Consider the following 1,153,433-nt stretch of genomic DNA (forward strand, 5'->3'; position numbering starts at 1 on the left):
GGTGGTATGCTGTCTGCAGCAGGCCACCATCCCTGTGAGGGCCGCCATTCGCAAGGGGGTCGCAAATTTCGACCCACCTCATGATTATTCGTGAGGTGTGCCTTTGCAACCCCCTTGCGAGTCGCAGATGGTGTCAGGGACACCATCCAACATTCAGAATTGCGACTCGCAAATTTGCAATTTGTGGGTCGCAATTCCGAATTTTGCTACATCTGGCCTTTGGTGGCGGTTCAATTGCACAAGGGTTAACAGACTCTGGATTTGGGTAGAAAGACCCTTTCACGAGTTCTGAAGATGGTCAATTTAAGAGACCATATGATGGTGTTGATGAATTATGTTTGGCTGATCCGTATTACAATGACATTGGGTATGATGATAGGGATATTTTTTATGTCACTAAGATAGCAAGAGTGGGTAATCCACAGAAAATCGTTTTAGTTTCTGAAAGGAACCCTACATTCTATTCTATACCACTTTGTTACTGCATCCAAACTCAGCAGAGTAGTTTCCACAATGATTCTTTGACAGTCACATAAAATCCAGAAATAAGAGCTCAATGGATCGGGCTACAAAAGATCAAATAAGGGCTGGCTACCCTAGCCTACAATCACTGATAAAATGGCATTGATTTCAAAAGACGCGAAAATAGTTGTGCTTTGCCTGTAAAATGGTAAAGATCTTAGGATGACTTCATAAAAGATCTTGAGTGTTCTGTTTAGGCTTTTACATCTCTAGAAAAGGTGCACTCTTTGCTAATGAGAGTTTTTGGACGAGCTTTTACCAGGTCATGCGCATTCAGGGGTTGATTCGCTCATCACTTATTCCCCTTCAGTTTAGATACACCAGGCCGTTGCAATTTCCGTAGCAGAGAATAGGTGCTGCTTCAGCCTTGAACGCATTGGAAGTCAAGCATGTAGAGGGTGAGCACAAGGTAAGAGTTTGCTCTCTCTTTTTTGGCAAAAGTTGGGAGAACATTGACTCTGTTTGCACAGGAGTGGGAATAACATTCCAGAGATCCATGGCTCCCACAGACAGTAAGGTATTTTCAGATATACCTTTCTTGCAGTGCCTTTTCAATCCAGGTGCCCAAATCTGAAAGTTTTCTCTCAGGAGGCGGCAGAGTTGATATCAGCAAAGGTAAAAGACCATCTCTTAAAGGGAGTGATAGAGCAGTGTTCCAGGCATCCCAAAGGATTTGTCAGCAATATTTTTCTAGTACAAAAGAAAATGAAGAAATTCAAACTAGCCATAAAGCTGAGGGAGCTAAATCGGTTTGTGCTCTATCATAATTTCACAATGTAAATTTAAGGGATATTTTGGTCAAGGAAGGTTGTTCAGGCTTTGATCCCTTCCCTTTGGTCTGTCTTCAGCACATTGGTGTTTAACTAAACTGCTAAACTGCTGAAACCGGTATTTGCATTTCTCAGATTCCAGGGGATGAATGATAGTGTTTCTAGACAATATGATCTTCCTGGACCCAGAGAAATGTCTATTGCTGGAGGAGGTACAAGAGGCAGTGGACCCCATTCAGAAAATGGGCCTTATTGTAATTATAGAGAAGTCACATAATATTCTGTCAAGGAAGATTTAGAGGCATATTTACAAGACCCTTGCGCCACCTTAGTGCTGACATTGCGTCATTTTTGTTTTGCTAAGGTGGCTTTTCTGCCACACCAGATTTATAAAGAGGTGCACTGCTTGCATTGTGTCACTTTGCAAACCCTTGTGCCACATTATGCCTGCGCCAGGCGTAATGTATGCAAGGGGGCGTTCCGGTGCTAGGAGGCCCGAAAAAATGGTGCAGTGAAATTTACAAGATTTCACTGTGACATTTTTTCCATCATTTTTAACGCCTGCTCAGAGCAGGTGTTAAAATGACACACCCATTGTAGTCAATCGGCCTCCCTGCACTTTGCTGCACAAGCATCAACATTTTTGACGATGTAGTGCTAACGACTGCCATGGTGCACCGTATCGTAAATAGGGCGCAACCATGGTATTGTTAGGTGCTGTTCGGGGGCGCAAGAAAAGTGGTTCATCATATATGATGCACCACTTTTTTGTAAACATGGGCATTACTTTTTTGGTTTTCTAACAGATTCAGAAGAAGGCATGTTGAGGTTGCCAGAGGCAAAATTGAAGGTGGTCAGGAAAGACTTCAGAGGACCAACATTTCTTTGAGATACCTACCAAGAGTGGTACAACTGTTGTATTAGTTCATCCAGGCAACATTCCTGGGCCCACTTTATAACTGGTAATACATCTACAAAGGGGACTGGTGTAACCTCAGATGGTTCCTCTGGACAAAGAAGCAAGAGCTAAAGTGGTTTGTTGGCTGGCGCACACAGACACCTGGAATGGGTGAGCAATTTTTACCTCTTGCTCAGAACATGTACTAGAGCCAGATGCAAGTCTATGTGAATGGGGGCAAGGTGTCGCACCTTCTGGACTGGAGGAAGATGGTGGAGAAAGATGCACATAAATTGTTTAGAACTTCTTGTAGGCTCCTCTCCATTTCAAAGCCTGGCAAAAGGCAGGGCAGGGTGTGCTGCTCCGTACGGACAATCTAACAGCTGTGAGATATGTCAACAAGTAGGAAGCTCGAGGCTTCTGTCAGAGTTAACAAAAGCGCTATGGCAGTAATTAAATTTGATAATGGAAATCTAGATTCATGCACATAAACGTATTGCCTCCTTGTTAGAAATTGCTTTCTGGTTGACAGGGGTATGCATCCTGTCAAAGCAGGAACTACAATCATCCTAGTCAGGGTAAATCACAAACACACCCTAGATTAACCTGTGCTCACCTTGTGGTAGCTTGGCACAGTGCAGTTAGGCCAAACTTAAGGGGCAATGTGTGAAGTATTTGTGTAACACGTCAAACAGTAACACAGTGAAAACACCACAGCTGGTTAGAAGAAATAGAGCTTGAGTTAACAAATAAAACAAGACCTAAACAACAAAGAACTTGAGCTATGAAATTTGAAAGAATAAACTGCAATATGGTGCCTAAAAGCATAAAGCGACAACAGCGGCTATCTGGTCGCCCTGGACTGGGTCAAAGTCAAAAGTTCATGCCGACCACAATGGAGTGCGAGTCACATACAGCCCCAGATTAGTCTCGCTGAAGTTTTACCTTCCTAAGAATTAGGCAAAGAGCCCATTCGCAGAGAAGAAATTCACCAGGAGCAGGGAGAGTATCACAGGCAATGGTCTGCGGGCGCGAAAAGCCGGCCAGGCATCACAGATGGGTGGGCTGGTGCCTTGCAGTCGCAAGCAGCGATACTTACTGTGAGGAGAGATGAACATGGGGCTGCTTGCGCTGGATTTCTGACAGGATTCCGGTGCAAATGTGCCCATTCGCATTCACAAAGAGCACAGTAGCTTGACTTAAAGAACTAGAAAACTTCTTCGAAGGGCCCAGGTCCTCAGAGGTGCTCCTTGGGGCTCACGTGTTCATTGGAGACAGGGCCAAGAGCTGTGGGCAACCTGTTATGTCCCTGAGGCTCAGATCAGGAGGCCAGTAGACTTACTGTTGAGTCACTCTGGGGTCCTGGGAGCAAGATGAAGGTGCAGGGTCAGTTTTTTTTCCCCAGGCAGAAGAACAGCACAGTAAGGCACCAGCTCCTTCAGAGTAGCAGTCCAGCAGATTGACAGTTCTTTCAGCAGAACGGCTGCCCTTCTTCCGGGCAGAGTATCCACAGGTCCAGAAGTGTACTAAAGTTGTGGTTTCTGAGGTATAGTATTTATACTCTGGTGCCCTGGTTCTGGAAGTTGGAAGCTTCTAGACAGTAGATTTGAAGTGCAAGGAATTCCCTTCCTCACTTACCCTGGCTCCAAGCTTACTAGAGTGACAAAACTGGGTGGTTAAGCCCTTTGTGTGTGAACAGGACACAGCCTATTCAAGTGTAAGTGTGATGCTTTGGCCAGCTCTTCCCTCTTAACGTGTCAAGATGGCCCATCGGAGCCCATGAGGACACATCTAAGCTCCCATTGTGTGTGGCTGTCTAGAGGGAATAGGCAAAGCCCAGCTGTCACCCACCTCAAACAAGTGATCAGAGACAGGCTGCAAGCACACAGGGCTAACAGTAGGAAAATGCCAACTTTCTAAAAGTGGCATTTTCAAACTTTTAACAATAAATCTGCCTTTACCATTAAAGAGGCTTTAATATTACAATTCCACAGGGTTCCAACGTGACAGATCTACCTCCTCCTGATCAGGAATTACAGCTTATTAAATGTAATAAGGAATCCCCAGTGTTATCCTATGAGAGGGGTAGGCCTCACAGTACTGAAAAACGAAGCTGGAAGTTTTACACTGCCACGACATGTAAAACTTAATAAAAGCACATGACCTACCTTTTAATCACACTCCACCCAATGGGATACGAAGGGCCTACCTAAGGGGTGACATATGTGACATGTGTAAGAAAAGGGGAGTTTAAGGCTTGGCAAGGGGTTTTAAATGCCAAGTTGTAATGACAGTTTAAACTGAACCTGGCCACAATACACTATTTCACTCAGGGTGCTTATGGCTGGTTCTGATCCATAAAGCTCACTTGGATTTTCATATGTCTTTTCAACCACTTCTGGTACCCTCACTTGATTTGTTACAGACTGAAGATCATTTTCATCTTGATTATACCCATCCCTCACAACAATCCATGATTCACCAGTAACTCAATCTCTGCGGAGAATGTCTCTGGGTTTGTTGCGTGTATGAACAGTAGTCAATAACGTTTGTCACATTATCATGTGACATTATCATTACATGGTTCATCTACAATGAATGAGCTGGACTCAAGAGTACAATATTTGGCCACTAGGTCTGCAAAGCAAATCACAGATTTGACCGTGCCATTACTGCTCTTGTGCATTTCCCAACAGCAACGTCGTTGGATAACTGCAGTGCGTCAAGAAGATTGACAATGTGAATCCCATTTTTACTGGGGATGCAGAGGATGTCATAAACCCCTTTGTGACCACTGCTTTTCCAAATCATGAAACACAACACACACTGGCTGTCCGTGTAAATGGTAACTCTCAGTTTTTTGGCCACAGAAAATGCTCTTGTTAGCACGATTAATTCAGCTACTTTTGCAGATGTTACACTGCTCAAGCAGGATGTTTCCATGACACCAAACGTGGTGCAGACTGCATATGTTGATCTGAAAGTCCCATAAGGGTCTCTCAAACAAGACCCAACCACAAATAAGGCCATTTTGACCAATTGGAGTGGTACATCCAATATGTCAGGTCTTGGCTTGGTACACAATTCTATGACGTCTACACAATCATGATCAAAATCAGAATCCTCATCATCTGAATCTGAAACTAAGACTTTTACAGAGTTCAAAATATTGCACCTGCAAATTCTAATATTTTCAGTCGCTAGGATTAATTGCTCATATCGGTCAATTGACTGTCATGTGCTGAGTTTGAGTAAAAGTCAGCAGAATTTCCATAGAATGAGGGACCATCATAATAAATGTATACACCATGATAATCCCCTCACTATACTGTCTTCCCACACTAACAACAGCAACAGATTTTATACATCCAGGAAGTGGCACAGGCAAAGGATCCAAAGTGCCTGAAAAGTAAGCAACTGGTAGCTTCACTTCTCCGTGGGCCTGTACCAACACATACAAGGTGCACCTGTCACATTTGTTGCAAGAGAGGGAGAAGTCCTTTTTATATTCAGCTATTTCTAGGGCTCAAGCACTCTAGAGATTGTTTCTGACTTGTAGGATGGCATTCATGCATTTATCATTCCAGGGTACTGGATCACTCACATCACTTTAGCCAACCCTTTGTGTAGTGGGTAGGTCCATTCTCAGGACTGCAGAAATGTGTGCTTTGGACACCTTTCCAATCCCTTGTCAATGTGATGTCCCAAGTATAGCACTTCCTTCCAACAGTGCTAGCCTTTGCCTGAAGATACAGTGTGCCTTTTTTCTGTTGGGTGATTTAACAGTGCAAATGTGTGTAGTTTGCAGCCTTATTTTACTTTAGACGACACCAACAGGTCATCTATATATTGCACAGGCACTGAATCACATGACAACTGTAAGGTCTCCAGATTTTTCTTCAAAATTTGATTAAAGATTGAGGGGCTTTCTGTATACTCTTGTGGGCCAAACATCAAACAAGGGTTTTACTCAAAAATCAGATTACAGAGGAATCTGATTGTGCTCATTTAGGGAAATTGAAAACAGTGCTTGGTACAAGTCTTTGACAATAAACCATTCCACATCCATTAGAATCTGGAAAAGGGATTATGGCAGGATTCTACACCACAAGACAACATGGGATTTAATTTTGATTAACTTTCTCAGGCCTTGCACTACTCTCCATTTTGTGTTTGCTTTTTGAAATGCCACCAAAGGGGTTTTGTGGACTGCCCAAATCTGCCTTTAAAATGTCCTGGGTTATCATATGTTCAACTATAAGAGTTACACTTGTAACTACTGCGTGAGTGAGTTGATATTGAGATGTTTGGCGATAGACTGCATCTGACCTTATCTTTATTTTCACGGACTCTGTGCCTTTTATTAATCCAGTGTCCTAGCCTGTAAAATCCTAAACTTCCTCTTTTACTGTGTTTTAAATCAGGAGGTAAGTCTTGCTTTAAAAAAAAAAAAAAAAAAAAAAACAGGGATCAAGCACACTTTTGACTCTTGAAATTAAAATTTTAAGTCAGAGTCTAGATCATGGGTCTGAATTGCCACTCACTCTGGTGGTGGTGCAGTTTATTTTGCACAAAAGATCCCTTACGATGAAATTAATGGGGCTTGTGTCACAAATTATGAACTCATGGGCATCTTTGTTAGAGCCAATTATTACAGGGACATTTGCTGAGACTTGTTTTGTGATGATGGTTGGAAATGCTTACAATTTGTATCTCTTTTCACAACAGGGATAGGTTTGGAACCCCCACTTGATGACCACGTAGCAGGAAGCCCCCGGATTGATCACAAATGATACTGGGTGGCCATTCACCTCATTTTCCACATATGGCCCACTGTGGTCTACCTCTATGTTTGCACCAAGCATACAATCTGTCTTCTCCCTCAGGCACTGTCCTTGTGATTGATTAGGGCCAAATTATAAAGTACTTTCAGAAGCGGCAAAGAACTGGGGAACACTGTCATCAATTATCAAAGTGTTCTGATAAATCTGAGATTTTGTTGAAAATTAAATCCCTTCCTTCACATGTTTTTCTGCATCATTGGGACTTATGGCAATTAAGCATGATTCTTTTTTTTTATCTGCATGCTCTGCACAGGAGTCAATTGCGCTGGGCTACTGAGTGCACCGCCTCACTCTGAGACATCACATTCAATGCCCTGGGAATTACCCTGAACATCATCCTGAACTCTGCTAGGATGCAGTCTACATTCTTACTTATGGAGACCAACTTAATTGCAGATATGGAATGCAGTGCTCTTTTTCCAGGGCACAAATGCTGATATTCGCATTCGAGTTATCAACAAACCCTCTGCCTCCTTCAGGAACAATATTCCCTTTAAACATGTACTGAACACCACTTGAACACCTACTCCTTGCATGTCCATGTGCATATTCGAAACAGAATCCAAACCCACATCTACCATAAAAGAACTCCTCTGACCTTTTTTCTATGTCAACTTTGTCTGTGTCACCATGTACCACTCCTTAACGTTTCTCTGCCTTCTCAATCGTTTTCTGCTTGGTCTCTTCAGTATCACTAAAGTACTTTCCAACCTTCAGGATCTCATCTAAAGACCTTGTCCGCCAGCACATCACGTTCTGCTGTATTATAAAGCTAAGCTCCAGGCACAAACCAAGCATGAATGCAAAAATGAAACCACCAAGGCCTTCGCTGGCTGGGTCTTATATCCCACTCTTCTGTCTCTAAATATGCATTACCCTCACAGAATAAACATGCACTGATTCACATAGCTCTGGGTTGCCTTCATAATTTTGGACCAACTCACCTCTTTCTAGCGAACTTTCAGTTTCAAGTGTTCAATCATCTCCCTACATTGCTTGTAATATCAAGAGAAGGACCAGACCATATTGAGTTGTACTTGCAGACTCTTCTGTGGACCAATTCACTACTTCCTTGCACATCTCTAAGTACAACAATCTCAAACAGCGCATTCAAATCCTCCAAACCACCTTTGACACATCACAGTCCTTTTTACCACTTTGTATCACTTCTCTGGCTTCTCTCTCAGCTTGTGGAAGTTTTTTGTGATTCAAAGAAGATCAGCTCGAAGCGAAGGAACATGCACATACACTCCTCCATGCACTTCTCTCAAGGAGAATTCATCAGTCGTTCAAGCCTTTGACTCACTCAAGCTCACACCTCCTTCAGCTACAGCCACTGTCTTTTTTTCGCTTTGATCCTTTCTGTCTTTGACCTTTTGCACTTAAACTTCTTTAGTTCCCCCTACTTTCCTGTATTTTTATTAGCGTTCTGATGTGCACCTTCAGGCTTGATTTCCTTCATCGCCTCATCGCTCAAGGCAATTCTGAAATGTTTCCACAAATGTTTCTTCCCATTTATAATAATCTGATATGCTGCAGCCAATTCGTTTATTTTTTTATGTGCCTGGTGGGCATGCCTAAACAATACAGTGATGGATGGAATGCTTAAATTATTCTCAGTCTCTGGTAATCGCTTGGGCCACATCCCAACCCGTCATTTTTCGCCAACTATTTGGACCCATTCATTAGCACATCAGTCTTGACCTTGCCCCTCGTGGGAGTAGTCCAGACCGAACCGCCAAGCCAGGTCCTCCCAGAACCAGAACATAGGCAACCTAGGACTGGTTTCACCGTAGTTAGGGCTCTTCAGCCAGGTATAGCTTAGCTCAAGTGGCACAGTGAACCCTGAACCCACGCGTGGGCATACCCGGAGCACTTAGGGTGTCAAATGCGAAACCAACACAGTGCTGGATGGAATGCTTGAATGAAACTCAGCCACTGGTAATCCCTTGGGGCCACATCCCAATCCATCATTTTTCCTCCTCTGCCACCGCAGTTAGGAAACAGCCATATGCAAATCATTCTTGATTCTGCTCCTTGTGGGAACAGTCCAGCCTGAATTGCCAAGCAGCGTTCTCCCTGAAACTGAGCACAAGCTACAAGCAACCTAGCACTGGTTTTGCCCTAGCTAGGGTTCATCGGCTCTAGCTAGGGATATCTTAGTTCTGCTGGCACAGTGAGCCCAGGACCCACATCCTGGCATACATGGCGCACTTTGGGCGGCAAATGCAAAAACAACTTAGTGATGGATGGAATGCTTGAATTAATCTTAGATGCTGGCAATCGCTTGAGGTGGCATCCCAATCAATTTGTTTTCGCCTGCCATGCCACTTCAGTTTTGACCGAGCCATATGCAAATCAGTCTTGTCCATGCTCCTCATGCAGACAGTCCAGCCCAAACTCCCATGCCAGGTCCTCCCTGAACCGGAACACACCAATTTAGGACCTGTTTTGCCATAGTTAGGGCTCTTCAGCCAGGTATTGCTTGAGTCCAATGGCACAGTGTCCCTAGGACCCATCTTTGGGCATATCCGGGTCACGTAGGGGGTCAAGTGCAAAAACAACATGGGCATACCTAGCAGCTTCCTTGCTGAACTGAGCCTCACTGTAAATGTTCAGTCTCTCTGGGTCAATTGTTCCCTTTAAGTTCTTTTTGAATTCTGCTCTGTCCAGGTGTTAAAAATAGCCGCTACAAATGGCACAGTGGAATCTCTTAGATTCCATTGCGCTGTTTTTGTTGTCCCCCTAATGGGAGGAAGCACCCCCTGAATACATTAAGCCTGGCACAGGCATAATGTGGAACAAGTGGTTACAAAGTGGCACAATGCGTGCATTGTGCCACTTAGTAAATATGGTGCGGCAAATTTGTCCTCTTTGGGCCACATTAGCGTCATCAAAAATGGAAGCACTAGGCCCTCTTAAATCTGGGCCTAAATGTCTAAACTGAGTGTTCATTCTGTCACACTCCTTCTCATGAGCAGCATGCTCCCATTCATTTGGTGCTCCAAGGTGCGCAGGTCTGGGTTTGGGCTTCATATCACATATCACAAGTTTCAAATGCTCAATCTTTCTCACTTTAAAGGTACCATTCAGAGGAAATCACATGATGTTGTCATTAGAAGTGATTTTAGTCCATTATTTTATCCACAGGATCTTATGTAACCCTTGCCATATCATAGGGAGGTGCGCTTTTGAGCTGTATTTTTTTATAATGTACAAACAGGACAAGTAATTTTACTGAACAAAGCTCCCACTTGCTCTTATTTTTCAAACTGAATCTGGCCCTGCTACATCACGTAATATAAACAATGCCAAACAACAAATGCAAATCTCAGCGCGTTAGCAATACCAACACCTGATGACATAACCAACCAGTCACAGAGCAAATCACTACATGATGACACAGTTGCGGCGTGTCGAGTTCAAAGGTTAACCAATCACAACGCAGCTTAGAAAGTAACCATCCAGTCTCAGTGTAATACCCAATGACTCAATCACCGACCACAGCATGATACAGAGTACAGCTTACTTTGCGATTTTGCACATGCATAAATAAATAATAACAATAATCTCTGTCTGTTTTACCAAAGTAGGAAACACAATATTCAATCTCTTCTAAGGGAATCACACAACCAGAAAAAGCAGGATCTCGACTAGTGGTAAGAGACCCTTGATCGGCATGTTTACTGGTACATCCCCATGAGCAAAAAGTCACCAATCTGAATTTTATGGCAAGACCGGAGGCTCTTATTATGCTTCTCGATCGTGCTTTATTTTAAATAGCAGCAGTCAAGAAAACTACATTTCCCATGAGGCTAAAGGAACAGGCAGCCAATGGGAAAGGAAAACGTATCGGCATGGCCACCAATAGTAACACCTGAACATAGTATCTAAATGTCCAAATGTTCTAAATGTCTCCACTTTTTATCTATGTGTGCGCGTTTATCTAAATACTCTTTATTTGCATGTATTATTACTTGAGCGCCATTCTGCTGCCGCGCGGCTGTGTTCTTCGTGTATATTTGCCCCGGACACTCCCCTACTGCTTATCTGTCCCCCCCCCCGCGCTGGCCTTACGAGGAACGCGAACGTTCCAACGGCCGTTTTTCTCCTCACCGAGCCTTCGTCTCTCACCAGACGGCCGCGCGTCAACAAACTATCCTCGCTTCTACTGGTCGCTTCACACCAGCTCCTCTGCTTGACTCCAAACCTCCGACCGGCCTCCTCACACCGGTAACACCCCCGTGGGCGTGTTCTCCCAGTTTTTTGCCTCCAATAATTTCTCCTTAACCCTTTTCCTCCCGGTTTTCAACAAATATGACTGACAATTCACATAATGACGATGACTCATTTAATCAAGACCTTGATAATTTTATCAGTGATTCAGTGGCAAAAGCCATTAATAATTCAATGGGCAAAATTACTAAAAACCTTCAGTCCTCTATACAGGATATGGTTTCCAAATCCTTACTGGCCCATTCTGCGGGGGAATGCAGAAAAAGAAAAATTAAGGATTTGTCTGCCCAAAAAAACCCTAACACAGTCACCCCAGATGGCGCTAGCTTGACTGGTGAAACTTCTTCACCCCAGATTGAGGACAAGTCTCCTCCAAGGCCTCCTTCCAAGGAGGGGAAACCCAAACTAAAATGCTCTGAAAAGACTCAACATGTTTCAGCTACGCCACAAAAAATTATTATATCCCATATCTCCGACACAGATGATGACATGGGTGACTTAGACGATCCAGGCGACGACCCAGATATCTGGGGCTCCCAGACTCAATCCTCCCCCCCTCTCAAGAAAACAAAATTTGATTTGACTACAAACCCCTTTACAGCCAAACAAATCCTGGACCCAGATGGTAATCCCATGTTCAATCCCTCTTTCCTTCACCATCCCAACTCTACCGAATGGTTACCCTCCTCTCACGTTGCTGACTATATTTCCTCCAGACTAAGACTTCCCCTAGACAAGCCCACTAGGTCCAAACTAAGATCCGAATGCCCCAGGCCTCCCCTTTCCTCTGATATTACCTCTACCCCGTCTATTGATCAATCCCTCCTTACCTTCTTTTCTAAATTTGGTAAAGACCCCCGTAAAGGCGTCGATAAAGCCTGGTGCAACTGCCAGGACAAACTCTTGGATCTGGTGGGTCCTTTGGCCAGAATCTTCGACATGGCGGAATCAGCCAAATCAGAAAATATAGACATTGATCCTGCGGAACTGTCTTTGTGGATCCAAAGAGCCTTTTGCCTCTTAGGCAACGCCGATTCGGCCATTATTCACGAGAGACTGAAAGGCCTTCTGCTTAAATTAGACCCTAAATTGGCCAATCTAGATTTCATCGACCCCGGAATAAAGGCAGATGGTCTCCTCTTCGGGGATTCATTTATAAAGGACCTAGGAAAGTTTGTTTCCACTTTTGCCTCTATAGACAAGGCACAACAATCAATCAAAAAAGTGTTCCACCAACGGGTTTTTGGCAAGGCCGGTACAGGCAGGAGCTGCTTTACCGGCCGTTCTGCCCGATCACAAGGATCTAGAGGCTCCTTCAATGCCTACAATTCCTACAACTCCAATTATGATTCACAACCCTACAAACCTCAATTCTATCCCCAACGCAGCAGAGGCTACCGTGGTCGTGGACATCGCGGCTCCAGATTCAATTACCAACAAGGTAAGCCCCAATTATGGCCTTCCTCCTGTAGGCGGCCGTCTTCGAAATTTCATAGAAAAATGGAAAAGAATCACTTCGGATCCATGGATACTCAACACAGTTCAAGGTTACACCATAGAACTTTATTCAGTCCCACATCAACGATCCCTTCCTCCCCCCCTCTTCTTCTCCACGGAAATGGCGTCCCTAATCTCATCAGAAATCCAGTCACTTCTTCTCAAACAAGCCATTCAGATTTCCTGTCCGGATCCTTCCGGTTTTCTCAGTACCCTCTTTCTAGTCCAAAAGAAAAACAAAAAACCGAGACCAGTCATCAACTTAAGAAATTTCAATCGATTTGTCATATACAGACATTTCAAAATGGAAACCATTATTCACTTAAGAGATATTCTTCTCCTTCAAGATTACATGGTTCGTCTAGATCTTCAAGACGCATACTTATCCGTACCTATACACATGTCTCACAGAAAATTTCTCCAATTCCAATGGCAAGGACAAACTTACCATTTCTCCTCCCTTCCGTTCGGCCTTTCTTCAGCACCTTGGTGCTTCACAAAAATAATGAAACCGATCACGACCCACATCAGGTCTCTGGGAGTCAGATTACTCATTTACCTAGACGACATCCTGCTAATGCACCAGGACTGTCACTCCCTTCAACGCCACTTACAAATAACCTGTTCCCTCTTATCCCAATTGGGCTTTCTCGTCAACAAAGAAAAATCTGTGTCTATTACTTCAAAAAGGATAGAATTTCTGGGTTTCATAATCGATTCCTCGACAGCTGTCGTGCAACTCCCACAACAAAAGGTAAGATCCACGAAATCAGAGATCCTGAAACTGCTCCGGAGTTCTCAAATCTCTCTCAGATCCTTGGCCAGAGTTGTAGGTCTCCTCAATACAAGCCATTTTTACCGGCCCTCTTCATTATCGGGCTCTCCAAAGATTTAAAATCCGACACCTCAGAAGAGGTCTTTCCTACTCAGAGTCCATCAATCTCGACCAAGAGTCCCATCTAGAGCTTCAATGGTGGATAGACCATTTAGATGCCTGGAACGGCAAGACTATCTTTCCGTCAGCCCCAGATCTTGTGTAAGAATCAGATGCAAGTCTGACGGGCTGGGGCGCCCGATGTGGCACAATCTCGACCGGAGGTTTCTGGTCTTCAGAGGAGTCCAAATTGCATATCAACTATTTAGAGATGCTTGCGGGCTCCTTTGCAATCAAGAGCCTCGCAAAAAACAGAGTCCAGTGTACCATCCTCCTCCGTATTGACAATGTGTCAGCTGTCCGCTACATAAACCACTTAGGGGGCACCAGATCAAAACCCCTAACAGATCTGGCAAAAAGTCTCTGGGAATATTGACTTCACAACGAAATTTCCCTGTTAGCAGAATATCTTCCCGGTTCCCTCAATGATGTCGCGGACTGGCACTCTCGTTACCTCAGAGATTCCAGCGATTGGAAACTTCATCCCCCAGTCTTCCAAACTCTCCTTCACAAATGGGGTCCCTTCAAAATAGACCTCTTTGCGTCCCGCCTAAATACACAACTCCCTCTGTTTTTCAGTTGGCGCCCGGATCCTTCGGCCCTAGCTTCCGACGCGTTCCTTCACGACTGGTCATCCACGCTCAATTACGCCTTTCCCTCATTCCTAATGATTACCAGGGTTCTCGCCCAGGTCAGGCGCCAAAAAGCCTCCTTAATCCTAACAGCTCCATTTTGGCTATCTCAAGTGTGGTTTCCCCCTCTCCTCGAACTAACTATCGATTTTCCAGTTCTCCTTCCAATTTTTCCTTCCCTCCTTCGGAATCCCACCAGCTCTCCTCATCCTCTCATCCTCAACAGTACTCTCTCCCTATCGGCCTGGAAGGTTTCAGGTATCCCAATCTCCCATCCCGATTTCGACAGAAGCTTCAGACTTCATTAACAACGCCTGGGCTCCCGGCACTAGAAAGGCATACAACTCCGCTTGGTCTCTTTGGTCAAGCTGGTGTTTGGGAAGGAATATCGATCCCTTTTCAACCGATCTAAATTATATTATAAATTTCCTTGCTGTGCAAGCCGGTACAGGTAAGTCTTACAGGACAATTAACCTTTATAGGTCAGCTATTTCCCTTCAACACTCTCACATCAACGGAAAACCGATTGGGGAACACCCCTTGATATGCCGTCTTCTTAAGGGAGTAAAGTTTTCTTTTCCTCCGTTACCCAAATACTCCAGACTATGGGATGTCAATGTTGTCTTAAACCTATTTATTTCCTGGCAGGACAATGCACATCTTTCTCTGAAAATGCTTTCAGCCAAACTAACAATGTCACTATGTCTAGTCTCTATTAAACGTCTATCAGATGTCAAAGTATTAGATATTTCATCTCGACAATTCTCCCCTACAGGTGTTTTATTTACTATTAACAAACGTACCAAAACAAATATACGTTCAGGGCCATATTTATACTTTTTGACACAAAACTGCGCTAACGCAGTTTTGCGCCAAAAAAATTAGCGCTGGCTAACGCCATTCTGAAGCGCCATGCGGGCGCCGTATTTATTGAATGGCGTTAGCCGGCGTTAGCCGACCGGCGCTGCCAGGTGTGCATGAAAAAAAACGACGTACACCAGGCAGCGCCGGCGTAGGGAAAAATGGCGTTTGGGCGTCCCAAAATGGGGCAAGTCAGGCTGAGGCAAAAAAATCGTCTTAACCCGATTTGCGCCATTTTTTTTGGGCGCCCAGACGCCATTAACATGACTCCTGTCTTAGCAAAGACAGGAGTCATGCCCCCTTGCCCAATGGCCATGCCCAGGTGACTTATGTCCCCTGGGCATGGTCATTGGGCATAGTGGCATGTAGGGGGGCACAAATCAGGCCCCCCTATGCCACAACATTTTTTTTTTTTAAATACTTACCACAACTTACCTTTTCTTCCCTGGGATGGGTCCCTCCATCCTTGGGTGTCCTCCTGGGGTGGGCAAGGGTGGCAGGGAAGGGCACCTCTGGGCTCATTTTGAGCCCACAGGTCCCTTAACGCCTGCCCTGACCCAGGCGTTAAAAAGAGGCGCAAATGCGGGGTTTTTTGCCCCGCCCACTCCCGGGCGTCATTTTTGCCCGGGAGTATAAATACCACGCACATGCCTGGGAGTCATTTTTTAAGATGGGAACGCCTACCTTGCATCTCATTAACGCAAGGAAGGTGTTCACGCCAAAAAATGACGCTAACTCCATGAACTTTGGCGCTAGACGCGTCTAACGCCAAAGTATAAATATGGAGTTAGTTTTGCGTCGAATTTGCGTCGAAAAAAACGACGCAAATTCGGCGCAAACGGAGTATAAATATGCCACTCAGTGTTTTACCCTTATTTTCCCAATCAACCTAAATTATGCGTAGGACAATGTCTCAAAGTATACGAAGACCGCACAGCCAACCTCAGAACGTCCTCATCCCAACTCCTCATTTCTTTCCGCAAACCCCATAAACCTGTATCATCTGCTACTCTAGCCAGATGGGTACGCTGGGTCATGGCATTAGCAGTCATAGACACATCTGTGTTCGGTTCTCACTCTTCCAGAGGTGCCATGGCTTCCAAGGCATTTTGGGTGGGTTCATTCTGGAGGACATTCTGAGATCGGCTGACTGGTCTAATGATTACGTTTTCAGAACTTTTTATTGTAAACCAATTCATACAGCAACTTCTATAATAATTAACATGCTTTAAAAAAGCATAATAAGAGCCTCCGGTCTTGCCATAAAATGTAGATTTTCCTAGTAATTTATGACGGAAAGTCTTAATTTTATTAAAGACACGGAGGCGAGTATTATCCCACCTCAGATTCTCTAATTTTGTCGATTCTTCTTCCCTCCCACAGCAACAACAAACCAACCTCAGAACCCTTCCTGATCACCGGAACAAGCCTCCAACATCGCCAAGTTGGATCAACCATCTGCCTCAGGGTCATCACAAGCTGCATCCATCTTCCTGGTCTTTTCCGCTCCTCAAGTCATGGATGAACATTTGCCAAGAACTTTGCTCTCTAATTTTGGCGGTTGCCATAGTTGTTTCTATTATTCCGCTATTTTCTCACACAGACTAGCCTCCTCGCATCAAGAAAGAGGGCTGGTCGCAGTCAAGTGTAGTGTTTATACTATGTTCAGGTGTTACTATTGGTGGCCATGCTGATACGTTTTCCTTTCCCATTGGCAGCCTGTTCCTTTAGCCTCATGGGAAATGTAGTTTTCTTGACTGCTGCTATTTAAAATAAAGCAAGATCGAGAAGCATAATACTCGCCTCCGTGTCTTTAATAAAATTAAGACTTTCCATCATAAATTACTAGGAAAATCTACATTAATACACATTCACCGTTAGACCTTTCCCAAATCCCTATAATGGTGTAAATGTGGCGCCTCACAAAGCACACTTCATCTTAGCAGAGAAGTACCAACAATAAATGTATATCTCAAGAGCTTGGATTTTCGATGAAATCTCATAACCAAACCTGAAACCTTGGCAATTAGCATATGAACAGCAATAAATGAAGCCAAAACCCTGAATGAGCAATCAAAAGTTTATAATCTGATGCAAAGCCGTCTTGAACACAGCTTCTATACCGAATAGGAGCAACTCAGGAACAAGGCAAAAAGCATTAACATTGCAATTTTAGGTAACTGACACAAATCCCAATAAGCACATTCAACAAGCACAAAGGCCCAGATTTATACTATGTTTGCGCTGAATTTGCGTCATTTTTTTTTTTACACAAATTTGGTGCAAACCAAACTCCATAGACCCATCTAGCGCCAATGTTTTGGAGTTAAAGTAATTTTTTGCTTGCGGGAAACTACCTTGCATCAATGAGATGCAAGGTAGGCGTTCCAGTGCAAAAAATGACAATATGGCCTTAGCGCCATATTTATCCCCCCATTGCTAAAATCAACCACGGGGAAGAGGGCTTTAAATAATGGCACTAAGCTTGCCATGATTTAACGCCTGGGTCAGGGCAGGCATTAGGGGACCTGTGGGCCTATTTCCATGGTCAGAGACCATGGAATGTGGCCCACAGGTGCCCTTCCCTAGCCTCAGGGACACCTCCACCCACACCAGAGGGACGCCAGAGGATGGGGGGACCCCATCTCAAGTAAGTAAGGTAAGTACAGGTGAGTATTTTATTTTATTTTTAAAGTGCCATGGGGGGGGGCCTAACTAAGGCCCCCCTACATGGCACTGGGCCCAATAGGTGATACCTGGTTCGGTGACCAATCCCCCTCTCAGGGCTGTATAGGGTCTCTCCTCTGGATTTTTCTTCAGATTCGGATTGCAAGACTCCAGCAGGAATCCTCTGCATCCTTTACATCATCTTCTACCGAAGGATCAACCGCTGACAGCTCCAGGAACTCTACAAAACTGCAACAAAGAAGCTAGGACAACTTCTGCAACATTGTATCTCCAGCTCCTGCCACCAACTGCAAAAGTTTCCAGGTCGTGCATCCTCTGAGGACTGCCTGTCTTCAGCCTGCACCAAAAAAAACGAAGGAATCTCCCATGGAGTGAGGGAGTCACTTCCCTGCTTCAGCAGGCACCTCTCTGCAGCGATGAACAGTGGCTTGGGACCCCTCTCCAGATGACAGCTGTGGATCCAGCAAGTGACTCTGACAGTCCCAAAGTCCAGCTGTCCAACTTTGGTGGAGGTTAAGAGTTTGCCTCCACACGCAAGACAGTATCCCCATGCACTGTGTGACTTGCAGTTGCCAAGGTTTGTGTGTGACCTTCCAAGAAGTTTTTTGTGCGCAGCACAGCTTAGGCCCCCAGCACTCCATCCTGTGACGCACAGCTTCCTGAGTGGTCTCTGGCGATGTGGGAATCCTTTGTGTCGTACTGCGTGGGCCCCCATTTGCACCTCCTTTGTCCCCGTGCTGTGGGACTCCTGTGCGAGCTGCCTGGTCTTGTGAGGGCTTTCTGAGTTGCTGTGAGCCCCCTCTGTCTCTTCTTCCTGGTTAGAGGCCACCAGATCCCTCCTGGTCCCAGGCAGCACCATTTTCCACTAACTGCGAGCTTTGCATGTGCCAAGGCTTGTTGGCGGAATCCAGCAACGCAAACCAAACTGCATTCATCCATCCAGCGTGGGACATCTTCTGCACCAACCAAGAACCGCCATCTGTCTTCTTTGGTGCAATACTGACTTTGTCTTCTCGCCGGTGGTTCCTCTTTTGCACCTTCATCCGGGTTAGCAGGGGCTCCTGTTCTCCCTGCACGCTTCAGTGCTTCTTGGACTTTGTTCCCTTCTTCCACAGGTCTTCAGGTCCAGGAGTCTATTGTTGGTGTCTTGCAGTCTTTTCTGGTTCTTGCATTATCTTCTATCACGACTTCTAGTGTGTTTTAAGAAACTTGTTGTGTTTTACTCCTGCTTTCTTGGGCGCTGGAGTTGGGTATTTTACTTACCTTTGGTGTTTTCTTACTCCCAGCGGCCCTCTACACACTACACTTGCCTAGGTGGAAAACCGACTTTCACATTCTAGTATTTTAATATACGGTTTGTGCTCCCGCTAGGCCCATTGCAACCTATTGTGATTTTCACTGTTTGCACTATTTTTATTTTCTGACTTTACTTACCTGTTTTTGGTTACTAGTGTATATATTGTGTAATTTACTTACCTCCTAAGCGAGTATAGTCTCTAAAGTATTTTTGGCCTTGTGTCACTAAAATAAAGTACCTTTATTTTTGTAACACTGAGTATTGTCTTTCATGTGTGTGAGTACTGTGTGACTACAGTGGTATTGCAAGAGCTTTGCATGTCTCCTAGTTCAGCCTTGGCTGCTCTGCCTACAGCTACCTCCAGACAGCCTGGCTTCTAGACACTGACTACATTTCACTAATAAGGGATAACTGGCCCTGGTATAAGGTGTAAGTACCATAGGTACCCACTAGAAACCAGGCCAGCCTCCTACAGGGAGAAAGCACAAAGGTGCAAGAGTGATCTGAAGGGGCAGGGAGTGGCTGTAAATGGATGAAAGAGGCCGGAGATGATGTTAGGATTATGCTGCCTCAGTATTCTGTGCTCGCACATTTAAATGCAAAAGCCGCATGTTTCCGAGGAAAATCTTTTGGCACCGGCACATTATTTACAAATCAACCACTGCTCAATACATTCGGTGTGAACATGCAAAAGTCCACCCAATGAGGTTAAAGATATAACTATACAGTTTCACGACACATTTGTCAGCACTGTCCCACAGAGTTCTACAATAAATTTACCATCCACAGTGCTCCTGTGGCAGCTTATAGTTAGTACAAATTTGGTTACAAGTCAAGGTTAAGTTCTCATGAGAACTAAAGTGCGGTCCCAATGGGTGAGGCGTGAGAATAAATTCAGTTTGCAAACACAGCCCGAGAATGAAGCTTGAGAACGAAGCATCATGCTGTACATGAGAATGACATGGATTTAAAATATTGCATACAAAATATCTCTTTTGGGCTGGGTACACGGTGTGTAAGGACAGAAAGATGACTGAGGGTAGGACTAAAATTGCGCGAAGCAGCTGCAAAGATTTTGAAACCAAGGGTACGTTATTCATGTTAAAATAAGCACGGTTTCTCAGTAAAACATCTTAAAATTGTTAGGTTAATTACATCAATATAAATATGCATTTTCATCAAAATCGCGTCACCGATCACAAACTGAAATTCGATGTCACCTTCCTAATGGTTGCACTGCATTCGCTAGTAATATGGCCTCGCGTGGCCTAATTAATACCCATAGGAGTTATGGGAGTTGTACACAATTGACACCTTAGTCCCCGAGGATATGAAAAGGAGACGCTATTGTGTTTTCATGCTGCTAAACACAACGGCAGAACACCAAATGTCACTTTAAAAAATCTACTAGGCGCATTTTGTTCACACTCGGAAAACTGCACTTTTTTGGTGTAACTAGTACGTTGGATACATTATACCTACAATTCCATTAGTACATACGGCTGTTTCACAAATTCAACTGTAAATTAGGGATATTACTTTTAAAGTGACTGACATGCCAAGGCCGTGAGATTTCTTCCTCTGACGTCATACTATGTGACATCGCAGCGCAGAGTTTACGCTAATTTGAACCCCCAGTGTTTGTTTTATGACTCGTGCCCTGGGGAGCCCCCACACATTACAGTAGCCCGCGTGCGATCAGTATTAGAGACGCCCAGGCCTTTTCTCAATTCACTATTGAAAAACCAACTCATCCTTTGACTGGCGTGACAACAGTAAGCGGACGAGTCCATCTTTTCCTGCAATCATTTTAAAACCCTTTACCAGGGTTGGGGGTGTTTTGCAAGTGCCGCGTGACGTTAGCTGTGGAAAGAATGTGAGTGGACTTATGATCAAAAAATCTGAAATGGTGGACGTGAGGGTTTGCGGGAAGTCTGAACTCAGCAGAGGAGATCCGGTAGACGGTGAGCTGCAGACAGGCGCCAGCCGCGTTGGACCCGCCTGCCTGGGCTTGTGTGGTTTTGCTGCACCCCATTGTGTGTTTCAAGTCGATAATCTGTCAGCGTCAGCCTATCACAATATGGCTACTTTGCATGTGTTGCTGGCCTGCCCCTCCGCCTTCCCCGCTTCTTTACGCATATATTAACAATTCTGAGTATTCCTGGCAAAATATATGCAAAGGGGCGTTCCCCCGTTAGGAGGGCCGAAAAAAATGGCGCAAAGAAATCTAAAAGATTACTTTGTGGCATTTTTTTGCAGCAATTTTTAACACCTGCACAGAGCAGGCGTTAAAAGGAGGCACACCATTTTTTGTAATGGACCTCTATGTGCTTTGCAGGATTAGTCAACATTTTTTACTCTAATCCTGCAAAGTGCCACACTAGCATCAAAAACTTTGACCCTAGTTCCCTTACTCCCACCATGGTGCACAGTATCTTAAATACGGCACACAAATGGTGGCATTAGGGGGGGGCGCTAAGGGGCGCAAGAAAAGTGTCCCTGTATTAGATGCGGCGCCACTTTTCTTAAATCTGCCCCTAAGTAGCAGATTGTCAGACATGTTTACCTCTGTGTTTGAACTCACTGCAAATGCCACAAGGTAAAAACACATTTTAAATGCATCTTTATTGCTCACCCACCTTCTGAACTCCAGCATTATTATTTTGTGGGTGCTGCAGCACCCCCAGTACCTCTACTTCCAGCGCCTGAGACCTCCTTTGGTGTGAGGGATCTGAGCTATATATATTTCAACACTAACAATATGAGAGACATAGTGCACGTGATCTAACAGAAAAGTTGTTTGCTTTGGGAAAAAAACAAGCCAGGTTTAATTTATGTTTTATGCCACTTTGTAAATCTGGTGCTGCAATTTTGGCCTCGTTGAGCCACATTAGAGTAAAAATAATGATGCTAATGTTTCTTAAATATGGGCCTTATGATTTTAAAATGGAGATGGTGTTTGCTGTTATTACTAACTGCACAGTAAGAGGATTTTGTAGAGTGAACTGTGCCACAATCTTGCTGGGGTACGCAGGAGTGATTTGTATTCTAACGCTCAACAAAGTTCAATTTGTATAAATGAACAAATATTTTTTTTTTTTAAACAGCCTTTCATAGAGCACAACTGAAGCACTTTTTGTAATTTTGAAGTGTGATGGAAACATATTTATATGGGATTTAAACAAATCTATGTTCCTTTCTTGGTGATGCACAAATAATAATATTTCCAGAAACCAGATTTCTGCACATTCCAGTTTGTGTGCTGCATAGATTTATCAGCAAAACTGCACATCTGTGCAAATTTAGTGGTCATGGCGCAGTCTGTAAATGACATTGCTCTACCACACTATGCCCCAGTAATATATTTGCAAGTGTGCTCTAACAAGTTTACCTCACTCTTGCTCAAGTTTAACTACTGTACTGAAGGTCAACCCTTTTAATAAGGGGCTCGGAGTGCATCACTGAGACACAAGGTTCCATATCCATGTGACTTGCAAATGATCACATTTGAGTTTGCATTTGTCTCAGTGAAAGAGCTGCATAGCAGTTAAACAAATCGCCAACAGGTGTGCAAATGGTGACGCGGGCATCAGAGTTAGAGTGGTGTTTGTTTTGTCCTCAATACAAGGTGGTGTGGTAAACAGAAATATATGAAGAAGGATGACTTCGTCACACTCAACAAGTGGCTGGTACCTTACTGGCAGCTGCAATATATAAGATGAAGTGTAGAGGTATTATGCAACAATGGGCGCCTGTGCTCTGAATGATGACGACATCACTTTAAATTGAAATTTCCGTATTATTTTGAAGCAAGACTTTTTTCCTCAAAACACTTTTTGAAGCAAGACTTTTTTCATCAAAACACTATTTTGTTGACGTAAAGCCCTAATGGTGGTCGTTAGAAGTATCCTGGAAGCCAGGATTTCTGAGGCTTAATTGAAAAAAAAAAAAAACTTGCTTGATATACAAATCATTAAGAGGGCCAGCCTCTATTCAATCACACTGAACTTAACGAGGCAGTATTTATTTTTCGTAAGTGAGGAGACTTGCCTAGCGTGCATTCAGAAATGCATGACTTCTATGCGCTTCCTAATTTGAAGGGGGTAGCATTGGTACACGTTGTTACCGGAGGCCATGAGGTTTGCTTTAAGAAATGTAACACCCTGCGTGGTCTGTTGTATTGTATTTTTCAAGCACGCATCCCAAGGGGGGCGAGCCATGCGAGCACGAAGAGCAGGGCGCGCCTTCGAGAGTCTCATCCAGACATCAACATTCAGAGCCACCAAAGGAACGTTAGCATCCGAGGTGGATGGAGAGTCTTGCGTTTCTAGACAACACCGAAGCCCCGAGCTTGTACAGAAGGAAAAGAGGGGCACAGAATCCAACTGTTCGTTCAATACACTCAACACAGGTAGCCTCACAAGTGAAAGACAGATGCCTTTTGCTGATACAAGATGGACCCCTGTCCTTGAGGCAGCTCTCCGTCTCGGGAGGACTTTTATTTTGATGCGACCCAGCCGGGTCTGTTCAGAAGTTCCGCCAGTGGGTGGCAGTAAGCCTTCGATGATGGCTGCCGACTCGGCTGGCCTTCCTCCCTGCTTCCAGCCTCCCTCTCTTTGTTGTGTTTGTGTAGCCCTCACTCTGACGCGCCCGCCCTAGGGCGCCGCTAAGGGGCTTCTTGAGTCAGTATTAATCCTCCCGCTTGTCTCCTGGTGGGTTCACTGGCTTCCAGGCAGATCGGGCACCACAGACAGGCAGCCTCAACAAGAACTTTTGAATTCACAAGTTACAGTGAGACAATCTTGTTTCCTCATGTAGAGGTGCCCCTTTTCCTGTCAGTGACACCCATCCCTGGGCTCATGGATTGTTCTCTAATGACACCTCAGGAAGCGACATAATTGTACAATTTAGTGGCGCAGCTGCTTTGCCTTTCTAACTGCAACGGCTTGGCCTCAGAGGAGCCCATCTCACACCCACATAACTATTACTGGCACAACATTTAGGATTTTTTTACTAAATAAAAATGACCTTTCCAGTGACGATAAGCGATCCAGAAATGTCACTAACATTTTATCAAAAGTATTGAACTAGAAAAAAATATATCATGGCTAAAAGCAGTTTTATGGAAAATGATTAAAAACGTCACAACGGGAACTGTACGTGTGGATTGATGTAGAAAATTAAATATATTTCAAAATTTGATAGTTTTCAGGACTTTTTAAATTTTATTAAGGCAGAAACCTGTAGCCCAATAGTTAACACCTCAAAATTCATATCACCCCAGAACTTACCTTAGGAGTTTCTGCTCTGGGTTGATCTTGCTTTAAAAAGCATCCTCCCCAACAACAATTTAACAGAGTAACAACCATAAGCAACTGGAATCACTCTAGAGTGGAGAAAAGTAAAAGGGCTTTATTACACAAATCTCAAATTAAAATTGTACAGAATAATTATCATGAAGGTCCAAATGCAGAGTTATATAGAACAATTAATAATCAGAATTATTTAAGTCTCAAATGAACAGCAACGTCATAATGAAATCAGAAGTTCAGGAAAATCTCTGACAGAATTTCAAAGCAATCAGACATCATCTCTAGTGCAGTGCAAACGCATTGTGGCTCACCCTCAAAACTAGGGGGTTCTTAAACAATTGCATAACAAATCAGAGAAAACACACTATCATTGTGACATGATCACAAGTAACACATTACTGGGCAAATCAGGGTTTTCTAAGTCACTATTAAGTTCATAAGAACTAACCTATTATACGAAAATATACAGCATCTTCTGTGTTATTTCTCTCAGGAAGGTGTCCAAAATAATATGAAACGTTTAACAACGAGTCTTCACACAAGCAAACAAAAATAGGCTCAGCACTGGAACTACTGCAGAAGGACTGTGAGAAACACGAGAAAGTTCATTCACAATACATTCACACTGGAAAAATTCTATGACATCAACTTGTCTTCAATCTGCAGAGTTTGTGCGGAGAGAAGATGTGCACAGGGACAAGGTGGGAGGGGGAAGAGCAGGAGTAAATGTCTAAACAGCATTAGAATAGCATCCATGGTATCCAATATGGCGTTTTATAAAAATGTGGCACTACTAAATCTTATTAATAAGCACACTTCTATTCATCATATTAAACTCTTTTCAATTGTAATTATAAGGATTCAGCATTTGCTTACTTGATCCTGTAGGAAACTGGCCCCTTTTTGCAGTATGCCCCCCACCACACACACACACTTTTTGCCTGATATCTGATGCTAACTTGACTGAGTGTGTGCTGGGATCCTGCTAACCAGGGCCCAGCACCCGTGTTGTTTCCCTAAAACTGGTACCATTGTTTCTAAAATTTGGACACCTCTGGCACAGATAAGGCCCTTGCACAGGGTACCAGTGGCATCAAGGGCCCTGTGGCCAGAGAGGGTCCCTAAGGGTTGTTGCATATACTATGCTACCCTAAGGGACCCCTCACCAAACACATGCACACTGCCATTGCAGATTGTGTGTGTTGGTGGGGAGAAAAGGGTAAAGTTGACATGGCATCCCTCTGTGGGTGCCATGCCCACAACCCACTGCCTGTGGCATAGGTTAATCACCCCACTAGCAGGCCTTACAGCCCTAGGGCAGGGTGCCCTGTACCACAGGTGATGGCATAGCTGCATGAGCAATATGCCCCTACAGTGTCTATGTCCATTGTAGGAAGCTGGCTCAGTATATACTATCTCAAAGTGAGAGATAGTGTGCACAGAGTCCAGGGGTTCCCCAAGAGGTTTGACAGAGGCAATAATAGATAATACTAATGCTCTATTTGAGGTAGTGTGGTTGAGCAGTTAGGCTTATCAGAGGGTAGTGTTAGGCATTTGTTGTACACACACAGGCAATAAATGAGAACACACACACTCAATGACTTAACTGACTTAACTCCAGGCCAATAGTTTGTTATAGAAAATTATTATTTTCTTAATTTATTTTAGAACCACAAGAGTCAAATTGCAGGTAAGTACATTAAATGTAAGGTACTTTGCATATGTATAGATACAACTTTGAACCAAAACAGTAATGTACCAGTTTGGCATAAAATGGCAATAAGCTATTTTAAAAGTGGACACAGTGCAAAATTCAACAGTTCCTGTGGGAGGTAACTACAGGTTAGTTTTTAAGGTAAGTAAAGTGCTTACAAGTTCAGCCTCCAGGGCATAGGCAGCCCACCGCTGGGGGTCAAGTCAACCCCAAACACCCAGCGCCAGCAACACAGGGCTGGTCAGGTGCAGAGGTCAAAGAGGAGCCCAAATAACATAGGTGCCTATGGAGACAGGGGTTGCCCCGGTTCCAGTCTGCTAGCAGGTAAGTACCTACGTCCTCGGGGAGCAGACTAGGGGGTGGGGGGTTGTAGAGCACTGGGGGGGGTCCCAAGTAGGCACACAAAGTACACCCTTAGTGGCACAGGGGCGGCTGGGTGCAGTGGGCAAACAAGGCGTCGGGTTTGTGATAGTAATCAATGGAAGGACCCAGGGGTCACTCAGACATAGCAGGCAGGGCACAGGGGGGCTCTCTGGCCAGCCAATGACTGGGCAAGGGTGAGGGCCGCCTGCTGGTCACTGCTGCACCAATGGTTGGTTCTTCACGGTCCTGGGGGCTGCGGGCGCAGTGCTTCTTCCAGGCGTCTGGTTTCTTTTCACCGGGCAGTCACGGTCAGGGGGGTCCTCGGGATTCCCTCTGCAGACGTCACAGTGGGGGTACAGAGAGGTTGGCCAAGGGTGGACATCAGAGTCACCTAGGGGTCCTCTCTGCGTTGTTGGTTTCTCTGGACACGGGCCAGGGGCATCAGGTGCAGAGTGGTGAGGACTCACGCTTCTGGAGTGAGGTGGGATTCCCTTTAAATATGGTTTCTTCTTGCTTGTTTAGACAGGGCTGCTGTCCACAGTTTATTGGTCCTTTGTAGTTGCAGGGCAGACCTCTGAGTCAGCAGAGGTCGATGGGCCCACAGGATGCTTCGCTGGTGCAGGTTCTTTGAACAGGAGACAGGCCGGAAGGGCTCGGGCCAAAGCAGTTGTCGTCTTTCTTCTTCTCTGCAGGATTTTCAGGTCAGCAGTCCTTCTTCTTTGTAGGTCGTCAAGAATCTGATTTCCTGGGTTCAGGGCCACCTCAAATACAAAATTTAGGGGGGTGTTTAGGGCTGGAGGACAAAGCCTGTCCTGGGTGGAGGTGCTTCACAACTTCCCCTGCAGGAACTGTAACACCTGGCGGTGAACCTCAAAAGCTCAAGCCTGGTGTTACAACCCTCCGGGGCACTCCAGCTAGTAGAGATGCCCGCCACCCCCGGACACAGCCCCCACTTTTGGCGGCAAGTCTGGGGAGGTAATGAGAAAAACAAGGAGGGGTCACCCCCTCAGCCAGGTCCACCCCTAAGGTGACCAGAGCTGATGTGACCCCCTCCTTAGAAAATCCTCCATCTTGCTTTGGAGGATTTAGCCCAATAGGAATAGGGATGTGTCTCCCCTCCCCAAAGGGAGTGGGCACAGGAAGGGTGTAGCCATCCTCAATGACAGTAGCCATTGGCTACTGCCCTCTGACCCTTTTAACAACCCTAAATCTGAACCTTGCTCTTCAGATTCCTGGTGAGCTGAAAGAAGAAGAAGGACTGAAAGCTACTCCAGACGACAACTGACATGGCCCCAGCCCTACCGGTCTGTCTGTAGCTTCAAGGCTCCTGTTACAAAAACGCAACACATCCTGCAGAACCAGCAACCTCTACAAACCCCCAGGGGACTTCCTGCCTAACCAAGGACCAAGATCTTCCGAGGACACCAACCCTGTCCACAAAGAAACTTTTAAGAAGGACTCCAGAACCGCCCGGATCTGCAAGTCCTGCCCATTCTGCACCCAACACCCTTGGACAGTGTCTAGGTGGCCCACCAGTCCAGAGAAGGTTCCCAGACGATTCTGACCTCGAGTCCACCCTGAGTTGACCCCTCCTGACCAACACAACAACGCCTGCAGCCTAAATCCAGAGGACCCCCTGACCGCGACCAGGTCAGGGGAAGATTTTCCGACACCTAAAGGTACCCCTGCACCCGCAGCCCCCTGACCTTGCGGAACACAACCAACGGTCCAGCTACGTCCATTGAGCTATTTACCTGTCGAGCCGTTGGTTTTCTTCAGCAGGCTCCCTGGACCAAGCCCGCAGGATCTTTGTGACCGCCAGGGTAACCTCACTGTAAAGCATTGGGTGTCCAACGCTGTGTTTGCACCCTACACCTGGCCGCCCCCGTGTAGCTGGGCATGTGTGTTTGGTGCTGACCTGTGGCCCACCCCCTGGTGCTGATTCTAAACACCCGAGGTCTGTGCCCTGAAGTTGCAGGTACTTACCTGCAAGCTGTTTCTTTCTGAGTGCCCCAGTCTCCACAGGATTCCATTGGGCACCCAACACCAACTTTGACCTCTGCACACAGCCGGCCCTGTTTTGCTGGTAGTGCACCCTTGGTGTCTTCTTAAACTCTGCCCTGTGGGCACCTTAACCCCAAAGACTGGGATCGTAAGTCAAGTACTCACCTGCAAATTGTGTTGTTACTTTTCCTCCTCTAGGACTGCCTTGCTTTCTAACACAAATTGCACTGTCTACTTTTGAAACTGAAAAGTATTACTTACCTAAAAACTGTTCTTCCTGTGAATTCTAAACAAAGTGCATTTTATACTTAAACATGATACATTCTTGAAACTGTACTTACCTGCAATAAAGATCCTTTTGGTTTTAGAAATAAAGTAACAAAATATATTTTTTGATACATAAAACATTGGCTTGAAGTTAGTCATTGAGCGTGTGCCTCATTTCTTGATGGTGTGTGTACAACAGATGCTTAGCACTACCCTCTCACAAGCCTAACTGCTCGACCACACTACCACAAAAGAGAGCACTAGTATTATCTACTTTAGCCTTTCTAAAGTCTCTGGGGATTCACTGGACTCTGTGCACACTATTCCTTACTTTGGTATAGTATGTACAGAGGCAGCTTTCTTCATTTTTGGGTCAACAGTGGGGTCTACGACTTTGCATTTGCTGGACTACTCAGCCAACATCTGATCATACAACTAAGTTCCAAAATTGCCTTGAGATTCAATTGATTTTTGAACTGACAATTCTATCAAATTTTGAAAAGTCCTGCTATGGCCTTGGTTAGGTCCCCTTTAGCATTTATTTTTAAGTTTAAAAATGTATTATAGTTAGGGGTAAAGTAACTAGAAGTAGTCTTAGTTCCTAAAAGAAATCCCCAACATTAGTAAAATAATGAATGGAAAAGGGCTGTGGGGCTCAACCTGACCCCTTACCTCCATCTCAAGATGAGAGAGCTAAAGAATCTCTGCAATCTCAGAAAAATCAAAACTGGTTTCAAACATACCAAGATCCAGCTACAGGAGCTCTTGGCAGAGTATGTAAAGGAACACCCTGATGAGGGGGAAGACCTCCCTTCAGATGGGGAAGAAGTTAGGGATCAGGAGAATGACCTCCCCCTCCTAACCTAACTAGGGAGGACAGGGTCTCTGTTCCCCTGACTCCAAGGACAGTACTCAAAGGACCTAGGTCTCCTATAGGGGAGTCAGATTCCTCCGGAAACACTGAGGGCAGCCTCAGTGAAGTGGACCTCCTTTTAGCAAGAATGACCTACTGGTGAATGGAATCCCAGCCACTGCCCTGAGTGATACCTGTGCCTGTCACACAATTGTGCATGACAGGCTGGTGCTCTTAAACCAGTATATCCCAAGTGAGATTGCCAGGTTAAGGGTCAGCCCAGGGGAGGTCACTAATAGGCCTGTAGCCATAGTGCCCCTAGGGATAGCTGGGTCTCTTAGCTGGAGAATGGTGGTAGTCAATACAGACTCCCCTTTGATTGGCCCAGTGCCGGTCCTCTTCCAAGGATTCTGGAGGTGCTGCCCCTGCAGTGTCTGCAGGTAGGCCCCAGAAGAGAAAGAGGAAACAAAAGAGTAGGAAAGGAGGGCAACCTTTAACCAAGGTTCCAGAAAGCCAATGAGATTCTGCTCCATCAGGGAGGAACTCCACAGTTGGCACTGATGAAGCCCAACTTGACCCACCAGAAGTCCTGACCAGCCAGGCAATTGTTAAGCCTGAGTTGGCGGCTCCTCAGCTAACAGAAGAGAGAGTGTAAGGAGGGTGTTTACTACAAGTTGTAGCAACCCCCCACTCTAACACAGCTGACAGGCACCCTGAACCCAAAGAAGCCTATAACTTAGTCCCCTTCTCCTATTGGTGAATAGCTAAAGGTGTGGTTCTGGGCACTGACAGCTATCATTGGCCTCTGCTGGGTGTTAGCCTTTATGGGTGCACTGTCCTTGGCATGGTAGTCTGACCCCATACCAAAAAGCAAGATAGGCCCCCTGACCCTGTTGGTCATGGTGGGGTTACTCAAGCTGTGAGTAAGTTCTATGGGTAAGCTGGGGGTGGTCCTGGCTAAGATAGGATTAGCAGAGGTGGATGCCTCTGGCCACAAGATAAAAAGAATGGGGGAAGACATTAAAAACACACACAAGAAGCAATTCAGATTCGGTCCTATTACTGTTGAGGTAGGTCAGTTCTCCAGAGGGAATGACCTGGACAGGAGGATGTAGGGCAGGGAAGGTACTGCAACAAACCAGCCTGTTTCCCTACCCTTCCTTGCCTGACAGACTAGGAAGACTCTCCCAGGTTTGGCGGAGTCTCCTGGCCTGTGGGCTGGTGGGGGGGGGGGTACAGGGGGGACTGTGTAGGAAGTTGGCCCCTTGTTGCAGTACCTCCCACTTTTTGCCTGCTTTCTGATGCTAACTTGACTGAGTGTGTGCTGGGATCCTGCTAACCAGGCCCCAGCACATATGTTCTTTCCCTAAAACTGGTACCATTGTTTCCACAATTGGCACACCTCTGGCACACAGATATGTCCCTTGCAAAAGGTACCTCTGGTACCAAGGGCCCTGTGGCCAGAGAGGGTCCGTAAGGGCTTTAGCATATACTATGCCACCTTAAGGGACCCCTCACCAAACACATGCACACTGCCATTGCAGATTGTGTGTTGGTGGGGAGAAAAAGGTAAAGTCGGCATGGCATCCCCCTGTGTGGTGCCTGTGGCATAGGTACGTCACCCCACTATCAGGCCATACAGCCCTAAGGCAGGGTGCACTATACCACAGGTGATGGCATAGCTGCATGAGTAAATGCCCATACAGTGTCTAAGTCCATTCTTAGACATTCTAAGTGCAGTGTGGCCATATTGAGTACATGGGCTTGGAGTTTGTCATTACAAACTCCGCAGCTCCATGATGGCTTCAGTGAAGGCTGGGAAGTTTGGTCTCAAACGTCTCTGCTGCATAAACCCACACTGATACCAGTGTTGGATTTATAAAAAAATGCCAACAGAGGGTATCTTAGAGATGTCCCCTGTATTTCACTCAGCCCTCTAATGTGAGGCTGACTGGTCAGTGCCAGTCTGCCACTAACAGACAAGATTCTGACCCAATGGGGTGAGAGCCTTTGTGCTCTCTGGGGTCAGGGATAAATCCTGCTCTGGGTGTAGGTGCTTCACACCTCCCTCCTGTAGGAACTGCAACACTTGGCAGTGAGCCTCAAAGGCTCCTGCCTTTTGTTACACTGCTCCATGGCACTTCAGCTAGTGGAGATGCCCGCCCCTGGACCAAGACGCATTTTTGGTGGCAGGTCTGGTAGCAAAATTAGTAAGCACAAGGAGGACTGAAAACCTCAGCTCGGACCACCCTTAGGGTGCCCAGAGCTGAGGTGACCCCCTCTTTGCAGAATCCTCCAACGACAATGGGCACAGGAAGGGTATAGCCACCCTCAGGGGCAGTAGCTTTTGGCTACTACCCTCTGACCCCTGTAACACCCCTAAATCTAGTATTTAGGGGACCCCTGTACCTTGCTCTTCAGATTTCTGGTGACCTGAAAGAAGAAGAAGGACTGAAGAGCCGCTCCAGCAGAGAAGACTCCAGACAACAACTGACTTGGCCAAAGCCCTATCAGCCTGTCTGCAGCTTCAAGACTCTTGCTACAAAAAGGTGACACATCCTGCAGGACCAGCAACCTATTCAAACCCCCAGAGGACTGCCTGCCTACCCACGGACCAAGATCTCCTGAGGACAGCAGCCCTGTCCACAAAGACACCTCCAAGAAGGACTCCAGAACCGCCCTGAATCCGCAAGCCCTGCCCATTCTGCACCCGACGCCCACAGCCCTTGTCCAGGTGGCCCACCAGCCCTGAGAAGGTCCTTAAGCAATTCCGACCTTGAGTCCACCCTGGGTTGACCCCTCCTGACCAACACGACGACGCCTGCAACATAAATCCAGAGAATCCCCTGACCACGGCCGGCACCGGTGAAGATTTCCTGATGCCTAAAGGTACCCCTTCACCCGCAGCGCCCTGGCATTGGGGAACCCAACCAACAGTCCAGCTACGTCCAGTGAGCTCTCTACTTACCTGTCCAGCCATCGATTTTCTTCAGCCGACGTCCTGGACCAAGCCTGCAGCATCTTTGTGACCCCCGGGATTCCCTCACTGAAAAGCATTGGGCGCCTGTCACTATGGCCCATATTTATACTTTTTTAGCGCTGCATTGTGCCACTTTTAACGCAAAAGCGGCGCAAAGTTACAAAATACAATTGTATATTGTAATTTTGCGCCTCTTTTGCGTAAAAAAATGACGCAAATGCAGCTCTAAAAAAGTATAAATATGGGCCTATGTTTACACCCTGCACCCGGCCTCCCCCATGCCGCTGAGGGTGTGTGTTTGGTGCTGACCTGTGGCCCACTCCCTGGTGCTGATTCTAAATCCACCAGGTCTGTGCCCTGAATTTGTGGGTACTTACCTGCAAGCTGTTTCTTTCTGAGTACCCCCAGTCTCAGTAGGATTCCATTGGGCGCCTCACACCAACTTTAACTTCTGCACTCAGCCGGCCCCATGTTGTTGGTGGTGCACACTTGGGCCCATATTTATACTTTTTTAGCACCGCATTTGCACTGCTTTTTGATGCAAAAACGGCACAAACTTACAAAATACAATTGTATTTTGCAAGTTTGCACGCTATTGCGTCAAAAAATGACGCAAATGCGGCGCTAAAAAAGTTTAAATATGGGCCTTGGTGTCTTCCTAAACTCTGCCCTGTAGCACCTTAACCGCCGAGGACTGGGATTGTAAGTCAAGTACTCACCTGGAAATTGTGTTGTTACTTTTCCCCCCTTAGGACCGCATTGCTTTCTATGAGAAATTGCACTGTCTACTATTGAAACTGAAAAGTATTACTTACCTGAAAACTGTCTCTCCTGTGAATTCTAAACAAAGTGAATTTGATACTTGAAAGTGATACATACTTGAAACTGTACTTACCTGCAACAGAGATCCTTCTGTTTTTAGAAATAAAGTAACAACATATATTTTTGGTACATAAAATATTGGCTAAGAGTTAGTCATAGAGTGTGCGCCTCATTTTTGACTGTTTGTGTATAACAAATGCTTAGCACTACCCTCTGATAAGCCTAAGTGCTCGACAACACTACCATAAAAGAGAGCATTAGTATTATCTACTTTAGCCTCTGTAAAACCTCTTGGGATCCACTTGACTCTGTGCACACTATATCTTACTTTGGTATAGTATATAGCCAGCTTCCTACAGATCCATCATAAAAATCATTGTTTATCATTACTTAGTCACGGAAATATAAACCCAGTAAAACACCAGCAGATAGAAAATCCAAGTATATTTCAAAATTTGATAGTTTTCGTGACACTCTTAGATTTAATGAAGGTGATGCAGGAAGCATTACGTTTTATTTCTTTTATGACTCTACTGCTCCTAAAAAGCAGCAGTTCTTTAAAAGGGCTGGTGCTCAGTACTTACACTTCTTTAATTTGGAAGGGAGAGTAATAGCCCTTCTCACTACTGCTGTAATATTTGTAATGGAAGAATACTTGCACTCTTACTAGCAAACAGGTACTCTGGGATAGTCAGGAGCTGCACTTTTATTTTTCCACTGAAAAGAAGATTTAGAGAAATGAGGAAAAGCATCTGAAGAATACATCAAACTACGCAACCCATGAGGCTTTAGGATAAAAAATAAAAGTATGTCTAGGATGTGCAATTCCAAGGTTCATCAGAGTATATCTTATAGACATCACAATCCCATCTTCCTCTTCTTTGCAACAAAGAGCAGACGATGCCCTTCAAAGTGTCTCATGTTAATCTTGTTTCATGTCATTGCCTGAATCCCAAAAGAGAGCACTTCGGTTCAATACTTGTTAAACATTAAAATTGTACACAGGATACAAATTCAAATTTAAGGTAGTGGTGGGGGAACACATATTCAAATACAAGAGCAACCTTATCATAATTGTAAACTTACATCATATTACCAATCAGGGTGCTATATTCCTTACATCTGTGTCCTTAACAGAATGAAAAAGTTTCCACCAGGAAAGTTAAGAAATTTTGTATTTTGTGTCAGGACCTGGAGACCTGGATTTTGATAGTTGAAAACTAGTCCACCACAAACATAGCGATTTTGATAGTTGAAAACTAGTCCACCACAAACATAGCAATGTCTATACTGCTGATCAAGACATAGGAATGTCTATGTTGCTAATAAATCTGCTTCCTTAATGATGTGATCCAATTTAGCCCCATCAACCCAGACTTTTTTCTCCATAGTTCCTCTGAGTAAGCCCCAATTTTTCCACATCAATGTGAGCCTTTGCCATTAGCCTCTTTACTCATGAGGCCAAAGTTTAAGCAGTAATTAGGGCCTTACATTTTTACTTATATTTACACGTAACTCAGGGAAACCAGAGCAGGAATGGGTCCTAGACTTTGTTTTCCTGGGTGCAGCAGGAGCACTTCAGGAGTGAAAACATTTAAAAATTAGTTCAAAGAAACCTTTGGTGAATGTCCACTCTATACGTTTTAGTAATAATAATAATAATAGTGGAATAATCTGCAACTGGATAATGAACTCCTGAGAATGATGACCTGTAAGAAGTTATTGTTCTGTATGGTAACCCCTCATCCACTAATTTGGATAAAAAAATATGTTGCCGACATTTGCCCCCAATGGATCAAGATGGCATTCATGACTGCTGAAGGTACTCTGCCACCACCATCATAACGCTTGTGAACACCCTTGGGGCACTGGTGGGACCAAAGTAGAGCACAACAAACCTAAAGTGCTCCTTTCCAACCACAAACCACAGGTAGCGCCAACGGGCTGGCAGGACAGGAATATAGAAATAGGTGTCCTGAAGGTCCAATGCCACCATCCAGTCTCCAAGGTCGAGGGCAGACAAGACCTGCACTAGGGTGAGCATTTTTAATTTCTCCTTCCGGAGTAAGGTGTTGAGAGAGCACAGCTCTAGAATGGGCGAAGACATCTCTCCTTTTGGGGTAATAGAAAGTAGCAGTAATAACAAAACACCCTACTCCTGATGTCAGTGCCCTCTGAACAGCCCTATAGTCCAAAAGGGCTTGCGCTTGCTACTGAAAAATGGAGAAATGGTCTTCTCCCAGTTGCTGAGGGGATGGTGGAAGGTGCAGAGAAGAAGAGAGAAAGGGCAAGGCGTATCCCTTCTGGTCAATCTGTAGTACCCACCTGTCCAACGTGACTGTTTGCCAGTCTGGTAAGATTTGGTGGATTCTGCCTCCCAACGGGTGGCTGTATCCCTGCAAAGGCACACCCAAAAGGCTTGGCAGGTGGGTCCACGGTGGTAGGAGGGGACCGTGAGCTAGGGGATGCACTGACCTTGGCTGCAGGGGCCGTGGGTACCACGGCTGCTACCACCAAAATGTTGAGTTCCCTGTTGGGGCTGAATGGGTTGGCAGTTAGGGGCACCTCTTCCAAAGCTGCAAAAGAAACAGTGGAACTGTTTTAGTTGGCAAGGCTGTGTGGAAAGGCTCAGAGCGAGCAGTAGCCATGCTCTCCTTAAACTGCTCGAGTGCAAATTCAGCCTTTTCCCCAAACAGGCGAGCCCCATCAAAGGGTATGTTCTTCAAGGTGGACTGGACATCGCCTGAGAATCCAATCGATTGCAGCCACGCATGGTAGTGAATAACAACGCTGGTGCCTAAGGCCTGCCCACTGCAGTCTGTGGTGTCCAAGCCACAATGACCTGAGAACTCAGCACCATCACAACCATTTTGGATCACCTGAGAAAGTACTGAGCAAAGGTCTAGGGGCACACCAGGGAGAACTTGTGCCACTGAATTCCAAAGGGTGTGTGTGTATCATCCTAATAAACAGCTGGCATTAACAGATCTGATGGCCCAAGTTGGTAGAAGAAAAGACATGTTTGGTGAACTTTTCCATTCACTTAGAGTCTCTATCGGGGGAGTGTGGGAAATGCGTTGAGATTAGAGCAACTTGTGGAAGCTTGCACCACTTCTCTTTCTGGTGAGGGATGCTCCGATAGAAAAGGTGTGCCACCTGGAGCAGGGACATAACGCCTGGCAATTTGTCTATTGACTGGGGGGGCAGAGCAAACGTTGGCCCATGCCTCCAATTAGGTATTTGTCAGTGCCTCATTACAGGGAAGAAGAGGCTCAGAAGACATTTGCCCCGGTCGGAAGACCTCTGTTAAGAAATTTGTTTCAATCTCCAATGTAAGGAGCTGGAAGTCAAGTACTTCGGCTGCCCTTCACATCACCACTGCATATGAAGGGAACTCTAGGGTGGTATCAAGGCCAATAGCCTCCTGTAAGTCCTTGTACCAATTGTTATCCTGGTAGAGTTCAGCAAGCTCATCACCCAGGTCATAATCCTTATCACATTCTGTCCCAAAAAGGGAATTTTGAGAATACTGTATAGATTGCAGTAAGTCAAATAGGGGAAATGGCACTGGGGGCAGATTTGGGCATTACATTGGCTAAGGTCAGACCGGCATTGAGATGGAAAAGACAACAGGGCTGCCTCTTCAGGTGGCAAAGTTGGCATCACCATCAACTTGCCCAAGGCCGGCGTGGGATTTGGCACCGGTAGCTGAGTTTGAACAAGAGTCTGAGGCAAGGTAAGTGTGAAGCAGAGCTTGGAATGGTGCTGTTGTGGTATCTTGTTATGGTTGGAGGTTGTAGAGTTTTGCCTCCCATTTCCTTACTGCTTTTGGGTTCATTGACATGCAGTCTCCATAGGCTTTGGTGTCGTGGTTAGACCCCAGGCACCACAGACACACCTGATGGAGATCTAGCCACAGACATCTGTTTGCAACATTCCTTAAAGGGCTTGAAATAGGTGTTTTTTTAAAGAGGGTGACATGCCTTTCACACAGTGAATTCAAATGAAAAATCAAGGTATTTATGTCACCTGAGAGATGTGAGGGACACCCAGATCCACAGCTGGAGGCATGTAAAGAAAGAAACCTACATCAACAAGCAGGAGTGGTGCCTATATCGATACCACAAATCATTTCCAGAGCGGAACTACGTCAATGTGGAGCTGCAAGGTGCCACCATCCAATTCAAAGGGGTACTGCTGAAATGATTCCGGATCCATTAGGCATGCAGGCCCAGAAGTCTCTATCAAAATGTGGCTTTATGGAGACATATGGTAACTCATAAATCTTCCACTCAGACCTTACCAGAGGATCCAGGGGACTGGCAAAGTCCTTTCACAGGTCCTTTCTGATCACTATTACCAGGATGAACACAAACCACATGGGGCACTGCATAGTAATGACTAGCTTCCTCTAAGGCAATCCCTCAACAGTCTTCAATATGTCAACCCCAACACCCATGCTATCACAACAATTTTCTTTAAACACACTTTTATTGAGTTTTTGTTAAACTTGTTGTTCACAGCAACAAATATGTAATACATCATAACATCACAAAATAATTAGGCAGACCGTGTTGCAAAAAACAAATTAGTGTAACATGAGGGCAAAGGAATTTGTCCAGTCAATAGTTGCAGTAGATCGGCAATTTACAGTATTAATATGAGGTTTTGGATATATGAAGACATTCTAATTCATGACATAACTGTATCATAAACAAAACAGCCTAATACAGTAGTAAGCCTATTCATACATCATAAACAGTACCGAGGAGGACGAGTCTTGGTCAGGGGCAGAGATGCAATAATCACTGGCCTAACACCACCCATCAGTGGAGCCTACATAGAGGTTAAAGCACAGCGCTGACTCTGTGGCACAATCCTACTTGCAGCAGTGATGTTCCAGGACAGTTGTTTCCGTTTAAGGTAGTCTAGGGTCATCCTTGTGATAGTCTTTGAAGGAGAAAAGCAACTTCTCCTACAGGGTAGCAGTAGGATATTTGCGTGCCCCTGGCCTCCTCTTGCCAACGAGGCTTAGGGCCTGATTACAAGTAAAAGTGCTATTTATCGCACCTGGTAAATAACAATACCCTGGGGTTAGTTATCGGGTGCGATAAATAGCACCTATTACGAGTTACTGGGGAATACGTGGATTTTGGTGTTTACCACACCAAAATCTGCATGGTACGGTAAATACCGTACACATTTTCCCCTGTTATATTTCAGAAACTTTGACCTGCTGAAATTTAACGAAGCTTGCGGCATGTTAACTCGTAATTCCAATTTGTGCGTAAATAGGGGTTTACGCACCGATCGGAATATAGCGAGCAACTCATAATCTGGAACACAGTCTCCGTATCAGCCCCTCTGGCCACCCTAGCATGCAGGTGGGCTGTGCTGCAGAGGACTGAATCCTTTCACCTTATTGTGACAGGCCGCCTGGTTATGAGGAAGACTTAAGTGCAAAAAGTTGCTAATCGCTCTATCAAATTTAGGACAGTTGTACAACCCCAGCATGCAGCTCTCTGATGTGTTTAACTCTCAGCAGTTGCAGACAAGAGGAAGGTGCACAATGCATCCAGGAATGACCAAGCGATATAGCAGTTCCCAAACAAATGTTTCATGCCTGCATTTGGTTTATGACTGCGTGGGCATTAAACAAAGAAAGCTGCATACATTTTCCAAGCCTCGTTGGAGTTACATAAGTAAAGTGGGGTATGTTATGCTGTCTGGATTCAAATCTGGTATTGTGAGCAATTTAATGTGGTTCAACAAGTGATCGGCCCCATTTTTTGTGTAAAGGGGAAGTCGGTTTCTGTCTCCCATTTAATGCAGAGCTCGCCCATTTGTTCCAGTGACCGACCCGGAATAGACCTAACCAACCAGCAAAATAGTCTTCGGCCAGCCCCAATAGCAAATAGCATTTGAAGCAATTTTTCAAGTCTGCAACATGACACCGGTGTGTTGAAACCTGTCCACGTAGGCTCCAGACTGGTCCATCAGTGTGTCAACAGGTCTCAGGCCTCCACCTTACAATAAGTCTTGAATGTAGGCCCCCTCCCGTTGGTCCATCAAAAACCATGAATGTTCACCAGAAAAATTCTGGGAGCATATGGTATGGTATTTGGAAACAACTTCAAGGCCCTGCAGTAACTAGCATAGGCGATACCTACTAGCTTATTTGAGGTTTCAGGCAGGGCAACTTTGGGAATGAATAGTACCCAAACAGCAGTGCAGGCACTTTACACATTGCCACCGTCCAACTTTCTTAAATGCTTGTCAGCCAACCAGGCAGCAGCCCACTGGAGCTGTGCCACGATATAATAATGTTTAGAATCCAGCAACTCTGTGGCTGCCATATTCCAAATAAGGTCTCCCAGTATGACATTCAATGTACCTTCAGGGGAAAGGATGTCCAAAATGTAATTTGCACCTGAATCGAGGACATAACTTTCACTAAGTTCCCATCCAGTAGGTCTTTGCTTGACTGATTTATGTTAGTGCAAGGTATTGAAAGGTGGAGGCCTCACAAGGTATCCGGCGGTCAAACACTGGTATGCTATATGGGGGGCAGTTAGGGTTCATTGGGAATATACATGACTTTGCCAAATTGACCCCTAGGCAAGAGGCCAATTTGAACAAGTTTTAGATGTGTGCCACTGGCTCTATGCCCAGTTGGACATCTTTGACGTCCATAGGCACATTATATGCAAAAAAGGGATACAATGTATGCATCCCTGGCAGCAGGAATACCTCAAGTCTCTTCCAACTGGCGCAAATGATGGGCTAACGGCTCGATCACCAGTGCAAACAGTAGGGGTGAAAGTGGACACCCCTGCTACATACCCCATTGAATGGAGAAGAGGTCAAAGAAAAGTTGATCGATTTTGATCCTAGCTGACGGTTCAGAGTACAGTAATCTAATCAACTGCACCATTCTGCATGGCAAACCCACCTTCTGGAGTACTGCAAGCATGCAGCCCAATCAAGCATATCAAAGGCCTTTTTTAAGTCTAACACTAAGTAAGCGGAATATTGCCACTTTGGTGGTGACTCCTCTAGCAATCTATAAACTGGTGTAGATTGAGGGAGGTAGGCTGCCAGGCATGAAGCCAATCTGGTCAAAGTGAACCAGTGTGGGTATCTCGCCCAATAATTGAGTCACTAAAATCTTACTGAGAATCTTATAGTTGCTGCCAAGCATGGCCAGTGGTCTGTAAGAGGCAATATCGAGAGGATTGCAGCCCAGCTTAGTGCGGGAGCCTACGAGGGCCTCACGCATGGACATGGTTTACAGCCCTTCAGATAGTACTGAGTGTTATAGATCTGCCAGTGTTGGGGCCATAAGTTCATGTAGGTCTTATAGAATTCTATTGGCAGATCATTGAGGCCAGGGGTTTTACATGTTGTAGAATTGTGTATGGCTCTGCTTATTTCTTGCTACTTAATATCACTTTATAAAGTTTCAATGTGCTCAGTGGACACTACCAGCAGAGTCAAGCTGTGCATTAATTCAGTGATATGGGAATGCAGGGGAGGACTCTTGGGACAATACCTTAAGTGATACTGGTATGCTGTGATGCTTGTGTAAAGACAGATAGTGGTTACAGGGGTACTGGCTGTATCCTCCCTTCCTAGCCATGCCAGTAACCTCCCTGGCTTATCTGTTCCATGTGTCATAGCTAACTGTGCTTTGTAATTTAAGCACTGAGAAGATTCGATGTATTGTGCATGATGCTCTCTGGTAACCAAAAAAGCCTCACTGGCACCCCTCGCACTGCCAGCTACCATCACATTCCATTCCTGGTCACCAGATCTTGTTCTGTTTCACAATTCTCAACAACGGAAAGCATACAGAGCCCTCTATTTGTGGTCTTGAACGTGTCCAATAAGTGAACTAAGAGGATGCTGTGCCAGTGTTTTCAGCGAAGTACTGAACTGTAGTTTCATGGATGGTCTATCAGAAGGCCTGATCTTTCAGAGTGGAAGGCTGCAGTATCCAGTTTGGAACCAGTGAGATATATAAACCCCAGAGACTGTGGTCAGAAATGTTCTTTGAAATGTATTCTCCAAACAAAACATGGGTGGCTGACAAAGAAAGTGATCTAAAGCAAACATGGATATAGTGCAGGGGAAAGTAAAAGAAGAGCTTCATTACATCAGGGTTGATGGCTTTCTTAGCGTCAACTAACGACCAGAGAGATAATTACTGAGACAGGCACACAGCATTCCACATGGGGGGTGTAGAGAATTAAATCTGCCAGTATTTTACGCTTTTGGATCACCTAGTTTTGGATGTTTTACTGTGGGTGAGCCTCACAACTGGTGTCTCACCCACGGTAATCACAGAGTAAACAGACTGTGTGTTTATCACCAGTGTCCGCCTTTTAAGATAAGGTTGCTGCGACACAGCGAGGGTAAGGTTCACTTGGCTGATTACTCGTGAACATGTGTGCCCATCTCTTGGGACGTGGCCAGCCACGCAAGATGGTGGCCACAAATTAGCCCTGTTCCACATAAGAGTCTCAACACCTGAGCATGATCGCCACGATCCGTGTCCCTAAAGACTGGATATGCCTCTGAGTAGGGCAACTGAAAACTGAAGCGGCAGAAATAGCCTACAATGACCATCGTTGCCTAGATCCACGAGAGGCAGGGGCTGGCTGGGGCACCTGGGGCTCGGTCCCCCATGGACAACGCCCCCATAGAGCCCAGTGCAGCCCGAGACCTGTCACTGCGCCAGTCGGAAAACCGACTCGCGCCAGCAAAGTGGATTGGCCTGTAATAACTGGGCTCCTGTTGTGGCTGAGTGCTGGAGCATAACCAGAAGACGACGGGGCGCTAGCATGGGAGAGGAACCAAGTAGCATTCTTGTGGCCTCTACGAGGAAGCACTCGACCCTGGGGTATCGCAGATTAGGCCATGATGCATCTGCAGCTGTCCATACCATCACGGAGGACTACGGGCGGGACGTGATTCAAGCGTACCTTCTACCTGAAGTCGCTTTAGGGGGGGGTTGCGATAAGACTCCAGGCCTGTGGAGTGTTAACTACACCTGACCTGGCCCCTCGCATCTGCTGATACAAATTAAAATGCGGCCTTGGGAAATCAGCGTGGGCTGTGGACTGTAGGTGAAGAGATTGTACCTTATCCCTTTCACCACCTAACTGAGCCTCTGCCACTTGAGACAGTGAGGGGGAGGGGAATACCGCTGACTCTGATGACACACAGCACCCTCGGCAGTGCCCAATGAGAGACATAACCTGAAGTGACCAGGGTCACCTAAAATTACGGGCCGCACTGGCCTGCATTCCCAGAAAGAGACTTGCTTCTCGACCCAGCAGGGGTGCATGGTGCTGACCCTTTGCTGCACAATGCTTACAGTACTCAACCATGCACCAGCCTCTGAAATTGTTCTCTGTGACGGAGGTTCCCCTCAGAAGTCCCGTGCTACTGACCTAGAGGGATTTTCTGTGGGCACTGATGACTATTTGACAACACGCTGTGCAACAATCGGGGCTGCACCCCCACCAAATTCCAGTGGTGCTTGGACTGTTCGTGCTCCCTAGGCACCCTATTGAGTCAAGATGCTGAAGGAGAGGTGGGCCTCACCTTGGTAGCCTTCCATCGCACTTCAATAGCGAAACTCGAAAGAGTACTCAGACTTACCTACTCAGTGACGAGGGTCACAACCAATCCCAGAGCATCTGGGGTGCGTGATGTAGGCCCATCACTCGTAGCAGAGCCACCTTCTGGACTGCATGTGCCACCTTATACTCCTAGATGTTCTGTGGGGACCCAGGGTCCTGGCGGGTCCAGCGAGGCTATACTCAACACAGGATCCTCAACCATCCCTTATGAGAGAAATGATTAACCTACGAAGATGCTCAGATGCCAACCTATTGTCCCTCACACAGGTGCTTGCCGACTCAGCAAGGAGCATAAAGGGGGCACTGTCCCGAACCTGACGTAGTGTCAAGCTGAAGAAGCCAAAACCGTCCCTCCGGACTAAGGACTTGAGTCAACAAACTTGTTGGTGACATCTACTGAAGCAAAGCTGGACAAGACACTTGCTGCAATAGCGGACCATAAGCAGGGGCTCTGTGGCAGAGTTGACGCGGTTGCTATAGAGATGAGTCTGCTCAGAAATGACCAAAGAAAAGTTGCTGCCTGAGTCGATATCACCGAGCGTGCCATTACAAACCTCAGACCGGCGCTCTCAGAGCTTGAAGCTACAGTCGAAAAACTCACGGCCAACTTGCAGGAACTTAAAAACTGGGCTGATGACTCCAAAGATAGATTTAAACATAACAATATTTGGATAGTAGGTTTATCTGAAGGAGCAATGAGGAGTGGCTAATCTGGATCGTGGCTCCTGTCAAAGTGTCCCCACAATTCCTGCTTGAATGCACCCACAGAGTCCCAGCCCGGAAACCGCAAGTGGGTGCACCACACCTCAGCCCACAGTGGCAAGAGTGATGAATTACTGGCACAAAGAAGCCATACTCCAAGCAACCTGAGATGCTGGACCCATCCACTTTGAAAACGCGGAGATCTACCTCTTCCAGGATTACAACATGAAAGTCCAGCGTCGGAGGGCCTCGTTCCTAGGTGTGAAATTGAAACTCTGGTAGGCTGGTTTACGCAGTTCACTACTGTTCCCAGCAAAGCTAAAGATGATGGCAAACAACACCAGTTATTTCTGTACTGCACTCAGGTGCCTTGGACTGGGTACCGCAACGTGATTTTGATGGTGGCTTCCCACTCTCACCTCCCACAGCGTCCAGTGATGATAGACTGGGAAGAACGGGCAGGTGTAGGCATCTCCAAAAACAGGGCCTGTCCACCACTACATGCTTATGGACGGGGAGGCTTCTTCCACAATCGAAACCCGCTGACAACACCCTCTCAGAGGCAGAATCTCACACCTCACAAAGTATCACAGCGTCCCTGGTCCTTCCCGGGGCTACTCCTCAAATTGCTGAAAATATGATATGACTGTTCTGAACTACACTAGTCACTGCCATGCCTGCCGTCTGGTAATGCTTTTCCTACATTTGCTATAGCATCCTGTAAGTTTCTCTTTTTTCTAACCTCCCTTAAACAGGCTTTAGCCCAGCCTCAGGTAATGGTTCTCTAGACCGTGTAAGAGGGGGGGTGATGGACCACCTTCTGCACGCCACTCCCCAAGTATTAAGTAAGAGACAACCAGCCCTCATTAAAGTGATGACAAGGGTCTCCCTGGACTCTTCCTCCTCATTCTCCCCTTATTCTAGTGGAGCTCGATAGCTGTGAGTCGGCTTCAGCTGGCCATATGAATCATCACCCCTCTAAGTTCTACACCGAAACCTTGCTGCCATTTGTAAGAGAGCGACAGAGCTTCCCATTCATTGTACTGTTTGTTCACGGTTTGGGTATTTCCCCATTGGGATCCACCCTGGATTGGGAGTTTAAGGGGTTTCTGTTAGTTTCGATACACAGATCACACATTAGAATCAAGTCCAGTAATCTATGATGTTCATTTCCATGGTCTGCTATGCACCAGCAACCCCAATGGTGCTTTTCTCCCGATCACAATTTCTGGTATTAGCCTGTTCCCGCCCATCCCCTACCCATCTCCCCTTTACACCACTTGGTCATGTCCTGAACTGGATTACTAACCTGGAATCTGTGGGGAATGGGTATGACATGCAAGTGTCATGCAGTGCAGCAATACATCAGGAGACAGTGAGTGCAGATAGCACTTCTACAAGAAACCCACATGGCAAAGGGTGAGGAGAATCGCCTACAGGAGCGCTGGCAGGGGTAATGTTACTGCACAACTTGCTCAGGTTTTACTACAGGCATGCTTATTTGGATCTGGCCAGGGGTCCCCTTTCAGCACACAGCAGTGGAGGTCAACCCTAAGGGACAATACTTAATGGTCCAGTGCCCCTTGACTGTAGGACCATGCTCTTAGAGAGTATATATGCAACAAACACAGTGCAGCCAGCATTCCTAACGCATCTCACTGTCACCCTAACCCTATGGGCATATGCGCCTTGGATTACTGGAAGTGATTTCAATACAGTACTTGACCCACAGCTGGATAGAACACATCCCCTAGTACCCTCCTCCCAAATGGTGATGTAATCCTGACTACTGTGTTTCTTTCACAAGCTCTCCATACACATCCCAAGATCCACCTTTCATGCTCTACTTGTGGCTCTAGGAAGTTTCATATTGAACAAACGCAGGGGACAGGTGGTATTACACAAACTACCGGCAGACAAGGGGGGCTTAGGAGTGCCAAATTTTGAACATTATTATTTGGTGGTGCAACTACAATGGCCTGTGAGGTGGCTGGCGGGGTGGAAAACGGAGGAGGTGGAATCCACGATAGTGACTAAGGTGAAGGCAATAATCGGTAAAGCATTGTTTCAACATGTGATACTCCTCAGAGAGACTAACAACCTGGTGTGAATAGTGCAGGATAGCTACAGAAGGAACCTGTGCCTTATGCTAGGCACTACACCATACTCTGATTTGGTGATGGTAGCAGATGAAGGCAGATTTGTAGGCGATCTTGTTGATGATGCCCTGATTTTGTCTCTATCTGCTTTCAAGTTGCTTACAGTGGAGTTTGGTGAGCCCAAGTTCTTCCATTTACTAGCTGGCTTGTTCTTGTGGGTTTGAAAGGAACCAGGGTGTCTGTGCAGGCAGTGATGCAGTTTTTGAATCTGGGGATAGCGCAGGAAAACTTAAATTCAGTGTTGAGCAGTGCTCAGCGGTGGGACTGGGATTCAGGGTGTAGAGGGTGGAGTAGCGATATGGCGGGGTAGGAGGACAAGGGGTCCTGGCACAGGGTGCGGACAGGCTTTCCTTTGGTGTGCCAGTGGCATGCCTACTGCACACGTCCTCTGTGTGTGTTAATGCTGCAACTGCAATTAAGTGAATATAGTTTTGACAGGAAACCAGTGAAGTCACTTCCTGTGCCAATGAACAATGAGAAATCCAGTAATGTCTCTTATGTGCAGATGGATGATGGGAATTCCAGTGATGTCACTTCCTGCGCAGATGGATAACGGAATTCATATACAAAGCCATCAGGTCCTTTCCAAGGACAAATATGGAGTCTGAAAACCTAGAAATTAATCACAAACATATGATTCAGGGGATAGGACAAAAATGCATAGAATACTACTACAAGGGTATGCACTTCTCACAATAGACATACATGTTCCAGAATGCTAAAGATACATCATTCCGGATGACAAAGTAAAGAGGCCTCCCTAAAATAGGATGGGACTGTCCTCCCTCTATACCTCAAAAACTCCCTCCCCAATATCCCCTCAATGCAATAATCCATACATTGGTGAGCATGGGGCTTCTAGCCCACAAAGCACTGAAGACAGATGCGAGGCTCCACAAACATGAATCCATGTTGGCTAATACAGCCATCCGAATAGGGGGAAACAATTCTACAATGTAACACATGGAAAATAGTAGGAATTCCCTACCTATTCAGTAGTGATGAGTGAACTAAAAGCTTTCCTATCGATCCAGGACAACTTCAAGCTCCCAACATCCAAGTACTACCGCAATGTTACTGTCCAGAAACATATAAAGGTGTAAATTCTCTGACAGCAATGCCCCCCGCCTACGGCTTTTGAGAAATGTGTATAGTCCCCATATGATGGAGACATGAGGATGACAGACGTCTGCCTCTGTAATTGGGCAACGCAGATCCTGAAGGTAAATGATTGGTTAGGAGTGGGGTGGGGATAAGGTGGCATGACCCTGACTTCTGTCTGGAGTTAGCCAGGAAGAACCGAGAGGTGATTGTGGGGCTGCTATATGGAAACTCCATTCCATGTGCCGTCCCCAAAATCACAAGGCCCTGCTCAGTTGCAGATCAGCACTGAGGTGGGTAGGGTGGGCTAGGGAACTCATGCGTAAGCCCTTCTGGGGCAGGGCAGCTGGTTGCAACATATGGTGACCCTTGAGGGCTTTAGGAGCTGGTATCTTATTGGTGTATTAAAATATGGTGACCTATGTCACTGAACACAAGTGAAATAACTTACAGCACTACAAGATGACTTTGAACTACGTATGCCACAATTCTTTCAACACCTGCAGGTACGTCATGCACTCCTGTCCCACTGCTCCTCCCTTGAAATGCTACCAGGGTATAGTCCACTGGAGGCTAAGGCCCTATGGAACACACTGGGGTAGGAGTGGTATCACAAATAAATACATCTCTGGTGATAAATTTGCCTGACCTCCTACGGACTCTGAGAACGAGAGGATAATTCTGGGTAGGACCACTGGACGACAGTGACTGGAGGGACGTATGTATGTACCAGAGGATTCCAGTAATTTCCACATGGCATCTCCTTATCCAATTAAACTTCCTACACATATCCTACCTTACTTCTCTACGCTAATGGCACACAAATAAACTCCCAATACCCATCTGTTTGCGTCGTCTAGAGATGCAAAGTGTTTTTTTCTCCAGATTGTCTGGAATTGTCCAGTTACCACTAGCCACTGGTGGAGGATCTTTGACACCATATCAAGAGTTCTCGGAGGGGCCTGGTAACACTTTCCTTGAGTGGCATTGCTCGGTATTCTGGAGGATGTGGGAGGGGGGGGAGTACAGGTGACCTTACTGTGATGGGGATTGATACCTTACTTGCTGACTTAGACATTGCCAAATGTTCGACTACTGGGAATCCGCCAAGGGTGGACACGTGGGGAGTAGCGATGAACTGGTGGGCCAAATTGGAGAAAGCCATACATGCAGCTAGATCCAGCCCACATAAACACAACAAAATCTGGGGCAAGTGGTGGGCTTATTGCGATCTGAACTAATTATATTTGGACTTTTGCTCACATAATGCTCAAAACGGGTAAGGCAGCAGAGTGTCTTTACTTATGTTTGCCTGTTGTTGTGTAAGCATCATAAAATCAATAACATCTTTTTTTTATTAAAAAAGAGGTGTAAAGTCAGGCCTCGCCAAGACATTAGTGAACCGATTTTGCTCGAAACCCTTGCGTGACCAGTTATGGAAGGAACGGCAAACATATCTTGATTATGGTTTTGCATACATAAGTGAAGTCTGTTTGAAATTCAATCAATTTAAGATACTCCATAGCTTGTACTGCACTCCACAGAAGTTGGCAGAGGCAGGACTGACTGGAGATTCATTTGGAGGTGCCAGCAGTCCGGCTGCAACGTGTTGCACATCTGTGGAGTTGTCTAATCCTGCCCGGATACTGGACGTCAATGTGGAGTACCCTGACTGAATCGTTGGATCAACCTTTAGCACCATATAACAGGTTAGCCTTACTGCACGATACCACTGATCTACCAATGGGATTCTCATGTTACAGGTGATAGCTATCGACTGCCCTTGCTGCAGTATGTATGCTAAGACACTGGTGCACACCTAGTCCTCTGATACACGAAGTCTCGCTCATCACGATGCAGAAAACGGCTTCATATGAGCTAATTATACACAGAATACAAGACAGGGTGTCTGCATTCCTTGAAATGTGGTAACGCTTCTTAGAGAATAAAACGGAACATGTCGGACATAAACAACATCACTTATTATAGTTTAACACTTTATGGTTCCATAGAACTCTAATTTACCTCCAAAAAAGGAATCCTAAGCAGATCAAAATAGTGACACTACAACAACCAACAGACCCAATAGAAAAAATTATAAACACGTGGAATAAGGCCACTTTGTTTACAAAACTCAAATCGTAGCTGGAATTAATATGGGCCAGATAATTTAATATATATTTAGTAAAATAATTACAATTTTATGACAAGACTGGAGGCTCCTATTATGCGTTTCTTTTCTCGCTTTAATAAACAGCAGCAGTCAAGAAGAAACTACAAATCCCATAAAGCTAACACAGACAGCCAATGGGATTAAAAACGTAGTACAATACATCTTAACCAATAGAAATACCCCCATGCCATTGTGATGTCATTTGACTGCAAGCAGCCCTCTTTTCTTGCTGCTGCAGTCCAGATAAGTTCACCATTTCTTTCCTCTCATGTCGTTTTTATTTAATTTCAACAGTTGGTTTAAATATTTTATATAATTGTTGGTTTCATATTATGTGGACGGCAAGTTGCCGCATTTGCTTCATTAAGCGCTTTCCTCGCGCTCGCGTTCGTTTTCCTGGCTGCAGGTAGCAACCCCGCTTGCTCTAGAGCCAGAAAAACAAACAGTTCAGTGCGCGCCGCGCGCACAGCGTTTTCACAGCGTTTTCCCTCGCGTTAGGAAATAACCGTTATTCGGTTTTCCTGACGCGAGGAGGTCATTCGTTTTAGACGCGCTTCCTCACCTTCTGGCCACATTTTCTACTCGTCGTCCGGCTCTGATACACAACGCTTGACAGAGGTTTTCTCCTCTGCAGCCGGCAACTCTTTCCTTTACCCCGCCCTGGGGAAGGAGAAGTTTCCTGTTTCTCTTTATTGTTCTCCACAGTTAACCCCCGGTTGCCTGACTGTTTATCCTTCAAGGATAATTATCATTCCTCTGAGTTTTCTTTCTTTGGGAATTTCTTTCTTTTATTTAATTTTACTTAACATGGAACCTAATACCTCTTCTGTGGAACAGGGTGTTCCCAGTGATATAGAGGATATAAGAAATGAACTCCGGAATTTTATTAAGAGTTCTGTTCAACAGGCAATGGCGTCCTCAATGCAAAAATTATCAAAAAATTTGGAATCAAATTTTTCTAATTTTTTATCCAAATCTTCGGCCCAGACTGCGGGGGAATGCAGTCAACGCCTGCCAGCCAACCCCACGAGTTTGGCACAAAAGGAGAGTGAGTCAGAGGACCCGGTTCCTCATAAGGCTCCTGCCAAGGAGTATAACAATATGGCTCCTAGACCCTCTCTGAAACGAAAAGCTAAACAACGGAATGTATAACTTCCCATTCCCACGGCCTCCACTCCAGATGAGGACATTCCAGATGTTGATTCAGACTACTATGTCTCTGACAAAGAAGATAATGATTCCTTTTCTGCTCCTCCACCAAAGAAACCTAAAGTTCCCTCTGTTTCCCCTCCTCTTTTCGATGCAGAAGGCTTTCCCATGTTCGATCCCTCCCACATACTCCATCCTAATTCGACGGAATGGTTCCCTGCTGACCATGTGGGTCGTTATGTGGCTCAGAAATTATTCTCACCCCTAGACAAACAAACCAGAGCCAAGCTCAAGTCGGAATGTCCACGCCCTGTGCTTCCGCATAAGGCTACTACTACTCCATCCATTGACCAGCAGATGTTAACCTTTTTTTACCAAACAGGGCAAGGACCCTCGTAAAGGGGTAGATAAAGCTTGGTCATCCTGCCAGGACAAGTTGTTGGACGTCATTGGTCCACTTACAAGAATCTTTGATATGGTTGAGACGGCCAGGTTGGATGGTACTTTTTTAGATCCAGAGGAACTATCCTTGTGGGTTCAACGTTGTTTTTATCTACTGGGGAATGCTAATTCCTCTCTTATTCATGAGAGACGGAAGGGCCTCCTTATCAAATTAGACCCTAAACTAATTAATGTGGCAACGGTTCAACCTCAAATCCACACGGAGGGACAACTTTTTGGGGAGTCTTTCATAAAGGACCTCAGCAAATATGTAGCCACATTCACCTCTTTGGATAAAGCACAACAGTCCATGAGGAAAATGTTCAACCAACCGGTTTTTGCCAAGGCCTGTAGAGGCAGGGGCCGCTTTACCGGCCGAGGTTCTGCCAACCAAGGCTCCAGAGGTTACTACAGTTCTTATCAGCAAGACCTCAGACCACAATTCTACCCCCAGCGCGGCAGAGGTTACCGTTCCAGGTCCTTCAGACATTCTAAAGCCTCCAACCCAACAGGTAAGCCCTCAAGTTGATTTCTTTCCAACAGGGGGTCGCATTTTCCATTTTCTTTCAAATTGGTTAACAATTACCACGGATGTGTGGGTTCTAAACACTGTACAAGGTTACAAAATAGAGCTTTATTCTACTCCGGTGCAAACATTTTTCACTCCTCCTCCCCAATTTTCCACAGAAATGAACCATCTAATATCTCTCGAGGTAAATTCTCTCTTACAAAAACAAGCGATTTCAATCACTCAAACTCATCCTTTGGGTTTTACCAGCCCAATTTTTCTAGCTCAAAAGAAGAACAAAAAGATGCGTCCGGTCATCAATCTAAAACATTTCAATCGGTTTGTGGTATACCAGCATTTAAAAATGGAGACAATTCTTCACCTCAGAGATATACTTCTTCGAAACGACTGGATGGTCAGACTGGATCTACAGGACGCCTATTTAGTGGTTCCTGTACATCCGGACTTCAGGAAATTCCTTCGGTTCCACTGGCTCGACCAAACTTATCACTTTATCTCTCTGCCCTTCGGTCTATCGTCTGCCCCTTGGTGCTTCACCAAGCTCTTGAAGCCCGTTGTGGCTTTTCTAAGTTCCCAGGGCATAAGGCTCTTAATTTACTTAGACGATATCCTCATTTTAAGTCAGTCTCCTCAAACTCTTCTACTCCACTTACAAACAACCTGCTCTCTTTTAGAAGATTTAGGTTTCATAATAAACAGAGAAAAATCTCTCCTAATACCACCTCAAATCATAGAATTCTTGTGATTTCAGATCAATTCCATTTCAGCTACCCTTCTTCTACCTACGACAAAAAAATAAAATCCATAAAGTCAGAAATTCTACAAATTCTTCGCAGCTCTCTCATCTCTCTCAGGACATTAGCTCGAATAGTAGGCCTGCTGTCCTCTTCTATCCAGGCAATCTTTCCAGGTCCTCTTCATTACGGCTCACTTCAAAGACTGAAGATTCAACACTTGAGGAAGGGACTATCGTATTCCGACCTCGTTCCCTTAGACTCGCACAGAGCTTCAGTGGTGGATAGACCATTTAGACGCTTGGAACGGGAAAAGTATATTTCCATCAGCCCCAGATCTTGTGTTAGAATCCGATGCAAGTCGTCTAGGTTGGGGGGCCCGGTATGGTCCCATCTCGACTGGAGGTACATGGTCAACCGAGGAGTCCAAATTGCACATCAATTGTTTAGAGATGCTTGCCTGCTCCTTTGCAATCAGAAGCCTGGCAAAACACAAAGTGCATTGTGCAATCCTTCTCAGGATGGACAATATCTCTGCAGTCAGATACATAAATCATCTTGGAGGCACAAAATCCAAACCTCTGGCGGATTTAGCCAAGAGTTTTTGGGAGTTTTGCCTTTCAAACCATCTTTCAGTTCATGCAGAGTACCTCCCAGGAGCTCTCAATTCAGTGGCAGATTGGCATTCTCGTCATCTCCGAGACTCCAGCGATTGGAGAATTCACCTTTCAGTTTTCCACAACATACAATCATTATGGGGTCCGTTCTCCATAGACCTTTTCGCATCTCGTCTGAACACACAGCTTCCTCAATTTTACAGCTGGCGTCCAGATCCCTTAGCCTTGGCATCAGATGCTTTCTTACAAGGTTGGTCTCATTCCCTCAATTATGCCTTTCCCCCTTTTATCATGATCAACAGGGTCCTAGCACACGCCAGACGTCAGCATGCCTCTCTCATTCTCATAGTCCAGTTTTGGCAATCCCAAGTATGGTTCCGTATCCTGCTGGAACTCTCCGTGGATTTTCCCTTGCTAATTCCGTCCTTCCAGACTTACTGCTAGACCTTCCTCACCCCCTCATTGTGGACAATATCCTCACTTTATCCACCTGGAAGATCTCAGGAATTCCCAATCTTTCCCTGTAATTTCGTCAGAGGCTTCCCAATACATCTCAAACTCCTGGGCCCTTGGTACCAAGAAAGCCTACAAGGCAGCCTGGTCTTTATGGGACGGCTGGTGTTTGGGAAGGCATGTTGATCCCTTTTCAGCAGATGTAATTTTTGAAGTCAATTTCTTGGCCGCAGAAGTAAAGGTAAAGCTTTCTGCACTATTAACCTTTATAGGTCAGCTATTTCTTCTAATCATATCCATGTCAATGGAAAACCGATAGGTGAACATCCGTTGGTATGCTGATTACAAAAGGGAGTAAAATTTTCCAAACCTCCTCTACCAAAGTATAATCAATTGTGGGACGTTAACGTTGTTCTAAAATATTTGATTTCTTTGCCAGACAATCCTATTTTATCACTAAAAATGTTATCTGCTAAATTAACAATCTTATTATGTTTAGTTTCCATTAAACGTTTATCGGATGTAAAAGCATTGGATGTAAAAGCACTGGACGTCTCCAACCAGCAATTCACCCCTTCGGGGGTGCTGTTCTCGGTTGTACGACGTACCAAGACCAGTTTATTGTCAGTTTTTTATCCTTATTTCCCGCAACATCCGAAATTATGTGTTGGCCAATGTCTCAAAGTTTATGAGCAAAAAACTGCAGATTTGAGAACATCCTCCTCCCAACTTCTTATCTCTTTCAGGAAACCCTATAACCCGGTTTCGTCTGCTACTTTAGCTCGTTGGGTTAGATGGATTATGTCTTTAGCGGGTATTGATATTTCCAGATTTGGAGCTCATTCTGCCAGAGGGGCTATGGCTTCCAAAGCCTTCTGGGCAGGCTCTCGTTTAGAGGATATTCTAAAATCTGCAGACTGGTCTAATGATAATACCTTTAGAGTTTTTTATTGCAAACCTGTTGATGATGTTTCCCTGAATGTAATTAATATGCTTTAAACTCGCATAATAGGAGCCTCCGGTCTTGTCATAAAATGTAGATTTTCCTAGTTTATGACGGAAAGTCTTAATTTTATTAAAGACACGGAGGCGAGTATTATCCCACCTCTGGTATAAACATTGTTTTCTCCCTCCCTTTCTTCCAGCTCCAGTTCCGGCCACTCAACCAGCGTCCTAGTGGGACCTCCTCGCATCATTTGAATTCTCCGCCCATTGCAAGTTCGGGATCGTATTCTCCTGACTTAATGGAACACTCCTTCCTCTGTAGGATTTTGGACTTTTGTTCTGACGTTTTTGCTTTTCTTATGGAATTGTTTATTCTTTGTTCTCTATTCCCGTTATTCTTCAATAATTGACTTTATTCACAAGAAAAGAAGGCTGCTTGCAGTCAAGTGACATCACAATGTCATGGGGGTATTTCTATTGGTTAAGATGTATTGTACTACTTTTTTAATCCCATTGGCTGTCTGTGTTAGCCTTATGGGATTTGTAATTTCTTCTTGACTGCTGCTGTTTATTAAAGCGAGAAAAGAAACGCATAATACTCACCTCCGTGTCTGTAATAAAATTAAGACTTTCCATCATAAACTAGTAAAATCTACATTATCCGTAGGATCATATCTGTTGGCGTGTTTCCCGTGTTACTCATTGGAAACTGGTAGGTTCTAAACAGTTGCGATGGAAAGAAAGATGGGAATGGGAGATGGAAACGTGAAGTATGACCTTTGAACTTTGCAGCTCAAAATCCTGTTCTGATGATCCTACTCTCTCTTGATACTGTGGCGATAATCGACCCCAACTTAATTATTTGTGTTTAATAAATCTATATGAAGTTACGTTATATTACACTAAGCAATAGAAAGCTCAAAACTTTACCCTCGATTGCTGTATTAGGTTTTTTGTACTATCAATATATGTTGATGAGGGACGTATGGACTGTGTTGCAAAATATATAGGCGGTCCTTACAACATTGACGGTAAAAGCCGCTTACCGCCGTGCAGAAGACCTCCAACACACCGCCGCGTAATTCCGCCACAGCTATTATGACCCACATGTCGGAATCTGCCAAAATTCAGAAACCCACAGAAGTCCGCCACACCAAAGGTCAGTGATAAACTGGCGAAAACAAAACCTCCACCGTCACGCCCACAGAAATACGCCCACACTATCACAACACACGAATCCACGCGGCGGTCTTGCAACAGTGGTATTCCATTGGCGGTACACACCACCACGCTCAAATTACACACACATTTACAAAACACTACCAAATTGGACAATTGCAAATACACACACCTGATAAACATACACACACCACTCCCACACACCCACACCACTATAAAACACACACCCACATCACCCACAAACCCCCACGACAAAAAATTCCGAAAGAAGGCCAGCGAGAGAGCACCAGCAAGAACACTAGCAACCAAAGGCACACAACTCCATCACCCACAGAACTTCCATGCACCTCACACAACACACCACTACATATCAGCACACATATCACCACACACTCCACCCCACACATCACCTACACCACCCCATTGCACGGCAAAGACACCCCAGGTTCTCGGAGGAGGAGCTCAGGGTCATGGTGGAGGAAATCGTCCGGGTAGAGCCACAGCTATTCGGATCACAGGTGCAGCACACCTCCATTGCAAGGAAGATGGAGCTATGGCGAAGAATAGTGGACAGGGTCAACGCAGTGGGACAGCACCCAAAAAATTGGGAGGACATCAGGAAGAGGTGGAACGACCTACGGGGGAAGGTGCGTTCCGTGGTCTCAAGACACCACCTGGCGGTTCAGCGGACTGGCGGCGGAGCCCCACCTCCTCCCCCACAACTAACAACATGGGAGGAGCAGGTCTTGGAGATTCTGCATCCTGAGGGCCTAGCAGGAGTAGGTGGAGGAATGGACTCTGGTAAGTCAAATCTTAACTATTACAAACCCCACCCTACCTGCATGCTATCACATACCCCCACCCTCACCCTCACCCCCAGCACCCCAACTCCTCACATATGTCCCAATATCACAAACCACCCATCCCAACACAGATATAATAACCATCCTTTTATACCCCTGCAGTACCCCTACACAACGTCACCGGACAGGAGGGTCCACACATGTCCACACAACCAACAGAAGAGGCCCACAGTGATGACAGCACCTCTGTCCAACTGGATCTAGATGACCAGCCCGGCCCATTGGGGACCTCGGGAAAGTCGGTTCCCATCACCCAGTCACAGGCCACTACAGACCTTCCACCCTCTGGAAACACCAGCACAGTGCCCACCCAGCGGGCCCACACCTCCGTCCCCAGGACCCATAAATCAGCTGTGTGTCCACCACTACAGGGAACCCAGGATAACCCACCACCCCAACAACAACAGGGACCTGGGGGCAGTGGTAGTGGGCACATGGTCCAGGGGACGGAGGCCCAGGAACACAGGGGAACTGGGAGGGCTACGGTGCGACAGGGGGCGGACAGGCCAAGGGAACCCACTCTCCACGAGGCCCTCTCCTTCATCATGGGAGCCTACCACCACTCCCAGGAGACGATGGCAACGGTACTGGCAAAGTTTCAGGAGACCCAGCGCCTGCAGGAGGAATAGTATATGGGCTTCAGGGAGGAACTCAGAACCATCAGCTCCACCCTGGGCACCATTGTAGGGGTGCTGATGGAAATACACAACACCAGGAGGGACACTGTGGCACTACAAGGTGCTCCTGACACTAGCATGGGCGATGAACTGCCCACCACCTCCGCTGGAGCTAGTGGACAGGACACCCCGCCACAGGACCACCACACCAGCACCCCACACCCTGCAGAGGGAGAACCACCCCGCAAACGGTCCCTGAGATCCAGGACAAAGACAGAGCACGATGCCAGACCCCCACCAAGAAATTAGACCACCCTGATTGTCATCCTACTGTCCCACTTTGTCACCCTGTCCATACTGAAACTGCCCCAGCTCCACTTCCTATGCCCATATGGGCAATGCACCTGTGAGACTAATAGACTGGACTCTGCCATGGACATTCCTCCGCCATCACCCCTCACCATTTCACTACCCCCTCCAATATTGAGCACTTAAATAAACACACTTAAAGCACAAAACAATCTGGAGTCTGTCTGTGATTTGGAAATAGTGTATTAGTAATTACAGTGACAAAATGCTCTTTCAAGTTTAATGTCAACATACCTATGTCACACAGCTCTAGTCCACGAGGAATCTAAGCAGATGTCACACAGTGAGACCCACATCTGTGAAATCGTAAGGGAAAGTGACAACTCAGTGACCATACACTGGGTGAAAACGACACACAGTAGAGAGGTAGTAGTGTTAAAGTACATGTAGTAGGCAGGTTTGTATTTTTACCTGTGTCTCACTGGAAATATTGCTGGATCACTGAGTCCCTGTTGTCATTGTCTTCTTCCCCTGCTTCCTCGTCTTCAGTGTCCACAGGCTCCACAGCTGCAACAACACCGCCATCTGGACCATTCTCCTGCAGAAAAGGCACCTCTCGTCGCAAAGCCAAGTTATGAAGCATACAGCAGGCCACGATGATCTGGCACACCTTCTTTGGTGAGTAGAATAGGGATCCACCTGTCATATGGAGGCACCTGAACCTGGCCTTCAGGAGGCCGAAGGTCCGCTCGATCACTCTCCTAGTTCGCCAATGGGCCTCATTGTAGCGGTCCTCTGCCCTTGTCCTGGGATTCCTCACTGGGGTCAGTAGCCAGGACAGGTTGGGGTAACCAGAGTCACCTGCAAATGGTGAGGGACAACTGTTAGACACGCACTAGCCTGGAGGGATATCCCCAGACCCAGACAACCATTCCCACTGACTTGCTTCCAGGTGCTCACCTAATAGCCACACACGGTGCCTCTGGAGTTGACCCATCACATAAGGGATGCTGCTATTCCACAGGATGTAGGCGTCATACACTGAGCCAGGGAACTTGGCATTCACATGGGAGATGTACTGGTCTGCCAAACATGCCATCTGTACATTCATAGAATGATAACTCTTCCGGTTTTTGGACACCTGTTCACTCCTGTGGGGGGGATCAAAGCCACATGTGTCCCATCAATGGCACCTATGATGTTGGGGATGTGTCCCAGGGCATAGAAATCCCCTTTCACTGTAGGCAAATCCTCCACCTGAGGGAAAACAATGTAGCTCCGCATGTGTTTCAGAAGGGCAGACAACACTCTGGACATTACGTTGGAAAACATAGGCTAGGACATCCCTGATGCCATGGCCACTGTTGTCTGAAAGGAACCACTTGCAAGGAAATGGAGCACTGACAGCACCTGCACTTGAGGGGGGATTGCTGTGGGATGGCGGATTGCTGACATCAGGTCTGGCTCCAACTGGGTACACAGGTCCTGGATTGTGGCACGGTCAAGCCTGTATGTGATAATCAAATGTCGCTCCTCCATTGTCAACAGGTCCACCAACGGTCGGTACACCGGAGGATGCCGCCATCTCCTCACATGTCCCAGCGGGCGGTGCCTATGAAAGACAACAGCGAGCACAGAGTCAAACAACTCAGAGGTACGTACCCACAGTTTACACAGAACACCTATCATACAAAAAAGGTGGCCTGTATGTGTGTTGAGTCTAGGCCTAGGTATGAGTGGCGCAGTTGGAAATGAAGCCATGTGGGCCCCTGACATGGCGGCTGCCTGACCTGTAAAGTGGGACAATGGGATGTGAGGTAACTGCGCTGGCGTTGTACACTGTCACGGTAGGCGGTTGAAGACCGCGGTGCACTGCTGCATTGGTTAACATTGGACCCTATGGGTCCCAAGAGCCAATGGCGATGTACGCCGGCGGTGATGGTACGCACCGCCGCGGACGTGACCGCCATTTTCTATCACTTCAATCACTCGATACCTGATCTTCGACAGGAGAGGACCTACACTGCAAGTGCTGCTGTGACCTCGGTCTTGACGAGACAATGGCTCGAGTGTCTTGGGAAAGGGCCCCTGCCTTCACATCGGAGGAGTTGGAGAAACTCGTGGATGGGGGTCCTCCCCCAGTACAAGCTACTCTACGGTCCTCCAGACAAACAGGTAAGTACACTGGGAGCATGCTGTATGGGCTATGCCTGTGTGGAGAGGGCTGGATGTAAGAAGGAAGGGGGGAGAGTGCTGCGTGCATGAAAGACGGTGAATGCATGTTCCACATGGCAAGGGTAGGGATTGGGGCCAATCACTTAGACGGTGCAGTTGGTAATAACTTCTCTTTTTCCCCTGTACATTTCATGTAGGTCAGCGCCAACCAGAAGAAACATATTTGGCGTGCCATCGCCAAGGACGTCCGGACCCTGGGGGTCTACCACAGACAGAGCACCCACTGGCGGAAAAGATGGGAGGACATTCGCCGCTGGAGCAAGAAGATGGCGGAGGCTCAGCTGGGGATGGCCTCCCGACGTGTGAGAGGTGCCCGTCGCACCATGACCCCCCTGATGTTCAGGATCCTGGCGGTGGCCTACCCGGAGTTGGATGTGCTTTGCTGTATTGGCCTGCAGTTGCTGCTTCTGCCTTAAAGAGGGCAAAGACTGGACGTTACTATGTATCCTGCTTGTGAAGTTTCTCCAAGGGCTTGAAGTAGAGCTTGCCTCCTGTTGGAAGTCTCAGTGATATCAAAGACTTGAGCTTCATCTGCCTACAGCACTGGGAACTGTGTTTTGTGCTTGCAACAGAAGAAAAACCACCACAACACCACTGCCTTCACTGTGACCTGACGACGCACGGAGCCGTGCCCAATGTGGCACCGCAAACCTGGTCTCACTGCCGCCGCCATCTGATGCCGTCACCGAACCGCTGCTTGCACTGTGACCTGTGGGCCACGCACACTGCATCCCCTTGCTCACACCGCAGCCTTGGTATCCCCGACGCCGCCATTCTATGCTGATGGCGACGCCTCTGCCTGCACCGTGGCCTGAGGACACCAGTCTTGAGGTACACAAAGCAACGTTTGTCCCGCACCGCAGCCCCGGTCCATGACATCAGCACCATCGACTCCAGCATTGTCATCAGAAGCCCCTTTCTGCACCGCGACCCGTGGGCGCTGCACCGAGCTGGCCCGCATTGTACCGCCGCCATAGGCATAACTATGACAGCCTCTTCAGCAACAACGACGATGCTGCCTACACCATGACCTGGAGACACCACATGTCGCACCACCCCACCCCACTTCACACCACAGCCCTGGTCTCACCGATGCCGCAGGACGCCTTCACCAAGCCGCTGACTGGACCGTAATCTGTGGGCACCGCACATCGCACCGTCCCACTTCCAACGCAGCCTCGACACCATCAACGCCAGCATTCCTGACTTCGTCATCGACCTGGAGTTCAATCTGCAACGCGTGTTACTTCAAGGCCTCCACGACCTCCGCACCCACCTCCGGAACCAACGCCAGCAACACCACACTCCAGATCTCATTCCAAGGATCAAGACTCCTTGCATTTCCAAGGTACTGTTTGTGGGTCTTCCCAGCACCGTAGTTGGTCGGCGATGCTGCAGTCGTCCTGTACTGTTTGATTTGTTGTTCACAATGCCACAATAGCCCCAGATGGAGCAATCAACTTCATGGAATGGTATTTTTAAGTTAATTCTAGCACAATTCATATCTTTATTATTTTATGTTGGATTTTACTCGTTTTGGTCTTGTTTTACACCAATAAATATTGGCTATTTTTCTAAACCTGGTGTGGTGTCCTTTTGTAGAGTTTTCACGGTATTACTGTGTGTTATGTGCAAATGCTTTACACATTGCCTCTGACATAAGCCTGACTGCTCGTGCCAAGCTACCAGGGGGTTGAGCAGGGGTTATCTGAGCTGAGTATCTCCCTTGTCCTCACTAGAGTAAGGGTCCCTATTTGAACAGAGTGCAAATCGACTGCCAATTAGAAACCCCATTTCTAACAATCCCTAGTTCTACCCAAGGAAAAGCACAACACAGGAACCCCTAGTCATATATTATGTGAAAGCCCAAATTAATCAGCTGAGCAGGATCAAGTATTCCCAGCAGACGCTTCCGCAGCCAACGTTGATGCTGAAGCAGTTTCCAATAACTTAGTAATTTCATCACCATTTACACATTTAGAACATAGCAACTAGTGCATCTCACTCACCCTGGTGGAAGCAGATCCTTTCAGTCCAACCTTCACCGATGTTCAAAAGGCAACAGATATCATGGCCTTTGTGTCTCTAACCAAACCAAAAATAGAGGGTGCAGACACACTGAAGATAACGCCAAGCAAGAATTCTGTCAGAGAAAGTACAAAGACCACAAATGGCCCAGGAGTCCATCCTATCAATTTATCAGAAAGATAGGACAGAGTCCAACTCACCTCCTTTAATTCCACATGGCAAACTCTCTTAAGCTCCATTCAAGCAACAGTCAGTGCCCCCAACCACCATTCGTACAAAATGGACATTCAAGTCAATCTACTTAATACGCTTTCGTTTTTTGTAGCAGGCATAGTTAATGAGCTAAAGCAATTTAACATCCTCATCACCAAAGCTCAGTCGAACAAAGGCATCAATCAGGAACACTGTGCATGCTCACCATCTTGGAAAACCTGACCTCTCTCCCATCAATTATAAACGTTCTACTGGTGGAAGTGAAACAGATGTCCTTAAACAAGACCCTGCACCATCGTGCAAAACCAATAGATCCAAGAAGTTAAGCGCAGTGTTCCCACACAATTATGTATAATCAGCGTTTGAACTAAGGAGGCTCAAGTCCTGCTTAATCCAATAATATAATTATCTGTGACCGAAGAAGAACCTCAGGGACATTGGTAAAATCATTATCGCAAACTATTTCATCATACCAATTAACAATGAACGTCTAGGATCACCAGTCAGGAAAGTATCTGTGTTCAATGCCTGCCAAGCAAGAACAGAAGAAAATCAAGCAGGGATGGGGTGCTGCAGGAACACTGATTGGTAATGCAGACTACCAAGTCTGATAAGCTCCCTCCCTTGGGGACCACCAGGCAAATACAGCAGGGATAGTCGAAAAAGGGGCATGCCGCCTAAGTAAACACAAGAGAAGAAACTAGGGAAAGATAGAAATAGAGAATTTATAAGAGCCATCACCCAATAAAATGAGAAATTGTGCTCAGTCTTTAACAAATATAAGGAAACAGTGAACAACACAGAAAGGCCCTCCCCAGCTACAACTCACCTCCAAGTGTCAGATGAGACTGATGAGAAATGTAATGTAATTAGAACATGGGATGAAAACGCTACTCAAAAAAAGAGAGGCAACATAATTGTTGAAAAAGGCCAAAAAAAGTAGCAGACAAACCCTGATATCCCTGAGTAGAATCTCACTTCTCTATCCACCTGTAACGATAAGAGAGAAGAAAACAGCCCAGATAAATTGATCTTGGGCGATAACAGATACACAGGCCACAAGGACCCAGGAGTGTGGAATTTAATAAAATATCCACTTGTCCATGGTACAGGTTGTTTCATAAATGTACTTGTCTTGTAAAAAAAAATTGTACTTGTCCCTTGGGTGCCATGTAGAGCGACGACAGAACATGGCAGCAGTCTAATATATAAGAGCTCTGATAATCACCTCACTGATTATGTTTGGGCTAATACTACAGTAACATGTGAATACTAGCAATTTCCTTATTTTGCCACCTTTCCTCAGGGGCTGGAGGAACCAGTAAGCAAAAGTTCCAGGTTTGGAATGCCCTTCTGAGTCTGTGCATGCCTACTAACTTGCATGTTTTAAGGGTTTTTACCAGCACTTCTCTAATCGTTTCCCATACTCAGAAAGGTTGGAAATTTACTCCTGACAAGGGCAGAAGGAAAACCTCTTCCAGGGTTGGGATAAAGTGGTTGGAGGGAAAGTGAACGTGTAATCCCCCAACAGATTTTCACATGAAAAAATGTACACATGCATATTTACTTGTTCTAAAATACAGTTCACAAATATTTTCGAGAAGTACGATTTCCTGGTCTACTTCTGTAAATTCTCATAAATTCATGAAATACGTAATCTGCACTAATGCAAAGGCATATACCATGGGTGAACTTTTGTGACCTTCTTTAACAATTGGGCCCCTATTTAGGTCTGACGTTAACCAAGACCTTTTGTTTTTATTAAAATTCTCTTGCTCACACAACGTAGTTTTGTTAAGTGCAAGGAACTACTGTGGCAATGTGTGCTTTTTGAGACAAAAAATATTTTTGACAATGATTGTTACAATGGTGAGGGCCTGGCAACTCCCACAACAAAAAGGTTTTACAAAAGCCATGTCAAAACAAGATAAGCATTGACAAAACCAAAAGACTGACCACCAGTGTTGGACCTGTTGGCTTTGCCAGTGCATGTTTATTTTAAATTTTCCCATAATCTTGTTGAAACTACTTTAACTGATTTTCTGTTATGAATATTTTTGGAAATACTAGCATGCGTCAACACATTTCACTAAATGATGTTAAAGTATCCAGCAGAACAAATGTTACCAAATCTGTATTTTGAGCCTTAAATAATATAAAAGGAAACTATGGGTTTAAAAAAGAATTGCACACTGTAGGGAAACTCATATGGGGAAACTGGAAATCATTTATCCCACTGTTATCCCAGGAATTTTGGGAACGCACATGCCCCAAATATCTAAGGCTACTGCGACTCATTGAATGGAGCCCACCATGCTTAGAACCGGATTGCATAGAAACCATGCCCCTCTCTCAATCATATGCTTGAGTATTGAGTGAGGGAGGGAGGGATGTTCAGTTTATTTCATTGATGTAACTGATCTTTTGTTGGAATATCATCCATTGTCTTCTAATAAAAATATTTAAACCATAAAACACATTGAAGTAGTATAATAGTCTCAGGAGAGCCACCATCTAAGATAAAGCCACTGTGCCAATAGATGAAAGATGAAGGTACCCCCAGGTGCCCTAATAACATGCCTTGCTATAATGTCCTCTTTGCTGTAGTACACCTATACTTCCAGGTATTGGAAGTTGCGTGGTTCACATTTATGAGTCAAGGCAGGCAAATTGTGTGCTCCCAAAATGTCCCTTTGATGATTTTTCTATTGTTGACCCTGTGACCCCACATCTTCCCCAACATTTGGAGTGTTTCCATTATTGGCTCTAGCACTGTTCTCACATTATTTATATACAACTGAACGTTGCCTGTATATAAAAAGATTGCATGTAGTATTCCATCAATGCAAAATGTGAGAACATGATTTATTGGTTGGGGTGGACTGGTGTCCACCCGCAAGTAAAACAAATCACTATCTTATTAGGTTCAATAAAACGTTTCAGTAATTTAGACCTAGGCTGAACCACCGGTAGCTAAGGCATCGAGCAGAACATTTCTAAAGCATTTAGAAGCATCATTAACACAACACAGTCAAAATCCTGCTCCAACTGATATAAATAGAGAAAATGTAATAAGTAAAATTGCACCCAAAGTACAAAAATCCAATAAATGGAACCAGAGAAACTAGTTTTTATAGCTATCAAATGGAAAAAGTGGCACGAAGAGGAAAGAGGCATTTAGTTAATGGTCACGGTAGACTGGGACGTAGCTGCGATTTGAGGCCAGCTATGAAGTAGCGCAGGTCAGATGCACCAACTGGTTTGGCCCCTCTAGTGCATGGAAATAAGGATGTTGGTAGTCTCAGCTGCAATCTGAAAAGGGGCTTCGCCGTTTCCACGGGACAAACCTGAAATTCAATCCAATGCCATGGAATTGTTGGCCATTTACCTTTTGAGGTTGGCCCATGTGAAATCTCCCAGCCAAGGTTATGAAAAAGTCCTCAAACTACTTTTGTTGCACAAAACAACCAAAGGAGTATACTTCCATGGCTTTGGGGGAGCACTTAAAGAGACTCCCAGGGTGTCAGGCAGAGTGCAAAAACAAAGTCCGGTCTAAGTTCAGTTACCACGGGTCAGCTGGTGTTCTTCAAAGGAATGTCCTTTTCAGCTGTGTTATGTTCATGGAGCCATAGCACATCAGCCTTATGAGCCTTGGAGATTTTTATGTCCTTGGATTTCAAGTGAAAGGGGGTCTAGTGTCAGGTCATTTTCACAGGTCACACATGCCAAGTGCAGCATCTTCAGTCTGCCTTGTATTCTTTTGCAAATCCATCAGTCTTCTTATAGGCGTGCCTCATTTATGTTTAGCACTAGCTAGTGGGTAGTGATGACTCCTGGCACCCATTTACCCACTTTCAAGATGGTGAAAGTCTTTGGCCACTCTAAACTTGGGCTCTGAGGGTTGGTACATGTGTGGAAGTGTTATAGGAAAACCACCGGTGTCCTCCTACATCAAAAACTAAAATCCAGTTTAAAGCACCCACAAGAAACCCAGGGACCTGAAGTCAGTTAGGGTGCTACACAAGAATTGTCTTGGCATCCTGCTCTCCTTTCAAGCAGAATTTGACAGTGGTGCCAACAGGATGCCCACAGCTGTTACTCTGAATATTTTGTGGAGTTCAGAGAAGTCATCTCTAGCCATTCAGGTTATCCTACTGTTTGCTTTTGGGAGGCATTTTGGTCCTACTCGTGGCTTGAGCACAGGCTGGGAGCTGTCAGAGGCTTATGCTAATTTTCCTTCTGACAGTTCAGACAGGTAAAGGGTAATTTTCTAAAAGTTACTTTTCTTTCACTTTTATTAAACAAACATTGAATTGGATTTGTAGTAAGTTTTAGAAATAGTGGTTTAATTTTTTTTAAATATGTTCCATTCCAGAGACATCAGTATTAGTATTTTAGTCTGTACCCTGGTGTTCTACATAGGCCAGCTAGGCCTGCCACAGTGAAAATAGGGCCTCTCTCTCTAGGGACATGGTAACATTAATGTTCTACATACTTCCACTTTTAAATACAATGCACCCTACCTTGTAGGGTACAAGGCGTTCACAGGGCTGGCTTCCTAATTTATAAGGGAGGTTTTTACCTCTAAAAAAGGGTTACTTTGACAGGTTGCACTGCAATTTTTACACTGCAGCAGTCAGACTGCAATAGAAAGTCTGAAGCCATATTTTCCTTTGTCACACAAGTGGATGGCACAATAAGTGCTGCAGGCCACAGGTGACATTTGTAGGAAGCTGGCTCTGTATATACTATACCAAAATGAGGTCTGTTGTTTACTGAGTCCAGGGCTTCCCCAGAGGCTTAACAGAAGCTAAGGTAGATAATACTAATGCTCTCTTTTGTGGTAGTGTGGTTGAACAGTTACGCTTATCAGAGGGTAGTGCAAAGCATTTGTTGTACACACATAGTCAAGAAATGAGGCACACACTCAATGACTAACCCCATTCCAATAGTAAAAAATATATTTTGTTAATTTATTAATAGAACCAGAAGATCTTTGTTTCAGGTAAGTATACAGTTGTAAGTAGGTATCAAGCATATGTATCAATTGTACTTTGTTTGTTTTTTGCAGATAAAGCAGTTTGCAAGTAAGCAAAACTTCTCTTTCAAAGGTTGATACAATGCAGTTTTTCATAGGATTTTAAAGAGTCTGGGGGGAAAATGTTAGCACATTTAGCAGGTAAGTACACAACTTACGATTCCAGTCTTCGAGAGTTAGGATGTCCACAGGTCAAAGTTTAGGCTGACCCAAAAGTTCACCACCAGCAACACGGGTGGCTGGGTGTACAGGTCAAAGTTGGCATTAGGTTTATAATGGAATCCTATGAGGACTGGGGGTGCTCGGTAGAAAGCAGATTGCAGGTATATATCTGCAGTTCCAGGACACAGGCCTGGGAGTTCTAGGACAGCACTGGGGTGAGGGGGGCACAGGTCTACACCAAACACACACCCTCAGCGGCACAGGGGCAGCCAGGTGCAGGGTACAGACTCAGAGCTGGGCGCCCAATAGGAGGACCCCGGGGGTCAAAAAAGATGCTGCAGCCTGGGTCCAGGAGGTCAGTTCTGGGAAACCAAAGGCTGGACAGGCAGGAGAGGCACCCGCTGGATGTTGCTGGACTGTTGGTTGGATTCCCCAAGGCCAGGAGGCTGTGGATGCAGGGGTCTCCTTGGGCGTCGGAAATCTTCTTCAGATCCGGTCGTGGTCAGGGGGATCCTCCAGATTCAGGCTGCAGGCATTGTTGTGTTGGCCAGGAGGGGGTCAACCCAGGGTGGACTTGAGGTCAGAATCACCTGGGGACCTTCTCTGGACCGGTGGGCCAACTGGCGGTTGTGGAGTCCTTTTGGAGGATTTTTTCTGGACAGGGCCGCTGTCCTCTGGAGTTCTTGGTCCTCTGCTGGCAAGCAGTTTTCTGTGCGTTTGTAAAGGTCACAGGTCCAGCAGGATTTATCGCCTTGTTGGAGAAACAGTCTTGAAGCTGCAGACAGGCCGGTATGGCTGGGGCCAAGTCAGTTGTCGTCTGGAGTCTTCACTGCTGAGGGGTCGGCTTAGCAGTCCTTTCCTTTTTATTCTTTCTTCTTGAGGAGCCAGGAATCTAGTGAGTAAGTTTCAGGGTTGCCCCTAAATACTAGTATAGGGGCTTTACAGGGCTCAGAGGGCAGTAGCCAATGGCTACTGTCCTTGAGGGTGACTACACCCTTCTTGTGCCCACTCCCTTTGGGGAGGGGGGCACATTCCTATCCCCATTGGTCCCTTTCGTCCAAACGAAGTTGGAGGATTCTGCAAGGAGGTAGTCACTTTAGCTCTGAACTCCTTAGGGGGGTCCTACCTGCAGTGGCCACTCCTCCCTGCTTTACCTCATTTTCTCACCAGACCTGCTGCCAAAAGTGGGGCTTGGTCTGGGGTGGGGCATCTCCACTAGCTGGAGTGCCCTGGGGTTCTGTAACAGGAGGACTGAGCCTTTGAGGCTCACCACCAACTGTCCTGCAGGCAGGAGGTGTCAAGCACCTCCACCCATAGCAGACTTTGTTTCTGGCCTTAGAGAGCACTAAGGCTCTCACTCCATGGGGTCAGAAACTGGTTGTTGGTGGCAGGCTGGCACATACTGGTCACCCGTACACTAAAGGGTCAGGTGAAATACAGGGGTCATCTCTAAGATGCCCTTTGTGTGCATTTTACAATAAATCCAACACTGGCAATATGGCCACACTGCACTTACAATCTCAAAGAATGGACTTAGACACTGTAGGGGCATATTGTTCGTGCAGCTATACCCGCACTTGCGGTATAGTGCACCCTGCCTTAGGGCTTCAATGCCTGCCAGAGGGGTGACTTACCTATGCCACAGGCATTGGTTTGTGGGAATGGAACCCTGAAAGGGATGCCATGTCAATTTTACCTTTTTTTTCTCCCCATCAACACACACAATTTGCAATGGTAGTGTGCATGGGTTTGGCGAGGGGTTCCTTAGGGTGGCACAATACATGCTGCAGCTCCCGTCCCCCCGCCACAGAGCCCTTAGTTCTACTGGTACCATTTACAAGGGACTTCGCTGTGTGCCAATTATGGAAACAATGGTACAGTTTAGGGAAAGAACACTGGTGCTGGGTCCTGGTTAGCAGGATCCCCTCACACACTCAGTCAAGTTAACATCAATACCAGGCAAAAAGTGTGGGGGTGGGGGTAACCATGCCAAAAGGGGCACTTTCCTACAACATTTACCTTTTCATGCTATGGGTGTATTCCTGCACCATATGCAATGGCCTTATTGAAAAGTTAAATAAGCCAGTCCGGAACTAGCCAACTTCTATATATTTTAGGTGTCAGAGCATATACACTGAGCACTGGACAGCAGTCCAGCAGAGTCTAAAACACAGCAGTAACATTCCACAAACAAATGAGGAGTGACCAAGCAAAAAGCAACATTTTCTCACACTAGCTCCATAAGTGGTTTCAAATTAGGCTGCCAAGGGATTAATCACCAGGGCAAATAATAGAGGCAATAATACATTTCCTTGGCATGTTCCTTGCAGTACCGTCCAGGATAATGACATGACCTGTCCCATTCTAACTCTTGCTCCAGTGGTTGAATATAGGAGTTGACCTGGAAAATGCTTTCACCAACAGATCCCCCAGCATGTAGAACTTGAAGCCTATAGTCCCAGCTCAAAGTGTTACAAGCCTTTTCAATGTCAATGGAAGCCACTGCCTATTCTGCTGTATCCATGGGGGCATGATTTATAATGTAGAGCCGTCAGTGGTTTAGGAGATGTACTCCTGCTTGGAACAAGTCCACATCGGCTGAGGTAGCCCAGCCAAGACCGTCAGAAGTCTGCTGGCTAAATTATGCCCAAGGATCCTATTGATGCAAGTTTAGCATCAGCATTAGATGTTAGGACAATTTGTAAAATAGGTAGTAGTATGGGGTCTGCAATCTCACTACTATGACTTCATGGCATGGGTGAGGTGAGGCTTCCCTTTCTGTCGCTTTTATGTACATTTCATGCAGGTGCAGTACTATGCAGTACTAACATACCATGTTATAGGGTAAAGCATGACAAGATGCAGCAGGATAATATTGCATGTTATGGAGACAGGCGCAATCTCAGCATGAAGTCAGTCAGGCGATGGTCAGAGAAGGCTACATTAAAGACTTTGGGTCCTCTGTTCTGTTGGATATCGTGCTTCTTCCCTATAGGGTCCTTATTCAGTTCTTAACAGGCAAGTGTACTTAAAGTTGTCTTTAATGACCAATGTGGTTTCATGCCGGCACGCAGCACCACACACAACCTTCGTAGGCTGACACATATGCTCCATGAGACGACAGAGGGGGTGGAGAGTATGCGTTGGTATCTCTGGACCTTGAAAAGGCATTTGATACGGTTGGGTGGGCCTTCCTGGGGGCAGTGCTGCGAGGTATGGGGTGTGGTCTCGTTTTCTGCTCCTGGATAAGCCTCTTATACACAGACCCCTGGGTCTGCATTAAAGTGGGTGGGAGGCATCAGATGCTTGGCGGGTGGAGAGAGGCACCAGGCAGGGGTGCCCCCTGTCGCCCCTGTTGTTTGCCTTGGCGGTAGAGCCACTTGCACTGTTGCTGAGGGAGGAATTGGTGCCATGGGGTATCGAAATAGGAGGGACGACCCATATTATCTCGCTCTATGCCGATGACGCACTGGTCTACATACGGACGCCTGAGGTGTCGATGCCAATCCTGGCACAGTTATTCAATCAATCAATCAATCACAAAATTTGTAAAGCGCACTACGTACCCGTTAGGGTTTCAAGACGCTGGGGGGGGCTGCAACTGGTCGAAGAGCCAGGTCTTAAGAAGTCTCCTGAAGGCAAGTAGGTCCTGGGTCTGTCGTAGGTAGGTCGGGAGGGTGTTCCAGGTCTCGGTGGCGAGGAAGGAGAAGGATCTGGCAAGGAGATTTTGGCAAGGTTTCGGGTCTCCGAATTATCAGACATAAATCACTGTTATTCCCTTTAGGATACCTGGTGGGGAGACCAAGATCGCAACTGCCGAATGTGGGGCTTCGATGGGAACCGGATAGCTTTCGATATTTAGGGATCAGAGTAACAGAGTGTAGAACCGCAAAGGCTACAAAATGTGGACAGGGTATTGCAGGAATTAGAAAACTCTGTTAAATTTCTGGAATGGTCTGCCGCTTTCGGTGATGGGAAGGGTGGCGCTAGCTAAGATGGGCTTCCTCCCCCGGTGCCTATACTTACTCCGGAACTCCCTATTTCCCCTGGAAGACTGGTTCTTTCGCAAATTGGACAGTATATTAATTGCATTTATTCGGGTGGGTAAACTGAGCTGAGTATTGCTGGCAATCATGCAGAGGACCATGGAGGAAGGGGAATTGGCAGTCCAGGATATGCAGTTCTATGACTAATCAGCGCAGCTGCAACATGCTGCTAGATGGCTGGCCTCAACAGATAACTGGGAGAAGCGCTTAATGGGGGATGGGTTGGGTGCTATCACACTACCCCAGCTACTGATGCAGGGAGGCAGGTCGGACACCCCAGTGCCATACCTGGTTATGCACACAGCTAGTATATGGAGGGAAGTGGTGCATAGGGTCATACGTGCAGCTACCTTTAGCAGAAAGCTGAATATATGGGATTTGAAACTTTTTCGAGACATAGACCCTCATTATGAACATGGCAGGAAACACCTACAACAACCGTGCTGACGGTCGACGGAAGACGGCAAGTGGCGGCGGTAGGCACCCCCCCCCCCCTATATAATGATGCAGATTTTAGCTGGGCGGTGTTGGCGTCAGCGAAAACACGTCGGCTGTGTGCGACAGCCCATGCTGTCCATGTGACTCCAGCAGCCGTAAATGCGGACCCGAAGATTGCGGGGCAGGAGAGCTCCATGGATGAGTGTGGGTGTCCCTGTGTGTGCGCTGTGTGTCTGGGGTGTCTGGGAGGTCACATGGGGGAGCTGGGTTGCTATTGGGGCTCACTGCCGCAAAAAATTAAAAAGTGTTATTTTGCTGTGTGAGTGTGTGTTGAAGGTGTGACTGGGAGGTGCCTATGGTGTTGACTCCCTGTCCCCCCTATACTTACAATGGGGACAGCCATGCATTACCTGGCGATGATGACCGCCGCAGTGGACATGGCGGTCCATGCATCATTATACCAGCAGCTGTACATGGTTGGAAATGGCCTACCGCCGGCGGCCCTCTCAAACTGGCGGTGAGTGGCTGCTCTGCTGGCTGTTTTTACTGTTCATCATTATATGGCAGTCCAGACCGCCAACCTGTTGGCGGTAATTACCACCACCGCCAGTGGTGCGGTCTTCCCACCAGGTTCATAATGAGGGCTATAGACTCTATTATGTCCATGGTCCAGTGGTGAGAGGGTGGATGCTTGGAGGCTTGTTCCTCATACCCAGGGAACACATTTATTACCTTTCAGGAGGCTTGGGACACCTTTGGGATAGGTCCACATCATTTTGCTGGGAAGGTTCCCTGAGGAGGACACTACATCAGTGGAGGAGTCTGAAGGGGAAGAATAATGGAGGGGTAAAATGGGCACCAACGCCAGTAGATATGGAATCAACTGGATGGAACCAACAACCTCCGGGAGTGCCTACACGAATGTGCAAGCTGACGAGTTGGGTGGGGGGCTCACGAACGGAAAATGTTTTGAATTCCATGCTCAGAGTTATTAAAGTACAATATGCGGGTAATAGATGCTATCTTTATATGGCTTAACATCAGTACAATCCATGCCAATGTCAAAATAATGTATGTGAAGTTGCAGACATGCATATTATGTACTTATAAGGTTTATATTACAAAATCAATAAAAACAGATTTGAAAAAAGAAAAAAAGTTATCTTTAATAGATCCATCTACAATGTACAATGTAGCTCCTCCACTCACATTTTCTATAAATCAATGTCTGTCACCCCACTGCTCATAATGTGCAGAACTACACAGCACTCCTGTGTTTCTCTTCCACTTCTCAGTTTTCTTTATTGGATGAGGTGGGTGAGTGCTTTAAAATCCTTGGAAGACTCAGGGAAGACCAGAATTCACAGCGGGCCCATGTCGCCATCTGAAATTTGACACTGGGCTGTTAGTAATTTCTCAGGAGAGATAAGGTTGCACAGACAGCGGTAGGAATTGATATGGGGCTCTGAGCATAGGGGCGGATTAGGAAGGAGCAGCATGAGGTAGAGAGCACAGAAAGGCAGAGAACACATGGAATAGAAAATGTCTCCGAAGTGGCCTGCTCTTTCCCTTAGAATTCATTCAGCGTCAGCAGGGAAAGAGCTTCAAGAAATAAAGTGCATCTTTAAGGCAAAAAGATATTTATTTATAAAATACGATTGTATAAAATAATTCTAAAAGTGAAAATAAAATGATTTGAAAATTCAAATCTGTAGTTTCAGCACAGAGAGTAAGATGTAGTTAGTCACATTTTTGCAGATAAAAATAAGTGTTTTGAAAGATGACAACATACAAGATGGATAGTGCAAGTTTGCTGCATGACTAATTTGTTTTCCACTATGGATATTTGTGTTTTTTTTATATAGGGTTTCCAAAGATGATTGTGTAAAAGATGGATGCAGGGTTCTAGAATTCATAACGTCCTTCACATGCTGATTCCTGTCAAGGCCAAGTTTTAATGTCTGTTCTGCCACATGGGTAATACGCCAGATATTACAATAGCACACTTTTGTGGCACCTTGGTGTCCACGGCCAATTAGGTAGACAGAGATTTCCGATCACAATTTGAAAGTGTGTGGAGCCTTGATCACCAGAACATCTATCTAAGAGCAGTATAGAAATATACACTTTTCATTTTTTGTAGACTGGGCTGCACACAGGAGAGCTACTTATGGGTAGCTCGAGAGCAACCAGTAGTTCACGAGCTACTCGTTGGAGACACCTGCACACAGTCTGCAGTGTATTTATGGGCACTCCCGCAGAGTGTGTCTCTCTACAAAGTGTATGTATCTACAGCAGACATGCCCAGTGCAAGCGAAGAAGGCCTGGGTTCATGTCAGATTTTCAGGATATCCAAATGGGATACATTTACCGGCACTGAACTCAAATCACTCTTATTTACATAGTTGGGGTTACTGTGAAAATTAGCATGGATCTGACACTTCTGGACATAAGTTGGACTCCGTCAGGCAACATCGTGTCAGCACAATAGCTGAGTGCGATGAAAAATACAGATAAATACCAGGTCACAAATTTAAATCCGGGAAGGTTGATTCACCGTTCATCCTTCCTAGGTAAGTAAATGGAGTACCATTAGTTCGGGTGCAGTAACACCTGCTATTTATAGTGCTTAAAACTATTGGGTTGGTTTATGGAATGCTTTGCTAAAAATACTCTGTATGCAGGGTGTATGTGTAAGTTTATCTCTGGAGCGTGTTTGTGCAGTGGGGTGGTGTGATGGAGCAGAAAGTGTATATGGCTTCCGATGTTATGTGTGTCTGTGTCCCTCTTCACAGGGTGTGTGGAAGCCCATTGATGAGTCTCTATACCTGTGCAGTGGGATGCAGCATCGTACCAGCACTTTGAGGTCATAGCAGAAACACACCTGCTCCTGCTCCTGCTGCCGCTTCAACTTAACCAGAATTAAAATGTGTTGCATCTGGCACGAGGTCCTGTGCACAGTATTTTGTGTATCATGGTGCTCCTGTGCAAGATAATTTTTATGCCAGGCAATCATTTGGACGGGTGAACCATGTTCCACAGTCTCCACAAGGCAATCAGTATGTCTGTGTACTAAGTAATCCATGTGTTATGGTGTCCCTGTGCCACCAAGCCCCTCAATTAAATGCTTTGGGTACCAAAGCTTGAAGTGTGACCTTTCAGTGTATTTTTTTTATCTTAATACAAATCTATTCCTAGAAGTACTAACTAAATCCTTGTAGCACGAGATATGGTTATTGTAAAGAAGAAATTTAGAGCTAATTTTGGTGGTTTAAAGTAGAGTGCACAGGAGAGGAATTTCACTCACCAGTATTTATGAAAATCCCAAATGCTTTACTGAAATTTTTATCTGACTATGCTTCCAGCCCTTTGATTCTGAAATGGCTCCCCTGGACTCGATGGTCTTATATTTTGTTTGCATATTTCTGTAAAACTAATACAATCTAACATGTATTCAGCGTTGGTCCAAATCATTGATTCAGATGGATATTTCTAACATTAGATTCCTCATCTTTAGAATATTCTGAGGTATCACACTGGATCCTGAGATTTTCAATCAGTACTTCTCGTGTGATGCTAGGTGGTGCCGTGTGAGTCAGTGACCTCACACTGCCCCGGAAGTGACGAAGGGGATCCACGTATAGACACCAGCTCTGCACACTGAAGTTAGTTCCTATTTTTCCATGCCTTTCACCTTGGATCTAGAATTCAGCTACAAACATGTTGGTCTTCTAGTGACTTCAAACATTTCTCAGTTATTTAACTAGTGAAGAAATGTCTCCTCATAAAAACACACAGCTTTAATTCATGCCAGAACTGCAGGAAAATGATATCGGTCATGGACTACCATGACTTGTGTCTCTGGTGTATGGGATCCAGTCATGATTCGAAGTTGTTTACAAACTATGAAGGTGATCAGAGGGAGATGTGAAGCTGTATGATGCCAAATATTATAGGTCACACTTGAAGCAACACCCCCTCTACTTATCCAAGTCTCTGGACACATCTTGCTGCCAATCGCATGTTAAATCTCTGCCCTGCTTATTTGTCAGGTAAGTCAAAATCTAAAGTGTACCACAAACACAAAAACAGACCAGCAGGAATCAATCCCCCTAACCATTTGAAGTCAGACGAGAAGCAGCACAATTTACACTCAGAGGGCCAATTGCCTGCAGTGTCTACCAACTCCAAGCTTGTTCAGTTGCGCTCGGCATGTTCTGAATTCCCAGGCTGTCATGAGCCCTGCTGATGAAAGAGGTCTTCAAAGAGGCCACCCAGCTAATTTTTTAGTACTGTCAGTTCTCAGGGAGCTGCACTGGCCCGATTGCCTCCAATTACACTTTAACCTGTGGATTTACCCCTGACATTGACTGTCACCACAGGACCCATTACTGGCCCCAGGCAGTCCAAAGCTCCACTACGGTCCCAGCTTCCATGCCAATTTGTTCTCTGCCGGCGCCACAACCGACCCCACACCAGTCTCGAATCATGAACTGACACCAACTCGCACCAGGCCTATATTGTGCTGTGAAATTACTAAGGCACAGCCAATAATACCCTACCCTGATTCCCAGCCTCTTCCATGTCACCAGTATTATAAGAAACTTGGTCCTGTGTGGATTTGATTCAGGCACAGCCCAAGGCTTGTACTCAGTGTAAGGTGGCCAAAACGGACAACACTTAATCAGGTAAGACTCCAAAAGATTTGGACACAAAACATTAGTCTTTACCTTAAATGATCAGAACTAAAACCAAGGCAGAGGTCACACTAAAAGCAAATTCCAGACTACAACAGACAGTGGACTGAATTTGGGATGTAACAGTACACCAGAGTGGAAAGAAAAACACAGTACAAATAGAAAAAGATCAAGAGCAGGGAACAAGTGAATAAGAAAGAACATGAGACACAAACCGATGACAGATAATACTATAGCACTAGCACAAGAAACATTAGAGATGGGAAGGAGTGGGGGAGAAAAACACAACAAGAAAATGTGTACAGTGCAAAAGAATTCAAGAACAGGAATTCTGAGATGAAGGGTAGTCTGTACCCAATGGGCACTGGAAGATATAGGCCCTCATTACAACCCTGGCGGTCAGTGTTAAAGCGGCGTTATCACCGCCAACAGGCCGGCGGTAAAAAAAATGCAATCATGACCACGGCGGAAACCGCCAATACATACAGCCACTTTAACACTCTGACCGCCACATCGGTAGCAACAAACACCGCAGTGGTAACTGCCGACAGCCAAGCGGAAGACAAGGTTCCGCCCACTGCATTAAAAGAGGCCTATCCGCCACCTTTTCCGAGGCACTACCAACGGCATCAAAAGCACAGCAGAAACAGCGTTCTGAAGGGAAACGACTCACCTCTCAACACTCAAGGAAGAACCAAGATGCCATGGAGCCCGAGCTGCAGGTCTTCCCCATGCTGGTGTATCTGCTCATACACCAGGAGCACTAATGTCGGCAACGACGACCACGGTGAGTACTGCACCTAGCACACATGGGAAGGGGGGAGGGAAAAGAGAGTGACACACACACGCAACACCCCCCCCACCCTCACCCCAAACACCATACACACAAACACATGCAACAACATTACATATACACCCCATAACCCTCAGGAATAACGCAAGGACAAAAGGAATGGAGTCAAATTAGTGAAATATTAGAAATAGTTAGAAAAACGTTCAGAAATCAAAAACAGTATTTACAATATATACAATATATACAAAATGCGGGACAATGCCCACTCAAAGTGTCCGTGGCCCACTGGGCCAAAATACATAGGCCAAGCCCACACTTGACTCCTGCCTCAATACGGAGAGAACACTGCAGGGGAATCAGGTTGAAAACACACAGGCACCTGAGGGGGACAGGGAAGGGGGGGCACCACAGCCGGAAGATGGTACAACGCCACTGCTCCTGGAGGGGACTCCATGCCTACTGCTTGGTCCTGGGGAGTGCAAAGCCACAGTCTCTCAAGTGGGTGGTTTGCCCACTGCTAGGTCCTGGGGAGTGCAAAACTACAGTCTCTCAAGTGGGTGGTTTGCCCACTGCTTGGTCCTGGGAGTGCAAAGCCACAGTCTCTCAAGTCTCTTAGTGGGTGGTTTGCCCACTGCTTGGACCTGAGGAGTGCTAAGCCACAGTCTCTCAAGTATCTCTAGTGGGTGGTTTGCCCACTGCTTGGTCCTGGGGAGTGCAAAGCCTCAGTCTCTCAAGTCTCTCACTTGGGTGGTTTGCCCACTGCTTGGTCCTGGGGAGTGCAAAGCCACAGTCTCTCAAGTGGATTCCTTCTTCCACTGGTTCTGGAGGGGGCTTTGTGCCCAGTGTGCTTCATCCTGCCAAGGATAGGGTGAGTGGATGCCTTCTTCCACTGGTTCTGGAGGGGGCCTTGTGCCCAATGTGCGTCATCCTGCCATGGATAGGGTGAGTGGATGCCTTCTTCCACTGGTTCTGGAGGGGGCTTTGTGCCCAGTGATGCAGCACATGGGGAGTGCAAGGTCACAGTCACTCACCTGGGTGTCAGACCCACACGATATTCTGTGGCCAGGATGCATGACACACCATGGAGGCAGGACTACAGTCCATCTGACGGCGGGGACGGCTGTACAGTGGTTGCAGTGCCGGTGCAGGTGTTGGTGCTGCCAGTGGTGGGGGGAAGCTCCAGCCCTTCCCCTGCAGGCTCGGACGGCTGCCCACTGGGGCTGCTGCTGCTAGCAGTGGTGCTGCTTGCGGCGGTGCAGGTGGCGGTGCTTGCCGCGGTGCTGGCCGCGGTGCAGGTGTCGGTGCTGCCAGTGGTGGGAGGCGGCTCCAGCCCTTCCCCTGTGGCCTCAGACGGCTGCCCACTGGGGCTGCTGCTTCTGGCAGTGGTGCTGCTTGCGGAGGTGCAGGTTGCGGTGCTGGCCGCGGTGCAGGTGTCGGTGCTGCCAGTGGTGGGGGGGCAGCTCCAGCCCTTCCCCTGCAGCCTCAGACGGCTGAAGTGCCCTGGCTGGTGTTCTGTTTCCCTTCCTGCCCTTGGCAGATGGCAGATGGTGGTGCCTCCTTGCTTCTGCCAGCTGTAGTCTTTGCCTTGGCCTTGCTGGCTGGTTGTGCCTCCTTCTCCTTGCTGGATGCTGTCCCCTTTTTGCCCTTGCTGGGTGGCGGAACCTTCTTGGCAATACGGGGGAATACGATGTAGCTGCGCATGTGTTTCATCAGGGCTGCCAACACTCTGGTCAGCACATTGGAGAACATTCCCCTTTGGCCTTGGCAGGTGTTGATTGCACACTGACTGGGCTGACGGGTGCCTCCTTAGATTCTCTCAGAGCTGCAGAAACCACAGTGGACGTAGACTTGGTGGCTGAGGTGCTGGGCTGGGTTCTGGCCACGCTATCCTGAGGAGAAGGACGGGGTAGGGAAGAGGTCAATGTTGGCTAGGAAAAGCTTCTTAGGGACATTGGGGTGGGAAGAGGGTGAAAGTTTGGGAGTGGAGGAAGAGGGAGTGCTTGTAGGAGGGGTCAGTCTGCTGTGTTTGGGTGCAGGTGCATGAGCTGGATGCTGTTGTGAGGTGGATGGCTGTTGGGTTGGTGTGTGCTTGGGGGAGGAGGGGTCAGTGGGAGAGGACACAGGACGTGTGCATGGATGTGGGGGTGGTGACTGCCAGTGAGGGGCGTGTAGTGATAGGCGTGCTGATGATGGAGGTAGTGGATGAGGATGTAGTGCATGCAGGTGTGAGTGGAGACGCTACTGGGAGGGAGGTGGACGAGGAGGAGGAGGGGGACACAGTGGAGGCAGTGGATGTTGGTGTGTCTGCATGGGAATGGTGCTTGTGCGAGTGCCTGTGAGATGAAGTGGGGTGCTTGTGTTTGCCTGAGCCACTTCTGTGTGTTGATTTGGGTGAATGGTCTGAAGGTGTGCTTTGGATAGGTTGGGGTTGAGTGGATTGGGACTGGGTAGAGGAAGTTGGGGGAGGGGGGGCTGGATACAGGGACAATGGCTGCCATCACTGCGCAGGCCAGAGCCTGAAATGCTCTCTGTTGGGCCACCACACCAGAGTGAATGCCCTCCAGGTATGCATTTGTTTGTTGCAAATGCCTTTCGACACCCTGGATGGCATTCAGTATGGTTGACTGCCCAACAGTGAGGGATCTCAGGAGGTCAATAGCCTCCTCACTGAGGGCAGCAGGGCTGACTGGGGCAGGGCCTGAGGTGCCCGGGGCGAAGGAGATGCCCACCCTCCTGGGTGAGCGGGCATGAGAAACACGCTGAGGGGCTGCTGGGAGGGCGGTGCTTGTACAGGGGTGGCAGCTGTACCTGTTGTTGGGGTGGGCACAGAGGTGTCCACCACTGCCAAGGAGCTTCCATCGGAGGAGGAGTCGCTGTCTGTAGTGTCCCCTCCTGTCTCCGTCGTGGTGCTCCCCTCACCCTCCCTCCCACTGGTGCCCTCACCCTCAGTGGTTTTGGCCTCCTGGCCCATGTGGGATGCAGCTCCCTCTGTCGCCGGTGCCTCTGCTCCTCCGCCAGATGATGCTAATGCACACAAGGACAGGGTGACAAAACAAGAAGTGGGGGAGAGACAGAGAATACACTTGGTCAATGCCAGCAACAACACTACCTTTGGCGTACACAACACACAGGGATCAGCCCTATGCACTAGGCCATGCACTACCAGTTACACAGCTAATCACCAGCCCATGGGGTACATTGCCCAACGCCATTGGCTGCACACCTGAAACCAACAGGACCCTGCCCAGTAGTAGATGCCCACTAACACTATTGAGGTTGGAGTGCTTCAGAGCCTGCCCAACAAGGGACCTACCCTGCCAGTTCGCCCTGGCCTACGGGCACCCACAGCCTACATCCCCCACCCAGCTACAACCTTAACGCACGCAAAGTCTTGAGATTCAGAAACTGTACTCACCCCCTTGTGGCTGCTGTGATGCCTTCAAGCGCCCATCCAACTCCAGATAGACCACCGCCAGGATGCGGAACATCAGGGGGGTCAGGGTACGACGGGCACCGCTTCCTCATTGGGAGGCCAGCCCTAGCTGGGCCTCCGGCATCTTCCTTGCCCTGCGGCGCAGGTCCTCCCATCGTTTGCGGCAGTGGGTGCTCCGCCTGTCAAAGACCCCCAGGGTCTGCACCTCCTTGGTGATGGCACGCCAATACCCTTTTTCTGATGGGCGCTGACCTGCAGGAAAATATGCATAGAAAAAGGGGATTAGTCATACCATTCGGACTGTTACACCATCCATCCCCTTACGCACAAGCACTGACCACCAGACATGCAGCACTCTGCCCAGGACCCCTCAGCCCCCCTCCTACACGAGGCTTGCGCACACAGCAATCCATACATTCATGGCCCACATATCATGCTCACAGTGTACTCACCTGTTTGTCTGGAGGATCACAGAGTAAAGTATACTGGGGTAGGACCCCATCCATCAGTCTCTCCAGCTCCTCCGAAGTGAAGGCGGGGGCCCTTTCCCCTGACACTCGATCCATTGTCGCTTCCAGACACAGGTCACAGCAGCACTTGCAGTGTAGGTCCTCTCCTGTTGAAGGTCAGGTAGCAAGTGAGTGAACACATAGAAAATGGCGGTCAAGTCTGCGGTGGTGCATACCGTCACCGCCGGCGTTCATCGCCATTGGCTCCTGGAACCCACAGGGCCCAATGATAACCAGTGCAAAGTTGTGCAGTTGTCATCGACCGCTGACTGCAACGGCGCACAATGCCAGCGGAATTACCTCATTTCCACTTGTCTCTCCTCACAGGTCAGGCAGCCGTCATTTCAGGGGGGCACAGGCCATGGCACCTAACTGCATCACAACAGATATTAGCACATCAACTGACTCTCAAATTCACATACTGTTTCTGTACAGGAAAAAATGCATTCTAAATTTCACATAAGTGTGAATATGATCCTCTGCTCACCATTTTCCACCCTAGAGTTCAACCGCTTAGGATGAATAGGAGATGGAGACATCCCCCCATGTACAGACCCCTGGTGGACCTGGCGACAATGGAGGACAGACACATTATCCTTACCTACAGACTTGATAGGGCCACAATCCAAGAACTGTGTGCCCAATTTGAGCCAGACCTGATTTCAGTTATCCGCCAGCCCACAGGTATCCCCCCGCAAGTGTGGGTCCTGTCAGTGCTCCATTTCCTGGCAAATGGTTCCTTCCAAGTGACAGTGGCCATGGCATCAGGGATGTCTCAGCCAATGTTCTCCAACGTGTTGACCAGAGTGTTGGCAGCCCTGATGAAACACATGCACAGCTACATCGTATTCCCCCAGGTGGAGGATTTGGCCACAGTGAAGGCTGACTTTTATGCCCTGAGACATATCCCCAACATCATTGGTGCCATTGATGGTACCCATGTAGCATTTGTCCCCCCCCCCAGATCCCCACCCCCCGAGAGAAATGAACAAGTGTTCAGGAATAGTAAAAGCTTTCACTCTCTGAGTGTGCAGATGGTGTGTTTGGCGGACCAGTACTGTGAATGCCAAGTATCCTGGCTCTGTGCATGATGTCTTTATCTTGAGGAATAGCAACATTCCATATGTGATGTCTCAACTCCAGAGGCACCGGTTGTGGCTAATAGGTGAGCCCATGGTCCCCACCCAGTGTATGGGTTTGGCCCTAAGGGTTAGTGTCTGACTAACAGGTATCCCTCAGTATTTGCAGGTGACTCTGGTTACCCCAACCTCTCATGGCTACTGACCCCAGTGAGGAATGCCAGGACAAGGGCAGAGGAACGTTACAATGAGGCACATGGGCGAACAAGGAGGATAATTGAAAGAACCTTTGGCCTCCTGAAGACCAGATTCCGGTGCCTCCATCTGACAAGTGGATCCCTGTACTACTCACCCAAGAAGGTGTGCCAGATCATCGTTGCATGTTGCATGTTTCACAACCTGGCCTTGAGACGCCAGGTGCCTTTTCTGCAGGAGGATGAGCCTGGAGATGGTATTGTGGCAGCGGTGGAGCCTGTGGACAGTGAGGAAGAGGAGTCAGAGGAAGAAGATGTGGACAACAGAAGTTCGCCCGTTCAACAGTACTTCCAGTGACACACAGGTAAGACACTGTAACTTCACTTTCCACGACAGTTTTGTGTTAGACATTGGACACAGCAGCCTGATTTCCCTATGTCTATGGCCACTTACTGTACCCTTTGGCATCTCTGTTTTCAGATCTCTTTGCCCCACTCTGGCTCCTGGTGTGTTTACTGCTGCCCACTACAGGTCATACCTATGTATATATAACTGTACATATGAATTGCAATGTTTACAGCTTGTTAAACTATACATATTTCCATCATTTGACAGACTCCATATGTATTTGTTCCAAGGGTGTTTATTTAAGTGCAAATAAGTTGAGGGGGATGTGCAGTGGGCTGGGTTGATGGTGGAGGAATGTCCAGGATAGAGTCCAGTCTATTTGTATCACAGGTGCATTGTCCAAGGGGGGCATAGGAAGGGGAGCAATGGCAGTACATAGTGGACAGGGTGACAGAGTGGGACAGCAGGGTGACATTCAGAAGAGTCTTATTTCCTGGTGGGGTCTTGGCAATGTTCTCTTGCTTCTGCCTGGATCGCAGGGACCGTTTGCGGGGTGGTTCTCCTTCTGCGGGGGGGGGAAGGTGCTGGTGGTCTGTTGGTCCTGTGGCAGGGCCTCCTGTCCACTAGTGCCGGCGAAGGTGGAAGGCTGTTCTTCGATGTGGCTAGTGTCAGGGGCCTGTTGGTGTGCCACTGCCTCCCTCATGGTGTTGGTCATGTCAGCCAGCACCCCTGCAATGGTAACCAGGATGGTGTGGATGTGTTTGAGGTCCTCCCTGATCCCCAGGTACTGTTCCTCCTGCAGCCACTGGGTCTCCTGCAACTTGTACAGTATCTGGCCCAAGGTCTCCTGGGAATGGTGGTATGCTCCCAGGATCTCTGCAAGTGCCTCGTGGAGAGTCGGTTCCCTGGGCCTGTCCTCCCCCTGTCGTACAACAATCCTCCCAGCTTCCCTGTTGTCCTGTGCCTCTGTCCCCTGAACCATGTGCCCACTGCCACTGACCCCAGGTCTCTGTCTTGGGTTTGTGGGGTTGCCTGAGGTCTCTGCAGTGGTGGACACACTGCTGATTGACGTGTCCTGGGGAAGGGATGGGCCCGCTGGGTGGGTGCTGATCTGGTGTTTCCTGAGGAGGGGGCGGGGGGCTCTGTGGTGGTTTGGGACTGTAGCAGGGTAACCTACTGTCCAGAGGTCCCTGATGGGCCAGGTTGGTCATCGTGATCCAGGCGTGCAGAGTTGCTGTCATCACTGTGGGCCTCTTCTGTGGGGGGACTGGATGTTGGTGGCACCTCCTCTCCGGTGCTGTTGAGTGGGGGTCCTGTGGGGATGTAAATGCAGTGTTATTGTATCTGCGTGTGCCATCTTGTGCATGGATGTGTTTCCCTCTATGGTTGTTATTAGCAAGGCACGTTTGGGTTGTGTGAGATGTTATTGATTTGGCTAAGTGATTGTCACTAGTGTGCATGCTGTGGTGGTGGGTGTCCGTGCAGGTCTGTGATGGGTGTCCATGCATTGGTGTTGCATGCAGGGCTTGGTATTGGGATGGGTGGGTTGTGATAGTGGGGTATATGTGAGGTGGTGGAGTGATGGGGGTGAGGGTAGGAGTAGGAGTTTGTGATGGCATGCAGGTAGGGTGGGGGATATAGTAGTAAAGATTTGACTTACCAGAGTCCAGTCCTCCTGCTACTCCTGCGAGGCCCTCAGGATGCATGATCACCAACACTTGCTCCTCCCATGTTGTTAGTTGTGGGGAAAGAGGTGGGGGTCCACCGCCAGTCCTCTGTATGGCTACCTGGTGTCTTGCTACAACAGAACGGACCTTTCCCAGTAGGTCGTTCCACCTCTTCCTGATGTCATCTGGGGTGCTGTCCCACGGCTTAGACCCTGTCCACGACTCTCTGCCATAGCTCCATCTTCTTTGCAATGCACCTGTGATCCGAATAGCTGTGATTCTACCTGGATTATTCCCTCCACCATGACCCTTAGCTCCTCCTCCGAGAACCTGGGGTGTCTTTGTGGTGCCATGGGTGTAGTGTGTGTGGTATGTGTAAGGGTGTGTGGGACGATGTGTTAGGGTTTGTGCTGTGAGGTGTGTGGATGGTGTATGGGTGATGGTGTTCTGTGGCTCTGATTCACTCGGTGTTCCTGGCTTGTCTCTCTCTCAGTTGGCAATATTTGTTTTCGCTGTAACGGGTTGTGGGTAATGTGGGTGTGTGTTTTATATTGGATTGGGTGTGGTGTGTGTATATGTGTCAGGTGTGTGTAGTTTGAATTGTCCAATGTGGTGTAGTTTTGTTAGTGTGTGTGTATTTTGAGCGTGGCGGTGTGTACTGCCAATAGTTTACCACAGTTGAATGTCCGCCGCAGTGATTCGTGGGTCATGATGCTGTGGGCGTATTTCTGTTGGCGTAATGGTGTGGGTTTTGGTACCACCAGTTTATCACTGACCTATGGTCTGCCGGACTTGTGAAGGTGCCTGTAAAGTTGCGGATTTCTCTGTGTGGGTCATAAGACCCGTTAAAGGTATAGCGCCGCGGTCACGGTATGTTGGCGGCCGTCAGCACGGTGGTCGGCAGCATTTACCACCAGGGTTGTAAAGAGGGGCATAATGCCTTGTTGGTACAGGGAACCTGGAACTACGACTGAGAACAAGGAACTCTAGGAATGTACTCAACAGGCATTTGAACAACTGATGCCCTGCTAGTGCATGGAATTAATGAAGGAATTCAGAACATCATCAATCAGGTAACAGACTCAAGGAAGCAAAAAAGGACTGCTGCAAGCTCAGCGAATACAAGGTCAGAAGACGAACAAAAAAACACAGAAATTCAAAGTACAAAGGAAAGGCAGAAACAAGGTGAAACTGTGAAGAAAGGAAGAAACACATAAAACACAATAATGAAAGGGCTATCAACAGGAAAGCAGGACACTACTGAAAGCAATTGCAAAAAACAAGCTTCTTCTCAGTATGCAAAGATTCACCAGCAAAGGCAACTTATGTTGAATGCAGCAACTTTAGTAATGGTACTTGAAACACAAATTCTGAATGTAGAATCCAGCCTTAAATCTCTCCATCCAACTCAGTCCCACACAATGTGATTGGAATACAAATCTTGCAAGAGCTAGCCACAGCACAGTGCAGGTGAACGCAGTTAAAGTCCTTCTTTCAGTTTCTGCCTGATAGAGTGTATGGAGGTTCCTGGAAGCAATGACGGGACAGAATGAAGCAATATGGATTGGATCTTATTTCATATTCATGCAGGGAATCACGGTGGTAGCACAGTGTTCAAAGTAAAAGTAGTTTCACTAAAACACCCCTCTCCAACTCTCAGGCTTGGCTAAGACCTACGGATCCATAATGCATAGTTGAAAAGTAAACCCTGGAATGGAATCTGCACTAAATGTGGTTTCCAAGAGGATTAGGAAAGGTTGTGAATCACCAATGGAGTGTGGCACAGGTTCTGAAGTGGTGTTCATGATAGAGTCAGGATCACAGAATGTCTTTCTGCAAAGCCAAATGATGGTAGGATAGAAGGACCGTGATACCTCCAGGTTTGCGGACTCTGGCTAAGTGACATGGACTGGCCACAGGGTACCCTGCATTCTCACTCAGCACCTGATGCTGGAAAATGTAGTGACACAGGTGTCAATCATAATAGTGAATCTAAATTCCTTTCTATCCAACCCTCTAGACGACATGTCGGCTGCTCCGGATGGCTTCTTGCTTCCTTGCTCCTCAGTTTCTCCATCTTCTTTTCTGATTCTCCTCTTGCTTTCTGTCCTTTCTGTGGTGTCATCCTTTTCTCCTCCTCTTCTTCTGGATTGTCCTGACTTTCAGTAACTCCGCCTTTCCGCCTAAAGGCGTTTGTAGTCCTTTGTTAGTGTCAATTGTTTTTCTTCTGTAGTAATCCTTTTCTATTTCCCCTAGAGGTGTTCCGTGGCTTCTGGAGTCGGCGGTGTGGACTCTGGAACAAGCATAAGTTAAGTAAGGGGGCTCGGGCCTGTTTCCTTACAGATATCCAGGCATGGACATACCCTTTGAAGGCTCAAGACTGTTTGAGGAATTGGCCAGTTTAGCACTGGAATGCTTTAAGTACAACAGCACTATTGCCCACTCAATAAGATTGGTCGTGGCAGGCTGCCGATTTCACCAACAGTACAGGAAATGTAGGGGCTATTCAAAAGACCTGGAATATAGCTTCACCCCACTCATCTGGTGGAGCAACTGGGTCAGACTTTTACCAGCACCAGTAGAGACAGCAGTGGCCTAGGTCATACACATCAGCAGGGAGAACAGTGAACTTCCTCCTCCTTCCCTGCTGCAGTGGTCGCCAATCTCTCTGTGTTTTAAGAGTCACAACAAGCCAGTAGGGGGCATGATCTGATTTTCTTCTCCCCTGCTAGAAATCCATCAAGTTAAATTGATGGGTACTGCAAATCATGCAGAAGGGCTACCCTCTGCAATTTATTTCAACAAGTGCCCCCATATTCTCCCACTATTAGGACAAGTTCCACCAGACCACGTCACAATTTTGATGCAGAAGGTCAGTTTTCTTCCGGCCAGTGGTCCCATCTGCAGGGTACCAAAGTCAGGAATAGGTGAAGTGTGTTACATGTGCTGCTTCTTCATACCCAAGACCCATCATAGACCTCCGATGTCTGAATAATTTCTTGCAAAAGGAGAAATTCAAAATGCTCACTCTGGCTAATGTTCTTTCTACTCTAGACCCAGAAGACTAGATGGTGTCTTTGGACTTGGAGCATGAGTATTTTTATGTATCCATCCTGCAGTTCCACAGATGCTCATTGCAGTTGACAGTGGTGTCAGAACACTTACAATTTGCTGTTCCATTCTATGGCCTGAACTCAGCCTCTAAGGTGTTCAGAAATATGATGGTGATGGTTGCCGCCCCTCTTTAATGGGCAGGTAAACATGTATTCATGCACTTCGATAACAAATTCAATGTGGGCTAACTGCGGTCAGTTGCAGACCATCCACTCATATCCACCAGAAAGAGCGTTTCAGAAAATGGTGAACATGGGCTTCTGATAATGTTTAACCATATATTCCTAACTTTAGAACAGGTACCACAGCAGTACATCCAGAAGGTGTAAGATCTGTGGAGTGTGCTTAGACCAAAAAATCTTGCAGAACCAGGTGGGTGGTGCCTTCCCACCCATCCTGGCAGTAGCGCTTCATGAACTTATGCAAGGTATCCACATCACAGCTTGACAGGTGTCAAGCACAGGCACTGCTTTGCCTACTCAATGGTAGCATTCTTAACCCACGTGGAATGGGCTCTTAGACCATCCAGCGATGGTTCTTGGCTAGTCTGAAGCTGATCTTGATTCAGCGGACTAGTCACCATGACTATGACAAGGACCTATTCTGCAGAGCCTCCCCTTTCTTTGTTCCAGTAAAGTCCACTATCCACACTCTGGTTTTTGGTGCAAACAATGTAAAAATGTAGGGATGATAAATAAAAGTTTTTAGTGCTCACAGCAATGACCTAAAGACAAAGCAAACAGAAGAACATCAACTATGTTGCCTGTATAGGGGTCAGTGTATCGGGCACTGCACTATATTAATAGATTTATCTCAAGGGCCAGAATAAATGGATTTTGTGGAGTGGCATCTGGTGGCGAGGATGTCCACCACCACTTTAGACAGTAAATTGCATGCAGTCTGTCGCAGCTACTCAGTGACCACAAATTGAAGTAGATTTCACAGATTTGTGTGAAGTATCCTCCCTGTTGCTCAGACAAGACGTCCTCGTAGGGTGGCAGCCTTATCAGACTTATCAGAGGACAGATGATTATTCCCAGGAGGACCTGGTGCCACAAGTGTGGCCCAATTTGGGACCACTAGGAGGACTTTGGCATGATCGTCCTTGATCTTCTTCAGAATTCTGGGCAGTAAAATTGGTGATGGGAAGGCTTACAGGAGTCCCTTGATCTATTTCAGCTGGGATGTGTCTCATAAATAAGTGTTCTTGTGGAAACTCCATAGCACAAAATTGTTGACACTGCACAGTCTTGAAGGCTGTGAACAGGTCTAGCCAGGGTTCCGCCCAGTGGTGGAAGACACCTGTGTCATTCCACGATGCAAATGCCACTTGATCTGCCAGACATTGTCTGGTCAGTTTATCCACTCTGGCATTCAGGAACCTTCTCAGGTTTTTAGCACCAGAGAGCCACCTCCAGAGAAGCACAGGACCCACAACCCCAGTCTGACCTACTTGTTTCAGTAATACATGGTACTGCAGATCATGAGCCAACTCCTCCGATACCTAAATGGCATCGGAAAGGCAGACTTCATACTGGCCCAATGGGATTTCAGTTTTCACTGCAGGGCTCACATGTGCCGTCTGATGTAGCTGAGAAAGAAGATACATGAAGTTAAGAGGCCAAGAAGCCCATGGGGCACTCTGACCATGATCTAGGATCAAACGTGAAATATCAGAGCTTAGCCCAGATGCCCTTGAATCAGTCCTGTGGAGGAAAAGCCCTGAACGCCACCATATCCAGGATCACCTCAACAAATGGAAGCATTGACGAAGGAATAAAGTAGGAAATTGGCTTGTCTATGGTGAAACCTAGCGATTTCTAAAGTTCCAGCATTGTCTGTAGGTGGTCAGTAACTGACTGTGGTAAGCTCGCCTTCAGCGGCCAGTCATTAAGGTACAGGAGTACAAGGACTCCCAAACTCTGAAGATGGGAAGCAACCTCTGCCACTTTCATGAACACCAGAGGGGCAGTGGTGTGGCTGAAGGAGAGCACAGAAAAATGAAAATGCTCCTGGCTGACCTTGAACTGCAGGTAGTGCCTGGCAGACTGCAGGACAGGTGTATGAAAAACAAAATAGACCAGGCGGTAACCGGATCCAAAGTAGATAGGATCTGCTTAATGTGAGCATTTTGAATTTGTCTTTCTACAAGCATTCAGGGGTCAGAGGTCCAAAGTATGCCTGAGGTCCTCATCTTTCTTCAGGACAAGGACGCAATGGGGTTAACAACCGCATGTGAGTTGTGAGTGGGAAAATAGTAATAATTGTAACGTCACTGACTTTATAAATAGTTTCAGAGAACGCTAGTTAATAAGTCAAAGGGGCATATTTGTTTGTAAGTCCCTGATACTCTCTTTCAGACTGGTATTAGTTTTCTCCTTTCTCAAGGAATTCAAATGTTTTCATTTCTTTACAAGTCTCCTCTGAGGAGCGGAAAGAAGCCCCTCTCCTATGACTCTCGAGAGAATAAATGATAAGTATCCATATGGTGGGGAAAACTAATTGAAAAAACTGAAGAATACTCCAACTGTCTCTTTTGCTTATGTCTTTTTATATTCCTTCTCAATTTTATATTCTGCCCTTGGTTTCCTAATGTTTTACTTAGGATTTGCTCTCTTTTTACATTTTCTTTCTCTTATACCACCATTTTCTACCCGCAGGAACATTCCTCCTCATTTCTACAATTACCTGGTCACCTGGTTCTTTCACTTCTATTATTTTCCCACTGTCATTTTAATCTCAGCTACAATACATAAATACAACTCTAATGTGCAGCATATTTGGGTTATGAGCACCTGATATGAACTTAAGCTCAGCAATAAAGCACCTTATCAGACCTGGACTTTTGCTGAGCAACACCCCTGTACGCACCGTGGGGTGTCATCGTTCAGATTTGCGTGGGATCATCTGTGTCGTTGGAGCCGTCATAACATCACTATTGCCAATAAAGGCACCACCCAGGCAAGCATACATCAGTTCTTTTCCTTCTGCGCCGGTTAAGTGCAGATCCGGAATAGAGCTACCCCTCTGACTTTTTTGACAGGTCATTTTCAACCTTTTTGTTGCAGTGTTTTTCATCTGTGTCAATGATGTCTTCGAGGAAGATAGGATTTAAGCCATGTGGCGCTTGCCATCGCTCTGTGTCAGTGACGGATCCTCATCAGGTATGTCTCTGGTGTCTTGAGCACGACCACGACTCAAAGTCATGCGTAGACTGCCAGGCCATGGCTACTAAAGCTTTGAGGCAGCGGACCCTAAAGCTAACGGCAGCCCTGCAGTCAACATCGGTGGGCGCAACTCCTCGGTGTCACAGTCGAGGAGAAGGTCGTGGGCCGCTTCAGGAGCCCCAAGACCTCTTCATCCCATTCAAGGTCCTCCAGGCACTCGGAAAGAGGCACAAGAAGAAGAAGTCCAAGCGGACTTCAACTTCGCTGGGTCCGTCGGCCGACGAGGCAACTCAGCAACGTTGCGTTACATGGAATTGTTGCCAGGGACGACTCCGCTGCTTCCTCCCTTTCCGGAAGCCGGAGCAACTCTCGCTCAATGAAAGGATTTTTATGAGGCCATGCATCTTGTATTTTGAGCATTCCAGCCATGCCGGAGTGCCTTCGGGCCTCGCGGAGTCGGCGGAGACTACGTCATGTTCTGCACCAGCTCCTTCGTCCCCCGCTCTGATGGGTCTCATGGATTTGATACCGGATCCTGAACAGCTCCAGCTTCACACAGTCGACCTTCTCGGTGCCGGGCTGACGTCGACCCATCAGTGGCGCGAGCCTCATTCTTATATCTGATGATCCAGAGCTGGAACGCTTTTGCTCAATCAGCCAGGCAATGGTGAGGACTGGGAGGGGTGTTTGGACTATCTAGAAATTCATATGGAACCTTTGGACTGGTATGAGGAACTAGGAGAGGCCAGTGGACTGGACACCTCTCCAGAAACTGGCTTGCTCTCCCCTCCTACTGTAGCTAAGGGGGAAGGTGCATCATATTCAATGGTGGTGCGTAGGGCAGCAGAGGTCCTTGACTTTGAACTGCCCTCGGTGCAGTTCAGGACTAACCTCCTGACAGAGGTGCTTCAGCCAGGGACTTCCTCATCAGAGCTCATGCTGCTCTTCAGAGAGGCCCTCACTGATGTCCTGCTGGAGACGTGGTCTGAACCCAGCACCTGTAAACAGGACAATTGGCTGCCACCACCACTGTGCAACCTTAATTTTCTAACCCAACACCCCACCCCGGAGAGCTTGGTAATCCAAGCATCCACTTCCCAGGGCACCTTCACTTCTGCACCTCTTGGATAGGGAATCCAAGAGGCTGGACCAGCTTGGGAAGAACATGTTTTTTTTCCAACAGCCTGGCATTGAGGTTGGTAAATACTTCATGCACAATTGGGAGTGGTGGAGATCAGAGGTCTCGGATCTCCAGCGGAATATAAACATGTTGGAGCTCAGGGCAATCCAACTAGCGTTGAAATCATTTCTTCCTTCTGTCAAAGGGAGGTTAGTACAGGTGTTCACAGACAACACTACCACCATTTGGTACTGCAACAAGCATGGCAGAGTGGGTTGTGGATCTATCAAGAAGCCCTGCATCTCTGGTCATGGCTGGAACAGCAGAGCATACCCTGGTGGTTCAACACCTGACAAGTTCTCTGAATGCCAGGGTGGACGAACTCAGCCATTGATGCCTAGCGGATCACAAGTGGCATCTCCATTCAGAGGTGGTACAAGGTCTCTTTCAGCAGTGGGGAGTGCCTTGGTTAGATCTGTTTGCCTCCAAAGAGAACTTGCAATGTCAGCAGTATTGCGCATTGGAGTTTCCAAGGTGGCAATTGCTTGGCAATGCTTTTTGTTGCGAGTGGATCTCAGGCCTCCTGTATGCATTTCTGCCCATACTTCTCCAGCCCAGGGTTCTCTAGAAGATCAAGAACGACCAGGCCCAAGTAATCCTTGTGGCTCCGGACTATGCACGGAGAGTCTGGTATCCTGAGCTTCTGAAAATGAGCTTTGATCCTCCGATCAGGTTGCCCCTTTGGGAGAATCTTCTGTCGCAGCAGCAGAGGAGGGTTCTCCTATCGAACCTGCCAGCTCTGCTCCTTCATGCATGGAGATTGAGTGGCGATAGTTGTCAGCTTTCGATCTTCCTCCTGAAATCTGTAATGTTAGCTTGGCAGCCAGGCGTTCCTCCACAAAAACGGTACATGCCTGCCGTTGGCAATAATTTGTAAGATATTTTACAGAGAAGAATATAGATTGCCTCTCTGCGTCTCTATCTGATATTCTTCTTTTCATTTTTTTGCTTGCTCAACCTGGTTCCAGTCCGGGCACTCTGAAGGGCTGTCTCTCTGCTCTGTCCACCTTTCTGTGACTGCCTGATAATCCCTTTCTGTTCACGTTCCCTATTGTAAATAGGTGTCTTAAAAGGCATGTACATATCTTTCCCCCATGGCCTCTATCATGCCTCAGTGAGATGTTAGCCTGTTTCTCACTTACCTTATGTGTGCTCCCTTTGAGCCACTGCACGAATGTCCCCTCTGGCTGCTTACGATCAAGACAGTCTTCTTAGTGGCAATAAAATCTGCCCGAGGGGGAGTGATATACAGGCCTTATCCTCTAAGCCGCCATATCTCACAATATTTCCAGACAAGGTACTGCTACACACCCGTACCTCATTCCTTCTTAAGGTGGTGAGCCCATTCCATCTGGGTCAGACTATCACCCTGTCGCCCTTTTTTGCTCCCCCTCCCATGTAGGAAGCTGACTCTGTATATATTATAACAAAGTAATATATAGTGTGCACAGAGTCCAGTGGATCCCCAGAGGTTTTACAGAGGCTAAAGTAGATAATACTAATGCTCTTTTTTGTGGTAGTGTGGTTGAGCAGTTCGGCTTATCAGAGGGTAGTGCTAAGCGTTTGTTGTATACATACAGTCAGGAAATGAGGTACACACTGAATGACTAACTCCAGGCCAATGTTTTATATATAAAAAATATACTTTGTTACTTTATTTCTAGAACCAAAAGGATCTTTGTTGCAGGTAAGTACAGTTTCAAGAATGTATCACTTTCAAGTATCAAATGCACTTTGTTTAGAATTCACAGGCAAAACAGTTTACAGGTAAGTAATACTTTTCAATTTCAAAAGCAGACAGTGCAATTATTGATAGAAAGCAATGCAGTCCTAGGGGAGGAAAAGTAACAACACAATTTGCTGGTAAATACTCGACTTACCATCTCAGTCTTTGGGGGTTAGAATGTCCACAGGGCAAAGTTTAGGAAAACACCAAGAGTGCACCACCAGGAACACGGGGCCGCCGGATGGAGAGGAAGTGTCTGGCACCCAATGGAATCCTATTTAGACAGGGGGCTTAAAGTACTGTAACTACCTGCAATTTAAGGGCACAGACGTGGGCGGTATAGATCAGCACTTTTAGCACCGGCGGGGCCACAGGCCAGCACCAAACACACACCCTCAGCAAACACAGCATCAGGCGCCCAATGCTTTTCAACGAAGGAACCCGGGGGTCACAAAGATGCTGCAGGCTTGGTCCAGGGAGTCAGCTGAAGAAAACCAATGGCTGGACAGATAAGTAGAGAGCCCATTGGACGTTGCTGGACTGTCGGTTGAGTTCTCCAGGGCCATGGGGCCGCAGGTGCAGGGGTACCTTTAGGTGTCGAGAAATCTTTACCAGATCCGGTCGCGGTCAGGGGGGGTCCTCTGGATTTAGGCTGTAGGCATCATCGTATTGGTCAGTAATGGTCAACCCATGGTGGACTCGAGGTTGGAATTGCTTGGGGACATGCTCTGGACCGGTGAGCCACCTGGACACGGGCCCTGAGTGTCAGGTGGAGGATGGGCAGGACTGGAGAATCCGGGGTGATTCTGGAGTTCTTTTTGGAGGTTTCTTTGTGGACATGGCCGTTGTCCTCTTGAGATCCTGGTCCTTGGGTAGGCAAGCAGTCCTCGGGGGTCCCTGAGTGTCAGGTGGAGGATGGGCAGGACTGGAGAATCCGGGGTGATTCTGGAGTTCTTCTTGGAGGTTTCTTTGTGGACATGGCCGTTGTCCTCTGGAGATCTTGGTCCTTGGGTAGGCAAGCAGTCCTCAGGGGGTTTGTTGAGGTCGCTGGTCCTGCAGGATGAGTTGCTTTTTTTGTAGCAGGAGTCTTGAGGCTGCAGACAGACCAATAGGGCTGGAGCTAAGTCAGTTCTCTTCGGAGGTCTTCTCTGCTGGAGCAGCTCTTCAGTCCTTCTTCTTTCAGGTCGCCAGGAATTTGAATAGCAAGGTTCAGGGGTGCCCCTAAATACTAGATTTAGGTGCATTACTTGGGTCAGAGGGCAGTAGCCAATGGCTACTGTCCCTGAGGGTGGCTACACCCTTCCTGTACCTACTCCCTTTGGGGGAGAGGGGCACATTCCTAACCCTATTGGCTAATATCCTTCAAAGAAAGATGGAAGATTCAGCTAGGATGGGTTTACCTCAGCGCTGGGCACCCTAGGGTTGGTCCCAACTGGAGTGGCCACACCCCCTGGTGTTAACTAATTTTTCCATTGGACCTGTTGCCAAAAGTGGGGCTTGGACTGGGGGTGGGGGTTGGGGAAGGGGCCTTTGAGGCTCACCACCAAGTGTTGCAATTCCTGCAGCGGGAGGTGTGAAGCACCTTCACCGAGAGCAGGCTTTGTCCCTGACCCCAGACAGCACAAAGGGTCTCACCCCACGGGGTCAGAAACTCGTCTGTTAGTGGCAGGCTGGCACAGACCGGTCAGCCTCACACTAGAGGGTTGGATGAAATATAGGGGACATCTCTAAGATACCCTCTGTGTGCATTTTTCAACACATCCAACACTGGCATCAGTGTGGGTTTATTGAGCTGAGAAGTTTAATACCAAACTTCACAGTCTTCAGTGAAGCCATCATGGAGCTGTGGAGTTTGTAATGACAAACTCCCAGCCCATGTACTCAATATGGCCACACTGCACTTGCAGTGCCTAAGAATGGATTTAGGTACTGAGGGGCATATTGCTCATGCAGCCTCGCCTGTGGTATAATTCACCCTGCCTTGTGGCTGTAAGGCCTGCTAGAGAGTTGACTTACCTATGCCACAGGCAATGGTTTGTGGGCATAGCACCCACAGAGGGATGCCATGTGGAATTTTTCTTCCCTCGAGCGCACACACTCTGCAATGGCAGTTTGCATGTGTTTGGCGAGGGGTTCCTTAGGGCGGCACAATAGATGCTCCAGCCCTTAGAGCCCCTCGTTAGTCACAGGTCCCTTACTGCCACTGGTACCCTTTACAAGGGACTTAGCTGTGTGCCAGTGGTATACCAATTGTGAAAGCAATGGTACAGTTTACGGAAAGAACACAGTTGCTAGGGCCTGGTTAGCAGGATCCCAGCACACATTCAGTCAATTTAGCATCAGATATCAGGCAAAAAGTGTATGTGGGTGGGAGGGGTGTAACCATGGCAAAAGGGGCCCTTTCCTACACCCCACACCCCTCTAAGGAAGAGGAGCAGATCCACCGGCTGGACTCAAAACATTTTGGTTGTTCGGTCCTGCTGGACTTTCTAGTCTAAAACATAATCTGCAGCTTACTGTCAGGAGGATATGGCTTGGATATCTTATCAAAGGTAAGGAATCTGCAGCTGGAATGTTCTGTCAGATAAACAAGTTACTTACCTTTGGTAATACATTATCTGATAGAGACTCTATATAGCTCCAGATTCCCTACACCCACCCATGCTTCCCTGATCTGCAAAATCGTTTACTAGGGTTAGAGTGACCCCTTTTTCAGGGCCCTAGTTTGGACATTTACATGGACCAGTTATTCTGATGGCTCTGTGCTTCTGCCGTGGAAAGTTGTGATTAAAGAAACTGACGCCCGCACGCCTGGCTGGCGCCTACATAGGTGACCCCACATAACTTCCGGTGCCAACGACCCCACACACAGCCGAATGGAACCACCCAATGGCACTTGCAATGTTTATTTCTCAGAAAAGGTTTCCGGATCCATCCTGACACCAGGGAAAATAAAAGGTATGGAATAGAGTCTCTACCTGCTAATGCCTCTTTTTCTCTTTCTCATCAACTCATCCCACCAGCCAGCTGTATGAAGTTACATAACTCTCTAACCCCCCACCTCTCCCAAACTAACATTCACTCCTTATTTAAGCAACCACTAAGTAACTAGGGTAAATGCATGGAATGGTCTCCTTCAGAGCACCAGACTAATCCCAGTTACCCGCAACAACCAATAGCCACTGAATTCATCACTAAATTTAGGTTCCAGATCAGCGCCCACCGTAAAACGCTTCAATGACTGGTCGAAGTAAGAGCTATATAAATGCAACTACAATTACAACCAAAAGCCTGAATGTTAGTCATTGAACTTAGGTTTACTGGTCAACGAGCTCAAAGTCCTCTTTCAAAAATAAAGCAGAGCAGTATCCTGTGATCACGCTATCCCATTTGTCAATCATATCTGGTGTTGACTTTTGCTTACAGTGCATTTTTGCTAGACCTTATCCAAAAGCTTTACATGCATTGTCCACAGTTTGACTCTATGCCAGGTTTCCACTCTCTCATTATGGCTTACTGTTTGCACTAGAGAAATAAATGTCTGTAAGAAAGAGTAGTGAGGGTGTTCCAGAGAGCTGGCTGCAAGATAACCTCTACTACACATGGCTCTGCCCGGAGAGAGGAGAATCCATCAGCAGTCCACAGATAGAAGCGGCTGAAGTGGTCTGACATTGAGGGAGGGGCATACCAGTGAAGATGTGTTGCTGTGGAAGCAGTCTGCTGGTGGCTGAAGCCACGGGACAGCACGAGTGGCCATTGTGGCCTATGTCTCATTGGCGAGTTGGGACGTGGCTCGTGGCGTGTGCGTGCTCGATTGCACCACCACTGCCCCTGGCGTAAGCCCAGTGCTGCCAACTGCGCCAAAGGAGATCCGGGTTCCTGGTTGCCAGGTGCCTCTGTGGATTGGGAGAGCCAGAGGGAGCATGTTGAGGCTGGTCCAGGGTGGGCCTTGAGAGTGAGAGCTAGAACTGCTGAAGCCTGGCGGGATAGGATGTGCCTCCCCCACCCGCTCCCTCCTGCTGCAACTAGGATTGGGATTGCAAATACAATCGGAGCCGAGGTCAGCAAGTCATGCCTTAGGGTGGTTGCCTGTATCTGAAAATAATGATTGCCGGCCTACTGGGCTCAATGCACTGTGTTACCCTTCCCCTATGACCCTGCTGAAGGACAGCGTGCTATGCTCCCTGCTGTGCCATCAGAATGTTTCGGTTCTGGCTTGATCGTAACGTTCAAGGCTGCCCACCCCCCCCAGATCTCTGGAGCTGGGTGCTGTGGCAGGGACACACTACTCCCCTCACTATTGCCAGAGTACTGGGCAGGTGTGCATTTGATCCTGGAAGAGTGGTGCCATTGTTGCAGATCTGCTTGTGCCCCCTTACCTGAGCTATCTGGGGTAAAGGGGGACCCACCAACTCTAAAACCCAAGCAGGACTGACTATTTGCCTTTCTGCCCTGAGATCTGATGGCTCTCCTGCTGCTTGGAGTGCTGGTGTTGCAGCTTCCTACCATCAAATCAAAGATGGAATCAAGGGTCTGTCACCAGGGAAAGCTGACCTTCGTGACCAAAAACTGGCTCAGCCCACCTGTGCGTATACTAGCATAAATCACTTACCTAACTGATGTCTCAACGAGACAGCAGACTCTGACACCAGGCATTTACACACTGATATGTGACACAGGCTGTGCACAGTTGACTCCAGGATTGACACATTAATTAATAGATTGGATCTGATGAGTGAAAAAATTGTTAACAGTGATGGCCACCTGGTTCATCTGGAATGTAAGGTATTGGACACGGAAGGTTGTGCAATGGTAAGTAGTGAACAACTTCTACGAATGGAAAGATGCTATAGGTTATTAAGACTAAAAACGAAGCTCTGGAGGCACATTTCTAGAAAGAATAACATCTGACTCTTGGGGGTATCGGAATCCACACCTATGGAATGGATTGAAACAATGTAGAATCCATGATGTAATTGCACTTTGGCAAGCAACTCACCAGCATGTTCTCGTTGAGCATGCTCATCGATCCTTGGGTTTGCGGCCCCTCTGGGGACTCCCACACACCCTGTCTTTGTGTACCTGCTACTTTACAGAGATCGAGACACAATTCTGAAGCTACCAAGGGAGAAAAGAGAGTTGCATTACTCAGGAAATAAGGTGCTGAATACCTGGACTTTACCTTGTCAGTACAAGAAGTTGTAGATAATTCCTTCCTGCTAATTGTTTACTAGTGAAGGCTAGTCTGCTCTATGCCATCATTTACCTGGCTAAATTGCAGATCATGGTAGCCTGAAAACCTCATTTCTTCACTGATCCCAAATTATCAATCATATTCTGTCGCAATCACGTAGCATGTACCACTGGCGGAAACAACACTGCTGGCAGCCTTAGAAGCTGCCTTACCAATAAGGAGTGAGTTCTACACTAGATTGACAATACTGATCCTTGTCATCCATAAATTTACTGATTTGACAGATGTCACAAGGTGAGGAAGACTTAGAATCCTGGAGTATGGTTCTGCCAAGGGGCACTCACCTCTCTTAAATCACATGGGTGCTTTTTTCTGTCAAACTCATCCACCCGCTCTGCTGTTTAGACGGAGTTGCCTCCTGGCAAGGGAGGATTACCATTTGGAGCATGTTGACCCTGCTGCTGCGGGGACTTGGTTTTGTAACAGGGGTTTGTATCTGTGGGATGTGTCTTCAACTGGTTGGGTTGTTGAAGTGGGAGGGAAGCAGGATAATGCTTTTTGTTTTTTTGTAGGCATTTCCCCAACATTAATTACTGTAACTCATTCACTGTTTGTTTACGAGATGCTTTTGAATATACAAATGTGTAGCATATCAAGTTACTGCCTTACCCCCAGGAAATCTGTTTGCACCTTTATATCAACCACTCAGAGGAGATGGGCATCAAATTATTGTAATTGAATTTTTGAGATTTTTAATGATGGGTGTAAATTGCAGCAGGCTTCTGCATATTTTAGATGGCATAGGGTGAACACTAGGATGCTGCAAGAACTGCATCTTGCACAATACACCACATTCTAACTAAGCTGGGATAGACAGAAAAAGTACATATGTTTTTTTATTCTGCCAATACGAGGGGAGTGGAAGTGGTGATAAAGAAGGGGGAGCAATGGCGCACTCTAAATTTTATTGGCAGTAAGGGATGTTGATTCCTTATACTACATGGATCCTGGGGGTTAAAAAGTCACATTAGCATGTGCCTGTGGGCCTAACACTGAATGTCCAGATTTTTTACTCACCGTCTAACATGAAATATTGGGGTTTGTGCATTCAACTTTTACATGGGGTTGTGATTTTAATGTTGCATTATGCCCTGATGTAGATAAATATCACATTGTGCGAATGCCGTATCCATAAGTGGCTTTGCAGTCAAAGACCATTATTGCTGATCACGGCCTGATCGATAGCTGTTGGAACTAGCATCCTGGAGATGTCAAGGGCACATGCGTCACCACATCTTGCAAAGCTTGTTGCGTATTGACTTTTAGCTGACTAGTAAGAGACGTTGCCACATAGACTAAACTCGTGGATCACCTGCTTCTGACACTCTCTGACCATCTGCCAGTGGTATTTACCCTGGCCATGACTGGTGATGAATGTCATGCACTTTTACCTGGAGACTATTGCCCAACATACTTAGAGACCTGATCTCAAATCAGAAATTAAATCTGCTGTCATTGAGTTTTTGGCTTTAATCTAGCAATCAGTCTCTTACCCTAGGATGTTATGGGAGGCCTGTAGGACTTTCTTTCATGGTGCATGCATAGCTAAATAATTTGGCATTGTGTGGGCTCTTCTGGCAAGTCATGTCAACCTAATACAAGATCTTTGAGGTCTTGAGACACAACATATGCGAGTCGATTCCAAGCCCAGATCCAAGTTAAACTCTCTGAATACAGCGAGACTACCACTAGAGAAACCTACTACTTACACAAAGAGGTCTTGGCTAGGAGGTATAGGGAGGTGGATAGGGTGGGGAAAATTGTGTTCTCTATGCTAGATAAAAAAAACGGGATAAGCTCCTATATTCTTGAATTAATGTTCAACAGTGAAGTGCCATTCCGTTCCACCAATGAAATTAAACAGACATTGCTTGACTTTTACTCTGTTTTGTATTAGTCTGCTACTTAAACGGCTCTGGAAGAAGTAGATGTCTACTTTGGTTCCCTACAAGTGTTATGGCTGGGCGATGCCCATAAACAGTATCTAGAAGTACCCTTTGATTATGAGGTTATAGTTTGTGTCATTCATAGTGTGCCTAGTGATAAAACACTGGGCCTGGAGAGGGTCACTGCCTAATTGTATAACGACTTTGCAGAGCTCTGGCCCCGCACATATGAGCAATGTATGAAGAGGCTAGACATACTGGTTGCCTCTCTGCATCTGTTAGGGAAGCCCTCATCGTCACTATATTACAACCGGTCAAGCCTGCTAACCAGCGTAATTCGTATTGTCCACTTTCCATGATCAATGTAGACAATAAAACTTTTCCTAAACTAGTTGCTGAGAGGATACTCCCTTTGCTTCCTCATATTATCTGGCTGGACCTGTCTGGGTTTGAGTCTGGATGCTCTATGGCCCACAACCTGCTCACTTTTTTCGTGGTACCTCAAATCTGCAACTCCAGTGGGCAGCTGTGTTCTAGAATACCTGAAAGGCCTTTGACTTATTGGAGTGACCATTTTAGTTCTTTCTGCTCCGTAGGCTCAGGTTTAGCCCCCTCCATTATGCAGTGAAACAGACTTCCCTATATAGAGCTCTCCGCAAGATTGATTGGGAATTACATTTTTTGTCCGCTTTCATCAAGTTGCCGACAGCGTACAATTGTATATGTCATTGGTATGGAGCTGCTCGCAACCTGACTCCAACCGCACCATGCACAATGAGGATTAAATTACACAGTTTAGAAGTTGATAGTCTCATTGTATGTGGACTTTGTGACTCTAAATGTTAAGGATCCTTTTCTGAACCTTGAACTAGTGCTTCAGAAGTTCCTCAGATTTGGCATACTCACTGGAATTATCATCAACAGGTCCAGATCAATCCTGTTACTATTGACACTGGCCACATGCCGGATTGCCTTTCAGCTTCCACTGCAATGGGCTTAGTCAGGCATCAAGTATTTAGGTATTTGGTTTAGCAAAGATATTGATTTACTATGGCAGGGGAATCATGGTAGGGCCACTATGTGATTGGAATAGCATGACTTATACCCTGACTGGACCTTTGTTACTGTGGAAGACACCCAGAACAGCATGGAATGCACAACATCAGACATATTGACTTATTTCTGCCTGCGGAGCATGTGCAAAGATGTCTTTAGCGGCTACTTGCAGGTGTCTCCCTGCCTTGCTGTATTAGACTGCATGTTGAACCCTCCCTCGACCCGACGGTAGACCAGGAGGTTGTAGTCTACCATGCAGGATAAGGTGCCTGCCATCATGCCCAGAGCTAAAATGAAATGGCATATTGTTCTTAGCATTGATGTACCAGATGAGCTGTGGTGCTCCCACTATGCATAGGCAATCACACTGTCCCCTAACCACAGATTGTGCTTGATAAATGTTAAAAACTGACATCAAATTTAACACACCACCAACTGTCTATGAAAAATGGGCCTCATGTGGCTCTTCCTGCGCTCGCTGTGGGGAGGAGTGTGAGTTTTGGGGTGATGTCTGTGATTGTATTGGAGAGGCTTATGGTATTGCTGCACCCTGGGAACTGCTGGTGGCCCTCTTGAACTTCGGTAAGGATATTCCCGACTGGCACACCTAAACTAGGAGCAGTGCTGCCGATGTTCACTAAAGATGTGTGGCAATACATTGGGGCAAAGTCGCAAAGTGCAAAGTTGGTTAAAAGAGGTCTTGTATTGGCAGGAAAAATTAGAGAAATACAGGATTATGATGCCTTCAGGTCTCGGCCTAAAGACATTTGGGGACCATTTAGCTTGTATTTGGCTCTAAAAGATGCAGCAGATCTGACTGTTAGGTGAGACCCTGCTTGGTGGGCAAAATCTGGGAGGGCTGTATAAAAATGTTTCACTGATAGATTACCGAACCCCATTTGAACTAATCAAGATCTGATGTTTCTTGCCGGTGCACTCTCTTCTCATTATTATTTTGCCCCCTTGGAACTAGCTCCGACTTTCTACTCTGGCAGCTTACATTAAATGAGATACTCCATGATTTGCCTTCCTGTGGTGGTACTGTCCCACTGCCATATCATAAAGTTTGTAAAATACAAATGTCATGTATGTGATGGGGAAATGCAATGACTTCTAATTGTTTTTGTGTTTCTTTTTCCCTTTTTTAAGTAATAATAAACGGACATTAACAAAAAGTAAGAGCAGTAAAGTTGAGAATGTGTTATGGGGAAAATGGCACAGTGAGCACCTGATCCATGTGGGGGGGGGGGAATTGGGGAGGAATCCTTGTCCAAAAATGAGTGAGCATTCATCCCTTCAACTTTTGCATGTTGAATGTAATGCCCTAAGTTTGCAAGGGTGACCCAGGTGTGGGTCCCGTGCTTACTGTGTGTCGGGAACCACACTGCAGCCAACTAAAAAGATCCTACAAGGCCAGACCCAGTCATAGGTTACTTGTGTTCTGTTTCAGAGATGACCTGGTGTGGCAGTTCGAGCTGGACTTTTCCACATTGAACAGGCCCAAAGGTGCTTTGCATATAGCTGTGTCTAATCTGGGGTGGAATATTTGGCAAAAAAACATGATGGGTTGAAATGCTGCTACCCCAAGCGATAGCCAATTATTCGACTATTTGTATGCGTTTGTCTCATTACATTCTGTGTTTTATTTTATGGCCTTAGTGACAAGGGTATACCCAGATGTGCGCAAATGCAGCGCTAAAAAAGTATAAATATGGGCCTAAGTTCAACAACTTCTATTCTAAACAAATGGCATTGTGGAGTGCCTCACGTTTGCTTTGATTACAGAATGTTAGTACTGTTGTTTATTAGAAATCTGGCAAAACTACAGTCGATCACTGGGAGTCAACTGACAGGCAAGTGCCTGTGTTGGAGGTCCATATTCACTCTGCATCCCAGGCTGTTATATATTGATGAGAACAATATTTGAGAATTAATAGTAATGTTAAATGTTTAGAGCCCAAACCCTAATTTCTATGACAAAAATATAACCTCTTGTGTTGTTAATGTCATATATCCTTCTCCATATGCAATGATTTCAGTTTTAAAGCTCTGATTCTAGCAATGTAGTGTTTCGGTGTGATTCAGATTTATACTGAATATAAAGTGTTAGTGCTATAGTTAGAAACTTTCTTTTGAAACTGCAGTGGCACACACTGGACTGCTGTTGGAAGTACCTTTTACTCAGCCTGTCATAGTTTTTCTCATGTGGCTAAGGAAGATATTTGTGAATTCTAGAAAATGTGTTCTCATTTTCTCTTCTGGAACACCTTTCATAACTTCTATGGAAAATTCATGAGAGAAAACTCTGTGCTCTCAGACGTGGTTCATCAAACCCCAGTACAGGATGAGTATGTTTCAACGGATACAATCACCTTAAAACTCACCAAAATTTCCAAAAATAGTATGATACAACCAAACATTATTTATATTATGATTAACATCTGCTATCACCCATTATGTGTGTTCCATTTTGTGACACTCAAAATCAGGTATTGATGCCAATTTATGTCAGTGGGACAAAAATTCTAGAGGGTTATCACTAAATAAAATCCAGTAGGTATGCTTCTTGTAACATTATCATGGGACTATTTAGGTGACAGGTTACAAAAAGCATACCTACTCCTAACAAACAATTTTATGAATTTCACCCAAAATGTTAAGCGTCTGGTTCACAATATCAGTATTATCCAAGGGTGCGGGCATTCCCGGGTACTTAATGACCGGGGTGCAGTACGACCCTTAAGGGCATCTTGGTGCTCTCAGAGACCAATATTGCTTAACTGGGCTTTTTGTGTGAGATGCATGGCGAAACTTGTTCTGAGCCAGTTTTGGCAGAGGCAGCAGAAAGTACATTTTTATAAAGTTACCTTTTCTCCAAAGGTTATCAAAATCTAGTTTTACCATTAGGTTTGATTTTTAAAACTAAGAGGAAAATAATTTTCAATAATTTTGTTAGCATTTTCCCTAAGTGAAGATATAATTAAATGTTTTAATTATACTTCGGTCTCCTCATGGAGAATCTAGCTAAACCTACTCAGTAAAAACAGCTTTTGGATATGTAGTCACTGTGAGGATACACTAATTCTATTTTATTTTTATTATATTAAGCACCGATGTCTGTGAATGTGAAAGGCATACATTAGGGGTGACTTCTTATTATATAAAAATAGGTTTTCCTACATGGCTAAGGCACTTATTCTTTTAGTGTGTCACTGGCGTAGTGCCTTTAAACTGCACCTGAGCAAGAGCCCAAAGATGCTCATAAATTTTTATCCTGTATGTGGATGGGTCAAGCACACATTTCAATGGAACGAGGGGAATTTTTTTTATAGGGTTGGTGCTAACGGAGAAATCCACCATATATCACTCGCAAAAATACTTTTTTCAAAGCCATGGTGCTCTTGGAATGAGGAGCCTCCCAAACCTCCAAATTTCTCAAGGAGAGAAAGAAACAACAATTACAACATCCAAGGCACATGGGTAAGTAAAGAATTAGTGTCCATGTTTAGTATTGTATCCAATCTTCTTTGTATTTCAGGGTTGTTCCAAACGTCAATAGTCAACAGCCAACACGTGTTTCGTCGTGCGACAATTATTCGCCATGACTTCATCAGGGCTCTGAATATGTCTCTGTATATGTGAAGTTCCAAATTATATCGTAAAGTAATAATCTACCATAGGCACGAGATCCCAATTCGATTGTCGTGCTCTAGAAGTAAAGCAACGTAGAAGGAACAGGGAGTTCGCCTTTTTTACTCCCACCTCAGCGTGTACGCAAGGGCTGAATAGGCCTTGGTGGATTTTTACTATACAATATAATTTGGAGCTTTACATTTACGGAGACATTCAGAGCCCTGATGAAGTCATGGTGAATAATAGTCACACGACGATTGACGTTTGGAACAACCCTGAAATAAAAAGAAGATCGGATACAATACTAAACATGGACACTAATTCTTTACTTACACGTGTGCCTTCGATGTTGTAATTGTAAGTACACATTTAGCCAGGAGTGGGGCCAAGATGGCAGGCACAGTAGGTGTGCTTTTGTGAGGTCCGACCTGGGCCTGTAAAATATCCTTCCTCATTCTGTGGGGTCTGGCCAGGGAGCACCCACCGTCATGCTGGTGCTCCCCTGTGTTAATTTGGAGAGGCGGGGCACTCGATGTTCAGGAGCTGCAGTGAAAGGCAAACAGTCCTGAGAAGCAGCCTGTGGCTGTCATGTGGCCTTCAGCTGTGAGTTTGTGACTACACTGGGCTGCGTTGAGGGAAGCTGCATGGTCAGCAACAGTGGCTACGAGATAGGGCAGTTGACGGAAAGTGTCACAAAACCCGGGGCCCAGCAGTGATGGGACACAAGCAGCACTACGTGCTAAGTGGTGAGAATTCTCAGATCCGTTGCTCGGAGCAGGCCCCATGACACGTGTTAAATGAGGCATCTGTGATGGCGTTGAGGATGCACAGCATTGCGAGGACCCCATGGCTTTGTTGTTTGCAGCGAGCCCCATGACCTGAGTGAGTTCACATATTTCCAGCAGGCGAGGTCTGGCAGTGAGGAGGCCCTGGGAGGGAAGTGCACAGTGCAATGAGAGCCAATGGAACCAGCGATCGGAGCAAGCCTCACAACCTGCGATTGGAGAGACACTGGTGGGCGTCAGGCGATCTGGTCCCTGCTGTCTTGTGGGTATGGTGGACCCGCTGGAGAGGTTCACGGAGGCCATACTGCCAGCGTGTCCCGGGTGGATGAGAGATACCCTTCCTGCAGCGGACTAGTAGCGAGGGTGCCTTGGGCGACTGACAGTTTTGAGTGCCGGGACTGAAGTACCTTACTGAGAGGCAGGCATGGAGGGTGTGGTCGTGGCACCCTGGGGCCTATCTGGGTGCACTCTGACACTTGCTTGACCGCATTGATTGTATGTGGCGGGCTCCTCTTGTTCGTGGGCCTAGCTTGCTGGGCCACCTTGATGCTACTTTTTAAAGCCACTTTGCCCAATTTGAGAAGATATTGTATGCCATCCTGGACACTAAAATTATGCTGAAGTCCCAGATTACCGCCACCTACCTAGAAGTAAACCTCCTTCTAGCGGACCACATGAAACTGGTAGACCACGTGGATGATGCTGAATACTCCTTGACCGCAATGAGGTCCACATTGCAGGAGCCCCAGATCCAACTGAAAGACACTGAGTTAGCCACTCTGCACAGGGGAGCAGAGGACCACTCAAGGTGTTTCATGGGCTTTCCAGATTGCTTGGAGGGCCCGACATGGAACTCTTCCTCGAACAGTGGTTGTTGACTACAATGCTGGTGAACAAGGTACCTAAAGTCTTCACAAAGGAAAGGGTGCATTGCGTGCCTGCTAGGCTGCCTTACCTGGGGGCTCTGCTGAGTCCCGTGATTGTGAAGCTACTTAATTTTAGGGAAAGAGACTTGATTATGCAGCTGTTTGCACAAAAGCCCCTTGGTATTTCGAAGGCAGTGCCTTCACTGCTTACCAAGATTTCACTGTGGAGGTACAACTCCCCCGCAACTCCTATGCAGTGGTTAAGCAATGTCTCTGGGAGTTAGAACTTAAGTATGCCCTTTTCTTTCTCACTAAGCTTAAGGTGATAGATGGAAACTCAACTCACTTCTTCTCGATGGCTGGTGACTTCTAAATGCCTGGCAAGGCCTATGCCTGAGGATCAGGAGGCTGGTGACTGGCTTACTCCTCGACTGAGGTGCTGGTGACTAGCAAGGAACCAAAGCCACCTCTCCACAATGCAAGCAGCCAGGGTGCGGGCACAGACAGTGGAGGTGGTGCTTCTCCATGGCCAGAACTCCTTTGGAGCCCTGAGATCGGATCACACGTCTGACACTGGTTCGGATGCCAATGGCTCCTTGGCCTCTGCCGGGGAGATCTCCTGGGGGCTGAAGCTGACACCACAACTGGCCAACGACTTGATATGAGGGGTTGGCATTGTTCTGCTATATGTACCAGGGATTGCACGTAAGTGTCCCTCTCAAGTATCTTGGGGGTGCACTAGGTGACGGCCAAACACCCCTTGAGAGCCCATATGCCCTGTCCTTTGTCTAAGCAAGCTTCCACTAATCACAGAACAAGACATCTTATTTTCGTGTTCCTTTATGGCTGTTGGTTAATTGTTGATTGGTTTTGGCTGGGCACTCTTTGGAGTGCCATCTTGGAGGTGAGGGCTGGACTGCTGTTGTAGGAGTTGCTGCATTCTTAATCACCGACATACATGATGGGTTCACCTGCTAGTGACACTATCCCGCACTACAATTTGCAGACATGGAGTGTGAAAGGCATGGCCACTCCTGCTAAGAGATATTGGGCATATGCTTATCTCGGGCACTGCCATGCACACGTAGCCTTTTTGCAAAAGATGCATCTCACCCTGGTGGAGTTACAGAGAGTGTATGCAAAATAGAAGGGACAAGTTTATGGCACAACATCCTCGGCCTATGCATGGGGGTCCTGCTCAGAGTTTCTGTGGGGTCCCATTTGTGGGTGATACACACCGAGTCAATACTGAGGGTAGATACTTGGTGGTAAAGGGCTGTCTTGATGGTAACCCCACTGATTGATGTTTACTCCCCTAACACTAACCACTCTGCTTTTCTATGTCTCCTGACTCCAGCCCTCTTACAGGACCCACATGCCCCTTGGATTTGGGCAGTGATTTCAACTGTGTGCCGGATGTTCCCCGGGACCACTCCACCCCTCTGCCTAACAGTACCATTTGTGACAGGGGTCAAAATCCTTTTGGGAGTGGATGGAGAATAGGAGAATGTTTGATATGTGGCAACTGAACCTTCCTGACACTAGTGAGTACTTGGACAAAATGGCCACAGCACACAGAAAGTATAGTCCAATAGTATGGCAGGGATAAGTATCTCTGGTAGTATGTTGCTGAGGTACAGAGTTGAATGGAGTCTCAAGTCCTGTTTAGAGCTGGTGTCTTTTATTTGTAGATACTAGACAACATTATGACATCAACGAGATACAGCCAACACGTGTTTCGTCACACCAGTGACTTTATCAAGGCTGCAAAATAATAATCAAAACAAAAGTTTTGGCATATAGAAGAATAAGGACTCGAGAGTGGGCTCGTAGGAGAGCAAGTGGAAATGACTCCAAAACTGGACATCAGTGACCAGTGAGCCAAATGTGAGCTCACTGAGCTTAAAAGGTGAGTAGGTGAAGTTTGTTTAATTTAAAAAAACATGGCAAACAGAATTTGTGGTAGGGACCCGAAATGCAAGGTATAAGACAGACAGTGAGTCACCGTGACAAAACGCTACGTAATCTAGAACCAATGTTAAATGTGGTATAAGGCCAGAGTTTATGGTGGATATAAACCAGCTATGTTCTGGAATAAGTAAACAAAGACCGTGAAGTGAGGTGAGACAGACTCGAAAAACACATAAATACAAAGGGACTGAGACAGAGAGATCAGACAGGTAGAAGAGTCAGAACACAAAAACGGAATTTAGAAAGGTCAAACAAGGGTGAGTTGGTAAATAAACCCAAAGTAGAGGTAAAACAAGGGGGGAAGGGGGGGGAAACAAAAGGAGGCCAGGTGTGTGGCTCATACCTGGGCCGTCCGGCCAGGATGGTACGTAACGGAGGTAAGTATTAAAGGGAGCCCCGTGATCAGTTGAGTGGGCTATGGAGCGTCAGTAGTAACTGAGAAGAAAGGTAACAATAGTTAAGTAGCCAATAATATAGTGAAGAGGGGGAGTGGTATATAGACAATAGATGTAGAGATTACAGAGAAAATAGGTGACAAATAATAACTAATAATACATACCTTCTAAAAGTAGACCTAACAAAAGTGTGGCTGAGTAAGAAATTATGCAAGTGTGGAAAGGCAGGTTAGCAGACCCTGATAAGCCTGTGGTCGGAACCTAGCAGGTGAAAGATAAAAGTGAAAGGGAAAAGAAAACTGAGCTAATTTCTCATAAATGAGGAAAACATGTAAATCTAGTAATTTACTAAGTACGAGGCAAGCTACATGGAGTTATAAAAGTGGAAATGTTATTGAAGACAATTGAAAAGTTCAGTCCTATAAGGCGGCAAGGTCGCCACGAAGTGTACAATAGAGACCAGTAACTAAGAAGATATGATATCGGTAAGTCAGGTAATACGTGGCTATGTGATTTACTCAGTAACCCACGTTGAGGTGAACTAAACGCAGTCCAGGGAGCTACGGAGACATCATGTCGGTAACAAGTAGAACGCCAAGCAGAAGCGCACTCTGATGTTGGTAGGTGAAAATAGACAGTCAAAAGAGCCCGTGTGTAAGGGGCTGCGTTTTAGCGGCGCGGACATTGAATAAAGTCGAAAAAATGGCATGGCAAGAACTGGGATTAGATAATGCGGCAAGTTGTTAAAACGCAGTGTAAACTTAATTGGACAGCGCTTGGTTGCAAGCAAGCCAATAAGTAAGTATACATGAAGACAGTGGAGATAAAGCCGTGGTTGGTATTAAACGCTCGTCGACTAACACGCATGTGGTAAAAAGTAAAACACTAATAAGAACCAAAAGTCAGAAAACAAGGGTAGAGTGAGGCGAGGGCCTACCTGAGAAGGCGAGGGGATGTGTAGCACCAAGTAGTCACGATGAGTATCAGTCGGTATAGACCTGTGCTCTCAGCTTAAGAAGAGCAACTGGGAGTAGCATAGAAATAAAAGAGGGACTTTAAAAGTGGGATGTGGAACAGTATGGCGGCCATCTTAAGTGTAGAAAAGTGAGGTCCGAGGACCTGAAAGTAGAAAATGACGAGAGAGGTCGATGTAACAGCGAGGCAGCGGTCACAATAAAAGTTTGGAAGACAAGGAGTAAACGCCTAAGCAGCAGTCACACTAAAAAAGTTGGACGACAAGGAGTAAATGTCTAGGCATAAAGTGCTAAGAAGGTAGAGAGAAAAATCGAAGGAAAATACAAAAAGAGGGGGGGGAAAGGACAGGAATGAGAAAATGGAAATACGTGGGAAAAGAAACCCATAGGAAGAAAAGAGATACAGAAATAGAACGCGGTTGGTGTTTAGAACATGGTAATTGAAAGGTGAAAGAGAAAGAACAAACCCTAATTGGGTGCAGGCTGGGAAGCACTCTGAAGAAAAAGGTAGTCAGGTGTGTTGAGTAAATGATAGTTTCGTAGAATGAACCGAGGAGATAGAATGCAAGGGTAGTGGTATGAGTGAGAAGAATGGTAGGTAAAATCGGTGTCATATTGGTGAAAGGTCAATGAGTAGGTTAGGTTAGGGAATGTAATAATACATATACATAATAGGTGACGGTCAGGTACATTTGTACAAAATGTTAATACATAGAGTACTCTGTAGCAGAGCATAAAACGACCAAGGCCACGGGGCATAGTAAACAAATGGAACAAGTGGTTACATATAGGCATGGAGTAGATATTGGAATACATGATCAAAAAACGGCATAATAGATACACGACAATGATACAGAGTATACCGTAAGATTGAGCCAAACAAATGTCCGTTGGTTAAACGGCAGCGGAGCATAAAGAGACAGAGACCACGTCGCATAGTGATCAAATGCAGTAGGAGGTCGCATATAAGCATGGAGTAAGTGGTGAGAAACATGATCAAGAACGAAAATGTTGACACAAGATGTTAATAAAAAGTCATACGTGAGGGTTAAACAGTGTTGACCAGAAGGAGGCCCAATATGTAAAAAGCAGACAACGAGGGAGTAGGAGCTAACACTCATGTGAGAAAGTAATGTAATTCACGGTCTGTGTTTAGGCCTAGCTCAACTGTGCGAAGTTTTAAGATCCACTTGGCCTCGCATCTGCGCAGATCCCTTGTTCTGTCTCCCCATCTTGGTGAGTTGGAGACATGTGAAATGCCGTGGAATCTGATGTTTAAGAGGTCTTTCTCCCCGTGTAGGGTGTTGAAGTGTATAGCAAGGGGATAGTTGGTGTTAACATTTCTGATGGCTCTGACATGCTCCTGTATGCATTCCTTGAGAGGGCGTATGGAGCTTCCAATGTAAATTAAGCCACATACACAAATCAAGCAGTAAACAGTGCACTTGGTGTTGCAATTTATGAAGGTTTTGATGTGGTGCGTGGTCCCGGTATTGTAGGAGAACGATATAGTTTTGTTAAGGGCCAATCGGCAGGATATACAGCAGCCACATTTATAGAAACCGTTGGGTTTCTCCGGAAGCCAGCCCACTGGGCGAGTAGGAGGGGAGGGACAGAGAAAACTGGGGCACAGAATATTCCTGAGCGTGCAACCTCTAGTGTGTACAATAGAGGGTGACATGCCAACTGAGTTCTTGAGACAAGAATCCAGCATTAGTAAGTGCCAATGTTTCTTGAGAATACGCAGTACTGTCTTGCTCGCAGGGCTGTATTGGGTGATAAAAGAGACCGGTCGCCTGTTAAGGGAACCCCTGTTAACAGGTTCTTTGGGGCTTTTGAGTAATAAAGTGTGTTGGTTCTTGTTAGAGATGCGTTTACTGGCAGCCTAGATGAGTTTGTTGGTATAGCCTCTAGCATGGAAACGCTCAGTAAGGTTCTTAAGTTCCTGCTTGAAAACTTCTGTGTCAGTGCAGTTGCGTCTAATCCTGACCATTTCCCCGTACGGAATGGCCCTGATTTGTGTAAGGGGATGGGCGCTTTGTGCATGCAGAATGGAATTGCAGGCCGTGGGTTTCCTGTAGAGTCTAGACATGATCTTATTGTTGGTGATGTACAGCAGCAAGTCCAAGAACTCGATTTGAGTAGTGCCCACTTTGTGAGTGAACACTAGGTTGAACTCATTAGTGTTAAGGTGTTCAATAAGTTGATTGAGGTCAGGAATGTTGCCAGTCCAGATAGCAAGAATATCATCAATGTATCTCCCCCAGTATAAGATATGTTCCGTGATGTGTGTCGGACAGTTGGACCACAGATGGTTTTTCTCAAATTGGCCCATGTACAGATTAGCATATGATGGAGAAAATTTAGCTCCCATGGCTACACCCTGACACTGTCGAAACCATCTACCGTCATGTAGAAAAACATTATTCTCGAGCACTAACCGAGTAAGATCAAGAAGCATCAGTGTGTGTTCGTAAAGTGTGGCGTCACGGGCACTGAGCGTCAGGTGGAGCATCTCTAGACCCTTTTCCAGGGGAATTGAGGTATAGAGAGAGCTAACATCAAGACAGACAAACATACATTCCTCCGTCCATTCAATATCCTCAAGTTGACACAGTAAGTCCCTAGTGTCCTGTATGTACGAGGGTAAGTTGTGTACCAAGGGCTGTAGAAAAGAATCAATGTACTCAGAAATATGTTCCGTAGGGGAACCAATCCCCGAGATGATAGGTCTCCCAGGTGGAAAACCCCCCGTTTTGTGGACTTTGGGTAGAATGTAGATACAAGGAGCCCTAGGTGTCTCGGTGTACATAAACCTAAACTCTAAGAGGGTCATTCTGACCCTGGCGGCCGGTGGCCGCCAGGGCCACCGACCACGGGAGCACCGCCAACAGGCTGGCGGTGCTCCAATGAGCATTCTGACCGCGGCGGTTCAGCCGCGGTCAGAAGCGGAAAGTCAGCGGTCTCCCGCTGACTTTCCGCTGCTCTTTGGAATCCTCCATGGCTGCGGAGCGCGCTCCGCAGCCATGAGAATTCTGACCCCCCCTACCGCCATCCAGTTCATGGCGGGAAAGCCGCCATGAACAGGATGGCGGTAGGGGGGGTCGCGGGGCCCCTGGGGGCCCCTGCCGTGCCCATGCCAATGGCATGGGCACGGCAGGGGCCCCCATAAGAGGGCCCCGAAAAGTATTTCAGTGTCTGCCTTGCAGACACTGAAATACGCGACGGGTGCCACTGCACCCGTCGCACCTTCCCACTCCGCCGGCTCGATTACGAGCCGGCATCCTCGTGGGAAGGTCGTTTTCCCCTGGGCTGGCGGGCGGTTTTACTGGAACCGCCCGCCAGCCCAGGGGAAAACTCGTAATACCCGCCGCGGTCTTTTGACCGCGGCGCGGTAATTTGGAGGGCGGGATCCTGGCGGGCAGCCTCCGCCGCCCGCCAGGGTCATAATGAGGCCCTAAGTCCGTTAGGAGACAACGATTCTTCCAAGACGTTAGTTTCTTTTGGATGTGATTGGTAATGTCAGGAAGAGGGTTAGTCTGCAATGCAGAGTAGGCCAGTGTGTCACTGAGTTGTCTGTTGATTTCTGCAATGTAGTCGGTTCTATTCATAATGACAACGTTACCCCCTTTGTCCGCCTCCCTGATGACTATGTCTGTGCAGGTGGAGAGTTTGTGTAATGCTCGGAGTTCATTGGGGTTGAGATTTTTGTAATGTCTGTGGGTACAAGTGTTAGTCTTGTCCTCTAAGTTGTGTAGTTCTGTACTGACGGCTTTATAAAAGACATCGATGTGGTTGTCTGGTGGTAAGGTGGGTATAAATGTGGAGCCGGGTTTGAGCCCACGGTTAACATCTAGGTTAGGTGTAATGTCAAGTTGAGTTAGTAGTTCGTCAAAGCTAGGTGGTGGTGACAGAGTGTTGTCAAGGGAGAGAATTGTTTGGATGTCCTGTAGGTCTTTGATGGATTGGTTACAGGTAGGTAGTGGAGTGCGGGCAGTCAAGTCAATGTCTGGTTTGTTTTGGAAAAACTTTTTCAATTTGAGATTGCGTACGAACTTGAAAAGATCTATGTGTATGTTAGTGTAGTCAGGTTTAGAAGTAGGACAAAATCCAAGACCTTTTTGCAAGACATTTATTTCGTGTACAGATAGTTCCAAACTGGAAAGATTCATAACCTGTACAGTTTCCTCTGAGATAGTGAGGCTTTGTTCCATGGGGGGACCAGTCAGGTCCTTTGTATTTTTGCGGTCGAGCGAGTGAGTACTTGTTTTATTCCTCAGTCCATGACTTACACACTAAGCTGGACCTTTTCTTCTGCAGTGAGCCATTGGGCGCCCACATCACTAGGACGGTGTACTTGGCGCACACTCTTCTGATCACTTACCATAGTTAATGACCCTCGAATGGCAGAGGGCACATCCTTGTATTCTTACCTGGAGGCTCCAGATCGAGGCCCTTCAGGATCCCCTGTTCATGGAAGACCTGTCCACACATATTGCCCAATATTTTGCCCTTAATTCTAGGGCTATGGAATGGGATGCACATAAGTTGGTGGTGCATAGCCACTACATTGCTGCTACTTGAAGGGAATGTTGGGTCCTGCATGGAGAGCTTCTGACCACAGAATGGGAGTTGCACCTGCTTGTGACCACAGTGGCCCGGTGGGTTGTTGGGTTGGATCGGCTTCAGCTGTTACAGGAATGTTACAGGGAGCTGGAGGTTCACCTAGGAAAGCATGATTATAGACATCACTTCGCCCAGCTTCATGCTGCGGGGGGATCCGTTTTGTAGGCTTTTGGTTTTGTTGGTTCACAAAGACCACACACGGCCACCAATAGGCATGATCAGGCTAGGGGTTGGAATGGTGGTTAACATGCAGACGGCTATTAATGGCGCATTTGCAGAGTATTATTGCTCTTTGTGTGCACCTGCTGATGACCCCCTCCTATAGATCAAATCAGGGGACTTCTCCAGGAACTTTTGCTACCCTGACAGGATACTCTTTGGTGAGTGGAAATGGATGAGCCCCTCAATCTTGAGGAGATACGGGCAGCCATGACTCATATGGGTGGCAATAAGACTTCAGGTATGGACAGCCTCTCCATTGAGTATTATGCTGCTTTCAGCGCGTACCTCTGCCTTGGAGGTTTTCAATTAAGCAAGGGAGAAGGGTCAGCTTTCGGACTCACTGCTTGAGGCACTGATAGTGGTGTTGCCTGAGCCGGGCCAAGATCCCTTTAAAATGCGCTTATATAGGCCGCTCTCCCTCCTAAACCTGGACTGCAAGGTCTTGGGGATGGTCCTGGCTAATGGACTGATTCCCACTGTGGTACACCTTGACAAATTCAGGTTCATTCCTGAGCTCAATACCTTTCTTATATACAGCGGCTGCTCCGCCTGATGGGGGGGTCACATCGGGTGAGACTGGAACCAGGTGGCGGTGTAGCTCAATTTTGAGAAGGAGTTTGATAAGTTGGGGAGGGATTATTTATTAACAACACTGGAGAGGATGAGCGTAGGACCGGGGTACCTTGTCTGGATTTGTGTTCTATATAGTGGCTCTGCAGTGAGAGTCCGAAAGGGACAAATCGCTTCTGACAGCTTCATCATACCTAGAGGCACCTGCCAAGGATGTCTGTTGTCCTTGCTGATCTTTGCCTTGGCCATGGGACCCTTAAATTGTAGCCTTCACTGTGTGCACTGCAGTGGGGGCTTCAGGGGGATAACGATTACCACACTGTTTCTTTATATGAGGATGGTGCCATTATGTACTTATTTAACACAGCTGTCTCTGTTTCAGCCTTGATGGAACTATTATAGGAGTTCGGGAACATCTCGGGCCTCAGAATCAATTGGGCTAAGATCTGCTTGTTTCCCCTGTCCCTGAATGTAATAGGGGAACTCTGCTGAGGTACCAACTTGGCTGGTATCATGACAAGTTCAAATATTATGGGTGCAAATTTTCCACTCAGGTGTGGACTTTGTGGGAGGCAATGTGGGTAGGGTCATGGCTATATTTGTAAATCTCTCCCGTTCTGGTTGTCCCTGCCACTGTCTCCTCTGGGCAGGGTGGTGATCTCCAAGATGCTTATTCTTCCCTGGCTTATATACTTCTTTGCTGCATTGCCAGTCTTGCTTCCTAGGCTCTTTTTTCATGACCTCCATGGTCTTGTGCTGGAATAATTACGGGGCTCGGGCAGGAGATGAGTGGCACTGCCCATCCTCAAGCACCCGCTTCTTGACGGTGGCCTTGGCACTCCCAACTACTAGCTGTACTATGCATCGGTGCAGCTGCAATGGCCTGTGCACTGACTAGGTACGGCCACTTGTTCGGAGTAGGCATTCATTTGCCTGTTCTTAGAACTGGACACATTCCTGATCCTGCACGCAATCATTTCGTATGGGGGCACGAGGAAGCTTATTACAGTACTCTTTGTTGCACTGTGCTCATCCACCTGCCTGTCGGTAGACAGGGGATGGGACCGTTAGATGGTAGACCTCTAGACGCCACTCACGGATGCCCTTTGGACCCGGGCATTAAGGTGGCTTCTCGCAACCCACGTTTTCGCTTTACACAATTTAATTTTTTGCACCAGGCTTACCTCACACAGAAAAGCACTAGCACATGTTCCCTGCTTTACTTATATTGTGACAATTTCAACAGTTATGGCAAGAGTATGTCCTGACTGTTCTTTTCCGGTATTTTCTAAGTTATGGCTTTTAGTTGGTAGCGTGTCCGTTATATTTTGTGTTCTTTAATATACAAACCACAGTTGTTCATTATATATTTCTTTGACATCTGCTTCACCTGCAATACTTTCCAGTGCTATAATATGATTTTTCTGATTTGTGGACTTGATTTAGAGTATCATGACACACATACTGGTCTCCTTCTGTTTTCTTGTTTGTCAAAACCCTGTAGCCCATTCCTTGTGTATATCTCTACTCTTTCTTTAACCAATTCTAATATCTGAGGAAGATACTGTCTTTTTGCACATTTCTTCTAATGTATTGTATGTTTATGGATTTGAAATGACCTGTTTGGTTCTTAATAGTTGTGAATTTGAAAGATAAAAGATGTGTTTTGAAGGAAGTCGATGGAAACTGTTACAATGTGATATAATGTGATAAGGTCTCTCTGTGTGTGTTTGCTGTCAGTGATGATTCTTCTATACCTTGTGTTGACCATATAGTCCAAGAAGCTATCACCACTCTTTGTAGGCCATGCTTGAAGCTGATGATAACATTTGTTCTGTTCATATCTTCAACCATTTGTAGCAATTCCTTTTTGCTGTTTTGCCATATTATGAATACGCAATCTACGAATCTGTAATGTATGATGAGTCTTGCAGGCCAGTTTATTTTAAAATATGTTTTATTCTTCATATTTTGTCATAAAACAGTTTGGCATAGCTTGTGGTTCCACAGCCGCCCACCGTATGTTCTGTTCATTTGGAGGTATAAATCACCATTCTTTTCTAAAATTTCAATATAGCTAAGATGCAGGATAAACTGTAACTACCTGGTCATACAAGCTGCTGTGCAAGTGAATTCAGGGACGATAACACAATGATGTAAAACATCAAGAGATGTGACTCAGTAAAAAACAGAAGGAGTAGGTGATTCGCTGAATAAGGTGCATTTTGGCACCACAAGTATGGAGCTCGCGAAGTCATTGCAGTAGATTGAGACGTCCAGGAAGGTAAAACCCATATCTGGGCAGTTTGGGATTTATAAATTCTTTGGGCCTGAAGAAAGCTTATGACCCTTTTGGGCAAGAGTAGGCTGAAACATGTCAACCTGACCTGATATATGTGAAGGACACGTAATTTGTTCCCATCACATTATGGCGGTCATTTCCGAAGACTGCTGTGGTGATGACTGGCAACAGTCCGCCGCGAAGCAGCAATCCGGCCGCCAGATAAGGACACACAAACACAAAACCGACAGAAAGCAGCCACAACAACAAATCTGCCAGACCCAACAGAGGTGAAGAACTGTCAGACCCACTACCCTCCTGCTACGCCAGCAACACACTGCCCTCCAAATCACCACAACGGACACTCAACGGCGGTCACCCATTGGCAGTGCACACCGCCGCGGCACCCAACACCAACAGAAGCCAACATTGGCCAGATGGAAAAACCCACACCAGTACACAATGTACACACCCACCAACATCACTATAAAACACCCCCTACACACACCCCACAATCCTTTGCAAACATGAAAAACGAACCATACCTTGGCAGCAATAGACAATACAAGAACTGCACACACAAACCACAGCCATCTATTAACTTCTCACGCATCACAGACCACACACCATACCCCAACACCCATCACACTCTGCACAACACAGATACTACACCCACCACACAATAGGCAAGTCCCCACAGAAGAATCCCTGTTTCACAGATGAGTGATGATGTTGCGGGTGATGGTGGAGGAAATCATCAGGGTAGAGCCACAGCTGTTTGGTGCACAGGTCCAGCAGATATCCATTGGCAGGAAGATGGAGCTATGGCAGAGGATCGTGGACAGGGTGAACTCCATGGGAACCTATCCACGCACAATGGACAACATAAGAAAGAGGTGGAACGACCTACGGGGAAGGTGCGTTCCATTGCATCTAGGCACCAAGTCACCATCATGTGAACTGGTGGTGGTCCCCTACCTCCTCCCTCACAGTTGACAGCATTGGAGGAGCAAGTCTTGGCAATCCTACATCCTGAGGGCCTCACTGGAGTCACTGGAGGGCTGGATACTGGTAAGTCACCATTACTACCCTACCTATACTGATGCCTGCATGGCATGTCACCCCTTCATCCTGACTCTATACACCCCACTTCATCCCATACAGTGCACCGCCCCAATAGCCACCCTCAACTCTGTACCCCTGCATGCCTTACCCACTGCAAGCACACCCCTCCCAGGTTTGCATGCACACACAACAGCAATGCATGGGCAGCATGTAGCAGAACCAATCCCACAGTCCATCATCATATAGTAACCAAAGATGGGAGGACAACACCAAACCCATAGGGAAAGTTAGAAAGGTGCAACATGTGACAGACAATCACTGAAACAAATCACTTACATGTCCACAGGTGCCCCAGCCAATTTCAGCGGAAAGCATTTGCCACGGCAACCCAGTCCTCCACCAGACGATGCCCTCAGTGATGACAGCAACTCAGGATGTCCCGATCTGGATGAACTCCCTGGCCCATCTGCGACCTCTGTTCAGTCAGCTTCCACATCCCTCCCTGTACTGCCATTTGTTAAATTTTGTTTTGACCAATGACTTTGTGTTTCACCACTGCGCATATTAGTTGCTCAATGTTCACCAGTAGCACATGGTATGTTTTGTTCAGTTTAGCCGCCTATGGGCTTTGACATTGCATTAGTCATTACATTCTGTATTCTGCCTATTGGCTTTGACATGGCATTAGCCATTACTTTCTGTATTCAGTTGAGCCGCCTATGGGCTTTGACATTGCATTAGCCATTACATTCTGTATTCTGCCTATTGGCTTTGACATGCTGTATCCAGTCTAGCCGCCTATTGGCTTTGACATTGCATTCCTATTGGCTTTGACATGATGTATTCAATTTAGCTGCCTATTGACTTTGACATGCTATTAGATATTCTGCCTATGGGCTTTGACATGATATTATATATTGCATTTTGTATTCAGCTTAACTGCCTATTGGCTTTGACATGATATTATACATTACATTTTGTATTCAGCTCCGCTGCCTATTGGCTTTGACATGATATTATACATTGCATTTTATATTCAGCTCAGCTGCCTATTGGCTTTGACATGATAATATAAGACATTGCATTTTGTATTCAGCTCAGATGCCTGTTGGCTTTGACATGACACTAGACATTGCATTTGATACTTAGGTTAGCTGCCTATTGCCTTTAACGTGGAGTTAGATCTTGCAGTTGAGAATCCAAGCTGTATTTTTCCAAGCTGTGTTTTTGCACCAGAGAACCAAGATGTTTTTCTCACAGTAGACTAGACATGATAAGAGAGAGTACATGGGTGTTGTTTTTCTTCGCTTGAGCTTGGGAACAGGAGTAGTCTTGGAGACCTGGCCAGTCTCCAAAAGGCTTGCTCAGTTTCCCAGGTCTGAGAGGAGGGGGCACACCGTTGTAACAAATGTAACAAGCTGCAGAGAGTCAGATTCGAATCTGCCGGACCTCGTGCTGGAGCTTGGCGCCAGCTGCCAGCAATCCCGTGTGGGTAGATGAATCTCTTTCTCGCGGCTGACAGGGGGTCATCAGCTTGCAGACCTTAGAAAGATGAAGCTGTAAATAGTTTCCCACACGGTGAAGTATTTGTTTTGCTTTGCATTCAATATCTTATAAATATAACCTGCTGTGTATATTGCAAACTGATATATTTTGTTTGATTAACGCGGGCTTGAAAGCTACTAATTCGTCATTCATAAAAAGTGTGGTTGGGGAAGAATTAACAACAATAAAAGTCTTCTTTGAACTCAGAAGTGCATTTCTGGTGTGTTATGTTAGTGCTTAGAAACTAGCTAAGAGGAAAGCACTACAATTGGTACCAGGAGTGGGGTCGGTCATTAAGAGGTGATTAAGAGGGTGTTGACGAGTTGGTAGATTTCTAAGTGCACACTTTAAAAGTGTAATTGTTTTTTTTGTTGTTTGGAGAATTACAGGAATGTTTTTGTTGTTTGGAAAATCACAGTAGCACGGCAGACCATGTTTGAGAATGCATGTCTTGTTAAACTGCCCGATGGTGCTAGTAAAAACTGTGAATTGTTTTCTGTTTGGAGAATTACAGAAGCACGGCAGACCATGTTTGAAAATGCATGTGTAGCTAAACTGCCTGATATTGCTTTGAGAAATAATTTCTGTTGTACATATGTAGAAAGCGTGTCTTTTGGAAGTAATGATGACAGAAAGGTCTGGATACCTTTATCTGCTTATAGAGAAATGCAGGAGAAATGTAGGCAGTTGGAACATGAAAATAGGAATTTACGTGAGCAAATTAGCCAGACTGAAAGTTATAAAAATGCTGTTGTAGAAGAATCTTTCTTGTCCCATTCCAGTAATGAGGGGGTTAAGACAGCTCCGAGCTGCACTGAGTTTCCGTGTGAGCCAGGGTTTTTGGCAGCCAAAATGCATTCCTTAACTGATAACATGGACGAGAGAGACCAGAATGTGATTTAAGAGTTACCGTTGCAAAATGCACAAGTAAAACCAAAGATTTTAGAGCAAGAGCCGACTTTCATTAGCTTGTTTGATTTTTGGAAAAAGAATAGCCCTCATTTGAGAGAAATCCTAACACTTTTGTATATGGTCACTGTGAAAAATTATATGCAGTTGCGCGCTTGTGATTTGGCAAATGAAATAATGCAGACTTTAGGTTTCTGCGCAGTGCAAGAAGGAAATACTTATGTACATGTAATTCAAGAACAAGGGAAGAAAATAGTGCCCCTAGCTAGAATCATACAATGGATCTGGTACTTGCAAGACAGGGCTAGAGTACCACAGGTAAAAGAGTTACCAATGAAGTTGAGTGCACCATTTGAACTCGTGTCCACTGAAGATAAAAAGCATGTTTGTTTTACTAATGATTCATTGACTGAAATGTTGTTTTCTGGCACAGGAGAAGGAATGGAGTTGTATAATGTGTGTCAGATTTTAAAGCAAGAGCTACGTGAGATGTGTCATTTTTACGCAGATTTTTGGTTCATTGCTAATGTTTTAGCACCTAACTGGTTCAATTACCTTGCAGATGTTAATGAGAAAAATTCAGAGAGAGAAGTGTACACCCAGAATTCTGCCTTAGTGGGGATGGCTAAGTGGGTGCCCCAGAAATGTGAACAGCTGAGAGAAAAAGCCACTTACAGGTGGGCAGAGATGAGAGAGATGCACATTCCCCTAGATTTGATAAAAACTGTGCAGCACGCACAAAAGCAATCTGTCATGCAAGCAGTCACAGAGCAGTTGGGGAGAGGAAAGTTACCAGGACAGAAATGGCAAATTGATCAGGTTTTAGGGAGAGTGATTGCTGCAAATTACCAAGGAAAAATCGAAATTATGCTGATACCTAGAAAAGAATCTGATTCATTCATACAAATTGGAGACAGAATGGCCCAACTTGACAAAAATGCAGTGAATGGAGGTTTGGTAAAGAATGAGTCTGCCCCAGCCCTTCTGACAGTGCAAGAAAAGGGAAGCTGTGGTGCAGCAGATAAAAACCTCAGTGCTGGTGTGTGGGCTGAAGCCCCAAGTGACCCTCCAGAACCTGCAGAGAATATAACAAAGGGCCCCAAAAACGTCCTGCTGATTATAAAACAGGGAAAGAAAGAGGAAGGGTGCAGTTTAAATGAAAAATGTTGTTTGCAAGAAAAGTCATACTTGTTTCTTTTGCAGATCCTACCACGTTTCGCCACTGTCCCTGAGTGTGCTGTGTGGTCCCCCTTCCGGTGTGTGCGTGTGGGGTCGGGGAAGGGACCGAACCCCAACCTGAACCTGGCTGAGTAAAGTGCCAGCACCATGGATCCATTTTGCGCAAACTGCGCCTTCAGTTCAAGTTCAACTTGTTTGATTGCATTCTTCCACTGGAACTAAGCTGTGTTTTTTTTTTTCTTCCCCTTCTCGTATGGAACTCTGACTTTTGCTTATCTTCCAGAAAACCTTTCAAGTGGACCGTGCACCTTTACATGAGTAGAACTCATGCCACATCAAATTGCTAACACTGTTGAATTAGAGACTCATTCAGAGTACAAATTATTCAGTCTTTTCTGTGTAGATGTATCTGATGTGAAAGGTTATGAGATCAATGTGTTGATTCACTTCTATTGCTTTACAGGGATTGCTTTGATCATCCAAATCTGACTTGCTGATAATGTTTTTTTTTGTGCTGATGTTTTTTTTGTTTTTTGTTTTTGTTTGAAACAAGAGATATGTGAAACAAAAATTCATTGGTCAAAGGGCGGAATGTACTGCCATTTGTTAAATTTTGTTTTGACCAATGACTTTGTGTTTCACCACTGCGCATATTAGTTGCTCAATGTTCACCAGTAGCACATGGTATGTTTTGTTCAGTTTAGCCGCCTATGGGCTTTGACATTGCATTAGTCATTACATTCTGTATTCTGCCTATTGGCTTTGACATGGCATTAGCCATTACTTTCTGTATTCAGTTGAGCCGCCTATGGGCTTTGACAATGCATTAGCCATTACATTCTGTATTCTGCCTATTGGCTTTGACATGCTGTATCCAGTCTAGCCGCCTATTGGCTTTGACATTGCATTCCTATTGGCTTTGAAATGATGTATTCAATTTAGCTGCCTATTGACTTTGACATGCTATTAGATATTCTGCCTATGGGCTTTGACATGATATTATATATTGCATTTTGTATTCAGCTTAACTGCCTATTGGCTTTGACATGATATTATACATTACATTTTGTATTCAGCTCCGCTGCCTATTGGCTTTGACATGATATTATACATTGCATTTTATATTCAGCTCAGCTGCCTATTGGCTTTGACATGATAATATAAGACATTGCATTTTGTATTCAGCTCAGATGCCTGTTGGCTTTGACATGACACTAGACATTGCATTTGATACTTAGGTTAGCTGCCTATTGCCTTTAACGTGGAGTTAGATCTTGCAGTTGAGAATCCAAGCTGTATTTTTCCAAGCTGTGTTTTTGCACCAGAGAACCAAGATGTTTTTCTCACAGTAGACTAGACATGATAAGAGAGAGTACATGGGTGTTGTTTTTCTTCGCTTGAGCTTGGGAACAGGAGTAGTCTTGGAGACCTGGCCAGTCTCCAAAAGGCTTGCTCAGTTTCCCAGGTCTGAGAGGAGGGGGCACACCGTTGTAACAAATGTAACAGGCTGCAGAGAGTCAGATTCGAATCTGCCGGACCTCGTGCTGGAGCTTGGCGCCAGCTGCCAGCAATCCCGTGTGGGTAGATTAATCTCTTTCTCGCAGCTGACAGGGGGTCATCAGCTTGCAGACCTTAGAAAGATGAAGCTGTAAATAGTTTCCCACACGGTGAAGTATTTGTTTTGCTTTGCATTCAATATCTTATAAATATAACCTGCTGTGTATATTGCAAACTGATATATTTTGTTTGATTAACGCGGGCTTGAAAGCTACTAATTTGTCATTCATAAAAAGTGTGGTTGGGGAAGAATTAACAACAATAAAAGTTTTCTTTGAACTCAGAAGTGCATTTCTGGTGTGTTATGTTAGTGCTTAGAAACTAGCTAAGAGGAAAGCACTACACTCCCCCAGTCCACCACTGGGCCCCCTCCCCTCCGACTCCAACACCACAGCAGCCAGCCAAAGTCCACAAACCTCTGTTCCCCAGGACACGTCGATCAATAGTGTGCCCACCTGTACAGGGACTCAAGTCGGCACCACACAGGCAAGACGATGAAGGTCTTGGTGTAAGTGGGAGTGGGCACACCTTTCAGGGGACACAGGCACAGGGGCCAGGGCCAGTGGGAGGGCAGCTGTGCTCCAGGGGGAGGCCAGACCCTGGTAACCGACTGCCCAGGAGGCACTCACACATTTCCTGGGGGCATACCAACAATCCCAGAACAGGATGGGCCAGGTGATTACCATCTTGCAGGAGAAACAGCAGCTGCAGGGAGCACACCACCAGGAGGTCATGCAGCAGTTGTGGGCCCTAAAAGCCAACATGGCCTCCATTGCAGGGTTGCTGGGTGACATGGCCAACACGATGTGTGAGAACAGAGCACACCAGATGGCCACTTCCACTTGCCAGTCCACTCACCAGCCAACTTCATCTGCTGTAGCTAGTGGACAGGAGGACCTGCCACACCACTCACAGGCCTTCTGCACCCCTCCCCCTGCAGAAGGTGAACCACCCCGCAAATGTTCTCTTTGACCTAGGCAGACATCAGAGACTGTTGCCAAGACCAAAACCACCATCGGGAAATGAGCCTCTCCAGAATTGTCCTCCTTGTGTGCCACTGAGTCACCTTGTTCACTTTGGACTGTCAGAGCTCCTTTTCCTATGGCCCCCTGGATAATGGACCTTCTGCTACAAACCAACTGGGCCACTACACTGAAGCTGTTGTCCCCCATCATCACACTCTATTGCACCATCCCATCCTTTTTGTCACCTAAATAAACACCCATGAACACAACTTGAGTAATTGCGATTTATCATACAACAATTTGCAATGTGTTAAATTGCTTTATCCTGTGCAAATGTCCTGTAATGTGTGAATCCATCCAACAAATATGTTTAAGCAGTCTGTAGTCATCACATCAGTACACAATTGTGACCACACCAACATCTGCAAAAAGGGAGAGCATAAGTGACAGTCAATCGAAAAGTAAATGTAGTGCTTGGCACAACGCAGCAGGCACACAGCACTTAACTGTAATGGAGCTGTGAACAGAATTATACTCTTACCTGAGTGTCATTGAAAGTACTGCTGCATTATATGTGTCCTGTTGTCCAAATCCTCCTCCTCCTCCTTACTGTCTACAGTGTCCTCTGCTGCAACAGGTGCATTGTCTCCCCCCTCCTCCTGCAGGTAGGGCACATGGCGTCTTCCGGCCAAATTGTGCATCATGCAGCAAGACACCATTATCTTGTAGACCTTCTTAGAGGTGTAGTATAGGGATCCACCTGTTAAATGGAGGCACCGGAACCTGGCCTTCAGTAGACCAAATGTGCGTTCAACAAACCTCCTGGTACGGCCATGTGCTTCATTATACTGAGTTTATGCCCCTGTCCTCAGATTCCTCACTGGGGTAAACAGCCAGTACAGGTTTTGGTAGCCGGCATCACCTGGAAGTAGTGAGGGACACACTTTACTCATGTACAATGGCATGGAGTACAACTTTAGTTGGCATACACTGACATACATTGAGTGAAGACTCAAGCACAACCTATGAGCCACACTCTCTGTAGTCGTGCCTGTGGGACGCTGCTATTCCTGAACACATAGGCATCCTGCACAGATCCAGGAAACTTGGCAGTGACGTGGGAGATGTATTGATCAGCAAGGCACACCATCTGGACATTTAGAGAGTGGTAACTCTTCCTATTCCTGTACACCTGCTCATTTGCCCTGGGAGGGACCAAGGCAATATGGGTCAATGGCACCAATCACATGTGGTATGTGTACCATGGTGTAGAAGGCAGCCTTCACAGTGGGCAAATCTTCACTCTGGGGGAATGAGATGTTGCTGCTCATGTGTTTGAGCAAGGCAGCCAAAACCCTTCCAAGCACAAATAAAAACATTGGCTGTGACATTCCTGCAGCCAAGCCCTAAGTCACCTGGAAAGAACCACTTGCCAGGAAGTGAAGCACTGACAGTACCCGTACTGCAGGGGATATTGCTGTAATGCTACGGTTGGCAGGAATCAGATCTGGCTCCAATTGTTGACACAGCTCAGTAACTGTGGCCCTGTCCAGACGATAGGTGGTTATGATGTGGCGCTCCTCCAGTGTAGCCAAGTACACTAGAGGTCTGTACACGGGCGCTTGCCTCCTCCTCCCCAGTGGTAGGTTACTAAGTAAACCAAAAATTAGATGTGTGTGACTACAGGGAATATGGACACACAATATCACTGTACACAGAGCATGTATGTATGTAGCAGACTGGACTTGTCTTGGTGTGTACCATCGATACCTATGACGCACATTAAATTGTCTGCCAGGAGTCCCAGCATTAGGAATTGACAACTGCCTGTCTTGTATGCAGGGACAGGTGGAAGTGACCTCACTCCGCCTGCGTTTGGCCTCATGGCGGTAGGCGGTCTGCACTGCCATGCAACTCCTCATTGGCTAACATGGAGCTCTATGGAGCACAGGGACCAATGATAATCAACAGTGACGGTGTTCACCGCCGTGGACGTGACCGCCATTTTCTTTGAGTCACTTTACTTGATTCCTGACTCTATACTGATCAACACTTCCACTGCTGTGTCCTGTGTCTGGAACCCGCGATGGCCCGTGCAACAGGGGAAAGTGCCTTAGCCTTCACATTGGAGGAGTTGGAGAAGCTTGTGGATGAGGTCCTACTCTGGTATGGGCAGTTGTATGGGCCTCCAGACCAACAGGTGAGTACATCATGGGTACGTTGGATGCGACATGGCTGCATGAAGATGTATGTGTGTGCTAGCAGTGTGTCATTTGTGGGGGGGGGGGGTTTGGCGGCATGTAATGTGTATGCAGAGGTACGGGTCATGTGTGTCCTTAATAATATGGGATCTATGCACTATGTAAGCCATATCTGTAACAGAATGGAGTGTTGAGTTCATGGTGTCCATTTGTCTGTGTTCCTATGCAGATCAGCACCCATCAGAAGAAAGGGTTGTAGCGTGCCATAGCCAGAGACGTGTGAACCCTGGGGGTCCTTAGCCAGCAGAGCACCCACTGCAGGAAACGGTGGGAGGACCTGAGACGCTGGGCCCGGAAGACCACAGAGGCCCAGCTGGGGACAGCCTCCCAACAAGGGAGGGGCACCCGTCGGCCCCTGACCCCCCTAATTGCCCGCGTACTGGCAGTGGCCAATCCTGAGTTGGATTGGCACTTGAGGGCAGCACAGCAGCCATAATGGGGTGAGTACATACTGTGTGGTATTAATATTTTGTTGTCTGCCATGGGGTTTGGGTGCAAGGTTCTAGTCAGTGGATGCCCCAATATGCCGATTCAGCTATCCTTGTGGAGTCCTGCTTAGCAATGTAGGGTGGTATGTATATTCGGTATTGGTAGCTGGCATACTATGGCAAACATGGCTTCGTGAGTCCCTTTAGATATGCAGATGGTAGTGTTTGGGTTATTTTCTGCTGTTGTTCCCAGGTAATGGTTTGTCATTGTGGTTCGTACTGAACTGTGTTAGTCCCAGTGAGTGATTGTGATGTGTATGCCATATGTGCTGTTGTTACTGTGATTGACCCTGTGCTCCCTTCCTTTCTCCCCACCTCTCCTTTTCTCATCCTGTCCTTGCGTGCTTTAGCATCATCTGGCGAAGGAGCAGGGGCACGGTGAGTGGGGGAGCTGCAGCCCGTGGGACCCTGGAGGTAGACCAGTGGGTTGGAGAGCGAGGGGAGCACCGCAGGGGAGACTGGAGCTACGACATCTGACTCGGATACCTCCTCCAGTGGAAGCTCCCTGGTGGTGGCGTAGCCCTCTGGGACCACCCCAGATACAACATCTTCCATCACCCCCTGTACCAGCACTGGCCTCCCAGTTGCCCTCCACCCAGTTGCCCGTGCCCGCTCACCCAAGGGGGTGGACGTCTCCTTCGCCCCAGGCACCTCAGGCCCTACCCCAGTCAGCCCTGTTGCCCTCACTGAGGAGGCTTTGGACCTCCTGAGATCTATCTCTGTAGGGCAGTCGACGACAGTGAATGCCATCCAGGGGCTAGCATTCCAGATGCAGCAATGCAGTACCTACCTGGAGGGCATTCACGGTGGCTTGGCTGCCCTACAGAGATCATTTTAGGCTCTGGTCTCCCCTTTGACGGCAGCCAGGGTCCCTGGTTCTTCCATCCCCCCTCCAACTACCTGTTCCAAGTCCCAAAGCCCTCTCCCCCAACCCATCGCACACACACAATCAGATAAGCATGCACCCAAGACAACAGACAGGACTCGCACAGAGAAGCAAAGCCACCATACTTCACTCCATAAGCACACACACAGCCAACACACAGAAGCACATACAACAACAGCCACTGCCTCCACTATCTCCCCCTCCTCCTCCTCCCTCACAGTCACATTAACACACATACCTGATGCACTGCATCATCGGTCCCAGATCCTGTCACCTGTACAGTCTTGCCCACAGTTACCACAACAGCAGACACTCAGACTAGCATCCCATTCACCACATGCCCAGTCACCACCACCACCATCACAATCTTATGCAGCACACCCACCTAACTTGCAGACACCACAACATAAATACACACGTCCTGTTTGTCCTCGCCCTCCCTGTCTGCGCACCCCCTCCAAAAACACATAAACGCTCACACTCAGACACTCAATAGCCATCCACCTCATACATGCATACTGTCCATGCACCTGCAACCAAGTCAGCACACCTACTCCTCCTACAACCACTCACTCTATTTCCACTCCCAAACCCCCCCCCCCACAGCCTGCCCCTTCGGACCTAAGAAATGTTTCCTTTTCCTCCTTGACCTCTTCCCTCCTCCCCCCGTCCTGCTAGTAAGAGGAAGATCCGTCTCCCCCAGTCTAATACCTCCAGCTCCCAGTCCACTCCTGTTCCTCCCCCTGCAGCTACACATGCCAGTAAGGGGCACAAGAGTGGCACTCCGGCCCCCCTCCCCAAGCAGCCACCTCTGCCCCCTAAGCAACGGAGCAAGGACCCGCCCCCTCCCAAACCCAAGTCTAAGGACCCCACCACCACCCCTGCCCCTTGAGGTGCCTGCCGACCATCACCATGATGCCCCTGCCCAGTGGAGTTTATTGGGCTGTCAGGAGTCAAGTTGGGCCTTGGACGTTGCCCCGTGGCTTTTGCCTGACATTGGACTGGCCAATGGCCATTTGTACATAGTTGCCTCTTCAGTTGTGGGCGCAGGTCCACCGAATTACAGAGGTTGGACAAAAGGTATGTGCCCTGGCTTTCTTTACTCATGGCTTATGTTGGTGTAGGATTTCTCTGCAGCTAGACCTCGGTGTGTGGTATGTGTGTATGGTGTGTGTTGTGTGTGTGTGTCACTCTCACCTCCCTCTCTTGTGTGCTAAGTGGCTGTACTCACCGTCCTCATCACCGGCAGCGTTGCTGCTCCTGGACTGCCATTGCGTGGTACAGTATCGGCAGGACTTCCAGTTCGGGTTCCATGGCGGCTGTGGACTCCTCTGTTTCCCTGGTAGTGTGTGTCTCCTTGTATATGATTCGTTTCCAACATGCTTTTGATGGCGGTGGTCCCGCCCCGGAAATCCTGGCGGTCTGCTATATCATTATATAGTGGGCAGGGTGTTGTCTTCCGCCAGCCTGAAGATGCCAACTGCCGTGGTCAGTGGACGGACCGCACTGGCAGTTCAAGTGGTACATTGGCTCTCTATAGGAGGGATAACCGCCATGGTCATAATTTGGCGGTCTTCACCACCAGCCTGGCGATGGTACTACTGCTATTGCCGGCGTGGCGGTCAGCTGACTGCCAATGTCATAATGAGGGCCTTTGTTTTTAAACATACATACCCTATCCCAGCCATAGTAAAGTTGGATTGTAGCTAAGTGATAGAGGCATTTTTAGATCAATTTTTCACTTTGGCTGCACTTTTTTATTTTTTTGTTCATAGATCCCTAATAGTTTCCTGGACTGGAATGTCATATCAGGTGCTCATAACCCAAATATGCTGCACATTAGAGTTGTATTTATGTATTGTAGCTGAGATTAAAATGACAGTGGGAAAATAATAGAAGTGAAAGAACCAGGTGACCAGGTAATTGTAGAAATGAGGAGGAATGTTCCTGCGGGTAGAAAATGGTGGTATAAGAGAAAGAAAATGTAAAAAGAGAGCAAATCCTAAGTAAAACATTAGGAAACCAAGGGCAGAATATAAAATTGAGAAGGAATATAAAAAGACATAAGCAAAAGAGACAGTTGGAGTATTCTTCAGTTTTTTCAATTAGTTTTCCCCACCATATGGATACTTATCATTTATTCTCTCGAGAGTCATAGGAGAGGGGCTTCTTTCCGCTCCTCAGAGGAGACTTGTAAAGAAATGAAAACATTTGAATTCCTTGAGAAAGGAGAAAACTAATACCAGTCTGAAAGAGAGTATCAGGGACTTACAAACAAATATGCCCCTTTGACTTATTAACTAGCGTTCTCTGAAACTATTTATAAAGTCAGTGACGTTACAATTATTACTATTTTCCCACTCACAACTCACATGCGGTTGTTAACCCCATTGCGTCCTTGTCCTGAAGAAAGATGAGGACCTCAGGCATACTTTGGACCTCTGACCCCTGAATGCTTGTAGAAAGACAAATTCAAAATGCTCACATTAAGCAGATCCTATCTACTTTGGATCCGGTTACCGCCTGGTCTATTTTGTTTTTCATACACCTGTCCTGCAGTCTGCCAGGCACTACCTGCAGTTCAAGGTCAGCCAGGAGCATTTTCATTTTTCTGTGCTCTCCTTCAGCCACACCACTGCCCCTCTGGTGTTCATGAAAGTGGCAGAGGTTGCTTCCCATCTTCAGAGTTTGGGAGTCCTTGTACTCCTGTACCTTAATGACTGGCCGCTGAAGGCGAGCTTACCACAGTCAGTTACTGACCACCTACAGACAATGCTGGAACTTTAGAAATCGCTAGGTTTCACCATAGACAAGCCAATTTCCTACTTTATTCCTTCGTCAATGCTTCCATTTGTTGAGGTGATCCTGGATATGGTGGCGTTCAGGGCTTTTCCTCCACAGGACTGATTCAAGGGCATCTGGGCTAAGCTCTGATATTTCATGTTTGATCCTAGATCATGGTCAGAGTGCCCCATGGGCTTCTTGGCCTCTTAACTTCATGTATCTTCTTTCTCAGCTACATCAGACGGCACATGTGAGCCCTGCAGTGAAACCTGAAATCCCATTGGGCCAGTATGAAGTCTGCCTTTCCGATGCCATTTAGGTATCGGAGGAGTTGGCTCATGATCTGCAGTACCATGTATTACTGAAACAAGTAGGTCAGACTGGGGTTGTGGGTCCTGTGCTTCTCTGGAGGTGGCTCTCTGGTGCTAAAAACCTGAGAAGGTTCCTGAATGCCAGAGTGGATAAACTGACCAGACAATGTCTGGCAGATCTAGTGGCATTTGCATCGTGGAATGACACAGGTGTCTTCCACCACTGGGCGGAACCCTGGCTAGACCTGTTCACAGCCTTCAAGACTGTGCAGTGTCAACAATTTTGTGCTATGGAGTTTCCACAAGAACACTTATTTATGAGACACATCCCAGCTGAAATAGATGATCAAGGGACTCCTGTAAGCCTTCCCATCACCAATTTTACTGCCCAGAATTCTGAAGAAGATCAAGGACGATCATGCCAAAGTCCTCCTAGTGGTCCCAAATTGGGCCACACTTGTGGCACCAGGTCCTCCTGGGAATAATCATCTGTCCTCTGATAAGTCTGATAAGGCTGCCACCCTACGAGGACGTCTTGTCTGAGCAACAGGGAGGATACTCCACACAAATCTGTGAAATCTACTTCAATTTGTGGTCACTGAGTAGCTGCGACAGACTGCATGCAATTTACTGTCTAAAGTGGTGGTGGACATCCTCGCCACCAGATGCCACTCCACAAAATCCATTTATTCTGGCCCTTGAGATAAATCTATTAATATAGTGCAGTGCCCGATACACTGACCCCTATACAGGCAACATAGTTGATGTTCTTCTGTTTGCTTTGTCTTTAGGTCATTGTTGTGAGCACTAAAAACGTTTATTTATCATCCCTACATTTTTACATTGTTTGCACCAAAAACCAGAGTGTGGATAGTGGACTTTACTGGAACAAAGAAAGGGGAGGCTCTGCAGAATAGGTCCTTGTCATAGTCATGGTGACTAGTCCGCTGAATTAAGATCAGCTTCAGACTAGCCAAGAACCATCGCTGGATGGTCTAAGAGCCCATTCCACGTGGGTTAAGAATGCTACCATTGAGTAGGCAAAGCAGTGCCTGTGCTTGACACCTGTCAAGCTGTGATGTGGATACCTTGCATAAGTTCATGAAGCGCTACTGCCAGGATGGGTGGGAAGGCACCACCCACCTTGTTCTGCAAGATTTTTTGGTCTAAGCACACTCCACAGATCTTACACCTTCTGGATGTACTGCTGTGGTACCTGTTCTAAAGTTAGGAATATATGGTTAAACATTATCAGAAGCCCATGTTCACCATTTTCTGAAACGCTCTTTCTGGTGGATATGAGTGGATGGTCTGCAACTGACCGCAGTTAGCCCACATTGAATTTGTTATCGAAGTGCATGAATACATGTTTACCTGCCCATTAAAGAGGGGCGGCAACCATCACCATCATATTTCTGAACACCTTAGAGGCTGAGTTCAGGCCATAGAATGGAACAGCAAATTGTAAGTGTTCTGACACCACTGTCAACTGCAATGAGCATCTGTGGAACTGCAGGATGGATACATAAAAATACACATGCTCCAAGTCCAAAGACACCATCTAGTCTTCTGGGTCTAGAGTAGAAAGAACATTAGCCAGAGTGAGCATTTTGAATTTCTCCTTTTGCAAGAAATTATTCAGACATCGGAGGTCTATGATGGGTCTTGGGTATGAAGAAGCAGCACATGTAACACACTTCACCTATTCCTGACTTTGGTACCCTGCAGATGGGACCACTGGCCGGAAGAAAACTGACCTTCTGCATCAAAATTGTGACGTGGTCTAGTGGAACTTGTCCTAATAGTGGGAGAATATGGGGGCACTTGTTGAAATAAATTGCAGAGGGTAGCCCTTCTGCATGATTTGCAGTACCCATCAATTTAACTTGATGGATTTCTAGCAGGGGAGAAGAAAATCAGATCATGCCCCCTACTGGCTTGTTGTGACTCTTAAAACACAGAGAGATTGGTGACCACTGCAGCAGGGAAGGAGGAGGAAGTTCACTGTTCTCCCTGCTGATGTGTATGACCTAGGCCACTGCTGTCTCTACTGGTGCTGGTAAAAGTCTGACCCAGTTGCTCCACCAGATGAGTGGGGTGAAGCTATATTCCAGGTCTTTTGAATAGCCCCTACATTTCCTGTACTGTTGGTGAAATCGGCAGCCTGCCACGACCAATCTTATTGAGTGGGCAATAGTGCTGTTGTACTTAAAGCATTCCAGTGCTAAACTGGCCAATTCCTCAAACAGTCTTGAGCCTTCAAAGGGTATGTCCAGGCCTGGATATCTGTAAGGAAACAGGCCCGAGCCCCCTTACTTAACTTATGCTTGTTCCAGAGTCCACACCGCCGACTCCAGAAGCCACGGAACACCTCTAGGGGAAATAGAAAAGGATTACTACAGAAGAAAAACAATTGACACTAACAAAGGACTACAAACGCCTTTAGGCAGAAAGGCGGAGTTACTGATAGTCAGGACAATCCAGAAGAAGAGGAGGAGAAAAGGATGACACCACAGAAAGGACAGAAAGCAAGAGGAGAATCAGAAAAGAAGATGGAGAAACTGAGGAGCAAGGAAGCAAGAAGCCATCCGGAGCAGCCGACATGTCGTCTAGAGGGTTGGATAGAAAGGAATTTAGATTCACTATTATGATTGACACCTGTGTCACTACATTTTCCAGCATCAGGTGCTGAGTGAGAATGCAGGGTACCCTGTGGCCAGTCCATGTCACTTAGCCAGAGTCCGCAAACCTGGAGGTATCACGGTCCTTCTATCCTACCATCATTTGGCTTTGCAGAAAGACATTCTGTGATCCTGACTCTATCATGAACACCACTTCAGAACCTGTGCCACACTCCATTGGTGATTCACAACCTTTCCTAATCCTCTTGGAAACCACATTTAGTGCAGATTCCATTCCAGGGTTTACTTTTCAACTATGCATTATGGATCCGTAGGTCTTAGCCAAGCCTGAGAGTTGGAGAGGGGTGTTTTAGTGAAACTACTTTTACTTTGAACACTGTGCTACCACCGTGATTCCCTGCATGAATATGAAATAAGATCCAATCCATATTGCTTCATTCTGTCCCGTCATTGCTTCCAGGAACCTCCATACACTCTATCAGGCAGAAACTGAAAGAAGGACTTTAACTGCGTTCACCTGCACTGTGCTGTGGCTAGCTCTTGCAAGATTTGTATTCCAATCACATTGTGTGGGACTGAGTTGGATGGAGAGATTTAAGGCTGGATTCTACATTCAGAATTTGTGTTTCAAGTACCATTACTAAAGTTGCTGCATTCAACATAAGTTGCCTTTGCTGGTGAATCTGTGCATACTGAGAAGAAGCTTGTTTTTTGCAATTGCTTTCAGTAGTGTCCTGCTTTCCTGTTGATAGCCCTTTCATTATTGTGTTTTATGTGTTTCTTCCTTTCTTCACAGTTTCACCTTGTTTCTGCCTTTCCTTTGTACTTTGAATTTCTGTGTTTTTTTGTTCGTCTTCTGACCTTGTATTCGCTGAGCTTGCAGCAGTCCTTTTTTGCTTCCTTGAGTCTGTTACCTGATTGATGATGTTCTGAATTCCTTCATTAATTCCATGCACTAGCAGGGCATCAGTTGTTCAAATGCCTGTTGGGTACATTCCTAGAGTTCCTTGTTCTCAGTCGTAGTTCCAGGTTCCCTGTACCAACAAGGCATTATGCCCCTCTTTACAACCCTGGTGGTAAATGCTGCCGACCACCATGCTGACGGCCGCCAACATACCGTGACCGCGGCGGTATACCTTTAACGGGTCTTATGACCCACACAGAGAAATCCGCAACTTTACAGGCACCTTCACAAGTCCGGCAGACCATAGGTCAGTGATAAACTGGTGGTACCAAAACCCACACCATTACGCCAACAGAAATACACCCACAGCATCATGACCCACGAATCACTGCGGCGGACATTCAACTGTGGTAAACTATTGGCAGTACACACCGCCACGCTCAAAATACACACACACTAACAAAACTACACCACATTGGACAATTCAAACTACACACACCTGACACATATACACACACCACACCCAATCCAATATAAAACACACACCCACATTACCCACAACCCGTTACAACGAAAACAAATATTGCCAACTGAGAGAGAGACAAGCCAGGAACACCGAGTGAATCAATGCCACAGAACACCATCACCCATACACCATCCACGCACCTCACAGCACAAACCCTAACACATCGTCCCACACACCCTTACACATACCACACACACTACACCCATGGCACCACAAAGACACCCCAGGTTCTCGGAGGAGGAGCTAAGGGTCATGGTGGAGGGAATAATCCAGGTAGAATCACAGCTATTCGGATCACAGGTGCATTGCAAAGAAGATGGAGCTATGGCAGAGAGTCGTGGACAGGGTCTAAGCCGTGGGACAGCACCCCAGATGACATCAGGAAGAGGTGGAACGACCTACTGGGAAAGGTCCGTTCTGTTGTAGCAAGACACCAGGTAGCCATACAGAGGACTGGCGGTGGACCCCCACCTCTTTCCCCACAACTAACAACATGGGAGGAGCAAGTGTTGGTGATCATGCATCCTGAGGGCCTCGCAGGAGTAGCAGGAGGACTGGACTCTGGTAAGTCAAATCTTTACTACTATATCCCCCACCCTACCTGCATGCCATCACAAACTCCTACCCCTACCCTCACCCCCATCACTCCACCACCTCACATATACCCCACTATCACAACCCACCCATCCCAATACCAAGCCCTGCATGCAACACCAATGCATGGACACCCATCATAGACCTGCACGGACACCCACCACCACAGCATGCACACTAGTGACAATCACTTAGCCAAATCAATAACATCTCACACAACCCAAACGTGCCTTGCTAATAACAACCATAGAGGGAAACACATCCATGCACAAGATGGCACACACAGATACAATAACACTGCATTTACATCCCCACAGGACCCCCACTCAACAGCACCGGAGAGGAGGTGCCACCAACATCCAGTCCCCCCACAGAAGAGGCCCACAGTGATGACAGCAACTCTGCACGCCTGGATCACGATGACCAACCTGGCCCATCAGGGAGCTCTGGACAGTCGGTTACCCTGCCACAGTCCCAAACCACCACAGAGCCCCCCCCGCCCCCTCCTCAGGAAACACCAGCTCAGCACCCACCCAGCGGGCCCATCCCTTCCCCAGGACACGTCAATCAGCAGTGTGTCCACCACTGCAGAGACCCCAGGCAACCCCACAAACCCAAGACAGAGACCTGGGGTCAGTGGCAGTGGGCACATGGTTCAGGGGACAGAGGCACAGGACAACAGGGAAGCTGGGAGGATTGTTGTGCGACAGGGGGAGGACAGGCCCAGGGAACCCACTCTCCACGAGGCACTTGCAGAGATCCTGGGAGCATACCACCATTCCCAGGAGACCTTGGGCCAGATACTGTACAAGTTGCAGGAGACCCAGTGGCTGCAGGAGGAACAGTACCTGGGGATCAGGGAGGACCTCAAACACATCCACACCATCCTGGTTACCATTGCAGGGGTGCTGGCTGACATGGCCAACACCATGAGGGAGGCAGTGGCACACCAACAGGCCCCTGACACTAGCCACATCGAAGAACAGCCTTCCACCTTCGCCGGCACTAGTGGACAGGAGGCCCTGCCACAGGACCAACAGGCCACCAGCACCTTCCCCCCTCCCCGCAGAAGGAGAACCACCCCGCAAACGGTCCCTGCGATCCAGGCAGAAGCAAGAGAACATTGCCAAGACCCCACCAGGAAATAAGACTCTCCTGAATGTCACCCTGTCCACTATGTACTGCCATTGCTCCCCTTCCTATGCCCCCTTGGACAATGCACCTGTGATACAAATAGACTGGACTCTATCCTGGACATTCCTCCACCATCAACCCAGCCCACTGCACATCCCCCTCAACTTATTTGCACTTAAATAAACACCCTTGGAACAAATACATATGGAGTCTGTCAAATGATGGAAATATGTATAGTTTAACAAGCTGTAAACATTGCAATTCATATGTACAGTTATATATACATAGGTATGACCTGTAGTGGGTAGCAGTAAACACACCAGGAGCCAGAGTGGGGCAAAGAGATCTGAAAACAGAGATGCCAAAGGGTACAGTAAGTGGCCATAGACATAGGGAAATCAGGCTGCTGTGTCCAATGTCTAACACAAAACTGTAGTGGAAAGTGAAGTTACAGTGTCTTACCTGTGTGTCACTGGAAGTACTGTTGAAAGGGCGAACTTCTGTTGTCCACATCTTCTTCCTCTGACTCCTCTTCCTCACTGTCCACAGGCTCCACCGCTGCCACAATACCATCTCCAGGCTCATCCTCCTGCAGAAAAGGCACCTGGCGTCTCAAGGCCAGGTTGTGAAACATGCAACATGCAACGATGATCTGGCACACCTTCTTGGGTGAGTAGTACAGGGATCCACCTGTCAGATGGAGGCACCGGAATCTGGTCTTCAGGAGGCCAAAGGTTCTTTCAATTATCCTCCTTGTTCGCCCATGTGCCTCATTGTAACGTTCCTCTGCCCTTGTCCTGGCATTCCTCACTGGGGTCAGTAGCCATGAGAGGTTGGGGTAACCAGAGTCACCTGCAAATACTGAGGGATACCTGTTAGCCAGACACTAACCCTTAGGGCCAAACCCATACACTGGGTGGGGACCATGGGCTCACCTATTAGCCACAACCGGTGCCTCTGGAGTTGAGACATCACATATGGAATGTTGCTATTCCTCAAGATAAAGACATCATGCACAGAGCCAGGATACTTGGCATTCACAGTACTGGTCCGCCAAACACACCATCTGCACACTCAGAGAGTGAAAGCTTTTACTATTCCTGAACACTTGTTCATTTCTCTCGGGGTGGGAATCTGGGGGGGGGGACAAATGCTACATGGGTACCATCAATGGCACCAATGATGTTGGGGATATGTCTCAGGGCATAAAAGTCAGCCTTCACTGTGGCCAAATCCTCCACCTGGGGGAATACGATGTAGCTGTGCATGTGTTTCATCAGGGCTGCCAACACTCTGGTCAACACGTTGGAGAACATTGGCTGAGACATCCCTGATGCCATGGCCACTGTCACTTGGAAGGAACCATTTGCCAGGAAATGGAGCACTGACAGGACCCACACTTGCGGGGGGATACCTGTGGGCTGGCGGATAACTGAAATCAGGTCTGGCTCAAATTGGGCACACAGTTCTTGGATTGTGGCCCTATCAAGTCTGTAGGTAAGGATAATGTGTCTGTCCTCCATTGTCGCCAGGTCCACCAGGGGTCTGTACATGGGGGGATGTCTCCATCTCCTATTCATCCTAAGCGGTTGAACTCTAGGGTGGAAAATGGTGAGCAGAGGATCATATTCACACTTATGTGAAATTTAGAATGCATTTTTTCCTGTACAGAAACAGTATGTGAATTTGAGAGTCAGTTGATGTGCTAATATCTGTTGTGATGCAGTTAGGTGCCATGGCCTGTGCCCCCCTGAAATGACGGCTGCCTGACCTGTGAGGAGAGACAAGTGGAAATGAGGTAATTCCGCTGGCATTGTGCGCCGTTGCAGTCAGCGGTCGATGACAACTGCGCAACTTTGCACTGGTTATCATTGGGCCCTGTGGGTTCCAGGAGCCAATGGCGATGAACGCCGGCGGTGACGGTATGCACCACCGCAGACTTGACCGCCATTTTCTATGTGTTCACTCACTTGCTACCTGACCTTCAACAGGAGAGGACCTACACTGCAAGTGCTGCTGTGACCTGTGTCTGGAAGCGACAATGGATCGAGTGTCAGGGGAAAGGGCCCCCGCCTTCACTTCGGAGGAGCTGGAGAGACTGATGGATGGGGTCCTACCCCAGTATACTTTACTCTGTGATCCTCCAGACAAACAGGTGAGTACACTGTGAGCATGATATGTGGGCCATGAATGTATGGATTGCTGTGTGCGCAAGCCTCGTGTAGGAGGGGGGCTGAGGGGTCCTGGGCAGAGTGCTGCATGTCTGGTGGTCAATGCTTGTGCGTAAGGGGATGGATGGTGTAACAGTCCGAATGGTATGACTAATCCCTTTTTTCTATGCATATTTTCCTGCAGGTCAGCACCCATCAGAAAAAGGGTATTGGCGTGCCATCACCAAGGAGGTGCAGACCCTGGGGGTCTTTGACAGGCGGAGCACCCACTGCCGCAAACGATGGGAGGACCTGCGCCGCAGGGCAAGGAAGACGCCGGAGGCCCAGCTAGGGCTGGCCTCCCAATGAGGAAGCGGTGCCCGTCGTACCCTGACCCCCCTGATGTTCCGCATCCTGGCGGTGGTCTATCTGGAGTTGGATGGGCGCTTGAAGGCATCACAGCAGCCACAAGGGGGTGAGTACAGTTTCTGAATCTCAAGACTTAGCGTGCGTTAAGGTTGTAGCTGGGTGGGGGATGTGGGCTGTGGGTGTCCGTAGGCCAGGGCGAACTGGCAGGGTAGGTCCCTTGTTGGGCAGGCTCTGAAGCACTCCAGCCTCAATAGTGTTAGTGGGCATCTACTACTGGGCAGGGTCCTGTTGGTTTCAGGTGTGCAGCCAATGGCGTTGGGCAATGTACCCCATGGGCTGGTGATTAGCTGTGTAACTGGTAGTGCATGGCCTAGTGCATAGGGCTGATCCCTGTGTGTTGTGTACGCCAAAGGTAGTGTTGTTGCTGGCATTGACCAAGTGTATTCTCTGTCTCTCCCCCACTTCTTGTTTTGTCACCCTGTCCTTGTGTGCATTAGCATCATCTGGCGGAGGAGCAGAGGCACCGGCGACAGAGGGAGCTGCATCCCACATGGGCCAGGAGGCCAAAACCACCGAGGGTGAGGGCACCAGTGGGACGGAGGGTGAGGGGAGCACCACGACGGAGACAGGAGGGGACACTACAGACAGCGACTCCTCCTCCGATGGAAGCTCCTTGGCAGTGGTGGACACCTCTGTGCCCACCCCAACAACAGGTACAGCCCCCACCCCTGTACCAGCACCGCCCTCCCAGCAGCCCCTCAGCGTGTTTCTCATGCCCGCTCACCCAGGAGGGTGGGCATCTCCTTCGCCCCGGGCACCTCAGGCCCTGCCCCAGTCAGCCCTGCTGCCCTCAGTGAGGAGGCTATTGACCTCCTGAGATCCCTCACTGTTGGGCAGTCAACCATACTGAATGCCATCCAGGGTGTCGAAAGGCATTTGCAACAAACAAATGCATACCTGGAGGGCATTCACTCTGGCGTGGTGGCCCAACAGAGAGCATTTCAGGCTCTGGCCTGAGCAGTGATGGCAGCCATTGTCCCTGTATCCAGCCCCCCCCCCCCAGCTTCCTCTACCCAGTCCCAATCCCCTCAACCCCAACCTATCCAAAGCACACCTTCAGACCATTCACCCAAATCAACACACAGAAGTGGCTCAGGCAAACACAAGCACCCCACTTCATCTCACAGGCACTCACACAAGCACCATCCCCATGCAGACACACCAACATCCACTGCCTCCACTGTGTCCCCCTCCTCCTCCTCGTCCACCTCCCTCCCAGTAGCGTCTCCACTCACACCTGCATGCACTACATCCTCATCCACTACCTCCATCATCAGCACGCCTATCACTACACGCCCCTCACTGGCAGTCACCACCCCCACATCCATGCACATGTCCTGTGTCCTCTCCCACTGACCCCTCCTCCCCCAAGCACACACCAACCCAACAGCCATCCACCTCACAACAGCATCCAGCTCATGCACCTGCACCCAAACACAGCAGACTGACCCCTCCTACAAGCACTCCCTCTTCCTCCACTCCCAAACTTTCACCCTCTTCCCACCCCAATGTCCCTAAGAAGCTTTTCCTAGCCAACATTGACCTCTTCCCTACCCCCCCGTCCTTCTCCTCAGGATAGCGTGGCCAGAACCCAGCCCAGCACCTCAGCCACCAAGTCTACGTCCACTGTGGCTTCTGCAGCTCTGAGAGAATCTAAGGAGGCACCCGTCAGCCCAGTCAGTGTGCAATCAACACCTGCCAAGGCCAAAGGGGAATGTTCTCCAATGTGCTGACCAGAGTGTTGGCAGCCCTGATGAAACACATGCGCAGCTACATCGTATTCCCCCGTATTGCCAAGAAGGTTCCGCCACCCAGCAAGGGCAAAAAGGGGACAGCATCCAGCAAGGAGAAGGAGGCACAACCAGCCAGCAAGGCCAAGGCAAAGACTACAGCTGGCAGAAGCAAGGAGGCACCACCATCTGCCAAGGGCAAGAAGGGAAACAGAACACCAGCCAGGGCACTTCAGCCGTCTGAGGCTGCAGGGGAAGGGCTGGAGCCGCCCCCCCACCACTGGCAGCACCGACACCTGCACCGCGGCCAGCACCGCCACCTGCACCTCCGCAAGCAGCACCACTGCCAGAAGCAGCAGCCCCAGTGGGCAGCCGTCTGAGGCCACAGGGGAAGGGCTGGAGCCGCCCCCCACCACTGGCAGCACCGACACCTGCACCGCGGCCAGCACCGCGGCAAGCACCGCCACCTGCACCGCCGCAAGCAGCACCACTGCTAGCAGCAGCAGCCCCAGTGGGCAGCCGTCCGAGCCTGCAGGGGAAGGGCTGGAGCTTCCCCCCACCACTGGCAGCACCAACACCTGCACCGGCACTGCAACCACTGTACAGCCGTCCCCGCCGTCAGATGGACTGTAGTCCTGCCTCCATGGTGTGTCATGCATCCTGGCCACAGAATATCGTGTGGGTCTGACACCCAGGTGAGTGACTGTGACCTTGCACTCCCCATGTGCTGCATCACTGGGCACAAAGCCCCCTCCAGAACCAGTGGAAGAAGGCATCCACTCACCCTATCCATGGCAGGATGACGCACATTGGGCACAAGGCCCCCTCCAGAACCAGTGGAAGAAGGCATCCACTCACCCTATCCTTGGCAGGATGAAGCACACTGGGCACAAAGCCCCCTCCAGAACCAGTGGAAGAAGGAATCCACTTGAGAGACTGTGGCTTTGCACTCCCCAGGACCAAGCAGTGGGCAAACCACCCACTTGAGCGACTGTAGTTTTGCACTCCCCAGGACCTAGCAGTGGGCAAACCACCCACTTGAGAGACTGTGGCTTTGCACTCCCCAGGACCAAGCAGTAGGCATGGAGTCCCCTCCAGGAGCAGTGGCGTTGTACCATCTTCCGGCTGTGGTGCCCCCCTTCCCTGTCCCCCTCATGTGCCTGTGTGTTTTCAACCTGATTCCCCTGCAGTGTTCTCTCCGTATTGAGGCAGGAGTCAAGTGTGGGCTTGGCCTATGTGTTTTGGCCCAGTGGGCCACGGACACTTTGAGTGGGCATTGTCCCGCATTTTGTATATATTGTATATATTGTAAATACTGTTTTTGATTTCTGAACGTTTTTCTAACTATTTCTAATATTTCACTAATTTGACTCCATTCCTTTTGTTAGGGGGTGTATATGTAATGTTGTTGCATGTGTTTGTGTGTATGGTGTTTGGGGTGAGGGTGGGGGGGGTGTTGCGTGTGTGTGTCACTCTCTTTTCCCTCCCCCCTTCCCATGTGTGCTAGGTGCAGTACTCACCGTGGTCGTCGTTGCCGACATTAGTGCTCCTGGTGTATGAGCAGATACACCAGCATGGGGAAGACCTGCAGCTCGGGCTCCATGGCATCTTGGTTCTTCCTTGAGTGTTGAGAGGTGAGTCGTTTCCCTTCAGAACGCTGTTTCTGCTGTGCTTTTGATGCCGTTGGTAGTGCCTCGGAAAAGGTGGCGGATAGGCCTCTTTTAATGCAGTGGGCGGAACCTTGTCTTCCGCTTGGCTGTCGGCAGTTACCGCTGCGGTGTTTGTTGCTACCGATGTGGCGGTCAGAGTGTTAAAGTGGCTGTATGTATTGGCGGTTTCCGCCGTGGTCATGATTGCATTTTTTTTTACCGCCGGCCTGTTGGCGGTGATAACGCCGCTTTAACACCGACCGCCAGGGTTGTAATGAGGGCCTATATCTTCCAGTGCCCATTGGGTACAGACTACCCTTCATCTCAGAATTCCTGTTCTTGAATTCTATTGCACTGTACACATTTTCTTGTTGTGTTTTTCTCCCCCACTCCTTCCCATCTCTAATGTTTCTTGTGCTAGTGCTATAGTATTATCTGTCATCGGTTTGTGTCTCAAGTTCTTTCTTATTCACTTGTTCCCTGCTCTTGATCTTTTCCTATTTGTACTGTTTTTCTTTCCACTCTGGTGTACTGTTACATCCCAAATTCAGTCCACTGTCTGTTGTAGTCTGGAATTTGCTTTTAGTGTGACCTCTGCCTTGGTTTTAGTTCTGATCATTTAAGGTAAAGACTTATGTTTTGTGTCCAAATCTTTTGGAGTCTTACCTGATTAAGTGTTGTCCGTTTTGGCCACCTTACACTGAGTACAAGCCTTGGGCTGTGCCTGAATCAAATCCACACAGGACCAAGTTTCTTATAATACTGGTGACATGAAAGAGGCTGGGAATCAGGGTAGGGTATTATTGGCTGTGCCTTAGTAATTTCACAGCACAATATAGGCCTGGTGCGAGTTGGTGTCAGTTCATGATTCGAGACTGGTGTGGGGTCGGTGGTGGCGCCGGCAGAGAACAAATTGGCATGGAAGCTGGGACCGTAGTGGAGCTTTGGACTGCCTGGGGCCAGTAATGGGTCCTGTGGTGACAGTCAATGTCAGGGGTAAATCCACAGGTTAAAGTGTAATTGGAGGCAATCGGGGCCAGTGCAGCTCCCTGAGAACTGACAGTACTAAAAAATGAGCTGGGTGGCCTCTTTGAAGACCTCTTTCATCAGCAGGGCTCATGACAGCCTGGGGAATTCAGAACATGCCGAGCGCAACTGAACAAGCTTGGAGTTGGTAGACGCTGCAGGCAATTGGCCCTCTGAGTGTATATTGTGCTGCTTCTCGTCTGACTTCAAATGGTTAGGGGGATTGATTCCTGCTGGTCTGTTTTTGTGTTTGTGGTACACTTTAGATTTTGACTTACCTGACAAATAAGCAGGGCAGAGATTTAACATGCGATCGGCAGCAAGATGTGTCCAGAGACTTGGATAAGTAGAGGGGGTGTTGCATCAAGTGTGACCTATAATATTTGGCATCATACAGCTTCACATCTCCCTCTCTGATCACCTTCATAGTTTGTAAACAACTTCGAATCATGACTGGATCCCATACACCAGAGACACAAGTCATGGTAGTCCAAGACCGATATCAATTTCCTGCAGTTCTGGCATGAATTAAAGCTGTGCGTTTTTATGAGGAGACATTTCTTCACTAGTTAAAAAACTGAGAAATGTTTGAAGTCACTAGAAGACCAACATGTTTGTAGCTGAATTCTAGATCCAAGGTGAAAGGCATGGAAAAATAGGAACTAACTTCAGTGTGCAGAGCTGGTGTCTATACGTGGATCCCCTTCGTCACTTCCGGGGCAGTGTGAGGTCACTGACTCACAAGGCACCACCTAGCATCACACGAGAAGTACTGATTGAAAATCTTAGGATCCAGTGTGATACCTCAGAATATTCTAAAGATGAGGAATCTAATGTTAGAAATATCCATCTGAATCAATGATTTGGACAAACGCTGAATACATGTTAGATTGTATTAGTTTTACAGAAATATGCAAACAAAATATAAGACCATCGAGTCCAGGGGAGCCATTTCAGAATCAAAGGGCTGGAAGCATAGTCAGATAAAAATTTCAGTAAAGCATTTGGGATTTTCATAAATACTGGTGAGTGAAATTCCTCTCCTGTGCACTCTACTTTAAACCACCAAAATTAGCTCTAAATTTCTTCTTTACAATAACCATATCTCGTGCTACAAGGATTTAGTTAGTACTTCTAGGAATAGATTTGTATTAAGATTAAAAAAATACACTGAACGGTCACACTTCAAGCTTTGGTACCCAAAGCATTTAATTGAGGGGCTTGGTGGCACAGGGACACCATAACACATGGATTACTTAGTACACAGACATACTGATTGCCTTGTGGAGACTGTGGAACATGGTTCACCCGTCCAAATGATTGCCTGGCATAAAAATTATCTTGCACAGGAGCACCATGATACACAAAATACTGTGCACAGGACCTCGTGCCAGATGCAACACATTTTAGTTCTGGTTAAGTTGAAGCGGCAGCAGGAGCAGGAGCAGGTGTGTTTCTGCTATGACCTCAAAGTGCTGGTACGGTGCTGCATCCCACTGCACAGGTATAGAGACTCATCAATGGGCTTCCACACACCCTGTGAAGAGGGACACAGACACACATAACATCGGAAGCCATATACACTTTCTGCTCCATCACACCACCCCACTGCACAAACACGCTCCAGAGATAAACTTACACATACACCCTGCATACAGAGTATTTTTAGCAAAGCATTCCATAAACCAACCCAATAGTTTTAAGCACTATAAATAGCAGGTGTTACTGCACCCGAACTAATGGTACTCCATTTACTTACCTAGGAAGGATGAAAGGTGAATCAACCTTCCCAGATTTAAATTTGTGACCTGATATTTATCTGTATTTTTCATCGCACTCAGCTATTGTGCTGACACGATGTTGCCTGACGGAGTCCAACTTATGTCCAGAAGTGTCAGATCCATGCTAATTTTCACGGTAACCCCAACTATGTAAATAAGAGTGATTTGAGTTCAGTGCCGGTAAATGTATCCCATTTGGATATCCTGAAAATCTGACATGAACCCAGGCCTTCTTCGCTTGCACTGGGCATGTCTGCTGTAGATACATACACTTTGTAGAGAGACACACTCTGCGGGAGTGCCCATAAATACACTGCAGACTGTGTGCAGGTGTCTCCAACGAGTAGCTCGTGAACTACTAGTTGCTCTCGAGCTACCCATAAGTAGCTCTCCTGTGTGCAGCCCAGTCTACAAAAAATGAAAAGTGTATATTTCTATACTGCTCTTAGATAGATGTTCTGGTGATCAAGGCTCCACACACTTTCAAATTGTGATCGGAAATCTCTGTCTACCTAATTGGCCGTGGACACCAAGGTGCCACAAAAGTGTGCTATTGTAATATCTGGCGTATTACCCATGTGGCAGAACAGACATTAAAACTTGGCCTTGACAGAAATCAGCATGTGAAGGACGTTATGAATTCTAGAACCCTGCATCCATCTTTTACACAATCATCTTTGGAAACCCTATATAAAAAAAACACAAATATCCATAGTGGAAAACAAATTAGTCATGCAGCAAACTTGCACTATCCATCTTGTATGTTGTCATCTTTCAAAACACTTATTTTTATCTGCAAAAATGTGACTAACTACATCTTACTCTCTGTGCTGAAACTACAGATTTGAATTTTCAAATCATTTTATTTTCACTTTTAGAATTATTTTATACAATCGTATTTTATAAATAAATATCTTTTTGCCTTAAAGATGCACTTTATTTCTTCAAGCTCTTTCCCTGCTGACGCTGAATGAATTCTAAGGGAAAGAGCAGGCCACTTCGGAGACATTTTCTATTCCATGTGTTCTCTGCCTTTCTGTGCTCTCTACCTCATGCTGCTCCTTCCTAATCCGCCCCTATGCTCACAGCCCCATATCAATTCCTACCGCTGTCTGTGCAACCTTATCTCTCCTGAGAAATTACTAACAGCCCAGTGTCAAATTTCAGATGGCGACATGGGCTCGCTGTGAATTCTGGTCTTCCCTGAGTCTTCCAAGGATTTTAAAGCACTCACCCACCTCATCCAAAAAAGAAAAGTGGAAGAGAAACACAGGAGTGCTGTGTAGTTCTGCACATTATGAGCAGTGGGGTGACAGACATTGATTTATAGAAAATGTGAGTGGAGGAGCTACATTGTACATTGTAGATGGATCTATTAAAGATAACTTTTTTTCTTTTTTCAAATCTGTTTTTATTGATTTTGTAATATAAACCTTATAAGTACATAATATGCATGTCTGCAACTTCACATACATTATTTTGACATTGGCATGGATTGTACTGATGTTAAGCCATATAAAGATAGCATCAATTACCCGCATATTGTACTTTAATAACTCTGAGCATGGAATTCAAAACATTTTCCGTTCGTGAGCCCCCCACCCAACTCGTCAGCTTGCACATTCGTGTAGGCACTCCCGGAGGTTGTTGGTTCCATCCAGTTGATTCCATATCTACTGGCGTTGGTGCCCATTTTACCCCTCCATTATTCTTCCCCTTCAGACTCCTCCACTGATGTAGTGTCCTCCTCAGGGAACCTTCCCAGCAAAATGATGTGGACCTATCCCGAAGGTGTCCCAAGCCTCCTGAAAGGTAATAAATGTGTTCCCTGGGTATGAGGAACAAGCCTCCAAGCATCCACCCTCTCACCACTGGACCATGGACATAATAGAGTCTATAGCCCTCATTATGAACCTGGTGGGAAGACCGCACCACTGGCGGTGGTGGTAATTACCGCCAACAGGTTGGCGGTCTGGACTGCCATATAATGATGAACAGTAAAAACAGCCAGCAGGGCAGCCACTCACCGCCAGTTTGAGAGGGCCGCCGGCGGTAGGCCATTTCCAACCATGTACAGCTGCTGATATAATGATGCATGGACCGCCATGTCCACCGCGGCGGTCATCATCGCCAGGTAATGCATGGCTGTCCCCATTGTAAGTATAGGGGGGACAGGGAGTCAACACCATAGGCACCTCCCAGTCACACCTTCAACACACACTCACACAGCGAAATAACACTTTTTAATTTTTTGCGGCAGTGAGCCCCAATAGCAACCCAGCTCCCCCATGTGACCTCCCAGACACCCCAGACACACAGCGCACACACAGGGACACCCACACTCATCCATGGAGCTCTCCTGCCCCGCAATCTTCGGGTCCGCATTTACGGCTGCTGGAGTCACATGGACAGTATGGGCTGTCGCACACAACCGACGTGTTTTCGCTGACGCCAACATCGCCCAGCTAAAATCTGCATCATTATATAGGGGGGGGGGTGCCTACCGCCGCCACTTGTCGTCTTCCGTCGACCGTCAGCACGGTTGTTTTAGGTGTTTCCTGCCATGTTCATAATGAGGGTCTATGTCTCGAAAAAGTTTCAAATCCCATATATTCAGCTTTCTGCTAAAGGTAGCTGCACGTATGACCCTATGCACCACTTCCCTCCATATACTAGCTGTGTGCATAACCAGGTATGGCACTGGGGTGTCCGACCTGCCTCCCTGCATCAGTAGCTGGGGTAGTGTGATAGCACCCAACCCATCCCCCATTAAGCACTTCTCCCAGTTATCTGTTGAGGCCAGCCATCTAGCAGCATGTTGCAGGTGCGCTGATTAGTCATAGAACTGCATATCCTGGACTGCCAATTCCCCTTCCTCCATGGTCCTCTGCATGATTGCCAGCAATACTCAGCTCAGTTTACCCGCCCGAATCAATGCAATTAATATACTGTTCAATTTGCGAAAGAACCAGTCTTCCAGGGGAAATAGGGAGTTCCGGAGTAAGTATAGGCACTGGGGGAGGAAGACCATCTTAGCTAGCGCCACCCTTCCCATCACCGAAAGCGGCAGACCATTCCAGAAATTTAACAGAGTTTTCTAATTCCTGCAATACCCTGTCCACATTTTGTAGCCTTTGCGTTTCTACACTCTGTTACTCTGATCCCTAAATATCGAAAGCTATCCGGTTCCCATCGAAGCCCCACATTCGGCAGTTGCGATCTTGGTCTCCCCACCAGGTATCCTAAAGGGAATAACAGTGATTTATGTCTGATAATTCGGAGACCCGAAACCTTGCCAAAATCTCCTTGCCAGATCCTTCTCCTTCCTCGCCACCGAGACCTGGAACACCCTCCCGACCTACCTACGACAGACCGAGGACGTACTTGCCTTCAGGAGACTTCTTAAGACCTGGCTCTTCGACCAGTTGCAGCCCCCCCCAGCGTCTTGAAACCCTAACGGGTACGTAGTGCGCTTTACAAATTTTGTGATTGATGGATTGATTGATTGAATAACTGTGCCAGGATTGGCATCGACACCTCAGGCGTCCGTATGTAGACCAGTGCGTCATCGGCATAGAGCGAGATAATATGGGACGTCCCTCCGATTTCGATACCCCATGGCACCAATTCCTCCCTCAGCAACAGTGCAAGTGGCTCTACCGCCAAGGCAAACAACAGGGGCGACAGGGGGCACCCCTGCCTGGTGCCTCTCTCCACCCGCCAAGCATCTGATGCCTCCCATCCACTTTAATGCAGACCCAGGGGTCTGTGTATAAGAGGCTTATCCAGGAGCAGAAAACGAGACCACACCCCATACCTCGCAGCACTGCCCCCAGGAAGGCCCACCCAACCGTAACAAATGCCTTTTCAAGGTCCAGAGATACCAACGCATTCTCTCCACCCCCTCTGTCGTCTCATGGAGCATATGTGTCAGCCTACGAAGGTTGTGTGTGGTGCTGCGTGCCGGCATGAAACCACATTGGTCATTAAAGACAACTTTAAGTACACTTGCCTGTTAAGAACTGAATAAGGACCCTATAGGGAAGAAGCACGATATCCAACAGAACAGAGGACCCAAAGTCTTTAATGTAGCCTTCTCTGACCATCGCCTGACTGACTTCATGCTGAGATTGCGCCTGTCTCCATAACATGCAATATTATCCTGCTGCATCTTGTCATGCTTTACCCTATAACAGGGTATGTTAGTACTGCATAGTACTGCACCTGCATGAAATGTACATAAAAGCGACAGAAAGGGAAGCCTCACCTCACCCATGCCATGAAGTCATAGTAGTGAGATTGCAGACCCCATACTACTACCTATTTTACAAATTGTCCTAACATCTAATGCTGATGCTAAACTTGTATCAATAGGATCCTTGGGCATAATTTAGCCAGCAGACTTCTGACGGTCTTGGCTGGGCTACCACAGCCGATGTGGACTTGTTCCAAGCAGGAGTACATCTCCTAAACCACTGACGGCTCTACATTATAAATCATGCCCCCATGGATACAGCAGAATAGGCAGTGGCTTCCATTGACATTGAAAAGGCTTGTAACACTTTGAGCTGGGACTATAGGCTTCAAGTTCTACATGCTGGGGGATCTGTTGGTGAAAGCATTTTCCAGGTCAACTCCTATATTCAACCACTGGAGCAAGAGTTAGAATGGGACAGGTCATGTCATTATCCTGGACGGTACTGCAAGGAACATGCCAAGGAAATGTATTATTGCCTCTATTATTTGCCCTGGTGATTAATCCCTTGGCAGCCTAATTTGAAACCACTTATGGAGCTAGTGTGAGAAAATGTTGCTTTTTGCTTGGTCACTCCTCATTTGTTTGTGGAATGTTACTGCTGTGTTTTAGAGTCTGCTGGACTGCTGTCCAGTGCTTAGTGTATATGCTCTGACACCTAAAATATATAGAAGTTGGCTAGTTCCGGACTGGCTTATTTAACTTTTCAATAAGGCCATTGCATATGGTGCAGGAATACACCCATAGCATGAAAAGGTAAATGTTGTAGGAAAGTGCCCCTTTTGGCATGGTTACCCCCACACTTTTTGCCTGGTATTGATGTTAACTTGACTGAGTGTGTGAGGGGATCCTGCTAACCAGGACCCAGCACCAGTGTTCTTTCCCTAAACTGTACCATTGTTTCCATAATTGGCACACAGCGAAGTCCCTTGTAAATGGTACCAGTAGAACTAAGGGCTCTGTGACGGGGGACGGGAGCTGCAGCATGTATTGTGCCACCCTAAGGAACCCCTCGCCAAACCCATGCACACTACCATTGCAAATTGTGTGTGTTGATGGGGAGAAAAAAAAGGTAAAATTGACATGGCATCCCTTTCAGGGTTCCATGCCCACAAACCACTGCCTGTGGCATAGGTAAGTCACCCCTCTGGCAGGCATTGAAGCCCTAAGGCAGGGTGCACTATACCGCAAGTGCGGGTATAGCTGCACGAACAATATGCCCCTACAGTGTCTAAGTCCATTCTTTGAGATTGTAAGTGCAGTGTGGCCATATTGCCAGTGTTGGATTTATTGTAAAATGCACACAAAGGGCATCTTAGAGATGACCCCTGTATTTCACCTGACCCTTTAGTGTACGGGTGACCAGTATGTGCCAGCCTGCCACCAACAACCAGTTTCTGACCCCATGGAGTGAGAGCCTTAGTGCTCTCTAAGGCCAGAAACAAAGTCTGCTATGGGTGGAGGTGCTTGACACCTCCTGCCTGCAGGACAGTTGGTGGTGAGCCTCAAAGGCTCAGTCCTCCTGTTACAGAACCCCAGGGCACTCCAGCTAGTGGAGATGCCCCACCCCAGACCAAGCCCCACTTTTGGCAGCAGGTCTGGTGAGAAAATGAGGTAAAGCAGGGAGGAGTGGCCACTGCAGGTAGGACCCCCCTAAGGAATTCAGAGCTAAAGTGACTACCTCCTTGCAGAATCCTCCATCTTCGTTTGGACGAAAGGGACCAATGGGGATAGGAATGTGCCTCCCTCCCCAAAGGGAGTGGGCACAAGAAGGGTGTAGTCACCCTCAAGGACAGTAGCCATTGGCTACTGCCCTCTGAGCCCTGTAAAGCCCCTATACTAGTATTTAGGGGCAACCCTGAAACTTACTCACTAGATTCCTGGCTCCTCAAGAAGAAAGAATAAAAAGGAAAGGACTGCTAAGCCGACCCCTCAGCAGTGAAGACTCCAGACGACAACTGACTTGGCCCCAGCCATACCGGCCTGTCTGCAGCTTCAAGACTGTTTCTCCAACAAGGCGACAAATCCTGCTGGACCTGTGACCTTTACAAACGCCCAGAAAACTGCTTGCCAGCAGAGGACCAAGAACTCCAGAGGACAGCGGCCCTGTCCAGAAAAAATCCTCCAAAAGGACTCCACAACCGCCAGTTGGCCCACCGGTCCAGAGAAGGTCCCCAGGTGATTCTGACCTCAAGTCCACCCTGGGTTGACCCCCTCCCGGCCAACACAACAATGCCTGCAGCCTGAATCTGGAGGATCCCCCTGACCACGACCGGATCTGAAGAAGATTTCCGACGCCCAAGGAGACCCCTGCATCCACAGCCTCCTGGCCTTGGGGAATCCAACCAACAGTCCAGCAACATCCAGCGGGTGCCTCTCCTGCCTGTCCAGCCTTTGGTTTCCCAGAACTGACCTCCTGGACCCAGGCTGCAGCATCTTTTTTGACCCCCGGGGTCCTCCTATTGGGCGCCCAGCTCTGAGTCTGTACCCTGCACCTGGCTGCCCCTGTGCCGCTGAGGGTGTGTGTTTGGTGTAGACCTGTGCCCCCCTCACCCCAGTGCTGGCCTAGAACTCCCAGGCCTGTGTCCTGGAACTGCAGATATATACCTGCAATCTGCTTTCTACCGAGCACCCCCAGTCCTCATAGGATTCCATTATAAACCCAATGCCAACTTTGACCTGTACACCCAGCCACCCGTGTTGCTGGTGGTGAACTTTTGGGTTAGCCTAAACTTTGACCTGTGGACATCCTAACTCTCGAAGACTGGAATCGTAAGTCGTGTACTTACCTGCTAAATGTGCTAACATTTTCCCCCCAGACTCTTTAAAATCCTATGAAAAACTGCATTGTATCAACCTTTGAAAGAGAAGTTTTGCTTACTTGCAAACTGCTTTATCTGCAAAAAGCAAACAAAGTACAATTGATACATATGCTTGATACCTACTTACAACTGTATACTTACCTGAAACAAAGATCTTCTGGTTCTATTAATAAATTAACAAAATATATTTTTTACTATTGGAATGGGGTTAGTCATTGAGTGTGTGCCTCATTTCTTGACTATGTGTGTACAACAAATGCTTTGCACTACCCTCTGATAAGCGTAACTGTTCAACCACACTACCACAAAAGAGAGCATTAGTATTATCTACCTTAGCTTCTGTTAAGCCTCTGGGGAAGCCCTGGACTCAGTAAACAACAGACCTAATTTTGGTATAGTATATACAGAGCCAGCTTCCTACAAATGTCACCTGTGGCCTGCAGCACTTATTGTGCCATCCACTTGCGTGACAAAGGAAAATATGGCTTCAGACTTTCTATTGCAGCCTGACTGCTGCAGTGTAAAAATTGCAGTGCAACCTGTCAAAGTAACCCTTTTTGAGAGGTAAAAACTCCCTTATAAATTAGGAAGCCAGCCCTGTGAACGCCTTGTACCCTACAAGGTAGGGTGCATTGTATTTAAAAGTGGAAGTATGTAGAACATTAATGTTACCATGTCCCTAGAGAGAGAGGCCCTATTTTCACTGTGGCAGGCCTAGCTGGCCTATGTAGAACACCAGGGTACAGACTAAAATACTAATACTGATGTCTCTGGAATGGAACATATTTAAAAAAAATTAAACCACTATTTCTAAAACTTACTACAAATCCAATTCAATGTTTGTTTAATAAAAGTGAAAGAAAAGTAACTTTTAGAAAATTACCCTTTACCTGTCTGAACTGTCAGAAGGAAAATTAGCATAAGCCTCTGACAGCTCCCAGCCTGTGCTCAAGCCACGAGTAGGACCAAAATGCCTCCCAAAAGCAAACAGTAGGATAACCTGAATGGCTAGAGATGACTTCTCTGAACTCCAGAAAATATTCAGAGTAACAGCTGTGAGCATCCTGTTGGCACCACTGTCAAATTCTGCTTGAAAGGAGAGCAGGATGCCAAGACAATTCTTGTGTAGCACCCTAACTGACTTCAGGTCCCTGGGTTTCTTGTGGGTGCTTTAAACTGGATTTTAGTTTTTGATGTAGGAGGACACCGGTGGTTTTCCTATAACACTTCCACACATGCACCAACCCTCAGAGCCCAAGTTTAGAGTGGCCAAAGACTTTCACCATCTTGAAAGTGGGTAAGTGGGTGCCAGGAGTCATCACTACCCACTAGCTAGTGCTAAACATAAATGAGGCACGCCTATAAGAAGACTGATGGATTTGCAAAAGAATACAAGGCAGACTGAAGATGCTGCACTTGGCATGTGTGCCCTGTGAAAATCACCTGACACTAGACCCCCTTTCACTTGAAATCCAAGGACATAAAAATCTCCAAGGCTCATAAGGCTGATGTGCTATGGCTCCATGAACATAACACAGCTGAAAAGGACATTCCTTTGAAGAACACCAGCTGACCAGTGGTAACTGAACTTAGACCGGACTTTGTTTTTGCCCTCTGCCTGACACCCTGGGAGTCTCTTTAAGTGCTCCCCCAAAGCCATGGAAGTATACTCCTTTGGTTGTTTTGTGCAACAAAAGTAGTTTGAGGACTTTTTCATAACCTTGGCTGGGAGATTTCACATGGGCCAACCTCAAAAGGTAAATGGCCAACAATTCCATGGCATTGGATTGAATTTCAGGTTTGTCCCGTGGAAACGGCGAAGCCCCTTTTCAGATTGCGGCTGAGACTACCAACATCCTTATTTCCATGCACTAGAGGGGCCAATCCAGTTGGTGCATCTGACCTGCGCTACTTCATAGCTGGCCTCAAATCGCAGCTACGTCCCAGTCTACCGTGACCATTAACTAAATGCCTCTTTCCTCTTCGTGCCACTTTTTCCATTTGATAGCTATAAAAACTAGTTTCTCTGGTTCCATTTATTGGATTTTTGTACTTTGGGTGCAATTTTACTTATTACATTTTCTCTATTTATATCAGTTGGAGCAGGATTTTGACTGTGTTGTGTTAATGATGCTTCTAAATGCTTTAGAAATGTTCTGCTCGATGCCTTAGCTACCGGTGGTTCAGCCTAGGTCTAAATTACTGAAACGTTTTATTGAACCTAATAAGATAGTGATTTGTTTTACTTGCGGGTGGACACCAGTCCACCCCAACCAATAAATCATGTTCTCACATTTTGCATTGATGGAATACTACATGCAATCTTCTTATATACAGGCAACGTTCAGTTGTATATAAATAATGTGAGAACAGTGCTAGAGCCAATAATGGAAACACTCCAAATGTTGGGGAAGATGTGGGGTCACAGGGTCAACAATAGAAAAATCATCAAAGGGACATTTTGGGAGCACACAATTTGCCTGCCTTGACTCATAAATGTGAACCACGCAACTTCCAATACCTGGAAGTATAGGTGTACTACAGCAAAGAGGACATTATAGCAAGGCATGTTATTAGGGCACCTGGGGGTACCTTCATCTGTCATCTATTGGCACAGTGGCTTTATCTTAGATGGTGGCTCTCCTGAGACTATTATACTACTTCAATGTGTTTTATGGTTTAAATATTTTTATTAGAAGACAATGGATGATATTCCAACAAAAGATCAGTTACATCAATGAAATAAACTGAACATCCCTCCCTCCCTCACTCAATACTCAAGCATATGATTGAGAGAGGGGCATGGTTTCTATGCAATCCGGTTCTAAGCATGGTGGGCTCCATTCAATGAGTCGCAGTAGCCTTAGATATTTGGGGCATGTGCGTTCCCAAAATTCCTGGGATAACAGTGGGATAAATGATTTCCAGTTTCCCCATATGAGTTTCCCTACAGTGTGCAATTCTTTTTTAAACCCATAGTTTCCTTTTATATTATTTAAGGCTCAAAATACAGATTTGGTAACATTTGTTCTGCTGGATACTTTAACATCATTTAGTGAAATGTGTTGACGCATGCTAGTATTTCCAAAAATATTCATAACAGAAAATCAGTTAAAGTAGTTTCAACAAGATTATGGGAAAATTGAAAATAAACATGCACTGGCAAAGCCAACAGGTCCAACACTGGTGGTCAGTCTTTTGGTTTTGTCATTGCTTATCTTGTTTTGACATGGCTTTTGTAAAACCTTTTTGTTGTGGGAGTTGCCAGGCCCTCACCATTGTAACAATCATTGTCAAAAATATTTTTTGTCTCAAAAAGCACACATTGCCATAGTAGTTCCTTGCACTTAACAAAACTACGTTGTGTGAGCAAGAGAATTTTAATAAAAACAAAAGGTCTTGGTTGACGTCAGACCTAAATAGGGGCCCAATTGTTAAAGAAGGTAACAAAAGTTCACCCATGGTATATGCCTTTGCATTAGTGCAGATTACGTATTTCATGAATTTATGAGAATTTACAGAAGTAGACCAGGAAATCGTACTCCTAGAAAATATTTGTGAACTGTATTTTAGAACAAGTAAATATGCATGTGTACATTTTTTCATGTGAAAATCTGTTGGGGGATTACACGTTCACTTTCCCTCCAACCACTTTATCCCAACCCTGGAAGAGGTTTTCCTTCTGCCCTTGTCAGGAGTAAATTTCCAACCTTTCTGAGTATGGGAAACGATTAGAGAAGTGCTGGTAAAAACCCTTAAAACATGCAAGTTAGTAGGCATGCACAGACTCAGAAGGGCATTCCAAACCTGGAACTTTTGCTTACTGGTTCCTCCAGCCCCTGAGGAAAGGTGGCAAAATAAGGAAATTGCTAGTATTCACATGTTACTGTAGTATTAGCCCAAACATAATCAGTGAGGTGATTATCAGAGCTCTTATATATTAGACTGCTGCCATGTTCTGTCGTCGCTCTACATGGCACCCAAGGGACAAGTACAATTTTTTTTACAAGACAAGTACATTTATGAAACAACCTGTACCATGGACAAGTGGATATTTTATTAAATTCCACACTCCTGGGTCCTTGTGGCCTGTGTATCTGTTATCGCCCAAGATCAATTTATCTGGGCTGTTTTCTTCTCTCTTATCGTTACAGGTGGATAGAGAAGTGAGATTCTACTCAGGGATATCAGGGTTTGTCTGCTACTTTTTTTGGCCTTTTTCAACAATTATGTTGCCTCTCTTTTTTTGAGTAGCGTTTTCATCCCATGTTCTAATTACATTACATTTCTCATCAGTCTCATCTGACACTTGGAGGTGAGTTGTAGCTGGGGAGGGCCTTTCTGTGTTGTTCACTGTTTCCTTATATTTGTTAAAGACTGAGCACAATTTCTCATTTTATTGGGTGATGGCTCTTATAAATTCTCTATTTCTATCTTTCCCTAGTTTCTTCTCTTGTGTTTACTTAGGCGGCATGCCCCTTTTTCGACTATCCCTGCTGTATTTGCCTGGTGGTCCCCAAGGGAGGGAGCTTATCAGACTTGGTAGTCTGCATTACCAATCAGTGTTCCTGCAGCACCCCATCCCTGCTTGATTTTCTTCTGTTCTTGCTTGGCAGGCATTGAACACAGATACTTTCCTGACTGGTGATCCTAGACGTTCATTGTTAATTGGTATGATGAAATAGTTTGCGATAATGATTTTACCAATGTCCCTGAGGTTCTTCTTCGGTCACAGATAATTATATTATTGGATTTAGCAGGACTTGAGCCTCCTTAGTTCAAACGCTGATTATACATAATTGTGTGGGAACACTGCGCTTAACTTCTTGGATCTATTGGTTTTGCACAATGGTGCAGGGTCTTGTTTAAGGACATCTGTTTCACTTCCACCAGTAGAACGTTTATAATTGATGGGAGAGAGGTCAGGTTTTCCAAGATGGTGAGCATGCACAGTGTTCCTGATTGATGCCTTTGTTCGACTGAGCTTTGGTGATGAGGATGTTAAATTGCTTTAGCTCATTAACTATGCCTGCTACAAAAAACGAAAGCGTATTAAGTAGATTGACTTGAATGTCCATTTTGTACGAATGGTGGTTGGGGGCACTGACTGTTGCTTGAATGGAGCTTAAGAGAGTTTGCCATGTGGAATTAAAGGAGGTGAGTTGGACTCTGTCCTATCTTTCTGATAAATTGATAGGATGGACTCCTGGGCCATTTGTGGTCTTTGTACTTTCTCTGACAGAATTCTTGCTTGGCGTTATCTTCAGTGTGTCTGCACCCTCTATTTTTGGTTTGGTTAGAGACACAAAGGCCATGATATCTGTTGCCTTTTGAACATCGGTGAAGGTTGGACTGAAAGGATCTGCTTCCACCAGGGTGAGTGAGATGCACTAGTTGCTATGTTCTAAATGTGTAAATGGTGATGAAATTACTAAGTTATTGGAAACTGCTTCAGCATCAACGTTGGCTGCGGAAGCGTCTGCTGGGAATACTTGATCCTGCTCAGCTGATTAATTTGGGCTTTCACATAATATATGACTAGGGGTTCCTGTGTTGTGCTTTTCCTTGGGTAGAACTAGGGATTGTTAGAAATGGGGTTTCTAATTGGCAGTCGATTTGCACTCTGTTCAAATAGGGACCCTTACTCTAGTGAGGATAAGGGAGATATTCAGCTCAGATAACCCCTGCTCAACCCCCTGGTAGCTTGGCACGAGCAGTCAGGCTTATGTCAGAGGCAATGTGTAAAGCATTTGCACATAACACACAGTAATACCGTGAAAACTCTACAAAAGGACACCACACCAGGTTTAGAAAAATAGCCAATATTTATTGGTGTAAAACAAGACCAAAACGAGTAAAATCCAACATAAAATAATAAAGATATGAATTGTGCTAGAATTAACTTAAAAATACCATTCCATGAAGTTGATTGCTCCATCTGGGGCTATTGTGGCATTGTGAACAACAAATCAAACAGTACAGGACGACTGCAGCATCGCCGACCAGCTACGGTGCTGGGAAGACCCACAAACAGTACCTTGGAAATGCAAGGAGTCTTGATCCTTGGAATGAGATCTGGAGTGTGGTGTTGCTGGCGTTGGTTCCGGAGGTGGGTGCGGAGGTCGTGGAGGCCTTGAAGTAACACGCGTTGCAGATTGAACTCCAGGTCGATGACGAAGTCAGGAATGCTGGCGTTGATGGTGTCGAGGCTGCGTTGGAAGTGGGACGGTGCGATGTGCGGTGCCCACAGATTACGGTCCAGTCAGCGGCTTGGTGAAGGCGTACTGCGGCATCGGTGAGACCAGGGCTGTGGTGTGAAGTGGGGTGGGGTGGTGCGACATGTGGTGTCTCCAGGTCATGGTGTAGGCAGCATCGTCGTTGTTGCTGAAGAGGCTGTCATAGTTATGCCTATGGCGGCGGTACAACGCGGGCCAGCTCGGTGCAGCCCCTACGGGTCGCGGTGCAGAAAGGGGCTTCTGATGACAATGCTGGAGTCGATGGTGCTGATGTCATGGACCGGGGCTGCGGTGCGGGACAAACGTTGCTTTGTGTACTTCAAGACTGGTGTCTTCAGGCCACGATGCAGGCAGAGGCGTCGCCATCAGCATAGAATGGCGGCGTCGGGGATACCAAGGCTGCGGTGTGAGCAAGGGGATGCAGTGTGCGTGGCCCACAGGTCACGGTGCAAGCAGCGGCTCGGTGACGGCATCAGATCGCGGCGGCAGTGAGACCAGGTTTGCGGTGCCACATTGGGCACGGCTCCGTGTGTCGTCAGGTCACAGTGAAGGCAGTGGCGTTTTTTCTTCTGTTGCAAGCACAAAACACAGTTCCCAGTGCTGTAGGCAGATGAAGCTGAAGTCTTTGATATCACTGAGACTTCCAACAGGAGGCAAGCTCTACTTCAAGCCCTTGGAGAAACTTCACAAGCAGGATACATAGTAACGTCCAGTCTTTGCCCTCTTTAAGGCAGAAGCAGCAACTGCAGGCCAATCCAGCAAAGCACACACAGCAAAGGGGCAGTACTCCACCTCCAGCTCTTCTCCTTGGCAGAGGTTCAGCTTGATCCAGAAGAGTTCTAAAAGTCTGGGGTTTTGGGGTCCTCTACTTATACCCCTGTTGTGCCTTTAAGGTAAGCAAACTTCAAAGGAAAGTCTCTGTTGTTGACATTATGCTGCCTTGCCCAGGCCTGGCCCCAGACATACACCAGGGGGTGGAGACTGCATTGTGTGAGGACAGTCACAGTCCTTTCAGGTGTAAGTGTCAGTTTCTCCCTCCTCACTCTAACCCAGGAGACTCATCAGGATATGCAGGCTACACCTCAGCTCCCTTTGTGTCACTGTTTAGAGGGAATTCACAACAGCCCAACTGTCAGTCTGACCCAGACGTGGAATACACAAGCAGGCAGAGGCACAGAATGGTTATACAAGAAAATGCCCACTTTCTAAAAGTGACATTTTCAAACTGACAATCTAAAAACCAACTTTACCAAAAGATATTTTTTTAATTTGTGAGTTCAGAGATCCCAAAGTTCACATCCATCTCTATATGCTCACAATGGGGAACTGCACTTAAAAGATATTTAAAGACAGTGCCCATGTTAACCTATGGGAGAGATAGGTCGTGCGATAGTGAAAAACTAATTTTGCAGCATTTCACTATCAGGACATATAAAACACACCAGTACCTGTCCTACCTTTTAAATAAACTGCACCTTGCCCATGTGGCTACCTAGGGCCTTCCTGAGGGGTGCCTTACATGTAGTAAAAGGGAAGGTGTGGGCCTGGCAAGTGGGTACACTACCAAGGTCGAATTGGCGGTGCAAGAATACACCCACAGACACTGTAGTGGCAGGTCTGAGATATGTTTACAGGGCTACTCATGTGGGTGGCACAATCAGTGCTGCAGGCTCACTGTAGCATTTGATTTACAGGCCCTGGGCACCTCTGGTGCACTTTACTAGGGACTAACTAGCAAATCAAATATGCCAATTTAGATAAACCAATCACCAATATAATTTACATTGGGAGCACTTGCACTTTAGCACTGATCAGCAGTGGTAAAGTGCGCAGAGACAATAAACCAGTAAAAACAAAGTCCAGCATACCATAAAAACAGAAGGTCAGAAGGCAAAAAGACAGGGGAAATATGTCAGAAGATGCCAGCTCTAACCGGGACTGTTTCACTGGGGTTGAGGTTTGTGATGGACTGCTGCTCCTTAGGTTATCTGTTGCCATAGGTTTATGGATGGGTTGAAGGGTTGGGGGAGACAAAGCCTTAAAAAGGGTTCAAATATTAGGCAAACAAGGGGGTAATTTCTATGGCTTTCCCTCTCATTTAGCTTTTCCCGGTGGACACCCTAAGTAAACTGCTCCCTTCATGTTTGTCACAGGGCCATGAAGCTTCCTACACTTGGCTTCTAACGAGGTGTTAGCTCTGGTTCTTCTAGATCTTATAATGCTAAGACTGAAGCGGAATCCGCTGCTTGCGGTTAATTCAAATGGCTTCTTTTCATAGGCCTTGTATGCTGGGGGGCTCATAAGTCTTGCCTTAGCCTTGGGGATCGTAGCACCATCCCTCCTCATTCAGCCTTTTGATATGAATGCTCTACTTACCGTGCTCTGCACAGGCAAGGGGACCCAACTGGTGATTATGCGAGGATGCTAAGCAGGCTTTGGGTGAGTGCGCTTATTCTGGCTTTAGCTTTCTCTCCTCCTCTCTTGCTTCGGTCTGGCTACGTGACTTCCAAGGACACCTGCCAGACCTCGCCTTTTGACCCCCTATCGTGGAGCTCTGCTGGAGTTTGTAACACCGACTGGGTGCTGGTAAGCTCCACTATGAGGGTCTACACAGGTCTATTGGGCACTCAGCCCTCCCCCATTCTCCACTGACCTGCAGGAGGAGCTAACCCGTGAGCCACAGGGATTCTTCCATCATTTTTTATCCCCTGGTCCAGTCCTTTGGGCAGCCCTGTTTGTACCTCCACACTTCTACAGCGTTAGATTACCCTAAGTCCCTGAGATTCACCCTCCAATGGCAATGCAGGACATGGGGTTTGTAAGAAGTAAATGGGCTGTGGGTCAGGAGGCTCGGGAGGGAATGCAAGTGAGGCTGCACTGCGCCCTAAGCTGACCACCTCTGCACCACTACAGTTACTCCCTGGTGATGCTCTCTATACCTAAGTACCGGGTGCACTTGCCAGAGGCCGGTCATAAGTGAGGCTAATGGTGAATCATACAGCAGTATAGATGACCGCAGGTAGGTGCGGGCTTTACAATTCGCGGACCCGCTTATTCCCACAAGACATCTGCCTCCTGTGCTCCTCCCTGCAGTTGCGCTCTCTCCACTCCATCTCGCAACGCCTATCTCCTCTGCGCCAGTCCAGAAAGCAGAAACCCAAAGCTGAGACCATATGCCCCTGGTAGGAATGATACAGATAAGAAAATGTTTCAAAGGGAGATCCACTTGGAAATATGTATGTGGGACGGAAGGAATCTAATTTGTTGGGGTGAGGACATCAAAAAGAACTTGAAAATAATTTAGATCCCACTGAACCTGATCCACTTCTTTTGGTATACATCTCTTTGTAATGCAGATGTATGCAGTGAATTCTCTGATGCATGTTACAGTTAGACAGTCCTGCTAGCGGTTTGCTGACGGAGGGAGGACATCGCTGGACCCAATGGATATTGGACAATGCCAGTGCCCGCGGAATGCAGGTACGTCTCACACACAAACCACTCTACCCTTTCATATGCGTTCCGCTGCATCACACACAACACAACCAACACAACTACACATTCATCCACACAAACACAGGCACACACACAGATGCACGACTACACACATCATGACAATAACCGCCGCACAAAAAATACAGACCTAAAATGTGCATGCAGCAACACAACATCCAAGCCGTATGCAAGTGGCACACATACTAACACAACCACATGACCCACTACCCCTCGCACCACCTCACCAAGCCAATTGCATCGCACACACACATAGACGTACTGACTCACACACACAACTCAAGGCACAACATGACAGGTATAGGTCCCCTTGCAATGTGCACACATTGGCACATTTGACAAGTGTGAATGTATCGTGGGTTGTTAACCAATCAACAGCACCACATTAAGTTAAAATCAAAGTTCGAAACGATAGTGCACAAGGTTTACCCCATTCCGTACCTCGTGCATACACTCCTCAAAACAGAATTAGACAAGTTATTATGCCAGGGTATTACTGAACCCATAGAGTACTCAGACTGGCTAGCACTGATCGTCAAAGTCACCAAACTTAACAGCAAGGACATCAGAATATGTGTTAATTTGCAAGACCTGAAGAGCAAATATGGGTGGGTAGGCATCTGGTACCCAGGATACATGACATGCACAGTCTAGCCAAAGCTGCTTGCTTCAGTGTTATTCACTTGTCCTCAAGTAGAACTACATCCTGACTCTCACCCAGTCATGTTGTTTATAACACCAATTGGAGCTTACTAGTATGTTCTGATGCCTTTTGGGCTTGCATCCTCTGCTGTTTCTCAGCATATCATGCAGCATGTGTCTTGGACGGAATACGCAATGACCTTTACTTCTAGGATGCCCCTTGAAATAGCCCTGTGATCAAAGCCTCAGGATGGCCTTGCAAAGCTTAAAAGAAGGCCTCACCACAAAGAGGGACAAATGCTGCATTGGAGTAGAATCAGTTAATTACTTGGAACATACAATAGTGCAAGATGTTGTTAACCCAAGTTAGATCTTATAGAGGTTGTTTTGAAGGCTCCACACCCTGCCAACAAGGATGAAGGTACGTCCTGACCAGGTAGAAGCCAGAGAACACATTTAAGAAAAAGTGATTGTTTCAACTGGTCAAGAGATTGTGAATTTGCTTTTGATGGAATCAAAATGGCCATATCCATGGCCCCAGCACTAGGTAACTTTGAAATGTTTAAAACACCATATTAATTATCCATGCAATGATCACTGTTTGCTTATAGTTTAATTATTTTTCCCTATATTTATTGTCTTTGTTACCCTTGGTATTTCTCCATTTCCCCGCTTCTTTCCTTGGATCGCCACGCTGAAGGCTGGTTCACGTTCCAGCTGTGTGACATGAAGCTGTGATAGAAAGAAGGAGGTTGGTAAATAAACTGAATACATTTATTTTCTTTTTGTGCAGGGTGAAATTTTCTTTAGTACTCTCATAGTAAACAAACTGTTATCTGTATACAGATCATTACAAGACATTTCCCTGCTAAGGGAAATAATTTGATTCCAACCTGAACATGTACCCAGGACAAAAGGTCCTCAAAATATGGGCAACGGAAGAGAACACAACTATTCAGGAATTAGAGAAGTTGAATCAGTTGAGTCCTCAGACTGGTTCTCTCCTGTTGTGGTGGTGTGCAAATTTAATGGAAAAATCTGAATGTTTATTGACTTGCATGACCTGAACAGGAATATATTGGTGGACAAGTTTCCTTTGCTAAAAATAAATGAACTGCTATCTAAAGGTAAGGGTAGCAATTGCTTTATAACTATGGACCTTTGATCAGCCTTACATCAGGTGCCACTCCATCAGAAAGTAAGAGACTCACTGCTTTCATCACAGCGGTGGGGCGTTTCCAATTTGTAAGGATGCCACTTGGTCTGGCAAGAGTGGCAGCAATAAAAGGAGTGTTGTTTTTCCAAGATGACATTCTGATTACAAGCAAAGGTGAAGTTGAACTTAATGAATGACTAAGGAAGGTGTTGTGTCTTCTAGAAAAAGAAAGGTCTTACTTTGGAACTCGTAAATGCAAATCTGCTATGCATACAGTCAATTATGTGGGTCATGAGATACGCAACCAATGAATTAATCCCAAGTTTAAACTGATTGAAGCTGTGAAAAATGCTATTTGCTCTGTGAATGAGGAAAATCGTGCTCCTTCTTTAGGACTTGCTGAGTACTATTTGAAGACTATATGGGATTTTACAGTGAAGATGCATGTTCTCAGACAACTGTTAAAGGTTAAATCACAATTTTTTGGTCTATGGAGTGTGTGAATGCCTTTGGAAGCATCAAAAACAACACAAGTAGTGCACTATCTTTAAAAGGGTTGGACCTGAATTTACTGAGTGTGATTACAACTGATGCTAGTGGTAAGGAGCTAGGGATTGTTCTCATATAGATAGAAGCAAATGGTAAAGAAAAAGTGAAAGCTTTTGCTTCACTGAGTTTGGCACCCATTAAAGAAATATACCCAGTGGTTCCACAGGGAACTTTGGCTTGTGTGTGGGACATGGATTATTTTAGGCTGACTCTGTGGGGGAAGGAATTTGCTATAAGAATGGCTAACAAGCCACTTATGAAAATACTTACTATAAGAGGGACACAAAAAGTGTCTGCACATATTGCAAAAATGTCCATAGGATTACAAGATTATGTTTACAGATTATTGTATGTGCCAGAGGTAAGGAATCAGGTTGCGGACTGTCTGTGCAGATTACCTTTAACATAAAAGGAGGTTTCAATGGATAATTGTGAGGATTTCATAGTACCCTACCCAAAGTAGAAGATGTATGGCATTAATAAGAGTGAGTGGACTGCTGCATATGAAAAGGATGGTGAACTTGTGGAAGTCAAATGTTATCTGAAAGGTATTTGGCCACACAACAGAACTCTGAGTGTCAATATCATAAAATACTGGGAGGCATGAAATCAATTGAGAGTGGAAATTACATATGGAGAGGGGAGAAATGATACCTCCTGTTAATGTGAGAGAAAGGATTTTACAGTTGTGTCACATTGGTCATCTTGGAACAGTTAAAACTAAGAGAAGAGTTAAGGGATTGTATTGGTACCTGGAGCAGGAAGGACATGGAAAGACAAGGGATGATGTGTGCAGTATTTTGCAATACGGATAGGCCCAAGAACACCGCCAAGACCGCAATGTTCTGCCCATATTTATATGTATGGTGGCTGAGGCAAAGAGCGCCATGACGAAGCGCCCTTCCTAGCCGTCAGGCAGGCGGGTTCCTACTGGCTGTATTTAGATGTTACAGATAGACAGGGGGTGTCCTGCTAGCGGTTTGCTGACGGAGAGAGGACATCGCTGGACCCAATGGACATCGGACAATGCCAGTGCCCGCGGAATACAGGTAAGTCACACACACACCACTCTACCCTTTACATATGCATTCCCCTGCATCACACACGACACAACCAACACAATTACACACTCATTCACACAAACACAGGCACACACACATGCACGACTACACACATCATGACAATGACCGCCGCACAAAAATACTCACCTGAAATCTGCACGCAGCAACCCACATCCAAGCCATATGCAAGTGGCAAACATACTGACACAACCACATCACCCACTACACCTCGCACCACCTCACCAAGCCAATTGCATCGCACACACACACACACACACACACATAGACGTACTGACTCACACACACAACTCAAGGCACAACATGAAAGGTACAGGTCCCATTGCGATGTGCACACATTGGCACTGTTGACAAGTGTGAATGTACAGTCACTGTGGTGCAGCATTCATTTGGCAATGATTACTGGCTCCTGGTTGTGTATGTGTTTGGTATGTGTTGTGTACCTGTCCATGTCTGACCCCCTGGTGTCCCTGATACATGCATGTTACAGTAATTTTAAAATTTTGTGGGACATGTATATGTCTGCAGTGGCTGCGAACCCATGTGCAGTGACCCCCTCAATATATACAGCAAATGCAGGTGGCCTACCTTCCTGTCCAGCGATGGGGAGGTCGTGTTTTCTCCGTGGTCCTGTGGCAGCAGTGACAGAGGGTCCTGTCCAACCGGAAACTGAAGTGGAATCAGGATAAAAAGTGACTTTTCACCCCCTTGATCCCCAATCCACCAAGTCAAGCTGTAAGGCACATCCAAATCTGCTTGACAGTAAATGTGGCTGGAGTCCCACCGTCAGCCGCTCCTTCCTATGGTGCCATCACAGCAGATGGGAATCCTCTGCAGAGTTCTGGACTCTGGCAGGTTATCGTCTGTGGGACCACCAACATCTAAATCCGGCAGGTAGAACGTCATGGCGGTGGATGGGTTTTCAGTCGGAAAATGAACAGGCGGGACCACTACCACCAACATCTAAATCAGGCCTTAAGTATCTTCCATCCCACTTTAAGACCAATAGAGTGTCCTCAGATGGTGTGTGAAACTCCTGGAGTGGATCTCTTGAGACGAGTTCTGTATGATCAAGGTAAGTATAAGTATATAATTGTTCTAGTGGATCATTTTTGTAAGTGGGTGGAGATGGAGATTATGGAAAGTGCTAATGTGAAAGCAGTGATTACATTTTTGGGTGGGTTTTTTGTGTGTGAATCGTTAACCAAAACTTTGATTAGTGACAATGGTGCTCAGTTCAAGTCCTACATGGTTGAGGAGTACGTAAAAAAGGAATGGAATAACATATTGGTTTACATGAGTGTAACCTCCAGCAGGTAATGGTGCTGTACAGAGTTGTCTAAGCAACGATTTAATTAGTTGAAATGGGTGGTAAGGACTAGATAACTGAAGTAACGAAAATGCTTTGAGCTTATAAATCCACCTCTTCTGTCACTGTATATAGTCCTTTTCAGTTACTGAGAAGTAGGAAACCTTATAATAGGGAGAACACGGGTCGGGTGAGTGAGTCTAGAAAGGTGGAATAGTCTGCAGAGGTGAGGAATAGCATAATGGAGCAACAAGTTTATAAGGAGTTTTACAAGTTTATAAAGAGTATTATAAAGACAAGTACGCTTGTACTGATGGTGTTTTGTCTGAAGGTGAATGGGTTCAATTTAAGAAGGAAAGCAGAGGTTCAAAGTTCCTTCTCAGAACCACTATAGGTGGTAAAGTGTCTGAGGAATTCAGCACGCTTGAGTTACTGTAGGGTGTGGCATTTGAGTCGCATTGTAAGGTATAAGGGAAAAGAAGGATTTACTTTTCCTGTGTTTACTGGGGTGCTCAGTGACTGGTTGCTGTGTAAAACAGAAGGATGAGTTGTCTGGAATGTCAGCGGAAGAAGGGCTGGAGCAAACTGTGCAAGCAGAGATGAGCCTGGGTCTAGTTATGAGGTACAGACGGGAGAAGCTAGTATGGTGGGAAGCCAATTGAGTTGTGCGGGTAGGCCTATTAGTTTACCCATTACGTTCCAGGATTATGTTATGTACTTTTAGTTATTATGTGTTCAGGAAAGGTTGTGGATTACTGTAGTATAAAAAACGTTATATTTTCTTGTTTTTGTATAGGAACAGTTGTAGATTATCTTAATATAAACCACAAGCTATATTATGTATTTTTAATAGGTTCTGTTGCAAGTCCACATATATTGTCTGTTCATATTTTATTGCTACTTTGTATGTTTTTTTCAATGACTTATACACACACACACACACACATATAAATATATATGTACTTTACTCTTTTAAGGGGGGATCTGAGTAGAGTTGATTATAGGTACTATTTCGTGTCATAGCGTTATTTGATGCAATCGAACTTGGAATGAAGGTCCTGAGAGGGAGGAAGGGAGACGATTGCAGGATATAGACGGTTAGATTGGTTGTAAGCAGGGGTAAATAAATAAGAGCCTTCAACCTACTCCCGTCTGCGACTCTTTGGCTGCACACTGGGCTCAAGTGACTAGCACTACACACTATCAGCCACTCGTACGTTATTAGTAATTAATTGACCAATTAGTCAGCTGACAGGCCAAATAGGCCTACGATGCCACCCTCCCCCCCAATATCCGGTTCGACCGTTTCTCACCCACACTATCGTATCAACTTCACTGATCAAAAAGCAACGCTGCTGCCCCTATTATCGCCCAGCACCTCCGACTCCCTATCCCATCCACAACCGTGGACGCCAGCAGTCACTGTTCAAATTTTGCTGCAGAGTTCTTGAGTGACACAGTTTGTGCGATTCCCCGCCCCACTCTAGCCTGCTCTTAACTCCGCAGCGACCAGCAGCTGGTATAACGCGTGGACACTGGCACTGACAATGTTTACAAATACTACAAAAGCACGTGCGGCGCTCCGCACCGAATGATCACTTTGAACTCTGTGCAACGATTGAGGATTGGCTGAAAGGCCCACAGTTGCCCAATCTGAGATCACAGACTAATCGCTCCTGGAGCCTCAATCTACTGAGCCAACGGATTGGCTGTCACGCGACCCGGAAGTAGTACTTTTACAAACTACTGTCGACCGTAAAAGATCAATGACGGACAACGGAAGTTGGGTTGGTTTTATTGATGGTCTGCGCAAGTAGCGGAAGGTGGACACCTTATGTATTAAGTGAGTGCTTTTGTTTTGCGGCAACTTCCCGTTGTTCCTAGTGCGCACCTACTTTATTCGAAACGTTATGCGTGCTTAACTTTGTTGTAGAATGATAAATTGGAATTCTGGAAAAAAAGCTAACGAATATAGAAGGATATGAGGCAGGTCTTTGTTTTAGTCTGATAAGTATATTGTAGGTGTATAAACCAGTTGCACTTGAGAGGTTGGATTGTACTACATTGTATTCATTTTTCAGTATTTTAGGTAGTGCAGCGTGCCCCCAAATTTGAGCTATTGGCGCGTCAAGAAAGTAACTGCATTTTTATTGCTAATTTTCACTACGAAGTTCACCGTGCTCCTGTTTTTGTTAAGTAAACGTGAACGACTTCGCATGGTATATATTTTTTTTTTTAGTAAGGCGTCTGGTCGTCCATAATAGGTGCATAGTATCTATTATAGTGCGCTTACTGCTAAATCGCTGGATTACTGGTTCACGCACAGCATTTAGCAGGAGCCAGATTTAATTGCTGGAATAAAGAAAATGATGCAAAGTGAGAAACCGTGAGGTCCTTTCCTTTTCTCTAAGTATAAGATTTGACCATTGCGAAGCAAGGTGCAAAAATATTTTTTCTCGTATATATGTACTAAGCCTTCTAATTTCTTGTAATCGGCCCTTTGGTAAAAAGGTATTTGAAAACGTTGACTTTCTTGTACTTGTGTAAGTTCTTGAAAGAATCCAATAGTATTTTAGTGCTCATAGACATTATTCTCCCTAAGGTGAATCCTTTTCCACTTGTATACTTGTCACGAGTACTAGCAATCATAATACTAAATTAAAGATGTACACATTTTTTTTTTTTTTTTTTAAATTTAACTAAAAAAAAAAACTTCAACGAAGATGCACCAAAATAGAGCAATTCGTATTTGGACTTTGTGTAATGATATCCTGATCTCCTGATCACCAACACGAGTGTGTTTGTGAAATTATGAACCTGACTGTTTTAATTTAGCATAGGAAGATATGAACAGACTGGGCTGCGTGTACTCTAAGCTATACCGCCATAGTCTGAAATCTGCACACAACTATGCTATTTGCATATTTATGATAATGGTGTTATGTCACTATATAGTCTATTCAGATTTGTAAGGATGGAAAGCAACAACTAATTTTGTTAACTAACAGTAATCTCTTTCACTGTAGATACATGTAAATATTGACACCGTCAGTTAAAAGGCTTTAAGACCTGTAAATGAAATGCCCAGTCCTAAACCAATGACTTAGTGCCCAATCCAGGACAGGAAACCAAACGCTCCCTACCAACCCTCCAGCTAAGGCATTTAAACACATACCTTACCTCAGCACTTCTGGACATACCAAGCCCCACATAGGCCTTATACCGGGAGGGTGGGTGGGAAGTAGGACTGAGTCGAGGACGAGTAGGACTAGGGGAATGAGGATTAACGGTAAGTAATCAGGGCATTACCTGTATGTCCCTTGTCCTCGATCTAGTCCTAAACCAGTGAGGCATACCAAAGCACAACTTCAAGGAAAGGCCTTTGTGGGTGTGAAATCCAAGACCGAAAGACCACACTACATAGACAGGTGTAAGATGTAGTAATTTGTTGACACAAATACAACAAGCAGGTCAAACAGTGGCAAACCCATCCACCGCCTGCAAGACTCCTCTACCAAAATTCAAGTGGGAAGGTTGTGTTAGGTGATGAATGTGGATTCAGAATCCCAGGTACCAGCCTGGCAAATTTCTTCCAAGCGAACACTCTTAAAGGCAGCCCAAGAGGCAGAGGTACCACTGGCTGAACGAGCCTGGATAACCACAGAGCAAGGTAATACTCAAAAGAAAGGGGTCCCCGACAAGGTAAGGAGAGACACCCAGGGAATAGTACTAAAGGTAAAGCACACGTCTCTCTCCTACGAAGTTCAGAACATATCAAATTTTATAACTATGCCGAATTGATGAAAACATCCATATTTTATTCAACAAAATATAAACTTAATCACACAAAATTATTAAAAACATTAATACACAACAATTTCCTCTGTAGTCGAATACCATACACCTACGAATAACACTTTATATAAGACAATAAATAACAACCACCAAGAAACAAGACCATACTACCACAAAGACTCCAATATGGACAGATTGTCACATAACCATAATCCAACACATAATTCATTACACATGATATACATCATATAATGACAAATACACACTTCTTACACAAAAGCAATCAGAAAACAGTCCTTAGTTCACACTGCTGATCTATCAACCTATATTCTATACTAAGTAAAATAATATGTGTTAATTTAATAATGGGATAACCCTAATTCTCTCTCTCTCAAAAGTTCTCCAAATTCATATCCTGATAATCATCCATATCGTTTTTCAAAAGAAATAGTCCATAATGAACATCCTCATCATTGTATAGAATATTTTGAAGATCAAAATAAAGTTAATGCTGAGCAGTTTTGGCCTCTTCTTGGCATTTAAATCAAACCCTCACCATTGTTTTGGTTGTAACTGTCACCGTATTGTCAGAGCGCACCAAAACATTGCATCCCAACAGACTCTGCTGGAAATGATGCAGGGCTCTCTCCACAGCTGACAGTTCTCTCCAGTTGGAGGAGTGTCTTGCCTCCAATGGAAGTTGACAACCCTGGACCGACCTGTGATTTAAAGTAGCACCCCATACCAGGGCACTCACATCTGTTTTCAGTACAACCAGAGAAGAGTGATGCATCAACATACCCCTGTTGAGATTGGATGAGTCCATCCACTATAGCAGACTGGAGATCACATCCGTTGACACTGGAATCTTCAGAGACCTGTCCCAAATGGGAAACTGCACAAATTTGTGGCGATGACACAGCAGTGGCCTTGTATGTAGGCTGGCCCATTGGACCGTGAATGCAGTTGTTGTCATATGACCCTGGACTTCTAGCCAATGAAAAAGTGTTGCAGACTTCTGGGCCAACAATAAACACAACATATTGCAGTTCCAAGATCCCAGACTGAGTAAGGAACACCTTGTCCCCAACTGTGTTCAACTCTGCTCTGATAAACAGTTTCCAAGTTTCTAGCTGTAAGTTGCATTTTGGGAAATTCAGGAGAAAGCCATGATCTTCTAGCGTATGAATGGTCAGTGCTAGATACAGCTGCAGTACTGAAACAGGAGTCTGAAAGAGCAAGTCAACCAGGTAGGGGAAGATGGAAATTCCCTGGAGGTGTAGATGAGCCATCCCCTTCGTAAACACTCTTGGTGAGGATCGAAGGAAGGGGAGGACACAGTACTGCCAATGGTGACGCATTACCGCAAACTGCAGAGACTTCTGAAACTCCAGAGCTACATGGATGTTAAGGTATGCATATTGAAGATACAATGTGGACATGAAATAACCCTTTTGAATCAACGGAATGATGTGCTGCAGGCTTTTCAGGGATTTGAGCTTGATCAATATTTGGACACCCCTCCCTTCACCTTCAATACCAGAAATATGATGGAATATATCCCTGACCCCCCCTTTGGGCAGGCGGAACTGGAACAATGGCCTTTTTCTCAGGAAGGACTGAATCCTGACAGCAAAGCTTGGTGTTTCACCAGGTCCTGTGCAGCAGGAGTCACAACAGTTCCTGAAGAAGGTGGAGAGGACAGATATTCTATCCAGTAACGCCCATACAGAATGTTCAGTACCCATTGGTCAGATGTCATGAGACCCCAACTTTCCTGAAACAGACGAAGTCTCCCACCAGCCACAAGTGGACCTCCGGGGTGGGCAGTGTGGGCAACATAGTCTGGACCGCTGCATGCCCTGGCCAGGCTCAGTGCATGGTTTCTTCTGAAACTGCCCCTGAAAGCCCTTTCCTGGAAACTTTTGGCTCTCCAAAGAGGGCTGTTGCCTGTGAGAAGGCTGATTAAATGACCTGGAGGAGGACACAATAAAGGAAGGCTTAGCAGGTTTGTGATTTTTGAAAGTTGAAAGAATGCTTCAGTTCCTTAAACACTTTATGCAACTTTTCCTCCAGTTCACAACCAAAGAGGTGAGACACTGTAAAGGACGTACACAGGGCCATAGATTGCATTGCAGCATCAGTATTCCAACCCTTCAAAAATGAATTCTGCCTGGCAGCAGTGGAGGCTCCACAGGACAGAGTGGACGTCCTTCACTGAATTGAAGGCAATGTCCGACAGCTGCTCTGACTACCTCTCCATAGACTTCAAGACGGCAGGACAATGGTCACCTTCTTGCATAGTTTGGAAGCGGGTCTTAAAATCAGACAACAAAAACTGTGCCACATAGGCCCCATTCATACCAGGACGCAAAGCCAGATGCGCCCCAACATAATCCTTCTTTATAGAGGAATCCATTTTATTATCCACCACATCCTTCAGAATATTTCCCTCAGCTATTGATGGCCTGTCCACCAGCCTAGCGACAATGGCATCTATATGGGCATTTTTTCAACAGCACATCCATTACAAACTGATGGATGGGTAAAGCCTCACTAGGCGGTTTCTTGAATTGTGCAACTGTCTCCCTGAAAGTGCTGGGCACAGCCTCTTCAGGAAATCCTATATTGTCCCTCACCATTTCATACTGCTTTTCTGCCAGACCAGCTGCTTGCATTGACCAGCCAAGGATATAGTGTAAATCGATTGTTTTTTTAATTTTAGTGGACATTATTTATTAACCTTTTTGTGGTCTTATATAGCATAGAAGAACTGTGATGGGTAGTGGAGTGCTAATCCAAGATGAATAGTGGCATCATGTTCAGGAAGCACTGACAAAGTCAGTAGGCATGTAACCACAGACATTCACAGATGCTGCCTGCATGTGTTTCATGTGTCTAATGCACAAATGCTGTGCTGTTGATCATACTAAGGCCTACTTTTTCGGGTTTCCCAAGACTTAGGAGGGAAAAGTAAAAAAAAAAAAAAAAAGAAAAAAAAAAGATTGCTTTCTGTGTTTAATGTCTGTAGGAGACGAATAATTGAATGTGGCAGAGTGACAACTGCACTTTTCAGACGTAAAATAGTCCCTCGTATAGTCCAATGAAAGCTCTTCCTGGAATGCGATGTGATTTACATAGCCAATAACACGAGGAGAAAAGGTAAAACTCCTCTAGGTGGAGCCAAAGGCACTCTTTGTATATTTTTAAAGAATTGCCAGCAACACACATTGTAAACAAATAGCAAGGCAACCGTAAAAATATACATTCAACTAGTGCATAGCAATAATAAGGTGAAAACATCAATTTTAAATCCGGAGGCACACTACTGAAAGTAATGTAAGACTAATATGTAGACATGACAAAACATTGTTCAGAAATATTCTTTATTGGATTCCCTGTGAGAAACTACAGTCACAGCCTTTAATTCGAATAATCCACTTCAGGACTCTAAGTAATATAACACACATGAATGCATACATATATAAATGTACAATTACAGACAGCCACATCACCATTATTTTTACCACAAATCTCAACAGTCCACTCTCAAGACAAGCATCAAAACGTTAAAATGTGACTTGTCTGAGAAAATAACTAAAAACACTAACGCAATATGTACTTATGAAATTTAAGGCTATGTTTTTCACCAGGGAATCGTTCACTGAGTCTCCGAAACAAAGAGCAGCATTACTTGTAGGAAGTAATAATTAAATGTTAAGCATCCAATACTATAGTGATATTTGAGAACATATTCTGATCAAAGAATCGATGTTTTAACCACAAAGATGTAACAGGAAAAACTAGAACGTTTATATATAATTTTCGAAAAAGAAAAGCTTGAAGTGTTAAGTAGCAGATACCATACACTACACATTTGTGTGTGTGTGTGTGTGTGTGTGTGTATATGTGTGTGTGTGTATATATATATATATATATATATATATATATATATATATATGATTTTCATCCATTTTTTTTAAAAATAAAATGTACAGTGCAAGTTAATACATCCTGGGTACGAAATTCATCACGATATTAAGTAAATGTTACATAGGTATCCTGCCGAAATGAGTTAAAAGCAACACTGAAATAAAAAGGTGGCCACCATATTAGTGCAATCACAGCAATATCTCTTTTGAGATGTCAAATATATGTTCAAGTGCCCAGGCAAAAGCCTCAGGCACACATAGTGATATAATGTAAGTGTCAACCCAACTGTGGCTACTCTTTCAGACGGATTAAACTCTCAAAGGTCCTTCCTGCAAAGCTAAGTGGGCAGATTGTCATACGAGAAAGTCTTAGTATAAACAGATCCAGCCACCCTATTGATCCAATAAGTTTAATCTATTAACGTAATAGTGATCTTGGCAACGTGGTTCCACACGCATCTGATCATCATTGTATAAAATACCCCAAATCAGTCCAACCATTTTTAAAAAGAAAAGTACCAATGGAGTACCCTAACACATGTACACACATCCGTGTGAAAATGGCACAGTGGAAACTGCTATATTGGTCTGGTCAAGTCTAATTTAATATATTATATGAGACTGTCACACCAACAAGGAGTCAAAAGGCGTTACCCTCCTGATCAGTTAAATACACAACCTATTCCTTTCGCAAACTATACAAGCCAAAAACGTGCACTTACCCGAATCCGCGGTCAACACTGTACATCAAGAATGACATTTGAAGAAAACTTGCCATCTTGTAGTGACCTAATCTATAGATTGGTCCAATTTAGAATTTCATGATTAGAGTGTCAAACACATAAAGCCATATAACATACGCTTAAACCCGAATATGGCTGTTAGCTTAGACTTATCAAAATCTCAAGGGGTTTCACTTCAAAGTAAAGTGGGCACATTGTCATACAAATAGAATTTCTTATAAACGCATAGCTGCCATCTTGGACTGGTTAGGTTCTCAAAAGATTTCCCTATAGTGTAATTAGCTAGTCAAACCACTCTCTAGGTCTAACCAAACCTCAGCACATATCATACCCTAGTGTGGACACAAATCAAGCTACCGTATCCATCTTATCAGAGTAACTACATTTAGCATAAATAAACTTGATATTGTGCATTCATGCGTGTATAGTCAACATCATATAAAATACCTGAAATCGGTCCAACTAAATTAAAAAAAAAAAAAAAACAGAATACCCCACTACGTACACACACATCGGTTTAAGAATGGTGCAATAGAGGTTGCCATATTAGTCTGGTCGGGGGAACAGCCATTATAACATGGCTGTTACCCCAAAAAGCCTTTATCACATATGCAGTACAACGCATGTGTCATTACCACAAATAGCCTTTACCACGCATACCATTACAACAGATTATCATGTAAAGGTATGCATGGTAAGGGCTGTGTGTGGTAATTGAGGCAAAGGCCATTGGTGTCGTTGGAGGAAACTGAGCGATCCTTCCATTTCCCTTGAACGACTTGCACCACGCCTCAGAGGAGCTGGCTCTTTGTTTTGGAGAGGTAGGATTGGGCTGGGGGGGGTACTGTTTTAGGACTTGGGTGGTGGGGAGGGTACAGTTTTAGGGAGGGGGCAGGGATGGTTTTAAGGAAGGGGGTAGGACGGTTTTAGGGCTTGGATCGGGGGGATGATTTTTGGGCTTGGGGTGGGGGATGGTTTTAGGGCTCGCGGGCAGGGTAAATTTTATGGCAGGGGGTGGTTTTCAGGCTTCTGGTGGTTTTAGGGTGGGGTCGGGGCGGTTTTGGAGTTCAGGGTGGGGGTAGAGGGGGGTACTATTTTAGGGTTCAGGGCAGGGGACGGTATTTCTTCGAAGGGCAGGGAGGTGGTCCTGCTGGGATCCGATTTTAGGGCTTAGGGTAGGAGCCGGGTAGTTTTTAGACGGGCTGGGATCGGGGGGAGGTATCATGCTGGGGTCTGGGTTTAGGGCTCATGGCAGGGATCGGGTAATTTTTAGAAGGGGTGGGTGGGGGGTTGCACCCAGGACCGCATTTATGACTCAAAGCTGGGGTCAGGGAAAGCCTTTTCCTTGCATATGACTTTAACAGGCCCTGGTGCTATCCCAGCTACATTATGGGAATGCCTTGTTCCTTGGCTCTCCCTCCTATGTCCCAAAAATATTTCAGACCTTACAAAATTCAGCATCTCGTCTGTTGGTGAATATTCCCAGACATCTGCCTATACCCAAGGCCTTATGTGATCTACACTGGCTCCCAGTGACACGTCCAGTTCAGTTCAAAACATTCTGCCTGCTTCACAGGGCTGTCAATAATAAGAGCCCTGCCCTGCTTCGTTCCATTCCCTATCTTCCGGAGAGACTGCTTCCCTTATCCTCTGCTCATCTTTTGAAGGTGCCCAGGATCCAGAGGGCCCGTTGGAGGGGGCTGGTCTATAGCCTACCTGGTCCCCGACTTTGGAATCTATTGCCTTTTGAATTGCGCCTACAGCGTAAACTTCCTTTTTGGAAAGCCTTGAAGACCTGGCTTTTTCATAACTAATTCTCTTCCTGCTTATCCTGCTTTGGTAGCGCTGGAAGGCCTCGAAGTAGCGATGCGCACTATAAGAACTCTTGAATAGAACATACATGCTTTTACAATGTATTTCATTGTAAAGGCGTGCATGGTAAAGGTTAGCCATGGTAATGGCATTCTCGTTGTAACGCACATTTGTGGTAACAGCAAATTAACACCATGTTTTAAGGCACTTGGTAGTTGTGAAAGCCCATTTGTAGGGTTGAGAGTGCAAGCTCTCTGGCCCTTGTTGTAATCACTCAGTGGGCTTTTACCACGCCCATGTCGCACCAGCAAAGCTCGTGTTGTTAGACCTATCCGCTGCCTTTGACACGGTGTCTCACATGAAGTTGTTACAGAGACTGCAGGGTTGGGAGACTCTTTTGTATTTAGAAAAGGGCTCCAAGCCTTGTCAACTTCACGTCAGCGCTTTTTATTGGTTCGTGGGCTTCCCTAATAAAATCTTCTTGCTTTCATTAGTCGAAGGCACCCATAGGTCATGCCTTTTCCGGTGGCAAGCCCTCCTCGAGCGCAGCGACCAAGTACAGAAAACATGCGAGGCTCGCTGTTTTCCATCGGGCTTGTGGACTTTTTTTTCCTCTAATTTAGAGCGCGATCTCGCTTGGCAGAAGTCGAGCGCTTTACATACTTGAATTCACTTTTTCGGGTTGTGTACATAAATACACTTTTGCCCGATAGGTGAAAAGTCGGGTTAAAAGTTTACAACGCGATCAGCTCTAACATGAGCAAACGCGAGACCCGTCGCATTGTAAATGCTTGTTTTATTTTTATCTTTTTTGAGAGCTGGAAGCAAAGCCTTTTTGTACTTGGCCCCTCATTACTGGAACAAATTGCCATATGAGATCTGAATGTATATGGATCAATATCCATTTCAGGAAAAGGCTTACGACAATACTGTTTTCCACTCTTGCTGCCACTTAGGGCGTGCAGAGATACCTCTCTCGGGGTGATCTGCCTGCAGTATCAAATGAATTTAACATAACATCTCTGGGAGGAAATTAAGGTGGTAATGGGGGACCACACATTCTCAATGACTGCTGGAAGGAAGGAGGCCCAACGGCCCAGCTTAGATGCCCTTGAGCCAGACCGATATGAACTAGTATGCAGTTTAGATGCCCTTCAGCCAGACCGCTATGAACTAGTATTCAGTTTACTTGTGCAAGAAGGTGGGGGCATTGGACACCTGCTTCGCCTCAAGCAGAGTGAGTTTCGGAAGGTGGCGGTGAATGCTGCCCAGACACAGCCCGGGCTAACCCAGTGTTGGTTGCATGATGTGGGAAATAAGGCAAGTAAATTGCTGGCATGGCCTGAGGAGAGGGACTGAGGTAGGAACTGGGTGCTGGAAATACATAATAGTGCAGGTGAGATAAGGAAGACTGGTGCAGACATTGCTGACGCATTTGTGCCCTACTATGAAAAGGTCTACATCTCCACACCCTTTGTAACGGCCGAGGATTGTGCTGAGTTCCTCAAAGAGATACAGATCCAACCTTTGGTGGATGAGGACAGAGCAGCCCTTAATGGCGATCTCACTGCAGGCAAAATTTTAACTGCACAGAGAGACCTGCAGTCTGGGAAGGCCATGGGCCCGGATGGGCTCCCTGTTGAACTATATAAAGGAATGGGCCAGTAAGTTGTCTGAACATACGCTGGCAATGTTTCAAATGGTGTTGAAGAAGGGGGAATTACTGCTAGCGTATTGTGACAATTGTTGTGGTTCCCAAAAAGCATAAACCGCCGACCGAGTGCACATCGTATCGGCTAGTGTCACTGTTAATGTTGAGGTCAAAGTGCTAGCCAAAGTGTTTGCAGCTCTGCAGGGTGATAAATACAGTGGCCCACTCTGATCAGTCGGGCTTTATGCCACATAGAGGGACATGGGTCAATCTTGAGATGTCTGTATGGTGTGCTTCACATGACGTGGAAGGCCCTGGCTTCCCCAGCTGGGGTGCTCTCCCTTGATGTCAATATGGTGTTCGATAGCATAGAATGGGACTAACTCTTTGTGGTCCTGGAGTGCCTGCGATTTGGCCCTAATGTCTGTACTTTGGTTCGGCTCCTGTATGTGGGGCTAGTGGTGAGGGCGAGGTTCAACAACATGCTGTCATAAACCTTCAACTTGAGTAAAGGTATGATGCAGGGTTGCCCACTGTCACCAATGACTTTTGCATTTGCATTGAGCTATTGGCCTCCTGGATTCGTGGAGACCCTCTCATACAGGGAGTGAACAGCGGCGATTGGGAGGAGCCTATCTCATTATATGCAGATGATGTGCTGCTGTACCTCTTCCAACCCATGATGTCGGTGGACAGGGTGCAGCGGGTTTTCCACATTTTCGGAGATCACTCAGGCTGCTGTATTTACTGGGATAAGTCTGGCATTTACCTGCTTGTGGGCAGGGTGCCTGTCCTGCTGCAGGGGAGTAACGTGCCCGTGACGCTCAAGGACTTCACGTATCTGAACCTACTTATATGGAAAGGAACCTAAATGAGCCTTTTGACAGGTTTCGCCAGTCGTTGTAGAACTCAGTTGTTGTCCTTAACAGGCATGGCTGCCCTGTAACAGTTGATGGCATTACCCCGGTTTTTATATGTGTTCCAAAATACCCCATTCCTGATACCTCTGGCCTTTTTTGCAAGCTAGATCACAAAGTCGTCGTCTTGATCGTGTGCAGTGGAAAGTACTATTTGCTATCTCACTTTGTTTGGGGTTTCCCTCAAAATTAGTACTTCTGTTGAAAAATTAATAGGTCAAGGCAGAGGCAAAACTCATGATCAGTGACCAAACAGTATGTCATATTTGTATAAGGAGAGGCACAAGGCAAGCTGTCCGATGCCAGTGCTCTTTACTTTCTTTTTAGAACCCTTGGCTGTGGCGCTAACACAGGATCCCCAGGTGAGGCCCCGGTTCCAGGTGCTCCGAAAATAAAATTCTTCGCTGATGACCTCATCGCTACCTAGCCAGCGGCAATGCAGAAAACATTCATAACACCTTTGACAAAATACGAACCTTTACTGATATTGGCGGGTTACACGATAAACAAAACAAAATTGGAGGACCTCCTCTATAAATGCACATCTTCAATTTTATCCATAGATATGCAACAGTACTTCTTGGCCACCCACCCAATAAGGTATGTGGGCATATTGGTTGCATGAAATTTCAGACTTGTTCAAACTTAACTATATTACCACTGTTATTAAAGCCTAAATGTTATTAGCTAACCGGCACACTCTACCTTTAACCATTTTAGGTAGTGTGGTGCTTATTAAAATGTTGATTTTTCCACTGTTCACTTTCTTTTTCAAATGTTCTGAACATAGTCCAGTAGTCTTTCTTTGCGGAGATCGTGCAAGTAATGCGCAAGGAAGGAACACTCTCATCAAACTGACTTCAAAGCAGTTAAATAGGGAAGCCTGAGGTCTGGCAGTTCTGCATATGAAGTAGTAGTATCAAACAACTTTTCTCGATAGGCTGAATCGTGCTGCGACAAAATAGTCCGTCAAATTGCTTTTACCTTCAGTGCATATTGTATGAGGCAGGTGACCATCTTCCTGCCTTTTGGGAAATCCTGAATTTACCCAAACGCTCCAGATCCAAGTTTCTGTACATATTGACAAGCAGATTTACGCAACTTGAAGAGGAGTATCGGTTTCCCCTGTTTCCTCCTTTGATGCAATTAAGAGTGTTTGCTCCTAGGTATACCTGTAGAATGGAGTACTTTTAGGGAGTGGGAGCTGTTTATTATAGATTTAGCACTTTTTTTTGTTTGTTAGCAGGACATGTACAATCCTGGACACAAGTGGCCGTGGACAACACCAACATATCCTCCACTCTAACACTCTCCTATCTACAAATCAGTAATTATATACGTTGCAATTCAAGGGCAACCAGCGTAGCTAAGGAGCATTTAAGCAAAGCCCATTTCACAAGTAACCTCACAGGAATGGGAAAGTGCTACCGCACACTATGGGGGTCATTACAAGCTTGGCGGGCGGCTACCGATGCCCGGCAAGCGGTAACTGCCGTGCGGCCGCCAATGCGGCCGCACTCCCGCGGACCCCATTACGACATCACCACTGGGCCGGCGGACACAAACCATGTTTACACCCGCCGGCCCAGCGGGGATGAGGCTGCAACATAGGAGCCGGCTCCTAATGGAGCCGGCGGTGTTGCGGCCGTACGACGGGTGCAGTAGCACCTGTCGCGCTTTTCACTGTCTGCTATGCAGACAGTGAAAAGCTGTCCGGGGCCCTGTTAGGGGGCCCCAGGACACCCCTTACCGCCAGCCTCTTCCTGGCGGTGCAAACCACCAGAAAGAGGCTGGCGGTAGGGGGGGATCATAATCCCCAGGGCAAGCAGCGCTGCCCTGGCGGATTATCACCGGCGGGGCTAAAACGGCGGGAAACCGCCGGCCCCGGCAGTGCGACCGCGGCGCTACCGCCGCAGTCGTAATACGGGTCTCACGGATGCCACATTACCCCTGGCGGTCTCTGACCGCCAGGGTCGTAATGACCCCCTATATCTTCATTTACAGGCAGTGGTAGCTCCGGCAGCATTACCCATCGTTTGAAACATCACTGGGGGTAAAATAGATCATATTGCATGGAATTGTTATAACCTTAAGGCACATAAGGTCACTCGAGAAGCAGATTGTAAAAGAAATGCCCTCTATTTTAAATGGGCATTTTATTACACCTGCATCGCCTGCAGAAAATATTCTCCTCTACCCCTGCGGTATGCTTTCGACGTGGGCATTCAAGAGGTGATTGGCTCCATGTTGGGTTCTCATGTCCCACACTAGCTAGCAGGTCAAGATTTCTGCATCAATCAGTGTAAAGCTCTGCAAGTCCAAATAAAGCCAGATTTTCAGGGGGCATAATTAGGTATTTCAACTACTAGCAGACATCTAACATTAAGACAATAACAGTACCTTTTTTGTTGGTTCCCTGGTAGTTAATTAAATCAGTGGTCCCCAACTATTTGACTTCTGTGGACCCCCACTTTAACATTACTGGAACCTAGGGACCCCAACTAAATCATTATTGGAATCCTGGCGCCCCCACAGAATCATTATTGGAATCCACGGACTACCTACGGAGTTGTTCCTGAAAGCCGGGGACCCAAGTCTAAACATCTTCGATGATGTGAACTGCAAAACAATACCCCAAAAATATAGAATCAAGCATTCATCAAATATATACACAGATAATAACACATTTTATTTAATTTGCGAATAAATATAAATATATTTTTTTTAATACTCATAGGAAGGTTGGGGCTTTTGTAAATTTAATTGAAGCAACATATCGCCCATACTATATTCTATTTGATGCACCTGCTCTGATGAATTAATCTGAGGATACTAATTTAATTTTTAGCCTCCAATTTTGAATTCCTTGAAGTATACAGTATATTTTAAAATTTTCAATTGTACATTTAGCCACTTATTTATATACGCTTTATCATTCTGTTAATATTATTTAATTTTCTAAGCAGTCGCGGACCCCCTCATGAGGCTTCGCTGAACCGCAGGGGTTCCCGGACCACAGGTTGGGAACCACTGAGTTCAATCATTCTTGCAAAGAAGAAAATCTCATGCTGCTTCCACTTTTGAATCATTGGTTATAAAAAAAACACACAAGTAAAAGGGAGGTGACCGCTTTAAATGTATCCCATACTATATGGGAAGGGGCAGAACCCCGATTTTATCTCGAAAAACTCGACCGCCGGCTGTTAGAGGAGAAATGTTGAGGTATGCAGTGAGAAAAGAGAGATTGCGTACTGAACAATTAGTCAATACAGATAAAGTTGACTGCTGCTGTGCAACGATTAGGGGAGGTGTTGCAGAGTAAGGGAGAGATTTCAGACATTTTACATGAATTAACCACTACAAAAGCAGAGGCCGTAAAGATCTATAATAAGGCAGAAGCAGACTCATGGTAGCATCAGTACACTTGAGAATGAAGGGCAGTTAGTTAGTAGTGGCCCTGAAATTCTAGAATTATTTAGACGGTTTCATCAAAAACTATACTCACAAGAAGGGCAACCCCAGGAGGAGGAGAGGCTTTTAAATATGGGGAATTCCACATTGGGACAGCTGAAGGACGGAGATAAGAGTGAGCTGGAAGCCCCTCTGACCACCAAGGAAATTGTTATAGCAATTTGCGCTCTGGCAAGTGGCAAAGCAACCGGGGTAGATCAGATTCCACTTAAGTTCTGCAAGATCATTTTCTTAGAATTACGAAAGGAACTATTTAGCTTATTTGTTGAAATACAGTCAGGGTCCACTCAACCGACTTCATGGGAAGAGGCCAAGATAATAGTTTTTTGAAGAAAGACAAGGAGCCGCATTTACCTGGCTCAAATCGCCCGATTTCTTTAATTAACAGTGATGCCAAAATCTATACCAAGATACTGGCTAGTCGATTAAGTTCAGTGATTTCTAATCTTGTTTCTCTGTGGCAGCCCGGGTTTATCCCAGAAAAAGGTACAGCTGATCATGTTAGATGTTTTATCGCACTGTTGGACACCAGGGCAGTGGCTAAGCTTCCAATGGCAGTTATACTGCTCGACGCGGAAAAAGCATTTGATCCGGTCCACTGGCCCTTCCTATTGATAACTCTGCGTAAAAATAATATTGTCCCCGGGTTTATCAAGGTGATTGACCAGCTTTATCATAACCCTACTGCCACTATGCAAATAGCAGGGCTAAAATCAGCTCCCATTATTATTCAGAGAGACACACAGCAGGGCTGTCCGTGTTCACCTTGGTTGTTTGCCCTATATATCAATCCTTTGATAAGGAAACTGCTTAATAATAATCAGATTAGCCTAGTGGAATCGATGGGGGGGCAGCACAAAAATACTTGCCTATGCAGATGATATTGCGGTCGTTACAACCGACCCCACGACCGCTCTACAGGAAATAGATTGAGGCTGCACGGTTTGTAATGGTGTCCGGTTACTTATTGAATAAAACTAAATGTCAAATATTAGTTAATGACTGGGCAGCCTTTGAGGATGAGCGCAAAAAGACCCAGGTGCAGTATTTAGGAGTCAAACTGACGACTAATTTTGATGAGATAGTAAAAATATACCTGGCTCCGGTTTTTACAAAGGCCAAGAAGGATCTGTACCGTAGCAATAATTTGCATCTTTCACTGATGGGACGCTGCAATGTGATTAAAATGACCTTTCTACCTAAAGTGCTTTATTTTTTTTAGAACTATACCATTAGTAATTGGATAGGAATGGTTTCAGCTAATGGAAGGGCTGACTAGTAATTTTATATGGTCTTATACTAAAGCACGTCAGGCTTTCCACTTTTTAATGCTTCGAAGAGAGAAAGGGGGATGGGCACTCCCTAACTTCAAACTATACTATCTGGCGGCTGTATTACAATATGCACCGACATTATACGTTATGGATAGAACCATGCAAGATACTCTTCCCTCAATCTATACACTAATCTTGGGCAAGGAGGCAGATGCAGTCTTTCTACAGATTTTAGAACCTAGTTATTACAAGAAGGTAAAATTCAAGACAATTAGATCTGCTTTTAAGGTATGGGCGCAGGTTAAGTGCAAGAAAGGGATGGGGCGGGTCTGCTATTACACACCGCTTTGGAGCACACCTATGTTTCCAGAGATCTTTAAAGATAGCTAGTGTATAAGATGGGCTAGTTGTGGGATTCAGAAAGTGGGGGACTTTTTTTTTTTTTTTTGAGGGAGATCATATAAAGACATTTGAGGATTTAAATGCAGAGTTTGCCTTAGATAGTACAGACTTTTTCAAATTTTTACAGATTATGAAATTTGTATTAACTACCTTTAAACACAACCCATGCAGGGGTAAGATCAAGCTGATGGAGCCTGTGGGTAAACCCATAGGCTGTAGTATTAGGAACTTGTACCCGCTCCTTCTAGATTTAGCACAGGACGATGTGGCACTGCTTGTCAAGAAGTGGGAATGGCGGGTAGGCGCTAATGAGTGCAGTGTTTGATTCTGTAGATATGACTCAGAATGTTTTATTATCAGCCGGCCCGCAAGCTCAGCATTATATGGTCTTGTATAATTTATATTATACACCGGCCAAGATTGCCAGATGGGGAAAAAGAGTGGGTAATACCTGTCCGCGATGTGGAAGCTTGGAGGCAGCTCTTTGCCACATGTTTTTTAATTGTGGGAAATTGTCAAGGCTTATTTATGAAATATCTGAATTTTTGAAGAAAGCTCTGAAACGGAACAGAATTTAACACCTCAACTGGTGTTGCTGGGGGTTGATGATTCTGTCTGCAAGAACCAATCAAGATCTTTTTTGTTCTTGGCAATGTCTGTATTACGTGGATGTATTGCATCTGATTGGCGGGAATCTGACCCTCCGTCTTGGAATCAATGGATTATGCGGCTCTCATCTGCATTTCATCTAGAATACAGTTTATATAGTATAAAGGGTGCCGCAGCTAGGAAAAAAGGTTCCAAAATCTGGGCACCATTGTGCTCATGGCTTCAGGGCCCTGATAGTGGACTGATTTAAAAAAAAAAAAAAAAAAAAAAAAAAAAAAAGATTACTAATGAATTTTTCAGCTCTCCTAGCATGAATATTTTTTCTATTCTATTTAGAAAAACAATGTTAATAACTGATATTTTAGATTAATGTATGGATTATGATGTATTTTTTTTATGATGAAATTTTATACTGATGTGTGTCCAATAATGATATTTAAAAAAAAAAGGAAAAGGGAGGTGAAGAGCTTTAATGTGCAAAGGGTCGGTGTGTTAAAGAGGGCATCTGGGATAGTAAAATAGAATCATAAAATAATGGATATTGTTTAAGCTTTCTCTTGCTTTTTTCCCTTTCCCTTTTTTTTTTCTTTCTATACCAGTTAAGTCTTAAATACTGACTAAGATTTCTGATCGATATTTACTTGTATCTGTGTATTCTGATCGATGAGAATCAATGTGTTAAGTGTAATGAATTGCTCGATACCTGATGATCAACAATAAAAAAAATAAAAAGATCCCAAAAGTCAGTTTTCTGTGGGACAGTGGGGGTGCTAGGATAGCTCTTCACAACCTACAGAGGGGAGTTTCTGATAGTGGCCTTGCTGTTCCCGACATTCACAAATACTAATGGGCCTTGCAGATCATAGTAATAAATGATTGGCTTTAGGCAGATAATCAGGAGCCAGCGATATGGGTTGACAAGGAAGTGATGGGCACCAGATACTATCTTGCACTGCTGTATAGCCTAGGATGCAGAGCGACACTACCAGTTCAGACTTGAATGATTGTGGAGGTGTGGTTGGAGGCACGAAATTCCTTGGATGTGCTGGGAAATTGGCAGAACCGACCCACTGTGGGACAGTGACATACTCTCTTAGGTGGGGGCCCTGACGGGTTTCTCCAGGTAGGGGCTTCTGGTCATTGACCGCCTTGATGACTTGTGGAAAGGGTCTGATCCCCATGCATTTGAGACACCCCAAGATGAATATAACCTGTTTGGAAGCAGAGCGGTATGGCTACCTACAGGTGATACATGCCCTGAGGGTGTATATAACTGTCGATGAACAGGTGGCCGAGTTCTTCCCTTTTGAAGAAAAGGCTCTTGCTTGATCCATTGCTGGATAATACCATATCATTAACATATAGGAAAATAATGAACAGCACCCCAGGCATACTGGGCACCCGGCGAGACTAGTTGGCGGCTGACTTGGGGCGATGGAGATGAACGATGAGGCATAGGGGGAGGTGCTGCAGGGCCCCAGAGTTATTGCGGGTTCAGATTGGCACTATGTTGCACCGGTCCTAAGATTTTGGACAAGAGGGTACCTTTATACATATTCTGTGGATATGCCTGGGTATTCAGACCTGGGAGGGAGTGCAGGGAGTTATGTCCATGGTTGTGGCATTAGAAGTCCCGATGAATGCAAGTGGCTTCTGAATGTACATGGGGAGAGTGGCTGGCCTAAATACTCAAATTTGTGGCTAGAGGAAGGGGCCGGGGTGACCAAAAGGAATGTAGCAAGGACTGTGAACATGGGGGCCCATAGGGATAGGAGCGACGAGAGTGATATGAAGAAGCTGTATGGTGGAACAGGGCTGGACGGCTAGGTTGTGCACTTGTCTATGAAACCTCGGTTACCTATGTGTCAACAAGCTGTACTGATGTATGCTATTTCAGTATGACTAACTCTGAAGGGTGTCAACTGCACTATGTTTTGCTGCAGTGTTAAAAAACGAATAAAAATGTTTTTTTTTTAAAAAGGTACTTTTCCTTTTTATTTTATTTTTGCCCTTGTTTTGTTTTGCCCTGAATTACCATTCCCCACTAAAAGTGAAAATGTCTGGGTGCAAATATGAGGGCAAGAGAGGGTTCCACCACGTATAGGCATGACACAGGATGTATCTGTAGAATCTAAAATAAAGTTTTAAATTTGTATGTGGAGAAGAGTACAATAGGATGATATGACATAGCTTGATACTCTTCTTGTTTAACATATGTGGCCTGCAACCCAGTTTCCTTCAACAGGCACATAGATGGTACTAGTCTGGCTGTTGTTTCCTTGTTTAATGTGTCAACCCACTTTACCTACTGGTTGCCTTCACTTTGAGTAACTGCACAAAGTCTCTCCATATTGTTTACATTATCTACAAGTAGTTCCGTTCTCTTTTAATTGAAAGCAGGTTCAAAGTGTACTTTTTTGTATTAACCTTAAATGACGACTACTTATTTTGCTTGCATTTTGCAGCTTATGTTATAAAATGTTACGTGAAATTGTAACATTGTAGCTGCTTGCAATTAGAGTACTTTGTTAGGTGGTGATTTGTAAAAATATTATTGTAAGCATCAGGCGGCCACGTTTAGGTCACTGCATATTTTTTTCCCTTTTATGTTTTTGTGGTATATTCCTGCAACAAAAGTAAAATAAAATTAACCATCACACCAGCTTGCCAAGGCCAGACACATTAGTTTTGCCAATGGTGGTTGTTAATGAATATGAAGTTCTGATTTCATAGTACCACTGTGCAAATAGAAAGAAAAAGTTACATGGACACAAAGAGAATCGTGCTACTTTGCCATGAGTATAATCACTTTCGTAGAAGATCCACCAACATTGCGGTAAATACACCATCTCCAGAGGTGTGTGTTTTTTTTATTTATTTTTATTAATTAATCTTTCAGAACATCTTTAAACCAAACTGCTGAATGATGTGTTTTTGGGGAAGGAGGAGACTGAAAGCTGTGCTAGAGGAGAGAGAAATAGGTTTGGGGGGGAGGGATACGTTTGGGGGGAGTGGGCACGTTGGAGAGGCCTCTCGGATTGAAGAGCTCCAAGGGTATTGAGTGAGCTACTGAATCGAGAGGTGAAATGAAATATATCACTGGCTACTTGTTCGCATACCCAGACCTTGAAAAATCTTGAAAATGTTACTAGACCTGCAGGTCAAGTAGCTTGAATAATCTACTTGACCTAACTGTAATGTACTTGACCCGGAAACGAGTCTCAAATTGTGTGATCCTAGGCAAATATTGTACTTTACAGTTGCCTTTTTCTTCATTCTCACCAGTGTACCATCAAATATGTGAGTACAGCATTTCTGCTGTAAAAAATCCTCTTTTGTTTGATTAAATACACTAAATGTGTGCTTCAGGTATAATAAATCTAGCACACATATATGGTACACATGATCCATGCATGACTTGCCTCTTAGTTTACTAATAGCTTTGCTATCAGGGCAGGAGTGTTTCTCTGTTTATGTTTAAACTCTCACTTGTAATAAATATATTATTAAAGCATCATGTGGCAGCGCACTGTCATTTACAGACAGTAAATTTCCAAGAAATGTCCAAAAACCTTCCCACTAACTTGCATCTTTACTGATAAAACTATAAAATGTATTAACAATAATCTGTGAAAATTAGGTTTCAGAAAACATTTTTCATTTGCACATCACCAAGTAAAGTGTTCTGACTTTTTTTTATCCTATTAAAATATTTTTTTCATCACACAGAAGTACAAGAAATGGTCTTTCAAAGCTACTGAAATATATTTAGAAATGTTTATATAGTTGACTTAGTTATATAAATGTTTTGTGTTAGGAAAAAGCTCATACCAAAAGCCTTTCACTTCATATAGGTCTGAGTCAGACAGTTCACCTTACAAAATCCTGTTACTCTGCAGTCACAAGGAAAAGTATTTCTCTTGCAAGAAGACAAACTATCATTTGATTGCTGTCTCTGAACACAGAGCAAATGTGAAAAGAATAAGATATGAAGGCATCTTGATTGCTAATTCAGTTTCTGACTGAACAGAACACCAGTTCTTTGTCCACTGTCAGAAGGGTTGAGCGGAATCTAAAAATAGCTCGACATCATAAAATAAAACTCGCCAATGCGAGTGGTCGAGTAGATGTTTTGAGCCCTGATACCTAAATGATAGGCGATCAAAAGTCCACGTCAATGTAAACTATGTCAGACTGTAGAAATCGAGCTGCGCTAACTGCATAAACGTCACTCGCTGTTACTGTCAACAGTAAGTACCGGTTTGACTCGATAACCTCTGGTGGAGTCAAAATGTTTGTGCCACCTCTTGGTGTGAAAAGAAATGGGACCTACTAATAATGGTCATTTTTAATGTTGCTATGTTACACAACGAAGTGTGGCTCCCACTTCAGTAAAGTGCTTGTGCGGTACCTGCATCCGTTTCCTTTTATATTGTGTGTTGACCCTAAAGTCTGTAAAAATCTTGAAGTGCTTGATAATCTGTAGGGATTTTTTAAGTGCCATTGTTTATTTCAAAATGGGGTGCCTAAAGACTATCATTTAATACTACAATCAAATACTTGCTGCCTGCCAATTTCAAGGAGCCCAAGGCCCTAGAGAGTAGCCTCTATGCATTCTTTTTCACACTGGGTGTCTCAGAGCCTGAAGGGGTACGACCTTAATTATAAAAGATTTCTTCACTTCTGTGACCTACTGCCATAGGTACAGTGGCGGAGGAATGCTCGCCTTGCATTAATCAAGGTTTGTTCTTAACCTAAAAAGTGCTAGTAACGCACAATGTATTGTTCTGTCTTTCACTCTTTGAATCCTGAGCTCCTCATCTACTTAAAAAAAGCTTTATCCCCTCCTCCCCACCCCTTTAATTAATTTTCTTATGTCTACAAAGCTGACATCTACTAAACCATTAATTTACTGTTTAAGTGGGTTTCCATAGTGAGACCGCCCAGCTGGTCCCATTGGTACCAATCCCTAAAATCTAGGTAATGGCCCGAATCTTCGTGCAGCATGCAGTAGGTATGAGTTGTTCTGAATTTATCTACCTAAATTTGTTATTTTTTGCTGCATCCAATGGTCTCTTGAACTCAAAGTTGAAAGCAAATTTGAGATTTCTGGAGGCATCAATCTTGTAATTTTAAAATTGAATTGTAGCAATTTCCCTAAATAATTACTTTTTCCCCACAGGCCTCCTTCTTACTTGTGTTTACGCTGAGACCGTCAAGGACTTCATATCTGTCTGCTGGCAGCCAAGGGATCTAAAGCAGATAAGTCTAATGCTCCTCCAGTCATTATGCGAGGTAGGTGCACAGTTTTCACTATCCGTAGATGGCGTTCTATCCTTATGGCTATATTAAACAGTTAAAGTATGATTTGGTCTTTACCTTGCAGTATGCTAAGGGCAGAGCTGTAGCAGTAGTCACTAGTGTGATGGGATGGCCTACAGTTAAAGTTAGGGGCTGAATTACAGTCCTTGATAAAGTGTGGGCCTTTTTGGAATACTGTCCCCCATTGATAGCACGCTCCTCTGTATCAGAAAGTGTGTGTGTTTGTTGGATATTGGTTCTTCCATGAGCAGGTTCTGGAATAGTTGTAGCCACTAAATTGTTGGCAATTATGATTAAGATGGGTGACCACGTGTTCTAATTTAATTCTACTTGCCTGTGGTAGGCAAAGATTTTTGCTGAAGGTCGTTTCAAATGCGAGGAACATTAATTTTGGTTTCTTGCACCAGTAGCACCTGTCCTTGAGCTAAGAGCTGCCAGTGAATGTGAATTCTTGTTGGGATAGTCAGAGAAAACCAGAATATTTCTCTAATAATATTTTAAAGTGATCATTGAAGTTCAGCAGTTGATTGTGCGATCTGTTCATGCATGTCTGAAAATATCAGAGGTGCTAAATAATGGTCATCTTTTGTGGTTGGTATGCACTATGAACTGGCTGCTGGGTGAGAAGTACAGCCAAAGTAATGACGCATGTTCTGCTGTAAAATTCGGGGAAATATTTAACAGTTTCATGTGTCTCCATTGCATGCCTTTTATGAACCGCCCAAAGGTTTGTACTGTGTAAGTTCGCACTGTGCTTACCGATAAAGTAAGTATAAGGTGCAGGAGAGGGTTCCATCAAATGTAGACCTGCTTTTCTAAGACACTTTTTTGTTTTCCTACTTGTGTTACATGTTGTTTTGTATAGTGCCTAACATACCTAACATCCACTTCAAAATGCTGATAGAATTTACTTGAACAGAGTGCTTGCAGGAAGTGTATGGGAGGAGTTTATTCCATGCACTTGGTCCTTGCACTCAGTGGTTACTTCCCTTTTGCTGAATTAGCCATTTTGTAATATTTTTCTGGCAGACCTCCGTCATTTTAAGGAAAATCTTTAGACAATTTTTATGTGTTATGTGCATAAAATATCGTAGCGCACTTCGTAATTTTGACCTACTTTACACATTCCATTTACATTCCAAGCAGCATATATGTTATAGCATTTGTAAAGTGCATAGCTGCCTTAGGGCTTCCCAGCACTAGGTAAGTAAAGCTGACCGTAGGATATACAACAAAGTGGTGAAGATGCTATTGAGGAAAAGGCCGGGCTTTAAGCCTTTTCCTAAAACTGGATTCGTCTTCCAGATGCCTTGGCTGATGAGGCATGAAATTCAAAAGTTTGGGAACCAGACATGTGAATGATCTACCTCCCCATCTTGCCCTCCTGATTCTCGGAGTTCTCAGTAAACGTTTGTGGGCTGGTCTTGGGATTTGGTCAGGCGATAGGGTGGAGAGGAGGCATTTGATCTTAGCTGGGCCCTTGTTATTGACATAGAGCTTTAAACTTAATAAACTTAATCCTTGCATCAATAAGCAGCAAGTGGAGATTCTTTAGTTCCTTCTTCACAGGTTCACAGCTAGATATTTTGAGGCGTAATCTAGCTGCTGCATTCTGAACTATCTGCAGTTTTTAATGACAAATTTTGGTGATCCTAAAAAAAAGTGTAATAAAGTCGCGAGACCACCAAAGATTGTATCAGTGTTCTTAATGAATTTTCCAGGAAGAGTTGCAGTATCTTCCGGATCATTCTAAGTAGTCTGAAACAAATGGCAGCAAGTTTTTTGTTGCTAGGGCATACATCACTAGGGTTTGATCCAGCCACATTCCAAAGTTCTTCATATGGGAGCTGGGGGTTGGGGGGAGACCTGTGCAGCTTGGCCAGTTGATGATGGGCCGGGAAAGAGGATTGTTCCCAAAGATCATTAGCTACTTCTTGCCACAGTTTAATTTTAGACACCAACTTGCCATCCATTTAGCCACTTTATCAATAAGGGCGCTAAAAGATGGTTTCACGAATTAGAGCCATTTGCAAAGGAAACAAATAGCTGAGTGTTGTCCGCATAGGAAATTAGGGATAACCCATATTCTTGTACAATGTTTGCTAATGGACGGGTTTAGATGTTAAACATCGTAGGGCACAGTGTTGAGCCAGTGGAACCCTGCACTTAAATGGCAAGATATCTGAGAAGCATGTGTTTTCCATGATTAAGAAGGTTCTGCCTTTCACAAAGGATTGTCAACCACTCCAGTGCTTTACCTTGAAGCCCCATTTATTTGAACCTTTCAACTAGGATTGTGTGATGGCCAGAGTCAAACGCTGCAGTAGTCCAAAAAAGCAGTGTCTAACTGCCAGTTGGCATCTTGTTAACTATCGTCAGCTCCTCGGTTTTTCACTTTTTGCATTGTGAATGCACTTGGAATCGGTTCGTGTCTTTTGGAAGACACTGATGGAACTGAATGTGTGGAATGGAAATGGAAGAAGGTGCACTGGGAGGAGTTGACGTTTGACAAGAAGCACTGTTGTCTAAAGATATTTTTTTTAGAATAACATATTTGCATTGCACTGCTCTTCGTTATTGCATAATCGTAAATTGTGGTACAAGTTACTTAAATCAGATTCCCCATCACCCTTTTCTTTTAGCAACTGCTACCAGGATAACAAAATTAGCAAATGGTTCTCAGGAAATTGTCAGTTGTGTATCCTGTCCATGTACAAGCATAGAATAAACTTTCCCCCTGTGCACGTATATTTATATATTATGAAAAATAAGACTACTCATTAGAGTGTCTGTTTCCACATTGCACAAGTGCTTTTAGTTCTCTTTGTGCTCCGTTGTCTGTGGTTACATTGCTATGGTTTGTGTTAGCAGACAGGCTGCTGGTATGTCTGATTTTGAATATGTGACTTCTTAGGACTGGCAGTTGCTGTTAACCTTAGCAGTGATGAACAGGTGCTCGAGAGTACCGCTTACACCTCACATTACTGAAGGCCCTATGTTTTTTTTATTTTTTATTTTTCTTATGTAATTATGCACGCTACTTAAAATATAAACCAAAGCATTCAACCAAACAGATTTAAAGAATAACAAGGCAGAAATTTTACACCGCCATATAAATGGGGTAAGAATCAGAGGCAGCTACATGTTTGCAACGATATGAGATGTGGCGCCATTGAGAGATGATTTCATGGGATCCTTCAATTGATTTTGTAGTTCAGCGAGGGCACTAAAGCTCTTGAATGTCAAGAACAAGTTCTGTTGGGAAGCAATAAGATGATTGCAGGTATAAATCTTTCCTGTTCTCTCAGAATTCACTACGACTTTTGATATCATCAGTTAACTTTATCCCAACTAGCAATAATGAGCACATATTGGTCATCCAAGAGAAAAGAACATAACCCAGGATCCCCAACACAAACTACTGGTCAGTAACCAGCGACCCCAACACTGAGCATATTGGTATAGCCACAGTAACGCTCATCTAGTCTATCTTTAAAAGTGCCTATGGAAGGACATGAGACCAAAGCCGGCTGATTTAAAACACCAGCAACCCCATTTCATTTCTTTTACTTTATTCAGACTATCCATCAGCACACGGACAGTGTCCACACCAATGATTGGAAATAGTCATATACATTTAGGAATATGGAATGCCAATTGCAGTACAACTCAATATCTGTCTCTCCTATAGTTCTTATAGTGGAGGAAAAAACGTTTGCAGATTAATATAATTTGAGACTGTCCAACATTTGTAGTTTATCTGGTGATGCACTGTGAAGTCACAATTAATTGGCACCACCTTTCTATCATTCTTCAATATTGTTTAGGATTTATGAGGATACAACTTGGAGGAAGAGGGGGACCGCGGTTTGTGAAACTTTCCTGCACATCCTGGGTTCGAGAGCAAGGAGTGAGCCCGGTTTCAGGAGGTTGCCATAAATAGAGTTCTATTGTTTATTCTAGAATGATGTAGATTTTATACTGAGACTTTGCTCTGGGTGTCTGTGGAATCCTGGGAGAGAGAACAGGGATTACAGCAGTCTTGTGTGACTGCAGGTGGGGCTGTCAAGCAATCTGAGTGCCCACTGATAAGAGGACCACAGCAGCGTGTAGTACTAGACCTAGGATGTAAGCATCGGTAGCGGGTGTATGTGGTGTCATTTCTTTTGTTATTGGGGTGCAGTGGACCGTGATTCATCCTTCTACTTGTTAGTTTTGTGTTTCTCTTATCTGTGCCTCTCCAGAAGTGCTCTAGCTTGCATATGGTGGCTTCTTATCTTCGAGAAATAAGCGAGTTCAAAGTTATGGTGTGGAAATCTTTCGGGCAGTCAAGGCCCTTAGGGGCGTTTAAAGTGCTTCGCTGACAGACAAGGTGAAAAGATAAGGTCTTCAGATATTATGAGTACCAATGGGAGAGGCTCAGTATGATAAATGTTCGGAGGAATGGACCCTTGATCTTGTGGTAGTTGCAGTTGCATGCACTTTTTCACCCTTGGCAAGTATTGTCTCTTTCGTGACTGCTCAGTGCCTACTCATTGGAGCTCACCTCATGTGTGCCTCACCTATACACTGCCTACACTTACATACACTGTAAGGGTAACTGTGAGAGGGGAGTGCAGTCCTAGGCCTACGAATGACACATGAAAGCTTGGAAATATTTTGCATCCAACGTTTACAAGACCACAAGTCACCTGGCACATTCAGTCTCTGCCCTTTCACTTAGGTGCACCTATCAGAAGTGAAGACATCTAGGAGCACTAGGAAACAGCAGGAAAAGCAAAGGTGACCCATGAAAAAGCAGTTATGTCTGAAGCATAAAGTCGGCCAAAAAATTGTTAGAAATCAAATAACTAAAACGTGTCCTGGATAAACTGACTTTAACCAATGTTGTATGAACCCTGTCTCACATTTACTCTTTTTGTTGATCTCTTGCCAATTCTGAGCCTTAACCTATAAGCCCAGTCATCGGCCAATGGGCGACGGCCTATGTCTCTCCCCAGTGCATATGTAGGCTATTGGCTGACACTGGGGACAGTTAGGAAGGTCCCTCTAGTGCTTTGTACTAGAGGGTTTCTTATTTTTTTTTGTCTCCCGAGGCTTGGGCTGCTTGGGAAGAGCCTGCTAATTTTTTTGTTTTGTCATTGACGATCAGTACGCAGGCACTCTGACATCATTCCATTACAAAAGTGAAAGGAAAACGAGTTGAAAGGCTCTTTTCACTATCACTTAATCATAGCTCAGGGCATATCTCAGCCCCTGAGCATGGAATCTTATTAGAGAGGTATCACTGGAAAGGGTAGAACCCCCCCCCCCCCCCCCCCCCCCTTTTGAATGGTACTTCTGCCCAGTGGATCCCTGCTTAGGGAATGACCACCGGAGAGCGATACTCAAGCAAAGATCACCCAGCTAGACACCAGAGATGGAGCGAACCACCCTTTAGACAAGGGCTTGTGGTTCCCCTCTGCACATTTGATTATAACTGCCCCCCCCCTCCCCTGGGGGAAGGAGGGGACAATTACCCATAGAGGTTGGGTGGGGTAGAAAGCCCACTAAACATCAGTTTTTTTTTTTTTTTTTTTTAAACATATAAAAATATATGGGTGGGGGCTGCTCACCAGGACATGGTCATGCTCCCCCACCCCAATATACATGCAACAGTCGTTTTGCCCCTCCCCCAAGGGGGAGTTGGGGGGGAGATTGACCCCAATCTGACCCCCTTGGGGGCAGTAAAGCCCACTAGACACCAAGGATTTTTTTTCTTTTCATGTATATGAAAATATAGGGGGGGGGCTGCCGCCAAGGGCCAGGATGGGCTAGGCCCCCATCCCAATATACACGCAACAATCTTTTTGTATCTTCTAGGGAATGCTGATGAGGTGGTTACCCTGATCTGCGGAAGGAGGGGGCAGAAGCGAACTAGACACCAGAGTTTATTTTATATGTATAAAAAATATAGAGGTAGAGGCTGCCCACGAGGACAAGGCCATGCCCTCACCCCAGAATACATGCAACAGTCTTTCTGCTGCCCCTCTCATTTATCTACCTATGTATACTCATTTCAGCTATCACCTATTACATTCCAGGATGGAGCCCTCTTTTCCCTTTCCCTTTTTTCTACTGTCTTTTCTCACTGGGAAGTCTGTTTTCCATTTTCATTAGCACGCTTCTCCTCATATAACACACCCGTTTGTTTTTAGCCGGTTTTATGCTCTAACAATGAGGTTATTGCCACATTCGGCGTGGACTTGACAGGTTAGTCTGTTTCATTGTATTTGTTTTCAACAGTTTAATTTTTAACATATGGTCAACCCCATTTCGTGTTTTAATGTACGTTCTCTTTTTGAGCGGGTTTTTGACAGCAGTATGTCTTATACTTAGAGTTAACGGTTACTGTATGTGCTGGGCAGTTCTCGATAACGACTCATGATGCGAATAATTGTCCCAATAGAGATAACAATGACTGTATTGCTTTTACAGAGTTACTACTGTCTATATACTCCTTTTAACTTATTTTTATGATTTTTTTAAATCTTTTATTCTAACCGGAAGACACGTATTCCTAACCTTGTTTTCTGGTAACTCACTACTAGAGGCTTCTCATGGCCCATTTCCTTTACCAATTGTAATGAACTTGTCAATACATTCACAAATGCTGGGAGGTAAGACACTGGGTTTCTTCGATCGCTGTTAGTTTATGGCATTGTTTTTTCCTCAATACCAAGTTCGAACATGGTTCACCAACATAGTGTGCATTTTTCACCTCTGTATCTATATTTTGGCTTTTATGTTTGGCATGGCTTTGCGGTCAGATAACGCCATTTGGGTAGACACCAAGGGTTTACTGGCATATTTTCTTACCCCTTTCTCCTAAAGAACAAATCAAGTACCAAAAAAATAATTATTTAATTGGAGTTTTACATTATCCTCCATTTTGTATGGTGTTTGTTTCACTTATATTAATACCCTAACTATATTTTCAGTTGTTCAGCGTTCCTTATCCACAACACACCTTTTCGTTTTTTGTGGTTCATCTCTTTTCAGACGGTTATGGGACTTCTCCTCTTGCATTCTTGGTCACTCACATATCTTTGTTTCTTTCATTAGTACAAATTCAACACATGTAGTTCCTCTTATTTATAGCACTATGAACTACTACATAAGGCTTTAGATCTCTATTATTTCTTACCTTTTGTCTACATATGTATATTGATCTTTCCTTTTGTGTTGCTCATATTGATCTTTGCAGCCTTGAGAAAGTGTGGATGATGAAACACGTGTTGGCTGCTTTCTTCGACATCTCATGCTTTGGAAGTAATACATTTCAAGTATTTACAGCGGCGTGTCTTAGACTCCAATTACTTGATATTATAGATGGACTTCTACGTATACTCTTTTGTGTGCCCTGGTAATCCTGTGAGGTAACTTCTGTTGGCTGGCTCTCCAATCAACACAATGCACACCCTGGGTGGTTGGATGTGCATGCCAGTGTGGTACCTAATTGAAGATTCATTATGACAATCCAAGCATTATTTTTCCATCTACTATATGGACTTTTGGAATGTGTTAGTATAATCACCTCTCTTTATTTAGATACCTGGGTATATTTTAAAAAAAATAGACTAGGGGTGGAGGCTGTCCATCGTTGGCATGACCATACCCCACCCCAGACAGGGCATGGGCTGTCTTTCTGCCCCCCACCCTTCTCCCGGTGGTGGATGGGGGTGAGTACCTCAAATCTAGGGTGTAGAAAGTCCACTAGACACCAGGGGGAAAAAAGGGGGTTGGGACTGCTCACCATAGGCATGGCAATGCCCTACACCCCAAAGACGGTATTTCTGTCCTCCTCCAGGAGGAGGATGGGGCAGTTACCACAAATTTGCTTCCTGGGGTTGGGAGGTGGCTGAAAACCCACTAGATGCAAGGGACTGCATTTATGCAGTATTGTTTGTGGGTCTCAACAATCTTTCTACTCTCCTGGCGACTGTTGGGCTAAAACCCAATATCTTCCTACTTTGCAAGGTGAATGGCTGAACGTTTTGGGCTTGGGTAGGCCACCACCTAGAGAAAACTACTGGACTCAGACATTTTAGAAAAGTAGATGTTATGGGGAGATTAGGGTGGTATACCTTGCGTGGATCCCATGACACTTTCTTACCCACAATGCCTTACATACCTCAACTCTGCCTAAAATCACTCATTTTCCTTGCGGTTTTGTGATGTAGACTTCCAGAACACACAGGGATCAACAAAATTCCTACTGCCTAGCACTCCCCCCGTACTTGTGCCAATATAAAAAATAAAAAAAACAATGTCCACAACATGTTTCCCATTGTGCTGGCTGAGCTAGGGCCCAAAAGCTACCCACTTTGGAAAAAGAAAAGGGTCAGTTTTCAGTAGAACAAATGTGATGTATCCATGTTGCATTTTGGGGTGTCTCCTGTCACGGGCACTATGCCTACCAACACAAGAGTGCCATTTTTATGGGGCGACTTTGGAGCATAGAATAGTAGAATGTTTATTACCAGTTGGATTCCACTGCATTTGTGCCTTCCAAATGTAAGCCAGTGTGTAAGAAAGAAGACATTTTGAAAAATACAATATAAATCATATGCTAGTAGGTGTACCCACAGATTCTGAGATGTACAAATAACAAATTTTCCTAAACTCCATATCTTATGCCAGTTTCAGAAATATACAGGTTTCCATGATACCCATTTTTCACTCCACATATTTTGCCATATGAATGGGTTTTACTCTGTACACAAATAACATTGTACAGTGCAGCTCATTTGTTGCTTCTGTGTACCTAGGGTTGTTGGAGAACCTACAAACCCTATATATCCCCACAACCAGAAGGGTCTTGGAGATGTAATGGTATATTGTTTTCGTACTTCAGACATCCTGACAAAACATTGGTCCAAATGGCGTTTTTTTTCTACTCATTTTTAATATTTCTTTATATTCAAGAAAACTTTGAAGGATCTACACATGTGACCCTTTGCTAAATTCCAAATTCATATAGCCGCCTTAGATCACCCATGGGTTTTGCACTGGTTTCCACCACAAACTAGAAGTAGGTTGAGAGCACAAAGAAAAATAGGCTACCTCCTCAAACAATGACGAAACTGTGTTTTAAGGTTATTTTTTATTCAGCACTGTATGTTCCTGAAAGCTGGGAAGATGGTGACTTTAGCACAGCAAACAGTTTTTTAATGTCATTTTTAGGGGGAAAAATACAGTTTTATCCAGAGCACCTTTTTTCCTATTTTCCCCCCATTAATCAACATTTAGCAATATTTTGCCTATTTTCTCAGTGCCCTCTAGGGGGAATCCACAAACCAGGGTAGCTTTGGAATCAATAGGATGTTGGGGAAACACGGGTGCAAATTTGGCATGAATTCCTTATGTGCAAAACAAGTTATGCAGCTCTAAGCGTGAACTACCCCGAATGGTGAAAAAAGAGCTTGGCACTTGGGGTGGGCAGCAGTTAAGGGGTTAAACATGGCTCATGTCCCATCCTATATTTAATTCCTGGTCTTCTTATCCCCTTCCTACTTTAATTTCTTCACTATCTGCTATTATGCAAGATCAAAATCACAATCACCACAATTTTGGACTGGGATGTATTTGCAGATATTGGTAGGGATTCCCTTTCTGAGCTTACGGAGTTTACTTAACACTGGGCTTCTGACCACAGTTCTCCACATTTTCAAATGTGGTATCACAGTCTGATAAATGTATGCAACATATCTCAAAATAATACTGACTTACAGCCATGTCAATAAGAGAAATGATGAAAGACCACAAAAGAACCCTCTGGAAGAATGTTCCAGCTCCTGGCACAAATAAACTGACTCTAGCTTGTTGTTCTCCTCATACCCATAAGAGCCTTTGCATGTGTTTTTTTTTTTTTTCTTCTTTTATATTTCCTTTTCATTTTTATACATTTCCTACCTCCTCTGCCCTGTGAAAAGCCCGCTACTAGGTCCTTCATAAATGTTAATTTAACACTCCCCAGTGTACTTGTGTTTTTTTATTTTTTTTTATCAAATAATTCTAATTGTGAATGTAAATAATAAGAAAATTGGAGCCCATTGCAGAAAAAGATGAAACAACAGTTTGTAAAACTTATTGTAAATGGGGCAGTGACAGTGCCTTATCCATCACCAGAGTGCCCCAACAAGCTCCAAGATAGCCTGCCTTAGATAACCACAACACACAGTGATATCTGATTTCCATAAATGAGTCCGTTGACACCCCCCCCCCCCCCCCCCCAATCAGGCCACGAACACCAAAAAGCTGAAAAGATGTAGTAACAAACACCATTTCATCCCTTCCCAATAAACAGCAGAAATTATTTTCCGTTGGAGACCCCTAATATAGTCCAACCCTGTTCAAAGCAATTAATTTATCTTTGTTGTTATTGACTGCACATGAAAGCAACAGTGATTTGGAGATTGAAACATCTTTTTCCTGAACAATGATAGCCTGTTCCAAACCCCTCCATATCAGTCATACTATCAACTTCTGCTCGTGAGACCACCATTGAGAGAGAGTCATAGCTAACTCTCTGAGGATACGTGATCTCATTTGGTAGCTCTTACACATGAAAGACCACTTACTTATATCAAAATAGGAAGCTTTTCATACTGTATAGGCCCTAACTATTCCTACAAGCAATGGCAAAGCGAACAGGTCTTGCCTTTTAGGACCATTTGCTTTGCCATTGTGTTTTTTGCCATGCTGTACAGCATTGAGAAGATGCTGTGCAGCAAGACGGAAAGCTGGGGGGAAAAAAATGAATTGACGCAGCTGCGTCATTTTGTAGACTAATGCACACTCTTTTTCATGCATAGCTGCAAGGTGACGAGTGCCTTTTAAAAAAAATATAGATAGATCTGTAAATAAATAAAAAGGTAGAAGTACTGCGAAAGCACTTTTAATGCGGATGAGCTAGCAGAAATTTGCTGGTTAGTCTTGTGCGCACAAAAGATTTGAAGACTGCAGGTTGGGTGAGGGGATCAGCAACAACTAGTGGAAAGGTGCGAGTGATCAGCAATTGGGGAGCAGGTGGGTGAGAGGCAGCAGAAACTGAGTGATGGGGTGAGAGGAGAAAGAATCAGCACAGTATGGAAAAGCACTCTAGCTAGAACACAGTTCAACGGGTGGGTGCATGGAGAAGCACATGAGTGGGTGAGTGCAATGCAGATGGGGTGAGGAGAAAGACGGGTGAGAGACAGCAACAAAGTTGAAAGATAAATACACAAGGGAGACCTATTAAAAAGATGTGCTCATGTGGAGTACTTGAACAAAATAAAGGCAGTCCCAGAAAATGATGTAGTGGAAGGACAGTAGTAATAAAGCTTAAGTCCTGGCTGAGTGACATCCGCAAGAAGAGGAAGGTAAGCGCACACAAAAGCTACTAAATAAAAATCAAGCAAATAAGTGACAATAAAGCCGAGCACTGGTAAGCAACGGACAGGCTCCAAGCCCACTGTAAGTTGAAAACAGGCCTTTCCACAACCAGACAGTGTGCACTGTCTGGCAGATGAGACCTAAAAAAGAGTTTATCTCTGCACCATATGGCATAATAGTTGACGTGAACTGGTACATGATGAAATACGCTGTACTCACACAAAAGGCGAATACATAGTGACTGAGTCACCTTACTCCACTTCTACCGATTGCCAGGTGTCATTCTAGAGCCCTCCTGAAAATGCAAATCAGAATCTCAGAAATGTGGGTATCAACTCAGTTCAATTCAACCTTATTCACCTTACAAAATAAATAAGCATGAAAGAACTGCAGTAAAACCAACAGTTAAAATCAATTCTCACCAAAATGCATGATACCAATTTAAAACATCAGAAGAATTAAAATTCATGACCCACCAATGAGGCAGACAAATTTACCAGTTAATATTAAAGATCAAATGATTCAAAATTCATGTTCTCCAAATAAGTTAAACATTTTCTGGTTTGAATTGAACGCAATATCATCATTTAATTACATTACATACCAATAATTCATCCAGTTTACTAAGATATAAAAATGCTGACTTATAGTTTATAAAGTTCGTAAATATAAAAAGTGATTTTAAAATATGCTTTCTCGCATTCAGATAAAATTGGCAACATTGATTAAGTGCAACATAGTTTGTAACATTCTTCCATCACAGGGACTTCAGCTTTTTCCTTGTTCCTATGACTCATTTTAGGAAAGGCCACCATATGATGTACAAGGCCTAGCTGAAAGTAAGTTAAGATAGTTCTGTGATGCAAATTTGAGGCTATAAGCAAATGCTGTTCAATGCCGTCCAAATATTCACTGAGAGCTTTGTAGTTAAATAATGGTACATTCTGCTCTAAGCCTACTCTCCTGTGATCTCTGCCTAATCTAGAAAGTGAGGTTTAAAAAAAAAAAAAATTGGGGCAGTGTAGTTTCTCCGTTGACTTATATTGAAGCAGAATCATTTTTAAGTGTGAGACAGAATAAACAAAGGCATTTTTGGCTTAAAAATATGTGAATCTCCCTCCTAGATCTGACTTGTTGGCATGTATGTACATGCTTAAGCCTATTCTGAGCATCTTGTGTTTCGTAGGTAAAGCAGAGATCAGTGCTGTTTTACAAAATATTTAATGACTCATTGGAATATGAAATGTCCCCAGCGCATCATCTGCGATTTTTCACACCTTTTTTGTTTGTAATTCTGTAGATAGGCCTTATTATAATAAATGATTTACATTGAGGAGGGCCCTGTTTTTGACTTTGTGGGAAATTAGTTGGCTTGAAATGTCCAGAAAAAAAGGCTTCTGTGGATTATTAAGTTAAGTTTCTTTGTTTTGCAACTCTGATATGCTCAAAGCAAACATCTCAAATCACTTTCGAAAAAAGCAATTTGGAACTTATTAATAATGGTTAGAAATTCAGACTAAAATTCTTTGTGAGAACATGATTTTTTAATAATCACCCTTTGAACTATTGACGAGATCATTCAGTGGTGATGGTGCTTTTTTAAAATTATTATTTTCATTTATTAATTCATTTTTTTAAAGCCGTAGTGGAAGTGTGCCCCTGCTTAGGCAATGCTACCATCACCTAAAAGCTTAAATATTACATTTATAATTTCAGTGCTATTTCTGTTTGGTTTATTTATTCTTTTTGTATTCAATTAATTAGTCCAGAGATTCTCAATTCTGCCTGGGTGAGACAGTTTAAGTTCTATATGAAGAAGCTATTTACGATCAGTTTTCCTTAAATGTTCAGCAGAGCGCTTCTGAAAGGTTGGCCATAAGATCTTGTGTATTATATGCTGGCCATTACTTTTAAAGATTATTTATGCATCATCAAACGTACATTAGTTGAGGTCAAGGTTCAACTGCTTTTTAAAAAACACAGCTTTGTGGCCTTATTTTCAATTCAACTTTCAAACAGAACATCAAGACTTTCTTCATTTTGGTGTGGCAGAAACTTAGTGATCCCATGATAAAGGGCAATACTTGTTGACTCAGTTAGGAAAATCTATTATGTTAGTATGTTATGCCGACCTTTCTATGTTTGGAAAATGTTTTTCGGTATAAACAAAGTATGTCAACTGCTCCAGTCTGTCTCTATGGGAGGACAGTCCTGATCAGCAGGTTTAGTTAAACAAAAAAAAATACTTTTTTGTGTATTAAGTCGTTCTCCAAACACGTTTCCAAGATGGTTGTAGAGCAGATGGTATACTTATTATGGCGGCACACTGCTGAAGTTTTTGGCTGTTCAGTGCTTCCACTTAATGCAGTGTCGCTTCCTGGAACTGCTTATTTGACCGGGACATTTCTTAACTATTTAGCAAGAATAAGCTGTCTACCTTTCAGTGAAGATTTACCGTAAAATAAGAAAAACTAAAATCCTGTTTTGTGCCGATGAGGACACTGCCTTGAAAAATGCACAGAGATTTAAGGACAAGGCGCCCAAAATGATAATCGTTTGCTAGGTTTCACACAAGTTACATTATCACGTTGGCTATATTCTCAGTGTGCCTAACGGCTAGCCCTGAGAGTTGGAACTTTCCTTGTTAGTACAGAAAAATAAGTTAGTTCGTCCTTCTCCCACTGTTTTAAAACTTGTGAATAAAGTGCTTTTATCACTTGAGTTTGCCTACTCTTCATGACATTGATTCCACACTTGCTGCTTTTTAATAGAGGGAAGGAAGCTTCACTTTGTTTCAGTCTCAAGAATATTCAGTTGTTTTTGTCAGTAATCCTTGTTTCAGGAGCTGAACGCCATTTTCTCAACCTGAAGAGTAACTATGCCCATGTGATTGCAAAGGGGAGTGTGGTCAAGAGAAAGAGATATAGGCAAGTGAGTACTCATCAGCATGAACAGACCCTCAATATATTACATCCGGCAGTGGATAGCACTGGTGGCCCCTTCCTTTGCTGTCCTAATTTAGATGTGGCAATTGACATATTCAGGCCACAACTTTCATGGTCTGGCTGTTTCCTTTTTCTACAAACCCTGCTGCTGGTTTTTCTCTTTTTTTTTTTTTTTTCCTTTTCATAGGCGAACACGGGTCATGCATTTGCTCCATGACATAGGCCGGTACCTCATAGTGGTGGAAGTGTAAGCCTTCACCAGGAGCTAAGCAGCACAAGTGTGGTGGCAGCATACCTTGTAGTGATCAGTGGTAGTGAACATGATCTTTTTACCCTGTGTCACTGGAGTGAGGTCTAGAGGCTCACTCACCTTTTTAAAAGTTCCACTCCTGTGTGCTTAACTTGCCTTTGGCCTACATCGGGTAAATGTGGAGTGTTGGGCAGCGCAGTATTAGTGATCCTGCATTGGTTGTATGTGTTCCTGGGAATGGTACAATGCAAGGATGGAGAAGTGTTGTGCAGTACATGTGTGGTTAGTCATGGCTGTATGTATGGCTGAGAGGAATACATTACGTGAGAGAGATATTGCTGTGTAGTGTGTGTGTGTGTGTGTGTGTGTGTGTGTGTGTGTATAGGGACTGCATGTGCTGGGCATGTGTGTGATTGCATGAAGTTTAATATATGAAGGGTGTAGTGTTGTGCAGTGCACACAAAGCAAGTGTGTTTGCTGGCAGTATGTGTGTGGTTTAAAATAAGCACACCCTGGTTAAATATAGGAAAGCTTCAGTACTGAAGAGTGCACACACACTGAGTGCCCGATTTTGAGTTTGGCAGCTCTTAAACTCTGTCAAACTCCTGACAGGGTGGCTTCTGCCTGTGCGGCGACCTTCCCGCCGGAGTTAAGAGTTTCCCGCTAAGTTAGTGGGCGGAAACCTGAGTTTCCGCCCGCTGGCCTGGCGGGAAACAGGCTACAGCATTGTCTCTGGTTCGTAATCGAGCTGGCGGCAAATGCTGTAGCCTGCAGGATACCTCAGCACCCTCACAATGTTCACTGTCTGCAAAGGGCTTGGGGCCACCTGCACCCATTCCCTGCCAGACTTTTCATGGCGGTTCTACCCCCTTGAAAAGGCTAGTGGAGAATGAGGTCATAATCCCCTGGGCTGTGCTGCTTGTGGCGCTGCCCTGGTGGATTAGGACCGCCACCTACCTTCAGACCGCCGGGATCTCTGATCCTGGCAGAGCTGGCGGTTCTCTGGCAGCCCAACCAAGTACAGAGCACTGTGCAGGGGTGCCGAGGCCACACTGCCTTGTTACAGTAACCCATTATACCAATAAGCTTGAAGAAGCTGTGTGATCAGCGGGCCAGGACTCGTGAACGCTTGGTTGACAATCCGCCTTCTAATAGGGGCTACCGTGGTGTGGGCCAGTGCACTTGAGGAGACTGTTATGTCTGGAATGTACTGCGGAAACCCTGTATATCAAGGAGGGCTGCCAGAATCAAATCATCAAAAGTCTTCTTGCCATCCACCGGGACTGAAGTGAGGCTCTGAACAGCAGTCCTAGCCATACCAAAGATTCTGCTTGACTGATCCCCATGAACCATGAGGACCCCAAGGAAAATGTGCTCTTGTGGGGCTCCAGCCGGGAGCTGCAGGGCTAACATTTTCTACCCCCACAAAAGAACCTACAGCATTGCTGGGACCTGCAAGGTTCTCTGATCTCTGGGGCAAGCTGCTGCACAACTCCAGAGAGTGAGCCTGCACCCCATCGATGCTGCAGCATGTATCGCAAGCAGTCTTATTTTTCAAAGCAGGGTCTGATCTAGCGAATGCCCGTACTGGGGGCACTCACTGTAACACTTCTGCGCTGCAGGACCTGGTAAAACTCGAACAAGGGCCTTTGGGGCCCTGGTGGGGTTCACCGCTGAATGTGTTGTGGCACTGTAGCCACACTTGACTGAAATCCTGAAGAGTCAAAAGGGAACTCTTGAGTACGGCCTAACAGTTTACATTTCTTGGATTTGGTCACCAGTGAATGGGGAATAACCTCAAACACTTTAGACGAAGGTAGGTGGGACAGAGGGTTGCCTGAAAACTACTGGGGCCCCGACCTCAGGTGGGATTGTGCTTCTTATTGTTGTATTCCTTTGCATGTGTGGAGTTGGAAATAAAATACTACTTTTCTTTTAAAAGCAAGTATTAGGCTGGCCATTGATTTATTGTTTATACTGTCTGCACTTTGAGTTATGAGTCATGTTCACTGATCTGTATCTTCATCTAACCTCCCCTGAGGGAGCCTTGACTTCTCGACTGCAGTTACCACTACAAGTCAAGTGCAGAAGGGGTACTTGGCCCAGTTGAGCTGGACTACTAGACAAAAGAGAAGGGCTCCACAGACCAAGAGGACAGAGCACCCTGTCAACAGTAAAAATAACTCTCCCCTTGGAAAAAAAACAATTAAACATATATAGATCTTTAGATCAATAGACAACGCTTTTGTCTTGTGCCCCAAATATTTGCAATCATGAATCAGTACCACATAAAGTTTGCACAGAGCTTTAATCATATAACGGATTGTAGTATGCTACTTTCTATAACAAGATGCTCTTATCCATTGTTGTACAGTGATATTCCCACATTAAAATTATATAATGTTATAAAGGAGACTTCACAATCCAGAATATCAATTATTCATGAGACTACACCCTCCTAGCAATGCAACGCAACAGTTACTCAAAAAATAAAAATCTTGTTCAAAAACACAAATACATTTAGAAAAGGAGAAAACACGAGACGTTTCACATAAATCTATTCCAGGGCTGCTGGCCTGCTATAATCCTAAAGAGTAATATGTTGTGTTTCTGTGAAATAATCATCTACCATATTGCAATATTTAGCGGATCCTGCATGAACAAGATAGGTCAAAGAGCTTCTATGGGTCTTGGGAAATGTTACCACTTTAAGGACAAAAAATGAAAAATGCACAATCTGCCACAGAAATTCACAGCAAGAAAAATTAAAAACCTGCATTAAAAGAGTAATAATTACTCCACTGTACATTTCCAATAATATAAAAGTCTGAGTACAAACAATATCTCAGTGGTACATAAATCACACTCCCAGATCGCCCTTCATTTGTTGCAAATTGCTTGGGAATTACCACCCTCCAATCATATCACATAATTACGATTTTTTTAGGGGCAGCATTTTACACCGTTCCATCACAACCATACTGCTGTACCTATGTGTACATAATAAAGTCAACCTCAAGTTGCCCGCAAGAGTGCGAAATTCCGTACTGCAAGTAATCAGACACCTGATCACAGGGGCACCACTCAGTTCTCAGCAGAGTTATGCTGCTCCCATTGCTAAGCTTGCCTTTTATTCTCGCAGAAGACCCTTTCACACTATGCAGGGTGAGATAGAGAACTGCAATATCCGGCTTTTTATTTTTAACCAAAGTGCCATGAGTAGCTCTTCTCTATTTATTATTCACAAACTTAAACACTGTGTAGTTACTCTGGAGGGAGAAGGGAAACAATGTTTATTTAAATAAAGAATTTTCATTTATTGGGATAATCCCACAACTTTTACTTCCACCAGTAAGTATCCATATTTTACCATGGTTTACCTTTCTGATTGGAAAGTAACAGACATGAATCTTCCCATGCCGACCAAAGGGCTTTTTTTCCTTTTCTTATTTCAATATATACCCCAATTCATATAACAAGGAGGCTTTATCCTCCTTAATCAGTTTGTTTTGTTGACCACAAATTTCCCTCTGCCAGGATCTAGTAATTAAAAGAATAGAATTTGTGGAGATCACTTCAAATCTAATTGTAATCATAATTAAACACTCTATAATTTAGTGCCTATAAATTCAATGCCTTACCATCAAAATAAAACATGCATATTTAATTTCCAGGGGTCACTTAGTTGATTTCTGAAGTTGGCTTGAGCTCCTAATTTGTGTACCGAAAAACCACTGGAAAACGAGTTGATCTAACTGCCACTCCTTTTGCACCTATTCATGACTGTTTCTTGAAAATAAACCTCATCTTTCCATTGTTATTAAGTTTATAGTCACTGTAATTCCCTTATACAAGCATATTATTAATACCATTCCTTTATTCTACTGGTGATATCGAATCAGTGTGGCTTTTGTGGCACAAATATGCTCCCTGAAGTTGCATCGGTATGAACATTCATATGCCTTTGTTTTCAATAAAATACAAGCCCATTGCTCGAGCTCTCACCAAAATGATGCAACTAGGCAGCATCTTAATGCGGCCACTGTTACGGGCTGGACAGGGGTTATTTTGAAATAATGGAATTGGCGTCACTTTGCTCATGGGTCACACTAAATAAGCATTGCTCTGATAGCAGCATGTGCTACAAAAACATCGCCTCCCACCAATTTTAGAGTCAATCTCGTGGGTGCCTATTGCAGACAGCAAAGTCCTGATGAATACATATCATGGTGAAAACTGTTTGATAAATATGAAATCCAGACCCCGCCCGCACAGTGTGGTAGGTTAAAGGCAGAAAGGCTGTTAACAGAAGCAGACATCTATTTTTGTATCTAAGGCCTCCTCCCATGCTACTTATGGTTTAATTATTATTGCACGAGTTTGATGCAGTCTTGCCACTTATTGCTCAAAGTGGCTCCAGGCTGGGATTCAAACATGTATATCGTGCGCCCACGCCTCAGTTTCTTATAACCCAACTAATTGGGTGACCAACCTCGCATGTCACCTCTCCCTATTCGGTGCTCTAGAACGCTACCCCTATTGAACTGGGCAACATCTTGGAGTTGTGTATGTAAACCTCTCATCACAATTATTCATAGCGCCAAACTCTGAGCCACTTGTGCGATTTTATTTCTATAAGACTGAGCATCTCAAATTTTATATATGAAAACCAACATATTGTTTTACGACTTTATCCTAAAATAGATAACCTTATTTATACTACCAAGCAGAAGGCAGTACCATTATCATTACAATTTGCTGTTACAACAATAGGAGACCTATCTTGTTGTATGCAGGGTACTACTTGCAAACACCTTGTATGCACTAGTTGTGCCATTGAGCTATGAAACACTTAAAGGGCATTTTCACTAAGTCTGGGCGCCATTATGTAGGGGCCCATACAAATTATTTCAAGAACACATCAAACAATACCCCTATTTGTTTTTTAATATATATTTTTAACCAAGTGGAAATGGCTGTATCATTTCAACGATTCCCTATTTCAGCAACAAACAAAATATCAAGTTGAATATGCAAATGACCTCAACGAAACTCTTTAACATGGATATCAATAGCTAGGCCAAGGTGGGTGACATTTTAGGATTATTGATTTTTTTTTTTTATTTAAAAAAAAAATAAAAAAATCTGTATGTGAGATACCTATTTGTGTTCCTTCTATGTGAGGGATACTCCTCCTACTTTTATTATTATTATAAAGCCCAATAAAAAGATGTTGCTGGTCTGCTTTAATGATTTTGTACGTCATGCCCAAGGTCCTTTCTTATCCATGGTCCCCACAAAGAGTACTTAACTTATGCGTTGACCTGTGTTCTTTTAGCTCTCTGCTAAAGCCTTCAATTACTGGGTGACTAGAAGTCTTCCTAGCTGTTTAGGCCGTGTTTTGAAGTGTAAAATTTTGATATAAATCATTGCTCCCTTACGTTCATTCTATGATGTCCATTCTTTCCAGTTGAGCAGGATCCACAGTAAGTCTGCCCCTCCCCCCCCGCCCACCCGAAACCAATTGTAAAAGGCCAGTAACCCCGCATGCCCTGTGGACCTCTGAGAGGAGTTCCCTCATTCTGTCACATTGAATAGCTGATTATTGCATGTCTCACATTAAAGATAGTAAAGTAAATTAATATAGTCACTGAATGCACCAACTACACAGATAGCTGTGCATATCAATAAGTCACAATTTTGACCCTGATGGGGACACTCAGCTTTTTTTCCAAACACCTTATTTTTTCCTCTGTTCCTCCAGGGTCATTAAAATAGTACCTTTGTTTTGGGTAGTGAGGTATTTTTAGGTCCCAGAAAAAAAGCTGTTTGTGGAATGTTCTAAATACGCACTTGTATCTTTTTCTGTTTCCTGTGTTTCTCCAGAGGTTTAGAAGCATCCGTGTGTTTTTTGTCATTATCTTATCCTCAACATGGCGTCTCACTTGGATTTTTGTCCCCAATGTCTGAGCCAAATCGTGTGCCTCAATAAGTAGTAGGGATTTTCATGTCTCCTACCCATTTCTGAAATTGAGGACCCTATGTTTGTTGGCCTGTCTGAAGGAGTCGGCAAGCCTGCTGACATTTAAAGCAATATGCTACATTCTGTGAATGACCTCTCATTAACTTGTATTCAGTTACTGATGCAGTGTCATTTATTAGACACTTGGCTTACTTCCGTGCATTCGCATACATACAGAACTTGTCGGACAACCAGTGCTTACTGGAATGGGCCAAGCAGGTTAATGGCTCTTGTTGCCTTACCCAGCATTCTTGGAAAACTTCAATTATGTTACCCACTACATAAGCAACATAGTCAGATAGCTTATATCCTCATAACCCTGGACATTGTTTTTCAGTGAGAAACAATAGTGCTCAGTCTTCATATTAATGGGGATATTTGCAGTACAGTATTTTTCTCTCCTACTTTTTCTTAGTTGATAGACATTCATATTTTTGTTCTGTGTCATTTTAAGAACTTTGGCAGGTGAGACTAGTTAGACTTCCCAGCAGCTTCCTGCAGCCATAATTAGATACATGTTCTTATTGTGATGCTTATAATGATGGATACTTGTAACTGCAGATTCCGCATCTTGCGTTCCTGCAATATCTCCTACACACTGGCAGGTGGTGTCTTTGGCCTCTGTTGTGACTTCATCTTGTCTCTGGACATAATTATATTTAGCCTGCACAGTGATGCTGACTTCCTGTGTTCTGCACCCATGAATTTAGATCTGGAGGTGCGCACCTACCTTAACGAAGCCATGAATGACTCCTTCATGACAGCTGGGTCTAAGCCTTGCATGACCTTGCCAGTGAATTGCTGTACTGCGAGATAGTGCAAACCTGAAGGCGACATTCCTATATCGGCCTCTTACTTCTGAGAGTTCAGGCTTCTGAAAGCAAAGTCAATCAAACTCTTTCCCTACTGCCTTCCCAAATAGAGCATTGGAAAGAATAGATTCTGTGGGGCAGACAGTCTTACCTGCTAGCTTAGCACTTTTACCTTGAATGCTGCCGGTCTCCTGGGTTGCTACACTCTTGCCCTCCTTTGCCTGAAGACTTGCAAACCTTCTTCATTTAGACAATGAAAAACAGAAAAGATGCAGCAACATATATTTTTTGGTCTTGCCTAAATAGCAGATTTTGTTGTCTGTGCAACAGGCACAAGTGTTTTCACCAGATGATATGATGGATACAAGCCACTGGGTTTTCAAGGGATACCTAAGCTTCGTTCAAGGGTTTGCCCTGTGATCGAGCTAGGTTGTTTGGCAAAAACAAAGATTCTTGCTAGAATGTGTTAAGGGCAGCAGAGTTATGTCTCTGTCTTTGGGATTACTTTTTTCCACTCTTAAAATTCTATTGGCAGTATAGGTAGTTGCAGGGATCCTCGTGGAGGTTTTGAAATTGTTTCAAGAGCAAGAACCTAATGTGGATATGTAGCTCCCGTTTGAGAGAATTTTACTCTGAGTAACAAAATTATTACACTGCAGTTTTTCAGGGAAAACAATGTCACTGCTTTAAAGGCCCATTTACAAAATCATGACACTTGCACAGATTCTCCTGGCCTCGGGCTCTGAGAACAGAATGGTGCTCCAGGACAATGAGGACATGTCATTTTATGTGCAAGTCCTACAGGTCTACAGAAAGTATCTCCACTTTGTTGTGGGGGTTGGACCACTTTCAGTTCACTGTGCTGCACTTCAGCCTGACATCGGCCACTGACTGCTTTATGAAGACCTTATTGCCGGTTGCATCCCTTTTGTTGTAGATCTGGGATCCACGTATTCTTGTACCATTATTACTGGCTTTTGAAGGCCGGCTCACTTCTGCTAGTTTTTGGACCAACAACAGTGTCAATGTCTACTCTGGGATTTTCCGTCAATTAGCTCAAGTTCTATCTTCTACTATTTCAGAGGCTTCCTTTTAGTGGGGCCGTTATGGATAAGTTCTCCATTTAAGGATTTTCCATTGCTCCAATTAAAATTTATTTTAGGGAAGCAATTTTCTGGATCTTCAGGGGAATTGTTGGGTCATGTAGGAGGCCTTACTCTCTCAGATTAAGGTGGGATGCCAAAGATTGGTATTCTGGATGCTCACACTGTATTTTTTTTTTTTGAAGACTCAAGCTCACTTTCTAGACCTATTATAACCCTCATCAGATGCCCTCAAAATTCTTGCAGTTATGTAACTTGTCACTGCTGGTCTGGGCAGTAGCTCACCTTGCCCATGCTTCTCAACACCCAGTCTTCGCAGATTTAATGGCTGGGTTTTAAAAGTGGTTCTCATCGTGGATTGACTGCTATCTGTGCCACATGTTGTTTCCAGTTGTTTCAGCACATACATAAAAATGGCTGCCCTTAGATCAATAGTGCCACTCTGGGTCCTTTATTTTCAAGAAAGCTAGATCTCTGAACATTATTGTATTGTCTTTGACAGAAAGTTGCTGTTTGTTCATGGGTGATTTTGGTTTTGTGTTATTTTTGTTGATGTATGATGTAGAGTCCCACACATCTGTATTTGGTCCTCATTATGAGTTAAATTCACCTTCCACCCACCCTTCACCTGAACATTTTCTGTCAACCAGCACTCGCCTTTCCAATTGCAGTGATAAAACAAGAGTGCTAAAAAGTCCCATCCGGCTAAGGTACATCACTGTGGTCTTAGATGTAGCATCTCAGTACTTCTCATCGGCACACTAATGGACTCAAATGTATCGAACCGGACTTCGTGTCTCCCACTCATGTTTCTTTGTTGATGCCTGAGGCATCTTCTCTGTCTGTAGCTTTACCACTCATGCACAACTACAAACCATAACGACTAAGCCCTGAGGCGCCAGGTAGGAGGAATACCAGGCAGTCTAGGCAATCAATCACATTTTTGGGTGCTATCCGCTGACAGCCAGCTCAGCTTATTCCTCTTTAATTTTATGTCCGACCAGAAACTACTTTTTTGCGTGACTTTTATTGCCACATCTTTGAAAGTGCTTTAAAGAATGCAGAACATGTAATTTAGATTTTAGCATAATGTAGCTCCCTTCTTAATCCCCAGTTCACTCCATAAGTCCTGTGTAAAAGCTTCTCCTTTAGCAGATAATCACTGGTATGTTAAATGTCATTTAATTTTTTATTTGAGGATAAGCAGTTTTGTACTGAAGTAGTATGCTGTTCATTGTGTCTTTTGATGGGGAAATGGGTGCAGTATGTGTGTTCAGATCATTTGCATGCAGAACCTCCTAGTTTCTGATGTTTGAGACTGGTTCTTTTAGCGTTAAAGATTAAAGAGTTTTAAGTGGGATGAGTTTTTGGGGTTTCATGATTTGATGGGTTTCCATTACTTGGGAACAGAAAGCAACATATTTGTCTAACCGCAGAGTTTCTACCTCTAATTGTGGAGCATATCAGCACATTTTTTACTTGGACATTACTTAGTCGACTTGCTCTTTCGACTTGTGCTTGTGAAGATGTTGATTGGCATGCATGAAGGACTATTGAGAGGTCCTGAGCAAAAAGATGTTTCACTTAACCATGCTAAGGCAATTAGAGTGTACCTGCGATCTAGAACGTTTCAATTGGCAGCCTGGGAGCACATGACTTGGCAAATATTCTGATTTGGGCCTCTAACCAACAGAACTTGAAGCAAGAAAACATCAGTGCTTGCGGTAACTTCTATGACAAACTATGCACATGTCTTCTTGTGTATCAATTGATGCATATAAAATCCAGTCCCAATACAGTTCTCAAGAATCTTCTTCTTTATTCCTTCACGTGTACATCGCTTCAACCAAAGCCAACACGTGTTTCATCTGGGGTGTGTCACCCCACAACTTCCTCAGGGCTTATATAAGGTGTAAACAATATATGACATATGTTCTTTGAGTATAATGTGCAAAAAATGATCAAAAGATTAAAATTTAAAACGTCTCACTAAACATGTTCTACAGCCTAGTACACTAAGTGAGTATGGTGTTGTAATTTGGTTTTTCCCATGAAAGGGGGTGCTGTGGGCATCAGGGCAGTCTGACACACATGCTTTGGGGAGGGTGCCCACACTTGCGCCCTTTCTCAGAGTGGGGTACAAAGTAGACTGTTGGGGAGGCTCTGTTGCTCACTTTCTGGTTGGTCTAACTGGGCATTTGGGTGAGGTGACTCTGGATCGGTACACACTCTTACTGTGCAATGTGGCATTGGCCAGAAGGGATGTGGTGCAGTTTTGAGGTTGTGCAGTGCTTCCATCACTAAAGGACTAGGAGTTCAATATGGAATGGTGCACGCAGATAGAAGAGCTGATATACTGGGCGTGGGGCTGTCCCTGGAAGTTTGCAAAAATATGGGATAAGTGGTCTGATGACAAAGGGGTGTGAAGCGGGAGGCGTTTGGGTGGTCCCAGGCTCGCCAGGTAGCAGGGTGGGTCTGACAGTGGCCTCTTGGACTTTACGAACTGAGTGTCTTTAGCCTTCAGCCTGCCATTGAGTTTTGAGGAGTCTGTGTGTGCGCCTCAGATACCTGGGGGATTTGATTATGTGACGTACCATCTGTACATGGTGTTGTGCATGAAAACTAAATAAAAATATTAAAAAAGGGAAAGGCATATAATTAAGTACTTTTACTGGAATTGTAATTCATGGGTTTTGGAGATTGCTAGGTTTCAAATGGAGTTTGTGGAATAACCAGTTAAAGAAAGAACAGGCAGAGTTGTATTTTGAGGCAGAATAAAGAGTTCTGGTAGAAAGGATGAGAAGAACATGCTAGAGAAGGAAGCAACTGTAAAGGTAGCTGATAAAGGCAGAGGCTTTGATATTACAGTTGCCTTGGTGCAAACGAAGAATGGATGGAGACTAAGACATTTGAGGGAATTTAGCATATTTCTTGTGTCCATGTGTTTCAAGATGGAAGAAAATCATCTGATAAGAGATACTTTGTAGCAAAGGAACTAACAAAACTCCAAAAGATGCACATTTCATTATCCTAATGGCGAAGGAAAGTCACTACTTTTTGCAGCTCATGTAGACCAGTTTAGCAGCTGATGAGCCTACTGTTCAACCTGTCATCAGCACTATGGCATTTCACCAAACCTGTACGGCTGGTGGTAGATTATTTCAGAGAGAGATTTCCGAGGTTGAAAATCTGTTTAGACAGCTTTCCCACTATTACTCAGATTGCGGAGGATTTAAAGAAAAATTAGGGAGGGTCAAGAGTATGTGTGAGAATTTTAGATTGCCCATAAGTGTAGAAGATGTGGCTATGGAACCAGGAAAGTTCTTGGGTTTTGAGACCTGTCAGGTTGGTGAGTAGTGTGTGGTACTGTGGGGGAGCAGATTAATACAGAATAATGCACCCAAGAAATGTAAGAACCTGGAGATAGTGGGGAGGTGTGTATCAGAATAATTGAAGAGGAGGCGATCAGATGCCTAGTACATAGTGTAATTAGAGTGTAAAGGAAGCAATCCACACAGTACTGAATAAAAGAGAAAAGTAGTTACTTTAGATTAAACATTCTGGTCATTTATCTGAGGAGGAATAACGAGAAATAGGTAAGACTAAATAAGGCAAGTGCCTTAAGAAGATAAATATGTACTTGATGGAGAAGAAGAATTCTAGAAGTGGTAAGAGGGTGGACCAAGTACCACTCCAAGGAGAGGTGCCTGAAGTGGCAAGCAGAAAGGAGATTTTCTTTTTGGCACAGGGAAAAATATGCTGGATGTACAAACGAGGAGGTGTTAGATATATATGAAGGAGAGAAAGATCGTAAGTATGTTCGGGATCCAGATGAGGATGTGGTGGAGCAGAAATGTTTTAAATGCAGGGAGGAAGGAGGCAGCACGAAGGGTCATAAGACAGAACCTCAAGGCAATTAGGTGATTTTGCCCTAGTTCAACAAAGCATCCTCATAATCCTGACTGTATACCAAAGAAGCATGCAACTTGTTTCATAAAATAATGGATTAGATAGCCTCTTGTTTAGAAAGCAACAGGACTTATATGATGAGAATGTCTGAGTCCTTACATTGAGGACCAGGTGTGTCGTACACTAAATATGATTCCAGAATTACCAAGTTTACTTTTTCGGCTGGTAATGGACAGCAGAAAGCAATTAGAGAGATTTATAATGCTGCGTCAAGATAAGCTGCTGAATATTCTAGGTCCTCTGGAACGTATTTGGAAGACTAGGAAGCTGGCTCTTTGCAGGATATCTCTCATTTTGATATATCATACAAAGAGTCAAGGGGGTTCCCTTACTAGTGGACAGGGGCTTGCTCTAGCAATCCCAAGGTGCTCTTTTAGGGGGTATTGTGGTCAAGCAGCCTTAGGCTTATTAGAGAGGCGTGTGAGACCTCTTCAAATACGCACAGTCAATAAATGAGACACACGAATTAAGAAGGAGATTAACACCAATTTAAAAAAATAACAATTATCTTTATATATGTTCAGGCTCCAGGATCAATATGATCAGGTAAGTACGTTTTGCAAGAAAAATACTTTCAGGTTTCAAAAATCGATACTTAGTGCATTTTTTTTAGAAATGGCAATGTTATCCTATGGAGAGAAAAACAAGTACTGCATTCAGGTATAGTACAGTGACATATGAGACCAACTTCTTGAACTTAAGGTGAGTGTTGGCCAAGGGTCAAGTCCACACAAACAGGTTACATCGGGTGGCACTAGGGCTGCCGGGTGCAGTAGTGTAGTACGTCACCGGGTGGCAATGTTAGTCAATGGGGATCGGTCCGGTTGAGAAGAGGCTGCAGGTTTGGATTGGGAGTCTAGTCGAGGTAAACCAACAAGGGGGTTCCAATCTTGAGATGCTCGGATGTGGGATGCTTTCGTCCTCTTCTCCAGGGGCGACGAGTGCAGTTTTCTCCACAGGAGCATTGCAGTTGAGGGGGCCTCCAGGCAGAAGCTGCAGGCGGCGGTGGTGAGTCTATAGTAGGCAAGTCCAAGGTGGGCTTTGTCTCTGAAAGGCTGGGGAACCACAGTGGTACTATTGTTCCACTTCACCTTAGGCTGGGTGACATGGGTGCAGTGGGGCTTTCCGGTGTCAGGTTTTCAGCGGTCCGGAGTCCTTGCAGTTCTCTTGGGGTGCCTGCAAGATGCAGCGAAGCAACTCCATTGCTCCACAGGAGTTCTTGGGTCTTTATTCAAGTCAGGCAGTCCTCCCAGGGTTCTTGGAAGCACAGCACCTTGCAGGACGAGTCGATTAGGGCATAAATTGGCAGGAACAGCAGACAGGCCAGCAGGGCTGGGGCCACGTCGGGAGCTTCTTAGTGTCTTTGCTTTTGCAGCTCTTGTGCATCCTCCTTCATAGGTCAGCAGGAATCTTCTGTGTTAGTGCCAGGAGCTCCCTTAAATAGTGAATTTAGGGGCGTTAGAGGAGCATAGGGTAGTAGCCAATGGACTACTTCCCCCTGGGCTCACTACATCCCCCTATTTACCACTTCCTGTAGGAAGTGGGTATAATCCTGTCCCAGAGGTCCTAATTTTGCCAACACAACGATGGCAGATTTCCAAATGTGATGTCCACATTAGGCAGCTCACCTTGGGGATAGGACTGACCTGAGGGGTGGACCCACCTCTCTGAATACCAAATTTCTCGCCTGTCCAGGTGCCAAATGAGCCCTGGGGAAAGAGGCCAGCATCTCTCCTTTCATTGAAGCAATATCTGCATACCGAGTGGTGGGCCTTTTTGAAGACCCCCTGCCTTGGAATTCAGATTCGCAGGCAATCCTGTTCGGTGGGGTGTGTGAAAACCTCTCCCAAAGTAGGCTTTGTTTCTGACTGCCGAAAGAAATGGTTCTCACCCTTGGGGGGTCAGAAACATGTCTGATGGTGGCAGGCTGGCTAAAAATAGTCAGTCTGCACACAGGTAGATGGCAGTTTTTCAGAGGGCCCCTTGGATGCATGTAGTAATAAATCCACCAGTGAGGATGTATTAATATCAGATGTTTGATTCCAAACATCCCTATTTTCAGTGACGCCATCATGTTGCTCAGGAGAGGTATTGACCATTGTCCAGCACATGTACTTAAAATGGCTTCCCAGTTCACTCACTGTGTCTAAGAATCGACATAGCAGGAGCATATCTGCTCTTGCTGATAGGCTCTCGCATGTAATACAATGCACCCTGCCTTAGGGCTGTAAGGCCTGCTGTAGGGGGTGACTTATATATACTGCATGCAGTGTTAGGGACAGGGCACACAGGCTGCGTCCCATGTTAAGTTTTCCCTTTTAGCTGCATGCAGCCTGCGATGGCATTATGCATTTGCTAGGTGAGGGGGGTCCCCGAGGATTGCACAATACATGCTACAGCCCTTGGGGACCCTCTTTGGTACCCATAGCCTAAGTACCAGGGGTACCATTTACTAGGGACTTTCACGGGGTACCAAAGGTATTGCCAGTTGGGGAACAAGTGTGCAGTTTTAGAGAAAGACATCTGTCAGTGGAGACCTGAATAGCAGGAACCCAGTTCACTTTCAGTCAAAATTGCATCATGTACCAGGAAAAAAGTGAGGGTGACAATGTCAAAAAGGTACACCTTCCTACAAAGACGATCAAGCCAATTGGGTGCCAGTTAATATATCCTTGCATGGCGCGAAAGAGCTTTTTAGTGAGGGCTGTAAGGTGTCCTTAATGAACATTTAACAATAATTGAGCCATTTAGAAGACCAGGTTGGATTGAATACAAAAGGTCTTTTATTTGGTGAATATTTGGTTAAGAGTGTAGGTAGATATGTTTGTACCTTATGTGTGGCTCAAAACTCAATAAGGGGGAAGATTGGCAGCATTTTTGTTTTCCTGAAGGGCTGAGGAAGTGATGAAAAATTTAAAAAAACGTAGCACTATTGAAAGTAGCAGAGAAAGGTATAGGTTTGGGCTGTATATTTTCTTAGTGCAAAAGAAGAAAATAAAGAGTGCAAAATTTGAGGGAATAGAACAGATTTTCATTGTAAAGGCATTTCAAGATTAATGGAATTAATCTGGTCAGAGATTTTTGGGAAGGGAATTAGTAAATATAGATGTAAAAGATGCATATCGTATGATCCTGGTGGCAAAGGAAATTCGGTTCTTTTTGCATTTCAGTAGGAAGGATTATTTATTAGCTTATAAATCCACCTCTTGGACTGTCATCAGTGTTTTATAGTGTTTCACTAAAAGTTATGTGGACACTGGTAGTTTATTTCAGAGAGGGAGGTGTGAGGTTGATTTATCTAGTAAGAAAACATTCTTCTATTATCTCAAGGTGGATAAATGTAATATAAAAATGGTCAGGAGTATGTTGGAGAATTTGGGGTTCCTTATAAACGCAGAAAAGTGGGTTATGGAACCAAAGAGGGTATTTATTGATTTTTAGCTTTTGATTTGGTGAGTGTAACATCGCAGTTCTCCACTATTATATTGATTTTTGTCAAGACTGATCCAGATCCCTAAATATTCTATGGGGATCTTTCACATACTAGAAAGAAATCCTTCATGAAGCTTTTTGTGTTTGTGGTGACTGGCAGCCAAACTGAGCTACTCCAATTAACTGTAATGCCTGACTGCCCACCGAATGTTATAAATTCACTGTGGGCCCAGTGCTAGCATGAATATTATTTGGGAATAACAGGCACCATGTTTGGTTCCTCTTGAAATGCTTACTGGCGGTGACAAAAGACCATTGATTCTATGTCTATTTTACTGACCTTGTACATAACAACCTAACCTTGTTGATAAAGGAAGCGAGCATTCCCAATAAGCTTATGTGAGATCTAGGAATAATGATGCCACCTCCAGGTCAGGATTGATTTGGTGGATCATAGCTAATAGTGTATTATGTGACTCAGGCTTGGTCTGGCAGAAAAACAAAATAGTCCGGGAAGAGTGGCAGTGTCCTTTTTGCAATCCGTGTTGCATACTATTTTGTGTCTGTTTAAAGAGAAGGGCCTATCTGAGATGCATTTATTGAGTAGCTTTCCTGGCTTAAATAGAGTAGTTTACAGGGCCTCTTTCATTGACTGGGGTAGAAAGCGCAAAGAGGCTGATTCTTCAAATAGGGCAAGCAAAGAGGAACTGTTTGAAAAATTTGGCTGAGAACCCATCTGGGCCTGGGGCCTTGCCAGCACGTTGCTCCATTATTTCCTCCGTTATCTCTTCTAGAGAGAATGGTTGGCTTGAAGGTTCACTGTGTGCTAAGCTTAACCAAGCTATTTAAGGTAATCAGTTGTTTGGAGTGGGTCACGATGAACCTTTGGGGAGCAGAGGTCAGAATAGAAGGGCATACAATCTTTAGAATGTTTTATACATTTTATAGGCTGTGACCTTCACCCAGTGCTTAATTTTTAAATAAAAACATGCCAGTGCTCAAAGTCCTCCTCTGAAACATGTGGCTGCCGCAATTAAATGTGCAAACACGGAATACTGAGGCAGCATAATCCTGAAGCCATCTCGGGTCTCTTTAATCCATTTACAGCCACTCCCTGCCCCTTCAGCTCACTCTTGCAGCCTTCTGCTTTCCCCCATTGTGATGCTTTTTCGTTTTTCTCTCTTCCTCTGTCTTTCCCATATGTGTCTTTTGCTCGCAGTAAATGCTTGAGGCAGAAAAATAAGTGCAGGCCCTCAAAAAAAATAAGGTGCCGGTTCTCTGCACCGGAAACTACAAGCACAAATTAAGCACTACCCTCACCATATGTTATGCTGATTACGTCATTGATCGCCCAGGGTTGTTTACGCTAGTGAGTGATTTGCTGGGGAGGTTTCCTTCCCCAGACCTATGGGCTGTGGCATGTTTAAAGAGGAAGTTAATATCACTATCTGAGACCTTGTTGTCTCAGTTTTGGCCCCGATCTCAGACAGCAGCATCCCATCATCAGATTGTATCGGTTCGATCTCCAGGTGTCTGAATCTATTAAGTTTACTCATGTTCTTTATGAGATTTCAGTACTTGCATAAGCTGTGTACCACCACTTTGAAAGTCTCCCTGCCAGTGCTCATCTCTGCAGCTAAACCTAAATTCTTTTAAATGAACCTGTGTAGAAGAGCCTGGATTGGAGTACTACAATGAGCTTTTCATGTAAAGGATCCTTCTTTCCGCAGCGGATTTCATACATGCCACGGTTCTGTTAGTAGATGATTGGCTTTGTTGTTGTTGTTAATACACACCGATGATAATAGCCCAAACCTGGTGGGGCCTGCGATTTGTATAGCTTTACATCTAGAGTTGTTGTTGAAGTCCTCTACCCGGATAATCACTTAGGATGACATAGTGAGTATGTTGTTCTAAAGCTTGCTAAATCAAGGGTGTGGAATTTAATAAAATATCTACTTGTCCATGGGACAAGTTGCTTCTTAAATCTACTTGTCCTGTAAAAACAATATACTTGTCCCTTTGCTGCCATGTAGTGCAGTGACAAACTATTGCAGCAATCTCATAATGTAAGAGCTCTGCTAATAGCCTCTCTGATTAGGTCAGGGGCACTACCATAGTAGGTCTTGAACACTTGCAATTTAAATCCCTACTATAGCAATTTCCTTATTTTGCCACCTTTCCGCAGATCTATAGAACGAGGCTGGAGGAAGGAGTAAGCAATAGTTCCAGGGCTGGAATGCCTTTGATTCTGCAAGTCTACTAACTTGCATGTTTTAAGGATTTTCACCAGCTCTTCTCTGATCTTTTCCCATAATGAGAAACAATAGAAATGTACTCCTGATAATGGCGGAAGTTGAAGTTCTTCCAGGGCTGGGGAAAAAAGTGGTTGGTTTTAAGTCTTTTAGAATACCCAATGCACGGGGAGTGGCGATATAACCAGTAGACTTAAAAGCTCTTTCTACCACTGTGGCACTTTCTTTTATATGGTTCCTGGTGTCTAGTATGTTTTTAGCTCCCCTCGGGGGGGGGGGCAGATTGCAGGTAAATCCCCCAAGCTGTCCTCCCTGATGGTGAGGGGGTGGCAGAAAGACAGCTTGCTTTGGTGGAGGCGAGTTGGGCCTGATGCCTTGTGATGCTGAGCAACTAAATTGTTGTTTAGAAAAAAAATCTATCCTTGGAATCTAGTCACTCAACTCTTAAGACAAATTTATAGATGGATTTCAGATTAAGGGGGCTTGGATATCCTCCATTATACTAAACTGTTCTTTCCTCCTTGTTGAGGGTTTGAGAGGTGTGCTGCATGTAGTAATTTTGTTTTTCCATTCACTTCTGATGATTGTAGTTGGAGAGAGTGTTCAACTGAATCCTTTTTAGGTCAAAGCCTAATAGACAGCACAGCTGTCTGGTTTGCTGAAGACATCTTGGGGCCATTCTGAAAGCTTCCCTGGGAATACATTCCTCTTGTTGCTTACCACTGGCTTTGTGGTTTGTAACTCACTTATTCTGGTTTTCTGTTTGCTGGGTTTATTTATTTTAGGCTGTCCAGGGTGAGTTTGTCTCCCAGGTAGCAAAGCCTTTTCACAATTCCCCTTGATTCTTCCCCGAGTGCTCTTTTCTGTACACAGCCCTGTAAATATTATTTTTATTTTGTCGCATTTGCTGTGAATTCAAAGACAGAGAGTCAAATGGCAAGCTCTGTCTTCCTAGTGAGCTTGGTGTTTACTATTCTTTCTCAGACTTCAAAGTTAAAGTAGGAGGCTGGCCTGATTTGTAGTGGGTACCAAGGATACTTACACCTTATACCAGGTCCAGTCATCCCCTATTAGTGAAATGTAGTCTATGTCTATAGGTAGATGTAGGCAGAGCAGCCAAGGCTGAACTAGGAGACATGCAAAGCTCTTGCAGTACCAGTGTAGTCACACAGTACTCACACAATATATACACTAGTAACTAAAAACAGGTAAGTAAATAGAAAATAGTGCAAACAGTGAAAATCACAATAGGTTGCAGTAGGCATAGGGGGGGAACACAAACCATATACTAAAATAGTGGAATGCGAAAGTCTGTTTCCCACCTAGGCAAGTATAGTGTGTGGAGGGGCGCTGGGAGTGTAAGAAAACATCAAAGGTAAGTAATAGACCCCACCCCAGAGCCCAGGAAAACAGGAGTAAATCACAGTAAGTTTCCTGAAACACACAAGAAGTTGTGATAAAAGATTATGCTTGAACCAGGAGAGACTGCAAGACACAAACAATGGAGTCCTGGACCTCCAGGCCTGTTGAAGAAGGGGACCAAGTCCAAGAAGCACTGAAGAGTCCAGGGAGAACAGGAGCCCCTGCTAACCTGGATGAAGGTTCAAAAGAACCACCACCGGTGAGAAGACAGTCCGTATTGCACCAAAGAAGACATATGTGGGTTCCTGGTTGGTTCATATGATGTCCCACGCCAGATGGATGAATGCAGGCTGTTTTGCGTCGCTGGATTCCGCCAACAAGCCTTGGCACACGCAAAGCTTGCGATTAGCACACAATGGCACTGTCTGGGACCAGGAGGGACCTGGTGGCCTCTACCCAGGAGGGGGAGACAGAGGGGGCTCTCAGCAACTCCGAGAGCCCTCAGAAGACCAGGCAGCGCTCACAGAAGTCCCACAGGACGGGGACAAAAAAGGTGCAAATGGAGACCCACGCAGCACGATGCAGGATGAAGTGCTGTGCACGAAGAACTTCTTGAAATGTTGCACACAAGCCTTGGCATCTGGAAGTCATGCAGTGCATGGGGGGTACTGTCTTGCGTGGGAAGGCAAGCTCTTACCTCCACCAAAGTTGGGCAGCTGGATGTTGGGACTGTTGGAGTCACTTTAGTTCACTACCCGTGTTGATGGATCCACACCTTTCGTCTGGAGAGGGGCCCAAGCCACCGGTCGTCGCTGCAGAGAGGTGCCTGCTGAAGCAGGGAAATGATTCTGTCTCGCCACAGGAGATTCCTTTGGTTCTTCAGGTGCAGACTGAAGACAGGCAGTCCCCAAAAGATGCACGACCTGGAAACTGTTGCAGTTGCTGAAGTTGAAATGTTGCAGAAGTTGTCTTTGCTTCTTTGTTGCAGTTTTGTAGAGTTCCTGGAGCAATCAGCAGCTGTTCTGTCCATAGAAGAGGAAGTAAAGGATGTAGAGGATTCCTGCTGGAGTCTTGCAATCAGAATCTGAAGAAACACCCAAAGGAGAGACATTATATAGCCCTGAGTGGGTGATTGGTCATCTAACCAGGTAAGCCCCTATCAGGAGGGGTTTCTGACGCCACCTGCTGGCACTGGCCACTCAGATGCTCCCAGAGTGCCCCACCACCTTGGAATCCAACAGTGAAGCATACTGACAAGTACGCCACAAACCATAAGCACTGGAGTACAGGCTAGCAGGATCCCAGTGACACAGTCAAAACGCACTGACAAACAGGCCAAAAATAGGGGTAACCATGCTAGAAAGAGGCTACTTGCTCACATTTTTTAAAAAATTTTCTAGCACACAGCATTTAAATGAACTGTGGAAGTATTTCTGAGAAATCCAAATCATGAACGAACAAATGAAGCACATTTTTGATAATTCTGAAGAGTTGGAAACATTTGAATACGATCAAAACAAATCAATACACTTGGTGATGCCATTTCCACACATTGTTTATGTGCTGTATAGTGGGCTTTTTTTTTGGGGGGGGGGGGGGTAAATCTGTATGTCTGTGTAAATGTAATGGTCATTTCAGTTAAAAATGTGTTGTCTGTAAAGACAGTGTGCTACCACACCATGCATACTCCACTTTACGCCCCTGCATTCTCCTCTGCGCCACTCCACTGTGCACCACTCCACTCCACTTCAGTCTATGCCTCTATATTCTATGCCAGTGCACTGTACGCCATTCTACTCTATACCACTGAACTCCAAACCGCTCCAGTCTAGGCACCTCCAATCTACTGTGCACACCTCCATGTACGCCATTTTGAAGCATTGCACTTTACACCAATCCACTGTACACCACTCTAATTTACTCTGCACCACTGCAGTTTATACACTTTACTCTGCCATTGTACTCTACCCCACTGCTACACCACTCCACTCTGAACCACTCCTCTCTGTGCCACTGTACTCTAAACAACTGTACTGTCACCTCACTCTGCCACTGCACTCTACTGTGCACCGCTGTACTCTGCGCCATTCTGTTCCAATGCATTTTACACCGCTGCACTCTACAACTTTCTATTCTGCAACACTGCACTCTCCGCCACTGAACTCTATGCCAGTCTGCTGTGCACTACTGCACTCTATGCCAATGCACTCTGCTCCACTCTACACCACTGCACAACGCCATTGCACTCTGCAACATTGCACTGTACGCCACTGCACTCTATGCTACTCTACTCTATACCACTTCACTCTAATCTACACCACTGCATTCTACACTACTGAATTCTATCCCACTGCACTCTGCGTCACTGCGCTCTGTCACTATACTCTGCAACACTCTACACCAGTCCACTCTACAACATTGCACTCTCTGCACAGAGCTCTCCGCAACTGTACTACATTATGTGCCAATGCACTTTATGCTACTGCACTCAACTCTGCAGCACCCCACTCTATGCCAGTGCGCTCTGCAGTACTCCATTCTTTGCCACTGAGCTCTGCACCACTCCATTCTATACCACTGCACTCTGCAGCACTCCACTATATGCTGCTGCACTCTGGCACTATATTCAACTCTGCATCACTCTACGACACTCTATCTTGCACCACACTTTGCTACTCTACTCTGCACCACTGCATTCTATGCTACTGCACTCTACTATGCAACACAGTAATCTAAGACCCTGCATTGTACACAGCTGAAATCCCTGCACTCTGCCACTATACTGTGCAACACACTACACCAGTGCACTCTATACCACTGTACGCCACACCTATTCAAGTCCACTCTCGTCACTCAGATACACAACACACTGTGCCACTCTCCTCTTCACCATTCCAATCTATGACACACCACTCTTCTTTACGCCACTAACTTTTGGCCATGCTGAACAGCAGCCAGCCTTGGTCTACAACATGGCTAAACACATTAGCAAAAAAAATATCTCTTGCATAGGCAAGACCGTTTCTCTTGGCCAATGCTTGTCTTCTCGGGGTAGTATTTCAGCCTCCATTGCCTTTCAGCTCTATGAGGATGGCTAGTTCCGGTGTGAACCAGGCGTTGTTCTTTGGCTAGTTTTGTGTGTCTTGACTGGAAGACTAGTATCCCGTAGACTGGTCATATTCTGGTTGAAGCCTGCTAGTGCACTGATGATTTCTACCACCATTTCATGGATGGAGAAAAAAGGATGAAGCTAATTGAGTAAAGCCAGCGAGGTTGAGCATTTTCTATTTTCTTGTTGTACTAAATGTGTTCATTGATTTTCATCTCTGACGATTAGGTATCTTTAGGCTAAAAAGAATGTCTAGCTGGTCAGGTTTGTTCATGGTGTGGTTTATGGATGGTGAGGCAAAGACAGTTGAAACTTATTTGCAAGAATAAGGTCAACGATTTTAGGGTATTTGCAGGAACTGGATGAAAACCTTCGATTAGTGGTTTGAAACGAAGTGAAGTCATGAAAAATGATAGTGTGCTGATTTTCTAGGGTGAAGTTGCTGATCATTTTGATTAATCTAACATTCTTAAGGACATCATATTTTGGAACCTGTAAATAAAATGTGTTTAATACATAGCCTATTTTGGATCTGCATCCTATTAACTCACCTAAATATGAACTCTCAAGTGGCGTTGTCTTTATTTCCAAATTATTATTGTAAAGGTTGGTTACTTGTAAGGAAATGGCTCCCTGTTGCAGTTACCCCCCCCCCCCCCCCCCCCCCCCCCACACTTTTTGCCTGATACTGATGCTGACTTGACTGAGAAGTGTGCTGGGACCCTGCTAACCAGGCCCCAGCACCAGTGTTCTTTCACCTAAAATTTACCATTTTTTCCACAATTGGCATACCCCTAGCACACAGATAGGTCCCTTGTAAAATGTACGGGTGGTACCAAGGCCCCTGTGACCAGGGAAGGTCCCTAAGGGCTGCAGCATATGTTGTGCCACCCTAAGGGACCCCTCACCTAACACACGCACACTGCCATTGCAGATTGTGTGTGTTGGTGGGGAGAAAAAAGGCAAAGTCGACATGGCATCCCTCTCAGGATGCCATGCACACAAAATGCTGCCTGTGGCATAGGTATAAGTCACCCCTCTAGTAGGCCGTACAGCCCTAAGGCAGGGTGCACTATACCACAGGTGAGGGCATAGCTGCATTAGCAATATGCCCCTACAGTGTCTTAGTCTATTCTTAGACATTGTAAGTACAGGGTGGCCATATTAAGTATATGGTGTGGGAGTTTGTCAAAAACGAACTCCACAGCTCCATAATGGCTACACTGAATACTGGGAAGTTTGGTATCAAACTTCTCAGAATAATAAACCCACACTGATGCCAGTGTTGGATTTATTAAAAAATGCACACAGAGGGCATCTTTAGAGATGCCCCCTGTATTTTACCCAATTGTTCAGTGCATGACTGACTGGTCTGTGCCAGCCTGCTGCTGAGAGACGAGTTTCTGACACCATGTGGTGAGGGCCTTTGTGCTCTCTGAGGACAGAAACAAAAGCCTGCTCTGGATGGAGGTGCTTCACACCTCCCCCTGCAGGAACTGTAACACCTAGCAGTGAGCCTCAAAGGCTCAGGCTTCGTGTTACAATGCCCCAGGGCACTCCAGCTAGTGGAGATGCCCGCCCCCTGGACACAGACCCCACTTTCGGCGGCAAGTCCAGGGGAGATAATGAGAAAAACAAGGAGGAGTCACCCACCAGTCAGGACAGCCCCTAAGGTGTCCTGAGCTGAGGTGACCCCTGCCTTTAGAAATCCTCCATCTTGATTTTGGAGGATTCCCCCAATAGAAATAGGGATGTGCCCCCCTCCCCTCAGGGAGGAGGAACAAAGAGGGTGTAGCCACCCTCAAGGACAGTAGCCATTGGCTGATGCCCTCCCAGACCTAAACACATCCCTAAATTCAGGATTTAGGGGCTCCCCAGAACCTAGGAAACTAGATTCCTGCAACCTGAAGATGAAGGACTGTTGACATGAAGCCCTGCAGAGAAGACGGAGACAACAAATGCTTTGGCCCCAGCCCTACCGGCCTGTCTCCCCACTTCGAGGAAAACTGCAACAGCGACGCATCCCACAGGGTCCAGCAAGCTCTGAAGCCTCAGAGGACTACCCTGCATCTAAAAGGACCAAGAAACTCCCTAGGACAGTGGCCCTGTTCAACCAACTGGCAACTTTGCAACAAAGAAGCAACTTTTAAAGACCACACGTTTCCCACCGGAAGTGTGAGACTTTCCACTCTGCACCCGACGCCCCCGGCTCGACCTACGGAAAACTAACTCTACAGGGAGGACTCCCTGGCGACTGCGAGCCCGTGAGTAGCCAGAGATGACCCGCCTGAGCCCACACAGCGACGCCTGCAGAGGGAATCCAGAGGCTCCCTCTGACCGCGACTGCCTGCTTCAAGGAATCCGATGCCTGGAAACCACACTGCACCCGCAGCCCCCAGGACCTGAAGGAACCGAACTCCAGTGCAGGAGCGACCCCCAGGCGGCCCTCTTCCTATCCCAGGTGGTGGCTACCCCGAGGAGCCCCCCCTTGCCTACCTGCATCGCTGAAGAGACCTCCGGGTCTCCCCATTGAATCCTATTGCGAACCCGACGCCTGTTTGCACTCTGCACCCGGCCGCCCCTGAGGGTGTACCTTCTGTGGCTGCTTGTGTCCCCCACGGTGCCCTACAAAACCCCCCCTGGTCTGCCCTCCAAAGTCGTAGGTACTTACCTGCTGGCAGACTGGAACCGGGGCACCCCTATTTCCATTGAAGCCTATGTGTTTTGGGCACCACTTTGACCTCTGCACCTGACCGGCCCTGAGCTGCTGGTGTGGTAACTTTGGGGTTGCCTTGAACCCCCAACGGTGGGCTACCTTGGACCCAACTTTGAACCCTGTAAGTGCTTTACTTACCTGTGAACTTAACAAATACTTACCTCCCCCAGGAACTGTTGATTTTTGCAGTGTCCACTTTTAAAATAGCTTATTGCCATTTTTGCCAAAACTGTACATGCTATTGTGATTATTCAAAGTTCCTAAGATACCTGAGTGAAATACCTTTCATTTAAAGTATTGTTTGTAAATCTTGAACCTGTGGTTCTTAAAATAAACTAAGAAAATATATTTATTTATATAAAAACCTATTGGCCTGGAATTGTCTTTGAGTGTGTGTTCCTCATTTATCGCCTGTGTGTGTACAACAAATGCTTAACACTAACCTCTGATAAACCTACTGCTCGAACACACTACCACAAAATAGAGCATTGGAATTATCTCTTTTTGACACTATCTTACCTCTAAGGGGAACCCTTGGACTCTGTGCATGCTATTTCTTACTTTGAAATAGTACATACAGAGCCAACTTCCTACATTACTCAATTGCACATTTCATCATTGCAGTTCAATTCTTATCATGGGGAAATCAAAAGGTCGCCGTTCATCTACTAGGTAGTTGATATGTTCTTGTAACCAAGCTTCCGGAATGGAATGAAGTCAGTCATTGAAGATATCATGTCAAAGTGGAATAGCTCTATTTAAAGTTAAGTATACAGTGGTGATGCGGTAAAGTCATCCTTCGGAAGACCCAAATCAGTGTTCCAACCTGATGGTTATTTTGTAAAGTCCAGAACAATCATTCTAATTTCAGAAGGAGAAATTAAGTTTAACAGAAAAGTAAAAGAGTGGGTATTGAATACACTAAAATATTTGCTCAGATGCCAGATTAGAATGTCTCTTTCCAAGTAGTGCTGTGTATAGGTAGCATCTTTGTCGAGGCTGAACATCACAGTCTCCATGACGAAGATCCATTAAGTCTTTCTTTTCTGTAAGCATGGCTGTCCTGCTTGTAACAGCTCCAGGCACTGACCACATTTGTCAGCAGTAGTGTGTTGACATAGAAAAGTGAAACGTGTTCAGTTATAGTGAAATGGCTAGAGAAAGTCTTGTCTGCTACTGACAAGCTGTATCCTATTCATCATCTTTATAGATAGTTCATTATATAGGACAAATATGTTTGACAAATATACAGATCGTTTCTATATTTGTTTAATATTGAGATTGTGAATTTCTAGTTTTTGTAGATTGTTCTTCTGGCTTTCGTACGTTGACTGATGCATTAAAAAAGAGGTTTAGCATTGTTATTCTGTTATAAACTATTAAAGATGGTTAAAATAAAAATGTGGGAATATAGCGAGAAATGTAATAATTATGAAAAAAGGCTTGTTGCCAGCAAGTGACAGTGCAACAACCCCTAACATTTCCTATACATTGTTAGCCTGGTATACATTTTGAAGCACTTGCAGTGCTCTAACTGCTACCTAATGTCACTTAAATGATTTTATATGGGAGAAAAGAGGTCCAGAAACTGTTGGTGAACCAATGAGTTATACCAGCAGAATTACAATGAAATTTGTAAAAATGTTAAATTAATCCAGTGGCTGACTGGAAGTGCTTATTATTTCGTTGCTTTGTAGTTTATTCCTGAAATTAAAAACTGCATTTGAAGAATGCTGCAAAAAAAATGGTAAACCTGATCACCAGAAGCATTCTCTCAGATTTGGTGCTGAATATTAAAGAACCGTGCCTTTTGCTTTCTGTCCCCTTCAAAGTAATGTTATGTACACAGTCTGTGCCTTTTTGTTAGTGGATGAATCTGGGTTAAGGTTGTGCATTGGTAGGCCACTTGGACATGAAGATGATGGAGTGGGGGTGTCATGTCTGGTGTCATTGAGGGGAAGGAAATGGTTTATGATGCTCTAAACATGTGGTCAGTACACTGTATCCTGAGGATAATAGGCAATTGTATTGTATTGAACTGTAATAGTATTTATATAGCGCTTACTACTTGGAGGCTGTGGCCAGCCTCTGTAAGACAAAACTGTCAAAATAAGTCAGTCGCTGAAGAGTAGTGCCCTGAGAAACAGTTTTCCCTAGCAGTAGTTGATTTAGGGGGAGGGCACACCCTTTGGAGACCTCCATCTTTGAATCATTAAACCTATGTCGCTTAGTATTATTAATTTTTTTTTTTAGCAGTTTGCCGGCGTGCGTTCAGTATTCTGTTGTACTTGGTGTCATATCGCAGACATGACATGCTCGGTTAGGTGCTTAAGTGCGAAAAATTTTTATTTCTTGGTGTGTCCCCCCCCCCCCCTCCCCCCGGCTTCATATAAAAGCAAGATCCCTTCTGTCGCGGATCTCGGAAGGCATTGGCTCGAAGTCTAAGTGAGCGTTTTGCCCCGTAGTTTACTTAGTTTTATGTGATGTGAATTCGGTTAAATGCGATTGTACGATTTCTCCATGGATAGACTTGGATCACCACAAGGCCTCCATGTTATTTGCACGCATCTTTAATGTGTCTGAAGTGTTGACTAGCGGGCCCTTCTGCTTCCACGAGATATGCCTTACCAGTAGTTTGCCTTCCTCTCACTTCCTTCTCGGATTACCGAGGAGAGCAGTGATGGCCGCGAGCTGCTTCGTGCTAGTGGAGGGAGCCCGGGAGGACGCTTTCCGAGCATGCGCCGCAGCACTCGCTGCTGGTTGAGGCTCGCACACTTTGACGGTGTAGGCCTCAGAACCCGTGGTTAAAAATCTCTAAGGCTGCCGGACTGAACTGACCCCTGAATGAGGTTCGATCCTTTTAGAGTTTGGGAAGGTTTGTCGGCATGAAACGGGAGCCCTAATTGAGCTGGCTCAACAGACGGCCCGCCAGCTTCCGGTGGCCACGCTTTGGTGGTTTGACTGGGCGGAGCCTTCTTGGTTTTTGTCTGAGCTGGTAGATGTCTTTTTGTTGCTGGTGGGTAGACAACGTGTGCGATTAAATGGTCGCTGCAATTATTATTACGAATTGCATTCTTATGCATAAATCCGTTTTGAATGGTCTGCTTGTGGTGAAGTATCTTCCTTGTAGTGCCGTTTTTTTACTCTAAAATGCATCACATTTAGGTAAATGTGTCAAACAATGTAGTGCTAACTACAGGCAGATACATTTGTGTTTTTTTTTTTTTTTTTGTAGGAATTTAAAGCCTGTAGAAATACATGATTTGCACATTCGAAGAATTACTGAGGGTCCGTTGTCGCACAGTATGGCTTACACACTTTGGAAAAAAATTGGCAGTTTTCGTAGTCTTGGAGTGCCACGCATTGCCTTCATGTGTGTGGAGCAGACGTGTGACGCTTGGTACTCTGATGACAATTTAGCGTGATGCTTCGCCTACCTTTCAGTACGACCACCCTATTCTATGTTCAATAATTATTTATATTTATTATAAGACCAGCAACAGTTTCGTCCATGGAACACTCTAGGGATAACATTCTCAACAGCAGGCCATGATACCTGTGTGCTGAATAACAAAACCCCACTTTCAATTAATCCTGATGCATAGGACTTTTACATCTATGTATACTTTTTTTTCTTGGGCCCCTTATTTCTACATGCCACACCTCCATGTAATTTTGCCTACCTTTTTAGTTTAATGCACAGAACCTTCAACATCTGTCACTTGAGTAAAACTAGATGATGTTTCAACATCACTTAGTCTTTTTTGATGGCATTTATTGAGCCTAGCATTTGTTGAAAACTTGCTTCAAGCCAGAAACATATGAGTGATGGTGGAACGTTGGTTGAAGGTGAATGTTTTCTGACTGCCTACATAATGGTATAATATAGGCCACCACATAGGAAATATTTCGCACAAACATGGGTGAATGGACCAATCGAGTGATTGGTGGTGGATTAGGCCTTTGATTAGATCTGTCCTGACCTCAGTATATTTTCTCATATGTCTTAATACATGCCTACTCGGATGAACACACAATTGAAGTTAGGTCAGCTCAGGGGAATGAATTTCTCTTGGACACCAGGCTCTGCGTTTGCTATAGCCTGCAGGTTAATCATAACAGGGAAGTTGAGCATGACCCATTTGCTCCCCTTGAGACGATCCTTCTGCCACTCCCATTTTGGATGTCATTTTGTTTTCCAGAATACAGAAGAAAAGGAGAGGTAGATGACCACAGGTTTCATATTGCACGTTTTATTTGTATCTCTTTTCGCAATATGTACCAGCCCTGCTAAGGTTACCTTTTTCTTGGTGATGCCAAAAGGGGGAGGAGGAGTAGGGCCTGCAGGGGCTGAGGAGAGAATGTCGTGTTCCAGAAACAAGAGGTAAGACCTTCCATCCACTCACCTCCACCCGTCTGATGCTTCCCCACTAACCCAATTCATTTTTAATTTTTTGTATTATTTTTTAAGAGTGTGTCCTGTGGGCCGAGCAGTTGGACGTTGCTTCCTCTCTCACCCACATGCTTGTTGGATTTTCCAAAGCTTTCTCTGTTTATCTCCAAAATATGAAAATAGTTTAAGGAACTGAAAATCATTTTCTCTACCTTGCCCTTTAGAATGCTACTGGAATCCTCCTCCAGGTCAAAAATGTGCCTTTGATGCAGTGCAGAGGATCACTCTTCAGGTCCACCACTCTTATAGGGTCAGCAGTCCTGGCCCAGAATCTGCTGGTAGGGGGAGAGAGGGGGGAGAGAGAGAGAGAGATATTGCAACTTAAGTCCTCTGATCATGATTGTGTTTGTTAAGGAACTCCTTGCTCAAATGCACCCTGTCTGAAAGTGCACTGATTGCTGCACTTGTTGCATACTCTTCTCACCTTTCAGTGGTATCTGTGCTGAGGTCTCCCTTGCTTCCTAAGGCAGTGAACAAAAGTTCTTTCCACCTTTTACACGTTTTGAGATGCAGTCAGACACTGACAGGAAGTCTAATTTAATTGTTTTTTAATCTTAGTCTAGTAGTAAGCAGTTCATGGCTTCCTAAATCACGCTAGCAACACACCTCATATGTAATAGATGGCAAAAAAGATTAATAAGCTCCAAGCTGATGCGAACAGGAATGGGTGTCCTATTGCATTTACATAATATGCTTGTTTTGATTGTTTGCAGCCATTGGAAAGAAAAAATACCATTCCGTATTTGCATGTCCTCAATGAAACCCAGAGTGCATTTGTAATTTTTAATTCAGAAGTTATTTTATCAAAATGCTTCCTTCCAGTAGCATCCGTTTTAATGCTGATAAATTTGTTGGTTGATTGAATCCTTTAGATGTTGAAGAAATCAAATACATTCTGCAGTGATCTTTTGCCTTACATTTAGAGTGCATTTTTAAAGAGTTTCCTGAACCGAGGTATCTATTCATGTTCTCCTAACTCACTTGTAAGGTCCAAGAAAAATTTCAAGCTTGTTTTATAATCTGAAAGATCTTTTCCTTCCTGAACATACCCCTTACAAAGCATGAGGCAGAATAGCTAACCGGTTATATAAAATGGGCCAAACTTCCCCAATGCTTTTCTGGGGGTGGGGAGAGGGCGTTATGTAACACTGTATCTTGCAAAAGGGGAGTTAAAGTATGATACATTACTTTCTCATGCACTGGCTGTATATGGCCTGAATCAGCTCCTTCACTCTCCAGTTTAAATATTTCCACAGTGCTAGCGACCACCCAGACTAATGACTTTGGTCTCCATTGCCCCATGCAGAGGGTTCCGGTTTATTTTGCCCAGAAAATGGCACATTAGATCTACCTTGGAGAAATGGGTATACTTTATAATAAGGTGGTAGGTGCAGACAATCCCGCTGCAGACCATTGCATGTTTGAAACATATTGCAGAAGTTTTAATGCCACAAACTGCCCATAATAGTTGATCGCAGTAGCAGTATAGGCATATTGGTATACATGAATTTCCTCTCGTACTATATAGTTATTAATTCATTTTAAAAGCTAGGGTTTAATCACAAGATAGCCGCCACACGTTATGATGCTAGCAGCGACTTAATATCAGACTTAGTCACGTATGGAGATACGCTGACTGTAAAAGACAGACTAAGAGTGCTCATCCACTTTTGATATAGATATCCACTGGTGTCAATTGAAATAGAAGGGGAACGAATTGATGCATAATCCCCACTTCTCTCACTTTTGTTCAGAGCATTGGCCATATATTTGTATATAATTTTTGTATTGTGAGTAGTCCACGTCTCCTTATTATCATTCTCCTTATATTGTTTTCTGCACTGCAGAGTTACGACCTCCTGAGTTTGTAATTGTGAGGCATAATTATTTTGCATTCCTAGGTATTAATTCTACAAAGGGTGTGAGTTTTGGTGTACTGGACACAAATAGATCACTATTTATCCCACACAAGACAGTACGATGTAGTTGGTTAGCCTTCAATGATAGGGCAATAATTTCTGTAGGACACTGCAACAATTTCTGAACCAGAGATTTTACGTCCTGACAAAGGCTGCTGACCCTTTGGGCACGTGTAAGACTACCAAAACATGTTGACAACAGAATAAGATGATAGGGTAATTAATGTCCATGGTATACCATTTGTTTGTTTTTAATCCTACCAGAACACCAAACAATAAATTAGTATTTAAGCTAGTTCTAGGCAGTTTTAACTAACTGTTTCATTCAACTCTGGTAGATTGTGTGAAGTGCATATTCCACAATTTTTTTAAAGAAAAATCCTTGCTCCCACTCATAGCGGTAGAGCTCACCTTGGACTCTATTGACTCCAGGGTGTAGGAAGCCCGATGATGAAGCATGCCATATTTTTATGTGAATTAGGGCCTTGCAATTCCCAGAGAACTCGATTTGAGTAGGAAGGAGACCATATTGCACCAAATAGTTTCTTGTGCTTGTAGTTGTTTGCTAAGGAGCTACACTTTCATGTTTCAGTCAGGCAGGCCCACAGATGGTTCCACATGTATGTCATGGAAAGCCGGTACTATGAGTACTTGTAGGATGGTACTTGATCCAAATCAGTTCTTTGACAATTTATTTTCAACTACAAGATAGCAGTTTGGTCGGACCCCCAGAGAAGCTAGTCACTTGCCTATCCTGTCATGGGTCGGATGGGACCTCTCTGGTCTTTGACCTCAAGCATCTACTTCAGAACAGCACTGTGCTGCCGTGTTAGACTTCACACTGGATACAAAGCTGGCTCCTCTCAGTTGGACCTTATGGGATGCATGGCTTTTGCCTGTATGGCTGGTAGCGTGGATGAAGACAGGATTTCCTCTTCATGGTCCCCATCCAACTGGGAAGACCGGCAGCAAGCCACCCAGTCCTTAGCTCCACTTAGCAACATCATGACTAAGACTACGTGAAGACTGCAGTCGAACTTATGATGGTGCAAATGAAGACCGAGAAGGCGGTTAGTACCAGATGTCATGCATGGAAAAGACAGTCTTATGGAAGTGACACCCGAACAACTTTACTTACCTTCCTCCAAAATAATAATGTCCCTGTGCTGAAACAGAAGGAAAGTCATAAATAACTCAAGTTTTCTCATGGCATCAGCATGTTGTTCCATGGTGGTGGCCGTTTTATCACTGAAAAACTAGACTGCAAACATACATCTTTATGCTTCTAATCACTGCATTCCCACACAAAACTGAAAGATCTTTGGGGGGTACCTTTTATTTAACATATGCCTTCACCTTCCAAAAAAGAACTGTTCTACTTTATCTTTTGAACTTTTTATGTTGTAGGAATCAATCTCCTACAAAAGCAGTCATGCAAAACGAACCTATTCATTTGTAACGTTTCCTGAACTGTTGCTGTGTAAGATGTTTATTTCTATTAGACAACAGTTCTTTTGGAAAGATCATGTAAAGTTCTCTTCTGTTGGATACTTCTTCCTGCAGATTCCTCACCTGTAGAACAATCTCCAGGTGCCAGAATGGATCTGGAAAACGGAAAAGTCTTGATGCCACCAGTAGAGGGCACTTGACTCCATTGGTGCCGAAAGTCACGTCGGGTAACGTCCCCAAGTCCATAAAGCGCCCGCTCCACTGCAATTGACGTCAGTTCCCTTTTTTCAGTACCTTCGTTGCAGATTAGAACTTCGAATATTGAGTTTTTTTTCCCTCACACAAAAAATGTTTATCATCGATGCTGTGCAGGGACTTCTGGTTCTCGATGACTGACTCCAGCAAGGCTTCCACTGTTCATGCCATTTCAGCTGATGTCGTTTTGCGCCACACCTTTGGATCTGGCACCTCTGCCCTGCTTTGATCCAGCACTCCGATACTCTGAGCCGCACTATCCTCATGATCAGCACCTCTGCCACCACAACTGCCTCCTTTAGTGCCAGATGTGGAGTCACTGGCGTTGCAGACCAACTTCGAACCGCACCTTCATCCCTGTAGGGAGGGAACAATGCTACTTGAAGGGGAGGCTTGCAGAGCACGCTTGAATGAAAATTTTGGTGAAGACTCAAACCCTGTGCAGGGTCTCCTCTATGAACGCAAAGGGCAGGATCCCTTCAGGTATTTTTAGGGCTTATCGACTAGTGACCTGATTACTTCAACGGTATTGGCACTTGATCCACCGTCACCTAAGGTAATGTCTCTGCATAAAATTATGTTGAAGGCTGAAGAGGTCTTGGATCAACAGCTCCCATCGACTGAAATGAAAGCTAATGCCCTTGCAGAGGTTTTTTTGCCATCCTCGACCACATCGGAAACCCTTTTTGCATTTTTATGAGGCGTTACTGTCTCCTGTCCTGGTGCTTGGGAGAAGCCATCTTTTACACTATCAGCCGACAGGCTTTGATGGTCGACGCTACTGCTTAGCACAGGCCGACCTGCTCCTGTACGCTGTTGGGCAGAGCTTTTCCCTCAGTGCCATTTTACAAGGAATCCAAAAAACTATGGGCATGGGGTAAGAAACTCTTTTCAGCCGGAAGTATGGCCATTGAAATCGTTAAATGCAAATTATCTTCGGGTTAGACCTAACCCTGCGTTATGGGACATGGCTCAGATGATGCTGCCACATATCCCACCAGACATGAAAGACCATTTTCAATAGGTCACTGCCAATGGTCAAAACGCTTCCTATCACATTATTAAATTGGGTCTTGACACTGCTGATTCTGTTGCCTGAGCCATGGCTTCCTCGGTCTCCATCCATTGCCATGCTTTGCTCCGGACTTCTAATTTTTCTCCTGACATTCAGCTCAGGCTAATGCATCTTTCTTTCGATGGAGTGCACCTATTCATTGACCAGGTGGATTCAGCTTTGGAATGGTTTAAAGCGTCAAGGACCACAGCACAGTCACTGGAGCTTTAACTGCCACCACCAACCAAGAATTCTTGGTCCTTTCACTGCTTTTTGTGGAATTGGGAGAAGATCTTTCAGTTCCAGGCATTTTAGCTCCAACAGGAACAACCTAACCCCCTTGTTTTGGCAATACAATGGTCGTGCCAGAGGACTAGGCCATGGATCCAACTTACTCCCTTCCTTCCTCCTCTACTTCCTCCCATACGTCTTGAGGAAAGCAAGCCTAGTTTGTCTCTCCAGCCTGACACAGAGCCTGTTAGAGAGCGAGTGTCCCATTTTCTTGCGGCCTGCAAGGTCATTACTTCGGACCATTGTAGCTCGCAGATTATAGAAAAGGATTACACCCTTCCCTGCCTTCAAGTTCCACCTTCCATCTCACATCCTCCCTCTTCCCCACCTCCCGATCATTTTGCCATTCTGCAACAGGAAGTAGTGACTCTCCTTCTGAAAGGATAGTTAAAGTTAGTACCAGACAAGTAAATAGGCCAAGGCTGCTGTGCACGTTACTTCCTTGAGGAAGTAACATGTGCAGCAACCTTGGATGGATCAATAAGGACTGACGACCTGTGTCCCATTCTAGATCTCATGAGTTGAATTTCTTCCTCAAAAAGAAGAAATTCAAGATGCTGACCTTAGCTCAAGTTCTACTGGTGTTGGAGCTTGGAGACTACATGCTTTCTCTTGATCTGCAGGATGCGTACTTCCTCATCCCTATCCTGTGGTCCCATTGGAAGTAGTCACACTTTGTGGTGGGTTCTACGCACTACCAGTTTGCGTTACTTCCCTTTGGATTGACATCAGGACCTCGAGTCTTCAACAAGGTGATTGCAGTGATTGTGGCCTATCTAAGACCGATCTTCCCGTACCTGGACGACTGGCTCCTCAGAGCCAACTCGCTAGAGATGGTAGTCTGCCATCTGCAGTCAACGACATCTCTGTTCGACCTGGGCTTCTTGATCAGAGAGTTCAAATGTCCACTTAGCCCCTCCCAGTGACTCCTGTTCCTAAGGTTGGTACTGGACACCACAGGCATCCAGGAGATAATTCCACTTTTTCAGTTTTGCTTGAGTGTTCCAGTCCTCAGCATCTTGAAATTCCTCGGTGTGCTGGCTTTCTGTATACTCCTATTCATGCACACACGTTGGCACATGGAGGCCCTGCAGTGGTGTCTCAGCAGGTGGTGGCTATTGTGCAGGGGTGAAGGGGTGGGTGGGAGAACCTTTTGAATTCCATCCTAATCTTCCCCCAGCACTCTGGCGGACGTGGCTTGGTTGGGTGAACAAGGTGAACCTCCCATATGGGATGCGCTTTACTCCTCTGGTCGTGACTGCGGTAGTGATGGATGCTAGGGTGGCAAGCTCATCCGATGGTCTTGTGAAGAATCTGCTCCTTCAGAGCCCCCTAATCTCATCAACCTGCTAGAATTGCGGGCAGAAAGGCTGGTGCTCAAGGGCTTCCTCCCGCGATTCGTAGGTCGCTCCGACCAGATCTTTATGAACAACATGAGTGCGATGTGGTATGTGAACAAGCAAGGGGGAGGATAGTCTCACTTCCTTCGTCTGGAGGCTTTTAAACCGTGGTCTTGGGCACACCGCCAAAGGATCTGGCCCACACCAATCACCTAGCTGGGTCTGTGACTGTCGGAGCTGACAGTCTGAGCCAGCGTTATCGCGCTGTTCACGAGTGCCATTTTTTGCCAGAGGTAGTCCAGGACATGTCGCCTAATGGGGCACTGCTCAGGTGGACTTACTCACCTTTTCAGAAAATTCTCAGTGTCAGCAAATCTGCGCCCTCCAGTATCTGTCAGGGGGGGGCCTTGGGGAGCTTGTTTTGGTTGAGGTGGAACCTTCAGGTGCATTATGACCCCCTTTTCCCCCCCATACACACCCACCCTTGATTCCTCAGGTTCTGAGGAAGGATTGGCAAGACCAGGCCCAGGTCATATTTATAACTCTGAATTAGCAGAGACCGGTGTGGTATGTAGACCTCATGGCTTCTCCACATGTCTTCTGCTCCGCATGCTATTCAGACCGGACCTTCTCTCCCAGTTGGAGGGACTCATCCTGCAATCTAATCTCCTAGGTCTCCACCTTTATGCCTGGAGATTGAGCGGGGACAATTGAATGCCTTTCAATTGGTACTAGAAGGGTTTGTTAGTCGCCATGTCTGCTCTCCTCTGTCTGCCGGATCAGCCATCCCTATTTAAGTCTCCTGTTGTCATACGTTTTCTGAAAGGGTTGACTATTATTGATCCTTCCACTCCATTTGTAGTTCCCCAGTGGGATTTGAATTTGGTTCTTACTTTTTTGATGGGTACTCTGTTGGAAGCTCTCCACAGTGGTACACTCCACATTTTGACCCTCAAGACTGTATTGCCATCATGTCTGCTGGATGGGTCAGTGAGTTACAGGCCTTGAGCTGTCAACTCCCCCTTCACTGCTTTCTTCCCAGACAAGTTGGTGTTGCAAACTAGGCTGCTTTCTGTCCCTAGGTGATCACTCACTTTCACCGAGCCCAATCCATTACCCTCCCCGTCTTCTACCCACTACCTCATTCTTTAAAAGAGGTTGCATTAGTGGGATCCAAGTCAGGAGGTTAATTACTATCTGGGCCACACCAGAGATTATTATACCAATGACCAGCTCTTCATGTTCTATTGTTGAGCCAAGAAGGGGAAGGCAGTTCAGAAGAGGTCTCTATTCTGATGGCTCATCCTCTGCATTAAAATCTGCTGCACCCTCGCCCTGAAAGAGCTGTTTGAAGGAATTTAGCCTATTTCACCAGAGCTAAATCCACCACTTCGGCACTGGCTTGGGGTATCCAGATCTCAGAAATATGTAATGCTGCGACGTGGACTTCCTTGCACACTTCTGTGACACATTACTGTCTTTGCAGAGGTATGCATGGTCAGCACATCACTAGATCCGTCTTGCAGGACTTCCTGATCTGAATCGTCAATCTGTCTGCCGGCAGGGCTGGGTATTGCTGTGAAATCTGTTCTACAGGTGAGGAATCTGCGGTAAGGAGTATCCATCAGAAGGAAAAGTTACTTTTGGTAGCGATGTTTCTGGTGGATGCTCTACTTGCAGATACCTCTCCAATCCGCTCACCTCCCTGTTTTGATGGATGACTCACAAGAACAGTTAATAAGGTTCCATTGTAATTAAAAATAATGATACTGCAAAATGTCGCAATTTTTCACTCCCTCTTGCCCCGAAGGCTCTGGAATAAATGGAAGAGAAACTGATGTTGATGTGCTGGAGCGGGTGCTTTATGGAAATTTTTTGTGCTGACTAATGTCACTTCCAGCTCCGACAGAATCAAGCATCCTATACTGACAGCTTCATGGCTCTAAAGTTTTCCCGATTAAGTCTGACTTCTGGAGGTTGCTCTCTGGGTGAGGAATCTGCAGGTAGACAAACTATTCACTAGAAATATTGTTACTGCATTTAAGTAACATTTCCTTATGTACATAGCTTCACTTAATATATGTAACTATTCTCTTGCCCCCCCCCCCCCCCCCCACATAACATTCTGTTTATGGCAACACAGTGGGTTTGGTGAGATGTGGGTCATCTGCTCACTTTGCCACCGGAAGCAATTTGCACCTAACTGAAGAGCTCCAACTGGGGTGAAACTGGTATTGGGTTGCTTATGTTCTCATTCAGTGACCTGTTTTGGCAGTTCCGACTGGACTGTTCCAGTTGGAGCAGGATTAAGTCTGATTTGCATATGTTGGGTCTAATCTGAGGTGAAACTGTGTGCAAAAAAAAAATGGACTCGGATACAGTCCAGGTAATTGCCAATGGCGAAGATAAATTGAAATGTCAGGTCCATCACTTTTATGTTTAATTCAGCAGAGCAAAGACAGAATCAGTAAAGAGTGATGAAGGGCAGCTACATGGTCCACAGCACAACCTTTTTGCAAGCACCGAGCTGTTGATTCTTCCAGCTGCAATGAATAAATTTACTAGCCTCCCAATGCTGCTGTTACCCCTTCTCATAATTTTTCTTTGTGTTGTCTACTTACTAGTTGGGAATAGGTGAGACGCAGGAGTTTGAGCTAGGGTAAACTTACATTTATGGTGTACTTTACTACTACTTGGAGAGTAGCTCCTATTGCAAAAGTCAACCTAAATATCCATATTCCAAACCTCCACACTTGTACAGTTTGGAAGTGAGGAATGTTGCGGATGGGCTGCTGTGTAGGTGGGAGTGTATCAAAAGGTAATGGGAGGAATGTTTGCAATATGTCCAACCACTGGGAATTGCTTGGGGTAGCATTCCACCCCCAACCCATTATCTCTTGCTTCCATGCCACCCATTTACACCCAGCCATTTGTAAATCAATAAGTGAAAAAATCCTACCATATTAGCAAAGTTGGGTTAAAAAAGGAGTAGTGGGTTTAAGTTGAGCTAGTTATCGGAGTCATTAATGAGAGCGTTTGTTTCTGCATTTATTGCAGATGAAATTACTGTAGGCTTGTTTTTCAACATGACATTACAAATGTGATTGGAAAACCTATAATGCATGGGAAAGGAATATGACTGACCGCAAACTGTAAATATCGTCATCAGAAAAATCAAGAGCTACCCAAAACATTTAGTTTCAGAAAATTGTTAAAACTAATGTTGCAGATTGCTGAAGAGCAGCAGTAGATCTTCAGGATCTCCAACAGGCGTTGTTCTTCTTAGAAGTTGGCTGTATCCTCTCCTGTCATGCAAGAGACCATGCAGATTTTGGTGCCATCAAAATTTGTTAAATACATAAAGGGCTGTGCTTTTTTGACATTTTAGTGGTTCATCTCATTTCTGTTCCCATGTAATTATTTGATGACTTTCACTATCAGTTTCATAGTTAGGACATGTCTTTAGTTGGTGACGATAATATTTCATCTAATGAGAGCTAGTATAGAGCAAGCAGGTTCTAAATGAGAAGACCTTCAACAGCAGTAGGTATAGAAGCCTCCAGTCTCCAGTCTCGAATGCCCTCAGATTTGTTTTGAGAGGCAGAAAGGGTTAGATGGTCAATTGCCCACTAATCATGAACATTCGGGTTTCCATTCAAAGTTTACAGATGAGCGGATTCTTTTGAAGATTCATGCTTTCTGACATTGTGGTGTTTGTAGGTTGGGAGAGGCGAGGCATACGTATGTTTTTAGGCTTGTGTTATAAACGGTATTTAGAATAGATGAAAAATAAAGCATTGGGAGTGTGTTGCTGATGAAAAATAAAGCATTGGGAGTGTGTTGCCTTGTGCGGGGGTCACAATTGTTACCGATCTTGCTTTCTAACTATGTAAGCAGAGTGTTGTTATATGGAAAGAATTTAAAGTGGATCAATTTAGAATAAGAAACTTCATGCAAGTAAAACCATGCAAGAAAACAAAGGTGATTAAGGTTTAGCTGTGCGGCAGTGCTCCTGGTTTGGAAATGCAGCCATATATATGTATTTTTAATGACAAGTTGAAATTAAAATGGCCTGTTTCTTTGGTTGCCCAATGATTTATTTAAGTGGTGCTAAATCTTAGTTCAAAATATTAACTTGAGTAGTCAGTGGAAGCGACTAATTATTGTTCTTTAAATGATCAAAATACTTAAACTGTATACTTAATATTTTCAGATGCAAACATTGCTCAGAAATGCTTTATAGGTGACAAACGTTTTGAAAAAACACCTCTTGTCGACTCCTCTGCCATTGGCAGAGTTGCTCTTCAGCAGCCTGTCTTCAACTTATTTCCTCCTCTGATCACCAGAGAGGGCAGTACAGCCCTTGAAGCTTCGTGCTGGAAGAGGGAGAGAGACTGTTCTACTGAGCATGCTCCTCAGTTGCCACTGTGGGCTGGAACTCATAAACACACCAGTGCAGTAGGCCTCAGAAACCCGTGTTGAGAATCTCAAAGGCTGCACGACTGAACAGGTCTTTGAATGAGGTAGGGCCCTGGATGCACGTCGATGAAGGACTAGTGCTGCGGATTCTTCACTGCTGATAGGGTTTGGAAAGGTTAGTTGGGTTGAAATGTGAGCCTGAATTGAAGAGGCCCGGTACACACACATACTACACCAGCTTCCAGTGGCTTCACTTTCTCTCTTTTCCTGTTGCAGACTTGGCTGGTGTACCTGGAGCCTTTGTACTTTTGTCTGAGCTGCAACACGATTTTTCTGATGTCATCTCTTTTCTGTTTCCTGCTAGAGTATGTGTGTTCTATGATTCTGTAGTGTTAGCGCAGGTTATTCATATGAATTGCATAGGCTTCTTTTCCATTAAATGCTTGTGGTGTACTTTGCTACTGGTATGAATTTTCACTTTTAAATTGTATCATCTATAAAAAAAAAATCTTGTTATGTCTAAATAGGTCCGAGTCTTCCTTTGTTAATTGGTGGTCTTGAAGTACATGCATATCCGTAAATACCAGGGATGTTTTATTGTAATGCATTTTGTGTGGCTAATCCTGAAACGATATGAATCGGCTTAAACTCAGGTGTGTTTTCATCACAAGACTTCAGTTGTTTAATGCCTTTTGAAGTTATCGTTTCGATCCATCTGACTTATATAGTAGTGGTCATTATTTTCTGCACCTGACAGACAGCCTATGGAATCACTTTTAAGATTATTAGACTACTTTGGTTAATTTTGGTCTTCAAGCGATAGCCGTATTTTGAGTTTTGTACCTAAGCATTATAAAAAGTGGTAAGAGGACTTGGGCTGACCAGACCTACGACACTATTCTCTCCAGTGGCAGTCCTGGTCCGATTTGGGCAGCATTTGGACTTTGCTTAGCATTTCTCTGATCCTCGCTAGTTTCTCTTTCTGTATGAAATAATAAACTGACCTTTGTTCTTCCCATGTTTAACTGTTTGCATCTGTGCCCTTCTTTTTTCATGAGGAACGTCTCCTTTTGTACTTTTGTATTTATTTGGATGGTATTTCATAAGCTCTTTTGGGCATTGAAGGTGGTCCAAGGCTGACCTCATGACAGCCGACTGCAGTCTCCCTTCAGTAGGTTTGCTTTTTGGAAAATAAAACTTCAAAGCTTAGATTTCATATTTTGATGAGCAGGCAACCTGCTCCTCCTCGACCTTGATGTGACAAAAAATTGAAGATCTGTGAGATGGATGGAAACAACCGCTTTTGGCTTGGTAAGTCGATCATTTGTTTTATCCTCTCAGAAGACATGAGTTTTGTTTTGAAAATGGTGTTCTGTTTAAAATGTCTGTCTGCTGCTGTACTAAAGAGAAAATGTGCAGTTTTTCAAAGGTTTGAGCTTTACATGAGTACCCAGAGGATTGGCCTGTTTTGTTGATTGGCAGATGTATTCTGCTAAAATTAGAATGAAAGTGTCTGTCTCCGCGTTTTAATGGTTTGTAAAAATAGTAATTTTTGTTTGATGTCAAAAGCAGTTTAAAACTCATGCCAGAGTTGGCCATGAGCTCTGCCCTTTGCTATGAGTCATGTCTGCAGCAGCAGTGGATCTAATTCTAGTACACATCTTGAAATGTCTTGACCATACTGTTGCATTTAACTCATGATGTTGCTTGTGAATAGCTTCTAGGTACTTGACTATAGAAAGCAGAAAATATCCGAGACAAGGCTACTTTTAAAAATTAGTTAGAAATACAGCTTGCCAGTTTGGGAAGAAAAGTGGAAAACAGTTTTTGCCTTTTGTCGAAGGGAAGAAAGTAAAGCGAAGTCTGTCATTGGTGAATATATCACAATTTGTAACTGTATAGGTGCTGTGTTTTAGAACCATGATCACTGTTCTGAATCTGAAAGGACTGCGATCCTAGAATAGACAAAGACCCAAAAATGTGGTGATAGCTGTTAGTGTTAAGTAATGTATTACTTGGTTTCAGTGTATTTCCTAAGCATTTTGATATGTAGTTTAAGGCCACGCTATGATGCACAGGAGAACAAAGTTATCATGGATTTTGTATCCTAGATTAGCATGTTATTTATATTTTCATTTATTTAAATCGGGTAAGCAAACTGTTCCGTTCTTTTAGAGTTTACTTCATTGTTTCTGACTTTTTAGGATGAAACTATGCCATTTTCAGAACCTTTTCTTTATTGCTTTTTAAAAATACTGAAATGAGCCCTAAAATTTGTCTTGTGTGGTAGTTGGGTTTTAATCACCACAACTAGTTGATTCGTCACATCTATGTGCTAATTTCATTAAAATAGTTTTGTACGGGTGAAAATTGGCTGGTTATGTTTTTGCATTTGCTGGTAGGCATTCATGTACATTTACCATCATTACTTGAAATGTTTTGGTGATATGTCATTCATGGCCAAGGCGCATTTAGTTCAGCAGAAACTTTCAGAAATGACCCTCTTGAATGAAAGTGCAAATGGTAATATTAGCCATCTGTAGTGTAATATATGGAGTTTTTCCAACGTTTAAAGTCATCTTGTTCCAAGTTCTTCATGTTGACTCTAGGAAGCTGGCTCTGTATATACCGTATCAAAATAAGCTATAGTGTGCACAGAGTCCAGGGGTTCCCTAGAGGCTTAACAGAGGCTAAAGTAAATAATACTAATGCTCTCTTTTGTGGTAGTGTGGTCGAGCAGTTAGGCTTATCAGAGGGTAGTGCAAAGCATTGGTTGTACACACACAGGCAATAAAGGAGGCGCACACACTCAACGACTGACTCCAGACCCACATTTTTTATATAGCAAAAATATTTATTTTGTTAATTTCTAGAACCACAAAATTCAGTTTGCAGGTAAGTACATTTGTATGTAAGTATCAAACATATGTATCAACACCACTGTTTCAATTTGGCAAGTTAAGCGGTTTTTAAGAAAATAGCAAAAATCTGTTTTAAAGCGGACAGTACAATTTTGCAGAGAGTTCTAGGGAGAAGAAAGTTTGAACAGTTTTGAGGTAAGTACAAGACTTAAAGTTCCAGTCTTATGGGGTTAGGATGTCCACAGGTTGGAGTTCAAGTTAACCCCAAACACCCACAACCTGTAACACAGGGCCGGCCGGGTGCAGTCAAGGATGATGCAAGATTTAAAATGGAGACCGGGGGGCCCTCGGAATCAGGCCTGCTTGCGGGTAAGTAAGTACCCATGTCTTGGTTTAGGTGAGCACTGGGGGTGGGATAGGTCAGCACCAAACACACACTCAGCGGCACATGGGCAGCAGGGTGCAAACACAGCTGTGGGTTCCTGGTTATTCTAAGTTGGGGGACCCCGGGGGGTCACAAAGATACTGCAGGCTGGGTCAAGGAGGTCTGTTTAGGAAAACCACAGGCTGGATGTTTTAGGAGGGCTGCCTCTTTGAAAGTTGCTGCACCGGAGGTCGGATTTCCCAAGGCCAGGGGGCTGCGGGTACAGATGTACCTTTTGGTATTGGTAATCTCCGTCCGATTTAGGCTGCAGGCGTCATCGTGTTGGACAAGAGGTTTCAGCACAGGTTGGACAATAGGTCAGAATCGCCTGGGGCCCAGCTCTTGTCTGTTGGGCCACCTGGACACAGGCTGTGGGTGTCCGGTGCAGAGTGGGCAGGACTTGCGGGGTAGTTCTGGAGTCCTGTGTCGGAGTTTCTTTCTAGACAGGGCTGCTGTCCATGGGAGATCTTGGTCCTCCGGGGTGCCGGCAGCCCTCTTGAGGTTTTTAGGAGGTCGCTGGTCCTGCAGGATGTGTTGCCCTTTTGTAGCAGGGCTTCAAAAGCTGGAAACAGGCCTGTGGGGTTGGGGGCAATTTAGTTAGTGTCTTCAGTCTTCTCTGCTGGGGTTCAGCTTAGCAGTCCTCATTCTTTCTTCTTGAGGTCGCTAGGAATCTGATGAGCTAGGTTCAGGGGAAGCCCTTAAATCCTAGATTTAAGGGTGTTACAGGGGTCAGAGGGCAGTAGCCAAATGGCTACTGCCCTGAGGGTAGCTACACTTTTCCTGTGCCTACTCCCTTTGGGGGAGGGGGTCACATTCCTAACCCTATTGGTCCCTGTCTTCTAAACCAAGATAGAAGATTCTGCAGGGAGGGGTTCACTTCAGCTGGGAACACCCCTAAGGTGTCAAGAGCTAAAGTGGTCACTCCTCCCTGTCTTTCCTAATTTTCTCGCAGGACTTGCTGCCAGAAGTGGGGCTTTGTTCCGGGGACAGCTGTCTCCACTAGTTGGAGTGCCCCGGATCAATGGAACAAGAGGCTTGAGCCTGAGTAACTTTTCCATGTTACTGTATACTGATTCCATGGTGAGGGTATGATTTGAAAGTGAGCCATGTAGCATTACAGCTATGCCGAATCTCCGATTCATATTGTTAAAGTACATGGTTAGAGTGTATGTCCGCACCTTCTTGCGCATATGTTTGAAATTTCTCTAGATACGTATCCCACTCCATGGATATGTGGGTTTTGCATAGTCCTGTATATTCTCTACACAGTGCTTTGCTTTCGGCTTGATCCCAGTCTAATACTTCCATTTGCCACTGCGCTACTGGGTCCGGTTGGGGGTGGGGGGCGATTTCCATTGGCACGTCTTGCCGGTATTAATGCCAAGTTGGGAAAGTGTGGGGTCACCCAGTCTTCCGTGATCAAGAGTAGAGACTTAGGATACAGGCATCTGGGGTCATCCAGTAATCATAACCTGTTACATATTTGAGTATTTGCGCTATTTCCCACCAATAATTTTTCAAGAGGCCTGAGCCTTTGAGGCTCAGAGCCGGGTGTTGCAGTTCCTGCAGTGGGGGGTGTGAAGCACCTCCACCCAGTGCAGGCTTTGTTTCAGTCCACAGAGAGCACAACGGCTCTCACCCCATGTGGTTAGAAACTTGACTGAAAGTGGCAGGCTGGCACAGACTGGTCAGTCCTGCACTAAAAGGTTGGCTAAAATACAGGGGGGCATCCCTCTGGGTGCATTTTTCAATAAATCCAACACTGGCATCAGTGTGGGTTTATTGTGCTGAGAAATTTGATACCAAACTTCCCAGACTTCAGTGGAGCCATCGTGGAGCTGTGGAATTCGTAATGACAAATTCCCAGCCAAGGGACTTTAAAAGGCCACACTGCACTTATAATGTCTAAGAATGGACTTAGACACTGTAGGGGCATATTGCTCGTGCAGCTATGCCCTCACCTGTGGGATAGTGCCCCCTGCCTTCGGGCTCTAAGGCCTGCTACAGGGGTGACTTACCTGTACCACAGGCAGTGGTTTGTGGGCATAGGACCCTGGGAGGGGTGCCATGTCCACTTTGCCTTTTTCTCCCCACCAACACACACACACACACTGCAATGGCAGTGTGCATGTGCTCGATGAGGGATCACCTACCGTGGCATTATACATGCTGCAGCCCCTGGGGACCTTCCCTGGCCACAGGGCCCTTGGTACCATGGGTACCTTTTGCAAGGGACGTAACTGTGGATCAGGAGTGTGCCAGTTGTGGCCAGGGAAGGTCTCTAGGGGCTGCAGCATGTCTTATGCCACCCTGGAGACCCCTCACTCAGCACATGCACACTGCCTCACAGCTTGTGGGTGCTGGTGGGGAGAAAATGACTAAGTCGACATTGCACTCCCCTCAGAGTGACATGCTAACCTCACACTACCTGTGGCATAGGTAAGTCACCCCTCTTGCAGGCATTACAGCCCTAAGGCAGGGTGCACTATACCACAGGTGAGGGCATAGGTGCATGAGCACTATGCCCCTACAATGTCTAAGCAAAACTTTGGACATTGTAAGTGCAGGGTAGCCATAAGAGTATATGGTCTGGGAGTTTGTCAAACACGAACTCCACAGTTCCATAATGGCTACACTGAAAATTGGGAAGTTTGGTATCAAACGTCTCAGCACAATTAATGCACACTGATGCCAGTGTGCAATTTATTGTAAAATACACCCAGAGGGCATCTTAGAGATGCCCCCTGAAAACATACCCTACTTACAGTGTAGGCTGACCAGTTCCTGCCAGCCTGCCACACACCAGAGGAGTTGCTGGCCACATGGGGAGAGTGCCTTTGTCACTCTGTGGCCAGGAACAAAGCCTGTACTGGGTGGAGGTGCTTCTCACCTCCCCCTGCAGGAGCTGTAACACCTGGTGGTGAGCCTCAAAGGCTCACCCCTTTTGTTACAGCGTCCCAGGGCATCCCAACTAGTGGAGATGCCCGCCCCTCCGGCCGCTGCCCCCATTTTGGCGGCAAGGCTGGAGGAGATATTGAGAAAAACAAGGAGTCACCCACCAGCCAGGACAGCCCCTAAGGTGTCCTGAGCTGAGGTGACCCCTGCCTTGAGAAATCCTCTATCTTGAGTTTGTAGGATTCCCCCAATAGGATAAGGGATGTGCCCCCCTCCCCGCAGGGAGGAGGCACAAAGAGGGTGTAGCCACCCTCAAGGACAGTAGCCATTAGCTACTGCCCTCCCAGACCTAAACACACCCCTAAATTCAGTATTTAGGGGCTCCCCAGATTCCAGGAAATCAGATTCCTGTAACCTGAATAAAGGACTGCTGACCTACAAGCCTGCAGAGAAGGAGGAAGACGACCATGGATTTGGCCCCAGCCCTACCGCCCTGTCTCCAACTTCGAACACCTGCTCCAGCGACGCATCCGACAGGGACCAGCCACCTCTGAAGCCTCAAAGAACTGTCCTGACCCCCAGGACCAAGAAACTCCCATGAGCAGCAGCCCTGCTCAACAATCTGCAACAAACTTTTCAACGACTTTAAAGACTTCACGTTTCCTGCCAGAAGCGTGAGACTTCCCACTCTGCACCCGACGCCCCTGGCTCGATCTGCAGAAAACAAACACCTCAGGGAGGACTCCCCGGCGACTGCGAGCCTGTGAGTAACCAGAGACGACCCCCCTGAGCCCCCACAGCGACGCCTGCAGAGAGAATCCGGAGGCTCCCTCTGACCGCAACTGCCTGTAACAAGGGACCAGACACCTGGAACCAACACTGCACCTGCAGCCCCCAGAACCTGAAGGAACTTAACTCCAGTGCAGGAGCGACCCCCAGGCGACCCTCTGCCTAGCCCAGGTGGTGGCTACCCCGAGGAGCCCCCCCCCCCCCCCCCCCCCCCCCCCCTCTGTGTCTGCCTGCATCGTTGAAGTGACCCCCAGGTCCCTCCATTGTTTTCAACCTAAAACCCGACGCCTATTTGCACACTGCACCCGGCCGCCCCTGTGCTGCTGAGGGTGTACTCTATCCTTTGCATCTATATCTCCTTTAAGTAAATTCTGTAGCTTTTCAAAGAAAGTTCACACCATGTCCATGTCTGCACACCAGTATTTCGGGGCTTTAAAATCCGATTTGTAAAAAAAAAAACTGAGTCCGCATTGTAACATTTACCTAAATGACACATCCAGTACCCTCAGTCTGGTTATCAAAGCAAATTATAACCAAGCAACCATACTGCATTGTGATTTAGATGATGGTTGTGATGGTGAGTTTTGTGACTATCTTGAAAGCTGGAATAGTGAAGGTTGAATACTACATATTTTCACTTTTGTTTTTATTTTATTTTCTTTTTTTGCGGTTAGAAAATGCTGTGCCTTTTCTCTTATGTTTCTCTTCTCTTCCCTTTGTTGATTCTATTTGCATCTCCCAAAGCCAGAGCTGCTGTTTTCCTGGCTCTTTTTTTTTTTTTTTACCATATCTCTTCCAAGTGTCCTTTGATGATAGCATTCCTTTCAAAAGATCTTGTTGTTTTTTCTGGTTGAAAGGCTTGGTATCGGCCTAGAAGCATATATATTCTCTGCTTAACCATTTGCCAGTTCTGGAGAATGTTCTGCAGTTTAAATGCTGGAGGATGCACTATTTATACCCTTTGCTTCCTTGAAAACGAGTGTCCTCACCTTGGTCATGGAAGATTGGAGGCATTTTTTGTCTACCTCTACTTCTAGATAGAACACTGATTGACTGCTTCTTCCATACAAAGTACTATTGCCTTGTCATGGGGTGATCCATGTTTATTTTGTACGAAAAAGTAATCTGTGGGCCCAGCTCAAAGTCTCAACTTGCTTTTTTTCCGTACAAAACATGCAGTGTGGTTGGATCTGAGTTCCCTAAAAGGATTATTACCTCATGTGAGACATTGTTTCACCATTACTTCCCTTTACTACAGTTTGCAAGGTTGAGAGGAACTTGGATCTGATTGCCTTCACAGGTAGGTGGTTCTAATGATCTACCTTGAATACAGGACATCAAGTTGCTGTTTTTTCCAACTGCCACCAGAAGGCGATCTCTGCTGTTTCTGGTTTCAGAATAAAAAAAAATAAAAAAAACTAGACTGAAATCTGTGCTTTCAAATTCCATTTGGATCATAATGCGTACCACTCATGCAGCAGCTCATAGTACTCATGCATCCACTCACTTGTTATGCAGCCTTATTTTACAGATAAAAAAGTTAATGTGGCTCATGTAGTTGTTTACCCTTCCAAGCTCGATCAAGGTACAGAAGAAAGTGATGTCTGAATATACCCAATATTTAAGACAATTTATTTTTTGTTATATAGTTTGTAAGATATTAATAGGCAGGCACTGATGATTGCTTCTGAAAGCTTTTGAACGTGGATCTTTGTGGTTTGTACAGCTCTTGGTCTATATAGTCCTATGTTCTCCAACCCCCATTCCCTGCACTGGTGTATACTTCCTCACCGGTTCCCTTTTTTCATTTAATTGTGTGGACTGGTTTCAAGCTTCTCCTGCTCTGAACAGTTATTTACCATGAGGGATCTGACTTCACTACCTTCAGTGAAAATTAGATTTTCTAAGCTGTTTACCTTTTTTTTTTTGGCCCTTCACTTGGCAAGCTTATGCAGCAACACACTTTCAAGCAGTTGGTGATGTGTAAAAAGTGTTTTGTGGCAGCTGACCTGTATCCCTTCTACTTGACCAATCGGTCAAGCAAGCATCCAATTCATGCTTGTGTTCTGATGCGACTTTTGAGATGAAACATCTCAAAATTCGAAAGCTTATACTTCGTGCCAAAGCAATTTAATTTCATATTAGACTTTAAAAACTAAAAGGTATGTTTTCTGAAAACTGCTAGAGATTGTGTAGCATCTCTGTCTTCCGGGTGTGGACACCTGATCCTCTTGTGGCCCATCACCTTTACTTCAGAAAACCAGGACTGACTTCCAGTGGGCTTGCATACTTGTGTAACCTTCTCCCTTGCCTTCTCGTACCTATGCTTCAGCATTCCTGTGTTAATAACGTCTACCTCTCCTGGTTGTCCTACCTCAGTCCCCTGAAGTAGGACACTGCCCAAGGTGATCTTCCGTTCCTCAGATAGTCTTCTCTGATATTCAGCTTCAGCCCACATGCTTTTCACGACTTACCAGTCACTGTGAGAAGGAACGGTCTACTGCTGTTTGTGCTCCCTTGGCAGCGAAGGCACCACAACTGTTGCTGCATTTCCTTGATCCAGAGATGAAGGCAACTCTTAGTAGGCCTTGCAGCTTGCTCCTACATCATCCATGTGGGTGTGTTGTCTATGAGCTTTTACTGCAGCATGCTTGGAGACTTAACATCATGCATCCACTACCATCTTGCACCTGGTTACGCTTCTCCCATGCCCCCCAAACTAGATGTGTTTTTGATAGAGGATTGAATAGTTCGGGTGGTGGTAACGGGTGAAATGGCTTGGAACCTATTTGCGATAGAAGATGAAAAGCACCTAAGAGCAGAGATGCCTTATGTCTGTAGTCTTGATCAGGACTTCGTCAGAGTTAGCTGCCCTGAAGATGGTTGTATTGAAGGAGAGGATGGAGTTTTCTTCCCAGGAGGCTTGTAGCTGGCTGGCTGCAGTGCCTTCCATAACTTTTGCCAGGAACATGAGTTTTGGAATTGATTGATAATATACCAGATCCGCAGCCTCAAATCCTTATTTTTTTTTTTTTATTTAAGTCAGGGGGTCTTCAAAGCGATTGTCTTCAATCTGTGGGCTACTTGTCGGACGTAACTGAAGTAAACAGTTCTTCAACTGGTGAAGAACTTTATGGGGCTAGGGTTTGAAAGACTCTGAGCGCGCAGGATTCAAGAGATCAGTGGGTGGTTAGGGAAAAGTGAGGGGGGGATGATGAGAGCTGTTCAATGTATTTTTCAGCTGGCCGTGGTTACAATTTTGAAAAGTTGGAATATGTCATAATATGTGGTTTTAAATTGGAACAGTGTGCTACAGGATCAGAGTCCCTGTCATCCTCCGGTTCTGTTATATTTTGACTTTTTTTTTTTTCCATAAAAAAATAAAACCATTTGTCACATAGTCCTTGAAAAAGTGGTGGGTCTTTTTCTAAAAAGATGTATCAGTTTATAATGGCTTCATTCATGTGCTGCTTTTAATATTGTTTGTTGCAGCTTAGATTTGGTCCTTGTATGAGAGCAAACATTTTTGGTCTAGTATGCCATCTGTGTAGTTTTGCATACCAAGTGTGTTCTACCCGGGGGACCATAAGACCTTAAACTAAAAAACTCACAGGAGAACTATTTATTTAGTTTTTTTGATTCGGAGTCCTTCAAAAATGTTGTTTCCACAGGAGCTTGGGCTTCAATAATTTGATAAATAAACGAAAATTAGGTTGTTTACGCTTTCACTTATTTTTTGAAGAGGGATTTTTGAAGTTTGCTCGCCTTTGTGGTTTTTATGCGCTTCAGAGAGTACAACAGTTGAGGCACATTTTCATTCCCGAAATTCTATCTTAACTGGAGGAGATATTACTTGAAAAGGCTATATGAGATCATTGAATATAAAAGGAAATTGCTAAGAGATCTGACCAAGGAACTTGAATTGGGTGTGTGGTGGAGGCAATGCCTGTCAGAGACTCAGGTGAGATCAAAGTAGGATTCAGCAAGTGGCCTTCTGGATGGGGATGAGCATGGTTTGTAACATGCAGATTGAGAAAGGCTAGGCCGTCCATCAGACATATGATCAGAGGTGGATCTGGAAAATAGAATCATATAGTTAGGTCTCCTGAGAAATGAAAGGGGTGTGACAGAGAGACACAGCAGTGCTGTATGGTTGGTGGGGGTGGCAGGCGTCAATGTAAATTAAGGTGGATAGTTTTATGGAATGCTAAACCCAGCGATGTTGTAGTCTGCAGCTGTAGGCCATCAGCTTTCGTGTTTCTATGATAGGTATATTTTATGTTCAGAATGGAGAAAGAAAAAGAGGGGAAGTGCTGCTTTCCAGGAGGTTCATTGACACTGATGCCAAGCCTGTGAGTGCCTGCCTGTGCAGGTGTCTGAAAGCAGGGTGAAGCCTTTGGAATTAAAAACAAGAGATCCAGGATAGTAGCTTTGAGTTGGTCCTTATAAAGAAGAACGTTATTAATCTATAGGTGAAGTGCTGTTGCAGATCAAGACTGATACTGATGTGGACACATTTCTGTGTTCTATGCCGTTGTTTCCAGCCTTGCCCCAGACCTCTTGACAAATAGCAATTGGCTTTCTAGTCTTTCAAAGACTTTGCCTCCCTTTGCCCGGGTTTCCAGCAGTGTCTCTTCTTCTTTTCTTCCAGTCTTGCTGTCTAAGAAGATACACAAGTAAAAAACAAGTTACTTGTCGCCCTTGGGTGGGAAACATCTTAGTGATTTCCCTGAGCCAATACATTTCCAACCATATCACTTGTGCCAAATCACTTCTTGCCATTGGGTTTACAACTTATTTGCCCTCACTTGATTTCAGAACAACTCATCAAAGAAATTGTGAGGCTTCCACTTTTACAAAGTCATAGAGCCCATATAATCATTCATAAGTGGGAGGACACATTTAATGATTCTGTGCACTTCTAGCTTATATGGCCTGAACAAGGTTTCACCTTCAGAAGTTTTGTATGCTAAATTTGGCCCCAGTGTCAGCACCATCCAAACCAATTACTAGTTGCCCTGTTGACCTGCAAGAATCATGGTTGCATTCTCCTTTCTGGTAGGCATGCAAACTGGTCTCCATGTACAGCATGGTAAAACAGCATGGTGAACGTATACAGAAGACTACTTTTGCCTAAATGCAACCCTATGTCATTTTACCAAACTTCTGACTCTGGCACTGGGCTTTGTGTCTACAGATGGTCCACTGCCACCTGTATGTGGTCAGCTGACTGGTATGAGTGTTCTCTAAAGTACACACTGCAGGTAACTTGACCAGTCTATTCAGAAAGCGTTGCAATCAGGGGGTATCTACTGAATAGTCCAAAAACTTCTCACTTCATCCAATAGCATCATATTAGTTGGGTTTTTCTGATAAATGTAGGGCTAAGATTAAGTTACTTTTATGGTGACTGTTACTCCTAGAATATAGGTAGGGTCGCTACTGTTCTGAACACTCTTAGTGTACACGGTCATTGGCCAAAACTTCTACTCCTACAAGCTGCATTTTAGAAATGGTATGCATTGTCATCTGCATGGGGGAAGTGAGTGTCACTGTGTCAACCTCATGACGCATGCATGATACGGACAAAGGAGTGGTCTGAATGGAACAACTCTTTGATTGGACTTCTGATGCAGTCAAGAAGCCCTACGTACTAGGAGTTACTGAGTCACCATTAAAGATTGCAGAGACCATTCACTTTTCAAAATCCTAGCTTCTTTCCAAAGCTGGGTTAAAAAGTTGATAGAGCACATAGGTTCAGCTATGCCTCAAGAGGAACAAATCGAGAAGAGAATATGCTAGTGCCTTTAAACAGTAGAAAAAACGTAAGTTACCACAATGTCTCTCTGAGCTGCCTAGGTGTGTTGAAGCTGGAAATAATGTTGGAAGGCTATTTTACCAGGGATGTTGATTATTTACCTGGAATAAACTTTTCTACTTAAGAAAGGAAAGTTCGTACAACAAATGGTGACTAACTTATTGTAAAGATCAGAGACCCCCCCCCCCCACCCCCCCTTCACAATAGTTAATTTCCAAAAATGGTTACAATTGTTGCTACAGAATGCTAAAGAAAAGATAAGGTAGCTCCAGGTCCTCAAACAGTCACCATGATTTGGAGTGAAGGTCACTTATTTCTCCAACCTTCTTGATACAGAGCGCATATGTTGATTCTATGGATATTTAGTTTTTTTAAAGTGAAGAACTGTCAATTTCTGGCATTTTTTAATAGCTTCTGCCCTGCAATAACATACATTCTTCAGTATTTCCGTCCGCCTGTAATTACTTTTATCACTATCTGTATCGTAGATGAAATCTATATTAGGACAGTAACACTTGGGTTTCAAATGAAAGCTCAGAGATGAGGAGCATTATTGTAAATTAATAATCTCAATATTTGGTGGTATTTAGAATGTAAGTGGCGGCTGGTGGTGGTGGAAAGGAACCCTCGTGTTTTAGTTATGTCTTGCTGTCATAGAAATCTGTAATACAAGTAAGTATTATCAGCAAGTCTCCACAGTAGTGTTTCCTAGTTATGTAACTCCCCTCACATAAATGACATCTTTTGCTGTTAGCACCGATTTATGATTGCTAAAGTATCTTGAAAGCGTTGCAATTTGATAAGCTGAGAAGAAGTAACAATGCTAAATCCTGATTTGAAATCAGATGTTCTTGCCCAGTTGTTAAACTGAGTTATTTTTTTCCCATGGAAGCGAACCTAGTAAATGGTCAGAATTCGTAAAAACCTCCTTATTTCATCGTGCCAAGTGTAGAATCTTGTTCATAAATATTTCAGAGCTGACATACTTTAAGAAAATAATCTCTATTCAGCCCTTCTGCCATTCCAAGGGTTGCCTCTTCAGTGGTTTGCCTTCCTGTCACCTCCTTCTCGGATTACCAGAGAGGGCAGTGCAGCTCATGAGCTGCTTCGTGCTGGAGGAGGGAGAGAAGCTGTTCCACTGAGCATGCTCCTCAGCTGCCACTGTGGGCTGGGACTCATAAACACACCAGTGCTGTAGGCCTTAGAAACCCGTGGTGAAAATCTCAAGGGCTGCACGGCTGAACAGGCCTCTGAATGAGGTAGGAACCTGGATGCATGTTGCTGAAGGACTTCTGCTGCGGATTCTTCACTGCTTCTAGGGCCTGGGAGGGTTTGTTGGGTTGAAATGTGAGCCTGAATTGAAGAGGCCCAGCGCACACACACCGCACCAGCTTCCAGTGGCTTCACTCTCTCTTCCTGTAGCTGGCTTGGCTGGTGTACATTGAGCCTTTGTACTTTTGTCTCAGCTGCAGCATGATTTTTTATGAGGTCATCTCTTTGCTGATTCCTTTTTAAGTACGTGTGCGCTTTGAGTCTTTAATGTTAGCACAGATTATTCAATTGAATTGTGTTTTTCGTGTATAACCTTTTTTCTGCTTGTGTAGTTTCCTAGTGTTATGCATTAACTGCTTTGAATTGCATCAGATGTGATCAAATCTGCTTCTTCTGATCTCAACAAGGGCAAAACGTGAGGTTTACATTGTTAGGTATTCATGGGTTTTGAAGTACATTATCCATAAATATCAGGGACCAGTTGTTGCAACGTATTTTGTCTATTAAGCCGAGTTGGCCGATCCTAAAAGGATATAATTGCCTTTTAGTGAGCTGTTTTTTGGTCTCCATTTTGAAGGCATTTGGGAGTGATAACGTCTGTTTATCCGAACACATGGTACTAAGCATCATTTTTAGCATTTGGTACACTAATTTACGTTAATCCGGGCTCTCATTGCAGCTGCCCATGCTTTGTGTTTTGTGCATAAACATAAAATGTAGCAAAAGTTCCTGATATGTTTGGACATCAGGTGCTATTCCTTTCACTCCCATTCGTAGGACAACAGTATTTTGGTAGACTTGTGGAACCCTATACCTTCTCCCCCTGACTTCCAGTGTAAAATAAAATTGACTAGCTGCCTAAGTATTTTCATCTTTGTCCTTTTGAACTTTTTTGTTTCGTTTATATTTGCCTATTTGGACAGAATGCCATCAGCTCTTTACTAGCTTCATGCTGAGTTCCGAGGTTTAATATCTGTTTTTTTAGGGGGACTGTCTTTCTTTTGAATTTACCTGAATGAGATTTCATTAGCTCTTTTGTGTCTCGTATTGCGGATGCGCCACTGCTCGCCTCCTGACAGCCAAATGCAGTCTCATAAGTGGGTTTGCCTACTGGAAGAATAACACTTCATAACTCAGATTTCCTAGTTCGATGAGCAGATGACCTCCTCCTCCTCCTCCACGGCCTTGAGGTGACAAAAGGTTCAAAGATCCTTTGTGATTTGGATGGGAAAAATGCTTTCGACTTGGTAAGTTAGTCATTTTAATTTATTCTTTCAGAAGTCTTGAATTCTCTTTTTATACCAGAGTTTAATGTAAACAGTCTGCTGCCGTCCTATATTTTGAGAAGAATGCAGTGTTTAAAAGGTTTCCTCTTCACTAGTATCCACAGGAATAACACATTTTGTTGGATAACTATATATTCCTCAAACATTTGATGGTAAGAGCGTATTTGATGTCATATCTTATGTAAAACTTATTTTTTGTATGGTGTCAACTACAGTTTAAAAAGTATACCAGAGCTAGTCAGCAGATTAATTCCTATTGCAGTCGTCCAGTGTGGAGCAGTTTTAGATCTTGCTCTACTACATCACCTTAAGTGTTTTGACCTTACCATTGCATTTAATGTATCATGTTGCTTGTGAATAGCTTCTAGGTGCTTGAATTATGACTGCAAACCAGAACATTTCAGACTAGGGTACTTTATCAGTAGTTAAATGATAGTTATTTTAAGTTCCATGAAACAAAGAATCACACTCTTAAACTGCCTTGCATGTTCCCTCTACATCTTTGACCAGTTAATGGTGCACTAGCAGTGTAATTTTCAGTTTTTTCTGTGATAAGATTGCTCTGCATTTCTTAAACCCATTTAATCCGGACTGAAGTAATACGCTTTTCTCAATAGTGAAATTATTTTTATCATGCACCAGAAATATTGTAAAGCAACTATAAATGAAAAGTAGCTGTCTTAGCATTAGTTCTTGAAAGCCTATAGATTGATTCCAGAAGAGCTGTTACCATATAATGAATGGCTGCTCACTCCATTCTATAAGAGGGGGATTTTATGCCCTGGAAAGGGGAAAGTTCTGTCATATAACCTTATTTTCCATAGGTAAACTAACAGTCCCGGCTGCATCCAGCCGACATGGCACAAAGGAGGCTGCAGCAAAACCATAGGGATATGGAGTTCCAACCCCAAACACATGAAGAAACTGTCTTAAAGAATGGCTAAGCCTTGCTTCCTCAGCCTATCAGTTCTTTTTGACTTGCCCCTTTTCCCCTTACAGTATACTGCAAATTATCAGTCAGTCTTGATGGCTTCTAACAGTTTTACCGCAGAGTTGAAACTAGCTGTTATTGGTGGCTTACCCAATATCCTCAGCTAGACCATTTTGATGATTATCATATTTGTCGCTTCTTTGTGCCTCATTCGGCTAATGTTGAGTTTCCAGCCAATCCTGCGCAACCGAGTTGAAAAAGACAAGCAATGTCAGATGGCTCAACCTGTACACCTAAGCTGTAAATTCACAAGTACAAGCAGCTCCAGTCACCCATTTCTGTGATTGTTTTCCTAAAGCCAAAATAAGTATATCCATGCAATCATTCATTCAAGTAGTAGTGCCTGGTTAGTCTGACATTCCAGAGTTATTATCCTTACTAGGACACTAGGAGCTATGCTCCTCTTCTTTATTAGTAGTTGGCAGTGACGAGAATGTCCCTGATCGGTGTTCACCTGCGTTTTGCTGGTTCTACTGACAGGGCATTATCATACTGTTTGTGGCGGCCTAGATTAACCATACATTTCCTCTTTCTAGTCTGTCAGTACTGTGCAGGCGTCTCACTATAAATGTTTGACTTGAAGTCTTAGTGTGAAATTTTAGTTTCAAATGGATGTTTCCTGTGAGAGCTTGTATCTGTTGGTAATATTATGGGAGAAGAGTGTTGGTTTGCTAGTGTGGTATGTCATGCATGTCCTGTTATCGCCACATAAAAGGCCAACTTAGATAATTTGTCACATTTTCTCAGAGGGCTCAGAGAGCTTCAAATGAATTGGGGATTTCTGTAAACTGCATCTTCCAGGGGATTTCGCCTATGCTGTTTTTTGGTTGCCCCCTATAGCCAAGTCAAGTTTATTAGCAGAGTTAATTAAAACCAATGGCAACTTTAAGATCAAATCACATAATCCTGGCAATTTTAAAAAGACAAAACATTCTTCATAATTTCAGCATAAAAATACACAAAATGGAAAAAACTATCCCATCCTGATAATATTTAAGACAAAAGCGTTTGCATAAAATATGAACGATAAAAGCTAAGTCTTGAAACCATGCAATCACAAATAACCTAATAAAAGAAACAGTGCAACAATATACAATCAATCAATCAATCATTACATTTATAAAGCGCACTACGTACCCGTCAGGGTTTCGAGGCGCTGGGGGTGGGGGGGTGGGTGAGCTGTTAGCAGTCGAAAAGCCAGGTCTTGAGGAGTCTCCTGAAGGTGAGGAGGTCCTGGGTCTGGCGTAGTGAGGTGGGGAGAGAGTTCCAGGTCTTGGCGGCGAGGAAGGAGAAGGATCTGCCGGAGGTCTTGCGCTGGATCCTGGGGACGATGGCGAGATTGGCAGAGCGGAGTTGACGAGTGGGGGCGTAAAAGTTGAGTCTGGAGTTGAGGTAGGTAGGTCCGGTGTTGTGTAGAGCCTTGTGAGCGTGGGTGAGGAGTTTAAAGGTGATCCTCTTGTCCACGGGGAGCCAGTGGAGGTCCTTCAGGTGAGGGGAGATGTGACATCGGCGGGGTATGTCGAGGATCAGGCGGGCGGATGCATTTTGGATACGCTGGAGTCGTTGATGTCTTTTGTTGGGATGCCTGTGTAGAGTGCGTTGCCGTAGTCAAGTCTGCTACTGACGAGGGCTTGGGTCACCGTCTTTCTGGTTCCTGTTGGGATCCACTTGAAAATTCTGCGGAGCATTCGAAGGGTGTTGAAGCAGGAAGAGGAGACGGCGCTGACCTGTTTGGACATGGTGAGGGCGGAGTCCAGGATGAAGCCGAGGTTTCTTGCATGGCTGGCTGGGGTGGGTGGGGGGCCGAAGTCGGTGGGCCACCAGGAGTCGTTCCAGGCCGAAGGGGTGCGCCCGAGGATGAGGACTTCCGTCTTGTCGGAGTTGAGCTTCAGGCGGCTGTCGTTCATCCACTCGGCGATGGCTTTTAGTCCCTCGTGGAGGTTGGTTTTGGCGGTGAGTGGGTCTTTGGTCAGGGAGAGGACGAGCTGGGTGTCGTCGGCGTAGGAGATGATGCTGAGGTGATGTTGGCGGGCCAGTTTAGCGAGGGGGGCCATGTAGACGTTGAACAACGTAGGGCTGAGGGAGGAGCCTTGGGGGATGCCGCAGATGAGGTTGGTGGCTTTGGAGCGGAAAGGGGAGAGTCGTACTCTCTGGGTTCTGTCGGAGAGGAAGGATGAGATCCAGTTGAGGGCTTTATCTTGGATGCCGGCTTCATGGAGGCGGGTCAGTAGGGTGCGGTGGCAGACTGTGTCAAAAGCGGCAGATAGGTCGAGGAGGATGAGGGCCGAGGTTTCGCCGTTGTCCATTTGAGTTCTGATGTCATCTGTGGCGGCAAGGAGTGCAGTCTCGGTGCTGTGGTTTCGTCTGAAACCGGATTGAGAGGGGTCTAGGATGGAGTTGTTTTCGAGGAAGAGGGCGAGCTGTGTGTTGACGATCTTCTTGATGACTTTTGCTGGAAAAGGGAGGAGAGAGATCGGTCGGAAGTTTTTGAGGTCGTTGGGGTCAGCCTTGGGTTTCTTGAGAAGGGGTTGGATTTCTGCGTGTTTCCAGCTGTCTGGGAAGGTGGCGGAGTCGAAGGAGAGGTTGATGATCTTGCGGAGTTTGGGGGCGATGATGGCGTTGGCTTTGTTGAACACGTGATGTGGGCATGGGTCCGTGGGGGAGCCTGAGTGGATGGTGTTCATGGTTGTCATTGTTTCGGTGTCGTCCACGTGGGTCCAGGCGGTGAGGCGGCAGGCGTCTGTGGAGATGTCAGGGGTGGGGTCTGGCGGCGGAGTGGTGTTGAAGCTGTTGTGGATGGTTGTGATTTTCTGGTGGAAGAAGGTGGAGAGGTCGTCGCAGAGTTTCTGGGAGGGCGGGATGTCGTTGGAGTTGGCGTTGGGGTTTGAGAGTTCCTTTACGATGTCGAAGAGTTCTTTGCAGTCGTGGGCGTTGTTGTTGATGCGTTCAGTGAAGTGGGTGCGCTTGGCGACTCAGATCCGTTGGTGGTGTTCACGGTTGGCGTCTTTGAGGGAGGCGAGGTTGTCAATAAGCATCATCAAAGCAATCCATACAGAGACAACGGAGTGTTTCAACTGCAAACATTTTAAACCCAAGATGTCTTACAAGGTTCACTACAAAGAACAGTAGACCCATTGAGCTCAGAATGAGTTTGAACTTGCCTCCGCCCACATTTTTTTAAATTTTTTTTTTATATCTGTTAAAAATTCCTATTAACATAAACATGCAGAACAATTCTTGACTTTGACCTGACCTACTCTATTATTTTAGACTTTTCCTTAAAAATCGGCAGTATAAACTTAGTTACCCTACAGGCCAGAGGAATTGAAGTGCCAGTTAGGCAACTAATGACTGCTTGCCCACACGAGTGAATATTCAAAATCCTAAAAATGTTTCAAGTAAATTTTCCTTTGTACTTCCGGCACAGCACACACACAGAAAACATATAGAAATCACTCTTATTTATACCCACAAAGACTGCGAAATTGAGACTGCTGCTGATATTTCCAAGAAGGGGCAATTTCTTTAGTCTCCATCATACCAAAACAAAATAGCATGAATTGATGTTTCAGAACTTGAGAAAAGGACATTCATAGATATTCCTGGGCCCATAGAGTTTTATATGATGATAATACAGACCAGGCATGCCGTCTTGTAGCAAACATGTTTTTGTCTGTTAAAAAGGACAAAGACTGAGTAGCAACGTTTGCTGTGCGATTAAACTCCACTTTCCCCAAGTTCATGGTTCATGCTTTTTGCATACCTAATTCCTTGATTGCATCATTTAAGTAATTAACCCATGAGCCGTTCACATTGCTATACTGTTCTTAGATTTCCAACCAACAAAGGTTGCTGAGAGAGCAGACCTCTGTGGCTCGAAGTGTCCAGCAAAGTTTAATGCAGGCACACTTTCTCTGGAATGCATGGTTTTTCAACCCAAATTCTAAACGTACCTGTGCTGGTGAAACTGGGTTTAGAATCTGAAACACTATTTTATAAGCCTTCGTTTGAATTTGGTTGAAGGAGACTTTGCTTGCCCCTCATAATTTCAGCCCGTGACTGTTGGCATTAGACCACGCCGACATTACAGAAAGCAAGTAGTTAAGTGAAGGACAACTCTGTTTTTGTTTTAGTAACTTGAACCCATAAGAAAGAGAATAGGCTTTTGCTTGAACTGTAGCAAGCTGTGGTTTAAAAGTCCAATGATGATCCACTATGAATCCCAAATATTTGTATGAAGGGACAACCTCCACCCAATTTTCTTTAATAAACCATTATTGCCCCCTATATCTTAACTCTCCTGATTGTTTTTTTTATGGCAGCAACAGTGTCTTAGTTTTTGAAAATTGAATTTCCAAATGGTTACATTTGTTACTGCAGTTGTACTCTATAGACTCTTATACTTGCTGCTTTTCCTTTTTTAATAAAAAAAACATATAATTGCACCTACCCCAATCCTGGGTCAACCCTCTTGACTGATTTCAAATTCAGGACTAAATTCTGCTCCCTGTGATACCAGTAACTTTCACATGGATCAAAATTAATGTGTTGTGTAATAATTCTCACATCCTCACAGATTTCCCCTTATAGAGTCTATCGTGTCAGACCTTAATGAAATTTATCATGGATAAGGTCCAGAAAAAAGAAAAAACCTGCTTAATTTGCAGTGTTAACTATTGATTCTCCGAATTATACTAGATTTCCAAGTTGAAACCTCTGAACAGGAGGTATTTACTGGGCCTGGTTGATGCATCGTGCAGGTTAGTGGTATATACTTGGTGTGGTAAGTACCCCACCTTATTTCACACAACTTATCAGTGCCATAGACTCTTAATTGCCTCATGACCCTTACAGCTACATTCCTTGTGGTTTGTGGAATTTGAGTCTTCCCTTTGGATTTACCTGTATTTCTGCTACATGAAGCCTGTACACTCCTGTTGGAAATGGTTTTTTTTGCAGGGTTATCCCCAAACTTTTTGCCTTCTTCTTCCTATTTTTTCAGGTCTGTTTTTGCTGGTTTATTGTCTCTGCGCACTTTACCACTGCTAATTAGTTCCAAAGTGCAACTACTCCCTATAGAAATTGTACTGTTGATTGAGATATCCACGATTGGCATATATGATTTATTGGTAAGTCCCTAGTAAAGTGCACTAGAGGTGCCCAGGGCCTGTAAATCAAATGCTACTAGGTGGCCTGCAGCACTGGTTGTGCCACCCACATAAGTAGCTCTGTAATCATGTCTCAGACCTGCCACTGCAGTGTCTGTGTGTGCAGTTTTGACTGTAACTTCGACTTGGCAAGTGTACCCACTTGCCAGGCCTAAACCTCCCCTTTTCTTACATGTAAGGCACCCCTAAGGTAGGCCCTAGGTAGCCCCAAGGGCAGGGTGCAGTGTATGGTTAAGGTAGGAAATATAGTAATGTGTTTTATATGTCCTGACAGTGAAATATTGCTAAATTCGTTTTTCACTGTTGCAAGGCCTGTCCCTCTCATAGGTTAACATGGGGGCTACCTTTAAATCTGATTAAAGTGTAGATTCCCTTTGGGAGCGGGTGGACATGTGGAGTTTGGGGGTCTCTGAGCTCACAATTTAAAAATACATCTTTTAGCGAAGTTGGTTTTTAGATTGTTAGTTTGAAAATGCCCCTTTTAGAAAGTAGGCATTTTCTTGCTTAATCCATTCTGTGACTCTGCTGGTTCGTGGATTCCCTGTCTTGGTCAGTTTGGCAGTTGGGCTGTTCACACCTCTCCTCTAGACAGTGACACAAAGGGGGCTGGGGTGTAGCCTGCATATCTTGATTAGCCATCTGTGCTGGAGGCGAGGAGTGGTCACTCACACCTGAAAGGACTGTGCCTGCCCTCACACAATGTCGTCTCTGACCCCCTGGTCAGTGTCTGGGGTCTTGCCTGGACAAGGAAGGATCTTGCAAACACTTGACACTTTGCTTTGAAGTTTGCACACTTCAAAGGCAGAACTGGGTATAAGAAGCAGACCCAAAACCCCAGACTTTTAGAATCTTTCTGGAACCAAGAGGAACCTCTGCCCAGGAGAAGAGCTGAAAGAGGAGTATAGTCCCTTTGCTATGTTGCTTTGCTGGACTGGCCTGCAGTTGCTGCTTCTGCCTGAAAAGAGTGCAGAGGGTGAACTTTGCTGTGTGTCCTGCTTGAGAAAATTCTCCAAGGGCTGGGAGTAGACCTTGCCTCCTGTTAGAAGTCTCAGGGGCACCAAAGACTTCAGTTTCCCTGACCTGCAGCACTGGGAACTGTGTGTTTTGTGCTGTTCAATAGGAGAAATCACGTCGACGCCGCTGGCCTGCACTGTGACCTGCCGATGCCACACGGAGTGGCATTGCCCCTCTTCGCACCGTGACCCTGGTCTCCCCGATGCCGTCATCGGACGACTTCACTGAGCCGCTGCTCGCACCGCGACCTGTGGGCCCTGGACTCTGGCATCGCCTGCTCACACCCCAGCCTGGGCATCCCCAACGCCGCCGCTCCTGCTGACACCGGCGCCGCTGCCTGCACCGTGGCCTGTGGACACCGCTGATGAGGTACACAAAGCACCATCCCGTTCCCGTGCCGCAGCCCCGGTCCACTGACACCAGCACCATCGACTCCGGTGTCGTCACCAGGCAATCCTGCCTTTAACGTGGCCTGTGGACACCGCTCGTGAGGGTCACGAAGCACCGTCCCGCACCGCTGGCTTGGGCCTACCGACGACAGCGCTTCAGCAACGACAACGCTGCTGCCTGCAACGTGACCCGTGGACACTGCACGTCGCACCGCACCGCCCGCTTCACACTGCAGCCCTGGTCTTACCGACAACGCTGGAAGCAGTCACCGAGCCGCTGCCTGCAAGTGACCTGTGGGCACTGCACGTCGCATCTTCCCAACGCGCACTGCAGCCCCGACGCCATCCACGCCGGTGCACCTGACTTCAGCCTGGAGTTCGATCTGCAACACGTGTGACCTCAAGGACCCGACGACTCCTGCACCGACTCCGGTCCCGACACCGACGTCAGTGACGCCACCCTCCGTAGCTCACCGCGAGGATCACAACGCCCTACAAATCCAAGGTACTGTTTGCGGGTCTTCCCGACACCGTAGCTGGCCCACAACACCGCGGGCGGCCTTACTGTTGGTTTTGTTGATCACAACGCCGTGATAGCCCCAGGTGGAGCTATCGACTTCAAGGAACTGTAGTTTTGAGTAAATCTTGCATAATTCATATTTTTCTTACTGTATGTTGGATTCTTATCGTGTTTGGTCTTGTTTTATATGGATACATATTGGCTATTTTTCTAAAACTGGTGTGGTGTCCTTTTGTAGTGTTTTCACTTATTACTGTGTGTTATGTGCAAATGCTTTACACATTGCTTCTGAGATAAGCCTGACTGCTCGTGCCAAGCTACCAAGGGGGTGAGCAGGGATTATCTGAGCGGGTATCTCCCTTATCCTGACTAGAGTGAGGGTCCCTACTTGGACAGGGTGCAAACCAACTGCCATCTAGAGACCCCATTTCTAACAACTCTTAAATTTCCCTTTTGTTTTTTATAGCTTTGCACCTGCATCACTACTAGGGAGACACTGTGGACTGCTAATTATAATGTGACTCATGGCACTAAGTAGTTGATTGTTTTTGGAAGCTGCTTTTTCCCAGGGATTAAATCTGTGCCGTTCCAGGTGTGCCCCAAAGACTCCTGAGTAGATAGTTACACAAGCAAGCACCCAGTCGCTTCGAGCCTGCATCTTTCTTTAGGTTTTCACTTGGATCTCTTCTAAGTAGATGTACAGAATCCTAAGTACTCTGTGAAACAGTGGTCTGGAAACTAAGTCCCTCATTGGCTGTGATGCGCACTCAGAACATGCACTAACAGAACAAGGTACCTTCAACATCTAGTAACTTGAAGAAGTGGCATGCCAGTGAAAGGCTCTGGACAGTTTCATCATGCATGCATGAAGCCTTTCCTCACCAAGCTAGCTGCTGTGTCCACAACCTATCCTATTTATTTGTCCCTGATATGAGGCCGCCCACCACCCTTGCATACTATTAGCATGCCTTGCTCCTTGCCCCATCCTTTCGAGTAATTTCCATTTTCAACTACCGATAGCATTCTGTCACATTATATCCATGGCATCTGTAATCCCTAAAATTTATCTTCCTCCCCTGACCTTCCTTCATCTCTACCACCTTCCTTAACCCCTATCCTTCTATCCTTTTGTTCTTCCTCTCACTTCTGCACCCCTATTACCACCTTCTCATCTCACTCCGCCTGTTCCGTTTTTCATTCTTATGACCTCTCAATTCCAAAACCCTCTATCTCCCTTTCATCCTACCTCCTCCCTTACCAACAAATCTGTCCCTTACTACTACCGCGGCCTTACCTAACCCATCTTCACCTGATCTTCTCCCACGTTCTATCATATTGTCACCCCCCCCGTTATACTCCTGTCTAGCACTTATGAGTTTTTATTAACTTGACTTTTTATTAACTTGTCCTTGTTCCAGTGTCCTTCTGTAGTCTCCTCTAGTCCCAAAGCCCTTCTGCTGTGTCTCCTCCTTCATACTCCTCATGCATCACAGTTGTCACCTCCTGCTGAGGACTTCAGCCAGCATTAGGCCTTTATTTCACTCCACCTTTATCCACTCCACAGCTTTGCCATTCCTTTCCATATTCTCTGTTTCTCCACCCTCCACTCCACACTGTGACTAACTCTTGTTTTGACCTCTGCTCACCTGTCCTTTTTACTACCCTAACCCCCGACAGACCCTTTTCCACTTTCTGGACACTGGCAACACACTTTGCACATCAACCTCGACATCTATCTCGCCACTACTCCTGCTCCTCATTCCCATTATTATTAATCCACCAGGCCCCCTTCCAACTACCACTCCCTGTTGAACTCTCTCCTTATCACTGCCTGCTCATAAACAAGACGTGCTTTAATGATCTGCTTATCAAATAACTGTTGATCTGCTGTGAGGTCATTCCCCCTGAACAAAATACATCCTCTCCTGAAACCGTCTCATAAAGACTGGATGAGACCAAGCACTTGTCCTCAAACGTATCTTACAGAGTACAAGCACTCAAGATTTTGATCCAGCAAATACATCTCCCTTTTGGTGCACAGCTCCCCCTTCTTTGTTTTTCTACTATGTACAGCTCTCCACCAAATAGACCAGTCACAGCTGCCTTGCCGGATGCCAGTTTGAAAATCTCAGTAAATTATAACAATCTGTATACTGTGAGCCATGAACATTTAGTTTGATTGCCCTGACCTTGTTCAAACAAAATCCTCTTTGGTGAACGTAACCATCCTCAACTTACTCCCAGCTTGTTTCTGGTAAGATGCATTTCGCTAATTACATCTTCGGTGAAATATTTGTTTCGAACAATAACTCGAAACCTTCCCCTTGATCCGAAGCCACCAACACCTAATCCCTGTCTTAGTGAACCTTTCCACCAGAACAATTACTAAAGAAGCAGTGGGGCATAAAACTACTTACAGGCAGTAAAATAGCTTCTTTGTACTGTAACACCACCTCACCACATTTCCTGTCAAACAAATAGAAGAGTGATAGAAAGACCTGTCAACACCAACCCCCCCCCCCCCACCCCCCACATGTTTTCCGACTTCATGGAAAGGAATAAACTATACTCTGACCAGAAAACAGGCTTTCACCCAGGTGGGGTGCTGAATCTGCTCTGCCTCACTTTGACCAGCAAACAGGATTCACCCAGGCAGAGGCACTGAATGTGCTCAGATAGCCACCTGGGGTGACCTGAAAATGACAGTGGACAGTAATTGGCTGATTATCATCAGACTACACTATTGAGGCTGGAGGAACTTTGCTTCTGGGGAAGCACCTTAGAGTGGATCTCCAATTTTAATGAATGGTCAAGCATAGATTCCCTGCATCTGTTACATCATCCTCTTTTACCACCGAATCTAGTGTGTCTCAAAAGTTTGATCTGACTCATCTCCCCTGTGCAAGTGCTAACGCACACCCCTACAGGGCCTCTTCAAGTCTCTAGCTTATCTTTCTACAGCCACCCTTCATTTTGCACCAGGAATAATCACAACATGAGAAGTGCATTTCACTACTCCTCATACACAACACCAAAATACTTACCAGGTAGACCAATCATCAACTCTGCATTCTTCCGACCACCCACTCCCTAGAATGCAGCAGGCTACTTATTTGCTAAAGTGCTTCAGTACGTTGGGTGGAGTGTGTAGCGCTGAACACACGCAGTTACATAACTGTACAGTTACATGTTTAATGATGAAAATGATGCGATTGATGTTGAGCATTAGGAATCTGTAGCCCCCAGCAGATTTGTATTTCTCCAAGTGCTTTAGGCCCTATCTCTACAAATTATTCTTTTTTGTACCCGCTTCGTTGTTGCCATTCATGTGTAAAAAAAAAAACTAAAAAAAAACTCCTTGCGGACTTTCAAATGATTGGCTGTGGAATTGAAGGCACAATCTGAATTATATTTTCTCTTAGGGTGGTAAGGTGACAAATACAGGACTTCTTGAAATCAATGTCATGGGCAACTCTACTCATTCAGTTCTAGTAATGCCAGCCAAGAAAAAGTTAAATCTTCCTACGGCTTTATGGACCCTTCAGGTAGTGCACATGTTCGAATTACCATGATAGAGAAACGTGAAATGCTTTACACTACAACGGTTTCTCCATACAGCACAGGAATACTTTTATGACTTGCTGTCTCCTCAACCCCTATGAGTTTTTATTGTTATTTTTTTACTACAATTAATACATTAGAGTTGCAGATGTTTATGCTTAGCAAAGGCAAGGAAATGGCCCATCGTATAGTCTTGAAGTTGAAGAATATCGCCCATTCTAATGGCATCTTCTATGCAGTACTCTTCAGTTCTCATAGGCATTTCATAAAACCATAGCTTGATCATTGTATCTCATGGCTTGTAATGTTCGCTAATTGGGGCAAGAAACGGTTTTAGTGTTGTACTGTGGTGCAGTTTTTTTAATTTATTTTTAAATAAGCATCCTACCTGTTGTACTACAGTTTCCATTGTAAACTTAACAGGATTGTGTAATAATGTGTTTTATACAGCACTAAACATCACACTTCTGCCGTTTCTAAGCGTTGTAAATAATAGATCATACTATTGCCCAACTTGAACTCAATGTATCTCTGGAGTATGGGAGCTTGGGTCTGCCTCGTCAGGATTCAAACTTATGCGTGCAATGTGTCGAAAGTGAATTATGATTTATGTAATGTACTGTACTAAATTGTCCAGTTTAGGTATTTTTGTAAATATTAGTGTAGTTGTGTGATTGTACAATCCCTTTTTTAAATAAATATTTTTTGCTGTTTTGTTAGTAGCAGTAACACAACAAATGACAGCCAATGCAATCAAGTAGGTAATCATAAAGCAGACCATTATAATGCGAATCGAAACCAGTGAGCCCACTCACAAGTGGATTCCTCAGCGGTATCGGAGTGAAGAGATCACCCATTTCCTTCTTCTCCTCAAGCCACCCCCTGGCGAGTGACCATACTAACTGTGCCAGGGACCTCTGAATATATTTCTTGGTGCCAGCCTAAGCTCAGTAAACAGTCTCTTGTGCTTCAGACAGTTGATCCATGCCCCTGAGCCATTTTGCTTTCGTCTGGGCCACCCTTTCCACCTCTTGGCGGTGTCATGCTTGGCTACTAGAAGGTGTGTATGTACGTACACACACACACCTACACATACACACACCTACCCACACACCTACCCACACACACCTACACACACCTACACCTACACACACCTACACCTACACACACCTACACACACACCTACACACACACCTACACACACACCTACACACACCTACACACACACCTACACACACACACCTACACACACACACCTACACACACACACCTACACACACACACCTACACACACACACCTACACACACACACCACACACACTACACACACACACCTACACACACACACACACACACACCTACACACACACACACACCTACACACACACACACCTACACACACACACACCTACACACACACACCTACACACACACACACCTACACACACACACACCTACACGCACCTACCCACACACACCTACCCACACACCTACCCACACACACGCACCTACACACCTACCTACACACACACACCTACCTACACACACACACACCTACCTACACACACACCTACCTACACACACACCTACCTACACACACACACACCTACCTACACACACACACCTACCTACACACACACCTACCTACACACACACACACCTACCTACCTACACACACACACACCTACCTACACACACACCTACCTACACACACACCTACCTACACACACACCTACCTACACACACACCTACCTACACACACACCTACCCACACACACACCTACCTACACACACACACACACACCTACCTACACCTACCTACACCTACCTACACCTACCTACACCTACCTACACCTACCTACACCTACCTACACCTACCTACACCTACCTACACCTACCTACACCTACACACACACACCTACACACACACACCTACACACACACACACCTACACACACACACACCTACACACACACACACCTACACACACACACACCTACACACACACACACCTACACACACACACACCTACACACACACACACCTACACACACACACACCTACACACACACCTACACACACACCTACACACACACCTACACACCTACACACCTACACACACACCTACCTACACACACACACCTACCTACACACACACACCTACACACACACACACACACCTACCTACACACACACACCTACCTACACACACACACCTACCTACCCACACACACCTACCTACCTACCCACACACACACCTACCTACACACACACACCTACACACACACCTACACACACACACCTACACACACACACCTACACACACACACACACCTACACACACACACACCTACACACACACACCTACACACACACACCTACACACACACCTACACACACACCTACACACACACCTACACACACTCACACCTACACACACTCACACCTACACACACACACACACCTACACACACACACACCTACACACACACACCTACACACACACACACACACACACCTACACACCTACACACCTACACACCTACACACACACCTACCTACACACACACACACACCTACCTACACACACACACACACCTACCTACACACACACACCTACCTACACACACACACCTACCTACACACACACACCTACCTACACACACACACCTACCTACACACACACACCTACCTACACACACACCTACCTACACACCTACCTACACCTACCTACACCTACCTACACCTACCTACACCTACCTACACCTACCTACACCTACCTACACCTACACACACACCTACACACACACCTACACACACACCTACACACACACCTACACACACACCTACACACACACCTACACACACACCTACACACACACCTACACACACCTACACACACCTACACACACACACCTACACACACACCTACACACACACCTACACACACCTACACACACCTACACACACACACCTACACACACACACACCTACACACACACCTACACACCTACACACCTACACACCTACACACCTACACACCTACACACACACCTACCTACACACACACACCTACCTACCTACCCACACACACACACACACACACACACACACCTACCCACACACACACCTACCTACACACCTACCTACACACACACACCTACCCACACACCTACCTACACACACACACCTACCCACACACCTACCTACACACACACACCTACCCACACACCTACCTACACACACACACCTACCCACACACCTACCTACACACCTACCTACACACACACACACACACACACACACACACACACACACACACCTACCTACACCTCTTAAAGAGCCAACCTGTGGCCCAATAAGATGTGTTGACCAAGGACCTCCCTGAGACAGTATTGTCTACCAGTGCTGTGATTGTCTGGTATTTCCAGGTAACATGTAAGAGCTACATGTGGGAGAGTTCCATGGGGCACCTGAGGAATGCAGAATTGGGGGCCATCCCCCATCTTCCACAGCCTGACAGGGTGCTAATATGTTCTGTGAAGGAGTTTCAACTGAATAATCCAGAGTCTGGCCACAATTGTCAAGGTTCGAGGGGCCATTCGGCCATCGTCCATTTGTCATCTTCCAGTCTCCCACGTCATCCCCCCCATCTTATTCGTAGTCTATCAAATACCCCAGGTATGTTTAAGATTAACTGTGTACATTCTCGAAAAGCCTCTTCTACCCAAGGATTCATGTCAGTTTAGCCTCTAGAGGATTGACTTAGGGCACCTGTGTTAGCTTTTTATTTTATTTACCCCAAGGGTTATGACAAGTCTGCTAGTTCTGGTAGAACTGGGACTGGAAGAGCTCAAATTTGTTTGAAAGGTGTTCAAAAGAATGAATGTGGGTCGAAGCCCATATGTCCTCCAAATATGACATTCTTATAAGATCCCAGGTCAAGAATCGCCACAGATGTGCCACTTGTGGGCAACCAAGCTTTGAATAAATGAGGAGTGTCATTTTTGTGTTCCTCATTAAAACTGCAGAGTAACCTTAAGTATAGTGGCGCTAATGCATAGACATAACCTGTATAAATAAAAAAATCTGTTATGTTTTTCAAACCATTTCATTGAGCTTTGGTCCCTATAGTTTTGAAGAACTGAGTGCAGCCAATTTACGAAATCTGTACAGAGCTGTATCGTGCCGAGAATGAGCGAGTTGTACAAAGTATGCTGAAGTAATTTAGAATGACTTTGATAACTTATTGCATTAATGAGCTCAAAGGTGTTATTCTGTTTTGAAAATTGGTGTATGACTTGTCTGATATTGTAGAATAACTTAATTATAAAAAGTTGAACATAATAATTACAAATATTTTAATGCTTCTCTCTTCGAAAGGTATTGTAGTTTACTGTTTATTATTATTTGAGCTACACACGATCAGCTGTTAGTATGGCATTGCGCTGGTATTCCGGTCCTGTGGTGACTTTTCCAAAATGGACTAGGGCAAAGGGCAATACCTAAATTGGGTACGAATGTTCTTGTTTGGTATTCATTCAGTTGCATGGCAGATGTAAATGTGTAGCATTTATGCAGTCCCGAGTATAATTTTTTTTTTTTCATTTCATACACAAAAGGAAAGGGGAGAATGCCATCTCGTGTGTGCTGGTGGAACATTTCGGTTAATATCCTACTCTTGTCGCATTTGGTTGCGGACTACAGTTAGAGCAGGTGCTGGAAAAAGCAAAATGAAAAAAGTGTTTTAACGCTTCAATGTGCATGTGTAATAATTGAAGCGTATGCAAAAATGGTGCAACTAATTTGCTTCCAACAAAGCCACGCTTAATGGAGAGAATAGGTACATTTGCTTAACACAGTTGGACACGTTTTCCTTTGCGTAATTCCTTTATACGAGGAAACCCTCTCCAAAGGGCCACGGATCCGGAGGGCCCTTGGTCAAGCCTCATCTCTAGCCTGTGGGTGAAGGAGAACGGCTGCTTTCACTGGTTCTCCATGGTACAGATCGCATTTCATAACTGCCTCAAGGTGCCTTTGTGCCTTCATTCTGGATCTCATTAGTTTGCTTGTGCATGTGATCAGGGTAACCTATGAGCTGGCAGCTGAACAAGTCTCCCTCCCCCACCCACCTCTTGCCTTCTGCTCGGGTGTCTTGAAAGAACATGGCTGAATGATGTGATGGAATCTTCTATCTCGTTCCTTTACGTTGACTGGATGACTCACACAATTGACAAAACACATATGCAGTCATTCATCGGCTTCAAGTCTGCGGCATTCAAGAGTCTTCCAGGTATGGGGAAAAGATTATTCTAGCACTGGGAGGAAAAAGCTTACAAATTGGTTTTTGTTGCCTCGGAAACAAACTGACGTGCCTGAGCTGTATTCATTCTGTAAATTTGCATTTGCTAGACAGGCCTGAAGATTATGCCTACCACACTCAACACTGAAAGCTAGAACGTGCGAGGTTGAGTATTATGGACAAACAGTATTGGGCCCTGGGTTGCAGGCCTGGGTAAAGGTAATTCATTTTTATGTTGTTTTTACTAAACTAGCCAGTTTCGTAAAACTGAAGAAATAGCCTGATCATCTAGGCACTGTTGAACGTGATTGGTAAGCAGAGCTGCAAGTTTCCTTCATTATATGGCACGCATGTTGAAGGCGGCTTTGCGGTCCTTTTCCAGGCAGAGGAAAGAAATAGCAGAACATGTTCTTCTGAACACCAGTTAGAAAAGACTAGGTTACCCATGTCACTTTGTGAATCGATGTTTGTATAAAGTTGGACTGAAACAGTAGTGGTGCGTCTATGACATATATTTACATTTTTTAAGATAAGCACGCTAGATTCTCATTGCCTATAGGCTGATTATGCTTTATTTGAAAAATACAAATTTTCTTTATATTCATGTATTTGAGGAAGTGTCTTATTGCTTCCTTCTTGAAACTTCAAAGTATTAGTCTGCTGCACGAAAAGTTATCAGGCAGGATACTAGTTAAACAATGGAGTGTTCTTCAGTTGATAGTCAAACCCTTTGGAGAGTTAGGATTGACCATGCCAAAGGCTGCGTTAGCTATCTCCTGGATCCCCTACATGTAAATAAGCTCACAGTGCTTAGGAGTCATCTTAATTGTTGTTGTGAAACGCTATAGAAAAGCTGGGACTTTGCATTCTTTCAAGGGTAAAGCCAAGACCTGGCATCCTCTTTCTCCTTTACAAATTTCCTAGTGAATTCTGGATTTGGCAGCAATAATGTGAACCCCCATGACTACCAGTACGCTTGATGGCCAACCCTTTCCAGTTTCTGCCTTCGTCGTCTTAAGAAGTACTGTAGGTGGAGCTCAATTTTCTAAAGGTTAATCACCAGTTTACAGAGTCCTGTTCTTTATATTGGCTTGAGTACATTCACGCAAGATGTTTTCTTTCTGGAAGAATTCAAAGCAAGTGAATTACTAGAAGCTATGTCCAAGGCCCTTTGAATGAAAAGCCCCCTTCTTCCTGCTATTTTCACAATTTCTCCTGTAGCAAGAGTCCCATTGTATAATGCTGCATATTAGTCAATTGTATGCAGTAGCATGGAGAACCAAGACTCCTTTCATGTCTCTAGAACTACTTCGTAATATCAACTTGTTTCGGTATATTGTTTGCTGTTGGAAATGATGCAGTTTTAATGCTATAAATAACAGGTGTTACACCTACCTAACGCAGATACTCAATTTATCCACCTTTTTATGAATAAAGATTGCTTCTGTCCCACTAAGATTACATGCAGGTTACACCCAGATGCCTGCAACCAACACTTTACCTATTGATCTGTATTCTGCGCATTGTTTTTGCCCTGCTGTTAGTATGGATTATAGATGTGTGGCACATAACATAACTGTTGTATTTCTTTGAGCCTTGAAGTTGAGAGAAATAGTATGCCACTCTTGTGACCAAGGTGTGAAGAATTAAAATGTGCATATTTGCTTTCAAAAGAAAAGTTTGTGGGGAAAGAAATACTGCTTTGAAAACCAATCATAATGTCCACTGCATGCTTGCTTGTGGGTTCTTCTCACAACAGACACCCACTGATGTATTTATTTTTCTTGGTAGGTTCGGAGGTTTGCTATTGCATGTCCTGGTATTCCCATTAAATCTCATAGCCGGCTATCTCTAACTACAAGAACATGCAGTTTAGAAAGAGCAGTCATTGTGTATTGTGCTGAACTCCTCCAGGTCTTCTGGCACTACCACTTCTGTTATATCCAGCTCGTCTTGTATCCATAGAATGCAGGTGTTATGTACAGGCACACCCTTCTTCTATTCTACGGTTTGACCTAGAAACAGTCTCCTTGCTTGACAAAGGATGAAATACACAAACGATAGTTGATCTAAGGAGGGACGTTTTCTATGACGGGTTATCTGTTTGGTAACACGTTTTCAGTTTAATTTAGTTCCATTACAGCTGCATTTTCAGGTCCATGGTTCCTTCTCAGTCTCAGCACATCAGTCTAATAGAGTTGGATTGTAGGATAACACTACCCCTCGAGAGTGGTTTATGTCCTCTCTCTTCATTGTTGTTGAACTGTGGTTTGCCTGTAATGTTCCCTACAGTGGTGGGATTAAATATTGTGAAGGGGTTGGATAAGCTGTACCCCATTCGACTATTTTGCCATTAGCCCAATGGTGAACGTATGTCTTGTAAAGGTCATACAAACAACTTTGTTTTACTGTTTTTGTAAAACAGTTCGAGCTGCATTTATTCTAGTGCTTCACAGGAGAAAACCTCCGAGTTCAGTTTGTGTGAGCTACTTAGGTGGCTAATAGTGTTTTCTGATTCCATGGTTTATGGAGTTAATGGGGTTTAATTAAACCAGTAGTTTGTTTCCGAAGAATGGGCAGGATTCCTCTTGCAAAGTTTTGACAAAGTTTATTTCCAAATTGAAACTCCAGTATCTCATTATGTGATTTTCTTGGGCAGCTTTTGCTAACAATCCTCTTACTGTTTATGCTTTGCTTCAGTGGATGACCTGTGTGCTCTTTTTAGCAGAAGTTAAGGCATATGTGAAGATTGTATTTTGTTACAAAGTGACAAGTCCTATTCTGAACAGCAGGTTCGTGCTCTGCAAAGGAAACTGTAGTGATGATTCTGGCTTTGGTGGTCCCTTTGTTAGTTGAAACAATCCAAGATTGAAAGATGTTGACCGTTTGTGGTTTTGTAATAAAAAGGGGGTACTGTTTTCACTCTGAAGCGAAAGCTAGGGATTTTAGTAGGCATTGCAGATGAATAGTGGAATGATTTAAAGCAGCTGGCACCGTACAGTGAAATCAGCCTGTCCTCACTTTTACCTATTTAAAAAAAAAAAAAAGTTAGCAAAACACATTAGTGTCCTAAGTCGAATTTTGAGTGGATGAAGATGGTGGTTCTATTTTCTATGATGCGTCTTTTCCTAGATCTTCACATCACAACCCTCTGGATTTTTATTTATTTATATTCGCTAATGTATTGGTGACTTCTTGAACGCATCCTGCCTGTAAGTTCATTGGATACCTAATCTCTTTTTTAGGTTTAGCGTTCAAAGACTAAAATTTGTCTATTCCATCCTTGGTTGTAGTCTTTAAAACTCCAAGCAGCTTTTCTGTGTCCCTCTTCTCTTTGTAACTTGTCAAGGAACTGAACAAAGTAGCTCGGTGAGTCTTCCTTATTCTTCCCACGTCTTTGTGAATTGTGTATTTGGTGATGTCCCTCTTGGTATTGTTACTTTGAATTATTGCAGGTGCTGCTGGGATTACTAAACTAATTTTCAGTATGGCATTTTTAAAAGCTTGAGCTGCTCGCCATGCTTATTATTTAATCTTGGTTAAGTGTTCGAGCTGGGTATCCTTTTTTCGGTTCAGTACTTTCTATACCCTCTGGCTACTTTTTGTTTCAGACTTTTCAAATGGCCCCAGAGCTATTAAGGTATGGAGTAGCAGGCAAAAGAGCAGTCGAGACACTTCTCAAGAGGGCCCTGCCCTTGATCACTCCCCGCCAGGTCTCCACGTTTTCTGCTTACTTCTCTTTTTTGGCCTTGCTTAAAGACAGCCTCTTATTGTCATTTGTCAAAGACTTAACATTTGTTGGCTTCCTCATCTGTCTCATTTGCTTAGATCTTAGACAGTGGTTTTTATTTCCACATTCTGAGTTCGTCCCTCCCCTGCAGAATAGCATTTTTATGTTGCTTTCTGCTTGTTCACTTTTATTCTTTCACTGCTCCACACCATGAAGCTACTTTTTTTCCCCTTTTGTTTTCAGCATTCCTTGAAGTGCACTTGTTTTCTGGCTTCCTCGTGTACAGCTTTCACTTCACATCCCCCCCCATAAGCACACTGTTTTAACTCGTCCTTTACTTCCCATGCTTCTCCCCATCTATTTGGCTTTTGTTTATTCTTTTCAATTTTAATTAATTTCTCCATTGTATTGTCCTCCTTTCACCTGCTGCTCAATTGTATTTACTTCTCTACCACACTCTGCCTCTGCTCCACCACCACCACCCAAACACCCTCCACTGTTTTATTTTCCCATTATATTATTTTACTTGTTTGTTTAATTTTTTGGTAGATCACAGTAACTGCAGTTAGATCGTGGACAACTCTTGTCTTTGAAAAAATGCACTTTGGGGTGCTTTTAGGTCGAGCGGACAAACGCTTTGACCAGTTGTAAGTATTGTAGGCTTTTAACCACGCCCATCTCCCCCCCATCACTTTCACTTGTTCATGGGCTTGCCTTTCAAAAATCCTTTATCATTGGTAAATGCTTTATGTTTGGCCCTCCTTGGGGGCGGGGATGGGGTTTGTTACCGCCTTGCAGACTGACCCTGTTACATGGATAGTTGCACAATTGCTGATACGGTTGACTGTGAGTGAACTTCTTTTTCCACTTGTCTCTCCTTCGCGCATATGCACTTGGAGGCCATGGCGCTTTGAATTGGCTCACTTTTGTCAACTAATGTTTTACTTTTACTTTTCAATTTATGTGGCAAGAAAAGTCCAATTAGGAATTTACAATGCCAATAGCTCTAACTGGAGAAAATGCGAGACCAATTGCATTGCAAATGCTTGTTTATATTGTATTTAATTTAATGGTCAATGGTAAGTGTCTGCATTCTTGAAGCAGTAAATAAAGAAAAATAAAAAAGCAAAATGGCTGGTTCATTACAACACACATGGGCACACGTTCGTCATCACATTGGTGGCACTGTGGCTTCAACATTCGTGTGCATGCATTGACGCGTGTATGCATCCTTGCTTTATGTCCCTGATGTTCAGCATCAACACTGATGATTATTTTATTTTTAAACTTTTTCGGCAATGTTTTACAGCTTTGGCAAAAGCATTGACAATGCCATAAGGTTTCTTTGACTGCCAAAGGGAAAGACCCCATCTACTTCATCTTCCTCATGTTCTTAGATATGATGGTCGTCGCCTTAGACTTGGGTGACTCCATTCTGTATCCTGATCGCTTTTTGGGTCACAGTTCTGACTTCTTTGTTTCCCTGCGTTTTTTTCAAGACTTTCTGAACTGCAGTACTGGAACCAAACTTCAAGCTGAACTCCAGCATTCTCTGTTGGATGGCTTGTCATCTGTAATGCTTGACAAAGATGATCCATTCCTCCGTACCTTTATTCCACAATATGTAGCTGAAGATGCTCAGACTCAAAGGCCTTTTATGCAGCACAATCCAGGGCCTACTGAGTTTTGTCTGAGTGAGGCAATCCAGTTGACTTGTGAATTGTGTTGCATCCGTAGAGCAGACCTAACTTGGAGCTGCTTCAACTTATTATTTTCTGTTCTCACTGAGACTGTGTGTGTAAAGTAGGGAGGTTTCTGGTTAAGATGATGTCGGTGTGGGTGTTGGAGCAGCATCCTTCCCATGTTACCCGTTAACTATACCGAGGTGCAGTCTTGAGGGAACAGGATCCAGGTTGCTTGTGTTAGTATTTAGTGTTTCAGCCCTTCGTGGGATTGGCTTGAGTCGATGTCTTGGTTAGGAAGACACAAGCCTCCTTCACTTTCACTGTTAGCAGCCTTTAAGTGCACATTTCTGGGCCTCTCACAATGATTGTTGCTTGTAGGAGGCTGGCCTGGCTTGTAGTTGGTACCAGGGGGTACTTACACTCTGTAACAGGTCCAGTTATCCCTTATTAGTGTAGAAGAGGTGTTTCTAGCAGCTTAGGCTGATAGAAGGTAGCTATAGCAGAGCAGCTTAGGCTGAACTAGGAGACCTGCAAAGCTCCTACTATACCACTCGTGTCATATGCACAATATCATAAGAAAACACAATACACAGATATACTAAAAATAAAGGTACTTTATTTTTATGTCAATATGCCAAAGTATCTCAGTGAGTACCCTCAGTATGAGGATGCCAAATATACACAAGATATATGTACACCATACCAAAAATATGCAGTAATAGCAAAAGGAAGTAATGCAAGCAGTGTAAAGCAGAGCCTCAGTGAGACAGTTAGTCATCACACAGGGAACACATACAGGGCACACTAATGAGCACTGGGGCCCTGGCTGGCAGGGTCCCAGTGACACATACACTAAAACAACATATATACGGTCAAATATGGGGGTAACATGCCAGGCAAGATGGTACTTTCCTACATTGCTTTGAAAGGCTGCATGCACATTTTTTTTCTGGGAGACTGATTGGAATCTATCGTTCTGTAAAGCGCGAATATGCGGGATTCTTTTTCTTTAGATGAAACCATAATGTGTTTTAAGTAAAATAGACTACACTACTAACCGGTTTTCCAGTGGTGCTAGTTCTCCTTCAGTGAAAATTCCCATGCTTTGTTTTCTAGTTGTCTCTCCCAGGTCTTACTGCCTGTAGGTTCTCATCTGTTTTGTGTGAATTATGAATGCACAAGACCAGGACCGATACCTGCTTGCCTTGCTGACAGTGTAGGTTCCATTAATGAAATATGCATATCTTCTTTGCTGTCTTCAGTAACTTGCAGGTTCTATTGCCTTCAATCCAGTAGTTTACTTTCTTCTATCACTATGTTTTTTAGTCCTGCCACATGAGATGCCATTAAAGAAAAGTTGGTCAGAAATTGAAATGTCCTTAAAGTTACACCTATTTTGGTTAATTTTTAATGTTTTTTTTATTATTTTTTTTATTTTTAAGTACATGAATAATTACAATGAAGCAACGGACATCCCACCCTCACAAGATCTCTGCTACAAACTCAACACATACTTCCACCACAAAATCAAGACCATCTACTACAACTTCAGCGAGGACAAACTACGTGCAGAACTCCTTCCACCAGAACCAGACACCAAAAAAACAACAATCACCAACTGGACCCCACTCACCACCGAAGATACACTGCAGACAATGAGGACCATATAGTCCTAGGCCCCCACGGACCCCTGCCCCCTCCACACTTTCAACAGAGCTGCTGAAACCATCGCCCCCAAGCTCTGCCTCACCATCAACCGCTCCCTAGAAGACACCTCCTGACCCCAATGACTGGAAACACGCTGAGATCAACCCTCTCCTTAAGAAACCCTTGGTGGACCCCGCCGACCTCAAGAACTACAGGCCCATCTCCCGGCTCCCTTTTCCAGCGAAAGTCATCCAGAAAGCCATCAACGCCAACTCGCCACTTTCATCAAAGTCCACAACATCCTCAATGCCTCCCAATCTGGCTTCAGAAAAAAACACAGCACCAAAACAGCTCTCCTAGACGCAACGGACAACATCTGCTCTCTGCTGGACAAGGGAGAGACTGTGGCCCTCATACTGCTTGACCTCTCGGTGGCCTTCAACAGTTTCCCACCACACCCAGATACTCAGACTTCACGAGGCTGGGATTAGAGTCCAGGCCCTCGACTGGATCCGATGTTTCCACTCCGGCAGAACTCAACGAGTAAGACCTCCCCTCCCCCCTTCCTCTTGGACCCCACACCTACCACCTGCGGAGTTTCTTAAGGATCCTCCCTCAGCCCCAAGCTGTTTAAAATCTACATGGCCACAGTAGCCGCTAACGTCAAACTACGGACTCAACGTTGTCTCCTATGCTGGCGACTCCCAGCTCATCCTCTCCCTAACCAGCGAACCCAATACAGCCAGACACAACTTTTGCGAAGGCATGAGAGCAGTCGCCAACTGCATGAAAAGCAGCTGCCTACAACTCAACACAAACAAAACTGAAGTACTCATCATGGGCCCTCAACCCGGCGCGTAGAATGACTCCTGGTGGCCTCCCACCCTTGGAAACCCACTGACTTACCCCGCGAACTAAGCCTGCAACCTCTGAATCATCCTGGACTCCAAACTCAACATGGACCGCCAAATCAACTCCGTTACGTCCACCTGCTTCCGCACCCTCTGCCTCCTACGCAAGATATTGAAATAGATCCCCCTCGAACACCGAAAGACCGTCACACATGCCCTCGTTACCAGCAGTGTGGACTACAGCAACGTGCTCTGTGCTGGAATCAGCAAACTCACCCGCAAACTACAGAACATCCAGAACGCCACCGTCGGATTTGTCCTTAACCTACCTCAACACTGTCACATCTCTCAGCACCTGCACACACTACACTGGCTCCCCATAGAGAAAAGGTTCACCTTCAAGATCATCACCCACGCACACAAAGCCATTCACAACACCGGACCAGCCTACCTAAACAGGCAACTCAATTTCCACATACCCCACAGGACCCTACGCTCAGCCCAGCTCTCTCTCGCCGAAGTACCCCGCATCAGAAAAACAAGAACAGTGGGACGCTCATTCTCCTAACTCACCGCCACATCCTGGAACACCCTACCGCTCCACCTCAGATAGACTACACCCCTCCTCAACTTCACAAAAGAGCTGGAATCATGGATATTACATGAACCACTGCACTGATCGACGCTCCACGCCCCCTTCCCTCCTCCCCCTACCCCCTCAGCGCCTTGAGACCCTCACGGATGAGTAGTACGCTTAACAAACACTGATTGTAAAGAAACAGAAAAAAATATGGATTTGTAACTCAGGCTTGCAAAAAGCCTAATGTTAACTCTTTTCTGCCCGTTTTGTCATTTCTTCAACGTTGAAATAATGAGTTACTTGATCTTAACATTGCCATTTAGTTCATGGTATGAAGACAGGAGAAATGTGTGGTCTTCAGCTTGGTGGCGATTTAGATTTAACTGAATACTAAGTTGTTTAAGGAGGTCTTTCAGTCTGTCTGCCCCACCATGTGCTCAGTATAATTAAGGTTTGCTGTTCTCTTTAATATAATTGTTTCTTTGTTGTTTGTTTAGGTTTGTACATATATAAATAACACTTAAAGTAATCTAGACATAACCTGCAATGCAGCTAAGTCTATGGAAATCTCAATGCTGAGCTAGTTGTTACCAGCTTGCAGTCCTTTTTGCTAACATGGCGGTTGTAATGGGGCATAGTTAGGCTGTGATGTAAAAGAGGTATTATATGTAAGTGGGCGTACATTGGTTAATGTGACTTATTAAACTTTTCACTGTGGCAAAATACTGCCTTTAACAATAATACATTGGTAAGAAATGTCTTACCTCTTTTTGCAAGTGTGTACTTAAGTGCCTACACATATCTCCCCCTCTCCCCCAAATGTTTGTGAGACTGATGTGGTGAAAATTGGTTGGTGTGATTGAGTCAGTGTGACTGAATTCATTGTGTTCGGTAGGAAGCCATGCATTGCTGCGTATGTTATTACTTAAAGGTGGATAAACAGTATTTTCTGTGGATTATTTTGATGCAAATGTAAAAGATAACTGGGCATCCAAAGAGTCAGTTTGCATTTTGTATTCTCTGACATGTACACTTAATCTGATTTTCCTTATTTATGAAAAAATATTCTGTAATGAAATGTTCAAAACTAATAGCTTCTCTTTTTACTTGGCTAGATTTGGCAAAATGTTCCTGTGAAAGTGAAACCTGTTTAGTGCCAAATTTGAAATTTCATTTGGAGGAATGTACACACAGATGTGTCTTTCCAACCACATTGTGATTTCCTGCAGTTTTGGTGGGTCAACAGAATTGTTTAAGGACCAGACAGTAACACTAGAGTCACGCATTTTGAATTAAGGAGTACTTGAAATATAAACTATGTATATATCTTGCTGCAAAGAGAAAGAGAAGACAAAAATAATGCAGGAATACTTTAGGGGGATATGCCCTGTCGTAAGGGTTAGGCACAGCTCTAGTCTTTGTTTAAAAACATTAAATAAATAAGACACAACAAATAATATCCCTTTGAAAATGCAGTCACTATTATTTTGGAAATATTCGAATGTGCTGCATGACCATGTTAATTGTTAGAGTATCTGGTTGGTAAGAGCACTCAAATCCTGATATTTTTTTAATTTTTTATAGTTAGGTGCCTGCTCATAGAGAAACCAGGTACGCAATCTATTAACAACATTGTGCAGTGTGTATGCTTTGTAGTCTATTGATTGCTTTTTTCCATGGCACTGCAGAGAAATTCTTCCCCCTACGCCTCTGAAATGTTGAGTGTTTGTCTTTGGTCAGCATGACTTTGATCTATAGAATTCCTCCTTGTAGGTTCTTGCAGTGAACTTGTGGAGCAGTGTCAGCTGAAATGGCTGCTGTTCACAGTTGACTGAAATGGTGGCTTTCTTCTCGCAAAGCTTAAAACCAGTAGAGGGAGCTAGATCATGTGACCTTTTCAATAGCTCATTTTGATTGAGCCTTTGCATTGAATTTATTTTCACTGTAAACAAACCCTGCTCAGCTCGATTCTGGACAAGAAAGCAGCACAGTAGCTGCAGAATCGTAGGTGTCTCTTGGTTTGTTGGCGTTGGATCCGACTGTCTTTCTTAGAACAGTAGCAGTCCATTTACAGTGTAAGCTCCACGAACAGGCAAATGCTGCCGATCATCCTTGTTATGTTTAATTTGAGTGAGGGTATACCAGGCAGGTAATGGGCTCAATTTTCCAGAAAATTCCTAAGGCATACTTGAGGTATCTGTTCTGAATTTGAGCCAGTTCTTTCTGCAGATTGAAAACGAGTTATCTTCCCTATCTGTTGCTTGTGGTCTGTATTAGGACGTTTATGGATTTTTTCCACAGATACCAACGTGAATTCTTTACAGTGGAGGTATCGTGGGGTTTGCAGGCCGCCTTTGAAGAGTCCCAACAAAATGTATTAATGTTAATTGTGTGCCTGAGTTGTAATGAGCAGTACTGTAATTCATTGCCACCCATCTGGAAGTAGCTGCAGTTTGGAATGCTTTTCACCGTTGGGTGGTTGAGCTCGCAGTGAATTCTAGCTCAGATAATTGCTTCCGTTGATGGTGCAGTTGATTGGTTGTATTTTATTTTCTTTGCTACTCTGCAAATGCAGCATGGGCGAAATTGTGGACTAAAACTAGGATTAGTAGGATCAGACAACGGGGATTCTCAGCAGATGTGTGCCAATGGGTAAGGATTAATTCCATCGGGTGTCTTCCAGGGTGATTTCCGTTCTCTTGGCTCTGTGCATGTTTAATTGTGCTTTTCCTTCAATGTTTCTGAAAGATCGATTCTTCCTTCCTTACAGGTACTGATATTTCTTGTGAGTTACCTATTCTCCTGCACAGCACTCTTGACTAAGAAACCAACCTTTTTGCTTGAAGTGATGTGAGGGAGCGGCAATCCCAGGTATTGGTACACAAAACTGGAAGCGATTTAGAAGGCATGTGATGTTTATTTGGTATCCTCTGTGAAACAACATGTACTGTGCTACAGATTCTTTAAGTATTTTCTGAATGAAAACCTAGACTGAATTGCTACAGCTCGTGGATTTCAAAGTAAACAGCAAAATGTTCTTGTGACTGATCGGGGCTGACTGTGAAATGTAGCTTTGCTTGCGGTACTGCTCACTGACCCTTTTGTTCCATAGTTGTTGTTGGTATTTTGTGGGTGTTGTTGACCCATTCAGGTGTATTCAATTGAACTGAGTTTCCCTTAAGCAAGGCGTTATAGTTTGCCAGTGTCTAGCCTTTTCAAGGCTGCCGTACAGCTTTAACCACCAAGTTATCATTTTGAACTCAATAGCGCCAAAATAATGACCATCAACATATTGGTATGATGTGGAAATTTCTCCTCCTCTCGCTTGTACCATATTAAATCGACTCCAGCTGCCCACGAATTTCCTTCGAAGCACACTTCGTGTTTTAGAATGAAGTCAATGCTACTATTGTGACGTTGTTGAGAAACGTTTGAAGGATAGGGGAATCTAGGCGTTTTAATTAAGTAGTTGCTTGCCCTTTCTGATTTTGAATGCATCCCAGCTGGTTTCTTGTTACAGATGTTCCTACAAGAAGAGGCGCTTTCTCTCGAACTCTTAAATGTTCCTCCTAGTCGCAGTGAGTGAGTGTCTGGTGTTTAGTGAAATATAAATATGTCTTTGAATGTGTTTTTTTTTACCTCTTACAGATGTGCTTGATGGCTCAAGCAGCCACCAGACCTCGCAGGATAGGATTGCTTAAATATGTTTCTGCAAAAGACGTGGTTGATTTTGTGTGATGGCCAGGGTTTGGAAACCTTGGAAAAAAATATATAATTTCCTTCAAGGGAAAAAGCGGCAACTATCCCTCACATATCTGAACTTATTTTTTCTGGTTGGCTTTGCATCGTCATTAACATTAACCTGTGTTCAGATGTTAGGTGTTCATAAAAAATGTAACCTATAATTAAATCTCAAGCATGATCGGTGCAGTAGATCTTTTTGTGGGCGAGTGCTCTCCTCGATTCCAGTAGACGTGCCACCTGGTTTAACAGCTACCTTTCTTCAGGCATGGGATCTGTGGTCCCGGTGCTTTGGTGCATTGTTTGTCGGTAGCTCCTGTTTGGAGTCTGCATTGAGAGCCCAGCTGCCTCTCTAGAGCTCCTCCAATCGGAGCTCTCGGAGCCGGCTTGTTGTTGTGTGAAATGGCTGCAGCTTGGTGAGAGCAGTGAACGGTCTCCAGTGAGCATGCTCACTCAGTAGAGGGAGCTTTTGTCACATGAGCAGAGCTACTGAATCTCTATTGACGGGCTCTGGAATATTCAACTCTAGGAAGCTTCCTCAAGAGGAAACGACAGCTGCATGTCAGGCAGGTACAGTGGCTCCTTGTGTCCACAGCCCACATTCCATCTGTCATTAACGGGATTTTATTAAGGTTCAGATAATATGCATTATAATGCCAGATGAGAGAAAAGGGAAGAAGCAGTAGGAAACAAACTATTAATCAGACACTGCGACTACAGTGCAAGAAAGTTGTATTCTCTTCTTGCGTTTTAGAACAGTTTAGAGTAGCTGCAAACCTCCTACGAGTAAGATTGAGCTGGGCCGAGACTGTGATGTTTCAGCCTCTGTTTTGGTAGCTCTCTTTGGTATGTGTGTACTGCATCTAAGGTTTAGTAAAGTCACTTTTTCCAGAAGATAATGTAACAAATACTGCAACCTCTGTCCAGACGCCCCCATTATAGCACATATTTCACACTGGTTTAAAGGTCTTCCTTTTAGACTTGCAGCTGACACTTTTTTTAGTGTGGCAGTTTTAGTGAGGATGAAGCCTCCTTGTAAATGCCCTTCAAGTGGATGATCTAAAGATTAATATAAAAAAAGCTTTCCTGTTCTTTACTGTCCTTCCAGTGTGGCGCTCTTTGCCTGTCACTGAAGGAAAGGTGTAGTATTGGATTGTGCTTTGTTTCTTTGGGATTGTAGTCGCTTATTTTACAATTATTTTTGTTAACGTTTTCTCAGGCTATATATATATATAGCAAGCAGTCTTTTATGATCGATAAAAGATGGCCAATGAGGTTTCTGGTTGTTTCTTTTTAGCTAGGCCTGTGGTTATGGGTACAGGGTTGTGTGTTCATCCTCGGGCCTATTCATTACTTATCCAGCAGAGATTATGTATTACAAGAATTCAGTAGCATGTCAGTGCTTTTTTCCATTTGAAGTCTCAATGATTTGCATTCTGTTGACGTTTAAGGTTATTGCATTATGTGAAAGTTGACAGAAGAAGTAATCTACCAGAAAATATACTAATATCATGGTTGTAACTTTAAATATTTAGTTTGTGTGGTAGGAAAATTACTTCTACGTGTTTGGTGGCATGAATGATAACTTGGTTGGATTGACAAATACGATGTTCAGATCGTGCATATGCTTCCCTTCCTAACTGTTGATGGTACCTTCTTATGGTCGTTCGAATATTTAAATTTGCCCCTTTGCCTCATTTCTCTTTCTATAATTCGTTGCTAGAAAATGTGTAATGGGAAACATTGTTTTAATCTTTAGTGTACTTAAAATATTTCTAAGTTTGTATTTGACGTGTAGCCTAAAAGTGTTAATTTGGGCAAACTTAAAATGTAAGAGTTAATTCGAAAGAATCATGTGAAGTCAAGGGGGTTTGCCCACTGATACTAAACCTTCAGTTAAAAACCCGCAACCGTTTCTGTGAATAAATGTCTTATATTTGCAGTAATCCTATTTTATCCATGCTCGAGTGTTACTGGCCATACATAGCTGTATAATTCAAAAAGATTATTGTTGAAAACATTTGTTTATGGAGCTTCTCGTTGTTCTGACATGATCCCCAAAAATACAAAGCCGCTGTATTCTCTCCCCCACTCCCAAACCCAGTAATATTTCTTGAAGGCTTTTCTAGGGGTGAAGGGGGTGAAACTTAAGGACTATTGGTCGGACAATTAGACTGAACGTGTGATTGTGTAAAATTGCAAATAATTTTCAAGCTGGGCCGCCTGGCTCTTGATTTTAAAGCTTAGGTGTCGGCTTTGTCTTCTGCGTGAGAGCAAGAAGTGAAGCCCTGCCTTTGACAGTTGGTTGTGCGTGGGAGATGCAAGCTCCTGGTTGCACAGTCGCTCTGCCTCTGTTGGTTGTTCTTCTTGAGTTATTAGCAGTGGGGGAGGGGAATTGAGCCTCAGCAATGCAGGCACACATGCTAGGACAGTCTAGCTGGATGAGGCAGCTTGCAGACAGCCACTCAGTACAAATGAAGAACATTTATCAACAAGCAGAAAACAAAGAAACCATCTCTGTGTTTAAAATCCATTGGATCGTTCCTGCAGTTTTAACCAGTTTTCTTGTAGCTTATTTTACTTGTTGGAGTGGAGCTGGAACGACAAAGGACAGTCGCGGGTTATGCAATAGTGCCTGACGATATCATGCTTGTTCGGGCTAGAGATTAGTAGAGAGGCCATCGCCAGATTCTGTCGTGTAAACTCCGCCTCTAAAAGCTGTAGAGCTTTCTACTGCAGCACATGGCAGAAGTGGTCAGAAATGTTCTCAGGAAACAGAGGTGGTGGATAAGCATTTTCAAAAGTGAATTTGTCTTTCCACATATATCCGAGGCACAGTTAAAATTTCTGTTCTCTGCATTGCCATGCTCTTTTGTGTGGTTCTAAAAATGAGCCACGAGAAGCATGTGTCTTTTGTGTTCAGGTCACTCGCTGGCCAACAGTTCGAGTACTTAGGGAAGAACATGATTGTTTGCATTCACATGGAGCGCCTTTTAAGAACTGTTTGAATTTGTATATCCACGAAATTGAATTTGCTGCTGTTCTGTTTTGGATCTGGCTGTGTTTGTCTAATGCTTCCAGTAAGTCATGAAATCTGGTGGATTGGTGCACTCCTGTAAGAAGCACACGGTTTGAAATAGCACTTCCTCTTTTGCTATCGGGGAGATGTCAGGTCGGCGTTTGCCTATGAACAATGCAGTTATGAAATGGCGTGACTGATGAAGCTGAGCATGCTCGGGAGCAGCCTGTAGTGGGAGGTGATCAGAGAAAGATGATCTAATTCAGCAGGTTTGTTGGGAGAGTCGGAAAGGGAGGCCACGCAGACAACACGCCGCAGAGGCCTAGAAGAACCAGTGGATCTGGAACCAGGGCACTTGCACTGTAGACGGGTTGAAGAAGGCTTTTGGCAGATTTCCTTTTGGAAATAATTTATAATCATATCCTATTTTCCAATCGCATTTTTTCGACAGCAGACCTGACCGAGATATGTTTTTTTTTCTCCATTGTCTTTCGATTTCACAACGGTATAGGGCTTGTAGGTGATGGGACAAGAATACTTCACACCCTTTAAAAAATAAAACAAAAGGAGCATGATTTTTTTATTACTTTATTTCGTCCTAGCACTTGACATTCAAATACTTACACATGTAATGCCATTTGCTTTGGATTATTAATGAGTCCTCAACATCCGTGGTCACAGCTGCCTGCTTCACCAACGTATTTTTATCTGGGTGCCTGCGCCATTTTATTGAAAGCCTAATGTCTTTTTATCAACTTGCAAAGAATATTCACACCATCTGTGCTTTTGATTTACTGTTCTAGCCTTAGCTGGAAGTTCGTAAGTGCTAAAACCTGACTTTGCATAATGTATGCATGCTATTTTAAGGTTTATTTTCTGGATCTGTGTGTCATTACTGGAGACTTTTCAGCTCTTAGATTTCTGTTATGTTTGTGATGGTGATTAGATAACCATTAAATCAACTTTTTGTTAAGTTTATATGATGCTCAAAGCTTCTATTTGGTTGTTTTCTGGTTCGTTGCTCCAAACAGTAAACAGACAACGTGCTATCTTATTTTCGCATTTTCCCTTGATTTGTGATAGTCTTCTGGATTATAGGCATGATATACCTACTAGCTTGATTAACTATGAGTAAAGTAGACAAGTAACTTTCTAATGCATTCATGTTTTGCGTGTTCATTCTACTGAGGCCCTTTTGAGGACTTCATCCTACTAGAGTTGCAGCAGGACAGTGCGCTTGGCCTTTGGGTACCTCATGCAGAAAAAACAACGCTCTATCAATACAACTTCTTCGGCCTCAACTTGTTGGCTCCCAGACGTTTTGAAAAGTAGAGTCTCTGTAGAGATATCGTATTTTTGCTTGACAGGGTTTTTACCTTTTACCCTTTTTATTTCCACAATAATGTATCTGGCCAGCAAAAGATGCATACAGTCAGCATTGCGCCTTTTATATTGAAACAAACAAACAACATCCCAATGAGGTTACTCCATTCGTCCCCCACCCCCCCCCCAGCCAGTCATCATCATAGATAATCCAATTGCACCGTCAATGCTTATCAGAAAACCAACATATTTTTATGAAGCACTGAATTTAAACAAGGAGTATAGCCCTGAATCGATTGACTATCTCCAGAGCCCATAGTCAACTGTGAAAGCTTCAAACATACATACAATATTAGGATTAGAATAACACATCAAGAATAGCCATGGGGAAATCTAAAGTGGTTTGTCGTCCTTAGTCTGGGATTTATATTTCTCTACAAGGACATCCAGTGTTTGGCCTCGTGTAGATGTCGACTCTCCTAAGCAAGCCAGGAAAGCATACCTCTGTTCCATGTTACAAGAAAGGGGCTGGATTGAGTCTTCCAATTACTCATAACAGTCCGTCTGGCCAAAGGCAATGCCACATCTAACAATTTTACTAGATGATCTCTCAAGTCCTGGGGCGTAGAAAGAGACCCAAAATAACAGTCTGTAATGAGTTACTTATTTTTCAATTCGTTACATGAGAGTCTCTACCACTGGAGTAGAGTATGTGACAATAACTATAGGACCATAACATATGTGCTAGATCAGTCTTCAGAACTTGGCAGAGAGGATCCTTAGGGCCAGTTCCAGCTAGATTCTACTAATCCGATTAGGCGTTAGGTATGCGCCATTTAGCATATTAAACAAGTTGGTGATAGTATGCACTGATATATCATTATCCGCTGCCATTCACAATCCTGTAGAGGGCATGTAAGATCAATGTACCACAATGTACGCTATAAGGTTTCGGATAAATACCAGTGTTAAGCATAGGCTTCACAGAACAAGCAAATCAATTTACTGCCTATCTCCATAGTATCTAACAGTTGCATTACCTCACACGTGGGAGGCTCTGATATGAAATGTCATTGTGTGTGCCCCTGATGCGGCTACATGTAAGAAATTGTCCTCGTATAATGGTATATTCTGCAATTAATATTGAGAAACAGTAAGCTCGGAATCACTAAACACTTTCTAACTGTGTTAAGATCCAGAAGGGACAAAGAACGAAGTTGGTGAGCACATAGCTCATCTCTCTTTATTTGGAAAACCTAGAAATGGCATTGCTGGGGCTTACGGAGTAAGAGACTTAGTAATTCTGCAAGTACGATGTAGGCAGGACAGAGCTGTATTAAGCAAAGTCGGATTGGGAATCCGGGGGTGCCAGCCAGGGAATGATAAATGGTGTAGTCGAGTTATGACCGAACAGCCAACAGGCTACCAATTGTAACTGCGCTGCAAAATAGTTACCTTCAGAATCCGAGGCCAAGCTCTCCAGCTTCCATGGGTAGTTTTAATGTGGAAAGGACGAGCCTACGACAGCCCTCAGCCCAGATCATACCACCAAGAATCTGGTCAGTGTCCTGGAAGGATGATGGGGAGGGTTGTAAAATTCTAAAGTAGACCTGGAAGAATTTTCACCTTCATAAACTCGACTCTGCTAACTATAGAGAGCGGCAGCAAATGCCAAAGTGCAGCTTGTGTGCAAAGTGATCAGGCTGCTCTTCCCAGGTTTCCACCTTGTAGGTCATTGAGTCTGGTGGAGAACATTTATACTCCGATAACGAACCAGTCATGTTTACATATAGTAGTGTGCCTTTGTACTTGGAGGCTGACCCCTGTGAGGACGCTTTTCTCAAGTCCTTTGGAACTCCAATACTGGAATGATATGACAAGCTGAACTCCAGCAGTATCTGTAGGATCTATTTTTGTATTCTGTAATGTTTGACGAAGATGATGCATCCCTCCACACCTTTATTTCACAATATGTAGCTGAAGATGCTCGGACTCAGTAGGCTCTCGATTGTGCTGCAGGAAAAGGCCTTTGAGTTTGGCATGAGTAGGTGAATCCAGGTGTCTTGTGGATTGTTTCTTTCGTAGAGCAAAGCGCTGCTAATAGCACTTCCTTCCTAGTAAACGATTCATAAAAATGATTTCACTTGGTTGCTGCCTCTACTGGGCATGCACCAGAACTGAAGCTGCACCCACAGTGAAACTGTAAACGTGTTGCTGAGAATCGCGTTGTAGGCCTGAAGTGAGGATCTGCAAGGAAATGCAGCCCAGTTCAGACCAATCCGGAGGCGGTGTGCTCTGGAATTTCCATACACCTGGTATGTAGCCCCAGCCATTCTGTCTGTCGAGCTTGAGCCTGTGTGGAAGGTGGTTTTGGAGGGAATGTCCTGAGAGCAGCCAGCCTGCGTCATCCCTTACGTTTAGCTGCTTCCTCCTTTCTGCTCTCACCGATGCTATGTGTGTAAAGAAGCGGTGTTTGATGTTGAGAGGCTGTCGATGTGGCTGTTTGGGCAGCCTAGGTACCTATTTTAGTGTCTTTGTCTTTAGTGTTGAAGGGCCTTGTGGGGGCTTTTGAGTTATGGCTTGGTTAGTTAAATATAAGACTCCTTTGTCACTGCCTTCATTAATTTTTCCGCCTCTCATAATGGATTATTGCATTGAAAGGCTACATGCATGTTTTTCCTGGACACAGATATGAGTGTCTCGCTGTCTTTTAAAACACGAACGCACAGAATGCTTTTTCAAATGAAATGATCCCTTATATTTTTATGTAAAATAGGAGGCACTTATAACCACTTTTCTAATATAGGTTACCTTCCAGCTCGTTCTCTTCCAGTGAGCACTCTGATGCCTTGCTTTCCATCTGTAAGTGCCACGTCCCACAGATCGTGCTGTGCTCCACTGGTGAAACCATATACGTTTCTCCTTTGTTTTGTGTGAACGGTATATACAAAAGATCTGGATAGATATCCACTGGCCGTGCTGAGAATTTAGGTTCCATAAATGCCATATCCATATCTTCTCTTATGTCGTATGTAAGTTAACTGTGGTCATCTTATTACCTTTGATCCAGTAGTTCTTTAATAGTTTCTCTTACCATGACGTTTTAGCCCATGCCATGTGGAACACCATTAACAAAGGAAAGCTGTTGTGAAATTGGAATGTTCTAAAACAAAGTTGCTTCTATTTTTGGTTCATTTGAGTTTTTTTTTAAAAAAGTAATTGGATAGTTGGAAAAAAGTACGTTTGTGAATTGGGCTTATGAAAAGATTGTTAACTCTTTCTTGCGTTGTTTTCTTTAATTCTTTAGTACTGAGATAATACTGGGTTGAGACCCAAACTTGGCATTTGAATTAATGGTGTGGAAACTGTATAAATGGGTGCTTGTCCGCTAACTGGCGAACTATATTTTGTAAGTACTAAAAACTAAATTGTTTGAGGAGGCCTTTCAGTCTCGGCCCCATCATGAATTCAGTGAATTTAAGGTTTTTTGCTGTCTTTTTGATATTTTAATTGGTTTGTAAAAAAATACAAACCTAAAACAATATAGAACTTTTCTAAAATGCAGCTAAGTTTCTGGGAAAGTGTACTCTGAGCCTTTTGCTTTCTATTCTGCAATCCTTTTTGCTACCAGATCAGTTGTAATGGGCCTGAATACGCTGTGGTTTAGGAGAGGTATATGTAAGCACAGTACATTGATGAATGGAATACAAATATTTATATAGTGCACCTTTTTAACCTGCTTGTAGCATATTCACAATATTCAAAAAGATGTACACCTTTTTCAACTCCATTTGCACATGAGCATTCACAGACCTTTCTGTTTTGTGTTTCTACACCCTAGTGATTGCAAGACTGACGTGGTCTAAAGGGGTTGGTGTAGATGAGTCAGTGTAACTGAACTAATTTCGTTCAATGTGAAGCCATGCATTGTTGTGTGTATCTATGTTAGTACATAAAGGTACATAAGCAATATTATCTATTGGTGGTTTTGATATCATTAAGCAGAGTACCTGGGCACCCAAAAAGTCAGGCTTCGTTGTGCGTTCTGAAGGGAACGCTTCAAATCCTCTTTCCCTTTGCTTTTAAGGAAGCATGCATAAGACACCCTTTTATATATAATCAATACTGTATCGTGGTGGACTACGTTTTAAATGCAATTACAATTATGTGCTCACCATACTTCCATTAAATGAAAACTTTAGCTTCTCTCTGTCTGTGGCCAGATTTAAGCAAATGTTACTATGAAAGTTAAAAAGGTCGAGTGCCAAGTTTCCTTTTAATTTTGGACTCTTTTTTGCAATATTTCTTAACCCCGTTGTTGGTCTTCTTGCTGTTTTGATTAATCAACAGATATACTTTGTAGTAGGAAACCGAACAAAAACCTAGAATACTCTGACGGGAAATGCCCATTATGAAAAACCTTGGAGTAGCAAGCAGGCACTCGTCCGATCTCTATTCCTTCATTAATAACTCGCTGTTTGTATGGAAATATACAGAAGAACTTAAAAAAATAACTTCTGGCTTCTTTAAGAATTGTTATCCATTATCTACAGAGTTTGCTGGAGTCGATGATTAGTAATGGTTCACCAACCAAATCATTTTGAAAAAAGTAGACCTCTTTGTTGCTCGCTGGTGATATTGAATTTTAAATATGCATAATTTAATGTACACAGGTTTTTATTGTAAGGGGTTCAGTAATAAAGAACCAACGTAAGAAAACTACTGTCGGGAATCAGTCTGTTGTGTTCATGCCTTGCATTCTAGTCGCTGCTTTTTCAAGGCACTGCAGAGAAGTCCATCAGCTCCTTGTCTGAAATGTTGTATACTTGTCTTTGGCCAGAGTCTTCATGATGTAAGGTACTATTCAATGTTAAGGTCTTGCAATGAACTTGTGGAGCATTGCCAGTCTGCCCTTTTCCTCTTCATCATAAAATGGCTGCTTCTCACAGCAGACTGAAATGGTGGCTTTCTCTATTCCATGCAGGTCTTGTCTGGTATAGTTAAGACCAGCAGGGGGAGCTAGATTATTTCCACTTTTTAGTAGCTCATTTTATTTGAGTCTCTAGTAGGATTGCGTTGAATATATCTTGCAATGTAAACAACACCGGTACAGCTTCATTATGGACAAGAGAGCAGTCTCTTTCGTGCTAGTACTACTTCAGTTGCTGCAGATTCCTAGATGTTTTCTTGAGTTGTTAGTATTGTATATCAGGCAAATGCTGCCGACAATTAAACGGGGATGCAGGTCATCTCTGACGACCTTTTAGTAAGGATGTTCATTTTCTATGTAGATGATTGTTATTTATGTAAGATAAATATATGCAACACTGCCCTTCCAGTGGCAGAGCAAGGAAAGACGAGTGAGATCTGTGCTAATACCACACCCCCATCATATTTGGGAAAGGTTTCACTCGTACGGTTTTTTTGTGGGTCTCCAAAACTAAAATGGACAGAATTCCCCTTGTCAGTCACTGGATTCGCAGGAACTGAAAGTCTGTCGCAAGAGCCACGTCTGGTCTCTTAATTGCTTGTTATATGTAACCTGAGATAGAGCATACCTGTCGGCAACAGGCTACTTTATTTGGAGGGAATTCATACGACATACGTGTTTTTATTTGTCGCAAATTTTGAACAATTCCTCCTGTAGATTCAGGGCATAGTATGTGCTCCTGTGTAGGTTGTGGTCATAATGTGGACATATTGTGTGTTTTTTTTTTTTTAGGATAGATTTGAAAGAATCCCAATAAAATTTATTCATTAATATTGTTTCTGAATTGTAATGAACAGATGCCACTGTAATTCATTGTTACCCATCTCGAATTGGCTGCGATTTCTGGTGCAGAGAATTGCTTCTGTTGATGCAGCTGTGTGTTGGATTGACTGCATTTTATTATCTCTGCCACCGCGAGATACCGCATGGGTGATATTGCGGACTATAAAGCTTTGATTCACAGGAACAGACAAACAGATGTTTGTACTCAGTTACCAGGGTAAATGGCTTGATTCTATGGTGTCTTTGAGGGTGATGTTCTGTTCATCCTCCTGCATGCGTGTTCAGCTTTGATTTTCCTTGGCTGTTTCTTAAAGGCTGAGCCTTCCTCCCCTACCAATATGAGTAATTCTTGTGAATTAGTCTGCACTGCACTCTTCGCAAGAAAACCACATTTTAGGAGTTGCAATAATGTTGTGTGAGCAAATGTGTTGACATGTAAGGCATAAAGTGTAAGAACCTAGACTTTTAGCTAAAGTAAGGACAACTTGGACCTTGTGGTCCATGTTACTCTGGCGCACGTAAACCTAGCTGCTGTTTGTTGGGTCATCATAAAGACTCGTAGATTTTACAAACTGAGAAATTATTTCCCGTGACTGCCTTAGCAGAGTGTACCTTCTCAAGGACAGAGCAACAGCCCCAGCCTGAATAAATGTAACATTTCATGTACCGAGGGCAGATGCTGTGAATACGAGAACTCCCTGAATTAGAATAGTGAGAAAATCCTCGAATGTATTTCATTACCAATTGTTGCTCTTAGCTTTATTTCTATTTGGTATGAGCTTTTGAACTGTGTACTAATGTAGTAACTGTGTGAAGCTTTTGTCTATAGCCCTATAAAGGGGGTGATTTGTCTGTGGGGAGACCCTTCCCCACTCTGAAGGCTAAACATTGACCAGAGCTCTGCTGACTTTGCTGTACTTATTATTGAATGTAATGCCTATGATGGCCCTGCCTATGCATTTCTGTATTTTGATTATTTAAGTGAATCTCAAAAACAAGATTGTCTGTTCTTTACCAGAAATGATTTGACCTTCAGTACTCTTGCCACCTTACTTTCCAAAAGGAATGGGCCCGCAGGGAGCACTAACTTCCAGCAGGGATTGCAATGCTGCTGGTCCGGTGTAGGTGCAAAAGAAGGACATTTATGTACGAGTTTGCATCCGAGCAATGTGATGGAGCATAAACCCAGTTGTTGGCATACACGAAGTGGAGATGATTTATCAGGCATCTTTGCTCTGTGCATTTTGAAATTCAAAACAACCTTGCGTCCAGCTGCAGTTTTATTATCTAGTATTTTATGAATTAAAATATTGAGTGTATTGGGACAAGTACCTGAATTTCACTGTTATAAGTAAACGGTCTCGTGACCAGTTAAGGTTGACCTCGAATTGTGGTGACGATTTGTGCTGCTGCAGTATTTTGTTTTATGGTATCGCAGGCTGTTTCTGGATATTGATCCAGTGAGGTGTACAAAATGGAATTATTGCTGCCTCAAGGATGCCTTTTAGTTTGCCGATGTCGGACTTACTCGCGGCCTTCCTCACCAACTGACTATTTCGAACTCGATAGTAGTAATACGATCACTCAACGTATTGTCATGATGAGGAAATTCCGTCATCCTCCCTTTTCTGTTCTACTAAATAAAGCACAGCTATTTGCGTTTCTGAGCAGTAATAGGAAGCTAGATATTTGAGAACAAAGTTCACGCTGCGGCTGTGAAAATGTTGAGACATTGGAAGGATAGTGGAATCTAGGCGTTTTCATGCACTAGTTAGTTGTTTGCCATTCCATCTGGTTTCTAGCTACAAATGTTCATACAAGAAGAGGCATGTTCTCTGGAACTCTTAAATACCTTTCCCTAGTCCTAGCGAGAGCCTGCTGTATGGTGAAATGTAAATATGCCTTTAAATACTGTTCTGTGCCTCTTCTAGTTGTGCCTGATGGCTGAAGCACCAAAAGTCTTTTCCAGATAGTACTGATAAGTCTGTTTCTGCAAGAGATGTGATTGCATTTGTATGAGAGAGTTGGGAAATCTTATTAAAAAAAAATCTCTTCCTTCAGGGTTAAAAGCTGCAACTACTTCTCAAAGATGTAATCCTATTTTTTCTGGCTGACCACATCATCATTAATCTGTGTGCTGGTGTCGCGTTTTTATGAAAAAGAACGTGTAATTAACATTCAGAAACCTTCCTTGTCAAGAGTGTTCTCCACGATTCCAATGTAACATGCAACTTGTTTTAACAGGTACCCCTTCATCAGACAAAGGATTGGTTGAGCTCTTGGCGTTATGGTGCATTGTGCGTCAGTAGCTCAAGTTTGAAATCTGCATTGAAAGCCCAGCTGCCTCTGTACAGCTCCTCCAATCGGAGCTGTGTTAGCCAGCTGTCACCAGTTGTGGGTGTCCTGGCGCAAAGATAATTACAAATACTGGTGTTCCGTGTACCGTGTCCATGGGTCCTGTACAATACCTCTTTCTCTCTAGACTGCAAAAGGGTCTCCTTTTAGGTTTACGGTCAGGGCCACTGGAATGATGCGGCAAGGGAGCACCAAATTATGCAGCAGTAAAAGTCAAATTATGCGACATATTGTGGCATAAGTTTTTGATAGTACTACTTCATTATTTTGTAATTTCCACACATGTTAATACTTTCTATGCAAATTTTTCTCCTCATTAGCTGCAGTTTAACATCCAGATGCAGAGATATGCAAATGAAAGACGGCCAGTTAACCTTTTCAAAGGGCCTTCCACTGCGCATGAGCATATTGCCAAGTTTTTATTAACTTTTGCTCCGTTTGCACTAGAAACAATTTTTTGTTGTTGAAAATCTGCAGATTATCCAGCAGATAATGGATTATGTGACGAATACGGCAAATCTCTTATAATGCCAAAAAGGCTTTGGCTTAAGAATCGCATAATTCCAGTAGCCTGGTTTATGGTGAAATTACTTAATGTGGAAGTGACTTAGTCACTAGGAATCTTCCTTGTTAATGTCCTTCAAGCGGGTGATTTAAGATCTATATGTTCTGTTATCTGCCAGACTAAATACTAACCGTTCCAATGCGACTTTGTCCTAACTTCTACCTTAAAGAGAAGTTAGATTGTGCTTAGTTTGTAGGAGAAGGGGTCGCAGTTGCTTATTTCACTATGATTTTTAAAGAGTGTTCTGGCTACAGGGCACCTAGTTACCCACCTTCAGACCATGTCAGAGGACGGTAAATATAGTGGGCCGGCGTTTCTTGGTCGTTTAAAGGGTGCTAATGAAGCTTGATTGACTGTTTTCTGGTGGGGTGTGTGATGATACTCAGAATTTCTCCCTTGTCATCCAGCTGAGTCATTGGTTTAAGACTTGAACAGTGTTTTGAAGCCTTAAAACTTTTTGAGATCTCAACAAATTATGTATTGTTCTTGCAATTTACGAGTAGCAGATAGACGAAATCATATAGTACAACACTGTAGTGTACACAAAACAGACTAACCCAGTGCTTGAAATGGAAAAAATAAAGTGCAGGTACTCTGTGCTAGAGTACCTGTTTGTTTCTGAGAAGTGCCGGTACTCCCCAATTAAAAGTATTACGTTTTTCTTGAGATGTGCCGGTACTCTCCCGCTCAAAATAGAAAAGTGCCGGTACTCAGTACCGGACAGTACCGGCCCATTTAAAGCACTGGACTAACCCCTAAAACAATCTGATTGGTGTAACTCTTAGCATTCAGTCTGTGTGTTAGGTAAATTACTTACACGTTTCAGGAGGTTTGAAGATTCGTTCGGTTGGATTGCAGAATCTGGTATTTAGTTGGTGGAAGTACCTCCTTTTCATAAACAGGTGATACTACTTTTTATAGCCTTCCCAATATCTGTTTTGCCTATCTGTATTTACTTCTCTTCTCAGAATTAGGTAATGGATAATATGTGATCAAAATGTTTTTTTCAATTTCTTTAACGCACTGAAAAGATATCTGAGTTTTTGTATATTGTTTTGCTAACTGGTTGTTTTAGCAAAGGGACATAAAAAAGCTTTTTTTTATTTAATTTTTTTTATATATATATATATATATATATATATATATATATATATATATATATATAAAAAAAAAACACTAAAGATGTGAAGCCAAGGATTTGCTTCTGTATTACAGATTCTGAGCGTAAGCAGTAATAGGTAAAGCTAACATGCAAACCCGTAACTTCTCATGTAAGTTAACTGTTTGGGTTGGGTTCATGGTACATAACATTTCCATTACTTCATCTAATTTTCATGACACCCAAAATGCAAGGCTGAAGTCTTCTCGGACTGTGTTAGTGTATTGCCTTTATCAATAGAAAGGGAATGTAACATTCTATTTATTTTGTTGTTTCTTTCACTATAGCAGTGCATTATCCTTTGTTGTGTGATTTTTCTTTTTTGTTTTGTTTAACAACAAATAACTGGTATAGTTGTTTGAGTTGGTGAGGATGAAAAGCTAGGAGTCTTTCATTTGGACCAATCAATTTGCAGGATAAATCGCTGTGAAAGATGTGATGACTGCATGTTAATTTCAAAATTGAATCGTCAGATCTGCCTTAAAACTGCTGTCAAGAGAGTGAGCAAAGAAGTCCTGCTTTTGCTAGCCTCTGTGGGTGCCCGTACCCCAATAATTCACTGAACCCCAATATTTCAGTCACCCCAAAATGTACCTTTGTCTGCTTGGCTTCATTACCTTTGATCTAGTGATAAGATACACCTCCCTTCAGGAGATCAGGCCCAACAAAACTAGCATAGTAAATCAAGTAGTGACTGGGACCACTTAATAACAAATCTAGATTGATTAAACGTTTTATTACAATAATATTAAAAAACAACACACAATAATGAAGTAAAGTCATAAAGGTTCGCTACAGAACATAAAATCAGAAACCATTCAAAAGGTCTTGAGTCCTTACTGGCAAGTTCACAAAACACCAACAGCATCTCTAGTTGTGAAAATAAACTTCAAATAATCAGAATAAAAAGGCTAATTTCCAAAACCAAGTATTTTTATGCATATTGTATGTATAAGCAATGAGCAAAACTGCAGATTCAACATAGTGTGAGTTATAGCACATACTGGTAAATCAGAAGTGCGTTTGACATTTAAAAGACTATAAAACTAACCTATTACTAAGATAGTGGAAATCTACCACTAGCTACCACAGTAACAGCAGTCCGGAAATGTAAAATACAGTATGAAGTATTTTCAAACAAAAAATAATGACCCAGTGTGCTAGCAAGCCTGCACAGCACATTCACCAGGCGTGTCCTTCAGAATGCTACATCAGGAACATGATGGAAAGTTTCGTTCACAATACCTGTCTTCTAAGGAAAAATAATCAATTATGTCACATTGTGCAATGCTCTTCGAAAACTATCGGGATAGAAGACTTACAAGGGGGCATTGATTGGGAGGGGGAATGAGCAGGATGAAGAAAACACTAGAAACTGCACTATTTTGATAATAATGGTGGCTTCACAAAAATGTGGCATAACTAAACTACATTAATTATCACACTTCCCATCATTACTATATTATACTTTTTAGGTGCAACCTCATTAATTTATCAGTGAAGACGAGATTCACCATGGAAATCATTAGTATGCACAAATTATTTATTACCCAAAATTTCAGTTTTGAAAAAACTTTAAAACTGGTTCTTCATGTAAGATGCAGAGGCTTTTGGGGGCTTTTGGTTGCAGCCTTGCTCTGCCTCTATAGGGTGTTCATGTTATTTACAGTGGGGAATGGAATTAAGTCTCAGTAATACAGTCACACATGTTCGGACAGATTTACTGAATGAAGCAGGTTGAAGACAAACACCACTGTTCCTCAAGCTGAAACTTGAGGGGTTTCTAAGCAGCTGAATCAAAGAAATCAATGATGTGTTTGAAATCCTTTGGCTCACTTCTGTAGTTTTCAAGCAGTGTTTTCCTCTAGTTCTTATTAGTTTGTTTTTTGTTTGGTAGAGCTGGAAAATCAGAATAATGTATTTTTTTTTGCCATGCTGGGCTGACTGTCTTTAAGCAGGTGGCCCAGGAGATATTTTGTCGTTCAGAATCTATAAGACCTATCGGATGTCTAGGATGGTTGCCAAGCACACTAAAGTGAGCATGTTTTTAGAGTCTACTTTTGTCTATGTATATACATTTGAAGAGTTGTTAACCATCCTGTTGTCTAAATTCCTGTTTTCTGCATCTTTGTCTGCTGTTTACAAATGATCTTCTGAAAAATGAAGAGCAAATGCTTTTTGAAAGGTCACATTCTGGCTGACCGATGCGAAATTTAAGTGTTTAAGGAGACCATGAAGATTTTCATTCTCACTGTTCATTCTGTTCTGTTTGATTAACATGACACCCAATATAGGACTTGTTGTGGGTCTGGCCATGTTTACTTAATGCTTCCAACATGTTATGAAACATGGTACATTAATGCACACTTACAAGTACATGGTTTGAAATAGCACATTCTTTCTTGTTGTTGGGGAAAGATGTCAGGTCGGTGTTGGCCTTTAAAAAATGTAGTTATGAAATGACGTGACTGAAAAAACTGAACATGCTCAGGAGCAGCCTTTAGGGAAAGGCGATGAGAGAAACATGATCCAAGTCAGCAGATTTGGTGTGAGAACCAGGAAAGCAAGGGAAGGGCTGGATGCCTGGTAAAGCCAGAGCAGACATAGACGCAGAGATCTGCTAAAACCAGTGAATGTAAAACCAACGCACTTACACTAAAACATTTTGAAGGAACCTTTTGGCCAGTTTCTTTAGGGAACAGAATCTAGCATCGCATTCGGTTGTCTAAGCTAACGTCTTGTGCAGCAGGAATAAATGTGATATATCTTTTCTGTTTGTCTTTCATTTTCGAAACAGTTTAAGATTTTGAGGTGGTGGTGGTAAGAAGAAAACATTTAAAATATTTTAGCTAGTAAAAGCAACAGGATTGTTTTCATTATTCGCCTCCTCTTGCCAGCTAAAATATTGGAAAGGGCTATGAGTGAGGAAATCCTATCTTTCTTGTATTCAGACCATCTTCTTCAATCTTCGCAGTATGGATTCAGAGCACATTACTGTACGGAGTCGCCTTTAGTGGCAGCCGCTGAGGAAATAAGAATGGTGATTGACAAGGGTGAGAATGCAAGGTTGATTTTATTAGATCTATCCGTCGTGTTCGACGCGGTCAACCACTCACTTATTAACTGTGTAGAGACAATCGGCTTTACGAACTCCGCATTGGCCTTGTCTTAACTTATTTTTGTGTGAGAGCGAGCTTGTGGTGGTGCTTTGAGACTTTCTCTTGGATCCTTTCTCCCTTCCATGTGGGGTGCCTCAGGAGCCCTCCCTTAATCTCACACCTTTTTAACATCACCCCCTGGATAATCTTGTCCTCTGTTAAGGTTTTGCAGTATTTGCCTACACTGACGAGACACAAATTGTGGGGTCAACATCATCGGAGGCTGAAGAGGTGGCTAATTATTTTTGTAATTGCATGGCTCACATTGTGAGCTAGATGCAAAGCAACTGTCTGCAACTAAACTTTGATAAAACTGAGGTATTACTCTTTCGGAACAACTCCATCTTGTGGAATGCTTCGTGGTGACTGTCCAATCTTGTTTTGCTTCTGTCCTCAATTCAGAAGGCAAAAAATCTGGGAGTCGTATTTGACACTAAATTATGTTTTTCATACCAGAGATAACTCAAACCACCTCTTCTTGTTTCTTCCGGCTTAGGACTCTTAAGGAAGATCTTTCCCTTAATTTCTTTAGTATTACAAAAAATGGTAATTGTGGCACTTCTTTCAAGGATCGATTAATGTAATGCTTTGTATGTGAGAATCCAAAGCATTTGGTTAAAAAAAAAAAAATATGAAAAAGTAATGCTCTTAAAAAAGCAGCCAGGCTGTTGCATTTTGAAGATCCTAAATTTGTTCCTATTCCTCAATCCTTGCCGAGCCATCACTGGTTACCAGTCAGGGAAAGGATGAATTTCAAAGCACCATGTCTGGTGCACAAAGCTCTTCACCGGACAGGACCAGAATTCTTTCAAAAAAATCTTTCTTTGATACTTAGCAGGCCATTTGCTTGGATCAAGCTCTGCTAGACTAGTGGCTGTTCCCATAATAAATAAAGCAAGCTGGGGCGGCAGGTGCTTTTCCTTGGGTGCCAGCAAACTTTGGAATATTCTGCCGTTGAACTTAAGATCTCAATCAAATTTGCTGCTGTTCAGGGAAATGATAAAAAAAAAATCTGGCTTTTCTCAGACATATAAATAATATTATCCAGCTCTGATTTAGGCTCCGGTGGTTTTAATTTAAAGTGCTAGCGCCAAGACACCCTTGGGTAATTGCGCTATATACATTTATTTACATTTACAAAAACACTAACAAAATAAGCTGTGATATAGAAAGTAAGCACTGCTCAGGCTAGGCAAACATGAATCAATTTCAAAAGGCATTAACATACCCTACTTCTGCCGAATTTGGGACAAATGTGTGGGACTGGAACACATGCTGGCAAAAGACAAAAAGAACAAAAAGGATAAAAAGAATTTGGAAAAATGAAAACTCTGGCAACCAGGAACTAACTAAAGAGGGCAAAAAGGGAAAGTGTCAGCATGTCAGAAGCTCAAATAATAGTCCTTTGAAGAGGGCTAAGGATCTAATCTAAGACTCGTCAAGGCATCGCAGATGTACAGTGCAGAGAGGAATAATATACCTCTCCAAGGAGCTCAGCATACAGGGTTTCTTCATCAGCAAAGGGTTCAGGTTGAAAGGCATCTGGACATCTGACCAAAGTCGAACTGGTCATTGACATATTAAAGTTCATAAATCAGTTTGCTTCATCAGGGGGATCAGTCCACGTTGATGGGACACCATCCCATAATAATCAATTACACAACTCCAAACTGCAACATAAGCATCCTTTCTCAAGACTGTCATGAGAAAATCTTCCATCTGTGTGACTCCATGCAGGTTTGAAACAATTCTATAAAACGGTAGCCCATGTTCCTCGATGCACTATTTCCAAAGTCTGTAAGAAGCTCGCGTTATTTAAAAAAAAAATCAAAAAAAAAAATCTGCATTTCCTGCACAGTCACGAAATACAACTTAACGGGCCTCACTTAGGTTAACGCAAAATAATTTCAATAATACATTTAACTAATACATTTGAATAAAACACATTTAATATGCAAACGTATGAATTCACTATTAATGCTTCAGTAATATGCATGTTACACTTATTTAAATGAGCAAGGATTCTGTTAATAGAATTCAATAAATGACAGTTTTAGTTTTCTTCTATATTTTCACACATTTAATGAATAATCATTAGAAATTCAGTATTGTGTGTGTGTGTGTGTGTGTATGTATGTGTGTGTGTGTGTGTGTGTATATATATATATATATGTATATATATATATATGTGTGTGATGGCATGTGTAGCTGCAGATACACATGCACTGCATATCCCGCCATCTAGTGTTGGGCTCGGAGTGTTACAAGTTGTTTTTCTTCGAAGAAGTCTTTTCGAGTCACGAGATCGAGGGACTCCTCCCCTTTCGGCTCCATTGCGCATGGGCGTCGACTCCATCTTAGATTGTTTTCTTTCTGCCATCGGGTTCGGGCGTGTTCCTCTTCGCTCCGTGTTTTGGTTCGGAAAGGTAGTTAAATCTCGGAAAATTCGACCGCATTGTTTGCGTTCGGTATCAGGTTAGTTATAGCAGATCGACACCGAATAAAAGAAGAGCTCCGGTAGCCCTTCGGGGCTTCTATCCCCCGGCGGGGCCTGATCGGCCCGACCGCGTATGTCTTCAAGGCTCATGGAACGGACCCCATTCCGCTTCTGCCCCAAATGCCACAATAAGTATCCTTACACAGATCAGCATTTGGTCTGTAATTTGTGTTTGTCCCCCGAACACAAAGAGGATACTTGTGAGGCCTGTCGGGCATTTTGTTTGAAGAAGATGCTACGGGACCGGAGAGCTTGAAGGCTTCAAATTGCATCGACGCCGTCAGGACACCGCGACGTCGAAGAAGAGGAGACTTTCTCCATTGCCGATTCGGACTCGGACAAGGCCGAAAGTGAGCAGCCGGCGAAAACCGTGAGTAAACCTGCCCCAGCCAAAACTCCCATCAAAACCATGAAGGCCCAGGGGACGCCACCGCCGGCAGGCCATGGCTTAACCTGTTAACTCTGTGACCAACCATCGGCACCGAAAAAGGGCACACACGTGTCGAAGACATCCGACACCGGCAAGATACCGGCACAGAGTATACTCGGCACCGAGACACTGGCTCCGACCAAACCCGACACCGAGATACCGGCTCCGAGCAAAGTCGGCACCGAGAGATCGGCACCCCGAAACCGAAAAAGGTGGCTTCGGAGCCGAAAAAGATTGTGGAAAAAGTTTCAGTGCCGAAACAACCAGCATCGGAGCCGAAACAAAGTTCGTATTCCGAAGAACAAGGCCTTTCAGCACAACTACAAGGCCATAAATTTGGACAAGAATTAGAGATGGGGGAGCCCGACTATACACAAAGAAGGCTCCATATTCAAAAAGAAACAGGGAAAATAAGAACTCTTCCCCCTATTAAAATGAAAAGGAAACTTGCTTTCCAAGACACAGAGAAACAGCCGAAAGCAAAGGTGGTGAAAGAAAAAACTCCACCACGTTTTTCGCCACAACCATCGCCACAGCACTCACCGCAACTATCACCAATTACAACACCCCCTATGATGCAATTTCCAACGCACACAGGGATGACCCAGGATGACCCAGATGCATGGGATCTATATGATGCACCAGTATCTGACAATAGCCCAGACTGCTACCCAGCAAGACCGTCACCACCTGAAGACAGTACTGCTTACATGCAGGTGGTGTCCAGAGCAGCTACTTTTCACAATGTAGCACTGCATGCTGAACCCATTGAAGATGACTTTTTATTTAATACTTTGTCGTCAACACGCAGCCAGTACCAGAGTCTGCTGATGTTAAAACACGCAAAACAAGTGTTTAAAGACCCCGTCAAATGCAGAGCCATTGCACCTAGGTTGGAAAAAAAGTACCAGCCTCCCCCTAGGGACCCTGTGTACATCACGCAACAACTAACACCTGACTCAGTGGTAGTAGGCGCAGCACGCAAAAGGGCAAACTCACAGACTTCTGGGGATGCACCACCACCCGACAAAGAAAGTTGAAAGTTTGATGAACCGGGGAAAAGAGTTGCAGCACAAGCAGCCAATCAAGGGCGCATTGCCAATTCACAGGCTTTATTGGCAAGATATGACAGGGCTCATTGGGATGAAATGCAGCATTTTATTGAACATCTTCCCAAGGAGTTTCAAAAGCGTGCACAGAAAGTGGTGGAGGAGGGCCAAAGTATCTCCAACAACCAGATACGATCAGCAGTGGACGCAGCGAGCACAGCCGCCAGGACTGTGAATACATCATTGGTCACTATTCGGAGACACGCATGGCTCTGCACCTCCGGATTTAAGCCAGAGATCCAACAGGCTGTGCTTAATATGCCTTTTAATGGACAACAGTTGTTTGGGCCGGAGGTGGATACAGCCATAGAGAAGCTAAAGAAGGACACTGACACGGCCAAAGCCATGGGTGCCTCTACTCCCCACAAAGCAGAGGCACCCTTAGAAAGCCACACTTTAGAGTGCACAGAACCCTCAACCTCACAAGCCAGACCCACATACCAGGGCCAGTATCAAAGAGGAGGCTTTCTGGGACAATATAGAGGTGGACAGTTCCCTAAAACCAGAGGGAAATTTCAAAGCCCAAAGGCCCCACAAACTAAACAGTGACTTCAATGTCACAAATCCCCAACACATAACGCCAGTGGGGGGGGAGACTCACAGATTATTACAAAAATTGGGAAGAAATAACTACAGACTTGTGGGTCCTAGCCATTGTCCAACATGGTTATTGCATAGAATTCCTACAATTACCACCAAATGTGCCTCCAAGAACACACAACATGTCCAAACAGCACTTAGATCTATTACAACTAGAAGTCCAAGCGTTGTTACAAAAAGAGGCAATAGAACTGGTACCCAACCATCAGAAAGGAACAGGTGTTTATTCCCTGTATTTTCTATACCCAAAAAGGACAAAAGTCTGAGACCCATCTTAGATCTCAGAACACTAAATTTTTACATCAAATCAGATCACTTTCACATGGTAACACTTCAAGACGTGATCCCCTTGCTCAAACAACAAAACTACATGTCAACATTAGATCTAAAGGATGCGTACTTCCATATACCCATACATCCTTCACACAGGAAATACTTGAGGTTTGTAATCCAAGGAGTACATTACCAATTCAAAGTGTTACCATTCGGGATAACAACAGCACCAAGGGTATTTACAAAATGCCTTGCAATAGTAGCGGCACATATCAGAAGACAGCACATACATGTATTCCTGTATCTAGACGATTGGTTAATAAAAACCAACACTCAGAAACAGTGTCTACAACACACAAAATATGTCATAGAAACCCTTCACAAATTAGGGTTCTCAATAAACTACCTAAAATCACACTTACAACCGTGTCAAATACAACAATACTTAGGAGCAACAATCAACACAAAAAAAGGGATTGCCACTCCAAGTCCACAAAGGGTACAAGCATTCCAAAATGTAATACAAAGCATGCACCCAAACCAACAATATCAAGTAAAATTAGTGATGAAACTTCTAGGCATGATGTCTTCATGCATAGCCATTGTCCCAAACGCAAGATTACACATGCGGCCCTTACAACAGTTCCTAGCGACACAATGGACACAAGCACAGGGTTAACTTCAGGATCTAGTGTTGATAGAGCGCCAAACACACACACCTCGCTTCAGTGGTGGAATCCTATAAATTTAAACCAAGGGCGGCCCTTCCAAGACTCAGTGCCTCAATACGTGATCACAACAGATGCTTCCATGGTAGGGTGGGGAGCACACCTCAACCAACACAGCATCCAAGGACAATGGGACACTCAGCAAAAACAACTTCATATAAATCAACTAGAACTACTAGCAGTGTTTCTAGCATTAAAAGCATTTCAACCACTAATAGCCCACAAACACATTGTTGTCAAAACAGACAACATGACAACAATGTATTACCTAAACAAACAGGGAGGCACACACTCAACACAGTTGTGTCTCTTAGCACAGAAGATTTGGCATTGGGCGATTCACAATCACATTCGCCTAATAGCGCAATACATACCAGGAATTCAAAACTAGTTAGCCGACTATCTCAGTCGAGATCACCAACAGATCCACGAATGGGAAATTCATCCCCAGATACTACAAACCTACTTCCAAAACTGGGGAACACCGCAAATAGACCTATTCGCAACAAAAGAAAACGCAAAATGCCAAAACTTCGCATCCAGGTACCCACAGCCTCACTCCAAGGGCAATGCGTTCTGGATGAGTTGGTCAGGGATATTTGCTTACGCTTTTCCCCCTCTCCCACTCCTTCCGTATCTAGTAAACAATTGAGTCAAAACAAACTCAAACTAATACTAATAGCACCAACTTGGGCACGACAACCTTGGTACACAACACTACTAGACCTGTCAGTAGTGCCTCATATCAAACTACCAAACAGACCAGATCTGTTAACTCAACACAAACAACAGATCAGACATACGAATCCAGCATCGCTCAATCTAGCAATCTGGCTCCTGAAGTCTTAAAATTCGGACATCTAGACCTTACACAATAATGTATGGAGGTCATCAAACAGGCTAGAAAACCTACTACAAGACATTGCTACGCAAATAAATGGAAACAATTAGTTTATTACTGTCATAATAATCAAATTCAACCATTACACACGTCCGCGAAAAACATTGTAAGCTACTTACTACACTTACAGAAGTCTAAGTTAGCTTTTTCATCCATTAAAATACATCTCACAGCAATTTCTGCCTATCTGCAAATTACACATTCAACTTCAGTATTTAAAATCCCAGTCATAAAAGCAATTATGGAGGGTCTAAAAAGGATCATTCCACCAAGAACACCACCAGTTCCTTCGTGGAACCTCAATATTATTAACACGACTCATGGGTCCACCATTTGAACCCATGCACTCTTGAGATTCAATACTTAACCGGGAAAGTAGCCTTCCTAATAGCTATCACATCTCTCAGAAGAGTAAGTGAAATACAAGCCTTTACCATACAGGAACCCTTTACACAAATACACAAACATAAAGTGGTTCTACGCACACATCCCAAATTTTTGCCAAAAGTTATATCACCGTTCCAATTAAATCAAACGGTGAAACTCCCAGTGTTCTTTCCAGAACCAGACTCTGTAGCTGAAAGAGCATTACATACATTAGACATAAAAAGAGCACTAATGTATTACATTGATAGAACCAAACAAATTCGCAAAACAAAACAATTGTTTGTAGCTTTCCAAAAACCTTGTGCAGGGAATCCAATATCCAAACAAGGCATTGCCAGATGGATAGTTAAATGTATTCAAACCTGTTCTGTTAAAGCAAAGAGACAATTGCCTATTACACCAAAGGCACACTCCACTAGGACTAAAGGTGCCACCAATGACAGAAATCTGTAAGGCAGCCACATGGTGTACGCCTCATACATTCACTGAGCATTACTGTGTGGATGTGTTAACAACACAACAAGCCACAGTAGGACAGGCAGTATTACGAACATTATTTCAAACAACTTCAACTCCTACAGGCTAAACCACCGCTTTTGGGGAGATAACTGCTTACTAGTCTATGCACAGCATGTGTATCTGCAGCTACACATGCCATTCAACGGAAAATTGTCACTTACCCAGTGTACATCTGTTCGAGGCATGAGACGCTGCAGATTCACATGCGCCCTCCCACCTCCCCGGGAGCCTGTAGCCGTTATAAGTTGATAAAAATAAACTTGTACATTTGTAAACTTGTAAATATAACACTTTTAATCACATTATGTACATACATACTTACTCCATTGCATGGGCACTATTACTATATACACAACTCCTACCTCACCCTCTGCGGGGAAAACAATCTAAGATGGAGTCGACACCCATGCTCAATGGAGCCGAAAGGGGAGGAGTCCCTCGATCTCGCGACTTGAAAAGACTTCTTCGAAGAAAAACAACTTGTAACACTCCGAGCTCAACACTAGATGGCGGGATATGCACAGCATGTGAATCTGCAGCGTCTCATGCCACGAACAGATGTACACTGGGTAAGTGACATTTTCCATATCTATATCTATATCTATATATATATATACTAGCCTAGAATCTAAATTACATTTTAATGCCACTTTAATCCTGTTAACGTTTAATTAAATTCACATTCCACCTGAGTTGAACTCAACATTATAAATGAAGGCACAATCATAAAATGTGTCAGTGCATTTTCTACGTTTAAACCATTAGTACTTTGATTAACATAAGGCCTAAACTGTCACATTATGATGACTTTTGTGACATGAGGGACACCACTGTATTGCAGGCTCTGTCCGAGCGCTCTGCACTTTGGAGCTGTCAAATCAGATTCCAAACCATTTGAGGAGTAGGAAGAGCCAGGGTAGCAAACTAGTAAATAGTACCTTTATGGTGATTCCGGTACTCTTAGTTTTGTCTCTCTCCTCCTTCAGAACACCCTCGCCACCAGTCCCCCATTAAGCATGTCATGCTGAAAACTTACCCGGTAGAGAAACGTGTGGAAGCTGGGCTTGGATGATTGTTGACGTATGATTGATCGTGTGTAAGGTAGTGGACAGTCTGTTGCCACTCTGACGTATTTAAAGTGACATCTATATTAAGGGAACTTTTCGCAGTCCTACCTTTTTAATGCAGACATTTCCAACAGGCTGTGAAGGAGGAAAACCAGAACTAAGACTCAGACAACCAGAATCATCTCTAAGGGTGCTTATTTTTCTTATTCACAATGTGCTGATTACTTACCATGATTTTAGTTATTTTTCAGATGTTGCTTTAGTAAGAATCCGCATATTAACTTTTTTTTTTTTATAATCAATTGAAGTTATCTTTCTTTTAACATCTTGAATCATTAATAAGATTACTTGTGTTAATGTTCATACTTTAATGCAACACCTGTTTACATTTAATTACAATCGACCAATCAGAAAAAAATTACTGAAATAAACCCGATCCTGTAAGATTATAAGTAGTCAAAAAAAACTGCCTTTGTCTCAAAGTAAGAAATATTTTACGTTTTGGTAGATACAGGTAAAAGGCAGAATTGTGAAAATGTGACTTCACTACACAGTTTTATCTGAAGTTAAATGAAGACTGTCTCCACCTTTGCTCAAACTATCTAGGTAGGCATTGTAGAAGATGTTACATTGGCTCCTCAGAATGTCCAAAAATTCTGGACAGTAAGTGCTTCACTTACATCTTCATATATTCTAAAGCCAGACTAAATTCTAAATACTGATCAAACGCCTGATTTGGGATTCCCTAAACCGTTTTATATGTGGTGCACCATAGTTTTCGAGCTTTCACATTCTGCAATGTTGTGGTGAAAGAGAATGGTCTTGCTTTTCTGCATAAGGACAGGGTTTTTGTTCATGACGTTCAGGAAAGTAATGTTTTTGTTTACAAAATAACACAGGTGGTTTCACTTGTTTTATACACAACAACAACGAACATTTGGAACAGGAAGTATGAGCCTTGTCATGTTGCTATATATTAGTTTTGTTGATATTCCTGATGCTACACTGGCGTCCTCGTTCTGTTTGAGATAGTTGAATTGGTGGAATGTTGGTGGTGATCTTCATGTGGAATCAGTAGCGGAAAATAGGCTGTATCAGGGATGGGGGTAGTGTAACCTCCTTGTCAGTTGCAGAAGGAGACTGGGAATTATAGGATCATCACTGACCCATGATTGAGATGCTGAAACATTTCGTTTTGAGTGGCCAGATGCCTGTTTGCTTCTGAAATCTTCACTCAACCATAGACTTGATTTGATTAAATTCATATGGTCATGCATAAAATGGATATCAAATAGCCTAACGTACCTTTGGTCCGGAGCCTTTAGAGACTCGAGTGCATTTGAACTTACATAGAGAAGTACAGGAATTGCTAGTCAAAAGTTGGCAATTTTTAGCCCCTATATTTACTTTTACAGGGTATCACTAACAAGAAAGAGGAGTGATGTATCGGGTCAATTATTTGTTTCTGCTGACCAGTCGGAAGATGGCAGTGACTTGGTTGTGTTGTCTTATTTTAGTGTCTGCAGAATGGTTGTAAATGGTCGTAAGATGGGTGTCATTATTTCATCCCATCCTCATTATTCACCACTGGAGGCATACTTGATATATAATCTGTGAGGTATCACTAACACCGAAGAGAGCTAAAGCAATTGGTTGAATTCTTTTGCCATTATTGTTTCTGTAAAGGAAACATGGTGGCTTAAATAAGTTGTATTATTTGAATATCTGCAAAATGGTTGGATATAGTTGCCGGATGGGTGTTTATGGAAACCGTGGTGAGAAATGGATGGGAGTGAGATTTTAAAGCTTCCTCATTTGATCTGGTCTACTTTAATATGCCTTGAACTTTGTCAATGGTGAAATGTAATTCTACTGTAAGTATAGGTGTGACAGATTTGGTCACTCAGTTACAGATCCTGCTGTCAATCTATTTGTAATGTGGAAGTCGAATAACTGCAGGTCTGACTTATAATTTCAGTGAGTTAAACATTTGAGTAACATTGATTGGAGTAATTCAAGCACCTTTTATTAATAGCATATCAGAAGAGTAAAAATGCAGTAGCAAGCTCTTTATACAAGGCTGTGCTACTATGAAAGTCTCTATTGTAAACCATTAGCGAGGGTTCTTGAAACTATTTATTAAGAGGCATAGTAGAGCTTTAGGTGTTTGAATAAATGTTTTGATTATGAAGGAAGAAGTCCTTCTCTCTCTGACACTTTAGATAGTGCAATCCTGCTGAAGTGGATTAACTAGACCCATGCTGCAATGTGATCATGCATTTTTCTCTGGTCTTAGACAAAAACTCTGGATTGGATCATTTGAATTGTCCACATGGCCATTGTCTTGCAGCATTCCTCGGTGATCATCGCTCTTGTACATTATTTTGAGCATTCACACCCTCCCCATGCTTAAAACTCCACCTAACTCTGCTGGAGGAGCCAAGTGCCTGCTTATGACACACAAATGCATTTCTGCATGGACGTCAGACATGAGAACCCAGCCAGCACCACCTTATGTCTAGATCACACATTCCACATGAATCAAGGAGAGAAACCTGTGCATTATGGCTCCAAGGCTGAGATTGGTGGCGAGATAAAGGAGGCAGCAACTGTGGCGGTGGCCTACCCTAGACAAATTTGTGACTACAGGGTGCAACCAAAATATTGCTTATAGCCCACTTGAGCCCATGTGAGTTCAAGTGTAGTAACACCTGAAGATGAAGCATGCCATGATTGAATAGGTGAGGGCCTTGCAATTCTCAGTGGTATATTTGTCCCAAATTGGTATTGACAGATATATGAAGCCCTATTCTTCTTTGCTGTGTGTTTAATGATTGATAGGTATGACAGAAGAGTGTCTTAAGGACCTCTGCTTCCTCTTGTGTTTGTACCAAGACTGAAATTCCTGCATGTGGTGATGTTGACACCGCTTCAGTACCATTTATTTGGCCCAGATGCCTTGGAACCCTGCCCTCATTTCTGCCCAAAGTAAGGAACTTGGCCCGATCCAACAATAATAAAATGTCTGGCAAAGAATTTTAAACATGCAGTTCACTCACTCTGACCTCTGAGAATTAGTTGAATTGACACGCCCATGTGGGGCTTAGCTATTGCAATATTAACTTATCTGGCTTTCCCAGTAAAACAAAACTGTCAGGCTCCAAAGACTTCGAAATCAGACATCTTGGCTCGGCCTTGCCCATGGCAAGTGCAACTACATCAAATAAATCCTTGAAGCATTTCCTTCCTTGGCTCCCTGTCAACCCCAGGATCAAATGTAAGGTGTTGCACTATCCCTAAACCATACTGGGAGAAAGGCCTTGTGCACCTACAGAAGCTGATACTTTGATATGGCCCACTGGGTGTGCACTCATTGGCTACACCAGTTATCATTGCATTGGCAAACAAGAATGTAAACCCTGGAGTGTCCTCAGCCTGATCTTGAGATCCAAACCCAACCCCATATAAAATTATTTTTCTTTTACTTATCTTCCATCAAACAACTCCAGACTGAGTAGTGATGGTGGTCTAATTGCCCACCCACCTTTCTGGCCTCTTAACCTTTTACTTAATCATGGTCTTATTTTTCCACCCTTCTGTCATGCGCTCTGAAGTAACTGAAAGAAGGCACAATATTTGATTTCATTTGGCGGGGGGATAGGGAATGAGTGAGGTCTGCCAACAAAAATGGGCAGTTTATCACAGTAATGTGAGTGTGATGCTGAGTGACTGATATTTACATATTTTTGCCGATGGCTAAAAACAGTACAGTTTTTTCCAAAAAAAGAACAAGGTGATATACTGCCCATGCTCTTGTATCCAACCACTAGGCTTGATTAGATTTCTTTCTTGCATACTAGAGGTTCACTTATTTTCCTTGCCTTTCTCCTGGCAGGCAGGCCCCTGTGGGCTGTATATGCTCCCCACGAGCTGACGGGGAATGTATGCAGCTTACCATAGCCAAAGCCTGATGTTGACGGGGAAAGGATAATAAGCCTTTCACTAGACCATCTCCACGCTTGGTCTCCATTTACCATTTTTACTAAGCCATCAAGACTCTGCATACATTGGGAAACTTACGACAGTTTGAAAATATAAAATTGAATGATGGGGAAATTGTTTATTGAATTGGGCTTGTGGGGAGAAGGGGCAGAGAAAGGAACTTCAGAATCAGATGACCTGCTCTTATCGTAGTTCGGCCTTATCGCATAAGCCAACCAGCTCCAAATCTTGGGTCAGCAACAGATGCCCACCCATATAGCGGCATTAAAATGAAATGGAATCCAAGGGCAAAGGCGTCTGTCATAGCCCTTTGATAACTATGTGAAAATAATGTCTCCAGTGATTCTGGTGGATATTTCTATCCCCATGTTGCTTACATTTTTAATAATATCCCCAGGTCCCAGAATGGATCTGACAAATTCGAAGCAGTACTCCTGCGTGCTGTCAGGTGGCGCCATGTGACTCTATGCTGCTCCAGAAATAAGGAATGGACTGCATATAAACGCCACTTATGCACGCTGCCATCTGTTTCTTTCGTTAATCCTGCCGTGCCCTCAGACCCGGAGCCTGTTGTTTAACTGCTGTGTGCAGATTCCTAATTTAGGATCTTTTTAGATTGAATAGACATACCACAGAATGAGATGGTGAAAGGGTACTGAGGGGGGTCTGCGATTAGAAAGAATATCCCCCAGAAAGATAGTTTCAGACGGTAAGAAACTTGTTCCACTGATGGATACTTCTAAATGCAAATTCCTCACGTTGAGTAGATACTTAAGCAGTGCCCATCAAGGTGGAGGGTATAATAACTATTGTGCGAGTGATAGCATAACAAGTTATTTATTATAGCAATTACCATAGTACAATGTTAGACAAAACAGCGCATACTTAGCATTCCTTTATTAAGCAATGTCCTCCATAGAATCCCTACCCGCGAGATTCCAGATTACATCACAGGGGAAATTTATGGTGCCCACAAAAGTACAAACATGAACTAATTATGAAGTACCATCACAACAGTGTGTCTGTTGAATGGCTCAAACTTAAAAATCATATGCAGTACTGAGTGGTCAGAGTGCCACCCTCGAAGTATCTGACTCTCGAGGCAGTAGTGCTGTGTGAACGTGTGCACTGATGCCCACGTAGCTGATAAAACTTTGTGAAGCTGATGCAGATTCTGTTGGAAATGCTGATGCTAACAAACTCCTCTCTTAGAAGCAGCACATCTTTAGAGCCAAGCTGCGTTCATCCACTATCTCTGCCTTCTGACGACCTTAAAGAACGATTGATGACCTGGTAACGGAGTGCCAAGTGGCAGGGAGACAGAGTATCCGTGGGGGAGGCAGACCATTGGGAACAAACGCAATATTTAATTTCATGTTATACCTGTCGGTGATCATGCAAAAAAAAAAAAAAAAAAAAAATTACACTGAAACAAAATATTAAATACAGGATAAAACAGACAAAAGCAGACGTCAAATGCAATTACAACTTATTCATACTGTGTAGCCACAATTTTTTTTTTACGTACTTCTAGATTTGTGGTTTGTCTTTTGGATTAAGAGCTACTGGAAGCAGGTTCTATCTGCAGCATTTCTAGCCACCTGCACTTTCACCTATAGCTCTTGCCTTGATGTGCATATGCCTAACGTCATTCCACCTTTGGAAGCTTGCTTCACACAATGCATGTTTAATAATATCCCATACTGTACAGTAGATAGTTTGTTTTGTATGTGTAAATAACTTGCTAGGTACAGGTTAAGAAAAAAACTTTTTTTTAATGACTGCTATGACATACCTATAGTACTCTAGTTTAATTGAAAAAGATGGTGATAAATAGTTTAAGCATACACTTCAACTACCGTAAGTCTTTAGATGTGATGTTCATCTCCTTGGTCTCATGTGCGTGAGTGTGGTATACTGATCCCTTTTTGGGTCATAGTTGGGACTTATGTTTCACATGGAGTTAGCTTGAGTATATGTAGGTACCGGGTTCATGATTGGAATTATTCATCTAATTTTTCTTGGATAGTGGATGTGTCCTAAATCTCTACCTCTTTGGAGGCTGTAGAGCTTCATGCTTGCGTTTAGAAGAGCGTTTGTACTTTGGCAGCCGAACCTGTGATAATGCTTTTCTCAAGTCTTTTTGAACGCCATTACTGGGATGAAACTGCAAGCTGAACTCCAGCATTCTCTGTTGGATGCCTTGTCATAATCTGTAATGTTTGACAAAGATGATCTATTCCTCCGCACCTTTATTTCACATATTTTGGCTGAAGATTCTCTGACTCAGTAGGTTGTGGTTTGTGCTACATAAAAGCTCTATAAATTGGATCTGAGTGGATGAATCCAGTTGACTTGTGAATTGTGTTGCATCCGTAGAGCAGACCGCTGCTAATAGCACTTCCTTGCTAGTATACGATTCATGAAACTGTCAGTTGGCTTCGGGAGTTACCCGTACTGGGCATGATCCAGAGCTGGCGCTGCACCCACAGTGAAACCGTCAACGTGTGACTGAGGATCGAGTTGTAGGCCTGAAGTGAAGATCTGCAAGGAAATGCAGCCCAGCTCAGAAGTACCTGGAGGCGGTGTGCTCTGGAAATTCCATGCACATGGTATGTAGCCCCAGCCATTCTGTCTGTCGAGCTTGAGCTTTTGTGGAAGGAGGTGTTGGAATGAATGTGCTGAGAGCACCAATCCTGGGTCATCCCTAACGTGAAGCCTCTTCAGCTTGCTTCTTTCTGTTCTCACTAAGGCTTTGTGTGTTGAGGAGACTGATCCTGTTGCCTGTGTTGGTGTTTAATGTTCAAGCGCCTCGTGGGGGTGCCTTAAGTTGATGCCTTGCTTATGAAGACACAAGCCTCCTTCATTTTCACTGTTGCCATTCTTAAGTGTTATGTAGGAAGTTGGCTCTGTATGTGCTATTTCAAAGTAAGGAACAGCATGCACAGAGTCCAAGGGTTCCCCTTAGAGGTAAAATAGTGGTAAAAATAGATAATACTAATGCTCTATTTTGTGGTAGTGTGGTCGAGCAGTAGGCTTATCCAAGGAGTAGTGTTAAGCATTTGTTGTACATACACATAGACAATAAATGAGGTACACACACTCAGAGACAAATCCAGCCAATAGGTTTTGTATAGAAAAATATCTTTTCTTAGTTTATTTTAAGAACCACAGGTTCAAATTTAACATGTAATATCTTGTTTGAAAGGTATTGCAGGTAAGTACATTAGGAACTTTGAATCATTTCAATTGCATGTATACTTTTCAAGTTATTCACAAATAGCTATTTTAAAAGTGGACACTTAGTGCAATTTTCACAGTTCCTGTGGGAGGTAAGTTTTTGTTAGTTTTACCAGGTAAGTAAGACACTTACAGGGTTCAGTTCTTGGTCCAAGGTAGCCCACCGTTGGGGGTTCAGAGCAACCCCAAAGTCACCACACCAGCAGCTCAGGGCCGGTCAGGTGCAGAGTTCAAAGTGGTGCCCAAAACGCATAGGCTAGAATGGAGAGAAGGGGGTGCCCCGGTTCCGGTCTGCTTGCAGGTAAGTACCCGCGTCTTCGGAGGGCAGACCAGGGGGGTTTTGTAGGGCACCGGGGGGGACACAAGCCCACACAGAAATGTCACCCTCAGCAGCGCGGGGGCGGCCGGGTGCAGTGTAGAAACAAGCGTCGGGTTCGCAATGTTAGTCTATGAGAGATCAACGGATCTCTTCAGCGCTGCAGGCAGGCAAGGGGGGGCTTCCTCGGGGAAACCTCCACTTGGGCAAGGGAGAGGGACTCCTGGGGGTCACTTCTCCAGTGAAAGTCCGGTCCTTCAGGTCCTGGGGGCTGCGTGTGCAGGGTCCTTTCCAGGCGTCGGGACTTAGGTTTCAGAGAGTCGCGGTCAGGGGAAGCCTCGGGATTCCCTCTGCAGGCGGCGCTGTGGGGGCTCAGGGGGGACAGGTTTTGGTACTCACAGTCGGAGAGTAGTCCGGGGGTCCTCCCTGAGGTGTTGGTTCTCCACCAGCCGAGTCGGGGTCGCCGGGTGCAGTGTTGCAAGTCTCACGCTTCTTGCGGGGAGATTGCAGGGTCTTTAAAGCTGCTCCTCGAAACAAAGTTGCAGTCTTTTTGGAGCAGGTCCGCTGTCCTCGGGAGTTTCTTGTCTTTTTCGAAGCAGGGCAGTCCTCAGAGGATTCAGAGGTCGCTGGTCCCTTGGAAGGCGTCGCTGGAGCAGAGTTCTTTGGAAGGCAGGAGACAGGCCGGTGAGTTTCTGGAGCCAAGGCAGTTGTCGTCTTCTGGTCTTCCTCTGCAGGGGTTTTCAGCTAGGCAGTCCTTCTTCTTGTAGTTTGCAGGAATCTAATTTTCTAGGGTTCAGGGTAGCCCTTAAATACTAAATTTAAGGGGCGTGTTTAGGTCTGGGGGGTTAGTAGCCAATGGCTACTAGCCCTGAGGGTGGGTACACCCTCTTTGTGTCTCCTCCCAAGGGGAGGGGGTCACAATCCTAACCCTATTGGGGGAATCCTCCATCTGCAAGATGGAGGATTTCTAAAAGTTAGAGTCACCTCAGCTCAGGACACCTTAGGGGCTGTCCTGACTGGCCAGTGACTCCTCCTTGTTATTCTCATTATTTTCTCCGGCCTTGCCGCCAAAAGTGGGGGCCGGGCCGGAGGGGGCGGGCAACTCCACTAGCTGGAGTGTCCTGCGGTGCTGTGACAAAGGGGTGAGCCTTTGAGGCTCACCGCCAGGTGTTACAGCTCCTGCCTGGGGGAGGTGTTAGCATCTCCACCCAGTGCAGGCTTTGTTACTGGCCTCAGAGAGACAAAGGCACTCTCCCCATGGGGCCAGCAACATGTCTCTAGTGTGGGAGGCTGCTGGAACTAGTCAGCCTACACAGATAGTCGGTTAAGTTTCAGGGGGCACCTCTAAGGTGCCCTCTGTGGTGTATTTTACAATAAAATGTACACTGGCATCAGTGTGCATTTATTGTGCTGAGAAGTTTGATACCAAACTTCCCAGTTTTCAGTGTAGCCATTATGGTGCTGTGGAGTTCGTGTTTGACAGACTCCCAGACCATATACTCTTATGGCTACCCTGCACTTACAATGTCTAAGGTTTTGTTTAGACACTGTAGGGGTACCATGCTCATGCACTGGTACCCTCACCTATGGTATAGTGCACCCTGCCTTAGGGCTGTAAGGCCTGCTAGAGGGGTGTCTTACCTATACTGCATAGGCAGTGAGAGGCTGGCATGGCACCCTGAGGGGAGTGCCATGTCGACTTACTCGTTTTGTCCTCACTAGCACACACAAGCTGGCAAGCAGTGTGTCTGTGCTGAGTGAGAGGTCTCCAGGGTGGCATAAGACATGCTGCAGCCCTTAGAGACCTTCCTTGGCATCAGGGCCCTTGGTACTAGAAGTACCAGTTACAAGGGACTTATCTGGATGCCAGGGTCTGCCAATTGTGGATACAAAAGTACAGGTTAGGGAAAGAACACTGGTGCTGGGGCCTGGTTAGCAGGCCTCAGCACACTTTCAATTGTAAACATAGCATCAGCAAAGGCAAAAAGTCAGGGGGCAACCATGCCAAGGAGGCATTTCCTTACATGTTATTTTCTCCTTCTTTCACAATGGATTGTTGCATTGAACGACTGCATGAATGTTTTTCCTGAAGGCTGATTAATTAGGATCTGTCATTGTTCTGCAAAACAAGAACATGTAGAATGCCTTTCCCTATGAGATAATGCCATAGGTTTATATCTTAGTAAATTAGACAGCAGTTATAACAGGTTTTCAAGTGTATCGCCAGAGAAACCTCTTATGCGTTGTCTTTTTCCAGCTTTCAGGGGCTATACCTTTGCAAAACGTGCTGTGCTTCTCTGGTTAATCCAAACGAGGACCACGTTTCTTTTGAGGGTATCATGTATCTAGACAGATAACTTCAGGCCGTGCTGGAGCTGTGTGTTGCATGAATTGCACTTGCATATTTGCTCCGGTGTCTTGATTACCCTTTTTTCTTATGGACGTCTTATACGTGCTGTTTTATTTTCTGAACATTTTTGCCTTACTAATCACCACCTATGGCACATCAGTTGGAACAGTTAATGTCCAAAAATAACACCAGCTCATTTTTTTTACAATTCTTTTGAAGGGACAATGGCTGAAACTGTTCAGTTTATGACTTGCACTTATAAAAAGTTTTATTTCACAATGGTTGGTCCAATTTATTTCGTTCTTCTGGACTAAAATAGTTATTGTTCAGATCCAGGTCCTAAAATTGTCCTTGATAGAAATGCTGCAAGGACAGCGTGCAGAGGTGGTCAGCATATGGCAAAAGACCTACCTATATTTTCAAAGCATTGAAAACCACATGGTTGAACAATGAGGCATTTCATTCTCAATCTGTCCCCCGTGTGATCTGTATATCTCAGGTTTGTTGCTGTACAAGGTGTAATCGTTTCTACTTGGAGCTTAATTTTTTTTTTTTTTTTTAGAAACTAATTTAACAGTGCTAATAAATACAAAGATTTGGCATTTGCTCTAATCCACGTCTCTTGATAACTCCACTCAGAGCCTGTTGTATTCTAATTTGTAGTTTTCTATCCATCCGTGATAAAGGGGTAGTTATAGACTATAGTCCAGGAGAGAAATCTAGATATGGTGCATTAGTTAACAAGAGTTCATAATCTGTTTTTTGTGGCGTTTGTTTGTTTGTTTATTTTTTTTTTTTTTTAAAGAAAAGAACCCAAACCCATTTTATTTTTTAATTCGCGCTGGCAACGTAAGCACATCTTTCAGACGTTTTTCATATCATTTGCAAAGGTGCATCCACCCAAACCCAACCCTCTTTTGTGCAACCTATCTTTCTCCAGGCCCCACCCTCCTCAATGCCCCAATATTTGACAATCTCTGAAGGGGTTAATGGGAATGAGTTGGCTGGCCTGAACTTATTTTGTTAACTAAGAAGATGTGGATTTTTATGTTTGTTAAAGTATATCAGTCCAGATAGATGTTGACATGTTGGTTTGCGTGAAATTTGAAACTTGGCAACTCATCCAAAATGTCAGGTTGCAGCGTGTGTGTTTTCTCTGAAAGCTATGGTCAAAATTTGCTTTCCATCAGCTTCGAAAGGATAATGCGAACTAGAGACTTCTTCATTACGAACAAATAAGTACCATAACATTGTTGAATTGAGTTTTTATCTCTTCCAGTTGTGTGATGATCTATCCCAGTCAAGCTCACCTTAGTTGTTGGCTACTTAGGAGAAGATTGTGGGGTAAAAGGTTGACGTCCAATATTGGATTTTTATTTTAGAGCAAAACTGACATTAGTACGAGGTGTTATACTTGCTCTTTGGCGTTCTAGAAAAGCAATTTGTTGACCAGAAGGAGACAGATAACATTTAGAACCACCGTTGTAATTCCATGTAAGCAGTGCTAATCTTATGAAGTGTACTGGGATTTATTTTGTGGTAAGAAACATTAACGCAGAAACAGCCTGAAATATTTTGAAAGTAAACGCATGCTGTCGATAAAATGCAGTCATTACAGGAAGGCATAATGATGATTTGTATGGAGTTATACCAAAGAAATGTAAAGCAAAATTAGAGAGTAGTGCAGTTGAGTTCAGAAACCATCTGAAAATGTTGTTGGAAATGACAAACCAGGGAGAATCTAACACTGTAGTCTTCAAACTTTTTAATGCCTCGCCCCCAAATGCTGAAATCAAAATTCAGCCTCCATGACCCCCAGCCCCCTCTCAAATTTTTTCACAATTATTCTATTAAAAGGCAATGTTTAAATATGTCTCAACTTTTTTTAAACATTGCAGTCAGGTTATGTTACTGGTTTGAAATTCAGTCAAATACATGATGCCAAACTATTTTGGACAGGCAGGCCTTACTAACGTGCAAAGGCATCCACAGTGTGATTATTAGAAGTGAAGGGGGGTGTTAAAGAGTATTTGGAGTCCCTTCCCTTTTGACACATACTCCCCGCTTGTATATAAATAACATAACACGTTAGTGATGGCCTATTACAGATCAGTTTACTACTGCGCATTTTTTCAGCTTAAAACAAAGCCCTGTTCTCAGCATATTACTACTTTTGCGCCCCCCTCTCCCCCCCACACCTCTGGGATCACTTGAGAACATGGTGATCGTGTTCCTCAAAAAATGTAGTCCTTTTTTTGTTGACCATAGTGTGATATTTGAGAGTGAATATTGAATATGCTTGATTTGATGTGGGCGGTGGTTTATCGGTGTCAGGTGCCCAATAGAACAGAAAGCCCTCTAAATCTGTTTACAAAAGTATTCGATGTGTTTGTTCTTTGTAGTCAAGACTGTACTGTTGCTTTTGTCCCATTCCACTGCAGTGAAGTAATTCCTTTCTTTTCTGAAGGTTTTTATCTTTTTTTGTCAGTGTCTCTGAGATGTACAGGGCTCTTGTAAGTTACAGTGTGCGCGTGGAGCAGTGTCAGTCTATGCTTTGGCCCCAGGTGTCCATGAAATGGCTGCTGCTCACACTTTTCTGAATTCTGTAGATCTCAGCACAGTTCAGGCCTATAGAAAGAACGAAAATGTGATATTTTCCATAGCTCACTATGCACGAGCTCTTCAGAGGGGGAAAACTGGACTTGCACTCAATATATTTTGCATCTTCAACAAAACAGCATGAGCCTGAGTTTAGGCAACAGCATTGTTGGTGTTGGCACTGCGGCACAGTAGCTGCAGTGTGTGTGTGTGTATTTTGATGTGTTGTGGCTATTGTATGCAACTGCCATACCGTGACCTCCAGCAGTTCTTATTAACTCCACTCACCTCGAGCAGTTGTGTGAACTTGAGCAGTCAGGTGCTTCCAGCCATTGCTTGAGAATGCGTGTCAACTTTGATGGCCTTCTAGTATGCACATTCAGTTTTCTTGCAGGCGTTTTCGATACTTGTCTGATAACTATGAGCAATACTGTCCTACTAATGGCGTGCAAAGGAAAGACTGGTGTGCTTCGTCTTTTGTTATGTGACCCCATGTTGGGGGAAAAATTACTAGTCTGTGCCTTGTGTTTCTCCACAAGTGAAATGTCATCAAATCTCCATGTCAGTCCCTTGGTTCACCATGGATTGAGATGCGATTTCAAGAGCCACCTTAGGGCTTTTTATTGCTTGTTAACCAGAGGAGGATTATACCTGTCAGATAATAAACTTTTTTCTTCTAGGGAATTTATAAGGCATGCTTGTGTTATATGTTCCAAATTTTGATACACTTCTCTTAGCAAATTGAAAACAAATTGTGTGCCCCCTTTGTTGATTGGGTTGTAGCACATTTTTCTTTCTCCACAGATACCAATTCTTTGCACAAGGCTACTATAAAATGTAGTTTGGTTAATATTCTTTCTGAAGAGTAAGCAGCTGTATTTCAGTGCTGCATGTCTGGACGTAGCTGAGAGTTTGTAAGATTTGCACTGTTGGCTTGTGAAGCAGTGCTTAATTTGTAAATAAAAATGTGCCATTGCCCAAATCCCTTCTCTGAAACTCGCGACTGTTGCAGTTAAATGTGCGAACATGGAATACTGAGGCAACGTAATCCTGAAGTCATCTCTGGCCACTTTGATGCATTTACAGCCACTCCCTGCCCCTTCAGCTCACTCTTGCAGCTTTATGCTTTCTCCCATTGGGACGCTTTTTTGTTTTTCTCTTTCTCCATCTTTACCATATGTGTCTTTTGCTAGCAGTAAATGCTTAAGGCAGAAAAATAAGCGCTGGCCCTCAAAAACAAAGCACAAATTAAGGATTGCTTTGAAGTGTAGAAAGCTGGCTCTTTATATGATATATCAAAATTATATATGTCGTGCAAAGAGCCCAGGGAGTTCCCTTACTAGTGGACAGGGGCTTGCTTTAGCAAACCCAATGTGCTCTTTTAGGGGATATTGTGGTCAAGCAGCCTTAGGCTTATCAGAGAGGAGTGTGTGGCATTTGCAAATACACACACAGTCCATAAATGAGACACACAACTTGAGAAGGCAATCCACACAATGTACAAAAATAGCAAGTATATATGTTCAGGCAACAGAATCAATAAGATCAGGTAAGTCCGTTTTGGAAGAAGAATCTTTACAGTTTTGAAAAGTTGACAGTGCAGTTTTGGAAGCTGCAATGTTATCCTATTGAGGTAAAAAAAAACAGCAAACCGGTACAGTACAGCGACTTGCGAGCCCAATCTCCCGGACTTAAGGTAAGTATTGAGCAAGGGTCAGGACTACACCAACAGGTTACACCCCGTGGCACTGGGGCTTGGGATACCTTAGGTCCTCTTTTCACAGGCCTGGGGCAACGGGTGCAGAGGTATCCTGAAGCGTTGGGATTTTCTCCATCGGGAACATATGCAGTTGAAAGTAGTCCAAGATGGACTGTGTCTCTGGAGGACCACGTTTGCACTGTTGGCCCACTTCAGCTCGGGCTAAGCTGCACGGGTGCGGTGGAGGTTTCCGGTGTCTGGTTTCTGCAGTCCGGAGTCCTCTCTGTTCTCTTTGGGTGCCTGCAAGATGCAGGGAAGCAGCTCTGCTGCTCCACAGGAGTTCTTGGGTCTTTATTGAAGGCAGGCAGTCCTCAGAGACTTTTGGAGGCATAGCACCTTGCAAGACGAGTCGACTGTGATGCAAATCGGCAGGAACAGCAGACAGGCCAGAAGGGCCAGGGCCAAGTCAGGTGCTTCTTCCTCAGTCTTTGATTTCATGGCTCTAGAGAGTCCCTCTTCAATGGGCTGCAGGAATCTGCTGTTCTGGTGACAGGGCCTCCTCTAAATACTAACTTTTAGGGTTGTTAGGGGAGTATAGGTTAGTAGCCAATGGACTACATATCCCTGGGGTCACTACACCCCCTGTATGACCACTTCCTGTAGGAGGTGAGTGTAACCCTGTCCTAGAGTTCCTAAATATGCCAGCACAAAGATGGCAATTTTTTTAATGTGGTTTCCACATTAAGCATCTCACCTTACGGGGGCTGACCTGAGGGATGAACTCACCTCTCTAAAAATTTCCCGCTTGTCCTGAATGGGCCCTTAGGTCCTTTTTTCCACAGGGTCAAGGGGTTTGGCATCTCTGAGTGAAGCCAGATCTGCATACCAAGGGCGGTAGGCTTCTTTGAAGCCCCCTTCCTTGGAATGCATATTGGCAGGACATCCTGTTAGGTGGGGCTGTGTAAACACCTCCCCCAGAGAAGACTTTATTGCTGACTGCCCAAGAGCAAAGGCTCTCACCCTTGGGGATAGAAGCATGTCTTGGTGGTAGGAGGCTGGCTAAAACTGGTCAGTCCACACACCAGTAGTTGATAGGTTTTCAGGGGGCACCTCAGAGGTGCCCTCTGGGTGGATCTATCTATAAATCCATCACTGGCATCAGTGAGGGTTTATTAATACGAGATTTTTGATAACAAACAACCCTATTTTCAGTGAAGCCATCATGTAGCTGTGGAACTCGTAGTGACCAGTGTCCATCACATGTACTTGAAATGTCTTTCCTGTTCACTCACTATGTCTAAGAATTGACAGACCTAGCAGGGGCAGATCTGCTCGTGCAGGTATGTCTTCACATGTAATATAACGCACCCTGCCTTAGGGCTGTAACGCCTGCTGTAGGGGTCACATACATATATTGCACACAGTTAGGGGACATTGCACACAGGCTGTGTGCCATGTTGTGTTTTCACTTTTAACTCCACCAATACACGCAGCCTGCAATGGCAGTCTACATGTGCTAAGTGAGGGGTCCCTAAGGGTGGCATAATACATACTGCAGCCCTTGGGGGCCGTCTTTGGTCCCCTGTAAGTCCCATGAAAATGCAACCCGGGTACCTAGGGGATGGGCTCCAAAGGTATCGCTAATTGGGGAACAATTTACACTTTAGAGAAGGAGATCTGGCACTTCGGGACCTAGTTAGCAGGAACCCAGTGCACTGTCAAAATTGCATCAATTAAGTCAAGGTGAAGTGTAAAAAATGGCCACTTTGCTACATGAAGCTCACCTTAATTGCTCGAGCACTAAACTACTTATGTAGGTGCCACAGGATTGGCTGCATTTTAATGTCTTTTGATCCTCTGCAGCATGAGTATAACTGTAGAATATATTGTAGTACTGTCAGCAGACATTTGAATCTAGTAGTCTGAGTTTCCACAGCTTTATTGCTAGTTCCGTTCTTCTTGCGGCTTATACGTTCACGTTTGCTTTTCATTAACTGTATCTAAAATAGACTTTACCTACCTTCCGAAACTGGACACCTCAGCTGGACTACCCATTCTCATGCACTGCACTCTGGGTAAAGAAACAAAAACCAAAGTGAAGTGTGGTGTGTGGGAGTCCTGAACTGTTGAGCACTCAAGAACTGCTTGGCGATTCTGCTTGCCGCAAATAGGCCTTCAGTGCTTTTTATTACTGTATCAAACACGGCAGGTTTGAAAATGGAATGTTTTCACTACTGCTACAAGGATTGGAATTTGAAATGTGGCGCAAGCTTAGCTGGACGGTGAGGGTTTTGTTCCATGGCCTTCCTCTTTGGAGCTTGCTGGTGTTGTATGGTAAACAGGAGGGGTCTACCAGACTAATTATTCTGCTTTTAACAAGAGATTGGTGTTTACATATTTCTGTTCAGTTGAAGGCTGTCCTACAGCGTCGGCCTGCAAGCTACCGTTTTGAACATAAAACCTTCAAATAGTATCTTCTCAGGGCATTGTTATAATATGAAAAAGTTGTCCCCACGCCTCACACCCCGCCTCATGCCCTAAATCCACTGTAGCTGTTTGCATTTATGGTACGAAGCACTCCAGAAAGATCGGTGTTTTATAATTGTCTGTACTGCTATTGTGACTGTCGATAAAAGTTCGAAGGAGAGCCGAATCTTGGCGTTTTATTAACTAGCTACATATTCTCCCCTTCTGCGTTTGAATCAGTTCCAGCTGTTTCTAGTTACAGATGTTCAAAAAAGTCCTACTTCAAGGGGGGGGGGAAGCTGCAGCTACCCCTCAAACATCTGATCTCATTTTTTTTTTCCTGACTACTTCATTAACCTATGTGAAGATGTCGTTTTTTTTTTTAAATAAAAATGAACGTGTAATTAACTCTTACAGACATTCATTGTGGGCGAGTGCCCCCCACGATTCCAGTAGACGTGCCGCCTGGTTTAACAGCTACCTTTCTTCAGGCATGGGATCTGTGGTCTCGGTGCTTTGGTGCATTGTTTGTCGGTAGCTCCTGTTTGGAGTCTGCATTGAGAGCCCAGCTGCCTCTCTAGAGCTCCTCCAATCGGAGCTCTCGGAGCCGGCTTGTTGTTGTGTGAAATGGCTGCAGCTTGGTGAGAGCAGTGAACGGTCTCCAGTGAGCATGCTCACTCAGTAGAGGGAGCTTTTGTCACATGAGCAGAGCTACTGAATCTCTATTGACGGGCTCTGGAATATTCAACTCTAGGAAGCTTCCTCAACAGGAAACGACAGCTGCATGTCAGGCAGGTACAGTGGCTCCTTGTGTCCACAGCCCACATTCCATCTGTCATTAACAGGTATTTTTCAGCTTCACACAAAAGGCTGTTGCCAGGTAAGGGCATGGAAGGGAAAGGAAAAAAGGCAAAATATGAATCCAGCCCTACAACTAAAGCAGTAGAACGCTGTAATTTGTGCCACCGTTTCTGCTTGGCTGGAGATCAGCTCTAGTAGGATGCTTTAGGACTTGAATTCAATTGACTCCGTCTGTAAACTCTTGGAATACTATTAAGAATTTTGTATTTTCGTAGCTTTTGATTTTGGATTTTTTTTTACTGTCGGATTTAGCCATGTTACTTTCTAAAAATGCTATTGCTCACAACACTGGCTCTGTCCAAGTGTTCTTTTAACTGCCTCTTTCAAACTGGATTGGAAAAGGCCTCTTTTTAGTCTAAAAGTTACCAAATAAAGTAATGTGTCCGTAGATTCGACGGTATTCATTATCCTTGTGAATGTCTTCCCAGCGGATGACCTTAGCATTAAAAAAAAAAACAATGCTGTTTTGGTATTTGGCCACCTAAATAATAACCATTCAAAAGCACCTGTCATGAAGTCTTTAAATAGGGAGAAAACCAACTTTTACAATGCACTTTTTGGGTGGAGGAAGTAGTTTATAGACCACGTAATTTATTTCTGACCGTCATGAGGTCCTTTCTCTAGTGTTTGTTGGTATGAATAGCCCCTATTTTATAACCTGTCACCCATTTCAAAGATGAAGAATAATAGTCAGTTTTTGTGCTAATATTTTTGTTTATCTAATGACAGCCAATACATTTCTGGTTGACTTTTTCCAGCTATTTTTTGAGTACATCTCTGTTTATGATTGCCTCAGTTGGTAGTAAATCCTTGGTGTACCTTACCCATCAGACCTGCTGTAGTGCAAGACTTTCAGTGTGTCTTAAAGGGAGTTAAAGTAGACACCTGACTGCACGGTAAAACTACATTCAAAACTTAGAAAAGTAAGGTAGTCTGAAAAATGAGATACTGTGAAATCATTTGAAAACCCATCCTTTTGTGTGCTTGGCAAGTTACTTGCCCACTTGCAGCAAATGTCTTCCTTTATATTTTTGGGTTGAAGAGGTCCAAGTTCTTTATTATCACTTTTCAAAAATTGCCACTAAATCACACTGTCATTGTACCATAATTAATAAGGGGGAGGGGGAGCACTCCCAGCAATGTGTCTGTGACAAAGTTGACTTGAGCCCTGGTTGGCCTGTGGTATGTAACAAATATATTAAGAGACCTCTCGAACAAGTAAACTGTTACCACCCCCAAAATACAGAACAAATGGAGCCTCTGCGCCGTCCATAGTGTATTGTATTAACATCTCAAAATAGAGAGGCTGTGTACTTGCTGTCGTTAGTATTTCTGTATGATGACACATTGTCATTATTTGTACTGTGACCTATGAATTATAACTCATGAACAGTTGCTTATAAATTTCAAGATTGAATTGTCAGTTTGATTTGAAAGTGCGAGCCAGTAGATAAGTTCTGCGTTTGCCAGTTGGTTCTGCGTGGAAGATGCAAGCTCCTGTTTGCACAGTCGCCTCTGTTGTTTGTTCATGTTGAGTTATTAGTAGTGAGGGAGGGGAATTGAGCCTCAGCAATGCAGTCATACATCCTAGGATGGACTTACTGAGTGAGGCAGCTTGCGGGCACTCCTTACAAATGAAGGACACTTCTCAACAGGTGTAAACAAAAGGGGCTTCTCAGTGGCAGAATCAAACAATCACCCCTCTTCATCGCTGCAGTTTTAAGGTATTTTCTCCCAATGTATCTATTTATTTATTTGTTGGTATGGTGGAGACTGAAAGAGGCAAACCAGTCATGTGTATTGAAGTTTTTCTTGACCTACTGGGGTATTTGTGTTGGGGCAGAAAGAGCAGTGAAGAGACTGTCCTGAGATTTTGTCAAGCTCTAGCTATAAAAGCTCTGGAGACCACAGAACAAAGAGTAAGATTCTAGTGAACCACGTGGCAACAGCTCTCCCAAGTGTCCCCTTCCTGTGTAAGGCAGTGGGTGGGCTTGAAGATTCGGATGTACAAGTGTTTCCCCCCTTCCTTTTGTCCTTGTATGTATATGTCCGAGGCGTTAATTGTTCTGTTGCTTAAATTGTCTTTCATCCATGTTCCTCTAGTTTTGAAAATCATCTTATATCGCAAGGTATTCTCTTTTCCTTTCTCTAGGTGTTCGCTGGCTGACTGCAAGCAAACTTTGTTTCATAGTCCTTATAGGTTTGCATTCACACAGAGCGTTCTTGAGATGTTTGATTTTCACATCTGCATTTGGGAGGCTTGTTCTTTGTTCTGTTTTGGATCTGGCTGCGTTTGTCTAATGCTTCCAGTAAGTCATGAAATCTGGTGGATTGGTGCACTCCTGTAAGAAGCACACGGTTTGAAATAGCACTTCCTCTTTTGCTATCGGGGAGATGTCAGGTCGGCGTTTGCCTATGAACAATGCAGTTATGAAATGGCGTGACTGATGAAGCTGAGCATGCTCGGGAGCAGCCTGTAGGGGGAGGTGATCAGAGAAAGATGATCTAATTCAGCAGGTTTGTTGGGAGAGCCGGAAAGGGAGGCCACGCAGACAACACGCCGCAGAGGCCTAGAAGAACTAGTGGATCTGGAACCAGGGCACTTACACTGTAGACGGGTTGAAGAAGGCTTTTGGCAGATTTCCGTTGGAGTAATAAACCATAATCATATCCCATTTCCAGGCTCGGTGGTGCTTCTGCAGCAGAGCTAACCATGACGTGTATTTTCTCTTGTGTCCTTAGATTTCCAAACGGTCTAGAAATTTGAGATGATGGTAAGAGGCAAATGCTTGCAACCCTGTTGACAATTAAGGACCACAGAATATTTGTGCATTAATTATTTTTTTTGCAATAAAAAAAACAAGTGAACCTGTTTTGTCATTTCTCGTTGAATCAATAACGAATGGCCAGCACACATGTGGTAGCTGCTAGTCCACGCTTGTGGTATTCGATATAAGCTGCTTTGTTGAAAGATTAATGTTCTTGCATCAGCCTGCCCACGTGTCCACAGCTTAGACATTTCCAGTGACCTCACTGTAGGGTTTCCTATAGCAATAAGTCATCTAGTAGAGCCATGATAATTGGCATAGACCTGAGCATACTCGGTTTCTTTCCTGTAAATGTGTGTAGCTATTGATGACGACCAACCTCAGTTTTCTGTGACTGATTGTTACATAGAGAGCCTCCACCCTGAATATAAGCTGTGTGTTGGTAATTTAGATGTGCATGTGAGTTGCTTACTGGTTGGTTTCCTTTTTTAGTTGGAGAATGAATGTACAGTTACAGTAAACATTCTTTTTGAGGTTCTGCTGTATATTTTATTGTGATTTACAATGCAGTTACGAGTAAAGTATGATGAGGCGAATGGCTTGAGTGTGAAAGATATTAAAACATTTCAATTATTCTGCACTATTAAAGCATGCAAGTTTCATCAGGCATCTGCGCTCAAAGGTTTGTATCAAGGTCATTTTAAGGAATTTTAACCGTTTATTCTCAAGTTTGGCAAAGATGGCTGTCCTGCGGACTTTGTGCAGTCAGACACTTGTAAATAGCAGGTAAATAAAGTTGTGTGATGAGCATTAATAGGATAACGTAGAAGTGTGATTTCCCCCTCTGAATTCCAGTAATCATTTTCTTATGGTGCATTCCCTTACTACTATGTCTTGGCTACTGCAGGGCTTAGCTGTTTTGGGATATTCGCCCCATCTGTGTTCGGTAGTTCCTGGACCTATTGTTTTAGGGGCGATTTGATTGAGCATTGAGTTGTATGATCAATGCCTTGTGCAGCCACGTATTGATGAATGTGTATTTACTTTTTTGGGGGGGTTTGTTGTGCTGATGGCGCTGCTGCAGCTTTATTCTTACTTAAGTCAGATGAATTTGGAATATTGTAAGCTGACCAAAAGCAACAACTGGCACTTAAGAAATACATAATACTTTTGGTGAAGGCTGTTTCCTATTTACAACAGCATTCCAACTTTTGTTTGTGTGCAATACCTTTTTGATTTCTTTTACCTTTGTTATGATTCATTATCTGTAGTAAACCGATTTCTTTTTCTCTTCTCTGGTCATAGAAGGTAAGCACTTGCAATGTATTGCATTGTTTCATTGTGCTAAGCTTCCTGATGTGGAGTTTATTTTTTGTGCTTCTGAGGGGCTCCCCAAATCATTGTTTTGTGCTCCACACCACATATTGCAGTTGTCTTTTTGTTGTCCATCTAATAACTTGGGACTCTGAGACCTCTTATGTTAGTTTATTTCTCCGAGTTCTCCTTTATTCCCCACCTCTTATTAATGTAAGCGTATAAAAGTTTCATTAGAGCTTTGCTACACTCCTGTAATGATTCGGAGTATTTGTTACCAAAGCTGCCTCCACTCCCGTCCTTTGATTTCGATTTGGTTTAAATCATGTGCCATTGGTTAACGTTTGAGATCTGCTCTGTTCGCCTTCTGGGCCACTATTTCCTAGTAGTGGATGACGTGAACATAGTGCAATGACAAATTGTAGCTAGAAATAGAGAACTTCAGTGATTAGTATAGCATGAAGAAAAAGGAGGGGTGTTATTTTCCCATTCCAGAAGTTTTTTAATCTCTCTCCAGAAAGGGCCTTCCTTTTAAAGTACATTATGGTGGTGCTTTTAAGTGCCAGCTTTATTAAAAACACAATCAAAACTTTAGTTTTGTATCATAATCATGACGTAGATAATTTGTTGCAATGTGTGGTATCTGATTCCTGTATGGCCATGTTTGGCATGCGGACTTCCCAGATTTTAGGTAATATAAAATGTTAGGAAATATCTCCGGCCATGGTTTTGCTGTCTCTGTAGTGTTGTCTGCTGCCTATTGAAGTCTGTTGTGGGCTGTGCTAGACAGTTGCTGTCCCGCCCTAGTTGTTCAGCAGACTTTAAGTAATATTGCTCGTCGATGACGTGCTAAATGTCTTCACTTCTGACAGCCTAAAGTCCAAACTGTTCGGGTTGGGAAACGAGGCTCTGATCTTGTTAATGAAAACTGATGTTTACATGCTTTGCACCTGGCTGGGTTTTTGATTCAACTGGAAAAACTTGCAATGGAATGTATTTCATTGATGACTTGAACTGTTTGCAAGAGGAAGGATTTCAAGAATCCAAACTCAGTGAAAAAAACAAAACGATATTTAAATATCAGCACAGTGCATGTCACCCTATAATCTAAAGAACGGTTCATTAGCTGTAGACGGCATAGCAGCAGTCTTGGGTGAAGTGTGTGGATTATGTCTTGTACTAAAGAATGCTTTGCAGTCCCTTAAAGCACGGACCTGTTTATAGCTTTAAATGCCCCATCCTGTTCTTCCTGAAATGGTGTCTAGGAGTAGAGAAGGGTAGCCTTCCTGGCCGCGTTGAGCCCTGGTGGGGACTCTTGCCAAGTGGAGGACGCCTTGTCCTTCGAGTGCTCGTTGGATGTGGGCATGCGAGCCGCTGGGGAAGCCGAGAAGCGAGAGGGACTCTTATTGTGAAGCAGCGTGTGCCTGGCTCTTGCCTTTGTTGGGGCTTCTGTTGCCGCAGACATTTTCCAACTGGGAGGGTAAAGGACTCCTCTGCCAATCATGGGACGACTCTTACGGGCCTGAGCGAGAAGGGAGGTTTGCTTGGACAATTTAGGGGGACAAAATGGAGGTACAGATAAGTGCATAAGGTTGCATCATGCTGCCAGCTGTGGCGCGACTGTGCTGGCTTTCCTTGCTGGGAGAGGTTAGCAGATGACTGGGCTCAGAGCCTTGAGTGTTTGTCTGCATGTGCTTCTCCGTCTACACTCTTGAGTGACCTTTTTTCTTGGCAGATTCTAAAGACCGCGCATAGGAGTTTTCCCGTTTCGATTTACCAACCGACCTAAAATGACTGTTGTAAATGTATCACTATAACAGTTTTTGGTCATTTTTCCACCTTTGGTGCATTTTCATTTTCATCAAGCCCCTAGACAGGATGGTGCATATTTTTGTGGCCAGCGCTTTGATCTTTTAAAAGCAGGTTTAGAGGAAGGCCGCGCTGGAAGATTGTCAAAGCTAAACGACCCTTAGGTTCCACTAGGGCACTATATTGAGCATGTTATACGTACCTGTTCAGTTTATTGCCCGTCTCATGATCCCAGATTGTTATATTCACAGTTATTGTTCCAGTAAATTTGTGAGGTTGCTAGATGTTGAACAAATGATGGTTTTATTGGTGCAGAATTGGATAACCTTGTTATCCTTGACTTTTTAGAAGTAAATTATCATGCTGTATTTGTGACCATAGCTTTTGGAGAGTCCTTTTTTTCCCCACCTAAATAAAGTCTTAGTACTGGTGGTAATAAACGTTTTTCCTAAATCCCATTAAATGATTAGAAAGGTGCAGCATTCTCAATGTTTTCTGCTTTCCAGTAGACACAGGAGTCACGTGTTTTATATTTTAGCAGATCACAAAACTGTTTTATGGGGTGAGTAGATGTGTTGAAATTGTGACGAAATTGAACCGCGATTGTTGGTGCGGACATTTTCGTCAAGCTTTTGGAAAACCATGATCTGCCTCTGATTTTGGAGCTCTGCGTTTGGCATAGAATCTGGATGTAATTGATGCTAAACTGGTTGCAGATTGAGTTTATAACATGCCGCCAGCTTCCAGTTTACTTTCTGTTGCACAGTTGTTACTTGTAGATTGTAGACCACAGTGGCAATGAGTTGGATCTAGAATGTAAAAAGGTTATTGTCTTGGCAAATTTATGTATGTTTTTAAGGCCTGCAAGGCTGCAATTACATATCTGATATTCTGAGATCCAGCATGGCTGTCTTCTGACAGGTTAGGTAATATATCTTGCTGCATAGAGATTTGTCTTTGAAATTAGATATGTTTGTTTTCTCTGAAATTGTAGTACGTGACCTTTTTCTCGCATTGTCCAACATGTGTATCATATGATATAAAAAATTAAGTAGGAAGCCAAATCTGCAAAAAAAAGGTAAAATGTAAAACATGCTTGTAGTGGTTAAAGCTCTGGCCCATTTAATTAAAGTTTCAAGTGAAGATTAATATAGGGAAGAGGTGTAATGGATTGCAAAATATTACTTTGTTATTACCACCATGTGGTTATTGTTTTCTTCTTTTAAGAGCTCAAGCTCAAGAGCACTTCACTTATTGCACCTAAAGAGCTTGATTGTGATTGCCCTCATACACAGCTGAATAGAACATTTTGGTGCAAGTACCCTGAGATTCACAGAAAGCTAGCACTTACTCTTGTAGTAGTTTTGCATTTATTTACAACTATTGTGACAAAGTGTTTTCTTAGTCGAGAGCTGTAGTCAAAGCTGAAAATAGGAGAATGGAGAGCACCTTAAAGAGTTCCACCATTCTTTTAACCTAATTTGTGAGTTAGTGTGTGGGTAGGTACTTCCATAGCAGGGACGTTTTATACGCTTTACAGAATTCCAACAAATCTGAGAATTGTTCTGAGAGTGTGGTGATATTGATATTTCAAAATGCTGCTTGATTGAGTCCCCATATGCTGCTTTGTGGACTGGAGCACCCTATGAATCAGGGCTGCATAATTGCAGAACCCAAAGGTATTATTTTTCGGGAGATTTATATTTTTGTTCATGTAACATTTGTCGCAATAGAACGTCTTGTATTGTGAGGTTTTATCTCATTGTGTAGACTTGATAGATCTGGAATATTGTGCTGTCTTTTTATTATGTAAAAAATGACGTGGATTACTGGAAGTTTTGAGTATGCTCAAAAAAGTACTACTCATGCTTTCAAAATGGCCTATTAAATTAAAAATAGAGATATGGTGATGGCCTCAAACCTTGGGTTTCTTAAGGATACTTTTAAGTGTAGATTTCTTACCTTTTCAAACTTCCTGTGGTACCGAATTGGATCCGGAAAGTTAAAATAGCTCTCCTGCCTCAATCAGTGGCTCCTTGGCTGTCTTGCAGCCCAGTAGGCCTGTGTAAGGCATGATCCCCTGCACAGACTTCATTGACTTTTTTTCATGCCTTTCAACTTGGAGTTTTAGGCAAGTTAATCCTACCCCTGGCAAATGTTCTTCTTGGGCCCTTACTACGACTTTCTGTGGTGCCTGGGGCACAAACATGACTCGAGGTCTTGCAAGAAGTGTGGCTTCATGCGTGCTAAGACCTTGAAGCTTGAGGCGAAACTCCTGATAGTGTGGGACTATGTCTGGGTGAAATCCATTTCAGGTCTCACTCCAGTTAGTCTTTGTACAGCAAATTCTCAAAGTAAGCTGCTTTTAAGGACAAAGAAAAGTCCTCCAGGAAGAACACGAGACATCACAAGAGGGTCTCTTTGACTTTGCAGTGTCCCTCCCAAGTTGGTATCTGTTCCCCTACACCAATCTTGAAGTCCTCATAAAAGTCAGTTTTTGGTGAGATGTAGCCAGTGCTGGAGCCTGTGCTCTGAAACCTCCAGCTCTACTTCTGGAGTTTTCAGCTCTTTGCCCTAACCTTTACCAAATTGCGACTTTCACCAGGGTATGCTGGCCCTCTTCCGCTCCATCCAATCTCCGTCTGCTTTGCCTCAAGGTCCCAAGAAACCACCCTGACCGAGCATCTTCATTTCCCCGCACGTGTCAACCCCTGTTCAGCCTCTTCCTGGTGTCGTTCCAGCACAATCTCAGAATTTGTCAGCAGTGATAGAAAGTGACCAATGTTATAAAGAGAAGCCAGATTCCGGTTTAGATCAGCGTAGGTGTTGCAATAGGAGTTCATTCGCAGGCCCCTGCCTTGTGTTGGTTATTATGGCAGGCTTGGGAGGCTTTTTTGCTCTGATCGAAACCCCATTCAGATGTCCAGCCTTATTTGTCATTACGATGTTGACAGTACCAAGGCAAGCATTCTTCTCCTGATGGGCATATAGTGCAATATTTTAGCCCTTCAGAATTCCAATGTCATGGATATCTGTCCTGCAGTGGATCTGGTCTGTTTTTGGAACCCTCCATCGAAGAGGTTGCTCAAATATCAACTAGCCTATATTAGGCAACAGAGGTTTTTCCATTGCTTTCACTGGTAGAGGTGGCATCCTCCTGCATGGAGCCATTGCCCCCCCCTTCAGTGAAGCTTTGATGGATCTGATATTGGTCATGTGGAACAAACCAGCCTTTTTTCCGTCAGTGACTCCAGGTTACCCACATCCTGGGGACCCAAAGTTTATGATGGTTTACTGTTCTCCAGCGTCATATTGTTTAGACTTCCTCTTCACGTAACCCTCGCTCCTTTCTCTCTACTCCTACAGATTGGGAGTTGAAAAGGACTGAGACATTGGGGACGAGGGCCTTCTTTTTGGGGAATCTTTTATTCTTTTGTTTGCAAGAAGCATTGCGGCCTTTATCCCCTTCTAGAGCTCCATAATCTAAAAGTCTTCCTCTGCAATGAAAAGTTCAATATGCTCTCTATTGCTCAGATCCTTTTAGGTCCTGAGCTGGATGGTATCCCTCGACTTGCATGACCCATATGTTCTTATACAGCTCCTGTAGTCCTACAGAAGACACCTGTGTTTGTGGCAGACCCCACCCACTGTCACTTTGCAGTCTTTCCTTTTGGGCTACTATCATCCCATTAAGTCTTCTAGAATGATGTTGATGGTTGCAGTGCACCTTTGTAGGTCGAAGACCTCTATTCTTGTACCTTCATTACTGACTGACCATAAATTACCTGCTTTGTGACCTGGGTTTTTTAATTAACCTCCCTAAGTCTCACAACAGCATTCTAATGGTCCATTTCATTAGGACAGAGGTGGGCTCTTTCAGTCAACACTTTCCAGCCTCTCCAGAGTTCAGGATATTCAGGCTATAATTGCAAAATTTCTGGAGGAATCTCCTCTTCTGGCCCAAAAGTCGTCCTCCGTTTGGGCCTATTTTCCTCTTTTATCTTCCTGGTCCCCATGCTCTGAGGCAAAAGATATGTGTACTCCAGTGATATCTGTCTCCACTGTGCCCAACATTGGTGTGTTCTGACAGGGTACATTTGCATTTCCCCAGAAGCACTTCAGAACTGTAGTTTTGGGAGACTGCATTATGTGCAAAAAAAAGCCCCTCTGCCCATTACCAAGTGTGGTCTCAGTATTTACAGATGCCTTAGCCTTCATTTGGAAGTGAGTGAAAAAATCCCCCCCAACAGAATTCTTATCAAAAATGCGATCTTTATGCAAAGCAAATATCTTGGTTATTTGTATTGATTACCATCATCAAGGCTGCGTTTTGGGGGTATCTTAACCAGGGGTGTGGAATATATTAAAAATGGGACAGGTTGCTTCATAAATCTACTTGTCCTGTAAAGAAATCTAGTTGTCCCTTTGGTGCTATGTAGTGCATCGACAAAGTATGGGAAAAATGTCATTATATAAGAGCTCTGATAATAGCCTTTCTAATTCTGCCGGGGCAAACACAGGCCTGAATATCCGCTTTTTTTTTAAATTTTGTCATCTTTCTACAGATCTACATATTGGGGCTGGATGCACAGGTAAACAGTAGTTCCAGGAATGGAATGCCCTTTTGAGTCTGTGCCAACCTACTAACTTGCATATTTTGAGAGTTTTCCCCAGCTCTTTTCTAATCTTTTCCCATGCCAAGAAAGTTTGGAAATGTACTCTTCACAAGGACAGAAGTAAACCTTTTCCCAGGGTTAGGAAGAAAGTGGTTTGAGGGAAAGTGAACTAGTAAATGCTGAACAGATTTCGCATGACCTACACATGCATATTTGCTTGTGCTAAAAAAAAGTTAAGTATTTCTAACAGTACAATGTTCTGGTCTACTTGTGTAAACCCCTGTGAATGTATGAAATACATAAATGCACTACTGCAAAGACATCTACGCTGGGTGCACTTTAGTGACTTTCTTTAAGAATTAGGCCGCTAATTAGGTCTGGCGTTAATCAAGACCTATTGTTCTTATTAAAAATTCTATCTCTCTCTATCCTTGTGTCGACTGGCTTCACTATGAATTATATCGGGACACAAAGTAGTTATGATCAATGATAGGAACTACTGCGGGCAATGTGTACTTTCTGAGACCAAAAAATATTTTTGCTTTTATGCTAATGTTTGTTGCAGTGGTCCAGCAACTCCCACGACAAAGTTTTACAAAAGCCATGTCAAAACAATACACACATTGACAAAACCAAAAGGTTGACCACCAATGGTAGACCTCTTGGCTTTGCCAATGCTTGTTTATCTTGAGATTTCCCATAATCTTGTTGAAAATTGTTACACTGATTTTTCATTAAAACTATTTTTTTGGAAATACAGCGTGCATTAACCCATTTTACTCAATGATGCTTAAAAGAAATGATCTCTAAAATTTCAAAGTAATTTAGCAAAACCTTTCTTTCCCTGTTGCATTTTTTTCAAGAACATTTTATTTTTAAAGCAAATGATCATTAATCTTACTTGCAAGCTTCTGGAAATATTTGCATCTGATCAGAGCGCATTCTGGGACCATTGTACACACCCTCATATTGTTGGACTTTGCAAACTTGTGTACTCATTTGTTACTGGAACCAGTGTCAGTAGTGCAGCCCGAGCTTACGTTTATTTAGAGTGCTCACCCTATTAATAAAGGTTTGCATGAATGAACAATAAATACAAGTTCAAACACCATTAACATAAGGACACAAGTATTACCTCAACTGCAGATAATTCCCTTTACTGCTCCATAATGTGGTACTGTAAACATACAGCCAAAGGGTTTGTGTTGCTGGGGGTTGTCCCAAGGACAAAATAAACATGGAGACTTGTAATTTTTGACCCCAAACAATATGTCCAGGGCGTTGGGCTATAGGAATTCCACACCCCTGATCTTACAATATAATTTGCCTTTGCGCACTTCAGGGGTGCTGTCCATTGGACAAAGGAAAGCTCAAGTTGGAAATCAAATTCGCTTATAGACTGAACGCTTAAAAATAATAAAGAAAAATTGCAATAGCAGTGACTGCTACCAAATTGTAAGGAGTTAAATTTGTGGGTAAATGTGACAAGATACAAAGTAATTTAAAATAGATTTGAATCTGAAACACCAGTTCATTACTTGTATATAGAAAAAAAAAGACTAAGCAGTCTCTGGGTAGATCAAGTTTAATATCAATTAGAAGGCCCAATTCTTTTGTGGTGTAGGTTATAAATCCCCTGAAAATTATCTCCCGGCTATCCTTTGGTTTTTAATTTTGTCAGTTCCTTTTACTGTTTTTTGTTGACTCGTTTCAACCTCTTTAAGACTTTAAGTTGTCCTTGAGATTGGGACAGAGTAGTATCTTCTACTTTGTTTCACTACTGTGCAGTTGGGCCTGTTCTGATGGTCTTAATATTTAGATGAGGAGGACTGTTCTGCACCGGATAAGTTATCTTATGAAGCATCTTGTTGACTATATTTAGTTGCTTACCAAAAATGCTAATTTGCTCAAGTGATTTTGAGGCAGCATGTACAGTGCTCATGTTCATGCTCTGTGAGGTCTCCTAGCCAAGTTCAACACGTTTGCACCTTGTTGAATAAATTGCTGCCAGTTGCTAATGTCTGATGCCTAATTCTTTTGGTGGTCATTTCCATGCATTAGAGATCAGATACATGTGGGTCCCTCATGGAGCAGAATCACACACAAACCAGCAAGAGCTTCAGATGACTCATCTGGCCCTCAAGACATTCCTTGTTTCCATATATTTCCTTCTTTTCATATGGAGTCTATCGGTTTGTGTCCTGGCAAAGTATATGATCGCAATATAGTACACTTTTAAGCAGGGAGGTATGAGCTCACAGTCTGTTATTGTCAAAATGTCAGGTTGTTTGTGAACCACCTCGGTGCTCCCTGAACGAGGGTGCTAAAAACTTTGTTGACATGATCTTACCAACTTTGTGTGAGTTATGTCTTCATGCATTGGTTGTTTCCCGTCTGGGCCAACTTTACCACTTTAGAAAACACAATTTATCTGCATTTCTGCTCCCTACAGTTCACGCTGCAGGGAGGCATGGTGGCGTGTTCCATCTGAGGTAGGACTTTCATCTCCACTAAGTGTTTCCTACTGTCCTTTTTATTCCTCGAGCTGTGAGTAAGCTGGGTCAGGACCAATGTTCGATCAGCTTCATGGCACTGTACGGGCCACATTTGGAGTGGTACTCTGTTCTGCTTTGCTTTGTCCCTTTGCCCTTGTCTGCTGCTGCTAAGGGTGGCACTTCTCTTGCAATGGAGATGGCTGGCTTTGGGTCTGAACCGCCAGAGCCTTCACTTTCTTGCTTGGAGATTAAACAAGGTAATGTCAGTTTCTTAGACCAGCCTTTAGAGGGTGTGTCAGGTCAGGTCATCGCCTCTATACCAAAATTGTTCATTGTGGGTATTGGGCCTTTTTTAGTTCTTGACGCGCTCAGTAAGTTGATCATCTTATTTATTGTGCTGTTCTTTGTGCTTTCCTGTGATCTTGTATGGCTTTGCTTTAGGCACTGGCAAGGCTCACCTGCTTCCATTTCAGCTCTTCTTAGATTGCGGGAATAGCCATTGCTGTTGAAGTCGCCTATCCTGTTATTTTTGAAGAGGTTGTCCAAGTTGTTCTCCTTTAGGCATGCTTTAGTGGGACTTTATTGTGGTGCTCATGTTCTTAATGTGTTCGTCCTTTGAGCCCATCCACATTTTCTGTTTTTAGCTGCGTATTGTGAAGATTTGTATTCTTGCTTGTCATTACCTCAGGTTAGGGCGTTGGCCATCTGAAGGCTTTGTGTGTTCCCTCTTTTTCTTTCTTTTTTTTTTTTCTTTTTTTTTTTTAAAACCTCCTTTTACTCCAGGCAAATTGTTCCTTACGAATATAGTTTCAATTGTGCCGAAGGTTTTTTTTCACATGGGTTACTAAATCACTCTACCAACATTCTACTCTGCTTCTCATCCCACCGAAATGGAGGGCTAGATTGATGGGACCCAGATTGATTTTTTTTTTTTATTGATTTTTATCAAGACCCAACAAAATAGCAAAAAGCATTAAAGTTCCATACTTGATCATAAAATAAACATCCTTCCCAATAATTTCTAATAGGATAATTCCAGATAAATACAATCAGGCTAGGTGAAAAAAAGGGAGAAGTAAAAAAAAAAAAAAAAAATGTAATCCTCTTTTCCTCCCCCCCCTCCGCTCCTCCTTATATTACGCATAGTTGTCTAGAAAGAATTCGCCTCAAATCCGTGAAAACTTTTACCCCTGCCCACTCTCCCGGCATATCTCATTTCCTGCTTTCTGTCCTGTACCATTTTACTCAGCCATTCTTGAGGGGAGGGAGTTACATCGGAGCGCCAATTTCTTAACAGAAGAGATCTGGCAATCACAGTGGCCATAAAAACTAGCTTTTCCCACCTGGGTGGAAGCTTTGCCCCAGGATCGTAGCCCAAAGCCACCATCCAAATACTGGCAATTATAGTGATCTGAGCAATAGTTGTTAATATCTTAAATACTCCATCCCAGTATTCCTGAATAAGTCGACATGAGCCAATCACGTGTATCCAGCCAGCCAACCCGGTTGCCTTACAATGAAAACAAAGATCAGGACAACTGGGCACCAGCCGGGACAAGGCTGGCGGGGTGCAATATAATAACCATTTACTAAAAAAATATCATGCAATGCCAATTCACACCTCCTGAGTACTGTAAAATTTCGATGATCGATCTTTTCCCAGCACTCCCTTGACAGGTCGAGGCCCTCTTGGCGGACCCATTTTCTCACCACCTTTTCCCCCAAGATCAGTCTTATCCCGCTCAAGAAGTAACCTTATCCATGCACCAGCTCGCCTTATCCCGGGAGGGTCCACCAGTTCGGTAACTACTGCCTGTGTATTAATGATTGAATCGATATCCAAGTCCCTCAAACTGTGGAGCATAATAATATAAGATCCCCCAAAGAGAAAATAATTTTGAACGACCATCTGAATATTTGAAAGGGTTTCCTAATTATCATTGATACAAAAATCCCCAGTTTTACTAAATCCTGCATTATCCCATCTCCTTACTATCTCTAAATCGAGCTGAGAGCCAGAGCGCAACACAAACTGTGTGAGAGGAGTAAGAATGTGCAAGTATGGGATTGAATTTCTTCTTAAAAATAAAAAATAAAAATAAAAATTCCTTTTAAAGAGCCATTTAAGAATCTTGTATCAAACTTTTTTGGGGAGATTTCTCCAACAGTGCAGAATTCGGAATATAGTGCTCCCTGCAGAATAATTCACGAAAATCTTTGGAAAATAGGCCGCCCAAAGATTGGTTAACTTTGAAATTAGTCAAATACTGCGCGGAAAAAGGTGAAATAATAGCCTTTACAATTAAATTTGGTAGTGCTAAGCCCCCCTTTTCTCTATCAGCATATAATGCACTTAATGCAGACCGCGCCTTCTAATTTTGCCAAATGAATGAGCCAAAAAGACTCTAATTTCTTTAAAAAATAAAGGCGTCAATACGCATGGAATGGCCGAGAACAAAAAGTTAAATAATGGAGGTATGGACATTTTAATCTGTGCAATACGACCAAGCATAGAGAGGGGGGAGACACCCCCAGTGTGCAAGCAGGATTTGAGTTTTCAGGAACAGAGAGACGTAATTGAGATCATACAGATCTCCTATTTCAGATGAAAAATGAATCTTCAGATATCTCTTTGGCTAGTATTTACACAGTGCATTAATTCAGGGTGCAATCTACTAGAAGAAGTGCCAGAAAGAATAATATCGGTTTTACTCATGTTAATCTTGTAGCCCTCAATTTCCTCAAATTTGGCGAATACCTTAAGAGCCTCCGCCTGGGAGGGTCGCTCTTCATCTAAAAACATGATAATATCAGCATAGTTTGATCTTCCCCATTGACTTCAGCGGGGAATGAATCCGATTTATTATGCCTGATTTTAATTGCCAAAGGTTCAATGAAGAGAGCGAAGAGAATAGGAGATATAGGGGGCATCCCTGCCGGGTGCCGCGTCGAACTTGAAGTTGACCAATACAGGTAGAGTTAATTATGATATTGGCTTCAGAGTTTTGATACAGCCTTTGAATTAGTGGAGAAATCTGTGAAGGCACCTTGTATCCCAAAAATATTTCAAACAATGTGTCCCATACAACCAGATCAAAGGCTTTTTCTGCGTCTAATAAAAGAATAATGGCAGAAATTTTATTAGAATGAAATAATCGAGAGCCTCCGCTAAATAATGCATGTTAGTAGCAAGTTGTGGACCAGCAATAAACCGGTTCTGATCGGGATGCACCAGTTTAGCGACAACCCTGTTGAGCTTGTTGGCCAATAGTTACGTGGCAATTTCATAGTCTGTATTTAACAAAGAGATGGGACGATATGCATTAGGGTGTTCCCTGTCCTTATTCTTTTTGGGAAAGCTTACCACGTTCCCTGAATACCAAGAATTGGGGATACACTTTCCCTTCAGTAAGCCATTTATTAAAGACAAAGTTTCTTTAAAAATATCAATGAAACTTTTATAAAATTCAGCCGGGAAGCCATCAGGTTCACAAGCCTTCCCCCTGGGGAGGTTCTCGACAACCTCAAGGAGTTCTGACTTCGTGAATGGCTGCCTTAGAGCATCACTGTCTTCTTCCGTAAGAGTAGGAATGTCCAAATTCCCCAAGAAATCCCTAAGGGTCCTAATATCAATATCCTGTGTTTCGCTATAAATTTGCCTATAATGTCCTAGCATGATTTTATCCACATCTCTGGGGTCAGTATGCCTTACTCCGGATATGGGGCACCTCAAGGCATGTATCATATTACTAACAATTTGGTCTTGAGCTTGCCAGGCCACAAATGTGCCTGTAAAATGACTCTCTTCATATGCCTTCTGTCTGAAAGTCTGATATCCTATGTCAACCTTCTTAAGAAAACTGTTGGACAGTGCCCGTTTAGCTAATTCGAAAGATTTTCTATTTTCCGTAGGGACATGCAGGTAGATGGCTAAACTCCTCTGCACTGCTTCTTCCAGAACCCAAGCCTGTTGTCTCAGATAAGATATATCTGCCGCCCCCTTAGCGATTACCAAGCCCCTGAAAAAGGCCTTAAACGCATCCCAAACCCTAGCTTGAGATGAAGATCCCTGATTACATTTGAAAAATGCACTTATTTCGACTTGAGGCCTGTACCGATCCCTCCTCTTGGAGGAGTTGCTGGTTGAACACCCACCTTCTAGGTTGAGGCGTAGAGTATTCTGGGAAAGGGAGTTCTTCCAACACTAGGGTGGCGTGGTCGGATAGACCAGAATGCCTCACCGATTGGTTCTTAAAGCGTAGTATTTTGGATATCAGAAAAAAATCGATGCAGGAGGCGCTTTTAAACCGGCTTGAAATGCCACATATACTCTCTCTCATTTGGGGCACTTATTCTCCAAGGATCACAGAGCATCAACACTTTAATGTAGTCTTTAAAGATCTTAGCAGCTTTAGGTTTGTGTTGTTTTTTACCCTTAATAGTGGTATCCAAGAATGGATCCTGGAGAAAGTTAAAATCCCCACCAATAATGATTTTGCCTGGAAGTTGCAAAAGGAATTGAAAAAGTTCCACATAAGGGGCCGGATCATCTGTCAGAGGAGCATAAAAACGGACAAAAATAAATCTTTCTTTGGCGATTAGGCAGTGTACCCAGCACCATCGCCATTCGGGGTCGCTAAGAAAATCAAGTGCCCGAGCACCAAGCTTCTTAGCTAGAAAGATCGCTACATCTCTGTGAGCTACTGGAGCTGCGGCAACAACCTTAAAATCAACAGAGTTTTTAAACTTATTGAAGCCCGATACTTTTTTAGCAGGGATATGGGTTTCGTTTTAATAAGATGATAGAAGGATTTAGAGCATTTACCCTCTCCCCGATTGCAGTCCTTTCCCTCCGATTATTTAACCCGTTGACATTCCAGGAAACTATTTTTAGTGAGGAGTTTAACCTTGCCATTGAATTCCTATAAAAAAAAAATTGCCTAAATATTAAGTAATCAGAAACCATCAGAGAGCGTAGACCTTGGCCTGGATTGAATGGTGTCATCCTCAGTGTAAACGCAATCAATTCCGCCTTGCGCATAGCTATACTTTAGTATGGTAAAGAAGGATCTTGTACCCCTTGCCCCCTTCCCCCACCCAATCCCCTACACCCCTATCCCACCCCTTGGGTGGCCAGCAACAGGGCCCTCCCATCTGGGCACTCTGGAGCCACCCCCACACCCCCTGACCCCCTTCATTCCTAATCGGGTGCCTTGGCATGGCGCCCTGAATGCCATAAACTGCATAGGGACTGGAATGTAAGTGTCCTAATAATGCGCTATGCTCTACAACATCAACCCTTCCCAAATAATCTCAACTTTCCATTCTCATTTTAAGCCCCCCCCCCTTCCGACCTCCTCCTCCCCTTTGCCCTGATCTGTCAGAGTTCTGAATCAAGTGCAAAAGAGTCTTAGCGGCATCCACTGTATGGACCAAGTTAGAGTGTTTCTGAAAAAAACCTTTTAATTTAGATTGTTGCACTAGTCCTGCCGGGGGCCCCTGCTTTTTTAAATGAGGGGATCATCCTCTTTAATATTCATCTCCGATGCATGTTGAAAGCGTAATCGCCGGGGATCTGGTGTATTTTATTCTTGATTGCTTGCTGTAAGATTACGTTCCTTGATGGGAAAGTCGCTAAAGTTGACGAGCACAGTTCGAGAGTATTTTGCGTTGGGTGGCTGTACTGCCGGGACCTAATGGGCCTGCATAATAGTGAGATCTACAGGTTTATCCATTGGTTCTGAGAGAACATGAAGTAAAACAAGATCAGTAATTAAATCTGTAACAATCCGTCCATTTTCGTGTCCTTCAGGGATCCCCGTGAATCTCAGATTAGACCTGCGTGAGCAGTTCTCAGCGTCATCTAGCTGAATCAGCAGATCTGCAAGATCTGCTTGACTTTTTGCCACTGTCGGATCCAAAGAAGAGCGTGAATCTTCCAGATCGGACACTCGCTGCTCTACCTCTTTAGTACGTGAGCTAAGTTGCTGTATATTGCCAGAGATTAGATTTAATTGAGATTCCATTTTCTGATTTGCTGCTTCTTGCGAAATTTTTAAAGTTCTTAGTTCAGATTAAATTTGAAGTAGCAAGTTTTGTGAGGGAGTGCCAGCTGCTGCCCTGTCTCCATATTCCTGAGATGGATGCTGAGCTTGTAAGTTCTGCTGATCTTGAGCCAGCTGGAGAGGCCCATTTACAATGGCGTTCACGGTGGGCCCTGTTACATTATTAATCCCAAAGATATGGACTGGATCATGAAGTGCATTAGAAGAGGGTCTGTCCACCTGAGGTGCGGAGATAGTTATTCGTTAGCAAGGGAATAACCTCTTATGCCCCCCTCCTCCAGTAAACAGGGGATACTAGAGCCTGTGTCCTGAATCTTACTGCAATTAGACTCAGAATTCAAGCTAACCGATCCTGGAGTGAGCACAGTTTATTGGCTGATTCTGGATTTGAGTCTGGGTCTGTGACTGGGTCCGGTTCTCTGGCCACCTCAGATAAATAAAAATCTGAGCCAAGGCGCAGATCTGCTGTGTTAATGATTGAAGGTGGGGAGTTGTGAGGCTGGGTAATGCTGAGAGATGAATCAGTGATTAGTGGGAAGGCAGCGCTTGGAGGTGAGTCTAAATTTATATGGTTATCGGAGGGAGTAGGGTGCTTTGCTTTTGCACTTCATGCCACCTTAGCGGTCTTTGAGGCAGGACGCCCTATACCCTGAAACTGATGGAGGGATTGACGTATTGTTTTGTACACCCCCCCCCCCCAGCCCTCCTGCACAAATAGCTCTGGCTGTGCCTGAAAAGTACTTGTCGCGTACCAGATCCCTCCAGAGGCAATGTATACTGCGTGACGAGGCTTAGTATCCTTTAGCAAATGACTTATAAGTACGGTAGTATACTGAACACACTGAGCAGATAAAGCACTGAAAGCACTGTGAATAGCTGAAATTCTTTGAACTGCACGCGATAATTAAGGAAGCAATGTCCCTTCAAGCGGTATTATATCCACCTTGTTTATACAATTCTGGATCAGTGCCTCTGGGTTTATTTTTCCAATCCTTCAAGACTGTTTCAGCGCACTGGCGTAACTTTTCAATAGGGGGAGAGTGGCCATATACTTCAAAACTATAGTACATCATTTAAAAGTCCCCAGAATCATTTTTTTTTTTTTTAGACAGGCACAGTCTTGGTCTGTCCAAAGGAAAAAAAACAAGCGAGCCTGCCATCTCTGTTTAAGTCCCAACAACCCCTGCCTCACCTCCCATCTCTTCTATGCAGGTTTGGCCCCCCGTGGAGGTGGGGCAGGATCGGGCACCTGAAGCCTTTTCTGGCGGTAACGCCTAATTCAGAGCATTTCCGAGGTCCGACGCGTCTTACGGCAGGCTGAACGGTCTAATATCAGTGATATTTTCCGTGGTCAGGAAAAAACGCCTCAGCGTGATCATAGCGCGTCCGTGCTCCAGTGTGCGCCCACCCCTCTGCGTCGATGGCTAGCCGCAGAGCATGACGGGAGCTCCTAAGCGGCCATGGGGACCCAGATTGATGATCGTTTTATTGGCTATGCTGAATCTAAGAAAGTCAATGCGATTCAGAAGCAATTTCCCAATCTGTGCATGAAAATCTGTTATGCTCTTGCCAAGGAAAAATGCCTTGATGGTATTGAGGCCCATTCCACCAGAACAAAGGACACTCTTTTGATACTGCCAGCTGAGAGACTGGAAACCCGGGACAATGCCAAAGTGCCTAGTCAGTAAATATCAGACTCCCAAAGAGAGCATTTATTATCTTTGGGAATCCTTCAGCTCAGTCTATGGTGTTGATCGCTATCTCCCTGCTTGGTAAAGTGTTTCCCTCCCACATGGAGAAGTCCAAATGCCTCAAGATATGGTGGGAATATGTGCGCAGTCAAAGGAAAACCTTTCAGGGTAAAGAAGGAACCCACTTTCCAAGCCTCTGGAGTGTCCATGAGTGCTCGTTTTTCCTTTAGTTGCATAGACTCATGCTGTTGTGCTTTTTGATATTTATTTATATATATTTTAGCTCATTGAAAGTTAACCGCCATTTTGACACCACTTCCTTCTTCAGACAGCTGCATCCAGGTTTTTCGTAACCCTTTCCCATAGCATTGATGTAATTATTTTGGTGGCTGTGTAGTTAACTGTGCAACCAGTCTCAGTAAGGAATATTGGTATTTGGCTTGCCTGTCCTCACTTGACTATTTCTAGCATATTAACAATTGTATTGTTGGTTTTTAAAAGGCACAGGAAGGTTTGAGGGACAGGGCAATGAAGCCCTCTTCTCACCCAGAGGAAAATGTCATACTTTATTTTTTGTGGACAGAATCCCCTTCCGGTACATTTTTCTTTTTGGATGAATCAAGGGGAGGTTTGAACCTTTTTTAAACGTTGATGGCTCTCCTAATCCTTTCCAGAGAACGAAAGTATCTTTAATTGGGTACCCTGTTGTTCCACTAGAATCTGCTACACCTCAGACAGAGTACTTTCCAGGTCCTCGTCAAAGTATTGCCTCACTTTAGCTCTGTCTCAGGTGTTCATGGATGGTAATTAATTTTTTTCGCATTTAATGATTTCCCCAACATAGGTCTGGTTATAAATTAACACCACTCTTTATATTAAAGGCATGCTTTTCATTTCGTTTTGATGTAGGAGGTGAATGTTGAGTCTGACATTGAAGTAGATCACTCCAACATCGCTTTCAAGTGCTGCAAAAATTAAAAGGACCCAAACAACACTTAGACATTAAGCTCCACCCGTTAGTCGTATGTTAGTCAATGCAGAGCCAAACGAGGGCCTAAGGATCATGCAAATGAAATGCCTTGGAACAAGGAGGTAGATTTTAACCCAGCTTTTCCCTTTGATAGGTCTAAGGTGGGCGATTACATCCTGATGTCTTGATTGCCCTTTCATATTTTCTACTTGTGGAATTGTGTAGTGTGCCACAAAACAGCCCTCTTCTTGAAGTCTCTGTAATTTTTTACATGGGCACCGCAAACTCGGTCACCTTCCCCAAATTGTGTTCCTTATGTGTGAGGACAGTAGGAACCGCCTTAATCCTTTGAGTTTATTCTATGGCAATACCTATTTCCCAGGGTAGAAATAAAGGCTCTTGTTTGGAAATCTAACTTTGGGTTCCGACTAAAATAAAATGAACCAAACATTCCAGTAATATTTGGTGGACATGTGTGCTCTGGTGCTCAGTAGGGTTCACAGGAGGCATGATATTTTATTTACTGCATCATTATACCAGGTTTTAGTCAAACTGATGTCTGTCTGTTTACTTCATAATGACCGTATGCCAGAGCTTCACACCAAGAAAGTGGTTTGTGCTTTTGTTTTTTAAATTAAAAAACAGAAAAGAAAAATGCATTGTCTTGGCTCATTTTGTAAGGTTTGACACCAGATATCCATCAAGCATTGCAAGATTTTCCATTTTACAGGGATCACTCTCTTTGACTATGCTGATGACAAAAAAATAAAAACCTAATTCTTTAAGTGGAATTTGCTTGCTTTAGTCTCCAGGCTGTGTCAGGGGCTTTTTTGGACAAATCCTGTATTTTTCAGCGAGCGCAGACCTACAACTTACCGAATATCCAGTAAGTGATGAAAGAGCAGCAGGTTCCTGGGTCATGGAAAGAGAATTTCCCCCAAAGGAACAGGAGACTGCTTAGAATAAACCACTTATTCATAATCTGGTATCCACGACTGTTCAGAAAATGAAATAATTTTTTAAAAACAATACGTAATAAGTATGTATTCATAAAAAGCATAATGTAATAATGGATTTTTAGAATAACCTGTAAATATGGAGGAATTTGAAATCTGAGGCTAAAAGTTGGTGCCCTTGTCTTGTTTCATGCGAGGTGCACAAGTACATCAAAGCGATTCTCATATTACTGATTGGTAACTTCAAATGAAGCCCTAGTGCGTACTGACAAAAAGGGCAAAGAAGCCAAAGCGATTTGCCATTGTTTTACATCATGTTGTCATTTAGAAATGAAATCATGTGTTTAAAAGCTCCAATCTTCTCATTAAATTTAAACTTCCGATTTTTGTATTTTGTGCATTTGTGATTTAAATGAGATATTTTGTATTTGTTATGGTTTGATATGTGTCTCTTTCAGAGGTGTGGAACGTTGTAAAATATCTACTTTTCCATAGGACAGGTTGCTTCATTAATCTACTTGTCTAAAAAAAAAAAAACAAAAAAAAAAAAAGAAAATTGTCCCTTTGGTGCCATGTAGCGTGACGACAAATTATGGCAGCAATCTCATTATATAAGAGCTCTGATAATAGCCTTTCCGATTGTGCCAGTGCTGATACTACTGTAGGGGTTGAACACTAGCAATTCCCTTATTATGGCACCTTTCAGCAGATTTACATCCTGACACTGGAGATAGGGGTAGGCAATAGTTCTGGGGTTGGAATGCCCTTTTGAGTCTGTGCAAACCTACTAACTTGCATGTTTTAGGGGTTTTCACCAGCTCTTCTGTTATCTTTTCCCATACAGAGAAATGTTTAAAATTTACTCCTCACAACCGCAGAAGTAAAACTTCTTCCAGGGTTGGGGAAAAAGTGGTTGAAGGGAAAGAACTTGTAAACGCTCAACAGATTTTCACATGAGCAAATCTACACATGCATATTTGCATGTGCTAAAATGCAGTTCACAAATATTTTGTAGGAGTACGATTTCCTGGCCTACTTCTGTAAATCCTTCTGAATTAATTAAATCTGGAAACCAGCATTAATGCACATATACTATGTGCGTGTTTTTAGGGTCGAGTCTGCGTCGCATGCGCTTGGGCATACGTTTCTCTAAGCGAGACGCTTTAGGAATTAAAATGGGCTCGGAGCCCTGTCCACGTCACGTCAGTGTCTTTCATTGGCTTGTGGGCTTGCCTGTTAGAATCTGCTTGATTTCATTAGTGGAAGGCATGCATACGTCATGCCTTTTCCGGTGGATAGCCCTCCTCAAGCGCATCGACCAAGTACAGAAAACATGCGAGGCTCGCTGTTTTCTGTCTGGCTTGTGGACTACTTTTTCTCTATTTTCTCCACGCGATCTCGCTTGGCAGAAGTCGAGCGCTTTACATAATATCGACCCTTAAAGTTAATTGCACTTATTCCGGTTACGTACATATTTGTACTTTTGCCGATCGGTTTCGTTACGAGTGAAAAGTCCAGTTAGGAGTTTACAGTGCTATCAGGTCTAACACGAGTAAACGTGACACCGTTGCATTGCAAATGCTTGTTTTTATTTTCTTTAAGAATTGGGCCCCTAATTGGTTATCCAGAAATTTTGTTTTTAATAAAATACTATCTCTCCATTTGTTGGCTGTCTTCCCTGTGAGTGACCTCATTCTACGCTTCCACAACAAGCATATAAAGTAGTTTTTTTCACTGCCCTGAACTACTGTGGTAAGGTGTGCTTTTTGCCACCAAAAATATTTTTGCTTTTTGCCAATGTTTATGATGGTGAAGGCCTGGCAGCTCCCCAACAATAAAGTTTTACAAAAACCTTGTTAAAACAAGACGTACATTGAGAAAACCAAAAGGCTGACCACCAATGTCAGACTTAATGGATTTGCCAAAGCTTGTCTATTTTCATGTTTTCCATAATCTTGTTGGAACTGGTTACACTGACATTACCATTATGAAGCTCTTTGGAAATATTAGCATGCATCAATACATTTTACTGAAAGATGCTCCAAAGAAATGGTATCTAAATTTCACAATAATTTAGCAAAAGGTTTTTTCCAGTTGCATTTTTTGCGTGGACAATTTATTTTGAAACTACCAATCTTGCTTTCAAGCTTCTGCAAATATTTGCATCAAACCAGAGAACATGCTCGGACCATGTTACATAGCCTCATATTGTTAAACTTTGTAAATGTGTGTGCCCATTTTTACACAGGAACCACTGTCAGTAATGCCGTTTGAGCTTACAATATTTTCTCAAAGTGCTGGCCCTAAAAATAAAGACTTTGCATTAATGAACAATAAATAAAAGTTCGAACAGCATTAGCATAAGGACACAAATATTACCTTAATTGCAAACAGTGCCCTTTCGTGATCCATAATGTGCTACTGTAAACTGGCAGCCAAAGAGGGCTTTGTCTACTTGTCCCAAAGACATAATAAACATGAAAACTTGTTGTCCTTGACCCCAAACAATATGTCCTGGGCCCAGGGCTGTAGGAATTCCACACCCATGGAATTTCTATTTTTTTTTTGGAATTGCTTTCAGGTTCAAATCGTAGAGGTTTTGTAGTCAAGGGCTTCTGAATTTAAGTAGCGATTCAATGGGGATCAGCCAAGGTAAATAGGTTAAGAAGGGCTGGACGGAAAACTCTATTTGTGTACCCTGCTCTCCAGGATGGAGTGTTTTTGAAACTTAAGTAACTTTCATAATCTATAAAGACAAACAATCCAAGATACCTTTCAGAATCGTATACAACTTAAAATTTAACTTAAATAAGGGAGAAAAAAAGTATTCTTTAGGGTTACAGAAAACAGCCCAATCAATATTGTATTAAGCTGCATGTCTGCATACAGCCTTCCTACAGAAATAGTTTGTTAGATAAGTCTCTCTTTCCCAAAAGAGGTAAGAAGTTGACTCTCAGTTGATAGGACTCCCATACAGGATAGATGAGGCAATGTCTATACAAGTTTAAAGTGACTGGGGAGACCCGGTAATCTCCCAGTCTGTGCTGATCATGGCAGTAGTAAACCACAGTGGGCAAGGTCTGTTTTGGCCACTGTTGCCAAGCCAGGTAGCCCATAGAATATTGTGATCATAGTTACATTCTTGGGTATGGAATTTTATAAAATATCTACTAACCCAAAGGACTGGATTTGTCAAATCTTTTTGGCCAATAAAAACACATTTCTTGTCTCTTTTGATGCAATGCAGTAACATAAAAATATTAGTGCTGGGCATAATCCAAGAGCTTATTAGCCGAAGTTCACATTATATCATCAGTGTTTGGATACTAGAAAGGGTCTGATTTTGCCCTCTTTACAAATCTAGACTCAGGGTGCTGGAAGTGGTCAGACATCAAGAACCATCATCAGTGAGACCTAACTCTACTTGTAATTTAGGCAACAAGAGTATACATGATCAGATAGATAAGTCAGAAGACCTTTTGTGACATAGAAAGTACTGATATTCTTTTCCTATTCTGCCACGGAGTGACACCAATGTTTTGGTTACAAGCATTGAATTTACAAGGTGGTGACTCCCCTAATGTACTAGAGCTGTAGAAATCAATGCCTGGCCATTAACCAGGCTCTGTTAATATCAACAGCAATTGTATTTCAAAATTTGGCTGTGGGTACTTCAAATGGTCCCTCTTTCAACAGAGCTGATCTATCAGTCTCACGTTTGTACCTCTGACTATTTTAAAACAATTCAAGTCTGGGACAAACTTTCCCACCAGTCACTTTGAGAAACACAAATGTGCATGATTGATCACCCCCCAATGGTTTTAGATAAGATATTGAAATCTTTTGGATCTGAGTCTAAATAATGTGTTTACTATTGCAGTAGTAGTCTTTTTTTCACATGTCTTCACAAGTATGTCTACAAAAGACACATCACATTGGAAAAGAGGTTTTTTGCTCACATTTGCAGCGTAACACCTGAGTGGCCCACAAATGGTGAAGTTTCTGTTTTCTATAGGCTTTGTGTTTTCTGATGGATACAACTACCTGTGGATTCCTCACCTTATGAATTTTCCCATGCGCCAGCATCTGCCGGAAAATCTTATTCCCAGCTCTCTACGTCGACGAGGACGTCACAATTGCATGGCTCCACGCGACTCCGTCTGACGTCACTATGCCAATAAGGGGTCCTCACTAGCGTGAACACGTCAGTTCCCTTTTTCCGTGCCTTCGACTCTGTTTTCTCCTAGCTCTCGCTACTGTTGAAGGTGTTCCATCTTGTTACTAGTTATAATCCTGTTTCTGGTTACAATGTCTCCTCCTAGAAAGTCGGGATTTAAGCCATTTCGAGTGTGCGCGGGATCGCATGTCGGTTACTGACGATTTCCTTTGGTGTTTGAGCTCCGAGCATGATGTCGAGGAGTGTGTATCCTGCCAGAGCATGAATCCTAAGGCTCTGAAGCAGGGGGAGAGGGAGGCCAAACTCTTTTTGGCCAAGCAAAGAAGGGACATAAATCTTCACAGGTCCTCTTCTCACACTTCGTTGAAGAAACACAAGCTGCGATGTCGTCGAGACTCTCGACGTTGCTAGGCTCCGATCCGTTCAAGATCAAGGTCTCCATCTCGGTGGCACCGTACAACGTGGGAGGTTAGTCCAACTGTGGCTCCACAACCTCAGAGCCCTCTGGCTTCTCCGGTGCCGTCGGTCTTCGAGGTAGTTGCACCTCCGGAGACTCCTCGATTTTCACCTGCTGCTCAGGATTCTGATGTCCAGCAAGCGCAGGTGCAACATGAAGACCAGCTGTATACTGCCTTCCCGGCTCCGGGAGCGGATCTGGCGGCATTTTTAAATGCCATGTTTCCTATGTTTAGTGCTATGGCCCCTGCTGGTGCACCGGCTGGCCCCACGGGTCCATTAGCATTTTCGTTGTGCTCCCCGGCACCTTACAAGGCGGCGCTGTTTATGCCCTTCAATCCAGCTGAGGGTGCCGGTTCGGCGCTGATGACGTCGCCTCGAGGTCCTGCGGTTCTGATGACGTCGCCTTCAAGACCTATGTCGCAGATCTCATCGCCCCGTCAGTCGACGCCGATGATGAAGCCTCAGGTGTCCAGGGCGCCGTTGGGATCCGCATGCCGGATCCGGATGCTGGATTAGACCGAAGTCAGCCTTCTTCTCCTGTTCCGCGTCTTACAGTTTTGAAGACGGTGTCATTGACGTCTGCTAATTCTATGTCGACGCCGAGTTTAGAGGCCTGGCTGAGGTCGCGTAGAAAGGCTTTGAGACTTGAGGAAGAGTACCAGCGGCAGTTGTTGGAAGAAGGGGAAATTGTGGAGCCCTTAGGAGAATATCAAGGGCTGGATTCAGCCAGTGGGCTTGACACTTCCCCGGAATGGGACCTTTCTTCACCAGGGGAGTTTACGGAGGAGGCGGCCTTTTTCCATACTGTGATTAGGAAGACAGCCAATTTTTTGGATCTTCCGTTGCCTGCTGCAGAGATCAAAACAAATATTCTGACTGAGGCCCTGCACCCTTCTTCTACTTCGGCGGATCCATTGCTTCTGTTTAATGATGCTTAGAGCTATGGAGGAAGACTGTGTCGTCACCTGCTGTCAATAGGTCTGTAACAGGGAGGTACAGAGTTGGCGGCCGGAGAGTCTGGTTGTTTCATATGCCTCAGTGGGATCTGAATCTCGTAACTTATTTTAAATCGGGTCACCGTTCGAACCCATGCATTCTTGCTCGCTAAGGTTTCTAGTTCTTACAATGTTTTTTCTGATAGCTATAACCTAGGCTAGGCGGGTTGGTGAGCTTCAGGCTCTTTCTGTTAAACCCCCTTTATCTTATTCTTTCCGGATAAAGTGGTACTGAAAACCAGGGCGACTTTCCTACCAAAAGTTGTCAATCCTTTTCATATGGGCCAAACCATTACCTTCCATCTTTCTACCCTCTTCCTCACCCCTCGAGGGAGGAAGAGAGGCTTCACCGTATGGACCCCAAAAGGGCTCTCAGTTTTTATATTGAGAGGACGAAAGAGTTTCGCCTGGAAGACCAGCTGTTCGTGGGGTATATTGGACAGAGGAAGGGGCAGAGCAGTCCATAAAAGAACGTTCTCCAGTTGGGTCATTTTCTGTATCAAGGTTTGCTATTCGTTGGCAAAGAAGGTTCCCCCTGAGGGTATTGGAGCCCATTCCACCAGGGCTAAGTCCGCAACTTCGGCCCTGGCAAGGGGGGTTCCGGTGGTGGATATTTCAGGGCAGCAACTTGGGCGTCCCGCCTCGCCTTCGCAAAGCATTACTACTTGGACTCTGAAGTTAGGAGGGACGGCCATTTTGCACGATTTGTATTGCAGGATTTCTTGGTGTAACCAGTCAGGCACTCACCTCCAAGTGCATTACTGCTTTGAGACTCTATTCATAAGGTGAGGAATCCACAGGCAGTTGTATCCATCAGAAGAACAAGTTACTTACCTTTGTTAATGCTTTTTTCTGGTGGATACAGTAGCTACCTGTGGATTCCTTACAGTCCCACCTGCCTCCCCGTTGCCTGTCTGGCTACACTAAGATGGTTGTTTTTTACAAGTGTATATAAATGTTGGTATTTATGTGTGCATATATAAATGGTGGTTTTGATTCTATTGCACCATTGTGGTTTTATGTATATATGTATTCATTGGAGCTATTGTGAGGTCGTTTTTTACCTGTTCGCCTTAAAGGCACGTAAAAAATGGGTGAAACGGCAGCGAGAGCCTCTTATTGGCACCGTGACATCAGACGGAGTTGCGTGGAGCCGTGCAGTTGTGACATCCTCGTCGATGTGGAGAGCTGGGAAGAAGATTTTCCGTCGGATGCATAATGTGAGGAATCCACAGTTAGCTATAGTAGCCACCAGAAAAAGCGTTACCAAAGGTAAGTAACTTTTTTTCTTTTTGCACATTGTACATTCCAACCTTGAAAAAGCCCCAGGCCTGTGTAGTAAGAAGGCGCACAACACGTATTAGCATTCTTGCTACTTACTTCACAAAGAAAGAAGCATGAAAGATAAAAGGAACAGAAACAACCGTTTGAATGGAGACATTTTTCACTTTATTTTTCACTTTATTTTTCACGAGCTGTAAGTGTGTGTACCAATGAGATCTTTAGAAATTTTTATTAATAAATAAAAATACCCGGCACAACAAATCTAGGAGTAAGCCAGTCTTGGGGCACATACAAAGTGATCACCGTTCTGTACCCTTTCTCTCCAGATTTCACAGAGGGTCTTCTTTGAAACATTTTCACATACTGGTACTGTTTTATTTGTCTAAATTAAAATGTGAACTCATGGACGATCCGGTGCTAGAAAATAAAAAGTTTTATATGCATTTACAGTTCTAGAACATTGGTGTGTTTCTTATATTCACCAGTGTCTTGCCCTCTTCTCCTTTCCTGAGGCTCTGATGTTAATTTCTAACTAAATTACTTTTAAACTCTTACCAGTTGGGCCTCTGAACTGAGAGTAGTTGATGTTTGTGAACCTCCTCCTCATTGGCTCATTAGAGTCACCTAGTGAGGTGAACGGACTGAAAGCAATGTCTAGTATTCCAGTGTTAATTGAGAGTATATATACACACTGCTCTGTGAACAGTGACTGCCAAGAATGCCTACCCTAACAATAATTCAAGCATGTGAATCTACGAAAGATAAAATTGTTGGAGAGCTGTTGTTATGGATACCTAACATTTCATTTCTGCTTGCTAAAAATTAAGTCAGGTTGGTCTTACAGCAATGTTCTTGTATTTCACCTTTTATTAATTGATGATTGTTGGATAGGCAAACCTAAACTATTCAGATGATTAAATTGTTACTGAAGGGTGTTGGCGGAGTGCACGGGAACACTCCATTTCGAGCTGAGGGCCAAAGAAAGGCATGTTCTACCCCAGATTTTTAAAACTAGTTTTAAAATTATACGTTTTCTATAAACCTCAGGCCTCAGAGAAAAAAATTGCCTATTTGCATTTAAGACCGGTTTACGCAGAACACAAAGGCAAGAAGATTGGATGTTTTCTGGATGGAAAATATGAATTAGTGTAGATACCTGTTCTTTAGCAAGTATAGTTAAGTGGGTATCAAAGCTGGTGACTTCATTGTCAATATATACTAGTAGGCATTACTGTATTGTGTGATTGATAACAACTTAAATCTTTTTCTTCAGTGAGTGATGCAATGGCTGCAGACGAGAGTTCAAAAGAGAAGCACCAAGGGGACCCAGCAATGGCTGCAGATGGAGGAACAAATGGCTTGTGCAAAAGAACTGATTCCAGCAGCCATCCCATCCCTGCAAAAAACGCTCAGGACAGTACAACAGCTATCCCGCTGGAGCACAGTAACAATGTCAGCTGGATCGCGGAGAACGGAATCTCTGAGACAGCTGGCGACACTGGGAACGAGATCTACTTGAAAGTGAACGATCCCACACAGACTTCTCTCATAGGGAGCAATGGGTATTTTTTTAATAAAAAGACTGCCCCAGATCAACCTCCCAGGACTACATGCTCCACAACCCCGTCCGTCTCTGGACACGCCGCAAAATCTCTCCCTGGTGGACCTAGCAAAGCAAAAATTCCAGTAACATTAAACATCCCAACGCCAAATTTGTTGTCTCCCACATTGAGGGAAGAGAACAGCGAAGTAGAAGACAAAATGCCAAGTGCTGCTGCTCCTGCTCCTGCCTCTGAACTGAAGGTCCACAGAGCAAGGAAGACCATGCCCCGCTCAAGCCCTAACCTGGTAATGTACCTTAAGATTCCTAAAGAATTGCAGTAAGTTTGTACACACCAGTCATTCATAATCAGAGCCGCTGAAACTAGGTTATAATGGTATTCCATTTTTATGTGACTGATTCACTAAATATGAAACAAGATTTGCCAGATTATGCTACATAATGCAGTGCCATCTCACTGTTTAGTCATTTTAGCAGGCATTGCTATAAAAGGAGTCTTAGCGCTATGCAAAATACAAAAGCTTCCCAGCATTATATACATTAACCAAATCCTATTGAAATGGTGTTCACCAGCAATGGTTTTGTCCTGCAAGACAGCACTGGGGCCACATTTTACTAGCATAGTTCTTTCTAAATTTTAGTGTAAAACGGCTACATGCATTGTTGCACTCAGCAGAAAACAAAACCACATTTGGAAAGTTTATATAAAAAGTATGCTCCAATAATGTTTTAGAACTGTTCTTCATTTTTTGGTTTCCTTTGTTCATAATATGGGCCAGTGGAAGCCCCTTTTTCTGAAATATTGTGCCAAGCCATAGTTTACGTTTCATTTGTATAATCTAAGCTTCTTGCCAGAAGAATCTTCATTAGATTCAGTATACTAGACTTTACCAAGAGATCTAAAGTGATGTATTTGGTACTTGGAGGGAGTGCCGCTTGAAATATATATTTTTTTTTTTTCCCATTAGTGTCATTGTCAAAACCTGGATTTGCAGAAAAAACGAAGCAGAATTCTGACAGAGAATCATGAATTCCACAGTTTTAGAATTACATTTAGATGTTCCCTTGTTTCCTGCCGCAGCCAAATGTCCATTCAGAGTTATTAAAATGCAACGTTAATGCTGTCTGGAAAAATGTTTCACTTCATTTGTGCCTTTCTAATACTTGGGACCAGCAGTCAACAATTCGAGGTGCTGAAATAATCTTTTCAAAGTGTCCTTTAAAGCACTGACAACAAGTTGTATTTTGTAATTAGCTTTTAATCCATTTGAACTATAAATATTGTTTGCTAATGTGCCATCCGCAGTGCAACGATCATTAAGGGAAAAATATCACAGATGTGCATGTAGGATTTTCCAGTGGCCCAGTTTATAATATATGTTCACTTAGCCGGGAACATGCCCTTTACCCACCTACGTATGAAAACACTAAACCCTTTCTTAAAATTAAGGACGTTTAGATGTCACCCTTCATCATCATGGAAACCTTAATGTCTTCATCCCGTTTTAAAACTGCACAAAGCCTCTGAATGTCATTTGTGAGGTGTTGGAGAAGAGGCCAGGAGTTCATAGGCACTTTGCATGTCCCCAGGTGTCTCCAAAAGCCATAGTGAATAGCTGTATTGCCTAGCACTGTTAATTAGGTTTCTCCCTATTCGTTCTTATACCCCCTATCTTATAGAGTCTGTCAGTCGCATATTCCTTTCCTTAGAATATTCCCCAGCCATTAGATTGGTCCGGACATTTTTGAGCAGTACCTCTGTGCACTGGTAGGTGGTGGTGTTAGGCTCCATGCCGGCGTCTTCTGCCCCGGAACTGACGTGTGGTGCCTATAAAGGCGCCACCCTAGTTTGCTGACATTTCTTTCTTTCCGCTCCATCAGTGCAGATCCCAAGAGATCGCTTTCTCGGGATCTGCAGAGAACATGCAGTGTCATAACTTCTGCACCCTGAAGTTTCCAAGGCGACTCACTATGAGATGCTTTTTGTCTCAATAGGAGCTTAGGACTCCCATATAGGCCTTTTCGCCAGTAGCACACCTGTCCAAAGTTCTCATGAAGATCAGGACTGCCCAGGTCCAAGTCATTCTTGTGTTTCCGGATTGGGCTTGGAGAGCATGGTATGCTGAACTCTTGAGTCTGAGCGTTGGTTCTCCGATCAGGCCGCCCCTTGGGGTCGGTCTACTGTCACAGCAACAAGGCAGGGTTCTGCACCCAAACTTGCACATCCTCCACCTTATTGTATAGAGGTTATGCGGCGGCAGCAGTTGACAGTTTTCAACCTCCCAACAGAAGTCTGATGTCATTCTGGCAGCCAGGCATCCATCCTCCAAGACTTTATATGTTTGCCGTTGTGGCTTGGTGTTTTTTAAAAACATTGATCCCATTTCTACTCCTTTGTCTGAGGCTTTGTAATTTGTTTACTTGTTCTTGTTAGCTTGGCAAGGCTTTGCTTTGGGCACAGTTAAAGGATATTTTTTGGCCACATTGGCATTCTTGAAATTGCCAGGTCTACCTTCACTGTTTAAATCACCTGTTGTGACTTGTTTTCTAAAAGGAGTACAACATATCTCCTTCCCCCCCTAAAATCCTCATCTCCCAATGGGACTTGAACCATGTCTCGATCTTCCTGATGTGCTTACCCTTTGAGCCCTTGCCCTATTACCTTCTGCGTCTTAAGACTATTGAACAGGCTTTTCTAGCGACCAGTATAACAGCCAGGACGGTAAGTGAACTGCAGGCAGTCTCTGTACATCCCGTTTACAGAGCTTTTCTCCCAGACAAGCCAGTTTTGAGAACTCATGCCTCCTTCTTGATAAAAGTAGTGACACCTTTTCACATAGGTCACATCTTCCCGCTGGCTTCTTTATTTGCTCTGTCTCACCCTTTCAAAGAGGAGGAGGGACATCACCTTCTGGACCGAAAAAAGAGTGCTATTGTTGTACATTGATCCTACCAAAGAGTTCCTTATGGACGATGAAATCTTCATTGGGTTTGTCTGGGTGATGAAAGGAAAGGCTGTGCAGAAACAGATCATGTTAATTTGAATTGTCTGCATTAAAATCTGCTATGCAGTGGCCAATCAGCAGTCCCCTCAGGGCTTGTGTTCTTATTCCACAAGAGCCAAGGCTGCAACCACTGTATTAGCTCGCGGAGTCACTGTCCTGAAAATCTGTGAGACTGCAGTGTTGGCTTCTCTGCGCACATTTACCGAGCGCTACTACCTGGATACACAGCACCATCGTGACTGGCTCTTTGCCCGTTAGGTCTTCCAGGACTTTTAGGTCTAAATCTGTTTACAGACCCACCTCTGGGGAGGTATTGCTTGGGTATCTAGTCTAAAGTCAGGCGGCTAGAAGTCTGTCAGATGAAGACATTATTTACCTTCTGTAATCCATTATCTTGTAGAGACTATCTAGGCGCAGATTCGTAAGCGATACTCCTGTCCTTACCGCTCTGCAAACTGATTTCTCTGTGTAGAGTAACCCTTGTAGGCCTTGGCGTCTGCACACAGGTCCATCGGCATTCTGTGCTTCTACCTCAGAAATAAATCAAGAAGAAGTTTGTCAGAATGCTGGAATGGCACTTTTATGGGCACCATGCATGTCACATCCGGCACGAACACCGCCACCATGTAAACAAGCAACGCCACTTCCTGTCACGTAGTGGTACTGCTGGAAAATTTCCATATCCAGTCGGATACCCAGCTATATTCTAAGGTAGGAAGTCTGCGGATAGTTAGTCTCTATCAGATACGGTGTTACCGAAGGGGCAAGTAATGTATTCCTTAATAGAGGAATAAAGCCAATTCTTACTAAAATAGTGGGATAATACACTTGAAATTCTTATCATCATCCCGGTTAGTCTGTCTTCAAAGACCCCCATTACCTGACCCCAGACACTGAAGGAAAATGTTATATGCTGAAATTGTTGAGGTCCATAGGCATCCTTTAAGAAAAAACTTAGTTCTTCTACCAATGAATTAAAAAAAAAAAAAAAAAGAGTTGGACCCCTACTGAAAAAGATTTAGGTGGATTCTGGTGATTAGAATTCTTTCAGACCGGTTTTTCTCCTTCCATAGTTTTCTAAAGCCTTGAACAGAATGGCCTTTCTGCAGATTTAATGACTTACGGAAAAGCACAACTTAGTTGATCCACTCCAACTGTCCTTCAGGATCTGTAAATAAGCAGATCCTGGTCAGATTCTATTAAGGATACTGGAAGCTGCAATCCACTTACATAGTGGTTATGCAAGAGACCCTCAATAACTATAGATTAGGTTGTACACTTTATGTACTCAACATACATAAGTTATTCATCATGGTGATTTATTTGTTTTGCTCTTTAAGCTGAAAGGTTTAAGATATACAGCTACCAGCACTAAAGTAGACATTTTTATGTCAAGTTGCATGTAATATTAATGCATGAAACAAAAGAAAAAAGTATAAGTTCGATGGCATCTGTCGCTGTAGATACGCATGTTTTGCATAGCTCGCCATCTGGTGTTGGGCCGGAGTGTTACAAGTTGTTTTTCTTCGAAGAAGTCTTTCGAGTCACGGGACCGAGTGTCTCCTCCTTTTGTCTCCATTGCGCATGGGCGTCGACTCCATCTTCGATTGTTTTTTTTCCGCCATCGGGTTCGGACGTGTTCCTGTCGCTCCGAGTTTCGGAACGGAAAGATAGCTAATTTCGGAAGATTTTCGTCGGTATTGTTGCGTTCGGGATCGGCGTAGTTAGATTCAACACCGCGTCTAAGATCGAAGAGCTCCGGTGCACTTCGGGGTAATTTTTTCGATCCCCCGTCGGGGCCTGGTCGGCCCGACCGCGTGCAGAAGAACGCCGATGGAATGGACCCCGTTCCGTTTCTGTCCCAAATGCCACAATAAATACCCCTATACAGACCAACACTTGGTCTGCAACCTGTGCCTGTCACCTGAGCACAGTGAAGACACCTGCGAGGCCTGTCGTGCGTTCCGGTCCCGAAAAACACTCCGAGACCGTCGAGCCAGAAGACTTCAGATGGCGTCCGCGCCGACAGCCCACCGGGAGTTCGAGGAACAAGAAGAGGAGGGAACCTTTTCGATCCAAGAATCGGACTCCGAAGGATTCGACGATACACAAACCGTGAGTAAGACGTCGAAAACCACTCAGAAGAAGATTTACAAGGCCCAGGGGACGCCACTGCCACCAGGCCATGGCTCGACCCATAAATTCGGTGACCGACCGTCGGCACCGAAAAAGGCCCAAACAGTGCCGAGATCGTCCGACTCCGGTCGAGACACCGGCACGCAGCCTTCTCGGGACCGAGAAAGTGCTGGAGACAAGCATCGACAGCGAGATACCGGTGTAGACACGGCTCGACGCCGAGACAGCGGCACCGAAGAAGATCGACGCCGAGAGGTTTCGGCCCCGAAAAAGAAAAGTCACCTCGGAGCCAAAAAAAGATGCAGACAGGGTTTCGGTGCCAAAACAAACTGCAACCGACCCAGTTTCAGGCTCTTATACAGAAGAGCACTCACTAACCTCCCAAATGCAAAAGCATAGGTTTGAGGAAGAGCTACACTCAACTGATGTAGACCATACGCAAAAGCGTATTTTCATACAGCAGGGGACAGGAAAAATAAGCACCCTTCCCCCTATTAGAAGAAAGAGAAGATTGGAGTTCCAAACTGAACAAACACCACAAACAAAAGTGGTGAAAAAAGTTACCCCACCACCCTCTCCTCCACCTGTGATTAACGTCTCACCAGCACAAACTCCATCACATTCCCCAGCTCACACCACCATGAGCCAGGGTGACCAAGATCAAGACGCATGGGACTTATACGACGCCCCAGTGTCAGATAACAGTCCGGAGGCATACCCTACGAAGCCATCTCCACCAGAGGACAGCACTGCGTATTCTCAAGTGGTGGCTAGAGCAGCACAATTTCACAATGTAAGCCTCCACTCAGAACAGGTCGAGGATGACTTTTTATTCAACACACTCTCCTCCACCCACAGCCCCTACCAAAGCCTGCCTATGCTCCCTGGTATGCTCCGGCACGCAAAAGAAATCTTTAAGGAGCCGGTCAAAAGCAGGGCAATCACACCAAGAGTGGAAAAAAAGTATAAGGCGCCTCCTACAGACCCGGCTTTCATCACTAAACAGCTGCCACCAGACTCTGTCGTTGTAGGAGCAGCTAGGAAAAGGGCCAACTCCCACACATCTGGAGATGCACCACCCCCAGATAAAGAAAGCCGCAAGTTCGATGCAGCTGGTAAGAGAGTCGCAGCACAAGCTGCAAACCAGTGGCGCATCGCTAACTCCCAGGCACTACTTGCGCGCTATGACAGAGCCCATTGGGATGAGATGCAACATCTCATTGACCATCTGCCCAAGGACCTACAAAATAGGGCAAAACAAGTGGTTGAGGAGGGACAGACCATTTCCAACAACCAAATCCGCTCCTCCATGGACGCTGCAGATACAGCTGCACAGACAATTAATACATCTGTAACTATCAGAAGGCATGCATGGCTCCGAACGTCTGGATTTAAACCAGAGATTCAGCAAGCAGTTCTCAATATGCCTTTTAACGAAAAAGAACTGTTCGGTCCAGAAGTGGACACAGCGATTGAGAAGCTCAAAAAAGACACGGACACTGCTAAAGCCATGGGCGCACTCTACTCCCCGCAGAGCAGAGGGAATTACAGCACATTCCGTAAAACACCCTTTAGAGGGGGGTTTCGGGGTCAGAGCACACAAGCCAGCACCTCACAGGCAACACCGTCCAGTTACCAGGGACAGTACAGAGGAGGTTTTCGGGGACAATATAGAGGAGGGCAATTCCCTAGGAATAGAGGAAAATTTCAAAGCCCCAAAACCCCTACTACTAAGCAGTGACTCACATGTCACTCATCCCCTCCACACAACACCAGTGGGGGGAAGAATAAGTCATTATTACAAAGCATGGGAGGAAATCACTACAGACACTTGGGTTCTAGCAATTATCCAACATGGTTATTGCATAGAATTTCTACAATTCCCTCCAAACATACCACCAAAAGCACAAAATTTGACAAAACATCATTCCAATCTCCTGGAGATAGAAGTGCAGGCACTATTGCAAAAGAATGCAATCGAATTAGTGCCAAACACAGGAGTTTACTCACTGTACTTTCCGATACCAAAGAAGGACAAAACGCTGAGACCAATCCTAGACCTCAGAATAGTGAACACATTCATCAAATCAGACCATTTTCACATGGTCACACTACAAGAAGTATTACCATTGCTAAAACTACACGACTACATGTCAACTTTAGACCTCAAGGACGCGTATTTCCATATACCAATACACCCATCGCACAGGAAATACCTAAGGTTTGTATTCAAAGGAATACATTACCAATTCAAAGTACTGCCTTTCGGATTAACAACCGCACCAAGAGTCTTTACCAAATGTCTAGCGGTAGTCGCTGCACACATCAGAAGGCAGCAAATACATGTGTTCCCATATCTAGACGACTGGCTAATCAAGGCCCATTTGTTAATAGAGTGCTCAAATCACACAAATCAGATCATACAAACCCTCTTCAAACTAGGGTTCACCGTCAACTTCACAAAATCCAACATTCTGCTGTGCAAGGTACAACAATACCTAGGAGCCATAATAGACTCAACAAAAGGAGTAGCCACTCCAAGTCCCCAAAGAATTCAAAATTTCAACACCATCCTACAACGCATGTATCCAACACAAAAGATACAAGCAAAGATGGTATTATAACTCCTAGGCATGATGTCTTCATGCATAGCCATTGTCCCAAACGCAAGACTGCACATGAGGCCCTTACAACAGTGCCTAGCATCACAGTGGTCTCAAGCACAGGGTCATCTTCTAGATCTGGTGTTAATAGACCGCCAAACTTACCTCTCGCTTCTGTGGTGGAACAACATAAATTTAAACAAAGGGCGGCCTTTCCAAGACCCAGTGCCACAATACGTAATAACAACAGATGCTTCCATGACAGGGTGGGGAGCACACCTCGATCAACACAGCATACAAGGACAATGGAACGTACATCAAACAAAACTGCATATAAATCACCTAGAACTTCTAGCAGTTTTTCAAGCACTAAAAGCTTTCCAACCAATAATAGTTCACAAATACATTCTCGTCAAGACAGACAACATGACAACAATGTATTATCTAAACAAGCAAGGGGGGACGCACTCCACGCAGTTAAGCCTGCTAGCACAAAAAATTTGGCGTTGGGCAATTCACAACCAAATTCGCCTAATAGCACAATTTATACCAGGGATCCAAAATCAACTCGCAGACAATCTCTCTCGAGATCACCAACAGGTCCACGAATGTGAAATTCACCCCCAAATTCTGGACACCTATTTCAAACTCTGGGGAACACCTCAGATAGACTTGTTTGCGACGAAGGAGAACGCAAAATGCCAAAACTTCGCATCCAGATACCCACACAAACAGTCCCAAGGCAATGCCCTATGGATGAACTGGTCAGGGATATTTGCTTACGCTTTTCCTCCTCTCCCTCTCCTTCCTTACCTGGTAAACAAACTCAGTCAAAACAAACTCAAACTCATATTAATAGCACCAACTTGGGCAAGGCAACCCTGGTACACAACGCTGCTAGACCTATCAGTAGTACCCTGCATCAAATTGCCCAACAGGCCAGATCTGTTGACACAACACAACCAAAAGATCAGACACCCAGATCCAGCATCGCTGAATCTAGCAATCTGGCTCCTGAAATCCTAGAATTCGGGCACTTACAACTTACCCAAGAATGTATGGAAGTCATAAAGCAAGCCAGAAGGCCATCCACCAGGCACTGCTATGCAAGTAAATGGAGGAGGTTTGTTTGCTACTGCCATATTAATCAAATACAACCATTACACACAACTCCAGAACATGTAGTGGGTTACTTGCTTCACTTACAAAAATCTAACCTAGCTTTCTCTTCCATTAAAATGCACCTTGCAGCAATATCTGCATACCTGCAGACTACCTATTCAACTTCCCTATATAAGATACCAGTCATTAAAGCATTCATGGAGGGCCTTAGGAGAATTATACCACCAAGAACACCACCTGTTCCTTCATGGAACCTAAATGTTGTCCTAACTAGACTTATGGGTCCACCTTTTGAACCCATGCACTCCTGCGAAATACAGTTCCTAACCTGGAAGGTTGCATTTCTCATCGCCATTACTTCCCTAAGAAGAGTAAGCGAGATTCAGGCGTTTACAATACAAGAACCTTTTATACAACTACACAAGAATAAGGTCGTCCTAAGGACTAATCCTAAATTTTTGCCAAAGGTTATTTCACCGTTCCATCTAAATCAAACAGTGGAACTTCCAGTGTTCTTTCCACAGCCAGATACCGTAGCTGAAAGGGCACTACATACATTAGATGTCAAAAGAGCATTAATGTATTACATTGACAGAACAAAGAACATCAGAAAGACTAAACAACTATTTATTGCATTTCAAAAACCTCATGCAGGAAACCCAATATCAAAACAAGGTATAGCCAGATGGATAGTTAAATGCATCCAAATCTGCTACCTTAAAGCTAAACGACAGCTGCCCATTACACCAAGGGCACACTCAACCAGAAAGAAGGGTGCTACCATGGCCTTTCTAGGAAACATCCCAATGCAAGAAATATGTAAGGCAGCCACATGGTCTACGCCTCACACATTCACCAAGCACTACTGTGTAGACGTGTTATCCGCACAACAAGCCACAGTAGGTCAAGCCGTATTAAGAACATTATTTCAAACTACTTCCACTCCTACAGGCTGAGCCACCGCTTTTGGGGAGATAACTGCTTACTAGTCTATGCAAAACATGCGTATCTACAGCGACAGATGCCATCGAACTGAAAATGTCACTTACCCAGTGTCCATCTGTTCGTGGCATCAGTCGCTGTAGATTCGCATGTGCCCACCCGCCTCCCCGGGAGCCTGTAGCAGTTCGGAAGTTACCTTCAACTATTTGTATATATATCATCTCAACCTTAAATAGGTACATACTTAGTCACTCCATTGCATGGGCACTATTACTACAATTCAACTCCTACCTCACCCCCTGCGGGGAAAAACAATCGAAGATGGAGTCGACGCCCATGCGCAATGGAGACAAAAGGAGGAGTCACTCGGTCCCGTGACTCGAAAGACTTCTTCGAAGAAAAACAACTTGTAACACTCCGGCCCAACACCAGATGGCGAGCTATGCAAAACATGCGAATCTACAGCGACTGATGCCACGAACAGATGTACACTGGGTAAGTGACATTTTCATTACATTACATGTTTTAAAAAGAAAAAAAGTCACATGAACGCTTTGTGAAAACCAAACAGATCCATATATATATATATATATATATATATGTGTGTGTGTATGTTCGATGGCATGTGTAGCTGCAGATACACATGCTGTGCACTATTCCTGCCATTTAGTGTTGGGCTCAGAGTGTTACAAGTTGTTTTTCTTCGAAGAAGTCTTTTCGAGTCACAGGACCGAGTGACTCCTCCCTTTCGGCTCCATTGCGCATGGGCATCGACTCCATCTTAGATTGTTTTCTTTCCGCCATCGGGTTCGGACGTGTATCCCTACTCAGACCAACATCGGGTCTGTAATCTGTGTTTGTCACCAGAGCACAGAGAAGATACTTGCGAGGCCTGCAAGTCCTTTTGATCGAAGAAGACCTTGAGGGACCGGAGGGCGAGATGGATGCAAATGGCATCAAAGTTCTGAGCACCTCGACGTCGAAGAACAGGAGATGGCCATCTCCATCCAAGGTTCGGACTCCGATGACTCCAATGCAGACCGACCACCTACAGCAGGCCAACATGTGAGTACGCCTGCCCCGACCCAAGCCCACAGTCAGTCGAAGAAACATAAGGCTTCGGGGACGCCACTGCCGGAAGGCCATGGCTCCACCCATAAAAAAATCAGCGGTGACCAAGCAACACCTTCGGCACCGAAAAAGGCCAAAATCGTGCCGAAGTCTTCGGACTCGAGCCGAGAATCTGTCACTGAGAAAACTCGACATCGACTCGTCGAGTCGGCGAAGCCTTGAAAGTCTTTCGGAGCTGAGCCATCCGTCAGCATGGGCATTTAGGTGCCGAAAAAACCCGGCTTCGGAGCCAAAAAAAGGCTCGTACACCGAGGAACATGGACTCTCAAAGCAACTAAATGAGAGACACAGATTTGAGGAGGAACTTCAAATGGAGGAGTTTGATGAAACACAGACAAGGATACAGATCCATAAGGATACTGGGAAGATCCAAACTGCACCTTCTCTGAAATTCAAAAGGAAACTAGCTTTCCAAGGGCGGACAGACACTGAACAGCCAAAGGCTAAAGTACCCAGAGAAAGATCTCCGTCACGCCATTTTTCACCAGAACATTCTCCTCCACATTCTCCACAAAGAACAGTGTCACCTATTGCAACGCCCACTGCAGTCACCCACACACACTGTGCAGTCACAAGAGTATACAGACCCCTGGGACCTCTACGATCCCCCTTTGTCGGACAATAGCCCAGAGTGCTATCCTTCGAAACCCTCTCCACCCAAGGATAGCACCTCATATACTCAAGTCTTGGCTAGGGCTGCCGCATTCCTCAATGTGAGTATGCATACAGAGCCATTGGAGGACAATTTTTTTCTTTAATACTTTGTCCACAACGCATGCTTCCTATCAAAGTCTTCCAATGCTCCCAGGCATGCTTAAACATGCCCAACAGGTTTCTCTGGAGCCCGTGAAAGAGAGAGCCATTACACTGCGGATGGAAAAGAAATACAAGCCACCACTATCGGACCCAGTGTTCATCACACAACTGTTGCCCTCGGACTCTGTAGTGGTTGGAGCTGCGAGAAAGAGAGCCAACTCGCAGTCATCTGGAGATGCACCACCTCCAGATAAGGAGAGTAGGAAGTTCGACGCAGCAGGAAAAAGAGTAGCGTCACAAGCTGCCAATCAGTGTCACATTGCAAACTCTCAGGCCCTTCTTGCACGTTATGACAGAGCTTATTGGGACAAGATGAGCGATATCATCCAACATCTCCCCAAGGAATATCAGAAAAGAGCTCAGCAAGTGGTAGAGGAGGGACGAGAAATATCTAATAATCAGATACGATCAGCATTAGATTCTGCCGACACTGCCGCAAGAACAGTAACAATTAGACGCCATGCTTGGTTGAGATCCTCAGGCTTCAAACCAGAGATTCAACAGGCGGTCCTAAACATCCCGTTTAATCAGCAACAACTGTTTGGACCACAAGTGGACACAACCATCGAAAAAATGAAGGACACTGATACGGCCAAAGCCATGGGAGCGCTCTACTCGTCCCAATAGAGAGGGACATTCAGAAAACCGCAATATAGGGGAGGTTTCAGACAGCAGCCTTCAGAAACATCCACCTCTCAAACAAAACCCACCTACCAGTCACAATATCAGAGAGGGGGGTTTCGCGGGTCCTTCAGGGGACATTTCCCAAGGTCAAGAGGGAAATTTCAGCCCACTAAGCAGGCTACTAATAACAAGCAGTGACTTGCCCGTCAGCCTCCCCCAACACAGATCACCTGTGGGAGGAAGACTGAGATTTTACCACAAACATTGGTCAGACATAACCACAGACACATGGGTCCTATCAATTATCCAACATGGTTACTGTATAGAATTCACACATTTTCCTCCAAATAGTGCCCCAAGAGCACACAAACTGTTGTCGCAACATCTAGCAATGTTACAAACAGAGATGCAGGCACTATTAACAAAACAAGCCATAGAAATAGTACTTCACCAACAAAAAGGAACAGGGGTTTATTCCCTAAATTTTCTTATTCCCAAAAAGGACAAAACACTAAGGCCAATCTTAGATCTCAGGACACTCAACCTATTCATCAAATCAGAACACTTTCACATGGTGACACTACAAGATGTAGTCCCATTACTAAAACAGGGAGAATACATGTCAACGCTGTATTTAAGATGCGTATTTTCATATACCCATCCATCCATCTCACAGAAAATACCTCAGGTTTGTCATACAAGGAAAACATTACCAATTCAAAGTATTACCCTTCGGGATAACAACAGCCCCCAGAGTATTTACAAAATGCCTCGCAGTAGTAGCGGCCCATATAAGGAGACAACACATGCACGTATTCCCATATATTGACGATTGGCTAATAAAAGCCAACAGTCAACAGCAGTGTCAAAATCACACACGTTGCGTAATAGATACCCTACACACACACTAGGGTTTTCTATAAATTACCAAAAATCACACTTGCAACCATCCCAACTTCAGCAATACTTGGGAGCAGCACTCAAAAAGCGATTGCCAGTCCAAGCCCACAAAGGGTACTATCATTCCACACCATGGTACCAAAGATGCAACCAAATCAGCACCACACAGTCAGATTTGTCATGAAACTCCTAGGCACGATGGCATCATGCATCGCAATTGTCCCAAACGCGCAGCTGCACTCGCGGCCCTTACAGCAGTGCCTTGCAAAACAATGGATGCAGACACAGGGTCAACTCCAAGATCTAATGTTGATAGACCACCAAACACACTATTCGCTTCAATGGTGGAACCCTGTAAATTTAAACAAAGGGTGGCCTTTTCAAGACCCTGTGCCTCAAGCCATTTTCACAACAGATGCAGCAGTGATTAGGTGGGGAGCCTCAACAATCACAACATACAAGGACAATGGGACAGTCAACAGAAACAACTACACATAAATCACTTAGAGCTGCTAGCAGTCTTCCTAGCACTAAAAGCATTTCAACCTCTTGTATTGTCAAAACAGACAATATGACAACAATGTACTACCTAAACAAACAAGGGGGAACACACTCATCACAACTATGCCTCCTATCACAAAAAATTTGGCATTGTGCAATTCACAACAACATTCGCCTAATAGCGCAATATATTCCAGGCATTCACACTCAATTAGCGGACAAGATCACCGGCAAACTCACGAGTGGGAAATACATCCCCAGATACTACAAAAATACTTCCGCCAGCGGGGGACACCAGACCTAGATCTGTTGGCCACAAAACAATACGCAAAATGCCAAAACTTTGCGTCCAGGTATCCACACCCCCAGTCCAAGGGCAATGGTGTATGGGTCAATTGGTCAGGGATATTTGCTTACGCTTTTCCCCCTCTCCCACTCATTCCCTTTCTAGTCAAAACAAACTCAAACTAATACTCATAGCACCAACGTGGGCACGCCAACCGTTGTACACCACACTGTTGGACCTCTCTGTAGTAACTCGCATCAATCTTCCAAACAGACCAAATCTGTTAACACAACACAAACAGAAGATCAGGCACCCCAATCCAGCGACGCTCAACCTAGCAATATGGCTCCTGAAATCTTAGTTTGGCTATCTAAATCTTCTACTGCCAAGGAAAACACATCACACCGTTAGATCCTCCATACAAGACATTGTAGGTTATTTACTACACCTACAAAAAGCAAATCTTGCTTTTTCTTCCATCAAAATACATCTCACTGCAATCTCTGCTTACTTGCAGATTAAACACACAAAATCACTATTTAGAATACCAGTCATTAAAGCCTTTATGGAAGGACTAAAAAGGATCATACCTCCAAGAACCCCACCAGTACCCTCGTGGAACCTTAATATTGTACTTACACGACTCATGGGTCCACCTTTTGAACCCATGCATTCTTGCCAAATCCAATTCTTAACTTGGAAGGTGGCATTTCTAGTAGCTATCACTTAACTATGAAGAGTTAGTGAAATACAAGCGTTCACTATTGAAGAACCCTTTATACAAGTACACAAACATAAAATAGTTCTCCGCACAAATCCACAATTTCTGCCAAAAGTCATCTCACCGTTTCATTTAAACCAAACTGTGGAGCTCACAGTCTTCTTCCCACAGCCAGACTCAGTAGCAGAAAGAGCACTGCATACATTAGACATAAAAAGAGCACTAATGTACTATATAGACAGAACAAAACCATTTTGTAAAACTAAACAATTGTTCGTCGCTTTCCAAAAACCCCATGCTGGTAACCCTATATCCAAACAGGGCATAGCCAAGATGGATAGTCAAATGCATACAAACTTGTTAGCTAAGAGAGAGCTACTCATTACACCAAAGGCACACTCCACTAGAAAGAAAGGAGCAACAATGGTCTTTCTAGGTAACATACCAATGACAGAGATTTGTAAGGCAGCCACTTGGTCCACACCTCATACGTTTACCAAACGCTACTCTGTAGATGTATAAGCAACACAACAAGCCACAGGAGGACAGACTGTACTAAGAACATTATTTCAAATAACTTCAACTCCTACAGGCTGACCACAGCTTTTGGGAAGATTACTGTAGCTACACATGCCATCGAACGGAAAATGTCACTTACCCAGTGTATACCTGTTCGTGGCATGTTTGGCTGCAGATTCACATGCGCCCTCCCACCTCCCCGGGAGCCTGTAGCCGTTAAAGTTGCAATTTGAAATTGTACATATGTAAATAAATATTCCTTTAGCACAAACTATGTACATACATATCTATTCAATTGCATGGACATATTTACTATTCTCATTCTACCACTCCTTCCTCACCCTATGCGGGAAAACAATCAAAGATTGAGTCGATGCCCATGTGCAGTGGAGTCGAAAGGGAGGAGTCACTCAGTCCCGTGGCTCGAAAAGACTTCTTTGAAGAAAAACAACTTGTAACACTCCGAGCCCAACACCAGATGGCAGGAACAGTGCACAGCATGTGAATCTGCAGTGGAACATGTCACGAACAGATGTACACTGGGTAAGTGACATTTTCAATATATATATATATATATATATATATATATATATGTATACACACACACACACATACACCTTATTTAAATCAGTTGATTGTTTCATGTATTTGACACCAGCAGTTGTAAATACTTCATTAATGAGGTCCCATGTGTGATATTTTTTTGATTTAATATGGGTGTCTATAACCATCATTTAGTATTAGCAGCCCATAGAGTCCTTAAGTCACCCAGTTGCTCCTCATATGCCTGCTCATTTCTATCTCCTTACTGTGGGACAATAGTTCAGTGAGATCTTTCTCGGGGTCAAAAAGTTGTTCTTTAAAGCAAGTCAGGAAAGTATGGGGAATAGGGTAATTTAGGGGAGTATACCTTGTCAATGACCTTTTGAGACAATATCATTATTTGTGAATTATTAAAGAGACCTACCCAGTGGTTTAGTAGTTCTTGAAAGGCTGTTAGACAAAAAGAGGAAATAACTGATTGGTTGAGGGATTTATATTACTCCTTACTGCTGACGCCTAGTGCAGATCACCCTGGTAATATCACTTAAATCTTTAGGTGAAAGTTTTTGTACTGTATGCATCATGGCATTTACTAGCTCACAAGAATTTACTTTGGAATACACTTGGTTTTGCAGAGCGTGATTGGCATCTGTCCATGTCACAATTTCTCAAGAAGGTCATCTTCACATTTTCGCTATTGGACTTTTCATTGACACTTCACGGAGTTGGCAAAGACGAACCCTTGGTCCTTGTTTGTGTCAGGAGATATAGCGTCTTTGACTTATCACTGTACTGCAGCCGTGTGTGGTCGTTTTTTACAGCCATGGTTGAGGAGGAACTGCAAGAGTTGCCCGATAAGGTTATCAAGTTGCCTATGTTTATTTGCCTAACTAAGGGAGATGAAGCTTACTCATGCCGTGTGTTCCCTAGCTTTCTGTAAAATATTGTTCTGTCATTGACATTACTGCGATTCTGTGTTCATGCAATTCATGCCAGTGACTCTGGGTGTGGTTTAAGAGTTAATATGGGTTAGGTAAAAGAATGAAAATGGTGGGCCTTTCTGTAATAGATTCTTAAACACAAGGTGGAAGGAGGTGATGTAGGGCTACGGTCCTTTGGATCTTGTTGACACGCTTACACACCATCAACCATTAAACCTTAATTGTCCCTCTACTGGTGACTTATTCTGAGGGAGAATCTCCCCCCTGAGGCTGCAGTCTTCCATAAGGCTTAAAGAACTAAAGTGCTCCAAAAACCAAAGCCACCCAAGTGCCCAGGACACTTCCTCACCTGACTGCACCTGGCCACCACCTTATCAGGACCTCCTATCATGTCTGTCTGGGTCACCCAGCTAGCTCCTCAATAGAGATTTGTGAGATCCGTCTCCAAAATACTTTTTAAAGCATATCCAAAATGTACTGAATTCTTAATCTCAATGCCGCAAACTTCAATCCCCCCCACCCCCTGTGCACTAAAAGAACTGCCAGATCACACCAACTGACAGTTTCTTTAATGACATTTAAGTGTAACAAGCATAACTTACAGTTTGGCAAATTGAAATTGTTTTCTAGTCTGGTATAGAATCTTTAATTACAAATACAAGAATTACATTTTTACAAAAGGTTAGAGCACTGCCTGGATATTATATGTCTTGTCTTCCTTTTAAGTAGATACTATATCTGAATATTATCCGCACTACCCTTTTAATGTAAACCATGATAGTTTGCTTTTGCTACCCCCTGCATGTAAGATGTAAGTATGATTTTGTTGACATTTACGGAGTCTGCAGTTGTATGGAAATTCTGTAGTTCCTGGAACATGTGCTAAGATATTTCAGGATTTCCGAACTCAGTTACTCCACTTTTGAGAATTAGCCAGACAGTTGGCCACTCCAAACTAATGTAAGGCTCCTTCATATCTCTTCCCTCAATATTGCATATTTTAGGTATTTGGCACCCTTTTTCCTGCTGAAATATTTAGTTTAACTTCTCTAATACAGGTCTTTTTTCTGGAATTGCCTGCTTCCTGCTTTCTTCCTTGCAACAGCCCTTTCAAGTTTCTTCTTGGAGGTAGCTGACCTTACTGCCAGTAATTCTCCAGTTGTATTTTCTCCTGGTAAAGTTGCATAGAGAAATACTAAGCAATAAACTGCTTGTACATGTTGTGAGGCATACTTATTTTCATACCCTTAATGTTGTATACTGGCTTGTGACCACAAACCTGAATCATTGCTTTCACCAATGTTGCATTGTATTGCAATAGGACATGTGATGCCAATTTAGTTTGCATATGGGTATTAGGTAATAGAGTTGGGTTCCCTGATATGGTCCTTTATGCCTTTTTGAATAGGAACATTTCTTCATTTATAATTTGTTCACTATGTTCTGTTTTTAGTCTTGCATAGTGTCCCACCTCCTACATTGATTGATTTTTTTTTTACCTACATCAAAGCTTACATGAAGAAGGATTGCCTTCTTTCAAACAAAACAAAAAAAACAGTTCTGACTTGTCTTTTTAAAAGGCTTCATTAGACCCTGATTCCTTGTAAAACTGCGGCATTTGTAGCTGTAGATACATATTCTGTGAATATGCCTGCCATGTAGTGTTGGGTTTGTACGTGTGCTACTTGCTTTTCTTTGAAAAGGACTGAGTGACAAGTTATAGTGACGCCACCTATTACTAGTATTGGCACATGCATCGCCTCCATTGTTTAATGGAGCCCTTTCCAGTACTACCCACAGTAAAGAGCAAAGTGCCCCATGACAGACCTCTATCAGGTTTTTAACCTTTTTGTCCCTGGAGCATGATAAGGCCGGTCTCACATTTTGATCCAAAAAGACCCTTTGGTACAGCCATGAACAGTGTTTCGCTCTACACACCTTGGTGTTGCCCCCTTATTGTAATACCCCTGTCCTCTTCGAAGACTTGGACATCATCGAGGCAGGACAGATAGAGCCCTTAGCTGAGCAGGCTAACCACCTTATCCGAGCAGGCAACCGATTTCAGTCTGGGGGAAGCTTTCCTTCCTAGTTGGAGAAGGGAAATCTCCTGTTGTCAAAGTTCATCTAAGGAAGGTGTTGACTGTGAGTACCACCACCACTCCTCTGCCTCTATCCCAACACTGTCTGGCTGAGCAGCGACATCGAGGAGATTGGGCGTCAGAGCTAAAAGCCAACCTTTCGGTCTGCCACTGTCTGAGAACCATGGTTGACACTGACACAAAGCTTTGGATCTGACACTGATCCTGCCTTTGGTGCCAAAACAGCTGCTATAGTCCCAGGAACCGGCCCCTACACCCTCTGAGCAGAGTGCCCTCTTGGCACAGACACCAAAACCAGCCTCAAAGCCGACTTCTGCTCCAAAAGCACCCCCAACGTGGAGGACTCTCTTAGTTTTGGCACACCAGAACCCTTCCTCATCACCAAAGAGGCCAATGCCTAAGGCTCCGTACCCTGTAGTTTCCAGTGACCAGCACCACCTCATTCTGCAGCACTTGCAGCGGGAACTCTACGTCAGGCAAAAGCGGGCCACAAAAGGAAGTTGGCTTTTGTGAAGGCTCTGCTTGGGAGCCCAAGCCACCAGCCAAGGCCAGGAATCAACAGGATCAGGACACTAGCCCTCTTCTGACTAGATCCTCTCCTCCACTTCCTCCTCCACCTGATTACAATGTTGATCTTCCTGGGGACACTGACCCAGACCACCTCCTTTCTCCATGACAACACTACCTTGTACCACATGATCCTTCATCTGGCCGCCTTCCTCAAGGTAGACTTACATAAAGTCCAAGAGGACAAGGACCTCTTACTGAAGACACTAACCTTCACACAGCTCTCTCTCCAATTCTAATCTATGCTCAGTGGCATGCAGGGTATCGTTCCTGACACATTCAATGAGCCGGTCAAAGCCAGGTTGATTACTCCTGTGGCAGACAAGTAGTATAAAGCTTCCCCTACACATCCTTCTTATATAACAGATCAGCTCCCCCCAGCCTCCCTGGTAGTCCAGATAGATTGCAAGCGTGCCAACAGTCCGGGTACTGGTGATACTCCACCCCCTCACCAAAAAAAACAATAGCAGTAAAATTGATGTGTCTGGCAAACTTGTAGTGGCCCAATCGGCCACCCACTGGTGTATCGCGACTTTAATCAGCCTAATCACCAGAAACAGCTGAGGCCACTGGGATGACATGGAGGAGCTTCCTCAACATCTGCCATAGCAGTATCAGAAAAGAGGTTGTGACCTCACACCACTATTAGGTGTGCCCTAGATGTCTCGGACATGGCATCTGAGACATCAGCGCATGGTATCAAGTGGAGCATATTCGTCTGATGCCATGGCTAGTTATGTATCTTTGATTTCAAACCAGAAGTGCAGCAGCATCTGATCAACCTGCCCTTCAATGGGCAGCACCTCTTTAGACCACAGGTTGACCTCAACATTGGACTAGCTCAGCTCATCACAGAATCAGCACACATCGCAGGACACATACTGGACCCTGTCTTCATCACTGACAGCATCAAGTACAACTCCATGTCATGGCTCACATGTACTGACCACTCATCATCACCTTCCAAATTGACACGCCCAACAGCTGTAGCGGAGGCAAAATTCTAGAAGCATACAGGCTCAACATCCTCAATATCTACCAACCAAACCCAGTCAAGCTAAACAAAGACAATACCAACTTCAACAATTGGATCAAAAGCTGTGCAAGATTCCCTTGCACTCATCAAATTCAACAAGCAAAGAAGAACCAACAAGCAAACCAGCTGGTACAAAGAGGAACTTTGAGACTCAAATGGCACTGCAAACAGCTAGAACGAAAATTGAGAGCCAGATGAACTTTGGTACCACTATCAGCAGGTAGGAGACACCAAGAAAGGAGCACTAGCTGAAGACATCAAAGGCAGCGCCAACAGCTGCAAGGAGAATGTCTCGTTCCATACCCCTTCACCATACCCGGCCTCTTTCAACAGCGTCATCCCCTACAAAGAACTCTGGAAGGACCTATCAAACTTCTTCCACAACAAATATGCAAGCATCTACAGAAACATCACACACCAACTAAATCCTAGCGATCTCATTTCCAGCCTGCCCATCACCACGCAAAACGACTGAATAGCTGAATGGGAAACTTACCAGCGAAGACACAGGGATCATGAGGTCCATCTACTCAGGCCCCTCCAGATCCCTGTTCCACCATGTCTGTAACCTGGGAGCAGTACCAATCTGCACGACCCTTGTCCACATCATCAACACCTTAATCACATCCGCCACATCATCAGCACCTTAATCACATCCGCCACATCATCAGCACCTTAATCACATCCACCACATTACCAAAAGACTGCAAGTACAGTGCCGTCAATGCTCTCCTCAAGAAGCAATTGCCTGACCAGAACTAACTTTCATCCAATCTCCCTGCTCCCATACTCAGCCAAAGTGACAGAGAAGGCCATTGATAAGCAACTCACAACCCACCTCGAGATACACCAGCTGCTAGACAACACTTAATCAGGGTTCAGAAAAAGTACACCACTGAAACCGCCTTCATCACATCCACTGATGACTTCCGGACCATCCTAGCCCTCATCCTGCTTGATCTCTCTGCAGCATTCGAGACAGTCTTGTACTCTTCAGAAGGCTTGGACCAAGTTCCTAGCAGGAGGTCTGTAAGTGCCTTGTTAAAGGCAAGAAGAGGTTCGGATGTAGAAGCCTCAAGTTCAGCCTCAGCACTTCCATCAAGATGTTCGTGTTGACAGAAACTGAGGGCAGTTTGAGGACCTCTGCTGCCCTACGCACTACCATTGCATAGGAAGCCCTCCTCTGTATTCCCATTGGGGAGAGAGAGCAGGCCAGTATCTGGAGAATCCAGACCACTGTCCTTTCCTTGCTCCTCATAATAGGCCAAAGATCTCTCCAACTGGTGTCCTAAAGGGTCCAATGACCCCCCCCCCTCCCAATTTTCTCCCATGCCTGGCTGTTTGGAATATGGCTTAGGTAACAATCTGGCTCCTGTGGACGCCGTGTGTGCCAGAATTGACTACGCCATTTCGGCTCCTGATCGTCTGTAATCATAATGGGACCAGCGCCTGAGAAGGTCACCTGGGTACGACTGGCGCCAGTCCGGATCCAGAATCCGATCCATGAGACCCCATCGGACTCAAAGCTAAAGCTGCCATCGTGGAACAGGATGGGGCCTCCTCCGACACAGTGAGGCCCGAAAGTGCGCCAGAGGGGTCAGGCGACTTGAATATGTGGTGAATGGCCTCGCAAAATTCCTTAATCTGAGCGGGTGTCAGTCTGGCTCCCGGAAATTGGGGGAGGCGCAGAATCGAACTGGGCAACGACTCCACAGAACAATGCCAGTAACGCTGATATTCCCCGCTCGTCTTGTCGGCCGATGAGTGAGGTAAAGTTGAAGTCCTCTTGGACTTCTTCTTTTTGAGCTTCTTCTCTGAGTGTCCTGAGGACCTCGAGTGGGATGAAGAGGACTTTGGGCTCTTGGAGTGGTCCCGCAACCTATTTATGGACCTGTACTGAGACATCCGAGGAGTTGCAAATGCCTGTGTCATTTACTGTTGGGCCGCAAGCAGCTTTAGGAACTGCTCCCTCAAAACCTTTGATGCCATTGCCCTGCAGTCCGAGCACGACTTGGAGTCATGGTAGTGCTCTAGGCACCAGAGGCAAATGAGATAGGAGTCCGTAACCAATATGATGCAGTGATCAGTGCCACACGATTTGAACTCTGCCTTTTTCAATCACATCCTCAACACACTTCATGAAAAAATCTTGACCAAATGTAAAAAAAAAAAAAAAAAAAAGCCTGTCAAAAAGCATCTGAGGGGAAGCTCGCTCTAGATCTGCACTAACTGGAGCAGAAACAAATAAACTGACGCATGCGTGGCTGGGTGGCGCCTATATAGGTGACCATGACATCACTTCTCGTGCCAAAGGTGCCACGCGGAGCTGAATGGAGACACCCTATGGCATGTGGGGGTATTGCTCGAGCAGCAGTTTCAGTGTCTAGTCTGGTGCATGGGGAAAATCTAAGGTAAACAAATCTGCAGCTAAAAGTCTCTATCAGATGCAAATGTTGGCCTAACTAGCTGCACATTTACCTCTCACTCACTCTCAAGGTGCCTACCTTCACAGTATTAGGATTACCGTCACCAAGATAAAGCACACTTTTAAGGTGAAAAGGAGTCTAAAAATGACACTGTAGGCAATCATCTTTCCAGTATCAGACATATACTAAATAAATGACAGCCTCAAAAAGAGGCCAAAACATAAGCCTTTCAAGGCTACTTTTAAAGGTATCACCTACCAAGGAAAAACACAGCCTGAACAAGGTCAAAACAACTTGCTAATTGTGTTGGTGTCTGTTGAGGGTACTTAGCTGTGTCTGGTTGAGCACATCTGACTTTTTGGGGGATGTCCAGGCAAACCTTATGGATATGCTCTTCGATGGCACTCACTTGTTTGGTGCGAAGGCATACTCGGCGATGGAATGCTTTAAGGACTCCCAAGCTAGTGCCAAGTCCTTGGGCCTCTCGGTGATCCATCGTCTGCCTTTGGCTCCTTTCGTGGCTGCAGAAGGAGCATGACACTGTGCCAGCCACTGTCCTAGGCAACCATCCTAGGCTTTGCGAGGACATGGTCGTGGTGCCTTCAGACCTAGAGGGTCTGCAGGCCAGAAGTCTTCTGCCACCCAGCCCCTGGCAGCTGCAAAGCCCTCCTTGTTTGGTTCTGCAGAACCATGCTTGCCCAGTTAGAGGGAGAATACATCATCTCCTCCACTGGCAGTCCATAGCACTGGACATATGGGTACTGCAGATCTTCAGGAAGGACTATGCCCTGCCTTTCCAATCCTTGCCTTCCCCAAAACTGCCAATATTTGAACTGCTTGCAGAAGATTTGTCTCTACTTTGAGAGGAAGTTACAGCTCTCTTGGATAAGGGAGCCATAGAAAAAGTCCTGATATCAGAAGTAGACAGTGGTTGTTATTCCTGCTACTTTCTGATGCCTTAAAAGAGCAAGAATTGTCACCTATTCTAGACGTACGGGCTGTAAATCTCTTTCTCAAGAAGAAGTTCAAGATGCTTAGATCTTGTCTGCTTGTGGTCTTTGTGGCCAGTGGTCTTAAGGCGTCACACCTGGATGAGAACATCTGTTTTTTCGGGGGATGTCAAGGCAAACATGATGGACATGCCCTTCGGTGGCCCTCTCTTGTTTGGCGAGAAGGCAAACTCTGTGCTGGAACGCTTTAAGGACTTGCAAGCTATGGTCAAGTCCTTGGGCCTCTTGGTGACCCCTCATCCACCATCTACCTCTGGCCCCTTTCGTGGCTATAGAAGGGGTGTGGCACTGTACCAGCCCTGTGCCTGCCACCGTCCTATGTAACTATCCCAGGCTGTGAGACGACGTGGGTGCGGTGCCTTCAGACCTAGAGCGTGTACAGCCTCAAAACCTTCTTATTTCTGGTTTTGAAGGAATATGCTTGTCCAGTTGGCGGGAGAATGCACCATCACCTCCTTCACTGGCAGTTGATTACATTGGACACATGGTTACTGCAGATCATCTAGAAGGGCAGTGGCCTTCCTTTCCAATCCTTTCCTCCCACAGTACCGCCAACATTTGAACTGCTGGCGGAAGATAATTTGTCTTTACTTCTAGAGGAAGTTACAGCTCTCTTGGCTAAGGTAGCCATAGAAAAGGCCCTGATGTCAGAAGTAGGCAGTGATTGTTATTCCCACTACTTTCTGATACCCACAAAGAACAAGGATCTTCACCGTGTTCTAGACCTACGGGCCGTAAATCTCTTCCTCAAAAAGAAGTTCAAGATGCTTGTAAGGAAATGACTCCTTGGCATGGTTACCCCCTGACGTTTTGCCTTTGCTGATGCTATGTTTTGAATTGAAAGTGTGCTGAGGCCTGCTAACCAGGCCCCAGCACCAGTGTTCTTTCCCTAACCTGTACTTTTGCCTCCACAATTGGCACACCCTATCATCCAGGCAAGTCCCTTGTAACTGGTACCCCTGGTACCAAGGGCTCTGATGCCAGGGAAGGTCTCTAAGGGCTGCAGCATATCTTATGCCACCCTGGGGACCCCTCACTCAGCACAGACACACTGCTTGCCAGCTTGTGTGTGCTAGTGAGGACAAAACAAGTAAGTCGACATGGCACTCCCCTCAGGGTGCCATGCCAACCTAACACTGCCTATGCCGTATAGATAAGTCACCCCTCTAGCAGGCCTTACAGCCCTAAGGCTGGGTGCACTATACCATAGGTGAGGTCATCAGTGCATGAGCACTGTGCCCCTACAGTGTCTAAGCAAAACCTTAGACATTGTAAGTGCAGGGTAGCCATAAGAGTATATGGTCTGGGAGTCTGTCAAACACGGACTCCACAGCACCATAATGGCTACACTGAACACTGGGAAGTTTGGTATCAAACTTCTCAGCACAATAAAGGCACACTGATGCCAGTGTACATTTTATTGTAAAATACACCCCAGAGGGCACCTTAGAGGTGCCCCCTGAAACCTTATCCGACTACCTGTGTAGGCTGACTGGTTCCAGCAGCCTGCCACCCCCGAGACATGTTGCTGGCCACATGGGGAGAGTGCCTTTGTCACTCTGTGGCCAGTAACAAAGCCTGCACTGGGTGGAGATGCTATCACCTCCCCCAGGCAGGAGCTGTAACACCTGGCAGTGAGCCTCAAAGGCTCACCCCCTTTGTTCTAGCACCACAGGACACTCCAGCTAGTGGAGTTGCCCGCCCCCTCCGGCCACGGCCCCACTTTTGGCAGCAAGGCCGGAGGAAATAATGAGAATAACAAGGAGTCGTCACTGGCCTGTTAGGACAGCCCCTAAGGTGTCCTGAGCTGAAGTGACTCTAACTTTTAGAAATCCTCCATCTTGCAGATGGAGGATTCCCCCAATAGGGATAGGAATGTGACCCCCTCCCCTGGGAGGAGGCACAAAGAGGGTGTAACCACCCTCAGGGCTAGTAGCCATTGGCTACTAACCCCCCAGACCTAAACACGCCCTTAAATTTAGTATTTAAGGGCTCCCCTGAACCTAAGAATTGAGATTCCTGCAACTTAACGAAGAAGAGGACTGCTGAGCTGAAAAACCCTGCAGAGAAGAAGAAGACACCAACTGCTTTGGCCCCAGCCCTACCGGCCTGTCTCCCTCCTTCAGAAGAAACCTGCTCCAGCGACGCTTTCCCCAGGACCAGCGACCTCTGAATCCTCAGAGGACTGCCCTGCTTCCAAAAGACCAAGAAACTCCTGAGAACAGCGGCCCTGTTCAACAAATACTGCAACTATGTTTCCAGAGGAGCAGATTTAAAGACCCCCGCAAGAAGCGTGAGACTTGCAACACTGCACCCGGTGACCCCGACTCGACTGGTGAAGAAACAACGCTACAGGGAGGACCCCCAGGCGACTCCAAGACTGTGAGTAACCAAAGTTGTCCCCCCTGAGACTCCACAGCGACGCCTGCAGAGGGAATCCCGAGGCTCCCCCTGACCGCGACTGCCTGACTCTGAAATCCCGGCGCCTGGAAAAGACCCTGCACCCGCAGCCCCCAGGACCTGAAGGATCGGAACTCCAGTGCAGGAGTGACCCCCAGGAGGCCCTCTCCCTTGCCCAGGTGGTGGCTACCCCGAGGAGCCCCCCCCTTGCCTGCCTGCAACGCTTAAGAGACCCCTTGGTCTCCCATTGAAACCTATTACAAGCCCGACGCTTGTTTACACACTGCACCCGGCCGCCCCCGCGCTGCTGAGGGTGTACTTTTTGTGTGGACTTGTGTCCCCCCCAGTGCCCTACAAAACCCCCCTGGTCTGCCCTCCTAAGACGCGGGTACTTACCTGCTGGCAGACTGGAACCGGGGCACCCTCTTCTCCATTGAAGCCTATGTGTTTTGGGCACCTCTTTGATCTCTGCACCTGACCGGCCCTGAGCTGCTGGTGTGGTGACTTTGGGGTTGCTCTGAACCCCCAACGGTGGGCTACCTTGGACCCCAATTTGAACCCCGTAGGTGGTTTACTTACCTGCAAGAACTAACATTAACTTACCTCCCTCAGGAACTGTGAAAATTGCACTGTGTCCACTTTTAAAATAGCTATATGTGTTTTATGTAAAAAGTATGTATGCTATTGTGATTATTCAAAGTTCCTAAAGTACTTACCTGCAATACCTTTCGAATGAGATATTACATGTAGAATTTGAACCTGTGGTTCTTAAAATATACTAAGAAAATATATTTTTCTATACAAAAACCTATTGGCCTGGAATTGTCTCCGAGTGTGTGTTCCTCATTTATTGCCTGTGTGTGTACAACAAATGCTTAACACTACCCCTTTGATAAGCCTACTGCTCGACCACACTACCACAAAATAGAGCATTAGTATTATCTCTTTTTGCCACTATCTTACCTCTAAAGGGAACCCTTGGACCCTGTGCATGTTATTTCTTACTTTGAAATAACACATACAGAACCAACTTCCTACAATGCTCACCTTGGCACAAGTCTTGTCTGCCCTAGACATAGAAGTCTGGGTGGTAGCGCTGGACTTACATGATACATATTTTCATATTCCCATCCTTCCAGCCCACCGTGCTCCCGTTTGGCCTTACCAGTGCCCCTCGGGTGTTCGCCAAGATGATTTCGGCAGTCGCAGCTCATCTGCCCAGGGCAGGGGTTTCAGTCTTCACCTACCTTGATGATTGGCTGTTGAAAGCGATCTCTCTTCAGGCAATCTTCTCCTACCTCAAGACTACGGCGAACCTTCAACTTTGGCTGGGGTTCGCTATAAATGTGCTGAAGTCGCACCTGTCTCCCTCTCAGACGCTCTCTTTTATAGGAGCTGTTGTGGATACCGTTCAGTTTTGGGCTTATCCTCCTGAGCAGTGAGTCCACGGTAGTCAGGTCCTCTATTCTGGGTTTTGGTAGGACTGACTCTGAGACTGTTGGGCCTCATGGCCTCTTTCATCCTGCTGGTGAAGTGTGCCAGATGGCATACGTGGGCCCTCGAGTGGGACCTAAATTTCCAGTGGGTGCAGCATCAAGGAAATCTCTCTGACACCGTCCAGATCTCTGGGAGAACTGCAAAACACCTGCAGTGGTGGCTTTTGAACCACAATTGGGTCACATGCAGACTCCTCTCCGTTCCCCAACCAGGCCTTACAGTTGTGTCAGATTTGTCACTTCTAGGATCGTGCAGCCATCTGGGAGAGGTGGAGATCACAGGACTCTGGTCTCAAGTGGAATCCAGAGTCCACATCAACATGTTGGAGCTCCGGGTGATCTGGCCAGCATTGAAGGCATTTCTCCCTTCTGTCAAGGGAAAGATGGTGCAGGCTTTAACGGGCAACACCACTGCCATGTGGTACTACAACAAGCAGGGCAGGGTGGGGTTGTGGACCCATTGTCAAGAGGCCGTGCTTCTCTGGACATGGCGGGAACAGCAGGGCATTACCCTGGTGGTTCAACACCTGGTATTTTCTCTGAATGCCAGGGCGGACTAACTGAGCCATCGATGCCTAGCGGATCACAACTGCCGTCTCCATTCGGAAAAGGTGCAAGGTCTCTTTCAGCAGTAGGGAGAACCTTGGTTAGAACTATTCGCCTCCAAAGAGAACGTGCTATGTCAGCAATATTGCGTTTGAGTTTCCAAAACAGTAATTTCTCAGCAACGCTTTGCGTCACGAGTGGAGTTCAGGCCTCCTGTACTCCTTTGTGCCCATACCACTCCTGCCCGAAGTTCTCTAGAAGATCAAGAACTATTGGGCCCAAGTCATCCTTATGGCTCTGGACTGGGCACAGAGAGTCTGGTTTCCTGAGCTTCTGAAAATGAGCATCAATCAGGCTGCCCTCTCGAGAGGATCTTCCGTAGCAGCAGCAGCAGCAGGGGACGGTTCTCCACCCGAACCTGTCAACTCTGCGCCTTCATGCGTGGAGATTGAGTGGTGACAATTGACAGCTTTCGACCTTCCTCTCTAAGTCTGTAACTTTATCTTTTCAGCCGGGTGTTCTTCCACAAAAACTATATACGCCTTCTGTTGGCAACAGTTTGTAAAATAATGTACAAAGAAGACGTTAAATCCTCTTTCTGCTTCTCTCTCTGATATGCTTTTCATTTTTTCTCTTGCCCAGCAGGGCTCTGCTCTGGGCACTCTTAAGGGTTATCTGTCTACTCTATCCGCTTTTCTGCGATTGCCTGAACAACCCTCTTTGTTTATGTCCCCTGTTGTAAATAGGTTGCCAAAAGGGCTTGTGCATATGTTTCCCCCTCTTTATCATGCCTCAGTGGGATCTTAATCTAGTTTTCACTTATCTCATGTGGGCTCCTTTCGAGCCACTGCACAATTGGCCCCTCAGGCTGCTCACCATCAAAACAGCCTTTCTCGTGGCTATAACCTCTGCCTGGAAGGTGAATGGGATAAGGCTTTGTCATCCAAGCCTCCATCTCTCGATATTTCCAGACAAGGTAGTGCTTGGCACCCATGGCACTTTCCTTCAGAAGATGGTGACCCCATTCCTTTTAGGACAAACTGTCACTGTGCCCATCTTCTTCACTCCCCTGTATCCCTCTAAGGAAGCGGAGCGACTCCACCAGCTGGGCCTAGAAAGAGTGTTGTCGTACTACTTTGAACGCACAAAAGATTTACGGGTGGACAACCAACTCCAAAGGGTCGGGCAGTACAGAAATGGACCATTTCGCAATGAGTCATTCTCCGTATTAAGATCTGCTACACCCTAGCTAAGAAGCAACCTCTTGAGGGCTTACGAGCCCATTCCACCAGGGGTAAAGCTGCAACCACGGCGTTGGCTTCTGGAGTCTCAGTCCTGGACATCTGTTAGATAGCAATGTGGGCGTGACTGCGAATGCTTGCCAAACACTACTGCATTTCGCCTGTTTGACCCTGCAGGGCTTTGTAGGCTGAAAGCATTTGTCCACAGCCCACCGCCAGGAGGATATGGCTTTGGCATCTAATCAAAGGTAAGGAATCTGCAGCTAGAAGTCTCTATCAGATGAACAAGTTACTTACCTTTGGTATTGCATTATCTGGTAGAGACACTATCTAGCTGCAGATTCCTTACATCCACCTATGCCTCCCCACTCTGCTGACTTTTTTTTTTGCTAGTGTTCGGGTGATCCCTTTTTAGGGCTCTAGTTTGGACACATGCAGCTCTGTGCTTCTAGTGTGATTAAATTAACTGGTGCCCGCTCGCCTAGGTGATGCCTATATAGGTGACTGGGATGTCACTTCCTGCGCAAACGTTGCCACTCTGAACTGAATGGAGCCAATCGATGGTACTTGCAGGGGTAGTGCTGCTAGAGCAAATCCATTCTAACACCTGGGGAAAATCAAAGGTAGCGAACCTACACCTAGATAGTGTCTACCAGATAATGCATTAAGTAACTTGTTCAACAAGTATTATCAGTATTACAATGATCACGTCAGAAAAGGTTACAGTAGTGGGTACCCCAAAGTCATGCTAAAAAAAGCTTTTCCGAAGCCTGAAATTCCTCTGCAGTAGTAATGACAAACATAGCAGCAAATTCCCTGTCTGTGAGATAACAGCAATAAGTGTCTACTAAACTGCCCAAGTTACTTTTCGGCTTTTAAATATATTCTTTATTCAAACTTTTGGTCTTCAAACATCAGACTATCCATTTTTGAAAACACTCCCCTTTTATTAACAATATATGCTTTTCACTTTTTTTTATGCACACTGTTTATAATTTCACCAATTAAAAGCATGTAATTTTCTAGTTAAAAAAAACAAAACAAATTTAGCCTAAAAATGCTGGTTTTCATTTTTTTAGTGAACACGCTTCAACCCAAAAAGTAGCATTAGTATAGGATTGGCTCTTACAGAGTGCAACCTGAACCTTAGGGGGGTATCATTGCGCTAAGACATAACCAAGGAGGGGGAAAGTGCCACGGCGAACCCAAATTAGATGTAAAGGAATCCAAGTTGAGGAAGCAAGCGGGTCTCAAATGTACATAAATCCACTTGCTGCCAAAAAGTGGGAAGCTAATGAGAGAGAATGTTGCATTGTGCACCATACACATAGACTTTAACATTAAGTGATCCTTCACCAGAAACCAGTGCTGCGTAGTAAGAGTTTGGGTGATACGGTCTCTTCACTTCAGACCAAAAGCAAGCCTTGCAGCGTAGTTCTGAAATAAATTCCAGCCTGCAGATGAGTTAGTCATTCTGTTCATGGAAGATTAAGTAACAGTAATTTAATTGAGCTGAAAAAAGCACATTCAAAATAAGTATCGAATGAGATTATGCCTTTCAACATATTGTTTTTACAGTAAAATGTGTTTGAACTTCCAGCGTTAAAGCAGAATGAAAAATTTCCTAGCTATTGTAACGGAAAGTTTCTGTTCTATTAAGGACATGGAGGTCAGGGTTATGCATTTCTTTCTTTCCTTTACTCAAACAGCAGACGTTGGAAGCAAAACAACATCCCAGAAACCTCTGGGAGAGAACTACAAATTTGGACAGCCAATCCACGACGATCCAGGGCATATCCCAGCTGAACCTCCTCAGGCATGTACTATTTCTTGACGTGAGAAAAAGATAACGGAATAAACATTTCCCTTTGCTTGTCTCACCACCTACAAAGAAAAGAAAACATTCTATCTGAGTAGAAACCTAGACTCCAATCGTGAAAAATCAGCTGTAAGAAAAAACAAGTTTACTGACATTAGAACAGTATCCCAGCATAGCAATAAACTTTATGCCGTAGTACAAGGATTCTAAAACCTTACTCATAAAGAGACTCCGTACAGGAAAACATCATCTCTGGGTAGGGCAAAATGAACGGTATCCAGGTGGGAATAATCCTCACTTACATGTCCTTAATAGAATTGAAAATTTCCGTTACGATAGCTAGGACATTTTTCATTCTATGGCAGGAACGGAGGCAAGGATTATGTATGTTCATAGCTTATCGACCACCAATGATGCCATGTCCAGGTCTGGCTTGAAATAAAACCTTTTGATCATGGAATCAGAAGACCAGTCAGCTACATTGAAAAGGTCTTCTAGTCGGGCACCGAGCGAGAAAGCCTTAGATGCCATCGCACCAAAATGCGCCATGTTAATGCCTGCCTCCTGCATAATCCACCTTATCCACATGGTTATGGTCGGAGAGGAGACCGTTTTAAAGGTCAATTGAGTTTCCTTCCGGTGGTCTAACGTCTTCAGTCGCAAACTCATAGGCCTTGAGGCATCTCACCACACACAGTTTAGGAGACTCATCAAAGGCAGGATAAATAAAAAATCAGTCTAGTATCCGTCTTAGTTCTCCTAGACACATGAAAAGTAACCCCTTGAGGTGTAAAGACCCTACCGGAGACCTCCAGGGCCCTGCCATCAGAAACCCTTCTGCAAGAAACCAGACACAAGAGCATGGCGAGCTTGTCTGAGACTTCTTTCCTGGAAAGGTACTCATTCGCTTGCCATGACTGAAAAAGATTAAGAACCAAATTGACATCCCACAGATTTGAGTGCCTGGGTTAAGGAGGGAGGGAGGGTGAGGCGAATGCCACGTAACATTTTGCACACCAACGGATGATCCCCTATAGGTGTACCTTGCAATGGGAGATGGCCAGCGGAGATCGCCGAGCGATGCGCATTAACCGTACGATAGGCCGTACCCCTAGAAGCCAAAGTGGCCAGAAAGTTCAGTACTAGGACAATATCGCACCCCATGGTATCCTCTTCGCGTTGAAGACACCAACATACCCACTTTGTCCATGCAGATTTATATCTCTTAGAAGTGCTGTCTGCCCAGGTTGCAGCCAACAGTCATTCGGTCTCCGATGAAAGGTCTGGGACTCTCCATCTTTCCCTGGAATTCTCCAAGCCATGAGCGTAAGGCGGCCTTGGAGAACCAATGGATGACTCCGACCCATGCGATCCTTTAGAATATTTAGATTGTGGGGGAGAAGGATTGGAAAATCCCAAAGTTCCAGAAGAACCGGAAACCACACTTGAGACCTCCAGACTGGATTGATCACCACTACCTGCATCTGCTGACGGTGTACCAGCGCAGCTAGACATGTGATAATGGCAAAGGGAGGAAAGGCGTAACCTTTCTCCTTCGACCCATCCTGAAGAAACACATCCGTTGCTACTGCCAACTGGTCCAGTTTCCAGCTGACAAAGCGAGGACTTTGATGATCGAGCCTAGACGCAAAGAGGTCTATGGAGAAATGACCCATCCTTGCATTGAGGCTCGCTAAGACCCCAGGATCTAACTGCCACAAAACCGTGTCTGGCCACTCCTGTGAACACCAGTCTGCTATCTGATTCGAGGATCCTGGAAGATATTCCACTGTTACCGAGATATTGAACGTGAGACAGTACGCCCAAAGATCTTTGGCGAGGTCGGCCAGAGCCTTGGATCTGGGGCTCCTCAGGTTGCTGATGTAGCGGGCTGCTGACCGAATGTCCATTTTTTGAGGAGGACTACACAATTCGCTTTGTCCTTGGTACAACATTGAACGGCAAAAGAACCCACAAGGAGTTCCAGGCAATTGATGTGAGGGGCTCGCTCGTCGACAGACCATCTTCTGCAAGTGACGGAGTCCCCACAGCGAGCTCCCCAACCTGAGCCACTGGCGTTGAGTTCTATTATTAAGACTGGGTCGGAGCCAAAGATCGCACGGCTGTTCCAGGCCTCCATGTGGGAAAGCCACCATCCCATCTCGGTTCTGGCCTCCTCTGTAAGAATCACTTGATCGGAATAAGAGAGGCCCTCTCACAAGTGAGAGGCTTTCAATCGCTGGAGTGCCCTGTAATGAAGGGGACCCGGAAATATCGCCTGTATGGAATACAACAGAAGGCCCACTATCCGAGCCACCTGACACAGGGAGATCGAGGAGCGGGTGAGGGTTTTCCTTAGCTCTCGATGGATCTTCGTGATCTTGCGAGAGGGAAGACTGAGGGTCCTGTTCAGAGTCAGACAAAACCCATAAAGGTGGTCTGCCTGGAGGGAACCAGCTCCAACTTCTTGGAATTTATCAAGAAACCCAAACCCTCCAAAAGAGAGATTTGCGTATTGCAGTTGTTCTTTCAATTTGAGGGGACACTGATTCATCAGCAAAAGATTGTCCAAATAAATGATCGGACACATTCCACTCGCTCGGAGGTGTTCCTCTACTGGCCTCAACACCTTGTAAAGCACCAGGGGGCTAAAGAAAGGCTGAACAACAGAGTTGTAAATTCGTAAACCTGGCCTCACCACTGAAACTAAAGGAAACAACGGTGCGGGGGAAAAATAGGTACTGCCAGATAGAAGTCCTGGATGTACAGGCGCACCATCCAATCACCAGGACGCAAAAGGTCACGCAAGAGATGGATGCCCTCCGTCTTGAAGTGACATTACAGTAGCCACCCATTGAACTCCCTGCGATTAAGTAACGGGTCTCTGGCCCCCGTCCCGCATGTACACCAAAAAGTTGTTGCTGTGGAAACACCGCGGGTGCAGGGAATTTGGAATTATATCCGCCTTCCGGCACATCTCTCCCACCTCTCGATCCACCAAACGCAGCTGAGAACAAGTGAATACTAAGGGCTGCGGGCAGGCGAGCTGGGCTGTAGAAACAAAAAATTCCAGGTGAAACCCTTTGATTGTCTGAAGAACCCACGGGTCCCAAGTAAGGGCTTCCCATTCATGAGCGAAAAGAGCCAACCGCCCCCCACTTGGAACAAATACTCCTGACAAGACACCTACCGGATTGAGCTCCTTGAAGCTGGCCTCGCAGTGATCCTTTGGCTCCTCTGCCTCGCTGACCCCTCCGAGCGGGGAAGAATTCAATTTAGCGCAGCTGCTTGTTCGCTCTGCGGGGGCCCTGATTTCCAGCGGGGCATTGGATTTAGAAGCGTCCGGCAGAGCGCCCTCTCCTGCAACCAGCCGATATAAAAAGGCGCAGCTGAAAAATCTTCTTAATGGATGTTTGCGACTTATCCAGCGACGTGAAGGTGGCCACGAATTTTGACAACTCTTTATTAAAAGTATCTCTGAAGAGATTCCCCTGAGCCACAGGCCCCGTGTCCACCGAAGCCAGGCCTCCCCAGCCTCAAGTCCGCTTTGTTAAGGAGTGAAACAGGCCACAATTGGCATTCCCAAGGAAAAATATAGCCCTTTGGGCCCAACCAGAGATCATGTTCGGAAATAACGGAGTATCGGACACCATGGCCTGCTCAGCCAACTCCAGTATTTTAGAAAGAGGGCCAGAAATATCAAGAAGCTTATCTTGACAGCCCGGCCAGAACCTGTCAATCCCTGTCTTGGGATCTTTCATAAATTCCTGCAGGAAAGTGGCCATCCTAGGTTCTTTGTCCGGGGTATAAGAAACCTTGCCCGGAAGGGAATGGCAAGGGCATTCCGCCCGCATGTGCGCCCAAGCCTCCTTTGTCCAGAGGCTTGCACATCTGGGCAGCGACATAAGACCTGACTTTATCTGAGGGAACCCACTCAGAGGAGCGGGGATGGGACAAATCATCGGTATCCAACATGTCTGAACCCATAGGCAACTGAAGCTCTGAGGAAGCTTGCGTGGGCGGACAAGGCCTGGAAGTGCCTGCCTCATCCGTAGAATCTTTCGAATCATCCTCTTCCGGATCCGCCGAGGGCAAGAGAAATAGTGAATCACCATCTGGAACTGATGGCTTCGCCAAGGCCTGCTTCACCTTCTCAAAGGGCCCCATATCCAGGGCACCCTCCAGTTTGCGCTTAGAGGGGCGTTGGGCCGACCGACCCCACTCTGGCAGACATGTTAAGGGGGGCTGGGAAGGACTGTGCCAGTTGAAACAGCCCCTTCTCCAAGGGTTTAATGGCAGCCGCCACCGCCTGCTGAATGGAAGCGTCCACCTCCTCACAAAACTCATGGTCAATGGGGAGGACCGACAAGATCTCTTCCTCCACATAACCCTCTCCCTGCATGCTGACCAATGCCACGTACTACAGGGTCTAGAAAAAACATAAGGCTGGGGCAAGCCCAACAATGATAGGCACGATGAGCACAGAATATGCAGGACGAAGTCCAGATGAAGCCTGCACAGCATGCAATTCACAGAAAAAAGCCAGCAGACTGACCGGTCTTAAGGTGGAAAGGGAAAAGAACCCTAGGATATCACGGACAGGCCAAATTTTAATTGGGGTCATCCCCTGGGGCCAACCTCCCTTGGATCTCTGGGAGCCTAATTAGGAGAAAAAGACACCCGGGCCCGGCCCCACGGCAGTCAAGATGTAACATACGTGCTCAAAAGCGTAAGAGTCGGTACAGACCCGGAGCTTTGGGCGTCAGGCCACCGATCAGCAAACACAGCGCCTCGCGCTGTCAGTACAGACCCGAAGAAATGGGAGTCAGGGCTTCCAGAGTGTGTAGTGCCTAGAGATGAATCCGCGGGCTCTCGCTGTCAATACAAACTAAAAGCTCCTGCCCACGAGAACCACTGAGATGCGCGATTTGAAAAGACACTGCTCCACCCCGTCAGGTGCTTCGGAAGAACCGCAGCCCCTGGTGGGCTAAGGAGCTGCGAGTAGGGAGAAAAACCGCACCCCGCGGGTCCTGTGATGAAGCACAAAAACAAAGCACACGGAAAATGCGCCGCTACCGGTATGCCCAAAACCGTAGCGGGCGTGACCGTTCACTCACAACAAAACACAGAGAAATGAAGAAGGGGACTTATCTGTTTCGCAGCAGGAAAGAAATAGGACGTGCCTGAGGAGGGGCAGCTGGCATATGCCCTGAATCATCGTGGATTGGCTGTCCCAATTTGTAGTTCTATCCCAGAGGGTTCTGGGAAGCGTTGTTTTGCTTCCAACGTCTGCTGATTGAATAAAGGAAAGAAAGAAACGCATAATCCTCGCCTCCGGTCCTGCCATAGAATCAAATTTGATGTCCAGATTTTTCACACAGGTTTCCAAGGTGGGCTTAGGGCTCAGTCTGATAGTGCCAAAAAGAAAGGTTTTTGAAGAGAGATTGTCTAACAGAGCAGAGAATCTCGGTCTTGTCTCCATTGAGTTTTTTAAATGCGTAAAACTTATCCAACTCTACACAGCTGCGAGACAGTTAAAACAGTTGGTATGCAGAATCATTTGCATCACCTGAGATTTTTACGATTGTCTGGAGACTAAAATCGAAGCCAGCAAATTGAATCAGGTGTGCCAGGGGATATGTGTTTTTAACAGAAGAGGAACAATATGGGTCCTGAGAAACACCATACTCCAGTATTCTAACTGAAGAGGTGAAAGGAGTTCGTATTGCAGAATTGTGTCCTCTAGACATCCCAATCTTTAAGCATATTCAAAAGAATTTGATGGTTTACCATGCCAAAGGCTGCAGAAAGATCCAACAGGATCTAAGGTTCCTGATGTTACTGTCTGGGATGTTGCAGCGACATCCAGGTCACATACAGCTACCAGTTCTGTGATGTAGCCAGGGCAAACAAGCAATTTTGTAGAGTTTGAGGTGATTTATTATCACAAACTCTTACTGCTGGAAAAAAAAAAGTGCGGTTCAAAAACTTGAACAATTAGGGCAACTGAGGAATTGGGAAATAGTTTACCTAATTGTCTGGACTCAAGGTTTAAAAAAAAAATCTATTTTAATAGTAAGTGAATAACACTAGTGAGTTTCAGGTTATTTGCTTGTCGTAATAAAAATCTACTCACACGCCTATTTGCCTGACATCGACAGATTCCATATAACATGCAGTGGATGCCAACCATAATGTCAGAGATGTTTACAATATGGAAAATACAGGCATCATATCTGTGGATGAAAGCATAATGCGAAGGCTGTCCACACTATGCCAACAATGGTTAACATATTGTGAGGACATAACTTTATTCTGGCTGGACACCATAATATCAAACATGCCCATATGATGTCAGCAGTAACCATGATACCATACGTGGGGTGAGAACTATGTGCCTGTGATGAATTCTTAGAACAAGGGTGTACACAGTTTGTGAAGGGTGCCCATGGTTATGCGAGGGGTCGGAATTACACTATAGGCATCATAAGGTCAAGTATTCCCATAAATATATTCAAGTTGGACATCATTAAGCCAAGGCAGGATCCCATTTAAAAAGGTGTGGTCACGGTTAGGCCCAGGATCTGCAAAAACATTTTGTTAGCCTTCCTAATGTTGTGGGGCATATTAATATAGCCCTAGTTCAGTCTTCTTTGCTATTGATGCAATTTACTATAGATGTGGCACGTTGCACAAAATGTCTTGTGTACGTCTAATATTGTTTGACATTTTATGTTTTGGGGTTTTGTGTGAAGAAATGAACACATTTATTTCTGGATCACAGTTATGTGGGGGGATATCATAGTGCCCAGATGACTCCCTAATGGAAAGGGGAACTATAATATTCGAGTAGGAATACTCTTCCAGGGAAATCAGACACTTGCCATACCTTCCTGCTCTGCATTTGGTAATCTCAGCATGTTTTTCATTCCAAGGGTCTGAGTCTCTTCTTTGACGAATTGTATAGCACTTATATTGTTGTGCAGGCATTTTTTTCTTGTGTAATTGTTCTGGTTCTCTCTTGGTGTTGTCTGTGCATCTTCATCTCTTGGTTTTGCTCTTATTTCTTTTGTCATTTATTCTTATCTCAATCTTAATAATAGAAATGTGCCCTTCATGGACATGTTTTATCCTTGCTCCTGCCCCCTGTATGTGTGGATCATACCTGTAATAATTTCATTTTTTCTTAAGTCAGTTTATGCATTTGTTGACAGCTTAGTACAGCCTATAGTCATATGTGTTAGATCTTCTTAGACTGTTTTAATGTATTTGCCTCCCTTATCTTTGGCCCAATTTGTTTTAGATTCCCATATCTGTAAATCTTAAAGCTTCATCTTTTGTTGGTGGCATTTCAAAGTAAAAAATAGGAGTGATCAAAAATAACCCGTACTGGCTTTTAACCTTGATTTAAAATGGAGTTTTGTTAATTAATTCAAAAGCTATTTAGTTGAACATTGTGCTTAATGTATTTTGTTTGCGTTTTTATGAAGCATGTTAGCAATGAACCCAAAGAAGCAGCTAATCAAAGTGAGCCTCATGACGAAAGCAATGGCAAACAAGTTTTGGAATCAGTCAAACCTCAGCCTCTGCCCTATCTGCAACCTTTCCAGCAATCGCTACCTCAGAACCAGACCAGCCCAGCTGCAGCCACAAAACCACATTCAGGTATTGTTTCCAACTTTGTTTCAAACTACTTTAGTTTTCCACCTTTGTTTTCATTCTTCTTAGAAAGTATTATCCATGCATTCAAATTTTGTGATCCGTGAATCCCACTCCTTAGCTGAGTTTTTCCACTCCAATGAGATATTTTCTGTTTGATGTTTTAGAGCATTGGATAGCAACTGTAAAACCAGGACTCAAATTTTCAAATTAAACAATCCAGCAGAAGAAGTTTTAATGTTTCTATTTTAGTGCCATAATCTAGAATTTCTTTTCTTCACTGGTTTACCCTTTTCTGTGTACTTTAGAAAAAACTGTAGCCATAACCACGCTTCCTCCCTGATGTGAAATCCTCTTAGCAAATAAGTCATTTTATGTTATACCATTCGTTAGAAGAGATGATATCAGATGACCGCTTTAGGCGAGTTTCTTTATAGAAAATACCCCGTATGGTATCCATCAATTCTGTATGAATTGTCAGAATAGGTATAGTTGAGACCTCTTGTTCCCCAAAAACCGAAAAGAGATTTAGAAATTATAAATAAATATCCCTAATCCGAAATGGATTTGCGCTCTACCAAGATCTAATTTAAAAGAAGCATTAAAAAACCTCATTCAAGAAGATATTGTGGATGCTAGGTCTAAATATGCCAAGGCCCTGAAGCAAGCAAAAAAAAAGCTGGGAAGAGTGAATCTGGCAGAGGTTATTGGTTGCAGTTAAAAATAAGGAGGATGCTTCTTTTTGGAGACTGCTGGCTTGCAGATCCAGAGGGGGAAATGACTCCATCAGCTCATATATTCAACCTGATAGATGGGTGACCCATTTCTCTGAAATGTATGCCTATCCTGTATTGCATGACCCTAAGGTTATCAGATATGATGATGATGTAGCTTCGACAAATAGCTCCTCTGAGAGCATTGCCTTTTCTATAGCTGAAACAACTGATGCTATTAATTCTCTGAGGCCAGCTAAAGCCCCTGGTCCTGATAAGATACCTGGGGACCTGTTTAAATTTGAGCCCACTATATGGGCATGGTATATCAATTTTTTGTCCAATGCCATAGCAGCAGGTGGTCCCATTCCTGATTCATGGCGTGGTGCAGAAATAATCCCTGTTTACAAGAAAGGTGATGTAGGTTTGCCAGCGAACTATTGACTGATTAGCCTTATTGATATTCTCCAAAAGATCTTTGCGAAACAAATTTTGGCCAGACTTACGGAATGGGTTGTGAAGAACCAGATTTTATCCCCTCTACAGGCTGGATTTCGTTCAAAAACTAACACTATGGACCAAGTCTTTAGGTTGTCACTATTATTCTGGAAGTATGTCACCTTAGCCAGACAGAAATTATATGTGGCCTTTGTAGACCTGAGATCTGCTTTTGATCTTGTGCCAAGAGAGAAACTGTGGGGAGTTCTGAAACAAAATTGGTACCCCAGTGAATTTAGTACATTTAATCTAAAGATTGCACGAGAATACTTATGCACAAGTAAGATGGGGTAACCAGGGAGAACTCAATGACAGAATAGATATCAGGAGAGGGGTACGACAGGGTTGTGTCCTTGCTCTGACTCTTTTCATCTTGTTCATCAATGAGGTAGTGCAAGTTATTACTAATTGCCAAAATGATGCGCCCTCTTTGAATAACACACAAATCCCGATTCTGCTATTCGCTGATGATTCTCTCTTGATCTCCCGAACACCGATGGGCCTACATGTATTAATGGATAGGTTTAGCTTGTTTTGTGATGACTTTGGGTTGGAGCTTAATCACACCAAAACTAAAGTTATGACCATGGGACGTGGTCCCACCAAAGGATATACCATCCTTCACAAAGGGACTCCATTGAGTAAGGTTTGTTCCATTGATTATCTGGGGGTCAGAATTAGTAAGGATATGCAGTAGGAGGCCCAGATTAATAAAAGCTCAGCCCTTCTGGCACATAGATCTGGGGCAATTCTGCGCTTCCACAAGTCGACTATCGAGAGAGTAGTCACTCCAGCCGTAAACATTTATCGGGCAAAGGCTCAGAGTGCTGTGGCTTACGTGGCAGAAGTCTGGGCGTACTCAAATGCTGGTAAACTTTCAATAGGAGAAAATAATTTTGTAAGATCACTCTTGGCTTGTCCATGTAATACTCCTTTGTTACCAATGTTTTGGGACCTCGGACTTGCACGTATCTCAGACATTATAGCTTTAAGACCGCTGCTTTTCTGGGTACGTGTTTGGACTACTCCTGAGCTACTCGCATATAAGGAATCCATCCAAGATATTTTAGACAGACCTAACGTGCTTACTATTCCTTGGTTTAAACACATATCAAAATGGTTTTTCCATTCTGGGTCTTAGTAACTACTGGAGCCATCCTTACAACTTAAGGAAAGAGCAGAAGAAGCATCTAAAAACAGCTTATTGGGCGTATGTCAGGGGAAACCACTTGCTTCATTTGTCTCATGGCAGATTGACTTCTAAATTTCTTGACACCAAGTGGCATCCGTGTTTTGAACTGTTTATGGATCTTATTACTGATCCATTAAGCAAGAGTTTGTATATTCAGTTCAGATATGGATGCCTACCTCTTAAATCTTTTGGCAATAGGCGGGATTCTGCTCTGAGAACTGATTTATGCCCGAGTTGTAGCACTTCTCCGGAAACCATTGTGCATTTTATGTTCATATGCCCAGCATATAGGATTGCTCGTCGGAGGTGGCTACGTCCATTTTGCAAGAACATGGGGATCAGATGTTGTATAGATGCTTTAAGGATTATTGTGAGGGACACATCCTGTCCCCTATTCTGTGCAGTTAGCAAGTTCCTTACGGCTGCATGGCATATACGAATTTGCCAGTTCAAAAAGATTTTTTTATTATTATGAGGCCCTATGATCAGGGTGTTAGTTTGCTGGATGATATTTTGGCTATCTTGAGGAACAAGGTTTAGGTAGTTATGCACTGTGTGAAGAGAAATACCTCCTTGATTTTAGTATTTGTTTTTATGCCTTTCATGTATTTTTGAATGTAAGATATTTATGATTTTAACTTTTATTCTTGTATTGTGTGATTTTATGCTTTGATCGTTTAAATTAACCGAATAAAGCGATGTATTGATGATGATGATGAAGTCATTTTATAGTATAAGGAGTTCTAAATCCTGGATGGTTACTTTATCAATTTGGTGTGTGCAGTAATTTTTTTCAGTTTTGTTGCGCTCTAATATGTTGCGTCCTTTGTACAGTGGAAAGTCTTAGTAAACTTACATGAATTTTCATTCTTGGACTATGAAGTGTCCAGTGTTGTAGGGGAGTTCAGAGCAGATTTAGCAAAACTGGTTCTAAGTGAGTGAGCCTGGTTCCTTTAATTGGGAGTCTGTTATGATCACCACTTGTACAGCATTGGTAATCTGAGTTCTTGCTAAAGGGTTAACCATATGAGATGGAAAGGTCATGGATACCCAGATTCCTCAGGTGCTTCCAGAAGGAGAACTCCGCTAATTGTGTGATTGAAACCCAAACTATCTTGCAAAATTCTACAAAGGTCATGCCTGCAACTGGAGTTTGATTTTGGAACCTCAGACTTTTTATTTGATCAGGTTTGAAAAATGTAGATCTGTTTGCAAGAGCAGAAAACAGAAAATGCCAACTCTTCACCTCGAGGTTTCAAGACCATCAGAAAGGAAGAAATGCTCTGTCAATAAACTGGTCAGGGAGATTTGCTTTTGTCTTTCTGCAGAGTCCCCTAATTTCGAGAGTACTGGAAAAAGCGATACAATCTGGGATAGACTTCATCTTAATAGCCTCACAATGGGCCAGGCAGACATGGTACTTGCTGCCAGTGGGGGACTCCCAGTCCCAGGAACACCTCGTCGACAGGAGGAGGGGCAGAGCCAGGAACGGAAGCTCTTTCAGCGTGTCGCGCTGCCCCACATCGCGTCTTGCTGCCAGTGGGGGACTCCCAGTCCCAGGAACACCTCGTCGACAGGAGGAGGGGCAGAGCCAGGAACGCGAGCTCTTTCAGCGTGTCGCGCTGCCCCACATCGCGTCTTGCTGCCAGTGGGGGACTTCCAGTCCCAGGAATGCCTCGTCGACAGGAGGAGGGGCGGAACCAGGAACGCAAGCGCTTTTAGCGCGTTGCGCTGGCCAGCATTGTGGGACGTGCCTGGGCGAAGCCCAGCCCAAGGGCAGGCCTGTCCATGCCAGTCTGAGACCGCCTGAGGCTGGGCCACCCCTCTTGGATTCAAGGTAGGAACAGTCGAAGGAATACTTGTTGCTGTTTGCCATTTTAAGTTTGTGTCATAGTTTTCTTTGTATATGTAATGGGGAAGCGCAAGGAAAAAGGAAGCCTTGTATTGGGCTCAGCACAAACCAAAATCCCGAAGCTTCTTTAAACACCACATACCCTCTCTAACTGTGTATCTAATGAAATAGACACTTGGTTTGAAGAGGTTGAATCTATGCTGAATAAAAAAGAGAAGAACCCACGAAAAGGGAGGAAAAGTGGCACCCTTGTTCCCTTTTTGACGGTTAGACTTTCTAGTAAAGGAAACACTCCCATAAATAAAGATCCCTCATTAGCACTGGTATCCCAGGCCTATGGCACACATGTAAAGCCTTTGGGATCTAGTTTAGTACAATCAAGCACAGAAGATACTATGCCAGGCAAAGTGATTGTCCACGATATTCCTTGTACAAATCACTTTTTGCCTTTGGATCTACAGGACCAAATCTGGGACCAGGAAAACTCCCCCACAAGTTCATGATCCCTTAATCAACATCTTCATACAGCATCTACTCAGGAGGAAGTGGTTTCTCTTATTACTGGCTTAAAAGAAGAAGCGAGGGAGCTGAAGTCATTATTGGTAGTAGTACAAAATACTCTCTGCTCCAACAGTCTGACGAAGGATATTGTTGTTACTCAAAAAGAAGAGCCTGTTAGTATTAACATCCGCACTTCCGTGCATCAAGGAAGTGCAACGAACAGAAGTTGTTCCAGCTCTTCCGCTAGACCAGCATATGATGCAAGAGAACCCCTGGTTAAGTCCTCTGGTCCACCGTGCCCCAGGGGTCACTCTGGTGTTCCATGTGGGCTTCGACCGTGTCCAAAATTGGTGTGGGATTCGTTTATTGTGCTTAACTCTTGCAATTGTTCTTGTAATAGATATCCAATTTATATGTGCAAGGTCCCTCCTTTACCTTCTAATACACGAGAAGATAAATCATCATTACTAAACAAGGCCATTTATTGGATACAATATACCAGAACATGTGATTCTATTATCCACTCAGATATAATATCGGCTGAGCGTTTTTCTGAGAAAGGAGGCCACTGGGACCTTATAAAACTAATGTTATCTAATCCACGTTTGGTAAAGGGTCTGTTAACCATGGAAGCCCGAAATCCCATGAGAAATGGTTCAAATATGTATTTAAAAAATAGTTGGTCAGTGAATAGCTCCATATTGAAGAAACCCCCATCCATCGTGAATATGAGGACCCTTAATGAGGGGTCAGTCTCTTCTGATGAGACGCATGTTATGGCCCACAAGAAGGAACATGCCTGTCTGATGGAGAAGCCAAATTTATGTGAAATAGAACAAATAAACGTTACTTCGGACATCGATTGACTGGTTCCCTCTTTAGCCCCTTGGGTTAATAGTGTTTCCCCCGCTAAGATTAATTCGAAGCCAGTTGGTGACTTAGGCTTGGAACCCCTTCGTTTAAAGAGTCTGGCCCCAGGGTTCAACATTAACTTGGTCAAATCAAAATCTATGGAGAGTCACGTAAGAATGTGTACCCTTGAGCTCCCCCGGAAGGGCCTTCGGGAACACAAGACCTTAACATCGGAGTTTATAACATGGAATGTGGCTGGAATCCATAACAAACTAGATGATGTTGATTGGGGGAGCTACATAGACCAATATAATGTTTGATTGTTTCAGGAAACGTGGGCCACTGCAAAAGTTTACAGACTGGGATATAGTTAGTTTTGCAAGGAAGGGAGGCTGTCACCTGCCGGTAGACCAGACCATTGTAATCAAATGTCTAAATCTATTCAGTTGTTAAATACCCTTGTGCTGGATTGTCTCTCGTCACATTTTATTTAATGTGTCTTTGGAGACTTATTGTGTAATATTCCTCCTTATTCATCCCAAGAAAAACAGCCTAAACCTACTCCCAGGGCTCTCCAGGTCATAGATCTCATGATAACCCATGGTCTTCGCCCACGAAATGGGCGTTTCCTTCAGACAACCCTGCGAAACCCACGTTTTTTAGAGGGTCCTATAGTAGCATTCTTGACCTTGTACTTATTGATGTGAGAATATGGTATATTGTTAAAGATATTAAGGTGGGCAACCAATATAATAGTGACCATGCTCATTTCTCAGTAACATATGATAGGCAGTTTATAAAAATAGGTGTATTACACAAACATGAAGTCTCCCCTCCCTTTGAGGTGTCTTCTAATAAGCGTTCCCTGAAATGGGATTACTTCAGAATTTCCCATAAATTATGGGGAAAAAATGTGTGTTTTAGTATCAACCCATAAATTATCTGATGGTTCCGGCCCATATACCCCAAATGAGGTTATGGCCCTACATGCAGGCCTTTTCTCTGTCCTGAAAGTTATTTTTTAGAACTAGCAGGGAGAACAAACACCCGGGTTCAGATAGCCACTCTACAAACCTTACCAAACCACCTACAAGCAGTCTTATACGAGCAATAAAATCCTAAGATAGAGCTAAGATAACGTTTGCAGGGCGTGAGTATGCAACTGCACTTAAAATTAGCAACAAACTGTGGGAGGAGATATCATGGCAAAATCTACTGGCTGCAAAGGACAGAAACTCTAAGTGTTTTTGGTCCTTGGTGGCCAGAAATGGACGAAATGAGAATTTTAGACCTGACTGCCATATCCCACCTGAAAATTGGAAAACCCACTTTACTGAGTTGTATAGCCATGAGCCTCTTTTTCCTATTGTCAATGACAATGAACCAGTAAATGTATCGCCCCCTGCAGTCAATCTCATCCCTTTACTTTAAAGGAAACTGAAATTGCCATCAGGGCCCAAAAATCAGACAAGGTGCCGGGGTTGGATGGTATACCCTCAGATATGTTTAAATCTGATCTCGATTATTGGGGCCCCTATGTCAACAGTGTGTCAAATGCCACTTTGGTATGTGGCATTTACCCTCGGACCTGGAAGAGAGCAATTATTGTACCCATTTATAAAATAGGGGAGAGTGGTATCCCGGATAACTATAGACCAATTAGTCTTTTGGATAATCTACTAAAACAAATTCTGCTACCAGGTACTGAGCAGGCTTAAGGAATGGATTGAAGAAAAGCAGTCAGCCATTTACAGGCGGGCTTTAGTCAGATAATAAGTACAGTTGACCAGGTCTTTCGATTTTCTTACAATCAAATGGAAGACGGTGGACTTGGATGCAGGGAAACTCTGTGTCGCTTTTGTAGATCTTAAGTCCGCTTTTGATTTGGTCCCACGTTTCAAACTGTGGGAGGTTATGAGTAAAGTTGGAGTGCCGGATCCCCTATGATCAAAGACTTGTATTCCGAGAGCTATGCCAGAATTCTTTGGGGGGGACAAAAAGGGGAACTAACGAATGAGATCCCAATATGCAGGTGGGTGAGACAGGGATGTGTGCTGGCCCCTACACTCTTCCTATTGTTCAATAATGCATGCATTCCTTACTTATTGGACTGTGTTAGTGATGCACATAAAATAGGTGGGGCAAGGACCCACGGTCTGTTGTTTGTGGACGGTACTTTGCTGTTATCCAAAACTGCCTTTGGTCTTGCTAACCTGCTTGAGACGTTCACAGGTTTTTGTAAAGATCATGGATTGGAAATTAATACTTCCAAAACCAGGTTCTTGTTTTTGGTGACACAAAACATAAAGTGAGAAGCAGATATTTTTGGATGGGGAAGCTCTAGGAAGGGTGACTGACTTTGATTATTTAGGAATGAGATTGGAGGACTCACACAATTGGCAGGCTCATTTATCGAAGTCCTTGATGAGCCTAAAACAAAAGTCTGGGGGCATTTTGAGATATGCTGCCAGATCCCCCAAGTTTGCCATCACTCCTGTGATGGAAATATATAAAGCCCAAATAAGAGGTGGGGTTTTATGTGGTGGGGACATTACAATTTGAAGGAACTAGAAAGAGCTGAAAATTATTTTTATAAAAGCTTTATTAAAAGTACCTGCAAGTTCTCCCACATTGCCCATCAGGATGGACTTAAATCTCCATTCTGTCTCACATATAGCTGTCTTAGTACAATTAATGTACTGGATTAGGATCTGGTCTTTGGATATTTTCAGCCCATATGGAGTTTGGTTGAATGCTTTGATGAGTAAGCAAGCTATTAAAAAAGTTAGGCGGCGTAGTTATGTTGAAGAAACTTTTATTAAACTTGGGCTGGGACCCTATTGGACAGATCCTTCTCGCCTCCCACAAAATGTAATGCAGGTTGTAAAGGACACGTACTGGTTAACTCTACAAGTAGGAAAGTTAGCAGAGGTTCCTTCGTTTAGTATGACAAATAGTTTTTAATCATTTAAATGCCACTATGAATTTGAGCATTATATGAACTTGATTGTAACTCCTCTAGCACGTGCACTTTACATTAAATTTAGATTAGGATCGTTACCACTACCCACTTTCACTAGTAAATGGTCCAATTCTGATAGTCATTCTGACTTATGCCCAATGGGATGTGGAGTTGCCAAATGCATTGCCCATGTTTGATTTCAATGCCCCGCCTATTCCAAGCAGAGGGCACATTGGATTATACCACTTTGCAGATCCATGGGTTTTAGAATCGCCTATTAGCCCTTAGGATTTGCAAAACAAACTCTTATGGGAATGTGGCATGCATATTGGTAACATTTGTGGAGGCATTTTGGTATATCAGATGCAAAGCCTTGGAGTGTAATTTATAATGTATTGTCTTGAAGTCGTTATGAGTGTAGTACTGTAGTTTGGAAGTTAATCCATGAATTGTAGTAACAACAAGTGAAGGAGTTGTGTTGTCCTCCTGAAGCTATTTCTTTACACTGTGTCACAATTTTATATTTATTTAAATTATATTGTATCACTTCTTTTATTGTTCTCTAAATTCTAGATTTTTATGTGCCATACTTGACTCATGGGCGTATGCCATTAGTAACTAGAGGATATTATAATACTATTTTTATTGTATTAATGTGTCTTGTAATTGTGCTTTTATGGTGTCTTTTTTTTTTAACTTGAACTTCAACTTTACATGGTACTCCGATCTATTAGAACTGTCCAAGGGACAAATGATCAGGGAGGAACGGGACCTCCTTACAATGCAGAAAGGACAGGTGTTCCATCAACACTCAAGCTAGCAGCCTGGCGCCTGAATACATAGAATTTGGACACCTACATTTACCACCTAGAAGTAGGGAAATATTAAAGGAGGCAAAAATCATACTACTAGACAATGGTGTGCTTCAAAATAAAGGAGGTATCTGCACTGGTGCACAAACTATAATACAGCGAGACAATGGAAACAGTAACAAAATGTACTGGACAATGGGATAAACTATTAATCACTCAGGTTGCATTTAACAGCTATTGTAGCATATACCAGGGAAACTTCATGTAAAAGCTTCTTCACTGCGTCAGCGGTAAAAGAATCCCAGAGGGTTCAAAGAGAATCACACCTCCAAGGAAAACACCATCACCCATGTGGAGCCTAAACACAGGACTAGCACAGCTGATGGCCAAACATTTGAACCCATACATAGGGTGGACCTCCAAAATGTGTCACTAAAAGCAGCATTTTTAGTTGCAGTCATATCACTGCGGGGGTGAGAGAACTCCAAGGAGTAACAATCAGGAATCATAACAATGGATACATAAAGACAAGGTGGTTCTCTTAACAAACCCTCAGTCCCTACCCAAGGTAGTGAGCAAATTTCACATCAATCAAAGCGTTCAGTTGCCAGTGTCCTTCAGAAACCCTCACAAACAAATGGAGAAAGCTCTGCATACCCAGGATATGAGGAGAACTTTATTATACAACTTACAAGAACACAAACCGTTTCACAGAGGAGACCAGTTGTTCTTCTCATATGGAAGATCAACCAAGGGATCTCCAGTCTTTAAAGGAACAATTGCAAGATGGGTTGTTGAAGCAATACAGATATTCTACTCAACAGCGGAGAAGACACTCCCCTCTCGTCCAAAAGCTCATTCAACAAGAACGGTGCAGCTCTAGCATGCTTACCGAACGTACCCATAGAAACAATCTGTGCATCAGAAACATGGGCCTCCCCACGCACTTTTGCAAAACACTACTGTGTGGACATCCAGTTGAACAAAGAAGCACATGTAGGTCAAAACAGCACAGGTTTGCTAGTTCTTCCTCATTTTGTCCCAAACAACCCAAAGAAACCGATACCGCTATATAATCTTATGCACAGCATGTGTATCCAGAAAAGTATTCATACTGCAAAACAAAATGGTTGCTTGCCAGTAGAGTTAGTTTTGCAGCTTGAAGAGTTTTCTGGAATCACATGTGACCCACCCTGCTCCCCAGAAATGGGACACAGTGCAAACAGGTGGTGAAGGGAAGAACATATAAAGGACGTACTGCCAAGTAACAAGGAAACAAAAGAAAGAAAGAAAAAGGAGAAAGAAAAAAGAATCTGAAGTTGGCTACCATGCACATGAACATCTCTGATGTCATACAGGGAACGGACCTAACACCAAAAGGTGGTCGCCGGTACCCACAAAAAAACTAAATGAGAAAAGGAGACCGACCATTCCGGACGCAACCACTATATGATGGAATAATGCACAGTATGTAAATCCTGAAAACTCTTCAAGCCGCAAAACTCCTCCTCTGGTAAGTAATCATTTTGTTTCAGAAGGCAACACAAACAGTGAATAATGGATTGTGTTACTGAGCTTGTAATAAGTGTGACTGGGTTGGTAAAAATAACTATACTGTTTATGTATTTTTTTACATAGTAACTAAAGGTTTTTGCCCAATTGGCTCCCCTTTTACCATCAATTTACAGTGCATTACTGAGACTGAAGTACCTTCTTGCATCCAGGAATATGCCTGCAGTACAGTGACAGATGGTCAGAGTAAGCTTGTGCTAAAGTAGTGACTTCCAGTTCATAGTGCTTACTGTCAGATACACTGCATAGGCTGTAGATCTGTACATACATTTCTTTGCATTTTACAAAGGAGACAGTACATACAAATGAGTAAAGTAAAACCATCAGATCAAAGTACAATCAAATAGGTGTGCAGCACATTAGTAGTATCTTGTCCCTCAAGCCGGTTAGGGGGCGGTGGTCATCCAGTATAGGTACTCCACTTTCACCGAAGTTGAGGTGGGGAGAGGTAGTTTGGGGAAGTCGGGGAAGCGTGAAAGCACACATATATAACCACTGACACACCCTTGTCAGACCATCCTTTGGAGGAGAGGGTGCCGAGGAGGATGAGGAGGGGGCTTAGGGCACTCAGCAGCACTGTGTCCTCGGACCATCCAACCATTACACAACATAATCACATCTCTTACCCATCAAGCCACTAAAGTCACCCGGCCTTCACTAATGAGTGTGAGGGTGCAGTACGTCTGCCAGGATTCAGCTTAGTCCTCAACCACATTGTGGGTGCCCGCAGCCCCCGTGAGCTCAGGGCAGAGCCACCAACTACTGCCTCACTCTTTTTCCAAAAGGTCTACCATTGCGCTCCAGATGATCTCGAGGTGCCTTTCCATGTTATCATCTGAACGGACCCCCCAGAAATGACACTCCTCAGCCACTGCCCACTAGAGTAAATCATCCCTCCCTTTGGTTCCCCGCTTCCTCGACTTCCCCAAACTACCCTGTCTGTGACACTGGGCTTGCCCACTGAATTGCGATGCGTCGTCTGGCAAGTATCTGTCCTAGCTGGGCAAATCTGTACCTCATCTTGCTACCTTTTTTAGGTAGTGGTAACAGTTGCAGTAGACATTGTCTTGTTGTTCAGGTTTTGCACCCTTCACTCTCTGCACCTCTTGAGTAACTCCTCCTAAAAGGGTCTCCCCACATAGCATGTTAAAAGTCAGCCAGGTACACCTTGCACCTTCCTGCAGAACGTGTTGGATAAACCCTATCCAGACCCTGTAGTGTCAGGTATGCTCTATGTAAGTAGTAAAATTGTGTTAACTTAAATCTTGCATTGCTGGCCACTTCCTGCGCCTGGGCACTTCTCCACTCTGTTCCAGTTATACTGTGCGGATGTTACATGAGTCTGCCTATCGCTCTTTAGGGCAGTATATAACCAGGAGATACCACCCGTGGTGGGCCAGGGTCTGCCATCATTCTCAGAACGCTTGATTCACTAGGTTTGCCTGGGAAGGTTGCCCCCAGCTCCTGGACCATGCGGGATACACTTGTGTACTGCAGAAATTACCCAGGACCGATGCCAAAGTGTACCCCTACCTCCTCCATCATCAGGAGAGTGTCGTTCAGACACAGATATCCCGCTCACACCTCCCTACTGCCAAATGTGAAACATCCATGGAGTTCTGTATTCATGTGAAATGTACAAAACCACTAAATGATGAGAAGCCTAGCTTAGGGCGCCCACCTCAGAACTTGGGTGACTGCCTTCTCCCACGCTTGTGCAACCTGCAGAACTATAACAGGGGTATCTGCTGGTAATCGGCGGCCTTGCATGATTAACTTGGGGAGGTCGTCCACAGCAGCTTGTCCCTCCAGTAACATCTTCTCTCATTTGGGACCATTTTTGTACCACAAAGCTGCATATTGGAACAAACTGGCCAGGTCTAGCTTTAGGACCGACAGCTGGAACCTGCTTTGTTTCCCAGCCCACACCAGGGACAATAACAATCCATCAAGCCTCCAAAATAAGGAGTTTGACAGGACACAGAACAAGTTCTGCATAGTGTAGAGGCACAGGGGTAGTAGGAACAGTTTGCTTAGCGCCACCCTGCTCATAACTGACAGTGACAGCACATCTGACACTACCTGTTCAGTGCTCGCCTTTGCCTTAGGTTTTTATTCAAAAGGTGAACCTGTGGTAAAAAACCTGGACCCAATCCCATCTGCTGCAGTACTTTCAGTAAATATTGGCAGGGCAAGGTATCAAATGTCTTCTCAATATCCAAGGCAACCACTGTTGCCTCCACCGCCGTGTCCCGGGTTCGTGCAGGCGATGAGAAAGCCTCCACAAGTTCATGTGGGTGCCTCTCCCCGGCATGAAGCCACATTGATCCCTTACCACTTATCCTAATCGCAACACCTGCACTTTTGCTAGTATCTTGATTTCCAAGTTGAACATGGACAGCATCAGTAGGAACTAAGACCTTACCAGGTTTTAAGAGCATTCATTATTATGGCCTCTCGGATATGGGTTGGTAAGGCACTGTTGGTTTGTGCCTCATGAAGAGTCTCCAACAGAGCAGGGAGGCGGAGTATGCCTGAAAAAAATACAACGGGAGACCATTGGGTCCTGGACACTTACAACGGGCCATGTCATGAAGGGATTCTTGTAACTCCTCCAAGTATGTCTTTGTTTAGCCCCTCTGTCTATGCTTGCTTTGTCGGTGGATCTCGACTCGGTTTAGAAAATCTGCCACTCCATGTGCTTTATTGCCTACCGATGTGGCATACACCCCTGCTAGGTGATCTTGCAACAATACGTTAATTGGTGCCTGTTCCACTGCTATTCCGCCGTCTGGTGGATTAAGGGAGAGAATCAACGGTTGGGGTCTTTTGTGTTTGAGCAACCAAGCTTGCATTTGTCCCGACTGGTCTCCTTCCCTGTGCAGCTGTTGTCTTTAATCTCTCCGCACATGGCAATCTAATCTGTCCCAGGTGGTTGTGACCTGCCTGTGTTCCTCGGTCCGTTGTTGTCGACTAATAAGGAGTTCCTCCCCTTCCTCCAGTTCCTGCTCTAGTCTCTTTCTAGTGCAATAGGTTTTACTGAGACTCTCGTCTCTAACAACCACCCTCAAAGCTTCCCTTTCTATTCTTTACGACACAGCAGAGTTCCAGTTGGTGTTAAAGCAGCCTGTCAGCGCCAGCTGGTTGTCTACTTTATATTCTGGGTCCCCCAGCGATTCTGGCCACAGCCTACACAGTGGGATGTCTGGTCAGCATCCCCTCACCTTACACTCCAGTAAAAAGGGGGCATGGTCGATAAACACACTTAATACCTTGTTTCCTGGATGTTTAATGCTCTGTTTGTTAGTAAGAAAAGGTCTAGCTGGCTATGAGCCCTGTGTGTGGGCGTATAGCAAGAAAAGTCCCTGACTGTATGGTGCAGGTCCCTCCAGATGCTGACAAACTGCAATCTGGCGACTGTTGGGGTTTCAGCTCTAAGTCCAGGGTGCTGTCCTGATTCCCCACCACGTTTGCTACAGAGACAGATCCTCACCTTTGTCTGCTTCTCCTCATTGATGCAAGTACTTTCCTTTTGCCCCTTCGGGCCTCTTCGGAGATGCCACCCAGTGTTGGTGCCAGGATTTTGGTATCTTGCTTGAACTTCTAACCATTGGCAGGCATCTTCTGGTGCTGTGAAAAAGTGCAAATAACTTTCATGCAGCACTTTCAATTTAGCCAGATAAAGCAACATGTGAGTCCCATTGCTTTCAGTTTTTTCTTGACACCACTAAATGGGGCTGTCTTTGTAGTTGAACAGCTCTTGTGAAGTCTGGTACAATACGTATAGTATTGTTCCCAAAGGATGGATGTCCCTTCTAACGCACTTACTGTAGAATGGTATCCTGGTTAAGGATACTTGCCATGATGGTTCTTGGGGGTCCTCCCGGCAGCAGGTTGGGGCTAATGACCTGTGTGCCCTCTTCAGAAAAAGCTGCGATAGTCTTGCGTTGAGGAGTGCCACTCTGATCCAGGAATCTCTTCGGAACACCCTCTTTGGCCCCTTCAGGAAACCCAAAAGCCTCAGAATGCATCTGCGAGACTGTCCCCTCCGCATCTTCTGCTCAGGTCTCCAATTCTTGTGATCCTGACTAGAGTCTTGTCAACGTGGCTTTCAGCAGTGCCATTTCCTCCTGCATTTCAGACACCTGTTTTGACTGAACTCTCTGCCACCTTACGTAGATTTGTTCCCAGGTTAACGTCCAATGCAATAGCTCTGACTTTTGCCTGCACCACCCAGCTTGATGCCTTGATAGCCTGTTGGTTTCTGTGGGTCCCGCAGTCTCATTGCTATCTGCTGGTGGGTCTCCGTCTGTTCCTGTGAATTGAATACATTTTTGTTTGTTGCACACTTCAAGATGCTCTGTCCTTCCCCTATAACGCGTAATGGGTCAGAGCAAAGTAAGCATCCACAGCGTCTGGTCTTGCTGGGTGGAGTTTTCAGAGTCCTTTCCTTGGCAAGGCTACCGGACCCTCTCTGTCCCTGCCTTCTACTGAGCCACACACCCGGGTCCCCCTCTTTGTGCTGGTGGGATTATCTTCCGCACAGTGCTCCAGCAGTCAGCACTCCTCACACTTCCAATTCACCATACTCACAGCAGGCCTGCAGGGGTCATAGTGTGGGTCTCCCATCACTGTGCCAAAGAAGGAGAACACACGCATATAGGCATATGCAAGTCATTGAACGCTAAGTCCTTTTGTCTCCAGAGCACTGCCAGTGGTTACTGGGCAGGGCCCTGGATCACCCAGTCATTCATGGGGAACCAACTTGCGGGTTGTGACCCACTAGCAAATGGGGCCAAGTGGGCATTCACACGTCCAGCAGCTGAGAATCAAGGGGAGCAGGCGGGGTCCTCTGGCTATGCCTCTCCCCAGGCAGGGCACCTGCATTGTCAAGCTCGAGGATCACATGTCCATATAGGGTCCGCATACGTCTACGGCGTGGCTCATTACCCAGCTGATGCTTTTTATTGCGTCAGCAGAGTGGGGGGCATCACCAGTCTCCTCTCAGCATTTCTTTTCTGCGTGTGGCCTCCAATAGGCCTTTTCTGCTGGCATCCCTAGACTCGCCAACGCCCTTGAGACTCTGTGCAAGACACCTCCTCACAGGCACTTCTGCTGGTCAGATCATGGCTGGCCTCCTGTAGGCCCTTTGTCCTCTCGCAGCTGGGATCCAAACTGGGCTGTGTTGTCGCCCAGCCGCGAGGGTCACCAGATGGCTCGTTCCTGCAGCAGATGCACCTCAACATGCTGTGGCGCCCGCTCGTCAGCCAGTAGGGGGATGAAGGGGCAGAGCAGAATGGCTCCCATTTGCTGCACTTCAGCGGTCCCAGGTGCATAGGGACTCCCTTCTTCGAGCTGTGCCAGGTGGGCTCTCACACTCAGGTTCACTACCTTCCAGTGCCCCAAGGTCTTTATGTGGATCTGGTCTGTACAGTGCTGACAGCAAGGGGGCCCAGGCACCCAAGAGGAGCCCCCTTTGCCACACACACCTGAATCTTTGTTCTCCCCTCCCAGGGGAGGGCCACCGGTACCCCGCTGCTGGTTGACAGCCCGCTACAGCGCAGCCGTATAGTGAATGTCACCTGCGGTCCGAGAGGGAGCAAGTTCTCTCTTCAGTGGCACGTCTCACAGATTGGCTGCCATGCCAAGGTAGAGGCTGCTGTTCTCCACCTGAGCTCGGCCAGAGGGCGTGAACCCTGCCCAGCCCTTCATCACTGTGGCAGTAGTATGTTGTGTTACAGTGAGAGATTGAAAGCTCATTTTAAGAAGATGTCATTATCTTGAGGCCTACACATACCTTTCAAACCCTTCGAAAGGCTGCAGACAATTTGTTGGGTGAGCCTCATTGTATTTCTCACTACAGATGATGAGGAACACTTCAAATGGGAGGGTAGAGGTAGCTAAGTAGTAGGCCACTATCTTGAAACATAGTTGGCTAGCGTATCCAAAGTTTGCTGAGTTTCGTGCATAATGTCATCTTCCAGTATTCTTACACTCAACACCAAACATTGGCAATTAAGCCAGGTTGTTCTGAGAGAGTGGTAGAAATGCAGTGTTCTTCAGGTGCTCATAGTAAGAGACAGATCTAGAGAAGCCATACTCTGCAGACAGTGTAACAGGTTTGAGGGAGTCCCAGGAAGGCCTAATATCTTCAGTCAGTTTAATAGAACGTGGTCCTGTAGAGAGTGAATCTTGAGATTGGAGTGAAGGAGAAAGGGGTCTTTCAGTGGTTCTGGTAACTTTCAAAACCACCTCCCTCCTCTTTGCAGTAATGAGCAAATAACTTCCCTCCTGTGCCCTGATGGTCCCAAAGTGTGTGATTATGTAGCAGAAAGATCCTTTGTGTCTGGTTATGTCACCCTGTCGCTATGAAAGAGTTAAATCAATTCTCTTTGTAGAATAATATAGCTTAATTCATTGCAGGGCATTTTGACAAATGTATGGGGTTTGTTACACAGTTTTATAAGCTACTCTCTGGAAGACCTGTGTCATTATGTACTGTACAATGAATTTCACCAGTATAATTATTTCCGGGATTCTCTAACACTAAATCGTTTGAAGAGTTTTACCTGATTAGATGAATCATTGTTCAACTTTCAGCTGCGTTTCTAGAAACACAGTTGCGCAGCAGCAAGTGTTGAAAGCCTTTAGGTCTTGTCTGAACCTCTCTTGGTTTCATTTTGCTATCTTTAAGATTCATCTTTAGTAACATGGATAGCAAAGTGTTGAAATACGGAAAAGGATGAGAAAAGCGGTTCACAAGAAATTGACAAGAAATTAAACCAAATGACTTGCACTATAACGTTTGTGTTCCTCGACAACATAAAACCGGATACCAGGAGAAGGCATCAGAAGCTCCTTCTGTAAGCTGTTAATCAAGTCACTGTGTGGCTTGCAGAGCAGATATAGAAATACATTCATAGTGCCATGTTACTGGATCCATGAAGGTGCATTCCCAGGCCAGATGTATTTTACCACTTAGTGTAGAGCAGCACTTACTTCTGTAGGACTTGGTAACATTGTGCTCCAGTCTGCAGGCCTGCCTTTAGGTTGGGATTGTTTGCTACTTTCTCAAGCCTCGTTTGCTCAGGCTCTCGGTGCTGCAACAAATAGGAATCTAGCCGCGTGCGTGATGTTACAGTTTTCATCAGTGGACCTGCTTTCCTTTTCTTTCTTGCTTCGGAAACAACCACATGGTGCATTTCTCTGATATTTGTGCATCCGTTAGAACATTTGGTTTGCATTGAGAGAAATTAAAACTCATACTGCAGGGAAATTAGATTTCAGTTTTTTTAAAAAGCTAACTATAAAAATAGGGTCTCTTTCTGAAGTGGAACACTGTTCAAAATAAACTGACACATTTCTTTCCGTTCCTGTGCCATTGTTTTATTTTACAGTCTATGTATTTTGCTCCACAGCTGTAGGTTCTCGGAAAAAGAAGAGGAGAATGGGAACCTACAGCCTGGTTCCAAAAAAGAAGACCAAAGTACTAAAGCAGAGGACTGTGTTAGAAATGTTTAAGACCATTAACCATTCCTCCACGAGTGCCAAGATAAGTGTCGAACCAACTCATGAAAGTGCACAAGTAAGAACTTGTATTTATATTAAGTGTAAGATTAACAAAGAAAATGACATAATTTGCTATGATTGCACAAAATCCCAGTACAACACATAAAGTAAATGAAAAAGGGACAGTGATACATGCATTGCCTGTTATGTTTAAAAAAAAAAAAAAAAAAAAAAAAATGTATTGGTTTTACATAGCAGAAACACAATACAAGCGTTGGTCAGAGATACAACAGGATCACATTTATCTGGTTAATAATTCGTTTAAACAACCAAACCCCCCCATTTACACACTTAACTAGCCATTTATCACTTACAATATTTTTCTGCTGCGTTGCTCATAATGTTGGGCTTGTGCTGGTTATCAGAGAGGCTCCCCATGTGATTGCTATGGGACATCTACTGTTTATGATCGCACCCCAGTGGGGACTTAAGGTGTACATTCTTGCGCTCGTTAACAGTAGGCAGTGGGAGTACCTGGTGTGCCCAGTGTTTTTACTAATGCTCCTATGTCGGTGTACTCACAAGGGTTGACCCCTTTTTAGGGGTGTGGGGTACGCACTTCATCGCGGTGTTCTTGTCTTAGTCATAACCTTTGCTGTTGCGACTGGTTAGGCTCCTGGTAAGTGCGGTTTAAGTGGTATAAGGACCCCTTCATGGAGGTTTGTCGTTTTTTGCTTCGAGTTTGGATACCAGTGTTTCCCAGGTGTCGCACCCCGTGTGTGTCTGGCCTTCTCGTGTCAGTTTTATGAGCACCTGGTGTTCTGTGCGGGCCCACCTCAATGTGAGGGTGTGCCAGGATTTCTGGTCCGGGGCGTTGGGTGCTTTCCAGTGCATTGCTATCAGCCTTTTATACATCACGTAGGCTAGGTCTACATATTTGTGTAGATGTCTATGTTTTTTTGCCCTTGTCCTCACTCCCAATAAACAAGATCTGGGGTCCGCTTCCAGCTCTAGTCCCGTCCAGTCTGATAGCACCTTCACCACCCTGTTCCATTCTATTTGCACCCGGGGGCATTTCCAAACCATGTGATAAAAGTGGGCAGCTGATTCCGTGCATCTAGGGCATGTAGGTGCTGTCGGGGAACATGCGGTTCAGTCTGGCCGGTGACAGATACGTTTGGTGTATAAAGTTGAACTTGGGTATAGCGGAATCTGGGGTTCCTTGATATTCCCCGGGCGTGAGTCAGTACTTTCGGCCAGTCTTCTTGGGGTATCGGGACGGGGAGAACAGTGTTCCACCTCTCCCTGGCTCTTTCTAAGTAGGGTTTTGGAGATTTGCTAAGTATTTTGTATAGCCTAGAGATTGCTTTTGTTTGGGCGTCGTCCTGTAGTATGTGGTGTACTGTGGGGGACGTCTCTGGTTCTAGGGCTCCTGTTCCCCAAGTTTTTTTAATTACGTGGCATATAGTGTGATACGATAAAAATTGACCAGGGCTCACATCCGCAAGGGCTTGGTTGGCCTCAAATGGCATTAGTTTGCCATCTTCAAAACAATGCCCACCAGCCGTATTCCCGCCTCTGACCACACTCGAGACGAGTGCAACGTTAGTATCTGCTGGTCAAGGAGATACTCCAGTGGGACATACAGGGTGTATGGGACTACCCCGTGCCCCTTCTGGACATACCTCACCCAGCATGCATGTGCCACAGCCAGTAATGGTTTGGTGGCTTCACTTTTGGGGTATTTATTTGCCAGACATGTTAACAGATGAGCTCCTTTTATCTGATTCTGCATCCATACAGACTCGGCAGCCGTTGGTCTGTGGAACCACAGCTGCAGCCACTGTACTTGCGCCGCTGCATAGTAGAGCTCGAAGTTGGGGGCCCCCAGTCCGCCCAAGTCCACCGGTAGCTGCAGTGTGGATAGTGCCACCCGTGCTCTGCTACCCCCCATATGAGCTGCAGCAGCGTTGTGTTTAGATTACTAAAAAAGCTGCGTGGAAGGATGATTGGCAATGCCGCAAAGTAATATAGTAACCTAGGCAAAATCAGCATGTTTGCGATCGCTACCCTGACCGGTGGGGAAAGCGGTAGTTTGTTCCAGAAGCGTAAAGATCACTTTATGGAGGCTAGTGCTCTCCCCAGGTTATGTGAACCCCCAAATACTTAAATGTTTCAAAACACCATTTCAGGCGCCCGTGTGGTGCCACCTTCTGCCTTACTAGTGGCCATCTAGACAGTGGGAACACACACGATTTGTCCCAGTTTACTGCTAGGCCAGATATCCTACCGAACTCCACTAGGAGTGTCATTATAGAGGGTAACAACTCCATGCTCTTCCGAGTATATATAAGAGCATCATCTGCATATAGCGAGATTGCGTGGTATGTTCCGTTCTTGATTATTCCCAATTTATCTGCCATGGAGCGCACTTTGGCTGCTAGTGGCTACATTGCGATCGCAAACAATAGTGGGGCGAGAGGGCAGCCCTGTCTCGTGCCTCTTGATACGGGAAAACTGTCAGAGATCACTACACCTGTTTTCACTCTGGCTTGCAGATTGGAGTATAGGGTACGGACCCAGCGCACATAGTTAGGACCTATTCCCATCTGTCTTATTGTAGTCAAGAGGAAATCCCACTCCAGCATATCGAACGCCTTTTCGATATCTAATGACATCACCATTTCATCACATGCTTCAGGGGGGGTATCCCCTATTACACTCAAGAGTCTTCGGATATTTAAAAAAGTGTTTCTCTTCGGGATGAAGCCGTTCTGGTCTTCATGGATTAGGGTATGAATGATGGGAGCGAGTCTATTGGCCAGTATTTTACCCAATATCTTACAGTCTAAATTCAGAAGTGAGAGTGGTCTATAGGATTTGACATCCGTGGGGTTGCGGCCCGGTTTGGGGAGTACCACTATCATGGCCTCCGTCTGGGAAGGGGGCAGCAATTCAGTGGTCCAGGCTTCCTCGAACACCTTCAGTAGTTGGGGTTTCAGCCGGGCGAGAATGTGGAGTAATACTCTATTTGGAGGCCATCTATTCCAGGCGATTTATTCCTGGGCATCTGTGATAGAGCTAGGTCTATTTCCCCCGCTGTGAGGGGGGCTTCTAGTGTGTCCCTGTCTACTTGAGATAATTGTGGTAAGGGGAAGCCCCCTAGGAAAGACTCAAATTGTGTAGCCGTGCACGAAATGCACTTGGTGTATAAATTCTTGTAGTAGTCTCTGAATTTTTCATTTATCTCTACCTGTGTGGTGGCCGTGGTGTGAGCATCAACCCGGATGGCGCCGATGGGAGAATGCTGTCTGTCCTCTCGCAGTAACCAAGCCAGCATTTTACCCGACCTGTCGCCCTCCGTTTGCAAGCGCATTAAAGTGATAGTTGTAGTCGTGACACCGAAGTCTAATGTCTGTTTTGTTATATTTTATGCGGGTTGCTTTTAATGTTGTGTAGGGGGTTTCCCCCTGTGCGGTTGAAATTTCCGCTGATCTTGGATCCTTTTCAGTTTTATTAATTTCAGTGTGAAGTGTGCACCTTACTCCCCAGCTTGTATTGATGCACTGCCCTCTGATCACTGCTTTATGTGCGTCCTATTCCACGGCGCGTGAGTTTGCAGTTAGATCATTTGTTTTCCAATACTGTCGTAATGTGGTGTTTAATGTGTCCACAAATGCCGGGTCCTGAAGCCCATCTACTTGTAAACGCTAGGTTGGGATCTCCCGTTGGCTCCTGCCCCAGCCTAGTGATATTCTCAGCGGTGAGTGGTCTGAAAGTGTCTTCGCTAGGTATTCCGTTCCAGTTACCAAGGCGGCTATGTCCTGGGTGCCCCACACCATATCTATTCTAGTATGTGTTCTATGGGGGGCTGAGTAGAATGAGTATTCCCTTTGGAGGGGGTGTCTTGTGCGCCATATGCCGTAAAGCCTCAGGTCGCACGCCCAATTTTGCAGTGGGGTTATGATGTTTCTCCTTGCTACTGCGCTCGCTTGAGCGCTGATCTGTCCAAAGTGGTGTCTGGAATACTGTTGAAATCCCCGCCCCAAACTGCCGTAGCTGATGGGTTTGTTAGTAATGCCGGTGTGAGGGTACCCAAGAATCCCGCTGTGCCACCATTTGGGGTGTATATACCTACTATTGAAAGTTGTCTACCATCTAGCTGGCCCTCCATCACCACAAATCTACCTCCTGAGTCTACTCTATATGCTGTTTGGTGAAATGGGACTCTACCTGCAATCCATATCAATACTCCCCGTGCGAACGCGGAGTATGTTGTGCCTACCAGTTGTCCGCCCCACTTCGCGCGAAGCTCCTGCAAGTCTGGTTCCAGTAAGTGTGTCTCTTGGAGGATAGCAATGTGTGTTCCCAGTCGCTTCAGGTGTGCGTGAATGCAAGCTCTTTTATTTCTTGTGCCCATACCCCTCACATTCCATGTCATTATGTTGTATTGATTACTGTTGTGGTTAGTTTGTGGTGTCATGAGAAAGCGTGGGGTGGGTCTGTTTGTATGCCTCAATCTTGCTCGTTGGTCTTCCGATGAGTTGCCCCTCTGATAGTGCCATTGGGTATATTTGCCTATCCCAGCAGTGCTTGCATATTTGTGATAGATCTATAGTGTGTGTTTCTATTAATTTACTACTATCCTCCCCCCTCCCCCCCCAACTAATCCCCTCACACTCTTATCTACTAATGTAAAACTACTTAACTCGTGTATATATATATATATAGAAAAACCTGTATCCTGCTGGATAACCATGGTGGTGTTATCATGACTGTCTAATTTGGCTCATTTGTGGAGCTCACATCAGACCGTAGACTGTGTCTGCTAATACTGGTGGCCGCCTCCGGAGTGTGTGTCACCCCCTGGTCCCCCCACGCCCCACCACCACCCAGCCCCGCCAGGCAAGGATGAATTTATGCAAAAGATACACATTTTTAAAAAGGATGTTGCTTCTCCTGGGATCCACATCGCTCCTGGGACCTCCGGAACGTCCGGCCACATCTCCCCAGAGTAACAGAACAAAAATGGTGTTATTGGGTGTGGTCAGAGATCATCCGCCGCTCTGGGGGTGACCCTCGGCCCTTTTGAGTCATCTATTATAGTAGAAACAGCTGGTCGTGTCCGAGTTGATCTCAGGTAGTTCCCTGATTACTTCAAAGTTGTTTCGTGTCAGCAGGGGGGTTTCTTTCAGGACTTTTGCTCTTTCTTCCACTACCTGTTGGGCAGACGGCTGGACCCTAGTGCGCCTTTTGGATCGTTTCCTTGATGCCGAGATCAACCAGTCTTCTCCCCCCGCTTCGTCGGTCATGCGCGCAAGGCCTTTGGCGTGTAACCATGTCCAGGCGTCCTCCGGGGAGTTAAATATGTGGGTGCGATCAACTGCTATCACTCTCAGCTTGGCAGGAAAGAGTAATGCGTATTTAATGTTGATGTCACGCAGGGGTTGTTTGACCTTGATATGAGTTGTGTTTTCTTTGCACCTCTTGGGTGAAATCTGGATTATGAGTTGCGTTTTCTTTGCACCTCTTGGTGAAATCTGGATATGCATTGATGATTGCTTCCTGTAATTGAATGGGCCTTTGTTGCGGAACTGTTGTAGAATTGCATCTCGGTCCTGGAAGTTTAAGAATCTGGCGATCAATGGTCTGGGTGGTTGACCAGGGAGCGGGGGCCTGTCCGGGATTCTGTGCACCCTTTCCACAGTGAATAACTTGGATGGGGCCCCACCTAGCACCTCTTTGATTAACCATTGTTCTAGGGATATTTCCATGCTTTGTTGTTGCATATTTTCGGGAAACCCCAGGAAGCCAATATTATTCCAGCGCGATCTACTCTCAGCTTCTTCCGCTCGTTTCCATAGCGCCTTCAATTCCGCATCCATGCGTTGGATCTGTTTTTGGTTGTCGTGGGAGATCACTCGGTCAGCCCCTCCTCCACTGTTTTGACTCTTTCCGATAGCTTGCGGTGATCCACGCGAAGTAGGTTCAGGTCTTGCGATTCCGCGTCTATTCTACTTTCCAAGGAGGTTTTAGTGTCCATTATCACTTGTAGTACCCTCTCCAATTGCGCGGATTGTGACGCAAGTGTGCTCTCCAGCGTTTGTAGAGTCTGATTTGGCTGTTGGTCGGTGGCCGCTGGGCCTTGCGTGGTTCTGTCTTGATTCTTGGCTGATTCTTTCAGCCTGCCCACCATTGTGTTCGTTCGGTGGGGGGTGTTGCGGGTCACAATAAGGCACTCCTCGGTGTTGAATTGTGGCAGGCTCCCCCCCCCCCCTTTTGTCCCTCTTCGCTGGCTCAGTTTATGGTCCCTTGTCGCCAGGTCTCATGCCAGGGGGCAGGCTTTAGTTGGACCTAGTTTGCGAGCATGATAATTATAGCCTTTCCCCTGCTAGCTTTCGAGGCGCTGGGGGGGCCGCCTGGTCTCAGTTGCCCCCGATGCAGGGGGGAAGAGTCTGGTCCATACTGGCTGGAAGCTAGTTGTGCCAGCCTTTGTTCCTTCAGTGTCTTGGTCTGTTCCCACTGGTCCCCCCCACACTAGCGCACGTCCAGGGCGGGTCCGGCGCCAGGTGGGGCACCACACCGGTGGGGTGCGGGGGGAGGGGAGAGGGGAGACGCGGGCCCGGCCTCTCTGTCTCACCTGTGGTTGGTAGGCCACCACAAATTTTCCAAGCCCCCTCTTGTCGTCGCACCCCGCTATGTAGGGCAGTCCGTCAGCCCGGAGGGGAGCGGGTCTTTAGGCGTCTGCGCCCGCCTCAGACAGGCGATTCTGCCTATTCAGAAATAGCACCTCCCGGGTGCCGTGGGGGTCGACAGGGGGCCCGTCCCCACCCGCTCCAACCGAGGCACCCCGGCACCCGCAGCGGCCGCGTCCTCCCTGGCTCCAGGCGGGGAGGAAATCACCCCCTGAGTCCAGGGCGACACTTACTTTTGTTTTTTTGTATTTTTTTTTAATTTGTTTTCCGGGCTTTAAACAGATGTGGGGATCCCCGCGGCGTCCCCTCGGGCGCTGTCTGTAGTCTTATCGGCCCCAAGATGGTGCTCCCATCCCCGATGCAGAGGGAGGGGGCGGGTCGCAACTCTCTCACCAGCGGCAGCTCCAGGCGGGAGGCACTCCCCGGCTCCGGAGCGCCGCGTTCTCCTGTGTTGCACGGGCACAGGAGGTCCTGCGGCAGCTCTCCGGGCCGCGTGCCGAACACTCGCGTCGCGTAGCCCTGGGCAGCGCTTTCCGCCTACACAGTCCCAAAATGGCGGGCGCTCCGGCTCCCAGTCCGGAAGGAGAGCTCGGGCTGGAAGCTCCACCACCACACCCCCCCCCCCCCGCGCCCCCGTCACCCCTGGGGCGTCCTGCAGGATGTTTGTAGCGGATCCGGGATGGAGCGCACGCACTAGCCGTCCATCCCGGTCGCCATCTTGGCTCCTCACCCCGCATTGCCTGTTATGTTATTTCATTTTTCTCCTGAATCCATTTGCTTTACATGTTTCTTCACTACAAAGTTACTTGTAGCACACATCAAAAAAGATCAGAATTTCACAAATATTCAGAACCATAGGGTGAATTTTAATCAGGTGTTTAAAAAAACAGATAGGCTAAAGCTGTTGTTTTGGTTGGTGGAAAAGTGTTCAGTAGTGCAGAGGTCAGTACTGAAGAAATATTGCAGCCACCCCCTTGCCACAATTGACTTCTTTCTGGAAGCGAGCAGAAGACTTCATAATTGAAGCGGACAATCTTAATAGGCAAGAGGATGATGGTATTTAAGGTGTATGGAAATAAAACAAGTCCTGAAATCTATGTTTGATGTATCTGTGATGCAAAAATAAAATACAGTCTAGACTAGAGAGCCATTGACGAAATGGAACATAGGTCTAAAAACGAGCCGATGATAACTTAGCCCACAGCTTTTAGCATTACCTGAAATTTCTGTAGAATTTTTTAAACAGAAAATCGCTTACCAAATTCAACAGAGGTTGCTACCACCTTGAAATGATTGCAAATAGCATCTCAAGGTTACTGTACTAACAGTGTTTAGACACCACAACCCTATTTGTGAGGGCCATCTGTGATAATATGGATTCTTAGCATTCAGTTTGAACCAATGGCCATTCAACTACTACTGTGACTTATACATGGTTGAAACTGAGTATGGCCGAATCTGAGTCATCACGGTGGCTGGCCAACTGTGTCATGGAAATGAATACAGGAACAGAATCCAAAAGAGTGAAAGATATTGGCCACAGGCCCAGGAGCAAATCTCTTCAGAACAGACAGTGACTTCACAAGAAAGAGGATAGAATAGTGTGTTGGGATCAGTTTTGTAGAAAAGACTGAGACCGTTTTAGTTCAGTACCTGTTACAATTATAGCAGCTGGAAAGTCCAGGAGGAAACGTTGTTTGTCCGTGTCGAATAGCATTGACAGAACCACAGCATTAAAACTATCATTCTCCACCACTGCCCAGAAATCATCTAAAATGATCAAGAGGATAGTCACAATTCTGTGATTTAGAAAGAACCCAGCTTGATGAGAATCAAGCACCCCTATTTTGCAGCAGAAAGACATAGTCTGACTTAGAATGAAGTTTGGAACAAGAATAGAGCAGCAAAATGGATCAGTAAAAAGCTTTGTCAAATTAACATCAAGTTTCTTTCTTCAAAATAAGCGACTATGCCCTATACTAATGAATAATTAAGAAGTAGCTGTCCCCCAACCAGTTGCCCTAATTCTTTAGGGTTGTTCTTACGGAATGCATCCAGTGGAGCACCAGGTCTTAAACTAGCTAGAGCAAGTTCCAATGAGCAATTAGAGAAAAGATCAAAAGAAGGTAGCAAAGTATTGGCCAGTGGGAAGAGGTATAAAGAGTAATCTTATTGCGTATGAAAGACCCATGATAAAATGCTTAGGATTTTATAATCAAAATATTTGCAAATGTTACCACATAAAATCTAGGGGGGAATAAAAGACTGATAAAAGAGTTAGAAGATCAACAATTTCCTAGATGGTTTGTAAAAAGTGAATTCGAAGCAGTGGATTTTTTTTCAGTAGAAAAATTCCATGTTGCGTGGCAGCCACAACAAAGACTTCTATAATCGAGAAGAACCATTTAGTCAATTAATCAAGATTAGGTAACTACTGATGGTGCCATACTCACTGAACCTGATTAACTTTGGTATTTTCCCCATGCCACAGTAAAGTTGTACTGTAGTGCAGGTATACTGCATGTGGGATTATGGCTGAGGGAGAGCAAGAATGAAGGGTGCACCTTTAGAAAGCCACTATTTAAAAAAACACCCTGTAGCTCTGGGGAAAAAGATTAAAGAGTGTCACTAAACTAAAACTAAATACATTTTTCGAGAAAACAATTCCTTGTTCTTATTAGGGACGTCAACCCTACTAATGTTGACTTTTAATAAAGTGAACTACAAGAAGTACAATTAATTCATATAATGTGCAGAACAGTTGAATAATGTACAAAAAATTGGTGGCTCAAATAGCTCATAAGGTATGTCTCTGAAAGTGAAATCTGTAGAAAAGTGCACCCTTTTTCTCTCTCTCTCTCTCTTTTTTTTTCTTTTTTTTTTTTTTCTTTCCCTGAACTATACCATTGCTTCCACAATTGGGACACAGATATGCCCCTTGTAAAGGTTCCAATGGTACCACGGACTCTGTGGACAGGAAAGGTCCCTAAGGGCTGCAGCATGAATTATGCCACCCTAAGGGGCCCCTCGCCAACCACATGCACACTGCCACTGCAGCTTGTGTGTGCTGGTGGGGAGAAAAATGTAAAATCGACATGGCATCCCTCTGTGGGTGGCATGCCCACAAACCACTGCCTCTGGTATAGGTAAGTCACCCCTCTAGCTGGCCTTACAACCCTAAGGTACGGGGCACTGCACCACAGGTGAGGGCATAGCTGCATGAGCAATATGCCCCTACAGTGTCTAAGTCAATTCTTGGACATTGTAAGTACAGTCTGGTCATATTAAGTACATGGGCTGGTAGTTTGTCATTATGAACTCCACAGCTCCATGATGGCTTCACTGAAGACTGGGAAGTTTAGTATCAAACTTCTCAGCTCAATAAAACCACACTGTGCCAGTGTTGGATTTATTGAAAAATGCACACAGAGGACATCTTAGAGATGCACCCTGTATTTTACCCAACCCTTCTGTATAAGGCTGACCGGTCTGCCAACCTGCCACTAACAGACAAGTCCCACTTTTGGCGGCAGCTCTGGCGGGAAAATTAGGAAAAACAAGGAGAGTGACCACTGCAGCTTTGACCACTCCTAGGGTGTTCAGAGCTGAAGTGACCCCCTCTTGACAGAATCCTCCGTCTTGCTTTGGAGGAGAGTAGCCAATAGGGATAGGTATATGCCCCTCATCCCCAAAGGGAGTGGGCAGAGAAATTGTGTAGCCACCCTCAGGGCCAGTAGCCATTGACTACATCCCTCTGACCCTTATAATGGCCATAAATCTAGTATTTAGGTGCACCCCTGAAACGTGCTCATCAGGTTCCTGGCGACCTGAAGAAGAAGGACTGAAGAGCCGTCACCAGGAGTGGACACTCCAGACGATAACTCACTTGGCCCCAGCCCTACCGGACTGTCAGCATCTTCAAGAGTGCTGCTACAGGCAGCGCATCCTGCAGGACCAGCGACCTCTACAACCCCCAGAGGACTGCCTGCCCACCAGATGACCACCAGCTCGAGGACAGCAGCCCTGTCCACAAGAAACATCCAAGAACTACTCCAAGCCCTGCCCCTCTCTGTGCCTGACGCCCATGGCCCGAATCCAGGTGGCCCACTGTCCCAGAGAGTGTCCCCAGGTGATTACGATCTTGAGTCCACCCTGTGTTGACCCCGCCTTGCCAACACGACGATGCCTGCAGCCTAAATCCAGAGGACCCCCTGACCGCGACTGGATTCGACAGATTCTCGATGCCTAAATATACTCCTGCATCCGCAGCCCCCTGACCTTGGGGAATCCGACTGATGGTACAGCAGCGTCCAGTGGGCACCTCTCCTATTTGTCTAGCCTTTTGGTTTTCCGCAGCCAGATCCCTGGCCCCAGCCTGCAGCATCTTTAGGACCCCGGGGTTCTCCCTTTGAAAAGCATTGGGTGCCTGACTCTGTGTTTGCACCCTGCACCTGGTTGCCCCTGTGCCGCTGAGGGTGTGTGTTTGGTGATGACCTGTGGACCCTGTAACCCCTAGTGCTCATCTCAGCCCCCCAGGGCTGTGCCCTAAAGTCGCAGATACTTGCTTGCAACCTGTTTCTTTCAGAGTGCCCCCAGTCTCCATAGGATTCCATTAAAATCCCAATACCAGTTTTGACCTCTGCACCAGGCCTGCCCTGTGTTGCTGTTGGTGTGCTTTTTGGGTCAACTTGAACCTTTACTTGTGAACATCCTAACCCCCGAAGACTGGGATTGTAAGTAGAGTACTTACCTGTAAGCTGTGCTAACACTTTTCCTCCCCTAGGACTGCATTGCTTTCTATGAGAAATTGAACTGTCTACTTTTGAAATTGATAAGTAATATTTACTTGTGAACTGCTTTATCTGAAAAACCTAAAAAAAAAACGTGCATTTGATATATAAGCTTGATACAAACTCAAAACTGTACTTACCTGCAACATAAATCCTTTTGGTTCTAGCAAGAAAGTAACAAAGTATATTTGTGCTATATAAAAAGAAAGTTGGCCTGGAGTTAGTGATTGTGTGTATCTCATTTCTTTACTGTGTGTGCACATTAAATGATTTGAACTACTCTCCGATAAGCCTAATTGCGCAACTACACTTCCACAAAAGAGAGCATTAGGATTATCTTGCTTTATCCTTTGTTAAGCCTCTGGGGATCCACTGGATTCTGTGCACACTATACCTCATTTCAGTATAATATATACAGAGCCAGTTTCCTACAAAAGGACCATCAATCCTTACCTCATGCATGTTTAAGAAATCTACAAATGATTTATGGGGCAGGTGTCATCAAGGACCTCTAGCAAATATGTGAAATTGCCTATGATCAATAATTAGCTTTTGGGAGCAAAGATGGCACCATCAGCTCCATGAAACTGCCCCATGGTAGGGTAGAGAGACGCTAAACAGCAGTATAAAAGACAAACGTGGAGAAGGGCTAAACAGAGTTGGTATTGGTAAAAGCGTGTCATGTGGACACACCTGAGCAGGAAGTACAATGGCCTTTCACAATGAGCAGATTGCGCCTACTTAAGTGCATCTCTATCAATGTGCTTTAGATAATAAAAACCTGCAGCAAGAATGTTAAAGCCAAAGATAGAAAATAGACAGAAAGTCAAATGATGTCTAAGTCTTCACTCTACGATTGTGAAATCCAGTAGTGTGTTAAAATATAGCACACGCATTGGGAAAACCTACTTTGATCTGTGACATTAGGTGAGCAAAAGGATCACAACAGCCCTTGAGGTGTGTGGATGAAGACCATACTTTATTCAAGGTAAATAGTACATTACAGAACAACCATTTAAAAAAGATTTTGCAATGCTGAAATTATCAACTTGTGGTGAACACATGAACTTTTTGGAGTGAAGATCATTTCACTTGTTGCATATGAAATTCCATTACTGCATCATACCCTACCTGTAGAAATTGTTTGTCCTTTGGTCTTGTGTCCAAAGTGCGTTCAAATTTATGTAAACAATGCTAAGTATGTATTTTTAGGCAGCCAATTTAGTCCAAGCTATCAATGATGCAAGTTGTGATACCTTTAGAATCCCCTCAAATGGGGAAAGAAATTGGTGTTTAAGTTTCATATTGCCAAAGTGTCCTTTCAACAGACTTTTTTCCTACTTAATCCCGTCCCTCTGATATACCTCTGTAAAATAATTGTTGTCCAGAGATTTTCGTTTCTCGTTTGTGTTCTTGGATAGACATTGCTGATCCGGGCCTAATTTTTCTGGACAACATTTTTAAAAGTGGCAGATTTGTTGCAGTGATGTAATATTTCAGGAACGATGAGACATATATACTTCATTTTGGTGTCAAAACATTTTTTGGGATCAAGTAGTAAATAAATCTTCAGAGTAACCCTTCAGCCATTTTCCTAAATGGTAGCTATAAGAGAGAAAGAAGAGATAAACAGAAATAAAACAAATCATTTTTAATCCTTTTATGATTACACCAAACAATGTTAATGATCTGAATATGACAAAAAATGTTTAGCACTACTGTTTTAGACACATTTTCATAGTTCACTTTATTTGTTTCGGCATTCACTCATGGTACATTTGCAGAATGTTGAACATTTGAGAAGAGCATATTGACAGGGACATCTTTTTGTAGCACAGGTTTTGCAAGTACATGTAAGTTCTGTGGGTAAAGGCTTTAGAATTTGTGTAGGTTTTAGCACCCCATCAATATCTTCCCAACCAAATTCACAAAGATTTTTCTCGTGATCCAAAACATTTACATATTTTCTGATCAAGTAGGACACTCTTTAAATATGTCCACGCACAGAATGTGACATCGGTGGAAGTTCACTTAGCAGGACTGATCTCTTGAACTCGCTGTACCGAATATGATCAAATGTGTGACAGTAAGAACTCGTTTTCCACACATGCACAAGGTATTTTTCTACGTCTTTACAGTCACATTCTTCTTCTGTCTCAGAAAATACTTTTAGAAACTTCACAGGTTCAGCAGTTAAAGCTCCAAGCTTTGTTCCAGTTTTGCTCATAGTGTCATCACCTGTAAGAATATGTGACTTGATAGGAACCCTGGACATCCCTGGGTCAAGTTTCTTATGAAGCATGATTAAGTGTCTTTCCTTGCCTGTTCCATAACGTAATCATAACTCTGACAACCCTTGACTTATGACCATCGCAGTAAATCTAAGTAGCACAATAATAATATCTGTGTCATTTGCAATACAGTGACTCGATTGGAACCCTTTCAAACAGCCCACTCAGCATGTGGCACAATTCGAAGGTTAGCTTACTCCAATTTGCTGTTAAGTTCTTGAACAATGTGTCCCACACTTTTTGAATATATCTCTGCAGGCACCAACTCCTCATTGACAATCACTCCAATTTCAGTAATTGAAAATTAAGTGTTCACTGAAGAGTCAGCAATGTTTTGGCGAGTTAACATCTCCAAGATCATCTTGTTCGATGTTGATGACCATAATTTATAAAGTTGCACAGGTATAGTTATTGAATTTTTGATGCAGGCAAGGTCAATTGTTCCACTTGTAGGCATTCGTCTGACTCTCTCACATTCTTTGACAGATAGTTTAGGATAACTGTCATAGACAATGAGCAGTTCTTGCAAGATGCACTCTGACTTTGATATCTTTAGAACAGCCTAAACGACCTCTCTAAAAGATTTACATGGATGAAATCTTTACCATTCGCAATTGTGACATACAGTCCACAACAATAGCAGTTTTTATTGAGGAAACCTTTTTGAATTGAAATTCTTTAGTTCTTTTCGAGCTCTTGTACTAATTTGTGCTTCACTGGTTTGATTGCAGCATCTTACTCAAATGCATTTGAAAGAAGCTCATGCGACAGGATGTCCTTGATAAATTCACCTCTTTCTTTTGTTCCAGTTTTATATCTGGAGCCATAGCATTGAACCGTCACTCTGTCTTTCACCCCAAAATGTATTTGGATTAACTTTCTATAGAGATATGTTTGTTCCATCTCTAGCTTCTTCACTCTTTCCAGACACCGGGACCCATATCTCAAGAATTTTATGCAATCAAATTTGTAAAACAGTAATCAGTGATTCCACAGTCTTTGCCTGGAGCTCCCATTCACCTTCCCGATCAGCACGTACCAAGTTTTTCACTTGGGTGATCATGCGTAAAACATCCCCCCCCCCCCCCCCCCCTCAAAAAAAAAACCCCACTGATTTTTCTTCATGTTCTTCGACAAACTCTACGAAGTTGGTTTTCTGATTTTGAACTGAGTGTATTGAACATTTCCTGACTTTACATTGTGTTTTGAATGAAGTGCAGCCTGTGTCTTATTCACTTCTGAGATAAGATGTGGTAAGATTTGCCATTTTTGTTCCAGAATGCATTCCAATGCAATGTTTCTATAGCCTCAGATATGATGATCATACCTTGTAACAATCGAACATAATGAGTTCCGCATGGTTTGCGGAGCTGGAGGGCATCACAAACCTTGTCAATAAGTCCAGAATCTAAATCTTGCAGGATGTTTCTGAAAATGGTTTCTGTTGATTTTACTGCATCCTGTGATCTTATATTGGCAGCAGGAACTTCAGGAAACAAATAAGCTGGGAACATCATAAGTGGTTCATTCTTTTTGTTAGACTGACTACAGTGATTTCTGTCATTGTGCATTCTCTCCAGAACAATCTTAATTTTATTATTATGGATCAATACAGTTTAATCAATGTTGACCATTGTTTCTCTGAGTGAACCGTAGCCAGCACTCGAGTGGCTTTACACTTTAATTTGCTTCTTCAAAGAGGGCAAACTTAACTGAAGGCTGATTGACAATTAATGTTGCTGCTGGGAGCTCATTGTACATTCATATTTTCGAACTTATTCATGCATGCAGTTTCGGTGACCATACAAATCTGCTGCAAATACATTCACCTCACTGTTTAGATCAGACCTCGGCTGAAAACTTCATCTTGGAAGAAACTGGCTGCAGATAAAACGTGTTTGCCCTTTGAGACTGACATACTCTGTATTTTGTTCTTTTGCCAATCCCTTTTGACCCTTGTTCTGGCTAAACCACAGAAAACACACTGAAGATCCTCTGCTTTCTGATCAGTTGTTGGAGGTGAAAAAGGGGTCGTCGATCATCTAAGTGGATGGGCATTTGGTTTGGTGGTCTTCGTTTTCTCAGAGGACTCTGATTCTTGTTGTGATTCACTGGTTACTGCTATTTTTTCACTCATTTTTTCAGTGCTTTTTTTCCTTTGTATATGCCGTGTAGCACTTGTTACAATGATAAAATATTTGGTCCTCTTCACCCATCAGTTTCCATCTTTTGTGAACTTTGTCTTGCTGTATTTTTGTAGCATCTTGAACTCTCTTCTGTCCAGCTGCAGTTGATGTTAGGTTTTCTTTTGGGTTAGTATGGCATATGACATATTTTTCGTTATTGAAGTGTCCTCAGATTTTGTAGTTAGCAACACTTTGTCTGGATGTAAAGATCTTCTGCCACCACCTGCTTTGCTCAGGTTTACAAATTTGAATCAACCGAAAACCTGAAACAAAAACAGTAGTAAAATAAATTACCCATATGACGGCTAAAATACATCACTTACAGAGCCACCATTTTGGAAGGGTTTCTCTCAGGAGTTATTTTCTGTCTCTGCAGGACTGCTTGACCCCCGTAACCAATGTTTAGACAGCAAAATGAAGTATACAGGTATCATTGTTCTTGAAATGCTACATCACATCTGATATTTTTAAAAATGTCGTTAAAAGCTAAATTGCTTCTCTAATGATATAAAAACGCATATCAAAAATGAAAATCTCTGGACAACAATTTTTTTTATGGAGGTATGTCAAGGGGCCAGGACTAACTCTGCGATTCATTTAGTCACTGTGGAAAATATTGCAGGTGTGATAAGAGATAGCAGTTTTAAAACCGGACATACCTAATCCACCCTTCTCATAGTATTCGGTGGACTTTATTGAACTCCAAGGAGATTAATCCCCACACACTCCTGTCCCCCGTTTAAGCACAATTGAGTAGTCTGCTCCAAAAATAACAGTTTGAGGCATGAGTGTCTGTAGGTGCATAGGCTGTCCATACACATACCATCTAGTGTTGGGTCCAGATGTGTGCAAGTTGTTTTCCTTCAAAGAAGTTCTTCGAGCCACAAAGCAGCGTGACTCCTTCTCTGGGTGGTAATGCACATGGTCATTGGCTCCATTGTTAGACTGATATATATTCTTTTGTTTTCCACCTCTGGATTCGGACATTTACTTCTATGCTCTGGGACACTGCCATCACGTTTCTGTTTTTGTTCACATCGATTCCTCCCCCCTTCGTCTGTATAGCTCTTGGATCACGTTCTCCTTACTCTTCATCTTGGGTGTAAGCTATCATAGGGTGTTCATTGTCTTTTTCTCTGTTAATGTGGTCCAAACAACAAGCGGTCAAGGTTCTTTGGATCCTGAAGCCGGTCAAAGACTGACGATGCTAAAGATACTGAAGACACAGAAAAGATGTGGTGAGTGTTCCTAGAGCCACCCGGGGGTTAACGAACTCCAAGGGTTGTCTCTGGCTGCAGGGTTCAATCTCTCATTGTGCAACTGGTCTACCAGTTACAGCAAGTTCAGACTGTGCTTACAGGTAAGTAATTCTTCTCTTTCTGGGGACTAGGGCCATATTTGATGTTGGTTATCGGTCTCACAGGCTTGGTGACACTTCGAGAAGCTTAGGACTTGGTCATCCAGCAGACACTTTGGCACTCAGTGGCAGGCAGGTGTTCCTCAGCAGCTGGTCTCGGAAGAACTGTGTAGGGTTCCTTATCTTTTGGTGGTCTTGGAGCTTAACAGAAGTCTAGCCAACTAGTCCTTAGAGTCACTTCTTCCGTCCTGGCATAAGAGAAGCTCTTTTCCATGTATGACCATAGCAAGCACAGTCGTCTTTGCGGGTCCCTTGTGTGCAGCAGGTGCAGTCCAGTCTTTAACCCCTTAGCTGCCAGGCCTCTTCCCCTCAGGTGCCAAGCCTCTTTTTGGCTGTTTGGGGCAGTTCGTGCTTATGCCCTCATAACATTTTGTCCACATAAACTACCCACACCCTAGGGATTTTAGAGGTACCCAGACTGTGTGGGTTCCCCTGAAGGAGACCAAGAAATTTGCCAAAATACAGCGAAAATGTTGTTTAAAAAAAAAAAAGGGAAAAAAAGGGCTGCAGAAGAAGGCTTTGTTTTTTTCCCCTGAAAATGGCATCAACAAAAAGGGTTTGTGGTGCTCCAATCACCATCTTCCCAGCTTTCAGGAGCAGGCAGACTTGAATCCGAAAACCCAATTTTTCTACACAATTTTGGCATTTTACTGGGACATACCCCATTTTTCCTATTTTTTGTGCTTTCAGCCTCCTTCCAGTTAGTGCCAGAAATGGGTGTGAAACCAATGCTGGATCCCAGAAAGCTAAACATTTCTGAAAAGTAGACAAACTTCTGAATTCAGCAAGAGGTAATTTGTGTAGATCCTACAAGGGTTTCCTACAGAAAATAACAACTGAAATAAAAAAATATTGCAATTGAGGTGAAAAAACAGCCATTATTCTCCACGTTTTACTGTAACTTTTTCCTACGATGTCAGATTTTTGAAAGCAATATACCGTTACGTCTGCTGGACTCTTATGGTTGTGGGGATATTTAGGGCTTGTAGGTTCATCAAGAACCCTAGGTACCCAGCGCCAATAAATGAGCTGCACCTTTCCATAGGTTTTCATTCTATACTGGGCATACAGCAATTAATTTGCTGAAATATAAAGACTGAAAAATAGGTATCAAGAAAACCTTTGTATTTCCAAAACGGTCACAAGATAAGGTGTTGAGAAGGAGTGGTTATTTGCACATCTCTGAATTCCGGGGTGCCCACACTAGCATGTGAATTACAGGCCATTTCTCAAATAGACGTCTTTTTTACACACTGTCTTACATTTGGAAAGAAAAAATGTAGAGAAAGACAAGGGGCAAAAACACTTGTTCTACTATTCTGTGTTCCCCCAAGTCTTCCGATAAAAATGATACCTCACTTGCGTGGATAGGCCTAATACTCGTGACAGGAAACGCAACATGGACACATAACATTTTTACATTGAAATCTGATGTCTTTTTTGCAAATTGCCTAGCTGTAGATTTTGGCCTCTAGCTCAGCCGGCACCTAGGGAAACCTACCAAACCTGCACATTTTTGAAAACTAGACACCTAGGAGAATCTGAGATGGGGTGACTTGTGCGGCTCTCACCAGGTTCTGTTACCCAGAATCCTTTGCAAACCTCAAAATTTGGCCAACAAAAACACTTTTTCCTCACATTTTGGTGAAAGAAAGTTCTGGAATCTGAGAGGAGCCACAAATTTCCTTCCACCGAGTGTTCCCCCAAGTCTCCAGAATAAAAAATGGTACCTCACTTTTGTGGGTAGGCCTAGCGCCCATTACAGGAAGTGCTCCAAAACACAACCTGGACCCATCACATTTTCCCAAAGAAAACAGGGCTGTTTTTTGCAAAGTATCTAGCTGTGGATTTTGGCCTCTAGCTCAGCTGGCACCTAGGGAAACCTACCAAACCTGCGCCTTTTTGAAAACTAGACACCTAGGGGAATCCAAGATGGGATGACATGTGGGGCTCTCACCAGGTTCCGTTACCCAGAAACCTTTGCAAACCTCTAAATGTGCCCAAAAAAACACTTTTTTCTGAGTTCTGAGAGGAGCCACAAATTTACTTCCATCCAGCGTTCCCCCACGTCTCCCTATAAAAATGATACCTCACTGGTGTGGGTGGCCCAGATGCCTGTAACATAAAAATGCCAATAACCTGTAGAGATTGACGGGTTAGCACAGTGAGTTGATAAGCACATATTTTTCTTTTATACATCTTTTAGGCTGACTCTGCTTTGGAGACCCACATAAGTGTGGTATCATTTACTTGGAAGGCTGAGGGGAACGCTGGGTGGTAGGAAATTTGTGATGGAGCGGTGATACTACAAAGCAAAGTGAAGAAAATATGCTTTTTTTTAAGCAACTGTTGAAGTTTGCAGAGGAGTCTGAGTAAGATAATGTTGGGAGATCTAGGCAAGTCACACCTCCCTGGACTCCCTTGGGTGTCTGTTTTTAAAACAAGTCCGGGTTTGGTAGGTTTCCCTGGATGAAGGCCGCATCTGGGACCAAAAACATAGGTGTACCCCCACCCCCAATCACAGGTAGTTTTGCAATAGATCATTTTGATGTGTCCACGTACCTATGTGATGTTCCAAACACTAAAATTGTGAGAAGAAACACACTTATGTTATGTTAAAAAAGACCCCTCTCCCACCAACTAAGTTGGTGGCATGCCTCATCATCTGGGTCCCACCCAAGACTCCCAGCTTGTCACGGGTGTACTGCGACGCCTGATTACAGCAGAGCAGGTTTTGTTATTTTTACCACACATACTGGTTGGATTTGGCACGAGGGTGAGTAATGGTTCAGTAGATCAAATTTTATTAACAAGAGATTTCAAAAAATGAAATGCACTGTTAATAACTGAAAGGCCAAAAACCGGAACCAATGACTCACAGCTCGTGAGCTGTAAAGCCACGACAAGTCACTAACCACTTTATAGTCCATTCACGCACCTTTCATACATGACATGCACAAGACCATTCACACTGCCAGCCCGGGGCCCACCACATTACAACACTCGCATCGACAGACAGCGCCACTCAAGGGCCCATCACTAACACACGTCCTCATGCCTGATACAGCAATCACACCAGCTGATGGGATTGTTTGGCTGGCAGTGTGTTGCAGTAGTCAACAGCAAGTCAATATTTACACCCCGCCAGCCAAGCACCACCCTATACAAACCGCCAGCCAAGCGCCACCCCTCGCACACGTAAGCCAAGCACCACCCCACACACCTCCAGATAAGCACCCCCCTCACACACACCGCCAGCCGAGTGCCAGTCATTGCACACCGCCATCACTTTTTTTGTTTTTGATTTTAAACAACAAAGAAACCACTATTTATAAATAAGTACAAAACTACAAACACAAAAGCTGTAACTAAATACATGACAGGAATGTCAATTGTGAAACTGAACTTACGCTCACAGTATTTCCCAATAATTCTTCTGTGTGTGTGGTAGCTCCTGAAACAGCCACCCATACACAACCAAGGCTTTGAAGGGCAATCAGGGCAATACATCCTATTCTCCTTCCTGATACCTTTTTGAGCACAGACTCTACATGTCTTAGCAGGAAAGTTTTTTTTTTGTGGCCGTGGGAGGAATGTACTTGGCAAAGTCTTTCAATCTAGCTACATCCTCCACCACTGCTTCTCTAGGACCTCTTGCCTGTTCCAGCACAACAAGGCTAGCCATGGTAGACTCCTGAAATTTCAAAAATGTCATACTTGACCCTGGAGAACTACCCTTGAACACAAAAAAAGCATTCAAAGTTGCCAAGTGGAACTTCTTCGTGTTGCTTCCATTCTTTGGATGACGTGAGGGAACAATGCCACAGATCCAGGCCTCCTCTTGGGTTGTTCCTGTGGAGGTGGCGTCTGTCACTGGAACCGCTTAACGCTTTCCTGTGTTTTTGGGAACCAGAGCGACCCACAATCGCAAGAATTTTGAGGCCATGAGCCTCTTTTTGGGTGGTCGAACCCCTCTAGAGCCCCTTCGGTCCCTATGGGTTCAGAAGGGTCTTCAACTGGAGTTCTGCTGACAGATCAGCCCTCGGCACCATTCAGGCCCTTGGACCGTTGGTGTATCTGGTTCAACCCCAGCTGCAACTTCACTACCTCCTCCAGAGACTATTCCAGTGGACTGTAGCTGGATCTGCCAATGCTGATCATACTGTGATTCTCAACTCCAATTCGGGGCGAGACCTACATCGCTCAGTACTGACCAGGCCCACATGGCCTGAACTGGAGATGAAGCACTATTTTTCAGATGGGACCTCTGAGGAACACAAATGGAGGTGTTCTGATGATCCCTATGGCTACTGCAACCCCGGAGTCCATGGCCAATTACACCAACCATGAGGACTTGGCTGACGCCAGAGGCCACGATGCCTCACTAGACACTGGTCTCTTTCCTCTTCATGCAGTGCCTACGGGGCAGTGGTCTTCTTCGACAATGGTGGTAACGGGGGCAGCTGAGGTACTGGACCTTCAGTTGCCTGTGGTCGAGGTCAAGACCAATGTCATGATAGTGGTGCCTCAGCCCAGTATATCCTCATAAGAACCCTTAGTCCACTTTAATAAAGCCCTCACAGATGTCCTTCTCCACTGACACTCCTGTACACAGGACGATCTCCCGCCACCATGCCCTGCTCCTGGGAATCCAGTCCTTCTCCCAGCACTCACCCTGGAGAACCTGGTGGTACAGGCCCCCACTTCCATGATAAATCCTGCTGTGTCCCCCACCACACCACCAGATAGGGAATTCAAGAGGCTGGATACCTTTGGCAACAACATTTTTTCTTCCACCAGCCCCGGCACTCCGTTTTGTGAGCACCTTGGCTTATTAGGCCATTATTACCACACTGTGTGGGATATGGTTCCCCAAGTGCTGCCCGTGGTTTGGAGGAAGGCCCAGGCCATACTCTTCCAAGCTGTTGCCGACGGACGAGATGTGGCAAAGATCACCATCAGATGCAGATTTGATACATCTGACTCAACGGCCAGAGCCATTGCTTCCACAGTGTCTCTTCGGCTTCACACCAGGCTGAGGCCAACTGGCTTTTCAGGGCATCTCCAGGAATTCTTGATGGACATGTTCTTCGATGGAACTCACCTTTTTAGCGATAAGGTGGATTTGGCTTTGAAAGTATTGAAGGACAGTAGGGCCACCACTAGGTTGTTGGGGCTCACAATGGCCCCTCAGCAGCCGGAATCCTTTTTCCCCTTCTGTGTCTATGGTGGAGGCTATCAGCAGTTTCACTTCCCCCATGCCAGCAGGAACCACAGTCCATTTGTGGCTGCGGGCACTTATCCCACAAGCCTTCTGGGAACCAATCAAATGCCACTGGTACCTCCTACCCCAGTGGTGGGAAATTACCACAGACAAGTGGGTGCTCCAGATTGTCCAACCGGGCTATGCCCTCCCATTACACTAGGCCCCATAACTCATGCTACCATCCACTGATCGGTTGATGGAGGACCATTTCTCTGTGTTTTCACAAGAAGTACTTGGTCTTCTGGCCAACGGAGCCTGCAAGAGGGTGCTGGCATAGGAGTAGGTTGTGGTTGCTACTCCTTCTACCTTCTGTTGCTGAAAACTGAGGGAGATCCTAGACCTACGCCCTCTCAATTGCTTGCTGAAAAAAGGAAAGTTCAAGCTTCTCACTTAGACTCAAGTACACTCTGTCCTCGAGGCTGCAGACTTGATGGTAGCATTGCACATTGAGGATGCCTACTTCTATATTCCCTTCTTGCCTGCCCACAGATGTTACCTGCGGGTCATGGTAGACCACGAGCTTTATTCGTTTGTGGTGCTCACATTTGGTCTTAATAGTGCCCCTCAGATGTTTACCAAGGTGATTGCAGCACATATGCAGAGGTCAAGGGTACCTGTTTTTCCTGTCCTGGACCACTGATTGTTGAAAGCGGGATTGCCACAGGCAGGTGTCTCCCACTTCCAGACTACAGCGAACCTCCTGAATTAGCTAGGGTTCACTATGAAAGTGCCGAAGTCACACCTGACCCCCTCTCAGACAGTCCCTTTCATCAGAGCTATTCGGGATTCAAGGCAGTTTCAGGCTTATCCCCTGGAACAGCAAGTTCAGTATATTCCGTCTGTGATTTTTGTTTTTTATTTATATTTCTTTATTGGCATTTCTAATTACATAGCTCAGCAACGGTATCAGATTGACAACAGCAAATGTATCAGCATATGTGTTAGTACACATGGAGAGATGCAAAAATTCCTCTTGAGGAGCATTAACTTGTAGCATGTAATTGTAAAATAATATACCTTGTAGAAAGTGAATGCACCAAAATAACTCATTACCGTAGTGTAAAGAACAATCTCTATGTGAGGGAGGCGAGTCAAACTAACACTTTCTCTAGTTGGCCCTCTGTGGTACATGCCGATCTGACAGTAATTGACGCAATAGCCAATGTTATCTGTGTGTGAAATCAACTGCAAAACTAGTGCAGGGGATTTGGGGTGGTTGAGCGGTGAGTCGAAGTGTGGCTAAAAAGAGAAACTATGTAAGTGGGAGCCATGAGTGTGCAGCCGAGAGGAATGCAAGCCTCCCCTACACCAATAAACACTGTAGTGCCTTGGTGTGAGGTCTATCCAACACATTTGCGTTGTAGTGTATTCTCAACATGCCAGACTGCCGGGCGACCATTGTCCGTGATACATGTTCCCTGGGCCCTGGGGAGCTAGGTATGTGGTGTCGAGAGGGCACCTACTGCGTCCTGCAGTTTGAGCTCATGTGTATCCCATAGTGCAGCCCCCACCTCCTTCCCTTGTGTGTAGGTCTTGTCCTGTGGCATACGCTTCAACCGTCTCCCACTTCAATGTGACCCACAGCCAGTTATCTATTGTCAACTGTGCTGATTTCCATGCCCTGGCTATTAGATGCTTGAAGAGGACTGCAGTCAGACCAGCTAGTTTTAAATAGTGCTTAGTGTGTTTCATATGCCTAGTAACTCCAAGGAGACATAGCAGTAGTTGTACATCAACCACCACCAGTATGTTCCATGACTTGCTCACTTATTTGCGCCAGGGAGAGGGGTAGTCCCATACCATATGAAGAAAGGTAGCATCATTATGGCCACACCAAGGGCACAGTGGTGCCACCCCGATAAACATCTTATGAATTTGGTGTGGTGTAAGGTATGTGTGATGCAAGTAATTGAATTGGGTAAACTTCAGGCGAGCGTTCCAAGACACCCATTTCATTTGCTCGAATGCCATCCCCCGTTGCTTGGTCATCAAAACTGTCACTAGACACGTGTCCCAGTGGGGCTTGCCAAGCAAAGCAAGGGTCGAATACGCAGCCTTCAAACTCTGCATAGAGCACCCCAACAGCCCTTCTCCTCAGTCCATGCGTTAACATACGCTGCAGCCTGTGGTGCAGGGCCAGAGCCTTTTGACCCACTCACCAGATATTCTTAAACTTTAGTGTAAGGGCATTGTAGTTTGGAAATTGGCCGGCTCCCCTATTGTGTGCCTTTTGCAGATCCCGGAAAGTGCACAGTTCTCTCTGTGTATAAGTCCCCTATACGCAACACCCCTGCCTGCTGTCAAAGTATGGGATCGTGGGCCGCTAACGGAGCCCTCATCCCCGGCGTGCTCCAAAATAGTAACTGGGAAGCATAAGGCGGTACCCCGCATCGCAGTTGGATATACCTGTTCCACAAGTGATTGGCCGTGAATGCCAGTCTACCCATCCCTCAGGGAGGTCTCCCAGGTGACAGTAGCCATTTCAGCAGTCCCAGGCTGCCTAGGACCTCCCTGTTCTCACTACTCTTGTCGCCGGCCAGCAAACGCATGGGCCAATGCAGTTGCGCTGCTGCAAAGTAAAGCTCTAAATCGGGCACACCAGGGTTCTCCTCCGTCAGTGGTCATTGGAACATCTGGATCACCACTTGCTTATGTGCTCCACCCCAGATTAAGTCAGAAAGTAGCCCCCATAGTTCACCAAAGAATGACCTGATAGGAATCACTGCACTGCTGCAGAGAAATATGCTGTGGCAGTATTAGCATCTTCACTATAAAAGCACGGCTCGACTCTTTCTGGGTGGTAGATGTAAGGAAATGCCTCCTTGGCATGGTTACCCCCTGACTGTTTGCCTTTTGCTGATGCCAAGTTATGATTGAAAGTGTGCTGGGACCCTGCTAACCAGGCCCCAGCACCAGTGTTCTTTCCCTAAACTGTACCTTTGCTTCCACAATTGGCACAGCCCTGGCACTCAGATCAGTGTCTTGTAAATGGTATCCCTGGTACTAAGGGCCCTGATGCCAGGGAAGGTCTCGAAGGGCTGCAGCATGTCTTATGCCACCCTGGGGACCCCTCACTCAGCACATTCACACTGCCTCACAGCTTGTGTGTGCAGGTGGGGAGAAAATGACTAAGTTGACATGGCACTCCCCTCAGAGTGCCATGCCAACCTCACACTGCCTGTGGCATAGGTAAGTCACCCCTCTAGCAGGCCTTACAGCCGTAAGGCAGGGTGCACTATACCACAGGTGAGGGCCTATGTGCATGAGCACTATACCCCTACAATGTATAAGCAAAACCTTAGACATTGTAAGTGCAGGGTAGCCATAAGAGAATATGGTCTGGGAGTTTGTCAAACACGAACTCCACAGTTCCATTATGGCTACACTGAAATCTGGGAAGTTTGTTATCAAACTTCTCAGCACATTAAATGCACACTGATGCCAGTGTGTAATTTATTGTAAAATGCACCCATAGGGCACCTATACCAATCAGACTTCTAGTGTTAGTCTGACCAGTTTCTGCCAGCCTGCCACAACCAGACGAGTTGCTGACCACATGGGGAGAGTGCCTTTGTCACTCTGTGGCTAAAACAAATCCTGTACTGGATGGAGGTGCTTCTCACCTCCCCCTGCAGGAACTAGAACACCTGGTGGTGAGCCTCAAAGGCTCACCCCTTTTGTTACAGCGCCACAGGGCATCCCAGCAAGGATAAACGAGGAGTCACACACCAGTCAGGACAGCCCCTAAGGTGCCCTGAGCCGAGGTGACCCCTGCCTTTAGAAATCCTCCATCTTAAGTTTGGAGGATTCCCCCAATAGGATTAGGGATGTGCCCCCCTCCCCTGATGGAGGAGGCACAAAGAGGGTGTAGCCACCCTCCAGGACAGTAGCCATTGGCTACTGCCCTTCCAGACCTAAACACACCCCTAAGTTTAGTATTTAGGGGCACCCAAGAACCCAGGAAATAAGATTCCTGTAACCTGAACTAAGAAGGACTGCTGACCTGCAAGCCCTGCAGACACGACGGAAGACAACAACTACTTTGGCCCCAGCCCTACCGGCCTAACTCGAAAAACTGCAACAGCGGCACATCCAACAGGGACCAGCCACCTCTGAAGCCTCAGAGGACTGCCCTGAACCTAAGGACCAAGAAACTATTGTGAGCAGCGGCTCTGCTCAAGAAACAGCAACAATATTGCAACTTTTCTGCAACTTCCAAAGACCTCACTCTTCCCGCCGGAAGCGTGAGCCTTCACCTTCTGCACCCGACGCCCCGGGCTCGGAATACAGAGAACCAACACCACAGGGAGTACTCCCAGGCGACTGTGACCACGTGAGTAGCCTGAGACAACCCCCCCCCCCCCTGGACCCCCACAGCGACGCATGCAGAGAGAATCCAGGGGCTCCCCCTGGCTGCGACTGCCTGTAACAAGGGACCCAACGCCTGGACCAAGCACTGCACCCGCAGCCCCCAGGACCACCCCGCCCGATCCCTCCATTGAATCCAATACGAAACCAGGCACCTACTTTGCACGCTGCACCGGGTCGCCCCTGTGCCACTGAGTGTGTGTTTTGTGTGCCTCTTGTGGCCCCCCCAGCTCTACAAAACCCCCCTGGTCTGCCCCCCCCCCACCCGAGGATGCGGGTACTTATCTGCTGGCAGACTGGAACCGGAGCACCCCTGTTCTCCATAGGCACCTGTGTGTTTTGGACACCTGTTTGACCTCTGCACCTGACCGGTCCTGAGTTGCTGGTGTGGTAAGTTTGGGGTTGCCTTAAACCCCCAATGTTGGGCTGCCTATGCCCAGGAACTGAAACTTGTAAGTGCCTTACTTACCTCACAATCTAACCAATACTTACCTCCCCCATCAACTGTTGATTTTTTGCACTGTCTACTTTTAAAATAGCTTATTGCCATTTTAACAAAAACTGTATATGTTATTGCTCTAATTCAAAGTTCCTAACTTACCTGTGTGGAGTACCTTGCATTTTATGTATTTACTTCAAATCTTGAACATTTGGTTCTTAAAATAAATTAGGAAAATATATTTTTCTATATAAAAACTATTGGCCTGAAGTTAAGTCTTTGAGTGTGTGCTCCTCATTGATTGCCTGTGTGTGTACAACAAATGCTTAACACTACCCTCTGATAACCCTACTCCTTGACCACACTACCACAAAACAGAGCATTAGAATTATCTAATTTTGCCACTATCTTACCTCTAAGGGGAACCCTTGGACTCTGTGCACACTATCTCTCACTTTGAGATAGTATATACAGAGCCAACTTCCTACAGTAGACGTTCACTTCAAGGTAGAGACATGTCTCATATTGCCAAGGTAGATGATAAGTCTCTGAGTGTGCAGCAATTAAACACTCTACTCCTTGTAGGGGAAAAAGACAGGACTGGCACTAGTTCACTCGGAGACCAGTCATGGTCCCAAAGAGAACCACGAGGGTAAACGGATTTGGAAGTCTCCATCTGTGGTCTCTCAAATACACTAGGACATTGTCTGCATAGAGTCAGACTGTGTGCGAGTCGGAGCCCATGGCTATACCCCATGCAGGGCCCCTCGCCCGTAGTAAGGCGGCAAATAGGACCAGGGAGAGGGAGCAACCTTCTCAGAGGCACCTGAAAGTTTTCAAATTGGCACAAGATCTTATGCCTTGTTCGCACCATCGCTCGCAGGGCCGTGTATAGTAATCAGACCCATTTCATAAATTCGGGACCCATCCCCAGTGCCTCCAGGAACAAATAGGATCACCCAAGGGTTTCAAAACCTTTCTTGAAGTCCAGAGAGATCGCTACTGGGAGCTCCTCAGAACTCACCACTGCATCCATAACGTGGCACAGCCGGAGTGTATTGGAAGAGGTGTCCCTGTGAGGGATGAACCCACTTTGGTTGGGATGTGCCAATTTCTAAGGGATTGGGAGGTGCCCTCTGAAAACCTACCAACTCCTAGCGTGGGCACTGACTAATCAAAACCAGTGCACCAACCGTAGAGTTCTGGCCCCTTGAGGTGAGAGCCTGTACTCAACAAGGTGTGACCTCCTCTCACAGGCAGGATGGGCATTCCAGGGTGGGGAGCCTCAAAGGCCTTGCTGCCTTTATAATGAGACACAGGTCTCTCCATATGGTGGACATGACCAGCCCTCTTGTCCTTACCCCACTTCTGGCACCATCGGAAGCTGGAAAATTAGTTAAATTATGAGGGTCCACCTCATGCCAGTCCCACCCCTAAGGTGGACGAGCTGAAGTGAACACAACTTTTTAAGTTTCTCCACCTTGTTTGGAAGGAATTAGGCCACTAGGGTTAGGGTTATGCCAACGGAAGTTGTCATGAATCGGGTGTAGTCATTGTAGGAAAGTATCCTATTTTTGGCATGGTTACCCCCCCACTTTTTGCCAGCTGTCAGCATGCTTTGACTGTTTTCACTGGGATCCTGCTAACCAGGACCCCAGAGATTGTGCTCTCTCCCTCTAAATGTGGTTGCCTGGGACTTTGTAAACCCCACAATTGGCATACTGGTGCCCCTATATAAGTCTCTGGTATGTGGTACTTAAGTACCTAGGGCATTGGGGCACCAGGGGTTCACCATGGGCTGCAGCATGTATTGTGCCACCCAAGGGAGCCCACAAAAAATGTCTCTACAGGCCTGCCATTGCAGCCTACATGAAAAGGTGCATGCAGCCTTTCACCATAGGTCACTGCAACAGGTCACTGTAAGTCATCCCTATGGTAGGCCCTCCTAACCCAGAGGGCAGTTTGCGGGTACCAGTGTGTGTGGGCACCCCTGCATGAGGAGTGGTGCACCCACGAACTCCAGATCCATTGCACTGGACTTCGTAAGTGCTGGGAAGCTACTTTATCCATGTACTGGACACAGTGGTAACTCCAAACCTGGGCATGTTTGGTATCCATGCACTATGGGAGCTCCTTAGAGGACCCCCCCAGTATTGCCCCTACAAATCTTAACATGGTTTTTCAAGCAGGACATCCTGCTGGCACCCTCCAGACAGGATTCTGCCTTCCTGATACTTGACCAGTTTAAGCAGGGGAAGGCAGGACAAAGGATTTCCTGTGAGAGAGGGAGGCAACACCCTCTCCCTTTGGAAATAGGTGTTACATGGCTTGGAAGGGGGTAGCCTCCCGATGCCACCGGTATGCTGTGAAGAGCACATTTGTTGCCCTTCGTGCATAATTCAGTTTGCACCACTCCAGAGACCCCCGGTCCCTGCTCTGGTGCGAATCTGGACAAGGGAAAGGACAGCGACCACTACTCCCCTGTCTCTCTCCACCCTAGGAGTGGTGCCCAGAGCTCCTCCAGGTGACCAGGTGATTCTGCCATCCTGAATCCAAGATGTGCAGAGGCCCCTGGGAGCATCTGAGTGGCCCGGTCAGGCAGGTGACGTCAAAGCCCCCTCCTGATAGGTGGTCACCTTGCAGGTGACAAAACCCCCTTTTAGGGCTATTTAGGGTCTCCTTCTTGGGTTGGTTCTCAGATTCGACATGCAAGGTTCCAGCAGGACTTTTCTGCATCCTTCGCTTCATCTTCTGGCCACTGGGACTACAACTGGACCCTCCGGGAACCGACAGTCTGCAACTTCAGCGACTATTCTGCTGTGCAAAATTGTTTCTCCCGCTCCTTCCAGCAACTCCAACATTTCCCTGGCTGTGCATCCTCTGAGGGCGGTGAGTCTTGAGCCTGCACAAGAAGTAAGAAGGAATCTCCCTTGGAGTGCAGGAGTCACTCCCCTGCATCTGCAGGCACAAACTGCTGCAGCAACTGGGAGCGTGGATCTGTTCTTCTCCGGAACTGCCTGGTTCCTGCATCACAGGTGGTGGTCTGAAGTGGTACCTTTGGCTCTCCCTACCAGCTGTCCAACTTAGGACATGGTAAGCCCTTGCCTTTCCTTGCAGGACAGTACCCCTGTGCACTACGACTCTTGCAGCTGCCAATGCTAGTTTTCTCCTACTCCAAGGGATCTTCAGGTTCTGTGTAGCCCTGACCCCCAGCACTTATTTCTGCAAAGCACAGTCTCCTTCCTGCTGCTCTAGCGACTTGGGACTCTTTTACAGGTGTGCTGAGTGGATCTCACTGCTACAGCTGGCCAGTAGGTTGCCTGTGGGGGCTGCCTCCTCTTCTTGTGACTCTCCCGACTGCTGAGGGTCATCCTGAACTCCCCTCCTTGGGTCGAGTCCCCTGGTCGTGGCTGGTTCTCTTCAGCCGTGCAATTCGTCGTCTTTCTATTTTGCATTTGCCAAGGCTTTTTGGTGGTTCTCTAGCACCACGGACCAACTGCAACCCGACAGACGATGTGGAACACCATCCTCCTCGCTTCAGGAACTCCTCTTCATCTTTTGTGCTGCACAGCTGGTCTTCTTCATCCCATGTCGACCTGATCCTGCAACCACAGAAGGGTGGGTATTGACTTCTGCAACATATGGACACTCCATCACAAACTGGATTTTGGTCCCCTTCCTTTGCAGGTCCTCTTCTGCCAAAATCCACCTTTGGGCTCTACCAGTCTTGTTTGGGTCTTGCAGAATCTTTTTCCAAAATCCTCCTGTTTGGTTTTGGGAAAACCAGGTTCTTACCTCTGCTCTCCTGGTCGCTGGGGTCACTCTGGTACTCGCCTCTTGGGGTTCCTAGTTCCTCCAGCTCACCTCTAATGATTCCACATCCTTGAGTGGGGGACTGTGTCTCGCATTCCACTTTCTTTAGTATATGGTTTGGCCCTCCCCTAGGCTCTACACTATTTTCTATTGCTTTTTCCAGTGCCTGTTACTTTCTGTGCTTTTTTACCGATTTGGTAATGTGTATATAATAGTGTGTTTACTTACCTCTAGTTGGGGGGGTGCCTACTCAGTATTATAGTTGTTATTTTGAGCTCTGCTGTTAGGTTCCCATTTAGCAGTATTCTGGCCGTGGGTGTCTTATAAATCGCCTTAAGAAGCCTGCAAAAGTTGTCACCTAAATTATAGTGCTCTAATAGGGTATTCATATACACCAGTTCACCCTGCCAAAGGCCTTGGTAGCATCCAATGAAATTATCGCAAGAGGGACCTTATGTGCTACTGCTAAATCTATAGAGCCAATTAGTTAATGAGCTAAATCGTACATATATCTCTCCTTTAAAAAAACCCTTCTGATCTTCAGCTGTCAACTTCCCAGCAATATTAGTTAGCCTACTTCCCAAAATATTTGAAAAAAGGCTTATAATCATTACTTAGCAGTAAGATTGGCCTATATGAGTCACACAACAGGAGTTCTTTCCCGGTTTTAAAATCAATTTAATCACCACCTCTTCCCAGGATTTCTAAAGAAGGGTACCTTCTCTAAGAATTCCATCAAAAAGTAGGGTCAAAACTGGATTTGTTGTTTCGTTCAGGCACATTTACCCTTACTAATTACCTGCCGCACCTCCTCCGATGTTGTTATTTCATCTAACTCTCTCTTTTCCTCCTCCTGTGAGTTTAGATATCTGCAACACATCTAGCCACTCAGACCCTTGGGCCTTTGTTGTGAGATCCTCTGAACATAGTGTCCCAAAAAAATCTACAAAGGCTTGTTGTACCTCCATTATCTCCTTCAATATTCTAACATTAATATTACATTTTATCTCTCTCCCATCTCTCACCTCATTTCTTGTTATATCTGCCTTAAACCTCCAGGCCAAGAGCTTTCCTGCATTTTCACTATATTCAAAATGCTCTATTTTACGTGCCTCCCATCTGCCCTTAAACCTTGCTTCAATGAGGGCAGCTAGAGCAGCCTTTGGTTCCCAAATCTCCTTCAACAGATCCTGTTTACCTCCTTCATGTTCCTGCTGTTCCTAAAGCCTTTTTTCCAGTAAAGCGATCGCCTGCCCCAACTCATGAACTGCCCCTTACGAAGACCTTAAGTGTCCCAAACAATGTGTAGTGCCCTAGAGTTATTAGTCTCAAAGAACTTGATGGACCTTGCTCTAAGAATTTCTATCACTTCCTGGTCTTTCAGAAGTGAACGATCTAAAGTCCATCTCCTTGCCCTGTTGCCTGAATTACTTTTCATTTTCAAAATCACTGCGACGTGATCAGACAGATGGGCCACTAAATGTCAAATGTTTTATATGTTTGCCTAAAGAGACTTCTCTATCAAAAACGAATCTATTCTTGATTGATGTTTATATTTTTGGTTGTGAAATGTGCATCCCACTCCAGTCCATTCTTCTCCTGCCAGACATCTGACAACGCTAACTGTTTCATTAGGGATCTAATATAAGCCTGCGATTTAGGGCAACCTTGTGATCTGTTCTTACTTGATTTATCCAATAAATTATCCAATACCACATTAAAGTTACCTGACATTATTATTGGATATGGAGTGTCAAACAATTCATAACAGAAATTTTGTAGGGGCTCTATGTCTTCTATATTTGGACCGTAATATCCCACCATCATATATATCCTATCAAAAAACGTAACGTTTGCTATGACCCACCTTCCCTTTCTATCAGCCTTATGATGCAATATAGAGGCATCTGACTGATTCTTATTGAGGATAAGCACTCCTTTCGCATGACCAGTATGATCTGTGCATACCATCTGCTTCACTCATTTCTGAGATTTAAAAATCTCTACACATTCCTTTCTTGTGAGATGTGATTCTTTGAAGACTATCTGGCAAGACTACTGTCTGGGCAGGGACATCCCTTAAATATTGAAAGATGTTTTCTCTCATGGACCTTACTCGAAGTCCATTCACGTTCCAAGTAAAATTTTGACTTCTTTCCTATTGTCCATCAGACCCTTTTTAAGCGCCAAATCTAAGTTTGGCCATTACATCTTCCTGGAAATCCCAATATATTGTAAGACACACATTTTTTTTCTCCATTTTGCACTATTGCTCCCTACCCTATGCTCCCCTCCCTGTACCTGTGCCTCCCCTCCCACCCGGAAAACCCTTCCCAGTTCCTGTTTGGCTGTAAGAGCCACTGAGGCGCTACCCTGAATGACTAGATGTATAAATAGGGGGCTGAGACGAAGATACCAAAACAAAAGTGACATTTATTATTGACAAGTCAAGAGATAGAGGGATGAAGCACCCACACTTGATATCACATATGGCTTGTACTAAACATCTTAAGGAACTTATCTGCCTCTTCCCAGTCCTTCAAATTATACATTTTGTTGTTTGTCATAACTTTTAAGGTTGCTGGGAACTTCAGCTGAGCCGAGCCCCCCAACTTGCTAAATTCATCAAGCCTCTTTCCTAATTCCCTCTGCTTGTTTGAGGTGGTATGTGTGATGCGTGACCTAATTTCAAAGGATCACTCCTTCCCACTCATCGATCCCAATTTTAGAGCTATATTCAGCATCTTCTTTTAATAGAGTATGTAAGAAAATTCACTAAGATCCGTCTGGGCTTACTCTTATTAGCCACCCTCCGAAACGGGTGCAGATGTACTCTTTGAATATCTTTAACCAGTGTCTCCTCTGAACCTTCCCAGGCACCACTGTGTATAAGCACCTCCACTACTAGCGCCTTTATATCCTCCCCCTCCTTTCCTTCCTGGACATTCATCAGCCTGATGTCATTCCTCCTTGTATTATTTTCCCAAGATTTGAGCTTGTCCAGGCTCTCCTTATATTTTGCCTTTAGTCTATCTACCTCTAATCTGTCCCTGGATGTAGCTTCCTTTAATTCTACTGAAACCTCCAAGGCTTGCGTTCTTTGTGACAGCACATTCAACTCTTCGGCTAGCCCTTCGCACACTCCCTGAATCTCATTCTGATTTGCCTGAGACTCAACAAAGCCATTTGTAACTTCCTTTGCTAGAGACTTCAGTAGTTGCTCCAACGAGCTAGCCTGCTGATCCTTCAGACCAACTCCTTCCACAAAAATATATTTTGGGGGTTCCTGGTCTCCTTTTCTGTTTTCCCTCTTTGCCTAGAGTCTCCTGGGTGATACCTGCCTCGCAGACTGGCTGTGCCTGGGCCTCCCCCCTGCCTATTATTATCACATTTTTTGCCAGTTTCCAGCCCTGTTGCCTCTGGAAGACACTGATATCGATTTGGGCCCAGCTGTGTTTGAGCCTTCTCCATTCCGCGTTTATTACCTTAGTCTCCTTTGTTTCCATTCGTATTTCGGGCTGGTCCCTTCTCAGCATAAGATAAACATTGGGATATTATAATGCCACTGCTGCTCCCATTTGTTCCTCTCGTGAATCTGGAAGTGAGTCTACACACCTTCCTCCCTTCCTGGGATGTCCTACTCCAGAGTTCTCCGCCTTCGAGCTCTCCCACTCTCCCCGCCGCAAGCATAGTCTGGGAGACACCCACTACACAGCCAGCTCGGCTCCTGCTGCTGCTCATTGAAAAAGAAAAATCTACGGTAAATCAAGCTTTCTCCCTCTGCATCTCGCGCCATTACGCTGTTTGTTTCTGATGCATTCGCACGCCTGGTCTGCCCCCTTAACCACAGAAAATCACAAGCTGCCACCATCAGCCCGAAGCACGCCACAATCAGATGCTAGCTGACCGTCAACACCACTAGAGGGACCAGACAGGGTTGTCCACTCTCCCCTTTATTGCTTAATCTAGCATTGAGCCTCTGGCAGAAAAAATTGGAAAGGTCTAACGATCAAACCCTTTGTTATGATTGGGAAAAGAAAATATCATTGTATGCGGATAACATCATGGTTTATACAAGCGACTTACCCTCTGCTCTGGAAAACTTAGTTCCCATGATAACGGCATTAGGGCAGGTGTTGGGGTATGAGGTAAATATGTCCAAAACGGAAATCATGGTGTGGAATATAGAGGAAGGACATAGATTGATTAAAAAAAAAAGAAAAGTATTTAGGCGTTAAGATTTGTAGCACTTTGGAAGAAACTCATTTTAGCAGTGTCATGCAAGAGATAAATAGATTGCTTTTAAGCTGGGTCCATCTTCCTCTATCACTGTATGGAATAGACAATTTGATAAAAATGTTTATTTTGCTGAAATTTACTTCTTTATTTAATATTTTGCCTTTGCATTTTAAGAAGTCCTGGCTACAAAACTTACAAGGGAAAATAGGCTAATTTATTTGGGTATCTAAAGAAGCTAGAATTGCAAGAAGGAAGATGAGCAGGAAATATGATAAAGGGGAATAGCACTTCAGGATTTCCAACTATATGCTTTGGGCCTGTCAATGAAAAAAAATATGAGAACTTTGTTGCCTGATAGATGATTTTTCCCCGGGCCAATTCCTAAGGCAAACTATGCTGAAGGAGGCGGAAGGGGGAGAATCGAAATTTATGTATAAATTTGGTCAGCCAAAGTTTTTCAAAAGGGTGAGACAAAGTCCTACAGGCAGCCCCTCAGCTGTGGGTCCAGATAAGGAGAGAAACAAATTTGGCATATTATAGCAACTATGCCCCTGTGAAGGCTTCTCGTGGCACACTGGAGTACCCCAGAGATAGTTTAGCTGTACCCTTGTGAGAAGCAGGTATTATAGAATGGTGCCAGATGTTTTAGAATGGGAAACCATATTCATGGGTAGAATTCTTGGTAAAGACACTTTATCTGAATTTAAATACTATTAGTTGCAAAGCTGGGGTCTGGTCCTGGGGAGCGCAAGATATGGACACAAACAGGCGGTAGGAGATGTTGGTTAAAGGGCCATATCAACAGAAGGAAGTGGTGGTCTGTTATCATCTACTTTTGGATATTTTGTAGCAATACATTGACCTCCCTATCACCCTGTGGGGGGGGTATTATCCCAAATGCAGGTACCATCTGTTTATGGCAAGTATCCTGGCGGCTTTTGTATCAAGTGATAAAGCCTGCACACTTAGGAAGAAACCACCTCTTTTCCCTTCACAGGGTTTATTGGTCCCCAAAGAAATTGGCAAAACCAAGCAAAGTACACATGTTGCAGAAAGTGCAGTTTAGTGAAGGCGGACAACCAATATGTTTTTGATTTGTCCCTATATCCAGGAATTTTGGGAAGAGGTTGTAAGGTGATAAAAGTGTTCTTTCATTCGCAGATCGATGTAAGCCCGGAATTGATCTTTTTTGGGTGGTCATCTAATGCAGGTATTCCTTATGGCTATAGTAGAAACGTGTTGTTCTACCTAGAGTTACTGGGTAGAAGGGAAATATGCAAAGAATGGATATCTTCGAAGGTCCCCTCAAAGGCTGAGTGGTTGAATGCAGTAACTTAAGTTTGCAGGACGGAGTTAAATCAAACCCATAGAAGGCTGAGAAACTGTGGGTCCCCTGGATAAGGTGGTTTGCAAGGGAAATTATGCCATGAAAAACTTGATTACAAGGTGAAAGTCCAATGATTACAGCACACAGGATTAAGACATGATGACGGGTGGGAGACACCCGTAAGTCAGTATCCCTAGCTGAGAGTCCTTGATCTCCCTGGGGCCATACTATACTAGTAGAGAAAGATCTTTGGGATCAGTATGGATGCGTATAAGGCAAATGAGAACACACATAAAAAAGAATCTTATACCAGGTCCAGGTATCCCCTATTAGTGAGGTGTAGTCCGTGTCTAGGAAGCAAGGGCTCTTTAGAGGTACCTGTGGATGAGCAGCCAAGACTTATCTAGGAGACATGCAAAGCTTATGCAATAACACTATAGTCGCACAGTACTTGCACACATGAAAGAACCACACAGTGTTACAAAAATAGAGGTTCTTCACTATGGTAACCCCTATTAGTGAGGTGTAGTCAGTGTCTAGGAAGCAAGGGCTCTTTAGAGGTAGCTGTGGATGAGCAGCCAAGACTTATCTAAGAGACATGCAAAGCTTATGCAATAACACTATAGTCACACAGTACTTGCACACATGAAAGAACCACACAGTGTTACAAAAATAGAGGTTCTTTACTATGGTAACACAAATACGAAAATACTGTATAGGCAATACTCTACTAGCAGGTGAGTAAACACAGTATTATGCACCCATTAGTAATCAGGAATGGGCTTAGAAAGCAATAGAGAATAGTGAAATGATAAAAAATATTGGAGACCCTGGGGAGACCAAACCATATACTAAGTAAGTGGAATCCGAAACTCCGTCGCCCACCCAAGGAAATGAAATCTGTAGAGGGTATCTAGAGGAACTTGGAACCCCAAAAGGTAAGTACCAGGGTGTCCCCCAGTGACCAGGAGAGAAGAGGTAAGTACCTGGTTTTCCCCCCAAGCCTACAGGTAAACTTTGTAAAAGTACTGTGCAAGACCCAAGCAAGACTGGGAGAAATAGGAGATGGATACTGACAGAAGAAGGACCTGCAAATGAAGGGGACCAAGTCTAGCTCCAGTTGGAATGTCCGGTTGGGGCAGGAGTCACTACCCACCCTTCTGGAGATGCAGGACTAGGTTGAGGGTGAATGACGAAAGTCAGCAGTGCAGCACAGGAGCAGAAGAGGCGTTCCAGGAGTGATGCAAGTGATGTCCCACGTCGGCAGTCGTGATGCAGTCAGTCAGTGGTGCTGGAAAACCACCAACAAACCTTGGCAAATGCAAGAGTCGGTTAAGAAGGTTTTGCAAGGCTGAGGGGACTCAAGCCAAAGAGGGGAGTCAGAGGTGACCCTCAGCAGCTGCGAGAGTCACAAGAAGAGGAGGCAGCACCCACAGGTGACCCGCAGGCACAGGAGTCGCAGTGAGGCCCACTCTGCACACCTGAAGAATAGTCCAACGTTGCTGGGGCAGCAGGCAGGAGACTGTGCTTTGTAGGCCGGCGCTACACAGAGCCTGACGATCCGTTGGAGGAGGAGCAAACAAGCCTTGGTAGCTGCAAAAGTTGCGATGCACAGGGGTAATGTCCCGTGAGGAGAGGCAAGAGCTTACAGTCTCCCAAGTTGAACAGCTGGTAGAGAGGACCAAAGGGACCACTCCAGACCACCACCTGTCATGCAGGATCTACATAGTTCCAAATGAGAGAGGATCCACGCTGCCAGTCGTCATTGCAGCTGGTGCCTGCGGATGCAGGCGAGTGACTCCTGCACTTCAAAAGAGATTCCTTCTTGTGCAGGCTGAAGGCTCGTCACCCTCAGAAGATGCACAGCCAGGGAAATGTCGCAGTTGCTGGAAGGAGCCAGAGAAAGTGTTGCAGAGCGGAGTCGTCGCTGGAGTTGCAGATTGTCGGTTCCTGGAGGGTCCAGTTGCAGTCCCGGTGACCAGAAGGCAAAGTAAACGATGCAGAGAAGTCCTGCTGGAATCTTTCACATTGAATCTGGAGACCCACCCAGGAGGGAGACCCTGAATAGCCCAGGCAGAGGTATTTGTCACCTACCAGGTTGACCACCTATCAGGAGGGGGCTGTGACATCACCTGCCTGACCTGGCCCCTCAGATGCTCCCAGGGGCCTCTGCCCACCTTGGATTCAAAATGGCAGAATCAAGTGGCCACCTGGGGGGAGCTCTGGGCACCACCCCTGGCGTGATGATTGACATTGGAGTGGTCACTCCCCTTTATTCAGTTTCACGCCTGAACAGGGACATGAGGGTCCCTGAACTGGTGTAAACTGGTTTATGCAAGTAGGGCACCAAATGTGCCCTTCAAAGCATACCAGTGGCTTGGGGAGGCTACCCTTCCCAAACCATGTAACACCTGTTTCCAAAGGGAGAGAGTGTTGCCTCCCGCTCCCAAAGGAAATCCTTTGTTCTGCCTTCCTCTGTTTGAGCTGGACAAGCAGCAGGGCAGCAGAAACCTGCCTGTGCGGTAGCAGCAGTGCGGGCTGCCCGGAAAACCCCAGAAGACTGGTTGGAGCAACGCTGGGGTCCTCTAAGGAGCCCCAAGAGTGCATGGAATCATACAACCAATACTGGCAACGGTATTGTGGTATGATTCTGACATGTTTGATACCAAACATGCCCAGGTTCAGAGTTACCATTAGGTAGCTGGTCAAACGAAATGGCTTCCCTGCACTTAAGAAGTCATGGAAAATGGAGCTGGAATTTATAGGGGCATCTCTGCTCATGCAGTGGTGCCATTACGCACAGGTACCTGCACCCTGGCCTCTGGGCTAGGAGGGCCTGCCGTAGGGGTGACTTACAGAGACCTGGTGCAATGACCTTTAGTAAAAGGATGCATGCACCTTGTCAGGCAGGCTGCAATGCAGGCCTGCAGATACATTTGGCATGGGCTCCCATGGGTGGCACAATACATGCTGCAGCCCATGGGGAACCCTTGGTGCCGGAATGCCATATGTTGGGGACTTATATGGGGGCACAGTATGCTAGTTTTGGGTGTGCAAAGTCCTAAGCAACCACATTTAGAGGTTAAGAGCATAGTCCCTGGGGTCCTGGTTATCAAGATCCCAGTGAACGCAGTCAAAACACACTGACAGCAGGCAAAAAGTGGGGGTAGCCATGCGAAAAAGAGGGTATTTTCCTACAGTTTGTTAGAAAGTTGACCTTAATTTATTGAAAGACGAGAGAACTTCAGTTTTTCGATTGTTGAAAGAGCAACATTGAAACTAATTGCTTGCTATGAAGTTGGGGTTTCTTCTGTGTAGTATTTTGGTATTGAAGAACTTAAGTCATTGCTTGCATTCTTGGCAGGTTTCGTTAGGACAGAGTTTGGAGTTTGGACACTTTTCACCTTTTTGTATAGTTAGTTGTGGTGATTTAGTGCATTGTTGATCCTTGATTAATTGTAGTGTGCCTTAGCAGAAACTACCAAAGATTTGTTTTTCCTTCTAAATGTTTTTTAGAGTGGATAGTGATTTAGCGTTACACAGCGTCCATAGCCTTTCTAGTTTCCTGATAGTCTCACATCAGGACACAGTTGTCTGAGAAGAATGGGTTGTGTTTATATGGGGCTTTGATTTCTGAACTAGGGTGATTGAATCAATCACATTATGAACCACACAATTATTCCTCAGAAACAATTGATTTACTTCCTGTGTCATTGGCCTCTTCAGTTGTATTGTGTCATGCTTGAACCTAGGCTCATTTTGTGGCTTCTCTAAAAGATGTAATAGATGGTCGGACCAATCCATTTGAATGAAACTAGAATTTTCAAACATGGTTGTATCGTGGAGGACTAGATCTAAAATCCTGTCTTTGATTTGTAGGGGCGTAAGACACTTGTCATAGTTTGTCTGTTTAGACAGTTTCAGCAATGTAGCATATATGGGTTTCCTGAATTAACATTTAAAGCTCCATTTCGGCTCTTATGGTACTTCAATAAGAGTCAGCGACTTAGTGAATCTCCTTGAGGTGTGTTTATTTTAGAGAGAAAGGCATGAACACAGAGTTGTAGATGAAGCCTCCCCTCTGACGTTCTTTCTCATACATTGTTTTCTCTAAGAAATTCTGTCATACTTAGGATTGACTGTGGGTAACAGCCATAAAGTGGGTATTTTCCCCACATATAAAGATTGGAAGTTTTCCTAGTGGTTTAGGGTATATATACTCTTTTTCTATTAAAAACAGGACCATTAATAATGGTATTGGTTTCCTTCCCATAGCACTGGGAATTAGGAGTGCTGATTGTATTTGAGTCTTGAAGAAAAGAAAAAGTCTTCATCTCCTGCGTCTACCCTAGGGCTCTAGTAAACCCATAAGTCACTTGCTTGTGGCAGATAAAGGACCCCATCCAGAAACACTCCTGTGACCAACAAGCATCTCCTTGATTGTTGTATTCTAATGATTTATCCACTCCTCCTAAAAGGTTTCCCCACCCTCCTTAACCAAAACAAATCACTATGTCAGAACATGAGGATGTTGTGTTAGTGTACTGCACTCATCACTGTCCCACTAATCTGTTGTCCCCTTGATTTGAATGGCGCCGACTATCAGCTAGACTTGTAGATAGGCTCCCTGCCTTCCATCGCCAAACCGTAAAGCCTTGCTTATATTGGGTGTTGACCCTGAAGCAACCTTCTGACACTGCTCAATGTGGTAGATACAGACTAGAGCGACTGTGGATTGCTGACTGTGTTCAGACTGTGTGGGTAAGTGCACCGCCCCCCAGTCACCTGCTATTCATGCCACATCCCCTATGTGGATTTGTTGAACTGACACATTATTAGCGCTCTGGTTTATGAAAATTATGTGAGAGCTGGTGGATGATAGTTTATGTGATGAAAATGGAACACAACTTTCCAGGTGACCTTTAAAGAGTCGTAGGATGCGTACTTGTGGGTTCGTATTTTCTTTGACATTTCAAGCCCAGTGACAAACCTGATTAACATCCGCTGGTTTTGAGTGCTGTGACAAAGTCCTGACACAAAGCTGAGATGAGCATTGAGAGAAAAGATCATACTGATGAGGGCAGTAACTACTGATGGTGATGATGGTCAGAGGGAGAAATAAATTACATTGAGAGGTCAAGTCGACTGATAGAAGTGTGAGTGTTGAGAGGACATATGAGATGTGAATTGGAAATGTGTTCCCTAATGTAACAACTTGTTGTGTTTGGAGAGGGAACATTGGCCAGACAGCTAGTGAGCGTGAAATATGAAATACATAGCGAGCATAAGAACGAGAAATGAGGCATGACCTAGTGCACACTGTCTAGTACTACAGTACTATCCCCATTGTGCCTACTCACCTTAACCTTAAAATGGCCCTTCATACATTCTATATTGTCGCTTTAGCCAAGGACAAATCAGTTTTTATAAATGGCAAGAATTATGTGATTCCTTGGAGTAGATCTTTTCTTTTTCATCTCTGCATAGACCACTGGAAAAGATGACCTATCCTACAGCCACGGACCGTCCCTTTTGGTGAAGCATCCTGAGTTGACACAGTACAGTACCTATGTTGGGCTAGTGTCCTCCTCTCTCCACCAGTTGAAACTTTGAGTTTTTTTTACTGCAGGCACTACTACTGCCAGTTAAGAAGAAGCCCTTTTCAATCTAAGGCAGGGTAGAGTTCTCCAGATGTGGCTAAGCTAAATAAGCTTGGTGACAGACACCTTTCTGAATGGGGATGGACTGTGAGTACACAAGAAAATATTCAGCACATCAGCCTTCTGTATTTCTTCGCAGCATCTCATACTGGAGTTATTTCTGAAACGAATGAGGAAAAATAATAAAAATTCCTAAACATTGAATTACCCTCGTTCCAGGTCCTGGGAGCTTTCGCTGACATCTGCATGGCAGTTAGGGCACATTTAACTCTATCTACCCAATCTCCCAAAATCAAACTTGTAAAATGGTTTGATAAATCAACCACTCACGCCCATTCAAATGTCATGCAGGCATTAAAATCCACCCTGAGAAACAAATCAGAGGTCACGAAATGCAGGGCTCAGTACAAGAAGGCAGTTGCAGCTTGTAAGAAAGTGATAAGAGAAGCATGGGTGAAATTGACCGTTGCCTCAGCTATTAATGACTGGGCAGAATTCTGGAAAGTTGTCAATACCACTTTTTTCAGCTCTGATAACAACAAAGGTGTTGAGGTATATATCCCAGAGCAGAGATAGGTCAGTCATTTTACAAAGCTCTATGAAGGTCCATTGGATGACTGTCGTAAATGCCCCTGCCATGCTTGGCATTGTTGAACTGGATATTCACCTGAACAATGTGATACTAGCTATTACGGGCTCATTGCCAGATAAGGCTCCAGGGCCAGATGGGGTCCCAGCTGATCTCTTTAATTATATTATTGATCTTTGGGCTCCAAATTTGGTCAACGTTTTCAGAGCTACGTCAACCTCTGTCCCTCCTCCTTCATGGTCTAGTGCATTATTGTCCTGACTTTTTAAGAAGGGAGACCGGAGTGATCCTGCTTGTTATCGTCCAATTTCTCTGATTGACACCACCACAAAGATTTTTGGGAGAATCCTCCTGGACCATTTGGAAGCCTGGGCTCTTGACAATAACATCCTCTCCAAGTCTCAGTTTGGTTTCAGGAAGGCAGTGGGGACCGTCAACCGATGTTTGAACCTTCACCTGATCAGAGAAAAGTATGTGGGGGCGAAGCAAGGGTGTCTTTATTTTGCATTTATGTATCGAACGGCAGCTTTTGATAACGTGGACAGAAGCAAATTATGGGCGATGGTAACTTATAAAGGTGCTGATCCAAAGATAGTGTCCCTGTTGGCCCAACTTCACAATGATGTGGAAGCTAAGGTCAGATTTGGGCAAGATGGGCAATGCACCAGCCCCTTTAAGGTTAGGAAAGGGGTAAGACTAGGTTGTGTTTTTGCAACCTAAATGGTCTAGAGAAAGCTCTGATTGACGAAAAGCCAGGTCCCTCTAATATTGCCGACAGACCACAACTGGTATTAATGTATGCTGATGATTGTGTCCTGATGGCACGAACTGGAAGGGGCCTCCAAAAAATTTTAAACAGATTTGTGGATTTCATGATGGCCTTGGGATTGTCCACAAACAAAAATAAATCATATACTATGATCTGTGGCAGGCCAAGAACTAGAGGCCCTCAGTTTTTGTAGGAAGTTGGCTCTGTATATACAATCTCAAAGTAAGAGATAGTGTGCACAGAGTCCAAGGGTTCCCCTTAGAGGTAAGATAGTGGCAAAATTAGATAATTCTAATGCTCTAATTTGTGGTAGTGTGTTCGAACAGTAGGCTTATCAGAGGGTAGTGTTAAGCATTTGTTGTACACACACTGGCAATAAATGAGGAACACACACTCAAAGACTTACCCAGGCCAATAGGTTTTTATATAGAAAAATATATTTTCTTAGTTTATTTTAAGAACCACAGGTTTAAGATTTGAAGGAAACACACAAAATGCAAGGTACTTCACACAGGTAAGTCAGGAACTTTGAATAAAAGCAATATCATATACAGTCTTTGTTAAAATGGCAATAAGCTATTTTAAAAGTGGACACTGCAAAAATCAACAGTTCCTGGGGGAGGTAAGTAAAGATTAGTTTGTGAGGTAAGAAAGACACTTGCAAGTCTCAGTTCCTGGGCATAGGCAGCCCACCGTTGGGGGTTCAAGGCAAACCCAAAGTAACCACACCAGCAGCTCAGGGACGGTCAGGTGCAGAGGTCAAAGAGGTGCCCAAAACACAAAGGTGCCTATGGAGAACAGGGGTGCTCCGGTTCCAGTCTGCCAGCAGATAAGTACCCGCGTCTTCGGGCGGCAGACCAGGGGGGTTTTGTAGAGCACTGGGGGGGGGGGGAACACAAGTAGGCACACAAAACACACCCTCAGCGGCACAGGGGCAGCCGGGTGCAGTGTGCAAAGCAGGCGTCGGGTTTCAGATTGGAAACAATGGAGGGACCCAGGAGTCACTCTAGCGGTGCAGGCAGGCACAGGGGGGCTTCTTGGGACAGCCACCACCTGGGCTAAGCAGAGGGTCGCCTGGGGGTCACTCCTGCACTGAGGTTCGGTTCCTTCGGGTCCCTTGTTGCAGGCAGTCGCGGTCAGGGTGAACCTCTGGATTCTCTCTGCAGGCGTCGCTGTGGGGGCTCAGGATGGTCGTCTCAGGCTACTCACGGGCTCGCAGTCGCCGGGGAGTCCTCCCTGTGGTGTTGGTTCTCTGGATCTCGAGCCGGGGGCGACAGGTGCAGAGTGTGAAGTCTCATGCTTCCGTGAAGTCTTTAAAAGTTGCTTCTTTGTTGCAAAGAAGTTGAGGTTGTTGAGCAGAGCCGCTGCTCACAGGAGAGTCTTGGTCCTTTAGTCCAGGGCAGTCCTCTGAGGCTTCAGAGGTCGCTGGACCCTGTCGGATGCGTTGCTGGTTGCAGATTTTCGAGTCAGGAGGCAGGCCGGTAGGGCTGGGGACAAAGCAGTTGTCATCTTCCATCTTCTCTTCAGGCTTGTAGGTCAGCAGTCCTTCTTGTTTCTTCAGGTTGCAGGAATGTGATTTCCTGGGTTCTGGGGTGCCCCTAAATCCTAGATTTTAGGGGTGTGTTTAGGTCTGGGAGGGCAGTAGCCAATGGCTACTGTCCTTGAGGGTGGCTACACCCTCTTTGTGCTTCCTCCCTGTGGGGGGGGGGCACATCCCTAATCCTATTGGGGGGAATGCTCCAAAACTAAGATGGAGGATTTCTAAAGGCACGGGTCAGCTCAGGACACCTTAGGGGCTGTCCTGACTGGTGGGTGACTCCTCTTTGTTTTTCTCATGATCTCCTCCCAGCCTTGCCGCCAAAAGTGGGGGCAGTGGCCGGAGGGACGGGCATCTCCACTAGCTGGGATACCTTGTGGTGCTGTAACAAAAGGGGTGAGCCTTTGAGGCTCACCGCCAGGTGTTACAGTTCCTGCAGGGGGAGGTGAGAAGCACCTCCACCCAGTACAGGCTTTATTCCTTGCCACAGAGGGACAAAGGCACTCTCCCCATGTGGCCAGCAACATGTCTGGTGTGTGGCAGGCTGGCAGAGACTGGTCAGCCTACACTAGAAGTCGGGTTGGTATTCAGGTGGCATCTCTAAGATGCCCTCTGGGTGTATGTTACAATAAATTGCACACTGGCATCAGTGTGCATTTATTGTGCTGAGATGTTTGATACCAAGCTTCACAGTTTTCAGTGTAGCCATTATGGAACTGTGGAGTTTGTGTTTTGACAAACTCCCAGACCATATACTCTTATGGCTACCCTGCACTTACAATGTCTAATGTCTTGCTTAGCCACTCTCTGGGCATAGTGCTCATGCACAAATGCCCTCACCTGTGGTATAGTGCACCCTGCCTTAGGGCTGTAAGGCCTGCTAGAGGGGTGACTTACCTATGCCACAGGCAGTGTGAGGTTGGCATGGCACTCTGAGGGGAGTGCCATGTCGACTTAGTCTTTTTCTCCCCACCAGCACGCACAAGCTGTGAAGCAGTGTGCATGTGCTGAGTGAGGGGTCCCCAGGGTGGCATAAGACATGCTGCAGCCCTTAGAGACCTTCCCTGGCATTATGGCCCCTGGTACTAGGGGTACCATTTACAAGGGACTTATCTGAGTGCCAGGGCTGTGCCAATTGTGGAAGCAAAGGTACAGTTTAGGGAAAGAACACTGGTGCTGGGGCCTGGTTAGCAGTGTCCCAGCACACTTTCAATCAAAACTTAGCATCAGCAAAGGCAAAAAGTTAAGGGGTAACCATGCCAAGGAGGCATTTCGTTACAGTTTTATATTGAAGGCATCCAAATGAGCAGTGTGAATACCTTAATGTATTTGGGAATTCCCTTTGATTATGGATCTACTGGAAGCACCTTAGAGAAATTAGGGTCACACAGTACAACCAAGCAGTGGCAGCTTTACGCAAATTCCTTATCAAACTAGGCTGAGCACCACTAAAGCCCATTACCACCATCTATAAGGCAAGGCCTACTTCGATTGTCTGATATGAATCTGGGTTATGGGGCTATACGGGTGCATCATCTCTGCAAATAAGAGAAAACACATTTCTGAGTAGTCTGGTCTCACTCTCACTGATCATTCCTGCTATAATTCCACATGCAGTATTAGGTCTCCCTTTTCTGGAGGACTTGATTAAGTCAGCCCCTTTAGCCCTCTGGATGTCTGTTTAGACTAGGCCGGAAGCAGCTCTCACTCAAACACTGCTTATGGACTGCATGAGGCTGGATGGAGTACAGAGATGTCCCTGGGTTATGTACGTTAGAGTCCCTCCCTGAGCAGCCTTAACAGATCAAACTTATTCTGTAACCCTGGGGCCATAGTCAAGCAGGACTTCCCAGTAGTAAAAAATGAATTTCAAGATAAATTGGCTACTGATAGAGAAACGATTTGGGGACAAACATGGTGATAGCTTATCTCCCCTTGTGTAACCATATTTAAAATTGAACCCTATCTTTTAACTGTCCTGCTGCACTATAGATTTTTCCTGACAAGGTTTCGCTTTGGCCTGGCCCATCTTTTAGTGGCTTATCCCCCTAAGGTGTACCGCAATAGGGATGTAATACCCTGTCCATGTTATATGCGTTCAGAACAATCACAAATGCATAGGTTTTTATTCTGTAAGCTGTACAAAGAGCAGAGGAAGTTTTTTTTAATGCCTCTTCTTAAATCACTTAATATCGTGAGGTGTAAGGAAGCTATTTTTCATCTGCAGTTTGATTTGATATGTATGGTTATTTATCGCTTTATTGCTGCAGCGATAAAAGAAAGGAAATATCTTGATTCTAACTGTTAAGCACTTTGCTATAAATTTGCACTGCTCAGCAAATAATATTTTAGATAACCAAATGACTATCTGACTAGGTATGCACATTTTAAGAGGTTCTAATTATTGTACTAATCATCTTATGTACGTATATCCTATTGCTATTTTATTGAGGTTTCTTTTTATCTTTTTAACTTATTAATTATCTTTGTACATTTGCTCTTTTACGGATATCTACAAAAGATATGAATAAAGATTTTTGACTGACTATAAAAATGCCAAAATTCTGACCACTTTTTATCATCAAATGTGTGGCAGAACAAAATGAATTTGCTATTGTCCAATGCTCAGAAAGTTTAAACTTTTGGCATTACATTGTGTTTTTTTTTATAGTTTTTATTTTTTAAAATTTTTTTTTTTTTTTTTTTAAATGTTTTTTTTTTTTTTTTTTTGAGTGGAGCACAAGGAATTGGGAGTTTCCTGATCTGAAGAAAGCCAAGGTGCCTGATCTTAATAGAAATATAAAATATTGCCTAATGTGGGATCTAACCTATTGTGTCCTAGATGGAGATCTTCTTAGTTTGATCATTGTTCCATCAGACACTTCAGCATGCTTGTACTCTGCATCCTGACGTCGCCAGCCAGGTTTACCATAGGAAGTGATTTCCATTAGTTGATGCAATATGTTTCTATATACTGCTCTCTGCTCTCATCCGCATCACAATTAAGCTGAAGCTGAAGTTGTTGACAACACACAATATAGGAATGATGTTATTGCATTGGTTAACAGACATATTTAGCTTTTGGGACAGCCATTTTTGTTGTTGTCCTTGTTTAACTCTTCTGTCCAGTGTAAACTAGCAGCAGCTTAATGATATCTCGTAATTGAGCCTAGGTTCATAGCTACAGAAATATTAGAAATAGACCACTGAACTGTAAATTATGATGGATTGCAGGGTATCAGGGAAGGTAGATCATTGATCACCCGAGATGACATATAAAATCAGCATCAATTTGTGTTTGTGATTGTAGAAAAATGTCATCTCGTCATGTCATTCTAAGGGTGTTTTTCTTACCTCTTGGAGAAGGAGATTTTCCACTCAAAACCTTCTTCTGTCAAAGCCTACTTGATCACTGTATATATGGATACATTGCACCCTTACCTGCTTCTCAAAATTTTCCTCCTACCTGTTTCACCTTCCCTAGATTTGTAGCTCTCATCAGTGCAGCATCGCCACAGGGTCTAAAGGGTTTGAATGGCCCAGTGCACTTCCAGTTAGGACTGTTTTTATTACCTTTCTGAGGAAGGAAGGTCGTCCGTTTTCTAGGCTTACATGAAATTCCTCTGCACCATCCTAGAACCCATAAAAAGCAAAAGTAACATTTTTTGCACTGTATAGCCATATGTATGTAACAATGTGGGACCATTTTCATGTTTTTCAAATTTGAACATCTCTCAATTATCAGTTTACTGCTGTTGAGATTTTTTTATTTTATTCAAAATTGAATCAGTGACATGTACCAATGTTGGAGAACTAAATGTGCAAGTCAGCAACTAGTTTATCTTCTGCCTTGCTTCTTGCAGTTCCTCTGCATTCCTAATACAAGGCTAAAATACTGGTCACTTGAGGTAATATTTCAGAATAAGTGAAGATTGTACTATCTTATCCATGGGTGTCTTACTGACAGATAAATCGCAGGTAAAGTTGCATACATTATTATGTTGCATCTTGTGTTTTAGGTTGAAAAGGACCCTATCAGTTCAAGTCCACAAGTAAATGGAGAAAATGTAGAGATGGATTCAGAAGATGACGACTCGGAAGAGCTAGAAGAAGATGAAGACCGTGGACCAGAGCAACCAGCTCAGTTGCCTACAGAACCGAACAAATCCTGTACAGAAGATGCACTGTGTGTGGACAATAGTAAAAAGGTATGTTATTAGGGCTGTTGAAAAGGACGCTTACTAGATAAAAAGGTGCTTGTTTTATGCATGCTCTGCTCCTCCTAGATTCTAAATGGTACCTAGTAAATATGGTTGCTGGGCGACAGGGAGATTGACTTTTAGTGAATGCTTACCGTCTGTTGAGTTAAACAAGTTACATTTTTTTATGAGAAGGAATCTGTTAGATGGCATCTGCAGGCTGGGTTTTAATCGATAGTGTATGCTTGTGTTTTAAATTATTTTATGTGTGTAGAACTGCCTCTCAAATGACACGCGTTGGATTGTTGTGGTGCTGTTTGATAACTGCCTGTTGGCAAGATGCTAATTTGCAGTTTGATGGGTAGGTTCCACATGATAGATGTCACCCATGTTTCCACCTGTTGTTGCCTGGTAAATGTATTAACTTGCTAATGGGTCCTCCACACATTTCTTTGCCTCGGGCAACTACAGATTGGAGACGTGGATTCTGAAGAAGATTCCGGAGAGTCTGGTGAGGAAGAAGATGAAGGGGATGAATCTGACTTGGTACGTTAGGATGGGAAATACATCCCAGGTTTCTCTGAAGTAATAGATGGAAAAACTGATCTGAAAAGAGAAATTTCTAACGTGCTAAATTTCTAACATACCAAAATGACTTGGGTTTTGGAGTACCTGAAAAGGTGTCCTGATACGTTACACAACTATTAGGGATGAGTTGCTAAATTATTAAATATTCTTATTCTGTTGATGACCAAATAAATATGAAGTGTTTCATGATCTTCAGTTGATAGAGACGGCTTTGAATATTTATATTACTGATCCTGGTTGTGGATAGGGTCTGAAGAAGTACAACATTCTGCACCACAGTAAAGCTTCTCCAAGTGATGCAGCATGTGATTTGTAAAATTAGACACGTCCTAGTTCTGCAATATCTCTTCTAATGGTAAATGGTGCTGATGCTTTTAAGTGGTGATACAACACAATGATGTGTAGAATATAACTATTGCTTTCAGAGAACTTTGAAGAAATCGCTGTCCTGTCATGCATTAGTCATGTCGGTTAACAGATGATCACTTTGTTTTTCAGTCTCACTGGCATTCAGTACCTCAATCTAATCTTGTGATTCTCCAGAGCTCTGAATCCAGTATGCGGAAAAAGCTGCAGAAGAAGAAAGCAAAGGTAGACAGCCCGTGGTTAAAACCCACCAGGAAGCGTAGGAGGCGGAATAAAAGGAAGCCTGGCACTCTGCTAGGTAAGTGGATTTTTTTGTCTGTTTCTTTAAAACTAGGTTGTTCACACAGTTATTGAACACGTGCAGTTTTTTTGCACAGAGGATGTTGTAGTTAGTCTTAGTATGGGAGTTTGTGTTTTCGAACAACATACGTTGGCTCTATTACCTTGTCTATTGGTGTTCTGCATTGCAATCAAACAGCTAGTGTGCAGGCCTTTTTTTTTTAAGTAGCTATGATTACTCCTGAATACCACAAATTATTCACATCTACTCGTGGAAAAAAGGTTTATAAATAGGACTGTTGGAACCCCTCACATAGAAAATGGTGATTTAGAAAATTAACAAGTGTTGAACTTCGTGTTTTAATCCGTTTTATGTTCTTTTTAAGTTTCCAGTCTAAGTTTTAACGATTGTATCCATTGGCTACATCTACATCATGGGTCCGTTCTAGTTCTACCTTTGGGTATCCCGTCACAAGGTGTTTGTTTATCAGTGCTGTGTGAAGCCAGTACCCAGTATATCCACACGTGCAGACCATTCATACTCTCTTCAGGCTCTTTGGTTTTGGTTCTTTTCTCACTATATACTTCCCAAACCTTTAATTTTGTTGCAGCAAAATATACTGAATTCGGTAAACATGTCAGATTGAAAACATGTTGAAGTTGAAACAAAGTTAGCCCTAAATGTTTTCCTAATGTAGATCAAGCCCAGGGTGGTCATTATCAAGGCTTCTGGTTTTCAATTTATAGGGATACATACACATAAATACAGTTGTTTTTCTGATCTGTGTTTATGATTGAATACAGGTATATACAAAAGAGCATGGAGCTGACCATTCACAGCCACCTCTGCTGCCAATCTTCTAACTACCTTCCTGATACCTGGGCTGCATGCAAAATGTTAAATGAGCAAAGATGGAGGACGATTGTAAAATGTACACATTAGTATGTACCGTTGAATGCAAATAGGTCTTTGCAGCACTGAGGTAGCACCCACCTCTGTTCTAAATCACTTGATTTTTAGAGTAGACAAGTCCAAGACTCAATATGTTTTTGTTTTGCAGGAATGGAGGTAAATGTGTAACACTGTGCTTTTATGCTTATTTGAGTATCCGTGTTAAATAGCTTTGCTACAGGTATGGATATCTCAGAACAATAGTCCTGTAAGTTTAACTGATGTTCTCTTTAGACACACTGATAAATTACAAGTGGGTACATTTTAATCACAAGACACAGCGAAGCACAACAGAAAGCATGTTACCATTTGTTAATTATGCTCTTTATGCCCTCTTATGAAACTATATCTCAGCAGACTTTCCTTTACTTCTGTTGCTTACAGTTATCAAGTTAATCCGGTTTCTAAATTTAATGGAGGTGTAGGGAAGACTTAGAGATGCAAATATTTTTTATCATAGACGTATGTAATGTTATGTTATTACTATTTTCATTTCGTCCTAACCCCACCTCTCCTTACCTGCTTTTACACATATTTGACCTTTAGTGTCTTTTTCCCCCTACTTCATTATTATAAGCTAAGATACCTGCCTGCATGTCGTGACAATTTGATATTTTCACCTTGTCTATGTGAACGTCCCTTAGTAGCGGTGATAGTTAATGTGCTCACTTTGCCATCAAATACCACAGAATATTTTGTGCAGTTGAAAAACTAGGTTCTTCACTGGTTGCATCCTTATGCAAATTTCCTCTGCCGTTTTGCTTCTATCGTATTAATGGTGCAGTGGGTGGCATTTGGTAGGCATGATGCCCAAGCAGTGAGTGAGAGACAGTATAACTGTTAATTTTAGCTCAGCCAAAGTTTTGAGCAACTTTTTTGTAATTATCAACATTTTGACAACAGGTCTAGGGTTTGTTTCTGCAACCGCTTGAGGCATTTTAGTCCCTGGCAGGTCTTGTTCTCTTATTAGATGGCAAGGAGCATGACGACCTACTGTATGAAGACACTGGAGTCCCTCTAGTTAGCTATTTAAATCACCAAAAAAAGGGCCTCTGCTCCATGTCCAAGATTGATATTTGGGAGGGGGGTGCTGAATCTTTGTTACACTACACAGGGACAACAGGGGCCTTGGTCGTCATACCCCTTATCCTCTAGCGATAAGTATTTGCCCCAGGAGCCAATGCAAAAAGAACATTTCCCCCCTTCTAATGACCCACAAGTTACCTTTCAGGTGCCTCCAGCACAACCCCTGCCAGTGGGAACACCATGTATAAATACACTGACAACTCTTTCAGAGTTACAGTAAGACAATCAAGAACATTTGTCTAGAATCCTGAGTTGGAATGTAGCGGGAATTGGGACAATGCTTATTAACCTGTCTTGGGGGAATTTTATAGACAAATAAATATGTATCTTCTAGCAAACCTGGGCTTCATATAGGAGTTTAGGAGCGGCTTCAAAAGTTTTTGGGTCGCCTCTTGTGAGTCAGCAGTAGGGGAGGGCCTCTGGATGTTTATCAATATGGTTAAGCGGGTCACTTAAATGCACTGTGGATGTATTAGACCTGGGGTCAAATGATATGAAGGGCCTTGTTCTCTCGACAAATAAAGAGAACTCTGTACTGTTGATCAACCTGCATAATAGATGTGTGGGGGAAAGCAGCAATTCAGTGATACTGCATAAACTGAATAGTCTTCTTTCAAGTTTTAAGGGAGTCTACTACTTGATAGTATTGGGGTATTTTAATGTTTCTTTTGAGCCTTATTTAGTGGCCCAGGATTTAGCCCACGAAGAAGCAAAAATATGGGGTATACCCAAATTCATTGCTCCCTTTAATTGTAAGTTAACTAGAGCAGCTTTGCAGGCAGTGGACATTACGGTGGCACATGGGTTCCAAGCATGTAATGCTCGCATGTCTAACTGCCCCCAGCATTTAGACAAGGGAAGTATTAGAGCCATTTAGATTACATACTCGTAGTTATTTGGCTGTGGGAATATATGGCTGACATGGAGATGTACTAGAGCATGAACATAGTGACCATGATCCCGGCGGTTGAACTTATCACAGCGGTTGAAGGTGGCATGGATGTTAATGATGCTCTACAGCAGATAACGATTGCCAAAACATTAATTGATGATAGGTTGTGGAAAGTGTGGCAGAAAATATTTGGCAAGACGGAAGGAGTGCTATGAGAAAGTGGGTTGTTTATTGGCGGGACGTGCGCCCAGAAGGCTGCCTCTAGTTTAATATCAGAGATTAAAGACTGGCAGGGGAAGCTAGCTACAGACCCTGACCAAATTTGGGAAGCCTTTCGGGAGTATTATGCGGAACTATATAAAGCCGCCCCTGCAGGTGAGAAACAGGCTGGATGCAGTTTGTTAAACAAGGTAGAGTGTGGCAGGATCACCCCTAAAGAACAGAAGGAATTAGGAAAGGAGGTTACAATGGAGGAATTAGAAAAGGCGGTGTGAGGGCTACCTAGTGGGAAAGCTGTAGCGACGGATGGAATTCCCCTGGAATTGTATAAGCATCTTAAGGCACTGCTGATGCCGATTATGTTAGAACTGTTCATTCAAGTGCAGCTAGGGGGCAATGCTCCTCCTTCCTGGGCTACCACCAATATAACAGTGTTCTTGAAGAAGGGCAAAGGTCTGCTTAGTTTGAGTGCGTATAGACCTGTTACACTTATTAATAGTGATGTGAAGATCTACTCCAAAATGTTTGCAACACGTTTGTCTGCTTGTATCCGTAAATTAGTTACGCAGAACCAACATGGGTTTGTTCCAGGGAGGGATACCACTGACCATATCCGAAGAGTCATCACTTTATTAGAGTGGTTCTGTTGGATGCCGAAAAAGCATTCGATAGGGTCTATTGGAAATATGTGTGGTAAATACTAGGGGCTTATGGATTGGGAAGCAGCTTTATTACTGCAATGAAATCTCTATACAAGCACCCAAACGCTAAAATTCAAATGCTGGGCGGCCAGTCAAAGGATATACAAATTGAACGTGGTACAAGACAAGGATGCCCTTGTTCACCTTTATTTGCACTTTATATTGATCCATTCTTACAACAATTAGAAAAGAATACAACTACTCTGCCAGTTACCCGCAATGGCTTGGATACCAAAATGTTAGCTTATGCTGATGATGTTGCTGATATTACAGCTAATCCAGATTTGGAATAAGCTGTAATATCGAAACTTAACGAAATTTAAAAAGCTGCATATAGCTTTCGGAAGGTATCTGGTTACTTACTAAACAAAGATAAAACTCAGCTAGTGGGGAATGAGCATGATAAGACAACCGATATCTGAAGGGTAGACCACGCAGTCTATTTAGAGATTGATATTAGATCTAATGTGGCGCACATTGTACAGATCAATTTAATGCAGAAATAAAAGGGGAAAAAAACGAAATATAACTTTAGCAGAATTAATAATCTACACATGTCAATTATGGGCCAATGTAATATGGTTAAAATGATGATTCTCCCCAAGGTGCTTTATTTTTGCCGGTCAATCCCGTTGGAGTTTGGGAAATCCTGGTTTAATATGATGGATCCACTTGTGATGAGATTTATTTGGTCCTATGGCAAGATTAGAAGAGCTAGTAGATATATGACTTTACCAAGGGAGAAGGGGGGATGGTCTTTGACAAATTTTAAATTATATCAACTGACAGCAGCACTGCAATTTATGCGCCCTCTGTTTATTAACAGAGGAACCATGAGAGGGGAAGGGTATGTCCTGGATATCTATGAACTGTTAATCGGTCACTTGGCTAGTGGCGGGCTGCAGACACTAACAGAACCCAGCTATTATAAGAAAGTGCGATTCAAGGTGTTAAATGCTGCCTTTAAATGCTGGGATCCTTGGTGGAAGTAAATGGTATTAGGTAGATGTAATCGCTACAACTTGATTGCAAATAACCCTTCCCTCCCCTATATATTCAGGGATAGCTAAATGGCAAAATTGAATCAGCAGGGTGTTCAAAAGTTAGGAGATTTATTTGTAGGATCCACGATGGGCACATTTGAGAACTTGAGGGAGAAATTTGGCCTGGAACAAAGGGATTTTCTTTAAATATCTACAAGTGAGAGATTTTATGCATAGGAAAACCGGGGGGGACAGCAGGGTTTACAAAATGTCCTCTGATGGAGATGATGGCAACTGGCACAAGGATAGCTATAAGTTTAGCATATGCTAGATTGAATGAAGAACAGCAAGAGGATTTGGAGAAGCATTGCAAGAAGTGGGAAGCTTGATTAAATATGAAAGATGCAGAATTCTACAAATCTATCAAATTGGGGTGCAGCACTTTGATCTCTGTAGCACTCTAGGCACAACGTTATTATTAAAAAAATTACTTATATTTTACCCCAGAGAAAACAGCTAAGTGGCATAGGACAGAGGGGATACATTGTCCAAGATGTCAGTTACTTCGTGCAGATCTAGCTCATATGTTTGCTACATGTATAAAATTAGAAACTTTGAAAAGGGATATCAGGCAATTTTTTAAAGAAGTAGTTAAAGAAGATGTGGAATTAACTCCTGAGATTGTAATTTTAGATGCATCTGATGCAGTTGGGCCTCAGATCTCTGTTTGTTTTTGTTTCAATGGCTATATCGGGTTTGTATTGCCTCTGCGTGGCTGGATCAGCAACCTCCAGTATTCCAGTACTGGCTAGAACAGCTCCTCACTGTATCAACGGAAGGGGATGGAAGCGAGACAGAAGTGGCAAATTATCTGGGGAGTACTGGGTGAATGGATTATATCTAAACAGTTGGCAGCATGGAATAAAACGGCGACAGGGACCATAAGCGTATGATTTTAGAGGAATATGTATATTGGATTTCATATATTTATTTTCTTTGGCCCCAATTTGGTGAGCGCCGTTGTATATCCTTCACTTATGGTGTATTGTTACACCATTGTAAGAAAGGTTTTCTTTTCTTTAGGGATGTAATTATTGTAATGAATTTGTTTCTCAGGTATCCAGTTAAAAAAAAAAAATAAATAAAAAAAAAAAAAAATTACAGAAACACAAATGACACCCCAAGTACGGTTGTGTGGGAAAGCATTTAGGCATCACACACACACACACACACACACACACACACACAAGCAGGTAGGTACTTTTCAAATTATGTACGTTTACAGTTCTTAAAAGTTGACAGTGCTGTTCTTGGAGCGGTAATGTTATCTTATGTGGGGGAAAAAACGGGTGCTTACCAGCGACATACAGAATCATACGAGTATTTAGCAAGAATGTTACAGGACTGTTCTTCTGGATTTGAGGTCAGTATGGGGCAAGGTCCTAAGCCACACCAACAAGTTCACCCGCAGGGGGTGTACTGACCCTTGAGATCACTTCTCAGTCTGTGGGACTTGGATGCAATGGTGTCTTTTGGCATTGGATTCTGGTGCAGGGGATACATTCGGTTGGAGGGGGCCTGCAGGAGGCTGCAGGTGTAGTCGGGGAAGTCCACTGTTGCCAAACCCAAGATGGGATTTGGCTCTGGAGGCACTGTCGGACAATTCAATTTAGGCTAGGCCCACTGTTGGCCCACTTCAATTCAGGCTAGGGTGCAGTGGTGTTGATAGGTTTTGGTGGTCCGGAGTCCTCATGAGTCTTCTTTGGTGCCTGCAGGGAAGCTGCTCTGCTACTCCAAAGGAGATCCTGGTTACTTCCCGAAGTGCTGGCAGTCCTTCCAGGCTTTTGGAGACAGAACAGCTCCAGGGCGAGTCATCTTTGGCACAATTGTCGGGGACAGCTGGTAGGGTTGGGGGCCAAGTCAGTTGCTGCTCCTCAGTTCTTGCTTTTCACAGCTCTTTAGGTCATCCTTTTTCTGTAGTCCAACGAATCTGAGGTCCTGGTATAAGGGGATCCCGTAATACTCAATTTAGGGGTGTTAAGGGGAGTGAGGTGTAGTAGCCAATTGGCTACTTGTCCTTGGGGTCACTACGCACCCTAGATAACTACTTCCTTTGGGGAGGGGCGTCAATCTGTCCCAGAATTCCTAATTCTACCATACACAAGGTGACAGAATTTCTGAGGCGGAGTTAACTTCAGGCTGGTCACCCTAGAGGTGGGACCAGCCTACAAGTGCAACACGCCTCCTGCGTAGTATATTTTCCTGCCTGTCCTGGTGCCAAATGGGCACTGGGGCGGGGAGATTGGCATCTCCTTTGTAGTTGAAGCCATATCTGCATGCCAAGAGCAGTGGGCTTCTTTGAAGCTCCCCTTCCTTGGAATGCAGATTTGCAAGTCACCCTGTTAAGATGGGTATGTTAACACCCCTGCAAAGAGCAAGCTTTGCTCCTGACTGCTTAAGAGCAAAAGCTCTCACCTTTGGGGTCAGAAATTTGTATTTTGGTGGCAGACTGGTGGAAACCAGTAAGTTAGCACAATAGCTGTTTATAGGTTTTTAGGGGGTATCTTTAATTTTCCCATTGGGTACATATATTAATAAATCCATCACTGGAATCGGTGACGGTCTATTAATACGAGATGTTTGATACCAAACATCCCTAGGTTCAGTAAAGCCATCATGTAGCTGGGAAACTCATATTGACCAGTGTCCAACACATGTATTAAAACTGGCTACCCTGTCCACTTGCTATGTCTAAGACTCATGCTCATGCATATATCCTCACCTGTAATATAATGCACCCTGCCTTAGGGCTGTATGGCCTGCTTTAGTGGTGACTTAAAAATATTGCATGCAGTGTTAGGGGACATGGCAAACAAGTGGGTGCCATGTTGTGTGTTCTCACTTTTTGTAGCACCTTGTTATGCGGCCCGCAGTGACAATCTGTATGAGTTTGGCACTGGGTCCCTTAGAGTGGCACAGGTTATGCTGCAACTCTTAGGGACCCTCTTTTAGTAACTAAGCCCAGAGGTACCATTTACTAGGGACTTACAAAAGGTGCTAAAGTCCTGGTCACTTGGGGACCAAGTGACCACTGCTCTTGTTTTGGGGAAGGAACACTGGCACTGTGGGGACCTGGTCATTAGGAGCCCAGTGCACTTCAGTTAAAGTTGCATCAAAATCTGGCAAAACAAGGGGGGCTTCTGCGACCAGAACCCAGTTGCCTACATCCATGAAGCATGATGAAATGCACTCTCAACTTTGCCCAGAAAATTTAAAAGATATTAATAAATTACTCTCCCTTCTCTCTCTCTTAGTTTTAATATATGGATATTTGCCCTACTTACCTAATGTCATGAATGTCCTCTGCACAAAGTGAAGGTTGAGGTCTTTCTCATAATCTGGGAACCCTGGATTAAAAATGGCAGACGTGTTGAGGACCTATGTGATAGTAAGGAAACCCTTTCTTTTGCCCAGCTCCAAACAAAGCACAAACCAGTGAGTATCAAATGCTAATGCATTTTTTTTTTTAACAGAAACACAGTTACCACATTGCGTCCTTTTACTATGTCCATCTGCTTAAAAATTCTAACCCAGCCCATGACAGAATATACATTGTATCAGCAGTATACAAAAGCAATGATAAGCCTTAACTGGCCGTAACAAATATGCTAAGAATTTAGTAGATAAAGGAAATGTTGAATCAGACACCAAGGACCCTACATGGTACAACATATTCAATCACATTTCCTGACAAAATGTAGACCATAATATTACTGTCAAGATTTCTACTAATCCACAGGTAAAAACCTGTGATGATGTTAAAAGGTAAATAAAGAGGATAGTTGCTCCTAATATCACTCCACCAGCTTGGGCTTATTTGTGTTTTCTCTGACCCTCCAGGAGCTTATTGACCTGAGTTGCTCTTACCCGAAAATGGGTGTTAGGTGACAGTAAAAGTGTTGAAGGATCATTTCATCACTTTTGATTGGTATGTTGCACACAAAGATGTTAGTTAAGTCTGTCACACTCGCGTCACTTATGTGAAGATTTTGGACATATAGGATCTCTGTCTACAGACGGCAATGTCTCCTTGAGTAAATATCAGACTGTATTCCTAATGTTACTTTACACAAATAGAGACGACACCTAAGCTACTACGTTCATGACTTAAAATTGACAACTCATTAAGTATTTACAGTATTTAGTTCTAATGTTGACAATGACTAGGCACACTTTTGCTTCCCTTTACTATGCCTATTTTTCCTCTTCTACCTCCTTTCTTTATCTTGCTGCTTTTTCTCTTATCTTCGGTTTCTTTGTTCTGTTCTCCTTGGGCATTCAGTGGGAAATTAGCCTTTGGCGACTAAATGGAAAATAGCTCTATCAAACAATCTCACTGTTGCATACTAATTTCTGCTTTTGGCTGTTCTTGTAACACTATAATTTTACTTATAAGAACCGTAGGCATTCAGGTAATGTCTGGTTAATGGCTTGCTCTTTCTTTCTGTTTATGCTTATACACCCGTATAAATAAATGCAAAAAAAACGCAGTCTGTTTTCTTCTGTCTGTTTAATGTGGTAAGTACAAAATAATGTGGAGGGGTCAATTAACAGTCTTCCCTCTGCACCCACTCCTCTGACATACTTCTTGATTCCTGGGCTGCATTTGGCTTGTTAAGGGAAGCAGAGATTGAGTGCAGGTGTAAAACTGACAAATGTGCATTCATTGTTAAATAAAATGGAGATGAGTGCAACCTCACAACTTCTCAGCTGTGAAGCTGCCGTCATCTACGTTTACTTACTTGTGTAAATGATGCACACAAGCGTTTCCCAGGCTGTGACCTTTGAAGTGGAACTCCACTTTTTTACTTGCCATTTGATAGCCAAGTCTACAATCTGGAGTAACCTAGAATTAAGTTATCAGTGACCCATTGTTTATTCAGCATCGAAAATGATTTTTTGTGTCTCAGACATAGCTTCACAATAAGGTAGTTGCCGTAATACATTTTTTTATTAGGAATGATTATTATATGGAATATAATAAGATGTACTTCTTAAAGAAAAGTGTACATTATCTGTAAGTTGGCCGATTTAGCAAATATACCTGGTATAATAAATACCATTGGTATCCATCTCTGAGTGTGGCCAGACGTTGAGTAGATATCTCCACATGCCCCATAATTCAGAACTGAGCAAGAAAACATTATACTCCATCTTTGAAGCTTGGGGTTATACAGAAACAGTATGCTTAGATACTAAATGCAACATCTTTTCTTATGATCAACTGATCATGCAAGTTCTCCTGTGCCTTTTCTCTTATGCTGCCTTTGGGCTCTCCATATTTAAAGTGTGTTCTAAAAAAAATAAAAAAGAACTGCCTGAAGAGCACACTAATCCGGGGCCTCACCAGTGAAGGTTCTTGTAGTTCTTGAACCTTCAGCCCGGGAATAAATCTCATTCCTTTCGGAAAGACCTTTCGACTTGAAAAAAGCTTCTATACCTCCTAACTGTTGCTTAGCATGATATCTGAGGAATCAGCCCTTCCACACTTGGCCTTGCCTCTACTAACATGAGTGCACTGGAGGCTACTAGAAAATCCACAGAATAGTTTCATTATAGAGTAAGTGGCTGAAATCTGTCTCCAGGTCATTGTATAAGAGGTTAAAGTACTCTTGGGACACTCGATTGATCCAGTTGACTCACTTAGCTGTAGTAGGAGCTTGCAGGTATATACTGTATTTGGAATTTTTTTTCTGAGCTGTGAACACTTGCTAGAGTGCATCTTTCTCATTCCTTCCTAATCCGAAGTACTAAAATATTGTACTTTAATAATGTGATTTGATTTTTTGTAGGAACTGAGGTTGACTGCCAAGACAGTAACAAAGAGTACACAGAAGTACCACTTGATTCTCTAGGTCTCCGAGTACCAGAGATTTCAACTTCGCCAATAAAAGGTGAGTGTTACCCTATCAGCCATAAGTGAAAGTAGCTGTTTGTTTTCCAGGCTGTGTTCTTGCAGTGATTATCATATTTTAGATTCTTTTTGGCTACGAAGAGGAAGATATATGGCTGTTGACTGTTTTTTGGTCTTTTAGTACTATTAGGAGGCACAATTTTGTAGAAACCATATGGGCATTACATGGTCTCTTAAAAACACCCTGTTAGTAATTAAATCAGTTTATTTTTCCTGTTTCAGTCCATTCCAACTTATTCAACTTGTCTCTGGCTCCATGAAGTAGTTGTGTTAACTCCTATACATTGCAGCCATTCCTGCTTGGAAGGTGTCCATCCATATTGTGGCCAGTCTTTTCAAATCCAATCCGTTCTACAGAAGGCATGGATGTGTTCTGTTCGTTCCTATAGTTTCCTTTGACATTTATTAAAGGTACAATATCCCAGGGCCTGTTCATGATCCTGCAGCACCTCTGTGCTTGTGCGTGATTCTGAAGCATGTGCACAGTTTTGCAAGATCGAGGAATACACATTTTAGGAAATGCTCATGTTCCAAATCCAGTCAAATAAAAGGAAACCTGCTTAAAATTACAACATTTAGTTATTGTGTTTTCCAATCAGCCAGAATGTTTATACAGTGGTACATTCAGCTGAGAAACACCACTTAAAATAACATGAACTACATAAAATTAAAAAGGAAAATAGTGCCCAATAAAATATACATATTAAAAGTTCACCCGTGCCGTTTTACCATCCTAGAAGGCTGGCCTACCAGTCAAGCCAATTATGGTGTTATTTTTTTGTTTTTTTTAGTTCTTTGAGTAGGAGCCTTAAAACAAAACTGCTAATTCAAGTCTATTTTTGTCTACCAATACTTCTATATATTTTTTTTTGTTTGTTTGTTGGCCAACTAATGACGTGACCAACAGATAAATACTTTTTGTCTGGGGAGAAGGTTTTTGCAGCATTGGATTTTTTAAATATTCAAATGCTTGCATCATGCTGTGATATGGAAGTCCTTAAGTAACTTTGACATAGCAGTAGAGGGCACTGACAGCTTAATAAGGCCATATGCAGTGCTCACTTTGTTAGCACATCAACCTCATTCTAAAGTAACCAGTTAGTGAGGTGAAAGTGCTTTCTGCATCACCCTTCCCCACAGGTCTTCATACCTTACGTTTTTACTCTGTGTCCTCAGGGAGGCCCAGCCCTTTGCTCTTGCTTCAAGTCAGGTGTGAGAGAACTTTGAAAATGTTCTTGCTCTTTAGGTGTACATTTGAATTGTACTGTGTCTGAACAATGGAAAAATCCAAGAGAAGCTTTTTTTAAAGCTACTTTGAGATTAATTTGAGGTCAGCTGTTATAAATCTGCTGAAGAAAAGGGAGAACAAAGAAAGCATGATACAGCTGAGTCTTGAAAAGGAAAAACTAGGAATTATCCTCAGGTGAACCCAAGAGAAAGATGCGTGAAAAGACTTTAAAGAAGTGAGCAGGCACACAGTCTCCAGAAAAGGAACGTAAAAGAGGCATTCTATGATATCTGTGCTTCCACCGTGATCTCTGCTGACTAGAAAATGAAAGATTACCCTACTGCTGACAGCAAGCCCGCCACTGACGTCTGTCACGATGACCATTGACGAGCCTTGTTTGACGCCTATAAAAGTGAGAAAAGACTTAGCGAGCTGAAATAGACACCCCTTCTACTAGGAAAATATTGACTCTGGTTGAAGAAAGCATCCTCGACTGACAGTCAATCAGATTATCATTGATGGACCCATTGACAATCCCTCCTTCAACACCACCATTGACAATTCTGCTGCTCACTGCTTCATTCACTATGTCTCGTCTAAGACTGGAGTATTCTTCTCCTAGTAAAATTCGGTCTTCGCCCCAACCTAAGCTGCTGGAGTCAAAACCTAAGACGATTGATCCAGAAAACTGTTTTGGTGCAGCCTATAAGACTGGTGCAGGTGAACTTTCAGGGCAAGGAAGAAGATTAGGCATATTTGCCTGAAGTCTTCCACCCAAACTTCCCTCTACAACACTAGGAGGAAAGAGTACTATGATGGGCACTATGACCTTTGAGCCAGTGTAAGTAAACTATGACCAGAGTCCTATGATGTACCTGTATCAGGGAATCGGCACAAGAAGATGATCAACATCCACCTTTAACTCCACAACAGCTGGTACAACACTTCACAGATGTGCCTCAAGGGACCTATCCAAGACGACGCATCTAAGTATGAATATGCCAATGTGGAAGGGAAAGAAATACCGGCATCCAATAGACCAAGGAGTGGTGAATGGATTACATCCTCCCTGTCGAAAACCCGCCAACACCTTCACCTGTAGTTTTTGTGAGATAGTCTCAGCAATTTTCATACTCTAGTGAATAAAACAACAAATTTGGCTTGCCCATTGCTTCCAAAAAGGCAACACAAGAGGGAAATGGTATTCTCCATTAGGGAGAGAAAGAATTGGCCTCACTCATAGATAGGGCAATGAATGTCCGATATTGATTTCGACAACTTGCAGGAGCCTCTGTCTTAAGCAGACATGATTGGTTAAGAGCTACTTCATTCAGAATAAAATCATGGACATGCCATTGGTTGGAGAATGGCTATTTGGGAAAAATCAGGATGTTCTGCAAAGTATTAAGTCAGACAAGGACACAGCCAGACCCTTGGGTGCTCTGCAACAAAGAAATCTTCAGTCCTTTTGAGGAAGATGACGAATGCAGCTGTATAGAGGTCTGTACCAAACATTTGATATTCCAAGTATCAACCAGTCTCTATTCCAGTCCTATCATCAAGACAGACACAGTCACAGTCCTGGACAAGGCATGCAGGCAACCACAAAAGCGCAAGGACCAGGAAAAAGTGCCGCAATTTCAAACATCACTGACAATGTCCAGGCGACGGATAACAGCATACAGACCCCCAAGATATCGGGCCTTGTCGCAGGCAGAATCTCTACTTTCTACCTTCTACAACAGTTGAAAAACAATCGCTACAGACAGATGTGTGTTAGACGTTATTTTGTATTGACATAATATGCAGTTTATACAACATCTGTCAACTTTGCCGTACAGAATAAAGGGAAAACACCTACACTTGTAGGCAGCAGTTTCCCACATGCAAAAGGAGCCATAGAAATGGATCCAAAACATAGTGTCAATTTGATTCTTGGTACCCCCCTCATAAAGGAGAAAACCTTGAAAGAGTAGAGTCCCGTTCTAGGTTTGCACCAATGTAATCAAAAGAACAAAAACAAAAAAATATATACAGTATATATATATATATATATATATATATATATGTATTAGATGGCATGTGTAGCTGCAGATACACATGCTGTGCATATCCCGCCATCTAGTGTTGGGCTTGGAGTGTTACAAGTTGTTTTTCTTTGAAGAAGTCTTTTCGAGTCACGAGATCGAGGGACTCCTCCCATTTCGGCTCCATTGCGCATGGGTGTCGACTCCATCTTAGATTGTTTTCTTCCTGCCATCGGGTTCGGACGTGTTCCTCTTCACTCCGTGTTTCGGTTCGTAAAGTTACTTAGATATTGGAAAATTCGACGGTATTGTTTGCGTTCGGTATCGGGTTAGTTAACGCAGATCAACACCGAATTTTGAAGAGCTCCGGTGGCCTTTCGGGGTTTCGATTCCCCGGCGGGGCCTGGTCGGCCCGACCACGTGCGTCTACAAGACTAATGGAACGGACCCCATTCCGCTTCTGCCCCGAATGCCACAATAAGTATCCTTACACAGATCAACATTTGGTCTGTAATTTGTGTTTGTCTCCTGAACACAAGGAGGATACCTGTGAGGCCTGTCGAGCGTTTCGGTTGAGGAAAACGCTGCGGGACCGAAGAACAAGAAGGCTTCAAATGGCGTTGGCGCCGTCAGGACACCACGACTTGGAGGAAGAAGAAACCTTCTCCATTGCTGACTCGGACTTGGCCGAAACAGAACAGACGCCGAAAACCGTGAGTAAAACAGCCCCGGCCAAAACTCACGTAAAAATCATCAAAGCCCAGGCAGGCCATGGCTTAACCCCAAAAATCGGTGACCGTCCATCGGCACCGAAAAAGGGCACACGTGTCGAAGTCATCCGACTCCGGTCGAGATACCGGCACAGAACAGACTCGGCCCGAGACACTGGTTCAGAACAATCTAGACATCGAGATACCGGCACCGAGATGAGTCGGCACCGAGAGAAACTCAAAAAAGTGGCTTCCGAGCCGAACAAGACTGTTGAAAAGATTTCGATACCGAAACATCCGGCTTCGGAGCCGAAGACAAGTTCCTACACCGAGGAACAAGGGCTTTCCACACAAATGCAAAGCCATAAATTCGGACAAGAGCTACAAGCAGGGGAGCCAGATTATATACAGAGAATGCTCCGTATCCAAAAGGAGACGGGGAAGATAAGAACTCTCCCTCCTATAAGGATGAAAAGGAAACTTGCTTTCCAAGATAAAGATAAACAACCACAGGCAAAGGTGGCAAAACAAGTAACTTCGCCACCATCCCCACAACGCTCACCGCAACCATCACCAATTGCTAGCCTACCTATGATGCAGTCTCCACCGCACACAGGCATGAGCCAAGATGACCCAGATGCATGGGATCTTTATGATGCGCCTGTGTCAGATAATAGTCCCAACTGTTAACCAGCAAGACCATCACCACCTGAAGACAGTACTGCTTACACACAGGTGGTGTCCAGAGCAGCTGCTTTTCACAACGTGACACTGCACACTGAACCGATTGAAGATTACTTTTTATTTAATACTCTGTTGTCCACACATAGTCAGTACCAGAGTCTTCTGATGTTACCGGGAATGTTGAAACATGCAAAGCAAGTATTTCAAGAACCCGTAAAAGGCAGGGTGGAGAAAAAGTACAAGCCTCCCCCAACAGACACTGTGTACATCACACAGCAACTGACACCTGACTCAGTAGTAGTAGGCGCAGCACGTAAAAGGGCGAATTCACACACCTCCGGAGATGCATCACCACCCGACAAAGAAAGTCGCAAGTTCGACGCAGCGGGGAAAAGAGTGGCAGCACAAGCAGCCAATCAATGGCGCATTGCCAATTCACAGGCTTTGCTGTCAAGATATGACAGAGCCCACTGGGATGAAATGCAGCACTTTAATGAACATCTGCCCAAAGAATTCCAAAAGCGTGCACAACAAGTGGTGGAAGAGGGCCAAAGTATCTTGAATAACCAGATACGATCGGCAATGGACGCAGCAGACACAGCTGCAAGAACTGTAAATACAGTGGCCACAATTCGGAGACACGCATGGCTACGCACCTCAGGATTCAAGCCCGAAATCCAACAGGCTGTGCTTAATATGCCTTTTAATGGACAGCAGTTGTTTGGGCCGGAAGTGGACACAGCTATCGAGAAGCTGAAAAAGGATACAGATACGGCCAAGGCCATGGGCGCGCTCTACTCCCCACAGAGCAGAGGCACTTTTAGGAAGACACAATTTAGAGGGGGGTTTTGGGGCCAAACCACAGAACCCTCAACCTCACAAACCAGGCCCACATACCAGAGCCAGTATCAGAGAGGGAGCTTTCGGGGACATTACAGAGATGGACAGTTCCCTAAAACTAGAGGGAAGTTCCAAAGTCCAAAGACCCCTCAAAACAAACAGTGACTTCAGTGTCACAAATCCCCAACACATAACACCAGTGGGGGGGAGACTAACAGATTTTTACCAAAATTGGGAGGAAATAACAACAGACTCGTGGGTCCTAGCCATTATCCAACATGGTTATTGCATAGAATTCCTACAATTGCCACCAAATGTGCCCCCAAAAACACACGTCCAAACAACACATGGATCTATTACAGCTAGAGGTCCAAGCGTTGTTATAAAAAGATGCAATAGAACTAGTACACAATCATCAGAAAGGAACAGGGGTTTACTCCCTGTACTTTCTCATACCCAAAAAGGACAAAACTCTAAGACCCATATTAGATCTCAGAACACTAAATCTTTACATCAAATCAGATCCCTTTCACATGGTGACACTTCAAGACGTAATCCCCTTGCTCAAACAACAAGACTACATGACAACATTAGATCTCAAAGATGCGTACTTCCATATACCCATACATCCTTCACACAGGAAATACTTAAGGTTTGCAATCCAAGGAGTACATTACCAGTTCAAAGTGTTACCATTCGGGATAACAACAGCACCAAGGGTATTTACAAAATGCCTTGCGGTAGTAGCGGCACATATCAGAAGACAGCACATACACGTATTCCTGTATCTAGACGATTGGTTAATCAAAACCAACACACAAGACCAGTGTTTTCAACACACAAAATACGTCATAGAAACCCTTCACAAACTAGGTTTCTCGCTAAACTACCAAAAAATAAATCTACAGCTGTGTCAAATACAACAGTACTTAGCAGCAATAATCAACACAAAAAAAGGGATTGCCACTCCAAGTCCACAAAGGGTACAAGCATTCCAAAACATAATACAAAGCATGCACCCAAACCAGAAGTATCAGGTAAAATTAGTGATGAAACTACTAGCCATGATGTCCTCATGCATAGCCATTGTCCCAAATGCAAGATTACACATGCGGCCCTTGCAACAGTGTCTAGCAACAAAATGGACACAAGCACAGGGTCAACTACAAGATCTAGTGTTGATAGACCTCCAAACACACACCTTGCTACAATTTTGGAATCCTATAAATTTAAATCAAGGGCGGCCTTTCCAGGACCCAGTGCCTCAATACGTGATCACAACAGATGCTTCCACGGTAGGGTGGGGAGCACACCTCAACCAACACAGCATCCAGGGACAATGGGACACTCAGCAGAAACAACTTCACATAAATCAGCTAGAACTACTAGCAGTGTTTCTAGCGTTGAAAGCATTTTAACCGCTAATAGCCCACAAACACATTCTTGTCAAAACAGACAACATGACAACAATGTATTACTTAAACAAACAGGGAGGCCCACACTCATCACAACTGTGTCTCTTAGCACAGAAAATTTGGCATTGGGCGAATCACAATCCCATTCACCTAATAGGGCAATACATCCCAGGAATTCAAAACCAGTTGGCAGACAGTCTCAGTCGAGATCAACAACAGATCCACGAATGGGAGATTCATCCCCAGATACTACAAACCTACTTCAAAAACTGGGGAACACCGCAAATAGACCTACTCGCAACAAAAGAAAACGCAAAATGGCAAAACTTTGCATCCAGGTACCACAGCCTCACTCAAAGGGCAATGCGTTATGGATGAGTTGGTCACGGATATTTGCTTACGCTTTTCCCCCTCTCCCACTCATTCCGTATCTAGTAAACAAACTGAGTCAAAACAAACTCAATTTAATACTAATAGCACCAACTTGGGCACGACAACCTTGGTACACAACACTACTAGACCTGTCAGTAGTGCCTCATGTCAAACTACCAAACAGACCAGATCTGTTAACTCAACACAAACAGCAGATCAGACACCCGGATCCAGCATCGCTCAATCTAGCAATCTGGCTCCTGAAGTCTTAGAATTCGGACATCTAAACCTCACACAGGAATGTATGGAGGTCATCAAACAGGCTAGAAACCCTACTACAAGACATTGCTACGCAAATAAATGGAAACGATTTGTTTATTACTGTCATAATAATCAAATTCAACCATTACACGCATCCGCTGCACACATTGTAAGCTACTTACTACACTTACAAAAATCTAAGTTAGCTTTTTCATCCATTAAAATACATCTCACAGCAATTTCAGCTTATCTGCGAATTACACATTCAACCTCACTATTTAGGATCCCAGCCATAAAAGCTTTTATGAAGGGTCTAAAAAGGATCATTCCACTGAGAACGCCACCAGTTCCTTCGTGGAACCTCAATATTGTATTAACAAGACTCATGGGTCCACCATTTGAACCCATGCACTCTTGTGAAATGCAATACTTAACTTGGAAAGTAGCCTTCCTAATAGCTATAACATCTCTCAGAAGAGTAAGTGAAATACAATCCTTTACCATACAGGAACCCTTTATACAAATACACAAACCTAAAGTGGTTCTACGTACAAATCCCACATTTTTGCCAAAAGTTATATCACCGTTCCACTTTAACCAAACTGTGGAACTCCCAGTGTTTTTTCCACAACCAGACTCTGTAGCTGAAAGAGCATTACATACATTAGACATAAAAAGAGCTCTAATTTACTACATTGATAGAACCAAACAGTTTCGCAAAACAAAACAATTGTTTGTAGCTTACCAAAAACCTCATACAGGAAATCCAATATCCAAACAAGGCATTGCCAGATGTATAGTGAAATGTATTCAAACCTGTTATCTCAAAGCAAAAAGAGAACTGCCTATAACACCAAAGGCACACTCAACTAGAAAGAAAGGTGCTACCATGGCCTTTCTAGGAAACATTCCAATGACTGAAATATGTAAGGCAGCCACATGGTCTACGCCTCATACGTTTACCAAACACTACTGTGTGGATGTGTTAACAGCACAAGCCACAGTAGGACAAGCAGTACTACGAACTTTGTTCCAAACAACTTCAACTCCTACAGACTGAACCACCGCTTTTGGGGAGATAACTGCTTACTAGTCTATGCAAAGCATGTGTATCTGCACCTACACATGCCATCGAACGGAAAATGTCACTTACCCAGTGTACATCTGTTCGTGGCATGAGACGCTGCAGATTCACATGCGCCCGTCCACCTCCCCGGGAGCCTGTAGCCGTTTGAAGTTGATCTTGAACATTTGTAAATTTGTAAATATATCACCTTAAACCATATTATGTACATACATACTTACTCCATTGCATGGGCACTATTACTATAATACACAACTCCTACCTCACCCTCTGCGGGGAAAATAATCTAAGATGGAGTCGACGCCCATGCCCAATGGAGCCGAAAGGGGAGGAGTCCCTCGATCTTGTGACTCGAAAAAGACATCTTCGAAGAAAAACAACTTGTAACACTCCGAGCCCAACACTAGATGGCGGGATGTGCAAAGCATGTGAATCTGCAGCGTCTCATGCCACAAACAGATGTACACTGGGTAAGTGACATTTTCCATATATATATATATATATATATTTCCTCAATAGTGAACTGTTCATAATGAGGAACATATACATAGCATCATTGGTTCTCAACAATGCCTATTACCAACTCATGGAAAATACCACAAGTGTCTGAGATTCAGCGTATGTGGTTTTTACTACTAATTTCAAGTTCTTTCCTTTGACCAGCGGTCCACATCCAGGATCTTCACCAAATGGCTCCAGTTGCTGTTCATCTTCAATGTCTAGGACGTAAGGTTTACCCCTACCTAGAGGACTGGATGCTCAAAGGTTCATCCATAAGCTCTACAAACATCTTAAGAGCAGCATGTATGAGACTGTTGAGGTCCCTAGATCCCAGCTCAACAAAAGCATTGCTCCATTAGTCTTAGATCTCTTGGAACCATGTAAGATAACAACGCAAATCCTTTTTCTGTTCAAGTAGTTTAGAGATGTCTGCAAAATACGTTTTGCACCCCTGATGCTGATCCTAGATTTTGTGATGGACTTGGTACCAACTGTAAGAATCTGGCCCTTTATATGGTATGTCAATACTGTGCAAAGGGTCCTCAATGACTGGGCAGGGCTTCCCATGCAATCCCAAAGTGCTCTGTTTGAAGTTAGTGTGGTCGAGCAATCTTAACCTTAACACAAAGGAGTGCATGACATCCACAAATACACACAAAAGTCAATAAGTGAGACACACAACTCAAAAGGAAGATCCACACCAATTTATAAAAATAGCCAGTATCTTTATAAATGTTTAAGCGTTAAAGAAAAATCGTTCAGTACATTTTTAATAGGAATTCTTTCACTTTAAAAAGTGGACACAGTGCAATATCTGAGTTCTGCAATGTTATCCTGTGTGAGGGGGTGTTACACCCTCTTTCCGGACAGGCTTTTGTTCTGGGCCTCCAGATCACCCTAGGGGGCCAAAACAGTGTCTCAGGTGTCAGGCTGCCAGAAACCAATCAGCAAGCACACCAGAGGCTGGTAGTTTTCAGGGGGCACCTCTAAGGTGCACTCTGGGTGCATGTATTGGTAAATACAACACTGGCATCAGTGTGGGTTGACCAATATGAGATTTTTGATACCAAACATACCTATTTTCAGTGAAGCCATTATGTTGCTGGGGAACTCGTGTTGACCAGTGTCCATCACATGCATTTATAATGGCTTCCCTGGCCACTTACTATGTCTGAGAATTGACAAAGACATCGCAGGGGCATATCTGGTCCTGCAGATATGCCCTCACATGTAATATAATTCACCCTGCCTTAGGGCTGTCAGGCCTGCTGTGGGGGTGAGTTACATATATTGCATTCAGTGTTAGGGGACATGGCACAAAGGTATGTTTTTTATTGTGGTGTGCGCCAAGACACGCAGCCTCCAATGGCAATCTGTCCTATACTTGGTGAGAGGTCCCTTTGGGTGGCACAATTCATGCTGTAGACCTTAAGGGACCCTCTTTAGCACCTCAGGCCCTAGGTACCAGATGTATCATTTACAAGGGACTTACAGAGGGTGCTGAAGGATTTGTCAGTTGGGGAAATAATTGTACAGTTTAGGGAAAGAGATCTGGCACTGGTACCTGGTTAGCAGGAACCCAGTACACTTTCAGTCAAAATCACATCATTTGCCAGGCTAAAAGTGGGTGGTATTTATGTGAAAAAGAGGCACTTTCCCACACAATTGATTCTTTAGTGGTAGCTGCAGCTAAAAAGAAATACAATGCCTCTAGTTCGACTTTCCTGGATCTGCCTGAAAAGGAAAACAGAAAACAAGATGCTTTCGGGAGGAAGATTTGCCAAAGCATCTAGAATCTTTGTTAAAGCAGTCAGGTGTTTAGCTTTAAGCCTCTACGATCTTTCTCTTTGGGATTCAATGAACGAGTTCATGGAATATCTCCCAAGAGTAAAAGGGGAAAATTTCATCTAAGCAGTCAAAGAAGGGATTTTAACTTATTCCAGTTTTGGAACTTTCGTAGATTCACATGCTTGAATCATTCCCTGTCGTTGAGATGGGAGTCCCCGGTGTATTATAATAGCAATGTAATGATAACTAAAGGGTATAAAGGCCTAAGGCCTGCCACCTTAGTTGCCTATCCTTGTCAATTTGAGAAAAAATACCCAAACCAGGTTTTAGCCAATCAGGCTGCCCTTCCCTCTAGAACACTCCTGTGAGAAGCTCCAATCCCTCAGATTTTCTACTGCACGTTGTGTTAGGGAGTCTCCACTGAGCTCCGCTCAGTCACACCTTTAAAAAATCAATTCTGGTAATGTTTCCTCCTCAAAATATTGCTGTTACCAGTCGAAGGCTTCTAAACCTTTTTTCTGGTCTGCGGTAGACCTAATTTCTGTATCAAGCGTCATGTCTGACAGAGAGGAACGGTCTCTTCAAGAGCCTGCAAGGCATGTGGAAGTAAAGGTTTCGAGGAACCCCACAATGACTGCATATATTGCCTTTATCCAGACCATTCTGCTAAGGATTTTAAGGTATGCAGTACATTTTCTAACAAGAATCTTAAGGACGGGGAGGGCAGGCTGCTCATTTGGCTCCAGAAATTAAAAACTGTGAAAGCTCCTGTTTCTGGTTCTGACAGTAAGGATTTGTCTACATCTTCCAGGAAAATTAAAAAAAGGGGCAGATCACCTCAGTTTTGTCATATGGAGGACCAGCCTAAAAAAGCTTTAAAAAAGACTAAACGTGCCTCTTACAAAGCTCACAGCCCTTCAAGTTCCCCTCACAGGAGGTCTGCATCCTCCCATAGAGATAGAAGAGAACGTTCTGCCTCGTCAGAATGTCGTTAAAAAGATCCTTCTGAACCTTCTGCACCACCTCCAACAACCAAACTTTCTCTGAAGAAGCCATCTGTTAAACTGACGACAACATCGTCACCGAAATCGCCGATGACTACAGCATCGAAGAAGGTGTGTATGGCATCGTCGACGACCTCTACGATAACGACAGTGTATACAGCATGTAGTACTCCAATGTGCACACAACGACGACACCGTCTTCGACGTCCCCATCTGACAGGTCTTCAATGCTAAAAAAAAATAAAATAACCTTCTCCTCACTTCTGTGAACTAATCCGATGCCGAAACCATTGTCGATAATAACTCCCTTTCCGCCGATGACTGCTCCGTTGACGAGAGTCAGTCATTACTGCCAGGACTGTCGACAACACCAGTATCGACGACACCATCGCAGGCGAAGATTGTAGAGAAACCTGGAAAATTGAAACCCCTGATGCCGTTGCACACTTCCCCTAGTAAAGTGTCACCTTTAATTCCTACGTATCTTTTGGAAGAGGATGACTGTGGGGGAAGGGCCATTTGGTATTACCCCCAGTCCTTCTGAACAACACATAAAATGTCAGGAATTAGCCAACGACAACCAATATGATCCTCAATCCTTTTATTCTCCAGAGGACAAGTATTCCTACCAGGAACAAATGTTCCCTATGCCAGGTCTCCTTATTTCAGATTTGCAATTAATGCTGGCGGATTATAGAAAGAGATTTCCAACAGCCGACTCTGAAGACCAGCAGGCATCTATATCTTCATCAGTGCCACCTCCTTCTACACGTGTTAGATCGCGGGTATTGCCATTGGATGTACCCCCACATGCGTCTCTCTCTCTCTGTTCACCACAAGACCCATTAACATCTGATGATAGAGAAGAGGGGGAGTTGCCAGATGGGATGACTATCAATTACCTTCTCCATTTTCGCCTTCCCTAGTCACAGTAGGCTCTCCACCAGGTGACATTGGGGGATTACACAGTTTATTGGAGTGGGCAGCAGAGAGATTTGCACTACCTATGCCTTCAAAGCAGATGGACTGCTTTCTTTATGACTTTAAGGAACCCTTTCAAAAAAGTGTGAGATCGATGCCCATAGTTGACTACAAATGGCATGAGGGTCTGAAGGTAATGAAAAATTCTGCTTCTGTTACTGTGGTCTTGATCCGCTTGAATAAAAAATATAAAGCTGCTAGATGACGCCCCCTAACTGGACATCCAGAGGATTCAAAAGCAGAAACAATCAGGATACTACAGGAAGGGGAAAGGACTTCAGCTGTAGTCATGGACTGTGCAATGGATATTGCTATCACAGCCTTTCGTCAGCTGGCTGGGGGGGGGCAGCTGTTTTAAGAAGGCAGGGCTGGCTTTGTGCTACTTCTTTTATGCCTGAGGTGCAGTACAAAATTCCTGATTGACCTTTCGATGAAGAAGCCCTATTTGGGAAACATATTGATGATGCCTTGCAGGGTATAAAAACTGATATGAACACAGCCAAGACCCTTGGAACCCTGCAGTAAAAAAAAAAAAAGGCATTTCGGGGTGCTAGAGGAAGGGGATATCTGTCCTACATAGGGGCATTTCAACAATCTAAATATCCCTCTTCCTTCTCCACTTACCAATCCTTTCGTCCTCAATATAAACGGAGGCAGCCTCCACAGGCCACATATGTTAGAACCACACAAAGAACAAGAGCAGAACAACAAACAAGAGAAGCAGGACACATGCATTGACTTCTCTCTTACTCCGGCTACTTATACTTCTTCAGATTCAATAGGAGGAGGGAAGAGCTCCTTATATTTTCACAATTAGCAAAAAATCACCTCAGACCAATGAGTATTAAACCTTATTCAATTTGGCCATTCACTGGAGTTCATGCAAATTCTGCCAGCAAGACCACCTCCTCCACGCACTTTAAAACACCTAAATCTTCTCAGAAAGGAAGTCCAGACAATGCTCAAGAAAGAGTTCCTGTTCCGGACAGATACAAGGGGTTTTGGTTGTTTCTTCCTCATCCCGAAGAAATGGAAAGATTGACGTCCAAACTTGGACCTCAGGGACCTGAACACTTACCTCAAAAAGCAGTCATTCTGTATGATTACTTTATATGTCCACCCTTGATCTTCAGTATGCATATTTCCATATTCCTATACATCAATCACACAGAAGATTCCTCGATTTGTAGTAGCCGGAAAGCATTTCCAGTTCAAAGTTCCTCCTTTCGGCTTGAAATCAGCCTCCAGAATTTTCACCAAATTCCTCAGAAGAACAAACATCAAGTCTTTCCGTATCTAGAAGACTGGCTCATCAAGGCCAAATCCAGGTCGCAGGCTCAGAGAGCGACAGAGACGTGTGCAGAGCTGTTTGGAAAACTAGGCCTAACTATCAATCACAGCAAATCAGCTTTCCAGCCCCTGTAAAGAAGGACCTTTCTGGGTGTAGTTCTAGACACATCCAACAGCAAAGCAGTTCCTACAAAAGGGAGACAGAGAAAAATAATGTCCTTAGCCTGACTGGTTCAAAGAAGAAAGTCTGTTTTAGTTTGCCTCTTCAAGTTACTACTAGGAATGATGTCTTCCTGTATCTCACTTGTGCCTTTGGGTCGTCCCGTTCAAGAGCAACTAGACAACCAGTGGACGCAATCCAGGGGGTCTTTCAATGATGTAATCAAAATTTAAAAATCCATGAGAACGCACCTATCTCGGTGGACCCAGGAATACAGGTGGACCTCTCTTGCCTTCCTCAGCCAACCCTATGGGTGATCACAACAGATGCATCCCTAGAAGGTTGTGGGAGCCATCCTTCAGGATTTACGAGTCCGAGGTAGGTGGGAATCGCATCAAAAAGCTTTCTATATCAATCACCTCGAACTGAAAGCAGTTCGACTAGCGCTTCAAGCTTTTCTACCAAAGATGAGAAATTCGTTGGTACTCATAAATACGGACAACTCCACAACAGTGCATTATATCAACAAACAGCGGGGAACCAGATCTCTGCTCTCATCTCAAGAATATCAACGTATCTGGAACTGTTCCACCCTTCAGGGAGTGCATCTTCGGGCAGAGCATGTACCGGGAACTCTGAATTTCATTGCACACTCTCTCAGCAGGCTGACAACATCCAACCACAAATGGGAATTAAAGTAAAGAGTGCTAGATCACATTTTCAATCAATGGGGCAAGCCAAACCTTGATCTTTTTGCCACTCTCCGGAATGCAAAATGTCAATTTTATACAAGTCAGGATCACCATCCGGCCTCTTGGGGGGAATGAGTTTTCAATGGCATGTTCAGCTATTTTTGCTTACGCTTTTCTTCCCATTCCCATCATTCTGAGAGTCCTAGCCAAGATCAAGAACGAACACTGTAAAATTCTTCTAATTGCCCCAGCATGACCTCAACAGTATTGTTATACTGACGTACTTCTCCTTTCAGCGAACGGCGGCATCCCTCTGCCAGTAATACCGCGCCTACTAACAATGAGCAACGGTTAAGTTCTCCACCCGGACCCAGCATCCCTTCATTTCACTGCCTGGCCTCTGATCACCATGAATTCGAACTTTCCTTCCAACTGATGAGTCATTGTTTCCAGAGCTGCAGTTGATAGTACCAATAGATCTTACCGCCTAAAATGGAAATAAGCTTGTTTGCATCATTTGCAAAATCGAGTGCACACGTTCTTATGATTGCCAGAGCAGGTGCTACCTTATCTCCTCCATTTAGCCAGAGAAGGTTTGGTGAATGCTTCAATTAGAGTCCACTTAGCTGCAATTTCCAGTTATAGGCGATCTGAGAACTCGCCGTCTTTGTGGTCGACAAGAATTATCAAGCCGTTTCCTAAAGGACTTTTTTGTTCTTACCCACCAGTCAGACCACCACTGCCGACCTGGTAGCTTAACTAAATTGTTTCCCAATTAATGAAACATCCATTTGAGCCTCTTCACAGGGCGGACTTAAAATTCTTGTCACGGAGGGACACACTTCTTCTTGCCCTGTCCTCAGCTAGAAGGGTTAGTGAAATACAAGCCTTCACTATTTAAGATCCTTTCTTGCAGTTTAAAGATAATGTAGTAGTCCTTTGAACTAATCCAAAATTCATACCAAAAGTTCCTTTCGACTTCCACGTTAATCAGCCAGTTGTGTTAAAGTCGTATTTTACAAATCCTTCAACGCCAGCGGAAAAGGCTCTTCATTCCTTGAACGTCAAAAGATTACTCAAATTTTATGTGGAAAAGACGAGAAGTTTTAGAAAAACAAATCAATTATTTGTGGCATTCAGTGCCCCTAGGTAAGGGCAACCGATTTCTAAACAAGTAATTGCTAGATGGATATCTAATGCAATTGATTATTGTCATAAAGCTGCAGGGAAGCCCTTGCACAGACAAAACATGCACATTCCACAAGGGCTGTTGCAGCATCCACAGCGCTCTTCGCTGGTGTGCCCATACATGACATTTGGAGAGCGGCCACATGGAAGTGGACGCACACTTTGGCGAAGCACTATTGCTTGGAGGAATTGTCACAATGCGATTTAGCAGTGGGGCGAGCGGTGCTGTGTCATTTGTTTCAGTAACGGTGAGCTGTGCTATTCTTTTTTTTCCACACCTCCTATCCAGTATAAAGTTCATCACATTGTATGATAATGTTTCTTTCCTTCAAAATACACTGGTTGTTGTTTAGCACTGTGTAATAATACTTTTTTTTATAGCAATTCATCATTTAAAGCTTTCTTTTCTATTCATGTGTAAGGAAATGCCTCCTTGGCATGGTTACCCCTGACTTTTTGCCTTTGCTGATGCTAAGTTTTGATTTGAAAGTGTGCTGAAGCCTGCTAACCAGGCCCCAGCACCAGTGTTCTTTCCCTAACCTGTACTTTTGTTTTCACAATTGGCACACCCTGGCATCCAGGTAAGTCCCTTGTAACTGGTATCCCTGGTACCAAGGTCCCTGATGCCAGGGAAGGTCTCTAAGGGCTGCAGCATGTCTTATGCCACCATGGGGACCCCTCACTCAGCACAGACACTGCTTGCCAGCTTGTGTGTGCTGGTGAGGACAAAACGAGTAAGTCAACATGGCACTCCCCTCCGGGTACCATGCCAACCTCACACTGCCTATGCAGTATAGGTAAGTCACCCCTCTAGCAGGCCTTACAGCCCTAAGTCAGGGTGCACTATACCATAGGTGAGGGCACCAGTGCATGAACACTGTGCCCCTACAGTGTCTAAGCAAAACCTTAGACATTGTAAGTGCAGGGTAGCCATAAAAGTATATGGTCTGGGAGTCTGTCAAACACGAACTCCACAGCACCATAATGGCTACACTGAAAGCTGGGAAGTTTGGTATCAAACTTCTCAGCACAATAAATGCACACTGATCCCAGTGTACATTTTATTGTAACATACACCCCAGAGGGCAACTTAGAGGTGCCCCCTGAAACCTTAACCAACTACCCGTGTAGGCTGACTGGTTTTAGCAGCCTGCCACACTCGAGACATGTTGCTGGCCACATGGGGAGAGTGCCTTTGTCACTCTGTGGCTAGTAACAAAGCCTGTACTGGGTGAAGGTGCTTCACACCTCCCCCTGCAGGAACTGTAACACCTGGCGGTGAGCCTCAAAGGCTCACACCCTTTGTTACAGCACCACAGGGCACTCCAGCTAGTGGAGTTGCCCGCCCCCTTCGGCCATGGCCCCACTTTTGGCGGCAAGGCTGGAGGAGATAATGAGAATAACAAGGAGGAGTCACTGGCCAGTCAGGACAGCCCCTAAGGTGTCCTGAGCTGAGGTGACTCTGACTTTTAGAAATCCTCCATCTTGCAGATGGAGGATTCCCCCAATAGGGATAGGAATGTGACCCCCTCCCCTTGGGAGGAGGCACAAAGAGGGTGTACCCACCCTCAGGGCTAGTAGCCATTGGCTACTAACCCCCCAACCCTAAACACGCCCTTAAATTTAGTATTTAAGGGCTCCCCTGAACCTAGGAACTCAGATTCCTGCAACCTAAGAAGAAGAGGACTGCTAAGCTGAAAAACCCTGTAGAGAAGACAGAGACACCAACTGCTTTGGCCCCTGCTCTACCGGCCTGTCTCCCCCCTTCTAAAGACACTGCTCCAGCGACCTCTGAATCCTCAGAGGACTGCCCAGCTCTAGAAGGACCAAGAACTCCCGAGGAGAGCGGCCCTGTTCACCAAAGACTGCAACTTTGAAACAACTTGCGTTTCCCGCCGGAAACGTGAGACTTGACACTCTGCACCCGACGCCCCCGGCTCGACTTGTGGAGAAAAATCACTTCAGGGAGGACTCCCCGGCCAGAGTTGCCCCCCCCCGAACTCCCACAGCGACGCCTGCAGAGGGAATCCCGAGGCTCCCCCTGACCGCGACTGCCTGCTCTCAGATCCCGACGCCTGGTAAAGACTCTGCACCTGAACCCCCCCGGACCTGAAGGATCCGAACTCCAGTGCAGGAGTGACCCCCAGGAGGCCCTCTCCCTTGCCCAGGTGGGGGCTACCCCGAGGAGCCCCCCCCCCCTTGCCTGCCTGCATCACTGAAGAGACCCCTTGGTCTCCCATTGATTTCCATTAGAAACCCGACGTGTGTTTGCACACTGCACCCGGCCGCCCCCGTGCTGCTGAGGGTGTACTTTCTGTGCTAACTTGTGTGTCCCCCGGTGCCCTACAAAACCCCCCTGGTCTGCCCTCCGAAGACGCGGGTACTTACCTGCTGGCAGACTGGAACCGGGGCACCCCCTTCTCCATTGAAGCCTATGCGTTTTGGGCCCCACTTTGAACTCTGCACCTGACCGGCCCTGAGCTGCTGGTGTGGTAACTTTGGGGTTGCTCGGAACCCCCAACGGTGGGCTACCTTGGACCCAAACATGAACCCCGTAGGTGGTTTAGTTACCTGCAAAAACTAACTTACTCCCCCTAGGAACTGTTGAAAATTGCACTGTCTAGTTTTAAAATAGTTATATGTGATTTATTTGAAAACTGTGTATGCTATTTTGATTATTCAAAGTTCCTAAAGTACCTACCTGCAATACCTTTCATTTAAAGTATTACATGTAAAATTTGAACCTGTGGTTCTTAAAATAAACTAAGAAAATATATTTTTCTGTACAAAAACCTATTGGCCTGGAATTGTCTCCGAGTGTGTGTTCCTCATTTATTGCCTTTGTGTGTACAACAAATGCTTAACACTACTCCTTTGATAAGCCTGCTGCTCGACCACACTACCACAAAATAGAGCATTAGTATTATCTCTTTTTGCCACTATCTTACCTCTAAGGGGAACCCTTGGACTCTGTGCATACTATTCCTTACTTTGAAATAGTGCATAGAGAGCCAACTTCCTACATCATGGTATTGCATATCAATTGATATAAAAGTGTTCATCATGCAATGTTCCTTCACTACTACTTGCTATTCTGATTCAAGCATGTGAATTTATGAAAGTTCCAATACTGGAGTAAGAACGTTAGTTATTTACATGTAACTGTAGTTCTCCAGTATTGGAATCTTTCATAGATTCACGTGACCCTCCCTCCTCCTCTGAGAAGCTCACCATTTAAAGGTTATATACCTCTGGTACTTCAGCACTCATGCTGTGGGAAAATCTAAGGGACTGGAGCTTCTCACAGGAGTATTCTAGAGGAAAGGGCAGCCTGATTGGCTGAAACCTGTTTTTTTTTTTTTTATTTTTTTTTTATTATAAAATTGACCAGGATAGACTACTAAGGTGGCAGGTCTTAGGCCTTTATACTCTCTAGTTATCATTACATTGCTATTATAATACACCGGGGAATCTCATCTCGACAATGGGGAATGCTTCAAGCATGTGAATCTATGAAAGATCCTAAGACTGGGGAACTACAGTTACAGGTAAGTAACTAATTTTCATATAACAGCTGATTAGGTGTAGCATGGAATGCTGTAGATGTAGCTGTTGTGAATGTTTGTCATGGAGACTACGTGAAATGTTCTTCGCTCAGATAGACATCTTTGTGTTTACAAGCTCACCAAAAAAATGCTGCAGTTACTGTAGGAAGTTGGCTCTGTATGTGCTATTTCAAAGTAAGGAATAGCATGCACAGAGTCCAAGGGTTCCCCTTAGAGGTAAAATAGTGGTAAAAATAGATAATACTAATGCTCTATTTTGTGGTAGTGTGGTCGAGCAGTAGGCTTATCCAAGGAGTAGTGTTAAGCATTTGTTGTACATACCCATAGGCAATAAATGAGGTACACACACTCAGAGACAAATCCAGCCAATAGGTTTTTGTATAGAAAAATATCTTTTCTTAGTTTATTTTAAGAACCACAGGTTCAAATTCTACATGTAATATCTCATTCGAAAGGTATTGCAGGTAAGTACTTTAGGAACTTTAAATCATAAAAATTGCATGTATACTTTTCAAGTTATTGACAAATAGCTGTTTTAAAAGTGGACACTTAGTGCAATTTTCACAGTTCCTAGGGGAGGTAAGTTTTTGTTAGTTTTACCAGGTAAGTAAGACACTTACAAGGTTCAGTTCTTGGTCCAAGGTAGCCCACCGTTGGGGGTTCAGAGCAACCCCAAAGTCACCACACCAGCAGCTCAGGGCCGGTCAGGTGCAGAGTTCAAAGTGGTGCCCAAAACACATAGGCTAGAATGGAGAGAAGGGGGTGCCCCGGTTCCGGTCTGCTTGCAGGTAAGTACCCGCGTCTTCGGAGGGCAGACCAGGGGGGTTTTGTAGGGCACCGGGGGGGACACAAGCCTACACAGAAATTTCACCCTCAGCAGCACGGGGGCGGCCGGGTGCAGTGTAGAAACAAGCGTCGGGTTCGCAATGTTAGTCTATGAGAGATCTCGGGATCTCTTCAGCGCTGCAGGCAGGCAAGGGGGGGGTTCCTCGGGGAAACCTCCACTTGGGCAAGGGAGAGGGACTCCTGGGGGTCACTTCTCCAGTGAAAGTCCGGTCCTTCAGGTCCTGGGGGCTGCGGGTGCAGGGTCTCTCCCAGGCGTCGGGACTTAGGATTCAAAGAGTCGCGGTCAGGGGAAGCCTCGGGATTCCCTCTGCAGGCGGCGCTGTGGGGGCTCAGGGGGGACAGGTTTTGGTACTCACAGTATCAGAGTAGTCCTGGGGTCCCTCCTGAGGTGTTGGATCGCCACCAGCCGAGTCGGGGTCGCCGGGTGCAGTGTTGCAAGTCTCACGCTTCTTGCGGGGAGCTTGCAGGGTTCTTTCAAGGCTGCTGGAAACAAAGTTGCAGCTTTTCTTGGAGCAGGTCCGCTGTCCTCGGGAGTTTCTTGTCTTTTCGAAGCAGGGGCAGTCCTCAGAGGATGTCGAGGTCGCTGGTCCCTTTGGAAGGCGTCGCTGGAGCAGGATCTTTGGAAGGCAGGAGACAGGCCGGTGAGTTTCTGGAGCCAAGGCAGTTGTCGTCTTCTGGTCTTCCTCTGCAGGGGTTTTCAGCTAGGCAGTCCTTCTTCTTGTAGTTTGCAGGAATCTAATTTTCTAGGGTTCAGGGTAGCCCTTAAATACTAAATTTAAGGGCGTGTTTAGGTCTGGGGGGTTAGTAGCCAATGGCTACTAGCCCTGAGGGTGGGTACACCCTCTTTGTGCCTCCTCCCAAGGGGAGGGGGTCACAATCCTAACCCTATTGGGGGAATCCTCCATCTGCAAGATGGAGGATTTCTAAAAGTTAGAGTCACTTCAGCTCAGGACACCTTAGGGGCTGTCCTGACTGGCCAGTGACTCCTCCTTGTTGCTTTCTTTGTTCCCTCCAGCCTTGCCGCCAAAAGTGGGGGCTGTGGCCGGAGGGGGCGGGCAACTCCACTAAGCTGGAGTGCCCTGCTGGGCTGTGACAAAGGGGTGAGCCTTTTGAGGCTCACCGCCAGGTGTCACAGCTCCTGCCTGGGGGAGGTGTTAGCATCTCCACCCAGTGCAGGCTTTGTTACTGGCCTCAGAGTGACAAAGGCACTCTCCCCATGGGGCCAGCAACATGTCTCTGGTGTGGCAGGCTGCTGGAACTAGTCAGCCTACACAGACAGTCGGTTAAGTTTCAGGGGGCACCTCTAAGGTGCCCTCTGTGGTGTATTTTACAATAAAATGTACACTGGCATCAGTGTGCATTTATTGTGTTGAGAAGTTTGATACCAAACTTCCCAGTTTTCAGTGTAGCCATTATGGTGCTGTGGAGTTCGTGTTTGACAGACTCCCAGACCATATACTCTTATGGCTACCCTGCACTTACAATGTCTAAGGTTTTGTTTAGACACTGTAGGGGTACCATGCTCATGCACTGGTACCCTCACCTATGGTATAGTGCACCCTGCCTTAGGGCTGTAAGGCCTGCTAGAGGGGTGTCTTACCTATACTGCATAGGCAGTGAGAGGCTGGCATGGCACCCTGAGGGGAGTGCCATGTCGACTTACTCGTTTTGTCCTCACTAGCACACACAAGCTGGCAAGCAGTGTGTCTGTGCTGAGTGAGAGGTCTCCATGGTGGCATAAGACATGCTGCAGCCCTTAGAGACCTTCCTTGGCATCAGGGCCCTTGGTACCAGAAGTACCAGTTACAAGGGACTTATCTGGATGCCAGGGTCTGCCAATTGTGGATACAAAAGTACAGGTTAGGGAAAGAACACTGGTGCTGGGGCCTGGTTAGCAGGCCTCAGCACACTTTCAATTGTAAACATAGCATCAGCAAAGGCAAAAAGTCAGGGGGCAACCATGCCAAGGAGGCATTTCCTTACAGTTACTATTTTAGGTGATCTTTTTTTTTTTGTTTGGAGGGCTTTGCATACTCTTGATGTTAAAAAGGCATCATAATATTATCTGGGAAAAAAAACTATAGAGTTATGAGGGGTCAAGTAACCATCAGTTATGATGCTCTTTGGATTGGTTTAGCATTTTCTAAACAGCCCACAGACCATAGTCAGGTGAATAGGTTCTTGCCTTGTCACTTATTTGAAAGCTATAGGTTCTTATCTGGTGAGCCTAGGGCTCACTCTGCTAGGGAAAAGGACCGTATTACAGCTCTAATAAGGAATATACACATTCCTGACCTTTGTAAGGCTGCCACTTGGAGATCGTTCTATATTGTTGCTAAGCATTATTATATGACCTCTGACTCCAGGATAGATAGTTTGGTGGGTCAGGCTTCTTATTATAGCCTATTTACCTAAAGGTTCGGTTCAGTGGTCTGATCACACTTTAAAGGTTGGATCAACTTGCTACTCTGTTCTGCCTTTTGTTGCTATTGGAGGGATTATCATGGTGAAGAAGGAAAACGTACCTACTTGTAAATTGTAATCCTAGGTTCGATGGCATATGTTGCTGCAGATACACATGTTTGGCACAGTCCGCTGCCTGGTGTTGGGCTCGGAGTATTACAAGTTGTTTTTCTTCGAAGAAGTCTTTTTGGTCACGGGACCGAAGGACTCCTCCCTCTTTGGCTCCATTGCGCATGGGCGTCGACTCCATCTTAGATTGTTTTTTTCCGCTGTCGGGTTCGGACGTATTCCTTTTCGCTCCGTGTTTCGGTTCGGAAAGTTAGTCAGAATCTCGGAAGAAAGCGTCGGTATTGTTCCGTTCGGTATCGGGATAGTTAGGTACATCGACACCGATCATCGGAAGACTTTGGGGCAGTTTCGATCCCCCATCGGGGCCTGGTCGGCCCGACCGCGTGCGACATCGAAGCCGATGGAACGGACCCCGTTTCGTTTCTGCCCAAAATGTCACAGTAAGTATCCTTATACAGATCAGCACCTGGTCTGTAACTTGTGCTTGTCCCCCGAGCACAAGGAGGATACCTGTGAAGCCTGTCGAGCCTTCCGGTCCAGAAAAACACTCCGGGACCGAAGAGCCAGGCGTCACCAAATGGCGTCCACGTCGACAAAACAACGTTTCGACGACGAAGAGGAAACATTCTCGGTTCCGGAATCAGAATCCGGAGACTCCGACGTCGAACAACAGCAACAAACTGTGAGTAAGACGTCGAAAAGTAAATCCATCGACAAACCGAAAGCCCAGGGGACGCCACTGCCAACAGGCCATGGCTCGACCCATAAATCAGGCGACCCGTCGAAGGGGCCGAAAAAGGGCACGCCCATAGCGAAGACACCCGACTCCGGTCGAGGGACCGCCATGGAGCAACCTCGGAGCCGAGAAAGCGGCTCCGAGAGACAAAAACAAGATACCGGCACCGAAAAACATCGGCACCGAGAATCCATGCCGAAAGGAACAAAAATTCTGTCGGTGCCGAAACCGAAAAAAGATTCTCTCTCGGCGCCGAAAAATACCACACCTTCATCCTACTCAGAGGAACAAGGACTAAGTGGCCAAATGCACAAATTTGGACAAGAGCTCCAAAGTGTAGAATCGGACTACACACAAAAGAGACTGTGCATCCAGCAAGATACAGGGAAGATATCAACCCTTCCCCCAATCATGAGGAAAAGAAGGATCGGACTTCCAAAGGATGACACACAACCACAAGCCAAAGTGGTTAAAAAAGTCACGCCTCCGCCCTCTCCTCCACAGGCATCGCCGGCACAAACACCGCCACAAATGCACTCACCAGCGCAAACTACCATAAGTCATGACGATCAGGATCAAGACGCTTGGGACCTGTATGACACCCCAGTGCCGGACAATGATCCCGAGTCATACCCCACAAAGCCGTCACCGCCAGAGGACAGTACCTCATACTCGCAACTGGTGGCTAGGGCTGCAGACTTCCACAATGTCCAACTGCATTCCGATCCTATAGAGGATGACTTCTTGTTTAACACCCTCTCGGCTACACATAGCCAATATCAATGTCTCCCAATGCTACCAGGGATGTTACGGCACGCAAAACAAATTTTTGAGGAGCCCGTAAAATCAAGAGCCATCACCCCAAGGGTGGATAAGAAATACAAACCACCACCCACAGACCCAGTGTTTATTACTTCGCAGTTACCACCCGACTCTGTGGTAGTAGGGGCAGCTCGCAAAAGAGCAAATTCACATACATCTGGCGACGCCCCACCTCCGGACAAAGAAAGCCGAAAATTTGACGCGGCAGGGAAAAGAGTGGCGTCACAGGCAGCCAACCAGTGGCGCATCGCAAATTCACAAGCGCTGCTGGCCAGATATGACCGCGCACACTGGGACGAGATGCAACTTCTCGTAGACCATCTTCCCCAGGAATACCAAAAAAGGGCGCAGCAAATAGTGGAAGAGGGACAAACGATCTCAAACAATCAAATCCGCTCTTCACTAGACGCAGCCGATACTGCAGCAAGAACAGTCAACACTGCTGTCACCATAAGGAGACACGCTTGGCTACGCACTTCAGGCTTCAAACCTGAAATCCAGCAGGCTGTCCTTAATATGCCCTTCAACGAGAAACAACTTTTTGGCTCGGAAGTGGATACAGCCATTGAAAAACTTAAAAAGGACACAGACACGGCCAAAGCCATGGGCGCACTCTACTCCCCGCAGAGCAGAGGCTCTTTCAGAAAAACTCCATTTAGAGGGGGGTTTCGTGGCCAACCCACAGACACCACCAGCCAACAATCAAGAACCACACCATATCAGGGTTCCTTCCAAAGGGGAGGTTTCAGGGGATATCGGGGGGGTCAATTCCCAAGGAGTAGGGGAAGATTCCAGACTCCAAAAACACCTCCACCTAAACAGTGACTTTCAAGTCACGCAACCCCTTCACTCAACACCAGTGGGGGGAAGACTAAGCCAATTCTACCAATCTTGGCAACAGATTACAACAGACAATTGGGTATTAGCAATAATCCAACATGGCTATTGCATAGAATTCCACAACTTCCCACCGAACATCCCCCCAAAACACGCAAAATGTCACAACATCATTTAGAACTTTTAGGACTAGAAGTTCAAGCACTACTGCAAAAGGATGCAATAGAATTAGTACCAGTACAACAAAAAAACACAGGAGTTTACTCCCTGTACTTTCTAATTCCAAAAAGAGACGAAACATTGAGACCAATATTAGATCTCAGGACACTAAATACCTACATCATATCGGACCATTTTCACATGGTCACACTACAAGACATCATTCCACTGCTCAAACAGCAAGATTACATGACCACATTAGACCTAAAGGATGCGTACTTTCATATACCAATACACCCTTCTCACAGAAAGTACCTACGGTTTGTATTCAAAGGAATACATTACCAATTCAAGGTGTTGCCATTCGGAATAACAACTGCACCAAGAGTGTTCACAAAATGTCTAGCAGTAGTAGCAGCACACATCAGGAGACAACAGATACATGTGTTCCCTTACCTAGACGACTGGCTAATCAAAACCAACACAATAAAAAAATGCGCAAACGACACCACCTTTGTCATACAAACCCTTCACAAACTGGGGTTTTCCATCAACTACACAAAATCACACCTAGAACCGTGTCAAACACAACAATATCTAGGAGCAACCATCAACACATCAAAAGGAATTGCCACTCCAAGTCCACAAAGAGTGCAGGCATTCCACAAGCTAATAAGTACTATGTTTCCAAACCAAAAGATACAAGCAAAATTTGCGCTAAAACTTCTAGGCATGATGTCATCATGCATAGCCATTGTCCCAAACGCAAGACTACACATGCGACCCTTACAACAGTGTCTAGCATCACAATGGTCACAGGCACAGGGTCAACTTCAAAATCTGGTGTTGGTAGACCGCCAAACATACCTCTCGCTTCTATGGTGGAACAGCAAAAATTTAAACAAAGGGCGGACATTTCAGGACCCAGTGCCTCAATACGTTATAACAACAGATGCTTCCATGACAGGGTGGGGAGCACACCTCAATCACCACAGCATTCAAGGCCAATGGGATATACACGAAACAAAATTTCATATCAATTACCTAGAACTGTTGGCAGTATTTCTAGCGTTAAAAGCCTTCCAACCCATAATAACACACAAATACATTCTTGTCAAAACAGACAACATGACAACAATGTATTATCTAAACAAACAAGGAGGAACACACTCAACACAATTGTGCCTCCTAACACAAAAAATTTGGCAGTGGGCGATTCACAACAACATTCGCCTAATAGCACAATTTATTCCAGGAATACAAAACCAACTAGCAGACAACCTTTCGCGAGACCACCAACAAGTCCACGAATGGGAAATTCACCCCCAAGTTCTGAACAAGTACTTTCAAATTTGGGGAACACCCCAGATAGATTTGTTCGCAACAAGAGAAAACTCAAAATGCCAAAACTTCGCATCCAGGTACCCACACCGCGAATCACAAGGCAATGCTCTATGGATGAATTGGTCAGGGATATTTGCGTACGCTTTTCCCCCTCTCCCTCTCCTTCCATATCTAGTAAACAAGTTAAGTCAAAACCAACTCAAACTCATACTGATAGCACCCACATGGGCAAGACAACCTTGGTATACAACTCTACTAGACCTTTCACTAGTACCGCATGTCAAACTACCCAACAGGCCAGATCTGTTAACACAACACAAACAACAGATCAGACATCCAAACCCAGCATCATTGAATCTGGCAATTTGGCTCCTGAGATCCTAGAATTCGGACACTTGGACCTCACACAAGAATGCATGGAGGTCATAAAACAAGCTAGAAAACCTTCCACTAGACACTGCTATGCATCTAAGTGGAAAAGATTTGTTTACTACTGCCATGCCAATCAAATACAACCAGTACATGCCTCTACTAAAGACATAGTAGGATACTTACTACATTTGCAAAAAGCAAATCTCGCTTTTTCATCTATAAAAATACACCTCGCAGCTATATCTGCTTACCTACAAACTACTCATTCATCCTCTCTATTTAGAATACCAGTTATTAAAGCATTCATGGAAGGGCTAAAAAGAATTATACCACCAAGAACACCACCAGTTCCTTCATGGAATCTTAACATCGTCTTAACAAGACTCATGGGTCCCCCTTTCGAACCCATGCATTCCTGTGAAATGCAATATCTAACCTGGAAGGTCGCATTTCTCATTGCAATCACATCCCTCAGAAGAGTAAGTGAAATACAGGCATTTACCATACAAGAACCATTTATTCAAATACACAACAATAAAATAGTTCTAAGAACAAATCCAAAATTTCTGCCAAAAGTAATCTCACCATTCCATTTAAATCAAACAGTAGAATTGCCAGTGTTCTTCCCACAACCAAATTCTGTGGCTGAAAGGGCACTACATACATTAGACATCAAAAGAGCACTAATGTATTACATTGACAGAACAAAGCTAATCAGGAAAACAAAACAACTGTTCATAGCTTTTCAAAAACCACACATAGGAAATCCAATCTCTAAACAAGGCATTGCTAGATGGATAGTCAGATGCATTCAAACATGCTATCTTAAAGCCAAAAGAGAATTGCCTATTACACCAAAGGCACACTCAACCAGAAAGAAAGGTGCTACAATGGCCTTTCTAGGAAACATTCCTATGAGCGAAATATGTAAGGCTGCAACCTGGTCTACGCCTCATACGTTTACTAAACACTACTGTGTAGACGTACTAAATGCACAACAAGCTACAGTGGGCCAAGCTGTACTAAGAACATTATTCCAAACTACTTCAACTCCTACAGGCTAAACCACCGCTTTTAGGGGAGGTAACTGCTTTCTCCAGTATTGGATCTTTCATAGATTCACATGCTTGAATCATCCCCGTCGTCGAGGTGGGAGCCTCACGGTAAATTTAAATATATAAAAAGCAGTAAGTCAGTAAAAATAAAACCAGTAGGCCCAAGTAGGCCTCATAAGGTATTTTACAGTCTATCCACTTTGTTTTGTGAAAAGACCCAAACTTGAGTATCAACCAATCAGGATTCAGCCCCTCCCAAACACTCCCAACAGAGGCTGAATTCCCTCAGATTTTCTACCGCACGTCGTGTGAAGGGAGTCTCCCTGAGCTCTGCTCAGTTTTTTTCCTATTTTCTGACTGAAGATTGTTTTTTCTCTCAGGAAACTAGTTACAACTTTACTATGTCTGAAAAGGCAAAGAAGGGTCTGTTCAGAGACTGTGACAACTGTGGGAAGAAGAGACTACATATTGATGACCCCCACAAGAAGTGTATTTACTGCCTTCATCCAGACCATAAGGTGAGAGACTGCAAAATCTGTCGCACCTTTAGTCAAAAAACCCTCAAAGACCGAGAGGGTAGACTTCTCTTATGGCTGCAAAAACAAAAAGCCTTAGAGCATCCTTCATCAGACAGCGAAGAGTCACCACAAACTTCTCGCCCTCAGAAGAGAACAGGTGAGAGAGAGAGAGGTGCGGATGAACCACCAAGAAAAATACACAAAAAGACTAAACAAGTCTTAACTGAAGAGGCAGTTAAACATGGACCAAAAAAGGTTCATTCAGAACCTACTACGCCGTTACACCGAAAAAGCACCTCAAAGAAACCATCCCTGTCTCTGTCACCACAAAAAGAGTCAGAAAAACTCTTTTTGGTGAAAAAACAACCGTCGACGACCGCCCCGTCGACGACAGTGTCGACGGTAACAGCGACCACGGTATCGTCGACGTTCACAACACCAACCTCACCAATGATTATGACGTCGTCACCTTTGTCATCGACGACGATTATTACTGCAAAAATCTTCAAAAGAGCTTCGTCGGCAAACACATCGTCGACAGCGGAGGCTTCCTGGGTTCACAAATCATCCAGGGCACTCCCATCTACGCAAACTACGTCGGCAAAGCGACCGTCGTCGCTAAAATACCCGTCGACGAAGGGACCGTCGACTAAGGAAAAGACGCAGTCATGGACGGAAGCGTCGACGAGAGACCCGTCGACGAGAGACCCGTCGACGACAGTACAGTTGACGACAGTACCGTCGACGAGGGAGCCGTCGACGAGGGAGCCGTCGACGAGGGAGCCGTCGACGAGGGAACCGTCGACGATGGATCCGACGATTACCACAGCATTAACAGTTTACAAACCTTTGGACATTTCACCAGCTCATTCCTCATACCATCATGAGGACTCCACCAGATTCTTACCCCTTTCCCTTATTAATATAGGAGACAAGCCATCTGACATTTTGCCGATGCATACATCACCAAGTAAGGTGCTGCCATACCCACCGCAACATCTTTTAGACGATGAGGATGATGACGTTCAAGGCATGTTTGGGGCAGCTAGTAGCCCGTCCCAACTAAATGTCAAATGTCAAGAGTTTGATGAAGAAGAGGATCAACATTACCAGCATAGTTATGCTTCAACATCTTATCCACAGACAAACCAACCATCGCCTCTAGCTATGCCTAGCACATTAGTGACAGATTTACAACATATGTTGAAGGACTACTATAAAAGGTTCCCACCGTCAACTCAGTCCACGCCACCTAGACCTCAGAGTTACCAGCAAGCTCAAACTACTAATGTTTCCGAAACGCCTCAGGCTAGTAGACCTGTAACTAGCCAAGCTCCGGAAGCTTACCTCTCGTCGGACGACGAAAGGGAAGAGGGCGAGTTAGCAGATTCAGCTGCTAGTGAATGGGACGACTATCTCGTTCCCACACCATCTCCACCTCCAGCAGCTCCAGTGGATTCTCCTCCAGAAGACATAGGAGGTTTCCATAATATCATAGAGAGAGCGGCGAAACGTTTTGGCCTGGAAATTGTTTCCCATGAAACTGAGTGTTTTTTGTATGACTTTAAAGAGCCATCAAAGAGATCTGTAAGAGCCATACCTATTGTGGATTTTTTGTGGCAGGAGGGTTTGAAGGCAATGAAAAACCCGGCAACAGTGCCTTCACAAATGCCAAGGCTAGAGAAAAAATACAAGGCCCCAGATGATTCTCCGGCCTGTTTAGTCTCACAACCGAAACCTGACTCGGTTATATCACAGGCGGCTCAACGACGATCCAAAAACCCCTCTACACCTATTGCGTCTCCCCCAGACAAAGAGGGAAGGAGACTAGACAATATTGGTAAGAAATTCTCCTCGGTTGCTGCAGTAACGGTCAAAGCGGCAAATTCCCTCGCCATCCTGGGAAGATACGATCGGCAGATGTGGGCAGACATGTCCGTTTTTGTAGATTCACTGCCAGAAGATCTCAAGGTGGAGGCTAAAAAGGTCTTGCAGGAGGGAGAAAGGGTTTCCGCAGAGATAATAGACAGTGCAATAGATATTTCCCTCACTGGCTTTCGACAATTAGCTGGAGCAGCAGTCCTGCGCAGACAAGGGTGGCTTAAAGCTACTTCATTCAGACCAGAAGTCCAGACTCGTGTTCTCGACATGCCCTTCGATGGAGAGAGTTTGTTTGGCAAACATGTCGATGATATGCTGCAGGCTATCAAGACGGATACCGATACGGCAAAATCCCTAGGTACCCTGCAATATAAAAAACTACCTTTTCGTGGAGCAAGGGGTAGAGGTAATTACTCCTTTCGAGGTGGATACCAACAATACAGGTCACAATATACATCTTCCTCCACAGGACCAGGACATCAGCACCATCAACAACAGCAGCATTATCGATTACCACCAGCCGCAGCTTACAAACATCCGGCTAGAGGAAGAGGAGCTGCCCGAGCAAGAGATACAGGCAGAAAGCAATGACCAGCGGATAATCTCAACACCTCCCCAATCAATATTGAAGGTCGGAGGTCGCATCAATTCTTATTTCCCCAAGTGGAAGGCTATAACATCGGACAGATGGGTACTAGATGTGGTGACCAGAGGTCATACTCTGGAATTCATCCAAACACCACCGAGTGTCCCACCATCGGGTACACTGCCTCTGAGGTTGAGCCAACTTCTCAGGGAAGTAAGGATAATGCTAACAAAAGGAGCAATAGAACCAGTCCCTTTATCTCAAAGGAACAAGGGATTCTATTCCCGGTTTTTCCTTCTCAAGAAACCCTCAGGAGACTGGCGCCCCATCCTGGACTTGAGAGCACTAAACAAGTTTCTAAAGAAACAATCGTTCAGGATGGTAACGTTGCAGGATGTCCTGCGTCTCTTAAACACGGGCGATTGGATGGCATCCCTAGACCTCCAGGATGCTTATTTTCATATCCCCATATATCGCAACCATCGCAAATTTTTAAGGTTCAGGGTAGGAAGTATGCACCTCCAATTCCGGGTTCTACCATTCGGTCTCAAATCAGCCCCCAGAATCTTCACAAAAATGCTAGCTCCAGTAGCAGCACATCTTCGCCAGGCAGGTATCCAGGTCTTCCCTTACCTGGACGACTGGCTTATAAAGGCACCCTCAAAATTCCAAGTAACAAATCATATTTCCTATTGCCTTCATTTGTTACACAGCCTGGGGTTTGTAGTCAACTACCAGAAATCTCAGATATACCCCAAACAAGAATTGAGTTTCTTGGGAGCAATTTTGGACACAGTACGCAGCAAAGCGTACCCATCACACGAGAGGAAACAAAAGTTAACCTCGTTGGCAAACAACCTATCCAGAAAAAAGTTCGTTTCAGTCCGCATCTACAAATCATTGCTCGGAATGATATCATCGTGCATTCCGCTAGTCCCAGATTGCAGACTCCATATGCGACCCCTGCAAGAGCAATTGGACATACAATGGACACAGGTCCTCGGCTCCTTCGAAGACAAGATTCGCATAACGCCTCTAATGAAGAACACTATGAGGTGGTGGGCGACTCCAACCAATTTCTCAAAAGGGCTGTCTTTTCTTCTTCAAACACCAAGTTACATAGTAACAACGGATGCCTCTCTCGAAGGATGGGGTGCACATTGCCAGGACCTGCAAATCAGCGGAATCTGGAATCAGCAAGAGAGCCAGCTCCACATCAATTATCTAGAACTCAAAGCAATACACTTAGCTCTAAAAGCTTTCTTGCCAAAGATACAATGTTCAAGCGTCTTAATCCGGACGGACAACATGACCAGCATGTTTTATCTAAACAAGCAAGGAGGCACAAGGTCCCTACAACTCTCGCAGCTAGCCCAACAAATTTGGACATGGGCCATCAAACACAATATTTCACTAAAAGCGGAGCATGTGCCAGGACAGATCAATGTTCTAGCGGACACCTTGAGCAGGACAGTAATTCCTTATCACGAGTGGGAGCTAGACCAGAAAACTCTCAATGGCCTGTTTCTATTATGGGGCAAACCGAACTTAGACCTATTTGCCACTCTCGAGAACAAGAAATGCCAGTTCTACGCAAGTTGGCTTCCCCAAAAAGATTCGTGGGGGAATGCGTTTTCGATGAGATGGTCAGGAGTTTATGCCTACGCTTTTCCTCCGATTCCGCTCATTCCGAGAGTCATCAGAAAAATGAAGACGGAGGGGTGTCGACTTCTACTCATAGCTCCCAGATGGCCCAGACAAATATGGTATACGGAGCTCCTCATGCTCTCCGAACGACCACATCTACCACTCAGACAGAGTCCGACTCTTTTAACGATGCACCAGGGACAAGTCACACACCCACATCCGTCGTCTCTTCATTTGTTGGCTTGGCTCCTGAACACAATGAATACTTAAATCTCAAAATCTCCCCAGAGTGTAGAGACATCTTAGCAAAAGCTAGAGCTGACACTACCAACAAAACCTATAGACTTAAATGGAAACGGTTTTGTGTTTGGTGTGCAGCGGAAAATATACATCCTTTATCTTCTACTCCGGAACAGATACTTCCATATCTCCTGCTCCTGGCAAAATCAGGACTTGCATATTCTTCCATACGGGTACATCTGGCGGCAATCTCCAGATACCGCAGATCACCAGATAAACTCTCTTTGTGTTCCACAAGAATTGTCAAACAATTTATGAAAGGCCTTTTTCGGGTCTTCCCGCCAATTAGGAAACCCCCGCCTCTATGGTCATTGAATGTTGTGTTGATGCAACTCATGAAAGCTCCTTTTGAGCCGATCCACAAAGCTGACCTAAAATTCCTCGCATGGAAAACAGCGTTACTGTTAGCTCTTACTTCGGCAAAAAGAGTCAGTGACATTCAGGCGTTCACCATCAAACAGCCGTTCCTCCAGTTTACAAACTCAGGTGTCATCCTGCGGACAAATCCTAAATTCATTCCGAAAGTTCCCTCAACATTTCATTTAAATGAACCAGTCATCTTAAAAACCTTTTTTCCAAATCCGCAAACAGTGGCGGAAAAAACATTACATTCTCTCGATATTAAAAGATGTTTAAAGTTTTATCTACAGAAAACTCAGGCCATCCGCCAGTCGGATCAATTATTTGTAGCGTTCGGCGGAACAAAGAAGGGACACGCGGTGTCCAAACAGACTTTAGCAAGATGGATTGGCCTGGCGATTCAATTCTGCCATTCAAAAGCAGGAAAGCCGCTCCACACCAAGGTGAGAGCCCACTCTACAAGATCGGTAGCCACTTCAGCGGCACTCTTTGCAGGTGTACCACTACATAGCATCTGTAGAGCAGCAACATGGTCCAGCCAACACACATTTACAAGACATTACTGTCTAGAGGAGACAAACCAGGTCGATACAGCAGTGGGACAAGCAGTGCTGAGGCATCTATTTCGTTAAGGTGAGCCTCTTACACATCCCACCACCACACTCGAGGTATGGTCATTAATGGTTCATTTTCTTCTACTGTTTAACGTGTCGTATTCTCCATAATAATAGCATAAACTGTGTCAGGATTTCTGGCCACACACATTTTATTGCTTTTATATTCGTATGTTTGTGAATATAAATATAATTATATGTAAGTGCATATTTAAAACTGAACTAATGTGAATCACATCACGTATAGAATTACGATGGAATTACAGTCAATGTAATTCAGTAAGTAAGAAAACATTACTGCTCGTTACTCGGATTCAAGCATGTGAATCTATGAAAGATCCAATACTGGAGAAGAAAATTAGTTACTTACCTGTAACTGCAGTTCTCCAGTATTGGTATCTTTCATAGATTCACATGCGACCCACCCTCCTCCCCTCAGAGGCTCCCCTATTATACAGATATTAAACTTCACACTCCTAATAGAAAATCTGAGGGAATTCAGCCTCTGTTGGGAGTGTTTGGGAGGGGCTGAATCCTGATTGGTTGATACTCAAGTTTGGGTCTTTTCACAAAACAAAGTGGATAGACTGTAAAATACCTTATGAGGCCTACTTGGGCCTACTGGTTTTATTTTTACTGACTTACTGCTTTTTATATATTTAAATTTACCGTGAGGCTCCCACCTCGACGACGGGGATGATTCAAGCATGTGAATCTATGAAAGATACCAATACTGGAGAACTGCAGTTACAGGTAAGTAACTAATTTTCTTATAGTCTATGCCAAACATGTGTATCTGCAGCAACATATGCCATCGAACTGAAAATGTCACTTACCCAGTGTACATCTGTTCGTGGCATTAGTCGCTGCAGATTCACATGTACCCTCCCACCTCCCCGGGAAGCCTGTAGCCGTTTAGAAGTAGATCATAAACCTTAAACATTTGAACATTTGTAAAAAATTATTAGAAACTCTTATCATACATACATATTCACTCCATTGCATGGGCACTATTTATACCAAACAACTCCATCCTCACCCTCTGCGGGGAAAACAATCTAAGATGGAGTCGACGCCCATGCGCAATGGAGCCAAAGAGGGAGGAGTCCTTCGGTCCCGTGACCAAAAAGACTTCTTCGAAGAAAAACAACTTGTAATACTCCGAGCCCAACACCAGGCAGCGGACTGTGCCAAACATGTGAATCTGCAGCGACTAATGCCACGAACAGATGTACACTGGGTAAGTGACATTTTCATTCTTCATCATCTGTATTCCCTCTGAATTCACAAAAGCCTGCTCAGCTCCCTACTTGTGTTGCCACTGGTTGAACAAGTTATGCTTTATATCTGGTATCCAAGTGTTCCAAAGCTGAACTTACTAAAGACCGCCCTTCTGGGCATGATGGGACAGTGCAGTCTTCCATTGCTCTTAAAGAGGGGGTGTGTTGAAGTTTTACCATGTGTAGTATCTTCTATCGGGATACCATTTCTTATATTAATTTCGTGTAGTGTGTGCCCTTTTAATTTGTTTCCTCAGATAATGTACTGATGATCTAAGTTTTTGGCTGATTAGAGTGGAAAAAACAAAGTTTTTTTCGCTGACTGGGGAAAAATCTGTATTTTTTTTTTTAGCATGTTTTCTTTTATTTGATTGCTATTTGTTTTTCCAGGATTTGCACATGCACAGATATCTAGGGATTCCACACATGCAGGAATGTATTGTGCCTTTTGTGAATTCAGAGGGGCGAGGATTTGGCGTTGGGGCCAGAGCTGCTGAGTTTAGACCCGGGGAACAAGGTTTAAGTCCCGACATTGGCTTCTAGCCAAATCACGTAATCTCCCTGTGCCTACAGTTTGAATCTGACCTAGTGTAATGTAACTGGTGCTCATGTAAAAGCTTTCTGATGCCTTTGGGTCAAGTCTGTGCTATATATACAGCTGCAGTAAATAAATAAATAAATAAATAAACATATGCTGAAGAACTAAGATTACAAGCAAGTAATTTGCCTTCTACTGGACTCTTCCATTCTATAACTAAATTTAATGTTATAGCCTTCTTAATGCTAACATCAATGGGGTCCAGCATCTAAACGATGGATTTGTACTTACTGCTATTTTCAGGTTTGAAAAGTATTGGTCCTTTCAGACATAAGGTATTGTCAGGATTTAGCTGACTTTTAAAAGAGGATTGCATTTGTGCAGCAAGGTATTGAGACAAGAGAACTAGAAAGCTAATGGTGTTTGCACACTCTCAAGCTTTTGTTACAAAGTGACCCGAGTCAAAAGCTGTTCTCTCTTTCAGTTGCAGTTCAGTTCCAAATCTTAGCAACCTTCAGCTTGAGACAGGAATACATTCTCACCTGGCTTCTCTGTCGTTATATTTGTTGTCGATTAGTGGTGCCCGACAGCCAAGCTTTCGTTTCAGAGTTTGCCACCTTATTTCGGTGATGGGTTTCCAGATTTGCCTGCATATTCCCATAAAGATTATTTTTTCTCCTTCCTGTAAAATAGAATCCGTCTGACTTTTTTTTATGTGAAAACACAGAAAAGGCAAACACAACTTACTCGAAAGCTCACTTGCCGGGAAATATCCATTGCATAGGAGCTGTATGTCGTGTCGCAAAATACGTGAGGGACACTGGATTCACCAAAAATTCCTAGGCATATCCACACATAACCCCAGTTGTCATGTTTCATCATTGGCCTTGCCATATTTTTTATCAGAGAAAATTCTAGTGGTGTATGTGCTTCCCGTAGTTGCATGGAGTACTTTGTGTGGGGGGTGATTAGATGAACCAGGACTAATTGGATTATATAAATTTAAATACCTACAGTGCAGGTAGTAACATAGTGTTAGCTTTTCGATTTCAATATTTTTTGGGATTTGCCTGCAACAGCACATTGCCTTTCACTTGTCAGAGATATTGTATATAACAAGGGGCCTTAAGCCTGTCCTTTGCTTAATATTTATTTGCTTAATTGTCCCTCTTATTTGCTGACTTCTAATTGGCCAGCGCATGCAGGCTTTACTTCCTCTTCTTTTGGTTGGAGCGTAAACCAAGTACTGATTGCTTTAGCCTGATTACCACCCTTCCGCTAATCGCGCCATGATTTAGGTGCCACTTTTACTTTCCCTGCTTCCCTATTGCCCTAGTTAAACCTCTTGCTGTTTGTTGCTATCTTTAATGATGGTCCACGCACTTCAAAGAAACCATTCTCTGCTTTGAAATGGACATTTATTGGGTCTACATATGTCATCTACTAACACATGGACTAGGACCAGTTGCTTTTTCTGTGTCTGAATGTTCTGCCTAATGACATTTTTTTTGTTTCATGGCTAAGATGATTAACTGAATTGCTCAGAATCCCAGGGGTGTTGTGCTGAGACCTAACACGCATTGACAAAGCCAGTAGGTCTCACATTTGAGACTGTTAACTCTGCTACTACATTTGTTCCTGCTGTACAGCATGGGCATTGTCGACTCTGGCAATGATTGTAGCCTTACTGTATAACATTGTCGCCGCTGTGCAACATGGATAAAAATAATCAAAGAATATGATGCATCCAGTGCTAATGCACTTTAAAAACAAAGTACATTAGCCCTGGCTGTGTCATAGCCCTTTTTTAAATTCATTTTAGCCACACTGCAAAGCATCCGCACTACTGTACAGCATGGCTACAAAACATTGCCAAAGGCAGTAGCTCTCACTGGGGAGAGGGCATATTTTTCTGAAATGTTCTGCGTACTTCACAGAGATAAGCGCTTGCTTAAAAAAAAAAAATATATATATATATATATATATATATATATATATGTTCGATGGCATGTGTAGCTGCAGATACACATGCTTTGCACATCCCGCCATCTAGTGTTGGGCTCGGAGTGTTACAAGTTGTTTTTCTTTGAAGAAGTCTTTCGAGTCACGAGATCGAGGGACTCCTCCCATTTCGGCTCCATTGCGCATGGGCGTTGACTCCATCTTAGATTGTTTTTTTTCCGCCACCGGGTTCGGACATGTTCCTTTTCGCTCCGTGTTTCGGTTTGGAAAGTTAGTTAGAATCTCGGAAAAATCGACGGTATTGTTTGCGTTCGATATCTGGTTAGTTACTACAGATCGACACCGATTTTTGAAGAGCTCCGGTGGCCCTTCGGGGTTTTTTCGATCCCCCCGTCGGGGCCTGGTCGGCCCAGCCACGTGTCTCTTCAAGGCTGATGGAACGGACCACATTCCGATTCTGCCCAAAATGTCACAACAAGTATCCGTATACAGATCAGCACCTGGTCTGTAACTTGTGTTTGTCTCCAGAACACAAAGAAGATACGTGTGAAGCCTGTCAAGCGTTTCGGTTGAGGAAGACATTAAGGGACCGAAGAACGAGAAGACTGCAAATGGCGTCGGCGCCGACAGGACAAAGGCATTTGGAGGAGGAAGAAGAAAGCTTCTCCATCCAGGAGTCGGACTCGGACGAGCTCGATCCCGAAGAAACGCCTAAAACCGTGAGTAAGACGTCGAAACATAAAACTCACGAGAAAACCACAAAAGCCCAGGGGATGCCACCGCCAACAGGCCATGGCTTAACCCGTAAAATAGGTGACCGACCATCGGCACCGAAAAAGGGCACGCTTGTGTCGAAGTCATCCGACTCCGGTCGAGATACCGGCACACAGCAATCTCGAGCCCGAGACAGCGGCTCCGAGCAAGTTCGGCACAGAGACAGCGGCACCGAAATGGGTCGGCACCAAGAGATCACGACGCCGAAAATAAAGAAAGTGTTGTTGGAGCCGAAAAAGGCTACCGAAAAGGTTTCCATTCCGAAACATCCAGCATCGGAACCAAAATCAGGTTCCTACACAGAGGAACAGGGATTGTCCTCCCAAATGCAAGGACATAAGTTCGGTCAAGAACTAGAATCAGTGGAGCCAGACTACACTCAAAGGAGGCTCCACATTCAAAAGGACACAGGAAAGATAAGCACTCTTCCCCCAATTAAGATGAAAAGATGACTTGCCCTTCAAGAAAAGGACAAGCAGCCACAGGCAAAGGTGGCAAGACACACAACTCCGCCACCATCTCCACCACCATCAATGCACACATCACCAGTAGACACTCCACCACTGCATACTGCAATGAGTCAAGACGATCCCGACGCATGGGACCTTGATGATGCGCCAGTATCGGATAACAGCCCAGACTGTTACGCAGCGAGAACGTCCCCACCTGAGGACAGTACATCCTACACGCAGGTGGTCTCAAGGGCAGCGGCTTTTCATAATGTCACCTTGCATGCAGAACCGATTGAGGATGACTTTTTGTTTAATACACTATCCTCCACTCATAGCCAATACCAGAGCTTACCTATGCTACCGGGAATGCTAAAACACTCCAAACAGGTGTTTCAGGACCCTGTGAAGGGCAGGGCCATAACTCCAATGGTGGAGAAAAGTACAAGCCACTGCCTACAGATCCTGTGTATATCACGCAGCAATTAACACCAGACTCTGTGGTAGTAGGGGCAGCTTGCAAGAGAGCAAACTCTCACACCTCGGGAGACGCACCACCTCCAGACAAGGAGAGTCACAAATTTGACGCTGCAGGAAAAAGGGTTGCAGCACAAGCAGCAAACCAATGGCGCATTGCCAACTCACAAGCACTTCTGGCAAGATATGATAGGGCTCATTGGGACGAAATGCAGCATTTCATAGAACACTTACCCAAAGAGTTCCAGAAAAGGGCACAACAAGTGGTGGAGGAAGGACAAAGTATCACAAATAATCAGATACGGTCAGCAATGGATGCAGCAGATTCAGCTGCAAGGACAGTAAATACTGCAGTAACAATAAGGAGACACGCATGGTTGCGTACATCAGGATTCAAGCCGGAAATACAACAAGCCGGCCTGAATATGCCATTTAATGGACAGCAGTTGTTTGGGCCGGAGGTGGACACTGCTATAGAAAAACTTCAAAAAGACACTGATACGGCAAAAGCCATGGGTGCAGTCTACTCCCCACAGAGCAGAGGCACATTTCGCAAAACACAGTTTAGATGGGGGTTTCGAGGACAAGCTACAGAACCCACAACCTCACAAACAAGGCCCACCTTATCAAAGTCAATATCAGCGGGGAAGTTTTCGGGGACAATTTAGAGGAGGACAATTCCAAAAAAATAGAGGGAAGTTCCAAAGCTCCTCAAAACAAACAGTGACTTCCAAGTCACAAATCCCCAACACATAACACCTGTGGGGGGGAGACTAAGCAATTTTTACAAACATTGGGAGGAGATAACAACAGACTCTTGGGTACTGGCAATTATCGAGCATGGTTATTGCATAGAATTTCTCAGATTCCCTCCAAACATGCCACCGAAAACACACAATATGTCAAAACAACACATGGATCTTCTAGGACTAGAGGTCCAGGCATTGCTACAAAAAGGAGCAATAGAATTAGTACCAATTCAACAAAAAGGAACAGGCATTTACTCTCTGTACTTTCTCATACCCAAAAAGGACAAAACACTGAGACCTATATTAGATCTCAGAACATTAAATACCTACGTCAAATCAGACCACTTTCACATGGTGACATTACAAGACGTAATCCCACTGCTCAAACAACAAGACTACATGACAACACTAGACCTAAAGGATGCATATTTCCATATACCGATACATCCTTCACACAGAAAGTACCTAAGATTTGTATTTCAAGGGGTACATTACCAATTCAAGGTGTTGCCATTCGGAATAACAACTGCGCCAAGAGTTTACAAAATGCCTGGCAGTAGTAGCTCGCATATCAGAAGGCAGCAAATACATGTGTCCCCGTACCTAGACGATTGGTTAAATAAAACCAACACACTAGAACGGTGTTTACAACACACAAAGTACGTCATAAAAACCCTACACAAACTAGGTTTCTCAATCAACTACACAGTCGCACCTTCAGCAGTGTCAGACACAGCAATACTTGGGGGCAACAATCGACACAGCAAAAGCGATTGCCACTCCAAGTCCACAAAGAGTACAAGCATTTCACAACGTAATACAGGTCATGTATCCAAACCAAAGAATACAAGTCAAAATAGTAATGAAACTACTAGGCATGATGTCCTCATGCATAGCCATTGTCCCAAACGCCAGATTGCACATGCAGCCCTTACAGCAGTGCCTAGCATCACAATGGTCACAGACACAGGGTCAACTTCTAGATCTAGTGGTGATAGACCGCCAAACATACACCTCGCTTCAATGGTGGAACAATACAAATTTAAACCAACGGTGGCCTTTTCAGGACCCAGTGCCTCAATACGTAATAACTACAGATGCCTCCATGATAGGGTGGGGAGCACACCTCAATCAACACAGCATTCAGGGACAATGGGACTCTCGGCAAAAACAGTTTCACATAAATCACTTAGAACTATTGGCAGTATTTCTTGCGTTAAAAGCATTTCAACCAATAATAAGCCACAAACACATTCTTGTCAAAACAGACAACATGACAACAATGTATTACCTAAACAAACAGGGAGGAACACACTCAACACAGTTGTGTCTCCTGACACAGAAAATACGGCATTGGGCGATACACAACCACATTCGCCTAATAGCACAGTTCATTCCAGGGATACAGAATCAATTAGCAGACAGTCTCTCTCGGGATCACCAACAGATCCACGAATGGGAGATTCACCCCCAAGTACTACACGCTTACTTCCAAAATTGGGGAACACCACAAATAAACCTGTTTGCAACAAAAGAAAACGCAAAATGACGAAACTTTGCATCCAGGTACCCACAAGATCAGTCTCTGGGCAATGCATTATGGATGAGTTGGTCAGGGATATTTGCATACGCTTTTCCCCCTCTCCCACTCCTTCCATATCTAGTAAACAAGTTGAGTCAAAACAAACTCAAACTCATACTCCTAGCACCAACTTGGGCACGATAACCTTGGTACACAACACTACTAGACCTCTCAGTAGTGCCTCATATCAAACTACCAAACAGACCAGATCTCTTAACTCAACACAATCAACAGATCAGACACCCCAATCCAGCATCGCTGAATCTAGCAATTTGGCTCCTGAAGTCTTAGAGTTCGGACACTTAAACCTTACACAGGAATGTATGGAAGTCATAAAACAAGCTAGAAAACCAACCACTAGACATTGCTATGCAAATAAGTGGAAAAGGTTTGTTTATTATTGCCATAATAATCAAATTCAACCCTTACACGCATCTGCTAAAGACATCGTAAGCTATTTGCTACATTTGCAAAAGTCAAAACTAGCTTTTTCATCCATTAAGATACATCTTACCGCAATTTCAACTTACCTGCAAATTACCCACTCAACTTCACTGTTTAGGATACCAGTCATAAAAGCCTTTATGGAAGGCCTAAAAAGTATTATACCACCAAGAACACCACCAGTTCCTTCGTGGAACCTCAACATTGACTCATGGGGCCACCATTTGAACCCAGGCACTCATGTGAAATGCAATATTTAACATGGAAAGTTGCATTTCTAATTGCCATCACATCTCTTCGAGTCAGTGAAATCCAAGCATTTACTATACAAGAACCATTTATTCAAATACACAAGCATAAATTAGTTCTACGGACAAATCCAAAATATTTACCAAAAGTCATATCACCGTTCCACTCGAATCAAACAGTAGAACTACCAGTGTTCTTCCCACAGCCAGATTCTGTAGCTGAGGGAGCACTACATACATTAGACATCAAAAGAGCGTTAATGTACTACATTGACAGAACAAAACAAATTCGGAAAACAAAACAATTATTTATTGCTTTCCAAAAACCTCATACAGGTAATCCAATTTCAAAACAAGGCATTGCTAGATGGATAGTTAGATGCATTCAAACCGGTTATCTCAAAGCAAAAAGAGAACTGCCTATTACACCTAGGGCACACTCAACTAGAAAGAAAGGTGCTACCATGGCCTTTCTAGGAAACATTCCAATGACTGAAATATGTAAGGCAGCCACATGGTCTACGCCTCATACGTTTACCAAGCACTACTGTGTGGATGTGTTAACAGCACAACAAGCCACAGTAGGACAAGCAGTACTACGAACTTTGTTTCAAACAACTTCAACTCCTACAGGCTAAACCACCGCTTTTGGGGAGATAACTGCTTACTAGTCTATGCAGAGCATGTGTCTCTGCAGCTACACATGCCATCGAACGGAAAATGTCACTTACCCAGTGTATATCTGTTCGTGGCATGAGACGCTGCAGATTCACATGCGCCCACCCGCCTCCCTGGGAGCCTGTAGCCGTTTCAAAGTTGATCTTGAACATTTGTAAATTTGTAAATATATCACTTTAAACTACATTATGTACATACATGTTTACTCCATTGCATGGGCACTATTACTATAAATCACAACTCCTACCTCACCCTCTGCGGGGAAAACAATCTAAGATGGAGTCGACGCCCATGCGCAATGGAGCCGAAAGGGGAGGAGTCCCTCGATCTCATGACTCGAAAGACTTCTTCGAAGAAAAACAACTTGTAACACTCCGAGCCCAACACTAGATGACGGGATGTGCAAAGCATGTGATTCTGCAGCGTCTCATGCCACGAACAGATGTACACTGGGTAAGTGACATTTTCCATATATATCTTAAAGACTTTGATATGATAGAAGATGTGACATTAGGAATTGAAAATATTTTATAGTGGAAGTTGAGGAAGTGTCATAATACCCTCAACTAGTTCTTGCAGTGTTGGTGCTCAAACATTCTTGAGCCTCAGTGATCACCGACTCTCCCTAAAGGGATTATTGGTGTTGTGCACCATATCAATCAGCAAAAGTTTTTCTTTGCGTCGAGTACAGTGTTTTCCTAGAGGTAAAAGTTTTCCTAGGGCACCTCTGCACCCTGAGAGCAAGAAACTACAGTTTTGTAATCTTTCAAACGTAGGTTTCCACGTATTACCAGTGACACTTACTGTTCTCTTTTTAATGTCAACAGCTCGAACCATGCTCACGTTTGTATGCTTATTTTTATAGTGGGGGAAAGTGATGCTGGAGATCCCAGCATGCTTAGTGCTGTTGGCACAGGCTCATTAAGTAGCCCTCACTAAGTGGGGCTATTGGACATCTATATTGAAAATCTACAGAATAGCTGTGCGATTTTCTCATGGAAGGATGGATGTGCCCTTTTTTGTGTCTGCCTATGACATAGAGATGAATTGTTGTCAATTTTTTTTAACTTATAAAGATTAAAGCTTTGGAAGGGCAGAAATCATCTCAGAAGGACAGGGCCCACATTTCTGATTAGGATTGCTGAGGTAGTCCTTGATATGAGTAGGTTAGCAAATGTTCAGTTGTTGGCAACATGTAGTAGTAGTACATGGGAGTTCTTGGCTGCAAAGAGACCATTAAGTGACCGTCCGTTTTCTAACAACTCCCCAGGTCCTTTCGAGTTGCTCGTTTATGGGCCTGATTGAGGAATTAGTGTGTCCTTGTAAGGACAGAAGCCACTCATGTACGTTCTCCACCTTTAACAGAGAAAACCAAGGTCTCATCACTGGACAGCCATTCCTGTACTAGCTGAAATTCATTTTTTCGAAGAAAGCAAGAATTGGTATATCTAATAAGGCTCTGTTTTGCCTGTGCTCTCTGTACTGCTTTCGGACCTGTCCCTTTGTTTTTCTTTGTCCTCGTTGTTATGCTCTTGAAACCCCTGAGGGAACACTTGTGTGGCACCATCTTGGCCGGTTCTTTGCTTCTATACACGTCACTGTCTGCATGATGCCCTCTGGTGGATAATCACAACATATGTGAGCGAGTTGTCCAGCTTTAAATAAAATGTGTATGGCACAAGTGGAAAGATATTTGAAAAAAATCACATTTGTTCTGCTGGCTAAAAAAAAAATGCCACATTTGTTCTGCTGGTAGTCTCGCGGGGCTTGAAAAGCCCTGGTTTGTCCTGGTTCTGGCCTCGTTTTAGCACATACATTTTCATGGTTAGCATATTTGTTACCCTGCTGAGCTTTTAGGAGAGGCCTTTAGGAAGCTGACCTGGCATGTGGTGTACAGCTATTGTTATCACCCTATACCAGGTCCAGGTATCCCCTATGAGTGAGGTGTAGTCAGTGTCTAGGAAGCCAGGCTCTCTAGAGGTAGCTGTGGTTGAGCAGCCAAGACTTATCTAGGAGGCATGCAAAGCTTATGCAATAACACTTACGGTCACACAGCACTTACACACACAAAAGAACCACACATTGTTAAAGGTACTTTATTTTAGTGACACAAATACTGTATAGGCAATAACTCTATTATATACACCTTAGTAATCAGGAATTTGCATAGAAAGCAATAGAAAACATTGAAGTAACAGTGAACAATAGAGACCCTAGGGGGAGACATAACATATACTAAAAAAATGGAATGCCAAAGTGAGACCCCTACCCAGGTAAGTAGAATCTGGAGAAGGGAGCTGGTGGAAACAGGGACCCCAAAAGAAAACTAACAGAGTGCCCCCAGCGACCAGGAGAGTACCTGTTTTTTCCCAAACCCTCAGAGAAACTTTGCGTTGTAAAAGGACTGTGCGAGACTGGAAGAACAAAAGATGGTTCCAGACAGAAGAGGACCTGCAAATGAAGGGAACGAGGTCCAGGTCCAGTTTGGAGTGTCCGATTTGGGCAGGAGCCTCTACCTTCCCTTCTGGAGATTCAGGACCGGGTCGACGGTGAAGACCAGGAGTCGGCTATGTAACACAGGAGCAGAAGAAGAGTTCCAGAAGTGATTTAGTCGATGCCCAACGTCGGAAGAAGAGTTGCAGGCCGTCAGTGGTATGGGAAAACCACCAACACGCCTTGGCAAAGGCAAGAGTCGCAGAAGAGAAGTTACAGCGCTGCTAGGGACCAGGAAGGTCTGAGGGGACTCAACTCAAGGACGGGGAGTCCCAGGAGACCCTCAGCAGTGAGAAGAGCCAGAAGTTGAGTATGCAGCCCTCACAGGCAGCAGGCATAGGAGTCGCAGTGAGGCCCACCCAGCTCACCTGGAAAGGAGTCCCACATCGCTGGAGCAGCAGGCAGGAGACTGCGTGTTGCAGAGAAGAGTGCTGGAGGCCTGGGCTACTCTGAGCCTGAAGATCCCTTGGAAGAAGGGCCAACAAGCCTTGGTAGCTGCAAGAGTCGCAGTGCACAGAGGTACTGTCCTGCAAGGGGAGGCAAAGACTCACCAGCTCCAAAGTCGGTCAGCTGGTAGAGGGAAACAAGGGGACCACTGAACACCACCTGTGTTGCAGGATGCAGGCACAGGGCTCCCAAATCTACTCGACCACTCACTATGGCGAGTTTTATTTTATGAGGTTGAGTTACTTTTAGATTCCACTCGACCCTGACCCTTCTGGCAAGTGGACAAAGAACAGATGTTCTGTTCAGTCAGAAACTGAATTAGCAATTAAGATGCCTTTATTCGTATTCTTGTCATATTTGCTCTGTGTTCAGAGGCAGAGGTCAAAAGTCAGTTTGTCTTCTTGCAATGCTAATACTTGTCCTTGTGACTGCAGTGTTCCAGGATTTTGTAAGGTGAACTGTCTGACCTATATGAAATGAAGGGCTTTTGGTGTCAGGTTTTTCCTAACACATAATATTTATATAACTAAGTCAACACTGCAAACATTTCAAAATATATTTCAGTCGCTGTGAAAGACCATTTATTCTACTTATTTGTGATGAAAAAAATATTTTAACAGGATGTAAAAAAAAAAGTCTGAACACTTTACTTGGTGATGTCCAAATGATGTTTTAAAAAAAACAGTTTTCACAGACTATTGTTAATATAGTTTTATCAGTAAAGCTGCAAGTTAGTGGGAAGGTTTTTGGAAATGTACTGTCTGTAAATGACAAAGCGCTACCACATCATGCTTTAGTAACATATTTATTAAAAGTGAGTGTTTAAACATAAACTGAGAAACACTCCAGTCCTGATGGAAAAGCTATTATTAAACTAAGAGGAAGTCATGCATGGATCATGTGTACCCCATACGTGGGTTAGATTTATTAAACATGAAGCAAACATTTAGTGTATTTAATAAAACAAGCAGAAGTGCTCAACTCACATATTTGAAGGAAGAAAAAGGCGACTTTAAAATAGAATATTTGTCTAGGGTCACACAATTTGAGACCCATTTCCAGGTCAAGTACATTACAGTTAAGTCGAGTAGATAATTTAAGCCACTCGACCTGCAGGTCCAGTAACATTTTTATGATTCTTCGAGGCCTGACGCAGAGTTGCTGGAGAGAGGACCCACATAGCCGGTCATCATTGCAATTGGTGCTTACGGATGCAGGAGAGTGACTTCTTCACTCCAAGGGAGATTCCTTCTTGCTTGTTGGTGCAGACTGAAGACTTGAAACCCTCAAAGGATGCACAGCCAGGGAAATGTTGCAGTTCCTGGAAGGAGTCAGAGAAACAATGTTGCAGAGCGAAGTCGTCGGTGAAACTACAGATTGTAGGTTCCTGTGAAGACAAGTTGCGGTTCCAGTGGCCAGAAGATGAAGTAAACATTGCAGAGGAGTCCTGCTGGAATCTTGCATATCAAATCTAAGGACCCACCCAAGAAGGAGACCCTATATCGCCCTTAAAAGGGGATTGGTCATCTAGCAGGATCCTATCAGGAGGGGGCTGTGACATCCCCAGCCTGACCTGGCTACTCAGATGCTCCCAGAGGCCTCTGCCCATCTTGGATTCAAGATGGCAGAATCAAGTGGCCACCTGGAGGAGCTCTGGGCACCGCCCGTGGGGTGGTGATGGACAGGAAAGTGGTAACTCCCCTTTCCATTGTCCAGTTTCACGCCAGAGCAATGACCGGGGGTCTCTGGACTGGTGCAAACTGGTTTATGAAAGGAGGGCACCAAATGTGCCCTTCAAATCTTACCAGTGGCTTGGGAAGGCTATGTATTTCCAAAGGGAGAGGGTGTTGCCTTCCTCTCCCAAAGTAAATCTTTAGTTCTGTCTTCATGAGCTTGAGCTGCTCAAGCAGCAGAAGGGCAGATACCTGTCTGTAGGGTGGCAGCAGCGCGGGCTGCCCAGGAAAACCCTGCAAACTGGTAGGAGCAAAGCTGAGGGTCCTCTAAGAATCCCCCAGAGTGCATGGAATTATACAACCAATATTGGCAACTGTATTGGGGTATGATTACGACATGTTTGATACCATACATGCCTAGGTTCGGAGTTACCTTTATGTAGCTGGACATAGGTAGTGATTTATGTCCAGTACATGGGTAAAATGGCTCCCCACACTCACGAAGTCCAGGACGATGGAGCTGGAGTTCATAGGGGAACCTCTGCTCATGTGGTGGTGCCCTCATACACATGTACTTGCACCTTTCTCTTTGGACAAGGAGGGCCGGTCATAGGGATGACTTACAGTGACCTGGTGCAGTGACCTGTAATAAAAGGGTGCATGCTCTTTTTCAGACAAACGGCAATACCAGGCCTGCAGAAACATTTTGCATGGGCTCAGAGGGGTGGCATAATACATGCTCCAGCCCATGGGGACCACCTGTTTGCCCCTATGTCCTGGGTACTTAGGTACCATTTACTAGGGACTTAAAGGAGGGAACCAGTATGCCAGTTGTGGGGTGTACAAAGTCAGGGACAACCACATTTAGAGGGAGAGAGCACAGTCACTGGGGTCCTGATTAGCAGGATTCCAGTGAACACAGTTGAAACACACTGACAACAGGTAAAAAGTGGGGGGTAACCATGCCAAAAAGAGGATACTTTCCTTAAAGGCCCAGACTCAAAAGTCTTCAGAATTAACACTTTTTGAATTGGGTGTACTGAGTTAGGATGCCTTGAATTGCCTCCTGATTCAGCAGTCGCTGCCTGGGATTTTATGGAGTCCATTGTTCTAATTTTGGTAAAATACATAATAGTAGTAGGGGGAAGAGAAATCGTCTTAAGTCTTCACACTATACATAAACCTTGGGTAGGTTGCAAATACACCAAGCCAGTAGTTTTTCGGGCAGGTTAAGTTTTTGTATTTAGTATTTATAAAGCGCATTCCAGCTGTAGCATCGAAGCACTAAGTATTAGATGAGCAAGTGTTGGCAAAAGAAAAAGCAGCTACTGGGAAAAGAGCCAAGTTTTTAATTGTTTCCTGAAGGCCATCAAATTTTGTTCCTTCCTAATAATCAAGGGAAGTCCATTCCAGTGTTTAGAAGCCGCACAATAAGTGCTTTGTTCCCTCATCTAACTTTACAAGTTCGAGGGACCTGTAACAGGTGGGCTCCGGTTAGAGGTATACCAACGTAATCTAGAAGAGAGGTATTCCGATCTGCGCAAATGCAACGACTTAAAAGTTAGGCATAACGTTTTTAAAATAATACACTTTCTAACGGGTAGCCAGTGCAGGTTATCTCACTCATTCTCTTGTTCTTTTGTTATATGTTCCTACCATCTCTGTGGGTGGGGACTTTTGAAGTATTTAGACATTAGACCATAATTACATTTTTACCTTTCTGGCTTTTTCCTGTTACGATATGGTTTACACCATCTCTGCATACTGCCCCCTCCGCTAACCTTATCCTCTACCCATCTAAATAGGTCCGAACCTGTTTCTGTAGTACTCAGTAAATTCCTCATAGGGCCTAATGCCTGCATTTTAGACACTTTTTGTTCTACTTCTTTTTTCCTATTACCCCACCTCCTTTCATCATAATTGGGTAACAAGTGTAAGCACTCCAGCTTTAAGACCTTTGTGTGGGGGAGAAGCTGACCCACATAACCACCTCCTCTTGCTTGGAGGATAGCAGTTGTTTTGAGGTCTCTATTTATCTGCCTGGATAGCATGCAGAATGATGGTTCATCTGACATGAAAAATGTTGTATTTCGTCACCATCAAGAAGAATTGGGAGATACATATAGAGTCTTGCCTTGGCAATGGGAAGTGTTTTTGTCAGTAAACTAGCAATTTTTTTTCCTAGGGACCTTTCCTTGCAGAGGTCACCGCCTTCGCTGGCCCTCTGCACACGCTGTGAGTAAACCCTGGGGATAGCTGAAAGAAATCTGCCCGAAAGACTGTGCACACTTGTATCAGGTGAATCTTGCTAGCAAGACCCCTTCGTTGCTGTCCAGGAGAATGTCATGAAGCACACAGGCGCAGAGCATGTTTTGAGATCAAAACCCCTGCTCCAGAGAAGCAGTTCAACCATATATTGGACCCCAAGCTATAGCAGACTAAATGATAGAGCCATTCTTTCTGGACTAAGTGATGTATTCCTACTGAACCAATCCTAATCTCCTGCCCTATGTATGTCACGGAAGTCAAAGCCTCCATCTTTTCTGGTGACTCCAGAGGCTTGAATCAGGACATTGAGCCCAACTCTTTGTCAAAGTTTCAGTGTGACAGCTTAGGTCCTTCCCCTTACTCTTCCCCCCTTACTCTTCCTTACCCCCCACACAAACCTTTTCTCGTGCAGGTGGCTCTTTAGAAAGGAAGTGCCAGCCAGCATTTGTGAACTTTGGGTTAAGTATAGCAGTAGACAGGCTTTCTGCTAGCATTTTGACATAGTTAGCTTCTCCTCCAAATTGCAAGAGGCAGGAACATTTCAGAGGCAATAGTAAGGCCAGCCAAGTTAGCTCTCCTGGATGCCCAAATGCCCAATTGTCCTGCCATTTGATTAATTTTGTTTGACCAATGACTTTGTGTTTCACCACTGCGCATATTAGTTGCTCAATGTTCACCAGTAGCACATTGTATGTTTTGTTCAGTTGAGCCGCCTATTGGCTTTGACATGGCATTAGCCATTACTTTCTGTATCCAGTTTCGCCACCTATTGGCTTTGACATTGCATTAGCCATTACATTTTGTATTCTGCCTATTGGCTTTGACATGCTGTATTCAGTTTAGCCGCCTATTGGCTTTGACATTGCATTAGCCATTACATTCTGTATTCTGCCTATTGGCTTTGACATGTTGTATCCAGCTTAGCTGCCTATTGGTTTTGACATGATATTATACATTGCATTTTGTATTCAGCTTAGCTGCCTATTGGCTTTGACATGATATTATACATTGCATTTTATATTCAGCTCAGCTGCCTATTGGCTTTGACATGATATTATACATTGCATTTTGTATTCAGCTCAGCTCCCTATTGGCTTTGATATGACATTAGACATTGCATTTGATATTTAGGTTAGCTGCCTATTGCCTTTAACGTGGAGTTAGACATTGCAGTTGAGAATCCAAGCAGTATTTTTCCAAGCTGTGTTTTTGCACAAGATGAACCAAGATGTTTTTCTCACAGTAGACTAGACCTGATAAGAGCGGGTACATTGGTTGTTTTTCTCTGCTCGAGCTTGGGAAGAGGAGCAGTCTCGGAGATCTGGCTAGTCTCCAAAGGCTTGCGTAGTTTTCCCGAGTCTGAGAGGAGGGGGCACACCTTTGTAACGAATGTCACAGGCTTCAGAGAATTAGATTCGGATCTGCCTGACTTCGTGCTGGAACTAGGCGCCAGTTGCCAGCATCCCGTGTGGGTAGATAAATCTCTTTCTCGCAGCTGACAGGGAGTCATCAGCTTGCAGACCCTAGAAAGATGAAGCTGTAAATAGTTTCTCACACGGTGAAGTATTTGTTTTGCTTTGCATTCAATATCTTATAAATATAACCTGCTGTGTATATTGCAAACTGATATATTTTGTTTTCATTGACGTGTGCTTGAAATCTACTAATCCGTCATTCACGAAATCTCGGTTGGGGAAGAATTAACAACAATAAAAGTCTTCTTTGAACTCAGAAGTGCATTCCTGGTATGTTATGTAAGTGCTAAAAACTAGATAAGAGCAGAAGCACTACACCAATCCTGTTGGGAGATCACCCGACGCATAATACCAAAAAGTACATTTGCCTCTGTCATGGTAGAAGACTAGTACTACTATTAAAGAACATTGCTAATTAGACTCGGTCCTTCTCTCTAATCTTTACAACGATCTGACCCTGGTAATGTTCTGCCTGCATCACCACCAATATTTTGACAACTGTCTCATTCAACTTACGCCATGGCAGGGTGCTAGAACCACGGTAACTCTAAAACAGTACTCTCCAAACACGAGTTCTGTGCATCTGCCCAAAAGTGTCTGTGATTTTCTTCAGATGGATTCAGTTTATATAGGTACTCCGTGTCAAGGCCTAAAAATAATAATTTATTTGAGTTCTATGTTCATTTAGACTGACAACAAGATATATCAAAGCATTTGAATATAGAGAACGTGTCCATGACTGAAACATAATTTTGCAGCTTAGTGCTTTATCCTTGTGGTTAGTTATCATTTTATTACTCTTCCTTTAACTCTTTACCTGGGCTTGGTCGGGGTTTTGGTTACTTATAGGGTGTTTCTATTGCATGAATCACAACTGCCTGCATGGTTCCATAGTATCTCTGGCATCTCTATGTAAGACGTGTTTATTTGTGGTTGTGTGTCTGATTTGTGTTATCAGTGTGAGAAAAGAGAGGTGGCTGTCTGCTCTTCACAACACTATTGGGTACGGTTACCACTTTACTTGATTCTTCATTAAAAGAGAGTGTAGGACTTCACAGTAGTTGATTATGAAGCAAAGGTTACAGCAGTTTATGTGGTAATTGTACTGTGGATGTGTTTTCATCCTTTATTAAAATGCAAAGAAATCTTGTGTGTGAATCTGGCAGTTGCTGAAATAAACTGTTCTTTGGTTAAATAATCAATAAAGTTAGTATATATGAGTAACTAGACTTCACATAATATTGCAGATCTCGCAAATGGTGATGAATCTATGGAGACAGATGGGCTTCAGGAAGTCCCGCTCTGCAGCTGCAGGATGGAAACACCAAAGAAAGATGAGATTACCTTGCTGGCTAATGAGCAGTGCATGGCAACTGAGAGCACAGATGGAGAGGTATGTTCTGTTCAGCCAACAGTGGAGTGGTTGTTCATGGTTTTTGTAAAGTGCAACAGCCTACCAGTTTAGTGTCAAAAGGATATTGCTGGTACATTGGTTTGGCAAGCAATAAACATACATATAAAATACAAAAATAATGTACATCCTTGTAAGATTTTATGGTTTTACATATTAAGACATCTCTGACCTTCACTTAGTCCTCAGTAAATCATGATAGTAAATACATGTAACATGTGCTCACTTTATTTGTTACAAAAACTCAGAATTATGTGGGGAAAAACATTAAGTACACCCCATGATGAAGTAACATGTGGGAACCCCAGTTAGCAACAGTAAATGTTTCTTGTAATAGGTTCATTGTTTCACATTGTGTGAGTGGACTTCTGCACCAGTCCTCTAACTCCTCCTTATAAACCCCCTTAAGCTTTGTGATGTTTGCGGGCATTTGTTTATGCTCATATTGCTTTAGGTGTCACTAAATCATCTCCAAGGGGTTGAAGTCTAATTGTTCATGAGCCGTTGCAACCCTGAATTCTTTTTTTTTTTTTTCTTTCAGCCGTTCATTCCCAGATTTACTGATATGTTTTAGATCATTGTCCTATGTATGAGACTTTATGGGCCACGTTTTATGTGTTGAACTGTTAGTCTCAAATTTTCATTCGGGGTGCATTGGTAAAGAGGAATTTTGTGTGGACTTTGTGATCATGAAGCTTCAGCTACAAAGCAGGCCTATAGCAACTCTCCACAACCATTCTTGGTGGGTGGAATGGTGTTTGTGGTGATATCCATGGTTTTGGTTTATCCAAATATGTCATAGTGCATTCCAGCCTGACAGCTCCACTTTTATCTCATCTGTCCAGAGGACATTGTGTTTTGTGCTTCATTCAGGCACTGTTAAGCAAACCTGAGCCATGGAGCAGAGTTATTTTCTGGAGAGAATGGAGGTTCTCCTGGTTGTCCTGCTAAGAAACCCATACTAGCTTGATAGTTTCCTAACCGATTTATGAACTCTACTGTTTATGGGATGTCCAGAGGTCTGCGGATCACTTACAGCAGCTTTTGGGCCTCTTTGAATCAGATAGTGTCAATGTGGGATGAACTGGTAAGTAAGCCCATTCTTGGGTGGATTGGTAACGGTTTTGAACGTTCTTTATTTCTTCTTACTTACTGTAGGATGAATAATTTAATGTTTTTATAAGAGAATTTCTAATCCTCTCCTGAAATGGAACAGCAGGATTGCTTTCCTTGAGATACAGCCGTTTTCAAGTGCATGGCAGTGGTAGCAACAGCTCTTTGAAGGGAAGACATCATCCCCTTTAGCTGGATAACTGGTAAGTCTAAGCCAACTCACCTCAAACTTCAATGGCCCTGCATTCAAAGGTGTCTCTTCTGCAGAGCTTAGAGTTACAGAACAACCCCTCCAAATCAGTTTTTTTTAAGCGCAGAAAATTCCATCTGTAGGGGTGATTTCGGATGCAAATATGGCAAAAAGTTCTTCTTTAGAGGAAAGACTATCATCTGTTACCCATTCTTCTGCTCAAGAAAGGTTTTAGCCTTGGTCAGTTAAGTTTTGTTTCGACAAGGCGGTAAGGCTTCCTTCATCTTCATCTGATGTCCAAAGCCAGGTTGTATTTGCAAATTCCTCAGGAGTATAAGCAGGCTCAGAGGTCTTAGAAAATAGGGGACTGGGAAGAAAAGTTTCAGATGACTCGGAGAGAGACACAGATCCTTTTGTGGTGGCACAGACAATCAAACATGCATCAAGAAACCTTGTTCCAGAACTCCTTTCCATGTCAGACAATTGTACGGAGACCCTGACACACGAGGAGATAATTGAAAGTGGAAAAAGTAAACTACGTCCTCGTAGTGGAACTGAAGCATATTTTTTAGAAAACATTTTGAATAGTGTTAATTGTACCCCGGATCCTTAAAACACCCGCTAGCTTCAAAGGGGCAGAAAAAACACTCCTGGATTGACAGCCAGTGATATTAGGTGCTATACAGCATGAGAAAAACAATTACAGACCCAGCAGAAGCATTCAGACTCCGGCGGCTCCAGGCTTTGGCAATAATTGCCAGTGAACAGAGAGCAGCTGCCCGGAGAATAATGGCTGACCGCAGTTCTCGCTGAAATGACAGTGGAACGCACCAGTCACAGTGGTAGACAATAACCCCCACATTTGGCCCACTCCAATTAATGTAATTCCCCATAAACATTTTAAAAATTCACAACAGCCGTGTGTGTTTGCCTTTTGCTGTGGGAATACTTGGCCACAATTTTTTTACATGATAGACTCTTGCGACACAGCCTTTGACCTCATAACTCAGTGTTCAGTCATAAATCAAAATGACAGGACCATAAAACTTAATACAGTGTTATAAATCATTCTGAGTGCAACACATTGCTTTTGCCATGAGCTTAAATCATAATTCAGAGACAGGTCATAAATCAAAGTTGATAGGTCATACATAAATCTTTTTTCCCCGTATCATAACTTTGCTGCATGACATCATCTCTGCTATAAATCAATCAAGTCCTTGTCATTTGCTTGTCACAATTCTTGACACCTATTGTTGTTGAGGCCATCCTCCATGCCGCTTTTGGGGTCATCCAGTTTTGTTGGTTCTTTCTTTCTCTGATCGTGAGGGGGTAGCCTCTTAGTGCTGTTAGGCTCAACTCGCTACCTTGTCTGTCCGTTTTGAGCCCTGCCAACAGGCCGGTCTGGGCCGCGAGTGCTGTGCTCCGCTTACTCCCCTTGCTCCCCTGCTCCGCTTACTCCCCTATCGTCCTAACTTACCCTGCCGTAAGGCATCCCAAGGTAATTAGCCTTTCTCCGGCACACCTCCCACCGGTGTGCCTTCTTTACCAACCAAACGTGCCCCTTTTACCACCGTCGATTGCCCCCTCGGCCCTGCGACAATGCTGCTGTTCTGGTGTGGGTGAGTGGGTCTCAAAATCCTGTGCGCTTCCCTCCTGCCCCACACTGATTTCTGCATGGGCACCAGAATCCTTTTAATCCGCCTTCCAAACTGAGGTCGCAGCGGTGACACAGAATCCAAGATTTTTATATAAGATCATATTTGTAATGGATATTTCTGCCTGCAGATTTCTCGCGTTTGAGCTCTCCAATGCACTGGGCTGGATCTGGAAAAGCTTCCATAGCTCATAGTTGTCATTAAGTAGTGACATTGGCATCCGTCATTGGTCCTAGTCTTCATGTCACAGGGCCAAATATAGGCAATCACCACTGTGTGCTGGTATTGGTTCCTGTTTTTGTGCTCCCTGTGACATGGATCAGAAGCTCTGATCCTCTATATGAAGTTTGTTCAAATTTAAAGTTTTATTCTTGATAAGTGACTTGATTTTTTGGGTTTAGCATGGATTTCGCTATTGAATACTACAGGTATTAAACCACAGTATGCATTATGCGTGCAAGAAGCAACCCCATTTTTGCAGTGTAGAATTAATTTTGACTCTGAATACTATAGGCCAGTGGTTCTCAACCTGTGCTCTGGGGACCTCTGGGGGTCCACAAAGCCTCCTCAGAAAATTAGAAAATTAAAGAATATTAACAGATTAGGTCCTCAGCTTTCAGTAATGACATAGTAGGGGGACCTCGGACTCCAATAATGATTCAGTGGGGGTCCCCGAGTTCCAGTATTCATGACCTGGGGGTCCACAGAAGTCAAAAGGTTGGGAACCACTGCGGTAGGCTTTAAACCACAGTGTGCATTTTGCTTGCAGACATTTGTCACCGACTCACACATCTGTGATGTCTTTGGCCTAGACTTGCCTTAACTAGTCTTGTAGCTAGTGACAAGCAGGTCACTCACTACAAGGGAGAGAAAGAGAGTAACCAAATAGGGTACATCCTCCCATGTACACAACAGTGAGTATCCTACACAGTAACAAAAACAAGCTTTAACAGATAGGCGGCTTGACTCCATAGGATTGACACAATTGCTTTGTTGTTTGTTAGACCCTCGCACACTCTATTAATGGCATGCTTCATTATCTGATCTACAAACCAGGATGTGCTTGACCATATTCCAGGGAGCACTTTTGATAGTTTCCTACCGGGGTCTAAAAAAAAAAAAAAAAAACACCTTGAAACATATAGATATGCCTTTAATAGTGGGATTCACTGTATGGTTAAAAGAGGTATACCTCTAGGGGTGTGTTGGAGACTTACGCACTACGTGGGGTTGACATGTTTCATCCCTATGCAAAATGGCACATTGGGTCATGGACTTTCATTAGGGTTCTATGATATAATGCCCTGGGATAAATGTTTCTTGCAAGTCAATCTGTTCAACCTAACTAGAGTCATTGAGGACATACTCTACACATGCAAACATTAACAAGCATTTGCAATGCAATGGGTCTTGCATTTGCTCCAGTTAAATGTATTGGTGTTGTAAATTCTTAACTGGACTTTTCTCGCCACATACATTGAAAATGAAAATGAAAACATTAGTTGACATAAGTCAACCGATTCAAAGTGCCATGGCTGCCATGAGCATGAGTGCGAAGGAGCGACACAAAAAGAAAAAGAAGTTTGCTCACAGTCAAACTTATCAGCAATCTTGCAGTTATCCATGTAACAGGATCAGTTTGCCAGGGGGTAACAAAACCTCCCCAAGAAAGGACAAACAATGGATTTTTGAAAGGCAAGCCCATGAACAAGTGAAAGTGATGGATGAGTTAAAAGCCAACAATACAAAAACCAGTCAAAGAGCTTGCACGCTCGACCTAAAAAGCGGCGTATAAAAGGCACAATCACCCTTCTTCAGTGACTTTGTTGTCTAGGATCCTGCAAAGAGAAAATAATGCATTAGTTTGATATTGCAAGCAATCCTTGCAGGTCAGTAGTACTCAGTCGCTTCTCACCCTATTCAGTGATGATGCAACATCCTAAAACAAATGTGCCTGCTATTATTGTGTAAGTCTGTAAACACAAAAACCACAAGACAAACTATGGTTAATCTGTGTTGAGCAAATATCCGTAATTGTTTAACATGTAACATTTCATGCTGTGAAGCAGCAGATCATGCATTAAAATGTGCAGCAATAACATGGTCAGCTAACTTACCCTAAAGTGTAGGGGCAAGTATGTCACATTAGAGGAGTGGTCACACGCTGTAGTGTTGAATAGAAACATATGGTCATATCCAGGAAGGACCGCAGAGAAACCAGCAGTGTGCATAAATGTAAAAGATAAAGAGAGCAGTTAGTAAGCCAAATGTATTCTCACAGAACCCAATTCATAATTTTAATGGATGTCAAATTACTCACTTCGTCAAGGGTGCCATGTCACCAGCCATACTAATCGTATCCCTTCTTCTCCCAAAAAGTAAGTGGGTGAGAAACTGATATTAATTTATGCATAATCACAACAAACTCAGGAGCCTTCGTGGCCTGACTTGATATCAAAAGCTTTGACAAGACTCCAAGCCCTGTGATATATGTTCCTTTATTATGCATCCAAAGGCCATGTAGTAATCATGGAGTAGGAAAACATGCTGTAAAAAGCGGAACACAAGAAGCGAGGCCTGTCCAGCTTGAGGTCACCCTCCTCGAGTAAATTGAATCTGCAGGGCAAGGTTTTGAAAAAGAAGAATTAAAAACGCCATAAACAGGACTCCTCGACTTACAGATGTTCCTGTTCTCTGGCAAGTCTGAGTAATCTGTTCACACGAGTCAGCTATGGCGTCACCTGACTCCCCTCAGCCCTTCTAGCTCTGTAGAAGATATAACTCAAGTTCCCCAGACTGTCTTCAGTCCCTCATCAAGCCTTCAGCCAGGTCATGTCACATATTTTAAACCATTTTGGCGTACCTTCTGGCTCCACAGAGCTATTGACGACCTTAGCTGCACTACAGCTGGTGGTTGCATGGTTGCATCCTCCCCACCAGCTGACAGTTCTGGAGCCTGCCAGGTCTGCCTTAGGCAGCAAGCCTGCCTTTTCCTATTTTGCTGAAAACCTCGCTGGCTAACCTTATAGCGGCGAACCACCAACTCTGATGTTATTGGTTCTAAATCCACTGATGCCAGCCACAAAGTCTGATCCTTCTATTGCCTGTATCTTTCCAAAGTCATTTTACAGGAACAAAAATGCATCCTCATTTTGAGTATGAACACCTTTAATCCCTGCTTTCATGAAGCCAAAGGTTTGCATGATTCAGGCCATTTCTAGTTCTGATATTATCCAAATACCTTGGATCATTCCACATGATGATAAAGATGATGATTGGGAGGGAGTGGAGGGTATCGACAACCTGCTTTCTAACAAAACATTAGTGGACCCTACTGTGGAAGCTGTGTAAGCCCTTTTTTGCCCTACTTGCCTGTTAGCTGGCCCACTGCCATTGCATCATAGACTAATTTCTAAAGCAGCCTTCATCAGTACACAGGTAAATGCTACAGGCTTCTTCTTGTCAGCACAGTCTTCCATGCTCGTTGCTCCCTGTTCCGCCTTCTCCGGGATGCTCACCAGTCGTAGATTGCTTCTGCAGCACAGTCTTAACTCCTTCCTTCTTTCTCGGATAGGGATAAGCAGATTGATGTCCTGGACAAAAAAAGGATTTTCCTTCTGGTTAGTTCAGTTTTGCACTCTATGAATGCTTCTTGTCTTCTGTTTTGCTACTGGTATCCTTATGATATGGTCCTACTCGCTCCAGAGGAGCTAGGATTTTCCTTTCCACAGACTGTTCAAGATGGTAATGATGGAGCAAAGCAAGTCTTGCATTCAGATGTCTGGCTCCGCAGATTTGCTAGCCCCAGCTAGGGCATTATCAGTCCTGTTTTTCGTAAACACACCAAGACCCACGCAATTTTATGGTTATGTTCTGGTTTCCGAGCTGGATATGCACATTCATGGGGCCAGCCTCTTTGGTTGAAAAATCTGATTATGCTCTAGAAAAGTTAAAGCTAATTTGTGCTTGCTCTTACCTTGGGTCCTTTGCTGACCTTTCATTTGCATCAGCCATCTGAAAGGCCTTTGGTCAGTTTGAACAAGGAAGCGAGAACCAACCAGGTATGGTCTCAACTTCTTCTTGGACCAAATCACAGCAAAGGCTTTACTTTCAATGGCACTCCAATGCTGCTCTCTGGGATGTACCCTCCTGCTAATACAAGCAACAGGTTGGTCATGGCCATCATTGATTTGGGATAGAATCGCTCCTTTCCCATGTTCAGAGGATTTAGTTTGCACTAATAAACTGGAGCTGTAAGAATGGGTGCAAAGAACATTGCTCCTTTCAAAGTGATAAAAGCCTTTTGGCAGCTCCCTCTCCTGTTTACTTTCTTTGGTACCTTCTTGGAGGTCAAATCTTTGAGGGGTGCCACAGTGGTATCATACCCCTTCACAACCTTCTGTAGTGCCCAGTCAAGCCAGGGAAAGCTCATGGGCCTGATGGTTGGAGCTTTCCAGTCCAGAATTGTCTAGCTCTTGGGTTGTAGTGGTTAAACCTGTCCTCCACCTACCAGGTGGCCCTAGTATACAACCTTTCCCTGCCCTATTTGGCAGTTGCTTGCCTTAATAGGGAGGCCTGCACTTTGTAGAGCTTCAAGGACCTTACCAAGGTGGATCAGGTGATCCTGCCAAGTGGAGCTAAATACAGCAACATCAAGATTTGCTGCACTAAATGGTTCCAATCAAGCAAGGACTTTATTCACCAACCTTTGGAAGGTGGCAGGGGCATTCTTTATACCAAATTGCATAATGGTGAACTGGTAATGTTGGTCTGGGTTTTGAGAATGCTGATCTTTCTTTTGCTCCAGTGGGTCCGAGCAATCTGCCAGTACCCTATTGCCAAATCAAAAGTATTGAGAAATTTGGCTGCCACTAACCTGTCAATCAGTTCATCTGCTCTTGGGAAAGGGTGTGCATCTGTCTTGGTGACTGCAGTCAGACCTCTGTCGTCCACGCGACACCTCAGCTCTGGTTTACCTCCCTTGGAATGAGGTTTCAGGACGGCCGGCCCAGGGATCGTCATAGGGCTTGATTACCCCTATCTCCAGCATATTACTTACATCGGCTTTAATGCTATCCTTGTCTGTATATTTTGCTTCTGAAAGGCATGTGGTCCCCAGTGTCCACATCATGAACGCACCAGTTAGTCTGACCAGAGGTGAGGGAAACAAGCGCAGCATACTTCTGAAGGACTTGCCTCCAGTCATCCTGCTGTTGAGAAGTGAGGGTGTGTGAAAAGACCACTCCATCAACTGACCCATCTTTGGGGCTGTGGAAGAGGTAGTCAGGGAGAGAGCCACGCTCTTCTTCCTGATACTCATCAGTGACCATCAGCATGGCCACATCAGCCCTGTCATGAGAGTTTTAGGCTGTTCACATGGATAACCCTGTGAGGGTTCCTGGGAGTGCCTAGATCAACCAAGTAGGTGACCTCACTCTTCTTTTCAAGGAGAGGGTAAGGACCACTCCATTTGTCCTGGAGTGCCCTGGGAGCCACAGACTCACCTACCCTCACCTTCTGTCCCGGTTGGAAGTGCACCATGGCAGCTTTCTGGTCTTACCATAGCCTTCTGGAACTCTTTGCAGACCAAGGTTTTTAGAGGCTTTTTCCATGTGCTCAGCCATCCTTCAACGTAGACCAAGCCCATAGTCCACAATGTCTTGGTTGTGCTCTTTGAGAGGCCTCTCTCAGCCTTCCCTCGCTAGACACAGCGATCCCCTTACAAGATGACCAAAAAGAAGTTCAAAGGGGGAAAAATCTACCACCTTCTATGACACTTATCTGTAGCGAAACACAAGGATGGTGACAGGATATCCTATCTCCTCTTGAATTTCTCAGGAAGACCTGCAGGCATGCCTTTCATGGTTTTGCTGAATCACTCAGCTAGACCACTTCCTTGTGGGTGATATGGGGTAATGAACTCCACATTCATTCCATATTGCCTTGAGGTATGTAGACATGAAGTTACTACCTCTGTCATATCCAACCTCCTTAGGGAAGCCTGCTCTAGTAAAAGTACTGGGTAGGGCCCTAGCGACTGCAGGAACGGTGGTATTAAGGGGGATAGCTTCTGGGTATCTGGTGGCATGATCCACTACCCACCAGTATAAATTTGTCCTCTGGTGCTGTGGGAGGGTCTAGGAGGCCAACACTGTCAATCCGTACCCTTTACAAGGGAACCCAACCACTGGGAGTGGAATTAAAGGGGCATTTGGATGACCACCTGTCTTGCTGCTGGTTTGACAGGTGACACAGGAGTTACAAAACGCTTTCACTTTCTGGAACATATCTGGACAGTAGAAACTAGGTACCAACCTACTCCAAGTTCTGGTCTGGCCAAGATTCCCAGCTAGGGGGATGTGACGAGCCAAAGTGAGCAGTAACTTTCTATACATCATAGGCACTACCACTCTCCTAGTGGCACCAGGTTTGGGGTCTCTGACCTCATTATAGAGTAGACCCTCCTCCCAGTAGTCTCTGTGGGAGCCACTGACCTCTCCCTTTTCCTGGTCAGCAGCTTGATGTCTCAGGCCCTCAAGCGTGGGACAGGTCCTCTGTCCCTGGCACAGCTCTTCCCTAGAGACCTCTGCCGTGTACGGCCCATGTTCCTGAGGCTCAGTTCCCTGAAGGGCTGACAGGTCTTCTCCTTTACCAGTCTTCCTGCCTTTTGTCCTGGAGGGCTGGGCCATTATTACAGGCCCCAGCACATCTTTTTCACCCTGGGCTTTGCATTGTGTCCTGGTTTTCACATACACCCATTCAGGTATACCAAGCATAGCTGCATGGGCCTTCCTTTCGACCTCAGCCCATGCAGAGGACTCAAGATAATTTCCTAGCAGACGAGCTACAGGAATTGCAAAGGATACCACCACCTTCTTCCGGCTGGTAACCCGAAGGACACCATTGCCATTGGATGGTCCTTGGGTTTTTTGTCAGCATTGAGGACTTAATGATTCACCAGTCAGATACTGTTTTGGGGGTGACAGTTTTTTGGTCACCATGGTGACACGTGCACCTGTATCCCTCAGTGCTGCAACTCCAATCTCATTAATATGAGGCTGTTATCTGTACTTCTCCAGATTACGTGGCCAGACTGCCAGGGCAGCTACAACCAACCAATCCTCGGAGACTAAATTTGTTTCTGTGAGCTCTCCAACATGGTCCGGGCCCACGTAAAACTGTAAAAAAAACTTCGCACTTGTATAGCGCACTACTTACCTGTTAGGGTCTCAAGGCGCTGTACGCATACCGCTGTGGAACCCCTCCTGGCTTTTCCCTGTGAGGCGCCCACTCCTGGACAGCCCCAGGGTGAAGCCAGGCATCCAAGCGCTGTGAGGGCCGTTGTGGAGATTAAGCAAGCTATTGTCCAGAGTTACAGAGTGGGACCCTTTAATTAGATTAGGCACCGAGGCGAGAATTATCTGGTCCAAGGGAATTGAGCCCAAGACTCCTCTGAGGTGGGAATTGAATCCTGGTCCCAGGCCAGATCTCTGCATCAGGGTCTGCCGCTCTAACCATTGTGCCACACTTCACGTAGGCTCCCATCTAGAGACTTACCACTGCAGCAGGAGCCGCAGGTGCACTAGGGAGATTCTTTTTTAGAAAGGCAGGGTCTTTAGTTAAGTGCCCATTGGCTTTTCAATGAAAACACCAAACCGTCTTAGGGTCCTGGTTCTTACCCTTGTACCCACTTCTTGTCTGTCTCTTGTCTCTGGGCCCACCCTCCTGATCAGATTTTTAGGAGCCTTTAGAAGACTTTGTTTTTATCTCTTTTTTAAAATCCTTAGACTGGTCACCATCTTTCCTGCAGGGTGGGGGGCTTGGGATTCCCTTTTTTTTGGTCACCCCCACCATGAGCTGCCTTCCTTCCTGATTCTTAGGGAGAAATTGGACCTAAGTCTACCAGGTACTGATGTAATTTTTCAGCAACACAGTTACTTAACAGACTTTTTTAATAAGATTATACAGCACATCGTAGTCTTGCACCTGTTTCCCTTTTCAACCAGCCACCAAGTGTTTATCTGAGAAGTCAACAAAATCTACCTAGGATTAACTAGAGGTTTTTCTAGTCTCCTTGATCCTGATCCTGTACTTCTCAGTGGTGAGTCCAGAGCCCTCAACCAGGGTATCCGTCATGAAATCATAGGACTCATTGTCTGCTTCAGTCAGTGTCAGGAGTCTATCCCGCCACTTTCCTGAGAACAGCTCCTAGAGTAGAGAGCCCCAGAACTTCTGGCTGAATATCCACATCGTACAAGTCCTCTGAAAAGCTGAGAACCCTTGGTGATATCCTCACCCTCTGAATATTTGGGGACAATCCCTTTGGGGATCTTAGGGTCAAAGGCTGCCACCAGAGATTAGTCCTGTGCCCATCTCAGCTCTTTCTTTTTCTATAGCTAAGAGTCTAGACTCTAATTCTATCCTCCTAGCTAGCTTTTGGAGTTCAGCATCTTCACTGTCTCTATCTCTTGGGGTACTCTCTGAAGTGCTCCCAGTAGTGTTACTGACTGTGGATATTTGGAGGGGTTCATCATCCTCTTCCACCTCACCCTCTTGAGGGGCTCCTTTACTTGCCATGACTCTTTCATTTTCTGCAAGCAGCTGCTGCTGTAGCTGGGTTTTTGTGGGTCTAAACCCCTTGGCAAGCTTCCATGCTTGGCAGAGGGCCTTAAAGTGGGCCAGCTTACGGTTTAAGTAGGCACCCAGGCCTATCAACCATTTCGGTCAAAGAAAACGCTGAGGGATCGTCTTGCGCATTAGAAAGAAATGCAGCAAAAAGAACTCAAGGAGACACCGGACATCTACAGACTCCAGTACATTGAGCCGCAGGAGGAATTCCATGAGGCTTCTGCGGCGGAAGAGGAGGCCTTATCCATTTTTGACTCTGGATCCGAGTCAGAGACTGAGGTGGGTATGCAGACACAGCAGATCCCATTGGCACAGCACGCAGTTAGTACAATGGCCCATATAACAAAGAAGCATTCGGTTTCAACAGGGACTAAGACTACCGGGCCACCACTGCCATCAGGCCATGGTCAGCACCGAATAATTGTCAAGAATGGACCACGTTCCGGCTAGGCGCCGAAGGCCAAGCCTAAAGACTCCACCCACAAACTGGCCTTGAAGATTTCAGCATCGACCTAACCTAGGCTGTTTTCGGTTCCGACAACATCGGCATCAAGCATTTTGGATCAGAAACTAAAACCTTTGTCGTCAAAAGTTTCACCATTGGGATTGAATCAATCTTTTGTTTCGGCACTGGAGCCTGTTTTACAGACTATGGCAGAGACTTGACGTGAAACAAAAGACTATACAAATTCAACCAAATGCTGGCCGGATCGTGGCAAAATCTTTTGATTTTAAGCCCCAAGCTTCATTTGAGAAGGATATTGATATCCAGCCACCTCCATAGAAGAAAAAGAAAAAGGACATCGCCACAAGTCAAATACCTCCGCCTTTAGCTCGCATTCTTCCACCTCCATCACCACACCACTCACACTCTGAGAGAAGATTTACTAGAGGAAACTCTATTAGGTGTGCCACACTCCTATGTAGAAGATCGGGGAGGGATGATTACATGCAGCAGCTGCCATTAGACCGTGGGGACACACATGAGATTGACCTACCAGCGGACTCGCATCCAGATTTATATCCAGCAAAACCATCTCCACCAGATGACACCACATCATTCAGTGAGTTGGTTAATAGGGCTGCTGCATACCACTAGTTCCCATTACATAAGGACCCTATAGAAGACGACTTATTATTTGAAACCCTTTCTTCCACCTCTAGGGCATCTCAATATCTGCCCATGTTAAAGGGGATGTCGCAACATGCGTGTGAAATTTATAAAAGACCCTTATCGCGCTCAAAGTTCACCTAGGGTTGATAAAAATATAAACCTGCCCCATCAGATCCTGCTTATATTAAGGGGCAAATTTCCCCAGATTCCTTAGTAGTTTCCAATACTTGTAAATTAGCTAATTCTCAAACTTCTGGAGATGCACCTCCTCCAGACAAAGAGTCCAAACTTACTTACGCATCAAGCAAAGGGTGGGGGTTCAAGCAGCCAACCACTGGGGAATTGCCAGTACGCTAGCACTATGCGCAAGATATGAAAGAGCACAATGGGATGAGGTGGAAGACCTTATTCAACATCTCCCAGAAGAATTTAAAAATAAGAGACAACAGATGGTACAGGAGGGAGAGTTAAACAATTCTGTTGAATGTGCTCTTGATGCAGCAGATACAGCTACCAGGGGAATAAACAGTATGTTACTATGCTGTCATGAATGGTTGCATATATCAGGTTTTAAATATGAAGTTTAACAAACTCATCTAAATTCCCCTTTTGATCAGGAACACCTTTTTGGTCCCCAAGTGGACCAAACTCTAGAAAAAAATTAAAAAAGATGCTGATGTTGCAAAGTGTATGGGGGCACACTCAAACTTCTGGTAACTCAGGCTCCTTTCGTAAACCAACCTTCAAACAAAGCAATAGGCAAGTAACATCAGAATCCTCTACTTCTTTTAGGCAACAACATTCACCATCCCCTTCAAGAGGTTTTTATAGAGGGTCATATAGGGGAAACAATTCCAAAGGTCACGGAAGAGGTGCCCCTACTCGTACCTTCTCCTACACCTCAAAACAATAACTCTCTTCTCATTGCCTTCGATCACACAACAGCTGTTGGGGGACGTCTACACAATTTTTCCCCAACTGGCAAAATGTAACAGACCAGTGGGTATTGGATATTATCCAATGTGGTTATTTCCTGGAGCTCATAACCACACCCCCAAACATACCACTGAGAAAGCACAAACTCTCTCTTGAACATCTGCAATTTTTAAATCAAGAAGTACAGGCTCTCCTTCATCAGGGAGCAATAGAGTTAGTTCCCCGATCATCAAAAAGAAACAGGAGTTTATTCTCCTTTTCATTCTCATTCCTAAAAAAGATGAGTCCTTTCGTCTCGTTCTATATCTCACACCACGAAATCAATATATCCTATCAGAACATTTTCATATGGTCTGTCTACCAGATATAATATCAGTTTTACAACAAGGGAACTTCATGCCTGAGCTACATCTAAAGGATGCTTATTTCCATATCCCAATACATCCAGCACACAGAAAATATCTCACATTTGTCATACAAGGCACATTACCAGTTAAAAGTACTTCCATTCAGAGTAACAACTGCACCTGGTGTATTCACAAAATGCCTCGCAGTAGTCGCAGAGCATCGACACAAAGCATTCTTGTCTTCCCATGCCTGGACGATTGGCTTATCAAATCCAGTTCGCTTCAGCAATGTCTTCAGCACACACAGACAACCATTCATCTCTTACACCAGTTAGGGTTTACCATCACCATACAAAAATCACACCATAATCATCTCAAATACAGCTCTATGTAGGAGCTGTCTCACTTAGGATTAGCATACCCCAATACAATCAGGATGCAGAATATAACAACTCTGTTGAGCCAAGTACTCCCCAATCAACGTATTCCAGTTCAAATTTTAGAGATCATGGCACCTTGTATTCCAAAAGTGCCATAAGCACTATTACACATGCGTCTGCTGCAGGAGTGTCTGACGAATCAATGGTCTCAAGCACAGGGTCAGCTATACGATCTAGTGTTGGTAGACAGACGCACACACTCTTCTCTGCATTGGTGGAACACACAACATCTAACAAAAAGGCGGCCATTTCTAGACCCTTTTCCCCAGATCAATCTTGCAGCTGACTCTTCCCTTGCAGGTATGGGTGCTCATCTCCACAATCTCTCAATGAAAGTATTGTGGGACACCAATCATCAAGCTCTACACATACATTTCTTGGAGCTTCAAGTCATTCACCTAGCATACACTGTTTGGGATTCATCTCCAAGGCAAGACTGATCTAGTCTGGATGGACAATACATCAGCCATGTTTTATTTACAGAAATAGGAGGGACACTCTCTACATTTGTCTCGACTATCTCAGACAATCTGGCATTGGGCACTTCACCATCGCATTCACTTGTTAACAGAACATCTCTCAGGGACGGACAATGATCTTGCGGACCTACTCAGCAGGATGTGGCAACAAGTCCACAACTGGGAACTTGCAGGAATCCGGCTCTATATATATATACTATATCAAAATGAGATATAGTGAGCACGGAGACCAGGTGTTCCCCAGAGGCTTAACAGAGGCTAAAGTAGATAATGCTAATGCTCTCTTTTGTGGTAGTGTGGTCGATCACTTGGGCTTATCAGAGGGTAGTGCAAAGCATTTGTTGTACATACACAGACAATAGAAGATGCAGACACTCAATGACTTAACTCCAGACCAATGGTTTTTATATAGCAAAACTATCTTTTCTTGATTTATTTTTAGACCCACAAGATTCAAGTTACTGGTATGTACTTCAATAGATTTGTGTCCACACATGTATCAACAGTACTTTGTTTGAAATCAATGTTATACAGTTTGTGAATTTTTAGCAGTAATCTGTTTTAAAAATGGACACAGTGCAATTTTCAGAAACAGTTCCTGGGGGGAAGAAATGTTTGTTCAATTTGCAGGTAAGTACAACACTTACAGTTTCAGTCTCCGGGTTTTAAGAAGTCCACTGGTTGGGGTTCAAGTTAACCCCAAACACCCACCACCAGCAAAACGGGGCCAGCAAAATGCAGAGGTCAAAGATGAACAATTTTAACATGGGCTTCTATTAAGACAGGGGGTACTCAGAATCAGGTCTGTACCCGCGACTCAGAGGGCAGACCAGGGTGGATTCTAGGAGCACAGAAGGGGTCACAAGTAGGCACCAAACCCACGCCCTCAGTGGCACCTGGGCGGGCCGGGTGCATGGTGCAAACAGGACATTGGGTTTCCATGCTGGTCTATGTGGGGGACCCCGGGGGTAACTCAGAGGCTGCAGGGGAGGTCTAGGGGGGTGTCTCGGGCACACCACCGATTGGACAGGGAGGAGGGCTGCCTGCTGAATGTAGCTGCACCGGGTGTAGTTTTCTCCAAGGCCTGGGGGCTGCTGGTGCAATCGGGCCTTTGGCGTCGGATATCTTTGTCCGGAGCGGTCAGGGGGTCCTCAGGATTCCCTCTGCAGGTGTCGTCATAGAAGGGTGGAGAGGTCAACCCAGGGTGGGCACTTGCTGGGAATCGCCTGGGGAACCTCTAAATCTTGTTGGACCACCTGGACGCTGGCCATTTGCGTTGGGTGCAGAGTGGTTAGGACTCAGGCATTCGGAGTGAGGTGAAAATCCTTGGTTGTTGGTTTCTTCTTGGACAGGGCCGCTGTCCTCTGGAGTACTTGGTCCTTTGGGGTGCAGGGCAGTCCTTTGGAGCTTGTTGGAGGTCGATGGTCCCGCCGGATGCTTCGCTGTTCTTTTGCAGGTTGTTTGAAGCAGAAGACAGGCTGGTAGAGCTGGGGCTGAAGCATTTGTTGTCTTCCTTCTCTGCTGGGGTTTAAGCTAAGCAGTCCTTGTTAGGTCACCAGGAATCTGGTGAATTAGGTCCAGGGAAGCCCTTAAATTCAAGATTTAGACGTTACAGGGGTCAGAGGACAGGAGCCAATAGCTACTGTCCCTGAGATTGCCAGAAGCTGTGAGAAGTCTGGATGAAGCAGTAGAGGCTTGCAAATGGGTGACACAATTAGTAATAAGCAGACTCTCTAGCACAGCATCACAGTGCATGCTGACAGGCTCCGCTGGAGGGATCACTTGGGTATTGCACGAAACCTATGGATTAACAGTAGTATCCCGCAAGGAAGATGGGTGAGCATGTGTGGAACCGTGAGCTTAAGCTCCAGAAGGTAATTTGTTTAGCAAATTGGGAACCTCTAGCGTGACCCCTGTGTTGCCAAGACATTTCGCCATTCTGTGCCAAGCCTTTTTTTTGTTTATCTATTTAAGGTAGTTAGCGTTTAGGCTGCCATGTGTTGTTGTCCACTTAAGCTATCCACGCCAAATTTGTGTCCTTTTTTTTCCCCCCAACATCCTGGAGATTCTAAATGTACCCCTGTAAAGGTTTGTGGGTTCCCCTGGAGGGGACTGATAAATTAGCCAAAATACAGCTAAAATGTGTGTCTATTAGGAGTAACTGAGAAAAAAGTGTTGCAGAGGAAAGCATCAGTTTTTTTTCTTCCCTGCAAATGGCATCAGCGAAGGGTTCACAGTGCTAAATCCACCATCTTTTCAGCTTTCAGGAACAGGCAGACTTGAATCAGAAAACCAACATTTCAACACAGTTTTGGCATTTTACTGGGGCACAGCCCATTTTTCCTATTTTTGTTCCTTCAACCTCATTCCAGTTAGTATTAGAAATGAAGATGAAACCAATGGTGTATCCCGGAAAGCTATACATTTCTGAAAAGTAGACAACATTCTGAGTTCATCAATGGGCCATTTGTGTAGATCTTCAAAGTTTTTCTATGTAAAGTAACAGTTGAAATAAAAAAAATACTGAAATTGAGTTGAAAATGACAGCTGCGCGTGTCTGTTTTCAGCTGTAACTTCTTGTGTCTATGGCAGATTTTCAAAAGCAATATACGGTTGCGTCCGTTGGACCATTCTGGTTGCGGGGGTATGTAGGGCTTGTAGGTTCACCAAGAACCCTATGTTCCCAGAACCAATAAATTAGCTGCCCTGTGCAGTGGAATCTCATTATGTACTGGGTATGCAGCAATTCATTTGGTAAAACATGAAGAGTGAAAAAAAGTTATCAAGGGAAACATATGTATTTCCTACATGGGCACAGGATGTGGAGTTTGGAAGCAGTGGTTATTTGCACATCTCTGAATTTGGGGGGGGGGTTCCTATGCTAGCATGTGAGGTACATGGCATTTCTCAAAATGACTTTCTTAAACACTGTCTTACATTTGGAAGGCGCAAATGTGGAAAAAGACAATTGTTAATTACACTTGTTCTGCTATTCTGTGTTCCCCTAAGTCTCCAGATAAAAATGGTACCTCACCTGTGTGGGTAGGCCTAGTACCCGCAACATGAAACGCCCAAAAACGCAAAGTGGACACATCAGATTTTTCCACTGAAAACGAACTTGTTTTTTGCAAAGTGCCTAGCTGTGAATTTTAAGCTCTAGCTCAGCTGGTACCTAGGGACACCTAGTAAACATGTATATTTTTGAAAGCTAGACACCTAGGGTAATCCAGGATGGGGTGACTTGTGGGGCTGTCACCAAGTTCTGTCACCCAGAATCCTTTGGATACCTCAAAATTTGTCTAAAAAACAAATTTTCTTTGTTTCTGTGATGGAAAGTTCTGGAAACTGTGGGGCACCACAAAATTCCTTCCACCCAGCATTCCCCAATGTTAAAAATGGTACCTCACTTGTGTGGGTAGACCAAGTGCGGGCGACAGGAAATGTCCCTAAACACAACATGTATGCAGTGCATTTTTCCACTGAAAACTGACCCTCTTTTTCCAGTGTGGGTAGCCCTGCATTTTGGACCCTACCTCAGCTGACACCTAGGGAAACCTAGCCAACCTGTTCATTTTTTTAAACTAGACACCTAGGGTAATCAAAGGTGGCGTGACTTGTGTGGCTCCCATTAGGTTTTCTTACCCACAATGCCCTGCAAACCTCACATTTTTCCTGAAATCACCCCTTATCCTTATATTTCTGTGATGGAGACATCCTGTATCTGCAGAAATCCACAAAATTCCTACCACCCAGCACTGTCCCACCTGTGCCGATTAAAAAAAACCCTGCTTCACCTTTGTGGCTGGGCCTAGTGCCACAACAGGAAAGGATCAAACCATGGGGAATAGGAGCGCTTGCATGGAGACGCCTAATGACCTCGGTTGAATCTGTTCCTGACGCTGGCACTGGGCCCAGCCACACAATTGGGGTAGTTTTTTTTTTATTGGCATAGGTGGGGCAGGGCTGGGTGATAGGAATTTTGCGGATTCCTGACGATTCCAAAAGTTACCATCACAGAAATATAGGGAAAATGCATGACTTCAGGCAAAGCTGGAGATTTGCAGGGCATTGTTGGTAAGAAAATGGTGTGGGGTGAATTTGAAGCACACAACCCTGGACTTCTACCAGATGTCTACTTCTCAGAAGTGTCTGGGTCTGATAGGTTTTCCAGGTAGCAGCCTACACACCTGTCAGGTAAACAAATAAGCCAAGGGAAGATCTATGTGATGGGAGTGGGACCAATATTTGTAAAACAACCCACGCACACTAGATCTTATCAGCATGAGAACTTGGCTTCTCATGTTGACCACAGTAGCACAGTCAAAGAAGATTTGACTCAAACTAGGAATATAAGGGGTGGCATATCCATGGGTCAAGTCAGTTCATGTAGGGAATTGACAAAAAGCAACCCACAGCATGACCAGAGGAAAACTTACTCTGGAAATAGCCACATGGCCAACAGTGGACTTGGGAAGAATAACACTTAAAGATCAATATGATATTCATCTGATTAAAGTTCCCAAATTGCCACCGGAAGGGAGGGAATCACAAGAATTGCTTACCAATAAAGTGATCCTCTGGATAAGACATTCTGGAGGCTGCAGTCTGTTATCAGAGAAGACATCCTGTATGCAAGGCGCCTTAACAATGCAAATAGTTTCCATGATTCAATAGGGATAAAATTAAAGTCCCATGTTTTTGGTGGAGTGATTGAAAGTGCTTGAACTGAGATTTTGACCACCAAAAACATCACAAATAAAAATTTAACTTACTGACTCAAATTAAATTAGGCCCCTAGATGCCTCAAAATCTTGTACAAGGCTGAATGATGGACAACAGGAAGTTGACTGACAAGAGGTAATTACAAGTAATGTAGGGCCTGCCCACAGCGAGATCTTGGGAAGAGAGCAGGGAAGTATGGTAAGCTTGAAGACCATAAGCCAGGGTGAAATTCCCCCAGAGGTTATTCCAAATCTCCAAGCAGATCGGCCTAGTAAATTGTACTTGGACAACTAGATCAAAGGTAAAGCTGCTGATGAAAAGGGAATGCCCATGGTAGAAGCCGATTGCATAAGACTACTGTACTGCATTGTTGCTGGGATGAAGTCTAAGCTCGCAGATCTGAATGGGGATCCTTTATAGAATACTCCTACAGGAAACATCGGCTACCAATCAAGTCCACAGGCCTGGCTTTGTGACCTTTACCAAAAATGCCATCCCCTCACCCGCAGGAAGGGCCTTAGGGGGCCCCTTGTTCTGGTTGCGGCTGGACATTTTCCTCTCAGTAAAGGTTGTTCGCTCGGATAGTAGTGATCTCTTAGGCATACAAATATGTATATCCACCAAGCAAGGCTTTAAGTATGTGGGCATAATGAACATATATGTAAGATCTGTTCCATCAACCTGCTTCTCTACCACGGTTGACCAACTTTCTGACATGCTTGGCAAACTACACAAGGGTGCGATTAAAAATTATAGCAGGGGATTGTAATACACAAATAACCCTGAAGATGGGCAAGACTGATTTTGAGTCATTTTCTAGACTGGGGCTCCTAGGTGTTACTAAGAAAAAGTAATCCAGTGTTGCTATACAATTACTGGACCTAGGTATGGCACATGCTATGAAAATAGTAAATGAAAATAGATCTGACTGCCCCTGCGCCCTACCTTCAAAAGGGGAGCAAAAACAACTTGTATAGATTATATCTTCTTGGATAATAACTTGTGGTAATTTTTATTGGATATGGAGATTATTGCTAGAGTAGATAGTGACCATCACACATAAACCATTATGTTAGATTTTTGTGCTTTCAAATGCGTAAATTTGAAACCAACTAGCAATGTTGATATACTCCAGGTTACCACGAATAGGAGAAATTTAAAATGGCCAGCTGTTATGAATAATAGTATGATCCTGACCCTAATTTGTAGCCCCTTTCATGTAAAGTTTTCTCCACTAGTGTATGTAAACAAAGACAGCATAAATCTTCCGGACCTGCATACTCAACTGATGGGAGATATAAGCAAACTATTTATAAAGACAGTGAAAAGAGGTATTTGTCCCCAATTGCCCGTTTGTGTGGTACCAGAAAGTGTCGGATTGCCAAGAATAGTCTTTTGGAAGCTGTTAAGTCAGACTGCCAGGCTCAGATTGTAATAGTCAGGAAGGTTTACAGAGCTACCCTGACTGAGGCAAAGAAACAATAGGAAATTACTCAGTGGGAAGATCTAGCAGAAGGCCTTACACAAGGTGATGCAAAAACCTTCTGGAAAGGTATCTCAGAAAGAACGCATACGGCAGATAGACATTTAGAGCTAGTAATTCCTCCTGAGAATTGGATGACACACTTTGAGGGCCTTTATGCAGAGTGGTGCAGTATAAAGAATAGGCCACAGAAACATGACTGGGGCTTAGCAAGCAAGCGTATTGTTCCTACATGTAAAGCTTACCTACTGGATGGCAGAGAGAGGAAGGCAATGGCATTTACCCTAAAGGAAACAGCTATCGCCCTAAAGCAAATGAAAAGGGAAAAAGCCCCTGGTCTTTATTGTATCCTGTGTGATATGTATCTTTCCCAACCTGATGTATGGATTCCTTATCTCAACTCCCTCAGTAATTCTATTATGAGGGGATTCCTTCCACGTGGCAAGAGGCGGTCATAATCCAATTGTATAAAAAGGGAAATAGAGACGAACCGGCCAATTATAGGCCTATAAGCCTAATTAACACAAGCCAGAAGATCTTCTGTAGGCAGGTCCTGGCTAGACTCCAATCTTGGCTTGATAACAGCTCAATCCTTGTACCCTTGACCAGGTTTTTCATTTCATGGCTAAATGCTGGAAATATGTATCTTTGAGGCAGGACCACCTGTATGTCGCGTTTATAGACTTGCAAGCAGCATTTAATCTGGTACCGAGAGAGACCTTAAGGAAGGTTTTGGAACCTATGGAATTCCTGGTGATCCCTTGTGGATCCTGACAGTATTGCACCAAGATACATACGCAAAAGTCAGATGGAGCAGAGGAGGGGACCTTACCTCTAAAATTCCCATTAGGCGAGGCGTTAGGCAACGGTGCGTGCTTGTGCAAACATTGTTTAGCCTGTTCATAAATGGCGCAGTGAAAAGGCTGTTACAATGTAGGCACGATGCGCCTAAAAGTGCTGGGATATCTGTTCCACTCCCTATGTTTGCGGATGATGTGCTTTTAATATCAAGACCCCCATGGGACTACAGTATGAGCTGGATACCTTTGCTGCTTTCTGCCATGAAAGAGGTTTAGAATTCATTCTGTCAAAATCCAAGTTTATGACGATCAATCCACATCAATCCTCTAGAAAGAAGCCAATAATTTGTGGAGCCCCACTTGAACAAGTAAAAAATGTCGGCTACTTGGGGATAAGGCTGGCAGATAACATGCACTGGGGACCTCAACTAGACAAAAGTAAGACTATCCTATTTCAGAGGGCAATGGCCATACAGAGAAGATATAAAGCTTCTGTGGGGGCTGGGGGGAGGGTGGTTACTCAGTCTCACCGGTTGTAAAAGTTTATGGGGGTCGCTGCTGTGCCAGCAGCCACATATGGGGCTGAGATTTGGGGCTATGCGTAACACCATTGTCACAGACAGAACATATGTTTGTCAGGGCTTTGTTTGATCTCCCAACGAGTTTACACCTTCTACCACTAATTTATGACTGCCCCTAAATAGGATTCACCATTTGACTGCCTTGAGACCCCTTGTGTATTGGGTAAAATTGTGGTCATCTGCTGAATCCTCCCATTATAGGAAATTGCTGGTTGAATTGGTATCCTTAGACTCGCAAGTACGCATACCCTGGCTGAACATGTAAAACAATTAACGGATATGTTCAAAATAAAATTGTGGATCATGCCTTGGTCAATGGGGAAAGACACTGTGCAGAAATTGAAAAAAGAACATTGGGATCACATAGGGTTACGAGCCTGGGTTGATCAGAAAAATGGGAGTATAATTGCACAATTTTTGCAACATAAGTGTATTCACAATTTTAAACAATATGTAAACAGAATCACTCCCCTCCAAGCAAAACAAATATATATTTTGTTCATGTGGGGTTCTTCCCCTAAAGTACTTAACTGCAAGTTGGGGAAAAAAAATTCAGTGTCCAATAATAATCCTGCCCACACTTCTAAGTGCTCAGCGATTCCAAGGTTCTTTTTTTTTTTTTTTGTCGACATTATGCCCAGGCGTGGAAAAAATAGATAACTCTACTATGTAAATTAATGGGTGTGAGTCAATACAAGATAATGTTACGAATCCTAAAAAGTGAAACACAAGAAACAATTGTGTTTGCAGTTTCTCGCTATTTGCACTGGGCTTGCAGACTGAGACAGGAAATGAGTACTTAAAAGACCCAGTAACCATGTGGACCAAACCAGATACAATCTATTTATGACTCTGGTATAGCATTTTATGTGATTGTTGAATTTATTGTGAGTTGCCTGATGTAAATATTTGACATGGTAAATTGTATGAATTTTAAATTATTTTTAGTATGTACATGATTTGCAGTTTCCCGGTATTTGGACTGGTATTGGAAATTGAGACTGTGAACTAGTACTCAAAAGACCCAGTAATTATGCAGGCCCAAATAGACACAATCTGTGTACAACTTTTGTATAGTACCCCAAGTGATTGTTGAATTTATTGTGGGTTGACTGTTCCAAATATTCTACATGGCAAATTGTACAAATTCTAATTGATCTTAGTATGAATTAGATTTTAGGCATGTTTGGTATCAGACATGTTGGGATCATGCAACTACACTGATTCCTTTGTTAGTTGCATCATACCCTGTGCTCTGGGGGTTCCTTACAGTTCTGCCTGTGCAGCCTCATTGGGTCTAGCTGCCTGCCCATGCTGCTGCTGACCCCAAACAATGTTCTGCTCGCCTGCTGGTGAGTTAGGCTCAGGCTGGAGTGGCAGAACAAAGGATTTCTTGCAAGGGAAAAGTGTGATCACCTCCCCCTGTGAATTAGGTGTCTAAGGGCTGGGGTGGCTTCAGAGCGCCACCAGACTGCTTTGAAGGGTACACTTAGTGCCCTCCTTACATAATCCGATTTGCAACAATACAGGAACCGCCGGTTCCCGCTCTGGCGAGGAACTGCACAAAGGACAGGGGAGTGACCACCCCTCTGTCCAGCTCCTCCCCTAGGGAGGTGCACGGAGCTCTGCCAGATGGCCACTTGATTCTGCCATCTTGGATACAAGATGGGCAGAGGCCCCTTGGAGCATCTGACTGGTTGGGCCATGTAGATGACATCCCTGACCCCCTCTGATAAGAGGGTCACTTCAGAGAGTGACCAAGCCCCTTTAGGGTTACTTAAGGGCTCCATGTGGGTGGGTCCTCAGATTTGTCGAGCAAGTTTCTCCCAAGGGTTTCTCTGCAATACATCTTCTTTCTGCTCCTGGCCTCTGGAACTGCTGCTGGTCTGCTTTGGAACCAAAACACGTCCTCTTTCGGTGGGAAGGCTCCCATTGCAACATTGTTTTTCTGGATCCTGCAACATCCAAGGCTGTACATCCTCTAGGGTCACAGAAACTCTGTTTTCACCTGGAAGCACGAAGGAATCTCCCTTGTAGTGAAGGAGTCACTCCCTTGCAACCACAGACACCTCAAGACAACGATGACCTGCTGGTAGGGCCTGCTGTTCCACTAATATGGAAAGGCTGTGCTTCACAGGTGGTGAGTCTGTGACTTCCTTTGGGTCCTACTGGTCTTCTGGTCAACTTGGGAGACTGTGGCCCCCTGCTCCTACCACTGGAATGGAACCCCTGTGCACTGATACTGTTGCACTTGCCAAGGCTTGTTGACTCTTCCTCCCTGAGATCATCAGGCACCAAGAAGCCCAGGCCTCCAGCACTGTGCAAACGAAGACCAGCCCCTGTCCTGCAACTCCTGGGATGTGGAACTTCTGTTTTTGTTGTGCTGCTGAGGCCTTCTTGTGATTCCCTGTGTTGATCGCCTGTTGGTCACTCATGGGGGCTCCAATGACTTCTGCTAGCCTTCTTGCTTTCTGAGGGCCAGCACTGACTCCCCCCTCAAGGGTGGATTCTCCTGGACCTTGCTGGTCCCCGAAACTTCACAAATACTTCTTCAGCTCCTGTTTGCTTTTGCCAGTGCTTGTTGGTGACCTGACTGGTGACTGACCCTCCTGCAATCCTGCGACTGGCCAGGGATAGCTTGTATGTGACTCCTGGAATCTTCTGCAGCTCCTGGACCCCGCAGTTGGACGACGACTTCTTCCACCAACTTGCAGGAACTTCACCTCAAGGAGGGTGGGCATTGCCACCTGCACCACCTGGGCGCACCTCTAAGGGTGCTTGTAGGAAGTTGGCTCTGTATGTGCTATTTCAAAGTAAGGAATAGCATGCACAGAGTCCAAGGGTTCCCCTTAGAGGTAAAATAGTGGTAAAAAGAGATAATACTAATGCTCTATTTTGTGGTAGTGTGGTCGAGCAGTAGGCTTATCCAAGGAGTAGTGTTAAGCATTTGTTGTACATACACATAGACAATAAATGAGGTACACACACTCAGAGACAAATCCAGCCAATAGGTTTTTGTATAGAAAAATATCTTTTCTTAGTTTATTTTAAGAACCACAGGTTCAAATTCTACATGTAATATCTCATTTGAAAGGTATTGCAGGTAAGTACTTTAGGAACTTTAAATCATAAAAATTGCATGTATACTTTTCAAGTTATTGACAAATAGCTGTTTTAAAAGTGGACACTTAGTGCAATTTTCACAGTTCCTAGGGGAGGTAAGTTTTTGTTAGTTTTACCAGGTAAGTAAGACACTTACAGGGTTCAGTTCTTGGTCCAAGGTAGCCCACCGTTGGGGGTTCAGAGCAACCCCAAAGTCACCACACCAGCAGCTCAGGGCCGGTCAGGTGCAGAGTTCAAAGTGGTGCCCAAAACACATAGGCTAGAATGGAGAGAAGGGGGTGCCCCGGTTCCGGTCTGCTTGCAGGTAAGTACCCGCGTCTTCGGGGGGCAGACCAGGGGGGTTTTGTAGGGCACCGGGGGGGACACAAGTCCACACAGAAATTTCACCCTCAGCAGCGCGGGGGCGGCCGGGTGCAGTGTAGAAACAGGCGTCGGGTTCGCAATGTTAGTCTATGAGAGATCTCGGGATCTCTTCAGCGCTGCAGGCAGGCAAGGGGGGGGTTCCTCGGGGAAACCTCCACTTGGGCAAGGGAGAGGGACTCCTGGGGGTCACTTCTCCAGTGAAAGTCCGGTCCTTCAGGTCCTGGGGGCTGCGGGTGCAGGGTCTCTCCCAGGCGTCGGGACTTTAGGTTCAAAGAGTCGCGGTCAGGGGAAGCCTCGGGATTCCCTCTGCAGGCGGCGCTGTGGGGGCTCAGGGGGGACAGGTTTTGGTACTCACAGTATCAGAGTAGTCCTGGGGTCCCTCCTGAGGTGTTGGATCGCCACCAGCCGAGTCGGGGTCGCCGGGTGCAGTGTTGCAAGTCTCACGCTTCTTGCGGGGAGCTTGCAGGGTTCTTTAAAGCTGCTGGAAACAAAGTTGCAGCTTTTCTTGGAGCAGGTCCGCTGTCCTCGGGAGTTTCTTGTCTTTTCGAAGCAGGGGCAGTCCTCAGAGGATGTCGAGGTCGCTGGTCCCTTTGGAAGGCGTCGCTGGAGCAGGATCTTTGGAAGGCAGGAGACAGGCCGGTGAGTTTCTGGAGCCAAGGCAGTTGTCGTCTTCTGGTCTTCCGCTGCAGGGGTTTTCAGCTGGGCAGTCCTTCTTCTTGTAGTTGCAGGAATCTAATTTTCTAGGGTTCAGGGTAGCCCTTAAATACTAAATTTAAGGGCGTGTTTTAGGTCTGGGGGGTTAGTAGCCAATGGCTACTAGCCCTGAGGGTGGGTACACCCTCTTTGTGCCTCCCCCCAAGGGGAGGGGGTCACAATCCTAACCCTATTGGGGGAATCCTCCATCTGCAAGATGGAGGATTTCTAAAAGTTAGAGTCACCTCAGCTCGGGACACCTTAGGGGCTGTCCTGACTGGCCAGTGACTCCTCCTTGTTTTTCTCATTATCTTCTCCGGCCTTGCCGCCAAAAGTGGGGCCTGGCCGGAGGGGGCGGGCAACTCCACTAGCTGGAGTGTCCTGCTGGGTTGGCACAAAGGAGGTGAGCCTTTGAGGCTCACCGCCAGGTGTGACAATTCCTGCCTGGGAGAGGTGTTAGCATCTCCACCCAGTGCAGGCTTTGTTACTGGCCTCAGAGTGACAAAGGCACCCTCCCCATGGGGCCAGCAACATGTCTCGGTTTGTGGCAGGCTGCTAAAACTAGTCAGCCTACACAGATAGTCGGTTAAGTTTCAGGGGGCACCTCTAAGGTGCCCTCTGTGGTGTATTTTACAATAAAATGTACACTGGCATCAGTGTGCATTTATTGTGCTGAGAAGTTTGATACCAAACTCCCCAGTTTTCAGTGTAGCCATTATGGTGCTGTGGAGTTCGTGTTTGACAAACTCCCAGACCATATACTCTTATGGCTACCCTGCACTTACAATGTCTAAGGTTTTGTTTAGACACTGTAGGGGTACCATGCTCATGCACTGGTACCCTCACCTATGGTATAGTGCACCCTGCCTTAGGGCTGTAAGGCCTGCTAGAGGGGTGTCTTACCTATACTGCATAGGCAGTGAGAGGCTGGCATGGCACCCTGAGGGGAGTGCCATGTCGACTTACTCGTTTTGTCCTCACTAGCACACACAAGCTGGCAAGCAGTGTGTCTGTGCTGAGTGAGAGGTCTCCAGGGTGGCATAAGACATGCTGCAGCCCTTAGAGACCTTCCTTGGCATCAGGGCCCTTGGTACTAGAAGTACCAGTTACAAGGGACTTATCTGGATGCCAGGGTCTGCCAATTGTGGATACAAAAGTACAGGTTAGGGAAAGAACACTGGTGCTGGGGCCTGGTTAGCAGGCCTCAGCACACTTTCAATTGTAAACATAGCATCAGCAAAGGCAAAAAGTCAGGGGGCAACCATGCCAAGGAGGCATTTCCTTACACAACCCCCCCCCAAACGAAAGAGGATGAGACTAACCTTTCCCAAGAGAGTCTTCATTTTCTAAGTGGAAGAACCTGGAAAGGCCATCTGCATTGGCATGGGCAGTCCCAGGTCTGTGTTCCACTATAAAGTCCATTCCCTGTAGGGAGATGGACCACCTCAACAGTTTAGGATTTTCACCTTTCATTTGCATCAGCCATTTGAGAGGTCTGTGGTCAGTTTGAACTAGGAAGTGAGTCCCAAAGAGGTATGGTCTCAGCTTCTTCAGGGACCAAACCACAGCAAAGGCCTCCCTCTCAATGGCACTCCAACGCTGCTCCCTGGGGAGTAACCTCCTGCTAATGAAAGCAACAGGCTGGTCAAGGCCATCATCATTTGTTTGGGACAAAACTGCCCCTATCCCATGTTCAGAGGCATCAGTCTGCACAATGAACTGCTTAGAATAATCTGGAGCTTTGAGAACTGGTGCTGAGCACATAGCCTGTTTCAGGGTGTCAAAGGCCTGTTGGCATTCCACAGTCCAGTTTACTTTCTTGGGCATTTTCTTGGAGGTGAGTTCAGTGAGGGCTGTCACAATGGATCCATATCCCTTCACAAACCTCCTGTAGTACCCAGTCAAGCCAAGGAATGCCCTGACTTGAGTCTGGGTTTTTGGAGCTACCCAGTCCAGAATAGTCTGGATCTTGGGTTGGAGTGGCTGAACTTGGCCTCCACCTACAAGGTGTCCCAAGTAAACCACAGTTCCCTGCCCTATCTGGCATTTGGATGCCTTGATAGAGAGGCCTGCAGATTGCAGAGCCTTCAAAACCTTCCTCAGGTGGACCAGGTGATCCTGCCAGGTGGAGCTAAAGACAGCAATATCATCAAGATAAGCTGTGCTAAAGGACTCCAAGCCAGCAAGGACTTGATTCACCAACCTTTGGAAGGTGGCAGGGGCATTCTTTAAACCAAAGGGCATAACAGTAAACTGATAATGCCCATCAGGTGTGGAGAATGCTGTCTTTTCTTTTGCTCCAGGTGCCATTTTTATTTGCCAGTACCCTGCTGTCAAGTCAAAGGTACTTAGAAATTTGGCAGCACCTAATTTATCAATGAGCTCATCAGCTCTTGGAATTGGATGGGCATCTGTCTTGGTGACAGAATTGAGCCCTCTGTAGTCCACACAAAACCTCATCTCTTTCTTTCCATCTTTGGTGTGAGGTTTGGGGACTAAGACCACTGGGCTAGCCCAGGGGCTGTCAGAGCGCTCAATTACTCCCAATTCCAGCATCTTGTGGACTTCCACCTTGATGCTTTCTTTGACATGGTCAGATTGTCTAAAGATTTTGTTCTTGACAGGCATGCTGTCTCCTGTGTCCACATCATGGGTACACAGGTGTGTCTGACCAGGGGTCAAGGAGAAGGGTTCAGGAAACTGTTGTAGGACTCTCCTACAATCAGCTTGCTGTTGGCCAGAGAGGGTGTCTGAGTAGATCACTCCATCTACTGTGCCATCTTTTGGGTCTGATGACAGAAGATCAGGGAGAGGTTCACTCTCTGCCTCCTGATCCTCATCTGTTACCATCAACAGATTCACATCAGCCCTGTCATGGAAGAGCTTAAGGCGGTTCACATGGATCACCCTCTTGGGGCTCCTGCTTGTGCCCAGGTCCACCAGGTAGGTGACCTGACTCTTCCTTTCTAGTACTGGGTAAGGGCCACTCCATTTGTCCTGGAGTGCCCTGGGAGCCACAGGCTCCAGAACCCAGACTTTCTGCCCTGGTTGGAACTCCACCAGTGCAGCCTTTTGGTCATACCAAAACTTCTGGAGCTGTTGGCTGGCCTCAAGGTTTTTGGTTGCCTTTTCCATGTACTCTGCCATTCTAGAGCGAAGGCCAAGTACATAGTCCACTATGTCCTGTTTAGGCTCATGGAGAGGTCTCTCCCAGCCTTCTTTAACAAGGGCAAGTGGTCCCCTTACAGGATGACCAAACAGAAGTTCAAAGGGTGAGAATCCTACTCCCTTCTGTGGCACCTCTCTGTAAGCGAAAAGCAGACATGGCAAGAGGACATCCCATCTCCTTTTGAGTTTTTCTGGGAGCCCCATGATCATGCCTTTTAATGTCTTGTTGAATCTCTCAACTAAGCCATTAGTTTGTGGATGGTATGGTGTAGTGAATTTATAAGTCACCCCACACTCATTCCACATGTGCTTTAGGTATGCTGACATGAAGTTGGTACCTCTGTCAGACACCACCTCCTTAGGAAAACCCACTCTGGTAAAGATACCAATGAGGGCCTTGGCTACTGCAGGGGCAGTAGTCGACCTAAGGGGAATAGCTTCAGGATACCTGGTAGCATGATCCACTACTACCAGGATATACATATTTCCTGAGGCTGTGGGAGGTTCTAGTGGACCAACTATGTCCACACCCACTCTTTCAAAGGGCACCCCCACCACTGGAAGTGGAATGAGGGGGGCCTTTGGATGCCCACCTGTCTTACCACTGGCTTGACAGGTGGGGCAGGAGAGGCAAAACTCCTTAACCATGTTGGACATATTGGGCCAGTAGAAGTGGTTGACTAACCTCTCCCACGTCTTGGTTTGTCCCAAATGTCCAGCAAGGGGAATGTCATGGGCCAATGTTAGGATGAACTTCCTGAACAGCTGAGGCACTACCACTCTCCTAGTGGCACCAGGTTTGGGGTCTCTGGCCTCAGTGTACAGGAGTCCATCTTCCCAATAGACCCTATGCGTTCCATTTTTCTTGCCTTTGGACTCTTCAGCAGCTTGCTGCCTAAGGCCTTCAAGAGAGGGACAGGTTTCTTGTCCCTTACACAGCTCCTCCCTTGAGGGTCCCCCTGGGCCTAAGAGCTCAACCTGATAAGGTTCAAGCTCCAAAGGCTCAGTTCCCTCAGAGGGCAGAACTTCTTCCTGAGAAGAGAGGTTCCCTTTCTTTTGCTGTGTTGCAGTTGGTTTCCCAGCTGACTTTCCTGTTCTCTTGGTAGGCTGGGCCATTCTTCCAGACTCCAGCTCTACTTGTTCACCCTGTGCCTTGCACTGTGCTCTTGTTTTCACACACACACCAGTTCAGGGATACCCAGCATTGCTGCATGGGTTTTTAGTTCTACCTCAGCCCATGCTGAGGACTCCAGGTCATTTCCAAGCAGACAGTCCACTGGGATATTTGAGGAGACCACCACCTGTTTCAGGCCATTGACCCCTCCCCATTCTAAAGTAACCATTGCCATGGGATGTACTTTTCTCTGATTGTCAGCGTTGGTGACTGTGTAAGTTTTTCCAGTCAGGTATTGGCCAGGGGAAACCAGTTTCTCTGTCACCATGGTGACACTGGCACCTGTATCCCTCAGGCCCTCTATTCTAGTCCCATTAATTAAGAGTTGCTGTCTGTATTTTTGCATGTTAGGCGGCCAGACAGCTAGTGTGGCTAAATCCACCCCACCCTCAGAAACTAGAATAGCTTCAGTGTGGACCCTGATTTGCTCTGGGCACACTGTTGATCCCACTTGGAGACTAGCCATACCAGTGTTACCTGGATGGGAGTTTGGAGTGGAACCTTTCTTGGGACAGGCCTTGTCTCCAGTTTGGTGTCCATGCTGTTTACAGCTATGACACCAGGCCTTTTTGGGATCAAAGTTTTTACCCTTGTACCCATTGTTTTGTGAAGAGGCTCTGGGCCCACCCTCCTGTGCAGGTTTTTGGGGGCCTGTAGAAGACTCTTTACTATTTTTAGTTTTGGTTGTCTCATCACCCTTCCCCTGGGGAGTCTTTGTGACCCCTTTCTTTTGGTCACCCCCTGTTGAAGTCTTGGACACCCTTGTCTTGACCCAATGGTCCGCCTTCTTTCCCAATTCTTGGGGAGAAATTGGTCCTAGGTCTACCAGATGCTGATGCAGTTTATCATTGAAACAATTACTTAACAGGTGTTCTTTCACAAATAAATTGTACAGCCCATCATAATTACTTACACCACTGCCTTGAATCCAACCATCTAGTGTTTTCACTGAGTAGTCAACAAAGTCAACCCAGGTCTGGCTCGAGGATTTTTGAGCCCCCCTGAATCTAATCCTATACTCCTCAGTGGAGAATCCAAAGCCCTCAATCAGGGTACCCTTCATGAGGTCATAAGATTCTGCATCTTGTCCAGAGAGTGTGAGGAGTCTATCCCTACACTTTCCTGTGAACATTTCCCAAAGGAGAGCACCCCAGTGAGATCTGTTCACTTTTCTGGTTACACAAGCCCTCTCAAAAGCTGTGAACCATTTGGTGATGTCATCACCATCTTCATATTTAGTTACAATCCCTTTAGGGATTTTCAACATGTCAGGAGAATCTCTGACCCTATTTATGTTGCTGCCACCATTGATGGGTCCTAGGCCCATCTCTTGTCTTTCCCTCTCTATGGCTAGGATCTGTCTTTCCAAAGCCAATCTTTTGGCCATCCTGGCTAACTGGATGTCCTCTTCACTGGGGCTATCCTCAGTGATTTCAGAGGTGTTGGTCTCTCCTGTGAGGGAACCAGCATCTCTGACTATTATTTTTGGAGTCAGGGTTTGAGGGACCCTGTTCTCCCTAGATAGGATTGGTAGGGGGGAATTTTCCTCCAAGTCACTATCCTCTTCCTCTGAGTTGCCACCCTCAGAGGGGTTGGCCTTTTCAAACTCTGCCAAAAGCTCCTGGAGCTGTATTTTGGTAGGTTTGGGGCCCATTGTTATTTTCTTTAGTTTACAGAGTGACCTTAGCTCCCTCATCTTAAGATGGAGGTAAGGTGTGGTGTCGAGTTCCACCACAGTCACATCTGTGCTAGACATTTTGCTTCTAAAAGTTGGAATACTTTTTAAGAATCTACAACTGGTTCTAGAATCTAATTCAAACTTTTACAAACTTTTAAACTCTAAAAGAAATGCTAAACAGGATCTAACACAAGGCCCTAGCAGGTCTTTTAAGAATTTAGAAAACTTTTCAAATTGCAAAAATCAATTTCTAATGACAATTTTGGAATTTGTTGTGTGATCAGGTATTGGCTGAGTAGTCCAGCAAATGCAAAGTCTTGTACCCCACCGCTGATCCACCAATGTAGGAAGTTGGCTCTGTATGTGCTATTTCAAAGTATGGAATAGCATGCACAGAGTCCAAGGGTTCCCCTTAGAGGTAAAATAGTGGTAAAAAGAGATAATACTAATGCTCTATTTTGTGGTAGTGTGGTCGAGCAGTAGGCTTATCCAAGGAGTAGTGTTAAGCATTTGTTGTACATACAGGGAGTGCAGAATTATTAGGCAAGTTGTATTTTTGAGGATTAATTTTGTTATTGAACAACAACCATGTTCTCAATGAACCCAAAAAACTCATTAATATCAAAGCTGAATATTTTTGGAAGTAGTTTTTAGTTTGTTTTTAGTTTTAGCTATGTTAGGGGGATATCTGTGTGTGCAGGTGACTATTACTGTGCATAATTATTAGGCAACTTAACAAAAAAAATATATATACCCATTTCAATTATTTATTATTACCAGTGAAACCAATATAACATCTCAACATTCACAAATATACATTTCTGACATTCAAAAACAAAACAAAAACAAATCAGTGACCAATATAGCCAACTTTCTTTGCAAGGACACTCAAAAGCCTGCCATCCATGGATTCTGTCAGTGTTTTGATCTGTTCACCATCAACATTGCATGCAGCAGCAACCACAGCCTCCCAGACACTGTTCAGAGAGGTGTACTGTTTTCCCTCCTTGTAAATCTCACATTTGATGATGGACCACAGGTTCTCAATGGGGTTCAGATCAGGTGAACAAGGAGGCCATGTCATTAGATTTCCTTCTTTTATACCCTTTCTTGCCAGCCACGCTGTGGAGTACTTGGACGCGTGTGATGGAGCATTGTCCTGCATGAAAATCATGTTTTTCTTGAAGGATGCAGACTTCTTCCTGTACCACTGCTTGAAGAAGGTGTCTTCCAGGAACTGGCAGTAGGACTGGGAGTTGAGCTTGACTCCATCCTCAACCCGAAAAGGCCCCACAAGCTCATCTTTGATGATACCAGCCCAAACCAGTACTCCACCTCCACCTTGCTGGCGTCTGAGTCGGACTGGAGCTCTCTGCCCTTTACCAATCCAGCCACGGGCCCATCCATCTGGCCCATCAAGACTCACTCTCATTTCATCAGTCCATAAAACCTTAGAAAAATCAGTCTTGAGATATTTATTGGCCCAGTCTTGACGTTTCAGCTTGTGTGTCTTGTTCAGTGGTGGTCGTCTTTCAGCCTTTCTTACCTTGGCCATGTCTCTGAGTATTGCACACCTTGTGCTTTTGGGCACTCCAGTGATGTTGCAGCTCTGAAATATGGCCAAACTGGTGGCAAGTGGCATCGTGGCAGCTGCACGCTTGACTTTTCTCAGTTCATGGGCAGTTATTTTGCGCCTTGGTTTTTCCACACGCTTCTTGCGACCCTGTTGACTATTTTGAATGAAACGCTTGATTGTTCGATGATCACGCTTCAGAAGCTTTGCAATTTTAAGAGTGCTGCATCCCTCTGCAAGATATCTCACTATTTTTGACTTTTCTGAGCCTGACCAGTCCTTCTTTTGACCCATTTTGCCAAAGGAAAGGAAGTTGCCTAATAATTATGCACACCTGATATAGGGTGTTGATGTCATTAGACCACACCCCTTCTCATTACAGAGATGCACATCACCTAATATGCTTAATTGGTAGTAGGCTTTCAAGCCTATACAGCTTGGAGTAAGACAACATGCATAAAGAGGATGATGTGGTCAAAATACTCATTTGCCTAATAATTCTGCACTCCCTGTACACATAGACAATAAATGAGGTACACACACTCAGAGACAAATCCAGCCAATAGGTTTTTGTATAGAAAAATATCTTTTCTTAGTTTATTTTAAGAACCACAGGTTCAAATTCTACATGTAATATCTCATTTGAAAGGTATTGCAGGTAAGTACTTTAGGAACTTTAAATCATAAAAATTGCATGTATACTTTTCAAGTTATTGACAAATAGCTGTTTTAAAAGTGGACACTTAGTGCAATTTTCACAGTTCCTAGGGGAGGTAAGTTTTTGTTAGTTTTACCAGGTAAGTAAGACACTTACAGGGTTCAGTTCTTGGTCCAAGGTAGCCCACCGTTGGGGGTTCAGAGCAACCCCAAAGTCACCACACCAGCAGCTCAGGGCCGGTCAGGTGCAGAGTTCAAAGTGGTGCCCAAAACACATAGGCTAGAATGGAGAGAAGGGGGTGCCCCGGTTCCGGTCTGCTTGCAGGTAAGTACCCGCGTCTTCGGGGGGCAGACCAGGGGGGTTTTGTAGGGCACCGGGGGGGACACAAGTCCACACAGAAATTTCACCCTCAGCAGCGCGGGGGCGGCCGGGTGCAGTGTAGAAACAGGCGTCTGGTTCGCAATGTTGGTCTATGAGAGATCTCGGGATCTCTTCAGCGCTGCAGGCAGGCAAGGGGGGGGTTCCTCGGGGAAACCTCCACTTGGGCAAGGGAGAGGGACTCCTGGGGGTCACTTCTCCAGTGAAAGTCCGGTCCTTCAGGTCCTGGGGGCTGCGGGTGCAGGGTCTCTCCCAGGCGTCGGGACTTTAGGTTCAAAGAGTCGCGGTCAGGGGAAGCCTCGGGATTCCCTCTGCAGGCGGCGCTGTGGGGGCTCAGGGGGGACAGGTTTTGGTACTCACAGTATCAGAGTAGTCCTGGGGTCCCTCCTGAGGTGTTGGATCGCCACCAGCCGAGTCGGGGTCGCCGGGTGCAGTGTTGCAAGTCTCACGCTTCTTGCGGGGAGCTTGCAGGGTTCTTTAAAGCTGCTGGAAACAAAGTTGCAGCTTTTCTTGGAGCAGGTCCGCTGTCCTCGGGAGTTTCTTGTCTTTTCGAAGCAGGGGCAGTCCTCAGAGGATGTCGAGGTCGCTGGTCCCTTTGGAAGGCGTCACTGGAGCAGGATCTTTGGAAGGCAGGAGACAGGCCGGTGAGTTTCTGGAGCCAAGGCAGTTGTCGTCTTCTGGTCTTCCGCTGCAGGGGTTTTCAGCTGGGCAGTCCTTCTTCTTGTAGTTGCAGGAATCTAATTTTCTAGGGTTCAGGGTAGCCCTTAAATACTAAATTTAAGGGCGTGTTTTAGGTCTGGGGGGTTAGTAGCCAATGGCTACTAGCCCTGAGGGTGGGTACACCCTCTTTGTGCCTCCCCCCAAGGGGAGGGGGTCACAATCCTAACCCTATTGGGGGAATCCTCCATCTGCAAGATGGAGGATTTCTAAAAGTTAGAGTCACCTCAGCTCGGGACACCTTAGGGGCTGTCCTGACTGGCCAGTGACTCCTCCTTGTTTTTCTCATTATCTTCTCCGGCCTTGCCGCCAAAAGTGGGGCCTGGCCGGAGGGGGCGGGCAACTCCACTAGCTGGAGTGTCCTGCTGGGTTGGCACAAAGGAGGTGAGCCTTTGAGGCTCACCGCCAGGTGTGACAATTCCTGCCTGGGAGAGGTGTTAGCATCTCCACCCAGTGCAGGCTTTGTTACTGGCCTCAGAGTGACAAAGGCACCCTCCCCATGGGGCCAGCAACATGTCTCGGTTTGTGGCAGGCTGCTAAAACTAGTCAGCCTACACAGATAGTCGGTTAAGTTTCAGGGGGCACCTCTAAGGTGCCCTCTGTGGTGTATTTTACAATAAAATGTACACTGGCATCAGTGTGCATTTATTGTGCTGAGAAGTTTGATACCAAACTCCCCAGTTTTCAGTGTAGCCATTATGGTGCTGTGGAGTTCGTGTTTGACAAACTCCCAGACCATATACTCTTATGGCTACCCTGCACTTACAATGTCTAAGGTTTTGTTTAGACACTGTAGGGGTACCATGCTCATGCACTGGTACCCTCACCTATGGTATAGTGCACCCTGCCTTAGGGCTGTAAGGCCTGCTAGAGGGGTGTCTTACCTATACTGCATAGGCAGTGAGAGGCTGGCATGGCACCCTGAGGGGAGTGCCATGTCGACTTACTCGTTTTGTCCTCACTAGCACACACAAGCTGGCAAGCAGTGTGTCTGTGCTGAGTGAGAGGTCTCCAGGGTGGCATAAGACATGCTGCAGCCCTTAGAGACCTTCCTTGGCATCAGGGCCCTTGGTACTAGAAGTACCAGTTACAAGGGACTTATCTGGATGCCAGGGTCTGCCAATTGTGGATACAAAAGTACAGGTTAGGGAAAGAACACTGGTGCTGGGGCCTGGTTAGCAGGCCTCAGCACACTTTCAATTGTAAACATAGCATCAGCAAAGGCAAAAAGTCAGGGGGCAACCATGCCAAGGAGGCATTTCCTTACAGTGCTGGACTCTCCTTCCTTTTCAGGTCCTCCACGTCTGAAATCCGTCTTTGGGTTCCACAGCCAGGTTCACGGGTTGGGACAGCATATGGACAATCCGAAACTTCCCATTATTTCAGAGGGAGTCCCTTCTCCCCCCTGCATCTGGGACCCTGATTTCAGAGAGAGTCCTCTCTCCCCCCTGCATCTGGGACCCTGGTGTAGGTATTCCCATCTTCTGGGTATCCTGGATAAGGGCACTCTCCAACCTTCCTCTTGTCTGCTGGTTTCTTCTGGATTCACTGGGAAGGGTCCTGAATCACAAATCTCCAACCACAACACCCTGTGTTAGTTTATGGGACGACTGCGTGGGTGACTATCTTGCACTTGGTTGCTGGTATTCTTACTGTACTTAACTTTGGTGTTTTCATCCAGCCCCTAGCTAACTACCACAGTTACGTTGGTTGGGTTCAATATTTCACATTCCACTTTCTTGGTCTATGTTGTGACCCTCTCGTAGGGTGCAGTATATTTTAAGCTATTTCTGTTGGTTATTTTGTGTATATATCTATAGGAAATGTTTAGGTATCTATAGGAAAGTCTTTTTGGCCTGGTTACCCCCACTTTTTGCCTGTTGTCGATGTGTTTAGACTGTTTTCACTGGGATCCTGCTAACCAGGTACCCCAGTGATTGTGCTGTCTCCTCTAATTTTGGTTGCCTTGGTACCCTTTAAAACCCAGAATTAGCATACTTATGTACTGCTGAAAGTCCCTAGTATATCGTACTTAGGTTCCAATGTAATTGGTACGCCAGGGTCCCTCATGGGCTGCAGCATGTATTATGCCACCCATGAAAGCCCATGCAAACTGTCTGCATACCTGCCATTTACAGCCTGCATGAAAAGGTGTATGCACACTTTCACTGCTGGTCACTACACCAGGTCACTGTAAGTCACCCCTATGGTAGGCCCTTCCAGCCATAAGGGCAGGGTGCAGGTCACTGTGTGAGTAGGCACCCCAGTAAGAGCAGAGGTGCCCCTACGAACTCCAGTTCCAAGTACTTGGACTTCATAAGTACGAGGAAACCGTTTTAGCTATGTACTGGCCATAGATCACTACTTATGGTCCAGCTACATAATGGCAACTAACATGTCAGAACCATACCCCAATACTAATGTCATTGGTGTATTGATTTCATGCACTCTAGGGGCTCCTTAGAGGACACACCCTCACCCCCACCCCGACTATTGCGCCTTCCAATATTCTGGGGTCTGCGATCAGCCCACACTGCTGCAGCCTCCTTGACTGGGTTCTGCCCTCCTGCTGCTTGACCATCTCAAGCAAGGGAAGGCAGAACAAAAGATTTCCTTTGGGAGAGGGTGGCAACACCCTCTTCCTTTGGAAATAGGTGTTACATGGCTTGGGAGGGGTAGCCTCCCCAAGCCACTGGTATGCTTTTATGCTTTGAAGGGTACATTTGTTGCCCTCCTTGCATAAACCGGTATGCACCAACTGGAAATCCCCCCCCCCCCCCCACTCCCCTCCCATTGGTGGCCACCCTGCTAAGTGACCTATCCCCATTTTAGGGCTATATAGGGTTTCCCTCCTGGGTGGGTCCTTAGATTCGACATACAAGATTACAGCAGGACTCCTCTGGAACATTTACTTCGTCTTTTGGCCACTCAAACCGCTACACTGAACTGGACTTCACAGGAACCTACAATCAGCAGCTCCAGGGACGACTTCACTCTGCAACATTGTTTCTCCGGATCCTTCCAGCAACTGCAACATTTACCTGGCTGTGCATCCTCTGAGGCAGCAAGTCTTCAGTCTGCACCAAGAAGCAAGAAGGAATCTCCTTTGGAGTGAAGGAGTCTCTCCCCTGCATCCGTAGGCACCAGCTGCAACAATGACCAGCTGCATGGATCCCCTCTCCTGCAACACATTGTGGATCCTGCAACACAGGTGATGGTCTTGAGTGGCCCCCTTGGTCCCCTCTACCAGCTGTCCAACTTCAGAGGTGATGAGTCTTTGCCACTCCTTGCAGGACAGTACCCCTGTGCACCGTGACGCTTGCAGCTACCAAGACTTCTTGACTGTTATTCCAAGGGATCTTCAGGCTCAGGGTAGCCCTAGCGTCCAGCACTCTTCTCTGGAACATGTAGTCTTCTCCCTGCTGCTCCAGCGACATGGGAGACTCCTTTCCAGGTGTGCTGAGTGTGCCTCACTGCAACTCATGTGCCTGATGCCTGTGAGTTGCCTGTGGGGGCTGCATCCTCACTGCTTTAGTATTTGTGTCACTGTGTGGTTCTTTCACGTTTGAAAGTGCTGTGTGACTATAAATGGTATTGGATAAGCTTTGAATTTCTCCTAGATAAGCCTTGGCTACTCTTTCACAGTTACCTCTAGAGAGCCTGGCCTCTTAGACACTGACTACACCTCACTAATAGGGGACACCTGGACCTTATATAGGGTGATTTCACCATAGATGCTCACCACACACCAGGCCAGCTTCCTTACAGGGTCCATACTCTCCCAGCCCTTGGCTAACTACTCCATATCCTCTGTTGGGCGACCCATTCTCACATTCCACTATTTTATTGTATGGTTTGGCCCCCCCTATAGGGCCCTTGCTATTTCTTGCTATCTTCTAGTGTTTTATGCTAATTCCTAGTACTTACCTGTGAATATTTTGTATGTATATACCTCCAGACAGGGGAATTGCCTATAGTATTCTGATTCCCTGTTACTATAATAAAGTACCTTTATTTTTGCAACATTGTGTGGCTCCTTTCAGGTGTCATAAGTTACTGTATGACTATTGTGGTATTGCAAGTGCTTTACACTCCTCCTATTTAAGTCTTGGCTGCTTACCCCAGCTACCACTCGAGCGCCCTGGCTTCCTAGACACTATAACACTTGCTAATAAGGGTTGCCTGGACCTGGTGTAAGGTGCCAACACCATAGGTGACTACCAAGCCAGCCCCCTAATATGTCTCCATATGGAAATATACCAGTGCTAACCTAGTAGTAGGGCTGTAATAAAGTATCTTTTATTTTTGCAACACTTGGTTATTTCTTCTGAGTATGTTATTTTCTGACTACTGTGGTATTGTGCTTTACATTCCTCCTGGATAAGCTTCAGCTGCTCGCCTCAACCACTCCTAGAGAGCTCTGGCTATCTGGACAGCTATTTACTATGATCAAGGGTTGCCTGGAGTCCATGTAGGGTGCCACACCATAGGTGTACACCATAGAGTGAGCCAACCTCCTACAGTATGTGAATAACTTTTAAAGGGTCCAGGGGTACCCCATTGAGTGGGCAGAGCATGTTGTGCAGTGCCAAAGTGGTCTATTTAGGGGTAGTGTGGTCGAGCAGCCTTAAGCTTTAACACAGAGGAGGGCAAGACATCCACAAATACACACAATAGTCAATAAATGACTCATGACTCGGAGGGGATCCACACCAATTTATAAAAATAGCCGGTATCTTTATATATGTTTAGGCGTTAGAGAAAAATCGTTCAGGTAAGCACATTTTTAAATAGGAGTTCTTTTCGCTTTAAAAATTGTACACAGTGGGAGGAAAAACAAGTTCTGCAAGCAGATGAAGTACAGCGAATTACAAGACCATTCTCCTGGGGTTAAGGTGAGTAGTGGGCAAGATCCAAGGCAGCTTCCACAGTTACACCATCAGCGGCACGGGGGTGGCTAGGTGCAGAGTGCAAAACAATGCCAGTTGCCCAAAGCTTACTTGTGGAGATCGATCACTGTGTAAATGGTATGCCAGCTCTGGCCAGCAGGCTAGTCAGGCTGAAGCAACAGCAGGGCTCAGGCCTCGCAATGCTTGGGCACAGGTAGGCACCTTGGTCCTCGTCTCCAGGGCTCAGGGTGACTTGTGCAGAGGTGTTCTTAAGTGTCTGGTTTTCTTGACCGGAGCAGTCGCAGTAGATGATGGCTCCATGCAGTGGCCTCAGGCATCAGGGAATGCAGGAGGAGTGAAATCATGTTGTACTCAGACACTGGAGGGCTGGGGAAACCTGTTGGCGCCGATGGTCCACTTCAAGTCATGTCAGAGATGGCGGATGCAGTGGTGACTTCAGGTGTCTTGTTTCCAGAGGTGTTAGAGTCCATTCTTTGGAGTTTGTTGGAGAACAGGTTCACTGTTCACGGGAGGTCTTGAGTCTCTCGAATGCATGCAGTCCTCCTGGGGTTCTAGAGTCACAGCTGCAGGACGAGTTGACTTTGGTGCAGATTTCGTTCAGGGATGCAGGCAGGCCGGCGGGGTTGGTACCATGTAAGCTGCTTCTTTTCTCCTCTCCTGCTTTCGCAACTCATTTTTGTCCTTGGTCTTCCTAGATAGGCTGTATTTAGGGGCATTAGGAGTGTGTTGGGGTAGTAGCCAATGAGCTACTGACCCTTGGGGTCACTATGCCCCCTATATGACAACTTCCTGTGGGATGTGAGCATAACCCTGCCCCAGAATTCCTAGGTATGCCATGTCAAAGATGGCTACCTCTGAAAAAGCGTGTTCACCTCGCAGTAGCCCACCTTCGGGTTGGTAATAGCCTGAAGGTGGCACGCCTACCTGACTAGCTAATTTTATCGCCTATCTAGGTGCCAAATGGGCTCTGGACAGGGGGAGTGGCTCCCTCTTCTGTGAGGGGAGCCAGATTTGCATTTCAAAGGAGGCCGCCCTTTGAGGCTTGCCGTCTTAGGAAGGCTAATCAGCAGGTCACCCTGTTGGAGGGGGTGTAACACCCTCTTCCTGGACAGGCTTTTGTTCTGGGCCTCCTGAGAGCAGAAGGTTCTCACCCTAGAGGCCCAGAATGGTGTCTCGGGTGTCAAGCTGGCAGAAACTGGTCAGCGAGCACACCAGAGACTGGTAGGTTTTCCGGGGGCACCTCTAAGGTGCCCACTGGGTGCCTGTACTGCTACATCCAACACTGGCATCCATTTGAGTTCACCAATACGAATTGTTTGATACCAAACATCCCTATCTTCAGTGAAGCCATCATGTAGCTAGGGAACTCATATTGACCAGTGTCCGGCACATGCATTTAGTATGGCTTTCCTGGCACTTACTATGTCTGAGAATTGACAAAGATATAGCAGGAGCATATCTGCTTTTGCAGATATGCCCTCACGTAATATAATGCACCCTGCCTTGGGTCTATCAGGCTTGCTGTCGGAGTGACTTACATATATTGCATGCAGAATTAGGGGACATGGCACACAGGGTTGTGTGGCATGTTGTGTTTTCATTGTGGTCTGCACCAAGACACGCATCCTGCAATGGCAAACTGTCATGTGCTTGGTGAGGGGCCCCTTTGGGGGGCACAGTTCGTGCTGTATCCATTAGAGACCCTGTAGGAGGCTGGACTGGCTTGTAGTGAGTACCAAGGGGTACTTGCACCTTGCACCAGGCCCAGTTATCCCTTATTAGTGTATAGGGTGTCTAGCAGCTTAGGCTGATAGATAATGGTAGCTTAGCAGAGCAGCTTAGGCTGAACTAGGAGACGTGTGAAGCTACTACAGTACCACTTAGTGTCATATGCACAATATCACAAGAAAACACAATACACAGTTATACTAAAAATAAAGGTACTTTATTTTTATGACAATATGCCAAAGTATCTTAGAGTGTACCCTCAGTGAGAGGATAGGAAATATACACAAGATATATATACACAATAGCAAAAATATGCAGTATAGTCTTAGAAAACAGTGCAAACAATGTATAGTTACAATAGGATGCAATGGGGAAACATAGGGATAGGGGCAACACAAACCATATACTCCAAAAGTGGAATGTGAACCACGAATGGACCCCAAACCTATGTGACCTTGTAGAGGGTCGCTGGGACTATTAGAAAATAGTGAGAGTTAGAAAAATAACCCTCCCCAAGACCCTGAAAAGTGAGTGCAAAGTGCACTGAAGTTCCCCTAAGGACAAAGAAGTCGTGTTAGAGGAATAATGCAGGAAAGACACAAACCGACAATGCAACAACTGTGGATTTCCAATCTAGGGTACCTGTGGAACAAGGGGACCAAGTCCAAAAGTCACAAGCAAGTCGGAGATGGGCAGATGCCCAGGAAATGCCAGCTGCGGGTGCAAAGAAGCTTCTACTGGACAGAAGAAGCTGAGGTTTCTGCAGGAACGAAAAGGGCTAGAGACTTCCCCTTTGGTGGACGGATCCCTCTCGCCGTGGAGAGTCGTGCAGAAGTGTTTTCCTGCCGAAAGAACGCCAACAAGCCTTGCTAGCTGCAAATCGTGCGGTTAGCGTTTTTGGACGCTGCTGTGGCCCTGGAGGGACCAGGAGGTCGCAAATTGGACCAGGAGAGAGAGGGGACGTCGAGCAAGACAAGGAGCCCTCTCAGCAGCAGGTAGCACCCGGAGAAGTGCCAGAAACAGGCACTACGAGGATGCGTGAAACGGTGCTCACCCGAAGTCGCACAAAGGAGTCCCACGTCGCCGGAGACCAACTTAGAACGTCGTGCACTGCAGGTTAAAGTGCCGTGGACCCAGGCTTGGCTGTGCACAAAGGATTTCCGCCGGAAGTGCACAGGGGCCGGAGTAGCTGCAAAAGTCGCGGTTCCCAGCAATGCAGCCCAGCGAGGTGAGGCAAGGACTTACCTCCACCAAACTTGGACTGAAGAGTCACTGGACTGTGGGTGTCACTTGGACAGAGTCGCTGGATTCGAGGGACCTCGCTCATCGTGCTGAGAGGAGACCCAAGGGACCGGTAATGCAGCTTTTTGGTGCCTGCGGTTGCAGGGGGAAGATTCCGTCGACCCACGGGAGATTTCTTCGGAGCTTCTGGTGCAGAGAGGAGGCAGACTACCCCCACAGCATGCACAAGCAGGAAAACAGTCGAGAAGGCGGCAGGATCTGCGTTACAGAGTTGCAGTAGTCGTCTTTGCTACTATGTTGCAGGTTTGCAGGCTTCCAGCGCGGTCAGCAGTCGATTCCTTGGCAGAAGGTGAAGAGAGAGATGCAGAGGAACTCGGATGAGCTCTTGCATTCGTTATCTAAAGTTTCCCCAGAGACAGAGACCCTAAATAGCCAGAAAAGAGGGTTTGGCTACCTAGGCGAGAGGATAGGCTACTAACACCTGAAGGAGCCTATCAGAAGGAGTCTCTGACGTCACCTGGTGGCACTGGCCACTCAGAGCAGTCCAGTGTGCCAGCAGCACCTCTGTTTCCAAGATGGCAGAGGTCTGGAACACACTGGAGGAGCTCTGGACACCTCCCAGGGGAGGTGCAGGTCAGGGGAGTGGTCACTCCTCTTTCCTTTGTCCAGTTTCGCGCCAGAGCAGGGCTAAGGGGTCCCCTGAACCGGTGTAGACTGGCTTATGCATAATTGGGCACATCTGTGCCCAACAAAGCATTTCCAGAGGCTGGGGGAGGCTACTCCTCCCCTGCCTTCACACCATTTTCCAAAGGGAGAGGGTGTCACACCCTCTCTCAGAGGAAGTTCTTTGTTCTGCCATCCTGGGCCAGGCCTGGCTGGACCCCAGGAGGGCAGATGCCTGTCTGAGGGGTTGGCAGCAACAGCAGCTGCAGTGAAACCCCAGGAAGGGCAGTTTGGCAGTACCAGGGTCTGTGCTACAGACCACTGGGATCATGGGATTGTGCCAACTATGCCAGGATAGCATAGAGGGGGCAATTCCATGATCATAGACATGTTACATGGCCATATTCGGAGTTACCATTGTGAAGCTACATATAGGTAGTGACCTATATGTAGTGCACGCGTGTAATGGTGTCCCCGCACTCACAAAGTTCAGGGAATTGGCTCTGAACAATGTGGGGGCACCTTGGCTTGTGCCAGGGTGCCCTCACACTAAGTAACTTTGCACCTAACCTTTACCAGGTAAAGGTTAGACATATAGGTGACTTATAAGTTACTTAAGTGCAGTGTAAAATGGCTGTGAAATAACGTGGACGTTATTTCACTCAGGCTGCAGTGGCAGGCCTGTGTAAGAATTGTCAGAGCTCCCTATGGGTGGCAAAAGAAATGCTGCAGCCCATAGGGATCTCCTGGAACCCCAATACCCTGGGTACCTCAGTACCATATACTAGGGAATTATAAGGGTGTTCCAGTAAGCCAATGTAAATTGGTAAAAATGGTCACTAGCCTGTTAGTGACAATTTGGAAAGAAATGAGAGAGCATAACCACTGAGGTTCTGGTTAGCAGAGCCTCAGTGAGACAGTTAGGCACTACACAGGGAACACACACATATAGGCCACAAACTTATGAGCACTGGGGTCCTGACTAGCAGGATCCCAGTGACACATAACAAACATACTGAAAACATAGGGTTTTCACTATGAGCACTGAGCCCTGGCAAGCAGGATACCAGTGAGACAGTGAAAACACCCTGACATACACTCACAAACAGGCCAAAAGTGGGGGTAACAAGGCTAGAAAGAGGCTACTTTCTCACACAACCCCCCCCCCCCCCCCCCCCCAAACGAAGGACAATAAGGCTAACCTTGGCCAGTTGAGACTTTATTGTCTAAGTGGTGATAAGTAGAGAGTAGCTCTGCAATAGACTGGTTACTCCCTTTATCATCCACTATATGGTTACTTCCCTGTGGGGATGTAAACCACCCTGTTTGAAGTTTGTTAGCTAAGCAACAATGTGAAGATGTATTTTCAGAGTTTCTATTAGTAAGTTTTAGTTTAGAGCAGTGGGAATTGTCCACTGAACCTATTTGTAGTGATGGAAATGCCAGACAGGGATGCTGTCTCAGAAAAGCCATAGCTGGGCAAAAACTTTGTCCATATGGCTGGAAGAGAGAACAGGGATGCTGTTTCTCTTGGGTTGGAGCAGGGCAGGGATGCTGTCCTATCAGCTCCACACTAGGGCAGGGATGCTGTCCTAAGTGTTGTGAGGCAGTGCAGAGTTTCTGCACTAAAGTTTCTCTGGGAGGGTTGGAGGGATGCTCCATGTTAACTAAAATGGTGCTCTTTTTCTCACCAATGTTAGTTATCCCACAGAGAGGTACTTCTACCTCAGGGAGTCCAGCTTTGCCAGCTGATGATTCCCTTGGAACAGGTGCCACCCCAGGAGAGGTTTCTCCCACCACAGGAATGGTATCCTGAATGGTAGGGTGGTTAGGGGATACTGTGATACCCTTTTTACCTGTTGATGGAGAGGGATCCTGAGTTTTCAGGCCTTCACTCCTTTGCTTTTTCATTTCAGTAGAAATGAGAAGGAACAATTCCTCAGGGATGCCCAGCATGGCTGCATGGGCATAAAACTCTACATCAGCCCAACCTGAGGCCTCTAGGTCATTACCTAAGAGACAGTCTACAGGTAAGCTAGGTGATACCACCACCTGCTTAGGGCCAGTAACTCCACCCCAACTAAACTGAATTATAGCTAAGGGAAGAAACTTAGTGGAGTTATGGACATCAATAATCTTATACTGTTGTCCAATGATGTGTTGATCAGGGTGCACTAGGTTTTCAGTCACCAAAGTGATACTGGCACCTGTGTCCCTGTAGGCCAAGGCCTCAACACCATTTATTGAAACTGTCTGCCTGTACTTATCCATTGTAAGGGGACAAGCAGCCAGTGTGGCAAGGCCAATGCCACTAGGTGTGACAGAAACTGTCTTGGGACGGACTACCCCAGTTTCTATGATGGACCCATAAGTGAACCCAACTACACCCTTTGCTTGACTGTTGCCAGCAGTCCCACCACTAGTACCACTACTGCTAGGGGCACTAGAGCTTGATGTATTAGTGGTGGTAGGCTCAGGGGGTTTACCTGGACAGGACTTATCCCCTGGCCTATGGCCTCTGTTTTTACACACAAAGCACCAAGGCTTTTTAATGTGTGTGGGTCGAGAAGAAGAGGAAGAATTTGTTTTATCCCCACCCTCTGAAGAGTGTTTAAGATTTGAAGTGGGATCTTTGGTTTTACCCTTATCCCCATGCTTATCTTGAGATTTTTCACCATCTTTCTTCTTATTGCCATCTTTGTCACCCCCTGTATGAACTTTTCTGTTCACCCTTGTTCTGACCCATTTGTCTGCCTTCTTTCCCAATTCTTGGGGAGAGGTCAAATCAGAGTCTACCAGGTACTGGTGCAACAAATCAGACACACAATTATTAAGAATATGCTCTCTCAGGATCAAGTTATACAGGCTGTCATAATCAGTAACTTTACTGCCATGTAACCACCCCTCCAAGGCCTTCACTGAATGGTCAATGAAATCAACCCAGTCTTGTGAAGACTCCTTTTTGGTCTCTGAACTTTATCCTGTATTGTTCAGTGGTTAAGCCATAACCATCCAGGAGTGCATTCTTAAGAACTTGGAAATTATTAGCATAATTTTCTTTCACAGTAAGGAGCCTATCCCTACCTTTTCCACTAAATGATAGCCATAGGATAGCAGCCCACTGCCTTTGAGGGACATCCTGTACAACACAGGCCCTCTCAAGTGCAGCAAACCACTTGTTAATGTCATCCCCCTCCTTATAAGGGGGAACTATCTTGTGCAGATTCCTGGAATCATGCTCTTTTGCAGGATGACTATGGGGAATACTGCTGCTGCCACCATGGGTTTTTAAACCCAACTTCTGTCTTTCCTTCTCTAATTCTAAAGACTGACTATCCAAATCCAGCTGTTGCTTTTTAAGCTTCAGTCTGGTTTGTTCCACCCTCAACTTATTGAGTTCCCTTTCTAACAGTCTGTCATCAGGGTTGGTGGGAGGGACATTTCTAGATACAGAGGTATGATGGGAATGAACAGAAGGAGACCTGTCCCTTACAGAGGGCACCCTAACAGCTTGGCTGACAGTGTAATGTGAGAGCACATCATCTGGATGATGTGACTCCACCTCAGTACCAACTATGCTAGACTGTCTTGTAATGGGAAGGCTAAGAAGTTTATTTCCTGAACCTTTACCTGGGGGAGTCCCTGGATCAGATTGAGAACCATTAGCTACTTTTTCAACAGATGGGGCACTTTTAGCCTTATCCTGTTCTCTAAGCATATTAAGTAACAATTCCAAGGAAGGATTCTTCCCTACACTCAAACCTCTCTCTATACAGAGACTCCTTGCTCCTTTCCAGCTAAGGTGGTCATATGCAATCTTAGACAGGTCAACATTTTGGCCTGTGCCAGACATTTTTAGAGAGAGTTAAAGTGATAGAAAAAGTGAAAAAAGTTTGTCAGAGCTTTTAGAAAGACAGAGAAAAAAACTTTTAAAACTTTTTAGAACTTTTTAGAAAGTTAGAAGTACTTTTCAGCACTTAGAAAAGAGTGAAAAGAGGAAATGCAAAACTTTTTGGCTATGTGTATATACACTGACCTTGTTTTGTATATTTTTCTCTTATGAAAAGTACAATGACAAGAGTGGTAAGTAGTCTCAAAGCACTTATCCCACCGCTGCACAACCAATGTAGGAGGCTGGACTGGCTTGTAGTGAGTACCAAGGGGTACTTGCACCTTGCACCAGGCCCAGTTATCCCTTATTAGTGTATAGGGTGTCTAGCAGCTTAGGCTGATAGATAATGGTAGCTTAGCAGAGCAGCTTAGGCTGAACTAGGAGACGTGTGAAGCTACTACAGTACCACTTAGTGTCATATGCACAATATCATAAGAAAACACAATACACAGTTATACTAAAAATAAAGGTACTTTATTTTTATGACAATATGCCAAAGTATCTTAGAGTGTACCCTCAGTGAGAGGATAGGAAATATACACAAGATATATATACACAATAGCAAAAATATACAGTATAGTCTTAGAAAACAGTGCAAACAATGTATAGTTACAATAGGATGCAATGGGGAAACATAGGGATAGGGGCAACACAAACCATATACTCCAAAAGTGGAATGCGAACCACGAATGGACCCCAAACCTATGTGACCTTGTAGAGGGTCGCTGGGACTATTAGAAAATAGTGAGAGTTAGAAAAATAACCCTCCCCAAGACCCTGAAAAGTGAGTGCAAAGTGCACTGAAGTTCCCCTAAGGACAAAGAAGTCGTGTTAGAGGAATAATGCAGGAAAGACACAAACCAACAATGCAACAACTGTGGATTTCCAATCTAGGGTACCTGTGGAACAAGGGGACCAAGTCCAAAAGTCACAAGCAAGTCGGAGATGGGCAGATGCCCAGGAAATGCCAGCTGCGGGTGCAAAGAAGCTTCTACTGGACAGAAGAAGCTGAGGTTTCTGCAGGAACGAAAAGGGCTAGAGACTTCCCCTTTGGTGGACGGATCCCTCTCGCCGTGGAGAGTCGTGCAGAAGTGTTTTCCCGCCGAAAGAACGCCAACAAGCCTTGCTAGCTGCATATCGTGCGGTTAGCGTTTTTGGACGCTGCTGTGGCCCTGGAGGGACCAGGAGGTCGCAAATTGGACCAGGAGAGAGAGGGGACGTCGAGCAAGACAAGGAGCCCTCTCAGCAGCAGGTAGCACCCGGAGAAGTGCCAGAAACAGGCACTACAAGGATGCGTGAAACGGTGCTCACCCGAAGTCGCACAGAGGAGTCCCACGTCGCCGGAGACCAACTTAGAACGTCGTGCAATGCAGGTTAGAGTGCCGTGGACCCAGGCTTGGCTGTGCACAAAGGATTTCCGCCGGAAGTGCACAGGGGCCGGAGTACCTGCAAAAGTCGCGGTTCCCAGCAATGCAGCCCTGCGAGGTGAGGCAAGGACTTACCTCCACCAAACTTGGACTGAAGAGTCACTGGACTGTGGGGGTCACTTGGACAGAGTTGCTGGATTCGAGGGACCTCGCTCGTCGTGCTGAGAGGAGACCCAAGGGACCGGTAATGCAGCTTTTTGGTGCCTGCGGTTGCAGGGGGAAGATTCCGTCGACCCACAGGAGATTTCTTCGGAGCTTCTGGTGCAGAGAGGAGGCAGACTACCCCCACAGCATGCACAAGCAGGAAAACAGTCGAGAAGGCGGCAGGATCAGCGTTACAGAGTTGCAGTAGTCGTCTTTGCTACTATGTTGCAGGTTTGCAGGCTTCCAGCGCGGTCAGCAGTCGATTCCTTGGCAGAAGGTGAAGAGAGAGATGCAGAGGAACTCGGATGAGCTCTTGCATTCGTTATCTAAAGTTTCCCCAGAGACAGAGACCCTAAATAGCCAGAAAAGAGGGTTTGGCTACCTAGGAGAGAGGATAGGCTACTAACACCTGAAGGAGCCTATCAGAAGGAGTCTCTGACGTCACCTGGTGGCACTGGCCACTCAGAGCAGTCCAGTGTGCCAGCAGCACCTCTGTTTCCAAGATGGCAGAGGTCTGGAGCACACTGGAGGAGCTCTGGACACCTCCCAGGGGAGGTGCAGGTCAGGGGAGTGGTCACTCCCCTTTCCTTTGTCCAGTTTCGCCCCAGAGCAGGGCTAAGGGGTCCCCTGAACCGGTGTAGACTGGCTTATGCATAATTGGGCACATCTGTGCCCAACAAAGCATTTCCAGAGGCTGGGGGAGGCTACTCCTCCCCTGCCTTCACACCATTTTCCAAAGGGAGAGGGTGTCACACCCTCTCTCAGAGGAAGTTCTTTGTTCTGCCATCCTGGGCCAGGCCTGGCTGGACCCCAGGAGGGCAGATGCCTGTCTGAGGGGTTGGCAGCAACAGCAGCTGCAGTGAAACCCCAGGAAGGGCAGTTTGGCAGTACCAGGGTCTGTGCTACAGACCACTGGGATCATGGGATTGTGCCAACTATGCCAGGATAGCATAGAGGGGGCAATTCCATGATCATAGACATGTTACATGGCCATATTCGGAGTTACCATTGTGAAGCTACATATAGGTAGTGACCTATATGTAGTGCACGCGTGTAATGGTGTCCCCGCACTCACAAAGTTCAGGGAATTGGCTCTGAACAATGTTGGGGCACCTTGGCTAGTGCCAGGGTGCCCTCACACTAAGTAACTTTGCACCTAACCGTTACCAGGTAAAGGTTAGACATATAGGTGACTTATAAGTTACTTAAGTGCAGTGTAAAATGGCTGTGAAATAACGTGGACGTTATTTCACTCAGGCTGCAGTGGCAGGCCTGTGTAAGAATTGTCAGAGCTCCCTATGGGTGGCAAAAGAAATGCTGCAGCCCATAGGGATCTCCTGGAACCCCAATACCCTGGGTACCTCAGTACCATATACTAGGGAATTATAAGGGTGTTCCAGTAAGCCAATGTAAATTGGTAAAAATGGTCACTAGCCTGTTAGTGACAATTTGGAAAGAAATGAGAGAGCATAACCACTGAGGTTCTGGTTAGCAGAGCCTCAGTGAGACAGTTAGGCACTACACATGGAACACACACATATAGGCCACAAACTTATGAGCACTGGGGTCCTGACTAGCAGGATCCCAGTGACACATAACAAACATACTGAAAACATAGGGTTTTCACTATGAGCACTGGGCCCTGGCAAGCAGGATACCAGTGAGACAGTGAAAACACCCTGACATACACTCACAAACAGGCCAAAAGTGGGGGTAACAAGGCTAGAAAGAGGCTACTTTCTCACAGACCCTCTTTAGTATGCCAGAACCTAGGTACCAGGTGTACCATTTACTAGGGACTTACAAAGGGTGTTGAAGGTTTTGCCAATTAGGGAAACAACTGTGCTGTTTTGGGAAACAGATCTGGTACTGTGAGAACCTGATTAACAGGAACCCAGCGCACTTTCATTCAAAATCGCATCAGATACCAGGCAAAAAGTGGGGGGTAACCATGTCCAAAACAGCCAATTCTACACAGCACAACGCTACCAATTCAAAGATTCATGTATACTCACATATAGAAGGCTGGCTCATCAAAGCCAGCACACTCAAACAATGTTTGCACCATACTCAAACCACAATAGACTTGCTTCACCAAATAAGCTTTACGGTCAATTTCCAAAAGTCACACTTAAATTCACTTCAGATAAAACCCTATTTAGGGGCTATTCTCAACACTCAGTTGTGATAGCTTACCCAAATGCAGCAAGGATATAGAATATTCATGCACCGCTCCCTCACTTCAACTCCAATCACACAGTCTCAGTAAAATCAATTGTGAAACTTCTGGGAATGTTGGATTCCTCCATTGTAAGCGTGCCACATTCACATCTTCAAATGTGTCCATTACAGGAATGTCTGTTACGCCATTGGTCTTAGGCACAGGGTCGCTTAGAAGATTTGGGGCCAGATGTAGCAAAGGGTTTTTCCCATTCTGTGTCAATGGGAAAATCTGTTCTTACATATGGCCCCTAGTGTTGGTAGACAGCCACACCCCTCACTTTCTGCAGTGGGGGAACAAAACCAGCCCTTGAAAGGGGTGGTCATTCCTTGACCCTGTTCCACAGATTATTCTAATGACGGCTGCCTCTCAGACAGGGTGGGATGCTTATTTCCAGGCCCTCACAGTCCAGGGTCCGTGGGATTACACACACTGAATTCTACACATAAATTATCTAGATCTGCTAGCTGTTGACGTAGAACTGAAAGTGTTTGTAATTCATCTCATCAACAAGGCATATGCAAAGACAACATGACAACCATGTATTGTGTGCAAAAACGCAGTGGGGTCCCATTCACTGCAGTTGTCTCATCTCTGTTTCTTGGTGTGTGAGTGGTTTTGTGGGTCTGAGTAGGTGTGTGCGTGGCTGTGTGAGTGGTTGCATGTGTGTAAGTGAATCTGTGAGTGGGTTTTGTGGTGGTTTTGTGGCTCCTTCAGTGGGTGTGGTAGTGGTTTTGTTGGGCTGTATGTGTTTAATAGTCATACGGGGCAATGCGAAGTGTCTCAGTGGGTCTGCGGATCCCCAAGTGCCCCAAGAGAAAATATTTTTGGGCAATTTCTTGCCCATGAGGGGTCCCTATCAGACCCCTCCATCAGCCCATGGGGTCAGTTTATAAGGGGTCAGCATAGATATATCCTATATAATCTTTAAACCCCTCCCCCTCAACTTGTCCTGATTCACAAAGTGTTGGATGCAGCTTTTTTCTCAGGTTGCGGCCAGCCAATTACGGCATTGCTGTTCTAGCAAGGATCTTCCTCTCTAGGTATGTATACATTTTTTTCTTTAATAACACCAAAACTACTTAACAAATTCATACCATATTACACAAAGCAGTCTTTCTGGACCAAGATATAACTTTATGCCAAATTTGGAGTAATTCCGTTCAGTGATGTCTAAAATCCCTCTGGTAAATTGCTTGGGGAAAACATGTTTTGGGAGCCCACCTTTTCTCCACCCTGCCCGACGAATCACCCTGAAACCTCACATACAACAGCTGGAATGGCAAACTAGTTTTGAAAGTTTCTTGAAGATTCGTTAAACAGCGCCAAAGTTTATAGCAAAACAACAAACGCTTTTCCTATGGAAACTAGTTCCTAACTATAACTACCTACTGGTGACCCCCAGTAAGTTTATAAAGATTACAGGGACGTCATAGTTAGGTTCTGAATTTACTCGTACAAAACCATAGAAAGTCATCAGTTAGAGTTCTTTTAAGTAATTATAACTTGTGCCTTGTCATGCTCAGTGTTCTTATCAGTAATTTTATTGCAACTGTTGCAGCGATATCAAAGATGCCATACCAGATCTCATCAATGATATAATATGTGGAGTAATAGCTGTGGATGGCAAAGGCTCGAGTTATAGTTCCCTGAGGTTATAGTTACTTAAAAGAACTCTAACTATAACTGATTAATTTCTGTGGTTTTGTTGAGTAAATTCAGAACCTAACTTTTGTCCCTGCAAACTTTTGTTGTTGTTGTTAACTTCAATTGCTTTTTTAACCTAAAGCTATTTTAATTACTGTACATTATTCCAACCCCTGTCGTGCACGGCCTTCTGCTGTGTGCGCGAGGGTTGGTTGCAAGGCCTGACCTGCAGCCAGGCCTTGGAGTCAAGTCCTTATAACCACCCAACCCCCGGGCCACGCATGTACTTTGGCTTTGGGTAGCACTGGTAGCCCACAGGGCAGTGGTCCTCTAAGTGGGCTTATGAGTGTTTGAGTGGGTCTGAAAGTTGGTGTGCGAGTCTGAGTGGGTACATGAGTGTCTGAGTGGGCTTATGAGTCTCAGTGCATGTATGAGTGAATGAGTTAGGGTATGAATAAGTCTGTGGTTTTGCTTTCAAAGTTTCCCATATATTGCAAATAATTTGTGAATATCGCACATGGTGACGCAAAATTATTTTAACCCCTAATTTGCCTCTAAAACACACCTGTATCACACACTTGGGATCAGGGTACCTTCATTCTGGCCTCTTATGCCACTTTCAATTTGGCTATTCACTCACAGGGAATGTGTCCCGTGGAATAAAATGGCAGCTGCAACTTTCTATTCAGGTCGCGGTCAGTTGCAGTGCTTCTTTTCGCATGTGTATTTATGAAAATATATAAATGTTCTTGAATTATTCGTGAAATATTTGCCAAGTCATCGCAGCCAGAGATATACAAATTTATTTTCCCTTTAATAGCTCGAAAACCAGTGGACGGATTTACACCAATAAGGGAAAGTATGATCTGCTTACTGAAAGCTAGTTTCTGCCAAATTTGGTGTAAACCTGTCCAGCGAATCGGCTGCAGATGTGTCTAAATGGAATTACCGTGGGAAACACACATTATTTCACCCCACATCCCCTTTTTCTCTTCCCCCACTTAACGGATCACCCCAAAACTCTGTGCAACAAGCATCAGTGCAACACTTTTTTTTGTGTAAAATTTTGTGAAGATTCGTCGAACGGTGCAAAAGATATAGGGAAGACAAAAAACTCTTTTTCAATGGAAACATGGTCCTAACTAACTACCTAGTGGCATGTTCATTGTGCGACTATGAAGATACTGTCTCCCTTTAGGCAACAGTATCCCATTTCAGTTTTTGAAGGCAAGTACCTATCTGGCTCTGCTTGCCTTTCTCTTTCTTTTTCAAATTGTTTTAGAAATGGTTGGTTAAGCCTTTCCTTGTCTTATATAGTCACTTTCTAACTTGTCTTCTTTTAAAGAGAAAAAAAGACTAATTCAGTTCACATTGGGTTTTAAGTGGGCATCACATTTTTTGGCAGAACTTAATTTCACTTTGTAAGATTGTAGAGAGGTAGTCAATGTTATGAATACAGTTTGGATCCTGATGTAGAAGTATTAGAATTTCATGCCAATTACTTTTAATTTGGGGATACACATGTGACTCGTGACTCCCTGACATGGTGAATTTTGCCAGGTAGCTGCTGAAAACAATACCTGTTTTAGTTGACTCTGTTTTTTTTGTCTCCATCTTTTAGCTGAGTAAGTGCACAAACAAAGTGCTAAAGTATGAGCTAATGCGCCCATCCAACAAGGTACATCAGTTAGTATTGTGCGAAACGCATCGAGGGCGAATGGTGAAACACCAGTGCTGCCCTGGCTGTGGCTACTTCTGTATGGCGGTGAGTAGCTTTTTGTTGTTTAACTATGCTGCAGATCTCTTCAATTATTTTATCAGGGTTTATAAAGTGTACTAGGCTGCTCATGTATGTTTACTGCTCACTTCAACTCAGTTCATTTCAACACTGTACAGTTTATCTAATTTAGAGTCCCTTTAACACATAACATTTGCTAGCATTGTCCTTTACTTCAGTCATCTTGCATCCTCACAGGCCCAAAACAAGTGATAAATTATAATTGCTGTAAGACAAGAGTAATTGCAACCTTGTATCATTATGCTGTATTGTGTTAAACAAATTTAATATATTCTGCTTCCCATGCAGTTGTTATTGTGTGGCCATTTCTTTGATGTAAGTATTTTTAAAACCACCTCTACTTGTGATCATCTCTGCCTTCTGCAAGTCCAGTCCTTTGACATTACTAGTCCTACTGACCTTAGGAGAATTGTGAAAATACTATATTATACATGCAGTTACTTGTGCCTGTCCAGTCTGCTTTAACACACATTATCCATTTGCTTTCGATTGAGAACTACTAAACCACCTACTTCATTCCTACTTCATTACCAAGGTCAAGGGGGAGCCACTGATTCTTGCCGCTATTAATGCTCCACCATCAGTTGCGTCAATGAAAAATAGTTTCATTAGTGAAGACAGTAGTATAGGAATATCTGTGCCCTTGTATGTGCAAATTATTAGCATTTGATCTCCATGTCTTTAAATGCAGGAGGATGTTTATGCTCCATATGAAAAATATATTTGACAGTTTGTCCTACCCATAGAGGAGAAGAGAGTAATTCATTAATTCATTAATTTATTTCCTTGATTGGTGTGAATTTGTTTGGTGTTAAAATGAACTTTAGTTATTCTTCATTGTAAATAATGATGGCTTTATTATTGCTATTAACTGATTTTTAGACACATTTTCCTAATTGCCTTATATCAGTAGCACCCTTTTTTTAGGGAATGTTCTCCATGTCATTTTAATCTGCTATAACTGCATTCTCACCTTTGTAGGCCAGCTTGCACGCTATGGTCCTAATTTTTTTTTAATGATTCTAGGCAATTTCATTTCTTTTAACCATCTGAGACGTGCTTCCTAAGTGGGAAAGGAGGCTGATGCCTTTATGTTTGGTTTCTTACTTAGGACTAGATAGGCACTTTTTGATAGAGGTTTTAATTCAGGCCTGATCCTATCTTCATATCGCAGGTGACGTGCAAAATCCTTACACCATTTCAGATATTAATCTTGAGAGTAATTTATTTTGTTATTTTTGTGCTTTGGATGCATATTAAATTAACAATTTTGCTAAATTAAAAAAAAAATAGTAATACAGGCCATACACAAGTAAAACAGTAAGTATCAATTTGTAGCATGTTTTACTCATATATATATATATATATATATATATATATATATATATATATATATATATATATATATCTATGCTTAGCATACTCCTGCCTGCCATCTAGTATTGGGCTTGGACGTTGCAAGTTGGCTTTGTTCGAAAAGTCTATAGAGTCATGAGGTATAGTGACTCCTCCTAAAGTCTGAATTGGGCATAGTCATCAATTCCTTTGTTAGATTGTTATTCCATTGGGTTCAGACATATATTTCGGAGCTCTTCGACCGATAATTTGACACAGTTTCACCGACTCTTTTGTGACTGCTATACATCACCTATTGACGGAAACACATAGGGGGACCAGCCAATGGCTGAATTCAGAATTCTTAACCCAAACAACCTTGGGCCCTACCCCGGCTTCAACAATTCTCCATCAACTTCCCTTACTCAACCCATACAGAATGATGGGAAAAAAATGCCTTTCAGCCTCTGCTCCAAATGCCACGAGAAGTACTCCAGGCAAGATCATCATCCATTCTGCAACCTTTGCCTGACTCCGGACTGCAGGGAAACATTGTGTGAGGCCTGCCCCGCCTTTCGGTTGAAAAAGACAACAACGATGAGAGGTGGTGGGCCCACACCGTGATGCAGGCACAGCATACAGAGGATTCAGTCAATATATTCGGGGACCAACAATAGCAACCCCAAGAAGAAATAAGCCTTGAGGCAGGCACTCAACAGAATGGTGACGAAGTTGCAGACGCCAGGTGCCCCAGTGGACGTCCCTATCCTTGCTAGACTCTGATCAAGAAACGGAAAAAGTCCAAGATATCACTTCAGTAGGGCAGGCGAGTGCAGTGGTGAAAGTACCAACCACACGTACTCAATTGAACGCTGAAGACCGAACACAAGCTCATGAAACCTCACTGCCATTGGGCCTTGGAGGACTGCAGTATAACACCTGTCAAAACACTGGTCTTAAACCGAAAAATTTATTTATTTAAAAATAAAAAAAGCAACCCTGAACGAACATATGTTAAAGAACTGATTGAAAGGATGCATACCTTCACATTCCCATACACCCGGCACATCACAAATATCTCAGATTTGTGATAGTATAATATTGCCAAATCAAAGTGTTCCACTTCGGGGTCAGAAGAGCTCTAAGGGTGTGTACAAAATGGCTCGCATTCGTAGCAGCTCACTTGCGCAGGCAGATAATTCCTCCGTTCCCATACCTAGACAAGTGGCTCATCAAAGCCAACAATTTCAAAAAAGGGTTGCACTGTACTCAAACCACACTAAGCTTACTTCATCAGTTAGGCTTCGCCATCAATTTTCAAAAGTCACATCTAAATCCACTTCAGGTATAGCCCTATCTAGGGGCCAATTCTCAACCCACAGTTGGGTATATCCCACCTAAATGCAGCAAGGGTACAAAACATTTAAACTTAAATTTATCTTTCATCCCAGTCATAGTAAAATCAGTCATGAAACTCCTAAGAATGATGACCCCTTCCAGATTGCCACTCGCCAGGGATGCCCCCTCTCTCCGCTGCTTTTTGCCGTCGAGATGGAGCAGCATGTGGCTCGCCTGCGACAGCATCACCGTCATAGAGGCTTGGCATTTCAACAGCATCCTATATTAATATCCATGCATGCGGATGATGTTGCCTTATATGTTCACGATCCGCAGCTGCGTCTTGGCTTTCTGTTGGATGAGATAGTTTGCTTTGAGCAGATTTCTGGGATCACCATCAACTGGTCCAAGTCAGTGGTGTTGCCTCTATCCGAGGCTATGGTGCAGTTTTCCTCCATATACCCCCTCTGCTGGGCTGATGGACCGGTGTGGTATTTGGGTATCTGGCTGAGTAGGGACGTCAACATGCTTTGGTCAGCTAATTATGGCAAAGCTATTATGTGGTTGGAAGATAAGGTGGAGGTGTGGCGTTCATTGCCGCTCTCGCTGACGGGTCGCATAGCGATAGCGAAGATGGTTATTCTGCCCGAATTTCTGTACCCATTTATCAATCTACCTCTTACACTTACAGAAAGTTTTCTGAAGCGGGTCAGGTCCGCACTTGTAACTCTGTAAAATTGACCCTTCGGTTCAAACTGGGAGGTCTGGCGTCCCCGGATGTATCACTCCATTATCACTAGGCACATTTTGCACATTTTTGGCTACACCTAATCCGATACTTGCCACATTTGGCACCTGAAAGAGATACTGTGTGGCCTGATAGACTACCGCGGGTGCTGGTTGGCCCAATCAAACCCAGACCGCAAGGGGTCATCATGGGCCTGTACGGCGAGAGCCTGGACTGCGCTGATGCGGAGCGCTGATGTGCTAGAGACTTTTGCGCCTTCGATACTGGTGCTGGATGTTGCGGACATGCAGTTGTCGGAGGATGCCTGGATCTGTGAGTTTCTTCGTGAATCCAACTTAACTACCTTGGGGTGCTGGTTCTCTGAGAGGTTCATCTCCTCGGAGGCCGCACTTGGTGATGTGCACGACACTGCACTGCATCGACTATTCTTGCTCAGTATTCGTGCCATGCTCCGTGCACGTTACCTGTGCTTTCCTGCAATACCCACAATGTGTTGAGTGCTGGAGCTTTTGTATCAAACGCAATCCCTGCGCAGGCTTATTACGAGGTTATATGTTTGTAATCAGAACGCTGTGGCTGAGACTGAGGTTAAAGCTAAAGCCCACTGGGAGGTGGATATGGGTGAAACCATTCCTGAGGACGAGTGGCAAAGATGCTCCGCGCATATGAGAGAGCTGTCCCCCAACTACAGACTGCGCCTTAGTCACTTCAATTTTCTACATTGTATTACACGCCCGTGGGTTGAAGGGTATGGTTCTCCGGGCTGATGCGTGTTGTTAGAGATGTCTGACCCCTGATGAAGACTTTTTGCATCTAGCGTGGAGCTGCTCGGCGCAGCACGAATATTGGATGGAGGTGCTGCGAGCGATTGAGGAGGCAACTGAGCTCCAACTGCTGCATACCCCTAAACTTGCCCATTTGGGATATGCTGAGGGGATACCCGCCATGCAAGGGAGATTGGTGGGACTGCTGCTGGCTAAGCTTAGGGCCGCGATGTGCTGGGGAAGACATCAAACCCCCGTTGCTCTGAATCGTTGCAAGATGCTTCGTATTGTCAGCAACAACTAATGATATACTGGGAACTTATGCCTGAGGGCTCCCTACCAAGAGACTTATGGGCCCCCTGCAGTCTTTTTTGGAGACCCGGGCACCGAACAACATACTGTCACCCACCGTTCCCCATTGACTGTGCAATAGTTATACTCTCCTACAATGCTATCCAATCACTGCTTGCATCTATATTGGTGATCTGATAGATGCATTGTCCTTGTCTCCCCCCCCCCCTCCCCCCCACCTCTTTCCAGCTACATATTCTTGCTTTCCCCTTTCTTCTTTTTTATTCTTCTTCGTTCTGCTGTTTGCTCTCCCTCCATTTATGTCTCTTCCATTCCCTTCGTTATATACATCAGGAGGTCTCACTGATGCGGTTTTGTTCATACTGCGATTATTGGCTGTATGAGACTGCCTTCTTGATTTATACGTATGATGGATGTACGACTCTGTTGCTCCTTACTTTCTGCTGTGACTATGTGTACTTAATGACCTCACTGATGTGTATGTTTGGTGTTATCAATAAATGCAAAAATTAAATAAAAATAAAAAACTCCTAAGAATGATGGCTTCTTGCAAAGTAATCGCACCGCATTCCCGCCTTCACATGCGCCCGTTGCAAGAATGTCTATCATGCCAATGGTCTCAGGCACAGGGTCGCTTAGAAAGGTGGGCCTGTCTACCAACACTAGATACTCTCGCTCTGCAGTGGTGGTTTAAAGGGACGGCCATTCCTGGACCTTCTTCCCCAGGTGATTCTGACAACAGATGCTTCTCAGACACGGTGTGGTGCTTATCTCTAGGATCTCACAGTTCAGGGTCTTTGGGATCACACACACTGAACTCTACACATCACCTAGCGCTCAAAGCCTTTGTAATTCATCTCACGACCAAGGTAGTTTTTATACACAAAGACAATATGACAGCCATGTATTATGTGCAAAAACAAGTGGGGGGCATTCTCTACAACTGTCTCGCCTTGAACAAGCAATTTGTTATTGAGCCATCCATCACAATATATACCTGTTAGCTGAACACCTACCAGGAACACGCATCAATTTTGCAGACCTCCTCAGCAGGATGCAGCAACAAGTACACAAGTAGGAACTCCACCCCTCAAGTCCTTCTACCCTACTTTTAAAAGTGGGGATTTCCAGACATAGACCTTTTTGAAAGAATAGAAAACCCAAAATGCCCAAATTTCACCTCCTGGTTCCCACAACCTCAGTCCAAGGGCAATGCTCTATGAATGAACTAGTCAGGGATATTTGCTTATGCTTTTCCACCTCTCCTCCACTTCTGGTTTGGAAACCCAGGCAAACGTCCCTCAAACTCAGTCTATTGCCGCCCACATGGGCCAAGCAACCATGGTTCACCACTCAAGTAGACCTATCAGTAGTGCCACACGAGAAACTTCCCCTCAGCCCAGACCTTCTCATTCAGAACTTTAGTCAAATCAGGCACTCAAACATCCCAAGGAGTTAAATCTTGCAATTTAGCTCCTGTGGTCATATAATTGGTTATCTAAATCTACCTCAAGAATGTATGGATATTCTTAAGGAAGCTCGTAGACCAACTACTAGAGCATGCTATGCAACCACATGAAAACGTTTTGTGCGCTATTGCATTGCTCAAGGTTGGGACCCCTTCCAAGTATCAGAGCAAAATATAATTATCTGCCTTCTTTATTTAAAGAAGGCAAACTTAGTATACACTCGTATTATGTTACAGTTAGCAGCTATAGCTGTTTATCTTCAGAACAGACCACGTTCTACTCTTTTGAAAATTTCTGTTATTAAAGCTTTTCTGGAGGGGCTTAAAAGAGTAATACCCCGAAGACTACACCCTGTGTCTTCTTGGAACCTGATCTGGTCCTCATTAGACTTAATGGGCCCACCATTTGAGCCACTACATTATTCTCCTTTACAGTTTGTCGTGGAAGTTGGCATTCTTAGTTTCATTAACCTCCCTCACACGTGCCAGTGAGCGCCAGGCATTACCCTTAAAATGGACCCTTCTTCAAAAAGCATAGGGATAAAGTGGTTCCTCGTACCAATTTAAATTTTTTACCAACAAAGGTATCTTAGTTTCTTAATCAAGCGATTGAATTGCCAATCTTTTTCCCCCAACCTGTTTGTTACTGAAAGAGTCTTTACACATATTAGATATTAAAAGAGCCCTTATGTTCTATATTGAGAGGTCTAAAACCTTTAGGGAGTCAAACAACTTTTCATTGCCTTTTCTCCACCACATAAAGGCAACCCTGTTGCTAAATCACTATAGCAAGATGGATTGTCAAATGTATCCAAACTTGCTATGCAGAAGCCAAAAGGCCATACCTATCCTCCTTAGAGCGCACTCAATTGGTAAAAATAAAAAAGGTGCATCCATGACCTTTTTTGGTAAAATTCCAATTGCTGACATGTAAAGGAGCTACATCGGCAATACCACACGCTTTCCCTAAACATTAATAAGTGGATGTTTCAGCACTCCAACAAGCTAATGTAGGCCAGGCAGTCTTACATACTCTATTCCAAAATATTACAACACCCACAGGTTAGCCACCGCTTTTGGCAGGCATTGCTTTACAGTCTATGCAGCGCATGTGTGTCAACAGCCACATATGCCATGAAACTGAAAGTGTTACTTACCCAGTAAACATAATTTTGTGGCACGCATTGCTGGAGATTCCAATGCACCCACCCACCTCCCCGGACACATGTCTGTAATACTCGCTTATACACACTTATAAGCATTGACTTTTCATTTACATTGTCTTACACTACACTCCATTCATAAATTGCATGCAGGAAAACAATCAGATGATGGAGTCGATGGCCATGCGCATTACCAGCAAGAGGAGGAGACATTTTGAAGAAAAACAACTTGCAACCTTCCGGACCCAGCACTAGATGGCGGAAGTATGCAGAACATGTGCATCTGAACACTACCTGCCACAAAGAGATGCTTACTGGGTAACATTTTCCTTACATTTGCACTCACATAATTGTACTAATAAAACTATACAGTGCACAGATCAAAACATGGGGCGATTGCATCACCTAGTTTACTGCTTCTTTTTGATAATAAAGTATTTGTTTGCAACACACTTCAGCAGTGGCAAAAATGAGCTTCATTTGTGTGTTCATAATTCTGATATATTCTGAAGTACTTACACAGTTCATTTAAATGTTGTTCTGTGGTAGGAAAAAACTTTGAAGTTGAAGAAATGTAAACAAGCACCCTTGGAAGTCAGCATTTGAATTTGAATGCACAGCAAATGTGACAAGATAATAGCAAGATTTAAAGGCCTGTTAACATAAAGAGAGTTTATGGAAGAATAAAGAAAACATGTTTTAGGCAACAGGAGGGCCGAATTGAACCTGAAGAGCATAAAGCAAATAGAGCCTGGAAATGGAAGGCTGGGAAGTGAGTTACAAACCACAAAGCCAGTGGTAATCAATGAGAGGAATGCATACCTAGGTCAACTTTCAGAATGTCCCCAAGATGTCTTCAGCAAACCAGACAGCTGGTCTATCTAGTAGGCAGCGACCTAAAAAGGACCCTGACACGGTCAAAGCCATGTGTGCCTTACAGACAAACCAAAATGGAGGGTCATTTTGTAATGGTCAGTACAAAGGCAAATCCAAAGAAACTACTTCTACAGAGTCAGGTACCTTTCAGAAGCAGCAAAGCAGCTATCGACTCCAAATTACCAGAGGGTCCTATAACCTAGCACACTACAGAGACCGTAACAGTCGAGGTTGTGGAACCACTACTAAGGGAACCACTTTAAAAAAGCAGTGGCTCTGTCCGTCTCCCCTCTCAGCACTTAACATCAGTAAGGGGGAAGTCTACAGGACTTAACATCGAATGGAAAATCACCTCAGATCGGTGTGTCCTTTTAATAGTAAAAGCCTGATATTGCCTATTACTGACATCTTCACCTAATATCCCACCTCATGGACAAATAATGTCAAGAGAACTCTTACTACTTCTACAAGGGAAAGTTCTAGCTTTGCTTCAAAAGGGTAGCATAGAACTGGTCCCAAAGCAGTACTAGGGACACAGGTATGCGCACTGTATTTCCTCATTCCAACGAAAGATGGCACCGTAAGGCCTGTACTAGACCTCAGGCCTCAAAAAGTACGTCCTGTCAGAGCACTTCCACATGGTAACATTGCAGGAAGTAATACTGCTACTTAGGTAGGGGACTTCATGAGATCTATTGATGTCGGAGGCTCCTATTTACACATACCAATACACCCAGCCCACTGGCACGACCTCCGATTTCGAGGAACATTATCAGTTCAAGGTGTTGCAATTTGGAGTAACTACCACACCAGTATTTAAAAAATTTCTTGCAGTAGGAGCTGCTCATCTCAGAAGGGGTTGCGAAATGTGTTCCCCTGTCTAAATGATTGGCTGATCAAGAGTGCAAGGAAGCAATTTTTGCAGGGAACTGAGAAGGTAATCACTCTTCTGCATAATCTTGGTTTACTGCTGATTGTTAGCAAATTTCGTCTCCAACCCTTGCAGATTCAGCAGTCCCTGGGTGCTATCCTAAATTCAATCATGGTAAAGGCTTATCCAGTCCTGCAAGAGTACAAAATATCTAACTTGGAGTTGCCTCTTTTTTAGCCACATAGTCACATCACGGTCAAAACAGTGCTTAGCCTTTTAGGGATGATGGTATCATGCATTCCCATAGTGCCACATGCATGACTGCACATGCGATCCCATCAACAGTGTCTACAATAACAATGGCTACAGACGGAGCAGCACCTACAGGATTTTCTGTTGATAGTGCTGGCAATTCATCGCTCTCTGCAGTGGTGGAACAGCAACAGTTAGTTGCAGGGTCGGCCCTCCAAAGCCCCAGTTCCCCAAGTAACCATTACAATTGATGCATCCTTATACGGTTGGGGAGTGCACATACAAAATCTTGCAGTACGTGGTCTGCAATACAAATGTCTCTAAACATCAGTCATTTAGAGCATCTTGCAATCAAGTTAGCTTTCAAAGCTTTTCAGCAACATCTTCAGCACAAGGTGATCTAGTCAAAACGGACAACATGACTGCCATGTATTAAATACAGAAACAGGGAGGAACACTCAATACACCTGTTATGCCCACCACAGCGAAATGACATTTGGGGCATTTATCACAGCATCCACCTATTAGCAGAATACCTACAGGGTGGATAAAGACTTTGCAGATATGCTCAGCAGAATGCAGCAACTGGTATACAAGTGGGAAATCAAGAGAACATTATGCCACTCATACTTCCAACTATGGGGAACCCAAGAGGTTGCTATATTTGCCACACAGTAGAACGCAAAATGCCAAAGCTTCGCCTCCAGGTTTCCTCACCCTTGTCCAAGGGCAATGCTCTGTGCATCAATTAGTCAGGGATATTTGCCCATGCTTTTTCTCCTCTTCCACTCATTCCTTACGTGTTTCAGAAACTCAGGCACACATCCCTCTCAATAATTATAAGAGCCCCACCGAGGGCACAACAAGCATGGTTTACAACTCTGCTACAACTATCAGTTGTGCCACATGAGAAGTTGCAAATCTGGTCACACTTTCTAACTCTGGAGCATGGCAGGGTCAGACACCCCAACCAACTCAATCTAGCAGTTTGGCTCCTGAAATCCTAGAGTTTGAATTCCTAAATCTTCCAGGAATGTATGGTCATATTAAACAAGACACAGGCAAGCTACCCAGCTAAATGGAAAAGATGGAAACGATTTTACACTATTACGTGACAAAACAGATCCGACCGCATGATCATCTTTACTGTTTCAAATACTGCTCCTATCCTAAGCTCACCCGATGAGTGCAAAACAGTCTAACAAAGATGCTGATGACCCAGCGCAACACAGACTATAGGAGGAATCACTATACCTTGTGACTCGAAAGACTTTTCGAACATAAGCAACTTTCAACGTTCAAGACCAACGCTAGATAGAAGTATGATCTAAGGTACTACATGCTACAAATAGATGCTTGCAGGGTATCATATTTTTCCATTTGTGAAAAATTATCCTCACGGTGTGTGTGTTTGTATGTTGTGTATATAAGAACCTTTGTAATATGCAACACTTTCTCTCAACCCATACATAGGGTTCTAGCACTCTTCGATGAGCTGTTTGTATGGCTTAGAATTTAAAGTAAATAACATGTAGTTGTCTTGTTAAATGACATTGAATGGTGATTACCTTTTCTTTTACCCCATTTGGATGATGTAGGGCACCTTTATGGAGTGTCTTCCTGAAGGTGGTATCTCTCATCGTTTCCACAAGACATGTGAGTCCATTGTTAATAACACAAGTTACTGTCCACACTGTGGGGAAGAAGTTCAAAAGGCAAAGGAGGTTACAATAGCAAGAGCAGATACCACTTCATCTGTCTCGGTCCCCTGTGAGCAGGAACAATCAGTTGCCTCTGAGGGAAGGGCCGACACTACCACAGAAGGGTAAGTAGTCTGTAACTTTATCTCCATGATTTGAAGCAGAGCTCTTGCATTTTGTCACTCCATCTTGTGTTGTAGGGTTTCCACAGAAACCCCCTCAGACACTGTTGGGCATTGGCCGGGGAATTATGGCAGGAAAATCTTGCAGGAACAGTATATGACTGCATTACCCAGGTTATCTAGCTTCAAGAAATGTCCTGTGTTGGAATGTTGTCCTGGGAGTGGACCCCACTCATATATGAATGTTAGTGCATGCCCCATATTGACTTTAGTGCGGGGGGGATTAGTCCGAAGCTGTAGGAAGCTGGCTCTGTATACTATTTCAAAGTAAGAAATAGTGTGCACAGAGTCCAAGGGTTCCCCTTAGAGGTAAGATAGTGGCAAAAGTAGATAATTCTAATGCTCTATTTTGTGGTAGTGTGGTCGAGCAGTAGGCTTATAAGAGGGTAGTATTAAGCATTTGTTGTACACACACAGGCAATAAATGAGGAACACACACTCAGACTTACTCCAGGCCAATTGGTTTTTATATTGAAAAATATATTTTCTTAGTTTATTTTAAGAACCACAGGTTCAACATTTACATCAAACACTTTAAATGTAAGGTACTTCACTTAGATACTTTAGGAACTTTGAATGAAAACAATATCATGTACAGTCTCTGTAAAAATGGCAATAAGCTATTTTCAAAGTGGACACAGTGCAAAAATCAACAGTTCCTGGGGGAGGTAAGTGAAGGTTAGATTAGGAGGTAAGTAAAACACTTACGAGTCTCAGTTCTGGGGCATAGGCAGCCCACCTTTGGGGGTTCAAGGCAACCCCAAAGTTACCACACCAGCAGCTCAGGGCCGGTCAGGTGCAGTGGTCAAAGAGGTGCCCAAAACAAATAGGCGCCTATGGAGAACAGGGGTGCTCTGGTTCCAGTCTGCCAGCAGGTAAGTACCTGCGTTCTCGGGGGGCAGACCAGAGGGGTTTTGTAGAGCATTGGGGGGGGACACAAGTAGGCACACAAAACAAACCCTCAGCAGCACAGGGGCGGCCGGGTGCAGTGTGCAAAGCAGGAGTCGGGTTTTGTATAGGTTTCAATGGAGGGACCTGGGGGTCACTCTAGCAGTGCAGGCAGGCACGGGGGCTTCTCGGGACAGCCACCACCTGGGCAAGGCAGAGGGCCGCCTGGGGTTCACTCCTGCATCGAAGTTCGGTTCCTTCAGGTCCTGGGGGCTGCGGGTGCAGTGTTGGTTCCAGGCGTCGGGTCCCTTATTACAGGCAGTCGCGGTCAGGGGGAGCCTCTGGATTCTCTCTGCAGGCGTTGCTGTGGGGGCTTACGGGGGTCGTCTCTGGTTACTCACGGGTTCGCAGTCGCCGGGGAGTCCTCCCTGAGGTGTTGGTTTTCTGCAGGTCAAGCCGGGGGCGTCGGGTGCAGAGTGTAGAGTCTCACGCTTCCGGCGGGAAAACGTGAAGTCCTTGGAAGTTGCTTTTTTGTTGCAAAGAAGTAGCTGGTTTCGAACAGGGACGCTGTTCACCAGAGTTTCTTGGTCCTGTAGTCCAGGGCAGTCCTCTGAGGCTTCAGAGGTCACTAGTCCCTGTTGGATGCGTCGCTGGAGCAGGTTTTGGAAGTGAGACAGGCTGGTAGGGCTGGGGCCAAATCAGTTGTCGTCTTCCTCCTTCTCTGCAGGCTTGTAGGTCAGCAGTACTCCTCCTTTTTTCTTCAGGCTGCAGGAATCTGCTTTCCTGGGATCTGGGGAGCCCCTAAATACTGAATTTAGGGGTGTGTTTAGGTCTGGGAGGGCAGTAGCCAATGGCTACTGTCCTTGAGGGTGGCTACACCCTCCTTGTGCCTCCTCCCTGAGGGGAGGGGGGCACATCCCTATTCCTATTGGGGGAATCCTCAAAACTCAAGATGGAGGATTTCTCAAGATAGGTGTCACCTCAGCTCAGGACACCTTAGGGGCTGTCGTGACTGGTGGGTGACTCCTCCTTGTTTTTCTCGTTATCTCCTCCAGCCTTGCGGTCAAAGTGGTGGCAGTGGCCGGAGGGGTGGGCATCTCCATTAGCTGGGATGCCCTGGGGCGCTGTAACAAAAGCGGGGAGCCTTTGAGGCTCACCGCCAGGTGTTACAGCTCCTGCAGGGGGAGGTGAGAAGCACCTCCACCCAGTACAGGCTTTGTTCCTGGCCACAGAGTGACAAAGGCACTCTCCCCATGTGGCCAGCAACATGTCTGGTGTGTGGCAGGAACTGATCAGCCTACACTAGAAGTCGGGTAGGTATTCAGGGGGCATCTCTAAGATGCCCTCTGGGTGTATTTTACAATAAATTGTACACTGGCACAGTGTGCATTTATTGTGCTGAGAAGTTTGATACCAAACTTCCCAGTTTTCAGTGTAGCCATTATGGAACTGTGGAGTTCGTGTTTGACAAACTCCCAGACCCCATACTCTTATGGCTACCCTGCACTTACAATGTCTAAGGTTTTGCTTAGACACTGTAGGGGCATAGTGCTCATGCACATATGCCCTCACCTGTGGTATAGTGCACCCTGCCTTAGGGCTGTAAGGCCTGCTAGAGGGGTGACTTACCTATGCCACAGGCAGTGTGGGGTTGGCATGGCACCCTGAGGGGAGTGCTGTGTCGACTTAGTCATTTTCTCCTCACCAGCACACACAAGCTGTGAAGCAGTGTGCATATGCTGAGTGAGGGGTCCCCAGGGTGGCTTAAGACATGCTGCAACCCTTAGGGACCTTCCCTGGCATCAGGGCCCTTGGTACCAGGGGTACCAGTTACAAGGGACTTACCTGAGTGCCAGGGTTGTGCCAATTGTAGAGTCAAAGATACAGTTTAGGGAAAGAACACTCTGTGCTGGGGCCTGGTTAGCAGGGTCCCAGCACACTTTCAATCATAACTGGCATCAACAAGAGGCAAAAAGTTAGGGGGTAACCATGCCAAGGAAGGGATTTCCTTACATGGGTCCTCCAAATTGTCCGAAGGGGCTACTTCCTCCCCTTCAAGACATCTCCTCCAGCCATGCCACCTTCATACAATGGAATATCAGAGGATCATCTAGCGCTTCTCAGCGAGAAAGTCCAAGCCCTTTTGGCCAAAGGAGCTATAGAGAGGGTTCCGTTGCCAGAAGTAGGTCGTGGTTGCTATTCCCACTAATTTCTATTTCCGAAACAGGACAAAGGTGTTCGACCTATATTAGATCTTCGGTCCCTCAATCGCTTCCGAAAAAAAGAAAAGTTCATAATGTTGACATTGGCTCAGGTCCTATCTGTCCTGTATCCCGGAGACTGGATGGTAGCGTTAGACTTGCAAGGTGCATACTTCCACATTTCCATTTTGCTGGCCCACAGACGTTACCTACGATTTGTGGTAGGGCATGAGCACTTTGAGTTTACTGTGCTCCCCTTTGGCCTTACCAGTGCTCCTCGAGTGTTCACAAAAGTGATGATAGTAGTGGCAGCTCATCTGCGCAGGTTATGGGTCCCAGTCTTCCCCCACCTCGATGATTGGCTGTTGAAGGCAAACTCGCCTAGACAGTCGTCTCCCACCTCCAAACTATGGCGAACCTTTTGCATTCACTGGGGTTTACTATCAACGTGCCAAGGTCACACGTGACTCTTTTAGACTTTCCCTTTCATCGGAGCTGTTCTGGATACAGTGCAGTTTCGGGCATATCCTCCCAAAAAGCAAGTCAAGGATATTTGAGCTTTGATACCGATGTTTCAGCCTCTGTCCTGGATTGCGGTGAGAATGACTCTGAGGCTGCTGGGTCTCATGGCCTCGTGCATCCTGTTAGTTCAAAATGCCAGATGGCATATGTGGGCTCTGCAGTGGGACCTGAAGTTCCAGTGGGCGCAGCATCAGGGGAAACTCTCTAACAAGGTCCAGATCTCGGAAGGGACTGCGAAAGACCTGCAGTGGTGGTTAACAAATCAGGATTGGGTCAAGGGCAGATCCCTCTCCTTCCCCCAACCAGATCTTACGTTGTGACAGATGCGTCACTCCTAGGATGGGGTGGCCACATGGGAGAGGCAGAGGTCAGAGGCATCTGGTCTCCGGCGGAAACCAGGCTCCATATCAATCATCTGGAGCTCCGAGCAATTCGACTAGCATTGAAAGCATTTCTTCCCTCCCTCAAAGGGAAAGCAGTGCAGGTGTTCACAGACAACACCACCTCCATGTGGTATTACAACTAACAGGGCGGAGTGGGGTCGTGGACCCTTTGTCAAGAGGCCCTTCGCCTCTGGACTTCGCTGGAACATCAAGGCATTTCCCTGGTGGTTCAACATCTGGCAGGCTCCTTGAATGCAGAGCAGACAAACTCAGCAGACAATGCATGGTCGACCACGAATGGCGTCTCCATCCGGAGATGGCACAAGGTCTCTTCCTGTAGTGGGGAGAACCTTGGTTAGACTTGTTCGCCTTCGTAGAGAACACTCAATGTCAGCTGTTTTGCGCGTTGGAGTTTCCAAGGCAGCAGTCACTCGGCGACGCTTTTCGTTGCGAGTGGAATTCAGGCCTCCTGTATGCCTTTCCACCTATACCAGTTCTGAAGATCTGGCAAGACCGGGCCCGAGAATACTGGTGGCTCCGGACTGGGCACGAAGAGTCTGGTATCCCGAGCTTTTGAACATGGCCATAGCTCCTCCGATCAGAGTGCCCCTTTGGGAGGATCTTCTGTCGCAGCAGCAGAAGAAGGTCCTCCACCCGAACCCGTCAACTCTGCGGCTTCATACGTGGAGATTAAGTGGCGACAGTTGACATCTTTTGACTTGCCACCCGAAGTCTGTGACGTTATCTTGGCAGGCGTCCCTCAACCAAAACTGTATGTGCCTGTCGTTTGAAGAAGTTTGTGGCATGGTGCATCAACAATTCTATTGATCCTCTTATCTGCTCCTCTTTCTCATGTACTTCTCTTTATTCTTTCACTTGCCCGACAGAGTTCCGCCCTGGGCACTCTTAAGGGATATCTTTCTGCTATCTCTGCTTTCTTGAGGTTACTAGATCAGCGTTCCTTATTTAAATCTCCTATAGTTGGGAGGTTTCTTAAAGGCCTTACACATCTTTCGTCCTATCCCATTCATCATGCCCCAATGGGATCTCAACCTGGTCTTAACGTACCTTATGTGTACCCCATTTGAACTGCTTCTCGCTGTCCTCGAAGGCTCTTGAATATAAAGACTGTCTTTGGTTGCCATTACTTCTGCCCGCAGATTTAGTGAACTCCAGGCTCTGTCATCTAAGCCACTGGTTCTTGCCATACATCCTGACAGTGTTGCTTTGCACGAGGGCTTCTTTTCTACCTAAGGTAGTGAAACCCTTCCATGTCTGACAGTCCATCACCATGCCTACCTTTTACGCACCCCCACATTCCTCTCACGAAGAGGAGAGACAACAGCGCCTGGACCCAAAAAGAGCATTGGTGTTCTATCTTGATCGTACCAAAGACTTCCGGGTGGACGATCAACTCTTTGTGGGATATGTGGGTGCAAAGAAGAGGAAGGCGGTGCAGAAGAGGACATTTCAAGATGGATACTCTTATGCATCAAAATGATGTGCTACGCTCTGGCTAAAAAGCAACCTCCTGAAGGTTTGCGAGCTCACTCCACCAGAGCTACTGCTGCTACCACAGCGCTAGTACGGGGTGTTCCAGTCCTGGATATTTGTCAGGCAGCAATGTGGGCATCTCTGCACCCTTTTACCAAGCACTACTGCCTAGACAGTTGGGTCTGAAGGGAAGGCTACTTTGGCCTTTTGGTCCTGCAGTACTTTTTGGTGTGATCTTGATTCGCAGGCCCACCACCGGGGATTGTATTGCTCAGGTATCTATTCAAAGGTAAGGAATCTGCAACTAGAAGTCTCTATCAGATGTACAAGTTACTTACCTTTGGTAACAAAATTTCTGGTAGAGAAACATTCTAGTTGCAGATTCCTTACCGACCTGCTCATCCTCCCCGCACTGCGAACTGATTTCTAGGGACAATAACTTTCCCTTAAGGGCCCTAGTTTTGGCACACCACTCTGTGTTCTTCATGGCTCTGCGCTACTGGTGTGGGAAGTTGTGACAAGAAACTGACGTCAATACTCCGGGGTGGTGCCTATTTACGTCTGCGACGTCATCACGGCGCCCGCGAAGTCGACCAATGCCATCTGACGGCACGCAGAGGTACTGCTCGGAGAAAAATCTCCAGATCCAGTCTGACGCCTGGGGAAATTCAAAGGTGGGGAATCTGCAACTAGAATATGTCTCTACCAGTTATTTTGTTACCAAAGGTTAGTAGCTTGTACACCAGTGATATTCTCTTTTCAACTCCATGGCTGTGAAATCTGAAAGAACAGTTGGACCAGGTATGCATTGCTGTTGATGTGCAGTTGTGATTCTGTGCGGTCTTCCTACCAATTTCTTTTTGATCTTGGGTTCGGCTTTGATACGAAATTTGTGAATGTTGCACAAGATCAGTGCACTTCAGAAAAGAAAAGGGAGACAAACAGGCGAATGATCACCATTGCTTTTTAGGGAGCCATTCCCTCAGCTGATACCTAAAGCGGTTATATGGAGAAGACCACACACATTTGGGAAGCATTACTGTGTGGAAATACTAGCTCATCCACATTCTTTGGTTGGCTAGACTGTCTTAAGGACCTTATTTCAAGCATTTGCATCATCTGCCTGCTAACCCCTGCTGGGAGAAGACACACATCCTATGAACAGAATAAGTTGATTGCTTTGTAACATTTGTATGTAATGTGTAGTGCTGGAGATTTAGAAGTGCCTTCCTGGTAGCCCTCAGCGATAGCAAATGTTTTTCTCAATTTCACCTTATTTATCAATTTACAGAGCACATTATATTACTCTTACTCTGCCCTTCATGTTCACCCCCTTAGCGAAAAACAGTCTAGGGTGGAGTCAGTGCCCATCTGCATTGTGGACTAAGTGAGTAGTCGCCCCACACACCATGGCTAGAAGCTGTGTCAAAGAAAAACAAGATTAATATCAGAGCCCAACACTAGGTGGGAGGAATATACAAAGCATATGAATCCTACAGCACTGCATGCTATGAACAGGGAAATTAACATTTTCCTGCATAATCCTGATACTTCTAAAACATTGCAGATTAGTAAGGGTGGCAAGCATTATCAATTCAAGTTTCTTCCGATTGGGATCAAGTAACCACAGAGTACAAGGGAATGGTCTTTGGGGATGAGGGTGTGTTGAAACAGCTCACATTTTCTCTTAAAATAGTAAAGGTAAGTGCTCCACTTGTCACAGAAAGTGACCCACACAACCAACAGATTGTGATTAGCACACCTGTAAGAAGCTGGCTGTGTATATACAATACCAAAGTAAGTATAGTGTACACAGAGTTCATTGGATCCCCAGAGACTTTACAGAGGCTGAAGTAGATATACTAATGTTCTCTTTTTTTGGTAGTGTGGTTGAGGAGTTAGGCTTATCAGAGGGTAGTGCAAAGCATTTGTTGTACACACACAGACAATAGAAGAAGCACACACTCAATGACTTAACTCCAGACCAATGGTTTTCATATAGAAAAACTATCTTTTCTTAATTTTATTATTAGAACTACAAGATTCAAGTTGTAGGTAAGTACTTCAATTGATTCTTATTTCGCACATATATATTAACAGTACTTTGTTTGAAATCGATAAGTTATACAGTTTTTGAAATATTGGCAATTATCTGTTTTAAAAGTTTCCAGTGCAATTTTCGGTAAGAGTTCCTGGAGTAAGAAAAGTTAGTACGATTTACAGGTAAGTACTTGACTTACAGTTCCAGTCTCCCGGGGTTAGGAAGTCCACAGGTGGGGGGTTCAAGTTGACCTCAAACACCCACCACCAACAGGGGGCCGGCCGGGTGCAGAGGTCAGTGTAGGCAAAATTAACATGGACTCCTATGGAGACTGCGGGTACTCAGTTTCAGATCTGCAGGCCCGTAAATACCTGTGTCTTCGGAGGGCAGACCTGTGGGGTTTAGAGGTGCACAGGGTGGGCACAAATAGGCACCAAACGTACAACCTCAGCGGCGCTGGTGCGGCCGGGTGCAGGTTGCAAACAAGATGTCTGATCTCCAATTATTCTCAATGAGGGGACCCCGGGGGCACTCAGAGACTGCAGGTGAGGTTGTCTCAGGAAAACCTCAGTCTGGATGGGGAGGAGGGCCCACTGCAGAATGTTACTGTACCGGAGGTCAGGTTTTACAAGGCCTGAGGGCTGCAAGTGCAGTGTGTCTTTAGGCATCCAATATCTTTGTCCGCGTTTTCATGGTCAGGGGGGTCTTCTGGATTCCCTCTGCAGGTGTCGTTGGGGAGGGGTGGAGAGGTCAGCCCAGGGTGGGAACTTGCTCAGAATCACCTGGGGATCCTCTCTAGCTGGTTGGGCCACCTAGACACGGGCTGTGGGCATCTGGTGCGGAGTGGTCAGGACTCACACTTTCGGAGTGAGCCTGGAGTCCTTAGTTGTTGTTTCTTCTTTGTACAAGTACGCTGTCTACTGGAGTTCTTGGTCCTTTAGGTGCAGGGCAGTCTTCTGGAGCTTGGCAGAGGTCGCTGGTCCCCCTGGATGCATTGCTGTTCTTGTGAAAGCTCTGAAGCAGGAGACAGGCCAGTAGGGCTGTGGCCAAATCAGTTGTTGTCTTCCTTTGTCTCTGCTGGGGGTTTCAGCTATGCAGTCCTTGTCAGGTCACCAGGAATCTGGTGAGTTGGGTTCATGGACACCCTTAAATCCTGGTTTTAGTGGCGTTTCAGGGGTCAGGGCAGTTGCCAATGGCTACTGTCCCTGAGGGTGGCTACACCCTTCTTATGTCCACTCCCTGCTACCTGGGCAGAAAAATAGAAGAGTGCAGCCAATCAATGGCTTATAATGAACATCCTCCTGAACAAGTTTGCATACCAGCATTGGTAGAAGATGGCAGAGCTCCTGAAACACCTACCTGAGCAATACAGAATGAGAGCGGCTAGCCTAGTGGAGGAATGGAAGAATATTGCACATACATGCCTAAAGTTAGCATAAAACGTAGCTTGACACTGCAAGTTGCCAAATGATGTGAGATCAACATTACATGGGTACAAATCTTGGGATTATATATACACCCTTTAATGGGGAACAGCTGTTTGGGGCCACTGTTGATGAGACACTTCGACAACCTGAAAAGGATAACAAGACCACAAGGTCTATGGGAGTGTTGAAATGTAGGGGAACCATGAGAAGAGGGGCAGTGTCAACACATAGGCCTATAGGAAGAGGCAATTTCCAAGCTAGTTCATCACATCAGGGCGTCCAAAGTAGCAGCCAATCATCTGTACCCCTGCAGCAATAGCAGTACCAGCAGCAAGAGTGCCGATCTACTCGGGGAAGAGCACGTGTGACAGTCTTACAGGGGAGGCACATCCCCAGCAAACAAATGACTTGCCCTCGCATTCAGCACCAGTGAGAGGCAGAGTAAAGAATGAGTATTAAAAGTCATAAAGTTTGGGTATTGTATGGAATGGACGTCTCTTTATGGCGGTATAGGAATTGCTGGGAAAAGAGCGAGAGAAAAGTTACCCATACAACAGATCAACAAGAATTACTCAACATATTTCCTAATCACAAAGGTTGACAGGTCTCCACAACCAATTTTAGACCTCAGATTAATAATCAAGTGTTCGATGGCATATGTTGCTGCAGATACACATGTTTGGCACAGTCCGCTGCCTGGTGTTGGGCTCGGAGTATTACAAGTTGTTTTTCTTCGAAGAAGTCTTTTTGGTCACGGGACCGAAGGACTCCTCCCTCTTTGGCTCCATTGCGCATGGGCGTCGACTCCATCTTAGATTGTTTTTTTTCCGCTGTCGGGTTCGGACGTATTCCTTTTCGCTCCGTGTTTCGGTTCGGAAAGTTAGTCAGAATCTCGGAAGAAAGCGTCGGTATTGTTCCGTTCGGTATCGGGATAGTTAGGTACATCGACACCGATCATCGGAAGACTTTGGGGCAGTTTCGATCCCCCATCGGGGCCTGGTCGGCCCGACCGCGTGCGACATCGAAGCCGATGGAACGGACCCCGTTTCGTTTCTGCCCAAAATGTCACAGTAAGTATCCTTATACAGATCAGCACTTGGTCTGTAACTTGTGCTTGTCCCCCGAGCACAAGGAGGATACCTGTGAAGCCTGTCGAGCCTTCCGGTCCAGAAAAACACTCCGGGACCGAAGAGCCAGGCGTCACCAAATGGCGTCCACGTCGACAAAACAACGTTTCGACGACGAAGAGGAAACATTCTCGGTTCCGGAATCAGAATCCGGAGACTCCGACGTCGAACAACAGCAACAAACTGTGAGTAAGACGTCGAAAAGTAAATCCATCGACAAACCAAAAGCCCAGGGGACGCCACTGCCAACAGGCCATGGCTCGACCCATAAATCAGGCGACCCGTCGAAGGGGCCGAAAAAGGGCACGCCCATAGCGAAGACACCCGACTCCGGTCGAGGGACCGCCATGGAGCAACCTCGGAGCCGAGAAAGCGGCTCCGAGAGACAAAAACAAGATACCGGCACCGAAAGACATCGGCACTGAGAATCCAAGCCGAAAGGAACAAAAATTCTGTCGGTGCCGAAACCGAAAAAAGATTCTCTCTCGGCGCCGAAAAATACCACACCTTCATCCTACTCAGAGGAACAAGGACTAAGTGGCCAAATGCACAAATTTGGACAAGAGCTCCAAAGTGTAGAATCGGACTACACACAAAAGCGACTGTGCATCCAGCAAGATACAGGGAAGATATCAACCCTTCCCCCAATCATGAGGAAAAGAAAGATCGGACTTCCAAAGGATGACACACAACCACAAGCCAAAGTGGTTAAAAAAGTCACGCCTCCGCCCTCTCCTCCACAGGCATCGCCGGCACAAACACCGCCACAAATGCACTCACCAGCGCAAACTACCATAAGTCATGACGATCAGGATCAAGACGCTTGGGACCTGTATGACACCCCAGTGCCGGACAATGATCCCGAGTCATACCCCACAAAGCCGTCACCGCCAGAGGACAGTACCTCATACTCGCAACTGGTGGCTAGGGCTGCAGACTTCCACAATGTCCAACTGCATTCCGATCCTATAGAGGATGATTTCTTATTTAACACCCTCTCGGCTACACATAGCCAATATCAATGTCTCCCAATGCTACCAGGGATGTTACGGCACGCAAAACAAATTTTTGAGGAGCCCGTAAAATCAAGAGCCATCACCCCAAGGGTGGATAAGAAATACAAACCACCACCCACAGACCCAGTGTTTATTACTTCGCAGTTACCACCCGACTCTGTGGTAGTAGGGGCAGCTCGCAAAAGAGCAAATTCACATACATCTGGCGACGCCCCACCTCCGGACAAAGAAAGCCGAAAATTTGACGCGGCAGGGAAAAGAGTGGCGTCACAGGCAGCCAACCAGTGGCGCATCGCAAATTCACAAGCGCTGCTGGCCAGATATGACCGCGCACACTGGGACGAGATGCAACTTCTCGTAGACCATCTTCCCCAGGAATACCAAAAAAGGGCGCAGCAAATAGTGGAAGAGGGACAAACGATCTCAAACAATCAAATCCGCTCTTCACTAGACGCAGCCGATACTGCAGCAAGAACAGTCAACACTGCTGTCACCATAAGGAGACACGCTTGGCTACGCACTTCAGGCTTCAAACCTGAAATCCAGCAGGCTGTCCTTAATATGCCCTTCAACGAGAAACAACTGTTTGGCTCGGAAGTGGATACAGCCATTGAAAAACTTAAAAAGGACACAGACACGGCCAAAGCCATGGGCGCACTCTACTCCCCGCAGAGCAGAGGCTCTTTCAGAAAAACTCCATTTAGAGGGGGGTTTCGTGGCCAACCCACAGACACCACCAGCCAACAATCAAGAACCACACCATATCAGGGTTCCTTCCAAAGGGGTGGTTTCAGGGGATATCGGGGGGGTCAATTCCCAAGGAGTAGGGGAAGATTCCAGACTCCAAAAACACCTCCACCTAAACAGTGACTTTCAAGTCACGCAACCCCTTCACTCAACACCAGTGGGGGGAAGACTAAGCCAATTCTACCAATCTTGGCAACAGATTACAACAGACAATTGGGTATTAGCAATAATCCAACATGGCTATTGCATAGAATTCCACAACTTCCCACCAAACATCCCCCCCAAAACACGCAAAATGTCACAACATCATTTAGAACTTTTAGGACTAGAAGTTCAAGCACTACTGCAAAAGGATGCAATAGAATTAGTACCAGTACAACAAAAAAACACAGGAGTTTACTCCCTGTACTTTCTAATTCCAAAAAGAGACGAAACATTGAGACCAATATTAGATCTCAGGACACTAAATACCTACATCATATCGGACCATTTTCACATGGTCACACTACAAGACATCATTCCACTGCTCAAACAGCAAGATTACATGACCACATTAGACCTAAAGGATGCGTACTTTCATATACCAATACACCCTTCTCACAGAAAGTACCTACGGTTCGTATTCAAAGGAATACATTACCAATTCAAGGTGTTGCCATTCGGAATAACAACTGCACCAAGAGTGTTCACAAAATGTCTAGCAGTAGTAGCAGCACACATCAGGAGACAACAGATACATGTGTTCCCTTACCTAGACGACTGGCTAATCAAAACCAACACAGTAAAAAAATGCGCAAACGACACCACCTTTGTCATACAAACCCTTCACAAACTGGGGTTTTCCATCAACTACACAAAATCACACCTAGAACCGTGTCAAACACAACAATATCTAGGAGCAACCATCAACACATCAAAAGGAATTGCCACTCCAAGTCCACAAAGAGTGCAAGCATTCCACAAGCTAATAAGTGCTATGTTTCCAAACCAAAAGATACAAGCAAAATTTGTGCTAAAACTTCTAGGCATGATGTCATCATGCATAGCCATTGTCCCAAACGCAAGACTACACATGCGACCCTTACAACAGTGTCTAGCATCACAATGGTCACAGGCACAGGGTCAACTTCAAAATCTGGTGTTGGTAGACCGCCAAACATACCTCTCGCTTCTATGGTGGAACAGCAAAAATTTAAACAAAGGGCGGACATTTCAGGACCCAGTGCCTCAATACGTTATAACAACAGATGCTTCCATGACAGGGTGGGGAGCACACCTCAATCACCACAGCATTCAAGGACAATGGGATATACACGAAACAAAACTTCATATCAATTACCTAGAACTGTTGGCAGTATTTCTAGCGTTAAAAGCCTTCCAACCCATAATAACACACAAATACATTCTTGTCAAAACAGACAACATGACAACAATGTATTATCTAAACAAACAAGGAGGAACACACTCAACACAATTGTGCCTCCTAACACAAAAAATTTGGCAGTGGGCGATTCACAACAACATTCGCCTAATAGCACAATTTATTCCAGGAATACAAAACCAACTAGCAGACAACCTTTCGCGAGACCACCAACAAGTCCACGAATGGGAAATTCACCCCCAAGTTCTGAACAAGTACTTTCAAATTTGGGGAACACCCCAGATAGATTTGTTCGCAACAAGAGAAAACTCAAAATGCCAAAACTTCGCATCCAGGTACCCACACCGCGAATCACAAGGCAATGCTCTATGGATGAATTGGTCAGGGATATTTGCGTACGCTTTTCCCCCTCTCCCTCTCCTTCCATATCTAGTAAACAAGTTGAGTCAAAACCAACTCAAACCCATACTGATAGCACCCACATGGGCAAGACAACCTTGGTATACAACTCTACTAGACCTTTCACTAGTACCGCATGTCAAACTACCCAACAGGCCAGATCTGTTAACACAACACAAACAACAGATCAGACATCCAAACCCAGCATCATTGAATCTGGCAATTTGGCTCCTGAAATCCTAGAATTTGGACACTTGGACCTCACACAAGAATGCATGGAGGTCATAAAACAAGCTAGAAAACCTTCCACTAGACACTGCTATGCATCTAAGTGGAAAAGATTTGTTTACTACTGCCATGCCAATCAAATACAACCAGTACATGCCTCTACTAAAGACATAGTAGGATACTTACTACATTTGCAAAAAGCGAATCTCGCTTTTTCATCTATAAAAATACACCTCGCAGCTATATCTGCTTACCTACAAACTACTCATTCATCGTCTCTATTTAGAATACCAGTTATTAAAGCATTCATGGAAGGGCTAAAAAGAATTATACCACCAAGAACACCACCAGTTCCTTCATGGAACCTTAACATCGTCTTAACAAGACTCATGGGTCCCCCTTTCGAACCCATGCATTCCTGTGAAATGCAATATCTAACCTGGAAGGTCGCATTTCTCATTGCAATCACATCCCTCAGAAGAGTAAGTGAAATACAGGCATTTACCATACAAGAACCATTTATTCAAATACACAACAATAAAATAGTTCTAAGAACAAATCCAAAATTTCTGCCAAAAGTAATCTCACCATTCCATTTAAATCAAACAGTAGAATTGCCAGTGTTCTTCCCACAACCAAATTCTGTGGCTGAAAGGGCACTACATACATTAGACATCAAAAGAGCACTAATGTATTACATTGACAGAACAAAGCTAATCAGGAAAACAAAACAACTGTTCATAGCTTTTCAAAAACCACACATAGGAAATCCAATCTCTAAACAAGGCATTGCTAGATGGATAGTCAGATGCATTCAAACATGCTATCTTAAAGCCAAAAGAGAATTGCCTATTACACCAAAGGCACACTCAACCAGAAAGAAAGGTGCTACAATGGCCTTTCTAGGAAACATTCCTATGAGCGAAATATGTAAGGCTGCAACCTGGTCTACGCCTCATACGTTTACTAAACACTACTGTGTAGACGTACTAAATGCACAACAAGCTACAGTGGGCCAAGCTGTACTAAGAACATTATTCCAAACTACTTCAACTCCTACAGGCTAAACCACCGCTTTTAGGGGAGGTAACTGCTTTATAGTCTATGCCAAACATGTGTATCTGCAGCAACATATGCCATCGAACTGAAAATGTCACTTACCCAGTGTACATCTGTTCGTGGCATTAGTCGCTGCAGATTCACATGTACCCTCCCACCTCCCCGGGAAGCCTGTAGCCGTTTAGAAGTAGATCATAAACCTTAAACATCTGAACATTTGTAAATAATTTTTAGAAACTCTTATCATACATACATATTCACTCCATTGCATGGGCACTATTTATAACAAACAACTCCATCCTCACCCTCTGCGGGGAAAACAATCTAAGATGGAGTCGACGCCCATGCGCAATGGAGCCAAAGAGGGAGGAGTCCTTCGGTCCCGTGACCAAAAAGACTTCTTCGAAGAAAAACAACTTGTAATACTCCGAGCCCAACACCAGGCAGCGGACTGTGCCAAACATGTGAATCTGCAGCGACTAATGCCACGAACAGATGTACACTGGGTAAGTGACATTTTCATTATAAAGATAGAAAAAATACAGGATGACAGTCTTGCAGGAAGTAATTCCACATTTGCACAAAGGGGATTACATGCCAACTATAGATCCGTAAGACACTTACTTGCAGATCCCAGTGAATCCGAAACACAAGAAATAATTGTGATTTTGTGGTGAACAAAACTCACTACCAGTTCAGCGTACTAGCTTTAGGAATAAAATCTATTCTGAGAGTATTTACACGGTGTCTAGCAGCTGTAGCAGCGCACTTAAGAAGACTGGGGATACATGTTTATCCCTATCTAGATGACTAGTTAGTAAAGGTAGACTTCCAGAACAAATACAAATAGCATATATATACAACAGGTGATGAAGACACTCTTCATACTGTATTTCTCTGTAAATATAGAAGAGTTATCCACAGATCCAGAGCAAGAAAGAAAATTGATTTTAAGAGCAAGGATCAATTCAGTACTAGAGAATGCATATCCCAGCGAGAAGAGAATAGTGTCCCTACTGCAGGAAACTCCTCTTCACCAGAAGGGGGCAAGCTCTGACAATGAGGATCTTGGGGAAGATTGCTTCATGCATCCCTTTGATTCCATATGTGAGGTTATATATATATATATATATATATATATATATATATATATACGACCAATACAGGAATAGCTACACAATTAATGGTCACAAGTCACAGGGAGTTGGAAAGATCCTAGTGGTTGTTATGCAGAAGCTACAGGAGGAAATGTCATGGTGACCAGATCACATATAACACAAGGAAGGAAATTTGCCCAACCAACTGTAACCATTACAAAAGGTGCCTCTCATATGGGCTAAGGAGCATGGGTTCGCTAAGGTCAGATGGATCTGGAAACAGCAAGAGGCCGTACAGCATATTAAAAGCTTTTCAGAAAGAACTATTAGGAAGGGCAAAATTGATCCAAACAGACAATACCACTACAATGTTCTACATCAGCAATCAATGGTGGGCCTAATCCTTTACCCTGTCAAAGCCAGTCTAAGAAATCTGGAAGTGGGCAGGCCAGAGACAGATGCATATAACAGTTCATTTGTATGGAAGGACAGTTTGGAAGCGAGCAGATTGAGCAGACCAGCATCGTGCTCTCATGAATGAGAACTCAGTCAAGCAGTACTCAAACAGATTTTCTGAAATTGGCAGACCTATTTGCAACACCAAAGAAAGTAAAATGCTGAAACTGCATTCAAGCAGCCACACTCCCAATCCCTAGGGAATTCTCTGTCAATAGAATGGTCAGGGATATTTGCATACAAGACACAAGACTTGTTGTCAATGGTAAAGTAGGGTACTACACCCAGAACCAGAGCCTTTGAGCATGGCACCTTGGCTCCTGAAGACCTAAAATTTGCTCATTTAAAGCTATCAGAATACATAATGTTTGTACTTAAAGAAGCAAGAATGCCACAACAAGGAAGTTCTACATAGCCAAATGGAAGAGATACCTATTATGGTGTCATAAAGTAGGCTTATTGGGGAAAAAACACTAAAGACGCAATTGTACTAAAATATCTGACATACCTCCTAGTCTGCAGTTTAGCGTATACATCATTAAAGATACATTTAGCTGCAATTGTGGCCTATATAAGAGGTCACATGGTAAGAAGCTTCTTTACAACACAGTAATAGTTTTTTTTTTTTTTTTAGTGGGAGCAAAAGGATTGCACCACCAAGGAAAGTACCAGCACCTACATGGAATCTAAATATTGTGCTAACACAACTAATGAAGACACCATTTGAGTTTTAATGCAAGGCCTCTTAAAGATGCTTACGATGAAGACTGTTTTCCTAGTGGCTTTAACATCACTTCGTAGGGTGAGTGAAATACAAGCACTTGCAATCTAAGAACCATAGTTGTACGTCTACAAGGGAACAATAGGCAAGAGTACAGATCCTTAGTTCTTACCGAAAGTAGTTTCAGACTTCTACTTAAATCAAACAATAACAATGCCATACTTTTTCCAAAAGCCAAAGAATCAGGATGAAAGGGTGTTGCATACGCTGGACGCAAGATGTGCAACAATGTATTATAATGAGAAGACAAAGACAAGCAGGGAAACAAAGCGACTATTTGTTTCCAATGCAGACACTTTGGGGAAACTAGTGACTAAGGGCACAATTGCCAGATGCATCATGCAAACTACTCAACTGTTCCGCACAGGGTTACAACTAAACCCACCCCCTAAAAGCGCACTCAACAAAGAAGAAAGGAGCAACCATTGCTTTTCTGGCAAATATACCCTTACAGGACATCTGTATGGCAGCCACGTGGTCATCTATACACAAGTTCATAAAACACTACTGCATAGACATTCAAATGAAAAAGGATTCTCAAGTGGGGCAAAAAATGTTAAGCATCTGTTTACAAATAAAAGTTCATCTTCAACCCAACCACCAGAAAACTGATATGAAATCTATGCACAGCATGTAAATCCAGAAAAGATTCAAGCTGCAAAACAAAATAGAATAGCTTCTTACCTGTAGGTGTAGTTTTGCTGCTTGAAGAATTTTCTGGATTTACAAGTGACCCACCCACCGCTACCTAACAGATGGAGAAAAGAATTATCTGAGCTTTGGGGCCAAGAGTGGGAGATTCCATGGGAGGGTGTACAGAGGCACAGAAAGCACCATATGGCAGATCTGTTGATGCCAGCAACAAGAAAAAAAATCGAAACATAAAAAAAGGGCAGGAAAAGAAGTGTAGCATTCTAGACCCAGCCAGTTGACGGTGGGATAATGCACAGCTTATGATTCAACCGTGCCGGAGCATAAGTAGCAAGTCGTTAAGCTAGTTTTTATTTTTCTTAAAGCTAGATTTCTGTGTCTGTTTACAGAAGTTGAATTCAGTGTTAACCCAGCAAAATAACTTTCCTGTAGCAGAGATATGACTTGGCATTTTCACGGACCATTTTGGTATTTCAGGACAACATTCACCAGAGCACCAGAGGTCTCTTTCCCTTTTACCTAAAACTGAATGTCATTATTAGTCATTATGCCATTTTGCAGTCATCTCATACCTCATGCTCACCTCCAAATGAGATCAATTAAGGAGGGGCACTTAGATGTTTAGGCATAGTCATTTAGGGCTTGGAGTTGCTAGTGGTTGTGACCTAAAAGGTAATAACATCTTTACTATGATGAACTACAAATGTGCATTTATTGTGCAAACCTTTACAGAATCCGCTCCCACCGTGGCTATAAGGTCTGATGCCTCTCACAGGAGTTGGTACTACACATAGACAACCTTAATGTATTTGGTTGGACTCCTAAGGGCACTGGACAAATATCAGTGTATTATGTGTATCAGTGTAAATATTAGTCCACAAGATGGTTTTCCTGGCTCTGAAGGTATTTCTCACTCAGGTGAAATGAACAGTGCTACAGCTCTCTCTCAGGGAATAGCACAGCAATGTTTTACTATAACAAAAGGCAGGCACATAATCTGTATCCTCTCAGTTACAACACAGCCCTGGAACACAGATAAGTACCTTGTATATGGTACCAAGGACCCTAATGCCAGGGAAGGTCTTTAAGGGCTGCAGCATGTCTTATGCCACCCTGGGGAACCCTCACTCAGCACATGCTCACAGCTTGTGTGTGTTGATGTGGAGAAAATGACTAAGTCGACATGGCACTCCCCTCAGAGTGCCATGCCCACCTCTCACTACCTGTGGCATAGGAAAGTCACCCCTCTGGCCATACAACCCTAAGGCAGGGTGCATTATACCACAGGTGAGGGCATATGTGCATGAGAACTATGCCTCTTCAGTGTCTAAGCAAAACCTTAGACATTGTAAATGGGTTGAATGCCTTTGTCACTCTGTGACTAGGAACCAAGCCTGTACTGGGTGGAGGTGCTTCTCACCTCCCCCTTGCAGGAACTATAACATCTGGCGGTGAGCCTCAAAGGCTCATGCCTTTTGTTACAGCGCCCCAGGGCATCTCAGCTAGTGGAGATGCCCGCCCCTTTGGCCACTGCCCCCACTTTTGGCGGCAAGGCAGGAGAGGATAATGAGAAAAACAAGGAGGAGTCACCCACCAGTTAGGACAGCCCCTAAGGTGTCCTGAGCTAAGGTAAATCCTGCCTTTAAAAAACCTCCATCTTGAGATTGGAAGATTTCCCCAATAGGATTAGGGATGTGCCCCCCTCCCCTCAGGGGGAGGCGCAAAGAGGGTGTAGCCACCCTCCAGGACAGTAGCCATTGGCTGCTGCTCCCCAGACCTAAACACACCCCTAAATTTAGTATTTAGGGGTGCCCCAGAACCCAGGAAATCTGATTCCTGCAACCTACTCAAAGGACTGCTGACCTGCAAGCCCTGCAGAGACAATGGAGATGACAGCTGACTTGGCCCAGCCCTACCGGCCTGTCTCCAGACTCAAACAACCTGCACAGAGAAGCATCCGACAGGGACCAGCGACCCGTGAAGACTCAGAGGACTACCCTGAAACTGAAGGACAAAGAAACTCCCGAGAACAGCAGCACTGTTCGAAAACTGCAACAACTTTGCAACTTTTTTGCAACTTCCAAAGAACTCACTCTTCCCGCCGGAAGCGTGAGACTTCAAACTCTGCACCCGACACCCCCGGCTCGAGCTCCAGAGAACTAACACCGCAGAGAGGACTCCCAGGCGACTGCGTGAATAACCTGAGATGATACCCCCCCCCCCCCCTCACCCAACAGCGATGCCTACAGAGAGGAACCAGAGTCTCCCCCTGACCGCGACTGCCTGGTAACAAAGAACCCAACGCCTGGACCAAGCACTGCACCCGCAACCCCCAGGACCGAAAGGAACCAACCTCCAGTGCAGGAGAACCAGCAGGCGGCCCTCTTCCTAGCCCAGTTGGTGGCTGGCCCGAGAAGTCCCCCTGTGCCCTGCCTGCATCACCTAAGTGACTCCCTGGTCCCTCCATAGCTTTCAATAGCAAACCAGATGCCAACTTTGCACACTGCACCTGGCCGCCCCTGTGCCGCTGAGGGAGTGTTTTGTGTACCTGTTTGTGTCGTGGTCCCCCCCCCCCCCCCCCTTACCCCCCCCCCCCCCCCCCCCCCCCCCCAATGCTCTACAAAACCCTCTGGTCAGCTCCCCGAGGACCCAGGTACTTACCTGCCGGGAACTGGAGCGCCCCTGTTCTCCATAGGTGCCTATGTGTTTTGGGCCCTCCTTTGACCTCTGCACCTGACCGGCCCTGTGTTGCTGGTGCGGTGACTTTGGGGTTGCCTTGAACCCCCAACGGTGGGCTGCCTATGCCCAGGGGACTGACTGTGTAAGTGCTTTACTTACCTGTAAAAAGTAACCAAACTTACCTCCTCTAGGAACTGTTGATTTTTGCACTGTGTCCACTTTTAAAATAGCTTATTGCCATTTTAACATATACTATGTGTACTACTGCTTTAATTCAAAGTTCCGTACTTACCTGTGTGGAGTACCTTGCATTTTATGTATTTACTTCAAATCTTGTGGTTCTAAAAATAAATTAAGAAAATATATTTTTCTATATAAAACCTATTGGCCTGGAGTTAAGTCTTTGAGTGTGTGTTCCTCATGTATTGCCTGTGTGTGTACAACAAATGCTTAACACTACCCTCTGATAAGCCTACTTCTCGACCACACTACCACAAAATAGAGCATTAGTATTGTCTAATTTTGCCACTTTCAACCTCTAAGGGGAACCCTTGGACTGTGCACACTACCACCCACTTTGAGATAGTATATACAGAGCCAACTTCCTACAGTCTCTCTCTTCTGTCAAATGGAAGTGCACTCACTGAATTGGTCGAGGGGGGAGTAAGAGGAGGGCTTGGCATATTGAGTTCCCCACATTCCACCAGTGTACGAGTTATGAGGAAATGGAGGAAACCTACCAGCCAAGTTACATGTACTTGATTAATGCGTTCATAGTGCAACATCACACCTGCCAACTTATTTACAACCTTGCAGAATGGCATAATCACTCACTTTGAAATTGAATCATTGGACTTAGCAGCATTTCTCTTGAAGGTGTACAATTAGGACGTTTAGAGATATCGGCCACTGTACTAATGTTATTTGCCCAATGAGTGTTTTGTATATTAGTGCTATATTGACAACAATTAGAGATATTGCACCTACAGTTAAGGTTATGCTTTAGTAAGTATTTCATGTACTTGATACTAACATATTTTATGCCTCCATCAGAGTTTCTTTAGAGGCTTTCTGAACATACATGATGCTTGTCCAAAATAAATCACTGTTTCCAGTCCCAGTCATTTGTGCTTTTCTGGAAAGGGCAAAACAAGTCTATCCTCCACATAATACACAACTTGTTACCTGGAATTAAACTACAGTTTTGAGTAGGTTAATTTTATCTCAACTTCAACCACTGTGTAAAGCTTCTTTAGAACGGCTGACTCTTCAAAAAATAAAATGTTTAAAAAAGTGTTTTCTGGTATTCATTACTACTTAATGCAGGGTCAATGAAATGAAGGCACTCCTGGTTAAACAACCTTTCATGATCTGCTGAATAAGGATTTGAGAAGGGATCTAAAATCAGTACCTGCAGTGATTATACCTTTGCATATTTTTTTTAATGATGCAATTGCCCACTTTATTCCGGAATCCAGCTTCTGCTTTAGAAAACAATGCCATATTATGTACTGCAGAAAACATGTATTATGTAGTTAAAAGCCGATCTGTCAAAGTGAGCATGTTCTATATCAGTTAAGAAACCATCACCAAGGGAACAGTTTCCAGGTACATTGTACAAACAATTCAAATGGGTTACTTTTTACAGGGAAGATGCTACACATGGAGTCACTTTACCAGGAAGCAAGGGTAATCTCTGACTTCTGTTGGAAATGTTTATTTAGGTGCCATTTTTATGGTGGGTACATTGCGGTTAATGGGTACTTTTTTCAAGCATTGCTCCTCAGATACTTTGGTAGGAAGAAGCAGCAGGATGGATAAATCTGAATATTCTTTATTAACATGTCAACTCCCTAGAGGGGATACTGCTATGTGATTGATGTTTGTCATGTGAATCCAGAACAGGATCATTCAGCAAAATAAGCAAGTTTGTTTACCTACTATCATAGCTATGCAGCTTGAGAATAGTCTGGATTGTCCTGATGCTCTCCTTCCGTCCTGGATAGAAGAAATAGTAAATAAAAAAAACAGTTGTTGGTAATACATTTTTGAAATAAATATTTTCATACCAAGAAAATTGATAGTATTTCCTCAGCCATCATCAAGGTGATAGAATCTTGAGATGGTGGTCACTCTGGCATTGAGAACTTACAGTGGGCGTCATGATAAGCCATTAAATCTATTTATGGAGCTTTCCCAAAATAATAGGTTAGTGGGTTTTTTCCTGCTTGTTTCCAAACCAACCACTAGATTGTAAAATAATGCACACATTGTAAATCTAGATTGTCAAATTGCAGACCTATGTTGCAGACAAGTAATATGTTTATTTACAAGCATTGGTTTTGTTTGTGTGAAGTGGATTCTAAGCCTCCAGCATCATCAATTTGATGTCGTTTCTGGAGCCTTAGGGATAGGAAATGGGTACTTATAGGTGATCCTCATTGAGATTTGCAAGAATCCGTTATTTTGTGAAATTGTAAGTGTTGACAGGTTGCTCTTGGCATAGTCGTGAGCCTGACTTTAGGAATCTGGATAAGTGTTTTCAATGGACCAATTTATGTAGTTTACTATAAATTCACACATTTAAGATTGTCTAAAGTCGGCTTATCCCATTTTGGCAAAGGGTTTATGTGAGTCTACTCTTTTAAATTTTTTATATGCGAATGAAATAATAATCATATTGCACTATTAACAGCAAAAATTTGAACTTTCCATTTCATTGCATAATCAGTGAGTTCCTAGCTTAACAATACTTTCTAATTTATAAGAATAGATAAACCTGTCATCGTTTATTCTGAAAACCAAAGTTATTGGTCCTTCAGTATTCTAAGACAGCCAGCCAGTTGAATGGAGCTATCCAAATCTTTGCCTCCCAACCCTTGCTATTTTACCTTTACATTTATAGAGACTTTCCTCAAGAGATATATTGAAAGATAACTAGATAACCATAGACTCTAGGATGGTGGCTCATGTTTTAACCAGTTCACCACAATGCATGTTCTAGCACAAACAGTTGATAACATTTCACTTTCACTGAAATGGTATAGCCGTTTATACCTAGTTAAATTAATTGTGGGATTACTTCAGTCTGCATATACATAATAATGCCAAGAAAATTTGCAGTCTTGCCCTTCTTAATTCAGTGCATGGAGTAAGCAAATTAAACAGATTCTGCTGCAATGGGCATGCAACTAGGCCAATTAGAATTTGGCCTTCGGCTTTCTCTTATAAAATTTGGTTATAGTGAAGATTATATATAGTTTTAGAGTTCTGAGTCCATAATCTGGCCGCGAATAGAACTTGACAGCTATCTAGAATCGTTTAGCCTAACTTGCAATCTGAAGATCTGTATCATCATTTTAAAGGTCAGATAATGAAATGTAAATTATATTGATTTTAGCTTTGTTTGAGCCTGTATTAAATGTATCATTGGAAGTGGTAGTTTACTCTTCTCCAGTTTCTTTAAAAAGTTCCTCATCTGAACAAATTTAAAATGACTTTGTTTTGCAAGACTACATTTATCCTTAATCTGTTAAAAGAAGTAGATGTTTAGTCTATAAAGATACCACCATTTTTTGTTGTTGTTGCTTCTTTTGCAATTCCAGCTTGTTCCACGTTTGACAATACTTAGCTCTAGAAATAGCAGAAAATAATAGTGAGGGCAACAGAAGTGTATAATAACTATATCTCGCAAAATTAAGCTTAGAAGTTATCCTAGCCCAAATTTTATACTAGGTGAGCGTTAACTCATTGTCTTAAATCTGACCTGCTCAAGAAATCTGAAAAACACACCCCTGCAACCTTTCTGAGACTTAATTCATATCTAGTTCGAGACACTTTGGCTTAGGTGTAGAATCCCAATACCCTGTAAGTTTGACATTCAGCTGTAACATTGCAGCATAGTAATATTGTTTAAAGTTTGGGTAAGCCCATCTTCCTCTTTCTAGTGGTGAGCACAAACATGTTAGGGCTTTCCTCGTCCTATATTCTCTTGGGAAATTATTACAAATTGAATCTGTTTTCAAGAGATACTGCTTCAAACAGATATAAAACTCTTGGTGAAATGACCATTTTTATTATAGTACAGTATGTTATTTAGGGCGTACTGTGCTCAGTGTACAGGTCTAACTTGGGCGATACTGTGATTTTTGAGTTTATAGTCGTAGCACTGGTGCAGTGGTTAATGCATCAGATAACTAATGCAACCTGAACGGCCATTTTGACATTGCTCAAAGTCTCATTGTTATGTGGGATGGAAACAAACAAGTTAGTTACCTTTGGTAAAGCCCTTTCTGGCAGAGACTCTATCTAGCAAGCAGATTCATCACCTTCTGAGTATTCCAAGTGTCAGACTGGATCTGGAAACTTTTCAGTAGTACCTCTGTGTGCTGTCAGGTGGCGCCGCGCAGCACCACAATAACCCCATTCTGCGCTATAAATGACATATATGGTGCACCTCTGCTCACAGACATCTGTTGCTTTGAAGGCAAACCAAAGCAATACCTCTCTGGAGGTGGGCCTGTGAATGAACTCAAACCAGAAAGTCTTACAGGACCCAGCGGGCAAAATGCCCCTCTCAGGGAAACCTGACTTTCCAGATTTGAATAAATTAAGGGATGCCCACATAGCTACTTGGCTTATTTCTAGGACAGGGACTCTGTATGCACACCCAGTGGTAGCAGCTGTGGCCTTGGTGAAATGAGCACTCGGTCCTTCCGTGAGCTGCTTTTTGGCCATTGTGTAGCAGATCTTCATGCAGAGCACAGTCCAGTGGGAGATGGTTCTCTTCTGCACTGCCTTGCCTTTTTTGGCTCCGGAGAACCCCACAAAGAGCTGTTTGTCCACATTGTGTTCTTTGATTTGATTGATGTAAAAGCTAAATGCTTTTTTGGGATCCAAGAGATGAAGCCTGTCTTCCTCCTTAGAGAACTGAGGTAAGGTGTAAAATGCTGACAGGGTGATAGTTTGACCGAAGCGGAAAGGTTTAAACATTTGTTAAACATGTTGCTTGTAACCGTAGAGCCAGTTTGTTCACAAAGAAGATGATTTATGGAGGATTTTCACAAAGAGCCTGAAGGTGAACTCCCACCACCATGCCAAAGTAATTGCAACAAGGAACACTGTGTTAATAGTAAGGCTGTGAGTAAATGGGGTGTGTTATATGGTGTGGTTGTGCGACCTCACCATGTAATAGACTTATCAACCCCTTTGGAACTCCTAGATTTAGTTTGTCAAACCTTCAGCTCCACCTTGGGTACCTATGGTTCTGAGCAGAAAGGCTTACACAAAGGAACTATTGTAAAGCATTTAAACAGCACGAAAACAATCTATTCAGAAATCGAGAAGACACCAAAAAAAAATCAGACACCGGTTTATAAAGAGAGTGTATATTTAGATACCACAACAAAATATTTCACCAAAGGGTTCTGGAGATACAGATTTAACAAGGTATAGTAAACCAAAGCATTTCACTCAACAGTAAACAACCATTAGCAAATTCAACAAGTTTGACACTTAAAATATTTGTTACGGATTAGGTTGGGTTAGCTGTAGTGCTGTTACTTGGGAGTCAACTTAGGTGACCAACTCCATTAGAGAGCCATCAGGGAGACAAGCAAGGACCTCAAACAGTTAGTTCAGCAAGTAGAGCAGTCTTCAGTCAGTTCCATGCAACTTTTTTTGTTGCAGTGCATTCCTGTGGAAGTGATCCTGATGCAAGAGAAGGATGCTGAAGATGCTCAAAATATGCTGTGAACGCAGTGTGGTCGAATGGGGGGATAGAGGGGGGGTGATTCAGGCCACTGGTCGACAAACCTCTAAGTCCTCTCAGTGCTGGCAGAATTCTAGTTGGTACTGGACTAGCTGTCACCCAGTGTTGCGGTAAAAAGCTATTCCTTCATGGGTTGATAACTCATCCTCTGGAGGTTCCAGATGCACTACAGTGGCACTTCAACGAACTTGGGTGCAACTTTGTGCATCAGGGGTTGGTCCCTGGTGTTGCACTGCAGTGGTTGTCAGCGGATTGAAGACTTTAGGCTTCCAACTTGAGTAGTCTACTTCAGCTGTTGTTGTCCCTGTGCTGTGAACAGGAGCCCAGTCAGCTGGCCCTTCAAGTATCTTGACTTTGGCTGGGCTCTGGAGACAACTTCTGCTTGAGCAGGGCACAGCAGGCACAGTCCCTCTCCTTTGCTATCCAGCAGGTGCAGTCCACAGTGATGCAGCCTCTTTTTGCTGGTTCCACGGACAGTCCTTCCAGTCAGGATCTGAGTTCTGGGTGCCAAGGGTGCCTTATTTATGCTCAGAAAATGCCCTCAGGGTATGATGCGATTGGTAGCCAATGGGCTACCAGCTTCCTTATCTCCTGATGACCACTTCCTGGGAGTGTGGCATCTGGCTACCATAAAATGTGCCATTCCACACCCATTCTCAGAATGACAGAACCTCTCTCTGTGTCCAGGGCTCCCTAGCCCAACCCACATGTTTGGCTACTAAGAGGGCTGCACGCACCTGCATAACTGGTTTGAGAGCAGGCTTTTGCGTGCCTGTGTGTATTGCCAGCCTGTCTACCTGAGCAGTAGAGCAGCTCCTGTCCCAGGTGTTCCCCATTTCCCCTTCAAATGCAGCTTCTCCCCTGAAGCTTGTCTTTTTGGTTAACACTTCTGTGGATTCCTGGCTGGGATAGGTAACTCCTCCTCCAGTGGAAGACCCCTATTTTTTCTCTTTCTTTGGAGTCATTAACACCTATCCCTACCTAACGTCTGAGTATGCTGTGCCTTATGATAGTTTAATTATGGAATGTTTATTGGAACTGCCCAGTTATTAAAATGCCAAGCCATGTAAGTATCCCTCGATAGAATGTAAAGCCAATTAACTGTACTTCAGAATGTCCCCTTAAAAATTGATCCTTGTGTCTGCCCCTTCCAAATCATCACACAGCTTTATACTTTTACCTCCAATTATTCTCCATGGAAAGGGGAGGAGGACACACTTGCCCAGTTTCTCATATTGCTTCAGAAAGGCTATGTTGTGCGTTGTTGTTAAGGCTTCATTTTGGGTGTTCACACACTTACTTTTGTGTTGGTTAAAGCACACTTCCTGTGAAAGCAGAGCAGAGAATGCAGGTAGAATAAGAAAGAAAGGGGGCATTCAGAAGGTTTAACCGATTCCTCGCCCATGGCCTGCATGTGTTTTTTTTTGTTTCATTAACTATTCCCACCTCGTTCCACATAAAGAAGTGAACACTATCTGAGACAGATGGCTATTTCTGTGTAGAGAGAAGACCTTTCCAGTGCCTTTTTAATTCATACAATGCCTGCTTCACTCCTATCATAATCGTTGAGCAACCTGGCCACTAGGCCCTTTGGAGCTGCGCACCCTCCTGACCATCCTCAGAGCATGAGAACGTGCATAAGGTAATAAAATGGATGCCCTTCAGAAGATGCTGGCAGCATCATTCCAAATACCCTTGGACGCACCTCTGCGCTGTTTGCAACTTTTGCCGGCGCATTGGTGAGACTTGCTGTGGTATGTCCTTGGAGTTAAGAAGCAAGAAAACTCTACATCCGCGACAATGCAAGCAATGGGTATCTTCCAAGATGCCAGACATTTTTTGAGAGACAGACTGGCTCGGATCTGAAGAAGAATCATGTTAGTCTCCTGACCTGTCGACCCGCAAGCCCAGGATCCAACGTGACTGATCCAGAGTAGGAAAATCTTCTGAAGGAGGAAAATGGCACCCAAGGAAGTTCCATCTACCTCTGCCAACCATGAACCTTGCATATAAACCATGCCAAAACACACGAATACAGTGAACCACCAAAGTTCTTCTAAAATTGAGAAACTGCTGAATCTCCGAGCCGAGAACTGTTACTCCGGAGGACTGGTGTTCAGCCCTGTGCTTAGCTGCTACCACTTTCCGGTGCATCACCATCCTTGGGCCCAGGTCCAGTGGCATAACGGAACTGGAGTGGGGGGGGGCACTGCAGAGAACACACAGGGCCCCCCTCCGGCCTCACTCATGCCAGGTGCTGTACTGTTTGGAATCCCCTAAAGCTTGGGTGTCCTCACTGCACGGGCCTTTGTTATGCCACTGCCCTGGCCAACACTTAAGCACAGACTCGCAGCCGAGTGGAGAGCCAACTAGTGGCTTCACCCCTTAGCGGCCCTCAAGTCCGATATCACGTGTTGGGGGCAGAACATTCGAACTATACTTACTCTACAGTGTAGGCCCAACCTGCAGTTGACCCTGAAAGCACCATTGCCTTTGTGGCCGTCGACAACCGACTCCAAGTAAAGGCATATTGTAATTGTATTCATATAGCGCTTATTACCCTTGAAAGGGTGTCAAAGGGCTTTTCGTCAAGTAGCACGCTACTCTGGAAGCCTAAAGGATTATTGGTGGATAAGTATAGGGCAGGTGTCTTCAAACTTGGGGGCAGACCACCCTTGTGGGGTCTCAAATGATCGCAGGGGGCGTCAGGCTCTGGCCAAGAAAAATATAATGCTGATAACAGGGCTTTAGTTTAAGCTGAAAAAAATGATCAGCACAAAATCACTGTGTAATGGGCCATCACTAGCATGTTCTGTCATTTAAATCAATACTGGAAGTATGTGTCAAAAGGGAAGGGACTGTAAGTAATCTACAAACCCCACACACCCCAAATTTAATAATCACACTGTTCATAATTGTACACATTAATAAAGCCTGCCTGACCAGAATAGTATTTTTGGCTTGATGTAATTGATTGCAGTTTTAAAACAGTAACGGAAGTTAACTGCAGTGTATAAATATGTCCAGACATTTAAGCACTGCCAATTTAATAGAATAATTGTCACAAATTCAGAGGGGGTTCCTGGTGATTTTGTTTTTTTTTCTACTGGAGGGCGCAGCATTAAAATAATTTGAAGGCCACGGTTATAGAGAAATGGGAGTACAGTATTACAATAGGGAGGTATGAATTAATTTGAGCACAGAACATGTGAGTCTGTTAGTTGATTTGGATAAAATAATGGAGGGATAGAGGAGGGATGAATGCAGAAGTGTTAATTGGGAGATCATGGTAGTAAGATGAGATTTGGGATGTGTAAAGGAGAGTCTGTAGAAGGGTATTCGGGAGATCATAGTAGTTAAATGGGGTTTGGGATGAGTCAAAGGAGAGAAAAATTAATTTAGAAGGGTTGTTTGGGAGACCATAGATGTAAACTGAGGTTTGGGGTGAGCCAGGAGGGGTAGAGAAGGGAAGAGGCTGGGAAGGGTTATTTTGGAGATCATAGTAGTAGAATGGGTTTGAGTTGAGTTAGAGAGTGGAGGTAAAGGATAGTGTGCTAGAGGTACAGGGTAATGGTCAGACACAGTAAAGCTTTTGAGAGAGTATTTTTTTCCTCTTGTACAGTAGAATTAGAGTAGTAAATATGTAGATACATGAATACATGATCAAGGGAACAAATGTGTAAGGAATATAATATATTGAGATTTAAAGTTGTATCATTAACAACGGGTATCAAGAGTTGCAGTATTTGAAGTTAATTTATGTGTGTACTTTTATAACATTATTTTCTTTCCTCAATATTTCAATAGTGAAATGCATGTAAATAGGATAATATTTACCTATTGGTTACCTATTGTGATAGATAAAATGAAACCAGGGACTCGTAAGCTTCTAATCAAGCAACTTAAACAGAAACAATGCAATGAACTATTAACATGTCAAATGTAGAATAATATACACACTTACACATACATAACAACATACACATCTCCATAATATGTCTACAAATAAATACACATACAAAAAAAATATATATATGTTTTCGGTGGCATGTGTAGCTGCAGATACACATGCTGTGCATTGTCCTGCCATCTAGTGTTGGGCTCGGAGTGTTACAAGTTGTTTTTCTTCGAAGAAGTCTTTTCGAGTCACTAGACCTTTCGGCTCCATTGCGCATGGGCGTCGACTCCATTTTAGATTGTTTTCTTTCCGCCATCGGGTTCAGACGTGTTCCTCTTCGCTACGTATTTTGAATCAGGAAAGTTAGCTAAATTATCGAAAATTCGACGGTATTGTTATCGTTCCATACCGGGTTAGTGTTAGTGTATCGTGACTGACATCAAGAGTGCTCCGGCGGCCCTTCGGGGCTTCCGTTCTTCACCGAGGCCTGGTCTGCCAGACCACACCTGTCGTCCCAGACTAATGGACCGGACCCCCTTCCGCTTCTGTCCTAAGTGTCATTCGAAGTATCCTTATACAGGCCAGCACCGGGTCTGTAATCTGTGTTTATCACCTGAACACAGGGAGGATACTTGCGAGGCTTGTCGAGCGTTTCGATCGAAAAAGACCTTAAGAGATGGACGAGCAAGAAGACTGCAAATGGCATTGACACCGAAAGAGCAACTTGACGTCGGAGAGGAGTAAAGCATTTCCATCCAGGAAACGGACTCAGACGAATCCGAAAGTGACCGAACCTTGACGGTGCAGCGAACAGTGAGTAAACCTGCCCCGTCCAAAACTCATACAAAGACATTTAAGGCCATGGGGACGCCACTGCCAGCAGGCCATGGCTTAACCCACCGCAAAGAAGGTGACCAAACCCGCACCGAAAAGAAAATTGCCGAAGTCTTCCATCTCCGGTCGAGATTCCGGCACCGAGCGATCTCGACACCGAGAGTTCGATTTACCCAAAGTGAAGAAAATATCTTCGGAACCGAATAAGACTATACCTGAAACCTCGGTACCGAATAAAGCGGCTTCGGAGTCGAAAAGAAGCTCTTATACAGAAGAGCAAGGACTTTCCAGCCAAATGAAGGAAATACATAGATTTGAGCAGGAATTAAGTATGGAAGAACCTGACCATACACAAAGGAGGTTACATATCCAGAAAGAGACTTTACCTCCACTCAAATCTAAAAGGAAACTTGCATTTCAGGAGACATAAATGCTACCTAAGGCAAAGGTGGTTCGAAACAAATCCCCACCACCAAGGGTATCACCACAACCGTCCCCACCGCACTCACAACTGTCACCAGTGGGAACACCTATAATGCAATCACCCACACATACTGGGATGACAGATGATGCAGATGCATGGGACTTATATGATGCACCAGTATCGGATAACAGTCCGGATTGTTATCCAACAAAGCCATCACCTCCAGAAGACAGTACTGCATATACGCAGGTACTATCCAGAGCAGCTACGTTCCACAACATAGCAATGCACACAGAGCCAGTGGAGGATAATTTCCTGTTTAACACCTTGGCATCCACCCACGCTTCCTATCAAAACTGGACATATATTACCACAGATGCATGGGTCCTATCAATTATCCAACATGGTTATTGCATAGAATTCACAAAATTCCCGCCAGATGTACCACTGTGAACGCACAATCTGTCCCAACAACACTTAGACCTATTATAAATAGAGGTCCAAGCACTACTACAAAAACAAGCAATAGAGCTCATACCCAATCATCAGAAATGAACATGCGTCTACTCACTATATTTCCTAATTCCAAAAAAACACAAAACTTTAAGACCTATTTTAGATCTCAGAACACTGAATCTCTTCATCAAATCAGACCACTTCCACATGGTAACACTTCAAGACGTGGTTCCCTTGTTGAAAAAGGAGGAATACATGACAACATTGGATCTCAAGGATGCGTATTTCCACATACCCATCCATCCTTCTCACAGAAAATACTTAAGATTTGTAATGCATGGCGTACACTATCAATTCAAAGTACTTCCGTTCGGAATAACAGCCCCAAGGGTATTCACAGAATGTCTAGCAGTAGTAGCCGCTCACATAAGGAGACAGCACATGCACGTATTCCCATATTTAGACGACTGGCTAATAAAAATCAACACTCAACAACAGTGTCTTCTCCACACGCAGTACGTTATAGAAACTCTACACAAACTGGGGTTCTCTATAAATTACCAGAAATCACATCTGCAACCATCCCAAATACAATATTTGGGAGCAACACTCAACACACAAAGGGCAATTGCCACTCCAAGTCCACAAAGGGGCCAAGCGTTCCAAAATGTAAGAGTAAGCATACAGTCAAACCAACACTACCCAGTAAGGTTTGTAATGAAACTTCTAGGCATGATGTCTTCATGCATAGCCATTGTCCCAAATGCAAGATTACACATGTGGCCCTTACAACAGTGCCTAGTAAAACAATGGACACAAGAACAGGGTCAACTTCAAGATCTAGTGTTGATAGACTGCCAAACACACTCCTCGCTTCAATGGTGGAACCCTACAAATTTAAACAAAGGGCAGCCATTCCAAGACCCAGTGCCTCAAGCCGTTATCACAACTGATGCTTCCATGATGGGGTGGAGAGCACACCTCAACAAGCACAGCATACAGGGTCAATGGGACAATCAACAAAAACAACTTCACATAAATCATTTGGAACTGCTAGCGGTGTTTCTAGCATTAAAATTATTTCAACCACTAGTAGCCCACAAACACATCAATGTCAAAACCGACAACATGACAACAATGTATTATCTCAACAAACAAGGGGGGACACACTCGTGACAACTGTGTCTCTTAGCACAAAAGATTTGGCATTGGGCAAATCACATTCGCCTAATAGCACAGTACATACCATGCATTCAGAATCAGTTAGCTGACAGTCTCAGTCGAGATCACCAGCAAACTCACGAATGGGAAATTCATCCCCAGATCCTACAGGATCACTTCCTCCGCTGGGGAACACCAAACATAGACCTATTCGCAACAAAAGAAAACACAAAATACCAAAACTTCACGTCCAGGTACCCACACCCTCAATCCAAGGGCAATGCACTGTGGATCAGTTGGTCAGGGATATTTGCTTATGCTTTTCCCCCTCTCCCACTCATTCCTTATCTGATCAACAAACTAAGTCAAAACAAACTCAAACTAATACTCATAGCACCAACCTGGGCTCGCCAACCATGGTACACAACACTGTTGGACTTACCAGTAGTACCCCACATCAAATTACCAAACATACCAGATCTGTTAACACAACACAAACAACAGATCAAGCACCCGAATCCAGCATCGCTCAATCTAGCAATCTGGCTCCTGAAGTCTTAGAATTCGGACATTTAAAGCTTACACAAGAGTGTATGGAGGTCATTAAACAAGCGAGAAAACCTACAACTAGACATTGTTACGCAAACAAATGGAAAAGATTTGTTTGCTACTGCCACACTAATCAGATTCAACCACTACATGCCTCCACAAAAGACATTGTAAGCTACTTATTACACTTACAAAAGTCTAATCTAGCATTCTCTTCCATTAAAATCCATCTCACTGCAATATCTGCAGATTACACATACCACATCACTTTTTAGAATCCCAGTCATTAAAGCATTTATGGAGGGACTAAAAAGAATCATACCCCCAAGGACACCACCAGTACCTTCGTGGAACCTTAATATTGTATTAACACGACTCATGGGCCTTCCATTCGAACCCATGCATTCTTGTGAAATGCAGTATCTGACTTTGAAAGTAGCCTTTCTAATATCTATCACATCACTTAGAAGAGTAAGTGAGATACAAGCATTTACTATTCAAGAACCCTTCACACAAATACATAAACATAAAGTGGTCCTACGTACAAATCCAAAACTTTTACCAAAGGTCATATCACCATTCCATTTAAACCAAACTGTGGAACTCCCAGTTTTTTTTCCACAACCAGACTCAGTAGCCGAAAGAGCCTTGCATACATTAGACGTAAAAAGAGCACTAATGTATTACATTGACAGAACGAAACAATTTCGTAAAACAAAACAATTGTTTGTAGCCTTCCAAAAACCTCATGCAGTTAATCCTGTATCCAAACAAGGCATCGCCAAATGGATAGTTAAATGTATTCAAACTTGCTATATTATATCAAAAAAGAGAATTATCTATTACACCAAGGGCACATTCCACTAGGAAAAAAGGCGTCACAATGGCTTTTCTTGGGAATATACCTATGACAGAAATTTGTAAGGCAGCCATCTGGTCTACGCCTCATACATTTACTAAGCATTACTGTGTAGTGTGTACTGTGTACTGTCTTAGCAACGCAACAAGCCACAGTAGGACAGGCTGTATTAAGAACATTATTTCAGACAACTTCAACTCCTACAGGCTAAACCACCGCTTTTTGGGGAGATTACTACTTTGTAGTCTATGCACAGCATGTGTATCTGCAGCTACACATGCCACTGAATGGAAAATGTCACTTACCCAGTGTAGATCTGTTCATGGCATGAGACGCTGCAGATTCACATGCGCCCTCCCACCTTCCCAATAGCCTGTAGCCGTTTTTAGTTGAATAAAAATTGTAAATATGTAAATTATAACCTTTTAATACACATTAAGTACATACGTAACTACTCCATTGCCTGGGCACCTCTAGTATACTCACAACTCCTACCTCACCCTCTGCGGGGAAAACAATCTAAGATGGAGTCGACGCCCATGCGCAATGGAGCCAAAAGGGAGGAGTCACACGGTCTTGTGACTCGAAAAGACTTCTTCGAAGAAAAACAACTTGTAACACTCAGAGCCCAACACTAGATGGCAGGATAATGCACAGCATGTGAATCTGCAGCGTCTCATGCCACGAACAGATGTACACTGGGTAAGTGACATTTTCCACATATATATATATATATATATATATATATATATATATGTTCGATGGCATGTGTAGCTGCAGATACACATGCTGTGCACAGTCCGCCATCTGGTGTTGGGCTCGGAGTGTTATAAGTTGTTTTTCTTCGAAGAAGTCTTTTCGAGTCACGAGACCGAGGGACTCCTCCCATTTCGACTCCATTGCGCATGGGCGTCGACTCCATCTTAGATTGTTTTTTTTCCACCATCGGGTTCGGACGTGTTCCTTTTCGCTCCGTGTTTCAGGTCGGAAAGTTAGTTAGAATCTCAGAAAAAACGTCGGTATTGTTTGTGTTCGGTATCGGGTTAGTTAGAACAAATTGACACCGAATTCTGAAGAGCTCCGGTGGCCCTTCGGGGTTTTTTTGATCCCCCGTCGGGGCCTGGTCGGCCCAGCCACACGTGACTTCAAGGCTGATGGAACGGACCCCATTCCGCTTCTGCCCAAAATGCCATAACAAGTATCCGTATACGGATCAGCATCTGGTCTGTAACTTGTGCTTGTCCCCCGAGCACAAGGAAGATACTTGAGAAGCCTGTCGAGCGTTTCGGTCGAGAAAAACATTAAGAGACCGAAGAGCCAGAAGACTGCAAATGGCGTCGACGCCGACAGGACAAGAGCGTTTCGAGGAGGAAGAAGAAGCTTTCTCCATCCACGAGTCGGACTCGGAAGAGCTCGAGGCCAAAGAAACGCCAAAAAACGTGAGTAAGACGTCGAAACATAAGACTCACGAGAAGTCAACAAAAGCCCAGGGGACGCCACCGCCAACAGGCCATAGCTTAACCCGAAAAATAGGTGACCGAACATCGGCACCGAAAAAGGGCACGCTTGTGGCGAAGTCATCCGACTCAGGTCGAGATACCGCCACACAGCAACCTCGGACCCGAGACAGCGGCTCTGAAAAAATTCGGCACCGAGACAGCGGCACCGAAGAAGTTCGGCACCGAGACACCACGCCGAAAATAAAAAAGGTTTCTTCAGAGCCTAAAAAGACGTCCGAAAAAGTTTCGGTTCCGAAACATCCAGCCTCGGAGCCGAAAACAGGTTCCTACACAGAGGAACAAGGATTAACCTCCCAAATGCAAAAGCATAAATTCGGAGAGGAACTTGAAGCTGTAGAGCCAGACTATACACAAAGAAGGCTCCACATTCATGAGGACACAGGGAAGATAACCACTCTTCCCCCAATTAAAATAAAAATAAAACTTGCCTTTCAACAAAAGGACAAGCAGCCACAGGCAAAAGTGGCAAGGAAAACAACTCCACCACCGTCTCCACCACCATCAATACACGCATCACCAGTAACAACTCCACCACTGATGCACTCCCCAGCTCATACTACAATGAGTCAGGATGATCCCGATGCATGGGACCTTTACGACGCGCCAGTATCAGACAACAGCCCAGACTCGTACCCTGCAAGGCCGTCGCTACCTGAGGACAGTACATCTTACACACAGGTGGTCGCAAGGGCAGCTGCTTTTCACAACGTCCCCTTGCATTCCGAACCAATTGAGGATGACTTTTTGTTTAACACCCTATCCTCCACCCATAGCCAGTACCAAAGCCTACCTATGCTCCCAGGAATGCTAAAACATTCAAAACAAATCTTTCAAGATCCTGTTAAAGGCAGAGCCATAACTCCAAGGGTGGAGAAAAAATACAAGCCACCGCCAACAGAACCAGTTTATATTACAATGCAATTAACACCGGACTCAGTAGTTGTCGGGGCAGCTCGTAAGAGAGCGAACTCTCATACCTCAGGGGACGCACCACCTCCAGACAAGGAGAGTCGCAAATTTGATGCTGCGGGCAAAAGGGTGGCAGCACAAGCAGCAAACCAATGGCGCATTGCCAATTCACAAGCACTTTTGGCAAGATATGATAGAGCTCATTGGGATGAGATGCAGCATTTCATAGAACATTTACCCAAAGAGTTCCAGAAAAAGGCGCAACAGGTGGTGGAAGAAGGACAAAGTATCTAAAATAATCAGATACGGTCTTCAATGGATGCAGCAGATACGGCTGCAAGGACAGTAAACACTGCAATAACAATAAGAAGGCGCGCATGGCTGCGTACTTCGGGCTTCAAGCCGGAAATTCAACAAGCCGTGCTAAATATGCCCTTTAATGAACAGCAGTTGTTTGGGCCGGAAGTCGACACTGCTATTGAGAAACTCAAGAAAGACACTGATACAGCCAAAGCCATGGGCGCACTCTACTCCCCGCAGAGCAGAGGCACTTTTCGAAAAACACCTTTTAGGGGAGGGTTTCGAGGTCAACCAACAGAAACCACAACATCACAAGCAAGGCCCACTTACCAGAGCCAATATCAACGGGGAGGTTTTCGGGGGCAATATAGAGGGGGCCAATTCCAGAAGAATAGGGGAAAGTTCCAAAGCCCCAAAACTCCTCAAAATAAACAGTGACTTACAAGTCACACAACCCCATCACATAACACCTGTGGGGGGGGAGACTAAGCCAATTTTACAAACATTGGGAGGAAATAACAACAGACACTTGGGTCTTAGCAATTATCCAGCATGGTTATTGCATAGAATTTCTCAAATTCCCTCCAAACGTCCCACCGAAAACACACAGTATGTCAAAACAACATATAGACCTTCTAGGACTAGAAGTTCAAGCATTGCTACAAAAAGAAGCAATAGAATTAGTACCAAAACTACAGATAAACACAGGAGTTTACTCACTGTACTTTCTAATACCCAAAAAGGACGACAGTCTGAGACCAATACTAGATCTCAGAACACTAAATACCTACATCAAATCAGACCACTTTCACATGGTTACATTACAAGACGTAATCCCATTGCTCAAACAACAAGACTACATGACAACACTAGACCTAAAGGATGCGTATTTCCATATACCAATACATCCTTCACACAGAAAATACCTAAGGTTTGTGTTCCAAGGAATACATTACCAATTCAAAGTGTTGCCATTCGGAATAACAACAGCGCCAAGAGTTTTTACAAAATGCCTGGCAGTAGTAGCTGCACATATCAGAAGGCAGCAAATACATGTGTTCCGTACTTAGACGAATGGTTAATCAAAACCAACACGCTAAGACAGTGTTCACAGCGCACAAAATATGTCATACAAATCCTCCACAAACTAGGTTTCTCGATCAACTACGCAAAGTCACACCTTATGCCGTGTCAAACACAGCAATACTTAGGAGCGACAATCAACACCGCAAAAGGGATTGCCACTCCAAGTCCTCAAAGGGTTCAAACATTTCACAATGTAATACAGGCCATGTATCCAAAACAAAGGATACAAGTCAAAACGGTAATGAAACTGCTAGGCATGATGTCTTCATGCATAGCCATTGTCCCAAACGCAAGGTTGCACATGCGGCTAAACAGTGCCTAGCATCACAATGGTCACAAGCACAGGGTCAGCTTCTAGATCTGGTGTTGATAGACCGCCAAACATACATCTCGCTTCTATGGTGGAACAGTATAAATTTAAACCAAGGGCGCCCTTTTCAAGACCCTGTGCCACAATACATCATAACGACAGATGCTTCTATGACAGGGTGGGGAGCACACCTCAATCAACACAGCATCCAAGGACAATGGGACATACATCAAAGACAGTTTCACATAAATCACTTAGAACTGTTAGCTGTATTTCTAGCGCTGAAAGCATTTCAGCCCATAATAACCCACAAATACATTCTGGTCAAAACAGACAACATGACAACAATGTATTACTTAAACAAACAGGGAGGGACGCGCTCGACACAGTTGTCTCCTTACACAAAAAATATGGCATTGGGCGATTCACAACCACATTCGCCTAATAGCACAATTTATTCCAGGGATTCAAAACCAGTTAGCAGACAATCTCTCTCGGGATCACCAACAAATCCATGAATGGGCGATTCACCCCCAAATACTAAACACTTACTTTCAAATTTGGGGAACACCTCAAATAGATCTATTTGCAACAAAGAAACTCAAAATGCCCAAACTTCGCATCCAGGTACCCACAGGATCAATCCCAAGGCAATGCTCTATGGATGAACTGGTCAGGGATATTTGCGTACGCTTTTCCCCCTCTCCTGCTCCTTCCATATCTAGTAAACAGGTTGAGTCAAAACAAACTCAAACTCATACTAATAGCACCAACATGGGTGAGGCAACCTTGGTACACAACACTACTAGACCTTTCAGTAGTACCTCATGTCAAACTACCCAACAGACCAGATCTGTTAACACAACACAAACAACAGATCAGACATCCAAATCCAGCATCTCTGAATCTAGCAATTTGGCTCCTGAAATCCTAGAATTCGGACACTTAGACCTCACACAAGAATGTATGGAGGTCATAAGACAAGCTAGGAAACCTACCACTAGACACTGCTATGCAAATAAGTGGAAATGATTTGTTTATTACTGCCATAATAATCAAATTCAGCCATTACACGCATCTCCAAAAGATATAGTAGGATATTTACTACATTTACAAAAGACAAATCTAGCTTTCTCTTCCATAAAGATACATCTTACCGCAATATCAGCTTACCTGCAAATTACTCATTCAACTTCATTATTTAGAATACCAGTCATAAAAGCGTTTATGGAAGGCCTAAAGAGAATTTATACCACCAAGAACACCACCTGTTCCTTCATGGAACCTCAACATTGTCTTAACACGACTCATGGGTCCACCGTTTGAACCCATGCATTCTTGTGAAATGCAATATGTAAAGAAATGGCTCCCTGTTGCAGTTACCCCCCACTTTTTGCCTGATACTGATGCTGACTTGACTGAGAAGTGTGCTGGGACCCTGCTAACCAGGCCCCAGCACCAGTGTTCCTTCCCCTAAAATGTACCATTGTATCCACAATTGGCACACCCTGGCATTCAGATAAGTCCCTTGTAACTGGTACTTCTAGTACCAAGGGCCCTGATGCCAAGGAAGGTCTCTAAGGGCTGCAGCATGTCTTATGCCACCCTAGAGACCCCTCACTCAGCACAGACACACTGCTTACAAGCCTGTGTGTGCTAGTGAGAACAAAATGAGTAAGTCGACATGGCACTCCCCTCAGGGTGCCATGCCAGCCTCTCACTGCCTATGCAGTATAGGTAAGACACCCCTCTAGCAGGCCTTACAGCCCTAAGGCAGGGTGCACTATACCATAGGTGAGGGTACCAGTGCATGAGCACTGTGCCCCTACAGTGTCTAAACAAAACCTTAGACATTGTAAGTGCAGGGTAGCCATAAGAGTATATGGTCTGGGAGTTTGTCAAACACGAACTCCACAGCACCATAATGGCTACACTGAAAACTGGGAAGTTTGGTATCAAACTTCTCAGCACAATAAATGCACACTGATGCCAGTGTACATTTTATTGTAAAATACACCCAGAGGGCATCTTAGAGGTGCCCCCTGAAACTTAACCAACTAGCTGTGTAGGCTGACTGGTTCCAGCAGCCTGCCACACTAGAGACATGTTGCTGGCCCCATGGGGAGAGTGCCTTTGTCACTCTGAGGCCAGTAACAAAGCCTGCACTGGGTGGAGATGCTAACACCTCCCCCAGGCAGGAATTGTCACACCTGGCGGTGAGCCTCAAAGGCTCACCTCCTTTGTGCCAACCCAGCAGGACACTCCAGCTAGTGGAGTTGCCCGCCCCCTCCGGCCAGGCCCCACTTTTGGCGGCAAGGCCGGAGAAAATAATGAGAAAAACAAGGAGGAGTCACTGGCCAGTCAGGACAGCCCCTAAGGTGTCCTGAGCTGAGGTGACTCTAACTTTTAGAAATCCTCCATCTTGCAGATGGAGGATTCCCCCAATAGGGTTAGGATTGTGTCCCCCTCCCCTTGGGAGGAGGCACAAAGAGGGTGTACCCACCCTCAGGGCTAGTAGCCATTGGCTACTAACCCCCCAGACCTAAACACGCCCTTAAATTTAGTATTTAAGGGCTACCCTGAACCCTAGAAAATTAGATTCCTGCAACTACAAGAAGAAGGACTGCCTAGCTGAAAACCCCTGCAGCGGAAGACCAGAAGACGACAACTGCCTTGGCTCCAGAAACTCACCGGCCTGTCTCCTGCCTTCCAAAGATCCTGCTCCAGCGACGCCTTCCAAAGGGACCAGCGACCTCGACATCCTCTGAGGACTGCCCCTGCTTCGAAAAGACAAGAAACTCCCGAGGACAGCGGACCTGCTCCAAGAAAAGCTGCAACTTTGTTTCCAGCAGCTTTAAAGAACCCTGCAAGCTCCCCGCAAGAAGCGTGAGACTTGCAACACTGCACCCGGCGACCCCGACTCGGCTGGTGGCGATCCAACACCTCAGGAGGGACCCCAGGACTACTCTGATATTGTGAGTACCAAAACCTGTCCCCCCTGAGCCCCCACAGCGCCGCCTGCAGAGGGAATCCCGAGGTTTCCCCTGACCGCGACTCTTTGAACCTAAAGTCCCGACGCCTGGGAGAGACCCTGCACCCGCAGCCCCCAGGACCTGAAGGACCGGACTTTCACTGGAGGAGTGACCCCCAGGAGTCCCTCTCCCTCGCCCAAGTGGAGGTTTCCCCGAGGAAACCCCCCCTTGCCTGCCTGCAGCGCTGAAGAGATCCCGAGATCTCTCATAGACTAACATTGCGAACCCGACGCTTGTCTCTACACTGCACCCGGCCGCCCCCGCGCCGCTGAGGGTGAAATTTCTGTGTGGGCTAGTGTCCCCCCCGGTGCCCTACAAAATCCCCCTGGACTGCCCTCCGAAGACGCGGGTACTTACCTGCAAGCAGACCGGAACCGGGGCACCCCCTTCTCTCCATTCTAGCCTATGCGTTTTGGGCACCACTTTGAACTCTGCACCTGACCGGCCCTGAGCTGCTGGTGTGGTGACTTTGGGGTTGCTCTGAACCCCCAACGGTGGGCTACCTTGGACCAAGAACTGAACCCTGTAAGTGTCCTACTTACCTGGTAAAACTAACCAAAACTTACCTCCCCCAGGAACTGTGAAAATTGCACTAAGTGTCCACTTTTAAAACAGCTATTTGTGAATAACTTGAAAAGTATACATGCAATTTTTATGATTTGAAGTTCCTAAAGTACTTACCTGCAATACCTTTCGAATGAGATATTACATGTAGAATTTGAACCTGTGGTTCTTAAAATAAACTAAGAAAATATATTTTTCTATATAAAAACCTATTGGCTGGATTTGTCTCTGAGTGTGTGTACCTCATTTATTGTCTATGTGTATGTACAACAAATGCTTAACACTACTCCTTGGATAAGCCTACTGCTCGACCACACTACCACAAAATAGAGCATTAGTATTATCTATTTTTACCACTATTTTACCTCTAAGGGGAACCCTTGGACTCTGTGCATGCTATTCCTTACTTTGAAATAGCACATACAGAGCCAACTTCCTACACAATACTTAACGTGGAAAGTTGCGTTTTTAATTGCCATCACATCTCTAAGAAGAGTGAGTGAAATTCAAGCTTTTACCATACAAGAACCATTTATTCAAATACACAAAAATGAAATAGTCCTACCAGCAAATCCAAAATTTTTACCAGAGGTAATCTCACCGTTCCACTTGAATCAAACGGTAGAATTACCAGTGTTCTTCCCACAGCCAGATTCTATAGCTGAAAGAGCACTACATACATTAGACATCAAAAGAGCGCTAATGTACTACATTGACAGAACAAAACTAATTCGAAAAACAAAACAACTATTTATTGCTTTTCAACAACCTCATACAGGAAATCCAATTTCTAAACAAGGCATTGCTAGATGGATAGTTAAGTGTATTCAAACCTGCTATATTAAAGCAAAGAGAGAGCTGCCTATTACACCAAAGGCACACTCAACCAGAAAGAAAGGTGCTACCATGGCCTTTCTAGGAAATATTCCAATGAACGAAATATGTAAGGCAGCAACATGGTCTACGCCTCATACATTTACCAAGCACTACTGTGTGGATGTGTTAACTGCACAACAGGCCACAGTAGGTCAAGCTGTACTAAGAACATTATTTCAAACAACATCAACTCCTACAGGCTGAACCACCGCTTTTGGGGAGATAACTGCTTACTAGTCTATGCACAGCATGTGTATCTGCAGCTACACATGCCATCGAACGGAAAATGACACCTACCCAGTGTACATCTGTTCGTGGCATTAGTCGCTGCAGATTCACATGCGCACACCCGCCTCCCCGGCAGCCTGTAGCCGTTTAGAAGTAGATCTTGAACATTTGTAAATATATTACTTTAAGCTTCATTATGTACATACGTATTCACTCCATTGCATGGGCACTATTACTAGCATACACAACTCCTACCTCACCCTGTGCGGGGAAAACAATCTAAGATGGAGTCGAAGCCCATGCGCAATGGAGTCGAAATGGGAGGAGTCCCTCGGTCTTGTGACTCGAAAAGACTTCTTCGAAGAAAAACAACTTGTAACACTCCGAGCCCAACACCAGATGGCGGACTGTGCACAACATGTGAATCTGCAGCGACTAATGCCACGAACAGATGTACACTGGGTAAGTGGCATTTTCCATATATATATATATATATATATATATATATATATATATATATATACATATACATATATATACACACACACACACATTTAATTCAAATAAAATATACAGACCTAAAGAGCATGTTTTATATTTATATATATTTTCAGTTAAAATAGTTACACATATCTGTACAAAGAAATAAATATATTTGGATATATACACAATATCAATTTATAACATGTTTACTTACACAGGGCTATGCAGTCCATTGCTGTTTGAGTATGGTGGTTGTGTAGAAAAGAGCAAACTCTTGAGTGCTCTTCTGAAAAGAAGATAGTTATCTGGGGATCCTACATTTAGGGGTAATGAATTCCATAGTTTGGCGGCTTGAACAGAGTAAGAAGTACTACCTATTTTGTTTTTCTTGTATGGTGATGTTTTGAGGCGGGTGCCAGTCTTGAGCTGAGGTTTCATTGTTGAATGCATTTGGTGATTTTATTCCTGATGAAAAGTGGTCCTGTTCCATGTATTGCTTTGTGGGTGATACAGAGCATCTTGAAGATGGATCTTTTGCCAACCGGTTACCAGACTAGTTCCCTCAAGACAGGGGAGATGTGGGGTAGTGGCTTTAAATGTAGTAGTAGGAGTGCGGCAGCCGAGTTCTGATAGCGTTGTAATTTTTTCATAGTAGATAGAGATGATCCATGGTACTGGCCATTGAAATAATCCAGTCTAGATAGTATAAGAGAGATAGTAACCTGCACCTTGTGTAGAAATCCGAGGTTAGGGAAGATTAGTCAGAGTTTTAATGGTGATGAAGCTTGATCTTGCTAATTTGTCCCTTGAGCATTCATTGTTAACTTGGAGTCTATGGTAATTTCAAGGTTTCTTACTTCCTTACTTCCTTACATAGGTTACGAGGTAGGCCCAGTTTGCCAGGCCAAGAGCAGAGTGGGTCATAATTTTTCCAGTTGCCACATGTGAATATTTCGGTTTTGGGGGCATTCAGTTAGAGATTGTTCCAAGTCATCCAACTGAATATTTGTGAATTTGCAACCTTTTTGGGGCATTCCAGTTTAACCCCTTCGCTGCCAGGCCTTTTCCCCCTCCTGTGCCAGGCATTTTTTGCCTATTTGGGGCAGTTCGCGCTTAGGCCCTCATAACTTTTTGTCCACATAAGCTAACCAAGCCAAATTTGCGTCCTTTTTTTCCAACATCCTAGGGATTCTAAAGGTACCCAGACTTTGTGGGTTCCCCTGAAGGAGGCCAAGAAATTGGCCAAAATACAGTGAAAATTTCGTTGTTTTCAAAAAAATTGGAAAAAGGGGCTGCAGAAGAAGGCTTGTGGTTTTTCCCCTGAAAATGGCATCAACAAAGGGTTTGCGGTGCTAAACTCACCAGCTTCTAAGCTTTCAGGAACAGGCAGACTTGAATCAGAAAACCCAATTTTTCAACACAATTTTGGCATTTTACTGGGGCATACCCCATTTGTGCAATTTTTTGTGCTTTCAGCCTCCTTCCAGTCAGTGACAGGAATGGTCATGAAACCAATGCTGGATCCCAGAAACCTAAACATTTCTGAAAAGTAGACAAAATTCTGAATTCAGCAAGGGGTCATTTGTGTAGATCCTACAAGGGTTTCCTACAGAAAATAACAGCTGAAAAAGAAAAATATTGAAATTGAGGTGAAAAAAACATCAATTTTTCTCTACTTTTTACTCTGTAACTTTTCCCTGCAATGTCAGATTATCGAAAGCAATATACTGTTACGTCTGCTGGACTCCTCTGGTTGCGGGGATATATAGGGTTTGTAGGTTCATCAAGAACCCGAGGAACCCAGAGCCAATAAATGAGCTGCACCCTGCAGTGCGTTTTCATTCTATACCGGGTATACAGTAATTCATTTGCTGAAATATAAGGAGTAAAAAATAGCTATCAAGAAAACCTTTGCATTTCCAAAAAGGGCACAAGATAAGGTGTTGAGGAGCAGTGGTTATTTGCACATCTCTGAATTCCGGGGTGACCATAGTAGCACGTGAATTACATGGAATTTCTCAAATAGATGTCTTTTTTACACACACCCCTATATTTGGAAGTAATAAATGTAGAGAAAGACAAGGGGCAATAACACTTGTTTTGCTATTCTATGTTCCCCCAAGTCTCCCGATAAAAATGATACCTCACTTGTGTGGGTAGGCCTAGCGCCCGCGACAGGATATGCCCCAAAACACAACGTGGACACATCACAGAAAACAGAGCTGTTTTTAGCAAAGTGACTACCTGTAGATTTTGGCCTCTAGCTCAGCCGCCACCTAGGGAAACCTACCAAACCTGTGCATTTCTGAAAACTAGAGACCTAGGGGAATCCAAGGAGGGGTGACTTGTGTGGCTCGGACCAGGTTCTGTTACCCAGAATCCTTTGCAAACCTCAAAATTTGGCTAAAAAAACACATGTTCCTCACATTTCTGTGGCAGAAAGTTCTGGAATCTGAGAGGAGCCACAAATTTCCTTCCACCCAGCATTCCCCCACGTCTCCCGATAAAAATGATACCTCACTTGTGTGGGTAGGCCTAGCGCCCGCGACAGGATATGCCCCAAAACACAACGTGGACACATCACAGAAAACAGAGCTGTTTTTAGCAAAGTGACTACCTGTTGATTTTGGCCTCTAGCTCAGCCGCCACCTAGGGAAACCTACCAAACCTGTGCATTTCTGAAAACTACAGACCTAGGGGAATCCAAGGAGGGGTGACTTGTGTGGCTCGGACCAGGTTCGGTTACCCAGAATCCTTTGCAAACCTCAAAATTTGGCTAAAAAAACACATGTTCCTCACATTTCTGTGGCAGAAAGTTCTGGAATCTGAGAGGAGCCACAAATTTTCTTCCACCCAGCGTTCCCCCACGTCTCCCGATAAAAATGATACCTCACTTGTGTGGGTAGGCCTAGCGCCCGCGACAGGATATGCCCCAAAACACAACGTGGACATATCACAGAAAACAGAGCTGTTTTTAGCAAAGTGACTACCTGTAGATTTTGGCCTCTAGCTCAGCCGCCACCTAGGGAAACCTACCAAACCTATGCATTTCTGAAACCTAGAGACCTAGGGGAATCCAAGGAGGGGTGACTTGTGTGGCTCGGACCAGGTTCTGTTACCCAGAATCCTTTGCAAACCTCAAAATTTGGCTAAAAAAACACGTTCCTCACATTTCTGTGGCAGAAAGTTCTGGAATCTGAGAGGAGCCACAAATTTCCTTCCACCCAGCGTTCCCCCACGTCTCCCGATAAAAATGATACCTCACTTATGTGGGTAGGCCTAGCGCCCGCGACAGGATATGCCCTACAACACAACGTGGACATATCACAGAAAACAGAGCTGTTTTTAGCAAAGTGACTACCTGTAGATTTTGGCCTCTAGCTCAGCCGCCACCTAGGGAAACCTACCAAACCTATGCATTTCTGAAAACTAGAGACCTAGGGGAATCCAAGGAGGGGTGACTTGTGTGGCTCGGACCAGGTTCTGTTACCCAGAATCCTTTGCAAACCTCAAAATTTGGCTAAAAAACACATGTTCCTCACATTTCTGTGGCAGAAAGTTCTGGAATCTGAGAGGAGACACAAATTTCCTTCCACCCAGCGTTCCCCCACGTCTCCCAATAAAAATGATACCTCACTTGTGTGGGTAGGCCTAGCGCCCGCGACAGGATATGCCCCAAAACACAACGTGGACATATCACAGAAAACAGAGCTGTTTTTAGCAAAGTGACTACCTGTAGATTTTGGCCTCTAGCTCAGCCGCCACCTAGGGAAACCTACCAAACCTGTGCATTTCTGAAAACTAGAGACCTAGGGGAATCCAAGGAGGGGTGACTTGTGTGGCTCGGACCAGGTTCTGTTACCCAGAATCCTTTGCAAACCTCAAAATTTGGCTAAAAAAACACATGTTCCTCACATTTCTGTGGCAGAAAGTTCTGGAATCTGAGAGGAGCCACAAATTTCCTTCCACCCAGCGTTCCCCCACGTCTCCCGATAAAAATGATACCTCACTTGTGTGGGTAGGCCTAGCGCCCGCAACAGGATATGCCCCAAAACACAACGTGGACACATCACAGAAAACAGAGCTGTTTTTAGCAAAGTGACTACCTGTAGATTTTGGCCTCTAGCTCAGCCGCCACCTAGGGAAACCTACCAAACCTGTGCATTTCTGAAAACTAGAGACCTAGGGGAATCCAAGGAGGGGTGACTTGTGTGGCTCGGACCAGGTTCTGTTACCCAGAATCCTTTGCAAACCTCAAAATTTGGCTAAAAAAACACATGTTCCTCACATTTCTGTGGCAGAAAGTTCTGGAATCTGAGAGGAGCCACAAATTTCCTTCCACCCAGCGTTCCCCCACGTCTCCCGATAAAAATGATACCTCACTTGTGTGGGTAGGCCTAGCGCCCGCGACAGGATATGCCCCAAAACACAACGTGGACACATCACAGAAAACAGAGCTGTTTTTAGCAAAGTGACTACCTGTAGATTTTGGCCTCTAGCTCAGCCGCCACCTAGGGAAACCTACCAAACCTGTGCATTTCTGAAAACTAGAGACCTAGGGGAATCCAAGGAGGGGTGACTTGCGGGGCTCGGACCAGGTTCTGTTACCCAGAATCCTTTGCAAACCTCAACATTTGGCTAAAAAAACACATGTCCCTCACATTTCTGTGGCAGAAAGTTCTGGAATCTGAGAGGAGCTACAAATTTCCTTCCACCCAGCGTTCCCCCAAGTCTCCCGATAAAAATGATACCTCACTTGCGTGGGTAGGACTAGCGCCGGCGACAGGAAACACCCCAAAGCGCAACGTGGACACATCCTAAATTTTGAAAAAAAACAGAGGTGTTTTTTGCGAAGTGCCTACCTGTAGATTTTGGCCTCTAGCTCAGCCGGCACCTAGGGAAACCTACCAAACCTGTGCATTTCTGAAAACTAGAGACCTAGGGGAATCCAGGGAGGGGTGACTTGCGGGGCTCGGACCAGGTTCTGTTACCCAGAATCCTTTGCAAACCTCAAAATTTGGCTAAAAATACACATGTTACTCACATTTCTGTGGCAGAAAGTTCTGGAATCTGAGAGGAGCCACAAATTTCCTTCTACCCAGCGTTCCCCCAAGTCTCCCGATAAAAATGATACCTCACTTGTGTGGGTAGGACTAGCGCCCACGAAAGGAAAGGGCCCAAAACACAACGTGGACACATCACATTTTTTTATAAAAAGCAGTGCCTACCTGTGGATTTTGGCCTGTAGCTCAGCCGACACCTGAGGAAACCTAGCAAACCAGTGCATTTTTGAAAACTAGAAACCCAGGGGAATCCAAGATGGGGTGACTTGCGGGGCTCTGACCAGGTTATGTTACCCAGAATCCTTTGCAAACATCAAAATTTGGCCCAAAAAACACTTTTTCCTCTCATTTCGGTGACAGAAAGTTCTGGAATCTGAGAGGAGCCACAAATTTCCTTCCACCCAGCGTTCCCCTAAGTCTCTCGATAAAAATGGTACATCACTTCTGTGGGTAGGCCTAGTGCCCACAAAAGGAAATGGCCCAAAACACAACGTGGACACAACATATTTTTTCACAGAAAACAGAGGTGTTTTTTGCAAGGTGCCTACCTGTGGTGTTTGGCCTGTAGCTCAGCCGGCCCCAGGGGGGGGGGGGCAGAAATGCCCTAAAATAAATTTGCCCCCCAACCCCCACCCTCCCCCGCCGGGAGCGACCCTTGCCTACGGGGTCGCTCCCCCTGCGTGACATTGGCACCAAAAAACAAATCCCCGGTGCCTAGTGGTTTCTGCCCCCTTGGGGGCAGGTTGACCTAAACTCAGCCAATCTGCCCCCAAGGGGGGCAGAAATGGCCTAAATACAATTTGTCCCCCAGGGGAGCGACTTTTGCCTGATGGGTCGCTCCCCATCTCTAAAAAAAAAAAACAAAGAAAAAAAAGAAAAATTCCCCTGGCGCCTAGAGGTTTCTGCCCCCTTGGGGGCAGATTGACCTAAAATTGGCCAATCTGCCCCCAGGGGGGCAGAAATGGTCTAAATACAATTTGCCCCCCCAGGGGAGCGACCCTTGCCTGATGGGTCGCTCCCCATCTCTAAAAAAAGAGAAAAGGGGGGGCAGAAAAGGCCTTCCCGAAAATATGCCCCCCTGGGAGCGACCCTTGCCCAAGGGGTCGCTCCCTTTTGTCAATAACAATAAAAAAAAAAAAAATCCCTGGTGTCTAGTGGTTTCTACCCCCCTTGGGGGCAGATTGGCCTCATCAAAATAGGCCAATCTGCCCCCAAGGGGGGCAGAAATGGCCAAAATATAGATTTTGAAAAGCATGGGTGAGATGATTGAGCCTTGAGGGACCCCTACTTTTGTGAAGTAGGGTTTATATGAGAAAGGGGGTGTATGGATGGCGTTGGTTCTCTTTTGAAGGTAGCGTGTGATCCATTTGATAGCAGTCCCGTATATGCTGGCTTGGCAGAGTCTTGTGTATTAGTGTCATGGTCAACTATGTCAAAGGCTCTGAGAGGTCTAGGAGAAGTAGTACAGCAACTCCATTGTGGTCTTTTGACTTTTTAAGATTATCCCAGTGTTCTGCTTTACTTCAGACAGAAAGGGAACAAAGTGAAAGGAATGCAAAGAATACAGCACGCTTAGTCTGAGTAATGAATTTATTAAGGCACTTCCCAAGTTACACGAACATAATAACATGAGCAACACACGTACAGCTCTTAAAATAATCACAGCAGTAGAATAAAAATCTAAGAAAATGCAATACATCAACAATGAATATGATATATTTATATGTTCGATGGCATGTGTAGCTGCAGATACACATGCTGTGCATATCCCGCCATCTAGTGTTGTATGTATATAGTGACTATGTATTCATGCGTACACACCGCAAAGCTAGAAATAAGAATAAAAAATGCATCACCATGGGACTTGACTCCAACATCATCCCTTGTCTGCCAACTTCAGGTTGTGGAACCCCGGACAACTGAGACAAGAGAGAACCACCCTGATGGGATTACGCTCTGGGCAATGCGTCCATTCCCAAAGATGAGTTCCTTCTTCTCCCAGTTGTCAAGCTTCCCCACCTTATACACTTTAAACATACTTAAGAGGAAGATTCTAGAAACACCCCTCCCTTTGAGTAGGTTGTGAAAATGAAGCGCTGGCCATACCAAGCCAGTGTTAAAAAAAAAAACGGAATCAAGACTGGCCAGATCTCACGGTGTATTTCCAAGACCGAGCTGTACCCTGCTCATCCATAAACATTGTCAGCCTGGTACATCCTTATCTATATTCCTCCCCATGTTATGTTCCCTTCCCTGGTGAGAAAAAGCGAAAACATGTTAACCAGCTGTGCGAGGAACAATACCTGCGCCACCAATGTGACGGCGTTTGGAGCTGAACTAAGCACAAAATGGAGTCAGTGGTCAAGATGGACCCGTTGGTTAAATACAGATAGTATTACACTCGGATGGCAATGAGAGCAGATTCAGTGCATCTTCCTAGTTGGAATCCAGTCTGGTTGTCTGAAAGTATGGAGTTATCTTCAATGAATTGTGACATTGGGTGAAAGCTGCTCTTTCCATCAGTTTGCCCAGGAAAAGACTATTTGTAATCGGTCTGAAGTTGTTGCCGTCCTGTTGGTCAGGTTTGTTTTCTTTAATAATGGGTGTTTATATATGTCTTTTTAATATCTTCAGGAAAGATTCCTGTAGTTAAAGAAGTATTGATGATTCTTCTTGCTGATGGGGCAGGAGAGGTAGATAAAAAACAGATCCTGAAGATGTGTGATGGACAAGGGTTGGAAGGGCAGCCGGAAGGCCAGCTTGCTTTGACCAGATCCATAAATTAATTTTGTAATATTTGTTTAAAGGAGTACAAAGACTGGTTTATCTTTATCTTGGAGGGATTTTTTGAAAATGGTTTGGTGGGTGTGGTTTACCTTTGTTTTGTCCAGGATGTCTGCCTTGGTTGTATAATTATTTGCCATTTTGTCTGCGAAGTCTTGAGTAACGGGATGAGTTCCTTTGATGCGTTTAGTTTTTCTAAATATGTTGAGAATGTTATAAAACTCTTTATTTGCAGATATAACATTTTGAATTGTCTGAAAAGTACCTTTTCTTAGCTTTTTTGATTGTTGACTTGTATAGTATGTTAAGTTTGCGTAGCTAACGTTTGTCTTGAATGTTTGATTTGAGCCAGGGTCTTTGCAATCTTCTGATTTGTTGTATCTTTTTTGAGTTCTGTATTTCTCTAAGGTGCTTGTTTTCTTTTGGCCTGTTTAGTTTTTCTTAGTGGTTTTAGGATATTGAACGCTTCCAGTAGCCACTTGTAAAGTTTTTTTAATATAATTTATTGTTTCTAGATTGGTGTTGGCAGTTAAGTGTGTTTCGAAGTGTTCAAAATTGAGTTTGTTCCATGGTCGAAAGGTGGATGTACGTTAGATGGTTGTGGGAGTGTTGATGTGTGGTGTTTTATGTTGGAAAGCAACCAAATGGTGGTCTGACCTTGTGACTGGTATGATGCTTTGAATGGTAACTAGTTCTGCAAAATCAACATCTTGGATGTGTCTGGCGAAGTGTGTGGGATTGTGTACAATCTGATGCAGATTCTGTGTGACAAGGCATGTGATGATAGCTTTTGGATAGGGCATATTGGGTTTGTCAAACCAAATGTTTAAGTCCCCAAGAATGCATAGATTGGAGTATAGTGTTAGGAGGTTTGAAACTGTGTCTAGAAATGTGCCTGGGAATGTAGTTTTGCTAGGTGGTGGTCTCTAAAGGAGGAGGCTGTTACAGGAGGAAGTTGGTGTAGGGTTGCATCTTGTGTGGAGGGCCTGACAACCTTGTATGGAGATGCCTGTTTTGCTGAGGTTTTTTGCTTGTTTGAATATAACAGCTACTCCACCTCCTTTTTGGCCTATATGGTTTTGTTTGATGGTTTGATAGCCTGCAGGAAGGTTGTGTGTCAGTGAGTAGGTCTTACATGTGTTACTTGTTTTTAGAGAGTGATCGAGCAGTTATGAGTAGGCAGTATAGAGATTGTGTATTTGTGGCGGAGTGATGTTGTTTTGTAGAGGAGTTATCAGTATATTTTGAACTTGTAGCAGGTGTCATTGGTGTTGATATTTACTGTATGAGGGTCACAGTAGTGTTGTTTTTCCATATTGTGTTCCTTGTCTAGCAGGCTTAGAAGACATTTTGTTGGGTCCACATTTGTTGGGGGTGGAAATGCTGGTTGTGAGCGAGATGGTGAGGTGTGGTGTAGAATAGCCTTGTGTAATAGACATGGAGATGCAAAATTGTGAAGACTGGCATGTTTTACATTTTGTTTGTGTCTGTTTAGGGTGGAAGGCGTATGAGTTAGGGATGGTGGAGCATGTGGGTCATATTGCAAGGCTTTAAATTGTGCAGTGGATGGAAGGCGGCGAATGAATGTTGCTGTATTGTGGCGTTTATGGTTAAGGTTGGTGAAGAATGTGAATGTTGGAGTAAAGTTGGTTTTGAATTTGCATTATTTGTGTAGTCAGGATGGTGGTAGTGGGAGTGATGGAAAGTATTTTGAAAGTGTTTGTGATTTTGATGTGCTTGTTAATGTTTTGTTTTTGTGGAGTAGAATTGTTAGATGTGGATGTAGTGGGTTTTTTTGGAAGGATTTGTTTGAGAGTTCCTGCTTGTGAGTGGGGTTTTAAAGGTGTAGGGTGTGATGATGTGTTTTGGGGAGAATGTATGTTGTGAGTAAGGGGATGGAGAAGTTATGATTGTGTTGGATTTGATCACTGTAAGAGGTAATGTGTGTGATGGATTAGAGTATAAGGAATCTATAGTTGTGTACAATTGGTAGAAAGAGGTGGGTGTTTGTGGATGGTACGATGGAAGGCCTAGTATAGATGTTATCTTTATAAAAAGGGGTCTGTTATGAGTATGTAGAGGGAACAGCTGGTGTTTAGTATAAACATGGTGTGTGTGTGTGTGTGTCTGAATGCATTATAGTTCTGTATAATGTGGCTTTGTGTTGTGTTTGTAATGTGTGGATGTGTTAGTGGAATAGGACAGAGTTGTATTTTGTGTGAAAATGAAGTTGCCATAGTGTTTTAGTTGGGGTGAGGTTGGGAGTATAGGTGTGGTTTTGTAGAGGCTTTTGAGACATTAAGATGTGTATGAGGTTTGTTTGTGGTGTATGTGTAGAATGTATTTGCTGATATTGTGTTTGGATGTGGAGGAATTAAGGCCCTTTTTGAAAAATGGAAAATTGAGCAGCATCTCTGGCCCTAGTCCTGACCAGGACCATACAGGCAGTTGCCCTTGTCCTCTCCACCCTTAGCCTCGACGTTCGGGCTGAGACTTCCTGAGACCTAGGCTTAAATAGCCCTATTGCCCAATGGAACATAGTCCTCACCCTACCCAATCCTAACCCTAAACCCAAGAGCGAATGGGAGGCCTAGCCCTATTAACCAATCAGAACCCTAGCCCAAACAGCCAATAAGAACTGTAACCCTAAATCCTTTGTACAATAGGAGCTCTAGTACCAATCAGAACACTATCCATGACAGCCAATCAGAACAGTAACCCTAAACCCTTCATCCAGTAGGAAAACCTAGCCCTAGCACCAATCAGAACACAAACCCATATGTCTTAAGCCAATAGAAATACTGACCCCCAACAACCAATCATAACAACAAATAAAACAACCAATAGATACTTATGTAAGGGCCAAGTTACCTTAAATCCAGGGCCCTGTGGAAAGGAGGAGGAAGGTGCTCCGCTATTAAGAATCTCCTTGGATAGAGAAAGGCACAATCCACACTTCCAAGCTTGCAGATTCTATTTTTCAGGTACGGGGCAAACATGAAAACACTGAAATACTACTTGTCGTGCTCTCAAATGACTTTTTAAAGGCAAAATCAAGTGGTGCATACAATTTCTAAACACAGGTTAAACCACAGAGCAGATTAAGCAGTCTCCTAGACACGCTGTGGTTAGCCACTGAGGTGTATGCAGCCTTTAAATTCTTTTTTTTTTTAAAGTTTTTTTAGTTTTTGTGAAAAACTAGTAGGGAAAATTCAGACAGTCAAAGGGGAAAAAAAAGCAGTTTTAAGGCACCAGGTTTGTAGAAAAACAGGGAGCCAAATGTGAACAGGCACCGGTAGGGAAATAACACTTTCTTACAAATATCAAGAATACACAAAGTCTGTGGTCTTACCATCCTTCTAGGACTCTTGCTCACTGGGCTGTATTACGGCATAGAGATATGCCTTTACTCTGAGTCAGTTGTCGACTGAGTCTTCTGAGGAGAAGACTGCATCATGAGCTGAATGAGAGGTAGCAGCTTATTAGGATCTATCAACACACAGGCCAGATCTCAGCTTCGGAAATGGCTCTGCCTAACCGAACACAAGCTTGCCTTATAAGATGTTCTACCTTTGGACATGTCAGCACCTCCACTGCCCTCCAAAAATCCTAGGGTCAAGATGTTGCCCCTCTTCCATCTCCACTCCTTCACCCATATTCCGTCCACCCCCCATCCCCTCCACCGCCACCTCCTCCCTCCTCAACTCCTGTGACTTTCACTCAGGGGGGTCACCGGAGTCGTACTCAAACACAGGCAGACCTAGCCCCTTCTCTCCAGTGGAGTACTTTGCCCCAGTTTACCAGCATTCCACGAATTTTACATGGCAAAATTATGATGAAGATCTCAATGGGACCCTGATCTCACCCATGTCCCTGTCTGGAATTCCCCATCGGATGATTCCATGGCATACTACAAAGTTATTCACCAGGCATCCGCATATCATAAGGTGGAAATGTACGCCATCCTCGAGGGTGACGATTTCTTGGTGGAGGTGTTCTCTTAAACAGTGTTCTATCTAATACCTCCATTAAAGGGATGGTAAAATCTGCACCTGAGAGCTTAAAGACCCGGTCAAATTCAGTTTAGTTACACCCAGTATTGAAAAAAATACAAACTGGCGCCCTTCGATCCACTTTACATCAGGGGAGTCACGTTCCACCAGACTCCCTGGTTGTGACCACCAACTGAAAAGGAGCAGGAGCCCAGTCCAAGAGCGGCGCCCTGCCTCCTGACATGAGCAAACATGATATCACAGATACGAGAGTAGCTGTGGGTGCAGCCACACTTGGTACATCACCACTTCAGTGGAATGCCTGTCCTGATCTGATGGTGCTCATGAGGAAGACATGAAGGGCCTCCTCCAACATAACCCTGACTAATAACGCAAGAGAGTTGAGAAAATAGTAGAGGAGGTGAAAGCCACGAATTGTGCTACCCTAAGGAACCCCTCACCAAGCACATGACCAGCTACCATTGCAGTGCAGGCTGCATGCCTTGGTGCAGACAAATTTGAAAGCACGATCTGGCACACAGCCTGTGAGGTACGTCCCCTAATCACTGCATGCAGTATATGCAAGACACACCCCTAGCAGGCCTTGAAGGGTGCATTATATTACGTGCAAGGACATATCTGCATGCCACTGCTGTGTCTTTGTCGATTGTCAAACATAGTAAGTGACCAGGGAAGCCATTTTAAATGCACGTGCTGGACACTGGTCACTACAAGTTCCCCAGCTGCATAATGGCTTCTCTGAATATAGGGATGTTTAGTATCAAACATCTCAGATTAATTAACCCGCACTGATGCCAGAGAGGGATTTTTTAATAACTGTACCCAGAGGACACCTTAAAGGTGCCCCCTGAAAACCCACCAGCTACTAGTGGATTGACTGACTGGTCCTGACCAGTTCAGCCACCATAGACACATTTCAGCCTCCCCAAGGTGAGAACCAGCTCTTTCGAGGGCCAGAGACTAAAGCCTGCACTGGGTAGGGGTGTTATCACCTCACCCAGGCAGGATGGACATTCCAGGGCACCTTTGTAATACGTCCCAGGTCTCCAGATGGTGGAGATGACTGACCCCACTGTCCTGACTCTAATTTTGGCAGCAGCCCACCTCTAAGGTGGATGAGCTGAAGTGGAGACCACGTTTTGAATTCCCCCATCTTGTTTGGAAGGAATTAGACCACTATGGATAGGGTTATGCCCACCTGCCAGCAGAAGTGATCATAGAAAGGGTGTAGTCACCCTAAAGGTGCGCAGCCCATTGGCTACTGTGTGGCACTCCCTATAACACCCCTAAAATGAGTATTTAGGTTTACCTGTGAACCCTAGAACTCAGATCCTGATGACCTTAGAAGCAGAGGACAAAGAAGAGTTGCACCTGCAGAATAAGAAAAGAAGCCATAGCTGTCTTTGAACCAGCCCTCAGGCTGACTTCGGACTGTGCCCAAAAGACGATTTGTTCGGCAGGTGAGCCTCAAAGAAACCCAGGAAGACTGCCCGCCTTTCTTAAAGACTTAAGACTCCAGTGAGTAGCGGCTCTGCTTGGCAACCATGTCTTGAGAATGGACTCCATATCCTCTGGAACAGCAAAGACCTGACACCTGAAGTGACCTCTGCACCCGACATCAACGACCTGAGGTGAAGCCAACCAACAGTGCCAACAAGGTTCCCCAGCTGTCCTGAGTCCGACTCCAGTGTTGTCTCGCACATCTGAACTCCCCCTGGTTGCATGCAGCCCCTGCACGCAAGCTTCCTCTTCTGCAGCCTTGTGGTGAGATAAAATCTGACACCTACAGCAACCACTGCACCTGTCGCCCCTGACCCCATCTGAGGTGAGTCAATGGTGCCAATGATGTCCCCTGGTTCCCCTGAGCTAGAGTCCTCCCTGGGTCCCTGATGGACTCCCTGATGATGCCTGCAGCCTCAACCTGCAGGACACCCTGACTGCGAGGGCTCCGGGACAAAGAAATCGGATGCCGAAGGACACCCCTGCATCCGTCGACCCTGGATAAAAGGACCAAAGGTCACCTACGTCCCCAAACACCCCAATTCTACAACCTACCCGTTTTCTCTCTACGACTGTGTAGGAAGTTGGCTCTGTATGTGCTATTTCAAAGTAAGGAATAGCATGCACAGAGTCCAAGAGTTCCCCTTAGAGGTAAGATAGTGGCAAAAAGAGATAATACTAATGCTCTATTTTGTGGTAGTGTGGTCGAGCAGTAGGCTTATCAAAGGAGTAGTGTTAAGCATTTGTTGTACATACACACAGGCAATAAATGAGGAACACACACTCAGAGACAATTCCAGGCCAATAGGTTTTTGTATAGAAAAATATCTTTTCTTAGTTTATTTTAAGAACCACAGGTTCAAATTCTACATGTAATATCTCATTTGAAAGGTATTGCAGGTAAGTACTTTAGGAACTTTGAATAATCACAATAGCGCATATACTTTTGGAATAAAACACATATAGCTATTTTAAAACTAGACAGTGCAATTTTCACAGTTCCTGGGGGAGGTAAGTTAATGTTAGTTCTTGCAGGTAAGTAAACCACCTACGGGGTTCAAATTGGGGTCCAAGGTAGCCCACCGTTGGGGGTTCAGGGCAACCCCAAAGTTACCACACCAGCAGCTCAGGGCCGGTCAGGTGCAGAGTTCAAAGTGGTGCCCAAAACACATAGGCTTCAATGGAGAAGGGGGTGCCCCGGTTCCAGTCTGCCAGCAGGTAAGTACCTGCGTCTTCGGAGGGCAGACCAGGGGGGTTTTGTAGGGCACCGGGGGGGACACAAGCCAGCACAGAAGGTACACCCCCAGCAGCGCGGGGGCGGCCGGGTGCAGTGTGCAAACAAGCGTCGGGTTTGTAATAGGAATCAATGGGAGACCAAGGGGTCTCTTCAGCGATGCAGGCAAAGGGGGGGGGGGGGGGGGGCTCCTCAGGGTAGCCACCACCTGGGCAAGGGAGAGGGCCTCCTGGGGGTCACTCCTGCACTGGAGTTCCAATCCTTCAGGTCCTGGGGGCTGCGGGTGCAGGGTCTTTTCCAGGCATCGGGATTTTAGAGTCAGGCAGTCGCGGTCAGGGGGAGCCTCGGGATTCCCTCTGCAGGCGCCGCTGTTGGGGCTCAGGGGGGACAACTTGGTTACTCACAGTCCCTGAGGTGTTGGTTCTTCACCAGTCGAGTCGGGGTCGCCGGGTGCAGTGTTGCAAGTCTCACGCTTCTGGCGGGGATTGCAGGGGTCTTTAAAGTTGCTCCTCTGGAAACAAAGTTGCAGTCTTTGTTGAACAGGTTCGCTGTTCTCGGGAGTTTCTTGGTCCTTTTAGAGCAGGGCAGTCCTCTGAGGATTCAGAGGTCGCTGGTCCTGGGGAATGCGTCGGTGGAGCAGTTTTCTTCCGAAGGGGGGAGACAGGCCGGTAGGGCTGGGGCCAAAGCAGTTGGTGTCTCCGTCTTCTCTGCAGGTTTTTTTTTTAGCTCAGCAGTCCTCTTCTTCTTAGGTTGCAGGAATCTGATTTCCTAGGTTCAGGGGAGCCCCTAAATACAAGATTTAGGGGTGTGTTTAGGTCAGGGAGGGCAGTAGCCAATGGCTACTAGCCCTGAGGGTGGCTACACCCTCTTTGTGCCTCCTCCCAAGGGGAGGGGGGTCACATTCCTATCCCTATTGGGGGGATCCTCCATCTGCAAGATGGAGGATTCCTAAAAGTCAGAGTCACTTCAGCTCAGGTTGCCTTAGGGGCTGTCCTGACTGGTCCTGGGGAAAGCGTCGCTGGAGCAGTTTTCTTCCAAAGGGGGGAGACAGGCCGGTAGGGCTGGGGCCAAAGCAGTTGGTGTCTCCGTCTTCTCTGCAGGGTTTTTTTAGCTCAGCAGTCCTCTTCTTCTTAGGTTGCAGGAATCTGATTTCCTAGGTTCAGGGGAGCCCCTAAATACAAGATTTAGGGGTGTGTTTAGGTCAGGGAGGGCAGTAGCCAATGGCTACTAGCCCCGAGGGTGGCTACACCCTCTTTGTGCCTCCTCCCAAGGGGAGGGGGTCACATTCCTATCCCTATTGGGGGGGATCCTCCATCTGCAAGATGGAGGATTCCTAAAAGTCAGAGTCACTTCAGCTCAGGTTGCCTTAGGGGCTGTCCTGACTGGTCAGTGACTCCTCCTTGTTTTTCTCATTATCTCATCCGGCCTTGCCGCCAAAAGTGGGGCTGTGGCCGGAGGGCGCGGGCAACTCCACTAGCTGGAATGCCCTGTGGTGCTGGAACAAAGGGGGTGAGCCTTCGAGGCTCACCGCCAGGTGTTACAGCTCCTGCCTGGGGGAGGTGATAGCATCTCCACCCAGTGCAGGCTTTGTTACTAGCCACAGAGTGACAAAGGCACTCTCCCCATGTGGCCAGCAACATGTCTCGAGTGTGGCAGGCTGCTAAAACCAGTCAGCCTACACAGGTAGTTGGTTAAGGTTTCAGGGGGCACCTCTAAGGTGCCCTCTGGGGTGTATTTTACAATAAAATGTACACTGGCATCAGTGTGCATTTATTGTGCTGAGAAGTTTGATACCAAACTTCCCAGTTTTCAGTGTAGCCATTATGGTGCTGTGGAGTTCGTGCATGACAGACTCCCAGACCATATACTCTTATGGCTACCCTGCACTTACAATGTCTAAGGTTTGGCTTAGACACTGTAGGGGCACAGTGCTCATGCACTGGTGCCCTCACCTATGGTATAGTGCACCCTGCCTTAGGGCTGTAAGGCCTGCTAGAGGGGTGACTTATCTATACTGCATAGGCAGTGTGAGGTTGGCATGGCACCCTGAGGGGAGTGCCATGTCGACTTACTAGTTTTGTCCTCACCAGCACACACAAGCTGGCAAGCAGTGTGTCTGTGCTGAGTGAGGGGTCCCCAGGGTGGCATAAGATATGCTGCAGCCCTTAGAGACCTTCCCTGGCATCAGGGCCCTTGGTACCAGGGGTACCAGTTACAAGGGACTTACCTGGATGCCAGGGTGTGCCAATTGTGAAAACAAAAGTACAGGTTAGGGAAAGAACACTGGTGCTGGGGCCTGGTTAGCAGGCCTCAGCACACTTTCAATTCAAAACATAGCATCAGCAAAGGCAAAAAGTCAGGGGGTAACCATGCCAAGGAGGCATTTCCTTACAGACTGGCTTTCTAGCCAGAGCCAGTAGCCTGTCTTCATGAGGACCAAACTCCCATAGGAAACTGTTGGGCACTCAACGCCTTACTGCACCCGGCTGCCCCTGTGCTGCCCGCAGTGACTTGATGATGTGGTTCTGATCACTGCCCGGTACTTAACTTAACTCCCTGAGATCGGCTTCGTCAGTCATTGTTAACCCTGTGTTTGCTGAACATTGGTTTTCTTCCATAGGTTAAAATTGAAGAACTCTGAGAATTATACTAAGTGTTGATTTTTGAATCTGAAAAGTATTTATGCTTGAAAAAGTGCTTACCTGATAGGAAGTTCTTCGGTTTGAAATATATATAAAAAGAAGTGTTATTTTTCTAATTTGGTCTCAGATTTATTCTTTGAGTGTGTGTGTCTCATTTATTGCCTCTCTGAGTACAACAAATGCTTAGCATGACCCTCTGACATGCCATGAATGTCACCAAGTCACACTTGAAGCCACTCCAAGTCCAACCTTTCCTAGAATCAGTCCTAAACACAGTTGTGGGCAAAGATGGCTGAGGCATTCCGACATATTCTGTCTCTTTTTCAGCTACTTTGTGCACTCGCAGCTTGTACTGTAATATGTTGCCTCGGAATGATGGCCTTGTGCATTACCATAATTTTCACACAGCTTCATATGCACCCAGGAGTGTTTGTCAGGCCAGAGGTCACAAGCGGAGGGTCCATTAGTAGGTCTAGCGTTGATAAGGGCCTGCACCCATCACTCTCTCCTGTCAGTTGTGGAACAGCAACGATGATTTGTTGTGAGGCAGACCCTTAGAATACGCCTTTCCACAGATGACCATCACCACAGACGCATCAGTAGTTGGCTGGGGAGCTCTACTTAACAATGATAGTCCAGAGACTATAAGCCACCTCATCAGCGGGTTTTCCATATCAACCACTTGTAACTGTTAGCCAACCATCTAGGCCTCAAAGCATTTTTCAACAGATTTGAAGCATAGTGGTTCTTGTGCACAGTAAACATACAACATGACTGCCATAGTCTATAAAGAGAAGGAAGGAACCACACAATCCTCTCAGCTGTCGGCCATAGCGAAGCGAATCTGGCACTGAGCGATCCTTCACTAAGTATATCCCCTAGATGAGTATTTTCCGGGAGTCCATGAATGAGCCCCAAGTCCCTTCACTTTCAGATATGGGGCACTCCAAACATAGACCTTTTCACCACATACAGAAATGTAAAATGCCCAAAATTCGCTGCCAGGCTCCCACACCTGCCGGTCCATGGGCAATGCTCTGTGGATGAACTGTTCAGGAATCTTTGCATATGCTCTTCCTCCTCTCTCACTTCTGTTGTATGTGGTCAGGAAGCTGAGGCAATGCAATCTCACTCTCATCTTGGTGGCTCAAACATGGGCCAAAGACCCATGGTTCTTAACCCTTCTGTTGATGTCCATTGCCCCTCAAGAGAAGTTTCCCAACAGACCTGACCCCCCCCCCCCCCTTACACAAACCCTCAGCAAAGATTAGACAGGCAGCTCAACCTGGCAATTTGGCTCCTGAGAGCTTAGAGTTTAATTATCTGCGCCTATCATCAGAGAGTTTGGACATACTCTTGAAGCCTGTAGGCCCACTACACACACCTGCTGTACTGCTAAGTGGAAGCAATTTGACCACTATTGTACTGTAAACCACATAAACCTTCTTATGCCTACCTTACAAGACATTATCTGCTACCTCGTACTTCTACAAAAATTGGATTTAGCCTACACATTTATTCGGCAGGCACCTATCTGCTATCACTGCACACATGCAGAACAGGGAGCACTACCACTCTTCAAAATCCCAGTTATTAATCCTTTTATGGAAGACCTTAAACATGCCATTCCACACAGTGTGTCTATTTCCCGAGTCTAGAATCTCAATATTGGCCTCACCAAACTCATGCGCCCTCTTTCGAGCCACTGCATTCTTGCCGTCTGCAATTCCTCGTGTATCAGTGAACTACATGCCCTCACAGTGCAGGAACCTTTTTTTCAGGCCACAATGACAGAGTATCTCTTACAACTAGTCCTAAATTCATACCTAATGTGATATCCTCATTCCAGCTTAACCAAACAGTTGTGCTAGTTTTTTTTCCTGCAACCAAGCTTGGTAGTTGAGAGAGCTCTTCACACACTTGACTTCGTGTGTGCTCTTATGTATTATGTGGATAGGACTAAGGGGGTTATTCCAACTTTGGAGGAGGTGTTAATCCATCCCAAAAGTGACGGTAAAGTGACGGATATACCACCAGCCGTATTACGAGTTCCATAGGACATAATGAACTCATAATACGGCTGGTGGTAAATCCGTCACTTTTCCGTCACTTTTGGGACGGATTATCACCTCCTCCAAAGTTGGAATAACCCCCTAAGTCATTTCGCAAAACGTAGCTTTTCGTTGCCTTTTCAGAGCCTCATAAAGGTCATCTCAGTTCTAATGAAGGTATCCACTGGTGGATTGTTAAATGCATCCAAACCTGTTGAGTTAAAGCTAAAAGAACACTTCCTTTCTACCCCAAGCCACACTGCACCCGTTTTGGATAACATAACTTAGCAGCATCTACAACATTGCCACATGGTCCTCTTGCAAGGCATCATGCTAGAGTTGATCAAACTGTTCTCGGGACTCAGTTTTAGCCTCTGCACCATCCATTGGCTAGCTACCGCTTATGGGAGTACTGCTTTTCACTCTATACAGAGTATGTGTATCTAGAGCCACACATGCTATGGACAGGTTGTGCTAGTTACTCTGTACGCATCTGTCCGTTGCATGTAGTACTATAGAATAACATGCTGCCACCCCCCTTCCCAGAAGCCAGTGTTTGATAAATACATCGTCTGTCTACATATTTCTTTCTTGAGGCGTGAATGCCCACTGTCTTATCCTACTTAGTACTCCATAACTACTCTCACCTGCTGTGCGAAAAGCAATCTAACAGTACACTCTGTGCCCTTGCAAAGTCAGGAGTAGAGGAGGTGTTACAAAGTCCGTGTGACTCAAAAAACGTACTTGAAGAAAAACAAGTTGCAAATGTCTAAGGCCAGTGGCAGGGTATGCAGCACTACATGCAATGAACAGATGCTCACAGGGCAAGTTACACAATTTGTGTGTGTATACATATATGTCTATAGAGATGTGTGTGTGTGTGTATGTATATGTTTGATGGCATGTGTAGCTGCAGATTCACATGCTATGCATTATTCCGCCATCTGATGTTGGTCTCGGAGTGTTACAATTTGTTTTTCTTCAAAGAAGTATTTTCGGAGTCACGGGATCGGATGACTCCTCCTCTCGGTCATACTGCGCATGGGCATCGACTCCATTGTTAGATTGTCTTCTTTCTGCTGTCTGGTTTGGACGTGTTTCCTCTTGCTCTGACATTTCGAATCGTAAACTTTAGAAAACTCCTTTAATCGTCGGTATTGTTTCGATCGCGTTTCCACCTAGCTTCGAACCGATAGTACAGTCAAACTAGATTTCACCCTTCTTGGCGCGTGCGCAAATTGACTGTTAGAGGTGGGAGTAGTTAAGGTAATATATTTGATTGGCCGCATTCTTTTAAAAAGCTGTAGGAGAATTGTTCTTGCTGTTCAAAATCACCTGAACCTTTTCCTGCCACTCGTGCCCTTTTTTATTGCATGTACCTCTGATGCTTCCAGTGTTCCACTGTTTGGCTGGCAAAACAAATATGTTATCACTGATATTTTATTTACCTCAGATGCATTTCTTTAACTTTCCTCTATCATTGCCTTTCTCTCAAGTGCAACACACTTTGAATAGACGCTAAGGAAATTGTAGTTGGATTCTAATTGTACGATCTGACTAGACGTATGGTAACATTTGATTATTGAACCTTCACCTCTGTGTTTTAGAGAGCTCAGCATAACAAAAGTCAGGTTGTGATTTATAGTTCAGGATAGGGTCTCATACATACACTTTCAGGTAAAAAAGTGTGTTCTGCTAGCTTAGGGATACTCGATGTACAGCCTTAGAAACAGTTCCCTCCACCCCCTCCACCCCCCCCCCCCCCCCCCCACCCCCAGTAGAATCGTAGCACTTGTTGGTGTTTACCAGTGGGATGCTAACAATGAGAAAGATGTGTGAGGCTTGCCTGTAAGGCCATGAGTTGCCCTACCACAATGCACCTTGAATAACAGCTGCATAGAGGTACGTGCAAGGAGCTAGCCTTTTTTTTTTAAGGGGTAACGTGATTAAAACTTTCTTTAGGTGGTCGACTAGCTCCTCTTTAGGAACATGTTCTTGCAGGGTTTTTTTTTTTTTCTCTCTGGATTCACATGCTATGCATTACTCCGCCATCTAGTGGTTCGGTCCACAATTCTCTCCAAAACATTTTGTCCTTTCTTTGTGTTTTGTTGTTGTTGAGCGTTGACGTACCTCCATTTGGAGTCCCCTATGACGTTGTTGCACTGCCTCCAAAAGTCCCCAGTTTCAGAATCTTTTTTTCCGCTGTTGGGTCTGCATGTTTACCGAAGGAACTCCTATACTTGGAAGAAAATATCCCAAAAGTCGCAGAGAACATCGTCGAAAGTTAAACCAAAATAAAATGTTCTTCAAGTTTTAGAGAATCTCCATGCAGGGGGCTCCCTGGACGGATTATTGGAGAACACACCATTCCAATTCGGTAAGAATTGCCACCACAAGTATTCTCAAAAGGACAATCAACGTCTGTATTTTGTGCTTGCCATTGGGCCGTTGAAGTGAAGGCCAGCGCAGCACTCACACAGAACATTCTAAGAGTAAGAGAGAGGCAGAGATGGGCACATCACACCATGCAAGGTCAGGAAACACCCTTTTTTCTTCGAGATTTGGGTCTGGACAGAGATGGGGAGAAAAACGTTGCTGAAGGAGCAGAGGGAGAGACAGTTGATGGTTGACTTGGAAATTGGTGTTGTAGAAGCCTATGGTGCAGACTTGTGTAGTCACAAGGTAAGAGAAACATCCACCGCAGAAAACAGACCAGATTCTCCTAAAACCAACTCTAATGTTTAAAGGGAGCCTCGGCGTCAAAGAAAACAATGACCACAGGCTGAAATAAAAACTCTCTTCGACGTCAAAGAGGATGTTGGCTGACAGTCTCGACACCTGAGCAACGGATGGCTGAGTTCGAGAAAAAGAAGAGAAGACTCAAGGGTGGTTCTTTGACCGAAACCCAAAAAATTTGATGACAGTCTGAAGGAATTTCTAACTCCAAAGGTCCAATTTGACAACTAAGGAGCAGACTGAGATAGGCGTTGAAAACACCAAGACACCTTTAATTCCAGAACTGCAGCCACAGGAAGAAGACATTTTTTATGAAGAGCAAGAGGAGCAACTTTCTGGACTTTATCTAGGTTCTGAATACTTAGAGGCTCACTGGCAGGATTTGGAACTAGAATCACCTGATAGAGTGCAGTGTTACCCTCAAAAAAACATTACCACCAGATGGCATGGGCATGTACAACCAGGTGATAAAGATAGCAGCGGATAGATATGGGGTCCAATTGCAGGAGGAGAAACCACAGGCATGTTTCTTATTAGAGACTCTTTTGCCCGTTCCATGCTTCCAAGTGTGTTAGACCAGTGTTCCCCAACCCCCGGGCCGCGGACCGGTGCCGGTCCGTGGATCAATCGGCACTGGGCCGCCCCACTGTGGCGGGCGTTAAACGTTTGATAATTTTTCCGTGGCCCGCTTGTCACACAATGGGACAAGCGGGCCACGGAAAAATTATCAAACATTTACCGGTCCGCGGCGATAAAAAGGTTGGACAACACTGTGTTAGACCATAGAAAGGAAGAGTTCAAAGAACCAGCCCCATGCAGAGCTATCACCTTAAGGGCTGAAAAGAAAAATAAGTCTTCATCCAAAGATCCAGCGTATATAAAGGGTACCAGCTGATTCTGTCATTACAGCTAGGAAAAGGGCAAGCATCCCATCAAGTACAGGCCCTCCTCTGGACAAGGAAAACAAGCGGATGGATCCCATTGGGTGGAATTTTTAAAGAAGTGCGGCTGATCAATGGTGCATCACAAATTCAAATGCTCTGCCAAACAGCTATGCATACCAAAACTGGGATGAAATGGCAGAGTTAAAATGAACATCTGCTGGAACAATACTGGAAGAGGGCAGCACACTTGGCGGAAGAGAGTAAGCACATTGCCAACCCCTTCCTAAAGTCTGCAGTAGATACAGTAGACAAATCTCGCAGACAGATGATGCTGGCTACAACACTTCAGCATTACTCCTGGCTTAGAATATCAGGGTGCAAACCAGAGGTACAGGTGAACATTCTGAATGCACAATTCAATGGCGAGCAGATATTTGGAAATGAAGTTGATGTGGCTCTAAACCAGCTGAAAAAAAATGAGACCACCAGGTCCATGAGTGCGCTCCCGTTCAGAGGGGGCATGCGAAGAGGTACAATCACCTTCAGGAAGACCAACAGGTAGTGGTAACTTCCTGTCAGGCATTTTGCATCAATCATTCTAAGGAAGCAGTCCTGAGGTGCAGCCGCAACAAGGTTGGCAGTATAAGCAGGACAGTCAGCCTTTTCAAGGCAGGCCACATGGAAGAGATCTTCCACAAAGAGGAGGGACATCACCCTCAAATAAATGACTTACCGGAACTTCAGACACCTCCTCAAACAACATCACTGAGGCAGGAAAGCAAAGGACATCCTCTCCTACGCAACACCGGTAGGAGAAAGAAAAAAAAAACTTTCTTAAGGAGTGGAGAAAGATCACATCAGACAAGTGGATTCTAAACCTAATCCAATACTGATATTGCAAATAAACGTTAAGAGCACCACCACCAAAATGACCAAAGACAAGAGCTCTTTCAAAAGAAGAAATAGGCTAATCGAGGAGGTTGAGGAGTTGCTCTAGAAAGATGCTATAGAGCAAGTCCCAAGATTAGCAGTCAACAAAGGAAACAATTCAACTTCTTTTTAATCCGAAAAGTAGATGGGTCTCTACAACCTATTCTAGACCTGAGATTTATAAAGAGACTCATAAAAGACAAACATTCAAAATGACAATATTTAGAAGTTCTACCACAACTACAAATCAGAGCTTTTATGGTGACAGGAAACTTAAAGGATGTCTATTTGCACATCTCAGTGAATGCAAAGCACAAGAAATATTTCCGATTTGGGGTAGACAAAAATCATTACCAGTTCAAAGTTCTGGCTTTTGGAATAAAATCAGCCCCCAGGGTTTGGACTTCCTAAAAATCAGAGACTGAAACTGTAAGTGTTGTACTTACCTGTAAAACTAGCTAACGTCAGACCCCCCCCCCCTCTCGAACTGTTTCTGAAAATTATACTGTGTCCATTTTTAAAACAGATTATTGCCAGTAATTCAAAAACTATATTACTTACCTATTTCAAAGTACTGTTGATACCTATGTGAAATAAGAAACTTTTAAGATACTTACCTGCAACTTGAATCTTGTGGTTCTAAAAATAAATGAAGCAAATATAGTTTTGCTTTATAAAAACCATTGGTCTGGAGCTAAGTCATTCAGTGTGTGCTTCTTCTATTGTCTGTGTGTACAACAAATGCTTTGCACTACCCTCTGCTAAGCCTAACTGCTCGACCACACTACCACAAAAGAAAGCATTAGTATGATCTCCTTTAGCCTCTGTTAAGCCTCTGGGGAACCCCTGGACCTTGTGCACACTATATCTCACTTTGATATACAGAGCCAGCTTCCTACAAGACCATTGCAGGAATGGCTGCAAAATCAGTGGTGAAAAGGCAATAGAGATTTGGGAGGATCTGGTGGATGTCACACAGATGGTAGAGGAAGAGATAGCATGGTGAAGCAGAGCACATTTAACTTTAGGGACGTTAATTTTACAAACCACTCCTACAATGACCATCACAACAGACGTTAGGCATGTGGGATGGGATGCACACATATGTAGTCTCAGATTACAAGGAATGTGGAAGGTTCAGGAGGAGTTTCAACAGAACTAAAAATGGTTTTCCAAGTCTTAAAAGCGTTTCAGAAAGTGCTTTACGAAGGTCAATATTGGTCCAAACAGACAGTACAACAACCATGTTCTATATCAACAAATGGGGGGGGGGGCAGAATCCCTAGCTCTATCTAAATTAGCACAAGAAACTCTGGGGTGGGCAGTCCAAAGAAAGATGGACCTATTAGTAGTACATCTACCAGGGAAGGACAATCTCAAGGTGAACAGATTGAGAAGACAAGCTTCATGTTTCCCACGAATGGGAACTCAGTCAGTTCTTGAGAGGCCCTTTAAAAAAATGCTAAAATGGGAAACTGCAGAAATAGATCTAATGACAACACCTGTGAATGCAGAATGTTAAAGCTTCCCCTCCAAACAGCCATTCCACCAATCCCCTGGGAACTTGGTCGATAAACTGGTTAGGGAGATTTGCGTATGCCCCCAACCACTGACACACAGGATGATCAGAAAATGCAGAATCAATAAAATATTAATTTTAATTGCACAGCAGTTGGCAAGACAAACATGGTTATGAGAACTGAACGAATTGGCACAAGGGAAAATAATAACACTATAGAGAAAACAAGAACTATTGTCAGTGGAAAAAGGAAGGGTTCTACGCCCAGAGCCAGAATCTTTGAACCTGGCAGCGTGGTTCCTGAGGACTTAGAATTCAGACATCTAAAGCTGCCGGAAAAAACAATAGTTATCCTTAGTAAAGCAAGAAAACTTACAACTAGAAGATGCTATACCGCTAAATGGAAGTGATACACACAATGGTGTTATAAACGCGGACTTCTAAAAAAGAATACAAAAGAAAGAACGGTGTTAAAATATTTAACTCATATTCTGGATTGCACTTTTAACTGTCTCCTGTTGGTTTTGAGAAAACCCTCGGAACACTCTGTACTCACTTCTTGGGGTTCCTAGTGTCTCCAGCTCCCTTCTACTGATCCCACTTCCGTGGTGGGGGACTGCCTTTCACATTCCACATTTCTAGTATATGGTTTGGCCCTCTCTAGGGCCCTCACTGTTTTCCTATACTTTTGCCAGTGGTTATTGCTTTCTATGCTTTTTACGGATTCCTAATGTGTATATAATAGTGTATTTACTTAGCTCCAGTTGGGGGATTGCCTACTTAGTATTCTAGAATTTGTGTTACGATAATAAAGTTCCTTTATGTTTGTAACACTGTGTGGTTTTTTTCATGTGTGATAATGCTGTGCGACTATAGTGGTATTGCATAAGCTTTGCTTATCTCCTGGATAAGTCTTAGCTGCTCATGCACAGTTACCTCTAGAGAGCCCTGGCTTCCTAGACACTGCCTTCGCTTCACTTATAGGGGATTCCTGGAACTGGTGTAAAATGATAACACCATTGGTAGTCACCACACACCAAGCCAGCTTCCTACACACAGTACATAATTTATCTGAATCAAAGGGCTTCTTTTTAATCCATTTCTGCTTTCATTTAGAAAAGCTGGACAAGGGGTAGAAAGTGGGCTAGATCATCAGGTGGTCTGTAGCTGCAGTCACCCTTTAATATCGGCACTAAAAAGGGATTGATGATATTGGCTTGCCCTCCGTCGGGAGCACTAGATGTCCTGTATAACTCAGCATTATAGTTCTCCCTAGCATAAGAAGAAAGTTGAACACTATGTACTTTAAAGGTTTCAACCTACTTTCCAAGATTTGTTAAGATGTGCACATTTTACCATCTGGAAACATCAGAGTTAAAATGTATTTTAAAGTTCTCTTCCTAAATACAGCTCATGAAGTGTACCTTCCTTAATTTCATATACTATATCAAATTAAACATGTTACTTAGATGCACTTTCTTTCTCACATACCTTGGTTTCTCAGACTCAACTAAGTCCCTAATCTTGTAAAAAACTGTTGTGGGAATTTCAGCTTTTAATATCCCCATAATAAAGTTGATACCTAAGATTTCAACAATACATTTACATAAACAAAGCTCCAGTTCTAAAAGTAGCACTTCAGCAGAACCTGACATAGGCATTTGAGAGTAACTTCTTAATCAAACCCTACTTTTTTATTTTCCAAAAATTGTTTATTGGGACATATAGTTACTCATTCAACCCTTGAAAGCAATACCAGTGGCACAATAAACAACAATTCAAATGTAATCCATGTGTTGGTAGTCAGTGGAACATACCTCACCGTCTCAAGACACAATCTACAAATCATATTCTTTACTTTTATTTGGTTTAGACATAGGTAGGAAAGTGCCCCTTTTTGACATATCAACAGACCAGGAGGAGGCATCGCTAGCGTCCACAAAAATATCCTCCACCTCACGACCTGCTCTGTCAAACACTCTCCTGGAATGAAACTCCTCCACTTCCAGATTCAGACCAACCTGAACACCACCCTCCCTGGCACCCTCATCTACAGACACAACACCACCACTACTACTGGACCTTGCCTTCCTTTTGTCAATTCCATAGCCGACTTCACCCCATGCCCTCACTTCAGTGGATTACGTCCTCCTCAGTGACCTCAGTATCCACCTGGACAACCTCAGCGACCAGAACACCTCATCCCTACTAGAGTACCTCACCACCCTCGGACTCAAACAACTGGTCAACTCCCCAACTCACTCAGCAGGACACATCCTTGGCCCCATCTTCTATTCCGGCAACATCTCCATCTCACACACCTCTGAACTACACTGGATCGACTGCCACTGCATCTGCTTTTCCTTCTTTTAAGAACACTGAACACCACCACACTCCCTGCCAACCCAGCAGAAACTAGAGCAAGATCTCCAAAGCCCAGCTCACCGAAGTCCTCTGCCACGCCCCACCACTGGACACCCTGGACGCCAACGCCCCAGCCCGTAACCTCCACAAATAGAACTCTGACTGTGCCGGCACTCTGGCCCCCCTCGGGAAAACCTCCACAAATCAACACCACAAGAAACCCAACTGGTTCTTCCCAGACCTCCAAGAATCCAAGCACACCTGCAGACTACTTGAGATAAAGTGGAGAAGCAGCAAGAACACAGCAGACCACGAAGTCTTCAAAACTGATGTCACTGCACACCACCTCCTTATCAGAACAACAGAAATAATTGGCCATTCAGGAACGCATAAACGCCAACAACAGCAAGGAATTCTTCACCGCGGTCAAATAATTCACCAAACCCAGCATGGACATCAGACATCCCTCCCTTTCAAGAGCTCTGCGACAACCTCACCACTTTCATCCACTGCAAGAACCCAGACATATATGATGGATTCACCACCCAAGACCCTCCCACGTCGTCTACTGCCACCGCACCCCAAAGACTCCACCCCCCTGCCAGCCCTACAACACTGAACCCCATCAGCTCGGAAGACACCCTGAAGATCATGAAATCATTCCACTTCGGGGCACCTTCTGACCCCTGCCCCCACCACATCTTCAACCAAGCCCGTGCCATTATCACCCTCGAACTGTGCTGCACAGTCAACTGCTCCAACAAGGCCGCCATCTTCCCAGAAGACTGAAAACACGCGGAGATCAAACCTATATTGAAGAAACCCTTTGCTGACCCAACAGACCTGAAAAACTACAGACCCATCTCTCTGCTTCCCTTCCCTGTCAAAGTAATTGAGAATGCCATCAACTTTCAGCTCACCCGATTCATCAAGACCAACAACATCATGGACCCCTCCCTATGGGCATTCAGGAGCAACCACAGTACCAAGGCCGCACTCCTCGCAGCCACAGATGACAACCGCATCCTCCTTGACCTTTGCAAAACATCAAACCTCATCCTCCTGGACCTCTTCACCGTCTTCAACACCATCTCCCTCAGCACTCTGCATCAGACTACATGATACCGGCATCTGTGGAAAGGCCCTTGAGTGGATAAGCTCCTTCATCACTGGCTGAACCCAGAGAGTGCGGCTTCCACCATTCACCTTGAAACCGACAGAGATTAACTGTGGTGTGCCCCAGGGCTCCTGCATGAACCCCACACTTTTCAATATCTACATGACTCTGCTCACTAACATCATCAGAGCTCATGTTCTCAATATCGTCTGCTACACCGACGACACCCAGCTGATTCTCTCCCTCACCGACGATCCAACAATGGCCAAGAACAACTGCCACAACAGAATGAAGGCAGTTGCTGCCTGGATGAAAGACAACTAGCTCAAGCTCAACTCCGACAAGACTGAGGTCCTCATCCTGGCCTCCAAACTCTGCCTGGGACAACTATGGATCCCCATAGAGGCAAGAACAGTCAACCAGGCACTTGTCAGCAGCAAAGTCGACTATGCCACACACTCTATGCCGGCATCCCCAAGAAACTCAAAACAACGCTCCAGAGAATCCACAGTGCAGCAGCCAGACTCATCCTGTACAATTCCCCGCCACAACCACATCACCCCACACCTGAGAGACCTCCACTGGCTACCAGTCAACAAAAGAATCACCTTCAAGCTCCTCACACACGCATCCATGCTCTACACATCGGACCCGCCTACCTCAACCACTGCCTCTCCTACAGTCCCACCAGACAGCTCCACTACGCCCAGCTGGCCCTCGCCTCCACCTCTATGATCTGCAAGAACTCTGCTGGAGGAAGATCCTTCTCCTACCTCATGGCGCAGACCTGGACCACGTTGCCTTTCCAGATAAGGTAACACCCCCCCCCATGCAGACTGCCATTGCAGGCTACGTGTCTTGGTGCAGCTAAAAGTGAAAACACACCATGGCACATAGCCTGTGTGCCATGCCCACTAACATTATGTGCAATATATGTAAGCCACCCCTACAGCAGGCCTTCTAGCTCTAAGGCAGGATGCATTATATTACATGTGTGGACTCATCTGCAAGAGCAGATATTCCCCTGCCAGGTCTTTGTTGATTCTTAAAGTGATCAGGGTAGCCCTTTTTAAGCACATGTGCTGGACACTTGTCAGAACGTGTTCTCCAGCTACGTGATGGCTTATCTGAAAATAGGGATGTTTGGTATCAAACATCTTGTATAAATGAACCCTCACTGATTCCAGTGATGGAATTATTAATACATGCACCGAGAAGGCACCTTTAATGGTGCCCCCTGAAAAACCTACAAGCTGCTGTTGTACTGGCTTACTATGCTTAGCCAGTCTGCAATCAACAGACATATTTCTGACCCCCAAAGATGAGAGCCTCTGCCCTTGGGTTGTCAGGAACAAATCCTCCGTTGGCAGGGGTATTAACACACCCCTACCAACTGGATGACCAGCAAATTTGCATTCCACGTCAGGGGGCTTCTAAGAGGTCACCGCCCTTAGTATGGAGATCTGGCTTCCCTCGGAGGAGAAGATGCCAACCTCTCTGCTTCATGGCCCATTTGGCACCTGGACAGACAGGAAAATTAGTAGTCAAAAAGGCGTGTCCACCCCTCGGGTCAGTTCCACTCCCTAATGTGAGCTGTCTGATGATGCTACACAATTTGAAAGTCTGGCATCTTGGTGATGGCAGAACTAGGAACTCTAGGACAGTTATGCCCACTACCCACAGAATGTGGTCACATAGTGGGCATAGAGACCCCAGTGGTAAGTAGCCTATTGGCTACTATCCTATACTTCCCTAACGCCCTCAAATTCCATTTTGGGGGAGAGGTGGGGGGAAGAAGCCCCTGGCACCAGGCACCAGAAAATCAGATCCTGCGGACCCAAAGAGAGACAAAATTGAGAACTGAAGACCAGTGACTAACTCAGTGCCAGCCCTGCTAGCATGCCTGCTGTCTTTGGCAAGTGTGCCGAAGGTGCCTTGTCCTGCAGCTGCTTGTGCCTCCAAAAGCATGAGAGGACTGCAAAGCCTTCACCCAAGAACCAGGAACTCCTGTGGAGCAGCGGAGCTGCTTCCCTGCATCTTGCAAGCACCCGAGGAGACACTCAGAACTCTGGACCACCAAAACCCGACATCACACCGCACCAATGCACCCATGCATCCTAACCAGAGCTGAAGTGGGCCAGCTGTGCCAGTGTGGATACCAGTCCCTCCAGAGATTTAAATCCATTCCGAGCTTCCCCACTGCGACCTTCAAGCCGACGCCTGCAACCTCTTTGCGATGGCCCCCTGAACCGCCTCTGGTGACAGGAACAAGATGGTCCACTGCACCTCTGCACCCGGCCACCCCGGACCAAGGAGAAGAGGACCGCTGGTGACCCTCTGTCCCCGAGCATCGCATGAACTAAGCCCACTTAGTGGTTCACCCGGACTGGTCTCTCAAACCCTTTCCGCTGCATCTTTCTAACCAAACCGATCCCCATTGACTTTAGTGCGGCACCCAACACTGAACTGCACTACTGCACACGCCACCCCAGTGCCGCCTGAGGTGACCTATTGGTGTAGCCTAGGACCCTGCCCCATACTTACTAAGTCTGGAAGATTGGTTTTGTACGTTTTTGTGGAGTACCTGTTTGCTGCATATATTTTCTCTCCCATAGAGGATCATTGCAGCTTCAGAAAATTCCACTAAGTGTCGACTTTTTCAACCTGTAATAATTTGTTTTGTAAAACGTACTTACCCAATAGTATTGATTCTGGGGGGGGGGGGGGGGGGGGGGGGGGGGTGTATATATATATGTTCGATATGCTGTGCATATATTGCCATCTAGTGTTGGGCTTGGAGTGTTACAAGTTGTTTTTCTTAGAAGAAGCTTTTTCGATTCACGAGATAGTGACTCCTCATCTTGGTGATAGTGCTCATGGGCATTGAGTCCTTTATTAGATTGTTTTCCTTCCGTCATCTGGTTCGGAGGTGCCCCCTCTGGCTCCGGTAGATTTCGCTTTGGTACTATCTGAACTTTTTCTACAACGTCAGTATCGTTTTCAAACACGTTTCTGACTACACTCGATCCAATTGTAGCGTCAGGATTGCTTAAACGCGCTTTCGGGCACCCACTCCCTTCTTGGGCCTACTGCGTCACAGGCTAATGGATCGGACTCCATTTTGATTCTGTCCTCGGTGCCACACCAAGTTCCCCTATACCGACCAGCATTCGGTGTGTAATTTCTGCCTCTCCCCGGACCACAAAAAAGAGACCTGCAAGGCATGTAAATCCTGCAGATCCAAGAAAACATTAAGGGATCTAAGAGCAAGATGGTTAGAGATATCATCGAAATCCACAGAACAAACGCCTGACATCTTAGGTGAGGAACAGACACAGACTGCAGTCTCCGTCCAAGACTCCGATTCAGACCGTGATTCAGATGAGGACAGCCAGATATTTCCTGCGGCACAGTACGTGAGTACACTGCCCCTTCCCATCAGAAACAAATTTTAAAAATCAAAGAAGGCCTTGGGTCAACCACCGCTTGCTGGCCATGGTTCGACCCAAAAACATGTCGTCGACCATCGAAAAAGGCCAAGACTCACTCCAATGAACAGACTGCCACACCTGTTTTTGCTTTGAGTTGAAAAATGGAGGCTTCCACTTTGGAACTGAGATGGCTATGCACCACATCGGAGCTAAAACATCCCCGCTCCTCTTTGGAGCTGAAAAATCAAAGCTCCTCCTCGGAGACGAAAAAACATTCACCTACTGAACAGACACTTTTTCAGCCCGTATAAAGCATGCTGCTACAAAGCTTTCGGAGCGTTCATTGGTGGGAAGCAAACCGGTTTCATCTTCAGAACAGGAAACAGATGAAACATACATTAGACCAATTCTTGAGGTCATGAATCAAAAGCAAAGGAGAATTCAAATCCAGAAAGATACAGGGAAGATTATTGCCTATCCTCTTCCTATAACAAAGTGGAAATTAGCATTTCAACAAGACTTGGAAACTGGCCCTTCACCAGTGAAGATTTGTAAACACAAGGAGAAGCCAAAGACTGTACAACAGCCTTCACCACCACAGCACTGCATGCCACGAACAGATGTACACTGGGGAAGTGACATTTTCCATATATATATATATATATATATATATATACACACACACACACACATACACCGCTTGTTATATTTTGTAAATTGGTGTGGAGCTCGTTATTGAGTCATGTCTCATTTATTGACTGTGTGTCTATGGGAAATGTCTAACACCCTGTTCTGATAATCCTAAGGATGTTCGACCATTAAGAGAGCACCTTGGGATTGTTAGAGCAAGCCTTTGCCCACTAGTAAGGGAACCCCTGGATTCTTTGCACCGTATACCTCATTTTGGTTCACTATATAAAGAGTCGGCTTCCTGCAACATATTAAGGCATTATGGGGGTCATTCCGACCCTGGCGGTAAAACCGTCCAGGGCCGTGAATGACGGAAAGCACCGCCAACAGGCTGGCGGTGCTTTCCTGCCCATTCTGATCGCGGCGGTAAAGCCGCGGTCAGAAAAGGGGATCCGGCGGTTTCCCGCCGGATTTCCCCTGGCTGGGCAAATCCTCCATGGCGGCGCGGGATTCCGACCCCCTTCCCGCCAGCCTGTTTCTGGCGGTTTTTACCGCCAGGAACAGGATGGCGGGAACGGGTGTCGTGGGGCCCCTGGGGGCCCCTGCACTGCCCATGCCACTGGCATGGGCTGTGCAGGGGGCCCCTAACAGGGCCCCAGCATGATTTTCACTGTCTGCACCCGTCGCACCCCTGCACCCCACCAACCATTCGGAGCCGGCTTCTGTGTTGCAGGGCCTTTCCCGCTGGGCCGGCGGGCGCTCCCTTGGCGGGCGCCCACCGGCCAGCGGGAAAGTCAGAATGGCCTCCGCGGTCTTCTGACCACGGAGCGGCCAAGTGGCGGTTTAAGTTTGGCGGGCGGCAACCGCCGCCCGCCAAACTTGGAATGACCCCCTATATGTATCCTGGAGTGGTATATACTCAAAGTGAGAACTTATGTAATTTCACCCATGGATTTTGTATCTGCAACATGGGTACTGTACAAGGCAGAATTAATATAATGGATGTAAATTTGGTTGTTTTCTAATGTGTGCAGCATCTTCCGATTTCTGCAAGACAGAAAAATAATCGCGAATAAGAGATTCCTTGGTTGGCCAAACGTTTTCCTTGTCCCTTCTTTCCCTCTAATTACTTCTGTTTTCTCTCTGAAATAAACCACAAGTTCAGAAAGATAATGTACTTTCTGCCTCATATATGTTCCAACACAGGATCCTTTTCTTACATGCAAAGTGTCATTCAAGAAATGTTGTTGGGAGAATTGCAATTACATTCTTTTACTTTAAAGAAAGAACCAAGAGGATTGTTTGAAGTGTGTCAGTTGCAATTTCTTCAGAGATGGCACTCTGATCTTGATAGTCTTTTTTTCTTTTTTGTATTAAGTGGACTTGATGTGTCTTCATCGCCGGAAAATGACAAACCAGTTAGTTCTTCTGCATCAGTAACCACAGAAGGAGGTGAATCGCTTGAATGTCCTGCTGTGACAAAACCAGACAGCACCCTGTCACCACCTGCACCAGCAGCTGGGCCTATGAAGGAAACACTGCAGAGTGCCTTGATAGCCCTGGACCAAGAAAAGTAAGGCATACATCAGTTATCGTACTCCATAGTCTGTATTCAGTCCGTAAACCAGTAACTAAGATAATTGCAAATTGCTGATTTTATTAGCAGAAATATAATTTTATCAAAGATTTAAAAAAAAAAAAAAACTTAACCTTACCTTAGGCCTTTTTTACATTATATTTGTAACACTTTATTTTTACCACCTGCTGCTAGGGTTTGGTGCTGTCCATGCTCACTGCCTTAGCCTGTGTCTTTTCCCACTGGGTTTTGGTTGTTTTTATGCTTGGAAGGAAAATAATTCTCACTGTTTCTAGAAGTTGCCCATCAGACTTTCCCTCAGATGTTCCTGCCACCCTTCAAAACCTTGCTGTCTGAACACTAAACATCTTACAGGCCTATGTCCATAGGTCCTGAGTTCCTCCGCTCTAATCACTCTACTCAAACTTTGACTTTTCTCCAGCCATTGAAATCCCATAGAGTGGCTGGCTTATTACTACATTGTTGACAAGATGGTTGTACCTCAGTATAGAATGGCAGCATCCCTGGTATATGACGGTGCCGCTCATGAAAGTGATTGTTCCAGTGCCTGGGATTCCCACTCTTAACAATTGATGGTAGTCCACAAACATCTTAAGAATTTCTCTGCCCTCTTAAAACAGTACACTGCCACATAAATGTCTCCTGGCCTGTTTGAAAACTATAAAGCCCTTCTTCACAGTGAAAATGTATATAATAGGTTATGTGCTTCTCCCTTGGCCCCTACCTTTGAACCTTGGCATGTGTTGTCCAGTTTGCCTTCCCTTTTGTTATTTTACATAGGTGTAAGAACTAAGAGGCATAATGAATAATTCATTTTCACAAATTTGGACATCTGTTGCGCTGGCTCACTATTCAGAAGTTTGCTGTAGCTCTCTTCCTTACTATTATCTTCATCTTTTTAACTATGGGCGAACTTCACCACAAACTGATGCTTACTATGATTATGCAACTCATAACAATGAGTGCCGAGTCAGAACCTCTGTTCAAGTACACTGCCTTCCCTGGCTTGTCGTGATTCACCAAAGTTTGTATAATTCTAGTTCAACTCCGTCATGGACAGTCACACTCGACAAGTCTGACTAGACCTTACTTACCTTATCACTGCAACTACATGGTTCTTGAGTGCCTCAATCTGAGAAGTCTCCGTTGGCCACAATTTATACACAGATGGGTCTAGGGTCCCTAATCAATTAGTATGGTAAATTGCTTTAGGAATTTGTGCAACCTCAACTGACAATGCTTCAAATGTCAGAAGGTGCTCACGCTGCAAGGTCTAACGGATCTTTCATGCCAGACCTTTCCAAAGGCTCCACCCCACACAACTGTCTGTTCATATAGACTCCACCAATGGTTGACTCAAAAAATATTTAAAGTAATTTTTCTAAGGCCAGACACTTATCTGCTAACAATGGACAGCAGGGTTCTCTGAAATATCAGGTGAATAGATTAAAATAAATGATGCCATTAATCCTTGTTATGTGATTGCAATAGCCTTGATGTGATATCACTTGTAATGCCCCTATGATTGTGGTGAAATAAAGCCTGAAATGTGTGAGAGGAGGCACCTCCATTGCTCCTTTCCTGCAAATTACATTTTGGAAAGCACATCTGTTACCTAACCTGCTTTCAAGCTGATGTGGCTAGAGTACAAGGAGTACAAGGAATGAGCGTGAAATGTCTTATAAAGTGTGAAGAAGAGGTAGCCTGAAGCCAAAAGTAGTAGGCTGTTAAAGGCAACGGTTTAATTGAAAAGCCAGTTTTAAGGGCTGTGTGAAACGCAAGGTGGCTGCATGAGACTCTGAACAATGGTAGTCTGTTGAGTGTGCTTAGTATGTTCAGTTTACCCTTACTACTCAGTGATCATATCAACCTTAAAGACCTGTATAAGAGTTTGTCTGCTTTGCTTAGTAGGTCAAAAATCAGGTGAGGACAATTTAAAAAAAGAAAAGAAAAAAGAAAAAAAAGCTTTCTTGGTGCCTGTATCGTCAACAGTCGAGTTTATTTGCATTCTCTGAGTGTTATTGCTAGAACTGAGGTTTATTGACCATGGATCATAAGGTCAGAGTTTTGCTTCTTATTTGTCGACAGGCCCAAGAAGTTACGGTTCCACCCCAAGCAACTTTTCTTCTCTGCTAGGCTCGGGGAGTTGCAGAAGGTCTTAATTATGCTGGGTAAGTGAAAACGTTCAGTAAAGAAACCATAGTTTAGATGATTATGCGATTTGTGTCACTATGACAAATACCAGAACATGTGCTCTCCTTTCTGCACCATTTGGACCCGTGTTACTATTATAACTATTAATTAAAAGACTAGTAATGGTACTCAAGATGAATTACTATGTTTAATTTGCTTAAACATCTCTGCAGCATGTGCATCAAGTCTTGATAATCGACAATCTTGAAGCTGAATCTTCACTGCCAACTTTTTTTGCTGTTTCAAAATAACATCATACAGTAAATGCGAAAAAATAAACCTAAGTAAAAACACAAATATTTTTTTGTTTGAAAATAGTTTATGAAACTTAATTCATATAGCAGATTTAGGCAATATCCAGTTTGTTGAATACATATTATATGTTCATAGATTTATCATTGCCTTGTTTTTCTTACTGTGGTAGTGCGTTCAAATATTTGTCTCTTTTTGATTTAGACATTGTGTAGTTTACAGGAGGGAATACTTTTGTTCTTCTCTCACAGATTTTAGATTGTAAAAATGTTCAGAGTGTCTTTATTTTCACAAGGTTTTCCCATGGATGTGTTGCGTCGCAGTTTATGTTAAGTTTCTGGCTCAGGCTGTGGTATTAAAGTGAAATGCTGTGTTGGAGAACTGAACGCTGGCCTGTTGTATGGTTGCTCCTCAGTGCAGATGTAACTGCTATCAATACCACTTTCCATGCACTTACTGAATCGGATCCATCCATAATAAATAATTCAGCAGCATTCATAAACATATATTGTTGTTTCTGAAACGCTCTTCTACTTTGTCCTAATTGAAATTAGAATTAAACAAAATAGTCTAAACATGGACTTTAAACCTTTTTTAACCCCTTCGTTGCCAGGCCTTTTCCCCTCCTGTGCCAAGCCTTTTTTTGGCTATTTGGGGCAGTTCACGCTTAGGTCCCCATAACTTTCTGTTCACATAAGCTACCCACGGCAAATTTGCCTCCTTTTAAAAACAATGGGGAAAAAGGGCTCCAGAAGAAGGATTGTGTTTTTTCCCTGAAAATGGCACCAACAAAGAGTTTGGGTGGTAAAATCACCATCTTCCCAGCTTTCAGGAACAGGCATAGATGAATTAGAAAACCCCATACCGATGACGACTCATGGTTGCAGGAAATATAGCTGTTGCCATCAGGAGACTAGTAGACCAATAAGAAGCGAGTGACAGCTTCCTTATCAACCCCATCAAGCGAGTCAAAACCAAAAACCTTTTCATCTCCTCCTGCCTTGGGGAGGGGGGGGGGGGGGAAGCCCACAGAGGGTGCTCTAGCGCTCCCTCTAAGCTCAGTGCTGAGGACGTAATGGTTACGTCCTCGGCACATGAGCACTGTGCCGTTGGACGTAACCATTACGTCCACAGCACAGAAGGGGTTAACTCTTCTCTGTCATAGGCATCCTAGTTTTCTATTGTTAGTAATTTTAAGAGGATACAAAACACGAAAATATTTCTGTCTGTGTTTAGGATCCTGTAATGCAAGCAAGGTCATTTTATAGAATGGAAATGCCTTTCCAGTTTTTGTTTTGTCTAAACCAGTTGGAATCGCATTGTGAACATAACCTTTTTAATTCCCCTCAAAAAAGGAAAATTAATCAGAACATGGTACATACAGGAAAGGCAATCATAAGTGATATATTTGAGAAGTGTTACACTGTAACTGTAAGGCTGTAAGTATGCTTCTATTGTTCCACAGTGCAGAGCAGTTTATCACAACTGTTTGTTGTGAGTGCAATGCAGGAATAAGGATCTTAGTCATTCATTTACAGTTATGCTAATGATTAAATGGGGAAGCTGAAGGGTTGTTCATGAATTCAGATAAGTTACCAATGAGGAGAAATAGAAAGTATGAAACATTTCCTCATGACGTGGAATTATCTTTATATTAATAAATATTTCCTTATAATAGCACACTCTCCCACACCGAGATCAGTGTTAACCAGTAGACTAGAGAAAAGATGAGCAGCGTGAAGCCAGCTAATTGAATAAGTGGGACAGTTTTGGAGTTGGAATTAAACTTATAATGCTTACTGTGACAAATTGGGTTGCTGGTTTAATGGTGGTGTGAGCCCTAGTCAAGCAACAGCGAAAATCCCTTGCAGGAGGGTGAACTACAAAAAGTCACTGTGTTTAACTGTTAGACCTGTCAGCGCTTGGTGTGGTTTCCTCTGTATGTTCTGCTTCTGTCCCCTGTTTTTGATCCAATGCTAAATTTGGTTTTTGCTGGCTTTAGGACTCTGGACACCTTACCATTCCTGGTCAGTGCTGAGGTGCACGTGTTATCTGTCTACATTGGATTGATGACTGGTTTCCCCATGATTGGCATATTTAATTTACTAGTAAGTCCCTAGTTAGCTGCACTATGTGTGCCCAGGGCCTGTAAAACAAATGTTATCAGTGTGCTTGCTGCACTGATTGTGCCACCCACCTGCGTAGCTCTTTAAACATGCCTCAGAACTGCCACTGCAGTGTCTGTGTGTGCAGTTTTAAACTGCCAGTTCGACCTGGCAAGTGTACCCACTTGCCAGGCCCACACCTTCCCTTTTACTACATGTCTAAGGTAAGACCAAGGCAGCCCAATGGGCAAGGTGCTGTGACCTTAAAAAGTAGGCCATGTGTGTATTGGTGTGTTTTACATGTCCTGATAGTGAAATATTGCTACATTTGTTTTTCACTATTGCAAGGACTTTCCCATTGGGTAACATAGGGATTCCCTTGGAGTATCTTTTAAGTGTATCTTCCCATTGGAAGCAGATAGAGATCCGGTGTTTGGGGGTCTCCGAACTCACAATTTAAAAATACATCTTTTGGTGAAGTTGTTTTTTAAATTGTAGATTTGAAAATGCCACATGTGGAAAGTGGGCATTTTTTTTTTGCTTGACCATTCTATGTCTCTGCCTGACTGTGGAATACATGTCTGGGTCAGACTGACAGTTGGGCTGTTTGTGAATTCATTCTAGATAGTCACACAAAGGGAGCTGAGGTGTGTCCTGCATATCCTGATAAGTCTTCCTGGCCTAGAGTGGAGGGACTTGCACTTGAATAGGGCTGTGCCTTTCCTTACAGAATGCAGTCTCCAACCCCATAGAGTGTGTATGGCACCGGAACAGGGAGAGGGCAGGGTCTTCTGCTCTACAAAGACTTTCCTTTGAAGTTTGCCTACTTCAAAGGCAGAAATGAGTGTAAGTATTGAACTGCTGACCCCACAACTTTAAAAAAAACTCCTGGATTGAGGACATTCTGCCAGGGAGAAGAACTGGATGCTTGAGGACGGCTGGCCACTCTGCTTTGATATGCTGGCCTGCTGCTGCTCCTTCTGCCCTGGGAGTAAAAGGACTGGATGTTGCTTTTTACATCCTGCTTTCCAAGGTTCTCCAAGGCCTTGAGCTGTGCTTGCCTCTTGTTGAGAAGTCTCAGGGACTTTAAATACTTCATGTGCCAGTGCCTGGGCTCTTATGCTGAGAGTCCTGACTTGCTAAGTGGTGCCAATCCAGTCCCAGGGCCCTTAGAAGTGGAAGAAGGTAACCTGAATGAAAATCCATGCACCAGTGCCATCGTTAAAGTGGATCTGGATTTTCCACACATCATTCCTGGGTGTCAAATCTTCAACATAACCGCACGGACCAGAGGCTGCTTGTCCTGAAATCGGACTGAATCGTCTGCCTGCTGGGGGAAAGAATCGCGTATGGCCTCACTTACGAGTAAGGAATTGACGCATCGCTTGTCTTTTTGACACATCACCTCCCTTGCAGCTTTATTTTTGATGCTTACCAGATACTTTGTGCTAAATCAATGCAACCATTGACCTTTATGGATTAAAACTCTTAATTTTAAACAGTGATATCTTTACTTGTGTGTATTGGACTTTTGTCGTGTTGGTCTTGTCTGTTTTAGATAAATACTGTTTTTTTTCTAAATTGGCATGAAGTACTTTTGTGGTGTTTTCACTGTTACTGTGTGTGCATGTGCAAATAATTTACACATTACACATTGCCTATGGGATAAGCCTGACTGCTTGTGCAAGCTTCTAAGGGGTTCAGCAGCGGTTATCATAGGGGTGTGACTCCTTTACGCTGACTACAGTGAGGTTCCCTACTTGGATAGGGTACAAACGACTACCAACTAGAGACCCCATTTCTAACAACCTTAGGTAGCTTAGCACAAAAAGCAGTCAGGCTAAATTTAGAGGCAATGTGTTAAATATGTATGCAGTACACAAACAGCAACACAGTGAAAACACAACAGAATAAAAATCCCAGGCCCAGGAGTGGATGGAGACCTTTTGGGGGCTTGAGACTCACTCCGGCTTGGTCCAGGTGTGGGGTTCAAGATGGTGGGAGCCTGTTTTGTCCCTGTGGCTCTGAACAGAAGGCCAGCAAAACTAGCCCTTGTAGTCAGTCACTTCTGGAAGTCCTTGGTGCAGTTGAAGTTGCAGGGCTCCAAAGCGAGGGCTGGCCTCTGAAGGTTCAAGGCAGGCTCCAGACAGTAAAGCAGTCCTCCCAGGTACCGCAGCAGTGTGGCAGAGTGCACAGCAGGTCATGGCAGCAGGCTGTCCTCTCAGAGTCCTATGGCAGGTTCATTAGTGAACTGAAGAACAGGTCTGAGAGCCCTATTTTTATAACCTGGTGCCCTGCTCCTAGAAGTTAGGAGATGTTTCCAGAAGGGTGCTCTGAAGATGCAGTAATCCCTCTGGCTACACTGACAATATGCATATTGTGTGGCAGCAGAGCTCAGCCTATTCAGGTGTAAGTGAGGCTGTGCTTAGCTCCACCTCCATCAAGTCAGTTAATGGCCCATTCAGGCTCTGCTAATCCCACTATTGCGTGAATGTCTGGGGGTTAATTCACAAAGTCTCAACTGTCAGTTACACCCAGTCATATGACCTAAGACAGGCTACAGATACAGAGGGCTAAGGGAAGGAAAATACCAATTTTCTAAAAGTGGCATTTTCAAACTTGTAATGATAAACCCTCTTTAATGGTAAAGTCAGGTTTGTCATTACAGGTTCATAAACACCGAAAAGGACATATCTACCTCTGGTTTAGGAATTACAACTTTAATAAGCAATCCCCGTTTTTATCATACAGGAGGGGTAGGCCTTACAGTAGTGAAAAAACGAATGTGGGACTTATTATTATTATTTTTTTTTCTAGTAGGACATATGAAACTAAACATGGCTTGCCTTTTTAAATATACAGCATCCTGCCCTGTGGGATACCCAGGGTCTACCTTAGGGGTGAGTTATGTAATAAGAGTGGAGTTTAAGGTTTAGCAGGTGGTTTTACATGCCTTGTCAACATGGCAGTGGAACACTGCCTTCAGACTGCAGTGGCAGGCCTGGGGCCTGTTTTAAAGTGCTACGTAAGTGGGTGGCACAATACATACTGCAGGCCTACTGGTAGCATTTAATTTACAGGCCCTAGGTATATGGTATACCACTCTACATGGGACACTTTAGCACTGTTCAGCAGTGGTAAAGTGCACAGAGTCTTAAGGACAACACGCATAAATCCAGCAAAAAAGTAGGAGGAAGGCAAAACCTTTCGGGGTGACCCTGTACAGTGGGCCATTTCCAACACTTAACAAAACATTGAACTTTCTGCCATTTGGTTGCTTCGCAAATCTTACTGATGGGGACGTTCCTGCTTTACAACGAGTTCTATGTTTACCAGAAAGGGCTGATCTGTGTTTTTGATAACTAGCAGTGACCCAGTATACTATAAATCCAGTGAAGGATATACTTTTTGTTTAGAAAGCCTCATCTGCAAGGGGTTTATTATACCCTTACAATTACCATTTCGGTATTGATGTATTTGGTCTTTTCAGTGTACCAATTCAAGGCTCAAAGAGAAAAGTAGCCTAAGGAATATGTAAATCTGAAATGACCTTTGGAAGGTCAGACGGGTGAGTTCTCTATTAGCTATGATGCTCGATGAATGTGTTCTATCAGATAAGGCTTTATACAGTGGCTACTGAGGCAATCGCCTTTCTAAAAGGGACGCTGATGGTCGGACAAATGTGCAGGTCCATTAGGAGAACTCTTTAACTTATAAGGGTGGGGAAGGTCTTCTAGTTATTATAGTAATTTGTAAAGCGCAGCCCAGTCACTCCTAGGGGTACCTGGGCACTAAGGGTGCTGTGTCTACGTCAAAAATCCAGGAATTGAAATTCTTTCAGAAGTCCACCAGGGAGGGTGCAGGTCGGAGGTGGATGGGCAGGTTGTTCCAGGCTTTAGTGGCAGTGTAGGAGAAGGCATGGCTGTGCTGCGTCTGCGATGGATGAGGGAGGTGTGGGCTAGAGAGGAGTGCAGGTTTTTTGTGGTAGATGGAAGTTCAGTCACTTGTTAATGTAGGACAGTCCTTGATCATGTAGAGCTTTGTAGGCATGCATGAAGATCTTGAACTGGCATCTCTTCTGGATGGAGTGCCAGTGGAGGTTTGAATTGATGTGTGTCCACTTGAGGAGATCCAGAATGAGTCTGGCTGCATCGTTCTGTATGGCGCTGGGTGGAGATGCTAGGTTAAAGAGCGTTGCCGTATTTGAGGCGATTGGTGACGAAGACCTGGGTGACGATCTTTCTGGTGTTAATTGGGAGCCATCTGAAGATTCTGCAGAGCATGCGAAAAATGTGAAGGCAGGAGGAGTTGGCTGCATTGATTTGTTTCATGATCAGTTATTTGTCGAGGACGATAACTAGGATTCATGCATGGTCTGTTGGTGTCATTGTGGGTCCGAGTTCTGCAGTCCACCAGCTGTGGTTCCACACAGAGGTGGTTTTCCCTAAGATCTTTACTTCTGTCTCGTCGGAGTTGAGTTTGAAGCAGTTGCCTCTCATCCAATTGGCTACGTTGTTCAAGGCGTCGCGAAAGCTGGTTTTGGCATTGGAGGGGTCCTTGGTGAGCGAGAGGATTAGTTGAGTCTCTGCCTAGGAGATTATGTTGAGTCCGTGGGATCTGATGACGTCTGTGATATCATGTAGACATTGAACAGGGTGGGTGTAGGGAAATGCCTCCCTTGCCATGGTTACCCCCTAACTTATTTCCTTTTGTTGATGCAGTTATGATTGAAAGTGTGCTGGGACCCTGCTAACCAGACCCCAGCACCAGTGTTCTTTCCCTAAACTGTACCTTCGCTCCCACTATTGGCACAGCCCTGGCACACAGATAAGTCCCTTTTAACTGGTACCCCTGGTACCAAGGGCCCAGTGGCCAGGGATGGTCTCTAAGGGCTGCAGCATGTATTATGCCTGGAGACACCTCTCAGCACATGCACACTGCCTCACAGCTTGTGTGTGCTGGTGGGGAGAAAATGACATGGCGCTCCCCTCAGAGTGCCATGCCCTTAACCCACTGCCTGTGGTATAGGTAAGTCACCCCTCTAGCAGGCCTTACAGCCCTAAGGAAGGGTGCACTATACCACAGGTGAGGGAATAGTTGCATGAGCACTATGCCCCTACAGTGTCTAAGCAAAACCTTAGACATTGTAAGTGCAGGGTAGACATAAAGAGTATATGGTCTGGGAGTCTGTCAGATACGAACTCCACAGTTCCATAATGGCTACATTGAAATCTGGGAAGTTTGGTATCAAACCTCTCAGCACAATAGATGCACACTGATGCCAGTGTGGAATGTATTGAAAAATGCACAGAGAGGGCATCTTGGAGATGCCCTCTGTATGCCAGTCCATTTCCTAGTGTTAGGCTGACCAGTTCCTGCCAGCCTGCCACAACCAGACGGGTTTCTGGCCACATGGGGTGAGTGCCTTTGTCACTCTGTGGCCAGGAACAAAGCCTGCTTTGGGTGGAAGAACTGTAACACCTGGCGGTGAGCCTCAAAGGATCATGTCTGTTGTTGCAGCGCCCCAGGGCATCCCAGCTAGTGGAGATGCCCGGCCTGCTCCTCCTGACACAGCCCCCACTTTTGCAGCAAGTCCGGAGGAGATAATGAGGAAAACAAGGAGGAGTCACCTACCAGTCAGGACAGCCCGAAAGGTGCCCTGGGCTGAGGTGACCCCTGTCTTTAGAAATCCTCCATCTTAATTTTGTAAGATTCCCCCAATAGGACTAGGGATGTGCCTCCTCCCATCAGGGAGGAGGCACAAAGAGGGTGTAGCCACCCTCCAGGGCAGTAGCCATTGGCTACTGCCACCCCAGACCTAAACATACCCCTAAATGTAGTATTTAGGGGCGACTCTGAACCCAGGAAACCAGATTCCTCAACCTGAAACAAGGACTGCTGACCTGAAAGCCCAGCAGAGACGACAGAGACAACAACTGTCTTGGCCTCAGCCCTACCGGCCCGTCTCCAGACTCAAAGAACTTGCACAGCGACACACCCAGTGGGACCAGCAACCTGTGAGGACTCAGAGGACTGCCCTACACCTAAAGGACCAAGAACCTCCCGAGAACAGCGGCACTGTTCAGAAACAGCAACAAACTTGCAACAAAGAAGTAACTTTAAAGAGATTCTGTCTTTTGGCCAGAAGCGTGAGTCTTCACACTCTGCACCCAACGCCCCAGGCTTGAGTTCAGGACAACCAACACCGCAGAGAGGACTCCAACGACGTGGGTGGAAACCCTGAGTCGACCCCCTGCACCTCCACAGCGATGCCTGCAAAGAGGATCCAGAGGCTCCCCCTGACCGCGACTGCCTGGTAACAAAGGAACCCGACGCCTGGACCAAGCACTGCACCTGCAGCCCCCATGACTGAGAGGAACCACCTACCAGTGCAGGAGTGACCAGCAGGCAGCCCTCATCCTAGCCCATTCGGTGGCTGGCCCGAGAAGTCCCCCGTGCCCTGCTGGCATTGCCAGAGTGAACCCCAGGGTCCCTACATTGCTTTCTATAGCAAACCAGATGCCTACTTTGCACACTGCACCCTGCTGCCCCTGTGCCGCTGAGGGTGTGTTTTATGTGCTTGTGTGCGTCTCTGCCCTCCTCCCCTCCCCCCAAGTGCTGGTCTGCTCCCCGAGGACACAGGTGCTAACCTGCTAGCAGACTGGAACTGGAGCATCCCTGTTCTCCTTAGGCGCCTATGTGTTTTGGGCCCTCCTTTGACCTCTGCACCTGACCGGCCCTGTGTTGCTGGTGCTGTGGCTTTGGGGTTGCCTTGAAACCCCAACGGTGGGTGGCCTATGCCCAAGAGACTGACTGTGTAAGTGCTTTACTTACCTCCCCCAGGAACAGTTGATTTTTGCACTGTGTCCACTTTTAAAATAGCTATTTGTCATTTTAACCAAAACTGTGTGTACTACTGTTTCAAATCAAAGTTCTATACTTACCTGTGTGAAGTACCTTGCATTTTATGTACTTACCTCAAATTTGAATCTTGTGGTTCTAATAATAAATTCATTTTTCTGTATAGAAACCTTTTGGCCTGGAATAAGTCTTTGAGTGTGTGTTCCTCATTTATTGCCTGTGTGTATACAACAAATGCTTAACACTACCCTCTGATAAGCCTACTGCTCGACCACACTACTACAAAATAGAGCCGTTAGTATTATCTAATTTTGCCACTATCAACCTTCAAGGGGAACCCTTGTTCTCTGTGCACACTATCTTTCACTTTGGGATAGTATATACAGAGCCAACTTCCTACAATGGGGCATGAGGATTAATACTTTGTGTATTTCACTTATGATGTTCTTTGGTTCGGAGGTGAAGGAAGGTGTGCATCCTGTGAGGAAGGAGATGATCCACTTGACGGCATTTTGCTGTTTGCCAATGTTGTCGAGTTTGTTGATGAAGGTGTTGTGGGAGACTGTGTTGAATGCAGCAGATAGGCCAAGGGGGATCAGGGCCATGGTTTCTCTGCGGTTGAGTCTGTGGATATGATCAGCGTGGCCTAAGCGCTGTGGTTCGCATAGAATCCAGAGACAGACATCTCCACTAGCTGCAGTGCCCTGAGGCAGCAGAACAAAAGGCAAGAGCCTTTGAAGCCCACCGCCAACTGTTGCTGTTCCTGTAGGGGGTAGGTTGTCCCAAACCCCTGAGAGCACCAAGGTCAGAAACATGTCTGGTGGTGGCAGGTTGGTAAAGACCGGTCAGCCACACACTGAGATGGGTGAATTTCAGGGGGCATCTCTAAGATGCCCTTAGTGTGCATTTTTCAATAAATAAACTGGCATCATTGTGAGTTTATTGAGGTGAGAAGTTTGATACCAAGCCATCATGGAGCTGTGGAGTTTGTAATGACAAACCCCTAGTCCGTGTTCTCAATATGGCTACCCTGCACTTATAAGGTCTAAGAATGGACCTAGACACTGTAAAAGCACTGGAGGGGGGTGTCTACTTTACCTTTTTCTCTCCACCAACACACACAATCTGCAATAATAGTGTGCATGTTTCTGGTGAGGGGTCCATTAGGGTGGCACAATACATGCTACAGCCCGTAGGAACCCTCCCTAGACACAGGGCCCTTGGTACATTTTACAAGGGTCTTAAGTGTGTGACAGGCTTGTGCCAATTGTGGAGCAGTGGTACATTTTAGGGAAAGAGGACTGTGCTGGAATCCAGCTAACAAGGCCCCAGAACCTCTTAATCCAGGTAGCTTCAGGTATCAGGCAAAAAAGTGAGGGGTGGGGAATGAAGGTGAGGGCATAGGGGAGGAGGACACTTTCCTACAGTGGCAATCTTGTTGTGGATGTAATCTGAGAGGGACTTGCAGAGCTCTTGAGAGGGGTGGATGTTTGTGTGATTGGCCGCTCTTTCGATACAGGCTCTGATGGCTGCTTTCTTGGCTTCCTTGATGTGTAGGTGGTAGTTGCCGAGGGCTGCTTTGGGAGGGGTTCTCTTGGAGGGGTTCCTTGTGGTGCACCATCATTTCTCAAGTCTGTATCAGTTGCGCTTGGTGGTTCTGAGCTCTGGGGTTTAGCAGTTGGCTTCTTAAGTTTTGTAGGTTTTGGCTGGTTTCACCAGGGTGCCTCTGTCGGCTCATTGGGTGATCCATGTTGTAGGAAGTTGGCTCTGTATGTGCTATTTCAAAGTAAGGAATAGCATGCACAGAGTCCAAGGGTTCCCCTTAGAGGTAAGATAGTGGCAAAAAGAGATAATACTAATGCTCTATTTTGTGGTAGTGTGGTCGAGCAGTAGGCTTATCCAAGGAGTAGTGTTAAGCATTTGTTGTACATACACATAGACAATAAATGAGGTACACACACTCAGAGACAAATCCAGCCAATAGGTTTTTATATAGAAAAATATCTTTTCTTAGTTTATTTTAAGAACCACAGGTTCAAATTCTACATGTAATATCTCATTCGAAAGGTATTGCAGGTAAGTACTTTAGGAACTTCAAATCATCAAAATTGCATGTATACTTTTCAAGTTATTCACAAATAGCTGTTTTAAAAGTGGACACTTAGTGCAATTTTCACAGTTCCTAGGGGAGGTAAGTATTTGTTAGGTTAACCAGGTAAGTAAGACACTTACAGGGCTCAGTTCTTGGTCCAAGGTAGCCCACCGTTGGGGGTTCAGAGCAACCCCAAAGTCACCACACCAGCAGCTCAGGGCCGGTCAGGTGCAGAGTTCAAAGTGGTGCCCAAAACACATAGGCTAGAATGGAGAGAAGGGGGTGCCCCGGTTCCGGTCTGCTTGCAGGTAAGTACCCGCGTCTTCGGAGGGCAGACCAGGGGGGTTTTGTAGGGCACCGGGGGGGGACACAAGCCCACACAGAAATTTCACCCTCAGCGGCGCGGGGGCGGCCGGGTGCAGTGTAGAAACAAGCGTCGGGTTCGCAATGTTAGTCTATGAGAGATCTCGGGATCTCTTCAGCGCTGCAGGCAGGCAAGGGGGGGATTCCTCGGGGAAACCTCCACTTGGGCAAGGGAGAGGGACTCCTGGGGGTCACTTCTCCAGTGAAAGTCCGGTCCTTCAGGTCCTGGGGGCTGCGGGTGCAGGGTCTCTCCCAGGCGTCGGGACTTTAGGTTCAAAGAGTCGCGGTCAGGGGAAACCTCGGGATTCCCTCTGCAGGCGGCGCTGTGGGGGCTCAGGGGGGACAGGTTTTGGTACTCACAGTATCAGAGTAGTCCTGGGGTCCCTCCTGAGGTGTTGGATCGCCACCAGCCGAGTCGGGGTCGCCGGGTGCAGTGTTGCAAGTCTCACGCTTCTTGCGGGGAGCTTGCAGGGTTCTTTAAAGTTGCTGGAAACAAAGTTGCAGCTTTTCTTGGAGCAGGTCCGCTGTCCTCGGGAGTTTCTTGTCTTTTCGAAGCAGGGGCAGTCCTCAGAGGATGTCGAGGTCGCTGGTCCCTTTGGAAGGCGTCGCTGGAGCAGGATCTTTGGAAGGCAGGAGACAGGCCGGTGAGTTTCTGGAGCCAAGGCAGTTGTCGTCTTCTGGTCTTCCGCTGCAGGGGTTTTCAGCTGGGCAGTCCTTCTTCTTGTAGTTGCAGGAATCTAATTTTCTATGGTTCAGGGTAGCCCTTAAATACTAAATTTAAGGGCGTGTTAAGGTCTGGGGGGTGAGTAGCCAATGGCTACTAGCCCTGAGGGTGGGTACACCCTCTTTGTGCCTCCTCCCAAGGGGAGGGGGTCACAATCCTAACCCTATTGGGGGAATCCTCCATCTGCAAGATGGAGGATTTCTAAAAGTTAGTCACTTCAGCTCAGGACACCTTAGGGGCTGTCCTGACTGGCCAGTGACTCCTCCTTGTTTTTCTCATTATTTTCTCCGGCCTTGCCGCCAAAAGTGGGGCCTGGCCGGAGGGGGCGGGCAACTCCACTAGCTGGAGTGTCCTGCTGGGTTGGCACAAAGGAGGTGAGCCTTTGAGGCTCACCGCCAGGTGTGACAATTCCTGCCTGGGGGAGGTGTTAGCATCTCCACCCAGTGCAGGCTTTGTTACTGGCCTCAGAGTGACAAAGGCACTCTCCCCATGGGGCCAGCAACATGTCTCGGTTTGTGGCAGGCTGCTAAAACTAGTCAGCCTACACAGATAGTCGGTTAAGTTTCAGGGGGCACCTCTAAGGTGCCCTCTGGGGTGTATTTTACAATAAAATGTACACTGGCATCAGTGTGCATTTATTGTGCTGAGAAGTTTGATACCAAACTTCCCAGTTTTCAGTGTAGCCATTATGGTGCTGTGGAGTTCGTGTTTGACAGACTCCCAGACCATATACTCTTATGGCTACCCTGCACTTACAATGTCTAAGGTTTTGTTTAGACACTGTAGGGGTACCATGCTCATGCACTGGTACCCTCACCTATGGTATAGTGCACCCTGCCTTAGGGCTGTAAGGCCTGCTAGAGGGGTGTCTTACCTATACTGCATAGGCAGTGAGAGGCTGGCATGGCACCCTGAGGGGAGTGCCATGTCGACTTACTCGTTTTGTCCTCACTAGCACACACAAGCTGGCAAGCAGAGTGTCTGTGCTGAGTGAGAGGTCTCCAGGGTGGCATAAGACATGCTGCAGCCCTTAGAGACCTTCCTTGGCATCAGGGCCCTTGGTACTAGAAGTACCAGTTACAAGGGACTTATCTGGATGCCAGGGTCTGTCAATTGTGGATACAAAAGTACAGGTTAGGGAAAGAACACTGGTGCTGGGGCCTGGTTAGCAGGCCTCAGCACACTTTCAATTGTAAACATAGCATCAGCAAAGGCAAAAAGTCAGGGGGCAACTATGCCAAGGAGGCATTTCCTTACACAACCCCCCCCCAAACGAAAGAGGATGAGACTAACCTTTCCCAAGAGAGTCTTCATTTTCTAAGTGGAAGAACCTGGAAAGGCCATCTGCATTGGCATGGGCAGTCCCAGGTCTGTGTTCCACTATAAAGTCCATTCCCTGTAGGGAGATGGACCACCTCAACAGTTTAGGATTTTCACCTTTCATTTGCATCAGCCATTTGAGAGGTCTGTGGTCAGTTTGAACTAGGAAGTGAGTCCCAAAGAGGTATGGTCTCAGCTTCTTCAGGGACCAAACCACAGCAAAGGCCTCCCTCTCAATGGCACTCCAACGCTGCTCCCTGGGGAGTAACCTCCTGCTAATGAAAGCAACAGGCTGGTCAAGGCCATCATCATTTGTTTGGGACAAAACTGCCCCTATCCCATGTTCAGAGGCATCAGTCTGCACAATGAACTGCTTAGAATAATCTGGAGCTTTGAGAACTGGTGCTGAGCACATTGCTTGTTTCAGGGTGTCAAAAGCCTGTTGGCATTCCACAGTCCAGTTCACTTTCTTGGGCATTTTCTTGGAGGTGAGTTCAGTGAGGGCTGTCACAATGGATCCATATCCCTTCACAAACCTCCTGTAATACCCAGTCAAGCCAAGGAATGCCCTGACTTGAGTCTGGGTTTTTGGAGCTACCCAGTCCAGAATAGTCTGGATCTTGGGTTGGAGTGGCTGAACTTGGCCTCCACCTACAAGGTGGCCCAAGTAAACCACAGTTCCCTGCCCTATCTGGCATTTGGATGCCTTGATAGAGAGGCCTGCAGATTGCAGAGCCTTCAAAACCTTCTTCAGGTGGACCAGGTGATCCTGCCAGGTGGAGCTAAAGACAGCAATATCATCAAGATAAGCTGTGCTAAAGGACTCCAAGCCAGCAAGGACTTGATTCACCAACCTTTGGAAGGTGGCAGGGGCATTCTTTAAACCAAAGGGCATAACAGTAAACTGATAATGCCCATCAGGTGTGGAGAATGCTGTCTTTTCTTTTGCTCCAGGTGCCATTTTTATTTGCCAGTACCCTGCTGTCAAGTCAAAGGTACTTAGAAATTTGGCAGCACCTAATTTATCAATGAGCTCATCAGCTCTTGGAATTGGATGGGCATCTGTTTTGGTGACAGAATTGAGCCCTCTGTAGTCCACACAAAACCTCATCTCTTTCTTTCCATCTTTGGTGTGAGGTTTGGGGTCTAAGACCACTGGGCTAGCCCAGGGGCTGTCAGAGCGCTCAATTACTCCCAATTCCTGCATCTTGTGGACTTCCACCTTGATGCTTTCTTTAACATGGTCAGATTGTCTAAAGATTTTGTTCTTGACAGGCATGCTGTCTCCTGTGTCCACATCATGGGTACACAGGTGTGTCTGACCAGGGGTTAAGGAGAAGAGTTCAGGAAACTGTTGTAGGACTCTCCTACAATCAGCTTGCTGTTGGCCAGAGAGGGTGTCTGAGTAGATCACTCCATCTACTGTACCATCTTTTGGGTCTGATGACAGAAGATCAGGGAGAGGCTCACTCTCTGCCTCCTGATCCTCATCTGTTACCATCAACAGATTGACATCAGCCCTGTCGTGGAAGAGCTTAAGGCGGTTTACATGGATCACCCTCTTGGGGCTCCTGCTTGTGCCCAGGTCCACCAAGTAGGTGACCTGACTCTTCCTCTCTAGTACTGGGTAAGGGCCACTCCATTTGTCCTGGAGTGCCCTGGGAGCCACAGGCTCCAGAACCCAGACTTTCTGCCCTGGTTGGAACTCAACCAGTGCAGCCTTTTGGTCATACCAAAACTTCTGGAGCTGTTGGCTGGCCTCAAGGTTTTTGGTTGCCTTTTCCATGTACTCTGCCATTCTAGAGCGAAGGCCAAGTACATAGTCCACTATGTCCTGTTTAGGCTCATGGAGAGGTCTCTCCCAGCCTTCTTTGACAAGGGCAAGTGGTCCCCTTACAGGATGACCAAACAGAAGTTCAAAGGGTGAGAATCCTACTCCCTTCTGGGGCACCTCTCTGTAAGCGAAAAGCAGACATGGCAAGAGGACATCCCATCTCCTTTTGAGCTTTTCTGGGAGCCCCATGATCATGCCTTTTAATGTCTTGTTGAATCTCTCAACCAAGCCATTAGTTTGTGGATGGTATGGTGTAGTGAATTTATAAGTCACTCCACACTCATTCCACATGTGCTTTAGGTATGCTGACATGAAGTTGGTACCTCTGTCAGACACCACCTCCTTAGGGAAACCCACTCTGGTAAAGATACCAATGAGGGCCTTGGCTACTGCAGGGGCAGTAGTCGACCTAAGGGGAATAGCTTCAGGATACCTGGTAGCATGATCCACTACTACCAGGATATACATATTTCCTGAGGCTGTGGGAGGTTCTAGTGGACCAACTATGTCCACTCCCACTCTTTCAAAGGGAACCCCCACCACTGGAAGTGGAATGAGGGGGGCCTTTGGATGCCCACCTGTCTTACCACTGGCTTGACAGGTGGGGCAGGAGAGGCAAAACTCCTTAACCATGTTGGACATATTGGGCCAGTAGAAGTGGTTGACTAACCTCTCCCACGTCTTGGTTTGTCCCAAATGTCCAGCAAGGGGAATGTCATGGGCCAATGTTAGGATGAACTTCCTGAACAGCTGAGGCACTACCACTCTCCTAGTGGCACCAGGTTTGGGGTCTCTGGCCTCAGTGTACAGGAGTCCATCTTCCCAATAGACCCTATGCGTTCCATTTTTCTTGCCTTTGGACTCTTCAGCAGCTTGCTGCCTAAGGCCTTCAAGAGAGGGACAGGTTTCTTGTCCCTTACACAGCTCCTCCCTTGAGGGTCCCCCTGGGCCTAAGAGCTCAACCTGATAAGGTTCAAGCTCCAAAGGCTCAGTTCCCTCAGAGGGCAGAACTTCTTCCTGAGAAGAGAGGTTCCCTTTCTTTGGCTGTGTTGTAGTTGGTTTCCCAACTGACTTTCCTGTTCTCTTGGTAGGCTGGGCCATTCTTCCAGACTCCAGCTCTACTTGTTCACCCTGTGCCTTGCATTGTGCTCTTGTTTTCACACACACCAGTTCAGGGATACCCAGCATTGCTGCATGGGTTTTTAGTTCTACCTCAGCCCATGCTGAGGACTCCAGGTCATTTCCAAGCAGACAGTCCACTGGGATATTTGAGGAGACCACCACCTGTTTCAGGCCCTTGACCCCTCCCCATTCTAAAGTAACCATTGCCATGGGATGTACTTTTCTCTGATTGTCTGCGTTGGTGACTGTGTAAGTTTTTCCAGTCAGGTATTGGCCAGGGGAAACCAGTTTCTCTGTCACCATGGTGACACTGGCACCTGTATCCCTCAGGCCCTCTATTCTAGTCCCATTAATTAAGAGTTGCTGTCTGTATTTTTGCATGTTAGGTGGCCAGACAGCTAGTGTGGCTAAATCCACCCCACCCTCAGAAACTAGAGTAGCTTCAGTGTGGACCCTGATTTGCTCTGGGCACACTGTTGATCCCACTTGGAGACTAGCCATACCAGTGTTACCTGGATGGGAGTTTGGAGTGGAACCTTTCTTGGGACAGGCCTTGTCTCCAGTTTGGTGTCCATGCTGTTTACAGCTATGACACCAGGCCTTTTTGGGATCAAAGTTTTTACCCTTGTACCCATTGTTTTGTGAAGAGGCTCTGGGCCCACCCTCCTGTGCAGGTTTTTGGGGGCCTGTAGCAGACTCTTTACTATTTTTAGTTTTGGTTGTCTCATCACCCTTCCCCTGGGGAGTCTTTGTGACCCCTTTCTTTTGGTCACCCCCTGTTGAAGTCTTGGACACCCTTGTCTTGACCCAATGGTCCGCCTTCTTTCCCAATTCTTGGGGAGAAATTGGTCCTAGGTCTACCAGATGCTGATGCAGTTTATCATTGAAACAATTACTTAACAGGTGTTCTTTCACAAATAAATTGTACAGCCCATCATAATTACTTACACCACTGCCTTGAATCCAACCATCTAGTGTTTTCACTGAGTAGTCAACAAAGTCAACCCAGGTCTGGCTCGAGGATTTTTGAGCCCCCCTGAACCTAATCCTGTACTCCTCAGTGGAGAATCCAAAGCCCTCAATCAGGGTACCCTTCATGAGGTCATAAGATTCTGCATCTTTTCCAGAGAGTGTGAGGAGTCTATCCCTACACTTTCCAGTGAACATTTCCCAAAGGAGAGCACCCCAGTGAGATCTGTTCACTTTTCTGGTTACACAAGCCCTCTCAAAAGCTGTGAACCACTTGGTGATGTCATCACCATCTTCAAATTTTGTCACAATCCCTTTGGGGATTTTTAACATGTCAGGAGAATCTCTGACCCTATTTATATTGCTGCCACCATTGATGGGTCCTAGGCCCATCTCTTGTCTTTCCCTTTCTATGGCTAGGAGCTGTCTCTCTAAAGCCAATCTTTTGGCCATCCTGGCTAACAGGAGGTCATCTTCACTGAGAGCATCCTCAGTGATTTCAGAAATGTGGGACCCTCCTGTGAGGGACTCACTATTTCTGACTAACACAGTTGGAGACAGGACTTGAGGGGTCCTGTTCTCCCTATTTAGGACTGGAGGAGGGACATTGGCCTCCAAGTCACTAATTTCTTCCTCTGTGATGTCATCATCAGAGGGGTTGGCTTTTTCAAACTCTGCCAACAGCTCCTGGAGCTGAATTTTGGTAGGTCTGGAGCCAATGGTTATTTTTTTGATATTACAGAGAGACCTTAGCTCCCTCATCTTAAGATGGAGGTAAGGTGTGGTGTCGAGTTCCACCACCTGCATCTCTGTATCAGACATTATTCTGCTAAGAGTTGGAATACTTTTTAAAAAATCTAAAACTGTTTCTAGAATCTAATTTCAAACTTTTAACAAACTTTTAAACTCTAAAAGACAATGCTAAACAGGGACTTAACACACAAGGCCCTAGCAGGACTTTTAAGAATTTAGAAAAATTTCAAATTGCAAAAATGAATTTCTAATGACAATTTTGGAATTTGTCGTGTGATCAGGTATTGGCTGAGTAGTCCAGCAAATGCAAAGTCTTGTATCCCACCGCTGCCACCAATGTAGGAAGTTGGCTCTGTATGTGCTATTTCAAAGTAAGGAATAGCATGCACAGAGTCCAAGGGTTCCCCTTAGAGGTAAGATAGTGGCAAAAAGAGATAATACTAATGCTCTATTTTGTGGTAGTGTGGTCGAGCAGTAGGCTTATCCAAGGAGTAGTGTTAAGCATTTGTTGTACATACACATAGACAATAAATGAGGTACACACACTCAGAGACAAATCCAGCCAATAGGTTTTGTTATAGAAAAATATCTTTTCTTAGTTTATTTTAAGAACCACAGGTTCAAATTCTACATGTAATATCTCATTCGAAAGGTATTGCAGGTAAGTACTTTAGGAACTTCAAATCATCAAAATTGCATGTATACTTTTCAAGTTATTCACAAATAGCTGTTTTAAAAGTGGACACTTAGTGCAATTTTCACAGTTCCTAGGGGAGGTAAGTATTTGTTAGGTTAACCAGGTAAGTAAGACACTTACAGGGCTCAGTTCTTGGTCCAAGGTAGCCCACCGTTGGGGGTTCAGAGCAACCCCAAAGTCACCACACCAGCAGCTCAGGGCCGGTCAGGTGCAGAGTTCAAAGTGGTGCCCAAAACACACAGGCTAGAATGGAGAGAAGGGGGTGCCCCGGTTCCGGTCTGCTTGCAGGTAAGTACCCGCGTCTTCGGAGGGCAGACCAGGGGGGTTTTGTAGGGCACCGGGGGGGGACACAAGCCCACACAGAAATTTCACCCTCAGCGGCGCGGGGGCGGCCGGGTGCAGTGTAGAAACAAGCGTCGGGTTCGCAATGTTAGTCTATGAGAGATCTCGGGATCTCTTCAGCGCTGCAGGCAGGCAAGGGGGGGATTCCTCGGGGAAACCTCCACTTGGGCAAGGGAGAGGGACTCCTGGGGGTCACTTCTCCAGTGAAAGTCCGGTCCTTCAGGTCCTGGGGGCTGCGGGTGCAGGGTCTCTCCCAGGCGTCGGGACTTTAGGTTCAAAGAGTCGCGGTCAGGGGAAACCTCGGGATTCCCTCTGCAGGCGGCGCTGTGGGGGCTCAGGGGGGACAGGTTTTGGTACTCACAGTATCAGAGTAGTCCTGGGGTCCCTCCTGAGGTGTTGGATCGCCACCAGCCGAGTCGGGGTCGCCGGGTGCAGTGTTGCAAGTCTCACGCTTCTTGCGGGGAGCTTGCAGGGTTCTTTAAAGTTGCTGGAAACAAAGTTGCAGCTTTTCTTGGAGCAGGTCCGCTGTCCTCGGGAGTTTCTTGTCTTTTCGAAGCAGGGGCAGTCCTCAGAGGATGTCGAGGTCGCTGGTCCCTTTGGAAGGCGTCGCTGGAGCAGGATCTTTGGAAGGCAGGAGACAGGCCGGTGAGTTTCTGGAGCCAAGGCAGTTGTCGTCTTCTGGTCTTCCGCTGCAGGGGTTTTCAGCTGGGCAGTCCTTCTTCTTGTAGTTGCAGGAATCTAATTTTCTATGGTTCAGGGTAGCCCTTAAATACTAAATTTAAGGGCGTGTTTAGGTCTGGGGGGTGAGTAGCCAATGGCTACTAGCCCTGAGGGTGGGTACACCCTCTTTGTGCCTCCTCCCAAGGGGAGGGGGTCACAATCCTAACCCTATTGGGGGAATCCTCCATCTGCAAGATGGAGGATTTCTAAAAGTTAGAGTCACCTCAGCTCGGGACACCTTAGGGGCTGTCCTGACTGGCCAGTGACTCCTCCTTGTTTTTCTCATTATTTTCTCCGGCCTTGCCGCCAAAAGTGGGGCCTGGCCGGAGGGGGCGGGCAACTCCACTAGCTGGAGTGTCCTGCTGGGTTGGCACAAAGGAGGTGAGCCTTTGAGGCTCACCGCCAGGTGTGACAATTCCTGCCTGGGGGAGGTGTTAGCATCTCCACCCAGTGCAGGCTTTGTTACTGGCCTCAGAGTGACAAAGGCACTCTCCCCATGGGGCCAGCAACATGTCTCGGTTTGTGGCAGGCTGCTAAAACTAGTCAGCCTACACAGATAGTCGGTTAAGTTTCAGGGGGCACCTCTAAGGTGCCCTCTGGGGTGTATTTTACAATAAAATGTACACTGGCATCAGTGTGCATTTATTGTGCTGAGAAGTTTGATACCAAACTTCCCAGTTTTCAGTGTAGCCATTATGGTGCTGTGGAGTTCGTGTTTGACAGACTCCCAGACCATATACTCTTATGGCTACCCTGCACTTACAATGTCTAAGGTTTTGTTTAGACACTGTAGGGGTACCATGCTCATGCACTGGTACCCTCACCTATGGTATAGTGCACCCTGCCTTAGGGCTGTAAGGCCTGCTAGAGGGGTGTCTTACCTATACTGCATAGGCAGTGAGAGGCTGGCATGGCACCCTGAGGGGAGTGCCATGTCGACTTACTCGTTTTGTCCTCACTAGCACACACAAGCTGGCAAGCAGAGTGTCTGTGCTGAGTGAGAGGTCTCCAGGGTGGCATAAGACATGCTGCAGCCCTTAGAGACCTTCCTTGGCATCAGGGCCCTTGGTACTAGAAGTACCAGTTACAAGGGACTTATCTGGATGCCAGGGTCTGTCAATTGTGGATACAAAAGTACAGGTTAGGGAAAGAACACTGGTGCTGGGGCCTGGTTAGCAGGCCTCAGCACACTTTCAATTGTAAACATAGCATCAGCAAAGGCAAAAAGTCAGGGGGCAACCATGCCAAGGAGGCATTTCCTTACACATGTGGCGAAGTTCTGAACTGACCTGGTCAAGGTCTAATAAAGCTTCGGATTGGGTGGTGCCAAGGGGCTTGAGACCACTGTGTCTCAGTTGTCTTTACCCAGCTGCGGTGGGAGAAGCTATGGTGCTTGATGATGGTGTGTTGAGCATCTGAGATGTTGAAGTGCATGATGGTGTGGTCGGTCCAGGTGAGTTCTGTGATTTAGCTGAATTTGATTCTGTCACTGTAGTTGAAGAGGGGGTTGCGTGTGTTCGATGAGGAGTTGGGTGAGACCAATATTGTTCAAGTTCTCCAGGAGAGTGATTGAGTTGGTGTTGTTGGAGTAGTCAGTGTGGAAATTTAGGTCACAGAGTAGGATGTAGTGGTGGGATTCAATGTTTAGGGCGGGCAATGAGGTTGGACATAGTAACGCAAAAAGCTGTTGAGGGTTCCAGGGGGATGTATTTGAGGGTGCCTCTTAACATGGCTTTGGCCTCTGTGTGTAGTTGGAAGTTGAGGTGTCCCATGAGAGGTGTGGGGTCATCGTTGGGGGCGGTGCAACAAATGGCTTGCTTGAAGATGATGATGCCCCCGTTTGTTGTCTCGGTGGATCATCTTGTAGCTGTGGGGCATTGCGGTGCCAATGTTGAGGTTCGAGGAGGGGCTGAGCCATGTTTCGCGATGAAGGCAATGTCTGGATAGGGAGGTGATGGTGTCCAAGATTTCTGTGGCGTGTTTCGGATGGAACAGGCGTTAAGGAGGATGTATTGGATCAGTTTAGGGCGGTTTGAGGCCTTCTGAGCTGAAGCTGTGCGTGATCTGTGAGGATCAGTGGTCCTGTTTTGCAGGAGAAGGCGCAGTGGAGGCAGGCAAAGGGCTGATTGCAGGGATGGCGTGCAGCAGCTGTTGTTACGGGGCCCAGGGCCTGGAGCTCTTTGGCGGTGTAGCGGCGGATACTGGGAGAGCCAGGGGTCCTGGCTCTCGGCACGGTCCAGCTGTGGGTGAGCACAGATAAGCTTGTCTTTGATACACCATCAGCATGCCCACTGCACGCTCCCACTGTTGGGCCGTGCAGTGCCCTTCATACATAGTCCTAGGAGGTGGGAGGGACCAGCATAGAGGTGGGAGATGGAAGCAGCAGAAATTTCAGGAGAATCTGCGTAGGCAGGTGAGGTCCTCACAGCGGGAATCGAACCGGAGGCTCAGGGAGATGCAGCCTCAGTCACTAACTCATTAAGCCAGGGCTGATGAAGGCAACAGCTGGGGAGCAGCGATCAAGACCATGGAGGTCAAGGGCCCAAGCAGCAGCCTCTCTAAATAGTCCTGGGAGGTGCAGGCAGGGAGACAGGATTGCGGGAGTAGAAAGCAGCAGAAATGGCAGGAGAATCTGCATCTGATACCACCATAACAACAAAGGCAGTCAATAAAAACAAATAGAAAATGAATTAAGGCAAAAGTGAGGCAAAAGCATACCACAAGTAACACAGAAGGACAAGGCAAAGCAAACCAGTACACATAGCTAATATTATGGGCAGGCAAGATCACTACAGCGGGGATCGAACCAGGGGCACAGGTAACGGCGAAGCAGTCACAATCTCAGGGAGCCAGTGGTCATGTAGTTAGCTGCGGGGAAGCAGCTATCAAGACCACTGTGGCCTTCTAAAAAGTACGTAATAGCCATGGTATTAAAAAAAGTATGCTTGAGAAGGGCACTTCCTATATGTTAGCACTGATAATTGTGCCATCACAGAAGCATATTGTTGGGTAAAGTTTTTCAGATTAGCATTGTAATGCATATCTTTCCGGCACATCCGCTTCTCTTGGCTTCTGATACAGACTCTCTTCCACCTGAAGCTATACAAGACTATAGTAGCCGGATGTTTAGCCTTTCTTAAGGTCTCTAAACATTTTAAGAAGCTGAAGATGTCAGGTATGAAATTAATATCGCTGGTGGCGCATGCTTGGTGACAAAAGCGTCTGAAATGTGAAATCGACATGCACTTTGTGTAGCCAGTCTATCAAAATTGAATTCCCTGTGAACCTAGAGTAAAGGTATTGACATTCTGTGTTGCTTTAAGTAGTCACGAGATCTAACTGTGGTATTTTAGCTTGTTGAGGTTTTCAGAACTGAGAGGTTTGGAGCCAGTGACCAGTCAGCTGAATATTATGCAAAATAATCTTGGATGTGTGTTTGTTAACATAATGCTAGTTTGCAGTGGGTTTTGTTTGTATTTATGTGGAAGATAGTGGCTAGTTTGCAGTGGGTTTTGTTTGTATTAATGTGGAAGATAGTGATATATTCATTTATTTTCACCCCTTCAACATGGTTTTCTGATGATTGAAACAGTAGCCTTGAATCTAAAGAAGATAAACTTGAATGTGATTCTCTAACAATTGTACCTGGCAATACCACCTTTCCTATTATCAGAACATGTTAAGAAACAGTTCTAGACCTTCTCAAGTAGGATTAGTCTAACCTCTTCCAAGTGATCAATTGTCTTGTGTATTTCCATCCATATTAAATCATGTTAGTTTCAAGTTATATAACTTCTCCTCTTTCCTGAACAGAGCATGAGGTTTTGCCCATCATGTAGGTGGTTAAATTATCTGCTCCTAAGAAGTATATCTGATGGAGACTTCTAGCTTCAGATTCCTTACATTTGAATTCCCTAGCGTCTGCTTCGAATCCGGGATCTTTTTGCTGAGCAATACCCTGTGCGGACTATTGGGTGGCGTCATTTGAATGCACATGTGTCGTCCGGCTCCACGTGGCTTTGTCAGCGTCGTTGGAGCGGTCTGTGACATCACGGTCACCTATAAAGGCACCACCCCGGCTTGCGTACATCCGTTCTTTTCCATCTGCACCTGTTAATCGTAGGTCCTGGATCAGATACCCTTTGCCTTTTTTTGGCAAGCCTTTTTTGACCGTTTTGTTGGAGATTTTGTGTGTCTGTGCGAGGAATCTCTTCTGGAAAGACTGGTTTAAGCCGCGTGGTGCTTGCCATCGCGCTATGTCTGTGACGGACCCCCACCAGGTATGTCTCTGGTGCCTTCGACAGGGACCATGGCTCGAAGTCATGCTCCGACTGCTGGGCAATGGTCTCAAAGGCTTTGAGAGAGCAGTCTCTAAAGCTCATGGCGGCCTGGCAGTCGACTTTGGTCGACGCAACTCTTTGGAGGTCACGGTCCCGCTCAAAGAGGAGGTAACGGGACCGCTCCAGGAGCCCAAGTCCTCTTCGTCCCACTAGAGGTCCTTGGTGCACTCGAAGTCTTGGCTTCACAATGGCCGTCGAGACATCATGGGAACATTCTGAGCACAGCTCTTTGGAGCCGATGCCAGGGCCGACTTTGCGTCTCCCCCCTTATCCGGGAGCCAGAGCGACCCCTACTCTAAAGAGTTTTACAAAGCCATGTGCCTTGTTTTTGAGAGGGCTGCCCCCGCGTGTGTCCTTGGACCTCACGGGGACAGCAGATTCCCCATCGGGTTCGCTGGCGGCTTCAGCACCCCTGGGCACCCCAGAATCCGATATCTGATCTGGACCACACAGTCGGCCTCCTCTGGCACCGGAACGACATTGCACGACACCGATTCAGACTTCGACAATGCCGACTCGGTGCAGATCAGTGCCCGAGGCTTATTTTGATCTACCAGGCACAGATGAGGAATGTGAGGGGTCTGAGAACCCTTTAGAATATGGATTAGAGGAGCAGGACTGGTATGAGAATTGAGGTGAAGCCAGCGTACTGGATACTTCTCCAGATACTAGTTTGCTCTCACCCCCTTCTGTGGCTATGGAGGAGGGAGCATCATACACCATGGTGGTGCATAGAGCGGCTGAGGTCTTGGACCTAGGGTTGCCTACGGTGCCGGTCAGGACCAACATCCTGACATGGGTGCTACATCGGAGGTGCTGTTACCCTTTAATGAAGCCCTTACTGATGTCCTGCTGGGGACATGGTCCTAACCCAGCATAGGGGCTCCTGTAAATAGGACAATTGGCAGCTGCCATCAACCAGCTCCTACCAACCCTAGTTTCCTCACCCAACACTCCACCCTAGAGAGCTTGGTGGTCCAAACCTCCGCTTCCTGGGTTGCCTTCCCTTCCGCTCCCCCGGATAGGGAATCCAAGAGGCTGAACCAACTTGGGAAGAAGATGTTTTCTTCCCCCAGCCTGGCGTTAAGGTCTGTAAACACCTCATGCCTATTGGCCTGTTTTTCCCACACTTGATATGAGAGATACAGCCAAGTTTACCATTCTGTGTGGTTTGGACATAACCTACTTACTGGGCAGGGTGATTTCCTCGATGTGGCCCTTCATCACCACGCCTGGCTACGTACCACTGGCTTTTCGGGGGATGCCCAGACAAATCTGATGGACATGCCCTTCGATGGCTCACGCCTTTTTGGAGAGAAGGCAGACTCAGCAGTTGACTGGTTCAAGGACTCTCGAGCCACAGCCAGATTCTTCGACCTCAGCACCCGCTCGCCAGCAGTCTGCCTATCGCCCCTTTTGGTGGCTCAGGAGGGGCGGGGTACTACACCAGCTACAGGGTCATCCACCGTCCTCCAGCTTCACCGCATCCAGTGTGAGTACAAGGTAGTGGTACCTTCAAACCCAGAGGGTCTAGCCAGAGGTCGGCCACTACCCAGCCCCCCTCTTCCACAACACCCAAGCCCTCGTAGTATGGTTTTGCAAGACCATGCTCATCCAGTCGGAGGGAGGATTTTATTTGATCTCCCTCACAGGCAGTCCATAACATCAGACAAATGGGTTTTCCAGATAATACAGAAGGGCTATTCCCTCCCTTTCCATTCTTTCCCTCCCTCTATCCCTCCATTGAAAGAACAGCTGATGGAGGATCATTTGATCTTGCTCCATAGGGAAGGTACAGCTGTCTTGGCCAAGGGAGCCAAAGAAAGGGGCCTGATGTCAGAAGTAGGCAGTGGTTGTTATTCCAGCTACTTTCTGATTCCAAAGAAGAACAAGGGTCTTCACCCTATCTTGCATTTAAGGGACATCACTCTTTTACTCAAAAAGGAGAAATTCAAGATGTTCACTCTTGCTCAAGTCTTGTCCGCCCTAGACCATGGATACTGGATGATAGTGTTGGATTTGCAGGATGCACATTCACCCCCCCCCAACCTGCCCTCCCAAAGGCGTTACTGTCGGTTCAAGGTGGCCCACGAGCACTTTCAGTTTACAGTGCTACCCTTCGGTCTCCTCAGTAGCACTTGGCTGTTCATCAAGGTGATGGCGGTGGTAGCAGCTCATTTGTGCAGGTTAGGGATTTCAGTCTTCCCCTACCTCGACAACTGACTGTTGAAGGCTCCTACGCCCCAGGCTCTCGTCACCCACCTTGGACCTCCTGCATTCGTGGGGGCTCACTATAAACGTGCCCAAGTCACACCTGACTCCCTCTCAGAAGCTCCCTTTCGGAGCTGTTCTGGACATAGTGGGGTTTTGGGGTCTCCCGAGCAGCGAGTCCAGGATATTCAGGTTATGATAGCGATGTTTCGGGCTCTATCCTGGACTTCGGTGAAACAGACTCTTAGGCTTTTGGGACTCGTGGCTTCCTGCATCTTGTTAGTCAAAAATGCCAGATGGCATATGAGGGCTTTGCAGTGGGACCCGCAGTTCCAGTGGGTGCAGCATCAGAGAAATCTTACTGACGTGGTTCAGATCTCGGAGGGAACTGCAAAGGACCTGCAGACTGGGTCAGAGCCAGACTCCTCTCCCTTCCCCGCCAGATCTCACAGTATTGACAGATGTGTCACATCTGGGATGGGGCGGCCATCTGGGAGAGGCGGAGATCAGAGGCGGAATCTGGACTCCATATCAATTTGCTGGAGCTGTGGGAAATCTGACTGGTATTGAAAGCATTTCGTCCTATGGTGAAAGGGAAGATTATGCAGGTGTTCCTGGACAACACCACCGCCATGTGGTACTGCAACAAGTAGGACGGTGTGGGGTCGTGGACCCTTTGTCAAGAGGCGCTGTATCTCTGGACATGGCTGGAACAGCTGGGCATAACCCTGGTGATTCAGCACCTAGCAGGTTCTCTGAATGTCAGGGTGGACGAACTCGGCCTTCAATGGCTACCAGATCATGAATGGTACCTCCTTCTGAAGGTGGCGCAAAGACTCTTTCAGCAGTGGGGAGAGTATTGGTTAGATCTGTTCGCCTCCGCAGAGAACGCGCAATGTCAGCAGTATTGCGTGTTGGCGTTTCCAAGGCGGCAATCACTCGGGGATACTTTTTGTCACAAGTGGGGTTCAGGCCGCCTGTGTGCTTTTCCACCCATACCACTCCTGCCCAGCGTTCTCAAAAAGATCAAGAACAACCGGTCCCAAGTCGTCCTAGGCACTGAGTACTGATTGGGCACTGAGAGTTTGGTATCCCGAGCTTCTCAAAATGAGCATCCCCTTCGGCAATTAGGCTGCCCCTTCGGGAGGATCTTCTGTTGCAGCAGCAGGGGAGGGTTCTCCACCCGAACCTGTCAACTGCGCCTTCATGCGTGGAGATTGAGCAGCGGCAGTTGATGGCTTTTGACCTTCTTCCCGAAGTTTGTAAAGTTATTTTGGCAGCCAGGCTAAAACTATTAAAACGTTATACGCCTGCCTTTGGAAATGCTTTGTATATTATTGTACAGAAAGGTCTGTTGATCCTTTTTCTGCTTCTCTTTGTGATATTCTTCTCTTCATTCTTTCCCTTTCCCAGCAGGGTTCTGCCTCTCTCAAGGGCTAGCTTTCTGCCTTATCGGCATTTCTTTGGCTGGCTGATCAGCCTTCTCTGTTTAAATCCCCCATTGTACATAGATTCCTCAAAGGGCTTGTACATATGTTTCGCCATATGCCCTTTGTTATGCCCCACTGGGACGTAAGTCTGGTTCTCACATTTCTGATGTGCGCTCCCTTCGAGCCTTTGCACAACTGTCCCCTCCGGCTGCTCACCATCAAGACAGCCTTCTTAGTGGCAATTACATCTGCCAGGAGGGTGAGTGACATGCAAGCTGTCATCAAACCCACTGTATCTCACTATCTATACAGACAAGGTGGTTCTCAGAACTCGTGTCTCTTTCCTTGCCAAGATGGTGACCTGGTCAGAACATCACCCTGCCCACCTTTTTTTCTCCACCGCATCCCTCTAAGGAAGAGGAGCGACTCTTCCAACTGGACCCAAAAAGACCTTTGTCGTTCTAACATGACCGCACAAAAGAGTTCCAGGTGGATGACCAACTCTTTGTAGGGTACGTTGGAGTAAAGAAGGGTCGGGTAGTGCAGAAGCGAACCATTTCGCGCTGGGTCGCTCTCTGCATCAAGATCTGCTACACATCGGCCAAGAAGCAGCCTCCTGAGGGCTCATTCTTTCAGGAGCAGAGCTGCTACCACTGCGTTTCCTCGAGGCGTTCCAGTCCTGGAGATTTGTCAGGCAGAAATGTGGGCATCTTTGCTCACATTTTCAAAGCATTACTGCCTGGACAGTCAGGTACGAAGAGATGGATTCATTCCTACAGGACTTCTTAGTGTATGTTGAAATATCCACAGCCCACCACCAGGAGGTTATGGTTTGGGTATGTATTCAAAGGTAAGGAATCCACAGCTAGAAGTCTCTATCAGCTGAACAAGTTACTTACCATCAATAACGCGTTATCTGGTATAGACTCTATCTAGCTGCAGAATCCTTACACCCACCCTTTCCTCCCCACTCTGCGAATATGTCTAGTAGTCTTATGGTTTATCCCTTTCACAGCCCTAGTTTTGCACAGACAAAATGTTAGTTCTATCCGTGACTGCGCTTCTGGCGTGGAAGTGTTGTGGATAAAAGAACAGATGTACGCGCGCCGGGATGGTGCCTTTATAGGTGACCGTGACATCGCAGACTGCTCTAACGATGCTGATGAAGCCACACGGAGCCAGACGAGACACGCGGAACTGAACGACGCCACCTTATGGCGCGCGCATGGTATTGCTCAGCAAAATGATTCCGGATTCGAAGCCTACGTCAGGTTTTTCAAAGGTAACAAATCTGCAGCTAGATAGTCTCTCTACCAGATAATGCGTTACATTAACAAGAGGTATTGTGCTTCTTTCTTGGTTGTAGTAGCAAACATTTGCATTTCACAAAAATTTAAAGTGAGAATTAGTAAAAGTCCTTCTAGACAAGACATTGGGGAGCAGTGGCAGCTTGACAGACTGCAGATCATAAGGTGGCATATGATGTTTTGGGCTACCCTAAAAGAATCAATATACTTTAACTTAAAACAAGATGGAATGGAGAGCTGAGTTGGGTTTGGACACTTTTCTTTGTATTTGTGCACAATTACAACTCTGGCCAAAAGTGCTTTAGCACTCTGAATACCTTGGATATTTCTGGAGAGATGGATTCCTTCTTTTTTTCCACTCTGCTACCCTCCGAGTACACATAGGAGGGACATTAACATACTGTTTAGTTTTTAGGAGAATAGAGAAGACGGAGGTAGCCGCTTGTAACATCGAGTTCGATGGCATCTGTCGCTGTAGATACGCATGTTCTGCAATAGCTCGCCATCTGGTGTTGGGCCGGAGTGTTACAAGTTGTTTTTCTTCGAAGAAGTCTTTCGAGTCACGGGACCGAGTGACTCCTCCTTTTGTCTCCATTGCGCATGGGCGTCGACTCCATCTTCGATTGTTTTTTTTCCGCCATCGGGTTCGGACGTGTTCCTGTCGCTCCGAGTTTCGGAACGGAAAGATAGCTAATTTCGGAAGATTTTCGTCGGTATTGTTGCGTTCGGGTTCGGCGTACTTAGGTTCCACACCGCATCGAAGATCGAAGAGCTCCGGTGCCCTTCGGGGTAGTTTTTCGATCCCCCGTCGGGGCCTGGTCGGCCCGACCGCGTGCTGAAGAACGCCGATGGAACGGACCCCGTTCCGTTTCTGCCCCAAATGCCACAATAAATACCCCTACACAGACCAACACTTGGTCTGCAACCTGTGCCTGTCACCTGAGCACAGCGAAAACACCTGCGAGGCCTGTCGTGCGTTCCGGTCCCGAAAAACACTCCGAGACCGTCGAGCCAGAAGACTTCAGATGGCGTCCGCACCGACAGCCCAACGGGAGTTCGAGGAACAGGAAGAGGAAGGTACCTTTTCGATCCAAGACTCAGACTCCGAAGGATTCGACGATACACAAACCGTGAGTAAGACGTCGAAAATCACACAGAGAAACATTTACAAGGCCCAGGGGACGCCACTGCCATCCGGCCATGGCTCCACCCATAAATTCGGTGACCGACCGTCGGCACCGAAAAAGGCCCAAGCAGTGCCGAGATCGTCCGACTCCGGTCGAGACACCGGCACGCAGCCTTCTCGGGACCGAGAAAGTGCTGGAGACAAGCCTCGACACCGAGATGCCGGTGTCGACACGGCTCGACGCCGAGACAGCGGCACCGAAACAGATCGACGCCGAGAAGTTTCGGCCCCGAAAAAGAAAAAAGTCACCTCGGAGCCGAAAAAACACGCAGACAGGGTTTCGATGCCGAAACAAACTGCAAGCGACCCAGCTTCAGGCTCATATACAGAAGAGCACTCGCAAATGCAGAAGCATAGGTTTGAGGAAGAGCTACAAACAACTGATGTGGACCATACGCAAAAGCGTATCTTCATACAGCAGGGGACAGGAAAAATAAGCACCCTTCCCCCCATTAGGAGAAAGAGAAGGTTGGAGTTCCAGACTGAACAGACACCACAACCAAAAGTGGTGAAAAGAGTTACCCCACCACCCTCTCCTCCGCCCGTGATTAACGTCTCACCAGCACAAACTCCATCACACTCCCCAGCTCACACCACCATGAGCCAGGGTGACCAAGATCAGGACGCATGGGACCTATACGACGCCCCAGTGTCAGATAACAGTCCGAGGCATACCCTACGAAGCCATCTCCACCAGAGGACAGCACCGCGTATTCTCAGGTGGTGGCTAGAGCAGCACAATTTCACAACGTGAGCCTCCACTCAGAACAAGTCGAGGATGATTTTTTATTCAACACACTCTCCACCACCCACAGCTCATACCAAAGCCTGCCTATGCTCCCTGGTATGCTCCGGCACGCAAAAGACATCTTTAAGGAGCCGGTCAAAAGTAGGGCCATCACACCAAGGGTGGAAAAAAAGTATAAGGCGCCTCCTACAGACCCGGTTTTCATCACTACACAGCTGCCACCAGACTCTGTCGTTGTAGGAGCAGCTAGGAAAAGGGCCAACTCTCACACATCTGGAGATGCACCACCCCCAGATAAAGAAAGCCGCAAGTTCGATGCAGCTGGTAAAAGAGTCGCAGCACAAGCTGCAAACCAGTGGCGCATCGCGAACTCCCAGGCACTACTTGCGCGCTATGACAGAGCCCACTGGGACGAGATGCAACATCTCATTGACCATCTGCCCAAGGACTTACAAAATAGGGCAAAACAAGTGGTTGAGGAGGGACAGGCCATTTCCAACAACCAGATCCGCTCCTCCATGGACGCTGCAGATACAGCTGCACGGACAATTAATACATCTGTAACTATCAGAAGGCATGCATGGCTCCGAACGTCTGGATTTAAACCAGAGATTCAACAAGCAGTTCTCAATATGCCCTTTAATGAAAAAGAACTGTTCGGTCCAGAAGTGGACACAGCGATTGAGAAACTCAAAAAAGATACGGACACTGCCAAAGCCATGGGCGCACTCTATTCCCCGCAGAGCAGAGGGAATTACAGCACATTCCGTAAAACGCCCTTTCGAGGGGGGTTTCGGGGTCAAAGCACGCAAGCCAGCACCTCACAAGCCACACCGTCCAGTTACCAGGGACAGTATAGAGGAGGTTTTCGGGGACAATATAGAGGAGGGCAATTCCCTAGAAATAGAGGAAGATTTCAAAGCCCCAAAACCCCTGCTACTAAACAGTGACTCACATGTCACTCACCCCCTCCACACAACACCAGTGGGGGGAAGAATAGGTCATTATTACAAAGCATGGGAGGAAATCACTACAGACACTTGGGTTCTAGCAATTATCCAACATGGTTATTGCATAGAATTTCTACAATTCCCTCCGAACATACCACCAAAAGCACAAAATTTAACAACACACCATTCCAATCTCCTGGAGATAGAAGTGCAGGCACTATTGCAAAAGAATGCAATCGAATTAGTGCCAAACACACAAATAAACACAGGAGTTTACTCACTGTACTTTCTGATACCAAAGAAGGACAAAACGCTGAGACCAATCCTAGACCTCAGAGTAGTGAACACTTTCATCAAATCAGACCACTTCCACATGGTCACACTACAAGAAGTATTGCCATTGCTAAAACTACACGACTACATGGCAACTTTAGACCTCAAGGATGCTTATTTCCATATACCAATACACCCATCGCACAGGAAATACCTAAGGTTTGTATTCAAAGGAATACATTACCAATTCAAGGTACTGCCTTTCGGATTAACAACCGCACCAAGAGTCTTTACCAAATGTCTAGCGGTAGTCGCTGCACACATAAGAAGGCAGCAAATACATGTGTTCCCATATTTGGACGACTGGCTAATCAAGGCCCATTCGTTCATACAGTGCTCAAATCACACAAATCAGATCATACAAACCCTCTTCAAACTCGGGTTCACCGTCAACTTTACAAAATCCAACATTCTGCCGCGCAAGGTACAACAATACCTAGGAGCCATAATAGACACATCAAAGGGAGTAGCCACTCCAAGTCCACAAAGAATTCTAAATTTCAACACCATCATACAACGCATGTATCCAACACAAAAGATACAGGCAAAGATGGTATTACAACTCCTAGGCATGATGTCTTCATGCATAGCCATTGTCCCAAACGCAAGACTGCACATGAGGCCCTTACAACAATGCCTAGCATCGCAGTGGTCTCAAGCACAGGGTCACCTTCTAGATCTGGTGTTAATAGACCGCCAAACTTACCTCTCGCTCCTGTGGTGGAACAACATAAATTTAAACAAGGGGCGGCCTTTCCAAGACCCAGTGCCACAATACGTAATAACAACAGATGCTTCCATGACAGGGTGGGGAGCACACCTCGATCAACACAGCATACAAGGACAATGGAACGTACATCAAACAAAACTGCATATCAATCACCTAGAACTTCTAGCAGTTTTTCAAGCACTAAAAGCTTTCCAACCAATAATAGTTCACAAATACATTCTCGTCAAAACAGACAACATGACAACAATGTATTATCTAAACAAGCAGGGGGGGGACGCACTCCACGCAGTTAAGCCTGCTAGCACAAAAGATTTGGCATTGGGCAATTCACAACCAAATTCGCCTAATAGCACAGTTTATACCAGGGATCCAAAATCAACTCGCAGACAATCTCTCTCGAGATCACCAACAGGTCCACGAATGGGAAATTCACCCCCAAATTCTGAACACTTATTTCAAACTCTGGGGAACACCTCAGATAGACTTGTTTGCGACAAGGGAGAACGCAAAATGCCAAAACTTCGCATCCAGATACCCACACGAACAATCCCAAGGCAATGCCCTATGGATGAACTGGTCAGGGATATTTGCTTACGCTTTTCCTCCTCTCCCTCTCCTTCCTTACCTGGTAAACAAACTCAGTCAAAGCAAACTCAAACTCATATTGATAGCACCAACTTGGGCAAGGCAACCCTGGTACACAACGCTGCTAGACCTATCAGTGGTACCCTGCATCAAATTGCCCAACAGGCCAGATCTGTTGACACAGCACAACCAAAAGATCAGACACCCAGATCCAGCATCGCTGAATCTAGCAATCTGGCTCCTGAAATCCTAGAATTCGGGCACTTACAACTTACCCAAGAATGTATGGAAGTCATAAAACAAGCCAGAAGGCCATCCACCAGGCACTGCTATGCAAGTAAATGGAAGAGGTTTGTTTGCTACTGCCATATTAATCAAATACAACCATTACACACAACTCCAGAACATGTAGTGGGTTACTTGCTTCACTTACAAAAATCTAACCTAGCTTTCTCTTCCATTAAAATACACCTTGCAGCAATATCTGCATACCTGCAGACTACCTATTCAACTTCCCTATATAAGATACCAGTCATTAAAGCGTTCATGGAGGGCCTTAGGAGAATTATACCACCAAGAACACCACCTGTTCCTTCATGGAACCTAAATGTTGTCCTAACTAGACTTATGGGTCCACCTTTTGAACCCATGCACTCCTGCGACATACAGTTCCTAACCTGGAAGGTGGCATTTCTCATCGCCATTACTTCCCTAAGAAGAGTAAGCGAGATTCAGGCGTTTACAATACAGGAACCTTTTATACAACTACACAAAAATAAAGTCGTCCTAAGGACCAATCCTAAATTTTTGCCAAAGGTTATTTCACCGTTCCATCTAAATCAAACAGTGGAACTTCCAGTGTTCTTTCCACAGCCAGATACCGTAGCTGAAAGGGCACTACATACATTAGATGTCAAAAGAGCATTGATGTATTACATTGACAGAACAAAAAACATCAGAAAGACTAAACAACTCTTTATTGCATTTCAAAAACCTCATGCAGGAAACCCAATTTCAAAACAAGGTATAGCCAGATGGATAGTTAAATGCATCCAAATCTGCTACCTTAAAGCTAAACGACAGCTGCCCATTACACCAAGGGCACATTCAACCAGAAAGAAAGGTGCTACCATGGCCTTTCTAGGAAACATCCCAATGCAAGAAATATGTAAGGCAGCCACATGGTCTACGCCTCACACATTCACCAAGCACTACTGTGTAGACGTGTTATCCGCACAACAAGCCACAGTAGGTCAAGCCGTATTAAGAACATTATTTCACACTACTTCCACTCCTACAGGCTGATCCACCGCTTTTTGGGGAAATAACTGCTTACTAGTCTATGCAGAACATGCGTATCTACAGCGACAGATGCCATCGAACTGAAAATGTCACTTACCCAGTGTACATCTGTTCGTGGCATCAGTCGCAGTAGATTCGCATGTGCCCACCCGCCTCCCCGGGAGCCTGTAGCAGTTTGGAAGTTACCTTCAATTATTTATATATGTATCATCTCAACCTTAAATAGGTGCATACTTAGTCACTCCATTGCATGGGCACTATTACTACAATTCAACTCCTACCTCACCCTCTGCGGGGAAAAACAATCGAAGATGGAGTCGACGCCCATGCGCAATGGAGACAAAAGGAGGAGTCACTCGGTCCCGTGACTCGAAAGACTTCTTCGAAGAAAAACAACTTGTAACACTCCGGCCCAACACCAGATGGCGAGCTATTGCAGAACATGCGAATCTACTGCGACTGATGCCACGAACAGATGTACACTGGGTAAGTGACATTTTCATTCTCTGGCAGGTAGAAGTAAGTTTGTTAATAGTGTGATATTTATCTGTCAATATGTGGGCATATCTTTCATTTTATGAAAAAATTAATACATAAAGTATTTTATTTTTCTTCTTTTCAGTGGATGGCATTGACCCCAACTTCAAGATGGATCAGCATAGTAAGCGAACTCCACTGCATGCAGCAGCAGAGACTGGCCATGTTGACATCTGCCACATGCTTGTTCAGGTCAGTGTTGCTTATTCGGATTGCAGTTATGTACATGTATTTACATTTAGGAATGAGAGTGGCATTCTTCAGTGATGATTCATAGTTGTTGCAAACCATACCTCATTCTTTTACTGTGTAGAGCTTCGTCTTTGTTTTACTAGTAGGTTAGGAATCCTTTCGGACTCAAACAATGTTTGGTGTTGTCATGGTGGCTCAACTGAACGTTTGAGAGCTTAGAGATTTTGGGAAGAAAAGATTGGAATGAAGACTGTGTATTGGCGCTTAAAATGTAGGTATGACAGATGCTGAGCTCTAGTTAAGATGGTCTGTGCTAGCCTATGCTTTCATCTAGGAGCTGCTATTTCATTGAGAATAGATTGAAACAAGTGAAGAATGCACTAAGGAAATTCAAAATATGTGGTATGATTTCATCTCAAATGTGCAATTTCACTTGGTTTCTCAAAATAAATTAGATTCCACTACTCAGATACTTGAAAATCTAATTTTTGTGTTTTATTTAAGCATGTTGGAATTAGACATTGTATTTTTCTTTTCTTTAGCCTTTATAAAGTATTCTAGTTGTATGAATATAAGTCGAGGAGGAACATGAACAGTTCGCTAATCAACATCATTAAACTCAGACTTCAGTTAAGATCTATGAATCTTCCCACTTCCGAATCTCTGATGAAGATGAGTGTTAGATGAATACATGCCCTTCAATATGGCACCATTCACTACATGAGTACAGGGAGATACACAAGAGCATAGGCTTCCTTAGATCTTAACCCTCCCACCCCCAGTACTCTTATTTGGAGATGTTCAAGGTCACTGTTTTGGCCACCAACAGTCATCAGCCGTAGTCCTCAGACCTCCTCCCAGCATCGTAGACAAAGCACAACACATGTGCTAGACTCAGAGAAGCAATAGTCTGGTTAAAATGAACATTAACACAGTGTTTCACAAACCTTTTAGAACCACAACCCAATGCTTAGAATGACAAACTTTCACGACCCACCCAGTTTTAATGAACATGACGGGTGTTTTTTTATTTTTTTTATGTAACTAAAGCATCTTGTGGTAGCGCGCTGTAATTTACAGACAGCACCTGTTCCAGTGGAAGGCCATAACTTTGTATAGACATGTATCTTTACTGATATAACTATATATTGTGTAGAAATCGGGTTTCAGTGAATGTTTACCATTTGTGCAACACCAAGTAAAGTGGCTTGCTTTGTTTTGATCGTGTAAAAATAAAAAATAAAACATTTCCATCCTACTTCAGAATTACAAAAAAATTCCTTTGTTTTTGCCTTCCTAACTGTTGAATGTGTAAAGATAATTTGCATTGGCATGTTGATTTGTTCCAAAAAGTGATATCCACTTCCTTTTCTTTCACACCAGCAGGATTGTCACATGATTCACTTTTTTTCTTTCTTTGTCTGCAAAGTGAAAGCACTTTGTAAACACCAATCCCCATGTTAAAAAACATAAGCAGCAGTTTGTCAGAAGACATAGCCTGAGATTTGACCTCTACTTTGAAGTGCAGCAAGTGTGAGAAGATATAAAGGCATCTTTTTTTATTGCTTCAACTTTTGCGACCCACCAAATATTGGCTTGCAACCCACAGTGGGAAATCTGCATTAGAGCACAGTGTGGAAAGTCTATTTATTTGAAGTTAAACTAAACCTTTTAAATATTGTGTTGCTGCTTCTGCAGCTCTTACATCACACAATGTCAGTAGCAACTAGTTCACCCTGTCATGATTTTATTTGCTTTTTGATATTTGTAGTATTGAGTTTATAACTGGAAAACACAAAAGCCACCAAACTGCAAAGATAAATCTAAGACTGGGCATTCTTCTGATATCTGACATGGGCCAGTTTGAAAGTACTGCTTCTTGCTGGTCATTCTTAAAATCCATCTGGCACATGTGATCCTGTGTAGAAGTATAATTTACTTGAGTCTCTCAGATAAAATTTTCAAGTCTTACTTGTTGAAAGACATAATAAACAGTCATGTTTACAAACTGACCTCTGGAGGCTATATACTTCGAACATAGGGTAACGGATGAAGGTCGCTGATGCTTCGGGATTGCTGACACAGGAATGGGGCAGTGTTTGAGCTGTAGCTAAGAAATGGATTGGTTAAAATATTGCATGGATGCTAATATCTGCCCTGAAGAAGAGGGTTATCCCTCAGAACATATGTTTAGCTGGTGGTACAATTATTTTGAATAAAGATTGAATTTGCAAAAATAGCTCAATAATGACCAGTGTTTCGAATTTCATGAGATACTCAGTGAAATGATAGCGTTGAATTGAGATCATCCTGTTCCTCCACAAGACAGAACTTTAACTTTGATAAAGACCATTGAGGTTGGTGTGGTCCCTGGGCCTGTTATCCTTGAACCCCAAATTGTTGGCATCCAGTTTTAGAACTACAGTTTTATGATGCACACAAAACGAGGCACACATTTTGCTACAAGCTGTGTGTGTGTGGTGTGTGTGCGCGTGCGTGCAGGTGGGCACTGGGTAAGCCTCTTGGCGCTCACAATTCACTTCTGTTGATCTGCACCACTAAGCCATTGCTGAGACATCAATTGTACTTTGAAAATGCATCTCTATCCTGAAGCGTATCATGCAGAATTACCAAAGCTCTGAGGCATCTCCATAAGTCTTGCAAAGCATCTTTAGCCTGACCTACTCTGTATACTTCTGAGCTGGAAGCTCCGTGGTGAAATAAAACTCGAACGGGACCCCTGCACAGAACATGGAGTGGGGCCCCCTCCGAACTCACACAGAGTACTGTGCTGAGGTGGGGGGGGGAGGGGCCTGGAGCTCACTGCTCTCCTCCCCCACACTGCGGGGGCTTTTGTTTCACCCCTGAGGAAGCTGTCTCTCTATGTAGTGCACTAAAATGAAGTACATTGTGCAGAGAGTCCAGTGGATCCCCAGTTGCTTTGCAGAGGGAAAAGTAGGTACGATTAATGCTCTATTTTGTGGTAGTATGGGAGAGCAGTTAGGTTTATCAGAGGAAAAACAATGTTCGGTGGCATGTGTAGCTGCAGATACACATGCTGTGCATAGTCCGCCGTCTGGTGTTGGGTCGGAGTGTTACAAGTTGTTTTTCTTCGAAGAAGTCTTTTCGAGTCACGAGACCGAGGGACTCCTCCCACTTCGGTTCCATTGCGCATGGGCGTCGACTCCATCTTAGATTGTTTTTTTTCCACCATCGGGTTCGGACGTGTTCCTTTTCGCTCCGTGTTTCAGGTCGGAAAGTTAGTCAGAATCAACGGAAAATTCGTCGGTATTGTTTCGTTCGGTATCGGGATAGTTAGGGCAAATCGACACCGAGCCTTAAAGAGCTCCGGTAACCCTTCGGGGTATTTTCGATTCCCCCGTCGGGGCCTGGTCGGCCCCACCGCGTGCAACATAGAGACTGATGGAACGGACCCCGTTCCGATTCTGTCCTAAATGCCACAGTAAATATCCTTATACAGACCAACATTTGGTCTGTAACTTGTGCCTGTCCCCCGAGCACAAGGAAGAGTCGTGTGAGGCCTGTCGCGCGTTTCGGTCGAGAAAAACGCTCAGGGACCGAAGAGCCAGGAGGTTGCAGATGGCTTCCACGCCGACAGGACAACAAGGGTTCGAGGAGGAGGAAGAAGAAGAAACTTTCTCCATCCGCGAATCGGATTCCGAAGAATTCGACGTCGACGAGCAACCAACCGTGAGTAAGACGTCGAAAGACAGATCACACGAAAAAACAGACAAAGCCCAGGGGACGCCACTGCCAACAGGCCATGGCATAACCCATAAAGTAGGTGACCGTCCATCGGCACCGAAAAAGGGCGAGCTGGTGCCGAAGTCGTCCGACTCAGGTCGAGACACAGGCACGCAACACTCTCGGGACCGAGAGAGTGGTGCAGAAAAGGCTCGACACCGAGATAGCGGCACCAAAGCTACTCGACACAGAGACAGCGGCACCGAAGCAGCTCGGCACAGAGATAGCGGCACCGAAGATGGCTGGCACCGAGAGGTCAGGACACTGAAAAAGAGAAAGATCTCGTCGGAGCCGAAAACAACTAAAGACACGGTTTCGGTGCCAAAACACCCGGCAACCGAACCAAAAACCAGTTCCTACTCAGAGGAACAATCACTGTCCTCCCAACTAAAAAGACACAGATTTGAGGAGGAATTACAAACTACAGAGGTAGATCACACGCAAAAGCGGATCTTTATCCAAAGGGGTACAGGGAAAATCAGCACTCTTCCCCCCAATCAGAAGGAAAAGGAAACTTGACTTCCAGCAACAAGACAAGCCACCACAAGCAAAGGTGGTAAAAAGGGTAACTCCACCACCCTCTCCACCACAGTCAACTCATGTATCACCGGCACAGACTCCACCACAATCACCTGCTCATACCACCATGAGCCAGGATGATCAGGCAGCATGGGACCTCTATGATGCTCCAGTATCGGACAATAGTCCAGAGTCGTACCCAACTAAACCCTCACCACCTGAGGACAGTACAGCATATGCACAGGTGGTAACTAGGGCAGCCGAATTTCATAATGTATCTCTACATTCGGAGCCTATTGAGGATGACTTCCTCTTTAACACCCTGTCCTCCACCCACAGCCATTATCAAAGCTTTCCCATGCTCCCGGGAATGCTAAGGCACGCTAAACAGATTTTCAAGGAGCCTGTTAAAAGCAGAGCAATAACTCCAAGGGTGGAGAAAAAATACAAGGCACCGCCCAGAGACCCTGCTTTTATTACATCACAACTGACACCAGATTCAGTAGTCGTAGGAGCAGCTCGTAAAAGAGCCAACTCGCAGACATCAGGAGACGCACCACCTCCGGACAAGGAGAGCCGCAAGTTTGATGCAGCTGGGAAAAGGGTTGCAGCACAAGCTGCAAATCAGTGGCGCATCGCCAACTCGCAAGCACTCCTAGCGCGATACGACAGAGCCCATTGGGACGAGATGCAGCATCTCATCGAGCACCTCCCCAAAGAATTCCAGAAACGAGCGAAACAAGTGGTTGAAGAGGGGCAAAATATCTCCAACAACCAAATATGTTCTTCTATGGATGCAGCAGATACAGCTGCAAGAACAATAAATACTGCTGTGACAATAAGGAGGCACGCATGGCTGCGCACATCTGGCTTCAAACCTGAGATACAACAGGCAGTGCTCAATATGCCGTTCAATGAACAGCAATTGTTTGGCCCAGAAGTGGACACTGCAATTGAAAAATTAAAGAAGGACACTGACACAGCCAAAGCCATGGGCGCACTCTATTCCCCGCAGGGCAGAGGCACATTTGGCACATTTCGCAAAACAACTTTCAGAGGAGGGTTTCGAGGTCAAGCCAGAGAAGCCAGCACCTCACAAACAAGACCACCTACCTACCAGGGACAATATCAAAGGGGTGGCTTTCGAGGCCAATACAGAGGGGGCCAATTCCCAAGAAACCGGGGAAAGTTTCAAGGTCCCAAAACCCCTCAAAATAAACAGTGACTCACAGGTCACACAACCCCTTCACACAACACCAGTGGGGGGAAGACTAAGCCAGTTCCACAAATCATGGGAGGAAATAACAACAGACACTTGGGTCTTAGCAATTATCCAACATGGTTATTGCATAGAATTTCTCCAACTCCCTCCAAACGTCCCACCGAAAACACACAATATGTCAAAACAGCATATAGACCTTCTAGGACTAGAAGTTCAAGCATTACTGCAAAAAGACGCAATAGAATTAGTACCAAAAACACAAAAGAACACAGGAGTTTACTCACTGTACTTTCTAATACCGAAAAAGGACAAAAGTCTGAGACCAATATTAGATCTCAGAACACTAAACACCTACATCAAATCAGACCACTTTCACATGGTCACGTTACAAGACGTAATACCACTACTGAAACAGCAAGACTACATGACAACGTTAGATCTAAAAGACGCGTATTTCCATATACCGATACATCCCTCGCACAGGAAATACCTAAGGTTCGTATTCAAAGGAATACATTACCAATTCAAAGTGTTGCCATTCGGAATAACAACAGCACCAAGAGTCTTTACAAAATGTCTAGCAGTAGTAGCTGCACATATCAGGAGGCAGCAAATACACGTGTTCCCGTACCTAGACGATTGGTTAATCAAAACCAACTCGCTAACAAAGTGTTCACACCACACAGATTATGTTATACAAACCCTTTACAAACCGGGTTTCTCCATCAACTATGCAAAGTCACACCTTTTGCCGTGTCAAACACAGCAATACTTAGGAGCGACAATCAACACATCAAAAGGGATAGCCACTCCAAGTCCACAAAGGGTTCAAAATTTTCACAAGGTGATACAAGCTATGTATCCAACACAAAAGATACATGCAAAGATGGTATTAAAACTCCTAGGCATGATGTCCTCATGCATAGCCATTGTCCCAAACGCAAGATTGCACATGCGGCCCTTACAACAGTGCCTAGCATCACAATGGTCACATGCACTGGGTCAACTTCTAGATCTGGTGTTGATAGACCGCCAAACATACATCTCGCTTCTATGGTGGAACAGTACAAATTTAAACAAAGGGCGGCCTTTCCAAGACCCAGTGCCACAATACGTGATAACAACAGATGCTTCCATGACAGGGTGGGGAGCACACCTCAATCAACACAGCATCCAAGGACAATGGGACGTACATCAAAGAAAGTTTCATATAAATCACCTAGAATTGTTAGCAGTATTTCTAGCGTTGAAAGCATTCCAACCAATGATAACCCACAAATACATTCTTGTCAAAACAGACAACATGACGACAATGTATTATTTAAACAAACAGGGGGGAACACACTCGACACAGTTGTGTCTCCTAACACAAAAAATATGGCATTGGGCAATTCACAACCACATTCGCCTAATAGCACAGTTTATTCCAGGGATCCAGAACCAGCTAGCAGACAATCTCTCTCGGGATCACCAACAGGTCCACGAATGGGAAATTCACCCCCAAATCCTGAACACTTACTTCCAAATTTGGGGAACACCTCAAATAGATCTATTTGCAACAAAAGAAAACGCAAAATGCCAAAACTTCGCATCCAGGTACCCACACCGGCAATCTCAAGGCAATGCTCTATGGATGAATTGGTCAGGGATATTTGCGTACGCTTTTCCCCCTCTCCCTCTCCTTCCATATCTAGTAAACAGATTGAGTCAAAACAAACTCAAACTCATATTAATAGCACCAACATGGGCAAGACAACCTTGGTATACCACACTACTAGACCTGTCAGTAGTACCTCATGTCAAACTACCCAACAGGCCAGATCTGTTAACACAACACAAACAACAGATCAGGCATCCAAACCCAGCATCGCTGAATCTAGCAATTTGGCTCCTGAAATCCTAGAATTTGGACACTTAAACCTCACACAAGAGTGTATGGAGGTCATAAAACAAGCTAGAAGACCATCAAATAGACACTGCTATGCAAGTAAATGGAAAAGATTTGTTTGTTACTGCCATAATAATCAAGTCCAACCATTGCATGCATCTCCAAAAGATGTAGTAGGATATTTACTACATTTACAAAAATCAAATCTAGCTTTCTCTTCCATAAAAATACATCTCGCAGCAATATCTGCTTACCTGCAGATTACTCATTCAACTTCCCTATTTAGAATACCTGTCATTAAAGCGTTTATGGAGGGCCTAAAGAGAATTATACCACCAAGGACACCACCTGTTCCTTCATGGAACCTCAACATTGTCTTAACAAGGCTCATGGGTCCACCTTTCGAACCCATGCATTCTTGTGAAATGCAATACTTAACGTGGAAAGTTGCATTTCTCATTGCCATCACATCTCTAAGAAGAGTAAGTGAAATACAGGCGTTTACCATACAAGAACCATTTATTCAAATACACAAAAATAAGGTCGTTCTAAGAACAAATCCAAAATTCTTACCAAAGGTTATCTCACCGTTCCACTTAAACCAAACAGTGAAATTACCAGTGTTCTTCCCACAGCCAGATTCAATAGCTGAAAGAGCACTACATACATTAGACATCAAGAGAGCGCTAATGTACTACATTGACAGGACAAAACAAATTAGGAAGACAAAACAACTATTTATTGCCTTCCAAAAACCTCATACAGGAAATCCAATTTCAAAACAAGGTATTGCCAGATGGATAGTAAAGTGCATCCAAACCTGCTATCTTAAAGCAAAGAGAGAACTGCCTATTACACCAAAGGCACACTCAACCAGAAAGAAAGGTGCTACTATGGCCTTTCTAGGAAATATTCCAATGACCGAAATATGTAAGGCAGCAACATGGTCTACGCCTCATACATTTACTAAACACTACTGTGTAGATGTGTTATCTGCACAACAGGCCACAGTAGGTCAAGCCGTACTAAGAACTTTATTTCAAACTACTTCCACTCCTACAGGCTGAACCACCGCTTTTGGGGAGATAACTGCTTACTAGTCTATGCACAGCATGTGTATCTGCAGCTACACATGCCACCGAACGGAAAATGTCACTTACCCAGTGTACATCTGTTCGTGGCATTAGTCGCTGCAGATTCACATGCGCCCACCCTCCTCCCCGGGAGCCTGTAGCCGTTTAGAAGTAGATCTTGAACATTTGTACATTTGTAAATATATTACATTAAACCTTCATTTTGTACATTCGTATTTATTCCATTGCATGGGCACTATTATTAGCATACACAACTCCTACCTCACCCTCTGCGGGGAAAACAATCTAAGATGGAGTCGACGCCCATGCGCAATGGAACCGAAGTGGGAGGAGTCCCTCGGTCTCGTGACTCGAAAAGACTTCTTCGAAGAAAAACAACTTGTAACACTCCGACCCAACACCAGACGGCAGACTATGCACAGCATGTGAATCTGCAGCGACTAATGCCACAAACAGATGTACACTGGGTAAGTGACATTTTCCATTCAGCACACACAGGATTAACAACGACTTACAAAGCTAGTCTCAGGGAGTTAAGTTAAGTACTGGGAACTGATCAGAATCACACCCACAGGTCACACTGGCCGGCTGGGTGCAGAGAAGCAGTAAGGCGTCGGGTGCCCAATGGTTTCATTTGTGAGATTGACCCTGTGACAAATGGGCTGCAGGTTCTAGCTGGAAAGCCAGTCGGGGACAACAAACAGGTAGGAAGTACACTTGGGGTGCTTGGGTCGTAGGTACACCTTTGGTCTTCTTCTCCTGTGCCCAGGGGCGACGGATGCAGGGATGTCTTTAGGCGTTGGGTTTTCACTTCTTGGAGCATTAGCGATCAGGAGGTCCTGTGAGTTGAGGCCACATTCATTGTGGGGAAGTCCGTCAGGGGTGGACTGGGGCTCTCAGGAGCCGGGGTACGTCGTTTTCACAGATGACCCACCTCACCTGGGGTCACGGGTGCAGTGGTTGCTCTAGGTGTTGGGTTGTCCTCTCAACATCAGTCTGGAGGAAAAAAAGGGCCTGCATGCAGGTGCTGCAGGCGACTTGGTTGAGTAAATGAAGGTTGGCTCTTGGTTAGACACGGGCTGAGGACTGCTGGGGAGCCCTGCTAGCACAGTTGGTGTGCTTCTCATCGTGTCGAGGTAGTCTGGGGCAGAGGTCACTTCAGGTGTTGGGTTTCCAGGCTTCAGAGTCCTTGTTAGATTCTTTGTCGCTGAACAGATCTGCTGCTCATTGGAGACTGAGGCCCTCATTACAACCCTGGCGGTTCATCCCGCTTACCACCGTGCTGACGGCCGCCAACATACCGTGGTGAAAATCCGCTACAGGTATTACGACCCACATCTCATAATCCGCCACAATACAGACACCCACACAAGTCCGCCACACCAAAGGTCAGTGATAAACTGGTGATAGCAAAACCTACACCGTTACGCCAACAGGAATACGCCCACACTATCACGACCCACGAATCAACGTGGCGGTCATTCAACCGCGGTAATCCATTGGCTGTACACACCGGTGCGCTCAAAATACACACACATTTACAAAACACAACCATATTGGACAATTGAAAATACACACACCTGATACACATACACACACCACACACTCAAGCCACTATAAGACACACACCCACATTACCCACAGCCCCTTACAATGACTTTTCTGTAAGAAGCAGAGAGAGAGAGAGAATAGCAAACACAACCCCAGCATCCACAGGCACCCAACACCATCACTCATACAACATCCACGCACCTCAAAGAACACACCACAACACATCACACAGCACAACAAACATCACCTCACACATCACCTCACACATCACCCACACCACATTATGGCACCTCAAAGACACCCCAGGTTTTCTGAGGAGGAGCTCGGGGTCATGGTGGAGGAAATCATCCGGGTAGAGCCACAGCTATTCGGATCACAGGTGCAGCAGACCTCCATTGCAAGGAAGATGGAGCTATGGCGGAGAATTGTCGACAGGGTCAACGCAGTGGGCCAGCACTCCAGAACACGGGATGATATCAGGAAGAGATGGAACGACCTACGGGGGAAGGTGTATTCCGTAGTATCCAGACACCAGGTAGCTGTACAGAGGAGTGGCGGTGGACCCCACGTCCTACCCCACAACTAACAACATGGGAGGAGCAAGTCTTGGCGATCATGCATCCTGAGGGCCTCGCAGGAGTAGCAGGAGGACTGGACTCTGGTAAGTCAAATCTTTACTACTTTATCCCCAACCCTACCTACATGCCATCACAAACTCCTACCCCCTACCCTCACACCCATCACCCCAGCACCTCACAGATACCCCACTATTACAACCCACACATCCCAATACCAAGCTCTGCATGTACCACCAATGCCTGGACACCCATCACAGACCTGCGTGGACACCCATCACCCCAAAGCATGTCTAGTAGAGAGACTCACCCAGGCCACAAAATCACCACTCACACAAGGGCCCAGGCAATAATGCTAGCACCGGAGTAGAGGAAAACTCACCCATTGCACAAGATGGCACGCACAGATACAAAAACTATGCATTTACTGGAGCAAGAAGACGGCGGAGGCCCAGCTGGGGATGGCCTCCCAACGTGGAAGGGGTGCCCTTCGCACCATGAACTCCCTGATGTACTGGATGCTGGCGGTGGCATATCCGGAGTTGGATGGGCGCTTGAGGGCATCACAACAGCCACAAGGGGGTGAGTACAGTCTCATTCAGCTGACTCTGTGTGTTTACGAGGTGTTTCGGTGGGGGAAGTGGGCTCTGGGTTCCCCTAGGCCAGGGTGAACTTCGTAGGGTAGGTCCCTTGTTAGGCAGGCTCTGTGGCACTCAAACCCCAATAGTGGTAGTGGCCATCTACAACTAGTCAGTCTCATGTGGGTTCCAGGTGTGCAGCAAATGGGCTTAAGCATAGTCCCCCATGGGCAGTTGATTTTCCTAAGAACTGTTAGTGCATGGCCTAGTGCATAGGGCTGCTCCCTGTGTGTTGTGTCTGCCAACGGTGGTGGTGTTGCTGGCATTGACCATGTCTCCTCTGCCTGTCACCCCCTTTTTGTTTTGTCAGCCTGTCCTTGTGTGCATTTGCATCATCTGGCGGAGGAGCAGTGGCACCAGAGCAGGAGGGAGCTGCAACCCACATGCCCCAGGAGGGTGAATGTAGGTAGTCTGAAGGCACCAGTGGGACGGACGGAGGGCGAGGGGAGCTCCACGACGGGGACAGGTGGGGACAGGGACTTCTCTGATGGGAGCTCCCTTGCGGTGGCGGGTACCTCTGTGCCCACTGCAACAACAGGTACAGCTGCTATCCCCCCACCATCACCCCCTCCCAGCAGCCCCTCAGCGTGTTTCCTGTGCCCGCTCACCCAGGAGGATGGGCATCTCCTTCGCCTCACACCCTGCCCCAGTCAGCTCTGCTGCCCTCAGTGAGGAGGCTATTGACCTCCTGAGATCCCTCACTGTTGGGCAGTCAACCATTCTGAATGCCATCCAGGGTGTCAAGAGGCATTTGCAAAAAACAAATGCATACCTGGAGGGCATTCACTCTGGTGTGGCGGCCCAACAGAGAGCATTTCAGGCTCTAGCCTCAGCACTGACGGTAGCCATTGTCCCTGTGACCAGCCTCTCCCCTCCAACCTCCACTACCCCAACCCAATCACCTCTACCTCTGCCTATCCCAAGCACACCATCAGACCAGCATGCACACACATCAGCACACAAAAGTGGCTCAGGCAAACATAAGCACCACACAATCCACAGGCACTCACAGAAGCCCCCTGCCCATGCAGACACACCAGCATCCACTGCCTCCACTGTGTCCCCCCTCCACGTCCTCCTCCTCCCTCCCAGTCTCGTCTCCACTCACACCTGCATGTACTACACCCTCAGCCACTACCTCCATTACCAGCACGCCCATCACCACACACCACTCACGTGCAATCACCACCCCCACTACCATGCACACGTCCCCTCTGGCCTCTCCCAGTGTGTCTGTGAGCCCTCCTCCAAAAGTACACTATCTCAGGCACACACCCACTCAACAGCCATCCACCTCACAACAGCCTCCAGCCCATGCACCTTCACCCAAACTCAGCAGAACTACACCTCCTACAACCACTACCTCTTCCTCCACTCCCATCCCCCTCCATCTTCCCATCCCAGTGTGTCTAAAAACCTTTTCCTAGCTTCCATTGACCTCTTCCCTACACTTCTCCCCACCCCCGTCCTTCCCCTAGGACCAGGATGTCAGTGTGGTCCCTGCAAGTCCGGGAACATCGAAGGCGGCACCCATCAGGGCTGCCAGTATGCCATCTAGTGAGGCCAAGGACCACCCTATTCCGCCACCTGCCAAGGTAAAGAAGGGGCCCGCATGCCGAAGAGAGAAGCCACACCAACCACCCAGCAAGGCCTCTTCCAGGACCAAAGAGGACAGTGGCAAGGTCCCAGCAGCGACTTCCAAGGTGGGGAAGGGACAGCAGTCACACACCAACTTATCTCACATGAAAAGAACCACACAGTGTTTAAAAAATAATGGTACTTTATTTCAGTAACACTGAACTAGATCACTTATAGGCAGTCCCCCAATTGGAGGTAAGTAGACACTATATATACACTATAAGTATTAGGAATTAGCATTGGAAAATAACCAGCATTGGCAAGAAATAGCAGAAAATACCTAGGGCACTATCGGGAGGCCAAACCATATACTAAAATAGTGGTATGTGAAGTTAGGTCCCACACCCAAGGATGTGGAATAGTTAGAAGGGAGCTGGGAGAACTCTGAACCCCAAGAGGTGAGTACCTAGATGACTTCCAGCGACCAGGAGAGCAAAGGTAAATTACCTCGTCTTCCCAGAGACTAACAAGAGGACTTGGACAAGGAGGATTGCAAGATCAGGACCAGTCCAGTGGAACCCATCGGAGCATTTTGCATGAAGAGGACCTGCAAAGTAAGGGAACAGAGTCCAGTTGAGTGACCAGGTGGGGTAGGAGCCACTACCCACCCTTTTGTGGATGAAGATTCAGGTCGATTAGGTATGAAGATCAGCTGTGGAACCTAGGAGCTGCAGAGAGGTCCTTGGAGTTGTGCAGAAAATGCCCCACACTGGTCGTGGAGTCACAGATGGTCAGTAGTCAGGAGGACCACTAACAAGCCTTGGCAAATGCAAATATGGGCCGAAGAGAATTTGCAGAGAAGAGGAGGACCTGCAAGGTCCAGGGGAATCGACCCTTTGAGCGTGGAGTCCAGGCTGACCCTTAGCAGTCAGGAGAGTTGGCAGAAGCAGTTGCAGCCCCCACAGGCAACCTACCGGTAGCAGGCACAATAAGTTGCAGTGAGGCCCAATCAGCACACCTGGAAAAGAGTCCCAGTCGCTGGAGCAGCAGAGGAGAGACAGTCCTTGCAAGGATGAAGTGCTCGAGGCTGGGGATGTTTGGAGCCTGAAGATCCTTTGGAGCAAGAGTCAACAAGCCTTTGCTGAAAGAGTTGCGGTGCACTGTGGCACTGTCCTGTAGGAAGAGGCAAGGGCTCACCATCTCCCAAGTTGGACAGTAGGTAGACACCACCTAGACAGTGTGACAATTGTGGGGCGTGAGGGGTACCAAAGCAACCAAATTTAGAGGAGGACACAATCTTGGGGATCCTGGTTAGCAGGATCCCAGTGAAAACAGTCTAAATACACTGATAAACAGTGGAGGTAACTATGCCAGAAAGAGTGACTTTACTACAGGCTTCTTCCTCTCCTTGAAGGCTACCCCTCCATCCACGCAACACACCTATGATTGCATGACAGAGCATCATTTGACACTTCACCGAGAGGAGGTTATGGCTCTCGTGGCCAAGAGAGCCATAAAGAGGGTACCTGTGCCAGAATTAGGTTGTGGTTGTTATTCCCGCTTCATTCTGGTACCGGAAAGGGACAAGGGCCTCCGCCCTATCGTAGACCTTCGGTCCTTTAATCTCTTCCTCAAAAAGAAGTTCTAAATGCTCACTCTGGCTCACAGTTTTGTCTGCCCTGGACCCAGGAGACTGGATGGTAGCGCTGGACTTGCAGGAGATACCTATTTCCACATTCCCATCCTGCCAGCCCACAGATGTTACTTGCTGTTCACAGTAGGCCATTAGCACCTTCAGTTCATTGTGCTCTTGTTCTAGAGGTCTAGTTGTTAGAGTAGTCAGGTGCACCTGCACCACTCTACCACAATGTCTTCAGTGGAACACACAACTCAGGCCCAAGACTCCCAGTATGAGAGCTGCACTTTCCAAGGGTTAAGGGTAATGTGTGCTTCCAGAAAGCTGAAGACAGGGAGAAATCCCAACAAAAGTCTACTTCTGGGGTTACTACTCCAGGCTGGCCAGGAAAACACAGTGAGCCAGAAGGAGGAGGAAGAAGAAGCTGACCCTACAGTATTATGGAAGATATTGGCTACCCTGAGGACGGTTAGGAAGAACCTGGGTAACACTACAGCCCTATTAGGAGCACTATAGGTAGTTAAAAGGGGGCTCACTCCAACATGCCCACTTTTACTCCTAGATGGTTTTTTCAAAGGGTCCCCAGGAGGACCCCAACACCCATGTCTACTCAGTATCTGAGGGGACCCAGTGCTCCAACTCGGGGGAAGGTTCCCTAGATGGATAACTTAAAAAACTTAGATTGGAGGGGACCAGGTTGAGGCTGCAGCAGCTAGCCCTAGATAGGGAGGCCTTAGCAGGGGAGAGGGAGAGAGAAACAAGATATGGGGCCAGAGATACCAAGGTCTATTACTCTAGGAACCTGAATATGATAGTCTCACCTTACAAGGTTGAAGAGTATGTTCACAAATGGTTCACTGCCTTAGAGGGGGCTTGTAAAGTACAAAGGGTCCCTCAATGACAGTGGGCAGCAGTCTTGTGGCTCTCCTTCTCTAAGAAAGGCAGACAAACTCCTCACTGTCATAGAAGAAGATGCAGATGATTGTAAAGCACTCAAAAATGCACTCTTGGATTTGGGCTAACCACTGAACAATATAGGATTAAGTTCAGGGAGACCAAAAAACGAGTCCTCCCACGATTGGATAGATTTTGTGGACTGCTCAGTTAAAGCTCTGGAAGGCTGGTTGCATGGGAGCAAAGTAATGGTCTACCAGGGCTTTGTATAATCTTATTTCGCGAGAGCACATTCTGAATAACTGTATTTCTGATCAGCTGCATCAACACCAGGTGTACTCTGATCTGACCTCTCCTCAAGAATTGGGAAAAAAGGCACAAACATGGGTCCGCAGCAGGGTGAGTAGGAAAACTCACACAGGTGTTGACCACAAAAGGCAGGCAGGTAAGCATCAGGACAAAGTTGGGGATAAACCAAAAGAAAAAGTCTTCATCAGGCCCACAAAATGTATCTGGGGGTGGGTTTCAGTCCGCCTCCTCTTCCTTTAAGAAACCTTGGTGCTATATCTATAGAAAACAAGGGCAGATGACAGCACCTGTCCTGAAAAGAGCACCAAGCCCCCTACCACTACTATTACTCCTAGCGACCAGCGACCTCTGCCAAGCTCTAGAGGACTGCCCTGCATCCTAGAGGACTAAGAACTCCCAAGGACCCTGTCCAAAAACAAACTACACCAAAGGTCTCCAGAACCTCCCAGATTTCCTGACCATTCTGTACCCGATGCCCATGGCCTGTGTCCAGGTGGGCCAACCTGCTAGAGATGATGCTTGCAGTGTGAATCCAGAGGACTCGTCTGAATTTGTGAGCTCCGGGTGAATATATCTGCCTAAAGGTACACTGCAGCCATAGCCCCCAGGCCTTGGAGAACCTGACCACTTGTCCAGCCTGTGGTTTTCCCAAGCCGACCCCCTGGACCCAGCCTGCAGTATCTAAGTGACCCAGGGGGCCCCCTCATAAAAAAGCATTAGGGGCCATCGCTGTTTGCACAAGGCTTGCCCTGTGCCTCTGAGGGTGTGTGTGTTTGGTGCCTACTTGTGCCCCCGCCCAATGCACCTCTATACCCCCAGGTCTGCTTTCCAAAGACGTGGGTACTTACCTGCCAGCAGATCTGAAATCATGTGACCCCAGACTCCATAGGAGCACATGTTAATTTTGCCTTAACTTTGACCTCTGTGCACGGCCGGCCCTGTGTTGCTGGTGGTGGGTGTTTGGGGTTAACTTGCACCCCAACCTGTGGACTTCGTAACCGCCGGAGACTGGAACTGTATGTCAAGTACTTACCTGTAAAGCGTACTAACCTTTCTTCCCCCAGGAACTGTTTCTGAAAATCGCACTGTCAAGTTTTAAACCAGATAATTGCAAATATTTCAAAAACTGTATAACTTATTGATTTGAAACAAAATATTATTGATATATGCGTGAAATGTGAATCTAGTGAAGTACTTACCTGCAACTTGAACCTTGTGGTTCTTGAAATAAAAAAAGGAAAGATATTTTTGCTATATAAAAACCATTGGTCTTGAGTTGAGTCATTGAGTGTGTGCGCTTCTTCTGTTGTCTGTGTGTACAACAAATGCTTTGCTCTACCCTGTGATAAGCCCAAGTGCTCAACCACACTACCACAAAAGAGAGCATTAGTATTATTTACTTTAGCCTCTGTTAAGCCTCTGGGGAACCCCTGTAATCTGTGCATACTAAATTGCATTTTGATATAGTATATAGAGAGCCAGCTTCCTACATTGGTGGCAGTGGTGGGATCTACGACTTTGCATTTGCTGGACTAGTCAGGCAATACCTGATCACACAACTAAATTGCAAAATTGTCTTTAGAAACGGATTTTTTAATTTGGACGATTTTTCAAAAAATTGAAAATGTCCTGCTAGGGCCTTGCTTAAGTCCTTTTAGTATTTCTTTTTGGATGTAAAAGTAATTTTAAGTTAGCGGTTAGTTACTAAAAGTAGTTTAGTTTCTAAGAGTAAGCCCCAACTTTAGTAACATGGGGCCAGATGTAGGAAACAAACAATTTGCGACTCGCAATTTGCGAGTTGGTGCGACTCGCAAAATGCGAGTCGCAAATCGAAATGCAGGTAAAATAACAGTGCTGAAATAGCGACTCGCACCCGGAGTCGCAACGCAGTGAGCGAGTCCGCCGATTGCGAGGTCGCTTTTTGCGACCGTGCAAAAAACGAACTCGCAATTTGCGAGTGGGTGTCGCAAATGGCGAGTTGCATGTAAATTGCTTACAGGTGCTGCAGAACACTCCATAAACCACTCCAGAACACTCTGGGAACACTTCCTGGCACATGATGATATCACAGCCAGGAAGTTTACAAATACACCTGGGAGGAGGGAGGACCACACCCTTTTTTAACTGCTGAACTGCACACAGGAGAAACAGCAGCTGCAATGGAAGGAACTCCAAGGAAGAGAAAACTGAAGTTCTCAGAAAAGGAGCTGGAGGTGCTGACAGATGAATGCTGTCAGCACTATGACAAATTATTTGGGAAGGCAGCCCTCATTGTGCCAGAAGCCACCAAAAGACAGCTGTGGCAGGACATCCAGGAAAAAATCAATTCCCTGGGGGTGAGCCACAGGAGTGTTGATGAAATAAAAAAAAAGGTGGTATGACCTCTGCTCCCGGACCAAGGAGAGGGTGGCTGAAAGGCTCCGGGAGAGGAGAGGCACAGTAGGGGGACCATCGTCAGTACCACCACCCACACCCCTGGAAGAAAGGGTGGAGGAAACCCTGGAGCAGGAGGCAGTATCAGGATTTGGGGACCTGGACACCTCAGAGCCCAGCACATCAACCGGTGAGTACCATGTGACATGCCTGTACCCCTATCAATGCCATACCCCCACCCACCATGTAGACAGGGGCATGCTCAACCAAGATAGCTCCATTTCAGGGTAGCAAACACCAGAATGATGCATTATGGGAAATGTAGTCAAGTAGGCAGTACCTAGGCAAATGTTTATTAGGAAGTGTGCAACAGATAGTAGACACTGACAGTCTGTTCCCCATGTCCCACAGGTCTCCCACAAGACACCACGACAACTCACAGCAGCCAGCCCCATGAGGACAGCTCAGGACTTGCCAGTACTCCCACCTGCATGGCCAACATCATCCCTGCAATATCCACACCTGCTGCAACAGTGTCCCAAGAGGCTGCGCCAGCAACAGGCAGGAGTGAGACAGTGGAACACACAGGGCAGCCACCGCTGCGCAGGCGACTCAGGTCCAGGAGAGCAGGGCTGCATTCTGCGTCCGGCCATCAACCTCCCAGCAACAGTGAGGCACAGCTGCTGCGTGGTCAGCGCCTACAAAATAACATATTAGGGAGGATTAGTGGTGTGCTGCACCGCATTGTCCGCAATAACGAGGCCAGCATGCAGCAACTTAACTCCAGAATCGACATGATAGCCACAAACACTGGGGACCTTGCCCTGGCCATGAGGGATCTGGCGGCAGGACTACTGGCCCAGGCCGAGGGTGGGCGGCGCAGGGACCGTCAGCTCCTGCAAAGACCAGATAGGATGGCCACATCCATCGGCAGGCTGGCTGGCTAGGAGCACCACAGGCCTGTCGAGGTGAACAGTTGGCCTCCAGGTCGAAATGGGCCATTTTGCTGGAGATGTGGCTTGGGGCCTGGGACGTCTGACACACGTCATAGACTTAATGGAGGCACGGCATCTGTCCAGGGGCACAGGGGAAACACCCCAGGACAGCGAGGAGGGCTCTACAGTGAGCAGTGTCTCTGCCACTGACACTAGGGTGCTCCGGAGTACCAGGCAGAGCACAGCAGAAGCACCAGGGACCAGCCAGGCTGGCAGGAGCCGCAGAAGGACATAGACATTACCCTGGCCCTGTTGATGTGGCACATGACATCAATGTGCCCCATGCATGGTTTGCATTTACATGCCCATGAACAGTCATTACTTGTATATAGTTCTATTTCTGCACTAATTAAATAGTTTTTTTGTTCCACTTAACAAATGGTGTTTTTGGTCAATAGGTGAGTATGGTTGGAGTTGACATGTACCTTCCAAAGTATTGTGTTGCGATGTGTTCCCGTCTCAGTCTGCCTTGATTAGCTATACTCCGATCCCCATGATGGCGATGTAGTTGCTCTTGCTCTTCATCATCAGGATCTGGGTCTGCAGGGGTGAGAGGTAGCCCACGTCGGGTGGCTATGTTGTGGAGGATGGCGCATGCGACCACAATTTTGAATGCTGTAATGGGGGTATACTGGAGGGCACCTCCACTGCGGTGGAGGCATCTGAATCTTGCTTTCAGGAGTCCAAAGGTGCGCTCTATCAGATTCCTGGTCCTCTTATGTGTATTGTTGTATCGCCTCTCACATTCATTGCTGGGTGTTAAAAATGGAGTCATAATCCATGGCCTTAGAGCATATGCACTGTCACCTGTTGGGCACAAAAGGTACACTGTTAGAAAGTCCTGGTTGGTGTGCACAGTGACCTGTGTGTATGTCTGCAAGGTGTATGTAGCTCTACCTAGGAGGTATCCGTCTCCAAACTCCCCACGTTCCAGGCGTTGATGTATCCCACTATGCCTAAAAATGTAGGAGTCATGGGTACTGCCTGGAAACTTAGCTACAATGTCAGTGATGACATAATGGGCGTCACAAACAACCTGAATATTGAGTGAGTGGGCACACTTTCTGTTGCGGAAAAGGTGTTCCAGGTTTGCAGGGGGGCATATTTGAATGTGTGTCCCATCTACACATCCAATGACATGGGGAAAGTTGGCAATGCGGTAAAAGTCCAGCTTGGTGCTGTTTATTTCTGCCTCATTCCTTGGTAGGTATATGAAGTGAGACGTGTGTGTGAGTAAGGCATCTAGGAAGGCCCTGAGGAACCTTGACACTGCACTTTGAGATACCCCATCTGCCACAGCAATGACCCCCTGATAGCTTCCCTGAGGCCAAGAGGTGAAGTGAGCATAGCACTTGCACATGCGTAGGGATGGCGCAGCCACGCAGAGTCTGGTGTTCTAGCTGTGGTTTAAGTAAATCAATTAATTCTAGTATGGCAGCGCTGCTAAGGCGATATTTGTCATAGATCTCATCCTCAGTTTGCTGAAAAAGAGTCTGCCTTGTTCTATAAATCTTCTCCTGTCTGTGGCCCCTCCTCCTCCTCCTCCTCTGCTGCGCGGCGTGGACTCTCCTCCTCACTGCTATCAGGTATATCTCCGCCATCTTGAGTAACCCAGATGGCTTCTGGGTCTCCTTTTATGCTTTGGTACTGGTTACCATCTGCTCTGAGTTAGTGGTAAATTGCAAGTGCAAACTGGGCTTTTTGCGACTAGTCGCAATTTGCGAGTTGCAATTGCATATGGTTTGCGACTCGCAAATTGCGACTTGCTATTTGCGGGTCGCAAAATGGGGTCACAAATTTTGCAAGTCGCAAACAGCTCACATCGCTTTTTGCAAGTCGGAAATTGGGTTTTTGCATCCCATTTCCGATTTTGCACAGTCGCAAATAGCGATTCGGGCCATTTGCGACTCGCAAAACTTTGCTACATCTGGCCCATAATGAGCAGCTCAAAGGAAATGGTTTTGGAACTCAACCTCACCCCTTACCTCCATCTAGGGATGGGAGAGTTAAGGTCCCTCTTCAATCTGAAAAAGATTAGAACATGTTCCAACCATACCAAGGTCAAGCTCCAGGAGCTCTTGGAAGAGTACACAAGGACCACTCTGCTGAGGAGGAAGACCAATCTCAGATAGGGAAGATGTTAGAGATGAGGAGGATGAATTCCCCCCTTCCTCACCTAACTAGTGAAAGCAGGGTCCCGGGGTCCCTATTTCCAAAGATAGTACTCACAGGATCTGGATCTTCCGCAATCTAGTCCAGCTCCTCTGGAAAGATTGAAGGCAGCCTCAATGAAGAAGACCTCCTTTTAGCAAGGATGGTCAAAAGATTAGCTTTGGAGTAACAACTCCTAGCCTTAGAAAGGGAGAGAGTAGAAATGGGTTTAGCACCCATTACTGGTGGCAGAAACATAAATAGGGTCAGAGAGAATTCGGATATTGTAATAATACCCAAAGGGATGGTCTCCAAATATGAATAAGGTGATGAAATCACCAAATGGTTCACAGCTTTTGAGAGAGCTTGTGCAATCAGAAAGCTAAATAGATCCCACTGTGGAGCTTTCCGTTGGGAACTGTTTACTGGTAAGTGTAGGGATATACTCCTCACACTCACTGGTGGAGAGTCTGAATCCTATGACCACATGAAGGCTTCCCTGATTGAGGGCTTTGGATTCACTGCTGAGGAGTAGAGAATTAGGTTCAGGGGACTCACAAAACCTCAAGCCAGTCCTGGGTTGATTTTGTAGACTACTCAGTGAAAACACCAGATGGTTGGATAACTGGCAGTGGAATGCGTCACTATGATGGGCTTTGTAATCTGTTTATGGAAGTACATTATTTAAGCAACTGCTTCATTAAGTGGCATCAATTCTGGTAGACCTAGTGTAGGACGTTGGCTCTGTATGTACTATTTCAAAGTAAGAAATAGTGTGCACAGAGTCCAAGGGTTCCCCTTAGAGGTAAGATCGTGGCAAAATTAGATAATTCTAATGCTCTATTTTGTGGTAGTGTGGTCGAGCAGTAGGCTTATCAGAGGGTAGTGTTAAGCATTTGATGTGTACACACAGGCAATAAATGAGGAACACACACTCAGACTTACTCCAGGCCAATAGGTTTTTATATAGAAAAATATATTTTCTTAGTTCATTTTAAGAACCACAAGTTCAAGATTTGAAGTAAATACGTAAAATGCAAGGTATTCCACACAGGTAAGTTAGGAACTGTGAATTAAAGCAATATCATATACAGTTTTTGTTAAAATGGCAATAAGTTATTTTAAAAGTGGACACAGTGCAAAAATTAACAGTTCCTGGGGAGGTAAGTAATGGTTAGATCGTGAGGTAAGTAACACACTTACAAGTCTCAGTTCCTGGGCATAGGCAGCCCACCGTTGGGGGGGTTCAGGGCAACCCCAAAGTTACCACAACAGCAGCTCAGGGCCGTTCAGATGCAGAGGTCAAAGAGGTGCCCAAAACACATAGGCGCCTATGGAGAACAGGGGTGCTTCATTTCCAGTCTGCCAGCAGGTAAGTACCTGCGCCTCGGGGGGCAGACCAGGGGGGTTTTGTAGAGCACTGGGGGGGGGGGACACACAAGTAGGCACACAAAACACCCTCAGCAGCACTGGGGCGGCCGGGTGCAGTGTGCAAAGCAGACGTCGGGTTTTAGGTAGGAAACAATGGAGGGACCCGGGGGGGGGGGGGGGGAGGGGGATTCACTCTAGCAGTGCAGGTATAGGGGGGGCTTCTCTGGACAGCCACCACCACCTGGGCTAGGCAGAGGGTCGCCTGGGGGTCACTCCTGCACTGAGGTTTGGTTCCTTCAGGTCCTGGGGGCTGCGGGTGCAGTGCTTGGTCCAGGCGTCGGGTCCCTTGTTACAGGCAGTCGCGGTCAGGGGGAGCCTCTGGATTCTCTCTGCAGACATCGCTGTGGGGGTCCAGGGGTGTCGTCTCGGGCTACTCACTTGGTCGCAGTCACGGGGGGGTCCTCCTTGTGGTGTTGGTTCTCTGGATCTCGAGCCGGGGGCGTTGGGTGCAGAGTGTGAAGTCTCACACTTCCGGCGGGAAGAGTGAGTTCTTTGGAAGTTGCTTCTTTGTTGCAAAGATGTAGCTGTTGTTGAGCAGAGCCGCTGCTCACAGGAGTTTCTTGGTCCTGGGGGTAAGGGCAGTCCTCTGAGGCTTCAGAGGTCGCTGGTCCCTGTTGGATGCGTTGTTGGTTGCAGGTTTTTGACTCTGGGGACAGGCCGGTAGGGCTGGAGCCAAAGCAGTTGTCGTCCTTCGTCTCTGCAGGCTTGTAGGTCAGCATTCCTTCTTTGTAGTTCAGGTTGCAGCAATCTGATTTTCTGGGTTCTGGGGTGCCCCTAAATACAAAATTTAGGGGGGTGTTTAGGTCTGGGAGGGCAGTAGCCAATGGCTACTATCCTTGAGGGTGGTTGCACCCTCTTTGTACCTCCTCCTGGGGGCACATCCCTAATCCTATTGGGGGAATACTCCAAAACTAAGATGGAGGATTTCTAAAGGCAGGGGTCACCTCAGCTCAGGGCACCTTAGGGGCTGTCCTGACTGGTGGGTGACTCCTCCTTGTTTTCCCTATTATCTCCTCCAGCCTTGCACCCAAAAGTGGGGGCAGTGGCCGGAGGGGCGGTAATCTCCACTAGCTGGGATGCCCTGGGGTGCTGTAACAAAAGGGGTGGGCCTTTGAGGCTCACCTCCATGTGTTACAATTCCTGCAGGGGGAGGTGTGAAGCACCTCCACCTAGTGCAGGCTTTGTTCCTGGCCACACAGTGACAAAGGCACTCAGCCCATGTGGCCAGCAACACGTCTGGTTGTGGCTGGTTGGCAGAAACTGGTCAGTCCCACACTAGAAGTCGGATTGGTATTCAGGGGGCATCTCTAAGATGCCCTCTGGGTGCATGTTACAATAAATTGCACAGTGGCATCAGTGTGCATTTATTGTGCTGAGAAGTTTGATATCAAGCTTCCCAGATTTTAGTGTAGCCATTATGGAACTGTGGAGTTTGTTTGACCAACTCCCAGACCATATACTCTTATGGCTACCCTGCACTTACAATGTCTAAGGTTTTCTTAGACACTGTAGGGACATAGTGCTCATGCACATATGCCCTCACCTGTGGTATAGAGCACCCTGCATTAGGGCTGTAAGGCCTGCTAGAGGGTGACTTACCTATGCCACAGGCAGTGTGAGGTTGGCATGGCACTCTGAGGAGAGTGCCATGTCGACTTTGTCTTTTTCTCCCCACCAGCACACACAAGCTGTGAGACAGTGTGCATTTGCTAAGTGAAAGGGTCCCCAGGGTGGCTTAAGACATGCTGCAGCCCTTTTAGACCTTCCCTGGCATCAGGGGTACCAGTTACAAGGGTGTCAGGGCTGTGCCAATGGTGGACGCAAAGGTACAGTTTAGGGAAAGAACACTGGTGCTGGGGCCTTGTTAGCAGGGTCCCAGCACACTTTCAATCAAAACTTAGCATCAGCAAAGGCAAAAAGTTAGGGGGTAACCATGCCAAGGAGGCATTTCCTTACAACTATGTCCAATTTCTCCCCCAAAATTGGGAAAGATGGCAGACCACTGGGTCAAGGGTGCCCAAGACTTCCACAGGGGGTGACTAAAAGAAGGGGATCCCAAAGCCTCCCCAGGGAAGGGTGGTGAGACACCCAAGGACAAAAACAAAGAGTCTGCACAAGGGCCCCAAAAGCCTGCACAGGAGGGAGGGCCCAGAGCCTCTTCACAGCCACGAGTGAGTACAAGGGTAAAATCTTTGATCCCAAGAAGGCCTGGTGTCACACCTGTAAACGGAATGGACATCAAACTGGAGACATGGCTTGTCCCAAACATAATCCCTCTACCACTGCTCTGGTTGGTACTGGTACAGCCAGTCTCCAGGTGGGATCAACAGTGTGCCCAGAGCAAATCAGGGTCCACACTGAAGCTACTCTAATCTCAGAGGGTAGGGTGGATATAAGCCACACTTGCTGCCTGGCCGCCTAATATGCAAAAATACAGTCAGCAGCTCTTAATTAATGGGACATAAGTAGAAGTCCTGAGTGCTACAGGTGCCAGTATCACCACGGTGACAGAGAAACTGGTTTCCCCAGGACAGTATTTACCTGGACAAACCTATCCAGGTACCAGTGCTGACAATGTAACTAAGATAAAAAAATTATATTTTATTCAGCTATGTTTATTATTTTAACAATAGCAACATTTGCGGTCTTGTTTTATTTCTCTCTATTTAGCTGTTCTTTGCCTAGGCCAGCACTGCGTTCTTAAACAAGACATTTCTTTCACCCTATGCTTCTCTCAAGGCTGCAGTAAGATAGGTTGCCGGTAAACGTGGTAATGTTTTGTCTCTGGTATTCATAGAAACATACTCATCCTTAAGTAGGGACACCTTCTCAGAACATTAGCTGTTTTATTATAAGATCACTTCCCTGTCCCATACACGTTAGAGGGAGATTCCAGCCAATGACTATGCCGATTGCCGAGAAGCTTCGCTACATCTGCTTATGCAGACTTCAGGCCTCTTGCTTAGGTATGGGGGATGATGTATTCCCAGGGGAACCTGAAGGGCAGAACTAGAGCTCAACATGCTGTGCTCTAATATAGCCAAGGTAGGAATTGGTCTATTGACTCTAGTGACAGTATGATAGAAATAATGCTATGCTTTACTCTCCTTGTCACAATGTTAATCAAGCTTTATCGTCCCGGTTATTGCAGTACATGCATTATTGTCTAAGATGCAGTTGCTTCATTTAAACCTTATTGAAACATACACTGCCTCTGCTTGTCCTTGTATATGTGAGACTAATTTAACTGAGAGAAACGGATGAGATCTGAGTGACCGCGATTTCCCTGAGGAATCAAATGTCATGCTCTCGGCTGCCCAAACATCCCTGCTCTTGGGTAGAGATGAGGCACTGCTAGTTAGCTGGAGCAAAAAAACAGGATTAGGCCGACCGGTGTCACCTGAAGTGGGTCAGACTCAGTCCCCCACACCGCAGGCGATTCTACTGCTCAAACCCAGTAGTCTCATTAGAATAATGAGAGCCTACGCGACAATCTTACATTGCAGAGCCACCTCCAGGGATGGTATTGCTTGGGTATCTATTCTAAGGTAAGGGATCTGCAACTAGATGTCTCCATCAGATGAACAAGTTACTTACCTTTGGTAACGCCTTACTGCTAGAGACAATATCTAGTTGCAGATCCTTACCAACTCACCCATCCTTCCCTCTCTGCGAACTGATTTCTAAGGACAGGGACTTCCTTTTTCAGGGCCCTAGTTTTGACACACCAGGTGTTTGTTTTCTTCATGGCTTTGCGCTTATGGCGTGGAATGTCGTGAAAAGAAACTGACAACAGCGCCCCAGGGTGATGAGACTATAGTACCTGCGACATCATGCAACAAACACGGAGCCAATAGATCCCACCTAATGGCGCACAAGGGTACTGTTCGAGAAGAGTCTTTGGATCCAGACTGATGCCTGGGGTAAATTCTAAGGTGAGGAATCTCCAACTTGATATTGTCTCTACCAGATAAGGTGTTACTGAAGGTAAGTAACTTGTCTTTCAGGGAGGCTGTGTAGGATTCCGGGAGTGGGAAATGGCAAATGAGCTGCTTGAAAGATGTTTGCGTTGGTTGAACTTTGAGGGTGCAGGGCCAAGAGGCCTTGTAGGTAATAGATAGTTGATGTGATTCCTTTGTCTGTACTTTGCTGAGGAGTTCTGAATCACATGATGCACATGGAATTAGTCATAAATAGAGCTACTATTTGGCAGGGGTTGGATACTCTGCAGATACAAGGCTTCTGCGGTGCTGTGTGGGTTGATACTCCATTGTTGCAGTGGCCGGCGAGCAATAATTGGCCAATATTTGGAGGGGCAGGGAGAGGCAAACCTTGAAGCTGGCTGTATGACTGGGGAAATCTTCTGGTGATGCTGTGACATGGCACTGATTTCATCATAACTTGATGAATTCAGCAGCTGTAATATCTACTACATTTGTAACGGATTAACTTATCTGCCAAACCAGGCCCAATTACTTAATCCGGTTAGTGGTTGTTAAAGGAAAGGGTGAGCAAATGACAGACGCTCCCCCAGCTCTACCCCCCTTGCCTAATGTGGGGTCAGCTTTTGTCATGCCGCTGGTTTGCTTAAACTAAACCCTATATCTTTAAGGTTGCTGTTTCCATCATCCCTTGCAGCAATGCTTTTAATACTCAGAAGGTTCAATATTCATCCTTTATTTTCTTTTCAGGCTGGTGCTAACCTCGATAACTGCTCTGAGGAACAAAAAACCCCACTAATGGAGGCTGCGGAGAACAACCATTTAAACACTGTGAAGTACTTAGTCAAGGCTGGTGCTCTTCTGGACCCCAAGGTACTGTGTAACTGTGACTTACAAACGTAGTCAGATAAGTGTCTCTATAGTGAATAATGTTTAGAAATTGAAGGTAGTACTTTCCATTGTATACTTCTCTTCTGTGGAGAAGTGAGGCACAATGGTTAGAGTGGCAGACCCTGATGCAGAGATATGGCCCGGGACCAGGGTTCAAGTCCTGCCTCGGCAGGTCTTGGGCTCAATTTCCTTGAACCAGATAATTCTCGCCTCAGGTGCCTAATCTAATTAATGGGTCCCACTCTGTAACCCTGGGCAATAGCTTTCTTAATCTCCACAACGGCCACACAGCGCTTGGATGCCTGGCTTCACCCTGGGGGTGCCCAGGAGTGGGCACCTCACTGGGAAAAGCCAGGAGGGGGTTCCATAGCGGTATGCGTACAGCGCCTTGAGACCCTAATGGGTGAGTAGTGCGCTATACAAGTGCAAAGTTTATACAAAGTAAATGTGACATCCTTGGAAACAAGTTTATAGCTGAAAACGACAAATAAAAATGTGTGCATGTTTGTAAGTAAGTGATTGTTGAGAATTCCTGCATGGTTGATTAACTGACATCAGGAAGCGGCAACAGGACTGACATTTTATACCATTTGTTTGGACTTTTATTCTATTCCTTTAAACAATATGGAAACACACAAAGCAACCATTGCACCTAAGCTCCTCATATGTCTTCATTCAAATCAAAACACATCCCTATTACTTTTGCATGGCATAGAGAACCACACTTCCCCTCTAGAGAGCTAAATGCTGCTTTAAATCAATTGCTTATTTTCACTTTACAGCCATTGAAACAGCAACCCAACAAATGACATCAGATGCTTATTTCATAATTGCTGAACTATTAACAGTTGTGTATTCATAGCTGACTTCACAGATTTTCATGTGCCCGGTAGCTTACCCCATCATGAGCAAGAACAGAATAATAGTCACCAGTCTGGCTTTTGTTTTGAAATACTGTCACCATGCCTCAAAATACACTGAGCTTCCTCCTCTTTCAGTGTCCTAAAAGTAGCATTCAGTCAATCCCCCAAAGAAACTGCGTTCATCCAGGTCCCATCTGAACCACCCAAACAAAATAAAAATATTGTCGAAGAATACACAGAATACATCATATCTGAGTAAATACGTTCAGTCTTTTCAACTCTCAAAAGGAAAAATACTTGACTTCATCTTCATGCAACCCAAAATTGGTTGTCGAAAATCATAAGTAGACTTCCTTATCTCTTTTGATATTTAGTCATACCAAACAATTCTGAAAACAAAATCGCATTAAACGAACTAATATAAAGTAAGCGTTCAAAATCTACCTTAGCGAATCCACACTTCATAGTGCATTGACTGCTGATGTAAATTCAGCGGTAGAACATAACAATTCCATCTTGGATATTGCTGACAAGCGGCCTGTTCTGGAACTGAACGTTTGCCATGGTTTTAAATCAGTGGTCCGCTCATGTGAAGTAAGCCACAAAAGGAAAGATTTCAGAAAGCAAGATTGACAGTGTAGAACCCATAAGGCACCCAAATCACTACTGGAATTGAAGAATGCCAAGCAAGGAGCACAGATATGGGATGATTGAAACCTTCATAAACAAAAAGAACCCTTTAGAATTTTAAAGATATTTTCCAATCATTCATTTAAACAAACCTCATCCTAATATACAAGTAGAAATAAATGGAATGAATGTATTTCTTCTGATAACACTTAATTGATATGTAAACAAGTGACCACCTCACCCCATTAGGAAAAAAAACAAACAGAACAACTAATCAAACTATTCATTTTTATAAAAACCAATTCATAATTTATAACAGCTAATTTTATCCAAATCGATGTCTGATCTTTTTCAAAAACTTGGTGCCACATAAACTTCTTCTTATTTTCCTTGACTCTTTAAAGACTGCACAGGGCAGTCAATATTTTAAATTAAAAAAGGCCAGATGACTTGAACAGATAGGAAAACTTCAGACCAGTAACAAATCTTCACTGCATTTGGGAAAGTTACAGAAATGTAAATCTTTTGGCCATCTAGCAATCCTGTTTTCGCAACATTCACCCATCTATAGCTGCAACAATAAACATATGGTGAGCATGGGAAATATCTGCTCTGTTCTTGTAACATAAGAGATCCCACATAGATCTATCCAAGCTCTTACGTAGCTCATTGTTAGTCAAGCCTCATAGTTATGATGGAGAAGGCTGGGATGTCCATCCATTAATATGCAGGTGAGACTCTATGTGAAAATTGTCTGTTTCACTGACCTTAGCACGGTCAAACACTAAAACATTCAAAATGGAAAACCTTCCTCAAACACAGAATAGCCTCAGTTTATTCTCATTACCATAGATCACTTATTAAAACATATTGTGAATTGGTCTATGGAACTAAAAATAAACAACTTTTCTTTAAATGTTTCAAACGTGAAATGTCTTAAACAATGAGCTGCCTCTGGATACTAAAAGGATAACAACATAACCTTGGTATTAACAGTGCTTCAGTGGGTGTCTCTGGAGGCAAAATTAATGTTAAACTCATTTGATTCCCATTCAAAGCCCTCAGCCGTCAGTGCATTCCATAGGTCCATGATATACTTATCCTAAGGTGTCAAAAACCTGTGAAGCAAACAAATTCATTTGGAATAAAAAAATAATTTCAGTTGTCTTTGATTTAAAAAAAAAAAAAAAAAAAAAAAAAAAAACACAAATGCTATGGATACTACGTCATTGTAAAACTCTCATGTCTGAGGCGATGAGATGCCATGAAAACATTTTCTCTTTCTGAAAACAAAACCCTGCAAACCCTTACTAGTCAGCTCATGCCTCAACGGTTACCTCCTTCTCTCCCCCTACTAACATAAAGATGGAGGATAAATCTACTTTCTTACCTCATTTAATTCTGCTTCAAATTTCTTTTTGCTCCCTATTTGTAGCCTTTTACTCCACTTTTCATTTATAGTATATTTATAGTTTTGAATCTCTTGTTTGTTCTGTTTAAATGCACTTTGGCAACTCGGCCTCGTATTCTTGGTTAATTGTAAAGGCACTGATGCAATCTAATATAAGTGTATGTGAAAATAGCGTAAATGAACTATATGTGCTTCCCTTTGTCGTTCTAAACTTTAAATCTGTGGGACTGCTGAATATGTTTGGTATTTGGTTCAGGGCACTTTAGTTGAAATTGAAGGTGCACCATAACATGCTCTCAATTTTATTCCATTGTTCTAATCTAACTGTAAGCTGAAAGTGCTTAGAAGCTTTAGAAGAATGACACCACTTGGCGTTCACATCTGCTGTGCCACTCTTCATTGCTACTTCTTTTTATAAACAAAATATGCAATGCTAAGTCACCCATCAAACATTACCTTTGTAATACTTCAGATGTTTGAAAACTAAGATGACTATTAAAACTAAGATGACAATTTTTTCTAGGATGCAGAAGGATCAACATGTCTGCACCTGGCTGCCAAGAAGGGCCACTACGACATTGTGAAATATCTCCTCTCCAACTCACAAGTGGATGTCAACTGCCAGGTAAAGCATGCTACCAGACTTTTATATCTGTAGCCGATTTCTCCCTGATCCACTTTTTGCTGAGACAAGTTGGCAAAAAATTGGCATTAGCATGAAAACACTTTTCAAACAGATCCCAGTGCTTCTGATCAATACATTTCCTGCACATTCCCATCTTAAGAATAGTCAGTGACAGTCAGACTAGACGGGAAAGCTTTTACCCAGCAGTAGCTCTCCAGATCTGCCCTTTCGGATTCCGTGACTGTTTGCTCCAACCCCAACTGTTCCCAACTCTGTGCCTCCACCGAATCTGGCCTCAGGTGTGGGTAGCTGGCCTGGTTTGTGGTGAGCATCTGGGGTGTTATCACCTTATACCAGGTCCAGTTTAGTCTATTAGTGAAGTGTAGGCAGTGTCTAGGAAGCCAGGGCTCTCTAAAGGTAACTGTGGATGAGCAGCCAAGACCTATCTAGGAGACATGCAGCTCCCACATGTGACCCACTGGCAGCAGGCACAGGAATTGCAGTGAGGCCCACTCATCACACCTGAAGAAGTGTTCCATGTCGCTGGAGCAGCAGGCAGGAGACTGCGCTGTGCAGGGAGGAGCGATGCAGTCCTGGGCTACATGGAGTCTGAAGATCCCTTGGAGGAGGAACAGGCAAGCCTTGGTAGCTGCAGGTCGTTGTGCACGGGGGTACTGTCCTGCAAGGAGAAGCAAGGGCTTTCAGTCTCCCAAGTTGGACAGCTGGTGGAGAGAACCCAGGAGAACTACTCAAGACCACCAACTGTGATGTAGGATCCATGCAGTTCCGGATGAGAGAGGATCCATGCAGCCAGTCGTTGTTGCAGTTGGTGCCTGTGGTTGCAGGGCAGTGACTCCTTCATTCCAAGGGAGACTTCTTCTTATTTTTGTGCAGGCTTGAAGACCCGTCGCCCTCAGAGGATGCACAGCCAGGGAAATGTTGCAGTTACTAGAAGGAGCCAGAGAAACAATGTTGCAAGGGGGAATTGTCACTGAAGTTGCAGATTGTCGGTTACTGGAGGGTTCAGTTGAAGTGGCGGTTCCCAGAAGATGAAGTAAACAATGCAGAGGAGTCCTGCTGGAATCTTGCACGTCGAATCTGATGACCCACCTGAAAGGGAGACCCTAAATAGCCCAGGAAGGGGCATTGGTCACCTAGCAGGAGGGGGGGCTGTGTTGTTATCTGCCTGACATGGCCACCCAGATGCTTCCAGGGACCGCTTCCCCAAATACCCCCCTCACCCCTCCTTCGTTTGTCCAGTTTCACCAGTGCATGGGCCAGGGGTCCCTCTACTAGTGCAATCCAGTTTATGCAAGGAAGGCACCAAAACGCATAGGCTTCAATGGAGAAGGGGGTGCCCCGGTTCCAGTCTGCCAGCAGGTAAGTACCTGCATCTTCGGAGGGCAGACCAGGGGGGTTTTGTAGGGCACCGGGGGGGACACAAGTCAGCACGGAAAGTACACCCTCAGCGGCACGGGGGCGGCCGGGTGCAGTGTGCAAACAAGCGTCTGGTTTTCAATGGAAATCAATGGGGGACTAAGGGGTCTCTTCAGCAATGCAGGCAGGCAAGGGGGGGGCTCCTCGGGGTAGCCACCACCTGGGCAAGGGAGAGGGCCACCAGGGGGTCGCTCCTGCACTGGAGGTCGGATCCTTCAGGTCCTGGGGGCTGCGGATGCAGTGCCTTTACCAGGTGTCGGGTCTTTGAAGCAGGCAGTCGCGGTCAGGGGGAGCCTCGGGATTCCCTTTGCAGGCGTCGCTGTGGGGGCTCAGGGGGGTCAACTCTGGCTACTCACGGTCTTGTAGTCGCCGGGGAGTCCTCCCTGTGGTGTTTGTTCTCCACAAGTCGAGCCGGGGGCGTCGGGTGCAGAGTGGCAAGTTTCACGCTTCCAGAGGGAAACGCAAGTTGTTTTAAAGTTGCTCCTTTGTTACAAAGTTGCAGTCTTGGGTGAACAGAGCCCCTGTCCTCGGGAGTTCTTGGTCCTTCTAGAGCAGGGTAGTCCTCTGAGGATTCAGAGGTCGCTGGTCCCTGGGGAAAGCGTCGCTGGAGCAGTGTCTTTAGAAGGGGGGAGACAGGCCGGTAGAGCTGGGGCCAAAGCAGTTGGTGTCTGTCTTCTCTGCAGGGTTTTTCAGCTTAGCAGTCCTCTTCTTCTTAGGTTGCAGGAATCTGAGTTCCTAGGTTCTGGGGAGCCCTTAAATACTAAATTTAAGGGCGTGTTTAGGTCTGGGGGGTTAGTAGCCAATGGCTACTAGCCCTGAGGGTGGGTACACCATCTTTGTGCCTCCTCCCAAGGGGAGGGGGTCACATTCCTATCCCTATTGGGGGAATCCTCCATCTGCAAGATGGAGGATTTCTAAAAGTCAGTCACCTCAGCTCAGGACACCTTAGGGGCTGTCCTGACTGGCCAGTGACTCCTTGTTTTTCTCATTATCTCCTCCGGCCTTGCCGCCAAAAGTGGGGCCGTGGCCGAAGGGGGCGGGCAACTCCACTAGCTGGAGTGCCCTGGGGTGCTGTAACAAAGGGGGTGAGCCTTTGAGGCTCGCCGCCAGGTGTTAGTTCCTGCAGGGGGAGGTGATAAGCATCTCCACCCAGTACAGGCTTTGTTACTAGCCACAGAGTGACAAAGGCACTCTCCCCATGTGGCCAGCAACATGTCTGGAGTGTGGCAGGCTGCTAAAACCAGTCAGCCTACACGGGTAGTCGGTTAAGGTTTCAGTGGGCACCTCTAAGGTGCCCTCTGTGGTGTATGTTACAATAAAATGTACACTGGCATCAGTGTGCATTTATTGTGCTGAGAAGTTTGATACCAAACTTCCCAGTTTTCAGTGTAGCCATTATGGTGCTGTGGAGTTCGTGCATGACAGACTCCCAGACCATATACTCTTATGGCTACCCTGCACTTACAATGTCTAAGGTTTTGCTTAGACACTGTAGGGGCACAGTGCTCATGCACTGGTGCCCTCACCTATGGTATAGTGCACCCTGCCTTAGGGCTGTAAGGCCTGCTAGAGGGGTGACTTATCTATACTGCATAGGCAGTGTGAGGTTGGCATGGCACCCTGAGGGGAGTGCCATGTCGACTTACTCGTTTTGTCCTCACTAGCACACACAAGCTGGCAAGCAGTGTGTCTGTGCTGAGTGAGGGGTCCCCAGGGTGGCATAAGATATGCTGCAGCTCTTAGAGGCCTTCCCTGGTACCAGGGGTACCAGTTACCAGGGGTACCAGTTACAAGGGACTTACCTGGATGCCAGGGTGTGCCAATTGTGGAAACAAAAGTACAGGTTAGGGAAAGAACACTGGTGATGGGGCCTGGTTAGCAGGCCTCAGCACACTTTCAAATTAAATACTTAGCATCAGCAAAGGCAAAAAGTCAGGGGGTAACCATGCCAAGGAGGCATTTCCTTACAATACCTAAGTACCATATACTAGGGACTTATATGGGGGCACCAGCATGCCAATTGTGGGGTATGCAAAGTCCTAAGCAACCACTTTTAGAGGGAGAGAGCACAGTCACTGGGGTCCTGCCTAGCAGGATCACAGTTAACAGATACCGACAGCAGGCAAAAAGTGGGTGTAACCATGCCAAGTAGAAGGGTACTTTTCTTCGTTGGCCACTACAAAAAAAATCATGGACCATGCACTTCTCTGTCCCTTAGGTACCATCCACGTTCTCACCCATTAGCTAGTCTCAGCGCTGCGCATTGAGTCATTACCAGCAGAGTCCCCAAAGTCTGCTAAATTATCGGGATCGCACAAGAGAAGGATAGAACTTGCCCTGGAAACCGTCTTTTCCTAGGGCCCAGAAATTCAGCCATTTGGAGGAGATTTTGAGCTCATTCTTGTGAAAGGTTATGGTTGCATGCAGTATGAAGATTCTTAGGCTAACGATCTGCTTTCTCCTCTCAACCTTTCTCCTTACTATGGCATAAGAGCTGATCTTTCATGCAAAGGCCAGGTGGACTATTCACTGCCTTTTTTGCTCCCAAAGCTAGAATACTTGACAAAAAGATTGTTTATAGCTTGTTATACACTTGCACTGCATACACCTATCATCTAGTGCTAGGCGCAGATGCTTGCAAGTTTTGTAACTTCAAAGAAGTTTTGAGTCACAAGATACCTTGCAACGCCTCCTTTAGCTCACTGTGCACTAGGACAAAGGCCTCATCTCAATTTTTTTTTTTCCTGCGACTGCGTTCAAATGTTCCACTTCTGGGACCAACAACATCTTCTCTGTGACCTTCAGCGGTTGTTAGTCATTGAGATTCAGGCTCCAGCAATAGAAGAGCTTAACACTAGATCAAGGGCTAGGTAGGTTTTGACTTCAAGGGGTGTTGAGCCAGCTTTCTCGAGGAAACCCCAGTCATCTTGAGAATGATTGATATGGGGTGGCGTTTTGTAGAAAATGCCCTTCCAGTTTTATTCTAAGTGTAACTTGAAATGTTCTTGTCTCCACCAGATTAGTCCCTAATTTCTGCCTATCTCTGGAGCACAAGGAGTCGACCTGCTTGATGAGAAGAGAGTCAGGTTTAAGAAGACCGTCCATTATACCATTGGGCAGAACACAAGATGTAGCATCAAGCAAGACTCACCCAAGACACAGGACTTGATTCGACATGAAGAACCAATTTTGTTACAACCATAAAAGCCTGGGCCTTCAGGTATGCAGCCAGTCAGACAGAGCAAAGCCTGGAGCGATTTAATAAAAAACAAAGGAGGCGTGCAAAATCATGTGCGGTTACTGTTGCAGCTTTTGATGCCTTTTCTGTTCTGCCGGGGTACAGCAAAAGTTTAATTACTGACCTACAAGTGCAGACCGCTGCCTATTATATGCTACTGACATCATGTCTGGTGGGCAGAGTCGCAGCTGGATCCATGCTGCGCCGTCTGGTGATGCAGAAAAGCAACTTCTAGGAAACAACTCTGTGGCTCTCAAGCTTTGGTCAACATCAAGGAAAGATTTCGGAGCTGAGTAGGCTCCTGACAGTTAACATTGATGCATTGAGTGATGACAACCCTCATCATGGTCTAGCCTAAAGGACACTAAGCCTCCACCTTATCTGACAAAATTGACATCAAGAGCACTTCCCAAACTGTGCAGCAAGTCTACACTAAGGGCCCCTTTCCTGAGGCCAGAAGAGCCCGTGGTACCTGTCCTCAAGAGACGCGCAGAGGATCTTGACTCAAGGCAAAAGTGACTGTTCATATACCAAGAGACTAGAAAGTCCATTAGTAAGCCACTGTCTGAACAGAAGTTGGCCTACCAATTTCTAAGCAGTGGAAAATAACTTTATAAATGGAACTCATGTGTAATGTTCCTCAGTTCCTTGTGCATAAAAAGCATGAATACAAGGCTACCAGCCCTCCTACACAGCTTTTTCCTCACAGGCAGTCACTACCACCACCTCTTTCACCATAGCCATATTTACACCCCCCCTTCAACTCCCATCAGAATCTCTTGATCTGTCCATTCCTTGTCTGACCAAGCTAGGCTTTGGGGCGGATGGAAACCCATATGACCAGTCTGCTGGGGCAGGGGATGGGACTGACCGTTGGGTCAACTACAGTGTTGACCCAGCCGATGGTTCAGGCCATGAGCGTTACTCAGCCAAACCATCTGCACCAGATGAGAGTACTGCAAACCATGCATCGTGAGGGGGACTCTCCACCATAAACCCTACATGCATGTCGTACAGGATGAGGGCAACTTTTTGGTGGAGACTCTCTTTTAAGAACATTTTTCCCAGTTCTTTCCAGTGCTTAAGGGCATACATTAGTCAGCCCCTTACAAATTTAAGGACCTAATAAGAGCCACTGTGTTCCCGCCACAGGTAGAGGAAGAGTTTAAGCCTCTCTTAGTGAGCCTATTTACATCACAGGACAAGTCCCACCTGACTAACTCATGCATACTGCAAGAAAGCACACATCTGACCTCCTGTTCCCTCCAGATAAGGAAAGTAAGCATCTTAGTGCTGGCAAGCATGTAGAGGTTTGGACAACCAGTGTGTGGTGAATTGACAAGTCTATACGTTTTCTGTGACAAGTTGGATAGGTATCACTAGGAGGCGATGGATAGCTGAATAACGGCATCTCACCGAAGACATGTTGAAAGAGGGTCAAGCAGCTAGTTGCCGAAGGAAAGATAATGTTCGATGGCATCTGTCGCTGTAGATACGCATGTTCTGCAATAGCTCGCCATCTGGTGTTGGGCCGGAGTGTTACAAGTTGTTTTTCTTCGAAGAAGTCTTTCAAGTCACGGGACCGAGTGACTCCTCCTTTTGTCTCCATTGCGCATGGGCGTCGACTCTATCCTCGATTGTTTTTTTTCCGCCATCGGGTTCGGACGTGTTCCTGTCGCTCCGAGTTTCGGAACGGAAAATTAGCTAATTTCGGAAGATTTTCGTCGGTATTGTTGCGTTCGGGATCGGCGTACTTACATTCAACACCGCATCGAAGATCGAAGAGCTCCGGTGCCCTTCGGGGTAGTTTTTTCGATCCTCCGTGGGGGCCTGGTCGGCCCGACCGCGTGCTGAAGAACGCCGATGGAACGGACCCCGTTTCGTTTCTGCCCCAAATGCCACAATAAATACCCCTACACAGACCAACACTTGGTCTGCAACCTGTGCCTGTCACCTGAGCACAGCGAAGACACCTGCGAGGCCTGTCGTGCGTTCCGGTCCCGAAAAACACTCCGAGACCGTAGAGCCAGAAGACTTCAAATGGCGTCCGCACCGACAGCCCAACGGGAGTTCGAGGAACAGGAAGAAGAAGGTACCTTCTCGATCCAAGACTCAGACTCCGAAGGATTCGACGACACACAAACCGTGAGTAAGACGTCGAAAACCACACAAAGAAACATTTACAAGGCCCAGGGGACGCCACTGCCACCAGGCCATGGCTCCACCCATAAATTCGGTGACCGACCGTCGGCACCGAAAAAGGCCAAAACAGTGCCGAGATCGTCCGACTCCGGTCGAGACACCGGCACGCAGCCTTCTCGGGACCGAGAAAGTGCTGGAGACAAGCCTCGACACCGAGATGCCGGTGTGGACACGGCTCGACGCCGAGACAGCGGCACCGAAACAGTTCGACGCCGAGAGGTTTCGGCCCCGAAAAGGAAAAAAGTCACCTCGGAGCCGAAAAAACACGCAGACAAAGTTTCGACGCCGAAACAAACTGCAAGCGACCCAGCTTCAGGCTCTTATACAGAAGAGCACTCGCTAACCTCTCAAATGCAAAAGCATAGGTTTGAGGAAGAGCTACAAGCAACTGATGTAGACCATACGCAAAAGCGTATCTTCATTCAGCAGGGGACAGGAAAAATAAGCACCCTTCCCCCCATTAGGAGAAAGAGAAGGTTGGAGTTCCAGACGGAACAAGCACCACAACCAAAAGTGGTTAAAAGAATTACACCACCACCCTCTCCTCCGCCCGTGATTAACGTTTCACCAGCACAAACTCCATCTCACTCCCCAGCTCACACCACCATGAGCCAGGGTGACCAAGATCAGGACGCATGGGACCTATACGACGCCCCAGTGTCAGATAACAGCCCGGAGGCCTACCCTACAAAGCCATCTCCACCAGAAGACAGCACCGCGTACTCTCAGGTGGTGGCTAGAGCAGCACAATTTCATAACGTAAGCCTCCACTCAGAACAGGTCGAGGATGATTTCTTGTTCAACACACTCTCCTCCACCCACAGCTCCTACCAAAGCCTGCCTATGCTCCCTGGTATGCTCCGGCACGCAAAAGACATATTCAAGGAGCCGGTCAAAAGTAGGGCAATCACACCAAGGGTGGAAAAGAAGTATAAGCCGCCTCCTACGGACCCGGTTTTCATCACTACACAGCTGCCACCAGACTCTGTTGTTGTAGGAGCAGCTAGGAAAAGGGCCAACTCTCACACATCTGGAGATGCACCACCCCCAGATAAAGAAAGCCGCAAGTTTGATGCAGCTGGTAAAAGAGTCGCAGCACAAGCTGCAAACCAGTGGCGCATCGCGAACTCCCAGGCACTACTTGCGCGCTATGACAGAGCCCACTGGGACGAGATGCAACATCTCATTCAACATCTGCCCAAGGACTTCCAAAATAGGGCGAAACAAGTGGTTGAGGAGGGACAGACCATCTCCAACAACCAGATACGTTCCTCCATGGACGCTGCAGATACAGCTGCACGGACAATTAATACATCTGTAACCATCAGACGGCATGCATGGCTCCGAACGTCTGGATTTAAACCAGAGATTCAACAAGCAGTTCTCAATATGCCTTTTAATGAAAAAGAACTGTTCGGTCCAGAAGTGGACACAGCGATTGAGAAACTCAAAAAAGATACGGACACTGCCAAAGCCATGGGCGCACTCTACTCCCCGCAGAGCAGAGGGAATTACAGCACATTCCGTAAAACGCCCTTTCGAGGGGGGTTTCGGGGTCAAAGCACACAAGCCAGCACCTCACAAGCAACACCGTCCACTTACCAGGGACAGTATAGAGGAGGTTTTCGGGGCCAATATAGAGGAGGGCAATTCCCTAGAAATAGAGGAAGATTTCAAAGCCCCAAAACCCCTACTACTAAACAATGACTCACATGTCACTCACCCCCTCCACACAACACCAGTGGGGGGAAGAATATGTCATTATTACAAAGCATGGGAGGAAATCACTACAGACACTTGGGTTCTAGCAATTATCCAACATGGTTATTGCATAGAATTTCTACAATTCCCTCCAAACATACCACCAAAAGCACAAAATTTAACAACACACCATTCCAATCTCCTGGAGATAGAAGTGCAGGCACTATTGCAAAAGAATGCAATCGAATTAGTGCCAAACACACAAATAAACACAGGAGTTTACTCACTGTACTTTCTGATACCAAAGAAGGACGAAACGCTCAGACCAATCCTAGACCTCAGAGTAGTGAACACTTTCATCAAATCAGACCACTTCCACATGGTCACACTACAAGAAGTATTGCCATTGCTAAAACTACACGACTACATGGCAACTTTAGACCTCAAGGATGCTTATTTCCATATACCAATACACCCATCGCACAGGAAATACCTAAGGTTTGTATTCAAAGGAATACATTACCAATTCAAGGTACTGCCTTTCGGATTAACAACCGCACCAAGAGTCTTTACCAAATGTCTAGCGGTAGTCGCTGCACACATAAGAAGGCAGCAAATACATGTGTTCCCATATTTGGACGACTGGCTAATCAAGGCCCATTCGTTCATACAGTGCTCAAATCACACAAATCAGATCATACAAACCCTCTTCAAACTCGGGTTCACCGTCAATTTCACAAAATCCAAAATTCTGCCACGCAAGGTACAACAATACCTGGGAGCCATAATAGACACATCAAAGGGAGTAGCCACTCCAAGTCCACAAAGAACTCAAAATTTCAACACCATCATACAACGCATGTATCCAACACAAAAGATACAGGCAAAGATGGTATTACAACTCCTAGGCATGATGTCATCATGCATAGCCATTGTCCCAAACGCAAGACTGCACATGAGGCCCTTACAACAATGCCTAGCATCACAGTGGTCTCAAGCACAGGGTCACCTTCTAGATCTGGTGTTAATAGACCGCCAAACTTACCTCTCGCTTCTGTGGTGGAACAACATAAATTTAAACAAAGGGCGGCCTTTCCAAGACCCAGTGCCACAATACGTAATAACAACAGATGCTTCCATGACAGGGTGGGGAGCACACCTCGGTCAACACAGCATACAAGGACAATGGAACGTACATCAAACAAAATTGCATATCAATCACCTAGAACTTCTAGCAGTTTTTCAAGCACTAAAAGCTTTCCAACCAATAATAGTTCACAAATACATTCTCGTCAAAACAGACAACATGACAACAATGTATTATCTAAACAAGCAGGGAGGGACGCACTCCACGCAGTTAAGCCTGCTAGCACAAAAAATTTGCCATTGGGCAATTCACAACCAAATTCGCCTGATTGCACAGTTTATACCAGGGATACAAAATCAACTCGCAGACAATCTCTCTCGAGATCACCAACAGGTCCACGAATGGGAAATTCACCCCCAAATTCTGAACACTTATTTCAACCTCTGGGGAACACCTCAGATAGACTTGTTTGCAACAAGGGAGAACGCAAAATGCCAAAACTTCGCATCCAGGTACCCACACAAACAATCCCAAGGCAATGCCCTATGGATGAACTGGTCAGGGATATTTGCTTACGCTTTTCCTCCTCTCCCTCTCCTTCCTTACCTGGTAAACAAACTCAGTCAAAGCAAACTCACACTCATATTGATAGCACCAACTTGGGCAAGGCAACCCTGGTACACAACGCTGCTAGACCTATCAGTGGTACCCTGCATCAAATTGCCCAACAGGCCAGATCTGTTGACACAGCACAACCAAAAGATCAGACACCCAGATCCAGCATCGCTCAATCTAGCAATCTGGCTCCTGAAATCCTAGAATTCGGGCACTTACAACTTACCCAAGAATGTATGGAAGTCATAAAACAAGCAAGAAGGCCATCCACCAGGCACTGCTATGCAAGTAAATGGAAGAGGTTTGTTTGCTACTGCCATATTAATCAAATACAACCATTACACACAACTCCAGAACATGTAGTGGGTTACTTGCTTCACTTACAAAAATCTAACCTAGCTTTCTCTTCCATTAAGATTCACCTTGCAGCAATATCTGCATACCTGCAGACTACCTATTCAACTTCCCTATATAAAATACCAGTCATTAAAGCATTCATGGAGGGCCTTAGGAGAATTATACCACCAAGAACACCACCTGTTCCTTCATGGAACCTAAATGTTGTCCTAACTAGACTTATGGGTCCACCTTTTGAACCCATGCACTCCTGCGACATACAGTTCCTAACCTGGAAGGTGGCATTTCTCATCGCCATTACTTCCCTGAGAAGAGTAAGCGAGATTCAGGCGTTTACTATACAGGAACCTTTTATACAACTACACAAAAATAAAGTCGTCCTAAGGACCAATCCTAAATTTTTGCCAAAGGTTATTTCACCGTTCCATCTAAATCAAACAGTGGAACTTCCAGTGTTCTTTCCACAGCCAGATACCGTAGCTGAAAGGGCACTACATACATTAGATGTCAAAAGAGCATTGATGTATTACATTGACAGAACAAAAAACATCAGAAAGACTAAACAACTCTTTATTGCATTTCAAAAACCTCACGCAGGAAACCCAATTTCAAAACAAGGTATAGCCAGATGGATAGTTAAATGCATCCAAATCTGCTACCTTAAAGCTAAACGACAGCTGCCCATTACACCAAGGGCACACTCAACCAGAAAGAAAGGTGCTACCATGGCCTTTCTAGGAAACATCCCAATGCAAGAAATATGTAAGGCAGCCACATGGTCTACGCCTCACACATTCACCAAGCACTACTGTGTAGACGTGTTATCCGCACAACAAGCCACAGTAGGTCAAGCCGTATTAAGGACATTATTTCAAACTACTTCCACTCCTACAGGCTGATCCACCGCTTTTGGGGAAATAACTGCTTACTAGTCTATGCAGAACATGCGTATCTACAGCGACAGATGCCATCGAACTGAAAATGTCACTTACCCAGTGTACATCTGTTCGTGGCATCAGTCGCAGTAGATTCGCATGTGCCCACCCGCCTCCCCGGGAGCCTGTAGCAGTTTGGAAGTTACCTTCAATTATTTATATATGTATCATCTCAACCTTAAATAGGTGCATACTTAGTCACTCCATTGCATGGGCACTATTACTACAATTCAACTCCTACCTCACCCTCTGCGGGGAAAAACAATCGAGGATAGAGTCGACGCCCATGCGCAATGGAGACAAAAGGAGGAGTCACTCGGTCCCGTGACTCGAAAGACTTCTTCGAAGAAAAACAACTTGTAACACTCCGGCCCAACACCAGATGGCGAGCTATTGCAGAACATGCGAATCTACTGCGACTGATGCCACGAACAGATGTACACTGGGTAAGTGACATTTTCATTCCAATACAAATATTCGTTGTGCATTGGGACTGCGATTACAGCTTCTTGCAGTGTTAAGACCAGCATCCTGCTTCTCTGTCACGCATGGGTGCGATCAAACACCTTTTTTAACATCCCATTCTTTAGGGCACATCACTTTGATCTCCAAGTGGATGAGGTGAATATCAACAAAAAAGGTAGAGGTATAGATGGCTCTGGCAAAGGAGCCTATGCTCCCAAGCATTGGCTCAACTATGCTCCCCACCCTCGCGCTCACAACAACCTTTGCGGGAAGCTTAAAGTACTTCCTTGCTTGTTGAGAGAAGATCACCTCTGTTGGCCAGACTGTGTTAAGGAACTTTGTGAATGTGTGGTTTTGACCATGTAGATGTTTTGCAGCTACTTCCTATGTGGACATACTAACTTGTAAACAGGCTGTGTTTGGCCAGACTATGTCAAAGAGCTTAATTCAACCATCTGCCTCATCAGCAGGCGGCTAGCCCAGTGTGTGGTGGATCCCTATGGTGTTATACCTTATACTGGGTCCAGGTAACCCTTAATAGATAGTGGTGCAGTGTAGGTAGCCAGGGATCTCTAGTGGTAGCTGTGAGCAACCAAGACTTATCTAGGAGGAGTGTAGAACACTTGCAATACCACAGTAGTCACACAGTAACTTATCAGACATGAAAGGAACCACACAGTGTTGCAAAAATAAAGGTACTTTATTACAAGAGCACCAAACTAGATTACTATAGGCAAACCCCCTTCTGGAGGCAAGTGCACATAAAATATACACAGATAAGCATTAGGAATAGCGCAGAATAGCAAGGGCCCTTAAGGGGGCCAAACCATTTACTGAAAAAGGTGGAATGCAAGAATGGCTCCCCCACAAAATGGAGTAGTGAGCCAAGGGATGGGAGAGAGTGCAACTCCAAGAGGTAAGTATCTAGAAGACCCCCAGCGACCAGGAGAGCAGAGGTAAGTTACCTGTGTTGTAAGATGGCTCTGTATATACAATATCAAAATAAGGTATAGTGTGCAGAGTCCAGAGGTTCTCCAAAGGCTCAACAGAGGCTAAAGTAGATAATACTAATGCTCTCTTTTGTGGTAGCTTGGTTGAGCAGTTAGGTGTATCAGAGGGTAGTGCAAAACATTTGTTGTTTGTGTATACAATCAGGTCGTAGCAAGGGCTGCAGCTTACCATGGGGTAACAATGCACACAGAACCGTTAGAAGAAGATTTTTTATTTAACAAGTTATCCTCAACACATTCTAGGTACCAATGCCTCCCAATGTTACCAGGCATGGTAAAACACGCAGATCACGTTGTTAATGAGCCTGTGAAATCAAGAATAATCACACCTAGAATAGAAAAAAAATATAAGCCTGCACCATCTGACCCTGATTACATTACCTATCCAGTGCCTCCGGATTCAGTGGTGGTTAGTGCGGCACGAAAGAGGGCAAATAGTCAGTCTTCACGCGATGCACCCCCTCCTGATAAAGAGAGCAGTAAATTTGACGCTGCAGGGAAGAGAGTTGCGTCCCAAGCAGGAAATCAGTGGAGGATTGCTGATTCCCAGGCACTACTAGCCCGTTATGATAGAGATCACTGGGATGAGATACAGGATATCATACAGCATCTCCCAAAAGAACACCAAAAGAGGGCACAACAGGTAGTAGAGGAAGGGCAAGCTATCAGTAACAACCAAATAACGTTTGCCCTTGATGCGGCTGATACAGCTGCCAAGAGCTTGAACACCGCAATTACCATTAGAAAACATACATGGCTGGGCTCCTCTGGTTTTAAACCAGAGATTCAACAGGCTGTGTGTAGGAAGTTGGCTGTGTATATACTATTTCAAAGTAAGAAATACTGTGCACAGAGTCCAAGGGTTTCCCTTAGAGGTAAGATAGTGGCAAAATTAGATAATTCTAATGCTCTATTTTGTGGTAGTGTGGTCGAGCAGTAGGCTTATCAGAGGATAGTGGTAAGCATTTGTTGTACACACACAGGTAATAAATGAGGAACACACACTCAAAGACTTACTCCAGGCCAATAGGTTTTTATATAGAAAAATATATTTTCTTTATTTATTTATTTATACATAAAATGCAAGGTACTCCACACAGGTAAGTTAGGAACTTTGAATTAGAGCAATAACATCTACAGTTTTTGTTAAAATAGCAATAAGCTATTTTAAAAGTGGACACAGTGCACAAATCAACAGTCCCTGGTGTAGGTAAGTAAAGGTTAAATTGTGAGGTGAGTAAGACACTTACAAGTCTCAGTTCCTGGGCATAGGCAGTCCACCGTTGGGGGTTCAGGGCAACCCCAAAGTTACCACACCAGCAGCTCAGGGCTAGTCCGGTGCAAAGGTCAAATTGGTGCCCAAAACACATAGTCGCCTATGGAGAACAGTGGTGCTTCGGTTCCAGTCTGCCAGCAGGTAAAGTACCTGCATCCTCAGGGGGCAGACCAGGGGGTTTTTGTAGAGCACTGGGGCGGTCACAAGTAGGCACACAGAACACACCCTCAGCGGCACAGGGGTGGCCGAGAGCAGTGTGCAAAGCAGGTGTTCGGTTTTAGATAGGAAACAATGGAGGGACCCGGGGGTCACTAGCGGTGCAGGGAGGGCTTCTCGGGACTGCCACCACCTGGGAAAGGCAGAGGGTCGCCTGGGGGTCACTCTTGGACTGAGGTCCGGTTCCTTCAGGTCCTGGGGGCTGCGGGTGCAGTGCTTGGTCCAGGTGTCGGGTCCCTTGTTACAGGCAGTCCCGGTCAGGGGGAGCCTCTGGATTCTCTCTGCAAGCGTCGCATTTGGGGTCCAGCGGGGTTGTCTCAGGCTACTCACGTGGTCGCAGTCGCTGGGGAGACCTCCCTGTTGTGTCTGTTTTCTGGATCTCGAGCCGGGGGCATCGTGTGCGGAGTGTGAAGTCTCATGCTTCCGGCGGGAAGGGTGAGTTCTTTAAAAGTTGCTTCTTTGTTGAAAAGATGTAGCTGTTGTTGAGCAGTGCCACTGCTCACGGGAGTGTCTTGGTCCTGGGGGTCAGGGCAGTCGTCTGAGGCTTCAGAGGTTGCTGGTTGCATGTTTTCGACTCTGGAGACAGGCCGGTAGGGCTGGGGCCAAAGCAGTTGTCGTCCTTGGTCTCTGCAGGCCTGTAGGTCAGCAGTCCTTCTTTGTAGTTCAGGTTTTCAGGAATCTGATTTCCTGGGTTCTGGGGTGCCCCTAAATACTAGGTTTAGGGGTGTGTTTAGGTCTGGGAGGGCAGTTGCCAATGGCCACTGTCCTGGAGGGTGGCTACACCCTCTTTGTGCCTCCTCCCTGTGGGGAGGGGGCACATCTCTAATCCTATCGGGGGAATCCTCCAAAACTAAGATGGAGGATTTCTAAAGGCAGGGGTCACCTCAGCTCAGGGCACCTTAGGGGCTGTCCTGACTGGTGGGTTTCCTAATTATCTCCTCCAGCCTTGCCTCCAAAAGTGGGGGCAGTGGCCGGAGGGGTGGGCATCTCCACTAGCTGGGATGCCCTGGGGTGCTGTAGCAAAGGGGGGTGAGTCTTTGAGGCTCGCCGCCAGGTGTTAGTTCCTGCAGGGGAAGGTGTGAAGCACCTCCACCCAGTGCAGGCTTTGTTCCTGGCCACAGAGTGACAAAGGCACTCTCCCCTTGTGGCCAGCAACTCGTCTGGTTGGGGCAGGCTGGCAGAAACTGGTCAGTCCCACACTAGAAGTCGATTGGTATTCAGGGGGCATCTCTAAGATGCCCTCTGGGTGCATGTTACAGTAAATTGCACACTGACATCAGTGTGCATTTATTGTGCTGAGAAGTTTGATACCAAACTTCCCAGATTTCAGTGTAGCCATTATGGAACACTTATACCCTGCACTTACAATGTCTAAGGTTTTGCTTATACACTGTAGGGGCATAGTGCTCATGCACATATGCCCTCACCTGTGGTATAGTGCACCTTGCCTTAGGGCTTTAAGGCCTCCTAGAGGGGTGACTTACCTATGCCACAGGCAGTGTGAGGTTGGCATGGCACTCTGAGAGGAATGCCATGTCGACTTTACCTTTTTCTTCCCATCAGCACACACAGTCTGCAGTAGCATTGTGAATGTGCTTGGTGAGTGGTCCATTAATGTGGCACAATACATGCTGCAGCCCTTAGGGACCCCCTCTGGTCACAGAGCTCTCTGTACCACTGGTACCTTTTACAAGGGACTTAGCTGTGTTCCAGGGGTGTGCCAATTATAGGAAAAATGGTACAGTTTAGGGAAAGAGCACTAGTGCTGGGGCCTGCTTAGCAGGATGCCAGCACACTGTCAGTCAAGTCAGTATCGGGCACAATGGGTGCAGGGGTTGTGGGAGTGGTGGGTAACCATGCAAAGGGGGGCACTTTCCTACAACAGTCAATTTCATTTTTGTTGTAATTGTGTTTGACTCTATAGGCAGAAAAAGTATACTTTCATCTATAGGCATTAGAGTGATTTCAGAAGAAAATGATGCTCATTTAGATGAAAAAGTCCCTCTAACCTGACAGCTTACCTTTATAGGAGAAACTAGGCTATGTTTATTGCCTCTGAGCAAGCCTTCCCTGTTTTAACATCAATGCATTGTATTCTAAACATTCTTTCTTTGGCTCTGATCTTTTATTCATCTTCTTTCTTCTGCATTTCTTATAATTAGGATGATGGTGGCTGGACCCCAATGATTTGGGCCACAGAATATAAGCGTGTTGAACTTGTGAAGCTTCTGCTTGACAGAGGGGCAGATATTAACATCCGGGACAATGTAAGTATCACCACTTTGTCATAAGTTATGTGAAGTGTCCCTGTTAATATTTCTTGTAGGATGACCAGCAGTATGAGTAATTTCCATATGAAATTGGCCTTATCAAACAGAACATGATTGTGCATAGAGGATTTTCTTGCGCCTGTCTTTACAGTGTGACTCCAGTTGATGCTCTTCTTGCCTAGGGGTTGTTTTTAAATCACCAGTTTAATGGCTTCTTGGTCAGATCTGTAGTTCGATCATTGCTTTGCAAACTCACTATATAATAAAGTAAATCTTGGATCACTTCTCAGTACTACTGCAAAATGTAGTTCTTGTTGCTGGTCTTGACACTGCAAGAAGCTGTCTTGTTGCAGTTCTTAGACACTGTAATTAAGTGTCATGACCTGCTGTGCATGGAAGTGTCCTCATTTTACAAAGCCAAATGCAGTTGCAATTTCTTGTGTCCTCTGCTATACAATTAAAACGTCACAACTGATATGGTCTATGCTTTCCGAAGTGAATGTGTTGAATTCAGACATTGATACTGATTTCAAGTAAGTTTCAGGCAAGGCAAACATTGAAAAAAAGCAGCCTGAGCACCCTCATGCCTATGCTGGCTCTGATTCTCTCTGGCCAAAATCTGCTCCCCCCAAACTTTTTCATGGTCCCAAAATGTCTGTTCTCCTATAGTGGTTGTAAAAAATAACTAGTTTATAACTCTCGAAATGTTGGTATGCTCCAAATTCACTGAATTAAAGGCACCTCAGGTTGTCCATGTATGCCCAGAGTCTGCCTTGTAAAACATTGAAACACTTCTGCACCCTTCGTAGTCATAATGAAATAATGATTAGTTAAGATTTCTGTGTATGTTTGAATTTCACAGTAGTAAGAAAACATTGAAAAATGCCTTTGAATTAAATTAGCATGCTGCTTGTTTGAAGTCACGTTAACCTATATATAGTAACACTTATCTATACATGTAAATATTTGGAAAATGATATTAGGTGTGAGCCCCTTTTAAGTCTGTGTAATAATCAAACAGTTAATACTTTAAGGTAAACAGCTTAGCCTTTCTGAAGACTTAGAATGTCAGCATTTAATACAGTTGTTACCCTGCATTTATAATTTCAGTGGAAGTATGGATCAGTGACTTAAACTGTTTGGGCAGAAGGTCTACGTGTCAGGTTAGGGTTTGAAATTAGGTGGATAGTTTAGAATAGCCCGACATTAATGGCTTTGAATGCTTAGCAGTTGCTAACAAGTGCAGTAAATCTTGATTCATTCGACTTAATGTCTTCAAAATGGTCAGTCTATATTATATATTGCATACCTCATGGGTGCAATGCTCTCGAATTTGTATAGCAAGATGACGTCAGTGTCACATCCTTTAAGAAGTCTTTGAGAAATTGAATTGTATGTATTTAAGAGTCATTCCCTGCAATATGTCATATGACTAACATGTTCTGTGAACAATTTCAAATCTAGTGCTCTGTGTAAAAACATTTTTGACTGATTGCAGATATTTTTGAACTTCTTGCTCATGTCCTCTTAAGTGTCATGCTAGTCTATTCTAAGGCTTCCTCCATCTCCCAGTGGGCTCAAAGGATGAGAAAATAAACATGGGATCTGTTATAGTATGGTATCTGTTGCTGTGAAATTTGAGACCAGGAAAGTAACTTCCACTCATGCGTATTCTGTTTTTTCCCTGTAGGAGGAGAATATTTGCTTACATTGGGCAGCCTTTTCTGGTTCTGTTGAGATTGCTGAGATACTGCTTGCAGCCAAGTGTGATTTGCGTGCTGTCAATATTCATGGGGATTCACCACTTCATATTGCAGCTAGAGAGAATCGTTTTGAATGTGTACAGTAAGCATAGCCCATTTTTTATTATGTTTTTTTCTTCCAAATTGTGTATATATTTCTAAAAGTCTGAAAGATGAAATGTAATCTCTAAATCCTGGTCCCATGCCTTATCTCTTCCAGTGCATTTTCATTACAGAGATAATAATTTTGTTTGGGAGCAGAACCAACTTTCTTGTGACTAGGCAGGGCAAGCTTTCCTGACCCTTTTACTTTGTCTTTTTCTCTTGGCTGTAATGTAATGCACTCTACTTGATACCCCCTTTTCTTTGCCTTCTTTTAGCGTTTAATTAGCCACCATTTGAAATACAGTAATCACTACTGGTTATTGTATATGCATATTCTTAAGAAGGCCCTAAACACCTTATTTGGTATGCCAATTCTTCCTCAGCAAGTGGATGGTTTTAACCTCGCCATTGAGAAACTGGACAGATTCTATTAACTTATTCTGAATGAAGAAGTCTTAAAAGATCATGTCTTCTTCATAAGACATAATACAACTGTTTATTTTTAAGCTCTGCTAGATTCAGAGATCTCTCCACAAGAAGGGTAGTGATGACTTTGGCATGAAATTTGCAGTGTGTTGATGTGAAAAATAGCTTACAGTTTCCAGAAATTAAACTAGGTGGACACTGTTAGCGTAGTGATGCAAGTTGACAGGCAGCCCTAAGAAATTTGTATAGTTGAAGACAATCCCTCACTTTTCCATGTGAGTTTATGAAAATTCCGATGCAGGAGCTGAGGAAGTTCTTTAACTGTAGCTAAAAGTCACCAACGTTGTTAGATCTCTTAGAAACAAATTATGCATCTGCTTTCCGTGGTAGGTTGTTGTAGGTACTTCTGAGATCCCATAGTGGGTGCTGACCCACTATTACATCTTCCCATTGAAATAAATTACAGCCGAGCCCGTAAATGTTTACAGAACTGCACTGACTTTGGTATGTGCTCCAACTAGACAATATGGCCCACCTCAAAGTGAATGAAAACCAGTTAACTGGGCCTTTTGTGGGAAAAAAAAGAAGAATAAAAAAACAGTTGACTTAACTGTGGCAGGTCTTTTAATTTAAGTAGAGTGACTTGGAAATTAGCAACTTTATATACAATGACGTACAATTTTTTTTGGTCCTGGAAACCATCTGTATCTTAATTCCACTGTCCATTGTGTTGACCAGTCTTAAACCACTGCAAAATTTGGATGCAGGCCCCAGCAGTTTATTCATTAATCTCTTAAGTTAACTTTTTCCCTTTTTGAGGATAGTGTAATAAACTAGAATCTTTCTGACATGGTTGTCCCCACTTTTTGCCGGGTGTCAGTGTGGTTTGACTGTAGTAAACTGGGATCCTGGTAACCAGGACCCCTAGTGTATATAGTACTTGGGTACCCAGGGCATTAGTAGACCAGGGGTCCCCCATGAGCTGCAGCATTTATTGTGGCACCCATGAGAGCCCGTGCAAACTGTGTCTACAGGCTGCCATCGCAGCTTGTGTGAAATGGTGCATGCACCTTTCACCCCAGATATATGGTTTACCTTATGTCAAGGTCATTGCACTCTCACCCTTTAAGTCACTCCTAAGGTAGGCTCTCCTTCCCAAGGTCAGGGTGCATGGTTCTAAGTGTGAGCGTAGCCCTACTTGAGCAGAGGTACCCCTACAAACTGCAGACTCCATTTACTGGCCGTTGTAAGTGCAGGGAAGCCATTTTAAGGTATGTTGTGAACACTGGTCGTCACAAGTTGTCCAACTAAATAATGGCATCACTGAACCTAGTCATGTTTAGTATTAAACATGCTGAAATCATGCAACTACACAAATTCTAGTGTTATTTGCATGATACATGTACTGTGGGGGTTCTTTAGATGATCCCCCCCATGTCTGCCTGTACAGACGTGCAGGGTCTCCCTTATAGCCAGTGCTGCCGTTGACCCAAGACACTGTTCTGCCCTCCTGCTGCTGAGCCTAACTCAGGCAGGGGGAAGACAGAACAAAGGATTTCCTGTATAGGAGAGGTTCTTCCTTCGAAATAAGGAAGTCAGGGCTATGGTAGGGGTGCTCCTGAATGCCACCAGACTACATTGCAGGGCACATTTAGTGACCTCTTTGCATAAACCAGTTTTCTTCAGTGCAGGAGCCTCTGGCTCCTTCTGTGGTGCGATATTGCACAAAGGAAAAGGGAGTGACCACCCCACTGTCCAGCTCCTCCCCTAGGGAGGTGCCCAGAGCTCTGTCAAGTGGCCACATGATTCTGCCATCTTGGCCCCTGGGAGCATCTGAATGGTGGTATCACTGACACCACCTGCCTCCCTCCAATAGGTGGGTCACTGTATAAGCTGTCCAACCGCCCTTCCTGGTTATTTAAGGCCCCCCTGAGGGCGGGACCATAGATGCTGCAACCCTTAGGGACCCTCCCGATCCACAGTGCCCTTCGTGCCACTGGTACCTCTTTACAAGGGACTTGGCTGTATGCCAGGGGTGTGCCAATTGTGGAAACAATTGTACACTTTTGGGAAAGAACGCTGGTGCTGGGGCCTAGTTAGCAGGATACCAGCACACTCTGCCAAGTCAGCATCAATAACAGGCACAAGTGGGGGAGTAACCATGACAAAAGGGTCACTTTGCTACACAACCCCCTCCCAAACAAAAGAGGATGAGACTAACCTTTCCCATGAGACTCTTCATTGTCTAAGTGGAAAAACATGGAATGGCCATCTGCATTGGCACTGAAATAGACCATTCCATTTAGGGAGATGGACCACCTCAAAAGTTCACCTTTCATTTGCATTAGCTATTTGTGAGGTCTGTGGTCAGTTTGTACATTGAAGTGAGTAGCACACAAGTATGGTTTCAATGTTTTAAGGGAGCAAACCACAGCAAAGGCCTCTGTCTCAATGGCACTCCAACGCAGTTCCCTGGGGCGTAACCCCCTGCTAATGAAAACAACAGGCTGGTCATGGCCATCGTTGTTGGTTTGGGACAGGACTGCTCCTATCCCCAGTTCAGATGCATCTGCCTGCACAATGAACTGCTTAGAGTAGTCTGAAGCTTTAAGAACTGGTGCTGAGCACAATGCCTCCTTCAGTGTGTCAGAGGCCTTTTGACTACTAACAGTCCACTTTACATTCTTGGGCATCTTCTTAGAAGTTGGTTCTTTGAGGGGGTCTCAATGGATCCATACCCCTTCATAAACCTCCTGTTATAACTAGTCAACCCAAGGAATGCCTTGACTTCAGTCTGGGTTTTAGGAGCTTCCCAGACCAGAATAGTCTGGATCTTGGGTTGTAAGGGTTGAGCTTGGCCTCCACCTACAAGGTGGCCCAAGTATACAAGAGTGCCCTGCCCTATCTGACATTTGGATGCCCTAATTGTGAGGCCTGCAGGGCGCAGAGCCTGCAAAACCTTCCCCGGGTGGACCAGGTGATCCTGCCAGAAGGAGCTAAAGACAGCAAAATCATCTAGCAGTTAGGCTTAGCAGAGGGTAGGGCAAAGCCTTTGTTGTACACACATAGTCAAGAAATGAGGCACACACTCCATGACTAACTCCAGGCTGATTGTGGTTATACAGCAAAAAATATTTTTGTTACTTTATTACTAGAGCCAGAAGAACTTTGTTGCAGGTAAGTACAGTTGTCAGTAGGTATCATATGTGTATCAAATGTACTTTGTTTGGGTTTTGTAGAGTGAGGTGGATGTGCTAGCACAGAAAACAGGTAAGTACATGCCTTACGATTCCAGTCTTCGGGAATTAGGATGTCCACACTTCAAAGTTTAGGCCCAAAAGTGCACCCCCAGCAACACGCCGCTGGCTGGGTGCAGAGGTCAAAGTTGGTGTGTTTCCAGTGGAATCTTATGAGAACTAGGAGGAGCTTGGTAGAAAACAGATTGCAGGTAAGTACCCGTGGTTCCAGGGCACAGGCCTGGGGAGTTTAGGTCAGCACTAAAAGGGCCACAAGATCACACAAAACACACACCCTTAGCAGCACTGGGACGGCCTGGTGCAGAGTGCAAACACAGAGCTGGGCGCCCAGTGCTTTTCAACAGGGGGACCCCATGGGTCACAAAAGTTGCTGCAGGCTGGGTCCTGGGGGGGCAGTTCTGAGAAACCAAAGGCTGGGCATACAGTTGAGCGCCTTTGGGTTTAGGCTGCAGGCGTCATTGTGTTGGCCAGGCGATGCCAACACAGGATAGACCAGAGATCGGAATCTCCTAGGGACCTTCTCTGGACCTGTGGGCCAGCTGGACTCAGGCCATGGGCATCTGGTGAAAAGTGGACAGGGCTTGCGAATCCAGGACGGTTCTGGAGTCCTTTTGGAGATTTCTTCTGGACAGGGCAACTGTCCTTGAAGTTCTTAGTCATCTGCTGGGCAGGCAGTTCTCGGAGGTCTCTGCAGGAGCAGAGGTGGCCCTACGAACTCCAGCCAACTGCACTGGTCTTAAGTGCGGGGAAGCCATTTTACCCGTGTACTGGACACAGGTGTGTCAAGCTACATAATAGTAACTCCGAAACTGGGCATGTTTGGTATCAAACATGTCAGAATCATACCCCAATACTGTTGCCAGTATTGGTTGTATGATTTCATGCACTGTGGGGCTTCATAGAGGACCACCAGCATTGCTCCTACCAGTCTTCTGGGGTTTTCTGGGCAGCCTGTGCTGCTACCACCCCTCAAACAGGTTTCTGTCCTCCTGCTGATTGTTCTGCCTGAGCTGGACAAAGGATTTCCTGTGGGTGCAGGAGGTAACACCCTTTCCCTTGCACATAGGTGTTAAATCGCTTGGTGCCCTCCTTGCATAAACTGGATTGCACAAGTGGACCCCCGATCCCTGCTCTGGTGCAAAACTGAACAAAGGAAAGGGGAGTGACTACTCCCCTGTCCATCACCACCCTGGGGTGGGGGTGGTGCCCAGAGCGCCTCCAGGTGACCACTTGATTCTGCAATCTTGAATCCATGGTGGGCAGGGGCTCCGGGGAGCATCTGAGTGGCCAGGTCAGGTAGGTGACGCCACACTTACCTCCTGATAGGTGGTCACCAATCCCCCTACCTGGGCTATTTAGGTGTTCCCTCTTGGGTGTGTCCTCAGATTTGTCATGAAAGATTCCAGCAGGACTCCTCTGCATCATTTACTTCATCTTCTGGCCACTGGGACTGCAACTGGACCCTCCAGGCACCGATAGTCTGAAACTTTAGCAACAACTCCCCTCTGCAACATTGTTTCTCTGGCTCCTTCCAGAAACTGCAACATTTCCCCGGCTGTGCATCCCCTGAGGGTGGCAAGTCTTCAGCCTGCACAAGAAGCAAGAAGGAATCTTCCTTGGAGTGAAGAAGTCACTCCCCTGCATCAATGACCGGCTGCGTGGATCTGCTCTCCTCCGGAAGTGTGTGGATCCTGTCTCACAGGTGGTGGTCTGAAGTGGTCCCCTTGGTCCTCTGTACCAGCTGTCCAACTTAGGAGATGGTAAGTCCTTACCTCTCCTTGCAGGACAGTACCCCTGTGCACCTAGACTCTTGTAGCCATCAATGCTTGTTTGCGCCTCCTCCAAGGGATCTTCAGGCTCCAAGTAGCCCTGGCCTCCAGCACTCTTCCCTTCAAAGCACAGTCTCCTGCCTGCTGCTCCAGCGATGTGGGACTTCTCTCCAGGTGTGCTGAGTGGGCTTCACTGTGACTCATGTGCCTGCTGCCTGTGAGTTGCCTGTGGGGGCTGCATCCTCGACTTCCGGTTCTCCTCACTGCTGAGAGTCGCCAGGGACTCCCCTTCTTGGGTTGTCTTCCCGGTACACAGCAGCTCTTTAACTCTTCTTCTGCAACTCTTGCCTTTGCCAAGGCTTGGTGGTGTTTTTTCCACACCACTGACTGACTGAAACTCTTCTTCCGATGTGGGACATTGACTGCATCACTTGGAACTCTTCTCCTCCTCCTGTGCTGCATAGCCGACTCCTGGTTATCACCATCGACCTGGTCCTGCATTGTCAGAATAGTGCGTAGTGGCTCCTGCCCCAACCAGACACTACAACTGGAACTGGACTTTGTCCACTTCATTTGCAGGTCCTCTGCTGTCAGGATCCATCTTCTGTTTTTTCCAGTCTTACTTGGGTCTTGCATAGTCCTTTTACAAAGTTTACCTGTGGGTTTGGGGAAAAACAGGTACTTACTTCCTCTACTGGTTGCTTAGGGGCACTCTGGTACTTACCGTTTGGGGTTCCTAGTTCCTCCAGTTCTTCTCTACAGATTCCATTTACTTAGTATATGGGTTGGTCTCCCCCTAGGGTCTCCATTATTTTCTGGTATTTCACTACTTCCTATGCCCGTTCCTGATTTCTAATGTGTATATAAGTGTTTACTCACCTGCTAGTAGAGTATTACCTACACAGTATTGTGTTACTATAATAAAGTGCCTTTATTTTTGTAATACTGTGTGTAAGTGGTGTGTGACTATAGTGGTATTGCATAAGCTTTGCATGTCTCTAGAAAAGTCTTGGCTGCTCATCCACAGCTACATCTAAAGAGCCCTGGCTTCCTTAACACTGTCTACTCCTCACTAATAGGGGATACCGGGACCTGTTATAAGATGATAACCCCATATGTGCTCACCCCACACCAGGCTAGCTTCCTACAAGTACAACAACCAAGGGTGTAGCTGGGTTCACCTTGTGTACTGCAGTGGACTCTGGCCTAGACAGAGAAACCATTGAGGCGGTATTAATATCTGGGGGTGGCATTGACCTTGTCACTCTGACTGCCTGCTCTCCTAATATGAGGCCCACCGTATCAATTATATTGAGCCAGAGGGGGTTTCAGGGACACAGGTGCCAGTGTCACCATGGTGACTGAAACACTGGTGTCTCCCGAGCAACTCCTACTTTGTCAAAATGACCAAGTAACCAATTCTGACAACATCACTAAGTGCTACCCCTTGGCAGTTGTCATCTTTAGCTGGTGGAGACGGGTTGGGTGTTTACTGATCCTAAAAAAAGTTGTAATTTCTTCTTCATTACCTGTAGAATGTGGGAAATGATTTGGAGACCTCAGACTGGGCTGAAGTGATGTTACAGGCCAATGCAGCAATACTGGGCATCTCTGAAAGTGTTTTTGTAGATATACAGGCAAGGCCAAGAAACAGGGAGAGCAAGGAGCACTGGAGCCTGGAATAATGGCACCGGGAGCTCCCTAAAAGAGAGACAAGAAGGGTAAGAAATTATCCTCATCCCAGTCCTCATGTGAGGGTCAGCTTCAGGGAGATGATCTTGCCCCCCCTGTGAGGAACCTATTTCAGAGGAGCTTGGGCCTGACACCGCAGAGCTCTTGGGTGCAGGAGGACCCTCCAGGGAGTAATTGAATCTGGAGTTGAAATCCTGCCCCTCTCTTGAAGGCCTCAGACAGCACGCTGTGACACAAGAGGGAGGGGATGTCGGTGGGTCCCACAGGACCTACTGGGAAAATGGTCTTCGTTACTGTGAGGCTAGGGACCCTAGTCCTGGTGCCTCCTGGCGGTTGGTCATACCTCAGCAGTTTTTAATGACATTCCCCTTGCTGGACATCTGGGACAAAACAAGACTTAGGCAGACTTTTCCCACACTTTCCCTGGCCCCACATGTTTGAAGACAGCAAGGAATTTTGTCCCTCCTGTGTCACCTGCCAAGCCAGTGGCAAGTCAGGTGGCACTACAATGCCCCCCTTAATTCCACTATCAGTGCTTGGGGTACATTGTTAGAGGGTCGGGATTGATATTGTTGGTCCCCTTGCCCCTTCTAAAGCACTTGGAAACAGGTTTATAGTGGTGGTGGTCGGCATGCCACCAGATAGCCAGAGGCCATTCCCCTTAAGAGCACCTGTGTGGTTTCCTTTTACTCCCACTACTCAATTTACTCCCCTAGGTGGGGGCCCTGTGTTCACATTTCACTTTCTTAGTATATGGTTTGGGCAATCCCTAGGGCTACTATTGCTTATTGCTATTTTACACTGTTTTCCAACCTTTTTATGCCTGTTACTGTTTCATTTTTTAGTGTGTGTGTGACATTTAGTGTTGGGCTCGGAGTGTTACAAGTTGTTTTTCTTCGAAAAAAGTGTTTTTTAGTCACAGGATCGAGTGACTCCTCTTCTGTTCCATTGTGCATGGGCATCGACTCCATGTTAGATTGTTTTCTTTCCGCGTCGGGTTTGGACGTGTTTCCTTTCGCTCCGATAGTTCGATTCGGAAAACTTTGAAAACGCTTGATTTTCGTCGGTATCTTATCGATCGGGTTTACATCTTCTATCGACACATCAGTACCGTCGGAAAAGACATCTCTACTCGCCCTTCGGGGCGCGTGCGCCCAACTCTGGCCTGGTCGTGCTGACCGCGTGGAAGCCTCATGGATCGGACTCCGTTCTGATTCTGTCCTCGGTGCCACGCGAAATTCCCTTATACAGACCAACACCTTGTCTGTAATCTTTGCTTTTCCCCAGAACATCAGGAAGAAAATTGCGAGGCCTGCCGATCCTTCCGATCTAAAAAGACACTTCAAGACAGAAGAGCACAAAGGCTCGAGATTGCGTCCAAAAGCTCCAACATCTCAACGTTGAAGAGGAAGAAATCATGCAGACAGCAGGCTCCGTTCGAGTTTCCGACTCTGACCAGGAATCTGAGGAAGACAGACCGGTCACGGCAGGACAACACGTGAGTACCCCTGCCCTTTGTACCATCACTAAGACCGAAATATAAGGACTCGGGTACGCCACTGCCAGAAGACCATGGCTCGACCCGAAAGAAGACATCCGGAGACCAAACTGCCAGTTTGTCACCGAAAAAGTCCACTCCTCCGAAACCATCGAAGTCGACGAAAGACTCTGTATCCAACGGTACCGAAAAAGCCGGCTTCGGGCCAAAAAGAGCAGGTTACTCCGAGGAGCATGGACTTTCTAAGACACTCAAAGAAAGCCACAAAAACTGTGAAGAGGACTCGAGTACAGCCAATACCTGAAGTAATGGACGAAAGGCAAGCCAGGATTCATATTCACAAAGAAACCGGCAGAATCCTACCAGCACCTCCTCTAAAACCTAAGAGGAACTTAGCCTTTCAGGAGGAATTGGACACTACTCAGCCTCCAGCTAAAGTGCCAAGGCCAAAGGAGAGACCACCACCTCCTCAATTTTTTTTTTCCTCCTCACTCTCCACACCTGCATATCTCTCCTCCTACCAGTCCTACACTAATGCAGCCACCATCACATTCGTTTGACTCGCAACAAGACAATGTAGACCCATGGGATCTTTATGATCCAGATCCCATTCCCGACAATGACCCAGAATGCTATCCCTCTAAGCCTTCACCATCTGAGGATAGTAGAGGGTACAATCAGGTTTTAGCTAAGGCAGCAGGATACCATAGTGTCACCATGCACACTGAACCGTTGGAGGACGATTTTTTGTTTAATACACTCTCCTCCGCACATTCATCATACCAGTCGCTCCCTATGCTCCCCGGCATGCTAAAACACGATGATCAAATATTTAGCGAGCCAGTTAAAGCAAGAATAATTACTCCCAGGATAGAGAAGAAATACAAGCCACCTCCCTCTGATCCTGTCTACATAACTCTACACCTCCCTCCAGACTCAGTATTAGTAAGCAGTGTCAGAAAGAGGGCAAACACAGTCATCTGGTGATGCACCCCCACCAGACAAAGAGAGTAGGATATTTGATGCTGCAGGGAAGAGAGTTGCATCCCAGGCAGCCAATCAGTGTAGAATAGCCAACTCACAGGCGTTGTTGGCTAGATATGACAGGGCCCATTGGGGTGAGATGCAAGACATAATTCAGCATCTCCCCAAGGAACATCAAAAAAGGGGCTAGCAAATAGTAGAGAAAGGGCAAGCCATCACCAATAACCAGATTAGGTCTGCCCTAGACGCAGCAGACACAGCGGCCAGGAGTGTCATTACTGCTGTAACAATAAGGAGGCATGCATGGCTCAGGTCCTCTGGTTTCAAACCCGAAATCCAACAAGCGGTATTGAACATGCCGTTCAATGAAAAAACAACTTTTCGGCCCAGAAGTGGACACTGCAATTGAGAAATTGCGTGAGGATTCAGACACCGCAAAAGCTATGGTTGCACTATACACCACACCATACAGGGGATTCTTTCGGAAACCTCAGTTTAGAGGGGGATTTAGAGCTCAAACAGCAGAGGCATCCACACATCGCAGGCAAAACCAGCCTACCAACCTCAATACCAACGAGGTGGTTTTAAGGGCACATATGGAGGGCAGTATCCCAAAAGTAGAGGGAAAATCAAACCTCTAAACAAACCTCACAGCACACTAAACAGTGACTTGTTTCATCCCCTTCCACTCCACATCTCCCCTGTGGGAGGAAGACCACAAAAGTTCACACCAATTGGCAAAACATTACCACAGACAATTGGGTACTATCAATTATCCGCATTGGTTATTGCCTAGAATTGATACAAACTCCCCCAATCATTCCACCAAAACCACACAAATTATCCACAGAACACATCAGTGTGTTACAGGAAGAAGTCAAATCTCTATTACTCAAACAAGCAATAGAACCCGTGCCACAATATCAAAAAGGGTCAGGAGTTTACTCACTATACTTCCTCATTCCCAAAAAGGATGGCACCCTAAGACCAATATTAGGTCTCAGAAATATATCCATATATCCAAAATATAATCGCACAGATACAGACAGGTCAACAGTACACTGTCAGATTTGTCATGAAAATGTTAGGGATGATGGCATCATGTATTGCAATTGTTCCACATGCAAGACTAAACATGCAGCCCTTACAACAGTGCCTTGCACAACAATGGTCACAGGCACACGGTCAACTTCAAGATCTAGTGTTGATAGACCGCCAAACATACATGTCCCTTTAGGGGTGAAATTCCACAAATCTAAACAAAGGGCGGCCATTTCAAGACCCTGTTCCTCAGACCATAATTACAACAGATGCATCAATGATTGGTTCGTGAGCTCACCTAAAAAATCACAACATCCAAGGACAATGGGATGCCCAACACAAACAGCTACACATAAATCACTTAAAGTTGTTAGCTGTCTTCCTAGCACTCAAAGCTTTTCAGCCTCTTCTCACTCAGAAGAATGTCCTGATCAAAACAGACAACATGGCCACCATGTATTACCTAAACAAGTAAGGAGGAACACATTTGTCCCAACTCTCCCTCCTAGCTCAAACAATTTGGAAATGGGCAATACACAACCAGATTCAACTCGTAGCACAACACATTCTAGGGATACACAACCAACTCGCAGATGTTCTCAGCAGAAATCATCAACAAACACACAAGTGGGAGATTCACCCTCAAGTACTTCAAAAATACTTTCAACAGTGGGGAACATCAAAAATAGATCTGTTCGCCACTAGTGAAAATGCCAAAGCTCTGCATCCAGACACCCACATCCCGTATCCAAGGGCAATGCTCTATGGATCAATTGGTCAGGGATATTTGCTTACGCTTTTGCCCCTCTCCCACTCATTCCATTTGTAGTCAACAAATTGCAACAAAACACACTCAATGTGATACTCATAGCACCAATATGGGCCCGTCAACTGTGGTACTCAACATTATTAGACCTATCAGTAGTACCACACTCCAAACTCCCAAACAGACCAGACCTGTTGACACAAAACAAAGGGCAGATCAGACACCTAAATCCCAACACACTCAATCTGGCGATTTGGCTCCTGAGGTCATAGAGTTTGGGTATTTACAACTACCATCAGAATGTTTAGACATGAATAAGCAAGCAAGAAAACCCACTACTAGACGGTGCTATGCTAACAAATGAAAAAGATTTGTATATTACTGTCAATCTAAACAGATTGCCCCTCTTACAGCATCAATACAAGATATTGTGTGCTATTTACTTCATTTACAAAAATCTAATTTAGCATTCTCTTCCATAAAAATACATCTTACTGCAATTTCAGCATATTTACAAAATATACAGCACAACTCTTTATTTAGGGTTCCTGTAGTTAAAGCCTTCATGGAAGGCTTAACCACATCATTCCACCCAGGACACCTCCAGTTCCTTCTTGGAATTTAAACATAGCGCATACGCGACTTATGGGCCCACCACTTGAACCTATGCACTCATGTCAAATGCAATTCTTAACATGGAAGGCTGCTTTCCTAGTCGCAATTACATCGTTGCGAAGAGTGAGTGAGATTGAAGCTTTCACTATTGAAGAACCGTTCATACAAGTACACAAATATAAAGTTGTACTACGAACGAACCCCAAATTTCTTCCAAAAGTAGTATCACATTTTCATATCAATCAAACAATGGAACTACCAGTCTTCTTCCCACAGCCAGATTCTGTGTCAGAAAGAGCTCTACATACATTATACATTAAAAGAGCACTAATGCACTATATAGATAAAACAAAACCATTCAGAAAAACTAAACAGCTGTTTGTAGCCTTTCAAAAACCTCATACAGGTAACCCCATTTCAAAACAAGGATTAGCAAGATGGATAGTAAGATGCATCCAAACATGCTATGTTAAATCCAAAATGCAACTCTTAGTTTCTCCAAAAGCACATTCCACGAGGAAGAAAGGTGCTACAATGGCTTTTTTTAGGAAATATACCAATGGCTAAAATATGTAAAGCAGCTAATTGGTCAACACCACGTACATTCACTAAACACTATTGTGTAGATGTTTTAGCAACACAGTAGGTCAAGCTGTACTCAGAAAATTATTTCAAACAACTTCAGCTCCTTCATGCTAACCACAGCATAGACTACAACTGCTTTGTAGTCTATGTACAGCATGTGTATCTGCAGCTACACATGCCATTCAACGGAAAAGTCACTTACCCAGTGAACATCTGTTCGTGGCATGTTCCGCTGCACCTCCCCGGCTGCCTGTAGTTGTTTAAGTTAACATATGTACATATGTAGATATATATATGTTCAATGGCATGTGTAGCTGCAGATACACATGCTTTGCACATCCCGCCATCTAGTGTTGGGCTCGGAGTGTTACAAGTTGTTTTTCTTCGAAGAAGTCTTTTCGAGTCACGAGATCGAGGGACTCCTCCCATTTCGGCTCCATTGCGCATGGGCGTCGACTTCATCTTAGATTGTTTTTTTTCCGCCATCGGGTTCGGACGTGTTCCTTTTCGCTCCGGGTTTCGGTTCGGAAAGTTAGTTAGAATCTCGGAAAAATCGTCGGTATTGTTTGCGTTCGGTATCGGGTTAGTTATAACAGATCGACACCGACTTTTGAAGAGCTCCGGTGGCCCTTCAGGGTTTTTTTGATCCCCGTCGGGGCCTGGTCGGCCCGCCCACGTGTCTCTTCAAGGCTGATGGAACAGACCCCATTCCGCTTCTGCCCAAAATGCCATAACAAGTATCCATATACAGATCAGCATCTGGTCTGTAACTTGTGTTTGTCGCCAGAACACAAGGAAGATACTTGTGAAGCCTGTCGAGGGTTTCGGTCCAGGAAGACATTAAGAGACCGAAGAGCAAGAAGACTGCAAATGGCGTCGGCGCCGACAGGACAAAGGCATTTGGAGGAGGAAGAAGAAACCTTCTCTATCCAGGAGTCGGACTCGGACGAGGTCGATCCCGAAGAAACGCCTAAAACCGTGAGTAAGACTTCGAAACATAAAACTCACGAGAAGACCACAAAAGCCCAGGGGACGCCACCGCCAACAGGCCATGGCTTAACCCGAAAAATAGGTGACCGATCATCGGCACCGAAAAAGGGCACGCTGGTGTCGAAGTCATCCAACTCCGGTCGAGATACCGGCACACAGCAATCTCGGGCCCGAGACAGCGGCTCCGAGCAAGTTCGGCACCGAGACAGTGGCACCGAAATGGGTCAGCACCGAGAGACCACGACGCCGAAAACGAAGAAAGTTTCGTCGGAGCCCAAAAAGGCGACCGAAAAGGTTTTGATTCCGAAACATCCAGCCTCGGAACCGAAATCAGGTTCCTACACAGAGGAACAGGGATTGTCCTCCCAAATGCAAGGACATAAGTTCGGACAAGAACTAGAATCAATGGAGCCAGACTACACTCAAAGGAAGCTCCACATTCAAAAGGACACAGGGAAGATAAGCACTCTTCCACCAATTAGAATGAAAAGAAGACTTGCCTTTCAAGAAAAGGACAAGCAGCCACAGGCAAAGGTGGCAAGACAAACAACTCCGTCACCATCTCCACCAACATAAATGCACACATCACCGGTAGCCACTCCACCACTGATGCAATCCCCGACTCATACTGCAATGAGTCAAGATGATCTGATGCATGGGACCTTTATGATGCTCTGGTATCAGATAACAGCCCAGACTGTTATCCAGCGAGACCGTCGCCACCTGAGGACAGTACATCCTACACGCAGGTGGTCTCAAGGGCAGCTGCTTTTCATAACGTCACCTTGCATGCAAAACCAATTGAGGATGACTTTTTGTTTAATACACTATCCTCCACTCATAGCCAATACCAGAGCTTACCTATGCTACCTGGAATGCTAAAACACTCCAAACAAGTATTTCAGGAGCCTGTGAAAGGCAGGGCCATAACTCCAAGGGTGGAGAAAAAGTACAAGCCACCGCCAACAGACCCTGTGTATATTACACAGTAATTAACACCAGACTCTGTGTTTGTAGGGGCAGCTCGCAAGAGAGCAAACTCTCACACCTCGGGAGACGCTCCACCTCCAGACAAGGAGAGTCGCAAATTTGATGCTGCAGGGAAAAAAGTTGCAGCACAAGCAGCAAACCAATGGCGCATTGCCAACTCACAAGCTCTTCTGGCAAGATATGATAGGGCTCATTGGGACGAAATGCAGCATTTCATAGAACACTTACCCAAAGAATTCCAGAAAAGGGCACAACAAGTGGTGGAGGAAGGACACAGTATCTCAAATAATCAGATACGGTCAGCAATGGATGCAGAAGATAGAGCTGCAAGGACAGTAAATACTGCAGTAACAATAAGGAGACACGCATGGTTGTCTACGTCAGGATTCAAGCCGGAAATACAACAAGCCGTGCTGAATATGCCTTTTAATGGACAGCAGTTGTTTGGGCCGGAGTTGGACACTGCTATCGAGAAACTTAAAAAAGACACTGATACGGCAAAAGCCATGGGCGCACTCTACTCCCCACAGAGCAGAGGCACATTTTGCAAAACACAATTTAGAGGGGGTTTCGAGGTCAACCTACAGAACCCACAACCTCACAAGCAAGGCCCACTTATCAAAGCCAATATCGGCAGGGAAGTTTTCTGGGGCAATATAGAGGGGGACAATTCCAAAAGAAAAGAGGGAAGTTCCAAAGCTCCTCAAAACAAACAGTGACTTCCAAGTCACAAATCCCCAGCACATAACACCTGTGGGGGGGAGACTAAGCAATTTTTACAAACATTGGGAGGTGATAACAACAGACACTTAGGTACTGGCAATTATCCAGCATAGTTATTGCATAGAATTTCTCAAATTCCCTCCAAATGTTCCACCGAAAACACACTATGTCAAAACAACACATGGATCTTATAGGACTAGAGGTCCAGGCATTGCTCCAAAAAGGACCATAGAATTAGTACCAATTCAACAGAAAGGAACAGGAGTTTACTCTCTGTACTTTCTCATACCCAAAAAGGAAAAAACACTGAGACCTATATTAGATCTCAGAACATTAAATACCTACATCAAATCAGAGCACTTTCACATGGTGACATTACAAGACGTAATCCCAGTGCTCAAACAACAAGACTACATGACCACACTAGACCTAAAGGATGCATTTTTCCATATACCAATACATCCTTCACACAGAAAGTACCTAAGATTTGTATACAAAGGTGTACATTACCAATTCAAGGTGTTGCCATTCGGAATAACAACTGCGCCAAGAGTTTTTACAAAATGCCTGGCAGTAGTAGCTGCGCATATCAGAAGGCAGCAAATACATGTGTTCCTGTACCTAGATGATTGGTTAATCAAAACCAACACGCTAGAATGGTGTTTACAACACACAAAGTACGTCATAGAAACCCTACACAAACTAGGTTTCTCAATCAACTATACAAAGTCACACCTTCAGCCGTGTCAAACACAGCAATACTTAGGGGCAACAATCGACACAGCAAAAGCGATTGCCACTCCAAGTCCACAAAGAGTACAAGCATTTCACAATGTAATACAGGTCATGTATCCAAACCAAAGAATACAAGTCAAAATAGTAATGAAACTCCTAGGCATGATGTCCTCATGCATAGCCATTGTCCCAAACGCAAGAGTGCACATGCGGCCCTTACAACAGTGCCTAGCATCACAATGGTCACAAGCACAGGGTCAACTTCTAGATCTAGTGTTGATAGACCGCCAAACATACACCTCGCTTCAATGGTGGAACAATATAAATTTAAACCAAGGGCGGCCTTTTCAAGACCCAGTGCCTCAATACGTAATAACTACAGATGCCTCCATGATAGGGTGGGGAGCACACCTCAATCAACACAGCATTCAGGGACAATGGGACTCCTGGCAAAAACAGTTTCACATAAATCACTTAGAACTATTGGCAGTATTTCTAGCGTTAAAAGCATTTCAACCAATAATAAGCCACAAACACATTATTGTCAAAACAGACAACATGACAACAATGTATTACCTAAACAAACAGGGAGGAACACACTCAACACAGTTGTGTCTCCTGACACAGAAAATATGGCATTGGGCGATGCACAACCACATTCGCCTAATAGCACAGTTCATTCCAGGGATACAGAATCAATTAGCAGACAGTCTCTCTCGGGATCACCAACAGATCCACGAATGGGGGATTCATCCCCAAGTACTACACACTTACTTCCAAAATTGGGGAACACCACAAATAGACCTGTTTGCAACAAAAGAAAACGCAAAATGCCAAAACTTCGCACCCAGGTACCCACAAGATCAGTCTCTGGGCAATGCGTTATGGATGAGTTGGTCAGGGATATTTGCATACGCTTTCCCCCCCTCTCCCACTCCTTCCATATCTAGTAAACAATTGAGTCAAAACAAACTCAAACTCATAGCACCAACTTGGGCAAGACAACCGTGGTATACAACACTACTAGGTCTCTCAATAGTGCCTCATATCAAACTACCAAACAGACCAGATCTGTTAACTCAACACAATCAACAGATCAGACACCCCAATCCAGCATCGCTGAATCTAGCAATTTGGCTCCTGAAGTCTTAGAGTTCGGACACTTAAACCTTACACAGGAATGTATGGAAGTCATAAAACAAGCTAGAAAACCAACCACTAGACATTGCTATGCAAATAAGTGGAAAAGGTTTGTTTATTATTGCCATAATAATCAAATTCAACCCTTACACGCATCTGCTAAAGACATCGTAAGCTACTTGCTACATTTGCAAAAGTCAAAACTAGCTTTTTCATCCGTTAAAGATACATCTTACCGCAATCTCCGCTTACCTGCAAATTACTCACTCATCTTCACTGTTTAGGATACCAGTCATAAAAGCCTTTATGGAGGGCCTAAAAAGAATTACACCACCAAGAACACCACCAGTTCCTTCATGGAACCTCAACATTGTCTTAACACGACTCATGGGGCCACCGTTTGAGCCCATGCACTCATGTGAAATGCAATATTTAACATGGAAAGTTGCATTTCTAATTGCCATCACATCGCTAAGAAGAGTCCGTGAAATCCAAGCATTTACCATACAAGAACCATTTATTCAAATAAACAAGCATAAAGTAGTTCTACGGACAAATCCTAAATTTTTACCAAAAGTCATATCACTGTTCCACCTGAATCAAACAGTAGAACTACCAGTGTTCTTCCCACAGCCAGACTCTGTAGCTGAGAGAGCACTACATACATTAGACATCAAAAGAGCGTTAATGTACTACATTGACAGAACAAAACAAATTAGGAAAACAAATCAATTATTTGTTGCTTTCCAAAAACCTCATACAGGAAATCCAATTTCCAAACAAGGCATTGCTAGATGGATAGTTAAATGTATTCAAACCTGTTATCTCAAAGCAAAAAGAGAACTGCCTATTACACCGAGGGCACACTCAATTAGAAAGAAAGGTGCTACCATGGCCTTTTTAGGAAACATTCCAATGACTGAGATATGTAAGGCAGCCACATGGTCTACGCCTCATACGTTTACCAAGCACTACTGCGTGGATGTGTTAACAGCACAAGCCATAGTAGGACAAGCAGTACTACGAACTTTGTTTCAAACAACTTCAACTCCTACAGGCTGAACCACCGCTTTTGGGGAGATAACTGCTTACTAGTCTATGCAAAGCATGTGTATCTACAGCTACACATGCCATCGAACGGAAAATGTCACTTACCCAGTGTACATCTGTTCGTGGCATGGGACGCTGCAGATTCACATGCGCCCACCCGCCTCCCCGGGAGCCTGTAGCCGTTGCGAAGTTGATCTTGAACATTTGTAAATTTGTAAATATAGCATTTTAAACTACATTATGTACATACATGTTTACTCCATTGCATGGGCACTATTACTATAATACACAACTCCTACCTCACCCTCTGCGGGGAAAACAATCTAAGATGGAGTCGACGCCCATGTTGCAATGGAGCCGAAAGGGGAGGAGTCCCTCGTTCTCGTGACTCGAAAGACTTCTTCGAAGAAAAACAACTTGTAACACTCCGAGCCCAACACTAGATGGCAGGATGTGCAAAGCATGTGAATCTGCAGCGTCCCATGCCACAAACAGATGGGTGACATTTTCCATATTAGTGTATTTACTTACCTCCTATTGGAGGGTTGCCTTTCTAGTATTTATCTGATGCTGTGTTCCAAAAACAAAGTACCTTTATTTTTGTACAACCCAAGTGATTTCTTTCCTGTGTGTATGTACTGTGTGACTGTAGTGGTAGTGGTATTGCATGAGCTTTGCATGTCTCCTAGATAAGCCTTGGCTGCTCATCCAAGCTACCTCTAGAGAGCCTGGCTTCTAGACACTGCCTACACTTCACTGAGAGGGGATACCTGGACCTGGTAAAAGGTGTAAGTACCATAGGTTCCCACCACACACCAGTCCAGCTTCCTACAGTGACCACCCCCTGTCCAGTTCTTCTCCTAGGGAGGTGCCCATAGCTCTGCCAGGTGGCCGCTTGAATCTGCCATCTTGAAAATAAGATGTACCAGCGGCCCTTGAAAGCATCTGTTTAGGCCAGGTAGATGATGTCCCTGATCCCCTCTGATAGGTAGGTTACCTCAGAGAGTGACCAACCCCCTCTTAGGGTTAATGGCTCCCCCAGGGGTGGATCCTCAGATTTGTCTGCAAGTCTCTTCAAAGAATTCTCTGCAAGACATCTTCTGCTCCTGGCCTCTGGAACCGATGCTGGTTTGCTTTGGGACCAAAATAAGTCTGCTTCTTGTGGGAAGGCTACCATTGCAACATTGGTTCTCCAGATCCTGTAAGAATTCTGCAACATCCAAGGTTGTGAATCCTTCAGGGTCACAAGAACTCTGTTTGCACCTAGAAGCACGAAGGAATCTCCCTTACATTGGACGGCTGGTGGGTTCTGCTGTCCCACTGACATCAAACGCTCTGCATCACAGGTGGTGGGTCTGTGGCCTGCTCTGGTTTCTGCAGGTCTTCTGACCAACTTAGGATACTGGGGGCCACTGCTCCTGCCAGTGGACTGGAACACCACTGCACGGTAACGGTTGCTCTTGCCAAGCCTTGTTGACTCTTCCTCCAGGAGATCTTCAGACACCAACAAGCCCGGCCTCCAACACTCTGCAACTCAAAGGTCAACCCCTGTTCTGCAACTCCTGTGGCGTGGGACTTCTGTTTGGTTGTGCTGCTGAGGCCTCCTTGTGACTCTGTGTCGATCGCCTTTGGGTCACTCATGGGGGCTCTAATGCCTTCTGCAGCCCTTCCTGCATGCCGAGGGCCAGCCCTGACTCCTCCTCAAGGGTAGAGTCTCCTGGGCCTTGCTGGTCCCCAAAACTCTGCAAAAACATCTGTAACTCCTGCTTGCATTTGCAGTGCTTGTTGGTGATGGGGCTGGTCACTAATCCTCCTGCAATCCGGTGACGGTCGAGGGACAGCTCGTTGGCAACTCCTGGGATCTTCTGCAGCTCCTGGACCCCTCAACTGGAATTCTTCTTCCACCGACTTGCAGGAACTTCACCTTCAGTAGGGTGGGCATTGCCACCTGCATAACTTGGGCTCCTCAGAGGGTGCTGGACTCTGTTCCCTTCCTTTTCAGCTCCTCCACATCCAAAATCCGTCCCTGGGTTCCACCAGCCTGGTCCACGGGTCTCAACTGCAGCTGGACAATCCGAGGCTTCCATTGACTTCAGTGAGAGTCCTTTCTCCCCTCTGCATCCTGGTCCTTGGTGTAGGTACTCCTGTTGTGTGGGTATCCTTGAGTGCGGGCACTCTCCAACCTTCCACTTGCCTGCTGGTTTCTTGGGGTCCGCTGGGAAGCACACAAACCCCAACCACTAATTCCCTTTGTTAGCCTATGGGATGACTGATTAGGTAACCCTTTTGCACCTGGTCGTTGGGATCACTTGCTGTACTTACCTCTAGTGTTTTCATCTTTCCCATCTCCTAGCTAACTACCGTACTCACCTTGGCTGGGTTCACTATTATGGATTCCACCTACTTAGTATAAGGTCCCCAAAACGCCCTCCTCCACCCCTCATAGGGTCCTGCACATAGTATGCTATTCCTGCTGGTTACTTTGTGTACATATTTTGTATAGATATTCCAGTGTTAGTGCTGTAATGAAGAATCCTTTATTTTTGCAACACTTGTGTCAATCTTTCTTGTGAGTGAGTTACTGTCTGACTACTGTGGTATTGCAAATGCTTTACATTCCTCCTGGATAAGCTTCAGCTGCTCGCCTCAGTTACCCCTAGAGAGCTTCTGCTATCTGGGTACCTATTCACTATCACTAAGGGTTACCTAGACTTGGTATAGAGTGTCACACCATAGGTGTACCCCATAAACTGAGCCAGCCTCCTACAGATAATAAGTGAAAAACAGGCTTTGTTAGCTGATGAGGCATTGTTATTTCTTCACAGAGCCCATGCTTTGTTTCTACAAAATTTGGTTGTAGGTTTTTCATCAGAACCAGTCCATGTGTCTTGTAGCATTCTGTCAAACTTTGTGAGCAGCAGAGCAGGCTGTGCATGTGATGCTTTAAAATGACTTTAAACTAGAGAGTGCTGGTAACATATGCACATAATTAGGGAAACCCATTAAAAAATGCAAACCCAATCGGCAAGGCTCCTGCTGTGGCACTTTAAAAAAAAAAAGATGTTCTTCTAGCAGATATTTACTGAGCAGTAACCGGACAGTTGATTGATTACCCTGTTTTAGGTTTTGACATGCAGATGGGCTCTCAATTAGATTAGACATCCCTTCAAAGTTTTTTTTAGCAGGCATTTGACAGCTCCATTCTTTCCCAGAAGTTGAGGCATTGCTTTGGAGTTCGTTGTAAAGTTTATGTATCACAGTAGTATTCATTGGAAAGGGAAAAGTTACGTAGCGGCTTGTGCTTGATTTACAGCCAGCCCTCATTCTCTCTTGGCTAGATGTTGATTGCATACCTGGAGAAGAAGGAGTGGAGGTAAAGTGGCTCCTAGTGCTGACCTCTGAGCAAACATAGGAACCACACTTTTCATTGATTTCTCATGCGGGGGAAAAAAAGTTTCCTAGATACGTCTATCACAGATATGCTGCATGTAAGGAAATGCCTCCTTGGCATGGTTACCCCCTAACATTTTGCCTTTGCTGGTGCTAAGTTATGATTTGAAAGTGTACTGGGGCCCTGCTAACCAGGCCCCAGCACCAGTGTTCTTTCCCTAAACTGTACCTTTGTCTCCACAATTGGCACAACCCTGGCACTCAGGTAAGTCCCTTGTAGCTGGTACCCCTGGTACCAAGGGCCATGATGCCAGGGAAGATCTCTAAGGGCTGCAGCATGTCTTAACCCGCCCTGGGGGATCCCTCACTCAGCACATGCACACTGCCTCAGAGCTTGTGTGCGCTGGTGGGAAGAAAATTACTTAGTCGACATGGCACTCCCCTCAGAGTGCCATGTCAACCTCACACTGCCTGTGGCATAGGTGAGTCACCCCTCTAGCAGGCCTTACAGCCCTAAGGCAGGGTGCACTATACCACAGGTGAGGGCATATGTGCATGAGCACTATGCCCCTACAGTTTCTAAGCAAAACCTTAGACATTGTATGTGCAGGGTAGCCATAATAGTATATGGTCTGGGAGTTTGTCAAACACGAACTCCACAGTTCCATAATGGCTACACTGAAAACTGGGAAAATTGGTATCAAACTTCTCAGCACAATAAATGCAAACTGATGCCAGTGTGCAATTTATTGTAACATACACCCTTAGAGATGCCCCCTGAATACCTATCTGCCTTCTAGTGTAGGCTGACCAGTTTCTGCCAGCCTGCCACACACCAGACATGCTGCTGGCCACATGGGGAGAGTGCCTTTGTCACTCTGTGGCCAGGAACAAAGCCTGTACTGGGTGGAGGTTCTTCTCACCTCCCCCTGCAGGAACTGTAACACCTGGCGGTGATCCTCAAAGGCTCACCCCTTTTGTTACAGCGCCCCAGGGCATCCCAGCTACTGTAGATGCCCGCCCCTCCGTCCACTGCCCCCACTTTTAGCAGCAAGGCTGGAGGAGATAATGAGAAAAACAAGGAGTCACCCACCAGTCAGGACAGCCCCTAATGTGTCCTGAGCTGAGGTGACCCCTGCCTTGAGAAATCCTCCATCTTGAGTTTGGAGGATTCCCCCAATAGGATTAGGGATGTGCCCCCCCTCCCCACTGGGAGGAGGCACAAAGATGGTGTAGCCACCCTCACGGACAGTAGCCATTGGCTACTGACCTCCCAGACCTAAACACACCCCTAAATTCAGTATTTAGGGGCTCCGCAGATCCCAGGAAAGCAGATTCCTGCAACCTGAAGAAAGAAGAACTGCTGACCTACAAGCCTGCAGAGAAGGAGGAAGACGACAACTGATGGGGCCCCAGCCCTACCGGCTTGTCTCCAACTTCGAAAACCTGCTCCAGCGACGCATCCGACAGGGACCAGCGACCTCTGAAGCCTCAGAAGACTGCACTGGACTACAGGACCAAGAAACTCCTGTGAACAGCGGCCCTGTTCAAAATCAGCTACTTCCTTGCAAGAAAGAAACAACTTCCAAGGACCTCACCTTCCCTGCCGGAAGTGTGAGAGACTTCACTCTGCACCCAACACCCCCGGCTCGACCTGCAGAAAACCAACACCTCAGGGAGGACTCCCCGGCGACTGCGAGCCAGTGAGTAACCAGAGATGACCCCCCTGAGCCCCCACAGCGACGCTTGCAGAGAGAATCCAGAGGCTCCCCTGACCGTGACTGCCTGTAACAAGGGACCCGACGCCTGGAACCAACACTGCACCCGCACCCCCAGGACCTGAAGGAACCAAACTTTGACGCAGGAGTGACCCCCAGGCGACCCTGTGCCTTGCCCAGGCAGTGGCTGTCCTGAGAAGCCAACCCCCCACACCCCTGCGCCTGCCTGCACCGCTAGAGTGACTCCCGGGTCGCTCTGTTGAAACCTATACAAAACCCGATGCCTACTTTGCACACTGCACCCGGCCCATGTGTCGCTGAGGGTGTGTTCTGTGTGCCTACTTGTGTCCCCCCCAGTGCTCTACAAAATACCCCTGGTCTGCCCCCCGAGGCGCAGGTACTTACCTGCTGGCAGACTGGAACCGGAGCACCCCTATTCTCCATAGGCGCCGATGTGTTTTGGGCACCTCTTTGACCTCTGCACCTGACCGGCCCTGAGCTGCTGGTGTGGTAACTTTGGGGTTGCCTTGAACCCCCAACGGTGGGCCGCCCATGCCCCAGGACTGAGACTTGTAAGAGTTTTACTTACCCCCTAATCTAACCTTTACTTACCCTGCCCCCAGGAACTGCTGATTTTTGCAGTGTCCACTTTGAAAATTGCTTATTTCCATTTTTACAAAGACTGTACATGATATTGTTTCCATTCAAAGTTCCTAAAGTATCTAAGTGAATTACCTTACATTTAAAGTATTACCTGGAAATCTTGAACCTGTGGTTCTTAAAAATAAACTAAGAAAATGTATTTTTCAATATAAAATCCTATTGGCCTGGAGTAAGTTTGAGTGTGTGTTCCTCATTTATTGCCTGTGTGTGTACAACAAATGCTTAACACTACCCTCTGATAAGCCTACTGCTCGACCACACTACCACAAAATAGAGCATTAGAATTATCTAACCCTTGGACTCTGTGCACGCTATTTCTTACTTTGAAATAGTATATACAGAGCCAACTTCCTACACTGCACTTTTTGAAACCTTTATTTTTCATACTCTGCAACTGCTTCATACTGCCCCCGGAATGAGCTGTGTGCAGCCTGTCATGAAGTCCTGTAACAAATGATCCCTAATACACCAGGAGGCAGAATGCTTATGCTCGAAACAGTAATCAGTCCTTCTTCAGATCACAGGGCCTCTCCTGTTCCAGGTTGTGAGGTCGCTCGTACGGAGAGTCCTGCTCTCCGTCCTTGTCTGTTAAATATATCAAAATGTAAGGCATACTATAAGCACAAAAAGCCCAAGTAGGTTTTGTCTCCCGTCCTCCACTCATCCGACTCCGAGCTCTTTCCAAGGCTCGTCCTAGTTTCACGAGCCATTATCCACCATGCGGCAGATAGAGACTTTTAGAGAATCCATGCAGCAGATTTTCAAGGCAATGCCGGCTCCCTCTGGTGCACTTTCAAGTCCTGTGGAGACTCAATGGCACAAGTTGCACTTTGCTGGCCAGCCCTTCTCCAGTGACATCTGACTTATTGGGCCCTCTCTTAAGGGGAGGCAATTCTGGTCCCGATTAAACCCAGAAAGGTCGAGACTCCACCAGAGCCCGTCCTGGGTCTGGTCAGGGCACCTATTACTGACCAGGGCCAATGTCACCCACCCTTGACCATTCTTGCCCCATATATGAAATAAACAGAGAGTTGTCGTTAACCTTAGATGATTCCCAGTGTCTTACTCGACTACTGTACTACAGAAGGTTAGCAGCTATGTTCAGCTCTGATCCAGGGTCTTCAAATGTGCCACATGATGATGAAGATAGTGACACCAGCTTATTCCCCCCTCACTGTTCTGATGCTAGATTGTGCCTGGACTTTTAAAATGTTATTGATAGTCAGAATCTTCAGAGACTGAATTAGAATCTTCCACCAGGACCACCCACAAGGGGAGGTGCCTCATTTGTAACTGCTGTCTGTAAGAGCATCAGAAGTACTATATAGTACAACTCCCTACTATTGAGACTAAATCCAACTTGCTGATGCAAATCTTTGCAGCCAGGGCCTGCCACGCCTTAGCCCTTGCAGCCATTTAATGAGACCCTACCAAACGCCTTGATGACTGTGGGCAAAGCAGTGCTTGGCTCCCCCATTTAGTCACCTGTAGCTAGGCAGCATGAGCCAGCCCTGGGAGACCTGGCCTTTCTTACTCTGCATCCCTCAGAGAGTCTTGCATTCCAAGCGTCCATAAGCATGGTTACCCCAAATGCATTCCTTTCTGCACCTGCATGACGGAGGCACAAAGCACATCAACACATTCAGTAAGAGTATGTTTGATGGCATGTGTGGCTGTGTAGACCTATTCCCTGCATATTTCTAGTTCCAGAAGGTTGCAAGTCGTTTTTCTTCGAAAAGCCTTAAGAGTCACTTTGTATAGTAACTCCTCTTTTTGGTAATGCACATGGGCATCGACTCCATAGTTAGTTTCCTTCCACCATCAGGTCTGGTTGTTTTTTCACCGAGCCCTGGATTGAGACAGTCTTTTAGGACTCTTCCATTCGGGATACCTTCCATACTGTTGGTATTGTCTTTCAAACATGTATTTACTATCTTCTGCTGTCTGGGACCGAAGAAACTATCCGTCAGATCAACATGCTGACCGAGTCCTTTTGGGCCGCACCCTTTTGGCTGTCATTTGCTCGATTACAACTCGGCGAGAATGAAATTCTGATGGAACGGACTCCTTTCTGCTTCTGTCCTAAGTGCCATGCAAAGTTTCCGTGGACTGACCAGCACCAGGTCTGCAACCTCTGTCACCGAAACCTAGAGAGGAGGACTGGTAGTCTTTTCCATCTAAGAACACTTGGCGAAATCGGAGAGTCTGTTGTTGCGAAATGCAGCAACAGGAGATTGAAAACATGCTAGATATTTTCAGACTCCAAGGCACCATGTCCGAACATGGAGCAAGAGCTTCAATAGGCCTCAGCTGCCTGAGGGAGAGGCTTTCTCCTTTGAGTGTTCAGGCTGTGAGGTGGACACAATCCTCGAGATACAACATCTTCTTACAGCTCAACCAACAGTGAGTAAAAGACCGCCTGCTCAAATCTAAAGGTCCTTTACTACAAAAGCAAAGGCTACCTGGCCACCACTGCCTTCAGGCCACGGCAGGCACAGAAAACCTCATTTGGATGCCTGCCACCGATTTTTGCTCTGAAAAGCAAGCCTAGGCCTTCCACTTCGAAACAGAGTCAAACACCACCAGCCTTGGCACCGAAAGCTTCTGCTTCCCACTTGGTACTGGCTGCTTCGGCACTGAATGAATCACTTCCCACCTCAGCACCAACAGTTTTGGGATCGAAATTCAAGAGCGCATTGGTGCAGAAAAGACTAAAAGTCACCACAGCCGCAGAGCCGATTGCTTCCATAAAGCCTGTCCTACACAGAATGAAGAAACAACTCCATACCAAGCAATCCCATCTTCATATTCAACCCTGAACGCGACGTGTCTTGGTTAAGGCTGTCATTGCCTGCCTTTCTAAACAGAAACTTACTTTTGAGGAGGCTATTGACACTCCAGTGCCTCATACCAAACAAAACAGAGTGGATAGATACTCTGCTAACATACACTCACCTCTGCCTACACCACCAATCTTACCACCACCATGACCTGCCCCTTCACCTCCTCCCTCTCAGGGTGACCCTCTTGACATCACACCACAGGGCTTCCTGACTTTTTTCATGACACCCATGATACAGGGGATGATAACCTTCCTTTTCCTGCAGACACAGACCCACGGTCTCAGTATGATGTTGACCCATACATGGAACCCGACTCTGTCTATCCAGCTAGATCATCCCTACCAGATGATACTACTTCATTTCAGAAACTTATTGGGAGGGCAGCCACTTACCATCAGGTGCCCCTAGAGAAAGAACCAATTGAGGATGATTTTCTACTCAAACCCCTCACTACATCTCATAGAGCCACACAATATCTACCCATGCTTAAGGGCATGATGAGTCATGCAGGGGATATTTTTAAGGATCCTGCTAGGACATGCATAATCACTCCATGTGTAGGGAAAAAGTATAAAGCTTCCCCTTCAGAGCCAGTTTTTATTAAAGGTCAGATACCTGCAGATGCTTTGGTGATCTCTAATGCCTCTGGCAAGCACTTTGCTGCTCAAGCTGTCAACCATAGGCATGTCGCAGATACGGAAGCGCTGATTGCTAGATGCGATCGTGCCCTCTGGAACAAAATGGAGGAGCTTCTCCAACACCTCTAAGAGGAGCACTGGAAAAGGGGACAGCAGATTGTTAGAGAGGACTGCTTCTATCTAACAACCCCATTTTCTGTGCCTTGGACTCTGCGGACACAGCCGCAAGAGGCAAAAACACTATTGTCCTCCTACGCCTCCAGGCGTGGCTCCGCATTTCCAGATTTAAACAGGAGGTACAGCAAACAATCCTAAATGCACCTTTTGATAAATAGCACCTTTTCGGCCCGCAGGTCGATCAGGCACTTGAAAAGATAAAAAAAAGTCAATGAAGTGGCCAAGATGACGGGAGCTCTCCAAACCCCACTTCACTTGAGGCTTTTTGTTGGCCTCAATATAAACAGCCTCCAAAAAAATCTGCCCCAGAAACGTCCTTATCTTACCCCAAAGTCTAACCTCATTCATCCTCTCATAGAGGTGACTCTCTCTCAGCACTAGATTTAAAGGACGTCTACTTTCACATTTCTGTACACCCAGCATATCACAAATAACTCAGATTTGTGATAGCAGGACAACATTACCAATACAAAATACAAAAAGAGTTCACAAAATGCCTAGCAGTTGCTGCAGCTCACTTGAGCAGACAAAAAAAAAAGTCATGTTTTTCCCATACCTGGATGACGGGCTCAACAAAGCCAGTACCCTTACACAATGTTTGCGTTATACTCCAGTTACCATAGATTTGCTTCATCAGCTAGGTTTCACTATAAATTTCCAAAAGTCACACCTGAATCTGCTTAAGGTCCAGCCCTATCTAGGGGCCATTCTCAACACACAATTGGGACTAGCCTACCCAATGTAACAAGGATTCAGAACTTTCAGACACAGCTCTCATTTTTCCCCAGACTCCAGGTCATAGTAAAATGTGTCATCAGGCTTCTAGGCATGATGGCCTCTTGCTTTACCGTCATTCCACATTCCCGTCTTCGTATGCACCTTTGCAGGAAAGTCTCCCATGACCATGGTCTCAGACACAGGGTCGTTTATAGGATCTAGCATTGGCCGCACCCATTGCTATCTGCAGTGGTGGAACAAAACAAATCTCTTGAAGGGGTGGCCTGTCCTAGACCCTGTTCCCCAGATCATTCTGACATCAGACGCCTCTCAGACAGGATGGGCGCACTCCTCCAGGATCTCACAGTCCAGGGACTCTGGAAATCACACATAAGGGTCTTTGCACATCAGTTATCTATAGATTCTAGCTGTTCACCTAGTGCTCAAGCATTCATAGTTCACCTCATCAACAAGTAGTCCTCATATGCACAGACAACATAACAACCATGTACCATGTCTAAAACGGGGGAAGGCGCACTCTCTGCAGCTGTGGCCTTTCACACACAGTGTGACTCTGGACCATTCATCACAACATTTACATGTTAGCGAAACACATCCCAGGAACACACATCAATTTTGCCCACCTCCTCAACAGAATGTGGGAACATGTCCAGGAGTGGGAACTCCACCCTAGGGTCCTGCTTCCCTATTTCCAAAAGTGGGGGTTTCCAAACATAGACCTATTTGCAACAAAATAAAATGTGACATGCCCAAACTTTGCCACCAGGCTCTTACACCCTCAGTCCAGGGGCAATGCGCGAAGGATGAACTGGTTAAGAATATTTGCCTACGCTTTTTCACCTTTCCCTCTCTTTCCGTATCTGGTTCAGAAACTCAGGACAATGTCTCTCACGTTGTTACTAGTGGCTTCCACATGGTCTAGACAGGCATAGTTCACCACTCTGCTAGAACTATCAGTGTTCCCCTCAACCCGGACCTTCTCACTCTGAACCATGTTCAGATCAGGCACCCAAATCACAAGGAACTGAATCTTGCAATTTGGCTCCTGAAGTCATAGAGTTTGGATACTTAAACCTACCTCAAGAATGTATGGATATTTTTAAGGATGCATTTAAACCTACTGCTAGAGAACGCTATGCAGCTAAGTGGAAACATTTTGTCTGCTACTGCTTATCCAAGCAATAGGACCCCCTTCAGAGTGTCAGTGAAAAACTATTCTTATATATCTTCTTCATTTGCAGAAAGCAAATTTAGCATACACTTCCAAAAGGTTACATTTGGCAGCCATGGCTGCTTACCTTAAAAACAAACAACATTCTTCTCTTTTTAAAGCCCCAGCCATTAAAGCTTTAATGGAAGGACTTAAGCGTGATTCCACCAAGGCTGCCTCTGGTACCTTCTTGGAACCTTAATGTTGTCCTCACTAAATTCATGGGCCACGATTTGTACCTCTACACAAGTTTTTTCTGTGTACTATTTATATCTTGGAAAGTGGCATTTTAAGTTGCAATTACTTGCTTTAGACCTGTAAGTGAGCTTCAGACCTTAACCTTGCAAGAAAGTTTTTTCCATATACACACAGATAAAGTAGTTCTTCGCACCAATCCAAAATTTTCACGGAAGGTGGCATCTCAATTTCATCTGAATCAAACTCTTGAATTGCCAGTCTTTTTTCACCCTGATTCTGTTGCTGAAAGAGCACTCCATACACTAGATGTGAAAAGAGCGCTTAGGTTCTATATTGATACAACTAAAACATTTAGAAAAACAAAACAACTTTTTGTTGCCTTCTCTCACTCACATAAAGGCAGCCCTATTACTAAATCCAGTGTAGCGAGGTTGATTGTAAAATGTATCCAAACTTGCTAGGTCAAAGCCAAAAGGTCACTAACTATTCCTGCTATAGCGCACTCCACTCGTAACAAAAAAGGAGCATCTGTGGCCTTTTTAGGTATCATTCCCATAGCTGACATATGTAAGGCAGCTACATTATGGTCTACACCACATACTTTCAGTAAACATTATTGTTTGTATGTTTTAGCACTCCAACAAGCTATTGTAGGTTCTATGTGCACTTTTCCAGACCACTGTAACACCCACAGGTTAACCACCTCTTTGGAGAGGCACTGCTTTACGCTCTATGCAGAGCATGTGTATCTACAGCCACACATGCCATCAAACAGAAAATGTCACTTACCAAGTAAGCATCTGTTTGTGGTATGTAGTGCTGTAGATTAACATGAGCCCACCTGCCTCCCTGGACACCTGTGGCTGTTGCAAGCCTTTCCAGATGCTTACAGACATTGTCATTTCATTCTTATTACCTTTATACTACACTCCATTCTCACCCGACTGTGGGAAAACAATCTAACAATGGAGTCCATGCCCATACACATTACCAGCAAGAGGAGGATTACCTATAAATCGTGACTTGAAAGTCTTTTAGAAGAAAAACAATTTGCAACCTTCTGGACCTAGCTTTAGATGACAGAAGTATGCAGAGCATGTTAATTTACAGCACTACTTGCCACAAATAAATGCTTGCTGGGTAAGTAAAATTTTCCTTTCTTCTGACAGTTTGGCCCTTCAGTCCGTAAATGCTGTCTGTCTCCTGCGCTGATATGCACATGCCTTTGGGATATAACAAGCGAGACAGTTCCGGCCAGCCCAGTCAGATTCAGAAATGCTCTTGCCCAAACAACTCAGGACAAACTACACAATGCAAAATATCTTCTGAGGGTCCTGCCTTGACATGACAAACTGTGTGGCTCATGGAAAGGGTCCCGTATTATCAAGCAGAATGCCTGGATATGTGCCACAGGCTTCTATGGTGATGTGCAGGCATTTCTATTGGATGTGCCCTTTGATGGTTCCAGACTCTTCTGTGAAAAAGCTGAATTGTCTCTCCAAAGTGCTTTAAAGCCAACCACATCAAACCCCTCTCTTTGGCCTTACCTTGATTTCCATCTACAGAACATTTAGAGGGTACGTCAGTTGACTAGACTTTGTTCAATGGCAAAACTCACAGCCCTTGCAGCAGCCAAACTAGGGTTTTTAGGGCAACAATCTTCAACCTCCTCCTCACCTGACAGAAAGGACTTCAAGCCGGTTTGATTTACCCTTTGAAGGGGTGTGCACAGCCAGTAGAAGGCAAGGTTGGATTTGAAGATTTTTGCAGCATGAAATGTCTTATGGATTCTGTTGGTTTGCATAATTCTGCCTTCTAGTGGTGGGCTCTGAAGTGTTTTTGTTTTACTAAACTTTTAGTTTGTGTCTCAACATGGATGTAGCCCTTGTATATCATCCTGTGGAATCCTGCAGTGCCCATGTGTGCCCATCTGGGTTCCTTTTTTCTGCAGTTGGGTATGGAGGTGCATTATGAGAGCTGCTGATTGCATCGAAGAACGTTTAAATGTCCTTGAACACAGGCGGTGCTGTAAATGGACAGCTACTGTCAGGTACTCAGTAGCTGTGCTTCTTTAAATATGAAGGGAAAGTACTGGAACCTCTCAGTACTACTCTCATGATTTTAATTGGAGAGTACCAACACTTCCCAGCAGCAAACAGGTACTGTGAGACAAAAAGAACACCCACTTCCATATTCCCATTTTAAACCGTGAGCACAGGAAAGTGGTCAAGAAGTCACTAGACTCCAGTGCTTGACGCTGTAGGGAGGTTTATCAGGATGTATCAGGGGATCTGCTGAACATAGCAATGGGTGGCATTTCTCTGAATCATTTTAGATAGAATCTGACTGCCCAATTTTCCTTCAGAGTCTCTGTGCTTTTCTGTAGCATCATAGATGCCCTTTTTAAAAAAAACATATTTCTTTCAATTATATGAAAACAAATGTCCATCTGAGGTAAAACTAATATATATATATATATATTTTATATAATTCAACAAAAACATATATAAAGAAATATGAAGTCCCTCTATAAAATTGACAGTAAGGTTTACAAATAAATGGGTTAGCATTGCTAACTGAACTTTGTTTTGTTTTCCTTTTGTGAAAGAGAAACAATTAAAGGCAGATGTTTCCGCAGGCATGCAGCCACAAATAGAGAAAAGTCTTCACTGTTGCTTTATGACATTAAGTTTTTTGTGGGTGAAGGGAGTGTTACTCCCAGGTGAACAGCTTATAGGGAACTCAAACATAAAGTTAGTCATGCTTTGACTATGAAGATACAGTTTTACAGGTACGTAACCTTTCTTTTTGTCTGCCGATAACACCGTACATTTACCAACCTTGATGTGAATCTATGACGCATCACATGCTTATATCTCGACTTAGGCAAGAATTCCTGGAGCGAGGTCCAGTTCAGGGTACTGACATTCTTCTTTCATTATGATGTGCAAGGCAATGGATCTGGTGCCCTTTGTTTTGAAAAACTGCCTCGCAATTCCTTGAATGAAGATGTAAAACAGAGGGCTAATTTTCATATGGTGTGTCCCAGGCACATTCCCCTTTCCTTTAACACTGGCAAAGGCCTTAAGCCTTCGGCCTCTTCTTTTGGTACATATGTGGATGATGATTACTGTTCACCTATTATAGAAAAATCTAAATTATTTCCCCCAAGAATGTAACTTCCATAATATATTTTTAAATGTGTACACTAATGCAGATGGTGTATTTATTTAAATACATGAGGAGGAGTTTGACAACAAATGTCTTAATTCTGTCTGACCATGGCTCTTTCCAACTGGTAAATAATTTGTAGGAATGCTGAATTGGACTTTGCCGAAATTTTATATGGCAGCATTTTTGGCTGAGGTGATATTCCCTATACTCCACCACCACAGTCACCTACATCCTTTATTCACTAACAGATTTCTGCAAAAGAATCATCACCACCACATAAGAGATGACTTGTGTGATGTTCCACAAGATGTGGATGCATGGGATCTATACAATCCAGATACTGTTCTCCCTAATGACCCAGACCTTTATCCAGAAAGACCTTCTCCCCCGAGGATAAAACTGCAGATAATCAAGTAATGGCAAAGGCAGCAGCATATAATGTGCAGGTGCATACGGACACAGTCGAAGAGGATTTCCTCTTTGACACTCTTACTAACACACATAAAGAGCATCAGTTTCTACCCATGCTACCTGGCATGCACAGACTTACCACTGATCTATTCAAAGAACCAGTTAGGGCAAGAATCATCACACCAAGGGTAGACAAGAAATATAAAGCTGCACTCTCAAATCCAACTTTTATAAAGAGACAACTACCACCCGACTATTGTGGTAAGTGCAGCACGAAAGCGTGCTAACCATCAGTCCACAGGGGATGCCCTTCCTCAAGAAAAGGAGAGCAAAAAACTAGAGACAGTGGGCAAAAAAGTGGCTGCGCAAGCTGCTAACCTTTTGTAGAATTGCAAATTCTCAGTGTAGGAAGCTGGCTCTGTATTTACTATATCAAAGTAAGATATAGTGTGCAGAGGCTTAACAGGCGCTAAAGTAGATCATACTAAGGCTCTCTTTGTGGTAGTGTAGTCAAGCAGTTAGGCCTATCAGAGGGTAGTGCAAAGCATTTGTTGTACACACACAGAAAATAGAAGAAGCACATACTCGGTGACTTAACTCCAGACCAATGTTTCTTTTTTATTGCAAAAATATATTTTCTTAGTTTATTTTTAGAACCACAAGATTCAAGTTACAGGTAAGTACCTTAAACGTTTCTGTATTCCACACAGGTATCAACAGTACTTTGTTTGAATAAGTAATACAGTTTTTGAATTATTGGCAAATAGCTATTTTAAAAATGGAAACCGTGCAATTCTTAAACAGTTCCTGGGGGAAAGAAAAGTTAGATCGATTTGCAGGTAAGTACAACACTTAGTCGCAGTCTCCGGGTTTTAGGAAGTCCACCGATTGGGGTTCAAGTTAACCCCAAACACCCACCACCAGCCACACATGGCTGGTCGGGTGCAGAGCTCAAAGTTGAGCAAAATTAACGTGGGCTCCTAAGGAGACAAGGGGTACTCTGAATCCAGTCAGCTAGCAGGTAAGTACCCGCGACTTGGAGGGCAGACCGAGGGAGGTTAGAGGAGCACTGGAGGGGCCACAAGTAGGCACCAAACGCACAACCTCATCGGCACAAGGGCGGCCGGGTGCAGGGTGCAAACAGGATGTCGGATTTCCAATGCTGGTCTGTGAGGAGACCCCGGGGCTCACTCAGAGGCTGCAGGTGAGGTCTGGGTGGGTGTCTCGGGCACAGCACTGGTTGGACAGAGAAGAGGGCCGCCTGCTGAACGATGAGGCACCGGGGGTCGGTTTCTCCAAGGCCTGGGGGTGCAGTGTGTTCTTTAGGCGTCGGATATCTTCGTCTGGAGCTCGCGGCCAGGAGGGTCCTCGGGATTACACCTGCAGGTGTCATTGTGGGGAGGTCAACCCAGGGTGGGCACTTGCTCGCAATCGCCTGGGGACCCTCTCTGTCTGGGTGGACCACATGGTCACGGGCCCATGGGCGTTGGATGCACAGAGGTCGGGACTCCCCGGAGTGAGGTGGGAGTCTTTAGTTGTAAGTTTCTTCAGACGCTCTGTCCTCGGGAGCTCTTGGTTCTTTTGGGTGCAGGACAGTCCTCTGTCGTTTGCAGAGGTCGCTGGGCCTGCTGGACGCGTCGCTGGTCTTTTTGCAGATTCTTTGAAGCAGAAGACAGACCTGTAGGGCTGGGGGCAAGGCAGGTATCGTCTTCCTTCTTTTCTTTAGCTTAGCAGTCCTTCTTGTAGATCGCCGGGAATCTGGTGAGCTGGGTTCAGGGAGGCCAATAAATCCTAGATTTAGAGGCATGTTAGGGGTCAAAGGGCAGTAGCATATGTCTACTGTCCCTCAGGGTGGTACACCCTCTTTGTGCCCACTCCCTTTGGGAAGGGGGCACATTCCTATCCCTATTGGTCCCTGTCCTCCAAACCAAGTTGGAGGATTCTGCAGGGAGGGGTAAACCTCAGCTCTGGACACCTTAGGGGTGGTCCTGGCTGGGGTGGCCACTCCTCCCTGTTTTTTCTAATTTTCCCACTGGACTTTCCACCGAAAGTGGGGCTTTGTCCTAGGGTGGGGGGGTGGGCATCTCCAATAGCTTGAGTGCCCTGGGGTACTGTTACCCGAGGCTTGGGCCTTTGAGGCTTACCGTCAGGTGTTACAGTTCCTGCAGGGGGAGGTGAGAAGCACCTCCACCCAGGACAGGCTTTGTTTCGGACCACTGAGTGCACAAGGGCACTCACTCCATGTGGTCTGAAAATGACAAGCTGGCACAGACCAGTCAGTCCTACACCAGCAGTTGGGCTAACATACAGGGGGCATCTCTAAGATGCCTCCTAATCAAAATCAAATCAAATCATTAACATTTATAAAGCGCGCTACTTACCCGTGCGGGTCTCAAGGCGCTAGGGGAAAGAGGGGGTTACTGCTGCTCGAAAAGCCAGGTTTTTAAGGAGTCTCCGGAAAGCGGAGTGGTCCTGGGTGGTCCTGAGGCTGGTGGGGAGGGAGTTCCAGGTCTTGGCCGCCAGGAAGGAGAAAGATCTCCCACCCGCTGTGGAGCGGCGGATGCGAGGGACGGAAGCGAGTGCGAGGCCAGAGGAACGGAGGAGGTGGGTGGGGACGTAGAAGCTGAGGCGTCGGTTGAGGTATTCCAGTCCCTTGTTGTGGAGGGCTTTGTGTGCGTGGGTGAGAAGTCGAAAGGTGATCCTTTTGCTGACTGGGAGCCAATGCAGGTGTCTCAGGTGTGCGGAGATGTGGCTGTTGTGGGGTACGTCGAGGTTCATTTTTCCCCTTCTGGGTGCATTTTTCAATAAAACCCACACTGGCATCAGTGTGGGTTTATTGTGCAAAGACGTTTGATACCAAAGTTCCCAGTATTCAGTGAAGCCATTATGGAGCTGTGGAGTTCGTAATGACAAACTCCCAGACCATATACTCAATATGGCTACACTGTACTTACAATGTCTACGAATGGACTTAATCACTGTAGGGGCACGTTGCTCATGCAGCTATGCCCTCACCTGTAGTATAGTACACCCTGCCTTAGGGCTGGAAGGCCTTCTAGAGGGGTGACTAACCTATGACAAAGGCAATGGTTTGTGCACAGGGCACCCCGGTGGGGGGGGGCGGTGGCATGTCAACTCTGTCTTTTTCTCCCCATCAGCAAACACAAGCTGCAAGGCAGTGTGCATGTGCTGGGTGAGAGGTCCCCTAGGGTGGGATAATACATGCTGCAGCCCTTATGGAGCTCCCCTGGCACACAGGGTCCCTTGGTACCATAGGTACCTTTTACAAGGGACTTAACTGTATGCCAGGGCTGTGTCAATTGTGGAAACAAAGGTACAGTTTTAGGGAAAGAACAGTTGTGCTGAAGCCTGGTTAGCAGGGCCCAGCACACTTTCAAAGTTGGCATCAACACTAGGCAAAAAGTGTGTGGGGGTAACCATGCCAACAGTGGCACTTTCCTACACTCAGGCACTCTTGGTGAGGTATGACAGGGCCCACTGATGCAGCTGACACAGCAGCATGTGGGCAGTCTTGAACATACCTTTTGACAAGGAACATTTATGTGGCCAAGAGGTGGACACCACTATTGAAAAATTAAAGACTGACTCTGAAACAGCTAAAGCCATGGGGGCCTTATTATCTACACCCTTCAGGTTTAATTTTCGTAGGCCACAATTTAGGGGTGGTTTCAAACCATCAGACACTGAACCTTTCACTGCACAAAGTAAGCAAGGAACTCATTTTTACACTAGGGGTTCCTTTCGAGGATCCTTTAGAGGCACAGACAATATAGGTAAAGGTAAAGCATCCACCTCTAGTGTACCTCCCTCTAATACAAAACAGTGACTGTTCACAAATTCCCACAGTTTATACATCTCCTGTGTTAGGAAGATTGGCAGATTTTTATCCCCAATGGTCAAAAATCACCACAGACCAATGAGACCAACAGGGTCATTGTCTAGAACTCATTTCCACTCTACCAAATATGCCTCCTTCTCACAAGACCATCTCATTCTCTTGAAAGAGGGAGGTACAGTCCCTTCTTCTCAAAGGGGTTATAGTATTTGTTCCCCTATCCCAACAGGGCTTAGGAGTATATTCTTTATACTTCCTCACACCAAAGAAAGACGGTTCATTAAGACCAATTCTTGATCTCCGGCCTCTCAACCTATACATACTTTCAGGGGGGGTTACATGACAGCATTAGGTCTCAAAGATACTTATTTCCACATTCCCATACATCCAGCGCACCGCAAATATCTACGGTTTGTCATTGCAGGGAAAACATCAATTCAAAGTACTACGATTCGGGGTAACAATTGCCCCAAGGGAATTCACAAATTGCTTAGCTGTAATAGCTGCATTTCTCAGGAGGCAACACGTCCACATTTTCCCATACTTAGACGATTAACTCATGGAAGCCAATACAATCCAAAAATGTCATTGGCATACTCAGTACACTATAAATCTTCTACACACTTTGGGATTTACAATAAACTATCTCAAATGTCATTTTCAACCTTCACAGATCAAGCCTTATCTGGGAGCAATTCTGAATAATCATTCAGCATTGGCATATCTACACCCAGTAAGGATTTGGGCTTTTCGAAACCTCATCGCTTAATTACAACAGAATCATACTTAAACAGTAAAACTCTAGTGATGTATCTATTGGGGATGATAGCCTCATGCATTGTGCAGGAAGCTGGTTCTGTAAATACTATATCAAAATGAGTCCAGAGGTTCCCCTGAGGCTTAACAGAGGCTAAAGTAAATAATGCTAATGCTCTCTTGTGGAAGTGTGGTCGAGCAGTTAGCTAATTCGAAGCATTTGTTGTACACACACAGGCAAAATATATACTTTGTTACTTTATTTCTAGAACCACAAGATTCAGTTTGCAGGTGAGTACATTTGTAAGTATCCAACATATGTATCAACACCACTTTGTTTCAGTTTGGCATGTTAAATGGTTTTCAAGAAAATAGCAAATATCCGTTTTAAAAGTTGACACTGCAATTTTCAGAAACAGTTCTGGGGGTGGAGAAATGTTAGTACAGTTTTGAGGTAAGTACACGACTTACAGTTCCAGTCTCCGGGGGTTAGGATGTCCACATGTTGAGGTTCAAGTTAACCCCAAACACCCACTACCAGCAACAGGGGGCCGACCGGGTGCAGAGGTCAAACGTGATGCAGGATTTAAAATGGAGTCCTATTGAGACTCGGAGCACTGGGAATCAGGCTTGCTTGCAGGTAAGTACCTGTGTCTTCAGAGGGCAGACCTGGGGGTTTTAGGTGAGCACTGGGAGGGCCCCAGTTCAGTACCCAAACATACATCCTCAGCGGTACAAGGGTGGCCGGGTGCAAACACAGCATTGGGCTCCCAATGCTTTTCAATAGGGGGACCCCTGGGGTCACAAAGATGCTGCAGGCTAGGTCCAGGGAGTTGGTCCGGAAAACCACAGGCTGGACAAGGAGGTGGGCCGTTTGCTGGATGTCGCTGGACCGGTAGTCATATACCTTTGGAAAGTGGCAGTGATATTCTTTAAGCCAGAGGGCATAACAGTAAACTGATAATGCCCATCAGGTGTAGAGAATGCTCACTTTTATTTTGCTCCAGGTGCCATTCTGATTGCCAGTACCCCGCAGTTAACTGAAAGGTACTGAGGAGTTTAGCTGCACCCAATTAGTCTATAAGTTCATCTGCTCTTGGTATAAGGCGAGCATCTGTCTTTGTGGTACCGTTGAGACCTCTGTTGTCCACACAAAACCTCATCTCTCTCTTCCCAACCTTGGAATGAGGTTTGGGAACCAAAACCACTGGGCAAGCCCAGGGGGCTGTCAGAGGGTTCAGTATCTCCTAAATCCAGCATCTTGTGGACTTCCACTTTAATGCTCTGTTTGACTTGGTCAGACTGTCTATAGATTTTTGTTTTGACAGGTAAACTGCGTCCTGTGTCCACATCATAGGTACACAGATGGGTATGTCCAGGGGCCAAAGAGAAGAGCCCAGCAAACTGTTGTAGGACTTGTCTGCAGTAAGCTTGCTGTTGGGCAGTGAGGGTGTCTGAATAGACCACTCCATCAACTGACCCATCTTTAGGGTCATTTGAGAGGAGGTCAGGGAGAGGTTCACTCTCTGCGTCCTTCTCCTCCTCAGCAACCTTCAGCATCGTCACATCAACCCTGTCACAATAGGGTTTTAGGCTGTTTACATTGATCATCCTCTTGGGTGTCCTGCTGGTGCCCAGGTCCACCAAGTGGGTGACCTCACTCTTTTTTTTCTCTAGGTAGGGTAAGGGCCACTCCATCTGTCCTGAAGTTCCCTGGGAGCCACAGGCTCCCGAACCCATAACTTCTGCGCTGTTCTGAATTCTATCAGTGCAGCCTTTTGCTCATAGCACTTCTTCTGGAGCTGCTGGCTGCCTCAAGGTTTTTGGCTGCCCTTTCCATGTACTCAGCCAGCCTTGAGCGGAGGCCAACCACATAGTCTACTGCCTCTTGTTTAGGCTCATGGAGAGGTCTCTGCCAGCTGTCTTTTACAAGTGCAAGTGGTCCCTTTACAGGGTGGCCAAACAGACGTTCAAAGGGGGAAAATCCTAATCCCTTCTAAGGCATTACTGTAGGCGAAAAGCAAGCATGGCAAGAGTACATCCCATCTCCTTATGAGTTTTTCAGGAAGCCCCATGATCGGTTATATGTCGGAACCACGGGTGCCTAAACCACCCGTGGCTCAACAACGACCTCGTTCGAAGCACCAAGGCCTTTACCACAAATGTGTTTACAACGATTTTGTTGTTGTAAACGTATTCCTGGTAAAGGCATTACCAATCAGCATGCACGACCCGGCATGCTCCCACCCCAGCCCCCCACCCCGTGAAACCTAAAACCATGTCCTTATGAAACCCTACGCTGGTAAAAAAAAAAAATACCTATCAGGGCCTTGGCTACCTCGGGAACTGTGGTAGATCTAGGGGAAATTGCTTCACGATATCTGGTGGAATGATCCACTAATACAAGTATGTACTGCTGTCCTGAGGCTGTGGATGGCTTAAGTGGACCCATAATGTCCACACCAACCCTTTCTAAGGAAACCCCCACCACAGGAAGTGGAATGAAGGGGGGCTTTGGGTGATCACTTGCCTTATCTCTGGCTTGGTAGGTGACACAGGAGTTACAAAACTCCTTCAGCTTCTGTGACATATTGGGCCAGTAGAAATTGCTGACAAGCCTATTCCAAGTTTTTGTCTGTCTTAGATGCCCAGCTAGGGGGATGTCATGGGGCCAAAGTGAGAATAAACTGACTAAATTGCTAAGGCACTACCACCCTCCTGGTTGCACTCGGTTTGGGGTCTCTGGCCTTAGTGCAAAGGAGCCCATCTTCCCAGTAGACCCTTTGGGAGCAGCTGACACTTCCTTTTTCCTTCGCAGCTGCTTGCTGTCTCAGGCCTTCAAGCGCGGGACAAGTTGTTTGTCCCTGACACAGATGTTCCCTTGAGGGCCCCCCGATAAGGACCCAGCTCATGGACTCTCAGAGAATAAGGCTCCTTCATGAAAATAGAGGTCTTGTTTTTTTCGCTACTCAGAAGCTGGTCCCCCAGTCTTCTTGCCCTTTCTTGTGGAAGAATAGGGCCGTTATTCCAGGCTCCAACACTTCTTGTTTACCCTGTGTTCGGCTTTGTGCTCTTGTTCTTACACATATCATCTCAGGGATTCCCAGCATAGCTGCATGGGTTTTGATTTTTAACTCAGCTCGAGCTGAGGACTCCTGTTGGTTCCTTAGCAAGCATTCCACTGGGATCGCAGAAGAGACCACTACCTGTTCCAGGACAGTAACCCCTCTCCATTCTAAGGTCACCATTTCCGTGGGATGGACCTTACTTAAATGTCCAGCCTTGGTAACTGCAAAAGTTTGTCCAGCCAAATACTGTCCTGTGGAAACAAGTTTTTTCTGTCACCATGTTGACACTGGCACCTGTATCCCTTACTCTACCTTTGTCCTATTAATCAAGAGGCGCTGTCTGTATTTTCGCATGTTAAGGTGACAAGACAGCAAGTGTGGCAACATCACCTCACCCTCAGAGACTAAAGTAGCTTCAATGTGAACCCTGATTTGCTTTGGGCACACTGTTGATCCCACCTGGAGACGGCTACAACAGTACTAACTGGAGCAGTGCTAGGGGGATTCTTTTTTAGAGAGGCCAGGTCTCCAGTTTGATGTCCATTCTGTTTACAGTTGTGACATCATGCCTTTTTTGGGATAAAAGTTTTTACCCTTGTACCCATGTGAGCATTGTCAAGAGGCTCCAGGCCCACCCTCCTGTGCAGGTTTTTGAGGCCTTTGAGAAAACGTTTTACTTTTGTCCTTAGGTGTCTCACCACCCTTCCCCTGGGGAGGCTTTGTAACCCTTTTCTTTTGGTCACCCCCAGTGGAAGGTTGTCACCCTTGTCTTGACCCAGTGATCTGCCATCTTTCCCAATTTTGGGGGAGAAATTGGACCTAGGTGTACCAGAATTTATGCCACTTGTTAATGAAGCAGTTGCTTAAAAGATGTCCTTCCATAAATAAATTATAAATCCCATAATAGTCATGCATTCCACTGCCAGTTATCCAACCATCTAGTGTTTTCACTGAGTAGCCTACAAATCAACCCAGGACTGGCTCGAGGTTTTGTGAGTCCCCTGAACCTAATTCTATATTCCTCAGTGGTGAATCCAAAGCCCTCAATCAGGGTAGCCTTCACGTGGTCATAGGATTCAGCATTTGCACCAGTGAGTGTGAGGAGCCCAAAGGAGATCTCCCCCATGAGATTTGTTTAGCTTTCAGGTTGCACAAGCTTTCTCAAAAGCTGTGACCCATTTGGTGATGTCATCACCTTCATATTTAGAGACAATCCTTTGGGGGATTTTTAGGACATCGGAATGGTCTTGGACTCTATTTAGATTGTTACCACAATCAATGGGTGCTGAACCAATTTCTTCTCTTTCCCTCTGTAGAGCTAGGAGCTGTTGCTGCAAAGCTCATCTTTTGGCCATCCTTGTTAAAAGGAGGCCGCTTCATTGAGGCTGCACTCCATGTTCTCAGAGAAACTGGACCCCCCTGTGGAAGATCCAGGTCCTGTGAGCACTGTCCTTGGAGATAGGGGCCTTGGTGTCCTGTTCTCCCTAACTAGGTGAGGAGGGAGGGCTCATGCTCCTCAACTCTAAAAATGTTCCCTATATGAGGGGAAGTCTTCCTCCTCAGCAGGGTGGTCCCTTACATCCTCTGCCAGGAGCTCTCCGGCAGCTTGACCTTGTTAGGGTTGGGCCCCGTTTTAATCTTTTTCAGTCTGCAGAGGGAACCTAATTCTTCCATTCCTAAATGGAGGTAAGGGGTGACATTGAGCTTCACAACCATGTCTTCTGAGCTGCTCATTAGGTTACTGAAGTTGGGGATTTCTTTTAGGAACTAAAACATACTTCTGTTACTTACCCCTAACTCGAATAACGTTTAAATCTAGAAAATAAATGCTAAAGAAGACTAAACCAAGGCCCTAGCAGGACTTTAAAGTTTTTGAGAAATTTGCCAAATGTAAAAAAAATTTGGCCAAAAAGGCAATTTTGGGATTTAGTTGTGTGATCAGGTACTTTCTGAGTCGTCCAGCAAATGCAAAGTCGTAGACCCCTACCGCTGATCCACCAGTGTAGGAAGCTGGATCTGTATGTACTATATCAAAATGAGATATAGGCCCTCTTTATGACCATGGCGGTCACAAGACCGCCAGGGCCGTGGTGTAGGTCTGACTGCTGACAGGCCGGCAATGAAGACTGCCACATCCCCACTTGTACCGCCAGGGCGGTGGGACAGCCGGTCCGGAGATCAGCATCTCCAACCCAGCGGTCCATTAAAGACCTCCGGCAGTATCATGAGGGGGCTTTCTGCCAGTGTTTCTGTCGTGGTAGCTCCGCCACGAAAACCCTGGCGGAAGGACTACATGTGACAGGAAATTTCTTTCCTGCCACCGGCAGATGACTAGCCCTCGTGATTTCAGTACCCCTCCCACCCCCCTTTCCATACCAACTCCCCCACCCCTTTTATAACACCCCTGTCTGCCCACCCCCCTCCATACCAGCACCCACACACACATCCATAGACCCTGCATACACGAATTCACTAACACTTACATACACGCATATACTCGCACGCATACATACACGCATTCACACACACGCATACATACATGCATTCACACAAACATTCCAACACGCGCTCACTTCAACAATCATACATGAATTCACACACGCATACACATACACACTTTCATTCCCACACACAGAAAACACCCACTCACACATGCACACACAACACCCCCCACCTTCCTATCCCCCTCCCCTGTTGGTGATCAACTTACCTTGTCCAGCGAGGAGGTCGTCCAGCAGGGAACGAAAACAGACGCTTCCAACCGCCAGCAGACCACGCCATCAGGACACCACCAGGCCGTATTACAGGTTGTAATACGGCTGGCATAGTCCTTTTGGTGGGCCGGTGGTGGAACTGCTCCTGCGTCTCCTACCTCTAGCACGACTACTGGAGGATTGCTGCCCAAATTGTGGCGGATATCCTTCAGTACTCATAATATGTTGGTCTTCTGGCGCCCGTGACTTCGGCGGTCTTGAGAAAATAATGACGGCCATACTGTGCACAGAGGCCAGGGGATCCCCAGAGGCTAAAGTAGATAATATTAATGCTCTTTGTGTTAGTGCGATCGAACAGTTAGGCTTATCAGGGTTTAGTGCAAACTATTTGCTGTACGCACCCAGGCAATAAAGGAAGCACACACTCAGTGGCTTATTCCAGGCCAGTGGTTTTTATATAGCAAAAATATACTTTGTTATTTTATTTCTAGAACCAGAAGATTCAGTTTGCAGGTAAGTACATTTGTAAGTATGCAACATATGTGTTAACACCACTTTGTTTAAATTTGGCAAGTTAAAAGTTTTTCAAGAAAATAGCAAATATCTGTTTTAAAAGTTGACACTGCAATTTTCAGAAACAGTTCTGGGGGTGGAGAAATGTTAGTACAGTTTTGAGGTAAGTACACGACTTACAGTTCCAGTCTCCGGGGGTTAGGATGCCCACAGGTTGGGGTTCAAGTTAACCCCAATCACCCACCACCAGCAACACAGTACCGGCTGGGTGTAGAGGTCAAAGATGATGCAGGATTTAAAATGGAGTCCTATGGAGGCTGGGGGCACTTGGATTCAGGCCTGTTTGAAGGTAAGTACCCCCACCTTCGGAGGGCAGACCTGGGTGGTTTAGGTGAGCACTGGAGGTGGTGTAGGGGAGGTGGACAGGTCAGCACCAAACACACACCCTCAGTGGCAGGGGCAGGGGCGGCCAGGTGCAGAGTCCAGACACAGTCTGGTTCCCAATGCTTTTCAATAGTGGGACCCCGGGTCACAAAGATGTTGCAGGCTAGGTACAGGGAGTCGTTCTGGAAAACCACAGGCTGGGCAAGGAGGAGGGCTGCCTGCTGGGCGTCGCTGGACCAGTGGTCAGATTCCCCAAGGAAATGGGGCTGCGGGTGCAGGAGTACCTTTTGGTGTCAGTAATCTTTGTCCGGTTCTCTTGCGGTCAGGGGTGTCCTCCAGATTTAGGCTGCAGACGTCGTCATGTTGGGTTCACCTGGACACGGGCTGTGGGCATCGGGTGCAGAGTAGGCAGGACTTACTGATCCGGGGTGGTTCTGGCGGCGTTGGCTGGAGTTTTTCTGGACAGGGCTGCCGTCCACAGGAGATCTTGGTCCTCTGGGGTACAGGCAATCCTCTTCAGGATTTTAAGAGGTTGCTGGTCCTGAGGGATGTGTCGCCTTTTTGTATGGGGTCTTCAGAAGCTGTAGACAGTCCTTTAGGACTGGGGCCAAGTCACTTAGTGTCTTCAGACTTCTCTTCTGGGGGAGTCAGCTTAGCAGTCCTTCTTTCTTCATGTCGTCTTCTTGAGGTCACCATGAATCTGATGAGCTAGGTTCAGGGAAGCCCTTAAATCCTGGGTTTAGGATGGTTACAGGGGTCAGAGGGCAGTAGCTAGTGGCTACTGTCCCTGGGGTTGACTACATTCTTTTTGGTGTCCACTCCTTTTGGGGAAGGGGACACAGACCTACTTTACTGGTCCCTGTCCTCCAAACCAAGATGGAGGATTTTGCAAGGATGGTGGGGGCACATCAGCCATGAACACCTTAGAAGTGGTCTTAGCTGAAGTAGTCACTCCTCCTTGTTTTTCCTAACTTTCCCGCTGGACTTATGGCGAAAGTTGGGGCTTTGTCCAGGGGGGAGGCATCTCTAATAGGTGGGGTTGCTCTGCGGCACTATAACAAGAGGCCTGAGCCTTTGAGGCTCACCGCCAGGTGTTACAGTGCCTTCTGGGGGTGGAGGTGTGATTTACCTCCACCCAGTGCAGGCTTTGTTTCTGGCTACAGAGAGCACCAAGGCTCTCACCCATGTGGTCAGAAACTTGTCTCGAAGTGGCAGGTTGGCACATACTGGTTAGTCCTGCAAAATAAACTATCCTGAAATACAGGGAGCATCTCTAAGATGCTGTCTGGGTGCATTTCTCAATAAATCCAACACTGGCATCACTGTTGGTGTATTGTGCTGAGAAGTCTGATACCAAGCTTCCCAGACTTCAGTGAAGCCATTATGGAGCTGTGGAGTTTGTAATGACAAACTCCTATCCCATATATTCAGTATGGCCACACTGCGCTTACAATTTCACATGAGATTCAAAGCATTCATGATATTCAAAGATTACAAATTGCATTTGTAAACACAAATATTATATAAGTCAGCTGACCTCTATCATTGTTTAAAATCTAGAGAGTTTACTGTTTTGCTGTATTTAAGGTTGGGTTTATTTCGTTGCCTTATTTCTTTTGACCAGCTTCTTTAGGTCGCTGGTGTTAAAGTGCTTGTGTTAACCTCTCCAGGCTCTTCCTTTCCCGTGGATCTGATGTTACTGTAAAGAATAAGGAAGGAGAGACCCCGTTGGAGTGCTGCACTCTGAACTCTGAAGTGTGGGAGACCCTACAAGTTAGCAAAACTCTGAAAGAAGCCTCCTCCATTCAGCCTGCCCAGGTGGAAAAAGTTGTGAACAGGTATATTTGTGGTATTGAGAAAGCATACTTTAAAGCTGACATGATTTAAGTACGTTTTCTGCAGCTGGTTGTCAAGAGCCCATTTGAAATGGTAATCAAAGGTGACACAGAACCTTCCTCACTCAATGGAACTGCAGTCTCATCGCGCACTCCTACAAGCAACCAGATGGCAGTGCTTAAGAAGACTAATTAGTAACCTCATGGATTTTCTAAAATGGCCCTGTCTCAGTACTCTTAACATCAGTGCCTCGATCGCATCCCTTCCATTCAAGGAATGCAGGCAATACATTTCTACTGTAGCGCTGCCAGGCAGGGGCATTCAAAATTCATCCCTCTAGTCTCCGTACTCAGGCACACTCACACCTCATGCTACTACTGGACACATTTTATACACTCTGCATATGCTTAGGATGCCAGTGCAATTGTTTGATATACACAGAAACGTTACTTTTTTGGCGCCAGTAGGCCTTGCTCGTTTTGACACAGATCTAAAGACGTGGTTGCACTGGGTATGCTTCCACCACCACTTTGTACATTATGGCCAAGCCAGGAACATTAGTTCTATGTGCACAATGATGGCTGCTTGGTTAACCCTTCCACCTCACATGGTCAGAAGCAGACCCTGGCCTCTGCACACACAATTACATTAGTCTAATTTCAGGGTAAAAAGAAAAAGTCAGATTATCAGCTATATGCAGTTGGGTGCTCAGGACAGGGGCAGGGGAACATGTCATGCAAGGGACATTCCCATTGCCCCTCGCAGATCAGACTACTCAGCTCCTTAATCCACCATTGAAGAAGTCCGGTCATCAGAACACTGATCCTTTTCTCCCTCTGGAGCAGGGTGGATGGATGCCAAGGCCTGTGTCTTCTCAGAGTCTGACCAGATCTGCTCAGTGCCTTGCAGTGGTCTTGGCAAGTCTGGTATGACCCCAGACTGTTCCTCATCCTAATATGCAGCTTGTTTTTTTATCAAAATGGTGCAAGCCATGTAGACTGCGAGTCTGGTACAGTCGAGTCATTGGCTAAGATATCTAGAACCTTGCTTCTCCCTCACCCCTACATTGACCATGGGTGACATGCAGTTGATTTCTACCTAAACGTGGGAGAGTTACTTCTCCTTGTAATCCCCTCTAGCTATTAAGCGTGTAATTGGCATAAGGGTGAATATCCTTGGGTTTGAAGTACTACTTTTCAATCATTGTCCTCTGTTACTGTAGTCCTCAGTGCAGGATCCTTCCTCCAATTCACAATAGTTTCTCAGATTCATTCACCCACAGTAAACACCCTTGCTGAAATAAATTCAGCCTATCCATGTTCTTTCAATTGATAGTCCCTTTTGTGATGTCCTTTCTTGTGATATGACACTTATAACAAGAAATCCCCTTGGACTAGGATGAACCTTCCTCTCCTTTCTTTCCTTGTTTGCTGTACTCCCTTGTCCTTGTGTTACTGACCTGGACCCAAGATCCCTTTCTGCTTGTTTTCTCTCTTGGACTCTTAGGGATCACCCTGGCTCTTACCATCTTGTTTAGAACCCGTCTGTTGAGAATTCTACTCTCTCTTTAGCTTGGAGCCATGCTGGTCCAGCATTTGTTAACCTTTTAGCCAACACTTCAGGTTTCTCTGGATCTTTCTATGCCAAGTCAGAGAGGTATTGCCTATGCGGGGTAGAAATGTTTTTCTCCAGTGACACCGTCACCATGAACTGACTAAGGGCTTTAAAAATCCTTTTCCACAATCCTTTCACCCCCTCATTCCAGTCATGCAATAAACCATGAATACACATCTCAAACATAACACCATCTGCTCTCTTCCGGTATTTGATTGTCTGAAGGTACTTAGCTGGCTTCATCCTAAACTGTCTGATCACAGCTACCTTCCTTCATTAAAAGATCATTTGATCACCTAAAGACATTCTCCCAAAGACTGCTTTGTATTCTGTGGACAAGTGACTCATTGAACTGACAGTCTTAGGTACATCAGCTAAAGCCTACGATCTATAGGTGATATCAAAACTCAAGAACCATTTGAAAATATTACTAGTTCCACGTATATGTTGTAGGCTCTTTTGCAATCTTGGCAGGTACTCCTGTAGAGTGGAAGTTGAATTACTTCTCCCAGCTGCGTCTGCTGCATTCATGAGCTTTTTTTCCTCGAAAGATGTCTTCTCTTTCTCCACTTCTCTTTTAGGGGCAAAGATATCCTCTCCTTGTGCTCTTCTCTGTTGGTGGCACCGGGCCTCAACTCGGGAGGCACAAGGTGGTATTGGGCCTAAACTGTAGTTGTTCAGGTCCTGTGCCACTGGTGTCCTTGGGCCTGACCTATTTTGGCTTTGCAAACTGAGCCAAGTACAACCTTTTCAGCAAGAAAGAAATAATGAATGAACATTTTAACATACTTGTCTGTGGTACCTTGACCAAATAATTGGAACTCCTCCTCTAAAGCTCTGAACATAAAATCTTTGGATGATACAAGATTTTTCAATATATTATACTTTAGACACCAATTTGATTCATTTAATCTTTTGGATTTTTGATAATCAAATACAAAAAATTATTATTATTTTTAAATGTAGATATGTTATAAATGGTTCTCAGATACATTTATGACAATATAAATATTTATATTCTAGACTGCTATTTATAGAGTGCTTCTCTCTTAGGTTAGAGTAGCGCACCTGTTTCATTGGAACAGCAGTGTTCAGTGAATTATACTACAAACATTCTATAGGTGGTATGGGGTGACCAGGCTCAGCACTCAACAATTAACTAACCAACATTTTTTAAGGTGATCTGTCTTTTTTGGGGGATTACCTGGGTAGGATTTACTTAGTTATACGTACATTCTGTGCTAGGTCCTGTGAAGTCCATGCTATGCCAGTTGTTTTTACTGCTTTTCTCTCACAGAACACAAAAATCAAACACTAGTCCAAAAAGAGTGGCACGATTCCATCTCTTCCCCATCCATGACCAGCCTTTGACAATTTGTTTGAAAGTCAGGGCTTCCTTATTCATTAGATAAACCCCCTCTAGTTTCGGAAAGTAAAACCATTACCTTCAGTGTATAATATGTTTCATACAAAGTAATAAATTGATGTTATTGAACAGCGCTTCTGGACCTTGCAGGTGCTTCGGTATTACCCAAGGAAACAGAATGGCACAAAAAATTAAAGTCCAGTGTGATATCACCATAAACATAAGAATGCTAAATGTCCCTCTTCTCAGGTACTTTCACCTCTGTATGTATGGGCAATATAATATAGTAACTGTACCTTTCATTTTAGAATAATGCCACTGGTAGTTCTTTATATCGCCCACTGATTTGCTAGATGAGCTGCAGAGAATTAAATTCAGTCTGCTGCTTATGTTAAATCCTTTTGCATGAGCAAGGAAAGTGTGTGATGTGCTAGTTAAAAGCTCAGACGATGCATCTTCCATTTGGGTCAGCCCAACCGTTTCTAAACGCTATCACATTTCTGGAAACATGAAGTGGTCAGTTCATGAATTGGTAAGTAATTCCTCTGAGAGTCAATTGAAATATAATGCAAATTTGAAGATTGAGTCAAAAGCATGTTGTCACTTTATTTGAAAGGTGGATATTAATGACATGAGCTAGAGGAAGGTTGCTTGCTTTCTAGATCTAGGATCATTGACTGTTGATTGTGCATGTATATTTGAGTGAGGCTTGTCATAGCCACATTTATAATCGGATGATGTGACTATATCTAGATATGTCTATTTCTTTAAGAAATATGTATAATTACTATTCCATAATAATAAAATATATACATACTCTTTAAGCCTGTTTTACAAATGCATATTTACTCATGGTTAAATGTATATATACCTCTGTGTGTGTGTATATATGTACATACATGTATGTATACAATGTATGTGTTTGTCTATGTATACAAATATATGTATATATTCTGTGTTTAACATGTCCATAGGTCATTGCATAGTTCCTGTATAAGTTGTTAGAATTAGATACTTATGAGTCCCTGCCGTTATTTTAGGTATCACAATGAGCAATGTTATCCTAACTATTTTATCAACAAGCATTTTGCTCGAGGAAAGATAAAATAATGCTAGAAAAGTACACAAATAAATTAACCTCATATTACTAATCCTGAAACTCTGTGCCTATACATTACAACTTTAAATCTCAAAATATTATATCCATTATTATATTCCTTACACAAATATTCTCTTACTATGTATTTACATATCAATTTCTTTATTACTTTAGTCCTACTGTACAAGAGGAGAAAATATATTTTATATTAAAAAAAGATTTAAAAACTCTCTCTTGCATGCTTTACTCTGTTTCTTCATCACCCCTTTACCTCTATCAATCTATCCTCCATCCCCACTCTGACTCATTCCAAACCCATTCTACTACTATGATCTCCATAATAACCCTGCCTAAGCTCTTCCCTCCTGGCTTACCCTGAACTTGAGTTTACTACTGTTATCTCCCAAACAACCCTACTATAGTCTCCCTCACTTATCTCACCTTTGACTCATCCAAAACCCTTTCTACTACTGTGATATCCCTAACCCCTTTCTACAGACACTTCCCTCCTCCATCTCTCCTTTACTCATCCCAAGCTCATTCTATTACTAGAAACTCTCAATTAACACTTCTGGTTTCTTCCCTCCTCTATTCCTCCATTATTCTATTCAAACCTACTAACAAACTCACATATCCTTCTGCTCAAATCAACTCATACTCATACTAATACTGTACTCCTATTTCCCTATACTAATCACCACTAATCCTTTTGAGTGCTGGAGTAGCGTGCCACTCGCTGAAAACTTATTTGACACCTAGTCAGGGGCAGTAAGCACTATATAAATACCATTGCAATAGTGTCTAATTTTAGCACTGTATATTTAGATACTTCTTTTTTGGGGGAAAAACAGCCTGTGGATTGTGTTCAAAATAGCTTTGATGTAATGTTTGACTAATGCAGCTTATTTTTCTAGGCACACCTTATGTAGTAAGATAGATTGGTACTGTGATGGAGGTGCCTGCTTAAGTTGCAGTACCTTACTTTTCTATATTTTCTGTAGCTTTGGGTGTCAGTTATACTTGAGAAAGATTTGAATGTTGATTAAATGAGGTCTGGCATAACAAGCACTTAAAATGCACTTGGAACGTGAGCATCAGTGTGGTCTGATATAAATACAAAGGCTGAAGCAGCCATTCTCTTTTTACGTGTTGCAGAGACATTGGTCGTGGTTATGAAAGAATACCAATTCCGTGCATCAATGGTGTGGATGAGGAGCCAAATCCTACGGACTATAAATATGTGTCGCAGAACTGTGTAACATCTCCAATGCATGTGGATCGAAATATTACACACTTGCAGGTAAGGAGGCCTCCTCATTCTGCACTTGGTGGTGAACCCTTGTCCTGCACGAGAATGACCCACATCCTTTAATTATTTACTGTAAGTGATGGAAGTTTTCCAACTGTTTCCTTTCATCCCCATGTACACAACACGTCTCATAAGAGGATGGAGACGCATCAAGGGCTTTTAATTAAGGTTACTTACACTGTAACATGAGGTGTGACTTTTGAAGTGGATTGAGCATCTTTAGTTGATGTTAGAATTATTTGCATCTGATGTCTTATTTTCATCATAGTGGCAGAGCTGCCCCAAACATTATAAGTGCAATGCTTATTATTAGTATAGTGTTTGGCTTTGTTTATAGTCTAGTAGGAGGAGGAACCGGGAGCAGCATCAGTATTGAGACCGTAATGCCATAGATGTTTCATGAGGGGACACAGAAATCAAGGATGGCTTACAAATTAATCAAAACTAAATATTAGTAGCTGTTTTTGGATTGCTCAGCACAGTTTGGCACATAAATATTTGATTATTTCTAAATGCGTTACTCACTAATTCAAGTGCCCGCTTGAAATGTCTTTTGAAACCCCGGTCTTCCTTTGCCTTTATCCTTCCACTTAATTTCCTCCTATTGCTGATAAGACCTGATGTAATTGATATGCAGTGAGTTTAGCCTTTCATGAATGAAGGTTATCAAGTGATGAACCACCTCCCCCAGAAGAGTAGATAGACCACTCTGGCTGTGAAAATCATGCAAAGAGATCCAAATCAGATTCTCTAGACAGCAACATATGATATTGAATGTATTGGTCTTCCAGCAACCTACTAAATGTCTCTGTCAAAACGGCTTTATGTTCCATTAAATGGCAAGCTTTGGAAGTGCCAAAATATATGGCTCTGATAAGCTGCACTCCTACAGCTGAACTGTTAACTCTTCATTCACTCTTACACTGTACCTTAACCAAGCACTTGTCTCACCCCACATACTCATATGGTGCAGCCTGTCACCATGCAGTTACACGCCCATAATCTCACCATGCAGGTACACACATGTGCATCCTCTTACCCGCACATCAACTATCACCCTGCCTTTACACACTGGCGAAACTCTTATCCTGTATTCATAAAAGCACACTATATCACATTCTTTGCACTCGGAAACACAAGCCACTCTTCTTGGCCTCAAACGGGCACATCTCACACACTAGCACCTCCATTTTGCACTGGCCTGGCAGAGCACTCACAGACTTGAAAAAGGAACCCTCAACCAGATCAGTCCTTAGTTTGTTCACAGTAGAGCTTGAAACAACATGGCAACTTTTGAGTACTCCATATTTTAGTCTTTCGTTTGGGGTATGGGAAGAGAAATTAACTTTATCAGAATCACACCATATTGTTGTTACGGAAGGTATTGTCTTTAGCTTCAAAACCCTTGCTTCCCTACACTCTTTTCTAGCTACAGCTTTAATTCGCCAGACAATAAATGATAAGATTGGAGTTCCAAGTGTTGTTTCTTGTCTTCAGTTGTGGTTAGCTATAAGGATGCATCTATCCGATTGGTGGTAAAATAGTAAAAAATCTGAAACATGCACATTTAGTTTTTTTTTTTTTTTTGGGTGGTCTGAAATAAATGTTTGATGGCATGTGCAGCTGTAGACACACATGCTCTGCATACTTCCTCCATCTAGTGTTGGATCCGGAAGGCTATAAATTGTTTTTGTTCGAAAAAGACTTTCAAGTCACGAGGTATAGTGACTCATCCTCTTGCTGGTAATGTGCAATGTCATGGACTCCATCTTCAGATTCTTTTCTTCCTCTCTTTGGATCCACTCATGTTTCTTCAAACCTCTGGTACGAGACCGCATAAGTCTCTACCGTTTGGGAAATCCTTTCCAAACCTGTTGGTATTGTTTCCAATCTTGTTTTCCTTTATCTATATCAGAGAATAAAGAAATCTCAGTGAGATTCAAATTTTTGACTCTGGCCCTTCGAGTGGCCATTTTCTCCCCTCTACAATTTGGAGAATGAACAGCTGATGGAACAGATGCCCTTCCGCTTCTGTCTGAAGTGCCATTCCAAATTTCCTCAGACCAATCAACATCAGGTCTGTAACCTCTGTTTGTCGCCAGAGCACTGGGAGGAGGATTGTGAGGCCTGCCATTACTTTAGATCAAAAAAAGACTCTGTGACAGAATAGCTTGTTGAAGAGAAATGCAGAGGCAGGAGATAGAACAGATGCCTGACATTTTTAGTATCCAGGACATCATCACAGACATGGAGGAGGGGATCCAGGAGGCCTCCGCTACAGAGGAGGAGGCATTTGCCATACACGATTCGGACTCCGAAACAGAAGTTACACTGGAGATGCAGGAAGTTCCGCGGGGTCAACAAACTGTGATTAAATTACCCCCTTCTCCGACCAAAAAACATACCACCTTGGAAACTAAAACTCTTGAGTTGCCACTCCATCCCAGCCTTGGCAGGCATCAGAAAACTTTTCCGGACGGCCTACCCTCAGGCTTGTCACTGAAACCGAAAACGGTTGCTTTCACTCAGAGCCCAATGCCATCTCTCTCGGCACAGAAACCTTCCACCTCCCATTCGGCTCAGTCTCTCTCTGAACTGAAAAGACTGCTTGCCTCAGCTCCAACGACATTTGGAACCAAAACTCTCTGCTTCAGAACCAAACGAACTCTAATCTAAAAAGAGCTTGGTATAAAAAATCTCCATAAAATGAAGCAGCAGCTCCAAGGAAAGCAATCTCAGCTTTATATTCAGCCTAAAACAGGAAGGGTTTTTGGTAGAGGCTGCTATCTCCACTCCTTTTAAAAGGCAACCTTAATTTGAGGAGTTTTTGGACAATTGTACACTTCCAGTTAAGCAAAGGAGAACAGATGAGGACCTAAAAGAGGCTCAGCCGCCCCCTTCGTCTCCTCCATCAAACATCACGCCTCCACCACGTTCTCCATCTCTATAACAATTGCACGGTGATCCCTTGGAATTTTCAAAACATGGGTCACCACATTCACCACAGTTTATACAGGATACAGAAGATGTCTTGGAACACTCGCACACAGACACAAATCACTGGTGTAGGAAAGTCACACATTTCTGTCACAGTTACCCCACTTTTTGCCTGATGTCACTATATTTAGTCTGTAGTGCACTGGGATCCTGCTTACCAGGACCCCAGTGCGGTTCTCTTCCCTCCTAAATTGAGTTGGTAAGTAACTTTCACACCCCACAATTGGCAAACTGATGCACCCATGTAAGTCTATAGTATATTGTGTAGGAATCTAGCTCTGTATATACTATATCAAAGAAAGGTATAGTGTTCAGAGTCCAGTGTATCCTCAGAGGCGGCTTTAATCAGGCTAAAGTAGATAATACTAATGCTCTCTTGTGTGGTAGTGTGGTCAAGTAGTTAGGCTTATCAGAGGGGAGTGCTAAGTATTTGTTGTACACACAGAAATGAGGCACACACTCAGGAACTAACTCCAGGCCAATGTTTTATGTATCAAAAATATACTTTGTTATTTCTAGAACCAAAGGGATCTTTTCTGCAGGTAAGTACAGTTTCAAGAATGTATCACATTCAAGTATCAAATGCACTTTCTTGAGAATTTACAGATAAAACAGTTTTCACGTAAGTAATACTTTTCAGTTTCAAAAGTAGACAGTGCAATTTCTCATAGAAAGTAATGCAGTCCTAGAGGAGGAAAAGTAACAACACAAGTTGCAGGTAAGTACATGACCTATAATCCCAGTCTTTGGGGGTTAAGGTGTCCACAGGGAAAAGTTTTGGAAGAAACCAAGAGTGTACCACCAGAAACACAGGCGGACGGGTGCAGGGGGTCCCAGTTGGTGTTGGGTGCCCAATAGAATCCTATGGAGACTTGGGGCACTTACAAAGAAACATCTTGCAGGTAAGTACCTGTGACTTAAGGGCACAGACCTGGGAGGGTTAAAGCAGCACTGGGGAGACCACAGGTCGGTACCAAACACAGATCCTCAGCAGCACAGGGGAGGTAGGGTGCAAACACAGCATCAGGCGCCCAATCTTCTTTGGAGGGACCCCGGGGGAGTCTTGGTCCAGAGAGTCCGCTGAAGAAAACCAATGGCTGGACAAGTAAGTAGAGAGCTCACTGGATGTTGCTGAACCGTCAATTGGGTTTCCCAAGAGAAGGGGGCTGTAGGTCAAGGGGTATCATCAGGAAATCTTCACTGGAGCTGGTCGTAGTTGGTAAGGTTCTCTGGATTTAGGTTGCAGGCATTGTCATGCTGGTCAGGAGGAGTCAACTCCGGGTGGACTCAAGTTCGGAATCTCCTCGGGACCTTCTCTGCGCCAGCTGGACACTGGCTGTGGGCGTAGGGTGCAGAGTGGGCAGGACATGCTGGTCTGGGGCATTTCTGGAGTCCTTTTTGGAGGTTTTTTTTGGACAAAGTCGCTGTCCTCTGGAGATCATGGTCCTGCTGTAGGCAGGCAGTCCTCTGGGAGTTTGTAGAGGTCCCTGGTCCTGCAGGACGATTTGTCTTCTTGTAGTAGGGGTCTTGAAACTGCTGACAGGCCGGTAGGGCTGGGGAGAAGTCATTTGTCCTCTGTAGTCTTCTCTGCGATGGTGGCTCTTCAGTCCTTATTCTTTTCGGGTTGCTATGTATCTGGAGAGCAAGGTTCAGAGGTGCCCCTAAATACTAGATTTAGGGGCGTTAAAGAGGTCAGAACATGGTAGCCAATGGCTACTGTCCCTGAGGGTGGCTATACCCTTCCTGTGCCCATTCCCTATGGGAGGAGGGCAAATCCCTAACCCTATTGGCTAACGTCCTTGTAAGGAAATGCCTCCTTGGCATGGTTGCCCCCTGACTTTTTGCCTTTGCTGATGCTATGTTTACAATTGAAAGTGTGCTGAGGCCTGCTAACCAGGCCCCAGCACCAGTGTTCTTTCCCTAACCTGTACTTTTGTATCCACAATTGGCAGACCCTGGCATCCAGATAAGTCCCTTGTAACTGGTACTTCTAGTACCAAGGGCCCTGATGCCAAGGAAGGTCTCTAAGGGCTGCAGCATGTCTTATGCCACCCTGGAGACCTCTCACTCAGCACAGACACACTGCTTGCCAGCTTGTGTGTGCTAGTGAGGACAAAACGAGTAAGTCGACATGGCACTCCCCTCAGGGTGCCATGCCAGCCTCTCACTGCCTATGCAGTATAGGTAAGACACCCCTCTAGCAGGCCTTACAGCCCTAAGGCAGGGTGCACTATACCATAGGTGAGGGTACCAGTGCATGAGCATGGTACCCCTACAGTGTCTAAATAAAACCTTAGACATTGTAAGTGCAGGGTAGCCATAAGAGTATATGGTCTGGGAGTCTGTCAAACACGAACTCCACAGCACCATAATGGCTACACTGAAAACTGGGAAGTTTGGTATCAAACTTCTCAGCACAATAAATGCACACTGATGCCAGTGTACATTTTATTGTAAAATACACCACAGAGGGCACCTTAGAGGTGCCCCCTGAAACTTAACCGACTATCTGTGTAGGCTGACTAGTTTTAGCAGCCTGCCACAAACCGAGACATGTTGCTGGCCCCATGGGGAGAGTGCCTTTGTCACTCTGAGGCCAGTAACAAAGCCTGCACTGGGTGGAGATGCTAACACCTCTCCCAGGCAGGAATTGTCACACCTGGCGGTGAGCCTCAAAGGCTCACCTCCTTTGTGCCAACCCAGCAGGACACTCCAGCTAGTGGAGTTGCCCGCCCCCTCCGGCCAGGCCCCACTTTTGGCGGCAAGGCCGGAGAAAATAATGAGAATAACAAGGAGTCGTCACTGGCCAGTCAGGACAGCCCCTAAGGTGTCCTGAGCTGAGGTGACTCTAACTTTTAGAAATCCTCCATCTTGCAGATGGAGGATTCCCCCAATAGGGTTAGGATTGTGACCCCCTCCCCTTGGGAGGAGGCACAAAGAGGGTGTACCCACCCTCAGGGCTAGTAGCCATTGGCTACTAACCCCCCAGACCTAAACACGCCCTTAAATTTAGTATTTAAGGGCTACCCTGAACCCTAGAAAATTAGATTCCTGCAACTACAAGAAGAAGGACTGCCCAGCTGAAAACCCCTGCAGCGGAAGACCAGAAGACGACAACTGCCTTGGCTCCAGAAACTCACCGGCCTGTCTCCTGCCTTCCAAAGATCCTGCTCCAGCGACGCCTTCCAAAGGGACCAGCGACCTCGACATCCTCTGAGGACTGCCCCTGCTTCGAAAAGACAAGAAACTCCCGAGGACAGCGGACCTGCTCCAAGAAAAGCTGCAACTTTGTTTCCAGCAGCTTTAAAGAACCCTGCAAGCTCCCCGCAAGAAGCGTGAGACTTGCCACACTGCACCCGGCGACCCCGACTCGGCTGGTGGCGATCCAACACCTCAGGAGGGACCCCAGGACTACTCTGATACTGTGAGTACCAAAACCTGTCCCCCCTGAGCCCCCACAGCGCCGCCTGCAGAGGGAATCCCGAGGCTTCCCCTGACCGCGACTCTTTGAACCTAAAGTCCCGACGCCTGGGAGAGACCCTGCACCCGCAGCCCCCAGGACCTGAAGGACCGGACTTTCACTGGAGGAGTGACCCCCAGGAGTCCCTCTCCCTCGCCCAAGTGGAGGTTTCCCCGAGGAATCCCCCCCTTGCCTGCCTGCAGCGCTGAAGAGATCCCGAGATCTCTCATAGACTAACATTGAAAACCCGACGCTTGTTTCTACACTGCACCCGGCCGCCCCCGCGCTGCTGAGGGTGAAATCTCGGTGCGGACTTGTGTCCCCCCCGGTGCCCTACAAAACCCCCCTGGTCTGCCCTCCGAAGACGCGGGTACTTACCTGCAAGCAGACCGGAACCGGGGCACCCCCTTCTCTCCATTCTAGCCTATGTGTTTTGGGCACCACTTTGAACTCTGCACCTGACCGGCCCTGAGCTGCTGGTGTGGTGACTTTGGGGTTGCTCTGAACCCCCAACGGTGGGCTACCTTGGACCAAGAACTAAGCCCTGTAAGTGTCTTACTTACCTGGTTAACCTAACAAATACTTACCTCCCCTAGGAACTGTGAAAAATTGCACTAAGTGTCCACTTTTAAAACAGCTATTTGTCAATAACTTGTAAAGTATACATGCAATTTTTATGCTTTAAAGTTCCTAAAGTACTTACCTGCAATACCTTTCGAATGAGATATTACATGTAGAATTTGAACCTGTGGTTCTTAAAATAAACTAAGAAAAGATATTTTTTTCTATATAAAAACCTATTGGCTGGATTTGTCTCTGAGTGTGTGTACCTCATTTATTGTCTATGTGTATGTACAACAAATGCTTAACACTACTCCTTGGATAAGCCTACTGCTCGACCACACTACCACAAAATAGAGCATTAGTATTATCTCTTTTTACCACTATTTTACCTCTAAGGGGAACCCTTGGACTCTGTGCATGCTATTCCTTACTTTGAAATAGCACATACAGAGCCAACTTCCTACATTGGTGGATCAGCGGTGGGGTACAAGACTTTGCATTTGCTGGACTACTCAGCCAATACCTGATCACACGACAAATTCCAAAATTGTCATTAGAAATTGATTTTTGCAATTTGAAAAGTTTTCTAAATTCTTAAAAGACCTGCTAGGGCCTTGTGTTAGATCCTGTTTAGCATTTCTTTTAGAGTTTAAAAGTTTGTAAAAGTTTGAATTAGATTCTAGAACCAGTTGTAGATTCTTAAAAAGTATTCCAACTTTTAGAAGCAAAATGTCTAGCACAGATGTGACTGTGGTGGAACTCGACACCACACCTTACCTCCATCTTAAGATGAGGGAGCTAAGGTCACTCTGTAAAATAAAGAAAATAACAATGGGCCCCAAACCTACCAAAATACAGCTCCAGGAGCTTTTGGCAGAGTTTGAAAAGGCCAACCCCTCTGAGGGTGGCAACTCAGAGGAAGAGGATAGTGACTTGGAGGACAATTCCCCCCTACCAGTCCTATCTAGGGAGAACAGGGTCCCTCAAACCCTGACTCCAAAAATAATAGTCAGAGATGCTGGTTCCCTCACAGGAGAGACCAACACCTCTGAAATCACTGAGGATAACCCCAGTGAAGAGGACATCCAGTTAGCCAGGATGGCCAAAAGATTGGCTTTGGAAAGACAGATCCTAGCCATAGAGAGGGAAAGACAAGAGATGGGCCTAGGACCCATCAATGGTGGCAGCAACATAATTAGGGTCAGAGATTCTCCTGACATGTTGAAAATCCCTAAAGGGATTGTAACTAAATATGAAGATGGTGATGACATCACCAAATGGTTCACAGCTTTTGAGAGGGCTTGTGTAACCAGAAAAGTGAACAGATCTCACTGGGGTGCTCTCCTTTGGGAAATGTTCACAGGAAAGTGTAGGGATAGACTCCTCACACTCTGGACAAGATGCAGAATCTTATGACCTCATGAAGGGTACCCTGATTGAGGGCTTTGGATTCTCCACTGAGGAGTACAGGATTAGGTTCAGGGGGGCTCAAAAATCCTCGAGCCAGACCTGGGTTGACTTTGTTGACTACTCAGTGAAAACACTAGATGGTTGGATTCAAGGCAGTGGTGTAAGTAATTATGATGGGCTGTACAATTTATTTGTGAAAGAACACCTGTTAAGTAATTGTTTCAATGATAAACTGCATCAGCATCTGGTAGACCTAGGACCAATTTCTCCCCAAGAATTGGGAAAGAAGGCGGACCATTGGGTCAAGACAAGGGTGTCCAAGACTTCAACAGGGGGTGACCAAAAGAAAGGGGTCACAAAGACTCCCCAGGGGAAGGGTGATGAGACAACCAAAACTAAAAATAGTAAAGAGTCTTCTACAGGCCCCCAAAAACCTGCACAGGAGGGTGGGCCCAGAGCCTCTTCACAAAACAATGGGTACAAGGGTAAAAACTTTGATCCCAAAAAGGCCTGGTGTCATAGCTGTAAACAGCATGGACACCAAACTGGAGACAAGGCCTGTCCCAAGAAAGGTTCCACTCCAAACTCCCATCCAGGTAACACTGGTATGGCTAGTCTCCAAGTGGGATCAACAGTGTGCCCAGAGCAAATCAGGGTCCACACTGAAGCTACTCTAGTTTCTGAGGGTGGGGTGGATTTAGCCACACTAGCTGTCTGGCCGCCTAACATGCAAAAATACAGACAGCAACTCTTAATTAATGGGACTAGAATAGAGGGCCTGAGGGATACAGGTGCCAGTGTCACCATGGTGACAGAGAAACTGGTTTCCCCTGGCCAATACCTGACTGGAAAAACTTACACAGTCACCAACGCTGACAATCAGAGAAAAGTACATCCCATGGCAATGGTTACTTTAGAATGGGGAGGGGTCAATGGCCTGAAACAGGTGGTGGTCTCCTCAAATATCCCAGTGGACTGTCTGCTTGGAAATGACCTGGAGTCCTCAGCATGGGCTGAGGTAGAACTAAAAACCCATGCAGCAATGCTGGGTATCCCTGAACTGGTGTGTGTGAAAACAAGAGCACAATGCAAGGCACAGGGTGAAAAAGTAGAGCTGGAGTCTGGAAAAATGTCCCAGCCTACCAAGAGAACAGGAAAGTCAGTTGGGAAACCAACTGCAACACAGCAAAAGAAAGGGAACCTCTCTTCTCAGGAAGAAGTTCTGCCCTCTGAGGGAACTGAGCCTTTGGAGCTTGAACCTTACCAGGTTGAGCTCTTAGGCCCAGGGGGACCCTCCAGGGAGGAGCTGTGTAAGGGACAAGAAACCTGTCCCTCTCTTGAAGGCCTTAGGCAGCAAGCTGCTGAAGAGTCCAAAGGCAAGAAAAATGGAACGCATAGGGTCTATTGGGAAGATGGACTCCTGTACACTGAGGCCAGAGACCCCAAACCTGGTGCCACTAGGAGAGTGGTAGTGCCTCAGCTGTTCAGAGAGTTCATCCTAACATTGGCCCATGACATTCCCCTTGCTGGACATTTGGGACAAACCAAGACGTGGGAGAGGTTAGTCAACCACTTCTACTGGCCCAATATGTCCAACATGGTTAAGGAGTTTTGCCTCTCCTGCCCCACCTGTCAAGCCAGTGGTAAGACAGGTGGGCATCCAAAGGCCCCCCCTCATTCCACTTCCAGTGGTGGGGGTTCCCTTTGAAAGAGTGGGTGTGGACATAGTTGGTCCACTGGAACCTCCCACAGCCTCAGGAAATATGTATATCCTGGTAGTAGTGGATCATGCTACCAGGTATCCTGAAGCTATTCCCCTTAGGTCGACTACTGCCCCTGCAGTAGCCAAGGCCCTCATTGGTATCTTTACCAGAGTGGGTTTCCCTAAGGAGGTGGTGTCTGACAGAGGTACCAACTTCATGTCAGCATACCTAAAGCACATGTGGAATGAGTGTGGAGTGACTTATAAATTCACTACACCATACCATCCACAAACTAATGGCTTGGTTGAGAGATTCAACAAGACATTAAAAGGCATGATCATGGGGCTCCCAGAAAAGCTCAAAAGGAGATGGGATGTCCTCTTGCCATGTCTGCTTTTCGCTTACAGAGAGGTGCCACAGAAGGGAGTAGGATTCTCACCCTTTGAACTTCTGTTTGGTCATCCTGTAAGGGGACCACTTGCCCTTGTTAAAGAAGGCTGGGAGAGACCTCTCCATGAGCCTAAACAGGACATAGTGGACTATGTACTTGGCCTTCGCTCTAGAATGGCAGAGTACATGGAAAAGGCAACCAAAAACCTTGAGGCCAGCCAACAGCTCCAGAAGTTTTGGTATGACCAAAAGGCTGCACTGGTTGAGTTCCAACCAGGGCAGAAAGTCTGGGTTCTGGAGCCTGTGGCTCCCAGGGCACTCCAGGACAAATGGAGTGGCCCTTACCCAGTACTAGAGAGGAAGAGTCAGGTCACCTACTTGGTGGACCTGGGCACAAGCAGGAGCCCCAAGAGGGTGATCCATGTAAACCGCCTTGAGCTCTTCCACGACAGGGCTGATGTCAATCTGTTGATGGTAACAGATGAGGATCAGGAGGCAGAGAGTGAACCTCTCCCTGATCTTCTGTCATCAGACCCAAAAGATGGTACAGTAGATGGAGTGATCTACTCAGACACCCTCTCTGGCCAACAGCAAGCTGATTGTAGGAGAGTCCTACAACAGTTTCCTGAACTCTTCTCCTTAACCCCTGGTCAGACACACCTGTGTACCCATGATGTGGACACAGGAGACAGCATGCCTGTCAAGAACAAAATCTTTAGACAGTCTGACCATGTTAAGGAAAGCATCAAGGTGGAAGTCCACAAGATGCTGGAATTGGGAGTAATTGAGCGCTCTGACAGCCCCTGGGCTAGCCCAGTGGTCTTAGTCCCCAAACCTCACACCAAAGATGGAAAGAAAGAGATGAGGTTTTGTGTGGACTACAGAGGGCTCAATTCTGTCACCAAGACAGATGCCCATCCAATTCCAAGAGCTGATGAGCTCATTGATAAATTAGGTGCTGCCAAATTTCTAAGTACCTTTGACTTGACAGCAGGGTACTGGCAAATAAAAATGGCACCTGGAGCAAAAGAAAAGACAGCATTCTCCACACCTGATGGGCATTATCAGTTTACTGTTATGCCCTTTGGTTTAAAGAATGCCCCTGCCACCTTCCAAAGGTTGGTGAATCAAGTCCTTGCTGGCTTGGAGTCCTTTAGCACAGCTTATCTTGATGATATTGCTGTCTTTAGCTCCACCTGGCAGGATCACCTGGTCCACCTGAGGAAGGTTTTGAAGGCTCTGCAATCTGCAGGCCTCTCTATCAAGGCATCCAAATGCCAGATAGGGCAGGGAACTGTGGTTTACTTGGGACACCTTGTAGGTGGAGGCCAAGTTCAGCCACTCCAACCCAAGATCCAGACTATTCTGGACTGGGTAGCTCCAAAAACCCAGACTCAAGTCAGGGCATTCCTTGGCTTGACTGGGTATTACAGGAGGTTTGTGAAGGGATATGGATCCATTGTGACAGCCCTCACTGAACTCGCCTCCAAGAAAATGCCCAAGAAAGTAAACTGGACTGTGGAATGCCAACAGGCCTTTGACACCCTGAAACAGGCAATGTGCTCAGCACCAGTTCTAAAAGCTCCAGATTATTCTAAGCAGTTCATTGTGCAGACTGATGCCTCTGAACATGGGATAGGGGCAGTTTTGTCCCAAACAAATGATGATGGCCTTGACCAGCCTGTTGCTTTCATTAGCAGGAGGTTACTCCCCAGGGAGCAGCGTTGGAGTGCCATTGAGAGGGAGGCCTTTGCTGTGGTTTGGTCCCTGAAGAAGCTGAGACCATACCTCTTTGGGACTCACTTCCTAGTTCAAACTGACCACAGACCTCTCAAATGGCTGATGCAAATGAAAGGTGAAAATCCTAAACTGTTGAGGTGGTCCATCTCCCTACAGGGAATGGACTTTATAGTGGAACACAGACCTGGGACTGCCCATGCCAATGCAGATGGCCTTTCCAGGTTCTTCCACTTAGAAAATGAAGACTCTCTTGGGAAAGGTTAGTCTCATCCTCTTTCGTTTGGGGGGGGGTTGTGTAAGGAAATGCCTCCTTGGCATGGTTGCCCCCTGACTTTTTGCCTTTGCTGATGCTATGTTTACAATTGAAAGTGTGCTGAGGCCTGCTAACCAGGCCCCAGCACCAGTGTTCTTTCCCTAACCTGTACTTTTGTATCCACAATTGGCAGACCCTGGCATCCAGATAAGTCCCTTGTAACTGGTACTTCTAGTACCAAGGGCCCTGATGCCAAGGAAGGTCTCTAAGGGCTGCAGCATGTCTTATGCCACCCTGGAGACCTCTCACTCAGCACAGACACACTGCTTGCCAGCTTGTGTGTGCTAGTGAGGACAAAACGAGTAAGTCGACATGGCACTCCCCTCAGGGTGCCATGCCAGCCTCTCACTGCCTATGCAGTATAGGTAAGACACCCCTCTAGCAGGCCTTACAGCCCTAAGGCAGGGTGCACTATACCATAGGTGAGGGTACCAGTGCATGAGCATGGTACCCCTACAGTGTCTAAATAAAACCTTAGACATTGTAAGTGCAGGGTAGCCATAAGAGTATATGGTCTGGGAGTCTGTCAAACACGAACTCCACAGCACCATAATGGCTACACTGAAAACTGGGAAGTTTGGTATCAAACTTCTCAGCACAATAAAATGCACACTGATGCCAGTGTACATTTTATTGTAAAATACACCACAGAGGGCACCTTAGAGGTGCCCCCTGAAACTTAACCGACTATCTGTGTAGGCTGACTAGTTTTAGCAGCCTGCCACAAACCGAGACATGTTGCTGGCCCCATGGGGAGAGTGCCTTTGTCACTCTGAGGCCAGTAACAAAGCCTGCACTGGGTGGAGATGCTAACACCTCTCCCAGGCAGGAATTGTCACACCTGGCGGTGAGCCTCAAAGGCTCACCTCCTTTGTGCCAACCCAGCAGGACACTCCAGCTAGTGGAGTTGCCCGCCCCCTCCGGCCAGGCCCCACTTTTGGCGGCAAGGCCGGAGAAAATAATGAGAATAACAAGGAGGAGTCACTGGCCAGTCAGGACAGCCCCTAAGGTGTCCTGAGCTGAGGTGACTCTAACTTTTAGAAATCCTCCATCTTGCAGATGGAGGATTCCCCCAATAGGGTTAGGATTGTGACCCCCTCCCCTTGGGAGGAGGCACAAAGAGGGTGTACCCACCCTCAGGGCTAGTAGCCATTGGCTACTAACCCCCCAGACCTAAACACGCCCTTAAATTTAGTATTTAAGGGCTACCCTGAACCCTAGAAAATTAGATTCCTGCAACTACAAGAAGAAGGACTGCCCAGCTGAAAACCCCTGCAGCGGAAGACCAGAAGACGACAACTGCCTTGGCTCCAGAAACTCACCGGCCTGTCTCCTGCCTTCCAAAGATCCTGCTCCAGCGACGCCTTCCAAAGGGACCAGCGACCTCGACATCCTCTGAGGACTGCCCCTGCTTCGAAAAGACAAGAAACTCCCGAGGACAGCGGACCTGCTCCAAGAAAAGCTGCAACTTTGTTTCCAGCAGCTTTAAAGAACCCTGCAAGCTCCCCGCAAGAAGCGTGAGACTTGCCACACTGCACCCGGCGACCCCGACTCGGCTGGTGGCGATCCAACACCTCAGGAGGGACCCCAGGACTACTCTGATACTGTGAGTACCAAAACCTGTCCCCCCTGAGCCCCCACAGCGCCGCCTGCAGAGGGAATCCCGAGGCTTCCCCTGACCGCGACTCTTTGAACCTAAAGTCCCGACGCCTGGGAGAGACCCTGCACCCGCAGCCCCCAGGACCTGAAGGACCGGACTTTCACTGGAGGAGTGACCCCCAGGAGTCCCTCTCCCTCGCCCAAGTGGAGGTTTCCCCGAGGAATCCCCCCCTTGCCTGCCTGCAGCGCTGAAGAGATCCCGAGATCTCTCATAGACTAACATTGAAAACCCGACGCTTGTTTCTACACTGCACCCGGCCGCCCCCGCGCTGCTGAGGGTGAAATCTCGGTGCGGACTTGTGTCCCCCCCGGTGCCCTACAAAACCCCCCTGGTCTGCCCTCCGAAGACGCGGGTACTTACCTGCAAGCAGACCGGAACCGGGGCACCCCCTTCTCTCCATTCTAGCCTATGTGTTTTGGGCACCACTTTGAACTCTGCACCTGACCGGCCCTGAGCTGCTGGTGTGGTGACTTTGGGGTTGCTCTGAACCCCCAACGGTGGGCTACCTTGGACCAAGAACTAAGCCCTGTAAGTGTCTTACTTACCTGGTTAACCTAACAAATACTTACCTCCCCTAGGAACTGTGAAAAATTGCACTAAGTGTCCACTTTTAAAACAGCTATTTGTCAATAACTTGTAAAGTATACATGCAATTTTTATGCTTTAAAGTTCCTAAAGTACTTACCTGCAATACCTTTCGAATGAGATATTACATGTAGAATTTGAACCTGTGGTTCTTAAAATAAACTAAGGAAAGATATTTTTTTCTATATAAAAACCTATTGGCTGGATTTGTCTCTGAGTGTGTGTACCTCATTTATTGTCTATGTGTATGTACAACAAATGCTTAACACTACTCCTTGGATAAGCCTACTGCTCGACCACACTACCACAAAATAGAGCATTAGTATTATCTCTTTTTACCACTATTTTACCTCTAAGGGGAACCCTTGGACTCTGTGCATGCTATTCCTTACTTTGAAATAGCACATACAGAGCCAACTTCCTACAGTCCTCCAAAACAAGATGGCAGGTGGGGTTCACCTCAGCTCTGGGCACACTTCCCGTTTAGTGTTGCAGTTCCTGCAGGGGGAGATGTGAAGCACTTCCACCCAGAGCAGTCTTTGTCTCTGACCCCAGAGAGCACAAAGGCTTTAACCCCATGGGGTCTGAAAGTTGTCTGTTAGTGGCAGGCTGGCACAGACCGGTCAGCCTCACACTAGTAGGTTGGGTGAAATACAGTTGGCATCTCAATACAATACAATACCTAAGATGCCCTCTGTGTACATTTTCCATTAAATCCAACACTGGCATCCGTGTGGGTTTATTGAGCTGAGAAGTTTGATACCAAACTTCCCAGTCTTCAGTGAAGCAATCATGGAGCTGTGGATGTGGCCACACTGCACTTAAAATGTCTTAAAATGGACTTAGACACTGTAGGGGCATATTGCTCATGCAGCAATGCCCTCACCTGTGGTATAGTGCTGTAAGGCTTGCTATAATGGTAACTTACCTATGCCACAGGCAGTGGTTTGTGGGCATGGCACCCACAGAGGGATGCCATATCGTCTTTACCTTATTCTCCCCACCAGCACACAATCTGCAGTGGCAGTGTACATGTGTTTGGTGAGGGGTCCTGTAGGGTGACACAATACATGCTGCAGCCCTTAAGGACCCTCCCTGGCCATAGGGCCCTTGGTACCACTGGTACTTTATATAGGGGACCTAGCTTTGTGCCAGGGGTGTGCCAGTTGTGGAAACAATGGTACAGTTTATGGAAAGAGCACAGGTGCTGGGCCCTGGTTAGCAGGATCCCAGCACAGACTCAGTCAGATTCACATCCGATATCAGGCAAAAAGTGTGTGTGGGGGGGTAACCATTCCAAAAGGGCTGTTTTCTACACAACACCCTCCCAAACAAAACGGGATGAGACAAACCTTTCCCAAGAGACTCATTGTCCAAGTGGAAGAACCTGCAAAGTCCATCTGAATTGACAAGGGCAGTCCCAGGTCTTTGTTCCACTGTAAAGTACATTACCTGTAGGGAGATGGACCACCTCAAAAGTTTAGGGTTCTCGCCTTTCATCCGCATAAGCCATCTGAGAGGTCAGTTTGAACAGTGAAGTGAGCCCCCAAACAAGTATGGGCTCAACTTCTTCAGAGACCAAACAACATCAAAGGCCTCCCTCTCAATGGCACTCTAATGCTTTTTTGGGGAGTAACCTCCTGCTAATGAAAGCAACAGGCTGATCATGGCCATCATCATTGGTTTGGGACAGGACTGCTCTTATCCCATGTTCAGAGGCATCTGTCTGCACATTAAACTGCTCAGAGTAGTCTTGAGCTTTGTGAACTGGTGCTGAGCAGGTTGCCTCTTTCAGGGTGTCAAAGTCCTTTTGACAACTAACTGTCCATTTTACTTTTTTGGGCATTTTTTTAGAGGTAGGTTCTGTGAGGAGGGGTCACAATGGATCCATACCCCTTCACAAACCTGTAATAACCATTCAAGCCAAGGAATACCCTGACATGAGTCTGTGTGGTAGCAGCTGCCTGTAGATGAATGTCATCTTTGTGGCATGGTTTCCCCCAATTTTAGCCTGATATCAGTGTGTTTGGACTGTAGTTTTGGATCCTGCTAATCAGGACCCCGTGACAGTGCTTCTCCCCTAAATTTAATTCCTGATAGCCTTTTACACTCACCATTGGCATACTGTTGCACCTATGTAGGTCGTCACTAGTATATGGTACTTGGGTATCCAGGACATTGGTACACCAGGGGTCCCCCATGGGCTGCAGCATGTATTATGTGCCCCATGGGTGCCCATGCAAACTGTGACTGCAGGCCTGCCATTGCCAGTACCCTTTCACCACCAAACCTGACCACTGCACGTAGCCATTGTAAGTCAACCCTCTGGTAGGCCCTTCAGCCCAAGGGGAGGGTAAATGTCTCTAAGTGTGAGGGTACCCCTGCATGAGCAAGGTGTCCCGACAGACCCCAGGCCAATTCCTGGACTCTAAGTGCGGGGAATCCATCTTAAGGCGTGTAGTGGACACTGGTCAGTATGAGTGGTCCAACTACATAATGGCTTCTTCGAACCTAGGAATGTTGGCTATCAGATATGTTGGAACCATGCAACTACACCAAATCCAGTGTTAGTTGCATGATACCCTGTACTCTAGGGGTTCCTTAAAGGATCCCCAAGTCTTGCCTGTGCAGCCTTATGGGGTCTAGCTGCCAAACCACACTGCTGCTGACCCCAGACACTTTTCTGCCCTCCTGCTGGTGAGCCATGCCCAGGCCAGAGAAGCAGAGCAAAGGATTTACTGCAAGGGAGAGGTGTGACCATCTCTCCTTGTGTATTAGGGATGGGATGGGGTGGGGTGGTCTGGCCTCTGAGTACCACCAGCCTGCTTTGAAGGGCACATTTGGTGCCCTCCTTGCATAATCCGGTTAGCACCAGTTCAGGAACCCCTGGTTACTGCCCTGGCGCGAAACTACACAAAGAACAGGGGAGTAACCACCCCACTGCCCTGCTTCTCCTCTAGGGAGGTGCACAGAGCTCTTCCAGGTGGCCGTTGATTCTGCCATCTTGGAAATAAGATATGCAGATGCACCTGGGAGCATCTGACTGGTTAGGCCAGGTAGATGATGTCCCTGACCCCCTCTGATAGGTGGGTCACTAAAGAGAGTGACCAACCCCCTTTAGGGTTACTTAATGGCACCCCCGATGGTGGGTCCTCAGATTTGTCGAGCAGGAATCTCCAAGGAACTCTCTGCAAGACATCTTCTATTCCTGGCCTTCGGAACCACTTCTGTTCAGCTTTTAGAACTGAAGCAAGACTGTATACAGTTATGATGGCTCCCACTGCTACAGTGTTTCTCCATCTCCTGCAAGATTACACCAATATCCTTGGCTGTGCATCCTCCATGGTCACAAGGACTCTGTTGGCATCCAAGAAGAAAGAAGAAATCTCCCTTGAAGTGAAGGAGTCACTTCCCTGCATCTGCAGTCATCTCAAGTTGACAACAACTGGCTGGTTTTCTTGCTGTCCCACGAACAATGAAAAGGCACTGCTCACAGGTGGTGGTTCTTTGGTCCCCTCGGGGTCCAACTTGTATTCTGACCAACTTGGGAAGCGGTGGATCCTTGCTGCAGCTCATGGAACTGAACCTCTGTTGCTCTTGCCAAGGCTTGTTAGCTCTTCTTCAAAGAGATCCTTGAGCTCCAAGAAGCCCCAGCTTCCAGCACTCTGCAATTCCAAGATCAGCTTCCAATTTGCAGCTTCTGCGACATCGGACTCCTGTTTTGTTGTGTTGCTGAGGCCTCCCGGCGACTCCCTGTGTCTGCTGCCAGTGAGTTTCACATGTGGGCTCCTCCAGCTAGCTTTCCTTCCTGCTGAAGACGTGCCCTGACTCCCCTCCAAGGGTCGAGTCACGAGGACCTTACTGGTCCCCAAAAACCTGCAATTTTAAATCCAGCGACTATTTGCATTTGCCAAGGCTTGTTGGTGGTCCTGCTGGCAATCCAGCAACCGACATGGGACAGCTCGTTTGCGACTCCAAGCATATCCTGCATCCCCTTAGACTCCTCCGGTCTTCAGGTATCCACGGGTGGGGGCACTCTCCAACTTTCTTTGTGCCAGCTGGTTTCCTCATGGTCCACTGGGAAGAGTCCTGAATCCATAAAAATCCAACTGCGATGATCCTGTGTGAGCCTACGGGGGGGACCCAGTTCGATAACAACTCTACTCCTCCAGCCCCTGGGATTCTAACTCACTTACCTTGATTGGGCACCATTTTCTTAGTATATGGTTTGGTCCCCCGATATGGCTCCATGTATTTCTACGCTTTTCCTGTGTGTTACTAAATGTATATTTTATGTGTAGATATCTCCAAGTGGAGCTATACCAATGTTAGTATTGTCTTAGTGTTGTAATAAAGAATATTTTATTTTCGGAACACCTGGGGTGGTTCTTTCTTGTGAACATTTACTGAGTGACTGTTGTGGTATTGCAAGTGTTTTACATTCCTCCTGGATAAGCTTTAGCTCACCACAGCTACCCCTAGAGAGCTTTTGCTATCTGGACACCTAAACAATATCACTAAAGGTTGCCTGGACTCAGTATAGGGTGCCACACCATAAACTGGGCCGGCTTTCTACATTGGTGGCAGCAGTGGGATAAAACACTTGCATTGCTTTAACTCTTGGCCGTCAGTAACTTTCCATAAGAAAGATCACTTCAGACTGTTTGGTACATACTGTACTTGTGACTTCATGGACTGCTAAACGTTTTGCTTGGGTAGCCAGGAGTCTAGCATAGCACTTTCCAAAACTTTCAAAACGTTTAGAACTTTAGAGTAGGTAGGTACAATAGAAACACTACTCTAACACCACGTCTTTAGTTGAGGTAGCTGGACAGACTCTGGAGTCCAGGTATGGGGCTCTTAAGTTCCAGGAGCTTATGACCCTATTTACAGTCCAGAAACCTACGACTGTTCATAAACCTACCAAATCTACACTCTTAGAGATGCTAACTGGACACCTAAACACTATCACTATGGATTACCTGCACTCAGTATAGTGTGCCACACCATAGGTGTATACCATAAAATGAGCCAGCCTCCTACACATGAGGCTTAACTCCTCCGGGATCCCCTTTATATACTGGGAAGATTTTGGTTAGACACAGCATGACCCGGATCCATGGGACGCATATTACCCTGTCCCCATATTGAGCAATGACCCAGATTTGTACCCCGCATGCCCCTCACCACCAGAGAATAGTACATCCTACCAGCATGTAGTGGCAAGGGCAGCCACTTTCCACAATGTAGAGCTGCACAGGAACCCCATTGACAGGACTTCCTTTTAGATACCCTTGCATCTACCCATAGGGATATCCAGTTTCTCCCTATGTTCCCTGTCCTTCGTCACACTGACCCCTGGAGTAGATAAAAAGAAATATATAAGCTTGCTACCGCAGATCCGGTATACATAAGGTCACAGGTACCTCCAGACTCTACGGTAGCCACCACTGCATGGAAACATGCCTATAGCCAGGGCACAAAGGACTCCCCTCCTCTTGACAAGTAAAGTAAGAAGTTAGATGCTTCCGGCAAAAGGGTTACTGCACAGGCAGCTGACCATTGGTGTATCGCCAATTCACAGGCCTTACTAGCCAGGTATGTCCAGGCTCACGGGGATGAAGTGGAGGAACTCATCCAGTTTCTCCTAGAAGAACACCACAAAAGAGGATAGCATATTGTTGCTAAGGGGCAAACCATGACTAATATTGCCACATGCTGTGACCTAGATGCAACAGATACAACTGCATGCAGCATTAATACCAGGGTCTTGATAAGGAGGCACGCATGGCTTTGATGTTTTGGTTTCAAACCAGAGTTCCAGCAAGCGGTGCTTAACATGCCTTTTGATAAGGAGCATCTTTTTGTCTCATGTCGATTCTACCCTTGGGAAGCTGAAAAATGACGCAGAGAGTGAAAGCCATGGGTGCTGTACAGTCCCCCACACAAAGGAGCACTTCTCATCACCCCACCTTCAGAGATGGTTACAGATCCACATCCTCAGAGGAGTCTGCCTCCCAACCCGTCATCCTCCTATTCTAGGGGTTTCTTTAAAGGGTCCTACAGAAGCAATAACAACAAGGGCAGAGGTAAGAGCACCACCTCCCGAGGCTCTATCTCCACTACAAAGCAGATACTACCTCCATCTCCACCCCTCCCACCAATCCCTACATATCAGTCACCTCAAGCTTCAGGCAGTATTTCTGGCCCTGAAAGCATTTCTTCTTCATCACCTCTCTCACAAGGATGTCTTAGTCCGCACGGACAACATGACTGCATGTATTATGCAAAAACAAGGAGGGACAAGGTCGTCCCAATTGTCACAGTATCTCCCAGGAACGGACAACTACTTTGCAAATCTGCTCAGCAGGCTGCAGCAACAAGTCGACAAATAGGAACTCCACCTGCAAGTCCTTCAAAAATACTCCAGAAAGTGAGGAACTCCTCAGATAGACTTTTTTGCCAAAGCAGAAAACCCAAAATGTCCAAGCTTCGCCTCCAGGTTCTCACATCTGTCTGTGGATGAAGTGGTCAAGGATATTTACTTATGTTTTTCCACCTCTTCCTCTCATTCCATTTCTGGTTTGGATGATCAGACAGACATCTCTCATCATGATCCTTGTAGTGGGTGTGTCAGTCATGGTTCACCATAGTTCTGGACCTCTCAGTAGCTCCCCAACAGACCAGACTTTCTCTCTGAAAATCAAGGACAGATCAGACATCCAGACCCCAAGTCACTCAACCTAGTGATATGGCTCCTGAAGTCAGAGTTTGGTTACTTAGGACTGCCTGCAAAATGTATGGACATTCTCAGGCAAGCTCGTACAATCATAACCAGAGCATGCTATGCTGCAACATGGAAACGTTTTGTATACTACTGCCAATCCAGACATATTAATTCCATTAAAGGTACTCTACTATCCAACACATGGTTTATTTGCTCCATTTACAGAAAGCAAATCCAGCATACACTTCCATTTGCTTCCATCTTGCAGCTTTGGCTGCATACCTACAGAACAAACAACACATTTCCTTCTTCAGAATTCCAGTCATCAAAGCTTTCATGGAAGGCTTTTAAAGGGTTATTCCACCCAGAGTGTCTCCTGCACCATCCTGGACCCTCAATATTGTGCTCACCAGGCTCATGGGCCCTCCTTTTGAGACACTTTTTTCTTGTCTTCTCCAGTACCTTTCTTAGAAAGTGGCTTTCTTGGTTGCTATCACATGTTAGTGAGCTCCAAGCCCTAACCTTGGAAGAACCTTTCTTCCAAATTCATAGTGAGAATGTGATCCTTCACACAAACTGGAAGTTCCTTCCTAATGTGGTTTCTCAATTCCATATCAACCAATCCTTTGAGCTACCGGTCTTCTTTCCTCAGCCTGACTCAGTTGCAGGAAGAGCTCTCCACACTCTAGATGTTAAACAAGCACTTATGTTTTGCATTGACAGAACCAAAGACTTTAGGAAACCTAAACAGCTGTTTGTAGCTTTTTTACTGCCTCACAAAGGCAGTCCAGTATCCAAACACTGCATAGCTAGATTGCTAGTGAAGTGTATACAAACTTGCTATGCTAACGCAAAGACAGTTAGCTGTTACTCCTAGACCGCATTCTACTAGGAAAAAAGAAGCCACTATGGCTTTTCTTGGGAACATACCTACAGCTGACATTTGTAAGGCAAGGCAGCTACATGCGCTACACCACAGACATTTACAAAGCATTTCTGTGCGGATGTACTAGCACGTCAGCAAGCCAATGTAAGTCAGGCTGTGCTTCAAACTCCTTTCAAGTCAACTGCTACTCCCACGGGCTAGCCACCACTTTTATAGGGGGAACGCTTTACAGTCTTTGCAGAGCTTGTGTATCTACAGCCACACATGCTATTGAATGGAAAATGTCACTTACCCAGTAAGCATCTGTTTGTGGCGTTTAGTGCTTCAGATTCACATGCTCCCTTCCCCCTTCCTGGACACATTTGGCCGTTCTTGTTACTTTATATTTGGATATACTTGCACTTATGTAATTGCATTTGCATCAACATCACTTTAGCTATACTTCCTCTAAACTCCTTTTCTCACCTGCCTGTGGGAAAACAATCTTTACAAAAGAGCTGATGCCGATGTGCAGTATCACCAAGAAGGAGCCCCTCAATCCTGTGACTTGAAAATGCTTCTTTGAAGAAAAACTTTTAGTGCTCTGGACCCAACACTAGATGGCAGGAATATGCAGAGCATGAGAATCTACAGCACTGCATGCCACAAAAAGATGCTTACCTGGTAACTGAGTAACATTTTTTTCTGGTGGATACAATATTTAACCTCTGATTCCACACTGCCCTCCCACCTCCCTGTTCAATGGTGTGACTTTTAGCAACATCTCAAGTTAAGAATCTGTACACTGGTACCAATGATTGTGTCATGCTGTGCGTCTGGGAGCGTGAAAAGAGTCAAGCTAGAAATAGACAGTCAGAATGAAAGTGTGGTGCTTATATGCTGCTCTCCTCCTTCATTTAGAGTAGTCTCACTGCCCCAACTAGCTGTGTTAGGAGCGTTACTGAAATTTAGTGATCCAGTCTGACGCATGGGGAATATTCTTAAGGTGAGGAATATACTGTTAGAGTACCCACCAGAAAGATCATTACCAAAGATGAGTAGATAAGTAACTTCTTCATCTGTGATACTGGGACCAAGAAGACTGGAAATGTGAAATTTTAATACCCGAGGGCTCTAAGTACCACCCTCTACCCCACGATTACGCTGTGTCCAATCACCCACACCGACACCGGGGCAAGGCACCTCTCCCACAGGAGTCCAGGTAATGAGTCCACAACCAGCCAAGAAAAAGGCATAAGTTGATGGTCTGCCACCACCCTCTGGCTTCTGTCAGCAAGGAGACTCCAAGCCCAGTTCACCTCACCTGATGTTGTGTCTTGATTTCACCCCAAAACACATAGTCCCCATATTGTCACATACATACAGAACTCTGCAGCGAAGCTGCCATCAGGTGCTCCGCCAGCTTTTTGCCTCAGACTTTCATCAAGCCCAACCCCTATTTGGAGAGGACAGTAGTAGTGAGGGTGATTAATTCCTCCCACTGGCCCTGATCAGAAGTGCGTTCATTGCGTTGGTGATAAGCTGTGCAGCTGAGGTTTTGAATACAACTTGCCTCTATTTAAGTTAAAACAAATGTACATACAAAAGATTGGCAACCTGGGCAGGCCACATCTGAGTCATTACTTCTATTTGATGAAGCCCAAACAGAAACATGAAGAGACACCTGGTCCAAAGCCTGATCTTACCGACTGGTGAGCAGGGAGGTTGCCAGGCACCACAGACCGGTGCCAGGCGTCCATCATTTTTTGAGTCTACATTCAGATGCAGAGAATCTGGTGGTATAGGCTTACACAAGAAATGTTAAAGCCAGTTCTTCTTCCTGCTGCCTGTCACCCACCCCCTTGGACAGAGAATAAAGGAGAGACAAGGCATTCAAAAAAACGAATGTTCCCATTGGCCAGCCTTGCCTTAAGGTCAGTCAGTGCCAACTGCCTACTTGGCCTTACACATGCCCTCAGGGACATTGTTGGCGGGGTCCTGCCAGCGATCCCTGAGGACTTTCAGACCTCCTTGGCTCAAAGTATTGAGGAAGTGGCGATATATGTCATTTGTTCTAGTCTAGACACCATTGATTGATTGATTAAGAACAGTTAATCCCTAGTGTTATACTCCATTGCCATGAATGGATAAGGCCTAGAGGCTTTTCTGGATATGTCCAGGCAGCCATTGTGGATATGCCTTTCAAAGGATCACACTAATTTGATGAGAAAGCTAACTCTGCCCTGGAACACATCAAGGAGAGCTGGGCCATGGTGCTTTATTTGTTTTTTGGCCCCTGCCAGACAGTTGTCTCAACAGATTTTGCCCTTTTGGGACTATAAGAAAGGTCTGGCATACAGACAACACCAGGGCCCGCCTACCCAGCAACAGTCAACCCAGACCCTTTGGGATAGGGGATGAAGCACCCAATGTGCAGGCCCCAAAGCCACATATCTTCACTGTCCCTCTCCATCAGCATCCATACCACTTTAGTTTGCACTTAGTGGCACACAGCCACCCAGTGGAAGGCAGGGTCAGGCATTTCTGACGACGTAACTCTGTTATACCCGATAGATTGGTTCTCAGATCGTTCAGCGGGACTATGCCCTTCAATTTCTTCCTGACTCACAACATCTTCAGGCCACATCAGAGTGCTTTCACAAGCACACCAGTCCATCTGTTGTAATAGGTGCAAGCTCTACTGGCCAGACAGGCAATTTAGGGGGTACCAGATGCAGAAATCTGGACTGGTTGTTACTCCCACTATTTCCTCATACTGATAAGGTACGTGGGCCTACATCCTATTTTTGATCTTCACCCTCTGATTGCCTCCTTACGAAAGGACAAATTTAAAATGCTCCCTCTTGTTTAGGTTCTATCTATCCTGGATCCTGGCGACTGGATGTTAGCCCTGAACTTGCAGGACTTATGCTTTCATGTACCCATCCTGCTGTCTCGCAGACATTACCTGCGATTTAAGGTGGACTAAGAGCATTTTCAGTTTGCTCTGTTCCTTGTGGTTTACAAAAGTGAGGACGGTGGTCTCTGCAAATCTTCAAAACTTGGGGGATTCCACTTTTCCTTTATACCTACAACTGACTGTTGAAGGTGCACTCATCACAGTCATTGATAGACCAGCACCAGATGATGGTGAACCTCCCGCCATTGTTGAAGTTCTCAAACAACCAGCCAAAGTCAAAACTGACTTCTTGGAAATATTGGATGTGATGAAGCAAAAGGCCTTCCCTCCATCACAGTGAGACCTGATCTTTCATGCTGTGATCCAGATATTTCACCCTCTGTCCTAGGTCTCCGTGAGAGTGGTTCCGAGGCTTTGCACCTTTTGGCCTCCTGTATCTTGCTCTTAGACTATGGGGGGTCATTATGACCCCGGCGGTCGGTGGTTACATGGCGGTAAGTACCGCCAATAGGCTGGCGGTACCTACCACCATATTATGACATTGGCGGGTGTCACTGTTCGGCCCCTGGGATTATGACCCCCACCTACCACCATGGTTTTTGTGGCTTCCTTACCGCCACGAAAACCATGGCGGTAGGCACTATCAGTGACAGGGAATTCCCGGTCACTGAGAGGGGTCTCTAAACCCCTTCCCCCCACCTCCAGTTAACCCCCCCCCCCCCACCGCTCTACATTCACGCCTCCCTTAACACACACACACACACATGCATACATGCATACATCCACCCACACACACATTCAAACACATAGAGACACAAAACAACACACACGCACTCACACCTTCATACATGCACACTTGCATTCCATCAGGCAACACACACCCGCAACCACGAACACACAAACATACACACACCTGGGCCCAACACCAAGGAAACTTGTCTGAGGAGACTGCAACAGATCTGCAGTGGTGGCTGCTCAGTCGCAGTTGGGCCAGAGGCTGACTTCTATTCCTACTCCAACTAGAGCTGCCATTGGAAGCCTTCGTACAAGCAATCCATGTGGGGCGGGTGCAGGTTCTCTCAGACAACACCAACATGTTGTACTGCAACAAAGCAGAGTGAGATTGTGGTGAGCCGAGTCCTTTACCAGAAGGCTTTGTGCATCTGGAGCAGACTGAATTTTCAGGGAATTTCACTGATGGTTCGCGGCCTTGGGGGAATCTATAAAAGCCAGGGAGAACAGGCTCAGTCTGTGATGTCTAGCAGATAAGGAATGACAATTACATCTGGAAGTGGCACAGGGCTTCTTCCGACAGTGTAGAGTGCGCTTGCTCGATCTGTTTGAAACCTCTATTACTAAATTTGCATACTGGAGTTCCCAAGAAATCTTTCTCTTGGAGAGGCAGTTCATTCACAGGGAAGCACAGAACTGCTGTATACCTTCCCGCCCCTACCTCTGCTGCCCCGAGTTCTGAAGAAGATCAGGCGCAAACGGGCCAGGAGAGTGTTGGATTGGGGCAGGAGAGTGTGTACCCAGAGCGTCTGAACATAAGTATCTGCCCTCCAAGCAGGCTTCAACTGTGGGAGGAGATGCTGTTTGCACCTGAGCCTGTGAAACCTGTACCTCCATGTGTGAAGATTAAGAGGCCACAATTGGGTTGTTTTGATCTCCCTACTGATTGTGTTGATGTCTTAGCGACCAGGTGCCCTTCCACTAAAACTGTATACGTAATACACTGGGACACGTTTGTGGCATGGTATAGTATTGACAGTGAGACCCAGTGTAGGCAGAACTGTGTTGATGTTCGCTTTGTTTTTGATCCAGCAAGTCCTTGCTCTGAGCACAGTTAAAGGTAGCCTGTTGACTACTTAGGCTTTATATGTTTTCCAGTCGTCCTTGTTCAAATCACAAGTTATAATTGTTTTTTTTCCCGAAAGGTTTAGACCATGCGTTTCCACCAACACCATTTGCAATGCCATTGGGAGTTGGATATAGTCTCCACCTTTCTGATATGTACCCCTTTGAACCAATGCACAGGTGTTTGTTGGTCCAATACCCATAAACCTTGCCATTGACGATTAAATTAGTGTGCTGGATGAGTCAAATTGAGGCCCCCTCGGTTTAGCCTCTTTATAGAACATTTTACAGACAAGCTCAGGCTCAGGGCATTGTGCTGATGGTGGGGACATATTTTTGCTTAGAGCAAGCCATTCAACCTTCTTTGATGCAGTTTTGTCCTTAAAAGTGAGCCCCAAGAGAGCACGAATGGACGATTAGCTCTTTGTGAGGTTCTCTGGGGAAAAAGAAGAACAAGGTGGTGAAGACACAGACCATCCATTGGTGGATAGTCCTCTGTGCATTAACATCTGCTACACATTGGCAAAGAAGCAGCCTCCAGAAAGCCTACAATCTCCCTCTGCCAAAGCTGTGACCATTCCTTTAGTACGCAGAGTACTTGTTCTTTGCATCTGTTAACGTGGGCGTTAGTGCACATGTTCATAAAGCACTACTGCCTTGACAGCGCAGGTATTTTGTCCAGTCAGTCCTGGAGGACATTTTGGTCTAAACAGACTCTTCGCCTTGGAAGGTACTTCTTGGGTATTTATTCTAAAGGTAAGGAATCTGGGTTTAAAAGTATCCATCAGTTACTTACCGTCAGTAACTCTCTTTCTTAAGAATACTCTTTCGAACCACAGATTCCCTACATCACTCCCACGTCAGTCCCGTTCTGTGGAATGGTCTCTTTTTTTTATTTTTTTTATTTTTTACATCTAAAAATTTTACGAGACTAAAGAACTGCACATGAGTACCTCTGATAATTGTTGAGCTCCGAGGGCACTGACAGTGTCAGTGTCTAGCAGCTCACAGGGAGATTGCTGTGAAAGCTTTCATATTCCAGTATGGTGCCTAGGGGATAGTCTAACGGTGAGTAATCTGTGGATAGATTGAGTATCCATCAAAAAGAGTGTTACCGAAGGTAAGTAATTTGATCATTTTGTAGAAAGTGCTTTGGGTTACCGTGCATCAACACTTCTGTTTTTCAAATCCATAGTCTACAATATGCAGATAGACCCAGACATCTTTTGTTTATTAACAGGCACCACTTTGTTTTTATGAATGAGGAAGTCAGAATCAGACAGAGGAGGCAGTGAGTGTCTCAGTTCTAATGCTAGATTAAATCTACTTGCATGTAATTGGCAGGTCAGTCTGATTACCATCAGTAACAGAGAAAGAGAAATGTCTTGCCAAACACACATCCTTTCTAGCACAGGCACATAGTTCTGTAAACAATTGTTTGTTCAACTTGTAACAGTGAAGATCCAAGAAAAAGGACTGACAAGACCATCCAGGACAAAGGAATATGTGGCATGTATTCCAGCAGTTGGGAACCGTTGCTTTTCTGGTACATCAGGAGTTACATTTGTTGTTTTTTCTGCAAATCCTCTTGACTCATTCTGAAGTTGATTTGCCTTTTGTGCAGTCATACCTCCAATATGGCATAAAGGCCTGCATAGTTTTAAATGTGTGAATGTTTCCATGTGCAGCGTTGCACATTTTTGGACTTATTTCATTTGTTTGAGGGTTTTTCTAGGACTTTCTTCTACTGTTTTAGATATAGTGCCTTTTCTTTCCCTCATATAGGAGCTCAATATTTCTTTCTTGTCTTTCAGTATTGTGTATGTATCGATGACTGCTCCTCCACTAACTGCATGTGTGGCCAGCTTAGTATGCGCTGCTGGTATGACAAGGTGAGGATTTTATTGCTTTGTAATGTGAGTGGCACTGCAAATGTGCCCAACCCCTGTTTGATTTATGCACACCTTTGAATTGCTGTTTATATTGCTATTCATTAATGTAAAAAGGATGCGTTTTTATTTTACAGTTGCAACTTCTCAATTACTTCTTTCCTTTCATATACAGGCAGCTCTTATGCGTATGTGTGTTCCTATTGATTCAAAGACTGTTGCACTATCAGACTCATTCCACCTTACTAGAGCAGTATCTCAATTTTCCATTGACTTTCATTTATGTTGTAGCCTCTCAGAAATGTACTGTTCAAGAATGCACACTTCTACAGCCCGGTGCTCTTTCCCATATACATATTATATTGTCAATGATAAACATGTTTTTATTCATGTAATCTACAATTAAGAAAGCAGCCCCTCTTCCCAGGTTCTGTTCTTTTGATTTTGCCGATTGCTTGCTAGTGGTTTAATCTACTGATTTGCAGAATACACCGCCACATGTTGATATTTTTGTGAAGTACATGCATTCTCTTCACTCATGTCCCCTCTCAATTTATTATTGCTCCTGTAGTCTTGTGATCTTTAACCTCTAGTTCCCCCATTCACTATCTTCTTGTCCTTAACTATGACATTTCATTTTTCCATGAAGATCGTTGGACTGAAGTTCAGTACACTGAATATTCCTCCTTCAGATGCACTGAGCAGATATCACATATGTAAAAGGAAAGATTTGCTGCTGACAAGTAGAAGTGTGTGGGATGGGTAGCTGGATGAATAATTGTGGAGATGCCTTTGGTCCGTATAACAATAAAACCTCCTCTACTATGTTCGTAAAAATCATCTTGTTATAATTGCAGTTCAGAAAAAATCATCTTGTTCTAATTACAGTTCAAAAAAAATATTTACAGAATGACCACATTTACTATGCTTTTATCTTTATTATAGGATCTTTCTGAAGAGCTTTCCCTCTGCAGGTTTTCGAAATATCTATTAACAAGAGAAAACTATTTAAAAGAAAGAACCCTTTACACGAATATCTAATGTAACTATGATTTGTCTAACTACGAGACAGTAATTGTTTTTTTAACCACAACAGAATAGTGTGTTAGAAAGGAAAATCGTAGATCAAACATTGAAAGTCTACAAACTTTACAATTGTTTAAACAAATATAACCTGTACACAGCCCAAGAAGCTAGAGCTTAGTTAATCGTCCTACACTCTTCTGTGAGAATCCGGGCACTGGGCTTTGCTGTTGTCATCTGGATTAAATTTCCAGTTAGATGGTTTATTTCTAATGAAGAATATTACATTTGCATGGAATCTCATTCCATCTGTTTTATAAGCATCCTAAGTAGTTTTTCCCACAGGCAGCATGCCGTACTTGTTTGTCAAGTGTCTGCAATGTTTAATGATATAGTCTAAAAAGGAACCTCATACCCTCTGCATTTATGTATGCCTGACTGGCCAAATATCAGAGGATCCTTTTTGTTCAAAATGAGAAGAACTGTTGTGGTATCCATGAGGAAAAAATTGAATCTTCTGCTCGGCCTATCCAATACGGTGGGAAGCCTACAGGGAGCATCTCCTTCCACCTTATCACACTCATTTAGTCACAATCACCACTCCTGTAGGCATCAAGGCTTTTAATGTCAAAAGCATCCTCTTCACGGTCTTTGTTGACATTGTGGCATTTAGCCACCAGAGCTTCAGAGGCGAGAGGTTTGCTGTCAAAATTAATGTTGAATTCACCACGGCTGTCTCACCTTTCGACATATGATGCATAGGACCTCACTATCAGCAATAACTATCAATTTGCAACATTCAGACACTGTATATTGAGAGTTAAGGACAACTGCACATTTGTGGTCACCATTAGCTAGTTCATTTTAGAATTGGGTATTTTATGCCTATTCCTAAGAGGCACTTGGTGCCTTCAGAAATTATACTGATCATGGAAGAGTCTGGTGCCCAGATCGCTCTTTTGTTTACTCCAGGAAAGTTAACAGTTTATAGCTCTATTCAACAAAATGTTTAATACCCTCCCTTGACCCTCCTGCTAAATGGAGTAGTAGATTATATGCTGTAGACAAGAACCTTGCTGTATATCTGCGGCTTTATCAAAGGAAATGTATTCCACTACTTTATTAGAAAGATACTTCTATTCCAGTGGATCTTCATCAGTAGTCATAAGCACTAGATACTTTTGCCAGCCTGCGTGTACCCAGCACCACATATTAAATATGACATACAAGCTTTTTATATATGTACATGCTGTGCACATCCTGCCATCTAGTGTTGGGCTCGGAGTGTTACATGTTGTTTTTCTTCGAAGAAGTCTTTTCGAGTCACGAGATCGAGGGACTCCTACCATTTCGGCTCCATTGTGCATGGGCGTCGACTCCATCTTAGATTGTTTTTTTTCTGCCATCGGGTTCGGACGTGTTCCTTTTCGCTCCGTGTTTCAGGTCGGAAAGTTAGTTAGAATCTCGGAAAAATCGCTGGTATTGTTTGCGTTCGGTATCGGGTTAGTTACAACAGATCGACACCGACTTTTGAAGAGCTCCGGTGGCCCTTCGGGGTTTTTTCAATCCCCCGTCGGGGCCTGGTCGGCACGGCCACGTGTCTCTTTAAGGCTGATGGAACGGACCCCATTCCGCTTCTGCCCAAAATGCCATAACAAGTATCCGTATACAGATCAGCATCTGGTCTGTAACTTGTCTTTGTCTCCAGAGCACAAGGAAGATGCTTGTGAAGCCTGTCGATCGTTTCGGTCGAGGAAGACACTAAGAGACCGAAGAGCGAGAAGACTGCAGATGGCATCAGCGCCGACAGGACAAGGGCGTTTCGAGGAGGAAGAAGAAACCTTCTCCATCCAGGAGTCGGACTCGGACGAGCTCGATCCCGAAGAAACGCCGAAAACCGTGAATAAGACGTCGAAACATCAAACTCACGAGAAGACCACAAAAGCCCAGGGGACGCCACCGCTAACAGGCCATGGCTTAACCCGAAAAATAGGTGACCGATCATCGGCACCGAAAAAGGGCACGCTGGTGTCGAAGTCATCCGACTCTGGTCGAGATACCACCACACAGCAATCTTTGGCCCGAGACAGCGGCTCCGAGCAAGTTCGGCACCGAGACAGCGGCACCGAAATGAGTCAGCACCGAGAGACCACAACGTCGAAAATAAAAAAGGTTTCGTCGGAATTGAAATAAGCAGCCGAAAAGGTTTCGTTACCGAAACATCCGGCCTCAAAACCGAAATCAAGTTCCTACACAGAGGAACAGGGACTGTCCTCACAAATGAAGATACATAGATTTGGACAGGAACTGGAGACAATGGAGCCAGACTACACAAAAAGAAGGCTCCACATCCAAAAAGAAACAGGGAAGATCAGCACTCTCCCTCCTATTAGAATGAAACGCAAACTTGCCTTCCAGGAGAAAGACAAGCAGCCACAGGCAAAGGTGGCTAAACAAGTAAGCCCGCCACCGTCTCCACAACGCTCTCCGCAACCATCACCAGTAGCCACTCCACCAATGATGCAATCCCCGACTCCTACAGGGATGAGTCAGGACGATCCAGACGCGTGGGATCTTTATGATGTGCCAGTGTCGGATAATAGTCCTGACTGTTATCCAGCTAGACCGTCACCGCCAGAAGATAGTACAGCCTATGCACAGGTGGTGTCGAGGGCAGCGGCGTTTCATAATGTCAGCCTGCATGCAGAGCCCATTGAAGACGACTTTCTATTTAATACACTGTCGTCCACACACAGCCAGTACCAGAGTCTCCCCATGCTACCTGGAATGCTAAAACACTCCAAACAAGTGTTTGAGGAGCCTGTAAAAGGAAGGGCCATTACTCCAAGAGTGGAGAAAAAATATAAAGCGCCACCAACAGACCCCGTGTACATCACAAAACAGCTAACCCCGGACTCAGTGGTAGTAGGGGCAGCTCGCAAGAGAGCAAACTCACACACTTCAGGAGATGCACCACCTCCAGATAAAGAAAGTCGTAAATTCAACGCAGCAGGGAAAAGGGTGGCGGCACAGGCAGCAAAACAGTGGCGTATTGCAAACTCACAGGCTTTGTTGGCCAGATACGATAGGGCTCATTGGGACGAAATGTAACACTTTATAGAACATTTGCCCAAGGAGTTCCAGAAGAGAGCACAGCAAGTAGTAGAAGGAGGACAGAGTATCTCAAACAATCAGATACGGTCAGCAATGGATGCAGCAGACACAGCTGCTAGAACTGTAAACACAGCAGTGACAATAAGGAGACATGCATGGCTGCGTACATCAGGATTCAAGCCAGAAATACAGCAAGCTGTGCTGAATATGCCATTTAACGGACAGCAGTTGTTTGGGCCAGAGGTGGACACTGCTATTGAAAAACTTAAAAAAGACACTGATACGGCCAAAGCCATGGGCGCACTCTACTCCCCACAGAGCAGAGGCACATTTCGTAAAACACAGTTTCGAGGGGGGTTTCGAGGGCAAAGCACAGAACCCACAACCTCACAAACAAGGCCCACTTATCAGAGCCAATATCAGCGGGGAAGTTTTCGGGGACAATATAGAGGGGGACAGTTCCAAAAAAGTAGAGGGAAGTTCCAAAGTCCCAAAACTCCACAAAACAAACAGTGACTTACATGTCACAAATCCCCAACACATAACACCTGTGGGGGGGGAGGCTAACCAAGTTCTACAAACAATGGGAGGAAATAACAACAGATACTTGGGTCTTAGCAATTATCCAGCATGGTTATTGCGTAGAATTTCTCAATTTCCCTCCAAATGTCCCACCGAAAACACACAATATGTCAAAACAACACATATATCTTCTACAGCTAGAAGTACTAGCGTTGTTACAAAAAAGAGCAATAGAATTAGTACCAGTTCATCAGAAAGGAACAGGAGTTTACTCTCTGTACTTTCTCATACCCAAAAAGGACAAAACTCTAAGACCTATATTGGATCTCAGTACGTTAAATACCTACATCAAATCAGATCACTTTCACATGGTGACATTACAGGACGTAATCCCATTGCTCAAACAGCAAGACTACATGACAACACTAGACCTAAAGGATGCATACTTCCATATACCGATACATCCTTCACACAGAAAGTACCTAAGGTTTGTATTCCAAGGGGTACATTACCAATTCAAAGTGTTGCCATTTGGGATAACAACTGCGCCAAGAGTTTTTACAAAATGCCTGGCAGTGGTAGCTGCGCATATCAGAAGACAGCAAATACACGTGTTCCCGTACCTAGACGATTGGTTAATCAAAACCAACACGCAAAAACGGTGTTCACAACACACAGAGTATGTTATCGAGACCCTCCACAAACTAGGTTTCTCACTCAACTACACAAAGTCGCACATTCAGCCGTGTCAAACATAGCAATACTTAGGGGCGACAATCGACACAACAAAAGGGGTTGCCACTCCAAGTCCACAAAGGGTACAAGCATTTCACAAGGTAATACAAGTCATGTATCCAAAACAAAGAATACAGGTCAAGATGGTAATGAAACTACTAGGCATGATGTCCTCATGCATAGCCATTGTCCCAAACGCCAGATTGCACATGCGGCCCTTACAACAGTGCCTAGCATCACAATGGTCACAGGCACAGGGTCAACTTCTAGATCTAGTGTTGATAGACCGCCAAACATACACCTCGCTTCTATGGTGGAACAATATCAATTTAAACCAAGGGCGGCCTTTCCAAGACCCAGTGCCTCAATACGTTATAACTACAGACGCCTCCATGATAGGGTGGGGAGCTCATCTCAATCAACACATCATCCAGGGACAATGGGACTCTCAGCAAAGAAAGTTTCACATAAATCACTTAGAACTACTGGCAGTATTTCTAGCATTAAAAGCATTTTAACCCATAATAAGCCACAAACACATCCTTGTCAAAACAGACAACATGACAACGATGTATTATCTAAACAAACAGGGAGGAACACACTCAACTCAGTTGTGTCTCCTAGCACAAAGAATATGGCATTGGGCAATTCACAACCACATTCGCCTAATAGCACAGTTTATTCCAGGTATTCAGAAACAGTTAGCAGACAATCTTTCCTGGGATCACCAACAGATCCACGAATGGGAAATTCACCCCCAAATACTAAACACTTACTTCCAAAGATGGGGAACACCACAAATAGACCTATTTGCAACCAAAGAAAATGCAAAATGCCACAACTTCGCATCCAGATACCCACAGGATCAGTCTCAGGGCAATGCGTTATGGATGAGTTGGTCAGGGATATTTGCATACGCTTTTCCCCCTCTCCCACTCCTTCCATATCTGGTAAACAAATTGAGTCAAAACAAACTCAAACTCATACTGATAGCACCAACTTGGGCAAGGCAACCTTGGTACACAACACTACTAGACCTCTCAGTAGTGCCTCATGTCAAACTACCAAACAAACCAGATCTGTTAACTCAACACAAACAGATCAGACACCCAAATCCAGCATCGCTGAATCTAGTGATTTGGCTCCTGAAATCTTAGAATTCGGACACTTAGACCTTCCACAGGAATGCATGGAGGTCATAAAACAAGCTAGGAAACCAACCACTAGACATTGCTATGCAAATAAATGGAAAAGATTTGTTTATTATTGTCATAATAATCAAATCCAGCCATTACACGCATCTGCTAAAGACATTGTAAGCTACTTACTACATTTGCAAAAGTCAAAGCTAGCTTTTTCATCCATTAAAATACATTTTACCGCAATTTCAGCTTATCTGCAAATTACGCACTCAGGTTCATTATTTAGAATACCAGTCATTAAAGCGTTTATGGAAGGCCTGAAGAGAATTATACCACCAAGAACACCATCAGTTCCTTCATGGAACCTCAACATTGTCTTAACTCGCCTCATGGGTCCACCTTTCGAACCTATGCACTCATGTGAAATGCAACACTTAACATGGAAAGTTGCATTTCTAATTGCTATCACATCTCTAAGAAGAGTAAGTGAGATACAAGCATTTACCATACAAGAACCATTTATTCAGATACACAAGCATAAAGTAGTCTTACGAACAAATCCTAAATTCTTACCAAAAGTCATATCACCATTCCACTTGAATCAAACAGTAGAACTACCAGTATTCTTTCCACAGCCAGATTCCGTAGCAGAAAGAGCACTACATACATTAGACATCAAAAGAGAGTTAATGTACTACATTGACAGAACAAAACTAATTAGAAAACAAAACAATTATTTATTGCTTTCCAAAACCTCATACAGTAAATCCAAGTTCGATGGCATATGTTGCTGCAGATACACATGTTTGGCACAGTCCGCTGCCTGGTGTTGGGCTCGGAGTATTACAAGTTGTTTTTCTTCGAAGAAGTCTTTTTGGTCACGGGACCGAAGGACTCCTCCCTCCTCGGCTCCATTGCGCATGGGCGTCGACTCCATCTTAGATTGTTTTTTTCCGCTGTCGGGTTCAGACGTATTCCTTTTCGCTCCGTGTTTCGGTTCGGAAAGTTAGTCAGAATTTCGGAAGAAAGCGTCGGTATTGTTCCGTTCGGTATTGGGATAGTTAGGTACATCGACACCGATCATCGGAAGACTTTGGGGTAGTTTCGATCCCCATCGGGGCCTGGTCGGCCCGACCGCGTGCGACATTGAAGCCGATGGAACGGACCCCGTTTTGTTTCTGCCCAAAATGTCACAGTAAGTATCCTTATACAGATCAGCACTTGGTCTGTAACTTGTGCTTGTCCCCCGAGCACAAGGAGGATACCTGTGAAGCCTGTCGAGCCTTCCGGTCCAGAAAAACACTCCGGGACCGAAGAGCCAGGCGTCAACAAATGGCGTCCACGTCGACAAAACAACGTTTCGACGAGGAAGAGGAAACATTCTCGGTTCCGGAATCAGAATCCGGAGACTCCGACGTCGAACAACAGCAACAAACTGTGAGTAAGACGTCGAAAAGTAAATCCATCGACAAACCGAAAGCCCAGGGGACGCCACTGCCAACAGGCCATGGCTCGACCCATAAAACAGGCGACCCGTCGAAGGCGCCGAAAAAGGGCACGCCCATAGCGAAGACACCCGACTCCGGTCGAGGGACCGCCATGGAGCAACCTCGGAGCCGAGAAAGCGGCTCCGAGAGACAAAAACAAGATACCGGCACCGAAAAACATCGGCACCGAGAATCCATGCCGAAAGGAACAAAAATTCTGTCGGTGCCGAAACCGAAAAAAGATTCTCTCTCGGCGCCGAAAAATACCACACCTTCATCCTACTCAGAGGAACAAGGAATAAGTGGCCAAATGCACAGATTTGGACAAGAGCTCCAAAGTGTAGAATCGGACTACACACAAAAGAGACTGTACATCCAGCACGACACAGGGAAGATATCAACCCTTCCCCCAATCATGAGGAAAAGAAGGATCGGACTTCCAAAGGATGACGCACAACCACAAGCCAAAGTGGTTAAAACAGTCACGCCTCCGCCCTCTCCACCACAGGCATCGCCGGCACAAACACCGCCACAAATGCACTCACCAGCGCAAACTAACATAAGTCATGACGATCAGGATCAAGACGCTTGGGACCTGTATGACACCCCAGTGCCGGACAATGATCCCGAATCATACCCCACAAAGCCGTCACCGCCAGAGGACAGTACCTCATACTCGCAACTGGTGGCTAGGGCAGCAGAATTCCACAATGTCCAACTGCATTCCGATCCTATAGAGGATGATTTTTTATTTAACACCCTCTCGGCTACACACAGCCAATATCAATGTCTCCCAATGCTACCAGGGATGTTACGGCACGCAAAACAAATTTTTGAAGAGCCCGTAAAATCAAGAGCCATCACCCCAAGGGTGGATAAGAAATACAAACCACCACCCACAGACCCAGTGTTTATTACTTCGCAGTTACCACCTGACTCCGTGGTAGTAGGGGCAGCTCGCAAGAGAGCAAATTCACATACATCTGGCGACGCCCCACCTCCGGACAAAGAAAGCCGAAAATTTGATGCGGCAGGGAAAAGAGTAGCATCACAGGCAGCCAACCAGTGGCGCATCGCAAATTCACAAGCGCTGCTGGCCAGATATGACCGCGCACACTGGGACGAGATGCAACTTCTCGTAGACCATCTTCCCCAGGAATACCAAAAAAGGGCGCAGCAAATAGTGGAAGAGGGACAAACGATCTCAAACAATCAAATCCGCTCTTCACTAGACGCAGCCGATACTGCAGCAAGAACAGTCAACACTGCTGTCACCATAAGGAGACACGCTTGGCTACGCACTTCAGGCTTCAAACCTGAAATCCAGCAGGCTGTCCTTAATATGCCCTTCAACGAGAAACAACTTTTTGGCTCTGAAGTGGATACAGCCATTGAAAAACTTAAAAAGGACACAGACACGGCCAAGGCCATGGGCGCACTCTACTCCCCGCAGAGCAGAGGCTCTTTCAGAAAAACTCCATTTAGAGGGGGGTTTCGTGGCCAACCCACAGACACCACCAGCCAACAAACAAGAACCACACCATATCATGTTTCCTTCCAAAGGGGAGGTTTCAGGGGATATCGGGGGGGTCAATTCCCAAGGAGTAGGGGAAGATTCCAGACTCCAAAAACACCTCCACCTAAACAGTGACTTTCAAGTCACGCAACCCCTTCACTCAACACCAGTGGGGGGAAGACTAAGCCAATTCTACCAAACTTGGCAACAGATTACAACAGACAATTGGGTATTAGCAATAATCCAACATGGCTATTGCATAGAATTCCACAACTTCCCACCAAACATCCCCCCCAAAACACGCAAAATGTCACCACAACATTTAGAACTTTTAGGACTAGAAGTTCAAGCACTACTGCAAAAGGATGCAATAGAGTTAGTACCAGTACAACAAAAAAACACAGGAGTTTACTCCCTGTACTTTCTAATTCCAAAAAAAGACAAAACATTAAGACCAATATTAGATCTCAGGACACTAAATACCTACATCATATCGGACCATTTTCACATGGTCACACTACAAGACATCATTCCACTGCTCAAACAGCAAGATTACATGACCACATTAGACCTAAAGGATGCGTACTTTCATATACCAATACACCCTTCTCACAGAAAGTACCTACGGTTCGTATTCAAAGGAATACATTACCAATTCAAGGTGTTGCCATTCGGAATAACAACTGCACCAAGAGTGTTCACAAAATGTCTAGCAGTAGTAGCAGCACACATCAGGAGACAACAGATACATGTGTTCCCTTACCTAGACGATTGGCTAATCAAGACCAACACAGTAAAAAAATGCGCAAACGACACCACATTTGTCATACAAACCCTTCACAAACTGGGGTTTTCCATCAACTATACAAAATCACACCTAGAACCGTGTCAAACACAACAATATCTAGGAGCAACCATCAACACATCAAAAGGAATTGCTACTCCAAGTCCACAAAGAGTGCAGGCATTCCACAAGGCAATAAGTGCTATGTTTCCAAACCAAAAGATACAAGCAAAACATGTGCTAAAACTTCTAGGCATGATGTCATCATGCATAGCCATTGTCCCAAACGCAAGACTACACATGCAACCCTTACAACAGTGTCTAGCATCACAATGGTCACAGGCACAGGGTCAACTTCAAAATCTGGTGTTGGTAGACCGCCAAACATACCTCTCGCTTCTATGGTGGAACAGCAAAAATTTAAACAAAGGGCGGACATTTCAGGACCCAGTGCCTCAATACGTTATAACAACAGATGCTTCCATGACAGGGTGGGGAGCACACCTCAATCACCACAGCATTCAAGGACAATGGGATATACACGAAACAAAATTTCATATCAATTACCTAGAACTGTTAGCAGTATTTCTAGCGTTAAAATCCTTCCAACCCATAATAACACACAAATACATTCTTGTCAAAACAGACAACATGACAACAATGTATTATTTAAACAAACAAGGAGGAACACACTCAACACAATTGTGCCTCCTAACACAAAAAATTTGGCAGTGGGCGATTCACAACAACATTCGCCTAATAGCACAATTTATTCCAGGAATACAAAACCAACTAGCAGACAACCTTTCGCGAGACCACCAACAAGTCCACGAATGGGAAATTCACACCCAAGTTCTGAACAAGTACTTTCAAATTTGGGGAACACCCCAGATAGATTTGTTCGCAACAAAAGAAAACTCAAAATGCCAAAACTTCGCATCCAGGTACCCACACCGCGAATCACAAGGCAATGCTCTATGGATGAGTTGGTCAGGGATATTTGCGTACGCTTTTCCCCCTCTCCCTCTCCTTCCATATCTAGTAAACAAGTTGAGTCAAAACCAACTCAAACTCATACTGATAGCACCCACATGGGCAAGACAACCTTGGTATACAACTCTACTAGACCTTTCACTAGTACCGCATGTCAAACTACCCAACAGGCCAGATCTGTTAACACAACACAAACAACAGATCAGGCATCCAAACCCAGCATCATTGAATCTGGCAATTTGGCTCCTGAAATCCTAGAATTCGGACACTTAGACCTCACACAAGAATGCATGGAGGTCATAAAACAAGCTAGAAAACCTTCCACTAGACACTGCTATGCATCTAAGTGGAAAAGATTTGTTTACTACTGCCATGCCAATCAAATACAACCATTACATGCCTCTACTAAAGACATAGTAGGATACTTACTACATTTGCAAAAAGCAAAGCTCGCTTTTTCATCTATAAAAATACACCTCGCAGCAATATCTGCTTACCTACAAACTACTCATTCATCGTCTCTATTTAGAATACCAGTTATTAAAGCATTCATGGAAGGGCTAAAAAGAATTATACCACCAAGAACACCACCAGTTCCTTCATGGAATCTTAACATCGTCTTAACAAGACTCATGGGTCCACCTTTCGAACCCATGCATTCCTGTGAAATGCAATATCTAACCTGGAAGGTCGCATTTCTCATTGCAATCACATCCCTCAGAAGAGTAAGTGAAATACAGGCATTTACCATACAAGAACCATTTATTCAAATACACAACAATAAAATAGTTCTAAGAACAAATCCAAAATTTCTGCCAAAAGTCATCTCACCATTCCATTTAAATCAAACAGTAGAATTGCCAGTGTTCTTCCCACAACCAAATTCTGTGGCTGAAAGGGCACTACATACATTAGACATCAAAAGAGCACTAATGTATTACATTGACAGAACAAAGCTAATCAGGAAAACAAAACAACTGTTCATAGCTTTTCAAAAACCACACATAGGAAATCCAATCGCTAAACAAGGCATTGCTAGATGGATAGTCACATGCATTCAAACATGCTATCTTAAAGCCAAAAGAGAATTGCCTATTACACCAAAGGCACACTCAACCAGAAAGAAAGGTGCTACAATGGCCTTTCTAGGAAACATTCCTATGAGCGAAATATGTAAGGCTGCAACCTGGTCTACGCCTCATACGTTTACTAAACACTACTGTGTAGACGTACTAAATGCACAACAAGCTACAGTGGGCCAAGCTGTACTAAGAACATTATTCCAAACTACTTCAACTCCTACAGGCTAAACCACCGCTTTTAGGGGAGGTAACTGCTTTATAGTCTATGCCAAACATGTGTATCTGCAGCAACATATGCCATCGAACTGAAAATGTCACTTACCCAGTGTACATCTGTTCGTGGCATTAGTCGCTGCAGATTCACATGTACCCTCCCACCTCCCCGGGAAGCCTGTAGCCGTTTAGAAGTAGATCATAAATCTTAAACATCTGAACATTTGTAAATAATTATTAGAAACTCTTAACGTACATACATATTCACTCCATTGCATGGGCACTATTTATACCAAACAACTCCATCCTCACCCTCTGCGGGGAAAACAATCTAAGATGGAGTCGACGCCCATGCGCAATGGAGCCGAGGAGGGAGGAGTCCTTTGGTCCCGTGACCAAAAAGACTTCTTCGAAGAAAAACAACTTGTAATACTCCGAGCCCAACACCAGGCAGCGGACTGTGCCAAACATGTGAATCTGCAGCGACTAATGCCACGAACAGATGTACACTGGGTAAGTGACATTTTCATTTCTAAACAAGCCATTGCTAGAGGGATAGTTAAGTGCATTCAAACTTGTTACCTCAAAGCAAAAAGAGAACTGCCTATTACACCAAGCGCACACTCGACTAGAAAGAAAGGTGCTACCATGGCCTTTCTAGGAAATATTCCAATGACCGAAATATGTAAGGCAACCACATGGTCTACGCCTCATACATTTACCAAACACTACTGTGTGGATGTGTTAACAGCACAACAAGCCACAGTAGGCCAAGCAGCACTACGAACATTGTTTCAAACAACTTCAACTCCTACAGGCTGAACCACCGCTTTTGGGGAGATAACTGCTTACTAGTCTATGCACAGCATGTGTATCTGCAGCTACACATGCCATCGAACGAAAAATGTCACTTACCCAGTGTACATCTGTTCGTGGCATTAGTCGCTGCAGATTCACATGCGCCCACACGCCTCCCCGGGAGCATGTAGCTGTTTAGTAGTTGAGCTTGAACATTTGTAAATTTGTAAATATACCACTTTAAACTAGATTATGTACATACATATTCACTCCATTGCATGGGCACTATTACAATGATACACAACTCCTGCCTCACCCTCTGCGGGGAAAACAATCTCAGATGGAGTCGACGCCCATGCGCAATGGAGCCGAAATGGGAGGAGTCCCTCGATCTTGTGACTCGAAAAGACTTCTTCGAAGAAAAACAACTTGTAACACTCCGAGCCCAACACTAGATCTGCAGCGACTAATGCCACGAACAGATGTACACTGGGTAAGTGAAATTTTCCATATATAAAAATATATATATATATATATATATATATATATATATATTCGATGGCATGTGTAGCTGCAGATACACATGCTGTGCACTGTTCTTGCCGTTTAGTGTTGGGCTCGGAGTGTTACAAGTTGTTTTTCTTCGAAGAAGTCTTTTTGGGTCACGGGACCGAGTGACTCCTCCCTTTCGGCTCCATCGCGCATGGGTGTCCACTCCATCTTAGATTGTTTTCTTTCTTTTTGGGTTCGGACGTGTTCCTCTTTGCTCCGTAATTCGAATCGGGAAAACTTAGAAAAACATCAAAATCAATCTGTATTGTTTGCGTTCGGGACCAGTTTAGTATAAATATATCGGCACCGACAACACAACCGCTTCGGTGGTCCTTCGGGGCTTCTGCACCTAACCGAGGCCTGGTCGGCCCGACCACACCCTTCGTCGAAGACTCATGGACCGGACCCTCTTCCGGTTCTGTCCGACGTGTCACGCCAAGTATCCTTATACAGACCAGCATCAGGTCTGTAATTTGTGTTTGTCGCCAGAACACAGAGAGGATACTTGTGAAGCTTGCAAAGCTTTTCGATCCAAGAAGACCTTAAGAGATCAAAGCGCAAGACGTTTGCAGATGGCATCGAAGTCGACACAACACCTCGACGTCGAGGAGGAAGAAATGAGAATTTCGATACAAGGTTCGGAATCTTATGACTCAGATGGGGATCGTCCACGGACGGCAGCACAAAAGTGAGTACACCTGTCCAGTCCCAGCCCCAAAGTCAAATGAAGAAACAAAATGCCTCGGGGACGCCACTGCCGGAAGGCCATGGCTCTACCCACAAGAAAGGCGGTGACCAAATACCATCATCGGCACCGAAAAAGGCCAAGATAGTGCCGAAGTCTTCCGACTCGGGTCCAGAAACCGGCACCAAAAAGAGTCGACATCGATTGGTCGAATCGGGCAAACCTCGAAAGAGCCTCTCGAAGCCGAGACCGACAGTATCCATGGGGGTTTCGGTACCGAAAAAAACTTCCTATACGGAAGAGCAACTCAAGAAGAAGCACAGGTTCGAGCAGGATCTGGATTTGGAAGAGCTTGACCAGACTCAACCAAGGCTACAAATCCAAAAAGAGACAGGGAAAATACAAACCATTCCTCCGCTCAAATTTATAAGAAAACTGGCATTTCTTGAGACTGAAACTGAGCAACCAAAAGCCAAAGTGGTTAGAGAAAGGTCACCACTCCCACATTTCTCACCACAAACGTCTCCTTCACTCGCCACAACGGTCACCAGTTGGCACACCAATGGCACAGTCACCCACACATACTGGGATGACGCAGGACGATGCAGACCCCTGGGACCTATACGACCCACCAGTTTCGGACAACAGTCCTGAGTGTTATCCTTCAAAGCCTTCACCTCCAGAGGATAGCACATCTTATACACAAGTACTGACCAGAGCAGCAACATTTCATAATGTTACTATGCATTCAGAACCAGTGGAGGATGACTTTCTGTTTAACAGTCTGGCATCCACGCATGCTTCGTATCAAAGCCTGCCAATGTCACCGGGCATGCTTAAGCATGCACAACAGGTTTTTCAGGATCCGGTGAAAGGAAGGGCCATTTCACCAAGGGTCGAGGAAAAAAATATAAACCTCCCCCATCAGACCCTGTGTTTATTACACAACAGCTCCCTCCGGACTCAGTTGTAGTGGGGGCCGCAAGAAAGCAAGCAAATTCTCAATCGTCAGGGGATGCGCCACCCCCTGATAATGAAAGCCGTAAGTTCGACGTGGCTGCGGAAAAGAGTGGCATCGCAATCGGCCAACCAGTGGCGTATCGCCAATTCACAAGCCCTTCTCGCCTGTTACGACAGAGCACATTGGAACCCTGTAAATTTAAACAAAGGGCGGCCATTTCAAGACCCAGTGCCTCAAGCCATTATCACAACAGGCGCTTCCATGATTGGGTGGGGAGCACACCTCAACAATCACAGTATACAAGGTCAATGGGACAGTCAACAAAAACAACTTCACATAAATCTCTTAGAACCACTAGCAGTCTTTCTAGCACTAAAAGCCTTTCAACCCCTTCTAGTCCACAAACACATTCTTGTCAAAACAGACAATATGACAACAATGTACTACTTAAACAAACAGGGGGCGGGGACACACTCGTCACAACTGTGTCTCCTAACACAAAACATTTGGCATTGGGCAATTCACAACAACATTCGCCTAATAGCACAATATATACCAGGCATTCACAATCAGTTAGCAGACAATCTCAGTCGAGATCACCAGCAAACTCACAAGTAGGAAATACATCCCCAGATTCTACAAGATTACTTCTACCGCTGGGGGACACCAGACATAGATCTGTTTGCAACAAAACGCAAAATGCCAAAACTTCGCATCCAGGTACCCACACCCTCAGTCCAAGGGCAATGCTCTATGGATCAGTTGGTCAGGGATATTTGCTTACGCTTTTCCCCCGCCCCATCTCCCCCTCATTCCTTTCCTAGTCAACAAACTGAGTCAAAACAAACTCAGACTAATACTCATAGCACCAACGTGGGCTTGCCAACTGTGGTACACCACACTGTTGGATTTCTCAGTAGTACCGCACATCAATCTCCCAAACAGACCAGATCTGTTAACACAACACAAACAACAGATCAGACACCCCAATCCAGCATCGCTCAATTTAGCAATCTGGCTCCTGAAGTCTTAGAATTTGGCTATCTAAACCTTTCAAATGAGTGTATGGAAGTCATTAAACAGGCAAGGAACCGACAACAAGGCATAGTTATGCTAATAAATGGAAAAGGTTTGTTTTCTACTGCCAAGCAAATCAAATCACACCATTAGAGGCCTCCATACAAAACATTGTGAGTTACTTACTACACTTACAAAAAGCAAATCTAGCTTTTTCTTCCATCAAAATTCATCTCACTGCAATATCTGCTTAACTGAAGATTAAAAATACAAAGTCGCTTTTTAGAATCCCAGTTATTAAAGCCTTTATGGAAGGACTAAAAAGGATCATACCTCCATGAACCCCACCAGTACCCTTGTGGGATCTTAATATTGTACTTACACGACTCATGGGTCCACCATTTGAACCCATGCATTCTTGTCAAATCCAATTCTTGACTTGGAAAGTAGCTTTTCTAATAGCCATCACTTCACTACGAAGATTCAGCGAAATACAGGCGTTTACTATCCAAGAACCCTTTATACAAATACACAAACATAAAGTGGTTCTCCGTACAAACCCAATTTTTTTTTACCAAAAGTCATATCAACGTTTCATCTAAACCAAACAGTTGAACTCCGTCTTCTTCCCACAACCAGACTCGGTAGCAGAAAGAGCACTGCATACATTAGAAATAAAAAGAGCGCTAATGTATTACATAGACAGAACAAAAGCATTTCGTAAAACTAAACAATTGTTCGATGCTTTCCAAAAACCCCATGCCGGTAACCCTATATCCAAACAGGGCATAGCCAGTTGGATAGTCAAATGTATTCAGACCTGTTGCCTCAAAGCTAAAAGAGAATTACCCATTATACCAAGGGCACACTCCACTAGAAAGAAAGGAGCCACAATGGCCTTTCTAAGTAATATACCAATGACAGAGATTTGTAAAGCAGCCACTTGGTCTACACCCCATACCTTTACTAAACATTACTGTGTAGATGTGTTAGCAACACAAGCAGCCACAATAGGACAGGCTGTATTAAGAACATTATTTCAAACAACTTCAACTCCTGCAGGCTGACCACCGCTTTCGGGAGGATTACTGCTTTGTAGTCTATGCACAGCATGTTTATCTGCAGCTGCACATGCCATTGAATGGAAAATGTCACTTACCCAGTGTACATCTGTTCGTGGCATGTTGCGCTGCAGATTCACAAGTGCCCTCCCACCTCCCCGGGAGCCCGTAGCCATTTTAGTTGCATTTAAATTGTATATATGTAAATAAATATTCCTTTACCACAAACTATGTACATACATATCTACTCCATTGCATGGGCATCCTTAGTATCCTCATTCTACCAACTCCTGTCTCACCCTATGCGGGGAAAACAATCTAAGATGGAGTCGACGCCCATGCGCAATGGAGCCGAAAGGGAGGAGTCACCTGGTCCCGTGGCTCGAAAAGACTTCTTCGAAGAAAAACACCTTTTAACACTCCAAGCCCAACACTAGATGGCAGGAACAGTGCACAGCATGTGAATCTGCAGCGCACCATGCCACGAACAGATGTACACTGTGTAAATGGCATTTTCCATATATATATATATATATATATATATATATATATATATATATATATATATATATATATATTCGATGGCATGTGTAGCTGCAGATACACATGCTGTGCACATCCCGCCATCTGGTGTTGGGCTCGGAGTGTTACAACTTGTTTTTCTTCGAAGAAGTCTTTTCGAGTCACGAGATCGAGGGACTCCTCCTATTTCGGCTCCATTGCGCATGGGCGTCGACTCCTTCTTAGATTGTTTTTTTTCCGCCATCAGGTTCGGAGGTGTTCCTTTTCGCTCCGTGTTTCGGGTCGGAAAGTTAGTTAGAATCTCGGAAAAATCGTCGGTATTGTTTGCGTTCGGTATCGGGTTAGTTACAACAGATAAACACCGACTTTTGAAGAGCTCCGGTGGCCCTTCGGGGTTTTTTCGATCCCCCGCAGGGGCCTGGTCGGCCCGGCCACGTGTCTCTTCAAGGCTTATGGAACGGACCCCATTCCGCTTCTGCCCCAAATGTCACAACAAGAATCCCTATACAGATCAGCATCTGCTCTGTAACTTGTGTTTGTCTCCAGAACACAAAGAAGATACTTGTGAAGTCTGTCGAGCGTTTCGGTCGAGGAAGACATTAAGAGACCGCAGAGCGAGAAGATTACAGATGGCGTCGGCACCGACAAGACAAAGACACTTGGAGGAGGAAGAAGAAACCTTCTCCATCGAGGAATCGGACGAGGTCGATCCCGAACAGACGCCTAAAACCGTGAGTAAGACGTCGACACACAAAACTCACGGAAAGACCACAAAAGCCCAGGGGACGCCACCGCCAGCAGGCCATGGCTTAACCCGAAAAGTAGGTGACCGATCATCGGCACCGAAAAAGGGCACGCATGTGTCGAAGACATCTGACTCCGGTCGAGATACCGGCACAGAGCAGACTCGACCCCGAGACAGCGGGTCCGAGCAAGTTCGGCACCGAGAAGGCGGCACCGAAACGAGTCGGCACCGAGAGTCCGGAACGCCGAAAAAAAGTGTTGTCGGAGCCGAAAAAGACTGCCGAAAAAGTTTCCACTCCGAAACATCCGGCCTCGGAACCGAAATCAGGTCCACACAGAGGAACAGGGACTGTCCTCCCAAATGCAAGGACATAAGTTCGGACAAGAACTAGAGTCAATGGAGACAGACTACACTCAGAGAAGGCTCCGCATCCAAAAGGACACAGGGAAGATAAGTACTCTTCCCCCAATTAGGATGAAAAGAAGACTTGCCTTTCAAGAAAAAGACAAGCAGCCAGAGGCAAAGGTGGCAAGACAAATAACACCGCCACCATCTCCACCACGCTCAACGCACACATCACCGGTATCCACTCCACCACTGATGCAGTCCCCAACTCATACTGGAATGAGTCAGGATGATCCCGACGCATGGGATCTTTATGATGCGCCAGTGTCAGATAACAGCCCAGACTGTTACCCAGCGAGACCGTCGCCACCTGAGGACAGTACAGCCTACACACTGGTGGTGTCAAGAGCAGCGGCATTTCATAATGTCACCTTGCATGCAGAGCCTATTGAGGATGACTTTTTGTTTAACACACTATCCTCCACTCATAGCCAATACCAAAGCCTCCCTATGCTACCAGGAATGCTAAAACACTCCAAACAGGTGTTTCAAGAGCCTGTGAAGGGCAGGGCCATAACTCCAAGGGTGGAGAAAAAATACAAGCCACCGCCAACAGACCCGGTATATATCACGCAGCAATTAACACCAGACTCTGTGGTAGTAGGGGCAGCTCGCAAGAGAGCAAACTCTCACACCTCGGGAAACGCACCACCTCCAGACAAGGAGAGTCGCAAGTTCGACGCTGCAGGGAAAAAGGTTGCAGCACAAGCGGCCAACCAATGGCGCATTGCCAACTCACAGGCACTGCTGGCAAGATACGATAGGGCTCATTGGGACGAAATGCAACATTTCATTGTACACTTATCCAAAGAGTTTCAGAAAAGGGCACAACAGGTGGTGGAGTAGGGACAGAGTATCTCAAATAATCAGATACGGTCAGCAATGGATGCAGCATATACAGCTGCTAGGACAGTAAATACAGCAGTAACCATAAGGAGACACGCATGGTTTCGTACGTCAGGATTCAAGCCAGAAATACAACAAGCCGTGCTAAATATGCCTTTTAACGGACAGCAGTTGTTTGGGCCGGAGGTGGACACTGCTATCGAAAAACTTAAAAAGGACACTGATACGGCCAAAGCCATGGGCGCACTCTACTCCCCACAGAGCAGAGGCACATTTTGCAAAACGCAGTTTAGAGGGGGGTTTCGGGGACAAACTACAGAACCCACAACCTCACAAACAAGGCCCACTTATCAGAGCCAATAATAGCGGGGAATTTTTCGGGGACAATATAGAGGGGGACAATTCCAAAAGAGTAGAGGGAAGTTCCAAATTCCCAAAACTCCTCAAAACAAGCAGTGACTTCCACGTCACAAACCCCCAACACATAACACCTGTGGGGGGGAGACTAACCAAGTTTTACAAACATTGGGAGGAAATAACAACAGACACTTGGGTCCTAGCAATTATCCAGCTTGGTTATTGCATAGAATTTCTCAAATTCCCTCCAAACGTCCCACCGAAAACACACAATATGTCAAAACAACACATGGATCTTCTAGGACTAAAGGTCCAAGCGTTGCTACAAAAAGGAGCAATAGAATTAATACCAATTCAACAGAAAGGAACAGGAGTTTACTCTCTGTACTTTCTCATACCCAAAAAGGACAAGACTCTAAGACCTATATTAGATCTCAGAACGTTAAATACCCACATCAAATCAGATCACTTTCACCTGGTGACATTACAGGACGTAATCCCACTGCTCAAACAACAAGACTACATGACAACACTAGACCTAAAGGATGCATATTTCCATATACCGATACATCCTTCACACAGAAAGTACTTAAGGTTCGTATTCCAAGGGGTACATTACCAATTCAAAGTGTTGCAATTCGGAATAACAACTGCGCCAAGAGTTTTTACAAAATGCCTGGCAGTAGTAGCCGCACATATCAGAAGGCAGCAAATACATGTGTTCCCGTACCTAGACAATTGGTTAATCAAAACCAACACGCTAGAACGGTGTTCACAACACACAAAGTACGTCATAGAAACCCTCCACAAACTCGGTTTCTCAATCAACTACACAAAGTCACACCTTCAGCCGTGTCAAACACAGCAATACTTAGGGGCAGAAATCAACACAGGAAAAGGGATTGCCACTCCAAGTCCACAAAGGGTACAGGCATTTCACAATGTAATACAGGCCATGCATCCAAGACAAAAAATACAAGTCAAAATGGTGATGAAACTCCTAGGCATGATGTCCTCATGCATAGCAATTGTCCCAAACGCAAGGTTTCACATGCAGCCCTTACACCAGTGCCTAGCATCACAATGGTCACAGGCACAGGGTCAACGTCTAGATCTAGTGTTGATAGACCGCCAAACATACACCTCGCTTCAATGGTGGAACAATATAAATTTAAACCAAGGGCGGTCTTTCCAAGACCCAGTGCCTCAATATGTAATAACGACAGATGCCTCCATGATAGGGTGGGGAGCACACCTCAATCAACACAACATCCAGGGACAATGGGACACTCAGCAAAGACAGTTTCACATAAATCACTTAGAACTACTGGCAGTATTTCTAGCGTTAAAGGCATTTCAACCCATAATAAGCCACAAACCCATTCTTGTCAAAACAGACAACATAACAACAATGTATTACCTAAACAAACAGGGAGGAACACACTCAACACAGTTGTGTCTCCTGGCACAGAGAATATGGCATTGGGCGATTCACAACCACATTCGCCTAATAGCACAATTTATTCCAGGGATTCAGAATCAGTTAGCAGACAATCTCTCTCGGTCACCCCCAAATACTAAACACTTACTTCCAAAGTTGGGGAACATCACAAATAGACCTATTTGCAACCAAAGAAAATGCAAAATGCCGAAACTTCGCATCCAGGTACCCACAAGATCATTCTCAGGGCAATGCGTTATGGATGAGTTGGTCAGGGATATTTGCATACGCTTTTCCCCCTCTTCCACACCTTCCATATCTGGTAAACAAATTGAGTCAAAACAAACTCAAACTCATACTAATAGCACCAACTTGGGCAAGACAACCTTGGTACACAACACTACTAGACCTCTCAGTAGTGCCTCATGTCAAACTACCAAACAGGCCAGATCTGTTAACTCAACACAAACAACAGATCAAACACCCAAATCCTGCATCTCTGAATCTAGCAATTTGGCTCCTGAAGTCTTAGAGTTCGGACACTTACACCTTACACAGGAATGTATGGAAGTCATAAAACAAGCTAGGAAACCAACCACTAGACATTGCTATGCAAATAAGTGGAAAATATTTGTTTATTATTGCCATAATAATCAAATTCAACCCTTACATGCATCTGCCAAAGACATCGTAAGCTACTTACTACATTTGCAAAAGTCAAAGCTAGCTTTTTCATCCATTAAGATACATCTTACCGCAATTTCAGCTTATCTGCAAATTACGCACTCAACTTCACTATTTAGGATACCAGGCATAAAAGCGTTTATGGAAGGCCTAAAGAGAATTATACCACCAAGAACACCACCAGTTCCTTCATGGAACCTCAACATTGTCTTAACACGACTCATGGGTCCACCTTTTGAACCCATGTACTCATGTGAAATGCAATACTTACCATGGAAAGTTGCATTTCTAATTGCCATCACATCTCTAAGAAGAGTAAGTAAGATACAAGCATTTACCATACAAGAACCATTTATTCAGATACACAAGCATAAAGTAGTTTTACGGACAAATCCTAAATTCTTACCAAAACTCATATCACCGTTCCACTTGAATCAAACAGTAGAACTACCAGTGTTCTTCCCAGGGCCAGATTCTGTAGCTGAAAGGGCAGTACATACATTAGACATCAAAAGAGCGTTAATGTACTACATTGACAGAACAAGACAAATTCGGAAAACAAAACAATTATTTGTTGCTTTCCAAAAACCTCATGCAGGAAATCCAGTTTCCAAACAAGGCATTGCTAGATGGATAGTTAAATGCATTCAAACATGTTATCTCAAAGCAAAAAGACAACTGCCTATTACACCAAAGGCACACTCAACTAGAAAGAAAGGTGCTACTATGGCCTTTCTAGGAAACATTCCAATGACTGAAATATGTAAAGCAGCGACATGGTCTACGCCTCATACGTTTACCAAACACTACTGCGTGGATGTGTTAACAGCACAACAAGCCACAGTAGGCCAAGCAGAACTACGAACTTTGTTTCAAACAACTTCAACTCCTACAGGCTAAACCACCCCTTTTGGGGAGATAACTGCTTACTAGTCTATGCAAAGCATGTGTATCTGCAGCTACACATGCCATCGAACGGAAAATTTCACTTACCCAGTGTACATCTGTTTGTGGCATGATACGCTGCAGATTCATATGCGCCCACCCGCCTCCCCGGGAGCCTGTAGCCGTTTCCAAGTTGATCTTGAACATTTGTAAATTTGTAAATATATCATTTTAAACTACATTATGTACATACATATTTACTCCATTGCATGGGCACTACTACTATAATACACAACTCCTACCTCACCCTCTGCGGGGAAAACAATCTAAGATGGAGTTGACGCCCATGCGCAATGGAGCCGAAAGGGGAGGAGTCCCTCGATCTCGTGACTTGAAAAGACTTCTTCGAAGAAAAACAACTTGTAACACACCGAGCCCAACACTAAATGGCGGGATGTGCAAAGCATGTGAATCTGCAGCGAACAGATGTACACTGGGTAAGTGACATTTTCCATATCTATATCTATATATATATAGGATGCCATGTTGTGAATCTTTGAAATTGTTCCAGGTCCCTTTGGCATGGCTGCAAAGGACTCCACTTGGCTCTCTGCCAGTGGGCCTGTCATCTGTGCCTCCTGAACCCATCTTGGGTTACGCACCGACTTCCAGCGAGCCCTTTTGACAGTGACACCAGAAGAAGGACTTGTCCTAATCGTTCTATCTGACTTCAAGCCAAGTCCGTCTTGATCTGACTGAAGTTATGTGCCAAAGCCACAGTGATGCACCCAGTTCAGTGCCGCTCAGACAGAACCATGCCTTTACCTCAGAGACCCACCCCAGGGCTTCAACAACGTTTCAGTTCTGACTATGATCAATCAACTAGCTTTCAGAGATGACAATAGAAATGATGGGAATTATTTCCTCGACCACTATAATGATGATGATCTATACATTGAATTCGAGGAGCCAAGAGGGTTGGACACTTGACCGACACCACGCTGTGGTGTCCCCCTGGACCATCAAATGAAGAGAGGGCATTCTTTTCTGTAGTGATAACAAGCGCAGAGGAGGAATTAAACTTACAGCTGCCATCTGTGGAAGTTAAGACCAACAGGTTTACAGACGTTTTGCAACCTGGGCAGGCTTTATCTGAGCCTTTAATGCCATGCACTGAAGCCCTGACTAGCACCTTAATGCTCACCTGGGCAAAGCCTTGTCCTGTCACTAGTCAACAGGCTGGTAGCCAGGTGCCAAAAATGGTCAGTAAGTGGCCCTTCGTGATGCAGCATGTTACGTCAGAATGTTTGTTTGTTAAGGCTTCCACCAGAAGGGTGAACCATAGCTCTCTCCCTATGACCCCACCCAAGCAGTAATTCAAAGAGAATTGATGCATTCAAGGGAGCAGATGTTTTCACTAACCAGACTAGCCCTCCGGTCAGTCTTGTTCGATGTTTGCTGGTGATATATTGCCACGCTCTATGGGGCATGGTTGGGGAAATCTTGCTGACTGTCATGGTAGAATTTTGGGCTAACCTACCTCAAACCATCCACTAAGGTCAAGATGTAGCCGGGTACATTATCCATTCTGAGCTGGACAGTGCAGAATGCTTGAACAGAGCAGTTGACACTAGTGTGGTGCTTCGTTGTCATGCTTGGATGAGATTCATGGACTTCTGTGGTGACACAAAGTCCTCACTGATGGATAATTATAGTAAAGCACCCCTTTTTTACATGGTTAGCCCCCACATTTTGTCTGGTTTCTCATGTGGCTTTGACTGTTGTACACGGGGTCCCTGCTAACCAGGTCCCCTGTGCCAGATCTGTTACCACAAAACTGCATAGTTGTTTTGCACAATTGACCAACTCTTTAGCTACCACTGTAACTCCCTACTAAATGGTACCCCTGGGGTACTAATGAAGGTCTCTGAGAGCTGCAGCACCAATTGTGCCACCCCTAAAGACCCCTCACCAAACCCACACAGTGCTGCCATTGCAGAATGCGTGTGTTGGTACAGGCTACATTGAAAACATGACCTGTCACACACCCCTGTATGCCAGGTACCCTATCGCTGCATGTGCCAGGTCTAAGACGCCCCTAAGGCAGGGTGCATCAAGGCACATGAGAGGGCATATATGCAAGAGCAGATATGCCTCTGCTATGTTTGTTGATTCTGAGGCATAGTAAGTGAACAGGGAACCCATTTTAAATACATGTGCTGGACACTGGTCATTACAAGTTCCCCCCCTACATGGTGGCTTCTCTGAATCCTGGGATGTTTGGTGTCAAACATCTCAGAATAATAAACCCTCACTGATCCAAGTGATGGATTTAATAATAAATGCACACAGAGGGCACCTTAGAGGTGCCTCTTGAAAACCTACTAGCAGCTACTGTGCTGACTAACTCGTCCTGACCAATTTCATTCACCACAGACTTGTTTCTGGCGTCCCAAGATGAGAGCCAGCACACTTGAGGGCCTGAGACAAAAGGCTACTCTGGTCGGAGATGTTATCACCTCACCCAGGCAGGATGGGCATTCCGGAGTGGGAAGCTTCAAAGGCCTAGCTGCCTTTGTAATGTGTCCCAGGTCTGTCTGGATCGTGGAGATGACTGACCCCCTCCCCAGACCCAACTTTTGGCAGCAGCACAGGCAGGAAAATTCGGCAGATTAGGAGGCGTGCCTACTTAATGCCAGTTCCACCCCTAAGGTGGATAAGCTGAAGTGGACACTACTTTTTAAATTCCTCCTTGTTTCGAAGGAATTAAGCCACTAGTGTTAAGGTTATGTCCACTTCCCTGCAGACGTGGCCATAGAAAGGGTGTATGCACCCTAAAGGTGGGAAGCCTATTGGCTGCCACCTGGCACTCCCTGTAACACCCCTAAATAGAGTATTTTGTTGACATCCCAACCCCTAGAACCGAGATCCTGACTATCTACAAAGCAAAGAACAAAGAAGAGTCGCCATTGCAGAAGAGGAAAAGAGGATGATGATGACTTGGGACGAGCCTGCCTGTTGACCTCGATGGACTCTGCTCAGAAGCTTAGCCTCCAATAAACCCAGGAGGACTGCCTGCTTTCTACAAAGACTCAGACTCTTGTGATCAGTGGAACTGCTCTCCAAGAAAGTTTGAGGAACGGAATCTGCAGCCCCTGGAACAGCAAGGACCCGACACCCAAAGTGACCTCTGCACCTGATGACTACGACCCGAGGTGAAGCTAACCAACGATGCCAACCCCAATTCCCCAGCAGTCTAGAGTCTGAGTCCACTCAGGTTTCACCTCTCTTGAACTCCCACTAGTTGCCTGTGCATGCAGGCCCCCCTCTCCTGCAGCCTTATTGTGAGAAGAAACCAGACACCTCCAGCAACCATTGCACCCGTCACCCCTGACCTCAGCTGAGGTGGATCACTGGTGCCCATGACGTCACCCAGCTCACCTGGGCTTGAGCCCGCCCTGGGTCCAACCCCTGTCATACTCCCCAACGACGTCTGCAGCCACTGTACACAAGACCCCCCTGACAGATGAGAAAACCCAATGCTGAAAGACACCCCTGCATTCATCGCAACTAGACACAGGAGAATAAGACCAAAGGTGCACCCATGTCACCAAGCACCCCAAACCTGCTACCTACTTGCTTGTTGTCCCTAGCTGGCTTCCCAGCCAGAGCCTGCAGCCTGTTTGTCACGAGGTCCAACTCCCATAGAGAACCATTGGACACCCAGCGTCTTACTGTAGCCCTGCACCCGGCTGCCCCAGTGCTGGCCAGTGTGACCTGTTGATGTGGTTCTTACCATTGCCCAGTATTTACCTTTGCCATCTGAGCTCGACCTCGTAAGTTGTTGTTAACCCTGTGTTTGCTGAACATTGTTTTCTTCCATGGGATAACATTGACAGGACTTGCACCAAGTGTTGACTTCTAAAACTGTAAACTATTTATGCTTTAAAGTCTACTTACCGGATTACAAGTTTCTTACGTTTGAAACATATATAGAAAGAAATGTTTTTAGTAAATTGGTCTCAGATGTATTCTTTGAGTGTGTGTCTCATTTATTGCCCCTGTGAGTACAATAAATGATTAACACTACATTCTGGTAAGCCTAACTACTCACCCACGCTACCCCAAAATAGAGCATAAGTCCTATCTACTTTTTCCTCTGCAAAACCAATTGGGAATTCACTGGACTATCTGCACTTCATTTTAGTGCACTAAATAGAGAGCCAGCTTACTACAATATGTCATTGGATGGATCTCACCTTTTTTGACGAGAAGGCTGATTCTGTGTTGTAAAGCTTCAAAAAGACCGTGACAGTGGTGGTTTCTTTAGGCCTTTCTACCCTGGTTAGACAGTCTAGAAAGCTAGCCTGGTGTGTGGTGGACACCTATGAATTTGACACGTTTTATCAGGTTCAGGCAACCCCTATTAGTAAAGGAAGACAGTGTATAGGAAGTCAGGGCTCTGTAGTGGTAGCTGTGGTTGAACACCTAAGACTTATCTAGGAGGAGTGTAAAGCACTTGCAGTACCACAGCAGTCACTCAGCAGCCTATCACACCTGACAGAGCCACACAGTGTTGCAAAAATAAAGTTAATTTATTATGGTAACACTGAACTCGATTACTTATAGGCTATCCCCCAACTGGAGGTAAGTACACACTATATATACACAATAATAATTAGGAATTAGCATAAGAAACAACATGCATTGGTAAGAATTAATGAAAAATAGTGAGGGCCCTAGAGGAGAGCCAAACTATATACTAAAATAGTGGAATACGAAGTGGAGCTCCCTCCCAAGGGTATGAAGTAGTTAGAGGGAAGCTGGAAGAACTCTGGACCCCATGCAGTGAGTACTTAAGTGACCCCAGCGACCAGGAGAGCAGAGGTAAGTACCTGGTTTTCACAAGGACTAACAGGAGGACTTAGAAAATGGATTGTGCAAAAACAAAACCAGACCATGGGAACCCTAAGGTGGATTCTGGGGACAGAGTCCAGTCCACGATGGAGTGCCCAGACAGGACAGGAGCCTCTACCCACCTTCTGTGGATGAAGATCTGGGTCTATGGGGGGGGGAGGAGAATATCAGCTGTGGAGCCCAGGAGCTGAAGAGGAGTGCTTGGAGGGGTGCACATGATGTCCCATGTCGGTCACCGGGTTGCAGATGGTCAGTGGTTAGGAGAACCACCAAACAAGCCTTGACAAATGCAAGAGGAGGCAAAGAAAGAGTTGCACGGCTGAAGAGGACCATCAGTGTCCAGTGAACTCTACCCTTGGATGGGAGTCGGGGCTGACCGTCAGCAGTCAGGAGAGCCAGCAGAAGCAGTCGCAGGTGGCACAATATGTTGCAGTGAGGCCCAATCATCAAACCTGGAGAGGAGTCTCATGTCGCTGGAGCAACAGAGAGAAGACCGTCCTTGGAAGAATGATGTGCTGGAGGCCGGGGCTACTTAGAGCCGGAAGATCCCTTGGAGCAGGAGACAACAAGCCTTGGTTGCTGCAAGACTCGTGGTGCACACGGATACTGTCCTGCAAGGAGAGACAAGGGCTCACCATCTCCCAAAGTGGACAGAGGGCGGAGAGGACACAGAGGACCACTGCAGACCCCCACCTGTGTTGCAGGATCCACGCAGTTCCAGAGGAGAGCCGATCCACGCAACAGATCGTCATTGCCGTAGGTGCCTGTAGATGCCAGGGAATGACTTCTTCACTCAAAGGGAGATTCCTTCTTGCTTCCTAGTGCAGCTGAAGTATTTCCGTCCTCGGAGGATGCACAGCACAACCGTGGAAATGTTGAAGTTGCTGGAAGCAGCCAGGAAAACAAAATTGCAAGGCGAGGTTGTCTCTGGAGTTCAAGTCTTGTCGGTTCCTGAAGTGTCCAGTTGCAGTTACAGTGGCCAGGAGCAGAGTAGATGATGCAGAGGAGTCCTGGTGGAAGCTTGCATGCAGAGTCTGGCAACCTACCCGCAAGGGAGCCCCTAATTAGCCCTAAAAGAGTGTTTGGTCACTCTGCACGGTGACGACCTATCATAAGGGGTCATTGATGCTGCCAGAGGCCTCTGCACATCTTATTTTCAAGATGACAGAATAGAGTGGCCACCTGGAGGAGCTCTGAGCACCACCCCTGGGGTGGTGATTGACAGGGGAGTGGTCAATCCCATTTCCTTTGTCCAGTTTTGCGCCAGAGCAGGCACCGGAGATCCTTGGAGTGGTACAAACCGATTTATGCAAGCTACCCCTCCCAAGCCTTTGAAAACATATTTCCAAGGGAGAGGGTGTGGCCAAACAGCAAATCCTTTGTTCTGCCTTCCCCTGCCTGAGCTGGTTAAGCAGCAGGAGGACAGAAGCCTGTCTGAAGGGTGACAGCAGTGCGGGCTGCCCAGAAATCCCCAGAACACCGGTAGGCGCAATACTGGAGGTCCTCTAAGGAGCCCCCAGAGTGCACTCAATCATACAATCAATACTGGCAACAGCATTGGGGTATGTTTCCGACATGTTTGATACCAAACGTACTCAGGTTTGGAGTTACCATTATGTAGCTGGACACAGGTGACCTGTGCCCTTTGTCCAGTACATAGGTAAAATGGCTTCCTCGTACACAAGGCACCTGCACCCCGCCCTCTGGACTAGGAGGGACCATCATCTAGGTGACTTACAGTGACCTTGTTCAGTGAGCTGTGGTGAAAAGGTGCATGCACCTTTTCTTGTGGGCTGCAATGGCAGGCCTGTAGACCTATTTTCCATTGGCTCCCATGGGTGGCACAATAAATGCTGCAGCCCATGTGGAACCCCTGGTGTCCCAGTGCCCTGGGTACCCAAGTACCATGTACTTATAGGGGGGCACCAGTAAGCCAATTGTGGGGTGTACAAAGTCCTAGGCAACCAAATTTAGAGGGAGAGCACAATCACTGGGGTCCTGGTTAGCAGGATCCCAGTGAAAACAGCCTGAGTATACTGATAGGCAAAACGTGGGTACTTTCCTACACCCGGTGCCACCAATCAACGAAAAAGAGCAATGTTGTTTGAATCTTTCAGATCCAGTCTGGATTCTGGGTATTCCAGTGGTCCTCAAACTTTTTAGACATACAACTCCCTTGACCTATTGGCTGTGACTCCTCATTGTTACTTTTTTATGGTTTTGGGGGGAGGAGGGGGGAGGATGTAAACCCAGCTTCAGGAGTACTTCGATTTTTCTCTCTTAATATAATTGGGATTAAGTCAAAGAAGATATTATAATCAAAAAAGGCATGAAGACCTAAAAACGCGCCCATTACGCCCTGGATCTTTAGTTGCGTTCAGTGGCAGTCAGGACTAACCTCCTGATAGAGGTATTTCAACCTATAGCTTCATTCTCCGAACTCCTGCCCCCATTCAGTGAAGCCCTTACAGATGTCTGTAGAAAAGTGCCTCTTTTGACATGGCCCCTGCTCCCTTTTGTTTTGCACAGGTTTCTGGTGCATTTTCGACTGAAAGTGCATTGCGTCCCTGCCAAACAGTTCCACACTGCAGATCTCAGTCTCCAAAACTGCACTGTCATACCTTTAGCTACCACTGTAAGCCCCTAGTAAATGGTACCCAGGGCATGGGGTACTAAAGGAAGGCCCCAGAGGGTTGCAGCACAAATTGTGCCAACCTCGGGGACCATCTCACTAAGTGCACCCAGTGCTGTTTTCGCAAGGCTACGTATCTTGATGCAGAACTAAAGTAAAAACACAACATGGCGTACAGCCTGTGTGCCTTGCACCCTTGCATGCTAAACATGTAACTCACCCTCTAGCAGGTCTTACAGCCCTAAAGGCAGAGTGCACTATATTACATGCAAGGGCGTAACTGCAGAAGCAGATATGCCCCTTCTACGTCTTTGTCGATTCTCATACATAGTAAGTGAACAGGGAATCCATTTCAAGTGCATCTGCTGGACACTGGTCATTAAGAGTGCCCCAGCTACATGATGGCTTCACTAAAAATAGGGATGTTTGGTATCAAACATTTTATGTTAATAAACGCTAACTAAATCCAGTGATGGTTTTATTACTACATGCACTCAGAGGGCATCTTATAGGTGCCCCCCTGAAACCCTACTGTAGGAAGCTGGCCTGGTGTGTGGTGGGGATCTAAGGTACTAACACCTTACTCCAGGTATTCCCTCTTAGTAAAGTGTAGGCAGTGTCTAGAACCCAGGCTCTCTAGAGGTAGCTGTGGATGAGTAGCCAAGGCTTATCTAGGAGACATACAAATCTTATACAATACCACTGTAGTCACACAGCACTTCCACACATGAAAGAAAACACTCAGGAGTACAAATATAAAGGTACTTTATTTTTGGAACACAATACCACAAATTACTAGAAGGGCAACCCTCCAATAGGATGTAAGTAATACACTAAATATATGCACTAGTAGTCAGCATAGAAAAGGTTAGAAAACAGTGCATATAGCAATAACCAATAGTGACCCTAGGGGCAGCACAAACCATATACTAAAAGAAAATGAAATGCGAACACAGGACCCCGACCTAGGTAAGTGGAATGTGTAGAAGGGAGCTGAGAGTATTAGAAAACCTCAGTGGTAAGTAGCACAGTACCCCTCAGCGACCAGGAAAGCAGGAGTAAATCACTGGAGTTTCCCCAAACCACCCAAAAAAAAGAAAGACACCCAGACAAGACTGCAAGAAAACCAACAGTGGATCCCTGAAGAAAGAAGACCTGTGGAGAGAGGGAACCAAATCCAAGAGTCAGTGGAGTCCAGGAGGAGGAGGATTTACTACCCACCCATCTGTACTTGCAGGAGTTGGTCGACGGTGATGAAGTATAGGTCAGCACTGCAGCCCTGGAGCTGGAGAAGAGTTTCTGATGGATGCAGATGATGTTCCACCCTCGAGTGAAGATTACAGACAGTTGTTGGTGCAGGTATTCCACCAGCAAGTCTTGGCAAAGGCAAACTTTCGGTTAGTGCAAGAGGGGTGCTGCCAGGCACCAGCAAGGCCCAGGAGGATTCAACCCAGGAGGAGGAGTCACAGGGGACCCTCAGCGTCACAAAGAGCCCACAGGAGCAGAGGGAGCACCCGCAGGAGTCCCACAGGAGTAGCTGAAGAGACCCACACAGCACTACAAAAGAGGATCCCATGCTGCCGGAGAACCACGCAGTAGGCTATGCTTTGCAGGAAGGAGTGTTGGGGGCTGGAGCTACACATTGCCTGAAGATCCCTTATAGGAGATCCAAACAATACTTGGCAGCTGGAAGAGATGGTGTGCACGGGGTACTGTCCTGTGTGGGAAGGCAAATGCTTACCTTGGCCAAAGTTGGACAGCTGGCAGAGAGGGCCAAGAGGACTACTCCAGACTGCCACCCGTGATACAGGATCCACACAGCTCAAGAAGAGGGGAGATCCACGCAGCCGGTCGTCGCTTGCTGTAGGTGCGTGCGGTTGCAGGGGAGTGACTCCTTCACTCCAAGGGAGATTTCTTCTTCTTGTGCAGGCTGAAGAGTTGCTGTCTTCTGAGGATGCACGGCCGGGGGAAGTTTGCAAAGCTGGCACGAGACGTGAAAACAAAGTTGTAGAAGAGTCTTCTCCGTTGCTGCAGCATTGTCTGTTCCTAGAGGGTCTAGTCGCAGTTCCAGTGTCTAGAAGTCGAAGTGGAGGTTGCAGAGGAATCCTGCTGGAATCTTACAAGCCGAATCCGAGGACCCACCCAAGAGAAAGACCCTATATAGCCCTGAAAGGGGGATTGGTCACATAACCAGGTAACCACCTATCAGGAGGGGGCTCTGACGTCACCTGCCTGGCCACTCAGATGCCCACAGAGTTCCCTGCCAACCTTGGACCCTCTGGAGGAGCTCTGAGCACCACCCCTGGGATGGTGATGGACAGGAGTGTGGTCACTCCCCTTTCCATTTTCCAGTTTTGTACCAGAGCACGGACTGGGGCAGTCCCTGAACCAGTGTTGACTGGTTTATGTACGGAGGGCACCAAATGTGCCCTTCAAAGCAAATCTATGGCTTGGGGAGGCTACCCCTCCCAAGCCAGTCACACGTATTTCCAAAGGGAGAGGGTGTTACCTCCCTCTCCCAAAGGAAATCCCTTGTTCTGGCTTCCTGGGCTTGATCAGATCAAGCTCCAGGAGGGCAGAAACCTGTGTGAGAGGTGGCAGCAGCTGGGCTGCCTGGAAAACCCTGTAAGACTGATGGTAGCAAGGCTTGAGATCCTCTAAGGAGCCCCCAGGGTGCATGTATTCATACTTCAAATACTTGCGACAGTATTGGGGTCTGATTCCAACATGTTTGATACCAAACATGCCCAGGTTTGGAATTACCATCTTGTAGCTGGACATAGGTAGTGACCTATGTCCTGTACACTTGTAAAATGTCATCCCCCCCACTCAAAAAGGCCAGTAAAATGGATCTGGAGTTTGTGGGGGCACCTCTGTTAGTGCAGGGGTGCCCTCACACACAGACACCCTGCCCTCTGGGCTGAGAGGGCCTACCATAGGGGTGATTTATAGTGACCTGGTTTAGTGACCTGTAGTGAAAACGGGTGCATGCACCCGTTACACGCAGGTTGCAATGGCAGGCCTGCAGAACCCTTTGCGTGGGCTCCCTATGGGTGGCAGAATAACTGCTGCAGCCCATAGGGATCCCCTAGAACCCTAGTGCCCTGGGTGAATAAGGTACCATATACTAGAGACTTACGTGGGGGGGCAGTATGCCAATTGTGTGAAGAAAAAGGTACAATTTATAGGAGAGAGCAAAACTACTTGTGTCCTGGTTAGCAGGATCCCAGTAGAGACAGTGAAACACACTGACAACAGGCAGAGAATGGGGGTAACTATGCCAAGAAAGAGGGTACTTTCCTACACCTACCAACTCCTGGCAAGGGAACGGGCTGATCCAAACCAGTGTAGCCACCTTAGACAGAATTCTGGACCCCTGAGGTTAGAGCCAGTGCTCTTGATGACTCAGAATAAAGGCCTGTTCTGGTCAGAGGTGTAACCTCCACTCCCAGGCAGGATGGACATTCCAGGGTCGGGAGCTTTGAAGGCCTTGCTGCCTTGGTAATACGACCTAGGTCTCTCCAGATGGTAGAGATGACTAACCCTCCCGTCCCCCCCTTTGGGCAGCAGAACAGGCAGAAAAATTAGTTCAATTAGGAGGAGTGCCCACTTTATGCCAATCCTACCCTTAAGGTGAGCGAGCTGAAGTGGACACTACTTTTTAAATTCCTTCATCTTGATTGGAAGGAATTAGGCCAATCAAGTTAGGGCTATGCCGGTCCTAAAAAGGGTGTAGTCACCCTAAAGGTGACTAGCCCTTTGTCTACCACCTGGCACTCCCTGTAGTGTCCTGAAATTCAGTATTTGTGTGATACCCCTGAGCATTAGAATTCAGATTCCTGTTGACCTAAGAAGAGCTGGTGTAGGAAGATGGCTCTGTATATAGTATATCAAAATGAGAAATAGTGTGCACAGGGAACGGGGGTTCCCCCGAGGCTTAACAGAGGCTAAAGTAGATAATACTAATGCTATGTTTTGTGGTAGTGTGGTCGAGCAGTTAGGCTTATCAGAAAGTGTAGTGCAAAGCATTTGTTGTACACACACGGGCAATAAATGACACACACACACTCAATGACTAACTCCAGGCCAATTGTTTTCATATAGCAAAAATATATTTTGTTACTTTATTTCTAGAACCACAAGATTTAAGTTGCAGGTAAGTACATTTGCAAGTAAGTATCCAACATATGTATCAGTACCACTTTGTTTCAATTTGGCCAGTTAAACGGTTTTCAGGAAAGTTGCAAATATCTGTTTTAGAAGTTGACACTGCAATTTCCAGAAACAGTTCTGCAGGGAAGAAAAGTTAGCATACTTTCAAGGTAAGTACAAGACTTACAGTTCCAGACTCTGAGGGTTAGGATGCCCATAGGTGGGGGTTCAAATTAACCCCAAACACTCACCACCAGCAACATGGGGACGGCCGGGTGCATAGGTCAAAGATGAGGTTGATTTAACATGAGCTCCTATGGAGACTGGGGGCACTCAGAATCAAGCCTGCTTGCAGGTAAGTACCTGCGACTTCAGAGGGCAGACCTGGGGGGGGTTTAGAGGAGCAACGGGGTGGGGCCACAGGTCAGCACCAAACACACACCCTCAGCGGCGCAGGGGTGGCTGGGTGCAAGCACAGTGTCGGGCTCCAAGTGCTTTCCTATAGGGGGTCCCCGTGGGTCACTAAGATGCTGCAGGTGAAATCCAGGGGCTCGGTTCCTGGAAAACAATGGCTGGTCAAGGAGGAGGGCCACCTGCTGGATGTTTCTGCACCAAAGGTTGGATTCTCCAAGGCCGGGGGGCTGCAGGTGCAGGGGTACTTTTTGGCATTGGGAATCTTCGTCCGGTTGTGTCGTGGTCAGGGGGGGGTCCTCCGGATTCAGGCTGCAGGTGTCATTATGTTGGACAGGAGGGGTCAACTCAGGGTGGAAACTTGATCAGAATCGCATGAGGACCAGCTCTAGTCGGTTGGGTCACCTGGAGATGGGCTGTGGGTGTCAGGTGCAGAGTAAGCAGGACTCTGATCTGGGGGAGTTCTGGAGTCCTTTGCTGGTGTTTTCTTCTGGACAGGGCTGCTGTCCACAGTAGAGCTTGGTCCTCTGGGGTGTAGGTTTTTAAGAGGTTGCTGGTCCCGCAGGATGCGTCGCCTTTTTGTAGCTTGGCCTCAGAAGCTGGAGACAGGCCTGTAGGGGTTTGGCCAGATCAGTTGGTGTCTTCAGGTTTCTCTTTTGATGGTCAGCTTAGCAGTCCTATTTCTTTCCTTGTTTCTTCTTCTAGAGGTCGCCAGGAATCTGACGACGTAGGTCAAGGGGAGCCCTTACATCCTGGATTTATGGGCGTTACAGGGGTCAGAGGGCAGTATCCAATGGCTACTGTCCCTGAGAGCGACTACACCCTTCCGGTGTCCACTTCTTTTGGGGAGGGGGACACAGACCTAACCCTATTGGTCCCTGTCTTCTAAACCAAGATGAAGGATTTTGCAAAGAGGAGGGGGTCACTTCAGCTCTGGACACCTTAGTGGTGGTCCTAGCTGAAGTGGTCACTCCTCCTTGTTTTCCCTAATTTTCTCGCCAGACATGCCTCCAGAAGTGGGGCTTTGTCCCCGAGGACAGGGGAGGAGGAGTGGGGGTTGCCATCTCCACTAGCTGGAGTGTCCTGGGGAACTGTAAGAAGCGGCCTGAGCCTTTGAGGCTCACCGCCCGGTGTCACGTTTCCTGCAGGGGGGAGGTGGGATGCACCTCCACTCAGTGAAGGCTTTGTTTCTGGCCACAGAGAGCTCAAAGGCTGTCACCCCATGTGGTCAGAAACGTGTCTGGTAGTGACAGACCGGTCAGTCCTGCACTAGAAGTTTGGGTAAAATACAGGGGGCATCTCTAAGATGCCCTCTGGGTGCCTTTTTCAATACATCCAACACTGGCATCAGTGTGGGTTTATTGTGCTGAGACGTTTGATACCAAACTTCCCAGACTTCAGTGAAGCCATTATGGAACTGTGGAGTTTGTCATGACAAACTCCCTCCCCCCCCCCCAATAAACTCAGTATGGCCAGTGTCTAATGTAAACCATGCCAAAAGGGGCACTTTCTTAGAGCCGGGCACCACAGGGTCATACCAGCAGAGAACACTGAAGACACCAATTGACTTGGCCCCAGCCCTACCGGCCTGTCTGCAGCCCTTGAAGAACCTGTGCTATAAGATGACTTCTGCAGCCCAGCGAACGCCAAAGCCTTGGAAGGACTACCTGCCTTCGATAAAGATCTCCTGTGGACAGCTGACTTGTCCAAAAAGAAACCGAAGTCTGCTTGAGAAACCTTGAAGGCGCCTCTGGATCCACCTCTGCACCCGACGCCCATGGCCCGAGTCTAGGTGGCTCACAGGTCCTGTGAAGGTTCCCCAGCAATTCTCAGTCCACCTTGGGCTGACTCATGCAGGACTCTGCCTCAAAGCTTGCAGCCTCAGTCCGAAGACTTCTGCTAACCATGACCTGCCTGGTAAGCTGTTTCCCAAAATACTCCCCTGCACCCGGAGCCCTTGGGCCTTGTGGAACTGGACTGTCTGTGACCCTATGTTCCCTGGCATCAGAACTTACCGGACAGCTGTGAGTTTTCTTCTTTCAGCCTCCTGACCCAAGCCTGTAGCCTTTTTGCCAAGACTGATCTCCCCCATTGACTTAAATAGAGCGTCCAACGCTGTGTTGGCACTCTGCACCCGGGTACCCCTGTGCCGCTAAGGGTGTAAGTTTGGTGCTACCTTGTGGCCCCCTTGTACTTACCTCAACTCCAGGAGATCGACCCCCTGATCCTGCTTTACTCACCTGTGAACAGACTTTCTTTGGTTACCCCCCTGTCTCTATTTGGTTAACATTGGGTGCCCGACTCCGAATATGACCTCTTCACCCGATCGCCACTGTGGGTGCACTTTTTGTACTGATTTGAACCTTGCCTGGTGTTGACTTAAAACCCCAAAGACTGTATTGGTAAATTGTGTACTTACCTGCAAAACTGCATTCTTATTTTCCTTCCTTAGGGTAACTGAAAATTACACTGTCGATTTTTTTTTTTTAAACTGAAAAGTATTTTTAATTTAATAAATGCTACCTTTATAATGAAGTTCATTTGTTCAAACATACATAAAAGTAAATGTTATTTTTGATCTTTGATTTAATCTTAGTGTCTCTTATTTATTGCCTGTGGGAGTACAACAAATGAATAACGCGACTCCTTGATAAGCCTAACTGATCACCCATCCTACCACAAATACACCATTAGACATATCTATTTCAGCCTCTGCAAGCCTTTGGGGTTCCGCTAGACTCTCTGCTCAGTGTACTTCATTTTAGTGCACTAGATAGCCAGCTTCCTACAAAGTCCTACTGTGTACCTTGGTCCAAACCCAGCACAGGGATACCTGTGAACAGGACTATTGCCAACTGCCATCACCCTGTTCCTGGTGACCCAAGTTATCTAACCCTCCCCGAACGATGGTGTACCCTTTCGCACTCCTGGATAAGATATCCAAGAGGTTAGATACACCTGGGAAGAAGATGTTTTGCAGCATGAATCCTTTTCTGGAATCCTGTGCTGTGCATTATTCTGTCATCTAGTGCTTGGGTCTGCAATTGTCTGTAATTATCCCCTCCATCCCCTTAGCCATCGTCGATCAACATTTGGTGCTTGGTCCGTCCCCTGTGTAATGTCAGACACACCCTGGAAGATCCTGTGCCTGTTAGCCATCTTCAGATTCATCTGGCCGTTCGGTCTGAGAGCATGAGGAGGAGCGCAAAAGTTTTTCGGACAACATCGAAGAATCCTCCAAAAATCAACGGTTTTGGAAAAAACTCAACAAATGAGAGAACGAAAGAGCAATAGAGAGAAGGGAACCGCCGGTCAGATTTCAAAGTGGGGGACGCTGATGGAATTCACATGTAGCAGGAGAATGACGCAAGGTAGGTAGGGGTCATGGAAAATACCCCCTTTAAATTCTGCCCGAACTGCCTCCATAAATTTGCCCAGTGCGACCCGAAAGAAGTCTGCAACCTCTGACTGCCAAAAAACCATGGGGACCTGGACTGCGGGCCTGTGCTGCATTCGTACTCAGAACACTCCAGGTATGCCGAAAGCAGAGAGAGGAACACCACGCAGCAATGCACAGCCAGAAACCTCAGGCGTCACTAAAGGACCTAGGCCTATCTAGCAACAATGAAGATCAGGTCTGGGGCACAGAATCGACCAACAGGGGGTCGAACATAGAAATTCTCAAGGGGGTTCCCGAGGAGGGAAGAAAAAATAAACCTCCACAGGGAAAGAATCCCGAAAACAGTTGTGACTACACAGGACGTCAAAAAGGCCTCAGAGGTGGAGAAGACTAGACGAAGCCTAGAGGCAGATATGGCAGCACTCCTTCAATGCCAGGAGTTTGACGCACTGAAACAATTCAGGATGCCAAGTAAGCCTTTGACGAGCACGGACGTTGAAGAGGCTCCGGCAATTCCTGAGCCCCACGAAGAGGAGGATTTCTATGACCCTGAAGGGGGAAAAGGCAACAGGGAGCTTCAAGCACAAATGAAATGACCTTGCCACTGAGAGCCCAGCGGAGGAGGTAGACGGCTATCCCTCAAGACCTTTTCCCCCTCCTCAACATCACACACTGCAACAGCCTGATAAAGAGGCTAGCTGCAACATATGGTGTGCCTTTAGAGGCAGAGGTCTTCAATCTGTGGTGCGCAACCCCCCAGGTGGGTCATGGAGCCCTGGACAGGGGGTCGCGCATTCCCCCAGTCTCACTTCGTCCATCCCATCATGAAAATGCCTCAGCTGAACTTTGATTTATTGAGTCTCCTGTGCTGTGAAACAAAGCCACACAGACAGCTAAAGACGCCTTCTTGACAGGGAGCCTGCTTTCTGAATGAAATGCAAATGTGCGCTACGAGCAGATCTGCAAATGTAAAGGGTAATCTGCAGCAATAAAAGATGCTGGTTCTGGCTTTAAATGATCAAGTCACTCAAAGCTTTGTGATGACAACCATTTATTCTTTTTGAGTGGTCGCGCAAAGAGTTAACAACTGGCTATGAAGTGAGTGCTTTTAATTGTAATTGTATTTATATAATGCTTACTTCACCTGAAGGTGTTGAAGGGACAGCTATTAAAATGGTATTGCAGTGTCTTATATTACTTAAATATACTTTTTGGAAGCACCCTTTTATCTTAAACCTTTTTGTAGTGGCTTTTCGTATGCTGTGTGTAATGCAAGTATTAAATAATGCCTTACATATTCACAGTGCTTTCCGTTACAGGCTGTGACGTCGTGGCACTAAAAATACACAAGTCAGTATTCTCCACTGCACAAACTAAGATTTAATTCTGTTGCTTTGGGTTACATACAGACCCCTGCAGTTTATTAACTAATAGAGGTTTCATAATGCACTACAGTGCGATTTCCCAATGAGTAACAACTTTATTTTATTTATTTTTCATTTAAGCTTGCTGTTATTTTATGTGTAGCTACCTGATGGTGAAAAACCTTTTTTTTAAAAAATTAAAAAAAAAAAAAAAAACTTACATAATATTTTGGGGCTTATTTATTAGAGGCTTGTAACCCCCGGAGCATCACTCTTTTTGACGCTCCAGTGGCACAATCCTCTCAATCATATCTATGAGGCGAGGCAAAGCCACCCTGCATGGCTTTGCATGGCCTCATAGATATGGAGTCAGGCAAAGCAGCGCAAGCTGCTGTGTTGCCTTACTTTGCGTCAAGGAGGCACTCCATGGGCATTGTGGTGGATGTTCCCACACAACATCCATGGGTTTTGACGCTGTCCCAGATTGACAAAATCACGTAAACTGGAGCAGTGCCAAACGATACACCTTCCCAGAGCAGGCATAATTAGGAAAAATGTTTTCATTTCTCCTAGTGTTTTTTTCTCTTTCCATGTGTGTTGCATTCTGCTGCACATATAGAAAGAGAAAAATGCCTCTTTGGATTGTTTTTGTGCAGGAAGGTACTCCTACCTGCACAAAAACAATCCCGCCTTTGTTGGTGCTAGATATCAATTTGTGCACCAGCACAGGGGAAAGGACAGAATGCACTGTATTTCGTAAATACAGTCCATTCTTGCCCTTTTATTTTGGCGTAGGGCAGTGCAGCAAGAAGACTTGCGGCACTCCCCTATGCCAAATCCTTATGAATTAGGACTTTTGCTTTTAGCCACACCTTTGACATCCCCCCCCCCCCCCCCCCCACCCTCCTCCAAACAAACTCACTGACCTTTTGCTTGCTAAACACTGTTTAATATTATTTCCTCACCATAAAAACGATTTGCTGTGGGAATTGGGGACGTTTGATTGTCGGTGATGATGAGTACCAGGCTTTAGAAATGTTTGTCGGGGGGGGTCCTGGCATCCAAAAGTTTGAAGGCCTCTGCTTTATAGGAAGAGAAGTAAGACTTGTGCTTCCTCCTAGAAACCTTCATGCCACAAAGCAGGGAGAATCTGTCTTCCATAGCTACCCAGCATTTTGGACTAGAACAAGGAACTTGCTGCAGTAAAAGGGATGACACCTTCTTCAAAGGACCCCAAATTAATCCAGGGTCAAACTCGTTCATTATCACTACTGCAAGCAGGAGGAGCAATGCACACATCCTCCACAGGCCCTCCTGAAAGGAAAAGCGAGAGACTGGACATTATAGGGACGAAGATGGAGAGAGAGAGGCGGCTACACAATGGTGTATAGCAAACTCCAACGCCCTCCTCAATTGATATAACCACCAACAGTGGGACAAGATTGAGGAGCTAATGAAAAGGTTCCTGGAGGAGGATAAGAAAAGGGCAAAAGCAATCATCCATGAGGGGAAAAACATCACCAACACCTGCCTAAAATCAGCACTGAATGCTTCAGTCACAGCGAGCAGACAAATGTGTACGGAAATAACCCTGAGGAGGCATGCCTGGCTCAGAATCTCAGACTTCAAGCCAGAAGTCCAGGTCTCCATCATAAACAAGCGGTTCACTGGTGATGCCTTGTTTGGTCAGAAGGTAGATAAGTCCTTACAACAATTTAAGAAGTACACAGAGACAGTAAAGGCATTGGGTGCTCTCCGAACAGAGGCACCTTCAGGAGGGGGAGGAAATACCCCCAGAACACCCACAGGAATGGGACCTGTGCGATAGGGAAACAGCACAAGCAGCCCAGGGCAGTACACAACAGACTGGCCAGAAAAACGCAGAACAAATGGGAACTTTTGCGACAGTGGCAAAATCTGGCAGGCAGCCTTTTTGTTTTAGAGGGTGAGCTAGGGGCCAAGCCTCCAGAGGAGGAGGAATCTTCAAGTGAATCGGAAATAGCCCCAAGACCACACACAACACCGGTGGGAGAAAGAATAGCACAATACCCACAGGAATAGGCAATGATTACCACAGACAATTGGGTTTTAATTGTGGTACGCCATGGCTATTGTATAGAACTCACTCGCCCTTCAACATCAGTCCAAGGAAGAAAAGGTATCAAAACAGAACTGGTACAGCTATGAAGGAAGTAAAAGAACTCCTGCAGAAACATACAAGTGAAAGAGAACCAACAAAGGAGTTGACCAAGGGAAACTATTCACCCTACTTCTTGGTACCAAAGCAAGATATTACACTAAAGCTAATCCTGGATTTCAGATTTATAATAAATTCATTTCAACATGACAACTCTACAAGAAGTAATTCCACCGCTACAGAAGGGGGACTACATGGCAGCCATAGATCTAAAGGATGCCTATTTCCACATACCCATGAATGAAGTGCACAAAAAGTATCTCAGCTTTGTGCTTGAAGGTTCATTATCGACTCAAGGGCTTACCCTTTGAAATTAAGTCAACACCAAGGTTTTTTTTTAAAATGCCTGGCAACAGTCGCAGCACGCCTAGGAAGGAAGGGGATTCATGTATACCCCTACGTGGATGATTACCTGGATGACTGGCTGTTAAAAGCAAATACAAAGGATAAATGTCAAAGGGACACTCAAGTGATCACAACCTTACAAAAACTGGGGTTCAGCATAAACCACAAGAAATCATCCAAAGAGCCACAACTGGAGAAGATATTCCTAGGAGCAAGACTGGATGAGTGAAAAGCACACGCATGCCCTACTCAGAAGAGTACAGGCACAAGGAGTTGGAAGGATGTAGTGGTTGTAACAGAATACAGAGGTAGATAATATGGTGGGCATCCAAAGACACAACCGAAGGGACACCTTTCAAGACAACAACTCTATCAGAGATGCGTCTCACAAGGGAAGGGGAGCACACAAAGGCAACTTGAGAATTCGAGACCAGTGGAACAATGCAGATGCAATTAAACACAACTTCCCAGAGATGAAGACAGTGCTACTAACCCTGAAAGCCTTTCAAACACAAGTAACGTGGAAAACTCTGCTAATCCAAACAGACAATGTTCTACCTGAACAAACAAGGGGTACGAGGTCGTTCACCCTAAGCAACTAGCCCAAGAGATAAGGAAGTAGGAAATACCACAAGGGATCAGCTTATAAACAGTCCTCCTACCAGAGAAAGGCAACATAGAGGCAGACAGGAAAGCAGCTCACACGAATGGGAGATAAAACAAGAAAGCCTAGAAAGAATCTTCAGAATTTAGGACACCAACAATCGACCTGAGCCCATCAGCAGAAAACACCACCAGTCAGAAGGGAATGCACTGTCACTAAACTTGTCAGTGTGATTTGCCTATGTCTTTCCACCGATTTCCCCTTATACCAAAAGTACTAGAGAGGGCCAGGCAACCAGGGACAAATCACAACCTTATAGCCTGACAGTGGGCCAGATAAACCTGGTATTCAAATCTACTTGAGCTTTCCAGAAGACAAATGATCAAGATCAAGGTGGAGCGAGACCTGCTCACAATGCAAAAGGGGCGAGTGTTTTACCCGGAACCAGCAACACTCAATCTAACAGCATGGTGACTGGATACATAGAATTCGGACGCCTAAACCTACGACCATGGAAATACTGAAGGAGGCTAGATAGCCAACAACAAGACAGTACTAAGCAACAAAATGGACAAGGTACCTTCTATGGTGCACAAAGAACTATACCTTGGAGACAATATCTGGACAGGAAACAGTAACAACCTATCTCACACTCTTGCCAGACTGCTAGATCAGCTACTCATCTCTCAAACTACACTTGGGAGCAGTTGTGGTCTACACCAGGGAAGCTTTGTTTAAAAGTTTTTTCACTGCACCTGCAATTAAAAGGTCCCTGGGGGGACCTGAAAGAATTGCCCCCGTAAGGAAAGTACAAGACCCAATGTGGAGCTTGAATACAGTATTATCACAGTTGATGGCAAAACCATTTGAGCCTATGTGGAGTACTCAAAAATAAGGAGTCTACACTAGAATATGTCTCTGCCAGATAAGGTGTTACTGAAGATGAGTAACTGGTTCTTTAACACAATGCTTTGTTAAAGTTATCTCGTCAACTGGAACAAATGACTTTCACTAAAAGGGCTTTTTTTGTCCAAATATTCTGATGTTCCCTGGCGTTCAGAATCACTTTTTTTGGGCAACAGTAAATGTTACACAAAAGAAGCAGCTGGAGGTCAAAATACTGTCCAGGCGACGGATTATTTCACATGCAGGGATGGGGGAATCCACAGGCATTATGCGAACATAGAGTATCTCCGAGACAGAGATTGGGGACAGTGGGGACAATCCCACTCAGAAGAAGGTGGAGCCCCATGGTGGGGATCCCCCCATTCAAATTGCAGTCAGGCGAGATCCCTGATATAAAGCGCCATCGGGAAGTGTTGGTGATCCAAGGAGCAATTTGGGCAGGCAATTTAAATTGGAGACGCACACAGTGTTCAGAGAATCTGGAGACACAAAACACCCAGGTACGGCAGAAAATATTACTGGGGGCTGGGTAGCTTTCTTTAGGGCTGAAGAAACAGGAAGCACTGTTCCTGAAGTGGTATGCATGGGAAGCTGCCCAGGAGAATCACAGTGACAATTCTACATGGTGGGTCCATATACAGGAGGCCTGCACAGTTTGAGTATAAGTGACATCTAAGGTTCCAAGCACGGAGCATTAGGAATTTAGCTGTGTAGCTAACACATCTCCCCCCGGGACCTCCATCCACAAAGCCTAAGCACAGAAAGGGAAGGGTCGCTGGCAGTAAGTGTCCAAGTCTCTTTCCTTTAGCGCTCTCCCCTAGTGCCCTTCTCCCAGTGGCGGCCGGTAAATTTAGGACGGAGGGGGCGGGACACACATGCACTCTCACTCATTCATTAATATTCTCTCTCTCGCTCTCTCACAGAGACACACACACACACACACACCTCTGCACACCTCATTGTCAAATATTGCAAACATACACACATGCACCAAACATTCATTTTAAAAAACACACACACTTACCTTCACTCTGTGACAAGGTGTCACTGATTAAGACCCACCCTGGGCGCTTCAGGGTTTAAACCTGAAACGCCCATGTCGGAGTCTATGTGTGATGCTTCCCCTTGTCAGCTCCACCTTACAGTCTACACCCCTCCACAACTTCACGAAGGAGCTGAAGACATGGCTATTGAAGAACCCATCCACCCTCCCCAGCCCCTTGAGACCCTTGCGGGTGAGTAGCTGCACTTAACAAATAATGATTGATTGAACAGTGTCTGTCAGGCTGACCTTTGCTTAGCCTGACAGACACTCTTCTTGAGGGGCAAAAGATTGGTGGGGGTGGGGCCTGAGCCCCAATGGACGGGCCACGGCTGCCTTCACCCTTTGCTAGCAAGGCACTGAAAGGTGTTTGTATAGATCATGCTGGCCCGCACCGGATGTTCTCCTCTAAGCTGCCTATTGCCTTTATTCCGAGTTCCTTCCGCTCCACTAGCTACGGTCGCTCCCTTTGGTTGATACACGTTAATCTCCTGTCCAACCAACTACAGTCTTCTCAGTATTGTGTGTAAAAAAAAAATTACAAAAAAAAACGTCTAGAGCAAGAATCCTTTGAAATCATCCGTAGACAGCTCAGCACGCCTGCCAACAGAAGCCCAAACTGGAGAGGTCCATTTGCTTGTTAAATGTGTCACCATATTAATATGGCATAGCTGCGTCATTGTTATATATTGTTAACATACAAATGCTTCAAGGCATGTTGAAGGCTGTGGTTCCTAAACTGCATGCTTGGTGTGCGGCGCCCCTAGCTAGTTTTGACGGTGCACTGAGGTGCCACTGCGCATAGATTGGGAACCCCTGGGGTATTCTAAAGGGGAGGAATCTGCAGTACCAGAAAGAGTCTTACTAAAGGAAAGTTACTCAGGATACCCTGACTTATTTTGCTGATACCCTACCCAGTTAAGGCATTCTTGACATGGGGGTAATGAAAGAAGGCAAGTTAGTATTGAACCAAGTTATTAGTGCTGCCTGTTTGACTGACCTCTCCATATGTCTGCTGCCTCTGGCTGTTTATGAGGAGGTACCTTTGCCGTGGTCTAACGGTCTTAGATCCAGAAGCCCGGCAAAGCAATCCTTCTATTTACTGGCATACCTCTGCTGGCATCTCATGCTTTTGTGCGCAAAATGAAAATGGAAGCTGGTACTATAAATCCTGTAGGGTTTGAAAAATCAATGGCGTGTTCAGCATCATTTTATCAGCATTCAGGTACAGAAATCACAAGCTTGTTTAAAAGCCATTATTTCTGCTTTCTTAGCAGCAACAGAAAAGCTCACAAATCATAATTTTGTCAAAGATGACTATTGAGAGGATGAGGGTAGCAGTTGCGCTCCTGGGGGGAGCAATCAGTCCAGCAGACCATTGCATTTTCCTGCTCCCTTTCAGTTATCCACTAAGGTTTGAGGGGATTTGTTAACATAAACTCACAATGCCTGTATATTGGGGACTGGGGGAAGGAGAGAAAACCTTTAGCTAAACGTTTGCGCTCTCCCTTATTAACTCACTAAACACACAAAGGGCAGTCCTGACCCTACTATGGGTACTCAAGTGTGAAAATCACTCAACCTACTGTATGGTAAGTTGACTCAGTGGAGGGTGTACCTGTAGTTCAAGTCTCAATTTACAGGACCTGGAGGGTATATTATAAAAATTTACAGGCTGGAACCAGGAGTTGTGCTTCATCATTGGCCATACCGCACTTGCCACAGAATCCTCTATTGGCGGGCGGACCCTCTCAGGGTGTGATGAGGGAAATGTAAAGGCGTGGGGGAAAGGATCCACAAGTAGTATACAAATCCTGATCAAACATACAAAACCATTTCCTACATCCTGGTATTTAACAGAAGAACAATTATCCGGTATGGTCCTGAAAAAGTATGAAAACACAACATAAAAATGAATGACTCAAATTGTAATGATACAAACAATAACATAAACATATAGAGAGGAAAAAATGAGACATGTGGGCAAATATTGGCCAGAAGACGTTTCCGTATCTCGTTTTCATGCTGTGCCACTTGTGTGGTCTGCACGTGTGTGAAAACCACTGAAATCATCTAAGCCTGTGAAAATCTCAAACACAACATGCATCGACCCTTACTGTGATGAGCGTAATTGAGCTAGCACACACACTCAACTACCTTTGCTACATCTTAACCTGACTTTTGGGAAAACCACACCCCTGGAGTCAACGAGGGTGGCCTCAGTCACACACTATATATAAAGGTAAATGTACCTTTTAGTCAATATCAGCTTCCAGTGCCCACGACAGGACAATATAAAAAACACACACATGAAAGGAGAGAGACAACTTATTTTGTCAAAGGTTTCACCCCTTTGCACTACCTATATCCGCATTGTAATCATCTCCTGATTAAAACAGCATCAGTGGGGAGTTTGGCTTTTATTTGTGAGAATTGCAAGCTTAAAACACTGGCGCCTGTCATGACTTACACACACAGCACCGGCAGCCGAAAAAAATGATGGGGATGGACAGCCTGTCAGACAAAAATTGTATGGCATGCTTCGACACCCCCGACGATTGCTCACTGTTTTCGTACAGATATTGCGTTGTTTTCCAGTTGGAGTGACGGTACGCTTCAGCAACCCTGACTATCGCTCACTGTTTTCAATACAGTCATAGCATTGTTTTCAGTTTGGAACGACGCCAGTCAAGTAAATTGTATGTGGGTGACATAATTCCGTATGGACATGTGGCCAGCTACTCACTGTGTATAAACATCCTAAAGTGTGTGCTCAGTATCACACTATTAGTATCAATGCGGCGCAGAGGGGAAAAAAAGTGTCACAGAAGTAAAGTTTTCAGGAGAATCATTTGTTGAAGAAAGGGGTTATGGGAGATGGGAGTCTCCATTAGCAGCTATTGGAACCTATTGTTAATGTCTTACAGAAAAACCTGCCTCCCACGAAAGAAGGGGATTAACCTGGGGGCACATGGAATTGTAATACATGAAAAGAGGATAACAATAAGTAAAATATCGCAATAAATAAAACAAAGGTGAAGGGGATCCATGGCCATAAATGACAAGGCCAAAGTCTCTGAATAATTGAGTCTGTCATACATATGCACAGTTGCTGAATAATTATGTCTGTCATACTATGTTATTCTACAAAGTGAACAGCCTGGCAGGTCCAAGCAAGACAACAACCCAGTGGTTAACCTTAGTTCAGTTACTTTCACAGATGTAGAGCTTGAGGTCCTGAGCAAGGGGTTTGATTTTGTCTCTACCTCTAAAATTGACAAATTCAACCTGCAGTGTGAATTGGCTGGTATCTTTGGCAAGATTAGATTAAAAGCTCATTTTGGTTACTCCTTGGATACAGATACCTCTTTCAGGAACACAGGTTTCCACAACAAATCCTCTTTACAACCACCAACTCATACTATGCCAGCAGCAATTCAAACCATTGAAATAGCGGTTACGCGAGAAATTAAAGCCATTAACATCAAGAATTAAAACTGGTACAACAATTTGCCAGTCCCAGAGAGAACAGCTCTCAGCAATCTTGAAAGTAACAGCCAGATAGTGATAAAACCGGCTGTCAAAGGGGGTGTCACTGTCATCCTACCTTTGACATGTACAATAGAAATTCAAATGGATTCTTTTAGATGAGAGTAGCTAAAAGGTGATGAGGAAGGACCCTAGACCACGCCTCACTAGCACAGTCTGATGCATGGTAGAAGAGGATCCCAGCATGAAATGGTTAACCCAACAGGAATACAATTTCTTTGTAGCAAAGTGTGATGGGCTGGAACCTGTTCGCCCGCACTCGGCTCCCACTTGTGTTGACGCTGCCCCTGTTGCTCTGTGGCTCCCTGCCCTTGATTGGTGGAAGGACCGGCAGTGGCGGGCGCTGGGTGTTCAAAAGTGCCACGGCATACTCCTACAGTGTTTAGAACTTTGGAGGAGCAACCAGGAGGCAAGGGAATAGCTGTGAACCATTTCGTGGAGGAGGAGAAGCCCAGCAAAAGAGATGTGAACGCGGAAGCCCAGGAGCGGAACCCGCCAGAGAGTCGGAGACAACGGTCCCATCCGAGCCCCGGAGCTGAGGGCGGAAGACGAGCGTCGGGAGACCCTGTTCCAGGCAACCGAGAGGATGAGTTGCAGCATCCCGCCACGCTTCTGGAGAAGCGTGGCCATTCAGGTGCGTGGGACTACGTCCCTGACCAAGAGTGAGAGGAAGAGAGCGGAGTGAAAGAGGGGGAGGGTGGGGGTCGAATATCACAGAAAGACGGGAGGGGGGAGGACAAAACAGGGAAACATAACGAGCACTTGGGAGGGGAGTGGGTTGGAAAAGAGAAACGGACAAGTACAAGAGGAAAACCGGAAAGGAGGGGGTGATAAAATACGTACCACCAGTCACCGTAGAGCACCGTCACCAATAGTAGACCAGCTAAGCCACGCACAGGTCCGGTTGAGCACTGAAGGAATTTAAAAGACAGAAAGGACAGAAGTTGAAGCACTAAGAGACAGCAGGAAGAAAGCACATACTAATCTGAATCGATCTGAATACAATAACCTTAAGAAGAACAGTGAGACAGGGAAAATAAAGAAAGAATACGGAGACAAAATAGATATAAGTATCAAGTACACTTACCGCTATATTCTCTTCTCTCCACATGCACTTCCTGGGGGACGACCTGTGAACCAGGGAGACAGAAAAGAAGAGTGAAGACCAAACCTCAAGATCATCCCACCACCCTAAATTCCCGTAACCAAAGACTGAAAGATACTCACCTGTTTCCTACTACATCATCTATCATCAATAAAATACATTTTCCCAGACTACCGCGGTCTAGAGTGATTTATCCACACCCTCACGCTTACACAAAGGAACCTAGAATTGCTCAATTCTATATTCTACCGAAGATCTACTAGAATAAATTTCCCCCACCTGGGAGACCAATTGTCTCTGGCATTAATTCCATACTACAGCCAGTCCCACAATTTTGCAACTGGTTTTTGTGACCATTCGTTAAGACTATGCCCTCATATTTAAAAGAAACAAAAGATGTGTTGTGTCTCTTGAAAGATTTAAGCTTCAACTCCAAAACAGACCTCCTCATCACAATGGACATAGAGGACCTTTATACTTTAAGAACAAACCCTGCAGGTCATTGAGAGTGTCCTTAAAGATGCGGAGATTGAAACCATCACTCTCATTCAGTTTGTCCTAGATTGCACACAGCTGGGCTAGGAAACTGGGTTCTAGTTGCAGTAAATGAACACCACCCACCCAACACACACTTTTTTCCTGGTTTTTGATGCATCTTTGACTGAAGTGTACTGGGTTCCTGCGAACAAGGTCTCCGGGGCCAGTGTTCCTTCCCCAATACAAGAGACCTGGTCACTTCATCCTCAAGTGGCCAGGCCACATTAGCACCTCTGAGCATCTCTAGTCAGTGGTACCCCTGGTACCTATGGCATGGACAATGCAGAGGAGCCCTAAGAGCAGCAGCACAACTTGTGCCACTCTAAAGGACCCAGCACCAACCTCATGTGGACTACCATTGCAGACTGCATGACAAGGCGCTTCCTAAAAGTGAAAACATGACATTTTTTCCACTAAACACTGCATGTAATATTTGTAAGTTACCCCTACACCAGGCCTTACAGCCCTAAGGCAGGGTGCATTGTATTACATGTGGGACATATCTGCAAGAGGAGATATGCCCTTGCTATGTCTTTGTCGATTCTTAGACACAGTAAACGAACAGTGAAGCCATTTTAAATACATGTGCTGGACACTGATCAATATGAGTTCCTGGTCCCCAGCTAGACCATGGATTCTCTGAAAATAGGGATGTTTGGTATCAAATTAATAAACCCTCACTGATCCCGGTAACGGATTCTATAATGCATGCAACCGTAGGGAAGATTAGAGGTGCCCCCTGAAAACCTACGGATTGCTGGTGAGCTCACTGAGCAATTATTACCAGTCTGCCACCATTAGACAAGATTCCGAAAACCCAACCCCCAGCCCCGGGAGAGAGCCTTTACTCTCTTGAGGTCAGAAACAAAGCCTGCTTGGGAGTACGTGTTGCATACCCATCCCCCACAGGATGACCTGCATTCCAAGGCAGGAGCCCACCGCTTTTGGTGTGCAGAACAGGCCTTCCTCAGAGGGAAATGCAACCTCCCTGCACCATGGCCCATGCAGCACCTGGACAGGCAGGAAAATTAGCTATGCAGGAGATGTGTTACATTTCCAGACTGGTCACTCCCCCGGAGGGACCAGCCTGAAGTGTACACATCCTAGGAAATTCCACCATCTTGCATGTGGTGGAACTTAGGACCTCTGAACAGGGTTATGCCCATTCCCCACAGGAAGTGGTCATCTAGGGGATGTAGTGATCCCAGGGATAAGTAGTCCATTGGCTACTACCCTTAACTCCCCTGAACACTCCCTAAATTGTGTATTTAGGGGACACCCAATACCAGGACTTCAGATTTTCACTGGACACAGGAGTGGACAAGAAGCATGCTGAACCCAAGAAGTGAAGAGCACGACTGACTTGGCGCCATCCATGCGAGCCTGCCTGCATCACCTGACACTCAAGGAGCAACTGACCTGTCCTGCCGCTGCAGCCTCCTAGAAACAGGAATAGCTGCTAGTGATGGGCAAATCACCAAGAAGAACTCCCTTGAAATAGAGGAGCTGCTTCCCTGCATTTGCAGGCACCCAAAGAAAGAAATGTGAAGACCAGGACCGCCAAAAACCCACTGCCGGACAGCACCACTGCACCGAGCCACCTACCTAGCCAGAGCTGAAGTGAGCCGACTGTGTCAGCGTGGTCTCCAGGCCCACCAGAGACGAAGCCTACCTAGAGTTCACCAACTGTGAACTTCATGATGCCCCCCTCCCGCAGCCGCGAGTGACCTGAAGCCAAAGACCTGCCGCCTCAGGACACTTCTGTACCCGTCTGTCCCAGACTGAGGAAAAGAGGACCAAGGATGTCCCCACGTCTCCCCGCCATTAAAGACCTGAGCCCACTTGGTCAGACGGGACCCCCGGGCCACGCCTGTAGACTGTTTCTGTGGGCACCCCTGCTACTGCGAAAAATTCCACCAGACCCGGCGCCAGAAGATACCACTGCAACCGCGCTCCTCAGCCCGAGGAGAAGTAGACCAATGGTGTCCTCACATGCCTGAGGACCTCAAGGGAAGAGCCCCCCGTGGGTTCCCTGGACTGATATTCCAATCCAACCCTTGCGCATCTTTGTATCCAGACCGATCCCCATAGACTCAAATGGGGCCCCGGACACAAAACTCCACCCCTGCCACTGGCCGCCCGAGGTGACGTGCTGGTGTTGCCTAGGACATTGCCCCATACTTATACCCGAATCCAGGAGATTGGTTCCAAAAGTTGCTGTACTATACCTGTATGCAGTTCTTGTTCTTTCTTTGTAGGATAACAGTAACACATGTCATTAGTGGCTCTTTGATACCTCTGGGGATTGCTTGGACTCTTTGCACAGTGCACCTCATTTTGGTCCTCTACATAAAGAGCCAGCTTCCTATATCTGGCCCTTACTGAGAATTCTTTTAATATAACACACTATATCATTGAATCTAAAGCCCTTTGATAGGCAGCACCTTAGCTCCGAGTGTGACATGCCTCTATTCCACATTGAGAGTAATAACACCTGTAATGAGGATAACCCATTTAAATCCAATATTGTTGTGTGGTGCTGCTATGTTAATTATATTTTTATCATATGGCAAGGTGACATGCAATCAGCCAGGGATTTCTCAATATGGTATATTACCCAGAGACGCTTCACACACACACACACACCACACACACCACACACACACCACACACACACCACACACACACACCACACACACACCACACACACACAATTCTACCACATTTCTTTACCTTAACGTCCGGATCATTGATAATAAGTTTGTCATGAAGGTCCATGACAAACCCAGGGTCAAAAACAGCCTTCTCTGCTTTAACAGTCACCACATGAGATTGCTGAGATAAAATTTGTTTGATAAGTTTTTGCGCATCAGGTGCAATTGCTCTAATACCAGCACATTTAAAAAACAGTCCAGCAGACTCGAAGACACTCATTGCACAAAGATACCCAATCGGGATTGTCAAACGTGCAAGTAAACGTGCATTGAATAACAATAGAGATGCTCTTAGAGAATAACCAGAGAGAACACAGTGAAAGGCTCAACTGTGAGTGACTATATTCACTCCCATAACTAATGTAGTTAAGATAATTATTACCAAACAGTGGAAAACTCTAAAGAAAAATGGAGATGATTGCCTCCCACCCCTTCTTTTCTTTAAAGAAATCCTTAAGGGTAAACTTGTGTGCTCTCTCAGACAAAACAATGAGACTTTTTAAAAATTCACAGGACTCTGCAGGATCTGCCTGCTGTGATTGGCCATTTTCCCAGTGGTACGTGTGCGGGTTGTCCCTTTACGAAACAGTACAAGTAAATTGATATAGGCACTGACTGCCCATGGATAATTAAACAGCATACTAACTGGAACTCTGACAATGACATATATATGCCCATGTCCATTATGTTACATAAATATAGCTACTCTGACGATCTGCCTCCTGGTAGGCGAGCACTGGAGTACTATTCATGGTAAAAATACAAAAATTGCTACATGGATGACCAACCATTTACTAGACAAAAAACATACTGATAAGGGCATTTGTTATGTTGTCTTAGAGAAAGTTACTTATCTGCCCCTTCTAAATATGTCTAGATTATTGCTGGAAAGAGAACAATGATGCGTCTATTTCCTAAAAACATGGTCTCTGTGATGATATTCCATGGCTCCAATTAAAACATTAATTCCCCAGAGGTTCAGAGCATTCATTTGGGTGCATTACTTTATAGAGTAACATAGTATGACGGATATAATTATTCAGCAACGGGTTCAGAGCATACTTTGTAGACTAACCTAGTATGCCAGACTTAATTATTAAGCAACTGTGCATTCCTTTATAGAGTAATGTAGTATGACAAACTTCACTATTCAGCGACTTTGGACCTGTTAATCATGGCCGCAAATCCCCCTTTGCATGTGTTTTATTTATTGGGATATCTTACTTCCTGTTATCCTGTTTCATTAATTACAGTTCTATGTGCCCCAAGGTTAACCCTTCTTTTGTGGGCGGGAGGTTAAGACATTAACAATAATTTTCCTCTAGCTGCCAGTAGATACTCCATCTCCCTTTTCTTCAACAAATGTTCTCCCAAACATTTTTTTTACCTCGATGTCTAATTGTTTTTCCTCTGCGCCCCATTGATACCAACAGTGTGATTGTGAGAACACACCCGCTGCATTTATACAAAGCGAGTAGCTGACCGTATTTGTGTATAGAATTATGACACTTGCATACATATTGCTTGACCGAAGTCGCTCCAAACAGAACACAATGTAATGTCTGTATTGTAAATAGTGAGGAGTCATCGAGGGTGCCAAAGCATGCTATCTCTTTAAATGGAAAACAATGTAATGTCTACTGTAAAAGGTGAACGGTCATCAGGGGTGCAGAAGCCTGTTAATCGCATGCATAACAATTCTTACCAGATGCCAGCGCTGTGCGCACATCATGACAGGCGCTCTGAGCTTGCAATCCTCACAATTAGAAGCTGAACTCTCCACCAGTGCTGTTATCATCAGGAGGAGATTACAACGCGGGTATAGGTAGTGCAGGTTTAGTTTAGTTTAATGGATTTGTAGAGCTCATGGTTACCCGGATGCCTCCCAGCGCTAGGGAGGAAAAATTATACTCCAGCAAGATCTATGCTGAGAACAAGAATGTCTTCAGCTTCTTCTGAAATGGAAATTCCAATTTTTCCTGCCGGAGATCCACAGGGAGCGAATTCCAGAGATACACAGCTTTAACTAAAAAAGAACTGCCTTCCCAAGTTACTTTCTTATAACACGGTATGGTCACCAAAGAGGCAGATGAAGAGCTAAGTGACCTCTGAGGGACGTAGGGCATGATACTCTTCCTAAAGAACATGGGACCTTTGTTATGAAGAGCTTTGTGTGCCATGCAGATAGCCTTGAAGTTAATCCGTTGCTTAATTGGAAGCCAGTGAAGAGAAGCCAATGCTGGTTTAGCCGACAGCTGTCTAGGTGTGTTCATAAGGAGGCGCTCAGCGGCATTCTGCACAACCTGCAGTCTCTTTATTACATAGTTAGGGGGAGCTGAGACAAAGAGATAGCCATAGTCTAGGTGAGACAAGATCAAAGCTTGAATGATAAGTCTTCTGGCAATGAAAGGAAGAATATCAAGAACTTTCCTCAGGGATCTCAATATGCCAAAACAAGATGCAGCAAGTTTTTTATATTGACAGTCTATCCTAAGGCGCGAATCTAGCCAGAAACCCAAACTTTTTAGATTTTCCTTAGGTGAAGGAAAAATTTTAAGATCTTCAAGAGCCAAAGAAGGAGACTTAAGAAGGGCTAGGTTTCCAACTATCATTATTTCTGATTTCTCATCATTCAGTTTAAGCTTAGAAATAGCCATCCATCTAGCAATGTTCGCAAGGCATAAAGATAAATTGGATTGAGAAGTGTTGCTGGTATTAGAGAGAGATACTCCCAGCTGGGTGCCGTCTGCATAGGACACCAAGGAAAGACCAAGGGGTTCACCAATTTTAGCTAGAGGAAGCATGTAGACAATATAAAGAGTGGGACTCAACGAAGAGCCCTGAGGGACCCCGCAAGAGAGGAGAAGCGTATTGGAGAGGTACGTCTGATCCAAAACTTGGAAGGTTCTACCTTTCAAGAAGGAGGAGCACCATCTTAACGTTGTATCCTCCATTCCTACAGCCGAAAGTCTTTGAAGTAATATATCATGATCCACCGTGTCAAAAGCAGCACTGAGATCAAGTAAATGATGGCTGCAAGTCCGCCAGAGGGGTGAGACTTTTGACGAAGTAAGTTAGTGCTCTCCTTTCATGTGTTTTTTTTATTTTTTTATAAATCACCACTTGGGTTTAGAACCTGATATTGATCAAAAGGTACTTTTTCCCCTTGTATATATTGTGTGACTACAAGGCCACCCCTGTTGACACCTCCATGGGGTGTGGCTTTCCCAAAGTTGAGGGTAAAATGTAGCAAAGGTAGTTGAGTGTGTGTGCTAGCTGAGTTACGCTTATCACACTGAGGTTTGATTAATCTTGTGTGTTATTTAAGGTTTTTTCAGATACAGATGATTGCAGTGGTTTTCACACGTGTGTAGTGCACACGAATGGCACAGCATGAAAACGTGGTTTGGAAACATCTTCTGGCAATAATTTACATGTCTCATTTATTTCCTCTCTGTGTGTATGCGATTGTTCATGTCATTGTATTGTGATTCATTCATTTTTCTGTTGAGTTTTCATACTTTTTCAGGACCATACCAGAAAAGTGCTCCTCTATTAACTACCAGGATGTAAGAACTGGTATTGCATGTCACTATGTGCACTGAATGAATTACGCCATATGGAAGTAAATAGTTGAGGGAAAAGAATAGGGTTCCGGTCCTGAAGAAATGAAAAATGTTGACCACTAATAGGTCAAAAGCGTCTTAATTAGGCCTCATTTGTCCTAACTTTAATGTCAATTATCCCTTCACCTCTCCACCCATAAAATAGCATACTGGATTGGTGGTCGGGATTTTTATACTACTTCTGGATCCCTTGCCCATTTCTTTACATTTCCCCTGCTTGGGTCCGCCTGCCACGAGAGGATTCTCTGGTGAATGCGGCATGGCCAATGGTGAAGCATGACACCTGGGGTGGGGGTGTGGCCATCCTGTACATTTTTATAATTTACTCTCCAGGTCCTTTAAATTGAGACTGGGACTATAGGTATGTCGTCTACTGGGTCATACAGTAGGATGTGTGGTTCTCACACTTAAGAACCCATAATAGGGTCACAATTGCCCTTTGTGTGTTTAGAATTGTTAACATAACCATACTTCTGGAAGAGCTGTAATAAGCAACAGTTGGCTGCTTTCTTTTGTGAAAGATACTTGTACTTTGAGGCTCAAATCTTCTCCAATTCAGTTCTGCCATACTTATCTGGATCGCCTTACAACCTAAGACTACATCCAATTCCAAGTAATACCCTTCAGCCTGAAAATGGTTCCTGGAATGTTTTCAGATTGCATGATGTAATAGGTGCACATAATGGGGAAAACGTCGGCCATCCTAACAACAGAGTGCTATAAGATTTCTATATGTTAGTGATTTTAATTGAATGTAGGGGCATTTACAAAATTTTTAATTAGACCGATTACACACAAGCTCGAAAGGTACAGTACCTAGGAGCGATTTTAAATTCAAAGCAAGTAAGTTTATTCTTTGGAGGTCAGATTATCAGTCCAATAGAAGTGAGCCAATCTGAAACTTTTAATCATCCTACAGTGAGACAAATATCTTCCTAAGTCTCTATGGTTTCTTGTATTATGGTAATAGCATCTAAAATGTTTAATATGACATTTCTACACAGATATTAGGAGGGTCTATGGAGTCAGCCCTTCAGGAGTTGGTACAATAAGTGTACAATGAAAACAGACAACATGAAAATTATGTATTCCCACAACTAATAACAAGGGACTGGATTAATGACTCATAGAGGCAAGGCTGAATAGATTTGACCCTGGGTGGTACAAGATAATAATACCACTTCTATTTTTCCTCTGTTTTTTGAGTACCATGTCTTGAGTCGGCAAGGAGTGGTCTCAGCATCCCTGACTGTCCTGTGATGTATGTTTTTCTTCTACCATTCTGAAGATTTCAATGTTACCCCTTAAGGCAGATTTCCCCAGTCTTTTTAGTGCTCTTTTTATCATTTTTTGACAATGCTAGCAGTCATTTATAGCTTGTAAAGTTGATCAACAAGTGTAGGAAGCGGGCTCTGTATATACTATATCAAAACAAAACATTGTGTGCACAGAGTCCAGGGGTTCCCCGGAGGCTTAACAGAGGCTAAAGTAGATAATACCAGTGCTCTCCTCTGGTAGTGTGGTCGATTAGTTATGCTTATCAGAGGGTAGTGCAAAGCATTTGTTGTACACACACAGGCAATAAATGACGCACACACTCCATGAATAACTCCAGGCCAGTTGTTTTTATATAGGAAAAATATATTTTCTTAATTTATTTCTAGAACCACAAGATTTAAGTTGCAGGTAAGTGCTTCAATAGCTTTATATTTCACACACATATCAATAGTACTTTGTTTGAAATTGATAAGTTATACAGTTTTTGAAATATTGGCAATAATCTGTTTTGAAAGTTGACACTGCAATTTCCAGAAACAGTTCCGGGGGGGGGGGGGGGAAGACTTCAAAGGGCAGACGTGGGGCGGGAGGGAGGATACGTAGGCACCAAATCATACACTCTCAGCGGGACTGGGGCAGCCAGGTGCAGGGTGCTAACAAGGCGTCAGGTTTCCAATTATTCTCTGTGAGGGGATCTCAGGGGTCACTCAAATGCTGCAGACGAGGTCCAGGGGGGTTGACTCGGGTAAACCACAGGCTGGACAGGGGGGAGGGCCGCCTGCTGAACGTGGCTGCACCGGAGGGTGGATTCCCCAAGGCCTTGGGGGCTGCAGGTGCAGTGGCCTTTTAGGTGTCGGATATCTTCGTCCGGAGCTTTCATGGTCAAGGGGGTCCTCAGGAGTCCCTCTGCAGGCATCTCGTGGAGGGGTGGATAGGTCATCCCAGGGTGGGCACTTGCTCACAATTGCCTGGGGATCCTGCCTAGTTGGTTGGGCCACCTGGACACAGGCCGTGGGCACCTGGTGCAGAGTGGTCAGGACTCAAGCATCCAGAGTGGTGCTGGTGTCCTTAGGTGGTGTTTCTGCTTGGACAGGGCCACTGTCAATGGAAGTTCTTGGTCCTTTTGGGTGCAGGGCAGTCCTCTGGAACTTGGCAGAGGTCGCTGTTCACGCTGGATGCGTCCCTGTTCTTGTGCAGGTTGTTTGAAGCAGGAGACAGGCCGATAGGGCAGGGGCCAAGCCAGTTGTCGTCTTCCTTTTTCTCTCCTTGGGGCTCAGCTAAGCAGTCCTCTTTTCTTTCTTGTCAGATCACCAGGAAACTGGTGAGCTGGGTTCAGGGAGGCCTTTGAGGCTCACTGCCAGGTGTTACAGTTCCTGCAAGGGGGAGGTGTGAAGCACCTCCAACCATGACAGGCTTTGTTTCTTACCACAGATAGCACAAAGGCTCTCCCCCTATGTGGTCAGAAACTTGTTAGAAAGGACAGGCTGACACAAACCGGTCAGTCCTGCACTAGTAGACAACTCCTAAAATGGGAATATATGTGTAAATTAAGAGGACTCCTAAGATTATCAATGAAAAAAAAATAAAGAGTTCAGAGTTGAAAACCTCAAAATAGCAGGGTGAGAAAACAGCCAAAGGGTTCAGAGATCCAATCATCTTGTGCCACAAAACAGGAACAAAGACTGAGAAGCAACTACCTGTACAGAGCATGCTCTGAGATGGAAGCTGCTGGATTCTTAAAAAAACATAGTGCATGCTTTTCTAGTAATCCAGGCTATGAAGCTATTTTTTTTTTTCTTTTTTTATATTCTGTTTTGTACTCGTTAGTCTAGTCAGAATAGTTGGTTTCATTGTTTAGTGATGCCTAATGTTTTAGATATTTGAAATTAAAGAATTCTGAAAACATTTTGCATGTTAAGGCTAGGGAGGTTAGGCTTGCGTATGAGAAATTACAGCTTGCAGCCTCCTAGATAAACATATGTTGAGTTTTGCTTATCAAGTTTTCCAGTATCCCTGCATGCAAGTGGGAATATTCCAGTTATGACTTAATTGAAAATTCCTATGATGCAGAAGTAGGAGTACAAGTAGGTAACAATCCTTGGTCTGCGTCCTAGGAATCTTTTTTTGAATTTATGGTGTTCTCATATCATTTCACATTTATGCACTTTATTTATGCATTTATTGCACTTACCTTTACATTAGCTTCCCATTACTCAAGGAATTTCTTTTAAACCTCTGTTGGTCTTCAAAGCTTATCATCTACAAGGGCCAGTGTATCTTCAACATTCTCCTGCTATTATACCATTCACATATCCCCACCCACCAATATATATGATCCACTTCTGTCCACCTTTTGTAGTTTGAAGACACTATCTAGTGCGATTTAGTGTGTGGTTGGGTTTTTTCAGTCCTTGTAGCCGAGCTGTGCCTTTTTGATCATCTTTGTATCCACCAATAACTCTTCCTGTTTTGTAAGCCCTTAAAACCCTAGATGTTCCCATGCATATAATTAATTGTTAGTTGCAGGTCTGTCCTGATCAGTGTTTACACCAACATTCCACACTCTCCCAGTCCAAGTACATAATTATATTGATTGCTTTCTAGAAGTTGTTCTGAACAGTGCCGTTCAAGGGGCTTGACACATTCTAGGGAAAGATTCCGATCTCCTTCCTCTACATTCTTTTTTTAGGATGCCTACTTCTTTTTCATCCATCCAAGATTACTCTCCATCACTCTCAGATTTGCCTTCTACTGGCATCGCTCTGGTTGACAGCATCTCAACATTCAGTGAAGTTTGTGTGGGAAAAGTAGCTAAATTAAATATCACAGTTCGAGTCCCACCGGAAACCATATTGATCAAGACCCTTCATCACAGGTTAGCCTCCAGACCACTTCTACCTCTCCCATATTTCCCAACTCCTTTATCTGCCAACTCTGCCCCAGCTAGATGTTTGGAAAAAGTACAAGCCAGCTGATCATGACTAGTTGTTCCTTCTAGCCGATCCACAACAGAATTTGGTTATTTTCTCAGTCAATAGGAAGTTGCATGCTATAGACTCCATTGTTCCTTTGGTTAGAGAGAGTAGATGAATGTATTCAGTGGGGAAAAGGATGTACAGAGCATAGGCTTCAGCCATGAGGACAGCTAGAAGTAACACCTTATTAGGGTGCTGTGATAGATCTTTATAGGATTCCCTTCAACTCTTCATGGAAAAACTTCCATTTGGACAGGAAAGACTTCAAAGAGGTACTCCCTGAAAGCAAGCTTGTTTCTACTCAGTGCTAGTGTGACACTGGATTCCTCAAACCTCACAGCATACAGATATTGCCTCTCTAGGCTCAAACCTTAAGCGCAACAAAGTATTCTTTGGACTGAAATAGAGAAACGTACTAGCTCTGGGGTTGGAGCGGAAAAGAATACAGAAGCGTTTTGATCTTCTGACCGATGCTACGTCTCACAGAGGGTTCACATCCCTCAGTGTTCTCAACAGTGTCTGCAGAGGCCATCTTAACCCCCAAAGTCAAGAGAAAGAGGGGGCCAGCACCTTTCTAAAGCCACAGGGAAGCTACCTCAAAGTCAGTGATTCCCTTCTTCCCTCTGTTAGTCACTATGGTGTGAGGAAGTATCATGAACCACATGGAATAGTGGCAGAGACTAACAGGTGACAAGTTGGTCTTTAGTATGATTCAAAAGGAATAGTCACTGGGATTCAAATCTCCTCCATGTATTCCACCAAGAAAATTGGCCCATAACTGTAGAGTGCAACACTGAAAAGTCAACATGTTACTGGAGAAATATGCAGTTGAGGTTTCCTCATCACTAAAAAAAGAATGGGTGTTGGTTCATGTTACTTTTCAGTTTGAAACAAAATCAGCACAAAGAATAATTATGATAGACTTGTAGCACAGATTCCTCACGTTTTGAATTTTCTCTAAGCATCAGACTGGATCCAGAAATTATTGTGCTAGTAGGTGGTGTGCGGCTACCCAGGGAGACCAGTCCATTGTGGAAATGAACATAGGCTTCAGAGATGAGGACAGCTAGCAGTATCACTTAATTGGGGTTCTACGATAGATCTTTAAGGGATTCCCTTCAGCATCATTGTATCCACCAATAACTCTTCATGTTTTGCAAACCCTTAACTCCATTGGCAATCTAAAGACAAGGTACCCATTGTCCATTTTGAGTCAGCGGTGGTTCGATCTAGGCCACGCTTGACAGCTGTATAAGCCCCACTACCTCCACTCATCCTGCTACCTCCACAAGGGAGAACACGCTCCATTTCAGCACGGATTTGTGCAATTACTTTGATGCGGATGATGAGATTGGACAGCCATACCACGATTTGGTATGATAACCTGCAGACAGCTAGTGGCCTTGATATCGCCCCTGAGTTATGGCTCCACTTAGCCCCTGCTACTGTAGGAGAGCACTTCTTACATCAGGGTGATGCATAGGTCCACTGAAATCCTTGACCTGTAGCTCAACAGCTTGGAGGTCAAGGCCAGTGTCCTGACAGAAGTTCTCCAGCTGAGGCAAACATCCACTGAGCCCCTCTTGCTTTTCAGTGAGGTACTCCTGGATACCTTATTTGGGTTTGGACCAGATCTTTCTCTGGGCCACCATTCAACCACCACATACTACGATGCCACCACTGTTCCCCGGGAGACCCTGACTCTATCTCCACACCCCTCCCATGAAAGTTTGGTTGTGCCCGCATCTACAGGCAGGTCATACTCAAACACATGTCCAACTACTCCCCCTGATAGGGCAGCTGTATAAGCTCCACTACCCCACCTGTCAAAACAGGTGAAGACGTTTAAAAAGAGTCTTCTCACCCACCAGCTTGGCTGTTTCATTAGTGAATGCTGGCTACCACATGGTATTCACGCCTTTCCTACGACCTTTGGGATTCGGTGACTCAAGTCTTAACCGATGTTCCTGAAGATGATCTTTCCTTGCCCAGTCTGTACAGGACAGTTGTGAAGTAGCCAAGTTCACAATTCATTGTCACTTGGACACAACCATTTCCATCAGGTGGGTGATTTGCCCCCATGCATGACTGTGGTCTACCAGTTTTTCTGTCACGGTCCAGTCCTCCCTCATGGACAGACCCTTTGACTGGACTTGCCTGTTTGGAACAAGGTAGATTCTGTTCCAGAGTGATGTGAGGAAAGTAAGGCCATGGCACACTAACTGGGCTTATACGGGCAGCCATCTGCAAAAGCTGTAGAGCAGAGGCCTCCGATCTCCAGCAAAGGTCTGGCTTCATATCAGCCTTCTGAGGCTGAGTGCTTGGCATTTTGCAGTGAACAGTGCAGATGGGGGTCACAGACCCAGTGCTAATTGATCTTGTGCATCTGGAAATAAATGGACCACCAGGGAATTTTCCTAGCTGATCACGAGTGGTAGTTACACTCAGAGGTGGCAAAGAGTCTTTTCTGTGAATTAAGAGAGCCTTAGCTTAATCTGTTAGCCACTGCCAAGAATGTGAGTCAGTCATCAATACTTATGCACTTTGGAGTTTCTGAGGTTGGTCTCGCTCTGAGGTGCGTTCCTCCTTGAGTGAAACTCAGACTCATGTATAACTTTCAGTCGATAGCACTGCTACCCCGGGTTCTCAAGAAGATCAGGATCATCTGAGCCTGATTCACTCTAGTGGCTCCGGATTGGGACAGAGGCTACCGTAGCCAGAACACCTGGGTATGAGCATCTTCCCTCCGTTCAAGCTGCTCTTGTTCGATGATCTGGCCATCATATCAGTAGAGCAGAGTTTGTCCCTTTGCAAAGCCAGGTTAACGCTCCAGAGTGACCTTCACTCCTGCAAAAAGAGCATAAGAATTTGCCACAAGACTGTATGAACAGTCTGAAAGAGTTAAGGGGTTCTTCAACCAGAAAATCATATGCTTTCAAATAGAAGAGGTTCTGCATCCAAAACAACTACTATCTCTCCAGTTGTCAAGAATATGTTGGAATCCTCATTATTCTTAAACACAATCTCAATAGAATGTTTCATCAGTTAAGGTACACCTTGCAGCAATTACTGCCCATAGGAAATCTCCTTCTCAGATCTTTTCTAAAATGAGAATAACTGTAGTAAACAATTTCTTGGAGGGATTAGAAAGCTAATCCCACTCCAACTCCCCCCTGCTCGCCCCTTTCTCCTTCTCTTGGTCTCCACGCCACCTTGCGAGTTTACTATTTTACTTTGAGTCCACCATTTGAGCCTATTCAGAAGTTATCTTTACAACCCTTGACTTGGAAAGCTATGTTTCTTGTAGCCTTTGACTCGGCTGACTGAGGGCGCGGATGAGTGCAAAACAAAACTGATGTCAGCACACAGGGCTGGTGCCTGTATGCAGCTCTGTGCCATCACTCTAAGGTGGTGCATCATAGTCTGACTGCGACACCTCCCACTGAGCAGAAGCAATTGCTGTTAAAAAATCTTGATCCAGTTGGGCACCTGAGAATATTCTAAAGGTGAGAAATATGTGGTTAGAAAGTGTAGGAAGCTGACTTTCTATACTGTGCACTAAAATGAAGTACACTGTGCAGAGTCCAGTGGATCCCCAATTGGTATTGCGGAGGCAAAAGTAGATAGGCCTAATGCTCTATTTATGGTTGGGTGGGTGAGCAGTCAGACTTATCAACGGGAAGTGGTAAGAATTTGTTGTACTCCCACAGGCAATAAATTACACACACAGAAGAATAACAATTATTTTTATGCATGTTACAAACTCAAGAACACCGTAATCAGGTAAGTAGACTTTTAAGCTTAAATACTCTGCAGTTTCAGAAATCAACACTTAGTGCAATTTTCAGAGGAGTTTTTAATGTTATCCTATGGTGGAAAACAATGTTCAGCAAACACAGGGTTAACAACGACTTACAACGACAATCTCTGGAAGTTGAGATAAGTACTAGGCAGTGATCAGAACCACACCACGCAGCACTGGGGCGACCAGGTGCAGAGGTGCAGTAAGGCGTCAGGTGCCCAATGGTCTCCTACGGGAGTTTGGTCCTCGTGAAGGCAGGCTGCAGTCTCTGGCAGTCAGGGACAACAAGTAGGTAGGTAGTGGATTTGGGGTGCTCGGGAACATAGGCACACCTTTTCCTGTGCCCAGAGGTGATAGATGCAGGGGTGTCTTTAGGCAGTGGGTTTTCACATCCGGGAGCACTTGCGGTCGTGGGGTCCTGTGTGTTGAGACTGCAGGTGACATCGGGGTGTCCGGCAGGGGTGGAGCCATGGTGGACTCGAGCTCCTAGGAGCCAGGGGACGTTGTTGCCATCAGTGACCCACCTCAGCTGGGGTCAGTGGGGGTCACAGGTGCAGTGGTTGATGGAGATGTTGGATTTTATCTCACCACAATCCTATGGGAGAGAGAGCCTGCCTGCAGAGGTGGCAGGCATCTCAGGAGAGTCCAAGATGGGTGAGACCACACTGGACTCTGTCTCTGGGCAGCTGGGGACTTTCTTTCGCCACACCTTGTGTCATGGACGTCAGGTGCGGAGGTCACTTCTGGTGTCGGGTTTCTGGAGTTCCAGCAGCTGCAGAGTCTTTTCTTTGGAAGTTCTTGTTGCAGGGCCGGTCCGCTGCCCACTGGAGTCTTTATTGAAGACGAGTTGGCTTCTAGTGCAGGATCCTTCGAGGTCAGCAGGCAGGCCGGAGGGGCTGGTTCCAGGTCAGCTGCTTCTTTACGTCTTTTGCAAGTGCAACTCTTCTTTGTTCAGGCCTTCTTAGGTTGTCGAAATCTGAGTTCTAAGGTTTAAGGGTGCCACCTAAATACTCAATTTAGCTGTGATACAGAGAGTGCCAGGCGGTAGCCATTGGGCTGACCACTTTGAGGGTGCTGACGACACCATTCTTATAACCACTTCTGTGGGAAGGGGATTTAACCCTAATCTTAGTGGCCCAATTCCTTCCACTCAAGATTGAGAAATTTGAAATGTAGTGTCCACTTCAGCTCGTTCAGCCTAGGGGTGGGACTAGCATGAAGTGGTGGGCACTCTTCCTAATTTAACTAATTTTCTCGCCTCTGCTGCTGCCTAAAGTGAAGTCAGGATACGAGGGTTGGTCATCTCTGTCCTCTGCAGAGACCTGGGTTGAATTACAAAGGCGACAAGTTCTTGAAGCTCCCGCTCTAGAATGTCTATCCTGCCTGGGAAAGGAGGTCACACGATCAGGCATTTGTCCCAGGCCCTTGAGAGAACTGGCTCTCACCTTTGGGGGCCAGAAATAAATCTGTGGTGGCTGAACCGGTCAGGACCAGTTAGCCAGCACACTAAATCCATCACTGGGGTAACTGAGGGTTTATTATTCTAAAATGTTTGATACCAAACATCCCAGGATTCAGAGAAGCAGTCATGTATCTGGGGAACTTGTGGTGACAAGTGTCCAGCACATGCATGTAAAATGGCTTTCCTGTACACTTACTATGTCCAGGAATCGACAAAGACATAGTAGGGGCATTTCTGCTCATTCACATATGCCTTCACATGTAATATAATGCACTCTGCCTTAGGGTTGTAAGAGGGGTGACTGACTTGCATATATTGCATGCCGTGTTTAGGGGACATAGAACACAGCTGTGTTCCATGTCTTCATTCCAATTTTGGAAGCACCTTGTCACTCAGCCTGCAGTGGCAGTCTGCATAAGGTTGGTGCTGGGTCCCTCTGAGTGATACAAGTTGGGGTGCAGCTCTGAGGAGCTCTCTTCAGTTCTTACGTCCTAGGTACCAGAGCTACCACCTACTAGGCACTTATAGAGAGCTGAAGGGCCTGGTCACTTAGGGGAAGGTACACTGGCACTGGGGACCTGGCTAGCAGGAACCCAGTGCACTTTTTTTGAAGTTGCATCTAAAAACCAGGCAAAAAGTTGAAGGGTACTGCAACCAGAACTCTGCCCCCTACACATAGCATATCAACCACAAAGAGCAATACAAAAAGTAAATAACTTGCCTTTTTTTTTTTTAGTAGAACAGAGATTTCTCTTTATAAATGTGCTGCATGATCATGAACGTGGCCAGAGAAATTGAATAAAAAAAAAAAAAAGTATGACTCTGAACTACAAAGGAGTAATGTTTCCTTCCTTCCTTCCTACATGATTTGCTACAGAGTGGACGACTCCTTCCCGAGTTCAATATGATGGAGCCACCTTTGATCTTTGAGTGTAACCATGCCTGCTCTTGTTGGAGGACATGCCGCAATCGTGTGGTGCAGAATGGTCTCAGGTGAAAAAGCTGACTGTTTTATTTTGTTTGGTATTCCTGGGGGTTTAATAGGCTTCAGCTTAGAATTTGCCTAGCATTAAAACTCCATATTCCAACTCACTGTGGTCCACGTTTGCAAGGTTTTAGGTATAAGGTAGATTTTTATTTGATGCATTTGGATTTACAGTACTCAATCTCGGAAGCCATGAAAAATACATTTTGTTTGTTATGTTCTGGTTTAAAAAAAAAAAAAAAACAGAGCAACCTATATCCTGTTATATCAATCCTGCCCACTAGAACAAACGATTACGCATGAGACCTAGAAAGCAAGAAGCCAACCTTCATGAAGCCAGAACATGTTCTAAAGTCGCTGAGCAAATTTGACACTTGAATTTTTTTGTATGTGCTATAGTAGCAATTGACCTTAACAAGCCTCATGGGGGATACATACCTCCTTTAAGGAGAGGGGAATACTGTTGATACAAAACTTTAGAGGGGGACAGCACTTGGCAGCTTTCTGCAGGTTGCTGACCTCTCACAGCTACTACTCTAAACTGTCAAAGCTGTTGCCTTTTGCTGCTGGTGCAGCTAGCGTCCGACAGAGCCCTCTGTGGTTTCATTCCCTGAGTGTTGTCATCTGTGTCATCTGACTGCTGCTACAGCTGCTTCCAGTCAGAATTGCAGCAGTAATGTTACTTAAGCTTCTGTGGCACACCACAATCACAGGTTATTTGGGAGCACTACTACCACAGCTTCCTGAGAACATTGCCACAGCATGACCCACAGTTATCGTTTAGTAACATTCTATAGTGTGCTCCAGATATAGCATCTCCCAGTTTTTTTCAGTGAAAAGGCTTATTTGTGGCTAAGTGCAGCGCCAGTAGCGGTGCTGGGCTCTCTGTAAAGTATCTTATCCTTTGTTATATCCCACATCAGGTTCTTTTTCCATGAATATAAAAGTAAGTTGACCACTCTACAGTGCAGTGCTTTTGAATTCCTCTTCCTCTATAAGTATTTCTAATATGTGTTTTTATTGTTGCAGGGTTCGATTGCAGCTTTACCGTACCAAAAATATGGGTTGGGGTGTCCAGACACAGCAAGATATTCCACTTGGGACCTTTGTATGCGAGTAAGTCCTGCCCTTATTCAAATATCATTCACTAAGGTTGACAACTGTGCATATTTATCCAGTAATATTTATTTTCTAACAGATACTCGTTCCTTAAGGGAACCGTTGCCCAGATGGCAGAAATGATTCCAAAACTTTCCAGCCATAATAAGTTACTGGCATTAGGCGTCTGCCTTTAAAACCAGAGCGGCATCCTGCAACATTGTCGCATGTAATCTGCAGACAGTTAAAAAGTGCACAAACACCAGTGACATAATTTCCTGTTTTTGTATGGCTTCACAAACCTTGAGGTCTGCAGTCAGTATGTTTTTTCTTTCTTCCTTTTGAGATGGCGGCAGATCCAGTCCGGTGTTGGCCTGCCTACATCCTAGGGTGAGCATCAATGCTCACTAAGAGTGACAGATGCCTAGGTACATTGTATGACCTGTCGTGTGACATCTGTGGCCAGGTGAAGCTAAATTCATTCAGGAAAGAGAGACCAAGCTTATAAAAGCAACCATGAAGGAGAGCTCCATGACCCTTTTTAGAGGGTCTTATTCCTGTGCCCTCTCAATTACCTGCTCCTGGAGTTGTTCAACTTGATGTAATAAGAAGCACAAAATAGAACACAAGCGGTTGCCTTTGCGTCATGAGAAGAGAAAGTGAGCCAAGGATGTCAGCAGCTCCAACCAAACCTCCTCTGGGTGGGCCACCTTACTGCTTCTGAAGACAATACCACATTCAGTTGCACAGTCACTGACCTACTTATGTTGCTTGCTGTCTAATTCCACTGCCAGTTCTGCAAATTCTGTGTTTACGGCCATTAATTTGGACACCAGCATATACAGGTAAGTGTGCAACAGCAGCAGTGGTTCTCTTGCTGTACCTACATGGGCAGAGACTGACCGATTGCAACCTGACAAATACAGTTGAAAGCCTCTTTGACTCATCTTTTCTGCTCCATGATATGCTGGTAGGGGGCAGGGTATCCATCTTAAAGAATGTTGCTGAAAGTAACATGTTCTTTCAGTAGTCACATCAAACACTAGGTTGTGGTAGTTAACCCTGAATTAGCCAGCTAATATCTGACAAGAAACATGCCTGAGGCATTGATTCCATGTCAAAAGGTAACATAACATTTCACAGCGGACCTAACTGTCCTGCACATTATCTGGCATTAATTGATGCTTTTACAATATACTTATTATAATACTTTCAATCAGGCTGCAAATTCTCGCAGTTTTTTTCTAGTGTTTGTTTTTATCTACACTTAAAAAGCCAAAAGCCTTTTTCCCAGTTTCAGCCTGTAACTTGATTAGAGCCAATGCCTCAACCCCACGAACCATCTCAGAATTTCAACATTTGGAATAGTCTATGCTCGTAATTATGTTTTTTTGGTGCTATAAATCAAGACTTATTTAAGTGTAGCAAAGAAAGACCCAAGGGTATTGCGTTCAAACTGCAGCTGGAAAACTTTCAGAGTTAATTACTGAAGGCTGTGTAGAGTACTTCCTTGTTTCTGCATGGGTTAAGTTCAATCATTATAAAGCTGAAAAATTAACAAATTAAATTTTGTTGATGGAAAGTTATGTTTTTTCTTAGAAGAGCAATTGTTAAGAGTACGTTGAAATTATTCTAAATAACTTTAATCTGATAGAGACATCTAGTTGCAGATTCCTTACATTAGAATTTCCCCAAGGCGTCAGTCTGGATCTGGAGATGTTTCTCAAGCAGTATCCCTGTGCGCCATTGGGTGGTGCAGATCGACTCCATGTCTGTTGTCCACACTGGATATGACATTGCAGGTCCTATATATACACTACCCCGCACACTGACGTCAGTTCTGTGTCAGCCTACCCCTGATCCAAAGAAGAGCTACCCCTCTGTTGTTTTTCACTGATCTTTTTCAACTTTTTGTCAAAGATTTTTCAGTGTCGACACTCCTGGTGCATCAAGGATGTCTTTGCGTAAGACCCGGTTCAGTCCCTGTGGATTCTGCCATCGTCCGAGGTCTATAACGAATCTGTACCTTGTGTGCGGTGTTGTCTGGAGCATGACCATGACCTGAAGTCATGCTTCGAGTGCTAGGCCATGAATCCGAAAACTTTGAGGGAGCGTAACCCACTTAGCACTTGGCTCTGCATCGGTCACAATCTCGGTCGAGAGGAAGGTCCTGAGAACGGTCACAGAGCCCTTCACCATTGTCCCACTCCAAGTCCTCAGGACGATCGGGTAAGTCGAGGCACAAGAAGTCAAAGATGAACAAGCATTCTTTGATTTCACCCATCCATCGGCTGACGAGACAAGGGAAAAGGAGTGTTGTCGTTCTAGGCCTCTGTCGGAGCCTGTGTCTGCCCCAGCCCAACTCAGAGTTGTCAGGCCCTGTGCCTCGTCTTTGGGCAGTCTGACTCTGCTGGAGTGCCTTCAGGCTCCGTGGGACAAAAGGGGCCCACTTGGGATCCAAGCAGCGAATTTGGCCTTGCCTCCAGGGGGTATCCATGGATCTGGTCCTGCATCCGAACCGGCGTCGGTTGTACAATCTCAACTTTTTTCCAACGTTGGTTCCGATGTTGACACTCCTGATGCTGCCCATGCCCCCAGGTAGCGTCAACACCATCCTCATTGCCAACTCAGACACTGAGCGTTGTGACTGTAGGAAGCTGGTTTTGTGTATACTAAATCAAAATGAGATATAGGGTGCACAGAGTCCAGGGGTTCCCCAGAGGCTCAGCAGAGGCTAAAGTAGATGCTATTAATGCTCTCTTTTGTGGTAGTGTGGTCGAGCTATTAGGCTTATCAGAGGGTAGTCCAAAGCATTTGTTGTACATGTCCGGGTACAGAGCTCAAAGATGATGCAGGGATTAAAATTGAGTTTTATGGAGTTTGGGGACTCTGAATAAGGCATGCTTGCAGGTCAATACCTGTGACTTGGAAGGGGGGGGGGGCTTAACAGAGGCTAAAGTAGATAATATTAATGCTCTCTTTTGTGGTAGTGTGTCGAGCAGTTAGGCTTATCATTTGCTGTGTACACACACAGGCAATAAAGGAAGCACACACTCAATGACTAAATTCAGGCCAATGATTTTGATATAGCAAAAATATACTTTGTTACTTTATTTTTAGAACCAGAAGATTCAGTTTGCAGGTAAGTACATTTGTAATTGTGTGCCAGGGGTGTGCTAATTGTGGAAGCAATGGTACATTTTTAGGGAAAGAACACTGGTGCTGGGGCCTGGTTAGCTGGATCCCAGCACACTTTCAGTCAAGTCAGCATGACTATAAGGCAAAAACTGGGTGCACAGCAATGCCAAAAAGGGCACTTTCCTACAGTGACTCAGACTTCAGCAGGGGGGCCTTGGCCCCTATGTTGGATCCTGAACCTTATTCTTATGTGTTGGGGTATGGTCAGGATTGGGAGGGGTTGCTGGATCTTTTTGAATATCAGCTTTAACCTTTGGACTGGCGTGCGAGTGGTCTGGATACTTCCCAGACACTGGCTTACTTTCTCCCCCTACCATTGTTACGGAGGAGGGAGCGTCCTATTCCATGGTGGTGCAAAAAGTGGGCGAGGTCCTGGACCTTGAGCTGCCTTTGGTGGCAGTCAGGACTAACCTCCTGACAGAAGTCCTTCAGCCCTATTGATCTTCAATGAAACTCTTATCGATGTCCTGGTAGATTCCTGGCCAAACCCAGCACAGGCGCTCCTGTGAACAGGAATATTGCCCATCACCATCGACCTGCTACAACTGACCCAGTGTTCCTGATGCAACATCTCTCCCCTGAGTGCTTGGTTATCCAAGCCTCTGCAACCCAGGGCGTATTCCCTTCTGCACCCCTGGACATGGAATCCAAGAAGCTGGACCAAATTGGGAAGATGTTTTCTTCCTCCAGCTTGTCATTGCGGTCCATGAACAACGCATGCCTTGTGGGCCGTTGTAGGAAGCTGGCGTGGTGTGTGGTTAGTACCTATGGTACTTGCACCTTATACCAGATATCCCCTCTCAGTGAAGTGTAGGCAGTGTCTCAAACTCTCTAGAGGTAGCTGTGGATGAGCAGCCAAGGCTTATCTAGCAGACATGCAAAGCTCATGCAATACCTTTACAGTCACACAGTACTTACACACAAGAAAGAAAACACTTGGTTGTACAAAAATAAAGGTACTTTATTTTTGGAACACAATATCAGAAAATACTAGAGAGGCAGCCTTTCAATATGAGGTAAGTAAACACACGAGATATATACACACTAATTAACAGTAAGAGGCATAAAAAATGGTCAGAAAACAGTGTAAAATAGCAATAAGAGATAGTAGCCCTAGGGGGACCCCAAACCATATTCTAAGAAAGTGGAATGCGAACACAGGCCACCCACCTAGGCAAGTAAATCATGTAGAGGGGATCTGGGAGTATTAGAAAACCACGCACGTAAGTAATGCAGTACCCCCAAGCGACCATGAATGAAGGAGTAAAACACTGAATTTCCCAAAAACCACTCCGAAGGATGAAAAGAAGAAAAAGAAGACATCCAGAAGAGCCTGCAAGATATCAGCAATAGATTACTGAAAATGGAGACCTGTGGAGAGAGGAGACCAAGTCCAGAAGTGTCTGTGGAGTCCAGCTGGAGTAAGAGATACTACCCACCCAGAGGTACCTTTTGGAGTTGGTCGACAAAGAAGGAAGACTAGTCAGCACTGCAGCACAGAAGCTGGAGAAGAGTTCCTGATGCATGCAAAAGGTGTCCCACGCTGGAAGCTGGATTGCAGATGGGTGTCGGTGAAGGATTTCCACCAACAAGCCTTGGCAAAGGCAAATTTGCGGTTGGAAGAAAAGAGGTGCTGCCGGGGACCAGCAAGGTCCAGGAGGACTCTACCCAGGAGGGGGGCAGAGGAGGGGGGGAATCACTGGGCACCCTCTGCATCGCAGAAGGCCCACAGGAGCAGAGGCAGCACCCACAGGACAGGGACACAGAAGTCGCTGAAGCAGCCCGTGCAACATCACAGAAGTTGCTCCCACGTCACCAGAGGACCACGCAGAGGGCCAGGAGTTGCAGGAGGGAGTGCTGGGGGCTGGAGCTACACGTTGCCTGAAGTTCCCCTCAGAGGTGAAGCAAACAGGCCTCGTCAACTGCAAAGGACTTGGTGCATGAGGGTGCTGTCTTGCGTGGAGAGGAAAGGACTTACCACCAAAGTGCGACAGCTGGTAGAGAGGACCAAGGGAACCCCTTTGGACCACCACCCATGATGCAGGACTCATGCCACTCAGGATGAGGGGAGATCCACATAGCTGATCGTCGTTGCAGCCAGGTACCTGCTGATGCAGTGGAGTGATGCCTTCACCCTAAGGGAGATTCCTTCTTCTTGTACAGGCTGAAGAGTCACAGTTTTCTGAGGATGCACGTCCGGGGAAATCTTGCAAAGCTGACAGGAATTCTAGATACAGTGTTGCAGAAGAGTCTTCCTAGTGGATCTGTAGCTTGTAGGTTCCTGGAGGGTCCAGACGCGGTTCCGAAGGCCAGAAGTCGAAGCAAAGGTTGCTGCGGAGTCCTGCTGGAATCTTCCAAGCCGAATCTGAGGACCCACCCCAGAGGAAGATATAGCCCAAAGAGGGGACTTGGTCACCTATCCAGGTAACTACCTATCAGAGGGTGCCTCGGACGTCACCTGCCTGGCTTTGCCACTCATATGCTCCCAGAGTTCCCTGACAACCTTGGAATCAAGATGGAAGGACCCAGGGACCCTCTGGAGCAGCCCTGGGTACCACCCCTGCGGTGGTGATGGACAGGGGAGTGGTTTCCATTGTCCAGTTTCGCGCCAGAGCAGGGACTGGGGGGGGGTCCCTGAACCGGTGTGGACTGGTTATGCACAGAGCCTCTAAGGTGTCCTGAGCTGAGGTGACCCCTGCCTTTAGAAATCCATCATCTTGAGATTGGAGGATTCCTCCAATAGGATTAGGGATGTGCCCCTCTCCCCTTAGGGAGGAGGCACAAAGAGGGTGTAGCCACCCTCCAGGACAGTAGCCATTGGCTACTGCCCTCCAGACCTAAACCCACCCCTAAATTTAGTATTTAGGGGCGAGCCTGAACCCAGGAAATGAGATTCCTGCAACCTACAACAAGGACTGCTGACCTGAAAGCCCCGCAGAGACAATGGAGACTACAACTGACTTGGCCCCAGCCCTACCGACCTGTCTCCAGACTCAAAGAACCTGCACAGAGATGCATCTGACAGGGACCAGCGACCTTGGAGGACTGCCCTGAACCCGAAGGACCAAGAAACTCATGAGAACAGCGGCACTGTTGAAAAACTGCAACAACTTTGCAACTTTTAAAGAACTCTCTCTTCCCGCCGGAAGTGTGAGACTTCTCACTCTGCACCGACGCTCCCGGCTCGAGTTCAGGAGAACCAACACAGCAGAGAGGACTCCCAGGCGACTACGATGACCTAAGTACCCTGAGTCGACCCCCCCTGTAGCCCCACAGCGACGCCTGCATGCCTTCGAGAAAGATCAACATTTCCTGAGAACAGGGGACCTGTTCAAGTAGAAACTAAATTTAAAAGAAAAGGACTCTGCCCTGAGGAACCGCAAACTCGCCTACGGACCCATCTCTGCATCTGAGGCCCACAGCCCGAGTCATCGTGGCTCACTGGTCCTGTGAAGATTCCCAGCGATTCAGAGTTCACCGTGGGCTGACCCGTGCTGGACTCTCCCTCAAAGCCTACAGCCTCAAGCCAAAGACTCCCCCTAACAGCAACCAGCCTGGTAAGCTGTTCCCGATGCCAAAGGACATCCCTGAACCCGAAGCCCCTGGGCCTTTGGGTGCTAGACCCTTAGTGTCCCTACATCTCCTAACATCCTAACTTACCTGAGCAGCTGTGGGTTTTAATCATTCAGCCTCCTGGCCAGAGCCTGCAGCCTTTTTCCAAAACTGATCTCTCCCATTGACTTTCATTGGGCGCCCGTTGCTGTGTTGGTACTCTGCACCCGGCTGCCCCTGTGTCGCTGAGGGTGCATGTTTGGTGCCCTACCCCTCCCCCCATGGTGCTTGGCTCAACCCCAGGAGATCAACACCTGACATTGCTTTACTCACCTGTGAGCAGCGCATCTTCGGTTACCCCTCCCAAATTTCTCCATTAGTTGACGTTGGACACCCGACTCCGAATTCGACCTCTGCACCCGACTGCCCATGTGCTGCTGTGGGTACACTCTTGGTACTGATTTAAACCTTGCCTGGTGTTGACCTAAAACCCCGAAGACTGGATTTGTAAGTCGTGCACTTAACTGCAAAATTGCAGTCTTGTTTTTCTCCCGTAGGTTAACATTGCTGAACTGGAAAATTGCACTAATTTTTGATTTTTGAAAACTGCAAAGTATTTATGCTTGAAAATCTACTTAACTGATTACGAGGTTCTTGGGATTAAAACATGTAAAAATAAATAGTATTTTTCTAAGTTGGTCTCTGATTTATTCTTTGAGTGTGTCTCATTTAGTGCCTCTGTGAATACAAATGCTTAGCACTACCCTCTGATAAGCCTAACTGCTCACCCACACGGCCGCAATTAGAGCATTAGTCCTATCTGCTTTTGCCTCTGCAATACCAATTGGGGGAAGACTGGACTGTCTGCACAGTGTACTTGATTTTAATACACTATTTAGAGAGCCAGCTCCCTACAGGTAGGGAGTGCAGGTGTTCATGGATAACACCACCGCCATGTGGTACTGCAGCAAGCAGGGTGGAGTGGGATCCTGGACCCTTTGTCAGTAGGCTCCGGACGTGGCTGGAACAGCAGGCAATATCCCTGGTGGTTCAATATCTGGTGGGCTCGTTGAACATCAGAGCAGACAAACTCAGCCGCAAGCCCTTAGTCAATCATGAATGGTATCCCCATCCGGAGGTAGCACAAGGTTTCTTTCAGCAGTGGGGATAGCCTTGGTTAGATCTCTTTGCCTCTGCAGTGAACACGCAATGTCAGCCGTTTTGCTTGTTGGAGTTTCCAAGGCAGCAGTCGCTCAACTTTCCAAGGCAGCACTTGCTCGCTTTTTGTCTTGAGTGGAACGGAGGCCTCCTGTACGCCTTTCTGCCCATACCACTTCTACCCAAAGTTCTCAAGAAGATCAAGAATGACCGGGTTCAAGTAATCCTTGTGGCTTCGGACAGGGCACGAAGATTCTGGTATCCCGAACTTTTGAGCATGGCCATAGATACTCCAATCAGACTGCCCCTTTGGGAGGATCTTCTGTCACAGCAGCAGGGGAGGGTTCTCCACCCAAACCTTTCCAGTCTCCACCTTCTTGCATTGAGATTGAGCAGCGGCAGTTGACAGTTTTTGACCTTCTGCCCGAAGTTTGTTACATTATCGTGACAGCCAGGCTTCCTCCACCACAGCGGTATATGCCTGTCGTTGGAAGGAATTTCTGGCATGGTGCACAGACGAGTCTATTGAGCCCCTCTTTGCCCCTTTAGCTGAGCGTCTGTTGTTTACACTGTTGTTGGCCTAGCAGGGTTCTGTTTTGGCCACTATCAAAAGGTTATGTTCGATGGCATCTGTCGCTGTAGATACGCATGTTCTGCAATAGCTCGCCATCTGGTGTTGGGCCGGAGTGTTACAAGTTGTTTTTCTTCGAAGAAGTCTTTCGAGTCACGGGACCGAGTGACTCCTCCTTTTGTCTCCATTGCGCATGGGCGTCGACTCCATCCTCGATTGTTTTTTTTCCGCCATCGGGTTCGGACGTGTTCCTGTCGCTCCGAGTTTCGGAACAGAAAAAATAGTTAATTTCGGAAGATTTTCGTCGGTATTGTTGCGTTCGGGATCGGCATACTTACATTCAACACCGCATCGAAGATCGAAGAGCTCCGGTGCCCTTCGGGGTAATTTTTCGATCCTCCGTCGGGGCCTGGTCGGCCCGACCGCGTGCTGAAGAACGCCGATGGAACGGACCCCGTTCCGTTTCTGCCCCAAATGCCACAATAAATACCCCTACACAGACCAACACTTGGTCTGCAACCTGTGCCTGTCACCTGAGCACAGCGAAGACACCTGCGAGGCCTGTCGTGCGTTCCGGTCCCGAAAAACACTCCGAGACCGTCGAGCCAGAAGACTTCAAATGGCGTCCGCACCGACAGCCCGACGGGAGTTCGAGGAACAGGAAGAGGAAGGTACCTTCTCGATCCAAGACTCAGACTCCGAAGGATTCGACGATACACAAACCGTGAGTAAGACGTCGAAATCCACACAAAGAAACATTTACAAGGCCCAGGGGACGCCACTGCCACCAGGCCATGGCTCAACCCATAAAATCGGTGACCGACCGTCGGCACCGAAAAAGGCCCAAACAGTGCCGAGATCGTCCGACTCCGGTCGAGACACCGGCACGCAGCCTTCTCGGGACCGAGAAAGTGCTGGAGACAAGCCTCGACACCGAGATGCCGGTGTGGACACGGCTCGACGCCGAGACAGCGGCACCGAAACAGATCGACGCCGAGAGGTTTCGGCCCCGAAAAGGAAAAAAGTCACCTCGGAGCCGAAAAAACACGCAGACAAAGTTTCGACGCCGAAACAAACTGCAAGCGACCCAGCTTCAGGCTCTTATACAGAAGAGCACTCGCTAACCTCCCAAATGCAGAAGCATAGGTTTGAGGAAGAGCTACAAGCAACTGATGCGGACCATACGCAAAAGCGTATCTTCATTCAGCAGGGGACAGGAAAAATAAGCACCCTTCCCCCCATTAGGAGAAAGAGAAGGTTGGAGTTCCAGACGGAACAAGCACCACAACCAAAAGTGGTGAAAAGAGTTACACCACCACCCTCTCCTCCGCCCGTGATTAACGTTTCACCAGCACAAACGCCATCACACTCCCCAGCTCACACCACCATGAGCCAGGGTGACCAAGACCAGGACGCATGGGACCTATACGACGCCCCAGTGTCAGATAACAGCCCAGAGGCATACCCTACAAAACCATCTCCACCAGAAGACAGCACCGCGTACTCTCAGGTGGTGGCTAGAGCAGCACAATTTCACAACGTAAGCCTCCACTCAGAACAGGTCGAGGATGATTTCTTGTTCAACACACTCTCCTCCACCCACAGCTCCTACCAAAGCCTGCCTATGCTCCCTGGTATGCTCCGGCACGCAAAAGACATATTTAAGGACCCGGTCAAAAGTAGGGCAATCACACCAAGGGTGGAAAAAAAGTATAAGCCGCCTCCTACAGACCCGGCTTTCATCACAACACAGCTGCCACCAGACTCTGTTGTTGTAGGAGCAGCTAGGAAAAGGGCCAACTCTCACACATCTGGAGATGCACCACCCCCAGATAAAGAAAGCCGCAAGTTTGATGCAGCTGGTAAAAGAGTCGCAGCACAAGCTGCAAACCAGTGGCGCATCGCGAACTCCCAGGCACTACTTGCGCGCTATGACAGAGCCCACTGGGACGAGATGCAACATCTCATTGAACATCTGCCCAAAGACTTCCAAAATAGGGCAAAACAAGTGGTTGAGGAGGGACAGGCCATCTCCAACAACCAGATCCGCTCCTCCATGGACGCTGCAGATACAGCTGCACGGACAATTAATACATCTGTAACTATCAGAAGGCATGCATGGCTCCGAACGTCTGGATTTAAACCAGAGATTCAACAAGCAGTTCTCAATATGCCTTTTAATGAAACAGAACTGTTCGGTCCAGAAGTGGACACAGCGATTGAGAAACTCAAAAAAGATACGGACACTGCCAAAGCCATGGGCGCACTCTACTCCCCGCAGAGCAGAGGGAATTACAGCTCATTCCGTAAAACGCCCTTTCGAGGGGGGTTTCGGGGTCAAAGCACACAAGCCAGCACCTCACAAGCAACACCGTCCACTTACCAGGGACAGTATAGAGGAGGTTTTCGGGGACAATATAGAGGAGGGCAATTCCCTAGAAATAGAGGAAGATTCCAAAGCCCCAAAACCCCTACTACTAAACAGTGACTCACATGTCACTCACCCCCTCCACATAACACCAGTGGGGGGACGAATAGGTCATTATTACAGAGCGTGGGAGAAAATCACTACAGACACTTGGGTTCTAGCAATTATCCAACATGGTTACTGCATAGAATTTCTACAGTTCCCTCCAAACATACCACCAAAAGCACAAAATTTAACAACACACCATTCCAATCTCCTAGAGATAGAAGTGCAGGCACTATTGCAAAAGAATGCAATCGAATTAGTGCCAAACACACAAATAAACACAGGAGTTTACTCACTGTACTTTCTGATACCAAAGAAGGACAAAACACTGAGACCAATCCTAGACCTCAGAGTAGTGAACACTTTCATCAAATCAGACCACTTCCACATGGTCACACTACAAGAAGTATTGCCATTGCTAAAGCTGCACGACTACATGGCAACTTTAGACCTCAAGGATGCTTATTTCCATATACCAATTCACCCATCGCACAGGAAATACCTAAGGTTTGTATTCAAAGGAATACATTACCAATTCAAGGTACTGCCTTTCGGATTAACAACCGCACCAAGAGTCTTTACCAAATGTCTAGCGGTAGTCGCTGCACACATCAGAAGGCAGCAAATACATGTGTTCCCATATCTAGACGACTGGCTAATCAAGGCCCATTCGTTAATAGAGTGCTCAAATCACACAAATCATATCATACAAACCCTCTTCAAACTAGGGTTCACCGTCAATTTCACAAAATCCAAAATTCGGCCACGCAAGGTACAACAATACCTGGGAGCCATAATAGACACATCAAAAGGAGTAGCCACTCCAAGTCCACAAAGAATTCAAAATTTCAACACCATCATACAACGCATGTATCCAACACAAAAGATACAAGCAAAGATGGTATTACAACTCCTAGGCATGATGTCATCATGCATAGCCATTGTCCCAAACGCAAGACTGCACATGAGGCCCTTACAACAATGCCTAGCATCACAGTGGTCTCAAGCACAGGGTCACCTTCTAGATCTGGTGTTAATAGACCGCCAAACTTACCTCTCGCTTCTGTGGTGGAACAACATAAATTTAAACAAGGGGCGGCCTTTCCAAGACCCAGTGCCACAATACGTAATAACAACAGATGCTTCCATGACAGGGTGGGGAGCACACCTCGATCAACACAGCATACAAGGACAATGGAACGTACATCAAACAAAACTGCATATCAATCACCTAGAACTTCTTGCAGTTTTTCAAGCACTAAAAGCTTTCCAACCAATAATAGTTCACAAATACATTCTCGTCAAAACAGACAACATGACAACAATGTATTATCTAAACAAGCAGGGAGGGACGCACTCCACGCAGTTAAGCCTGTTAGCACAAAAAATTTGGCATTGGGCAATTCACAACCAAATTCGCCTAATTGCACAGTTTATACCAGGGATACAAAATCAACTCGCAGACAATCTCTCTCGAGATCACCAACAGGTCCACGAATGGGAAATTCACCCCCAAATACTGAACACTTATTTCAAACTCTGGGGAACACCTCAGATAGACTTGTTTGCGACAAGGGAGAACGCAAAATGCCAAAACTTCGCATCCAGATACCCACACAAACAATCCCAAGGCAATGCCCTATGGATGAACTGGTCAGGGATATTTGCTTACGCTTTTCCTCCTCTCCCTCTCCTTCCTTACCTGGTAAACAAACTCAGTCAAAGCAAACTCAAACTCATATTGATAGCACCAACTTGGGCAAGGCAACCCTGGTACACAACGCTGCTAGACCTATCAGTGGTACCCTGCATCAAATTGCCCAACAGGCCAGATCTGTTGACACAGCACAACCAAAAGATCAGACACCCAGATCCAGCATCGCTGAATCTAGCAATCTGGCTCCTGAAATCCTAGAATTCGGGCACTTACAACTTACCCAAGAATGTATGGAAGTCATAAAACAAGCAAGAAGGCCATCCACCAGGCACTGCTATGCAAGTAAATGGAAGAGGTTTGTTTGCTACTGCCATATTAGTCAAATACAACCATTACACACAACTCCAGAACATGTAGTGGGTTACTTGCTTCACTTACAAAAATCTAACCTAGCTTTCTCTTCCATTAAGATTCACCTTGCAGCAATATCTGCATACCTGCAGACTACCTATTCAACTTCCCTATATAAAATACCAGTCATTAAAGCATTCATGGAGGGCCTTAGGAGAATTATACCACCAAGAACACTACCTGTTCCTTCATGGAACCTAAATGTTGTCCTAACTAGACTTATGGGTCCACCTTTTGAACCCATGCACTCCTGCGACATACAGTTCCTAACCTGGAAGGTGGCATTTCTCATCGCCATTACTTCCCTGAGAAGAGTAAGCGAAATTCAGGCGTTTACTATACAGGAACCTTTTATACAACTACACAAAAATAAAGTCGTCCTAAGGACCAATCCTAAATTTTTGCCAAAGGTTATTTCACCGTTCCATCTAAATCAAACAGTGGAACTTCCGGTGTTCTTTCCACAGCCAGATACCGTAGCTGAAAGGGCACTACATACATTAGATGTCAAAAGAGCATTAATGTATTACATTGACAGAACAAAGAACATCACAAAGACTAAACAACTCTTTATTGCATTTCAAAAACCTCATGCAGGAAACCCAATTTCAAAACAAGGTATAGCCAGATGGATAGTTAAATGCATCCAAATCTGCTACCTTAAAGCTAAACGACAGCTGCCCATTACACCAAGGGCACACTCAACCAGAAAGAAAGGTGCTACCATGGCCTTTCTAGGAAACATCCCAATGCAAGAAATATGTAAGGCAGCCACATGGTCTACGCCTCACACATTCACCAAGCACTACTGTGTAGACGTGTTATCCGCACAACAAGCCACAGTAGGTCAAGCTGTATTAAGGACATTATTTCAGACTACTTCCACTCCTACAGGCTGATCCACCGCTTTTGGGGAAATAACTGCTTACTAGTCTATTGCAGAACATGCGTATCTACAGCGACAGATGCCATCGAACTGAAAATGTCACTTACCCAGTGTACATCTGTTCGTGGCATCAGTCGCAGTAGATTCGCATGTGCCCACCCGCCTCCCCGGGAGCCTGTAGCAGTTTGGAAGTTACCTTCAATTATTTATATATGTATCATCTCAACCTTAAATAAGTGCATACTTAGTCACTCCATTGCATGGGCACTATTACTACAATTCAACTCCTACCTCACCCTCTGCGGGGAAAAACAATCGAGGATGGAGTCGACGCCCATGCGCAATGGAGACAAAAGGAGGAGTCACTCGGTCCCGTGACTCGAAAGACTTCTTCGAAGAAAAACAACTTGTAACACTCCGGCCCAACACCAGATGGCGAGCTATTGCAGAACATGCGAATCTACTGCGACTGATGCCACGAACAGATGTACACTGGGTAAGTGACATTTTCATTGTCTGCAGTCTTCATTTTTTTAAGGCTGCCTGATCAGCCATCTTTGTTTAAATCTTCTATTTTAAATATGTTCCTTAAAGGCCTTAATCATATGTTTTCTCCTTCCCATTCATTATGCCCAAATGGGACTTGAATTTTTTATATTCCTGATGTTTGCTTTTCGAGCCTCTCTACGATTGTCCTCTAAGGCTTCTCACTTTGAAAAGCCTTCCTTTTGTCCATTACATCTGCCCAAAGGGTGAAGAAGCTGCAGTCATTGTCATCTAAGCCTCCCGACTTTTCCATCTATCTTGACAAAGTGGTGCTTTGCACACTGGCCTCATTTTTCCCAAAAGTGGTTACGTCTCTCCATGTAGGGCAATCCATTATCTTGCCTACTTTTTACGCACCCCCACATCCTTCTAAGGAAGAGCCACCACCTGAACCCAAAAAGAGCGTTGGTGTTCTATCTTGATTTTACCAAAGAGTTTCAGGTGGACGATCAACTCTTTATCGGTTATGTGGGTGTTAAGAAAGGTATGTCAGTACAAAAGAGAACCATCTCCAGAAGGGTCATACTCTGCGTTAAAATGTGCTGCTCATTGGCTAAGAAGCAACCCCCAAAGGACTTGCTTGCATATTATACTAGAGCTAAAGCTGAAACCACTGCATTAACATGTGGAGTTCGGGTCCTGAATATCTGTCAAGTGGCAACGTGGGCCCCTCTGCACATGTTTACCAAACGCTACTGCCTGGAAAGTCAGGTCCGTAGGGACGGGCTCTTTGCCTGTTGGGTCCTGCAGAGTTTTCTGGTGTGATCTTGGTTAGCAGCCTCACCTCTGAGAATGGTATTTCTAGGGCATCTATTCTACGGTAAGGAATCTGAAACTAGATGTCTCTATCAGATGGACAAGTTACTTACCTTTGGTAACTACTTACCTGGTAGGGACAATATCTAGTTGCAGGTTCTTCACCGACTCACCCATCCTTCCTACTGTGTGAACTGATTACTAGGCTGGGGATTTCCCTTTCAGGGCCCTAGTTTTGACGCATCAGTAGTCAGTGTTCTTTGTGGCTCTGCACTTCTGTCATGGAAAGTCAAGAAAAAAAAATGTCAGCGCACTGGGGTGGCCCCTTTATACGACTTGCGACATCATATATGGCATGTCCGATTGACACCTCCCAACAAAAATCTCCGTATCCAGACTGAGGTCTGGGAGAAAAGGTAATGAAATATTGTCTGTACCAGATAGTGTGTTACCGAAGGTAAGTAACTTGTCTATTAAAAGGTTATTATGGTTGGTGTTCATATAATAAGTGATTGAAAGGTTTCAGTTGTTGAGAGCTGAACAGCCATGCACGACATTGCATATAACCATAACCTTCACCTTTACATTCTGACGGTTGGCGACTGTCCTTTTTCACTGTCCACCTAAGTGTAAGGAAACCACCTTTGCAGGGTCAGCTCCACTGTTTGCTCCCATTTCAACCACTAGATACTGGTTTAATGACTGTGAAATGCACTGAGACCTGCTAAACAGGACTCAGCGCATGTGCTCTGAACCTTAAAATGGTTTATTTTTTATTGGCGTGGCAACAGTTGGCATAGACTAACTTACTTGTAAATCCCAAAATGTACGGTAGCAGTAGAACTAGGGGCTTGTAAGTTAGAATGTCCCCCCGGGGACTGCAGCACTTGTGCCACCCACCGTGGGACACAGTAAAACATGGCTCCCCGTCTGCCACTGCAGACGTGACGGGCAGTTTTAAACTGCTGACTCGAATTTGCCATCAAAGGTAATGGCAATGTCCAGGCCTCCCTTTTTAATATATGTAAGTCACTCCTACCAAGCTCTAAGGCAGAGTGCTGTATGTTAAAAAGTGGAACATGTACGTTTAGATGTTCCAGCACTAAAAGCCCTAAATTGTCTCTTTCTGTAGAATGACCATTAGCTCTGTTAGCAAGTACAGAGGTACAGGCTGACATCTTAGCCATGCTATCTTCTGGATGGGACTTCTAAAATTGGTACTGGAAGGTTGCGAAAGAACCAGTACATTAAATTTGATTTAACCATTATTTTGTATTTTAATGTCACTGGTAGGCAAAGTGCAGCTTCAAAAGCTGCCATTTTAGTTGCCCAGAGTTTCCATTGCCTGCCTACTGTTGTACTCCAGGTCTGTCCTCCAGACTGATTTCTGCCCTCTTGGGGAGATGTGCTAATGACTCCTAGGACAGGCGATAGTAGAGTTCTGCACAGTAGAGTCGTTACTTCCCTCCTGCAGGAAGTCACACGGATGGCAGCCAAAAAGGTGAGCTTCAGAGGAGAAGCTGCCTCCGAAGGGCAAATGGCCAACACTTGGGAGAGGGCCTGCTCTGTTGTTTAGGTAGGAAGGCTGGCACTAGGGACAGGGAAGAGGAAGCCAAATATTAAACTGGTTTCCAAGGGTCTTGTAGCCCTCTTGGGAACCATGCCTCTGGATTGGGCTAGGGAGCTCTGCACGGGAGACAGGGGTTCTGCCATGTTGGGAGTGGGCAGAATGGTACATCTTAGTATATCCAGATGTCACATTTCCCAGGAAGGGGACATCATAGCTATTTGCCACTGACCTTGTCTACCTTGACGGCACTTTCTGAGCATAAATATGGCACCCCTGGTGCCCAGAACTCCGATCACGACTGATCTGGAAGAAGGACTCCCTGCTACACCAAGTTCCTAGAGAAGAGAGGCTGTACCGACATTGACTGCACTTGCTGCTGTGGTGGATAGCAGAGAAGAGGGACTTGTCTGTGTGTCCTGCCCAAGGTGTTGTCTCCAGAGCCCAGACAAAGAAAAAGACTTCAAGGGTCAGCTGACTGGCCCTCCTGTTCACAACTCAGAGACACAACAGCTGGAAAAAGTCTCCTACAGGAGAGTGGTAACCCAGATCTTTCGGTTGCTGCTCCCTGCCATCGTACAGCATCAAGGACTATGACCCAATGCTCAGAAGTTACACCGGATTCTGCTGGACCCGGTAGAGAAATCAAAGTGCAGCCTGGTCACCCTGAAGCCAAACTACATCCTGTAGAAGGATTTAGCCATGACTCCGACTCCGGACGACTAGTAGTTCAGTGGTGATTGGACTTTGACCAGTACAGAGAAGACCTTGTGGGACACTAAACATGTGCCCATGACCCCCTCATCACCTTTGTGGACAAAGTAGTACCTCCAGGAAAATCCCCTTTATAGCCAAAGCATCCTTCAGCATCCTGTATCCTCAGAACCAGGCCCACTCCATAGCAATCCATTAGTCTGAGGAGAAAGTGCCTGGAACTGCTTCTTCTGTGGAGGTAATGGGCTACTGGTTTCTGAGGGCCTTGCTGTTCCCACTGCCCGTCTCCCTACGAGGATTGGTCACATAAACTGCCTCTAAGCAACCGCATTACAACTATCGCAACTTTTTGCTGAAAGTTTCTAGGCGTCAAATTAGTTGAATTTGCCAATGTATATTTGCGGTTGAGTGAAATGCTTTGATTTACCATACCTTGTCAAATATATTTCTCTGTAATCCTCCAGTGAATCTTTTTTCGTTGTGATGTCTAAAAATATATAAAAAATCAGTTTTGATAAACTGGTGTCAGATTTCTTTGATGTTGTGTTGATTTCTTCTTGAATTGGTGTAGTGCTGTTTAAAAGTTTTACACTTGTTATTTTGCGTAAGCTTTGTTACACAGAGCCACAGCTACCCAGGTTTGACAAATTAATCATACTGGTCCTAAAGGAGTTGAGAAGTGTATTACATGGTGAGGTCAAACAACCATACCATATAAAACGCTCCATTTCTTCATGCAGTGTATGACCTGTGCTGAATAATTTGGATCCAAGAAAGTGAGAGCTGCCTAAGCATGTAGTTTTTTTTGGTCTAATCTCCCAGGTATGTTGGAGAGATGATTTCTGATGCAGAAGCAGATGTGCGTGAGGAGGATTCTTACCTCTTCGACCTTGACAACAAGGTAGGATTCCTTCAAATAAGGACAGTTGATCCCTAACTAGATAATATCTTAAGTCATATTTAATTCCCTGTTAGTTTGTGGATCCTGTGAGTGAGACAGTCTTTCAAACAGAGATGTAAGCACAGTTTTTTGGGAAAGATTTTTTTCCAGAGATCAGCAGAATAACACAATTGACGCCGATTGAATTTAATTTTCTGAAGGTTTTTCTTGAATACGGCTACCAAATCTCCTCTATCTATGCTGGCTTGTTGTATTCTATTAATTAATACAGTGCCAATTTATATTAATATTAATATTGCTTCCTTCTTTCTTATGGAATATGCTCTTTGTTTAATTTCTGAGTCTTTCTTATAATGGAATGCTGAAGTTGAGTAGCCTGTGCAGTTCGTAGAGCTGTATTATCTTTAGTAACCGACAACCATTTCAACTTTTCTTCCTTTGGCCTTTTACCTTTTATAAACATTGGTGCTTAATGTTTAGTGTTCTCCATAGGAAAGCTAGTGCTGCGATGCTCATTGATTCCCTGCGCTTGTAATTGCTTCAGTGTCTTCCATCATGTTGCTGTTCTTGCAGTTTCTCTGCTCAGAAGAGATGAGAACATCAACCATCGTGTTTCTGTGCTCACATTTTCCATAGATAACTGTGAAACACCTAGTCAGCACTGTTTCATTGAATGTTAAAATTGAGCTCTCTAAAACTTTTGTATTTCTTCCTCTGGTAACTGTGAGTATCCCAGAATATTTCAGAACTTTACTCTTCCTAGTTGTAACTTCTGAAAGAATGTGTAATAAAGAGAGGGAGTCTCTGTTCCTTTACCTATTTTGGCCTGAGAGTTGGAGATTAGATTATAAACCAATGAAAGTAACTGGAGGAGTGGGAAGACAGCCTGGTAGACTGGCGAAGGTACCATGATGGGAACCCAGGGAGGGAGCGCTGAAGGCTTCTTAGCCCCATAGCAGATATACCCTGTGTGCATGCTTTCCACCACAAGACAGCCACCACCACAGATCTCTGAGATGCCATTGTTGCAACTCCATGAGTGTTTCCCTTGGAAGGTTTAAGTCTAGCTGAGATCCTGAACTTGTGTTGGACTCTCCAGAATGTGAATGCTGAGATAGAGGAGACCCCTAGGAGGTTTGAGAGGAAGAAGTTAATACTACCTCTCCAGGAACAAGAGGAAAGTATGATGAGTAGTGGAGTGTACACATGAAGAGTGAAAATGGGAGCATGGGGTGCTGGAAAAGGAGGAGATCTTGAATCACTTCAGAGAAAGGAAAGATCAGATAAAGAGGAAGGTGGCAGCTGGAACAACTACATCTGAGAATAGTCATTTGATTCCAGGCTGTATAGAATTTCCTGCCAAGGTTCCAAAAGAACTTAGGTATTTGGTGGGACAATACATTTTGGAGTGGATTTTCAAGTTTTGAGATTGTGCAGTCTAGGGCTTTGAATGATGGGTCTAAGACAGCTGCCCTTGCGAGTTGCTTACCCATGGGAAGCACTCTAGTCATTAGACGAATGCCTGTCTCTCATCAAAACGATTTATATGCTAAGAAAGTGGCTCTACTCAGAATATTTGGGCTGAAGCTAGCTCAGTACTGACAAAGGTTTAAGGATGATAAGAGAGCAGATGGTGGACAATTTGAGACTTCAATTCATGAGTGTTACAAGATTAGAGCGACTGGCTAAGAGGTATAGAGGGCAAGGCTTTTATCCCCTTAACCATTTTACAATGAGAGAGAGACTCCTGGAGGAGTGCTCTCCCCACTTAGGCAAAACCGGACTGGTCTTTCGAAAAAGGATCCAGAGAAACCTAATGTTGACTAATAAGTGGTTAGCCAACAGGGATAATAAAGGCTGGATCAGCATAGCTCGAAGCCAAAGGGGGAGAGGAACTCTTCGCAGATTGGTCCCAAGCTGTAGGGGCAGTTCCCAAGGTTTCAAAGGGAGAGAAAAGCAGGAGGGACAGGAAAGTTCTTTCAAGCCCAAGGTGGTTACTTGTCTTAAGTGTCACAAATAGGGGAATTGCAAGTGAGGCTGTCAAATGAAAGACACTTTAGCAGCTTTACCTATCATAGTGTGTGGACTCTAGGGGAAGGGACCTGTGAGGACCCTGTTGAACTCTACCTAGTTTCTGTCTCCATTTGGAAAACGAACCAAATGCCTTAAAACATGTACACCCAAACAGATTTAGTCAGCGGATTAGAGCAGGCGGAGAAGGTACTGTGCATGACATCCACTGCTTCTCCTCCAGACGAAGAGGAGAGTGACATATCTGAAGCAGACAGATGTTAGAGACTGAGTCACTGTCAGTGCTGCAACAGTTGCTACTGGAAGACCTACCTGAGAGGAATTCCACAAGTTGTAAGTTTGACTGCGTTTGTGGGATTTAAAAAAGTTGCCCAAGTACTTGTCAGCAAAGGAGAGGTAGGAAGACATTTTGTTGGTTGTGAGGATGTCCTACGGTATCATTTGCAAGAAGATATTGAGTCCCCTATTGTATAGGAATAGCTCCTTGTCACCACCCCTAAAGCCAGGGTTTTTTTGTGTGCTGACTGATTCTGGTGGAGTGAATATACCACTACAACCGGAGATTAAAAAAGAAAAGTTTAAAATGACCTAGAGTTGTCCACGCTTGTTGATTTATTTAATGATACCCTGATAGGATTAAAAGAAAAAGCTGGAGGATGAATATTTGGGAAATAGTGACCCTATCATCCTAAATTGGTCGACATGTTTCGGCTGTCTCAAATGCCCGTAGGTTTAGCAGCCTTCTTCAGGACCCATGATCTCTGGACTGACAAACTAACTCTATAGAGGTGGTGTTCCTATTCTACTGTGGTCCACTATCAACTATATTGTTACTGTCTTAGTACTCAAAAATAAAAATTGTCCGAAGGGTGCTCCTGCATATAATATTTCAGAGATCAATGTTCGGACATATCCAAAGAACATAAAGGGTAAAAATGAAACAGACATTGTAATGAAATTGGGTACCTTCAATAGAACATCGACATACAGACCAAGGGCACACTACATTTAAATACATTACATTACCAGTTGACAGTAGTGTGGTGCTCCCTTGCCATGTGCGAATGAGATCCACAGGCTTTTCCTGAGATGAGGCACCCCTCATGAATTGACCTTTTGATGGATTTTGAATTTTTGGCAGAAAAGCTGATTCAGCAACCGGAGCTGTTCAGGGAAAGCTTGGCCACAGTGCACACTTTGGACCTTTCAACGCTTTCCGGACAGTTTCCTCATCAGTTTCAGCCATTCCAGAGGTTTAGGTATAGGCAAGGCCAGGATCTCCTGCCGCTGCTTCAGTCACCTTAGTCCTTTTGTGGTCTAGGATTATGACTGGCAATGTGCATGTCACCAAGACACCGACCATCCCAGTCCCCCTCCCATGCAGCATCAGCCTCCAAGCCATTTTGTTTTTACCTTAGCTGTGCACGACCCCCCTGTGGAAGGCAGGATCCGACATTCCCTTTCAAGGTGGCAAGCCATCATTTCCGACAGATAGGTCACCAGTGTCATCCAGTGGGGCTATGCCCTTCATTTCTTTTCATGGCACTAAAGCTTCCACTCACGTCAGTGAAGCATTCTAAGGAGCACCTATCCATCTTGTTGGAAGAGGTGCAAGTACCACTAGCCAGAGGTGCCAGTGAGGTGTTTTTGGCCTCGGAAATAGGGACAGGTTATTACTCCTGCTATTTCCTCATGCGGAGAGGTGGAGGTCAGAGGACTCCAGTCTCATACTGAAACCAGGCTCTGCATCAGTCTGTTGGAGTTAAAGGCCGCTTTCTTCTGTTTAAGGTTTTCCTGCCATCCATCAAGGGGAGGCTGGTACAGGTTGTCACTGACAACTCTCCACCCATGTGGTATTGCAACAAGCAGGTCAGAGTGGGGTCCTGTGCCAAGAAACTCCTGTACCTTAGGAGTTGGCTGAGGTATCGGTACATCTCCCTGATTGTGAGCCTCCTGATGGGATCTTTATATGCCAGGGTAGACAAGGTCAGCCTGTGGCACCTGAGAGAACACATCACAAATGGAGAGCACATCCCGAGGTTGGCCAGGGCATCTTCCAATAGTAGAGAGTACCGTGGATGGATGTTTTTTCCAGCGTGTAGAATGCGTATTGTAAAAACCTTTACTTTGGAGTTCCCACAAAAGCTGACTCTGGGAGATATGGTCTGGCTAGAGTGTAGCTCAGAACTGTAAGATTTTCTGCTGCTGCTTCCCCCAAATTCAGAAGAAAATCAGAATGACCAGTCCAAAGTCATTCTAGTGGCTCTGGATAGGGCCAGGAGAATGTGGTCACCTGGATCTTCTGGACATGGCCATCTGTCCGCCGATCAGGTTACCGTTTAAGGAGGATGTTCTATTGCAGCAGTAGAGTGCTGCGCTTGAACCTCACATTTGGAGATTGTGTGGTGATAATTGGCTGTGATCAATCTTCCACATGATGCTGTGGAGTTATCCTTGTTGTCAGATGTTCCTTTACTATGTTGATGTTCATCGGGTGCTAAATTTGTGCCCGCCTATGAAGTCAGCATCAAAGACTGCTTACAAGCCAAACTGTTGAAGGCCTTCTTTCTTGTTTTGTCTTTGGCCCAGTAAGGTCTTGCAGTGGGCAGTATTAAAGGTTATTTTTGTCCCTTTTCGTCCTTTTTCAGTTGCAGGTTGCAATTTGCAGTTGTGGCTCTGTGTTTTGTAAAGATGATGTTCCTCAAGGAGGGCACAAGTCAGTCCTCTTTATCTTCAAAAGTGTATATATTACTTCAGGTGGACTCTCACATAGGCTAATCTGCAAATCGGTCTAGCACATGAGCAGTACAGTCTCCCATTAACCTTCCTGTGTTATGCTATGATCGGTGATGTTATTCCTATGCATTCAGGTTAGGGGTAAGGGACTGTGTAAAGCTCTTAAATAGTAGTTTGCGCTTGGTTTTCCTCAGTAATTGTCTGCTGACTATTTTAGCTGTGAATATAATTGACAGACGTGCTGAGCTTCAGTATTCTGCATATGAGAATATTTGGTTTGGTGCAATAGAATGGTCGTTCTGAATGATACATTGACGGCCTTGAAAAATGTATTATTTTGCTTTTCTCTACGAATATAGTAAAGATAGTTCATCAGTTTTATTTACTCTCATGTTTAGCATTGCCAATGTTTTGCTTTGATTGATGTATAACTGAGAATTATATGTGTTAGAAAAATCTAGTTGCAGATTCCTTACCTTAGAATTTCCCCAGGCGTATGTCGAGGCCTAAGTAGTCGTCTCCAACCTATGATGGACCTCCTGCATTCACTGGGGTTCACTATAAACGTGCCAGTCGCACCTGACTCCCTTTGAGATGTTTCCTTTCATCAGAGCTGTTCTGGACACACTGCAGTTTCAGGCTTATCCTCCCGAACGGCGATTCAGCTCTAATACCGATGTTTCAGCCTCTATCTTGGATTTTGGTGAGAATGACTCCGAGGCTGCCGGGCCTCATGGCCTCCTGCATCCTGCTGGTGACACATGCCAGGTGGCACATGTGGGTTCTGCAGTGGTACCTGAAGTTCCAGTGGGCGCTGCATCAGGAAAATCTCCCTGACATGGTCTAGATCTCAGAGGGAACCGCCCGAGATGTGCAGTGATGGCTAACGAACTGTGATTCAGTCAGAGGCAGATCCCCTCTCCCAACCAGATTTGAAAGTAGTGACAAATGCGTCACTCCTGGGATGGTGCGGCCGCCTGGGAGAGGTTTAGATCGGCGTCTGGTCCCCGGTGGATTCCGGACTCCACATCAACCTGTTGGCGTTCCGGGCGATCAGTCTAGCATTGAAAGCATTCCTTCCCTCTCTCAAAGGGAAGGTAGTGCAGGTGTTCACGGACAACACCATCAGCAAGTGTTTCCGCAATAAGCAAGGCGAGGTGAGTTTGTTTGTGGACCTTTGTCCAGAGGCTCTAAGCCTCGGACATGGCTGGAACAACAGGTCATTCCCTGCTGGTTCAACATCTGGGAGGGCTCTGTGAATGTCAGAGCGGGCAAACTCAGCTGACAATTCTTAGTGGACCACAAATGGCATCTCCATCCGGAGGTGGCGTAATGTCTCTTTCGGCAGTGGGGAGAGCCTTGGTTAGATCTGTTTGTCTCTGCAGAAACTCTCAATGTCAGCAGTATTTCATGTTGGAGTTTCCAAGGTGGCAGTCGCTGGGCGATGCTTTTCGGCTCGAGTGGAACTCAGGACTACTGTACGCCTTTCTGCCCACAGTTCTTAAGATCAAGAACAACCAGGCCCAGGTAATCCTTGTGGCTGCGGACTGGGCAAGAAGAGTCTGGTAGCCCAAGCTACTAAACATGGCCATCAATCTTCTGATCATCCTGCCCCTTTGGGAGGATCATCTATCGCACCAGCAGGGGCCGGGTTCTCCACCGGAACCTGTCAAGTCTCCGTCTTGTTGCGTGGAGATTGAGTGGCTGCAGTTCACAGCTTTTAACCTTCTGCCCAAAGATTATAATGTAATCTTGGCAGCCAGGCATCCCTCCACCAAAATGGTATACGGCTGTCATTGGAAAAATTTGTGGCATGGTGCACACGTCTGTTGATCCCATTTGTGCCCCTCTTTCTGAGTTATCCTTTTTCTGGCCCAGCACAACTCTGCTATGGACACTCTCAAAGGTTATCTGTCTGTCACTTCTGCTTTTTTGTAGTTGTCTGGTCAACCTTCCTTGTTCAAGTCTGCAATTGTAAATTGGTTTGTTAAAGGCCTTACTCATATGTTTCCTCCATATCCATTCATTATGCCCAAATGAGATTTGAATTTAGTTTTGACATTTTTAATGTGCGTTCTTTTTCGGGCATCTCCACACTTGTCCCCTCAGGCTTCTCACTTTGAAAACAGCCTTCCTTATGGCCATTACATCTGCCCCCCAGGGTGAGTGAACTGCAGGCATTGTCTTCTAAGCCACCCTACCTTACAATCTAACCTGACAAAGTGGTGCTTTGCACTAGGGCTTCCTTTCTGCCAAAAGTGGTTACTCCCTTCCATGTAGGCCAATCCATCACCTTGCCTACTTTTTCCACACACCCTCATCCTTCTAAGGAAAAGGAGAGAATTGACTGCCTGAACCCAGAAAGAGCACTGGCGTTCTCCCTTGATCGTACCCAAAAGTTCCAGGTGGGTGATCAACTTTTTGTTAGTTATGTTGGTGTGAAGAAAGGTTGTGCAGTGCAGAAGAAAACCATCTCCCGATGGGTTGTACTCTGCATTAAAATAAACTACGCACTGGCTAAGAAGTAAACCCCTGATGACTTGCATGCTTATTCTACCAGAGTTAAAGCTGCGACCACTGCGTTAGCAAACAGAGTTCTAGTCCTTGACACCTGTCAGGCCGCAATGTGGGCATCTCTGCACACATTTATCAAATACTGCTGCCTGGACAGTCAGGCCCATAGGGATGGGCAGTGCAGAAGAAAACCATCTCAGATGGGTTGTGCTCTTCATTAAGATGTGCTAAGCACTGGCTAAGAAGCAACCCTCTGAGAGCTTGCTTGCTCATTCTACCAGAGCTACAGCTGCGTCCACTACATTAGCACGCAGTGTTTCAGTCCTTTACATCTGTAAAGTGGCGACATGGGCTTTTCTGCACACGTTTACCATATACTGCTGCTTGGACAGTCTGGTCCATAAGGACGGGCACTTTGCCCATTTGGTCCTGTAGGACTTTCTAGAATGAAATTAGTTCGCAGATCCACCTCCGGGGATGGTATTGCTGGGGTACCTATTCTAAAGTAAGGAATCTGCAGCTAGATGTCTCTATCAGATGGACCAGTTACTTACCTTCAGTAATGCCTTATCTGGTAGAGGCAGTATCTGTTTTCAGGTTCTTTACCGACCCACACATCCCCCCTGCTCTTGATGCACCAGTGGTCAGTGTTCTTCATGGCTCTGCACTTCTGGCGTGAAAAGAAACTGACATCAGTGCACTGGGGTGGCGCCTATATAGGACCCGCAAAGTAATATCCGGCGTGCACAACACTGACGACGGACGCAGAGCTGATCAACACCACCTAACAGCATGCTGGGTACTGCTCAGGTAAAATCTCCAGATCCACACTGATGCCTAGGGAAATTCTAAGGTAAGGAATCTGCAACTAGATATTGCCTCTACCAGATAAGGCATTACCAAAGGTAAGTAACTTGTCCTATATTGTGTCTTTGAAGAGCGATTTGTGTACTAAAACAAATATTGTTTCTGGATACTGCTTATCTGTAGGATGGAGAAGTGTACTGCATTGATGCTCGTTTCTACGGAAATGTGAGCCGTTTTATTAACCACCTCTGCGAGCCAAACCTTATCCCTGTGCGAGTCTATGTTTCTCATCAGGACCTGCGTTTCCCACGAATCGCATTCTTCAGCACAAGGCATATTGCAGCTGGAGAGCAGATTGGGTAAGAAACAATTCTTCTGAGTTTTGCATGAATTCTTGAGCCATGGAATCGTGGGTTTTTGTTTGACGTCAGCTTGAATCTTGTAAATTAATCCGATCTATGGTTGTTGGCAGTGTAGTCTGGCATGGTATTAGTGTTTCTTGTTGCATTTCAGATTATTCCTAGCCTTTGACAGAGCTGGTATTGTGACTCCTAGGCATCTCATTAATAGTCAGTGCTTCTTTGTTCTGAATATTAAGGGTTTTTCCCCATTAAAGACACTCTAGGCACAGTGGCAAAGGCAATTTTGCTGTTGGTACTTTATGGATCATAGCCAGCACCCACACTCCATATCACTAGGTATATCCTCTTCATTTTAGTTTGTGGTCATCTAAACTTTCAGATCCCAGAACACCTTAGACTTCTATGTATTGCGTTTAACCCTGAAACTTATTTTTCCTGAAAGGGTTTCAGTATAGTCTTTTTAAAGCTTAGCATCACAGCATTTTAAGACCCTCACAGTAACATTTTCAAATGCTTTTGCTTGTGAGGCTTAGTATGAGTCATTTATTTCTCAGGATTTCCTGTGTTGCTAAATTGGGCATGTTAATGCTTTTGAAAATAGAATGCTCCACGTCGACCATACCCCGGTGTACTTGTGCTTATTATATGAGCTATTTTAATGGTCATACCTCAGTTACTAGCCACTGAAAGCCAGCTCAAAAATCAAAGTATGCTAAAGGTTTCCCACAAGAAGCAGTCATGCTTCCACATAATCTACATAAAATAAAAGGAGTTGGAACCTTACATAGAAGCGAGGTTTGGCCACAATTGAAGAACATTAAGACAAGCAAAAACACAGCATCTATAGATACAGCCAACCGACATACTGGTTTGTGCTGTCCCAACACCATATATTAGTAGATGTTAAGATTAAATTAAACAAAACACAACGGTGTAATGAACTGAACTGGACTGGACTCAGTACATTTTATAAGATCATTTAATCGTATTATCTACTTCTATATTGGTGCTGGGATAGCACAAACTGGTATGTTGGTTGGCTATATCTATTGATGCTATGTTCGTCATGATTTGTTATTAATTATTAAAGTGGTGTATTATTAACCATTGACTTTGATTTAAGTGTTTTGGAATGAGATAGGAATAATTACTGTGATCATGAAACTAAATGTCTTGATATAACTACCTAAAGTGTTTTGTGTAAGGGGTCCAGGCGAGTGTTTTCCTTCTGTTGATGTTCAGCATAATCTACAGCATGCCAACAACCACTCTGGTTCAAAAGGCCCATAACTTTAGGAGATTTGCAGGATACAAAACAGAAAAGAGTCTGTCCTTTAGATAGATAACTAGATACCCATCCAATAGATTTGCCAGTCAAGAAACACCACCAGCCTAGCAAGCTGCATCTCCTCAGGTCGATTGCTTAATGCATATTTCTAGAGCCCAATGCAAGACAGTGTTAAGTGCAACTATTCATTGTGCCCTAGATGTAGTGGTTACTGCAGCCCACAAGTTTAAGATCTTTTGGTTTTTGGTTTTTGGTGGGGCTCAGGGTGGGGGTTCTCCAGGATTTCCTAAACCTGCTGGTAGGAAATTACCTTGGACAAATGGGTTTTAGACCGTGGTGCAGCACCCTTACTGCCTAGAACTTCTCACATGCCATCACAACATATCCCCATAGGCTCCTTTCATGAGGCAATGGTATTATTGCGCCTCCAGTGTTACCTTCCCATATTCAGGCTCCTAGCAGTGACCAGAAGAAGCAGCATACCACCCTCCTGGATACGCTAGGGGTGCTTATAGAGGAAATAGCAACAGAGAGGTTCCAGCAGCAAGGAGGCCACCACCACCAAGCATTGACTCTACGCACCACCCCTTTTCCTCACTTGCACTTACACCCAATTGGTAGGAAACTACCCTGGACAAATGGGTTTTAACCATGGTGCAACACTGTTACTGCCTAAAGCTTCTCACATACTATCCTAACATAACACCCAGTGTCTCCCACCTGAGCAAAGAACATCTACTCCTTTTAGAGAAGGAGGGGCAAGCCCTTCTACAAAAAGAGGCCATCAAACCTGTCCCTTTGCAACACCAAGAATAAAGGGGTCAACGTTCTCCACTTCATTTGTTTTTAACCTTCTTCATCTACAACATTCTGGGTTAACATACCTCTCCATTTGAATTATTTTAGCCGCCATAGCTCGTTATATGCACAATAGAGAACCCTCTTCCCTTTTCTGTATAAGCCATTAAAGCTTGGAAGACCTTAAGTCATCCCCCCAGGGTTGCCTCCCTGAGTGGGATCTCAGTGTAGTCCTTACTAGACTCATACTACCACCTGTTGAGTCCTCTCCAGTATCTCTCTCAGAAAGAAGCATTTATAGTCTCAATAACTTCACTGAGGCGCATTAGTGAATTGCAAGCATTCACACTAAAGGAACCTTACTTTCAAGTTCACAGTGAAAGGGCAATTCTAAGGACTAACCCTAAATTCTTGTCTAAGGTGATTTTCCTGTTACAACTTAACTGACCCATAGCACTCCCAGTTATTCTCAAACATCAAGAAACCGTGGCAGACAGGGCCACCCACACTTTAGATATCAAACAAGCTCTTATTAACTACATTGACAGAACAAAACCCTTTCTCAATGCGGGCCAGCTGTTTTGTATTTTTTAACAACCCCCCGAAAGGTCAGCCCACCCCAAAAGCTGGAATTGCTAGATGAGTAGTCAAGGGCATTCAAACTTGCTTCCAGAAAGCCAGATCCATTCTCCTTGTACCCGCATTACACATGTGCTTGGTCCATTTGCAGATGCTGATTGTGATTAATATCAACTTTACATACGACCTAAAAGCAATAAAGCATGTGTAAATGAGTCTGCGGGACCAGATTGTGTTCCAGAAGGCCTAAACAAGCACAGTTTGTGACACAGAAATCCTACAGCTCACTGGTTGATAGTCTATTATCAACATTTTTAAGGGCATAGAGCGGACCCTCTTAGTAAGATCAGTTGGCCTAATAGCCACATCTAGTTTTTTTGTTGTTGTTGAGGGTATTTAGTCGGGCTACACAATTGGGCACCAAGTAAAAGTTTATGTGATATATAACTGAGTTTTCACCAAGGTGGGAAAATTTGCAATAGCAAAAAGGAGTCTGGTCTTTATGGACCTGTTGACTGATTTTTAATCTTATCAACTTGTCCAGCCCTTACCAATTCTTAAGATTTAAGGGAGTTGACAGTAGGCTGGTCATCATTCTTCCAAGGATGATTACATGCCTCATGTTCATGATTGACCAGTAGCCATAGTGGAGATGTATTTGAACCCGTAGGTCTGAAAAAGGTTGCCAAGTGTGTGTCCATTCGGGTTGCTCTTCATATGGACTAGGGTGGTACTTGAAGTTAGTTTAGTCTAATGCACAAAGGATTTTTGAAAAATGTTGTCCACTGTTACTTTATGAAGATTATGCAGTGCTTATATCCGAGAGCCCTTGGCCTGGAGTGATTTGTACTGAAGTATGTTTCTGTTATAGGTACTCTTGGCTTTTAGCTCCAATTTTTTAATGGGCACAATGTTATGACTATTGTTTAAATAACCCCATAGTCTAAGGCAATCAGAGTTTAAGGGAGCTTGCTGGGAAGGGTGAACAGCTTTACACACATAGGTTTGACCTTCGATGAAAAGCTAGCATGGGTATCACTCACTTAATCTAGAGGATCTAAGCAGTCTTAAGAGACCCGTGGGAACAAAAACCCAGACCTTCCAATTCTACTTAAGTATTGATTAATATCCATAAAGACAAATCCTTGTTCTTATTTCAACATAGATGGGAAACAGAGCTCCTGAAGAAGTCTGATTTAACACATGATAACAGATTAATGTATTAACTTGTTCCACCATTGTGCCAAAACAGATATTTTTTTCCTTCCATCATGGCTATTTGACCCCATCAAGATCACTAAACTGGGTCTTATTGATCCAAAACTCTTCCGGAAATGCAAGGAGGAACTAAGGGACAGATAATCAAAGCTATTTAGAAGTTGCAAACGGTCCGATGTGCAGAATCAGGCCGTTTGCGACTACTAAAAAAAACTGCCTGGCATGTTTCAAATGCCAAATTGTGATTCGGTATTAGGAAGAGACGTGTTTAGGGCATCCCTTCCTAAAACCGAATTGCAGTGGTGTGATTGAATGTTTTGCGACTGAAATGCTGTCACTAAACATTTGCAGGTTACACCAACTTCAAGTTGGTGGTGACCCATTCGCAAATGGGAAGGGGTCCCCTTTGAGAATGTCTGTAAAAGCACAGACCACTTCCTACTCTTAAATAATGGGAGGAAAACATTTCATTTTCATTTTTTGAACCGCATCCTGTTTTTCCTTTACGGAAAATAGATTGCATAAATAAATTAAAAAAATGGCCTTCTTTGAAAGCAAATGCAGACATGGTGGTCACCAGCAGGCCACCATCCCTGTGATGTTCTGCCATTCCTAGTGGGTCGCAAAGCGAGACCTACTTAATGAATGTTAATAAGTAGGTCTGTTTGCGACCCACTGGTAATCACAAATGTAATTCAGTGGAGTTTTGAACATTTGGAATTGTGATATCCTAATTACAATTTGCATTGAATCGCAATTAGGAAATTGCAGTTGCAAACGTACGATCATTTGGACCAAAGTGACTTAACGCATATTTGCATTAGCTGTAAACTTATTCTGGTGTTTTGGAACAAACGTTTCTCTACCTTAAATAAGTCTATATTAAACCTAGACTTTGTGATTGTCATATTGGGGTCAATAGCATCTCTCAGTTTCCTCCAGCTACTGATGTAATATAGGAGACTCCAGGATCAACTGCTACCATTCGCAGCAAAGCTCTTCTTGATAGAGTGGGGAACCTCTAGCCAAATATCTATATGCACCTGATGGACTTGGTTTACCTACTTTCGGGGTGAACACAACTCATAATTTGACTTGCATTTCTACAAAATATGGAATCCCTCACCAGATGTTTACAGAAACTAAGCCCTCTCCCCCCAAATCTGCGCTGCACTCACTCAACAGTACAACACATGTAACCTTCTAGTTCTTACCTCTGATCCTCTGTCTTTCACTCTATCTCTTGTCTCCTATCTCGTGTCCTCAACTGTATCAGTGCAGTGACTTACCTTGTGTAGGAAAGTATCCTCTTTCTTGGCATGGTTACCCCTATTTTCTGCCTGTTATCTGTGTGTTTGAGTGTTTCCTGGTTAGCAGGACCCCAGTGATTATGCTCTTTCCCATCTAACTTGGTAACTTAGTTACTTACACCCCACATTTGGCATACTGGTTCCCCCATGTAAGTCCCTAGTATATATGGTACCATTGGGGTCCCAGGGGATCCCCAGGGGCTGCAGCATGTATTATGCCACCCATGAGGAGCCCTTGTAAAGTGTATCTGCAGGCCTGCCATTGCAGCCTGCGTGAAAGGGTGCATGCACCCTTTTAACTGCAGCTCACTGCACCAGGTCACCGTAACTCACCCCTATGGCAGGTCCTTCTAGCCCAGAGGGCAGGGTGCAAGTACCTGTGTGTGAGGGCACCCCTTCACTAGAAGAGGTGCACCCACAAACTCCAGTTCCATTTTCCTGGTCTTCGTGAGTGCGGGTACACCATTTTCTGCGTGTACTGGACATAGGTCACTACCTATGTCCAGCTACATAATGGTAACTCCGAACCTAGGCATGTTTGGTCTCAAACATGTCAGAATTGTACTCCAATACTGTTTCCAGTGTTGGAAGTATGATTCCATGCACTCTGGGGGCTCCTTAGAGGTCCCCCAGCATTGCTCCAACCAGCTTTCTAGGGTTTTCCGGGCAGCCCAAGCTGCTGCCACTCTTCAGACAGGTTTCTGCCCTCCTGCTGCTTGAACAGCTCAAGCCCAGGAAGGCAGAACAAAGGATTTCCTTTGGGAGAGTGGGGTAACGCCCTCTCCCTTTGGAAATAGGTGTTACGGGGATTGCGAGGGGTAGCCTCCCCAAGCCACTGGTATGCTTTGAAGGGCACATTTGGTGCCTTCTGTGTATAAACCAGTCTACACTGGTTCAGGGACTGGCTGTCCCTGCTCTGGCACTAAACTGGACAGTGGGAAGGGGGTGGCCCCTCCCCTGTCCATCACCACCACAGGGATGGTGGTCAGAGCTTCTCCAGAGGGTCCCTGGGTTCTGCCATCTTGAATCCAATGTTGACAGGGACCTCTGGGGAGCATCTGTGTGGCCAGGTCAGGCAGGTGACGTCAGAGCCCCCTCCTGATAGGTGGCCACCTGGCTAGGTAACCAGTCTCCCTTTCCCAGCTATTTAGGGTCTCTCTCTCTTGAGTGGGTCCTCAGATTCAGCTTTCAAGATTCCAGCAGGACTCCTCTGCAATCTCTACTTCGACTTCTAGTCACTGGAACTGCTACTGGACCCTCCAGGAACCGACAATCTGCATTCACGATGAAGACTGCTTGCAGCAGTGTTTCCACGGTTCCTTCCAGCTTCTGCAACATTTTCTCGGCTGTGCATCCTCTGAGGGCGGCAAGTCTTCAGTCTGCATGAAAAGAAAGAAGCAATCTCCCTTGGAGTGAAGGAGTCACTCCCCCGCATCCGCAGGCACCAACTGCAACGACAACCGGTTGCGTGGATCTCCTCTCATCCTGAGCTGCATGGATCCTACATCACAGGTGATGGTCCAGAGTAGTCCTCTTGGTCCGCTCTGCCAACTTTGTTGGAGGTAAGCCCTTGCCTTCCCATGCTGGACAGTACCCATGTGCATCGCATCTCTTGCAACTGCCAAGGCTTGTTTGCATCTCCTCCAAGGGATCTTCAGGCTCTGTGTAGCCCCAGCACTCCTTCCTGCAACACACAGCCCTCTGCATGCATCTCCTGCGGCATGGGACCCTTCTCCAGTAGTGCTGCGTGAGCTCCTGGTTCCTCATCCAGTGGGTCTCCTGTGGGGGGCTGCCTCTTCTTCTTTGGACTCTGGCTTGCTGAGGTTCCCCCTTGGACTCTCCACTTTTGCTTCACTGTGACTTCTGCCTTCGCCAATGCTTTTTGGTTGCATTTCCACGCCACTGACTGACTGCAGTCATCCCTCCAGCATGGGATGTCTACTGCATCCTTCAGGAACTCTTCACCTGCTCCAGGGCTGCATTCCTGATCATCTTCGTCCTACAGTCGACCAGCTCCTGCATCCACAGCTGGGTGAGTAGTAGCTCCTTCTCATCATGGAGTCTTCTGTGACTTCTGGACTTGGTCCCCTTCTTCCACAGGTCTTAGTCTTTAAGAATCCACTGCTGGTTTCTTGCAGTCTTGTCTGGGTGTTGCATTTTCTCCAATTTCTTCCTTTTGGGTGTTTTGGGGAAAATGAACGAGTTACTTACCTTCGGTAACGACTTTTCTGGTGGATACATTAGCTACCTGTGGATTCCTCACCTCATGAATACTCCCATGGCGCCAGCATTCGACGGAAATCTTCTTACTAGTCTCTGCACGTCGACGAGGACGTCACTCTAGCCCACGCGACGCCGTCTGACGTCATACAGGCAATAAGAGGTCCTCGACGACGTGCGGACGTCAGTACCAATCATTTTTTACGTGCATGAGAACAACCAGGCAATGCAATGAAAGAGCAAGGCAACATCCCATTATATTGCAAAAACACACAACATTGTATGAATAACTGTAAATCTTTTTATATAAATATATATATAAAACTTTCTCTTTTAAAATATATACACACACCAAGTATATATACAAAGATATATACATATATATAAATATATATTATATACACATCTATTGCACCCTCAAAGACCAAGAGGAGCGCACTCAAGGATTACTTGGCAAGACCAGAAAGGCAACGGGGAGGCGGGTGGGACCGTGAGGAATCCACAGGTAGCTAATGTATCCACCAGAAAAGTCGTTACCGAAGGTAAGTAACTCGTTCTTCTGATGGATACAACTACCTGTGGATTCCTCACCTCATGAATAGAGTCCCAAAGCAGTACCACGCCCGGCGGTGGGTGCCTAAATGGTCAAACCAAGAAATCCTGCAGCACTGACCGTGCAAAATGGCCGTCCCTTCTAACCTCAGAATCCAAACAGTAATGTTTTGCAAAAGTGTGAAGGGACGACCAAGTTGCGGCCTTGCAGATGTCGACCACAGGAACACCCCTGGCCAAGGCCGAAGTGGCCGACTTAGCTCTGGTGGAATGAGCTCTAATGCCCTCAGGAGGATCCTTCTTTGCCAAAGAGTAACATATTTTAATGCAAAGAACAACCCACCTGGATAGTGTTCTCTTGTGGACTGCCTTTCCTCTCCTCTTGCCCACGTATCCAATAAACAGCTGATCCTCCAGCCTGAAATCCTTTGTTCTATCAATAAAGAAGCTCAACGCTCTCTTTGGATCCAGACGGTGCAGTCTTTCTTCCTCTTTGGAAGGATGAGGCGGAGGATAGAACGTGGACAAAGTAATTGCCTGAGCCAAATGGAAGGGTGAAACAACCTTCGGGAGGAAAGCAGCCTTGGTCCTCAACACCACCTTATCCCCATAAAAAGTTGTATAAGGGGGCTTTACTGATAAGGCCTGCAACTCACTCACTCTCCTTGCTGATGTTATAGCTATCAGGAAGACTGTTTTTAAAACCAAATACCTCAAGGGGCAAGAATGCATAGGTTCAAAAGGGGACCCCATAAGGAAAGTCAGGACCAAGGACAAATCCCATTGCGGCATAACGAATGGCTTTGGAGGATATTGATTTAGAAGACCTTTCAAGAATCTGATAACAATAGGGGATTTAAATAAAGATGGTTGGTCTGGAAGACATATGAAGGCTGACAATGCCGATAAATAACCCTTAATGGTAGCCACTGCACAACCTTTCTGCGCCAGAGATAGAGCAAAAGACAAAACATCCGATAGATGAGCATGCAAAGGATCAATCTGCCTCTCTCCACACCACGCAACAAATTTAGACCACCTATTAGCGTAGATAGATTTAGTGGAGTGTCGCCTGGCCGCTAATATAACATCCACTACCTCAGGCGGGAGAGAGAAGGAACTCAGGTTGCCCCGTTCAATCTCCAGGCATGTAGGTGCAGACTCTGGAGGTTGGGGTGTAGAACCTGCCCCTGCGACTGCGAGAGGAGGTCTGCCCTGAAAGGGAGACGGAGCGGCGGGCACATTGAGAGTTGGAGAAGGTCGGAGTACCACACCCTCCTTGGCCAATCCAGAGCTATTAAGATTACTAGAGCCCGGTCTTGGCGAATCTTCCTCAATACTCGAGGAATCAAGGGTATGGGAGGAAACGCGTAAAGCAACTGGCCGCACCAGGTTATTTGAAACGCGTCCCCCAACGCTCCCTGCATCGGATACTGAAGGCTGCAGAACAACGGACAATGCGCGTTCTCTCGAGTGGCGAACAGATCTACCCGAGGAAACCCCCACCTCTGGAAGATTAAACGGACTTGATCTGGATGGAGACGCCACTCGTGGTCTGCCGAGAAGTGGCGACTGAGACTGTCCGCACGCACGTTCAAAACTCCGGCCAGATGGTTTGCTATCAAGCAAATCCGATGGTCCTTTGCCCAGGACCATAGTCGAAGAGCTTCTCTGCAGAGAAGGTACGACCCCACTCCTCCCTGCTTGTTTATGTACCACATCGTGGTAGTATTGTCCGTTAGGACCTGTACCGACTGACCACGAAGGGAAGGGAGGAAGGCCTTGAGAGCCAGACGTACAGCCCGTAACTCTAACAGACTGATGTGAAACATCTGTTCCTCTGGAGACCAAAGGCCTTTGATCTCCAGATCCCCCAGATGAGCTCCCCACCCTAGAGTGGAAGCATCCGTTATGACTGTGGTCACTGGTGGCGACTGCTGGAACGGCTTTCCTTGTGAAAGATTGTTGCTTGCAATCCACCACTTCAAATCCACAGCAGCATCTCTGGAGATCTTGACTGTACCCTCTAGATCCCCTCTGTGTTGAGACCACTGCCTTCGGAGGCACCACTGAAAAGCCCTCATGTGCCAGCGAGCATGCGTGACCAACAGAATGCAGGAGGCAAAAAGACCGAGCAGACGAAGGACCTTGAGGACTGGAACTACCGCTCCATTTCGAAACATTGGAACCAAATCCTGAATATCTTGAATCCGCTGAGGCGGAGGAAAGGCCCGACCCAATGTTGTATCCAGTACTGCCCCTATGAACAGGAGGCGCTGAGAGGGCTCTAGGTGAGATTTGGGCTCGTTCACCGAAAAACCCAGGTCGAACAACAACTGGGTTGTTGACTGCAGATGATGCGACACAAGCTCCGGGGACTTGGCTTTGATCAACCAGTCGTCCAAGTAAGGGAATACTGCTATCCCCTTCCTTCTGAGTTCTGCCGCAACCACCGACATCACCTTCGTGAAGACTCGAGGTGCTGAAGTAAGACCAAACGGAAGGACCGCAAACTGATAGTGTTGCGATCCCACCACAAACCGGAGATACTTCCTGTGTGACTTGAGTATCAGGATATGAAAGTAAGCATCCTGCAAGTCGACAGACACCATCCAGTCTTCCATGTTCAACGCCAAAAGCACCTGTACTAGGGTCAGCATCTTGAACTTTTCCTGCTTGAGGAACCAATTCAAGATCCTCAGGTCCAGAATTGGTCTCAAACGACCATCCTTCTTGGGAATCAGGAAATACCTTGAGTAAACTCCTCGACCCCTTTCCTGCTCCGGGACCAACTCCACCGCGCCCTTTGAAAGGAGGACTTGCACCTCCTGTTCTAGCAACAGGAGGTGTTCTTCTGAACAATACGAAGGGCGGGGCGGGATGAGGGGCGGGAACTCCCGAAAGGGAAGGGTGTAGCCTTTTCCCACAACACTGAGAACCCAAGTGTCCGATGTAACAGTCTTCCATTTGGTGAGAAAATGCTGTAATCTTCCCCCTACAGGAGAGGAGTGAGTGGGAAATGGTGGAAGCCTAAGGCTGCTTCCCCTGCTGCACCCCGCCAGAGGATGAGGAAGAGGCAGAGTGCTGCTGAGAGGCTCCTCTGGTGCGGACCCTACCTCTCCCCCTGAAAGATCTATAGGGATGGGAAGAAGCAGGTTGCTGATATCTCCCCCGAAAGGAAGAGGAGGAAGAGCCACGCCCAAATCCACGAAACCTCCTGAAGAATCTGGAAGAGGCCGTGGAAGAAGGAGCTTGGAGCCCTAACGACTTAGCCGTGGCCCTGCTTTCTTTAAAACGTTCCAAGGCCGAATCAGCCTTAGCCCCAAACAGTTTGTCCCCATCAAACGGGAGATCCAACAATGTGGACTGTACATCTGCCGAAAAGCCCGAGTTACGGAGCCAGGCCTGTCTCCTTGCCACCACAGTTGTGCCCATTGCCCTGGCTACCGAGTCGGTGGTATCCAGTCCCGTCTGGATAATTTGGGTCGCAGCAGCCTGGGCATTTGAGACAAGATCCAAAAGACCCTGGGGAAGCTCTGTAAACGAAGAGGAAATGTCATCCATCAGAGCATGAATATACCTCCCCAGGATACAGGTTGCATTGGTGGCTTTTAACGCCAGACTGCAGGATGAAAAAATCTTCTTCGACTGCGCCTCTAGCTTCTTTGAATCTCTGTCCCCAGGCACCGTCGGAAAAGAACCAGGCGCTGACTTGGACGAACAGGAGGCCTGCACCACCAAGCTCTCCGGCGTAGGGTGCCTAGATAGGAAACCAGGGTCAGTTGGAGCCGTCCGATACCTCCTGGCCACGGCTCTGAGAACTGCTGGGGAAGATGCCGGCCTCTTCCACACCTCTAACACCGGATCCAGCAGAGCGTCATTAAATGGTAACAGAGGCTCCACCGCGGCTGAGGCCGGATGTAACACCTCTGTCAAGAGGTTTTGTTTTGCCTCCACCACCGGCAAAGGCAGGTCCAAAAAACTAGCTGCCTTCCGTACCACTGCATGAAAGGAAGCAGCCTCCTCAGTATATTCCCCCGGGGACGAAAGGTCCCACTCAGGGGAAGTGTCCAGCCCACTGGCCGACTCCAGTCCACGCAGCCCATCACCCGAGTCCTCTAGCTCTCCTTCCTCTAGGGCTCGTTGGTACTCCTGCTCTTCCAATACACGGAGAGCACGTCTCCTTGAATGAAGTCGTTGCTCAATACGTGGAGTCGACAATGCCTCCGCCGAAGTCGAAGATCGGCGCCGATCTTCAGAAGCCACCGACGCCACATCCGGCGCCACAGGTAACTTCGGCGCCGACGGAAGAGCAACTGCCGCAGATGGGCCCACCGGAGTCACAGGCCGAAATCCCGACGTCGACGGGATGGAAATCCCCGGGGACAATTCTTCTGAAGCCACCGGAGCGGCCACCGGCGCCGACAGTGGCGCCGAGCCCACGTTCCCAAACGGGAGAAAGGGCATAAAGGGTGCCGGCCGAAGAGGCGCAGGATCACCCAAAGAAAAGGACAAAGGCCCAGCCGGAGCACCTCCTGGAGCCATCTGTTGGAAGATGGCATACATCGCATTCAAGAATGCGGAACTATCTGCTCCAGGGGTGGGAAAAGCCGGATACTGGGGTGCCTGTCTCGGAGGCGACCCCGACGCCGGCCTCGGCGTCTGCGCCGGAGAAAACACTTGAGGCTCCAATACCTCAATCACCGACGCCTGTCCAGGTGAAGCTGGAGACGCCGGAGAGGGCAACGGCGTCGAAGGATGCGGCGTAACCGTGGGACTGACCTCCCATGTCCTTCGGCGCCGATCCGGAGACCTGGAACGAGTCTCCTTTGAATGACGCCGAGATTCTCTACGGCGCCGGGAGTCTCGATGACGCCGATGTCTTGGGGAAGAAGACTTCTTGTGATGTTTCCCCTTTGACTTGGCCATAAACAGCTTCGCCTCACGTTCCTTGAGGGCCTTCGGATTCATGTGCTGACATGAATCACAAGTTGAGACGTCGTGGTCGGAGCTCAAACACCAAAGGCAATCGGAATGAGGATCCGTCACCGACATCTTGCCTCCACACTCACGACAAGGCTTAAATCCAGACTTCCTCTGCGACATTATTTCCACAGCGAAAGACTACGCAGAAAGATATACACTGTAACCGCAAGAGTAACAGTTGCTCCCTCGAAGATAACCGTTTCGAATGCACGGAAAAAAGGGAACTGACGTCCGCACGTCGTCGAGGACCTCTTATTGCCTGTATGACGTCAGACGGCGTCACGTGGGCTAGAGTGACGTCCTCGTCGACGTGCAGAGACTAGTAAGAAGATTTCCGTCGAATGCTGGCGCCATGGGAGTATTCATGAGGTGAGGAATCCACAGGTAGTTGTATCCATCAGAACTAGTAATTTAATCCTTTCCTCCTGGTCCCTAGGGGGCACTGTGGTACTTACCGTTGGGGTTTCCTAGTGCCCCCAGCTCTCCTCTACACATTCCACTTGCCTAGGTGGGGGTCCGTGTTCGCATTCCATTTTTTTAGCATATGGTTTGGGCTCCCCTTAGGGTGACTATTGTCTATCACCATTTGCACTGTTTTCTAATACTTTTTATGCTTATTGCTGATTACTAGTGTAATCTAGGTTTCTTCTCTAGTACTTTTTGGTATTTGTCGCTAAAATAGAGTACCTTTATTTTTGTAACACTGAGTGTTTTCTTTCATGTGTATAAGTGCTGTGTTACTACAGTGGTATTTTGTGAGCTTTGCATATCTCCTAGATAAGTCTTGGCTGCTCATCCACAGCTACCTATCGAGAGCCTCGCTTCTAGACACTGCCTACACTTCACTAATAGGGTATACCTGGACCTAGTATAAGGTGTAAGTACCCGGGGTACCCCCCACACAGCAGGCCAGCTTCCTACACCATGTTTATAGGGTGGAGGGGCTATTATAGCTGTATGGTGTCAAGGTTCTAGTTTTCATGCAAATTCATTACTTCATGCTTTTTGAATACTGTATGCAGTCTTTGTGTCTCTTGTGCATGTTGTCTTCCTCTCACAAATGAGGACCTATTGTACTGCATTATACCAATTTCTGACTTTTTCACAACCTGATAGAAGTGCTAGAATGTTTCACTAAAAATATTAGACAGGAAAAGCAGGTTCTTTTGCTTTACCAACAATCTGGAAGAATAATTTACTTTTTTTCAGATGTATAGAGTTGCTACACACGTGCAGCGCTATGATACTATTAAATAGTAATCTGTTGCAAGTTAACGAAAATATATTCTGCCATGAACTTCCATTTTTGAAATTCAGTAAGAAGTCATAATGGCGTATTTCGAGAACAAGTTAAAGCATTTTCTTGTTATTCTTTGGATTTCAGTAATGTTCAGTCCACACACTAACTTTACCAGTCAGATCCTCAAGGATATAGGGCACTTTCTTTCATCTACCTGTCCTACAATCCCACTCACATTTCCTGTGCTTTGCTGTATGCAAGGACTATTTTCAGTTTACGATCCTGCCCTTTGGCCTCACCTCAGCCCGCTGTGTATTTACAAAGATGATGGTGGTTACGGCTGATTTTCGCAGGTCAGGAGTGCATATATTCCCTTACCTGAACAACTGGCTGTTAAAGGAGGTCTTGACAAAAGCAAGAAGGAGAACCCAAGTGTAGGATTAACATTTTATGGACTTCCCTAGTGTTTAGAAAGAAAAAGCTAATCAGAACTGGACCTTGTCTAGATGAAACAATCTTTCCATAGAAATGTGCAAAGCCTTGGCCAGAAATGAGGCTTTTGAGGACCTATGGCTCCTTCTAACAAAGCTAAAACCACTACGGGCAGATCTCTCATGTGGCTACATGGCTACCTTCACCAGGTATTACTGCCTTGAGCCTCATGTCACTTGGTGGTGTTGCTGGGGGCAGTTGAGGGGAGAAGGGAGGGGTGAGATGGGGTGTAGGCCAGGGGCAACTTTTTGCCTCATGAGTCCTGCAGGTTTTCTTGGTTCGAAGCCCACTTTTCAGACCCCTCCACCTTTTGGATAATTAATTTGAAGGAACAAGTTGCTTACCACTGGTAATGCTTTTTTTGGGGACGCTTAATTTAAGCATGATTCCTCACTACTAAAGTTCAATTTTTGATTCTGCACAACCTCAAGTTTCTCAATTTTTTTTCTGATGGTCCGCCTGTGAGGGTATAGAATTCTTAGTTAACTGATGTCAACGTGCAGGGGTGGCTCTCCTATTTACGGCTCAGCTCTTGCACGTCTGAAAGTGGGACAAGGCTGCTGGGATTCAGATGATGCCCTTCATCAGTACCCATGTGTAGTTGTTGGATACGTTTTCTGAATCAGTCTAGCTTATACTGGAATTCTAAAGATAACAAATCTGTGGGTAGCTAGATAATCCAACAGCAGGACCTAGCTTTAGCTAATGTAAATGAACTTATCCTCGAGACCAGATCCTTTTTCGTCCTTATCTTCGTTCATCAGAGAGGAAGTGTTTTTCTTAAGTCTGTCTTGTCTAGCTGAATTGAAAATCCTGTACATTTCCTCTTTTCCCTCTTGAAGGCAAACATCTGGTAGAGACTTCTAGCTACAGATTGCTTACCTTAGAATAATTTCCAAGTGTCAAACTGGATCCTGAAGATTTTTTAGCATTAGCTTGCGCCATGGTAGGTAGTGTTGTTCGTCTTCGCTTCAAAAGTGACATGCACAGTACATGTATAGGCACCAGCACTGATGTCACTTCTTTCCTTTCCACCCCAGATAGCGCTGTTCCTGTCTGAGCTACCCTCAGCCATTTTTGATTGACTTTTTTGTTATCGTTGTTGAGTTATTTTGAGAGATTTCTCTCCTGGTGTGAGAATAACATTCAAGAAACCGGTAGGTTTCAAGTCATGTGGTGCCAGTCGCAGATGTCTGTGACAGAACCCTTTTTAGTGTGTGTGTGGTGCTTGGAGCGTGACCATAGCTCCAAGAGCTGCAAGAACTGCTGCGTCAGGCATCGGGAAGCGCTGAAGGAGTGATCCCGACATTGGACAACCCCTTGACGCTCAAAATCGCAGTTGCGCCAAAGGTCCCTGGTTGGATCATGGAGCCACACCTGGTGATTGTCATCTCACTCCAAGTCATCAGGTAAGTCCTATAAACGTTAACAAATCCAGGAAGTCGAAGAGGTCTTTGACATCACTGCGCCCGTCGAAGTTGTCTGGAAAATCGCGGAAGCTTCAGCACTCCAGGCCTAGCGCTTAGGCAGAGCCTGAGTCGGGGTCTGACACTCTGGGAACTGGAGCAACCTCTGCTCTGCTCTGCTCAAAGAATTTTATGAAGCCATGCACCACATGTTTCGGTGGACCAGCCGCTCTAGAGTGCTTCGAGCCCATGGGCTCTGGAGGGGCCCCCACTGAATCCCCATTGGTGGTTCATCCTATGCGCCAGTTGGCCCCATGGATCTCTTGCTGGATTCAGAGCCATGGGCGAGATGGCTGCTCTTGTACCGGTGCCACCGGAGCCCCACATCGGTGCTATTCCCAATCTTATGCGCTACTCTGTCACAGAGCTGTAGGGAGCCACCTGACACTGGTCCCAGCACCGAGACAATAGTCTCCAAATCAGAGCCAGTGCCTTTTTCTCTTGATAGGCCTGGAGACGGAGTGGAATTGGAGGGGTCTGAGGACTCTTATGATTACCATCAGAGGTGCTTCAGCCAGTATTCGCCCTCCGAACCTTTCTGCCATTTAGTTAAGCCCTTATCGACATCCTGCTCGGGGTCTGGTCTACACCCTGCACAGGAACTCCTGTGCATTGAGCAATTGTTCGCCACCATCACCCCACTTCTGGAGACCCCAGTTTCCTTACCCGGCACCACGCTCCAGAGAGCTTGGTGGTCTACGCCTCCTCTTCTAGGGTCAACCCGGCACATTCCGTACCACTCCACCGAATAGGGAATCCAAAAGGCAGGATACCTTTGGAAAGAGAATCTTCTCTTCTGCCAGCCTTTCACTGTGGTCTGTGAACACCACATGCCTTTTGGGCCGATATTCCCCTGTGATCTGGGATTCAATTGCACAAGTGATGCCCATTGTCCCAGAGGAGTCCTGAACCAAACTCTCAAGTTATTGCTGATGGGAGAGAGACAGCGCATTTCACCTATGATATGTACTTGGCATAACTGACTCACTGGTACAGTGATTTTATCATTATGGCGCTGCAGTGCCACATCTGTCTAAGAATGACTGTGTTTTTTTAGGGGACGTCCAAGCCTCACTTAAGGACATGCCCTTTGATGGCTCTTGTCTTTTTGGAGAAAGGGCGGATTCAGCGCTGGAGTACTTTAAAAACAACAGAGCTACAGCCAGGCTCTTGAGCTTGTCTATGGCCCCTCTCACCCCCAGTCTGCCTTTGCCCCTCTTGTAGCAACAGGAGGGGTCTCCAACCGTGCCCATACCCGCCCTGCATTACAGCCAACAGGCTTCCCAGCCTTTTCGCGTCTGAGGATGTGAGTCCTGTAAATCATGTGGGACAGAATGCGTCAATCCTTCACCTTCATGCGTGGAGATGGAGCGGTTCCTCTCGAAATCTGTTATTCTGGCAGTCAGCCGTCCTTCCTCCAAGTCAGTATACACATACTGTTGGGGTAAGTTTGTGACATGATGTGATTTACACAACATCGATGCACTTTTTGCACCTCTACCCAAGGATCTTCTGTTTGCTGTCTCATTGGTCCGGCAGGGCTCTTGCTCTGGGCACAGCTTAAGATTACCTTTCAGCTATTTCAGCTTTTTGGCGGTTGCCAAATCATCCTGCTTTATTTAAGTCTCCTGTTGTGGCTAGGTTTCTTAAAGACATGCAGCACGTTTTCCCCCAAAGCCATTCATCATACCTGAATCTTGTTCTCACCTTCTTGATGTGTACCCTTTGAGTCTCTGCATAATTGCTATTTTAGGCTCTTGACCCAACAATACTGTCTTTTTAGTGCCCATAACATCCGGCAGGAGGGTCAGTAAATTGCAGGCGCTCTTGCTGACCCTCCCTACACCACCTTCTATCCACCCTGGACAAACTGGTCTTCTGGACAAGTGCCTCCTACTTTACAAAGTTATGACTCCCTTCCACGTAGGCCATGCCTCATCCCTACAAAGAAGAGGAGAGACTCCAGCGTCTGGATCCAAAAAGAATATTGTTATTCTACCTGGACCACTCAAAGGCGTTCCGGGTGGACAATCAACTCTTTGTTGGGTACTTAGGAACCAAGAAAGATAAACGTGCCATCCTAAGATGGATAGTGGTCTGTGTCAAGATCTGCTACGCACTGGCCAAGAAGCAACCCATTGAAGGATTGCACGCTCATTTCACCAGATTTAAGGCTGCGGCCACTGTATTAGCCCACAGTCTCTGTCCTGGATATCTGTCAGGCAGCAACATGGTCCTCCTTGCACACATTTATCAAACACTACCGTACGGACAGTCTGGTCTGTTGCATCAGGCACTTTGCCTTTTCAGTCCTACAGGACTTTTTTTTTTTATTTAAAATTGGTTTTGTAGACCCACCTCCGGGGAGGCATTACTTGGTATCTATTCTAAGATAAGCAATCTGTGGCTAGAAGTACCTTTCAGATGAACAAGTTATCTTCAGAAACCCCTTCCCCCTCAGGACTATCAGTGTATGTCCCATAAATATCTAACAGGATCGTCAGAGGGTCAACATGATACAAGATGCCTAAGTAACATACTGGATCTGTCCGCCACTGTAATGGAAGTGATGAGGGCTGATTGGTAGCATTCATAAGCGGATCTAGGATGAACTTTGAACAGTTAATTTGGAAGCCTGCCCAGCGGCTGCATTTGGTTAGCTCATCTATAATGGGGCAGAGATTATCTTTTGGATCCCACACCACCAGGAGAGCATCATCTGGCTACATAGAGTGTAAGGTGTAGCAATACGCCAAAGTAATCACACGCCAGGAATGCAATTCTCAAAGTATACAGTCAAGGGGCTCCTCAGTAAGTGCGAAAAGCAAGAGGGAGAGGGGACAGCCTTGTCTTGTGCCTTTACTGATCGAAAAATCTGCAGAAATCCCTCCATTGACCCGAACACGAGCCAGGGGGTCTGTATAGAGTAGTCTAATCCATCTAGTCACAACACCTCCCAGCCCCATTCTGGTCAGCACTGCCATTAAAAGACAATTCAAGAGTGTTGAATACCTTAGATGCCGCCATTTTCAGCCTAGGGTCTAGTTGATGTGTAATATTAAATGAAGAACGGAGGTTGTCAGTGGTGGAACACCTTGGAATAAAGCCAGATTGATCTTGTCATTCTAGGAGGTGCATGAGGTGTAATAATCTATTCACCAGCAGGTTAGCTAAGATTGTACTGTCCACATTTACACCAGATCCAGTCTGACACTTAAAGTAAGAACTCTGCGGCTAGATAAAGGGCCTGATGGCCGAGGGGCTTACTCCGTCCCAAACATGACTGATTTCCCATCCGCCGTATTACAATTCTTTATATTGCATGGAACTTGCGATACGCCGGACAGGATATCTATCACCTTGTGATGGAGTAACCTCTCCGCCAAACTCTAAATCAGGACCAGAGTCAATAACTGGTAAGCCGTTACCAGAGGTAAGTAACGTGTTCATCTGTGACCCATGCCACATGCCGTCTGATATAACATAACACCTTTCTAGAATGCCACAAATTACAAGTCAAACTTCTGCTATACTCACGTGTTCCAGGTCTGATATCTTAAGCTCAAAATGGATACTTGTTTATATTGAACATTTGCTGCATGGATTTTCTAGTTCATGTTCTCCGGTAACCACAAGATGTCTCAAAGAGGCCACTTGTATTTGCAGTCTCACGTGCTGTTAGTGTTGATTAATAACAAGCTTCTGTTTTTTGCTTTTGCAGGTTCGACTATGGTGAAAGATTTTGGGACATAAAAGGCAAACTTTTCTGCTGCCAGTGTGGCTCTTCGAAGTGCCGATATTCTAGTACAGCCCTGGAGAAACAACAAGCCATCACACCTCCCCCTGAGCCACAGGAGAATGGACTACCAGACACCAGCAGCACCGTGACTGTCAGTCCTTCTTGAGAGAGTTCACGCCCTCTTAGGAGCGGCTCTAACCCGTTAGTTCTCTGTACTGTGCGTTCCGTAAGGAAAGACCCTAGAAATCATGCTGTTGACAGGGGGATGTGTCGTCGACTCCGTTATTGGACAATTATGAAATGAAAAACTTTTTTCGTATGAAGAACTACCCTTATCGGTCGTCGCAACGGCTTCCCTAGCTCTTTGCAAATTTTTTATCCTGATTCCTCCCTCTTGACTGACAAAACGCTGTGCGGGGGAAAGGGAATGAAAAGGACTTCTGTCTTGGAAATGCACTGTCTCCAGCAGGTTGTCTGTTTGAGACCACCACGCTACCCTAGTGGCGCTATACTTGTCTTTTCTGGCATAATGGATCAATTGGTAAAAAAAAAAAAATGGATGTGTTAGATTAATTGCCTCTAACCTAGTGTGAAGCCTGCCAGAATTGTTTCAAGTTTCTTATATTTTATTAGGCCTTCCCCACCTACTGTCCAATTACATCTCGTTTGTGTTTCGCCAATGACGTTGGTACCCACTCACACTTGCTGTTTTACTCTAGTTTTTAAATAAGGCTTATCAGCGTTCCAATTTACCATTCTCTTGTCATGTTCAGCACCCGCCTACGGTTACACATTTGTTGGCTGCTTGTCTGCTGCACTCTTCAGTGAAATGTCAATTGAATTCTCCACTACTAATGTTACTTCCTCCTTTCCTCATCCCATGGTCACTGTAATTGATCTTTAATAGTACAGTGTATTTCTGATCAAAACGTCATAGGAGTAACACACAACATTTCTGTTTACCCTGCTTAAGTCCAAGACTCCCACTAGAATGCGATAGTTCAGTATATAAACAAATGCACAATAAATGGAACAGTCTGCATTACTAGCTGCTGAGTGAATGGTTGCCTCTCACAAAGGTATGCTTTCAGGTTTCATGTCTCCCAGCACATTGAGCAGTAGTGCAGACAGTATGCAGAGCCAGTTTCTCACTTTTTGTTGCATGTTCCACATTCCCAAGATTTTATACAATAGGATGTCTTGATCTTGTCCACTGCTGGCCTTCCACTATGGTGCAACAACTATTTCTTGGACTGACTAGGTAAAGCATTAGATAATTCTTTGGAGATTTGGTGTATGCTCGATTCTCCACAAACCCTCACCCGCCATAGGTGGCAGTTTAAACTCTGCCCCTTCCCCCACCCCCAGGTTCCAGGACATTTAAAATACCAACTTTCTTAAATGTTTGAGGCATCATGAAACTGGTTGTCTTTGCCCAAACTTAGAGAGAATTCTGTTATCTATCACAGGCAATAATCCAGTCTGCTCTGTCTGCTGCTCAAGTTCAGGGCATCCAGCATTGCTCCCTTAGGACCACATGGATGCCACTGTCCCACAATATCCTCTTAAAACAAGTGTACATGCATTTAATCTAAATGGTAATTATTTGCGTAGTTAGTGGTCATCCTGAAAATGTAGTATGGATGTGAGCATTGTACGCTACATATGGATTCCCCTGCAAGTCTTGTCTGAAGAGCATCAGAGGACTGCTGCAGGACACATCATATTTACTCTTTGTTTACCCTGCTGGACGTGAAAGTCGTTTAACAACTCAGGGCATGATTTTATCTATGCTTTCTCCTTCTCCCTTATCATTCCTCTAATATTATCAAGAAACTTGAGATGGAAAATACACCATCTGAGCCAGCATATGATTCAGGAAGACTGACTGCATCTGTGCACAATATAATCCTTTCCATCATGGCAGCTTCCAAGTCACCAAATTGTTTTCAAGTTTAGGCCAACTGCTCCTTGAAGTGGTGCTAATTATGGCTTACGGAGTCCCCTTAGTTTTTAACTTCTCTGCAATTCTCCTGCACTTGTAGTCTAATTTACCATGCTAAGGCCGTGTCAGTTCATGATTTCCAATAAATTGTTTGAGCCCCATATTTCATTGTGTTTGGCCCCTTCCCCTATTTTTATTCCACGATTTTGAAGACTGGGATAAAACATGAAAGAATTATTGAAACACATGGTGCTGAATCTGTTAACGTTTTTAACTCACCAAGTGAACATACAAATATCCATTTTACAAAGAGAACAAAATGATTTTATTATAAGCTGCAGTAAGGAAAAACACTTTTTTAACTTGTTAGTATTACCCCAGTGTGAATACATTTGCCATCAACTTTTGTGTGATGGCCTGGCGGGTCACATTATTATAAATATATATATTTTTTGTCTTTCTTTTTCAATACTGTAATTAGTGCAGTAACTGTTATATATATTTCCCTCCTTGTACAAGTCTTCTAAACCATCATAATGCAGTCATTTTTATTTTATTTTCATTTGTTCAGAGATGTTTTTGGCAGTTGAAGGGGCAACCTTTTGTTTTGCTCCCACCATTATGTGATGTTTTCAATGAAATCAATAAAAAAACACCTTGCTTTCAGTGGCAGCTTGGTGTTTTTGTATTTACTGTCTGTTTTAAATGACGTACTAACCCCCTGCAAATTCCTCATGCTGAAAGATATTTGATGTCCAACCCTGGATTGCGAAAAGGTTTGCCTGGGTCATCAGAAATCGCTCCCAGTTTGTTGCCACCAGTTACATTCGTCTGTTAAAGTATCCAGGTCCTTCCCTAATGGCTTTTAGCAAATTGTCTGTTTTTTCAACGATTTCATCTTTTTACAGAAAACAGCCTTCTTGGGTATCTTAATTAAATTCATAAATAATGGATATTCATCAGGCCCCTGGGAGTCCTTCAAAAGAAAGCAATAAATATTTAGAACTATAAACACGCCTTTGAAGAAGGAGCATTTTACATTTTGTAGTAAAAATGAGCACAGTATGTTAAACTAATAGAAAATCAAAAGGAGGTTGATAAACGGGTAGTAGCAGTGTTGCTAAAACGTCTTTTCTCCCTTTAAAAGAGAAAAAACGTAGATAGAAATACCACCCTCTCTGCTTCTATTCTGTTGGCTATATCAGGTGCATGAGAGTGGGTTGTTCATGACTTTATTGAAGATACCCGTGCCACAGGTAATTGCCTACTACTTGGTATCTCATATATTTATTTATTTGTACAGTGTTTTGTATCACTTTGTGGTCATTTAAAAAATGAATAAGCATTAGAACAAAATGGCAAGCTAAAGCCTTTCCAAGCAGGTAAGACAGCTGTGAAAAATGGAAAATGGGAACATTTCATTGGATTCGCTTGAAACACTCCGAGAAGATCGTTTCTACTAAGGTTGACAAGTAAGAGCTGTGCTATCTTTTGGACAAATGCTCACTCTGCCCTTCTGCTGTGTGCTCTCTTATGAATATTCTTGAAAACAAATCATGGGAGTCTTGCATTTCAAACTTTGAAAAAATGTTTGCTCATTTTAACTACCAATTGACCCTTTTTTAACTAATGGAAACAACCAGCGGCAGTTATATGCACCAGTATGTTTTTTGGAAGCCAACCAGTGAGTCATGGCAGCATTGCAGATAATGTTCTTTTGTGATTGTCAGTTTAAATGACATTCTTTGAATGGTCCTTTAAGTACCCCCTCAAAGAGCAGTCACTTTTATATGCCGTGAAAGATTGTGAACCACATACCAAAATACTTAAAATAATTATACTCTAACAACTGGTACATTAGATGGGTGTTTAAGTTTAGACTTTTGTACTGGGCCAACAAATTAGTATTTTTTAAACGTGGGTTCAAAAGCAAGACAATGCTGCTAGTCCTTGGCTAGGATCAAATAACTGAAAGATATTGAATATTGACACACTACAGATTTTTGATATCAGTTGGAACCAAAAAAAACTTGTTTTTATGCCTCTTAGGCAATAGGAGGTCCAGGTCAGAGAATTAAGCCTTCTGGTTTCTCTGAGTCACTTAACACTATTTTGGACTTCTAAATTAAGGAGAATATTCTTAGCATTCACCTTTATTAAGAAGCCTAAAAAATCATTAAAGCAGTCAATTTGTTTGGCTCACTAAGCGCAATCGCTGAACACTGCCACTTTTATAAGGCTAATTGCGGCCTAAAAAACATTTTTGAGGCTTTTATTGGCATCACACTCTTTCCACATTATCTTTCTATATTTTGTGCATTTCATTCTCCTGCTCTCCGCTGCTTCTCAGGCTATTATGCCGCCACACTTCAATAGAAAGATGTACTAGAATTCTGTTTCACCTGTATTCCAGAAGTTTTATTTCTTAGTTGTGTAGAGTTGTTTTAGGGGCATGTCAGAGACAGAAAGATGGTGTTGCAGGGTGAAGCAAGACAAGTAGGATAAGCTTTCTTATGGTCCACCAGTGGGACCTCCACCTTATTCGTCTGACGTGGGTGTGACTACATCTGAACCCTTTAGTATTCTAAAGCCATACCTCGAGTCGCAAGTGTTACCCCTCAATATTAAGAGGTACATATTCAAGAGGTTCCACCTTTAGGTCCACATAGAAACATTCAACTTCAGGGACTGCAGGAGCTTCTTCCTCAGAGTTGTGGTACTCTAAGCCATCAAGTTCTCTGTCAGCATCATGGAGGGAGCCTTTTGTTGTCCGGGGCTCATCAAAAAGGTGAAGCCATGTATGTGCATCATACATGTTCTGTTTTTTTTCACCAGAGCCTAAATCCTCTAAGGGAGTTTTGCCCATCCCTGCCATGAAGGATGACTCCACAGTTGTCTTGTCAGAAGATTCTGCTGCCACTTATGTCTAGCCTTCTGGTGCCAGGGAAGGAGCCATCACCCATTATTTATGATAGTTTCTCCACTGCCTGTTCAACCTCTAGTGTATCATAAACCTAAACACAATTTTAGCAGAGACAGAAGCCCTTCAGATGAGGAAGATGACTGAAAGTCTGTAAGGAAAAAGGACTGATATCCCTTACTTTTGAGGGAATACAGATTGGAAAAGAGGCAAATATCAAGGGCACCCACCCACACTACCCTCCCCAAAGGATTTGCCACAGAGCAGGGAATGATCTTGTTGCAACTCATCTTATGGAAATGAGTGCACGTTCAGTGAGGCCTCAAGAGTCACTTCCTCAGTATCAACTGTGGATGACATGGTATCATTTCACAAGATGAGAAGCACTGCAGCCTTAATATAGCGTCTGTGGCTCTATTCTTCGAAACTTCACAAATATTTGAGACTTTGCTACTGAAGCCACAGGTTAGGTTAGTGGACTCCTTGGTTCTGGGATTTCTTGATGCTACCAGGCATACTCTATTTTCCTTCCTTTTAAAAGACCTACAATTCAGATAGTTATACCACCTCACATAAATGAAAAATGTCAGTGTAAGGCACCAAAGACCATCACATACTTTTTTTTATCCTATCCCCATTACATTAGTAGGAGAAAGATGAAAAAAATAGCCCCATAATTCCGATCCCATTTGCTGAAGGAAACCAGTCCCTGTGCCCTGTGACTCTCCTGTGGTCTCAGCAGCCAGGAAACATTATAATGGACTTGGTTGTACTTTGTCTGCTCCTCCCAAAAAAGTGTACGAGGGAGCTCTCTACAAAGAATGTTTGCAATACTTAGGGCATAACAAACAGAGCAACTAGTTACACAGTTCGTATAGAACGCTACTGTACCAACATGTTGGGAGTTCTTGGACAGGATCATTGAGCGTGCCCTCAAAGAGAACAAGGTTGTAGTTGGAAGGAAAAATGGTTGACTTCTGACGAGACCTTCGGTGGCTCAGGAGACAAAGTTACTGTGGATATCTGCCATGGTCTTTCCATGAGTTCTTCCTCTTGGGTTCACCACACAACACCTTCCCTAAAAGCTCCCCAGAAAACCTTTGGAGTGCTTGCTGTTCTCAGGGACCTGCTGCAGCCCACAAATCTGTAGGTCGGCAGAAGCAAAAAGAACATCCCTGTGTCTCTCTTTAAGGGGCGGACATAGGTGAGGACAGCAGAGCTCCCATATTCTCTTTTTGAAAAATAGCAAATGCCTCAGAGATGGCTGCTGGTACGGTACCTCTATTCAAACAATGACTACCTCACACCGGCACGTCCAATCGGCAGCCTTGTCAGAGGGGAGTATTTCCAACTATGTTTCCTTGTGACACTTGGGTGCACAATGTAAAGAATGGATCAGAATATGGTTCCTTTCTTCTTTTCCTTCTGTTCCACCAAAGCTGTCAAAATCTATAGCTACTGACTGATAAATGAGATTATGTTAAAATCTTTTTGTATTGTGCATCTGACAACTGCAGCTTTACTGGCACTGAAGTACATAATCACGAATTTGGGCAGAGTTGTAGATATATGAGGAGACTGTTCTAGAGTTTAAGAGAGCATACTGGGAATCTTTGCCCAACAAAACGAGCTTTATGAAATTTGCCATTTTGAAGAGGAAAGGAAGAGGGTGAGCCAAGTGTTCTGGGCAGGTAACGGAGGGTGTGCAATAGAGTAGTAGGCCTTCAAATGAATTAGAAGTCAGTGAAGATCTTTCAGAATGACAGAGGAGCGCTTGGGCACTCACTTTTAATTTGGCTGCACTCACTGTTAATTTGGCTGCTTGATTTTAAATTAACAGTTTCGGATGGATATTCCAACCACAGACTCCTCACAAATATTACCCAGACGTCATACTGGATCCGGAAATATTTTGAGCAGTACTCCTGTGCATTGGTAGGCTGGTTGTACGGCTCTGTACTGACAGTTTCCGCTACGGAAGGGATGAACGGAGCAACATACAAACGCCACCCATGCACATGGACATCAATCCCTTTCTGTACCTTCAGATGTGGATCTGGAGCTCCTTCTTTGTCTGACCTCCAATTTTATTAAGACTTACCAGAGTACAAGGGAAAATGTCACCTTAAGATGTCTGTGACCAGCCCTCACAAAAGTATGCTTATGATTTCTGGGGTTGGAGCCCGACTTCATGGCCTGCAACAACTGTGCCCAGATGAACCTTAGTCTATATGGGACATTGAGGCCAGACTTTCTCACCAAACACTAGAAGACTCCACAACACGACTGGTCAAATTTGAATGCAAGAACCTGTTCCCACGACAGATCATTGTTGTGCGACATTTTCGGGTATGTCCAAGAAAAAGCATAAGTCGTCAAAGCCCCTTCTTGCCACACCCGGACTCCAGAGGGGGTGAGGTGTCAACATGCCTTCCTGTCCTGCTCCCGATCTCATTTGGAGGCAACTCTGAGTCTGGTCCCTGTGTGTTCCTGAATTCCTGGGTCTGTCAGCGTCGTCATAGCAAGTAGAGGCCTTCAGAGAGGCCACACTGCACGTTTTTTCGACACCTTACTGGCTGCCTGTGGCCCACCTTTGAGCCACAAGGATCCGCTTACATCAGGTTTGATGCCAATGCCATCCCACGTGCCTGTTCCTTTTGCATCAACTCTGATATAGACATTGGAGGAGGATGTGCTGCCTATCGTGCTATCGTGCTATCTGACTCCATGCAGAATCCACCTTGACCGAGATCGCACTTGGTACTGACCTGCATGTAGCCAAAAGACAATCCTTCCGATTCCAGTACTCTGCCCCTGTTACCCCAAACTTCGCATAATCTTTTTGACACTGACTCAGACCATGACAGGATGAAGGGGAAGACTGTGTTCTCCAGTATGATAAGGAATAATTGTATGAAGAGCTTCAGGATGCCTGTGGTCAGAATACATTTTTCAGTCGCTGGCCTTGTGTCTCCCAATGGTCCCGTTGACAGAGGAAAGCACCTCCTTCACAGTTATGTTGCAGGCAGCAGAATTACTAAATTTATAGCTTCCCATTATAAAGGTGAAGACTGATGTGTTAACTTAGGTACTTCAACCAGGTCTGGCCCCGATTACCATTTAATAAGGCCCTCCTGTATCTTCAAGGCAGCCTTGCCTTAATAGGCTGGTTGTTTGTCACATTCATTCTGCACCATGCAACCTAGCCTTTTTTTCACAACATCCAACACCAGAAAGCTTGGTGGACCAGGCATCCACAAGAAAAGTAAATTCCAACACTTTTTCTTCCACTTTGCCTGATCGGAATCTAAAAAAATAGATTCATTTGGAAAAAGTATGTTCGATGGCATGTGTAGCTGTAGATACACATGCTCAACATGCTACTACCAACTAGTGTTGGGTCTGGAGTTGTTCAAGTTGTTTTTCTTTGAGGAATTTTTTCCAGCAACAAGGTCAAGTGACTCATCCTCCCAGAGATAATGAGCAGGTGCATCAACTACATTGTTAGATTGTTTTCGCTTCTTTGTCAGGTTCCGATGTGTGTTCCGCCGCTCCATGATTCGCCTCTGTTTCGGTTTGATTTTCGGATCGAGTCTTTCCTGTTTGACTGTATTGTTAGCGTTTGTGCCTTTTCCATCTGCGCCTCTTCGAAAAAACCTGCCAGCTCGACTCCTTTCACGCCAAAGCACTTAGGGCCTACCTTTGTTGCTACCAGTCTTCCCATAAAAATTCATTGGTAATGGAATGCGCACCCTTTCGGTTCTGTCCGCATTGTCTTGCAAAGTACCTGCACACAGACAAACATTTGGTGTGCAACTTGTGTCTGGACCTGGAACGCAAGGAATGTGACTGTGACACATGAAGATCCTTCAGGTCGAAGAAAACACTCCTGGACCACAGCACTCGCCGCCTCGAGATCTCACAGAGCCACAAACCACACAACATTTTCCGTGAGGAGCACGGCCAGGAGCAACCAACCGCCAAAGAAAAGCAAGCCTTTTCTCTTGACGAGCGCGTCGACCTCAAGGTAGATTTGAAGATGGAGGAACTTCCATCTGCTCAAACAGTGAGTACTGCAGCCCCTGCCCTCAAACCAAACCGACCAAAAGACCTTTGGCTTCAACAGTCACACAGTCTGAGGTCACTGGTGCGCCACTGCTTTCTGGCCATGGTCTGATCTGGAAAACTGTTTTGTACGCCCCACCCACATTGCACCGAAACTACATGCCAAGTCAAAACCTTCTGCACCGTCCTTTTCGGCTAAGACTGGCCTGGCAGTCGACGTCCTCCACCCCAATGATGACAGTGTCTCCTCCTCGAAGCCGAAAGCTTTGGGCCCAAAACCCTCGGAGCCGAAACCTGCAAAGACTTCCCCTGCCCCTACTTCACCTGTCGAACCCATTTGTGGAAAACTGGACATTTTTTTGGAAACCAACTGGATTTTCTAATCCACATACAAGCCAGGATTGGCTCCACAATTGGGAAGGTTTCCTCTCTACCACCACAAAAGAGAAAGCTGACTTTTGAGGAAGCACTGGGACTGCCCTTTCCTCCTAGGAAGAAAACTATGGACAAGTCCAGCAGCCCATCTGTTCTTCCACACGCCTAAATACCAACACCACCTCTACCACTAGCTTCTTTGCCTCCACCATTATCTCCACCTCAAAACCCCTTGGGCATATCACCACAGGGGTCACTACATTAGGACACTAGTGGATACGGGGGGCTACAAGGGGATGATCCATGGGACATGTATGATACAGATCACAATCTAGATAGTGATCCTAATCTTTACTGGGCTTGCCCTCCCCCTCACCCCTTTTGAGGACACAACCTCTTATCAAGAGATCATAGCTAGAACAGCAGCCTTCCACAATGTGGAGTTACACAGGGAGCCACTGGAAGATTACTTCTTTTTTGACACTCTGTCCACCACACACAAGGCCACACAGTATTTGCCCATGCTAAAGAGTGTGATGCAACACACTCAGGACATTTTAAGGACCCTATCAGAGCTAGGGTTGCAACACCTAGAGTGTACAAGAAATACGAGCCTGCAGCATTTGACCTATCATCATCATCATCATCTCAGGTCATCTGCCACCAGCCCATCTAGTTGACACCACAGCACACAAAAGGGCTGTATGAAGCTGGCTCTCTATATAGTGCACTAAAATGAAGTACACTGTGCAGAGGCTCCAGTGGATCCCAAATTGGTTTGCAGAGTTAAAAGTAGATAGGACTAATGTTCTTTTTTTCGTAGTGTGGATGAGCAGTTAGGCTTATCAGAGGGTAGAGCTAGGCATTTGTTTTACTCACAGAGGCAATAAATGAGACGCACACTCAGAGAATAAATCTGAGACTAGATTAGAAAAATAAAAATTCTTTGTATATGTGTTTGAAACCCAAGAACTTCATATTCAGGTAAGTAGACTTTTTAGCATAAATACTTAGCAATTACATAAATCAACAGTGCAATTTTCAGAGTTCTTTTCAATGTTATCCTATGGAGGTGTAAACAATGTTCAGCAAACACAGGGTTAACGACTTATGGGGTCGAGCTCCAGGGGCAAAGATAAGTACTTGGCACTAATCAGAACCACACCAACAGGTCACACTGGGCGGCCCTGGGGCAGCCGGGTGCAGGGGTGCAGTAAGGCGTCCGGGTGCCCAGTGGTTTCTTATGGGAGTTTGACCTCTTGACAAACAGGCTGCAGGCTCTGGCAGGCCAAATGAGGATAAGAAACAGGTAGGTAGTAGACCTGGGGTGCTCGGGCATAGGTGTGCCTTTGGTCCTCTTCTCCTGTGCCCAGGGATGACGGATGCAGGGGTATCTTATGCGCCTGGTTTTCTTGTCCAGAAGCACTCACGGTCAGTGTTGAAGCTGCAGGCATCGTCAGGAGTCTGGCAGGAGTGGACCCAGAGTGGACTTGGCCTCAGGGGAGCTGGGCGACGTAGTTGGCACCAGTGATCCACATCAGATGGAGTCCGGGGCGACGGGTGCAGTGGTTGGTGGAGGTTTTGGGTTTTCTCTCACCACAAGGCTGCAGGAGAGGGGGCCTGGGTGCAGAGGAAGCAGACAACTTGGTGGAGTTCAAGAGGGGTGAAACCTGAATGGACTCTGACTCTAGACAGCTGGGGAACTGGGCAGGTATCGTTGGCTGGCTTCACCTTGGGCCAAGTGCAGAGGACACTTCGGGGGCGAATCCTTGCTGTTTCAGAGGGTGCAGATTCCTTTCTTGCAAATTTGTTGCAGAGCAGTTCCGCTGCTCACAGGAGTGTGAGTCTTTGTGGAAGGCTGAAAGTCCTCCTGGGTTTCTTGGAGGCTCTGTTGCAGGACGAGTCATCTTTTGTGCAGATTCTGTTGAGGTCAGCAGGCAGGCCAGAGGGGCTTGTTCCAAGTCAGCTGCTGCTTCTTTTCCTCTTCTGCAGGTGTGACTCTTCTTTGTCCTTTGCTTCATAAGTGGTCAGAATCTGAGTTCTAGTGTTCAAGGGTGCCACCTAAATACTCAACTTTGGAGCATTACAGGGAGTGCCAGGTGGTAGTCAGTTGGCTGGCCACCTCTAGGGTGACTACACCCCTTCTATGACCGCTTCCCTTGGGATTTGAGCATAACCCTTACCCTAGTGACCTAATTCCTCCTAAACAAGATGGAGGAATTTGAAAAGTAGTGTCCACTTCAGCCCATCCACCTTAGGGGTGGGACTTGCATGAAGTGGACACACCTCCTAATCTGCCTAATTTTCCCACTGAGCTGCCGCCAAAAGTGGAGTCAGGACAGGGTGGTTGGTGATCTCTGCTATTTGGAGAGACCTGGGTTTCATTACAAAGGCGGTAAGGCCTTTGAAGTTTACCTTCCTGGAATGTCCATCCTGCCTGGGCGAGGTGTTAACACCTCTGCCCAGTGCAGGCTTTTTTCTCAGGCCCTCAAGAGCGCTGGCTCTCGTCTTTGGGGGCCAGAAACCAGTCTGGAGGGTGAACTGGTCAGGACCAGTCAGTCAACCCACTGGTAGGTTTTCAGGGGGCACCTCTAAGGTGCACTCTGAGTGCAGTTAATAATAAATCATTCACTGGCATCGTGAGGGTTTATTAATTTGAGATGTTGATACCAAACATCCCTATATTCATAGAAGCCATCATGTAGCTGCGAAACTCGTAGTGACCAGTGTGCAGCACATGCATTTAAAATGGCTTCCCTGGTCACTTATTATTTCTGAGAATCAACAAAGACATAGCAAGGTTATATCTGCTCAGGCAGATATGCCCTCACATGTAATATCATGCACTCTGCCTTAGACGGCTGGAAGGCCTGCTAGAGGGGTGACTTGCATATCTTACATTCAGTGTTATGTACCATGGCACGCAGGCTGTGTGCCATATTGAGTTTTCAGTTTTGTAACACATTGTCATGCAGTCTGCATAAGGTTGATGCTTGGTCCCTCAGAGTGGCGCGAGTTGTGCTGCAGCTCTGAGGGGCCTTTTTCAGTACCCATGCCCTAGGCACCAGGGGTAGCATTTACAAGGGGCTGAAGGTTCTGATCACTTTGGGATAAAGTGACCTGGTGTCTTGTTTTAGGGAAGAAACACTGGCACTAGGGAACTGTTAGCAGGAATCCTATGCATTTCAGTAGAAGTTGCATCTGAAAACCAGGAAAAAATGGTTGCAGCTTACTACGCAGACCAAATGTCCACATATTTCCTTATCTGGATGACGGGCTCTTATCAGTGCCACACACTCAGATGACAGTAGATTTTCTCCACAGGTTAGAGTTCACTATCAATATCCCCAAGTCTCACCTGCAACTACTACTGGTTCAACCATATTTAGGAGCAATAGCAATTAGACTCCCACAATTCAAAACTTTTAGACAACATCGCCCCAGTTTCAGCCAGGCCTTCTCACTCGGAATCGAGGACAAATCACGCACCCAGATCCCAAAACCTCTCATACTGCCAGTTTGACTACTGAAATCATAGAGTTTGGTTACCTTAACTTACCGCCAAATGTATGGACATTCTTAAAGAAGCACATAAACCCACCACTGTAGCCTGTTATGCAGCAAAATGGAAATGTTTTGTTTGCTACTGTCACTCAAAACAGATTGACCCTTTCAAAGCCATGCTGCAAGGCATTGTCTGCTGCCTACTTCACTTACAAAAGGTAAACTTAGCATACACTTCCATAAAGTTACATCTCACTGCAATGGCTGCCTACCTCCAAAATAGACAGCACCTTTCACTGTTCAGAATTCCAGTCATAAAAGCCTTCATGGCAGAACTCAAACGAGTTATTCCTCCAAGTGTTCTCCCAGCACCTTCCTGGAACCCTAGTATCGTTTTTACCAGACTCATGGATCACCCATTGCAACCTCTACACGCCTGCCCTCTTGAATGTCTTTCTTGGAAGGTGGCATTCCTAGTCGCTTTAACTTTACTTGGGCATGTTAGTGAGCTCCAGGCTTTACCTGTAGAAGAACCCTTCTTCAAAGTACACAGAGACAAAGTGGTTCTCCAGACCAACCCTAAATTCCTAATGTATTGAGGTGTCTCAATTTCACCTCAACCAATCCATTGAGTTGCTAGTTTCTTTTCCTCAACCAGATTCTGTTGAGGGAAGAGGTCTTCAGACATTAGATGTAATAAGATCACTTACGTTCTGTATTGTTCTATATTGATAGAACTAAAACTTTCAGAAAGTCTAAACAACTTTTGTTGCCTTTTCACCACCACACAAAAGGCAACCCTATATCCATATCCTGCATAGCCAGATGGATAGTAAAATGCATTCAGACTTGCTATGCTAAGGCTAAAAGACATTTAACTGTTCCTCCCCGAGTGCACTCTACTCGCAAAATGGGAGCAACCATGTTTTTTTTAGGATATATTCCCATAGCTGACTATTGTAAGGCATATTCATTGTCCACACCACTCACGTTCACCAAACATTACTGTGTGGATAGTTTAGCATGCCAGCAAGCCATTGTAGGTCAGGCAGTGCTACGTACCCTTTTTCAGACCACTGCAACAGCCAAAAGTTAACCACCACTCCTGAGGAGGACTGCTTTACTTTCTATGCATTGCAAGTGTATCTACAGCCACATATGCCATTGAACGGAATAGGCTACTTACCCAGTAAGCATCTGTTTATGGCATGTAGAGCTGTAGATTCACAGGTGCCCACCCTCCTGACCAGATACCTGTGACTTGCAGTTCCTTATATTTGTTACACTTTATATACATTTAGTTTGATTCCATTACTTGCACATGCTTTGCACTCTTTTCTCACCTGCATGTGGGAAAACAGTCCAACAGTAGAGTTGATGCCCTTACACATTATCACCAAGAGGAGTCACTTGGCCTCGTGACTCAAAAGACTTCTTCAAAGAAAAACAACTTGCACAATTTCGGACCCAACACTAGATGGCAGGAGTATGCAGAGCATGTGAATCTACAGCATTACATGCCAATAACGTGCTTACAGAGAAACATATTCCTTTCTCCTCTACAACCCTTAAACTGAATTGAGTGAATGCCAGCTTCCTTCTAGGCGACTACTGCATTGCTGTTTGGGATACGGTGACAAAGATTATACCCGTTATTCTGGATGACCTTTAGGATTTGTTCTGGTCGACCTTTAGGATTCCTTTACACAGGTTGTTGAAATAGTTTGTGGTGCTGCAAATTTGTTCCTATGCTTAGACACGACAGACTGTTTGTCGAGCGATGGGCACCAATATGATTCTTTAGTGCCACATCTGGAAGAGGTCTACATGCTTCTCATGGGATGTCCTTAATGGAGATGCTGTTTGACAGCTCTCGACTTTTTGGGTGAAAAAGACTCCGCCTTGAAACTCTTTAAGGAGAGCAGAACCATATTCCTGGATCTTTCCACTCCCCCAAGACAAATCCACCAGCAACATCAGCCCCTTAGTAGCTGCCGTCTGGGTTTTATGTTGCGCTATCACCAGATCCTTCCTGCAGGCTTTTCGGCCCTATTGGGATTGACGTCACATTTCTCTTTAACGTGTTCTTGCCAGCACAGAGTGACCCGGTAGGAGGCAAGATTCAATATTTCTTCCAGTGGTGGCAGGCCATCAGTTCAGACAAGTGGGTCCTCCAAATTGTCCACTGGGCTATGCCCTCCCATTTATTCCTCAACCATCAGGACTGCTGACTGAGGATCACCTGCCTGCTCTGCCGCAGGAAGTACAAGCTCTTTTGGCCAAAGGGGACATACAGAGAGTTCTATCCTCGGAATTAGGAACTGGATGTTATTCCTGCTGCGTCCTTGTGTCGAAGGACGATGGAGGCTATTGTCCCCTTTTAGGTCTGCGACCTCTTAATGCCTTTCTGCTAAAGGACAAATCCAAGATGCTCAAGCTAGCTCAGGTCCTGTGTTCCCTGGACACTGAATGGTGACATTGGACCTGCAGTCCATATTACCGTCCTGCTGGCCCACAGGTGCTACATGTGTTCAATGGTGGGTCAGGAGTGTTTTTTGTGCTTCCTTTTGGCCTCTTCAGTGCCCCTCAAATGTCCACGATGTGATAGGTGTAATAGTGGTTTCAACACACCTTTGGAGGTTGGGTGAATCAGTCTTTCCCTACCTCAATGACTGGCTGATGAAGGTGGGCTCGTCCCCGCCAGTTAGCACCTCCGCACAACAGTCAGTCTCCCAACATAATTGAGATTCACTATCAATGTGCTAAAGTCATGCTTGTTCATTCAAGCTGTTCTGGATATGGTATGGTTTAGTGCCTTTCCCCCATAGCAGAGTCTAGTATATTCAGGCTATATACTCCTAGTGTTACAGCCTCGGTTCTGGATCTCCGTTCTGATGGCTCTGTAGCTACTATGGTTGTTGGCCTCCTGCATCCTGCTGTCCAAAAATATCAGGTGGCACATGTGACTCTACAGTGGAACTTCATACCATCAGGGAAATTTTTCCGATTGTATCCAGATTTCTTCGCAGACTGCAAAAGATCAAGAGTGGTAGCTACTGAACCGCGATTGGGCCAGTGGCAGACATCGCTCCTTACCCCACTATAGTTGGTCAGGGTTACATCACTGCTGGGTTTGAGAGGTGTAAGAAAATGGCTCTGTATATACTGTATCAAAATGAAATATAGTGTGTGCAGAGTCCAGGGGTTCCCCAGAGGCTTAACAGAGGCTAAAGTAGATTTTACTAATGCTCTCTTTTGTGGTAGTGCAAAGCATTTGTTGTACACACAGACAATAGAAGAAGCACACACTCTTACTTAACTCCAGACCAGTGTTTTTTTATATAGCAAAAATATCTTTTGTTAATTTATTTCACATACGTATCAATACCACTTTGATTGGAATTGGTAAGTTGTACAGTTTTTTAATAAATGGCAATAATCTGTTTTAAAAGTTGACAGTGCAATTTTCAGAACAGTTCCTGGGAGGAAGAAAAGTTAGTTCGTTTTGCAGATAAGTACAACACTTACAGTTCCAGTCTCTGGGAGTTAGGAAGTCCACTGGTTGGGTTGCAGTTAACCCCAAACACCCACCACCAGGAACACAGGGCCAGCGGGGTGCAGAGGTCAAAGATGAGGCAAGTTTAACATGGGCTCCTATGGTGACTGAGGCACTCTGTTTCAGATCTGCTGGCATCTTCGGAAGGCACACCTGGGGGGTTTAGGGGAGCACCAGGTGGGGGGGTCGCAAGTAGACCCCAACCAAACTCACACCCTCAGGGGCAGCCGGGTGCAAACAGAGCATCAGGCTCCCAATGCTTTCCTATGAGGGGATCCAGGGGTCACTTAGATGCTGCAGGCTGGGTCCAGGGTGTCAGTTCCGGAAAACCACAGGCAGGACAAGTGGAAGGGCCGCCTGATGAACGTTGTTGCACCCCGGAGGTCGGGCTCTCCAAGGCCTGGGGGTTACAGTGGCACTGTACCTTTTGGCGTTGGATATCTTCGTCCAGAGCTTTTGCTCTGGGTTCAGACTGCAGGCATTGTCGTGAGGGACAGGAGAAGAGAACCCAGGGTGGGCACTTGTTTGGAAATGCCTGGGAATCCTCTCTAGTGAGTTGGGCCACCTGGACACGTGCCGTGGGCATTGGGGTCAGAGTGGACAGGACTTGCGGATCTGGGGCGGCTCTGGAATCCTTAGATGTAGTTTCTTCTTGAACAGGGCTGCTGTGCATGGGGGTTCTTGGTCCTCGGTGGTGCAGGAAGTCCTCTGGAGCCTGAGTAAAGGTCACTGGACCCGCAGGATGCGTAACTTTTCTTTTGCAGGTCCTCCGAAGCAGGAGACAGGCCAGTCACACTGGGGCCAAGTCAGTTTTTGTTTTCCTTCTTCTCTGCTGGTGTTTCAGCTTTGAAGTCCTCCTTCTTTCTTCATTCTTCTTTAGAGGTTGCCAGGAATCTAACGAACTACGTCCAGGGGAGCCCTTAAATCCTGGATTTAGGGGTGTTACAGGGGCCAGAGGGCAGTAGCCAATGGCTACCGTCCATGAGGGTGGAGGGGGACACAAACCTAACCCTATATCCTTCAAACTAAGATGGAGGATTCTGCCGGGGGGGTCACTACAGCTCTGGTCACCTTAGGGGTGGTCCTAACTGGGTGATCACTCCTTCCTGCTTTCCCTAATTTTTCCTCCGGACTTGCCAAAAGTGGGGCTTTGTCCGGGGGCGGGCAACTCCACTAGCTGGAAGGCCCTGGGGCACTGTAGCAAGAGGCCTGAGCCTTTGAGGCTCACCGCCAGGTGTTACAGTTCCTGCAGGGGAGAGGTGTGAAGCACTTCCATCCAGTGCAGTCTTTATTGCTGGCCACCGAGTGCATAAAGGCTCTCACCCCATGTGGCCAGAAACTAGTATTTTAGTGGCAGGCTGGCACGGACCACTCAGTCCTGCACGAAAGGGTTGGGTAAACCTGAGTGCATTGTTCAGTAAATGCAACACTGGCATCAGTGTGGGTTTATTTTACTGTGCTGAGAAGTTTGATACCAAACTTCCCAGTATTCAGTGAAGCCATTATGGAGCTGTAGAGTTTGTAATGACAAACTCCCAGACCATATACTCAATATGATTACACTGCACTTACAGTATCTAAGAATGGACTTAGACACTGTAGGGGCATATTGCTCATTCAGCTATGCCCTTACCTGTGGTATAGTGCACCCTGCCTTAGGCTGTGAGGCCTGCTAGAGGGGTGACTTACCTATGCCACAGGCAGTGGTTTGTGGGTATGACCCCTAGAGGGGTGCCATGTCTTCTTTGCCTTTTTCTCCCCCAGTACAAAGAAGCTGCAAAGGCAGTGTGCTTGGTGAGGGGTCCCCCAGGGTGGCATAATGCATGCTGCAGCCCTTGGGGACCTTCCCTGGCCACATGACCCTTGGTAACATGGGTACATTTTTCAAGGGACGTGCTGGGTGCCAGGTGGGTAAACAAAGCTACAGAATTTGGGAAAGAACATTGGTGCGGGCATGGTTAGCAGGAACCCAGCACACACTACATCAAAGATGGCACCAATGTCGGCCAAAAGTGTGGGGGGGTGTTTAAACCATGGCAACAAGGGTACTTTCCTACAAGAGGTCATTTAGAAGTGGTGGAGTTCAAAGGCTTCTGGATTCCAACAGAGAATCAACTTCAAATTAATATGTTGGGAGATGAGGACGATTCACTTGGCATTGAACGCCTTCCACCTGCCATCAGAGGATGACTGGTGCAGGTATTCATGGACAAACCACTACCATGTAGTACTGCAGCAAGCAAGGCAATGTTTGGGTCTGTGGCCCTGTCTAGGGGCTCAGGAATGTCAAGAAAGTTCTCAGGTGGTAACCCAACTGCTTGAGCGGAGGAACTCTGCTGCAGTCGCTTAGTGGATCACGAATAGCAGTTACCACCAGAAGTGGTACATGGCATCTCCCAGCAGTGGCAAAATCCTCTGCTCCATATCTTTGCCATCTGCCAAGAACTTGCAATATCAGCACTATTCCATATTTAAGTTTCTAAAGCAGCTCTCTTGCAAGGAATCCTTCCATCTAGAATGGAGTTTGGGACTCCCGTCGTTATCTTGCTTGCCTACGCGTTTTGAAGGAGATTAAGAATGATTTGGCTTGCCATCTTAGTGGCACTAGATTCGGCCAGGAGAGTGTGGTACCTGGACGTTCAGGGCATAAGCATCTTTTATCGTATCGATCTGCCGCTCTGGGAGGATCTTCTGTGTTAGGCAGTGTACTGCACCTGGAACTGCACAGTTTGCATCTCCATGAATGGAATTGAGAAGCAGCAGTTGACTACCTTCGATCTCCTACCTTGACAACACCCATAAAGGGGCCATTGATGTCCTCTTGACAGCGAGGCACCCTTCCATAAAATCAGTGTTTTTTGTCATTAAGACAAATTAGAGGATTGGGGAAGCACTCAACAAAGCCTGATGTTTTGTTGTTTGTTCTGTCCACAGCCTAACAGGGAGTTGCTTTGGCACTGTTGAGGGTTACTTATCAATTCTTTCAGCCTTTTTGCAGTTGCCAGATCAGTCCGCTTTATTTAAATCACTTGTTGTGATGCAAATTTTTGAAAGATTTGCAACATTTACCCTTTCCTATGCTTCAGTGGGATTTGAAACTTGGAGCCGCACCGCCAAGCCACGTCTGCTGCAGACCACAGAAAACCGTCAAGTTGACGGTCTTCCGCCTGCCGTATTTAGATGTTATAGCTCTGCAAGCATATTGACTGGTGATGGATTGCTGATGGAGGGAGACAGCAGCGGAACCCAGTGGGCTTTTTTACAATGGCAGGGGCTATGAAAGAGAGGTAAGTTTTATATATACACTCGCACTGTCTCTTAACCATAGATGTACCCCTGCAGTACACAACACACCACATTCACACAACAACCCATTGACATTCCGACTCCACAACCCATACATGTCAAACACACCTTGAAATACAGCCGTACCTCAACATACACAATTGACACTGCCCCCACACATGACACAACCACAACACCCAACACAACTACACACTCAGGTACACATTCACACACGCACAACTACATACATCACAACGTCTGCCACACAATGATCACACTCACCTGAATGTGTCACACAGAAACACAACATACTCCGCAAAATCAGTCTCACATGCAGATGACACATACAGACACAACCACATCACCCACTTCAGCTCCCTAGCCCTCACTGAGTCAGTCACAACACATGCACATACACATACTGACTCACACACACAACTTGCGGCACAACATGACAGGTGAAGGTACCCTGGCAATGTGCATACCATTGACAGCTGTGAATGTGCCGTCATTGTGGTGCCAGCATTCATTTTCCAATGAATGCTGGCACCACAATGACAGTTGTGTATGTGTGCCATGTGTTGTGTACCAGTGTGTCCACATCCGTGCCCAACCCATTTGTGTTCCCAATATATGCATGTCAGTTATTTTAAAAAAATACTGTAATATATGTATATGCGTGTGGTGGTGTGGACCTCTTGCAGTGCCCACCTAACATACCCTGGCAATGCGGCGACAAGGGAGGGGTTGTGTTTTCTCTGTGGATTGAATGGCAGCAGTGACAGCAGGTGTGTCCAGTTGGAGACGGGGTTGAAATGGGAAAAAAGGTGAGTTCAAATACTGACCAACTCCCAATGGATTGTTCTCTGCAGCAAGATCTGTTTTGTACTGGCTAAAAAGCAGACCCCAGAAGGCTTACAGGCTCATTTCTCAAGGGCTGAAGCTGCTACCGCTGTGTTGACATGTAAAGTGTCTGTCCTGGACATTTGACAGGTTGCTACATGGGTGTCTGTACACATGTTCACGAAGCACATTTGCCTCAATCATCTGGTCTGGCAACAGGGGCATTCAGCCCTCTCAGTTCTTTAGGACTTTTTGATCTGAGCCAGTTCACAGGCCCACTATCTTGGTAGGGACTGCTATGGTATCTATTGACGAGGTGAGTAATCTGCAGCTATACATGTCCATCAGAACAAGTTACTTACTTTTGGTAGAAATCTTTCTGGTGGATACTCTGTAGAAATGCAGATTCCTCACTAACTGTAGGAAACTTCCTCGTTTTATCATGGTTACCCCCTCTTTATGCCTGTTGTCAGTGTGCTTAGGCTGTTTTCACTCAGATCCTGCTAACCAGGTCCCCAGTGATTGTGCTCTCTCCTCTAAATTTTGTTGTCTTGGTACTCTTTACACCCCACATTTGGCATACTGGTGTACCCCTGTAAGTCCCTGGTATATGGTACTAAGATAACCCAGGGCATTGGTACACCAGGGGTCCCCCATGAGCTGCAGCATGTTTTGTGCCACCCATGGGAACCCATGCAAACTGTGCCTTGAGGCCTTTCACTGCTGTTCACTACACCAGGTCACTGTAAGTCACCCTTGTGGTAGGCCCTTCCAGCCCTAAGTGCAGGGGCAGTTCCCATTGTGTGTGGGCACCCCTGCAGGAGCAGAGGTGCCCCTGCGAACACCAGTTCCAATTCCCTGGACTTCATAAGTGCGGGTAGCCATTTTAGCTGTGTAGTGGCAGTAGGACCTATGGTCCAGCTACATAACGATAAGTCCGAACCTAGCCATGTTTGGTATCAAACACATTGAAATCCTACCCCAGTACTCATGCCAGTATTGGTGGCATGAATCCATGCACTCTGGGGGCTCCTTAGAAAAACCCCAGTATTACTCCTACCAGTCTTCCAGGGTCTGCGAACAGCGCACGCTGCTGCAGCTCCTCAGACAGGATTCTGTCCAGCTGAAGCAGGGAAAGGCAGAACAAAGGATTACCTGTGGAAGAGTGGTGCAGCTTCCTCTCCCTTGGAAATATGTGTTACGAGGCTGGGGAGGGGTAGCCTCCCCATGCCACTGGTTTGCTTTGAAGGGCACAATTGGTGCCCCCCTTGTATAATCCGGTTTGCAAAAGTCCCTGGACCCCGGTCCCTGTTCTGGCACAAAGCTGCACAAAGGAAAGGGGAGTGACCACTCCCTTATCCATCACCACCCCATGGGTGGTGCCCAGAGCTCCTCCAGATGACCACTTCATTCTGCCATCTTGAAAAAAAGATGAGCAGATCCCCCTGGGAGCATCTGACTGGTCAGGGTAGGCAGATGAAGTCAGTGACCCCCTCTGATACGTAGTCACCTTGCAAAGTGACCAAGGCCCTTTTTGGACTATTTAGGGACTCCCTTGCGGCGGGTCCCCAGATCCAACGTGCAAGACTCCACCAGGACTCCTCTGCAACGATCTCTTCTGCTCCTGGGCTCGGGAACCACTGCTGGACTTCACAGAAACTGAACAAGACTGCAACACAAGACAACTTCTCTTTGCAACATAGTTTCTGCAGCTCCTGTCAACAACTTGCAATATTTCCACAGCTGTGCATCGTCTGGGGTCTGCAAGACTTCATCTCACCAAAGAAGTAAGAAGAAATCTCCCTTGGAGTGAAGTAGTAACTCCCCTGCATCTGCAGGCACCTAAGGCAATGATGTCTGGCTGCTGAGATCTGCTGTCCTCTGGTCCTGCAAACATTCTCCAACACAGGTGGTGGTTGTGAGGGGTCTTCTGGGTCCTTTCTGCCTTCTGTCAAACTTGGCAGACGGTGAGCTCTTCCCTTTTCCTCCAACACAGAACACCTGTGCACCATGACTATTGCAGAAACCAAGGCTTGTTGACTCCTGCTGCAGGGGATCTTCAGGCTCCAAGTAACTCCAGCTCCCAACACTCTGCCTCTGCAAGGACAGTCTCCTCTCTACTGCTGCAGTGACTTGGGACTCCTCTTCAGGTGTGCTGCCTGGGCCTCAGTGTGAGTTACTGTGCCTGCTGCTAGTGGGTTGCTCGTGGGGGATCCGACTGCTTCTTCTGGCTCTCCTGTCTTCTTAGGGTCAGCCCGGACTCCTCTCCAAGGGTCAAGTCCCCAGGCCCTTGCCGGTTCTCTTCAGCTCTGCAAATCTCCAACAGCTACAGTTGCATTTGTTTGTGCTTGTTGGTGGTCCTCCTGACCACTGACCCAGCTGCAATCTGGCTATTGTCGAGGGACAGCTCCTAGGTGACTTCAGGGACTCCTCTGCAGGTCCTGGACTCCACAGCTGGACTTCATCCACCACAGTCAGACAAGACCTTCACCCACAGATGGGTGGGCATTGCCTCCTACCCCACCAGGATACGCCTGCATGGACTGGACTCTGTCCCCTTCTTTTGATGGTCCTCTTCTTCCAGAATCCACTGTTGGGTTCCACCGGCCTGGTCCTGTTCTTTCAATATTTCATTGAGTCCTCATGTAATGGGATGACCAGGTAACTTACCTCTGCTCTCCTGGTCGCTGGGGTCTTCTAGATACCTACCTCTTTGAGGGTTCCACTCTCTCTCAGCCCTTGGCAACTACTCCATATCCTCTGGTGGGAGGATTCCACTTTTTTTGTATATTGTTTGGCCCCCCCTGTAGGGCCCTTGCTATTTTTTGCTATTTCCTAATACTTACCTGTGTATATTTTGTGTTTACTCACCTCCAATAGGGGGTTTGCCTATAGTAATCTAGTTTGGTGTTCCTGTAATAATGTACCTTTATTTTTGCAATACTGTGTGCTTCCTCTCATGTGTGATAAGTTGCTGTGTGACTACTGTGGTATTACAAGTGCTTCACACTCCTAGATAAGTCTTGGCTGCTCACCACAGCTGCCACTTGAGAGCCCTGGCTACCTAGACACTGTAACACTATCTAATAAGGGTTGCCTGGGCCCATTATAAGGTGTAACACCATAGGTGTCCACCACACTCTGGGCCAGCCTAGTACACCAATCCTCTCACCTCCACATTTTGTGAACTGGCCTCTTATTCCATCTAAGTCTCAGTTTAGAGATCTGCACACTAGTAATACCAACCTATCGGGGGCTCTGCATCTCAGGGCGTGGACAGCCTGGAAAGTAACTGACATCATCGTGCATGGGCTGTGCTCCTATGTGGCACTGCTTCTCAATTCCAGAGCAAAACGACATCCGCACAGAGCTGCATTAAACCACATGCCGGCATGCAGGAGTATGGCTTTAAAGATTCCGAATCCAGTCTGTCACCTGGGGAATATTCACTAAGTGAGGAATCTGCGGCTAGATAGTATATCCACCAGAAAAATTGTTAGGGAAAATAAGTGACTTGTTCAACCGGTGGATCAATGATGATTCGATATTGGGAGGGGAACTGTTACAGTAGTCTAATCTGTAACCTATAAGCCTCTAAATAACAAAATTTACCCTCTGGTGTAAGGTATGGCAGAATGTGGCAAAGCTATCTGAGATAAAAGGAACAACACAAAATTACTGAGTCAACTTGCACATCCATTTGAAGATCTGTTAGTCTTGTCCCTGAAGTTCTTAACTAAGTTGGAAAGAGGACATACTACAGACCAATGGCCTATGAGAGCAGAGATGTATTGGGGAGCCTGAACATAACATCAAAATCTCTTTGTTTTGTCCACATGAAGTTTTACCAATGTTACCTCATACAGTTGTATACTGAGGACAGTCAATTTTTCATGCATGAAAAATTCGGAGATGTAGCGCCTAACAATAAGGTGGGTGTCATCCACACGTGTAGAGGAGTCCAAAACAGCGTTCCAAGACAGCAAAGGGCGTCATTAAGTGAGATGGGAAGACCCTGAGGGAACTCCATTTTTATTTGTTTTGTGCTGATATTTAAACAGAATTTGTTGCAGTCTATCTTCAAAGAAGGAGGAGAATCATTTTAGTACAATGTAGCCAATACTAAGATGTTGTAGTAAGATGTATATTTAGTAGTAGCAAGTGCAGAGCAAAGGTCCAAAAGTGTCAGAAGTGTAAAGAGTTCTGATTTGCAGTCAAGACATATATAGTTAATTAAGGCCAAATTTGTACGTCTTTTGGGGCGGAATCCACCTTGAGACATCTAGGATGGAATTAGATTCTATTAGGTCACTTGTTTATCAATCTGTTTACCTCAGGAATGCAAATTCAAAACTACAGAAGAACAAATGAATTTACTCTTGCCCCTTTCATGTGAAGAAAATCCACTTTGTCTAACACCTGAGTCAAGGTTTGTCAGCAAACGGGTGACAAGTTTAAGATCAGGATGCTGTGTCATCCATTAGATTTTTCAGTATCTCTGTTCATTCTCTGTTTTCCGGGTGCCCAGTGCCAGGTTGCACATGCATCCTCTTCACGATTGGCTAGAGGACAAATCGTCTAAGAAAATGGGACACCCAACTCTTGTTCCAAGTCGTACTGCACCTCACCCTCAGTTAATGTCTTTGATGTGGACACCTTTCAAGGACAAAGAAGGTCCTCTTAAAAGATGCCTAAGAAGCATCAGAAGAAGGTTATTAGACTTAATGTTGTTACGGCACGAGGGGTATATTATCCAGTGAGGGGCGGTGATAGACTTTCAGATTTCAACCCAGAACTAGCATCTCCAGCTCCCCTCCTGGAGTTCCCAGGTCCCAGGCGCTGAAGTTGTGTCTTTCTCACAGACAGTTCTAGGTTCTCTTTCACTCCACCCTGTCTTTCTGTGGCGTGCCTGTGAGCCCCCAAGAAGCCATCTGACCCCTGATTCAACTTTCGCTGGTGGTTCACTCTGGCCTGGGCACAGTGGGTTTGGTGGCATCCAGTGGGCTCTTCTAGCGCCTGGATGCTTTCCACAGATATGTTTTTAGGAGAAGTCTAGGCACACCTCAGGGACATTCTGTTCCTTTGATGGACTGCACCTCTTTATTAGAAGGGCGGCCGCACACTGAAGTGCTTTACATAGTCGGGCTATGGCCCGGTCTTTGGGGCTGGCCTCCATACCATCCTGGACATTTGCATTGTGAACACCTGTCTCCAGAAGAAACATTCAAAATACTCCCTGTCGCACAAGTTCTTTTGGCTCTGGAGCTAGAAGACTGGATGGTGTTCCTTGACTTGGAAGACACACACTTTCATGTTCCGATCCTGCAGTCGCACAAGAGATACTTGATGTGTGGACTTCACCAACCTTCAGTTCGTGGGGCTCCTGTTTGGATTAACATCAGTTCTGGAGTCTTCACAAAGGTGATGATGGTGGTTGCCACACATCTTTGCTGATTTGGAATCTTTTTAATTACAATCCCTAGACAACTTGCGGGATGGCCACAACTAGTTTCAAACAACCTTCAGGCCACAATCTCTATGCTATTTGATTTGGGGCTCTCGAACCCCCTCCCCAAGTTTTCACCTCCAACCCTCCCAGTTTCTCCTCTTCATTGGTTGGATCTGAACACTGTCCCTGAAAGCCTTTCCAGCACCCCAGCGAGTTTGGGACATTAGGCCTATGATCCTGATGTTTCTGGAGGAAGCTCTGCTTCTAGTCCGACACTCCTCTGTCTCTTTGGCCTGCTTGCATCCTGCTGGTGCCTCAGTATGCCCAGCACTGAAAAAATCTGATGCACAGCATACAGACTTTCCCTAGAGGTAACTGGAACTTCCGTGGTGGTGTGTGTCGAACTACCACACATGCCAAAAGCCATTTTGGTACCTGCCAGCAGTGGCCACAGTGATTACTGATGCCTTTATGCTTGGCTGGGGTGGTCATCTTGATGCACAGCATTTCTGAAAGAGACTTCTATCTGCAGATCCCTCACCTTTTGAATATTTCCCTGGTGTCACTCAATATGGAAATTTGTCAGTAGTACTTTTATGCACCAGTAGGTGGTGCCATGCAGTTCTACATTGATGTCCTGTAGCTCTCGAAAGGGTATGCGGGCCACTTCTGCACACTAATATCAGTTCCTTTCATTCCATGCCAATAGTAATGAATCTGGAGCTCCCTTTCGTCTTTTTGAGACCTTTACCTCGGTCAAAAAAATATTTTACAGTGTGCAAGCGAAATGTCACCTCCCTAAACAACACTCTTTAACACCTGGAAGGGCTGTCACAAACAAATGTCTATGACAGATCTTCACTACATTTGCATGTGGTGCCTGGGGTCGAGCTACGACTCTTAAGGCCTCCAGTGACTGCATCGATAATCCTAAAGACCATATGAGACTGTAAGGCAAATTTCTGCATCGCCAAGCACTAGAATACCCTGTGACAAGGTCAGTCCACAGTTCAGTCCTGATCCTCTTTGAGATGCAGAGTTGTTCCAGAGTACAGTCTTCATTTCTGATTGTAAATCTTCGGGTAGGTCAATACAAATTAAATAATAATCTTATGTTGGATTCAGCTCCTTCCTACAACTTACACTATCCCGAGAAGGTGAGGGCAGCCCTGAAATCTCAATTTCACACTTGAGGCCTTACTACGACCTCGTCGGACGTGTTTCCTCCATCACAAACGTGACGGATATCCCGACCATCGTATTCCGATCTCCATTGAATATAATGGGATTATAATACGGCGGACGAGATATCAGCCACATTTGTGATGGAGAAAACTCCTCTGTCAAGGTCGTAATAAGGACCTTAGTCATTCGATATAGGAGCTGACCCCACAAATGGTTGTGGCACAACAAAAGTTTCCAGGGCCGTCCTCCATGCCTAAGCCAATCGAATAGTTCAGCGCACCCATTCTCACACTCTTTGGGTGACTGGGCCGCCTTCAGCTCCACTCTTGACTACACTTCTAATTTCACTGTCCTCACTGGTTCCCAGCACATCAACACCAATGCCGGCTCAGGGACACGAGGCTCCAACTGTTCTCTCTGATGGCAAGCCCACATCCATTCGACCTCCACTGAAGTTGTGCCCACCAACCACAGAGGCTCAACTTCCTCCACTTGATCTACCTCCACAATGACAGCAGCACAACCTTCATTGCCCGTTCGGCATGGATTCAGATAATGATTACAATGCAGGATATGAAATTGGCCACCCGAACCATGAGGAGTATTAGTGTGACAACCTACAGGAGGCTAATGGCCTTGATACCCCTGCTGCATTCTGACTCCTCTCACCCCCCTGGCCCTGCCACCGAAGAAATTGCCTCCTACGCAAAGGTCATGTGTAGGATGGCAGAGTCCTTGACCTTTAGCTCCCCTCTTTAGAGGTCAAGACCAATGTCCTTACAGAGGTTCTTCAGCCAGAGCAGACCTGTACTGAGCCCCTCTTACCATTTAATGAGGCTCTTACAAACACCTTGTTGGGGCAATGGGCCAAACCTAGCTCTGGCCTCTTGGTCAACCAATAGATTGCACAATGCCATCATCCTGTCACGGCACCCCTCACCTTAAAGTTTGGTGGTGCAGGCGTCTCCACGCGAAACGAATCCCAACACCTTTCCAACCACTCCCCCTTCAGTAGGGAGTCGTAACAGGTAGAGGCGTTTAAGAAGAGTCTTTTTATCCACTAGCCTGGTGCTCAGGTATAGTGCCAGTTGCATGCTTGGGCGCTATTCTCATGCCCTTTGGGACTCAGTGGCTCATGTCTACTTAGGTGGCCTTGATGGTCTCTGACCCCATCCTTGCCTAGGCCATTCAGGACATTCATGGCACGGCCAAGTTCACAATTAGTTATGGCTTGTACACCACAGATTCCATTGGGTGGGCTATTTGCACCAGTGTTGCCATTCACCACCATTATTGGCTACAGTCCACTGATTTTTCAGGCGAAGTCCAGTCGGCCCTCACGGATATACCGTTCAGTGGGTCTCACCTATTCGTGGACAAGGCAAACTCCACTCGAGCAGTCAAGGAGGTATGCTCCTTAGGATTATGTGACTCACCTTACCAGCTGCATTTACCCTACTGTTCCTTTTGTGCATTTGGGAGAGCTACTTCATATTGTCAGCCAATCCAACCCCAGCATGGTGCCCAGCAGTTTCACGGTCTTGGTGCCCACCGTCCTGTGGTGAAGGTCAGCGGGCTGCCTAGTCCACACACCCCTGTCAAACCTGTGCCTTCCACCACCCCCACAATGTCTGAGCCTTCGTTTCTGTAGGAGGCTGTGCAAGCCCTTTTGGCTGAAGGGATTATCGAGTGTGAGGGCCACTGTATTGGGAATTGGTTGTTATTCCCTATACTTTCTGGTGCTCAAGAAGTATGGCCCACTTACACCCTATTCTAGACCTGCACCCTCTTAACGCCTTCCTCTGGATATACAAATTCAAAATGCTCACACTTGCCCAGGTCTGGTTTTCCCTTGACTCTGGAGACTGGATGGTCTTTTTTTTATTCCTGTTCTGGAGGCCCTTCAGGGCTACCTGGGGTTCGTAGTGTTACAGGAGTATTTTCAGTTTGCTGTGCTCCCCTTCAATCTCACTGTGCCTCTCGGGTGCTCTCAAAAGTGATGGTGGTGACAGTACATCTTTGTAGATCAAGGGTGCAAGTATTTTCCCACCTCAATAGCTGACGGTTGAAGGAGAGCTGCCACAGGCAGCCGTCAACCAACTCCACACCATAGTGAATTTCATGTCATCCTTTGGCTTCATTAACAATGTGCTGAAGTTAGACTTGTGTCCTCCCTCCCCTATGACACAGTAGGACCATAACTTGGACCCACATTTCTAATGTGCACCCCCATTTGAGCCGCTTCAGTTGTTCCTCAAGACGGTGTTCTTTGTCGCCATAATATTGTCGTGGCATGTTTATGAAGTTTGAAGCTTTTTCTGTCAACTTGCCATATTCCACCACCCTCTTAGACAAACTGGTTTTCAGGACCTAGCCAACCTTCCTGCTTATAGTTGTGATGCCATTCCAAGTGAGTCAAAGCATTACCTTGCTAGTGTAATATGGGTACGCCTTACCCCACTAAGGAGGAGGAGAGACTCCATTGCCTAGACCACAAGAGTTCTGAGCTTCTACGTAGATCATACCAAAAAACACTGAATGGATGATCAGCTCTTTTATGGATTTTCTGGAGCAAAAAAGGCAAAGCAATGCAGAAGAGAACCCTTTCCCACTGGATCATGCTCTTCATTAAGAACTACTATGCCTTGGCTAAGAACCAACCTCCAGAAGGGTTGCATGATCATTCTGCAAGGGCCAAAGCTGCTACCACTGTTAGCATGCAGAATCCCTGTCTTGGACTTTTCTCATGCAGCTGCGTGTGCATCCCACCGTACATTTACGAAGCACTATTATTGGGATGTTTCGCTCCGTGTAGAGAGAAATTTTGCCGACTCAGCCTGCAGGACATTCTGGTTTGAGTCCGTTCACCGACCCAGCGCCCTACAGGTGCTGCTTTGGTATCTATTCAGAAGGTGAGAATTCTATGGATAGAGGTCTCTATCAGAAGAACAATTAACTCTATTGTAATGCTCTTTCTGGTAGGAACTGGCAGCAGTTTACTCACCCGCCTTCCTTTGCTCCCCGTTCTGTGGTTGTTAACCATCCATTAATACAATCCCACATCTAAAAGTCTTCACAGTGGTCACACAAATTTGCTTTTATGGCTCTGTCTGGATAGTAACTGACGTCATCGCACAGGAGTGGCATTTACATAATCAATATATGTTTATTTCACGGTGAGCTCCATTAATTACACACAAAAAAACAAAATACATAATTCCTCTCTAAAAGTAAACTTCTACATTTAAAGTAAAAAAGGAGCATTAAATACTAATGTTAAAATAGACGAAATACATAGCAGACTTAAAATTCCATCCCCAGACTTTCTCTTTATCCATACACAGTACATGAGTTTGCTCAAACAGAACACAATAAATGATGACGTATCTGATTGCAGAACTCTTAACATTAGTAAATATGTGCTGAAACCTAAATTAAGGCATAAAGGCATCCCGCAAGGATATGTGGTTAAAAAAAATAATACATGTACCGTATTCTAATGGTATTTTCATTACACAATGCACACTTTGTTCAAAACTATACAATTACTCCAATTGTGTGTAAAAGTCTTAACTCTCAAAATAAATTTATAAAGAGGATTTTTTAGCATAATTTGGCAAAACCTCAGTTATGGTTTAAAGATAGGCAGAGGTTTAATTTCCCAATAGTTTTCTGTTATGCTACACATTTGGCATTCATGTGCCGATGTCCTGCAGTATCATTCCATTATAACTCATTTAGTTTACCCCTGCAGGTTAGGGATCTGGAGGATGGATCTGACCACATGATGTCAAGACTTAATACCTCTGGCCGATCCTTACATGGCGAAGTCAGCAGGGCAGAGTATCTATTGGATCTAAACTTAAGATCTCCTTCAGGCCATCCCTACAAAGGGCAGGCACACTTGTTGTCCACAGTCCTGCCCAAAATAAGGGTCTAAGTGCTGCTATATGGCCAACTTTCTTTAGACCTAATTATAAAATAATAGTAGCAGGGGTGTACTCTGGGAAAGATTAAGTATAGACCTTACAAAGTTGTCCTCTCTTATGAAGAGTAAATTAACATTATTTGTTAGAGACTTCTAGCCTCCGATTCCTTACCATAGAATACACCCAGACTTTGGACTGGATCCAGACATTTTTAAGCAATCCCTCTTGCCTCACAGTAGGTGGTCATTCGGCTACACGTTTCGTCAACCACACCAAGAAATGACATGCCATGAGCTGGGATTTAGATCCAGCTCCCCCTCAGTAATTTTTTGACTGACTTCTTTCAAGCTTTTGTCGAAGTCTACTGTACCTTTTTTTTTTTTTTTCCCTTTTTTTTTTTCGAAGTTGTCCTTGAAGAATCCCACCGGGTTCAAAACTTGTGATGCCACTCATCAGCAGATGTCAGTGATGTACCCCCACTTGGTATGTCTGTGGTGCCTGGAGAGGTACCACAACTACCCGTCAATTGTGAAACTCAAGACCGTGAATCCCAAGGTCGTCCATGCGCAGCCCATAAAGCTCTTGGCCACTCGTCATGCGACTCCATGCCTCTCCAGATCCCGTTTGCGTAGGAGGTCTTGGGACTGCACCCGGAGTCACTTGGATCAGTCCTCATCCCACTCAAGGACTTCTGGAAAATCCCACCAGAAGAAGTCCAATAAGTTGAAGTCTTCTTCAACTTCTCTGGGTCTCTCCCATTCTTCAAATAACACAAGGGAACAACGCCACAAGTCTCTAACCTAATCGCAGGTGGCCTCTACCGAGCCAGTGTCAGAAACTGAGTCTGCTCTGCACTTCCTTGAATTCCCTGGAGCCAGAGTGACCCCCTACCCAACTCTAAGTTTTTTGAGGTGATGAGCCTCATTTTTAGGCAATCAAACCCCTCTGGAGCATCTTCAGATCCCATGGGTTCAGGAGAGTTTTCAACTGGGGTCCCTCCGACAGGTCCACTCTCTGTGTCATTTCATACTGTAGGATCCTCCTATGGGGGACCATTCTAGTGACACTGTTCCCATTGTGATTCCCAACTCAGATACAGAGTTTGACCAGCGTTGTGCAAAGTCTGTTCTGCCGCTGACCACGTCCACAGGGTCTGAATTGGAGCTGAGCCCTATGTCACTGAAGGGCTTACTGAGGAACACAAATTGAGGGGAACAGAGGATCCCTATTCCTACACTAACCTCCTAGCTGAGTCCATCGCCGTTGACAACTGACATGACGACCTGGCTGATGCCAGTGGTCTGGACACCTCACAAGACAATACTGGCCTCCTCACTCCTCCCACAGTCGGTATGGAGGAAGGGGTTTCCTTTGCAATGGTGGTCCGTAGGGCAGCTGAGGTCCTAGACCTACAGCTGCACATGGTTCAAGAGGTGCTTCAGTCGGGGTATAGCTGTCAGACACTTATACCCTTCAACAAGGCCCTCACTGATGGCTGGATACCTCCGCAAAGAGGATTTTCTTCTTCCTCTACGCTGCCACTATGTCCCGTTAACACAGCTTGCATATTAACTGATATTCCCATATTGTGTGAGATATGGTAGCAGAAGCGCATTCTATAGTCCCAGGTGAGGCCCCGGCCATACTTCCTCAAGCTATTGCTGGTCGGAGAGATGCAGCAAAGTTCACAATCAGATGTGGGTTGGATACGACTTACTCACTGGGCAGAGCCATTGTTTCTTTGGTGGATCTTCATTGTGATGCCTGGTTGAGGAATACTAGCTTTTCAAGAGATTTCCAAGACGTACTGTATGACATGCCCTTTATTGGAATTCGTCTCTGTGGAGACATGGCAGATTTGGCCTTGAAGAGATTCAAGGGCAGTAGGGCCACTGCTAAGTCACTGTGGCTTTCTGTGGCCCCTCGGCAGCTCATTCTGCCTTATGCCCTTTCTTGTAGCACTGGTAGGGGCTATCAGCTGCCGCCTTTTCCCCTAGCCACTGCGGCCAGCAGGCTCAGTCCTTTTGTGGCCACGGACTACTTCTTGAAAAAGGAAAAATTCAAGAGGCTCACCCTGACTCAAGTCTTACCTGCCATCGACCCTGGAGACTGGATGGTAGCTTTGGACTTGCGGGATGCCTATTTCCACATTGACCTGACTTGACTGCCACCAGACGCTACCTGCGATTAACTGTGAGCTGGGAGCACTGTCTGTTTGCTGTGCTACCATTTGGCTTTACCACTGCCCCTCGGGTGTTCACCTAGGTGATGGTGGTGGTTGTAGCTAATCTGCTGAGGTCAGGGGTTTCATTCTTCACCTACCTTGCCAATTGACTGTAAAGGCAGGCTCGCCACAGGCAGTTTCCCACTTCGAGACTACAGCAGATGTCCTGCACTGGCTAGGGTTCATTATCAGCATGCCAAAGTCACACCTGACTTCCTCTCAGACACTTCCATTCATCGGAGCTGTTCCGGATACAGAGCACTTTTGAGTTTATCCTCCAGAAAAGCAAGTACATGATATTTGGCCTATTTTTCCAATGCTTCAGCCTCTATCCTAGATTTCACAGAGGCTCACTGAGATTACTGGGCCTCATAACCTCTTGTATCTTTACAAGATTATTCCAGAGTACTGATATGAGGAAATCATTGTCTTGCTAGGGTCTGATTGATTAATACAAGAAAAATATCTGAAAAGTACCATGGTTTGTGGCTCGCATAATTAACCCAGTTCAGACAATAAGACTTGCTGAAGAGTAGTGGTATGTTTGAGGGGATGGATGATTCATTATGTTCACCTTTGTAGCAGCAGATGCAGTACTCATGTGATAACAATGGATCTGTTTTGTAACCGGGTTAACAAGATTCCTAGTTTTAAAAGAACAAGCAACTTGCCTTCAGTAACGCTCTTTCTGATGGATACTGTATCTGACTGCAGATTCCTCTCATTTACAATATCACACAGGAGCAAGACTGGATCTGGAATGTTTCACAGCAGTGCTCCTATGTGCTGTGTTGACTTTGGTCCAATATGGAAGTGCTGAGTGCTGGAAGGGAACCACATATATGCACCACCCCGTATGCTGACATCAGTTTCTTGCTTGAATTTTTCTGCGCCCTTGGAGGCAGTGCACCAACGATTGGCAGTACCAGAGTGCCGGAAGGAATCTATGGTTAGATAGAGTATCCACCCAAAGAGTGTTACTGAAGGTAAGTAGCTCTTTCTTGTCAAATTCCTTACCTTTAGAAAAGATACCAAAGCAGTACTTCCCAAGATGAAGTGTCTGTAAAGTGAGCTCAGACCAAAAAGTCCTGCAAGATCAAATGGGTTAAATGTCCCTCCTGTAGGACCTGACGGTCAAGGCAGTAGTGCTTTGTGAACATGTGCGCTGAATCCCATGTTATGTCCTGGCAGATGTCGAGAACAGGCACTCTGCATGCCAGTGCAGTGGTAGCAGACTTGGTCATGGTGGAATGAGCCTTCAGTCCTTCAAAAGGCCAGTGCATAACAGTTCTGATGGACACTTCTAACCATAGATTAATCACTTTATAAATATCCCCAGTTGCCAGACGAACTGAAAAATTCAAAGCAGTGCTTTGCATGCCAGGATATAGCGATGTGTGACTCTGCATTGATGCCATTCTCCTCTGGAAGTAACAAACAGAGCTACATGTCAGTGCCACCCATGTGCGGTGAGGTCAATTCCTTTCTTTATGCACCTTCAGATACTGATCTTCATTTTCTACGCTTGTGAAGAGAATAATTTCCTTCAAATTTTTTCCAGTGTGCAAGACATGTCACTTCTCAAGACTTTAGTTTTTAAGTCTTGTAGGAACTGTTGCAAACAAAGATCTGTGATGGATTTCCACTGTGTACCTTTGGTGCTTAAGTTTGTCACACGACTTCACCTATGGTGCTGCCATCCCTCACATGACTCCAGGGCTTGCAACTACGTCCTTATGAACCCAAAGTCTATCTGAGATCATGAGGTGAAGCTCTATGTGACAAAGTAATGGAAGAGTCTGCACAAGTCCCACTCAAGGTCAAAATTGAGAGCACATTCCCAAAGTCGTTCCTGAGTTCCTAGCAATTAAATCCTTCAGGTAAATTAAAGGAACACAAGAAGTGCAAGTGGTGACTCTTCTGCGAAGGAGCGAGGGCATCACTGTACTTCGTTTGGCTCCGGTTTCACTGAGAAGCCGATTTATTTTCTGGCTCTGATGCACACCTAGTTCCTGAGCACATCTGCAACTTTGCAAGTCGAAGCCTTTTGTGACGTATTTGTACGTTTGCATTTCTCTCTGGAATGTGGAAAGTCTCCAAGGATTTGCAGAGCCCTCTAGTCAGAATACTGCCAGTGGGATCGCCTTAGCTCTTGTCTGAACCCCTCAAGCCCACCTCAGGTTCGGTACTGGTATCAGGCATGGCACCAAAACCCATGCCATCTTCTCATTAATCGGCAGTGGCACTGTGGAAGGACCCCAAACATATTGTTCTGTCTCTGATTTGGTTTCACCTCGACCAATGCCATGTTCATATCTTGATTTGAATACAGCCTATACTTGAGCCATTGGAGTGAGATACAATCCCTCTGCTGCACAGCCATGTACATACATTCCACAAGCTTTTTGGATCAGACTGTGATCATAGCTGGCCATATGGAGATGGCAATGGAAGGGAACCTGCCACTTATGATGCAGACATCTGGTACATGGAATTACAGGAATTACAGAAAGCCAGTGGACTGGATACCCTACCCAACTCTGGGTTGGTTTTCTCTTCTGGGCCAGAGGCAGAGAGTACTTCCTACACCAAAGTAATTGGAAGGGCTACAGAGGTCTGTGACCTTGAACTGCGGACTATGCAAGTTAAAACAAACGTTCTCACAGATGTCCGACAGCCTGGGTAGTCACAGAGCAAACCTCATTTGTTTTTTAATGACATCCTTACTGGCTCACTGTTGGGAACTTGGGTTAATCCATCCGCTGGCCTCTGTCAACTGATAAGTTACCTGTCGCCGTAGACCACTCCAGTCAACCCAGGTATTTTGACCCAGCATCTAACACAGAAGAGCTTGGTCGTACTAATGTAAACACTAATGCCTTCCAACCCTGCCCAAGACAGGGAGTTGAAATGAGCGACACTTTTGGCAAGCATGTTCCCCTAGGCCAATCATGCCCTGTGGCCAGTTAATGTAAGTTGCCCATTAGGACATTATACCCATGTACTTTGGAACATGTTGGGTGAGATTTTACTTGTGTCAATGGAGACCTACGACCTTCACTAGCCCAAACCATTCAAAATGAATGAAATGTAAATTTGCATTCACTTGGCCCTAGACACCACAGGGCTATGGGACATAGGGTGGTACTTAGGTGCCACAGATGAATGAGGTCCATGGGCTCTTTTTGGTACATCCATGTGTCCTTAATGGGTAACAACAATCATTACTGCGTTTGTGAACACCTGAGGGGCACTGGTGAGGCTGAAAGGGAGCATGTTGAATATTTTTTTCCAGGTGGTCCTCTGACAGGTGTTTCACTGTAGGTGACCGGTATGGTGGATTGAAAAGGAATGACAGGGCCTTACTCAGTTGGTCAATCTGAAAGACGTGACCCTATTGGCAGAAGACCGTTGTCACCTGGAGGGTGGCCACCATCCCCTTCCTACATGTATAGGTAGAGAGGCGGAGGTTCAACAGGGCTTACCTCTGCTAGGAATCACGTCTTACTCTTGCGCTGCGGTGGAGATCTGCTGCTCCGTTCTTGGGGGGGCCTTGGCGATGTGGCCCACAATGCACCTCCACAGATCTGAAGGTTCGGTGACAGGCTGGGCCTCTTGTACCAACCCCTGCATTAAATGCAGGCTATGCAGTGATGGATAGTGGGGGTTGACTGGCCATTCTGAACACTGAGTTGGCCGTGCTGCGAGGCCCCTTAGTGATGACACATTGACTTGCTTGTTTGCCCGAAGACCTGACAGCAGTGTATTGATGCCTTTTCAGCTATTGATTGAGTGGCCTGTGGGGGTTCTGGGGGCAGCTGTCGCCTGGTTTGTTGTTTTTACATGCCCCCACCTACTGAATAAGAGCTGCATAATGAGCAGGACTGCAGGAGTAGTGGTCCCTTGCTGCAACAAGAGGAAATTATGGCTCTGGAGGGCTCCATGTGGGACTCTTCCACATCGTTCCAGCCTGTGGGACTTACCGACACACCAGACAAACCTTACCTGATCCTTGCAGAAATAAGTGATTTTCAAGCTGCCCTTGAAATGAAAAGAGATACCACGGCTCTTTCCCTAGGAGAACGGAAGGATGGGCAGTGTAAGTTGCGAGAGAATGCACAGCGCACTGAATCAGCATTAAAAGGCCTCACCTCAAACTATGCATTATCGGCCTCCTGGAAGGGATGGAGGGTGAAGACCCAAAATCTTTTGTTGAATTCTGGTTGCCGAGGAAAGTTTGTGTTTGAGCGCACCTACCATTTATCGGGTAAGCGTTTGCCTCTAGGGAACACTCCCATGCCCGATAGCTGCCAGCCTCATGAACTTTCAGGCCAGGATCACATCCTACAAAAGATAAGAGCGAATCGCTTGATCATAACTCACTCCTGTCGAGTGATGAGAGAGAAGCCTAGTCACAACGACATCTAGGTACAACACTTTATAACAAGAGAGTTAGTAGCACGCAACCATCATAGTGCCATCTTCAACCCAAATCGTGAAACAGTAACTCCACCAAACTTGGTGTTTAAGTATATTAGAATCTTCACATCTGAAGAAATCTTAATACAATCTTTCCCGCAAGAAGTCGGTGAGTGTGTCAACTCGAGATGCCCCGGTGTGAGGCTCAGGGTGCGCTCTAGTTTAAGTTAGAGGATACAAGATCCGTATAACATGCCATTAAAGTACCTCACCTCAAACTGATCATAGCGGACTCCCTTTGAGTGATGGTAGTTCCTGATTTTAAACAAAAGGAGGACCAGGGGAGATTTAGAGACCAGCAGGCATTAACTCCTAAATCATTAATTATTCACTCCACAAAATACCCGGGTCTAGTGCTAGAATCAGATTGGGTACCTAGCATATCGAAGGAGTGTTTCTTTACTTTATTATGTCAAAATCCCTCACCCACCAAAGCTTCATCATAGGGATTCTCCTCCACCTTTCTAATAGGGAGAAGCTCTTTGAATGTTTTCAGGATTTGATAATGATCCCTTTGGAGTAAATAGGGAGGTCAGCAGAGTGTGTGGTGTTTAAAAAGAATAGTGTGTGAAGTGTAATTGAAGCTAACTTCAAAAGCAGATGTGCAACTTTTATTCTTGTCTGCCTGGGTCAGGATTATAAAGTGAAAAGACAGCAGAAGTCAAATATCCTTGCCTTGTTGTGTCATGGCCAACAGGTTTCTGCCAGCAAAACCCTCAACTGAGGTGTATGGGCATTTGTCAGGACCTTGAAAAAATACACTTCTGCTAAAAACGTGCAGTGAAAATTAGAAAGGAAGGTAAAGCCCTACTGGTTGTCACCGATAATTTATCATGAGACCCACTTAGTATGTGGCCTGAAAAGAGAGAGAAGCCTAGTCACAACGACATCTAGGTACAAGACTGTATAACAAGTGTTAGTAGCACACAACCATTGTAGTGCCACCATCACCCTAAAACGTGAAACAGTAACTTCACCAACTTCGTGTCTAAGTATATTTGAATCATGACATCTGAAGAAATCATAATTCAGTCCTAACCAGAAGTAGTCGGGTGAGGTGTGTCAACTCGAAATGCCCTGGTGTGAGGCTCAGGCTGCGCTCTATCCTGAGTTGGAGGATATTAGATGCGTATAACAGTATGGAGTAGGAGAGACTCTTGCCTGGTTATCTGAGGGCCAGGCAAAAAAGACTGCAGAAAGTTAAAACTCAAAATTTGAACAAATGAGGACCCAGCACTAGCTGTGCCTACGATTGTCAAAGAGTAGCCCAAGACACGAAAGTAGACCGCAAAACGGAGAAATCTATCACCCGTTATCATAGGCCAAAGAACTATCAGTGATTAAATCGTTGCTAACAGTGTTATGAGTCAGTGTTATGAGGCAAACTGCACTATGAACAGGAAAACCTTATTGGCCATTCATACGTCCCATAACCAGCGCATACAGTGAGGAACAGCACAATCTCACTGAAGGTCAAAACGTATAACCCAAACTAGGTGAGCTGCTTTCGTGTGGGGTTTATTACAGTGGGGGCTCCTCCGCTAGGGCGGAAGAGCGTCGCCACGTCCTTTGTAAAGAATTCAACATCAGATTCGGATACAGCAAATCCCACTCTGTTAACAAGATACCACAGAAAAGGGCGTACTACGCCCACAGGGTCCATATGTAGTTACTTAACTGCAGATGGCTGTCTCAACATAGCTCAGAGTCTCAGGCCTCCTCATTTGGGGTCCTCTGGGATCTGCCACACAATGTGTTCAAGCAGTACCAGAAATAGTTGCTGAATGCAGTCAGCAGAAAGCCCTCTGCTAGGAGATCTTAGCCTTTACTTTGAATTTAGCGGTGATGCCACATTGCTAGCACAAGGTCTTGCAGCATTTCAGTTAAAGCAAATCATTAAGGCACCCACACACTGCCATGATCTCTTCCTTAACCCCGTTTCTACTAACCTCACAAATATAGCCACATAAGATGCAGTCCCACCCCTGCGGTTGGACCACTACATGGTCCCTTTCTGGTCAGACATCCCTAGCATTGTGCAAAAACAGTCCCTTCCTCCCCCCCCCCCCCCCCCCCCCCCCCGGCCCAAAAAAAACCGAGGTTGTCATGACCCAAACTAGATGTGGATAAATAGACAAGCAGTATTTTTGGCAAATTTGTCCCGGTAATGAAGGGAGATACAACAGAAATGTACAGAAACTTTGGGAGCTGGTTAAACGATTCTTTGAATCCCCTAATTCCATATAAAACTCTGATGTCCAAGCGGACAAAGGCTGTCCCCAGTGGTATACATCTTAGCTGGTGGAACTAAAAAAAAAAAAAAGAGGTTAAAAAAAATGGAACGAAACTGGAGGAAATGTTATGATGATTTTAATAAACAAAACTATTGAAAAGCTATGAAAAGTACAAACGTCATAAGACATGCTAGAATTTCCTTTTTAACTTCAAAAATTTTAAATCCCAGCAACTCTTCTAAGGTAATGCTTAAGATAATAGCGTAATGAAGATACCTACCTGTAAGGCAGGCCCGCCACCTTCTGAGGGCTGTTATGGCATATTTGCAAATGCTTTTATCAATAAGGTAAAAAACATCCTATATTCCCTGCCAACACGGACACCAAGCCCCACTTCTCATGAAACTCAGGGACAGCAGCCAAATTAAACTCCTTTCCTGCCCTAAACAAGGAAGAGAGAGACGAGATTCTAGCCACTATTAAGTCAGGCTCACCATTAGATCCAGCAACCCCAGATATTTTGATAAAAGGCAAGAGCATCTTCCTGCTGGTCAGTGGTAATGTCCCTTCCACATGCAAACACACTATTGTGAAATCCCTGCTGAAGAAGCCCTTAGCCAATCCACTTCTGGCAGAAAATTATAGACCGAGCTCACTGCTCCCCATAGCACGTAAAGTGCTGGAGAAACACGTCAATAAGCACCTTTCCAGCTTTTTAGAAAAGCCCTCAGTCTTCCATCCCACACAAACACGTTTTAGACTAGGCAGGAGCAGTGAGAATGCTCTGCTGGTTGCCATGGAGTAACTTCGGTCCATTCTAGTCCAAAGCGTCTCAGCAGCCATGATAATATTAGATCGCAGTACAGCCTTTGACACGGTTTCTCACCCTGTCCTTATCCAAAGGATGGAGGAAGCTGGACCTCTAGGTGGTGCACTCAAATGTCTTGCAACATTCCTGGAAAACAGGAACTGCCAGCTCTGCGAAGAAACATTATTTTCAGCTATCTACCCGATCAACTGTGGCATTCCACAGGGTTCTTCCCTAAGCCCCACACTTCTTAATTTATACAATCTCCACCTGGCAGATATAGCCCTGCCACACAACCTCGCACTTGTATCATATGCTGACGATACGGAGCTGACCATACCAGTCTCTCCAGAAACAGGTCAGGCATCTTCACATCTGAATTTGTGCCTTAAACAGTTTACAGAGTGGATGTCAGACATCAGCCTTAAGTTTAATGGTGAAAAAACGGAGGTGTTGGTTGTTCGTAATATCCTCTCAAGGTGGAACAAACCTGTTTGGCCAGAATACTTTGGAGAGTGTCCACGGCCCTCCCATGCAGTAAAAAAAGTCTGTTTTTGGTAGACAATAGCCTGTCAATGGAACACAAGCCAAGAAACTGTTAGGAACATGTGTCTGGTTGCTGGGAAACTTAAGGAAAGTCATTTAATAGCTCCCACCAACATCGAGAAGAGTGGTCATACAGGGTCTGATCAACTCTCATCTGGAAACTCTCTCTACCTGAGTAGTCCCAAGTATGTTATAAGGAGCCTGCAGGTCGTCCAAAATACAACTGCACAAATTCTACATAGAGTTCCAAAATACCATTCAACTGCTCCTGCCGCCCTGCATTGGCTTCTGGTGCAGCATATCAAGGCTTTGTGTACTGCCCATAGGGCAATGCACTGAAAAGGTTCTCTCATTCGGCAACTTCTTATCCCCTACCTTTATGTTCTAGAAATCTAAAGTTTCTGACAGTACCTAATGTCAACAGGGCACGATGTGGTGTACGTTCCTTCACATATCTTGCCCCCAAGCTATGTAATGACCTCCCCACCAACCTTAGACTATTCTACCTGAATCAACCTTCAGAAAACTCCTGAAGATGCATCTGTTTTAACCATAGACCACTCCACAACCTAAAAGTACATCCCACAAATCGGTAGGTGTGTCTGTCGTAGTGCTATTAGGCCCGAATGGGTAGCTATGCGCTATACCAGGGTTCTGCAAAGTCGGTCCTGGAGAGCCGGGTCCATACCAGATTTTTAGCATATCCACATTTAGAAACACAATGTTTCAGAATTCTACATTTTTCTAAATGTGGATATGCTAAAAATCTGGCATGGACCCGGCTCTGCAGGACCGACTTTGCAGAACCCTGCGCTATACAAAAGCACCACAGCTAGAATAACAAAACATTGTATGATATTGATTATGGATCGCTGCAAACCACAGTTAGATGGCCATGAGTGGTGTTTAATAAGCCCCAGCTGATTCATGCCCCTGATTGTGTCATGTTCGACAAAAAAATGTGGTTAACATAAAATCGTATGACATTAGTTCTGAACGGCAGCAACCTGCAAATAAATGGGCATGAGTGGTGTATTCTAAATGACAGTTTATTCTTGACTTGAAATTGTGTGATCTTTAATGTATGGCCTGGTGCAAAGCCACTTAAAAAGATGGTATGATTTGTTTTGAGTGGCAGCAAGCTCCTGTGAGGTGGCCATGAGTGAGTCCCACCTTGTTCTTGCCTATGAATTGTGTGATGTCTAATATAAGGCCAAGTGCTCGGGCACAAAGGGGGATGCATGACATGAGTTGTAGTAATTTAAAGCTAACTGACCATGAATGTTACATATTGTGCAGGAAGGTATGGTTCAAGAACAAGACTCACAGATGTCAACCTTTGTACAGTTTTGTATATTGGGGAGAAATAGTCATGTAGAAAGCCCAGGAACAAAAGGAGCTAGGACATACAGGTTCACGGTATTTCATAATTCAGACCAGTCTCATGGTTATGCAGCCTAAACACCCAATGCTGTTCTTTTGCAAAAATGAACCTGGACATATCTTGGACAGTCACGGGCAGTAGGTTTATCTAGTTCCATCCAGCGTAAATCATCAGCGGTGTGACCCTGTTCAGTAAAGAGATTAATCAGTTTGGTTGAGAGTTTCTTACTCCTGTGATGTGTGTTCTGATTTTATGAGTTGGCATGCTGACATCTCTCAGGACATAGGGGCAAATGTTGAGATAAATAAGTGTTCGATGGCATGTGTGGCTGTAGATGCACATGATCTGCATAGTCCTGCCATCTAGTGCTGGGCCCGGAATGTTGAAAGTTGTTTTTCTTTTAAGAAGCATTTTTGAGTCACAGGATCAAGTGACTCCTTCTCAGTCATACTGCCCATGGGCATAGAGTACTTTTCATATTGTTTTCTCTCTGCCGTCGGATTCGGACATGTGTATCTTTGCCATGTCTTCGACTCATTCTGGCTCAGAATTTTCCTTCCTCTGTCCTCCTTCAGGACCAAAGAGGTCATAGATTGGAGATGGTGCACAAGTACCCAGAAGACACCCTGAACATCTTTAGGGAGGAGCATGCACTGGAGTAGCCTGAACAAGAAGAGGAGTTCTCCATTCAAGACTCTGATGTTCAGTTGGATATTGAGAGTGATGAGGTGACGTCGGTGCACCCTGTGAGTACTGTGACCCCTCCTGCCCGCCCAAAGACTGTTAAAAAGCCTCTTACATATATCACAGGGCCGCCACCAGGCCATGGCTGGTTTTGAAAAACTACTTTTGCTGCACTGCTCTATGACTCTTCTCCGAAACCAGCTAAGACCACAATATAATCTTCGGCATCAACCTCCAGCTCTGTGATCCAAGCTATTTACAGCAAACCTTTGGCACTGAGCTCCTTAGCCGACCAGCCTTAACAGCTGCTTCGGTACTGACAAAGGGTCACCGACTGAAACCATCAGTGCTGAAAACAAAGGAGCTGACTCCTTCGGAGCACATGGACTCAAGTCAATCCTCCATTATGCCATCTCCAATTGAGCCTATATTTGAGACTATGGACACTAAACATCGCCACCTCCATATCCAGGAAGGTACAGGGTGTATTATTGCTTCCTTCCCTGTCAAGTTCAAGAGGAAAGTATCCTTCCAGGAGGCTTTGGACACTGCTGCCTCCAAAAAAGGTCTCTAAGGACAAGGCTACCGCTACTTTGCCTAATCCTTTTCCTCCTCCTCCTGAACCACCTTCCTCACCACCTCCACTCCCTTTTTCTCCTCCACTGCTGTCCCTACTCATTCTCCTGCCTCTCCTACTGCAGAGGACCTCACATCTCAGGGCTCTCCTTTATTTATAGGGGAAGATTTGGATGGAACACATCATGATCCAGACTCATGGGGTTCATATGACATCAATCCCATCATAAATACGGACCCAGATTTCTACCTTGTGGGACCCTCCCCACCAGAAGACTTAGTTATCAGCAGGTTACAGCAAGGGCAACTGCCTTTCATAATGTTCAGCTCCATAGGGATTAAATCGAGCAGGATTACCTTTTTGACAACTTAACAGCCACCCAAGGGAATATTCAGTTCCTTCCTATGCTTGCTGGTATGATTCTTTATGGGCTGTCGATTCATCACCCCTAGTAAAAGTATAAACCTGCTCCTTCTGATCCACTATATATCAGGTCTCAGGTCCCACAAGATTCAATAGTGGATTACTGCAAATAAGCGAGCCAATAGGCTGGTCACAGGGGACTCTCCTCCACCAGACAAGGAGAGCAAAAGGCTGGATGCAGCAGGCAAAAGAGTTGCTGCACAAGCAGCAAATCATTGGTGCATTGCCAATCTACAGGCCTTGTTATTAACCGGTTATGTGCCCAGGACGAGGTGATCTCGTCCAAGGCGCTGGTTCCTTGGTGCCTTGGACGAGATCACCTCGTCCTGCAATGGGCCCCCGGGGGGAGCGCTAGCGCTCCCCCCGATGGCCAGGCACAGCCCTCCCCTAGGCAGGGATGGAAGGGGAATCGCTTCCCCTTCCATCCCCGCCCCCGTGGCATCTGATGACATCCGTGCGCGAAATGACCTCATCAGAGGCCTTCCCTCCGGCGCTGGAAGCTCTGCTTCCAGCGCCCGATCGGAGGAGAAATGCGAAGCATTTATCCTCCGATCACGTGGAGGGGGCAGAGAAGCCTGAGAGGAGAGGAAAGGCCTTTCCTCTCCTTTCAGGCTTCAATTAGCATTTCTGCTGAAATGGCACTAGACACCAGGGTTTTTTTGTTTTTTGTTTTATTTACTTGATAATTTGTTTTAGGCCATTTCTGCCCCCCCTTGGGGCTTATTAGATCGGCCTATTGTAATTAGGCAGAAACCTCTAGGCACCAGGGATTTTTTTGTTTTGTTTCATTTTTTTATATGTGGGGAGCGACACCTTAAGCAAGGGTCGCTCCCCTGGGGGCAAAATTATCTTTGGGCCATTTCTGCCACCCTTTGGGGCAGATCGACCTATTTTTATTAGGCCAATCTGCCCGCAGGGGGGGCATAAACCACTAGACACCAGGGATTTTTCTTTTTTTTGCTAAACTTTCACGCAAGGGGAGCAACTTCTTAGGCAAGGGTCGTTCCCCTGGGAGGCAAATTTATTTTAGGCCATTTGTGCCTCCCTTGGGGGCAGAGCTGCATATTTTTATTAGGCCAATCTGCCTCCAAGGGGGGCAGAATCCACTAGGCACCAGGGATTTTTTTTTTGCGCCAATTTCACGTAAGGGAAGTGACCCTTGGGCAAGGGTCGCTCCTCATGGGGGCACATTACTGTTGGCCATATCTTCCCCCCTTGGGGGCAGATCGGCTTATTTTTGGAAGGCCGATCTGCCCCCAAAGGGAGCAGAAAGCCCACCAGAGACCAGGGAAGATTTTTTTTCAAAATAAGAGGGTGGGGTATGGCCATACCCCCACCGCAAATAAATGGGGCCCAATTGTTCTGCCCACCAGTGGGCAGATGGGGCAATTACCCCCGATCCACCCCCCGGGGGGCAGGAAGTCCTAAATGACAGGGAATAAAAAAATAAAAAAAAATAGTGGGGTGGTGGCTACCAACCCGTATGGGCATGGTTATGCCCCTACCCCAAGGAAGGGGGTAACAGTCTTTCAGCTCTCCCCCGCACACTAAAACATCTTATCCCACGGCAAGCAAGTGGACATTTGATTATTTGGGGTTTTGGTTTTACATTTGGGCCATGAGAGCTTGGCTAACTCTCAAAATTGTCCCACTTGGAATGGTGAGGGCTGCACTTTTTGGCCTTTGGGACGCTGCCATGTAGAAAAATCCACAAGACCTAGACACATCTGAAAACTAAACATCTGGGTGAGTCCAGGGTGGTGTGCTTAAAATGCACCCGCACCATTTTCTTACCCACAATGCCCTGAAAGCCTCCAACTTTGCTGGAAATCACACATTTTTTCCCACACTTTTGTGATGGAACCTACCGGAATCTGCAGGAATCCACAAAATTCCTACCACCCAGTATTGTCTCATCTCTACCAATAGAAATTCTGCCCCACTTGTCAGCCTAAATTTTTTTTTTTCCAAACTGCCCTTTTGGACCCGCTTTGGTCCCCCCTCAATTTTGACATGTTTTTGGCTCTTCCCTGTCACAGGCACTTGGCCCACCTACACAAGTGAGGTATCATTTTTACCGGGAGACTGAGGGGAACGTTGGGTGGTAGGAAATTTGTCCCGCTGCGGTGATCCCACACAGAAATGTGGGAACAATTTGATTTGTTTTAGCTAAATTTGAGGTTTGCTGAGGATTCTGGGTAAGAAAACACTGGGGTATCCACGCAAGTCACACCTCCCTGGACTCCCTCGGGTGTCTAGTTTTCAGAAATGTCTGGGTTTGGTAGGTTTCCCTGTATGGCTGCTGAGCCCAGGACCAAAAACGCAGGTGCCCCCGCAAATACAGGTAGTTTTGTATTTGATAATTTTGATGTGTCCAGATAGTGTTTTGGGGCATTTCCTTTTGCGTGCATTGGGCCTACCCACACAATTGAGGTACCATTCTTATCGGAAGACTTGGGGGAACACTGGGTGGAAGAACATTTGTGGATCCTCTCAGATTCCAGAACTTTCTGTCACCGAAATGTGAGGAAAAAGTGTTTTTTTGGCCAAATTTTGATGTTTGCAAAGGTTTCTGGGTAACAGAACCTGGTGAGTGCCCCACAAGTCACCCCATCCTGAATTCCCCAAGGTGTCTAGTTTTCAAAAATGTGCAGGTTTGGTAGGTTTCATCAAGAACCCTAGGTACCCAGAGCCAATAAATGAACTGCACCCTGCAGTGGGTTTTCCTTCTGTACTGGGTATGCAGCAATTCATTTGCTGAAATATAAAGAGTAAAAAAGAGCTATCAAGAAAACCTTTGTATTTCCAAAATGGGCACAAGATAAGGGGTTGAGAAGCAGTGGTTATTTGCACATCTCTGAATTCTGGGGTGCCCATACTAGCATGTGAATTACAGGGCATTTCTCAAATAGATGTCTTTTTTACACACTCTCTTATATTTGGAAGGAAAAAATTTAGAGAAAGACAAGGGGCAATAACACTTGTTTTGCTATTCTATGTTCCCCCAAGTCTCCCGATAAAAATGATACCTCACTTGTGTGGGTAGGCATAGCGTCCGCGACAGGAAATGCCCCAAAACACAACGTGGACACATCAAAAATTTTGACAGAAAACAGAGGTGTTTTTTGCAAAGTGCCTACCTGTAGATTTTGGCCTCTAGCTCAGCCGGCACCTAGGGAAACCTACCACACCTGTGAATTTTTGAAAACTAGAGACCTAGGGGAATCCAGGATGGTGTGACTTGTGGGGCTCTGACCAGGTTCTGTTACCCCAAAAAAAAAAAAGGCCTTCCAAAAAAATGCCCCCCCTGGGAGCGACCCTTGCCCAAGGGGTCACTCCTTTAAGCCAATTTCTAATAAAATAAAAAAAATCCCTGGTGTCTAGTGGACGTTTCAAAAGCCGGATTGCTTGCAATCCGGCTTTTGAAACGCTCAGAGAGACTTCAAAGGGAAGGAAATTCCTTTCCTTCCCTTTGAAGTCTCTCTGGCCTCCTCCACGTGATCGAAAGAGAAATGCTTTACATTTCTCTTTCGATCGCGCTGGAAGCTGAGCTTCCAGCGCGATGGAGGAGACCCTCTGTGATTGTCAGCGCGCGCTGACGTCACAGGGGGGTCGGGGTTGGAAGGGGAAGGGCTTCCCCTTCCATCCACCACCTGGGTGCAGGATGAGGTGATCTCGTCCAAGGCACCCGGGAACCGGTGCCTTGGACGAGATCACCTCGTCCAAGGCGCACCGTAGGGGTTAAATGAAAAAGACAAATATCTATACTAGTGTTGGTTCCCATTCTTCGGTGTTTCCATGACCACAACACCACAGTTTTACCCCTACTTAAAGGCAGGGGCATAGCTTGGTCAGTAAGATCAGGAGAGTGTGAGCTTCAGATTTCCCAACAATCACGCCAGTTAAAATACATTAAACAGAATCCGGGCAGGAGCGGAGACTTAAGGAGCAGTAGGAAGGTAGAGTAGTGCGCATTGTGAGGGGTACTTATAAATTTAATATTTGATCAAATAACTTTTTAAAAGATTTAAAACAGAAAAGAGTGTGTGTTTCTGTCTGCATGTGCATGTAAAAACCCCAAGGGAAATCCGACAAACACCTCAGCATACCTGACTTAAAGCACCTGTACCCAACTATTTACTGCAGAACACATTTACAAGGGGGATGTAACACTCCAAACACCCACTGAAGCTACGCCTCTGATTGAAAGACAATTAATTTATTTATTTATTTATTTTATGTTTTGGAACTCTAAACAGGATCTACATAATAAGAAAATAAAACATACATACATATACAAAACATAAAATATCAAAATACGAATATCAATGAAGAACTGGCCGAAGTATACAAATATAATAATAATATAATACAATTACTAATCATAATAAAACAGTTTGTTCAATTCATCTCACACAATTGACTACCTTGGACCATTCATCCCACCACCTTGCTCCCATTGATTTCTTTGACCACCCGAAAAGAACCATTGTGCATCTTAAAACATATGTAAAAAACATTTTAAAAAGTTAAAATCTCAATGATAGAACAATTCATTTGGAGGGATGTACAAGGCTTGGAGAAACTCCGGTGCCGACAGCAGAGAGAGCTGAAGACAGATGGGTCTTAGCCATTGACGCCTTTGGGGCGGTGAGGGAAGGACAAATAAACAGGACATGATTTAAGTTTTGAGTTTCGGTGGAACAGAAGTTGCACCCTTTAGTTGAACCATACCATTTTGCCAAAAATACATTTAAAGGTAACAGCTCCATACGTCTCAGTAACCAAAAACGCCTCACCCCATGCGGTAAGTTCCAGATTACATAAGGTTGTGCTTTTTTTTGCTACTAATGATTTGATAAAACCGGGAACGTTCTTCTTTTTGCACAGCTCTCTAAGTCCAATCGGTAACTTAAACACCATGTTGCCTGTTTAAAACCACTTTTTAATTGTGGGGAAGGGATAGCCAAGACCTGATTGAAGTGTACCTCAAGCATTTCTAGGGCTTATGTAAGGTTCTTAGAGAAGGTATGCCTGAAGGCATTATTTTCCCAAAAGATTTCTTTTTGCGGTAAAGCCCTTAGAGTATTATCCGCAGCCTTCATAAGGGAAACAGCCCAACGGACGACCCCGGCTAGTCCCTGGGCAAATACACTTCTTAAGCCCAATTCCAGCCTTAGGGCAGCCACCAACACAGGTGTATTTACAGATAAAAGCTTTCTGAGGATCTTACCCTCCTGAAGATTCAGGAACCTCCATTTGGATGAATCTATGATTTCCAAACCATACAGAAGGAAAGCGGGGATCTTAACTCGGTAAACCTCTTAGAGATGGGCAAAATGCCTTCTTCCCGTAGCCAAATATAACACCCCCAAACCTCTTGCTTGAGCATCAGCTTTAGATTTGTTAGAGGTAATGTGGGCTACATCACTAAGATTCACGCATACGATCTTCCCTAAAAAGGTATAAGAATTCACGATTTCCAGTTTTTGGTTACCTAATGGAAATTAGAAAATGTCACTTTTTTGTTACCATGGAGGCGCAAAATCTTGCTCTTCGAAACTTTAATCTTTAAAAAGTGGGACTCAGAAAACTGTGACAAAGATTGAAGACAGTTCTGTAGGCCTTTACGGGTTAGATCAAAAATAATATCATCCGCATATAGTAAACAACAAACTGGGCATCCGCCTATTTGGTGGGGAAAACCCTGGCTTTTAGATAAAAAGGAGGGCAAGTCCGGGATGTATAAGGAAAAGAGTAAGGGGGGCCAGGAGGCATCCCTGCTTTAATCCATTCAGAGTAGGCATCTTGGGTGATAAACCTCTACCTCCCCCCCCCCCCCCCCCCCAAAGAGGATTCTGCACCATGTGGAAGAGTGAAGAGCAATCAGTAACTCAATGAGGGTGGGAGAAATACCCAGAGTGGCCAGTTTTCCCTATAAGAGTGCTCTATCTACTTTATTGAACACTGTTGAGAAATCGATAAAAGCGGTGTAAACCGCTCCGCCTCTTAATTTCACATACTTTCTGAAATGACTTGTAACATTGCAATATTATCTTTTGTAGCATGGTTGCGCCTGAACCCCACTTGCTCCAAGGGGATAACATTATTCTTCTCTGCCCAATCAGTGAGTCTCGAGAGCACACATTTTGCAAGGGTTTTTCCTACTGCGTCTAGGAGGGTGATCTGCTGATAGTTAGCAGGGCAATTACGGTCGCCCTTCTTAAATAAAGGTATAATAATGCTGCCGGTCCATGGGGGGGGGGGGGGATACGTTCAAAGATAAAACACCTTTGAAAGACCGCAAATAAGATCTTGCTCCAGGGACAGATATCCTGTTTTACTACTAAAATGGGCACACTGTTGGGGCCCATTGCAGCAGAAAGACGCATGGAGTGAATAGCTTGTTCGATCTCTTTCACTGATGGGTAGGGGGTGGAGTACTGCTCCTTACTTTCAAGGGGCCGAGAAAATACCACCCCATTTGAGGCATACAAGAAGGCGATGAATTCAGACCACCGGGCAGTCGATATGGCAACTGGAGAGGATCGAATTCTAGTTCCACACCCCTCCAGGGTCCAAAAACATCTAGCTTGGCCCTTTACTGCTGCTTTCCTGAGAAGAATCCAGAGCTTGTTACAAGCATTTCTTGTGACGCGTAGCTTTATACGCTTCCTTCTCCTTTTTTAGTGGAGTCACCTTGGCATTTGTTATGGATGAATAGTCTAGATACTGTACCCGAACCAAGCTGTTTATTTCCCTGCTTAAGACCAGAAGAGGACGCAAGATAATAATCTGGCTATTTTTGGGAATGCTCGGGGAGAGTTATTTAGCAACTGAGACATAAAGTTTGTAAAATTAATCAGTTCATTCCCCCCCCAGGTATTGAGGACTATAACCACAGAATCCAACGATTCCCTGATGCCCAACAACCTTCTGGGATACCACTGGGTCCTTCCTGTCTTTTTTGTCAAAAACTAGGCTTGCCCCATTCAACTCCTGAGCCCAGGTCATTAACAGATTCAAATCTAGTGAAAATAAGATAGGGTTATGATCACTAAGCAGAGTGTTCATGACTTTTAAATCAACTAACAAGCAGAAAGTGACATACCCCAATATCACATAGTCTAAGATTGCCTTTCCCCCCTGAAGCAAGGTCGTTAAAGGAGGCAGGGGGGTCCGATGGAGATCTGCTATTTGTGATAATGCAGTCGCTTTCCATGAGGAGATTAAGCAAGAGTTTCCCTTTTTTATTTGTTCTAATTGAGGAAGGGAAGAGGCAGGCTGGAATATGCAGGGCTGTCTCGCTCTCAATCTCACGGACTTGCGATATGGCATGGTTAGATATCTTACAGTTTAGGTCACCCACCAAGACTATAAACAGAGGGAACTCACTAGCCATAGCATTTGTTATGTAAGCAAAAACCTTTTGTATCAAAACATCGTAGTCCGAATCAGAGGGAATGTAGGCATTTATCAATAATAGAGAGGTAGAACCTGTGTTATTTTGCAACTGGAGAGATAAGGCCAAAAAAGGTTACTGGGGTCTTTAAAACACTCAAAATTCCACATAAGTCTAGTTGACAGCAGACAGGCCACACCTTCCTTAGAATGCCCATCTTAGACGGTGCTGCCTTGCAGTCGATAACATAATCATCCCACAGTAGATCTCCATCGGCCCATGTCTCTTGAAGACAAATCAAATCAGGCTTTAGGGAACTAAGGGACAATAACTTTTCCTTTGCATATTTTATCCCTGCTGTATCCAGGAGATCATATTTAGGCCTGCGCTAGTTAAAGTGGCTGGATAGCGGTCTGGACCCCGCGCCTGGGTCAAGACCCCCAGGAGCCAACTCCTCCCATCCAAATCAGAGACACTTTGGTCAGGTATAGCCCGTATCTCCCGCACAAATACCTGTCTATCGTTTCCAACTAAAGAGACTTTAAGTGCCTGCAAGTCCATCCTAGGCCTGAACTCATGGTGGCCAGGATGATTGTAGGACTCAGATACTGGATAGCAATCTGTAGGCTTATCTAAGTGTTTTTCTCCAGCCCTCTTATCGCTCCCAGGAAGGCTAGAGCTTAGAAAAGGAACTACATCAATACCCCGGCATTGCAGAAAGTCAGCATTTTGGAGGACCAAGTTCATCACACGCTTACAATGAAATGTAATGCTTGGTTTACAGCCTTCATCAGTGACCAATAGCAAAACCAGGGCAATGTCATCACTTTGAATTGACTTCAGTGAGTTAGAGTCTGAAAAGCAGTTTAACATAGTAGATCTTTCAAAATTAGGTCAACATCGAAGAGAGGGGAAAAATCTAAAGTGAGGGGAGCCCCATAGTGACCCCCTGCAGTGGAAACCTCTGTACATGGGGCATCCTTGAGCTCTCTTGAAGGCAAGAATACTGGAGCTGTTGGGTTCAAGGCAGGAGACCACCTAAGAGAAAGGGGGGCACCCTCTTGGGGTCCCATCCATGCCCTTTTGAGGGTGGGAAGGTTGGTAAAGTTAGCCCTGGAGAGGGGCAGGGCTCTAAAGAGGCTTGAGCAATTGAATTTAAAGACTCCAGAAGGACTTGTGGGGAATCACTTAACTCAGGAAAATTTACTTTTTTTCTGCCTCTTTATATTAATGCTTTTTTGCGGTTATCACATTTTTAAGGTTCTTCCTCTTACATTTCTTGTTTTTCTTATAGTTTCCTTCCACTCTTTTTGAAGGAGACTACGTGTCCTTGGAACCCTTCTTACGATTAGATGGAATTTTAAAGGTTGGAAATACCTCCTGCACCGCAAGGTTAAGATTTTCCTCTTGCTTAGTGATAGCTTGGGGTGAATCAAAAATACATCTAATAAAGTCCACTGGGCTATCCTGCAATGAACTTTTGTAACATGATCTATTTCTATGAGGTGTAGAGGTTTGTGTACTTGCCTCCGCTCTGGAGCCCCTTCTGGGGGGTGGTGGGGGGGGTCTGTTCCTTTATGGGCCATGAAGTTAATGAAGCCACAAACTGTACCTCACAAGGGTCTGTGGGCAGATGCCAGTTTTTGTTATCTTTAGTAAGTTCTTTCATGATAGCTGTCACTGATTTGAGGACACAGTCTGATCCACCTGTAAATTTCTCCAACAATCTCAGGATAGAAGAGAGCAGATTTTCCAAGCTAGTCAAGGAGGTAGAGAGCCTCACTCCCGATCTGGAGGTTGACCTTGTATTATACTACTTGGATCATCGACTAAGCTTGTTGATAGATGAGAATAGACAGAGTCTTGTAAAGAGGCTGGGCTATTAAACAGCTGTGGTCCTGTGGAAAGGGGCGCTGTCAGAGGTCCCCTAGAAGGCGAAGAGTGGTCCTTTACCTTATGCCTGTATCTACTGCCAAACTTTAAGTCCAAATCAGGCAGGGTAAAGTCGTGTAGGTCAGTAGCCAATGAATCTGTGGTCTTTAACTAAGCACCAGGTTCCTGAGGTGCAAACATTAGCTGCTCCAGAGGGGAAGAATTAGCAAATGATAGGCGGAGGGAGATGGAGAGGTTGGGGAGGAGGCTGTGTTCCAAACAGGGTTAGGGCCTTCTGAGAGCCCTATGTATGCTCCGTAGTTACTGAAGGATAGGATCGGGGAGCTAGCTCCTTCAAGATCTCCAAGACCCCCTTTTAGCTATTCTCCGCTTAGCAAACATCTTTTAAGGCCTTTTTTTATGAGAATTCATTTAGCTCCATACCCTCAAATGGGACCACAGAGATATCGCACTTCAACTCGTCCTGGGAAGATTTACCTTTCTCCCAGAAGGAAAATAGTTGACTCTGACTTTTTAGCTGAATAGCCGAAATGCCTTTGTTTAGAAGAGGGTTAGATCTGGTTTTTACACAGGACCTTCCAGGCAACATAGGTCCTGAGCAGAGTTTCTTTAAGGTCATGGTTTCCTCCTTCGGGAGATCCTCTAAGGTCAGAAGAGTAGTGAAACAGGAAAGTCAGGCGGGTAAATCGGCTCAGGCTTTGAGATAGGAAGGCCTGTAAAGAGTACAACTGACAGGCAGGGACCACTGCCTCAGCACAGTATTGAGTGCCGCCTCTCCACTGCTGTATTCTAAATTTTTGACACCATAGGCTGGGGGGGGGGGAGCATGAGCATGCTCAGAAGTACGCTACTGTAGAACTAAGCAGTATTGTACTGTTGCCGTTGAATATTATTATAATTCTGTGAGGCTGTGAAACTTGTGAGGCGATGAGGCAATGAGTGGTGATTTTTTTGGGGGGTGGGTGGGATGAAGAGAGGAGTGTGGCAGGAGGGATCAACGCCCAAAGTTCAACAGTACAAGGCTCCAAAGGACAAGCTGCGCCGGCAGTGCTTGAACCTGTACCAGAACCAGCGCCAGCCACAGTATCCACTCAATCCCCCCTCCCCTTGACGCCAGGATCCCGATACACCAAGAGTCACCAGCTCACTGGAGGTATCAACGCGGCCACTCCAGCCCTCAACTCAGGTGCTGGTCAACCTCGCAACCACCACCAAGATGCCTAGCTCCTGGCTCCTTGCTTCCAAATCTGGCGGAAGGCAACTGGAAGGCAATCGGAGGCAGCAGAAGCAGCAAGAGGTGAGGAACGCTGGACGAGCGAAGTGAAGGGGAGATAAGTGCGCCGCACCTCTGTCTACCCGTCCGTCTGGTGAAAGATGACCGGTGAGGCAGCAGCGGGGTCGGGGAAGCAGAGAAACAAGAAGAGAAGAGAAGGCTCACGTGCCCCCTCAAGCCCGCTCCGCTCTCTGTGTCCGTATCTCTCGGCGCATGCCGTGCTGCTGACACGCCCACCTGCGATCCTTAAACACACGCCTCTCTTCTGCAACGCCCTCCCTCCTTCGCGATTCTTGGAGATGTGTCAGGCAGATGCTAGGGGATCAAACCTAAACTCCCATCTGGCTCTCGGCGAGGCCACCTACCAGGCGAGTGGAAGACATGTGATTGTGAGCCTTAGCGTCCAACGCTGTCCTCGCTTTTACCGGTAAGGAGCAGAGGTACACAACCCTTCTCTGCTCTGCCTCAACCACTGGTACTGGATCCAGCTGCTGCTACAGTCAGATTGGCGACGTCAGATGGGAAAACAGAAGACAAATCTCTTAGATGAGAAGGTTCAGCAGCGTCAGAAGAAATTTATTTTTCCTTACAACTGAAGCTCCTCCGCACTGTGGGCTGCCCTCAGGCTCAGGTAGGCTTTGGTTCCTACGGCTTGGAAGACAAAATGGGGGCAGTCATTCACAAACTTCACCCATCACCTGATTCAGAAGGTCATGATAAAACAGTGGGCTACCTTTGCAGGGAAGTGAATTTCAGCAATTGCAAGAGACTCAACCATCACAAAAGCATGCTCTGCTGGCCACAATCAATGAGAGAAGTTAGAAAATTTGGGTAAACACTCAACAAGATGGTTCAAATAATTATGGCGCTAAGGAAGAGCCAGGAACCAGGTTTCTATCGGTTCCCCCTGTAGTACTAGTCCACCCCTCACTTCACAGTAGGATTTGTGCCCACCCACTTGCTGTTTCGGGGACCGGTTGTTGGGATTATGTCCGGCCAGATCATGTGGTCCTCTGTCGTTCCGGACCCAGCATAGGTGGAGGGGCAACATAACAATGACCAGGCTAGCCAGTGACAAAGGGTTCAACACACAGCAGGTGACCAAGTATCTGCAGAGGACTGACCGCCTAGAAGCAAGTTCCACTTATCATGTACTCTCATCCTAACATGGTGATAGAAAGAGAGGGCCCAATGATTAATAACACTCGATGGGATGACAGAGTCACGTCATTGACGCCATTGTCTTGCCGTTCCAAAAACTTAGAGGGGAGGTGCCTTCTGCCCCAAAGAGCACAGACATATGGTTGATACTTTGGAGAGTAATAGGAGAACTTCCCATGAAAGTTGTCCTAATCTCCATCCAGGAACTCCCTGTTGGGAGCTAGTGCTGTCCCTGAATTCTAGCTGCTGTCGACTGATCTGATGGACAAGCTTAGGACAGTGCTTAATTTGTAAATAAAGAGGTGCCAGTGCTCAAAGCCCTTCTCTTAAACACCGGACTGCTGTAATTAAATCTGCCAGCACTGAATACTGAGGCAGCGTAATCCTGAAGCCATCTCGGGCCTCTTCAATCCATTTACGGCCACCCCTACCCCTTCAGCTCATCCTACAACTTTCTTCTTTCTCCCTTTATGACGCTTTTTAGTTTTTTCTTCTTCCGTATTTCCCATATATATCTTTTGCTCGCAGCAAATGCTTGAGGCATAAGAATAAGCCCCGGCCCTCACAAATAAGTGCCGGTGCTCAGCACCGGAAACAACAAGCACAAATTAAGCACTGATTTAGGGACAGTGCCAGGGGCATTTGACTCTCAAAAGAGCACTGCAGTCCAAATATCACTTACTGAAGGACCAGCACTCCTGAGCAGTTAGGATACTGTTCCCTCCAACAGACTCTGTCATTGGTTTTTGGATGTAATGTTGCTCCCCACTCCTCTAACCCCGCCCCGCCTCCCCCCCCACACACACATACTGAAAATAGTTTGGGCTTCTTTAAGTTGGGCCGAAACAGGTCTGCGTTAATGAGCGTTACTATGATGTGCTCAGCGGGCGGAGCCCCTAATGTTACCAAAATAAAAACGAAATCTGCCATCAGGATGTCTGGTTTACTGTGTCGTGTAATGTTCGGTGTAAACAGCCTAATCCCTTTCAACACAAGTAATTACCAAGGAAGTGCCGGATTCAATGCGTCGTTCTCTGAGTTGGAGTCTGTGGCTGAACGTCACACCCAGCTCAAGGAAGGGCTGGGAAAGCGCAGCTCAGGAGGAGGCCTGTGGCCAAGGCACCCCCAGATGACACGCTTGGGGGTGAGGGCAAGCCCGAGCTGGACATTTCAGTCTGGTTTTCTTCATTTTCCATGACATCCACTCTCCCCAATGCTTTCTAATAAGAGGTACTCCATATTTCGATTTGTTTTTACTTAGTAGATATATACAATTAACATTCCCCAAGCATGCACAAAGAGGCTAGCGACCATTCAAGGTGTGACCGTGATCTCGATCAATGACAAACAGCACATCCATCGCCCAGAACATCGGATGCCCATTGCGGTGCCCTCAATTTAAAGTTAAATACGTTTCCCTTTCTTTCAACATTTCTTTAAGCCTATCGTGCAAGGCCTTTTCGTGTTTGCGTCATTTGGTGTTTACGCAAACCACGCATAGGTCACACTCACGAGTCGCTGTAGTTACAAAGCCCAGTGCTTCATCTATCCTTTTACTCTTCACTTTCAGCCAAAAAGCTTGTGGGTTCCTATTCGACGATGTTCCTCAGTCAGGCCTGCACCTGTGGTCCTTGAGGCCGTTACCATTGAGGGGGTACTATGCGCCTCCCAGGGAGCCACCCACCCAACACCTCGTATTGTATGTCCCACTCCTCCTCTTTTTTTCGTCGTGGCGTAATTCCAAGTACCGTATCCCTTATTTTCCATTCAGAACTTTCTGTTACCCAATAGGTCCACATAATGTAGAGAACATCCATGTTGGCAGCTTTATATCTCGGCATGCTACTGAGCACTCTGCGTAAATGTCCCTAACTTTGACCAGGTCAAATAAATCCTGTGAGGAAAACTAAACTGTACTAATGTGAATCTTACTCAACAGGCGCGGCCGGTCCTTTAGGGCGGAGGGGCCACACACCCCCACCTTTGGCACCTCATGAAGAGAACAAAGGTCAGCCTAACAGACACCCTTCATGTTCAGGTCAGGCAGCCAGGAGCAGACATGCACGAATTGCGCAGACTCCTGGCTGCCTGAGCGGAACTTTGCTGGGCTGAAGAGGTCACAGCTCCTGTGGGCGTGACCACCTCGGCTCAGCAAAGGTGCCTCGAGGCCCTCCCCCGGGTGATGAGGGAAGCGTCACACATTGACTCTGACCTGGGCGCTTCAGGTTTAAGCCCTGAAGCGCCCAGGGCGAGTGTCAATCAGTGACACCTTGTCACAGAGTGGGGTGGGGTCAGTAGTCTCACTGACCCCATCCCACTCTGTGACAAAGTTGGGACTGCTACCTTCCCTCACTGGCTGACCTAGGGTCAGCCAGTGAGGGAAGGTAGCAGTCCCAACCCTCCTGGGACCTCTGAGGCTGAAGGTAAGTGTTTGTGTGTGTGAGATCTTTTTAAATGATTGTTTGGTGCATGCGTGTATGTTTGAATGTTGATGAGTGTTGTTAATGGATGTGCGTGAGTGTGTGTGCTTCCCGCCCGCACCCCTTCCCCCTCCCCCCTAAAACTGCCGGGCGCCACTGCTGCTCAATGTTTTCTTGATCAGCCCCCAGGCCTTTTCCCGTTCCCATTCCCGTTCCTTGTTATGCCCATTGACCCTGTGCAAACCTCCCATTGTGTTTTTGCAGCCAAGGTCCTCCCTCCTTTCGCAGTCTTCATTGGCTGGTAGAAGTTGGTCTCATAGCTACCTCACTGTACCAATGTGCCGAGCTTTACCATTGCGTCTGAGGAACATCAGGAAACTCTTTCCAGATATCCCTTGCCCTCTGCCCCGTCCATGGCATGTTGCATGAACTGCTCTGGTTCCACCCCATAACTTTCCTGGACCTCTGCGGGGGTGAAGAACCTACCATTAGGATTTAAATCGCTTATCGTTTTACCCCTCAGCATTGAACTATTGTTGTGTATATTTTGGATTTTTTTTTTTTTAATGTTTGCGCATACTCTGCAGTGCTTAATTTGTAAAATAATAGGTACTAGTGCCAAAAACCTTTTCTAAGAAGCCCCTTGCTGGCACTGCCCACATAGTGGTTGCCAAATCCCAAGCTTAATCTTGATTCCACCTTATGCCTTTTTCATCCACCACTATACACTCTCTTTTCCTTTATCTCACGTTCGCATGTTCTTTTTAATCCCTGCTTTCTCCCAGTTTTCCGTCATTCTCTTCCTCCTTCTTTCCCCCTTTTCTTCTTGGTCAAAGTCTGATGACGAACAATAAGCCCTGGCCCACAGAAATGCATGTCAGTGGACCCCTGCTGCTACCACCAGTTTCAACCAAGCACTGCACCAAAGATTCAGATTTGTTAGGAATGACGAGCAATGAGTGATTTTCAAACCACTTTTGGCGAGAATGCCCCTCATCTGATTAGTTAACGGTATGTGTTTGGTATGTCATTCAGTGGTTAATTTGTAAATAAAAACGTGTTGGTGCCCAAAGCAACTAAATGTGCGAGCACTGAATATTGAGGCAGCGTAATCCTGAAGCCATCTCGGGCCACTTTAATTCATTTACATCCACTCCCTGCCCCTTCAGCTCACTCTTGCAGCTTTCTGCTTTCTCCATTTGTAACGATTTTTTATTTTTCTATTCCTCCGTCTTTTCCATGTGTGTTTTTTTTGCTCACAGTAAATGCATGAGGCAGAAAAATAAGTGCCAGCCCTCAAAAACAAGTGCAGTGTTGCGCTTCGGAAACCACTGGCTCAAATTAAGCACTGGTCATTCCCCATCACGAGCCGCTCAGAGGAGGACCTGCCCACAAATTCTATTCAATAGCTTGGTCTTCTAGTTCTTCTTGGTGTCTATCATCTGGCTAGAAACATCATCTTGGCTAGGGACACTCATCCCTAACAGAGTGGTAAAGTGTCCCAGAACTGTTCCAAGCCACACAATACTGACAGCACCCAGAACATGTTTGATTCGTATTGTCTCTCCCCTGTGTGTGATATTTTTATGCCCAAGTGCCAGAGTCAATTCCCTTTCCACTTAAGCCCTGAACGAAGTACGTGGGTCTTATTCGCGAGCCCCCTTGAAGGGAGGAACTTGGATTTTTCCCAGCCTATGTAACCCTGAGACTGCCCAAAAGCATTCCTGGTCTTAAAGCAACACTGACATTGATTCTGATTTGTGCAAATGTAGAAGCTTATTACCAGGGTACATAGGCCCTACGTGTATGGCTCATCCTACTACTAGTCCCCACGCCATGTCCCTCTCTTAACCTCCTCCCCAGGTAGGGCCATCACCATGGTCAATAGAATTGGTCAGAGCGGGTAGCCTTGCCTTGTACCCCTCGCGATCTCCCAGCTGTCAGATATGGCCTAGCCCATCTTTATGCCAGCTGTTGGTTTCACATACAGTAGTTGTATTCAACTGAACCAGCCAGGTCTGAATCTCATTTTATTTTGGGACCTGCAGTATGTAATCCCATTCAGTAGTACTGAATCCTTTTTGGGTGTCCAGAACTGCTAAAGCATAGTGCTCTTCCAGTGTTGTTAATCTGTGTATGATATGTGATGCCTCAGTGCTGTATGAAACCACACTGGTCAGACTGCACACTCACCCTCATCAGCCTACCCACCAAAGCCCTGATCAGTATTCCAGCATCTGAGTTAATCATAGTTGGAGGACGGTACCATGTGCAATCTGATAACACCCTGCCTGGTGATTATAGCTTCCTTGTTGATGATCAGTAATGATTAAGCTCTATGTTCTTCCAGGAACACCTCCAAATGTTTTGCCACCAAGTCACATGGACATTTCAGATACAGATCTGTTGGGGCGCCTTCGCTTCCTGGCATTTCCCCTTTTGGATTTGATTGGTCAGCACAGACTGAGCCGGATGTATACACTGCAGAGGAGGCCTGCTCAAGTTAAGGGATGACGTTTATTTATTTATGGAGTTTTATGAAGTGCTAGTGGGTCCTTAACTGGACACTTCTGAGCACCAATTAAAAAGGACCTTTAACTACAAATCGGTCAATTGGTGTTTACATTGTACTGTGAGGGTTACGCGAGAACCACTTTCTAGTCTTAACCAGTTCTCTTTATTCTTCCACTTCATTTGAAGTTGTGCCTCGTTACAGCCTGGTAAACATTTGGGGCCAGATTTAAATAAAAGTGGTGCAGTGTGGTGCTGCGCCAAAATTGGGAGCCTCGCGCTGCGTCACTTTAGAAACACAGGGATGCGCCGTATTTAAAGAAATACAGTGCACCCCTGCGTTTCCACCTATGCTGGCGCTAAATTTAGCCTCCAACGCAGGCATCCTTGCACCATCGTGCAAGGATGTCTGTGTTGAGGGGTGTGATTGTTTATGTGCGGGAAGGTGTCCCTTTGTGCACATAAACAATCACTAATGGCGCTTTGGCACTTCTGTGTGTGCTGCATAATGGGACACCTTGCCGCACATAAACAATAATTTCTGGTATTTTGCTTTCTCTATGCATGTGGCAGAATGCAGCACGCATAGAAAAAGCAAAAAACGAGTCCGAATAAAAGTATTCCTCCCTGTTGCGCCCTGCTAATGCCCCCCCTGGGGGTGGCGTTAGATTTTGGCGCTGCCTCAGGTACGAAATTTCATAAATCTGAGGCAGCATCAAAATGCAAAGGGTGTTGCTGTGGCACACCCACAGCAACACCCATTGCACGCCCCCTCCATGCACAGTGCTGCGTGGGAAGGGGCCGTATTTACAAGATGACGTTAAGCCACAAAAAGTGACTTAATGCCACCTTGTAAATACAGCGCTGTGCTTAGAGCTACAGCAGGGTCACAAAAAGTGCCGCTAGGAGCCTATAAATACGGCCCTTAGATTTCCAGATAACTACATGCAGCAGTTAGTCCTACCAGAGTTTCAGCTTCGTCATAAAGTCATACTAAAAACTAGTCTAACCGATTGAAATGACCTGCAATTGATGACATCACTGACAGCATTTCAAACAACATTAATAATGACATCATAAAATCAGTGTGACACTGTTCTGTAGGGTTTGGGACTTGGAAGTTATTCAACGTGCTGCAAGTGTGGAGAACTTTATAGTCAGTTTAAAAGGATTACCCTCTTAAAGACATCATATGACCCTCAATTTTAAGTCAAGCAGTTGACAGGCATACATTTGCCACTAAAAGACACCTTCTGTCAAGCTTTATGGATAATCTAACGTAGTTTAGTAAAATGTACTACACACATTCCTGAGATGGGAACAATAGCATAAAACCTGACTGCCATGCTTACAATGCCACTGTGAGATGAACCACCTCTGCGGCATGCCCCTAAATTCTGCATTCTGCATTCTTGAGCAGTGTGCAGTGCCTTAAAATCTTTGTCGAACTTCTGGAAATAAACATCCACCACTTATAAACATTGTCGCTCTACAGAACTATTTAATAAGGGCACATGCCCAGATATCCACAGGTGAATAATCAATTGTCAACAGAAGCTTTAGCCTTTCTTACAAATTGTTTGAGCTAGTCTTTGACTTTAAGCCTCAATCCCCTTTCAAACATACATTATGTGCACTCAGCTTATATCTTGTATGACGGAGTAGTATGTGCACCCCAGACTTTAATGATTTGTAAACAATGCAGCTCACAGCTTTCAACTTTCAAGCCCCGCCAAGGCTTGTGCTAATTTAATGTCTTGTACGGTTTCCATGCTATGGACCCACACATGTACAGTCAGTAATACTATGCCGCATGTGGCTACGGTGTCATTAGTGACGCATTCAATTTGTCATTTGAAATCATGAGTGATGTAATATGTGAGGTCAGAAGCAGTGCATAGCAGGTGTGTAGGTTATAGTTAGCTCACTAAACTATAACTGTTGAATGTCAATTTGTTTTGCTTTTAAAAATAGATTCTTCGTATTCCAACACCAAACTATAATGTCACCTTTATACCTTTGTTATTTTGTAGTAAAAAAAAACAATATATAAATTCAGTCGAAGGCTCAGGCCGAAACGCGTTGCCATTTTTGTTTGGATTAGCACTTTCTGCACTGTGTACTTTACATTTTGAAATAAAGAAGATACCTTTCGAATTGGTTGACAGTGCCGGTGTCATTCCTGCGGCGAGAAGCTGGCAATCTTGGTTCCCGCGATAGATAGATCACAATCTAAGGCTGGGTAATGGAGGGTACAGCCAGGTAAATCTTGCAGGGCAGGAGAAAAAAAAGAAGTAAAGTGGCATGTAGGCTTGGCACAGAAAGAGGGTGCTAAACCTTTCCCTAACAAGATGGGGGCATTGGGGCTAAAGGGGGGTGAGGGAGTAGGAGATTAGGGTTTATTAGTGTCTATGGTAAAAGGTGAAGGATGTATAAAGTTTTGTCAACTAAAGTAGCCTTTTATCAACTTACCGATGTGTCACAGGTACCCCCTCTTATTTCCCAGTGAGAGTTGAGGGCCTTAATATGGACAAATTTGCTGTGTTTTTTTTGTAAGTTTCACTGCTCGTTATAAAAGGCACGCAAAAGGGAATTGCATATCAAAATCCACTCTGCCCACCCAACCTTTAAAACTCACTAAGTGCCCCATTTCTCTGGCCCACCACAACGTTTCCACCAATCACTCCATTGGAGTACCAGAGGGGATAGCCATAGCTCCATTGTGCCATTTGTGGGTTGCTCCACGAGTGGAGCGATTTTTTTCGGTGCTCTCCTTGAGGTCAGGCAAGGAACATGGGTTCGCCCACACACTGTGAACCTCATCCCAACTGCACTGAGCAAGACCAAGAAACTACTCCCCTTCCACCACTGACATCTCGAAACAGCTCACAGAGCTGATGTAGGACGGGCATAGATCTATTTTTGATAGTGTGCGTCCCCATGCAAGCAAGCACTGTGCATCTCTGCAGAGCCTCAGAGGGCTATAAAAGTTGGTGGGTGATGGGTGCTGTTTGATCCTGCAATGTAATAATATAGGTCCAGATCTTCTTTGGGTACATAAGTCTTCTTTTGAGTTCTATTGATAGAGCCACTGTGAGTAAAGTTGTGCTTTAGGGCTTGAATGTGGCACAAACCTCAGAAAGCTGACAAGACCAGCTGAAAAGAGCAGTTCTAAACTTGAATTAATATGCATTGAGCAAGAAATCCAAATGACCAGTGCTAGCTCTGAATAATAATTATCTATCCAAGGAGAGAGCCAGGTTGATTGATATTGATTGGTGATGAGTACTTGGTTAATGCCAGTTTTTCTGGGATTCAATCAATCAATCATAGCATTTGTAAAGTGCACTACTCACCTGTGAGTGTCTCAAGGCGCTGGGGGGTGGGAAGGGGGGGGAGGGGTGCTGCTAGTGCTCGAACAGCCAGGTTTTGAGGTGTCTCCTGAAGGTTAGCAGGTCCTGTGTCTGTCGCAGGTGGAGAGGAAGAGTGTTCCATGTCTTGGTGGCGAGGTGGGAGAACAATCTGCCACTGGCGGTCGTTCTTTGGATGCGTGGAACAGTGGTGAGGGCAAGGTTAGTGGAGCGAAGCTGGCAGGTCGGGGTGTAGAAGATGAGACGTCTGTTGAGGTATTCTGATCCGGAGTTGTGCAGTGCTTTGTGAGCGTGGGTGAGGAGCTTGAACATGATTCTCTTGTTTACGGGGAGCCAGTGCAGGTCTCTCAGGTGGGCTGTGATGTGGCTGTGGCTGGGGATGTCCAGGATGAGGCGTGCGGTGGCATTCTGTATGCGTTGCAGTCTTTTCTGGAGCTTGGCCATGGTTCCTACGTAGAGGGCATTGCTGTAGTCCAGTCAGCTGCTTATGAGGGCTTAGGTGACCATCCTTCTGGTTCCATCTGTAGATCTTCTGAAGCATGCAGAGGGTGTTGAAGCAGGAGGAAGAAACGGCGTTGACTTGCTGGGTCATTGATAGCGACGAGTCCAGGGTGAACCCCAGGTTGCATGCGTGGTCGGTGGATGTTGGTGCAGTTCCTAGTGTATCAGGCCACCATCCCAGGCGGAGGGGGTGGAGCCGAGGATGAGGACCTCAGTCTTGTCAGAGTTCAGTTTCAGGCAGCTCTTCTTCATCCATTCAGCGATGGCCTTCATTCCTTTGTGGAGGTTGGTTTTGGCGGTGGCGGGGTCCTTTGTGAGGGAGAGGATCAGCTGAGTGTCATCGGTGTATGAGACGATGTTGAGGTCATATGATCGGGCGATGTTTGCAAGCGGTGTCATGTAAATGTTAAAGATGGTCGAGCTGAGGGATGACCCATGGGGTACGCCGCAGATGATCTTGGTGGCTTCAGAGTGGAATGGAGGGAGGCGGACTTTCTGGGTTCTGCCGGTGAGGAAAGAGGTGATCCAGACCAGGGCTCTGTCACAGATCCCTGCGTCATTGAGGCGTGTGCGTAAGGTGTGGTGGCAGATGGTGTTGAAGGCGGCCGAGAGGTCCAGGAGGATAAGGGTTGCGGTTTCACCGTTGTCAAGTAGGGTCCTGATGACAGTGGCAGCGATGAGGTCAGTTTTGGTGATGTGGTTGCTGCGGAATCCAGAATGAAACGAGTCCAGAGTGTTGTTCTCCTCGAGGAAGCGGGTCAGTTGTTTGTTGGCAATCTTGTTGAAGACTTTTGCCGGGAAGGGGAGCAGGGAGATGGGCTGGAAGTTCTTGAGGTCCTTTAGGTCCGCCTTGGGTTTCTTGAGGAGATTGGGGTGCTTCAGCTACAAAAAAGTAGCATCTAGTGAAGAGAGAAGCAAGCATTGGCCATGGCAATTGGTTGGGGTTTAATATTCCAGCACATGCAGCGTTAGCAGTTTAAAGTGACACACCAAAGAGGGGGTCTCACTCTAGAGAGGACTATAGTTGTTAAGTCCCTCATGTAGTTCAATGTAAGTAATTGACAAAGTATGAAACTAATGGCTAGAGAGGTTGGTTATGGAAAGCCAATGGCTGAAAAAGGAGGTGAACAAAGCCCCCCTCTAAATATACAGTGAGAACTAAGTCTGATTGACTGCTATACTATGCTGCCAAAACTCTGCTTACAATTGCCAGCAATAGCAATTCCAGAATGTTCTCAGTGCTTGGGGTTGGAGACTTACAATGACATAATTTACCTGATGGCCTATTTAAGGGTTTTTTTGGAACTGGTGTGTTGCAGAAGGCAGAGATAAGTTATTTGTATGTCTTGCCTGCCAGACACCGCATGCACTGTCTGTTGCAAGACATATTGTGGGCTTACCCATATACATGTGCTTGGAGCCTGCCTATTGCTTATCACTAATTGGTTTCCCTGTCACTCTCATGTGCCTGCTTCTTATTCGTGTTTCAGTTTGTTAACCTTATGAGCATAGCCTCTTTACCATTTCTTCAGATTGGCTGGCTTCTATGCTTCAACTTCTTGCCTTTATAGGCCTACTTGTTTCTTTCCATCTAAGCACTCATTGTGAGTACATGTGTTTTCCAGCTTTCTCCCTCATGTACTTCTTTTCCCCTTCACTCCGTTTTGCTCTCTGTCGCTCGTCTGTTTCTCCCCACACCACCATTTTGCACCCGGACTTGTGTACTTCTACCGCTGTTTGTTTCTTGTCCTTGTGCTTAAGTTCTCCCCCGCCCACTCCACATCGCTGACGCCTATTGCTTCGCCTTCCCACTCACATCATTTTGTAGGCTTGGTATGCATGCCTACAAATTAATAAAATTGGCACGTCATAGGGCTTTTTTCTTGTGGCCAAGCTACAGAGCATTGAGGATGCTGTACAGCATGGCTAAAAAACATTGGAAAAGCCAGTAGGTCACTAAGGTTATTGCTTTAGGTAAACCATAAGTTTGTCCAGGGAGAAAGTTGTGGCAGAAATGCTCTTTTTCCGTTCGCTTCCGCACCCTGCCATCGACACTGCATGTATCATACAAAACCGGGATCGGGGTGAGCGTCCCTCTGCGCTCCGAACTCAATTGAAAACATGGAAAGGTTTTAATCAGCCACACTTAGTGCACGCCGTCGCTGCGCCCCACCAGGGAAATGTAATCAGGGTTTGATTAAAGTCCCTTGGTTCACTTGCTAACGACGGTATACGTGAACTGTGGCTGATTAAAACCTTAGTTTACTCATTTTAATTTGGCGCGTGCCTTGAAAATAACATTTCTATAATGAAGCCCCTTGCAGCTCTGTGTGAAACCCGTGACTACGAACCCGACAGCGTAGGGATTATTATATCTTCGTAAATTCATGGGCAAGGGTGAAGTCATCCAGCACCCAGGGCAAGTTTAAGTTAATTAGGGCTCATTCAGAGAATTGAAAGATTGTCCATTTAGAGCTACGTCGTAGCGCCTAGAAGCACCACATATTATCCTTGCCAAGGGAGGTAACAGTAGAATGACCGTTTGCCTAGCGAACCAAAATGTTTTGCTAGGCCCAGTGAGCATCAGTCACTGAATTATTTGAAGTGTTTCCCAGTAAAGCCACTTTCAAGGTCCTTGAGCGTTCCGCGCAACATTACATGCTTTTGTGCAGCGACGTTTACTGCGTCATGGATGAAGCATGCTCTTGAACCGAACTTACTAGCCACCACCATAACCCCTCCACATCATTAACATTAGAAACATTCTCAGCAAATGCACACTGCTCATTCACAACAAACACACCCAATCCACTATTCAGTCTTTCAACAAACACTACACGACACCACAGGAAACATCTATATACGTTTCTACACCTACTGCCAAACAATGGTACATTTACTCTCACACAAACCACTACTCTGCCCTATACCACTATCAAACATACCTTTCACCACATTACCCACAACTTTAATCCCCTCAAACACACCCTCCCTTTTCATACCAAAAAAGCTCTACCGTCTACTTACTCCTAACAGACCCCATTCTAGCATCAGAAACCCTTTACTCAAATCCTCTCTCATCTCAATCTCCTACAACTCCCCCTTCTCTTTTTTAACAAAAAATACACAAATACTCCTTTCAGCCACTCCACCCCAAATACTACCTCCACACTACCAAATCAACTACAAACACTTATAACCCCTGTTCATCTCCTGTCTTACACACACATACACTCTCCTCTAACACTCACCACCACCCCTTCAACATACAGTCCCCACCAGTACTTTAGAACCAAATCGTACACACAAACTCACTACACCAATATCACGACCACTCCACAAACACTAGATATCACACAATCTCTTACTACCTTCCATTACAAAATACAAATACCCATTCCCTTCCTCATGCCCACACAATAATAAATATATACATCAAACACAAACTCCTCACATACACAACACTACTCATCCACCAACCTTTTATACATTGCACAATTTAGAGCCTTAAAACATGAACCACATGTACCACCACCCTCACACACAGATACCTTCCACCCCAACACATGCAAACAAAATAACCAACACACTCCTGTTCACAATTGTGAATCTCCTTGCCTATTAAACAACAAGAGTACACCACAAAACAACTGCACAGCCCACCACCTCACTCTCAACCACTGTCCCCACCACCTGCACAAAGACTCAATAAAATGCCATCCAAGCCTGCGGGAAAAGGATAACGATATACACAAACTCTATTCTTATTCCAATACAGTTGACAATATCACCAATAGTTCACCTGCTATAAGCCCAAATGATACTACTCTCTCTACCAGAAAACAAGCTCAAACAACCACCAAACACAGGGCCTCATTATGTGTTTGGCGGGCACATTGGGCCGGAAAACCGCCACTCCGTTTTTCCGCCTGCCGGCCCCATTGTCTCCTGGTGGGTGGAAACAGCATTTCTGTCTACCGGCCGAGCAGGACACACACCACAACATTGACCCCTGCTCGTAATTGAGCCGCCGGCAATTTTGAGATGCGTCAGGTGCAACAGCACCTGTTGCGCTTTTCACTGCCCGTAATTTGGGCAGTAAAAATCGCGATGGGGCTGTCCAAGGGGGCCCCTGGCACCCCCTTTCTGCCAGCCTTTGCATGGTGTTGGGACAGCCATGCAAAGGCTGGTGGAAGTCAGACTCATAATCCCCAGGGAAGCGCTGCAAGCAGTGCTGCCCTGGCGGATTGAGACCACTGTTACTGCCAGGCTGTCAGTGTTAGAACAACAACCTGGTCTATCAATGTCATCAGATTGCTGCTGAGGTTCCCACTCAGACTCCTCTCACTTCTCATCTAAAGTTAAATATTGCATATCCACAAAAACTAAACATAAAACCCCATTGTCTCCGATTCACTGAATTCTCATACCATGCTAATCTAATTCAGAGGCTGTCACTCCTTGCCTATTGGAAAAACTCACTGCCATCTTTAGACCTTCTTGTCTCATGTCAGGACAAACATCATTCACAATTGGAGAATTGTGCCTACTACAGCCCACACAATTACAAGAATGTATAGAGCTCCTCCCCCATGTTGAGACCCCTCGGTGACTTACTGTCTAGAATCACAATATATCTACCAATTCCTATTTCTTACTGCCCTTAAGTGTTCCAATATTCTTTTGTGCACCTGTAACTTAGTGGTTCACACGTAACACAACACTCACATTGAGGCACTAATATTGCAAATTCTGCAATGATAGGGTCCAATGATGGTAAGTGGCTCCCTGGAAAATGGTGATCTAACCTCCTCTGTGTCTAGCCCAAAATTAGAGGCTTTGCGTCTGTATTCAGATATGTGCATCTCTTTGTACAAATGCATATATTATCTATGAATTAAAATGTATATACATTCTTATATTTATGCCTAACAAATGTACAAAAGTATATATTAATTATGGTTAAAATATATACACTCATATTTGTGCTGAAAATGTATATAGGTCATTACATAATTAACATAAGTATTTGACTACGTGCTTACGGATCTCTATTAAGGTCACTCATATCACAAGATGTAAATATGATTATAAGAAAGCAATCATTCATTTTCAAATCAAAATAATTAAAATAATTAAATAATAAAAGAAAAAAATACAAATTAACAACTGAAAAAACCCAAACAAAAATATGAGTATATATATATATGTGTATCTTTCTATTTATCTATCTATCTATAGTTACTAGACAAATGAAAATAGATATACTAAAAAAAGAACATAGATAACTAAAACATATTGTATACTTACATATATGTATATCTTTATCATTATACCCATATATAAGTAGATCAATAAATCAATGACATATAAGATGATGAGTGTATACTTATGAGTTATTTTTCTTATAATAACACATCTGTCACAATGTGGAAATGTGATTATAGCAATGCATCTGTAAGTGCTTCACTATTGACATATTGGGGAACAAATATAAATTAAAAAAGAAACAAATTAAAAACAAACATAATAAATAAAATACAAAACCACTTAATTTACAGCAAAAATAGAAAGCAGAGTTTGTAAAAGTTTTCTATACATACACATATGGGACTTTACCTAGTACAGTTTTATATATTCTGATTGTTTTCCATATGTGTATCACGGTAAAATCGCTATGTATGCATGCCTTTTATGTGTGGATATGTATCTACATATTTACATACTTTCCTCATACTGCAGACAAAAAAGTATCTAATCTCCCAAACCTCACCAAATCACCATTGTATGATTCATCCTATTCCTCTTTAAAAATATCCCCTAACTCCATTCTCTGACCCGTCCCAAACTTCTTTTACTACTATTGTCGTGAGGTTATTTGAGCATTTACACAGGCACATTATTTAACCCTTGGCCTGAGGCCTGTGCACTCTCACCTAGGTACATTTCTCTTTTATTCCTTTTATTATTTTGACAAAGCTTCATTTTAGTGAATATGTTTTTCATTCTTCTATCAGTTCCCTTCCACAGAGAATGTGTTAATCATTTCTTTGCTTTACACTTTATCCTGTGCTCAAATGAGGCTGTACACACTATTTACCGGGTATTGCCGGTCCAAATGGTACATTGTCTACCCTACACAGAAAAATATGTGTTGTCAAATCAGGGCAGTTCTTAAAATAACAGCTATGCTATTATAAAACATCACACTGCCCACACCAGGGTAGAGGGTACATTCCAGCCAGCTTCCCATCTCATGCTGCTTGTCGTTGCATTTTCTGCAGATACTTTTGGTTCCCCTTCATTTATGTGGGAGGACTTCCAGAAGACTAACAGACCTCTTCTTCACATCTGAATGCAGGTATGGGGTTTGGGCTTCCTTCCCAGGACAAGAAGGGCAGATTAGGGCTACCTCTGCTATTTGCTCTCATGTAGAAACTTGGTAGTGTCGGTAGGGATATTAGGGACACTATTGTGAGAATATGGTGATAATCTTCTTGTGTTTCGTTTCCTTAGTCACTGCTGTGAATACACTGTGTTTCATTATCCTCACAATTGAAAGACAATTAATGCCCTTCTACATAGAACGCAGTTGCTTCAATAAAAATATATATTGAACCAAGATCCTGCTTCTGTTTGTCTATGCATGTATGAGACTTGTATAACTGAGAGAAAGGGGTAAGATCTGTTCCACAACAACTTCCCCAAGGAGTCTGAGTGCCATGCAATAGGCTACCACAAATCACTCTTACCTATGGTATTGGTGAGGTGCTGGTAGCTAGCCAGAAGGGATAGGCTGACAGCTGTCATATCGTATGGGATCAAACTCAGTCTCCATTACTCGGTGTGCTGCCGCCCAAAATCCAGGAGTCTCATTACTGTAACAGAAGTCTATGACACTATGAACTCCCAGGCAACTCTTCCATCCTCTATCCATCCTTTATCCTATTCATCCAACTAACAGCCTATCTGACTTATCCTAAACCTCTTTTACTATCAGTACTATAAACTCTCAAATAATCCTTTCTAAACTCTTCCCTTCTCTGTCTACCCTTTATTTTATTCATTAAACTAACAGACACACATGTCTACTGCTCCCCCCACTCTCAAACATAATGTTAATTTCCCTCTACTAATCCACCACTAATCCACCTCTGGGTCCTTGAGTAGCGTGCTGCTTGACGAAAAACACTTCAACGCCTCGTCAGGGGTAGTAAACACTATATAAATACAATTACAATCACAATGCCTCACTCACTACCTCATTCGTAGGCCAAATTACATCCAGCACCCTCTTAGCCACTCACTCCGAAAAACAACCAGGAACCCAATGCAGATCAGTGCACTTTTTGGCCACATTAGAAGTATGAAATTGTCTACTACAATACAATATAATGTACTGACTACCTAGTGGTAATCTTACTTACACTGATTTACCTCTCTCGTCTCAGTACTGAGGGACAACATGACCGTTGCAATAAGGAATAGCATGTCCTTACCTCCTACCTTCATCAGGTCCTAGCCTACTAGCACAAAGCACTGAAGGGATAGATAGACGATGCGTAAAGTAAGGAGTGAGGAATGTAAGTAATCTAAAGGGAAATTTGAGTAATTAAGGGTACAACTAGGAAATCAGTGCATTATCCAAACCCTTTTTCATTCCAGCACTTACATTGAGGGAACATACCCTAGGATTTACCTTTGCCTTTATTGTCCAAAAACACATGCTCCAGAAGCAAGGCAATACACGCATTCATTAAAGAAAAAAGTGCAGGGGAATGCAAATGAATGTTCCACGGCCAATGAGAATGGGCCTATCCTACAAATGTGCATAATAGAAGCACCTCCTGTGTAAACTCAGGAGGCCTCACCATGCCTACTGTTGATCTGCCAAGATCTGACTCTGGTAGAGTGGAGTTTACAGAATCATGAGCTAGCTTGATTGTGAACTTGAGCAAGTGCTTTAAGGTTGAAATAGTAGACCATTTCCGCAATGCAAAATGAAACAATGGATAAACAAATTGTCACAAAGTTGGTAATCTGAGGACCTGGAAAAGCAGATGTTTCTCACAGGGGCAGTTCTTGATGAAAGGGAGAAATTATCTTAACTTGAAAAAGACTCAGGTCTGAAAGCATTCTGTTTGGAAATAATACAGTTAAGGGTGTTTGGTAGACAAAGTACCCAAATTCCCCAATTACAAAAAATTAAGTACATTTTTTGTAACTCTGAAATGTGATCAAAACAAAGAATTTATTAGGATCAATCAAGACATATTAGTTAGTGATGGGCAAATGATCAATATTCACTGAAACCTGATTTCCACACATGCTCTGTAGCACAGCTTTAACAGAAAACTGAGTGTCTATGCAAATATAATGCCTATTTCGATAGAAAATGTGTTGTACGTAAATGACAGTGCACTGCTGTACAATGCTTTAGTTATATATTTGACAGTGTGCTCCAAAATGCATCACCAGCTACTTGCTACACCTTTGCCACTTGCCTGCTGAATACATTTGCTACACTTTGTGTGCAGCTAGAATTGTTCACAATCCCTATGATTTCATTGATATAACATTGATGTCAGCTCCCTCACTCTGAAAATTGTTCAAGCACCACTGGTGCAAAGGTGATGAACTATGTTCCTAAGTCTAGGTTTAAAACAACTTTCACATATAAAATGAGAAATATGGATCTGGTCTAACATCCAGTGCTGCCGACTTTAGATCTGGGGAACCAGGTTTGTGCTTCAGCGTTTGGTCTTGGCAAATCACTTAGGGCCCAATGTCTATGTTCATAGAAAGGGTATTCTGTTGCAATGGTGATGGAGTACCCTTTCTGACAACATAATGGCCTGCCTACCAGATTTAAAAGCAGGTAGACCTTTGGTGTAATGATGGCAGAGACTACGCCGTCTCTACCAAGGTTAGACAGCCCAACAGATTAAGGGCCATTTAAATGTTGACCTGTATGTCTTCCCATCTAATTCAGATGGGAGGAATAGGGTCAGTTTTCACTGCCCAACACTGCTAGAATAACCATGGTGGTGAAGGGCATTAAAAACTCTAAAATGCTCCCCCTCACCATGGGTGATAACCATCATTGATAGGGAGGCATTGTTTTTTTTAAAGTTTGTAAAACAAAATCCTGCTTTGGGGTTTTGTTGTTGAAAAGAAAAAAGATGGCAATGTTACAATGCATTGATAGAACCACTTTGACTGCAGTTCCTGTCAATGCATTAAAAATCCACTGGCCCAAGGGACATTTATAAATTTGCCAGTCGAGGCCTCCGTCAGGAGGATAATGTCAAATTCTCTGTTGCCGTGGTGGAGGAAGGCACAACTGTCAAAGTATAAATCCGGCCCCTAATTTCATTTTGTTAAAATAAAATGAATCTGACCTTCTGTAATGTAATGTGGTGCACATCCAAAGCACTCCCTTGTGCAGTGTTTGCAGTATATAAAATTGCAATATATATATATATATATATATATATATATATATATATATATATATATATATATATATATAATTTAGTGGCAGTCACCACTAGGTGTAATAGTTAGGACCATGTTTCCACAGAAAAAGCATTTTTTGACTTGCCTATATCTTTGGCACCGTTTGACGAATCGTCACAAAATGTTCAAAAAAAAAGTGGCCCAGTGCTTCTTGTTGTGCACGGAAAGTTTCAGGTGATCTGTCAAGCAGAGGCCGAGAAAAAGAGAGGGTGTCAAAAAAGTTGTGTTTCCCATGTTAATTCCCATAGGACCTTTAGACACGATTATAGCCTGAACCACTGGACAAAATTACACCAAATGTGGCAGAAAGCTAGCTTTTAGTACGCAGATTATGCTTTCGCTTATTTGGTGTAAATTCGTTCAGTAGTTTTGGAGATATTAAAGTGAAAATACATTTGTATATCTAGAGCCGCAGATCCTCCCCGAAGACTTTTCAAATAATGACAAGCTTGTGCAGGGAAAAGCACAGCTCTGATTGGCTGCCAACACGTCAACCAGGAAGTGTTGGTAGTCATCTTGGGACTCGGTTTCGGCCAAGTCCCCCCAAAGAAATGTACAAAAAAATTAAAGGGGGCTAGGGTACAGACACCCTGACCCATTAGCTCTGGTGTTGTGGCCCCATAGCATTTTTTTTTTTAATTGCCACGAATTCCCAAAATTCATAAATTCTTGGCAAAATAAAAAAAAAAAAAAAAAAAAGACAAGGCTCCCGCACTTGTTTTTTTTAAAGGCCCACAGATAAATAACAAGGCAGCCGCACGTGGCCCCCCTCCTGGGCTTTGTACTGCCTCAGTGACTTCCACCTCCCTGGGGCATTTCTGTAATTGTATGCGGGGGGCATGTGCCCGTAACCCCCCACCCCACCGCCCCGGGGATCACCACCTCCCTGGTGCAAACATTAAAAAAGGAAAGAGGGTCCATTTCGGACCCTGGCAACCCCTGGGACCACCACTTCCCCGGGGCTATTTAGGGCGGAGGGGCCACGCCCCTCCCACCTTTTGCCCCTCATGAAGAGTGTCTGTCAGCCTGACAGACACTCTCCATGTTCAGCTCAGGCAGCCAGGAGCAGACATGCGCGATTTGAGCACACTCCTGGCTGCCTGAGCTGAAGTTTGCTGGGCTGAGTAGGTCACAGCTCCTATGGGCGTGACCTCCTCGGCTCAGCAAAGGTGCCTCGAGGCCCTCCCCTGGGTGACGAGGAAAGCGTCACCAATTGACACTCTCCCTGGGCGCTTCAGTTTAAGCCCTGAAGTACCCAGTGCGAGTGTCAATCAGTGACACCTAGTCACAGAGTGGGGTGGGGTCAGCAGTCTCACTGACCCCATCCCACTCTGTGACAAGGTTGGGACTGCTGCCTTCCCTCATTTGCCGACCTAAGGTCAGCCAATGGGGAAAGGCAGCAGTCCCAACCCTCCTAGGACCTGGAAGCTGAAGGTAAGTGTGTGTGTACGTGTGAGATGTTTTAAAATGAATGTTTGGTGCGTGCGTGCATGTTTGAGTGTTATGAATGTTGTTAATGGATGTGCGTGTGTGTGTGAAAGAATGTGTGTGCGATCTTTTAAAATGAATGTTTGGTGCGTGCGTGCATGTTTGAGTGTTATGAGTGTTGTTAATGGATGTGCGTGCGTGCGTTTCTGTGTGTGAAAGAATGTGTGTGTCCCTCCTGCCCGCCCACCCCCCTCCCTCCTAAACCTGCCACCGGCCACTGCCCAGGACATAGCTATTTGCTGTGGCTTGGCGGCAGCTTTGACAGCTGCTCCTAAGTCACAGCAAACACTCTGCTCACAGCAAGGGAGAGCTGTCAAACAGCTCTCCCTCACTGCCAGCAAAGGTTTCCTCAGTTTCCCTGCCTCTGGAAATGCAGGCAGGAAGACTGTGGAAACAACTGCTTTCACAATGAACGAGCTGCTTTAGCAGCTCCCTCACTGTGACAGCAATGCTGGGTTCCACAGGAGGCAGGGAGCCAGCTGGGACTGTGGGGACCTCTATGCTCCCCCCACGGTTCCCACCATTGTGACTAGAGGATGGGATCCCAGTGCCAAGGTTGGCCTGGGTGGGGCTGCCTCTCTCCCTCCCCCACTTTGTAAACACTTGCGCCACATTATGACTGCACCAGGCATATTGTAAGCAAGGAGGGTGTTCCGACACAGGGAGGCCCGAAAAAAATGGCGCAGTGAAATTTACAACATTTCATTGCGCCATTTTGTCCGTCATTTTTAATGCCTGCTCAGAGCAGGTGTTAAAATGACGCATTCATTTGAATCAGTAGGCCTCCCTGTGGTTTGCTGCACTAGCATCAAAATTTTTGGTGCTAGTGCAGCAAAGCGCCACAATAGCATCAAAAATGTTGACACTGATGTCCTAATGACCGCCATGGTGCGTCGTATTGTAAATGCAGTGCAGCCATGGTGTCGTTAGGTGGGGTGACACATGAAAAGTGATGCATCTGGACCAATGTGCCACTTTCTTGTAAGTATGGGAATGGGTGACAGTGTTTCACGTAGGGCAGCCTAGACCGGTATTAAAATATTTTGTAGGCCAGACTTCAGACACATTTGGATTTAGAGGGAAAGAAAAACTGTCAGCATGTTAACACTGCACTGTCTCTAGTATAGGAGGTGGCTTTAGCAAGGGTGGTTCAACTGGAGGTCTCAAAGTTAGGCCTGGTTAGCAGATCTAGCAACACAATAACTGGCCACAATACCAAAGTACATTTGAGTGGGATGGGACATACCCGAAGGATAAGTACTACAGGGATACATCAGGCACACAACTGCTTTAGCTCAGAGAAATGGGACGCTGCCTTCTTTCCCTTGTGGTAGTGGAGTCTTTAAGCCAGTGCTTAATTTGTAAATAAAAGGTGCCCAAAGCCCTCCTCTTAAACATGCGTCTGCTGCAATTAAATGTGTGAACACGGAATACTGAGGCACCCTAATCCTGAAGCTATATCGGGCCTCTTCAATCCCTATAAAGCCACTCCCTACCCCTTCATCTCACTCTTGCAGATTTCTACTTTCTTCCTTTGTGACGCTTTTTCGTTTTTCCCTTCCTCCGTCTTCACCAAATGTGTCTTTTGCTCGCAGCAAATGCTCCAGGTAGAAGAGTAAGCCCCGGCCCTCCAAAATAAGTGCCGGTGCTCAGCACCGGAAACAACAAGCACAAATGAAGCACTGTTTTAAGCTGAAGGAAACCCACTGTGCTCTGTTGTGGATTTTAGTCCTGCTGTTGCCTTTACAATAGGCAACAGGATTTGAATGTCAATAACTATAGTTCGCCATCTGATACTTTCAAGACAACCTGCCGGACATGGATGTCAGCAAGCTCTGGCATGCCATTTGTTGTCCCAGCCCTGTCCCCGCACGTAATAGAAAGTATCAGGAGCCTTGTTTTCATTTTGTGTTCTTCACTCTTGCCCATCTACTGACCTTCTGGCACAAACAGGGCGCTGTTGGGTGAGCTATGTGTGGGACAAGGGGTCAACCATAAAACATGATTGGGGTTCAGTGACTGTGTGGTGTCATTTCCACTTCAGCAAAGAGCTGAGCCCTTCCGCGCAGGGACACTGCAGAGGATAGCAGCAGTGCTTAATTTGTAAATAAAAATGTACTGGTGCCCAAAGCTCTCCTCTGAAACGCAGGGCTCCTGCAATGAAATGCGTGAGATAGAATACTGAGGCGGCGTAAAATTAAGCACTGGACAGCGGTGAGAACAGCTAGTAGCAGGGAGTCCACTCGGAACCCATGAGTACACAGAAACGATAACTAACTGCTATGGTTGAGAAAGCATGTTTGCTCATTTGTATTATGTCACCACGAAAGGGCAAGTAAACAATCACAGAGCACAGTGTTTGCTCTGCTGTGCTTTTTTGTGCTCCATTGTATGCTAGCATGGAGAGACAGGCTCAGTGTGTATCGTGTAAGGGGTGTGAAACTTCCATATCACTTTCATTAGTAGGCAGCCCTCCATCTTCCCTGCGCCATTTTATATCCAAAGCTGAACAATCTCACCTTCTCTTATTTCTAGGCATCCAATGAGAATTGAGATAGACAATGAGTGTCTGGTCAGCTCCGATCCGGGGTTTTGAGCACAGCTGAAACAAAGAGAGACATTAGTACCCATGGCGGGTACGTCTGCAGCAACACCACCACCGGACCACCACCGGGCCACCACCAGGCCACCATCTCCTTCCTAAGGGTTCCCTCCTTCAGCTGAGCCCCATCAGATCTCCTTTGATATCCGTAGAGCTGGAGGACCCTTTGGTCTGGGTTTCTTGGACTAAACGAGACTCATACTATGGTCCGCAGGGAGAAGAAGGGGGCTGTGGGGTGAGGAAAATTATTGATGGCACCACAGTATGGCCGTATAGCATTCTATTTAATAAAATAACCTTTGTACAAATAACTAAGGTTAGCATGTATTAAAGACTGTAGTGAGTAACAACATGGCAAAAAACCTCCATGGCTGTGGATTCTATAAACTCCGTTATTTATTATGAAGGCTGACACCTTTTGTCAGTATGCATAAGGACCAATGAGAGACCTTCTTTATAAAACTGGTCATCTTATTGCAGCATGGTACCCAACCATAGTGCGACATAGCCTTATAGCTGTTGAGGGCTGTATCATTTGTTAAAGGCCCTGAACCCGCTTTATAGAACCCAGTCACAGGCGAGGGCCTACAGCGGGGGAGGGGTCCTTAACCAATCAGCGTAGCCCGAGGCAAAAGGGCTGAGAAAGAAAGGATCAACAGGGTAGAAGTGCTGTTCAGGCCCAAGCTTTCAGTTTCCTGCCGCAGAACCTGAGACGCTAGGCGGTTGTGTAGCTGCCCTGAGGGTCTGTCCAGGGCTGGCAGCTGATGCGAACCAGGGCAGGCACGTGAACATAATTAAAAAGACTCTGAAATATTGTGTGTATTTACGGCCCGTGGGTGCAGGCAACTGTGGCTAAATGAATGGTCGCCATGAACTACTAGAGGTTGGTAAGGCAATTATTTGCATGATTGGGCGACCACAGCGTGTTTGCACCCATGAGAAAATGCTGGCATGGACAAATGAGATATTTTTTGACAAGACGTGCACTCACATTTCGAAAAAAGCGGCGAAATCCTGGGCCTACCATCATCAGAGACCATACACATACTCAGAGTGAAGGAAGCCGTGCTCCAATTCCAGGAGTTCTGGCGTAATACTTTTATCTAGCCAATGCTGTGCCCGCAACGTGGATAGCATTACATTTAAAAAGGTGACTCTTTACATTGCTTAGTCTGTTAAAGACAATGTATCATTATTTTTACTATAGAACTAGACCTCATACAAAATTACTCAGGTACAAACCTACACCAGACAATGTTTACAATAGGCACACTCTTATAATGATATTGTGGTCCTGTGACTAATGTTATAAAACAGCTTCCTTAAAATGTTTAACTAAAAATAATTTATTTTGGGATAATATTTTGTAGCGAACAGCTGGGCCAAGACTGAAAAGAATGAGCCGCCCACTATGTCTGTGGAATGCTGGTGTCCTAGCCAAAAGAGTCGAAGGGATGTAAGCCTCTTCAAACCATATCTGCCAGTCTGTAGTCTGAAGGGGTTATTCATATGACAGGTCACCCACTACCAATAATAAAGATGAGAGTGATTGGAAGGATATTGTAGGAGGACAGGAATTGCTAGCACAAGTAAACAAGTAAACAAGGAAACAGCAGGGTTTGTGGGATTTAAATGAATGTACTGGTTTGGCATGGAACCATGAAGACAGGAGGGTTTAAAAGGATGCCTCGGATCAGTATCGTTTGGCAAGACCAGTGTAAGGTGGTGATCTCAAGGTGTGTTGTGTTGGGGGTGAGGGGTGTATCATAATAATTACCCTCAATTCCAATGAGCGAGTCTGAATTTTAGAGGATTACAGGTGGTTCCCACTGCAACAATTATGAAAATCATAGAGGCAAATAGTGAAATTTAAAATATAAAGATTACACAAATATACTCAAAAACCATAGGCTTTGAAAGGGCACACATGAAATAATCAAGTACTTTCGTGATGTGCCAAACCAATTAAAGATGGCAAGCAGGCTCTACTAGTATCGGGCATTTACTTGGTAGGCTGGTACGGTGGGGCCATTTTGTTGCTGGGTACCAGGCCGGCTGCGCTTTCTGCCTGCAGCGCTCAGGCGCTCTACAAACAATGCTAAACAAATGGTTTTAAATCATGCTGGGCAGACCACAATTGGGTCAAAACCATTTGTTTTTACATTTGTTTGGTTTCTATCTCCTGCAGGGTCGCCACATGCAGCTCTGATATTCAGGAGTTCAGGTGGGAAGGTGGTGAGAGGGCTGCCGCTGCTTGCTTCAGAAAATAGTGTCTGTGAGTGAGAGAGTGTGCGTGTACTCACAGAAAAAAACAAGGATTGAAGGGATGTTATAGTTAAGTGAAAATGTGAATTAAAACATATTAGTTTAAACTTAAAAAGCACCGGAATTCCCCTGTAATCGTTATCTCAAGTAATTATAACTAGTGCCCTAAAGTAATTTTAACTAAGGCCCTCATTACGACTTCAGCGGTCTTTTTAAAAGGCTGCCGAAGTTGCTGCAGCCAGCATACCGCCAGTGCTGGCGGTATGCTGCCTGCCCTATTGGGAGTTTTCTGCTGGGCCAGCGGGCTAAAACAATGTTTTTGCCTGGTGGCCCAGCGTAAAACTCACAACATTAACGCCGGCTCGTAATCGAGCCGGCAGAAATCTTGTGGTGCATCGGGTGTGACCGCACCGTTCGCGCATTTCACTGCCTGTAATTTGGGCAGTGAGATGTGCGACTGGGCTGTCCATGGAGGCCGCTGCACTGCCCATGCCAAGAGCATGGGCAGAGCAGGGGCTCCGACACCTGCTTTCCGACAGCCTTTGCATGGCGTGAGACTACCTGTGAAGGCTGGCCGAAAGAGGACTTGTAATCCCCTGGGCAGCGCTGATTACGACCGATGAAACCGCCAGGCTGTCGACAGGCGGCAATCTGGCGGTGCCGACGGTCGGACCGTGGCCCATCTGCCAGAGTAATAATAGGGCGGTCGGACCGTCTTGTCTGCAGTGGTCCGACCGCCATCCCAAGTGTGTCGGTCTTGAGGCTGCCACACTTGTAATCAGGGCCTAAGTCTCCATGTTTTCTGTTTCTACTGATTTTTACTGATAAATATAGGCAGAAAACCATTTATTTTCCTTATTCTCCTGTCTGTATTTATTTTTAAATGTGAATACAAATGGAAATCATGATCTTTTCTGAGTAATTATAAAAACTGCCAGTCATGACTGTGAGGCCAATAGCTGTGGTGATTGACAGGTAAGTAGGTTACAAAAGAAATTCATTTTATAATGATGCTTAAAGAGCAGTATATATGCATAAACTTGATTTTAAACATTCTATATTTTCTTAAACACGTATTGATTTATCATCTACAGGTCATATGCAATTGAAAACTGGCAGGCATTCAAATAGGACTGTACATTTTTCGGTTAAATAAATATGGAATTATAGTAGTTTCAGGTTAATTTTTTCACAGAGCCTGAAATGAATATGGATAAATACAGATAAAATGAGCAAAAAATTAATATGGATAAATACAGATGGAAATGTCAAAACATTAAGGGCCATATTTATACTTTTTGGCGCACAACTGCGGCAACGCAGTTGTGCGTCAAAAAATTTAACGCCCGCTAACGCCATTCCAAAGCACCATGCGGGCGCCTTATTTATTGAATGACGTTAGCCGGCGCTGCAGACTGGTGTGCGTCAAAAAAAATGACCCACACCAGGCAGCGCCGGCGTAGGGGAAAATGGAGCTTGGGCGTCAAAAAATGGGGCAAGTCAGGCTGAGGCAAAATATTGGCCTCAACCCGATTTGCGCCATTTTTTTTGACTCCCAACCCCCATTGAAATGACTCCTGTCTTAGCAAAGACAGGAGTCATGCCCCCTTGCCCATGCCCAGGGGACTTATGTCCCCTGGGCATAGTCATTGGGCATAGTGGCATGTAGGGGGGCACAAATCCGGCCCCCCATGCCACAAAAAAAAAAAAAAAATACTTACCTGAACTTACCTTAAGTTCCCTGGGATGGGTCCCTCCATCCTTGGGCGTCCTCCTGGGGTCGGCAAGGGTGGCAGGGGGTGTCCCTGGGGGCATGGGAGGGCACCTCTGGGCTCCTTCCGAGCCCACAGGTCCCTTAACGCCTGCCCTGACCAGGCGTTAAAAAATGACACAAAAGCGGCTGGATGTCATTTTTTAAGGCCCGCCCACTCCTGTGCGTCGTTTTTGCACGGGAGTTTAAATAAGGCGCACATGCCTTGGAGTCATTTTTTAGAAGTGAACGCCTACCTTGCATATCATTAACGCAAGGTAGGTGTCCACGCTAAAAAATGACGCAAACTCCAAGATCTTTGGCGCTAGACGGGTCTAACGCCAAAGTATAAATATGGAGTTCGTTTTGCGTCGGATTTGCGTAAAAAAAAAAACGACGCAAATCCGGCGCAAACAGAGTATAAATATGCCCCTAAGGGCCACATGTAAAACATTTTGTGATTGCTATTTCCTAATTGCAATTACATGCGAATTGCAATTAGGGAATCGCAGTTCCAAATGTAAGAAACTCCATTGAGTTTCTTTTGCAATTCCCGGTGGGTCGCAAATAGACCTGCCTCATTAATATTAATAAGGTAGGTCACAATTTGCGACCCACTGGGAATCGCAAAAATCACAGGGATGGTGGCCTGCTGGTGTCAGCAGACCACCATGTCTGTGATTGCTTTTAAATAAAGGAATCTTTTATTTTAAACACAGCCCGTTGTTTTAAAGGAAAACCGGCTGCGTTTGAAAAGACAAAAATGAAATGTTTTAGTTTCAGTTTTGTAAGAATAGGCAGTGGTCTGTGGGACCACTGCCTGCTCTTATTTTTTTTTTCCGCATGCATTCACAAAGGGGAAGGGGGCCCTTAGGGACTCATTCCCCTTTGTGCATGGGTTAGCACCAATTTGAAATTGGTGCTAACTGCGATTGTTTTGCGACTGCATTCACAGTCACAAAATAATCATATATACCATTTAGATTCATTATTAGGAAGGGACTCCCTGGACACGCCTCTTCCTAATACCGAATTGCAAAACCCAAATTGCGATTCGGTAACAAGTTACTGAAGTGCAGTTTGGGATTTGTACATCCCAAAAAGTATTTTTCTAGTCGGAAATGGGCCGATTCTGTGAATTGGCCCGTTTGTGACTAGAAAAATGCTTTGTACATGTGACCCCTATACCATAAAACCGGGAGCCCTAATTAAAACTTTTGCCCTGGCCATGTACAGTGTTATAATCAATGATGTCATTTCAGATCCTAAAGTGATATTATCAACTGTCATAGAACATGCCATGAGTGATGTAATATATGAGGTAGTTAGTAGTGCATGGCCAGGGCACCAGTTATATATATTCATACTCAGAAAAGTTTCAAAACTAGTTTGCCACTCACTTCAGCTGCTGTTTTGAAAGTTTTGGGGTGATTTGTCAAGCGCGGGCTGAGAAAAAGGGGGTCTTTCCAAAATGTGTTTTAACCATCCATCTTCCCATAGGGATCTTGAACACGACTACAGCCTGAACCACTGGATGGAATTACACCAAATTTGGCTGAATGCTAGATTTTGGTCCAGAAAGCGTGCTTTTTGTAATTTGTTGTAAATCTGTTCAGTAATTTAGGAGATATTAAAGGAGATAAATAATTGTATATTGTTAGAAATGGGATCTCTAGTTGGCAGACGGTTTGCACCCTGTCCAAGTAGGGACCCTCACTCTAGTCAGGAAAAGGGAGATACCCACTCAGATATCCCTGACTCACCCACCTGGTAGCTTGGCACAAGCAGTCTGGCTTATCTCAGAAGCAATGTGTAAAGCATTTGCACATAACACACAGTAATAAGTGAAAACACTACAAGAGTACCTTGGACTTGCAGGGCGTCGTGATCCTCGCTGTGAGCTCCGGAGAGCGGCGTCGCAGTGTCAGTTGCGGAGTCGGTGCAGGAGTCGTTAGCCCATGAGTTGTCAGGCCCTTGGGGTCACATGCAGATCGAACTCCAGGCTGATGAAGTCAGGTGCGCCGGCGTGGATGGCGTCGGGGCTGCGGTGCGAAGCAGAACGATGTGACGTGCGGTGCCCACAGGTCACGGTGCAGGGAGCCACTTGGTGACGGTGTCCAGCGACGTGCGGTGTCCACAGGTCACGGTGCAGGCAGCGGCATCGTTGTTGCTGAAGCGCTGTCATCAGTAGGCCCAAGCCAGCGGTGCGGGATGGGACGGTGCTTCATGACCCTCACGAGCGGTGTCCACAGTCCACGGTGAAGGCAGGATGCCTGGTGGTGACACAGGAGTCGATTGTACTGGTGTCGGTGGACTGGGGCAGCAGTGCAGGACGGGACGGTGCTTCCTGTACCTCACGAGCGGTGTCCACAGGCCACGGTGCAGGCAGCGGTGCCGGTGTCAGCAGGAGCGGCGTCGTCAGGGATGGCCAGGCTGCGGTGTGAGCAGGTGATGCCGGAGTGTGGGGCCCACAGGTCGCGGTACGAGCAGCAGCTCGATGAAGTCGTTCGATGACTGCATCGGGGAGACCAGGGTCACGGTGCGAAGTGGGGCAATGCGACTCCGTGTGCCGTCGGCAGGTCACGGTGCAGGCCAGCGGTGTCGCTGGTGGCGTCGCAGTGGTTTCTCCTCTTGAACAGCACAAAACACAGCTCCCAGTGCTGCAGGTTGAGGAAACTCAAGTCTTTGGTGTCCCTGAGACTTCCAACAGGAGGCAAGCTCTACTCCAACCCCCTTGGAGAATTTTCTCAAGCAGGACACACAGCAAAATTCACCCTTTGCACTCATTTCAGGCAGAAGCAGCAACTGCAGACCAGTGCAGCAAAGCAACACAGCAAAGGGACAGTACTCCTCCTTCAGTTCTTCAGCTCTTCTCCTGGGCAGAGGTTCATCTTGGTTCCAGAAAGATTCTAAAAGTCTGGGGTTTTGGGTCTTCTTCTTATACCCAGTTCTGCCTTTGAAGTTGGCAAACTTCAAAGCAAAGTCTCAAGTGTTTGCAAGATCCTTCCTTGTCCAGACCAGGCCCCAGACACTCACCAGGGGGTCGGAGACGGCATTGTGTGAGGGCAGGCACAGTCCTTTCAGGTGTGAGTGACCACTCCTCTCCTCCAGCACAGATCGCTAATCAAGATATGCAGGCTACACCCCAGCCCCCTTTGTGTCACTGTCTAGAGGAGAGGTGTGAACAGCCCAACTGTCAAACTGACCCAGACAGGGAATCCACAAACAGGCAGAGTCACAGAATGGATTAAGCAAGAAAATGCCTACCTTCTGAAAGTGGCATTTTTAAACTAACAATCTAAAAACCAACTTCACTAAAAGATGTATTTTTAAATTGTGAGCTCAGAGACCCTAAACTCCACATTTTTATCTGCTCTCAAAGAGAATCTGCGCTTTAAGGATATTTAAAGGAAGCCCCCATGTTAACCTATGAGAGAGATAGCCCTTGCACAGTGAAAACCGAATTTGGCAGTATTTCACTGTTAGGACATACAAAACACACTACTATATATGTCCTACCTTAAACATACAGTGCACCCTGCCCCTGGGGCTACCTAGGGCCTACCTTAGGGGTGCCTGGCATGTAGTAGAAGGGAAGGTTTAGGCCTGGCAAGTGGGTACACTTGCCAAGTCGAATTGGCAGTTTAAAACTGCACACACAGACACTGCAGTGGCAGGTCTGAGTCATGTTTACAGGGCTACTAATGTGGGTGGCACAACCAGTACTGCAGGCCCACTAGTAGCATTTGATTTACAGGCCCCGGGCACCTCTAGTGCACTTTACTAGGGACCTACCAGTAAATCAAATATGCCAATCATGGATAAACCAATCAACAGTACACTTTACACAGAGTGAATATGCACTTTAGCACTGGTTAGCAGTGGTAAAGTGCCCAGAGTCCTAAAGCCAACAAAAACAGGTCAGAAAAAATAGAAGGAAGGAGGCAAAAAGACTGGGGATGATCCTGCAAAAAGGGCCATTTCCAACATATATCTAGGGATGTGGATCCTCTGTGGATTTGCGGATCCAGGCACCAAGAGCAATGCTGCATTGGCTGGCTACAATCTGAGAAGAAAGTTGCGGTTGCCATTTTGTTCATTGGGACTCGGTTTCCAGCGGGGGAAAAAAAATTAAAAAGTGATAAAAGGGGTCAGGGTTGAGGTACTCCTAGACCCAGGGGACTAATGAAGGTGTCTGTGAGGGAACCCTCAGGGGCAAGAAATTTTCCCAAAAACATTTTTTTAAGCATACGAGGCTCTGCGGATCTACCTGGATCCTCCCAGATTTATGTGGATTCGGATGGATTCGCGGATCCAGACTCATTAAAAAAAATATATACACTCACTCACAGACCCGCACACCTACTCACACACTCACTCATATACCCATTTACACACCCACACAACCAATCACACACACCCATACAGAGCCACTCCCATACCCACTCACAGACTATAAAAACCACTCACACACACTGACTCACAGATCCACACAGCTTTCAAACACCCACTTACACACTCACATAACCACTAACACAGCCACTCACACACGCATACAGCCACTAACACACCCACTCAGGGACCCACCAAACTACTCACACACCCACATAGCCACCTTACACATCCACCCAACCTCTCACACACACCCTCAAACACCCAGGTTACAGGCATATTAAAGTTATGAAAAAGCATTAAAAACCTTAGAAATTCACAAAAACAATGGTTAGATGAACGTTATAGTTAGGTTTAGATTTTACACACTCAAGACCATAATAATGCAACAGATAACTATAATAACTAAGGTAACTATAACTCGCGCCCCGGCCATGCACAATTTTCTCATCAATAATTTCACTTCAAATGTTGCAGTGATATTATCAATGATGTCATAGAAGATGTCATAAGTGATGTATTATGTGGGGTAAGTAGCAGTGTATAGCGAGGGTGTGAGTTATAGTTACCTTAGGGCATGAGTTATAGCTACTTGAGATAACTATCACTATCACTGGTGAATTTCAGTGGTTTTTAGAATTTATAATGTTATGTTGTTTCTGAACATTTCATCTAAAGTTAACGTTACTGTAACCTTTGTTTTTTTCAGTGAATTTCTAGTTTTTGTTTTGTTTTTGTAAAGTAATATTTAATTACCATAAGTAAATCCAACCCCACCCCTGCCAGGCCCTGTGGCCCACCACTGTAAAGGCAGCAAACCCCACACTGTGCAGAATGTTTGGTTATGCAAGGTGGGGTTGGCCACCGGGCCTGGCCTTTGGCCAAGCCCTGGGCCCAACCCTCCATGCTGCCAACCCCACGGTGTGCACGACCTTTGGCCGTGAGCAGTTGGGGGTTGGCCAAAAGGCCTGGCCTCCAGCCTGGCCATGTGGCCAACACCCACAAACATAGCCAACCCCACACTGCACATGGCCTTCGGCCATATGCAGCAGGGGTTGGTCAAAGAGCCTGGCTCTGGGGATCCCATCCCCGGAGATTTTTTCTTTTATAGAGGAGGGGGCTGTGTCCACCCTCCCTTCCAAAATCTATTATGGCTCTGGGGGCCCCATTCTCCTTCACCTTATTTATTTTAAAGGGGAGGGGCCACATGACCCCCCCTCCCTGATTCTTACTAGGCCCTGGACACCTCCTCCCCTGAGCCTTTTATTTGTAAAGGGGGAAGGTAGCACTTGACCCCTCCCCAAGCCTTGTAAAGCCTTGGGGACCCCAGTCCCAGGTCTCTTTTTTTAAATAAACAATAACTGCATAAACTAGTGAAAAAGTAGCACTTTTTGCATAGTCTTGTGACGATTTGTCAATCGGCGTGAAAATTATTAGTATCACAAATAACGCATTCCCTATGGAAACACATTCTTAACTATAACTACCCAGTGGCGACCATCGTATATTACACTCTTCCCATCGCACAATCTGGATAGTACTCACATTGGCACTCCAGGGTAAAAACTATATATATATATATATTTATATATAATGAATACACTGCAAAGTCCAAGACAGTGTGTTTCTTTAGAATGTCGCTATCGCAACGCATTTCAGTTTCAGTCATTGCTTTGAGGGAAAATTGTTAGAACTGATTCTAATCATGAGGTTTCAAACACTGAGCATTTTGTTTTTGTGCAGTGCACATCCTGATGCCATTCAGGATGATGAAGGAAAAGGAGGCACCGTGAAAAAGCAAATGCCTAAGCTTATACAATGTAGAAGTCAGGATTGATGCAAAGTTTCCTTTTTTCATGTTGTGAGCACAGGCAGTAAATGAGATATATCTAAGCAGTGTTCAGGGAAGTGTAATTCTGTGATATTAGGGTGCTGGGTTTGGAAATGGTTCCTAGTTGGGTCATACTGCCACTCGCTTCACTTGGGTAGGTGCTAGGATCACTGCAATAACATGGATTAAGAGATCACTCGGTGCCACAGTATTCCTCTCCCTGGTGTAAACTCCAGAATTATTGGGCCCTGGCGAAAGGGAGATTTTTGTTGCAGTTTAATGTCATGTGAGCTTGACCCAAAGGCATCAGAACGCTGTGCATGAGTACCAGATTACATTAATCAAGGCCAGATTTATTTTTGATACAGAGGAAGAATAAATGATTTGCACGAAATCACAGGATGTTGAGTTGAGTCCGGGCCTTGAACCGATTTCCCCAGTTCTAATGTCAGAGGCTCCAGCCGCTAGTCGCATCTCCTCCTCCCCTTTGCATATTCACCTCATCTGCATCTGTGGGATAGGAAGGATGCCTCTCTGGCTGATTGATTTGTAGGCATTGTGTTATATTGGATATCTCTGTTCAGATTTATGGCAGTGATCTTCCCCTTCCTCAGCGTTCTTCACTTCTTCTCCACTATGGCGCTAACATTGATGAATGCATGCATTAATGCATTACAAAATGGTAATTTCACTAAAAGGCAAGTCAATCACATTCCAGGGACACCTTATATTGTAATTTTATTAATATAGCGCTTACTACCCCTGATGTGGCATTGAAGTGCTTTAGGGTGAGTAGCATGCTACTCTGGTATACAAGGTTAGTGTTTAATTTTGATTATTGTGAACAGTCATGTACTCTCAAGAAAACTTTGCATGCATTTACTCCATTTTCTTTGTGATATATTGATACCAGGTAGGCCTGATCAGTAGTGGGGGCTACATGGTTTCAGATGAATAGTTGCTGAGATATATAGGCTGACAGAGATTACATAATGTTAGATTACAGGGCTAGGGTTTTAAAGATGAGAGGTTATGATCTATTAAATGAGAGATCAGCTAATTGCAGAATTACAATAAGGGTTGAGGCAGACAGGCACAAGACTGAGACAAACTATACTCAGAAGGTGTGCAGAGGGTGGTAGGTAAGAAGAGGGTCACTCTGAGGAAAGAAAGTATGTCAAGGTCTATTTATTATGCAGGGTCTTGGGAGTATAGTAAGAGAAGTCTTCCTGAGGAAGCTATCAGAGAACGTAAGCTGTACAAACAACATTATACAAAGTTCTCAGTATCCGAGACAGACAATTTAAACATATGGCTCCGAGTGCACACATCATTTAAACATTAGGAGCCCTAACCTGCTGTGTGCCAAGCCTAGGACAACTCTTTTAAATGTAGTCAAGAGAATGTCAACTTTGGTACAGGGTCTGTATGTTGCACAAGGGGAGTTAGCACAGAAAAAGAAAGGTCTCATTTAAAGATCAACAAACAAATGAGGGACAGGGAGGTTACATGTCCAGTGTATATTCTCCCAAACTTACTAGCAAAAAAAACCTCATTTTAAGATCTTCCCTCACTATTTGTAAATTAAACGTTTTTTACTCTCGCACTAAAAATACGTTATTTAGCAGTGGCCGAGAGTGTCTCGCCAATACCCAGTTGGATTTATACCCTGTCATGTCACCTAATCCCATCCAGGTCTATGTTGTGTGTCTTTTTCAATGTGACTATTGTAGAAGATGCATTGTATGTATAAGCAAAGCAGAGTGATGAAGGCCTGTGGGTTCCATTCTGGAAGTCCTAAGTATGTTCTTATGCACAAGATGGCAATGATGTTGTTTTCCTAAACAGTGGAAGTGTCCCACAAGAGGTGCGGCAGGGAGGAGACCTAGACAGTGAAGTGAGGACAAAGGAGACTAGGTTCCTATAGAAATTTGATTAGGTTCTTCCTGTGACGCTGCCACTTGGTAGCTGGTGGGAGCAAAAGGGGCTGCAGTCTGTTTCTCAGCGTGAGAAGGGTATTTTAGCTCAAACCACCCTTTTGCCTCTTTCCTGATCATTGTCTTTGTGGTTGTTCATAGCTAGTTGCAGATAGTTCATATCTCACTGTGCCTCTGTTGTGGGTGCTCCAGTCTGAAGACTACCCTGCTGTGGGGGGCATCCCACCCCACACACAAAGGCTGTGTCTACAGAACTGCATAACAAGGCATTTGAAAAGAAAGCCACCCCAAACCAGTTCTCCTGCCTGCAGATTTCTACGTGCATATGTCATGTCACACATCCATCCTGGAGCCTTGCTATGTAAAGCATAGAAGAAAGGCCCACTTGTAATCCTTGACCACCTGTTTTTCCACAAGCATTATTAAGTCACATGCAAATTGTGAGCCTACCTTATACCTGAAGAACTGTTGCTTCATTAGGCAGAATAATGTATTAAGCAGATTAACAGAAACCAATACATATTCTGAACATACATATCAGACTGCTGTATCAATCAATCAATCAATCCAGATTTATGGAGCATGGATAATCGGATAGGGTATCTGTAGAAGGCTGGCTCAGTATATGGTGTACTAAAACCCCAATGGTAAGTAGGTAGGTAGGATTCCCCAATGGAGTACCTACACCAGGGGAGCCCAGGTGTATATGGGGTGAAGATGTGGGATCTTGGTTGTCCAGTTGCTGTCGCGACCCTTCGACCAGTTCGGTGGAACCCAGGCATGGATTCCAGAAGAAAATGACCTAAGGAGAGAGTGGACAGAGTCTAGACCACCTGGAGGTGCCCAGATGGTGCAGGAGGGCAATGCCCAACCTTCTCTGTGATGCTTCCTGTAGGACGGTGGACGAAGAAGTGCAGCTGTGGAGTCTAGGCGATGTAGGGGGATCCCAGGAGTCATCCACAGGCTGTCCCATGCCGGTCGTCGAATTGCAGAGGAGTCAGTAGTCAGTGGGACCACCAACAAGCCTTGGCAAATGCAGAGAAGTGTTTCACGGATTTTGCAGGATTTGTGGGGACCAGCAAGGTCCAGGTGACTACACCTTGGCAGGTAGATCAGGGCCAACCCTCAGCACACAGGACAGCCAGAAGGAATCAATTGAGCCCCCAACAGGACCCTCTGGTTGGCACAGGGAGTCACAGGGTGGCCTCAGCAGTACAGCAAAGACAGATGCCCACATCACAGGAGTTGCAGAGAGGACGTCGTTCTTGGAGCTGTGTAGTGCTGGAGGCTGGGGCTTCTTGGAGCTAGTAGGTCTTCAGGCTGAAGAACCAACAAGCCTTGGCAACGACAAGCAGATGTGGTGCACACAGGGGTTCCAGCCAAGCAGCTCCAGCGAGGGACCACTAACTTTCCGGTTGCAAGGAAGATAGGTCATCCCTCTGGGGAGCCACAGAACCACCACCTATGTTGCAGAGCCCTGGAGAGTCCATGGGACAGCAGGGTCCACAAGCCAGTCATCATCAGTGAGGTGTCTGCAGATGCAGGGGAGTGACTCCTTCTCACCAAGGGAGATTCCTTCTTGCTTTCCTAAGTGCAGGCAGAGTCCCAGTGTCTCTGGAGGATGCACAGCCACAGGATTACAGAAGTCTTTGCAGAACTTAGAAACAAAGTTGCAGTAGGAGCCCTCCTACTGGTTACAGTTTTGCTTCTGGTTCCAGTGAAGACCAGCGGCAATTTCGGTGCCAGGTTCCAGGAGTGTCTTGCACAGAATACTTGCAGACGGTTCCTGAAGTCTTGTAGACAAATCTTGGTTCCCACCCTTAGGGGAGCCCTTAAGGATCCCAGGAAGGAGGTTGGACACTAACTGCAATGACCCAACTATCAGAGAGGGTCAGGAACATCACCAAGCTGTACTAGCTATCAGATGCTCCCAGGGACCTCTGCTAATCCTATTTCCAAGATCAAGTGGCCACCAGGCAGAGTTCTCTGCAACTCCCTAGGGGAGGAGCTGGACGGGGGGGTCACTCCCCTGTCCTTTGGTGGATTTTGCACCAGAGCAGGAACCAGGGGTTACTGCACTGGTGCAAACTGGTTTATGCAAAGAGGACACCAATTGCGCCCTTCAAAGCAGTCTGGTGGTGCTCAAGGGCACTCCCACCCCAGCCCAGAGACACCTATTTCTAAAGAAGAGGTGGTCACATCTCTCTCCTACAGGAAATCCTTTGTTCTGCCCTCCCCTGCCCGAGTTAGGCTCATCAGCAGGAGGGCAGAGCAGTTTTTGGGGTCGGCAGCAGCGTGGCTAGCTTGCAGACCCTGCAAGGCTGTACAGGTAGACATGGGCGATCCCCTAGGGAACCCCAATAGTACATGGTATCATGCAACTAACTCTGGAATCAGTGTAGTTGCATGATTCCAAAATGTTTGATACAAACATGCCTATGTTCGGTGAAGCTATTAGGTAGTTCGACCACTCGTGTTGACCCGTGTCCACTACAAACCTTAAGATGGCTTCCCCGCACTCACAAAGCCCAGAAAATTGAGTCTGGGGTCTATAGAGGCACCTCTGCTCATACAAGGGTTCCCTCACACTTAGAACCATGCCACCTGACCCTGGGCTAAAGGGCCTACCATAGGGGTCAGAGTTCAGTGACCATGATATAAGGCAAATCTTATATCGGGAGTGAAAAGTGCATGCTCCATTTCACGCAGGCTGCAATGGCAGGCTTGTAGTCACAGTTTGCATGGGCCCCCAGTGGTGGCACAGTACATGCTGCAACCCATGGGGGACCCCTGGTGTATCAATGCCCTGGGTACCTAAGTAGCATATACTAGGGACTTACATGGGTGCACCAGTATGCCAATTGTAGGTTGTAAAAGTTACCTTGCATCTAAATTTAGGTAAGAGAGCAGTGAACCTGGGGTCCCGGTTAGCAGAATCCCAGTCTACTACAGTCTAAAGACACTGACACCAGACAAAAAGGGGGGGGTAAATATGCCAGAAAGGTGTTACTTTCCTACAGTATCCAGGTGCTTGCAGGTCCCTGAGTCTTATTTTATCATCCAGGTTTCGAGGGCCCTTTGGAATTCTGGCAGTGAGGTGATGGTCCGGAGTTGCGCGGGGAGGCTGTTTCTGCTCTTTGCTGCGATGTGTGAGAAGGAATGTCCTCCACTTCTGCTTCAGTAGATGTGGGTACTATAGGCAAGAGATAGGGACGTGGAGTGCAGTGTTCTCGGCGTTTGGTGGTTAATGTAGGTGGGTCCTTGGTTGTGCAGAAACTTGTGTGCGTGGAGCCAATAGAGTTGCTTGATGTGGGGTGTGATGTGGGTTCATCGGAAAGGCTGAGGACGAGTCTGGGTGAGGCATTCTGTATGGCCTGAAGTCTCCGTAGGAGGAATGCAGCGATACCTACATAGAGACAATTCCATAGTCCACTTGGCTGGTAAGGAGGGCCTGTGTCAGGATGTTTCTTGTGGACATGGGAAGCCACTTGCAGATCTTATGTAGCATGCGCAGGGTGCAGAAAGAGGCGGAGAAGATGATGTTGATCTGTGATTTCATGGTGAGCTTGTTGTCCATGATTATTCTGAGATTTCTGGCATGGTTGGAGGGAGTGGGTGCGAGTCCTAGGTCAGATGACCGCCAGAAGTCGTTCCAGGTTGCTGTTGTTGCCAAATATTAGGACTTCTTGTTTGTGTTTAGCAGCAGGCAGTTGTTTTTCATCCAGTCAGCAATGCTTGTCATGTATGCATCTCAAAAGTTTGAAAACCATAGGGTTAGCGGGGCGTGGCATATACAGTACAAAGAAATGCATAGTGTACAAATAAGCTGAAACTTTAGAGCTTGTACACAAGATATTCAAGGTTTAACTCGGGGTAAACATTTCACCATCTCTGTTGTCACTCCATTAGGAGCTCGAAAACTCGCTGATTGGATTACCGTGGCCAATTCGGCAATTGCCAGTCCACATTTCAGTGGGCAGTCGCCAGCTTTGCTTCAAGCTAAAATGTCACTGCATCGCCTGTGCGACCTCACTGCAGCAGGTCCGACCGAGTTCGGATTTGTTTTAAAAATGGGAACATTGTCTGAATTACCTGTGCACGGTTAAAGAGAATGAATACTTTCTGTCAGGGGACAGTCAGTGTGCGCGCTTCTGAAAAAGCAGAGTCACACAGTGGTTAGAAATAGTGGTGCACCTTGGACACAACAGGCCACAATCCAAACAAGGGAAATATGCCTTCAACCCCTCCCATACGGTAATAAAAGACAAAAATAACTAGAATGCAACTGCCCCTTTACACTCCTGGGCTCCGGCGCCAGTGCACCTGCTGCACTATCGATAACTACGACCATGGTTACCAATGTTTAAAAGAACCACAAAATATCACCACAAGTACCACGTGTAATATCTGTTCTCCCCGGTCATCACGCTTGCCGCATGGAGCTCGGTCCCGCCAGGCCAATATTTTTATTTTTCGTGCAATGGATAAATGCCTCCAATGAAAATAAGATGCTGAGGCACAACGCAATGCATGCTCGTCACGCGGTGGGCTGCTGCTTCGGTCAGTTCAGACACAGCTGCAACACTCTCGAATGGAGCTTCTCCAAGGACGTCAATTCACCAAAATGTCAGGTGTAGTGAAAGTGACATCACACGCCACTTCACCTTTACTTTCACCACGCATACACACATTCACTCCTTCACACACACTCTCTTACATAAGCAGTCTCACTGGCAAGCACGCATACAACATACTTTTTAAAACACTTTTTACTTACCTCATCGCCAGATAGGTTCATATTCCAGCTAACTGTAATACATTTTATATTACACTCATAGTGAATAATATCATATTATTCACTGTCACTGTAATAAAGAACTGACTGAAAACAAGGAAAGCAGAACCCAACCGACGTCCTTAAAGATGAGCTGCCCCTGTGTTTCTGGCACTGATTTTGCCACCTCTGGGGCCAGGGGTCCCAAAGCCAGTGCCAGGGGTTGCAACAGGCAGGCTAGGGGTTGCAGCTGAGACCCCTGGCAACCCCTAAATGAAGTCCATGATCTTCTCCCTGTCTACTGTGAGCTCCCTGCCTTCCCTTGCCTTTTTCCTTCCTCCACCCGAAGGTTACTAACCTGGTAAACGAGAGTGCTAACTCAGCAACCAAGTGCATTTAAAATTCCTTAGCCATGCACGTGTTTATACAGTGCAAACATCACTACTGTTGAATTTAAATAAAAGGGTAAGTAGTCTGTATGTAGCGCATTGGAAGCTTAGGGGCATATTTAAGAGGCCTTAACGCCGCCATAGGGTCATTTGTTTTACATTAAGGTGGCGCTAATGTGACTTTTTCCATGCGCCATATTTACAAAGTGGTGCAATGCATGCATTGTGCCACTTTGTAACCCCTTGCGCCACATTATGCCTGCACCGGGCATAATCTATGCAAGGGGGCATTCCGGCGTTAGGAGGCCTGCAAAAATGGCACAGTGAAATGTAACATATTTCACTGTGTCATTTTTGGCATCATTTTTAATGCCTGTTCAGAGCAAGTGTTAAAATGACGCTCCCATAGAAGCCTAAGGGCCTCACTGCACTTTGCTACCTTACCGTCAAAATTGTTGACGTTAGTGTAGCAAAGCGCCACAATAGCATAAAAAATGTTGACGCTATTGTACTAACGACCGCCATGGTGCACCATATTGTAAATACAGCTCAACCATGGTGTCATTAGGTGCCTGTAAGGCGGGTGCAATAAAAGTGGCACATCATCTCTGCTGCGCTACTTTTTCTCACATATGGGCCTCCATGCTTAGAAGCCAGAGTGGTGCCTTATGGCAGCGAGACAAAAACATCCTGTAAGTACCAGTCTGCGGTCTGTGTCTTGGTGTTAGATTTGTGGACTGCCTTCTCCCCAAACCACGGGCCTGTTACCACCAAGCAATGTTTTCAGGTGAAGGGCAAAATCCTCCCTCCTGTTTTCCAAGCAGCCGGTGCCAGGGTGTTCAGTGGCCTAACAAAACTTGAGATGGCCCCACTGCGAAGTCCCTGGAGGGGGCCCCCTAACCCCAGGCCCAGGGTTCTGCCAACCATGCACAGTGGACTTTGCTAAGGGGGCCCCCTAGAACTACACCGTGGCTGTTAGTATAAATGCCTCACCGCTGCAGCCCTGTACTCTCTTACTTGCATCATTGTCTCTCTGCTCTGGGTCCGTCCGTGCCAGGAGAGATTGTGGGCTATAGTAAAGGCAGTAGAACTCTCCAGTATTGAAAAAGTGATAACAAGCACAAAGCATGGCTACGTTTCCAAACATAGAAAAAGAAAAGACAAGAACTATGGATGTGTAATAACAATACAGACAGTCCAACAAATTGCTGGTAAGGTACTTTGATGGTGCAGAACGCAGGAAAGGCAGGGGCTTCTACAGAAGTGGCTTAATGGTCTCATATGAACAGACTATCTGTGTGTTTTATTTTAGAGCCATGTGACTGATTTGATTTAAGCCCTTCTGGACTTTAAAATAAAATGGCCTGTGAGTAACTCATCAATCCTCCCTGTAAACTAGCCAGCTTCTATTGTTTTGAGCTGCCCCCAGAAAACAAAAGAGCCCCCACTTTCTGAAAGGAGCAGAACTCAAAATGGCTGCTCTTCTGTGGCAGGGGTCCTTGCCGTTCTCACCATCTGCGGTATAACCACAAGAATAGCAGCACTGTCATCCCTGGCCGCCCCACCGGCAGGTGTGGGGCTTTGCTGTGCTATGGGGGACCACATCAGTTCCCAGAGTTTATGGCTCTTGTTGTTTAAAGGGGCCGTAGACTAGTGGTGGGTCAAAAAGTCTGCTCCGCCGGGGGAGTTCACTGTGTTTTGTCCACTCGGCCTTCCACTTGAAGCACTGAGTTCCAGAGTGGTGAAGTTTTTTCTCATGTACAGCTTGCCAATGTTAAATTTGAGAGCTTAAGCAAGAATATGCATCTCCTAGCTCGATTTTCTGCCGCTAGAATGCCCCTCGGCAAGATTTCTCAATGTGGGCGGTCACAGCACATTGTGACTGTTCGCATTGAGAAAGCTGCCGCTTGAGTAGAAAATCTAATCAAGTGGCAGAAAAAAACAGCACCTTCTGGCATGCCGAGTGGTACTCTTCTCACAGATTTTACAGTACGGAACAAGCTCCCGGCACTAAAAATCAGCCCGAGCAGTGCAACATGCCCAAAGTTAGGAGCGTAAATTTTAGTAATACTTTTAGTGCACCAGAAGTCAGCAACAGGTAATATTTATATTCCTGTTAAAAAGCCTAACCTAGATAGAGAGCTGCAACTGACACATATTTTAAAAGTGTTCACATTTATATCTTTTGACAGACGTGCCTACCATGGCAGACGTTGTGCCTATCAGAACTGACAAAGTGCTGACATAATTTAACAATTTTGAAATATATCTAAATTATTACAATGAATTATTGTTAGTAGAGATGAATATAATTTATAATTTATTAGTTTGAAGTTACAAGTTTGCAGAAAAATAAATGTACATCTCTGTCATACTTAAGGTGAAACTATTGCATATATTGATGAAATATTATTAATGCTGAATTCATAAGTTTGCATATTATGTGTGTTTTAATAATGACAATAATAATGCATTAATTTTTTATATCATTATACCTAGGCCTAAAATTTGTATATTTGCAGCAGCAGTGAAACATTGAATCATTCTTTCTTTCTAACATGATTTTTTCCACTGGATTGTTTCGCACGATTAGTAAAGAGTCCAATTGTATTACATGCAAGGTTTACATTGCAGTGTCCTTGAGAGTTTCAACATTGGAACATGATGACTGAAGGGAGAGTAATTCCATTGTTTAAAGGAACTGTTCCCATAAGAAAGGAGAAAATTGTCTTGTGCAATGGGAAGGAACACGGATTGCAACAAATGATGCACAAATTGTTAAATTTACTGGAGTCACACGGAAACAGGAGATACACCAGACTAAACGTGTGAAACTCTTGTGATGTTGCAAACTAGATTTTTGCCCAGGGACTGATTGGATAGTACCTCTTTTGTGTGATATGGACTCATTGAATGGACCAATCAAACTAACTTGAGAGTTTTTAATCAGGAAAGGACTTCTACGTTGAGACAGTCCCCTCCTGACTTTTATTCTGTTAACTTGTCTCCCTGGATGTTCCAGATTTCCATGTACAGCCAGTGTTCTGCACTTTTCCCCTGATGGTGCTTCTAATGGACTTTGCGTTGATCTACATGCTTTGCTAATGGAACTTAATTGAATGCTGATCCTAGGAAAGGTATATTTAGTGCAAATTATATTTTTCCCCTGACATACTTTTTTTTCTAAATAAAATTTGCATGCTGACACCTGTTTTTTATGTTTTTTTAGTTAGGTTAACTTAGCCCAAGATAGATTTTTTTCAAATTATTTTGTCTTTTCTTTTTGCCCGCACTTATAGCTTGCTCCCACACATGCTTGTCTAGTTAGTAATAGAGAGAACATATGTCCCAGCCCAGAGTTTTGAATCTTTGCAAATTATCTTGACTAATGAATTCACTGTATGAATTTAAATTTGTCTCTGTCTCACAAGTGATTGCTTCAATAATATACATTGTTCTTCTAGAATGTCTAATGGTGTTGATGCGGAGTAGATTAAACTGGTTTCGAAGATCTGGTCAGTCTATGGTGTTCATTTACCTTTTCAATTTGATTTTTCCCACAATTTATGTGACTTTGTGGTTAGAAAAGAAAGCTTTAAAACTTTCATTGATTGGAGTGTTCTTCAGGCCACATGGGTCATGGTGTTTAAGTAGCTGTTTGGGTTGAATTGATTGTAAATGATTACCACAGTCTTCACTGAGCGAAAAGATCCATCGACCAGACCCGAGGGAAAGGAAGCGTTTTTCAAACCCTGTGAAGGGTGAGGGCAAACGCACTTGCGGATCTCGGCAAAATCTTGCAGAGCTTTTACGTAACTGCTGAATTCTACAGAGTAAAACTGTGAGTTCTGCCTACTCTTACCTTGGACTTGATTGGGACCTTGACAGCCCCTGCTACGCTCTCTCCCCCAGGCACCCAGCTATCAATAATGCAGTAGGTGCGGTGGTACCGGGCCCAGAGTTTTGAGGGCCCACTGCACCTACAATTATAGCTGTTTTTTTAACAACTAAACCAGCCGAGGATGGCATATTTCGCCTTGGTTACATTAGGGCCTATGGCCCCCCTGCTATGTCACTGCTCCCTGGAGCCCTGTTCTGCCCTCACAGAGGACTGGTGCCTGACCTGTGTGAACTGGAGGCGGTGGGATCATGCTTGGGACCCGCCTGGCTTAGGAAGTCTCGTTTTACTGCTTTCCTCACATGGCAGACGGGACATCCTGTCAAGGAAGAAATCTGTCGCGGCCTGGATATGCGTCTCTTCCGTGGGCCCCTGATTTATCCAGTGCACGGACAACGTACTGGACATTTTTTTAACACTCAAGAGGCAGTTCGGCCGTTTTTTTGTTTTTTTTAGACGTTACGTTTTTTGGTTGAATTCAGCGTCGAGCGGAGACACGCGTCGTCCTGGCCGCCGCTAAGATGCTGAGGAGAACTCTGAGGGGGCGCGCGGAGTGGAAGGAGACGAAGAGCTCCCTGGAATATGGTGAGTCTGTCGGTTGCTGAGGGTCACACGGGGTGGTGGGGCATGCCGGGCTTGAAAGGTACAGCAACAGGCGTGAAAGGGGCAGAGGCTTGGGATGGGCAGAAGAAGATTCGGGGACAGAGGAAGTGAAGGTCATAGACTGAGTGACACCGCAGCTGGTGGACACAGAGGGAGTGAGGGCATAAAGCGGGTGAAAGGTCTAAAATGGGGTGACGGGTACAAAACGGGTGGGATGCGCACGGGGGCGAGGGGGCACAGCTGTAGATGGGCACGGGTGCCACGAGTGTAGGAGGGCGGAGAGTGACTCTTGACACAGTGAGTGAAAGTGGGAAAGGTCGCACAGTGGGCAGGGGGGCTCAGACAGTGGGTGAGAGGGCACTGAGTATACCTAGACCAGGGACCAAAGACAGAGGCGGAGCTTAAAGATACCGTTTGTGAGGGTGGGGGTCGGAGACCCCAGGCGGCAGTAACACCACGAACAATGAATAGGCAGAATATTACAAACTGGACTTTCGCGCCAATCCAGAGCATCTTCCAATTTCCATCTTTTTACGTATTTGGTATGTGGCTGTTAAGGATAGCAAACCCATAAAAGTGCAGTTAAATAGTGCTAGTTGTAGGAAGTGACAGGGGATTGAAGTTGCAAGAGATGAAAATACTGTCAGTTCTTACAAAATGCACTTGTACTTTAACCGAGTACACACTGTACTTCCATCATCCCATGAAGCGAAAGGAGAGAATTATGTGCGTGTGTGCAATGCACGGGGCCACTGAGCGCCCTACACATGCATCTTGTGTCACTAGGGATGCAGCGCTTGGGAAGCTTCCCCGAGCACCCAGGCCACCCACTTCTGCTTTGGACCACTTGCTCGAGTGTCTATTTCTTCGATTTCCTTTAAGTAACCCTAAACATCAGCTTGTCCCTGTTGGCTGCCCCCTGGCAGGCTTGGGCTGCGGCTGCTGCGGGGGCGAACCCATCTTTTATTGCACAGCTGGCCTGTTGGCATCCCAGAGCAGAGGCGTAGCTTTCATTGGTGCAGCCGGTGCAGTGGCACCGGGGTCCAGAGGCCTGAAAGGCTCCACTGATCCCTGATTATTGGTGTATTTCACAGTTCAAACAGCGCCGGGCGGGGGTCGCATTTCTTCTCTTGCACAGTGTCCCATGAAATACTGGCTACGCCACTGTGGACCCAGAGCCTGCTTTCTTACCGAATACCCTCGTTAGGTCTGATATGTGTCCGAGGAATCTTCATTTTGAAGCGTCTGTCACTCTTTACCAATGCCCTCCTGCAACTTGTCACCCTGCTGTCCCTCCTGTTCAAGCCTTCGCACCCATTATTTGCTGTGATTGGGTGGGAAGTTCAGTTGTTAGTAAACACAGGATTCTTTCCCACCCACTGGAGTGGGGCCCCCTTTATTTGTGCTTATTCTTTGCTGTGGGGTCGTGGACTACGGTGAATCAAGCTGATCTGCCGGCCAATCTCTGAGGCCACTCTCTGAGGCCACTCTCTGAGGCCACTCTCTGAGGCCACTCTCTGAGGCCCATCTCTGAAGCCACTCTCTGAGGCCACTCTCTGAGGCCACTCTCTGAAGCCACTCTCTGAGGCCACTCTCTGAGGCCACTCTCTGAGGCCCATCTCTGAGGCCCATCTCTGAGGCCACTCTCTGAGGCCACTCTCTGAGGCCAATCTCTGAGGCCACTCTCTGAGGCCAATCTCTGAGGCCACTCTCTGAGGCCAATCTCTGAGGCCAAGCCGCATGTTTGCATCCTTCCACCGAGCTCTCCCACTGGCTCCCTCTCTCTGTTTTGCTGTCGCTCCCAATAACTCTTCGTTCTGGAATCACTCATCACACACTCGTTCTCATTATTCATCTTACGGTCTCACTCACTCTTCCTTGCTCACTCTTACAGTCTTGCATATTCTTCCTGTTACTCCTCCGCTCTTCGCCTCTTCTTCACTAATTCTTCCCATCTCACTCTTTTCCCCTCTCACACTCACTCAGTTTCACTCTCCTCTCTCGCCCTCATCCTTCCTCATGTATTCGTAGCCTTCTATTTACTCACGTCTCCCTCGCTCGTTCTCTCTCTCACACTCCGACTCACTCCTCATCTTTTTCACTCGTCTTCACAATTACCTCATTGTCTATCTTTTTCTCTTGTCCACTCCTCCAGCCGAGCTTCTTCTAATGCTCTCAACTCCCTCATGCGTTTATTCCTCCACTCTTTCACTCTCCCTGTCTCACTCTGCACCCTTTCTCTCACCCATGTCCACTCTACCTCACGCTTTCTCTCACTGTCATCTTCTTTTATGCATTTTTTCTTTCACACTCCGTCACTATTTTACTTCACTGCCCTCAGTCCTCTCACCTCACCCATCTATCCTCTGGCGGACACTCTTATTCATTACAAGTAGCTTTTTCCCTCGCTCATTCAAGTGTTCACTCGTCCTTTCACATTGCTCTCTTCCTCTTCCACTCACAATCTCTGTACCTCATTTACTTTCCTCTAATGCTCATTCTCCCATCTTTCTTCAACTTTTTCTATGTCATTCATTGATATTCAGTAGCTCAGTGTCTGCTGTTGAGTTTTCTCCTTTCTCCACTGCCCACTATTACATTTCTGCTCATTCTCCCTTTTCTTTACACACTCACACACACAACCCTTTTCCCTGGTCCCTTTTTTCTCTCTCACCTTCACTTAATGTCACTTGCTCATTCATGCTGTCACTTACTAAATCTCTCACAAACTCTTTCTCTCTTGTGGTTGCACATCTAAGACATACACTCCTCCCCTCACCGAGTCTTCCTCATCTCGGCACCTCTTGTTCACTCTTTCCCTCTCCTTTTCATATTTACTCTTCACTCACTCTCTCACTCAGTCTCTCTGTCACATGTATTTCCCTGCTTGCAGTCATTCGCCCTCCTGCGTACCTTCTTCCTCTCATGTTTTCTCTCTCACTGCAGACATCTAGATCATGAGACAGACCCACAGAGAGCTCCGTCTGGAGTGAGGGATGTAGAGCAGTCGAGCAGAAGACAGGGCTGTAGAGATCTAGAGCAGAAAATACAACAATAGAGACCCTGTTCAGTGGGCAGCGCTTCAGAGATATAGAGCAGAAAACACAGCAAACAGAGCTGCAGAAAACACAGCAATGGAGACCCTGATCAGAGGATAGAGCTCCAGAGATCTAGAGCAGAAAACACAGCAATAGAGATTCAGATCAGAAGACAGAGCTGCAGAGACCTAGAGCAGAAAATACAACAATAGAGACCCAGATCAGAAGACAGAGCTGCAGAGACCTAGAGCAGAAAATACAACAGTAGAGACCCAGATCAGAAGACAGAGCTGCAGAGACCTAGAGCAGAAAATACAACAATAGAGACCCTGATCAGAAGACAGAGCTGCAGATATCTAGAGCAGAAAATACAGCAATAGAGATTCAGATCTGAAGAAAGCTATAGAGATCTAGAGCAGAAAAAACAGCAATAGAGACCCAGATCAGTGGACAGCGCTTCAGAGATCTAGAGCAGAAAACACAGCAATAGATATTCAGATCAGAAGACAGAGCTGCAGAGATCTAGAGCAGAAAATACAACCATAGAGTCCCAGATCAGAAGGCAGATCTGCAGAGCTCCAGAGCAGAAACCACAAAGTAGAGACATAGATCTAAAGGCACACCTGCAGAGCTCCAGAGCAAAAACAACACAACAGTAGAGACAGAGATCAGAAGCCACACCTGCAGAGATTTAGAGCAGAAAACACAATAGACACCTAGATCAGAAGCCACAGATACAGAGATCTAGAGCAGACAATACAGCAACAGAGGCTTAGAGCAGAAGACACTGCTGCAGAGACCTAGGGCAGAAGACAAGTTTGCAGAGGTCGAGGTCATGAGCAGTGCTAAGCTGGAAACTATAATCAATCCCAGAACAAATGTTCAAACCAGCCCGCACTGCAGAAGACACTGGCTAGAATCGGTCTTAGGGAGATCGTTGTGTCCTGGTACCCCTTCCAGCCTCTAAGGCAGCATCCCCAGAGGCTACAGACCACTGAACAATCCCTAGATGGCAGAAAAGCCAATATGGCCCTGATCAGGAGAAAGCTGCAGAAAGCTGGATCAGGAAACAAAGCTGCAGAGAGCAGGAGACAACAGTCTCACAACTCTAGGTTAATGTGCAGCACATACGTTAGGTTAGTGCTAAGCAAGTGGAGCTAAGGGCACCATTCTGATCCATCACAAATGACATGAACACTTTCCACACAGGCTGTCTGCACTACATCAGGGCTATGGAGTGCGATACATGCAATTACAATACGTCTTCTCTCCTATCGCCTACTGCTCATTGTTCCTATAAAGTTACTCACACATCCTCTTCGATTCTCATTGACTCAGATTCTCTCACTGCTCCTTTCTCACTTATTCCCACCCTCACTCCCTTTTCCTGTCTCACTTACTCACTCATATCATTCATTCTCCTTGCATTCTCCTGCTCACTCTCACACATAAACCTCAGGCACGGGCAGGCCCTCCAAGACAGCAGCTGGCACCAATGAGATGGGAACTGCGGTTAGTGCTTGAATGAAAATATGGAAGTGCAGGTATTTAATATCTGAGAAGTGTTGGTACTCGCTCTTTGAAATTAAGGAGCTGCGGGTACTCAGTATCTGACAGCTTCTGCCCAATTAAGCACTGACTTCAGTACAGATCTACCCACACTTTTTACTGACGAGGAGATGTACTTTCATCTTCGAATGCAGATGAAGGCAGATTGCGGGTCACATCTTTGCAATAGGAGGGGTCAGTAGGATGGAACCAAGTGCCTAAGAATGGTCAAGACTAGTCTGAGACAATGTGATCAGCCTTAAAGTAGTATGGTGTGGTTACTTTTCCCCTAAAATGTACCTAGAGGGCATAAGGTTGTAATTCTTGGATGAGCAATGCAAGTAAAGGCTTTGCTCTCCCAAGACAGACTTGAGCTGCAGTGTCCAGCCAGATCAATCAGTGCACTTTGCTAGCAGGAGCCAGCATTCAGGGAAGTTGTATAAGGAGTTACCTGGAACAGGAAATTACACCTATTGGCAGACATTGCTTCAGATCAAAGGGCTTTTGCTAGAGGTGAGAGCAGAGCTAATGGGAGGACGAGGAGAGATGGAAGGGACCAGACAGAGATGACCTGGAGGAAAGTTAACTTCTGGAGACATATATAAAAGGTGTTTTTTCACAAGGCTTACCAGTCCGAGAAGATATGGGCTAAAATTTAATAAAGTGAGAACAGTTCCATGCTGCCGTCATAGCCAAAATAAAGGAAGCAGGGTAAGTCTTCTCTTACCACATTGTCTCTTGTTTACCCTGAAATGTCATTCACTACTAATAATAAAAGTCTTTGTTATCTGGAAGGAAATTCTAGGTCAGGAGGATGCCTCCTCATGTAAACCAGAAAAAGCAGGGGTTGCTGGGATGTAAGAAAAGAAAAGTATTGGGATCGAAGGATAGAAAGAAGGATACCATGAAGTGGGCCAATTGGCACTTGCACTGTTAGGGCAGCAACAAACTAAGCTTATATTTATAGTTTATTTGCACTGCATTTGCATAATTTTTTGACGCAAAAGTACAAAACACAATTATATTTTGTAAGTTTCTGCCGATTTTGCGTCAAAAATGACAAATGAGAGACAAAGCGTTTGGGCCCATATTTATACATTTTTTGTGGCGCATTTGCATCGTTTTTTTACACAAGAGCGGTGCAAACATACAAAACACAACTATATTTTGTACGTTTGCGCCACTTTTGCATAAAAAAAATGATGCAAATACAGCGCAAAAAAGTATAAATATGGGCCCAAGTGCTTTGTCTCTCATCTTCAGTTGCATAAGGAGCTTGAGAGGGCTTGGGTCATGAATGAACCCTTGTACACAATTTTGGTGGCTTTGACCTACAGGAGTAGGTGGAATCTAGGCTTTTTTTAAAGAATGTGTAGTTTCTGCACAGATTTCCAGTCTGGATCGATCTTCCTCTTCTTTCCAACTTCATGGGGTGTATTTTTTCAGTAGTAGTGTTTCACTTACCTTTAAAAAAATAAAATAAAAATGTACACGGCTACTGATCCTGTCACCATTTCTTTTGCTTGGCCTTTCGCAGTCCTTTCATTCATTCAACATAATCTCTGCCTGACACATTTGCCAAACGAATTGCTGAGTTTTCTCTCATTGCCTTCTTCTCTTTTTTTGGGTGTACACACACTGAGCATCTCAGTGCCTTTACAACTAGGCTGGTACTGTGTGGCCGCCTGTATGTTTTAATCCTTCTTACATTTGTACATTACACATCTATCTCAAACATACCTTCACCTCAGTGGATATCGCGCAAAACATAAAACCACTTCCCACATAGGCTGGAAAATAAAACAACACCCTTTCAACCATGCACCCTACACGGTATATTTTGCTCTCCATGTGGATAAGCGCTTCAGCCTCCACATAAGGGTATTAAGAGCTATACAAATACAGTACCATACAATACAGCAAGAGACCTCACGAGCTCCAAAATGGCGTCTGCCAGCTTAATGCATCTTCACAGTGTGTAGATCTTACTCTGTGTGTGTCATGATTATATCTGAGCCTCGCGGGGCTTGGTATCACACCGGGAGGCACGAGGGGTGCTGCCTGGAGCTTTGTGTGACTGGGGGATTTGCACGTGAAAGGGACCCGTTCCCAAAGTCCGGGGTCCCAGCAGCTCCCCCCCCGCTGTGTCGCCGGCTGTAGATGAAATATTGCTTGATCACAGCGATTGTGAGTCACATTTCATCTTTCTCTCGCCCTCACCTCTCCCCCGGCTATCGTTCCTTTTTTAATTTCCTTTTCCTATTGATGTGTGGCTGGCCGGGCTGTGGTCGGGAGGATGAGGCGCTCTGGATGTTATCTTCTGCAGCGAGAAGAAGTTTTCAGCCGGGAAGGTTCAGCCTCAGTAATAGAACGTGATTTTCTTTGACACAGGAGAGAGTTTTGCACATTATTGACACCCCAAGTGTTTTCCTCCCCAAGCCGAGCTTTATTTTTATGGGGCCGGCGATGATGGGGCCCATTGAGAATGGAGTAACTAATCAAGGGACCCCACCACCAGGCCGCTCTAGATGACACCCCCTAGTCTAAACCGACACTGGCTTGTGGTAAGTGGTCTATGACAGTGGGTCTGACCTGTGGTTCGAGGGCCCTGGGGTCCGCGAGGCCTACTCAGGGGGTCTGCGACTGTGTAACAAAATTAATGAATATTAACATTAATACTTATAAATAAAGTGTATACAAATAAAGAAGCAAATTTGAAAATGTGAAAACGTTTTCTATACTTGATTGCGAATTAAACAAAATATTTCTACACTTGAGCATTTGTTTGGTGTATACTTGTTTGTGTACTATTTTAAGGTTCAAATCATAGAAACCGCTTAGGTCTGGGGATCCCAGCTTCCAATAATGACTCAATGGGGGTATCCGGAATCCAGTAATGATTAAGTGGGGGTCCACAGAAGTTATAAGGTTAAGAACCGCTGGTCTATGCTATTCAAATACTCAAGCCACAGCGCACAGCTCTGCCAATGCTCCTCAGACTGGGGCACCTATGGCACAGGCTCAAGCGGAGAAAACTGACAGGGAGTAGGCCTGGCAATAGAAGGCAATATCACCTTTCTCCCTTGGGAGATGTGGAGATAACCTTCGCTGCCTGTTGGTTCAGTCTGGTGCACGTCTGATGGTGGTGTACTAAGTAGCCATGTTGTGTCCTAAGACCAGCCCCGCAGTTGCTAGGTTAAGCATGCAAGAGCCCACGCAGGATCTGCGCCAGGGATAGTGGTACCATGGCTGAGGTGGAAGATGGCATGTAGAAAGAATAGAGCCGGGCAGAGAAACAAAAGCAGCCCGGAAAAGTGTTCAAACTAACCCCACCCTCATTTGTCCCCTGTCTTTCTTTTATTCCATCCATTCTCTGTCTCTTTGCTTTTCTACTTAGACTTTCTTCTTCCGTTCGTTGATCTCCCGCCATTCTCTCCCTTTCTCTCACCTCTGTCCCTCTTTCCTTCCTATCATGTGCCCTGCTGTGCCTGTTGCATCAAAGCTTTGGGCAGATGGGACAGTGTCGGACCATTAGTCTTTAAAATCAGGCTCAGTGGCTCCAGCTTGTTTGGGCTCCCAATAAAAGTGCCACATTAGTGATTCACAACCTTTTGCCGGAGTTCTGTCCGTCTCCTCCCCTCCACTCTTTATACCACCTTTAAACTTCTCTCTTCTCCCTATTTTCTCACCTTCCCTTTTCTCCTTCCCTTTCCTCTCACCTCGCCTGTTCTTTTCTTTTACTGTCCTCTGACCATTTCCTACCAGTAGCCAACTTTCTTTTTTTTTCCCTACTTTCCTCTTTTTCTCCCTCCAGTTTCCCCAGCCCTTCTGTTTTCTTCCTCTCAACCCCCTTATCTTGTTTCTTCCTGTGCATGCCTTCATCAATTATTAAATCCTTTTACCATTCTCACTTTTACCACTCACCCCTTTCCACTCTATTTTATCATTATAAATTTTATAATTATATTATTTTTGGCAAAAAGACTCATCATTCAGGCCCTCATTATTTCTCAATTGGACTATGGCAATGGACTATTTCTTGGTTCTCCTAAATATGTTAAAATGAAATTACAAGTGGTTCAAAATGCAGCAGCCTGGCTTCTCTTGGAAATACTGAGGCATGCCTCGGTTAAAACCGCCCTTTCCTCACTTCATTGGCTCCCAGTGGAACAGCGCATAGTGTTTAAAACCCTGGGCTGTATCAATAGGTCACTATACAATAGGGGCCCCCTCCATCTAAAAATCCTTGCATCTTTTTATACTCAGGTCTGCATCAGCAGCACTTGCTACCATTCCTAGAGTTAAAAAATTGAGATGGGGAGGTACCACAATGGCCTACCTTTGAGCTAAACTGTGGAACTCGCTCCTCTGTAGCCTTCGGTTAACCAGTCATGAACTTAATTTTTGGAAAGCATTAATAACCTGTCTGTTCCAAAATATTTTGTTTTGTAATCATAATTATGGAGATTTGTCCTTTAGCACTGGGGGGCCTTTGGGTAGCCATGCACTATATAAGCAACTTAATATAACATAACACATGCAGGCAGCATTCCTTTTTTTTTTTTTTTTTACACCTCTCTGTTCCCCTTTGTAGTTTCCTCTCTCTGACATTGTTCTCATCCTTTTCTGCAACTTTGCTCTTCTCTCTTCACGTGTCCTCTTTTTCATTTTCCATTCTGCCTTCTCTCTTTATTCTCCTTCTGCTCCCGTATCCCCATCTTCCTCTCAGATCTTAATTATTCACTTCCTTCTATTATTACTTATTTCTCTGTTTTCCCCCTTCAGCTTTTTTCCCCTCCTTCTCAGACCTCTAGGATGCCCTACTTTGCATTATCACTTCACAGGACACTGTGTGTGCATGGACCCATCGGAAGACGCTTACCTGGAGGCACTATGAGACACAATGCACATTTTGTGGGTTTTACACAAAATCTCCCATGTCTGTTTGAAATATAAAGCTCTGACTGGGCATTAAGTTTATCAAGTGTGCTTACTTATGTCCTAATGTATCCAAGTCCCAATCCCTCTACCACCTCCTGGAGTAAGCCATGACTGCTTTCTGTCACTACCATTGGAGAGGCATGTGGATAAAAAAGGGGCTTGGTTATCCAGTTGGAATGAAATAGTGTCTTGGGCCTTGGCACAGCACTGGTAAACTACAGTATCCCCTAAGGATACTGCACAGTAACAATTGATTACAATTGATTACTTTGGTGCCAGAGGAAAGGTTTCACAACCTTACTTGATTACTTTGGTGCCCGTATCCGCAAACATTTGAAGCGGTTAGAAGCTGCCAACTCAATTCTAGTAGCACGTATTAATTAAAAAAAGAAAGCACCTCAACAGGACTCCAAACAGTCTGGCAATTCACTGGGAGTATAGTGTAGGGGGGCAGAGACCACAAGATGTAGTTAGACACCATCAGCACTCCTACCAATAGGAATGTAAAAGTGTGAACGTTTTGGCGTGGAACTAAGGTTTTATGTATAGTTCTGGCTTCAAAGCATTAACAAAATATGTTGATGATAAACTCTGCATAAAATTTCTGGGTAAGCGTCATATCCAGTATATGTTCAATCCTGTTCTCGTTGTGGAAGCATCCCTGTGCTAAGTGGTCTTGTGCAGGATTCTAATTAGAATGTAGAATCCATCAGTTTCTGTGGAATGTAGGGGCTGAGGGCGGTTGGTGACAGTTGAGACTGGTGCTCGACTGGAGCAGTTTGAGGTGATTTTGACACCATCTTAGGTGTTTCAATAAATTAATTTGTCTACCTGCAACAAGTGTTGCTGTTTATTATACGTGGCAACAAGCCGGCAGCAGTTACCCCAGATGGACAGAACCCACTTAAGTGGGTATTTCACCATTGATTACTGAAGGAAATTTATCTCACTTTCATGTATCAGAACGGAATCTTCAACAAGCAGTTGCCGCATTCTAAATGCTGGTGGGTGGTAAACATGCTATGTGCGAGGGCATTCATTCTTTGATGGTTCCGGAGAAAAATAACAGCAACGCTGCACAGTGGTGTGACCAAGCCATACTGTCATGCACAAAGCATAAAGCCCTATTTCCTAAAAAAACAAGAAGAAAAGCAGTCACCCATCTTTGAAAGTTGGGAAAGGTTTTAAATATAGGCTACATGTCTACCGCCCTCAGAAACAAAAACTTGAACAATGCGGCTATTTTAGCTCTTTGAAAAAAGCCTTCAAAACCTTCATAAGTGTCCAGTGCACCTCAGGTTACAGACCAAAGTATTTAGGTGTGAACAAGTTTTAACGCTAAACATTGTTCACCCAAATAAAACTATCAAACAGAGGAAAAAACATTGTGTAGTGTAAAATTTGAATTTTATCAACTTTGGGATGTTATTAACATTTCTGCATAGCAGGAAGCTTATTTACTCATCTTTGCACAGTGGCAGGCATAAAACGCCTGGCCTGTTATCGCCACAGAGGAAGTTTATGGTTGGGTACATTTTTACTTTTTCAAATAGCCAAGTGTATAGGAGCATTATCTTGTGTTTCCATCTTGTGACTACAAGGTGACAGGCACACTCTTTCATTGGTAAAAGTTCCTGTGACATCATTTATCTCTAGTTTTCCAGCAGTGTTTTTTGTGTTTGCGCCTGTGCTTCAGTCTACGTTCATTGAAGTTGGTTTACGTCATGTTACCACCAATGTACTTATCTCAGTGATTGACACACTTGTATATTCATCCATAAAGATTTATTAGAGTTTCATTAGTGCAAAGTTATCCTGATTTTCATCTGTTATTGCACCTAACGTGTGTTATAGTCATTATGCAGTCAGTGAATCCTCCACTGCCTTTCTTAGAAACCCAGGAGATCCACTGATACCTTGGAAACAGTGGTACAATGCCATTGAGATATATTTAGCATCAATTGGGGCATCTAGATTTAGCCAGGAGAGGAGAAAAGTTGTGTTACTGCACTTCTAAGGATTCAAATGGAGATACACATTTAAGCATCTGCCTGATGTTCAAGTTGTGGCTAAATAACAGCTCAATGTTTACCAGTGGGCCATAAAAAATTGGTCAGAAGATTTGATGTTTAGCCTAGCCTGGTGGTCTCGAGACACACGTTTTTCAAAAGGGAGCAGAAGACAGATGAGGATGTTGATGCATACATTTTGGCTCTGCAAAAGTTAGCTGCAGAATGTAAATGTAAAAATTTTGAAGAACAACTTATTAGGGACCAGTTTATTTGTCACTGTGTGGACAAAGCCAGCAAACAAAAATTACTATTGTTGGCTAATCATTCTTTGAGAGATACTATCAGAATAGCAAAAAGTATTAAAACTTCTATTAAACCTGCAAGAGAACTTTAAGACAAAACAGCAGACCAAAAAAATGTGATATGTCCAAACGACGAGAAGGGTAAAATTAACAAGCCAATTAACAGAGCCACTAAATGGGATCAACTAAACCTAAGATTAGGAAAAAGGAGAATGACTTGCCTGTTAAACAGAGGTTGAGGGGCATTCATGTCAGTGTTTGTGAGGAGCTGGAGAAAGAATTGGAAACTTTACACAGGAAAGGTATCATGGAACCTGTAGAATCCTCATTGTGGCTTTCACCGTTAGTTGCAACCAAGAAGAAGAATGGAGATTTGAGATTATGCATCGATTTTAGGGCTCTCAATAAAGAAATTTGGGTGGACTCACACCCACTCCAAAAAATTAGTGAAAAGTTATTTACCATATCCGGAGTGACATTTTTCATGAAACTTGACTTAGCTGCAGTTTATCACCAGGTAGAATTGGTGCCCGAGTTACACCATTTGACAGTATTTGTATCCCCATGGGGAATGTATCAGTATTGTTGTTCGCCGTTTGAACTTGCATACAGAAAAGGTTTTGATCTTTCAAGATGATGTATTAATTCATGCAAGTGAACGTAATGAACATGACAATATTTTGAGATAAGTTCTCACTGCCTTTGATAAAGTGGGAGTTGTCTTAAAAAGAGAGAAATCTCAGTTTTGAAAACCTTCAGTGGAATAACTGGGACATATAATTTCAGAGGAGGGTGTGCATGCAAACCAGGCTTGAAAGAGGCAATTGTAGAAGCACCCCCTCCAGGAGATAAAGTAGGTATCAAATCTTTCCTTGGTGTCTGCAAATTGTATTTGCAGTTTATACCAGATTTTGTTTCTAGCATCAGAACAATTTCTGACTTTTTAAAAGTCAAAATTGTATTCAAATGGGATTTAGAGTGTTCAACTGTGTTCACAGCTATCAAACAGCAGTTGGTAAATGCAAGGGCTCTGAAGCCATATGATCATAATTTGAAGTGTTGTTTGACAGTTGATGCAAGCATATTTGGTGTTGGGGCTTTTTTGATACAGAAATGTGGTGAACGAGAGTACACAATTGGTTTAGCATCTACAGTTTTCAGGGAGACAGAAATTCATTATTCTGTAACACAAAAAGAACTTCTAGCCTGCTGGTGGGTCATTGAAAAGTTTAAATGTTACCTGTGGGGCAGACGCTTTCAGTTACAAATTGATCACAAACCACTAATTGCTATCTTAAATTGTAGTAATGTCTAATGCATCATTCCAAGAATTGCAAGGTTTGCAGCTAGATTGCTCCAATTGACTTTGAAGTTATACACATTTCCAGGAGAGAGAACACAAGAGTTTATTATCTGTCAAGAAACCCAATCTTAGGAAATGATGATGAGTGTGATAATCATGAAGTTGAATGTTGTTTGATTGCAACAATTGAAGTTAAAAATGCAAGTCCACTCTCTGAACTACAGTGTAGAAATTCTACAGCTAATGACATAGAATTGTGTACAGTCATGAAGTTTGTCAGGGATATTTGGCCTTGAGAGAAATTGTTGGGTCTTAATACTCAGCCTTCAACAAAATTTCAGATTTTGAGCGCTACACCCTTTCTACTGATGTTTGAGAATAGGGTTGAGTGTCAAAAAGCAAGAGTGGTAGCAATACTATGCCCATGTACCACCCATGTAATGCGTTTTGCACTGCTTTGCGTTACTTTGCCATACAAACCAACGCAAATACCACTTTGTGTTTTTTTGTGAATCCCAAGCTTTAGCTTTGGTTTAGTGTTACAAAAGTAATGCTAACCCGATGATAAATCCTTGAAAATCTGGAACTCAATTTCATATCAAGTTGAGGTTCAATCCTGTTCTCATTGTGCAAGCATCCCCGTGCTAACAGTTCTTGTTCAGGATTCTAATTAAAATGTAGAAGCCATCAGGTCTGTGGAATGCGGGTGCAGAGGGTGGTTGGTGGTAGTTGAAATGGGTGCTTGACTGGAGACGTTTGGGGTGATTTCAACATGTTTCAATAAATCATTTTGTCTGCCTACAAGTGTTGCTGCTCATTATAGTAAGGCTCTCAAAACAGCAGTATTTCCCTGGTTAGGGTAGTCTAGTAGCATTGCTATCAGAACCAAGCTACTACTGTTTTAGTCTAGTGAGCAAGTTGAAAACTGGCACGATAGATCATGATTTTCAAACCCGGCTTTGGCAAGTGCCCAAACTGTGTGGTCTTGGGCAATCCTTTATGAACCTATTCCTATACCTCAATTTTTAACCAACAATGAGTATACTTAGAATCACGCCAAACACTGGTAGTTAATGTGTAGTTAGAAAACAGAACTGGAACTTAACACACAACTGACATTACGCTAAGAGAGACAGATTCCAGTGTTTTGTTATGGCAAACATTATGAGCCTTGGAATGAGCAATCTCAGTTCTACTTGACCAAATTGACTGATCTTCTGCAATCCGTGCACTCCCTCTGCCTTCTTCTCTCCCATTATGTGAGAACTTCCTAACACTCTCACTACAGATGTTTTAAAAGTAAAAAAAGTGTTTAACTCAAACGAAAGCACGTACACGCTGAACGTTTTAGATACAACTTAAGTGAGTGCTACACAGAAAGGCTTAGGCAAGGACATTCTGAAATTTAGGCCCTCATTTCAACCTTGGCGGGCGGCAACCGCCGCCCGCCAAGTTGAAACCGCCGGGCGGCCGCCAATGCAGCCACACTCCTGTGAGGTCTATTTGGAGATCCCCGCTGGGCCGGCGAGCAGAAACCTGATTTCTGCCCGCCGGCCCAGCGGGGATCTCGGCCGCAACACGGGAGCCAGCTCCAAACGGAGCCGGCAGTGTTGCGGCTATGCAGACAGGGAAAAGCTGCATGGGGCCGTGGCAGGGGGCCATGCAACTCCCCTTTCCGCCAGCCTTTTCATGGCGGTTCAAACCGCCATGAAAAGGCTGGTGGGAGGGGGACTCGTTATCCCCTGGGCAGCGCTGCAAGCAGCGCTGCCCTGGGGGATTTAAACTGCCGGGACAAAAGTGGCAGGAAACCGCCGGTCCCGGCGGTGCGACTGCGGCGCTTCCGCCGCGGTCGTAATTCCCAGGGAAGCACCGCCAGCCTGTTGGCGGTCCTTCCGACACAACAGCCCAGGCAGTCAAAGACTGCCAGGTTTGTAGTGAGGGCCTTAGTCTTTTGTATTTCCTATCAACTTGATTTAATATGTACAGTTAATTTTTTAAACTAAAAAAATGCTCTTAAAGAACAACCCCATTTCCTGCTGGAAGTACTTTATTGTTCAAGCACACTCCTTCATTATGTGATGGCCTTCTCTTGGCTGGGCTGTGCAGTCTTACACAGGAGCACATCCTAATGTCCCTACCCTCCTGTCTCATAATCTTCCTTTGCGCTCCTCCTGTCCTTGTGCACTTTAAAGAAGCCATCTGGTGAATGTTACAATATGTCTCAACACCCAAGCAGATATCATCAAACAAAGGAGTGTCCTGGAAGACCTATGTTTCTGATTGTTCTAGATATGGGCCTGGATAAAGAGAACAGTTTTTTTTTCTCTACACTAAATGCTTCGAGGCAGTCTCAGGGCCGCGTAAAGAAAGTTATTCACAATTTAACATAGCAACAAAAAATACTAGTAGCTGAAGTCCTACAAAGCTCTGCCAATGCACCTCATTTTTTTACCCAGAAGCATCCAGTGCTGTCATCACGTTAGAATTAATTCAAGGATATGCTAGCTTATCTGGAATTGTGCCCAGGACACTCATTTGGATTTCAGTACCGCACTTCGAGGCTCAAATTGTGCTTCAATTTTCTTTTAATTCAGATTTACAGTACAGTCTGACATTCCCATTAATGGACCTTGAATGTCATATTCATATCAAACAGCCCAGCCTTCTGCAGTCCAGTACTGCAAATGTCACAGCTCTTATGCAACACAGTAACACAGCTATAGCAGCTCTGATTAATCTACAATTCTCCTTCACGTCAGTGTATGTCACATAATGTTTAGGTTTTGCCTACCAGACAGCGCAAACTGTCTGGTTGCAAAAGACCTATTGTTGGCATATCAAGAACTTAGTTGACTTAAAGCCTGCTCATTGCTTACCGTTGGTTTCTTTTATTGTCACTCTCATTTCTTTGATTCTTATTCATTGGTTTGCCTTCCTCTTCTTGTGTTTGTTCTTCCTTTGGGGCATAGCCTATTTACCAAACGTATGACTGGCTGAGTTGTCTTCTTTCACAGCTCACATGCCAGAAACTTTGTTTTTCTTTTTCATTCAGCACTCAATGAAAGTGCATGCATTTTCTAGCTCTCTCCCTTTTGTGTTGCTCCCCACACCTCCCAGCTTGTCTATATAAGCAGAGCACCAGGTTTATTTGTGCTGGGGGCTGGCAGAAAAGCAAATATTAATGGTTGTTTTTGCCTATCTCCAGCATTCCACATATTGGGCCTGATTACAATCTTGGCAGATGGGATAATCCGCCACAAATGTGACGGATATCCCGTCCGCCGTATACAAGTTCCATAGGATATAATGGAACTTGTATTATGGTGACTGGGTATCCGTCACGTTTGTGATGGAGTATCCCATCCGCTAAGATTATAATCAGGCCCATTGTGTGAAACTACAAAGTCTGGCACATGAAGGCTTTTATTGCACTGGGAGAAGGCTCATCTCCTGCACTCACACTGAGGGAGAAGGTGTACTTAGCATGATACTTCTCCTGGAGGCCCAAAGATCTGCCTCCTGGACATCTGTGGAAGACCAAATGGCAGAATTCTGTTGGAAGCAAATTAAGCCTTGTCTGGTGTTTGCATTTCTATTCTGACATTGCCTTATTCTTTTTTAATTCTGTTCAAAGTTTTCTCAGAGAAACATATTGGAAAAATAAACAATGCCATTTAAAATAATGAATTAATTAAAATTCACAGTATGGTTTTGAGATACCATAAGTTATGTGCTTGCTTTTCCCACAGTAATTGTTTGTATCTTTTGTGAAATAATAACTTACAAATATATTGGCAAAGTTGAAAGCTTGTTGCTTGCATTAGATAGGTGAGAAATATTAGATTTACCAATGTTATTTATGTATGTATTTTGTAGTGGGCAAGACGGCGACTTGCTGGTAGCCCCTTCTCATTAAAAAAACATTTTTGTGCTGCACTATTTTTTAATTTTTTATTTACTGATCCAACTCGGATTGGTAAATAAAATAATATGGCATCTGAGTTATTTTGTAGACGCACATGCATGATGATGCATGTGTGTGCATACTTCATCACAATTGTATGCATCTTCAAGCATTGCTAGGATGAAAATCAAGCCTCCCATGTTTGTCGAATCAGACGATCACACTCCCAATTGTTGTGGCTTTCAGTAAGTTGACTTTCATTTCCCCTCATTGGTAAGATAGTGCCTTCTTGTTTATTTTACTAGCTCTTCGCTCCGTTGGATACAACAGTTGGAATTTGCTTGCTTTGGGTATTGAATATGGTGGATCCTGGTCTCGCTCACGAAACCCAGTGGAAGATGCTCCAAAGAACAGAACACCTCAATGGCCAGATCCTGTGGAAAGTGAAAGCTCCCTTGCTCAAGAACCAAGCACGCCAAAGATGTTCTATGATTCCATCCATCACCTCTGGGGAGAGCTGGACTCAAACCAAAGTGACCTTGGGATCTGGCCAGAAATGAGAGACAGGCTAGATGGAACTGTGCAGAATAAGAAGACCCTGCAGGAGGAGGAAGAAGATGAAGGCATCACCATGGAAAGGTTGGGGATGGTGCACATGCACGAGAGGCACAAAGTTCATATCTCTGAACAGAGCACACACAGGTAAGATGATCCTATGATCTGATACAGCTTTAAACCCTCCTCCCCTCTATCCCTCCCTCCCTTCATAGCTGGGGCCCACTGTAAAGGCCTTCCACCATTTATGTGAGGACAATTTTCAGGGTTTGTTTAAAGATCTCTCAAGTGCAAATCAACAACCAGAGAGAATGCAAGAAAATCCCCTATTCAGGATCACACACACTGCACTCGTGAACCAGCCAATTGTTCTCCAGCTGGTTGATGAGTGCTGAGAGTGTCATACTGATTAGACAGAAACCACCTGTATGTGCTTTTAAAACTGGGTTAACAGAGGGTTGGGCTGTGTGAAGCTTTGGCGCCACCAATAAGGTTGTTTTTGGTTTGTAATATCATTGACTTTACCCTACTTCGCAGGCAGCGTTACGTTTTTGCAAAAATAAATGATTTTACTGGAATTGCTTGAGTTTTTGGTTGAAGAAACCTTCAGCACAAAGAAGGGTTTGTGGGTTCTACTTTTACAAGGATATTTTTATCACTTTTTAGTTCTTCTCTAGAGATCAATTTAGCTGTCTCACCAGACTCTTGTTTTACAAAACCATAATATATATATAAATACACACATAGTTACTTAGGGCGTGAGTTATATTTACTTGAAATAACTCTAACTGCTGAGTTTCTGTAGTTTTGTGCAGGTAAATTCAGAACCTAAATATAAGGTCCCTGTATCTTTTGGATTTTTAAGTGAGTTTCTAAGTTTTTTTTAATTTACTTCCTACATATAACATCCCTGTAACCTTTGTTTTTTTCAGTGAATTTCTATTTTTTTTAATGAAAAGCAATTTTTATTACTATACGTTAAACCAACCACTGCTGCGCACGGCCTTTGGCCGTACATGGCTGGGGTTGGCCGCAGGGCCTGGCATGAGGACATGCCCTGCAACCAAGCCCCTATAACCACCAAGCCATGCATAGCCTTCTGCCATACTTGGTGAGGATTGGCGGCAGGGCCTGACCCTGTGGCCAACCTCCTATAAACACCCAATCCCATGCCACACATTGCCTTTGGCCATGCACGGTGGGTGTTGGCCTCAGTGTCATTTCCCAACCTCGTGCCATGAATGTCTTTGCCTGTGCATGGTAGGGTTTGGCAGCAGGACCTGGCCTGTGGCCAGACCCTGCAGCCACACCCCTATACCCACCCAGCCATGCGCCACGCACAGCCCTCTTCTATGCATAGTGGGGGTTGGCTGCAGGGCTTGGCCCTGCAGCCAACCCCATCTAACCACCTAATGACGAGTCGACAAAATTGTGACCGCAACTTATCCCATCAGGTTGCGGCCAGCCAAGACTGTGTGAGTGTCTGTGAGGGTGTGTGTTTGTGTGTTGGAGTGGGGGTGTTAGAGTGTGTATAAGAGGGTCGATCTTGGTGTGAGTGTGTGTCTCTGTGTGTGAGAGTGTTTCTCTGGGTGTGAGAGTGGGTGTTAGAGTGTGTGTCTCGGTCTTCGAGTGGGCATATCTATATATTTGTATATATTTTTTTTTTATGTTTTGCAAAATCTCCAGATCTACCTGTTGATTTACACCAGGGGCCACGTTGAGCCCCATGGTTGGATCCACAAATCTAAAGAATCATGAAAAAAAATAATTTCATGCATATTAACAACATAATTTATGGTTTTACTCCTCCTATATTTCTTTAATGGGGGTCAGGGAGTCTCTACCCCGACCCCTTCATCCACATTGCAGCCAACATTTTAGCCCCAGAGACCGTTTCCCGGATCAAACAAAATGGCACCTGTAGCTTCCCTGTCAGGTTGCGGCCAGCCAAACAGATTCTTTCTGTGGTGCTTCACAGGTGGTGGATCTGTGGGGGATCTACATCCCTAGCTATCTATTTATTTAACCTTAAATAACTCCAAAACTACTGAACGGATTTACACCAAATCACCAAAAGCGTAATCTGCGCACTAAGATCTAGTTTACTGCCAAATTTGGTGTAATTCCATTCAGCAGTTTGGGCTGTAGGCGTGTCTAATGTCCATATGGAAAAATTAATGGGGAAAATGTGTTTTGAGACCCCCCCCTTTTTCCCGTCCCTGCTTGATGGATCAACCCTGAAGCGTAAAAACTGACTGTTGTATTAGCTTTGAAAACTTTGCGAAGATTCGTCAAACAGCACCAAAGTTATTGGCAAATAAAAAACACTTTTCCTATGGAAACTAGGTCCTATCTATAATCACCTACTGGTGATTGCCAGTAGACAATACGTACATGATATGTTTGGGTGGATTTATTGCACAAAATTCAGTGGTATAAACCCTGTATTTCTGATGGATACAACTACCTGTGGATTCCTCACCTCATGAATACTCCCATGGCGCCAGCATTCTACGGAAATCTTCTTACTAGTCTCTGCACGTCGACGAGGACGTCACTGTCTCGCACGCGACGCCGTCTGACGTCATACAGGCAATAAGAGGTCCTCGACGACGTGCGGACGTCAGTTCCCTTTTTTCCGTGCATTCGAAACGGTTATCTTCGAGGGAGCAACTGTTACTCTTGCGGTTACAGTGTATATCTTGCTGCGTACTCTTTCTCTGTGGAAATAATGTCGCAGAGAAAGTCTGGATTTAAGCCTTGTCGTGAGTGTGGAGGCAAGATGTCGGTGACGGATCCTCATTCCGATTGCCTTTGGTGTTTGAGCTCCGACCACGACGTCTCGACTTGTGATTCGTGTCAGCACATGAATCCGAAGGCCATTAAAGAACGCGAGGCGAAGCTGTTTATGGCCAAGTCAAAGGAGAAGCATCACAAGAAAAAGTCTTCTCCAAGACATCGGCGTCATCGAGACTCCCGGCGCCGTAGAGAATCTCGGCGTCATTCAAGGGAGGCTCGTTCCAGGTCTCCGGATCGGCGCCGGAGGACATGGGAGGTCAGCCCCACGGTGACGCCGCATCCTTCGACGCCGTTGCTCTCTCCGACGTCTCCAACTTCGCCTGGACAGGCGTCGGTGATTGAGGTATTGGAGCCTCAGGTGTTTTCTCCGGCGCAGACGCCGAGGCCGGCGTCGGGGTCGCCTCCGAGTCAGGCACCCCAGTATCCGGCTTTTCCCACCCCTGGAGCCGATAGTTCCGCATTCTTGAATGCGATGTATGCCATCTTCCAACAGATGGCTCCAGGGGGTGCTCCGGCTGGGCCTTTGGCCTTTTCTTTGGGTGATCCTGCGCCTCTTCGGCCGGCACCCTTTATGCCCTTTCTCCCGTTTGGGAACGTGGGCTCGGCGCCAGTGTCGGCGCCGGTGGCCGCTCCGATGGCTTCGGAGGGATTGGCCCCAGGGATTTCCATCCCGTCGACGTCGAGATTTCGGCCTGTGACTCCGGTGGGTCCATCCGTTTCATCTGCTCTTCAGTCGGCGCCGAAGTTACCTGTGGCGCCGGATGCGGCGTCGGTGGCTTCGGAAGATCGGCGCCGATCTCCGACTTCAGCGGAGGTGTTGTCGACTCCGCGGATTGAGCAACGACTGCATTCAAGGAGGCGTGCTCTCCGGGTACTAGAGGAGCAGGAGTACCAACGAGCCCTAGAGGAAGGAGAGCTAGAGGACTCGGGTGATGGGCTGCGTGGACTGGAGTCGGCCAGTGGGCTGGACACTTCCCCTGAGTGGGACCTTTCGTCCCCGGGGGAATATACCGAGGAAGCTGCTTCCTTTCATACAGTGGTACGGAAGGCAGCTAGTTTTTTGGACCTGCCTTTGCCGGTGGTGGAGGCGAAACAAAACCTTTTGACAGAGGTGTTGCATCCGGCCTCAGCCGCGGCGGAGCCTCTATTACCTTTTAATGACGCTCTGCTGGATCCGGTTTTAGAGGTGTGGAAGAAGCCGGCATCTTCCCCAGCAGTTCACAGAGCCGTGGCCAGGAGGTATCGGACGGCTCCAACTGATCCTGGTTTCCTATCTAGGCACCCTACGCCGGAGAGCTTGGTTGTGCAGGCCTCCTGTTCGTCCAAATCAGCGCCTGGTTCTTTCCCGACGGTGCCTGGGGACAGAGACTCAAAAAAGCTAGAGGCGCAGTCGATGAAGATTTTTTCGTCCTGCAGTCTGGCGTTAAAAGCCACTAATGCGACCTGTATCCTGGGGAGGTATATTCATGCTCTGATGGATGACATCTCCTCTTCGTTTACAGAGCTTCCCCAGGGTCTTTTGGATCTTGTCTCTGATGCCCAGGCGGCTGCGACCCAAATTATCCAGACGGGACTGGATACCACCGACTCGGTAGCCAGAGCAATGGGCACAACTGTGGTGGAAAGGAGACAGGCCTGGCTACGTAACTCGGGCTTTTCGGCAGATGTACAGTCCACATTGTTGGATCTCCCGTTTGATGGGGACAAACTGTTTGGGGCTAAGGCTGATTCGGCCTTGGAACGTTTTAAGGAGAGCAGGGCCACGGCTAAGTCGTTGGGACTCCAAGCTCCTTCTTCCACGGCCTCTTCCAGATTCTTCAGGAGGTTTCGTGGATTTGGGCGTGGCTCTTCCTCCTCTTCCTTTCGGGGAAGATATCAGCAACCTGCCTCTTCCCACCCCTATAGATCTTTTAGGGGGAGGGGTAGGGTCCGCACCAGGGGAGCCTCTCAGCAGCACTCTGCCTCTTCCTCATCCTCGGGCGGGGTGCAGCAGGGGAAGCAGCCTTAGGCTTCCACCATTTCCCACTCACTCCTCTCCTGTAGGGGGAAGATTACAGCATTTTCTCACCAAATGGGAGACTGTTACGTCGGACACTTGGGTTCTCAGTGTTGTGGGAAAAGGCTACACCCTTCCCTTTTGGGAGTTTCCGCCCCTCATCCCGCCCCGCCCTTCGTATTGTTCACAAGAACACCTCCTGTTGCTAGAACAGGAGGTGGAAGTCCTCCTTTTAAAGGGCGCGGTGGAGTTGGTCCCGGAGCAGGAAAGGGGTCAAGGAGTTTACTCAAGGTATTTCCTGATTCCCAAGAAGGATGGTCGTTTGAGACCAATTCTGGACCTGAGGATCTTGAATTGGTTCCTCAAGCAGGAAAAGTTCAAGATGCTGACCCTAGCACAGGTGCTTTTGGCGTTGAACATGGAAGACTGGATGGTGTCTGTCGACTTGCAGGATGCTTACTTTCATATCCCGATACTCAAGTCACACAGGAAGTATCTCCGGTTTGTGGTGGGATCGCAACACTACCAGTTTGCGGTCCTTCCGTTTGGTCTTACTTCAGCACCTCGAGTCTTCACGAAGGTGATGTCGGTGGTTGCGGCAGAGCTCAGAAGGAAGGGGATAGCAGTATTCCCTTACTTGGACGATTGGTTGATCAAAGCCAAGTCCCCGGAGCTTGTGTTGCGTCATCTGCAGTCAACAACCCAGTTGTTGTTCGACCTGGGCTTTTCGGTGAACGAGCCCAAATCTCACCTGGAGCCCTCTCAGCGCCTCCTGTTCATAGGGGCAGTACTGGATACGACATTGGGTCGGGCCTTTCCTCCGCCTCAGCGGATTCAAGATATTCAGGATTTGGTTCCAATGTTTCGAAACGGAGCGGTAGTTCCAGTCCTCAAGGTCCTTCGTCTGCTCGGTCTTTTTGCCTCCTGCATTCTGTTGGTCACGCATGCTCGCTGGCACATGAGGGCTCTTCAGTGGTGCCTCCGAAGGCAGTGGTCTCAACACAGAGGGGATCTAGAGGGTACTGTCAAGATCTCCAGAGATGCTGCTGTGGATTTGAAGTGGTGGATTGCAAGCAACAATCTTTCACAAGGAAAACCGTTCCAGCAGTCGCCACCAGTGGCCACAGTCATAACGGATGCTTCCACTCTAGGGTGGGGAGCTCATCTGGGGGATCTGGAGATCAAAGGTCTTTGGTCTCCAGAGGAACAGATTTTTCACATCAATCTGTTAGAGTTACGGGCTGTACGTCTGGCTCTCAAGGCCTTCCTCCCTTCCCTTCGTGGTCAGTCGGTACAGGTGCTAACGGACAATACTACCACGATGTGGTAAATAAACAAGCACGGAGGAGTGGGGTCGTACCTTCTCTGCAGAGAAGCTCTTCGACTATGGTCCTGGGCAAAGGACCATCGGATTTGCTTGATAGCAAACCATCTGGCCGGAGTCTTGAACGTGCGTGCGGACAGTCTCAGTCGCCACTTCTCGGCAGACCACGAGTGGCTTCTCCATCCAGATCAAGTCCGTTTAATCTTCCAGAAGTGGGGGTTTCCTCGGGTAGATCTGTTCGCCACTCGAGAGAACGCGCATTGTCCGTTGTTCTGCAGCCTTCAGTATCCGATGCAGGAAGCATTGGGGGACGCGTTTCAAATGACCTGGTGCGGCCAGTTGCTTTACGCGTTTCCTCCCATACCCTTGATTCCTCGAGTATTGAGGAAGATTCGCCAAGACCGGGCTCTAGTAATCGTAATAGCTCCGGATTGGCCAAGGAGGGTGTGGTACTCCGACCTTCTCCAACTCTCAACGTGCCCGCCGCTCCGTCTCCCTTTCAGGGCAGACCTCCTCTCGCAGTCGCAGGGGCAGGTTCTACACCCCAACCTCCAGAGTCTGCACCTACATGCCTGGAGATTGAACGGGGCAACCTGAGTTCCTTCTCTCTCCCGCCTGAGGTAGTGGATGTTATATTAGCGGCCAGGCGACACTCCACTAAATCTATCTACGCTAATAGGTGGTCTAAATTTGTTGCGTGGTGTGGAGAGAGGCAGATTGATCCTTTACAAGCTCATCTATCGGACGTTTTGTCTTTTGCTCTATCTCTGGCGCAGAAAGGTTGTGCAGTGGCTACCATTAAAGGTTATTTATCGGCCTTGTCAGCCTTCATATGTCTTCCAGACCAACCATCTTTATTTAAATCCCCTATTGTTATCAGATTCTTGAAAGGTCTTCTAAATCAATATCCTCCAAAGCCATTCGTTATGCCGCAATGGGATTTGTCCTTAGTCCTGACTTTCCTTATGGGGTCCCCTTTTGAACCTATGCATTCTTGCCCCTTAAGGTATTTGTTTTTAAAAACAGTCTTCCTGATAGCTATAACATCAGCAAGGAGAGTGAGTGAGTTGCAGGCCTTATCAGTAAAACCCCCTTATACAACTTTTTATGGGGATAAGGTGGTGTTGAGGACCAAGGCTGCTTTCCTCCCGAAGGTTGTTTCACCCTTCCATTTGGCTCAGGCAATTACTTTGTCCACGTTCTATCCTCCGCCTCATCCTTCCAAAGAGGAAGAAAGACTGCACCGTCTGGATCCAAAGAGAGCGTTGAGCTTCTTTATCAATAGAACAAAGGATTTCAGGCTGGAGGATCAGCTGTTTATTGGATACGTGGGCAAGAGGAGAGGAAAGGCAGTCCACAAGAGAACACTATCCAGGTGGGTTGTTCTTTGCATTAAAATATGTTACTCTTTGGCAAAGAAGGATCCTCCTGAGGGCATTAGAGCTCATTCCACCAGAGCTAAGTCGGCCACTTCGGCCTTAGCCAGAGGTGTTCCTGTGGTCGACATCTGCAAGGCCGCAACTTGGTCGTCCCTTCACACTTTTGCAAAACATTACTGTTTAGATTCTGAGGTTAGAAGGGACGGCCATTTTGCACGGTCAGTGCTGCAGGATTTCTTGGTTTGACCATTTAGGCACCCACCGCCGGGCGTGGTACTGCTTTGGGACTCTATTCATGAGGTGAGGAATCCACAGGTAGTTGTATCCATCAGAAGAACGAGTTACTTACCTTCGGTAGCGACTTTTCTGGTGGATACATTAGCTACCTGTGGATTCCTCACGGTCCCACCCGCCTCCCCGTTGCCTTTATGGTCTTGCCAAGTAATCCTTGAGTGCGCTCCTCTTGATCTTTGAGGGTGCAATAGATGTATATATATAATATATTTATATATATATATGGGTATATGTGTATATATCTTTATGTATATACTTGGTGTGTGTATATATTTTTAAAAGAAAGAGTTTTATATATATATATATATGTACATAAAAAAGATTTACAGTTATTCATACAATGTGGTGTATTTTTACAATATAATGGATGTTGCTTTGTTCTTTCATTGCATTGCCTGGTTGTTCTCATGCACGTAAAAAATGATTGGTACTGACGTCCGCACGTCGTCGAGGACCTCTTATTGCCTGTATGACGTCAGACGGCGTCGCGTGCGAGACAGTGACGTCCTCGTCGACGTGCAGAGACTAGTAAGAAGATTTCCGTAGAATGCTGGCGCCATGGGAGTATTCATGAGGTGAGGAATCCACAGGTAGCTAATGTATCCACCAGAAAAGTCGCTACCGAAGGTAAGTAACTCGTTCTTCTCAGAGAAACCTGAACTATGGGAAATATTTCACAGTTCCCTGTGAAAAATGTTTTTTTGGCCATCCAAGTGATAGCCCCCAAAACCACTCTGTAGAGCTTATTATTGTCAGGGCTATAAGGATTATGTGTCATTGAAAACCAAATTATGTGGCAAGGTTATCTAAATTATGGCAAAAATACAATTATGCAGCACATTTCCTAACAGTATTATTTCCATCTATTTGAGCTAGAAACAACATTTTTTTCTGAAATATGCAAATTATGTTGCAAATGCCATAAATTTATATTTATGAGGGGAAACATTGCAGCTGAAAAAATCCACAATTCCACTGTCGCTCTCCTTTGTTTTATCAAAGGTGTATTCATGATAGGCAATCAAAATCTAAACATCTTAATTCCAGTCAGTGCCCACCGTTAGCCACTTTCTAATGAAAGCAGGCTTTTTCCAAGGCAACTAATCTAAAATAAGCATTTAATATAAAATCACATAATGGGTAAGACCAGTAATATTGTCCTATTTTGCCATATGGGATTCTTGTGAAATGTACAAACTGGTCTGGCTCCATAATGTCACCAGAACCCTTTACATGCAATATTGGACAATATAACTCAGTTACCTGTTATGCATCTTACACATCATATTTTCAGTTTTTCAATCAGCATTCATCTATTGAACTTTTCAAGTGAGATTTACATTTTGCTTCCACTCTCTACAGCATTGTGGAAGGACCAGCCCTCTTTAGCCATTGGTTCTCTCCACTGTGAGTAACGTTTTGCTTGTGTACATCCACCTAAAACGTAGTGCACTATAGTTCCAGGGCTGGTGGGGCAACCTTTGCTTTCATTTCATGTTTTTTAAATGTATTTTTACAAATGGTCATTTTTTACATATTATTTCACAAACATATGCGCAAGAACTTCCATGACTTTTAAACTATTACCACCCGTTTTACATGATTGCAAAAAAAGCTAACTTCGTAGACTTGCCAATGCTTGTTTTTATAGCACTATCAACTTTTTTTTAACTTCGAAATGATTAAAAAAAAACTTTATGAATTTGTTGGTAGTGAAGATGCTCATCTTAGCCCAAGCCTGAACCTCAGTCCTTCCAGTTCTGAAAATAGTCATTAGAGAGCTAAATACAGTTTTATTATGGGGGCAAACATGTAGAGAACTACTATTCCTGGATATTGAGACAGAACATCAAGAGTAACAACAATATTTCACAAGTTCATCTTCACACTTGTCTGTAATACTTTTGACTAGTTGTCAATGTATTGTGCTATAAAATTCATTACTTTGTCCCATTTAAGAAATTGTTTTGGACAGAAGAATACCCACAGACTATATTGTTATTTTCTTGCTTTATACGGATTTAGGCTATTTTACTTTGTAATTGTGTTGTTTTATTCTTAAGCTACGGGACCCACTCCATTATGAGGTGTGTTAGCACTTCCTAACATTTACACATAATAAAACAATGTTAATAAGAAGGACAGGTACATGTTTGTGGTATTTATCTATATTATTTTTCGATATTTTGTTGGTATTTAGCCATATTTACATCTGGTTGGTGAAACTGACAAAAATAGACACAAACTTCAATGTCTGTACGAGTTTAGTTGTTAAGTAGCCATAATCAGTAAGGTAATACGCTCACCTGAAAACATCAGCAGTGTAGTGTTAGCAAATGTAAGCACCACATTTACCTAGGCTTCATTAAAAAAAACACATTCGTTTTCTTTTTAACTTCCGGTTCTATCAATATGCAAAGCTATATTCCTGCCATAACTGGCAGCATTGAAGGTCACTCAAAAGAAGACCGAATTTCCGTTTTTATCCTATTTTAAAAATAAATCTAAACAGAGAAGTACATTGTTTTCTACCTGCATGTATATGTACAAATCAGTAAAAATGGCAAACTGGGAACTGTAACAACAATAACCAACCATTTTGGAGATGGTTCATTTGTTCAGTGAATTAGCTCACTAGTGCTGCTCTAAACTTACTGAGTGAGTTAAATACCACGTTGTGGTAATCAAAATGATTATTTTTCATAAATCTGGCATTGTGTTTAAAAGCACAGAGCCAGTTGTGAACCCCACTGTGAGGCCTGCTATAAAAGTGTCCTTGCATGTGGCCACCTAAATCCCCCGTCAACTCTACACCTTCTTTACTGTGTTACAGATATAGGAGGTACCAGTAAATGCAGGGTAAAGATGTATCTCCAGTTACCTGCCCCACCGGAATGAAAAGATCACTCGTAGTGGGGACATAAATGTTTAAATAAATTGAGAACTTTTGTGTGATATCACGTCCATCCTCCTTTTCCATGTAAATGAATAGCTCCTAATTATATTTACATTTAAATGTTAATATTTGATGCTTCTACACGTGATGTTTTGGATAGTCTATGTACCTCATTCCTTTACACCTTATATTCTGGACACTCTTGCACTGTGGCATCCCTTTAACTTAGTGTACAGTCTAGGGCCTAACAACTAGCACAAGGTACACCGCTTTAGCGCTTGACTCTCAAGAGAACGGGAGTGTTCTTATTCTTACTCAGGGAGGTGGTGTTGACTAGCGACTCAGAAGGCACCAAAGCACACGACAACAAATAATAAACTAATTTCTACCCAGCGCTTTTTACTTTAAAGATCATTCTTCATGGACAAAAACAGCTGAATACTGTGAAAAACATGTAGCTGTCCATCAAGAAACAGCAGGCAATATTTAGCAGGGTTCTCAGAATCAATCTACTATGTTTGGTACAGGATATTCATGGTCAAACCTCCAAATATTTGCTTTAACAGTGGAAAGAGTTCACCTTATTCCAGCCCCTCCTTTTTGCCTCTGCCAACCACTGATTATGGGATTTGACACAATGTTGTAATGGGCAGGGAAGGGTTCATTTGAGCATCACTAGATCTTCAGTGGTCTTTGTGGCCCAGTCCCTGCCAGGTCTGGTGCACAGACATGCACCGGAAGAAGTGGTAGCGGTGGAGCAGGCAGTCAGGAATGAGGAGGATCCCGAAGGGTACCAAGCTGAAATCAGAGGAGGACACATCACACCAAAGCATCCCTTCCCTCCATCACTCTACACCTCATTGGGAAAATGTAGTTACTTTATCTAGCCCCAGTGCAAGACCCATACCCAAACCAGTAAAGAAGTCCAGCCTAGCAAACAAAGGAACATCGTTTGAAAGTCCTTCTGCAGGGGGCACACTTCCAGGGCTCCCCTCCACACTAAGTTGTCCTCTTCCTTCGAGGCAAAATGAGACAGTACCTCAAGTAATTTGAGGACCCAGATCCCTTTCGCAGCTCTTCACAGTCTCCGTTTGGGCTGCTGAACTCCACAAGGCAGGCTCTCCTCTGGGGGATACAGTCCAGCAACCTCCTTTCCTCAGCAGGCAGCACTACTCCAAGCAACCACCTGGTCTCTGTGAAATTGTGTTATTCCTAGCACTTCTAGATAACTGTTCATGGAATTCTTGGTACACTGAGCAGAGTATCTTCCCAGCATTTATTTCAAAATAATCAATCAGAATATGCAGTAGTCAGAATTTGCAAGACCGATCGAGCCAGATGCTGCGTGCCCCTGCATGATCAGTGCAAGATCAGAGCTTGCCAGGGATGTCTTTCATGGAGGCTTTCCTCAAGATGGTCCCAAGCAGTTTTGCTTTTTTGTGTATTCCACACAGTCGGTTCCAACCAGTCTTTGCTAAGTTGATGCTGCAGGAAGAGGGGATGAAGCTGTGACTGCCCTGATAGGGAACAGAAGGCTAAGGTACAAAAGAAAGAACGTGCATCTGTGCCAACCAGCTACTGAAGCCTATCTAGGTAACAGTCATGGGACAAAAATGGGGCAATTTCATTGATTATTTTCAATGAAACAGAGGAAACAGTATGTCACCCCCAGCCACCAGCCACCACATCCCAGCTATGCACCTTTGTGGAGGATTCGGAAAAGGTTCTGAAATCTTCCAGGGTCTGGTGCACAGGTCAAGCAAAGGGCCTAGGTTATCCCAACCCAGTCCACAAATGAAGTAGCCATCTACTCAGAGGAATCCCAAGAGGAGTGAGTCCCTGTTTCAGATCAGCAAAGCGCACATACATTCTCCACACTATCCGTAACTGATCCATGCACACTGTACACGCGATCTCCAACCACGTCCCACACAGAGGGAGTAAAGGACCCTGAGTGAGATTAGCTGATGTTTTAACAGGAGAGATCACAAGGCCTCTCTTCCTTGAAGGCAACAGGTTAAAAGGCCAGACCCTTCCACAGCAAATCATTGCTGCCGCCACTGCCAGTCTATCTCAGAGGACAGCAGGCACTCTCCAAAGTGAGGGTGTCATTTGGATGTCCTCACTGACCCATGGTCTGGAGTCTCAATGCATTTAAACGGGAGCCCCTCGGTTCGCAATTGAATGTCGTATTGTATTCATGAAGTAATGATCAAAAACTCTAACATAGGACAGGGGACCACTCTCTCCAGACCCGTATAGGCAGCATTACTGCTCCAACAAAACCGCTCTGTCTGAATTTTGGTATCTGAAAGCAAATGCTTGAAAAATAACGGTCCTCTACATTAATTAATCTTTAGATTAGTAAGGTATTAGAAACGTTTCCTGTTTAAAAAAACGACAGAAAGAAATCCGCTTTTAAAGGAGCATTTCTCCCTAAGATCCCAAGTAGTGCTCTTTGTTATTCTTTACTATGCTGAATTGCAGGAAGGTGGGCACATTCATCCAGGTTTTACATTCCGTTTCCCTCTTTAACTTTTCATTTGCTCTGTACATTGCTTACAAGTGGATGGCCACATCATCACTTTAATTCTCATTTGTTGGCTTGTGGGGGGGGTTCCTACCTCTATTTGTGTTTGTTCTTCCCCTGCAAAATGAATGCATTACCCGGGTCCTTCCAATGGCGCAACGAAACTTGAGAGGCCACCCTGCAGAGTACATGGAGCCCCCCCCCCCACCCGACTCGCTCAGGAGCTGTGAGGCCACAGTACTGTGCCGAGGAGGCTCTCTGGAGTTCAGGGCCCCCCGAGCCACAGGGGCTGCGGGGGCCTTGTGTTAGATTCCTGGGTCCTCCCACAGCTCATTTTTTAGGCGCTACTTTTGTTTTGTTTAGGCACTCCACCTGAGTTCATGTGTTTCCTGGCTGTCTCTCTTCTATGTTTCTCTTGCTCCTTTCATGCTCAGTGTTGCACTCTTTCTCTTTCTCTTGTGCTTCTCCCCTGCCCGCTATATTTGGTCTCTTGCTCGCTTTTTTTCATCCCCATGAGCTCACCGTTGCACTCTCTCCCCGTTAGTTTGCTCCCCTCCCTGTGTCCTCTGTGTTGCTTCCCCTGTCCTCCTGTTGCTTCTTTAACTCCTCTCTTTTGTGAATCCACCCCGCCCCTGATAGAGCGTTCCGCACCAATAATTTACCTGTATTTGGACGCTCTTTAGGCCGATGAATCTTTTGGCTAAGTGGGACCCTCTCCACCCTTAATCAATCAATTTAATCAAATCAATAATCAATAACGAACATAAGCAATGCCCTGATCAACATAACACTTAACAATTAATCCAGAATACATTTCGGCGAACCCTGACCTTTCAGTCAGGAATAATCACACCAGTTTATTCAAAGTTAGTGAATTTATTTCCCTATATTAACAAAGCTAGCACAATATAGATGTGTCTCAACACCAAATGATAAACGTAAATGAACATTAATAGCTGTCCATAACGGCGAAACAGATGCAATCTATGCAGCATTTGAATAACAAGGCATTCGATAATAGCAATGCAAATCACTAAAACTATAATCTGTAATGGGCTAATTGCATACATTTAGTCAGCATAACAAGGTCTCAAATTGCATCGTGCAACAAAAGGAATCCTCATCTAACCCCAAATTAGCATCGGCATGTGGGACTTCATGCAAAAACAATTTAGCAACATTAATTTAGAAAAACTCCTAACTAGGGCTCTTATAAAAAATCAGCAGTTGGTTACCTAAAAGAAACACAATGCAATTGTACAATTTCCTTTCATATTTACCAATTACAATCAGCATTCAAGGAAGTCTTCGTCTCACAGGTACCGTTTCTCGATCAGCATGGGACGGGGCAAAGGGGCAGGGTGAACGGGGCAATTTGCCTCACGGCGGCAAGATAAACTACTACTTCATGCAAAGGGACAAATCAAAGTTAAAGTCTCTAGGGTAAGAATCATTAAAAGTCTCTTTCTCTCGATTAGAGAAAGCATCAAAGTCTCTTTCAAAATGGCGTCGCAGCAAGGTGGGCCATAATAGCTGCAATGTCCTGCAAAATGGCGGGTATCGGGCGATGTCCAATAATGGCTGCAAAAGGCTGCAAAAGGCTACCTTCTTCTCGTGCACCTGGTTTAAATAGACAACAGTTCAAATCCAGTAGGGTCTTCCATTGGAGGGTTCATAGGTTAGCTTCAAATTGTCCAATCAAAAACAACAGTTCTCAAGCTTTTACTTAAGCATACATTATCCTTGGAGACGGGTACGCAAGTTGCAACATTTTATACCAATTAACTCACTTTCAGAGCTTCCATTGTCCGCACCTGCGGATTGACCTTGGAGCAAAGAGAAAAATGCCGGGCTGGCACGAAACTTTAAGATAAGCATGTGAACGATCTCAGTGGAAAAGTACAGCTTCAAGCAGAAATACACGTTTAATAGCACATTGGAAAAATACGAGCATCTAAACCGTGAGACCAGGCAACTAGGCCGAAGCCTGCACTAAAGTAATGCAAAGCTAAAACATTTCAAACAAGCAAATCGTAGCACACGTTTATGATTATGTCAGATTAGTGCAATTCTAATACACCACGTTATATAAAGCACGCTTATAAATGTTGGCAAACTACTCTGAGGGCACATTTTGTCCCCGTACAATCTTTATTAGTTCGGTTAAAGTCACACATGATTATTGCAGCACTACGTTTGAGCGTCAAATAAATGTAAAACCTTCATTTCAGCTTCATCAATCCCTCCTCTGATGACTACTTGTCATCACACAAACTATTCCCACAAATTTTATTCCATTAAAATTCTGTCAGTTCTCTTTTCCTTTTAATTCCCCTAGTTTTCGCTTTGTATTCTTCTGCCATTCTTTTCATCATTTTCTCTTCCTTCCTTCTTTTAATTCTTTCCATAATCATTATTATTCCCTTTTTCATTCCCCAAATTCCAAATATACAAATCAGTACTATTAAAATTCCCTGTATTATTTTTAGTAATATTCCATTCCAAATTCCCCCAATCCAATTTCCCACTGAAACAAGTCCTTTCCCAACCTTCTCCCACACTCCTGGTTCTTTCAATTCCTTCAAGTCCGCACTCTCTTTTGTTAGGTTAGCAAGCATTGTTTTAATCTTTACACTATTATCTGGAATATACGTGCAACAGTGGCGCGCACCAAGCATTTTGCAAACGCCGCCATCCTTTGCTAAAAGAATGTCTAAGGCAAGCCTATTTTGAAGGGTCATAGCTCTTTCCGCTGCAAGTTCAGCATCTATCAGGATTATAGCACCTGAAAACTTTGTCAACATGTTATCCACTATAGTAGACAACTTTCGTATTTTGATGGAATTCAACACAACTCCCAATGAAGGAATCATGGCTCCAAATATATCTCCTACCACAGCAGCTGCGGTCTCTCTTTTCTGGATACGATGGGATCCAGATGTCTTTGGAATCATCGATAGGTCATCCAGTTGATAAACCTTTGGGAACACTATACCCAAATAACATCTTCCCCACCATCCCTTTGGAAGACGATAATAGGCATTATACCCACAAATGTAATATACACCTGGAATGACAGGGTCAAGTCCGTTCATCATGAATGTCCATTTGGCCTTAAAGATAAACGTATGTTTACACTCACTCGCTCCTACAAAAATGTTATCATACTAAGATTCACCTCGATATATACAAAATTTCCCTACATGCCAAGCATCTAAAGCTATTCTCCCTTGTGTCTTTATTGCAGCAAAATCATAATTATCTACTGAAGTCCTCTTATGTAGCTCTTTTTCTAATTTCGCATTCATTTGTGCCCTTCTATCATCTGTGCGATCTAAAAAGCTTATTTCTACTGCAGAGAGCGAGCAGGTAAGGTTTTCCCTATGAGCGTGAGCCGTTTCAAAAGGTTGCATTGGCTCGAAAAATTCCCTCATTATTTTAGCATCCCAATCTTTAGCAATCTGGCTTAGCTGCGCTATTATAGGAACATATGCAAAGGTAACATCATAATTTGAGTAAAAATACTGTATGTTAGTTTGACCATAAAATCTAGACATTACTATACTACATGTAATCCCGTATGTAAGAGGCATGTGGTGATAAGTCACCCCTTCCTTTACTGATGTCGGTATCTGTGTACACACATAGCAATCTTTCGCATCCATAGTCTCAACATATTCTGTTAGCAAGCGATAGAAAACATTATACGAAAGTTCTTTCTTATCATGCAAGTGTCTCTCATCTAATTCTAGTCTTTTCAATGCGGTTAGTTCAGTGACAGTAACAGGAGCAAAAGTAGAAGCATCAATTTTCTCATTCTCACCCTTACCATGCATTCCAAGCACTATTGCCATTATTATTAGTACACATGCAATTACCAAGCCTACACACACATATTTACAATATTTCTTTCTACCATTTTGCGTCATGATCTGTATAGAATCAGAGAGCTAGAAGCACCTATAAAGAAACTATTTAGCAATTCAGTTACAAAGCTGAACGAGCGCAATGTTCACACAGTTTTCTTCAAGAGGCCAGTCACTTATCGGTTAGCAGCTTGTCTCAATTCGGCAATAACTCAGTCTTTTATCAGTTCAGCAAGTGTCTCATCCGGTTTAGCAATGTCTCAGCTGGTTGTATCACGTTAGATTGTAGCAAGCAATGTCATTTATCAACCTTTCAATCAACAGAGTCCATAAAACTTTTCTTTTCTATTGGTATCTCTTCTTCTTCGTTCTCGAGGCTTAGAGATACAAATTCGTCTGTCCAATCGTCATTGACTACATATGCCCATTCTGGACCGGAATATCTCCTGTTTGGTATCCTTTTCCTTTTCAATTTTGCTTCTCTTTTCGATTCTGCCTCACTGGTACTTTCCTCTTTTGCCAAGTCTTTTCCTTCACTTGAGGATGGTACCACGACAGACACTTCCTTTCTTTTCTCCTTCACTTTTGGCCTTTCTCCGTCGTTCAAACTTTCTCTAGTCCTTTGTTTTATTGGTGATATACTTAGTCTCCTCTTTGCACCGTGTCCATTTGATGGACCTGCGATCTTTTCTGTGGAAGCTTGAGCTGTTTCGTTCCGTTCTACCTTGTCCCCTCCTTCTGGGGAATCAATCACGTTCTCCTTTTCTTTTTCTGTATCGTCTGCTTCTGGGAAAGCCCTCCTCTGATCAGGCTCTCCTGCTTTTTCACCTCTTTCAAGCCCTTCGTCACCGTTACTTTCTTCAGACTCTTTATCACTTTCAGCTGCTTCAGGCTCTTTGCTACCCTCAGCTGCTTCAGGTTCTTTGTCACCTTCAGCTGCTTCGTCGCTGTCTGAGGTTTCTCCTTGGCCTTCCCCAAGTGAGTCTGTTGCTTCGTCCTCAGAGAATATTTCTCTCTCTCCTGTTTCTGCCTGTTCGCTTTCAGTTCGGTTTTGCTCTGTCTCAGCACTCAGCACTGTTTTATCAGGCACTAGCAGTTTCAGCGCTTCAACTTCCTCATCTGTGGGACACAACACTTTCTTTGTGTGACTGGCGTGAATCCAGTTGGGAACCCCCGCACACTTCACAGCGGTAGTTGTCGTCAGGATCACTTGGAAAGGGCCTTTCCAACGGGGTTCCAGACACGACTTTCTCACGTGCTTCTTTACCACGACCCAGTCACCTGCTTTCAGTGTGTGTCCTGGACCTTGTATCGGTGGCAAGGTGGTTGCTTCCACCTGGTGAGAGAAAGAGCGAACCACGTCAGCCAGACCTTTGCAGTAGTCTAACACCATATCATCTGTAATTTTCAAAAGCGCGTTTGCGGGAACTGCAGGAAGTCTCATGGCCCTCCCCATGAGAATTTCGTGCGGAGACAATCCAGTCTTTCTATCAGGGGTGTTTCTCATTGACATTAGCACCAAGGGCAATGCGTCAGGCCATTTCAAATTTGTCGATGCACATATTTTCGCCATTCTTGATTTCAGTGTACCATTCATTTGCTCCACCAGTCCTGAGGCTTCAGGGCGATAGCTACAATGCAGTTTTTGCTCAATGTTCAGCGCTGCGCAAAGTAACTTTATCACCTCGTTATTGAAGTGACTTCCCCTATCTGATTCTAAAGAGATCGGGAATCCGAAACGTGGTATTAACTCCCTCAACAATAGTTTTGCAACTGTAAGGCTGTCATTTCTACATGTGGGGTATGCTTCAATCCAGTGACTAAAAATGCACACAATCACCAACACATACTTCAGACCTCCATGCACAGGCATCTCAATGAAGTCCATCTGCATTCTACTAAATGGGCCACTGGCCCTGCCAATGTGGCTCGCGTTCACTACTGTTCCCTTCCCTGGGTTCATCTGCTGGCAAATGACACATCGATGGCAAACTGCTTCTGCAGCTTGACGAAATCTGGGGTTAAACCAATCAGTTTTGAACAATCTTATCATGGCATCTCTCCCTAGGTGAGCTTGCCCATGATAGAACCGCGCTAGCTGCGATAAGAGACTATTTGGCAAAACAAATTTTCCCTCATTTGAAACCCATAACTCATCTGGTCTCTTTATACATTGTGATTTAATCCAGGAATCTCTTTCATCCTCCCTGACGTTATTCTGTAATGCTTTTAGTTCATCTATTGTATCTACGACCTTCAAGGCAAATGCTTCAGCTGGTTCGAGTTCTGGTTCACTTATTGAATTCCATTCATCCCTGAGTAATATACAGTTCAAGGCACAAAATCTTGCGACTTGATCTGCATATGCATTTCCCAGAGAAACATAGTCCTGTCCTTTTGTATGAGCACTACACTTTACCACTGCAACTTCGGCTGGCATTTGAATGGCGTGTAACAATTCCCTTATTCTCTCCCCGTTTTTCACTGGGGATCCTGAAGAAGTCAGGAAACCTCTCTGTGACCATAGTTGTCCAAAGTCGTGCACAATTCCAAACCCGTACTGACTATCAGTGTAAAGGGTGACTTTCATCAATGCAGACAGTTGACATGCTCTTGTAAGGGCTACAAGTTCTGCTACTTGTGCAGAATAGACTCCTTGGAGCCAGGATGCTTCCAAGACACCTGTTACAGTACATACAGCATATCCTGCTTTCAAAATTCCCATCCCATCTCTTAGACATGAACCATCAACGAAAACAATTTGGTCATTTTCATCAAGCTTAGTATCCTTAATGTCAGGTCGAGGTTTTGTGCAAAATTCAGTCACCTGAAGGCAGTCATGCTCGACGTCTTCAGCGTCCTCAATTTCAGCATTTTCACCGGGAAGCAAGGTTGCTGGATTCAGCGTAGTGCACCTTTTCAGCTGCACGTTCGGTGAGCCCAGAATTATCGTTTCATACCTTGTGAGTCTTGCTCCAGTCATGTGTTGCGTTCGGGAGCGGGTCAAAAGTATCTCAACTGAGTGAGGGACCATGACTATTACCGGGTGTCCCATCACTATTCCTTCACTCTGAGTGAGGCTGATACCAACTGCTGCTACGGCGCGCAAACACCCTGGAAGTGCTGCTGCGACCGGATCCAAAGTAGCTGAAAAATACGCTACTGGTCTGTTTATGCCACCATGGGCTTGAGTCAAGACAGACAAAGAACATGCATCACGTTCATGACAAAACAATGTGAAAGGCTTTGTGTAATCAGGCATACCTAAAGCTGGAGCCCTGCACATGCATTCTTTCAATTCAATAAAAGCATCCATCTCATCTCCTTTCAGCTCAATTTGATCCAAGGCATCCTTCTGGGTCAGCTTCAGTAAAGGCTTTGCTAGAGTTGAGAAGTTGGGAATCCACTGACGACAGTAGCTTACCATTCCCAAAAACTTCCTCACCTCCCTCCTTGTCTTTGGTGGACTCATTTGAAGTACACTTGTTATTCTTTCCTTCATTATTCTCCGTGACCCTTTCTCTATCTGGTGACCCAAGTATTTCACTTTCTTCTGACAGAACTGCAATTTGGAAGGAGACACCTTGTGTCCATTCCTTCCCAAATGGTTCAACAGAGCAATGGTATCGGCTGTGCAGCCACTTTCTGTCTTTGATGCAATCAGTAAGTCATCGATATACTGTACTAGGGTTGACTCGAATGGCAATTCTAGTGCTTCCAAGTCTTTCTTTAGAATCTGATTGAATATTGACGGTGACTCAGAAAACCCTTGAGGAATTCGACACCAACTGTACACTCTGTCTAAGAATTTGAAACAAAAAAGAAATTGGCTGTCCTCATGAAGAGGCACAGAAAAGAATGCTTGTGACAAGTCGATGACTGAGAACCATTCAGCATCGCAAGGGACTTGAAACATTATCACAGCTGGATTTGGTACGACAGGGCAACATTTGACTATGATGTCATTTATTTTCCTCAAGTCCTGCACTAGTCGGACCTTTCCACTCGGCTTTATTAGTCCCATGATTGGTGAATTACATGGACTGCTTAACACTTCTTTCAGTACTCCCTGTTTTACAAATTCGTCTATGAGTTGGGCAACTTTCATAAGGGTGTCTTGTGCCATGTGGTATTGTGGGGTCTGGGGAAAGGTTGCATTGAGCTTTACAGTCACTTTCACTGGTTCCACTCCTTTCATCAATCCCACCTCTTTCCCTGTCATATCCCACACTTCCTTTCCAACTGTTTCCCGTAATTCAGTTGGAATATCTTCTTCAGTTATCATCGGGAAAAGACAAATCAGAGGATACTCTTCATCGACAGTTTCCATGTCATCCCCCTCTACACTGTCCTCTTCTTCCCCATCACTGCTCGTCTGAATTTTAATTCCCTCGTTTGAACACATAATCGAACAACCCAATTTGCACAATAGGTCTCTCCCTAACAGTGCTATCGGGCTTGAGTCACATACCACAAATTTGTGTAACCCTTGATAGTTACCAATGCTGACTGGTACCGGATCTGTAATTGGGTTTGTCAGGTGCCTGTTTGCTACTCCCACCACTTGAACTGTTCTCCCTGAGAGTGGCAAATTTGGTACTTCAATGCTCTTAACAGTTGAACGTGTGGCTCCTGTGTCAACCAAGAATGAGACACGATGACCCATTACTCTTCCCTCCACGTACGGACCCTTTTGATCAACTTCCAAGGATGCTGCAAGCACACAATCTCCTTCCTCTCCTGAACTTTCACTCTCCCATACATTGTTTATTCCACTCTCACTGTGTAATGGGAACTGTTGTACGGTGCCATTTGTATTCATTACCTGACCCGAGACCTGCGGAGGAACCATCACTTGCTGCTGACTCATTGGTGCCAAAGGTATTTGCATTTGCTGATTAGGTACCATGGGTAACTGCTGTTGCATTGGCTGCATTTGCGTCATCTGCATACGGGGCATCTGCATCTGCTGCGGCTGCATAGGCTGTAATCCCTGTAGCTGATTTATGGTCTGAAAATTTGGGTTTGGACCTCTCATTTTCGGTCCCCTCATTGTCTGAAATGCATTGACATCATTGTTTTGCTGACCAACACCTGCACCTTCCTGCACCACCATCGGGCACTCGCGTTTCCAATGACCGACAATTCCGCACACGTGACACGGCATCACCTTTTTCAATGCCTGCACACCATTCGGAGTCACAACAGTGTTCAAATCCGGACCATTATTCACAAAACCTCCTCTGCCTCTGCCTCTGGCCTGTGGCTAAAACATCATATTTCCCTGCAACTGCGGCTGCGGTTGCGGTACCTGCTGTTGGAACCCTTGCAACCCTTGTAAACCTTGCAGACCTGTCTGAGCTGCTTTAAGCTGCATCATCATCACTTTCTCTTTCAACTTTTTCTGTTTCACTTCAATTTCTTCGCTACAGTATTTCGCATAATTCAACACCTCATCAATAGGTTTCGACTGCCAACAAATCAAATGCGACTTTATCATCTGACTTATCTCTGGTCTCAGCCCTTCCACAAATCTAAACACAAAATGAAGCATGTCCTTCGCCTCTATTGTTTCCGTGCCACTGTAGTTCTTGAACGCTTTCAACAACCTCTCATAGTAACTATGAATCGACTCTTTAGCCTCTTGGGCAGTTCGATCGATCTTCTGCCAATCCACATTTTTCGCGGCAACCTTCGTCTTCAAATGCTCAATCACCTTATAGTACAAGCTCATCACCATAGGTGATGGTGCACCCGTATCCCTGTCTCTCTCCGGTTCACTTGTCGGCCAACCTACAGCTCTTTTGCAATCCTCCCACAAATCTGCCGGAACCACAATCTCAAAGAGAGTGTTCAGGTCTTCCCAGAGACATTTTGCAAGCTTCACAAACCTATCAGTCTGTTGATACCATTCAATCGGTTTCTCTCTCAGTTTGGGAAAATCATCCGTAAAAGACTGAATGTCGCTTCTGTGCCATGGTACATGTATTAATTTTCCCCCTGCTGTCTCCCTCATTGGTAACATGGTTACTGCATCGCTACTCTGTGGTCTTTTCTCGTTTAGCTCTGGGACACTGTCTTTCCTCTTTTCCTTTCTCCTTACCCATCTGCTTTCCCATTTGTCTAAGCACCTCCATACTTGTGCACTCTGCAACAATTCTCTAAGGTGCGCCTTCATGCCTGCTGACCTCATGTGTTCAAAATCTGTGGTCCCGAAATCCAACCTGTAGCTCCTGCTCAAATGTTTTGTCTTGTCTATGTCAACCCCGTTTTTGTCAGCTATTTCTTGCAAGCTTCTATGTACCTTGTTCACTTCCCTCGTAATCCTGGGACATAGATACCTCAGCTCTTCTTCCGAGTAGGACTCTAACCTATTCACACCCATAGTCCCTTCCACCAATTCTTGCGCTTCCATGTTCAACCTGACCCTATTCAGATAATCTTCTCCCTTCCCACTGGCTGAGCTTTGTGTGGAATTCAGACTGTTGAACCACTGTGTCAGCTGTTGCGCATTCGACCCCATCAGTGTAGCGTTCACATCGACTGCCATTGATGGTTGCGGCAACTTTTCAGTGTTCGATGACAGAGGTATTATCAGTGGGGGGCTCGACCTCACCACTGTCGACTGAGCACATATGGGACTAAACTCCATCAAGGACCCAGATCCAGTTGGCTGAGCCGCTATCGGAGTTATCCCTGGAGTGTTTTCTATGCACCTCCTTTCTGTCCCACTCTGCAGCATTGATCCCTGACCGCTCATACCCAAGTTAGGCTGACTGTACAAAGGTACCGGTGGACCTACAGTAATGGGTAGTGATATCGCGTCTGGGTTCTGTCCATTTCCCATGTTCTGAGACATGTTCATTCCCACACTATGGGTCATCATTGCCGGCATGCCCATCTGACTCCCCGTCATCTGAGCATGTGCGTTTCCCCCCTGCATCTGCTTTTGAGGCATCAAAAACTGGGTTGATTCAGCTTGTGCCAGTGTTGGGTTGTGACCATTCTGTCCTCCCATTGCGGCTGGATCTAGAATCATTCCCGTACTGTTGTCACTGCTGTAGTACCTTGGGATCTGCGGCTGATAATTTTCTGCTGGTTTCAACATGGGCACATCTGGATATATTCTCCTAACCTGCGGTATCTGCGGGGTGAACAGTAAACTCGGGTCCTTAGATCCCGATGATGCTCCTGAACTCTGAGTTTCACTATTCTGTACCGATGCCGGAGGGGCAGAACTGGTACTTGGTCCTTGTCCACTCTCTGCATAAGGTGGTGGACGGTCGTTCAGCAATTGCATGATTAACTCCTCATCCTCTAACTCCTCTTCTCTACTCAACTTTTCCTCTTCCTCTCTATCCTTGGAACACCTCCTGTTTGTCTTACAGGTAACTTTCTTACCTGTCTCCTCTTCTTCCTTAGTAATTGCGGGAAACAATTTTATCCCCTGCAATACATCTGACCTCCACACCTTCTGTGCATTATCCCACCTAGCGTCCGCTAGTGTCTTTTCTACCTTCCTTATCCTAGTCTCGAACTTATTTTGCTGCTGCTGTCTAGCCATTAGTTCCCAAATCGCTAGAGCCTCAAACTGTGCTGGCCTTGGAGGTACCTTCATGTCGTACATCGCGAATCTCAAATTCTCTAGGATCCTTATATTGAATGTCCCATGGATCGGGAACGCTACGCTCCCATGTTTCTCTGTCAGCTTGTGCCATTGCTTTAGCCAAAGGCACGGAGCTACCCCCTTTTCCTCCATTACAATGTAAGCTGGTGTGCCTTCGGGCGGCGTTTCCTCTCCTACGCTCGCTTTAATGTAAGACTCCCCCTTCATCGCACTCCTTAATGCTTTAAAAAATTTATTTTTCTCGTCTTTTATTTCACAAAAATTATGTAATCAATAGGTGACTTTAATTCCCGGAATACTCTTCGCTTGCCTTTCCCCTTCCAAACGAGCCCCACGGACTGCGTCCAATCCGTGCGCGACCCTTCTCTACAACCAACCTATCCCAGCGCGGCTCCTAGTGACGTCACACTCACACACACTGCGGCTGACAAAGCCTCGCGGCTAGTCCTCCTTCACTCAGCTCCTCTCGTAACAACTTCTAGCATGTATCGCGAGCTACCAAAAAAAATTTATAAAACAGATCTGTCGGTTTACTACAGGAAGGGTAACACAATCGCTTCAGGACCTTAGGGATTTTTCACTAGCCTCGGCAGTTATTCCATCTTTCTCGGTCCCCACTTTCACAAGCAAATCTGACCCGCAGACTCTGCTCTCAACTTGTCAGTGATCTATTCTAGTGCACTTAGAATTTTGTCAAAGCCCGAAGTCGAAGTTTTCTTTCACTCCCTTAACACACGTACCGACTCGTTGACCACGCCCGATCAACCTACTAAACCGACCAGACCACAACATAAACAAGTGTCTCATACACTTTTCAACATACTCCGGAGTCTCTTGACCTCGCAGGGCCCGTCTCAACAACAACAACCACGTGGACCTTTTTATGCACGAAGCGCCACATGCACATGAAGTTCGACGACTTCCCTACTCTCACACTCGGAGTCGCACCTCCGCTATTTCTATGAAGTTCGACGACTTCCCTACTTCTACACTCGGAGTCGCACCTCCGCTATTCCCCCCAAAAAAAATCCTCGCAAACTTTTCACACAATCTGCGGCAATAAGCTGTGCAAGCGCAAAATCCTAACTTCACTCATACCATCACTAGTACCGCCAACGCTGATCTCACACCTCCATTCTCTTCATTCGCAAGCTCCGAGATCCCGGGAAAGTCGCGGTGGACCTAGCCCATCATCATTCTGTCAATCTTTTTTACCCAAGAAAAATCTATTTCAACTTCTCGAGTGGGGTCTCAAAGGGCGTAACCTTTAATTTAACACCATGTACTTTAAGAGTACGGAGTCCCAAAAGGCGAAACCGTCCTCTGCTACCATCTACTGATAGAGCGTTCCGCACCAATAATTTACCTGTATTTGGACGCTCTTTAGGCCGATGAATCTTTTGGCTAAGTGGGACCCTCTCCACCCTTAATCAATCAATTTAATCAAATCAATAATCAATAACGAACATAAGCAATGCCCTGATCAACATAACACTTAACAATTAATCCAGAATACATTTCGGCGAACCCTGACCTTTCAGTCAGGAATAATCACACCAGTTTATTCAAAGTTAGTGAATTTATTTCCCTATATTAACAAAGCTAGCACAATATAGATGTGTCTCAACACCAAATGATAAACGTAAATGAACATTAATAGCTGTCCATAACGGCGAAACAGATGCAATCTATGCAGCATTTGAATAACAAGGCATTCGATAATAGCAATGCAAATCACTAAAACTATAATCTGTAATGGGCTAATTGCATACATTTAGTCAGCATAACAAGGTCTCAAATTGCATCGTGCAACAAAAGGAATCCTCATCTAACCCCAAATTAGCATCGGCATGTGGGACTTCATGCAAAAACAATTTAGCAACATTAATTTAGAAAAACTCCTAACTAGGGCTCTTATAAAAAATCAGCAGTTGGTTACCTAAAAGAAACACAATGCAATTGTACAATTTCCTTTCATATTTACCAATTACAATCAGCATTCAAGGAAGTCTTCGTCTCACAGGTACCGTTTCTCGATCAGCATGGGACGGGGCAAAGGGGCAGGGTGAACGGGGCAATTTGCCTCACGGCGGCAAGATAAACTACTACTTCATGCAAAGGGACAAATCAAAGTTAAAGTCTCTAGGGTAAGAATCATTTAAAGTCTCTTTCTCTCGATTAGAGAAAGCATCAAAGTCTCTTTCAAAATGGCGTCGCAGCAAGGTGGGCCATAATAGCTGCAATGTCCTGCAAAATGGCGGGTATCGGGCGATGTCCAATAATGGCTGCAAAAGGCTGCAAAAGGCTACCTTCTTCTCGTGCACCTGGTTTAAATAGACAACAGTTCAAATCCAGTAGGGTCTTCCATTGGAGGGTTCATAGGTTAGCTTCAAATTGTCCAATCAAAAACAACAGTTCTCAAGCTTTTACTTAAGCATACATTATCCTTGGAGACGGGTACGCAAGTTGCAACATTTTATACCAATTAACTCACTTTCAGAGCTTCCATTGTCCGCACCTGCGGATTGACCTTGGAGCAAAGAGAAAAATGCCGGGCTGGCACGAAACTTTAAGATAAGCATGTGAACGATCTCAGTGGAAAAGTACAGCTTCAAGCAGAAATACACGTTTAATAGCACATTGGAAAAATACGAGCATCTAAACCGTGAGACCAGGCAACTAGGCCGAAGCCTGCACTAAAGTAATGCTAAGCTAAAACATTTCAAACAAGCAAATCGTAGCACACGTTTATGATTATGTCAGATTAGTGCAATTCTAGTACACCACGTTATATAAAGCACGCTTATAAATGTTGGCAAACTACTCTGAGGGCACATTTTGTCCCCGTACAATCTTTATTAGTTCGGTTAAAGTCACACATGATTATTGCAGCACTACGTTTGAGCGTCAAATAAATGTAAAACCTTCATTTCAGCTTCATCACCCCCTCCGCCCTCTGTATTGCTTCATGTGAACTACAATGATGTGTTTTACACAGCATGCTTCGTGACCATCATTTAGGACCTCTTTGTGAGTTGTTTTTATTGTATCCAGATATATCACACAGCAACAAAGATGTGCCTAAAAAAGACAGACCTATTGGCTTTGTGAGTGGTCGTTTGCAGTTTGATATAAGTGAGTAACACCAATGATTTTCTTATAAGTTATAAGAATTGGTAATTATGAATGGTACATGTGTGACCACTGCTATGTGCACATTGGAGAGAGGCCAAGGATTGCATTAGCATGTAATCTGGATTTACACTGCCTTCAAGGTCAGCTACAGAGCTCTCAGCCATGGCTCATTATGAATACCCTCCTACAACCACAACTGACCAGGGCACATAAATGTGACTCAGCTCACACGTATCATGCAAGCAGTGAGGAACTTGTAGCTTAACCTTTTTGCGCAAATTCCAGTTACAATACAAAATTGCACTACAGCAAATAGAGTTTACAAATGTTAACAAATTCAAAGCCTTTACTTATGTAAACGATGTCATCGATACGCAGTAACATATTGCAAAGCCAATAGGTCTCAAAGGTGCAACTGATTGGCTTTGCCAGTGCTTGTTTGTTTGGTAGTCATAGACCACAGGTGTCGGATTGCATACAGATGCCGTGGGATCACGCATCCATGAAAGTGGCAGGGCTGCGACCAGGGTGAATCTACAGCCCATGAATGTAAAGGTCTGCAGCGATGATAATCCCCGCCGGCAGAGGTTGCTGTTGTCCGTCATCACAGTTTACCACACAACTGAACGGGGCCAAATTTGATTGTGTTTGTCCCCTTGCAATATTGCTGAGCACTGAAACGGGGTGTACAGAGAGATGTACACAGGAGGCACGGGTTGGTCTCCAGATCTGTCATTGTAGCTTATGCAGTTTGGGGGCTAGGGACTATAATGACGTCATTCACTCCTAGGCCAGTGGGAGGACTAAAGAAGTCCCCTCGCCCTTTCCAGTAAAGAAACAATGATTTTCCCTGCACTAAGAGAAACAGACTTTTGCCTGCTGGAGCACTCAATATCCAGTGAAAAGAGCCACTGTTGGACCTTTTGAAGTGATTTGGTGTCATCATTGGGTGGCATCCTAAGGTTGGTGCCCTACTTATGGACGGACAGGCCATGCCCTTATCCCCCCGAGTGCGGTGCACAAATAGCCAGGCAAATAGCAGATGGTTCACCCCTGCCTGCCCATTCGATTTCTATACGAGACCCCCTCTCCGTGGGGGCAATACTGCCCGCCAAGTAATTTGGGCGCTTGTCACTTCTGCCCTCATCCCTTGCTCCCATCTAAAATGGTCTCCTCTCATGCCTGATCTTCCAGAACGATGCTCAAAGTCTGTACACTTCTTCAGGATCCATACGTTGCTTTTAGGGTACAGAAATGTATTTACAAACGTGTAGGTATTTAGGCATTTTTATATCAGAGCTATCAAGCGGGACCTACTTTTTGAACTCTTAGGCCCGTATTTATACTCCGTTTGCGCCGAATTAGCGTCGTTTTTTTCGACGCAAATTCGGCGCAAAACTAACGCCATATTTATACTTTGGCGTTAGACGCGTCTAGCGCCAAAGTATGGGCAAATAGCGTCATTTTTTTGCGTGAACGCCTTCCTTGCGTTAATGAGATGCAAGGAAGGCGTTCCCGTCTAAAAAAATGACGGCGACGCAAATGCGTCGTATTTATACTCCCGGGCAAAAATCACGCCCGGGAGTGGTCGGGTCAAAAAACCCCGCATTTGCGCCACTTTTTAACGCCTGGGTCAGGGTAGGCGTTAAGGGGCCTGTGGGCTCAAAATGAGCCCACAGGTGCCCTCCCATGCCCCCAGGGACCCCCCCTGCCACCCTTGCCCACCCCAGGAGGACACCCAATGATGGAGGGACCCATCCCAGGGACATTCAGGTAAGTTCAGGTAAGTATAATTTTTTATTTTTTGTTAATTTTTTTTGGTGGCATAGGGGGGCCTTATTTGTGCCCCCCTACATGCCACTATGCCCAATGACCATGCCCAGGGGACATAAGTCCCCTGGGCATGGCCATTGGGCAAGGGGGCATGACTCCTGTCTTTACTAAGACAGGAGTCATTTAAATGGCGTCTGGGCGTCTAAAAAAATGGCGCAAATCGGGTTGAGGCGATTTTTTTGCCTCAACCTGACTTGCCCCATTTTAAGACGCCCTAACGCCATTTTCCCCCTACGCCGGCGCTGCCTGGTCTACGTGGTTTTTTTCCACGCACACCAGGCAGCGCCGGTCTGCTAGCGCCGGCTAACGCCATTCCATAAATACGGCGCCCGCATGGCGCTTCAGAATGGCGTTAGACGGCGCTAAATTTTTTGACGCTAAACTGCCTTAGCGCAGTTTAGCGTCAAAAAGTATAAATATGGGCCTTAGGCTCTTTTCTGACTAATCACATCAAAGGGTTTCTCTGAAAGATATCAGTGGCACAGTCCTTGCTGCAAGAACCTCCAAGTTATTTTGGATTAACGGTTTATAAAAGTCTTGGTACAGAACGAACATTGTTGAATCTCCTTCACTTGTGAGATATAGAAAATGTGAGATCAGAAACATAAAGGCACCCAGAAGACTCCGCTTCTGAACAAAAACTCCTAACGGGGAGACTCTAGGATCGGGGCACTTGCGGCCTGAAAGAAGGTAGCGTATGGCAGTAACATTCACAGGATCCAGACCCGTGGAGCTGGAAGAAGATAGCATATTACACCAATAGTCACAGGATCCAGACCTATGGAGCCTGGAAGAAGAGGAGATATTACCGTACCATGCACAGGATCTAGACGTGTGCAGACTGCCAGAAAAAGGGTATATGACAGTTACCGGACCTAGACAAGTGCAGCATGAAAGACGAGGGCGTACGACAGTAATATTCACAGGATCTAGACCTGTGCAGCCTGGAAAAAGAGGACATATGACAGTAATATTCACAGGATCTGGACCTGTGCAGCCTGAAAAGAAGAGGGCATGTCATATGACAGCAATATTCACAGGATGTGGTCCTGTGCAGCCTTGAAAGACAGTGCATATGACAGTACCGTTCACTGGATTTGAACCTCGGCAGCATGAAAGAAGAGTGCGCAGGAGGACAAAATCCAGGGAATACGGACCTGGGCAGCCGGGCAAAAGAGTGCATATGCCAGTAGCATTCAATGGATACTGACCTGTGCATCCCAGAGGAGTATGCATGGCAATAACATTCGCAGGATATGGATTTATGCATAGGGTGACCAGATTTTGAGGAGCAAAAACCGGGACAGGTCAGACATAAAAGAAGGACTAAAGACTTTACTCTCACTTTTATATCTGGCCTGTCCCGTCAAGACACTCTGACACACCACTCTACGACATGCCACCCTGACATGCCACTTCACTGCATGCTACACTGCTACATTCCACTCTACAACACTCTAATCTATGCCACTCCACTTTACTCCACTCTACACCACACCACTCTATGCCACTCCACGACACTCTATGACACACCACTCTATGACATGCCACACTGACATGCCACTTCACTGCATGCTACACTGCTCCATTGCGCTCTACAACACTCACTCTATGCCACTCCACCATCCTCCACTTTACCCCACTCTACTCTAAGACACTCTATGCCACTCCACTCTAAAACACTCTATTCGACTCCACACTATAACACTTTTCTTCACTCTACAAAACTGTTTCTACTTCACTCCACTCTACTGTATGACACACTACTTCACTCTTCTCCATTCTACTAGACTGCTCTACTCTGAGCCACTCCACTCTGGCACTCTATACCACTCTTCTCCATGACTCACCCCCGCAGTCTATGACATGCCACTCACTTCTACAACATGCCATTCCAACATAAGACGCCACCCTTTGCCCCTCCACTCTAAAATACTCCACGACATGCCACTCTGTGATACGACATGCCACTCTGACATGGCACACCACGCCACTCCACCACATGCCACTCCACTCCACCACATGCCACTCCACTCTACAACATGCCTCTCCACTCTACTACATGCCACTCCACTCTATGACATGCCACTCTACTCCAAAGCATGCGACTCCATGCCACAACACTCTACTCTATCACACTTTACTCCACTCTGTGTTGTGCCACTCTACTCTGTCCCTTCAATCTACAACTCTCTCCTTCACTCTACGCAACTTCCTCCATGCTACCTTTCTCCACTCTATGTCCCTCCAATTTACAACTCTCTCCTTCACTCTACGCAACTCCCTCCATGCTACTTTACTCCACTCTACTCCACGCCACTCCATGCTACCTCTCCTCCCTACAACACTACTCCACTCTATGCCACTCCACGACACTCTATTCTGATACTCTATGCCACTCCACTCTACAACACTGTACTCCACTCTACGCATCTCCCTCTACATCACTCTATGCCACTTTACTATATTCTACTTTTTGACACACTACTCCACTACCCCACTCTCTGCCACTGTCTGACACTCCACTCTGCAACACTCTACTCCACAACAGTCTACACCATTATATGGCCACTCCACTCTACAGTACAACATTCTAGTCTACTACATGACACTCTATAACACTCTACTGCACTCTGACACTCTACTTGATAACACTCCTCTCTACAGCACTCCACTCTTTGCCATTCCACACCGCAATAGTCTACTCTACTCTTCTATGCCACTCCACTCTGACAATCTACTCCACTTTACTCAACAAAACTACTCCTCTCTATGCAACTCGCTCTATGACACTCTATTTCACTCCAGTCTACTCGACCCTACAGCCCACTACTCTACGGTCCTCAAATCTACTCCATTCTATGACACTCTACTCCCTCCATGATACTCTAAGCCACTCCACTCTGGAACAATATACTCCACTCTACACTACACCACACCACAACACTCCACTGTACTCAACTCCCTCTTTACCACTCCACATCACTTTTGCCCACTATACACCACTCCCCTCTATGCCACTTTACTCTCTGTCACTCTATGTCACTCCATGGCACTCTACTCCACTCTATGCCAGTGGTTCCCAACCTGTGGTCTGGGGACCCCTGGGGGGCGGCAAAGCCTCCTCATGGGGTCTGCGACTGCTTAGAAAATTAAATAATAATAACAGATTAGGTCCCCAGCTTTCGGTAATGACTCACTGGGAGGTCCCCGGGGTCCAATAATGATTCAGTGGGGGTCCGGTGTTCCAGTAATAATACATTGGGGTTCCACAGAAGTTAAAAGGTTGGGAACCACTGCTCTATGCCACTCCACTCTGCAACACTCTACAACACTCAATGACATTGTACTCCACTCTACGACACTCTATGCCACTCCACAACACTGTATTCGACTCTACACCCTTCCACTCTAAGGCCCTCCACCCTACTTCACTCTGACACTATTCCTTCCACAACCTTCTATGCCACTCCATTCTATAGCACTCTACTCCACTCTATGCCAATCCACTCTATAACACTCTGCAACAATATACTCCACTGTATGCCACTCTACTTGACAACACTCTATGCACGCTATGCCATCCACTCTATCCCCTCCACAACACTCTATGCCACTCTATGCCACTCCACTCTACACCACTCCATTCCACAACACTTTATGCCATTTCAAGACACTCCACTCTACACTACTCCATGACACACTACTCTACTGCATGACACTTCACTCTGACACTCTGTGCTCCTCTACATCACTAACTTTTAGCCATGCTGAACAGCTGCCACACTGGTGTAAAACATGTCTATAAAACATTGGCAAAGCCTACAACTCTTACATAAGTAAGACCTATTGGCTTTGCCAGTGCATGTTAACCATAATGTTTATTAGAGTGTGGGCTGTACTTGCGGCAATTGTGATGCACTTATACGATGCTTTATTAATAGCTGCGTATCATGTTTTCTGAGCACTGAGCACGATTGCGCTCACTGGCATGATTCAATTTTTAGAAAAATGCTTTGTTTTTAACTATATATTATTTTATTCATTATGTTTTGTTATTAAACTTTTTAATACTAACGTTTTATTTCATTTCCTAATTAGAGACCATTGTTCTTTGATTATTATGACATACCCAGGTCCCTAGTAATTTCAGGATCACCCTTATTCTTTTGAATACAGGGTCTGAAGATGTACAACATACAACGGTGGATATAATGGTACTGGTCACAGGGTGTGGAATTGTGCACAAGAGTGGATATGATTGTAACATTGACAGGGTCTTGAAATGTTCAGCCCACAGCAGTGGACATCACAGCATGGTTCACACGGCATGGACCTATGTATAAGAGTGGATATGACAGTAACATTCCCAGGATCTAGATACGTCTCCTACAGCAGTGAATATGATAGTAGCGTTCACGTAGCATGTCCCTGTGTGTAGGAGCTGATGTCACAGTAAGATTGACAGTTTGAACATATGCAGCCGACAGCTGTGGATATGATAGTATTGTTTAACTGTGTGAATGGGCGGATATGAAAGTTACATTGTCAGGATCTGGCCATATGCAGCCTTCAGTAGTGAATAAGATAGCAATGTTCACAGGGCGTGGACCTGTGCTTTGGAGCAGATATAGAGTAACATTAACAGGATCTGGACATGCGTAGCCTACAGTGATGGCTATCATTGTGCTGTGCACAGGGTATGAACCTTTGGGAAGGAGTAGATATGACAGTGACCTTGACAGGATCTGGATCTGTGCAGCATAGAGTGGTGGATAGAATAGTGCTATTCACAGGGCATGGACCTGCTGTAGGGGTAAAACTGACAATAACTTTGACAGGAGTGGGAAGCTGAGAATGCAGCAGTAGATATGCTAGTGCTTTTCACAGAACATGGACCTGTTTATTGGAGCCTATATAACAGTAACAATGACAGAATGTCCAAAAAATGTCACCCAAGTCTTGCCTTTCTGGAAAGTATTAGGACGATCGTGAAGTGGGGGTCGAGAAAAAGGGGAGTCCTAAAACACTTTTACCCCATGCATTTTCCAAAGGAAAAAAATAGACGAGGATACAGAGTAAACAGCTGAAGAGAATTACACCAGATGGGGCACAAAGCTAGATCTTTATCCAGAAAACGTTGTGATTTTGGTGTAAATCTTTTCAGTAGTTTTTGAGAACTTCAGGTTCAAACTTTGTGGATATATTGACAGTTGTTCATGTGTGAATTCCACAGGACCTTGATTAAAAAAATTGGAGCGATCTGACCTGTCATAAGAGCTTTTTCCCCATCAGTCAGCTCCCTCTCGCACGACTCACGGTCCTCAGGGAGCAAGCGATCTAATTGGCTGGCAGCAACATGAAATACAATGTTGTGCTAGCTGTTACAGAACACAGGGACTTGGTCCATTTGTCCTGGAAATGTAAAAAAAAAAAATTAAAAAGAAGGTACTATGGGGCAGGTTAGGAGGACCCAAGCCCCCTGGCCTTAAGCCTTAATTGAGGGGCTTTTCACGACCACATGGGACTCCCACAATCAATTTTGGGGGTATCCTCCCTAAACCCACTTTTTTTTAAAAACTCCCTTACCTCCCTTTTCCACTACCCACCTTCTATCCCTAAAACAACATCACCTCCCTTTATCTCCATCCACCCTTTAACCCTAAAATCACCCTTGCCTTCCTTTATATGTACTCACGTGCTTGCTATAGAATGCGGGGTAAAGAGCCCTGAATAAAGGATACATCCCCCTCCAACACATTGAAATATGAGTTCTAGGGATGGACTGTAAATATATGGATCCTGATGGATTGGCGCACAAATCAGAGCAGATCTCGGAATGCCCTGGTCCATACACAGGGGGCAAATGGAAAGCCACGATCAAGCACGAGATAAAGATGGGTCTGGGCTGTCGCGTGAGATAAACATGGGCCTGGGGTGTTGAGATTAGAAAAGAACCAAGGCGCGCGCATGGAAGGTCTTATCTGCCGCCAGAGGGTCCGTGTCTTTCGGCTTAGCTCTTAAAGTGTTTCCTGACTGATGATGGTGCGCCGGCTTATCACATGTACACCACCCCCTCCTGAGAGAAAGCCCCCCGTGTCCCCCGCTCTGACCTGCATTCAGGTCTGCTGTCTAAATCTCGCGCTTATCCAAGCCCCCCAAACACCCCCGGCCGCCTCCTTTGCCTTGTTTCTTGTAATGTCCCAAGCCGCGTTGTTTCACTCCCTTACCTGCGAGCTCTTTTTAACCCCGTCCTAGTCTTGCAATTTCTAGCACAGCCTCTGTTGATATATTCCACCCCCTTTCTCCTTTGCTTTTTTAATGTAGTTATTTATGTTCAATCCTCCTCTCTTTCCCTGCCGTCCCCATCACGGCTGGTCTGCTGGGACAAGGGGGCCTCCCTTCGCTATTTGTAGAAAGAGGACCGTTCCCTTTAATCTGGGGCCGAGGAAGGCGAGCAACAGGAGCCCTTCAGTGTACCGCCGCTAAGGTTCTTGGCCTTTAATAATTTACATTTAATTTTAAATGTTAATGCTGATCATTCCACGCTATTTACTCTTTGCCAGGTTGACTACAGAACTGCCTTACTCTCAGGCATTCCAAAATCAAGCCCGACTCAAACAATAAAAGAAGCATTGGCAAATCCAATAGGTCTCACCTTGGAGGCCCACAGACTCTACCAATGTTTTTCTCGAGCTGTTTAGCAACAAAGCAGGTGCTGTACAGCTTGAAGGAAAGATTACTTTAAAAGAGAAATAAAACAAAAATCATGATGATGTAGCCACTGTTTAAGCATACATCTGCGCCTACCAAATGATTCAGTCCAGCACCTGCTTCATTGCAATTTTTTGTTTTATATGGTAATGAGCAGGGGCGCCTCCCTCGTAATGATGAAAGAGCATCACCCCCTTGGCTAACCCAGAAGCTGAAAGATAAAATGATATTTCATTATTGTTTTATCTTTCAGGTGCTGGCTCAACCAGCAGCATGTAAAGGAAGGGGTGGGGCTGGGCCATGAGACGGGGTAGAATGGTGGCAGAGAAGAAGAGAGTGCACCTAAGTGCGCATGTGTGTTTGGCCAGCTTTCTTAGGCCAGCCAAACACACATGCACACTTAGATTACTCCACCCCTTCTGTGCTACACAGCCGGGCTGGAGAAACTGCACAGACTCCCATGCAGTGTGTGAGCGTCAGTCAAAGCCACTCAGACCAACCCCGACACTGCTTTAATGCTAGGTTTAGCACCAGGATTGCTTGGGAACCTGTGCCTTTGTCCCTGAGAATGCTTGGACACCAGAAGAAGAGCAGAGGAGCAATGCGCAGGTGACGGGTAAAGGAACGTTTTTTAAACTATTTTTTTTATTCTCCCTCCCGCCCACCTCTCCCTTTGAGATTTGGTAATGAGGTCCAGAATAGGGTTGGGGAGGACAGCACTGGCGAAAGGGCATCATTGAGGATAGCCAGGGGGCAAGTTTAAGTAGGCCCTGCCTGCCTTGCTTTGCCAGGTCTTCCAGCTATGCTATGTCTGGCACTTGGGGACCCATCCTCCAACACTGTCCTGAGTCCCAGACTTCCTTCTCTCTTTCACCTGGTACTTCTCTCTCAGCTCCTTTGCCTTTAGCACTTTGCTCGCTTTTACCTTGTTCCCCATTTTCTATCTCACTGTTACTCTTGTTCAGCTTCTTTTGCCTCTTCCTGTTTTTGCTTTCACCACTTGCATTCTTACTCAGGTTTTTGCCTCTTGCCCTTAGCATGTTTTTCCTACTTTCCTACTTTAACTCTCACTCTTGCAGTCTCGCTGTTGTTCATCTTTTTTGCCCTTTTACCTGTTACTCCTCTTACTCCTACACTTTCACTCTTGCTCGCTTTCTTAAATGTTTTGCCTATTGTGTCTTCACTGTTTGCCTCTATTTTCTCTGTTTTGTATCTTCTTTTTCTGCCCCGTTCTCAACTTGTTTTCATACCTGCTGGTTGCTGTATCCCCGCCCATTGCCCTTGGAACTCCTCCCTCCTCCCGCTCCTACTTAATGGCAGCCGCAGTGGGGACCAGCAAATAGGTAGGCACTGCCCATGTTTGCTGCACCCTTTGCACCCGTGCTCTTGCTCGGCTTTCCTCTCCTTGCTCCTAGCTTGTTTTCTCCCCTCAGCCTGTTTTTCCTCTCACTCTTGCACTCTCGCTTCTGTTCATCTTTAGCTTTTTTGCCTTTTGGCAGTTTCTCCTCTCACGTCTGCGCTTGCTCGCTTTCTCAGATGTTCCATCTCTTTTGTCTCCACTATTTGCCTTTTTCTTATCTGCTTTTTGCCTTTTTGTGCCTTTTCTGTTTTATCCACTTTTGTGCATTTTACCCACTCTGCGGCCTTCCCGCCAGTAGTTGATTTGTAAAAAGAAAAAAAAAAAAGTGCCCTCATCAGGGGCCACTGCAGCTTGCACCACCCATTGCCACTGCCAGCGCTGCCAATTACAGTGCAACATAACTACTACCCACTCCACTACACACCACTATACTCTATGCCACTTCACTCCACTTGACTCTACCACACTCCAGGCACTCTACTCCACTCTACTTTGTGCCTCTCCACACCCACTCTTCGCCATGCCACTCTACTCTACTCCACTCTGCTGTACAACATGGCTAAAAGACATTAACTAAGCCAAAAGCTATTGTGTAGGTGAAACCTATTGGCTTTGCCAAAGCTTGTTTTTATTGCTTGTGGGAGAGCAGGGAGGGAGGCAGCTACACCATCTGTGTTGCATGCTCTCCCTAGCTCCAAAATGCCTCCCGCCCCTAACTACCATGCACATATAAAAAAAAAATCACCATGACGCAGGCAGTGCTGTCCACGTCATAGCCCTTTATTATTTTATTATCAGCCATACTGCACAGCAGTCATGCTGGTGTGAAACATGGCTAAAAACATTGACAGTGCCAATATCTTGCAAAGGCGAGATCTATTGGCTTGACCAATGGCTGTGTTAAAAGTCTCTTTTCTGGCCCCATGGTGGGAAACCTTTTGATGAAAGGGCCTTTTGGTAAAAGGCTAATTGATGACAAACTATTTGGGGACCCTTAGGCGAGAGGCATTTATTTGGCCTTTTGGTTGAGAGCCCTTTGTGGGAGGCCTGGTAACCACACCTTCTTCCCTCCGTTGACAGCTGAATTTTAAAGCACGTTTATTGCAGCTTCCCAGCAGCTAATGTCTGTTAATGGGCCAGCATGCTGCAGCCAGACACCTAATAGGTAGAAAATTGCTCTGACTAATGAGAGCAGAACATCAGTGTCTAATTGTTTAACCCTTTCATGATGGTAAGGAATGTGGGAAGATGGATTAGTGGACCTTGAGGCCATTAGACAGAAACTCTTCCGAAATGGGAGGCAGCTGTATCTGATGTGACAGCCAGAGGCAGCGTAGCCAGTCCATCTTTCATTGCAAAGCTTCAGACTGTCTGCAGGAATTACGTCACCGCCCTCAGCCCCTTCCCTTTGGACCCACAGTAGACACGGGTTATCTGTTCAGCCTGAGCCTGACATGACTAGATTCTAGGGTGATCGTCTGACTCCAGGTCATCACGGACACAGTTTCAGGGTCTGGGATTTTAACTTACAAATCAATGCTTTCAATTGTGTTAGTCTTCATGGAAGGAAACCAAGACTACAACGCCCAGAATGCAGCAGGTTGAAGGATGCCACTCGAGGTCTGGCAACAGCGTTTGTGATGAAAAACATAAGGGGGGCACACTACTAAATTCACACACCGTGTCAGCGAAGAGGGCAAACTGGGCATCTAGAACTCCTGATTTCCTGACACCACAACCCTTCTCCTAGATAAAAATGGGCCACCAACCTGATCTCCCCGAAATCTGGAACACCCCAGAAGTGCTTTTGCTGCGTTCATCTGAAGTGAGCATCCATACAGTGAAATCAAAGTGTATAAAGACTTAACCGATCTAAAATAATGCTGAACCCGAAAACAACTCTATTAGAAATGCCTGGCTGTTCAACTTTAAATAGACCAGGCACCCTTTGGTGGCCTTGCACTAAATTCTCAGTTTTCCACAGGCAAGGCGGTGGGCGCCAAGGTCGTTTCTTTTAAATGTTTTAAATCAGTGGTTCCCAACCTGTGGTCCGGGGACCCCTGGAGTTCCGTGAAGCCTCCTCAGGAGGTCTGTGACTGCTGAGAAAATTAAATAATATTAACAGATTAAATCCCCAACTTTCATTATTGACTCAGTGGGGGGGTCCCCGGATTCCAGTAATGATTCGGGGAGGGCCTGGGTTCCACTATTGATAAAATGGGTGTCCACAGAAATCAAAAGGTTGGGAACCACTGTTTTAAATCATTCCATGACCGGGACTTGAAAGAAAGCAATAAGAATAACACAACATATGTCATTCACTAGGGTTCTCAATGGAAAGCTGACACGGTCTAGTGGGAGCAGGTCCCTACACAGCTCAGAAACACTGCTTTCAGAACCTTCAACTTTTACAGTGGGACATCCCATGGGGCAAACCCTTACTGGCAGGGCGACGAGGAATGGGAACTTTCGACCTATAGTCTATGAATCACTGTCTCTCTGGCCACATACAAGAACTTGCAGCTATTTCTCCTCTTTCGGGGGTACTTCCGGAGAGCTCCTACATGCATTCAGCTCTCTAATACCTCCCTGCCTCTTTGCATCCATCCTACACTTCTTTCCTTCTACTCACTATATTTTTACCTCCGTTTTTCCTCCCCTATTTTTTTTTACTTATCTGTTTCTCTCGTCTGTTTTTCCTACCCTATCTATACCTTATGGTCATGCCCTCCTTAGGTTTGAAGGACACATCCCTGCTCCACAGATCTACAGTTACATGCATATCCTGAGGGTCGTGCATCTCAAGATGATGCTCTGCAACTGGCCGCTGGCCCTTCCCGTACCCATTGGCATGTTTATTTGTTTGCAGGCACACTGTGTCACTGTGTTGTATAGAAGCTGACGCCTTTTCTAATGCGTCGTTCTCTTCTGCTAAAGTGCTCTGTGCATATATAAATAAAATGGTGCACAGCGGCGGCCATCTTTGAGTTCTGTGGCCTGCACGTATTGGTTGCACTGTATGTCCCCCGTAGTTTGAATTTGACCCTGAAACCTGTTTATATCGATGTGTTTGAACTAAATGTGGCCAGTGCCCCCCGCTGGCCAGAGCTAAACGTGCAGCTTTTTGTGCTTGTCGCTTTCTCTGTGTGTTCTCTGCAGTAAGAGGTGCGTTCTTTTATTATTGTTGATTTGCACAGTTTTCCATGGAAATGTATCTTTTGAAGGAAAGGCTGCATCGGGAAATAATTCAGTGAAAGTTGATTTAGTGTAAAAGGTCATTTATTAGGACAGGATTGCATAAGTAACATAACCATTAACTTTTAGACGTAACCGTATCTTTAATAAAGCCCTCCCATTAACATCTCCTCGCTCATCCTTACCCTTCAAACCCTTATCTCGTTTCCATTCCCCTACGCACTCCCCTTTTCCTTTCATGCCCCATTTGGTTCGCGCATACCCCCCTCAGAGCCTTCACCTGCTTGTTTATTCCCTGGAAGGGTGGCCAAGCCCGCATCTGACTCACCACCCTCCCCCATCTACTGCCAACCAGCAGAAACCCATTTTGGCGTTTTGCTGCCCCCCCCCTAAGGCCACGCTACTGCGACCAGTACTTCTCATTTCTTGTTTGTAATCCACAAGTTCTCTCCCCACAACTCTTCAACCAGCAGTCTCAGATCTGTCAGATAGTATGCATTACCTCCCGTCCCTCCCTCGCCTTCCTTTTAACCAATGAGGCCTCCTGCCTCCCCCCTAGACCCTCCCTTCCCCTTTCAAAAACCCCCCCCACCCTTATCCCCTCCTGTTCTTTTGTCTAGCCCACGCTAGACGGTTTTCTTTCCCTTTCTTACCTGCACGGCGGGGCCTGGAGGTCGTCGATGGAGGCACTCCTCGGGACGCGGTGCTCCGCGAGGAGTGCTACGGCTGGGTCACGTCTTGAGCGAACGGCATGGCTGCTCGAGAGGCGTGTACTGGGGGCCGGCTGACGGGGTCAGCCGGCCCTCTGTGGCTGGGGCGTTAGTTTCCGGGTTTCCGCGCCGCGGAGCCGCGAGGACCGAGGAACTTCTATTTTTGGATGCTGGTCAGGTAGGACGGGCGTTCTGCCCGTGGTTTTTTGGATTTTTACAAGGATTGTGACCTTTTTAGGGTTTGGTGGAGCCCTGTTAGGGAGGACCAGGGTCCTATATGTAGGGTAGTGTTTTGGAATGAAAGGCAGTGTTATTTTGGTTACCATGCCTAAAGCTCCAGCAAAGTGACGTGGTTGTCTCTTCTTCCTCCTCGGAGGTGGGAGGGGAGGGTAGCATTGCTCTTCCTGAGAACCCACAGGTACCTGGCAGGGGTACTCCCCTCATGTCTAGTGAGGAAGTGCAGGTTATGGGTGAAATGGCTGTCACCAGGGCACTGCAAGCTGGCGTGGCCAGGACTGATCAGTCTAAGCGTGCGCACTCATCGGTAGCGGCAAGGAAATCCTCATCGGAGAGTGAGGATGAGGCCCCATCAACGTCATCTGGGGGGAAATAGGTTTCCAGAAGAGGTAATGTGGGAAGTGATGACACATGTTCGGGACAGTTTAGGTTTCCCTGTGTTTCAACCTACAAACTCAGAGTCTCATTTATTTCCTCAAATATCAGACGCCTTTTATGTTTGCCATGCCTTTCCAGGGACCTGTGAAGGATATGGTGTTTCGTGAGTGGAAGGATGTGGAGAAGGCTCAGGTTCCACGATTCCTTCAGAAACTTTACTTACTTGAGGGTGAGGGGGTTTTTCCTCCTTCAATACGCCTGGACTCTATTCTGGCTAGTCTAATTGGCAAAACGGCAGTCAATCCGGAGGATTGTGTGCCTACGTATGCCACAGACCGTAAAGTGGATTCAGGTCTTAAGAGGGCTTTTGCGGCGGAGAATCTGGCGCTGAAGGCAGGGATTTATTCTGCTTATGCGTCACAATCATTGGTTCAAGGCGTTGATAAACTGGCGGTGGCTGTACAGGAAGGGGCGGAGTGTTCGGAGCTCCTGGCTGGTATGGAACAGCTGGCCAGATTATTGGCGGATGTGTCTTCAGATATAGTCCGTACTTCGGCTCTGGCATCTGGGTCTTTGATTGGGGCTCGTAGGTCCCTCTTGTTGCGTTCATGGAAGGCTGATCCAGGGGAAACGGCGGCCTTGTTGAGACTGCCGTTTGAGGGTTGTAACTTGTTTGGAGAACTATTACCATCCATACTTTCCAAGGCGTTTAAGGAGCGGAAGCATGCCTTACCTTTTAAAGGGGTTTCTTCTTCGGGTAAAGGGTGGAAGAAGCATTCCAGATCTTCTCCTACTAGGGTTGCTAAATCCTTTTCGTTTAGGAGATGGCGTTTTCATCCGCGTTTTTCACCTAAGAAGTCTACTCCTGAGACCCGGGGTGGTTTCAAGAAGGGGTCCTGGCATTCGCTGTGGGCCTGGCAGAGGGCCGGTTGGGGGATGACTGTGTCACTTTCTTTCAGCTTGGGAGGACAGTGTAACCGATCATTGGGTACTAGACATGGTGACCAATGGTTATGTCATAGATTTTGTGGCGGTTCCTCCAGATTCCGGGGTGCATCCCACACCTCTGCCTTCAGAGGGGTCTTGGAGTGGAGCATTATTGGACGGAGTGCGGGACTTACAGGTCATGGGGGCCATTTCCCATGTTCCGCTAGACGACCGAGGTCAGGGCACTTATGCGGTCTTGTTTCTTGTGCGGAAAGTTTCAGGGGGATTTTCAACCGGTGCTCAATCTGAAGGAGGTGAATACCTGGATCAGGACAGTGCATTTCCGCATGCTGTCCATTCGGACTATTTTTACATTGGTCAGGCAAGGGGATTTTCTGGTGTCACTGGATCTGCCGGATGCTTACCAACACGTACCGGGGGCATGGTCCTCTCAAAAGTTCCTGAGGTTTGCTGTGGGGCAGGATCATTTCCAGTTTTGCGTTCTGCCTTTCGGTCTGAAATCTTCTCCCCGAATTTTCACGAATATGCTGGCTCCTCTAGTGGCTTTGCTTCATTCAGAAGGGGTGTTTCTGCACCCTTATCTAGTCGACATTTTGATTCATGCCCATTCACGAGACCTTTTGCAGAGGCAGGTGGCCCAAGTTCTGGGGGTCCTGCAATAACACGGGTTTTTGATCAATTGGGTGTAATCAGACTTTGTGCCGTCCCAGGATCTGGTTTTTCTAGGGGCTCGGTTTCAGCCTATTCTAGGGTTGGTGACTGTGTCCGAAAAAAGGTTGGATGCTCTCCAGGCTTTGGTAAAGAAGGTATGGTTACTGTCTGCTCCCCGAGCTCTTCTATGGTTGCGACTGCACATTTGGCGTCAGTGATATTTTGGGTTCTTGGGCACGTTTCCATCCCCTGTGCTTGATGACGTGGTTCTTGAGTAGGTGGGATCCAGGGTCCGGTTCTCTGAAGGACGGGGTTCCAGGGTCCGGATTGATTCACAGAGAGTTGCAATGGTGGTTGGATGCAGACCACCTGAGGGTAGGGGTGTCTTTGTCACCTCTGAGACCCGTGGTGGTGACGACGGATGACAGCCTCTCCGGTTGGGGGGCATGGATGGGGTCAGCTCAGCTTCGGGGGTTTTGGTCCCCTCGGGAGGCGAGTCGGTCATCTAATTGGCGAGAATTGCGGGCTATATTCCTGGCTCTGGTCCATTTCCAGGATTCCCTGAAGGGGTTGGCGGTTCTGGTTCACACAGACGACTTAGTGGCCGAGGCTTATGTCATTCGGCGAGAGTGGTAAATGTTCGGGCGGATCTACTGAGCAGAGTGATGCCTTCCTCTCAACTTTTCTCTCTCCGGAGGTCTCTGTTTCGGCATCTGGTTCGGCTTTGGGGTCTTCCAGTGCTGGATGTGTTTGCGTCAGTAGAGAATGCGATAGTGGAGTGCTTCTGCTCCCGGTTTCGGTGTCCCCAAGCATGGGAGGTGGACGGAATGTCATGTCCTTGGCCGCAGGGCCTTTTATATGCGTTCCCTCCGTTTCAACTATTCAGGGCGTTTCTGTTAGGTGCCAGTGGCTTTGAGTTCTACCTTGCTGGCTTCATGGAGACGTTCAACTTTGCTTTCTTATGGTAGACAGTGGAAGGTGTTTTCGTCTTGGTGCTTAAGTCGTGAGTTGGATCCTTCCTGCGCTTCTCTCTTTGAGGTGATGCAGTTCCTGCAGGACGGTGCTCGTTTAGGGTTGTCAGTGGCTTCTCTTCGGGTACAGTGGGCGGCTATTCAGGCATTTAGGGACCATGGCGTAATCTTCAAGTTGAAGGGCGATTGATGCCTGGATTTTTTCAGGGGCTTATTAATTTATTTCCTCGCCCGGTACGTTCTTTTCCCTCATGGGATCTGTCCTTGGTTTTGGATGTGTTGACGGGGGCCCCTTTTGACCCATTGGGGGACTGTGATTTGCGACGTCTATCTTTGAAGACGTTCTTTTTGGTCGCCATTACTTCGGCTCGTCGGTTGGGGGAATTGGGGGCATTGGCATGTTCCTTTCCTTTTTTGTAAGATTTTTCCCGATAGGGTGGTTCTGGTTCCGGTGCCTTCCTTTATTCCAAAAGTCAATTCTTCGTTCCATTCCAGGCAGGCGGTCATCCTTCCTTCATTTTGTCCGGATCCCTCATCAGGGGAGGAGGTCCGTTTGCATTCGTTGGATGTACGTAGGGTTTTGTTGGAGTATCTGCGGGTAGTGGCTCCTTTTCGTACAGGGGATTTTGTTACTTTTGGTTCGGCGCGCTAAGGTGAGAAACCTTCCACGGCTTCCTTGAGTCGGTGGGTTCGATCTTTGATTCTGTTGGCCTATTCCTTGAAAGAGGTGGTTCCTCCTCTAGGGATTCAGGGGAGGTCTTCCAGAGGCATGGCGGCGACGGTGGCAGAGCTTCAGGGGACTTCAGTGGTGGAGATTTGCAGGGCCGCCACTTGGGCTTCTCCTTCGGCGTTTGTGCGTCATTGTAGTCTGTCGGACTTGGGTGGTTTGGAGTCGGTGTTTGGTCACCGGGTCTTATCCTCTATGAGATAATGTTTGGGATGTTCTTGGTGCAGGATATTAACTAAGGGTCTTGCAACTCGATGTCCGTCTCCTGTGTGTTTTTCTTGCTATGTCTCATTGGTTAAAAGGAAGGCGAGGGAGGGACGGGAGGTAATGCTTCCATTTTCTTACGATAATGGCATTACTCCTAGTCCTACTCCCTCGCCTTCCTTTTCCGTTCCCTCCCACCCTCCCGGTACGGACTGTCCGAGTTGCGGCTTGGGCTTGGTTTTTGTACAGGAGGGGATAAGGGTGGGGGGGGTTTTTGAAAGGGGAAGGGAGGGTCTAGGGGGGAGGCAGGAGGCCTCATTGGTTAAAAGGAAGGCGAGGGAGTAGGACTAGGAGTAATGCCATTATCGTAAGAAAATGGAAGCATTTCCCAGTGTGGACAGGTGAACACCATTGTCTCTGAACAGTGCAACCTCCTGCTCAGTAATGTTCTCATGTTTCAGTATTTTGCTCCCTTGCGCCCAGCAAAAACCCTCATTGCTCTGTTAAGTTTCCTTCGAGCCCGCTCCATGGCTCCATACTTTACTGCCCCTCTCCACACTCTACGTGGAACAAATTCTGTCCATACCAAGCATGTAGCATGCAGTTTTTCTTGAGAATCTCCAAATCCCTCTGCATGTGTTGCAGTAGCGTGAGACCTGACAATTATACGAGATCATTCTCTCCCAAATGTATGATTAACAAATCTGGACATCACCAGTTCAATAAGTTAGCAGTGATGAAAAGAAACAGGTTACCCCACCGCATTCCGCTCTTTCCCCACCATAGCACCTCGTGCCGCCTGCTGGACAGTCCCAGGGCCCGACCATATATCCGTTCCTCCGCGAACTTCGCTGCCCAGGGGACAAATGAATGGCCGACCAGCCATGTAACCGTCATGCCCTGCGATGGACCAACGCATCTCCTGCAATGGAAAACAACTGTAACGTGTTTTTTAACATAACAAAACCCCTACCCTTTCTCCAAAACCCCCTACGGCTGTCTCTCCCCACCTTTCAGGGTCTAACGTAACGTTCACAAAACCTTGATCGCTAGCGGCTTATCGCCCTGATCTTTTCCCAGTCCCAACCCAAATGCGCCGCGGCCGTAGCTGCCCCAAACCTAACTGAATGCTTGCCAAAAAACCATGGCCCGGCAGCCCACCCGTCCCAACGCCATCCTTAACACTCATAAAAGCTGAAAGCTAGTGAGCTTGGACCCTGATCTGCACACAAAACCACGGCTTCCTTGTTTGACATCCGTGAGGATTGAAACTTGCTCCATTCCGTGACTGGGAAGGCCAATACATTGCTCCCTTTCTCTAACCATACCCACTTTCCTTTACCTAGCTAATCAGTTTTCGATCGTCTAAGCCATGATCCCCAATCGATCGGCGTGCACACCCTCCCTGTATCGTATCCCAACTGCTGCCCCCACACCCAACAATTCTGACACTCTAAAAGCTCCAAACTTCCATACCATGCATAAGCGGAAAAGTGCTAGTTCGTATTAGTCTGCGCAACTTACCGGCAGTACGTGTAACAACTTCAGTAACAAATCAAAATCAATGGGTTCCCTGGCCGTTCTACCCTCTACCGCTCTGATTCTGCCCCAACCTTTTAACATTCTTCCCAACAGATCATTTCTTGCTGGGTCGTGATCAAAACAATTTCCCATAAAAGATACATCCGCCAGTTTACCCCCGATAGTGGCCGCTGATAAACCTCTCCGAATCATGCCCAGCACAAAACGCAACGCCCGATGCTCTAGCTGTTTGTCACTCTGTCCCCCAAAATTTCCTGTAAACCGCACAAAAGACTGAAAAAACCCAGCCAGGCCAACCGGTAACATCGCCGAGTGGATTCCGCTAAAGACATCTCCACCAGTCCCGTGATCATCATGCCCCCCCATTCCCAAATGGCTGCAGGGACCGCTGTCTCGAGCCACGCCTCTGCACACCATCTGCCATCCCAGAAAATCCCAAAACCATGCGCTCCTGCTGCATCTGAAAATATCTGTACCTGCCATACTGTCTCCTTCGCAGAACCACATGGATACACCGTTGAATTGTTTCAGAAATGTTTCCCGCACCCTAACATCTTCTCTGAGTCCTATTGACACTCTTATTCTGTGGTGTGGCAAAAATGCGCCTGACACGGACAAACCTAGTCGCCTTCAAAAACGTCCTCTCCCCCCAACTGCCCTACAAGCAAAGTTAAAGTACCCGACAGCTTCTGGGCTGTTCTCAAATCGATTTTTCGTGCCTCCTTCACCGTGACCAAGAAAACCAGCATCTCCGTTACTTTCTGTGCCGATAATCTGGCCGTCATTGTACTGGAGTCTAACTTAATACCCAGAAGGTGAGAACTGATGAGGGACCTTCGGACTTTTCGGGTGCCAACGGCACTCCCATCTGCTGTGCCATGTCCTGAAAATTTTCCAGAGCCGTCCGGCATTACCCTGCATCCTTTCTTCCTACAAAAAGGAAGTCATCCAAGTAATGGGTCACCGCATAATGCCCACTGCTCTTGACAAAAACCCACTGCATGAAGGTGCTAAACGCTTCGAACAAGGCGCATGAAATCACGCAACCCATGGGCAGGACCCTGTCCACATAGATTGCTCCTTCAAACTGCATCCCCAGCAAATAAAAAAAATCCCTTGGATGTATCGGCAATAACCTGAAAGCTGATTGTATATCGCATTTTGCCAGTTCTGCCCCATGGCCACATGCCCTGACCAATTTTTATAGCATCATCCACAGATGCATACACCACTCTGGTGTCTTCCGCTGCAATGAAATCATTAACAGATGTGCCCTCTGGCCATGAGAGGTGATGTTTCAACCTGAATTCACCCGGGGCGTTCTTCGGCACGACTCCCAATGGGGATATCCTCAAATTCTGACCTGGCCACTCATAAAATGGGCCCGCAATTCTGCCCAATGACAGTTCCTTGTCCAACTTTTTCTTTTACCACCTGTGGTATTTCCTTTGCAGACCGCAAGTTGTCTGCCCAGCGTCATCCCCCTGTGGGCCTTGGTAACTGACCCTGAAACCTTCTTGAAAAACTTTCTGCTAACTTAAAAGCCACTGCCCTATCCGTGTATATCCGCAGCCGTGGTAAGATAAAGTCCAACCTAACTGACGTAGGCCCCCTTTTGGAGCAGTAGCGCCCTGTGTCCCTCTGCCTTTAGCCGCCCTCCATTGTTCGGAGGGACTGGAGAGTGAAAAGCATTGTGTGACCGGATGACGGCTCCCGCACTTGGAGCAGTCATGTTTAAATTTGCAAGGGTGTTGGAGCAGAAACCCTTGTTGAAATTCCAGCACGCTCCTGCCGTGTTAGGTGTTGTTCTTTGTCCCACACCCGCCCCCCCCACCGAGGCGGGACGTTCCTGAAACAGCTTATGTGCCACTGGTAACCCCCTGGCCGTATGTGTCAATGCTGCGGATTGTGATGATGCCATCCACTGCATCCATAATTCTGGGTCTATGTCCCCCCATAGCTTACCTGGGTTAATGCTCATTCAAGCTCTGAACCCCCAAAATGCATCTGCGCTTTCCTAATGATGTCCATGTATTTAAATAGTGCTATAGCCCTGTCAGGGTATTTCTTGCAATAAATGCTTGCAAAGATTAAACGCTGATGTCCAATTGTCCATATTAATTGGCACCCTCGGCCTACGGGCCAACTCCCATTCCTCTTCCTTAGACCCTTCTGTGTCTTGTATGTCCCTATGTAACAGTTTAAAAAACGTCTACGTACTCGTGTCTCCATATTCTGGTCTTGTTTTCTCCACTATGTGTGGGCCCAATGGCATAGCCAGACCCATATAGGGTAGCCTCCTCTTGTGTTCTCCCCCTTCCTTCTCTTCTGTGCCTGACTTCTCTCCGCTGCCTTGTCCCCGCCCTCAGTTGTACTTCTGGCTTGCAGCTCTGTGCCTTTTTCCCCGCCTTTCTTATCTTTACCTGTTAGCGTGTCAAATATCAAACCTTCTCCTACCCCAACGGACTTGTAAATTGGAGTGTCCTCCCCTTTTGCACCATCCCCCAAACCGACCACCATTGCCCTTTACCTCTGCAATGTGCCGCCACCGGCCGCGAAACCTTCCGGCCCCTCGGCCCCGTGCTTGTTCTTGCCTTCTTTCCTGTGGACCACTGCTGTTGTCCAGCTCCTGAAAAATAGAAGCGGAGAGAAGGGTTGCGCCGCTCCTGCGTCCTCTTCCCCTCCCCCTTGTGCTGTGTACCTCTGTTTCCTTGATCTCCCCCTCTTCCCATTCTTCCAGATCCTCTTCATAGTCAAGTCCCAGCCCATCCTCTTCACACACATCCATCCGTTTTTCAACACTCCCACTCCTCATCATGTAGTTATTAGACATGTCATTGTGACCCACATGGCGTCCGCCATCTCTGTGTTGTCCCCGATCCTGCGGAGTAGAGAAGGCCGCCGGAGACCCCTCTAGCACTTCTGACCAACCGTATTGCGCCCCGTTGGAATCGCCTTCTTTCTGCCAACCTCTTGCGTTGGCATTGACCTTCCGCGCGCCGCGTGGCCGTATGCGCCACTGGCTCCCATCGCGCTGCCTAAACCACCATCCTCCCTGACTTCTTGTCCCCCTCGGCTCCGGACCCATACCCAGCTGCCGCTCCGCCCTTAGGTAAAGACAAGTCCAAGGGCGTAATTTCTATGATGGGGCGGGGAGTTCCTGCACTAACGTTTCTTGCTCGGGGCCCCCGTCCGCCACGCTCTGGTTCTGTGATAGCCCAACCTCCCCTGCCTGCTGAAATGGCGCTGTGCCCTCTTCTGAGGGGCCTGGCTCAGCTTCGGGGCCCTCCCCTTCTCCCAATTGGCTGGTGGGGGAGGTTGCGCCAAGCGCCCGTCCCACCGCTGCTTTTTTGGGCTTTTTGGCCCTCTCTGTGGATGTGCATGCGGCGACTGCCGCTGTTACTCGCCTGGACGCGGCGCGCACCGGCCGTACCATCCCCACCCAGGCCTGTTCCAGGACCCCAGACCTGAGGAGGTCAGCCCGCCCGCCTCTCCAAGAATGCGAAGCACAGCTTGTACCGCCTCTGCGTCGTGGCTGGTTGCCACGGCGCTGGGGCGGAGGTCCTCCCCAACCTTACCTGCCTGTAACCCCCTGCTGCGGGCCACAAAGGGCGTGTTGAGAAAGGATACGTGGGTCCTACGTAACCTGGATCCTCCCGTGGGGTCCTGCGGGGGGCCTGGTAAGAGGGGGTCCCTATAGTGCGTTGGTTTTGCCTTGTGTAATAACCTCCTTGTACAAAATTTTAATTATTGTTTTTTGTTTTTTTTTGGGGGGGGGGCCTGTATTGTCCCTAAATCACTTAAATTGTGCCTTAAAGGCCGGTGGCGAGGGCCCCACACTGTAATGATGTGGGCTCCCCACCTAGATAATAGTAGTAGCCCAGCCTGAGTCTATCGCGAGTATTATATATATATATATATATATATATATATATATATATATATTTATTTCTATTTATTTCTTCTTAATTTTTTATTTTTATTTTTTAAATATATTAGGCCCCCACGCGGTCGGGGCCAGTACAATCTGGACAGCCGCTACTGTAAGGAGATGTTGGGCCTATAAACCAAAACGGCCTGCTGGTGGGGCCCCCAGGGGCCGCCGTGGCTTAAAACCAGCCACCTGTTACCGCGGCTGCGGAGCTACAAGTGCCGGCCGGCCGGCCGTTAAGCAAACACGTGCCTTGATTCCTGGAAAGGGGGGAGCGGCCGCTCGAAAAGGAGCGTGTGGCCGCCCCCAGTAGATGTGAAGGAGGGGGGTGGGAGGGGGGGCGCGCGGGCTGAAAGCGCGCCCGACCTACTGTTATAACTAACAAGTGGAGATACCCGTATACCCCTTCCCCGCCCTGAGCCCCACCCTACCTGAACCTAAAAAAATCCCGCAGTGAAGATCCCCAGGGACCGGCCACTCCCAACTAAACCGCGCGATGGGAGCGCGGAAAGAGGCCGGTCCCTCCACCCCCAACCCCTTTTATTCCCTCCCCTTAAACCCACCCCCACTTACCTTTTCCTCAATCCCTGTCCTCTTCGCCGTCACTTCCTTCCTGAACTGTCCCGCGGGATGACTAGAGCGTTGCTCTTGCTTCCCGCGGGCCCCTCCATTGACCAGGCCAAGATTTGAATCTGTGTGGTGTAGTTCACCCACCCACCACACGTCAGCAGTGAGTGTTTAAACGCACTGTGCTCTTTTGAAACAGCAATGCAGGGTTTCTATACTCATAACGAAAAAACTAAAATAACCAGTATTCACATTTTTAAACATGTACAAATGTATGGATCAGGTCGGATTGGGACAAAATATAAACCAGAGCACCAAAATATAGGTGGCCCACATTAGTCAATTAGATGGCAAAAAAGTGCCCCACGTTTGCAAACTGGGACAGTAAGACATGCTATGTATCTGTTTTGAAAGGTATGTATTATTTATTTTAACATCAAAAAACTTAACAGTAAAACCTGGCCCAGCAGACCACAAAACAGGCCCATGAACAACTCAAAAGACTGATCCACACACTGACCTTTTAGACCACAATCGGGCACTGCCTGATAGCATTATAGGCCAGTCCAGCCCAGGCATGGATGTACAGCTAGCTGTCTTGGTGAACACACAAAATAAAGCAATGACTCAGGCGTTCCTCCTTTAAAATTGTATTTTTCCAGATATGGTGAATTTTTCTAGTGTTCACATGGTTCAAGCAAAGCAGCGGTTGTATAATATCACAAACAGGAGTTCAGAAACTCGAAAATGTTTAGATCTAGTTTGATACTAAGTCCCACCTGGCAAAGTAATTTTCTCTGTTCCTGGTGCGATGAGTGTGTGACCCGCAGATCTCAGGTTCTAATCCGCCATTTCTATTCCATCTTCCAGGCAGATCATAGCAATAGCAAAACATAATATTCAAAGCACTACAATATTGCAAATCTATTACTAAGTGATATTAAAATTATTGTTCCTGGAATTAGGGCTGAACTCAAGCTTGATTGCTGCATTGGTTGCTGCCCTTCATTGTTTCTTCAGATTAGGTCTTGCTCTGTCCGGTTCCCTGTTGTCGAGGATTTGGACTTGGCTTGGCTCGGCCTACCGTGGGTGATATAGTGGTCACACAGTGTCCTGTTTAGGATGTCTCTACCCGTTGGGCCTAAAATCTCAATACTGTTTCCATGGGACACCATGAGCATCGTTTACAACATGCTTAGTGAATATGGCACATGAGCTATCTAGTGAGACAGATTTCACACATTTGGAAAAGCCAAGCCCTACAACTCTTACCTTGTGTATTATAGAGGAGGGTGAGTTTAGCCAAACACTATACCCTAGATCTGCATGGCTGAGCAGGAGTTCCCCAGGAGTAACACTGGCAACAATACTTGTGTTTATAATAACTGGAGAATGGTCAGGAATAGCCCAGACTGATGGACTGAACAGAGTATGCAGTAACGACTAATTGTCTCGTGACCATACTTTATTCGAATTCTTCTATTTTTAACATGATATTAATAAATATATCAACCCCCACATCCTTGTAATGCTGATGGTCTGGATCAGGGTTCTTTGCCTTTTACAGTTGTGAGTTGGGGGAGGCCACATAGACAAAGTGATTGAATTGTTTGAAGAATTTCTGTTGGCTGTTTCTGAATTGTATTTGCAGTATAGCTCCTGAATGATCATTTTTATCTTGTGTAGTACGTAGGCAATGTTTATATTTTATTTATTATTTTATTTCCGATTTTCTATAGCACGACTGCCCCTAAGACGTGTAATGATAAAAGAAGGCAAGAGTGAGGGCAGTGGGGTTTATGGAATGGAAAGGGCTTCCATAGCAGACCCAACTGAGGAAAAGAACCAAAAACAGGGGTAAGGAGTAAATGCAAGATCAGTTGCAATGAAGTCGGGAGATGGTCTCCTTTTTAGCCTTGAATAAACATATGGAATAATAAAATAATGAGTGGATGGGCTGTTTCTGATGAGAAAATGACCCTTTATGACAAAAACTCCGGGCAGTGACCTCCACGAGATAGGCAGCTGGTAAGCCAGAATAAAAGAGGTACACTGTGTTTTTTTGCTAGATGTGTATACAAATACTTTGTGTGCTGCTAAGTGCATCATTGCATAGGTTGTGTGTACAAAGGGGAAGAGCTACAAGCTTGTGCCCCTCCCTCGCACCTCAGCCTACACCTCCTGCCTCGAAAAGATCTCACCTTGCAAAGATCCCTAATTTGCCGACCACTAGAGTGGCAAAGACAGAGGTGATGTCTAACAGGATTGCTTAGACTCATCCTATAAATACGGAAATACAACCTGGTGCAAACACCATGCAGATAAAACAAGTCCAAGTATTACAGGCAACGTGAATACATGGCTTTAGGTCAACAAGAAGGGGCGTGAGTGGATTTGAAAGCTCTTCCAGTAGAAGCAACGAGCATGTGGTTCTGACCCATAGACAGAGAAGAAGGACTAGCAACTGTCAATCCAGAAGGGACTCAGAGCATGAAGATGGAGCCATTGAACATGTTCGGAGCTGCAGGTCACAAGTTGGAGCTGCAGTAGGAAGTAATAGATCACGGCTTTCAGAATTAGGACAAATTATTTCTTTTTGTGACTCAGGTCAATAACAACTACATCAAATATTGTTCCTTAAAGTTCCCAGTGAGACGTTCTGTTCTTTGGACATATACCTGCATCAGCTCCCTTCGCCCCCTACACACTAGTGGCATTAATTCAGAAACACCTGGTCAGGCTAAGAAGACACAAGTTATTTTTATCGTCCTAGACTGGGCCCAGCATCTTTGATACAGAGATCTAGAACAGCTCCGCTGTCTGTTACTGTGCCCCAGTTCAGTAGAAAGCCTTCTCGCACAACACAGGGGACTAATTTACTCCCCAGTCTGCACGCAGGCAGGCAGTCTACATGCTCGGATTGTTATGGGCTTGCCCTACACTTTTGCATGTATCTCTGAGGTCACGGACGTTCTTCTTGGGGGCTATAAGATCTTCTCCAGTGGTAGTGTATTTGAGTATGAGGTCAATCTTTGTGTTCTGATGTTGCATCAAATTGCTTGATCTGTGCCACATTGTTGTAAGCTGCAGTTAAACACCCTTCAAAGAACGTTCGCGTTCCTAGAACCCAAGTGGGTGGGAGGAAGCCCCTACTTTCGTTCACCTTCAAAACATTTGCTTTTAAGAATTTGTCAAGCAGCCTCTGGGTTTGACTGAACTCCTTTTCAGAATACTATTGTTTGAATAATGAATGCTGATTCGAGAGCAGGTTCACAGTTTGGCAAAGGAAGTTATGTTTTAAAGTTTCCTGTGATAAAACTCCTCAGAGATTAGTCCTTGGTCAGATTCCTTTCTGAAACTGCTCCTGAAAAGGGACAGACATGGAACCTGAGGGAATGAGTATCCGTTCCAAGAACAAGATCCTTAGCTTCAGAAACCTTCTTTTCTCTCAGAAGCTCCGCATCACCTTCTGACCTCCTCGCTGATGGTCTGGTTAATAATCAAGTTATTATTTTTCATGTTTGGCTCTTCCATCTGTGCCCCTAGCTTCTGTGGAGACGCAGATTCAATTGTTGGAGCTGACATCACTATTTCCTTTGGCGCCTTAATGGAAGCTCAACGTCACTTCTGGTGGAAGCTTGCTGAACTGTGACTTGCGTCGCCCAGCGCCATCTGGCGTTGATGAAGGGACGCAGCAGGGAAAGATGTACAGCTCAGGTATGGCAGGTGGAGGAGCTCACATAGGGTATCTGCTGGAGAGGCGAGTCATTTGGAAGGTACAGTATCAAGCGGGGCAGGAGCCCCGGGAACCACTCTTACATAAAGTTCTTCTTTACAGGCCTCATGTAATTCTCCATGGGCTGGTATCTCTGTTACTAGCACCATCAGGATTTATGAGGTCCCTTGACATACCCCACTATATTTAGACTTCCTAAAGCACCAGAAATCTCCAAGAGAAATACCGGGAGAGAATAAAGAATAACCCATGGTAAAAGAACCATGGGCCAGATGTACAACTTTTTGTTTTGTGACTCTCATTTTGCAATCCGTTTGGGGATCACAAATTGTGTGACACAAAACAAAATGTACAACAGTGTTAAGTACACTGTTTGCGATCCCCAATGGGGTTGCAAATGACCTACCTCATCAATATTTATGAGGTAGGTCGCAATGTGCGACACCATTGGCGAATGGCCGCACTCACAGGGATGGTGACCTGCTGGGGACAGCAGACCACCATGCCTGTGACTGCTTTTAAATAGGTTTTTAAAAAAAATGCAGCCTATTTTCCTTAAAGGAAAACGGGATGAATTTTAAACAAAAAAAAGAAAAGTTTTCTTTTCATTTTTTCAGGGTAGGCAGTGGTCTGTGGGACGAGTACCTGCTCTGAAAAAATATTTACACTTCCATTCACAAAGGGGAAAGGATCCCTGGGGACCCCTTCCTCTTTGCGGATGGGCTACCACCAACTTGTACCGCATTGACGGTCGCAAAACATTCCTACATGCCAGTATCCAGCAGTAATTCCTCACACCTAAGTAGATTTTGTTAATTTTGCTGCTCCGGAGTTAACGGGATCCCTCAGTATCGTTAATTCCATGGGCATGAAATTAACTGCAACTGCAGGGGGTACTTGTAATGGGGCCTAAAGAGATATGCATACATAGACAGTCGTGAAGAATATACCAATCCAATACAGGCTTCTTTTGGGATTGTCACAATTACATGCATACCAGCACTCAGTCCCAGACACAATCGCACACATTGATAGGCCTATCGAGGAACAGACAAACTATACACTAAAACGGTATGCAGAATCAAGGACGAATAGAAAAAGAAACAAGTACCTACAGAGAAAGGTATATGCCGCAACAGACACAGCTAGGAATAGACAACCTCACACAGTAGTAGGTACAAAAACAAGAGACACAACAGAATACAGGAACAGTCACAGGTACAAATAAACGATCACATACAGAGACAGGTACAAGGTTGAATAGACCCTCACAGAGACTGGTACAAGCAGGAGGAGGGATATGCAGAAGCAGGTAAGTACCAACCAACAAACACTAGCAAACAGAGACAGATAAAGGCAATACAGATAGACAGCAAGTACATGCACCAATAACACACATATGAAAAGGAACAATAGCATACATGGACAGGGACCCTAGAACAAGTAAGCCTTGAAATAATCATGTATATAAAGTGATAGGCAGCAGAAAGCACACACAGGGATAGCAACAATTCCTAACAGAAACGAGAACATGCAGGCGCAGCCACATGTATGAATGGAAGCAGAAAGACACACACATGCAGGAAGAGGCCCATGCAGATGAGTGCATTGTACTGAAATCTTCAGATTTCTTCTACACACAAACATTCCAGGAATATGCAAAGATAGCAGTGCCAGGTGCAGACATTCAGGAGAACTTCTGGAGATGTCATATAACTCTTTCTTAAGGCTCCTATTGAACACTCTGCACCTCCTGCCTGGCTGGACATGATCAATTTTACTTTACATACTGAAAAGGGAGTCACTCAACCCTTGGCTGGAATAAATCTCTGACCATGTCCACAGTGGGAAGTGGATGAAGAGGAGTTTGGGAACGCGCACAAACTTATGAGTTTGAGAGTGTTCATAAATTCTAAGGCAAACCAGACCTACTACCGTGGATTTCTCTGAACTTGTGGCAGAAAAATCTGAACTAGTAAAATTATTTTACACCCACCAGTAAACTCTTTGTGGATTTCTGGCCGGCGTAAAAAGTATTATAGTAGCGCTCAGTGTGGGATCGGGGACAGTGTTGTCCTTATAAATAGACGAGGCAATGTGTCTCCATCAGCATTTCAAAATACAGACAATAAATAAGAAAGAAAACACTGATCTAAAAAGAGAGTTTGGGATCAGTAAAGTAGGAAAAACCATGAAGGCTTAGTAAAATATCAAAGTGCAATTCCAAAAACGAAATTGAGGCTTAGTTAGTTGAATAAATCAGACATAAGCATAGCACTCATCTTGCTACGTAGGCATTTAGCAATTTAAAAAATGCAGCAATGGGAGAATCTAGAGATATACCAAGTCCAGAGTGTGCAACAAACCGATAATCAGACAGCCCCCCTATTAGAGACCCAAAAGATCAAGAAAGCTCTGGATTACCCCTACATTTCAGCACCATACATAACTATTTCTTCATAAAAAGCATTAAAGAATTGCACAGTCCTCATTGGATGAGAAAATGTAGCTTTTTGGCAATGGATCACAATTCAGCATCTTAAAGCCTCATGTAATCCGACCATGCTAGCACTATCCCATAATATGAATATGAAACTATTTCTCACCTAATGTCATCAGAGGTGTCAGAACAAATGTGTTACAGTAAAAAAATGGAATTATTTGTAGTTGAATTGTCTTCAGCAAGCAGGCCTCAGAGCCTTGAAAGTAACAAAAGGCTTTCTCCGGAGTTCTTCTATAACGGCAATAATTATAAAACAAACATTACACATTTTGCACATGTCTAATGAGACATATAAGCACATGATGCATATTATGAAGTCAGTAGCCATGTTCTATAAAAATGGAGTCCAGGCCTAATTGAAACCTAGTTAAAGAAAGGCCAGAAAACTCATAAACATCCCAGCATTTTAATTTCAATTGCAGTATATTTGTGTTAACACGTGATTCAAAACAGAAATTAACTTCACAGCTCAACTGCAGAGCATGGGAGTAGAAGGAAGAATTATCTGGTAAAGTTCAAGTGCTGCTGTAAACACAATTGTTATCTCCTAGTGTTCTTCTATGACCATGCCACAAATGCCTCGACTTGCTCAAAAATACAATCTCCCGACTTCAGAAACACACCAAATGGCGCAGGCATACAATAGATATCATCCTCTAAAATCTCCAATGATAGTCAATGCGCATGAAACTACTCTGACCAGACCTCAAGTCAGACAAAGAGTTTAAAACTGTAACATTGTTATCATTCCTGTCAATACTACTGTGGAAACCAAACTCATGCGTCTGTGCCTCGCATTACATCCCTGGCCTGCTGGTATGCGTGAATCAGGCAGAACCATCCCTTTAAAAAGAAGCAAGTTTTGCAGACAGTGAGCCCTTTGGATCACTGCAGGCGCGGCTCCTCCGCTAAGGCAGAGGAGTGTCACAACCCCTCCAGCAGCAGCAGCTGCCAAACATTTACAATAAAACGCTAATAAACTGCATTTATAATTGTTTTATTGTAAATGCGGCGGGCCATGGGCTGTGATGAGCATGGAGAGAGAGCGCACACTCCCCCTCAGTGCGCATGTATGTTTGGCTGGCCATCTCGGGCCGGCCAAACACGCATGCGCAGTAGGCTCTCTCCAACCCGGCAGCTGCAGTGAAGGCAAGAAGAGCAGCGTGGTGGTGGTGGCCACGTTTCAGGTAAGTGTTTTTTTTGTTTTTTTTTAAATAAATTCCCCCCAGTCGCCACGCACCGCCACTCCCCCTAAACGCACCGCTTGCTGCTCCTAGATCACTGACACTTATAATGTCCTGGAATATAAGACCCACAGGCCCATCCAGTTCAGCACCCTCTTCCCTTCTTTGGATAAAGGCGCTACAATAAATGCAATGAACATACTACTTCTGCCACACAAGCTTTATCTAGCATCAGCATTCACTCCCCTAAATTAATATATTTTTTAATACTGTTTAAAAAAACGTCTACATGTTTCTCATCAATCATTTCTCAGCATATGCTAATTTACCTTTTGATGACCACATTTTGCTGAGATTGTCCTCCATGCATTCACTGTTTTTTACAAACAATATATATTTTTGAGACCATTCCTAGGCCTGCTCCATTATACATATGAGTATGTAGTTATGTTTACAGAGCATAAATCTATCCACAAAGCAGCAGAGAGCAGCACACTGGACTTTACAGAGGAGGGGTCTCTTCGATAGCCATCCAAAGATTGGGGAGGTTACCTATCTCAAGTCACATTTTCTAGCTCTAGCAGTACAGTTCTGATGAACACAATTATAACTTAATGATATTCATTCTCTGCCATCTCGCCATCCCTCCTTTCCTCCACAGTTTATTTGCAGTGATGTCCAAGGCATTTCCATGGTGCCTGGATCCCTAAAAGATGTTATTTATCACCACTAATTAAAGGTTTTCCTTTTGGATTCATTGAATGTAAATTTATTTCACTGGTAATTAGTACAAACCCGACACGGACCCGCCCTCCCTGATTAAGGCTGGACCCCCGGGGGTGATTGCCATGTTCTAGAACACTGGATAGAGGACCAGTTGTTTAAACTGCTCTATAACTCATTCTCCGGAATAGCTTGAATCTGTTAGTTAGCCTAGAGATTTGGGGACAGATGTATGTAGTTTTGGCTTTTCAGTTTCCTTAATAGTGAATCTTAATAATTTGCTATTAGGAAACCACAAACTGGGACGCATAACAGTGTGTTTAACAATGTTTGCAATTCCCAATGGGGTCGCAAATGACCTATCTCATGAATATTCATGAGGTGAGAGGTAGGTTGTAATTTGCAACCCCATTGGGAATGGCAGCAGTCACAGGGATGGCGGGTGCTGGGGACAGCAGACCACCATGTCTGTTAGTGCTTCTTAATTAAAGCAGTTTTTTAAAAAAAATCCACCCTGTTTTAAGTTTTCTTTTCATTTTTTCAGAGCAGGCAATGGTCCGTGGGACCGCTACCTGCTCTAAAAAAATATTTTTGCTTCCATTCACAAAGGGGAAGGAGTCCCATGGGACCCCTTTCGTTTGCGAATGGGTCACCACCAACTTGAAGTTGGTGGTAACTGCGATTGTTTTGTGACCACATTCACGGTTGCAAAACAATCCTACATCCCCCTGCGACTTGCTATGAGGAAGGGATGCCCTTGGCACACCACTTCCTAATAGTGACTCGCAAACCTATTCACCGGTAAAACACTTTCATTCATCTCTCCCATAGTCATCAGACCTAAATGGAGCTGTCCGGATGAGACAACAGAATTGATTGAGGCAGCAACACCAAGGCTGGCACAGGCGGTTTCTATTAATGTTCTTCAGACTCTCTCGAGGCAGAGGCTATTAGGGGCCTCGACCGCTAGAGGACGCCAAAGCACAGCAGCTGGCTAAAGGCGACCGCATTCCAAGGGAAGCAGGCACTGACGGCTCTCTCCCTGCTGCATAAAATATCTGCCGTCTCGGGGGTTCAATCTTTCGTTCCATGACGCCGGGAGCAGGCGCACGACCTTCCAACATAGTACGGGATATTTCGAGGTGTATAATGTCGAATTTTTATGGTAACGTTTTGAATTCGTCCTATAACGGCGAGATTAATGTAATTTAAATTGAAAGCAGTGTGGTTTCACTGAATGGTATGTGGGGACTGGAATGGATGATGAAGGGGTGCTCAGCTTCGAAAAAAACAGGTTTTCATACAGTCGCTTATCTAGGACACCATGGGTATGTTGGCAAGAGAATTGCCCCTTTCACACCGTCTGGTTTTGTAGTAAAAACAGCCACTGATTGGCTAATGTGGGCCCCTCAGACACCTGCTTTGACAGTGGAATAAGACACTTGACGGAAATGGGCGTGGGCTCAGGTAACAGCGACGTGCAGGATTGGATGAGCAGTCTCTCTGTGTACTAAATCGTAGGAGAAGGCCTGACCCAGATGTGGATAGAGTCAATGCACACTAGCAAACCTGCTCTTCTTCTGTGACATGTTGTCTGGTAATTAAGGAGGCATTTTTATGCTTAGCCCGGTGAAATATGACAGAATATAACATCCCACTTTAGAGGCAGACTGGGACACACTGCTTCCTGGTAAAAATTATTTTTTATAGACAACGCCGTCTAATCGTGTTTTGTCAGGGTCGTTCCTACAAATTTCAGATCCCCAACAGCTATATTTCAACCTATATTTCATTCTGAATAGTGCTTCAAATGGGCAAGTATTGTCAGATACTGAGTACCTGCGCCTCTTTCCTTTCAAAGTTAGGGTACCCGCATTTCTCAGCAGAGGGACAATAGTTTTAACAGAAGGGGACTAGCACTGCTCAGCAGAAAACAGGTACTCTAGGACAGTGAGTACCTACACTTCTATATTTCTATTTCAGGCACTGCTTCTCGTATAATTCCTAGGCTTCTAATGATGTCCAAGTGGCCGCTTGTGGATTTTGACTTCCTGCTTGACCAGCTGCCCTTTTTTTCACCATGGAGATGGCATGGATGGTATATGTCGCTAGTTTGTGAGTGGGTAAGAAAAATGTGCTCGCCCTCTGTAATGGCAATCATGATGTCAGTAATGGCCATGGTCGAAATAAGGTCAGTTGCAGTAATGGTGGTAACTTGATGACATATCCACCCCGACAAGACCACAAGGGGGTAATTTGCATATCACAGGAGCCCACTATGGTTGGCACTATCCACTGTGCCAGCCAACTATTGACCATAACAGAATACAAGTATAACATTTTGGACTATTCCAGGTCACCTCAAGCCAGTGGTCTCCAAACTTTTTAATGCTGCGCCCCCCCAGTTGAAAAATAAGTAATTGGGCCCCACCTCAGAATTTTTCTTTTTTTTAAATAAAGATGGCAATGTTTAAATATGTCTAGACGTATTTAAACATTGCAGTTAAGTACTGTTACCTTTTTGAAAATGCAATAACATGTTTCTGCTTAAAAAAACACTGTTAGCTGTGTAATGCTTCTTCTGGCCAGAGCCTGGTGCCCCTCCTCCCCCGGGACCACTTGAGGCTCCCCTAGGGGGACCTGCCCCCCAGTTTGAAGACCCCTGCCTCAAGCTGTAAGGATGGCTTAGACCCACGAGTTTTATTATTTTTAAAGCACATTGAGCACTTTGTTGACATGCTCTGCTCCATACTAGAGAGAGCCACCATTTGGTAGACTGTCATAAATAAGTGCTGGGCTGGCAAACACTGGGACAATTTAAGCCCTGTACATGTCAGGTTCACTTCTAGTTTCAGAGCCCGCACATCATCAGAGTGCACTAAAACAGGGGCCCCACAGGCAAGATAATAAAACTCTTGTAAGTCGTGTCCGGTGAGAAACAGCAAGAAACACTGGGCCTATCTTAGGAGCAGCACTGCACCCCCCCCCCCACACACACACACACACTTCTTCTTCTATCTAGTCATCTCTGGATGCTGATTCACAGGTCCCCAAAAACTCTGGAACAATCCCTGGATCCCATATATTGAGCCTGGTTCTTCAACCAGAGGACTTCAACCTCCCCTTCAACAAGAATAAGTAATCCACTTTATGTTGGCCTGATTTTGCGTGCAAATGCAGGGCTTTAAGTGGGTGGGGTCCTGACAGCTTTCTGTTGGGCCCTGTATTCCAGTGCTAACTATTTAGGTAAAAACAATTTTCCCAACTCTCCCTGTAAAAACCTGCGAGGTAATCCACTACAGCTATGCAGTGTTTCCATTTCGTTTTATTCTTCATCTTGTATTCTCTAGAATATTTGCTTACTCTATATGTGATGTTTCAGACACTTTCTATGTGACATTGGACTCTTTTAAAGTGCATACTGTGAACAGAGTCTCCGCTCGGTGTTTGGGTGAATTCATGCTGTGGATCTGGTCATGACTGGGCAAGACAGAGAGCTCTAGAGCTCTAAATCTGAAGGAAGCAAGGTCTTCTCACAGTGCCGCCTGTTAGTGAGTCATACAGGTGTTCAGAATACATGCTCATCCAATCATTGGCCACTCTGCAGACTGGACAGAATGATGTTCACAAATGCCTCAGTTGTAACTACCATCTTATGTGAAAGTGTGCAAAAGACTTGTACATACGTGTAGAAATACTGGGAGCACTGAATGAAAAGAAAATGATGTGATTACAGGTCAGGAATGTGTGTGTGCATAAGTGAGTGATAGAGAGGGTGTTGTGAAAGGGACATGATGAAAGGAAGTATATACAGAAGGACCAAGTGAAAAGACAGTGACGAAGAGGAAAATGATAACATGAGATATCTATATAAAGGATTTCATAAAGAGGTCAGAAGAAAAAGGGCGTAAGTGTCTAGCAGTGTGAGAAATCGCAGAGTTCGTGATGTCAAGGGGACAATACAAGTTATTGAGACACTTAGAAGATGACTCCCCATTCCACAGACTTTGGTAATGTTTAGCTCAAGATCTTATTACTCAGAATTGAAACATTTTCTGTTCTAATTATTCACAATAAAGTCACTATTGTTACTCATTTATATGATGCAGCTAACAAGCAATGGCAAAGCAAATGGGTCGGACTTGTTTTGGGTGTGGGTGTTGTAATGTGCAGCGAACATTGATATCTGCTGGATGGCTCCTGTCATGGAATTCTGGTGTGGGGAAACCAAAGGAGAGTGAGCCGGGAGAGGAAGAGACCTGGAGACCTGTCAGGGGTTTTGTATGCTTGGACAACATCCACAAAAAATGAGACAGCTCATCTTCACTAGGGGTGGGCGGAACTTGTGGAATTTCACTCTGCGGTATTCCGCGTCGTTGCGTAAAAGCTCCATGAGATTCTGCTGAGTTCAGCCTATGGGCAGAAATATGCATGTTGCTGCTAGCGCTGTGGTTTAGGAACAGTAGCATGTTCTGTGCTGAAAAATCAGTGCGAACTGCACCACATGGTGCGCAAGAGTGCACGGCCATTCAAGTTGATTTTGCTGCTATTTGAGTAGAATAGCTACTCCAGAAGCAGCCTGCATACCGTAACCACCTGTGTTAGAAAATCTCACCAGAAGTACTCCTAGTGACTGGAAATCACGCTAAGGGATGCCAAATCTTGTCTGTTAGCTCCCATTTCTGGAGCCTCATGGGACAAAAAATTCTGCCATGTGGCAATTGGCAGAATTTGGCCAAAACTCCAAATTACAAGAGTAATGTGGAGTCGCCAAATTCAGCTAATTCCGCCAGTGAAATGAAATTTTCTGTCCAGGCCTAATCTTCACTAGTACATGGGGATTACTATAGTGTGTCCATTGTTGCATAATATGTCTGGTTGTTATAGCAGAAAACTCACAGTTAGGCATGGTGTATGAAGCTCAGGATTTTAGTTCACACATTTTAAGCCACACCTTTAATTACAGAGGCCATTCCTCTTTAAAATGATTCATAGTTTATTTTTATTTTCGATGCCTGTTCCAGAGACGCTGTACCTTTTTTGTCCAATGTATTACACCGTGTAGATGTGTGGGATCTTCGTGTGATGCTTTTGTGATGAAGGCGTAGCTTCTCCGTTGAGGGTTACCCTTCTCTCCTCCTCCCTTTGAAACATAAACCTTCCTGTGTACAGTATTCCTCGGGCCCTAAAGTCCTTTGAAAGTGCCAGAGAGGCTGCTGGGATTTCTGGTTCCATGTTACATAAGTACATAAGGACTGCTGCCTCATCGAAGAGAGCGTGCGCCGTGGACCAGTGAATACCATTAAAACACTACATTTGTCTTGGGATGAGGCCTGGGGCTATAACCTCATCTCTTTTTCTCTTCTTGAATGCATTCAAGGAGCCTCTTTCTTCTCAGTCATGAAAAATACTTAAAAAAGAAGTATTAATGTGTAATCATAATAATCATTTCTGTTGTAGTGCTAATTGTGTCTGGCATTAATGTGGATTTGGACAAGTGAACAGAGCTTAATTTGTAAAACATTTAAGTGCTAGGGTCCAAGTTTTTTTTTTTAGAATGCCACAGATTACTGCCCTTGCTAACTCCGCCCATTTCCCCCACTGGTGTCCGACCGATGACTGCGGGGGGTACTGGCCACTGCCTTCCGTGCTATATTTATTTGGCAGAAGTGTGGGGGGAGTTCGCAGTGCCTCCAGCACCCAGTGGCAGGTGGTGAGCTTTTATAGTGGTGAAGCATGATACCTTTCACACTCGTTAATTTTTTTAAGCACATTTTCACATATATTAGCTAAAAAACTTTAGGCTCTAGATTATTAAGAACTTTGGGCACTGAGAGAAAAATAATTAACTGATGTGAATGTGATACATCTGTATGCCCCTCTCAACATTTTTTTATTAAGGGTTAATAGTGTCTGACTGCAATAGGTACATTTTTATTTTTTTCTGAATAGCAGGAGCTTCTTAGAGGATCTAAGAGCTTCAGTTAGGGAGTTCTAGTCAGTGCTGGTGACTGAGGTAAGGGATTGTCCTCCTGCTTTTTTCGTACAATCTTTGAGGGGACAAGTATTATTTGCTGATTGAAGGGCTGGGATGATGTACAGGAATAAAATGTTACATATACCTAGGTGCATCATCAAGTAACGCTCTTTGAGTGAAGATCATAGGATCAGACTGGAAGTCAGTGTAGTTCCCTTACCGACAGGAACATTGGCATATTAAAGACCACTTGAGGCACAAATATTTGTAATGCCTGCAATGTACTTATGTTTGTTTACAGGTGCCCGCTGACAGTTTCAGTAGTATAATTTAGCCCCTAAAATATCCCTGGCAATAGTGGCATGGTGGTGTTGTTTTAGAAAGTGGTATGTTTTCTGCAACAGCATCAGATAATAATCAAAGGACTGTACCACAAAATTCTCCTGTCAATCCATTGACATGGTTTTATCAGACCACAGTCTTGACCTAGTCCTTCACTTCAATTATGATATTTTCTACAGTATAAGATTGATAGTCTCTTGTGCTAGTAATTGGTAATGACAGCATGGAATTCCATTTTGGAAGCATTTAAGCTTGAGTGGTTGGCAGGCATCCACTCATGGATTACGAAAAAATTCCCTAAAAATAACTTCCGATCAACTCCTCATTTGCCTGAAAATGTAAGGCCTAACTGTGTGCCATGGGCATAATTATGATAGCTGAGGCATATATCCAGTGCCAGTTAATGTAAAGGTAATGCATAACTATTGAAGAGCAGTGAGGATAAGCATAACATTTATGGACCATGGAGGTCCAGCATCATGGTTTCATCTTGATCCAGACCAACAGCTATAGGGTAGGACCTCCTGACTCCTGAATCTATGTTTTTCAAAATGGTGGAGTGTACATCAATTAGAGTTGTCTCTGTTGGGCCTAACCCTAATTGAAATTCACCAAGAAGAGTATTTGCCTCCATATGATTTTGAAATTGTAAAGTGGTAGCTTTTTCCACTAGCTTAACAATTTAAGAGACGGTGAACATCTAGCGATAGTATTTAGGATCATTGTCATTCAGGTTGGGTTTCTTAAGGATTCAAAAAACAAAGTGATGGATGGAATGCTTGAATTAATCTCAACCAGGGGTGATTACTCGGGCCGCATTTCAAGCCATCATTTTTGTCCCATCAGGCCACCTTAGTTTGGACCCAGCCATATGCAAATCAGTCTTGACCATTCCCATTGGAGCAGGGCCAAGCCTGATTTGAATATGGCTGGGTCTAATTTAAGGTGCCATGGTGAGCAAAAGAATGATGAGTTGGAATGCTACCCGAGTGACTGCAAGTGGTTAGACTTATTGAAAGCTTCCTCCCATCACTTTTTGTGTATTTGATGTACTGCCATATGTGGCCAAGGATATGCCCAGAAGTAGATCCCTTTCTCACTGTGCCACTGAAACCAAGCTACACCTGACTGAAAAGCCCTAATGAGGGCAAAACCGATCTTGGGTTGCTTATGTTCCGGTTCAAAGAGGACCAAGCTTAGCCTTCAGCTGGACTGTTCCCACTGGAGCAAGACCAAGAGTGATTTGCATATAGCTGGGTCCTATCTGAGGGTTCATGGTGGGAAAAGAACAATGGGTTGGAATGCTACCCTGAGCAATTTCCAGGATTAGATTTATTGACCTAACCCATCACCTTTTGTGTGTTTTTTCTTAACGAGTGGCATAACCCAAGTTTGCTTTAGTGTGTGGAATTTGCTCCTATTATTAGAGACATGTAATAATTAATCTAACATACGGAGCCAACGCTTGATATGCCTGAATAATTTTGGCCAGAAATTGGTCTCCGCAACAAAAAGAAGGCTTAATTGCTTTGATAAGGGATATTGTCTTCTTAACGGCGATCTCCCTGAAGACAAAGGGCCTGATTACGACTGTGGTGGAGGGGATTACTCCATCCCAAACGCGACGGATATCCTGTCCACCATTTTGCAGGTTCAATCGGATATAATGGAACGTGTAATATGTGACGGGATATCTGTCACGTTTGAGACAGAGTAATCCCCCCCGCCAAACTCGTAATGAGGCCCCAAGTCGGGATTGACACAGTTCAACTTCACACCACTGGATATCAACAGCCTTTTGTCATCCCAAAATGGAAAATGATTCAGAAGGAAGTCAGTTTCGTCTTTAAAGAGAATCTGTGCATGAGTACACCAGTTTTCAGGTAGGTGGTGGTGAGCGAAATAACAAATATCTTTAGAGTTTTACATAATGCTCACACAGTGCGCTAAACGTATTATATCTTTTTAAGATACTGATTGATATGTTCTTCGGCAAAAGGAT

At 45.4% G+C, this 1,153,433-nt stretch overlaps 1 protein-coding gene across 15 annotated transcripts; it reads left to right on the forward strand.

The window, feature by feature from the left end:
- Positions 1-169,529: 169,529 nt before the first annotated feature.
- On the forward strand, positions 169,530-969,765 carry EHMT1 (euchromatic histone lysine methyltransferase 1). Of its 15 annotated transcripts, none has more exons than XM_069241478.1 (27): positions 169,530-169,618; positions 191,564-191,676; positions 365,065-365,639; positions 404,273-404,447; positions 422,814-422,980; positions 472,310-472,498; positions 472,961-473,035; positions 473,576-473,741; positions 484,408-484,509; positions 537,714-537,859; positions 593,389-593,532; positions 604,291-604,517; positions 682,687-682,881; positions 684,994-685,076; positions 720,997-721,103; positions 748,414-748,536; positions 751,982-752,083; positions 768,785-768,889; positions 770,583-770,737; positions 817,122-817,289; positions 822,522-822,666; positions 851,681-851,758; positions 919,221-919,336; positions 920,358-920,444; positions 938,738-938,816; positions 947,088-947,263; positions 967,137-969,765. In XM_069241478.1, exons 2-27 carry the CDS (start codon positions 191,670-191,672, stop codon positions 967,318-967,320), a joined length of 3,876 nt encoding a protein of 1,291 aa, XP_069097579.1. In that variant the 5' UTR covers positions 169,530-169,618; positions 191,564-191,669; the 3' UTR covers positions 967,321-969,765. The 15 variants fall into 15 exon arrangements, with proteins under 15 accessions (XP_069097579.1, XP_069097588.1, XP_069097586.1 ...); XM_069241487.1 differs by having other exon boundaries at positions 473,621-473,741; XM_069241489.1 differs by lacking the exons at positions 169,530-169,618; positions 191,564-191,676 and adding exons at positions 260,226-260,319; positions 261,412-261,579 and having other exon boundaries at positions 473,621-473,741.
- Positions 969,766-1,153,433: the final 183,668 nt, after the last annotated feature.

The sequence above is a fragment of the Pleurodeles waltl genome, chromosome 6 (assembly GCF_031143425.1).
Source record: "Pleurodeles waltl isolate 20211129_DDA chromosome 6, aPleWal1.hap1.20221129, whole genome shotgun sequence".
Taxonomy (NCBI): domain Eukaryota; kingdom Metazoa; phylum Chordata; class Amphibia; order Caudata; family Salamandridae; genus Pleurodeles; species Pleurodeles waltl.

Coding starts and splice junctions, on each gene's coding strand:
- EHMT1 (XM_069241476.1), top strand. CDS start 278,443: ATGGAATCTTCTATCTCGTTCCTTTACGTTGACTGGATGACTCACACA. Junction 721,104..748,413: donor TCTGCCACATGCTTGTTCAG/GTCAGTGTTGCT, acceptor TTTTCTTTTCAG/GCTGGTGCTAACCTCGATAA. Junction 752,084..768,784: donor AAGTGGATGTCAACTGCCAG/GTAAAGCATGCT, acceptor TCTTATAATTAG/GATGATGGTGGCTGGACCCC.